This window comes from Anoplolepis gracilipes, chromosome 4 (genome assembly GCF_047496725.1).
Source record: "Anoplolepis gracilipes chromosome 4, ASM4749672v1, whole genome shotgun sequence".
Lineage (NCBI taxonomy): Eukaryota > Metazoa > Arthropoda > Insecta > Hymenoptera > Formicidae > Anoplolepis > Anoplolepis gracilipes.
In genome coordinates, this window is record NC_132973.1 from 11,955,806 (window position 1) to 13,109,238 (window position 1,153,433).

General features: G+C 35.4%; 19 protein-coding genes, 4 long non-coding RNA genes, 1 other non-coding gene and 2 pseudogenes across 65 annotated transcripts in view; 16 read left to right on the forward strand and 10 right to left on the reverse strand.

The window, feature by feature from the left end:
* Positions 1–2,108: 2,108 nt before the first annotated feature.
* Positions 2,109–12,272, reverse strand: Enoph (uncharacterized). The gene is made up of 6 exons (XM_072890150.1): positions 11,974–12,272; positions 11,215–11,316; positions 10,121–10,311; positions 9,356–9,488; positions 9,130–9,253; positions 2,109–8,997 (listed from the first exon to the last, which is right to left on the reverse strand). Exons 1-6 carry the CDS (start codon positions 12,067–12,069, stop codon positions 7,499–7,501), a joined length of 2,145 nt encoding a protein of 714 aa, XP_072746251.1. The 5' UTR covers positions 12,070–12,272; the 3' UTR covers positions 2,109–7,498.
* A 2,130-nt stretch (positions 12,273–14,402) lies between these two features.
* LOC140665040 (uncharacterized) lies at positions 14,403–17,938 on the reverse strand. Its single transcript, XM_072890720.1, has 3 exons — positions 17,751–17,938; positions 16,991–17,241; positions 14,403–16,898 (listed from the first exon to the last, which is right to left on the reverse strand). The coding sequence occupies exons 2-3, from the start codon at positions 17,111–17,113 to the stop codon at positions 14,466–14,468; spliced, it is 2,556 nt and encodes an 851-aa protein (XP_072746821.1). The 5' UTR covers positions 17,114–17,241; positions 17,751–17,938; the 3' UTR covers positions 14,403–14,465.
* Positions 17,939–19,366: 1,428 nt separating this feature from the next.
* On the forward strand, positions 19,367–20,254 carry LOC140664454 (ubiquinol-cytochrome c reductase complex assembly factor 2-like). The gene is made up of 2 exons (XM_072889576.1): positions 19,367–19,695; positions 19,960–20,254. The coding sequence occupies exons 1-2, from the start codon at positions 19,625–19,627 to the stop codon at positions 20,252–20,254; spliced, it is 366 nt and encodes a 121-aa protein (XP_072745677.1). The 5' UTR covers positions 19,367–19,624.
* LOC140664453 (probable methyltransferase-like protein 15 homolog) lies at positions 20,247–21,457 on the forward strand. Its single transcript, XM_072889575.1, has one exon. The coding sequence runs from the start codon at positions 20,247–20,249 to the stop codon at positions 21,375–21,377; it is 1,131 nt and encodes a 376-aa protein (XP_072745676.1). The 3' UTR covers positions 21,378–21,457.
* Positions 21,458–21,641: 184 nt separating this feature from the next.
* Pug (pug C-1-tetrahydrofolate synthase, cytoplasmic) lies at positions 21,642–29,448 on the reverse strand. Its single transcript, XM_072889574.1, has 12 exons — positions 29,193–29,448; positions 27,935–28,270; positions 27,172–27,264; positions 26,922–27,063; positions 26,733–26,844; positions 24,497–25,062; positions 23,965–24,268; positions 23,661–23,878; positions 22,912–23,375; positions 22,325–22,577; positions 21,953–22,138; positions 21,642–21,858 (listed from the first exon to the last, which is right to left on the reverse strand). The coding sequence occupies exons 1-12, from the start codon at positions 29,240–29,242 to the stop codon at positions 21,769–21,771; spliced, it is 2,814 nt and encodes a 937-aa protein (XP_072745675.1). The 5' UTR covers positions 29,243–29,448; the 3' UTR covers positions 21,642–21,768.
* Positions 29,449–46,315: 16,867 nt separating this feature from the next.
* On the reverse strand, positions 46,316–244,179 carry LOC140665400 (uncharacterized). 3 transcript variants are annotated; one of them, XR_012046601.1, is made up of 4 exons: positions 243,477–244,179; positions 241,387–241,429; positions 103,225–103,281; positions 46,316–49,276 (listed from the first exon to the last, which is right to left on the reverse strand). It is a non-coding gene; the product is annotated as an uncharacterized lncRNA (long non-coding RNA). The 3 variants fall into 3 exon arrangements; XR_012046600.1 differs by lacking the exon at positions 46,316–49,276 and adding an exon at positions 100,821–102,398; XR_012046599.1 differs by lacking the exon at positions 46,316–49,276 and having other exon boundaries at positions 100,821–103,281; positions 243,477–244,178.
* Positions 138,683–167,366, forward strand: LOC140664447 (uncharacterized; annotated as a pseudogene).
* Positions 211,006–214,272, forward strand: LOC140665169 (pancreatic triacylglycerol lipase-like). The gene is made up of 4 exons (XM_072890943.1): positions 211,006–211,115; positions 211,599–211,943; positions 212,084–212,326; positions 212,688–214,272. The coding sequence occupies exons 1-4, from the start codon at positions 211,067–211,069 to the stop codon at positions 213,101–213,103; spliced, it is 1,053 nt and encodes a 350-aa protein (XP_072747044.1). The 5' UTR covers positions 211,006–211,066; the 3' UTR covers positions 213,104–214,272.
* Positions 232,284–233,565, forward strand: LOC140665398 (uncharacterized). The gene is made up of 3 exons (XR_012046591.1): positions 232,284–232,418; positions 233,079–233,185; positions 233,444–233,565. It is a non-coding gene; the product is annotated as an uncharacterized lncRNA (long non-coding RNA).
* Positions 238,654–241,220, forward strand: LOC140665397 (omega-conotoxin-like protein 1). Its single transcript, XM_072891487.1, has 3 exons — positions 238,654–238,787; positions 240,198–240,316; positions 240,891–241,220. Exons 2-3 carry the CDS (start codon positions 240,221–240,223, stop codon positions 241,029–241,031), a joined length of 237 nt encoding a protein of 78 aa, XP_072747588.1. The 5' UTR covers positions 238,654–238,787; positions 240,198–240,220; the 3' UTR covers positions 241,032–241,220.
* Positions 244,180–266,647: 22,468 nt separating the features above from the next.
* On the forward strand, positions 266,648–344,071 carry LOC140665396 (uncharacterized; the record flags this gene model as incomplete). Its single annotated transcript, XM_072891486.1, has 4 exons — positions 266,648–266,760; positions 282,642–282,700; positions 300,684–300,721; positions 343,786–344,071. Coding segments are annotated over 4 exons (390 nt in total), but the record flags the coding sequence as incomplete, so codon positions are not given.
* Positions 344,072–344,191: 120 nt separating this feature from the next.
* On the forward strand, positions 344,192–397,473 carry LOC140665390 (homeobox protein prospero). 4 transcript variants are annotated; one of them, XM_072891474.1, is made up of 5 exons: positions 344,192–347,251; positions 347,727–348,209; positions 350,413–350,567; positions 371,063–371,222; positions 371,988–397,473. In XM_072891474.1, exons 1-5 carry the CDS (start codon positions 344,645–344,647, stop codon positions 372,165–372,167), a joined length of 3,585 nt encoding a protein of 1,194 aa, XP_072747575.1. In that variant the 5' UTR covers positions 344,192–344,644; the 3' UTR covers positions 372,168–397,473. The 4 variants fall into 4 exon arrangements, with proteins under 4 accessions (XP_072747575.1, XP_072747577.1, XP_072747576.1 ...); XM_072891476.1 differs by having other exon boundaries at positions 371,063–371,207; XM_072891475.1 differs by having other exon boundaries at positions 347,739–348,209.
* A 9,161-nt stretch (positions 397,474–406,634) lies between these two features.
* On the reverse strand, positions 406,635–505,349 carry LOC140665392 (uncharacterized). 4 transcript variants are annotated; one of them, XM_072891480.1, is made up of 7 exons: positions 505,110–505,349; positions 495,886–495,979; positions 459,436–459,928; positions 458,785–458,998; positions 441,053–441,343; positions 421,629–421,905; positions 406,635–411,291 (listed from the first exon to the last, which is right to left on the reverse strand). In XM_072891480.1, exons 3-7 carry the CDS (start codon positions 459,730–459,732, stop codon positions 411,270–411,272), a joined length of 1,101 nt encoding a protein of 366 aa, XP_072747581.1. In that variant the 5' UTR covers positions 459,733–459,928; positions 495,886–495,979; positions 505,110–505,349; the 3' UTR covers positions 406,635–411,269. The 4 variants fall into 4 exon arrangements, 3 of the variants coding, with proteins under 3 accessions (XP_072747581.1, XP_072747580.1, XP_072747582.1); XM_072891479.1 differs by lacking the exons at positions 495,886–495,979; positions 505,110–505,349 and adding an exon at positions 465,731–466,744; XR_012046590.1 differs by lacking the exons at positions 406,635–411,291; positions 495,886–495,979; positions 505,110–505,349 and adding exons at positions 438,914–440,656; positions 465,731–466,742 and having other exon boundaries at positions 421,768–421,905.
* On the forward strand, positions 494,023–497,890 carry LOC140665394 (very long chain fatty acid elongase 1). 3 transcript variants are annotated; one of them, XM_072891484.1, is made up of 7 exons: positions 494,023–494,307; positions 494,701–494,749; positions 495,524–495,714; positions 495,878–495,958; positions 496,238–496,400; positions 496,577–496,716; positions 497,701–497,890. In XM_072891484.1, the coding sequence occupies exons 1-7, from the start codon at positions 494,242–494,244 to the stop codon at positions 497,863–497,865; spliced, it is 855 nt and encodes a 284-aa protein (XP_072747585.1). In that variant the 5' UTR covers positions 494,023–494,241; the 3' UTR covers positions 497,866–497,890. The 3 variants fall into 3 exon arrangements, with proteins under 3 accessions (XP_072747585.1, XP_072747584.1, XP_072747583.1); XM_072891483.1 differs by lacking the exon at positions 495,878–495,958 and adding an exon at positions 496,842–496,969 and having other exon boundaries at positions 497,701–497,747; XM_072891482.1 differs by lacking the exon at positions 495,878–495,958.
* An 86-nt stretch (positions 505,350–505,435) lies between the features above and the next one.
* Positions 505,436–903,404, forward strand: LOC140665399 (uncharacterized). 7 transcript variants are annotated; one of them, XR_012046593.1, is made up of 8 exons: positions 505,436–505,608; positions 506,070–506,167; positions 506,490–506,921; positions 583,443–583,579; positions 584,089–584,513; positions 584,850–584,887; positions 764,950–765,078; positions 795,775–798,348. It is a non-coding gene; the product is annotated as an uncharacterized lncRNA (long non-coding RNA). The 7 variants fall into 7 exon arrangements; XR_012046595.1 differs by having other exon boundaries at positions 584,261–584,513; XR_012046597.1 differs by having other exon boundaries at positions 583,443–583,469.
* LOC140665395 (pancreatic lipase-related protein 2-like) lies at positions 547,749–549,169 on the reverse strand (annotated as a pseudogene).
* LOC140665391 (neural cell adhesion molecule 1) lies at positions 609,797–710,493 on the reverse strand. The gene is made up of 12 exons (XM_072891478.1): positions 708,248–710,493; positions 646,318–646,447; positions 642,317–642,528; positions 641,393–641,710; positions 634,449–634,603; positions 630,826–631,101; positions 630,373–630,532; positions 627,411–627,745; positions 625,428–625,794; positions 615,009–615,257; positions 613,115–613,389; positions 609,797–611,852 (listed from the first exon to the last, which is right to left on the reverse strand). The coding sequence occupies exons 1-12, from the start codon at positions 708,402–708,404 to the stop codon at positions 611,712–611,714; spliced, it is 2,775 nt and encodes a 924-aa protein (XP_072747579.1). The 5' UTR covers positions 708,405–710,493; the 3' UTR covers positions 609,797–611,711.
* A 6,888-nt stretch (positions 903,405–910,292) lies between the features above and the next one.
* Positions 910,293–940,049, reverse strand: LOC140664760 (neural cell adhesion molecule 1-B). Of its 2 annotated transcripts, none has more exons than XM_072890204.1 (9): positions 938,531–940,049; positions 919,799–920,143; positions 918,173–918,487; positions 917,692–917,843; positions 917,450–917,594; positions 916,936–917,229; positions 916,193–916,582; positions 914,914–915,231; positions 910,293–911,394 (listed from the first exon to the last, which is right to left on the reverse strand). In XM_072890204.1, the coding sequence occupies exons 1-9, from the start codon at positions 938,610–938,612 to the stop codon at positions 910,805–910,807; spliced, it is 2,631 nt and encodes an 876-aa protein (XP_072746305.1). In that variant the 5' UTR covers positions 938,613–940,049; the 3' UTR covers positions 910,293–910,804. The 2 variants fall into 2 exon arrangements, with proteins under 2 accessions (XP_072746305.1, XP_072746306.1); XM_072890205.1 differs by lacking the exon at positions 938,531–940,049 and adding an exon at positions 934,753–935,857.
* Positions 940,050–945,448: 5,399 nt separating this feature from the next.
* LOC140664526 (uncharacterized) lies at positions 945,449–953,224 on the reverse strand. The gene is made up of 11 exons (XM_072889698.1): positions 952,960–953,224; positions 952,350–952,572; positions 951,667–952,028; positions 951,537–951,565; positions 949,567–951,417; positions 949,398–949,494; positions 947,346–948,830; positions 947,004–947,090; positions 946,177–946,433; positions 945,979–946,062; positions 945,449–945,790 (listed from the first exon to the last, which is right to left on the reverse strand). Exons 1-11 carry the CDS (start codon positions 953,222–953,224, stop codon positions 945,449–945,451), a joined length of 5,082 nt encoding a protein of 1,693 aa, XP_072745799.1.
* A 1,603-nt stretch (positions 953,225–954,827) lies between these two features.
* LOC140664527 (uncharacterized) lies at positions 954,828–959,281 on the forward strand. The gene is given in 3 exon segments (XM_072889699.1): positions 954,828–958,635; positions 958,638–958,871; positions 959,193–959,281. Coding segments are annotated over 3 exon segments (4,131 nt in total).
* A 4,584-nt stretch (positions 959,282–963,865) lies between these two features.
* Karybeta3 (karyopherin beta 3) lies at positions 963,866–971,542 on the forward strand. The gene is made up of 14 exons (XM_072889684.1): positions 963,866–964,022; positions 965,289–965,438; positions 965,548–965,774; positions 965,862–965,958; positions 966,252–966,817; positions 967,228–967,336; positions 967,701–968,000; positions 968,103–968,285; positions 968,361–968,487; positions 968,651–969,016; positions 969,107–969,360; positions 969,438–969,958; positions 970,043–970,262; positions 970,334–971,542. Exons 1-14 carry the CDS (start codon positions 963,942–963,944, stop codon positions 970,421–970,423), a joined length of 3,291 nt encoding a protein of 1,096 aa, XP_072745785.1. The 5' UTR covers positions 963,866–963,941; the 3' UTR covers positions 970,424–971,542.
* Positions 965,993–966,127, forward strand: LOC140665503 (small Cajal body-specific RNA 8). The gene has a single exon (XR_012046618.1).
* Positions 971,543–973,514: 1,972 nt separating the features above from the next.
* Positions 973,515–980,593, forward strand: LOC140664522 (choline-phosphate cytidylyltransferase A). Of its 9 annotated transcripts, none has more exons than XM_072889686.1 (10): positions 973,515–973,850; positions 974,946–975,107; positions 976,014–976,168; positions 977,049–977,157; positions 977,248–977,364; positions 977,524–977,675; positions 977,790–978,011; positions 978,157–978,324; positions 978,480–978,601; positions 978,687–980,593. In XM_072889686.1, exons 2-10 carry the CDS (start codon positions 975,098–975,100, stop codon positions 978,790–978,792), a joined length of 1,161 nt encoding a protein of 386 aa, XP_072745787.1. In that variant the 5' UTR covers positions 973,515–973,850; positions 974,946–975,097; the 3' UTR covers positions 978,793–980,593. The 9 variants fall into 9 exon arrangements, with proteins under 9 accessions (XP_072745787.1, XP_072745790.1, XP_072745789.1 ...); XM_072889689.1 differs by having other exon boundaries at positions 973,516–973,850; positions 974,946–975,095; XM_072889688.1 differs by having other exon boundaries at positions 973,516–973,850; positions 974,946–975,074.
* Positions 980,594–981,304: 711 nt separating this feature from the next.
* Positions 981,305–997,401, forward strand: Pbl (epithelial cell transforming 2 pebble). Of its 6 annotated transcripts, XM_072889745.1 has the most exons (17): positions 981,305–981,578; positions 981,679–982,074; positions 983,951–984,161; positions 984,274–984,412; positions 984,501–984,710; positions 984,943–985,089; positions 985,198–986,409; positions 986,931–987,065; positions 987,140–987,344; positions 987,575–987,711; positions 987,805–988,204; positions 988,299–988,739; positions 988,856–989,010; positions 989,129–989,214; positions 990,811–990,903; positions 992,215–992,389; positions 993,390–997,401. In XM_072889745.1, exons 2-17 carry the CDS (start codon positions 982,014–982,016, stop codon positions 993,501–993,503), a joined length of 3,921 nt encoding a protein of 1,306 aa, XP_072745846.1. In that variant the 5' UTR covers positions 981,305–981,578; positions 981,679–982,013; the 3' UTR covers positions 993,504–997,401. The 6 variants fall into 6 exon arrangements, with proteins under 6 accessions (XP_072745846.1, XP_072745849.1, XP_072745845.1 ...); XM_072889748.1 differs by having other exon boundaries at positions 981,305–982,074; positions 992,215–992,408; XM_072889744.1 differs by having other exon boundaries at positions 981,305–982,074.
* Positions 986,841–1,060,313, reverse strand: LOC140664575 (uncharacterized). The gene is made up of 4 exons (XR_012046472.1): positions 1,059,886–1,060,313; positions 1,059,522–1,059,563; positions 987,166–987,352; positions 986,841–987,015 (listed from the first exon to the last, which is right to left on the reverse strand). It is a non-coding gene; the product is annotated as an uncharacterized lncRNA (long non-coding RNA).
* LOC140664565 (cyclic nucleotide-gated channel alpha-3) overlaps positions 1,018,703–1,153,433 on the forward strand; it is a 159,601-nt gene continuing 24,870 nt past the window's right edge. For 4 of the 12 annotated variants that reach the window (XM_072889753.1, XM_072889757.1, XM_072889756.1 and 1 more), the window contains exons 1-9: positions 1,018,703–1,021,348; positions 1,053,159–1,054,083; positions 1,055,309–1,055,727; positions 1,103,683–1,103,951; positions 1,105,298–1,105,536; positions 1,106,160–1,106,374; positions 1,107,255–1,107,510; positions 1,109,006–1,109,260; positions 1,112,151–1,112,281. In XM_072889753.1, the coding sequence (XP_072745854.1) occupies positions 1,055,394–1,055,727; positions 1,103,683–1,103,951; positions 1,105,298–1,105,536; positions 1,106,160–1,106,374; positions 1,107,255–1,107,510; positions 1,109,006–1,109,260; positions 1,112,151–1,112,281 (1,699 nt within the window). In that variant the 5' untranslated portion in view covers positions 1,018,703–1,021,348; positions 1,053,159–1,054,083; positions 1,055,309–1,055,393. Of the gene's footprint in view, positions 1,021,349–1,021,383; positions 1,021,598–1,053,158; positions 1,054,084–1,055,308; positions 1,055,728–1,093,139; positions 1,093,672–1,094,029; positions 1,094,253–1,094,332; positions 1,094,507–1,103,682; positions 1,103,952–1,105,297; positions 1,105,537–1,106,159; positions 1,106,375–1,107,254; positions 1,107,511–1,109,005; positions 1,109,261–1,112,150; positions 1,112,282–1,153,433 lie in introns of those variants that run through there. The other 8 variants (XM_072889755.1, XM_072889758.1, XM_072889754.1 and 5 more) reach the window with 8 other exon arrangements.

The following is a 1,153,433-nucleotide window of genomic DNA, read 5'->3' on the forward strand; positions in this document are numbered from 1 at the left end:
TCTTCACTCTCTCTTCCCCTTTTTCGCAATCACTTGATCAAACCATGTTCGACGAAATTGCAATTATATATATATATACATATTGCACTTTATTTAATAAAATAATTTTAATATTAAAATAATACTAAAACAACTATATGTATAGAAATAAATAAATAAATAAATATATATATATATATATAGACACACACACTTACATATATATATACTAAAAGAAAAGCGAGATTATTTCACATTTTACAATCATGTATTTTCAGTACCAAATATCCAATACATTTTGTTCTTACAGTGTGTTATATTGCGAAACTTAGATTAGCTTTAAAGTTGGCTTTTTCCGACAAAAAATAAAATGTGTTTCAAATCTGAAATATAGGTATTTTATCTAAATACGCGGCAAAGATTAAGCGGTATTATATATATATACACACAATGATTCAGAAAAGCAATTGTTACTCAAAAAGAAAATCATATCGATTAAAGGATATACATCGACAACATCGTACATGCAATAAATTAAACTACTGTTATTGCTTATTATTATATTATTATCAATTCAATGAAAGTTATCGAATTTTACATCAGAAATATCTTATACATGAGCTAATAGCTGTTAAAATCGGCGGATTAATCGGAGAATAATAAAAGTATTGATTAACATAATAGTTCATGTAAAGTATACTGCTATAACTATTATTATATCATATCGTGATAAGTTACATCTAATGAGTTAATCTAATATTACAAACTAACAGGAGACAATATAGTCGTACAGACGAATCAAAGAACCAAAACTATAATCAATGATTTAACGATATATAACTTATATTAAACTACTTGCGATATAGGTGTTGTTTCTCTAATATCTTATTTTTCTTCTCGAAACTATGTTCACATGAACGGTTTTTCCGGTTTCTGTATTTTTGCTTATTAAGATGACTCATCCTATCATTGTTTAATGTTAAATTTGTTTGTCATATTTGGAGTTAATTTTTTGTGTAAAAATATCAAGAAATTATAAAAATTTTCAAATTATATAAGCAATGAAAAAAATTTTACTTTTAGCGAATTAAGGTTTAGAGCTGAATTAAATCTAAAATTAAATCTTTTTCTTCTTCTTTCAATTTACTAATAAATTTGAAATTTGTAATTTCAATATTAACTATGCATATATGCTAATATGCGTATGCATATGCAATGTTGGAAATTAAAAATTTATAGCAAAGGTTATTCTTCATAAGAATTTTCGTTAAGTATGTATAAAATTACTGAGTTTTTTAAAGAATTGTAACTGAAGGGTAATATATTAATGATTCTGTACTTCATTAGCGATTGTAACACAAGTACGACATAGAAATATTATTTTGTGTAAAACCAGCTGACAATTTTAGTGATATTATTTTGAATGTGATAATTCATAGATTTTTGACATTTTATTCAAAGTGACGCTTTTCAACACGTTTGATTACGAACAATCCAATTTGAGTATAAAACAAGAACATAAATCACTATCTAAATATCTTAACATATTGATGCTTCAATACTGCTGTATTATATTACATATAATAATAATAATAATAATAAATTCATAATGTAAAATAATTATAAAACTTACAATTATGTAAAATCTTAATGAGTTTAATAAAAACAATACATAAATATTATCACGTAAATTTTTTAGATATATATATATATATATATATACACATACATATGTATATATATATATATATATATATATATATATATATATATTATGTATATATATGTATATGCAAATATAATATACATTATATATATATAAATTATATATATAATTAATACTATGTTTATAATTCCTTACGTTTGATATTTCACGAGACTGTTATAGGAAATTATATGAGTAATAGATAAATAATAGTCCCCTCGGTAAAAGTACTTCCAAAAGAAAAAATATTGTATTTTTTTATATATTGAATACGTGATTATTAATAATTAACTCTATAGTATGTATTCTATAATATGTATATTGTAGTTCGTATGTTCTTAAAATTATACACACATGATTCTTTAATTTCGAATTTATATATATACGTATACGTCACAGGAAATAGAAATAAAAACGAACGTCATAATTCTAGTTGCAAAATTTATTTATTTTGCTCTACGAATGCAGTCAAAGTTTGGGGAGAACAAAAATTTATTAAATTGATTTGTTCTGTACAGTGTGCATAATCTTTCGGAATTCGTATTATATCCAGTAAATATAAATAGGCAGAATGGGATCCATCGATCGCACGATCGATGTGCGTATTTAAGTCTCATAAAATATTTAAAAGATCCAATTAAATCAAGTTAAACTATTATATATATCGCTCGTGCTTTCATAATAACACATATAATACATTGATATCTGTGAGAACATCGAAAGATAATATGTATATTTAACTGATTTTTTTCTCGGATTAATGTATTTTTTTATATAAATATATTTATATAAATATATTAATAATAAATATATTTATCTTTTATATAAATATATTTATCTTTTATATAAATATATTTAAAATAAGAAAAAATCAAGGAAAATGCGATGGGTTTGTAGGAACAATTGAAGAGTGAAAATCAAATATCGATTGTGTTTCAAAGGGAATCAAATTCAAGAATGACATTCCGAATTGTACTTTAAAAAAGAAAAAAAAATACTTCAAATTTTATATTTTTTAAAATATGTAACCTTGACATTTAGAAGACACGATTTAGAAAAATAACGGTCAACATTTGCCGTTCACTATTCTTAACATATAATTCTCTAATGATATTTAATTTCTTCAGTAAAAATAAATTCATTTCTACTACAGATAAATACTTTCATAGTATCATCGGTAAATACACAAGTATAATGCTCAAATTTATTATTAATCCATCATTAGATTAAATCAGAAATCACAAAAAATTAAGTCTTCTTCAAATTAAATAGACTTTTATATATTTTTAAATGTTTATAAATTTAAAAATTTTTCAGCTTTTAATAATTTTAGAAATATTTAGACAATGTTATATATTGTTTAATATTGTAATGTTAGATATTTTGTCATCAAATGTCACTAAATATATTAATGCGATACCTACGAATCTAAATACTCGAGCTACGCCACCTTCACTCTAAATATATTAATGTTAAATGTATGATATTAACAGAATAATAATTTAAAACAGATTTAGGAATAAATTAATATAATACAAAAAATATTTGTGAGCTTTTTAAAAAATCTTTCATTTAATTTCAAACTTGTAATTTTAGTATTTGATTTCCACTCTTCCTGAGGACATTTATTCTTAAAAATTAAAAAGTATCAATAAAGTCCATATGTCTCTCCTACAATTATAATGATTAAAGATACAACCAATGAATTATAAACAGTAATATCGCTAATGAATATGAAGTTATTCTTGTTAATAGTCTATTGGATTTTGTTCGATCTTGCTCGTAATCTTAACGCTTTGAAAAGACATTCCTTTGAAAAGAGTCTCCTGTCGATTACGATTCTAAAAATACGATGTTATAGAATTATCCTCTCTATTTTTCACCAGAGTGGCAATCGATAAATCTATCAAAAAAAAATCGCAAAATCGAAAATCGTGGAATCAAGTTATATGTTTCGCCTTAAAACGAAACATAATTTAAATCTTAACGATAATATAAAGATTGATATGGATTTTAATCAGGCTATTTTTTATCATAGTATAATGAATAACGAAGCAATATATCATATTAGATTTTTATCGCCCATAGTCTTGTTAGAATCGAGTAGAATTGTATTCAATGAACTCGGATCTTTGTATTGCTTCAATCCATGTTAAGAAATTTAATAATAATATATTATTAAATAAAATTAAATAACGGTAATAGATTGATTTACACAATGAATAAAGTTTAGAAAACCTGTGGATGATACATCAGGCATTTTACTTATTTTTATCAAATTATAGCTTCTTTTTTCCAGAAACACAAAGTAAAATTAAAATATCATCAGCAATATTTAAAATTGAAAATTAAACGTATAATTATTATTTATAATTAAAATAAGATATTATCTATTATAATTCATAAGTATATTTTCAGAGAGTTCTATTTTAAAATTAAATTATTGAAATATTTGTGTTGCTAATGTTAAAAATGTGTATTGTCCAAGCTCTTGTCTTCTCTCTTTTATCGTTTATAAAACAGACGAGACTCGATCACGGTAGCATTGATTTTCGAGTTAATCTTTGAGCTAAAATAGTCAATCGGTCAATAAATTGAGCGTTCTTCATTCAGCGTTACTTGACATGAAAAAACTTGATAAATCAGTTCGACTGTTCATTAAAATTAACATTAACACATTCAATGCCGCATAAATTTTAATATTTTCTGGAAATTTAATTAGGAATTATATATCGTAAAACTGTAAATCAAATGTAAATGTAAATATCGTTCTTTTTTTCGTTTACATATAATTTTTTTAAATACAGTAATTTTTTATGTATATACTGGGACGTTGCTCTTCGACACAATTGCCGCAGCATTGAAAGTATTAAGAAATTACACGATGGACACATGTTTGTGATCGAGACACGAGTATGTTGACTCGCGCTCAAGCGTGTAATCAAGATGTGCGCTTCGACCTTCTCGACTATTGACGTAAAACAGTAGAATGAATGATATGGGGATGATGATTCAGGCGATGTCGTGAAAGTCAGCCGAAGAAAGTTTCGAGCACATCGTCATTTCACCCTCGAGTTTAACTTATGTCGTAAATAATGGCAGTTTATCAGTTTTCATAGTTTGCGGTAATATTAATGATCAGTCAATAGAGAAGGACTCTGTGTTTCTTCTCGTTGATTTCTCAGTCAATTTGCACGATTAAAGGTATAATCGTTCATTCTCGTCCCATCATAAATCAGACTTTAAAAATCGTTATTAAAACATGTACACGTTCTTTTGATAGAATAAGTGAGAGCGAGTCACTTTGATCATTTCGTGTGTAAAAATGATTCGACAGCTGATCTTAGACTATCGGTGAACTTGTCGCTGAGCGCGGTGACGAGGCGGAGAGCATGAGAGTTTGCTTTTATCTTGACTATTTCGAGATGAATAATATAATGGCGAGGATGATCATCACATCCAATACACATTCACATCTTTCTCCGAATAAACAACTTACAAATAAAATATGCGAGGTCTGTTAAGAGTATAATCGTAAAGTATCAAATCGTGGTTTGTTTGTATTGGTCTTCTATTTGTTTCTGTTATACATGCACTAGCATAGACGTACGAGACACGTATTGCGCGTTTCTTTCGTTTCATCGCGTCTCCCTAGCATAGTCGGCGAACATAATATAATAAGCGAAATCGCCTATCGATCTATAGAAGTCCCCTTAGTGACTTCGACTAGACGCGGGCATATTAATCCGAATAAAAATAATAATCGCAACGGAATATTAGTCGTTTTCGTATTCAAAAACGATCGCCTGCGCGTCCTCAATAACAACGAATCGTTTCGGGGAAAACCTATGTCTATTAATATATATTCTTAAATCACAGTCAATTTAACAGGAATGGGCATCTCATGAATAGTAGTTAAAAGTAATAATATGAACGAAAGCGTCACATGCAATTTTATTTTAATCGCTATTATTATTATTCTAGTATTTTGCGTATACTATAAGTCTGTTCTTTATAGTTGAACTGAGCTGGTTGTACTAGTTCAATATTTATGTTTCTCTTTTTAATGTGGAGAGAGAAAGATAAACTCTGAACTAGTGCGACCAGTTCAATTCAATTCAGTTGTAAAAAAACAGGCCTTATGCTGAGCGTCACAAAAGTGAGCAAATCCATGTGTACTGCATCTATATTATCATATACTACATGTAATCTAAGTAGTTAGTTTATATAAAACATTTACTTGCCAATTTTGACAAGTTTGTCTACTTAGATTATGTGCAAAGTGATAATGTAAATGCCATTACATACACACGGATTTTGTAACTCAATATTAGTTTACAGGAATGAACAGAATAAATCTACAAATCGATATGCTCTTCCGCGAGTATTCTTATTAAATCATGTGATTCAATCATAGAAGAGAAAATGGATCCATAATTAGTTACTTGTTGTTGTAAATTATTATCACTAGATCAGTTTATTCAAGCAATCATTTAAAGTCAATTCACCTCTAAGACTAAAAAGATTATAAAATCACAAAACGAAATCACAAAATTCATATAAGCTAAAAGAAGCTTTTAATATCTTTCACATATTTAGCGATTGAACTCAACGTCCCGTATTGTATTAATATTCGTTAAGAAGAAAATGCGAACCATGTTAGGCAGACAAAACGATGGTAGAAAGCGTATCGATGTAAGCTCTAATATTAACAAATTTCTAATTATATCTTATATAATGAAAACGCAATGAGCAAAACTAACGAGTGAAGTTTACTGTGTGTTGTGATGTATCTACAATTATTTAAACTCAAAATGTGCGTTATTTACTAATTCGCCAAAAGTTAAATATGCTGTGCGCAACGAAAATCCTATGATATAATCTAAAAAAAAAAAAAACCATCAATTACGTGTTTTGTTTTATTAATTCAGTCTTAAAATAATTCTTAATCAATTTCATTGTAATTGGTTGCAGCATTGATCAAACCTTTTCATATCGTACATCAAATTATCGAGGAAATGAAAACTGAAGAGGTAAAATAAAGGAAGCAAGAGTTCGAATTGTTAAATTCATTTGGCACAGATACAATCGATATTTTAACATACTGCAACTATATTGGAATTACCTATCCTATCAGTTTTTCACGTATATGATCTTGTTTTCTGTTTAGGCGATATAAAAAAGATAAGTCAATACACATGTCATGTAAATATTAGTAGTAGTATTGGGAGAAACCCTCAAAAAACACGTAGTGTTAGTAGTAATCGATTACAGTGGATGACACGTTCGATTACTTTTAGACCGATCACGCACGAAATTACAGCTAAGAAAGTTTTGCAAGTTTAATCGTAAAATGTCACGTCAAGCTTTCCCTCACACAAATTGTCACAATCGAAGATGGATCATTATTAGGGAAAGAAATATGAAAAAAACTAACGATAGAAGCCGATCTCCGCGATATAGGCATCAGTCAATGTATTGTATATACGAGTTAACATAAAACGTTAACGATGTAGATCATCATATAAATAGAAGTTGGCCATCATCACGGAAAGTAAAATATACAACTATCATAATGTTTAAAGAACAATCAAATCTTCCGTATCATACTCCGGTATTTTCTTTCTCTCGTTATAATCGCCGAAAGAAATGGTAATTTACGAACTGCATTTTAAAATAGCGCGTCACGTTTTTCACGCGTAGTACGATTTACGTAAAGTATATGGAATCAATTTATATCAATTTATACCTGTGAATAAGTACTTGTTGATTAGGTTATGCATGTAGGGCTCCTTAAACTGTATAAGAACAAAGTTAAGACGTCGCCGCTACAACTACAGGAGGAACAACGTCGGGTTCTCCGGTACCATCGACTACATTAGAATCGACGACCTTTTTAACTTTTATGGACTCCGCACTACTTTCCGACGAACTCTCAGGCTCACCGTTTTGCGCTGCCGCATCTTCGCTTGTCGTCTCCTTCGACGGTCCTTCGTTCAGTCCGTTACTGTGTAATTTGTCATCCAACACTGGCACATCCGTATTTCCGTTTTGCGCGGTTCCATTGAGTTTTTGCTTTTCTGAATCCACTATATTTTTGTCTTTCATATCCACCACATTCTCTTCTTTCACTGTCTCTTCATCTTTTGCTATTTCTTGTTTCGTGGTTTCATTCTCGCGTTTTTCAGTGTCAGCAACCACCGTTTCCTCCGTTTCTTGGGGTGTCTTTTCATCGATTTTTTCAGTTTTTGCGATTACTTCCAAACTTTTCTCTACAGTTGCCTCTTTTTCAATTGTTACTTCTTTCTTTACGTCTGTCGTACTAGTTGTTGCTTCCGTTTCTGTTACTTTTTCCATAGCTGCCTCTACAGTCTCTCCATTTTCTGTAAAATCTAGCACAGTCGACTCTAGATTTTTTATTTCTTCTTGTTCATTCTTTGCTAAAATATTTTCGCTTTCAGATGTGCCGGAAACAATCTTTGATTCTTTCTTTACTTCATCTTTTTCTGCTGTCAAGCATTCTTCAAGTTTATCCATTGTTGTTTTGTCACAATTTTGTGACTGTGTTTCAATATCATCTTTTTTGTCATTTTCAGCTGTTTGAATTTTGTCAACAAGTTCATCTTGTACATCTTTCACAATGTCTGTTGAATCTTTGATTTTTTTCTCGGAAGACATCGGAGCATTTTCAGATTTTGATATAGACTCTGACATGGATACATCTAAGGATTTATTGGCAGTGGGAATAATTTCAGTATCTGTATCCAATTTTTCTTCAGACTTTTCTGGTATTTGATCACTGTTTTTTGTGACAGTAGTATCATCTTTCATGGTTTCTTCTGCATTTCCAGGTGAGCTTGTATCTTTGTTCATGTCCTTAGATTTGATACCAGATTTTTCTGCTTCCGCAATTGGAGTCTCTTCTTCAGAATTTAAGGGATCTTTCTCAATCGTCATTGCTTCTTCCTGTTGTGACAGAGAAATTGAAGCATCTTGTGACGATTGACTCTTTAGACAATCTGTTTCTTCCAATTCAGTTACTTCTTTCGCATCTTCGTTTTTTTCGATTTTTTTATCATCGGGTATTTCTACATCTTCAGAAGTGTCCATTGGTTCACTGACGTCAGTCGTACCTTCGTCAACTTTTTCATTTGCTGTTTCTAATTTCTGTCGTTTTGTAGATGTTTGAAACGTTAAATCCAAGAAGGACTTGATAGTTGTATAAGTAACTTTTTCTTCATCATTGAGAGCTGCATTACCCTCACGTACTACGATAACTGTTGATAAACCTGCTTCCTTGGCAGCTGCGGCTTCTGTCGTTTAAGAGAAAAGAAATGAGCACAAACAGACATTGTCTAAAAATATGATGTAGTAAATCTATACAATATGATAAGAATTTCTCTATCTCTCTTCTCTATATTTAGAAAGAAGAGAAATATACAAACCTTTTACAACATCAGTGAGGAAAACAACATTGGATGGTTTGTCATCAATTTTACTCAATATATTTTTATAGCTATCACTTTCTTGTTTGGCACCTACTTCTGTATCAAAGAAACCACTGAAATACTAAAAAAAAAAGGATAATGTTTAAAATAATTTTTATACAAGTATTCAGATATCTCCAGTCGAATATCTTTAATTATAGTGCATTGTATTTTTATGCAATACCTTAAGCAAATCACCATGTACAGAATGCCCGAAAAGAAGTTTTTGCGCCTCAACACTACCACTTGAGTAGACATATATTTTTCTGCCATCATTTTTCCAAGATTCAAGCGCTTTAGGAACATCTTCATAAACACTAAACAAAATATACTCTTATAGTTCTTTAACATTGCAATATATAATTTTAAATTTCTTTTAATTTTCTAATTTTTACAACTTTAATTTTATTATTAAATTATAATAGTTTTCATAACTAATATCAATTTAAGAATGTTATTTCAAAAATCATAAAATTAAAGCTAGAAAAAATTATTTATAAAATAATGTCTCATATAACAGTTGCTTAAGAAAAAGTTTTTAATATAATCTAACAATAACAATGCACAAACAAATTTACAAATTAGAATAATCTAAACATAGAATTATAAAATACAAACATTACACAAAATCTATCTTATTTATGCATAATTTTAATATAACATAGATAAAGCTTTGTATAAAAAATAAATATAAATAACTGAAGTGAGCCCAAATATTATGTATATTCACCTCACACATGTTATTCTTCATTTTTGTATTTAAGTATATGATACCATGTATTAAGTATGCGATACCACCTGTCTAGACTATTAAATTCTAATAATTTATAAAAGATCTTTATGCACTACAAATTTTGTGTAAAAACATAATATGATAAAGAAATACTTTATAAAGAATTAACCTTATTTATTACAAGTGAAAACAAAGGAAGAATAAAATACAACTTACTGAGCTTTAACTGCGCCTGTTTTATATGCTTCACGCCACATATGTCCTTGCAATTGCTTTAATGCCCCTGTTTTACGATCATTATCCATTTGCCACAAAACATTTTTCAAAAGTGATTCTTTTTCTTCTTCAGGCTTATCACCAGTAATCGTTACAAAGCCATCTAATTGATCTTTCTCATCCTTTTTTGCCTAAAAAAGCACATTCATAAACTATTGATGATATCAATAAAAAATATATAAAATATAATAGAATACTATTCAAAGAAAAGAAATCATAAAACTTTAAAATTTATATTAGATCCAAATGTAAAATAAATTTAATTCTGTGCGTAATGTAATACATGTTATACAAAATATATATAAATACACATTATATGAAATATATATAAATTTAGATTTAAAACAAAGTATCAAGATACTAGATGCAAAGAAGTTTGTATAAGTTAAGAAAAAATCATTCCTGCACAAGAAAATAGTTTTTAATGTTGTTAGAAGAATGGAAAAGGATAGGGATTCTTTATGCTCATTTGTTATTAATATCAGAAATTCCATTAGTTATATATCATAAGAATAATAATATATAATTTCTCTCCTTTCTTTTTCATTCAATAATCTCTTTATTGTAACAGAAGAAGTCTTCTCTAAACATTCACTACTTTAGGATATTATTTTCTAACAATATTATCTTAAATAAGCATTTTAAAAATAAAAAAATGTTATCTTGAAGTTTGACAATCAGTCTAATTGATTTCTCTAATTAATTTTTTTTAACATAGATTTTTCTCTATCATGCCTTAAATCAAAATTGTTTTAACACATTAAATATTCAATTTTTTTATTGAAAATCTTAAATTTTATTTGAAAGAAAAGAACAAAAAAAAAAAGCAAATAAGAGAAAGAGTTTAATATAATGTAAATTAGATGACTTGTATTTTTCCCACAGCATCAAATTTTTAAAAAGACACAAAAATATTCTTCTGATTCTTTATCCTGTGAATCTAATTTAAGTCAAAATCTCATATTTATTTCTTTAATTCTCTAAAAATTTACATTTACCTGTCCCTTTAATTCTATTCAAAATCTGATAGTTACCTGTTCCTTTAATTTTTCATAATCTTGCTTGAACTCCTCATCCTCCCATTTTGACTCGATATAATTTTTCAAATTCTGGCGCACGTAGGGGAAAAGGGTCTCCTGAAAGGAAAACAAGCGCATAAACATCAATATCCGTCGTGGCTCGTGGCGGAAGAATCACGCTCGCAAGGAGAAATCTCGTTGTTCCCAGTAGCTTTCGGTGGCGTCTCGGCGCGCCGCGTCAATATACATTCGCGACTCACGACCGATATCTATCAAAAGATCGTAGTGTTTGTTTTCGAGCTCGATTTTCCAACCGGTCGCCGTTAGGATCCGGGAGGGGCGCGGATTCGCTTTTTGCGAAAAAAAAAATTTCAATTAAATTCTTTTTTTCCCCGAGTCCTCGTCCGATTCACAAACACGACGGCGACGGTGGCGGCGACTTGTCGAAAACTCGAGGCCGGCACACCGCCCAGACGCGAGGACAATAACCCGCCGTGGAATTCGATCATATATTATATACGCGCTTTTCCGCAGACACCCAAGCGAGCTGCCACCGCCATCGCCGTCGCCGTCGCCGTCGCTCGCGAATTATATCCATCCGCGAAAAATCCGCGAATTTGCTGGCCAAAGAATCGAGGCAGGAAGAAGCGATATGCGAGACGAGACGAGACGAAACGAGACGAGACGAGACGAGACGAGACGAGACGACTCGGCACGGCCGAGTTGCGAGATGCGCTCGCGTTGTTCATGTCTTATCGTCTTTTGTGCTTTTACCTTCACGAAGCTGATGCTCGTGGTAGTGCCTTCGATGTCGACGAGCACTATCCTTGCGGTTTCGTCCTGATCCTGGCTGCGCTTTTCCCCGGCCATTTTCGCAAACGACTCGCCCACGACGGTAGAATTAATAACGGTGTATCTATATATATGTATACCGTTCCCCCTCGGTTAGGTTGGCGCTCACGATGTGTATGTCGGCGACGACGCGTTCCTGTTGAGAGCCGGCGAACGAATTCGCTGTTGGCCGTAAACCAATGTGTGCTCGCCAGTCCTCGCCGGTGTATGCGTGCGAACTCTCGCGAACCCCCTCCGCTCGCGGCTCGCGCCCTGGTCTGGTGTACCCGGTAACCATATCCGTATTGATGAATCTCGGGTGCCCGGGTTTTTATTCAAATTTGTCGGTCTTATTGCTATATATCACAGAAAATAAAGCTCCAGAGATATTTCAAAGAATGCTAGAGAAATGATATTTCGTTAGAAATATTTCTGACTTTTATACGCTTACATTTTATTAATAATTAAACTATGATTCTCGATAAATATAAATGTACTGTTATAATTTATAACTTAATAATTTCAACTAAACGCCTTTAATTTTTACTTGTCACTTTCTATATTACCTTATATTAGTAGAATGTTTGTTGTCAGGAAAAGTTGATGCTGTAATTGACGCGAATGAAAAAAATCAAAGACACAATTTCAAGGGAAAACGCGGGGTTTCGCGGCGAATTGTCACGATCCTGCATTAAATACAAACCGCGGCCCGTATCGGCGCGTAGATATTCGCGATCGCGCGACAGTGTGAGTGCGTGCCGCGAATCGTGCTCGTTCCCCCTCGAGTTCGTCCAATCAGCGGTCTCGTCGTCGCGAATCGGTGAACGTCTCGTATGCCACCCTTCTAAAAAATTTCACGCTGGTGAATCTTACGAAAAATCGCTTGCTTTGACGAATTCCTATGACGGATCAGCATGAAAATTCGAAAAACTTCTCATCGCACCGATTTTATTCGTGACAGAAAAATGATCGCTTCGGTCGAAAAACCGAATATGTGGAATATTGACTCGATAACAAATCCCCCTCACTGATATTACTCCGCGGAAAAGTAGTTCCACGTCGCGCATTATTTTTTGCCCATTTTCGAAAAGTGGCGTGTGACCTTAAGACTCGATCGTTTTATTTCAAGTCAGTCTCACAATTATATCGTAAATTCAATCGTTTCTATGAATTTAAGACATTTTTTACTGTTTTAGCTGACGATTGAGAATTCTTTCTGTTGTTCATGGAAGAGTATAGGCAATCACCTGATTTTTGCGCCAACGCCACGTCCATTTAAATTTTTGCGTGACGCGCACATGGCAGTAGCTATTTAAATTTGAATGATGTCGACTATGCTGCTTTATCCTCTCGGCAATATGTTGTGATATTAATATATAAATACGTAAATATATGTATATGCACGATATATATATATATATATATATATATTGCAACAGCATACATGGGTGTTAATCATGTTAGAATATAACTATAGAATGAAAGATATTAGAAAATATAGTCATAAAAATTTTTCTTAGGAGATATTTCGGAAATAAAAATAACTGTAATCTGATTAGATATAGAATAAAAAATTAAATAAATAATAATAATACTATATATGTAATATTATTATGAATGAATAGTAATATCATAACAATCTTGTAATTACAAAAATGTACGAGATAACATGTTACAGTTAAATGAATAAATCAAAAAAACAAACAATGGATATTAATTTTATAATGTTACATATAATATTTTTTATGATATTATATTCATATAAACAGATATAAGAAAAACGGAATATACCTATTAAAATAACATAAAAAACAATTTTTTTTTCATACCATGAACATATCTTATATTTACATATGTAGGTAGCCATCACGTTGCATGATGTAGTATGTAGTACATGGACAAAGTTACATTATAATCAAAGCATATAATTTAATATAGAAATACAGCAAAAACTAACATAAAGATATCATGATTATCATTAAATGTATAAAAGTATTATCATGTTTGTGTTATATTAAAATCACGTAATCATGATGTAATATGAATATATATATGTACGTATATATAAAGTCATTTACTCAAGAAAATTTAATAAAAGGCTATATGTGTTACCTAATATGTATACATATGTATGTATACATATGTATGTAGTACTACTATAAATATGTATGATGGTATATAATTGTATCTTATCTAATTTTGCAATGATTTATAACTTTATTTAATTACATTACCTATATAATATATATATAATACAAGAATATTTCAATAGATAAAGTAACAAGACCTGTTGTGGGAATACATGTATTCATATATAATTATAACTACAACATGTAACATATAATTATACATATTCTCATAACAGAGCTGTCTTATTTATCAAAATGTCCTTGTATATAAAATTAATATTACCTGTATAATCATTATCTATAATGTTATACACGTTGTAATTTGTTCAATTTTTCACCAAGATGCTTATTCAGGTGAATTCTAATTTCCTGTTGACTGTTGCATTTTTCTCCACAGCCTGGACACTCGAGTTCACCTTCTCCGTGTTCCTTTTTGCGATGTTTTGAGCGATTGTTGTAGGTAGAAAACGATTGACCACAATCCGGACACTGGTAAGGCTGTTCGCCTGTATGTTTACGACGATGATGGTCCCTAGAATCTTTTCGCCTGAAGCTCATATGACAATATTCACAAGTGAATGGCTTCCTACCAGTGTGTAATAAAATGTGATTGTACAAGGATTTGGTATCATTAAATCCTTTGCCGCATTGCGCACATTTATATCGCTTCTCGCCACCGTGTTTGCTCTTGATGTGATTTATTAGCAGCTGCTTGATTCTATAGGTAGCATTGCATATATCGCATTGAAATATCGGATTGACCTTGCCCTCGTGTACTTTTTCTTTGTGCGCTTTGAGCGACATTTGATGTTTGAACTTTTCATGACATTCGTTGCATTCGTACCATGGTTTTTGTGTTGTTAGTAAAGGATCTTGACGGTCGATTTGATGAGTCTCCATCATGTGATACTTCAGCATACGATAAGTTGGTAGATCTTCGGTACATACCGGACATGTAAACAATTGTGGCAACGATACATTCTTATCATTTTTCCAGTGCTTTTCCAAATGTTCATTCATGTTCTGCTTTTTGCTAAAGGATTTGTCACATATATTGCAAACATAGCGATTGTGGGAAAAATGAGTTTTTCTGTGGAGTTTGAGTGCATTGGTAGTCATGCAACGCAGACCGCATACGTCGCATTGATAAGGTCTCTCGCCTGTATGTGTGCGATGATGTTCTTTTAACCGTGCCTTTAGCTGAAATGATTTGCCGCATTGTTCACAAATATGAGGCCTAGCCCCTTTATGTACAAAGAGATAATGCTCATATAAAGAGTTCTCTGCACTGAATTCCTTGCCACATGTGCTGCAGATAAATTCGTTCATATTTTCATTGTGTCTCATCTCATGGAACTCAAGTCTTTCTTTGCGTACAAAATGTTTAGGGCATATCGAGCAATGGTACTGTCGCGGTGAGATCACTTTCATTTCGTTTCCATCGACCATCAGCGATAAAGTAGAATCCTCGCAGGCCGCGCATGTCGCTAAATCATTGATAGCATCTGGATCTAAATCGGTTATTAATTTTCCACAGAGACTACAATTTACAGCAACTCGCGTTTGTATTTCAACTGCGATAGCTTTCTGTGCTTGATTGACGGTTGTTTCATCCGTGCCCATCTCAAAATGTATCTCTTTCATACCAAAATGTTTATGTCTCTTTTGATGGCCATTTAATCTCGGCTTCTTCGTGAACAACTTGCCACATTGTGTACAAGCATACCGTATCGAGCTTTTATGTGTGTGGAAATAGTGATCCCACAATAAGTTCTCGTTGCTAGCTTCTTTATCACATAATGTACAAACATATCTATCCATTTTGTCTAATTTGTGTCTCTCCATGTGAAACTCGTATTTTAACTGTGAAAGATAACGAGCTCCACATAAATCACATACAATTTTTGGACAGCTCTTATTATCGATTTCATCGTATTTGGTACCATTTTCATCAATGTGATCTCTTTCAGCTTCCGTTGTATACACTGTACTATGTTCTTCTTTGCAGTTTATTTCATCACTAAGCCAATCCACGCGTTCATCTATTCCATCGTTTAAAGTCTCATCTTTTATCAAGATATCTACACAACCATAATCATTATTCAATACATCAGTATCTGTTGCATCTAATTTCGTTTCTAATTTTTGTGTCTTATTAGGTGTTTTACAAGAAATATTTTCCTTAAGTTTCCTTTTTGTACCTCTGGTAAGTTGATGTGATACTTCATTCTTAATGAAAGTGTCAACATTATTTATGTCTTCTTGTAATATTGATAAGTCCTCATCTGTTTTATTGATATTTTGCTCTTTATCATTCAATGTATCACTTACAATATTATGATTCAATGATTCATGCAAATCATCTTCTATACTTGATGTTTTTATGCAAGTATTAACAAGTTCTATTGTATCTTCACAGGTTTGGATATTTTTTTCCATTTGATCTACTATGGCCAATGAAATTTGAAATGCATAATTACAATCATCAGGATTGCTTTTTATTAGGATCATTAAATCTATATTGCAATTTGGGCAAGTATATACCATGTCATTATATAGCTTGGAAATTGTTGCAATTTCCATTTTGTCACTTTTATTGAGCTCAAATAAAGAGTTGTTATTTGCCATATTAACATTTTCCTTTGAGTTTTCCAAGACATTTTGAATAAAATCATAATGAGTGGTAACTTTTTCATAACAATCCAAGCATATATATTTAAAATAATCATCCTGCGAAACCTATAAAAAGATAAAAGGATACTGATTGTTTACAACAATTTATTATTAATTATTTAAGTTTAATGAATCATACATACAAAGCATTAACTTACCTTGATTGGTAATGTGTCATTTATTTTCTGTGCTAAATTAGTTGCCTCGTCAAAAATATATTTTGAATTTGTGAATTCATGTTTAATACCACACAAACGACATATCAATGATTGATTTGACATTTCTATAAATTACATTGAAACTCTGTGTATTTCGAATAACTTTTTATTAGATTATTTATAAAAGATGTATAAGGCTCCCATATTTCTCTCAAATATTAACAATAGACTTTCTTTGAGGTTATGATTACCTAATAAGGAAAAAAATATTTGAAAATTAATAAATCTTATGTAAAATGCTATACGATTATATTCGTGCAAAATACATTTATCAATATTTATAATACATGTTAATTACAATTATTATAGAAATAATTATTTTTTATTGTCATTTGGTAAATTCTTTATAAAATATTCAATATTTAGCAAACTAAAGAAGAGAATTGAAGCAAATATCTAATAAATTCACATATTTAAAAAATATATATTCACTGAAATAAAAATTGCAGATTTGATCGCTAAATTTCAAGTTTTAAATTATTCCTTATATATATGTAACTATATAGAGGTTAGGTGCAAAGAGAAAAATATCTATATGTATATATACATTGAAGTACACAATTTTTTATCGAATTCTTCAGAGAGATAAAGATTACATCTTTAATTAATAGCAAGATATATAATATGAAAATTATAGTATGAATTAAAGTTAGCAATGTAATAGTACAGAAGTTGTTAATTCAATGAAATTTTAACTTACAATTTCCTATATACTTTACAATTCCCAATTATTTTTAATGTTGAAAGAGATTTTATATATTAGCCAATTTATTTTAGTAATTATAATTTACTACATTGGACACGATTATCTCTAATAGTCCTCCGAAATATAATTCGGCTTTTATTTCTATATAACTATGTATTCTACGATCAGCTACGATCTGTGATGTCGCCTATATTTTAGAGCGCGTTCGGAAATTCTACATGTAGGATAAAGTACCATTTAATTGACCAATCAGGATAAAGGATTTCTTTGTCCTGATTGGTCAACGCTACTCTACCTCATGGGTAGGATTTTTGAACGCTCTCTCACACGTCGACAATTTCGATATTTCGAGAATATCGAAGGTCGCAGTCAATCGGGAAAATACGCGACGAATTGTCAAGTCGTATATGTGCTACTCGTTAATATGTGTTTAAAAGTCAATTTTGTTCGCGAAAAATTGTCGGAAGTGTTTCGTAAAGTGTTCGTTGTGTAAATACAATGTGTAATTGTTATTATATATTGATATTATCGCCCTAATATCGTCAATCCGTTTTTGCATATATTCGGAATTGATCGAAATCGTATACTTCAAGCTGTCTTCCCCTCGAAGCAAAAATCGAGCATAAAATTATTACCAGGTATGTACATATATGTATCATTGTTCTGAATCAAATGCAAACAATTACATTTTTTTGTAATAATTTCTTTGTGTATGTATGTGCGTGTTCGATCGTTTTTACCAGAAATTTTTACCATTTATTAAAATATTTCAAATTTTCTTTCTACGATAATGTGATTGGTCCGTGGGTTTGTCAGTTTGATACATCGCAATCGCAATATGTCGTCTTTTGGCTTCTGCACACAAAACGCGACAAAGCGGCGACGCGCGACGCGATGACCAATCACAGTCTTGCTTTCTGATAGTACTAAATAGTTTTATCAGAAACGCAAGACGGTGATTGGCCATCGCTTCGCGCATCGCCGTTTTCCCGCGTTCTGTGTGCAGCAGCCATTTGGTTATATCTCAAAGTGCAGGTCACGTGATTACGTCGCAATGAACCGTATATTTGAATCGTCTTGTATATGTCGCGCGCGAATAATTATCGCGAATGTCTCGTAAAGTATCGGCCGTTTGTTGAAGTGTATTAATTAAATTTATAATTGCTCTATATCGTATGCCAAAACCGCGAATACGGAATCTGTGTGCGGAATCATAATCCATCTTTCTCTTCACATTAATCTGCTTAAGTAGGCTTCTCTCTGCTCAAGTTTAGCACAAAATTGCAGCGGATGCTGAATCACCATCGCCAAGTATGTACATGTCGCTAATATATAATTTTTAGCCTATACATTTTTATGATATATTTCATCTATTTATAATATTTTTACTAGAATTTCTTGAATTTGATTTCTAATAATTACAACGATTAATTCACCATTTTGCATAATACTTATTCATATATATATTGCCTTTTTTATACCTTTATTAAAAATATATAACATTATATTAATATTTTGATAAAACATTAATTGTATTTTGTCGCTTGTAATATTATCGATGGTCGGTTATAAAAAGGTTAGATTTCTCAATTATTTAGCTAGTCACGCGAATATATGTTGTGTTGTTTTACATCTGTAGAAATCTGGGAATCATCTAATCTAATAGATTGATAGAAAGACAGAGGAATTTAAAACCTATCTCAATAAAATAATGATATTATATAATAATTTCAAGTTTCTATAAATTTATCTACAATATGTCACGGTATTACATATTATACGATGCTTGATAAGGGAGCTTGCAGAAAATTTAATTATCAAATCATGATAATGTCTCTTTCATATTTTGAGAGTCTGTGAATACCATCATGGCTGGTAATTACAAAGCTTTTATGAAATTATTGGAATCATGGCCACTGGATAAATCCAAAGCGGGCAGGTAATTACAAAAGAACTATTGCAAAACATTGTGTACAAATATATATATAATTTTTTAAAATTTTGCAGTCGTTAGTTATTAGTAACATTAGTATTTTACTGAAAATAATTATTATCTAGGTTAGAATATTCTTTTGTATACATTGATATTTCTTATAATTATTGATAAACACAACCTATTGTTTATTACATGATTATTTTTTGTGTTATACTTAAATTCTCCCTTTTCTGTCTTTTTATTAATCTATGATTGGGTGGTTTTTAGTGATTTGGCACAACATATTCGTGACCAGTTAAAGATTGCCTTTGCAAAGGGTGATGCAACTAGTCAACCAAATCCAGATCAGTGTAATCGATATTATTCAAGTTTGAAAAGAATTTCATCAAATCATTATGGACAACTTTATAAACGCTCCTTATTAAGCACTGCAAGTGGACTAAACAGGGAGCAATGTAATTTGGCACTGACGCCAGAGATGTTAGATTATTTGAACGAAGAAGACAAGGGAATATTTCGTAGAGCTTATGGAAAGATCAGAAATATTATAAAATATGATTAGAATTAAGTTTAGATATTTTTTAGATAAGCTTAGTAAGAAAAGGTGTTTTATTAACAAAAAAAACTATCCATTTCTGGCAAACACAAATTTACTATGCTTAGTTAATGTGAGACAATATGGCAATGTCTGCTCTGACAAATATTTGCCTGTTATGGCACAGGAAGTCTTAACATATATGGATCTATCACCAGGCAGGACATATGTAGATATGACATTTGGTGCTGGTGGGCATACCACTAAATTTTTAGAACATTTACCTGATATAAAGATATTTGCATTAGACAGAGATCCTGTAGCATACAAATATGCGCAACAGTTATCGCAGAAATATCCAGGGAAAATAATCCCTTTATTAGGTAAATTCTCCGAATTACCACAGTTACTTAAACCATATAACATTGAAAAAAATAGCATAGATGGTTTTTTATTCGACTTTGGTTGTTCATCAATGCAAATAGAGGATGCAAATAGAGGTTTCTCTTTAATGAAAAATGGACCATTAGACATGAGAATGAACGAGTGTTTAAAGCAACCTACTGCGGCGGATGTGTTGGATAGAGCGACGGAGGAGGATTTGGTTCATATCATAAAAATTTATGGACAGGAAAAACGTGCTAAGAAAATTGCGCGTGCTATTATTGAGGCTAGATATATGTTTAGGAAATTAGAAACAACACAGGAACTGGTTCAGTTGATTCACTCTGTTCTAAATGATGAAATTAGAAAGGACAATCTTAGTAGATATCCACACAGTGCCATAAAAACATTTCAAGCGCTTAGAATTTTTGTTAATAATGAATTAAATGAAATCAATTATGGTATCCTTCTTGCTAATATATACTTGAAATTGTCCGGTCGTTTAATAACTATCTCTTTTAACTCGCTCGAAGATACTATAGTCAAAAGACATCTCTCTGGAAATATAACAGATAATGTTGCTAATAAAGTGGCATTAAAGTATGCGAATTATGGTAAAGTGTTTAACAGAAGTGAATTTGAAACATTGACAGAAATTCCATGGAAAATGTTGCATAAGAATGTTTTAACTGCTACAAAGGAGGAAATTGAAATAAATCCGCAATCACGATCAGCAAAATTACGTGCCATTATGAAAGTTAAATAAATCTGTTTTATGTATTAAAATTTGCATAATTCATCATTTCCTATTGTCGTACAAATATGTTGAGATTGTATTACTTATAATGTGTTTGTATGTGTATGTGTGCATACATATATGTATATATATATATATATATATATATATATATATATATATATATATATATATATATACATACATGATATATTTATTTTAATAGAAAAGAAAAAAAAATATATATATGTATATAATCATATTGTACACATATAAACAATAAAAAATAGCATCTTGAGTAAAAAAATTTATTGATAGTCATATATTGTGACGTATAAAAAAAAAGAAAACTGCCGAGAATTTGTTAATATACATCACGTATTGTGTGTGTAACTGTTTCTTCTACTGAAAAATAATTTCTTTAAAATAGGCCTTCTATTTCATCTGTTTCGCTATTCCAATCCATGTCGTAGATACTTGGTCTAGTTGAAAGTCCAGGCATCATCATAATCTAGAATTCATATTATTATAATATGAGATAACGTAAATATTACTTAATTGATAATTCTTTTTTAATTTAACAATTGAAAAAGAATTGTACTTACCTCACCCACCATAGGAACAACAAATCCGGCTCCAACTGAAACGAATATATTTGTAATATTGAGAGTAAAACCGGTTGGTGCGCCTTTGATAGATGGATCTCCAGTTACAGAATTCGCTGTTTTTGCCATGCATATTGGGAATTTGTTGTATCCTAACTTGTTATAATTTTCAATCTTTTTTTGCACCTATAATGGAAGGAACAAATAAAATTAATTTTCTTGTGTTGAATTGAGATACTGTATGTATGTGGGTTGCATGCGCTTGTGTACGTGCATGCGTGCGTACTTGTGTGTAGTTAAAAATATTTTTAAAATTGTGATTCATAATTCTATAGCGTATTTTATACATATGATGTAAGAATATTTGTTTACCGTTTCTGTAAAAACAACTTGGCCAGCGCCATACATTTCTTTAGCGATTTTATTAATTTTCTCTTCGATACTGTCCTCGAGATTGTACAACAGCTTGAAATTGCTAGGTTTTTTAGTAGCGGCTATCACTGCATCCGCAAGTGCTATGGCACCTGGCCCACCATCGGCCCAATGAGTGCATACTACTGCATCAGATGCACCGCTTTCTAATGCTGCTTGTTTAACAACTTCTAGCTCTCCTGGGGTATCAGTACTGAAAGATTAATATATTTATAATTTGCTCCATAATTTGTAGTTGTGATCATATATATTTAATCAAACGTTATAGTTTTTGTATCCGTATTTGTTTACAGAATTTATATGAATGTGACAATGCTAAATCATTAAAAAATACACGCAAAGTTTTAAGATTATAATTAATTAACAAGAATTTTCTATACGAAACACATATGTGTTTATTTCAAATTTAATTTAAAAAAATAAATTTAATTAAATTTAATTAGATAAAATACTCTTGTGTCTGTAGAATATTCAGCGCGCGCGTTCTTGTAATTAGATTTTTTTTAATTAGAGGAGAAAAAACTCACGTGTGAGAGTTGATGGCGACAACTACGGGCACGCCGTATTTCAAACCATTGCTAATATGTTTTTGTAAATTTGGTAAGCCTTTTCGAACAAGTTCGATATTCTCTTCGAGATACTCTTTCTTCAAAGGTGCTCCAGTTGTCACTGGCGGACCACCGCCGTGCATCTTCAATGCTCTGATAGTCGCTACGAGTACGACAGCATTCGGTACGTGTCCTGAGGCGCGACACTTGATGTTAAAGAACTTTTCTAGACCGATATCCGATCCGAATCCAGCTTCTGTTACTACAATGCCTTGTGGTCCGACCAATTTTAGGGCAATAGCATCCGCGATAATGGATGAACAACCGTGGGCTATGTTGGCGAATGGTCCAGCATGTACCATTACTGGTGTACCTTCCAATGATTGCATAAGTGTCGGTTCTATAGCATCTTTTAGCAGAATTGCCATTGCTCCTGTCATACCCTGAGGATTAACAGATATTTAGACAAGCGACAAATTATTTTTATCTCGCGAAATTATAAAGATATAAACATTGTTGTGTATGCTTATATTTGTGTTGAACTGTGTACTTATATATTCAACTATAATCGTACTCCACGTTTAAACGATCGAAATTGTCTATTTGCATATTGTTTAACGAAATATATAAAAAAATTATTTTTTTATTAATAATGAATAAAAAAATTATATAGCAAAATATATATATCTTCAAGATTTTTTGTAATAATTCTATAATTATATACTAACAAAATCGTCAGCAGTTAAGGGTTCGCCCTTTTTGTTAAATCCGACTACAATGTTACCAAGTCGTCTCTTCATGTCGTCAACACTAGTCGATAATGCTAGAATAGCCATTATTTCAGATCCGACGGAAATACAGAATGAAGTTTCTCGTGTCTTGCCTTTTTCGGTTGAACTTTGACCAATAGTGATTTTTCGCAAGAAACGATCGTTAATATCCACCGCTGTAGTAAAAAAAAGATGTTATTGCGAATAAAATTTTTTCCCGCGGATTATATTATCCTTCAATTATTATCTATATGTTTCGCACCTCGCGTCCATGTGATATTGGTCGGATCAATATCTAGTTTTGCAAATCGACTTTGCTCCTCTTCTGTTAATGTGTTTGGGTCGGTTTTCGTGATGCCGAGTTTTTGCAATCGTCTTAGCTGAATCTTCGAGAACTGTCTGACGCCTTTAATACTCGGTACTAGCCGATCATATAAAGCTTTATCACTCTGGGTTGACTCATGGAAATATCGCGCATCGATTTGCGCCGCAAGAAGATTATTTGCAGCGGTAACGGCATGAATATCTCCAGTCAAGTGTAGATTAAATTCCTCCATAGGAATTACCTATTAGAAAATCAATGTCGATATTAAATTAGTGACAAAAAATTAAGTAACGAAAAATAATGATCAAAAAATCATATAAAAGGTTCTGACATAAATAATTAATGTTAAGACGAGTTAATAAGAATCAACACACGGTAATTCAAGGTGTAAATATATATATCTTAATATTAAAAATAATTGCTTTTATAACTATTGATATTAAGGAAAGGAGAAATTCCTTTGTCGTACCTGTGAATATCCTCCTCCAGCAGCTCCGCCTTTAACACCAAATGTGGGTCCTTGACTAGGTTGTCTAAGAGTGACGAAAGAATTTGTGTCTCTATGCGCTGTTAGTGCCTGCACTAATCCAAGAGAAGTCGTACTTTTTCCTTCGCCAAACGGTGTCGGCGTGATGCCTGCAACGACGACGAATTTTCCATTTGGTTGATTCTTCAATCGTTGTAGTACGCTGAGACCGATTTTGCCCTTTTTGCTGCCATAAGGGCTTAACTCGTTCGACAATAGTCCAATTTCCTCGGCTAATATAGAGATCGGCTTTGGCTGTTGACTTCTAGAGATGTTAATGTCACTTGGTACAGGTCTCGCAGGATTCAGTTTAAGAATTCGTAGTTTCCATTGAACATTGAAGAGTTTTTGCGCCGCTCTCTGGGCAGATATCACGGTGTTCTTCATCAACATCGCTACTGTCATCGGCCCAACACCACCTGGTACTGGTGTGATGTAAGAAGCTACCTTGGCAGCTTCCTCGTATGCTACGTCGCCCACCAAACGTTGTCCGTTTTTCTTCGTAGGATCTAAAATGTTATCAATTCTTCTATTATTTTGAATGCTTTAATGTTTCTGCTATTGTATATATGCAGAAGATTATTAATATTATCCCTCAGATTTGTTTATTGTATTAAAATGTAAATATAAACATAATCACGGATCACGAAGGGTACATTTATGATATTTTAAAGAACAAGAATATTTTTATTCGTACACTCACAATTCTTTAGACTAACCGAGTGGAAAAATGTTCGGAAAAACTGATTACAAGTCAGAAATTGTTCAGTTTTTTTTATTTTATGATTTACTAGATAGTATCTGTTCAACGACTGGATAATAAAAAAATTCTATTTAGATAAAATTCATGTTTAGATGGCTGACTACTAATTAGGATAAATAATTTTATTTTTTAATAAATGTTAAAAGAGAGCATTTATTTTGTTGAAAAATAATATATGTTTGTCAAATATTATCTGTTTGTAACAATAAAAAAAATTATGAAAAAGAAATTAAATACAGACTAGATTAACATTATATGATTATTATTAAATAAAACAATAAAATTTTATTTTGAATGTTTTAATTATTATAGACAACAGAAAAATTATTTATAATTTTGATCAAAGGATAATAAATTATTAAAAATTATTTTCATATAACTTTGTTTTTCAATAAAATTTATAATTTATTGCTTATAAATTTGTAAATAGTGGTTATAAAAAAATTATATAAAAAATTATAATGTAATTACTTGGCGATAAGTTATTTTATATGTATTGTCTCACACATTTTAGTGATAAATATTTTACGTATTCTTGTTATCAGAAACTAACGCGTAATGACGCACGTATTCGTACATGACTGAAGTTGAACTAAAGAATTGAGAAGCTTGACTCATGTCACATTATACCCTTTTGTCGAATTCGAGATGTATGGATAGCAACAATCTTTTATGTCATGATAAGAGAAAATACCGGAGAGGGTAACAGAAAAGAAACTTAAAGAAAGAGAGATAATATATGATATACGCTATATTATGTGAATATTAACGCGTTCCATAACTCGTATCTGTAGCATGAATATTACTTGCTATTCAAAGAAGCAAATAATATATTTTTTCTGTGACTTATATATAATATAATTTTGCTTATATAATTATAAATAATTTTTCTGTTGTCTATAATAATTAAAATATTCAAATTATATATAAAAGAAATTATAAATTGTTATTTATATACATACATTTATATTATATGTACATGGTACTTATAGATTTACAAGGACTTTTTGTATGTGTATGTGCATGTATGTGTGTGTGCGTGTGCGTGTGTGTGTGAGAGAGAGAGAGAGAGAGAGAGAGAGAGAGAGAGAGAGAGAGAGAGAGAGAGAGAGAGAGAGAGAGAGAGCACGCGCAGCTTTGTAAATTATATTCTGTATTTTTTAAATTTTATTATCACTGCGATATATTTATATTTTCTTTTTTTTAAACTTTACTTTTAATTTTGCATCAAATTATCTTGATATAAGAACAGTAAACATTGAATGCAAGATTTTATAGAAACTAAATGTTCAAGAAATGATTTTATAAAGAATTTTTGAATTCTCCGAATTTAATTTTAATAATGCATTTTTTGATGATTTTGGATTCAATTAATTTATTTTTCAATATATCGCATTAAAGATGAGGCTTATGTACCTGATATGGGATTGATGCCACAATCGATAACAACGGCGCCTGGTTTAATCCAATTACCTTTAACTAATTGGGGCTGCCCTATACCTACCACTAAAATATCAGCTTGGCGTACCTAAAATAAAATTTTTCAAATTTTTGTCTTATTTTTCGTTTCACAAATGTAAGAAATTATTAAATTTGATTACTTACAACATCAGGAAGATTCTTTGTCTTCGAATGACAGACCGTTACAGTGGCATTATGCCATTTTAATAGTTCGGCAACGGGTGTGCCAACAATTTTGCTCCTTCCTAAAACAACGGCTTGAGTACCGGCAATAGGGACGCCGCTCCTAAAAATTATTTTCAAGATTTTTAATTGTATAATGTTGAAAACACACACACATACACATTATTTTTTATACTATATAATTTTAAAACAATTTATAGATAATACACACTTTTTAATTAATTCAATACATCCATTAGGGGTGCATGGCAAAAATCCGGATAGATCACCGATCGCAACTCGACCTTCATTAATAGTGTTTAATCTGCAATTAATAGATTATATCTCTTGTGGAGAGTTAAAAATTCATACATATATGCATTGTAGGGTTTTGTAATATATCATATTTTAAATGTTTTAAATTTATGTAGAAAAACATATTTGTTCAGATAAAGCGCCTATCTATTCGTATCAAATCTCAGAATGTCAAAGGGTATATTAATTCTGTCTTGCTTATCACTGTTCTTTGCGTCAAGAAACTTTTTCAGTATATTGTAATTTTGTAATTATGGATATATATATCCATATCACATATATTGTGTCAAGAATAATGATAAATTAGTAATTATTAAAAATTGAAATAATTATAAAATAAGTTTCTCAAATTATATTTAGATAGTTATATTTAGATTAATAATTTAAAAATTGAGATTATTGAGATATTACATTTAATATTATAATACTTGTAAAGTTTTTTATATTGTTTGATATAATATTATAAGGTATAGAGTATTTTTTATAAATAAGCATGCATTCGAGTAGGAATCTATATAATATTTATAAGATATATATATATATATATATATATATATATATATATATGATATTTATAATATTTATAAGATATAATTTTATTTTATCTTCAACGTTAGTAAAATATATTGTCAAATAGCAATTTCACAAATATCCCGTATATATTAGATGAACTTATTTACCCATCAACGTCTTTGGCCGGTGATACAAGGTCGGTGATCAAGTGAGAGTTGATTTTATTGACACTGTCGAGCGGCATTTGTACGATAATCCCATGAATATTTGGATCATCATTCAGCTTGTTAACTTTATTAATGAGTTCTATTTCTGTTGTGGTGTTAGGAAGTTGACAATGTTGAACATCGATTCCTATTTCACGAGCCGCGCTAGTTTTCATCTTTATGTAAACATTCGAATCTTCCCGTGCGCCTACCTGGATAATAGCCAGGCCGGGTACAAAATTATGCAGTTTTTCTTTTAAAGTATTTACATCTCTGATTAATCCTTCACGAATTTCTCTGTAAAATTTGTTAAACATGTGTTTATTAGATGCATCAAGATTAATTTATAGTAATTTTTTAAATAAAAAAATGAAACTTTTAATAAGAAATATTTTTGTAAAAAAAATTTCAATTTTTAAAAAATTTTGAAGAAATTTAGTATTATATTTTTTTCGATTTTTCTCTTATATGTGTACATTTCGCTGTTTATTATTTATTTTGTAAATTTATCTTAAATTGATTGTAATTTTTCAATATAACTTTGTAATTTTTTAATATAATTTTTCAATATATAAAATATATTTATGCGTAACTGAATCTTATAATTTTTCTAGACTAGATTTAAGTTTCGCGGGTATCTTGGATAATAATAGGTTTATTCGTTTCAGTTACAATCTCTAGAACTTTGAAGGACGAATATATATATTTGGACGTTGGAGAGAAAGAAAGCAAAGAATATGAGTGTAGAAAGTGCGTAGAAGCAAAAAGCGAGTAGATCTATTAACTACTTTTTAAATGTAAATAATAAATGATAAAATTGCCATTATATAAATTACGTTTTAATATACTTATTACTTTATAGTATTTTTTATCTTTTATTATAAAATAAAAGAATATTTTAGTATACTCTCTTTAAAATGCCATAACCTCATAAAGAGATAAAACACGCTACTATTATGTATATATATAATTTTTCAAACATTCTGTGTGCATATTCTTTAATTATTTATTATAATCCGCTTTTGACCAAGTTTATTACTATTCTTATTACTATTCTTTGTAAACAATATTTAATATTCTTTCAATATTTTGTTTTCTATATTTTCTTCTATGGCATATTTTTTCATGATTTCATTATTTCACGTTATTGATTAATCCTCTTTTTAAAATTATTGAATTCGACTTAACGAGTTACTCAAAATAAATGAATGGTACTTACTTTGCTAATTCATTTCCAGACAATACAACTCCTCTTACATCCGTGGACATGATTCTATTCAGAAATGTAGAAAAAACTTTCAATTTATATAATTTTAAAGGTGTTTTAATTGAGAAAGAAATTAGATTTGTCAAATTTAAAAAAATGTTTGGATTGGTTATATAGCACTAATTTCTCTATGCACTACTTTTATTGCACAAATTGATTTTCCCACGAATATAGGTCTACGTTTATTGAGTGACTGATGTTGATTGAATGACTGTCTTTAGTATTCCCGACCGGTTTACAAGTGATCCTCGGTATTATATAGGGTGTGACAAAAATATATATTATTTCACTATTAATACTTGAGTTTAATATTAAATCCTTGATAAAAAAAATAATTTTTGATCTGTAATCTAATGTATATGTAATTTTATTATTATAAAATATTCAATTACACTATTTAAAAAAAAAATTATATACATTAATAAAAGTATATAAGATTTTATTCGTTCATATTTTTCAAAATTAATTCAAAAAAAAATTATATACATTAATAAAAGTATATAAGATTTTATTCGTTCATATTTTTCAAAATTAATTCAAAGAAATATTTCATATTTTTATTTTATTTCATTACTTTAGTTTGTGTTCACTTTAAGTGAAATTTTTTTAGAAAGAGCTATTTATTTTGAAGTAGATAACATACCATTATATCTTTTCGAGGAACATCTTATGTATATAATGCACATGATAACATACATAGTTATGTATGTTATCATGTGCATATGTGAGACATATGATTTTTATATGTATCATGCACCTTACATAAAACGGTAAAATTATCATTATCAATATGAGACCAGAGTGTTCTCCATAATATTTCCCAGTTTTTATAATATTTTTTTATACTTGAGCTTTAAGTAATTTTTATCTTATTCGTGATATTGTTTTAAAATCACGATTGCTTTGTATGTTTCATAAAATTGTTTCTAAATATTTTATAAAATTTTTGTTATAATTTTTAAGTGTAAGACTTGTAAATTTAATTATGTTTTTTATTGTATTATTTAATATATTGGTGTTCTTTTTCCTCTACTTTTATAAAATATTTTAATGTATAATAACATTTTTAATGTGACTTTAATGCACTTTAAATTTTTGAGAGAAAAGTCTAATATAAAAATTATTATATTATTTATAGAATTATAATACTTATAATATATAATGTTAATAAAATTGATTTCTTAGTTAAGAACTCTCGATATTATAAAATAACTTGACCAAATGTGGTTCGATTTAATTATGTATTAATCTTGCCTAGTTTTCATCGTTAGATGCAACTTTGTATTAAAAAATGATATTGAGAAATAGTATTGAGAAATATGAAATGTGTTATGATATCCAGCTACGATATCCAGCGCGATAAACTCTGACTCGTCTTACAATCAATCTTACTAACTGTGTCTGTACAATTTTTACAAAGTTTTACATTTAATATATACCACATATATACGTACACAGATTTGTGCATATTGCACAAATTCGTGGTATTTTTTATATTATTTTTTATACATATATTATAATACTATAAGTAAATGGTACCATACTTGGAAATCTCAAAGGGAATTATCGAATAGAATACATAGAAATTATTTATTGGAGGTTAGATTAATATATATATTCTCAAAATATACGGTCGCTATAAACGAATTAAATAAATTAAGAATTGCATACACAGGAACATAAGTAAGAAATAAAAAAAAGAAAGATTTATCAATTATATAAATTAAATAAAAAATTAATATGGTTTTTCTTTAATGTTACATTATAATTTATTAATATTTACAATATGCTAGCATTTGATTAATACGTTTATGTCAACATATATTCCAAACGTATAAGATACATAGATTCCCCAATTTATGTCTCTTAAATTTGCTACAAATGATTTGTATATATATTAAAGATAATTTGTATAGATTTCTAAAGAGATAAAATAATAATTTATTAATATTTAATATCTAATAGATAGAATAATAATTTGTATAGATTTTCTTAGTATCTTTTTCAGATATTGTTAAATATATAATCACATTTAAACGTTAATTAATAAATTAGATAAAATATATTATTTATTATTACATAGGAGCAATTAAGCTGTCTGTATCAAGCGATAATCGTTTCATCAATTACTCATGTGAGATGTATATTTAAATGCAGCACTCGTTATCTCATACGTCATAGGCGATGCTGACTTATCATAATTAGAATCATATTTGTTACAAAACACGATATCATTCTTGATGCCTTTCCAAACGTATTTTTAACGATATTATTTAATTTTCTTTTAAATGAAAATATGTTTAGTAATCAAATAAAATAATAAATATGAATTATTTTGCAGCATTCATTGTATTAATAAAAAAATAAACACAAAGTATTGTATTTATTATAATAATTAAAGATAAAAAAATAAAAATAATTGTTTCTATTTTATGAATTAAATAAAACTGTATTTTGTGCAAAGAATTATATATATATTAATAATTATATATATATATATATATATATATATATATATATATATATATATCAGGACTTCTGTTTCTGTATGTTCTTGTATGCAATTCTTAACTTATTTAATTCGTCTATAGCAATCATATTTCAGATGGGATTTACTTTAATAAAATTTTAATTTAAAGCTTAGTTATAAAGATATATAATAAAAAATTAAAAGTTTTCATCTAAATCAATTATAGAGAATTTTCAACATGACGATCCCTTCCGACATTTTTGCTGACAAATTCGTCTCCAAATTAGTCAGAGAATCCGCCTAAATAAAGGATATCTGGTAACCATGCTACACCCTATATATATATATATATTACACACAACTTAGACACGATGCAAAACTTGTATGTAATCAGATGAATACTGATTCGATTCAACAGCTGTATAAAGAGAATTTATTCAGAATTTAGTCAGTTCGTACCAGCAGTTAGTTTGTTGGTCGAATATTATCATCTTCGTCTTTGCGGGCAGACGATTGGCGGATCTGTAATATCATTAGATTGCGGTTTCGACCGGCCACTGTGTAGTCTCGCCACTAGAGGTCAAAACAATGGCTGAAGATTAGTAAGATTAACCAAGATTTCCTTTTCTCTCTCTCGTCTGGATTGCCTCTTTGCTGAAAGACCATGAGTCTGAGAAAGATTTGTAATTTTGCATTTTGGATTGTTATGTGTTTGAAGACAAATTTCGATTTCGCAATATCTAATTTCTCTTCTCTAGTATATAAATTTAATCGCGCAATCAAAAAAATGATCTTGCAACTTCAACAAAAATTTTCTAAGTGTAAAAAATTAACTGCAACAGATAAATTATTAGCAAATATTGTGATACTGCATATATTTTGCACTTAATCAATTTAAATGACAGAGACAGAATTTATATCTGTACTATTAGTGTAATTTAGACAGAAAATTTGACTGTGATGCCTATCTTTAAGACCTATTATCAAGGACAATTATATTTATGATTAATATTTGGCAATGGGCTTTAAATTTTCTAGAGGTATTGGTAGAATATTGCTGCTAGAAATTCTATACGTGACAAACAATATTCTAACAGATACAAAAAGTAGCGATAAATTTTAATTGAGACATTTAGAAATCTATCTACATTAGCAAAATATTTTTTTAAGTGCGTCTTAATTCCATAATATTTACGCGATAATATTTTTTCATTTTAAATCGCAAATTTCTATATAAAAATTGGGTTCATTTTCATTATTTTCTTTAAAGAGTTGATCGATTGAAATAACGATAATAATTTGTACTTTATTGACAGATGTAAAGGTTGTTGAAATTGAATTTATAAGATACATTAGAAACTAGATAAAAAAAATCAATTTTCTATAATAGAAAATATAATATTTTTAATTTGTATGTCTCGAAATGTTATACCTACTTTTGATCTCAATGTTCAATCTATTTTAATATTTTAATTTATCTATTAGATCGCTTTATTTTGAAATTATATAATCTATAATTTTTTTCTTTCTTTAAACCTCTAAGTGAAAAACTGTTTATTACTTATTTGAGACGTAAAGAGCTTAATAATATATGAATGAAAACTTCCATATAAATGAAAGTTATTAAAATCCATTAGAATCCATAAATGTAAAAAGCTAGAGATTGAAAATAGTAATATAATTTCGATTTAGGCACTTCAGTTTTTTGTTATTCTATACGAACATGTGCTATAGCTATAGTATTCGCGCGGCCAATACTATAGTACCGGTAGGTAATGACATGATCCGCTCTGTATTTCGTTTTTTGAAATGTGAACATTCTGTACAAACAAAAATATCAGGTTATACAATTAATTAACTCCAAAATTTATGATAATATAATGTATTTTGTAATTTATCTTAATTAAGATAGTATTTTTTAAAGGCAAAACGTTTGACAATCAAAATTCGTTTTTTGAGAATATTTATATTCATTAAGATATACTTAAGCTATATTTTAAAAAAGATTTCTTTTTTAATTATTGTATAGTTATTTCATTAAATATCAGTTTATTATTAAATGAAATGAAAATTGTGTGTATAGGTGCGTACGATAAAATTTTAAAATATTATTTGTTTTATCTTACTATAATCTTATATGCTAAACTAATCTTATATACTATTTGTATGTTACAGATCAATTTAGACTATATGTAGTCAACTCCGCTGTTATACATGGATCAGTAAGTAATAATTTTTTACATTAAAAATTGCTAAATATATTATAAATTTTAAAATATAAAATATTTTAAAATAAAACAATTAAAATTTTGTTTTTTTTTTAATTTCTATTTATTGCATACAAGGATATTTTTTATGTATTTAGTATGTGCTTTTACTTTTTTTAGATAAATGTTTATAAACTGTGTCTTGTATATATTATTTGTTCTACTTTGTATACTATATATATTTTGAAAGTTTAACTCTCAATTTGTGTAATTTTAAATTCAATCAAATATAGTTTTGTTAAAACTTTTATTATACTATGACAATTGCAAATCTACTTAGTAATTAAAATTTTTACAGGTATATATCTCATATCAAATTCTGATGTCTCTTGATTTTATGTTATAGATGTTACATACATAATCAGACTTTCTAGTATTTTGTAATACTAATAGCTATAAATTATAGTTTTTTGTAAAAAACTTATATACAGTTTAATATAATTATAGTTTAATATATTACAGTTTTATATTTAGCTTTCTTCAAGTTATTCATAATTAATTGTATTAATGTAATTTAAAAAAAAGTAAAAGAATTCTCTGAATGCTGTTTATTCCAAATGATCGAAGTGTTCAATATTTTTGCTAGTTTTGGTATATCGTTATGATAGATTTTACTTAATATATATCAAGTTTGTGTCACGCGATGTGACCAGTGATTTGGCTAGTGCATCGATCTCGTACTCCCACGAATCGTTCCAAGTTCAGTCTTACGCCTTGCGGGCTTCCGTTCATAACTTAAGCTTAATTAAATCCAAGTCCGAGCTAGATCACGTAGAAATTGGTGGTCTATGTGAAATTATTGATACCGGTAATCGGCATCTAATATAATTGCCCGACGTCAGTTTTGCGTCGGACATAATTTAGCTGCTCCGCCTTCGAAGAAATCCCGCAGGTATTTATCGTCTTTGCTGGTTGGATGAAAGCTCTATCTCTCTCTATCTCTCTCTCTCTCTCTCTCTCTCTCTCTCTCTCTCTCTCTCTCTCTCTCTCTCTTCCCCTTCCCTTCATTTACTCGCCCGCACCCTTGTTCTTGCTCGCCCTTCTTGATGATTTGCCTACGGCGATCTTGCGCAAATTCAACATCTTGTACGCATTCAAATTTAGCTGTCCTCTTCTTAGGATACATATATACATATCTTTTAAATTATTTCACACACCGACTTAATGCGGTTTTTGACAATATCTTTTGATATCGATCGTTGCAAGTAGCCTTACCGGTTTGAAGAAAGAACCAGAATTAAAACCGGAATCACATAAGGTCTATATAACATTTATGATGAAACGACTTTTCTATACGTTTCCACGTTTTTTTGACTATTATAAAATCTTTGAATATTTTACAATAATCTTTATGGAATGTCTGATAATATGTGAACTAGAATATAAAGAAAATACTTTTTTGTTTGAAAAATATTCTATATAGTTTGAAAAGTATCCTAGGAAATAAAAAATTTACATGCTATTTATAATGAAATTATATATATTTTATAAGAATAATAAGTTTAACATTTTTGAAAATAGATAAAAAATTAGACAGAAGAAATTTAATCTGTGAAATGTTTTATAAAGTAATAAACTGTCATTTTTCCTATTTTATTGTAATACGGAAATGAATTATAAATCTACTTTTTCCAAATTTTATCGATTACGTTATTATAACGTATGCGCATAATATTAAAATGTTACATCAAAAATTTTTGTTATCAAGAAATTCTATTATATACGCTTTCTCTTATCACGATCTCTGTCGTGATGATTTGAACATCTTGATCATCGAAGTCAGCAGAACTACCTATGTTGCGAGATCTTCGATGCGGCTATATCGAGCGATGAAGCTTGGATACGAGAAGGAATGAGTTTGTAGCTTCGTCGCGGCGTAGGTACGTACAGATTCCAACTTCTGCGGATAGTTGGGCTTAAGGGTTCCAGGGAGAAACTAGCCTTGGGGTGACTGGCGGCTACGGATGATCGGGGCTGAAGTAAACCGTCGGGATGGGTGGCGGCGCGAGGACGAGAGGAACGGGCACGGGTCCAGGGTGGAAGGTCACTGCAGATCTCTCGGAGAGAGCGTAGCAACTCGGACCGCAAATTCCTTTACGGTGTTCAGCGTGCGGCGCATTCGCAGTTAGGAGCAAGGAACCGGCTCGTTTTCGCTAATAGGGCGCGTCCAACTTTGCGCGCCGGACACCCCGCGCCCCGCGCCCCGGTGATACTTCGAAGGGCGCATTGTCCCAATTCTCTGCTACGCTTTCGAGATTTCCGTTTCGGGATTTCTGCGTTTACCGCGCCGCCGGACACACAAAGCTCCATAGGGATCGCTTGCGGACACTGCATGCGAGCTGGTCCACCTCGATCGCGAGTTTCGTTCGCCAAGTGCGTTTATTCTGTCCGTTTATGTAGACATTTGCGCGTTTCCAACTTCGGATATTATGTTGGAGGTATTACAATAAAATGAGATATTTACCTCATCATATTTATTTATCGAGATGCGAGAGTAATGTATTTAAAATTATTTAATACTATAATTTTATGTAAATGCATTATAAAAGTTACAATAATTTTAATTATGACTTTTTTTAAAAATTCATATTAAGTTCTTATTAAGTTTAAAAAATATGAAGAAATATGTCTCTCATTATTAGTTGTTTGACAATAAAATATAAATCTAGAATATTATTAAGGTCAACAGTTTTATTAGTAATATTATTATTGCTTAATTTCTGGTAATAATACAATCATTTATTAATGCAATTATGTGACGTTAGATAAGCTGTAATTATATATTTTATTTTATATATTGAAAATATATAAAATAAAATAGTAGTGGCGAGAGTCTTATTCGATGTATTTATCAAATCTTAATACAGTCATATATTGTAATTTAGTCACTCTACAGGTGAAACTCGTAATGTGTTTTCCATCAGGGATCCTTAGCAGGGTGTTAGTGGAAATTAATGACCAGTCGTCACTCCCTCGTATCTAAGCGATATCTCGAGAAGAGAGAGAGAGAGATAGAGAGACGGAGTATTACCTGATTGGACGCGACCGGCAATAAATAGATGATTGAACGCAGTCCCGGCGTCAGACGGCGGAAGGGATATGAAATTAATACAAGTCCTGCAGGCCTACTCTGCAAGGCGTTTATACCTTCGCGGAGATATTTCTGGCATCCTTAGGCTTTTCGAGCGGAAGGACCCTTCGACGCGAATATCAAGGAAATTAGAGACGTTAGTAGGCAGGTCCGAATTATCGACGCTCCGTTGAACAGTCGTTCAGTATGGTCATTGGTATATCGCTATTCGTCCTGATGGCCGTTATATCTATTTGCGGCCTCTGTGCAATCTTACAGAGCGTAAAAACCGCATATATTGCATAGTATACGCAGTCTTTAAGCCTTACGAGATTATGCGTCAAACAAAGACAGTTTCGTACGATCTCGATATAATTTACTATGTTAACGATGAATTATTATTCGCGAAAATTACAGCAGTAATTTAATCGAAACGCAAATTGCAAAATACTGTGTAGGACGCTACGTAATCTAGTATTTTCTACTTTGTTTACATGGCTCGTGGCTATCCTTGTTTTTCTCGGTGTAGTAAAATCTATGGTAAAAGTTCGAAGGTTCAACGAGATTGTAGACGCATCGGGCATACGCAGTCTAAGCTGCCGAAAGTTTATATGGGATAACTTTGCGACAGGCTCGCGAAATGGGATTGACATTATCGCTGTGAGTTTGGCCACTCATGCTGATTGGATGCGGAAAATCGATAGCTATACGTAATAGGTTTGCTCCGAAATCGAAAGCGCTTTCACATATTACATGAATAAACAATCAGTATAAAATATTTTTATTTTGAAAAGTTCTGTATGTTAGCAAATATTACATTATATTAGTATATCGCAGAATATAAATATATCGATCTCAAATATATCGCTTTATATTATTAAATATTACTTAAATAAAAAAGAATACAATAGAAGCTGGATTTATTGATAATTTATCAATAACAATGCGATTAAGAATTATTTGCAACAACACATATACACACTTTTATATTATAAAAATTATAATTATTTTTATGTTATATAAGAAAATGACTTGCTCTATATTTTTTAATATAACTTTAGTTTCATTTTATTTTAAATAATGTTTTATTTTTGCGTATAGAGCAACGCATCAGGCCACAATAGAGTTACCGGGACATTAATAACATAGATAAATGAAATTAAAGAAACTTCCGTCTTCTATGGTAGTAATATGAGCACCGATTGATCGTTACGATGGTCGAGAGTGGTTCGGTCAATAGTTTGGAATTTCGAAAGGGTATCCTAACTGTGTTCTCAGAGCAGGGGCAAGAAAGATAACTTTGTAGAGAGAGGGTAAGACATGGCTTGCTGGGGGTTGATTGGACGACCCCTCACTACCCCTGGTGGCCCGACAACGTTACCCTCCATCTCGCTTTCTCTTCTCTATGATGAAAGCGATTTCACCCCTCCCGGCTTTCTAGAAAAATATGGCCGACCAAATACAATTTGAAGGGGTCCGAACGTTTCGATCTAACGGCTGAACGACAAAATAATATGGACCATCTTATAGACAATAATTTCTAAACGCTTCTTAGAAAATGTTTTCAATATAATATGATAGCTTCATAAATTCATTTATAATCTTATGATATTGGAAGAAAGATGTCAAAACATTATTTTAGGAAATTGCTCGATAATGCCTGATAATATTAATATTATTGTACTAAAACATTGTAATATTAATATGTATCAAGCTTACAAAACGAAAGAATTGAAATTTTGTTTTATATATGGAATAGAGATAAACTAATAATAATGGTAATTTTTTGTATGAGTCGATCAAATTATATAACATAGAAAAGCTTTTGTGGTAGCCTCTGATTTGAGCAATTTTCTTATTCAACGTACGTAATGAATAAAAATTGTAACATCGAATCAAACTAAATAATGATTGTGGTTTGAAAGAGGATAAGAAAGTTGGAAAGGGTAGTTGTGAGATGAAATATTGATTTTTTATTTGATAAAGTTCACGATGAATAATACATTTAGGAGAACTGCAAAAAATATTATTTATGAGAAGTAGATGTTTTATGCTATTTGAAAGTCGAGCGACAGTTGCTTAGAATTATTATATTTTAATTGCAGCTTATTTCTTCCCCCTTCTCTCTCTCTCTCTCTCTCTCTCTCTCTCTCTCTCTCTCTCTCTCTTTTTATTACTTGATTGTTCTTAGTTATAAAAAGAATTATTCTTGATATTCTGGATATATACAAGGTATGTAAGACTAAAGATATTGTTGCACTCGAAAATCAATCTCGATTAATCTCGATTTCTTTTTCACGTTAAAACTAACTTTCACGTACTCGCACCGGAATTAATAACTTCTGTGTTTTTAAAAGAACTTAGAACTTTAATTAGAACACAATAATAATTACAGAATACAATAACCACTTTTATACCGAGACGAAACGCAAAGGGTACAATAATATTGTATAAATAATATTGTAAAAAAATTAATATAAATATATTAATTATAATTAATTTTTTTACAATTATTTTCTTATGTTAAAATCATGTTTTTTTCTAATATATTTATAAAGAAAATCACTTTATCGACATTTTTAAAAATATTATGTTAGAATAGAATTGATCGCAACGATCTTAGATGTATTGAATTCTAAGGGATATAATACCAACCCGTATATACTTGTACCGAGAAGTTCACGTCAAGATAAAGTTTCTCCCGCAAACTTTAAGGGATAACGGGGTGCAGTCGTGCCGAAGCATCGAGATCTCTCGCAACAGAACAATAGTAGACGCCGGATTCCCTTCTTAGATAGCATCTATATCGTCGGGGGCGGTCAATGTAGGAAGGGTAACTACAGCCCATTTCTGACCTCTATGAAAGTCCGTGCCCGGATCGTCTCGGGATGCCTACCATCTTACTAGCCATATTGAATTATGGTTATTACGAGGTCTCGTCCTTATGATACTTCGTAGCCTTTGAAGTTACGGGAGTTTCAATTCCAGTAGGTCTAATCGCTTTTTTGCTTGTGGTTGAGAGAACCGTTTGATGAGCATTGAAAGAGAATTTGAATGTAGGTTCTTGTGCACGTTCTCAGATTTCGTAAGCTTGACAGATTTTGAGACTTTATGATTTAAATCTATTATTTCTTCAATGTTTATATTCTTAATAAGAAAAAAAGGAAATATAAAATCATTAAATATCGAATACAATGTTAATGTTTTTCTAAATTATAAGTATTGATATATGTATCTTATAAAAATATTGATTTAACTTTGATAAAAATTATTTAATTGATAAAACTGATTTAATTTGATAAAAACAAGGAATAAAATTAAAGTCATAATTAAAATCTGTTGAGTAATAATTTAAAAATTTAAAGCACGTATAAAATAATAATAAAGCATATATAAAATAAAATTAATATTAATATAATAGAGTTTTATGAATGTTTTCATAGTTATTGTTTACATGGTATAACAAATATTAAACACATAATTGACTAAGCAAATTGAAAATTAATTTAAATTATAAAAAGATGTCATTTCTCTCTTTCTCTTTTTGAAAACTTATCTTGTAGTGCTTACTTCAAAATTTATTGCAGTCGAGATAGGAACTTATTATATTGAATGTCTCTTATGTTAAACCCGGTTTATTTCGTATCGAAAGTTTTAATCTCCTTCGAGAAGCTACGAGCTTTCTAATCTAATCTAAACGCGAATACCCATGAGATTTGAAATAATCCGTACACGACATTACTCATCATCTTCGCGCTCGTTCAATGCGTGTTTATCAAAGTAAGAACTTACTGACTTGAGACGCGTGTCACATAGGAGATTCCGTTCAATCACGATCTTCCGGTATTCCCGGGAGTGCAATTACTTGACCAGGGGTACAACATCGATGCAGACGTATCGTGCGATGCATCCCTCCGGCCTCTTCCTCTCTCGCCTGATTCTGATATTCCGCGAGCTTCTTGCCACCCCCGTACCTCTCATGCACCGTCCACGCACTCCCGAATAACTTTAGTTACTTTGCTCGACTGTTAGGTACCCGAAGCCAGCGAAGTACGAAACTCCTAGCTCCTAGGAGAGTCCTAGGTAATCACCGAACTTCGCTGCTCCCTCGGGAACGGGCAGCGGGGTCCCATCCCACGACTCCGATCCCGGCACCAGGAGCCGATATAACTTTGTTCCTGGGGGTGCAGTACCGCTTCACGAGCCAAGGCGATCCCATAGCTATGGCATGATGTTCGCGATGGATTTCTATTACGAGACTCATATTATTGTTGCTATGCATATTTCGCATCTTGAAAAAATGTTTTACTTGACATTCTGTGATTGTGGAAGGATACTGGATTTTCTTTTTACATGAAATAAAAATCTGTTAGAAAATTTATCTATTTTCCTATAAGTTTTGCAGCAATCAGCATGCATCATAATGTAATTTTAATAAAAGTATCGTATTATGCATGGTTATTTATGATGGCATTATTGTTAGTCCGAAAACAAAAATTCAAAGAGGACTAAATAATTTTTCTTTTTTAATATTGCACAGAAAATTAGAAAATAAATTAGGAAATGCTGAAATATGAAAACAAATTTATTCAGTTTGTCATTTTATAAATTGTAGCTATATACCATTGAGAGTCTAAACATTATATTACAAATAATATATTAAACCACAAATTTTCGTATATAAATTGCTTACATTCAATTTTTATAAAGATATCCATTTTATATAAATATAGTTTTAAATTATAGAATTTATTTTTTTTAACTTTATCTATTATGTATATATCAGAAGTATATGTCTTTTCATTGAATAAATCTTTGAATGTACAGTTAATACTGAATTATGTGTAAATTTGGTTTATCTTAATAATCTAAACATAAATTAGAAATTCTCAATATACTATTCACACAATATAGATATTCAAAATTACCCGAAATAATTATGAGTGAATGAAGCAATTAATACTTAATGGACAATATATTATTGTGTGTGACTATATTTTTATTCAAACTTAAAAGTTTTAAAGTTTACAATGATCTTTTTACTAAAGTACACATATACAAGGATTAATAAGATGTTTGATTACGTTTTAATAATTAGATCATTTTTTAAATGGCACTAGAAAGTTTCAAATTGTTGAAAAATCACTGATAATCAGAGTCAATACATCAAGTATTTGAAATATCACTATATATGTATGCATGTAAAAATATTTTTAAAAGCTGCATCGATGTTTAATCGTTTAGATCGTTCAGATTTGAAGACAATTGATTGAAGCATCCTTGATAGAAAATGGTGTGGCTCACATTTATTACGCGACTGGTCTACGAATCTCGAGAATTTCATTCTTATCGCGGGTATTCTCGGCGAAATGGTCGATGAACAATAAGGTTGTAGGATGGATCTGCGTATCTCAACAATGGTGGCTTATTATCTCGAACAAAAGCAGAGTTATGCTTTCCCCTCGTCGGAGATGGGTGCTGGTCACCCCCGGGAAAGACGATGGTGACCGTAAGCCTACTAATGGATTCCTTCAGCGGCAGCTGTCGCCTTAAGATTGACCGACTTCAACTGAATTAATCTCGACGTCTGTGCCACACCGTTTTCAGTAAATTACGACCACCGGGAAAATACGTACCCCTTTTGTTGCATCCCTATAATAGAACTTACGTAAACTTGGCGAATAAAAGTGATGAAGGATATTTGTCCCATTTTAAAATGTCATACTTGTGTGCAATTATTTCATTAAGTACATATTTTTCACACATTTTAACGTTACATCTTTGACATTTTCGAAATATTTTTTACTTGGTACAACACTAAAACAACTCTGTTGATACTTTTACTACAGAAAATAACAATTTTATTTGAAACTTTAAGAAGAAAACGCATTTGTTGATTAAAGACAACTTATGCAGCTTGTCCAGCGATTTTCTCAGAGATGGCGTACGGAGCCATTTTGCGAACTGTTCAAATGCAGAGAGGAAGGGTTAATTATTGATCGTAGACGTCTGACGCTTTACTACAGCCACCTACGCGATTTAGGGGCAAGTTTCTGACTTCTGTTCTGTAAACTAGTCGAAAATCAGTCGGTAAATTACATATGTCTATTTATTAAGATTTAATGCAGTATTTTATTTATGTAATTTTCTTATGGAATTTACTTATGATTGCTCGTAAATATTTTTCTAAATAGTTTCTGCTCAGGACACGTGATAAATTCAAATATAATTTTCGAGATTAAAATAAAAATTATTATATATATATAAATTATTAAAATGAAATGCATTAGAAATTAAATAAGAAAATAATTAAGCAAAATGCGATTTTTTTTTAAATTTGCAAGAAACATTTATTAATTCATCAAAGAGTTTTCTAAAATTTTATTTGCGTTTTTATCGAACACTTTATATACCGTGCCACTTTAAGTTTTACATAATTATTAAAATTTTCACTCGTCACTGTGAATCGAATTCTGTCTTACTCGACGTCGCGGTAGCTACTGATTTCGTTACTATGGGTTGCTGTAAAAACCGATAAAGAATGTATCCCTCGCAAAGATGCGATTTTTCGAAACCAGTCCTTGCCCATTACCGGAATTAAAGGCTAGTCAAACGCGTTCAGTTCCGCAACCGACGAACTAGTCTGCGTACAGGATGCGTAAAGCATCTTGCTGGACCAGAGTAGTGACCGGTTCGCGTTGCGCGAGAAAAGAATATCGAGAATACATTTTCTGAGACCGGACATCGAGATGACCAACCGGTCCAGCAGATGTTATTCCAGCTGCTGGACCAGTTGCGATTATTAAACATAAACGAAATGAGATAGGAAGCAAAAGAATGGGATGCGGATTTTGTTTTGTAGGGTAAATTTTATTTATTCTCTCTCTTTCTGTGGCCTGTGTCAAAATTTGTTTATTTATCTATTCAAAAATATATCGATACATTTTTTGTTGCTCGTAGAATATGTAAGTTTTTTTTTCTGTGCATTTGTATAAAATTTATAATTTTTAATTTATATATCTTTTACATACACAGCCATCGTAAATGTGTTTTTTAATGTGATTATAAAATATAAAAAAATTTATTATGAAATATATAATGTTTAATTTTATAAACTTTCTCAGAATACATGGATGAAAGCTTAAAAAGCTATATGTATACGTATGGATACGTTATTTATTTTACAGACCATAAAGTTAAATACATATTCTACATTAAGTAAATAATAAATTTTGTATAATGTGCAATACAATAAAAATTCCAAACTTTTTTTTCGGACATACGATAGTTTCGCTTTGAAGTACAAATTAAGTTGTAAAAAGTGATATTTTTATCTGCTTTGACATAGTCTCAACAGTAACAATATGATATGAATATTGACTATTTTCACAAATATGAATATAATATAGAATGGATTTGATTTATATATATATGTATATATATATATAAATAAATATTTGTTATACATTAAAATCAGAAACGGTGTGTAATTTAAGTTATTAGAGATGACATATTATTATAAAGAGATATAATAACGTAATTAATCATAAATACTGCATATCCAATTAATGACAGATGGGTTATTTTAATTTATTAATGATGCAACTACTTATGCTATTTTTTACATAAGATATTTGAGCAAGCTGCATACATATTACTGTTTATCTAGATAATTGAAAATATAATGTAAAATGAAGTAAAAATATGGCTAAAATTACAATATGAATTTGTATTTTATTGAAATTTATAGGTTTCAAAAAACTTGACTTATACACATCAATCTCAAAATAATATACATGCATATATTATCTGTTGAGTTTGTAAGCAACTCTTATTTATTCATGCACGCTAAAATAAAATTCAAGCATTGTGTAAAATATCTTTCTATATTTTAAAGAATTGTAATTTTCATTAATTTTGTTTTTTTTATGAAAATTATATCTTGGTAAAATTTTATACATTAAAATTTTATATATTAAAAAATAGTTTGGATTTGTTTTACAAATATTATAATTTATTTGAATAATTTGTAATTATTCTCCAAAAATATTTTTCACGATATTAATTACAAATATATTATTTGTTACACAGTTGCAGATATCTTTTAAAATTTATAACATTTGTAATTAACAAAGGCAAGCTAGCAATGATCAAAAATTCTCAAAAGCAATAATTTCATCGCATAATGTAAACAGCGCAGTCCCCAAAGTCAAAAGAACGAAATTAAACTCGTTTAAAATGTGCACAGGCTGATTAGTACATAAACACCGAGTAGTAGAGAGCCGCTTTGTAAACAATTAGTCGTCTACAGGAGCCGCGAAGGTGGAGCATAGGTGGAGTGCGTGCTAATAGGCCGCGATGAAGAATGAAACTTGGCCGGCCGCGAGAATAATCCGGTGAAATGAAGCCGGTAAATAAATAATTAAATAATTAGCGGCGCGGCAACCGCGCCGCCGACTGTCGTGTATTTCTCAGTCGCACGCGTTTAACAGTCACCGGCGTGAAATAAAAAGTGAGAAAAAAGGAAGTGTAGAGTCTCTGGTAGAGTCTGATGGAAAGTATTTTGACCGTATTACGTTCGCGCGGTGCACTAAGACTGAGGACAATTCCTTCACGTTACCTCGGCGGCGTGAATTTCTCGTAAAGGCCTGAAAATAGCGAGCCACCCGCGTCCGGTGACTCTCAACCCTTCGTCTTCCCGAATTTTTGCCCTTTTGCGGAAATGCAAATTGCGCGTTTGCATAGTGTTGGCAAGATTTTTTATTGCCGAGTTAAGTGCGACATTTGGTGGTAAAATAAAAAGTACTTTAATGATTTAATTTTTGTTAGAGAAACATCTCGATTTAAAAATAATCTTATTAAAAGTGTGTTTTTTACTAAACTTTTCACAATTAATATAATAATGTCACGAGAGAGAGATTGTATTTTAAATTTCATAATATATAATATAGAAATTTGCTTTATTGTAACTAGACAGATTTATTTTAATGTAGATGGATAGATTTGAATTAAAGAATTTTTATATTCTTTTTTTTTGTTTTAATGTGGTTTTTCAAGGTTTTAATTAGATAGAGTTGTTAACATTAAATAGAATTTTTAACATTATATACATTTACATGAATATTCACATGTTATAAGCTTATAAGAATATAAAGTATTATATATTTTTAGATCTGTTTTGTGTAAAATATTCTTTAGATTTTTTCAATAGCTTACAATTAAATTATTGATACTTTAATGTTCTCAAAGAAGTTCAAAGAATAAACATTTAAACAATATAAGAAATTTGTAGACCGAAAAAGAAACCTGATATATTAAATATAAAAAATAATAACAAAACAAGTCGCTAAGAAATATCTATAAGTTACATGATTTTAAATTAAATTTCTTTTATGATAATCTTTCTACCACATTCTACGACATTTCTCTCTCACGTAGATTTATAAAATATTTAGAAACTTCTCGTGTGTATCTGCACCATATTATTTACACGTTAAATCTCTGAGAGTCACCTAAGTCAGCGGAATGCGACGCGGGATATGAACTTTTCTTGGCCGTATTTCAACACCGTTTCTACTTTACCGCCCTTCCGGTGGCGTTCGCGCGCGTGAAGCTAGAATGAGTAAAAAGGAAAAAAAAAAAGAAGATGCGGCCGAGGCGAGAGTATGGGTGATGCGAGAGCGTGTACCGTTTTATCGCGCGGTTTATCTCGCTCTCTTGCATCCCGACGCCGTTCTGAAGCCCAGCGTTGGCCGTCGAGACGCGGGCAGGGGTAAGAACGCTAATTGGGAAGCCTGGGGTCGTTTCTTCCACCCGTCTTGGAAAAAGCGCGCGACTACCCTCTGCCCTCTGCCTTCTGCCGTCTGCCGGTTTTTTACTGACGCCCCCGCTAAAACAGATTAAGGCTCCGAGTCCTTCGCGCGCTCACTTACGCGGCTCGCGTTAATTTGAATATATGCATGTTAATTCGAAGAGAATTTTGAGATACGCGATTAACACAGAGTCTAGCTTATATTTTGCTTAACGCGTTGCTCATGCTTCTCAAGTTATTTTTCAACTGTTCATTTTTGAAATATAGATAAATGGAGTCATATTTTTTCAGTTTTAAAGTACGTGTATCTCATATATGTTCTATTAGAATACACGCTTTGATATTAACGAATAAAAAATGAGTTGGTTAAGTATTAATATTTAATTAAATTCTTTAAGAAAATCGATTACAGATATTGTATAATTGTAAATTTATATACAATATATCAGATTCTTTGATAATTTCGTGGATATATGAATGATGCAAAATATCTCTTAGATTATTCTAAATTAAAAGAAACTAGCATATATAAACTATTAAATTGTTACATAGGGGGAGAAACTTCATTTTGTTTTAAAGTGAATAATTTGAGTTGTTACGTAAGCGATGATATTATAATAATTTATAATATGCATATTTTAAATCAGATTTACATACGTTTATCATATGATATTTCGTATATTAAATTTGATATATTATAAACTCGGTGAAATTATATAAAAGCTAATTTTCAAACTGCATATATTTTCAAAAACCTGCATGCAATAATCAAACGCATTAGTAAATTAAGAATTGAGTTTTTTCGTTAAACTAATTTGTAGAGATATGCTTGTTGTAGATATATATTTGTATTATAGATATATATTTCTTTTGACGACTGTACCTAGTCGAGATTTCGAAACAGGAAAAGTTCTGTCCATTAAAAGGGAACTTTCAGTCCTAGACACGAAGGGTTGGGAAAAAAAGGAGGATAGACTGCAACTAGGGGTTTAAAAAATTCATATAGGTAGTACCGGAAATTAAGATTGTTGCCTAGGGGCGTGGCATGGGCCTTAAGTTGCAGGCCCACAATTTGTTCAATGACATGATATACACACTTGGAAAATGGAGCATTTCTAACTTGCTTTTATCGCAACTATTTTATTTAATTTTTATTATCGCGAAGAGAATTAGAGACTTAGATTTAAATAATAACTATTTCGCTTATCATTAGTAATCACAATCTTCATAAATTTTGAACATTTTTGTCGAAGACAATATCGCAGTTTAGTTGCAGGGTGTTTTTATTAAATTTATAAGAAATTGTTCAATAAAAAACATGAAAAAATTTTCAAGAATTTTAAAATTTCTACGATTTAAAATGATGTTTATAAATAAGTGAATAATAAAAGCAATTGCTGATGAGAACAAAAATTGAGAACTATAAAATAAAAGGAAGCCATAAAGTCGTCTTTTTCTTTACTAGGTATGCATATGCGATTATTTTAAGATAATGAAAGTTTCTTTTAGTGCACATTCTCGTTGCGCTCATTAAAGTTTTCCACTGCAAGAGAAATAAAAGCTGGTAAGGAAATTAAGTTAAAAGTTTCTCCGCAGGTAAAAATTTTTCCTCTTGCATGACCATGTTCGAATAATATAGTTAAAGCACTAAAAGTATTTTTGTCGTATTACGTTGAAAAAGATGCCGTTGCTGGAAATTAAAACTTTTTCTTTCTTGATGAAATTCAGTAGTTTCTGTTGATAGATACTTCTTGCAAAGAGGATATTGTCCATTTATATATATTTATAATTTATATTTAAAACCCTCTTACGACTAATGATTTTGTTTTATAATGAATATTTGGAAATGATAAAATATATTCATATCGGTTTCTGAAATATTTCATATCTGCATTAATATCAATATCTTCATTTTTGCAGACAATTAATTTTCATTTATATATTTTCTGTAAAGCGTTTTGCTATTAAATATTCTTCAAAAAAGCAAAGTGAATTATACACTTTTGATTTTGATCTTATTCTTTTCGATGAAATTCTTGTTTTGATTCTTGAGTTATACTTTATGTATTGTGATGTATTATCTCACTATATTGATGAATGCTATTTAAAGGTATACGTTTATTCCGTTCTGTAGAGAGCTTATAGCAATTGAATCTTGTATATCCACTTTCCGCAATTTATTCGCGAAAGTATATTTTTGCGTCGCTCACATCTCATTGTCGCGAAAATATTTTCCCCTGAGTCATTTCTTCGGCGGTAAGGCCGCGGCGGTTGCGAGGTCGTTCTGGATAATTTTCGGGAGGGTCGCGACCGCCACAGAAAACACTTGAAGTGGCCTCCACTTTTGCGTAGGTTTATGCTTTCCGGTTCCTCCCGTCGCTATTATCCGGCCTCTTCTGTTCTCCAGTCGCGTTGTGCCTGAAACAATAAAACACATTCATGAATGAAACCCTTCCCTGGCCATCTCCGTACCCTTCTCCCGTCCTGTACAGCACGTCCCGACGCTAGACAACCCCTCCGCGCTCTCAGGAACGTGGACTACCACCCTCTTTTAACGCGCTTTATCATACTCCTTCCATTCATTCGCGGCTTCTAGTAATAAAGTCAAAGGTGGGACGCGGATGATGGAAGTCGGAGGTCGGGGTCGGAAGATCTTCCTACGTGACTTCACATATGCACGCACGCACGCATGCACGTACGCACGCAACGTGAAGAAAAGTTGCGTGATACCTTGTATTCATAAGGGGGTGAGCCCCCGATAAGTTATATTTAGAAAAGATACTCTTGAGCTTACAAATGACATGTCTACCCTCTTCATTATTTTCTCCGTAATTTTCTGTTTCATTCCATAGCTCCATTTTTCACTCTGATTATATTATTATTATGTTATATGTATGAGAACAGAATAATTTTAATAAAGAATTATTTTGTCCGGCAAAAAAGTTTAAAAATAAAAATTCAAATAGAGAAATTATATGAGATTTAATTGTTTAATTTTTTTAAAGAGTAGTAATAATAGTACATAATTATCTTCTTAATTACTTTCGTATATCTTTTTTTTAACATGCTTGATATTTTCAATTGCTTACCACGTCGCTTCTTTCAGAATTAGCTTAGTTTACTTGTAACTGTTTCTCTGAGAGCTAGCAATTGTTCGTGTTGCTTCAATGTGCATAAGATTCAAAATGTGTGCATCAAAGAAACAATGGTCGATTCGCTGGCAAGGAACGCGAGATATATGCGTTGGAAACGAGAAACGGAGCGCATCTTCATGCATTATAAATGATTCCTTCGTTTCTCATCGAAGAAACGAATAGATGCATTTAATCATTAAAGAGACGTTAAAGATGCAAAAAAAAAAAAGAGGAAGAGAAAGACAAAGATGAGAAACTCCGGAAGTCATGTAATATAGAGAGATATGTATATATATAGTATATATATATATATATATATATATATATATATATATATATATATATATATATATATATATATATATACATATATATATATGTATGTATGTATATATGTATATATATATGTATATATATATGTATGTATATATATATATATATATATATATATGTATATATGTATATAGTGAGAGATAGAAGGAATAGAGAGAGAAGACTTCTCTCATTCGTAGCACAAACCTAGAGATCGCAGTGGGCATCCATTGGCCAGAACTATGGGGTGGGTTGGCAGCGCTATGGGCTACTATCGGCTCCTTGGGGATGTTTCCACCCCTATTTCTACCAACTACCCCCTTACGGTATACACCGAATACACTGGTATAGTTATACAGACTCGTACGTGCCGAGCTGTTGGGTATTGATCGTCGTTGGCTCCAGAATACCACGTTCTACCTACTTCTCCTTCACCTGCAGTATCGCGTCCTTACACATCCTTACTCGTCCTTCCGCGGCTTGAGTCACATCCCGCACCGTCCCGTTCCACGAGTCGATTTTCTGTGCGGATGCCAATTGCCCGGAGCGAGGCCGGGTGGTACTCAATATCGATTAAACGCGTCGATTCGACGAGCAACTTGTTTCCGACTTCAAAGTGCCATGTCAATCGAAATAATACATTTTAAAAATGTAAAGAATTTTTTAAATTCTTCTATTTTTTAAAAATTATATTTATATATTTTATTCACAAGTTTAGAATCGATTTTTCTTTAGTGAATATTTGACTGAAAATTATTTTTAGAATAATAGTGCACAATTTTTAATACATACTTAATTAATATTTAATATTATATATTATATATATTATTTAATATTTTATAATAAATATTCTGAGTAATTAAATTCCAAATTACGATATTATCAATATGAAAAAAAGACATACGAAACGATGAAATAAATTATGTGCAAAGAATTTTAGTGTGATAATTGAGATTAACATGTTAGGAAAAAGACAGCAATAGTATAGATATGCGGCAGAGAGTGATTTCTGGAATTTCATAGTCATTTTGTGGTAGATATCTGTAAAGTCAATCGGAAACAGAAGTCGGGAGAAACGAGAGAGGAAGAGAGAAAGTGTGACGTAACAAAGAAAGGGCGCGAAAATTTGCCGTATAATCGAAGATTCTTATCTTTATTGGCGGAATTCCGCGTATCTTTGGGAGCGAAAGGGCCAATGGAAATGAGGACATTCCATTCTCTGACAGGATCGGGTTTCTCCGATTAAGGACCCGTCTAATCCTTCCAATCTGACTTCGTGTCCTGCAGCCACCACTATTTCTCTCCGTTTCTCTCTTCCCTTACATGCGTAAACGAGATGCTTACACTCACAAATAAATGCAAATATGTGCTTGACGTGGGTTAGCTGAGAAACTATTCGCAACGGTTCTTCGGTGTAAAACCAACCATTATCAAAGTTCCCATAATTAAATCAGACACTTAAAATGTAATCAATTTGAAAATTTTAAAATAGTGAGTCAATTTGAAAATTTTTGAATAAAATTTTTAGAAAATATAATAATTTACGATAGTAAATATGAAAATATATATAAAAAGCTTGAGAGACTTAATTTTATTACTACACTATAGTAGCACACATTAATTTTTATTAATTAATTGAGCAGAAATTTTTATATCTTCTTGTGCTGCATTACATTACATTACCAAGAAATAGAAAATATTAGTAATTATTATTTGTAATTATTACTTGAAAGATAGACTAGTAGTTTGGGTAATATGTGTTTACATGTATTAATATATTTTTATAAGAATGTAATACATGTGAGAAATCTGTGTTATTTCATATTCACGTGAATTAAGCATGTTTTTTTTTTTACATTCGTGGAAAACACCATGGCGCATTGTATTTAAGTGATCGATTATAAGAGATAATTTGTTTGATATTTTATTTCTATTAATTTTTTATTGTTTCTATTAATTTGAAATAATTTTTTACAATTTTATTGTCTCTATTAATTTGAAATAATTTTTTAAACTCAAGATTTAAATTGAATTTTTATAATATATGAATATTTAACAAGTCGTAGATTTGTAAATCATTTAACGAACAATTGATTTAAATCTGTCTGATATAAATTATATATAAAAATAATTTATATAATGTAAGAACTATATATGATGTCGCAAATACACATGTATACAATAGAAAACCTAATTAAGATATTTCTTCTGACTTGCGGTGATAAGAAATTTTGCGAGCTATCTTGGCGTCTTTCCTTCTGCTGGAAGGGGTAAGTCAGAATGGTGGATGAAGAGGGTGGGGCGAATGGTGTGGGGAGCCACATTTTCCAGAGAGGGTAAGACGAGGGTTACGTGGTGGTAGTGATGGTGGTGGTGGCAGTCTAACGTTTCCAGGGGGAATACGAGGGGGATTCGAAAGGAAAGGCGGGGTAACAAGATGGCCGCAGCTACTGACGAAGTAGGGGAAGTAAGACATTTATCCGTAAACAAGAGGCTGCTTCCCTATGCGGTATGTTCTCTGGTACCGAGAAAGTAACATTTGTAAGTTCCTTTAAATCAGTATTCTTCGCGTTTTATGACTATGATGGCGATATTTCAACACGGCAGCTTTAAGCAACTTCGTAGTAATAGGATTTTCTTCGAGGACGCGCATAATTAGTCGGATTGTAGGTCCTACTTAATATAATACATAGGAAATCGTGGTATAATTGTTTATAAGCTTCTATTTTGAAGCGTCCTGTAAGAGATACTGTCGGCGCATATCAGAGATGTGAGTAACCTTGTGGTTAGCTTCTACATACACGTGTGGACGAATTAACTCTCGGCTCTAATCTATTAATTAATCTTATTATATTAATATTTCTGTCGGTCCGAAATTCTCGTCTTCGCATCGTATAATTTGTTAACTCACGATATTACGCTACACGCGCATTTAAAAATTTACAAGATTTATTTAGAAATAATTTTCTTATCGAGTGATTGTGTCAGTAGTTCTTTGTGGAAAATAACAAATTTATAAAAAATATATAAAGTTTTTTTAAGTAAAATATATTGCATCTTCCAATAAATGCTTATTGCATTTTGTGTCAAAATTGTTAGGTGCCTTAGATTACCAATGATTTTGATGACGCATGTATTATGCTAGAATAGAAGCGTAAAGTATGAAAAAGAGAATCGATCATTGATTACTATCGTCACAAAACCTCGCGAGTCTCGAGGAACCAATGCGTACCCGTTACACCGATTATCGCCAGTACATTATCTACGTCAGCTTATACTAAATTTTGGTTAATAACTACCGGCACGGTAATCCTTTATTATGGAGCGGCAGAATCGCATTAGCATAAAAACGTAATTATACCGGCGCGTCAGAGCGCGCTATTCGTAATATTCCGTAATACGGCGGCGTAGCCGAACGCCTCTCGATAATTTCATCTCAGTCATGCGTGCAAAAGTTTCCATCAGTTCAGACATAGCTCTACGTTTAAATATTGTTGACAGAACAGGCACGGAGATAGATAATCTAGTCGATAGATAAATATATGTATTCTTTTCTGTCATAGTTTCTATCGCGTTATAAATGCGTGAAAAAAGCAAGTATTTTACAAGTCTAGTCTAATTGTGACTTTATTATATGTTTTTATGGTTGTTTTCTACATAGTTTTCTGTTATTTCTTATTATTTATATTCATATATATTGTCTTTAACATTCTTTACGATTTTAAGATGGAAGTAAGTCGGTTCCCTGTTTCTATACGCGAATGTACTTGTCTACGTGCTCTCGGACAAGCGTGACGCTGCGGTGAGAAAGCACGTGACCTTCTTTTTCTTGCCAGCCTGCGATCGCGAGGAGGCACGGAAAGCTAGCGGTATGATCGATCCACCGGTAAACGCGCCAGTCGGTACTCGGGTGGAAAATAGCGTTCGGTGGATGTTGACTACGTCGGCTCTACCCTTCGACAACTTGAACGAGAATGTGCCCGGTTGGATGTACATAGCTTTACAGGAAGTCACTCTGTACCTTCGTTGAATGACCAGTCACACACGTGGTCGCTGCGACGTGTCTGTGCGTGTGTGTGTGTGTCTGTTTTCTCCGTGTCCGCGATGTATGCGTGTAATGTTCCGCGTATTGGCGCAACGGAGCGCGCGTTTTTGTGTGCGTGCATGTACACGCGTGTTGGTGGACGGATACGTACGTAGTGGCGCGGGGTAGACGGGAAGGTGGTGGTAGCTGCCCGGACAGAGAAATGAGAATAGTGTCGGTCTACGAGCTGAGTGGAGTTGGTGAGCAAATTGCTCAAAGTAATTAATCGCTTTTGCCGGGTTGGCTTGCCACGCTGCCGGCTGAAGCTCATCCGAGGGGTGGCACCAGGTACCCCAGGAAAAGCTATCGAGGGACTCGCTTAAAATGGCCGACTTAGCGTCTAGCTTGGACGAAATGCCCGGGTGACAATAACTGAAGCCCGTGTGTGTACACATCGGGATCGGTCGGCTTTCAAAGCAAGGAGGAAGCCGCGTTTCATGGCAGCTTTAGTGCAGAAAGTAGAATGTGTCTTATAAAATAAAGTACTATACACAAGAAAAGTCTAACGATCTTTACGATCAACCAAGTTCACTTTATTTAATTCTTAAAACTATCAGGTTTTACTGCATATTTTACGACTATAAGAAATGAAGAATGTAATAATGATATCATTAATTTATTTTTTTTTTATTTATTTACAAACATCAATATGAGATCAATAGATATTTCTTTATGATATTACTTTTATAACTATTAAAACTTTTTATTATTGATACGCTTACATATTTATAATGTTGCATTTGCAATGTTAACTGGGTATTTTAATGTTTAGAAAGTATTATACATACGTGGTAAAGTATGGTAATATCACGAATGAGTGTGTGTTAGAAATTTTGTACATCGGTTTAGGATCGGACATGTAAAGTTTGAAGTACTCGTTATCCTCTTTCGTACGTTCGCCACAACTTTTCGAAACATCGTTGGTCGGTTTGAACCTACATATCATTTTATTCCATTCGTATAGTATAAACTCATTCTGAATAAGTTTTGTTATGTTGCATATATTACACTCGCTCTTGTATCTTTAAAATGTACGTATTTATCTCTAGAAAATATTACAATAAATTTTGATGATTTACATAAGAGTATTTACATTAAAGCAGAAAAAAATGATTTTGTAAATTATGAACGAATAAATAATTTACGGACTTATAGCAAACGTGCGATATATTCGATCAGAACAATCGTTATATTTGCTACATCTATTATATGTATATCTGAGAACTTATTTCTTGCATATAAATTCTAAAGCGTCATGTGAATAAAACTCATAATTTTTCGCGATAAATGTTACTTCTTACAATAACGTAACTAATTTCTTATTGACAATATTTCGCTTTTTCCATGCTTGTAAAATGGCAATTATAAAGTGCACAATTAAAAAAAAAAATAACGATGTATAAAAAGTAGAGATATAAAAATATATGTGAAGAGAATTAATTATCCCGGTTTAATTTAATAAATTTAATATTATTAGTATACCTCTCCCTCTCTCTCTCTCTCTCTCTCTCTCTCTCTGTCAGAGACATCTCTTATAATCCTAACATATAATCTTAATATTGAGCACTATCTGTTTAATTTCGTCTACTTTCAATCACGTTCAAAAGAATTGTTAGCTAGGGTGATACATATGTACAAGTATCATGATTAGAAGAGTAAAGACAGATAACAAAACTATTAAATAGCGCTAATAACAATAGTATAATAATAATAATGGAATACTAAAATAATGATAATAATAGACAAAGTCTTAAAAGTAGGTGAAACGTCATTCTGGTTGAATTTTGTAGAGGATGAGAAGGAAGCAATTTGTAAAATTAGTTTTCGTCCCTGGTGATGTTTGATAGGTCGTGGCGCATCTTCGTCTGGAGACGCCGCGTCTCGTGAGATGCTACCGCAGGCATCGTATGTATATCGCGGTGGTTTCGCGGAAGCTGCATCAGGATAGGCGCATGCGCGCTGATCGTTGTTCCCCCCCGGTCACCAGAGGGTGGCTAGACGAAAGGTATGAAAGAGCGAGGAGTGGAAATGCGGGAATGACTAAGATAGACTACGAGGAGAGCGCGAGTGGAGAACGAAGAGGTTGATCTCAACAGCGTGAAGTAGCATGGTGTGAGCGAGAACGTGGCGAGGACAATCGGACGAGATAGGGGTAGGGGAGGGTTGGGGGAAAGCGAAGGACGAAGACGAAGACTTGGCGTAATGAGAACCTAAAGTAAACGAAGCGACGCACACAAGGAATGTAATCGGGCAGGGGATAAATATCTTAGACAATATAAATTTAAAACTGTCTAAAATAGCAAAAACACAAAGAACTAAATAAATGATAGTATTATATAATAATAATAAAATTAGTAGAATATATAAAGAGAATACGTAACTAGAAATTGTATTAAAAAAAAAGACGATAATTTCGAGAAATGTAAAAATAAGAATAGTTTAATAATTAAAAATGAAAAGAGCTCTTTAAGATAATAAAAGATGTGTAAAAGAAAATGAATAATAGGATTGAAAGAATGTAAGTAGAGGATGATAAGATAGACGACATGTATGAGAAATGTGCAGATGAAAGGATTAAAGACATATCTCTCTGGCATAACGAAGTAAGAATGAGTTGGACGAGTTAGTCGTTTTCAGCGCGCTTGGGGTGAATTGAATAAGAAGAAGAGATAAAGAAGAGTATGAAGAATCGACGGACGACTTTCTACTTCGGGAAAGCAACTGGGGCTGACTACCACCATCTAGTAGTGCCTAGAAAAGGGGGTGGGTGCTTTCATCCGCGGAACTGGGCGCGACTAACCTCTATCGATCGTAAGAAGACTTCCACACCTACGGACCTCACACTTCCTCGCGCTGCGCGTCCTATACTGGGTGGATCGCGTATAAATAAATAAACCGGTCGAGGCACCTGAGCGGCTGCCCATCCACGTGATTGCACGCAGCGTTCCATTACTCATGCTACTTCATAGCTTCCCGGTTGATTTCGCACCTCGCAAGTTCTCGCCGTCTGATAGGTTACTCAACTTTCACGCTTATAATGAAAACTGAACGTATATTTAGATCAGTATTAACGCTAAGAATTAAATTACGCGATATTATAATTTATAAAGTATAATGAGCTATATAAAATGAAAGACACATGACTATAAAAAACTAATACCTATAAATTACCCACAAACCTTTAAATTAAAAGATTAAATTAAGGTAAAGTAGAAATGAAAAATAAACTTTGCACACGCTTTAGTTTGCATGATTTATGTCTAAATATTTCATAAATAATAATAATAATAATTTTATATACATAAATTTTCAAAATTATATATGTGCGTATATATGTATATATATGTATGTTTTTTTTAATAAACAAAATCTACATTTTCTAATTTAAAAATAATCATTGCCTTAACAATTTAGTACGACACATTACGGTATTTTTTCAGAATAGATATTCGAAATTAAATAAAAATATCGACAAAAGTGTGACATCAATCAAAGCATTTGTTCTTAAAAATATATTTTTTAAAGTAATGTCGCTAATTTTAGATAAAACATCAATAAGTAAAGTAATAGGAGAAGAAATAGATATAGGATATTTTTATATATAACATAACGACTAACTTGAGCTTTAAGTAGATATGGAACATACTTATACGTATGTAACGTAATGATTAACTAACTTGATAATATAAACGCGTTTATAAGTAATGTGACTAGTTTTAGATAAAACACTAAATAAAAAAATAGGAAAAACATTATTGCACGTATGAGAAAATATAACGACTATAATCACTTTTGCGTCGTCGAACGCATACAATAACATGATACATACCTACGTACAAATTTGTCCATATGAGTGTCGGAATTGTATAAATGTTTTGATCGTTAAATGAAAAAATTAATCGGGATCGAGCTCTTTAGACAGTCAAAGCTAATAATAAGAAAGAACGCGATTATTTATAATATATTTAAAAATAGTCAGAAAATCATTGACATTTATATTGTAAAACAATATGTAAAATTGCGTGAATAATAAGTATATTATATATTTACATTATTTATTGTACGGTTTGATACTTATAATTTATATAATTCTATAATATATTTTTTACAGTGTATTAGAGAATTAATTAAGTCAAACAATGAATTCTTTATGTAAATGATTTAACTGAAACTGAATTTATGTTTAAATACCTATATTATATCTAGCACAAAAATTGAGAAATGAAGCAATGATATACGTAAGAATAAAATAAATAATAAAATTCTAATACAATTAAAATTGTTGTTATCAAATTTTTATATGATATTTTATATTAATATATGTTATAATTATTTTATACTAATATTTTATTTTGATCTTTTAATTTATATAAAATTATTGCATTTGAAATACTCTTTATTATTTGCATTAATTCTAATCTGCTAAAGTTATTTAATTGCAAAATAAGACGTTACTGTGAAAAGATAGCAAAATTAATCTTATAAGTAACGTTGCTAGCTGCATCTCTTATCATGGCGCAACACACGAATTTTCCTCTCTAAGAGACTATATGACGTCAGTCATAGTATATATGTTTTTAATTTGATAATTTTGCTAATTTTGTAATATATATAAACTTGTAATAGAATTCTGAATAATTTAATATCAATATTTGCACGGCAGCTTACGTCAATATTATACAATAAATAAAAACATATGAATATGCAGTCTACATAGAAAAAATACAAGTGAAATTTCTCAACAGTAATGCCTTTAGGATAGAATCTATTCAGAATAAAATAAAATGTATATACATTTATTAAAAATTTAAAAAATATATATAAAATATATATATATATATATATATATATATATATATATATATATATATTTTGTTTTTTAATGATATATAAGCTTACATTTAATCTCGTGTGATCTTTTTACAGTTTAAAAAAGATACTGATTTGTATAGGAGCCATAATTGTATCAGAGAGTCGGTCGAATATGTAGAACCAAGAAAAATTTCTAGTAACCAAATAACAAAGAATAAACTTGATCTGGATTCCCGCAGACCTATGATTTCGGTTATTATAGTTTTATATACTATATATATATATATATATATATATATATATATAGTTTTGAAAATTTATATATATAAAATTGTTATTATTATTTGTGAAATACATACACACAAGTCATGATGAGTGATTCTATTATGATTATATTATTTAATTTATTTTGAAATCAAAAATTGTGTACAAATCTCATTTTTTATTTCTACTTATTTTTTAATTTAATCTTTTAACTAGATGATTATTTATTACGGTAACAAGTGGTCGATTATTCTTTTATAAGTGCAACGTATCTCGTTTTTGTAAAGTGGCCGGACTATTAATTACGATGCTGCATGTCTGCAGCGCGGTGCACGTAGGTGCATAAAACCGGCTGAAACGTTCTTAAATCACTTTGTGCGAGCACGTCGTGTCGCGGCGAGACGACTCGTGCTCTCCGTGCGCTTGCTGGCGTTTCCTGCCACATTTAAATCCCTTTATCTTGGACCACCCGTTGCATCCGCCAGATTCAAAGGTCGGTTTTGCAGGACCGCGGCTTCGTAAGAAGCGCAGCTTCGCCGACGTGCTGGTTCGCGACATAAGAACATCGCTGATGGTGGTGGTGGAGGCGGTGACGGCGGCGGCGATAGTGGCGCAAAGGGGTTACCAGAAGGGGGGGAGGGGTGAGAAGAGAGGCGGGAGGGGGTGACGGCGAGGGTTGAGACGGGAAACTAAGTTGTATTGATCCTAGGCTGCAGGGGTGGAAAACCAGGCAGGGTTAGTACGTGTTCTTAATCGCCAAGTGACCGCCCTCTCTCTCTTCCTCTCCTCCTCTTACTCCACCGCCTCCTTCGTCTCTTCCTGCTTCTCCACCTTCCACCCGCTCTTGCTTCCAACCATCCTCTCTCCCTTTACCCGTCGCCACATCCGACCGGTTAAAGGGGCCTCTCTTCTCGCTCTCGAGAATCGTGCATTCTCTTACCCTCTTTCCCCTCTGCAGAATCGCCGACGCCATTCGGCCAAGGGATTGTTCCAGGATTAGGTAAGGAATCGCGGTATTGTTCACCGTTCCATCGTATGAAGTTATTGCGCGGAACGAATCGCATCTTAAATTACTCGTAGATAGAGGATCGTTTATATTTGACGAACTGACGTTTAATCCCTTTTAATTGTTGTACCTTGGCCGATTCTAATACACTCTATATATTTGCTTCTGAATGAAAAAAAATATCGTTGAATGATATAGGTTTCATCATCGTGTCTGAAGAAACTTATATTCTATAATGATGAAAATTGAAAAAATGAAGTTCTAATTAATATAATATTTCTATTTCCGCGATGCTAATATTTTTATTCGTACCACGTATGTATTTTTATATGATATATAAGTTAATATTAGTTACTTTATTATTATCCCGCGTTCTATAATGGCACCATTGTTTTTTATATAATTTTTTATGCGCCTTTTTTTTCAACGCCTGTCTCCAGTCTTACCCTCGGCCACAGACAGTTTTTTTTAACACGTCCTACGCTTTCTTTTATAAGCGCGTCTAACGATAGACGCACGGCCTTGAAACGATTGCAGCTGCAACGGCGGCAGTCTCGAATTAATTAACAGTTGCCAAGTAAGTTTAATAGCGAGTTTAACCGAACTTTTAGACAATCGTTTTAGATTGGTCCGTTGTTTTCCGCGTTATTGCTGTGACATATACGAGGGTTTCGTACGAAGTTCGAATTAAACTATCGCGCGTTGTTCCTCGACGGAGCGCGGAACACTAAATACGAGCTTACATATGCAAGCCAGAAATTCCAGTTTATCTTCTGAATTCCTGACCGAACACTTTTCGTACAATATACTCCAAGCCTTCCGTTCTCACCGCACGTTTAACAACGTAAACATGACTATTTAATTCCTATCCTTTTATCTGTAAGCCTTCGCTTTACATCGAATATCTATTTTGTGTATCTATACATTAGCAAAATTTACACGCAGCCTCTTTAGCGGTAAATATATGATATTTTTTCAATAGCTAATTTTTGATATAATACATATTTTTATTCAAATATTACATGCATAAGGCGACTAATGACGCTAATATAAAAATTCATAGTTGCATCAGCTCTTTATTCGGTACGTTCAACATATTTCAAATAGAGTATCGCAAAACTTTTTATAAAATTAATTCCTTGTAACTTTATGAGGAGTAACATATTTTGCTATGTGATATGTATTTTTTGTACGATTTTATAAAAATTAAAAAAAAATTTTTACACTTATTCCGCTTCACGTTCTGAATTTGCGATTTTACTCGAAAAAAAAGGCGTAATAGGTGCTTCGAGAAAGGCTGACAAGTCGTGTCAGTTGGCGAATTATTTCGCTTAAAATTCAAAACGGTGAAAGACACGCGGAGAGATGTCGGCATTAATTGGATTCTACCGAAACTCGCGCGTTATCGTCGCGCTGACTGGATAGCAAGGATGATGTGAAGGGGTGAAAACACGATTAACGAGCACATTGTGCTACAATTTAGTGCGTTCTACCATCTTACGCAGCAAATAAATTTTATATTTGTGATGCGATAACAATTAATGATATTTTTTACAATGTGTATTTTCTTATCTGCTAAACTGGAAATATTTTATATTATAATCCATTTTTTTAAATTTATTTTCTTATCTGTCATTTAAATTTTGTATAGAAATTTTATTTATCTTATATTTAAATAAAAAATCAATAGTTTGCAGAAAATAGGGTCAATGATTGTGTGAAATGAAATTTTTTCGGATCCATTTTGAACCGGTTTCTGGAGAAAAATCTGTCCCACGACCTTTAACTCCTCTAAAATATATTCCCCTCTCGAAGAGAGAAGTTATTCTGCTTTGAAATCCGGATCTTGCGGTCCAGAGACTGTATTGAAGATACCCTGAGATACGTGGGATTTCTACATAAGAAAGTATCTTAGACACGTTATTTTAAACACACATTAAATTATCATTCTCTTTACATTATTTTAATTAAATATAAATATGAATAAATAATTAAAAGGAAAATAAATTAATAACAAAATATTTCTTTGTTTTATATAATGTTAAATTTATAAGTATTATAATTTAGTATATATAATTTAACATATATATTAAATAATATATAATAAGCAGTAACTTTTCCATTAATTGAATATTAAATTGATCTTGCTTTCTAGCAAAATAAATGTTTGTGAGAAAGCAGTATATTAATTTTTCGGATTTATCGGACGTAACATAGATTGTACATCATTAATTTAGCATCAATGCGCGATCGGACTTTCAACATTTTCACGACGCAAATTAAGTTAGTAATCGCGCGTAATGATCGCGGCCGCTACATTTGAAGTGATCGATATCAATCGCCAGCGAGTTATCGAGTAAAACTCGCTGCCATCCGAACTGAACTGTGCTCAACGCTGCGTTACAGCCACGTTGATCGCATAATTTCTCGCGGTGCAACGGTAATATTTCCGGCTTGTCTCATTGCGTGGCCGCGGCGTAGTTCGGCCGCAAACAAACCCCGAAACAACAATTGATTCCGGCGAACACGTCGCGTCGCACACCGTGTGCAAAACACCGAACAACGGGTTTTCTTGCTCGCCAATGGACAGGGGGGCAGTACCGCGCCAGCCCGGAAATTTACGGGATTGTATCCGCGAAAGTAGCTTTTTGCTCGGCAACGACACGACTTTGCTTCGCCGTTAATTACACACTGATAAGTTTCCTACGGTGGCCAAGAGGAAGAAAGAGAAAGAGAAAAAGAGAGAAGAGAGAGTACCAAAAGTTAAAGGATCTATAGACCAAACTTGTTGCCCGCGTTGCATTTTCGATACGTGAAAAATGTTTAGTCTCGCGAATCAAGAAGTAGTCTCGTCCATTTCGTTCAGATATATTGCTTTATTGTTAAAATTTATCCGTTGCATTTATGCAGAGTTTTGGGCACCCATGAAAATTTATCCTTTGAATTTGTGAAAATTATCTGTTGATATATACGTTTGTCTGAATTTCTGAAAACCTTAACATATTTATTGCTATTTCAGAAAAATTGTATTCTAATGACATAGTTAATAAATAATCATAGCAATATCTCTGTAAGAATTAGATTATTTGATTTGTAGATGATGATAATTTTTGTGGTTTTTATTTCGTCTCCCAAGACATTGATAGTAGATGATTTGCTTACATTCTTGAACTCTCAAGTTTAACAATTTTATTGTCTAGTCGCAATGCATTCGACGGATTCTCGAAAATCTCATTCTCTCACCGAATGTCGAGCGAATCTTAATCGGCCGCCGGAAATACGTTGCGAGATGTATAATACTCGGTAGGAAATGACGTCATCACTCAGTGTAACGTTAGAGAGGGAGAGAGAGAAGTGCATAGCGCGAGGATGAGACGATGATCGTGGAGCTGTACGAAATGGGAGAGAGTTAGATAGATAGAGAGAGAGAGAGACAGAGAGAGAGAAGAGCGAAGGGGGATTTTCGCGAAATCCTGGCAGGTAGCATCGGTTGAGTTATGCTCGTATTTCCCGTCAACACATCCGATGATGTCTACGGTAATGTAACCGAAATGTATGAACGTTTCATGCTGCTACATTTGCACGGGGAAACCTCCATCGTTGTGATCAATCGATGAGTATATGTGTGAAACCGAGCAAAAAGAGTGAAAAAACTAAAAGAATACGTTTTACCTAGATAGTTGCATATATAATATGTAAAATTAATGGAGTAATAAAAATGCAAAATAATGTAAGTTTCAAATAAATAGTTTTATAATTAAATAAATATTTAATGAATATATTATATATAGAAAATTTCTCAAAAATATAATAGAAGCTTAAAAATGTAGATTTTATAAATAGTAATTATTTAAGCATCAAAATGCACTATAAAGATATATTATTATAGTATTATTATATTATTCTTCTAAATTTTATCTATATAAAATAAAATTTGTACACATGAAATAATTAAATTCTTGTTGAATGTTTTGAAGAAAAAGTATGCTCTAATTGTGTCTTTTGCATTATCAATAAGTTGTCTAGCCTTCTTGCGAAAAATCGCACTTTAATATTCTTTTTTTTTTGGTGCGTCTAATAGTCGATGAATCGATAGTATCTCGTTCACTTTCTCCGGAAAATAAATGCCGAACGTACGGCGTGCACGAGAGGGTAGAAGGGTGAACCGAGTAGTGAGTTCGATTCTCTTTCAACCCCACCACCGACTTTCCCGCGGAACAGCCGCATGCGCCGTAAAAAAGCACGACCGCTACGAGTTTCGTTTCACTCTTCGGGGTTCGTCTACCCATTGCCCGATAAAAAAGCTCTGCTTGCGCGGCTCTCGTTCGTCACGGACATACTGTTCGTCCGCGGTTCGCGTCTTCATCATCATCGTTGTTGTTTTTGTCGTTGAAATATCATCGTCGTGATTATTATCGTCGCTGTCGTGTAAATACTTCGTCATTATCGATCTTTATTTTGGGAGAAGAAATGAGACGAATGACGAGATGGAGGAGGAAGAAGAATGCAGCTCGGTTCCGACGGACAAACGAATGTGAGGAAAGAAGTGCGTCCATATAGCAATGGACGGGCGCGAACGCGAGAATGGGACGAGAGGGTGGGGAGGGTGGTGAGAGAGTGTTAAGAAGATGAAAATCCGGCGGATGCCGGGAGGGCAAGCGGCATCTTTCCGCCCGCCACCTATGTATACGTGTGTTCCTCTGCGATCGTCGTGACCGACGTCCATGGTGGCCTCCACGTCGGCGATAAGGGTTGCTTCTCGGTGGAAAACCGTGGGGTGAGGACGACGTACAGACCACGCCTCTTGTCTAAGGTTACCCCCACCGATACGAATTCTCCCCGCACGGTCTCTCCTCGTACCGGGAACCTAAGATTTTTCCACTTCGTCTCCCCGCCGCCCCGCTTTTCCTCCCGTTTACCACCCTCGCCGTCGTTACCCTCTTCGCTTCTTCCCTCTCTCCCTCTCTTTCTGTGTAGCTCGACTACCCCGCCCGCTCCCTTCATGGTAGGAGCATACCGACCCCCCCTTCTTCTATTGATCCGGCACTAAGGTGGTTTCTTGCGCCCTCCCGGAGACCACTACACGGATCTCGCAATGCTGCCCGAAAGCTTCCTCGTATCTTTTTTTTTCTTCATCCCCTACTTTACGCCGCGTAACCTTGAATGTTCTCCGCTGACGCTTTTTTGCACGTGTCTCGTCTTTTAGCGAGCGCTTTGCATGCGTGATGCAGTACTCATATATAAATGTTCTTTTTAATGGAATAAATGTTTCTACGTACACAACTTGAAAAATTGGTTTTTAGATGAAAGCGATGATGTATTTTTCGATGCATTTCGTAATTAAATACTTTTTTTTTTTATAATTGACTCGTATTCTTTTAGATGATTTTTGACAACTTGATTTTAGTTTTGCGTTATTTTCAAAAATATACATGTATCAAAATTGTAAGATTTTTATATATTCTATTTTTAAAATAATAACTCACTCGAAAATTATCATTCAAAGAATTCGTATATGAAGCAAAGGTTATCAAAACTTTAAAAGTAAGTGATTAATCGTTTTCCTACGACATTATTTGCATACGATTTCATGATTTTCTCTTTAGCGAGCGCTTTCTCTTCGGACTGTCGACATTTCAGAATAGATCGCTATAAGATCGCAACGATTACGTAGGATGTTGCATGGTAGTTCCATAGCTACGCGTATATAATATAACACGGTCTATGTTCTATGGTGAATGAGCATGGGGTGTGGGTCGCGCGGCAGGAGGGAGAACGGAGGCAATGGGGGAGGTGGAGGGCGAGCTTGAGCGGTGCTTTAGCCGGGGGCTGTTAAACACGGCGGGTCTTATCGGTAAAACTGTTCTGTACAGGACTACCACGTTCAGCCATTGGCCGCGAGAGTATCTCTGGCCTTATACTCGTTGTCTGCTAGGTATGCATGCGAGGTACATTACGCGACGTTAATGCCCGCGCGCTAAAATCGTTCGCAGGAAGCAAAGACTCGCTGAAACCCTGTAAACCCTGTCGAGACGTTGCTTAAGCTGTCACGCTTGCTCGCATCGAGGTCAGACATTCTGGCCACGCTACTAGCATTGCGCAACAGAATATCTTTTCGCGTATGTGAAAACAAAAGTGACTTTTCACAGAATTGACAAATTTTTAATCGCGAATGTATTAATCGTATCAAAATATATTTCGTGATTTTCTTTATAAAGATGGTTATTCATTGTTACATTTTTTAATATAAAAAATGTCTCCCGAGAGAAAAATTATAAATATTACAATACTTTAAAATATAGAATTTATAGAATGATTAGGTTTTTTTCTAGTTATTAAATTATCATTAATTTAATGATAATTTACATAATAAAGAAAAGAATATATGAAATCTTAACTTAAATGAATTTGTCTTCTTGAATTACTTCGACTTTGTATTGTAGAAATTAGTTATCTGTTCGCACATTCGACTTTTCGAGCGTTTAAAGGAAGTGCTCGATTGTGGAGAACATTTGCGCGTTTCCAGTGAAGAAACTTCAACAAGTTTCCTAGGAATTGTTCCAGTTCACTCAATTGTCCATGGTGCACAATCAGCCATTCGACATTTTCCTTATCTGTGTTGATTGTGATTGAATTTTCTCACGCTTACTATAGTAATGTTCATTTAAAGTTCATAATCAATCGGATTAATTTATTTAATCAACATCTTTATTATTCTAATTGTTATACAATATCTTTTACTTTTGTTGCTTTATTTTTACGAAAATTTTAGTTCGAAACCATAATCATAAAAATAAACATTAAACATGAAAAATTAGAATTGATTCCAAAACAGTCAAAGAAATTTATGACAACTCTATGTGTTCTTATCTGTTTTATATGTTTTACGACACATAAAAAAAGATCTTTCACGCATTCACATTTTATATGCAAAACAATAATTTTGGATTTTCTAATGATTTTCGGGTTAAATTTTTATCACCTTGCTTATTGATGCGTATTGCTTCAAGTGTGGAAGTGATAGATAGACGAGGCGAATAATGCGAGTGCGAGTATATAGGCAGGATCACTTATAAGCCCGGGCTTGTACATATGTATTCCTGGGCAGCCTTTCTCGGCATTAGGTAGCCGGGCTAAGGCCTTAGAGGTCTCCTGGCAACCAAGCCTATCAAACTATCTTACGGTCTAACCCTTACCAGCCTCCCCTTTCCCAAAACCTTCCTCAAATTCCCCTTCCTCCGTCCCTCAAAATCTCACTTCGAACCCTTAACGACCGACCCCACGAGAGACACGGCGAAATTGAGAAAATTATCCTGCTCTACGTTATGCGGAGACGATGACCGCGCGGTTCCCGTCGTCCTCTCTCTATCCACCGACACAATCCGACACATAGACAGGAGCTTACGAGCAACGAGCAAGAAGTCCTGCGGGATCGCCGGGGAAACTAAATGGCCGGCGAGTCGGCTGCCATCTTAGTTGCGAATTAAGGAAAGGGTGGTTCGACCCTCGTAGATAGACGCACCCCTGAAATATACGAGAGGGAGAGCCGATATAATTTGCATCGAAGGGTATGACGTGGCGTCCATTTGTGTTCATGTATCAGTTTGTATTTAATATTAGAGAGAGAGAGAGAGAGAAATAAACAATATATGCTATAAAAAAATTACAATTTAATATATGAGGATGAATTATACGATATTGATCTCTTTTCTATCGAGATAAAAAATATTTTAATACATTCCGCAACTAATACATATGCCTTGTAGAGATTTATTAATTTTTGAATGATTATTTTGATCGATAACAAAATTTAAATTATATTTCAACCGATTGCCTATATTGCGATAAAATTGCTATAGGTACAATAATTGAAATTAAAATTGAGATAGACACTGAAACAAAACCGATAATTTTTTTAGCTAAAATTTAAAAAGTTAAGAATAATTTTAGAGATTAAGTTAAGAAATTTTTAAATTAAGAATACATTTCTTAAGTATAATGAAGAAACATATTCGATACTTAAAAAAAATATAAATTAATTTTTCTATATAACATGTAAGAAAAATGAAAAGAGTTTTATTAAATTTTTCTATAATCCGTGAATATTCACAGATTATACATTTATCTCGTAACGTAAAAATAATAGAACAAAAATATCTTGGGACGAGCTTTCAAAATGTCAAACTTACGGTGCATAGACGGAAGTTGCAGCGAGTTTTGAAATTATGGGCTGTTTATCCCCCAGGCTAAAGTTTCCCTCGTACTCAATGATCGTAGTGTTTTCGCGCGCACAATGAGAACGTTGTCGTTAACTCGGCCGGTGCACTCGTTTCGCGACGCCCGTGTGTGGGCGGACGAGTGTGGGCGCGAGTGCGAAGCTGATCGTGGAGGGACGCCGAGGACCAAAAGGGTCGGTCTGTCGTCATTCTAGTACGGTTACAGTGGGCGCAGAGCTTGACAGAAGTTGTAAACTTTATGGTAAACCGTGGCGGGGTGACGTCGGCCACGGCCAGTAAATGGGAAAGGTGCCGCGTCGTGCAGCACCGTGTGCTTAATCCAATCCGGAGTTTGTTCTTTCGACGATCGACGTAATCACCGGCCGCACGTAGTTTCCAACCTGGCCCGATCCCCCTTCCAACCCTTCCCTTCAACCGACCGACCGACCGACCGACCTAACACTTCGCTCTAACGTCTCACCTCCAGCGTATGTACCTCGTTTACGAGTGTTTGCCAATACTCTGGCTCTAGGATCATCGAGGTGGTAATGAACGTTTGCGTTTACCAGTTCTCGAGAAGTATCAATGATTCTAGAACTTCGTAGTAAAAAGACTATATATACATATATATCAGAATTTGAAGAAGATAAAGGGAAGATTCTGCGGGACGAAAACTGATAATTATATTTAATTCATAATATTCATAATTGAAAAGCTTACTTTTAAACTGTCTTAAATTTATATTGTTATAAAATGGAAATTATGTGAGATTTACAAAGATTCCTTCATAATTTTGTAATATATAATTTCCATTTTTTATGGATTTAAGATGATGTGACAATAAGCTTACCAAACAGCTTATCAAATCTAATCGTAATTTAATTAAAATCTGTTAGCTTTAATATTCGTTAAAACAAGCTTAATTACTAGGTAGGCGATTGGTAACCTTTAATATCTATGAAATTATTGGATATCAGATGACGGACGACACGCTGGGCAGCAATTAAACTTGAAGCGATCCGTGTCCTGAGACTATATCTGAGAATGATAATCCCTTTCTTGTTTATTACTTAATTACTTTAGTACCAAGTTTAGTACTTAATTATTTCTTCATTTTATTGACATATTAATTGACATTACTATATCAATCATATTTTAATGTTATCTATATTTTATTAATATTATTAGTTAATTTTAATATTGATTTCTTGTTGCTTCCTGGATTTAATCGTGCAGAAAAATATATAATAATTAAACTATACAGTTAATCAATTAATAGAATTGGTTATAATTCTTCTTAGTGACGAAGATTCGAGCTGGATCGCATATCCGGCGTTCCAGAGAGACTCCAGAGACTCTTCGCGAATCTCTACGGGGAATCCATTTAGGTACAGCGACAGGCTACCTCCGTTCGGGGTGTTTCGCCCGGGACGCGATTAATTATGAGGCTCCTTTTGGGGCTACGAACCTCGAGGCTTTGAGCTCAGTCGGGAGTGCGGCATGTGGGATGGGAAGTATAAGATACGTTCAGAACCGACGTAGACACCCGGCTTAGCTTCCTCGAGTATTAGATCAATAATTCTAGCCTCAAACTGGCTCGGTCACGGACGTCGAACGCTCGGATGTAACTCGATATTCCTTCGTCCTGAATATTACTTCATGCTCTCTCTCTAGAGACGATTTAATAATTCGCAGTAAAATCGGATATGTCGTTCGGTAACCGCTATACATGAATAATACAGTCGGATACCGAAAGAGAAATGGTCGAAATTCAAGAATAGAGGAGAGTTTCTTATGATACGTATGTATAAAATATAAAAATAAAATAAAATACAATATATAAATGTGATAAAAATAATTGGCTTACCGTGTTGGTAGAAGGGATGAGAAAATTAAATAATCTTCCATCGGTGATACTTTTGAATCAGCGTGCATGTTGTAGAATGATGAAAATTGGAGGAACCGTCAAATTATTAATGCCTCTCGAAAAAGTACATGATGATGAAGAACTCGATGAATTGCCTTGATGAGATGAGTATTCTTAAAACGTCAGAAAAATGTTTTACGACCCGAAGTGATGTAGCACGCGATGGTAATTTCGACGATCGTAAATTTTAAGAAGTCGTTCACCGGGAGAGAAAAATTTCTTTACGGGCACGAGGGATGCTGCGTGGACCGCAGCATCCCCAATACTGACCGACAGACCCAGATTTTCGTCTCTTGAAATACGCGGAACTAGCTCGCGAGTTACCGCACGTGTGCATTTGCGATGCAGAATTTCATCTTTAGATTTTGAGAACCTGTCATCCCTCTTTTCAGGATCTCGTTTCTTCTCCAGTGAGAGCACAGGAGATTACCATTGGTCCAGACTTAGCGTGAGAACGCGGAGCGTCAAGTAATGAGATGATGGGAAGATGCAATAAAACTGGTTTCAGTATTGCGGAAATATATGATTTATTCACCGGCATGACCTTGAAATAGCGTGTGATAAAATTTTTTTATATCAACTTCTTACAACGACACGTATATCTGACAAGTATTAAAAATTATTCATTATATTTGTAAAATAAAGTTTATCATAATAATAAATCTGTACACAAAATATTCAAACACACTTCTGTAAAAAGAAAATAAATTATGTAACAATTAAAATATAACAAATTTTTACTTGTACATAATAAGTTAGTTTAAAATATTACGTTGAGTTATAATGTCCATTAAACAGTCATGTAGGGTGTGTTACGTATTCATTATTTATAGTTATTTACTTATATATATAGTAGATAACACACGATTTTGTTTATTATTATTGCGCAATTTTTTCATGATAATTTGCTATTATTTGATCAGACTCGAATATGGTGAGGCGATTATATATTATCGCCCAAGTCACGTATCCGCATTATCGTTAACCTGGTCCGACCAGTTTCATCCCCTGGACCTAATAGGGGATACATTCTTTCCGCATGATATTCGTGCATCTCGTAAGATGACCGGTGGTCATCGGTATCGTGAGAAAACTCGGTACTCTTGAGAACAGTTCTCAGCAAAACAGGTTTTCAAAATTTTGGTCCAGTGTTGCGTTCTCTCTTCTATCTCATTCTACTTGCTAAACTCAATATATTCGAGTTGTCATATAATGTACGACAATTTTTTAATGTAACATTTAAAATTATATGCTTAATTAAGAAATTAAAATAATAATCATTTTGAATATTTTGTTTTTTTTTGTTTTTTTATTATTATCGCAACAATTGTGACGTTAAATATTTTGGCAAGATTGAGATACTATATGTTTTCTCTAAGTACTTAATTCCGTTGATTAAATTTCTAAAGCAATGAGGCGACCTGAAAGCGATTGTTAATGAAGATCGAAGGGTCACGCTGTCCCTTTCAAATTTTCACCCCGTTTCTTCTCTCTTCCGCGCGTTATGATCCCTGGAGGATTATATACGGATCTATCGTTTGCAAAATCGTGTTACTGCACGTCGGTGTTTAAGCATCTAAGGGCCCGAGCCGCTGCCGGCTTAGGGACGGTTACATGCCGTAATGTACGTATCATTAATCGAGCGTCAAATAACTCGACGAAATGGAGTTCATTCTCACTGGAATTTTCTGCAAAATGAAATCTCACGTCGTCCCGGGGGAGACAGCGGTTATTTCATACGCACGATTAAATCACGTGCCTACGTATCATTACGATGTAAATGTATACTTAGCATTTTGTAGCGATTTGATACGTTTTCTGTTTTTATTTATTCATAATATTTTTTCGTTTCTTAGTGATTATTCTAGTACATTTAATGCAAATGAGGTCGCATTCATGTCAACATTAATATCATATACACATATTTATCGTATTTGATAGACATTTATTCCATGGTTTACAGGGCTTCGGTAACTTCAATTACGATCGAGTATAAATTCTATTTCCAGTTAATGATAGTCACGAAACTCAAGCTATATTTGTGTGGTTTGGAACAGTGATTACAGAGACCGCTGATTTTCCGTGAATTTCGCGCCATGTGGAGGAAGCTCAAAGACATCTGAACTCCACATGCTGAAAGGTAGCATATTATTCAGATTAATATCAGCATGATTAATAACTTTGATTTTGAATATACAAATGTAAGCGCAGCATTTAAAAAACTAATATTTTTGATAAAATATTTATATTTATTAGTTTGTATAAAAAATATTTCAACTTGTTACGCGCATATGTTTGTGACTTTCATATAATTTTTTTTATTTTATACGAGAACAAAAATATTATTTTATTTTGCAGAACAATCATGAATGCGATTTAGAAAATATAGAATCTTGGTAAATTTAATAAAAAAATGACGTTTTGTAAAAAAACAATTAATGATTATATCGATACATTTTGTATCAATAAAAAACGTACGCGATGTATATTTTTTTATAATTATAAAGTGTTGTTAGATATTTGCTAATAAATCGCTCGGATTCTTCTTCACTTTCCAATATCGAACCAGTTTGAAACACTATGCGATCTTTCTAATCGGCGCGACCATGTGACTGCATCCCGCAGAGTCAATCGCCTTCCTCCCGTTCCCCCGTCCACCCCGAGAGAACCGCGTGGTGGATAGCGACGATTGCAAGTCGACAATTTAATACGAACGCGATAGTGTACGAAGGAGGAATGAAACTCCGAATGAGAGAGATGGGGGAAAGAGGAAAGGGAGGAGGGACTGACCGGTGGGAACGACTGAGAGGGAGGACCGGGATAGTAAGCGGGGGTGGTTGCCAGTAGTGGAGGCCGTGGTGTTTGGAGGTTAGACCGCAGTTACAATATCGCTTGATTAGAAATGTACATAGCGTATATGCGCGCGGGCCGCATATCCAGATGGTGGGTGGGCGGGTTGGGTCGGGTCGATGCCTGGGCAACTCCATAGTTTAATGCACGGACCGTGGAACTTGCAATAAGGAAGGGTGAACGGCGAGCGGGTGGTTGGTAGCCGCGGGGCTCTTGTGGAGGATAGAGGAAAGGGGAGGAGGAGGGTGGCTCGACGAGGCGAAGCGAACTTGGGGATGCTACGCGGGTTAAAGGGGGACCCAGTGTGGCACGGAGTCTCTCTCTTCGTGTGCATACTCGTCCGCACACACCTATGCAAACGATAGTTTCAGTCTGCGGCATAACGCGATCGCGCTACTTGCGGGGGTGGTGGCCATGGGGTCCTCCGGAGGCGAAATGCCCGCGCTGGTCTCGTATACCATCGCATACCTTCACATTTGAACTTACTCGCGACGCCAATCGGCTCGCAACGTTATCGCCGTCGCCGTCGTCGTCGTCGTCGATTTTCGACCACCAATGACTCGAGAGAGCTTTCGATGAAACATTGTTGATAACGACCTGCGTTATTTTCTTGTTTTATGTTGATTGTCACAGAAGCAGCTCAAGTACATGAATATTCAGCTTTTTCATAGTTTTACTTTTTTTTAAAAATTTGTGTGTATTATTAAATAAGAATTATCGCTAAGAAACATACATACAACGCATATACTTGAGTCTTGAGTTAAGATTATATATATTTTAGATTAAGATCACATTTATTTACGTATTAAAGATATTAAAATATTTTGACTTTGTTTGGTTAAAATTACATATTTTTTAAAAAAATATAAAGTTATTTTACAGACATTTATAAATTCTTATTTAATGACAAAATTAAAAAAAATGTACAATTAATTTTTACATATAATGTTGAGTAATATTATTATAAATATTATAATATTACTAAGATGTTATTTTTTCTTAGCGTTCTGTTTTTACACAATAATATACGATCAATAATACGATTAATGAAAAAAAGCATTTTTATATTTCAATTATAATATAATATAATATAATTTGCAATAAAAAAGACATTTTTATTCATACTTTTTTCATCTTAAGAAGAGTGAGAATCTGCGAGAAATCTGAGATATTTCTGTTACCTATCTCTATACAAGACAAGCATAATAAGCTTTTACGAAGGTCATGTTTAAAAAGAGAGATATGCGCAGCTTAAGCCATACTTCTACATTAATGACGAAGGTGACGATCCGTGTTCTCACGGTGCATTTAACGCTAAATGTAGCCGTATATAATTTTTATCTTACATGAACACTGAATGCGAATACTAAATAAATAAACTGAGAATTAAAGGATTACATTTAGTATTAAATGATGTAGAAACGTATATATGTACTTTCGCGCGAACAGAGGTTAAACGAACTGTGATTATCTCAAAAAAAAAAAAAAAAAAAAAAAAAGAAAAAAAAGAAAATATAGATTAACCGTGTCTTTAATGCTACATTGTTGAGTATTTTTAGATATCGTCGTCCTTTATTATAATTAGTGGTCATTTCGCGATTTGATTGGCAAGAGGAAATGAGATTGAGATAAATATAATTTCGCGAACTCAATGCGTAGCTCGGAAACGCGGCAAAGGCGCCTCACGTGTTCATCTGTGCGTTATCAAGATAGTTCTGTATTAAAGCTATACCTGGTTTCTAGTTTCTGGGACCGGCTACGCCTAGACTCGGCCGTTGACGCTACCAACGGAGTGCTCGTCCTCGAGGAATATTCAGCCATTCTCCCATTTCCAGCACCGCCTTTCTCGTTTCTCTGCGGCCGCACTCCCCTTACCGCTTCCCTCCTCTCTTATCCTCCTTTACCATCTCCTCGATTCGACCAAAGTTTAGAGAGCTCGCGCTTGAGAGGAACGCCGAACGTCACTGCAATATCGCGTAGTGTTCCCGAAGAAGATGGTTGCAACGTTGAACATGATTGCCAAACTCGGAATAGCTTGCTCGTGGTTCGCTGCTCTTCGAATCAATACGAAAAGCGTATGGCAGGTTGAATATAGGTTTCCATATTCTGATTTCAGTTAGTTTCTCGCATGTCTGTACATTTCTTTTAATTTCTGAATATTTCCTTTATAATATCGTCATATTGAAATTACTGAAAACTAATTAGTCACAATAATTATATGACAAATGATTGCGTCATTTGAGATTATTACTACACGTAAAGATATTATTTAGTCTAATATTCTTTTGTTACTTATATAATAATTAAAAACTAAAAATTATTCTCGCAATCTCAAATATATCTTAAAACCTTGAAACAAAAACCAGCAATATCATTCTCCGATTTGGAAGCGCATCACTTATTGTTAGTGTAACAAACAAATTTGAAATACCAATAATGCAAGAAGCTTATATCTGCGACGATGCCGAACGAGTATTTCTGAGAGGAGAGGTGCAAGACAAACGACGTTGTTTCCATGGGGGGATACCAAAAACAGCGGGCTGGGCCGGTTCCTAGTAGTTAATTAGCTAAATAATGCAGCGTTAATCTAGTCAAAATTGCATACATCTAGACCACGCGTGTAGTTTCGTTCTGGTAAACTCACGAGTGTGGTTGTTCGTGCGCACTCGCGCAATCCACGGGCGTGTGCAAAGTAGGATTCGCTTCGGTTGAACGCAAAGATCATCCCGTTACATATTTCAGGTGCACCATTTGCGCGGATAATTCTTTGTAGCCACGTGCCAATTGAATATTGATAGTCGTAATAGAACGATTAAATCTGTCTTGATCGCGAAATATGTCATAATTTAAATAATTAAATAAGATACCAAACGTAATTAGTCTGCGCTTTCGTCTCGTGTTAAGTAAGTCTGCGACAGAGATAAACTTAGCACGCATAAAGGGTAAACCTTAAGGCTTACCTTGAGTTATATATACATATATATATTCATATACGTAAAGAAATAACAAAGGTCGTACATATACAATAGAGATCTCGACTAAAGGTCAATATGTGTTTTATCGTAAAAGCAATCTTAGATAGAAAATAGCGTCGTAGCGTACATTATGCTAAAACTATCGAAGTTCGCAGTTAAGTATGTATTATAATCGACGAAAAAAAAAAAATAAATAAAAATATGATACTCTATATGAAGTTTCTAACTTCATCCAAGTAAAGAGATATATTAATATCTCATTTAATATATCGATGAAGTACTTAGCGAGAAAATATGTCTATTAAAAAATAAATCCCGATACAATATATTATTGCGACTAAGTAAACACACAAAGCATTTTTGAACTATTAACATATTTTCTTTAATAGATTATTCATCTTTCCGATAAGTTTTTTTATCGATAGCACTCTCTTTATTCACATTCAATTAAGTTGATTCGATAAAGCAGTCAGAAGATCGAACCGATGAAGCGAAGAGAGAATGTTTGAATGTGTATGAAAATGCATGTATCCTGTGTGCAAAGCGTACGCAATTTCCTTGTGACCCGAAACGGTAGCTTGTGGAAAAGGGAAGATAGAAAGACAGATCTTCTTTCCTTCTCTCGTCCTTATCCTACCCGTTTCGTGTAATCGAAAGTAATTATATTAATTGCAGCGCACATCCCCGGGACGAGAGGTATTGGCCCGTCGATTAGTTCCACGCAAGTACACGCGCGTGTAAAGCGCGTGGTACACGCAGTTCCGCGCGTAGGTACTGGATCGAGGGGTACTGGACGAGCCAAGTTGCGCAATTAAACGTTAACGAATTAACGTCTCTGCGAGAGACTCTACGGTGAGCGTCGAGTTGTTAAATAAATGTCCGCGGTTGGGCTTGTGTAATTAGAAAGTGCGATCAGCGCGGCGGAGCGTCGCCATTTCTGTCTAGACGAATTAATTGAGATTCGCGACTAATTTCCCGTAAACATGGCATACAAATTACGTATTTGTCGCTTCCATGTTTTGTTACGTTTATCTGTATTTCTTTTTTCTATATTATTACATCTTACCTTTTAGATTTTCAGATGAACGATGCGCGGTCATCTCGATGGTCGATTCGCGTGCATGGTACATATGTAAATAGAATTTATATTTACGGCGCTATAACCGGATGGAGGTAAACTACGGTAAGTATGCATCGCAGGATTAATAAATAACGATATGTTATGGTATGTCGATAACCTTGCACAGTATTGAAATTCTCATGTTCGAAAGCCGACCATCGAAGAGGAGGAAAATTCTCCCGAAGGTTTCAATGCCCACCACACAGACAACGCCCGTTATTTCCTTATAATTACTCCATTTCCTCTCGCGCGCGTACAGTCACGCCGAGGCCTGTAGGACTAAATGGGACTCGATGGGAGAAGACGCGGTATATATATATATATATATATATATATATATATATATATATTGGAACGCGATGTACGATCGGAACTAAACGATGGAGGGACAGCGAAATGCGGCGGCTCGTTCGAAGATATCGAGGAAATGAATGGGAATGGCCGCCGAGCAAAATTACACCGTGATAATTACCTATTAACTGCACTGTACCTGGCACTATTGCAGTAAAGAACCACATTCATCTTTGGTCACGTGGATAAATGCCAAAGTACTTCCTTCCTGTTTTTTCAGTCTGGTAAAAGTTGGAGAAATGATTTATTTGCTACAATTTATGTCATTTAGTAAATGTGCTATAAATTATTTGATTAATCGAACGGATTATTTAAATTATTATTCAGCAAAATTTCGAGGATTGAAATAGATTTTCATTTTTCTTCATCGTTATTCTCTATTTCTATTTCTAAATTCAATAAAATAGAAAACTATTTTCGTACCACGCAAAATTTAGTCTTTCCCCTTATATCTACTAACACTAATTAAAAGTTTATAAAAATAAATTAAAGCTGAGAGAGACAAGAATTTAGCAGCCAAATTGACCAATTTGGTCGTTGAAGTGTAAATAATTTATACCTTACTACGTATAGATTAAACATAGAAGCCTTTGAAAGTCTCGTACAGCAAGTTCGCATTAGTCAACGAACATTAATCAATAGACAAGACGGTAATCAGGAACGTCCGGCAAGTAGGTCGATCGGAGGTTCACCAGAAACCTTTCGATCTTCGTTCGCCACAGATGGAGATTCCTCGTTGCGCGATGAATGCACGCCTATGTATATATGTGTGCGCACTATCCGTTTGCAGCGGACTGTGTGCAGCAACAGGGTTACCCACGACTCTGGTCGACGCTTTCGTCTTTCGAGATAGAGAGACGTTTCTGTGAAGACTGGAAAGCCGCGATCCCCGGTGCAGACCGGCCGAGATGCCTGGGGGTTGATTGATTAGAGGGTACGGCGTAGGAGAGAAACCGGGAGAGTTCTGGGGCGCGGGTTAGTTCGGCAAGGGGCTCCTGGGTTATTTGGGGTCGAAGCGGGATAAGGGGGAAGGCAGGGGAAAGGTTGGCGCAGAACGACGGCGGCGGCGGCAGCGACGACGGCGGGTGAGTATGGGGAACGGTGTTGGATTCGAGGTAGAAGCAAGGTAAAGGGCGGTGGCGAGGGACGGTCGGGCGAAGAAGGGTGGCGGCCCGTCCGGTGTTAGAGAAGGAAGGCTGGAGGCGGTAGTTCGAGGTGCTACAGTTTATAATAGTTGCCGCCGCCCTCGGGCCAACCGACCCTGCCCGCAACTTCCACAGAGTTGCTTAAATCTAACCTGCTCTCACGGGTACGCGGGACGATCAAGTGTGGTCCGCGGCTTGGTCGAAAGAATATAGGTTACTCGGTCTCGGACAGTCGCCAGCGACGCGTCATTTTTGCCTCGTCGCAACTTTCGTTCGCTCTTGTCGCGATCGTGAGAAAGACAAGCCGGAAAGTAGCCTTGGTAGCAGAGAAAGAGCACGAACGGCAGTTTCGGGTCGCCAATAGTATATCCGCCGAGCGACAGCGCGCGTGTGCCGTAGATTAGTTTGTAGTTCGTCGTTAAAGAAAAAGCCGAGTTATTAGTTGTGGCTCAGAAGGGTCAGGCAGGAAGATGAGGAGGTCAGGCGGCCCGTGCTCGCGCGCGCAATTTAGCGAGCTTATCAGATTCGTCGTACTTTCTATGCAATTTATGCTACTTACTTAGGCGACGCGCGCGTATCTTCCTTTATATTTATAAGAACAATGATTAATGACTGATGTGTATAATTATTCTCTCTTTGCATTTTAAATACCAATTATATATTTTGAATCATATCCTATTTTAGATTAATTATATATTTTTGTGATATTTAAGTTTACATATTCAAAGGAATCGAATGAAAAAGAGGAGAACATATATATGCGTGTAAAAAGATATCTTAGATATCACGACTCTTTTCCTTCGATCTTTCAATCTAAATTTCAAGAAGATGGTCTGATCAATCTGCAATTTAACTTTCTCTTAATTGAAATAGAGATAGATAATGTAATGATTATAGAGTATAGAATATAGACTCTCTTCTTTCTAGCTTGAATTAACTTCGAAAGAAAGAAACTTCAATATACGTGTACACACATACCTATACAACACACGATTTCTCGGTCCCGTGACAGCGGCCTCCGTTATAATTCTCCGTTATCTATGGAAATTCTAAACCATACTAAACAACAATATATATCCCAAAACTATGTAATTCCTCGTGCTTGCGCGTACACGGTATGCAATATGCTGCAGCCAGGGCTGCAAACTGGTTGCGGCACTAATTTGTTTTGCGCTGCCTTTTTGATAATTTATGATGTTTCGAATAAAATTTACTCATTAATTTATTTTAGATTATATGTCAGATAATAACAATTAGATATTGAAATAATACTTGAAGATAAAGTATGTGAAAAAATAATGAAAGAAAAATCATTTTCTATGCAAATAATTGAATAGAAAGAGAGAGAAGGGAGGCACTAATTTTACAATTATACATTTTTTCGAAACTATTGTCTTTACTATAGAAAAATCATAGCATTTTAAATTTGCATTTTTTTTTTAATTTATTAAAAAGTACACAAAATTCTCTTTAAAATATAATTGTTTTAAAATTCTCTTTAAAATAGTTTTAAAAAATATTTATTTGGTCTTGCAAAACTACTCAATATTCGATATTCGATATTCGTTATTATTTACTTTGAATCTGTCGAATTTGAAACGAAAGTTTAATAGCATTTTCAATGCGAGGCTTGTTCCGAAGTGACGACCGACGATGGAGATGCAATATAAGTACGTCGCGACTCTCGGCTAAGAATTCGTGTCTTTCAGAGCTATCCATGCCTTAGGACAGCACATGCCAGTCTCCGCTATTACTTCCTATAATACTATCTACCAGGAAACGCCATTGCTCGCTCGTTTCTACGTGGTTCAGGGACGCCGAGGATGATGAGATCTGCAGGCTTGCATCCTGATGAGACTATTAGGATGGCTTGATAAGTCCATAATATTCTGGTCGATGCTGGCAACGCCGTCGACTCCACCCGGTGTCCTCGCCAAACCGCTACCTCCTCCTCCTCCCCCTCCTCCTCCTCCTTTTCCTCCTTCTCTTCCTCTTCCTCCTCTTCCAACCACCTCTCGCCCTGGCATCCAACTCCATCCCCTTTTGTCGTTGCCATCCCTTTTACATGCACGTACGATGCTCGGCTTCGGTCATAGTGACGATAGGATAGGTGACGCTTCCAATTTTCATCGACTTTGTTAACCTCGTACTGTGGTCATTTCTCAGCAGAAGATAACTTTGATCGAACAAAAAAAAGGACTTCCTGGAAAATCCGATGTTTGTTTATGTAGGCAGTGAATTATAGAAGTAATTTCAAGCAAGAATTTGTCTCGTCTAATGTTAATGATTTTTTCTTAATCACAACAATGTTATATTACATGATCGAGTTTTAATATGACTGTGTTAGAAATTTCCATACTGTCACATTTTTAATCATATTATTTTAAAGGAATATCTATTTTCTTTAGCTTTATCATGATTCTTTAATGATCCGAAATAATAAATAAGACGTTTATTTATTCTGACATTTGTTTCGGGACATTTTCGCATGATTTATGTGATGCATTTTTTCACTGTAGTTTTTTAATGAATGTTTCGTAATATCAAGGACGTTTTTGCAAAGTGCACTCCAGAAGCCAGTCTCAGACAGAGAACCTTGTCTCTTGCAGACAAACGGTCGATGTTGTGCCCTCGAAACGCCTGAAATTAACTTTGAGCATTACAGATGTCGAGGCGCGCCGCGGCGAGAAGCTAACACCTTGTTAGCCTGACAAATTCGGTCCATCTCTCCTTCCTATCGTCCCTCACAACACACTTTCCGTCTGCACCTATGCTTTCTATTCCCGCGACAATATCCCAGCGAGCTTTTACGAGAAATTGAGGAAACTCAGCTTTTAACCCTTTAAATGGATACGCAATTTGTAACTTGCTAAGAAGCATCATATTTTGTATTTGTAAAGTAAAAGGAAAAATGTTTTTTTTTTTTTTTTGCTTTTTGAATTGGTATTTGAAATATGTTACGTTTATCTATTTTGTTAAAATTTAAGTCATCTTTTGTAAAACTATTAATTCAATTTTGTGTGTGTTTTATGAGTTTCTTCTAAATATGGAACAAGAAAAGTGTTCAATATACATATTTCAGCTTTACGAAATTTATATAGTTCTCACAAGGCTTGATACATATGTTTTGCTCTTGTATTCGTGATGGCGTTGTTTCTCGCACGTATTTTGCGAGCCGGCTATAATCGACTTCTTACACCAAATGCCGGAGCTGCCCTTCGTCTTCATCGGTCTCTCGAAATTGGCGCGAATGGAATCCCGAGCAGCCGAGGGAGTCGTACATGTGGAGAGTGTCGAGCGTCGCAGGACGCGTCGTCGCTTAATCGGGTCGTACCCTCCGTACTTGCGATCCTGGACCTTTATCTCTGTTCAGCCCTTTCTGGACCTCCGTGTCGTCGCGCAATCCATGACGATTGGAAAGTGATATTGAGAATTTCGAGAACTTCACTCGATATTGGACGATTTGCAGGCACTTCCTTTGTGCTACAAAGTGGGGTGAGTGAAGCGAGAGGGTGGTATGGAGGAGGCAGATATCGTGGTGACGGCTACGATACGATGTAGTCAGTGGTCGCAAGGGATGGCGGGGACGCACCGATGGTTTGCGACGAGGCGGAAGGGTAATACCATTGCATGGCCGAGGAGTGCCAATATCCGGCGTGGGCTTGTCGGCAGCATTTAATTGCGTTAGTATTTCATCGCTAGAGTCCGCGCCGAGGAGACTTTTCAATTGGGGTCGCAGTCGGTGGAGCAGCCGGTGGAGAAAGCCTTTGGTAGAGTTAGACATATGCGCGACGATAAAGACAGAGACTGAAAGCTGGCCCTTATCGAACTCGGGCGAAATCGGAGAAAAGGTTTACCAATTCTCTCGCGTTATTGAATTTGAATATTTGCGATACTTGATATAAAAAGAGCTATTAAACTAAAATTTCCGCAATTTGAGATGAATTATAAAACAATGTGCAAAAGTACACTTAAAATATTGAATAAATTCATATTATAAAATGACAATATATAAAATAATTAAAAAAAAGAATGTGTTTATAAAATATTAATACTTGAAAAAATTGTTTAAGCTATTATATGCTTATTACTAATTAGCATTAATTATTTTGTTTCAGGTAATCCAGTGATTGTTAAACACTTGGTAAGCACTTTTAATAAGATTGATATTTTGAAGAAATAAATAATTTGTAAAAGTCGTAAAATATTTTGATATTAGTTAAATTTTTTGACTTGTTAATTATTTATTCAGTTCATAGAAATTGACATTGCACGAGCATATGCAGAAAAAGTTTAAGTATAAAATGAAGTAAAATATAATATATATATATTCTTTATTTAAATATGTTGTGAATTTCTGTAATTACATTTCTGCAGTTACATAAATTTTATTTTGCATCAACTTTATTAATGAAATAAGATATTGTAATGTCGATTTATATTAGTCGAATATGATTAAATATTTATTTGATTTCTGCATATAGCTTAAGATTTATAAAAACATTTCTAAATCAAGCTCTGTATAATTAGTATATAAAAATATTTAATATTTTAATTATACATTGTGAATTATTTACCTCGATACAAATATCGCAATTACATTAAAGAGACTTCCCGTTCCTTTAAAGTATTCCATTTCCTAAACCAAATGAAAAATAAAGGTACACATCCTGATTTTGACCGCGATCTACGTGTTCCGCTTGCATTTCCATCTGCCTGACCCGACACTTTGTGCCGCATCGGAAGAGATTCAAGGGTGAGTACGAAACATCAACCAACGGGGGTTAGTATCCGAGTAAAATGATGTGAAAGCTTATGAAATGGCGGTCTAGTCCAGCGAGATACCGGAGTATAGTGTGTTTCCACCTCGCACCCAGAGATAATACGGTGGGGTAGTAACAGCCAAAGGTTTATCTTTGTAGGACCATAAAACTAACCCGTTCTACGCGCTTGATGACGAGCGCTACTTAGATATCAGTCTACAGCTTGTTTCAAAACTCGTTTCAAATTTTAGTCGAGCAATTTGTGATCATTTTGAAATTTTACGAGTCAGTCAGATTTTCATAACGCATAATTTATTTTTAGAGAGAATTTTTAGCAAACCAGAATTTTTAAAGATAATTTTTAGCGAGCATAATCTAAATTTGACATAAATAATCACGACAATTGACAAATGCTCAATACTTTAATTTTCTTTAATAAGCATGAAAAGAAAGTAAAATATTTAATATATATTTATATTTATTATAATTAGTAGACTTTGCAGTTTACTTTTTAACAAATGTATGATATTTCGCAATAATGTAGTCCGGTTAAGCATTCGTGAATATGAATAAGGATAATCGCGGTAAAGTTACTATATCGGTCGTGTGGTCCAACAACGTCAAAGCATCGCATGTTCTAGCTTGACGATGAAAGGTATCGCCGAAAACGCAAAGTCGTCGGAGAAGTTCACGACAGGTTGATATTTCGGCGACGCGTGTACGCGGCGATCGTAAATTGTAAAATCTATCAAGACCAACGCGACCGACATAACTCAGGGGGGTTGCTATCCCAGTGGTATGAAGCATGGCGGCCAGACTCGGCATAAATACCCGGTTGCAGAACACTGCAGGAGCAGAGAGCAAGCCCAGACCCGTTGTGGCGTGGCAACATCATCTATCTCGAATAATTTATTATCGCGCGACTACCGCGTCCTCTCGAAACCTGGACAAGAACGCAACTATAGGAACTACAAACACCGGGAAACGAGTGCCGTGTATATGCGCCAACCCTCGAGCTTTCCATCAGCCGAGGAGTTTCGAGGTTGCGAATCTTTGTTGCGTTCGACGAGAGAGATACTTGTTTGTTCTTTATCAAGAACCGACTTAAAATTTTCAAATGAATCTTTCTATTCTGATTGTCGGAATGCAAAATATGTAATAATTTTAAAATAAAAAAGTAATAATTAATATTAAAAAATCTTACATTAGTAGCATTTAAATATGCAACGAACAGGCGCGATATACGCACAAAGTGTCTCTAAATTTAATATTGATAAAAATTGAACTTTAAAAATATAGCAATCAGTTTTTAATGACTTGAAAAAAAATATTATGATATTATACGTAATATTAATAGATTATTTAACAAGGAAATATCGCACTTGTTCTATAGAAGAAGAGCAATTGATCATTCACATTAACAAATGTATTAATGTCACATGTTTCAATCGTGACATCTAAACTTAGACTTAGATCTATCTAATGATGTCAAAGAGCACGAGTTCGCATGCAGTAAATACGTAGAATAAACAGACGTGCACATCAAATGGAAATTAATAGCAAACACCAATTCGATTGATGTGCAAGCATAAAGATCGATAATATTAGTGTGATATTTATTTATATGGTTTTACTCCTTTTCACAAAAGTAAAACGATCATAAAAGTTTTGCAAATAAAATTAAATGGCTTGGACAGCAGAAAATATAAAATATTAATGTGAAGGTAATAATCGTTTAGAACAAGCAGTCACATAAATTTTTAATTGTTATTCCGTCTGATCGATAATAGAATTTTACTACTAAACCTTATATTGTATACCATATATCAATGTTTAAATATTTAAATTGATTTCACTATAGTATTTCATTATAATATTTAGAAAATATATTTTAAATCTTTTAGAAATATGAGACTATAAAAATTATATATATAGATTTTTTGAACTTTTCTTCAAAATACATTTCGTTAATAAATAGTTTGGACAAGAAACTGCTCGAAAATATACTTAAAACGATATTGTAATATTGTATTAAATCACTGATTATGTTTTCTACACTGTTTATATATTCTACATTTATATTATTTTTGGAAAAATAATCTGTTGATTTGATTGATGAGAAAGAAATAGGGAAAATATAATTCGTTTTAAAAAAATTTTTTTTAAGTAGAATTTGCTTAGTGGCGCCATCTTAGAGGTGGTGCATGAACCCATACGCACCCTTTCTCGACGAATATACGCGAGGGTTGGAGGGTGAAGAATGATTTGTGCAAAAAATGCTGGCAGATGGCGCCAGGTTCTTTCATACGATGAAGAAAGGACCATTTTTTTATTTTTTTTATACCCTTCATGCGCAGATCACGCTTGGAAAAAAGAGGGCGTCACTGTGCAATTCTTTTTGCGCGCGAATGCATGCGATCGAGTCATTTTTAAAATAAAGGGATTTTTTCTGATGTTCATAGAATATTCGTCTAAAGAGAAAAAATCAATTATATATTGTTTTCAATTCTTCGATGTGTTGCTATCAACAATTTTCCTTTTTGAAAGTAATTTGCATAAAATGGCGATAGCTAGAATTGAACAAGTCAACAGCAAAATGGTGTATTCTCGGCATCGCAACGTTTCCCCATCTTGGTATGCGGTTCAGATGTAGACACTACGGAGGGGATAAACAAGGGGCAGTACCAGGTTGGCGGGCAGATTTTCAAAAAACCGGAGAGGCTGCGCGCGCTTCGCCTTCATTGATCGGAGGGCTGTGTCCGGCTACCACCCTCTCTGCTGCACCACGTATGCAAACTACCCTCTTCGTTGGCCGGGCAGCCGAAGAGGGACTCGTTCGCTCTCGACTTTCAGGGCGGAGCCCAGGAATCTCTCTGAGGGTTCCCAGCGCAACAAAAAAAATTGAAAAAAATTTTTAAATAAAAAAATGTAGAAAAGTGTAAAAAATTTTACTTATTATTTTTCGCTTTTTTTCATAAAAAAAATCAGAATTAGAGAAAAAGATTCATACAAAAAGATGAATATTTTTATTGCTATGAATCATTACATTTACAATAATTTTAATAATATATGTGCGAATCATTTATGTATCATTTAGAGACATATAGAGATGATGTAATATTCATCTTATTATCATAGAAAGCTTCGCAAGATGTAGAAACTTTTCTCAAACGTTTTTATATTGCGGCCGGCGAAGGAAAATGATTTGGGTGTCACAGCCGTCTAAATATCCGCCGGTTCCATCTAACTTATGAGAAAAAAGTGAGGAGCTTCCAAGTTAAGTACGGTACATAGCAAATGGAATTACGACCGGACCACCGTGGTCGTTTCGGCGATTCTCAGTGGACCGAGAGCTTGGTTGAAAATCGGCGGGCGAGTTTCTCATTACAGTTTCGGGAGGATTTCGAAAAGGACCCCCATGTCCGGCCGGTATACCACAGCATTTTTCAGTCTAGAGGACCAACCCCTACTAGCTTCTCTGGACTCACTCGAGGGAGAGTGACCGGCGAGAGATAGGTACGTACGGTAGAGAAGAAGAGAGGTGCAGAACGACTGAACGATGGAGAGTGAGTGAACGAAGAGAGAGAGAAAGAGCCAGAGAAGTAGAGACAGAGAGGAAAGGAAACGAGAGGGAGCGAGAGCGAGTTAACCTAACCTCAAAATTCCAGCATCAATTCTGGACCCCCTCTAGTGTCTCACCCACCCGGTGCAATTAGGAACTACCCCTTCTATCCTATTCTGGCTCTATCCTCACTTCCCTTCGACCTCCCACCCCTTGAGAGCGGCGGAACCACGTGATCCGGCAACTACACTCTTGTTTTTAGGGTGGAGGCTCGGATATCGGTGGTGGAGGGTAAGGGGCACAGGGTCGGGAAAGAGGGTGGAGGGTAGAAGGACGTAGGAAGAGAGGAGGTAGGACGGGGCGAGTTGCTGGGTAGGAACACCACGTCCGTGTTGCCATGGTTACCGTAGGGGGTGGTTTATACTTGAAGGGTTACCCCCGCGGTACAGTCTCCGCAAAATTGTGAAAACTGCCGGCGAAATGTGGCGTCGCTAAGCGGAAAAACTTCCGCTAACGGTCCCCATACTTTTGCCGAAGCTTTTACCCAGAGGCTTTCCCTTTCGCGACCTTCAGTGTTTACATCGCTTAAACGTCTAAGACAATTAATGACCGGGTTTTCGGGGTTTTCTGCCGTGATACTTAGCCGAGGCTCGCGTTTGTCCGGCTACGTTCGCATGCCTAATCATAGTTTTCCGTTTAAGCATATTGAAGCTAATGTAGTTTTTAATTAATTTAAGAAATTTATGCTTGATATAACTTTATTAACAAATAATTATAAATATAAATAAAAATATATTTTTTACTTTACACATTATATGTATGTATTATAAAATAAAACTAAAGCAGGGCGTATGTTTATTATTATTATTGATCTTATGCCAAGCTTTATCTTTCGTATTAGGGGAAGTCGTACTTATCAATCAATATTATTAAAATAAATTTTACAAAATTTGCGATTTTTTGCATCTTGAAATTTTATATAAGTAAATTACAATTGCAACGAAATGTATACATGTATGCGCGTGTATGTATACACAAAACACACATGTTCTAACTTTATATTTATTAACCAAAAAATTTCCATTACTGAATTTTTTCTACTTTTGCGGAAACTGTCAGATATATTTCTCGATTTGTGTTTTCGTTGAGACGACTATTCCGGGTGGGTACAGTTATGAAAACGATTATGTTTATTAGCGACAAAAGCAGTAAAAAATAACGACATTACCGCGGCTCGATGTTCCAGGACCATGTGAAGAATCCGGTTTGTATAATTTCGCTACTGTTGGCACAAAGTACAAATATTCATTCGCGAATAAAAAGAAGAGAAAAGAGGGCTACAAGGTAGCTACTATTGTAATATCTGCAGATGTTATGTTCACAAAGGAAATGACGGCATGTAGATAGTAACGAAGTAGATAAGAGACAGACAGACAACGTAGGCAGATAAAACTTTATGAATATACTAGTTGTCTCTTTTTCAACTTAAATATATTTAAAGATTTCTAATCTATTAGATTAATAGCGCCAAAAATATATTTCCAAAATCATTTGAATTGTGTAAAATAAATGTTATTATTTAAACGGGGATATATTTTTATAAAATCTTTCTTTTATTTTAATCGCTTTTAACTTGAGATTTTATTTATAATGTGTAAAGTAAAAAATATATAATATAGCGTGTTATACTTTATTTATTTATTTATTTAAACTGCTATGCTATTCAATCAGATTTTCAAATTTATATTAAATAATTCTTAAAACTGAATATTCTCTATTGTATATATATATATATATATATATATATATATATATATATATATATAATTCATTTATATATTTTAGTTATATTAAATAAATTATCTTTTAGATTTTTTTTTAAAATTAATTGTAGTTATTTAAACATGTTATTTATTATTTGTTATAATTATTTAAACATGTTATTTTCTACTTTAAATATATATGAAAGCTAATTGGTTTAATTACATAACATTATGCATACAGTAATTCCTAATGCACAAAATTACGCAAATTTTTGTTAGTTAATCAAATTCGTGGTAAACAGATTTCAAATACATCAACGCAATATAGAGAACCGAAAAACGTTTTCCATGAGAGACAAGGTGAAAAAGTGAATCTTTCGTAGAAAAATAAACTTTCGGCGGGATTTTCTCACGGATCGATCCGCTGTCAGGGCGATATCTGACTTGACCATTGACAATGTAACGGGTTCGCCATTCGTGCACGTCGTTGCACCGGAAACGCATCCACTCTCGCCAAGAACACCTCGCGGTTTCAGATAATGCACTCGAGCAGAGAGCTAGCGCGCCCTAAGCTCGTTAGAGTTACACGGCTGGCGCTAAAGGCACCGGGAGAGGAGGATGCGGACTTGTCAACACTCAACGGACCGAATTCGCTAACGTGCTGAACCTAGTCGGACGCCTGAAGCACAAGCCACAATCTAATCATGGCTCGCCGCATTCGCAAGCCCCTATTTTACAGTAGCTTGCAGGATATCGTGGGGTCTGTACCGGTTCTTCGTGCCGTTTTATTTTCGTTTCTTAGAAGCCGCAAAGTCCGTTAATCGGCCCTCCGATGATCGCCTCGCTACTTGGGTTTTAGATACAATCTTGTTCGTTAGATTACAATTAAAATCTTTTCGCAAGAATACATCTCACATCCCCATTCTTTTCTCACGGGAAAACGACTAGGAATCAAACTAATTTTTACTTTTTATTATATAATATAACGTTTATTATTTATTATAATATTATTAATTACATATCTTTTTTATATGATTCAAAATGATTTATTACAGTGTTCTTACAACTTTAAAATAAATTTTAATTTTTGTGAAAAACTGAGACGTCTTTCAAAGTTATTTAAGGTTGTTGTTGAAATTGATTATTTGCACTATCTGCCTGCAGCTGGTCAGCTATGTATATATTATCTTGCAGGATTTATATACCTTTTGTGCAAACTGCACTGTGCATGAAATACCTAGTTAATGTGCACATATGAGATTCCAATGTCCTAAGGGAATTATGATGATATCAAGATATATCATTTAATATCGGCGAATGTTAACCTCATCGTATTAACCATTAATCGTTAGGGCCTTGGATAATTCATGCAACATGACTCATATGTTAAAATATTAAACGTATTATTTAAAAGCCAGTGTCGAAAGTGTGTAAAATAAAAAAATATAGGAAGTGTAAAAAATATACGCTACTCCGAAATATATAATTTAATATGTTTTTAATATATTTTTAATATATTTTTTCAAACTATAATTATTTAGAAAAATTAGACTAATTAAAGTATTAGACTAAAGCAAGCGCAAGAATGTTCGTTAGGACATCCGGTTATCATAATAGCCGCAAGAAATGATTCTCTCTTTGTAACGCGAGATATTAAATAATCACCCCAAACACGCGGGACCTAACGCGCACGTGAAACGTTCCCACGTGACGCGATACACGCGGAAAACGGGGAAGGGAGGGAGAAACATTTTTTTCCTTGATCGGCGCGAAATGAACTTTGTCGCGCGTGTACCAGTTAAGTATGGAAATGATGCACCCTGGGTGCGCTCGCGCACGACGCTGTCGCGTTCATCTGTAGATGGTCATCTGGTCGGGTCGCGGTAGTATCTAGGCGGCGATCGGGCCCGTATCTATATAGCTACTAGATGAAGGCGGAGTCTATCCCCGTAGTAACATAGCATTAGGTAAGCTTTTCGTTTTATTGATTTTTCGAAAAAGCGCGTGCGCGCCCGGAGCTGCCCTCCGCACTATCGCCTACGAGCTGTACCGACGTCGTGAAAAGCACTCGTCCCCACCAATCTATCTCACCCTCTCTTTCCCTCTTTCTCCCCTACTCTTTCTCGCTCTCGTTCTCTTCTTCTCCTTCCCCCTCGTCCCATTGCCATCCGCTCCAACATCCTTGTCCCTCAGTCGTTTCTCTCCTTCGCTCTCGTTTCGCGAGCGTCCCTCTCGCGCTCTTAGAGTGCTATCGGGTTGCGCAATGTTTAACTTGCACCCTGCTGTACCATCCCCCTCCGTTTCTCCGTTACGTGTTTTGAAAATCGTCAGAAAGAAGTGGAGAAAGTCTCGCTAATTCCGCGCGCCTTTTTTCGCGCCCTCGAGAAAGTTGGAGTCGCTTTCCTTACGCGCGTGCGCTGTTTTCCGTCTCAGTGTTGACTTAATAATTTTAACTTTCTCCGAAAAAATGCATATATTCTTACAAGTATATATTCTCCATACTTTTCCCGCAGGTTTTTTCACATGATAAATGAAAGATCAACGATTCTTTGGAGGATTCTTTGAAGGATGACATGATTTTATATTTTTCGATGCGATAACTAGTTTGGAAAATATGATTTAATATTTAAATACTTTTTCTAAGTACTTTGTTTTCTCTTGCAATTTTTAAGTATTAAAAAGTTGAAAGTCTGACTGATCAATTTATTAATCGATATATTTCTTTTAGAAGGTATTTCGTTATATGATTTTCAAATGTACGTTAGAATCTAGCGGAAAATTTCAATAATATGCATTCGCTTATAAAAGGATATTATATATTTATCTTATTTGATGATTTCCTTATTCTTCTTTAGCTTTGCCAGCATTATACCTTTCTACTGACCCGTAAGTTTTGAGTATTTGAATATCCATAATGCTGTTTTTTACACGTTAATAAAAGATTAATCAAGGTTTTTAAATTAAAAAGTAAAATCCGCATGATCTCCCAATTTTGATGTCAGTAAAGCAAAAGAGATGTTAGAATTAAATAGGAATATAAATGCATATCTTAGACTTTACAATCGTATATTTTTGGCAAAAGCTCGAATAGACTCGAATTAAACCGGTTTTATTATATTGATTTAAATCCATCTTATTACGCTTTCTCGCGTTTCAGACGAGATAATCGAGCGAAATCGACGCGCAATCGAAAACGTAAGGGTAGATAGGTAGATAGGTAGGTAGAAAGGCGAGGCGAGGCGAGGCGAGGCGAAGCGTGGCGAGGCGAGGCGAGGCGAGGCTTGGCGAGGCGAGGCGAGGCGAGGCGAGGCGCGCGCGAGGAGAGATCTCCGCGGGTTGAAGCAGCGAAAATGAAGGCTTAGCCAGCGGCAACAAACATTCATTATTACTCGTCGCGAACCCCGTCCGTTCTCCTCCACTTCCGTCATCCCTCCCGATCATTTTCTCCCTTCTTCCCGTCTCGCTCCCTCTCTCTTCGTCATCGCGTATCGTCGTCGCCCGGCGAATGAACGCGCTGCCATTGGTCGATGCGGGCCGCCGTGTTTTCCGAAATCATCGTGCCCTCTCGCGCGCGCACTTACACATCTCTATGCGCGCACGAGAGCGCGCGTATATATGCAGGGTTACTCGCGCACGCACACACATACACACACGCACGCATTACGTACGTACTGCGCGCGACTGAGAAGTATGCACACTCGTTTGCGCACACGCATACACATACAACACACGCTCGTCCGTGTAGTCCTCGTAGTTCGCCGCCGTCGTCATCAATCATTGAATGCCACCGCCAGCGCCGATATTTTCCGCAGAAAGCACACGCACGTACGCAGCCACGCACGCACACCGTCCATTCGGTATCGAGCTACCCTGAAAAGGCCTCGGTGTGCTTTGTACCGCACCCTTCCCGCAGTCATTCGGCCCGACCCTTGAGGCTTGCTACTCCGAGGCGAGGGCTAAGTTCGAGACTTAGCACACACGCTGGCCGACCACGATTCGCGACACATTTTCGCGGATAACCGCGCGCGCGGACGAGTCCTGGTTACCGCGCCGCGTAAAAACGCGGAACTGAATCCGCGGACCAGCCACGGGCACAGAGGGGTACGCCGCGGCAACGTATGATTGGCAACAATCGGCACTCTGATCGAACGTTTGTTTCAGAACACATATGCGGCCGTCTCGCTCCCTCTGCCTAACACGCCGCCGCGCGCTTTCTTTCTCTCTCTCTTTCTCGTCCTCCCGCTTTCATCATCGTGCCTTCTCTCTCTTTCTCGCATTTCCACTCGATATTTCGTTCCGCCTCTCTTTCCCGTGTACCTTCTCTCTTTTTCACCCCTTCGTTCCTTCTCGCTTCCTCGTTTGCATTTGCTCCGTACTCTCTCTCTCTCTCTCTCTCTCTCTCAGCCTCCTCCCGCGCTCGTCGTTCTCATCTCTCCTCTCGCCTCTCCTCTCGTCCTCGTATTGGTGCGTCCTCCGCTCTCTTCTCGCGTCGCTGTTCCTCTTTCGAGGCTTCTCTTTCCGTCGCGATATATATCCAACCCCTCGCAGCTCGTTTGGTCCTCGTCGAATCGCCACCCGCTGGACTCCCGTGACGTACATCTTTGTATTCTTCTCGCTTTCGCTCTCGCTCTCGCTCTCGCACTCGCACTCCACCCCTTTCGATAATCCGTCTCTATCTCTATCCACTTCGGAATTGCTCTCTATTTTTCTCCCTTCTTCACATTCCATTTCGTTTCTCTTTCCTCTTGTCATCCTTTTCGCTCTCCGATGTTTTCCTTCTCCGACCAATGCTCTTTCGCTCGACGTTTATATATCGCCCGGTGTCTGGTATGTTGGACCATACATCATGCGAGCGCACGCGTGTATGCATGTAGATGATCCTTCTCGCGCTCACCCCCGCGAGGGTCGTCCTTCTCGCGCTCACCGACGTGTGTTTGCGTGTGTGTGTGTGTGTGTGTGTGTATGTATGTGCGTGCGAATCGCTTCGATATGCGATGCGCGAAAAAAAAAATGGGCGGATGTATCGTCGGTGCTTGTCACCACGGCGTGTAAATACGCGCACGCGCCAGGCGTGCACTGGGTCAGTGGAGGAACTTCTCCCGTTTCTTTCTGCTTTCTTTTTTGTATCGGTCCGGCTTTTCGAATATATTTGCGCGTTATCCGTTCCGCCGCGGGATATAATTCGCGCCCGACGTCGGATGGATGCGGTTCGTGAACGGTGGCGGGGCAACGAGATCGTGTTGCCATAAAGTTGCATTAGCGCGCTTTTGAGATTTCCCACACGCGCTAATTTAACCGATAACAAAAAAAATCTGTAAAGCGTTTTCGAGCTGCGATTCGCGGATCTCTCTATGACTTACATTTTCTGCTTTAGTTATCGAACAAAATTATGCCACGCGATATTTACTAATTGTAAGTTAATCTTAAAAGATCTTTGTCTCTATTACGATATTTGATATTTTATCATTTTTTTCATGGCATATAATATATAGAATTTAATATCTATTTTTTTTTAATTTGCTAAATAAAAAAATATCATCTTTGAGTTTTTTTTAATTACAATTCTAAATGATATAATTTCAATATAAATTTCATTTTATTATTTTATATGATTATTCTGATTTATCTCTATTACTTTCAGTTATTAATTCCATTTTTTTGTTATATAAAAAAATGAAACTTTACTGTAGTATAGAAGATGCTTCGTGTGAATGTAGTCCATTATTAGTCTATCCTCATTCTTCCAATGTATTTTAAATATAATAATATATAAATATTATCGTATACATAATAAAGTTAATGAAATTTTTTTGGACGTTCTTTCGCCGACAGTAGCGACCCTTTCGCGTCCACCCCGAATTCATTGCATCCCCTCATAAATGCCGGTAAGAGAACTTTCTGCCGTGCCATAACAAGTCGGTAAGGGATGAAATTCGGGGATTCATCGCGGTCACATCGGAAAACTTGATTTATCGCGAGCACCAATTTATCGGAATTTATACGTTCAATTGCCGTGACCTTCGCTGGTCGCTGTTAATTTCTCGCGCGGCTCCTGCAACGCCGCAAAAATATCGGGTGTCGAGAGAAACAAGAATGGTCAAAACATCGAATTCGCTTTCCTCTTTTTTCTCGCAACGACCAACCTGTTATCGTTCTCGTTTCGGCGCAAACCGCACGCCGATTAATCGCTCGAAAATCTTCGAGTGGACCGAATTCACGGCTGACGTGCGGTTTTTTTGCGGATTCGTCGAAAACCGCAAGGCCAGCCACAGCGTCGAATCGTCATCGTCGTGGAAATTCGTCCGGTTAGTGCCTCACGATTATGAGATCCGACCGCGATGACGATAATGTTACGAGCGATTGAAAGAGGGTAAAGAAGACGAAGGAGAGAAGGAATTTCGTGAGAAAATGTGAGAAAAATAAAATGAACAAAAGGAAGCGTATCGATAGGAGGAAATGGATGTGTTCGCTTCATTCGGCTATTATTCGCTCGTTGCTCAGGAAAATGTCGTTCGTTGGTTCGTTCTGTCTTGCGTTTCTCTATTCCACAAGCAATCACTTTTCTCTATCCACGAGAGTAAAGCTGGATGTATACAATATATGTACGTAACGTCACGTCAACATAATGTCATATATTCTTATATGAGTCTCAAATGAAGCAATACACACTCATCATATTCATCACAAAACCGGATATTTAAAACTCATGTAAGAATATTTGACGTTACATTCACGTTATGCATAATGTGCATTCAGCTTAAATCATATCGATTTACGGATGTCGTTCTTTCGCGGTCAATTCTTCTGAGCTCTTTGTGCTCTGAATGGCAACCAAATAAAATTAATTTAATTTGGAAACTTGTTGCAAAATTGATTATAAACTTTGTTATATTTTTATACGATATAAGCGACGAATCGATTTTTTACATACAAATTTTTCATATCATTTATAAAAATTATTAAAAAATAGAGCAAGTTTGTCTATATATATATATATATTAATAATTAATTTTATATATAAATTTTTACATACGCTTCATCAATACGGAATATAAAGCATTTGCCTTCTAGTGAGAACGAAATAGCCGAGATATATTTATAGAAATAAAATGTTTTCGTGATAAATATAACTTACACCATTGTTTTAATCGGTTCATTTATAAAGATCGTTTTACTTTCGCTTGTGTTCGGCTGTCCACGTTTGTCGCGAGCTCGAAAACTTTTTTTTTTCTAGTATTTCGAGCGCGCGGCTGCGTGTAGCAAACGCCGGTCAATTTCCTCGATGTTGGCGCGGCCGACACCGAACTGCACTTCCCAGATCGGTCATCGCACGAAGCGCCGCTATTTTTTGTATTTTTATTTAGCCTGAGGGCCATGTGCGAGGGGGACGAGGGGGAGGGAATCCAGACCCCGCCGGGAATCATCGAAAAATCACGCGTCTCGCGACGTGGATGTGGGAAGCCGGGCCGAGCGTCATTGGTTCCCAATATTTCCGCAGCGTTACGCGAGCATTGGAAGGACACAATCCTCGCGCCTGATTAAACAGCACGCTAATTCGGCAAACTCATACATCCTGAAGCGAGCGCGTCGGTAAACTGACGTCGTACAAACAGGACACCCGTTGAATCCTACGAAAATATTGATTGGCGGTGAAATTTCGCGGGATATACCTAGAACTCTTTTGTACCTATGATAAATATATGTGAATGCATCTATTTAAAGATTGTACTACTTAAAAATGTATACCGATACAAAAATATATGAGTCTTGCAAAAATGGAGAAAAGATAGTGACAATAGTTAAAAATTTGCATAATTACATGGTAAAGTCCGATACTGATATTCGCACCATGAATATTATGAAAATTGTTCAAATTAGAATCTTATATATAAAACATCACTGAATGTGATAGAGTATAGAGTATAGAGTAAAAATATATGAAACTACAATTTTAAAAATGCACAAAGTCAATTTTTTTTATATATTTGTCATAAGATTTTTCACGATTCAATAAATCTCGATTCTGAAGGTAAAATTAATTTTTATATTTTGATATACGTATGCACATACACATTGCGTTTATTCTCAACATAGAATTCGTTCTAACAATGTGAGAATTGTTCCAACATACATATCGTGCTCATGCGCCTATTGCCGTTTTTTCCTCACGTTTAGTTGCGTGCTTGCGCATTAATGTTTCCGACATGATAGCGATTTTGCTAGGCAAAAAAAATGTTTGACTAAGCAACGAATTTATTCCTGAATAGTATGGAGCTGCTGAAAAAATGATCTCGCTAGTTTTCAAGTAGACGAATTCAAGAGTTCTCTAAACAACAAGACGAGTATATCGTACAAACAATGAATATGGTTGAGATTTTTTTATTGACGTGGACATTAAATGCAGCATAAAATAAAAATAGAATATTTTTAATAAATTTTCTTCTTAACTTGCACAGTCTATTTCTTTAGATTTGTGACACCGAATCACACAAAAATAGGTTCTTATCAATAACATATACATCCGATATTCCAGTGTTCCAGGATAGTTTATTTTTAAATGAACAGAATTCTATATTATTAATTAAATATTTTTTTGCTGAATCTGTTTGTGAAATATTTAAATTTGTGAAATAGTTTATGTAATTTTTTATAAATAATTATCCCTGAAAGCAGTCTTTTTTGTGAAGTTGTCAATGGACAAAATCATTTCGTTAGTTAAATTCATTATTTGTACTAAAGCAACAAATGTCAATTTGTAGAATATCTCAAAGTAATGTTTATTAACATTAGGTATTTATAATAATTATGCAAAAAATAAAACATATTTGATCCTCCCTCTCTAGTTTTAGCTTATGAAATTTGCTATTGTATAAAATCAGTTTCGAATATATAGTATATGTTTCCAATAAACTATATATTTTATTAAATTTTATAGTGATTACTTATATAAGTGAATATAATCTCCAGTAAATTGATCAATATTGAACTTTTATTTTTTTTGCAAATGTTTATTTAATACCCATAATATACATACACATTTATTGTTACGATATTAAAAGTTATATTCATTCTTATAAATCTACATAAATCTAAATTTTATTTATTTTAATATATACCTCGATATGATAAATAACACAATAAATAGTCTTCTTATATAGGAAAAAAACTTACCGAGCACGGATAAAAGTAGAGATCAAACAGGAGTATATAATCGAATTTTCATCGATAGCATATCATTAAATTATCGTAATAAAAATATTACAGTGGCGGTAAGAGATCAATTTAATTTTCAATGACATCAGGACGATGGTCCCTGAGAATCGGCCCGCATGTTTCTGCGGCTTACGCGCTAGCCGAACTTTGATATTCCGACGTCCCATGGGGAAAGTAGAGAGTAGAGCCCGCTCGTTCTATCTTCAAAGTCCCCTCATACAAATCCCCCGTCCTCCGATCGTTTGTCTTTCTCCCTCCCACCTGCGTCATGCGCGCATTCGTGTCGAGTAAGCCGCTCGGTCATCCATCGGCACTTTCGTATGTGTTGGTACACATAGAAACGTGCGCTTTGCTCGCCACGTGTGTGCAATTTCCGCCTACGTACGTGAAAGAAGTATCTTGCGTTTGCTATCTGGCGAGATATCTCTTGTTGAGTATTTCTAACTACTAGACCTTTTAATTGATATGTTCTTAAGCACGGTTACTCCTCTATGAGAAAGGGGTAACATGTGATATTGATAAGAAAATAGATATATGTTGCCATCAAGATAAGAATTAATATCAAATATTTTGGAGATTAAATTAAGTTAGCTCATTATAGTTTATTATAATTACGTACCATCTATGTATGTTAATATACATAGATGTATATGAACAAGAATGAAGGTATGGAGAATTAAATCTAAGGAGACTAGATAAGATTGACGAGAGATAGAATTGACGAGGGCCCGTACGAGTTCATACGGTTTTCTAGGTTGGTATATCTTCGGGTACGTAACCCAGTATAATACCAACGAGTTGGGGGTGGCGGTGGCAGCGGCGACAGCGGTGGTAGCTGCGTCGTCGTCGTCGTCGACGGGTTTTGCCTGCCGCCACCGCCGCCGCCTCCGCCTCCGCCGCCGCCGACCGACGATGGTCCAGGCCTGCGTCTCTCATTGATTACGCGAGAAAGAGGGAAAATTCCGGTCGTGCGTGCCTGGAAAGGTGGCGTAGGCGTGGCAACGCGTCGGCGTCTCGGCGCCTTATTCGTTGAAAACTTTGCGCAAAAGCACCGCCCCGGCCGCGCGAGCGCCGGGGGTGTTCTCGGCACGTGTGCGTGAAGCACCCCAGCTGGGCTTTCCGAGAACCCGGCACACCAGTAATGTAACATTGCGAACCGAACGGCCCGTGTGCATGTGTGAGAGGAAAGAAGAACGGGGAGGATGCCAGGCGTCCCCGCCGCTGCAACCGCCGCCACCGCCACCGCCGCTAGCTTCCCTCGGACCTGCCGTTCCACTCGGGGTGGACGGCGACGGCGCCATCATTCCCCGCCAATTTTTTTCAAATGCTGGCTCCCTCTGCGTGGTCGACGCCGGAACTGTTGTCCTCTTTCTCTCTTCTACCTTCGTTTCCTCCTCTTTCCGACTTGCCTTCTCTCCTCTACCATTTTACTACCCTCTTTCCCCCCCCCCCCTACTGTCCCTCCTTCTCGCGCAACCTGTGCCCTTCCATCGTACTTGTTCGGCTTCGTTCGCGCTCGTCCCTTTTCCGTCCTCGTTCCGACTACCGCTCTCTCCGCTTCCTCCTGCTCTTCGTACTCGAAGAACGGTGTGGAAGGGCGCGCCGCGAAAAGGGACGGCAAGGACGAGAGCAATAAAGAGGGGGACATCCTCGAGCGCGCCGATAAGCGTCGAGGGGTCTCTCCGTCTCTCCGTTGCGGGACACGAGGGTCGATTTCCGGTGGTGGGAATTTTTCTCGACGCGGAGGCGACGAGCACCAGCGCCCCTCGTCTCCATCTTCTCGTTTGCTTTTCCTTTTGCAGCGCTGCAATCGACGACTCTATTACTTTCGCGAAAGGGAGAGAAAATGCAGCAAACGGAGAAAAGGGGCGAGAAGGGGGATGGAATGGCCGGGGGCTGTTTGACACACGGGGATGAGACGCGAGGTGATCGTGCAGCTGGTAACGCAGACAGACCCTTCGTCCTTTTCTTCGTTAAGGGTAACTTGTGTCTCGCGCGTACCTGTTTAGCAATTCTCGAAATGCGACCGACGCGATTTATACGAGACATTGCGCGTGTACAATAGTACATTTCGACTACACGCTGAAGAGCTACATTTAGATCACGTTACAAGCGCACCAGCTGTTACATGTTATTCTGATAGAATTTCAACTGGCAGCTATCTATTTTTTTTTTTTTTTTTTACATTTTCACTCGGAATAATTTGTTCTCTCTACATGTTATTATATATAATCTTTCTGCACATATCATCTTGTACGAGTATCAGTAACGATATGAAGAATTTAGTTTGAATTCTATTAACTTTTAATATTTCAATACTACTTTTGTACATATATTTTTATGATTAAGATAAATTTATTCATACAATTATATCTCTATATATTTTAAATATTATTTAATGATGTTAACTAAGTATAAAAAAAATACTTTATACAATTGTTTTTTTCTCCATCTAATCGCGCAAAGTCACGATCATCTTGTGCGAATAGACCGTTTGCGAACTATATCGATGCAGGCTAAGCAATTTTAAGATATCCGATGAAATACCGGAATGACGGTGGCATTCCTTGACTTGTAGTAGCAATTGGCGTCGCGCACGTGTCTCGGACCGCGGAGAACGCGTGCGCGTATTGACACGCGCTGATCGAACGCAGTGACGCGCGGGCCTCGTCACGAGGGCGAACCAATACGGCGTGATCCAGGCCGGTACACGACCACGTGCGCGCTCGAAGCTGGTATTCACGTACGAAGATGGGCCACATATATACCGGGGTTAATAAGTAGTTGCCGCTCCATCTCCGTCGTGAAGCATCACCCCGACCACCGCCACTACCACCCACTACCACCTCGTGTGTCAGCACGAGGGCGTTGAAAAATCAGTCTCCTTACAAAAAGGGCTCGTTGAAAGGGACCGCGTAAGGGTGGGATTCCGCGCGGGAGACCGGGATGGCCGGACGGAATGTCGGAAGAGAGAGCGAGAGACGGGGGGGAAGGGCAGGACGAGTGGTGAGTTTGAAGGGGGATGGAAAAGTAGTAACGGCGTGTGTGGAGGCTGGAGGGAAGGGAGTGGGAAGGCGGGAAATCGGGCAACGTAAATACGGAGCACGTTGCTATGCGCCGTAAGCGTCCGCCCAGCCACCCTTTTTACAAAGGGTGCCCTGAAAGTACGGTACGTGTTACCGTCGGGTAAAAAGGAACGAATGAATAAATTAGCCTCCACCCATGTGCGACGACGTAGAGGGAAGGGTCGGGCGTATCGCGCGGCACGCCATTTTGGAGAACGAAGGTCCCCCACGGGGAAAGGACACGGCGTACGAAGGATTCTTCTAGTCGCTCGATGCATTTTACATGGACCTTACAGCCTTTCGCTTTTTTTTTTGCCCCTCACCTGTTTACTCTTTCGAATTATCGCGTCGTTCTTCGATCAGCTCGTCCGCGATCATAAATAAAAAGAAAGTGATCGTGAAAAGAAAATAGATCGTTGTCTACTTACGATATGCGATAACGTCACGAACACTGATATATGTACATGGTATAGGATGTTAATTATAAATATTATATATTTTATTGGAATATTAAACATTCTAGGAATATATTAGAAATTTATTACACAATTATTTTTTTCTAGATAAAATGACTACACATATATGAGCTACATTATGCAATTATTTTTCATATATCTTAAAGTTATTAAGAATTAACAATTAATTTTATAATCACGTAATGAGATTTCTCTGTTGATGATTTTAAGATGACTGATTTGTATGTGTCATGTAATTTTATTGCAATCGTGTAAGCGTCGTGTTTGTAGCTGAGCGGTGGCGATTCGACTGGTAGTAACGTTCCATCATGAATTCGAAATGGTAAATAGCAATAATTAAATCGGAAGTCGAGCGAATTCCGCACGTTGCACCGATGAATTCGACATAATCGCCGACAGATTAACCAATAGCGTCGCTAATCACTACCGGACGCGACAAGCTCGCGTTAGTTGTGTTACTAGTAATAAATCGTGCGCCTCGTTTGACGGTCAAATCGAAACTCTGCAAAAGGAAAGATGGATTTACTCAGAAGAATCGTTGTTTTAACGATGTTTGAAAGAGACAGGAATTGCTTTAGTTTTTAGTCAGTTTTTATCAAGGCGCTTATCAAGGCACTTGTATAACTGTGTATGTGTATATGGGTATGTATCACATACATTTATTTATGCATTACACAGATTAAACGCTCATGTGCGCATTATCTCGGAACATTCCTTAAATACCGTACATCTAATTACAAATTTGAACTTTGCGGAATATTATTTAATAATTTGCACGCCGATTAAATTTCGTAAAAGGAAACAACGTGTACAAAAACCGATACTGTATAGATCAACATAAATATTATGGTATTTCGATGTTAGAAACATTCGATACATTTGGTATATAATAATAATTAATTCGCACAATAATTATGTTATATTATCAGGACTCTTTAAAATAAAAAATAGACCTGATCGATCGTAAAACGATACTAATCGCGTCGATATTCTTTTTTGAGTCAATAACTAATTAGAAACATAAAGTGAGGATCTTTCTACAGGACGACTGAAATAGAAGGAGGAAAAAATGATTGCGTAAGAGAAAAAAGAAAGAATTCGTTTAATATCCAATTTCCGAGACGTCAATCCTTTAACAAATTACTGGTCATCTCTACGGGAGGGTTACAAGCTCGAAGCACATCTCATTTCCTGTCTTTTTCATCTGTTCGCGAAAGAATGGACATGCATGCGTGTGTATGTGCGTGAATGCGTGCGTGCCAAGAGTTTTGTATAACCAAATCTAAATTTATAATATCTCTTCATCACGAAACGCTAGACACATTTACCGCTGTTCTAGTGGTTTTCTCGCTGTCTTTATCAAATGGTTAGGTTCCTTTTTGCATCTGTAAAAGAATAAGAAAAAAAACGTATCAATACAATGTCAATACAATAAAACAATATTTCTGTGACATATGCGCGATTCCATCGACCTCGACCGATCTCGTTTGATCGGAAGAACTCGAACAAACGGCGATGTACAATACATATATGTATAAACGTATACTCGCGCGATATCTCGAAATATTCGGTGATTCTTATCTCTTCGCGAAAGATAGCTCGGTTTCAACGGGTGTCCCCCTTTCGCTTTGCTTTCTCGCGGATGTCCGCGAACGACGCTTCGGCCGCACCCACCACCATAGATCGGTGGAAAAGGGTCGGCGCGGTCGTTCGCGGTGGGGGAGGAGTTGCTCGGAGATAGTAAGCTCATTTATACCTGGGACGTGCTTGCGAGGTAAAACTGCTGAAAAATGATATCCGAGACCGCGTCCGCGTCCCGCGGATTCCCGTCCGCCATGGCCATCGCCATGCGTTACCATCGCACATAGTCGGCACTGCCGCCGTTCCTCGTTCTCCCCCTCCACCGCCCTCGCCGCCCGCGGTCTCATATCGCAGATAGGAAATTCTATCCTTCCGTTTTCGTTGCGCGCACCCCCTTCGCTTCTCACCTCCTCGCCGCTCCCTCTCCCCCGGCTCTTCGCCATCGCTTCCACCTTTACCGTTCCCCCCCTCCCCTCCCGCCCCGCGACGGCAACTATTAAAATCTGGGATTCCATTTAACGGTTCATGGCAAAAGACTGAATATTTTTATGGATAATTCGCGCGATGAAATGTTACGGCGCTGTCGTTACATCCGCGAAATGTTTTAAAAGCGTTGGTATGCTCTATCCGCACGGCGCTCGAACTACTTTACAATTCCGGGAGAGATGTTACGATTCGACGTTATTTGCGATAGATTGGAACATTGTCAAAATATTTCCCTTCGTTTCGACGGCTGGATAATTACCTGCGGAAATTCGTTGCCTCTACAGATAGAAATACATACTTTCCCTTCTACACGAGCTGATCGAGCCATAATTACGCGACAGCGAGCGCAACGTTTATCTTTTATTACTGCGACGCACCGTGTATTTGTATCATATATTTAACGTCAATGTAAAACATTTATATATAGATTAGAATTTTAAAAATGTTTTTTAATCAAAAAACCTGTCGTAAGAAAACGATTAACGATGCACGTGAAAGATCGCATTTTTCTTTGACGTACATTGATAAGACGTTTATTCAATTTTTTCTGTACGCGTCGTGCGGATCTTAATCATCGAAGGCATTCTGTCGAGTTTACGGAATAAAAACGTGATAGCTAGAAAGTGACTCGCGATCGCGCGGGATCCCGAGAAGGAGGACGAGGAAGGTAGGACATGCGAGATGGAGGAGCAGTCGGTCTCCCGGCAAAAAGAGCTGGACGAAGGTTAGATTAATGGTTGAGAAATGCAAATTGTCCGGTAACCCCCGGAGGAAGGGGGCTGGTGGTGAGGGCAACGTTAGAGGGGTAGGGTGAGGAGAGGGAGGGAAGAGTACGTGCGGTGGTCTCTCCGGTGGGTGGATAACGGCGTCTCACCCGCTTACCAACCAGCAAAAACCCCTTAGAAATATATCGTAGGTCATTTCCCTTGCTAAACTCGAGGAGAAAAAATTGCCGGCGAACCCTGGAACCGACCGTGCCGCGCGTCCACGAACTCACCCTGCCGTTACCTGTCGTCCGCTAACCACCCGCCACCCGCCACCCGCCCTCCTTTCGCAGTCTCGTTCCATCTCGCCTCATCCCGTAACCAGCCTCGGTCCGACGTCCAGAAAGCGGACTGACCAACCGACTGCCGCCTCCCGGCGCCTTTTTCGCCGCGCGGAACACGCACTCTTCCACGGAAGGAGAAACGCCAGGATATATGCGGGGCACGGAACAGAAAAATGGCCGCGAATTTGTTTTGGGTAGACCAGCGCGACGGTGCGCGGCCAGGGAGGGAAATGAGAACGTGTGCGCGGAATTCTCTCTTTCTCCTATGCCGCGCGAAAAGGGTGGCGTTTACAAACGAGGTCGGATAATCGGCGATAGTTTATTTTTGCTAACGCTTCGCGCGCGCCTACGACCCCTGTCAATTCGCTCGACCGATTTACCGATTGTGTTCAATTGATTATATCCAAAGTTACATTCCTCCTTTGTTTGCCCTTCATCGGTCTTTTCATCAGCCACACGCTCTGTATACACTTGATAGGTCAGTATATCAAAGTAGAAATGGCTCAGGTTTCGAGGTTTTTCAATTCTGCTGATAACAAACCTCAATTCTCGTATTTTTTCGATGATACGCTGGATTTAACACTTTTTTTTTTTTTTTTTTTTTACTTATTTGCTAATTGATTGAACTGCCCTATTTTTGTTCACTTCGCAACAGCTTGCAATTTTCTTACAATTTCTACAGAAAAGATATTACTTACTTTTTATATTTAAATGATATCTATTTTTTAAAAGAAAATAATTTTTAATTGTTATTTATACTATTAATTATAAATTACATAATTTATGTTATTTTTAAATTTATTTGCGATTAAATCTTAGAACCGACTATGAACTCTCAAATACTCTTGAAAATAGAAAGAAAAATCAAACATTTTATAAAATATGAGAAATTTTAATAAAGCTATTAAAAGTTGGTATATCGTTCAAAAATTGTAAAAATTTTAAAAATTAAATTAATTTACTAAAAAATTATTATTATATAATCTCCGATATTTCTAAGTAGCAATATACGACTCTTTTTCTCTGTCGAAAGAAATTAATTATTATTATGATTAATTATTATTATACAGCTGTAATTAAAATATTATTTTAAAAACACTATTTTAAATAGTGATTCGTTCTATATATATATTTTGCGTTAAAATTATGCTGATAAAAAAAAAAAACAACACGAGACTCGAAGAACACGACCGTAGGCAGGGTAATAAAAAATCCTGTTACAGCGCATCACGTCGTGTCCGTTTCATCAAATCTTCCGACCGATAAAGAGCGATGCCTCGGTATCAACCTGTGGCGTCCTTCCACCAGAACGCCCGCGTATCAATATTGGCGCATCTCGGTCGTTCGGACGTAGTGTCAATCGCGTCACTTCATCCGTGCACATTGCGCGCGCGCATATATGTATATCTACCCATACACATATTCGACCCGATTCTTTTTGCCACGTGCATACTCGTATCCTCCATGTCGCCTTCGTTTTGTTCAGTTCATTCTCCTCGCATAAGAAAAAAGAAACAAAAAAACATATTTTTACATACACTGAAATAATAGATTAGCTCCTTTAAGAATCGTAGATGCTTTTTTTGGCATCTTAATTTACCTTTGCAAATGTCTATTAAAGACAGCCGCGCTTTTCTCATTTGCGAGGCGGCACATCAGTCTGTCGGCGGAAGCCGTTTGAAAAATAAATGAGAAGTTTTAATAAAGCGCGGTATGCTAAAAAAAAAGACAAAATGCGAAAAAATGTCAGCCAAGCGGCAGAAGTTGCGCAACATGTGAATATGCGAACCCGAGGAAGTTACATTTCCGTTTCGTACAACGAAGAGGCACAGCGGCGGCGGCCTCGACGGCAGCGGCCAGTATTTCGCAATTAACGCATTCCTTAATCCCCGGTAACTGCTGAATATTTCCGCATTTGCCTGTGGCACTGTATCCGCTGTAACGTTGTAGCGGCCGGTAACGGCTGGTACCAGCGATAATCGCGAGTCACCCCTCGCTTATGCCGCCAGTAACGGTCGCTAAAAGTTGCGCGGCAACGGTGAGGACGCGTCTGTACGCGCGCGTAAATCTCGGAAGGCGTTTTCCGGGTGAAGTTGCGGGGACGTCGTTTAAAATAGAAATCCCGGGGAACGACAGGAGAGGTCGGCGGGAAGGAGGAGGAATATCTGAAAGTCTAACGGAGGGCGTCGAGACCAAAGGAGGTGCGCGCACAGGGGGCGAGAGGAAATGATGAAAAAAGGCGCCTGTGGGCGAGAGAAGCGAGGGGTATACTTATTTTCATTCCCGCCACCTCAGCCGGAAGAGAGTCCTGCGGGAGGACCGCGCGCGGCCTCATTTGTTACCCTTAATGTCCTGCAGCCTCCTCGTCCTCCTGTCCCGCTGCCTCCGAGATCTTATGAGGGAGAGGGCGCCTGGGAGCTACTGTCACTGTGTGTGTCTGTACGTGCGATATAGCCTTGGCGCGCGGTAGCCATCTCTACAGGAATATATTTCAGAAATTATGGGAAATTCTATCGAGCAATGTACCGCGATGATTTATCGCGACCGGCATCCGCAAAAGTAATAATGGAGAACGTATCGCCCTATCCTTTGGCGAACGGCTTGGTGCGCTGTCTCTACCGCAGTCTCGTCCGCTCTCTGATTTCAAGCAGTTCAGCTTTTCAATTTTTTTTCACTATTTTTATGTGTCACTTTATTTTTACGCGATTGATCGTTGTCAATTTTGTCGCGACTATCGTCGAAAGAGGAACGAGAATGGATTAAAAATAGATTAAAGCATTATGTCACTCTTTTTTGATGCAATTTCTTGTACTTCGGATTTTCCGTTTATATTAAATACTTTATAATATTCATTTATAAGATCGTGTATGGATGTATATAAAAAATTTTATAATACGAAATAATACGATGTAAAAAAATAATGCAAGGCAGAAATTAATTATAATTTTATATTAGCTTTTCTTGGCATTTTCTTTGAATTTTTAAAAATTTTCTAGCAATTTAGATTTTTCATCTCTCCTTTTCATATCATTAGTAGAAAGTAATAAGATGAAAACGCGCAAGTGTGACACTTGAAAAAAAGAGAAACTTCAGATTCTGAAAATCGGCAATACGTTCATCGCGTGTGACTTCGTAAAAAAATTTTTTTGATCACATTTTCTATTGCGACCGATGACTTTTCATCTCTTAGAGAGTGCCTATATTTCAAAAATCGTCGGAACAGAAGCTCCTCGAGAGGAAGTTGCCTCGGAGTAATTAACGATTACCAATCAGCAGTTCCCACTTGGATTCTCTCGAGGATAGGAGTTAGGAGGGTCGAGGTACGATTTTCACAATGAGCGAGAGGAGAGACCGGAGGGAGGGAGGGAGGGAAGAGAGGAGACGCGGAGACGGAGAAAGAGAAAGAGTGGACGGCGTGTGGTCGTTTGCTAATATGAATGTCCTGTCAGTAGCAGCGGCTCCTTGCCAAGAACGTACCGCTTGCTAATATGCCCAGTTGAAGGGAATATTTACGAGGGTGAAAAAAATATCGCCACGATACCCCCGACCTCCTTCCTCCGTCATCTCCGGTTTGATGAGGGACTCCCCTGCTTACTCGGGTATGGAGGCGCGAATTGGATTTTCTGGGAATCAATTAGGATGCTCCTCTACGCGTGCTTATTCTTCTATACGATATATATGTGTCGGTGCGAAAGACTGGTGTAGACGCGGAGGAATTTTTCATCGCGGTGGTACAGCTGCCGTGTGGTTTTCGCACACACAACCGTATGTGTATCGGTAGAAATCAGTGATTCTCTCAGGGGATATATCGGAAAATTTTGTACGCTATGTTACTCTGCTAATGAAGGAAAATACATAAATAAAATTTGGTTTAATATACAAACTGTTTCAAAATTACTGGATATTCTTTTAATCGATTCTCTATCTAACTTGAAAATAATTTTTCCTTAACAAAAATTGTTGAGATATCAATAGTCTCCATATTGAAAGCGATTGAAAAAAAAAAGAGCTGTTCGCAAATCATTCCTTGTGAAATTAAAAGGTTAACAAAAATACACTTTTCAGTCGATTTTAGGTAGAGCTTACTTTGATAAAATTTTAATTTGAGGTTTAATTACAAAGATATATAAAAAAATAATTAAAAAATGGTAAAAAAACCGATGAAATTTTTGCTAAGAAAAAATCGATTCCAAATTGGTCAGATAATCTACTATTATAAAGAAAGAACATTCAATACTTTTTATACACCATATATAAATATTATGTATAATATGTATATATATATATATATATATATCTCAAACTACACTACATATCAAAAGGATCAATGGGCCGATAAGAAAGTTCTGAGAGCAGCCTATAAATAAATCGATCGATATGTTAGAGATTTATTTGTAGAAAACGCGAGAATATTACACTGCTGGTAAAATGTATCATGTTTGTCGATCTGTATGTACATTTCTAAAATTTCTATGTTATATTATGATTAAAATGATGCACACCATTATCGAGTTACATAAACGTGCATTGTTTGATATCCAAATACACGATTTCAGAACCCTTCTGGTATCATAATAATTTCGTAAAACAGTTAGACGCGTAATATATTTTCCAATAATTTGGGGATTTTATATCGGTTTCCAAAAACAATATTGATATTGAGACTACATCTAGAAATATAATATTGCGTTAATTCGATGCTTGCGTCAACAATCTCATCTAAATGTCCTTGGGCGAATCACAAGGGTAGATTTAATAACGGTGTTATAATGAATATACCCATGGTATTGATCGTACTTTGGTGTCGCCTTATTACACGCCGAGATATTTTTTATGACTCTTTCTGCATTTTCTCCAGTGACATAAATTACAGGCATTTCCTAGCCACGTATGCGGACCCCTTCGATTTATCCATAAAAATAGCCGCATTGTCGAAACTCCGTTTCCCGAATACCGGGTTGGGCGTTCCTTTTTTTTCATGTAAATTGTACTGCGCGGCGGAAGGAGGCCTAATTTTTTTCGCAAGGGCGGTTCCCGCCGCCATTTTGTGCGGCTGGAAGGGTCGCCAGGAGCCCCTGAATTTACTCTAATTACTTTCCCGGGATATTACGGCTCTGCAGAAATGTTATTGATAACAACTGCTTGTTGGCTCCACGTTGTATGAGTTTCTGCCGACTGTAAATTATTCTTAAAATCGGTGATTATTTATAATTTGCGACAAATATCGTCATTAAGTTCTATGACCTGTTATTAGTGATACTAACGTTATTATTCGGTACTCTTCTGTCCAGCATTAAGAGATATTTTTATTGTTGCAATTATAACGCTCGTTCAAAGAAATGAAAGTTTATTATTTTAGATCGAAGGTTGAGTTTTACAACAATAATTTAAAATTAATAGTTTTAAATTGTAAACTTTTGTTTAATCAGCTTATTTTATTGTCGTATTTTGTTTAGACTAATAATGATTTAATTGTAAATTTCAATATTATTATACATAATCGAGAAAAAATATGAGAAAAATTTGCTGGAGAAAATTGTCAGATAATAAAAATAATAATAATCTAATGCATCTAATGTTATTTGCAATTATTACGCGATTAAATGTGATGAACATTGTTGATTAACAATTTTTCAAGAAACTTTACATCTGTTTCCTGTACTACTACTGTTAAATGATACTCTATTTGCATTTAACGCTCTTAACAATAATTGCGACAGAATGTGTTCACTTTCTAATTCAAGCGCAGCGTGTACGCGAATTTTAAAGAGTTGTTTAAATGTAAATGAGGTGTAAAAGGACGTCCATTTTCCTTGTTCAGTGTTTGCCTGTTATTGCAAGTGCGACATTGATTAAAATCCTGACGTTGAAAATAAATTATTTGAACAATGGAAGAATAAGAGCGAATAAAGTTGCATATTTTTATTCGATTCATTATTAATTATGTTCGTCTGTGTTTCTTAATGAGCAATTGAAAGAAAATGTTTGGAAGAATTACATTTTTACAATTTCTTTGAGATTTGTTTGTCAAAAATATTCGTTTCCGATATGTGTCCTGTAAATGATTGATAGAATCGTGCTCTTGTTTGAGCGTCAAAGCAAAATATTGCACCTTTATATAACTTTGATTTTATGATGGTACCTATACATTTAACAACATTTTTGTGGATTTGATGTTCTGTTTTTGCCAGCAACAGTGACAAAAACAAAAATGGCGCGAACATCGGAAAATCACGCGCCGTCGGATAGGAATCGCGACGCGAGGACTTTTCTGTGAGAAAAATTTATCGGAATATTATCAAAATTTTGTCGAATTAAACAATTATTTGAAGATTGCGTTAAAATTAATACAACACCAATTTTAAAATCTTTCATTCGTGTGCAAACATTCTTGCATCTAATCGCATTAATTTATTATACAAAATTTTTTGTGTGTTGTATCTTATTGAAAATGATAATATAAAAAAAAAAAAAAGATATATTTTTTTACTTTACAAAAAATAAAGTTACGTTAACAATTTTTATAATTTATTATTATTATATATTTTTTCTACATATAAAAATATTTTTTTTCTATGTAATGGATAATAATTCATTCATTAATAATTCAATCAATTGATAACAATTATGTAATTTCGATATTTGGAACCGTGAAACAGGAGAGCTATGAGAGATCATGGAAGAGACCTTTGTCTTCATTAGGCTATCGATCGGCAAGTGCATTACTATCGGTGCATGAACTCTGAAATGAATGAAGTCAATCCCTCACACAAACACTGATACTGTTACCAGACAATATTGCTTGGTCGATGATATTGGAGTATCTCACCCTCACGTGTGTGTAGCTTAAATTATAAGACGCGACTTGCATTGCTGCGTATTTGACAATCTTGATTAAAATATAAAATTTTTTTCTTTGAGAAATCTTTGAGAGATGTGAGAAGTTTGCGTATATGGAATTATTATATGGAGACGCGTATTTTCTATTTTATTTATTGCTATACAAGCAAAATGAAAACTGTTTTGCGTCGGTGTGAATTTGCGTTAACCCCAAATCAATATTTGTAATGCGCATACTTCGATTGTATGCTTGAAACAATATCGGGAATAAATTTTCCGGTATTTCTATCCGCTTGCGGTTCATTGATAGACATATTAATGTGTACATGTGTAACGAAACAAATGAAATCGGCTTGTTACTTGTAGCTGCGATACTACGATTATACGTATCCAATAAACGCCGGAGGCTACTGGAAGCTCAAGCTAATTCGAAAACAGCAACTGTGTCGTAGATATTATTCATCGGATATATTTCCGCGATAGTATAAGTAGTGAGAAGAGATCTGGAGCGGTAGCACATCGCGATAACCGCATTAATTATGCAAACATTTTTCTGAATAGATGCAATATCCTTGCAGCGTAAATTGATTTACTTTATTTTTAAATTTTAGGATATTATAATGATAATTATCGTATCAACTCTTATATTTATACGGTGATTATTATGTATTAAAAAAACTTTATTATCGACATAAATATTGTGCGTTTCAATTAGCTCGAATTAAAAACAGATGAAATATCTCTTCCGGACTAAGTTTTAGTGATTTATTTTTTTTTGGCTTCTTGTTTATGTTTTATATATACGCGTGGGATACAATGTTTTGTAAATTTTGACGTCGGTATGCGCAACTAAGTTTTGAAAGTATCGTAAAATTTTAAACAGATCTGGTAAATCCTACCGCATTGCTAGTTAAATCTGGGAAAACGCGGGAGGACCTAATGCCAAACAATTTCAAAAAATTCCGGATCGATCTAACCCAGTAACGGGCGTCACACGTGTAACGGATTGAATTTAATCCCGGTCCATTGTTCGTAACCAGAATTCACCAATCATACGCGGGTCGATCCAAACCGAGGTATATATCGTAGGCGGATCGAAGAGTTCGACAGCAGGGATGCCTGGTTGCCTTCTCTAGGATTCGTTAGCAAAAGTTATTGTAAGAATCAGCTGTTACAGTGCTTGAAGACCGTGGGGTCTGAGGTATAGTCTATAATAAGTATTATATTTCGTGATTTGATTGGCCAATTATAAAGATCAGCTTTGTTTTCAGTAACAAGCTCACAAAGCTGTGGATCTGGTTTCGATGGGGAAACGAGAGAAGATGGAAGTTTAAATATGGCGTACATAAATGAAAAACCATTGTGGGAATTTCGAGTATGATTATTATCGGTTTTTTTCTAAAGAAAAATAAGTATTTTATTCGAAGAAATTAGTTTAAATATTTTGATAATTTTATTAATTTTTTTTAGTCGAAAGAAAAATATATGAAATTTGATTAGCTAACAACACATTATTGTAGAAATCTGATAAAATGTGGCTTATCTTCAGCTGACTCTCGATACAGAATCGATACAGAAATCATAAAAAAAAAAGATTATTCGTTAAATGTAAATATATTTACACGCTAGAGATATATTTCAAAATATTGATGTCGTAATTAGCAGTACTGATTTTTTTCACATAGAAATTAATTCGACAATTGTAATTTTGTAATGACTAGAAACCGGTGACCGCAATACTCTTCGGTAGCCTTTGTGTGCGATGGTCCCTCTTTGGTTTTCTCTGATGAGAGTGTGTTGAAAAATACCCGAGCACATATTAAAACCGCACGCGTAGGGGACCATGCGGATTTTCGATCTGTGCTGATCCTACCCGGCGTTTCTTTGCCGACTTCCAAACAGGCGGACTCCACGGCAACGAAAGCGACAACCGGACAAAGAGCGCGGTAGTCATGGCCTAATCCTTGAGGAGGCCGCTCGATATCGCCGCGCCGCACGATCCTCCGAGAGGATTCCACTCCCAGGAGGGCTGAAGCCGCGCGCGTGCGGTGGCGCATAATAAGCATTAGCTCTCCCGTTTATAATCGCGCGATCGGCCCGCTTATCCAGGCCAGGGCTGCCTGGACGCGCTGTGGCCCTTTGTTTGCGGAGACTTGCTTTTTCGAACGGCAATGGGGGCGTAGGGGGTGAACTGTGAACGAGAGAGAAAGAGAGAGGCAGAGCGACGCGATGTAGATAGAGCGGGTCGGAGATAGAGCCAGAGGAACGCACCCCTACAGAAACGAAAACGACGACGAATGCTAAACGATCCCTCAACCTCAGGCCAACCCTCGGCAACCCTCTTTTCCTCGTGTTTCTCCGCGTTGTACGGCCTCGCTGATAGGGTAGCCCGGTGCCCGTCGTTGATGCGAACCTCGCGAAAGATGGCTGCTCGCCATTGTCCCCGCCCGTTTTGGTTAGGCACTTTGAAATATTATGCCGACCGTATCGCCGGTGGTTACCTATCTACCTACGCGCCCGTTTTGCGTCTATTACATTATATACGTTAAGACCGTCGGCGATAAGCGACATCGCGTTCATGAGAATAGGTAGCCGGCGATACCGCTCGACTGCGGTTTTGTCTTTGAAAAATTTTCATTAGTCCAATAAACTGAAGGACGCCGCGTTTTCAGTTTTATAAGAATTTTTCAATGATATTCTACGATCTCTTCGAGTGTAAAAGGGTTAATGTCAAATTTATTATTATAATACTAATGCCTACTAGCGTATTTAGCTACGAAATAAACTTTTATCGCATCATATCGTACTTGGGCAAAAATCAGTATTATTCCATCGAAAGACCATCGTCCTTCATTCTGCACCAATCGGTATTTCATTAAACATCGGTGAGGGTAGATCGATTGGATGAAACGCAACGTCCGGGAAAAGTTTGCGAATCAGGTTTCCGAAATGCACACGTCAATAATTTGCATTCCAATATCGATGCTATCGCAACGCGGTATCAACTTTGATTATTATCCTTTTTCTCCATGTTTGTTTCTTTTCTGCGTTGTATACCCCGAGCGTTTTTCCCGTATCCTCTTTACATTGAGACATTAATTATATCTCCATGTCGATAAAAATGGCACTTTTTACGATTATATAAATATTCCAAAGTATTCCAATGTATCCAAGTATAGTGTAGTCACAAATTTTTAATTTATTTATAATTAGATTTTTCGTAAGTACATATATTAAATTTTTTAAATATCTATCAGAAATTAAAGTTTTTAAGTTTTCTTTAATTTATTGTTATTCATTGTTATTATCTTCTCATACGATTTTTATCATCTTTCATACATTATATATTATATATTCGTGTATTATTATAATATAAAATTTTAATTCGAGAAGGAAAGACAATATTTATAACATTCAATTTTATTAAAGGGGATCTGTAGCTTATAAAAGACCAAGTCTCAAATTGTTATAAATTGCTTTATAAATAAGCGAGGGAACCTAGCGTGATACACATTTTCATTTACCTGCATACACATTGTATAGAATCGTGAACGTATATCTCGCGACTAGTACGTCGGTCAGGTACAGTTTGCCGTGGCTATGCTCGTTCATTTGACGGAGAATCGGATTTCATTATACATAGCGCGGCTAGATTGAACGGATCAAACGAAATGCCGATAAAAAGTTTGCAAATAGGCTTTTTAGAAGGAGAGATCAACACGATTTCACGTTGGTTTACATAGAAACCGTCATATCGCGAGCCAATTCTGCGTTGTATGGAAAAGTAAAATTATCGAATTATTTTTAGTGGATCGCTTCACGGCACTTGACTGTTATTTTCTAAAAGTAAACTGTAACAAAAATTTATAAGTAAAACTGATTTTTGCCTCGAATATTATAACTTTGATATCGCAAGAAAAAGAAAGAGAAAGAGAGACGAGGAGGGAAGAAAAACAGAGAGAAATACATGTAGAGATTTAAATTATACAGCGCACCGGATATATTGAGAATGATAATTGATTATTCACAAGAAAGAAATATTAGCAACCGCATAGAACGATAATTCAACGCGGCTTAATGTAGTAGATACTTTATTGCTAATATGTTCATTATCTTTTGCGTCAAGGTCATAATTTGCATACACATACGTATCTTATCGCGGAAGGGATTTTTACTGCGATTTAACGAGTTCTGGAAGTTTGTGCCAAAAAATTAACCGATAAAATGGTCTTACTCATTTTTAATGATATTTATCACTTTGATCTTCTAATTGATACACACTGATTTACAAACCTGTCGGTTAATGAAAAATCAATATTTTTTTTGCGGCCGTCATTATAAAAGCAACACGTTAATGCGCATTTTATCGCGTTGTGTAGATTTTACAGAAACAATTTAACGAACATCGATTATATACCGATTAATAGCGAAGCAGCCGTATTTAAGTTGACCCTGTGTCACTCTCATCGATCTCTGCTATTTCCGGTTCCACTCTCGCTTCACATCAAATAGTCTACCCATGTGCGTTGCCGTTGTATAACACGAAATTTCCTCGATATCGGCGTTCTCCCCCTCTCCCTACTCCCGATGCAATCTTGGATTTATGTAAACATAAATTCTCCAAAAAACTCAATGAAAATATTTCCCATCATGTTTACTTGTTCGTATTGTTTTTCTGTGTGTTACCTTTGAAATGATTAGTCTCGTGGAACAAAGTTTCATCAATTATATACCAATATATATATATATATATATATATATATATATATATATGTATGTATATATATATTTTTTTCTTATTCAAAGAATTTAAATTTTGTGTATTTTTAATAACAAAAATTGTAATTGATGCGAATAATATAAACATGTAGCCCATAGTACTATATATATTTTCGAATGGATGTAAGCTATTTTTTTCGTTTGAAACATGAAAATGATATAAACAAGAGATAAATAGTTTTAATTCACAAATCTGGCAAATACATTCCGCTTCGAATTGGATGCATATCGACCTATATATTGTTGATCATTAGAAGTTGATTTACATATCCGATTCGAGTACTTCTGATCTAATGACAATTTATTTTTTTATCGAAACTGCAATTTTGCAAATATGCTCTTTTTCAAATTAATTGTTTTACAATGTAAAATACAATTTTTCGTAAACAGCCATCATATTGCTATATGCATATATATATATATATATATATATATATATATAAAACAATGAAACGGATCGTTATAGCATGCGCTGGTAAACAAACTGCTGGTGTGTCTACTTTGCATTACTTACGTAGCATTTCTGTCACATTGCATATGCATTCGCGAGAGTGACTAAACATTTTGAGGGTTAGCCGAGATAAATTTTCCCAAATTTCGTTTCGCGCGCGCGGAACCGGATGGACGGACGACGCTTGCGTGTGCAGCCAGGCAGATTAATCAAACGGTAGAAAAATTGGAAGAGGAAGCTATTGACAGCCGGCGCGGTATAAAAAATAAATGAAATTCAATACTCGCGCCTGCGATGGGCGGTTAATAAGCAAAAATCTGTCAACCAGCAGCAATGGCGCACTTAATTAACGTCGTATGCCTCATGGAAAACTTTCGAGGTACGCGTGATCAACAATTTATTATGTTCATCTGTCTCGATTTGATGACGTCTGCTTAAATAATTATTGATCTCGTCTCAAACCACGAGCGGTATATATGTCTCATATACATATAATAATAACATATACATTTAAGATAATATAAAATCTGTTAGGAATCTCGGATTAATATATACGTAATAACTTGTGATACTGTTACGCACATGTTCTCCATATTATATTTGGATTGTAAATACAATTGCATTTACTTAGCTTTGGTAGTTTATGAATAGTAAAAAAATATTTTATAATATACATTTTTTATTAACATTGAATTTATCCAAGATTATCTTTTGAGAGGATTCAATAGGAAATCATGTCGTAACTATACAAAAGAAATATTGTTTCTATTGGAGAACATTATAAAACTTTTAAAAGAGTACTGTTTCATGTTAAATTAAATATATTGTATGTTCTATTAGGAATTTGATAGTATACTTTTCCTTAAATTATATAGATGTGTGTGTGTGTGTGTGTGTGTGTGTGTGTGTGTGTGTGTGTGTTTGTTAAAAGATCAGTATTTCTTAATGAAACCATGGAACAAGGTTAGATCAGCGCTTACAATTAGTGTGAATATATCTAATTTATAGTGGACTTTCTAATAGAGAAGTAATTATTATTAAATTGTTAAATAAATGATTATTTTATCATTTCCGTTTTAAATAATGTAAAAACACAGACAGAAACGCAATCCGACGGGGAACCGCTGATTTCGCAAGATATCACGTAAAGAAAAAAAATTGTAGCATATAAAAATTATCAACAAAGTTTATTTTTATGATTTATATACGACTTGCACAAATACTACATAACACGCTTTTTAAAACGTACAGGAAAATTAGACTAGTTTTTCAAATTATGATATTGTTGTCCTACGAGAGTGTTACCGTCGGCAAAAGAATGTAGTAACTTCAAATGATTGCAGAATGCTATAGTTTTAAACATTGTAATTATTTTTTGTGTATCTTAAACTAACTATAATTCGACAACATATACAAGCATTCTCATATTATTTTTTGTATTATATACTTTGTCCAAAGATTGATAAAAAAGCAATTGATGTGCGTATATTCTTTTCAAATTGATAATGTGTACTTTTACTGATTATTTATTGAAGTACAATATATTGTTGTAATATAGATGTAATACAATTACTTTAATATATTAAAGTTTCTAATTTCTAAGTTTTTAATTTCTAAAGATCAAATAAAAAAGATTCTCACTAAATTTTGTATCAAGCGATTTTTTTGCGCAATATATGAGAAAACTTTATTTTTATTAAAATTTATTTGCATGATTTGATAAAAAGAAAAGTATAAAAAAAGTCAAGAATCCTCTTTATAAAAAAAAATCAACAATAAATCTCGAATAAGAAAGTCGTGCAATATATGTTGTATTTTTTATTTAAAAATATATTTTTTAGCAAACAATAAAGACATATTGTGTAAAATACAATCGGAATTTAAAAATTTCTTTACGCAAAATTATGATTCAAGCGATAGAATGTCCAAGATATTTAGAAGTGCGCCACCATTTTTACGTCGATAAAATGTCCGACGGAAAGCGAACGGCTCGTTGTGCGATGAAAATACATTTTATCTTTTTGTTTATAGATTAGTTAAGAAAAATAATTTTTTTTATAACTAATATTCCACATCATTGGATCATTTCACTTATTATTAATGCAGAAATGTATATAGAGCATTCCAAAATTATTGCAACAATTTTTTTCTTCGAAAATGTTTGTCGGATTTATTTTGACACATTTTTTGTAAGACTTTATAAAAATATTAATCAATTAATTGCTAATTTTTGTCTGAGATAATATCTTTGTAATACTTTGTTGAAACTTTGTGTCGTATTTTTACACGAAAATCATGCGTATGGAAGGCTTGCCTCGAGGATGAATTATCGATATTAAGATGTTTCTACGAGTTCTTTGTGAAATATCGTCAATAGATACAACGTCTGCGACGGCGCTGTGTGAGCTAAGGTCGCCATAAAAATTCGGTGATTTCAACCGACGGTGAAGGCAAGGTCTTCTTTCGTCTCGAGCATCGATTCATGCGCACTCGCACTTTCCTCCATTTTTATTCGCGGCATAACATGTCTCTCCCTTGGTCTTTTTAAGCCGGACGGTAAACTACGCGTTCCAAGAAAAATAATATCGCTAATATTATTTCTCATATGAAAATCAATTTAGAAAATAGTTGCAAAGAGGAAATCGCTTTTTTTTTGTTAAACAATTGGCACCTGTACCTGACTTTTACATAAAATCTTATTTATCGTTTCTCGCATCACTGACCATACATTTACAGTTGTATCGAGCGTACGCCATATCTGTCTAATGCATATTTATACATATATAAATATCTCCATTTTGTTGGGCAAACATACGTTTTTATAATATAAAGTCCTACATATCGGAATCTCGTTTGATTGTTGGGTTTTATGTGGATTTATACTATATCAATAACCGCAGCAATAAAATATAATCGTGGAACTGTGTCGTTATTAATTTTTCAATTCTCTCTTTTCATTTGCTTTCGTAAGTTCTACCGACAATGAAGCGCATCAACTTACATATATTGATTAACAAATATTCAACCACTATCAAATAACGATCGAATAATAATGTTTTCTTTTTTTTTTTTTTTTTTAGCTCGCGATAAACGAACGTACGTTATATAAACGCGTTGTGAAAAAAATGGTAATCGTGTCAAAATACGTGGTTCCGATGGCAAAGAAGTATAAACCGATCCTAAGTAATAATGAAGTAATAAAGGTTAAATTTCGAAGTTAATTACAAGCCGATGACGCGGAACGTAATTTTGTCTGATATTGGCCCATTTTCAGGTTATCGTAGCGAAAATTATATTTAACGTAATTATTTTGTTGGCAACTACGAACTTTAACCTCCCCATTCGCGTTATAATTCACGCACGGTTCATTGCTCCTTTACATTTTTTTTTTATCTCGGCCAGTTTAAATGTTTAAATAAATATCTGCCAATTTTACATACATTATTAGTTTCGTATTTGTTTCCGATCACTTTCCGTTTTCAGCGCGCTGCGCTGAATGCTTCACGTGCGATGGTATTGTTAATAATTACTGGAACATTTATATCTTTCGTTTGCAAAATTGGGCTTTCGATTTCTATTGCGCAAACAGGTTGACTGGGAAATACAACATTCCTCCGCGTGACATTCTTTTGCCAGTACCTCTTCATTTTGGTGTGTAATTCCCAGGCGTAGGGTATTATGTAATTCACTTTGTGCCCGACTTTGCGACTTGAGCTCTCTCCGCTGTAAAACTAACGTTTTAATCGCGTAAGAAGAGGATTTCCCGTTTTACTTACAGAAGAGAATAAAAAAGTAATCGAGACGGAAATCCTGCGGAAATCTAAAGTCCGAGAAAAGCGCGAATGACCTCCGGCGATTAGCGAGCGTTCCTTCGCTTTATCCGCGATCAGAAATGGAAAGTGGATCGCACTTTCGATTGCCGAGAAAAAAGAGAAAGACGGAGAAACGAAGAGAGGAAGAGAAAGGGAGAGAAAGAAAGAGAGAGAAGGGGGAATTGCAGAAAGACGAACTGCGCGTTTCACATTTTCATTACGTTTCTATTTCGATTGATTGCAATTAATTGAACTGTTTCTCTGCGCAATTTAAATTATTCACGATAAACGAGAAAAAACGAGTTCGCGACAATACCGTTGTGGTTTTTACGAAAGACGCGCTCGTTGTTTCAGATCGTGAATTTATTAACACATTTTACGGATGGAAAAAGATATCGAGCTCGGTAAAAGTTAGGTGATTCCGCGGATGTCCGACAATCTTGACAGAAAACCGATCGTACAAGCACTTTTGCGGACTCTGGAGCTAAACGCATGTAATTACATCGAATTCGCTTTCGAATAATGAGAATAAGAGAATGCAAAATTAACATGTTAAAACGACACATTTTATACGATAGAAACGGGCCGTTCAACTGTCATCGTAATAACTCGATCGATATATTTAATTAAATCACGTAATTTTTGCGAAAATATATATTCCATTCTCTTTTCCTCCACGAAAACAAAATACTTAATTATACATTACGTACATTAAGGTACCAATGTATAGAACAGCATTTTAATGCAAATCAAATTATTTCAAAGTTTAGTTTGCTCCGCACGCGTGAGTAGTATGAGTAGTATTACAAGTTAGGGAAATTCGGCGGAGTATTGCGAAAGAAGAGAGAGAAAGAGAGAGAGAGAGAGAGAAAGAGAGAAATAGAAAGCGAAAGAGTGGCGCGTCGATGGAAAGTCCGACGAAATTTTTCAACTACTGAAGCACCGAATCGCGAAGACCCGAAATAAAATTTGCTCTGCGTCGCCCTCGCGCCGGGCACCGCAAATACACCGAACATCGAAACGAACTTCATGACGATTTCATCGACCGATAACCGCGATTGGTTTGACGTTCAACCGCATACCTATGATTCGATAAGGTTCGAAACGACGGATAAAATATGAGATTTATTATAGAAACGAGCGAGCACCATCATCAATATTATCGCACTTTCGATTAACGAGAACGCGCTGTAAATTTCTTTTCCGATAAACAAGGATTGATTTTAGTCTTTTATCTGACACACTGTCTGAAGGTTGGTTTTCATCAACGTTTTATAAACTTTACCCGTAGTTTAATTAATTTTATTTTACCTCTTTCCAATAATTATATATTCAACAAAATACAGAGAAAGAAATAAATAGTTATATTAAAATTAAAATAAATTTTATTTCGAGTTAACATTCGTGGTAATGTGTAAAACATTCGTTTTCCTTAAAAAAGATACACAAGTAACATACTTGTCGAATATATATATATATATATATATATATATATATATATACATGTACATATATGTATATGTATCAATAAGATATTCTAAAATCAAAAGATGTCAAGTAGAGATGTAAAATTTTATATAGGATAACCGTTCAAAAAATTTTTTATATATTATTAAATTGCATTATACACACACACATACACACACACACACACACACACACACACACACACACACACATACGCACATATGTAACATATAACATAGGTTTAATAACGCGTCAATGTGAGAATTTTTTCTACATCTACGAAAAGAGCTGAATGCGATTTATTCAACATGCGAGTGAAAAAATAGACGCACACGCGATCAAGCTTGCATAAATCCTAATATTTTTTGTAAAATATTATTCCCGGCATCCTTACACGACCGTATGATAATTACGCTCTGTATAAAAAATGTGCGCCTCGTTCTCTGTCCAGAATCAGAAATTAGAATACCGAGCACGTGAAAAGCGACTCGTACCTCCATGGAAAATACTGGAATGTTGATTCAACGGTCGGAGAAAAAATATTTTTTCCCGTAGAACGCGATGCAGAGGACGTTTCAACGCTTGTACAGGCGTTATCAGTGCTTGACTGGTGAAGGTCGCGGATCAATTTCTTGAAATTTCAGTAAATCTACGGAGATGCGATATATCAATTGTACAAATAGTTGTAACAGCAATATATTTTATGGTCAATCGGCAATAATTTTAATGGCGAAGAACAAGAGAAAGATAAAGAAAGAAACGGAATATCTAGATTGCTTAAAATGTCATGTTTATCTTGTTATCTCCATCAATTCAATCGACTATGCATACATATTTTTTATTTTAATTTATTATTTATATTAAATTATTTCTTCTTTTTGATAATATTTATGTGTTAATTTTTTATTCAAAGATTTCTTGATTATTTTATTCATATTAGTTTGATAATATTATAATTTTATAAATACAGATTTTTTAAATTTTCTTTACACTCTAGATTTGCGATTGGAAACCTTAATCCGGCTTTGATGATAATATATCCATGAGAAATTACATAAACACAAATCACAAGGCATGTTGCACACTTTACAGTATCGATTGATTCGATTAAAAAATCACCCGCGCGCGCTTTTTATTTGGATTTTTCGACAAACTCGAGGAGGATCAAGGGGGCTTACTGTCAGGTTCCGTGAATCTTCTCGACTGTGAAGAATGCTGCCGGTCCCAACTTTCGTGGGACCCAGACACCGTTCTGGGAACAGCCAATGGGACACGAGTCGGAGGGAACGAGTTCGTCTCCGCTTCGTGGGGGGCTGAAAGCACACATACCACCTGTTTCTACACGCACATAATGCAAGATGTGCACACACACACACACACACACACACACACACACACACACGCGCGCGCGCGCGCGCGCGCACGCACAGACATTCTGCAAGAAATAAAAATTATTTCAGATCATGATTATATATTATTATATTTGCTAGGGAAATAAAAGACTAAGTTTGAAGAATCGTTATCATCATCACACATTTGACAGCAATATTTTTTATATATTTTAACTAGAGAAATGATACGAAAAAATATTATATCGCTATTTTTTTTCGTAAACCTCAGTACGGATGATGCGAATTATTTAACGGAAAGAAAGTTGCGTCTGCGAGATGTAATCGCGTAATCAAAGATACGTCTAAGGCTCTATTGGAGCACGCTGTAGCGTGTAGAGGGGAGAGGGGGCAAGTTCATTTGCGAGATATTACATTTTATTAATATTTGCTCGACGTGCGCGCGGCAAACATTCCAAATTCACGACGGTGCGCACGGTGCTTATAGAAGCGAGCGCCTCTCATAGAGGAGCACGTACACGCACGGGACACGGGCGATTCTTCTCTCTCTCCTCCGCCTTTTCCCCCTTTTCGCTCCTATGGCGTATGCACGAAAAAGAGGAAACTCTGGCGGACCTCGTTCGCGTTTGCCGAGCGTAATTTTTTTCCCGCTTCGCGTTTCGAAAAATAGCTCTCGGAGAACGGAACGGAGCACCGGCCGCCGCCGCCGCCGCCGCCATGCTGTACGAAGGGCTCTCGGCGAGCGCTAATACGCGCGTGTGATTATCCTTTTTCTCCGTGTCGGCGTTTTATGGAGGAGCGTACGTACGGAAATATTTAAGGTCTGCTTTCCGAGAGATGTATGGGGACGTTTTGTATAGAGGACTCGCGCACGAGCTAGGAAACAACGTGATTTGCGAGGAACGCTTTTCAGAGACCTCCTCCCCTTTCCGCGCCGCGCCGACCGGCGAAATCCGACAACGCGTCGTAGTGGTCGTTGTCCTTCGTGCATACGCATCGCCCTTTACTTTATTCTCGTGATGAGACAATTTTCGACACTAACTGAGTTTTCTTCAGCGCCTTCGCGAAGGGCACGTGAAATTGTGACGTCAAATCAACCGACGTGAGAGTAATGGCTCGGTTGAGAACTCTTGCATGTAAAAGAACTGATTAATTTATGTAAAAATGCAATGTTTCAGTATGATACTGTACTTATGTGTCAAATATGCCGTTTATACGAGACAAAAATAAAAAAATATATATATATATATATACATAGAATATATGTGAATCAATAATTATTTAAACGTAATTTGGCAATGTGAGAGATCTTTGAATATTTATAACGGTAATAATATGTAAATTTTGACATAATATACTGACAATGGATCACGCAAAAAGAAGAATCTATTTGATAATTTCTTTTTCTAACACAAACGATATGCGTTTTGACAAGTGCGTTATCTGATGGTCCCCGACGACCATTCAGCAAACTTTGGCGACAATGCGGAGTCGCACGGCTAATAATATCGCGTCGCTCGCAAACCGGGATTGCGTGCGGTGTGTCGCGAATCACGGCGACCAACTCTTGATACATACGTCATGCACCCATGCATACACACATGTATAAAGTAGGGAGACATAGTCAATCTCGAAACGATCTCTCCCGATAGCCGGCCGCTCGTTTCGCGACGAGTCGCGACGGCAATTAGATCGGCACGATGGACGCCTCTTTATTACCGTGCCTGTTTTGCGACGAGTCGAACAAGTTATTCAGCGCGTTCAGAGTATTCTAACTACCGGGCAACGTAGTTGAAAATAGTGGAAGCGTCGCGAATAACGACCGTATAAATTTCGCGGGACTGCCCCGATGCTCGTTCGTTATGTATGCCAGAGCGTGAGGAAGAGAGCGAGCGTGAAAAGAAAAAAGAGGCACCCGGTACGCTAGCTACGCGAGCGAGTGAGCGAGTGAGCGAGTGAGCGAAGCTAGCGGGCGAGGCGAGGCGGCGGGTGTTTGAAAAGTTGAAGAAAAACCGTGGCGGTGTTTACCGGAGCCGCGGGTGGAAAAACTTTTCAGACGGCGGCTTTTGAATGGTCGTCGATCGTTCGCCGAACACATTCCGCCGCGCTGCGCCGCACCGCGCTGCACCATTTCACGGTGCGCGAATTTACCGGGCGTATTTTTTCGCGCGGAAGGGAGAAAGAGATAGACGGAAAAAGAGTACCCGCGCGCGCAAGCTCTCTTCCTTTTTTTTCAGCGCTTTATTTTTATCAGTAAATTCGTCGTAAATTTATCGGCTACCATTTATTGCCGCGGCACGCGCACCGCGCAAACGAAAGTGACTTGGTAACGCTCCGATACGGTTTCGATATAGCTACTTTAAAAAAAAAAAAAAAAAAAAAACGTTGCGATAAATAACGCGTTAATTAAGATGGGAATTAATGGGCTCTACGATTGCGTATTAACGGATATTGGTCGTGATATTTTCCGTGAGATCATCTCTTGTTGTTTCGTGGACTTATAAATGATAACTTAAGCACAATCATCTCTCTTGCACACACACACACACACACACACACACACACATACACACAAATTAATAAAAACGTAATAAACTATGCTATTGTAATATTAAATAAAATCTATATTAACTTCTTAACCAGTATCATATATAACTGTTTTATCTTAGAGATTATACATCACGTAGGAAAAGAAAGAAAAAAAAAATACTATTGTGTTTCGAAAGTTATTCAAGCAACCTATGGGTTATATAATATTGAATTTTTTCTTTATATATATATCAATCGTTAATAAATATATAATCTCTTATATAATTTGTAATAAATAGATAACTAATGATTGCAAAACCATATAGACGCATGCACACCGATGCCTAATTATCACGTTTCCCAAATCAGAGCCCAAAGTACTAATTAGCAATTATCCATTCGATCTGTCATACTTCCTGACGTAGTTACGCGAGAAAAAGTTCATCGATCCAACGAGTTTGTCTCGTTAACCTGATTTAGGGAAATCATTCGTGTCGCGGATTGTGTCAATCTGATCTATCGCGGGAGCGCGAAACGTTTGGTCGTATAATGGACGAAAAAAATCTCATTCGGCGGTTAAGTCGATCGTGAAAAACACAGATGATCTTGTCCATTGGTTCTTTTCCGGCTTAAAAACGATTCTATATGCGTATGACCGACTTTATTTCGTTTATTCGCTTTTTTCAAGGCTGTGACAACGAAAACAACTAAAACAGTGATTTGTGAACTTGTTTTATAAAAATCTTTATTATATTTCAATGCAAATTTAAATATAACAAAGAATCATCTCTATTCTTTTATACCATACGGAAGACGCGAGAAAGTGGAATTGATAATAAATACTTACTTTACGACAAAGTAACAACTACGCAAGTGGCTCGCGCTCCGAAATTACAGCATAAACGATCGGTTATTTGATTCTGATTAATTTCCATTAACGTCCATCGGCATAATTTGATTTCTATTAGCCTCGACCGATCGGATAATGCCGCGGCTAATAAGAATGCCATTATCGACGCTTGCTGGAGAACGCTAGAGAGAACGTTGCACGATGCACGACACCTGGAGGAGCGTACATTAAGAGAAGTGTATCTCTCCTAATGAAGCGAAGCGGGGAGGGGAAAGGGGAAGAGGGATGGCGGGGGGCGGGGGGCGGGGGGGGAGGGGGTTCGACGACGAGGCGACGATGAGATAGCCCGGCCGTTTGAGTTTTCGATCGGGCGGGGCGAGATAATGCGATTAACGCCATGCAAAATTGGACCTCTTTGAGCAACGTGTCGTTCGGTCGACGATGCAACGCAGTTACCGCGGGAAAGGCCCGTATGCACGCAATAACGTCGCCCGGCGCGCTGCCGTGTACCTACATGTACCTTCCAGGCACCGGTCAAAGTGCGGCGATTTTTAGGGAAATTTGTAAACGAGAGAATTCACGCTTGAAATTTCAGCCGGCTAATCGGCGCGAAAAGAGAGATCGACTGACGAAGATATCCGGTTTACGATAATTGCCGCGTTGCGCTTTATATACTCGAGAAAGTTTTCCTTTTACGTTCGTTTGCCACTATCTCGTTCATTTATGGGTACCGGATGTCGTACCGGTTCCGGCTAGCAACCACGCGCGTCGTTGTTTTTCCATGAAAAACTTGTGATTCGATGCCACGATACAGCTTTGAATTATATACTTTAGTCCGCATGGTTATACTTAGAACACTCGTGGTTATATTAAAAAATATTAAAATATTAGATGCAATAAAAGATCACATTACTGAAAAATTTAATAACAATTCGTATAATATCCTCGTATCGAAAATGTCGTTGTAGCAAATCAGCATAGAGATGAATAGAAATAACGATTCATATTTCGTATAAAAGATAAAATATTAAAAATCGAAATAGCGGGCGCGCTCATCATTTACATCCATATGTGTGTTCGGCGTTCTCTATTCTATAAACTTGCACGCGATCAAACGACCGACGGACGGAGCGAAGTGAATCCACACGAATTCTACGAGCGACGGTGGAAAATGCAATCGCGCAAACGAATCCGTCCGTGTGCTAGCAACGATCGGTTGTATAACGCACGAGGGCCGTATACGCGCCTCGCGAAAGACATACGGCGGAAACGCGGCCGTAATTCCGCGATAGGACCGCGATTCGTCATCGCGGAGGGGGGCTCGCAAATGGAAGCCTTAATACGCGGGTATTGTAAGGTAGATTGGAATCGTCGAGCGGTGGCGATGCCGCGCGGTCATCGCAAGCCCGCGACGACCGACGACACAGATTGAAAGCATCCCGCGTCCGCGTCCGCGTCCGCGTCCGCGTTCGCGTCCGCGTCTCCCCCATCGTGTCGCTCGATCGAGACGATCGGGGTGACCCATTGGTGCGATTCACCCAGTACAGAAGCATGGGGTTAAATGCGGAAGAGAGGTATGGCCTACAAAAATACAGATTTCCAATAACCGATAGCGGTCCTCTCGCTCGCACCGCCGTTCTCCGACACCCTCCATCCGCCATCTCTCTCCCACTTGGACTGGATACAGAAACAATACAGCACGCGCGCGGCAGGAAGAGGGTGCCTTTCTCCCTCCCGGCCCGCCGGTCTGCTACTCGCCCTTGTCCTCCGTTCATCCTTCTTCGTCTCGATTCTTCGTCTCTCTCTCAGCGCGTCATTCTTTTCCCGCGAACCGGCGCACCATCCAACTCTTCCTCCGTTGTCTCCGTTCCTCCGATAGACGGTTTTTTTTATTTTTCCGAGCCTCGATCCCCATACGATCCGTGTGTACAACGGGACCACGTGTTTAAGGTCCTCTTTCCAAACAAACAGTGGACGCGCTCTTTTCGTCTCTCTCTTTCTCTCTTCCTCTTTTTCTCTCATCCCTTTTCCCTCGCACCATCGATTCCCACCGATTCTTCATGATATCATCCTCTCCCTCCCCTTCGCTCATGCATCTTTCTCCCTGTCCCTACCTCCGCCTGTCTCTTCCCACTCTCTTCTTCCTTTCTCTTTATTCTCTCTGTCTCTATAGTTCACACGATGGTTAATAAACCATTGATTGGATTGACACCGATATCGGGAGTGTTGTGAATGAGAGGTCGGCGGTTTCTCGAACACCCACATTCTTCAATGTTTCTTTCTTCTCTTTCGAATATCTCCATCGACTATTCGTTTTCTCTATTTGTCACTGTTTCATTGTAGTGTAATGACGATTTATTACCTTTGTGTTTTTAAAAGCTAGATGTTACAGATTCTATCTGTAGGTTGTTTTCTTTTGATACAGATATGATATTAAAAGAGATACATTTTAAAAATGACGCTTTCGGAGAGACTTGTAAAAAATATATTATTGATCAATTTTTAAATAATAAAATTTTTTTTAAATAAACTTTTAATAAAAAGAACATTCGTACTTTGTATGTACATAGAAGTTGTATACGTTTTAGAATATATAAGTGAAATATCCTAGTATCAAAAGTGATATAAATTACAATACGAGAACATGTAAAATTTCACGTTTATAGAAGTAGAATTTGTTAATTTAACACGTCAAGTTGTTTAAAACATACTGTGAAGGATTTTTCTTTTATATTAATGTATAAACAGAAATTATATACGCTTCGCGAGTTAAAGAGTTAACGTTCGTTTAAATTTAATTATCATACCTCAATCAGATGTTGAATAAATTTTCATCAATATAAGCGCATTTCCGTACTCCGCGGTGCGGATCTGAGACAATACGGCCCGCGATAGGAGAAGCAGTGAAGCATGACTGTTTAACATAGTGCCAATTTCACAGGTGCACGGGTCTCGAAATAGGCCGAGCCGCGTTACCATAGGGGATTCGCAGGAGCCAACGGGACGTACGGCTGTGCGTAATATCGGTCATTGACAGCGATAGTGTTTCGCAGCGTTCCGGAGAATGTGCGTTCACGGTCATACACGTACCGGGTGACGTTAATGCTGACCTACTAATGAAGACAGACCGCCGTCGACGTAATTCGAACGCATCGCCGTTCGATCGGTCGTCGCCGATCGAACCAACCACGAGACGGATAAGCTTTTTTCCAACGTGAGGGAATATCGTTCCTTTGTGAAACGCGAGGAGGACTCGATCTGAATTCTCTTCTTTCTCTCGAGCGTTGACATTCTCATCGACAGTATTTCAATGAATGTATTTTCCAAACGATAAATGCAACGGAAGCAATTAATTTCTCATATCGAAATCGATATCGATGCGCAGAATAAAAGTATCCGGAAGAAAATTTTATTTCTTGAGTTTTTATACTTTTACACTAAATGATATTCCGAAGAAATTTGTTTCTTACGAGTGTCGGATGATGATTCGTGGGTCATGGTGTCAGACGAAATTAGAGCATGTAGAATCCCGTGTCGAACGGTCGTGAAATTGCATACCTACCAATGCGATCCACCCAGTATGCATTTGTGTTGCACGTATGCGGCTGTTAACGTGGCACGCGTATGCACAGTAGCATTGGACCACGGGATTCGGGTGAGGGGGTGTTTGAGGGCGGGGTCCGAGCGAAGGGGGTCAATGCGCGTTAATTGATCCAGTGTCAAGGTCAAACCTCTCTCGCGCGTCATCGCATTATCATCGATTATTGGACGTATCCCCTGGTCAGTTCTCAGAGAGCCAGTCCGCCACGAAGTGTATTGAATCGATAGCGAATGGATCGATAAGATGACGATATTAATCCCGGCTTTAATAGCAAAATGATGATATGATTAGTTTCAAGCGAATGTGCCATCGAATGTAGTCGCTTCTCTCTGCATCAGAACTGATACGTTCGACATTTAACTGCATTTATGTTTAATCCATAATATGGATTTTAATGGATTTTACTAAAATGCAAATATCCATAATACTTGACGTTTTCGAATTAAAAGTACCTAGAAGCAACTCTTATATCTGATAATTATTTATGCACACACTGATACAGGTATAAATACGTTTTTCTTTTGCAAAAATACAATTAAATTTTTTTTTTTTCAGCCAGTTAATTTTTTCCATGTATTTTGTATCGCATAAAGATTGTTTGTTGTATCTCTCATTTTAAGAGCTATTAAAATTAAATATAAATTGTAATTATATTTTTAACCGCAAGCGTTCATTAAATAATCCTATAGGGTTTTAAGCAAAAGATTCAGTTCTCAGCTTTAATTCTCAGAGTTTCGATGCATCAAGGTAGTCTTTTGCCCGATTGAATCCACACGTCCGTCATGACGAAGGTCGCGGATTACGTTCAGAGAGAGTGTTCGGAAACGGACGAGTACTGGCAAAAAGCGAAGAAAAGGAACGCAACGTGCGAGGCGTCCGCGGTCGCTGCAATAAATCGGTCAGACCGTGCTGTCACTCGCCCCTGCGTGGACACAGTTTCCCGTCGTGCCGTCCGATTTTTTTTTTATTCCGGTGTCAGCTGCGGCATCGATCCCAAAACGAACGGCACGAGACGTCGCGTCGCGCGTGGCCGTGAAGAGAGCGGTGAAAAAAAAGAAATAAAGCGAAAAAGAGAAAAAGAGAAAAAGAGAAAAAGAGAGAAGGACACGTGTGTTTTATATTTTTATATATATATATATACATATATATATATATACATTGTATATAAATAAATAAATATATATTTATAAACATATATATATATATATATATATATATATATATATATATATATATATACACACACACACACACACACAAAATATATATGAGAATGTTGACTTGCGCAATGGCTATAGAATCGGTCGAAAACGAAAGTAGATGACGTGGCTGGACGTGGATGCCGGGGCCGGCAGACAGACAATAACCAATCATGTGCAATTAACCTGTGACACCATGACACCTAAATACTCCCGGACACCTATATAGCGGTTATGTTCCCATTATGTGGCCGTATCGACACGTGTTCCGTGCCGCATGCTCTACGCACAACGCAATGCCGGCACACGCCGCTCCGCACCGCACCGCTCCGCACCGCACCGCATCGCATCGCATCGCATCGCATCGCATCGCGCCGGCACACATTCGCGCGCATTGTGCGATACGTCGCGTCGCGTATAGACGGCCCCCGCGTATGTATGCTGGACATATTGATACACAGTTTGATACACGCCGATTACATAATAGGCCTATATCACGCGGATCGGACGCCGTGGCGATTTGCTCTCACGATCCGACTATGATCCAATCGCTTCACCATTATTACTCGATCGCTCGCCGTACCTTTCAGTCGTAGAATTCAGACTTTTGACGTACTGTGATTGGAAACTTAATCTTTGCTCTAATTATATCGCCTCGTTAAAAGATAGATAACGTTTCTTTATTACGATATCGGACAAGGTATAAATTGCGTGATGTTCGGAGAGCCTCCGTGCTCTTAACGATAAAATATAATTCCAAAAAGTTATAGTCTAATATAAGTGATTTAATTTAAATATATAAATAATAATGTAAATCTATAAATGTCACATCGGCCGTTCAATTTTTTTAGACGGCCTTAACAAAAAAAAATAGTATAAATCTTAAGATAAAAGTTTTAAATGATATTTCATTAGGACGTACGAGAGAGAATATTTTGTGTAAGTCTTTGAATAAATTTCCGTTTGCAATTCGCACCGAATATACCTGTATAGGATCAAAGGTGAGAACTTTAGGTCGGGACCTCGACTCGTGCTCTGAAGCAACCTGCTGGCCTCGCTAGTGTGACCCCTTGTCAAACAAGTCCTAGATCGATTTACCTAGTAGTTCCCGTTTCGTCATCCGACTGTCTGCTGCAACCGGTTCGTTGCTGGGGATCTTCGAGCAGCTCTCTAAGAAAAATTGATTTGCAGAGGTTTGCGTGTTCACGCGATCTATAATGCGTGCGCCGCTGAAAAATAAACTTAGCTTTATTCATTAGGAAGATATTCTCACGACAGAATGACGACGCGAACGATACGGTGCGTAAGCGTCGGGACTGGCATTATCGATTACAACCGTGGGATTTTATCGCGTTTGATAGCGGTTAAAGACGTCCGGACGTGCATCGCTCGCCACTGGAAGATTCATGATATAATGGTAGAAGGAGGCCGTGCGAGCACCTCCTGCATACGAAATCGTGGGATTTTCACCAATGAAACTCCTCCAACGATTTCTCTATAGAACTGCTGGCACAGCTGTCTGCGAGGATGAACAAAGCTTTGAAGCGAAGCTCTAAACTGATTGTTTGATCGTGGAACGTCGGGTTGAATACTATGCATTAATCAGGCAGCGGGTCTTGTCGGGGCGAGATTGTACGACTGAATTGCTTATCGTTTGGGTGGCTGACGTCCCGGAGATATTATTACGGAGAATGTAATTACGAATGATTATAAATTCAGTAAAATGAATTCTACTTGGCGCAACTTTCGGTAGGGGAAATACAGAGGAAGTTGTGTGTAAAACACGCTTGTATTTTAGCACGTCGACCTCAAAACGTTCGTCAACGCCGGGGCTACGATTTAACTTCTGAAAAGACTGACGTCAAACGAAACTTTCGGGCGGTTAGAGAGATGGGGAGATAGACTAGGAAATCGCCCGCGGAAAACTGTTACAGACATGTCGCGAGACGCTACTAAGCGGAACTTGATAACTGGGCGTATATACGTTCGAATGCGAAAACACATACATGACAGTCCGCGTTCTCGGAAACTTTCAGTTGGAAATTTACTTGGCAACAAGGTAAATAGCTTTTTGCTCGCGTAACAACTTAATAAATGTCACGCCGCTCGTCGGGACTCGCGCGCGCGGCTCTTTGCGAGCTACCGAGCACGAGGGAGAGGGAGCACGATTTTTGAATTCATTTGCAATGCTTAATATGAATTACAATCGCGGCTCCTTGCATAAGTATTTTTATCCCCGTTTCGTATGAGCGTTTTTGCTTCTGTCGTAAATATATATCATCTCGAGGGATATTTTTACATGTTCTAGCGCACTTCAGCTAGATCGCGTTTATCCGCCGCAAGACAGTTACACGCATAAAGTCGTTTTCTGTCATAACCATTCTTTTAGCACTCTCTTCAACGATATATTATAACGATTAGAGTTATTAATCCTAGAGATACCGAACTACTTTTGCTTGCATACGTTACCAAGAAGGCCATTTTTTATCTCCGAATGTTATAAAAGAGGAAAATTGTCCGCGTCACGTAATACCGTGTGGTTTATTGCTGTTATATTACATTCGCGAATATAGAGAACGATTATACGTATAAAGTAAGAGTCTACCAGTGTTGTGTGTATGTGTGTGATGAGAAGCTATCATGAAATGTGTGTTGCATAATTTGCAATCAAAAGCTGTTGGACATTTTTTTAGACTCATATTGCTAGGATTAATGATTAAAATTAAGTAGATAATAGCATATAGTGAGTGAATGTGAGATGTGCACATAAAACGTTTTATACATTAATCTTTCTGTAAAGTAAACTTTATATCGTTAAAAGTACACATTGTTGGACGCAATATTAAACACAACTACACGCCTGCTTTGATGTCTGGACTTCATAATTAGTCTCGCAATCAGCATTATTCATACTTCTTCCAAATTACAGTAGAAACGTTTCTAAAACAGACAATATCGTTTACAACTGCCAAGATGCAGCCAAGCTTCAATTATTCCGTAAACGAGTTTCCGCGAGCTTCGATCAGACGGAAGATCCGTAGGGTTCTGCAGGATCCTGCAGAACTTCTGCAGCCAAAGAGCTACAGCTTGTTGGGGTTATTTGGAGGGGGCCGAGCTGCAGCTCTGCTGGGGGTCTGACAATGGAGATTGCTCTCTACCATAAAAGGCGTTGTGCTCCATACATTTCTTTTCTCTCTCTCTCTCTCTCTCTCTCTCTCTCTCTCTCTCTCTCTCTCTTCGGCAGCGTTCCAATCCGGTCCTTCGGTAGCTCTATGCAAATCGATTCAAACGCAAACCGGGTGCGAGATCGTCGATGGAACGGAAGGCTGCAAAGACAAATCAGTTGGCGAACGGTAGCGACTTGAGCGAGTCGTCTAGCGCGAGTCGGCGACAATTCGGAAAGCGATTTCGATATTTCGCCGATCAAGAAGACGGAAAAGTCAGAGTCAGAGCGAATATGAGGCGCACGCCGACTCGTTGGGAGGGAGAAAAGTGGCGGGAAAAGCAGGGGAGTGCGTGGGCGCAGGATCGATGAAGGGCGCAAAATGGCGACGACGCGAAAGGATAGGACGAGAGGAGGAAGGAAGATGATCCTCTCTTTCTCTCTCTTTCTTTTGGTCGGCAGAAAGAGAGGGCGGCAGCTTACCGGGGTTGGGAGAAGGCGAAGGAGGAGGCGGCTATGAAGAAGCGGCATGGTGAAAGAGGAAGGTGAGGTATCGGATGAATAAAAAGAACCGCGCGAAAAAATTGAAGCTGACGTTGGAATCGAACGTGGTCTCTGGGTCAAGGATGCCGAGAGTGAAAATCAAAGAGTGCCAAGCGCGCGCGCGCGAGCTCGCAAGCGGCTTCGCGAGCTGATGTACGCGAGGGCGGATTGTTTTTATTTCCCTTTCGTTCAGCAAATGAAATTCCATTCTATAAACACAGGGTGTTTGTATCTGAGGATATTGTAACGCGCGAGCACGAAACTTATCGAATATCGAATATAACATTCTCTTTTTCGTCGCGATATGTTTCCTGCATTTGAAGCAGAGTTGTCTCTTTTCATTTCTTTATTTCATTTATTTCTTTTATCAGTTAAATGATATTCATGAATTGCATTAGATTGTGTTACAATTTGTTGATTGTTGTAATAAGATCGCGTCTTTTTCTATTTATTGCATTAAAGTATAATTTCAATTATTAAGTGGTAATCTATTTACACAATATTTTGTGTGTACATTTAAATTATGTCGAACAATATTAGTATCGTTATTTATTAAATAGATAAGATTAAAAATTATTCTTATATGATATATATGATAAAAAATAATAACGAAAAAAGTAAAATATTAGAATTAATTTCTTGTCACATCTTTTATCAATGTTCGCAGAATGATGTTTAATTTACATATATTTAATCATTATGCAAATTGTTATATTAATTGTTATTTAAATATATTTTTACTAGTTTTCCTTCTTTATGAGAGCATTCTCTTAATAAGAGACTTCCAATAGGAGACTTTGTGTCATATTTTGTTTCATATTTTTTATTATGTTAGTGCTTAAAGAAAAATTTGTTTTTATCCATTCTAGCTTTATTCTTATTATACAATAGTGTTTCGTAAGCAATAAATGTTCTAATTAATTAAAAGTGAATTTTAACAATTATTATCGGCGAATCGTTACCTTACGTAGGCAGATTTTGCTGGCGCGGACACTATCGGAGGGACGGCGGGGGAGAGGGGGGGGGAGGGGGGAGAGGAAGCCATTACTAGATTATTCCCCTCAAACACGAACCTTCGTCCTCTTTTCGTCCCTGCGTAATTCTGGACGCAAGTTTCCTCGGGTCAGCCGGATATCCCCGCACCTTGCGTCCCCGACGTGAGATTCATTAACTTACACGGGCGCGGCTGCCGCTCACGTCGGTCGGCCGCTCGACGGAAAAGTGTAATCGACAAAGTTTATCGAATGGAAGGGAGGGTACGCGCGAAGGGTCGAACCCGGAGGGAACGGCGACTCGAGCGATTTTCCCTCGTCGCTCCGTAGAATATGTACGATGTAAAGTAGTAATCCAGCTCGTAAAGTAGTTTTCTCGATCTGACGGAAAAAGAAAGAAAGAGAGAGACAGAAAGAGAGAGAGAGAGAGAGAGAGAGAGAGAGAGAGAGAGAGAGAGAGAGAGAGAGAGAGAGAGAGAGAGAGAGAGAGAGAGAGAGAGAGAGAGAAAGAGAGACCTTTTCCGTTCTTTTAAAAGTCGAACGGAAAGTATTTGTACATTACATATATATTGCGCGGTGCTTTTCTCTCCTGTGAATTTCTGTAATTTTTTTTATTTGTCGGCAATCATACAAGATGTCGGTCGGCTGATCCCGCGGGTCGAACTTAATGAAAGTTTCGCGCAATTTCGGTTGCGACTGGATATCACTCGACTCTGTGGATATCACTCAATTATTTATTTCGCGCAAACTTCCGTCGGTTATAGAGCTGAGTTTTTTTTCCTGAAATTATTCGACGATCCCCAAGCGAAGGCTATTTACGACCGTCGCCAGGCATCGCGGTGCGCACTGCCTTTCGCAACAGCTCGTAAAATTGAAGCAGCGCGCCCGCGAGAATAGGAGAGGTCTCGAGACTCCGAGGATCGAGAGAGAGTTAATTAGATATTGAATTAATGCTCCTAGGAGATGCGACGCGTCCGATGAAAAGAGCACCGCGCCTCAGTGGATTTCTGCGAATTTCCTGGATCCAGCGAAAATAGCCTTCCGACACACTCACAACTCTCCCGTCTCTCCCCTTTCTCCCTCGTTCGCGTCCTCTTTTCTGGACGCCTTTCACCTTCGAACTGAGCGTCCCTAGGCCCTCGTATACACCGGGAGTGGGTGCGATCGGCCTCTTCTTCGCGGGATTTTAATTACCGGCGTATCCTTACTCTTAATTAATTATCGCCTGTACCACCTCTAAATAATTTTAATTAAAATTGTCGAACGGTTCTCTCTCTTTCTCCCCTCTCTCCTATCTCTTAGATCAAGTCAACGATTACGAAATTTAATTACCCGCTACGTATATAGCAGTTTGATATTACGCTTTGAATCTGTCAAATATAAATATCTAACGTAAGAATAATTAATTTTTACCGGCATTCTTCTCTCTTCTCGTTGATTCTAATCCAATTTGCCTTATTGGCTTTTGTATATTCTATACGAAGTATTTTTTCTACCACAAGTGATAAATCCTGTTTAACGCATTTGAATATCCTTTTGTTAAGGTTGAGGAAGTTCTTGTTGAATAGAAAGCGATTCTAAACCGTCGAAAGGGCCAAGCTAAGGTTTTATCCTTTTATATCTGCCTTCGATCTTGAAGAGGATTATTCTTACATTATCATAAACGAGTATTCGCATATTTTGAGGAATGAAAAATGCGAGCTCTTACTATATAAACATAATTTTTCGCTCAAACTTTCATATATTTAATTAATCTAATGATCTAATTATCTAATTATCTAATTAATCTAATATTTATTAGTTTATATTGTATTATTTCTGCTTCGTATACATGTTATGTGTACGACGTGTACACGAGTAATCAATTTAGCAATTCGTTAAATTTTGTCTGATCATTTTTCAACATGGCTTTCGTGTATTTCCGCGTTACTTTCGCAAAAGTTAATAGCAAACGCGAGTTAGGTTGGTAGAATAAGTTCCCTTCCGGTGCCCTTTTGGGCCGGCTGTGCATTCGGGCACACGGAGTAGGGGTCCCTTTCTCTCCGTAAAAGTCCAAGGGGAGTTTCTCTCCCGTGGATGGTGGCGGCAGCGCCAAAATGGTGGGTGGCTTCATAGCGCGGAGTGACTTCCGCGCCAGGTACTTCGTAATGGCGAAGTTTACTTTGGCCATTTGTATCGGACGGACGTAGGTGAACACGGGGGACGAGACGGGAGAGCATCGGGGAAAGAAAACGGTACAGAGCAGACAGAGTGGAGCGAGGCGAGAAAGACGTATGGAACGAAGCGGAGAGAACCGAGAGCCGCGAGATGAAGCAGTGACGCGCAACTTTTGGCGCAAGTTGCGCGCTCTCCTTAATTTCCTTTGTCCTTTGTAATATAAAGGATCAGGTCATTGACAGGATCAAGATAGTAACGTTTGCGAGTACGTGATGCTGGTATCTCAGCCAGCTGAAAATACTGTGGGACGTACCAACGCTGTTTTATCAAATGTTTTTCTGTCATATCTCTCATAGAAGAAATCTCCCCCAAAACGATCGTTGAAAGTTGCGCGTCACTGCGCACCGAGGCAACGGCGAATCCTCGGGAAAGGGAGAAAAGGGTCGAACTCGGCGGCCATAATAATTCACGATATAAAGCTAAAGTACCGCGGAGGAAAGTTTCGCGGACTCCGCCGTGCCGTTCGCCCTTTCTACGCGCGCGACGTCGATAAATTAGCTTACACTTTTTACATAATGCGACGTGTCGTTCCCTTGATGTAGAAGGCGGCGAGATGACTCGGCCACCTCGCTTCCCCATTGCCCAAGCCACCGGACCGGGTTGCCGTACATCTCCGGGAAGGTGTGTACCTAACTACCTCAAATTCTCTCGCTCTCTCTCTCTCTCTCTCTCTCTCATGTCCGCCTCCTCGGGTCAAATTAATTCCGGTATTAAAATTTGGCTTGCAAATATTCCAGACCCGCGGCTATGCGTGTGCGGGCGCGCACGCCACGACGTCGACGTCGACCGACGACGACGACGAAGCCCGCGTGCATTCACCTACTCGTCGGTGCTCACCGCTTCGCGCCGTCACGCACACGCATCGCACACACAGTCATTTCCACTCCCCTCCCGCCGCCCCAGTGGTATACGTACCTGCCTGCTGCGCGCGTACGTGTACGCACGTAATTTACATCTGTTATTACGGGAGGAGGCCTCTGCCCGTTCCGCTCGCTTCCGCCACGTTCCGATGTTCCGACGTGCCGCCCTGCAGCGGAAGAATAAACGCGCCGATGCTCGCCCGCGAGCCGCGTATACATTCGTTCCTCTTTGTCTCTATCTCTCCTTCCCCCTCCCCTCTCTCTCTCTCTCTCTCTCTCTCTCTCTCTTCGTCTCTGTTTCTCTTTGCGCTGCAGTGCGCTGCGCTGCATTTTTTCCCTAGCGACGCAGTGCAGTCGTTGAAGATTTGTTTTCTATCAACATTAATGTCGATTCTTTTCGTACGCGGGCTAACCATGGGGTAGATTTGTTTTTTTTTCAGATATATGAATTTGTGCTTGCGACGAATAATATTTCTTTTCGTCGCATATTAATAAACGAAAATCTATTATTTTCTTTTAACTGTAAATATATTTGAGCGAAAAATTAAAAAATATGTTTTTCTAAGAAATTTTACTATAAATTAACTCTTGATTAGATTCATATATGAAAGTGTCGAGAATATCGGTAGCATACGGGTCTGATAGTATTAGTTTCCGGTAGAGATATTATGATGTATGTATTTATTATATATACAAACAATAATAATAATAATAATTTTTATTCGAAAATATGATTCTTCTGCAGAAGTAATTTTGTTTTTATGATTTATCAAGATTTCTATTTACGTAATTGTTTCAGATGAAAACCACAATTAAGTTCCATATTTCTTTTAGTTAACACGAAAATGTTAAAAAGAATTTTAAAAGTTTTTTTTTGTATCTTGCTACACATATATATATATATATATATATATATATATATATATATATATTATTATTATTATTATTATTATTATACTATTCTTTCTCACACGACAATAGTGCTATATACTACATGGATGTATTATGTCTATAGGAAAACCTGATTCAATATATAAATTTTTTAATCTTTATCTTTGACCTCGAGTCTCTTATCTCGATCTCAGGTTCAATCGCATTATCGTAGATTTACGCTTTCCGGTCCATCCAGAATTCACTCGTAGATTGATGCGATGCACGATGATGCAGCAGAGTGCAACACAGTCATGCCGCTGTGTTTGTTGGAGATCGAGCGCGGAGTCACGGGGTGTACATACGCGAGCAAATTCTCATGGAAATTTTCATATTCATGTATTCATTGTTTATTGGCGTGTGGTCGCGCGAGAGAGGTGGTCCACGGGAATAGAAAGCAGATAGAGATAGCGAAAGAAAGGAATAAAAAAGAGAGAGAAAGAGAGAGAGAGAGAGAGAGAGAGAGAAAGTTCGGGTGGACGCGATGAACGATGGAGTTGCATTATAGGGGGGGGGGAGAGGCGGGGGGAGGGGGGAGGAGAGAGAGTATGTAAGAACAACAAGGCTGGTAGACAAAGGTCGGCCGTGCAACAATGTTACGCCAGGCTCGTCGCGAACGTAACGACCTGCTCGGAAACTGCCGGCACGGTCGACCTGTAATTGCTCGATCGCTCGTAAAGACCGGAGCGTGCGATGCAGTTTACGATGCAGTTTACGCCGATGGGTCGCGTCGTTCGCGCCAGCCGTGTCGCCGCGCGCATTCCCACGCGTAAGCTGTAAAGTGCGAGCGAAAACGAGTTGTAGTAAGGAGCACGAATAAACCGGATGAATCTCGCATCAAAAGTGGTTTTAAAGATACGACATGAGATTTTCTCTCGCACTCTACTTTGCTCTTTTATATTTTATGTACTGAAAGCGAAAAGAGTATATATACATCTTTCCGGCAGACCAAAGTGTCTAAAAATTAAATAAATATAAAATTATTTTAACAAAGTCATCCCTCAGTTGCGATGTATCGCTACTTGAAAAACAGAAACGTAGATAAGAAATACTTTCACGCGACAATTTTCATGACAGCGTTCCTCAATTAATCTTATCTTACAAAGAGGAAGATCTCTTAGAAAGAAGTCACGTACGACAATCGCGATCGTTCGTATTTTATAATCACAGGTTGCCTGAATCTGCGATCTGCAATTGCTAACTCACCCTCGAGAACAGACGGTACATTTATTTTTCCACGGTAGTTGAGCTTTCACATCGTCTGCATCCCTACATGCCATCCCACCGGCTATCCCGCATAAGTAATCCTCCACCCCGCATAGGTAATTTTCGTGACGACCTCGTAGTCGCTGTCGCCGTCCACGTTTTAATGCCCCTCGACTGAATAAACGCCTATACGCCTCCATACATGACAAATGATGCGAAAATATCTTGCGTGTATATATTATATATATATATATGTATAACTTTGTACATCTTATATGTCCCATTTTAATAGCACAGAAATAATATTGTATATTGTAACGTGTAGAATAAGAGCTGCGCGCGAGAAGACCTGTTCATTCTAAATATTGGTTCGATCAATCGCGATCGATCAACCGATAATTTTCATCGCAACTGGGTAGCATTCTTTTAACTGGACGAATGTCGCACGCAATCAGTCAATTCCAAGCGGCAACCAAGCGAAGTTGAAGGAACGCCTTTACGGTCCGGTGAGTCTGATCAAAAGGATAAAGGAAGAAAGCGAAGTCGAGTGAATCTCACGCGAGCGGACGAATCGGGATGCGATCGTACCGCGAAAACGAATTTACGGAATACGGGCAGAGAAGGGGGACTTCATTCTAATTGAGCCAAGCCGCTCTTCTGGGTCGTGATCAAAACTCCGCCATCCCGAATTTGATCTGCTGAAAGCTTTTTGTAATTGGACGTAATGCCCTCGTTGCTTCGAGAATGCAGATGGAAGGGATAGAAGTGGCGAAGGAGGAACAAGAGTCGGTCGGGAGAAAATCGGCCCGATGAAGAGAAGGATGGAGCAAGTTAGGGGGACAAAGAGAGGAATGCGAAGCGACAGTAAGAGCGAAAGGGATGAATGATCGTCTAGAAGCGGAGACTGTGTTGCGAATTCGATTGTCCCACGGCATTTCCCTCTGCCACGTTTCCATCTTCCTCCCTCCATCATCCTTTCTCCCTAGATGTCTACGGTCTCTGTTTTTCACACATTACCCTCGCGGCGATTCGCGGTCTCAGGACGCCGGTTGCCCTTGCGAAGGGCGGCAAAACGTTGTACTAAACCTCACCAAATAGAGTCTCGTGCCTTCTCGTCGGCAAGGAAGAGAGAGGGGAGTCGGCTTCAATTTTTCGCTCGTTGCACCTGCGGCTTTCGGGGTAACCCTTTCCCGATCGAGGGAACCTGTTCGACAGCCGATCGGCCGTGGCGGTTTGGGGTGTTAAGGGTGACGTGCCCGTACGCACTCGGTACCGAAAAAAATTCACCCTCCGGCTGAGGGTCGACCGCCATCCGAACGAGCTTGGGTCGTACGTGTTGGCATACGAAAGTAGTTAATCGTCTCGTATTTCTACTGTGTACGCTTTTTTTCGATCTGGAGTTTTTATGTAGATTTATGAATTGAATATATTTATTTTGTTTTGTTAATTACTATAATTATATTATAAACAATTCTCTTATAAAATGATTTTATATTAATTTGAATTGAATCTTTCTATTACTCTGTAAATTTATCGTCATTTTTATTCGTTGTTCAATGTAAGATATGCTTTTCCAAATTCTTAATAATAAACTAAGATTTTGAACCCAGACAGTTTTTAATGAAAAAAGTCATACATTTTGATTGTACAAATATAATGATATAACTAAATAACTAAATAATGTATAATATTATGATATATTTCGATTTATTGGAAGATTACAAAAAGTTTTTACAAATTATATTATAATGTTATTTAAAAACAGTAAAGTATAATAATATAAAAATATGAGAAAAAAAACGAACAATTTATAACTTTTGATAGATTATACATGATAGATTATAATCTTAATCACGATACGCGCTGACCGTAGTACTTTTTGTAATCTGACCGCAAATAAATTCTGCACGATGTATCGAAAAATCGTCGCGTAGAAATATATCGCAGGTGGCCGTGTGATTTCTGCGGGACGTGAGATATTATTGGATTGGATATTGCCAACAGGTGATTCCGAAAATAACAATAATTTGATTTTCCGAAAATGTGGGTTATGAGGTCTTGCCGTGGCATTCGACAATGTGCTAATTAAGTATAATATATTTCAATCGTTTATTTCGCTCTAATGAATTCCGCGTTAAGTATTGTATTACATGTCGCGCTTGCGAGAACGTCGAGGTGTATATAATTGCGCAAACTCGACGAACTCGCCATTAATTAAAAATCAAATCATCGCTTACGCGCTCTTAAATTATTTTGCTGTCGCTATTTCAATAATGTGTGACCACTACAAACGTTGTCGGCTATTGAATTTCTAGACGTTTTTGAACATCGTTGATAATTGATTAATTTATAGATTTTTTTTTTTAAGAAAAATATTCACGTATCTAACAGATTCATATATAAAACATCGCAATATCGCGAGATAGTTATTTATAAAAAATGGTTCGAATATGTTTAAAATTGTACATATAATTCCATTTGTAAAATAAGACCTCAGTAAATACATTTTTATATGCTTGATTTATTTTCTCGATTAATTGAGTTAAGGAGAGGCGAGTAAAAGTTTCATTTCCGTCGAAAAAAATTTCGCGCTGGACCCGAGCGTTTCCGTGCGCTAGCAACGAAGCTCCTCGGTCTTCTTTATGCCGTACAACCGAGCCCGACTGCCAGAGAGTTCGCAAATACGAATGTATTTTTAAACGAGCGTTAGTGTCTAATGTTCGTCCACATTTTGCTCTTAATACAGGGTCGTAGGAAGTACCGTGCGAATAAGAGCGCCCGAGAGAAATACACGCGTGTACGTGTGCAAGGGCGCAAGGGGTTTGAGGGGAATGGCTCTTGGAGGGATGGTTGGAGAAGGAGGAGAGGGAAGAAAAGAGAGCAAAAGGAAGAAGAGAGAAGGGAGAAGAGGGAAGCAGTGGATGCTGGGTTTGGTGGCAGAAGCCCCCTTTGCGCTATCTCGGGTAGGGCTGTTTTTCGCGGCTCGCAAAATGGCCGCCGCCCCCACCAAGCTTCTCCACTTGGTTAGAGGGTGTAGAGGGCTCGAATTTTCTCCATCCTGCTCTCTTTATACCATGTTCGTTCGTTCGTTCGTTCGCTCGTTCGTTCGTTCGTTCGTTCGTTCGTTCGTTCGTTCGTTCGTTCGTTCGTTCGTTCGTTCGTTCGTACGTTCGTACGTTCGTACGTTCGTTCGTTCGTTCGTTCGTTCGCTCGTTCGTTCGTTCGTTCGTTCGTTCGTTCGTTCGTTCGTTCGTTCGTTCGTTCGTTCGTTCGTTCGTACGTTCGTACGTTCGTACGTTCGTTCGTTCGTTCGTTCGTACGTTCGTACGTTCGTACGTTCGTTCGTTCGTTCGTTCGTTCGTTCGTTCGTTCGTTCGTTCGTTCGTTAGCGCGCGCTGCTTCGCCATCCTCTTTCGTATCCTCCCGCCACCGCTGTTAGTCTACACCATCGTGTCTCTCTCTTTCTTTCTCTCTCTCTCTCTCTCTCTCTGATCGTCCGGGTTCCATCAAACCCCTCCAACCGCATCATCCATCCCTCCTCTTCGGCTGTTCACCCCTTCCTCCGTACTTCTGACAGGCACCACTGCTGGCGGGAAACGAAATTCAGCCTCTCCTTCTCTCTCATCTCCCTCGTCTTTCTTTCCCATTTTTTTTTCTCCCCTAAAGTTGTCCCTCTCGCGCGCTTACTCTCTTCTACCCCCTTTCTCTTTCTCCTACTCCCCAGACATTTCCTCCTGCGACCACCACTACACGGTGTTCCAGTGAGGTCGCGTAGGAATATTGTTACGTAGAACGGGAATGAAATTTATAACTAATTACGGGAAAAGTTTAGATGACCATCGGGCCGTTCGGTGGCCGGAAAAGGGGTGGCCGCCGTCGGGTGGAGAAGCTAGAGTAAAGGGGACGAGGGCGACACAGGGGGCGGGAGGACGCGCGAGAAATCAGTGGTGAGAGGAAGTTGCTCCCGGTATAGAAACCAAATTACATTAATTAGGGTATTAAGCTCTGGCGTTTTGCGAAAATAAAACACAGGGTAGCGCGGCTTAAGACGGGCGCCCGCGGTTTCGGATTTACATAAAATTCCGCCGCGCATGCACTGCTATTCGTAATTATTTTGCATACGGATAATGCTGTAACTACGTGCGCTCCACGCCGTTTGTTACCACATACAAGAAACGAATCGGGGGAGGATATGTCGGGAATATAAATGTAATAGAACTAATGTAATAGAACTACGCGCCTCGTACAATGCGGCATTATTGCTCTACATATAAGATATTATATATGAAAAAATAATCAATTCAAACTTAATTCACGAATAATAAATCTTAATTTCGAATATTAATTCGTCATTAGAGTATAACAGGACAGATAATTTGGTATATTTTAGATTCTTCAATCAACTCAAGTTGATTAAAGAACTTATTGTTAGCATTTAAATTAAGAACTCTGAGATTCTGGTATATCTGATACAGAATAAAATCGCGAATATAGCGAAAGCATGAAAAAGAAAATAATAAGCTATATTTTTATCTCTTTATGAGATTAATGAAATTATTTTTATAGTTATATATCCGAATATATACTGTCGTTACATTTGTCTTAATTTTTGTTGAAAAAACGATTAGTTGACTCTTTTTAATTTTCTTCATTACTGACGCAAATACGTTATATAACGAATGCAATATTGGTATTCCAATTTGCTATAGAGCTTTCTCATCGATCTTTCGCAGGATGGTTATCGTGGCACAATGAAACGTGCATTAAGTCTGACGTGCGAGTGTCTGCCGTTTGATGGGATTCTAGAGTATGTACTTTGTATTACTGTAAATGTCGCGAAATGTAATTGAAGAAAATCGCTGCTCTACGTGCTTCCATTGTTCTTTTGCAATCAATTTTTAGCGGCCGCTTCCACATTTATTATTATTTATTGTTTTGCTTTATAAATATAAATCCATAAATGTATACTTTTACTATATATGTATGGATTTTATATATCGCATCTTGTAAATATTGACAAAATATTTCTTTTTTAAACAATATTTTTAAAACAGTATTTTTAAAATTGTATTTTTCTGCAAGAGTTTTAAGAAAAATTAATTTTGTAGTACCTTTAATTTTCATTTAAAAAAAAATCTTAATTTTAGTTTTTCGACAATAGCGTATCATTGGCAACGATCTATCCGTTTCTGAGATAAAATATCCGATGACATAGTCAATGTTTTTAGTATCAAATTTTTCTTTTGAAGCTCCAATTACGCAGTGGATGAGCGTTAGCTCGTATTAAGACTGTCATACTGGAAAATTATTCAAGAACATTATGCTTCTCTGCGAAGCTGTTAATCGATTAGTAAATGCTGACGATGAAATTTGATCAGGCATTTTCGATATTGTTAATATTGTTTTCTGTCTGTCTATATGTCTCTCTCTCTCTCTCTCTCTCTTTCTTTCGCTACTTAATTAGTTATTAAAATAAATCCGATTTATAAATGTAAGTTGAGATTTAATGCAAATAAATACGTAGGTCAGTTATGATTTTCAGATTTTATAAACACCAATCATCGATATCATATTTAATTTTAAATGTCTATATCAGGTCTTTGATTATCTCTCATTTATGCTGCACATTTCATGTTAATTTCGTTGATATGATATTATTCTGAGATTGTTGATGGAAGGCTCATCGAGTTTCTCACGAATCCGCGGTATGATTTCGCCTTCGACGACTATGCACTGTGCGAAATTGCGGGAACAGCAGTCGCGCTCGACTAGAAACGCTGCCTAACGAGATTCACGAATGCAATTTAGTACGGCTAAGTGCGGCCTGCTACGAATTACGAATGTGCGCGGAACAGTTCTCGACATACGAACGATCGTTCGCGCGAGAATGGAAGGTAACTTAATCAAGAGTGAGCTGTGCAGCATTGGACTAGGATGATTCGCAATGGGAGAAGGCGGACGAATGTGCGTATAATACGGAAAATTATTTCAACCCGCGCATTTTAATTGTCGCAGATCGCGCGTTTTCGAGCTATATATACAACTTCTCCAAAAGAATCGATTGCAGTTTCTGAGAGAGAGTTTGTGAGATTTTTTTCGATATCGAAAAATCGAGTTGAGTCTCAGTTTCCGCGCAAAGTATTACGATTTTCGTTGTTGAAGCATTTCGCGAGAATTGCACTGGAGAATTTTAATTGGCAGCAATAACGCATTTCATACGAAAATATACGTAGTACGGCATTCTTTTCATTTACAACACACACACACACACACACACACACACACACACATATATGTATATACATATCTATAGTGACACCTGCCATGTAATATTTCTCGCAGATAAAGTGTATATTGACTTTTTGCTGAATAAATAAGGGAAATGTATCAAGATTCAATTTGTCATTTTCAAAATTGATATAGCTATTATATTATTTAACTAATTGTAATTTTTTAAAATTTTTTATTTATATTTTTATTTATATAAACTGTATTATAAAGAAACTGTAGTTCAATGTCAAGTTTGTATAAGTATTAAAAAAATGTTTGCTCGTTTTTTCAAATTTTTTCTTACTTTTTTATTTATTATTACTTTCATGTTATGTAACGTGTTACGTTATAGTAAATCTCTGTTATGCAAGCTAGTGAATTTGTATCACATAGCATAGCTGTTCGATGTGATCGAACTTGCGTTGTGGAAATTTTGGTAGATTTCCGTCAAACCGATCGTTCTCTCTTCTATAACGCGATTTCCCATGACGCATTGCATTGTGCCAATAAACATGTATAAACCGATACTTTCGGTGAAATCTCTATGATTTTTCCTCTAGGGACGATAACGATGCGGTTAGCTCAATCGAATGACGCTACCAATATAAACATTTAGCGCAGCGATTTAGCATCGGAAGAGATAGACGTAGCTGACATTAATCTGAGATGACATTAATGATATGCGCACCGTCATGACAGGTCGTTGAAACACATTTGCAACTGTTTAGTCAAAAATTACAAGAATTATATGTCATTTCAGAGCAAATCAAATTAAGCCAGGTATTTTTATCAATTTATCTTTTTCGATGCTTAATAGCAGACATGAGACAAGACTCTATGTGCTTTCTAAAGAGAATTAATCGATTTTTGTAGATCTCTCTTTGCTATATTGGACTTCTCCGCGAACACATCGCACGTGCCAATAAATCTGCGGAAAGCGATAGCTGCTGGAACAACCTATAAATTTCTCTGAATCCATCCGATGAGAGAAAACGAAACAAGCTGTCAGCTCTACGATACTTTTTTTTTTTTTAAAGTGATAATTACCAGTAGAACTATAATTAAAAAATATTTTTGTTTACACCAACAATCTTTTTTGGGATTCTTTAAAACGTTTTTTTTTTCACTTAATAAATTTTAAAATATGATGCTATTAGAACTTATAATTATTTAAATTGAAATAGAAAATAATAATTATAACAAATAAGTCAACGCAAAAAAAATGTTTTCAATTTTTTTTTACATTTTTGTATAAAATTCTTTGCGATTCACTTTCTTGACTTGGAAATGCCCGACGATTGATTTAGAAAGCAAGTTAAATATTATAATATTTCACTTAAATACCCGTCTCGGTATTTATTACATGCGAGTAGGTCAACGCTTGTGGTGGGCGCGACGGCCAATCTGTCAGACGTCAGTTGGCTTTTCAACCATGAAAGGTTCGATCGTTTCCCGCCAAATTGATCGGCCGGTATACTATAACGTGTTACCTCGTGACGCATCGCGTGCGCCAACAAATGCGGGCGGAACGATACCTTCTGGAACACCCTGTAAATTTCTCTGATCCAGCTGCGGGAGGAAGGGGGTACACGTTGGAGGGGTATCGCGCTCCCAATAGTATTTTTTTTTTACATTCCCCTCTCGCGCTGCTTTCCCCTCCATCGCGAGCAATTCGGGATCCTGACCTCCACCCTCCCAAATTTTTTTCTCCTTCTGAAAAATGAGCCTCCATCCCCGACTTTTTTCCATGTCCGTCTCTCCGCCCGCCTTTCTTCCCACTTCCACGTCGAATGTCAGCTCTCTCGCTCGTTGTGCCTCCGCCTTTCCCCTCGGGAGAAGACCGATGGTACCTCCCTCCCTCGGCTAATTTTTATTTTCCCGCAAGCGGCGTTTTAAAAATTACCCTTCGTCCGTGCCTGTGGCCCCCACATCCCTGACGGATCGCAGTGGTGGTGGGCTCTACTTGGTGGGGATACGTCGTTACGGGTGAAGGGTTGATTCCCCCTGCTGGGATGTACTCGTCTAAAAAAAGCGCAGAAGGGGAAAGAGTGTCGGTACAAGGGAGAAAAATGCGAACAACACATGAGCGAATGAGAGACGAAGATCGCGCGTGAACGTCCCGCAAGGACCCATGGGCCCTTCCGTTCTTTCTCCCTTTTCCTCCCCCATTACGTTTTTCCTTCCGTCGTAGTCTCTACTAGCGAAAGAACGTGATGTATTGCTCCTCTCGCTCATTCCCCGACGTCGTGTTTGGATTCGTTTTTCCCGCCAAATTCCCTGCCTACAAGCTGCTGCCACCTCTCTATGTTTAGTATCTCTTTCTCCCCTTTTTCATTTCACCCTCTTTCGAACATCGTGCAATCGCTTTCTCTCTTTCTCTCTCTCTCTCTCTCTTTCTCTCAATCTCTTTCTTTTCCTCTCTTGCTTGTTTCTCTCTCCATCAGCAAACGATTCACGGTCGTACGGTTTTCTTAGCTTGATTAATTATCGCGGGGGAATGTTGCGATCTGGAAGCAACATTTTTTTCTTCCATTTTATCCACGCGTTTCTCGCGTTTTAGCAACCGCCAGCATCGCGGCGTCGCGTCGCGATGACTAAAAACGACGTAGTTAATTGTAAAGAAGCGCTCGGCCGTGCGTTTCATGAATGAGACGGGCCGTCTTTGGTGGCGTGCGCGACGAATAAATTGAGCTTTTAATTACGCCGTAAGCTGTAAGCGTCCTACAGAAAGGCGGTGCGATGTGTACGCGCGTCTGTTCGCCCGCCCGGGCTCGCATTTCGGGTTCCTTTGACGATGAGGGCGACCGGTGACACTCCTCGGTGAAATTGCAAAAGCGGAAACGGCAGCGTCACGGACGTTTGCGTGATGCAAGAATTTTCATCACCAAAGTTCCTTTGCCTTTCAGAGCGTGCACTCTTTTATACTCGACATATGCACGCTCTGCGTAAACTGCTTTATGTTAAAATTTCCTTGGCGTCGGTAATTGGAATATCAGTCTGTATAAATAGTAACGGACGGCGAAAAAAAATAATGATATTTTACATTCTCAAAATAAGTTTGCTGGAAATATTTGTTGGAAATCCGAAAATCTATTAAAACGAGAGATACAAATGTACTAGTTACAGATAATGAATAAAGTTATTTCACGACACGTGTATATGTTCTACGCAAAATAACATTACTTGCGTCCCCTAAATAGCGCTTATTTTTACATATTTTTACATAAATATTTTGATTAATTCTTCAATTCTATGTACATTGAGCATATCGAATCATCGAGTCAATTTGCAAAGGTTAAATATTGATTATTTCCTAATTATTATTATCCTAATTTTATATTAGAATTTAATCATGCTAACCATGACATGATAATAATAATCGTACGTTTATCTCGCGCAGAAGTTGTTATATAGTTCTTCTTCAGCATCCAAAGCTCGGTTTACGAAATGGAAAAGAAGCACACGCGGTCTTTCACATCCTGGCGCGATTCGCCTTCGGATGTTCTCATCCGGAGACGAAACGGCGCAGACAGATTAATGGGAAAAAAGAGTTTTTCGGTTGTTTCCGAAGGCAGGTCGCGCGCTCTCCCGAGCGAATAATTCGGAGGATGAGATAATTAAAATGGGTCCGCGGAAAACCTGTCAGCCGTGGCGGACAGATAGGTCGCGAAAGCGTGCGCGCGCGCGTCCACTCGCGCTCGCGCGCTCACACGCCCGCATCTCTAGAACGAAATTATTCTATGAATGCTGATCGCCTCGCGTAACGCGCATTATGCAAAGCGCGCCGGCTGAAAGTGACAATTTTTACGTTTTCCGAGTGGCCCGCCGACTCGTCGGTCCGTCCGTTCGTTCGCGACAAAACGTGGAATTTCCATTAGGCGACAAGGAGCCTTTCGCAACCAGCGGCGTTTTTTTCCCTTCCCACGCCAAGCGCTGTCCTTTCGATCCATACCTTCAAAGATATCACCAGTCGCTATAGATCCAATAATCTATGGATATCACCCTTGAGAGTATGGAATTTTGCTCTCATGTCAGTCATTTTTTGCGCTCTCTCTCTCTCTCTCTCTCTCTCTCTCTCTCTCTCTCTCTCTCTCTCTCTCTCTATCTTTCTCTCTCTACGGTCTATAGTCTATATGAATACATAGGTTAGTGATAAATTAAAAGAAATTAGAGTATTTATTTTCGGTAGTCATTTTAATATAAATTGCTCGTAATAAATTTCAGTAGTAAAAAATAGGGAAAAATAAGTTTAATTTTTAGATAATAAAAATTTAATTTTTAGTTAAAGTGTATTTTCAATTAAATTATGGTACGAAGTTTAAATACTTAATATTGAAAATTTAAAGGTAATAAAACAGTGTTTAATCGTGTTTGTGCTAAAATAAATTTGAAATAAATGTCCATTAAATACGTGATAAAAACAATTGGTTAACTGACACACACAGACACACACGCACCATGTGTGGCTTTGTTTTTAATTACTCTTTTCCTAAAGATCATTAAGTTAATCGTGTAATTAATTATTTATCGACGTTTGTTAAAAGCGATAATAACGCGTTGCTAAGAAAGAAACGAACGGGGAGGAGGGAGACAGCGATTAACCGTTCTCTAAAATTTCAACTTCCACGTAAAGTCGCTCCGAAATTAACGACCCTTTGTCCTCTCGAAATTTCCCAAGGCTCGTTGTCTCAGCAAGATCAGAATTCCACGAGGGCTCAGGGATGCACGCAAGAGTGACGGTGCCCTCGCACTCCACTGGGAGAATATTTTCGGCGGAGAAGGCGAGGTCGGGAAAGGGGGACGCTTTTCCACGACGATAGAGGGTAGTTTAGTTTCCACGGCGGCGCGAGAGGTTCGCGGGACGCAAGGATAGCGGCGGGGATCCAGAAGGTGCCCCACTCCAGGATAACGGTCCAATCCGGACTCACCGCACTTTTTACCCACCTTTCCACCATCACCGTTGACGGCGCTACTGCGCCGCCACCCTCGCGACCAGCGCACTTCGACGTATGTATTTTTCCCCTCTGAGGTCGCACCAGAGTGGCTTTCCGCTACCGAACCCCCGTCCTCGTCATTCTCCCTCTTCCCCACCGCCCTGTTGTCCCCTCGCACGCCGGCTTGTCGTTTCGCCATCGTAGGGGTGGAAAAGGGGTTCGTAGAAGGGGTTCTCGGTGCAGGGGTGTGCGCAGTACGCAACTTTTACGCGGGCGATGGCGTCGTGTGCCGAGGATCAATTTCGGAACAACATCCCTTAGACTTTCAAGGCTTCTGAATCGATTCAAATTCTGCCTCGCGCCGCCACCCTCGTCGTAACTTTACCCCGTTTCTTGTCCGCGACGTCCTCGTTCCGGCCTGTCCCGCGCGAAATATTCGTCGGCCGTGCCGACGTTGCTTCTTTTTTTTTGTATTTCTTGCCCCGACATTGTCCCTCTATTGGGGTTAACCTCCGGTACGTCGACGGAAATCAATGATAGGTTCATACGGTCACGCGTATCATATACGCCACATACGCCGTTACTATCCAGTTTTTTTTTTTTTTTATTAAGATGCAAGATATGTTCCGATCTAGAGATAAGACTAGTTGAAAATTTCATTTTGCCATGTAACATTTTTGTGGCATTGTGATATTAGATAACTGATTTTTAATTTTTGACACGTCCAGTAAATAATAATCGCTTTTCATATATTTTTCTTTCATATATTTCTATAATTTAATTGTCTTGAAAATGGACCTTTGACAATACCAACGAAATACATACATAATAAAGTATAATAATACGATTGGAGAAAAAAAGTATCATATGTCTACAAAACTACGATCACACTCGGTATATTTAAATTATAACGAATACTAAAAACTTAAAGTTTTATTTAAAAAATTATTCTATTCATTCATATTAATATTCATTTTATTTAAAATATTGTTTAAAATATATTTTTCTCTATATATTTTTTACTGTTTTGTTTGCTTTTGTATTCCTGCGTTCTTTATTTGCTACATTTAGTGGAAATCTCTTTAAGCTTATCTCGTTATTTCTGATCCTTGTTAGTTGGAAAGCTTCACGTCTGGTCAGAAAGACATGGCTTTCAAGACTTTTTTTTTGGTGCTTGCGAAGAAACTTGCCACATTTTTCTTGTCGTCCTTGATCCTATAGTCCACCCTGTTCCCTATGCGCCTTCGCTAGGGGTAGCCTTTTCCACAAAAATCAATGATGGTGTCACGCGGTTAGGGTTATCACGCCCTTTTTTTTAACTGACAATCTCCTTACCAGGAATATCAACTCATCAAAAATATAGCAATTAACAGAAATTTAAATATAAAAATTAACGCAAGTTTTTATTGATATTTAGTTTGTTAATACTAATGTAAAAATAATTATCATTTTATTGATAATAATTCTAACTATTTCTATATATATCTCTACGTAAGTAGAGACTTACTTATTTATTTAAAATGTGATAGAGAAGATTATATTAGGAAATTTTGATATAAAGCATGTATCTTAGAATAGTAGTCATCAGGGTATTCGTGAATAAGAGAAATATCGAATAAATTAATTATTCCGATAGAATTTACGTGTAATCGATTTGTATATAGATGAAATTGAATTCTGGCGTTCGAGCTTAACTTTTATTAGCTTTTAAGAATAATACATTTTTCATCGATAATACGATGTTAATCAAGTGATCTTTTATTTTAAGGGTTTAATTACAAAAGTAGTTAATATTAATTAGCTCGTTTTACAACTGAGAAAAATATACACTTAAATAATTTATGTAATTAAATATTTCCAGGCTGATAGGAATGCGATAAAATACTCAACATATGAGAACTTATGCGATATAATAACGAGCATACATTTATATATTGTAATACGTTTCTATTAACGTCTTGGATATATATACATATGCGAGTATATTAACAATTTTAACTTGATGTAATTTTAAAATTATAAAATTATATGTAAAATGTTGGTTAATAACTAAATATTTTTGAATAGCATTAATATTCCTGCGGTAGCAATGCAATGGTAGTGCATATTTGAAATAATTGTAGTGTGCTCTCTTTCTCCCTCTCTCTCTCTCTCTTTCTCTCGTGAAATATACATATAAAAGAAGACAATCGTCTTTTTAATGAAAATTTCTATTTTATGATTTTATACAGTAGATTGTAATGCATGATTAGGTTTCCTCTGTTAATAACTCGCATCTTTTTTGTATTTTTTTTTTCCTCCAAAAACATTTTTTCGTCGATTCGATTTTAAACGCAAGGCGTAAGAACCAACACGCGTAGGATAAGTATTCGCCGTCTCCATTTACATCGGTTCCTTGATACCGCCAGCGGCTGGCATTAGCGGCAGCGACGGCAGCACCCTTTTTCCACCCTACCCTCGGTCCCCCCGCTACCCCCGTTGCCGACCCTCTTACGGTTTCTCTTCTCTCTACACACGCCTACCTGCCTCTTCCTCTATCGCGGCGCTCTCTGCGTGCTCTCGCGAAAATCCTCGCGATAAATTATGCCGCGCGGGAGGGAAATAAATGACCCACCCTCGCCGGCCCTTCTCTACCTCACCCCCGCCGTCCCCGGTCGGTCGTCCCGAACTTCAATCCCCAGCGTGCACGGAGAGCCGGGTCCCCGCCATCCTCCTCGGCCGTCCTGCCTCGGTCACCGTCACTGCCGCCGCCATCCTCTTCCACCTCCGCCTTCCTGTTCCTCTACCTATGTCCACCGCGTAACGCTCTCGCCGGCCTTCCCTCCCCCCGGTCGTTCCACCATCTCTCCGCCGCCTCCTGCCTCCTGGACCAACGACCAGGCGACGGTACTACGAGGAAAGCCGGCTTTAAAATTATAATGGCACGCGCAATTTTGATAACCGTCGCCCGAACCACTACCATCTCTGGCTGGCACTACTACTACCACTATGAGCGTCGTCCGCGCCACTGCAATGCCACCGACTACAAACGCTATACGCTTTTCCTCCCAGTCCGTTTGATATCTCACTGCACGTATCGCGAGGTCTTTGTACGGCTCTGCCATAGATGTAAGGAACGGATTATGTGAAGATATAGCCGTACTGAATAGCATTTAAGTTGACATTCGACTATGTATGTATACTTCTACTTTATATGATAGAAAAAAAAAACTTTTAAAAATGTCCTTTTATATTCTTACTTCTGCTACTGTTTTTTAATAATAAATTAATATTACTGTATATATATATATATATATATATATATATATATATATTGTATATAACTCTAGTATTTTTGAAAAGTTAATGTTTCGTTCTACTTACATTTTTAGAGACTGAGATCAAATAAAATACACAACTTGGTCAAATTAAAACGAATATCATTTTAATTATATAAATTTTTTTTCTTGGTAATTTTTTGTATATTAAGATGTACAAAAATTTAAGAAACACACGCAGCAGTACTAATAATTCCAATATTAGAAATCTTAATACAGTCTTAAAGTTTAATGGAATTGATAAATGTTTTAAAAATCATCTTCTTGTTTATATATTTAAAATGAAATGTATTGAAGCCAAGCGACTGTAAACGTTCAATTGGTCAAGTTAAAGTATGCTAACATTTTTTTGCAAGAAGTTGCTCGTTTCCTTCCAGGAATAACGTAGCCGTTAAAGCGATATTGCATTCGCGAGATATATTAACGTGGTGCACTATAAAGTTCTCTTACCCCGACTCCGTGACCCGCACCACCCTTCCTCTCTCCCGACCCATCGCGGTTCCGCAGCGCCTGCCGGTGACCAGCGGGGGCAAACAATGGCGCGACGTCGAGCACGAGAATGGCTCCGCTTTTGTAGCCGGAAATTGTTTAAGCTTTTGTTATTTTGCGGCTTCTAAATCTCAGACGTCAGCCGACATCCTCGGTCAGGCTATAACTTGCCGAGGCAACTCCTACGGGATGGCGATGATGTCTTCCTTTCTCTACTTTTGGGACTTACCGCACTTATCCCTTAACTCTCGGGGTACTAAGCTTCTTTTCAGTTATATTAGTAAGGGAAGTAGACATAAAAGAAGACATAAAGAAAATATAAAGAATATTTCGTATTACAATAAACTGAACGACTTATTGTCATTAACTTACAATTATATGTATGTATGCGCAAGATTACACGTGAAAATATAAAGTAATGATCAATAGAATAGAATGTCCATTAAAATAATGTTGCAAATACTTTACACTAATATTTATTGTATTTTTATAATATATGTAAATTATACAGTATATTTAATTGTGGATAAAAAAAATATAAATATCCACACACACACACACACACACACACAGATCTAGATGTTAGTATATGTATACTACAAAATTCAATGCAGAGTAAAACTATTTTGCACGAAATGATTTTAATTCAAGAGATGATTTTAATTTTAGTAGTGGTTTCATGTTTTAGAATTAATATTTAAAAATTTAATTGAAAACTAAAATTACCTTAATCGCGTTGCCTTTGCTTTGTTGTTGATTATGGAAACGGAAAATATAATCGACAGTGACGGATTTATGATACGCGGCGATTCTGTGCGCATTCGGTCCTGTTTCAAGAGCCCAATCATTTATCTAAATAAACTGTGAAAATCGGAATAGACGCAGGGAGAAATGCAAAAAAGATTGAATGTACGAATATAATTAATTAAGTAATAGCGAGCTTCCTCTCCTGCAACCAATTATTTTTTGTTTCTTGATTTCGCCAGTCGTCGCATCTCTTTTTATCGTGAACAATTCTCTACGTACTGCACGTAATTATACATTGCATGATAATAATTTTGTGGAAATGTATTCTCTCGTGCCTATTTTTGTTGAACGTCTACCGCCATTTTTGCCTTGTACATATATTCTCTTTATGTGCAACGTAAATGAATACCGTTTCGTGCTCGCACAGGCGCGCGCGAGAAATAATATTGTTTGACGCACCGCTCGCGCGGAAGAGGAGACGGACGTACGACTGCGTAATTACAATTTGCTAAAAATACATTCTTCGTGTCCAAAATCAAAGACGGCTCATTTAGTCGAACCGTGCGCGTCTCGACATTGTCGCAAAACACAGAGTCGGCGATTTTTTGGTCGTCATGACTCGTGCGCATCTCGTTAGTCGCGTTACATGGCCGCGAGTTGGTGCTAGCTAAAGCTAGAGCGAGCTAGAGTTATAACTGCTAAAACACAGGCGTTATGGAGCTTTTTAAGAAGAAATAATTAAACTCGGAGTACACATGCCCGTCAGAACATCATCAGATCGCACGGAGACGAACGCCAACTCCAGTCTCTATACCTATTTTCATTAGCGACGAGGGAACTGTTTAACGTTCTACGGTAGATATTTATAAAGCGAGCGTCGTCGCCTCTTCGTCGACCCTTCGTACCAGGCGGTAGTGCGCGGACTTTTGGGGTGGTCGGTGCCCACCTATCGACCCTCTCAGCTCTCCTGGTTTCCCTCTCGCTCTTTCGTCGGCGCTTCTCTCTTTCGGCCCTCGCCCCTCGCCTCTTTCCCCTCCTCGTGTGTTCCCCCCCGTGTTCTCCACTCTACCACCGCTTTTTCTCTCCCTCGACCCCTCTCATTTTCCACTCCTCGTCCTCTCTCTTCTCGTGGCAAGCGACCGATCTTCGTCCGCAGACACGAGAAAAAAGTGCGCGACCAGCGACGGAGCGAGAGGGCTAGAGAAAGGGGTGAAAGGGTGGCCGGAGAGAGCCGGTGAGATACACGCGGCGAAAAACGGAAGGAGAAAGAGATCCCTGCGCCCGCGTTCGCGCCCGCGCCCGCACCCGCGCCCGTGCCCGTGCCCCGTGCCCGTGCCCGTGCACACATACAACTGTGCGTGCACACACGCACACATCCTAATTTTAGCCGGCATTCGGCGCAGCTGTGGCACCCACATGTATCGTGCGGGCTCGAAACTCCGAAATTTCGTGCAAATAGCACGGGAAGGAAGCCGTCCCTGATTAAACCGGTTATTTCCTAGGGAAAAAAAAGGCGCGGGGAGGCCAGGCGAAATTTACAGGAAATCGGGTTATTAGTCACCGGTACGTTGGCGAAAGGAATCGCGCATGCGGAAGGGAGATAGAACGCACCGTGCGATTTTAATAAATTCGTTAATTAGGGGAATCGCGACCGATTCGGCTTTTGTCCTTATCTTCCCTTCCGATCGCGTGACCGTCGCGCGTTATCGAGTGCGACGTTGGAGAATAGTAGTTTTTTTTTTTTTTTTAATTAATTTGTGCGCATCACGTGCTGAGATTATTAATTGGCAGCGCGAGACAACCTAAGCTTGCCGTGTAACTTTCACGCGCGTTTAACGTACCGCCGAAGCAATTTTGGCCGGCGGTTTCTATTTGGACACTTTATGAGGCCAACACGCTTCACGTTGCAGTTTCATCATGTATCACGACGTTTATTGCGTGGAATTTCAAATTGGTATAAAATGCACGCGATATTACAGTAATATTGGCATTCTTGATGATGACGTAACAAAAGAATAGCTTTTCATTCGTCGCCACCGATGCTGGGAAATAAAATTAATTATTAATGTAGCAGGAAGAGTACAGTGATTTTTTTTTCATATTAATCGCTGCAATATATTGTTTATCGAGTAAAGTTTATTAAGAGTTTGTAAATGTGCAAATTATTTCGCTTCAATTAATTGGAAATATTTGATCTATATATTTGTAGTATTTTATTCTTTAAAACAACTTCGATAAGAGAGATATCTTTTAAAAAAAATTATATTATAGTTTATTGATTTGTAAGAAATTATGCAAATGTGAACTTCTTAATAACAGCTTAAGTGATCATGCATTATTTGCATCATGCATTATATTTGCCTGCTTCTTTATATTCTCGGCAAGTGGAGCCGTTCTATACGAGAAGCTATTGTTAAACATGAATCGACGAAAATGCGTAGTACATTTCTGTGAGTTAATTTTCCGTATACCGCCTGTATCCTGATGAATTTTCCAAAGAGATTCATAGCGAACTTCCGGGCACGATGCTATGCAAGTGCGTATTCATTACGCAAAAATTACAACGACGCCGTCGGGAATAACAGCTCTTTTTCCATGTACGCGAGTCTGCAAATACTAATTCATTACAAATGCTAACTAAAGATAGAAAATCGCATGGATATTGTATGACTGAGAACTCGATTTCCTAGCTATCATTAAGATTATTTCTGTGTCAAATCTATTTTTATTAATTTTATTAATATGTATGCTACAATCGCAATATATATACATATATATATATATATATATATATATAGAGCGTTCAAATAAATTATTTTTTACTTGGCGATAAATAGCGTTTTGATATCAATAGAAGTAACTTGTACTAACTATTTATACTGTATACATTTTTCGGGTTTATAACGTGGCTATGTTTTGCTATTCTTGTTTTGGATTACTTAGGATAAAAATAAATAAGTTCGAGCAAAAGTTCTGTAAAAAAGACAAAACTAGTCTCTCTAAACAAGCGAGAGTTGTTTATACAATCAGTTTTGTAAAAAAAAAAAATACAATAAATATTTTTTATAACTATTTAAAAAATTTTAGAATTTTGCGTTTTTTTGGATATTTGTGTGTAAATTTCAAAAGTACTGTATTTCGAGAGAAATACTGTCTATATTTAATGAGCAAAAAAAAAAGAGCAAGATCAATCATTATAAAGTGTATTTTGAACATTTATAATTTAAATTTTGACTTTCTTATTTTAACTTATGTTAAAAGATATATGAAAATTACCATAATGTGAATTCAAAGAGAGCTGCTCTGTTATAAAATTTTTTATTCACTTATTCGGAATCGCAACGTGGAAATACATGTAGTTGCATATTAATATATATTCTATTAAATAAGTATCTCTAATTGTGCCTCTAATATCGAGTCGAGAACGACATTAGTACGACACAAGATGTCATCCGTGTATAATTGCTAGTATTATGGCACGCACATATTTTGATCGTCGACGAGTGTTCTTTGTCACTCGAAAAGCAGTGGTCTAGGTGTTGTCTCTAGCGGAGCCTCGCAATTAGCCTCGCGATCGCCGGTCGTCACATGGAGGGATTCTCACGTGGCAGTCGGTCAGGGCCGTGGAGCACGCGTGGGCCGTCGACAAAAGGGGGATACCCCGATGGAAAACGAAAGAGCGATATCTGTCGGACGATCGGATGCCGGTGACGGGGTAGCGAGGAAAAGCGCGGACATCGATGGCGAGGGAGGGTCGGGTCGATGATACAGAGGGGTGAGAGTGCAGTTTACCTATAACCCATAAATCGACCCCACTTTTCTATTAAGAGACGCACGATTGACTTGCGTTGGTCGGCTTCCTTCTCCCCTCTCTGCCTACCGATATAGCCGATGCGCCTCTTCCAACTCTTCTTTTTACTCTTCCCACTTTTCGGTCCCCGCTCTACGACCGACACCCGACACCCTTCTCCCTTCCCCTAATCAACCTGCTTGACACTCCTCGCCCCCGCTGTCTCGTTCGTCCCATCCCCACCTGGCCGTTGCATCCTGCGCAAACCTCGTTCAATCCCCTACCAACCTGTTCGTCGTCGAGTTTTTATCCGTGCGCGAGGAGAAGCTCGGAAACATGACCAGCACCGTATCGACGAAGGGGAAAATCAAAGAATTGCGATTCTTCTTCTCTTCGTAGCGCCGCGACGAGCCGAGCCGAGCCGAGCCGAGCCGGCTGATTCCCGACGTTCACCGTCGATCGTACGTTTCTTCATTCGGCCGACCGCGATTACATCGGCAAAATAAATGGACCGGACAGAGAAGGGGTTAAGGCAGAGATTTACGTGTAATTTTGATGATGGCATTAAATTCTTTTAATCTCTCCAATTTACCTTTCACGCTGAAGTAATCAAAAAGTTTGAAGCAATAACAAGATAAACACTTACGGTGTTATATAAGAAGGGAGTCTTTCTCTCTCTCTTTTATAGCTGATATTTTTTGTAAGACTTATTTATATATAGTTACCTTCAAAGAGCAATATCATCATTTCTTTCAATTTTCACCATATTGCCTAAGATTAGACTAATTATATCATTTAATTATTTTAAAGAAATAAATTAGATTCTAAAATATGAATTCATAAATTTTGGATTTCAGATCGTAATCACTTCGTAAGACTAAATAACATTCCATTGTATTTTCCTTAAGTTTTGCATGATTTAGTCAGTTTTTCCTAAAATTCGCAAATTCAAGTTAGGTTTCTCTTTTTCAGCATGATTATAACTTCTTGACATTTAAATAATCTCGGGACGTTTTGATGAAAGCCAGTACAATAGATACACCGCGCATTGCTCGTTCGTGGATGGACAACGGGAATCGAAATGGAAATCCAGATGTAATTACCAATCCGCGATATAATCATCACGAAGCTTCACGTATTAGCCCTTTAAATTTCGTCAAATCGCACCGATGTGCGAGGGCGCAGCAGAGAGAAAGAGACAAACGATCGCTCATACGGTTCTATAATTCAGGGGGTTATGAGCATTTGTACAGAGCAACGCAAACCGGGCCGCTCTTGATAAATGTAGTTAGTTTCGCTCGTCGCTGATAAACATAATTAAAGTGTAATCTTCCCTAGCGTATACGCCAATGAACGGCTATCTTCTAATATCGATGTGTTTGATTATCCATCGCGATATTCCTGCAGATGTTTATCTTATCAATACATATCACGAGTGCGCGCGCGCGCGCGCGCGTGTGTGTGTGTGTGTGTGTGTGTGTGCTTAAAAATTCAATTCGTATATCTTCGTATGTTTAACAGTTCTCTCAAATCACCCTGATATCGTTCGCGTGATATTTTCAGAGATTTGCAAAAGAATCTTCGCACTCGCAGCTCAATCGTACTTCTTGACCGATAATTTATCGCAGTCATTCACACAAATATGCATAATGTAACCTACCATCGAATAATTAAGTGAAAATTAATAATGTATATTGCGCTCTATATGAATACGTAGTTATATCCCATATTATACCGTCTTTTATGCGCATTATATTATTATTTTACACGCTAGGTTGTATTCTGATTTACATTAAATACCGCGAGATGTTTCATGGCATGAGATAATGTGCGGAACGTAAAACTACGAGCTAGTTTCATTCGTAGTTTGTTGACATTTTCTGTTAATTTCAATTAATTATATCTGATAATTTAATAGCGTTTAATAAATATCTTAAAATTCCATAATTATTTGTAATATGAATGATGAAATTAATATAATAGTATATACGCGCGCGCGTATATATTCTTTGACATCTCTGATACTCTTCTTAACAGAATTTATACAATGATCATTGAAGTCGCTGAAAGTTCATTGGAAACTAAATAAATTAAAAATCAAATGCTCTCAGCACTAAATATTATTTCTTAACTAAATATTACGTACATTTGCGACTCAGACTATTTTGATTCAACAAAGAATTTTTATATGGACTGGATTTAAAGCGAAACGGATGTTACGTTTTACGGACACGATACGTGCTCTATCGAATGTACGTTACGTATACATGCATATTGATACATCGACTAAATACCTCTACCGATTATACTTGACTAATGCGTAACCTTGGTATACATCTATTAGTTACAGATGACCGCGCTAAAATACCGTAATCCATTTAAAGCGGTCAGTAGTAAGTTTGGCGTGTTTCATTGATCAGGCGTATCGAATCGTCATATGTTATTGATCAAATATTCACCGCTGACATTTGATCGTTGAGAAGGGTAGTTAGCTTGGCAACATTTCTCAAGCTTAATTGAAGGTGCAAACATATGTTCAGTCAGATACATAGCAATGTATAGGACGTTGTGCCGCGTCTAAACGGTGTAAGGCAGTAAACTGATCGGTAATAATTTCGACGCGTCTCATTAAGCATCAGGTATAATCGATCGTCAAACAGCGGCCGTGTAAACACCCGGCCGAAGACGGGCGCATACATTACGCGCCTCAAGTATCGCATATAGTACCGAACGTATCGCGTCGTAGCCGCGGGGATGGAAGTGAAGGGGAAGCTGGTCGGAGGAGGGGGATCTCTTAAAATACACCCCTGGGGCGAAGTCGAGGAGAGCGGCAAACGTGCGAGCGACGGAGACAACCGACGCCAGATCGACGTCGGCGGCAGAGTGGAGGCGGAGGGGCGGCCGGGACAAAAAAAAAAAAAGGGAGAGAAAAAAAGAACGGAGGAAAGAGGAAGGACGGAGGGGAAAAATGAGGGTGCGCGAGAAAGGGGGTTGAGGCGCGAGGGGAATTCTGGCGAAAAAGACGCGGGGGTCGCGGAAAAGGGTGCCGCCCCAGCGACGAATTTTCGGGTACGCGGCCATTGTGACGCGGGGGCGTGGCCGCGCAGACGCTCGAAAAGAAAAATCGACGCGGTCCGCGGGGATGAAAAGCAGCGCGCGCGCCCCGCGACGGCGGCCTAGCGCAAAAAAAAAAAAAAAAATAAAAAAAAAAAAAAAAAAAAAAAAGAGAGAAAAGAGGACGGTTAAGAGGGCCAGAAAGAGGGAGGAAAATGCGCACGGCCGAGATTCTGCGCCGCGGCGCGGCGGACCGCGCAAGCCTCTCTCGCGAAAATCACCCCCTCTCTTTCTTTCCCTCGTTCTCCTCGTTTTCCCGATCCCCCGACGCTACCGTTTTCTCCACCTATCTCTCTTCTACGCGCTCTTTCTCCGCTCGCGACTGACTTCGTTCTTTGTCCCGCTCTTGCTTTGGCACTTTTCGCGCTCCTCCGTTCCCCTTTCGTCACGGTAACCACCCCTTTGGTGCTTCTCACGAGTCCTCTCCTTCTCCGCGTTGCCGGCTAGAGTACCGGAACAGGAGCGTCGGCGCGAAGGGGTACGCGGAGGGAAAAGGGGATTAGCGAGGAACACAAGGAGGTAGAGAGGGACGCGCGGGGGAGAGGACGACGGTGGCGGGACTGGTTGTAGGAGTACGTAGAGCGGGCAGCATCAAAATTATTTTCCAGCGAGCACCACCGCCGGCGCGGTACCACCCCGAAATTTCAGCCCTTTAATTTCAGATGGTATGATAATTCGCGGCGATATTTCACACAAGTCTGGAACCTGGCTCAACGTGGATTTTATTGTGGCTGTAAGAGGGGGAGGAGGGAGGAGGCGGGAAGGACCGCGCACGGGACGCAAAATTTCTCGGAATTACCAAAAAGGCCCTACGAGAAGGGACGGTCGGTGAAGTTGTTAATTAATCTAGGCGTCTGGGCCGTGCTCGTGGTCGACCGATCTCGCCCTATGTCAAATTGAATACGCCTTTTCGGTGCGTCGTGAATGTCGGAGATAAACGAGCCGCATGAGAAAGTTCTTCTCTCTCTCTCTCTGTTACGATTCCTGATATAACATTTACAAACTTTGGTCCCGAAATTATTAATTTCGCTAATAAATTTTCTTTTAAAGAAAGCAAATTACTAAACTTAAACGATAGGATATTGTAATTAACGCAAAATGTTTTGTAAAGGCTTTTAGTGGTAAACAAATGAAAATTGCTGATTTTCCAAGAGACGTGCAACGTAAAAGCGGTAACCAAACAATATTGTAATGATTCATGCAGAATATTAGTGTATATATATATATATATATATATATATATATATATATATATATATATGTAACATGAGAGAGAGAGAGAGAGAGAGAGAGAATAATAATTTCACTCCCATACTGTGTTATAATTATTAGATCTTGCGGCGATTATTCATGATTTCATTTGAAATTTATCGTAATAGTAACAATAGTAAAATCTGCTAAAAGGCTTCCCAAAGAGAGAGAGAGAGAGAGAGAGGAAACGATATACACCATTATAACATAATTCACATACAATAATTAAAGTTGTAGTAAATGTGCTTATGGCTTTATCGAAATATGCGACAATTCGACCAATAAACACTGATTTATTAATATAAAATTTGCGAAAGAGCACGATATTCTCTCAAGATTGAATATTTTTACGCTAACAGAAGCATACAAGGGAAACAATGCGTAATTATATATTCAAATATATATTATTATATAACATTATATTTTAAAATTAATTAAAATAAAGAAGAAAGTAATTAACAACGATTGACTACGGAGACAGGATTGTAACTAAATGAAATATTTATCACACTTTAGGAAAATTGTCTTCACATATACATAAATAATACTTGTCAAAACTTTAATATGCTATTATATGTATAGAAGATTTTTTCGCGAGAAATAATCTCAAGATATAATATTTGCTATTATTTTTATTCGTGTTCTGCATTTTAATTATCTATACAAATATAAAATATATAATTATAGCAAAAGACAATTTACAATTTTGTCATTAATTTTTATCTATTTATAAGACTTCTGAGACCAAAATTTAAATAAAAATCGTCAGAATTGTAAGAATCTGTGTAGAACTCTGTAAAGAGTATAATAAAATTATATACATTTTGTTTTCTGCACATATTTAAAACGGTGTTGGTGTGATAATTCTTTTTTTAGTTGTGTTTTCTTACACTTTCTACAGTAAAGTTTAACAAGTGCGAGAAAGGGAACGAAGAGTGAGAAAAACAAATAATAAAAGACGGAGGAAAAAGAGTAGAAGTTCCAACTTAAAAAGAGTGAATTTACGTTTTAAAAAGCGTTTCTTCAGGATAATCTCGAAGTCAGCCGCGATACCTAACCTCAGACGAGCTATAGGCGACCGCGCAAATGAGCTAAATACCCTCGCGTGTTTCAGCATCCAAGGGGTGGGGGAGGCAAGGGGTGTCGTGGGTGCCGGTTGTCGGCAGGGCGAGGGGAGGGTCAGCGTGTCGAGAAGCACCCAGGACTTTATCCCCAACAGTGCAAAGCGGCGCAATTTTGTTTTCGGGGGAGGACGAAAGGTACGGCGAGAGGTCGGTCGAGGATGGGCGAAGAGTTGCGGTGTGGGAGGAAAAGCGGGGGGGAGAGGGAAGGGGTGGAAAAGGATCAGGAACCGCGGTCGGGCGGAAGAAACGAGCGAGAGAGGCGGCAATTTTTTAAAATTAAGGCTGTTAAACCTAATCTCCAGGTGTGCAGGCGCAAGCGCGTAGAAGTCGTAAAAATTCTCGTACGCCGTATCTGTGCCCACGGCCATCTCTCTTCGGCTCTTTTCTCCTCTCTTTTCTGCGCTCCTGCTTTTCCACGCACCCTTTCTGCCTGCGCCTTTCGAGCGATGTCGCTTGCGCCGCGCCCCCCCGCCCCCTCCCTCCCTCGATGTCCCTTGCCGGTGGTTAAATTGCCGCACGAAACGTTCTTAATGTCCAACCACCGGCGACCTCCGTCTTTCTCCCTCTCTCTTTCTCTCTCTCTCTCTCTCTCTCTCTCTCTCTCTCTCTCTCTCTCTCATTCTTTCTCTTTCTCTTGCTCTCTCTCTTTTTTCTCTATACCTTCTCTTCATTCCCTCCTTCTCTTCGTTCATACAACTATTTCTCTTTCTCGCAGTCTATCCGTCGGTCTTTCTCCTGTTTCGTACTTTTGCGGACCTTCTCCCGCTTTCCCCCCTCTGTCTCGCCTCGCGGTCTGTTTTCCGAGGGTCGCTTTTCCCTCTTTTGTTTTTCTGCGAAACTCCCACCGCCCAGCTCCGTCGTGGACGCGCGAACAACCACGATGGTCGCCGCGACGCTCGTCATCATGCACGAAAGAAGTGTCCAATGTCGGATTACGAGCATCGCGACGCGATAAAATGAACGAATTATGCTACAATATATATATCGCGTCGTTTATCAGGCATCAGATTTTTTAGTTGAAAACGCGTGTATAAAATGCAAGCTTTAAATTCTTCACGGTTATCAATTCAATTGATTAACTGTAGAGATGCGTCTGATCAATCATGGACTATTTCTACTGATCATAGAAAAATACAGAAAAACTATATATCACAGGTTAATACATTATACGGGTTATATTGATAATTTCTATCGTCTTCTATTTTACAAATAAGTTAATTTATGGATTTAAATAACAAAACTTACCACATAAATTTATATTTTAATTACATTCTGTATAATTATCTATATTAAGTGTATATATATATATATATATATGTATATAAAATTAGACTTTTTTATTGTATATATTATTTCAGTGATTATGTCTTCTGTAGGCAAACCAAGGCGTAACTAACAATAAGTCATCTCGTTTGCGTCAAAAAGAGAGAGAAAGAGAGAGAGAGAAAAAGGGCTGCACGGCATACGTGTTGCCAGATTAATCTGAAGTGCGCGCGAGCGAGGTATTTGACTCGGCAAACTCGATAAATTAGCGATATTACGATGCAGTATTGGAACGACCTTTTTGAAACAGCGCTGTCTGCAAATCGCGACGGCGTTTGCTTTCATCAAACGTCGCGGCAAGGCGTTATTGATTTTGAGCTGCGGCAATTATCGTTTCGATTGCGAGTATCGTGCGGATATCCGCGGACGCTCGCGGTTCCTCTCTTCCGAGAGTTCATCTCTCGCGCGCGATTATTTTTTTATTTTCAAGAGGAAACGCGACATGATCTCCTTATTTATACTCTCTTTGTATAGAAATCTGTATATAAACATCCCAAACCAACCTTTCTGTCGCAATTACTGGTCCATTATCAGAGACCGACAGGCGCCAGTTTCGGCGTCGAACTGCGTCTGTCCGCGAATATCCGAAAAGTTTCCGCTCCGTGTGTCAGGGTGATGCGGGTGGCGCATTTTTAAATCGGCAACCGTCCGAGAGAACTCGTGCGGGAATAAACATCGCGGAATCGACGGAAAGCGCACATCCGTTTGTTTACGCTTGCCGCGCGGAATTTCACTTTAGCGATTCCAGGTAACAGAATATATCGCCCATCTCGATACTTCTTAAGATTTAAAGAAAGACAGCTTGAGAATATCATTTACGATATCCGTTATCAATTTTGTAATCGGTGAGCGTTAAATATTTTATTATATTTTACAACCACGCACAGAGATTGCGTGTGTGTGTATATATGTATGTGTTTGTTCTCCGGTGTTTCTATCTCGGAATTCTTTTTCGATATATTGACAGAGAGAGAGAGTTACGGTACTACATTATTATTTTCTCATATACAAAATCTGTTCCAAAACTATCACACATTCAATTATGAATATTTTGACAAATTTGAATTCGATTTTTTTCTAAATAGTGATCTTATAGCATAATTATTATGCGGCATAATCATAATATACAATTCATTAATATTTAAATATTACAATCTAAATGTTATAAATTCATTATTCAGAAAATTTCGATTTAATCTGAGAGATAGCATGAAATCTATTTAAAATCAAATTAAAGAAAAAAATTGATCATCTATTTACATTCTTAAATCGTTAAAAGCGTAAAAACTTATAATTTCCAATATTATATGTCTTCGTCATTATTGATTTTTTACACTAAAGTAGCTCTACCGTTTCTTCTAATTTAAATATGAATTTTTGTAGTAAAAAGTAATTGCTCTTGTATGTATATATATATATATATATATGTATATATATAATAATAGTTTTTCAATATTCTATAAACGAGTTTTCTCGTGTATTGCGCGGCATATTTTGGTGCTGACGAGCGGCGGATTCACGCGTTTCTACGTTATCCATCATTATAGCGAGCTTAATGGCCCGCGATCGTTATTGCCGTAATTCGACGACTTTTGATCAATACTTCGCGTTACTGAAGTGATGATTTTTAAACTTCAATATGACCACCGTGCGCCAACAAAGTACTGCCGCGACTGTTTAACGTCGATCCGTCGGCGTTTCTCACCTTTTCTTTTTTGAATCGTTATTCGCCGCATTCTGCATCTACCTGTGAACATCAGTGGCTCTCAATCGCCGTAATAGAATCGATCAGAGAATTCGCTTTTAAGCCTCGAATTATTACGAACAAATTATCAGCGCGCGTAATTGTATAAGCATAATCCATACATTGTAAATCATAAAAATGCACATTCTCGAATAAAGGATAAAATTACGCGAAGCTTTAATCTAGATCGACAATTTATAATTTATGCATTCCCAAAAGTGCTTAATATCAATAAAAGCACTTTATTTATCATATTCTAATTATTTTACTTACATTTTCATCAATTTATTATCTGTATTATTTAGAAAATTGTGGCATTGTTTATAATAATTATGACGTTTATTTCTGGAATGTTAACACTGTAGCAAACATATACATTTGTTTATAATTAATGACGAAGTGTATCTCTCGTAAATTAATAAAAAATTATTTCAACGCATTACTTGTACGTGTGATTGTCACTGGCGCTGATATTTGCGATATTACTATTTACTGCCGCTCATCCTCTAGCTGCTTTGAATCCCGTCATAAATGCATTCTGCATTGGTCGCTCATTAAATTACGCATTTGCTTTTTCTACTCTTTCGACCGTGATTGTTCTCGAATTGCGTGCATTGACAAATTGCATCCTTGAGAACCTCTGATTGCGCGTGACTTAATGGGGGAGACTTTGCCAACATTTTATTGAGTTACTAAATTATAACGGAAGCGTTGCAATTCGAATCTATCCTCATCCGTTTTTAATGAGACGGCTTGATCATATTTTGTCGAGGAATCGAGATAAATATTCGTCAAGATTGTAACGGTGCGGCGTCCGTCGCGCTAAAAAAATAATAACATTTGCAGGATAAATAGAAGGAGGCGGATAATGAAGAAATAAATGAAACGTGACACTCGATCCAGCATCGTGAATTTTTCAAAACCGTTTAAAAGCATTTCGCTGCAAGTCGGAAGTAGCTGTGTGTGCACTTGCGCGTCGCGTCTTGATATTGGCAAAAATTGAATAATACAACGACCAGTATAACGGCTATTGCACAGAATTTCCATCAAGAAATTTTTTTTTGCTGGAATTAAAGAAATATAATATTCTCCGACTATTTTATGACTAAACTGTTGATCTTTTATTAACAATTTACTCTAAACTTTTCGAAATTAAAGTGGCCTTAATATTTGATATACAGAATTGTTGAACAAAAAAAAAATTCACTTTTGTTTTATAAAAAAAAAATAATAATGTAAGATATCATAAAATTTATGTAACTGATTAATTAAACCTAATTATATTTAATTATATTAATTAAAATATGATAAAATTTGTAAAGCTCTTTTCACAGCTTAAGGGCAAAGGATCTCGCTGATCTGGCATACCAGTATCGAAGTCTCCGAGCAACCCCTCGTAGAGGAGAACGACTAACGCGCCACGCAGCGGAGGGTATTCGTCGCGTTTCTTCCCCGATCGGCAAGGTAGGGTGTCGTTGCCAACCCTCTCGAGGGGCCCGGGGTTACCGACGTTATGCATCGGCGAACGCGGCGCGGCCATCTTGGAAAAACGAAAGCGGGCGACGCGGCGACGTACGAAAAACAAAATGAAAGCGCTTGCGCCGCCGCACCGGTATTGAGCGAGGCCCCCGGCGCCTTTTTGCATTTTCATCCCCTACCCCCTTTGCCCCGTTCTCCACCTCGCACCCTCTTTGCCCTTCGGGCCCTCGAATCGCTATTGCCCCTCGCTGCGCTCCCTCAGTTATATCCCTCCACACTCACCAGCCACGCTACTCCTTCTCACCCTCGTCAACCCTCTTCCTCCTTCTCGTCCTCCATCAAGCGCGAGACTCCGACGTTTCTGCCGCCTTCAACCCCTCTCGCTGGTCATCGCCATGGCCGTTTACTTTTTTTTGCGTTTTAACACGTTTTTAAACGAACGCAAAAATAAATATCTGCATCTTGATTGGATCAAGGTCTCGCCGTCGATCGGTTTCGTCGATTTTATCGGAGACGCCCGGCGACGTCGATTAAATTTCGCTTTTTCCGTTTCGCGTCTCTTTTCGTTCTAGTAACGCAACGGATTTCGACGATCGGGATCGAATACCGGTAAACGAGACAGCTGTTTCCTTAGAATCGATTGCTTCTGCGAAGAGAAAGACTATGCGGTTCCCGTCGCAACGAGAGGGGTGAGATGATGCGAATCGCCAACGGATAGTTGCGTGGCGCCCTCTTTTCCGAGGAACACGTCTAACGAGTGGAGCAAACCGGCGAAATTGTTGTATCGATTTAAAGGTACGACAAGCCTGTTGTACATTCTATTTACACTATTGACGAATTTATGCTGTAACTGAGTTATAACAATTATCTTCGGGTAATATTAGCATGATAGAAAACAGACAGGTTACACGAGCTACGCAAGAGTGCCTTTCGTATAGTAATCTCTGCATTAGAAGTACATGTTGTATGAAAGGATTACAATAGAAGGATTAAATCATTTATTAATATTCCTTAATTAACTATATTTACGCTAGATAATAGCGCATGTTTGATAATGGTTGAAACGAACAAATAATAGCGATGTCTGCAACCTCTGCTGTAATATTACATATATAGCGTACAGAGAGTTAGATTTATATTTTTATTTCAACAGTAGACTCTTAAAATTCATTTTCGCCGATCGGTTTCGTATTTGATATCGTGAAGCGGAAAATGTCCTTTGTGTGTGTGTGTGTGTGTGTGTGTGTGTGTGTGTGTGTGTGTGCGTGTGTGTGTATGTGTGTTTGTGTGTGCGTATACATATAAATGCTACAATTTTGACCGATATGATAAAAAAACACGCGATGATCAAATATCTCGTGATTTAGAAGTAGATAAAAAAATTAATTTCTTACATAATAATATGTTAATAATATGTTCAATTTGGAATACAATTAATATGCAGTGTGTATGTTTCCATGTGTGATTAGAATAATAAAAATATGTTTTTGCACGTACAAAGAAAATTGAATATTAAACAGAATAGATTAGAATTATAGTAGAGTTGACTTTCGAGAAAAGTTGAAGGAAAATTAGTAGCAACTCAATTCTCAGCTTTGATGTTTTTTTCCAAGAGCGAGCGCGTCCAAAGTCGTTTATTGCCAGCAGTCTCAAGTAGCTTGACGTTCTGTCGTCTCCCTCGAGGGGCAGACGAAAGAATATGACATGGGGACAAGCTGCGGGAGTAATATGTGTTTTATAATGCAAGGTACCGGGGGGATGGAGGAAAGAAAGAAGAAAAAGGATGAAGCGAGGAAATGTTTTCGCGACCTGTGGTACCCGCGGGGGTGGCAAAAGTCGGCGGTCTCCCTTAATAATCTCACATTCTTAAGCACGCCGACTTAATTTGCATTTTAACCGTGCGGCTGAAAAAAAAGAATTCCGCGTCGTTTTCAGAGATTACGACGACGACGACGACCGACGATGACGACGACCACGAGGACGACGACGACGTCGGTTTACCCTTCTGGATCGACGAACTTATCGCACGTCAGGAAGGCAATGAATTTTTATTTCTCGTGTCACCGGATAGCGCATTCTGTCTTTCTCTCGCGCTCTCTAAAGTAGGAATGCAGATCTCCGGTGATCTCGGGTTGACCGGTTCTCTCTCGATGTCAGGAGTAATAAAAGGATTACCCGTTCTCGGCACGCTGAGCAAATACGCTGGATTTCCGACTGAGAAAGTCGATTGCGAATTTTCGTCGTCTTTTTACATACAGATCCGGTATCTCACTGGAAGCGATAATTAATCTCATCTTATCTTATTGACGTATCAAATCGAAATTGATCAAATATCAAAATTTTGTTATCAATGTTTCGAATGTTAAAACAGTCGATATAGGTTCTTTTTCTTCTCGGACAAAAATTAGTGCATATTAAAACAAATTTTATTTTATTTTTACATTATGATGTAAAATTAAGAATATATCCCAATAAACTGCAATAGAAAAAGCGATATTGAGAATTATTAGAACATAATAATTTATAATCACATTATCAAGAACATTTATTAAAGTCTAGATGCCTTTACCACTCTCTTATGAATCATAAGAGAACATATTATAAAATAATCTTGCAAGACGTTTTCACGGCAATCTCCCTTAATACTCTTTTACGAGTTACTGCGTCCCCTTCGAGACCTACGTTTTATTAAGGGTCGTTACTCCCACTACGTCCGTGTACATACGCTTATCCGTTTGCAAATGCGTCAGTGTTGGATCCCCACCATACTTCGACGGAGCCCCACTCCTATTCCTTTCCTAGCCCTTTCGTAGAATATAGTGGTGGGGTGCGATTAGATGCATAGGGGAGGTTAGATGAAAATTTAGATGAAAGTTTAGATCACACAGTCGTGTCTGCAGGGTGCGTCAACTCAGCGACGAAGGAATTTGTACATATTTTGAGACTGTACTGTAGCTTAATGTAAAAGGAATAACCTTTTTTGCAATTGTAACATTTTAGCGCATTATATTTAATCAAGTTATATTTTTTAACGTTCTTGAACTTGTTCGAAGTATCACTTGTTTAAAATATTTTTATTTAATTTAATATATTTTTAATATATTTTTTTACAATGTTTAATATATTTTTGTACGAAGATTGTTACATAGTCATATTCACACAATATAATCATATACATATTTCACACATATATATAACACATTTAATATGAGCATATTGAATTATTTAGGAAGGTTTTAAGTATTCAAAATAAAAAAAAACACTATTTTAACGAAAATAAAAAAATTTATTACGTTGATGTTTGATCATGTATTTAGTGAAAAGAAATAAATAAGTAAAAATATATTGATATTTCAAATCTTTAAAAGCACGAATAAAAGGCGTAAATTGTTGTTTGCACGTAACAAAAAAGCTATTATCGTTACTTTAGGGCAATTACTAAATGCTGCGGTTTTCTACGCGCAGCGGCGCCATCAATTATCCTAATAACGCTATTTAATCACGAGCAATTACTTGGATATATGCATTTCGGCATACTGGCGAAGTACACTGCTCTGCGTGACGCGGCATTAGAAATCCTTAGAGCTTAAAAGGGCAACAATGCGGCGGAACATACAGAGCGACTGTTCCTCCGAGAAACCACTCAAAGGGTTTACAAAAGCATAACCAGCCAGTGTGAGCTGGCTGCAGAGAGAACGCGAATAAATGCATCGTAGTAATTATCAGGGAACGCGACAAGTGAGTAACAACGCTACGCGTAGTTCTAACAAACTTTCGCATTTAATTATATGCCCTGTCTCTTGCGATCGTGATTGCACTCCTTGCTGGGAATAAATGAGCCGCGATAGGGCATTAAAAATGCCGAAGATTAAAAGCGATATATTATTAAATGCGTGTGTGTCGTAAACCCGATCGCTGATTTCGCGACTTTCGTGTAAAGCATCGTATCGATTGTCAAGGAATTTTATCTTCAATCGATTATTTTGATATGGATGATTTCCGTGACGATGTCGCTTGGCGAGACAATGTCACCTTTCGGATTCGTTCGGCGAAAAAAACTTTTGCGAGTGCAAAGGAAAGGGACAGATGACAGGGACAAGCCGACCAAGGGAGGCCCGAGACACACGTAGTTCTCGAAATTTCGAAAAAAGCGTCTCCCTTTTCTCGTGCATCTCGCGCGTTTTGAGTCGCGTTTCGAGTCGCGTTTCGCGGCTGCGCCGACGTTGCATCGCGCATTATTTAATGGACGGTTTTTCGCTTTGTTCGGCCGACTCATTAACCGCGGGGCCTCCCGATTGTACTTTGCGCCCGTTCTCCGCTGCACCGGAGAACCGTAGCTCGTTGTTCCGGAGGGTGGGACGCAGCAGAGAGAAAGAGAGAAAGAGAGAGAGAGAGAGAGAGAGAGAGAGAGAGAGAGAGGGAGAAAGAGGACGGAGGGAGAGAGACGTCGCCGGGGGGATGAAGTGGAGTGGAAGAGAGTGGCGCGCGCGCGGGGGGACGTGCAGTCGCGTCGTTGCATAATGAACAGGACGCCGGCACCCCCAGGCCCCCGTTCTGCCTTCACCGAAACCCCCCTTGTCTCCCCGTAGGCGCCTCACTCGCGCGCCCTCATCCCCGTCCTTTCGTTTCTCTCCCGCGCGGCCAACCACCCCCTGCCTCCTCCCCCTCGACTCCACCCCTCATCAACCTATTATTTCTCCGTATTACGTTACGTCGCGTTACGTTACGTGCCGCGTCGCTGTTCGAGACTCGGTGGAACGGCAAAAATGATGATACCTTCTCCGAGAAACAGGAGCATGAGATCGCCGCAGGATGTTCTCGGCGCCCAGATGCCGTTCACGGGTTTCCTGTTTCCGATCGAATGATAGTACGGTTTGATGTACATACATCTCTTATAAATGTTCAAGAAACTAATATAATCATAATATTAATATATGTAGTTTAGATTGAGAAGATAATTTTGTGCGTAGAATAATAGAAAATTTAGAAAGATAATCAAAATAAGTGATTTTTTTTTTTAAATATCTTAAAATATTTTTTTTTCTTTAATTATTGATGATGTATTTTTTTATGGCACTACAGTGTAAAGTTATTGTTAATAGATTAATCGAAGCCGCGTCTTAACGTTACGTCTATGCATTCTTCCGAATTTATCTCTATTTTTATGTGTAACGCGCGCAGAACTAATTAACGGACGGCGTTGTATGCACTGGCAGGCAACGATAGAAAGTTACCTGGAAAACTCGCTAAAGCGAATCTAGACGGTCTTTTTATAGCGGCCCCTCTCGCTACCCTCCTATCCGCGCCGTGTATCCCAATTTAGCACTCCCTTTTCTTCGCTCTCATTGAAACGTTGGACAGACATCCGTGGATTAATGCAACGTTTCGTGACGTCGGCCAGCACATAGCGGGTAATACGATAGTGAAATTTTAATACCGTGGCGCATTTTTTCCCCGGCTACGAACCTTCCTGTGCCTTGGTGTAGGTATTATCCGCTTTTTCAAAAAATATTTTATGCGCGGCACGATTTCGCCGTAATGCAGACGCGTGTAAAACAATTACATCCAAGTTAAATAATCAAGGGATATCTTAAAAAGAAAGATTCTTTGGCATTAAAGTACCTCTGCCGACATAATACATAAATTTCAAATTTCGTCCTTCAGCTTCATGTCCTCATGTCCTCATGTCCTCATGTTATAAGAGAATGATATTTTTTTTTGTTTCAGACAAGACAAATTTTGTTTCACAGAGCGAATTTGATTTTCTTGGAAACTATCTCTCACAGTAGACGATCTCAACCGAAACGCGGTGGTGGTCGATTCGTCTGCGACCATGAAACGACGTTTCCGGTTTTCGGGCGTTGTTCCGGTTGAATTTGGAAAGAGGACTGTACGATGAGGATAGAACGCAACTTTACAACATGGACAGACACGTACAGGCATGACAGGGTGCTGCCCTCTGCGAGCTAAAATTAGAGGGTGCTGTCCGAAGTTCTCCGCTACACGTTTGCATTTCCTATGCACTATTTCCCACGTGTAGGTGCGTACAGTCTCGCGCGAAACCCATTCCGCTTGGCCGGTCGATGCGCGCGTACAGAATTTATCAGCTTATCGCCGATTGATTTATTGCGCGCAAGAAGAGCAAAAAATGCGTCGAACCCATGAATGAAACTGTTTTCGCTGGTTCCGCCACACACGTTCACGCGGGCGCACCAACGTATCGCCGTGACTTTTTATTCGACGATATTTTATGAAAGCGGTTTGTTAACGCGCGCAATACTCGGCAAGTATTTTTTCGGTGGTACTGCTGTGTGTGCGATATGCGTTTTGTTATTATTTCAACTTACATTACTGCTTTTATTATTTTTACTTACAATAGACTGATTGCCATTTGAAGATTTTAATACTAGACACCGTATATGCATCTATCAAATTTTAATTAATCAAATGGTTAATCTTGTATCTATTACGTTATTGCATAGCGTAGTAGTTGTACAAAGCAATCGAAGCGAGACAAATAGATAATTAAAAAAAAAAAACTCAATTTAGAAAGGTTGTCTGTTTTCCAAATTACACATATTATTTATGTTTATTGAAATATTATCTCATTAAATACCAAATATAATTTATCATATTGTTAGAATATCCAATAATCGAAAGAAAAGAAATAGTTACAGCTACTTTTAACTGTACAAGATACAAGACAATATACGTTGTTCCAGGATGACTTCATCTACAAAATTACTCTCGGAAATCACGTCTCGCGATCATGAACGATTTTCACGGAGGACTGTACGCACGTATCCTCTCCAGAGGCATTAGACGTAGTGTATCGGCGGCCGTACTCGTGCGCGAGTATTAGACACCATGCCCGCAGCTCATTTGCCAACTCCGGCAAATTTACCAAATTTAAATGCAAAATCGGCCGGTGCTCCACCGGTTCGATGGAGGCGTGAGCGAGACGGTGATGGTGCAGCGTGAGGGAGAAACAAAGAAGGAGAAAGGTGCACATAGAGGATATGAGAGACAGAAAGATAGATATAGGAACGAGAGGTGAATGTGCGAGCGAGAAAGGATGGTCGAGGGACGGCGAGGGGTGGCGGTGGCGGTATGAAGAGAGGACACGCGCGGAAGAAAGACGGAGAGAGAAACGAAAGAGGCACGAGCGAGAGCGGAATATAGATAGATAGAGGCACGATAGTGGATGGCGATGTGTGAGAGAGGGTGGATGCAAGAGAAATCGAGAGAGAGAGAGAGAGAGAAAGAGAGACACACAGAGACCGTGGTAGGAAACTCAAATGGTCGCAATGGTACGGTATAGTAGTCGCCTGGTTGTCAGGCGCGGCATGCGATTGGTTCGCCCCGACCGTGTGTGTCTACCTCTCTCTCCTCTTTACATGTCTATCCGCTATCGTCTGTCTTTCTTTCACAACGTCGTATTTACTACTTTCCGACTTTCTCGTTTCCACGCATCCTGTGCGTACCTGCGTCTCATTTCGTTGCCGTTGTGCAATGGGCAATACCCGCAATCCTCGAGACAGTCTGATGTCTTCGACAGTCGGGTGAAAAAAAAAAAAAAAAAAAAATGTTTTACGCCGGAAGTTCTCTCGCTGAGAACGCTGAGAAAATTTAGAGAAAGGAGAAGAGAGCGAAGTAATACACACATATATCTGCAAAACAGTCGCTTCTTATTCTCATACGGAAGCTTAAATTATTAAGCGCCATAGCTTTTTGTCACGTCGCAGCAATTTGCGTTGTGTACGCTGTTGCAGCGGCAATGAAGTGGCTATAGAGGTATATATTTATCGTGTATCCTCTTGATCGAGATATTAAATGAATGCGATAGATATTAATTCGATGACTGCAGAATCAATGAATACTTCTCGCCTTTTGAATCTTTCCACTCTAATAAATTATATATGATAAATTCGAGTTGTTTTGATATTGTAATAAACCATAATATTTTTATGACAACAAAATTAAAATAATTAAGGATAATTTTCTAATTATTAAAAAATGACTATTAAATACATTATACTATCTCTTTTTAATGCGTTTATTAACAAACATTAATTTTATTAATCATGAAAATTACATCGGTATCACATTTACGTTACTCTAACAGTTACCTATATGCCTGGATTTATCGTACACGTTTTAAACGTATCTCTTTTTAATCGTTGTCGAAACAAAAAAAATCTGCAAAAAAACTGTGCATGTGTGTACATATATTGTATATAGGTATGTGCATATATATATATATATATATATATATATGGAAACACGCGCGTGCAAGGTCGATGCTCAGCGTGTTCGATCGCAGATTGAGCGCGAGGCGGCATGCGGTGTTAATTCCGAAGGAGAAGAAGATACGTTTACGGACGCGTGTCCGATTTCGGGCGGATCTAAATCCTCGGCGGAGAAAACTGGCCCGCACACTAAAATCGTCAATCAATGTCTCTTGCCGCACCCCCGTCGCAACTCGTCGCAGCCACTATCCGGGCGCGCCTGCCACCCCTGCCACCCCAACCTCCCCCCTTACGGCGGTACCACCGTCGATCGTTCGTCGTCACGCGGGCACACACAGCCAAAGGGTTGCCAATTATTATTCGCGGTACACTTCGCACCGTTTTGTTGTTCATCGGCAGCGCCGTTTATTATTCATCGTTCATCATATTGCGGTGCCCGTTACAACGCGCAGTTACAACACGACGACGGGCAGAATACGCCGGGCCGCGTTGTTTCGCATAGCGTTACAGCGTTACGCCGACGTTACGAATGGCACAGAGGGCGAAAGCGCGCGTACTCGCTTATACTCTCATGCACTCGTACTTTCGTGCTCGCTCGCTCGTTCGTTCGTTGACGCTCTTGCGTGTACACGCGCGTGTGCGCGTGTCGGTACACCGCGTGTACGCTCGTCAAAATACAAAGTGAACACGAGTCCTACCATGGGGACGTTTATTGTGCACTCGTACGTTGTTTTATCGGCGTTACATTACGCGATAGTTTTCAGTATACTCTTCCCCCTCCTGCGCTTCTTTTAATAATGCGCATTACGATAATATCCCTTTGTGGCCGTGAGCTGCCGACGAGCGGGAGGGTGATCGGGTGGGGATGTGCGGTTTTGATATTTATACACGTTCGATGTCGGGCTCATGAGATGAGCCGGGTGTAAAATTCGCCGATTGCACGCCTCTTACTCGGCGATAATTATTTTGTAATTAAGCCCGAGCGCCGAGCTATTGGATGCTGGCTGATACAGAGCGCTGCTTATAATCCGGTACTCCTGAAGAAATTTCCGCGCGATATGCATTTATTATATTCCGATATTACGCGAGCGTGTGTCACTAAACAGAAAGATTAATTATACATCGGCAGGCTGCGAACATTTACGCGAGTGTGAATTTTAATTAAAACGAAGAAGCGCAAATATTTGCGGAATCTACTTTTTTTTTAAGGCACGAGACGTTCTCACGTGTACTAATTTTAACAAGATTCAGGATGTCGCGCAAACAAATGTCAATGTCCGCATTGTTTATTTTCAGTATATTTTTAATATGTTAATTCTTTCCGCTGCTAACAGGCAATATTGAAATATACATCGGTAGTATTCGTTGTGTTACATGTATAAAATTTATATGTAATGGATTCGAAGCTCGCTGATTTGCTCTTCGTCGTATAGAAAATTATTAAATCGCTGTTTATGACAGCGAATAAAAAGGTGCACAACGAAAAAATGCAACAAGTTTTTTAGAGAAGATATTTAATATGATATAGATATATAGATTATTAATTGTAATATTTTATTCGCTTGGAATGTAAAAGTCGCTTATCGTTTATATATATTTTTCTACAATTTTGACTATATTATTTACAATATTAACCACGTTTATAGCTTTAAAAGTTGCACCGATATGTTGTATTATAATTTCAAAGAATGAGTTGCACTTATAATGAATATCATTCACATATTCTATTTTATAATTATATGCGACCATAAATGCAAAGTGCGAATAATTATGTTATAAGGATTCGTAATTCAAGGAATGCATGTACTCAAATTTAAAGTCAGTCTCGCCCGGTAAATTCTGAGCATGTGGAATAATGAGGACGAATGTCGCTAGCATAACTGGAAAGAGAGAAAAATCTTGGACGACCAAACTTTCGTATTAATAGGGGAAATCCGGAATGTCTCCGACACTGAAAATAAATCTCTATGCCCCTCTCTTGCGCTCTTTCGTTCCAGTGGTATAATTTTAAATTGCCGCGAAATTTATGGAAACCGACTTTTCTACACACGTTCCTTTATTTTTCTTTTTCTCTCTTTCGTTATATGATCGTACATACTAAGTTCATAAAATAATAAGCAACCCAAAACTTTCGCTTTTCAGGATGCGGTTTGTAAAATGCAATGCATGAAAGTGCGTTTGAAAATTTCAGGTGTATAGAATACAACAGAATGACTTCTGCATCCGAAAACGCACAGAAAGGTTTTTACAATTTTGTGCATCAAATTTTCAAACATCGTTATTATATACCGCCATGTGATTTGGATTATATATATATATATATATATATATCTTTTTGTGGTTTCTTTTTCTCCCGATATTAATATTGTCATCAATAATAATAAATATTTGTTTATAAACCCTAAAGAGAAAATCGTCTTTTGTATAATTTAAATAAAATCTGTCTTTTTATTTTCGTGATTTTTCTACGTCAACACAGGCGACTTTTAAAAATGTCTCCGGACCCCATTTGCCGAACAAAGTAATTTAACACGAATTAACATAAATCACTCAAGTTTCGTTCGTGGTTATTCGCTCGCTCGCACGTTGGCTCGACAGTTTGCCATCCCTCAACCCCGACCGCCACCCATCAGTGTTACTCATCCTCATCCGATTCGAGCCAACGGCCGATTACAACGTCCCGGCAGAAATTTTCAATTTTCGAACTTTTCAGCCACGGGCTCTCGTACTTGTTCGAATAATTTCCAATCGACTGATTCCTTCCGCAATATCTTCGTCTTCCGTTTCATGTCCATATCGACGAGTTTACAATTTTCTATCGTCGAACTGCGACAGGTCGTAAATGCTCGATCTTATAATCGTCGAAGAGGATCAAATGTAATACATAATAACGGAGTCAAGCCATGCGGCAAAGGAATCTACGTTGGCATTTTTCGTATAGTATACAGAATGTGTTTTAATTAATGACAAAGTGGATTATTTCACAAAATAGGTGCTGGCTTTTATAATAAACTGTCAAGCATCACGATCTTGTGAAAGAGAAATTCATTTAGAAGAATTAAGAGAATAAGGGTCTATTCTTTTTAAAGAGCTTATTGTATATAAAAATTTAATAGTATAAAAAGATGTTTGTACATTGCTTTTAAAAAGAAGAATACTAAAGATTTAAGTTAGTTGATGAGAGTATATATATATATATATATATATATATATTTTTTTTTTTTTTCTACCCGCATCTCTAGGGAAGGTGCGAGCATGTTATTAACGCCAACCTTAACTGCTCTATGCATGCGTCTCACGGACAATCTTCGTTCTCTCTTCAAGCTTTATTAACCATTTGCGGCGAACTTGCCTCTCGTTATCCAATAACTGACGCGACTAGGCAGTCGTTTCTTTTTATTATACTGGATAAGACCAGGTATAGCACCTTCATTTGCAATGATGCGCACGTACGCCGATCAGCTTTATGACACCCAAGATGCACTTTGTTCGTGATCTCGATGCTATAACAAATGCCATATCATGATCGTTCAAAGACCTTTATCCGCAATTTTCGAAACGATATGGGAGTATAACATTATATAGCTTATCGAGGAAGGGACAAAAATAATGTTTATCGTTTATAAGCATTGTTTCACACGGTAAAATGCAAAAAAATTTAAGCGATTATTTCCGTTGAGTTCTATTTATCGATAACGGTTGAAGATGATGCTGTTCTCAAGACCGGTTAGAAAAAGAGTGGTTGCGTTTAACAAAACAAGTTTCTTTTCCTGTAGATCTCCATGTAAGATTCATACAAATTTCAGATGAATGTATTCTTTTATATGTAGATGACGCAGCATCATTTTTAATGATATAGAACTTGCGATTTTGCTAATATGTTTAAAGTAAAAATTAAATTCGATAAATCTTCATTATAATAAAAAAAGTGTCTTGGTTATAACTTACAATTTTTTTGACTTTTTTTTTGTTACGCAAATTATTGAATAAAAAATTGTATTTATTTTTTTTAACTTTTTATGTTTACATAAATATATTTACCACACACACACACACACACACACACACAAGTAGAGTAAAAAATTCAACGTAATTTAACGTAAATTTGTAAATTAATAAAATAATATTATAATCAGATCGATTCTTCTAAAAACGTTTCGGATTATTTCAAGAGGCAATCTTTAAAGAATCATCTGACTTAAAAACGAGCAACCGTTCATGGCGGAACTAGTTTTGAATCATGGACCACCGCGGACTCGTTTCACCACAAAGCGACGTAAGGGATGTCGTATCTCGTCTAGGGAGAGAACTCGTTTTCTCGCGAGAACGCGGTGCTGGACCGCGAGGGATGCCAACGTCTCGCGGGAATGCGTAACGGAAGCGGCAGCCCCCAATGGACGATGGGCGATCCAGTTTTTTGGAAGGAACCAGATGAACCGGTGCAGACCCCACCTGGACTAGCGGACCCCCAGCCGTTATTCAGGTTTTTCACGCTTGTCCACGAAGTGCCTTTGATATTCAAATTCGGCGGCGATTCACGCGATCGTAAGGATCGCGAATCACCTTTGGCGCTTTTGAGCCCTCAGTGTCGTCGCGGTCGCGTTGTCAAAGAGACGGAACACAGAGAGGTTTTTGAGTGAAAAAGAGTGTCGACACTATCTCTAGCTGACATTCGGTGAATAAAGAATTCTTCTGATTGCGCAAACTTTGATGTACAAGAGATAGGCATTTGTATTACACGCAATCTTGTGTGACAATCTTTCTCTCCGATTTATATTTTGCGAGGTGAGTACAAGAGATATCTATACGATGTCGTCAGCAGGCAATTTTACATTGGCGTAAAATTAGAGTTGTGATAGAATAGAAATTTATATATTTTAGAATTGTTAAAGTTTGTCTATCAATTATGTTATAAATGTATTTTCTATATCGAACTGTGTGATATATTAACATTAGGAAGTTTGATTTAAATAACAAAATTTCCTCACATAAATTATCGGTGGTTGGAATTTATTATATATAATTTTCGTATCTTTTTTAACTTTATAATCTGATAAATATTGCAAGTGTTTATTTACTCATTAAATATATACATTTATAACGAAACTATTAACTACAAAATAAATTATTAATCACAAATAAGCTATTAATAAAACTATTGATTTTACAAATTTTTATACTTTAGTTAGAGTTACATTAATTCTTTGTATTCTATGTCATAATTAGCGCATCCAATTATTTAGCTAATTAAATTACGCTAGAATTAATTTAACATATTACTTATTTATTACATGTACTATATATTAAAATTATATAATATTTTTTTCCTTTCGATTTTCTTGCTTTTTCTTAATTTGATATTTTTCGATTGACACATTCTTAAAGTAGAAAAAGTGAAAATAGCATACACGAATAAATCGCTCAAAAAGAAAGAAAGACCAGCGTGCTAATAAATCGGTAAATCGTGAGTTAATTCCGTTACGTCGAGGTGATTCTGAGCGATTCGTTCGAATAAAAAAGGAGAAGGCTCGCGCGCGCAGGCCAGATGCAGGAAAAAGGAAGAAAAGTGGACGCTGCCGGGACGTTGGCGAGAGCGGCTTTAAAGTGATCTCGACGAGTGAGAAAAAAGAACGCGTTGCGGGATGATGGAACGGTGAAATAAAAAAGAGAAAAGTTCGAAGAATTCGATAAACATCGAAGCAGCCTAAAGAGCTTAAATTCGGAACTGCATCGCGTACCGTATACTTTTTTTTTGCTGCTTACTATTACATGGTCCGGTAGAGAATTTCGTTGTTCTTATGGTTTTACAACGCGAAAATATATAATCTTAATAAATACAAATTAGATATATCATAGATGACAACATTCTTACAAAATCCAATTGCTTTTTCTGTAATGCAATTGTAAAGAGCTATATATTTTTTTTTTATTTATAATATAAATATAAATATATAATATAAATATATCAAATATATATATAAATAAATTTTTCCATCCTCATCCACTTTGCAAATTGTGATGAAACGATGTTTTCGAAAAAAAGCATTGCTAATCTCGAAATTGTTGATCTGGCGATCAAACAGTATCGGCTGTCGATGCTCGCACGGCGCATTTTGAAAATGTAAAAGCAAACTCAAAGCCAGTCGACGATATGGCGTGAATTGCAACTAAACTAAACCGCGTTTCGTTCAGTTTCCCTCGTCCCTACCGATTCTCTCTATCGAATCTGCTCTTTCTCTTTCTCTCCTATCTTTCTTTCTCGTGCCAGTAAACCTACGTATACCGTACTTTCTCCACCTCCGACTCTCCCGCGGGAGAGCGGTTAAAACAAATGAGCGGGCAGTGCCGGCCTTAAATTAGCGCCGGCAGGGGTGGTTTTCACTTCTACCCTTAAATTAGGACTAAGCCTCGTGCCTCCAAGTTTCACGGTTTTGATCGGATGAGTTACCGCCGTTGAAAGTTACAGCGACGGGGATTAACGTCCGCCTTGCTCGCGTTGAGGAATATCGCGCGCGAATGTTACGGCACGTTGGTGAACACTCGGAAAAAATGCGGATCTATTCTTGCGTGGTAAGTTAAGTGTCGTCGCGTGAACATATTATACAACAAAGTTTCACGTATGTAACGAAATATATATTCTTGGAAAAAATAGATCACGGCATGAATGACTCTGGCTATCGATTTTTTTTTATAAATATTTAGATGAAAAATTCTGAGTAATTTTGTTTCTTTCATGTATTTAAAAAGAATTTTTATATTTATTTTTAAGTATATACATATATATATATATATATATATTCATTACAATCGCATTTTTAATACATTAGGAATTAAAATAACGAATCGTTTAATATCAACAAGTATGCAAAAATGAAGCAAAGATACCAGAATGAAAAAGACTCGTTTGATGAACGTGCTGATATCTCGAGAAATTCTGTCGTGCTACAATTCACCGCTGTACGCCCGATTTCGCGTGGTCGCGGATCTAATTGACTAACCCTCTTCGCGTGCCCCGTCCCGCGTTGAAACCTGGCACGCCGCGCCGTATCCGTCGTATCCGTCGTATCCGTCGACGAAAGTTCATCCCTCTGACATCGAGACCAATCAACGGCGCGGTGAGCGGACGAACGGAGACAGGAAGTCGGAAAAAGAGCGGGAGAGAAAGTTAGACGAGGCAAGTGGGTGGTAGCGGGTGCTGAAAATCAGTCGTAAAACCGCGCGTGGAATGGAATCGCGTTTAATCCAATAGCGGTCCTTAATAATCGAATAAAGCTAGGTCCGAGAAATCGCGTCTAAGCAGACTCCGGGATGAAATACCCATCCTAACAGAGGGAGACGATGGGTGGCTGACGAAGGTGGGTAGTCGATGCGAGAGAAGGTGGCGGTGGCATAGGAAATTTAGCCACCTTCTCCCCCTTTTCCAGGAGGAGCTCCCTTGGTGTACGTCGCGCGGCTCGGTCGCGGCCATGTTGCCAGAATTGCCACCACCTACCCCCTTTCTCCCTCTTAATATCCCACCGCCTAGTCATCTAGTCCTGCCGGGTCCGCTATGTAAATGTGAACCAACCCGACCCTCCTTCCTCGACCCCCCATATACCTCGTCCCTCTTCTATCCCTTCGGCTCACCGGGCTCGCCGCCACCCCCCGCGAACTGCCTCCAACTAGCAGCCCCTAAATCTAAGTCCGCCGGAGCGGTACACTCTGAGTAGAAAACGCTAGTTTGTTGGTTCGTCTTCGAACCATAGATGCTTCTTGATGCTTACCTTTTTACGGAAAAGCTTCAAAAAAAGTGAAAGTTATTTTACCCGTATGACCCTTTATTACAAGAAATCGTAATTAACATAAAATTATTTAAAATGCGCTTTAAATTTTTGTAACATTTCTAAGAGGTGTTTGGAAAATTATTTCAACTTTTGTTTTATTTAATAAAAGCATGGAAGAGATGAGTAATGTAAAAATATCTTCAGCAAATACTTCTTGGAAGATTGAAGCGTTGTGACAAATGTTCGGTTGTTTTTATTCTCAGGAATTTTTTAAAAGACATAAAAATTCTCTCTCTGTGTCTGGCGTTTCTATAAATCGTGGATAATTAGTATTAAATCGAGGATTATTTAAGCAAGGGAGCCTCGTACAACGGAGTAATGAAAGCATTACGTAACTGCGGTTCCTCGTATTTGCCTTCAGGCGATATCCGTTGAAATTCATCGCGAGAAACGACCTCACGTGTTTCTCATGTGCCGGATAATAGAAGAACTTCTTCCGTCGCAGCCTTAATTAATTGTTTCAAAATTTGTCGTTTGACTTTTCCCAAGACTCTGCTGCATCCACGTAGGTACATATACAGTACATATACGGTACCATACGTATCTATCCTACTATGTATTGTCGCCGCGTGTAATCACCGTTCGCTTCTCATCCGGCGTTCTCTTGCTGTAATTTCGTCGGGATGGGTTGAGTCATTACGCCCAAAGAACTAACAGGAATTCCCAGATTGCTGCAATCCCTAACCCTACTTCTCTTCTTCCTCCTACCCTCTCTTTTCCCCCCCTTATCCTAGTAGTCCCGTTGGCTATCCTACCGGTATATACCACGGTATACGGTGCACGGAAGGGCGCCATTACCCCACGGGCAGCAAGTTCTAAGCGCGCTAAATAATGGCCGCTAGAAATTCAACGGGGGGTCGAAATGCCCGTATGCTGCTACGAGTATACTATCACAACTACCGCGGTCCGGACTTGCGCGTGTGTACGTGTGCTCGTTCTCCGTTGCTGGTGTCCACCCTCGACGTCTACGTGGGAGTGAGTATTAATTTAGGCACGTAGTCCTTTCCCCGGCGAGCTAAGAAAAATGCCTGTACGTTGGGGAGCTGGCCCGTTAGAATTTAATCTCACGTCATAGGAGGGCGGGGGAGGGGGAGGGGGGAGAGCGGCGTGCTCATCGACGCGTGCGTGTAGACGCAGGCGTGCGCATGTAGTGAGATATACATGAGGCGGCGATGGTCGACGAAGGTTGGAAAAGCCCGAGAACGCAACGGGAGGAAAGGGGGACGTAAGAAAAATGCGCGGGGGAGTAGGAAAGACCGAGGAGGTGGACGGACGCTCTCTGGGATAGGAAGGGTGAGAATGTGGTAGAGGCGGGAGAAACGTTTCGAAATCGCTTACATCCTGTGCACCGTAACTCTCGAATAAAAGCATATAGATATAAAACATATATATATATATATATGTATGTATCATGGGTGCAAAGTTGTAAAGTTAACGGTTGTCACGTACGCTCGATTCTCTTGCCGTATTATTTTTTTGGACGTTGCATCGTCAGGTGACTGTACCGCCCGATACGCGTGTGTCAGCGACATCAAAGCGGCGATATTGTCCGAACAGCTATACAAATATTGCTATTTTTTTTAATTATACGAAAAAGAAATAATATGCCGTTCTGTTCTCACATTGTGTGGACAGTTTGTTTTAAAATTTTATTACATTAACTTTTTTTGCACTGACTGCTATCAGTATAATCTCTGCAAGAGTTATAATCAATCACATATATATATATGTATTTTTGGCGATATTAAATAGCAACAGATGATTCGATAAACATATCGAGTGTTTAGCTAGATACATTTTTTTAATTAGATTTTTATAAGCTAATTAAAATGGTATTGAATGCGATGAAAATTAATCGTAGATCAATCATTCAATTTCTTATTCGATCGGCATTTAATAAATAAGAGAACAGCAATCAGATATAGCGTGCTCGAGTTTAAGCGCGGCGAAAAAAGTCGCTCAGAAGAAAGGTGGAAAAGAAAGTGCAAGGAGGAGAAATTCGTCGAGAAAGTTACGGCGAACGCGCATTGTCCGTGCGGTCTTCGGGCGTTACACAAACACAATGAGACTAGGTTGAGCGTGGATTTAAGCGACTTGCGTGTTGGTTAGCTGGTTGTGAATCCGGGAGGACTGTCGGTGAGGAGAGAAAAGGGGCAGGCGGCAGGTGGCGGAGATGGGTAGGATGGGCGGATGGTCGGGCGGAGGGTGGCGGCGGCGGTGGATGGCAGTGGCGATGGTCGGGGGTTGTCCCTTGCTAAGCCAGCGTTAAGGGTGGCTAGAGTAGGTACGTAGAGCTTACGGGACGTATCGCAGGGATGAGAGAACGCAGGCAAGTGAGACGGAAGGGAACAGTAGGAGCGAGAGAGTGACAATGTAGATTGGTGTGCGTGTTTGCAAGGGCCGAGAAACGCGCGTGAGGAAGGAAGAGAGATTGAGTCGAAATGAGAAGAGGGAGAGAAAGCAAGAAAGAGAGAGAGAGAGGAAGAGAGAAAGCAAGAGAGAGAGAGAGAGAGAGAAGGAAGGCGAGAAAGAGCGAGTAGACCCACCGTAGGAAGAGAAGGCGGTGGTAGAGAGAATGTGGAGAACGAAGAGGAGAGCGCGGGTAAGCACAGAGTCCGTAGGTTGGCAGTCTTACAGATCAATAAAGCTAACCACCCACCCCCACCCCCTTTCCGAGGCCCACCCCCCTTCAAACCACCCACCTGACCACCTTCCGCCATCTCCTCGTCCGCCACCTCCTCCTCCACCTCTTCCCTCGGGTTGCCTCAAGAACAAACCCCAATATGTCTGACAACAATGCCCACCCGATGGATTAGACGCTTCCGCCGGGCACATATAAACGCATGCACGCGTACATACACATAGCGGTATGCGTATATATACATATGTGTGTCGCGCTTATCTTCTCGTCGTGTCGTTTCATTGCGACATCAGAGTCACTTACGTGCGTACGGTATCGTGCTAGGATACATACGTATACACATACACATACATAGAGATGCGAACTCTTTCTTGCTGCGCAATTTTTTTCTCTCTCCATACTCTTTTCTTCGTAGTTCATCGAGAGTGTCCGTGATCTATTAAATTTACCGAACGGAATGAATATTCATACGCGATCTCCAGTAACGTGGCAAGCCTTTACTTTCATCATCGTTAATTGACACTGATTCCTTGACGTCCCTTATCGTGTACCACGCGCGCGATGCTCGCCGGAAATTAGATTTAAAACGATCTGACCGTAACGACGTTGCGGTAATTTTTTATCCGGATGATTGCCAGACGACACATCCTTATATGATTATTATGATTTCGATCGGCATATATTCGATTTCAGAAACAACCATAAAACGTTTATAAAAGCTTTTTTATTTTTTTGCAGTAGAAAAATATTAAATAATTGCTTTATTACCATGTTCTTGGAATAATATTTTGCCTCCGAAAAAAATTTTATTATAGGAGAATGCAGAAATAAAGATCGCAAATAAAGTAATTGTGGTGACAAAATACGGTTTCTTTTCTTTTGTATTTTTAAAAATTGTTTAAATTTATAAAGTAAGTCATATCGATTAATATGATTATTTTATTATTTGTTATAAATTATATAAAAAAATAGCATATAATACACATATATACATATAATAAAAATCTTTGTGTTGAGTACATCAACTGCATCTCTTTCAGTGGAAAAAGAATGCGCTACTTGTCTACTGGAAGGTACATTCAAACAGGTGTACGACGCTCGACTTCCGACAAAAAAGCTCCACGAGTTTCCTGAGAAAACAAGCGAGTCGCGCTTCTGCAATATGTAAAACGTATTTGCATTCATCTCACGACTCTTTATTCGACGACGCTTCTTACACCAAGACGAGACGTCGTACGAGTTTTTTTTTTCAGCCGAAGGAAAGAGATTAGTTCGTTCCACATAAAGAACTTACTACCGCGCGCCGAGGGAGAGAAAGGAAGTCTCTGGCTGGCCAAAGGAATCCCACTTTCCCGCGGTGTCGGTGGAATGGGTAATTGCACGTACAATTTTTTTTCCTCCGGTCTTCCTTCCTTCGGAATTTTTCTCGGTTTTCTCTCGACACGGTCCGCATCTCCCGCCACCGTTGTCTCCGGATACACGTGGAGACCGCCGCTTAGACCGCGCGTGTTCTGTGTATGTCGTGGGACAATGTATAGGTGTATAGGTGTATAGGTGTATATGTGTATATGTGTATATATGTATATGTATGGTTTGTGCGATGGTGGGAACCAAAGTTCACGGACTGAGAGATCACCAATGTGCACGCATACATGTGCGACGACGACCCCTTTCAGAATATTTTCTCGGTTCTTTCTTGCGGACCCTCACCCTAAGCAGGACAACGTAGGGGGTAGCTTGAGGTCCTGGTAAGACCCCCCACCAGCGATGCTCCTTATTGATCGTCCTCCGGCCCACCTCCCCAAGAGGGGCCGCACACCATGGTGTGTGCTTTCTCCTTCTCCTTTATCCTCGCTTAGGTCCACCCCCGCGGGCACCCTCCCGCCTTTGTAGAACCCACCTACCAAAAACCACCCTATCTCGCCGTCTCTCTTCTAACCTCGGCCGGCATCAGCCCGGTCCTTTCCCTCCTCCCTTACTCGATAGTAACCCCCGGAACACAAAGAGCTACCGTGATCCCCAGCGTCTGGGCACCACTATGGATAGTCCGGAAGCATAGTTGGACATCAGCTCCGACGACGCCAATTTACCGGCAATTTCGTTCCCGGGGAAAATTGATTGCGGTCTACAGAAATTCATAATTAGTTGGACGGGGGCTGTCTGACATTCAAACGCAGGAGCGTTCTCCAAACAGGAACTTAAGTATGATTAAACGTCGAGGTGGACGACATTTCTCCGCGTCGCGTAGAAGGGAACACAATTGCGGAAGGAACGTGACAAAACGCCGCTATGCAAAATCCTTCCTTTTATAAACACGCTTTTGTTAAATAAGAGTCACGACGAGATATAATCTTTATAAGACGCAATTAATGATCCGTTTGACGGTTTAAATAATGGCTCCTTTGTTTTATATAGTGAAAATACAAAAATGTAATCAAATTTATAATAAAAATATTAATCGTAAGAAATGTACATAAACGTTAATCAAATTATTTGTTTTCAAGTGAAACACATCGCGTAAAGTAAAGTAATAAGAAAGATGGTCTGTTTTTGTAACATTATCATGAATGATTCTTTATGTAGATTCATCTTATATTTTAGGAGTTTTACGGAGGAGAAAGGGATCTCAATGAAAGAGTAGAAGGTGCATCGGGCAAAGGCGGTAAAGTCGAACAGGTGCCGAGCACGTGGCCGATCGATGGCCAGGCAACGTGGTTTGCCTCCTTTTTTTCCAAGCGGGGCTTTTCCCGAAGAACCGCGCGCGGCGCCGTTTTTCATTCATATTTCCATGGTCGTGACCCGTTCATCGAAGGCTGCAACGCCGTGTTGCAGGAATCGATTTCGAATGGCGCATCACGCGCGCCCTTTCTCCGCCTCTTTTTCCCGCCACGGGTGTTCCCCTAGGTCGGGGTTACATTTATGTACTGTACCGCTTCGTATATTTATGTATGTGCCTTTTTTTCTCGCCGCCACGTTACATTTTATCAAAACGTTACGTGATCAAAGCGCAATCTGCACAAGAATATATTTTACAATTGACGTAGCAAGGCACAATGCCGCGCTGCATTATAATTAGTTGTTCGTAAAAAATTATTGATGATGCAAGTTACGTTGCTTATGAATGTCTCATACACTCGCTTAATTTTACGTGGAATATTATTATATATGATTTCTGCGTCTCTCTCTTTCTCTCTCTCTCTCTCTCTCTCTCTCTCTCTCTCTCTCTCTCTCTCTCTCTCTCTCTCTAATTTAAAATATATATCAAATGCATGAGTTTCTTTACCCACGAGAACTGGTTTGAAGTACAGATATTCAATAAAACAAGATGATTTGCGATATGAGCAGTAAACGAAACAGATAGTTCGAGTTTTTAATTGGATATATATTTTTATACCAGAATGAATTACTGGATAGATTATTCCCTAGGCTGGACCGGCTGTAGGTCGGCGTTGCATTTACGTCGCGTTGTTTTCCTTCTTTTCTTCCAACATTTTACAGTCCGTCCACTCGAGGGACAATAAAAATTGCACAACTCGACGATATCACTCTGCGTGATATAACGTAGGAATTTTGCCCAATGAAATTGTCTCGAAAGGGGCATTAAACAATATGTATAATGCAAATGTTTTAGGCAAACAGAGAAAGAGAGAGAGAGAGAGAGAGAGAGAGAGAGAGAGAGAGAGAGAGAGAGAGAGAAATGAGAGGGGGAAGAAGAGGGAGAACAACTACAATTGTTACGCGCTTGCTGTGTGTTAGTGCAACATTAACGAAAAGCAAATGTTAACGCTGTGTAATGTTTTTAAGCGAACCACCGGAATAAATTGTTACAATCGCGATAACGATATTGTCTATTATTTAAAAGCGCTCGATTTGTTATGGTACCGTGAACCGGATATGAGAACGAAATAATCTATGGACGACCACATGTTGCGCGCAGAGAATTTCTTTTCTTTGTAAACAATCCTTGCGATTCGATACTCCAAATAATAAAATAAAACATAAGAGCGTAACTAACAATGGATATTCGCAATATTTAAAATATTTCGAAAAGAAGTAACTGCGACTAATAGTGAATGTAAAAGCCGTCGAGTGAATATTCAAGCAATTTATCGGATATAATTTGACAAAAGCAATAATTTTTCAAGCAATGATAATAAAATAGAAAACGCGTAGAAAATGAATTTTCGAAAAACAAATTAGATATCTCGACAATACATTTACATCACATCGTTCTCGACTGCCAAGTTGGACCCAATGATCTACGAGGAGCAATTTGGGGATGACGGAGGCTGTGTAGCCGTGGCAGCTCCAGTCTATCGGAGATATCCGATCAGCGCAACAGCTGATGGCTCGCGTATCTATCGACCCATCGGTTGCCATCGATATTGTAATAGTTTGCTAATAGTCCGACGATTGTTCGACCATTGACGCGACCTGTAAGCGGACACTGAGCTCGTCTCCATCAGTGACGCGATGTGAGCAAGGAGGAGAGCGAAACGATGAGATAGAATGAGAAGTAGAGAGAGAGAGAGAAATAGAGGGACAGAGAAAGAAAGAGAGGTAAACAGAGAGAAGAAAGAGAGAGAGAGAGAGAGAGAGAGAGAGAGGACGAGTGGAAGAGCGATCGAATGCCCGCGGAAATTTTAACGCTCTATAACATGCGGTAAACTCGATTATCCGCGGCTACGAATTCCCACTTTTTGTTCTCCTTCCACGCCGGATACGTACGTTTTCCGTGTTGCACGCGCCCGTATATATGCGGCATAACGTGTGAACACAGTGAATAATGCCTCTATTTGTCGAGTTCGACTTTGCTGCCGCGGCGCCGGAAGTGTCGTCCAATTTTGTTGTCAAACCGATTCCCTTTGGTTGCCAGTTTTCGCGCTAATTGCTCCATTACCACCGGCAATTTCGGCCAATATTTTCTTGACGAGTTTGAATAAAATACTGTTACGATTAGTGAGAGAACGCCACTCTATCCACTCGTCATGCGAGCGACACCTTTTGTTATTCGCGTGTTCGATTTCATCTTCCGATACGGGACAGCGCATTAAAGTCGCATCATGCTCTAATGTAAATAAGATGTGTTTCGTAATGTTAATGCGCGGAAGGGGTACGGTGTAAGAAGCGCTAATTTCATACACGTTAAATATGCATACATTTAAATAATTTATAAGCGGTGCACTTAGTTTTTAATATAAAACGGTAGCTTTCTCCTAACAAATATTTTATTTTTCGTAGTTCCAAGCGTTTAACAGAGAAGGAGAAAGATATAATCTGCATTAATATGTAAAAAAAATTCACCAATTAATGTGTATATCGAGTATATTAAAAAAGTTTCAACTTGGGGTTTTATCTACAGAATTGTGCAGTAAATTCACCGAATAACGATATTTTTACGCGACAATTTATCAGTGAGATTTTCTTTCCTCTTCGTAAGGCTTCGTGTCTGGACTCCGATCTTGGGCGGGTCTCTGGTCTTTGTAAGCGCGTGCAAACATTTTTTACCGACGCCATTAACGATGACCACTCGGTCATCGTAGACTCCGGAGGAAGGCCGTGTGTCCTCAAACAGTTACCCTTTCTTCTTTATTTCCCCCCGATTGGCCCTAATTATGTTTGCGTTTCTGAGTACAGACTCACTTTTTTTTTCTTTTAATTAGTCACACGGTTAATCATCATCCAGCAGCATATGTCCCGTTTGGCCTTGTTTGTTAAGAAAAGCCATCTGTTTTAATTTGATCAGCGTATATAATTTATTCACGATATTACGTGCGCAATCATGTAATGTGTTCATTATCTATTCATATAATATAACATTTACTGTGAGAGATCAAAACAATAATTATTTTTGAAAGTAAATTCAGAAAATTCGAAAGCGTTTCTCATATTCGAAGTATAAACTTCATTGCAATAAAAAAGAATTTGGCGAAAAAATCATTCTTTATCACTTCGTTAATCTTGCATTTTTCGCGTAAAAACAAAAGCGGCGATTTCACTTTGTGCGGGATTCGTAGCGTATATTTCAATAATAAGAAATCTATGATGCGCCCCTGTTTTCTAACTCGTATACTCGTGAGTGAAATTTGTAACGCGCATTTCTAGACGCGTTTGCACGCGGTGTTATGGTTTTTCGAGAGGCGCGTTGATTTTCCGCACACGAAAAATACGATGCGCGCGGTCAGGGCCGTGCGAGGGAGGTGATGCAGGCGCGTAGGTGCAGTATATGGTCGATGCACCTACCATAGGGGGTCGAAGTACCGTCGCTCTGTATGCGTGTGGCACGCGCATTGAAAAAGAGCGAATTCGAATTCGCGTTTGCGCCGCCGCGCGACGACGCGCGGCGCGTCGCGTCGACCAGCGGTAAAGTAACAGCTGTTTTCGTGTGTCGCGACGCGACGCAGAGGAGCGAAAAAAAAGAGGGTGGAAAGAGGGAAAGGGAACAGGATGAGGAGAGAGAAAAGCAACAATCGAAACCGTGTCGGGCAACGGCCGTGGCCCGCGTAGCAGTCCACAATAAAAATCGACGTTGTTTCAATGTCACGAATATATATTTCCCGCAGTTCCTTTTTATTTTATTTTTGCCCGCGACATGTCTTATAATGGGCAGCGCGCGCGCGCGAGAGAGAGAGAGAGAGAGAGAGAGAGAGAGAGAGAGAGAGAGAGAGAGACGTGAAATAGAGGAGAGTGAAAACTTATTGTCTGACTAAAAGCACTAATTGGAGAAAATTATGACAATTAGAGTATCTCGCGAAGGTAGACGTGCGTGTCCTTTTAATGCGTAAAACGCTTAGTGTTTTTAGCGACTCTTGTTGAATTTTGAGATCTGCTTTGATCTTACTCTTTTCTTCACGTTGTATTATTAGGGAATAAACCTGCACGTTTATTTCGTAATTAAATTTAAAGATTTTTAATCAATGAGCCTAAACGCATTTTTTTGATACAATTTGCTACAAAATGAAATGTTACTAACTAAAATAAAGACCCTATCTAAAATATTAATCAAAGAGATGTATATCTACTAATTTAAATACGACGCGACAGTGGACTGTATTATATTTAATTAACTCATCGACTATTTTATAATTATTTACGATATGAAAATAATTTTGTATAAAAATAATAAGATAATATGACATAATATTACATAATATAACATAATATTTTTTATTAAGAAAAAATTCATTATTCGTTATTATTAATTATATATTATTTTTAAAATTAATTTGTTCCAAATACTTATTGTTAGTTATGTTATAACTCAGTTTTAATTACTGTGTATTATTATATTTATTATGTAACTATTTTTGTCATTATCTTTGATAAAAAAACATATATTTGTAAAATATTTTAGAAAAATCTTTTATGAGATAAATCTTTTATTTTTTTACATTATGTATAATTATGTGCAGTTTAAAATATTATAAATATTTTAATATTTAATATATAAATATTTAGAAAATCTTTATTTTTTTCTCCTTTTTTTTCTTTCTTTGGTTTTTCTATATTATTAATGTTAATTATGTATCCTGTACAAAAAATTTATACAATTGAAATGATATATATTGCATAATAGAAGAATGTTTAACAGAGACATCGAGCTACGATGTATGTTACTAGTATTAGATTTTAATACATAGTTAATTTATCACGTTATAATCAATGCGATAAATTTTACTTCTTTGACACAATCTGATCGTATCTGTCCAGTCATCAAACATTATTGATTCTATCAAATAGAATGAAATTTTCTGAAGTATGTACTTCATAAGTTGTCATATTAGGGGGAATCAGTTAAAATTGTTAAAGAATCTAAAACTAGACAATCAATTTAGTTTTACATCATATTCACTCTATTCACAGTTATGTAAGCGAAATTTATTAATTACAAATTTGATTAGTTATATATTTATATATTAATTATATATTTGTTAGTTATATATTTTTAAAGCCAAACATAATTTTTTATTACATGTATACATTTATTATTTATTTTGATCCTATTATAGATTTGTAGATAAAAATATAATAGTGTTTTAAAAGTATTAAAAATATAGGAAAGTTAAGAGTGGAATATTATTTACGATATTCAGGGAGGATTACAATTTCTTTCGTCATCAAACTGAGCATAAAGTTAATCTCGCGAATGCATATGCGAAACTCCAGTAATAGTCGGAATATAGCGCGCGCGCTATACATATATATAAATCGAGACTACATACAAACAACGCGAATTCATCGGCTGGTATAGTTGGACTGGTATGGCGGGCACGTAAAAGTCGCGGAAAGTCGTTCCCCATATTTCACGCGCATTTCCTGAAAAGTATACTTTACTGATCACGTAGACGCGATTGGGCAAACTCTAGTTTCGCGCTCATGGTCGCCCTCGGGGGTTAGAATCGGGCACTAGTCGGCGGAGGGGGGAGAGGGTGAGAATAGGTAAGGGGGAAGGAAGGCGAATACAAGGACTGCGGGCGAGCGACGAGGGGGTGAAGGGGGAGGGGGATGGTTAGGTAGTTGAGCGCGGTGAGAAGGGTTGGTAGTTCCTGGGGCAAGGAGGCGAGGGTCAGTGGGACGACAGGGGGTGCGTTAAGCCACACCCGCAAAAACAGCCCCCTGCAGCTCCGGCAGCGACCGAGCGCATCGACCGACCAGTTTCCCCACCATCAGCACCGCACACAACGCAAGCGACAAGTTCGACTCGGTTTGCAAAAGCTTCTCGAGGATAGCAGCTAGTTCACCGCGCGGCTACCCGTCGCTCGCTCTAGCTCACCGATCCTCTTTCACTACGTGTCCTGTACATAGATACTCCGTGATGCCACCATGCCTGTGTGTCCCTATCACCTACCACGGTTTACCAATAGAACCCCGTTTGCACCTGCAATGTGCCTTATGTAAACGCGCACACTTATCTAGAAGGTGCGATCTCATAGAGCTCGCTCTAGAATCCGGGAGCCGTTTGCTTCCAAATGAAGGTGCTTGCCTACGTTCAATACGTCTCCTGAAAGTATGACTCATCTTTCGCCTCGTTAAAAAATTTCCAGCTAAAAAAAACACATCTACTTTTATTTTAAATACGAATTTATAATTTTAAATATTATGCATACAGACATGCGTCTCTTTATGAAATGGAACTTTTTAATTTTCATTAATTTTTTTATTACAACAATACATAATTTATCGAAAATCAGAGAGCATATATATTTAATTTTATATAAACATTCTATAAAAAATAGAGAAAGAAAGAGAGAGCAAATATTTTTTATTTTGTTAACAAAGTATGTTACTTAAAGAAGTTCTTTGTAAATTTATATTATTATAAAAATCTTAACAATTACATATTAAATATCTACTCAAGCGGAACAAAGATCATTGAAAGAAATATATATATATATATATGTATAATATATATGTATATAGAAAAAATATAATATTTTAGATAATAATACGAAAATTTTATAAAATATTTTATTAGATTGACGCGTGTTTAAGAGAAGAATTTGAATAAAGATATAAAGCTTAAAATGAGATTTTGCAATGATTTGCATAACATTTGATAATTATACAAATGTATATTAAAATTTAATGTTTACATATATGTATAGTATACAATGGCTAACTATGAGATTCTCTCCAGTACTTATATTTTTATAAAAAGATTCGAGTGAGAACAATTGTTGTAGAAAATATAAAATTATAGATACAATTCGCACTGTCTCTTTACATACCAAGTCGAAACAAAAACTCCTATCTCCGTTAGAATACTAAAATTAATTGTTGAAGTATTCCACCGTTATTCGCCTAAGAATTCTAATATCCCGTTCTGCGAAGGGTCTAATATCCCCACTCTCTTCGCTATCTCGCTTCCTCATTCCCATTTTCTCTTATCTGTCGATCTCCCCACTCTCGAAGCTACTTCTTCGAACCCTCAGATGCCACCCCCAACATCACCGTCGCCACTAACATCGCACGGCCACCTCCACCTCAACCATCCCCTACGACTTCACCCTCCTTCGTACTACCGCGCGCATCCTTTCGCGCAGGCGACGAAGAAAAGTGCGAAAAGCTCGGCTTTTTGCGCGCGAAAACTTTTCGAACTACTTCACAACCACCCACGCCAACGCGCTCGCGTAGAAGGGATGAAAGTTTTTAAACCGGGGGATGGGGACACGTATGCTTTTAGCTTAAGGAATTCCTTACGCTCTCGACTCGCAAAACTTTCCCGGCTACGACGGAAAATGGCATTTTCGCTATGTGAGAGGACTTTTTGCAAATAAATAACGAAGCTACCGGATGTCTGCGAAATGGCCGTTCAAACTTATGTAAAGTTTTTTAGATGTTTAAGTAAATGCAAACGAAATAGTTTATTGTAACGACATACGCATTTCATATTTTGCAGATAATCAGTTAATAAAGACTTCGAATTATTAACAACATTTTAAAGATTTCGAGTTTTTAAATTTAATAATTAATGTGCAACTTTTCAAAAATACAAGCTTTCTTAGTCGTTTTTAAATTTAAAAATGTAATTAAATAAAATCTATATACACAGACACACACACATATAAATATGTGTTATATAAGATTTAATTAATTATTTCCTAGACGACCCATGTTTTATTTTACTATTTTGTGCACTTTGTTGCACAATTTAAATTTTGATAAAATTATACTTGTTGTCAACGACAAGATAAAATGCAACGCAAGTATATTTTCGTGTAATGGTAGATCGTTACGTAATTTTAAATGGCTCGACATCCTTCGTTCTGTCTGACATTTAGTCTGAGTCGTGTATCTGTCGGGAGTGGAAATGTCATAGCTGGAGTAAACGTGACGCGAAAGGGCAGGTCCATAGGCGTAGTCCTGCCGACTAGCAAGGGAGAGCTTTAATTAAGGCAAGTAGAGAAAAGAAAAATCCTGAGGGAATTTATAGAGGTCGGCAGCCGCGCCAGGCGTTAAGGGACCGAAGGGAATGGAGAACCCCGGTTGAGACGGGGTCGGTCCTAAACTCGAAGGACCGGCCCTTGGTAATTTAGACCTTCGAAACGACTCTGTGGCCCATAAAAGGCTAAATGCGAAGCAGACTTTACTGCGTTAATTTCTTTACACAATTAAAAGGATGGTCTACCATAGTTTTACTATTATTTTTCAGAAGACCTTTTTTTTATTTAAAATTTAAAAGCCGATATTGCTATAAAATTTCGTTTGAAATTTGGTTGCAATCTATTATAAATTACATAGTTGCTCATTTCAGACATTTATATTTCGAAATCGTGAATATCTTATGGGTTTCGATAATATTCTATGAAATTTACTAGCTGCAATTTGAAAGGAGCGTTTATATTTCAAAGTTTTCTTTTCTATTTGACAAATTACCACAAATAAAACTTTATAAAATATAACATTCTCCCTGATTCTGAGTGCGCCGAATGTAACCTTTTAGGCTTCGATCGCTATTCAGCGCGGCACGCTTACCTTTTTACACGAGTCAGAATCCCGAGAGAATTTTCCTCGGCGCGGCTCTATTAGTGCGCCGAATAATGATGAGTTTAAACATGGCGTCGTCGTGCTAGGGCATATATAAAGGCGGTTGCAACGGCAGGTAGCACGCTCGGATTAACTTGGCCCGTTGATGAGGTGATTAAACGTTGATTAAATACAGACTAAATTGCAGTCAAAAATATCGATCCGCTGCCTTGACTCGGGTTTCTATCTTCGCCGTATCCTATATACTTCGAGCGACTCGTCTCGCTCTTCATCCCTTGGTCACCTTTCAAACCCGCCGTAATCATGGTTATCTTACTCGGTCCTAATGGAATTAGAGCGCCGCTTTGATACAGTCGCGTCTGCCGGTGAATAATTACGAGATTGCCTAACAACCAACGGAAGGTCCTTCTCTCTCTGTACCTCCTCTCTCTCTTTCTCTCTGTATACGTAGAAAGAAGTAGAAACAATAAGATAAATTTAAGTTGACTCGGTAATTGATACCATTGTGTTGGATACCCATCAAATCTTTTTTTGGTTGTGCAAGCTGTTAAGTTTCGTAGTTGACAAGTCCATTGCTCGCATCAGAATATATTACATATTTCTTGACTCATGATCGAGACTAAGGATTTTTATATCGCATCATAAAGTACCATCTGGCCGCGTGCAATTATGTATGACTTTATCAACGGCAAATGCAATAATATGGTGCTTTTCATCGAACGGTTGCGATTTTACGTACGTGCGCATAGTGGCTACATAAATAACGCACACACGTATATAAAACGTGCCTATAAATCGCGCTTACGAATCCGCACAATCGAGGCCTGCACTTGCCTGCGATCCAGTACGTGGCAGTGGCGATGATAGTGGTGGACGACGGCGACTTTTAATCAATCCGATTATTGTCAGGAGGATTGGACCTGGCATCGTTCCTTCATTCGTTCTTGTGTAGGTGTATTAACGTTTGACCCCGGATATCTCTACATTGCATCCTCCTTCTCCGCGTCTTTCAGCCTCTTTTTCGCACTCGCTCGGTTTACACGCTTGGCGACTCCGCTCTCGTTCGTTGTTCAATAGATTCGTCGTATGTATATGTATATATGTGTGTGTGTGTGTATGTGTATATATATATATATATGTGTGTGTATGTGTGTATATGTGTGTGTTTACACGTTTATACACGTGTACGCGCGCAGGAGGCGGAGGACGATTTCTCGATCGACCTTAATTGACTCGTCGCACCAACTGCGTTTTCTTTTATTTTCGCCCTCTACACCGCGCGTTTCCCACCTTTCTTTTCAATATCACCGATGAAGCCGGAGTTCTACTTGCGCCGCTTAACGGGTAATCCCGTGGAAACACGCGACGGCGAGACCCGCAAGAGCTTCGAGTGAAAATAATCTCGATAAGGCAGAGACATTCGCCGAACGGATTAAGTTCCTGCTTGGAAACTGATCGGTCTTTGGACAATAATTAACAATTCGTAATTGATATGACATATGCTTGGATTTATAAAGATTGAAATATCAGAGAGTAAGCTCTATTAAATAAGACAGTTAATTCAATTCCATCGCGTGAGAGAGATCTCGAGAAAGAATAAAAAATTAATAAGACAATATTGGATAAACGTTCTTGCTGAGAAAAGATGACATTGATAAAAAAACTCATTAATTTTTAAAATTATCAACTAATTATCAATTCTTAATTATATAATATAATTATATATATTGATATGATGCATGCGTTCTGAGTGAGATGTATTTTGAAGAGCATATTTAATACGTCAAATAAATAATTTTTATCTTTTTCTAATGAGATTGCATTCTTGTTGTCAAAATGTTAAATACCGTTTTATCTATCACTATGGTATGGTATCGTACTCGAGATAAATACCAACTTATCTTAAGTACGATGCAATCTTATCAGAAAAGCTTTTCTTAATCAATCTAGAATATTTTATTATTCACGCAACATTTAATTACCTGCCTGAAATAAGTTATTTCCCGTTCTTGATATAAATTTAATTTATATCTTGCTGTATGAGTGTGTATATAAGATGTATGTAAGATGTACTTAATTATTTATACTTTTTTTAATGAATTTTTAGATTAAAATCAATTTAGATTAATATCAAACTTTGCGGAAATTTGTGTAAATATAAATTTCCTCTAGCTCTTAATTTTTTCATTTTGTAACGAAATATATTGTATATACTTTTGAATACTTTCTCATAATATAATCTCAAAATTCTGTTAAATTGAACAATTTAATTTATTATCTTTTTTTATTTTTAAAGCTTGGAACACAACCGTCTACAACTCAAGGATTTTAATATCTCAACGTGCTTGTTGCAAGAGAAATTTGCTCGAAATTGATTCAAGAGTACATACGTAAAAGAAAGCTGCAAAGAAGCTACGACACCCTGTATATAATTCGCATGCTAGCTGTACTTAGAAACCGGCCAACGTGCAAATCGCCTGGACGCGCGTACACGCACACACACACGTGCATGCAAAGAAGTGGACAGCCTGGCCCTGACACTCAGAAGCACCATCAGTTATATAGAGGCCGCCGACTGGACCGCCACCACTACCATCACAAATACCACCATCACGAAGAGCCGCCACCCCCGTAACACATGGCGACGGCTATATACGCGGAGAACGGGATGGTAGGGATGGCGAGAGGGAAGGGGGTGGCAAACGGGGACGGTTTTTTAAATCTAGCCATCAAGGATCCATCCTGGCCTGGCTGAATGCCCGCGCGCCACACATCGAAAGCGATCTAACGCGACCGCGCGTATTTGTCGGCCGCCCATTATCCTCCACGAAATTCAATTACCGGTACGAGCGCAAAATCTATTTTTGCACTAAGGTGCAACGAGCGTCACTTCTTGTGTCTTAGAACAGCCGTGCAATATGTTCTTTTTCCATTACATTGATCGAACAAGTAGATCTTACAAGTTCCTTTCTACAACATTTGTTATTTACACCTCTTTTTCATTGGCTCGTCAGCAGTAGAAAAAGAACGATAAAGATATGCGATCGGTTTCACTTGTGTCTCACCATTCTGTTCCGAATATTATTCTTTGTTAATCCCGAGTTTTTTCCTAGATAATTTTCCTAGAGAAGCTCTTTAATTTGTTGCATGCAAATATCGATCTCGATGTCGCCATCAATGAACTAAACGTAGGTGTGTTTCTTTTTACTTTGTAATATTTCTATATTGTAATTACATAATATTTCTCAGATATACAATTAAAACGTAATTATATCCTACTGTGTTCTTCTTCTCAATCAAGTTCAAAGTGTCGTGAGTACTTTTTCTTCCATTTTCGCTGTACGCCGTATGCGGGAAAAAGGCCACGCGTAGCTTGTTATCGTTGCACGTAGCCATTCATTAATTAAATGTAAAGCATATGTAAAACGCATGATATAAAAATATAATTGCGCAACGAGGACGATGTACTGCCACTCTGTAAATTTGTCGATCGCCCATTATTCTCGTCGAAATTCAATTGCGGACGCGCACGTGAAGCCTGTTTTTGTGATAACCTCTGCATGAATTGAGAGTTGTTTCCAGATGAAACTTATTTTATATTATTTATTTGCATCACTTCTTTCATCTCTTTTGCTCTTTATCACATCAATTGAATGCTTATCTTTTATCATTTATAAATTTCACTGAAACATTTTGTTCCTCTTTTTATTCTTATTTATTCTAAATATGTTCTTATCATTTTTATGTTATATTGTCATGATAAATTCAAAAAAGTATGTATTATGAATTTTATTTGACATACTTTCGTCGCAATGCAGATCGCATGCCACACGAGTGGAATATAAATAGAGCGTTATTTAAAAAAGTACGTCAACTTATATCATCGCTTTTATTGGATCGTTATTATAATAATAACGGTGCTGCAAATAAATATCATTTGACAAATTATTCCCTCGTATTGGAAAAGATTTATTTTTATTAGATTTTATATATTTTGTTTCTACACGTTGCATCTTTTTTTCTTTCTTTCTACACGAGACTTTAGAATCCATCGTTTCTACGTCATCGCCTCGAATAGAGATCCTTTTTTGCGAAAACAAGAATTTTTTTTTCTGATTAATCGAGAGCCGATCGACCGCACTGTGCATTCTCGAAAGCCCGTATTGTTTATTCCACGATTGGTAGACGCGATTGAAATCTTTCTCTCCTGTCGACCTTTGTCTTTCGCCTCTTTTGATTCAGAATGTCCAGCCACAGGCTGCAACCGTCCATTTAAAATATTACGTCTTTTCCGTAAATTGTTGAAATATTCTTAAGTGCTCTGTCCAATCTAATCGTTAAATTACTGGTAAGAAAAGTAATAAATGGTTATTCGAAAATCATTTTCTAAAAAGATTTAATTCGACATCAATCTTTATACGGATGATGCTTGCTAATGCCGTTTAGATAAGAATTTTGAATCATCCTGCATAATATCGAAGCTGCAATTACGGAAATTAAAGCTTCAGTGAAAATAAGTAATTCCAGAAAGAGTCAACTGTTTAATATTTAAACACAAATAGAACTACTCATGTGCATAATTGCAGATATCTCGACACAGCGCTATATAGCGGTAATCATAAATTCTCGACGCAACGACGATATCGTTGCAGATTAAAGTAGAACAAAATAACACGTTTCCCTTGATAGTTCGATATTTCAGAAAGAAATGGGCATATAATATACAATTATTTTACTTATTTTTATACATTATGGTTGTACCTTAAAATTATATACATTTTCGATGATTTTGCAATAAAATTAAAGATGTGTCGCGCTCTGTCGCGTAAATATACCTTTAATAATAATAATAATTTTAAATATAAACGCGGCGATGATTAATCCTGCTATTTGTGAGAAAACGACTCGATATGATAAAAACGTTGGGGCGTTTTGTTATGGCTAGCGCGCGTGTCGCGAAAATCTCATCACTTAAGGCTTAATAACCAGGACACGCAGATTCCAACGAGAACGCGCTCATTTATTTCCGCGTCTTTTGCCACGATAGTTTTCCCTCTTTTTGTCGCGCGTCCGCTTTTTCTTCCTTGCCCTTCGAGTGCGAAAGACCGAGCGCGAAAAAGAGAGAGAGCCGTCGGGCGGGCCGGGTCGAGCCCGCTAAAAAAACGCCAGTGCGAGCCACGATGACTTTCGGAATCATTTTTCAAAATGTCTGCCTCTGCCTCGAGGGGGGTGACCCCGACGGGCGTCGGCGGCGAGGGGGACAAGGGGGTGGCAGAGGGGTGGTCAACCCCCGTGGCGTAGGGTGGCAAGATGGCGTCGCACGGTAAATCGATGGAGGCTAGTCACTGCAGGCGCCCTCGCTTTCACAGCTCCGACCCCCCTTCCCCCTTTCTCCCCGTTCAACTCCCAGACCGCCACCCACTTTGCTTCCCCCCATTCTCCCCCTCATTTTCGAGCTTCACGCAAGCGCTCGTACCGTGAACGTCGAGTCTTCGGTCATCTAAGCATAATTTTGTACAGGTCCAGCATAGTAACCTGCGTTTTGTTGAAAAATATAAAAAGTATTTTTTTTCTTTTTTTTTTTTTTTCGTTTAGAGAAAAAAACCAATTTTCGAGAGGACTTAAAAAAAAAAAAAAAAAAAAAAGAAAGGAAATGAAAATCTGACCTATCAATATAGATTTTTCTTTTCTCTTTTCTTTTATTCTTGACAGAAATCTTTACGCGAGAAATGTATCAGAAATATAATATAACAATATTTACTAGTATGAACTTACTGATAATTATATTAGAGTACATCAATCTACAAATAACGCGATAGTCGAAACGAAAGTAAACGAAGAGTTTGCGGGAAAACGGTTGCAGGAAATATGCAACATCTGTAAACGCACCGGAACAAAGGCGATAGCCGCTACAGATCGGGTAGTATTTGTATCGGATGCATCCCGCGAAGCGCGCACTGTGTACAATAAAAATTTCAAGCGGATCGTTAAAACTGGTTTTTATCCCGCGCACGAACCTGTTTGATTCTCTGTCTGAGAAATGTAACCGCCGAGGGCGAGAGCCCGCCGCGGCTTTTAAAAAGAACACACGCCACAACAGGTTTCCGTCTCTTAATCCTCCTGCGCTCGTTTAACAGTCTCTCGCGTCAATGTGCAAATGAAAATTTTCATAGACACGTTAACGTCGCCTTCCTCGTACCGGCTAATGCTACGAAATTTTCATAAGTGCGCTAATTTCATTATACTAATTAGAATATTTTAAAATTTACGTAAACGCGCGACACGGGGGCCACGCCGTAGGACTCAATTACGAATAAAACCCGCGAGCACGAGCGAATTAAATGTCTCAGTGGGAAAACGTGTTTAGAAGGGCGCTTTCCTAGCCACTTAACACACATGTAAGTTGTTTCTCTCACATATCACTCTCCACTTTGCTAGTCGAAGACGTGTACAGAGCGAAATACCGATTGATCAATCAGATAGTCCGATATCGTCTATTATCGGAAATCCTTGTCAGATGTTTGACATTGATGCCCGTCTGAGATTTATGCACGTCGCAAAATGTGTTTTGATTATATCATAGGCATATAATATAGTCATACTATAAACTCCATGCAATTTTCCAATCTTCTGACATCTTAAATCAACATCAATGGAAAAGATTATTGCTGTAAATTGAACATACTTGACAAACTGATATCTTTTTAATTCATTGCCGTATTAAAATATAAAATATCTAAACAATATTTATTATTTTTTTAATATCAATTTTTATATATTATCTTTGTTATATATTTAATTATTATTTATATACTAGATTAGACTTAATATAAGAGCAGATATATTTGTTCTTGATTTGTTTAAATCTTATCTTTATTTTTCTTTATATCGTGAAAATGTAATGCATTCTTATCTTTTAAAAGCGAATGTATTTGTTTTTACATGTGTCATGTTATTGAATAAATATATGTTTAATGCAAATAGTATTTTAAAACGCGATCAAAAAGTCAATATATATATATTAATATATATGAATAATTAATGCTTATTGATGTTTTATAATATCGATGTTTTATAAGAATGATTAATAATGCGGATAACAAGATTGATATACAAATGATTGATTGTCCAAAATAAAGTTACAATCAAAGCGTGAATTGCGTAAAAACTCCATTTACTTGATAGCTTATTATATCATTACCCCGATATTAACTCGATAATTAATATAATAATATATAGAGAATAATAATTTACTTAAAATATTAAACTCTTTCAAGGGATATATTGAAGTTTGTAGAGAATATGTGTGAACTAACCGATCATATATTATATTTTAAATACATTTATTATTTAAATTTAAATGATTTATCGAATTGTTACGCTGTATTAATTTGCATTTTCGTATTTTTAGTGTTTTGCGTGCAATCTCTCTCTCTCTCTCTCTCTCTCTCTCTCTCTCTCTCTCTCTCTCCCCCTCTCTCTCTCTTTGTTTGATAAAATATCCATTAATATTTCTGCATTACTTTTGATTGATTCTTTTATTTCTTTTCTAACAGATCTTTGTCAAGTTAATAATTTGCTAATTAATTGCATTAAATAATCTACGAGGATTGAAACAAATTTATGGTGCAAAACAGATCCGCAAATGACAAATCTCAACATGATAATAGAATCAGATAGTGTCAGTCGGAATCGGGGATAATTGATATTAAAAAAATAAATGACATCTTATCAAGATTGGTATTATTAAGATAGATAACTTCTCTTTTAATTGATGTTTTTAACAATATGCTGGATTGCGCTTTCTTTAGAAATAAGTGCATGGTTTTTTTTTAGTACATGACATATTTATGCATGTACTTATTCATTTTGGCTATATGTACATTTTTATATTCATTAATGTAAAATTGGATGTGAATTACTTCAATGAGTGATACATGATTTTGGAGAAGATTCTTCATTAATAATAAATAAATTTTTAAAAATTTATATAAGTATCGCTCTATCTTATGTTAATAATTTCTATTCTTTTATATCTGCTCTAATTATATTTTCAAATTTTTTATATTTCTTTTTTTGAAACATTTTCACTTTTTCTTTAAAAAATTCAAAAATAAAAATTATTTGTTTTTCTAAGTACATTTACTTGTCCATTATTTATAAATTTCTGTCTTTTCTATAAGAATTTACCTTTTTTTTGTTAATATTTTTGAATGCAGGTAGTGCTTTAATTCTTTTATATCTTATTTTCTCTCGAAAACTCTCTAAATTTATAATTAATAGTAAGATGTTAATATATTATACTCTAGAATCAAGATTCATTAACGTGCATAAATTTTGATACTAGATTACAAGATATTAACATCTTATTATTAATCTTTTTCTCAACTAGGTATATTAAATTCAATTATTTTTTTATGTCAATAACTACTTTTCTCGTTAGTCTGTTAACAATTCTTAACAATTCCCATTAACAAAAAAAAGAAAAAACTATTCAAAAATGTATAAAATCGTTAAATTAAACCGTGTGTGTTGCTCGAAATTATAATTTAAACTTCCGATAGCAAGTCTCCGTAATTGCAATTGTTTCTGTTAGAATTACTGTAATTACTAGAATTACCGGTTTTTCACATAGTTTATTATATTTAATTGCACTATAGAACGCTTGCAATAATAAAAATAAGCATTGTCTTTCAGAGATTTTTTCCTCTCGCGAATTCAAAATCTTTTTTTTTATCAAAATCTTTTTCCTTTCTTTTTATTGTAAAAAACTCAGAATCATATACATTACAAATAATTTATTAAAAAGTTATAAGAAAATTTTAATTAAATAAAAAAATTGTTTTTATTATTAATATGGTACTGTGTGAGAGTAGGTAAACAACTTATTTACCAAATTTCTTTAGACAATTTGCATTTATTATTAATCATTTACTATTACTGTTTTATTTCAAAATGTCTGTTATTATTTTATTTCATTTTTGTTATAACTTATTAATAAAATATTTGTTTATATAATACTTTTTTCTTATTTCTACTTATAAAACATACTGGCACAGTTTGAGAGAAAAATCTGAAACACTCTGTATATTGTTTAATATACCTCAAAAAGCAGTTGACTTAACAAATTAAAAAAACACAAGACAAACAAAATTTTATAATTCAAGAATGTGCGAATAAATGTCAATGCGAATGTAATTGTGAACTGGACATTTCAAAGATTATCGAGCAATCGCATAATTGTGATACAGTTGCAAAAAGATGAGATAGATTATATATATTTATCTTATCATTAAAATTGTATGTTAAGATAGCTAAATATATGGTCCGTGTATTTATCGTTAAATATGACTCTAAATGTATTTTTATACATGTGTATGTATACATTTAAAGGCATATTTAACAATAAATGTGACCTCAGAATACGAGCTACTCGCTTTATAAGCGGCTGTACGAGCAATGTTATTAACAGAATAAAAACAAACATGGAGATACGTATTTTGATTGGTCTCTTGCTCATCTGTGTCGTGGCCGGTAAAAATATTTTATTATTTTTTCTAAGAAAAGGATAAATTCTAACGCTATTCTACATTTGTACATTAAATTTTTTATATATATATATATATATATATATATATATATATATATATTTATTTTATTTATATATATATATATATATATATATTTCTTTCTTATATTTTATTATTTCTTGGAAGCAAATAGGTTTTTTAAAGAAAACCGATAGCAAAATTTTATGTAATAAAATATATTTTAGAAACTTGATATTTTCAAAATGTAAATATCTCTAGCGTAATGACATGTAATGTTTATATTAAAAATATTTTATATTTTTTTCTTTTTCCGAAAAATAAGAGAAAAAAATTATTTTACTAAAAATCTATAAAATTCTATGACACTCAACAAGAAGTAGCCTTTTTCATTTTATATAATATCTTAAACATTATATGTGTATATATATATATATATATATAAGAATTTTATGTTCTGATTTTACAGGACTTCCAGTGGAAGAGAAATCTTATAATGATATCTTCACTCCAAACGATTACGCAATACTTAAAAACATGACAGCATACATGTACGATGATAATGAGAATTTGGTAAAATTAACATTGGATGATTATTACATGGAGAGTGTAAAAGAAACTCAGGAAGATATCGAAAATCGTGTCTTCTTCTCCTTATACACGAAAAAAAATCCTACAGTACCACAATCACTTTACGTCAATGATGAGTATGTTTTAAAGAATAGCAACTTCGATCCTACCAAACCAACGCGTTTTATAACTCACGGATGGATGAATTCCCGAAACAGTCCAGCATGTTATCTGAGTCGCGACGGTATGTAAGGATTATAACGAAAAATATCAAATGCGATTTCTTTATACAAATAAATATAAAAATCTAATTACGTTAGAAGATTTATATCAAAATTTTTTGTCTTAAATTGTGTAAAAGGTTTGTTGCTTTTTGTGCTGTAGCTTACGTGAAGAGCGAGGATTGTAATGTTATCGTCATTGACTGGAGCAAGATAAGCATTAGGCCTTATATTTGGGCTAGCCAACGTGTTGGCATAGTCGGTCAATTCGTCTCTACTATGATTGATTTCCTCGAGGAGCAAGGGATGGATTTGTCGAAAACCCTATTGGTCGGTCATTCTCTTGGTGCTCATATAGTTGGATTGGCTGCTCGCAATGCTCAGGGCAAAGTCAATTTTGTTGTGGGTAAGTTGTTAATGAATTACATAAATCTAAGGAGAGATATTCGACCAAAGATAAAATAAGTAATATATATAAATAAATTATACATGTAAGAATACAGGAAATCACTTGTCAAAGATCATTAAATTTCATAGGCTGTGAGCGACTATTTAAATACCAGAATTGTATTTTTCTTTCTTTTTCTTTCGTAGAAAAGTTTGATGTATATATATTTTCTGATATGTATTTTTTAATATTAATTTATATCATAACGCTCATGATATTTATATTCTTTTTTTTTCTTCAAGTAAAATTATATTAATTATATCGATAATCAATTAATTATAAATATTCATTGACATAACGCCAAACTATACCGTTCCAGGATTAGATCCAGCTTTTCCTGGCTTCAGCTTAGCGGGTCCAGGATCCAGAATATCATACGACGACGCGCAATATGTGGAAATTATTCATACGAATGGCGGTCTCCTTGGCTTTTTGACAGCAATCGGCGATTCCGATTTTTATCCTAACGGAGGGGAAAAGCAGCTCGGTTGTCTACTAGATTTCAGTGGTGCGTGCTCTCACGCTCGTTCGTTCAGATTCTTTGCCGAGTCTATCGATAGTCCACGGGGATTCCACGGAAGAAAATGCAATAGTTTCATTCGATTTAAAAAAGGCTTATGCGATGACCAGTCTACATCCCTCATGGGCCATAAGTCCGAATTGCATGCTTACGGTACATATTATCTAGTGACCAATTCAAAATCCCCGTACGCGAACGGTCCGATCTTAGTATAACAGTTCGTTGAGAAAGAGACAGACAGCAAAGATAGAGATAAACAGAGAGAAAGAGACGGATATGAGGTGTAAAACTCAGTTGGACTATGGCCGTCAGAATGAGAATTCTGGATTTGGAAATTCATTGCGGAACAGGAAGGAGATCCACGCTGAGCTAAACTCATTTCTCTCAGCAATCGATCGGATGCATTCACGGTGCGTAATTTCGTTTCCGCCCGCAGCGGCTGTTTCAAGCGCGACTATTGCAAGCTCTCGTATCTCGCACGCGCGCGCTATTCTTATAATCCCGTCTAAGCCGGGAAATCGATGGCTACTGAATCATCGGTATCATTTATTGAAAGAACAAAACAAAACATTAGCATGACGCTTTGCTTTACCATCGACCTAATTACCAGCGTAAGCGTAAGCAAGGGTGGAGACGTATTTTACGAAATACGTCTCATATGACGCAAAAACGCATCGTAACATTTTATTGAAAATGCAAAATACTCGGAGGAAGGATACTCGGTGTTCTAACTGCAAGCCAAGTCAGTGTTAAATATACATATCAATTTCTCTTCCGTTGTCCGTTTTCTCGCATACGACTCGAACGCTTCGGTGCGTACACGCGTGCAAACATCCACCGAGATACATGGTCTCTCGAAACGCGAATTACTCGGACCAGCTGCGGACTTAGTCGCGGTGCATTAAATTTTATCGTAATATATATCTCGTGTGTATCGTGTATAGCAACAAAGATAATAAGGCGATATGGAAAACAGTCGGATTAAACCGCGCGTTGAATTTTAGGCTCCGGGCTGTTTCAGATAAACAGACGCAGATATTTATCATTTTGATATAATGTACGAGATAAAGTTGAAAAAGAAAAATAAAAGTAACTTTGCAAAGTAAGAGAGACCGTCTCGTACGTAACGAGAGTCTTTTTCGTCAAATAATTTTAGCGTAGATGCAAACACAATGTTAACGCAACTGTGATAATTACGGTGATATCTAATCTATTAATTGTAATCGTTATTCTTTGAAAAATGCGTTCAATATTCCGCATTCCAAATCTATAATTCTTGATGGTCATAATTATTTGCGTGATATTCAATACAATGAAATTTGATAAGATTTATACAAAAGGGCACTAATGTACAAATATAAAATTATATTTTTATAAAATACCATGAATGTCTTCTTTATTAATATACCAAAGTCCATTTTAGATAATCCATAAATCGTGAAAAAATTTGGAAATTTTAAAACTTTAGAAGTTTAAAATTCTATGTATAATTTTATGTATCATGTAAAGTACAACATTACATGAAGAAGTAAAGTACAAAATACACATATCAAGACACATATATATATATATATATATATGTCCAAAAATGTACATAAAATTGTAAATTTTTATTTTAAAATGTTTTGTATTATTAAAATATAAATTATGGATCATTTAAAATAATTTAAAAATTAAAATTTATAATAATCGGTTGTTCTTAACCATAATGTAATAATCATAATACTTTAACAAAAAAAATCTTCTAATAAAATTATCTTTTATGAATCAGTATTAAACAGCATTTGAAGTAATTGAATTGTTTTGTAAAATTCAAATGAAAAGCAAAATGCTGAGTTGCAATTTACATTATATAAAGAATATTTACATTAAATATTAGTATTAAAATCATAAAAGATGCTTCATCAATAATGTCGAGTAATAATATATATATATATATGATTAAAAAACAGATGCATACACGCGGTCAAAATATATTAGTAACTTAAAACGTTTTTACAAATGATATAAAAATATTCAGTTTAAAACAATTGATTCTCATCGCTAAATTATGACGCGATATCTACAAGCGATAAGGCGCCGAATGTTTCCATTGTGGATGTATCTATAGGCTGTGTGTATCAATTGTTCACGCTCGCAATTGAAATATCTGCGATAAAAGTTGGCGTAGCCAGGCGAGTTTCATTAACTAGTGAACAATAGATTCGCCGGATGCAAGCCAGCCACCTGAGATGAATAAGGGTCCCGAGCTGGGATAGACAGACCGAAAAAATCCTGATGCAGGACGTCCCAGATAGGAATACATTTTCTTGATCAAAAACGCATTTCTTTGTATTAGCTATCAAGATAATCTTATTATATCAAACACATCAATTTTTATCCTTATCGCACGATGTAATACATCATTTTTTAATTCATACATGCAAATACGATCTTATCACATTATGAATATTATTATATTTCTGCTGGCTTAAGTCATGTGATGATTTTTATCCGATAAGATCGAATTATCGATCATTGTTGATAAGATATATAAACTTCAATTCGAAATCTACGAGAGTAGATTACGTAATCCACGCAATCATATTCACTTAATGTAGTTAAATAACTTTTTAAATATTATTTTATTTTACATTAAATTATTCCTTTTAGTTTTAGGCAGAATTTACACTATATATATATATTTGGCGTTTCTTTTATCCTTCGTAAGTTAAAGAAATTATATAACATTATCTATTCACTTCACGTTTTGTGCTTTAACATTCGAAAGTGCAAGCCTTTAAATGAGATTTACACAGGCCTAAAATTCAAATACAATTGGCACGTAGAGAAGCACGTTATTCAATTGTAGCGGTAATAATTCTTTTCTTGTCTGACACGCCCTGTCCGAGGTGTAGGTCAAGATTAAAACCCAAAATTGATGTCGAGGGAAAAATTAAAGTTGTAAAGTTTCTGGTATCTATCAACACGAGACGGGTCCATATATCAGCATACGTAGCGTTCGCTGGTTGTGTCTCACCCGTGGAAGTGTTGTCCTTCCTGTCGCGTTCAAGTTGCAAGCTTGTTGGGGACCATTTTTTTCCCGGTATGAAACAATCCCCTTGGCGTTCATTTTTTGAAAGTATCGACATCGAACGAAAATTTATTTGCTCCTTTTATAGTTGATGTGTCGTTCAAGAAAACCATCGTACGTATACACATTTACGCAATAAAACTGCAATACTTTGATAGAAATATTTAAAAACAAAGAATATATAATATACATATAATAATATTTATAATAAGAGAAATATTATTAATATTATAATATTTCTAATCTTTATTATATCAGTGAATTAAAAAAGGATATGTAACAAATAATTAAACTGCAGCAACCGTAGGAAAAAAAAATTAGCTTAAATATATATTTTGTTTACGAGTTAAAAAATTACACAGTGATATTTATTATTTGTAGTCAAATACCTCGAATGACATATTACAGAATGTCAAGAAGTTACATATTAAGTAAAAGAAAGATAACTATTATTGCACGAGTTTTATCGCAAAAGTCGATGATGATTATCATGGATAGTCTTATTACAGAATCTAAGAGCAATGCAAATCTAAGAGTACAGAGTGTACAATAATGTGATCATCGTCATAATATTATTCTATCTTTAGCCGGAAGCAATCTTCTTATATCGAAGCTTCCAATTAGGGAGGCGGAATAACACGGCGAGCGTATAACCATCAGCGGACCCGTTTCCGCTGGTCACCCTTCGAGGTAGGTAGGTATATTTAATAATCGTCGCACTTCACTTTTTGTGCCTTTGCGGCGACTCGTTTGGTAACCAGTTATGAATGTGAGAAACCGGGACGACAAAGGGTTTAAAAAAAAAGGGTCACTCTTTTCGAGAAACGCGCATATATATTCTACGTATGCGAGATATTTTTTAAGTATCCGTGTGATCTTAGAAAAAAAAATTACATATTCAGAATGTTCTTGATAGTGATTCATGCATTCAATCACGCATTGTCAGCTAATTCATCCGGAATCGTTACTGTCGCGGTGCATTTTGGAACATCCGTATTATCATATGCGCACGCATACAATAATCATCAGAGTGTGTATCGCGAGGTGCTCTTTAACGGCATATATGTGTACACAAACTACATAAAATAATTGCTAAATGAATCGCCCCGCTGTTTTTCCCGCCGTTTAAGCGAACTTATTAAGCGAATATTTTAATTAACACAGCGATTAATCACGTAGATCACACATCCAGTCGTCACGTTTACGCAAATATATTATTTACGCATTTCCAAAGAGTATCCATCGTATGCCGAGGAAATGAACTGATAATATTGCATTATACGCATAATTGCGCCAATTATGTGTGGGTGACTTTTGTTAACTAATTATACGAGGTTCTGGAAAATTCTGGAAATGTTTTTCCGATAAAGTGTCGAACACGTGGTATCGAATCAGATACGTAGGTGAAATTTCATAATCGCGAGAAGGGAGAAGGCACACGGGAAAGAAATCGTAGGGCAAGTAATGGGAGAGCGGGCGACGAAAACGCATAATTTTAGATCGTAAATACGTAACCCGAGCTAGGGTGGTCATGCACTTACGTTTAATTGGTTCTTATGACGGTCATCTTAATTGACCGAGCGACTATTATCGGATAGGATTACCGTGTATTTATACGGTACCTTATGGTCTTCGCCGTGTGACTCAACGTAGACCGATTGTAGAAAGGTCCTTTCGTTCTCAGAAGAACACCAGAATCTATTTAATTATTCGTAATAATATGTGTAATATAACGCGTGCATACACGTGCGATATAAACTAAATATTTGATAAAAATTAACGTTTCTTACGAGCAAGGGAAAGAGTTTTTAAATAATCAATTTCGTTCTTGAACATTCTTTGATGCTTATATAAAAGTAGACAATTCACGGTTATCTTGAGTTTATAAAAATCGTCGTAAGAACCCGTGAGATTTTTCTGGCATTTTCAGGAAGCGATGAATAAAATCATACGTGACGAACGCCTGAATCCGGCTACACGAGGTTTTCCAAAAGTGGTCAAGGTAGGGCTGGGTGGACAGGTCGTTAATAAAGCTTGAAGAAGGGCCATTAATCACAGGCTATCTCGGAGTCGAGCTCGCTCGTGTAAATACCCACGGAGATATTTACCCAAACGCGCGTAAGTTGTGCGTACGCGCATCGTCATCTCTCCCCTTTCAACCGTCTCGTACGTCATCACGCGTCTTCGACTACGGCGATCAATGTAAAGAACTCGGCGATAAAAAACGAAAAAGAGCTGGATAGCTGGGAGGAAGGACGGGACCAGGGAAGAAGAGGAGGGTACCTTTTAGTCCAAATATTGGCTGTCCATTTATCAAGCGCCGAAGGTTCGATCCGCGCTAATTAGCTTTCTTCCTGCGCCACGTCTCGAATTCCGCTCCTGCATCGCACGCGACGATTCGCGCATATAACGCTCCTTTATTTATTGCTCTTTTGATCTTGGATGCGTTGATAAACAACCGGTTTATATCACCGATACGATTCGTCGCCGACTACTAAATCACATATCGGCTGAGCATATTGACTCATTGATATTAATTTCATTGTAAGAGTTAGGAAGAATTAAGTTGCCTTAGGGGGAAAACCATGTTGCATCTTTCAATAAAATTTTCGATGCCCTTGACTGCACTGCTTTTTAGAGTCAATAATAATTCTGTATATTTCAAGCTATGAACAATTGTTAAAAAATATGTACTCGTATTGCAGCAAAGTATTATGTGATCGAAATAATATTGCGTATTAAGAATATCGAATGAATTTTCCACAGGTAATCTTTGATTTAATATGAATAAAAATAGATAAATGATATTGTATAGCTATAGTAAACACTTTACAATCGTGAAATTATTTCTATGAAATTATCTCTTATAAAGTTTATCAGTTCTCTACTTCAAAAATAAAGTTTATCAGTTTTCTACTTCAAAATTCTACATATAAGATAAGTAAAAATGTTTTTTAGTATTCCAATATTTCAAGACAAGATAAATGTTTTTTTTTCTAACAAATCGATGAAATTTGCCAACACCGGTCTTCTAATTATGATTTTGGATCATCGCGATACCTGATATAACGAGATTCATTGGAAATTCGTTGGAAGCTTCAAAAGCAAACATGTTTTTTTATCTATCATGTAATGACGCACGGTTAACAAAGATGGCTGACTACAAACGCGTAGCCCAGCTTTATGTCTGCGAGTGTATATTCACTTGCGCACGAGCACACCTATACATACACGTACATACGTGATACACGGAGACGCCATTGGGGAAGATAAAATCGCCCATCGCCCATCGCCCATCGCCCATCGCCCGTCGCGAAGAACCCAAGGATCGGAGCACGAGTGAAACGATCGCGAACGGATTGATGCACGTACGACTGGCTGGTGATGCAACATAAATTAAACTGCATAGGTCGCCTGCACACCCCAATCAGCCCGGTGTCCCATGGTCATCGTACAGCATTATCGGGCGCCCGTGTGCGTGCGTGTATGCGTGGGTGGGAAGCGCCGCGGCACGCTCTCTCCGCGCTTTTGTATGCGGCAAAAATTGGCATTGCGTGAGGGTTACCAGTTCGCAACTCGCATCGATGCCGATGGGGACGACCGCCAAAAATACCACCGCCTATCAGTCCCATCCCGCGATTACACATTCGCACTCGCTTTCTCTTTTCCATCCCCTCCTGCGACCGATACGCGGGATAAACGTAAAGAAATCTCATGCTTCTCCTATCGTACCGATCTATTTCGATTAAAAGCATGATGCGCAGCGTTTTATTGTATCTTGCCAAATCCATTAGGTTACAAGTATAGTTTCAGAATTAAAAACGCTGCTTTCCGGATTCTATTCAAGAATTTAGAAACAGCATGGAGTGGTTATTTGAATATTTCAATGCTCATGGGCAGAGAAGCCAATGGAAAATCCTCGAAGCACCGCTCCGCTGCTAGAATATTGCACGCGATCTCGAGCATCGAGGTAACGAGGCAACAAATATTTTTCGATATCGCCCGACAAAGAATCGGAAACGTTGTCGGAAACAAAAATGACACGACCGCGTGCACGCGTACTCCACAAAAGTGGCCAAAACGGAAAAAGTGGATCGGGAGACACCATCGGGATCCGAGTACCCTCGGAGGATGCGTTGCGCAAAATTGCATTTAATGTTGCCAGCGCATCAGGCGAGCGAGGCAAAAAGAACGCGTGGCAAAAGAGAACGAATATACAAGAGGGCGGGCGAGAAAGAGACGAAGATATGGAGTGAAAGAATGGGAGAGACAAAGACACGAGTTAACGAAAAGAGAGAGGGAGAGAGCGCAGCGATGAAAAGCAGGGACAACAAGAGAGGGAGCGTCGCTACCCTTTTAATTGAAAACTCGAGTGCCCTCGCGATCTTAATTAAGAGTTGAAAATCTTTAGCCCAATCGATTGGACAAACGGGGAAGGCCCGATCGGTCAGTTCGCGCTTTGGCAATGGTTATTCGCAATGTGCGCATTTTACACACAGCCATTTCCGCTTTTCGCTTTGTAACTCTCTTTCTGTTATTTTTGTATTTAAAATCGATCATTGCGGGAAAGATACAAATCAATCATGTTACGAATGAGTTAAAAAAATATTGTCTACTCTTATTCCTATTCTATCCAATTTAAAATTATGTAGTAGCTAAAGAAATATTCAAACTACACTTTATTTATAATAATCTTTGCAATAAACAGTTGCAGAAAAGCAGAAAATTTTCTTTGACTCCTTGAAAGATTTTTCAGAACATTTATGCGTCGTTTTTTCCTTTCTCCTTCTTTTGCCGTATCTTCTATTTCTATCGTTCGATCCGCAATTCGAGAAAACACGTGTCTTACGCGAACGCTGGATCAAAAATTCGAGCTTTATGAATTGACGATAGGAAAGCAGCCATTTCGCGAATATCTTGACGAAGATATTAAACGAGTCGCGTATCATTTCACGATGCTCGAGCTGCTCTCGTCAAACGGATGATCGATACTCGATGGTGCAAACGGCTTCGCCTCTCATTTGTATCGCGACAGCGTTATGCGGCAGCTTCCTCCGTTGGCTAATTTCAACGTAAAGCGAGACGGCCGCCGGGAATATCAATAACGTTCGCGGCAAAACCCCGCCGCGCCGCACAGCGATTCCGTTGCTGGGCTCCTCGTTGTTTAGATAATAGACTGCGCCATTATATCGTTTCGTAATGGATCTACGTACGTTTTCAAATGTAAGCGACTACTGCGGCGGCTTGCTCGTCGATACTTTTGCGGAAAACGATACATTATCCCGAAATTATTGCTCTTCCCGATTCAACCGCTATTCATTATTGTTTGAATTAAGATTGAAGATTTCGTGGCAATTTTGCTTCGTTAATGTAATATGATGAATGTTAACATTACCAAAACAGAAATCGTCTCTTCATGTAATATAAATATACAAAGTTTCATTAGCACGTTTGATAAAAAAATACGACTAAGATAATATAATTATATTTAATTCATAACAAACCCTTTCTGTTATTGTAACGTTTATAAAATTTATGTTTGCCTTCTGAATCTGAGATATCAAGAGATATTAAAAATGCGCCTGTAGAGTGCAACCTGCGGTACAAAGCAGCGTCAAGAAAGATCATTCTCTCTGGGCATCTATATTATACACATATTTTATATCTTCATTTCCGATGAGTTATGAATTCGCATTTTTTTCAATTTTTATGAAATTTTTTAAATATTTTTCTAAAATTTTTTTAAAAGAGTATTTTTATATATTTTTATCTTACACAAAATGAGTTTCGAGGCACACTCGCCGTTTCATCATACTATCGATCCGATTAGGAATCCTTATTGCCGACTTCTCCTACCAAAGACTACTTAGAAGTATAATGCACATGCGTGAATATTGATTAGTTGATGCATCTACTGATAGATGGCACCATCGACCTGCTTAAAAAGGGGTCAAAGTATTGTCTGCGAAATTGTGCGGGAGAGTAACGTTGCCGAAAATCTATTGACTGATCTCGATTTTCCGCGGAGTAGAATAAGATAATAAAATGTAAAACTTTTTTATGACATGATACTGCAACATTAAGATGCTTTTTTTTGATTCTTAATATTATGTAAATATTATGCTTTTTTAACAGAAATATTATTTAACATTTTTAAATATCGTAATAATTTAATTTGTATAATAAATGAAAAAAAATGCCTCTCCATATATTGATGAAATAAAGAGCAATAACGTCATAAAAATATTTTATCAAAAGACGCTGATAATGAATTCATAGAAAAGATAAGAATACCTATGGTATATACGTATAAAAATATGTAATATCTAGCTTATAAATATAAGCTCTTTAAAATGTAACAAAAGATGTCAATAATATCGCATATGAAAATGAACTACTCAATAGTTCATCCTTGAAATAAAATCGATCATTCAATCGAGTTCTTGAGAAGGTCGCAACGTTTTCCCTGACAATGCGGAATGGATACAGGGGATGCAAGTTTCGCAACCCTTCGACAAGGGTGCATTGATATGAATAGTCTACCCCTGTCCTTCTCGGGGGCCAATGAATCCCGCGTTCTGACAGTCACGCGTGTCCGTATACGTGAACCTATTGGTACGTACGTAGTGGCTAAGATTAGCTAGTCTCGTTTTATCGGAAATCTTTCTGAACCTTTTGACAACATCGTCATTCCTCTAGCGATCATTTCGATAAATTATTTCGAAACTTTCGGAGTGCGTATTTCTCTTCGAATACTGTAGATTATTCATGATCTCGCTCGTATTGAATAATATAGCATCCTAGTAGCTACCGTGTACCGAATCGTTTCTCAATTCTACCAAAATGGATATCCGGCTTCTAACGCTATCTCACTAACGCGACTTATATTAAAATGTGCAAAGTATTGATTCTTTTCATTTAGGTTCATTAAGAAAAAATTCGACAATGCTCGACGTTAAAATATAATGCGTTACGAGATTAAATTCTTAGAAATAAATCTATTTTACCTTTCTAATTTCAATTTGTCATTAAATGGTAATGGATAAAAAATTAATATTAAGTTTAAAATAAAAAAGTATTTTTGCTTACTTTTCACAGATATCTAAAAATATAATACTATTGTATCACATCCACGTGCCCACATAAAATTGTTTTTTTTTATACAATATATAATATCTTTTTTCTCTCTGTTTGTATGTTAATAACTTATTTTTGCTAATTATATTTGCAAATTATATTTGCATATATTATATATGAGACTACTTTTTTCGTACTTGTTATCGCTGTAAATTTTTATCGAGAAAAATCTATTTATAACGCGATATTTACGCTCAAAATGCAAAATTGCACAAGGGAGACTGAACCATCGTGTAAATGGTAGCATACAGAATCATGCGCACAGAGTTATATGTCTCTCTGCAGAGACGACAAATAATCATTATTTGCACGTCAACTGTATAACGCAAATTTATTGAAATTAAATTTAAATTATTTATTATTTATTTATCATCCGAGCCAGTTAAATTGTAATTATGTGGTAATTGAATCAATCAGTTACCATTAACTTCTATTTTATAATAAAATATGTTATTAACTAATAATTATTACCGCATCACAAATAAAGTATATAAATATATCTCTGAAGAGAATTTTTACTTGAAGAACTGCCGCGTTATATCGAAGTTAGTTAATATTGAAACGTAAATTACAAACTCAAAGTTTCAGAATTTATTACTTTCTTCTCAAATTGTACATTGTTTAAATATTATGTTTATTCATCAATGTATTATTGGATTTTATAAACTCTCGACTATATCCTGCTATTAACTATTCCGATGAAAATGAAAAATCCAACATATATATAACATCTAATAAAATAAAAATTATTTATAATAATAACTAAGCTTATTATTGTACAGTGGATTACACATATAAGCGTTGAATATTGTGCATTGATAAAAAAAGGGAAAAAAATTCACGCAGGTTTTTTTTTCGATCTTTCGTTTCGACATCACGACAGATCATTAATTCTGCAAAGGACATTTTCGTCGCAGTTATCGGCAATGACCGACGTCCACGGGGGCATTAAATATACCGGACGCATCTGGACACAAAACCCGCGGTATTTGCACGCGACCATTTATAACTGGCTAGTCCTGCCGTGGCTACTTAGCAGATATTTTACAGTGAAAAGGTACCCTGTGGTGAAACGAGTTCAAAAGTTCACGTGAAAAACAGCGTCAGGAAATTGCTAGGAAATGGCCGAGAGCGGATGGTCACCCTTTCGACGGGGTGGCTCTCGTCCCTGCCTTCGGTCCTTATAATAACCTAAACAGCTGGAAGAAAGGCCTTTAAAAGGCCAACACGCGTCAGACTTAAAAAACGGGCGATGGGTCTCTGTCAGTGAGCGGGGTAGCGTTGCAGAAAGGAAATTAAGACTTTTCTCCCGCACAAATATTCCACTCTCTCGAACGCTTCTGTTATCGCTTATTATTTGAATCTTTACGTCAGCGCAGCCTTGCGAATACGTGCGATTATTTGCACAGCTACAATTGAAGGAACAAATAAACGACGAAGGGTATCATATTTATAACATTTCAAGGTTTTTCGAACGGATTAATAGTTTATTTATTAATATACATATATTTTATAAGATCAACTCACTCGTTAAATATTGTATTAAATTAAATCCGATTGAGAATACTAATTCGCTTTTTCCTCCTTTCCCAGCGTCGATTATCATATGCATAAATTATTAAGAAACAGAGAAAAAGAAAGAAAGAAAGAAAGAAAGAGAATAAAATAAAATATGTAATTTGTTTTGATAATTAATAAAACTTTTAATTAAACTATTGCTGTTTTGATGTATGACATAACATTAAAACAAATTTTATATATATTATATATATCAAAAGAAACTCTGTTTCAATATAAAAACATCTAAAAATTTAATCTTATTAATTTTATTAAATTATTTAATTTTATCTAATTTTATTCATATCGAAAAAAAAGTTCAATTTAGAAATCAATCAATTTAAATCACCTATTTTCATTACTTAAATCTCAAAAAGCCGAAACCTCTATATAAATCTGTTATGTTATACAAAGAGAGAGAATCCAGCGAAACTATTTACTTAAGACAGTAAAGCTGAGATTACACAAGACGAGATATAACTCGCTAAGTTTACTTTGACCGTTTCATTGTAAGATCAATTTCTTTTATCGCAGATAAAGGTTATTACCTTTTCAGCATCGCACTCGAAGATCCGGCTTACGGCTCTACCTCTGACATTTGTTTTTCTTTATTTTTACGTTATTTCTACGACTTACGATATCAAAGTTGAATCATGTTCGCAATTCTGAGCTGCTTCGCAGTTTAGACGTCGCAAAGCTAAAGTATAAGAAATATTCTTCACATGAAGATAAAATTGTATCCCGCAAAGTTTCATAAAATAAATATTTATCTTAAAAGAAAAAAAAAGATGTGAATTCTTTTTCTCTCTTTTCTCCTTTATTTCATGAAAAATCAATAGGTATCAAAAGAGAAAAAAATAAAATAACGTCGAATTCTTTTTCTCATTCTTTCTCTCGTGCAATATTCTTGATTTATCCCACCTTATATTTCCCTGCGAGAAGGAGAAAGAGAAAAAAGAAGAGAGAGAAACGACGAGATATCAATTAACAGTAAAACGCGTATGTCATGAAACCACTACATCGTCGCCGCCTTCGGGACGACAGAGATGAGGTGGGAAAGCGAGGATAACGCGCGGAAACACGCGCCTGGTGGAAATAATGCGAGTGCCAGGAAAGACTTCCTCGGCTCTTTCCCACCCCTTTCGCAAACTTTCCGACGTTCTTTCTCTCGGTGCAGTGGCCAGTTCGAGCATACTTTCTCCACTTAAACTTTTCGCGCCGGCCGCGAGCGGCATCCCAGCACTTTTTTTCTCCCTTTCTTTCTTTTTCTCTCTTTTTCTCTCTTTCTCTCTTCTTGCTGCGAAAAGATTCAAATACATATACTGTGAACACACATCATCGTGTGAAGACTGCGAGAATAACACAACGTCGTGCCCTCGATTTCAGGTTTTACAGCCGAGAAATCTTGTTACACGAGAAATAAAGAGTCGCGTAAACTATAGGTGTTCTTTTACAGGGACTTGTTACGATCGCTTCGATAATGTCGCCTCGCGAATTTTCGGACAACTTTAAAAAGACCACTTTCGTCAACGCGAGTATATTCTAAGGATATAAAGAAAAGTTCACAGAATGTCTAACAGCAAGAAAAAAATTATCCACATTTGTAATGTTATATGGATAAAATTCATGAGATATATTTCGTGCTTCTTTTTTTTTTTATCTATATTGTCAAGTTTTTCAAAAAAAAAATGTGCACTAACTAAAAAATAACATATGTCAATTTACAATTTAAGTGCGATGTGCGAGCGCCACTGTTGTATTGTTTGTTCTGATACACACGCGACGATAAATAAATAGCGCAAGCGCGACAGTGGCAGCCGTCTTTATCAGAGACTCAAAAATCGATTAGACGAAATTTGATTAAACATTTGTTTTCTCTTGTTATAAATTTTGATCAATTAATTTTCATTTTTTGAAATATAATCTCTGAGTATATATGTGTACTTCGTAATATATAAGTTGTACATTTATACGACGAGATAGAGTGTTCAATAATATGTAAACCGGATCGTACTTACATTCTTATTTAATTTCTTGTTTATTAGAAAATTCATTTGATGGATACTTGAATTTTGCCAGTCTCATACAAAGGTTATATAATAAAATACCAAATGAGAAACATTTAATGCTTTTATATAAAGCAGTTGCTAGCAATTTCGCTCTTCCTAGAATGCTTCCTCATGGACGCGACAAAAAAATCTGCCACGCGTTTACGCGTTTTTTCGATATAAAGAAGCTACTGCCCAGAGTTTATTTCACGGCAATCTCTCGCCTTGGTATTTTATGGTTAACGCGTCGCGACGTGCATAGCGAAGCTGAAAAGCCAAGCCAAGGGCGGTGGAAAGCGGACGAAGAACAGGTCGACGCATCTCGCTAAGCGAAGGGAGACTTTACGATATTCTTTTCAACGCCTTCTCATCGTTTCGTTTTACGGATCATCATTTTCTTTCAGTGTCGTAGATTTTATTCAACTCCTAGAGGCCGTACAGGGTCACGTCGTTCGAATTGTAGGCAAATTTTCGCGATTCTTATCAAGACTTTTTTGTATTCACGTTGCTAGTAGAAATATAACTGGGATCACTTTGAACTCTCGAGATAATTATTGCTATCCTCAATTAGCATTTACTGGGAAAAAAATATGTATGCTCGTCTACATTCTGTCTAATTAAAAAAAAAAAAAAAAAAGAATGTGAGTTTTTTAGTTAATTTGCATGATACGTTAATTTTGCTTTAATTCTCGGTAGAATAATTGTTCAATCGGAAGTGCGATCTACGTTGTAAAAAAACTTGCTGCAGTCGTATAATTAGAAAACCGTTACGATCTGATAATAATCTGTCGCTTGAAAATAAACACTCACTTATCAATTAATGATTTTGTATCTCAATGTCTCGTGCATATGTCTAGCGAGCGATCTACGCGCAATCAATAGATCGCGCGATAGCAAGAGTATTGAGATAATACTCGCATCGTAACGAGAGAATTGGGGAAGGTATGTAAAACAGCGTCTAGCCGTAGTAGAGACATAGTTTTAGCTAATTCGCGAGAAGACACACTCTCTCTCTCTCTCTCTCTCTCTCTCTCTCACTCACTCTCTCTCTTTATCTGTCGAAATCGCCTCTACTTTACTTCCGGAGTGGTTCCGCGTATAGCGGTAACCTCCCGGACGGTCAACCGTGGACCCTCCTGCGCGTAAATCACAGCACTGCCGCAGATCCAATTATCAAATTGTCCGGCACTTCAGCCTAGAGAGACTCCCGCTCTCTCGTTTCGGTGGGGACGAGAGAGTGATACCGAGCAACGGGCGCGTTTACGCCGAAGAACGCAAGCGAGATGACGGGGCAACCGAGTCCGCTAACTAAGGGAGCGATAGATTCTACAGGACAAAACCGCGAAAGACGGGACGACGACATCGGCCAAGATTTATCGCTTAAGTAACTCTATCGAGGCGAAATCTAAGTGAACATCGGCCAAGTACGAGAAACAGGAAACAAGAAAGAGACTCTTTCTCTAGTGTATACATAGAGTATAGATCGTTGAGTTAGATAAATATAGAGATAATGTGAGATTTCCTACATGTGTGTTATCTGTATATTTTTATCTGCATATTAACGAATTAATCGTCCCCGATATAAAAGAATATTGATTTCCATCTCGTTATCATTCATCATTGGAAAATCTTGATAGTAAAATCTAAATAATTATTTTGATATCATACAAAATAAATGATAAAAATTGCTTATTAGGCATCTTTTCCTTTATTGAAACTGATTTTTCAATTAAAGATTCTAAATTGTACGCTGTCTAATTTTATCAACAATATTATTACATAGAAAGCTTGTACGAGATTTATACGAGATATGTATAATTGACTAATATCAAAAAATGATAAACTTATGTTTACAGATTTTGTCTTAATTTTAAAGTTCTAATTTGACAATTTTCTAGATAAAAATCTAATCTTGATTAAATTTGAATTGGTTTTATCATAATAATCATGTATATTCAATAAAATTTCTTATATTTTTGCAATATATATATATATTTTGTTAAATTATCAATTTAATATAAAATAATTAAAAAATAATCCATTTTTTTGCTGTATTTAAAATAACATATATAATTTCCATTTTTCACAAGTATCACTTTTTTATTAAAAATAAAGTTTACAATTAATATTTTCGGATACTAAATATGGTTGACAGCTGTTATTTTTATCTGGGACATTTATGGTAATTTCATAACGAGTTTAATGGTTTCTTAGGGGTTGAGCCGTCGCGTGTAACGGAAAGGAGTGGTTAGCTCGGAAATGTAAGTCGGAAGTGCGTGTAGATGTTGCACTGTGTTAAGGAAAGGGATACAAATGTACACACTCTCTGCACGCAAGTCTAATTCAAACGTCAGCCTGTGGAGGCAAAGGTAATTCATTTGCACGTTCAAAACACGACAATTCTATTATGATCGCTCTGCGAAATAAGACATCATCAAAAGAGATCATAACACAAATGTGCTAATTCATCGTGTGCGTTTCTTGATTTAAAATTAATATAGAAATTTATAATTAATAAAATTAGAAAGCAAAGAGCATTTAATGTGCATATACACATTAAAGAAAAGTTTGTTTTAGAATAATCACAACTTATAGGCGGCACAAATAATATATTTTATAAAGTAGAAACTCGTTGTAAAATACGAGGAAAAGATAACGCTGTGTTGTACAGCATTATCACTTCTTCGAAACAGCCTCTGATTCTTGAGTATGATTCACGTCAGTTTAATGATCGTGCGACACATGTTATTATATGTTACGACGTATATATACATATGTACATACGTCGATAATTTTAAATGCTTGAATCGCGTTGAAATAACCTCGCATTTCCAGTAATTTTATCATGAGACGTAGGATCCGCCGAAAGCATTCACGTGAAAAAATGCAATTTCTGCCATTTCGTACCAGGATTTTCCACCTTATCGAATTCCTCCATTTAATGTTTTGCCTTCGAGTCGGAGAATTTTTCTCCTAGTTTTTCGTCCAACTACATATCTACTAAAATTGCACAATTATCGTTATAATGAAATGATTCACTATACATCAGTTAGTCCAGAATCAAGACCGAATTTGATAAACGTTTTAATCGTTTACATTGCATTAAATTACAGATAATGGCGCACTCAATTAAGCGAACTTTACGTATAGAGAGAAAATATTATTTATATAGTAGCTACGGGGGGTTTGGTCAACGCGCGCAGATTGAGTGACAGTAGGAATTAGGCGTTTACATATTTTTGGCAGTATGCTGCATCAATGTTGTTTGTTATTAATGTATGTAATTAATACTATATGTACAAATTATACAAATTATATAATATCCATTATATAATATCCAATTCATTATAATATCCCTGTACTATTGATATCGTTAATTTAGCTATATGAAAATATCCGAAATTTATGGGGATTTAGAGAAAGTTAAAACTAAAATTTTGATTAAAGCGCTAAACGGCATAAAAATCGGTTAAGGTGTTATATCGTTTTAAACATTTTCACAATAGAACAATATATGTATAAAATAACAAACGATATGTATGGTAGTACTTATTCCATTTATTTTGCACATATTTTGTTTTGATATCTTATATATCTTGATATTTCTACATATTATAAATATTAGTAAGTTAATTTGGTTATTGGCTTTATAAAAAGTATTATATACTATCAGATCAAAAAAATTATAATGACAACACAAGTGTTTGTTAATTGTAATTACATACGATATATTTATAAAAATTGTCAGATTAAGATAATAAGATTTATAAAAAAAAAATTTCGATTATATATTTGATTCAAAAAACAGATTTTACACTTTAAGTTAATAAATAATAAATAATGCGTTTGAGAAAAAAGATATGATAACCATCATCAATTTTCAGAAAATATCCGAAAAGTTTTTTCTCATGGGCGGCGAGGGGAGGGGGAGAGAGGAACGACAATCAATTGAATCAATTTAGAGAGCGGTTTTGATAGGCCGAATGACACGTGAGCGTGTTACACGGCGCGTGTTCTGAAATATTACGCCGGTGGTGTCGCCAATTATCGCCGACAGCGCGCGAAAAACGTAATGGACGATTACAACTAACATCAAATCGTGACACTTTCGGACAATAAAAAGTTGGGAATGTGCAAACCGTGACGGTCGCGTACGATGGCACTGTTGACAAAACGTGATTATATTTTGCTACATCATTCGCGAAATCGCGGCAAAATGTCAAAATAATAACTTGGTGTAGATACATTATAGTGACGAAACGAAATAATGATTATCAAAGGTTGCAGACTATAGCTGCATTAATGGTAAATCAATTTTGAATTTTGCGGACACATCAAATAGTAATTCTAACTAACAGTATCTTAGAATAATTTTTTTTATTAGATTATATTATATGGTATTAGTATAATATTATTAGCAAATATTTATTATATATACAGGATGTCCCAGAGTACTTGTGCCAACGCCCGTGAGGTTAGCAGGTAGGGCACAGTAAACTGAGCAAAAAAGTCTTATACCATTTTGCGATTCTCGCAATAATTATTAAAATATTAATTGAAAACGCTTAACGAACAATATTATAAATATCTACAAGATGTCCGGTAATAATCGCCCCAACTCTCTAGGACAGATAGAGCAGGTCAAACTGAACATAAAAGTCCTGTATCATTTTGAGATTAGTGCAATAATTATTGAACTATGAATTAAAAACGTTCAGGGTATACTGAGCGCTATATGCGGCGCGCGCTTATACGCTGAGCGTTTTTAATTAATATTTTAATAATTATTGCGAAAATCGCAAAATGATACAGGACTTTTATGTTCAGTTTGACCTGCTCTATCTGCTCACGAACATTGACACATGTGCTCTGGGACACTCTGTGTATTACCGTAGACACATAATGTATTAATAATATTTAAACTTTTAATTTACATAAAAACTTAATTCGTTGTAGCATAATGTTACTGCGTTTTTATTTGTTTACGCTTGTTATCTTTACAATGGCGCATTAAATTTGGAATAATTTCTGGAATAATTTATGATCATCATTGTGTCTTCGTTGATTTGTTCATCTTATCATACTTTGAAAAGAAAACATGAGTTTTTGTCTTACTGACAAGATTAAATAACAGTTTTAAAAAAATCTTATATTTTAGAAAATGAACAGGAAAAATACCGAGAGATATTACATAATCTAATCATTATCAAGTTACAATTACTATTATTTTTGGTATTATCAGTGTTAAAAAATTATGATAAAAATTTATTTTTTTCTCCTTGCACGCACAAGTCTTAATATAAATAATGCAAATAATAAATTCTCTTAGTATAAATAATAAGTGTATATATTATTTAATAAAATCTCTTATATATGTCTTACAGAAATACAGAAATCCATTTTTTAAAATACCAGTTATTTTGATCGTAATTAATGTACTGGGTGGTTTAATGCAAAACAGAACAAGTAAACGAAATGACGCGATTACTATTTGAGTCTCATATTATTTACAACCGATAGAATTTAATAACAACGATAATATCAAGGAATTGCAAGCAATGTAAGATGTATTAAGGTCATTAAAGTGCACTCACACATATTTAAAAACATTATCAGTTTATAATTTTGTGTACACATCAGCCTGTATATAAGCTGAGAAATTTTCGGTGAAGTTCACAGAACGTTTTGAAGAGAGCAAACTGCAGGTGAGAATAGGTGAGCCTCCGCATAAATTATTTCTAATTTAAAAATATTTCTCTATCTTGAATGTTTCGATTTTTTATACGATACGAAGATAAGCTCTTAAATTAAAAGAATAAAAAATGGTCAATAATGATGGCTAGTAAGAGCAAATCGCTATTCTTGGAGCGCAAAAATTTATTTTGGTTATGAAAATACAAATTGAATGGAAGCGAACGTTTCGGTCTACTTTAAGACCTTCCTCAGCGTTAATTACATTGGTAAAAAACGGAAATTCTTTGTTTATAAAATTCTATGTTTTCATTAACATTACGTGTCTGATTCGAAATTCGCATAAACGTTGGTCAAACTATCGGTCAAAAAGTAAAGTAGACCCAAACGTTCGCTTCCATTCAATTTGTATTTTCATAACCAAAATAAATTTTTGCGCTCCAAGAACAGCGATTTGCTCTTTTAATTATATCACAATATCAAACAATTATCATCTTGTTATATAATAGTTTACGTTAACGAGATGTAAACTTATCTCTATTATATATGTTTACGCACGAATATTTGTTTATAATTATCTTCATAATCTTTACAATTATAAACGTTTGAGTTATTTTGATAATGAGAAAATGGATTCTTAGAAAAACTAGCCATCATTATTGATCATTTTTCAATTTTTTATAGAAAAGAAATCAGCAAAAACTATTAAGATGGGAAAACTCATTCTACTTCTTTGCTTTGCGCTTCTTGCAATGACTTTGACCATGGCTTGTGTTCAACTTAGTCTCCCAGTAAGTACCGTTACGTTATCATTCAAAATTGTAATATGTGTATAATGTGTATGTCTAAATCTTTTATTAGTATAACAAACGTACATTAATCATCAAAACCATTAATATTAATCATGTAATTTAATATTATATTCCGCTCCACAATAATTATTATATCAATTTATACGGCAAAATATATATAATGTCGTTAAGTTGAACGGTTTTCAAAAATGATATCATGTAAAATCGTACATATAATTTTGCGTCATCTTTTTACAGTGTCAGAATACAAAGGACTGTTGCCCCGGTTTAGTATGCGTCCCAAATGCAAACATATGCATTCCAAAATAAATCTTAGGTTCCGGCGGACTAAGAAGACCCTCAATAACTGAATAAAAAGACCGATTATATTCTATGCCTACGATTAATCTTTTTTAATTAGAGAAGAAATTTTGTATTAAATGGTGTTAATGTATTAAATGTATATTATACCACTATAATTAAAAATATACATATATAATAATATATATTTGTTTACTTATTGTATAAAAAAATTCCTTTCATATTTTTCTAAGAATCCATTTTCTCATTATCAAAATAACTCAAACGTTTATAATTGTAAAGATTATGAAGATAATTATAAACAAATATTCGTGCGTAAACATATATTCGTATAATAGAGATAAGTTTACATCTCGTTAACGTAAACTATTATATAACAAGATGATAATTGTTTGATATTGTGATATAATTAAAAATTGTATAAAATAATATTAACTTTTTATACAATTGTGGATTTTATACCTGGATTGAATCAGTTATTTAAATTTTATTGCGTAATATAGTCACTGTTTATTTGCTACAACCTTCTTTTTTATTTTTCCATGTTAAAAATGCGTTATTGCAACTGAATATACAAAGCATGTTTATTTAAAGCATTAAGTGAAATTATCTTTTTTTTTGAGTAATCGCTCTAAAAATAAAATTTCATTAAATATCAAGTTATAAGAAGTTGTATAAGAAAGTTATATAAGAAACATATTATTAAAAATTTATTATTAAAAATCGTACTTTTGAAATAGATGAGTTAATACATAATGTATCCTTTCAACAATATAAAAATACAATAGTTAACTTTTTATATTCCCACAATCCTATACTCTCATAAATAATTCATGAATAATATTATAGTTATTTCTACATAATTTATTACATGATGTAGAGTTATATAATTACTAAATAGGATTATAACAATGAAACAAAATTCATACAAAATTTTTTGTAAATTACAGCAAACTATATAATTTTTATATTTTATATAGTTATAACATAGTATTAATATAATCTGATTATTACATTATATAATTTAATTTGTAAAATGTATTGAATCCTTTAAAACATTTTAATGTCAATTAAAGAAAATGCTACACAAAAAGTAATTTAAAAAAGATAAAAGTATTAACTTTGCTGTGAAAGCGTAAAACTTACAGCATATGATATTCTTCTTTCTTATGCACATATTAAATAATATAAACAGTGTTTCAATATTTTTGATTTGCACAAGTGTGACACAAAAAGTATAAATGGCATCTGAAAGTCAAATATCGATCAATTGCGTTCTGCGCAACGGTTACTCCAGAAAAGTAATTTATTTATTTATTCACATTATTTTAAATTATAATAAATGTTTAAATCTTTAATATTATTAATAATATTATATTAATATTATTATTATTTAATATTATTAATTTAGTATTATGATTGTTTATCATTTAAATAATAAATTAATGTAAAGCTATTTTAACAAATTTTGAGAAAGTATTAAGTTATTTTATTTGGCATAATAATAGGTTATTTATATACAAATGTGATAATTATAGAAAAAACAAATATTGAAGATGAAGGGCGTTATTTTCACCGTTCTCATTATAATTGCTATGGCTTTCGCTGCTCCTCAAGGAGATACGTGCAGTCCTATGGGACAATCTGTAAGTATTTTGATTGAATTTATATTTTGTGAATATATTGTAAAAAAGAACTTATTTTGCACGTATTAGATTAAGAAAAAGAAAGAGAAGAAGAAAAAGGGGAAAAAGAAAAAAGATCTAAAATTAAAATTAAATTTATAATATATAAATTAAGATCAAATTGCGTTTTATATTTTACATAAAGTCAGTATTTGCAATAATATTGAATAATACTTTTTTTAAATAAAATATTTTAAATATTTTAGTGTCAACTATACTACGATTGCTGTCGTTATCTGGAATGTTTAACCTATGCTGCAAAGTGTGTAGCAAAATCAGGTCTGCTTGTGCCTGGAGAAGATAACAGACCTCTTGGTCCTGGACCATATCCACCAAATGCACCATTTTCTTGATTTTTTATTACTGACCACAATCTCGCTTTTTCTTTGAGAAACAGAATTTTTATATATTATATGTAAAATTTCTAATAATTCGACACGTTTAAAAAAACTGTATATCAATATTCCTTAAATAAATAAATAATTAATTGATAAATGTCACTGCGTAATCGCACTTTATATAATATTTAAAATAGATAGAAAGGGATAAAATGTTTGTAAAATATTACTATATGCGTATTGAAACTGTACTTACACAATCATTAATTCTTCGGTAATGATTAAAACGAATTAGACGACCGCGCCCATTATTATTTGGAGGGATTATCGTAAATACATCTGCGGGTATAATCGGATGTGCTTGAAATTTAATATCTATTATTACACGCTATAGCTCCTACCATGAACGCTATGTTTAGCTGTTAGATGCATAATTAAATATACATTAATTAACTAACGAGGTTGATGAGTGTGTAAAAAATCGGCGTGTGTTATTATTAACACTTTATAAATTTATAACTGAAATCGTATAAGAGTTGAACAGTAAATAAAATATCTATTTTTCATGGAATGTATCTACAAATGTACGTACATATTATCAAATGTATTTAGAATCGTATAAATAATTAAACAATTTTATTAATTGATTATAATTAAAAAAACTTAAATTGATTTTTATTTTTCTTTTACAATACAAATAGTAAATAATAAGTGTTCTATCAAGTGATTATGCGCAGTAAGTTTCATTAAGTACTTATTCTTTGACAGTAATCCTAATTTGCATATGTATAATTATCTAATTGGGCCTAAAGTAGAATCAAATAAACATTACTTGATTATGGAACAATTGCGCAACTATTGCATTTTATCGATAAAAGTAACACACGACCTTGTAAAACTCTATATAAATGTTGTGCAAAACATGTGTGTTCATGGACAATATAAATGCGATATAAATGAGCATGATATTTAATAATATTGAAATAATTGGTATTATGTTGCATTTTATTAAACTGGAGATCTGACATACGCACGCACTCTTTATACGTTTATATTTTCACCAATTAAATGTAAATTCTCGGGTATTTATATTGTTTCATATTAATTTTCAACAATATGTATACAGTCAAAATCGGTAATGCATTTTGTATTGGCAAAACAAGAGCTATTTAAATATACTAGTCACTACTTATTATTTTTCCTCTACTTAAAAATTGATTATATTTATTATCGATTATCAATACCGAAAGAAAGAAAGAGACAGAAAGAGAGAGAGAGAGAGAGAGAGAGAGAGAGAGAGAGAGAGAGAGAGAGAGAGAGAGAGAGAGAGAGAGAGAGAGAGAGAGAGAGAGAGAGAGAGAGCACTAAAAAAAAAGAGTATATTTTACGTTTAGATATGCAAATTTGATATGAGATTTAAAATTTAAAAAGAAAACGTATATAAATATTCGTTTTGTATATTTCTTGAACATCTCATATACGTCAATTAACACTGAAAAGTTCAAAACGGCGATAGCACTTGAGTCGAATAGACTGCGGTAAATCCGTGAAACGCGAATGTCGCTTAAAAGCGTCAAGCGTGTCTGCTACTGTTGCGGATATACTAAAAAGGTTAATTCGGCTCATGATGTGTCGAAGCTTCGCCGATGACAGGAAAAAAACCCCGACTATATTCCTATTCAGCCACTATGGGCAAACAAAAGGACAATGCTACCGGATGATTCAGTTTCCTTTCCTGTTGTTTCCTGTCAACCGAATTAAAGAACAAGAGCGCTTTGTCGGAGAATCAATGGAATGCACGAGGCGCGCAATATGCACTCGATAGAATGCCGGCGCAAAGGGCAAAAAGCACTTGTGCATTCGATACTGTTGAAATGGAAAGAGAATATCAGCGGAAGGCGCCTTTTTGTATTCTCATATTCTCGTTTTATGCGTATAAGATGAACTGTAATAACCAAAATCTGCAATAACCGCGAAACGATTTCTCTCGCAAACGTGAGTTTAAGATTGATGTAACGAATGATTCTATAGGATGATTCACTCTTCCGCAATACAGCGTTTATTATCTTTATTGGCATTTAAGTCGCGTCAGAGTTGCTTGTATGTTTGTATTAATTTTAGAATATAAATGACTATTTTTTTAAATTTAGAATGTTGAATATTTTAAGGCATACAATTAGCAAATTTTTACATATTTTAAATATAAGGAGAACATTATCTAAATCTGAAATTATTATATTGAAAAAAAGAACAAAAATAATAAGTAGTATATAAGAACGAACATGGAAAGATTGTTAACAAATAAAAATTTTTTAAAAAACGTAGATATCTAATTGTCAAAATATTTTTAGAATATATAAATAAGACATTTCACCAATATAAAAAATCTATTAAAGATATTGTGCCAAACATATGTATGCATATTGTATGCATATATCTACGTTCTTTAAAAAATTTTATTTTTTAACAACTTTTTTATATCAGTCCATTATTTTTGTATTTATTTTTAATATAATAAATTTTTCGGTCTGTTTTCAATAATTTTTTGTCTAAAATTATGATATTGTTTTATATGATGCATAATGCATATGTATGTACCTATACCATAATATGTCTCAAAAATCGATTATTTTGAAATAAGAAATCATCGCAATGAAAGTATCACAAAAACTCAAATATCATAAAAAAAAATTTTCAATTAATTTAATGTTGAACAATGATTAATTATATTAAGAATGTCATAAATTTTTAAAACTACAATTTATATGCTTATACATCATTTTTATATATGTATATATACAATTTTTATTAATTAAAATATAATTATTGCTTGGCTAAGATAATCTAATACGATATTAGAATAGATATTCGAAATTAAATAAAATATTTCTCCCTCCAAAAAAAAAGTATGACATCAATACTTTCGAAGAATTTGTTCTTAAAAATGTGTTTTTTAGTAGATATAAAATATTTTTTATGTATACCATAACGATTATTAATTGACTTGATAATGTAAATGCACAAGTATGTCACTGACTTTAGATAAAAGATCAGCAAACAAAGAAATAGCAAAAAAATATCCACGAAGAAAATGTAACGACTATAACCACTTCTGCGTCATCGAACACAACATGGTATGTACATATGTATCTGTGTTAGTAGTTGTATAAATGCTTTAACCGTTGTAAATGAAGAAATCAGTCGAGGTCGAGATTTCCAGACGGTCAGAGTCAAGACGAGCATTCGCTGAAATATCCCGTGAGTATTTACTAACACGAATTATTAATCGCATACATCTATTTGAAATTTGTTTACTCTATATATGCATTGGATATAAATGACTTGTCTCTATAATAAAGTTTTATTAATTATTATAAAATTATTTATTTAAAAAATGTTGATTATTTATATTAAAAAATAGTCTGAAAATTTGACATAACAATAAATTTTATTTATTAAACAGTTATTACTATATTCAATTTAGTCAACAACTTCTCAATTTTATTTTATTTTATTTTAATTAAATGCATTTTGTGAGAGAGATATTAGAATTTGTTTCTTTATTAACGGAAATTCGATATATTGAACTCTTATTATAATTTTTCAATTTTTTAATATTTATTATGTCATGATACGTGTGTCCGATGATGAATAGTTACAAAAAAATTACATTTTCTCATAGACATGACGATGACATGACATGAGGATATTGCCTACATTTGACGACATACATATTCATGTATATATTCATATCATTCATTTTATACATATACGTCTCACATATTACTTTTACAATTGTTGATGGGCGCGTTTATTATTATTATATTTTTATTAATAAAGAGAAAGTCAAGTTTTAAAGTCTTAAAAATATTTTAATGTTGCAGATTAATTCAAAAAATTTATGATTTAAAAGAAAGCTCTACATAGATTATATATATATATATATATATATATATATATATATATATAATATATACAATGTGAACGTCGCGCGTAGATATTAGATGTAAACTAAATTTGTGAAATTTGATCGTAATAAGCAATCGTTTATTCATATTTAGTCATTATGTTGTTATGTTATTAGAGAATATTGCAGAGTGCATTTAACCTGCACTATGTTTATTGTTCATGGTTAAAATAATTGTATACTTTGATAGCATATTAGACGTTTTCATAACCGAATAATATAAATTTATAAAATGTAATGCAGCAATTATTTTGTCTACATTGCAAAGTATGTAAAATTGCTTAAATAATAAGTGTAATGTTAAACAGTTTTATTATTTATTGTGTAGTTTTATAGTTTATACAATTCTTCATCTTTTTACAATGTATTGAAGACTAATTGAATCAGACATTTCGTCCTTGATGATTCATTCATGTATATATACCTATAACCGGTTACTAAGATAAAATTCATGGTCGACTTATCGCATTACGTAAGCTGAATTTAAATTTACACATCGGAATATGTCTCGCATGAATTAGGAATATGAGAATGAAAATAAAAAATAAAATTTTTTATTTTAATATAATTAAAATTGTATCAATTATACGTTATTTATAAATTTATGTATATAAGTTTTTTAATTTATATGAAATTATCACATTTAGAAATATTCTATATTTTTGACGTTAATATTAATTTATTAAAATTTTTGATTGCAGAGTAAGAAACGTTACTGTGAAGGATGGCGAAATTAATCTTATACGTTTTCATAGCGTTGCTAGCTGCGTCTCTTATCATGGCAGCCGATAAGCCGAACTGTGGTCGACATGGTGACCCTGTTAGTATATACATGTTTTTATTTATTTTGCTTTTCTGATAAAATCTATTTTTTTATTCTCATTTCTTAAAAGTATATAATATTGCTGTGATCAATAAGGAAAACGCAGAAAATACTCTTAGCTCGTGATTTGATAATTTTGCTAATTTTGCAATAAACTTGTAATGGAATTCTGAATAATTTAATATAAATATTTATGATAGCTTGCCTCAATATTGTACAGTAAGTGAAAGTGCAAGAATATTAATTGAAAAGAATAATAGTCTAATATAGAAAAAAATACAAGTGCGATTTCTCAATGGCAATACCGTGATGATTAATTCAGAATACAATAAAATGTATTGTACTCACTTGTTAAAATTAAAAAAAAATGTATTCTTATAGTTTCTTATATATGTATAATATATCAATTTATTAAGTTTTGATGAATAATTTTATTTTTATTTATTAATTATGTTTGTATTTGTTAAAATATTTTCTTTAAAAATGAGATTTACAATATATATCATCTTATTAATGTTCGTATTTATATAGAATTAAATTGTTAAATAACATTTTATTTATTAAATTTCAGTGCGTTTCTAGCTCAGACTGCTGTACCAATACCCCTATGAGATGTCACATATATGCAAATAGATGTCAAGTTATAATTACTGAAGCTGAAATAATGGCTGCACGTGAGAAAATCTTGAAGCGGAAAGGCAAAGATTATTAAAAGATGTATTAACAATCTTATTAGGTCTAATCTGAAGACTACATTTCAAGAAATTGGGCAGTGATATATAAGATTTATAATAATAATAATTAAAAAATTATTCTGTCACGTAAATATTCAGTAAAAATGTAAATAATACGATATTTTTTGACATGAAATGCAAATAAAAAGCAAATAAATGCAAATAAATTGGATGTCTTATTTATGAAGATTTTTTAAAATATATAAAAAGCATATCTTATACATTTATTTATTTTTTAAATTTTAATTTGGCATAAAGATATCTACCATCATACTATGTTAACATTTTTTAAATCTTAAAGTTACATAGAATAAAAAATACTTTATTACTCACCAGTTTTACGCGCAACAGCGGAGTTGTAGTACATAATTGTGATCTGTAAAATACAAATAAACTTAAATTAAAATAAGTAATATTTTAAATTCAATTATAAGCAATTTTTGGTTTAAGATCAGATATTTTTTGTTCTTAAATCAAAATATTGAATTTAAAAGATTATATAATCTTTAAAAAAAAATCTGTCTAAAATTGAAGTCTGTTATAAATAACAAATAATTATAAACGTAAAATCTTAAACATAAAATAAAAATATTTGATACGTATTTATATAATAATATGATAAATAATGTATTTATATAACAATATGATAATCGACAGCGTAGAAGTCACTTAACTAATTTTTTTGAAACTCATACTTTATATATTTTAAGACAAAAACTGAGTCTGCTCCAAAAAATATTCATTTTGTATGTAATTACGTTTGAATCGATTGCATATATATCATATACACAACATTGCTATAAATTTTAAAATAATATGTCTTTTATAAATAATAAACCAAACTTTATTCAAAAAATGATGCACAAATTATATATTACACATTCGTAATACCAACGCGATATATTGTACTATGTATATTATAGGTGCGCGCTTGATATTTTTTTTTAATATTATATAGGCTTCTTCTCGATATTATATAGGTTTACTTAACGATATTTTTATTTTTATAATTTATTAATATTTATTTTATTAATATATTCTGAGCTTGCTTTGTTTAGATTATCATTTATTTGCGCTAACGATGTGATGTATTACATCTAGGCATCCTACGACAATCGCCCGATATTATTTTCGGCACTTCCGGTATACTATACGATTACTTGTGGAGTGATTATATTTATTTTCTCTAATTGTACCTCTGATACGAATGATTGACAATGAGACCAATAATTCTTACGACTGTGACATTGTATCGTAATATAATTATACTCTGCGATCGTCGCATTAATTACTCTTCGACACGATTGCCTTTCTTCGACATTTACGATGCTCGATTGCAATGATATTTACACCACAAGCGTCCCGACGCTACAAATAAATGCATTCTAGACGAAACGTTCCGATTCCATGCAACTTCCGATTTTGTTAGAGATAACGTAATATTACAGTTGTCATACGACAAGCTTGTCGGACGCAGCAATTGGCTATTGAATAGAGAATTTCTATCAAGATTCTAAGAATTCTCTATCTGATAGTCAATCGATACGTTCAACAAACTTTTATCGTATAAATGTAATATGAGCCATACGCGTGTATCATCGTGACGGTCTTATGTATTTGATTCTCATCTCGGAACGTCGGTATCGGACTAATTGTAAAACTAACGGAATCGGAAATTGGAATATTTAATACTTTCTACTCTCGTTTATAATATATATTGCACGCGAGCATTTGTGATATAGATATAATCACGATCGAGAGTATCATAAGCATCGAAGAAATGCAATCGCGCCAAAGTACCATGATTAATGCTGCGATCGGTATGTAATCATAATTATATTATGATCCGATATTATATGTAATCATAAGAATCACTTGTCTCATCAAAGTGATTTCAAATTAAAGAGAATAAATATTATTTGGAAGTGCGTATTATCAAGAGTGCCGAGAAAAGTATCGGACGAGTGTCGTATTAGACGCATACAATATATCAATAATACAGAGAAACAAATAATTATTCAAATAAATCAACACGATTCAAAAGTTCTAAGCACTAAAGTTCATTAAAGTATTTTATTATAGTAAAGTTGTTTAATAAGTTAAATATTAATGAATTAATTAAGTATTAAAATAAAATTATCGAGAAATTAAGTCACTGAAAATAAATATCACCTGCAAATAAAATTTAATTATAAATTAATTATTATAAATATTTCATTATTATTTATTTGATATTATTGAATAAATATTTAAGTATATTGCTAAATAATCTCTATAGAATATTTTATATATATTATATTACATTGGACAATTAAATTATTATAAAAAATGAGTTGTTATCACTGAGATTTAAAATAAATTACTAAAATAAACGAGCAATCAACAATTTTTACAATATTCAATAAATTAAATATGATACTCACGGTTGCTCCACTGTTGCCTTCCCGAGCCTGCTCCTTCTCTTTGGTTCATTTCCTACTGTTTCTTCAAGGCACTTATTATTCACAAAATAAAATACGGTTTATTACTAATCAGTAAAATACGCCAATCGCGCGAGACTTGTACGACACTCCCGACGTTAATTGCAGGCATTTTATTATAATATTACGTTAAAATAATAAACTAAAAATTATGTTTATTATATGAACATTATTAAAGTTACAATTTGTTTCACGTCATTTGATGCAATGGATAATTGTGCGACACAATGTTAATCGGACACGATGCACATCTTATTACTAGGAGAAAACAAACGTGAAACCATATCAATATCATAAAGCTAAAATCTGCTCGTCAGTGGAAAATCGTACGATCTTTCTTTGTAATTTGCGGCGGTAATTCTTGCTAAAAAATAATATACGCTTTTGTTCACGATTATTATCTTGTATTATGTAATATAATTGTAAGCGAAACACTATGTAAGTTAAAATTAAAGATACATATCTGTTGAATGCCATATCAGGAAATTTGTATATCATATTATCAATTATTCGTTCGACAGATTTTGATTAAGTAAAAGAATATGCGTTTTAATAAATTGCGACGATAAATTACAAACAAGGAATTTTTCTCAATATGATACGTTGATAAATGTTAAAAAATAATAATACACGTTTAAAAATATATGATATATTTACTACCTATTATATAAATGCACGTTATAACTCGACTTAAAAGCTGCTTAGTAGTTACAATGTTTCTTTCAATGATCGTCAATTAATTTGAGAATTAATTAATCGCACAACTGATAATCTATAATCGTTCATAGAGAATGATCACGTTTGATCTCTCTTAGTACTTGTCACGGTCGTGTTTCGAACGATAATACAACGCAAGCGGTCGCCTTCCCGTTCGAGTCTCGACGCGTAAACAACAAAATATGCGTATAAAAACACGTATACTCTACGTCACATGATCCGACACTCGTCTCTTCACGACGTATTGTTACATGCGCAGCTCTTTTTGCCACACAATTGACTAGTCCGTGTATTTATCGGTATGGCGTGACATTCACGGAGAGATCCACTACTAGGAGAGATGTCAAACGTGATCATTCTCTACGAGATTATAGATTTTCAGTTCAACTCTCGTAATGGACGATTATTGAAATAAATGTAAGTATCGTATACGTGCATACAATGATAGATAAGGCTTGATGGGGAAGGAGGACCATCCGTACGCGACAGAGATCAGTGCTGGTCACTGCTTCATAGTAGCGTCAATGCCACGCCATACTGCTTATGTAGATAACGATAAATGAAAAAAAGAGTTTCGTACGTAACAATAATACGTCATAAAAAGACGAATTCTGGATCATACCAAATAGATTGATTCTAAATTGAGTGACGTTAATATTTATTAAACGTATATTTACATATACAAAAATTCATCGTTTATATATTGTTGTAAAAATAAAACGTGTATCTATTTTCTTTATTTGATCGAAATCTATTGGACGAATAATCAGTAATGTAATATACAAATTTTCTAATACGGCGTTCTGCATAAATACATGTATACATGTCTTTAATTTTAATTTACGTATAGTGTTGTGTGTTAAGAATTATATATAATATAAAATATAATATATAATATATAATAATTTTTTTATATTACATATAATATAAAATAATAATCGTTTTGAACGAGAACATATATTATTTTTTAGTAGAGTTTCCGCGACGAATTCCGAAGAAATTTAATTCCATGATTTTTGACTGACGAGATTTTATGATATTGATTACGTTTGTTCTTTCTTGGTAATAAGATTAGTGCCATGTACCATTATGTCGCGCAATTATCGTATTCTGTTAATTAGTATACGCGTGATTGTAAAACTGTGTTTTTGTGAGTGTTATGAAGAAGCAATAAAGAATAAACAGGAAAGATAAGATCCGGGGAGACGTCGGGCAAATATAATTAGATAGAGTCGTCGTATATATCGGGTCTAATATGTCTAAATTTATATTTAATTTTTTATATTTATGATGTTTATTGTAAAATTTTTTATTTATAAAATTAATTGCTCGTTTGTTTCGGCGATAACGATCTATTTCACATCATTGCACATGCAATATTTTAAATTTTATTTAGAAATATTAAAATATTTATTACAAAATATTAAAATATTTTGTAATAAAATATTTATAATATTTTTATATATAACTGCATATGGAATAATTTAATATCATAACAAAAATTTATAATTACTTAGATTATTTTTATAATAAAAGTAAATTATTATTTATTATTAAATATACACGCACATAATTTTTTGTGAGAATTATACAAGTTTTTTTAATTAAATATTTATATTTTAAAAGTAAAAAATTTAAATACGCTTAATAATTATCTTTTAAAAGTAGTAATTATTTGAGACATTATTTTATATATAAAATTTGAATATTCTTTTTCTGATCAACGTGCTGTCTATTATAAATCTGTCGTTGCACATCGTATTGGTGAGTTCTAAATTAAATTTTATTTTAATCTTAAGATAAAATAAATATACGTATATACTTATATAACAAATACTCTATACTTGAAAGGTATATAATCACAAATTTAATACGTAACAGAATTTACACAAATACAATTCTTATAACTATACCTACTTGTGAAATTGTAAAAATGCTAGATATTTTATCTTAAAGTAAAAATGACCTAAGTACATATTTTATAAACCAAGAGTTAAACGTAATTTTCAAAAAATTTAAAGAATAGTTAGATGTCAATATTTTTCGTAAAAAATATTTAATTTTTTGGAAAAAATAAAAAAAACACGTTAAATATTTGAAAATATACTCTCGCGTGCATATATTTACATGTATGCACTATCAAAAGTTCTTGAGTATATGGCGGTGATTTTAGCTCAAAAAACACAAAAATACTATGATAATTTTTAAGATTATTTACAATAAAAAAAAATAATTTGCCAAGAATCAAGGTTTAGAAAAACTCCCAATTCAACTCAAAATTTTCTCATTTATAGATGTGTATATGCGATTAAAAAATTCAAGTTTTAATTTAATTTCAAAGTATATAATATATATTATACATACATATATATATAAGCCTTATAATCTAATTATGTATGTCTATTTTTCTAGACCTGCTTAATATACATATATATATACCTACTTAGACAAACAAATTGTAATGTATATTCGAAAAAAATAAAACTTGTCGACGTAGGTTGATGAAAAAGGACATTTCGTGATTGCCGAGTGACGAAAATTTCGAACGGATAGATTCGTCGCGACGATCCGGCTTTGTCTACCTTGTGCGCCTCTCTACGTCCCGTCTGTTATATTCGAGGACATTTAAATTCACTATCTCCTATCTCGGTTTACCCTACACTCGTTAAAAGGCGAACCTTTGTTCGATAAAAAGACTCTGTCGGTATATCCGCAGAACGGAGTAAAAATCCCACCGAACTCGACATGTTACGTGGCGTGCGAAGGACAGGTGCGCGGGGGTCCGTTGGGGTGGTTTAATAGCATCGACTTATCTTTCGATAAGCCCGTACCAGAGACCCGCCATATGGCCGATTCGGAATCGCTCGTGAACGATTTCTTTCCACGTCTCCAGATTACGTCGGATAAGTTAATGACACATAAAAGTATTGTCATGGTTGCCATATCACGCTCCAAATCCGTACACACTCACTTCGATATCTTGCATACATCTTTGCCATTAGGCAAAATAATGCCTCTTACAAAATGGCGCCTCGGAAAATTGAATATTGTATGAGACAACTTGCCGCGAGTACTTATTGTTGGTCTGCTCTAATAAGAGGTCTCGCGAAATTTTTTGAGAAGTTTCTCTCTAATAATACTCTACCGTGAATTTATTTCATCGACGGTCCGAGGCCTTTGTAAATTTGAAAAGTAGGTAGACTTTGATTCAAAGACCAAAAGCTTCTTCGGTTCGTTATACAAAATTTCCGCCGTGTTCCAATCTCATTAGCGCCGGCTTAAAGTTAAGCGCCCCAACTCTTTTGCACCGGACCGCACGTACTCTTTGACCATCGCGGTGTGTTTCAACAGAAATCTAACCTTCTTGACAAATTAAAGACAGACGTACATATTTTTCAACAGAGAAGAGGCATATCAAATAATCATTCTGTAAAAAGAGCGTGCTCTACAGTTTGTTTCGACTGAAACGTGTCCGAATTTCTTTCTATACTGCTCGACTATTTGTTACTTCTGCTTTAAATTTATGCTCTGTAATTGTGTTTATCTGTAATTTTAAAGAATATGATTTATTAATTATTTTTTTTCTTTGATGATAATAATATGTTATATTACGATTTTACATTCGATTGATACACAATCAATAATTTAGATTCTATAAATTTATTGCAGCTTATGATAGGCAAATAATTCGTACTTCACAATTTAATTTTCATAAATCTGCGCCTGTTGAGATATCGATAAGAGCAAAAAAGATCTATACATGTAGAAGCGTTCACTAGTAAAGACATCATTCTGCAAATATTTGTTCGCTGTCTCTTATCGTACTCTAGCTTAATTACCATATGGCGCATAGTCATATTTCATGCGCAGTCATTTTTTGTCTTATATTCGTATAGTATATAAATGCATAATTTTGTAAATATTTTTTTCGCTTTCTATGATACAATTCACATTTTTATTAATCAAAGAAAGATTCCAGCATAATTTCGCAACAAATAATTGATCGAAAGCGCATTAAAATATTTTCGATATTCATTTATTTTCCGAGATTCAAACGAGTTGTAATTATATGGAATTTTTTTGCATACCGAATCCAGTTACGCGACATACTTGGCTCTCGAAAAGAGAAAGCGTACTGATGAGTATCGAAGTAGTGTCAAGGCCGTGCCGCAAGGACGGGCCAATAGAAGCCGCGGGAAATTCCAGCGTCGAAAGCCGTGGTACTCCAGAAAGTAAAAAAAAAAAAAAAAAAAAAAAAAAAAAGAGAGAGAGAAAAGAAAGAGCGAAGAAGGATATACGAAGAGAACACCGGAGGCAAACGGCGAGCCGAGGCGAAGTCCTTGACTCGACTCGAGTATCTCTTCGTGGTTCCTTTTAAGTTCTCATCCGCGAGGCATGTCGCGTGGGTTCTTCAACTCGCTTTTAAGCTCGTTTCCGCAGCGGATTGCGTCGGATGTTAAAAGATCACGACAAGCGGAATATAAAAGCGACGGACGAGAGGGCGTTGGTCGAAGATACAAGCGGTACAAGGAGAAAGAGAAAGAGAGAGGGAGAGAGAGATGGAGAATAGGTTCTCGGTCCTATTCTCGTGCAAGATCTACTCGCCAGTCACAAGGAGCGACGTAATGCCGGCAGCACGCCACAATATGAAAACATTATCGGCCTTAAGCCGGAAGGCACACAGCAATGTGCTGAGCTTAGCTACAGCCCCGGCACTTGCAACGCGATCTCTCGTTCCCGCGCGGTGCATTGCCACGTCAGGACGTCAGGATTTCAGGTGGGTACTTGTGTCCGCCGGATTCACATGGCCCAAAAGCGATCCCGGGCACGGAGAAAGGGACACGCCGGAGCCGATTTGCGAAAGGAACGAGGGTAGGAGATAGGCCGCAGGGTTTCCAGCTTGCACTCCGTTCCAAATCCATGACGGATTGACGTCGGGAAAAGAGCGTTAATGAAACTGTCGCCAGATTATTCTCCGATGAGGGGCCTCTCTGACGGTGCTTCGAGAACGAGATCGAGGACTCGTCTCGCCTTATTCGACGTTCGAGTACGCGCATACTTCCGGTCCGAAATGAATTTAATCGAAGGATAATCCCGCGGATTCGATAATGTCGAGCGAAGCGGCGACGTAATCGACAATTATCATTGATCTTGATATTTTCCAACCCGTAGATAAAAAGAGTATTTTTAAATGTACTCATTATCAATGACCGCGGGGAGGGGCGCGTGTGTAGTGATTTTCCGTTATCGGGCTGATCCAACCTAGTGGGAGTAAAGTGTGACGATGACGAGGACAGGCGGGCGTCGAAGAGAACGCGAGGCGTCGGTGCGACCTAACCGACGCGTACGACGATACAAATGCCAAGCTACTTAGAGATGAGGGAAATGGGACTAGCCATTTGGGGCAAACTACCCCTAGGTTGGCTCACGCGACCGATCTTATCGCCGGCTCAGCCTGGGTCTCGGCTCGGACGTACACGTACATGTGACAGGCCACCACATGCACGAGCTGGAGGCCACTCCGGTTATCTTGTCGCGGAATTGATTTCTTGCATTCGTTATTTCCTTGGAACTCGACCGGCTTGGTAATTTTTTTTTTTTTTTTTTTTGCTTTGCTGACGAATCGTGACGATTAAGCGCGCGTTGAAATATTCACGAAGATACTATCTGCAGGTACACGCGTTGAGAAAAATGTATTTGAAATCAAGACGACTGTTACCGCATGCGCATGAGATTCACCGAGTCGCGTTATCATTTTATAGTTAAATTTATTTCTTTAATCTTTAAATCAAATTTATTGCTAAATCAATAATAAGCATGACATTAAAGAAAGTAAATAAATAATGTATTTCACCTGCTCAACCCTGTCCTTTTTCCTCTTCTTGCAAAAAAAAAAATATTTTTTTATTTATCGTGATTACACTACAGAACCAATTTTTACGCGATAATAGCTGTGAAAAAAAATGAAAAAAATAAAATAACGATAAGTTGTGTGTAGTACAGTGTTACATTTTGAAATTTTATTGACCGAATACCAATGACACGAGAAATATATTGTATTGTGTTGACCTAGTTTATCGAGATATATATTGATACGTGCCTATCTGAATGTTAGCGTTTGGTGCTGAAATTGGTCTAGAATCACGATCGCCGTTTAACTTCCATCATTGCAGACTACGATACAACTTCTCAAACACTGCTTATTATTATATTATTTGCCGGTATCCATCCTGATCAAACGATACCGCCGGAAGGGTCGAGACTCCTTTGCAACTTGGACGTAACGCTTACACAATCATACCGAGGCATTTCGCTGAGATCCTTTGGATTATACGGGGTCGGTCTTGCGAGTAACTCAAGTCGAACTTAACAGTCGGTTAAGTCCGCGGATAGTTCAGACCGTTTGGCTAGTCCGGTTGGTACGAAGGGCATGAAGTCCAAACTGTAAGCCACTACGTAACCCCTGGCGACCATGGGGTTCGGCCGAGGTCATGGAGACGTGCCAGTCTTATCTCGATTTGCATAAATTCATAGCTTGCGGCTTAGGCCCTAGGAGCTAAGGACACCAGGCATACCTTATTCCGCGTAATCAAACTTTCCAGTTCCTTAATCGTCTTGTTCACAATCGGTGCGTGACCGTATTTCAAATTTTATTCGTTTAAAGTTATATTATTTATATCGAAATAAATTTATCCTTCATTCATATATAATAGAGTTTTTTCTAATTTCTTCGATATATGTATGTCGGTATAATTAATATTTCTCGTGCAGTTTTCCGGTTACAAGTATGCGAGAATATTGCTGGAAAAATATATTAAAATATCGCGATACATCTCCATACACTTGTTACGTACGATTGATTCACTGACGAGTGTTAGCTATCATCCGCTTTTAGTAACGCGAAAGCTTTGCTTTAGGGCAATTATAGCTCGCGGAGGCAGTTGGTTGCTTCGCGTAAAGGGCATTTGGCATTTTTGACGTGCGTTCGTCGGCGCGATGAAAACCTTCAGGGCGCGCGAGGCGGACGCTTTATGGAGTGAATAAAATATTCACTCGACAGACACAGACAGTAAAGTAAGGCATATAATAATTTTCTGACACGCCACCTTGTGTGTGCTGTCTCCGACGCACACACGACGGTCGTACGTGACCGCTATCGCCGAATCAGATCAGAAAATGGCACAAACTCCGATAAATAAGATAAATAATGTAATGCGCCTTTTCCGTACAACCCGGCGACCCCTTCCCACGAAAAACTTTGAAAGTCGCGTGCACGTCCATCAGCGGTGCGAGCTGTAATGTCGTGTTTAGCGCAGACTACGATTGGCCTCGTTCAAGGAGATTCGCCGGGAGTGACCATTACGCTGCTTGTGCTACGCGGAGTAAAAGTCGTTATTTGACTATCTCCGATCGCGTGCCTGTGCGCCAAGCGTTACTCTATCAATTTCTTTCGTGCCATTAACCCCATTGATGTGCATTTGCACTTTGATGCGCGTATATGTATATTTGCTTTACGAAGCCGATGGTTAATTTTCAATAGTAAATAGTAGAAAAACGATCCTTGCTAATTAATATGCGATAATAATTTTAATTATCAATAGTACACGTCTACGAACAATTTGCATCTTTTATTTGGGCCCCCTTTGCATAAGCCTCGCGAGGAATATTTCCGGATTTCACGAGGCTTTGATATTTTTAATGAACGCGCGAGACTAAATTCCATGGGGATCTCGACGAACCGAGGATACGCGATAATCATTAGACATAGATTCGCAGGGGTGACTGTCCGGTTCCCTCGTTTCAACCCCGTCTCCGTGCCTCCGCACTTATCCACCGAAATTCAGGGTGCTTCCATCCGTTCGCCCCTCCTGCCCATTCCGCCAGGATGCAGTTCCGTTCGCAAACTCGGACTGCAGCCATGGGGGATGCACGGGGTGGTGAAGCGGTGCAGTCGGTTGCCATGGCGACCTATCGTCACTGGACACCCTTCACCCCTCATTTCACCTACGTTCTATCCCCATGCACGGTGATCCGGCGGCCGGACAACATCGTCCCATACCAAGCCAAAAACACTGGTCTCTTATTACGCAGCTAAGCCCGCGAATTGTCTTCTCTGCGTCGAGTTTCAACCATCGATTCTCTCTCCCCGTCCGATCGTTCGTGTAACCTACGGATTCTTCTATCGTATGCCGCACGAACAAGATGTTACGCTTCGACAATACAATGGCGAATTACGCGCGTCTGAATTTTTGGCAAGTCCGTTGCCCGTTATTCTCATATCGTACCGATATGCCGCGGGATCATTAGCAGCCGTGTTCACCATTCAATTCAGGCTAGTTCACTGTAAAAATAATTACATTTGGTCGCTACGGGAAATGTAATACAATTGCCTCGCGCAAGGATACCGAAATGTACTCTAATTACACTGGGTGGTAATGAAAAATAGATATACAGTGCGCCGCGCGCGATGCACATGTCTCGCGTGCGTAGGAACCAAGGTTGTTTAATAATTAATAATCATAATATATATACATATATATATAATGAGACAGAGAAAATATATTCACTCCCTCTCTCTCTCTCTCTCTCTCTCTCTCTCTCTCTCTCTCTCTCTCTCTTTCTCTCTCTTTCTCTTTATAAATAAATAAATAAATAAATATATATACATATATATATATATATATATATATATATATATATATATATAAGTACGTATTTCCTTAATTCCTGAAACTAACATGACGGAGAATAAAATGAAAGTGGATCCATTTTTTTACTTGGCTCTCTCATAAGTAAATGTGTCTGACGTTACTTTTATAGCGTCACATGATGTCTTAATACATTCGGCGACTATTCAGATGACAGTCACACCCTCTCTTAGTCACGCGACAGACGACTTTGCGAGGGCGGGAATAATTAGCAGGATGGAAAGTTAATAATGCCAATGTTTTGACGGTCGAAATATGTAGAAAAATTTAAAAGTTCCCATTGGTTTTAACTCGGTAATCGACAATTGGCGGATACACTTCGAATTAATATATATAGATCAAAAGCGTATTCTGTTACGACAGATTATTTAATATAGCTGTTTTATCACAGTCTGTATTACTCGAAATCGATAATTATAAAATATGAAAAATGTACACGATGTGATCTTTTGAAAAAAAAAAAAAAAAAAATCGAGCGGTTTTGATTATCTCTAGACTTTTACATGCTACACACCGTCCACGCCGATTCAGCACTGGCAGCCGATGTTATCTGTCGTGATAATTAATAGCCGACGCATACATAAAGCGACAGTGAATCCGCACATAGTGTTTATAGATAGTAAAGCGACGCGGTATGAGCGAGTACGCAACGCGATCAATGGAACCGATCGATCGATCTACAATAAACGCTATACACACCGGTAGTGCTGATAGTCTGTTACGTATTCGGACAATCAGGGACAGGGGGGTGCACGACCCCTTCGTGTCCTGCTGGCACAGTGACCCTGTTAGCTATACGCTAGCCGGCACATTCTCGTACAAACACAAACCCACACGTACGCGGCCGCACGTTCGCGCGTGCCGGCTATGTACACCGATGCGCGCGTATTGGTCGCCATCGATACCGATCAAATACCGAAGATTCTGAGGCAGCCCGAACGCACGTGCCCCTCGCACCGAGACGCCTGTTGCACGTGATGTCGCCCTACGAAATATTCGCGGACTTTGCGCCTTCGACGCTCCGCGCGAGCGCCGGTCATCGACGGAATCCTGATATTGCGTTGACAGACGTGTTTCATACGATGCGATGCTAGTAATCTGATTAATCTAATATAAAGATCACAATGTATATTTTGAGATAGCACTTTGTACTTTTTTTTACTCACATCTTACTATACATCTTATTACATATTTTTTACTTATCGCACTTACATCTATTTACTTGCAAAGTTAAAGATTTTTATCGTACTTTATATCAAAATATATACATACATATATAACAATCTGTTTTTCTTAGGCTAGAAATAAAAATATTGTTAATTGTTACTATAAATAAAAATCACGTACTTTCTTCTAATTAAGGATTCCTAGAGGAAAGAAGAATCTTTCTTTAATGAATAATAATTGAATATGTCGAACATATTTGTTATAATTGATAAATTTTCTATTGATTTTTAAATATCAAATACACACATTAATAATTTACGCGCTTTAAATTCAGAAATAAATTGACAAGTTTAATAAATCATATCTGCGGAATTACAATCAAATTTTATAAAACATTGAAGATTTCAATTAAAGGCGCATAAATAAAGTCTTTCGGAGAGATGATAAATGTCTTCTGTCAGGGCAGCAATGTGATGCTCGATGAAACGCATACTACTCGAATAATCACCTGCGAATTATACTGCGGCATCGTTATCGCTCACAGACGAGATAATCGCACGATCGTAATTATCGACGATGCGATCGACCAGCCGATCGACGGAACTAAATTTATTGTCATATCGTATTTAACCGGCGGCGTGAACTGTCCGAGTCGTCGCGTATGTGCATGTGTGATGCCTGCATATGTGTATAAATGCATCTGTACATATATATATATATATATATATATATATATATATATATATATATATATGCATATATATATATATACATGTGTGTGTGTGCATGCGTGCGTATGCGTTGCACCCCGTACAGATCCCGTGTTTATTTCCACAATCAGGCGAATCATAATGCTATTATCAGAGGGTGCAACACGGGGGTGGACCATCGTGTCCCTGTACCATGGTAGCACGACCCACTGATACGGTGACCCTATTGAGTGTAAACGCAGTCGTGTGTAGGATGAGTCACGGTTAGGCTCCCAGTATATGATCATGTTTATCATGACAATTTGCGCGCCGCGAATTCGGCAAAGTGCTCTTTTGATTATCCGTAAACGCGAAGACGCGCCCGTTCTACAAGATAAGATGCACCTGCATATCTCAAAAAGTCACAAAATGCTCGAATGTGAAGTTAAAATTGCAGTTGAAGGGCGAGTAAAATATTCATCAAATTTTTATAATCCTCCTTTTTCCCCTTCCCTTATACGGCTGTATATTTAAAGAATTTCTTTTAATCGTGAAATATATCTCAAATTTTTATAAAGTTAATGCTTGGATATATTATTTTTTTTATTTGTAGAACTAATTTGGTTTAAAAATTGTTACGCCAATTAAATTCATTACTCAGAGAATAGCGTTTGAAATATGAAGAATCTGTTTAACAGTCCTGAGGGGATAAACACATGCGTTGATTATTAACGATGTAACGTTCAAAAATATGTCATGAGGTATTTTCATTCTAAATTTTATCATTAATGAAATCAAAGATAATGATCGATACGATCCTCATCGAGTCCGCATAATTGGCCGGATTTTATACAATGGAAATGACGGTGGATATGCGGTTGATTTATTGTGGCGCTGTACCGTTGTTGCCGGTAATTTTATCTCCATCAAACGTTTTTCCAGGAAATCGAAACCAAATGGGAGTATTAATATCTCATTGTACGTTCGCGTGTCGCCGACACTTTTCCCGCTCACGCTGGGCTTTTCCATCGATTTATATCCCCTCCCACCATTTTTCTCGCCGATTAAAGTGAGTACTCGCGAAACCGCGCGCATCGAATCACAGTGGCAACGTTTGAAATTGACAAAATGTTCATGATCACAAAAACAATTATACGCGGTTCGTGATTTTATTATTGACTCGCCACGGTGTCGATAATCAAACAAATACTTGTAATTAACAGCGAAAAATTAGCGTGAAGTGATCCACTGTGCCAACTCGACAGAGAGCAATTTACAAGACGGCTTAATTAAAAAGCACTCTATCAATGGCATTCGTTTGTATTTTTGATTTCCAAGTAATAAACGATATGCATTAGCGTAATCTAAATTAATCCTCCCGTGTTGTAATTATTTTCAATTCTGCATCAATTGATGAAGCATGATGCGATATAGTCTTTTAGTAATAATATATTTATAATTTTAATTCTATGCTATTTTATTACTATTATATTATATTATATAGGCATATTTTGAAGAGTTTAATATTTTAATAGCTTGGAATATTTACAAAAATTTAAAATTTATGACTTATATAGTCAAGGTAAAGTTTTAAAGATTAAAAGTTGTAATTAAAAGCTTTTAGAGATAATCATTACAAAATCTTAATCGCACATAGCGATAACTCTTGTCCGACCACTAGGCTTATTATTCCTCGAATGTTCCTTAGGCCATGAATACGACGAATCTCGAAGGTTATAGCGAATAAAGATAGTCCCTTGACGATAACGTTGTACTAAGATACTGTTGTTTCAAAGCAAGTAGCATATCTTGATTGGAATCTCTGTCCCTTACGGTTACCAAGTAGTAAGTAGCATACTAGATGTGGATTCGCATGTAAAATTCGATTACTTGCATCTAAAGCTAAAATTGGTATATACGATAAAACGTTTCAACATTAGTGCAAATATATATATGTTTGTATGTGTGTATGTATTATATAATTCTACGTCTATCTATCTGGTCGCGAATCGACAAGTCTATAAACCAGCCCTTTTTCCTTCATTGTAAAAACTACGCAATTGCGCAAAAGAGACTCGCTCGCCAAACGGTTATATCTGCTTTGTGCCATAAAGTCATTTATTTCGGCCGGTAATGAGAACATAAAAGACACCTGGAGAACATGTAACGCGTACACCGTTATTTCACATTTTTTACGAAGCGGATAGCCTTCGAAATGATGGGACTTTATGTCGAAAGGGTAAAGATCTCTGTGATGCGAATTAAAAAGACTTGCGCAAATTACGTGAAAATAGGAAATTTCGATGAAAAGCTAAACGAAAATGGAGCAAAAAATAATCATTTTTCCGGCTATATACATATGTATAAACAAAATTTAGTCTTACCCTTTGAAAATTTATTCGAGTACTAGAATAAGTATTTTTGATGATTTATTGAAACAGCAAATCGAGCTACTACTCTACTACGCAAGCCAAACTTAACGTTATACGAGTAATTAAACAGAATGTGCAACAGGCCGTGCGCGATTTATAATTTCCAATAAAAGCCTGATGCTTTAGTTAAATTTTCTGTGGCCGCTGATCTCGTTGTATAAAACAGAAAAACTAAATATCACTTTATGATATCGATTAAATTATAAATCCGCATAATCCCACATTACCGCACACCTCTAATTGCCATCAATAATTATCGCATACCTGTCAGTGCCCGGAAACGTTGTTAAAATAATGTTTAAACTGCACGCTTTAATTACGTTGCTACCTGTTGCTGCCTGATTGCAAAATAAATATTTATTTGTTTGAATATTAATCTGTTATCTGTGCATACGCTTGGGTATTATGAGGAAAAATATTCTTGGCTGTGCATCAAAAAGAGAATTCGATACTATCGGCCTCCCTTTAAACCACTTTAAACCAATCGCTATGCGGATATATCAGTTTGCCACAGTGTTTTTACCAGTGTTTATTGTATTTAAAATACGATGTAAATTTTATCTGCTCAATGAAGCGGACATAAACGCGCCTCGTTTCCTCATTCGGATACTTTTATAAAAATCTTACTTTATATCGACGTTTATAAGAGAGTATATTACGATCGCGACCGAAAATAAGTTGTGACCGTTTCTTATCAGTTTATCAATAATATCTCAATATTACCCGATATACCAGCTAAAAAAATGACCAGTAAAACCGTTACATGTAACGAAGAAACAGTTGGGTCACTTTAAGACAAGATAAGAAGTAACCGACTTGAGATCGTGCGTGCAAGATCGTCGGTTGAGAATCTATCATGCGTTAAAGGCGTGCCGCACGAGGGGGTAAGCACGATGCGTGTCCTATCTTAGCGTGGGGTGCACCTGTTGGGGGCCCCACGAGGAAGAGACCTCATTTGCGTGGGGTAGTCACTCACTGTAGCGAAGACGTTGGCGAGAGTTACGTGTCCTTTTAAAGAGCCGGATATCCTTTCGAGACACTTGTCCATTAGCAATTTCAACGGTTATTTTTACGCGGGATTATTACGTAACTATTCTACTGTATATATATATATATATATATATAAATGCCATGCTGAAATATTATATATATTTCACAACAAAACATAAATCGAATGTAGCATGATATATAAATGGACGATTAATTATAAATGACAATTATCTTTTTACTTATAACGTGTTATATAATTTCATTAGATTTCTTAAGATTTTGCAAAAGCTAAAAATTATTAAAATTTAACCGAGAAAAAAATGCGGAAAGGAATTTTCTTCGAATATTTTAGACAGGTTTGTGCCCATACGCCGCCCGATGATTCTCGTTAGGCTTTATTCAGAAATAAGACAGAAGCGGAGCCTAATGCTTCTGCGACGACCGAGACTAAACGCCTGGGCAGCTTGAAGCATTTCTGAACAAATGTAACGTGAGCAAGTATCCAGGGACGACAATCGGTTGTCATAGTTACCGGATTTGTCCGTTGTCCCCGCGCTCTGGAGAGCGTACCTTCAATCTGCATTGTTAAGATCGCGGACGCGCGAACGTCAATAAGTGCCGCCACTTACGGACGCATTTTGCGACGTTGAACGCGTGTATATATGCGTGCGTGCACGCGCAGGCGAGCGTGCGGAGGCGCGCGCGTGCCTGAGTGCGCGGAGGAACGTGTTGCGGGTTCACGCCGCGGAACCATTCGGAGAATGTGCTCGGGTAGAACGAGGCGAACAGGATTCGGACGCCATTACCGCGGACATTGTCCGGCGGAAATCATTAAACTAAAATCTAACTACGGGCTAATATAGCAAACCCGGGCCTATTCTGAAAGCTTTCATACCCGGCCGCAATTCGCTTCGGTTTAGGCCGCAAGTAGCGGGATGGGACAAAGCGTAACTCGTTGCCGAGATTCCCACGGATTCGCCAACGATGATGGAATCGGAATGAAGACGGTCAAGTTTCTATGTTAATCTATTCAACAGTTTCGAATAACATTTGTTTTTTATTTTTAATTGTACACATTTTGCACGTTACATAAATAGTATATGCATCTTTACATTTTAACGATTCTAAATTTTAGTTGTACATTCATATATAATTGAAAGTCATTGTAATCTAGACTAGTCAAAATACCATCAATACAATTACAAGCTTCTAACGGCGATACTTAATATTTAAAGACATTATCCAATCAATTAAATACTCAATGAAAATTCAAATTACTACATACTACTGTCAATAAATAAATGAGTAAATAATAAATTGCATAAATGTGTTTCACAGATTTTACTCTAACTAAACTATCGACGCTGAGTGTATTAGTTATACAGTTGCATTTGGCTTGAAATTTCATCAACAGTTTTATTCGGAAAATCTTAACGCTCTTGATACTATTTGATCCATGAATAATTGCTAAAACATAAAAAAGAAATTAGACGAAAAAGAGAAATTGTTAAAACGAGTAAAACGTTACATTCGAGTGAAAGTGATCGAGCAAGGCGAAACGAGCGGAAGTCGAGCTGGTCGCCCGACGTACGTACGTAATCCGAAATGAGTTTAAATAACAATTTCGCAGGAGAAAATGAGCCATCAAAAACAATGCGACAGTTAAAAGGTTTAATTCGAATGGTCAAAGGTGGAGAACTCTGTTTGACTGCAGTCCAGGCCGAGGGAAAGCGAGAAGCAGAAGCGGCGGGTAAGAGGAGGGAGGGGGACGATAGCGCGGGCAGGGTAAGAGAAAAAGAGGGTAGTGGTTGGAGCGAAGGGGAACGCCAAGTTGAACCGGTACCTTTCAGCCGACGTAGCTCGACCACCACCGTGCAAACGTTAGGTACGCGTGTACTTGTATGTGTCGGCGAATTATTATGGTGAAACGAGTACGAAAGCACCCCAATATCCTTCGTCGGCGACGCGGCTACGAATCCATCTCATATATATATGAACGCGTTTGTGTGTACAGGTGGAGATAAATATATGTATACACGGCGTATATCCGTGTTTCTCGTTGTGGCACATCATTGAGTATGAAGTTACTGGTCGGAGTAGGAATGCTAATACCGTGGCTGTCACCGCCAGCAACGGTTCACCAATCCGTCCGTCCGTCCGTCCGTTTGTCCGTTCCGCAATGGATTTAGACTTTTCCGCGCGATAGTTTAGGAGTGTCCCCGAAGGAGTAAGGAGTAAGAAGTTCATCAGCACGATGCAAATTGCAATTAGAAATCGTCCATTTAACGCGGACATTAGCTATTCAAAATACGAGACATTTTTCATTTCCCTGATGTTTTAATAGCAATTCAATGATGATGAAGTATTTTGAGTTTCATCGATCACGGATCTTTTTTAACGGCGCGTTCAATTTCTCGAGCGAGTGCGATGTATTTTCAGGCAGAAGTGTCTTCACCGCTGTGTTTGCGGTTTCCTTTGAAAATTTTGTATTAAAATGAGAATAGAGAAGCAAGCCTATGGAATAGTCGCTGCAATTATACACCATATATATCGCGCCACATTAATTTACAGAAAGATTCTGTGTGTTTGGTAGAGAGATAGATAGAATGGAGAGAGAAAGAGAGAGAGAGAGAGAGAGAGAGATAGCGATTCTGAGACTCAAAGATCATTTATCATTGAATCGACAGTGTGAATGACTGTTAAACCGTTAAGCCGTGTTTAAGGTTTGCACCTGTTTACGACAACACGCATTCGATAATCGGAATCGAATATGTCAGTCGCTCGGTTCTAGCGGATCACGCACATGTACATTACAACTTGATGGAGTAGGATGGGAGAAAAGACTGACTCTAGGGAGTCGATGCCATTGATCTGCTCGATCTATGGAAGCTGGACGCTCGCAAATCAACCACTACATTTATGTGGATGTATTCCGTTTAGCATACATGACTACACACGGCCACTTCTTGCCATTAAACTATTACTTCGATATAAATACGAATCGAGAGGTAAGTCAATGTTCATAAAATTAAATAAATTTTCTTTCAACATTTTAAGGTAGTAGTTTTTATATAAAATTTACAAATCTATATTTTTGTATGGAAAATTAAAATTTTACGCTCTTCTTAAACGTTGATAAAATTTGTCAATTGCATACGCGCCAACATTGACTGCTACTAATTTATTAGTTTAAAATAATTATGTGTTTCTCTCAAGGAACTGCGTTCTACGTCTTTAAGTTTTGTAGTAATAATTTTCATTGCTTTACAAGCGTAATTCCAATCGCACGCATTCAGACATCGAAGATCGATTTGGTGGCCGTGACATAACTCACTAAACAAAACGAACGCGCAACGCGGCAAACGGTGGTTGACAAAAAACAAAAGCAAAAGCCAGAAAAAATAGAGCGAGAGGGGAAGGGAATCGGGGTTGCAAAAGAGAGAAAACTAGTGTGAAAAGAAGCGGTAAGAGAGACAAGGACATTCCGATAGACGTAGCGAGCGGCAAAGGGAGAGAGAGAGAGAGAGAGAAAGATAGTTAGATAGATTGGATAGAGACGGACAACACGCGTAGCAAAGTGAGAGAGAGTACGAGGGTAGAAGCACCGCGCGCGAGTAGCGAAAGCTGCGCAAAAAAACCGCAACGCGAAATCCGGACGCTCCGGAAAAAAAGGGGCAAAAAGCCAGAAAAAAATAGTGGAACGCTCAACCCCGCCGGCGCGCTCCTCGCCTCCCAATGGTCCGATGGGGGGAAATGAAATCGACAGGGCGTCCACCTATCGGTCCGATGCCACGTACACAATCCAACGCGTGCATGTAGCATCCTCAACACATGTCAGCGGATTGCTTTGTCCACGTGCATTACGATACACGAGAGCGGACGTTCGGTGAGCATACATGCGCGCGCGCGCGCATACACACATGTACACACATTCGCGCAGCCGATCCATGTGCCCGTGTGTTGACGGCGCGTGTGTACGCCGACATAACTAAACAAGCAACAAGTGACCTTAAAATCTACGAATAAAAATACCGGCCACTGATCGGATATCGTGCGCAGCTGCAACGGAGAAGAGCGTAGGGGGTGAAACTAGGTGAAGGGGTGCGTTCTCACCGTCGCGTCAAGAAAGCTCCAGCAACCGGAGACGCAGGTCGGAATGCAAACATCATCGCGATCGTGTTTGAGAAAAATAAGCGGAGAAAGCCTAAGGCGGTAAGACGGGCAAGGCGAGTATCGCGCGCAAAAGGAAAGTTTCGTCGATTGAAAGTGCACACAGGGCTGATTGCGCCAGATTATAACCGGTTCGCGTGTACTGTTTCGTACTTGTGTTCTCTTCTTTTGCCAAATATGGACGCGATTATTAGAGCAGGTTAACGAGCGCGCGCTTCCCGGCTCGATTTCCTCGTTAATACACGCTAAATGCTACATGCGGGAAAGCCTCCTAACGCCCTTCGACTTTTCCTGATGAGAATTCGTTGTTATTCTAATTGATCCGCAAAGCGTATTGTAATACGATGAATAATTTTGCTGTATTAGAATTGTATGTAAATATATAAAATTGACGGAATAAAAGGAAGGATATTTGAATTTCAAATTAATGAAAGAACTTGTCAATGAATGTAGCTCGGAAATCGGAGTTTATAGAAAAATCTATATTAAATAATAAATCCTTTTTAATTACTATTGTTGTGATATCTTAAAACTTTATTTACTGGACGTATAATTTAATATTATCATTTGTTTTTCATTCGTGTAGCTGCAATTGTTAATAATAAAATAAATTACGCTGGAAGAAAATAATAGATCTAATCTTGGCGCGCAAAGACGGCGTGAGATTCCTTTCGCAGCACTAGCGCGCATAGTAAGAAGCAACAAGTGACCTTAAAAACTGCTGGGATAAAAATACTGGCGGTTGATCGAGAGTTTTGCACGCCGCCGCTGAGCCAGCGGTAGATTGGGGTATGATTGGGTAAGTGGGCTTTTCGGGGTTGGAGTTACACGGAGTGGGAGAGGGAGTGCAAAAAGTGGTATAACACTGAGACGCCGGTTTAAATCGAGTACATTGTTCCGTAGTTCTGCTCTTTTGTTCGCGTCACTTATTATAATGAAAACTCCTCTGTGCTGCTGAAAGACTACTTTCAAAGTATCGAATCATTCAGAAAAATTTTTCATTTGCAGTTAATAATTTTCGGAAACTTAATAAAACATAATTCTTTATAACATACAATAATAATGAAGTTGAATAAAACTGAAATGTTGTGTCAAGTCTATTAAATTTGCCGCATTTTTTCCAAGCTATTAATTTTTAACATTAATTTTGATATTTGATACGCATCATAACACACGCGATGAGAGATTTAAATTTACTTTATATGTTTATTATTTTCTATAATTCGAAGATACAAGAAAAAGCTTTCGGCTCTTAATTAGAAATATTATTCTACTTTTTTCATTATTTAAAATATTTTATATTAAACTAATTATGTGTTTTATAATAAATTATGCTTTTACATAACGTAGGATCTCGTTATGTCTACAATTACTATAATATCATAGTTGACCTTTTTCCACAATTTGTATCTTATATCAAAAGATATAATATAAAATTCTTGGAAAAAAGAATCTTGGAAGAAAGATATCAACACCTTCAATAGTGGTTTTGATATCGTATCGCGCTAATATATCTTAGACGTATAAAGGAGAAAAGCGAAATGTGATGCATTATTAGAGAGCAAAGGTGGTAGATTTCAACCCCTTTTCTCGCTAGTTCCGCCGACGGCCACCTAAGCAAGAGCTCGCCACTGTCCAGCAACCCTTTCACTACCACAGACCGTTCTCAACCCCTTAGCACGCACGTACAGTCTACAGACTCGCAGCGATTTTTCTTCGGGTTGCACCAACACAACCCGCCGGCGCTTCACCACTACAGATCCGGACACCCTGTCGCGCGCGCGGCGAGAGGTTGCGCGTGTCCTCGTTTCGCGTATCGAAAGGGTAGCGGAGCCTCTCTTTTGCCGGCGATCGCGCATGACCGAACACGCTCGCCGTCCTTCTCGCACCGCTTTCTCGCACCGTCCTGTACCGGCGAGTGACCGACTAAATTATAGGTCCGTTCGCTTGTTTATTCACGCTTAATTACGCGAAAACTTTGTAATGCTCCGGATGCGTGTTGTGACTGTAAAAAAAAAACGAAGGACTGGGATCGATGTGATACCGAGCGTTTCTCGCTAATAAAAGTTACGTTCTTTCGCGCGCTGAAAAACATTCAATCTCAATTTTTCGTTCGACTAAATAATATTGTAGAAGAGAAAGAGAAAGAGAGAGAAACTTTAAGATCGCGACGTTTTTTTCTCATGAATCTGCGGGATTTATCCGAATCTTCGAGACGAAAATGTGTGGTCAAGGTATCTGACTGATATATATCGAACGCACACTATTTCGCCTCGGAAATACCGATATTACACGTTGGAGTATCCGCATGACTCACACGTATATGGGAAGTATCGGTGTGATAAAATGTGGTCGCTCTCTCGCACCTGTTTCCATCGTGTCTGTCTCTCCTTCTTCATGTACACCTTCATAAAGGGTAAGAGCGCAATGGTCAGCCTGCAGCGGCAGCTCTTCTCTCTCCCTCCTTCTCTCTTGTCTAGCCCCTGCTGTCTCATCTGCTTCCGTCTGCGTCGTGCTATCCCTCCGGCGTGCAAGCTTTTCTCTCTTTCACCCTTACCGCGGCCTCCGCAAGCTCCGTCTTCCTCTCCTGATCGCTGTCCGGCGCTGTCTCGAATGAGTTCGGTGGCGCTCGTATCGTCCGTCGACGTGTCCTCGTCGCGCTCGGATCGGAAAAGCGGCGCGCCGTCTCTCTCTCCTACGAGTAGGACTCACCCCTTCCGACCCTTGTCCGCTCTATACATCCACCAGCGACGATTCCGTCGCGAGCTTACACGATCGGGATCTTCTTCGTCGCACCGCCGATTCGCCCGTTGCTATCGTCTTTCTCGGAGTGGACTCGTTCAGGAACGCTGGCGAGGTCATTGTCGCCCCGGGGGTAAGATGTTCTATTTCAATATTTTTTGATTGAAATTTCACTTTAGCTAGATTTTGTGTATTTTACTTTATTGTTTCGTACTTTTCTATAGCAGATAAATGCTGCATTTTTATCGCACTTTTAGCATGAAATATATAATGTCGCATTCTTAATTTAAATTTATATTGAAATAAATATTAAGTAAATCAAAAAATTGCAAAGCTATTGATGGGCGATAAATAAAAATGCGAAACACGCGTTAACATTTCTTATTTAATAACAAATAAATCTCATTAGCGAGTAGATCGATGACGAATCTTGCAAATATATGGAACGTCGGAATTGATGGTTCAGACTCTCCCTCGTGTCTCGAATATTCAGCAATCGTGTTTAATACGATCTGGGGGTCTCCGTGAAAAACGCGCGATCGCGATTCTTAAATAAGTTACAGGCGAGCAGTGGTGGAGCAGTATAGCGTAGCGTTAATCGACGTAAACGGCGTCTCGCATAAATCTTCAATTTTACCGCTCCGGGCAGTCGGGTTCCCGCGCCAGAGCCAGCGCCAAGGGGCGGTCCTGCTACCCCGTAGCACTTTTCTCTATCCCTCTCCCGGGTACGAGCGTCGTATCTCGCGCGCACCAATCCTTCCCCCTCCCCCTCCCCCCTGCCACCCCGTCAACTCCTTTCCGTCGGTCCACCGCCTCGCTCGCCCACTCGCCGGTCCTTCTCTCCGGCCGGCGCGGCGCGGCGCGGCGCGACGCGCGGATCTTCTTTCTCGTTCGTTTCCCACCGCCTCTACTCGATCTCCTGATCCGCCGTCCTCGTCGCTCGTGTAACGCGCCTAGGAGAAGCAACGGGCGAGCTTGCGATTGCGCGCGGCAGGGGCGCCACTGTACGGGGCGAGTGACCAAGAGGGGCCCCACCGGCTTGCTCCGCCGCTGGCCGGCGCGCGTAGTTCTCTCCCTTCGGCTTACAGCATCCGCCGGAGCTTCTCCTCTCTCCGCCTACGCTGGTGCGAGTGTGCCGTGTGCGCCAGTGCGCCCGCAAGCCCGAAAGTTCGCGCTCCGCCACGCAGCCCAAGCTCTCTCTACCCGCGCGCTGATCGGCCACGTTCGTCAGGCCGGGAGCCCCGAACGCAAAAAGAGGCACCGGGGCCGCGCGCGCGAGCCGAGAAAAAGGACGAGAGAAGGAACAATTTGTTTAAAGTATATTTAGAAAAAAAAAGAAGACAAAAGAAAGTTGTTTTTTTTTTTTCATAAAACGGAAAGAAATTTTCTCGCGACGGAAGGAAAGGTGCCGAGGGGGGAGGAGGACTTCTTAACGCGGCTCGCGACTCGATTGTAGATACTGTGATGTTAAAAGCTCGCGCGAGAGCTTGCAGTGAGAGAGAATCGAAGAGGATCGTCATCCGGCCGGCTTCGAGTGCGCCGATGTTGTGAACGTCTTCTTACCCGTCCTCGTCCTCCGAATTTGTCTCCTTGGGATCGGCGCGACAAACAGGTGAGTTTACAATCAACGAACAAAGGAAAGCATCGAAATCTTTGAATTTTTGGTTTTTTTTTCCTTTCCTTCTGCGTCTTGTTGCTAACTCGCGAGCATCGTTCGCGCGCAACGAACTCTTCTTCTCTTAATGACACATCGAAGCAATCTGTGATTGTGTGAACTATTTTTTTTAAAAAGACAATTCGTCAATCGAAAGGATAAACGTAAGAAATTTTTCTGTTTTATGATATTTTACGATATAAGTTACGGCATGAGATAAAAAATATACATACCTTAAGAGAAGAAGAGAGAAAAATAATTCTGCGAAGTCAAAGATTAACAAAAATTAATATATTAATATATTTAATTCTTACGTTAATTATTCACGCTTTAATTAAATAAAATTTAGCGAAAGTTTTTTTTTTCAAAATAACGGAAAATACATGCGAAAACTGTTTTTTACACAATTAAACAATTTTACAATAACACTTACTTTCTTTCAGTAGATAGGTACGTTGTGAGTTCGAAAAATGACTTTATATCTTTCGCTAGTGATCGAATTAGTTATCTCTCACATCTCACGATGTCCGTAATACACGGACTGTTTCCCCTTAGGTTAGTTGCGCTACGAGCGAAGGAAAAATTCTTGATCGTGTGGTGATGTCAACGGTGACAGGTGTAATGTGTTGATGCTAACAGTGCTCACGTCAAGAAATAATAATCAAATAAACTCGTAAAGGGAAAAATTTATAATATCAAAGTGATAATAAGATTGTGTAAGAAATTTAAATCTTACAACGTAAAATACGATGAGTGAATAGTGCACACATAACTATCTAATGAAATGAAGTGTAACGTTTACACGATTGGTACAAAATATACCGTGTAATTTTGCTATAAGTAATTGTGAAACGTTTTACTAAAATAGATATGTTAAAATATTTATCAAATATCTCAATCATATGTTTAATTCCATTTAAAACTTGGATTGCATTAAAAACCATTACGTATTAACGTTATTAAACAAGAGAGTTTGTGCTTTTGTATGATATTTTATTAAAAATGAAAATGATAATGTGACATATATTATGTCATATTATAACATTTATAAAAAATCCTCTAATATATTTAAAATAAATGGTAGAAATACATACCAATTGCAATATATGCAAATATAATTTTCTGCAAAAAAGTAGTGCCGCGTCAGATTTGCAAATAACTTAAAATTTTACATAAAAACCGTGTTATGTGATAAAAGTATAAACATGAGATGATTTAACTGTGAGAATAAAATTAGAATAATATGTAAATTGTGATAAAAAAAGTAATGATTGATCGATAATAATTCTCGTGGTTTTTTAACATATAACAACTTAAGTTGTATTTTTAAAATTGCGGTGCGATATATAGTATTGATAACTAGAAGAAAATTTTGAACGTGTGATAATCCGGCAAAACTTATCGAAAGCCTCTTCGTGACAGTAGGTACGGTTGGCTCCTGTCAGCCGGAAAAGCGGAGATGTCAAACATTGTTCCGACGGCAGCCGTTTAACCCGCGACAGGTTCGAGACAGACGCTACGCGGATACGTTTTTAAATCAATAACATAAACCTCACCGAAGCTTCTCTCAAATATAAATATAAAGTATAAAAAGATGTATAAACAAGCAAAATACATTTTGCAGGCTAAATTCAATTAATGATACATTTAAAAATTCGTATCGTTGCATTATATAATATATTTTTATGATAATTCGAAAAATACTATCACGTTTTAACGTATATCAAGTACAATAATCATATTATGTTTCTTGTTTTTTGCGATAAAAAAAAAACAAGACAATTAGAAATTGAAATAAAACTCAGAAAGATACGTAAGACGGCCAGTGAGAATTCGCGATCGGTGTTGTAGAATAACGCTTCATCATCCCCTATTTTTACTATTTTTAATTATCGCGCAACAGATTCGTACGTAAATATCTTTAAACATGTTTGAAGCAGAAAATCTTGGAAATATTATTTCTATCGTACACAAAATGGTTGCATCGATGAACGATGAGATAAGTATCCATGGAGCACTTTTGAGATGTCGTTCGAACAGTCGTCTGTACAGAACTAAGATCACGAAAAGGAATTACCGAGTCCAATGGAAAGTCCAGTAGAACCAGTTTCGCCGGTTTAGGTACACGCTCGGAAAAAAAACCCGGTTTTGGAGCGAAAGGGTTGCAGTAAAGCGCGCGGCGGAACTGTTTTGCTGTCGGAATGCCGCGTGCAGTTAGCGGTTCGATCGATGGTCGCGTATAAACAGCTAATAATCAAACGAATCGTGTCATAAACAATCCCCGCGGTGGGGGCGGTGGGGTGGTGGTAAAAGTATAAATGAGTGTCGATCGGTAGTGGGGTGTATAACCAGGGGTGGGGGTGGCGGCTTCGAAAAGCGCAGAAAAGCTTGACCTGCATAAAAATTTGTTTCGATACATCTGCCACCCTCGCGGCTCTTTTTACTGCGGAATGTTATAGATAGACGAGACGTCTTCTGCGTCGTAGGTTCTAGAACCTCTCTTATGATATTCATAATACTTATATATTTAGGCAGATTGTGTGGTTTAATATCGAACTTTTCGCAAAACTTGTTGTTATTTTCCGCTAAAATACTTTGATTTTTTAATCGTTTCGATTATGTATTGTGCTACGAGCGACATTTAAAAGTTATAGGCCAAGTTAAAATTGGTATTAGTTTTTTCAAACTTTGAGTAAATGTAGATGTAGACAATTACTCGTTTCGGCATTTAAATGGATACAATCTCGTGGTCAAAGGGTCAGGCGTGAAAGAACTTTTGTGATACTGCATCGTAAATCGAAGTTTGTTCTTGTATTTATTCAACTACATGCTCTTGATGTATCATTCCAGTTTTTAGATATTTTTGGAAGAGTTTTAGATATTTCTGGAGATATCTATGATCGTTCGTAGTCTTGTTTATAGCTACCAAAACAAATTAATCTTGTTACTGTTTCTTGAATTTTATCTATTTTACACAGTTTTGAATTACGTAATGGTTTTGCAATATGGTTTCGCTTATATTTCGAATATATCACATATGTTGAATATATGTTTTAAATAAATTGTTATCTGTCCAAATTATTGTTTTTTTGCACACATATACACAACTTAATTTTTCAACATATTAAACTCTTCTTATCAATAAAAATACAAATATATTATACATATATATTATATTATATTATGATGATGATAGTACAGATTGTAATTTCATATGCAACTTTTCATTAGAATTACATTTATTTTAAAATTTATTATATTTGTTTATATCATTTATTTGAATAAATTTATTTATTCTCAATCGAATTTAAAAAAGAATGTAATAATGTACGTAAGAATGTATTCGATGTAAGGATCATGTATTTATTGTCAGTGCAAGATCTCGTTCTCAAAGATATAAAACAATATGAATGTATTCAGTACGAATATTTTAAGAATCTACAGACAACTTTGCGAATGTATTTTTTAAAGAACATATCTTAGGTGTTATATACATGGTCTTAAATGACAATAAGGCCGTAAGACAATAAGATGTAGAAGTTGAAGAAAGGTAACCGTAGGAAATGAATATGAACCATTTCACCAACGGCCAGCTTATGTCAACATCTATATCTTACAGTTTTACATTCTTAGACTTCAGTTATGCTGGACATAACCGATAATTTATGCCGTAAGAAATTGACCAATCACAATTGAATGTGAGAAGAATAATCAAATATGATCGGTCAATTTCTCACGGTTTACAGCATAAGTTTACCGGTTAGAACCAACATAACTGAGGTTTTACTATTATTGTAGAGCACGCATTATATTTTATGATCCTTACGTTTACGAATATTATAATTATTATAGTTCACAAATGAAAGATTTGCAAAATACAATTAAATCTTTTTTCAAGAAATTGCAAGAAAAAGAAAATTGTTCAAATAATCACATAATCTTACAAAAATTGTTCACAAACTGATAGCGAGTGACGTTTCGTGTTTTTTTGTATAATTTTCATTTGATTTATTAATATATATATGTATATTAATATATTTGATTTTTATGTTGTACTACTTGTCACAGTGTCATATAATTTTTGGTGTATTTATTTCGACTGATGTATCTCGATTGCGTATCTATCTAATTTTTCGTGTTTACTGTTTTATATATATATAAAAATATAAAAAGATTTGCTTGCATTTTCTGAAAATGGAATCGTTTTAATAAAAAAAATCGTACGTGCACAAATATGACTTTATTGTTCGTTACGAAAAATAAAACAGAAAAGAACAAGAATATATGCTCGTATTTGCCCCGGAAGGCATAATGGACTTTTATTCTCGCAAGGAACACTGGCCGGTATAATCTCCCATCTCCCAGATGAGGATTCTCTTCGTTAACGGAAAGTATCGATGAAAGTAATACGCGAGGTCATAGAGTTCATCTCGAAAAGAAACGGCGGCGAAAGTGATCTTGTCGGCGCGTCACATCGGCGCGTGACCAGAACGGAACGTGTAGTCGTCGAAGATCGATGCGCCTGAAACCGTTCAAAAAAATGACAACAATATATACTGTCACCCTTTTCCCCCTCCGTTCTGTAAAAAACCACGAGGTCGGTCCCGTTGTTGTCTCTCGCAGTGGGAACGCCGGGCGAGGGGTGGGGAATATGTGTGCTCCGAGGGTGAACGGTATGATAACGTCGAACTGGTCGACACGCGATGTATCGGTTGGCGAAGAGAGGAAAAAATAGAGAAGAGGGAGGTGGGGGTTGTGAAGGTTGCCCCCGAAAGAATCGAAAGTTTCCGTCGAGTCGAGATCCGCGGAGAGCAGCGTGGCGAGGTGGACGGGGTGAAGGAGAAAGGGTTGGGGCGACTCGAGGCTGCTTGCTTGCTTGCAAGAGCTTGGGGTGGTACGGAGTAGGGGGATACATCGGGGGTAGATACAAGGGGACGGAAAGGACACGCGTGTAGAGGGGATACGAGTCGAGGGTGAGTGGGTTAACTGCAAAACCCGATCGTCCGTGTTTTTATCTTAAGACGACTCTCCTCCGTAGAAGCTGTAGGAGACGAGAAGAAGGGGTTTCTCGTCTCTGGAAGGGATTCTCCTCGGCGTCGAATCCGCCGTCGGAGGGGCAGATACGGCGGCGGCGGCGGCGGCGGCGGCGGCGGCGTCGGCGGCGGCAACGTCGGCGGCGGCGTCGGTAGCGTGCGTCGCGAGGGGGTGCAGGAGGGGGTGATAGTGGTAGGACTGGAATCGACTGGGAGGTGGGTGGGGGTGGTAGTCTCGCTCCTACGAAAGAGTCGGTGGGGATAAGACTACCCTCGGAGGCAGGAGTGCGTTTGCGCCGCCGCCGTGGAGGTGGCATCGGGTGCTAAGGGTTGCTTATTCGCCCTGGTCCCTGGCGGGGGAGGGTGGTCTCTCTCTCGTCCGCTCACGACGGGGGTGGGGAACCCCTCGTCCCCAACTGCAGGGTTAGGGTGGTCTTTAGGTCTGTCAGTAGCAAAGCGGCGGCCTCATCATACGGAGCTGCCGGGGCTGCCTGACCAGCGAGGCCGAAATCACTTAAGACGCGTACACCTTGTAATATACCCACCGGTACAGATACGCGCGCGCGCGCACCGTCAGCTCACCTACACATACACACATACACGTACACACGTACACGTACACCGCATACATCGACCAACACGTACACGCGCCAAACACGTATACACTCACACGAGACTCCTTGCGCGCGCGCACACGTAATACACGCGCGAGACACACGTACACCGGAGGAAACACTGATCCACGTACACGGCTACAGACATCCGGCTTACATGCACGTGCGTACACGTCCAAGGAACGCGCACACCCGCTCGCGGATATATACGTATGCTCTAAGGACACGAAGGACCAAACGCCGTGGAGCTGCGCGTCCGCGAACGTGGTGCACGACGCGGTGAACGGAAGATTGCGCGGAATCTTGAGTCGCTGCTGGTCGCTAGCAGCCTACAGACAGCCAACGAACAGACAGTGCTTACTGATATAGTGTTGATCGTGGGGTAGAGTCGACGTGATTTGCAATGACGACGAAGAAAACTTTCGCGGAAGACAATGTGATCCCGCACCGATTTTTCGCGATCTCGTCGAAAATGACTGGTCGACTGATTGTGAGTGAACTGTAGGTGGACTACAGTGGTCGTGATCGTGTCCGAGCGTCGGGTCCACGGCACTTGCATCTTCGAAAGAACATTTGTGTCTACGTAACGCGAATCTGCGTTTTCTTTATATCAGTCTGTGATCACCGTGTTACTCCTCCGCCGCGCCGTTCGTGACTCAGTGTGACACGTGTGTTTATCTCGGGGATAACGTGATCGCATCGTAGACAAGGTAAAGTTACGTGGCCGGTGCATCACTTATTGTCTTCGCATATCAAGTCATTTATACAGTATACAGTGTTTCGGTGCTCTTTCATATATCGAGTTTATTTTCGATTCGTGCCTCGGATATTTCCCAAGCAAAAGCATATTATATCAACGATACTTGGCAATACTGATTATACGTTGGCAGATGAACGTATAGAAAGCGACGCGAAGAAATATAAAAACTTACAGAGATAAAGGAAAAAGAATTGATTCAATTCTTAGAGATCGACTTTTTTTCGTGTACTTCTTCACCCTTCGTCCGAGTTCCTTCCGAAGAAGGTTGTCCGGCGTTGCGTGCTCTTGTGCAGTAAAACGCATTCGTAATGCGTTTTTCATTATACGCGAGCATACTTGGTACTGATTTAGTTTCGAGTCGCGAGGATCCGTGATTAATGATGGACACGGCTTTAAATTAGGACGACACAACGTGCCATTAAATTAGCGGATAATTTGATACAGAATATAATATGCGCGGTATCGGTATCGCCAAGTGTCGGGATAGAATTTGATTCGGTCGAATGGCGAGGTTATCGATGGGCGCAGAGTGGAAATCATATTTTCGAGGCCCATCAACGTAATTTTAATGCGCCATTCTTCACGAGGTGTATAAAATGATTGAGCTGTGTGTGTCCGCGGCGCTATAGATGACATGCTGATTTTCGAAGCGGGTGAACGCGCCGGTGATGTTTAAAAAAACCTAGCCCTCTGGTGAGGCAACACTGAAAAGAGCCGCGATTTGTATTATCCGGTGGTGTTTGAGATTTAATTGACCCCTCCATTATTTATCGCGATTGTCAATGCGTGGTTTATGCGGTGTGTGTTACCAATGTGTTTCGCTTTCGTTCGCTCATATCATTGTTACGAAATACAATTTATGCTTTTTGCTTTCTGTTGCATTTTATTTATATTTTTCCCATGTACTACATGTGTACCTGTATGCCTCGCCTAATCGACGCTGCAAGCTCTCGTCACAATGATGGTCCAATTAAATGTGCAATCGTGTATGCAAATTTACTAAGCTCCGAACGACGAAAGCTTGCGTGATCCTTTACATTCCTTCCAAATCCTTGTTCTAATTTATATTTTATTTTGATACAGTTTGCATCGTAAGGCGCACAGTATGGGAGCGACGGTGACACTTGGTTTGCGTAAGACGTTTCGTAATTACGTTTGAACGTCGTTGGAAATTGGCGATTGTGCGTAAATAATGTTTCACGTTTACGCATACGCAAGTCTTCTTAGTGATGACGTGATCTCTCGCGCGTCGTTTCCGTCGGAAATTCTTCGCGATCGCGATTCTCAACATCGCGTTTACATGCACTTTATTTTTTTCTCATCAAGAACATCTCGCTGTCCATCCAGTAATGCATCGGGGTTGTTCAACTAATAAAATCAATATTTTCCGACCTTTATTTTCAGCAATCTTAAACTGTTGGCTCGATATCTACCATTTACATCTGAATTTTTTAAAGAATCAATTTAAGGTTCATGCACCTCGGAATTCATAGTACAAATACGGCACGAGCCAACATGTAAAATTAAAGAACATAGCTCGCGGATGTGCTACTGATTGTGAAAGATATCCAATGTTTTAGTCAGTGCTCCTTGAATTTCGTTGATTGACCACAAATTATGTTGCATGTCATTTTCTCTTTGTTTTATACAATTAAAGTTAAATAAAAATTGTTTTTCACCATATCCGCAGAAATTTGGATTTAAAAATCCGAAAACGAATACGGATATCAAAATTGTGCCCGTTTCTTATCAAACACAGTATTACAAAATTTGTAATATTACAATTTCTAAAGGAAGACTAAATTGCGAATTAAAATTCGATGATTATTAGTATACTATAATTTAGACTGAATTATAATATATATTAATTATCTTTACAAACTTTCGGTTAAAGCTTGAAAATCACTGATATTTTCCTTTCGTGAAATACTTTTTACGTGTGATGACTTTTTGCAAGTTCTTTTATTTACAAATTCTACAATTTTTCCATAATATTACTATAATATTTTTTCTACAAAATAGCGTATTCCATTAATTAAATTTAATTATTTTTATATCGCACATCGTGCAGGCACTTCAAATTAGATTGATAATATTCTATTTTTTCACAAAAATGAAAATAACTTTGTCTCTCTATATCTCAAGCCTAATATATTGTTCACTTGTAAAAATATCGTGCTTGCGAGTGCATCATTATTACACAGTACATAATACATAGATTATTCAACAGAATAAGATCGGAATCGAGCACAATAAAGACGTTATTACAGCGTATTCCTAAAATAGCTATAACTACGAGTCTGTATCATTGATAAAGAGCATCTCAAAAAGAAGTTTGTTACTACTTTGTGTTTTCTCAGTTACCCTTCGTACATTTAACAAGATTGCATTTAGATTGAATAGAGTTTGCTATTGCCTCGGCGAAAAATAGAAATCTCTTACATATCTTTCAGTTAATATTGAAGAGAGAAAAGTTAAGCAAATGTATGTACATATGTCATTGTACATCTATATAAACAGATCAATACGATGGAGTAAAGTCGCTTTTTATATCGAGAGAAGAAACTACAATTATATATATATCTCAAAGAAAAGTGTCGACATTTCGTACAACGTAAGATCTGTGGAAAACTATAATTTCGTGTAAAATATTTCGATGGTACAATTTACTTTGATCCTTCGTAAGAGGCCTTTGACCTATAATCAACGAATGTGTCAAACAATACGGGGCAGCTGTCACTGTCCCTGTCTCTGTCGCTGTCGTTCGTTATCAACATCTGCCTCGCAGAGCAGCGCAGTAAGTGTAACGACACAATACGCATGCATACGCACACGCGCGTATAAACGCGTCCGTAATCTACAACAGCTTCGAATTCAGAGTTTCACGCTTATCGCGCGCGCGAGTCTCTCCTTCCAATATTTGTTCGCGGCGAAAGGGGGATCGAGTGACTTTTATCAAATGGCTGTATTGTCGTCGAAAGAATGGACGTCGCTTTCCCACACGATGCGCTCCTTAACGTCCTTCATGTTCGGATTCGTTAACGGCCGATAAAATATGCGCGCGCCGTTGACACTTTTGCACAACTCACGCGCGTCGACAATTTTGACAGCAGGCGCTACACATATGTATTTCGATACGTTACCGAAGCTGCTCGGGATAAGACACAATACGCGTTTTTTTTCCGCTAACATTTTTATAATCGCAATATGTGTATAATTATAACTACGATGTCTACAGTTGAAAGTAAAATCGTCTGTCGCGAGAAATGAACTTTACATACACGCGAAAGAAAGGATAGAGGCAACTTACTTGATTAGCTTACTTGCTTGACAGCGGATTGATCGAACGGGATTAAAGTTCGCGTCTCCATTACAAACGATCTTAGCGTTACTCAACCGCGACACTCCGGTTCTTAATTAATTTTGCTAAAGCTAATTTGCGGCAAGGATAAAAGCAGATTTCCGATGTACCGAATCGCGTAACTTTTTCCCGATTAGGGAGCGTACTTAAGCCCCGACGACAGAAAGCTCGGATATTTGGTTTAATGAAATCTCGGGATTATACGCGATTACGAATTCAGTGGGGCCTACCGGGTTTCAAAGTTTACATCCGTCCTTGCTCGCGAAACTTGCGGCACGTCTCGAGCTTTTCGGTGAGAGTTTCCACTTCGCCTTGAGATACATCTAGAACCGTCATGCGTCAAACAATCGCTGGCACTTTCGTATATCATTTATATAAGATTATACAGTATGGTCTAGGGAAATTATTCATTCCACGAATCTCGAATGCCGTTGAGATGCGTTTTGAAAAATGTTACGAGAATATAAAATATTTAATACTTGGACGCAATAAAAGAGTGTTTTATATAAGTTTATAATTATACTCGGTGTATACGATACAGAGATATCAGAACATACATATATAAATATGTAATCGATACGAAAAAATATCCGAGAGATCAAGAAAGATAATTTAACCGCTAATATAAGCATATAACGAATAAGCGTAATTACGGCTATTTGTCAGGCAGCAGCGCCTCGAACAGTTCAATTATCTCTTTGTGCAGAAATATTACTACAGAAATAATATTAATACAAAAAGAAAGTAACTAAGATCACCTCGAGCAATGAATTCCATTACGCACTTTGTCAGCGCATATTATATTTCACCCCCTTAAAAAAATACTTGCTTTTCGAGTTGGGAATGGATTGTCATTGCGCGAGAGCTTAATCGCTCTCATTAGTGAGCCTCGCATGTAGACGAAGAGCTCCGATTACATAGCGTTCCCCATACTGAAGCGCGATACTCGAGGATCAGTCGAGGATCGTTCGAGAATCGAGCTAGCTGCGTGCGAATCGAGCGATTGGGCCGGGCTCCAAACGAGTCGGCATACATCGGGCTTTAGGAGTTTCATGGCCATTATTATGGATCATGTCCCGGCAAGTGTTGGGAATAACGCGCTCCCAAACGGCCGTCGTTGTCAGAAATTCGCCAAGTTTCGGACTGCTGCTACGTTTTGATGCGTCTTAACGCCTCGTCGTCGTCGTCGTCGTCGTCGTCGTCGTCGTCGTCGTCGTCGTAGTCGTCGTCGTAGTCGTAGTCGTAGTCGTTAGCTTCATGCAACGCGAGACAAAACTTTTGTCAGATCTGTGAATTGTCGGGTGTCCTAATCTCTCAGGACACGCGCGGAGAAGTAACAAAGTAGGCTGCATGCGAATAAAGTTCAGAAAGTTTTAACTTTGCGGAGGAACCTTTCACACAAGCGTAGAAACTTGGAAGAAGAAACCTTGATCTAATCGGACTATGCCGTAGATTCGCGGAATGAAACATGAGGGAAACTTTCGCGATCGATATATTTGAGCAGAAAAGTAACGTCACTCGTCGTGAAAGGAAACGCGACGATGGAAACAATGTCGAATGAGCGATGCGGGCGAAGTAACGAGCAATAAAAACGTGCGGAAAGTAACTCCCTTTGCTTTGTAAAGATTTGGAAATACGGGACTTTTATGGCCTTTGCGTGAGGAACTGCTTCTTCGCGCGAGACGGTGTTCCTAAGCTCGTTGAAACAAATGTAGCCGAATACCGGCCTATTTGCATACTCATTGTGCTGTAAGTGCTTCACCCTAACGGCGGTGGTTGGTAGATCTCATAGCAAAACGGGATGGTGCGAGGTCTCGAAAGTACGATGAAAATTGTTAGCACCAGACAAGGAAGTGTCGCCTGAAAATAATACGTGAAATTAAAGTTGCATTATAAATTCTCCCTTCTTTCCTTTAAAATTATTTTTGATATTTCGAAAAATTTGTTTCGTTCTTTTATTGTTTTGCTACAAAAGTTTTTTTGTCATTTTTTTTTTTAGTTTAGATAGAGACTAATGTGATATAAAACAAAATATTTTATTTATAAAATAATAAAATTTACAGCTCGTCGATTTAAAATCAATATGAATACAGGCATGGCCAATGCGAACGAAAATGCCAATGTTTGTATATATGCGCGGACAATCCTTTTATTAAAACAATTAACTTTCCGGAACATTTTGACCATTGGTTGTAGTCATCTTTAGTACAGTGTTTCGTTTACATTAATAGAAGAAAATTTAAACGAGTACACAAATATAAATGACATCTCGAATTAAATGAATGAGACCAAATTATTAAATCGTATCTATTATTTGCTGATCGATAACGTTTCTAGCGTTTGGATTTCAAAAATATTCTTTTGGCGACAATTTTCGTTGCTTTTATTTATATTTTTTTTATGTTGCCGCGATCTTCCTGATTGTCCGATTTTGTCTTAATTATCAGCAAACGAGAATATATGTAGAACACAATATCTGCTTTTGATTTCGAAATTTGTCGATCATTACCGACAAGTTTCGAGAATATAAAAATTGTAACATATTATAAATTCTGATAACGACGATCTGAATGAATAGCTCTTGTTATATTTTTTATATATTTTTTTATATTTTATATGGTATATATATATATATATATATATATATATATATACACACAATATAATATATATATATATTAACATTGAATTTTTTCTTTTTGATCATATCATTTTTTTGTTGTATTTGCAAATTACGTTTATTGACTACACTTATCTGTATTCACATTGCTTTATTTATTGTATATATTGCAATGGAATGAGATGTTATATTGCAAAGAGCATGACAACAAAAATTCCGCATGTATGACAACACATTTCATGGTTGTTATCTCAACGTGTAAGTATATTCGCAATAATTTCCGTCATCTTGCGGCCGAAGCCCTTATCAAAAATACACCGAGGAATTCCCCGTTAAATCTCTCTAATTTCTTACAACATCAGCTTGAAATCTAACCGCAAAACCGCGAACAATTTTAAAAACGATACATGCCGCATTATCACAAACGTTTTGCAATCACTTGTGATGAGACGTACATCTAGTGTTATCGATACGATATATTAAATCACGATTAATGAATACTAACAAGATACAAAAAATACAACTATCATTATAGTATAAAGTATATACAATGTAATTTAAGTAATTACAAAATTGACGTTGATTTGCCGACATTGCTTGACGCAACGATTTTTCGTGCTTCAGAAGGAAAGACTTTCCCCAACTCGGGGCATAAGATCGCGGACATTTCGTCAGCCACGCAATGACTGCCGAAAACGGAGAGCACATTGCAATTAATAATATCGGTAATTGGTGTATGCGTACCGCGTGCCGCTGAACTTCAAAGGTCATCGCCTGGTAGCGGGAGTTTAATTAACGCAATCAAATGAAAATATTCATGTACGCGCCGACGATGCGATTGGTGTGCGTGGACGTGTCCGTGTGACGGCGTGAGCCGCCAGCTCATTATGCAAAAGTTCTGTGCGTTTCCCGCAATTTCAATATTCGTTCAATTCCCGAAAGGCTCGCAACTGTAAATCGTGGCATTGACACAGATCGCGCGCTTCGAAATCGAATATAACTCGACTTTTCGGTCGGACATTTTAAACCGCCGTTGAGATCGACGCGTATCGCGTGCTATCGTAATTAAAATAGTGTGTCGATAAAACATAATGAATGTAAAACGTTTCATATGCATATTTAATATACTCTTTATTTTCTCATATTAAAATAAATGGAATTATAACATGTTTATACATACCAATGAAGAGAATGATACATACAATTATAAATATTTATATCATAACGTTTTCATATTTAATAGAAGATGTATTGAACACATTGTAAATGTTATTAAAATGTTATTGCAACGTAATTTTGTGTTTGAAATCACAAAAGTTTCTTGCTCCACGTGCCGCGTGGATTTTAATATTTCCTTCGGTCATTACGTTACGATTTATTTACGAAGTCTAAAAATACTCAAATTATATTGTCCTTTACTTATAAAATAATTGTTACGTAAGAAAATAGTCATACATTAAATGACATATGTACATCGATTTGTCATAGATCATAATGCGTTTGTCTCCCTGACATGGAAAAGCTTCTAAACTCGTAAAACGTATATTCTTTACATTTATTTCTGGATAATCACGCGTAATCGCGCGCATTACTGTATGATACTCGATCTAATATCAGATATTAACACACATCCCGGAAATCGTGCAGCTTTCTGTCGCTAGCTCAGCAGCAATTGGTGTCCTTCGTCATCCCCCTACAATTGTCTCGAGGATGCGAGTGGAGGCTCGCACGGTAATTGCGAATCGACGTATCGCGTTAACGCGTCACGTTCTCCCGCGTTATATCTACGTGCTTGCGTTTGACGATAAAGCGCAGTCTTTAAGACGTGGGAACGTACGCATATGAGCACGTGACCTTTGTCAATATCAATATACGATGAAGCGTGCAGAAATTCGCGCACTTACAATATCGCTCTTGATTGAATAACGCACAGGAACGTTGTTGCACTATCATTACTTTCGCACGTCATCATCCGATTGCTAGTCGCAGAAAAAAAAAAAATGACATAATTTACTTTTACGTCTCATAGGGGAAGAAAAGGATTATTATTATTTCGTCGCCGTGTCCCTGAGTTATACATGTCATTGACAATTGCCACGATGGGCTATCGGTGACAGACGACAAAGTTTTTAAAGTCGACAATAGATAGAACCGTCTCTACCATCGAAATCAATGTACGCAGCATTGCTGGGGAAGTCTATAAGAAAATTATTAGCAAATTTAAACGTTCGATCTATTCTTCGGCAAACTCAATAGTTTATTGTTACATCTCAACGTTTATTTTGGTTAAGATATACGACACTTAAATTACGCTCGATAAATCTCGATGTACATATATATATACATATATCCCTCGTTCTCTCTGTATATTTGCATGTATGTGTGTATGTGTGTGTGTGTGTGTGTGTATATCGGATTTTTATTATAAAAGAAGTATAAAAGAAATTACTGGAAAAATCAAGCTTTATTATATCGACAATTATTCTCGCGCTTCTTCCAAGTTCAACTTACTGCCGATGGTGTTTTGCCAATGATTTCGAAATTGCGCGAGTATTCCGAGCGATTTACGAGCGGAAAACGAGCGCGACGCATCGAATTACATGTCGTTACGTCGACGCTCGTCGCGGCTCTTTATACCGCAGGAACGCCTTACGCGCTCGAGTATATCCGCCGTAATGCAAACCGGTATGCACGCGAGCTCGTTCGCCGCGCGCGTACACGCACCCACGTATTGACACTTCTGCGGTGCAGCAGCGTGTGATGCGCCGACATAAACGCGCACGGTTCGTTGCTGCGCCCTGATGTGTGCGTGTGTGTATACGTCATGCGTGCGTGTATATGTGAAATCGACCACGTGTGTTCGTTGTCGTCATCGTTTACGCGTACGAAAGGGCGGTAGCAGCGGGGTGATGGGGGAAAGGGGGCAGGGGGAGGGGAGGGAGAGGGAGAAGATACGGAGGCGCTGTAGCGGGAAGAATCAGTGGACGCATACTAATTAAAAGCCGCATTGTGACGCGTCGTCGCGAAAAGATGTGCTAATTACATCTCGAAGGAGAGTCTTTTACACCTCGCCCATCCCCCCCGCCCCTCCGTGGACTCGCGAGTGAATGAAGCGCGAATCTCGCGCCTGGCTTTCTTTCTTCCCGTTTGAAAGGACCACCCGACGTTCTCTCACGCGCGACGTTGTCTTGAATCGACACACTTGGAATACACCTTTGACCCTTCATGTTGTATTATACGTACTTGTCTATTAAAATTGCCAATTCGCCTTCGCCGCGGAAACTCTATACTTGATGAATGTGCGACGTTCTTACAAACATATTATTCGTGATATCGTACTCATGATGTAATTATTATTGTATCAGGGGAAAAAAAAGGAATCGGGTATACATCGTTCGTTAAAAGAGTCTGTATATTCGAATTTTTAAAATTATGTTTCTCCTCTGTTTAGATTGACGAATGACGCCGTAGCAGAGAGCTGGTTGGTGCGCGGATACCGGGACGCAAGAGGTAAGTTGAAATTAATCATTATTCTCAAATATTGTGCGATCGATCGATTGAAATTCTAAATCTTGTCGCGATCGTACCTACAATTTCGTAGAATATGTCATTAATCGAGTAATATACTGACTTAAATATTCATATAATGGTGCCGAATATAGAATGTTTAAACGCTGCCTATTATTTCGGCTACAATTTATTGACTGCCGTACAACTTGATATTAAATATAGGAATATTATATTTCAAATACCGCATATTGATTACAAACGTAACGTTTCGAATAGCATCTTAATAATTTTTGTAAAAGTTTTTGATATCAAATTGAAATATTAATAATTTATAACGTATTCAACATCATATATTTTTCATACGATTGTTTTTACATATGATTTTATTATCTCATCTCTCTATCGATTTTCGAAGCGCAATCTATATTTTAAGAAATAATTTTATAAATTTTCGATATATATATATATATATGTTCTATTATTCATTACCTTTCCGTATAACTGAATATAAAACCTTCATGTAACTGAAAATATTATGTAAAAATTTTTGGTTTTTCGGTGAATATATATAATGCATGAAAAAAATTATATAAATATATGTATAATATATTTAATATGTATGGTAATAGAGTAGAGAATATTAGCTAATGTCTATATTAAAACCGGATAGCGGACAGTAGTAGATAATCCGTGTCCATAGAAAAATCACGCGAGAGCCCATTGTTCTTGCCGCTTCCTCTTTCAACTTCCGTACGGTTCTCATCTTTCCACTCACGGGATCATGCGAACGAGGAGTCGAGATCTTCTCTCTCGTAATGCGGTCGATGCTTAGAATTTAAAATGCATTTCATCGTTACGGTACCGTATTCTCTTCCACTTCCTCTCGGTTCTCCTTTCGTCCGTTCTCTATCTCTCGCCGTTCTCTCTCATTGTCAGTTCCGCACGTGCGGTCCTATCTCGCTTTCCAAGACCTCGACTCTCGTGCCCACTCGTTCAACAGACGGCATATGTGTCTTTATGAACGGTATGTGGAGTAGAGACAAGTGCGTTTAAAACCTCGGGCGTTAGTTCAAGCTTCAAGGGAGAGGAGGACGACAGGGTAGCAGCATGGCGGGTGCGGTGAGCTTCAGAAGGATACACAAAAGAATGCAAAGTAAGAACCACGACCTCCACTAACCTCCTCCCCGACCAACCACTTCGTATTCTCTTCTAGCCGCACTCTCCTTTCCCATCCTCTTTTCTCTCTATCCTCCTTTCTCAACGCGTACCTGAACAACCCCACGTTTCATGCATTCCTCCTGCTCGCCTCCTCCCCCCCCCCCCCATCGCACCGTGTAATCCTCCTCTTCCTTTATCATATCGTTTCTCTTGTGCCGGAGGTTACAACGCATTATCATACAAGGCGACACAGCCTCGCCTTCCCTTAATTGTTCTCCCAGTCTCGCGAATGGGAGGATACAAGGGCGGCCACCCCTTGGCACGTTCTTGCCGACGATCGTCCGCTGAAGTGCGAGAACGACACCAGAGAGTGTTTCCTCTCTTTGCACGCGAGTTTCGAAAGCGCGAGAGGCAACCGGGGGTGACAAGAAAGAGCGACAATTTACGAGTGGTCACTGGGATGGTAGGGCGTCGAATTCCTCTCCGCTATCCGCGCAGGATCCTTCGTATTCCGTAATGTTTGACATCAAAGGCCTGAATGGCAGGGAGGACATTTCGCGCGCTGATGGCTGTGAGTACGAAACGAGGGAAGGGGATGCGCTCTCTCTTATTGGTGTCTATGAGCGGAAAATATCTTTTTTTTTTCCTGTGGTTCGGTAAATTCGAAGCCAGACATCACTAGCATCAGCGATAAGCGGTGCTTTTTGTTTTCGGACACGCTCGATTTCACGATGCCGTACGCACTTTTAACGAGGACGCCTCGTGTTTTGGAACCGATATTAAACCGATTGATCTTTTTTAATCGTCACTTTTATATATTATAAATTACGTGAGAAGATATTAATTAAATGCATAAATTTATGAAAATAATTAAATTCGATAATGACATTTGTGTCGTACATGAACATTTCGAAATTATTGTAGAGTGTGCGTTGTGGTCGTTGAACTTGGTCAAATAACGTTATAAAGCGACCACGTTCTACGTCGACTTAGAGAAATTTGAGCTTAGTCGCATAAAGTCGTAATAAAGGGATAACGGCCTTATGAACTTTATGGTCGGCTTTCGACATCTGTCTAAGATGAGCCAGTTCACCCTCAATTAACCCCCGATGAGCGAAACATTTCTCAAACTCTCGTTAAGGATCTGTTTGCTGGATACGCATGATTTATTAAGCAAAATTTAATTCAAATAATCACAATTAATTCTTGTTCAAATTACTATTATATTTTCGTGAAAATGACAAACTTGATGACTGCAACTTAGAGATTATCCAATATTTCGCTAAAAAGACACAAATATTATTTAATTGTCGAGTAAAGCATAGATTGCATAAAAATGTCAGCCAGAAAAATGTATATTAATCTATAAATGGATTTTAATCTATAAATCGATTCGGCGCGTCTAACGAGCATAATTAAATATAAATTTCTTAATTGAGAACGCCGGATCTAACGGCAAAAACTATTATCTGACTGCACGTCTATGCGTGTCGTGTGGAATGTAATACCGTATCGAGCGGCTGCAGCGCTAATTGTGTGCATTCCGACTAATCGCCCCTGATTTTACGCGTCGCCGGACATCGCAACCCCTCGTCAAAGAGACGCTGAATATACATCGGTATCGGGAATCAACGATAAACTTTATCGAGACTGAGATCACGAGTGAGATCATTCGAAGAAATTCATGTTTATTCTCACTTAATTCAAGTATACGTATCGTAAACGAAAGAGAAGAAGAGCAGTTTCTCCGCTGTTCTATGCGCGATGCGCAGAAATGTCGTCGAGAATGGATAGATGGGGCGTTTACGTCATATCCCACATAAGTGGACACATAAGTACACGTAAGTGTATACCAAGGCTTATCACTGTGATCGCTTCGTTGTCGAGAGGAGAGACGGGGATAGAGGCGTGCGTACATTAAAATAGCCGTCGAGTACGGAGAATGACAATGGTACATCGGCTCATTCTTCCGGAACGAACGCTTCCACATCGTTTTTGTACGACGTTTTGTCGCGACGAATGGGGCCGGATCTTCGGTGACTGGGTCCCCGTAACGCGATTGGACCCTGGTCGATTATCCACCTCGACCAATCACGGTGTAACGAAGGTATAAAGAACCGCGTAACAATTACCAGCAGCGGTCTCTGCACGCGATACGTCCGATAAATATAGCCACGCGAGTAAAGTATACTTCTTTCGCGAGAGACGAAGCGTATCTATCACTTACGCAAAAATTCCGCCATTGTGGACTTGATTAAATTGAGCTCTCGCATAATTATGATTAATGACAACTTGGAATGATAAAAAGATTCGCAATCTTGTGCGTGACGCAAAATGTCGGGCTTGTCTGTAATTCCGTCTCACGATTGTAGAATATGTGACACATATTCCATATAAAATAATTGTGACAAGAATAACGTCCTCGCATTTGTGTCGCAATATGCGAACAAGAGCGAAGGGTGGGGAAGCTCTTCGTAAGCGCTCTATCATTCTCGCTTATCGCGCTACTGCATTCTACCGATCGGTGCTCTCTGCCGATCAAGATTCAGGAAAAAAAAAATAAAGAATTATGTCGGAGAATCGTGTCACGGATCCGCACGCGATCAGAATGGCGGACGGCATTAAATAAAATACTTTTGATGAAGCTAATGGCAGCTCAAAGATTACGTTCACGGTCGGCATGCTTGTTTCGCGTAGATATTTGTGCGCGTGGTGAGCGGAAGGCGATGGTAAATTCTATGCGAAGGAGAACGTGCGAATGTGTTACGTTTATGTAGACACGTATAATCTCGCACGCGAATACAAGCATACGGGTAATTACGCAAATAGATGTGTGCATATGTCGTGCGGGCTTATGAGTCGTCACATGCGAGAATAACTCTGATCGGTCTTCGATTCGTGCTATCTTCCAATACCCTGTCGTTACGTTATCGTACATACCTGTAACACATGTGTAACAATTTTTACAAAAATTTCGCAAATTATATTTGAAAAAATTAAATTTATTAGATTCATAAAAGTACGGTTTTATAAATACCGTATATACATTAAAGATGAAAATTTTTTCTCTCCTTCGAAAATTGTATCATTTTTCAAAGATGGAAAATAATAAAATATATCTGCTCGCGCAAATGACGTAGGTGTATAAAAAAAATATAGCGGGAAAAACAAAACGCCGTAGAGTACGCGACGGTTCTTGCGAGATATCGCCATTATCGTCCAGCAATATTTCCGGTTCCTGCCCAAGAAGCGTGTTCTCGAAGATAATTCGTTATCGCGTCGCGCGCTGGACTTTCTGTCCTTCCCGCGAGCGGAAAGAGAGAAGACGATGACGACGGCGACATTTATTCTGGGGCGTCGCGGCGAAGGAGGACGGAGAGGAGGCAGAATAATTAAAGAGGGAGAATAATCCTGAATCAGCGTCATCGCGCAAAACGAAACATATCCTCGTCGAGCGAGCCAACCGGATGCACATTGTGCGTCGTTCTTTGCGCGGCCTTCTATTGTCGTGCAAGAAAACTCTCGTTCGTCTCGCACGTGACGCTTTAGCGGAGAAGAATCGGTCTAAATATCATCGCGTCTCGATCTTCCGGATGAAGCTGCTCGAATTATCGTTTTCCGATGAATCTCAGGTGCGCTGAAGAAGGGCAAATAACATGGTCAATAAAATATGTCTCTAATAGAGAATATCTATTAAGAAAAAAATTTGGGCAGTCTGATGATCGTTATTGATAGAATGATTATGATTAACAAACGTACTTAAAATACTTCCGATTATCGATTATCGCTTTACTTGTATGAATATACCTAATTAATTACCTAAATTTGATATCTTATGAGAAAATATGGACATTGTAATTATATATACTATAAAAAAATTTCTGACTTTTAGTCGTAAAATGTCGTAAAATGAAAGACTAAAGTTTTTAATCAAAATCAATTAGTTATTTAATCTCTATATTTCGAGTTTAATCTCTCCAAGTTTTTTTGATATCAGCGATAGGTGATTTTATGGAGTCGATAATAATATATGTATCAGCGTTCCGACACGCACTTCTTGAAATTCACAGTGTATAAATATATCGAATAATCAACCTCAAATTTTCCACCGTTACCGTTGTTGTTGAAATGGAGCATAAAGTATACGAGTAATTTCGACACATACGCAACAACTAATTAAGCGCGTACGCGTATCGACTCGAATCGGTCGAATTAAATGAATGAAAATCGCGTATAATGACAGTGTATCGCGCAATACCAAAAAATGAGGAATCACCGTTTTTCATACACTACACACGGAAGCCATTCATTAATTAATTATACGCGTATCGCTCTCATGTTTAATCAATGAACCTGCATTTATCGCGTGCACTGAATAAACGCGTGTGTTTTGTGCTCTTTGGATAAAGGGTATTAATCGTAACACGTGGAATTTTATATTTACTTTCGCGAACGGAGCTCATGTTTGCATTACACGTCTGAAATCCTACTCTTCATAAATACATTCACTTAGAATCACTATACGCATATATCACATTGCATAGCGCGTCCATTTTTTTCTCGAGAGAATTTTTTTAACGAGAGAACGTAACGAGCTAAGAATTTTTGAGATAACAAAGTTGAATAATTTAAAGAGGCTGCATTGTTTATGGAACATAAAGGATGAATGAGAATTAAGTCGCAAATACGGATCGCATTGTGAATCCTCAGAATCGCGAAGGGATTGGCCATCGGCCTTCTGGATGGATGCGAAAGAATTTCCGGAAGCCGGAGAACTCGACGGACTGCAGCTATGTACCATCGAAGAGAGCGTAGCGTCGAACCGAACGAAGCCGGTTCGTCTCACGATATAAAACAATATTGATTGGTCGTACAATGCGGGTGGATTATGGGGTGGGTCGCTCCCGGGGGTGGAGGGTGGACCACGATGCATTGTGCTCGCTGTGCGTCCGGTCAAACTTTTCATCGTCCCTCGCACCCTCTCTCGCGCGTTGGTTCGCGCGCGCGCGATCGCTCGCCCTTCTCTCCGTTCGCTCTCAGCCGTCCTCTCTGTCCCTTCGTCCTGTCCTCTCCTCGTCTATCCGTCCTCCCCCTCCCACGTCCGATAATTATTGCAGTCAGCCTCTCTCTCTTCCTTCGATTCCTCGGTTCTTTCCAATGGCCACGTCAAGCTTAAAAGCTGCGAGCTCTACGAGCCGTTCCGCGGGCATCCAGCCGTCGATGCGCGGCCGTGTAGTGCCTAGCTGTCGTCGACACGCGCTGCTATCCTCCTCGTGCAAGATGTGTGCGTGCGCTGCATTTATACCTTTATCCTTGATACGTCCCTCTCTGTCGTTCGCAGACTCCTGTTAATGGCCGAAGTGGCGGCGTCTTATTCACTCTACGCGCGGCTTTGATCGATGACATTTTTCTCTCTATCACCGTTTAGGATTAGATCAGCTTGAGATAATTAAAACGCTCGAAGAGAGTGAGGTACGGAATTTTCGAAATTTTATAACACATAGTAATTTAATAATTTCAATTTAAAAAAATTAGAGAGATAAAAAATTATAAAAATTAATTAAGAGAGAATTAATTATTAATACTTTTAAATAATTAAATATTAATATTATATCATGGAACAAGATAGCTCTTTGGCAAACTTACTGAAAACCTTTTCGGGGTGAAATATACTTTGAATTGTTCGCTTGGACCCGAGAAAGTGTTCAAGTATCGTATAGTTTAGAGTTAGACAATAACCGTGATACTTGTGGACTCGTGTACCGGCCGGATATCCTGAAAGTACACGAAATGAGGAAAATTTTCCGGTTCACGATTGTTTCGTGTTTCTCGAGAGAGACTTTGCAAATACATATATCAACAGAAGGCGAGAAAATGAAGGCGACGTACGGCAGGCTACTTATATGCACGTTGAAAGTTTGAGATTCCGAAACTACGAGAAAGATATGTATGTGAGGCACGCTTCTCCATTTTTCGCACTAACGTTTAATATCGTGGCAAAGATTGTATGACACGTTTTGTGGCACATGTCTCGAAATAATATTAAAGATAACATAATAACATAAAAAGAACAAGAAGTTTATTTGAATATTCTTGCCACGATATTGAACGTTAGTATTTCTTCATTTTTAAAAATTGAAGCAGATGCGTGTAAGTTTTTAAATCTAATTTATTGCAGTACACTTTGCTATCTTGCGATTTAATCGCGATTTTCAACTCGCTTTTTATCGGTAACATAAACTATTTCTTTTTGAACGAAAAGCAAAGTCCGTTACTTTTACCCTAGCTGAACGGAAATAAGGGAAACGAGAAGAGCGTTCGATTTGCTTCAGGATTGTTTTGCGAATTGTTTGACGGGGCTCAAGGCTGAGCATCGAGTAGGGAAGAAGGTGGAAGGGTGGACATTCTTGAGATCCATGTAGAGCGCGTTCGGTAATTTATTTCTTGCCGGATCTCCTGACCACAGGATGTCTGACAAGGGTAGTGCGGAGGTTCATTCCCGAACATCGCGACGGCTCTTCCGCGCGAGGCAACTATTTCCGAATCAATTAAACTATCGGAGCGACCGAGTGTGCAATTGAATCGTTAATTAGCAGCTGCCCCGCGCGTTCGCAAATCCTGCAAATTATTACACCCGGATAGACACACATTTACTCGGGCGTCAACTCAAAATGTCGAAATATTATATGCTATTACAAGAATTTTGCTGTTAAAAATTCGTGTACACGTTTTTTGAGTAAATTAACGTAGATTAATTCAACAGCGTAGGTTTGGAAACAACGGTATCCCCCTGAATACGTGATATATTATCGAAATCTATTATAGAATGAGGTTCGTCAAAGTGTTTTGTGAGGAAGGAACAGACTCCCGTCCAACGAAAAACAGGAAAGAGAAGTGCAAAAAAAAAAAAAAAAATCGTTGGGCTGTGTCGTGAGCTTTGGAGCTCCATCAAGCCCTTCGAAGAGTTATGAATAAGGGATGAGCTCGCGACTTGTGTGCGTGCCGTGCATCGACAGGACGGCCGCGCACTCACACGCGTCCACGCGAGTTTTAAGCTCGATTGTATGACGGTAAACGAATAAATGTGCAAATTTGACGAACCAGCCTGGCTCTCGCTATTCGAAAATACGTAACGCACACGCGTGCGCCGGTACACGCGGACGTATGCTGCGCACGAGTGACCAACACGTACGCGTCCGCGTTACACACATGCGCGCCGATCGTGACGGCACGTGCATGCACGCACATCTCGGTGCATCGAGCGTACTTAGGGCAACGTCTGGGTGTGTGCGAGCGTACGTGCCTCGCGTGCCAGCGTGTACGTTGCTGACGCGTCCGTGTATGAGCGCGTACGTGTGTGTAGGTGTGTGTGTAAATGGGAACGTGTGGTCGGGGTGGACTAGGAACTCGTGCGTATGCGTACAAAATACGAACTCCCAGGCCGGCGAACTGGGCGTTCCTATACGCTGGGCCGTGAATAAAAATAATTAACGGAGAATATATACGAATGTCGAAGCGCCGATTGATTTACGGGAGTGTGCGAAGGTTCGAGGCGGGACCCGTAATTTCGCAAAAACCGCGTATCTGCGGGCTCGGCCTCGATTTTTGTTTTTACCCCCAGACCAACCAGCGCGGCCGATCGACTACACGCGTGTACGTGCGTAGGTGGATTTTTTTTTTCACTACTCGTCGCTCTTCAAACTGGTCCGACCTGGCGGTCCATGATATTCCACGGATTGCCACGGATATTACGGATAATTAAGCAATGGATTTTTGCGTTTAATCGAGTGCATAAATCGAATGCACTCGCCGATACTATGAGATGCTTCAGTTCAAACAATCATTCGCTCATCGTTGAAAGGTTTTTATTGCGAATTCGTCGAGTTATGCGAACGGAACGGAAACGGAATTGGCTGTCTTTCTTTTATCTGGCATCTCGCGCGAACTCGACGCGGAATTTATCTAATCAATGAGATTTCGCGAGATACGATGCATTATATCAACCGCGTACAATTAAATGCTTAGCCTGTTTGAGATGACCTTAATTGAACGAATTATTTTTCGAGGATTAATTTAGCAAAAGTAAAACGGAACTTTCCTCTCCACTTTCTGCCGCGTGCGGAATTAATCGAGCACAATTTTTGACAAATCATTGTCGTAACCGCCAATTTCGTGCGAATCGATAAACGTACCTATAAACAACCGACCAATATGAGGATAGGTCGAGAATCGCGCGGTGTCGCGCCAATGCGTCCAGGTGCACAAATTTACAGGTAACGAAAGGCAGATGGTAACTACCCCACCGTAATAACGCGCGGTTTTACTTGTGGTGCCCACCCTTAAGAGGCGATGCGAGCCAGCCCATTGATAAATTCACAATATAAGTAATTGATCGTATAAAAATTATCACTTGGATAGAATAAATGTTATGAAAATAATTACATTATATTTAAAAATATTTTTCTACTCATTAAACAACTTTAATTATTGTATTTATTATTTATGTCCTACAAACTTAAAAATATTACGTGTGATCTTATATAAATAGAGAATATAAGTGTATATGGATGAAAAATTATTCATCGTTTAGCTAAATATATTTCTTATTGTTTATATCTATTTTAAAATATTTATATCTATTAAAAAATTACATTATTTCGTAAGCAATCTTTCTCATTTTAAACTAAAGCAAAATCTTACGTTTTGCTTTTTACTCCTAGTGAGTGCATTCGTAACGACTGTAAAAATATTAAATGGAATTCATAAAAATAATAATGACGATTTAACGTGGCAAGATAAATCCCGCAAACATAGAAAGTCCTGAAATAATACAGATTCGATTTATTCGACGTCGTCGGACTTTCGTGAGCACAAGAATACTCTCGAGTTGGCCGTTCTCTTCAGAAAAATATTCTAGCCGCAAGTAACTCAGTCACCAAACATTCGCCGAGACAAATAAATAGCAGTCTTGTCGTCTCTTTCAAGAATAATAAAAACTGTCTTTTAATTAAAGGAAATTCTCTCGAGAAATTTACTTCTCTGAAATTCTCTCGTAATATGGCAGATCTTTTGACGTAAAACCACGATGCTTCTTGCATTACCTTATCCCTGAAACGTCGTTTACAAAGGTGCGAGAAATATAAGCGACTTAACTTAATGCTTCATCAACTATAGATGAAAAGTGAATATAGAAATCTAGAGACTTAAGAACGATTAAATAAAAAGAGAAGATGAAAAAGTTGTTTATCGTACATCGATAAAACAAAATGGAACAGCATACTCCTGGGAAGTACGGTAAAAAGAAAGCGTGAGGGCTTTTCACCCCGCTTTCTCGTAAGTAAGTGGCCACGTACGTGTCCCGTGTAGGTAGGTAAGTAGGTAGGTCTACAGGTGTCTGCTGACAATGAGTCGCACGCACGTCTTCACGATGCAATATATTGTATAATACGTTCGTTGCTGATACAACGTTGAAAATGAAAAGATCTTTATAACATTGAGAAAATTATTAATTTCTATATTAGAAAATAGAAAAAAACGACGAAAATGATAGAGATTTTGTAATACATGGTATTAAATCTTTTTGTTTAATCGTCCCGATCACAAAAAGATTCGAATGCATCTAACAATAAGTCAACGTTTACAAGAGAATTATCTAATTCATTTGACTTTATTTTTTAAGCTTCTCTTTTAAAAAAGTTTTATAATATATATCGAGCATTAAAGGTATAACATTTCTGAAGTGATTCTTTTCTTTGCGACATTTTTTTTCTTTTTTTTTAAATAATATCTATAATATATTTTTTATTCATCTTTCATTTGAATTTTAATATATAAAAAGTATTACAATTATACGAACACTCTTTCAGAAGAACGAGACAAATGGACGTTTTAATATGAAAAATGCAGTCCATGGTAAAAATACGTTCATTCAAGTAGACGTTTTCGAATTAAGAAATCCATTATCCCCGTAGTATTGTCTCCATCGTACCAATTTCGGCATCTGCCCAATGGCAGCTGAAGAAGAAGAAGAGCATCTCAAATTACTCCCGCACGATTCTCATCATTTGGTTTCTCTGTTTCTCCCTCTCTTCCCTTTCTCCTTTAACATTTGGCTCGTGCGCACTACCCGTCTGTCGATAATCCCGAGGAATCCCAAAAAGGCTCATCATCATCTGCTTGTAGGTGGCTCACTGCTCTCTATTTACGACGGGCGTATAATGCCAAACCGCCTCTGTGTTCGCAGCGTTTTGTGGACAAACAAAATCGGCAATCTCCTTTTCATTTTGCTCATGGATAGGTTACGCATTTTCTCTCCAAACCACCCCCTCAATTCCTATGGCGGGTCTTTTGTCAATGTGCGCTCGAGCGTTGTAACCGCGTTCTGCATATTTTGAATCTATGTAAAATCGCTCGTTCCTTTCCGCCGCGATTGTTGCCGACAAGAAGTAAAGGAGGAAGATCGGATCGGATGATCGAGTGGCATGTGAGTTCCTGGTGGCCACCGGAAGAACGTCGATTTCCTCCGGGATGTTGACATAGCGGTGATGCTGTTAAATATTTATTTCGGCGGGGTGCATTGACACAATACTCTCTTCCGCCGTCTTATGAAGAGACCCGAGTCTACAAAAAGCGCGCACGCTATTAAAAAGTCAGACAAGGTTGATCATCTCTTAGGGACCAGTCGGTATTCGATTGAGCGATCTATTTTTCAGAGAATGCAAAACGCAACGATCGGTCCTTCCGGTTAAATTGAATAGTGCGCGAAGCCTGGCAAACAGCTTTCACAAAATAAATTTCGGAGTCTGACTTTTAAAAAACTGTAGGAATAAATACAAATATAATTGCACAATATGTGGTACTAGCTGAATTATCAAAGAAATGTAATTATATTTGTCTTTTGTTTTATGAATTAATAATGTTACGTATTGATTTGCAATTATTTAGCTAATTCTATATCAATTTCTATATCATTTGATGCGACATTTAAGTGAACTGGTGATTTCTAGATTTGTATATAGTATCATGTAAGTGCACATTGACAACGAGGAGGGTTTTGTCTTCACTTCCGAGTAATTTCCGCCTAACGTCAATTTTCCTGGAGATTGCTAACCCTTCATGGTACGTTCGAGCGCCCTCTGGGAAAACAAAGGTGTCACTTCTTCAAAGAGCTCTTGTTCTTCAGCTCTCCTTTTCTTTCTTTTCCTCTATCTCTTTCTTTCTCTCTTGACCATCTTGCCGTTTAGAGACCCTCCGGCATTCTCTCTAACTATTCATGCGTAAATTTTGTCCCGAGTATTTGAAAATTTTTAATTTTTTCTTAATCGTTTCTTTTCTCTTTTCATCGTTTTTTTCGATTCACTTTTCAAGAGAAGTCGACTTAGCATAATTAGCATCGTTAAATTATTATACACCAATTTGGTTAAGAATCCTAATATCTGTACTTGATAAATTTAATTACGAAATTGTGTTATCGGAGTGCGTTTATTTTATTTTTATTTTTAACATCTTTATTCATTCTTCCTTCTTTTCTTAAAGAGATTCTTTATCTCCCAAGGGATGACGTTTCAACAGGTTACAAGACGCCGCGATTCGAACGTCTTCGCTCCGTTTACCCTTAAGGAATGTCTCGTCCCTTTCCAGCTTTCTCAAACCCTAAGGAAGTTCCCATCCCACGCCATTCTTGAAGCGCAAGTTTTCTCGATCCCTACTCGCGGCAAAGAGATCCGTTCTTCAAAGATTTTCCGGGCCGTGGGCTACGAAGGAACCTGTTGATGTAAAGAAACGTCCCGCTGGCGAAACTCGGAAGAAAGGACAAACGTTTTCTTACGACGATGTCTCCTACCCCCGATCGAGCTTCCTTCTCCACCTCTACTATAATCGTCTAGGGAACAAGATATCAACTTGTTGCTGTCGGTATTGAGCGCGGGCCAAGGCTCTGTGGAGGATTGGTTTTATTTTATTATTTAGACACGGCACGCGAGACTAGGCTATCCTCTTTCTCTTTTGTGTTCTCCTTCGTCTCGGAATTAGCCGCGCTCTGGCTTAATATATTACGAACTACTACGCTTTACCTCGACGAGGTAACAAGAAATGCGATAAATCGAATCACGTTATAAGGAAAAATATATTTTCTCTCTCGCTTGAAAACACTCTCTTTATAAGCCGATTTATGCGACCCCACGTGTCACGCAATGTTTGAAAAAGTCGTTCTCTTTCAGTAATTTGATCAGTAAAATCTCAATCATATTGAATAACACAATATTTAATCAGTAAATATTTGATGCGGCTCATTATAATATGATTTAAATACGTGTATATATTTAATGTTACAATTTAAATTGTAACTATGTAAATTGATTATACATGTAATTGAGATACAAATCTAATATTGAGGCTGATAATTTTTTTTCGTAAGAAGTGCTATTTATCATAGAAATTAGTTTATAGTTTTTTTTTAACTCTCTTTGTATTTAAATTTGATCTCCATAAACCGAAGTGGTTATATAGTCTCTAAATCGTAAAATATGTACGAAATTTATGGCATTGGGTTATAGCACGGGACAATGACTGGTGATTAAGAGAGGATCGTTACGTGAGAATTTGTACCCAAGCTTTCTTACGGGACATTCTCGAGATGCATGTTTACTTGAGAACACTTGTTGAACACTGAGCTAAGATTGTCCGAGCTAAGAAGCCACTTGTTGCTTCGTCCTTTCTAGGAAGGAAATCTGGGTCCCGTAGCAGGATACTTAACACTGATAACTGCAGAAATCCTATAAAATTTCTATAAATCATTGCAATTTACCAGCAAAATATTCTTTATATCCTGCTTTACATCATTAAAATAAGCTGCAATTTTAAAAATTGTATTACAAACAACTAGTACTTTGATACATGATATATTAAAAAATTTTTTTCTTTGTGTGACTTTCAAAGAAAGTCTCTCTTATAATAAATTTATCTTTTCCCTTTCTGTCATGATCAAAATATTCTATGATTGCTTTGACGATTATACGAAGGGGGCGTCTCCTGAGGCAGGGGCCACATGTTTCTAGCTTGCTTTCAGATACAACAGAATCTCTCGTGCACAACAGAGGTTTTAATCAAATTTGAAGCTAGTTATCGAATACTTTAGATATGAAAATACGACTTTACTCTCAAGGGGCGACAATGCGCGATAAAGATACGTTTGACACATTCAGAACACATGTTTAATTGTAAGAGAATTACATTTTAGTACAAATTTTATAGAGATATTGATTTATTTCTATCAAGTCGTATATCTCAAATTTTCAGTCTGTACAAACATAATATTTTTTTATTTATCATAATAATTAGTATTTCACTTTGCGGTTTATCGATATCATTTTAATCGAAATTGTTTAAGGAAGAAAAAAATTAAAATGTAAAATTTTTATATTTTCTATTTTTTTCGGCGCGAAAAATATGTTTATTTATATATCGAGATTGCTATTTGTTTGCTTTTTATTGGACACATACGGGAGAGAGACAATTGCAATATAATCTGTATCGATTTGGTACTAACGCGAATTAATAAATTTCCAGAGAGTTAACACGTTGAATAGGAAACTTGAAAAAAAACATAGACTCGCCCTGAGTCTTTTGCGATGATTAGATTCTGCCACGTGTCTATTGTACTATCCATCAATGCGACGCCCCTTTTTTGGATGCACGCGCATGGCACGCATGTATACTCGCGCCTTAATCACGCATAGAACGTAAGACGAGAACCTAAAAATTAATCTCATCGAAGATACTTTGCTCGACTAAAATTAATTTTTATAAGCTTTTATTGCGGCGTAAAATCGATAAAAGAACTTAGTAGTTGCATTATCATTTCTAAAAAAGATAAAATATAATATTTATTGCAAAAAAGTATAACTTAGATTACGCTGCAAAATTATTTGCCCTCTTTAAACGCTATTTGAAAATTATTAAAATGATTAACATGTGTTTATATTAAACGATAAATATAATAATAAAAAACAAACTTTATAAATTGTTTTTAAATTAATAATTCAAAATATCAAATAACTAATAATCAATGACTATATTATTTTATATTTCACAACTGAATGTTTTTTAGATAAATTTTCGTACAACAAAAGCTAAACACAAATCATGTAATGTGCATGATGAATGACGCGTATAATATATAATCCATATCCAGAAATATCATGCCAATGCTCGAACAAGCGTATCGAGGCTAAATTGTCAAAGCTGGCTCTACCTAACGAGCGCGTACGCTTTACGCGATCGCAGCGCACGCGTAACAGGAAACTAATTATAAATCTGTTTCCAACAACGCGCGTCGTACGTTATAACTACGCGTAGCGCATGTATGATACATCGGCATGCGTACTCCTCTTGCATGCAATACATTAGAAACTATTTTTAAGTCTATAACGCACACAATACACACGACGTATATCTCGTAACGCGCAACGACGGAAAAGAGTTTAACGCGAGCACGCAAGAGCGTCGAGAACATTTGCGCACAATGGCCGCGGCTAATTCTACACTCAATGGCCGCGATCGTAACTCGCTTTCCAGTAAAGGACTCTCGTAATCGTCTAATCGCCGTAGAACGGTACCCAAGTGCGCTTCAATCGCGATCGCACACAACATGGTTTGCCACCCCGTCGCGAGGGGGAATATCTGATTGATGATTAAGGGGCGATGGACAGAACGAGCGCGGGAGTTAGGGAGCAATCTTGGCCGGACAAAGATTTTCATCGAGACATTCGGATTTGATTTTCAACCCCATCGTTTCGCCCCATCGCGTCGTGGATAGAGGAGTCGGGGGTGGAGCGCGACGACTCCGCCATGTCGTCAGAGAAACGATCGACTCTTGGGTTTGCTTTTATCGGGTTACGCAACGTCCACGAAAACCAGTCGGCTAAGTTCTTTGTCTACAAAGCCATCTGTCACCCCGAAGTGTTTGTGTGAGGGTGTGGGAACGATGTGTGGGCGGCGGCGCCCGATACGTGCGCTCGCCGTAGCACTGTTACGCGTATCTCCGTGTTCTCCGTGTGTCTCTGTATGAACGTACATACGTGTGGACGCTAGCCGTACGCCAATATGTGAGATACGATCGAGATAAAAGCGAGATAGCGCGACAAGTATAAGCGGACCTTTGGGACGTGTATTGAGTATTGATTTTCTCCGCGCGGAGTGGTTTACGCGCCACGGGTTAAGCCGAAACGCAACGAAGTTTATTAATCTCAGCGAACGCGTCTGCGTGTCACGGTAAGACGCACAAACATTTTCAATTATTTCTCAAAACGCGAATTATTATTGGGCGACAATTCGTGAAGACGAAATTATCGCGACCGTTCATTTTGTATGAAAACAATTGTGATACCGATAGTTTAGAAGGCTTTCTATAGATTCTTCATATAAAAGCAAAATTAATCAGTTATAATAAAAATTTACGATCTTTAAATTATATAAATTTTTTTCAATCCTATTATCTTTTGTAATGCTGTTGGTTAAATTCACTTTGCAACTTAAATCTCGGAGTTGCATAAATTGGTTAACTCTAGAGAGTAGTGACGGAGGAGGAAAGGAACGTTGGAAGATGGATAGGGAAAGAACGGGAAAGAGAGAGGATAGGGCAGGGAGAACAGCTAATACATCATAAACTTAGGAACAAAGAGAAGAGAGGATGTGTCGAGGCCGGGCCGGAGAATCCACAAACTCCGGCATCCTCGCGACGAAACTTTACCTATTTGTTAAGTCTTACCGGGCGAAACTGTCTCAGATACTGGCATCGAACAGTACCTCACACCTACGACCTCCTTGACTCTCGTTCTCCTCCTGACTTCTACTTCCTCGATCCTTCCCTGTGCATTCCACTCGAAACAATGCAGTGGGTGTGAAAGTACATCGTCATACCCAAAGCCTCAAATAATAAAGTCAAGTCATCGATGTTGAGATATCCGGGATTATGTTGATTAATTTTTTACCGCACAGATATATTATTTACGCGCACAGAAAGCTGTTATAAATATAAGTAAATACATACATTAAGAAATTATATTATGTAAAAGAAAATAATTTTAAAAAATTAAATTTATTATTAATGCAAATATATACGAGATACTTTTTCACACAATTCTCTATTTTATGTATATGTGTACATTTTCAATAAAATGACCCGTTGCAGGAAAATGCTTTTATTTTTAACTGTTAGAGTATATTGCGAGGAATCTCTCGGTAGAATACGGCGCTATATTTATATCGCCTCGATATTTATGCGCGATCGAAATTCGTGAACTTTGGCACGTGTGACGCGAAGCAAAAGCTCGTCGGCAACACGCGCGTGTTGCATCGTCCATGTGACTGTATTGGGGATAGTGGCGAGCTTTGGAGAGAGGGTTTCATTGTGACGACAATATCGCCTTGGGCGGCATTGACGACGTAGATATGCAAATTTCGAGGAGTACGGCTTAGCTCTCTGCAATTTCACTTTTATAGATTCGTTAATGTTTCATGATTTTTCAAAGTTTGTTATAATATATATAATAGTTTTTTTTTTATAAAATTGTTATAATTACAAAAAAATTGTTTAAATAACGGTAAAAAATCATTAAAATAAACAAACATTTGAAGACAAAGAAATATTTTTATTTTTTAATTTTATAAATTTTTACAAAGATAAAAAAATTTGAGACAGACGAATTAATCATTCGTTAAAGATATCACATGATAAAACAATAATGTAATTCAAAGTTGTAAATAATGAACATTTTAAATTTAATATTCAAAGATAATTAACAAAATTATTTTTTTTTTGTTTTAGGGGACGGCACCTTTCGCACCGCCACGGCAACGAACAACGTAAGTATACATTGTCAAATTGACATGCCAAAATTCCGGGGAGAGGTTCTTTCCTTAAAAAACTTACTTTTCGTTCGCGCGGCAAAACGAGACAGACGATTGACATGTCGTAATTGTAAACAAAATTTCTCGCCAAGTTCTACGCCAATGTACGCATATATGACTGTAGAGTTGAAAGTTGACAATATATCTCTGAGTTGTGGCCGCTTCGTCGTGCGACGTCAGTGATGACGCTGAGCGTCGAGTCGGTAAAAGAAGGATGTCATAGGGGGATAGAAAGGAAAGGGGGAAACTCGAAGGGGAACGGAGACGCTTTAAGGTACATAATCACGCTTGTTGACTCCTTTCCTAATAAAAGTCTCACTGTCAGTTTGTCCTCTGATCGACCCCGCGCGTTGTGCTCACACGACGATACACATACGCATTACATAGACAAAAATGCATGTGTAACTGACAGCGAAGTCTCAACGATACACTCTTCACTCGTATCTGCCTCCGTGGAGATCCGAGATAGATCGGAAAAGAGTCGTTGTGTATAAGAAAACAAAAGGGTGCGGGGGAGGGATAGAATAGGGTAGGTAGATGGAGCGCAACGAGAGTTACGGAACCGGATACGGGTTAGAAATGCTTGCCGAAGTAGCATCTGGAGCTGTAATTTTTTCTAATCTTCCAACGCGCAGTTGAAGACATAACGTGTTTCCGCGCTTTTCTTCTCGCACGCAACAACCCTCTTCTTCGTCTAATAACACAATAGCGCTTCTTCGCGATTGTATGTTGCGATAGCGAACATAACGTTCTCCGATTCTCGCTCGAACAGTGATTTGCAAATTAGTTTAGCTTTGTCGGTCGACTGTCAACAGTACGTTGATCTATGCAAATAGCACAGACACGACGCACGCATTTACGTAATATCGATATTTACTCGAAGGAATGTCTGACATTGTCTTGTTGCACGATTGCATTGAGTGATTTTGAGAATATATGCATATAAGTATACATGTCCAATCTCGCGTAAAATTTTCATTATACATATTTATATCGATTTTATATAATACACAAAAAATAATTCGAAATTATTATTCATTATATTCCTCGGTTCAGTGTTGAATAGCTTACTTGCATCTCACAGATGAGCAAGGCTTTGCCGATAAAGGAGCATTAAAGGCTATTAAGCACGATACAAATTAAAAACGCGATCGTCCAGTCTGAGCTTAATTGAGACCGACTGAATGAAAGAATATACGCGAGCGTAGTCGGGAGTGAAAAGAGTCGTACTATTCATTCGGCGGCGATTCGACCCTCGAGGTCGTCGACGGCAGGCACAAGGGAAAGACGTAAGGGCGCCTCGGTGTCTTCGCAGCAGTGTCGATGTTTAAAGGGCCAAAAAGCGGTCGAGGGTCCTTGGCCGGGACAGGTCTCAAGGTGCGTGTCTCTGGTGGATTTAAAATACCCTCACGACGGGGCATGCCTTCGAACGGTAGGACCTGGCCGCAACCTGGAACCAGATGGCTCATATCCCCCACTTAACCGCTCTTTCTTCCACCTACGTCTTATAAACCGACGTGGCCGTCTGAAACGTGAAAGTGGATTTTCTCACCCCTCCTTCCGCCGTTTTCCTTCGTTCTTCGAGCGCGGTCGTTCGACCGACAAAACTTTTTCGCTCCCGCCCCCTCACGCACGTTAATAACGCATCTCGATGCGGGCCAGCGTCGAGAGAGAGAGAGAGAGAGAGAGAGAGAGAGAGAGAGAGAGTCGAGCACGTCGTTCGACATATGTTTCGGAAGTCATTGTGCGTGATGCGGCGAAAGACGATGTGTAGCGGTAGTTTGCAGGCCCCGTGAACGGTTTCTCTCTTCGCGCTCTCTCGCCCGTTCGTTATTAGTACTTTTAATCTCCCGTTATAGACGAGAGCCTCGAAATTGGTGCCGGATACTCTTGAGAGGATCAACCAATCTGCTACGAACAGAATTCCGCACTTAACTACGGCCAGGGGAAGCACGCAGGCATCGACAACAGTTACGTGTTTTTTTCCCTCTGATCGCTCCCTAATACTTTATTCGTTCGTCTAGGTATCTTTTTTTTTCTCTCTCTTTTATCGTGCCTCGTGCCGAGACGCGACGGTTTAAATGCGCACGAGCGGTCACTCGAGTGGGTGGATAACGATACGTAAAGAAATAACGTATTTATTAGTATATTCCGAGAAGACATAAAAATGTTGCTTGCTTCAATTTTTCATATTTTTTATAGAATTCTAAAAGCAGAATTTTTTTTATCGCGTCGCGAATGCTGAAATGTTTACTGTTAAAATCGGTTATTTTGATCACCACAGTATTTTTGTGCCTTTACATTAAAAATTTCACCATTAAAATTTTACCAGATATATATTTTTAGTTAATATTAGTGATACTATTACAATTGCGTCAGAAAAAGAGAACAGCTTTTTTATTGTTAGTCCATTCCGAATCACATAATTAATTTTTCTTATGTATGAAAAAATAGAAAACTATTTTTTTTAAATATGTCAGTCAATCTAAAATCGTTTTAATGTTAAATTAACGTCAGAATTTTACACATAAAATTAAGATTTAACTGCACGTAAAAATTTGTTTTGATGACTCATGCAAAAAAAGTGACACAAAATACCGCGGAATACATAATGAAAATGAAACGTATAGGAGAAAGAAGTTATACATGGAGGAAAAGATATCTCCTCCAGGTGTCTTGTCGGCCGGAAAAGCTGTGATTCGCTGAGCCACGACTGGCACGCGCTCCGGAGAGACGAGAAGAAGGGATGCTGCGTGAAAAAGGGACAGGGCAGGTTTTACAGGCTTAACATTATGTTTACCACACGAAACGCCCCCGCAACGCCTCGCCGCAAAACCGGATGTCTCGTGCTGAGAATTAGCAAGATTTACGGGTAGCCGACAAATCGCCAGCGCTGCTTGCCTTCTCTTTTAAGTGAGGCGTGAAAAGGAAATCGGCCGATCGAGGCTCGTTATTGGCAACGTTTAGAAAGCGTTTAGAACGAGACCACTTTGCCGAGATACATACAGATATATATACCTATATACAATACAAGTAGCCGCGTTGTACACTTTGTAAATCTTTTGCTCACTGCAATTAGGCTACCGTTGGCCCTTCACAGTCCGTTGAGACGGTCAGTTGAAGGCATGGAAACAGAAAAATTTCTTTGGCTATTTCTATGGCCACTTTGTCACGTTAACAAGACAGCTTTAGGCAAAATCAGAGCATATAATAATGCCTGCCTACGATTGTTCGGGAATCTTTGTCGACATATTGACAATGCATTGATCTGTCTGTGCCAATTATTCGTATATCTCGATATTGTGTGCAAAGAAAAAAAATCAGTTATATAATATATATAAAAATTGAATTGCGAGAATAGAGAATGAATAGAGAGAGAGAGAGAGAGAGAGAGAGAGAGCTTACATGTATATAATATACAAAGCGTGTTAAAAATCATTATTTTTTGTGAAAAAGTTTTGAAATAAAATTTATGGATATAACATAATTTTGAGATTTGAAAAATTACAAAATTCAAATTGAAAAAAAATTAAAGTTTTATTTTTTGTTTGAAAAAATCTAGCTTATCGCAATAAAAAGTTAACGATATAAATTTCATTTTATTAATGAACATCTTTTTGAAACTTTTATTTAAACTAAGTCGAAAAATAATAAGATCACATAGTGCACATACACACAAAGTCTACAGATATTTATTAACATTTAACATATTTAGATGAATTTTCTTTTATTTTAACAGAAAGATACATCTTTCTTTTTCGTTTTAGATATACTTTTGCGCGTGTATGTTTCCCGATGCGTGACAAATGCGCGTACATAGTGGTATTCGGAAGTACGTTCCCTTCCGTGCGAGAATCGCATTCTCTGCGTATATTGCGGCTGCGTATGTGTGCGTATGTGTGTGCGCGAATCGTTTCCGTATACTAATACCCCTACAAATCGATCCGTAGCTCCGTCACCTTGATAACCTCTTTCTTTTTTCTTGCTCGCTCCCCCTCGATGGCGTACGCGCCGAGGGAGCTGACGGGCGTCTGTGGCCAGACGGAATTTCTATGGGGCACCGACGGGGTACCCCATAGCAGTTCCGTCCTCTAATGTGCAAGTAGCTCGTGCTACCTGAACAGCTGGGCATGTGTGCGCGAGGAGAAGGGAACTCCCTTCGCGGGAGTTTTATTTTATTTTGCCTTGCCTTATGGGCTATCAAAGAGAGCAAGAGAGAAAGAGACAAAGTAAGGGGAAGGTTTCATAGATAGACGACGCCAGGTACCCCGTGGGTCCAACGTCACGCTTGAGAGGGGGGCCATCTGCCCCCTAACGAGTGTGTGACGTCAGGTGTGACGACGTGTGCTAAGTTGAAAAAGAGCGTCCGTCTCTTATATGCATCGTGCTCTTTTTCTTTTTTCCCAATGCGCATTAAAATGTTTTAATTGCTATCAAAAATAGTCTATTATAATATGATTGTATAAAACTTGAATGAGATGTACAATATTGCCTTAAAAATACTATGTTGGAATTTTACATTTAAAGTACAGAAAAAATATTTAATTTTTCTCTAATAATGTAAAAGAGAATGTAATTTGTAATTTTTATAACTAGATTTGTAAACTTTTGATGCTGTATTTGCAGAAATTACTCTTTATTAGATTCTTGAAACATATATTAAAAGCATTAAAAATTATTTGTTCGGGTGCTAAAAGAGAAATATATTAATAGGCTATTTGATTGAGATATATTTTCGGATTCTCCAGTACTGTTCACTTTTATCATATTAAGTGTACGTGTATGTGTACGGTGCGACTCACTTTTATCGTAGTAGGCGTATTTCATATCTTTAACAAGACCGTTATATTGTTCTTTATCAAGAAACTCCGTTATCATGCGGGGCGGTATTATAAAGATATATACATGTTATGTTGTGTATATGTTTTTAGATACGCGGATGCTTTTTCTATTGCAAGAATATTAGATTTGAAGAAATAAAACGCAAATCGAAGAAGAAGAAGAAAGATTTTTGTGAAATTTATCATTTATTATTAGTGAACATTTCTATGTGTTTTCAAAATTTATCTCTTTCTTCAATAAATGATTCATATTCGATATTAAATAAAATTATTTAAATTCGGTTTAAATATTTATAACGAAATCATGAACGAATTCATATTAATGATAAAATATGATTAAATATTATTAATGTTATTAACGATTAAATGTTATTTCTTTTGAGAAAAATTAAAGTCTTTCTTTATAAATTTCTGCTTAAAATAGAATTCTTGAATTGTTTAAAGATTCTATGTCATTTCGTCCGTAAATTATAGCTTCAATTCACAAGTTGAAATATCGCGAAAGTTTTTGTTATGAAATTTAGATGCAACCCCTTTTTCATGCGTATTGTGCGTCGGTCATTTCATAGAACATGTTTGTCACCCCGCGCTTTCTTTCGATCCATCGTTGAGGATTACGCGCGTGCACATTGGGAATCGGTCGGTCGCGTGTTACGCGCCTTGTACGTGCGAATTCCAAGTATAAGTACGTAATATGCAGAAGCAAAGGGGCATGCGTCACGGAACATCTGCCACGGGCGCGTGGCCCTCGGTTTTCGTACCCCAAAGAGCACCGACTGAAGAGGAGGGTCCTTTGAGACAAAGAAAAAGTATGACGTACCGGCAGCTGCCGTGTACGGTGACGTAGGGCCTTCCTCGTCCCTCCCAATGTTTCTCGGGACTTATGATCACCCAAGGTGAGACCCCGCGTCGAAAATCGAAGATTTATCGCTCGTGATCGCGTGCGCGTCCGTCTATGTTGCCGCAACTGTGCGGTGCAAATTACAGGCTGTTTTTATATATCACTTATATATTTGAGTTTTCTTCTCTACAAACCGCGGAAAATTATTTCCCTCGAAAATGTTTCATTACCATTATTATTTTTTGAATATAGATTGGAATAAATAACGCGCGGAGAATTCTGTGTTTATATATTAATATAATTATTTGAAATATTAATTTTATGATCGAAATACGATATACATAAATGACATGTAGATACATGACTGTGATGACGCACGAAACGAGAGCACGAAACGAATGAAATTGATATAAAGTACGGAATATATTGCAATGTAAAGTGCGATGAAAATGCCATCTCGTCAGAAATCTCCGCTGCTGTTTCTTTCGCCAAGGCTCCCCATCTCCGACATGTTTCTCGTATCTTCGCTCTTTCGTTCAAGAGAGAAGAGATGTAAAATGCGGGTGTCCAGCCTCAAAGCAATCGGCCGGCCACCGCACGTTTTTCTTCTCAAGAGAAAAATGGAAGAGGAAAAGAGAAGAAAAAAGTAGCGCGCAGTAAAGCGCACTAATCTCCCAAGTACACGCTCCGTTGAAAGCCTGCCGGCCACTGTCTTTTCCCAGTTTTTTTTACATGCCCAATAGCGAACGTTTTTATTTGCTCTTTAATGAAACCGGATCTCTTTGTTTTATGCGTCAACGAGCGTGCACGTCTTCCTCAAGATTGCAAGATCTTTCGAGATCGGAAAAGTAATTAATGGAAACGCATAAAAACCACTTCTATGAAAAATGAACGTTTTCCTAACATGACGTTAATTTATACGTAACTTATATCGCGCGTGCGCGATGCAGTGATTACTTGATTTTATGATTTAAGAATAAAGGAAGGAAACTTAATTTAACTTATAACAAAGGCCTGCAAGAACTGATTTAAAAGCGTTATTCGCTTTTCGTTGCCGTTGCCGTTTATTTCGTCTTAATTTTCATTGCGAGGAGGATGAAGAACAAAAAAAAAGATACATACATCGCCAATGCATATAATTTATTGTTACGTCACACGATGAGCGTTATGTAGATATTTTGATTTTACGGTATGCAACGTTCTTTTTGTGAGCCTTGTAAATTTCTTTGCCCTCGATTCCACAAGCTGCGTTTTCGTCAAATGCAAAAGCACAATGACTGTATATCGAATTTACGGCTGAATATAGAAGCGAAATCGTAGGAAACATTGTGGGTGAGACAGATGCATCGTATATAGGAGAGCCGTAGAATGAAAGGAATTTAGGAAAGGGTACGGTGACGGAGTTACTCCTTAGATTCTCTCGCATCCAAGAGAAACCCTTTCGATTTGCATCTGTCTCCGAAATGCAAAAAGGGGTGTCCCGGAATACAGATGTTTCTGGAAAGCGTAAGAAAAACGGCTGTTCGAGTGGAAGAAAAATAGGATATATCGCGAGTTTTCAAGCCGTTTTCCAAGACATTATTTTCGATCCTAAAGGGATCCTTAAATTCCAAGTCTTGCCAGGTGCGACTCAAAATCATCTGCTTTCTTTTCGATTGAATTTTTTCGCCGAAAACAGGAATTATATATTGTGCGAGTTATTGAGAGAAATTACTCAATATCCGGTCTGTCAAAAGTTACATGGTTACCAAAATTCATTGTACTGAAATGATTATCGATGGGAGTAACTCGAATAGAAGCGCGTATATACATTAATGCGATAGCGCGAAGAATCGTCGTGCGAAAAGAATTTAAGCACGATAAAAACGTAATTTTTAACTGTCTGTTACTTCAACACGCGGATCTCACCGGGAACTCACTCAATCACGCGTAAGCTGTATTTATGTCTATTTGCACAATCCGTACGGGGGCATGCGACGTCGCGTAAAATATTGCCAATATCCTGAAAAATGTACGCGCAGTCTCTTCAACCCCGGAGGAGATCCGCTCGGAGGTACGCAAATTTGCTCGCTCCCGAACCCGCTCGTCGACGTCGCGTGAAATTCTTGCGTCGCTCGCTCTCCGCGTTGATATCGCGGAAGAAAAAAGAAATGATAGACACACCTACAGTCTGACGGTCTTAAAAAGAGAGAAAGAGAACCGGTTGGATCGTCTCCGGCGATTTTCCGTCGTTCGTAAATTCCTCGCCACCCCCGAACCCTCGCCCCGAACAGCCCCCCTCTCGCTGTTTCGCTTCATCTCGTGCGCACTTTTTGCGCGGAGATTTTTCGCAACGCCCCCTGCCCCCCCGTTCACCACCTCCGACGACCCGATGTCCGACCCTCCTTCCCCGTCTCTCGTATCCGGCGCTCTTTTTTTTTTTTTTTATTTTTTATTTTACCCCGCGCGTCGCCGCTCGGACCGCTGGGCGATCAATGAATTGAAGCGTCCGTCCTTTTTTTTTGGTCAGCCTCTGGCTCTCTTCGTTCGACGCACTGCCGCCTGCTTCGCCGTCACCTTTGCACCACCCCTCGTACCCCTCGCAATCCCCCACTCTACGGACGAGTATTCTCTCGCGTTCTCTCTTTCTCTCCCTCTAACTTTCTCTCGCTCCCTTTCTCCCTCTGCATACGTGCACTTTTTCTCCCTCTCCCCGTCTCGCCCGTTTTTCGCGTCCGTTCCACTCTTCCCGCCATTCTCCGCGCTCGGACCTCTCTATCAGCATATCTCATTCTCTCCCCTTTCCCTCCGCCTTCACCTCACCCGTTATCGTCCTCCTCCGCCTACCTCCTCCACCTCCTGCGACTCTCGTCCTTTTCGTTCCTCGTCCAACTCGCCATTCCACGGTCGAGAGAAACGGACTGCAAGTTGTCCTTCTCGCACACTTTTCCACCCTGCGTTCCTCCGTCTCCCTGCCTTCGGCCTATCTGACCCTGCTATTGCCCTCTCCTTCTCTCTCTCTCTTTTCAACACGGACTGGACATCCGAGTCTCTCCGATTTTCCGTCGGGTTCTCATACACGCACACGCGGCCGCGTATATGCATCTCGTATGCACCTGCACGCATGCAGATTCCGCGTTTCGCGTTCTCGCATCGGCAGATAAATCTCGCTGGCGCTTACGTGTGGTAGATAGATAGATAGAGAGAGAAAGAGAGAGAGAGCAGAGAGAGAGAGAGAGAGAGAGAGAGAGACGACGAAAGAGGAAAAAAGGGAAAGAGAGGGAAAGAGAGAAAGCGAGCACATGAGGGGGTGTGGAAGCAAGGGGTGGGATGGGTGCATAGTAGAAGCGCATGCGCTCGAGTTAGACGAGCACCTTTCGTTGCACATACGCGCGTTTTCTATCTTCTTTCCGCTCGCATCCGACACTATCGTTCCATTTCTCTCTCTCTCTCTCTCTCTCTCTTTCTCTCGCTTCCACTCCTCCCGCTGTTTCACCCTTTCCACATTTTTCGTTGGCCTTTTATTTCAAAAGGCCCTGGGCTAATGCAAATTTCCTCGTAAAGTGACGGCCGAGCCGCCGAATTACATCGCGAGGCGATGCATCGGCGTCGCTAGCTCGCAACGGCGGAGGACGTGCGATGACGGGGATGTACCACCCGGAAATGGACGCGGCTCGCCTGCCGGTTGCATTTTTAATACCGTTGTCTCATCGTGAAAATTTGTCGGAGATGGAGTCGGTCGCGCAAATCAATTCAATACTTTCATTACCATTTTGCATAATGTTGTTAATTTTTGAGAGCCTAAGTATTAAATTTTTTAGCGCAAAGTTAAAATCAATAAGATTGGAGATATTAGATATGGAGCAATGTCCATCTGAGATTATTCATACTCATAACACAATTTAATAATATCAAATTTTTCACAAAAATATTAAAATATAACTATTGTTATATAAATGATGCGGAAAATACTTAATTCTATCTCTAAATGAATTGAGAAATGTAAATTAAAGAAATATATATATTTTGTTATAAAATATATTTGATAAAACTAATTTGTTTGTACCTTCTCTCGAGATATCGTGCTGATTGACTGGAAGAGATGTACCGGGTCTATGTGCAGAAATAATTACAGACTTCTTTTAGAAAGTACACGGTCGATGTTTCTCTCTCTTGGCGGGAAGTCGCAAGTTTATTCATTATACCAGACCAGCAGTACCGGACAGTACCGGACTGGACAGTTGAACTGCCAACCCCATCGAGGATGGCTGCGCGCCCTAGCGGCAAATAAAATCGTATTTCATCCCTTTGCCGGCGAAAATTTTGTCCCTTCCTCTCTCGCACTCGTCCTCTTTCTCTCGCCCTCTTTTTCTCTTTCCGCGGCATAAGCTCGTACATCAAAGCTCGCCCGCGCCTATCTTCCTCCTCGAATACTGCTGCCGCTGCCCTTCCCTCTTCACCCTCTGTCTCACCCTCCTCAGAGTCCACCATTTCAATCCCCCACTGCTCACCGTGAACCACCACATTGCCCAACTACCCCCTTTTGCCACCCTTCCGACTGCCACCCACTCAACCCCATCCTGTATACAACTCATAAACTTTTGTACGGAGCTTTAGTAGCTGCAAGCTAACTTCCGGTCTCGCGACACGCGTTTGTTTCCGTATCGAGCACAATCGATATCGATCGAATAGTTCGGCGCGAATTCGTCAAACGAGAAGGCAACGTTGACTACGTAGCGTCATCGTAAATTCGTTTTTCTAATCAGTCACCATGTAGTTTTGTCAGTGAAAAAGTGTCCACCCGTTGTAATCGTTTGGAACGGAAGTTTGCTCGACACAGGATTGAGTATGATGATGAGAAAATGGAAATACATACAACAAAGGTATATATATATATATGTTGTAAGGAAGTTATTGCCAATAGTGAGAAAGAGTAAAGTTGTCTGATTGATTATATTTCGAGACATGGGACAATTTTGTACGACATATTTACTATGACGATAAAGTATCATTTTGCAAATGTTTTCCATTGATGCCAAAAAATACTTACGATAATTCAATTAATGCGCAACACGTTGTACCCACGGATCGAAGAGCAAAAACATATTGGTTTGAGTACGACTGTGTATTTTTATTTAGTCGAATTTTCAACAGCGCGTAACGCGAGGATATAAAATACGGAACGGCCGCGAGAAGTTAGCGCGAACATACCATCGCGATTTATTTCAACCCTTCCGCGGACTGCTCTGGCTTCGGGATGTAGAATGCAAACCCCGACGATAAGCTAGCTGACCGCCAGTGGTTTTCATCATATAACTCGATTAGCCCTGAATTCTCTCTCTTTTTCGATATAATTCAACGCGAATGCAATTTTCAGTAATTGCAGCGGTAGAAAGCAACAACCGAACGGAAGAGCGGACGGAAAATACGCGAAATCCTATTAAGCTGTCCGCTTACAAAATAATCTTTAAGAGCGTCCGGAATATACAGATTTATGAGAAAAGAAATCTCCTCTGACGTAACGTAATGTAACATTATTACGAAGAAGAGTACATAACTTGAATTAATAACTTTATTCAATTATTTTGATGAAACTCTCTCTCTCTCTCTCTCTTGCAGCACACGATTTTGTTATTAAGCGTGGCCAAATCGTTAGCAATTAACATTCGACTAGTGTGTGTTACTCGAAAAAATTAATCTATTTTCAGCTGACAGCTCCCGCTAAGAACGCTTGCCGCCTGTTGTGTATAAAAAGCGGATATTAGGGAAAAAAAATTTATTTCCCCCAAGATGAAAAACCGAATTTCTCGAGTGTCAAAATCAAAACGCGAGAATGTTGTACGAAAACTAATTCGCTTTTTCTAGTAGAACCAAAAACCACCGTTCTAATTGTATTGAGGAAAAGAAGAAACGAAAACAGTTAGCTTTTTAATTGGATAACATAATTGCTGCCCGGTAAATTGGACCATTCGACACGTGGCTGCCACGCGAGGCTTCCGTCAAACACCCCGGTACACCCTACAGAAAAGCAGGGTTTAGGGTCTAGCCACGCTTTCCTACTGGAATCATAATGACAGGTAGTGCGTAAAATAATTATAATATCCGTTTATGCATCTACGTGTGATCATCGTGAATTATCTATGAGTTAGTTATAGTTAAGTCATTTACGTGATTTTTATCTAAGCAACGCAATCTTTTTGCCATTAGTTGTTTAAACATGTATAAGAGAATAGTTAAACAAAACATGAATATTTCTACCATTTTCATATTAATAGCAAATATTTATAGCATGTCACTTCCTCTCTACTCATTCTTTTCCGTACATAATTATTTATATATAATTATTATTTAAATACAATTAACATGAGACTGATATTCCGTTTACAACTACATTGTTCTCGCAAAACAGTATGTTTTGCGACGATTTTACATTAAAATACACGTACAATTTCAGTTATTTAAAAATAATCTGAAACTGACTTCTACATATGTATATACCGAAGCGTTCACATGATATCTCTCACGGAAGCTTCGCGTTGCTTAATATGTTCGCATTCCTACATGAGCCCTATACGATCCTAAATGATTCAAAACGCTAGTAATGCATTCTCCCTCTCGTTACAGCCTAATTTTTACCGGATTCGTTCCAGCCGTTGCAGTTGCGCTGTAGACTAACCGGCCAGACTCTTTCCATTCGTTTCGATCGAACGTCGATTACTCACACTAGCCTGCGTTCTCGCAGACAAATCCGGAATTCCGTTGTGAATTTTACATGCCAAGGGATACCCGCGAGAAATTGGTCTCTTCACAATCGCGATGAGTTTTCGTCACGTCCGCAAATCCAATTTATTTCTACTGTTTCATTAATCTTTATCGCTTTGTATAATGATGGATATATTTTTGAGAAATAACACTATTAATAAGAAAACGTTAAAATTTACTTATTCTATAAATGAATTCTTTAATCATCGATTACATCGATTTGTGAACTTTTGAAAAACCCCACGCTCGAGGAAACACGCGTAGCAATTTATTCTCACGTAAGGCGTCACAAAGACGTTTACTATCGCGCAAAGATAATCATTAACGTTTATCATAACTTCCTATATAGACCCAGGTGAAAAACACACCTCTGAGAAGCTATAAGCTACTAAGGCCGATAACTATGCTACGTAGATACGTCATGCCGTACTTCTCGCGCACGAGAATACTCGGACGGTTCGACGCTCGAAGGCTCGAGACATTTTCCATGCGAGGCATTCCCGTGCCTCTCATCGTTTCGCATGCGACGATGCGTGTCCGGCAGTTTTGCGCGCGCGAATGGCGCGTGCACGCGCTAGACACGGAATTTCTCCTCGTCCTTTCTCTCCCTTCCACCCTCCTCTCTCTCTCTCTCTCTCTCTCTCTCTCTCTCTCTCGATGAATCTAAACGCGTCGCGTTTCGCATTTCTGCATAATGCACAATCCGTCTGGCTGACTGCATATAAAATAATCGCTTTTCGCGATCGCGATTCGCCGCGCCAGCCGAACGAGCGAAAGAACAGATGTCATGTTACCGCTTATTTTTTTTAGTTCCACTTCCTCGTCTACCATCCCCTGCTCTCGGCTTCTACCTGCCGTTTCTCTTTCCTCGTAGAAAAAGAGAAAAAGGGAAAGAGCACAGGGAAGATAGCAGATAGGGGTGGCGGAAAAAGAGCGCGCCGCTGTGGAACGGAGAGGAGAGCGGCGCGGCGGAGCCCGTCAGTAGACGTAGACGTGTGTGTGACGTATGCGAGACTCTCGGATTACGAGGGAATAAAGAGAGAATTCGAGAGTAGCGATGAAAAATCATTTCGCGCAGAGCGCAGAGAGCGGAACTCTGCCGGACGGCACTTATTATTATTATCCGGTAGAAGCAACTTCCCGCCGTAAGCCTCGTCAGCTCGTGTTTAACATCGGCGCAGGATAGCGATATTAACGGATTCAAGGAGGATTTAACGTACCACCCGCCGTCCTTTATAGCGGCCGACTAATGCGCGTAATTAGCCGAAATATGCGTGATGCTTGATATGTATGACGATTCGAAAAGAGATAATAGACTCTGATGTGTTTAATATCTGCTTCACCCTCCCAAAAGTTTCCGCGCAGTATTACTTTTTCACTCAAATTACAATAATATACAGCGTATGACTAAAATTATAATAGTATACAGCGTATACGCACGTATATAACAGTGTTTCTTAAGATATTTTATATTTTATGACGCGTTATATTATTGCAAACGTTATGCCCCAAATATAATATTTTTGACTAGTGTTTCACTCTTGCAAATTAAAAAAAATTCTATTATATATATAATCGATGACAAGAGATTAGTCTTTTGACAATTTAAAGTTATATATTCCAGATATAAGCGATACCATAGCGATTGATTTTCTCTCTTATGATCTAAAAATATGACGGGTCTTGCTTTGTCTAATTTATGGCAGTAAGCAACGCTCCAAAAATTCGAGGAAGACCTATGTGGAAGCTAGAAAAATTGAAAATGACGAGAAACATCGCGGCTCTGCGCCGAATCGTGCTCAGAGTTCCATAATTCGCCATGAATTATCCTCAGCAGACATCCTAACGAGAGTCGCAACGCATCCAACGAGTGGCGGACAAGCAACGCCACCGGTAGAATGGGTAGGAAGGGTAGGCTGTGCGCTGGTCGACGCCGGAGAACGAATTAGCCCTGTGGATTAGCGTCCGCATATTTTTGCAAAAACGAGATAATGCAAAAAAGCGCGCTGGCCGGTCCAGGCTCGTACGGATGTTGCGTGGCAGAAGGCGGGAGGTGAAAAAGGGGTGGATAGACGAGGATGGTTCGTGACGGACGAGGGCAGCAGGAGGAGGCTGGGGGCCGTCGAGGGTGGAGGGCGTGGCCAGGCGGCCTCTGGCAGGTTTCAAACGAGAAAGAGAAAGAGGAACCGTGTTACCGTGATACCAGAATCAGCGAGAGCGAGTAGGCGAGAGGAGAAAAAAAAAGAGAGGGAAGGAAAAAAGGCATAGAGAGAGAGAGAGAGAGAGAGAGAGAGAGAGAGAGAGAGAGAGAAAGAGAGAGAGGAAGAGGAAGAAAAAGAGAAAGAGAGAGAGAAAGAGAGACAGAATGACGACGAAAGAGAGAATGAGAGAGAACGCGAGGCGGGGGAGAAAGAGAAAAGAAAGAGAGGGATGACGAGAAAAAGTTATAGATGCACTGGTGCACATGTGTGTGTGTGTGTGTGTGTGTCGCTTAGGCGCTCGTGTGATCGTGCGTTGCATACGCGACGCGTATCTGCACCGCGTGTGTGCACGCAGACACGCCGGTTCTCCTCCTGTATGAGCTCAACTATAGTGAACATGGCCCGTGGGGCAACCAAGGGGAGGAGGAGGGAACGGTGGGACAAAGGGGTAAAAATCATTGCGCGGTCCAGCCTCGAGGCTGATCGATGGTTGCTGCACTCACCCCTACATCTACTGCTCTCGTCCCCTTGCCCGCGCGTCCGACAACTGCCCCCGCGCGCATTCACTGATCCCTGGGACTCACTGACTGGCCAGACAAAAAATGGCCGGTTCCAAGCCCATCCACCTCCGGCCAGGCTGACGTCGGGTGTTTGATGACCTCGGGGCAGCTAGAGAGGCCCGGGAGGTGAAGGGTGCAAAACTACGAGGCAGGGTGCGCCGAGGGACGGCCGGTGTACCGAGGGCCGACGGCCGGAAAACCAGCAGCCCACCCTCTCCTCCTCCGCCACCCCCTTTACGATCCCACACCACCCTCACGTACCACCCCGCCCGCTGCCCCTCGTGGTCCACCCGCAAAAGGGTGGACGACGGGAGGGAATCGATGACGGTGGATGATTTTACGTACACTCGCTCAACGGTCAGCTCTGCCCTCTTTTCGCGGATTCGGCAGCCTCGCGATTGGTAGACGCCGAACGTACGCGGCATTGCCGGCATTGTCGCGCAGTTTCCTTCTTTTCCTTCCTTTTCATTCTGGTTCTTTTCGATTTTCCGCCACGTGTCTTTCGAGAAGAGTCGTGCGATTTCCAAATCGACGTGGGAAACTCAGAGCCAATGTTGTATAGGTAAAAAATTTACTCTTTACTCTCTTCTCTATTTTTGCAACTTTTTTTCCTACCATCTATATTATATTCTTATATATTTTAAGGATGAAGCATTAATCGGTGTAAAATCTCTGACTTTTGGAACATCGTGATTCAGAGGCAATTAAAATAACGCGGCGATAACGTGTAAACATCGGGTAATGTGGTATCGTGTATAGACAAAACGTTTATAATGTCACGTGCGTTAAACCCGAAATAAATACAAATAATTGGTCAGTTTTAATACGCTACGAGAGAAGCGTGCGAAATAATTTTATTTAACAAAGCGCGTAATGTAGATTATGTAAATAATTTTGTTGACCAGTCATGTTTTGTTTCATTTCGTATAAAACGTGTGCATGTAAATTGTTTATCGCGCGGAAATTCCGCTTTTATCTGTAATAAAACGCAATATGCACCGATGATGCATTACCATTAAATCCGCGATAATATCGCAACTCTTTAACTCAACTTTCTCTCTCTCTCTCTCTCTCTCTCTCTCTCTCTCTCTCTCTCTCTCTCTCTCTCTCTCTCTCTCTCTCTCTCTCTCTCTCTCTCTCTCTCTCTCTCTCCCTCTCTCTCTCTCTTTCTTTCTATACTTTTATATATTATCTTTTACTTACTTAAACGAAACTATCTAGATTACTATACTAATACGTATGTGTTTCTCATATACAATTATAATATTTTTATAAAATTTGTATTTGTGTATATCGTCTTTAAAAATTATTCACCGAATGTTGATCCGTCGTTATTCAAAGTAAAAGTATATATAAATATTTAAATATTATATATATATATATATATATATATATATATTATTTAGCGTATTATATTGCCATAATATGATCCTTTTAATCTTTTTACGTGAGATTCAAATATGATAAACATTATTCTTCCATTATATTCAATTTTAAAGATTAAGAAACTTTTCTGTAAAAAATATACATTTGCTTTAAAAATATAAAAAGTATTGACTGATATACGCGAATTCTAAAGTCGATTCGAGCGTAGGCGGTCGTCCCATCGGAATATCCTTTTACGTATCTCTCTTGTCACTCGAAGCTTCCTCATGCAAACCGGAGGAGTTCAACGCCAATGACACATCGTCACGGTCGTTAATGATGCCCCCGTCCGGGTTTCCTCGTGCGATTCTTAGCTTGCACGTCCCGAGGGAGACAAAACGTCCTCTTTCCATCGAGACGTTCTAAACGGATGTGTGTATGATAGAATTTCTTCCGTCATTAAGAAAGCTTTACAATGTATACGGGTATCTAAGCGCGAGCGGACAAGTGTCGTCGGGATGATGACGTGGTCGACGTCGTCGTATCGCGACAAAACTTCCGCCAGGCGCGGCGGCATCTCTCGCGAAATTTCAGTCCCTAGATTCCCAGTCGAGCCAAACCTCCCTCAGCGGTGGTATATATACTCGTCATGTCTATTGAAGTAACGGAAAGCGTGCACGCGACTTGTGGAAACTCTTCGCACTTTACACTCCAGGTATCTCGGTTCCTTGTGTCGTCTCTCCGCTCGACTACTTACTTCTTCTTGCCTTTTGCTACTCCACTTCTTCTTCCGAACGAACATTTTCCACATACGCCTTTCTTTTTCACGTAATATGGTATTGCAAGCTTTATCGTCGAGAAAAGTGACAGATAAATTTTTTCTTTGTATTTTATACTTTCTCTTTTGTTCTAGTTAACAATAAGGTAAATTTCTATGTATTTACCAATCTATTCACCTTTAGTAACTTGTAATTAAATAATCACTTGAGATATCAAAATATTTAATTACACTTGTGATAGAATTTATTACACTAATTGATGAAACTTCGCGCAAATAAAAAGAGAAAAAGTGTCGGTCATAAGAACGGTTCGAGCGGAAGCCAAGAAGGAGGGCGAAATGGCAGGTGAAAGAAGAAGGTTGCAAACGAGTGAGTTTTAACCCGACCTAACCTACCCCAATCAAGGGCCTACGCCTGAAAGTTTGCACGGTAGCTGTGCACGTACTGGCAAGAGAATCATCGAAAAGCTTCAGCCCGTTATACCGGTTGGTGCACCGTGAACAAGCTACTGATGCGCGATCATTGAATGGACCGAAAAGGGAAGCGAAATCATTGTCAGCCGTGGCATGAACGTTGGCAGAGTGCATCATCGAATGACCAGAGTCACCCTTGGTTACTGTCGGTTGCCCTCGTGTAGGCCTCGCTTTCATGATTTCTACTGGAAATTAGCCAACTGGCTAACGACCAAATAGCAGCCTCTCTCTCTCTCTCTCTCTCTCTCTTCGTCTACGCAGCCAGTTCTTTCGTGTTTATCTTCCTCTCGTATCCATTCGCCTATATCCAAATGAAAATCCTTCTTGTCCTTTCTTATTCTCGAATTTCTCGTTTTATTCATCTTAAGTTAACGCATAATAACTGCGTTCATAATCTTTATAAACGTCTCTACTTTTTCAGAATTTTGATATACTTTAGAAAAATTCTGAATTATTAAAAAAAAATGCTAAGATAAAAGCAAAACGACTCACTTCTTTTTAAAATCTTATAATAAAGCGTCATGTTTTTTATATATTCGGACACGTACGATTGAATTATTTTCATCTTAAACATACAATTCGTAATTTATGAAAGAAATAAAAGAGACGACAAAATTCGCGCGGGTCAATCACAACGTAACGCGGCTTTAATTATAGCTCATGGTTTCTCGCACGGCAAGAATATATCTCGGTCGAAGGAAATATCGGATGATACGGGCCAATCCACGCAAGGTGGAAGGCGGAAGGTGGGACGAGACACGGGAACAAAAGTTTTGCGGTTCGTGATAGAATGATAGACGTTTGTTCGGGAAAGAAAAATGCAAGATTCGCTGCAGTCACGAAATGGCAAATTGGAGTTGAAACTTCCCTCGTACGGATTTGGGGTAGGTTGGGTTAAGGCGTGACGGCGGCGCAGGCAGAGGGGGACACGGTTCTCCCACGGAAAACACTACCCGAGGGCGAGAGAGTTCTCGTTAATCGGGTTTCGTCTCCGCGAGAATCCACATGTACGATATGTGAATTCATTTACAATCAGTTGCAAAGTATTGTTTAAAAATGGTAAAGAGAGAAAGAGAATTTTTTTATTAATCATAAAGCAGAAATATGAGTTATCTTAATAAACCATAAAAAAAATGAGTATTTTAATAAATTACAAGGCACGATCATGCAAATGCAAATTTCATTATCTCATTTTAATAAATAAGATAATAAAATTCTTATGATCATATTTTGTTACTTTATTTATTAAAATTCTTTTGTACAAGCATAAAAAGAAAGAAATTCTTAATAAAAATTAACATTTATTATCGTTAAAAATATATCACAAGTATAAAAAGATAATATATTCATCACAAAAAATAACGTTATTCTGGAAGTATGACGAATACGGTATAACGTGCACGAAACCTCTCGAGTAGATGTGCCAAATCACCGCGCGATATAGCTCCTCGTGTAACCTTAAAAAATCTTAATGCGGCTTTTGGCTTGGCAGGGGCAAAGTTTAAATTGAACCGAGGAGCAGGAGGGACATAGCGCGAGAACGGGAGGAGGGAAAGGAAGGGGGGAGAAGAGAGAAGGTGAGGGCTTTGGAAGATATACCAACCGACGGCTCACGTGGGTCGAAGGGGGTGAGTACCGTGCGTGCGAATCCCCGAATGGAACACATGCAAGCTTTGATAAGCTTTCGGAACACATGTACATGATGATGAGCCATTCGAACCTCGGGCTTCACGATTCGCACAATATTACGTAATGTGCCATTCACTGGTATATTTACAACCGTTCTTTACATTATATAGATTGTGAGAATTAATAATAATGGCAAAAAAATAACCTACTAAATGATAAGCAAAATATATGATGATTAATACGGTCAATAATTTTGATATGTCACATAGAGCGTTAAAACACTTACTTATTTAAAGCGAATCTACCTATATGTATACAGCAAAAGAGAAACTAACAGATGCTGGGAACGAAGCACGCGATCAGGCAAACATACGATGAGGGAATAGAAAAGTTGGTGAAGTAGGTCCTCCAAAGTACAAAAAAATAACAAAGTACTTAGAGCTAATATCACATAATTAATAGATGATATATAAATGATTATTCTATAATATTATTAAAATGATATTTTTACAATGCTTTACATTAAATACAAATAACTAATAAATATGGATATAATAATATTTGATAAGAAGGTGAAATTTGAAGCATTATAGTTATAGTTATATTAGTTTAGGTTTATATGTGTGCTAGTATATAATTTACTAGTAGTAATTATATTCTAATTTTAGAAAAGAAAACTTTAAATACGCAAATTTCCTTTTCTCCTTTTTTTCTGGTACACAAAATATCGCTTTGGTCGCGATTTAGCTTTCTAAGATGTAAGAGAAGAAAAATTGTTTTCGCTTTTTTATCTGTTTCCCTTTAAAATCTTGCTATCGCCGTGCTTTTCAGCGAAATATTATAGAGTTGGTTTCCGTCAAAACGCGAGGGTTGCATCGAGCACGTAAGAGGGCAGAAAACCACCCCAACCAAGTCTAATGCCTACGCCCTTCAGTGAGAGCTTGCTCCAAGGATTGTCCCTACTGCTTATTTATTTCTTCATTTGAATTTTATTATCTTGTTCCGTCGTTACGGAGCTTGGTCTGCTTCCTCGCGGCATTGCACGAAAATAAGAATTGCCTTTTACAGAATGAAGCCTTCTCGAAGACGAAAAGGCATGCATTAACGATCGAAAAAATAAATTGTTTAACGTGCTTATATTACGTTTTGTGGTTCTACCGAGAAACGTTGAGAAAAAAAGAACGATTTGCGGGTATAAATTACAAAGGTCCTCGAAATCGACATCGTTAGACGCTTAGCTTTTACTAAATCGTTGTGTAGGAAAAGTTCTGCTACACGAGTGGTTTTACTGATTTCCACTCACACAGAGAATAGTTAGCAGTAACCTGTGTTCCGAAATGTAGGAAACGTATGTGCTAACACAATGCCTACCGAATGTTAGCTTAAACAGGAGTGCACGTGCACAGCAGTTTTGTCGAACCCCCCCTGACCTTTCGCCGCACATGGAGTTAACTTTATCGATCGGTGATGCGGTTTCACTTACGGAAGTGTTTTCGTGTTTAACTCAAAAAGTATTTATCTCTCACAGAAAAATCGAAAGAAGTTGATTTCTCATGTTCGACTCCAGTTCAGCAAGGATATATACACGGTAAAAAACATTTTGTATTTTTGTTGAAATTTTCTCGCGTAGAAATTTTCGTGTTAAATTTTTAGCATACTCGTATTTTAATATAACATACTGTCGTTATGTTATTTTAACTTTTCTGCATTGAGTTAATATTCACCGTTTCTAAGAGTTAAAACAACACAATTAACAACTAAATCTTACACTAATTTTACACTCATTTTTGTGTTAATTTTTTACATATTATTTGTGTTATTTGTTTACATATTTGCCCTCTGTTAAATTAACATTAAAATTAGTGGATAAATTGGGACACGAAAAATGTGTTAACTTTAACACAAAATTTTTTATCGTGTAACACAATTTACAAAAGTCCAAATTAGATAATTAAAAACGTTACAGTATTAGAATTCGCGTCACTATAAAATAATTTTTAATCATTTTCACGGTGTACTTGTTCACGAATGGACGGAAACTTGATTGCTCTTCACAATCGTTATGATCGCGCCATTTATCTAAGGGAGTTCGTGACATTTACAGATAGCAGGTCAATGTCTTCTCGTTGGATTTCGCATCTCATTTATAAAGTTTGCCGAACGGCATTCTTAATTGTGATTTTTTGTTCTCCGTATACTTTGTTTTATTCTACCGCCATCGTTCATTTCACTCCGGTCAACGGGAATTAAAGGTTCTCGTCTCTTTTCTTCTCTTCCAACCGCATCCTTTCGATATCCTCTAGTACCCTTCTTGCGAACACAACTTAAAACTCGCCGTCCTTCAATCGAACGGGGTTTCGATGGGGGTGTATTCGATGAATCGTTCGTCGACAACTTGCGAGCCTCTAACTTCGTCTCGAGACTCTGCACGCTTGAGCTCGTTAAATTACCGGATTTATCGGGTCGCTTGAATATTTTAAAGTACCGCCGATCGGTATCATTTACCAAGGGCTTGCTAAAAGTTATTGTTATTTATTAATTTACGATTGCAGCACAACTTTTTTAATATAATTATGACGTGACATTGTAAATATAGAGATACGACAACATATAGATAAAATTGAAATGTCAAACAAAATTAAAAGTTGTTCATTGGCAATGTATTTTAAGTATTAAAATTTTGCAAGAAATCTTATCCCCAAGATCGAAAGAGAATTTTATTCGAAAACGTCACCTACACGTAATACTGCGAGCATTTCAGTACGATAATCTAGCAGAATATTAAACGGTTTCACGACGCGAAATCTTCTTAATAGCGAAAACGAGCTTTGATTTGCAGCAAGACGAGATGGGTAGAAGACTGGTGTAGAATAGAAAAAGAAAAAACCGACGAGAAAGTAAGAAGGGGAGACGGACCGAGTGGAGAAACGAATAAGATGAAAAGAGAGAGAAATGAGAGGGTCTGAGGAGTCGGCCACCGACTCGACGACCTCCACCCGCAATGAGAATTCACGTAAGGGGAAAGGAGAAGGAAAGAGTTAAGAGCCGGCTTGATGACGAGAGGCGTAGCGGAGGAGGTTGCGGGCGGCACGGGGGGTGTCGGGAGGTAGAGTAGACTGGATGGAGGAGCCCACGTTGCAATGATATCGATTCCAATGCTTCTTACTAGACGCGGTTGGTTAGGGTGGGCAACCCCTTACTTTTTATCCCTTTTCGTTCGCCTCGCTTCCCTGCATGCTCTCCGCACGACCACAATTCTCATCCTTCTTCTAGATCTACCAAACTCATCGTCGTTCTTCTCCTAATATTTTATTCAGTTATTTTTGCCAGTACTTCTTTCACCGCATCTTGCAATCTCGCTGTCGTTCCTTCCTATGCGAATTCCTTCAAATATCGGTATGCAAAATTCTTCTCACCAATCGTTCGATGGTGATCAATTTAGAATCTTTATTAACGTGTTTTTAACAAAGAACATTGTTCCGAAATTGAAATGTATATGAAAAAAAGCGTGCAAAGTGCATTTCCACATTACGTTTAACACAAAAATGCAACGCTATATATATATATATATTTTTTTTTTCATTATATATATGTATGTGTGTGTGTGTGTGTGTGTGTGTGTGTGTGTGTGTGTGTGTGTAATGAAAAAAACAAAATTAATTATAGTAACTAAATTATTATATTTATTATATTTATTTTTTATACTCTTCTCGTATTGCATTCTCATGTTATTTAAAGTTACATCTTTCGCGTATTAAATCTACGCTTAATGAATCCTTTATTAAAAAAGAAAAAAACAAGACAGTGATAACGGAGAAAGAAATAAGATCTCAGGCGACAAAATAGATGAGGAGAAAAGAAGGAATGAGTTGCAAGAAAAATATATATGTATATCTAGAGATCCCCTGATTACTGCAAGTTCCGTCTTTCGTCGTCTTTCACCGTCTATCTTTTCGTCTTCCCCGCTTCATCCACTTGACAGAGAGCAGCTCTCAGTATTCCCCCAATCCAGTATTCCTCAAACCCACCGTTCTCTTTCTCTCGTTCTTTAACCCTTTCCATCCTTCGACCCGCGCTATCCCCTTCCGCGAGCTTCTCTTCGTTTAATTGATTTCTTAAGGCCCGATGGCATTCGCAGATGTGATTCGAACGGATGCAGTTTTTCCCGCCTCCTACTCCTCGCTTCCCTTCGATCCCAGACTTTGCCGTGATCTCACTACCACCATCCCAACATCGTCGGGCAGTCATTTTGAATTTTCTTTTTTCTTCTTTCTTTTTTCGAGAATTGTGACGACGACGACGAGGACGAAGTGAAGGATCGCGATAGATGGACGGGCGACGGGGGTGGAAGGGGAACAGAAGTGGCGAGAAATAATGATGGTGCAGGGGTCTGGGAAGACAGAGGAGAGGCGGATGGACCCCGAGGGAAGGGAATGCAAGATATTGCAGCCCCGCGGGATACACGGGAACGTAATCTCCACGACGAAGCTGGAGACGTATTACAATCTCGCAGTCCTCCAACCACGAAGTCACTCGTGGCTCCCATGTATGAATGGCCCATTCTCCTTGGCTTGTCTCTAGGAAAATCTCTATCTATTCCGATTACCGCTCCTCCTCCTGTCCTTCCCTCGTCCTCTCGCTCCTCTCGCCTTCCCCGGCAAAATCGGGCCTGGCGTCAGCCTGAGTTTTATCTCCAATCTTTTTCACCTACCAACTTGCACACTTAGATCGGCGGAACAATGATTCCATTTTTAATTGGCACCAGAAATCAAGATGGTGCGAGCTCTGAAACTACGCGGCGGAGGAACACTTCTTGCATTGCAAATTTCTTTCATTACGACTCTTAATCACAATCCGCTACGCTGACTCCATCATTCCGACTCTAGCCTCTGATATATAGAGTGCAAAGTTGAAAAGCATTGAGAATACGAGTTGAAAAGCATTGTGAATACGAGTCCTACGTTCCAGGACTGCGGAAAAATTTAATAAAAAATTCTAATGTAATGGATGATTTCTGAATGCTTTTCACAATCAAAATAATGGACAAATAAACATATTAAAGAAATAAATAATAATAGAACTGAGAAAAATATTGGAGAAACACGACGATTTTAAACATATAATTACCAATTCAAGTTCAATATTAGCGCGAAGCAAATAATGATTCACTTCTTGAATCGATTTTCCTTAAAATATTCCCTAGTCTCTCCAAGTGCATACTGCAATGGCTCCCTTCGTCCTCGAGATGCTTTCCTTGTTTCCTTCCTTCTTTGCTCCTTTCCTCCGTGTTCTCTCCGCATCTCCATCTCCTTCTCTCCCTCCATCAACAGTCGATCCCTCTGATGCTACACCGATATACGAAGGGGTGCGAAGTCGTACGAGCGTATATATGTACGAAGCAGGAATTGAAGAAAGACGAGAGCCAGGACGAAAGGGTTCACGCAGAACAAAGAGTGCAAGTATAAGGTGGACGGGGAAGTTGATTCTGAGGAGGATGGCGATGGGTAGGTGATGCATATAAGATGGACGACGTACAATGCACGCACCCTCGGTGCACTCGAGGCTCCTCAAGCAATACCCGTGAAGGGATAAAGGGTACGAAGGGAAGATTCCGAAAATTCGACCGTGCGCTCAATACACGCATATTACGTCTTCTCACCCCATTTTTCCCTCCGCGCTGCTACACAGTTCACCCTCATATTTTCTTTCCTCCGTTGCCTTCGTTCGCTTTACGGTTTATCTTCCATGCCTTCCTTTCTACATTTTTCATTGCATTGCCTTTTTTGATCTCTCTTCCTCTTTCTCTCTATTTTCATTTTTTCTTCTTCAGTTTACCTTGCTCTGCACTAACGGTAGCTAGCCCGATCGAACATCGTTAGAGACGACACGTAATTGCGTTTAATGGGACTAGAAAGGAGCAGCGCTGCAGAGAGACGAAACTTGCTCGTGTACGTCGACGTTCCATTTTCCTTTGCCAGTGTAACTTACTAGCCATCGTGAAAAAATCCTGTAATTACGTCCACGTCGGGAGGTTGTGCTCCTTGTAAAATGGCATGCAAAACATCTTAACAGAACGATAATAACGTCGATATGAATAATTTCTCCTATTCAATCGTAATCGATATTATTATAATTCACATTCTCAATTTTCTCCGACCTTCCATCTCAAAGCGTATATCTCTACGAAGGAAACCTGAGCATTTTCTTTGCAAGAATATACCGCCAATATTCCAGCATTCCTTCCGCGTTTTTGTGCGCTGACGATTAAAATTCAAGTGGAGTCATCATTTGCGAGAGTGCTTAAGGGCTTAACGTCATCTTTGCGGTAGCTTTCTTTCTTCAACTTTGTTCTCGCATTCGAGAAAAAGAAGAAATCCTGGTGACGTCCACGATGAAAGCGATACAAGCTTTATTCTTATACTTTATCACAAGATGTTAGTCATGGAAAGACGTATTTTCCATGTCGTATGCAGGTCGAGATAAATCTCTTAACCGCTAACGTTAACGAGTTTTCGAGAACTTGATCTCGAGAACTTCTTCTGCCAGCATTTCCGTTGCTTTATGTTTCACATCTTATCTTTCTCGTCTTCTTCCTCTCGGATATACATCGGCTCTTCTGCGCGATGTATTCACTTTTTCTGGCGAGTAAATATATTACAACTTAACAGAAGTTTCTCTTTGACAGAAGCTTATCCTATGATAAAAGTTCAATGATTGCGTCAATCTAATCTATCACGGCTATTTCCGCCGAAGCGGAAATAGTTACTCGGTAAGAAATATTTTATAGATTGTACTAGATTATACGGTTTGAGTAGGTATTAACTTTGAAATGTAACTTATAATTGCTTGATGTATTAATCAAATAACTTGTGTAGCGAAGTGCCGATGTAAGACGTTTGAAGTACAAGATTTTTCGTAATTGGCGATAAATCGAGAACTTACGTGTTCCCTCTTTATCTTTAGCATAGCTTTATGCGTTTGTTGTATGTATCGATTAATTCATACATTTTTTTCCTTTGTTACCGCAACAAAAATTCTCGTTACTACTCTTGCCACGATCGTAATCACCACGAATCGCGACGGAAAGAATGCACACGCGCTTTCAACTAAGGAAGCTCCACGTCATGCAAAGCAACGAGATGTAAACGGAGATAAAAGCTGCAATTCGCGTATCAAACAATTTTCAACAACGATCCTCTCATCCTTCGCCTCTCGATAGAAAAGAAGACCCCGCTGAATGAGCGGTAGAAAAAGAAGTCAGTCCGTTCTCTCACGCTGTTCTCCATCGTAGACAGAGTGCTACTTAGAGAAATCACAGTGCAGCGTGCTACTTACGTCATAAATGGAGAGAATGACGATACAAGAAGCACACACACAGAAAGGTGGAAGGAGATACAGTGCCTTGTTGGAGGCAACTCCCGCGGTAATGCCGAGAGTATGCTTGCTTGTCATCGGAAGAGCTTTTCTTCTTCTTGATGCGCGTGTTGGACAATGGCGAGAAAATACTCTCGTACTAACCGTACCTACCCCCTTCGTACCCTTCCGCAACTTATATACACTGTCTCGCATTCTACATGCGCGCGAGTTGCTCTTCATGAGAAGCTGCGACAGGCAGCGACGAAAGCGAGGAGACCGGGTCTTCTCAATGTTTTCCCTTTGCTTTTCTTTCTGAATCACCTCGTTCTCGTTTTTCGTTACCTGGAAAAAAGGGGCAGGGAGAGGACGAAAAGCGCGAAGATGCGGACAAAAGTAGCCTCCACTGCAGTCGCGATGTACAAGTTCTCACCCCCGCTCGCGCGGGTGTTTGCCACGGATTGAAAGAGAAAACCGAGAGACACCTTCAGAGATCCAAGAAAGCGGACACCGCTGAATGCGTCGAGGAGGCATGCTTTTTAACATTCCTTTCTGATCCCGTCCTTTCTCGCGCTCGAGGACTCGGGCGACGAGACTTGCCGGTAAGACCAAGGAAAAGAAAACGGGTAAGGGAACACGAAGAAAAGCATAATGCGTTGGAGTAGCGCGAGAATTGTCTCTTTCGTGATGCCACGCTTCAGAGCTTTATTAGCTACCGCGTTTTCTCTTACTAACAATTTCTTACTATTCAAAACGCGAGACACACGCACGTCTTCTTTTAAAGCAATTGCGCCGGTATAACTTGTGTATCTTGTTAGAGTAACACAATTCTTGTTTAAATAAGGCAATTAGATATATTATGACGCAAAAATATATTTTTCAAATTTAACCACAATATCGTGAGGCGGATGATTAATGCGATACTTTACTTTATTAATCGCGAGAGGGCTAAAATTAATTACATTTGATAAAAGAAAAAGAAGTGATTAGGGTAATGCATTCTGGTTATTCATACTCGCGACATTTAATACTTATGTGTTTCTTAATACATCATGAAGGTGTGTCGCCGATACAATGCCTGTTATAAATGGTCGAACGACATTATAATTTTCTGCGGTGCGCAAAGTACTTGAAGCGCGACAAATAGTGACAGGAAGTGCGTGTCCACTGGACCAAGTATCCTTAGTGGAAGCTTCCACTTTCACGGAGGAAATGGGCTCTCGCTTCTTCCGTTTTCGAGAGGAAAGTACGGTGACCGATGGCCGACGATGATACACACCTAACGATCCGCGCAATAAAAACCACGTTTATTAACGTAATTTGACTTTTTTCATCATGCTTCATTATATCACATTTCTTTGTCGCACTGGATACAGCGATAGATGATCGACTTTAAAATAACACATATGCCTATCGTGTTTCAAAAGTATACATTCCGAGTATTCGACAGAAAAAAAAAAAAAACAATGTAATGTTTATACTGTCCTCTGTGCCGACATCGAAGCGACGAAAAATGATATTGAAAATCGAAGAGAACGCGGAGGAAAATGTGTGCACGTAAAAATGTTTCAATATGGCTCCGACGACCGTTCCGCAAAAGTACATGTGATATGAAGTACAGAGTATATTCGTACGAAAAATTACACATTATTTGTCGTATCGTTATTACTCTTTTACGATCGATTAACTCTAGAACGTTACCATGTCTCAAATTCATATATCTTTGTTTTTCAAATCGGATTAAAGTATTTTAATTAATAATATATATTTTAAAATTTCTAAAAATTCCAAAAAAATGACAATACGTATAATTTTTATGCACGAGTATTATGACAGAGAAATCAAGATTTTAGAATTAGTAGAGAAAAAAAATGTCAATTCATTACTCTTTGTTCTCCCATATTACATTGATAATGATATCAGAGAAATCGCACTATGAGAAGATTCCCGCATGACCGCGTGCGGAACGTAACCGGAAGCGCGTGTGTGCTGGACCAGCTAGTCTCGCCTGGAAGCTTCCAATTTTCCAGAGGAAGCGGGGGTCTCGTTCCGTTCTCTTGCCGAGATAGAAGGAGAAAGGGTCAAAGGGAGAAAGAGAGAAGCGAAGAGAGAGACCTGGCGATTGGTAAAAGGACTATGCAATATGGTGGGAGAAATGGACGAGAGAGAGAGAGAGAGCGAGGAAGAATGCGTAAGAGGAGTGCCGGTGCTAAGGGGAACGGTGGAGCGATACCTGTGCGACTGTCCGTCGTCCGGACGTCCGTTGTTTTGTTACAATCACGTATCTGTGCGTTTACGCGGGCGCATATATATCGGTACGTCGCCGCTTTACGGACCAACACCGTGAACCGATCCAGGATGTAAGCCTCGTAACCAGGGTTGGGCTCGAGTGGACGCAGAAACGCGGTGCCGAAAGGTGCGGACGCGTGTTCCGGCCTTGGCGGGCGTATCATTGTTACCCGCGACGGAAATGATGTCTTAATTGATCCGTCGCTCTTCTGTTAGCCTGGGAGACTGCTCGGTCGTGCGAGGTCTCGCGACGTCAACCATGTATCCAACTGTATACGATATTTCATGTTAAACGGAGCGAGGCAGACACGAGTTAAACAAATAATTAAGTAGTATTTGTTATAAGAGGAAAAAGGGAGCGACCTAAAAGCAGAAAATTCGTCCTCTTTAATTTTTCACGTAAACCTCTCACCTTCCTTTGCAAAGTATCCTTTTACAACCCCGAGAAGCGTTGCCGAATATTTTTACGAGTAAACGGAGGCGTGAGTGAGAGAGAAGAGTGTATATATCGACACCCGGTGCATTTCGTCGTTGCAGGCCGTAAACTAGCCAGAACGAATTTAAGGCAGTAAAGAAAAGTCGTAATACACGTGGTACGACTTAACGAGCTACTCGAGTACATAACAAAGTATTATAAAAGCATTTTATTGTCCGCGGTAGAATGCACCAAGGCATCGCGTTCGCGCGAATATTGTGCGTTTATGCGTTTCTTTCCAACGTGACAGCAGTGTTCCTCTCGAGAAGAAAGTATCTTGAACGCATCGTTGAAATTTCGCATCGTTGACATTTTAATATTTCTTTAATAAATAATAATTCTATACATTTCTTTAATAAATAAATAAATAATTTTTTGATAAAATTTATTAATACATATTGATAGAATAAAACATATATATTGATAGATAAATATTATAGATGGGACAATTTTATTCTTGAATCTTACTACACCGATTAAATTATTTTCAATTATTTGTCTTTTCTAAATATATATAGCTGTCGCGAAAATTTTATTTGCTGAAGAAAATATAAAGTAATTATTAATATATCAGAAATTATATTATTTGACTATAGTGATAATCATTATAAGGAGACAAATTTGGATAATTGGATGATGTCTCAATTTCTCGCACGATGAATCATTCCATATTACGCGCGTTGAAAGACAAAAAGCAAGTCTACAAGCAATTATAATCAATTACAACTGCACTATCATAACGTGAGGTTTTGATATGCAAAAGACTTAGTACTTAGAGCGTCATTCTCCGTGTACACACATAGATATTCCCTAAAGGGTAAAAGGAGTCGTATCCGCCACGGAAACGCACAATGGGGCCCATACACATGTACAATTGCCCTACCCGTGCTATTACGTCCCGTACACGGAGCTTCTGCATCGCACACGCGTGTGTGTTAGGCACTCGACGAAAGCGGCTCGTGCGTGCGCGTATACGTATCCGCGTGATCCACGCGCGTCATCATTCTCTCGTCGCAACAAGTCCGCGAACGACGATAATGACGTGTGCAACATCCTATTATGGGTGTACATACAAATAAAAAGCAATTATTTATTATAGCGGTGGGAGCATTTAAATCCACCTGCGTTTATCATAAATTAGTCGAAATCAATTTCCAGTTAAGATAATTATTTTAGAAAGCATATATATATATATATATATATACATGTATCTTTCTCTGTTTTTTATCATTAATCTTTTTATTATTTATTAATATTTGCAAATTTTATTATATATTATTTTATGACAATAGTAAAAAAAAGGAAAAGAGAACAGTATACTCATTATAATAGCATCTAATGTTTCAAGAAATATGCTAAGAAAAGCTTCGAGTTAATTGCAGAAAGAATCATTTACTCATAAGATTGATCCGTAAATAATACCACTGCCTCTCGTGCCTAAGGCAAGTGTTCCCGATGACGAGCGGAGAAAGAAAAGCCGAAGGAGAAAAGAATCCGACAAGTAGATTCTCCCCTTGGAGAGAAAAACGATAAGGAGAGGAGAGCGGGAGTTAGAACGAGAGAGCGAATCGAGGGAACGAAAAGGGAAGGAGGGATTATAGTCGTGAGTTTGTCGAGGAGCGTTGGCCAGGGACGAAGAGGGGTAACTCAAGACGGGTCTAAGTGAGTCTTCCGGCCGACAGGCAATGATAGCCCTGAGAACTGACCCGACCCCCGGATATGTGTTGCGCATATATGTGGGGACACAGACACGCGAGCGTGTCCGATGTGTCATAACATCTCTCTCGGCCGGTCGGGATCTATGATAATGGGTTATTTCATAAATCCGAGATCCGCGGCGGACTGACGCGTAGCGATCATGCGCTCGCTCGATCAGTTACACGTGACGATATCGACTCGCTCTGTACAAGCGTAATCATAGTTTTTGCTTCCTACCTTGATTTCTATTGGAATGTGGATAAGAATGTTTTCGCGTGGCAGACATCATCTACTCAATCATGTAATTATCTCATTGTGTGTGCCACGCATTGTCCCGAAACGAATTTGCCGAGGCAAATTGCTTGTTATTCATCGATTAATTCGAGTTTGTTACAAGATTCGAGGAAAACCGTCGGATGCACAATACACGTAACCTACGTAAGATCTGCGAAACTCCAAAAGGATGACATAATGCCAGCTACCTCTATTTCAATTCTTGTTTATGTCGGATAAATTGCTTTAGCATATAACAGAGTTATTCATGTAAGAAAATATACATATATACACAAATATAATTGTATAACGTCACAATAGACGTTATAGAATTCTATAAAATTCATAATTTATATGTGCAAATTTTATTTTATTTGAACTAAACTATAAAGTTAATAAAACAGCAAAAATATAGTTAAATATTATAATATTAATAATACTATAACAAAAATAATAATAACTATAATAATTAAATATAAAACAAACCTAAAACTTGACATTTATCTTAAGTTATGACATTTATCTTAAGTTAAAAATCAAAATCAATCTAAAAAGCAAAACTGTTGGAAATTTTCGATATTTAAAATGAAACGAAATATCACCTGTTTTCCTTTATTATACATATGCATTTTAATTTTAATAAATACAAGTAAAAAGAAGATATTAATTCAATTGAAGTTGATATTCTTGCGGATCTTAATTACTAAACTTCTTTTCATTTACGATGATAGCACATTATTAACATCTAACAATTATTAATTTATTATATCTTATTATATGTACGACTTAATAAATAGAAGTCTCTGCTCTTAATAATATCACAAAAAGGAAGTGAGAGAGAGAGAGAGAGAGAGAGAGAGAGAGAGAGAGAGAGAGAGAGAGAGAGAGAGGGAGGGAGAGAGAGAAGATGAAGAGATCTGGCTGAGCTCGTAGGACGATCGATGGTTTCGAGCGCGACTAAAGTACTCATTTGTCTTCGTAACCACTTTGCTTGTCAAATCAGCTGCCCTATTATCGCGCGGGTGTCATTAGACGCCTGAGATTTAAACGACCGTTTTGAGCCAATATCCTGACGACAACTTTCGAAAGATGGTTAAGTGCCTCGTGAATAATACTATCACAACGTCACTTCTTTGAAAGGACGGTAACAAACTTACATGCACGTTAATAACAAGATGCTATGTCTATCGCAATTATGCTAAACTGTTGTGTTATATTATTCTGCAGCTATAGACTTAAATGTAAAGATAATGCGAATATGTAGGTATATATATATATATATACATACGCAATAACGTATTTTGATTATAGTTACATTCGTATTAAAGATATAAAAAATAAATAAATATTGTTTGTGATTATGCATTTCTCTCTTGTGTTATAAAGATCGAAAAATGTATTCAGGAAAAAATAAATTAAGAATATATATTTTATTTTCAGGAACTTAAATAATATAGCTTATTAGTAATATTTATTATTTTAAACTCTGCTCTTTTCACATCACGATGAACTTTCGATGAGCGTTCACATATCACGCAAACTCCGGAAAAGGGATCTATGACGACGAACGGAGGGAATGCCTGCGCGCGGAAAGAGGCGGTTGCGACACGCTTCCGCGTTCAAACACACATCGCGTCTCTTATATTTACCAATTCGGAAGTAATGTAAATAATCGCGCCATCGCACGAACGCAATATCGCAACACGAATAGCACGCTGAGGGGCTGAGGGGACTCTCTTTTTAGGAGACGAGGTCCACTGACCACGTGAGACGCGCGAGAAAATTTAGTCGCGGTCGCCCACTGTCCGGCCGTAGCACGCGTCGGGTCAATACTTGCACGCTCTTCGCGGCCGTCCAGGTGTATCGCCTTCCGCAGCATTGTCAACAAGTTCCGGATCCTGAGATACCCGCCTATCTATCTCGGCATTTTTTATTTAGCCTCTCTCCGCTGACCGACAACAATCAATCCTTTCTTTTTTTTTGTTCATCAGGCGCTCACATATGTACATACATACGTACATATCGAATGACTCATTTCATTTCTTAATTGAAACCTACTTGTCTCTTTTTTTTCTTTTTCTCTGAGTTTCTCGATTCATTCTTTTCATCGCAATTGTTTTATTTTTTTGCGTATCTTTTTAGTTGTTTAATATTCTAATATAATTTGAATTTAATTATCCATAAATTATTTATTGAATAATAAAACTTTTCATTTTCCTCAAGTGTCTGAGTTCTTCAATTACATAATATCGATAAATTTTAAACGATATGCTTCCTTTCTATTTGTTGAATCGACTTCAGAATGTCGTACACGTTTCTTCGAGTCTCATTACGAAGCTTAGATGTAACCGTATAAATTTTATTTAATTAATGCGATTGAAAGAGGAGGAATTTCCAATGTATCTGACGCGTCACACAGGTGCATAGGACATCACAATGATAATCATACGATCGTGATAGAGGCGGTCGAGACGATGACGTACATAGAGGTCGATCTGTTAGGGGCTGCAGAGGCGAAACATTGGTAGTGATCGTGGCGGCGGCGATAGTGTGGTGGTGGATACTTGAGAGACCTCGCCGTTTCCCTTATTCCTTCAATCAACGTCAGCTGGGGAGGCGAGTCTAGTATGTACCCTGAGCAAATACTCGCATGTGCCCCGCCACACTAGAGCAGCATAGAGCTCGATGACTACATCATCGTTGAGATAGCGGTTAGGCTAGACTCGTCTTTACTCTCTCTCTCTCTCTCTCTCTCCCTCTCTCTCTCTCTCTCTCTCTTTCTCTCTGTCTCTCTCTTTCTCTGTCTCTTTATTGATGGATGATCTTATCGATATCGATTTTTTTTCGGTGATATAAGCGAAATAATACAGTCATGCAAAATCACATTTTCGACAATTTCAACTTTCGCTAATAATTTAATTTTAATTCAGCAACTAAAGATTTAAATATATTACTGCACTTTTTAATTATTAAAGATATTTTTAGAAGAAATTGTGATACAAAAGTATTGAAAAATTTCGTGAAAGAAAAATACGAGGATAAAAAGATTTCTAAATAAAATCGGGACATTTCAATCGATATTCCAATGATATCAAACTAGTAGAAATAACGCTTTCAAAATGGAGAGAAAATTTAGTTAAGGAATATCTAAAATGAACTAGCTTTGCTTGTTATCTCCGCTCTATTTCCGAGCTGGATCGAAATATATTACAATAAAGCATATTTTTTATTTAAAATAATAACATTATTTTTATAATAACGATACCGCTATAAATGACAAATTTTTAAATGTGACATTTAAGACGAAAGTAACGTCATCGTTAATCTATTTATCTTTCAATATATCGGAAAAAAAAATACACGTAGAAGAATCTTGTTGAAATAGAAAGAAAGAAGGCCGGATACGTATTTTTACCAACGCATCGCGGGACATCTAAACAAGCTGTTTAGACAACTTTAAGTTAACCTAAATTAACTCAATTGGATTAACCGAGCCATAGCTCACTCGACACTTGGGAACCGGCTCATCGTACCGGCGTCATCGTACACCGAGCGTATCCGCGAGCGAGCTAGTCTTCTGCTTCTCATGCAAATAACGCATCGCGCTATTTCCAGCACTTTAGTCCCGTCGTTTCGCTTCTCGCCGGAGCGAGCCCTTTTTCTCACACGCTTCGGCCCTCCCTCGTCTTCGCCTCGCGTTCGCGAATTTAGCTGGTTAGCTGAATTGACGGCGTTTGGGAAAATTGGCTCGTATCCTCATCGGGTCGCAGCAACGTCACCGGGTCGCTCGCTCTGTAGGAGGCCTGTTCTCCATCATCCTACTCGCTCTTTCTACAACGAGGAGACACGCGCACAATCAATCGTGCCAAGTGTCTTCCGAGCGGTGCACTGCGACCGCTACCTCCTCCTCCCTCACCAAGCCGTCGTGGATCACGAAGAGTCTTCCGCTCCTCGAGCCGGCCGTGTATACGCGCGACCCGCTGACGTACGTCGCCCCTCTCGTGACCTGTCTCTCATGTCAATTTACGGCAGGGGCCGCGGAAGGAAGAGACGAGAGATAGGAACAAGCGCGGAGAAGAGCTTACACGCGGGGCTTACATATGAATATAGAGAATCGGAAGGGATGTTGTGGATTGGAGTGTCCGCTTCTTGGCCGTCCCTCGACCCTGCGTAGAGTCGGGGTTCCTCCTCCTCCATCAGCGTCGATATACCTCTTTTTTTTCCCTTCCCTTCGTCTATCTCTCCCTCTTCCGTCTCTTCGATGAGGCTCTCCATCTTCGTCATCGGTGCATTTCAGAGCTTTTGCTCTATCTTCTTTCCTCTTGGCCGCTCTCCGCGATATATGGATCGTCGGAAGTCACCTTCCTCATTATCATACCAACAGGCCGCTCACTCACTCGGACACAGCCTTCATCCTGTGCCCTAGTCACTTACGGCTCGCGGGTGACCAACCCAAGAGCGGCCTGGTCCATGATCAGTCACTCGAAAGAGTCGATCGCGAATTGTACGAGCTGGCTCGAGAGCCACTGGCCTGGGGGACAAGACGCAAGTCCATTATACTCAATCACGGCATGATTGGCTCAAACGATCAGACCACCGCTCGCCGCATGTCGCTCCGCGGAGATTTGCGCGGACGTGCCACGTCGCATCTACGCAAGGATCCTGTTTTTTTCACCGATCTTTATAATCTTAAGATTTCTACTGACGGTATCGACTCATACATATATGTAGATTATTAATAATAAATTAGCATAAATAGCTCAAATGACAAATTTATTTTTTAAATAAGTCACATTTATTTTAAATGAAAAAAATATGGCATGATATTAAGACATATAAAAAAGACTTTGCATACGTCTTATTTAATTATCAAAATTATACAAGGAGAAAACAATCATATGAGAGATTCTTAATCGCATACGATCTCACCGAGATAGCCTTGTGATTGACTTCTTGATTACCAATAACCATGATCTGTCATTTACCAACGGTATCCAATCGATAGCTAATGGCAAGCAGGTGTTTCCAGTCTTAAGGGCGATCAAAGGTGTGTCGATTCTGTTTGCAGGCTCCTGAATGTAGATCAAGGTCCAGCTGCATCACAATGTCTCGTACGATGTAGACTGTGGATATATCTATTTATTCTCGGGTCTGTTCTCTTAGATCTAGAAAATGACTTTACATCTTTCGTTGAATTATACTCCGGATATGCTATTCTAATCTTTTATTATTTATTATTTAAAATCTGTATCTTAATCTTAATTGATCTGAGTCTATGTCTTAAAAAAAAAATATACAAGGAAACAGTTTATGGATTTTCTCCAACGATTATACGAACATACACTGTACTTTTGCGTCTTGTAAAATATACTCAATAATAGCCGAATTACAGACTTTTTCAATAGGATGACGTTCCTATTTATTCTAAAATGTTTTTAAAAATAATAACTCCCAGACTTTCGTGGAGACTCCGCGCCGTTATACGTCGCGCAAACATACAAAACTTTGGCAATTGAATATAATTAAGTAATTCTGGATAGCCGATAATGCCTGTGGTACGACTGCCATTCGTCGCAAAAACTGAGAAACATATTGGCTAACTGCCATAAGAAGACTGCGCCTCGAAATGGCGACGACAATAACGCTGGTAATCCTGGACGCTCTTGGTTGCCAATATGTCGCGAACGTATCTCCATAATTGCCTCGAGCCAAAAGTAGCCCGTAGCTAATAAAAGACGAAGAGAAAAGAGTGCAGAATCGTTAAATCTTCCGCTTCTTCTTGACAATTGGTTAATTCAAATGTGCTTTTATGCTATATTATATTTAACAAATATTTCGTACAACGAAATATTCTCATAAAAATTATATCGAGAAAAGGAAAAGAAGAAAATATTAATATGCAATTTTCAACACGGAAAATGTATTACTGTGCAAATATAGATTTTTTTATTGTTTATCATTTATTATTCTTTACATTTTATCGGAATAAAATGATAAAATCATACTTTAAAACAATATTTGCGTGAAATCATAAATAGAAATAACAATCTCGAAGCAAGAAAAACCGTTACACACTATTGTGCGACACGAAACGCCCTATATGTATTCGTGCGTTTCTTGAGACGTTAGAAAGGCAAAGTTCGTTTGACCCCAAGACGTTAGGGGGACCTTAGTGGGGTACAACAATGACAACAAGAAGCCGAAACGTCGGTTATGCCTCGAAACGGCAGCTGGCACGCGCTCTCTGTCGTAAGGAGGCATTTTACCTTCTTCGCCCTTCTCCTTCATCTTTCCTCGGTAGGGAGAGCTCCCAAGGGGGAACCGAGTCTCAAGAAGTTACCTCGATCGTGTATACAGTCAGGGGATACCTGGACATTTAAATCGGGGACGGCACCCGGCGAACCACCTGAATGCGATCGAGGGGGCCTCCTTGATCTTGCAGTGTCGTCGGTAACGAGGGAGCTTCTTGGTTTTGAATGTTTTATTTACATTTTGCTGAGATTTTCTTCCACAAAAGATATTTTATTTTTTTCACTAATTTTAGTGCATCCTTTCTCTATTATAATCTCTCCATAAAAAGAATAAACTATTATTTTAATACAGTTAAAATTAAATCATTTGTATAACAACGTTATTAGATAATTATTTTATTATTTATAAATGCTGTTAAATCAAGCATAAATGATGCATTTTTAACGATATCTAAATTAATAAAATTTAACTGATAAGCGGCTTTAACAAGCTTTATTGATTTTAGTTTTATACGGTACTCGTAGATAAATATAAATACAGAAGTGAAATTGGCCAGCGTAATTGATCCTGTAAACCGTTAAATTAATATGATAAATCATTAAACAAAAGTACGATTATTTTAAATTATATAAATTCAAAGTTTTCAATTTTGATGCCACAACTTATCGTCTACGCCATTGAGAGCAAGGACCGTTGTTCCTACTTCCTTTTCTAAGGGAGAACGAAGGGCGCCGCAAAAGTTTTTGTAGTCTTCAATATCAGACGTTAGGGTTTCCCACCGCGAGAAGTCATGGGAATATATTGAAACAAGATTGTGTCGACGTCTCGTGAAAAGTCTCAGAGATTTGCAATCGCATCTTGGAAAATTGTCCGATTCCATCTATTTCAATAGTACCATTGAATTATTTATATTTATTTAATTTCTCAAAATGTAAGTCCACACATTCATCTGGCTATTAATCAGAAAATTTCCAGAAACTTTATTATCTCTACTCTTTATTATCGAAACACGCTAATATCTTTTCATTATTTGTCAAACGATTAATTCAAATTTAGTGTTTGAACCTAGCTTACGTCATAATATAAAGAGCGAAATTTAATTTTGATATACATACATATATCTTAAATTGTATCTTTATAGAATTTCTTCCTCTCCTTCCTGTAACTCGATGACTGCAATGCGATAAAAAATGCAGGACGCCTAGAATGTCGCAATGGCAAATATTGAAAAAACATTGGCGCTCATTATCGCGTAGTATCTATAACAGCATGAATGGGAACCGAAATCGAAATGAAAACGGCGAGAAGGTCATGCTCACGTGTCAGGAATAACACAAGCGTGGCGTTGACCCACATTGTTTTTGAAACGCGATTAAACTCATTGAAAACGACCGAAGGTAGATTAATGGCGTCGGGGCGCGTAACCGCGAAAAGCGGGGCAAAAAGCGAAACAAATTTAACGAGCTGTGAATTATGAAAATCGGTGACAGGCCGCCGCTTTTAAATGCTCTCTCGCGCTCTTTCTGCCTCGCGACCTCCCAGGCTCGACTCTCGTTCTTTCTCTCTCGCTCGCTCGCTCTCTCTTTCTCACACCAGTTTGGTTTGGGCGCGTGCCAGTGTGTGTTGAATCGAAACGATTCGAATGCAAAATAATAATAAAACAGTGGGGCTCGTTGAAGGTGGGTGCGGTGGGCGTCGGGGGTGGGAGAGAGCGGGTAGACGACAGAGAGGCGGGGTCGGCAGCGCATTAACGCAATTAACCTCCAATTAATAACACATCAATTGACACCCGGTCAACTTGTTGCATCAGAGCAGGCCGATAATATGCTGAACGCGTGTGAATCGTGTGTGTACATACACAGTACGCTACAGTGTGCGTACCTCGACGACGCGTGTGAGTATCTCAGCCTCAGCGTACATTTCGCTTGCACATGTGCACGTGTACACGTTTGTGCTTAGCCAAGACTGCGTGCGCGTGAACGTGTTTGTGCGGTCGTGGGATACGTGTTACCAGCGAGGGTGGTATGCCTATCCGCCTATCGTCGTAGGCATAACGAATTGTTACAATAATTTTATATATCGGGAGGGTAAAATTGTGTATATGTACGCGTACACCTCGAGCGATGGTGCGTGTATATGCGATGGACATGGACTGATGACCACAATCGAGTTCCCATGCAGCAACCCCCTGCGAGCACTCTCACCACATGACACTTACAGGGGGCGGAATTCCGATGCACATGCCATTGCTATGTTACCTCTACGACGCCATGTGGGGTACGCACAACATGTGATGCTCACGCGACAACTATCTCCTTCCATTTCCTCAATGTTATTTCCTAAGGGGAGGAGGGGGACACTGAAAATTGCGCCGCGTATACGAATAGAGAATATCGTGAAATATTTTTTTCTCGCAAAACTTCTTGTAAAACTTGTATATTGTGAGTCGTAGCTTATATTGTGCGTCTCTGAATCGTTACTCAAATCACGATTCTTTATGTGTCGTCATCTACTTAGGAAAACGATTACTTGTAATATTGACTATCACCTTGAAGTTCTATCGAGGGCTCCCCATGCGTTAACTATCCTACGTATTACTTGCGGACCCTATCACTATGCACTATAATCACGCTTTGAAATCTACCCACCTGCTTAAATGATAAATATCGTATGACGCACAGGAAATGGTCATTGGTGACTTGTCGATGTCTATTTCTTGTGCTCTAATAGTCGCTAATTTTACGATATTGAAAGAAGATGACTCTTTATGCTTGTATATATACAATATATATAACTAATACCTACTTTCGTACATTTTCTTTTGTAATAAAGTATATCGATTATCTCACGCAATAATAATAGCATACAATATATTTTTTTCTTTAAGATTTTTACTTTAAGAAGTTTTAATACGTTTTAAGAATTTTTATACGATTATTTTACACGATAAAAAGATTTAAATTTAAAAATTCAAACAAAGAATACAAATATATATTTGAATTTGAGAGTAATTTTTGTCAAATATCAGCCGTCGAATAGTAGTAACAATAAGATGTTGTTCGTGCCCCCTGCGTACGCCTCCCTGAACATGTTGCTCGCGTGCAATTAGCTCGTCGTGTTTACTTCCGAATCGACGCAACAGTGGGAGAGTTCCTGAAGCCATTTCCGGCAGGGCACCGGCACCTTTTTGTTTTCCCCTTCTCATCCCACGCATGGCAGCACACGGGGAAGTACCGATCAAAAATGGGAAAGACAGAAGTTCGTCCGACCCCCCTCGAAGCGTCCCTTCTATCCAGGTATGATCGTCGTCCCGTAGACCTTATCGAGGTCGACACCATATGTCACTTTTGGAATAACGAGCCTCGCAGCAAACGCTGCGCCCCTCTAAAGTAATTGCCAACGGAACTGCCTAGTAATTTCTCGGAACGGATCGCTCCTCTTCGAGGAAGTGCTCGAAAACGCGTTAACTTGTCGTAATTGAACGTTTACGTAATAGTGATTCAAGTGCGCAATAAGAACGATGATACTTCACATACATGCGCGTATTTGCTCGCCTTGCAGTAATTTGCCTTTTTGTTAAGCAATTTGCAATTTTCCACCGATAAGAAAAAAGATCTCTCATATTCACAACAGTTGTCGTAACTTTATTTGACACACTTACTCTTTAATACGTTATACATCTTTACAGCAATATTTTTTTATCACAGCATTGATTTCAGCAGCGAAAAAAAAAACTTTGTGTGATATCTCAAGCATTGTTTACTGTAAATTCTTTGGATTTCTTGATACTGTATTGGAATGAATATCAAAGTATTCTCAAACATAGGGAGTTTATGCGTAGGCGAACTATGGAATATTGTCGGCTTATTGAGCGCAGGTGCTTTAAACTGCTCAGCTGTTGCTTCGAATCTCGCGTACGTGTGCACGAACACGTGCTCGAGTACTGTATTCAAGCTCTGTTTCGTAATGCATACGTGCAGATACACAACCGGCTCACTTACGCACTTATACGCAGCGAATCAATTGAACTGCATGACGATCGAAGCTTCTAACTGGCCGTATCATTGACGAAATAAAGAGCGATTACGAGCGTGTAAACTGCAACAGAATTTTACAATATTTCGTATAGAATAAATAATTTCAATGTTAATGGCAAAAAATGTTGCTGCTGTACAATTTTTCGATATAAATAAGAATAGCATTATATAGTAAGCGGAAAATTTAAAAACGAAATGAAAAAATAAAGATCAGTTGCACGAATAGAGAAACGCAGACTGTTCTTCTCATTCAAGCAAGCCAGATGGGCTTGGTCTATGATCGAAGCGCAATGAGCGGACTATCAATTACTTTTTATGCCCTTTTCTTTAGTCGAGTATCGACCGACGACGGTATGCATCCCTCGACGAAGAGACTACTCTAGGCGGAACTGCTTATGTATCGAATAAGATATTCAACGCAAGTAATTTTCTTATGGCCGCTTTTCAGGCGAACCACCCCCTTCTTCGCTAACCCCCTCGTAACTCACTATACTTTGAGTTTTCGCTTCTAGCAGCCGCAGAGTGTTCGGACGAGGGTGAAACACATTGCTTGCAACTGTCACTCGCGGTCTGTTCTCTTCTTCTTCGCCGTCGTCGCCGTGGTCGATCATTGTATTTTTAACCGATAGCACTTTATATATATGCATTCTCTTTCTTGCGTTCGTAACATGACGTCATCTCTCTCTTACAATGAACTCATATATTTTTTTCACCGAATATGCGTATTTGAGAAAGTAGGAAATATTTATTTTTTTTCACAATTTCTTTTTTTTTTTTAAACTGTAAGATATACATACCTACATGTGTAAAGTGGCACGATAGAATATTTTAAAAAAGTAAAATAAATATATTGTATCTTTTTCTAGAAAAAATACGTGAGAAATGAAATAATAAGTAGTATAAATCACAATTAGGAAAATTAATTATAAGAGTGCATCTATAGTAGCCTACTTTTTACATTCTTTCTGTATATTCGATTCGGTTAAAATAAGATAAACTCATAATAAGAAGGGAAATGACAAGTGTACACATTGTCGAGTATTTCCTATCTACGGAAGCGAGAGTCTATATACAGAGCTTAAAATAATCTACGGCATGCTATTACTGTTCTCGTGTGAATCGATTCTCTTATTATATATATAGAGACGAGCGACATTCGATTCGTTTAGTCTGTACAGATGGCTAAGATGGACCGTTGTCTTTTTATTACAGACGTATTGGAGAATTGCGGTCACGAAAATCGAGACGAGGGAGCGAGGGGCACTTAGCCCTTTGGCGAGCTCGAAGGATGCAGCTCCCAGGCGGGAGCACGAGAATTCCACCCGCGAGAGCACCGGCTTCCGTTCTGGATATCATCAACGGCAACAACATCGCAACGATCACCGGGCGTAAACGCATCGATAATAAGAGCAGGAGAAGCAGCGGCCCCGGTTACAACAATCACCGTAGTAAAAGTAGTAAGAAGCACGACAGCAGCGGATACAGATCTGATAACGAATCGACCCTTCCGAAAAAGACCCGCCATCCCGAGACGAGGGCGGACGGCCGACATCGAGTCACCGAGCAGCAGCTTCAGTCGTTGGCGTCAGCTCCACGGCGGAAGGTGCGGGGCGAGGAATAGTGAAAAGAAGGCACAGAAAAAGCGAAGAACGACGGAAGAAGAAGAAGAGGAGGCGCGAGAGAAGGAGAAGAAGGAGAAGAAGGAGAAGAGGAGGAAGCAGGAGTTCGTAGGAAAAGAGAAGGGTGCCGACGTCGTCGTCGTCGGCGGCGGCGGCGGCGGAGAAGGCGGAAAACGAAGAGAAGGAGGAGAAGAAGATCTAGAAGGAGACGGCGAAGCCAAAGGAAGTGGAGAGGGGTGGTCGGTGGCGAACAAAGTGGGGAGTATTAGCTAGAAGGAACGTAGAGAAAGAGGCAGCTGTAGTAGGGGAGCCGGAGAAACTACACAGTGCAGAAGGCGAAGCAGTGTGCTGAGCCACGAGGGGCTATTCGAGCGAGAAGGGGAGGGGTGGCAAGGAGCCCTGGCGGGGAGGGGACGCGGAGGCCTTTGGGGGGCCGACCAACCAGACGGCCGATGATGTCATCGGAGGAGGAGACCGAGTGTTTCGCCCTCTACGGAGCAACCACGGAAAGCAAGCAACAGCAACTTCTGAAGAAGCAGAAGCGCACCAGACAGCGCGTGGACGCCGGCGAGCCGCGCAACAGCTACTCGAGTATACCGAACTTTAGCTCCCGGCCATCCTTCCTTGGTGGTGGTCTATACGGCTCGATCTTTAGTGGTACCGGACCACCCCCGCATCAACAGCAACAGCAGCAACAACCGCAGCAACCGCATCATCAGTCGCAATCGCAACAACAACAACAACAACAACAACAACAGCTCCAGCAGCAGGCTGGAGCGACTGGCAGTCAAAGTCATTTAGGTACAGCTACGACGGGTCCTACAACCCAGCAGCATTCCGCCCACGCGGCTTTCGGCTTCTTCGGGGCTCCGGGCTTCGGCCCCGCCAAGATGCTGAACGAGTTATTAGGACGGCAGGTCAAACAGGCCAGTGACGCTGGCGGATCACCGCCAGAGGGCGGTCACGGGATGACCGGTGCCGGCATGGATCCCGCCTCGAATCTACAACCGGGCGCCGTGGTTAATTGCGACGATCCCGCCACGGCCGACCTCACGCAGCACATGCTCCGCGACATGCTACTGCAGGGCCGTAAGCTTTCCGCTCTCGGCGTGCAAGAGCAGCCAAACAATAATAACAGTATACACAATAACAACAATAATAATACTACCGCGGAATTACTTAAATCGCAGCATCAACAGAGTCCCCAGCAGCATCAACAACAAAATAGTGATAGTGCGCGCAGTGGAACAGTGCAGAGTGGCGGGGAAGAGAGTGGTGATGGCAATAACATAAATAGCGCGAATCACAGTGACCGTGATACCGTGATGCCGGGTGATGCTGAAGACAGCGCTGAAGATGCTGCCTCCGCGGCACGCGCGATGGAGGAGGCTTTTGCCGAGGCCGGTATGGAGCCAGGAGCGAACTTGGACGGATCAGATTGCGAGCAGAGCCTACCTCCTAGCCCATCGGCACCAAGGTCGGGCTCTGTCTCCGTCAAGGAAGAAATACAAGAGTCGCTAAATATCAAACGTAGCCCTAGTCATTCTCCTTGTCCGATCGTGCCAAAGACCGAGACAAATTCTCCGACAACGGAGATTAAACGCGCCCGCGTGGAAAACATCGTCAGCACGATGCGCAGTAGTCCGGCGCTTCAGCCGGCAACGGTAAATGGTTGTAAGAAGCGCAAGCTCTATCAACCTCAACAACAGACGGTGCATCATGTTCTCCAGCATAGTGTCAATGATACCATGATGGACGATGAAGACGAGAGCGAGGAGGAAGAAGACCCGACGACGATCAGACAGAAACGAGAGGAGAAAGATAATTTGAAAGTTCAGTTGAAAATGTTGCACGAGCAATTGGCAGAGATGCAACAAAAGTACATGGAGCTTTCGAGCAGAATGGAGCCAGATACAAGCGAGAGCGGCGGCGACGCACCACTCAGTCCTCAGCCTCAACTTCCACCGCAACCACCACCTAGACCGCCACGACCTCATCCACCGCCGTATAACGGTCTCCCAGCTCTTCCACCTGATCATCCCCACGCAGCAGCTGCCGCTATGTATCACATGGGGCATAAACTCTATTTCGAGCAACAGCACGCCGCTCTCGAGAGAATGAAACAACATCAAGAAGCGGCCGCGAGGCAACAGCAGCAGCAGCAACAACAACAGCAGCAGCAGCAGCAGCAGCAGCAGCAGCAGCAGCAGCAACATCAACGACAAAATTCGCCACCGCCACCGCCACCGAGCCAATCTCAACAACAAAGCCAGAACAACACTGGACCCCCGACGCCGCAGACGCCGCAGATGCAATCAGCTAACACGCCTATTCAACATAAAGACTTCCAGGAAAGGTTAAACGTCTTCAGGGGTGCCGCTGCGGCAGCCAGCTCGTCTGGACCTCATATCACCGGAGCCGCTTTAGAAGGCTTAGCGGATATCTTGAAGACGGAAATAACCTCTTCATTAACCAATTTGATTGACAGTATAGTCGCGAGGTTCGTGCAACAGAGAAGGTTTATCGGTAAGCAGACCGAGGCAGCACAGGCTGCCGCCGAGCAGCTGAACAAGGACCTTCTTATGGCGAGCCAAATGCTCGAGAGAAAATCACCCAGGACGAAAGTAGTTGACAGAGGAGCGCCGCAACCACCCGGTGGCCCAAACGGGCCACGGGGGCCCCTCAACGGTGGGCCCCCTCCTCCACAGTCCACGGGGTTCTCGCAAATCGGGTCCATAGGTGGTGTGCCCCATGGTCCTCATGCTGGCCCCACGGAAAACAATCTTAATCAGATGAATCAGCTGCCCTCGCATGCAAGGCCGAGCGTTGGAATGTTTCAGACGCCAAAACCGCCGACGATATACGCCATGGCCTCCATGCAGGCGCAGCAGCAACAACAACACCAACAGCAGCACCAACAGCAGCACGAACAGCAGCAAAGGGAGCAACAACAACGCGACCAATATTGCAATATGAGAAACGACGAGAGAGAAAACAGAGACTCGGAGCAAAACGAGGCCCTGTCACTTGTCATGACGCCGAAGAAAAAACGTCATAAGGTAAGCATATTATGTATAATATTTCAGAATTAATAATAAATTTATGTAAATTAAATATATTATCGCTCAGTTTTCTGATTTGCTTGTTAAATATATTAATTTAATATAATTATATATAAATTGATGTAAATATAAATTAATGTATAAATATATTTTAATATCTTAATATATATATATATATATATATATATATATATATATATATATATAGATAAAATGTACACTTTTTTAATGTACATATAAAGATATATTAAAGATATTAATTTCAAGTCATCTAAAATATTACTTTCGAGATAATACTATATAAATTATGCATATTATGTATATAAATTAAAATCTACAAAATTTTATAGCGAAAAAATTTAATTTGTCGACTTTAATTATTTTTATTATATATACATATTATATATACATATTTATTACATATATATACATGAAAACTTGATAAGTCTGCCTAAAAAGAAATACTAATTAGTACGCTTTACAGGTGACGGATACGAGAATTACTCCGAGGACGGTGTCCAGAATCCTAGCGCAAGAGGGAAACGGATCGCAAGGAGGTAGTGATAGTCCCCCGCCTCCTCCACCACCGAGACCTTATCATGCGCCACCACCGATGCTGCCGGTGTCCCTGCCAACCAGCGTAGCGATACCAAATCCAAGCCTCCACGAGAGTCAAGTGTTCTCGCCCTATTCGCCGTTTTTCAATCCTCACGCGAGTCATCCTGGTCAAGTACCACCTCCGGGGCCACATCATTTACCCGCGAGTCCTCCGGGTGGCGGTGTAGAACTCAGGGATTCTCCTCCACTGCCCCATCCGCCGGCTATGTTGCATCCAGCTCTACTGGCGGCAGCTCAGCACGGCAGTCCGGATTACGGACACCTCAGGATGGACAGCAACGACCGAGCTAGCGACTGCAACTCCGGTGACATCACCTACGATGGAATTCAGCCTACAATATCCTTTACTAATACTTATACGCTAAACAGCAAAATTGGTAATATTATTAAAATAATAATTAACATTCAAGGTAAAATAAATATTAATTTAGCTTTTATTATTACAAATAATTTATATAATTAAAATGAAAAGCTATACGTTATTTGAAGATTATTTTACAATTGAAAAGAATATATGCAGAATATATAGAAATAGCGAGGAAAACGAGCAAGATGTTAGGAGCATTTTTTTAAATTTTTTTTAGAAGAGAAGAGGAACTCGAAAAGTTTTAGATGTAGCAGTGAGTTTTTGAGAGAGAAAGAGATGAAAAAAGAGAGAGAGAGAAAAAGCTGAGCAGAATAGCTCATTCGTTCGCTAGAAGGCGGTTGGAGCGAGGAAGCTCGGACGAATGTTAGATTAGTTTGCTACGGAGTTAGGCTAATGTTGGCTGCACCTACGAGTAGAGTTTGTCCGGCAACAACGCATCGAGCCAAAAGTTCTTTGCCTACCCGGCCCACCCTCGGCCTGCAGTCTCCCTCAACTTCGCAAGCCAATAATCTGTCCCGCAATTTCGCAATTCAGCGTGAGCATTTCGCGAACTTCCCATCTCGAGCGTCTCCTCGACTTATCGTAGATAAGCTACTTTAGCTGGTTTTCGTGATACGAGCCTTCATAGTTAAATTCCTTTAGCATTATATTTTATTTACATGTACGCATCTGTGTTGCCTTTCAATTCACGTATAAAGAAAAAGATTGTTTGATTTACATTGATATATCAGTCATATTATGAGAATACAATTTATGTAGAAATATGATAGAATGAATTTATTTTTAGAAAGAAATTTTTAGTTGAGATTATATCAGAGAAACGAATTTATATTATTTAACAAATCATATTTTTTTCATATTTTTTTATATAATTCACATTAATTTCTAAATGTCTATAAATAATTATAAATAATTCTATACGGTATTTTACATGATAATGATTAATTAAAACCTTGTTGATTTGCAGATTACCGAGAAGTAGTAAATATTACTTTTATCGAACAATTTATATATTACACCTAAAATTTATAATAGTTTTCGGAATTAGATACAGATAAAAAAGTATTTTAAATTTACTTAAGGATTCACAAAAAATTCAATTAAATCGTTCGTGACTTTCAAAAATGATTAAAATAGTCGCATTTTTTGCATCTGGTTAATATAAACTCTTAGGTTCGTTAGAAAGAGCGCATGATTCACCAGTTCGATCTATCGCGTCGCGATTTGTTTCTGAGTTACCGAAAGAACGTGCAGAAATCCGATGGCTTGCGGAGTGGGAGCTCGCCTCGGTGCAGCGAGGAAAAAAAGGCGAGTGTCGCGCGGGGGCTTGTGTGAGCGGCGATCGTCCGATGCAATGTCGGAACTGCATCGGCATGTTGGACCGGGTCGCTCGATCGGGTAGCGTGTGCCGTTCTTTGCCGCCTTTTTAGTCGGCCTTTGATGTAAAATCAATGGCGCATTTTTTTTCACTCCCTCCTCTTCTCTCTCTCCTCTAGGGGTAGGTTAAGCGCGTCGTGCATCGCCGTGACACGATCTGCTGTTCCGCGCTTCTCTGGACGCATTCTAGTCTTGCGATTCGCCCTAGCATTTGACGCATCCGAATATATTTTGCCGATTATACACGCTTTTTTTTTCTTTCTCGAAAAAAATTCGTTTTAAAATTTAAGCTCGAGATTAACCGGTCGTGCGTAAAGCAATTGTTTGCGCCGGTGGTCAATATACGAATAAAATATACGTGTGTTATAAATAAATTAACTTGTCGCGAAAAATGTCGTAGTAGAGCGCGAATTAATTGAATAAGATTGCATTGAAACCACATGTAGAGATCCTATTACCAATAAGGAGTCGGTAAGGCTTCTGCTGAGGATACGGCCAATCGTAGATCAAAACTTCGCAAAAAGAACCCTTCTACCGCCTACCCTAGCGATAACCGCAATTTGTACGATTTCTAATCCGATTCGATACGAAAGAAAACACGATTATATTTGAGAGATTCAGATGCCCAAGAAGCAAACCAATAACTCTCTCTCTCTCTCTCTCTCTCTCTCTCTCTCTCTATCATATTTTTTTTTCTTTCAATTTAATCTCTTCTTTTGTAATCAAGAGATCCTCTATATATTATTTATAAACATGTGTACATTGCAACATGACTATTTCCTTAACCACGGTGAACTCGTCGACGCTGACGCCGATGCATCTGAGGAAGGCGAAGCTGATGTTCTTCTGGGTCAGGTACCCGTCCTCGGCCGTCCTTAAGATGTACTTCCCCGACATCAAATTCAATAAAAACAATACAGCGCAGCTGGTCAAGTGGTTCTCCAACTTCCGGTGAGTAATATACAATTCTGAATTTATGGCAGCAAATAATATTTTCAAATTCGATATTATGCTACGCGAGCGGCTTGTTTCTTGTATAATATTCCAAAAAGGGCAGATAAATAATATTTTGTCAAAATCGAAATATGCTCACGTATACGAGAGGAAGATGAATTCACACAGACATTTTAATATTTGAACAAACAAAAATATGAAAACGCTTTAATAGGGGAATTTTTTAAATTTAAATTTTCTCAGATCTAATTAATTCGTTTCAATTTTCGATCTAATTTAAATCAGAAATTAACGAGATTGAATTATTTTCGACTCGCGATCTCTATCTTGTACCAAATGGATAACTAAATCCATGAAAACGGAGCGGATAGTCGTGTAGAAAATCTCGAGAATTCGACGGACAATCCACTCGCCACTCCCCTACATAATCTCGGACATTTTCGATCTCATTCAGTATTCCCCCAAAAGAAATGGAATCGTGGAAGACGTTTCTGATAACAGAGGTGCGTTTCGTGTATGCAAACGAGAACGAGGTTTTCGAGGGATCGACCACTCCCTTTGCAGAAGCGGTCAGAGCCCAAGAGACGAGAGTCACGATGGGTGTGTCCGAATCTTAATTACCCTCTCTCGTAGCAGCTGGGGATAAGTAACGCTACCTACATAGCGGCAAGTATAGAAGCGCGTACAAGGCCGTAGGTACCGACACATACTGTCCGGCAGGCATTAGCCTGATTATAATTAGGCTGAGTACAGTACAGATCCAAGATACAAGGTGGTCGAAGGTAGATGGCACGTGGCCACGCCGTTACATTATTACCGCTTTCTTATCGCAAGATGTCCACTCTCATGAAAATCGTAAGTCTTCGCGCGCTTACCTTCGCATATGCCGGCATTTTTACCGTTCCCACAATTACGATATAAAGGAAACGCCACATGTGTCGCAGATATATATACCTTATATAAAAATTGTATGTGCGACGATAAATAAAATATAGATAATAGGATAATGGTCGAATTAATTACGATATTTAACGTTGCTTCTTATGCTACTATTGGACTTGTCAAGCTTTTTCGAGGATATCTTTTCATTGCACTGTAATGTCGAATTAATTTCTAATTAATACAGAGCACGAGTATCGCACATATCAAAATGAACGAGATGTTGTACACGTAGAATCGTGAAAACCAAAAAGTAAAAGGATTTGATCTATTGTATTTTAACAACAATGCGCAGTAATTATCAGTCTTCTGTGTAACATTATTCGTTGGGACTATTCAAAAGAGTGGAATCGAAGATAAAAGAGCAAGAGCGCGGTATGTTTGTGGAACTTTCAAACGTCCAGCGAAAATTGCACGCTCGTATTCGACGGTACGTACAAAGCTAATTACCGCTTCGGTATATTTCGGTACATTTGGCCCGAGGGTTCCTTCGCCTTTCTCGCCATTTTATTCCTGCCCTTCCGAAATTTTTCTTGATGAGATTCATTCTGAGTTGTGCCTTGCACTCTAAAATACTGCTTGTTGAGATTTTTTAAATAAACAAGATAGCCTCTTTCGTATAAATTTGGAAGCCAAATTTAAAATCTATAGGATCAAATATTTCATGTAATATTATGTTATATGTGATACGTTTTACTTGATATATTAATAACGGTGAATATTTTTTTCTAAATGTAAAACCTAATAGTCATGGTACACGTACCGTGATATAATCAGAAATTTCCATTTATTTTTCTTATGAAAGATAAATCTGTCTTTATGTATATATCAATAAGTGATATATAATATATGCGTACATCAGTCACATTTAAAGTAACATACTATTTATGAAATAAAATTTTAATTTATATCTTTTTTATAAGAATTCAATTTACATAAATTCATTATTAGATATACGCTTCCGATTAAGTTATGACGTGAAATTAATATTCTCATTTTCTGAAGAAAGAGAAAATTCGAAGATTTTACGTCACAAACCTCTACTTGGAATTTTTTTTCTTTCGCTAGTAATCACGTAAGGGGTTTGCCCGGACTTTTTCCTTCTTTTTCTCCACAAGCTATTGTCGCGCGTGCTCGATCTGATAGCCTAATGCACGGCTTCCTATGCGGAAATGCCTCGCTACATTATTCTACGCACTACTACGTGCACGGTCAACCCTCTATCCTTTTCCCACCCTAGATCATCGTTGTACTTTTGTCACGAGAATGGGCCGAGACCACCATCGCCGTCACCTGCTACGTCGATTATTATATCGTTGTCTCGTTCCCGATATAAAATATACAGACTGTTGATCAGAAACCTAAATATGTTCTTACTGATTGATCAATCTCCAACTATCAATTTAGATCAAAGAGATACGATATAGGAGAAAAGAGTAGGCAAAAGTTTTACTTTTTTTCTGATCAATAATAAACAAAAAATAAATCGTTTTTATAGTTGTAATATTTATGGATTTGTTTCTACGTACGATTGTTTGGCAAAGTTTCTGAAAAAAGAGATAACAAGATTAGAATTTTGTTTACTAATTTTGATATTGAATTAAAAATGCAAGAGACACATTGTAATACGTGTAAAACTCATCAGAAAATACTAAGAATATCTCAACATATAATAAACGTAATTTTTATTAAATATTACATATCATCTAACTATGATTTTCGTAATCGTAACATTTACCCGATGACGTTATTTATCAATGTACATCCCCTGGCACAGTAGATGCCGGAGAAAATCGGATTCAAGAACAGATATAAAGAAAGAAAAAGAGAAATAAAACGAGAAGCACAGAGTGATAGAAAAAGAGAGCGAGAGAGAGAGAGAGAGAGAGAGAGAGAGAGAGAGAGAGAGAGAGAGAGAGCAAGGCGGCCATGCACACAAAGCGATCGTTCGCACCCTATTTTCTCACGCTCACGCTCGCGTCGAATCGAAAGCACGTCCGATATCTTACGGAGACTCGTTGACGTCGCGCGTACATCATCGGACCTGCTTATACCGACGATATTGACAGCCTTCGTTCGATGAAGCACGCCGTGGGGGATGATTGGGGTCGTCTGCGATCCAGGGTACGACATGTGTGCGTGTTCATACCTGCGGTGTACGTGTGCATGTATGGGCGCGCGCGCGTACCCGTCTCTATCTCCGCGCATCTCACCCCGTCTGTCCGTCTGTCTGTCGGCCAGCCGATCGGTCGGTCGGTTCGCCCCCGCGTGAGCGCGAAAAAGAGAAAGAAGAACGCGAGAAAAAGAGATGCGCGGGCGGACTCGGGTTCGTTCATTATCAGATCCCACGGTAGGACACGCGACTGAGGTAGCGATAGATCCTATCTCTGCAGGATGGAAGAAATTTTATGTCGTATAATGGACAACGGATAGCGCATACACGACACGCTTCTATTCTAACCGGACGGTGAATTTATTTCGCACGAAAAACCTGAGTCGCCTTGGAATGAAAATCGAGCGATGATTTTTTTTTTCCGTTTTTAAATGCCACGTTGTTTCTTTTCGACACTTAATAGAATGAGGCGAAGAAGAAATTAGAAAGAGAAAACGGCGCCGGGGTCGTCCCTTTTGGGGGAGAATTATCGAATATTTCGCGGCGATAAGCAGCGATATATCAAATCAATTTTTTATATTTAGTTGGATATTTAATTTGATCTCTATAGTGTAAAAAAATCCTTTTCATGTGAGAGATTCGGATACTTATTTAAAGGGTAATTATTTTCCGTTATGAGATACGATTTGACAATGATCAACCTTTTATTTGCGTAATACTACTGATAGATAAATGCAAACACCTCACTGATCCGCTGAGTATTTCTCGATAAGTATATTGAGAATTGAGTAAAATATTTCTCTCGCATTATTTAATAATGAATCGAGAAGACGGATTTATAAACGTAGGATTTAATCCGGTTAAATATATAAAGAGCATCTCCGGAAACTGCAAAGTGGAGGACAGTAATATCTTTGATAAAGAGAGACCTCCAAGTGGCAGTTGACGAGAAAACGCGAGCTAATAGCTCGGCCACAAGCGGAATAATACATATAATGTTGCGGAAAGAGCGAAAAAAAAGAAGACAGTTGAGAGAGAGAAAGTATACGATAAATGAAGAAAGTATACGATAAATGAAGAATCGAAAGCTCTCTTGAGTAGTCGAATAATGAAGTCCACGATAAATTTATCCAGTCATGCTTTCAAGGGGCTGCTTATCGCCGCGAAATATTCGATAATTCTCCCCGAAAGGGGACGACCCCGGCGCCGTTTTCTCTTTCTAATTTCTTCTTCGCCTCATTCTTATCAACCGACGATCGTTTCGTAGGCGAACATTACCGTCCCGTTGCTCGTCCATACAGCGAGGAGTCGGGGTAATGACGCGGTAATTTTCTAAACACAAATTTCCTTTTTCAACCCTTATCTCGCTCCCGTCGGACACGTGACCGGTCGTTAGCGTTCTGCTCTCCTCCTTCGTGCGGTCTGTCCACGCGTTCTTAATAACTACTGACATTGGCACGACACGCACCTCTCCCACGCTTCCGAGTAAAGCGCACCTTGCTTGTATCGAACATGATCTTCTCACCTAGTGACATGCTATTATCGAGAAGCCGCCGCAGTGAGAATTTCTGGTACATACTTATGTACTGGCATTTACGATCCAAGTAGCGATTATAAGCGACAGAATAAAAATGATAAACTTCTAGTCAAGGATAAACGTATTTTATTTCACTACTATGTATATGGTCCACATTAATGGTAAAATCTATAAAATTGTTTTATTAACATTTATTTTTAATAGTACGATGGAAATACATGGAAAAGATTTAGATGCCCTAGATATTTGTGATTGTCTTTACTACCTTATACATATCTTATATAGACATTAAATTGAAAAAGCTTATTTTTAGAAAATAAAAGAACTGGGCAACTTTGGATAAAAAACTTCTTATATTCTCTATTTCTGACAGTGGTTTACGTTTTAACTTTACAAGATTACAACTGGGAGAGTGGTAGCTTATTCAAAAACTCACCCAGTTGCTTGACGGAGGATTGGCGTGTGCGTGGGTGGTTGGTTGGCGTGCCATTTAGCGAGAAAGCCTTAGACTTTATACGACACGCGTATATATAATACACATACAATAATGACGGCGAACGTTGGTTCTCTCTTAGCGCGAGAAATAAGCCGGTCGCGGTTACAAACCAAAGAAAAGAGCAGTAACGAGTGCGGTAAATCCGTGCCTTGAGATAGAGATGAAAGCATATGTGCTTTCCGAAGTACATATGTGCGTACGGAGGCAAGGGTGATTCTCAGCATCCTCGTGCAAGCCATTCACTGCAACTTAAATCCGTGAAAACGAGAGAACATTCATATCTTCCTCACAATTACCGTCATCACTTACGGTCAATTTTTCCTCATCTCTTTTATCAAATCTCTCGATATTAGATATTAATGTCTTCACCGTGACATTTTCTTCATATGAGATATCATATCACCTTCATCGATTAAAAGATGATCTTGTCAAAAAGCGCGATTCTTTTATGATAGCTGTACACGCAACTAAATATTTCTAGATATATGTGTATGTACATCTCGTTCTCAGAAAGAAAAGGAAAAAGCTAATCGCGCGAGAGCGATCCGCGAAAGAAACAAGAGATTCCGAGAAAAATGAGCAAGTAAAAATCCTTTGAGATAAAAGTTGCCGCGAGGTGGTAGGACCAGAAGAAACGCATAGAAATGAAGAAGTCGAGAAGGAAAACGTGGGGGGGGGGGAGGGGGAAGGATAGAGAAAAGGGGTAGACAGTGGGTTGTATCTTGACTGTTCCGTACACCGTTAATGAACAGAAGGAAACTTTTTAGTCTTTGACTGTCGGCCAGTAGTCTTGCTGAGAGCGTTGCAGTTGGACCTTTGCAGAAAGAAAACGCAAGAGAAAAGCTGCATCTCTCGGTATTTATAAAAGAATATATAATTATGCATAAGGGAATATATTAAAAATATATGTAGGTATGTTTGCCGGTTCAACTAGCATTTACATATATATAAATTCAAATACTAATATGTAATGCTTATACATTAATAAGGGATGTTTGGAAATTATCGGAAATTAGTAGCAGATTTTCGCTTTCTTTTATTATTTTGTAAAATGTCTCGTTTTCGTTTGTAAATTACAAACAACTTGTTATTATAATTTCTCGCTAAATTGGACTTTTGCATTTTTTTATCGAACATTTCTATTCAGTCTGTTCAGTCGTTGTGTCTCCAAATATTTTGGCCAATTACCATTATCGAATCATCATTTCTGTTTTTCTGGGCTTATTTGTAGATAGCTATCCAAGAATTTATTTCGATAAATCGAAAATATGTTTCTCTCTGATAGTCCATACACGTGACAATACGATATGTCAGCTTTCATCAGCGTATCAATAAATGTTGCACGCTGAAAATTATCTCTCGAAGAAATTATATATCATTAAATTATATGAAATCGCATACTATCGGTATAAGAAAAAATATTTATGCTCTACATTTTACTCTGATTCATTTATTAACACATAAGAACATATGAGGAATTATAAATATACGAGTATATATATTGAATTGTAGAAATATGTAAAAAAAAACATAGAAGACTTTTAAAGGCAATTTAAATATTACATTCATAGTTGCTTAAATATTTAAATATAATTTATAATGTTATTTAAATATTTATAAAACATTTAAATAAGTTTTATCTGTGTGTGAATATTTACCATCTTGTGTATAATTATTTTTGCAATTTTTATACTCCGCGCAATATTTTTTATCAATATCATCAATGAAGCTTCGTTAATCGAGGGAATCGTGATTTCGAGAAACCTCATGAGAGAGTTGATTTTCTGAAGAACAATAACCTGGTCCGTAACTGTAGATGTAATTGAAACGCCCTGCACCGAGCAAGCTACCACATACGTAGTGGTTGTGCGCGTAAACGACAGTCACTTAATTAAAAATTACTTAATTACGTTCTTGGCACTAATTAGGTACGCTTAGTTCTCTCTTAGCCGTGCGCCGCGACTACCTCGCCGCAGCTACCTCCTTTCTCACCCATCTCGCTCTTACTCTCTCACCCTTCCATCGCCATCGCCTTTTAACTACCTCCTCCACCATCTCTTATATACTCTCTTTTTCGTCTCTACTCCGTTCACATCTACTCGCCAACAAAATTTCTGTCTTGGTTGAAGTTCTTTAGTTGCTTTTTTCTTCTTGTTTTTTGCTCGCAGCGATTTCTCTTTCTCTCTGTCTCCTTTTTTAGACGGATATCGAATCACCGACGAGCTAATTTTCCAGCGACGCATATATACCGTGAAATTCTGAGTAACGTTGAACCACTTCTTGAACCACTGGTAGATTCATCGACGACTTTTCAAGCACCAACCGTGGCCAACCAACCCAATCTCCGTCGTTGACCATTCTCACGATTCAGCCCTACGGGAACCGTTTTACTCGCGGACGAATTGATAACGTTTCCGAATATTTAATTGAAACATGTGACTAATACATCGACGCTTATCGAAGATTATCAAATTAAACGTCATGATTATTGCTCTCTATTTTGATAGACGTAGATTAGTCGCAAGAATAATTGACAGAAATTTCTTATATCAAATGTTCACATGTGATTTAACATGCGAGCAAACAGGAAGAATAAAAGTTCGGATCAGCACGGATGAACGCGGAAGAACGGGCTTACGGGGCCACCCTCGTGAAACGTCAGTAACGTAACATAAGGGGTTCCTGCTGGCGTTGCAGCAGGCAGCCGATAGTAGCGTCGGTTCTTCTCGAATTTTTTGATAATGAACACAAGTACGAGAAACACGACGAAGTATTGGCTGAACGGCAGACAATGCTGTGGCCGCAGGGCTATCGCGGGAGGAACAACGAAGGAGACGGGGGTTGACTGCCGGGGGTTTCACAGAGGGGGCGGTAGAATGGTTGAGGTGACATGCGGGGAGGGAAAAAGGAGCAGGAGCAGCGAGTGGGCGAGGGGGAGGGTGATGGCAGCGGAGGCTTTATAGGGGATGTAAGCATCGCTACTGCAAGGCTAATCCGCCGCTATGAGCTGCTACTTGCAGCATAAGTACGGTACATTCCCCGCCAAAGATTTCGCCAAAGCGAATCTTTTTTCCCGTTGTTGTCGGACAATTAAAAGAGTTCATTGAACTCGCGTGCGAGTAAAAATATTCCCGAAATCGAGAATCAGAAAGCTTGCGTTTCTAAATTAATAGTAGTTTGTTCGTTTGACGAGATGTAGGAATCATTCTTACTAAAATTTTAGAGAGTAGGATAAAGTACTCTTGATAAAAAAATCATCTGGGAAATTATGTTAAAAATATTACTTTATGTTAAAAATATATTTATGTTAAAAATGTTAAAAATATTAGAAGGTAATTTTTATACTTTGATTACATACATTTTAAAATATCTGCATATACGATATTATAAATTTTTTGTGTATTATACATCTCTACACAAGAGAAGTAAAAAAGATAGAAGTTTTTGTTTTTTCCAAAACACAAATACCTTTGTACTAAATGGCATCGAAATTATCTTTCGAATAATGTATTAGCATGTCTAGAAATATTAAAACTATAATTTTCACTAATATATTAAAAATAACTCGACATGTTGATTGTTTCTTTTCTGACAATTTTTTCGACGTGCACTAATTAGAATATATTATTTAGATAAAAAAGATGGAAAAACATAAAAATTGAAGCAAAAGTACCGATCAATACTCATGTCACAATTTGATTAAATAAAACATCTTAATTGACACGCGATAAAAGATTTCGACGATGCTGAATGCAATACATAACGCGAAAGTAATTTCCAAATTTCATCGAGATTCGAGTTTCCTGCAATTTAAACAATCGCGATGGCCGACCGAAAAAATCATCGTAGGTAAAGATTAAAAAATGAGTTACCCGGGAAACTGCAACCGGTAATCCATTACGTTACGTCCATCGCGAATGCCACCCGTTTGCCCCTCCCGCTTGCCCCTCGGTAGTCAGCAACGACCCCATGCCAGTCATCCAGACGGCTGCCGCCGTTTTTCATCCCCGTGTTCGAAGGATCTCCGCGCGGACGTGTATGCACCCGCGTCCGCGTCCGCGCCCGCACCCGCGCCCGCGTGCGCGCGCTCACGCACACACCCGTAGCGTGAAATCCTAGACATACGACAGCGGCGAGCGCGCTCATCGGGCAAATCTTCGCGAAAAATGCGATATGATAATGTTCCCAGCATTTCGCTCTAATCGGCTTTGTATCCGCCTGTGACGGCTCATGGGCGAAGGGGTTGCGGCGTGATATCGGAAGTACTAAACGGGCGGCCGGAGCGACGGGACGGGGAGCGGAGGATACATGGTCGGGATCCTGGGGGGCAGTCAAGAGAGGCGAGTCTGTGCCAGCCTCCATGAAGGATTTAATTTACATCCACCGGCGAAAAACGCGGAAAACAGTTTATCAAAAAAGTTACCGCGCAGACTCGAGCCGTAGAACGAACGTGCGAGAGAGAAAAGGATAGAGAGAGAGAGAGAGAGAGAGAGAGAGAAAAAGAGAGAGAGAGGAGAGGGAAGGAGAGAGAAACGCAGGACGCGAGGGAACGGAAGAAAGAGGGTTACACCGACGGCAGAAATGAAATTGTCCGTGCATGGATTACCGTCGACTTCGTTATGCCCTCGCATTAGTGCGCTTCCCCTCCACCCCGCAATCCTCTTTTTCTCTCTCTTCCTTTTATCTCTCCCTCCCCTTTTGCTTCATCTCTATATGTCCATTCTTCTATATTTGAAGCCCGATGTAACGCTTATTCGATGTCTCCAAAAGGTGCTTAAAATGTAACCAGTTATGAAAGAAATTCTTAGACCGTTTTTTGTAATAAACGCGTATCTGCCAATTACATTCGACAACTGTAAAGCACGCGCTTCTGTTATAGTTAGTGCGCAAATAAAAGTCGAATTAATTACGTTCCTCGTTAAACGAATTCTTTCGATTCTCATTTCTATAGATGGGAACGGCAACGGATAATAATGCTAATGTGATTTAAACTGCAAAAAACGATGCATACAATTATCCGTTTAAATTGTTGCTATAGTCTAATTTCGGAGAAACATCCAGGGATAGAAATGTAAACCAATCTCTCTCTCTCTCTCTCTCTCTCTCTCTCTCTCTCTCTCTCTCTCTCTCTCTCTCTCTCTCTCTCTCTCTCTCTTTTGCGACGAAATTATCATCGGCTGATGAGAAGACGCCTTTATAAAATATCTAACTGAACGAGATACGCGAGACTCGGGCTCGTAACACGGTGGTTATGAAATACGCATGAATTTCATCGGGATGGTGGTCCGATATCCATCGTGACGTTTCGTAGCGCAGCGCGGCGGGTTTGCGATCACCGGGGACCGGGCGTAAAATTACTGTTTCGGCCAACATTTACCCCGGCAGCCGCGGGGGTAACGTTCGACTGGACAGCGACTCTGAATTGATTTCGTTTGAAACCCCTACCTCTCGCCGAAAGCCTCCCTCTTTCCCCGCTCGCCTCCTCCGCGAGTCTCGTTCCCTCCCATCGATGTTCGCCGTTCGCCACCCCCAGCTTTCTCCTCTTTCACGCGCTTTCGTCCTTCCTCTGCCTCCGACGCTTCGTCCTTCCATTTTCGGTCTTCGTTCCTTTTCCTCCTATACTCCTCTCCCTGTTCTCGCCATGGTTCGCCGTCTCCATCTTTTTTTTGAATCTCATCTGCTGCGCCTCGCTACAGACGCTGCGCCAAATGTATTTCCCCCCTTCGCTATTTTTTTTTATCGTTTGCCTGCGAACGTTCGAAAAATTAATTGCCAGCCGGTTCGATCGGAAATGCGCGAAAGGAGAGCGCGTCACGTGTGCGGACGAATGAAACGAAAGCTGGAAGGTGTCAATTTTATATAAAAAAGCGATTTACATGTTGAACGATATGTTGACGATAATTCTATAAAACGATTATGCCGTAAAAATTGGTATTTGTGTTTTTCTCTTTTTTTTTTAATGTAATCTTTATTCATTTACATAAATAAGCGAGCGAACGGTATAGTAAGTATATCTTATGATACAATCGAATATTCGATTTCGATGAATTATTTAACGCATAAAATAAAAATAAAATTGAATCTATGTAATGAAGTAATGTTTTTACATTTGAAAATAGATATTGGAGAGAGAGAGAGAGAGAGAGAGAGAGAGAGAGAGAGAGAAAAAGTTAAAAACCAATGACGTGGGGGGAATGACGGAGTGGATAAAGATCGTCGAATACGCATTAGAACCAATTCGCAAAAAGAGAATCGCGAGATTAATGGAAAAGTCTTGTACAAAAAAAAAAAAAAAAAAAAAGAATTTAAAAATTTCGTTAAATCGACCGATAATATCCGTCGTGATCTCGAAGACGGGAGAAAGGGTCGGTGTCACGGTTCCCGGCGCCACGTCATTCGATATTTTTGTCAGTAAAACGATATCAGGCAAATTGCATCTGTCCTTTACACCGTGGCGCCGAGCCAGATCAAACAGTATTCGGCCCTGGATATTACTCTTCCCTTGATATTGTCGGTTCCCGGCACCACTCTCTCGTTTCTATCTGGCAGTCGGCGACGATCGAGTACTTTCTAAATCGAGAGAGTACGCACGTGATAATATCGGATGCGCGCAAAAGAGAAAAAAGATCTGTCTTTCGCGCACGAACTATCTGCACAATTGTCATTCATTTAGTCTACATCTAAATTTAAAAATGTCTCGTCGACCGTTGTGTATATTTACACGAATCATAATTTTCCTTCTCTTACGGATGTCATATGGAACAGAGTAATGACGCGTCTTGAAATTGTAAACAATGTAAATTTGGAAGCGAGGTCGATACGGGTCAGACACGTATTTCCAAAGAATTCGTGCGAACGCTACGAGTCGCTCGACAAACGGTACTCTTATTGGCATGGTATGCAAATCGCCCATATACCAAGTCACCTTCTGAGTGCATCATAAGCATGCGGGCGAGCGAAGTAAGCAAGCACGACTATCTTACGACACGACATACGGGCGGCAAATATACAGCGTCGCTAAAGAAAGAGCGACCTCGATTGAAATAAACCGTGAGGAAAAAAAAAACGCAAGCCATACTTTCGATTATCGATCTGTGGTGCATGCATGGTGTACGTGCCGTGTTTTACTGGAATCTTGCCGAGCACAGCCGAACGAATGAAAGTACGTGTGAGACTCACGCGTGCGAGGCACGGGATAATTAAAAGACGCGGAGAGATGATTTATCGATAAATATTTACGGCGATATCGATAACACGTGTAATATCGATAACGCGATTTCACGCACGCTTTCTTGAAATCGGCACACGCTCTTTTTATAGGACGTCCACAGGGATTTCGCTTACATTTACCTGGACTTGACAGACCGGGATCGTTTAAGAGCCATAAACGTAATCCTACGGAATATTTACAGTAGCCTCTCTACCCCAATGTGGCGGTCGACAGTTGTCTAACAAATCCTATTTACTGTTACCCAACGAACTATACGTACTAGAGATGCTGGGAGGGTGCCTATCGCCCCTAACTAACCTACTGCCCTACTGCCATGAGTCTCACCCCTAAAAGTACCGCAGTCTCTCTCTCTCTCTCTCTCTCTCTCTCTCTCTCTCTCTCTCTTTCTCTCCCTTGTTGTCTCGATTTCTTCATCACACTTCGATTCTTATCCTCTTGCCTTACCTCACATCCCTTTCCCCTGTATTGCCACGCCATCTTTCATAGCACTCGTAACGGTTCTTTGGGGTTGAAATCACGCGATGATCTCACGATATTCCTTGTCTTTCGCCGCGAACATTTTACGGGATTTTCAGAGTGAATACTGAAATATCGGCCTCATTTTACGCGGTGAAAATGTGCAACCTCCTTGTCTACTCTTCGCTCTCTTTCGCTCCCATTCTCTCTCTCTCTCTCTCTCTCTCTCTCTCTCTCTCTCTCTCTCTAACTGTTTCCAATACGCCGGTAACAAATAAGAACTATCGATCCCTTTCCCTGTAGGTGATATGCAAGCACCAGGCTAATTTGTTTCACCGCATCGCCGACGTTCTTTTTTTCCCTTTGTTCTCCCTGAGTTCATAAAGTCCACGCATGCTGGTATAAATAGCTGGTATAAGTACGATCGGACTCGTGATTTTCTGAAAAAAGGATGAACGATTTCGCAACATCATGTCACTCTAATTAATATAAGATGCGATCAGTCGTCAATATTTAATAGTGATATCATATCAATGAATATTATCAGAAAATCCACGTGTTAGATTTTGTCGGATTTATAAAGCGTATAGAAATAGATACATCGTGAAACGTTATAATAAATAGTAGCCTCTTTTGGCGTATATGTTATAGATTTTTCGTCTGTCTCATCAAAGTAAAGAATAAAGCATCGCGAGATCGAGACGATTTTATTTCTTCGAATCGCCTTCCCTCCGTCTTCTCGTATGCGCTCTTATCGGTGTGACGCGCTGCACCCGTAATGTAGTTTAGCGTGGTATGACAGGAGGTAAACTTGGCAACAAAGAATTATTGATTTTTTCTCAGCGGGTTGAACGAGTTGCTGGGCGGTTGAGCGGTCCCGGTAGGGTATTCGACAAAGGATGTTTTCCGAGTCCCTAACCTAGGCAACCCTTCTCCTACGCTCGACGTCCCGTATGTGTCTGCCGTGTGTTGCCTCAGTTCCGTGGGTGTACTCGTCTCTGTATACGATGGGGCTACCCCGCTCTGTCTCCCTTTTTCTCGCGATCCTTCCTTGTCCCCCTTCTCTCGCGTCTCGCTGTCCGTGTGTACTCAGCCGATGCGGTGAGGACTTAACTGCCTCATTGTCATCCCAGTAGGAATCGGAGCTTCGAAACAGATGTGCAAAATTTAAAGCTAGAACTGGAGAAGTTAACGCGTTGACTCATAATCTTCAACTTATACGCGCTTCTTGTACACACGCCGAGCTCATTTCTCAGAATATAATCACGATATCGTGCACTGAGTATAAAAAAAATTTTGTACAATAATTTGTATAAAATTCTATATAATTGATAACGTATAATAAATAGCAAAAAAAAAACAAATAAAAAAGATACATATTAAATTGGATAACGATTAACTTTTTATATATCATTTTTCTCTCAAGTCACTTTATATTTATCGGATTTAACGGAATTATACGAGAATTGAGAATCTCTCCGGGGCGTTTGAGCGAGCAATCGAGATGAAATTTAACACACGAGATTGGTCACGAAGTATCCAACGCCGCTTCCCATTACATTGGAACACGTTAGACCACGGCACGTTAGAGCTCGATCTCTTTGGGCTGTCGTGTACCCAAATAGTTCGGTCCAGTCCAGTCCAGCCTTCGCACCTTATGCACGCGAGGATGCACATGCATAGTGCAGCAAATGGGTGGTGCAACACCGGCACGGGGCCGGCAGGGAGAATCGATCGAATAAAAAAATGCTTGGCCGATGCCGAAGCGCGACGAGGACGCGAATCGCGGGCGATGAACGGACGAGGCGAAGAAGGGGACAGGGGTGTACGGCACGGTGGCAGAAGGAGGGATAGTCCGGGACCATTGAAGAGTGAAACCGCTCAAAGCAGCTGCCCCCTCTTGCCCTTCGCGTCCAAGCTTCCACCCCCCTTCCCCCTTCCTCGTCCGCTTCGGCCTGTACGCCGACCCTAGGAGCTTGCCTCTCTCTTACTCCTCGTATAGCTTTGAAAAACCATCCCTACCTCAGCCTCGGTCGGACGGTACACCCCTGCAAAGCCCCGTAGCTCCTACTCTTTCTCTTCTTCTTTGTTTCTCTTCCACTTCGAAGGGGGTGGTCGGTCTACTAAACTTTGCGTCAAGGGGTTCGCTCGTTGCCATAAGTGCAAGAAATGTAGTTACGTTCCCCTCATTTTTCCGTGCCGTGCGTATCTTCTTCGTTAAGAGAAGCTTAACGGTAACTTTTATACCGGTTGAATGCACGATGTGAGATTGTCGACAATTGTTTTAAACTTTGCAATTTTTTGATTAAAATCGATTTAAAGTTGTCGTCGCGAATTTTTTTTATCGATTCGCGATTCTTCATTATTCTGTTATTATTCCTCTTCGTGCGATATAGTTTATCTGCCTGAAACTACACCCTACGGCGAGCCGTGATCCTTATTATTATTCGGCCGGTCTTTGCATAATAAATTTAGTCCCATACGCGACGCGGATTTACGTCGAGAAGTGCCTGCGTGGCTGACAAAATTATCCGTCTATCTGTCTGCCGATGCTTTGCATTCTTCCCGGGGGTGAGGGGAAAGAATGCGAACGAACCAGCTGGGAAGAAAAAAGACAGAAGTTGCCGAGGGATGAAAGAGGGAACGAGTCTAAGGCAAGCCAGATGCAAGGGGAGAAGAAACGAGAAGGGGAAGTCGAAAAGCAAGGGGCACACGAGAAGTGTGCATTGTAAGATCGGCGCGTGCGGCACGCGGAACCTTCGATACCGTCGTGCTATGCAATCGTGCCTAGAACCCCCGTGCTCGTTCCCGCCTGTCCCCCTCTGTCTCTGCCCCCCTGCCCTTCTCTCCTTTCCGTCCCTTTTCCGTGCCATCGTTCTTCGGGTTCCCTCTTTTATGAAGGGCGAGGGCCCAGAAGCTCATTGTCGGGGGCACATCTGCCGTGCGATCGCCGGCCGATTGTCTCGCAGGCTTAGGAAACTTGCTCGTGAAAAAAAGGCGGCTTAGCTGACGGGGCGACGTCGCACGTGGTGCGGGACGTGGACGCGCGTGTCCACCGAAGAGAGAATGGGGAAGATCTTGCCAAAGTAGTGGCGCCACTTTTGTCGCACGCAATTGCGAAACGTTGAAATTTCACGGAAGCCGATATATTCTGAAAATACAAAATATAATACTGTAATAAATAATTTTTGAAAATAACGTTGAATTGAAATTTTATAAATTCAACAATCTTTAAACTGTATCGAATATTATTGAGGAACATTTGATTGTTTCTGTTAACTTATATCTTATTTATATACATATATATATATATATATATCATTTTCCACGACATTCCCTGTCCAACAAGAGGGTTTAAAATCGAGGTTTCCACGAGCGTAAGTCTGAGTGCAGACAGCATTAAGTGTTAATTACCAATTAAGAAGGGTGCATGCGCGCGCGCACGCGACGCAACATCAAGAAACCCTGCGCGACACCTTTTTGAACGCGCCCTCTGAATAGACGCTTACACCCCAGCGAGCAAACGCGCGTAGTCGCTCATCCATCCGCGTCGCGCTCATCGACGCACGACGTGCGAGAAGACGCGACACGCACATCTACCACGCGCGGCCACCCGCGCACGGACGCGCTCGCGCGCGAATTCTAACGCGCGGACGCTTAATGTTCTCTCGTTACACGCACTTTCACGCCTCGTGACCTCCCGTCTCGCGTCACGGCGTAAAATAGAGCGTGACGACGGTAGACGACGGCGTTCCTTTCGAATTCTTTAACTGACAAGTCTGCGGTTGCGACTGACGACACTCTGTCAGTTCTCCGAGTCTCTGTCGACAATATTAATTATACAAAAAGTATAGTCATATGAATGCAGTATTTTTATTAGTTTTATAAATGTAATATATTTATTAGTCATTTTTAATATAACTTTAAACAAGAAAATATTTACGAAGATTATATAATGTTAATATTATTGTCAAATTGATTGTCAGATTGATAAGCTGAGAAAATTCAAGGTAAACATTCACAAACTAAAAATACCAAAACTGGTATTTTTACTTATTTTTTGCGAAAGGCAGATGATCTCACAAATTTCTTACAACCTTTACGAGAGGGATGCCGTGGGAAAGTTTCGCCAAAGGAAAGCGCGATGGTTAGGGATTGAAACGTTCAGGGTCAAGTCGCGTCTTCGAAGGCTGCGGTGTTAGCTATTGTCGGAGGTCGACCGACTTGGCATAACCGTTAAAGGGGACTTGGCTGGCTGGTTCGGTGGCTTAAGAAGTACGTTTCTTGAATAGAGATCGGAAAGGGGGATATCGTAAGGCGAGAAGACGCGCGTTGCGATTTGTATTGCAAACTTATGGAAGGTATATGACTTCTCGCCATGTCTACATATTTTACCCGCCCAGTTTCTTAAAGTCATAATGCAAATTTTTTTTCCTCTTTGTAGTAAAAAAAATACATCCATTGTGTTTTCACACTTTTTGTCTTTTTATTGATTAGTTTAAATAATATATTTAATGTGATAATAGCAAAATTTGATCTTAGTTTTAACGATGCTTTACAATTTAATTCTAAACAATTCTTGAAGCAAAAGGAAAAAACAAATCTTCCATCTCATCTATTTTATAATAACATGAGAATTATGTCAATCATTTCCAATTCAATTTCTTTCATCAATATGTCGACACATACGCACTATTTATCGCGAATGGACCGAATAACTACAGAGTGACGGATATAAAAAAAAACTTTTGAGTGGCCGGGAATTCCCCTTTTAATTGGTGCTCTCGCATATACGGCACACATCACAAAAGCGACGCGTTGAAAAAGCGACAACGATGAAGATCGCAGTTGAAGGAGGCATCGCGTCGTCAAACACGCTTACCATTAACTGCTTCAATATGCAACACTTCTAATCTGTTTTGTGTCTATCTCTTTTTTTTCTATCTCACGCATAGCATTACACATGCTATAAGATAAAGTATATTTATTATAAAACATAAGAGTGAGATCTGTCGCATCCAATGAAATATATATTTAAAAAATATCTTAGGGAACAAAGTAACTTAAATCTAACATACAAATATTTATAACAGAAATAAAGTATTGTGACTACACTTTGTGTTTTATAAATTGATCGATGAATGAAACGAGAAAGTGAGATAACAGACGAAACAAGAGGCAAAAGAGTCCGCTTCGAAAAATCTGTAACGTCGCAATCTCTACATGTGCCTCATTCTTTTTCGTCGACGAAGTGTGTCGTAATTAGATACTAATAATTAGTACTTTTACGTGGAGAGTTATATCGTCTTCCTCTCTTTTTTATTAAGCTTTTCTTCTTTTCTTCTGTCACTTTTTCTCCCGATATCTCGATATCCCGCTGCAACGGAGCGCAAGAAAATCTGAGAAGCCCTGAAGAGCTTATTATTATCCTACTTATACAATACTATAATGAATGATGCCGCGACCCTCTAGCATTCGCATTCGCTTACTCACTTGCTTGTCCGCTCGTCTTTCACTCCTCGCATCATCTACGCTTCTTTCCTTCTCTTTTTCCTTCTCTCGCTCATCGTTGCTCTTATCCTCTGCACTTGGTGGTCGAAGAGTGGCAATTCTAGCACTCGGGCTTTTTGTCAAACAGACTACGGAACTAACGGCATCTCCCTCGCGTCCTCGCGTCCTCGCGTCCTCGCGCCCCATTATACGGCCAGTCTCGTCTCTCGTCTCTCGTCTCTCGTCTCTCGTCTCTCGTACCGCTTTCTCTCTGTCTCCGGGTGTCTGTTTTAATTAGGCACTTCGTAGATACGCGCATATACGTGTGCATAGGCATACATATGTGTACGCGCTTAGTGTGCGCCAGGACATACGAGATGCATTAATATAGGTACGTAAGCGCGACGTACACACAGTACCTCTACCACTACCTAGACAATATACCGTCTATACTCGGCGATCCGACGAGCTTGAATGCGGTCGATGGATGGTTGAGTAAGGATTATAGGCACAGGTAACACATGCATGGGGCAAAGTCGGGGCTGTCGGGGACGACTCGCCGATAGATGGTGATGTTTCGAGGAGATGAAGAGGGACGGTATTCGAAGGGATGATGGAGGAACTCCTCTTTCGATTCTTCCCGCGTGCGTAACTTTCTCCGACTGACTGCTGATAAGAGCACGCGAAATTATCTTAATTGGCAGTAAAGCCAATTCGAAATGATCGAACGAGAAGAATCTACCGTCCCCGCTTCTGTCTGCTTCCGTCATCCTTTCTTTCAGCGGTTTTGAATAGGGTGAACGTTGCGGAAGATTGCGTTGTTTTCTTCGACGAGAAAAACAAGTGAAATTTCTCCGACCTTTCCCAATCTACAAGCATAATATATTGTAGATGAAATAATGCTCGTCTTGATGCCAAATTGTAAAAATATATCAGCGAGGATTTTACGGTCGTAAATATAGAAATTTATTGAATAGTTTGAGACGGTTGAAAAATGTCCTACTAATTTAGGTCGCTAAACATTCCATTGTCCATTTGCCGTTTTCTCTCGCAAATAAAGTTCCGATTCGCTAAGCGGAAGCAATCTTAAAAATTGCTCTCAACGATACTAAGCCAGACTCGTAAGCAGTTGCTTTATATTGTCGAGTATTCAGCGATGATGAGTCTCACTGTGCTCTTGTTGGAATCGTACCTCTTTACATCCCCGAGGAATTCAAAATGCAAGATCAATCACTGTGTGTTATACTGTTTCTACCAAGATACTCGACTGATACTAATACACACTTAAAGATGGGCTTTAATGAGCTAGAATAGAAGGTCGATAAAAGAATAAAAAATGTTGACGTAGGTATAGGTGCATCTTGTGTAGACTTTATCCATTTCTTTGGTCTCATTTGTAATAAGATTTACTTAAGGAAAATATATGTAGAAATAATTCAAAAAAAATAAATCTTCAGAATTAAACAAAACGCTTGACGAAAACCGTAAACGAAAATATGATAAAAGATAAATATAAAAATGTGTAAACTTTCTATTAATAATATTCTTCTACACAGAATATGTTCATATTCTTCATATTTTTCTTTTCTTTCCACATGGGTCATTTGCAAAAGAAAACTGCCCTTCGCATCTGTTCTCTCGTTCGAAGGCTCTGATCATTATTCTTATATCAGTTATCCGCCAATTAACGAGTCGTGTTTATTTTTCCGCATTAATTAACGAGCTTAAAAGTAACGACCGATTTTGCTAGTCGTTTTACAAATAGGAATGCGTAATTTTGCGTCGAGTGCGTTACCAAGAGCATCGAGTCTTTCGACACGATAGCTTCTTCATCGTCTCTTTGCGTCTGTTCGCTTAACGTCGAAGACGCACGCTCGCATAGAGCTCTTCACGTGCGTCCCCTTCCTTCTTTTTTCATCTCCTTCCGCTTACGTCAGACTACTGTTAGCATCGATCTTTAATTAATTATCGATGACGCATTAGTGTTGTCGCTGTCTGTCGCGGGAAAACCAGGCGAGACAAGAATCAGCCGCGATGACGTAGAAAGATTTATTATTAATTGACATCTCGATATACTTTTCAAGTCGTCAAATTTATATGTACGAAGGTTCATATTAACTATTTTTAATTTGAATTAAAATTGTTAAACATACCTTGTACTTCCATGAATTTTCACTTTGTCAACATTATCGTATTGTCTAATCGGTATGTCATTTTTCTATCATTTTAGGGAGTTCTACTACATCCAAATGGAGAAATACGCGAGACAAGCGGTTTCGGAAGGCGTGAAGAACGTCGAGGATCTACGAGTCGGTGGCGACTCCGAAATCTACCGGGTTCTTAACCTTCACTACAACCGTAATAACCACATTGAGGTATGGGGTCCCCAGGTGCGCAACACGAACACGCACACGCTGCATTTTATTTTATTTTCCTTTCAATATTATTTCGCGATTCGAGAAAAGAAAATAAGCATGTATTTCTTCGCTACAGATTTCGCATTCGATATAAATTGCCAATTGATTAATTCTACAAAATTAAGCTTTCTGTGTTAGTACTATATTTATCGTACATTTTATAAAATATTTCACGTGCGTCTTTGTGGTTCACTTATGATTGTCATTGTGTTTGCACGTTTTGTATGATAAAAGAAAAGTCTGCGTAAGACATTTATTGCCTGTATTACAGTTAAAAGATTTTATTTACGACGTCATTGAAGGGTTCACTGCACATATAAATACTAGATATTTATAAATCATCTTTTTGATGAAAAAAAGAAATTAATCTTAAAGAGTGTGTTGGAAGAAAGATAAATTTATAATTTATATATTGAATTCTTCGAGTACTTAAAATAAGTTGTACATACCAAACTTTTGCATTGAATCCCTCAATTAATAATTAATATAATAAAAATTGACAATTTAATATTACCTTTGTACTATTTATACAATATAAAGATGAATAATTAATGGAATTAAACATATAAGTAGTAGCTCTAGAAAACTTTCAAAAATTATGTTTTTTATAACATTTTTTTATCATTCGAAAATATCGCATGTTGCGGCATTTCTTATCGCAAAAAACGTTGAAAGCCGATATCCGTGATTTTATCATCGCGCAATCTGCAATTGCTAACAGTAATGCGAAACTTTCAGGTACCCAGCAACTTTAGGTACGTTGTGGAACAAACGCTGAAAGAGTTCTTCAAAGCGATTCAGGGCGGCAAGGACTCCGAGCAAAGCTGGAAGAAGTCCATCTATAAAGTGATCTCGAGGTTGGACGATCCGGTGCCGGAGTACTTCAAGAGTCCGAACTTCCTGGAGCAACTCGAATGAATCAGGAGGTCGCGTGGCTCTTGCTCTTCGTGGTGCGCGGGCTCGCCTGCGCTCGTCGGCTCCCGATAATCAGGAACGACCAACGAGGAAGTATCGCATCCGCCAGGAGGTACATGTCCTTCGCGTAGTGCGTGTTCAGGTATCCTTAAATAACATATCGCAGAAACGAACGTGAGAGAGAACAAAGGCTAGGAAGGGAAAAAGAAGATACGGACAAAGCCAAGAAACGGAGGCACCGTCGACGTCCACGGGTGACGTCAAGATGCCAACGAAGGATCAGGCTGTGACTGAATCAAACGGGAGAAATGGAAGAGACACACACATATACACACATACATACACAGAAAACCTATACCTATGACGAATCTACGGCCGACGAAATTCGAAAGCCGTAAAAATGTCGAACGCTCATCGACGTTCCTCTTGTTTCAACCGAACGAGCATAAGAAGGTGATCCTGGGACGAGACGAAGAAACATCGACGAATGCGTGGTCAACGAACGGCGAGGATAGATAGCTTTTAGCGTCGATTTTGTCCGTTGATCTGTTTGTAACGTATATAGAGTAATTGTTTTGTTACCGCCTAATAATTTACATCACACGATAAGGATAGGGACTTAAGGACAATTGACACTGCTGGGGTTGCACTTACAGAGAAAGAGAGAGAGAGAAAAAGAGAGAGAGAGAGAGAGAGACAAAGACGTTTGGAACGTTTGCGAGCATATCCAAAAATTAACTAAGTCAAATTGAGAATCGCACGGCGGTTCTTCTTCTGATTCAAACGAGAACCGGAAGCGGAACCTTCGTCGATAAAGAACGATGCAGGACCGGCAGCAGTGCTTCTCGTCCTGTACCGTTCTATAAAAAACGTTTAGAAATGAACAGAAAACTTTGCACTAAAACTATTCCGGATAATTCTACCTTGAGCTCTGCAAGTGGCTTCGGTTTTGCAAAGATCGATGCTCTCTGATAAAACTCTGGAAAAAAACTTCCTATCGATGAATGAATAAATAATAGCAGTTCATACTTCGATAAGAAGACACTTTTACTGCAATCTGTGTAGCATGCTTCTTTTTTTTCAAAAGAAGTTTAGTCCTCGTTATAAATACGTTAGTTAAAAATATGAGGTTCGCCTCGATGCTTTTTAACTTGAAAGAAATCAATCAATTTTTATTATATGTACATTGTACGTAATTTTATTTTATCGCGTATAATCGATCGACAAGATTCGAAATCGACGTGAAAATGCTTGGCTATTAAATTACAATGCGTGTAATTTGAATCGGATAAAAAAAACGGCGCGAAGAAACAATCGTACGTGCTTATATCGATACCAAAGAAAATTATCGACTATCATGAGAACCAAATGCGAAACATCGATCGCATAAATGATCAAAGCGATCCGTTTATGGCAATTTCCGCACGAAGAACCTGTTCCTATCTGCCGAGGAAAAGATTCCTCCGTCCTTTTCGTTCCCAAGTATTTTTATTTTTTCGCTCGCTGAGTACTACCATTTATCGGGCCGAATACGGAAAGAATCGTAGAGAATACACGTTGCATTGAGAGAAACAGTGCACGGATCAATAATTACATAGCTGTTTTTATTAATGGTTGATTGTATAAACGAGAGATTAGGCTTAATCGCAGTGAGACGAGAGTAGGAGTAATACGGGCGACAAAGATGCATAGACCGGATGTAGTAGACTCTTTGCTACACGAGGATTGTGCGCCGGCAGTATTCCAACTGTGACGAATAGAAAGAGATTAAAACGCTATATAACCGCGCGTGCCGCAGTGTGTAATTATAAATAAATATTAGACTTTTAAAGCGAAAAAAAAAAATAAATAAGAGACGGGATGTCTTGGCGTGTGATTAAAGTAGCGTAAAGAGGACGCGTGTCATAGAGTTGCAACAACAGCTCAACAGTGTCCTCTTCCTTTCCTCTTTTCTCCGCTATATTATTACCCCGACTCACCCACGTACAGACTTACGAACACGGATACGCAACGCGCATGTAGCGGCCACTTACATATTATATACATGAATTTGCACCACGCGTACGCACGCGCGCGAACGTGCGAGAAATCAGAGAGACGGCGCCTTTATACTCTTACTGTGACTCTTTCTCGCTAAAAATTTCTGTAGATATATATTACGAAACGGTATAAATATTAGAAAATAATTTGAGTGGTAGCGCAAAAGTGCACATATTTTAATTTTTATTTTTTTCACTATCATTCTCGCTACTACGTGCACTATCATTATTATTATTATTACTATTATTATTATATTGCTATTATTATTATATTATTATTATTATATTATTATTAATATATTATTACATTATTATTAGACTCACTATTACCTCTCAATATGACAATTTTAGTATGAAATGATTATAATTATTAATATTATTATTGTCATCGTTGGAATTGTCATTTGCGGAGAATTTAGTTAATTTAAAATTAACCTTATATTTTTCTCCTTATGTAATTTCCACGATGCTCTATCAATTTTCATCCTTACCTTTTTCACAAGGTCAACTCTTTCAGCTCTTTCTTTGCCATTTCCAACTTTATCAAACTTACCCTATCCCAAGCCTGGAATTATGCGCTCTATCTTTAGTTATTATGTATATTTAGTTATTATAATAATAATTACTAAAATTATATCAGTAGTTTATACCAGGCCGTACACACTACCACACGGAAATCTTTTTGCAAGCGGTGAGTCTTAACCTAGTCACGAGTCACTATTTTTTAATTGAGTAATGGTCGATTTATTGATTATTATTTTATTTATTAATTACGACAATAAAATGAGAAAATGGATTTTTATTTGCGTTTAATTTGCGTGAACGTCGTTTCACTTTTATTTTTATTTGACTGATCTACGCCACCCTTCCCTAAAGAAAATTTGAAAATCGTCACATCCGCTTATTGAAAAAAGAAGAAAAAATAATTTGAATTTGACATTATATTTAGAATATTTTTGACATTCTACCAGGTCTATAATTTTTTATGTAAAAAGCTGTAATGCATCATTCTTAAAATCGCAATCAGTTTTCGAATTTAATGAGAATAGAAGCGAGTAGCTTTTTTTCATTCGAGCTAGAACGTGCGTTGTTAAATTGAGGAAGTTAGAACGAAATTTTGAAATTTTCAATTTTTATTATAATATAATATATATTAAACTTTGGCCTAAAACTAGAAGAAACTCCCTCGGCGCTGGCCTAAGATTTTGGTCTAAACATATATAGCGAGACAAGAAGAGAAGAAGCAATGTAGAAAATCTAAATATTTTAAAATAAAAGAATAAGAGAATTATACGCGATAAAAGATACGCGTTATCTAAATTTGTTTTCTTTTTTTTTTTTGTCTTTGGATGGCTTGAGGGCATTCGCGTCAAGGAAGTAGGCACTGGTAGAAAAATAGTTTTCGGACATTTACATTATCGTTTGTTTTAAATTTCTATGTATTCATTTGTATTTTTAAACTCTTGCTTTTTTTCCGAAAGATTAAACCTATAATTTATCGAGAAATTATTGATAAATCTTTTCTTTACGTTCTTTACTCATTATTCTAATAATTTTAATTCCATTATTTTAATAAATTACGTCCTATCCTGTTTGAATATATCCTGTACATAATTATAATGTATTATTTAAGAAAGCATTAAGAAGTTTTGATAATACGCAAAAAAACTAAAAAAAAAATAATTTTTTAAATTTAATTATGTTAACACTTTATGAAATATATCATTGATTATTTATTTTTCATCAATTTGCAAAAGAAAATATAAAACAAAGATATAATAGTCTACTACATATTAATCAGGTATTAATCGAAGACAATACTTAAAATATAAATGTGACTTAATAGAGTCTGTATTTAACAAATTTTTAATGTACCCCTCGCATTATTATTTACTACGATTCTAAAAGCTTTGCGCTTTCACGTCGATACGCGTCAATATCTCAGTTACCATCATTTATAGGGATACAGGATACCATATAACTTTTCAAATCTCAACATGAAATATAATGTCTCTATATAGGATATATATAATTCGCTGCTTTAATATTACGTCATCGATATATAAAATTTAATTTAATATATATTAATAATTATTTCCTATATTTTTTTTTCTTTTATATATTAGAGTTATGGCAAACAAAATAATTTCAGCAGTAATGACATTCATCTAAAAAAAAAAAAAAAACAAGTCTAAAATTATTCTGCCATATAAAAAATAATCAATCCGCTCTTTTAAACATAATCTAATTTAACATTCGACGGAAAAAGGAACCATTAGATACGCTATAATATTAAATTAATATTCTAAATATCGCAAAATTAATGCCACAAAATTTAATTTTTGCTTTCGACAATTATTATCAAGAAATCATAACATAAATCACACAACTAAAATTACATATTACACCGATTAAGCCAATTATCTGACTCGCTTCCACGTTTTTCGGAATATGATCACAAACTTTGAAAAATGATAAACGGAAAATTGAACAAAGGCTTCAAGATCAAGCCGATTTTAAATCCCCAGTCGCCTTTAATAGCGGATAAGCTGAAATATCAGAGGAATCTCGTATGTTGTTATGCTTATTCGTAAAGATCTGAGAATGAGAAACCGTTACGACACATAAATAATTCTCGCGTGATCCTTCGAGGCCATCTAATCTAAAAAAAAATGTAAAAAAAAATGGAAGAGTAAGTACAAGTCCGTTTTTATATTTCTCCGTCGACCGAGAATCGAAGCTCCTAGCACGAAGGACAGACCGTAATATAAATCTTATACGGCAGACGCGTTACTCGAGCCGTAAAGAGGCTCAGGAGGAAAGTGTCTGAGCAAGGCTAACAATTAGCGATCGGTGGTTCTCATCGGGAGATTCTCTCCTCGATGGGAGAACCAGCCGCGGCTCTTTTACCTCCCGATCGATGCTACCGATCCCGATCTATCACGTCCGACGTGACGTGGATCGTAGAACAAAAACTGGCGATGAACAGCACGAGCGTAGAAAAAGGGGCGAATTCTCAACGATTTTACGGATGCGCGTACAATGAGAATGAAACGAACGTAAGAAAGGCAGACGGCGAGATCGACGAGATGTATGCGAAGGATGTAGCGGCGAAGTGACACACGCATATTCTCTCCCGAGGGATGATAACGAAAAATTAGAGTCGTCGACCGCGTTCACCTACTAAATGAAGTTACATAAAAATATAGGAAGTCGATCGAGACTCGCCGTTCATTACGTTTATGCAGCGGGGCCGACCCACGGAGAAATGAGTACACGGGACGGAACGAAATTAAACGAGAACGAATACGAGAGAGAATGGAAGAAATAATAAGCATACGTACATACCTAAACGCGTAAATTTTAAGGACACGTAAGCAGAAGTAAGTAATAGTATTTAACGTTAACACTTGCAAGCTATTAATTATTATATAAACGATTAACTAAAGATAAAAACGAGCGGAAAAGGTCGTATCACGCTGCAGCGGAAGAGGATACCTACTTTAAAAAAAAAACACACACTAATAAACTAATTATTATTATATGATTATATTATTATTATTACGATCATTACTATCGAGTTTGAGATTAAGCCGTGATAACAAGAGAAATCAGTGAGAATGGGAGAGAGTGAAAGAGATACCGGAGAGAAAGCGAAGGAGGCAAAGTGGGAATTCAAAGTGAACTCATTGAGAATAATAATTCCTCAAACTATTAGAAGCATAATTAGGGTATATTTATTATGGCGAATGCGCGATTACGATAGCGGCGCGGTAGTATACAAAAGGGGGAAGATAAATAGGGGGGACAGGAAATACGTTATCTCCCCCGTGACGTTTCAGCGAGGCGGAAATCGCGTCTTTCGAATTTTCGCGCGCGCGATAGGAACGAAGTGGAGGAGCGAACCCGGGAGAACGACCGAATGTGCGAATGACAGAGAGAAAGAGAGAGAGAGAATGAAATATGTACACGATGGGAGAAAGAAGGAGAGCGTGAAATAGAGCGTAAACTATGTTTCTATGTGAGATCGCGTGCGTAAGCCAAAAGAAGAGGAAAAAAAAAAAAGAAACTGATTGTTGACACCGAGTGAGCAAACTTTGTGTGATAATCTCGTAGTACACGTAGCATGTTAAGTCTACAATACGTTTGGTAGGGGATTAAGGTGAGAGCGACTTTCGAAAAGTCGGGCAGGAGAACGGGGGAGTAAATCCGACCGAGGAATCCGAGAGGTCTTCCGAGTCTACCTCCCAATAATGTTTATAAACAAACAAAAAAAAAAATCGATCGGGCGTTGCCAGCCCTCGGCTATCGACATATCACCGCGTATATATGGGATAGTTAATTCGTAATTCTAAGTTACAGGGTGCTCGAGTCACGCCGTCGACTACTCCGGCGTCTCGATTTAACGTAGATTATAACATTAAGTTCCCTCGACAAGCTGTGAAAACTTTACGTTGACTTTACATAATCGATAATTTCGTGCCCTCGACTTTACGATTCAGAACGAGAAATCGTGAAAAACCACCATATTTTATTTACAGAACAAATAGCGAAGACAGTCGATTACTCCTGTCTCGCAAATGTCTTTAACTTTTAACAGTCTATACGAGATGACATTATTTTGAAAAGGTCAATAAAATCCTTGTGTTATAAATCAGATTTGTTAAATAAATTGTTAAAATTAACAATGATCATTACTTTATCGAGAATTCGTTATGTGAAATATTTTAAATAATTAATACTAATTTTAAATATAGTTATTACATAATGTAAATTTTTACATTGTTAATAAAATTTTTGTTCAATCTTTCTATAACCTAAATATTAGGCTTAAACATCACACGTGTTAATTTTATCGATTAATAAATTCATAGACTGTGAAAAGTGAACACTTTAATAACATTCAAACGAGTTTTAATTTATAAAGCAGACGTCGGGAGGCTGTGCATACTCCAGCTCCTGACTTGGCAATATTTTATGCAACGCAACAAACATACACGTTTCTCGTCTTGAATCGTGAGCGTCGATCGTCGAAAATTTAAGTCGCATAATCTCGCTCAAGATTCAAGAGCGTTAAAGAGAGCACCTCTCGGAAAATCCGTAGCAGTCGGACGTATGGGGGTGGGTGGGCGACGAGGGATGGAAGGGATGGCGGTTCATGGGAGAAAGAGGGATGGAAACCGACGAAATTGTGAATGGTGTAGAAGCGTGTAGGGAGCCAAGTGTCCTTGATGCGACCGTCGTTGAAGCCACGAAATCTCGCGATCTCAACAGGTGATCTTTTTTGTTCGGACGAGTTGAACCATGCAGGGGGATAAAAGCGGATCGAAGATAATGAGAGACGCAAACGAATAACATGCACGAGGAAAAAAAGTCACGACTGAGAAGAAATCTATGCGAATTGCGATTTCGGACTGAGTTCGGAGCCACGGGCAAAAGACGTTCGGCGCAAACCGATCCTAGCTGAGAGAAAGAGATGACGAGCGAAAGGGTATGCGAGAGTGAGTGAATGCGAGACGGAGCGATAGACGACAACGAGCGAAAGGGACGGAATGAAACGAGTCGAGAGAGGAGGAGTGAATGTGTAAAAAAAATTGCTAAAAAAAGGTGAAGAAATTATACAGAGAGAGCCGACCTCCTTGCCTACCGGGAGGTCCGCATATATGTATTGTAAAGTCAAGACTAGTAAATGATAAAATTAGGAAAAAGCGAAGTTTTAAGAGGAGAAATTATTAGGCCAGTTTGTAAATGTAAGTTATTACGGAATTTTCTCCCCTCCCCACCCTTTCGTGCACGATACTTTTGGCAAATCTTTCGCGAGTGTGAATGCGGAGAGGTAAGCGCGAATGTGAGAGAAGACGGGAAATAGAAAAATATTTATACATGAGCGTGAGAATATCTGAAATTCTGTATGATTCGTATGAAGAGAGGACAGAGAGAGAGAGAGAGAGAGAGAGAGAGAAAGAGAGAGAGAGAGAAAGAAAGAGAAAAAAAAAGAGCAATCGGACACGCAATGGTCCAGCACGGTCCGACGTTTGACTCAATAGAAAAGATATAAGAGAAAGAAAGAGAGAGAAAGAAAGAGAGAAAGAGAGAGAGAAAAAGAATCGAGAGGCAGGCAACGCGCACAACCATCGAGAATGGCAGATATCACAAATGTCATTATCCATCCAACCCTTCAGCCACCGAGAGTATGAGAAACAATGAGTGTAGAACAGTGAATCTTGGCCAATCCTGCTTGACAGAAAATTGGATTATTTTGATCTTGCCCTCGCTTCCACGCTATATGTGTTTAATTTCATACACAGATAAAGCTCCGTATATTGATATATTATCCAAACGCTCGTAACACATGCTCGCAGTTATCCCCGCGCTCAATTCGTATCTATCATCTAACGGGTTTTCCGCTAAACTAATATGTTAAACTCTCTTGAATAATGGACATCAATGTTTCGCATTTAACGAAAATATTTATTCTTACCGTCTGCAATTCTTATTGCGACCCTGCGTCGCGCGTGAATCAAGAGAATGAGAGACAGTGAGAGAGTGGCAAACAGAAAGAAAGTGTGAATTGTATGCACGCGTGTACCAGAGAGAAGCACACACGAAATAAGAATGAGAACATGTAATGCCTGTATTCCTGGAATATATTACTTGCGCATACGTCTCAACCAACAGTCGTGTTAGATTATACGTATTATCGTGTAGGAAATCTCGTAGGTGTATTAAGACAAAAAAAAAAAAAAGAATATCTTATTTAGTAACGAAGAAGAGCAAAGACGAGGACTAGCAGCAAGCAACAAACAACAGTAAACCTACGTTGATGTGTGAGGATGTGAGCTAGATCGCCGCGTTGAGTCTAATGAACTCCTCGGAGATGTAAAACGCAGACTCTCCAGAATGAGGTGAAAAGGCGCACGACTGTCAGCCTTGTCGGCCATCTTCGTCACTTCGTCTAAATCGAGACGATCAAACGTCGAACGTTCGCGTCAATTAATTCTGTAGATAGCAGCAACGAAAAAAAAAAAAAAAAAAACTCTTCCTCTACATTAAAGTAGCACGGGCGAAAAGAGGTTCGAAGGACGATAATTAATGTCTCCTACGAGCGACTTAGCCGACGTAACGGGGCACAAAGCGGAATGAATGACGAAGTTGGCGACTTGCTCGGTCGGCCGGAACGTCTTGTAAGATATTGTGGGAATTGTTTTTCTGCGCCCCGCGAGAGTCCGTTTTCGGTCCAAGACGGGGCACCATTCACACAAGCCAGTACATTTTAGGCCGGAAGTTCTGTCTTTACCCGTTGACGTTCTCGCACCGAGAGAGTGCATGTTCCGAATGCACTATATATATTGTAATTTTGAATCTTCATTTCACACACAGTCCATACAGGAAGGCTCATCAGCCGATATCTATCGACAATTTTTTTGAACACCGTTTGTTTATGCAAAAGTCACGTGATAGAAGAGGCTTACGTTGCTGCTTATTGTTAGTACTGTCTAGATAATAAAATTTCTCTTGGGAAATTATGAATATACCAAGATATATTAAACAAGTATTGAAAAAAAAGGCATTTTTGAAAGAAAAGAAAAGTATTGTACGAGCAGACTGTTGAACGCACAAATTATTGCAGAGGGCAATCATATTTTTGTCTCGACAAATTTTGCACCGACTACACTTCCTTCACGTGACTCTTAAAACCGGGTTTAGTTGCAATAGCCATACACAGCTGTATTGCGATCGCTAGGTTTTCACTGGCGATACAATTGCGCATCATTGTACCTGGATTAACTCAGGAGAGACAGAGCTTCGGGCGAAGAGAAACCTGACTACTTTCATACATGCATTACGATGTTTGATGACTATACCACTTTCGACGCGAGAATTCCTTTCGTACCTTTTACCGGCGTTTTTCTGGGTTCATTTTTGGCACGAGGAACAATTTTGTTGGTTGATTGCTAAACTTTGGTTGCGCACAAGACGACACACAGAGAGTAGAGCAAGAAGGGCGTATATGCGCGCGCGCGGATATCTATCGTTGCGATATATATATATATATATATATATATATATATATATATATATATATATATATATCGCCTGTTTCGAATGCCAAGTTTTCGAAAGCCAGGGGTATACGCACGACGTGCATCTGCGCCTGCATTGCGGCGAAGAGTGAAAAAATTCCGTTTTTTGGCAGACACCAAAAAAGCAGCTCCTAAAATGCGAGCGGCGCGCGAGAAGACGCGTGGCAAGTTACGCGCGTCTTCTCCCGCGTGCTCGAACTCACACAACAGATAGTGCTCAGCGAGGCGATGAACATCGATCGCGATGCAGCACACCCACACACACGCGTACATTTACACACACACGCACACGCACACACACACACACACACACGCATATGCACAAGTACACCTACACACGCGATACACAAGGGACACACGAAACATGCACACAAATACATGCAGTTTCGGCCAGAATCTAAAAGACACATCAAGGAAAAAAGTACAAGTTTATCACGTTGCGCCTTAACGTTAAAATTAAAAGTTGATCAAAAGAGATGAAAAAAGTGAAGCGTATTCTTAACCAAAATCGGCCTTAGTATATACTTTTCCAGGGTACGTGGAAAGCACAGGACGGGCGACTTTCCCCTTACGACCTACTTCCACACAATCCTCACTCTTTAGATTATATAAAAAAAAAATGATATAAATATTATATAATATATATAATATATATATACAATATATTATATTCCGCCGGCGGTGGGAAGTTTCGAAACCTCGCAGCTAACTCAGCAAACCACCGAACCATCGAAAAAAAAAAAAATTTAATAGATCTCTCTGTTCCCGCCGCGTCAGGTCGGACTCGAAATTTTCGCGGTTCGTGTCCACGATCGTCGAACGAAGAAGAGCGCGCGTCGTGGACGCGCAACCCGTCCTTCAAGCCCCTACCTCCCAAGCCCGGAGAGTCGCTCGTTCTCATTTGCACGTCCCGATGTACCCCACGCTCCCCGCAAGGTGTTCCCCTCCAAAAAAAAAAAAAAAAAAAAAGAGAGAAAAGTAAAAGCTAAAACGAAGCAAAAAGACACACCTATCCGGCGAGAAGGCGAGCCTTTCTCGCGCATAGAAGAAAAACACTTCCTGCATGTAACAAAAGCGACGACGCGAGTGGACGGGTCACCCGGGATTAGTGTAAGGACGCTCGTTGCTATAAAGTAAAGCAAAGACGATGACGTGGAATGGAAGAGAGGAAGAAGCGGAGAGACAACTTTTTGATGCGGAAGATGGACGATTGTGTCGACTCGCCGTTCCCCGCGACCGGGGCCGATGGCAGAAAATTCGCTGAAAATCCGAGAGACTCGAAGAGCGATGCACGAAAGATGCAACGCATACGCGCTGAGGAGGAAGATCGGTCGCGTATCATTATCTCGTCGCGTAGATCCGCGGTATTCCTTGCCATCCATATCTCTTTTCACGAGCGTATCTTCGTGAGACTCGACTGTGACGATTGAGGGACAGAGCTAAGAAGAAACGGAATCATAATATAATTGATCATATTACATTGTACGCTGTACCAGAAAAGGTCTAGCGCAACGACGCATTCGACGAGGCTATGCACATATAAAGCACCCAAATAAATAGTATTACAATGTTATGCATAATATTTCACACGAGAGAAACATCACTGCTTTAAAATATTCTGCGTGAACAGATGGAAACTGTATTAAAAAAAATATATATATAAATAAAAGCGATATTTATATATCGCGTAACAAATGAATAAAGAAAGTGAGGCGCAATATTTCAAATTGATAATCATTTTTAACGTTTTCACGAAAACGACAGTCGCGTTATTCGTGTTTGTATTTTACTCTCCACGCGATCACTTTGATTATCCAGCCAAAGCCACCGCGTATTGCTATTAGAGTTCAACAAACTAAACGATGACGTTAATAATATGACTAATGTTGTGAGATTCATGGCAGTCGCACCGTTTGTAGATGACTGTTTTTACCAAGAATTATCTAATTCCAATCGCGATATAAACAAGACGACGCAATATAAATACCGATTTTTTCCAGCACTGAGAAACGCAAGACGATCCGAGTAAACACAGCACTGAATCACAGAAATTCGAAATATTATCGAGTAATCGACAAATCAAAGCATTGGGCACGCGAGATAATAGTGAATCCCAATTAGAACACGCATACAGCATCGCAACGAATACGTCGGAAGGCGCTCTCGGAAAATATGATGTGCCTCGATCCACCCGTAATGCCTCGCAAATATATTTACAGTTTTGTAATTACGGGATAATTACGGGAATCATTAACCGCTCATTCGGCCAATCGTAGATATATCATCAACATTAATATTATTCTAAAGAGTGCAATAATAATGGCGTTTCGTTAATGACGACATCGGATGCAAGTGCTGCGCATCACTTGATCAATGGACATGATTTATTACATTATCGATACCTCAGCAATCAGAGATTCTACTTTTATGCCCTAATTTCAGATTTCACCACAATACTCCACAAGATAGATCGACAAGTCGAACCGATCGACACCGGTTTTCTGTTATCCATGTATCGATTTCTTCGTTAAATCATTCGGTTTTTGCCCTAACAAGAAGTTACAGACGATATAATACAGAATTAACGCAGCAATTACGTGATGCGTCGACGAAGGAGAAAAGCTGCTCTTTTTTGCGGTGTGCGCACACACCTTCTTTCAACGATACAGCGAATCGATTTCTCGTTGCAATGTGCCATATAGTATGTCGATTGCAAAATAGCAACAGATAATGATACCATAGTAACGACTTAAGTTTCCACGTCAAATACACGCTGTACACGCAGTACATATCCTACCGATGGACGGTGATTTAATAGTGGCGGCATTACGATTCGAAGTGACGCGCATCGTACTTCCGAGGATAGATACTGGGAAGAGAAAGAGCAGACGGGACGAGATCGCACACAAGCCACGAAGAACGAGATAAAGTGCCACGCGCCGGGACGAGAAAAAATGGTCGCTGGTCCCGTCAGATGAGCAGAGCGTACACGACTAAACGCGACTAAACGCGTAGGAAGAAAAGGAAAAGAAAGAGAGAGAGAGAGAGAGAGAGAGAGAGAGAGAGAGAGAGAAAGGTAAAAAGTAAAAAAAAAAAAATAATAATAATACGAAATAGAGAGTATAAAAAAATTCCACACGGACCACAACGTGTGAACCGACGCAGGCAAAGTAAAACGCCCAAGACATTGACTTGCGAAACGAATCAGACCTTGCCACTTGCCAATTCGTTAAAGACGTGACGCGTTTCTAAGCAATTCGCATAACGTAAAGAAAGTGAAAAAGAGAGCGGATACGTAAGAGAAGGAGAGAAAGGACGGGAGCGAAAGAGGAGTGTAAAAGGGAAAGAGAGAGTATGAGTGACACACAATAAAAAAGGAAAAGGAATCACTGGAGATCCGCTATTCGACTTTCTGATTTTTCGCAGATTTTCGCGCGGGACAACAGGTGCGTCCCTTCCGAGACATCAACCTGCCCCCCGTGACAACCCGCAGGAGCCAGCTCATCCTCCCAACGCCCCTCCCGTGATCCTTCCCCACGTGAACAAGGTTTGCTTCCAATCCGTACGCGTTATCGAAAAAAAAAAACCTAATAAACTATAAACTACCTAACAATAATAATTAAACGATAAAGGGGTTAAGAGTATCGATTAATTGAATTATACCTAACGATTAATTAAATAATTAATGAGTAATGATACATAACGATAATACGATTAATGATATATAGTATAAACGGTACGAGAGGCAACCCGGTACACATGGTGGCTAAAAAACCATCCACCGAGACGGGACGATTCTGCCTCATCGAGCGTAAGGGGTGTATCGACCGTGCGTAGGACGCTTTTACGGCGGCTGTTATCCAATGCTATACCTTGGCTCTTGTCCGAACGTGCGGATTCGCAGCAGGAGCCGATCGGCACACTTCGTCAAGTCGGACTGGCAAAATCCACCCACTCGTCTCGCGTGGTCGTTTCTTACCCATCATTTATACGCGCTAGCTTGTAACTTGAGACTTAAGTATAATGAGACACACACGAGGAAGAAAGACACACACATACACACAGCATTAATGATACCTAATGATATGATTATATTATTGATATAACTTACGATTATGAAGTATCCTAGTGGTATTATACGACGACATAGTTGATTGATCTGTTTAATATTGAATGTCTGTAGATCACGGAGCGTTTGGAACTCTATGCTATCCATCGAGAGTCCTATACAAGTCCACCATGTTCCTTCATAAACTCCCTTTCTCCTCACTCCCTTTCCCTTCTCTTACTAATCTCTAACTCACAATCCACCCCCTCTTCCCCCCCCCCCAAGACATCACGAAACTCTTAACATAAGTGGACCGAAAATATTACTCCGTTTAGAGTCAACATAAGATTAAATGCTAAACAAAAAATCATATTGAACCGTTAAATTCGATAAAGTTAAATATTGATCAAAAATGTAAAAGAAAAAAATGTTTAGAGTGGCTAATAACCCTCCCGTTTAAAACGAGAGAACTGGATTTCGCGCGGAGGTGCATTTAGATTTGATCCTCGCAAATGAAAGAAAACAATTAAACTACTGCAAGATATACGTATTGTATAATCCGCATTTTTATAAATCACGAAGCGTCATTTTTCTATGGAGGATGTAAGAGACATGATATCGTTAAAACAAGTTTTCAGTTTTACCATGTTCTCCGAGCCAGCAACACATACCGCAATAGACAGAGTATTGCCAAGTTCTATACTGGTTTTATGTTCCAAATTCAATAAATCCACGCAAAAGCAATACGACAGTGAGAAGGAAGACTACTCACAGCTTCTTTCCTCCGTCTCTTGCTGAGATCGCAAAGGAAATAACGCTTCGACATAAAAGAGAAAGATAATTCGAAATTTACACGTGATGTACATATGCTGACTGACAACGAAAAATTTTCAGTAACACGATAAAAAATACTGCGACTAATTTACCGAATTAATATACTACATATCTACGACATAATCACAATGAGAAATATTCTTCGCATCTATCGCAATAGCATATGATAATCACGTAAATATAAAGCGGAAAAAATATGAGAAAATCTTTGTAATGAATCTTCTCAATAGAATACCAAAGACGAAAGCCCTCCGCGCGCAAAGTATCGTTTGGAAGAAAGCGAAGGCCCGAGATGCAGAAGAAAGCAAAGGCTTAAAAGAGAGAGAGAAACAATTTTATGAGAAACACTACCGAGCCCTCTGCCTCTGTTTTTAAGCACGCGTACCCATGTGACGTCCATCGACGAGAACCACGCGTTAGCACACGCGCATCAGAATATTACGTAAAGGAATAGAATTACTGTTGTTGCAATAAAGGAGGAAGCCAAAAGAAAAAAAAAAAGGGGGAAAAAAATAAGCGCGTCCACTCGAGACAGACGCGAAAAATCATTCTTCTCGATCGACGTCTCCAATCATAGGTTCGCCTGATTGTTGAGTTTAAGTTTTATAGTGAGTATGAGAGATAGACGCAGGGCGATTGGGAGTTTGGTTCGCGTGGAGCCGGCAAACGATTTGTTTCCCTTAAATCGTTGCCTCGAAAAATCCACAAAGCCGCTCTCTCGCCGATCTCTCCAGTCGCCGAGATTTTTTGTACATTCCGCCAGTAGCTTAAGTGCCGCTTCGATTTTATCGATCTAGAATGTGTTTTTTCGTATTAACGATGTTTTATTGCTAAGTCTTTTTGAACACGTTGAGTGCTAGGCGACGCGCGTTTCCTCCGAACAAAAAGATTTCAGATCTCTTCGTCTCTGACGCCTCCGTTGTACAAACAATAAGGTAGTTAAATGCGTTCTGTTGTTTCTCTCGCTCGGGGTTAAGTTGTTGACATTACGTTGAACACCGCGAGGCCAAACTACCGTGACGGAGAAATTAATCGATAGTCCGTTCTGTTTCTTAAAACTATAGTATAGCTCGCGTTCGGGAGGAATCGCGCTTGTACGGCACTCATCACTGTTTGGAGAAATCCACCCAACTGTTGTGTAGATTACGCCGTTATCAGAGGGTGTCACGGACAAGTAGGGGAAAAGCAGTATTATCAATTTAGAAACGATCTCCAGGAGCCACGCATAAATCGCGGAACTGTAACACGAACGCATCGATCGACCGAGAATGATCGACGTTTCTTTCGACGAAAATCTTAGTGTCATTTCTATCGGCGCTACGTCTCGTCGAGGGATATAAATCCAATATTTGAATTATATACCTTAGGTATATTATTTAAATGAGAGATGCTTTCAATCTTAGTCATTCGAGATCGATCGAAGCGACGACTTCCGGTTCTACGCTCTTCCACGCCAGTGAGCAATGTTTCCCTCTCCGACAAAATTCTTAAAAGTGCAGAGAATAAAAGAGTGATACATTTTTACGTGTACACACATACACGTACACACACACACACACACACACATACACACACACACATATACGCATCACAATACACGCAGGCTCTTCACGTTTATAATCCCAGTGCTCGAAGTTTACGCGTGGCCGGCACGATTTTAAATATCTGTCAAAGATCACATTGGAATACGATAATTAAAGCTGTCAAGTTGACAGCACGTGACAGACCACGCGATCGAGACCAATCCACTCTCAGGATTACGCGATCGTTTAACCTGTTTTAAGTTTATCTCCTTTCTCGCAAGGATACAGCAAAAATATGTATATACCGATGCAATCGTCGTTGATACTCCGATGATTGCAAAAAGACTACAGATCGAAAGGATTTCGCAAGTATATATTCTACACATATACTCAGGGAAATATTTTCAACCTTCTTCACTAGACGAAATGCCTTAGTTACAGATACCATAAGCGCACATATGCATTTCTTAATTATTTCCACGCTGATCCTTGCGAGCAACAGATGAATGCCACTACGCTTTGTTTTTTGACCTTTTCGGCAAAACTACCGGTTTTGATTTTCGAAATTTCAGCCAAAGTGATCTTTGGCGGAATTGCGAGTCGCTGCGAGAATGCGCGTAACTTCGGGCACAAAATACCCCGAAGACAATTGTGTTTGGCCTGGGCAAAGTCAGGCGAGCGTCGGGCCGGCTCTCAATTTTGAAATAGCCATTTCGACTTAAGCGAAAAAAATGAACAGACCCCCAAAACCCGACGCAATAGACGAAGGCAACCGGATCAAAATAACTGTCACATGAAACAACAGTTTCTCGCGCGGGGCCCGGCCGCGGCCGCCACCAAGATATCTCCCGCTTAAGATTATCCCGTTCTCTCCTAGCCTGTCCCCCTCCCGCCCTATCCGTAAATTGCCCCGTGCTAGCACCGGGGGTGCATAAGGCCCCCGTGAGCCCGCAGCAAAAGTACGCCAGGCATGCCGCGGCCACGTGAATGACGTGGATTCGGGTCCCGCGCCCACTCTCACTCACAGCACACACTGGGCCGACTCGTCCGATAGAATGTGCCTTCAGTGTTGATTTTATACGAAAAAAATACTAAAATTATACAAAGGGGCCCGACATAGACCGAACGCCCACCCAAAGCCTGACTGGTGCTCGCCCGCTGCCCGTTAATTTTAATCCTTAAGCCGGTTATACATACATCAAGTACAGGACAGAAACAGATTCGCGTGCACACGATCGTCGTCGAGAGGATCTGTCACTGTCACAATCAGCGCCTAAAAAGAAAGAAAAAAAAAAGGAAAGGTGAGGAGGGGGCGCTCTCCTAATATTCTATCATCGGTACACCGACGCGCGAACGGCAAGTGTTCGCCGATTACCGTAAACTCGTATCGGGACCATGCGTAATAAAATATATCGAATCGTAGTGTGACGTATTCTGTCTTTAATCTGACTGCACAAACATACCCGGAGTAGTCAACGTCGCGCGTTTCCGGATGAATCCGGGCACGATATCACGACGCCTCCTCGATCTCGCCTTGGTACGCGTTTGGGCGCGCGCTGAACGCGAGGCCAACGGCTATCCCATGGGCATTATCGTCCTCGCGTGACACGCGTACGTTTAATAAGAAGATACCTCCGAGATCATAGGGGCACGAATTCTGCCGCAGATTGTAGTAACGCAATGTATAGTTCGCCCGGAAACGCGCTCTCGAAACGCATCCTCGAAAGTGTCCGATCCTCTCGATAGAATCGTTCGTTCGAAATCTTATTCTGCGAGAAAAAAGAAGAGCACTCGCGCGTCCACATGACGAAACTGTTCGTAAACAGCACATACACACAAACACACACACACACACACACGCACACGCGCACACATATATATATATATATATATATATATATATATATATATATATATACACACACACACACACGCATGCACACACCATCTATCCACGCCCTACCAAAAAATGTTTTTGGTTCGTGCAAGGAGTTCGGAACGCTGCTATGCACCGATAATACACACGTATATTGATTAAATGCAATTACTATGCGATAAGTATAATTACATAATATATATGTGTACTATGGTCTCTCCCACTCCCCATCAAACTAATCCGTGAGTCGGGCATCGATTTTGCGACGATCGGCGATCGCCGAGAGCGCGCGCTGCGACGCTTCCGATCCGAAACCGGATGCGAGTCGCATCGCTCGGGATCGAGCGACGCGTTGCGTCATAACCTCGCGAACGTCCGTATCGTCAGGATCGACACTCGACGCTGCCCACACTCACCGATCCCCAAAAAGATCCCCTTAAGATTTCCCAAATACAAGCGTAGAATTTAACCGCATTAACTATGAATGACGAAAGCTACGTAAGAGCTAACTAACTAACTACAATTAAACTTACTTAATTATTAACAATTAAACAAACAGTAAAGCAGTATAAACAGTAAACGCCCAGTAATCATTGAATTGTGTGTCGACAACTACATAACTAACTACCTACCGTATATCGAAGTAATAGCCGTATGTAAAAGGAAAGAAAAAAACTTGTATTCTACCAGTTGTATCAGCCAGTCCAGTTCTAATAAGCAAGCGATTAAAAGTATCCCGATATCCGGTTTTAAGTCCCGCTCATCGCCCTCTCTCCCCCCCGTTCCCTCCCCCTCTTCCTCCCCCTCCCCCTCTCCCTCCCCCTCTCCCTCTATCCCGTCTTCTCCTTGACTCCTCTTCAGTGGATCATTCGATTACCCACGTTTATCCGCCGATAATTGTCCAAGCTCGATTACCGATTATCCCAATAATATCCTTCCTGCCTCCCCTCGACCCGAATCTAATAACTAATCCATGAATCTAATCGCGAACCGTTACCGCCATTTTCCACCCCCGCCTGCCGTATTCCCGTTCAATTAATCCACCGGAATATAATCCAATCAGTATAAAGAACCCGCGCCGGATAACGTATTTATCATTAGTGTTTTTAGTAGACAGACTTATAATGAAAAAGACTTCGTTTACGATTGTACGCACACGTGTGGGGAGACCATGTAACTTTAGCTCCGCCGCTCATTAATGCCGTCCGAGCGCTCGCGATCGGCGAGTCGCGCCGGACGAGTTTAGCTCGACCTCCGCACGACGATCGGCAACGGGGGGAGGATATCGCATCGTCGGAAACGATGAGAATCCTCCGCCTCCCGTCCTGTTCACCGCGACCGGGACCGTGACCGTCGAGCGTCGATCGGCGCGTCTCCCGCGACACGACCACGTTCTCGAGCACCGATCGCGAGCGCGGATGCGCCAACGCCCCGAAATAACAACCACCAGCTGGTGTTAGCAGCTAGCGCCCCTTTCAATTCCCCTCTTTCCCCCTGTCAACCCCGAATAACCGATGTCCCTCGAAGTCCTCTCCACCTTACCGGAAACACCAACTATCCCGCTGACTTTCCCTTTCCGCCCCCGCCCCCCGCCCCCACCCCCGCCCCCGCGCCCCTATCCGTTATCCAATCGCAACCCCTCGATTCCCTACGTGTTGTATTATCCGTTATTTTCGATATAATATTATATATAGTATACTAATGATATTTAATGATAATACGACGATGATAAGGTATGGGAGACGTTTGGTCACACACTAATAGGACACCACACGGATTACTACGCCATCCTCACACGACCATTCGATCGACACGGGACAGAGACATTTCACACGGGGACACGTATTATACACCGGCACACGCATACGTATACACAGTACAGGTACCAGCAGTAATAGAACAGACGTAACAGCAGAAATAAAAATTGATAAACAGAACACTAGTTGCCGTGCAGTTTGTCAACAAAAAAAAAAAATAATAATAATAATGGTAACCACCGACCTACCCGCGGGTCCGCTTCGTTCTTGCCCCGTGAGACTGGGTCGCGCGTTCTCCGCGCGAAGTGAAAGGACAGGATCGCGCTCTCCCAGAAGAGACGCGATCCGCGTATAACTCGTATAATCGTCTCGCCCCCCGAGAACAAATCGGAGAATCAACGACGACCGTTACGGGGAGACGCGCGCGGCTCGGGCTTGCCGACCGGGGCTGAATCTGCCTCAAAGCGTAGCTGAACATTTTTGTACAGGATTTAAACGAGATGCAATTAACTGGATGTAAAATCTTGAGTTACAGAGCAGCACTATACATACCACACAGATGATGTATATATTTTTACGTTACAGAATATGCCTGAGCTCTTAACAGACAGGCGCCATAAGACTGGTTCTCATTTCCCATAACAATGCGTATATACATGCCACATAAACTTAACAAGAAAAAAAAGACCCTATATTGTAATGATAAAACTTAATGATATTTGTATACAGTATACCGCCTGGTGCCGCCGCGACACACACGGCGACCAGTTTAACACACACGCCATGGTCAACGAGACTGGGGCCCGCCCGCTCGCAACACAGTGAAAATCGGATGAGACTACGGATTCGAGAGATCGACCCGCGGAACGGGATCGGAGAGTCGGACGGGATATTCCTTTCCGTCCTGTGGAAAATCAAAACGATCGTACGATCGATGCGTGTCCTCCCGATGCGCGGGTCGAGCAACCTCTCGAATCGACACGGCGTGATGATTACAAGATCGTAAAGCCGTGCGTAAATACAAGGGCGAAAGTGGAGAGAACAAAAAATGGGAGAGACACAGAATTAGGCCCACGAATTCGCGATAACCCGTGCATTTTACACACCGTGTAAATTAACATCCTGATTTTCTCATTAGGCCGTTATGCCCATCGAGCTGTATTAACTCGTATCGAAAAATCGAAAAAAAAGAAAATGAGCAAGCGGTAGCGTAAACCGTGTCGTCGGCTATCTTGCCAGGACGGTTGCGAAGGGATGTAAGACGATCACACAGCCCGGGAAGTGTTGCTTGCGGGTACCCCGACAGAAGCATAACGCGGGTAGGAGTTTCTAAACAAAAATTCTCAGCGTGTCCGAGTTGCCCTGCGACTCGGCTCGCGGGAAGGTCCTAATTTTCCAAAAACAAAAAAAAAACAAATTTAAGAATAACGAACACTAAATCCATACTCCTGAGGCTCGTCGGTCAATCTGCGCGATCGATCGATCGATCGAGTCGACGAGACCGGCTTCGACACACGACTACGACGACGACGACGCGATCGATGCCTCTCCATCGACGAGATAAATAAAAAAAGAGCAAAAGTACGGGCCTAAACGACGAGAGTGTACGGTACTCCCGCGATTCAGCGCGCAATCGATCCACTTCAAGAACGCTCTCGTCGCCGATCGGCCGATTCTCGCGTCGATGACCGATGGGCTGGGAGATATTCACGACACACGTTTGAGTTGCAGTGCAAGCGAACATCTGTAGAGCCATATACGTATAGTATGTTGTTGTATCTTAAATGATGAAAATGATGACAATTAAACGTAGTAAGTGTACATTTTTATAAAGGTCGCGGTTGCATTTCGAAAGATAAAAAAAAAAAAAAAAGAAATACGTTAGATGCGGCAGACAAAAATAAAGGGGCGACATATTCGTAGCAAGGAATCATGATAATAATATTAATTTGAAAAAAAAAAAAGAAAACGCGAGAGAAAGGGAAAGAAACGAGCGAAAGATAATACATGACCGTGAGAACGTGACAGCGAGAATGCGAGAGAGAAAGCGATGTCGAGAGTGAGAGAATATGAAAACGCGTGACAGCGAGAATGCGATAGTGTGAGCGCGATAGCACATATGAGCGAAGTGAGATGAAGGGAGGAAATGACGAAATGTCAACAGAGGTTGAATCCTACTATCGCGATTGACGGTTCGGTCACCGGCGGTCCCGTCCGTAATGGATGCAAGTAACGTTTAGGTGTATAAAAAAAAGAATTAAAAGATATCGAGACTTTATCTATCCTCTCGTGGTTTTTAGGATGTTCTAAAAAAAGTTATTGTAAAAAAAAAAAAGAGAGAAGACGAATGATCTATTATAGAGGGAAGGGGTAGAGAGACTAAACGAGAGTGCGCATTAAGAATACGAGTGTTTCTTGCGGAAGTGTGTACCTTGGAGGAACGAGTAGACTGTGTGCGAGAGAAGTGACGTAACTGAGAGAAATTTTATTGTACATTTTCGGGAATGTTTCGGTCGTCCGGTGACCGTGCCTCGATCTCGATGCGGGCTCGAAATTTCGGGAGCGACGAAGAATGACACGCGAGGGGAAACATTGATGATCGAATATGAGAATTTTTACTCGATTATCAGCCAAGAGGCCACGATTGTAAATGTCTCTCCTCGCGATGGCATTCGGAAAGACAGATCTAAATTTCCTCATCGCGGTCCACAAATCGCGTGTGACGTTTACGAGATTTCTCAGGAAAGAGGAGAATTAAAGGGACAAACTCGTGAACGTTAAATACGTGTAGAAAAACGAAAGACGTACGGTCCCTCTGTCTGCAGTGCTCTCGTTCATTCGAGCCGCAATACGCTTGTTTCGATTTCGATAAAAAAAAAAAAAAAAAAAAAAACGGCGATTATGTCTCTTTTATATATTTTTGGCAAAGATACGTCGATAACATTTAAGCGTCATGAAAAAAAGAGATAATGAATGACGTAAACGAAACTGATAAGAGATCGATAGGCTCGAAAGCGTATCACTTCCGTAATTTGTAAAAATTTCGTCAGATCGGAAGTTTACGGTGGCGAAAGATAGGGTGGTAGGAAAAGAGCGAAAGAGAAAGAGAGAACGAAGTAGAGAAAGAGCGTATGTGTGAGAAAGAACATGAGAGTGCGAAAGAAAGAGGGGGAGAGAACGGGACAGGAAAACGGTGGTATAAAAATAATATTTAAATATTCGTATCAAAAGAAAAAAATGTGTAGGGCCTCGAACTACTGGCGACCGTACGGAACAAGAAAGATACGAAAAGATGCTAAACGATAGCGAAGGAGAGAAAGAGAGAGGCCGAACTACTAAAAATATTTATAATATATGGCTACAAGTACAAATTACTTCGACTACTGAGCGTAGGTGTATTGATGTGTGAACAAAATTTGGTTGGCCGATGACCGTTTTTGAAACCATCATACTGCGTATCAAAGTATGTAAAATTTATTGAATAAACGCTAGCGTATTATGATATAATGTAATCTAATAATGTAATATTGTAATGACGAGTCTAAATGATGATGTTACCTTGAAGTTTAGGAGAGCGCGTGAGAGTGCACGTGAATGAAAAAAAGAGAGGACAAAAGAGGTTATTGTGCATACGAAAACAAAAAAAAGACAAATTACACCTTTATAACAATTATCAGTATCATTAATATTATTATTGCGATTAACTATTGTCAGTCACCTGCCACCTACTATTTATTACTGATATTGTTCGTTAACGGTTTAATCCATTCCCCTCTCCCATATTCTGTATACATTATGTTATATTACTACCCTATCACGATTATAATTGTCACCGTTATCATTATTACGACGTTTTATTGTATTATTGTATGTACATGATGCGTGACAGCGAAATGATATATAAGTTGTTCACAATTTCGAGACACATATACGTTCTTGGCAAACTATACAAAAAAACGAAGAGATCGACTCGAGCGCATAAAGTGAAAAGATATTAAGACCGACTGATGTAAGAGAGTGAGATTGCGCACGTAAGCGAGAGAATGAGAGTTGTCGCAAGAAAGTGATGCAAAGAAAGAGAGAGAAAGAGAGAGAGAGAATGAGGTGCGAAAGGAAAGAAAATGTTACGATGTGAAAAGAGAAAAGTGGCGATGTGTGATTGCGTGTAAGATTATAGTGAGAGAATGAGAGAGAGAGAGAGAGAAAGAGAGAGAAAAAGAGAGAGAGAGGGAGAGAGAGACGGAGAGAGAGAGAGAGAGAGAGAGAGAGAGGGGGGCAGAAAAGTGAGCGATCGAAGAGAATGCGAGCGTGAGCGACGAAAATTAGCGAGGGAGAAAATTCACACGCTAAAATTATTCACGTGGGGCTAAACGTCCGATGGTCTGCGTGGCGTGCGGGAGAGACACATACCGAAGCGTGCACAAAAGGGAAAATCACACACTCGCGGTATTTCGGTCGCCGATAAAGATGAAAGTTAGGGCTAAAGGAAAGATAGCACGAGGCTGTCTTCCGTATCAAAGTAAAGATGAAGAAAAATTCCTATAAACTCGCCCGCATCCGGCAGCGACGCGCTTCCCGCGCCTCACGAAATTCTATTTTTGTAAGCATATTTCTATAAAGGTATACTAACGATACGGCACAAAATTTATTATTCCTAGTGTGGTGAAAATGAAAATTGAACGTTTAGATTTCGTTAGTATAGTGTAAAGATGAAAAAATTAACGATGTCTAGGTCCTATTCGTGTACTTAAAGGTGAACTATAAGGAGAATAAAATTATATCGTCGGCGGCGTCGTAGGTTGTAAAATTGTACATAAATTATTGCAAGAGGAGGCGCGGTGGGTTGCATCGCTGGCTCGCGCTGCGCGGCTAGTTTTTCTTATATATCTTTGGCTAAATAAAGGGGGAAATACGTAAAAGACACCTCTTTCGGCACGGGAGTCAAAATTTATATCTCGTCGCTGCGAAAGGCCATCGGTCGAACCCCGGACGTTCCTAGATATATATCTCGCGGCCATAAGATGAAGAGTGGTTCAAGACTATTTCGTTGCGAATCGAACCTAGAAGAATATTAAATAGAGAAAAAGAGTGATAGAGAGAAAGAGAGAAAGAAGGAGTGCAAGAAAGAGAGAGAGAGAAAGACAGAGAGAGAGAGAGAGAGAGAGAGAGAGAGAGAGAGAGAGAGAGAATATGAGAAAGAAAGAGAGAGAAAGAGAGAGAAAGAGAAAGAGAGAGAGAGAAAGAACGATCGCCCTCCCTTCTCAAAGCCCGAGAGTGAATTCGACGACGATGCACTGCCGCTTTTTGAAGCAAAAAAATGAAACAAAATAATATATATAAATATAAATATATTATATTATATATAGATAGATAGATAGATAGAGGCACCAAAAATGGCAGAACGGAAATCGTGCGAAATTCCGCGCGCGGCTGGATGAAACGCGGAGGGCGCCTCGTGCGAATTTCTTTCGTTTGGAATCTCGATTTAAGTTTGCACCCCTCGCGACCGATACGAAAACGTCTTGTTTTTATTCATTTCTCAACGAGAGCAATATTTCTTCTCTGGCCTGTTATATAACGTTATAATTTTTTATTTCTCATCACGACACTATAAAGTAATTTCGGAGACGATTCATCACAAATAAAAACAGAGAGAGAGAGAGAGAGAGAGAGAGAGAGAGAGAGACAGACAAAAAGAGAGAATGCATATCGATGAGAGAATGAGAGGGAAAGATAGATTGAAAGAAAAGAATCAGTAAAAGAGACAAGAGAATAGAACGGCAATAGACACGCGCGCGAGGGGACGCAAAGGGAGGGTGGAAGTTATCGACTGTCAACTCAAGACGCGAGATCGAACGAGAAATTGATTACGTGTCCCATTCGATTTCGCGCAATTTCCCTCCTCGAAGTCAAGTTCAATCCCGCAGAAATACGCGAATCGAGAATATCGAAGAGAGGAGAGCGCACGCGGAATGTTAGAAAATAAGACAGGGAAGAAGAGAACGGCGGGCGGAAAGAACGTGTGCGCGGGTATATATGTGACAGGGCGCGAAAGGAACGCAAAAGGGCGGGAGTGATAGGGTGCGAGAAAGGAATGAGCGAAAGAATGCGAGTGAGAGAACGAGAGTGAGAAAACAAGAGAGAAGACACAAGAGTATCGTAGTACACGGAGACACACACATGTACACAGCGCAAACACACGGAAATACATACAGATACATACACGCGACATATATGAGACACAAAGACACGCAATATTATATATATACGACTCCATAGATGATGGCGCGGCACACTCACATAGTGTCTCTCGGATTGTTCCACAAAACTTTTCATTCGAGTTTGCTTCAAGAAACCTTCTGTTTTCTAATGTATGACGTGTTGTTGTCGATATATAAAATAAACTTAATAAAAAAAAAATAAATCATGCGGTATATGTCTGGCAACCTTTATTCACCTTCGGCCCTTTTCCCTTTGAAAAATTCATGATACCGATATGCGATCGCGTAAGAGCGTAAGAGCGTAAGAGCGCAGAGTGTAATATCAAAATTTCGAATAAACCTTCTCAGAGAATTTCTGCATTTCGCATTCCTAACAGATCACCTGTATCTGTGTCATGATAAAAACGTATTTATATACTCCAAGGGCGATACGATCCATCGATAAAAGACAAGAGAGTAACAAAGTTCTTCTTTGATCCATTTGGTCGACCCGAAGACGCGAGTACCTGCAGAGGCAGCCTCCTCGACTTAGCACCCTTCGAGGCAATCTCGCGTACAATTCCTCATAATTACGCCAACAGCTTTGGATAGTTACACGTGTGTGAAATTTTAATGCAAAAACTTTCGAAAGGGCAATTAGAACGGAAGCCGACCCACATATTCCGGTCATTCAAGTTGCATCCACCTAAATATCTCGCGAACGCTTTATAAATATTTTTTTATATTTATAGTCTTTATTTGTTTGAATTTTAAATTTCAAATAGAAAAACATCAAAATTAAAAAATTGCATTATCGAAAAATAGACAAGATATTAAATAAAAGATTGTTAAAATTAAAATTCCAAGAATCACGATTCGAATAGATTTGAAAAACGATTCAAAGAAAAGCTTTTTATAATTTTATTTTAAGTTTGACAATTCAAAAGTAGAAAATTAAAAAATATGAGGAAACAGTCTTGAGATGACACGAATTAAAATTCCAAAAATCGCGATTTCGAGAAATCCTGAAACCTTGTTTTTTAAGCTCGAAAATCCGCGTGCCGCGCATGCGAAAGATAAAAGGTTCAAAAACTATTAATATTTACATTAGACGGATAATTTAATTACTCGGAGAAAATGCTAATGACAAAAAGCTAATGAAACGCATACAAGAAGGGGGTCCCTCTTAAACTCGAGCGGACATTCTGGCTGAAAAGCTCGAGCCATTGCTCCGGTTTTCCGAGAGACGGAGTAACTATGAGAACCATCCTGAAGCATGTAAATTCGCTTACGCATCTCCAAGGGCCATCCACCCTACGGGCAAACAGCCCGCGCGAGAAAGAGAGACCTTATCCGGCGCGCTTCATTAAACCCTCAATGAAATTTCAACACTTTAACGCCCCGACGAACCGAGAAATATATAACCAGTGAACTCGTTTTCACGCTCGACTACCACGTATCTTCGTCGTAGGCTCCTATCGGGTCCTTCGAGTTTTCTCTACCTCTCACAAAGTCTCGTCTCGGAAGGAAAACAAGGGTAGAAACAACCCTCCGAAGGATGATCGAGTATCCAAGACGAGCATGGATGAGTGGTTGTGCTGGTTTAAATATACGCACCGATCCTGGAGCACAGTGACCAAAACCATTCGCGCTTTGTCCAATGGTGTCGATAAACGGAAATGTCCACTAACCGGCGGAAACTGTTGCATAAAATGCAGATATTGTACTCCTTTGTTCATGTGCCGACCGCGTTTTGTGAATGATAAATATTTTTCCTGACTGGACTTTCAAAACTTTTTCGGAACTTGAAAGAGACTAGACTCTGACTACCGATATTTGATATATTTTCTCATTGCATATATTGATACAATATTATTATTTCTTATTTAATTATCTTATATATTACTATATATAAACTATATAAATTAATAAAATAACAATTATACCGTGTTGTTTATATTCTTTTAAAAGTACATAGATTTATATATAATTATATTAAAAAGCCTGCTACTGTCAGAAGTTTTTAATAAACATAACGCTTGCCAATTAGTCTCGGTCTCACTTAATAAATAAAATATTTATTCAATAAAAGCTACAGCAAATACATTTTCTGCAATAAATTATTTATAAAACTGTATTATCGACATTATTACTGTTGCATCTTCTGGACATACGTATATCGACTGCTTAAAGAGCACCTACTCATGTTGAGCGAGAAGTTTAAACACCGACGAGATACACCTTGTCGGTGCTTAAAATAACACAGAGAGTGCGCTCTGATGTAATTTCTTTGTAATAACATTTGATAAACCGATTATAATTTTGTCGATTTGAATATTAACAACGATAAATTTAGAAAGTGTGAGCGTATGATGACAAGATTAATTTGTTTTACTTTATTTCTTCTTGTTAATTTTCTTTGACTTAATCGATGAAGATAACACGATATGTTGCGTATAATAAAATATAAATATGAATCAAATATGAGAAAAATTAACAATTCGGAATTTCTATTAGACGTATAATCAAGAGTTTCCATTAAAAAATATGTATGAATAACAGATTTGTACAAATAGAATAAAATAATGCAGCGTAACGACAGAATGATAAACTATATGTTATGAAAAAAATCGCTTACATGTGTTGATAATTCATGTTTTATTTTTTGTTATTTTATGTTATTTTTGCCGTTGATAATCTACGATAATTTTTGTATTCACGAAGAAACAGAAACAAACATTTTTATTTTAATTATACTTTCTTTAGAATTACGCAATAACAGTTAAAATAAGATAAAATTTAAAAAATTATTTTTTTTACAAAAGAATTATTTATTCAAGCATTTTATAAATATACATTTTTATAAAAATGTATTTCGGACTTTAATTAATTAGCAGTGTTATATGGATGGCTGTGCTATAGACTAAGAAATAAATAAACACATTTTAACATTAATCGTTTACTCATAAATTTTAAATGCGTATTTTTATGAGAACATATATTTATTTTAATTAACTAGCATTCTCGTGGACTGTTTTGTTATAGCTAAGACTTTAAATGTACGCAATTTAATTGATTCATGTGTAACAAGACTAGTGGTAAAGTGGTTAAATCGTTTATTGCGAGAATAAATCACAAAATTCTGTTATAGCGTCATTGTTGAAACAGAAAAGTCATGTTAAAATCTTTTGAGTTTGGCTGCAAAGTAGGTAGCCTGTTATTAGGTAAAACCGGTTTTTTCAGCCCACCCTGCAGGCGTACGAACTGCTACTCATTACGTATCTACCATTCGAGATTTATGATCTTCGACTGATCTCCACCGGCACCTATAAACACTGTACCTCCTTTCTGACATCGACTCTGAGGAAAATGAATTTGGATTCATCGATCTTTTCGATATAATTTTTTATTTCTTTTCAATGTGTACACATTCCAAATAAATTGATTGATTATATTTATATTTAAAGAATAAACAAACTTTTTAACAAATCGTTCATCATGCTTGCATCTTCTACCCCCCTTCCCCCCTGCCCCCCCCCCCCCGGGCTCAGAAACAGTAAATTAGAAACGAAACATGGACGTTTTGCATCTATATACAAGATAACAAATGGAAGGAATGGAAAGAACCATTCTTCAATTCGAAAAATAACATGATCTCAGTTGGAGGATAAATGATAATATTCCAGCTTGAATCAAATATTGCAAAAAAAGCTTTCAGACAAAATTATATAAAAAATGTATTAAAGAAATATATAAACAAATTGTGTATATATATTTCGTCACCAAAGAGCATTCTATAACGTTCTACTTCGAAAAGATCAGGATGCAAATATCCGCACTTTAAAGCAAACAAGACATAATGAAATAAATAATGAACAGGGAGTAAGCGTTCCTTGTTGTAAATAATCTTTTAATAATTTAATTATAACTATTATTATTTTTATTTCAGTCAGTACTTTAAATACTAACAGCAATTTTGTGTAATGTAGCATGTATTACATATCCGCACACAAATTCAATTTATTATAACTGGGTTTAATTAAAACTCATCACGCAAATGTCATTTTGTACAGTTTAATTTAAACAAGCCTGTGAATAATTAATCACCCGAATAACTAAATCTCATAGTACAATTTTAAAATAATTATCAATCTTTCGGTTATTGTTGATGGTAAGAAAGTAACAATAGTATTATTGTACATTCATAAATCAAACGTATACGTCAAAGGGTATTCCATCCTTTGCATTAGCATAATATCTTTTTTCTAATAATAGAAATTATATTAGATAGACAATCTAAAAATATTGTATCAAGACTACTGAGAGCGATTCATGTAAAATGATATTTTATATGTATTATATATTACAATTATATTATATATTATATATTATTATATATTATATTTTTTATATTTATATGTATTATTTTATATAGTGTAAATAATGTAATGTGTTGTGCAGATCATATTTTCTGAGCTTACATACAAAACAAGAAAAAAAGCGTATTTAGTTATTAACATAAGGTGTTAATAAAAAAGTGATTTGTACTGTACGCAACGTGGAAGCTAGAGACAGATCTCAAAACTAATGTAATTAATTCCTTTGTCCACATATTATACGTGATATGATATATGTACATGCGTAGTAATTGTAGAGATAATTAGAAAGTACGTGCGCTATTTAGAAAATTTCGCGAAAATGAGAAACGCATGATGTAAGTTATATTATCTTTGTCCTTCGCTATTTTGATTGTTAATATAAATCTGACTATGTGTAAGATAGCCTTTTAAAAGGTAAGGTGTATCGAATTCTTTCAACTAAATTTTTCGAGGTTCACATAATAATAAAAGTTATACTGAAATGTAATTAGTCGTTTTGAAAAATTGCCAGATTGTGCTGTAACGAAAATCAAACGATGAAACTATAAATAAGATGGAAATTTTATTTTATATTTATACATGGAAATACATAGTACACGATCGATGCGGCGGCAAAAATCGCGAGATAATATACGTACCTTTTCTGTGTACGTGCGTATTTTGCTCTCCAATCTTCTGCGTCTCTCTCGCGAAAGGTGCGAGAAGAGAATGAAGAGAGTGCGGATGAAGAGAGAAAGGAACTCGAATGTCAGGAAGGACAGCGAGACGTTAGGTACGATGCACGTCGTCCATCCGAGACCGCTCTACGCATAGTAATCGGACAAATTGTAATTACAATGTGTTGCCCAAACGCGTACAGTCTATGACAAGAGACGTGTCTGTCGGTGATATTGCATTACTTTGCCGTGCACAGCGTTCGAGAACGGGATTGTCTCGCAGCGGAGAATCCAGTTTCTCAGTCGACGAATGTTCGCACGGACGATGTCCGACAAGTTTCCTTTTCTCTCGTTTCTTTTTCTTTCCTGCCGTCACATCACGAACCGCCGCCGGTTGTTGCGCCCGGTTTGCGTACGATCCCAACACGCCGTGACGCGATCGGACACAGGTCTTACCAAGACGACCATCGATGAACAAGATTTCATTTTATCCCGCATTCCGGTTGTCTCCGATTGACTAAATTCATCGCAAAAATAATAAAGTTGCATTTTTTAAATACACATATTTAGTACTTGACGCATTGACATACAAGATAATGATGCAATATAAAAGTTTTATCATGAATTTTTTTGAAATTTGTATTTTAGAAATTAAATGTCAAAAACAAAATAATTATTCTTTGAGTTTATTTTTTTTATAATTATTTGGTTTTTATACTTAAAAAAATATTATATAAGTAAATTTTACGATATTTCTATATTAAATATTTCTATTGATATTTACCAAACTATGTTGGTAAAAATATATCCGACAGACGAGAGATAGATCTTGGAAGACTGTACGTAGAGACGGAGATAAGTTGGTGACCTTGGTGAAGAAAATGAATATACAGGTAGTAATTTTAAAATGAGCAAAAACTGTCAAATATTACAATGAGTAACATTCAGCTGATTTATCTCAGTTATATTATGATAAATCTCTATAATAATGAGAATAATGTAAACATGTGTTAGTAATAAAAGGTTACACTCTCTATACGCGAACATTATATATAATGTGTAAGTTAAACGGGACATTATCTTCGAAACTAATTTTGAAATAAACGCAGCTAATGCTTATTTTACACGCAAATTAACTTGATAATGATATATGCAAAGTGTAAATAAATTTTATTGATTATACGGATAATTTAACACATTATTGATATCTTGTAAATTTGCAGTACGGATTCTATATAAATGATATAATGTATTCGTAGATTCAACATTAAAATATTCATGTGAAAGTGATATTTTATGTAGATTTTATATATAGAAGCCTTCAATATTATAATTGTCTATTGTGTTTTTCTAAAAGAGAAGCTATAAAAATGTGTTATGGATTAGTAAGCATGTTTTCCTTTCGAAATCACTACATATTACTTTGGCACCTTTCATCAATGATGGCAGATTACGGTCAAATTTTTAACACAGTAAATAATGTGTTATTTCTTCTTTATTTTTACTTCAACTTTTATGTCCGAGCAATTTCTAGCACGCACGATATGCGTATTTATTAAAAACTTTTTTTCATACTCAAGATGAACACGAAAATTGTTGTGAGAAATACTCCGCTATTTCGTGAGTAGCGATTGAAAAGATTGCTCGCGTGCATCGGGTATTCTATTATACTTGGCCAAAATGCGCCATAATAGCGAGTGTGATCTTACAGAAACGAAGAAAAAAGGTTGAAATGGTTATGTGAACACAGTTCTCAAATTTGTGACTTTTGCTTGCCTCCCAGCCAAAAATAAATTGTGGCATAAAAACTGGTGCTGCAGACTGCGTTTACATACAATTATATGTTTATATAATTGTTCACATTCACACACGTGGTCCTATAAGATTACGTTTTATTCTGACACTTCTGCTATATGACATTATTACTGTAAATTATATAATTCAGTTAATAAAAAATGATAAATCAATTTTACGACATTGCGATCACGCATTTTTTACTTAAATACGTTCGGCGCGAACCAAGATATGCGTTTATAAATATCATTTATGTCCATAAAAAAGTATTATCTGGGAAAAAAATAACGTTTATTTGTTTTCTATTAACGTTAATATCCAAGTCACCAGACAAGTTAGCCTTGTTTTTCCCGTTACAGAGTACTTAAAGATACTCTTCTCGTTCTGTCTTGTTTTCACACGTACATTGGCTTAGGACGTCTTAATACACAGACTTTTTAGGAAAAAATTATGAACGCTGAAGATGGTAACGGCATCGGAGTAAAACATACGATTGAGCTGTCAGTATAATCACGTTCGTACGATGTGGATTGGAAAGTGATACGTAATACATAATATCATGGGGACGATCTCAATACAGACATACCATATAAGCAATAGTCTGCAGGAGTCTTAAGCCGGAAACCATCGCGACGTTGACCGACAAAGAAGTGAAAACCATGGCAGCATCGAAGTAATTTATAAAAAAAAAAAGAGAAAAAAGAAAGCGTCGCGCAATAAGACAGTCCAAGACGTTAATAAAGCAATAAAACAATTACGTGTATAAATTACTACAATTATTTAAAGTGTACAATCAGTAAGAGCGTTCAGCATTTTATAGAAAACTTGCATACGAGTTTTTTATTCCTGGAAAACGGTAAAACGATTTCGCTCGAAACTGAAAGCTGTGCCATTATTTTCTCGAACGGTAGAAATCGTCGTCGTACGGCTAAAGTTATTACGGTGTTCGCATGAAATAGATTCTGACATTTGCGATTTAATTATTCTTGATTGAGTTTCTGATAGTCTCAATTGGACAATCTACTTTTTCTTTGGAGAAATGATACACGAAAAAATCAAACTTACAAAATAATATGCCACACTTACCTCAATTCGCCGAGATGTGCTTATCAATGATTTAACATTTTTCTGCTGATCTGACGAATATGAATATTCAAATAAAAGCTGAAAATATATAGAATATTTAATATTTTTTAGTAAAACATGGGACGATGTTTATAAATTCCGATATTAATGAAAATGTAAGCGTTCTAGAAAAGGAATTTGGTTTCAGGCGTCACTGTTTAGCAATATTATTTTATTTATATATGCATAGCGTAACACACTTAAAAATATGTCAAATACACCGAATTTATAAACAATAATATGCGCATACTCCATTCTTCACCTTCTTACTTTAGCAAAGCTGATTCTTTTGCTTACATGATCATAATCATCTTTCTTTCTCATCTTACAATCATTACACTACTGCATTTACTCCTGACACGCAATGTTTTTCTCCACAAATTATTGAATAAATAATTAACAACCAAATTTATTAAAACGAATAGAGGTTGCATTAAGTGCATTAGGATCTCTCTCCTTCTCCTATCTGATTACATTAAACAAGATAAACACACAATATTATCATTAAAATTTCCTGTTTTTTCATATCTCAATGTTTGATATTCATTATTTGATATAAACTACAAAAATAAAAAATCGATTGCAATTTTGCGATTTTATACGCAAATCAATGCTTTATACTAAGATATTATTGTACTTTGCTTACCTTTGTTTTTAAATAAGCCAACGCAAGTCGCATGACATATGTTCAATTATCATTAGATCCTGAATACATTAAATAAACATTATTCGTGCGAGAATAATTTTGCAGTCACACATACACGCAATCGGCGAATAGACAAATTACTTTTAGATAAATTATTCGATAAAATATTTCAACACATATATATGATATTTACGGTTACTAAAGAAAGATGTCCGTCACAATGTGTTTTCCAAAGAAACTCACGAAAACTTATCAAGTATAAACTAATATTAAAAAAAAAAATCTTTTCTCGATCAATTAACAAATAGTTTCATATATTTCACTATTATGTGATTTTTTCTTCCTTTTGCAAAAAAGGCACATTATAACGAGATAAAGAAGAACGATTCTCCTTATACAATAGATATCTCTATTAGCTATTATATACGTCAAATATTAAATATTATTTTCCATCGATTCTTCTATCGATAGTTTCAGCTGCGCGAAATAAATGATTTTTAAAAGAAAAAAAAAAAGAAAAAAATCATAATCAACAATTATTTTTTTTTTTTTTAGAGAGCTGGCTTCACAGAAAATTAATCGCGAATTATCTCTCAAGTATACTTATGTAAAAGATAGATATCACGAATAAATGTGTATGAGTGTATATGCACACGCGCGCAGGCGTGTATGTGTACATATATAAAGACTGAATTAATCGCTATCGCTGACACCAATAATCTAATATTATACTTTATTATTCGCTTAAATGCGCGCATTTAGACACACATGACGCAAATATATTCTTAGCTACACAGAAGAGATGCATATGTCTAAAAAATACATCTATAGGATATTGATTATATTATAATTAAGAGTTGTTTTCTTTAAAAAAATATGGCGGCAATACGTAAAATTTGCAAGATTACGAGCAAACTTGCTCTGAGCAATTCGCGTAGCACCTAATATTTCTGAAATTATTGAATCTCTAAAATCGTGTACCTTATTAAAAGTATATTAAACAACCGATAAATATAAGAATTCCCCCAGCAAAACGTGCATTAATATCCAAAATACAAGACACGTGATACATCACGATAAAGTACATTTTATTAGATAAAGTTTTGATTAATTAATTATTGATTAAATATTTTAAAAAATCTTTCTTTTAATAGAATTCAAATGCTTCACAAACGGAAAAAAATCGCCGAGTTTTAAAATAAAAACTATATCATTAACAAGATGATTTTAATTCGCAGTTCAACGACCTAATTGTAATTATTTAGGACTCTCTGTAAAAATAATACTAACAAAATCAAACCAAAATCTATTTTTTTTAGTTTCTCTCTCTCTCTCTCTCTCTCTCTCTCTCTCTCTCTCTCTCTCTCTCTCCTCCCTCTCTCTCTCTCTCTCTCTATTTCTTTATAATAATTAAGACTATCGAAAAAGTATATATAGATAGTTATCTGATTTCAAGATTTCTCAAGATCTCTGCAATGTTCTTGTTTGGCAGAAGATGAATGTTACATGTCTTGGGCCAGATAATTTCACGGATGACGTGCATGACGTTTTGTAAAACGCGTACAGACATCTATTCGGACATACTTAGCAGAGACGAGCGTATGTATGCATACAAATGCATGTGCCAATGTGACAAACATATTGCACACGCATGCTGCATATACGAACGTAACGCACGCGACTTGTACAACATATTTCGTTTACGGCGACTACTGTTGGTGTTTCACAATTTCAAAGTATACTATGACGAATATCGAATATAATAAATCCAGACTGAACGAATATGAACAATTACAAATGAATATCTGAGCATAAAAAAATATTAACACAAAAAAAACGAGTAAAAACAAAAAAGTAATTACAGTTTGTTTGTGATAATTCTTCTCACGTATGCTCATGGTTCATCGAATAAAAAACAGATCCTATCTAATTCGAGTCTCTTGCGATTCGTTTTAAAATAATCAAAATGTTGCATTACAATCACGTTTCCGTATATGTAATTCGCGTCAAAATAAATCGCTTTGAAATTGAGAATATATAATTTTCTGTAATAAACACACCAAGAAAATTATAGGATATCGGCTTGTCGCTCGATAATAAGTCGTGCTGTATTTTATCTTTGTATGAACATCTGACGTGACTGGTGTCTCACACTTAACAAAAGACTCGAAGCGACATATGTATTTCGCGTAATGTTTTGCGATGGCCAATTAAAAATCAATAGTTAGACTGCCATTATACTATTCATGAAAAAAATTTCTTTTTTTTGCGATTTGCAAAATGGAAACAGAATAATGTTTTTATGCTCGAATGACGGCGCTAAAAATGATATATCTTCCTTCCAGTATGATAAAGATGCGAAAATAAAATAAAAAATGTTACCGACTATATTGGAATTTTGATTCTAATAAAAAAATTCTAATCTTAAACAAGATGTATATAATTCGACCAAGAGAAATAGCATTTTAAATCATATATATCCGAATCGCGAAGAAAGATTAATCATATAACATAAATTTTCGAATAAAACATTGTGTCTACAAAAACGCGATTCAAATATAAATTAATTTCTCTTAAAAATTAAGCAAGGCGATAAATTCGATGTAGTGCGGCACGTATAAAACGTAAATTCATTTACTGAAACAAGTCATTAAGATGATACGAAGTCATTAAGATCTACGGTAATATCCAATCAAACTATACATCATATTGTTATTCGAAACGCAAAAAAAAAAAAAAAAGAAGTAGAGAGATAGAGAGAAATACAGAATAACATTGAGAAAAAAACAAGCAGAAAAGAGAACCTGCATGTCGAAGAGAATTTTCCGATGCTCTTATTTGAATATTAATTTGCTGCAAGCTGGAATGACCAGTTTTTGAGCGGCTATCTTATTGCATTTCATCGCACGACTGACATACGCCGATTTCGTGATTATGCAGATGCACTTGCATATATACAGCAAGTTTTAATTATTGAAGGAACATAAATGGCCAATAAATTACTGAATATGGTGCGAAAAGAATTTTAATATGCATAATGCGCGACGTCCTATGGTTAACACTTGTCGCATAATTGCTTCGTTTTGCGATACTACAAAATTTAAAAAATTCTTGAACATGAAACAAGAAACATATTTTAAAGAAATACTCCGTTGAAGAGATTTTACATAAAAATCCATCATCTCGACGGAGTCTTAAACTTTACATTATTAACCAAATTGCAAATACCTTACCGTCATTTACGTACATAACTATACGTTTCATCTATCATTTAGTAACATTTAACAACACACGAAAACAATATTTGTGATAGTCAATATATATGTGATATATTAATAAAGTAAAAAGCGTCAAAATCACCACAATTCGTTGATTAATTCGACCAGTGCCGTCGTCGTCGTCATGTTGATGTCCGGTTTTCCATATGCAATTGCATTGCATTGACAAGAGTCTGTGAATAAAACTGTTACTCGAAATCAGATAAATTTTTTAGAGCGATTTGCTTTGACATAATCGCTCTAAAAAATTTTATAATCGCTCAAATGGAACGGTAGTTCGCTATCTTATTTCCTTATTACTTGCGCAGTATATTCTTGTTGAATTTAATATAAGTAAACACGCGAAAAAAACGCGAGAAACGAATTCATTAAACAAGAATTAGTAATAAAAAAAAATGTCACAAGCACGACAGCGACATAACGCGATATTCTCGTTCTTTAGGATATTGCTTGATCGAACTTATACTCATGCGTAGAGAGATAACAAGAAATTTTTCAGCCATTAGAGATTCCTATTAAAGAATCGCGACTACAACACCAATAATCGATCGACGATCAAAACAAATAAAGGACGGAAAACGTGTCTGAGTACGTTCATGAACTTAAATTATATATTATACGTTCATGGAGTACATCCCTCGAAACCAATCGGCTTTCTCAATGACAAAAAAACAATGCTCAAGCTTGGCTATAATTTGCTCGATTCATCAAATATACATGGCGACATTGATGCCTCGAGATGTCTGAAATAACCTAACAATGATTAAATTTGTGAAGTCCACCGCTTGTCTCGATAGTCATCTTATCATTTCGGAGGCGACGCGATTTTCTTTGGATTTGACATGTTTTTCTCCTCGATTTACACTTCATTGACCATCAGTAATTGATCTAAAAACAAAAATGAAAACATTCGATAGTAATACATAAAACCTGCATTAGAAAATCTATTAGTATATATGAAAGTTTCATATTTCACTTGCTGTAATATCTATATATTTATATAATAATAATAATTATAACAATAATAATCGCTTTATATACTATGTATCATTCTGCGATGTATAGTTTCTGAAATTCAGAAAACGTATAGTAATTCGTATAATTTCGTGTTCATATTCTATTAAAAATATGACGAGATGTGATATGTAATTTCTATGTATTTCTTTCTGTCAAAAATTTCATTACTTTAAATAAGTAATAATTTTAGTTTAACTATAATCTATTTATATATATTTTTTAATTATCGGTTATTTTACATTTACTTATTTGGTACAAACAATTTTTTCTTACAGTTTCCTGATACTTAAAGAGAAAAAAGAGATTGTCCGTTTCTCTTTGAAATATATAATATAGAAATAATCATTGTGTCGCATTTAATGTGCGGTTGGTATCAAAACGATCTTAAAGAAACTTGAACCAGTTGTTCGATGTAAATGATGGAAGCACACTGATGTGAAAGAAATACCGAATTATCAAATACCGAACATTGCTGACTGAGAAACGAAGCTGAAAAGAAGTTAACGATCGCTATTTTGACTTATCCGGCGGATATTAAATAGCAACATTTCTAATTTGAAAAGTTTTCTCAGAGATACGACGTAAGGAAACTTACCGTGATGCTCTAAATCAAATCACGAATGCGAGAGGAGAGATGGACAAACGGTACACGTCCTTTGTCATAAACGAAATCCACTACGAAATGACGGAAAGAAAAGAACGGATAAGGAAAATAGAGGAGGAGGAAGAGACAAGATCAGGACGTGCGAAAAGAGGAGAATATATTATGCTCGCTAAAGCAATGTTATACCAACTCGAGAACTGGCGAACTAGCCGACAATAAAATCCATTTTATGTCTCCCTCGTAAAGTCAGTCAAATGAAACCCGGACTTAGTTTTCTTAGTTTCATACGTGCATCCACCACAGCAGACCCGGCGAACCCGGTTTTCTCCCCATCGCGCGGGAGAATCGTGACAGACTTTTTCAAAAGTCTAGACACATTGGTGCCTTGATCGGATATCTCTGTCAGACCAATTTTACTTGCTGAAAGTTGCTCGATCGCGGCTTTCTGAACGATAAGTTATCCGAGGTAATTAATTTTCTTTTTTTTTTATATATATTAGAATCTTCAATATCGTTGCACAGAAAATACGCAGAAAAATATTATCTGAAAAAATCTCGAAAGTCGCAAAAGTCTGAATCAATTGTAGAAATAAAATATTCATGAACAAGCAAACTGTAAATATTAATTAATTAAAAAATATTGTTAATGTGTATAAAAAATACATTTTAAAATAATGAAGTAATAATAAAACAAAGGATTGTATATTACAATAAAAAATACTTTCTTTAAATTTTTTCTAATTTAAATAATAAATTAAAAATAAATAATTGAGATAAACAAAATATTGCAGATAAAAAGGAATCGGCAGTATCAGCGATGTACAACATTGATAATAAAATTAAAAATCTAACACGTTATATATTTCGAGTGAGACTTTTATCTTATCTGAGAGATACACGAGGCCGTGTAACTTGTAAACAAAAAATAGTGTAAGATAGATACTAAAAAGCTTGACTAAGCAAAACATCGTCCGGTACTAAAAGCTGGTTGTATCGTAAAACACGTTCCGTAGACATAATGTCTCGAAAGCATAGTAGTGATAAAAGCCTAATCGTATGTCAAAGAATCGACTTTGAAAGGATCTTTCTTAGAGTGGAAATAATAAATAAATTTGAACATTGTCAGCTGGTTAAGTCCGTGTAAACGTTGATGGGTGACTAATGTCAGATGATTGCGCAACAAATAATTCAGTCAGTCTTTCTCATGATATTTTTTTCTCCATCGATTATATGTTGTCTTTAAAGTAATTTCTAATCATCACACCACTTGTCCTCGGGAAGAGATAGCATTTTAATCGGCTCTTTTGTTCGTCGACATCACAATCGTATCTAAAGAGCCGTCAATAAAACTTGTTAGTCATGAATCAAAAAGAATACTTGAGAGACAGATGCGTATAAAGTAGGGTTAAAAGCGACTGCAAACACACATATAACTTCAAAAAAATCTTAAATCAGGTAACAGAGAGTAATAATAGTAATGTAGAGAAATTTCTTCAAAGACAAAATATACTCGAGGAAGAAAAAATGTCATGAGAAAGACTGACTGAATTATTTGTTGCACGCGCAATGGTCTGACTTGCAATTAATCATCCATTAATGTTTACATAAACTTAATCAGCTGACGATCGCTCGCAATATTATTTCTACTCGTAAAGCGATCCCTCTCTAACGATCGACAGTTACTCTACTCTCATACTCATCTCAGGAACGAGACGAGGTGTGCGTTACGTGCTCGTTCCCGGTCGTTTCGCAATACGCAGATTTCTTCTCACTTTGGTTCATGAATCTGTGCTAGTATACGATTCGTTTTCATGGGGCTTTAACCGTCTGTACCGGAGTCCTTTTTTACGAGGTTCGTCCGAGTACCAGCCACTTTGTTAAGTACATGTATCTTTAATGACATGACGAGTGTAAGATCTACTTGCGTTAAGTGGATGCGTGCCTTTAAGAGCAAGTGTTCGGCTGATTGCGAATGCAAGAGAGCTAGTATAGTGTCGTTGCATTTTTGTTTACACAAGTTTCTGAAGCACAATGACCAATCGAAATGCAGCTGACCGTCTCGTCATTGTAAATATATATGCCAATATATTATGCAACTCGTTATATATTCTCGCAAAAACTGTAATATATGTAACTATATTCGTCTATTTCTCTTGTCTATTTCCAATGACAGAAATATTAATATACGATTATCTTGCGCGACTCGCACGTATACTATTATGTAATGCACTATATAAATTTACATAATAAAAGTCTATTAGATGTAGAATTAAAATCTATATTTAAACATAACGACTTTCGATACTGATAATAATAGCGAATAATAAATATAATGATGTAGTAATAACCTAAAAAGAAAGTTTCGATGAGTCATTAGTACAGTTCACGTTTTCGTTATTTTCAAAAGACTCCTTCGGAATTGAGGTGTCTCGTAAAATTATGATGTACAGCTATTCCACCTCGCACAATCTTCTTACATGATGATTCACGTTTCGTCTCCACGCAACTTTCATTAATAATCAATTCGGTGGGTCACATTAAAGATTAATAAACGAGAATTAGCGAGCGGTTGTATATATTTCTCTCAAGTGATATATGAAGGAAATCTTCTGACAGACTTTTGATTTGACATAGAACAATGAGAAAATTTGAGACACTTTGTAAAGTTAGGTTGACACTTTAAGTTCTTTGTTGTATTGTCAATGATTATATAAGGCAGTTAATGCGGGGATGATATAAAAATCTCAAATCATTGATGAAATGTTTAATTAAAAATATTTTTCTACTATCACTAAGTTTGTGTCTTTTATAGAAATGAACTGGTTATTAAAAGAGTGTTAAAAGGATTTTTCTCAGATTTCTTAATGAAAAGATTTACATGCGGTTCACATATTCGAGGAGAAAAACTTTCATTAATAAAGAGTCTTTATTCCGGGTGATCTAGGCAGATTCCAAGACAAACAGTGACTGCTCGAAAAGTCGTAAACAAAAGGTCTGAGAAAGGGATTTCCAGGCACGTAGCTAAAGTGGAAACATTCGCGACGGTTGCGGGGACGAGAGAGATGAAAGTTTATCGTCTGCCAGTAAGTGCTTCGCGGATTCTCACACCTTTTCCCGTGCGTTACTACCCTTGACGAGGATGTAGGTGAGCAGGAGGGAGAAACCGTAAAATCACTGTGGATACTTGAAATAATATACCTATCTACTCTACTTCCAACGTTAACTCCAGTTCATTCCAATGAAATATTGGCGAATAAATGCTCGTCTTTTCACACTTACGCATTCTTTTTTATTAGAATTTTTTGTATTGTTATTAATTTTATATTAAAGTTGCAGTTTTACAATTTAATTACATTTATTTCATTTTTTATGTAAATTTTCCGAATAAAATATTTAAAAATTCTCTCTCTGTCAAGTTTATATATGAGATATTTAACTGTAATTAATTTGACATCTAATTCACATATTAACATATTTACAATAAAGAGAGAAAAAGTTTAAAAAAAATTGTTTAGATGTATGTGTGATACAAATGTTGATATCGCAGTTACATCGCATATTAATAAAGTTCAGATTGTAAGAATTTATAACTGCAATAATGACAAAGTTGTAGAAACGTACTAATTTATTAATTGTGTATATGTTATCAAGCAATACGATGTATATGATAAAGAATGTAAAAAGTTCAAATTTCGAATTAAATTACATTTCTGTATTCACTAAAATAATCTGAGAACTTCGCTAAGATTAGAATAACGAAATGCCTCTTTTGTTCACAAATATGAGACTATCATGTCAATTGCGCAAATAATTAGTTTATCGATGGCAAGCGCAGTCTTCACCTTCGTTAAGAAGAGACGAAATATCCTGAGTGTCTCCGCTCGCGATAGGTAGATACATCGTATTTTATAGAAGCTTAGTTGTATATTCGCGCGTATGACTTTAACTGTTGATGCCGACTTTGTCTGTATTTCTTTTCAAGTTTTACTGGCGCTAGGTCCACCGCTCCGAGCCGTAAACGTCAGTCTTCGCTAAAACTCCGTATGCCGGGTTGCCAAGTTCCTTCCTCAGCCTTCTCTCTTAGCTGCCTTCTCCTTCATTTCCTTTTCTTCGGCTCTTTTCGCCTTTCTCTTACCTTCGAGCAGTCAACGTCTTCGGCGAACATCATGTAAACTTATCCGAAGGTTCTCTAGCCGCTGGCGTGGATGCTGAAGGGCGTCATTCTTGTCAAGTATACCAATGAGTTAGGCCTACAAGAGGAGTCTGCAAAGGCAACCACGCTCTCTTTGCATATTTTAACCTTCTTGCATTTCTTGGATTACATGATGCGAACTGTGTATCTCGATCGACGTTTCACCGTGTGCCTTTTTATTGCGTTACATTCGGAATATCGATTTTATCTCGGCATACTGTGAATCATTGATTCGTGAATAACAATAGCATATCAGAGCATTTTTATTTGGTAAAGAGAAATGTTCCGCGATAAAAGAGCGTAACCGGTCATTAATCACAATCAATGAAAATGCGCGAAAGACATTGTAAAGTTCAAGGGCACAACTTATATGCGTGCGTTCAGCGACTACTGCAATTCTAGGAATAGGTGAAAACTCCCCCTTTTCGAGAAGTCTCTAGCGGGAACGTATTAGAGTCGACCGGAAGACTACGGTACCCATCGTGTCGGGGCTTCATTAAGAATGCAATATGGCGGGTTTTTTTTGCAGAGCAAGGGCGCGAACCCGTGGTCGGTCGCTTTTAAAAAAATTACGACGAGGTTTATGAGGGTTTAATTGTAGCCCGCGACTGTGGTTAGAAAGTAGTAAAACTCCTTTTGCCAGCAAAATCGTAGCCTGTTCACTGCTTAACGCTCTCCAATTCCTGGTTACATATGAACGACGTGTGTATGTGTGTGTGAGATGAGGAAGAAAAAGAAGAAGAAACGGAGGAGTATATTCGTAGCGGCTCCACGCACTTTGACGCTGCTAATTATTGCTTTGTCCCGAATGACTTGCGCCTTCAGTTTCGAAGAATACCGACAGTCGTTATCAAGGTCAATGATATCTTCTCGAGGCAATTTCGCCGATTCAATCATTCATTAGCCGATCGTTATCAGTGTTTTCGACGATGTCGTAATACGCCGATATAAACGAGATAATATAGTACATAATTAAAGTATAATACAAACTACGTAATGACTGGCACTGCAATAAATAATAATGCATAAGAATATATCAAATAACAAAAATATTCACCGTAAAAATTATTTCCGTGGAAAAAAAAAACAGTATTATTTCAAAATAATTAAATATACATACAAAACTTGAGAATAAAAAAAATGCACAGAAACCTTACCCTTAGTAAGCTTAACCATAGAAAATATCACTCATATAACGCATTTGTGCACTTTTACTATTTGTTTTTATTTTTTTTACATTATATTTATAGTATAATGTTGATACTCTCGAAACTGTCATATCTACAAACGAAAATTATTACTGAAACAGTTTATTAAAACATACGTGCTCACAAATATCGGAATCAAATTGCACAATATGCGTTCCAAAATTATAGCTCGCAGCGGATACTTATATCCGTGGCAACGGGCTTTACAGACCATGACACATCGTCGTTTGCTCTTGATACATTTCCAGCAGATTTTCTGTATTTACAGCTATAAATTTTGCTCACGGATTTAAATAGTACTAATTAATTTATGTTTTTTGTTTTACATTTTACAATTAATAACTGTATATCAGATAAAATCGTAAGTTTTCTCGAAATTTCTGCCAAATTCAACCAAATTATTTATTCAAAGAGAATGAGAAAAAACTATAAATTTAATATGATTTTATCCTCATAAATTTTGTTATTTTATTATATCTAAAATATGCGAAAAAACAAAATTATAAATATTTGAAAACATTGTTGGCTTAACAAGAATAACTATAATTCATATATATTATATAAATAGAAAAAATATATGACATAAGAATCCAAAAAACTAACAAGAGTACACAATTATGAAAGAATTATCAATAATATAATATGATTACATAAAGTGAAAAAATCTTAAATGTCGACCTGACTGGCAAAGGATATTTAAGGTCGACATTTAAGATTTTTTCACTTTGTTTTTAAAAAACTACTGGCAACTATTAATATTTCTACTTTTGTATGATTACATAAGTTTAGCTAGCGTTTCAGTGCCGATAAAAAGTAATTCTACGATTTCCTACATTTTACGCTTTAAGAACTTATCAAAGATAGGCGAGTTCTAGGGAAATCATCAGCATTTTGTCGAGGCATGTGACTCGACTTAGTGCTTGTCACAAACTCTGATAGTTTACAGCGCATGGAGCAAAATAAGCGGGTGACTATGGTGCTCGCCAAACTTACGACTTTGCGACGATGGAGAACCGCAAAAGGGGTGGTAAGAAAAACAAGAAAACAGTGACGATGATGACGAGGTAGGTAAAGGCAGTGTAGAAAAAGAAAAAAGCGAGCTGTAAAGCGAACCGCGTTTACGACTGTCGTTATATTCGCTCTGACCGACTTGTCTGATTACATTGATGCTGCTTACTGTAAAAGTAGTATAATCCTTTCGCCGAATGTTCGCTCGCAATATTACAGGGCGATTACGAATCCTCGTTCTTTTTGCTCACGCGACATTAAATTGACGAGGATCGATTTTTTTGAGTCGAGTAAGAATATTATGCATTCTTTTAAAGCGTTGTAATTTTAACGAGTGTATCGCATCGATTACCGAGAATATTTTTCCAAATTAATTTATGCGATATAGACAAAAATATAAGAAATTGTGTATCATATTTTATACGTAAATGCATTTTGCAGATACAAAAAATATGAGACGAGCGATACTGAGTGATGCAGCATCCTATATTGGTGCAGCGCAAAATGACGCAGGCCTTGCAATTCACGTCGCACAACATTCCAGCATCAACATATAACAGCCGACAGAAACGTTATTCGTGAAATGTAAACGATGTTCACAACGACGTGGCCTCTCGCCAGAAACAGTTATCGTTTACATTGGAAAGAAAAAGAAAAAAGATGCGTATCAAGTACGTATCAACGAATTCCATCGTTCGGTCTCCACGGTCCGACAAGGAGATCAACTTACTGTCAACAACCCTAATCACGAGCTGGAAGCAATCAGTATGCCGAGATAGCCGACAAACCTCGCCGACGTTTTAATTACCGCTTCAATTTTCATATCTTGAGTATCGCCGCGCGCCGTTTAGCGCCGTTAACCATACATGTTCAGACGATCGTTTTTCAACCGACTATTGCTTTGTGATGTTGATGCCTTCTCGGTTCTAACGATGGAATGCATACATCCAACAAATCTAGATTTTTCTAATATCTCGAGAATCGACGTCCTCGTTTCAAATATCAATAATTTATACGATAATAGCAACCGGTTTATTTCGCAGCGCAAATTTTTTTCGGATTTTAAGTATTTTCGTGCATTTGTATGTGATGCAATATTTACCAATAATACGGTTTAAGTTTGAAATATCAGCCGTTATAAGATTGAGACATTCACGTAAAATATACGATGAATTACATTTTAATAAAAAGAAAAACGTTGCGGTTTGCGAAAACACGCTAAAAATATGATCATATTATAAAAAAAAGTTTTATTTTTATTTTTTTTTAATTTATGTATATGTGAATTTCAATAAAAAATCACAAGAAAGTTATCAATATTATTTTATATATAATAATAAATAAGTAGAAGCTATTCAAATACAAAATATTAAGAATATTATCAATCAAATTATAAGAAAGAAAAAAAGAAGGGAGAAAAGGAAAGAGAAAAAAAATGACAGAGATAATATTAGTAACAATATTATTAACATTATCTTCACCATATAATTTTCTATATTGATCGCTCTGTTTCATGTTAGAGTATTTAACTTTTTACGTTTACATTTCAGTTGACCTGTCAATCTTTTGTAAGAGAAGAAAAAAAACCTTAATTCTGTTTATGAAAGTTTCCTTTCTTTTTTTAATTGTTCTGTTTACCTTTTAAATTTTATAATTAAAAATTTCGTTTCGTGCATAAAATATAAACGTGCTTGCATTTGGAACTTATCTCAATATGCAAACGATGAGATACGAGAAATCCTTGAAACATCGGTAATTAATCGAGATTTGTTGTAATCTCTTTGGGATGCCAGTGAACGTATGAGGCCGAATTAAATGTAAATACCGTAGGCAGCTTATCTTTAAGACAGCGCATGTATATAATCCCTGATAGCCGATTGACGTTGAGTTTTGAATCTTACTTTTTCACGAACAGCAAAATTGTTCTTCTAAATCGTCCAAAAAAACGACTATATGGTGAACAAAAATGAAATGAAATTGACCAGCATTCATAAATTCGATTTTTTATAGTGTTGTCATCGTTAAAACTGTTGGGATAGCGGAAAGGGGCTGTCGCATCCTCAAGTTCTGTACGTCTTATATATGCGTCTTGAACGGCCACTTGAATAAAATTAGTCGCAAACTTGATGAAAAATCTTTTAAAAAACGCAATATAATAATCCTTTTCTCCTTTCTTTATATTGTTTGCTCAAGATGTCTATTCAAATATAAAAAAAATCCCTGAACATTTTTGAATTTTCCAGGTATTTTTTTAAAATCCTAAATAAAAAAATATTTTAAAGATTTTTTAACTTTCTCTAAAATATTTTTTTTTAATATACACGTTTTCTAATTTAGTTTCCACGAAGTAAGACGTTAGTTTCACGCATACAACTAACAATATGAGAACAAAATTATTAAAAAAAGAATTTTCGAAAAAGATTTCTTGAATTCCAATAAAATTTTATGAGATTTTCTTGATTTTTCCAAATACAAAAGAAATCCCTGAGAATTTCAGGTTTTCGATGTTTTCTCAGAGAGACACCTTGTTGCCACATCATTTAATTTTGATCTTTTATTTTATTCCGTCTTGTACGCTTTTTTTTATATATGTTATTGACATTAAAAAAATATGTTTTGTGGAAAATACGAGACATATCATTAGATGTTTAATAACTATAATAATATTTTCAGACAACGATTATACTAACGCTGTAAATAAAAAATGTCTTTATAATTACGGATGTTAAAAATTGAGAAGTTAATGGGAGAGAAAAAGGGTGATAAAGAGAACGAAAATGGAAGAGCAAACGGGAATCGGAAGCGAGAAATCAAGAGACATGAACAGCTTGCTGATCTAAACACTGTGGTTTACTGGGCTCTCAAAAGGAAGGGCATTTTATAGCTCAGAATCTTATTTATGTGTGCTTACGACTCGACTTTCAATGATCCAAACAATGGAAGAGCAAACCGGGAATAACTACGATTTATGTTCTGAAAGTTAATTCTTTTTTCCCTAACGTATCGAATTCAACTACATCAGTCAGGCTTTGAACGTCACGATAAATAATATCGCGAAATACATTAGTTCCGACACATTCGTGCGTAGATACGTAATATAACGACATAAATCATATTTATGTGCCTCAAAAATCGAAAAAATTTTTATACAAGTTCCAAGAAAATATAAGCAAATAATGAATTACATAATACTTACCGGTAATATGTAGAAGGCTCGGTAGAAGGTTTAGGTGAGATATCAGTGTACGGAGGCATATTTGCGGAGCCTGTTACATGTTTAAAGGCCAAGAGATATGGACTCTGTAGCTCTATTCCGTTAACGTTCCGGTATGACATGTATGTCGAAGATTCAATGTTCGATGGCGAAAAATGATAGTACAATGGAAACCTTCGGATGTCGTGGCTCATCATCTCTTGGATTACAGTCAACTTTTGAATTTCGTCGGACTTCAACCTATGAATTTCCCAAATGCCTGAAAAGTAAAACAAAATAATTGCATCCATTGTCGCATATGATAATAAAGTTGAAAATTTATTTAAAGTTAATACAAACCAAGTGTTATCATAAATGATTGCTGCTTTGCAACACACATTGTTTAGAATTAATTTATGCATATAAGTGTAAGAGTCAATGTCAAGAATTGTAAGATAATTTATAAATATCTTTTTTGTTTAATTTTTTTTAAATAATCACAAATAAACTGATTATAAGCTGATAAATATATAGAAGTATGTATAATACGTATAAAAATTCTTAATACAATTTTTATCCATTAAACGTACACTCGATAAAAATTCACTTGATCCAAAATAGATCAGTATGGACATGTATCGAGATCTGTTTCTCATAAACATGTATAAGCCTCTCTGTGGCGCAAAATAATCTATCGAATGAATGCAACTTTGATAGCTATCGCTTTTGTGCTTTCATTACTTAATTAATGGTATTTAATTTTAATTGTTATCGCTCCCAAGGAATAATGAATACTGTTCGTTGTTGGAAGAGTTCTCTCCCATCTTTCTCAAATTTTCTTCGCAGTATAAACTGACCAGTTAAAAGCCATCACAAACGATTTAAATTAATTATTGTTATGCTATTACACACCTCTAGCATCTATTAAAATGGATCAATGCATGGTGTCATCGAATGAGTTTCGTATATAATTTGTGACGCTTCAGGTTAGGTCGAAAGATTCTCGTTTTGCAAATTTTTTATGCAAAATAAATTAGCGGGAATATATGGATAATAAGAATAATATTGATTCATTTAAATATAGAAGGCCAACTTAACATTTAATATTCAACATTTTAAAATCGCTTTAGAACAAGACGAGTCCGAAAATAATAAAGATTTACATTTTGCCGCACGAAAAGAAAAATATCGCCAATTTAAAGAATAGCTTTATCTTTTAATTTCAGAGATAAACCTTGTATAATCTTGACATAAATTACAAGTTGAATTACTTAATCGTAACAGTCTCTTGTGAAATATGCACTGTAATTACGAAAGTATTTAAAAATTATGATAAATTATACACAAGATTGCAAAATTTACACGCTAAAATTTATGCGACAGTTACAATCCGTGCCAAGCGCACAGGGTTCTCACTTAGAATCAATAATTGTCGGTTTACATGTTGCAAACGACGTTGCTTGATTGCGGGGATGTACCACCTTCGCCGATATTTGACGATAAGACCGATTTATAACGCATTAATCACACGTCATAACGTGTAAGTTCGCATCTGCATGCTTATTTACAACTTACGTTCAGTTGCTTTCCAAGAAAGGTCTGATGTTTTTGATACATGAAAGCGCAGAAATTTATGACACGTTAATAATTCCGTCGATTATTGCACCCATCGCAGCGCGAATAGTTAAAGTTTTGCACCATCGTAATGAATCACTTCTAAGGGAGAAAAAGAATCACTTTACAAAATTTCTATCGCATTACTCGTTTGTTTATGTGACTGATATACGTGTAAAGGCGACATGTGCGCACAATTAAAATTTTCAATCGTTATTCTTGTATGAATTATGTGTATTGTATTTTGTATTATAAGAAAATATGACAACAGATGTAACAGAGTAATATTTAATATTAAATTTCATCTGAAACTGAATAAAACAAATAACGAAAAATAAAATCTCAAGGATCTTTATATTATATTCTTTTCTTTCGTTTTTGACACAAGAGAAAAATAATTTGCGTAAATACTATTAGTACATATATTATTATATATATAAATATTACATAAATCTTTCTGCACATATATAAAAATATATGTAATATAAAATACATTTATATCTTATTCTTGATCTATTTAAATCTAAATGTTTACACAGCAGTCATGGTCGAAGTAACAATATTCTTAGAGGTAACATCTTAGTGTTTTGCATCGACTGCACGTTCGAAACATTATCGGGTACTCGAGTATTTATGCTGTGCACCTCGAGCAACCAGTGTGGTTATCAATAAACTGCGACTCAGTCGTGGAGAGCGAATTCTCGAGATTTATTACGAGTTTCAGTTTTCTACATATGTTCAATGAGAGGCACACGTCGGACGTAAGTGAGAAACTTTTCGAGATATGTCCGCCCAGATACGTGCAATTATCTATCATCTGTGCAAAAATGATAACCTGATATCGCACGATATGCATTACGTAAAAGGCGCATTACGGTAATATAAGAAATAAAAGATACGCTATATACGCGGCTAAATCCAACCAACATAGAAAGTACTCGTAAGCCAACACAAAAATATAACTTGCCTCATAAATTAATTTCAACGACGTAGTCTTACGTATATACATGCTCGTTTTGTCCGATCCTTTTCTTTGCGAGAGTTGTCCGCAATCACGCGACTTTTTAATGCCACACCGTTGCATGTAAACACCGATACATGAAACAGGAATTTCTTATCTACTTAAACCTCGAGACATGAAAAACATTTACGATTGGAATAAGAAAATTGCGCTCGTGAAAAATAAGAGGCTCCGATTTATGGCACTATATATTCTCAGAAAAAAAAATAAAATGCGTCAGGTTAGAAAGCTTTATAAATTTCATAAATCTCTTAATTTTTTTGTCTTAAAATATGATAAATTCGAGTCTATTGTGTAATAAAGAAAGTCAGCGGGTATCATACGCGTCTATAAGCGAGGCTATATCAGCAGGGGAAGAATGGAGATCCAAAGTTAAACACAATGTATAAAGGGTAGCTTCAACATCGCGATGGATATTACGAGTAACAGAGTATTATCGGATCAAACGTGCTCAGAAATAGGATTCGCAGCTGCGTGTTCGCTGGCGTCCAGCTTACTTAATCGCCATAACTTCCGGTTACTTTAGAATTACATGACACCATCCCCCCATTCACTGCAAGACGAAATAACGCCGAATATAAAGCGCAAAGGACTTTTTTTAAATCACAGTATGTATATTTCATCTTTTATTATTTATCAATCTTTTTGTTCCTTCAAATCATCTCAATTAACCATTTCAAAATTAAAGTACATTAAGAACAAACAAGGCACGGTTATATTACTTTAATTAAATTATTATATTTCGCCAACGTTGCTTTTATAAATGTCATCAATATGTGTATGTATATATATGTGTGTGTATAATTTCAAAATTCCTCTTTCTTCAATCTTTAATCATTCATTCTTTTAATCATGATCTCTGCAAATTGAACCGTGCAATTTAACCGTGATAAATTATACGTATGTTAATTATATGTATGTACATTCGCAAAAATTTCGTGGAACACATGCATTCTTCCTGCATTGAAATTACCGGTTTTTCGCAACAGCGATATAATTACGCAAACACGGAACCATCTGCTGCATAAAAGCGACGCACAGCGAACATCGAGGGCAAAAAGTTCTACATATAATTTATTAAAATGCTATCGATTGTGAAGAGTACATCGTCTATTAATTCAGTAAGAATCTACACAACAGAACAGATCAATAACAGATAGACTTTTTTGAGAAATTATGAATATGGAAATATGTGTAGGAGAAAAAATTGTTTTCATATTAATTGTTCATATTATTCCATAGTAATAAACTGCTTTAATATGAGATGCTTCTCGTTATTATTTAAAAAGAATGAAATATTCAAACATTTTTTTCGCTAATATTGAAATATTGGTTATGTTTATAAATTAAAAGACAAAATACACACCACATATACATATTTACACTTTTGTTAGGTTTTTGATATAAATATTAATAGAAATTATAATAATTTTTAATATTACATTTCTAATATAATAGATTTTAAGACTGGTATAATATAGCTTTATTTAATGTTATATAAATTAAAATAATTCCTGCTGTAAAATAAGGAGCACATAAAAAGATATCAGTGCGGCAAAATGAATAAAGTAACAGGTAAGAATAACGAGGAAGAGTCGATACTCTGAACGACACACGCACAACCCCCTTATATTCGTTAAAAATAAACGGGTATACGTGATACAAAACTTGTAATATTATTCGAAAATCTTTCAAAGTTGAAGCCGTTCGAAGCTGGTCGGTTTTACAACGAAGCACCGACATCGCACAATACCAGTCTTGGTGGTTTTACATATCATAAAGTGCGTGCACGCGCGAGCTAAGGAGCGCATATAAATCGGCTTGCCTGCTGTTATGTCTCCCGCGTGCAAAGGACCGTTTACTATTTTATGTTCTCGAGACCTTTAAAGTTCTCTGGTTCCTTTATCCTTTTCTCGCTTGGCGCAAAGTTGACCTCCAATAATTTGATTAAATTGAAATGCCGCAGAATAAAAATTGCTGAATCAAATATTAAATGACGCTCTTGAAGAATTGATGAAAAAAATGTGAGAAAAATGTATTTTTGCACAATTCTTTAAAAATTAATTAAAATATTAATTTCTACTAGAGTAAATTATAAATTTGAAGTTAAATAATAATTGCACTTTTTATAGTAAAAATTGATTTTCATTAAAAAAAATTAATTCCAAATTAATCTATAACCATACTACAATAATCAATAAACACCATTAACTATATTTATATAAGACTAATAATTTTTTCAAAAAAAAAAAAAAAAAAAAAAAAAAAATGATAAAAGGTAGAAAAATCACATTATATATTAGTATACAACAAAAGTAAATAAACATTATTTTAAAAATATTAATGTAATATATTAAAAATTACCCAATGTTTTATTTCTTGAATTTTAATATATATATATATATCAAATTTTTCTTGACGTAAAGAATATATTTCCAAGTGGAATTAATTCCGCTCTAAAGTATGTTTTTATTAAATGCATTAATTCCACTTGGAAATATATTCTTTACGTCAAGAAAAATTTGATTGCATTAGTTAATTATTAGTATGAGTATACAAGTTCGTTTGGTATCATATAAATTATTTATCGCGATGAGCATGATAGAGCATATACAACGCATAAAAATTATAGATATTAGATATCTTGCTGTAAAGTATGCGTTATCTATCTTCGCAGAAACATGATACTGGTACAATGCATTAAAGCTTGGCTCTGAGATTGTGAATATTATTTCGAAAAGTATGAGATCATTAGTTAATTTGTGTTACTCAACGAACCGTGAGATTCATATTGCATGCACGTGCTTGTTGTGCATAACATAATACATTCATGTCTTATTACAATATCGTACATTTATAATTGACATATGTATAAATGTTTGTATGAAAAATCGAATTGGAAAAAAAATTATAAATAAGTAAAGCATTATAAAAAGAGCACAGTGTCATGGATCAAAATAGTTATACGAGTATAATAATCGCAAAATATTATATATATTTAATTATTTTCAAATTATAAAAAATATTACTTTATTAATAACATTATTATAAATGTTATATAATACCGCGATACAAATATAAAATTATTATACACGCTAAAAAGTAAAAAAATTTAATTAATAAATTTTATTAAGCTAAGTTTATATATATATATATATATATTTGCAAATTTTGTATTAAAAGACAAAAGTTTTAACATAACTCGCATGTTTTAATAATAACATTTTAATCAAACTTTTGAGAAGAAAAAAATAAATTTTAAATTCATAAAAAGAGAAAGAGAGAGATACATAATGAAAGAAAACGCAATGATTTGGAGGCCTTGCATATATAAATACATTGCAGCTTCAAGAGTCTAAAAAAAGCTTTACGTGTCGCACACATAGTACCGTCCTTGCACTTCGTATACGCAATCGTTCTCGTCGATCTGCATTTGAGATCGTAATAATAAAATTCACGCAAATGATATATGTTGAACGATATTTTATACTTTAAGTGAATGTAAAATTAAATAAAAATTCCTGCTCTAATACGTGCAATATATATGCTATGCATGTTGCAAAAGTGCATTTTAATCAAATATTCTGCTGATCAAATAATTTCATGTAATTCACACGTATGCGTACCAACGTATGCACGCGTATCAATATGATCCACGTTTATGCACAGTATGCATATCCCACTCGACCATTACGTACATTGTCGCTAATGTCAAGGAGAATCGAGTCACGCTTCGCGCTCGTTGCTTCCTCGTGTGTTAGATATGCGTCGGGACGCTGATGTGTGTGTATGTGTGTGTGCGTGTGTATGTGTCTGAGCGCGCGCGTGTGAGTGCACGTGTCATCCTGCCTCCTCTTTCGTCGCGTCGCGAACGGTGCCTCTCGTTCGTTCTTCACGCGCCTTCCTCGCTCTCATTCTTTCTGTCTCTTTCTCTCTCGCTCTCTCTCTCTCTCTCTCTCTTTCGTTCTCTAGCTTGCTGCGTCTAACTTGCGGTTATGTAAGCTTAAGCACGCATTGCCAATTTTCTCGACCGGATTGCCAGCAATCGCGGCTGCTCGGCTTCATCCTTCTGCTCCTTCATCTCGCATAGCACTGTATTCTGCGCCGTCGTTCTTTAATAAAAAAAATAAATGCTTCTTCCTTGCGCTCACACCCCACCGTGTATAAATTGTACATATTAAGCTATCCGTGCAGATTGCAACCGCGAGTTTCTTCCTTTTGCTTCCGTCCGACCTTTCGCACGTTTGCTTTGTCTCACACGAATCTTTGTCTTTTTCTTCGCTCCTGCTGGCCTCTACCAATCTCTCTTTTTCTTTTTACCATCATTCTTCCATCTCCTCTTTCTTCTCCTCCCCCCCCCCCTCTGCAAAATTCACTGACCGATTCAGTCGGCTTCTCTCTTGCTTGTATATACGTCTCGCCATATTTACTCATTGCATGCAATTCAGGGCCGTATAAATCTGTATTCTCCATTTCTCGCGTTGCATTCCATATTGACATAAGAAATCGACCAATTCCTTTTGTCATGCGTTTATCGCGTGCTTATTTCATTGTGCAAAGCTTTTGCAAGCGCGTATACAGTTGCCACGCAATTTGCATTCGTAATCATGCACGGTTGCAAACTCATTGTTAGTACTAATCGGCAATGATCGACACCAGCATATCAATGCACGAGATCATTATCAAGATGACAATAAACAACGCGAAAATGACGGATACGTTATATGTCTAGGCAATAAAATTAAGGATGCAGTAAAAGTTTTATATCAGGAGACTTTAATATATAGTCATAATAAAATGTTTATTAGTTAATTGTTAGGTACTTTTGCTTATTAAGATCTATCTGGGCATCAACTCGCTCAATCGCGAGATATGCAGATAATAACGTCTAAATACTTTTAGATAATAATGTTGCAACAAGAAACGAAAATATTTTTGTTAAAAGAAACTGTCTGCCTAAACTTTAAAATAAACTTTTTGAATGCAGATGAAGATGTGTCATAAAATGTTAATATTTTATTTATTCAATTTACAACGTTTAGAAATAATTCCTAGAAGATAAAATTTCTATTGAAAATATATGTCTCCGCATTCTGACATGCATAAATGCAAACTGCCTTCCTTATTACGGTGTATCAGAGGAAATATTCATCCAGGAATTGAAAATTTTATAGTCTAAACACATTACATACCACTATACAGCGTAACCAATAAAAACGTGAAATTAATAGCTAATTTTAAATTCCATAGAATTAGAATCGCTTCTTACGTATACTGGAATAGCCATTTCTGATTAGAAGAAAAAGACAATTAATCGCATTATACATAATTTAAAGATAAATTTAAAAAATGTTACAGTTTAAATTAAAATACTTCTGATAAATTCTAGAATCTCTCTGATTATTTTTCTCAGTTTTCCCTTCTTTTTTTTTATGAAACTGAACAAGTATCCGTCGCGTTTATATGAATTTTTCTTTGAACCTGATAGCCTTTTTTTCTCAGACATGTGATAATCGCGTTATCATGCTATTGAGATATTGGAAAAAGTATCTATTAAGTGGCAGTGTCGCATTTTTTTATGCACTTCAAAATAAAATGGAAAAATTGCCCTGCGTCTAATGCAATTCATGATATATAAATGTCATGTTTCGTGTCTCTTTGCAATTTCAAGGATTCCGAGATCGCCACTGCATTTAAAATGCAATATGTTTATAGTACGGTTAATTCCAAATAGAAATACGTATCCTAATAAAAACACATGCAGTTATCGCGCGAAATCGTTGCAAGCAACATAAATTTTTGTTCGTATTGTGTTTTCTAATTGGATCAAAGTCGACACGGTCGTTTTCGAGTACTGGTATTTTTTATTTCATTTTAAAGTATACAAAAAATCAAATTCACATCTTACTTAACGATTTATCTGTTTATTTCTATTTAATTATCGTTATATCTGTACCTTATAGCTAAGTATTGAACTATCAAGCTAACAGATTCATTTCCTGCAATATAATAGATATAATATTATATATGTTCTCTCATTCACTTGTGTTAGCAAGTTGCATAATTTTTTTTTTCTTTTGCTTATACATATTTCTTCTCTTTTTCTTTTCTCTACCTTTTGAAATCTCTTACTCTAGTTCACGGAAGTAACAATTATAAGTTTATTTATCTTGATGCAAAATTAAGATATATAAGTGAATTGAGAACGGATGCAAGCAAGCTGATATCGCGATATTTGTCTTCGATAAGGAAGATAATTCTTTCTCTGATAATGAACATCGAGATAAATTAGATGCATCGCAATTATATTTTATGATTCTGCTTCTTTTAAATATAGCTTATATGTATCTATTAAAGAGATTATAAAACATGTAACTATAAAATATTTCTATTATTATTTTAAATATGATCTTTTTTTCTTTTTCTTTTTATATATTTCTTCTCTTTTCAAAGATTAAGTTTATATTCATGTATTGCAATAATATTAAAGAAAAAGAAATTAATATATATGAGTATAAACGAAACTTATTTTCTAAAAGACTCCACGCAAAATTAGCAAAACTATCCAATATTTGGTCCAGCTTATTTATCTCAATTAATTCCGAATAGAGATTCTAAACACGAAAAGACTCGACAATTGTCGTCGGGCGTTCCGCGGCATGCAATTTTCATAGTCGTTAACTATCTACCTCTGCCTTCTCACACGCTACGTTGCGTCAGATAAACACGCAACCGTTTATAACAGTGTGCAAAAACTGCAGATATTGCTCGCGTCAGCAAATCACTATAAGTGATACCAAAGAAGATGCGGATACGAGAATACAATCTCGGCTGTGAGTAAGTCATTCGTCGTCCGTCTAATTCCGTCTGTGACCGCGTCCGCGTTTGTTGCCAAACAGATTAAGACATGTCGCGTATAACGAATCGTAAATGAGAATCTAGGAAAACCGCGGAATGCCCAGCCATCCGGAAGAAATTAGGGATGTCCATTCAAAATGTCGACGTTAATTCCCTGGCGACCTGCTTTACTAAGCATTCGTCTCAAAGTTGTTTTTACACCCGTCAAACTAAATTTCTTTGAATTCTGAAACATTTTCGTGATCATATATCCTGCGTGATACATATCAACTGAGAATTCTTTAATTTATTTATTAGGTTATTTATTTATTCTTATTCATTTTCCTAATAATAAGAATTTTATTTTCATGAAATATTAATCTCGTCAAGTTAAATAAAGATTAGTAGATTAATAAATTTATTAGATTAAGAGATAAATTGAGAAAGTTTATTTATGTAAATTAATGATGTAAATATTTTAGCAACTACTTAATTCAATAACATAATCAATAAAATTGATGGCCTTGCTAGCATCTTTTTGATAGCTGAATAATTACTTATATCATAATAATCGCTCTAATTAATAGCGACATAAGTGTATCGCGAGAGATTTATTGTTACGGATAAGACTAAAATTGAATATATAAACTCCAAACATTTCAATGTCAATAAATACGTAATTACATTTGCATAACTGTCTAAAAAAAGTTATGTTCTGACATTTTATCATAAAGCAAAAAAGAGATTGTATTTATCTTCCATATATTTTGTTTAATGAGAAACATCGCGAAAATTGATAAAGAAAAAAATGTTACTTTCGAATTATAAATAACTCTTTTGCTAAAATTGTTTTTAAAAGTCAAGATACCGGTCAAAGTTCACGATAGATATGCTGCGAGCTGTAATGTCGTATCACATTAAAATGATAACGTTAAAAAATTAATGAAAAGTTTTATCGCGTATATAATGCGCAAAAAATACGCAAATTGCTCATTATATGTCGAAATATTCAACTGTTGTTCCATACTGTACAACTTATTAACTCGGCTACAGTTAATTAAAAAACTACGGATAATCGAATAAGTATTAGCTATCAGGGCTTTCATCGTCACAATCGTTGTTCTGTCTCAATATTACAATACCGGAAATAATGGCACTTTTCGTGCGTTGACGACGTTATGCGAACGATCTTATCGCTCGCGAAAGACGGGAATGTCATCAATTCGCTCTTAGCGATAATTCTACGCGAGCGGTTAAAAGCAATCTTGATGGTCATTTTACATAAATTACTTTTAAATGGCATATATATGCATACGTAACTTCTTGGCATATTGCATCATTGATTTATGACAATTATCTGTGAAAAAATCACAAGTATGACTAGCTTATAAATCTACATAGCTACGACATCAAAACTCAAAAAGAATAATTTAATTAGAATAATTGATTTAATAGCGTAGTATATAATTAACAATTCGCATTTTAACATTAGAATTCTAATTATTTCGAATAGGCTTGATATTAAAATCACTCAAAAAAATATTTTATTAATATATATTTCTAGATGTCTCAATTAAAATTTATTGTTACTTTTTGTATCTGTTAAAATATTGTTTGTCACGTATAGAATTTATAGCAGCAATATTCTAGCAATACCTCTAGAAAATTTAAATCCCATTGTCAAATATTAATCACAAATATAATTGTCCTTGACAATAGGCCTTAAAGATAGGCATCACAGAAAAATTTTCTGTCTCTGTCATTTAAACTAATTAAGTGCAAAATTTATGCAGTATCATAATATTTGCTAATAATTTACCTGTTTTAGTTAATTTTTTACACCTACAAAATTTTTGTTAAAGTTACAAGATCATTTTTTTTAAATGATTCTTTTCCGATTTCCGTAAATTTTCCGATTACGTAAAATTTATATTTACTATCCAATGATATAGTTCTATCTCTCATTTTTAATTTTATTTGCCATACTATCAATTAATGTTATTTAACATTTTATTGAATTAAGTATTCATAGAATTATAGATTCTTAAGATTGATTCTTGGAATTAAAAAATGTAGATAATATAGCGATATTCCTTGTATATATGTACAAAATATTTCTGTGCAACATAAGAAATAATTTCTGTTTAGCACGTGTATTGTTTCATCGTCCAACAGCTGTCAAGGTTTTCGTCGGCGAATATATTCATATACGGCGATCTTGCACTTTCGAACTATATTAAAAAAACGTTCAATATATGTCATGAATATGTCATCTATGTAACTTGAAGATATTGCATAAGTACAAAACAACTGCGCTTCTTATATATTGGTTCGTATACACGTCCATGCAAAATGAACAATATGTTTATTGCAAAAATTCATTAGTGCAAGCTACTGATTATTCAAACTGATTGTTCGAACTCGGTAGGACAATATTTCACTGACATAACTGTTCCAAAGTATGTGTGTGTGTATTAATAGTATATATTAATTGTATATATATTTTATTAATTGTATATATATTAATAAAAATGTTGCGTAAAGTCTGTTCGTCAAAAATTTATAGAATTAAGTATTTAATTTTTACGAGACAAAAAGGAAATTAAGTTTTTCTATATTTACTACATATAATATACAGTAATCAGTCAAAGTTAAATGTAACAAGTAGTCTTTCGTGAATATATACAATTAAATAAAATTTTTTTTTGTCTCATTATATTCTACTTGTTACTTATAGTACAATTAGTATATAATATCAGTGAATCTTTCAATTTGACAATTTCATGGTAATTAGATTCGTTTAATCATACGAGAATCAGTCGCGCAAAAACATATGATGATAAATCGTGAGAGTTTAATTATTTTCAAGTTTTAATAGACCTGCATTGTTCAGCAAGTGTATTATTCCGAGTGGCACTTTTGCTGATGCATGCTTTTTCTCGTATATATAAAGAAATATACAACGACTCGGTAACAAAACTTATATATCGACTCTTAAACAATCGCATCAATGTAAGAGTGATTTTAAGATATGGAATATTATCGTCAATTCGTCAATACGTGCAAATCAACAATCATCTAATACTTTTCTAAAAATAACTGTTTTATTATTGTTTCGTAAGAGAAAGTGCATGTATCGCATTATCTCGGCATAGTACGGTTAGTGCAACCGCATGTATATGTCAGAGGTATGAGAACAGTTGTACTTGCAGAAAGGTCGAGTATTTCTCGCATGCTACATAATTGCTATGCACACAGGCCAATAAAAACCAGGCTACAACTCTGTTTTTTTCTCTTTGCTAAATATCAATTAGATAAACAACTCAAGTTGGTATTGATTCATGTTTTCAACACGAATTTAATCTCCTCATAAATTATAATACTAAAATATAAGTAAAAAATATAAAATAAAACTAATAATTTTTATTATAAAAATTGTTTGACTTTTATCAATGTAGCTCTTCAATAATATTCTTTAGTTTCTTCATATTTCATTTTATATAATTAATATAAAAAATCAAATTACATACAATCCAAATTCGATATTAAAATGCAGAATACGTTTTGTAATTTATTTTTTGTCATTTTCTTGTATTTTCATATCTTTTAATTTTAATAATTATTTTTTTAATACTTTCGTGCTTTCTTAAAGGCTGATATGTGTATGTGAATTTCTTATTCAAAAGTTATCCGTTCTATGTTCCAAACCGTAAAGCGGTTAATAACTGGTAGTGTCAGGCTTAAATGCATCGGTGTACGCATGTTTTTCAGATAAATACTGGATCGAACGGGGTCGCGCCAGATTATCGTTCGAATCTCTCACCTGCTTGCTGTTTACGAAGAAGTGCCTTTTTATAACTTTTTATCAAACAGCTGATGAAAAGTGCACCGGCTCCAAGATAATGTAGCACAAATTTGTCACGGTTCTTGCGCGTCTAATTGGTTATCGTTTTTAAATAGGATCCTTACATTAATCTAATAATTAATAGATTAAATTTTATATCTTATTTTATGAATTTGGGAGTTTTTGTTATTTTCGTATCTTAATAGGTGAATATCCATAGTCTTAATTTGCTTGCTCGACTAGATAGTATCTAATTATAATTTCTTATCTACTGAAGCAACCTTTGTAACATGAGTGTTATGCATTAAAATTATCTAATTAGCGTTCATTATGCGTTAAACAATATGTTACATCGTAAAATCATGATTATATACAACCAAAATATCAATTCAGAGAAAAAAAACTTGACAAAAATAGTTAATTTTTAGATATATAAATTTAATATTAATTAATTAGAGATTTATAAAAATTTTCGTCCACTTAATTTCTCATAATTACATTTATATACGTACATACATATGATACATACATGTATGTTTAGTGATGTACATGAACAATATTCAATACATAATCATTAATGCACTTGTACAAGGTTAATTGTCTTTGAATTTTTATTAATCCCCTTGAGCTATGACAAAATTTTGTAAGCTGAGTTGAAATAAAAAATCAAAACCCCTGATGCACGAATATTGATATCATAAACAAGAGTTTATAACATTTATTTACATTAGTTATTAAATAATTAAAGAATATTAAAGAACTCTTTAAAAGATTATCACTTCTACTTATTATAGTTTTAGCAAAATATTCTTCCTCATATAAGCTTATTATATATAATTTTACCTAATTATTATCGCAACTATTGTATTTTCTAACTCTTATCTCGTTTTATAAAATTTTTAACCCTTATTCCGTACTGATGGATCATTTTTGTCTGTGATTTTTCTAATAACGTCAATTTCTCGAAAACAAATAATCATAAAATAATATATTTAAGTAAATTATTTTTCAAATTTATTATTTTAGTCTTTATTTAGAATGTTCAAAGAAGGTATATATATTTAAAAAAATTTTTTAAAACACTTTTATATATTAATAAACTTATCGAAAATACTCTGACCCACCTGTACAGTTAGAAGATGCCAAAAATAACAATAGGGAGTAAGGGTTAATCTTGATTTTTTCGTGCTAAACTCTATTTTGTCATAAAAGTATATGAATCTTGTTGTAAAATTGTTACACAATATTTTAGAAAATACTATAGATGAAATATTGAGGGAAGAAGGAAAACGAAAGAGAAAGTAGCAGTAGACACGGTGGACAGCAACGTGAAGTATTTTTGTCTCATGCTAGTGTGCGTTTTGCATCTCTCGGTTATATCATGTCAAGTTAAACCTTCGTGAATTTTCGTGCTAAGTATTCGCTTACTGAATGCCAAAAGTATCCGCCTAGAAATGGCTGAAAATGTGCTTTTGCGACGTAATACAAAAACTCTTATTCGCTTGTATGCACGAACATGCGTGTAATAAGCAAGTACACACACATATTCATATCATATATGAACATATCACGACTACACTATTATTTCTTTCATGCAGTGTACAATCACAGTAACAAATCGATAACTATCTTGCAGGATAAACTAATTATTTATATAATTAAGTATACAATTGTATTGCGTCGCAATACAAGACAAATATTACGCGTGTCAAAAAAGAAATTTTGAATTGTTTTCATAAAAACAAATAGAGCTTCAATTAGTTCCTAGCAAAATTTTGAAAATCATCTTAAGATAATATTGGGAAGCTTTCTTATCTCTTCCTAAAGAGTGTTATTAATCTTCGACACGCAGAGGTGTGGACATTTGCTAGTTAGTTAATAACGAGTGCCTTTTTTCCAGGCCTGTCAAAATGTTTATTAAACATAAACAATCAATATACATATGGTATCGATGTTCAGAGCTAATAATATAATCAGAGAATAAATATCCTCATTTGTCGAACGTATACTCGTAAAGTTCAGAAATAAACAAATCGTAAATATAAATCATTATTATTAAAAAATATTCTGAAATTAATTAAAAAAAATATTCTGAAATTACATTGAGAGTTACAGTTAAATTATATACAGTTAAATCCTGAATAATAATGATAATATCAAAAATTTGTAAAAGTTTTTTGCTCTTTAATAAAACCGATTCAAATATTACATACGTTAATGTATGTTGATGTGTTTTTTTTTTCCATATTAGTTTCATGTTTGATAGTGTCGCGCTGTAAATTTATGCGTCTTATATGCCGTGATATGTAACGTTAGTAACGGTGTAACTATGTACTCCGTGCGATGTGGAGCCGTTAATCGTCCACTTGCTCATAAGAGTCATTGGAATGTCGCTTTCTGCCTTGGTTTAAATTTAAATTTATCCGACTGGACAAACAAGATTGCATCAATTTTTTTAAGATTCAATTTATTTCGATAACGACAGCAAATATTTGTATTATATGGAAGCTAATTAAATTATCTGTTTAAAAACGATAACAAATTTAATAATTTAATTTAAAAATTCGTTAAATTATAACTGCAGTAATATAACAATCTGTAATAAAGTACAAATATAATTGTGGTATGTAGTAATATTAGTATATAACAAGAAAAATAATAAAGATATTTGAATAAAAAAAATCATGGAATTTTTATTTGTAACATCAATAAAATAAAGTCAAACTTGTATTAATAAATAACATAATGGCGCTCGTATTGACAATTTTCTGCACATTTGCAATGAAATTACAATTAATTTGTATGACACTAATTCTTTCAACGAATAATATTAAGCGATTTATAATAGTCAGTCAGATTAAGCGAATCACATAGGTAGGCTGAATACTAACAGATTATCTTTTTTTTTTCTTTTTTCCCTGCTTAATTGTCTTTTCACTGTGAACTCAGTTTTAAGAAATACACGCATTTCTCTCCGTTGTTATATCATATAAAACACAATCGCAATTTTATCGAACAGTCTATCAAAAATAATTATTAATAATATAGAAAAGAGCCGTTCGTTCATAGTCTAAAATCTAAAATATTTGTAGACACGTACATATTGTTAAAAACAATATTTAATGTGTAGTTGTTTCTGCTTTTTGTACTAGAAAGTTGAAGTATTATTGCATCTTACAATAAAAAAAATAGTTTCAAAAAGTTTGGAAGAAGTCTCAATTCAAAATAGCAGCGCGCGCAAAAAAAAAATTTTGAATTAATTAAATTTCAAGAACGCATTAATATACACACATAAATAACATAAGGCTATCCTATTTTAAATAAATTCTTTGTAGAAGATTTTCAATTTAAGACTTTTAACACTTTTACTAGTATCAAAGTATTTACATAATTCATGATTATCTATAATATACTGATGATGAAAGTTTCAATCCAAGATATGCAATGTTAAAATTTACAGAACGTATAAACAATCATTTTTCTTGTGAAAAAGATAAACTAATAAAATAAGACTGATTTTTTGAAAAATAATGTAGTTTTTTAAAGTATCTCGTGTAATAGAAAATATATTATAAAGTTTAATTTTTAAGATTCTATTTCCAATTAAAAGTAAATTTAAATTATCTAAAAGATATTATTTTATTGGTAAGATTAAAAACTAGCATCTTTTGCTTCACGAAACATGTACCAAATGACATTTATACGAGGCTGCGTCATGAGGTTCATTAGATATACATATCACTTGCTTGATTATGTTGATTCTAATTGTCAACTTCGTTACCGAGTATACAGAACATAATAGTGATATAAATTTAGTACCGCCGCGAACCATCGATGATAAAATAAAATATGTCGCAACGGTTCTGGGCGAATAATTTGTGATCCGGAACCGAAGCGATTTACACTGAAGGAAGAAATAGTTTTGTCCGAGTGTCGATTATTTACGGTTATGGCTAGCAAAAAACATCATACCTTTCTTCGATACCTTGGACCACTTCTTGTTCACAGAAGAGAGATGAAACAACCGGATCTACAGCGCGTCATTTATCGATTAATTTCAGTGTTTTTTTTCTCGCAAGCTTGATTTCAAAAGTCGCAAAAATTCATAATATGGTAAAGAAAATTAATAAATATCAAGATTAATCTCTTTTTCTGTTCACAAAATATTTTTTAGATGTATATATTCATCAAATCCTTTTAGAACATGTAAATTAGCTTGAATGTTGATGTTGTGTAAATTAAATAAAATTCTTTGACCTAAATATTTTTACTTCGAAATGATTTTTTAAAATAAATTATTTTATCATCAAAGTAATAGAGGAAAGAAGGATAAATAAAATAAGTTGGTTTTAATCATTATTCATGTGTATAAAGTCTTCGCCTTATGTAAGCACATTATTGTTATTTCTACTTTGAATCATACAAAATTATTGTTTTGCAAGCAACGTTATTATTTCAATTTCACGATTCCAGACGAAAGGCGATCTTCAGGCGTAGATAATTTTCAGTCACGTATTATCATTGTATTACGCTTCGCGCACATATACATACATACATATATATATATATATATATATATATATATATATATATATATATATACACAATCCTGTATGTAACAGCGAACAAGAGAAATTTTCTGTAAGGCATATCACTCCAATAGAACGCAGCGGAATTATAAATGTCGGGCGTACACATAAGATTTGCAAGCTGTACGAAGCATATTTTAAATGCACCGCCGCAACCAAACAGGTTTTCAGGTGATCTTCAAGATATACGGACAAGTTAACATCTTCCAAAGATGAAATCGGAAATTTTTCTTCTGTGACGAGAAAACCACGATCTTTTTCGTCGACTTTTCGTATTAATATCTTTTCCAAGATTATCTTCATGTGTTACGACAAAGATATTCATCATGTAACGTTTATCGAGATTCTCTGTTTGTGCCAGAACACGATTGCAGATAATTCTCAAGAATATATTATTCTGAGGAGCATATTCTCTCACACGAAAACACAACTTTAATCATATTGGCACGACTTTTTAAACAAAGAAATAAATATGCATGATTTATAATCAAAGTGGTGGTCACAAGCAGCGTTTTAGAAATATCAAATAGATTAAATTTATCACATATAATATTCCTTCTGCAAAATTTGCTTTGGATTCAATGTACTGACGTAAAACAAAATATTTTTTTTTTTAAATTGGTCCAATATGAAATCTTCAATCCATGATATAAAATCTTCAATTAATGATGTGATATATATACAAAACTTCTATATAATTTATCACTAATATCCATAAATATATTCCAGATCTTCGCATTGTTGACGAGCTTGTTCCCTTTAAGTTCGTATCAATTTTTGAATGCATAAATTTGCATTATAGAATGCATAACTGATACTTGTACTTGAAAGAAATCCCAAGTATTTTATTGTCACTTGATCAAAATCAAAATAAAAAATGTCATAATTTCATTACTGTAATAGCAGTGCTATCAAAAAGTAATATAAAGGCCAATCAAGAACTTGAAAATGAGTAGAAAACCACAATGCTAAATTTGAAAAATTTAGCGGTTATATATAATTCAAGGTGGAAATAGATAATATATAAATGGAAATTGATAATATGTTAAATGTACGATTACGAATGACGAAATTACATTCAGCGTAATAGTTTGCCAAATAATTTTCAGATGACGAATTATTGAAGCTATGAAGAAAAAAAAAGATTTGAATTACTATCATATATTTACTATATAAATGCCTATATAGTAATGTATCGTGTTCTTTATTCAAATTTTAATATTTTTTTTTATTAAAAATTTTCTGCTTTAATATTTTTCATCTAATGTAAAGCATTCTTTAAAAAATGTTTAAATTATGTATATTTTATGTTTTTAAAATCTATATTTATTCAAAAATTAAGATCAAAAGTTTAAAAATTGATTATTTTATAACAATATGTATATATTAAAGTATATATTAAAATATTTCTACGTAATAGTTTTTTTTTTTTCAAAAGATGAACACTTCTAAGATACTCTTCCTTTTTGTCTATGAATAGATTTCTCGATAGAAATGTATTAAAAATTTAAAACATACTTACGTGAAAATATGCGCTTTTTAGCACCTTCTAATAGGTACAAGTTACTTTCTGTGTTTTCGTTTGAATTTGAACTATGATATACATATTCGTAGATGCTGGCAACGATTTCATCCACTAAGGCCGATATGTTGTTCGTGTGGCATACATCGTATACATTGCATACTAGGCAATGGTACAGCGTGTAGTGCAGCAAATCCTTGAGGTTGTATAGTGCATCAAATCCTTGAGATTGAGATTGAAATTGAGGGTTTTCTGAATGGTTGGTTGAGGTTGTTTGAGAATCTGGTGTATCTGAAATTTGTTGATTAAAAATTATTATTTAAATTGAACAAAAACTCTATGAGATATGAATATTGTAATCAACATGTGTTAAATATGTCTAAAATAAATAAGAAGAGTACATACAAACAGATATTTAAAGGTATTTAGAAATTGTTAATCTAAAGTCAAAGATAGTTTGAAGTGAAGTATGTTAAAAATCCTCATATACATTTGTTTAAGTTTTTATCATGTTAAATATTTCATCGCAAGCAATCAGTAATCTCATTAAAAAAATAGATCTGCAATATACTAACTCTTTAAACTTAACAACACCGTCTGCTTTCGCTTTTTAGCAAAAATCAATCTGTGCTTTTTACTTGTATTATGAGAACTACAGCATCTTCTCTTCTATACAATAAGTTTGCTGATTCTCAACTAGAAAAAAATCTTTCTGAGAAGCCATTTCTTTTCATTGAAAACTTTGCAGACACTTTAACAGGCTTTTAATGAATATCAAACTTCTATCCTTTTCCTTGTAGCTTTCAATTGAGGGTGAATCATCCTCGAATTCGTTTAATAAAATATTTGTGAGTAATCTCATTTATAGTTAATTGCGATATTCATAATAGCATAATATCATGTGGCTTTAAGAAGTCTAATTATAAGAATAATATACGTTTCTTGCGAAAAATATTCTGGGTTTCAATTTTTGAACATGTATAAACAATTTTCGTATACGAAAACAATATACATTCGGATAAAATAAATTACATACAAAAGTTGTATATGTTAAAAAATTGAGACTCTGTTATGCTTAAAAGGCTGCTAAAATATTAACCAAATTAGTCAAAAAACTTGGTCTAATTTAACTAGAAAATATTGTATATTATGTAGTTTCTCAATATTCAATTGTTTAATTATATCAAAATAAACACATGTCCATGTATAATATTCGGACAATATTTGAAATAATCAAGCACACGGATAATACGCAAAGTATTCAAATATTGATACTATCAGAAAAGAGAATGATAAAAACCGCAGAACTTTTATTCGACTGCAGAATCATGGACATAAGTTTTTCGATTGTTATGTTACATTATATTATGGTATATTAGACATTACGCCAACTAATGGCGATGTATCTAGTCGCCATAGCTCCGCCTCTACCAGAGACTTCTCTGGATCGTTTTTAAAATAAGGAAACGTACCCCCTCCCTCTTACCTCCCTTGCTTTCACCCTTCCTCTTCCACGCTTGCACACCATCTCTACCCCACTCCGATAGCTCCCTTCCTTTCTTTCTCTCTCCTGTTTACCGAATCCGACTTGCGCGACGACCCAACAGAATAGACAACAGCATGATGCAGGTGCCGCGCCGTCAGAAGGCTTGGTGTTGGTTCCCTCCTTTTACGCACGCAGGTGAACCCGGCCAACCACGTGCTGTTGTGCGCGCGTGTGCGCGGCAACACGTGTTCGCGGCGAGAGTGAGAGAGAAAGAATAGAGAGCGATGGGAGGAGTCGGGATGAGCAAGGGTTTCGGAGAGGAAGAAGAAGAGAAGGAGATGAGTTTGGAATCCCTATCGATATGAAGAGGGGAAAAGATTAAGGTCTAGGTATGTATTTCTTGACTTTTTTTGTTCCAATTTGCCGACATATTCCATTAACGATATAACATATCGCATTAATCATGGATTTGGCGCGCTGATATTCTAAGACCTTTCTCATTCTCATTTTTCCTAGCATCTATTGTCTAATACTAATGTTATCCAACGATGTCATTTTACACGGAACAAATTATGATGTGCGAAAGAGAGAACATCACAACATGATTCACAAATATAACAGTTTGATTCGTTAATTAACTCTTGACTCTTGAAGCGGATGTGTGAGTGATATATATGATCATCCAGTCTTTTTATTTAATATTTCATTATAACGATTAAATCTGTATCCTAATTAAGTATAGTATTTAAGGAATTAACGGAATTTTATGCTTGATGAATAGACAAAAAAAATGTAAATACTTCACATAGTTTTTATATATCAATCTCTTCATTCCAAAAATAAACAAAAGATGAACGTATGGCGCTCTTATATTGCATAATCATATAATTAAACAACTCGTACATGTCTTTTATATTTTGTATTACACAAACATAATTCTTATATATCAACCTCATATCACTCATATGTCGAAAGAAAAATACTGAGCGCATTATCACAGATCTAAATCCGCCTTTGTTGCTATGCGATTCTCAATCGACATGACTGAGCTCGTATTATCCCAACGGGATCGATTACGTAATATGAAAGAGAATATACAAACGATATCATTTCGGTTCCGTGAACGGCGCGATACGAATGCGAAAGAATGAATGACTGTAAGCATATCCTGTCACAATGTTTATATTCATTTTTTATCCGAACGATTAAACGAATTTTTTCAAGGAAGAGAAACGAAAGAGCAGAACATTGAGTCGATGAAATCAGTCTGATAATATTTGGACGTGTCTCTAACGTTCGCAACGCGAGAGGATAAAATGATTACGTAGCGCGATGATGACGATTATTATGAATGGTTGCACGTACTCTCTGGTTGACCCCTTTCATTCGAATAAACACGATCTGGGCATGAAACGTTAGTGATCATAGATAACTTTATATTGCAATCAGTATCTCAAGACACATACACACACACACACACATAGAGCCGTTAATTCTATCATACTACTTTATTTCTTTTTAATATATTTTCGTAACTCTTATTATTTAATTATAGAGTTATTTTAATTATAGAGTTACATAATATGTCTGTGTTAATTTACTTGTTCCGAAAATAAATAAAATAATTATAAATAAAAGATATTTGTCATTTCTTTTTAATTTAGTTGCGTATATAATTTCACAATAAAATTCCATATTTTTTGAAAAACCACACCATAACTTTATTATACCTATATGTATAACTTCTACTATATTAAAGTATATATAATACAACATCATAAATAGCGTACATAACGAATATGCAATATTATTTATTAAAATTTCTCAAAATATAAATAATAATAATTAATAAATATTTTTCACTTTAGCATGGAAATATAAATGGAGAAATCTACAAGAGATATTCAAAAGACATCGCAAGATATCTGCGGTTCTTAAAGCAAACATGTTGACATCTAAAAATAAAACGGTGTAATATATTAATATTTAAATTAAATACAGCTGTTATCATGTAAAACTAATTTCCATCAGCACTAATTTCCATAAATAATTGTTAATTACCAAAAAAAGATAAATACTCTACATCAAAACCGGTCTAAGTATAGTTATTTGCTAAGAGATCCTTGGAAAATCAATAAAATGACTAAGAACCTTATTCGAAACTGGGTCCGTGCTTCTATCATAAGAAAAATGCCTTGAACCGTCCAGTAAAAGTGCAATAAAAGTAGCAAACTAGAAAAAGAACTAAACATATAGCCTTATTAGAACCCTTATCAGCGCTATAATTGAATAGTATCCGTGTTATTTAATATCTATTATTTGTTATCATAAGAAAATATTGCATTTTTGCAATATTTCGCAAAATTTAATTACAAAAAAGCGTAATTAAATTTAAGTAATATTAAATTCAAATAATATTAAATTTATTAATTAAACTCGAGTAATATTAACTGTGCACAAACTAGAATCTGTTATTTTGTATATAATCTCTCAACTTTGTCCAAAATTTTGTTTCTTATATAGATAAATGTATATAACAATAGAAATTAAAGAATATAAATATAAATGTTTCACAAAATATATATAATAAATATGTAAATATATAAATATATAAAAATGTAAATATATAAATCTATAAATATGTAAATATAAAAATATGTAGATACATATTTATTTAACATGTAACAAGTATGTAATGTCAGAAATAGCATTGCAGATTTTTCTTAAATAATTCATATCAATTCTTATACTTACATCGATTAACCATTAAATGTGTACACACACGTGTGAAATCGTAGAAGGTAGGAAATATGATCAGCAGTGTCTGATAACAAACTTGCGATAAGATACGAGACAGCAATTGCATTTGCACAAAGTGCATAAGTGAGATCAATGAAAATTTTTGCAGTTCATCATCTTTATTATGTTAAAATATATAACGGATAAATTAAACATTAATAATAAATGTTTATTATACATGTTAATAAGAAAAGGTATCAAAGTATTAATTGTTTTGAATTATAACAAAATAAAAATATTTTACAATAAAACTATAATAAATACACTTAAAACATTTACCTAACATACATATCGTTATTTTAAGTAGCAAAAATTATTCTTATAATTTTGTGTTAAACACACACAGTTATATATTATATATAACAAAATGGACAGTATATACTTTTACTAGGGCTCGCTATTATACGTTTAGACAGAACATGCTTACACGTGTAATAATTAGCATATTCGTTTATTAGAAACGTTTTTCCGAATACATTTGATTTAAGTTTCAAGCCTGATACATTTTAACATATTTATATTTAAGCATGTTCGTTTATTAGAAACGTCTTTAAACATATATTAAATGTATATTTAACATATAATATAGCCTTACGTGTACGATTTCTTACAAGTAAACATTTTTTTGGAATTTAAACGAATAAATTTAACGTTTATACATATATTAAAAAAAAAAAAAAAAAAAAACAGGAAAATCAGAACTCTACTTTTAACTGAATATTTTCAAAGTAGTGTGTGTATATATTTTTCAAACCTGCGCTATTATTTAACGTAATATTGAAATAAGTTTTATTAAATTGAATTTTAATTCTAGTAAAAAAAACATTATATAAATATTTTCATTATTCTAGCAACACATTTCAGTCTATTTGGATTATAAAGTCGAAAAGATGCTACAGATAATGCGTATTAAATAAATCCAAAAATATATATGCAATATAAATATATATACATTTGTTCTGTAGATTCTTTTATAAACACACAAATATTTAATAAGAGTCTACAATATTTAATGACAGGTTTAATGTATATGTATATACATGTATATTATCAATACTCATTGTTATATGCTATTTATAAAAACAAAGCATTTTATGTTGTACATTAAGCTTTGTGTTTGCGTCAATCCTTATATTCTCTTTTTATTCTTTGATATCACCCGTTGTATTTGATTTTTGTCTACCGTTAAATTATAAAAAAATAATAATTAGTAAGCATCGATCTGTTCGGCCAACAAAAATTATACGAGTTTTATGATGCTAAGTTCTTTGATCGTACGAAAATGCTCGTTAAGTTTTGGTGCCGCATCAGTTTCGACTCTAACGAAGGCAGACCGCGGCCGACTTTGTTAGATCCTCGTAAAACGTGTTCCTTAACCCGTACCACGAAAAATTTCTCGGGGTCGAAGTGCACATCGTAAAAAACTAACTATAAGAAATGCGCCGCTCGTAAACCATTTCCGAGACCGCAGGATCAGCATGAACGTTAACTTGAGAAATCTGAAAGGTGGTGAATCGACCAGCAAACTTTAATTTCCAAAGTCATTACTTCTTGTTGCTATCAAATGTAAATCGTGCGTCCAAGTCATATAAAAGGATTGTAAGCTATTTGAAATATCATAAATCTCTTGTTATCCTCACATTCTTAAACAATTTCACTATAAATTCTATCACCGAATTGCATGACTCAACGGAAGAAAGAATATGCATACAAAGTTAGATGAAAACTTTAAAAAGAAAGAAAAAGATAGCTATTTTTTAATTTATTTTTTCATCAAAAACATTGTCAAAATATTACGTTTATTGTGTTTTAGCTATCCTAACATATTTTAATAACAAATCCGTTGCATACATGTTAAAGGCCTCTCCAAGTAGCAGGTAGTATTCTACCTATTGTAGCAACGTGTTTTTAACACATCGATACGTCAACTGAGAGGATTCGTGTATTTCAAGCTTGTCATGATCGAGGGAGCTCATATTGCACAGTCAAACGTACCTCCCTCGCTTGCGGACGACGGTTCAGCATCATGTTGGACACGACATTGCACCACACGTGGCACACTGGGGTTGTGGGTACGGAGATGAGCTTTGTAGCAATGATACCGTTGTGACACTGCGCGTAATCGAAACCAAGCGTTGCCGTCGTGATATGACTGAGGGACTCGTTTGGTCGACGAGAAACGCGCGAGATACGTCAACGTAACCAAAAGCATTTTTTATAATATATATGATTGTAAAAAGTCTATTTTTGTTGCTATAAAAGCTCATTAATAATACAAATATCAAAGATATTATCTCTATATTTTTCATACAATTTTGACTAAATTTTGAAATATAAAAATGAGACTCTGAAGAGTAAAATATATAAATTATGATATTTATATATTATATTTTAAAAAGTGGTGATATTTATATGTTATATTTTAAAACTCATCATATTAATACTTCGCCATTTATTGGCAAGATATAATAATGCAAAAAATATATTAATGCACGAGAATTATAATAGAAATCATTTAGCAAAATAAAAATATGCAATACATAATTAAAAATTGAAATCTGCTAACATAAATCAAAAGTTGAATGGTATTACGCTTTTATGTCACGTAATACAATTTCGACAATGAACGTGACATCGATTGTAACAATATGCCACGGCACTCGTTAAGTGCTATCAAATTTTATCCAAAGTGTCAATACCGCACGGTATTAAAAATCAATGATAAATGCAGGAGGAGGTAGATCGATTATTTGACGATCGATTTTTTCTCCTGGTCTATACGTACACACCTAACGTAACCACATACATATACCTCAACTATTTCAATAAAAATACTATAACCTTAGTCATTCTCTCTTTCTCTCTGCAACACATACATAATTTCTCCGTCGCCTATAAAAATAGTCAACGCGGAATCACAATAAGTTTCAGCGGAAAGAGTCGAATGAAAGAACGGTCGTGAACGCGGCGGCTTTTATGAGATACGACATTTCGGAAGCAGTAAAATTCTATCCTGTCAAGCGTTCGCATAAAATCCTTGCTCGTCAGCGACTGTGGCAAACACGGAGAACGTAAGCAGCGCGCGCTTACTCTCGATTCATGAAAAAAGGAACAAACTAATAAAAAAAAAAAAAAATTAATAATTCTAATATATTGTCGAGCGTGTAGCAATGTGGGTGGTCGATGGCATAATGTCATTTTTTTCATTGATGTTACCCATATGCTCGTGATTTGTGACGTCATACCACTCGCGATTATAAAAATAGCTCTTATTGTAATAAACGTTCAAATTAAACAAATTTAACGTAGCTAATATGCTTATAGTTTTAATTTAATGTTGATATTAAATTTGTCTAAAATACGAGAGTTTTATAAATGCAATAAGTTAATCACAATACAAAATATTAAATTAGATAAAGTTTTCATATGCATGCGATCATTTAAAAATAAGAGGAAAATCCTATCTTTCTCAATACGTTCTTTAAAAAAAAAATAAAACTTATCAGCGTATCATGTTGATATCTCGTGCAGAAATACAACAAATTGAATCGCGTATAGCCATGAGTTTATAAAAAAAAAAGCTACAATTGACCCTTATTGCATGTTACAGAATCTTCAATAACAAAAGTCAAAACATATTTTGCGAATCGAAGTTTTACCCCTGCTAGTACTATAGAGGTATTATTGCCGATGTATAATGCAGAATGAGACGTAAGAGAAAAGGATGCAAGAGCGAAGTGGTGGGGCTAGAGAGACGAAGCAACCATAAACACAACTGGAGACTGTTCGAGATGCCGTGAAGATCGTTGCCCTCTCGGAAGAGTAGCAGAGTAGAAGCGGCCATAAAGATTTTAGAACTCTTCGGACACGAAGTTGGCTCGCGCGGCGCTTCGCGAGAATGAAAATGAAGCGTTCTCCGCTGGTTTCCACCGTAAATTCCTCCGTTCTTCTTGAACGTTCTTCACGATTCGCCCGAGTGAGCATCGACCGAGAAGAACGACACGAAAGAGAAGAGGGGAGCGCTTGCGTATTTTTATGTCGCGTATATTTGTGTGCTCGAGTAGAATGCACGAGTATGTGCACTGTCGTCAACCATTGGGCATCATAATATTTTACGACATTTTTGTAAATCGTAGACTATCCTGAATCCTGAATAAAAAAAGAGATAGAAAGAGAAGAAAGTGACAGATCATTTAACCCTGTGTCTCGTAAAATAAAACCTGCTCGACTCGCTAGACTGTGAACTTTATTATCCACTCTTTCTTTCGAAGTGTCCTAGTAGGTGATCAAATCTATCCTGTGATCAGTAGGTAAACCACCCTTGAAATCGCTTCGATTTACATATAAAGCCAGCTTGAGTGTTCGGCATTTTTAAGTGATTAAAAATCGTACATTAGATTCTTTTCGTGGATTTCAAATAACAATCTAATTTTAACATACAATTATAATTGCTAATGATAAAATAATTAAATCAGAGTACTTATGTTCAAAGAGAAAATAAAAATAGAAAAAGAACAAAAATTCAAGACAAGAGACTATTATTCTGATAATATACTTAGGTTTTCAATATTACTTTGTGTAATATTACAGATCGTTCAAATTACTGACTCGAGAACTTAAATTGTTATTTATGTAAAATGAAAAGATAAAACATGACACGAATATATTGCCACATTACGTGACAAAATAATCTCTCTCTAATTCTTCTTGAATAAATTATAAAGCGCTGATATTCTACTGATTAAATAACTGATTAAATAATAATATCATGTATTTTTTAAGTAAAAAATAAAAAATTTGTTAACAACGTAATATATCTGATAAAATTGATCAAATATTCCTAAATGTTCGATGCGAGACTCGACTATAAAATTATTCGATATTTCTACATCTATTTCAGAGAAAATGACAGTCCATATGAGAAACAATGTTCCGCGATTATCTTATAAAAATTGCAGGCAAGATCAATATGTCCGCGATATTGTCTTCGGGTAATGACTAGTATTATTCTATACATTATGGTTCATTTAAAGCGATCAAAAAATTTATGATTAAAACTTATTTTGATCGTACTCTATATATTTTGTATTAATTTGATGAATTCAGTGTGATAAGTTGCGCTTTAATTATGAGAACCGAGAACAATAATCAATGAAAAGTGAATTATTATATTTTACAAATTAAATCTTATTTACAATTAGTTAATAACGTTAAAAACTATTCCTTTAAGCATACATTCCTCGGTGCGTTTCATGTGAGAAATCACGAGTGTGATCGATTAATATGTATTTACATAAATATGTTTTAAGTTTAAACAGAGTCTACAATACATATGGAGCTGTCACATAAGTGTTATTTTTGATTAAAAAAAACAAAACCAAATAAAAGGTTAACTCTCTCTCTCTCTCTCTCTTTCTCTCTACAATTAATATAATATATGTTCTATCATACATATTATATTATGCTGTTATAATCAGCGTTTATAACTATAATAATTTTATCCAAGAATATTTAAGCATTAATGTTTTCCAAGTATATCCGGTAAAACCGATCGATTCTGTGAACTGACATGCAATGCTGTGAAAACGCCGAGCTACAACAGGAAACATGCTTTTATAGCTCCCTACTCCGTTACATTTGATTTTCTGCCAAGTATCACGTGCGACAAATTGTGAAAAATTAAAAGTGATAGTTAGGCGAGATAAATTGATCTATTTCATAAAAAAAAAATATAATCGAGCCTACTTTGTAAAGAGATCATCACCGTAAAACATGTATGTAGAAGATATCCGAAATATCCGTTTAGAATATTTTCTTCGATTGTATAAGTATATCTCGGATGATAGATCAAAGTAGAATCGTGAAAAATAGAAAAGCCTCGATCGGCGCTATGACATATCAAGTGAAGGCAAAGAATCGTATTTTACCAGCGAGTGTTGTACGTATCGTCGGTGACAAGTCGTAACTTTCGCGTCAGTGACATGACGCGGCAATAACTAAAATCGAAATAAAGGGTGGTTTCATCATAAGAACGAGAGATGAGTCAAACGGACAACGGTTTCGCTTGAGTCACTAACACTAAAGATTCGTAGAACAGGCTTTCAACATTCATGTCGTAAAATCAACAAAAGAAAAAAGACTTCAATTATAATCCATGAGATCGATTTGTCAAATTGTCAAAGCTTTATTGTAAAAAAATAAAATTAATATAAGAATACATATTGTATCGATTTTAAATGATTAAAATAATCATTTTTTTAAAATAGTAATTGAAGAACGCAAAATAAAAATTTTTCTAGAACTGCAATTAAAATAAATTATATCGGGTTTTTTCTATCCTTAATCTTTAGTTTATAAATAATAACATTTTACAAAAAAATAAAATTCTCTATATTTAATATTTTATATTTTTTACACACAAGGGAAATTGTTTATTAGATTCCAACCATAGTATATTAATAAAACCCGACTATTCTTTTTTCAAGCGTTTTGAGATAATGTGTGTAAAAGAAAAATAAGAAAAAAGTAAGTATATCTTTCACGCAATGCTATCGCTTTTACGCATTATCGATATATTCATGGTAAATATATAATTACATTGAAACTGAGAAATGTTGTGTGAAAACTGATATGCCGTAACACAACCCTTCACATCGCACTGGTGTTTTAATCATGAAAAAAAAAAAATATTTCTTTTACCCTCTCCAGCAGTGTCGAGACATTCACTGTTGCGTAGGGGCAGCTATTATCCACCTTGAACTAATCACAAACTTATTGCCTATTAATAGTGTTTACACGATAAAGCTATAAAAAAGCAGACACCTCTAGCGTAGGAATAACTACGAATATCATGATCAATTTGATAAAGTATCACGACGGTAAAATATCAAAACCGATTAATTTAAATGTAAAAAATTACAAGAAGCTATGTATGTATAAAAATTAAATATTTTAAGTAACAAAAGAAATACTTATAAAACGGGCATATGTATCATGTTAGTAGAAAATGTAAATATATAGAGAATATATGCTCAGATGTAAAAAGATAAGTTTGATAAAATAATGAAAGATTCTTTAAGATTTTTTGATATAAAATTGATAAAGAAAAAATTAATCGCATTTTATATATAATGTAGTTTTACTTGTATTTTGAATAACTCTTGTTTGTATTTGCGAAAATGTCAAAGCTATCGCTATCTAACATACGGATAGGAGGCAACTTGTTACGTTCCATGACCGATAAATTGAACCCGATAAAGTTCGTCGTCGATACAAGACTCGCGACACAACTGCAACACAACGTTGTTTGTACGCTCGCTATGTACATATGTAGTACGTTATAATTCATTTCATTATGATGTTTTAAACTTAACGTAACGATTTATATTTAACGTCATTACAATGTGCGCCGACAATGAAAATTTCTGGATAATAAAGACTGAAAAATCGAGAGGTGTTGAGAATTTTAAATTCAACCTGGAGCAATTTATTTTTTCAACAAAACAAGAGTATGCTTTGCGCCAGTGTTCTATAGACATGTTTGATTAACTGTATTCAATTCCAGAAAATATATTTCTAAAAACATACTTTTTCAACATACAATGCTCCGTTTAAAATACATAGATATATAAAAAATAATATAACATATTTTATATATACTATAATATCAAAATTATAATCTCAAAGAATGTCATAAATGTCACGTCATGGTAGCACGTGTACTCTTTTTAGAAACGATAGCACTATTTCAAAAGCATTTTATGTGTAATGAATCATTTCTTCCGATTCAATGAATTCAAGAAAGAATCTACCGAAGTGACCACCGAATTTGTAAATCGTTAATCCGAATAAAATGTCATCGCGCGCCGATCAAAGAAAGAAAACCGACACCAAATCTTCACAAGATTTACGAGAAGAATTTTCGGTAGGGTCGACACCGAAAGAGAACTACACGGTCGTAAAAACTTCAAGATGATCGGTATGAAAATACGGGAGAGCTCTTGCCATCTCAGTCTATATAACCACAAATCGTTTTCTTCCTATTAACTTTCTGAAAATGATGATCCATTCATATATACATAGAAGACGTAATTAAAGCTTGATATTTAAATTTCTCTTTTTTTAGAGTATCTTCTAAAAATTTCAATTTAATTTCCAGAAGCGAAAATAACGTAAAAAAACATAAATTTAAAATTTATTGTGTGCTTCATTATATATGTGATATCAAAATTCATTTAATAGCAAAACCTTCGTAATCAGTCAATTATAAATCCATTCAACTATCGAGACAAAGAAAGTGATGAAAAAGCAATCAATTCGGTCAGTTTATCACAATTCCTATTTTCGTGCGTGCTATCTGGTAAATGAATATTTTTTTGGTTAGTCTACCACAAAATCGTGCGCAAGAGAAATTAATCTTTACAACTTTACAAATTGATCTTACAACTTCATTACAGTTAAACACTATGACAAAGCTTATCTTATTTTATTGAAGGAGTAAAATAAATATAAAATAAGTTGAAATAATTTTAAATTCTCATTTATCAACCGGTTCTTGCATACACGTTAGTATCGCAAAAAAGTATTGTAAAAAAAGTATTTCAAGGTATTTTTTTACAATTTCTCATTGAATATAAATTTAAACAATATGTTAATTTTTACGTTTCAATGCAAATAGAAATTATATCGCATAGTAAACCTTTAACGTGCTAGTGTATGCATCTTTTCGAAAATATTAAAAATTGCACTTGTATGCACAAAATTGTAAGTAGTTAAAAAAATCACCGATTGCATCTCATTATTATCTTATGCTTAATTTTTAGATGTCAATATTCATTTCTATGTGTATGAACGTTTGTTTGTTGTGAAGCAACAATCACACATTACGATTTTGCGGATCATGTCCGCGTAAAAATAATGACGAGCGAGGCGTTATTAAAAGTTCGTACTCAATGCTTCAAAATGCAAGCTCGTAAAGTCAAATTTTACAACCTCATATATTCGCTGTAATGACCCCTAAAGTTGAAGCATAACCCCTCCATGACGTCATGGCGGGTACTGACTTTCCGTATTATCGAATGCTACGCCACTTTTCTATTATCGATTGGATATAAGGAGACGTGCTTTGATAAGTAACCCGATGGTTAAGCCGCGCACGTGCACACATACGCTATAAATCAATTAGCGTGTTTATCGTTAAACTCGGTGCTTAATTTCGGAACTTTCACAGGAATAAATGGGATAGACAAACAACGTTCTAGATCTCTTCAATAAATTTGTATCCTTGTGTTTAATAGTCATTTTTAAAACGCGAAATAATATACCGCGTATTCACAATACTCCCGTTAGAAAAAATATGATCAAAAACATCACAATGACGGAAAAAGGTCGATTATAAACATATTGTGTTATAAATATGCCCTTCTTTTCTTACTGCATTTCCTCATAAAGTTCTCATAAAAAAAACTTTATCATCTCCTGTTTTAGTATTATATCTAGAGAAAGAAAAATTGTTAGACGTACAGAGATGTGTGTTCTCTGCAGGAAAGAAGGATAGGTCCACGCTACTGTCAATTTAAGTTTAGTGGTTAGCCCCGCACGCAGACTTTCGCTTCCTTCAACCCATTTACGGGAACAAACTATTTCATCCGTAAACGAGCAAAATAACGATAACTTCTAAAAAGGAGCAGGATCGTAAAAGCAAGAGCGAGCTCCTAGGTTTCGGCTTTGGTTATAAGTTCGTATTATATTAGCCGGGTTCGCATTGCCTGTCGGCCAATGGGGACGCTCGTAAAACCAGGGTTAACATTCGGTCGGGTTGTCAAGTGAAAGAGTGGCTTGAATTTCGTTGGGATCACTGTGAACGACGTTATAAGTACGCTTCTCGTTTATGCACCATGTCTCGAGGCTTGCGACTAACAATAAGTTTTAGCGGTGATGACAAACGTGACGTGATTCTTTGTGGATTCTTCAGCTATATTATTATTGAAACGCGAGACAAAACTTCATGATTGCTTTCTAAAGCATTTTCTCCCACGAGTTTTATAAGTCAATTTTTTAAAAATACATACGCCATTTTATTAATTTAGAATAATTAATACTGTAAAAAGAAGAGGCAATAATTATTTTTATGTCTCTAAAAAAGAAAATTGAGAGTATCGAAACATTAACATTCATCAATTTAACTCGAGAACAGTCCGAGAATTGTTTTTCTACGAAGGATAATCTCTCTTTCTTCAAATGACATTCTGTACAATGATCGTATAATGATATAGAGATTAAAATATAGGCATAAGGATAAACTTACTTTACTTAAGTGTACTAAATGCCAGTCTTTGTTCCCCTAAACTCCCCACAACGGAGGAGGTCTCACTATCTGACCGTTATATTTTATTCTATAATTACTTTTATTGCAATCTAAAACGGTATCATAGTGATGTAAATGATCATTAGAGTTCGTTAACTTCGGCGTTTCAGCGGAATTTTTGCGGAGATCGCTTGTAAGAAAGATTATCAGCAGAGTCATCCGTTTACGTTTTTAGTTGCATTCTGTGCAAAGTCGTGGATAAGAAAATTAATTCAAATTTTTTTCAATTTTAATTTTTGTTGAAAGTAAGTTAGTTTGGATTTATATTTCATAATCGGCAATGCAGCAACAAATGATAAATATTTCTATCATGTACTAGAATATAACAAATTATTGCGACGTGAAAATTTTGTTTTTGCCATATACATGATGTCTCATCAAAAGTGGCTACTCCTTTTTATTTTTTAAATTAAAAAAAAAGATAGACCCTAAGACATCAACATATGTACATTAAATTAACCACTTTTAGTGGGATATCCTGTATATTTAATATCTCAAAACTATAATAAGGATTAAATACCAATTTGGGTGGTGTATGAAATTAAATTATTTATTGACAAAATAAAAAAATTTGCTGCCGATATCTTTATACGTTTAAATAAAAGTTGTATTAATGACAGAAATAATGTATTAATAATTCTTTTTTTTTCATTAATAACCATTAAATTCTAGTCCGATTTCCACTGGAGAATTGCAATGACTACCAGTATTACGTTGTGATACTGTTAGCTATTGGGGCTATCATACCGTTACAAAATATCCGAGCAACTGGAATGCACGAAGACTGGCCGACAACCCATCACTAGATAACAAATCTCAATTCACCCGCAACATTAAGAATCTTTTTTTTCTTTCAACTATATTAAATTAAAGTGAATCAAAATACCTACGCAGTCATAATTTGTACTTTCGTAGGCAATTAATTGTCTTCCTCTTTCTTGGTTAATTTTTCTCTTATTATATTTTTAGATTATTATCTTTATATTTTTTAGATAAATAATTTCTTAATAAAAAGAGTGCTGTAATCGAATAACAAATATTTTTCAAACGCGTTAAAAAATCTAGTATAAAAATTTATGATAATTTAAAGAAATTTTAAAACAAACAATATGTTGAGATTATATTGTTATAAAGATGAATTTTGTAAACGCGCGAAAGACGGAAGAAACCAGAGGAGGATGGAAGCTAAGAGAATGTGCAACAGGTTGGCAATCTCAGTTTTCATCGCGCATATATGTACATATATATATGTATTAACAAGCAGATACATACTAAATAGGTCATCAGTACGTACATATTAAATAGGTATTTCCGCGCTATATAGACTTAATAAAAGCATTTTTTTAACCTAATAAAAAAATTAAGTTTTGAATAAAAAAAAAATACGTGCAATATATAACACACTAAACTCAATTAAACTAAACTAAAAAGAAATCGAAGCTTATAATAAATTAATAGATTACAAGCAATTAAGAATTTTGTGATATCATCCGTTTTATAACGGATTTCAACATTTTATATTTCTTTACAAGTACATATATGCTGGATAAGAGTTTATAATGAAAAATAATAAAGATATAATTATAATAAAGGAATAAAAATTATACATAAAATCGCATATGTATGAGAAAAAAAAGATTTCATTTTTAAGAAAAATTTAAAATATAATTAAAATAAAGAAAAATAAAGATTTCTTAAAAAATATATAACAGAGTTTATTTCTTTTGTAATGTAGAGTTTATCTCTCATAAAAAATTGATTCACTAAATATGATTGATTTACAAAGACTATAGTCATACAATTACGTAGCAGTCAGATTGAAATAAAATTTCTCAATTAGATCAATGAACAGAACACGATACGAAAGCAGGCAGTGTCGTCTGCAAAACATTGTATCGATCTAACAAAATAATCTGAGAAACTTCGTCAAGAGACACGGTTAGCATATCACCGATCTGTACGTGAAAAATACATGTCAATGTTCATTTTTCATCCGATACGATTGTAAACATTATATGTGTGTGAATATATGTATTTCATGCATTAAAAAATATGATACGAAAAAATATAGTTTTATATTTTTTCCGAGATTAGACTGTATTATCCAAACTATTTAAAATCATAAACATTTATAACACAACAGAAAAAAGCATTGTTTCTATTTACATTTCTAATAAAAGATTCAAGCAACTGTGTGTATGTGTGTGTTTTCAAATATATGAAATATATTCATTTAGTTTTACATGCGGAATATACAGTCACACATGTAAGCTGCACAATTTACAATCAATATATTACATATGTAAAAACATTTGATTGCAGCTTTTATTTTCCGTTCGTGTAATCATGCTATAAATATTACTCGTTACATCGAGACGCAAAGGTCGCTAAATTAGTCGGTATTATAGATATTATTCTATAGTTTACATATATGTATATATAAGAGAGAGAAATATTCAAATATCAAACAAATGACATCTTGCACGTCAGCATGTGTGGGTTGAATAACATTCATAAAGAAATCATAAATCCGTAACGATACAACGCAATCATGATTATAGGAAAATGTTATCATTGTGACTAACAAGCTGAATCGATATAAACATAGAATATATATCATGCATTTCGATTTAGTCTGTTAGAAGAGTTGGGCAGATACGAAGTATTTTCTTATTTACCCCTTTACTTTATTTAGTATTCGTCCTCGTGTTACACAGTTTCGATCGTATAGTTTTTTAGTAATTCATGTTATTTATTATGCAATACCTCTCTATTTGGGCAATATATTTTAAAAAACTATATAAAAAATATATAAATATACATGCTGCAATTAAAACCGAAAATAAAGTGACTTTTTTACTGCGATTGATTACTCACATTATACAAAATTAAAAAGTATATCTGGATTTAGTGTACTAACTGTATATTAAAACTTGTGATGAAAGCGGTTACATCATTATCTGTATCTTTACAAATCTTTTATATTTCTTTGAAATATAAAGAGTAACATAGTTGTTAGTTACATCTCGTAATATGTTTGTCTCATTTAAAAAATGTTGAAAGTATAAATGTCAATCTTACCTTTTAGCTCGATTATTTCCTCCCCGTTTGCTTTTCGCTTCTTTCCCTTTCGTTTCTTACATTCTTGTCTCTTTGCTTCAATTATTACTTCGTCCTTAATAATTACATGTCTCTTAAAGTGAATTAGTTCTTCATTAGTTTGACATATATCCAGGTATTTTTTTTCTTCAGATATAATAAAATGCTTTATCGGTTTTGCAGGATCTACTAGACTCTATAAAAAATAAAAAAATCAATTATAATGACATAGATATTGAAAAATGTCAAAGTTACATATGTTGACATATTAATTATAATCGACACGATAATAAATATTTTAAACATTAAAAATCGTGTATGTGCACAAACGTGAATGAATATAAATCCGATAATGTTAAATTTATATTCGCGCATTCATTTCATTTTATTAAATATAATGCTTTAAAAAATTTTTTTTAAATCAATAAAAATATAAAAATAAAGTTTTAAGTCTATAGCTAATTGTCTAAAAATATCTACAATATAAGTTTATAATAAATTTAAATTATCGATAAAAAATGCAAAAAATGTATCCCTCTTAAAACTTCGAGCACCTTCATATAAGTACTGATCAATATTTTGCAACAATTATACAAGATTTTCATAATCGATTGAAAGATAAAAAAAACTAACCGGTCTAGGTAAATCACCAGTTTGCAACAATATTTTCCTCTTTGTATCTTGCTGCTTATTTCTGGTCCTTTTTGTTTCAACTGCCGAGGAGCTTTGCTCTTTTCGTACTTCGTCGCAATCTTTACACATACAAAGCTGACCTAGGCAGTACCTCTTATGATCTTGAGACAGTATCTTCAGATTATGTTTTGCGCACAATCTGCAAGTTGGTCGATTCCGATCTTTCTTACTTAAAGATTTATGCGAGCTTATTGATTGCTCAGATCCACTCGTATCTTCAATATTCATGGCGCTCATAAAATTTTACTATTAATAAGTGAAAAGCGCTAATCTGTTTCTTTATCAAGACAGAAGGAAATCAGATCTCTTGTCAAATCAGGTATAACTGTCTAGATGAGATAACGGCGATTGTTGTCCGTTACTCTATGCGTAAAATTGTAGTTCATAAGACGCATTTTTCATACTGCTATCCCAATATCTTTATATTTGTTTTCTGAAACATGCAATAGAATTTTGATCATTTTAATGATAAAAAAGAAAATTAGTGTTAAAGAATTATATATATTAGAGAAAAGAATTGAACTTATGATAATACAATAAGATGTCCTAAGGCAAAACACGAAAACAAAAAAAAGCTTATCAATAATGTTTCCACTAGTTGAAGCAGCTATTTATGATCCTCAGTTATTTCAATAAATGAAAGTTATCTAACTTTTTATTATTTGACATTTTAGTATTTTACATTAAAGAATAAATTCATAATTTATTATAAAACGTGATGCTAAATTCACAAGAATCAAGATCATTCTTATATAATAATACTGGTTGTACTCGAATCGAGTATAGCTAGCATTTGTCCTGTTGCTCCGATAATCAAATAATCAATACTCAATATATCATCAAACTGTATTTCGCCTATGTAGATTATTCATAATGGATCAATACAATGTAATTTTTACAACCTTCTTTTCACAATAATTCACTTAAGAATCGTGAAATAAATTGATTCATTCGCGATCGGTCTATAAATCTATATCATCGCAAAAACTCGAAGAATAAAAAAACTTTCTATCCTCGATTATAGTAACATGACGATTTTTTTCCTTTGAGAAGTACATGATAAAAAAGAAAAATTTCAATCGATTAAATAATCAATAGCGTGACAGCTTGTTTGAATCTATTTTTACACTGGTATGATACAAGATAAATTGCACATGTAAATTAACAACATTCGCTATTTGTTAATATTAGATTGCTAAATGTATCCGTATCATACTTTTAACATTCATCAAAAATACATTAAAAACCAATTTTGTTGAATAAATATTGCTATTGTAAATATTAAAATAATGAATTTTACAAATAATGTTTAAGTTATCAAGTAAAATAATATTTTTCTAAAACAATATTCTGTTTTCTTTGTAGAATTAACATAAATAAAGAAACTTAAAAATGACTTTTTAAGTCAAACATAACTTTTCCTTATAATTATTATGTTTGCATAGATGCAAGTAGACTATAGTTCCCAGGTAGGTCCTATAGGTCCAAGAGTAAATAGTTAATGGGAGTGATTATAGTCTTACTAAATATTGCTTGTTCAACGTACGCTCCTATTATAATAAAATACAAATAATCAACTATAAAATAATGTATAAAATAATCAAAATGTTTCGAAAATAATTATGTAAATCTAATAAAATAATCATTTCTGACTAATAATATTGTTACTATCAAATACTACAATGTTACTATGAAAACATTAACTAAAATTACTAAAAGAATGCGATTTAATAATACAGTGCATTTGTTATAAAACAAATGCAATAATAAAATTTTGTAAAATCTTTTAGTTATTTTTCTATTATTCATACATCTACGTCCAGATAAAGGATACCCAAGTCCGAAACAGATAATAGATAAATGACATTTACAAAAATTATAATAAATTCTGACACGGCTCAAGCCGCTGTGAAGGACACGGGAGTCACGATCTTGGTAAGGTAAAGATAAATTTCTACTGACGCCATCGCAGACGGTCATGGCAGGTCAAAGATATGGCATACAAAAGAAACAACGCATCAAAACCCTTCTCATTAAACACTCATGACTCAGCTAAGAATGAACGATTACAAATTATACATAATGAGAACAAGAGACACTGTAAACAAATGTTATTAAATCTCATTATTTTTATATATATATTATTTTACATAATTTCTTTATATCCTCTTTTTTTTAAGATATCATTTAGAAAAAGTAGAATTTGAAAACAGATGTATATATGTATATATTTTAGTATCAATAAATAATGATATATAGTAAAATGAAAATTAATCGCCATTAATTAAATCGAAAACTGAATAATTTAAATTTATGTGTGTTGTGCATCTCGATACTTATTTCTAAAAATTACTAATGGAATATTGATAAACTAAAGTAACTAAATGAAAAACAGTTATATATTCGCTCTTACAATTATTCGGAAAATATTTTTAAATTATTCCATACATTCTCTCTCACTGGTGTATTTAAAACAAAGTAAAACAATTCAAGAGCATGCACAGAATAAATACTTTCAGAAGCTGCGTATTGTGTAAACAATATATATGTAATTCCGCAAAGTTTTATACAGCAAGTTTGCACGAAAAATATATCATGTGTAAATATCGATTAAAATACGTTTTGCACAAATTCTAATTATGCAATACAATATTTTTTAATAGATCTAATAATAAAAAATAAAATTCGAATTATAAGCAAAACTTGATAATGTACATAGAAAGAAGCTTTGATTGCAAAAAAATTCGTACAAAAAATTAAACATTCATCAAGAAAATGATAAAAATAGAAATAAAAATAATTTGATAAGATAATTAAATTAAATTTGATCTATTTTTAATTAATATATAATAGGAAGAAATAATCTACTATTTGAAATTGCATATTAATGCGTTTATTCCGCGAGCATGAATGCTGCAAAATGTTTTAAGTAAAATCATAACGTATAGCCAATTATTGAAATCTTTCTGCAAGGAGGGATCTGAGAAGTACTTAACGTATTACAATTCTTAGAACCAAAGGAAAATGTGAGTTGCAAAGCATAACGCCGTAATTATTCAGAAAAAAAACTACGATCAAATTCAAGCAAGTAGAAACAATTGTGCAAAAATTTACTATCTATGCTACAATATAGTGTATGTAATTGCTATATTAAAATTTTAAATGTAGATAAAGACTTAGCGAATGTTACTTTCCAATCCGTATCCTGTTTGAGGAACAACTTACATGCAATTCCTTAATACATGGAATGTTTAATAACATTATTACAATAAATTTTTAATAATGATGTTACATTAAAAATTAAATTAGTAAACACATTAGAATATATTGTAATAATTTCCTATACACTTTTTAATAATTTTTACTTAAGTAAATAATAACTTAATAAATTATATAATAATTTAATAAATAATAACATAAATAAAAAGTGATTCGTATTCAAGCATAGAAACATTTAAAAAATTGTTATGAATTTTAATATTAGAAAAGTTTTCAAAATCTCAGTAATATTTTATAATATATAAATAATATTAGCAGTGATCGCTGCTTTTCTTCACGATCATAATGTCGAAAATTTAAATTCGCATGCGATACGAATATCACTTGCAGAGTCACGTAATCCACAATATCTTCCGCGATGATTTGATCAGCCGATTATTCATAGATCAACTTTGATCTATTGTAACTAAAGAAAACTATTATCTATCAGGAAATCGTGTAATATAAATTGAAAATATCAAACAACTTATTAAATCAAATTTAATATTATCTCATTTCTTCAAATGAATACACAATGAATAGCATTAAATTATACATTCTCGCAATCGATTATGTAATTATTTAATTTTATTTATGATTTTTAAAAAATCAACTTTGTAAAAATATTTCTATAATTTCTATTTAATATTTCTATAACTTCTATTTAATATTTCTATAATTTCTATTTAATATTTTTCTCTATTAATTTTTTTGTTTTATTGCTAAGATCAATAAACTAATCGATCACTCTAATTCTGCACATATCGCAAAGAATTTTATTAACTCTTTATTTAAAGACGCATCATTTTGAGATAATATCTATAAATAATATTATAATAATAGAGACATGAAAACTCTAAAACCAAAGATAGAAATCTCAATGTATTTACGAAGGAGGATCCGACTAAGCCAATTACGCATAGTAAATTCGTGCTATGCACGCGAAGAAACTCAGAATAAATCGCATATACATATATGTATGTATGTCGCTGTGTTTCGATGTATCGTGTTGAAAGCCGCTAACGCGATTCTTATGAATAGGTCTTGGTAGCGCGGAACGCGAACCGCAAACGCAATAAAAGAAGCGAATACATCTTTGCTTCGTTACATTGTATCTCGTTCACGCGACTTTTTAACCGACGGCGACTTCCTGGCACGTCTTGGACAGATGCCATCAGTTGCGACGTACAGTCGCTCATAAAAGTGTTTGGTCATTCACGAAAAAACAAAAATGCATATATTTTTGTTATAGTACAGTTTTAACAAATTTATACATATATATGCATCATTTTTGTTCGGATTATTATTATTTTCATTTTTCGTAATGATTACATATACATTGTTATTAAATATATAAACTATAAACTCGTATTTTAACGCAAGAAACAATAAATTAATAATAATACATTTTAATGTATTATTATTGTATTGTATAACATTGTAATCATGAAAATTATTATTAAAAGTACATTCTCATGCTTGTCCAAATACTTTCATGAATGACTGTATCAGAACGAACGACTTCGTATAATCAGACTTCTTGGATTTCTTTTGACTTTCTCTAGTTACTTGTAACACTTCGTTTTTTTTTTTTTTTTTTTTTTTTTTGGTATATTTCGATCTATGACAATTCTGTTTTATGTATGTTGTTAATGTTAACCTTTCTGAGAATCTTTTATTTTTCCACAATCAATAAAATTATTATTATTATATTATTATTATTATTATCTACAAACAAATTTTGATTGTCTAGTTTTTTCATAAAAATTGCTAAACAAACTAATTTTATATTCTTTTTATTTCTGCTAATACAATATATTGAGAAACATAGGAGATTATAAAAACATAAAATATATATATTATTTTATATAAAAATATCTCTGTTGTGTGAAATAAAAATATATATTGACAGACAAGATAATCATATTTACGTAAAATGTTGCAGATAAAATGACAAAATAGCCATAGCTATTAAAAAATAGTATAAATTTTAAAAAATAATTTTCCTATTACGTTCAATATAAAGTGACTGATCTAACCTTAGATTGCACTTTCCTTATGTCGATGAGCAGATCGGTAGGTGACTGAATAAAAGATTGCGTAGAATCGATTAAACGCGACTTGTACAATTGCAGGAAGTTTTCACGGAATAAAAGCATGGGAAAAACGTAAAACAGATTCGTGTGAACACTCTAATAAGAATTTTGCTCTTGTTGGAAATGGATCATCAAAAATTCAACATGAAATTGACATCGTTGCGCGAAGCAGCTAAAATTTGCCTAAAATTTGCGCGCGAATTTCTCTAGATCGGAAGTTGGTTTAAACTGTTGTAAATGTTTCAGAATGCATGTTTTATATTGGTTTGTGCGAACGTGTGCTATACATGTTTTCTATTAAATATCTAATTCTTACACAGATAATTTAGAATAACAGATAAATGCAAGAATTACATTAGAGTATTCCCTTGTTCTCTTTTCTTTGTTATATGTGATATTATAAAGCATCATATACAGAGAAAAACATCTGAAAGATATAACTTGGAATTTTTTGAAATATAATGTATTCCACCAATAATTATCATTCTATGCAATTGTTTAAATACCTCTCAGGCTTGGGCATCATGTTACCTCGATAAAAAAAAAAAAAAAAAAAAAAAAAAATAAGATACATTAGTACTATCTCTGTAAATTCTTACCTATAAATTATTCCATGGAAGGGAGAGTAGTTTAAAGTTCTATTACGATTAATAATATATATTTTAATCGAAATTTAAAAATAGATCAACTATCATTTCAATATCATACAATTTTGTCAATAATATTCAAAGTATGTTTTTATGTCACTAATGTGCTTTGTTTATTATTCGTTTCTATAGCGACACATGCTATTTGTGTAGTTTTATCGAAAAGAAAACGCGCGCAGCATCTGCTAGATAAAACCAAACAGACAATAATAATCTTTGAGAAGATAGAATTACCTTGTATTTTATCTTTCCCTTTTCTCTCTCTCTTTCTCTGTCTCTCCTTTCCTTCCGTGTAATGAACGCTCCGTGGATAAATTGGCGGCGGTCGTGCGAGGGTCCACTGGTTCTTGACACACGCAAACACTGTATCTGACGATCACGCGAGGATCCCGTCGGCACGGTTCTCTCACGATACACACTAGGAGATTGAGGATTCCGTACGTGTTCCGCGTATATACGCGAAACGTTAGTGCGATTCGCCGATTTCCGCGATCCCGAACGTAACTGCAGATCCGGCGCACGTGCGCGCGAGAACGCGGTTGCAATTATTGCGACACTCCTCAACAATTACGTATCTCGCGTGCGTAAATGATGCACGCGCGTTGCGCATGGCACTGGACAATAATATACTTGCACGTACACGCAGGTGATAGGAGGATAAACAGGAAGTCCCCGCCTCCGGAAATGCACGATTCTCCCCTCTTTACCACTTTTCTCGCCTGTTTCCTCGTCACTTCCTTTCTTCTTCCACGCCTCTCTGGCTTTTATATCCGCTTACGTATGGATATACTTTCACAGTCTTATTACTCTGTCTACCCGATAATAGTCTTGCGAACGTACGACGATGAATACGTGTCTCGAAAGAAGATAGCGCAAAAACAGGCGATAAAAAAGCCGCAAAACACTTCTTCGCATACGCGCACTTCATTCAAGTTTCCTCTCGTATCTCTCTCTTCCGCGACGTTGCGTGTCACACACACTGTACTCTTGCCGTTCCTCGAATATTCATTTTTCTATCTCTTTTGTCAATTGATTATCGAACACGATAGTTTTGATATTCCGCTTAAAATCCGTCGGTCACCGCTGACAAAATCACCGACGGCCATTGGTCGCTCGCGCGAATCGAAATGAATATCCGATCAGTGCCTGAAGGCAAAGAAATGACGAGACGAACCACCAAGACACATTGTATCAGAAGCCGCTCGATCCACGCCTGTAGTCCGTAACTCACTAAGGACACGACGACGGCACGTCGCGAAATACACGCCGCGAACGGCGCGTGGTGGGGGGAGCGCGTCGTGGCGGGAGATACGGCGATTATTCTCGGAGGAGCGCGCGGGAGGGGAGGGGGCAGGGAGGGGAGCAGGGGAAACATTCTCGCACGGCGATGTAGGACTGTAGGATATATCGTATATAGCCGGTTGGTACAGTGGAGGTGGTACGTGCGATTCTAGACGGAATGTCGAGATTTTACGATTGAATCCATCTACCCAACGGAGACGATAGGACCGACGACGGACTGTCGAGTAGATTATACGTATTATCTCTATGCGCTGCACGATGTACTGTCGAACAAATTGACATTCCTTTGCTGCTATCAAAAATACATAAAGGAAAAGATAGTTTAATATCTCAAATAAAAGTATTAAAAAAAAAAAATTCCAAGATATAGAATTTCTATGATACTTACTTGCGATGTGTAGAAAGCAATTAAAAGAATATCCTATAATTATCCTGTATTAGTAATAGCATAATAACACGAAGTATATAGGTGTATGTGTATGGATAAAAGCGGTAGTCTTTTTACTCTTGAATATTTAAAAAAGACATTTGTCTTTCTTCAATAAAGAAGAAAATTAAGAAAACAAAACTTTTCATTTCCTGCTCAATAATATTGGAAACGCAACAAAAATGCAGTTAGCCTTTTTCTTATTCTTCCTTTATACAATTGCATGTATGTATACAGATTTCGTCTTTGAAAATATCGATTGATACTGTAATGACACGCCATCACTAACGGGAAAGATGCACCGTTACAATACAAAAAAATATTAAATTTCTTTTTGTTAAAATTTTTACGTGAAAACAACGAAAAATATGACAATGTTAAAATATGCTTATAAGAACCATATAAAAATATCTCAATATTGTAATTTCACATAACAATATTTATATATAATTATATATAAAATATATCTAAAATATTTATATACATTTTATATTATATTATATATATATATATATATATATATATATATATATAGATTTTATTTTATTATATATTTAGATTATATATAAATTATATATAAAACGATATTTATATATTTATATACAACACACATTACTATATTATTTTATTATTGAAAGAGAAAATATCCATGTTCTTTTGAAATGTAAGATTCGAAAATTAGTGTCAATTATTTTTCTTCGCATTTACGAATGCATGTGTAACATTGCAACCTAATCGATATAACAGTGATTGATTGGCATCACTACTTTGCGACTATTTCTAACAATAAGATCAATGTCTTATCAATTAAATAAATACGAAAATATATTAAAAATTATATTTAAATGTTAAAATATATTTAATTATTTTTAAATGTTTTGATTATCGAGTCTATTATGTCTATCAGCTTGTGAATAATTAACTTTTTGTAAGAGTCAATTTATTACTACATTATACACCCCGGACAGAATTCAGTATAGTAGACATGTTGATAATCGATTTATCGTTTTAAATGTTATGTCGTGTGTTACAATGATGCCGGCATGTGTATTATATATACAGTCGATTACGCACTTTTTATAAAATCAACTCTAATATTTTTTTATTATTCCTAATGTTTCCTGATTTTGATTTTCGGCAAGCTCGTAATAGTCACGGCATATTCCGAAAGTCGTCGTATAATGTTAATAATGCAAATCTAAATCGAAGATGTGGGGAGTATCATACCGAAATAGGTGGGGAATAAATTCAAATGAAGAAAGTGTATGTGTGTGTGGCATTCGCATAGAAACAACTTACAATCGTAACACGAAACTAGTCGTGGAGAAAGATTCAATGTATACTCGTTTTTATATGTTAATATTCTTCATGCACGCATGTGCGTATATTGTCACACATACACACACACACTCTATATATTCAATAGAATTCTTTTTTACTCATGTAACCAAAGAGACCAATATTATCGTAATACATAGTTTAATAGCAGATGAAACATGTTCCAGATCCATGAGATACGTGCTCACTATGTTGAATTTATGGTGCGCTATTGATTTTCTTAGATTTTCTCCGTTATCCCTAGCGAAAATTTTTATCGTAAGATAATTGTGTTTATATCTATTTATGAAAAGTTTTATTGATGGTTACATTGTTTATGAAGAGTTTTGTTAATATTTACTGTTGGGAAAACTGTTTGGTAGCATGTTGCAAACAGCTAATTAATCTTTTGCCAACAATAACATTTTACAAACATTTTAGAAAAGTGTAATAGAAATGTTGAAGACTATGTCATTAAACGATACTGAAACATTTTATTAAAAACGCCTCGAAAACAGTTATGTAACATCGATTTCAGCATGCATCAAAACAATCTTACAACATCTTCCAAACATTCTGTTCACAAGAAATTATTAAACATCTGTACAACATAAAGATATAATCTTTTAAATACAAATCAAACGTAAGTAAAACATTTCTCAAATAGTAGTTTGGCAAAACATTAATTACAGTTTTTTCAAAGAGTTTGGAAATGGTTTGCAGTGTTTCGTGAATGATTTAGAAGTATTTCTGTAGTACTAATATTTGAGAAGTGTTTAACTTTTACGTTTGATTTGTATTTAAAAGATTATATCTTGTTAATGTTGTAAAAATGTCTATTAACTTCTTATGAACAGAATGTTTGGAAGATGTTGTGAGATTGTTTTGATGGATGCTGAAATCGATGTGTTTTCATAATGTTACAAATGTTTAAGAGATGTTTAAGCACAGTACCGTAAAAACATCTTCCAAACATTTGTAACATTACGAAAACACCACATAATACTTCCCGAACATCTATCAAACATAATTGTGAATATCTCATGAACAATTCTATGTTTAAATTTCCACTTCACAAACAGATTAATAATTGTTTTAAAGCTCAGTTGAAACATCTACTCAACATCTAAGCAAACATCGTATAAACTTTTAATAAACACACTATTTTCGCCAGGGATAACAATTATGTAATTATTCATTGAAAGTTTTATTTCGCGTGTCTTATATGTATACGATTGCTGCTATTAATTACTATTAAATAATTTCAAGAATCGCGCTATACAGTCGATGTCAGGTAAAATGATAGATAATATTAAACGTTTAAAAGAACGTTATTAAAATTCTAATTCTAAATTCTTATATCGGGAGCAATAATCTATATATTAATAAAATCAAGATTTTTTTATCTTATCACAGTTTTTTTATACCCGCTTCGCGTAAGAATTTATGCACTCTTTTATTTGTCAATTTTCTAATTTCCTCCAACTTCATTATAATAATTATTTTGTTATTGCGCCATTCGATTAGTAATTGAAAGAAAATCAAAAAAATCTGTACCTTGATCATTAGAAGAAAAACGTCTAGAGATAATATCACATTCGGCAAATGTAAGATGTGAGAAAAGACATAGCACGAAGAAAAGCTAAGCGTAAAATATCAAGAGAGTGAATCCATAATGTGATAGTCAGCGTTTAGACATATACCTACATATTTGCGATATTTAATACTCCACTTGTTTACTAAATTATTGAGTGAAGCTTAGCGACAGCCGTCGTTTGAGGTCGGACTTTATGTGTTCCGGAAATGCCGGCGCAGTATGAAAGTCTTCGAACGAAGCGATTTTCGGATATCGAATTGTTTCGGGGAAAAATTGTAAATTAACTCAAAATCTTAGAATAGTTTGTTATGAAACAGTTTAAAGTCGGAACTCTAATTTGATTTTAAACTCTGACATGTGACAGGAAAAAAATAATGTACATGTCTTTATAAAGATGTTTATTTTTTTCCTTTTTATAAACAAAAATTTATATTACTGAGTTTTTACATCTCAAATAATTAAGATGGTGACGAAATTATTGTGGTTTATATATTTCGTATCTCTTATAACATTTATACACGAGCACAATTATTAAATGTTTTATGACATACATATATTAAAAGGACATTGAAATCAAGTCATGTTCCTGATAATGACCAGTTGTCTCTTAGCATATACAAGTGTAATAAATAATCTTTCGAGCGTAAAACTTAAATAACACTTGAATCAAGAGTTACCTGTTTTGCAATATAACAACTGATCCGTGTAAAATATATATATGCTATTAATTGATTAATGCAGTCTCTTAAATTATTTTTAACATAACCATTTAACTAATTTATATTCTAATACATGCAAATGTACTATGTTCTCTTTAGTACGACAGGAAAAAAATTATGTATATGTCTTTATGAAGGTGTTTTTTTCTCCTTTTTATAAACAAAAATATATATTACTGAATTTTTACATCTCAAGATGATGACGAAATTATTGTGGTTTATATATTTCGTATCTTTTATAACATTTATACACGCGTTCAATTATTAAATGTTTTATGACATATATTAACAGGACATTGAACGGCTTATTTTACTGATTAATACTTTTACTGTAGTATGATCTTTTTCACTTATCCGGATTGCATATCATTCGCGAACTTTAGTAATAAGAAATTTTATGAAATCTCAATCTTATCACAAGAGGCTTGGAACGTTCGACGACGACGATTTTGTCACGAAAGGTATGCAGTGTAATTTTTAATAATAGGGATACAGCACGACAGCATATATTGCGTGACGGACGAAATATTAGGTTCGTAATAAGTTTCGAACCACAAGGAACAGGCAACAAGAGCAAATCGTGATAAAAGATATCAAACCGTACACACACTACTCGAGTATCAAGTACGAAGGTGGAATTTGCGATACGGCTGTCGCAAATATTCTGGCCTATAATACTTATGGCAGCGCATTCTACGTGGTAACAGCAACAGGATGGGCAGCCGAAAAGGAGAACGTCATATCACGAGCCGAAGATCGCTTCGATAAGAAATCGTACGGATGCGGTATATCACGAGATACACCCGTGCCAAATTTAATTTAAGATGCATAGCAAGATCCACGCTGCGAAAACGATGATGCAACGAAATATGTTCAATTGTCACGAATGACTGAACTTCATCGTAAATTACACGTATAGGAATCGGCGAAAATTCGTAATTGTGTCGATCAAAATATATTTGTACATATCTGCCTTCGAATTGAGTATCAGCAAACATAGTTGATTGAACATGGTTTTTTTAAAATTTTTATTTACTTGTGATACTCGATTTTCTCTCTCAATTCTCGATTCATAAAATAAAATGAAACTGTTAAAGAACAATTTTTGCCTCTCCTAAAAATCACTCATTGTCATCAATTTATATTCTAGCGTATATATTTTATATGCCATATGCATAAATTTACATCAAATGAGAAGCATTTACAATCTCTGTGTATTACAAATCATGAATAAATTGTTTTATCATTTTTTATCAAATAAAAATCGAATATACATACTTACATATTTGAATATACTTTTATTTAATACTTTTGCAAATTATTGTCATTTAGAAAATGTTTTACATATTTTCAAGATTGATATGTGTAACAATTTGTCACTAATATTAAAAATTATATATTGTAAAGTAATTAGATGAAAGAAATATATAAATTTTGTTTGTGATTCGTGTAAGAGATATAAAAATTACAGAAAAGAGTTATGAATATTATTGATAGTTAATGGTAATATTGACATAAAATATATATTACAATATGTTATAATATACATTTTTTCATCTATCCTTTACAAAATCTTCAAAGAATGAGCGCAATCATATTACATTTAAAAACTAAAATAAAAAATATCTTTTTGCAGAAGAAAAAATAAAAAAAAGAATTATGTATTGCATTTGCAAAAATAAAATATAAACGGGATAAATAAATATATCATAAAAGAAGGCTATGGAAATAAGCTTAAGAATTTTTTTGGATATAAATAAAAAAACCAGGCAAATTTATTTCTTATATAAAATGAGAGGAACTTTCACTTCCTCATACCACCAACATACATTTGTATTGAAGGAAAAAAATCATATGGCCAAAATATTAATGAGTCGATATTAATCCCGTCAGATCGATCAATAAACGTGCAAATTTTCTGCTATTATTTTGCAATTGTACAGACATTTATATCTTGCAAAAAAATCGTTTTAAAAGTACTCCTGCATTTTACATAAACTCAAAAGTTCAACAAATTTTTGATAATTTTTTGCTTATCTGCTAGAAAACATTTACTAACACTTTTCGATAAATTATTTGTTATTTCTTAATGTGTGATGAATCTAAACTCAAAAAGCTTATGAATACAGTGCGAGAAAATATTTATAACACGCTGTTTTATGACACAGCAGAAAAATTGCATTAAATACTGATGATAATAAACAAACCGCAAATATCCTCTTCGCAATCATAAATATATTTGAAAAGAAGACTCAATTATTTCTTACATTAAATTCTATACGTAAATAAGAGTTTCTCAGTGCACCTGCACTGGTTTTTTTTTTTTTTTTTTTTTTTTTTTTTTTTTGTAAACCTTCGACAATCATTTTTTGATTGGCGTTTAATTAAAAGCAGGATCCCTTTTATGTGTGACTAATTGACAAGATCAAAGAATGTATATCGATAATTCTGTCTTGAAAAGCAATCTTTGGTAAAATTAATGTGAAGAACGCGGACATGCTTATCAGCACTCGAGATTCGGAATCGTCGTTAGCCTCCGCGAAATGGAGACTTGCGAGTAATTAGATTCTCTCGAAAGATTACGGCACGGTAGCGAATGAAAATGATCAGCCTTTTCGCAAATTGCATCGACATTAATAACACAGATCCCATTAATGTTAATATTATCTGGATCGTTTTAAACAGGTTTGGCACATTACAAATACTTGAGCTTTAATTGTACATGTGCAAGGCTGTTTATCTCCATATACAACCGAGTATTTTATGCTGCGGTAATAAGGATTATTTTTGAAATGCGGTCTGTTTCCATAGTCCGAGAGTGCATCCTGATATCATTTAATCGATGGAAACTCAAAATGCGCATTACACTGACCGTATGTAATTACTAGAATTGTTGTCGTGTTCAAAACTAGGTTCTTCGTGTGAAGGATACTTAACTTCGTGCATGGTAACCGAAATCACCGATGGGCGCCAGTGGTTTAATTCGCCGCCTTGGGCAATCGACTGTGCTACCCGGTCGGTTAAACATGCCATTATTTTTGTGAAATTCACGAGAAGCTTGAACATGTCATGTACGAGCATAAAGGATGATCGAGAATACTAGAAATATTTCGTTGTCTAAACCAAAAGTCAATATTGCACTGCAAGTTGATACAAATGACTGCATTTATATATTCAATCTTATAAATGCTTTATATTCTTTCAGTCAGTAACCTTGATTGAACATTATCTGCTTTATAATATAGCATTCGAAAGAAAATAGTCGAATTGCAGCTACTTCTCATTCCTGCTGGATGATCAAAGTTTGGTCGATTCAGTATGATAATTAATTGCTAACTTTTGACTCTTGTAACTTAAGACACAATTAAATGATTAAACCAATTTATATATAAAACTGGAATACGAATAAATGTCACAGATAAAATTGATTGATTTTGACGACTACATTATGCAAACTTTATACAATAATTATAAATGACAGCGATGCTTTGAGAAATGGAGAGAAAATTTAAATTTCATAAATTATTTTTACCTTGCATTCTTTTTTGCTTATCTTCCTGTTTGGAAACTATATATTGCGAAATTTATTATTTTTTTTTCTTCTAGTACAAGTGTGTATACCACGATGAAAAATTGTATCATCTTTTTAAATCTCAAATCATAAATCTTTCAATTTGATGCTTTAGAATAAAAGTAACAAATAATCAAAAAGAAGAATGACGCAAACTAGTGGATTATAAATTTTCTTACTATTTGCTTCTGAGTTATACGATAATATGATAGTTAAAAACTATTGCATTTATAACGCGTTGCCTTGAAGGGAAAATTATATAAATATATGCAATAAATACACACGCACAATGCGCCAAAATTATTCTTGGTCTGCTACTAATTTTCTGAATTGTAATACAACAGCTGTTTGTCCATGATAGAATTATTACACGCTTTGCTGCATTAAAGTAAGTGAATGCCATGTGATCAGTCTACTATGCAAATGTACGCTAGCCAACGGCTACGACACAACGTAAATCATGAAGCTATCGTAATTCAATTAACATAATGCTATTTTTATTTTAGAAACTGTACAAAGTGATTGATAAAGGATATGTTAGTCTTTTACATTGTATTAAAAGATTTTGATCAGATTCGGAATGCGAAAGATTTGACATACTTTTTGAATAATCATAATTATAATCATTTATGATTAACGATTTTAAAATAGTCACAATGTTTTATCCATTTTCTTCTGACAATGAGATAAAAACTTCACGCAATTACTGTTCGTGTGTGTTACGAATATTTCTTCTCAAGTAGGCCTCTTTCCCGATAGAAACGTTCGAAATGGATTTTTAATCGCATTTAGGCGCGCCGCGACACGCAATGTTGAGAAAAATGAAGCACCTGTATCCTCTAGCGGTGAACCTGCTCTCCCTGAGAATTCTTTCATGCATTGATACTCTTTGATTTATTACGTTGTTTGCGTGCATCCGAGCATTACTTGGTATTTTGCTGCTTATGAACTTCTGCCGATAATATGAAAAAAATACAACATTGTACCTTTCTCTTCGATATCTCTTTCTCATTTCCGTCACGTCATCTTTTTCATTTTTGTTTCTTCTTATTCTTGATATCTTGTTTTTCTGTACCTGTCTCCCTTTCACTCGAGCTTACTCTCTCATTTCTTATTTTTTCAGTCTTTATCTGTCTCTCTGTGTTTGCCTCATTCTCTCACTTTGAATTTCAGGGAGTCGTTGTCCTTCTTACTTCCGTTCCCTCGTTCCCCCGTCCATATTTAGTTACCCATAAACGACCGGCATGCAACTCTTCGGGTATATACATATCGCAGCGAACCGCATATTTCTGCGACGTTCGTGTTACCTCGGGCTCATGAAAACATACGTGTAGTAGAGTGCTGGTTCACGTACGCACACAAGTTTGTTCTGCGTGTGTGCACATTGCCCAGGAACGAGTTTCGGCTGAGAACACGTCGCACATCCTTTCGTCTTTCCGCTCACCTTAGCATATGTATGATAGACATTTTGGCACATTGTAGACGACTTATACATCGGGGGAACCGTTTCTTATAAAAAAATATGAAAATATTTATCAGATATCGAATGTACCTACGTGACGCTGTCCAAAATCCAGCAAAATACAAAATCATTTTTGTCGACTAGTCAAATGTGATTAAAGTAAAATTTTATTAACATATACGTATATGCAACGTTATTACTTTGAATAGAATTTCTATTTTTCTCACTTTTGATAGATCTCGTTTGAATATGTGTATTTAAAATAATTTTCTAAAATTTCATATTTATTCTTTTTTTTTTTTATGTACGTACTTTGTATGTGAGACATGCATCGAAATATTAAAAATCGTCTTTTTAGAAATCGTATTTTGAAAAATGTCTTTTTCAAAGATAATTATTACAAATTGAAATTTGCAGTGCCATGTGTAATCTTCGAATATTTATCGTGTAAACATTTTTCAAATTGTTAAGAATGTAAAAAGATGTTTTAATTTAAATTAGATTTGGCGCGAGCAAAGATAAAAAAGAAGACTCTGATTAAATATTGATTTTTAAAATCTTTTCCGTTTTTTTTATCTATTTATTCTCTTTTTCTATATTTTGAAATAACCTAAATTTGTAATACTAATTTTTGAGAATTGAAGTATATAAATAACTGCATATAAATAAAAGATGTTACTTGTTTATCATGCATACGAAATATTCAGATACAATTCAGTTATTTATTAATAAATAACTCAAAATAAAAATTGTGCTCTTAAATGTTAGTATATGACTAACAATAAGATAATATTTTTTAATTTCAATCATATTTATAATAGAATAAGATCGATTGTATATTAATTGATATTCCAATTTTATAAAATAATTGATGTTTGCGCGCGTGTGTGTGTGTGTGTGTTTTTAAAAAAATATTACTATTTGCAAAAAATGTAATCAATTTATTTTATATATTATTATGTTTTTCTCAAGAAAAAATCCGACCGACTATAAAACATATTTCTTTAAATCACACGTTTTGTCATTATTAGTTGTAAATTCTGACAAGTTTTTGACATTCTTAGTTTTATTTTATACGGCATAATGCTATATATAAGTAAGAACTGAAATACATGCTATGTACAAACGATAGAAATTTATCATTTGTACATAGCAATTTCCAAGATATTGTCGCGAAATTTGCATTTCTTTATTCGTCTGCACAATATATAATATTGTATGCGGTCACTTAATCACATTTGCTAAGGTTATTTCTCTCCAATATCTGTTACATAAATCATTGGAATATTCTTGGAGTATATAATTTAAGATGTAAGACACTTAAAATGCAAATGGACTACACACGTATACACACTTATGTACGCACATGGTTGGTAGAAATCTTATATGATGATGAATAGCTATAAAAAATTACATTTATATTCTGTATAAAAGAGCAATGATTTAAAAATATGTACATATCTTGAAAAATAACAAGAATATAAAACAACAAACAGTGATCTATCTTTCTTTTCTGATAATTGTTATCGCGTTCATTAAATTTTATATATACACAAGATATATATTTCTATATCTATACTTAATCACTAGCAGTGAGAATGTCAACGTCAGATTCAAGCAATATCTAAAATTGATTCTAACATCTGTTGGCTGGCATGCAGCCCTTTAGCAAAGCATCGTCACGCTTTTATATTTAATTGCAGCAATTATATCATCTTTGTATTATTTTTGGCAATGATCTTGGCTATTGATTACAAAGAATACTCGTAACTTGGCAACACATTATTGTTAGACCAATTGGATCATTCTCAATTATCAACACGTTTCTGATGGAAACGCAAAATGCGTAGTAGACACTTTCTTGTATGTGAATACGTACTGAGTATTTTTTACCTAACTTATATTTTATATTTTGTTTTATATATGCAGGTATAGTGTGTTTCAAAAATAGGTAATCAAACTTTAAAAGCATATTCTACTCACCGTAAGAATGGAAAAAAGTCACATAAATGAGAAGAGTTTGGAGAAACGCTTTCTTTTTAAATTATAAATATTTTTTACTTACAACAGGCTAACATACTTTAGATTTATATCTTATATACATTACCTTTCTCTCTATTTATTTTATTAGAAATATACAGTAATAGTATCTGTTATCGAATGGATCTGCTTAATTTGAATCAATGTACATTGTAGTAAATTCATATTCATTACAATGAAAATTATCAATTTTGATTTAAACATTTGAGAATTAAGATAATGTTTATCAACTTATCAAAATATCAACTTATTCTAACATGCAATGGGCTGATATGGAAACATCTTAAGACTCTTATATCTTTGTATTATTTTTGACAATAATCTTGGCTATATAATTGTTTATAATATTTTTATTGCTACTATGAAAATACTATAAATAATTTCGTGTGATAAAATACGAAATACTCCGAGAATTATAGGACATGCCATGATGTCGAAGCGAGGCATGCATTGATGCAAAAAAAATCATTTCTAAAAATCATTTCTTAATAAAGTGTTTTTATCAAAATGTGTTATAAATAAAAAAATTAGAAAGGAAGTGAATCCACATTTATATCATTATTTCATCCTTAGTGCTGAGTAAAATATGTATCTAAAGTTTGTCCGTTTATTTCTAAAACACTTTGTATATACTATATATATATATATATATATATATATATATATATATATATATATAATTTATAATAATTAATAATAAAAAATATATAAATATATTTAAAAAATAAATTATATATTAATATAGATTAAGTTTTTAATATATTGGCACAAAGTAATCGATTTACAGTTTTCTTAGTAATAAAAATTAAAGTTTATATTTATTATAGTTATTGCAAAAATGTTAAGATTATATTAATATAAAATGAATATATTAATTTTCTTTTTATTATCTACTAATTTTTATGGGAAAAAATAGCATTACTAAAGATAATGTACAAGGCATAATTTTATTTCTTTATTTATATTTGTATCCTATATATAGTAAATTGCTTCGGAAGTAAACTAATAAAATTAGCTTTCTAAATAGTAAAAATTGTTAATGTTTTGCGATTTTAAATCTCATCGGAAATAAAGTTTTCTTTAAGTGTTATTAAAGAAGATAATTGATTCAACATTCTAGGCATCAACTACAGGATAGTGATAAAATGTTATTTTATGATTATAGTCGAAGGACATATTGGCGAATCTGCCAGTCATGGTCCGAATTCAGTTTTTACTAATATTTTGCTAAAGGACTGTATCGATAAAAATAGCAGGCCGTTGATCGAATCGTATCTGATCTAGTCGCATCATGATTTATACATACATGTATAAAATGCCACGTGTGCGTGCATGCAACAAAAGGTAACAGAAAAGCTCATGATCTCAAACTATTTTGGAACCTGTAGAAATATATTTCGATCACATCTCGCGCGCGGCCATTGCACAGCTGCGTCACATAATAAAGCTACTAATTATTAAGATGCAGTTAAAAAGAGACAAGGGCATTTTGAGCTTAATCGGATTGGAATAACATTATTTTTTTTAAATGAAAGTCATATGACACAGTGTGAACAAAGGTCACATAACTTATTGTGATGTAAACAACGATCATTCGAAAACAAAGGCAAGAGAGGGAATTAAAAATTAAAACTAAAATTTATTAACAAAATTTTTTAACTTTTTAATCAAATCTCATGTTGTAATGCATATGTCTCTGTACAGGACGTTATTATGTTTTTTTTCTGAGGTCTGATTATCAGTCAGTGATCAAGAGACGAAGAGAGAAGTAGAATTCTACACTTATATCAAGACACAATATTTTCATTAACAATAAAATAATATATATTTTTAAATTACGTTAAAAATGTTTCTTAATTTTTTCATTGAAAAATTATTTTATATGTACATTCCGAGATATAAAATTCTATATCTATATTGTGGTGAAATCAGTACCATGGCCACCTATAATCGTAATGACGCTCCTGTCTCTATATATAGTATATTTATATTTTGATCTTTCCATGACCCTGGTAAATATCGCTATCTGTCACTAACTCTCATAGTCAAGACGGCTTATCACTGGTTTTACTGTACCAGTTACGATAATATAATCCATGTAATTCATGACCGAGCAATGACTACATGCGTGATACATTCGATTTAACATTATTTGTGTAATTCATTTCTAATTATTGTGCCAAATGGGCTATTGCTGTGTCGTAGTTGATAAATAAGAATTCATAATAGTTCATGAATAAGAACATTTTTAGAATTATATAAACAAGAATAACATAATTGCTATGTGTGATTGTAAGTACCGATTTTAATTCTTATTAATATAAAACAAGAATAACATAATTGCTATGTGTGATTGTAAGTACCGATTTTAATTCTTATTAATATAACACATTTTGTATGATATAGCATTCTGAATAATGTAGTATCTTTATCCATCTGTAACGGAAGAGATCTTTATAGTTTATTTTATAAAATGTACTACATAGATTACGAGATAAAATTAGAAAGCATGTTTTTCATATACATATATAATTCATATTGCATAATATATAAGGTTCTGAGTAGACGGGCGACTTACAATTAGTCGCGCCACTTAATCGCGTGATTGAGCAACATACTTCGATTTTTCATGTATTACAATATTTCATTATTATTATATTATATTTTCTATTAATTTTATATATATATATATATATATATATATATATATGTATGTATGTATGTATGTAATTGCAGATTATTAAGCATGTAAAAAGTTTAATAATTTTAGTATTAAATATGCAAAAATGGATAAAATTTTTTTATTTTATTTGTCAAAAAATGATAAAGAGAAGACTCATTTGCAATCTTTTATATTGTCTTAAATTACAAATTTTAACTTTCGTCTTTCTTGTCTTTTATTTTTTTCCATCTCCGATCGGTGACAGCATTTATTTATTTAACTGCTCCATCAAGCATCGCGTCACATTCTCTCGGTCGCTTTTGTATGTGCGTGCATTATATAATATAAACTTACAAAGTTCTCTTAAAAAATGCACACATACGCAGCAAATGGAGCGAGGCATTGCATTTATACATAGCGTTAAATTCTTGCACACATTTGTCAGATCAATGTAATTTTGAAAATTACTGTTTGCTACTGTATTATATTAATAGTAATCTGTTCTCAAGGCAAAAGGGATGATACAAATATTTGTATTAACATTAGAATTAGATCATTATGCAGCCTGAATAGATTACAAGCATTACAATAACAGACGGTATTCTTTTCGCTCTCACAATCTTTTCATGCGATATATACGAAAAGAACTTTAGAAAAAGAAATTTACAACGTGTTATAACACGTTGGATAGAAATGACACGATTAATAATTGACAACATTAAAGTAAACATATGTATAATATGTACATATTAAGTATTTTCGAGATATTTTCGATTTTTTCTTTCCAATGAAATACTGTCGAAGATTTATCATCATTTTTATATTTACGAATACATTTTCTAAACGACGTTTTTCCCTGTAAAAATAACTTTGAGATTACTAATATACTAATAATAAAGCAATGACGAATTAGCAACGGAATAAGCGAAACAAGAGTTTGATTCTCTCGTTAGGCGATAAATAGATATGTTAAAGAATATAATTAAGATTTCCAGAGAGTGTTGTAATATAATATATAATTATAATAAATAAATTAATAAGACATGGACATGGATTGCCCAGTGTTAAAGACTCACCATAAAACTCAGCGATACATGCTAAATTCCAGTGACTTTTTAATTCTCATCAAAAGTTTAAAAAGAAGATTCTTATCTGATTTACTTGGAGGCATTTTATGCAAGTTGCCTGTACTCTGTCGAGTGAATAACCAGTGACATTGCAGTAAAACAACTTGTCAAACGCGGCGTAAGGATTTTAAAAAGGCGAATACAGAGGGAGAGCGTTGGTCAGACATAGATACGTGTTCGTCCTGGACAGCACAAAAGATACAAAACGGGTGATATAATGAAGAAGAAAAAAGTAAAAAGACTGCAATGCACAAAAAGCTATATATAAGACTAATTATTGCCTCGCAATAAAATCAAGTTAATCTATCTATAAAAATAATCATTTTGATGCCTCAATCATGTTTAATCATTATAACTGTATTATAGTTGAGAATTTAAGAGACAAATAATGTGTAAAATTGTGAAATTTACTTCTTATGCAAATACGTTATGTTACCAAGATATATCAAAAATATAAAATATAATATATGCGTCTTTTAATGAATTGACTTTTAAGAAAATATATGATAGTTAGATAATGTTATAATCGCGAGATTGAGTGAATAACTAATTATATAAAATATATTTGTATAAATAATTAAATTGAGACATAACATACGTGTACGAAAAATTTGATATTACATTTGAATATATGAATAAACGATATCTTGTGTTTTAATTGATTGTGCGATACTTTAAATTACCACTGAAAATTGTATAAAAGTATATCGGTATATTTTGATTTAATTTTTATCCGTATACTCTTAACGAAAGTCGAGCAGTGTTCAGTTAAACATGTTTTTCCAGACATTAGAGACTGCGTGAAAAAGATTAATTCTTAGAAAATCAACACGAGATGCTACCATTAACAATAAGACGCGAGATGTGTCCACGAATCTTGCAGCAACATTTTTCTATTGGATCGTGAAAATTAAGCAACTATGATTATATATTGGCAATCAATCGGAGACTCCGAATTATTTGGGTCAGGAAATTCGAGACGCCAGAGAAATATGAGATGCGTTTTCGGAATATAATAAATTTTGTAAACGACGATTTTTTTTATTGGACTATGAGAAAAGGATAATTACTGCGTTTATAATTACTGCTTATCGATCAATTATTCCGTGTGGATTAATTAATAATTAATACATATAAAAAATAAATGTATAACGCGCGCTTTGTTATATTCTAATAGAATTATAGATTTTCGTCTTGAATTCTGCCGCGAATTATAGTCTCTTATTTATTACTAGATAATATTTAATCATATTTATTAAATTTTTATCAAAATGGGAAGGAAGAGACGATTTTCTAAAGCAATCGCAGTCTCCATTGTATCGCTAAAGAAGAACTTCTCTAATTTCAATACATAAATCGAGACTAAAGATAGACTTTGTTGATCAAGAAATCTGATATTTTATGCGGTAGAACATGGTGGGCTCGTATTAGTCCTTTTTCATCTCGATCGAGACGCGGAGACTAGTTGCTTTCCATTTAATAAGACATGCAGATTTTGTAAGAGAACTTGTACCTGATGAAAATCTTAATATAACTTGATCGATAACTCAATTAATCCTTTAATTCGTACGTTGTATATGATGCGAATTACTAAGAGAATGAAACATAATTTAACATTAATATTAATATTGATGTATAATTTAATATTAATTAATAATATCATAGTGTAGATTTAATACATTATGCATTTTATTTTGCCCGCTTTTTATTCTTAAAATAATATGAAAAAATGTTTTTTTTTTCAGAGGTCATTCTATATTTATATATACCGATTTACCTTTTGTAATTATACTTTTGTACACTTATAACATTTCTATTTTCAATTTTTTAGGATTTTTAAATAATATATGAAATAAAGAAAAAAATGATGCACGTTTTTTGTAATATTCTAGTAAAATTAATTGGAAATCAATTTTGTTAGTATATATTTTAAATGTTATAAATTACAATAATTAATACTTTATTGTTTTCTCTATATATATATATATATATATATATATATAATATTTATAAAAAGTTAATATATATAGAGATGAATGAATAACAATATACAGTCGGACCTCTTACCCTACGACATTTTCGGTCCAGAATCTTCCCCTTAAACCTCTGATTCTACGACAAAAATTTGAGAGTGGGGGTATAATTCCCCTTTCACAGTCGTAGCATGAGAGGATTTTTTGTCGTAGGATAAGAGGTCCGACTGTATAAATAACTTATCGATTTAAATTTTATTAGTAATAGAGAAGATAAACTTATCCAACTTTTGAGATTTAATATTCCAGTGATTACACTTAATATGTGACATTTTTATATTAAAATGTGTTTATATATCAGAAGATATGTGTGTGTTTCACACAGTTAAATATATGCTCTTTGACACTGTGGCGATTCAAATAATGAGTTTATATATTTGTGCTTACATCATTTTTAATTTGATTAGTTAAGATTTATGTAGATTATTAGAAAATTAAATTGTTGATTAAATGGAAAAAAACATGCGAAAAAATTGACTGGAGCAATATACAATTAATGCAATTATAAACATTATTTTAAATTATTGACTGTATAATATTTAACATATTCCATATAGAGCGACTAAATTCATGGTATCCCTAGACATCCGTAATTAACTATCCTAATTAATTGCAATCTAATTGCCGTGGTAATTAAAACTGTCTAAGTTTTAACTGACACAAACTTCGTTAATAAATTTGCTTGCGCATTCTTTATTTGTACGATATTAAACTGTATTTATATACATATTTGTATTTAAAATTTTGAGGAATTAAATTAAAAACCTGTTTATACTCAGAAAATAAAAAAAAAAAACATAAAACAGTTTTTTAAGATTATATTATTATATACAATTTCTATAAAGAGTTATTTAATATTCATTTTCTCAAATCGATTCTATCTAAATGTTGTTTTTGAATTTTTTTCATAAACACCGATATTTTTTCGAAATCATTAGATTTATGCTGAGTTGCGGCCTAAGCACAAATCTCCTATTATAAACAGAGATTATATTTGAATTGACCGTGACACAAAATGTCACGATAAAAATATATAGCGGGGATTAAGAACGTAGTGGTGAAATTTCGCTTTACCGTTATAACAATGATTGAATGTGATACAAACCATCATGGCATTTATTATGATGTTTGTGCCTAATGAAATAAGATTATATATTAGAGAAATATTCTCAATCGGTACAAGAGTAGGTAATTCATCGATTATTTATTATCTGATTATTACAAATCGATAATGTCTATTATGCCATTAGGTTATTTAGTCTTCTATAAAAAAGAGCAATTTACGACAATTGTGACAAGTAATTCGTATATTCATGTTTCCGACATAACGTATGTATGTGCAAATAGAGAATTTTTCGTTTTTTATTTATAAATATTTAGAGGTATTATTTTTTTATAGATTTTTATAGATTGCTTATAGATTTTAATATTATTTCTTATATATATAATATAATACATCCTATGAATCTCTAGTTTTTGTTATTTTATTGTTTATTACATTAATTATATTGAAATATGTATATACATAAGCCGTTTCTCGATTGGAAGGATAGCCTACACGAGATTGTGTAAACATTGCATTGATTTCTGCTGTTTTTTATCAGATTCTTTTTATGCAGGATTATCTTCTTTGTGATTGTACAGTCATGTGCTTGTCGATATATCGCGATACATAACAAAGCAATTTCAAATAATGTTATTCGACAACGTTTGAGAGTCGATGCAAGAGAATGTGTATTGTGATGTTTCTTTCATAAATATTTTAAATTCTTAAACTAGGTACAAAAATATAATTTTTCTTTCAATTCTATTGTTCAAAAAAATTATAAGTACGTATAAAAAATGTATATTTATATAAATCATATTATATAATGTCAAAATAAATACACGTCAAAGAAAAAATTTCTTTAATGCTAATAAATGAAACTACTCGTATTTAAATCATTTGCATATAGACGTACAAGTATAATTTTTTTGAAACTCATTATGTATATACATGCATACATGTTTGTATGTTATAATCGAAGCTTCGAAAATTAAATCCTAAAAATGATCAAAAACGAGACATCGATCAAAAAATTCGATTATATGGTGGATCACTATTAATGTTAATATTTTGTTTTATCACGATCGTCATCTGAGGCTTATTCTCGATTATGTTTCAAATCGGATCGTCTAGACTTTAAGCGTAGCCAGTACGGTCAGAACGACGCGATCCTCATCTTTGACGAAGGACAGTGCGATCGACACAACGAGACAATATGATAACCAGCTCTCTCGCCACGAGAAATCGGTGCGAGTGAGCCTGTTCTCTTTTCTTTCGTAGACGCATAAAAGACGATACAACTTCTCCGGCCGTGGAGTATTTCTACAGAGTATAAGTCTCTAGTTTATGCTTGAGACCGCAGTTAAACATTGCGATGACTTTTATAGGCCTGTATGCGAATCCCACACACTCACGCTTGATTATACGATGTTACCTGCTGCGCCGCACGTTTTCACTTAAATGCACACGAACTTAACGCATACACGTTGCGTATTCGCACGCATCTGCCAGTCACGCACACCGTTACGGCTGGGATGTTACTCTCGCTTAGGGCAGGGTCGCCGGTTTTGAGTGCAAAAAAAAAAAGAATTTATCTGCTGTCCGAGTTGCTAATACTGATTGCCATAGGACAGATGCATTAAATATGATTAAATAATATTGTGAATAATAAATAAATAATAATAATAAAGTATAAATAGTAATAATAAATGATAAAAAATAAAATGAGAGTTCTATATTTTATGAAAAAAATATGTTAATATATAAATAAAAGTAAAAACGAGTGAGTAAGATAAATAATAATAATAAAGTATAAATAGTAATGATAAATGATAATAAATAAAATAAAAGTTCTATATTTTATGGAAAAAATATGTTAATATATATAATAAATATATATATATATATAATATATATATATATATATATATATATATATATATATATAATAAAAATACAAATGAGTGAGTAAGAGCCACGCACAACGATGATTGATGCAAATAAATTATCATTTAATTAACTCAAATATTTAATATCATTGACGTTAGACTTTATACTATTTAACTTGAAATTTATAGTTAAAATTTTAAGAGAAAAAATGGATATTATCTTAATTTTATTTTTAAGTCTATTCATAAAATAAATAAAACCATTAATAACAAGATCTGAGGAAAGGCCAAATTTCGAGTATCAATCCATGCGACATAATAATCGAAAGTGGCGAAATCTTATATTTCAATGTATAAATTTCAATGTTGTTAAAAATATGTCAAACAGATTTAACAATATGATTAAAAACACAGATTTAAAAATTTCCTATACGGATTTAAATAAATTAAAGCGGTTTATTCAAGAAAGTATACAAAAATGCTCTTCTGAAAGAGTTACACACAAATAACGTAGTGTACTAAATCTCATGTATGGATTATGGTCCTATTATCGAATAATTTTACTATTTTATTAGAGATACAAAGTTATTTTCTTTTTTCGCGCAGAGGAGAGATGTATGGTCCTCGACAATTGACTGTTGTCGGATGGTGACCAATATTGGTGACGATACATCTCAGATTTAAATCCCGAGTTATTACAATCTCGTGGATATATAATAGACATTATAATTTTATTATTAAATGTAAGTACATATTTTGTAAGTTTCTCAGAGAAGATGGAATAATATTCATATTCTCCTCGTTTAATTGGTTCATAAGCTCAAGGACATCGGTAATTTATAAAATCACTGAAGAATACAACGCAGAAAATTATTTATCTGCGATATAAATTACAGTTTATACCGCGGATGCTGTCAGATAACTGTGACAAACAACCTCGGCGATAGAGCTCGTAAAAGAGCATGATACACCTACGATACATGTGCACAAATTTGTGCATTAAAGGCAAGAAATTAAACGGAATTCTTACAAGCAATAGACAATAAACGGCCGTGTGTTCTTAGTGTCGCAGTTGATGCTGAAAAAAAAAATATTCCTATCTTCTTCGATACCGGTTGCCAGGACGGCCATTTCACGCACCTCTGAATGCGACCGTGAGAGAAAGCGTGCAACATGCAACGCACTTTTTCCGACATCGTTTCAGTGTCTTCTCGGGAGAAGTTAATCGGTCTAATTAATTAATCATAGAATCCGTCGCGACAACGAATTTTTATACTCGTGCATTCTCTGTTAATGCAAATTTATAAACTCTGTAATTTATAAACGCGGTTGATAATGGAGTTTGGACTTTCATTTTAGCGCAATTATTTCGCGTCTCAAGATTCTGCAATTAGTAATAACATCTCGCGAGATACGTTAGTCTGTGGACAGGAGTGTATAAATATATTATCATTAATGCTGATGCAAAATTATACAGTCGTATTACGCAATAGATATCTAGAAAATCAGTACGTTAAAAGTTTCGATAACCAATCTATTAAATTAACTATATTGTGTATTTTAGAAAACTAGTACTTGTGTCTTTATATTAGAGAGAAGAATATAAATATAGATATTGCTATATATAATATATATAAATATATTTATGTATGTATATATATTAATAATACATAAATAAATACGCATTCAATTTTTTGCATAGTTTACATTAAATAGAATTATATGGAAAATTAATAATTTAATTAATTGTTAAAAAATTATATTAAATGTGCCATACTATTTTTTAGTAAAAATTTTTTAGTTAAAAATTAATAGCCATACATTGGTATTACTATCTCGTGATCGTTGAAAAAATCTTATTGTTTGTTGCAAGAGTTCCGAATGATAGTCATCGATGATGTTCACTTTACGGATTGGAAGCATTCAATGAATAACGAGATAAGATTTTTTGCAACTATTTAATCTGTTGCGCTTATAAAAGCAAATCAAAAGTTCTTTTTTTTTTGCCCAATTTTTTATTTGAAAACGACGAAGGCTTTGTGTCCCAAAACGAATATTCGAAAAACTTTGCTAAGTCATGGCTAATGCACAAAAGCGTGAGCAGGATGCATCATGAGAATGACCGTTTTTTTGCGTATCATTGTTGAAAAAAAGATAAGTAAATGAACGGACATATTAACGAAAAAAAACCAGAAAAAAGTTCATTAATAGATCGCATCAATAAAGCAAAACGCGGGTGTGATCGCATTTTCTATGGTCGTATTTCACAGACGCAAGTAACAAAATCTTCGCCTCTGGAAAGGAACATTCTTATGTCGCTTGTATATTGACCTTTTGAAACCGGCTTTATTTATCTTGATTCTGTTATAATCGCCGTATCAAATTAGTATAATATTGCGAGAAATTTCACGATATTATTGCATTGAAGTACCTGACACAATTTTTACAGATACATCGTACTTGTTCTCAACCCAATTACGCATTCATTTTTCTTTGCTCATTCCACAAATCTGTCATCACTTGTCTTTATATCGTGTGTTTACGCGTTCATATAGCCCTCATATATCAAGCTGTCAGTTGTTCTGAAATCCCGTTATACTATGCGGCGTTTAATTTTGCATAATAAACAGAGTATGCCGTTATAATACAGCGGTTAGGTTACGCGGAAGGTAAAATTTGATATACTTGTTGATTGAAAGTGCGCGTTTGTTTCATAGTTATTTCATAATGATATTGTGCGTGCAGTTAAGTTCTTCAGTTCGTTGTTATCGCAAACGAGGCGTAAGCGGGAGAAGGAAAGATAAAAAAAGCAATGTGCACATATAACGCAGTGTATGATTACCTACATGCTTATCCTTTTTACCGTAGACGTCATAAACAACATGTATATATAATTATTGTAAAGTGTCTCGTATCACTACCAGCGTAACTCAAGAGCAATTTACATTATATATTCAGTAACATGTTTTTTTTAATACATGCATCGAGCAGAGTACACATTTTCTTTACATTGTGATTGTGTTGTGTGAGATGTGAGAGAGATGCTGTATACTGTATAATGCACCAGCAGCCTATAAAATTATACAAAAGACTACCGTACGATATATTATTATATATATATTATAGACATAATATTATATATTATGTATAGATATATCAAAATTATTGGAAAAAGAAGAGTAAAATATATGACGACGTAGATTTTAAATAACCCTGTTATTCTGCAACTCGTTTTATATAAGAGATTCAGATTTGTTGCAGATTATTAATGATGACTTTTTTATCAGATAGTTAACAAGAATATATATGTTTGTCAAAGAATAGTAACATATTCAAATAAAATATTGAGTTATATAAGATGTATGTATATTTACATAAACACGTATCTCCAAGTATCTGTAATTAATTTTTTGGTCATTTTACAATCTGTTATAACGTTTATTACGTTAATTATGTAAAAAAAAAAAACTTATGTACATTTTAATAGATACGATGGTAATTAAGTTATTTTAAGTTTTCACACGAACAGATTTTGCTGCGTTAAAAAAATTCGTTTATGTCATTAATTCAAATATGTGTGTGTTTTTGTATTCAACCACATGAATATAAAAAAATAATTATTTTTGTACTAGTAAAGTTGATACGTATTTATAAATTAAATTTTTATTATATTACATTATTATACTATATTATTTTATTATATTATATTTTATATTATTATATTATTATATTAATTTTAAAAACTGTATGATTTGTTGTAAATGTTATGCTATATAATGCAATAAAGAGACTAAACTGGTACACGTTATTAAAGAGTCCTTTCTTAACAGCTGTTGCTCTTTAATATGCTTAGTGCTAGTTCAGGCTCAGGCCAAGATGTCGCACAATGTTACACACGATCAAGAAGATTTTATAATATGATTTCTTTGACATTGACACACTTTATCCTAAGTCTGACAATGTGAGTGACACTATCGCTATTATATAAGACAAAGTGCAAATATTTATATGTATATATATATATATATATATATATATATATATAAATATATGTGTGTGTGATACTGTAATGTGTGACATAACCTGAAAATCAGGATATTTTTCTTTTTGACGAGATATATATTCGTCCTCTAATTATTATTTTATACAATAATATACATTGAATAATATTACTCGTTTGATATCTCATTTTTCTTATTTTGTAGAGCGAAAGTCTAATGGATCTACAAACTCAACAGAAGATTTTACAATTTGAGACGTTTGTAAACGATGTATTAAAAGCTGATCTTGCAAAATTGGCTGAAAAACTCGATGCTAAGAATGCTGACGTTACTGAATTTCTACAACTGAAATCGGTGATAACTACGTTTCAAAATACAAATGTCGAAAAAACAGGTTTCAAGACCAAAGTCGATATAGGACATAACTTTTTTATTCAAGCACACATTCCAGATGCTTCAAAAATTTTACTAGACGTTGGTTTAGGACATTATGTAGAATTTGATTTGAATGAAGCTTTAATTGTTATAAATATACGCATCAAATTGCTAGAGGGACAGATTGCTCATTTGCGGAAAATGATTGCAAGAATCAATGCTCATATTAAATTAACTCTTTTGGTCATTAGAGATTTACAAGGAATTGAAGAAAATAATCAATAAAACATTGTAATGAACAAAAGATAATTTAATAAAAGATTCAAAAATTATCCAATGCTCTTTTTTGTTCATAAATAGATAAAAAAATAGTATATATGTTAAAACTTGTTACAATGACAGCACATATAAATTTTGTAAATTTATTAACAAGATTGCATTTCAATATATATTTTAATTTTAATTTTAAAAATTTATAAAGATCTAGTGCTATATATTAAATATTAAAGTATTGAATATGGCAAGAATTGTTCTTAAATGTATCAAGAGCCTAACTATAATAGCATTTCTTGATAACATTATTATTACTTAAATCTGAATATAATTATCTTTAGCATAATAAAAAGAATAAATTGTATTATTTAATTTTCTGTATTAGCAAAACATATCAGGCAAAGAAACAAAAAGGAAAAATAATTTTTATTTGTACAATATACGCTAATGCAAAAATAATGTAATACACCATATGTACAGTAATAAAACATTTGATACATTTTATGAAGCATTAGTGTTGTAGCTTCATGTCTTTAGCCAAAATAAGATGGCATGTTTAAAAAGTGCTTCTTCCATTTCCTTTATCAAATTTCAGATGCAGCCACTTATGCAAATATGTGCAAAAGTAGCCTTCCTAGCATTTTTTCCCTATTCTCCCTCATGTGTACATCTTGCACTTTGTGACTTAAGCTGATGCTCTCCTATAAGAGTTTGAAGCTTGCATGATATGTTTCAAGTGTTTACCAGTGCATTTATGCATATATTAAGTATAAGGCTCTCCTATTAGGTATACAGAATATTCATTCACACAATCTATTCATTTACTAACTCTTTAAGATTTTGCAAAATGATGCAGTTTTTCAAAAATTCTGTCCTATTCTAATTTCATTTCACAAACTATTTAAAAAATTTTTAATTACTGTGACATCTATACTTAGATCATAAGTCTAAAAGTTCGTTTCTTGTTTTTATTTATTGCTTGATTGTGTTTGATATGATTGTTAAATTTTGTAAAGATAAGTATGACCCAGTGTACATGTAATAACATTTATAGTGTAGTTGAATTATTGTCGAATTATATCAAATATATATGAATTTCATTAATACTATTTATATATAATACCTTATAATAAAATATTTATTAATTTATATTTATGGTAATTGACGAGTAAATTTATATAATAATTGTCGAAACATTTTCTATAGTACAAACTCTATATGAGCTTATGCTCATAAGAGAGTCGGTGACAAACTCGATACTCGTATGATAGTAGTATCATCGGATGGTAATATATCATTCCTTCATTGACATAGTATGATGATTAATTTGAATCTTTTAAAGAAAGAGATTGTACATTTATGTACTGTTAGTAAATTCTAACTATTTTTACATATTATTGGTTGACAGTAAATATTCGGTATACATAGGAATTTCTTCAATGATATTACTTTTGAAATATCTAGATGGCATCGAAAAAATTCATCGATATTTCTTATATATTTCTTTATATGTATATATATATAAAATATATTGTTCGATAGTAAGAGAGAGAGAGAGAGAGAAAGAGAGAGAAAGTAAGAATTGGTAAATTAAAGAAAACAAAATATTTATTATCTATTTTAAAAATTAAGGAAAATGTTAATATTTCGATAAACCTTTTTAGTTTTTCTTTTATAGACATTTTAAAATTATAATATCTTGAAATTCTCTAATTCTCTTTTATAGCATATCTTAATTTGTGCTACATATTATAACATTTTCTACAATTATTTGATAATTAGCGTTATATGTTTTTTAACACTATAAATTAATATATTTTGTACGAATGTACGTTTTATATTCAGTTATTACATTCTATGAATTTAAAGAAAAATACACCATCTATTTATAGCTCCGCTTTTCAATAAAAACAAATTTTTTGCGACCAGTTCCTATTTGCATTTTGATTCTGCAAGAGAAAAAGAAGAGAAAAAGAAATAAAGATTCCGGATACGGAAATCAATTCGTCCGGTTCAATTATGCGAAACGTAGTAACTAAATCTGATTAGAAGGGAGAGATTGGACAGTAAATCTCTAATATTAAGATAAAAAAATCAATTCGTGATTCGGCTCGTGGTCTTAAGACATAGGTACGAAGTTGAGCAATCCACATTTAAATAACTACGAAGAAGCCATACATCTATACGTCTGGAATATAATTATTTACCATGGCTGTACACACGATTGATATTTTCTAAAAATGATTTTAGAAATATTTTTCGGTACTATTATTAATATATCTTATATATCTTATAATTGTCTAAATTTATGATAACGTATTATTTCATAAATATAATATACGACAGATATATAGTTAAAATTTAATTTACTTTTTTTGGTATAATAGAATAATAGATGCTTATTAAAATTAAAAGATTTTTTTCGATTTGCATAGCATGTATTCTTTTATATGATTTTAATGATAATATCATCTATCTAAAATTAAAATATCAAAAGTTACTTATAATATTGATATAATTTGAAATAAATTCTAAAGTGACATGTATTCTCTCTCTCTCTCTCTCTCTCTCTATATATATATATATATATATATATATATATATATATATATATACATATATATATATATGTATATATATGTGTGTGTGTGTGTGTGTGTACATTAATGCGAGAAAAAGACAAAAATATTTTTATTGAATGATTTTTATTATATTTCTTACTTTATAATATTTGTATTGGCGATAGATTCTTTACAGGGCGCTTTGCACGTCCATTACAACCCTGCATTCTAACTCGAATGAACCCTATTAGGGGTTCTTGGCCTACAGATGAGTGTAAAGCACAATAGATTACTGACGCGGAGAGTTGTTACACGAATATTGGTTATACAAGTGTCTTTTTCAAATGTCGACAGATATTTTTAAATTGGAATCACAATGTGAGAAAAATTTTGCAAATCTTTCTTCGAAGGTATGTATCCTAATTTATTTGATTTTTAATATATTTATCTTGGTTCATTGTTTTACATTGTTCGTAAAATATCTCTCTGTTTGAAATATGCTTCATTTAATTCATATTGTAAACATTTCGGTAGAAATTGCTGATTTTGACAGATGATCCATAATTGCGTCGATTATAACAGCTGACTGTTATTAAATTCAACAATTTAAAAAAATTTACTTATAATTATAATTATTTTTTTTTGTAGTATGAATTTTTATATCTAATATAATATATCTTTTGTTTACTACTCAATTATATGTTTGCATCTAGATGTTAACCGAGTCTTGCATTGTTGATTATTCCGCTAATTATAAATAACAATTGATTTATGTCTTGATCTATGTGTGTTGTTTATTCTAGAATATGGAAATTATGAACATTTATCACTATCTCATCGAAGAAATTTCGGGTAAGTTAGATGAATGAGTAAGTAACTGAATAAAAATATTATATTCATGGAAAATAATATATGTATAATGGATAAAAATAAATAAACATATTTGTCAGGATATAATAATATCACGTGGAAAATACATTTCTTAAAGTTATTTCTTTGAGTGTATGAGAGGCTCTCTTTATTATTAAATGTATAGATATCCAGACATGTATAGATAGCATACATATATCCAAAAGATATTCAGAACAGAGGTCATAACGACCTTAGTAGCCATGATACTGACCGGCTTCATTGCAATATAGGTATGCAATTTCATACTTCAAAATCTACATAGAAATTAACTTTTTCAATAAAAAACTTTTAAAAATATATAACTAATAATAAAACTATTTAAAAAAATGTTTAAAGTGATTAAAGCTTTTTATATGTTTTATTGCTAATGAAAATATTGTACATTGTACATTGACAAATGTAGAATTCTATTCCCCTCCCCGTCTCTCCCACGGTCATTGACTAAATGACTAGCGAAAAAACATAACATCCCTGATACAGAAGACATCTCGAAAATGTCTTTAGGGGATGTCTTCGGAATGTCTTTTGAATGTGCATGTCTGGGAAATATTTTAAAAATTTCTTGTTTCTATAACTACAAAATTTTTGAAATTTTTCTATGCATTATTTCGCGATGTTCTTACAATCATTTTCATGAATTTAAATACGTTATTGTACGTGTATATATTATAATATATATTTTGAAACTCTTGAATTTTCTTTTTCGTTTTGCAGATCCTAGAGTTTCTGATTGGCTGTTTATGTCAAATCCGCTTAGTATAGCACTAATTTCACTCGCTTATTTATCTTTTGTACTTTATTTTGGACCACGTTACATGAAGAACAGAAAACCTTACGCGCTTAAAAAGACTATGATTTGTTACAATATTTCTGTCGCAATTGCAAATCTTGTTATATTTTATGGTGTAAGTATACTCAATAAATTTTATATATATATGTGTATATATATATATATAGGTGCATGTATATTATTATGTGATAAATATTTTTGATTGTAAATGTTTCATTTTACTTTCTATTTATAATTTTAGGTTTAAAATTGTGTTTTTAATATATTTTCTGTCTTAGATACTTACCTCGGGTTATACGACGCATCTTTCCATGGGATGTGAGCCTTTTGTAATTTCAAATGATCCTATGTCGCTTAGCGTAAGTAACTCCATTTAAAGTCTATAATAAAATTAAATATTATAAATTAATTTTTGAAGCTTAAAATATTTGAAATAAAATTATTTAATATTAAAACATTTTTACAAAAACTTCAAGAATTTTTAACATAAATAAACTGAAAATTTTATCAATATAAAAGCATTTAATATAGAAAGTTTCTTAATAAAAATTGTGTGCATGTATATATATATACACACATATACATGTATTTACGTGTGTGTCTACGTTCGCGTGTATATGAATTTTTATTATTTATAGATGGCTCGATGGGTATGGTGGATTTTAATTCTAAAAATCACCGAGCTTGCAGATACCGTAATTTTTATCCTTAGAAAAAAATATAATCAAACGTCATTTCTTCACATATATCATCATACAATTACTCTTTTTTTGGCGTGGATCTCTTGTAAATATGCACCTGGTAAGTATTAGATGAATAATTTAAATAATTTTGGAAGAAACTTGAGTCAATGATTTATTCGTCTTGTTGTCTGTCGAAAAAGATTTAAAATAAATTATATGCTATAATTATATTGGCTTAATATTTTAAAAAGATCTATTTTCTTATATTTATAATCAGATAAATAATATCCACAGGTGGCATGTGGACCTTTATAATGTTACCTAATTGCGCCGTGCACGTAATCATGTACATGTATTATTTCTGTGCTTGTTTGGGGCCCGAAATGCAAAATATAGTCACTCCTTGGAAGAAATATATGACACGTTTGCAACTGGTATGTAGCAATTAACGTCAATTTATATTTGTTATATTGCGGTGTTCCGAACCAAAGTTTTTAGTCATCGATTGTTAAAAATATTAATTAGATTTTTACGTTCGCTTTTTAATAGTTTTACAAAGTATTCCAGATTCATGCGAGCATACGAGAAAGCGTTTTGCGTGATATGTTCATACATGCGAACTTCATTGTGGTTACAGCGCTTCCCATAACTTGATAACTGGCTTTTCACGAGGGATTGAAAAGCTCCGTAAGCGCTGCTTGCAGAATCACACGTGTTCTCGTCGAATCCCAATTCGGTTTGCATTTGAGCGTAACAGCGAGTAGCGGGGTAAAATGGGTGGACGAAGGCTCGTGGTACCGTTTTTAATTAAATAATCCGTTACCAGAGAATTTTTATTTCCAGCGATATCGACGGAACGATTTATCGGGTTACGTAGTTGTTTAATTTCGCGCGGAGCTTTTGCTCTAGAATTCCTGTCAGAGGTTGGACGAGGGCAAAATGCTTTTCTGCATTATAAATATATATATATATATATATATATATATATATATATATACATATGCCTGTATGTATATACATATATGTACATGCACACTATATATATAAAATTGGTCATAAACATGCACTAAATAAATATTAAAAATACTATATTCATACTATTTTTATGTGATTCGTAGCAAATATTTACATTATTTTACTTCTACACTTTTTAGATGGATTTTATTAATGTATTTTGGTTTTACCAATTTGAATATTTTATTAATATACTTTAGTTTGCTTATAAATATAAAATAGTTTGCGAATAAAAATTATGTTATATTAAAAACTCATATTAAAATTAATAGATAATATTAATAGACGTTTGATTATATAATATTTAAATATTTTAAAAATATAAATATAAAATTTTAAAAATTACAAGCACATGTCTCTTCGTATGTTTATCATAGTGAAAATCGACATATTTCTTATTTTAGATCCAATTTGCTATCATGGTGGCCCATACGTTCCAAGCACTTCTACCATCCTGCGAGCCAGCGCGGAAACCATTAGCATACATTTACATGTCTCAAATTGCCATTATGTTCTATATGTTCTTAGACTATTATAGGAAGTCGTACTTGAGAAAAAAAATTGAGTAAACGAGTAATATCTTATGACATTCTAGTTAGCCAAAAAGTATGAACATCAATTTGATGTATTTGCATGGAATTTATATGAACATTAATGCGTTTGTGTAAATGAATAAAGCTACTCTCTTAAATACTCTTTTAATTTACAGTTAGTTTAACAAAGAGAAACAACAAATTTGATTATTTATAATAATCACAAATACAAATTAGATAAGAATTTGCAAAATTTAAAGAGTTAAATTGTTATTATCAAAGATACAAAGCTTTTTTCATAATTACATATTTGTATATTTGTTTATTATATTTATCAACATATTATTTATATTTTTTTGTTATGCTATACGCATGCCTGATTTAATCAGCATAATATTATTTTATAGTAAAAAAATACCGTTGAAAATTTTTTTAATTTATGCATATTAATTTCATTTGCGTATATTTGCGAATATACTTTGAAATTCTACGAAATATACTTTTATCTCATTACTTTAATCTCACAGACCGTGAGATTTTTATGCAATAAATAAAATATAGTTTATCATTCTCTCATAAAAAGAATTTATACCATTCTTATTCCTTATTAATTATACGTTGATATAATTATCGTAAAAATAAACAAAGCAGGAAAATAGAATCAAATATAATTTATCTGATATCTCAAAAGAGAAGGATTTAAGAAAGACATACATAAAGAACACACATAAGTCATACTATAAGATGAGATATGTTACGTTGCTTGTAATGCTCTTGTGTTACGTCAGCTCGGATTTTATTCACAAGACTGTTTTACCGTCGAATCCTTTTCTTCTTTCTGATTTACTTTGTATTATACAATGTTCCAGATTTCATTCTGTCAGTGTCGTAAATATAATATATCGAACACGTATCGTGAAATTTGTTTTTTTCTGTTTTCGTTCTTTCTTACATCAGAAGAGAGAGTCTTTATCATTGAAAATAAAGAATATTTTGGAAAGCTATCGAAGTATTAAAAAAATGATATTTGGGAAAACTTCAATTTCTGTTACTATTTGTGAGAACAGTTGCTTAAACTTTCTTAACTTTCTTTACATGATTATTTTCCCTAAGTTGTGTAAGAACTCCAATATTTGAACGCGCATAGCTTTTTCCGTGGTCGAAAGTATCCCGTGCAATCCCGTGCTATTCCCATACGTAGTTGAATATATAGATACATATATGTTGTGTTTCATGTAGATACGCGTGTGTCCGGGAAAATTGCATTACCTACCTTACTCGACTGTTTTCCCGGCCGACTGACATTAGCATAGCGGATTAGTGCGTCCATGGCTTTAAGTCGACACGCATGGCCTCACGCCGATAAGACTTTATTAACGTCTCCTGTATTTATCCCATGCTTCAAGCGACCCCTTTCTGCATAGAACGTCCTTCCCTTTAAGCTCTCACCGTATACGCGATAGGCTAATCCTTTCCATGTATGTATAGTTTCATGTATCCTTAATATATATATATATATATATATATATATTTTTTTTTACCACACATTTTGTTCTGTCTCTTTTTATTTGATATAACTTTCATATTTGATACTGTATATTTTATAAATTATATTTCTTCTAAACAACTCTCTTACGGGAGATGCTTATTCGTGACTATGATAAATTATAGATTATTATTACACCCCTAACAGTTAAGAGTAATTATCATTTTCTACTACTTAACGAGCAATTATGAATTGCTCTTCAACGTAATAATCACTGTGCTTATCTTTTATTTATTTAGCGTGAGTAATGATTGCTTGGTGCTGAACATATTGAGGCGGCACGGTGATTTATTTACTACGGGTAGTCAAGATATAAGGAACCGAGGGCTGCGTAAAGATGTATTATATTTAGTTTACAAAAGAAAGGGAGAGACTGGCGCCAAAAATACAAGAAGGGTGGATTATTGAAGTTAAAATTTCATCAATAATTTTATCATTATTTGGCGCAATTTTGTTGAACAACTTATTTAGTCGAAACAACTTAATTTCGGCATTATAATGATATCACCTTATCTATATTTAATACGTTATTCTAATTGACGTAATAAAGTAAGAGATAAAGGCTTTAAAGAGATCATCTATACAATTAATCGGATTTACAATAAAGTTAGTGTTTGATTTTAGAATATTATGTAATTTTTAACATATATAGTCACGTTATATTCGGCTCAATAATTAATTAATAACTTTGCAGGATTTGCATTGACGTTTACTTGTAAATCATCGTCGTGAAATATGGAGCGGCAGTTCTACGTGTCGGCGTGCAATAGTTGACATGCAATAGTTGACATGCAATACCACCAAAAAAAGTCAAACTGAGGAAGAGTCTCTCGTACGAAATGTATGACCGTCACGGCACCTATCTCGCTTTACTATGGAGAAGATTCATTTTTCATCCAGTCTCTAGCTAGAAACGTGATCTCGAAACAGTGCACAGCCAGAACTTTTAGAGAATATTTTGCAAGTTTCAAGCTGTGCGACGTAGGTAGGTAGATGGTTCTATTAGAGCGAGAGAAGAATATCGTTTGCGACTATTTCGAGAAAGGAAATTCCGAAGGTACAATTGCGTTTATTTTAAAATAAAAGAAAACTTTCGAGCACATTAGAACGTGCTTGAAAACAAAGAGCTAGATTTTTTGCAAATAGAAAGAATTGCGTATAAATATAATTTTGTTGCATTATAAAAATTTATAATTGATGTTATGATATACATTTTTATGCATATTATAAATGTTGAAATATACATATATGTACAGTATATTTGAATAAAACTAAAATTATGAACTTTAAAATACCAGGGAAAATATTTTTATATACAAGACACTTTTACGGCTAAAAAGTTTTTTACATTGTTGAGAGATATGTAATAATCGCAATAATAGATTAATACAATGCTATAATTATTTTCATATAATTTTATCTATATTCTCTATTTTTTAAAAATTGTTTGACTCAGAAACGTAGATATTACAATATCGATCGCGCAATTTCGCCATAGTTAGCGTGCGTATGGCAAAACGCATATGGTAATATCGCGACGTATAATATATGGTAGGAGCGGCACTTATTTTCGGAAAATTTTAATACTGCACCCGGTGTCATTATTACCAGCTATGCCTCTTGACGACGGTGCAGCCAATTCTGTGAAATTTATAATAGCACCGCCAGCATATAGTCGCCGCTCCCATATTACGATTTTCCGTTACGATCGCCGTGTTACGACGTAATTGGTTGCTTAAATACCAAAGTACATATGTACATAATTGTGTAGTATCTATTCGAAATGGCATTCTGCAGATTAGGCGATATAGTTTCGGCTCTTTCGGCATAGCACTGACAATGGATCGAAAGCTCGCTCGAATTACCTGTCTTTAACATATATATCTTTTGGTGCCAGTAATTTACAGCATCGATTTGACGTATGCAATTCTAAATCAAGTTGTTTCGAAGCGTAAGTTTAGGAAAATAGTCCAAAAACCGTATCGATCTTATCTTTAATTCATCGAACAAGCTTGCAAAAGAAAGTAATTAATTTTTACTTAATCCAATTTGCTTCTATTTATTGCAGCTAATATAATGCTTATTTAAAATGTCATAAATAAGTAATAATTTTTTTCATTAATTATTTATTTTTACACTTTTTACGTTTCGGAAATATTAGTCGGGTCTAAATAAATGCGACATTATTAATCGCATATCATTAAAAATCCACAGATGTTTCGAAGCGGTCTTTAAATCTTATCGAGACAATTTCGTAGATGAAAGATTATACCATATATTGCGGAAATCGTAACGCTGCCGGAACGTAATAGAGGAGTCCACCGTATTTATGATCGGTGTAAAACATCGGGCCCATGCCGACTCGCTTGCAGCGAGAAAATTTCACGGCAACACGTGGCACCACAGCGGAATTTAATAACATCGCGTACGGACTCGGGACACCGTTTAGAATTTAATACTAATTTAAAAGAGATTAGTTCCGTATCCGGCGCCAGACAAGGATCACTACCCTCTCAGACAGCCCTTTCGCAGGAGAATTTCAGGGACAACGAGCGAGCGCAGAAGCACAGTTCCCACGGGGGAAGCGGCTTAATTAATTGAACTTAATTTAAATTTAATTTAATTTCCTCTATCTCTTTGCACGTCGTCGGAAGCACACGCGTCCGCTGCGTGTCTTATGCGTGGCGCGTACGATAGCACAATGAAAATAGACGGTATTTATGAACGGCATAAAGGCATAAACAATACCTTTGCAATATAATACTTTTTATAAACTGTGCTACGAAGCTACTACCATGAAATTATTCTGCTCAAGAAACGTATTATTTTCTCAGAAAATTAATTAACTATTTCAGTGAGCTAATTGATTTCCTTTGCCTAAAAATCTTTACGCAGTTGTAACGAGTTGCTATTAATTGCTGTTATTTGTTGAGAGATTTTCTTTTTATGCGCGAAAAAAAAAGAACTTTTAGAAAGCATTTCTTACTTATTTATCTTAAGTTATGATTATTGTCAATTATCGAAAAACTATAAAAATCTTTTCACTGCAGCCCGCTGCAGTCATAATTTCTTAACTAAAACGTCAGACATACCAAAAGCTGGCGAAGATTAATGAACGTGAAGCGAGGAAGACATTACGCGAGCTGAGAATGGGAAAGAAATGCTAAAGAAATCGGGCTCGTAGGCAACGCGTCGGCTTATTTCTTTCCGTTGCGATTTTACATCTTAAGTGGCGAAGAGCTTGTTGTAGTTTGAAAGGCACGCATAACGCAAGATGATTTACTCCGGCTGTAAATCATAGGCTGCTTGTGAGAGGTACCGCCAAATTTACCACAACGGCCCATCGAGAATTTCGATTTCAGGCCGCGCACGCGAGCCTTTTCGCGAATATTGAGGAAGTTTCTTTTTCCGTCCGGAAATCCATCCCGAGTAAAACTTGGATTGTTCCTTCTTCTCGCGATGCGACCGTGTTAGAATGAAACTGAGGGTTAAAAGTAGGGATTCTAAGGGGTGAGCGAGGAGAGGGGAGAGAAAAACTGATTGGAATAAAAACTTTGAATATTTACAACTAGAATTGGGGATTTCGAGCAGCCCATTCGAATTTATTAGAGAATATCGATGAAATTCTGTGTCGCGCAGGATTTAAGACTTTCAGTTGAAAGAACGAGAGTAGCTGCATGTGGCTAGAAAAATTCCAGGAAAGCAAGGTAAACGAAAAAGTTTATGAGTCGTAAGATTCGTGCAATGTACATAAACAACATAAGGAATATATAAATATCTATGTAATTAGTGAAAGAGTAACATCATTTTTAAAAAAGCTGTTAATTTATCCTTGGATGAGATTAAATGCCGATATAATATAACATTCAAAAAGAAAGAACGCTTGCAAAACTTTCTCTTCACACAGATAAAACTTATATTATATATTGATTCGTGAATATGCATCGGCAAAGTACGGTGAATTAGCCTGATCCGCAAGAAATGTTCGATCACTTTGTCAGAGGCTCCTCCCTTTCGATTCAAAGTTTTTATCTTAACTAGAGCCGTAGTTAAACTTCGCTGGAGCAATTTACCGACTTGTATAAAAAATGGATACTAACTTTTTGTTTAGTGCCTTGCTGCCTCTTGACTAAAGGAACTAGATTTAGTAGCTTTCCGTAATTTTATAAAACCTGAAGAAGAGTTTTAGAAAAGCGTAATCTTTTTTTTGCGCATAAACTTTCTTGCAGTTGAATGGCAATAAATAATAAATTTATCGTTTGCTATGTACATATCGTGAATAATGTGTTTTATTATTGTATACTTGTTATGTCACAGATTAGAAATGAAAATTTCAAATAAACATTGCGTCAAATGCACTAGCCAACATTGATTTTAGTTAATGTACAGAATTGTATTATGTGTTTAGAGATATCGGTAATTTTAACAGATCAAATAAAAAAATAAACTCACAAACATATTGAATTAATTGCCATGATGTATATTGATACATGTTGTAGATTATATAGAATGAATAAACACAAAAATTTATTTAGGCTGGTTGAAGTATCGATTAATTGAAACGATCTATTTGTAATAATTTGATTAATTATATAATAATCACATAAATTTAGTTACTTTTATTTGATCGCATAATAATTAATTTATATACATATATATATATTTTAATAATATATATTTATATATTATTATAATTATATATATACACACATATATATATATATATATATAATTATATTTTCCCAACATCTCTCTCTCTCTCTCTCTTTCCTTCTATATATAATGCATTTACATATTTACATTATTATTATATAATTATAGTATTTTATAATATTTATTATATATTAATATAATATTCGTTCCTATAATCATAAGCTTTATATTGAAAGACACATTTTTTATTTTATTTTATTAAAGAATAATAATCCATCATAATCCATTTAATATGTAAAAAAATAAAAATATTATATAAAATTATATTTATTCTTTTATACAAAATTTATTTGACTTTTTCTTATAAAGAAAAGAGATCAGACATTCACACACACATCGTTTCTTAGATACATAAATAGATTCTTTATGCGATGAGCGCGGATAATCTGATCCGTTTAATCGTATGCTCGATATCGCTACTACCTCTCACGTGCTTTATGCAAAGACAGGGATCTGATATCCGCGCAAATGATAATGCCCTGTATCCTGTTATCGCTAGGGGCAAGGAGCTACGGCGTAACAACTCGTCCTTGAGATAAATGGATTACGACCTACTACGCGTATCGAACCGAAATTAATTCAGTCACGATCGTCGCAGCACGTCGAGAAGAGGAATGTGAAAGAAGGAAGATGGACGGAAGAAAGGTAGAAAAAAGATACATCTTCTACTTATCTCGACGGCATCGTTGACTGTGAAAACACGGGGAAGGATAATAGAAAGTGTCGTTGATGGTACAGCTAATGACGGAGAACGAGAATAATGTTATAATAAGTGTAGCGACGAAGTAGTATTTTATAACACGAATAGTTCGCGCTTCTAAAGATTTTAAATGTTTTCGAGAACGTTAAGTGACTCGGAGTGGAAGCCAGATAGCATTTTATTGTCATCACAAAATACCGCCGTCTAGTCGTTCTAGGAGATCGGTTTAGTACTTTAATGGTGTTATATGCATACATGGTAGTTTTTCAGATCGAGTTTAGTGTAGTAAATCGCATTGAATAGCGTAAATAAATTGCTTACCTTCATTTTAGCATTCAATGATTTCCGGTTATCTTCGGCGTAATAAGTTGAACACAGAGAACGAAATATATACGTAAAATGTACGGCAACAGTTCATTTATCACAATTAATGTCGCATACGAGGAGATTATAACGTCTTTCTTTTTTGTATTGCGTTAAATATTTCGTGACCGCGACGAGTCGAAAACATACGACGTGTATCCTTGCTCCTGCGACGACGTGTGTATGTACAGACAGCGCGCTGTCAAGGTCAGTGTGTATGTACGTTGAGAGATCATGTTACAATCGACGGCGCCACAGTCACAGGTCGCGTAGTAGCGATGATTGCCGTGCCTCGTACCGCGTATTACTGCGCGCTCGCGCTACACAGTCTGTTTCTTATCTGCGATGTCATTGCGCGAACTTGAGTTAACAAATTGCGTTGTGCGCGATTGCCGTTCTATGTATATCGTTTCGTGTTATCCTTCTGTCTATTCATTCTGTGTGTATCCTTCGAAAAGTGAGTATCTCGTACGATCATTTCTTGCTAATCGCACAATATTATCTCTCGCGAATAATAGTATTTATATCGAACAACGGACTCTGCATAAAAACAGATATTCGGTTTAACGAAGCAATAAATATATGAAAATTATTGTTTTATGTATCGCGATATTTATAATCATTATATTTCTTTAATAATGAGTATAGATAAGATTTGAATATATCTTGTAACGGTAATATCTTGCATATCTTGAAACAAAAAGAGAAAGAGAAAGTGAGAGGAAAGAGAGAGAGAGAAAGCGCGCGCAAAGTAGTACGTTGTGAGTCAGATTAATTATTTCAATGAAAAATAGTGATATATATTGATAATTTAATAATTTTTCGCGAAATTTATGCATCCGAATTATATTACGCGTTCATTATTGAATATATTCGATTGTATATCTGCGCCTTAATTTGACTCGCGTATTACCACAGGTGAGAAGTTGCCGCTTCTGAATTTTTTAATCATTAACGGAATGTCGCGGACACGGAACGGATCGACTTGGAAAACGGCGGAGCGAGATGTATAATTAGTAAGTATATAATTAATCCAGCTAACTCAATATTTGTCAACTATACAATATATCTAGCGTTTGTATCGATGAGTTTGTTGAAACTCATATTTCGCGAGATTTATTCGACAGGAATTGTATTTTTGAATATTTTATTACAGATATTTATCTATCTATATATATATATATATATATATATATATATATATATATATATATGTGTGTGTGTGTGTGTGAAATATGATTTACTGATCTTTTTAGCACATAGATTCATATATTTAATTTCACACATGTTATAATACAAGATAGAGAAATTGCCCTAAAATGGTATTACGTGTTACAGGAGGAGAGGAGTGTGCATAAAAGTAGAGGAAGAGGAGCAACAGGTATAGCAGCGTCATGGCGAGCAGCGTGCGAAGTTAGACGCGACTCTCGAATTTCCTTCGTTCGTGATTTCCATTCCCGCGTTATTTGCGAGACGTCACGAGTGCCGAGCAGATCGTAGATTCGTTATTCTCGCATTATTTCTCCGTTGCGATGTAAAAAGTATGCATGCGAGTAATGTCGGGAGTGCCGTGTAAAGTATCGCGCGCTCGAAATTAATCGAATATTTACGATTAATATCAGGAATGTCGTGTAGGGTATCGCGCGTCATATTGTAATATGTAATAAAATCATTTTGTGCGGATATGTGTTACGTGAGTGCCACGAAGGAGCAACAATAACGAAAGAAGAGATAAGAGGCAGACCAGAAGGCGAGCAACGGCAGTCTTGAGTAAATAATTTAAAACTTATTTAATTTATTGGCAGCGCATTTTCTTTGCATCAACAATATTTCATTTAACTTACACTCTGGAAACGTATTCGAGAAATTAATCTATTCTTTCTTATTGTTAGATATGTAAAAGGTTTAGAAAGCAATTTATGAAAGATAAAGATATAATATTTTTATGATATATCAAATATTAAATATGAATAAATTATATTTATTAAGTTTAGAAAGAAAGAGAGAGAATAAATATTATTTAGCTAAAAATTAAAGAAAAATTTAAATAATAATATGATTGCAAAAATTATTATAATTAAATAATATAAAATTTTATGTAAGTTGTTTATAAAATATATTTTCAAAGAAAATTATAAATAATATAGATTTTGTTGATTAATTGAAAAATAAGTTAATAATATTTTAAAATTTAATAAATTAATTATTTGAAAAAAGGATTAAATGAGAAAGAGATCAAATTAAAATATAAAATCATTGAATTAGTATTTATATTTGTAAAAATATAGGAGGTATTTTTTTAATATAATTAAAAAAATATATATGTCAAGGTAAAAAAATTGTTATTAAAAATATTCAAGAATGAAAAGAAAGAATTTTTACTTTTAATATTAAATAAATATAACAATTTAAGAGAACAAAATTTTTAATAGTAATTACTAATTACGACCTCTATGTATAAAATTGCATTTAGATAATACATTATGATTATCTGTATGATCTGTTGATCGGTGACGTTGCGGAAAAATGTTTTCATATCTTGAGGAATGTATTGGTAAATGTATTGCAGTTTTCGATAATGATGAGCTCACATATGTCATATTGCATTACATCACTAGCGTGCGAATCTAACTCTTGCAGAGATTCCTGTCGAAAGGAGTTCTCCTTATGTGATGCTTGAATTACATATATATTATAATTTTTTTTATCTATTTTTCTTATCTATTATATATAATATACATGAAATCAAATATTATAAACAGTAGTATGGATTTTCGAAAAATAAATTTATTCAATAAAAAGATTCGAATAAAAAAATCATCACATATCGCAACGTATTTCAAATTATCAGAAAGACTATCACTTATAAGAATAATCATATTGTAATTTGCATATTGCTTGAAGAAATATTATAAATGTATTAAAAATTAAATATATATTAAATATAATTAGTAAAGTGTTGAAAATGAGGTATTAAAATAACTATATCCAATTTCATGTGTATATAAAACGTTTTATGTGAATTTAATACATATATTATATATATTATATATATTACGTACTTTATACAAGTATATATATTTTACATACGGAATATTGAGTGTTTAATTCAACATTAATTTATTGTTGGAGCGTTGGTTTTTTCGAGCTTGAATTATTTTTGCAAGTATCTCGCACTTTAACGCAGGTGTCGGCGTCGGGCGGATACCTGTTTATAAACAGGCGCGGAAAGCTTGATAACACGCGAGTGAGAAATTGGGAAGATATATATCCGCGAGGTTGATAAGTCGGATCGCACACACAGACAGGCATGCATCGTTTACGAGCGCCTAGAACAAATATATATAGCAACAGGCCTTTCTCGGATAATTCAGTATACCGCGCGTAAGTAATATAATAGAGAACGGAAGGATAAGGTACGGCAACTGTGGTCCCAGAGTGTAACAGCGGGCCCATCAACCTTCCTTTCCTCTCCGGCCGATTTCCCTTCTATTTGTCACTATGCGGGTTGGCGAAGACAGCCGTAGAAACTTGAGGATTTATAGCCTTTGCGGCCTGCGGATTTTCGTTTTCTGCCGAATGACACGTCGGCGTCGCGTCGCGTCGCGTCGCGTCGTACCATTTGAAATCTCCGTGCTCTCGCACGACGATATCCCTCCTTCTCCCGATGAAGACTCAATTAATATTTATGGGGATGGCTCCAGCTAGTTTCGTTTTCCGTACTCTCTCCCTCTTGTTTCTCTGCCGCGTCTTTCCTTCCAAGTCCTATTTCCAGCTATTTCCTGGGATGGAAGTTGCAGCATTGGTTAAACTCTATGCGGTAAAAAGGAATAGCCGTTCGCGTTCGTTCCGACGTTCGCTATCAGTTTTATTCGCGTACTGGGATTCTTCCGAAGTATCGTAACGATACCCACCCATTTTCGAGCGAGTTTCTCGAGTACGGTTTTAGTTTAGCGTATCTCGTCCCGGCTTATCCGCGAGTAACACGGCGCTGTGTAACACGGATGGTAAGTTAGTCGGAGCTACATAAATAGCGGCTTATCGCGTTCGGCCGGATATTTTTCGACGTACTTGAAAAAAGAGCGACCGACTATTCGCACACACGTCGCTTTTTCTCACTGTTCTTTGCATTCAAATTTTTTATTGCTGCCTTAGTTTTCTTTCCGCTGCACAGGCAGCAAAATTGTATTCCAATGTTTGTATTATTACGATTTGACAGGCTTTCTCTGATATTGCATTTTGCGTACTATATGGTACATAGTCACGACAATGAAAGTTATTTTCGGAAGAAAATACTTTTCGTTTTACATTGTTTTATATTTTTGAGATTCTTATATTTTCTTGTTATTTTTCTTCAAAAATATAGTCTAATTTTTTTATTATCGTTTATTAATAATTGTAACTTAAATAGTTTTGCAAAAGATATAATGTTATGTTTTAATTTTTAATAGTTTTAATAAAATCTGATTTTATATATATATATATATATATATATATATATTATGATACTTAGAGGTAGAATATCGTGCAATATGAAAAAATGTAAAAGCGTGTATTGCACTTTTAAATTCAGAAAATATAATTCAGCGTTATAAAGGCAGATGTTTCGCACGCTTCGTTGTACTACTTAAAATTCCCTAAGCAGCTGTGGGAGCTTCACGAGATCGAGAGTAAAAGAACGACGGATGGAAGCAGTACACTAAAAAGTCTTTTTTTTCACACGATGCAGCCAATGTCGGGCCAAGGTAGGGTCTAGTTATAAACCTCCGTGAAAGCGGGAACGAAAATTCCCTGGGCGGAAATAAAAGTAAATTAAAGCGCACGCGGTCGGTTGTTTAAAATGTAACAGCCAATTACTGACCTTTCGGTAGTACGAGGTCGTCGGTCGCACGAACAAGCAAAGCTTTTTGCTATTTTCCTGGTGATTTTCTTCGAGAAGAACTCTCTTCGGTTTCTTTTTTCTTTTAATACAATTGCTCATCCATTTTTATAGGCTTTATATATCGCATTTTTTCAATATAAGATAGTATTTATATTCGTCAATTTATTTCTGAATTTAAGAGAAAACATGTATCATCGTGTATTTTTAGAACAATGTACGCGGGTTTAGTATATTGTATATTGTAATATAATATTCATAAAAAGAAAATAAAATGATTCAATTGCATTTAATATTTATAATTATTATGCTGAAATAAATTGGTAAAATACATTTATAATTATTGTGCCATGCATTGTATGCGCGCTTTAATTAAAATTTTCACATATATTTACATGGTTTACGTATATTTACATATTTTCTATTTATTCTATTTTTGTAATTGCATGCTTTTATATTTGCCATTATAAAATCGGTCATGATTTAATCTCTGATGTCTATGACACGTAAAGAGAAAGCATTCTTACGAAATTATCACCGGCTTAAAATTTTCCTAATTTCGTAGCGTTTCCTTTGTGAGAATCATACTTGAACAGGACGTTTTCCGCGTGCTTCTTATCTGCAATTTCGTTCCATTTCCTTAGGTGCGCTTTTAAACTATCCAATTCGCTTCTCAAACGAAAAAGTCACCAAATGGAATGCGAAAAGGCGTTTCAAATTATTCGCTTTCTAAAGGATACGTTATCCAGGACACTATTAAGCTCGAGCTATGTGCGCATGTTCAATCATTGTTTATGCGTTCATATCGCTTTATCGAAATGCGTGAGAAAATTGTTTTACTTACAATTAATTTACATATAGGATATTGAGAGAGAGAGAGAGAGAGAGAGAGAGAGAGAGAGAGAGAGTCAAAATGTATAGTAAATTAAAATTTTCAAATATATATGCATTCTTGTATAAATTTGGAGTTGATTTTACATTTTATTTTTTTTATCATTGATTTACATTGAAAACAAACAATAGAAATTGTTCTGCATTTTGTTTTAAACGTCAATTATACATATAAATAGTAAATTTTCATTTCTCATGGATATTTTCAAAAACGAAATTTTAATACATTTTTAAAATTGAAGTTTAATGTATAAACATAGTGAATTCATATTTATATTTGCGTTCTTACTTACATACAGTTCGTAAAAAAATACTGTAGTTAAAAATCTACTTTTCTTTTTATACAACGCGTTACTCTTACTATTAATTACAATTTATATAAACTTCAAGATCTCCTTATAAATTATTATGCACGCTAACTTGGATGCATCGAGCTTATCAAACCGTTGCGGTATATCGATCCCGTAATTAAGCGATTCCAGATGTAGCACCCGTGGGAATAAATCCATTAGAAGGGGGAATTCTCTTTGTAGAAGACCTGTCGATTACATCACTCCAGTCAATTTAATAATTTATGGCCGCATAAGAGCCTTGACGCATTGATACTCGGATTTATGGATCATCAATATTTTAGTTGTATTTTCCAGTTCCGCTTTCTCGTAGCTTAATCTCGTTTTCGTTTCGCGCCGCTAAGGAAGCTCGGGTGAAGCGCGTTTATTTCGAACACGTTGCAGACGACCGCCGTCGACATCGTTATCGGTCTACTCCTATCTCCTTTTAACTTATAGCCTCCCGCCGACGCGCATTAGGAAGATACTGGAGTGGATGAATGTTGGAGCGAATGGCACTCGATGCTGAAGTGGATGGAGGCCTGTGGTATATAAGTCTGCTCCATTAATCAGCCGGCAAACGGTATTTCGCAAGCTCGCCGTTCACTCGCGCGACTCGATTCTCGGGATATTGGCCACTATACTGCGTGACCTTTCGAAAATTTATGTCGGTCTAAAGCTTCGATGGAGCTTGATCTTCTTGCGATAATAGATCGTATGTGAAAGGCACAGCCATTTCTTTCGCGACTTCCGATAATTGATGTCCCAGAAAAAATACTTGGCAATAATAATCGCAAATAATTTGTGTACTCTAGTAATGATTTTGATCTATAGATGAAAGTGGTACAGTTATGACATATGAAATTATTTCATGTTGTTGCTTTTTTAACAAAGATTTCGCAAAAGACAGGTAGATTTACCTTACACATACATACTCGATATAATATATATATATATATATATTTTATATTATTAAGAATTTCAATTTAAATTTATCGAACGATAAACCATATGGCGCGCAATTTATATTAAGCTTAGCGAGGGAAAAGTGCGTCGCAGCCGCAATAAATTTAAATTTTACCACTATGCAAGTCAAGAGGAATCGCCTTAATTCCCTCCACCGTATGCATTAAACCGTATTGCATTACGACGGTAAGAAACACCAGCGCGCCATTTCCGTCGGTAAGCCTCTTTCAGCCGCATTCGTTTCGCAACGCAGTAAAACCGCAATTTATTAGTCGTCGTGCAATTCCGTCGTTTCGCGAGCTTGCGGCTCGCTCGAGTGGCGGGTGCACTTTTTCAAGCCGCTCTACGTGCGAGTCACGTGGAATGATTGCGAGCGAGCCACGTGTTTTCTTCGATGACAGAGAGAGGTGTCGCGCGGGGGTTGTTGACGTCCATGGAATTAGGTAAAGGAGGGACTATTTATCAGGTGTGTGTATACCAGAGCAGGCATTTTCTATGTAATCTGCGGGAGTAACGTAGGAGGTAGAACGGGAAACGCGGACAACTCCGCTATTGTTCTGAAAGCCTCGATCCACGGAATTCGGTCTCTCCGTCAGCTCCGAGCGAGCCGAGCGAGCTGCCTTCGCAACGGCAGTTTCACCGGTTCCATTGTATCGTTTGTTTTTGCAAGGGGAAAGCCCGATATACTCAGTAGCGCAGAGCGCGGTGCGGCGGAGGATACTCGACTCGGTGGTCTTGGTTCCTGAAATCTGAAGACTTTGCTGACGGCTGGCTTCGCATCGGCACTCCATTGGTTGAATGCCACCGCCGCTATCCTCCGCCTAATGACAACCCTGATCTTTGCATTGTCTTGCCGGAAACGTTACGCGGCGAATAGCAAGATCCTTCGATCGAGCATCCAACCGGATGCGACTTCCAACAATCATTCAACCGAATCACTCGCGAGTACCGGCGCGCGCCAGTAGATCCACCAAAATCCTTTCTCTCGACGAAACAGTTTACGTTAGGGATTCGGTCGAGCAGGAAGGCACGTGAGCGTGCATTGTGCACTCTGAACGGTATACCAAACTAACTTGCACCGAATGGTCGCGTATTGACTTCAAAATGACGATGTTAATCTCGTCTCAGGTCTCGTCTAAGCACATTGCAAACTGTTTCGAGTTGTACCATATGTCCAAGAAGATGCGGTAATTTGAAACTATCGGTATGTCATTTAAGGTTTAATGGATGTATCTGACTGATAATTATGTTATATATTTTTTTGTGCACGTCATAAAATATTCAAATTTAAAGTTTAGAAAACCTATATGTACTTTAGTAGTTTGAAAAATTAAAAGTTGAAATGCTGCTTCATTTTTCTTTATCATTATATGAAACATTCTAAGAAAAAAGATTATTATAAAAATTAATTAATTAATGTAACGCAGATTGAAATTTGGTTATTATTTAAATTAAAATTACAATTGATTTATATAATTAGAAATTATCAGCAGCAACAAGAACAAAGAGCTTATATTTTTTAAAAGATAGAAAAGAATTTTTTATGAATACTCTCGCTATTTTTAATGCTAACGTGAAATAATAATGTACGAATCACATTGAATGGGAATAATGCGCAAAGTTTTACGTACAATAATAAAATCTATTAGGAATATCTAATGGGTATAAGCGTATGGGGGAGAAGAAAACAATTTCAAAACAATTCCATTTTATCAAACTCGAATTAATTACGCGCTAAACAAAAGTTCACCATGCCATCTCTCCGTACAAACTTGTGATAAATATGCGATATGTTACCAGGGTAATGATAAATCGCCAACGTTTTTTGGATCTATGTGAACGTTCCTCGCGGAAAACTATGAATTAGCGATAAGCTGTAGGTCGGATAGACTATACGGAAAAATAACCAGAAATAAAACAAGAGAAATATCTCGCGAGTATAATCGATCTTACTCGGTGATCGGGGATCGGGGATTGTATTCGGGGAGAAAGATGGAGGATCGGTTACGAGATCGTCAATGTTACGAAATTGAGACTTTGGGGAATGATTTCGCTAAGTATTCGATAAGAGGAAAGCATTTCCCACGGCATGCGTTAAAGTGGCAAGTTTCCCCATTATGTAACACGCTTGGGTATTACGTACGAAGCGCGTAATTGGACAAATGCCGAAGAATGGTGTATCCGTCTAGATGGGATGATCAATGGCCTCTGGGCAGCGGTGTGTGCACTCGTGGACTTCAATTACATCTTTATCGGTCGGTACCATACCCGCGTGATACATCATCCGTGGCGCCTTATATCTTGTTGAAACTTTCGAGGTCAGGTAAAGATTTAGGTTCGGCCGACTGACGGATAATCCAAATTGGCATTCGATGGATGAGCATTGACCCTTGAATTGGGAAAAGAATATTCGTGCATGCGACAGCTTAAATCACATCCCGAGTATTTGATTTAGATAATTGAATAATACGCTCACATTTTTTTTTTACATTGCAATATCATATTTTTCTGATTTAATAAAAGAAATTAATGGTATTATTATGATTTGCGTATAATTTTTAATAATTCTTGATTGATATTTCCGGGTATTTTATCGTATTGAATTTAATTTTGATATAAATTCAATATTAACATAAAATCATATGAATCCGCATATGATACATACTGAGCTTTATTTGTTCTGAAGAGAAAGAGAGAGAGAGAGAGAGAGAGAGAGAGAGAGAGAGAGAGAGAGAGAGAGAGAGAGAGAGAGAGAAATCCGTAAGTAATAGATTAATTAGCTACATTCTCAATTCGTTTAAATTAAAAATTATATGGCTCACTTCAGCTACAGTATCGATTGATTGAATGTTGATTAGAAATGAAGATGACTTTATGTTGCATATCTCAAGACTTCTTTTCCGCGGAATTGATATTCTTCATAAACACGAATAAATGTGAGCACATCTTTAGACTCTATTGTCGTTATTAGAAACGACAATCAGAGTCGCTTGTTTCTTTTTTAACCAACCGACACTGCAGTGTCAACATGCCGGAAGTCCTCTTATAACGAATCCCTTCATAAGCTTGGAGCACCTTTTCTTCATTCCACTTTTATATTCGGTTTTTTGTAAGTTCTCCCTCTGTCGACTACTCGGACTGGGCAATGGTTATTCGCGATAACGGAACCAACAGACCACACATTATATGCGAATCTCTTTGGCTGTTTCTTTAGAAAAATACACATTTTGATATTACTATAAATATCATTCTAAAACAGTCTTTCCTTTTTGTTCTGTATTTGGCAGAATTGCTGCTTATTCTCAGACTGGTCTAAAGTATAATATGAAAAATATTCCAATTATTAAAAATGAAAGAATATTCATCTCTTGATTATTATACTTTTTTTAATTTTGATCTTTACTTTATATAAAAAAAATACTTTTATTCGAGTATCTTTCCTCTTTTCTTACACTAATTTCTAGGTAAATCGATCGAGTGTAAAATATTAAGTATAATTATTTTTTAAAGAGAAAGAAAAATTTCATAAAATCATGCTAATATTATAATAATAAATTAACATAAGTACATAGTATATGCTTTTTTATATACATATTTGTTTTATGTATTATTCGTTTTACCCCATGACAAAACCATCATTCATCGTTCATCTATATATATTTCTCTTTTTTTTTTTTTTTTTTTATATAACGGTATACCTTCCTCGAATTTTTCACATTCACTAGAATCTGTTTGGACGAGTGGCTTATTCTTTCACAGAATTTCGTCGTCTTGCCTGCTTATTCATAGAATGGCTAATCCCAGTTGACTCTAGGACGATTCAACGTTTATCTGTCATTTGGTTTGCTGGAACGGAGTTCTGCTCATCTGGCTAGTGGGAGGCTTGTCGTATTTGCCATCTCTCTTTGCGCTCTACTTCATTTTCCGTTTCTGTTGAACGATAGCAGGAATCTCGTTGAACATGGAGTACCGGACGGTGATGTGCAGAAGACGACATGGATGAGAGCGCGAAAGCAATGGTAGCATGAACACGGAGTCATTTGAAAGAAAATGAAGGTTCGCATTTTAATAACGTACTTTCAACCACGCCAAATAGATTCGCTGATATTCTTTTCGGAAGTCGTCCTATCTAACAAAGTGCTCCGTTTTTATCTGTGGTAAAGAATCTCTCGGCAATCTTGGCGCATGTAATATTACCCTTTACTTTCGGTCTTTTTCGTTGGTTATATTATCTGCGACGTATGGTATATGCATCAACATGCATGCTCTGTTCGAATTCTCTTTTCCTACACATAGTCACGATTAATGGAGTTTTTTCACGAGGGTGCATAACTTTGCGGAGCTACTACACGAAAATTCGTTTGACCTGAAAACTTCGGCCAAGATTTTCGTGTTTACTTGGCCGCATCAGAGAGATGGTGCGATAGCTTCCAACTCATACGACTTGGTCCTATAGCTCCATTCACTATCCTAGACGCTACGGTTAAGATCGGTTATATGCTTTCGAATACTGTGCTATATATATCTTGCCGCAATCTCGAAGCGCGAAGATTTTAGGCAAAGATTTTGCGAATGAAAGGACCCGTGGGATTAAACGGACCTTTTTGAAAAGTATGTCGCAAAGATACATTGTCTTTCATACTTGCTATTTAATCAGTGTGATAGAGTTACAAAAAATGGTTTTCTTTAAAAAGAATATTTTGCTGCACATAATATATATACATATCTTTTTGTATTATTATTAATAAGAAATATCAAAGTAATATAATTTGATAGAGAGAACTGATTGAATATGATTTGTCAAAAATATAATACACATACATAAATATCTTATATCAATGTATCGAAAATTTATTTGATTTTTATATACACTTTTTTATTCTTTCGGGATGATAAATTAATTCATTGTGGAAAGTTTGGATTATTAACGAGATTTAAATCACTTTTGCGATTGAGAAAGAAAGGTTCGTGTTGCAACCTCGATAACGGATCGATGCGACGATTTATTTGATAAGTCAATGGAACGAATCCTAAATTGTTCGTTCGGCTCAATGTAGGTACCCACAAAGCAATTAAGAACCATGATTAACGGCCGTCTGTGCAACTCCCGGTAAAGTTTGGTCCGGTTAGCCTTTCAACCGACATCCAGTATGTTGCAAATCGCTCTGACTATACGCCTTACAAGCAAATATTGGATTCTCTCACAAACATATATATATATATATATATATTATATAAAATTACACACGCACATACGTACACACATATAATTTTAGTATGCTAAACTCGCTATTGTAGAATATTATACATAATAATAATTATATATTTTGTTAAAATATTAAAAGATCTCATCTATGCGAAATTATCATTAACAATATCATTAATAATAATAAAGTGATTTTAGTACCTTGCACTCTAAACGAAAATGTGACTTAAATTATATATAATTGTTAGTATATTACGATTTGAATTGTTTATGGAATGTGGATGCAAAACCATAGAGGTCGTGGATATATCGCGCAAACTTTGAGTGCGAGAAAACTGTTGATAACGTTGCATTCGTCTAAAATTATTTTGGAGGCAATTAACTCGGTTGAAGTGTTAAGCGATTGTTTTAATGGGCTCTAATTATTTGGGGATGTTGTTATGAAGTTGGTAACCGTCCGGGAACGTCCGAGTGCCGACGACGGGAAAGAGCATCGTGCAAACTGGAAATGGATTTAGTTTGGAATTTCGTGGTCTGGAAAGTACCCATCTGACCAACTTAACCGCGATATTTCCCGTAAAACAAGGCAAGATTCATTGCCGTTTGCTGACCTAATAAAATACCGCGGAGAATTGTATCTTCTTTTCAGTCGATTGCGAAGTCAAATCTAAATCTATGCTCGACAATACACGATATATTATATTTAAATTGCGATATGATTTATCAAATATTATTTCATTTAGCATTGTTTTCATTTAGAACGTCTTATGCTAAAGAAAGTTTAAGAGAAGAAGGTTATTTAACTAGAAAAAAAAGTTATTTAACTGATGCTTTTATTATATACTTACGTAAAGAACTTATTGTTATATTCCAAGTAAAGTGTCCTCGAAAATACAAAATGTTCTCGGTTAAAATTTCATTTCTTATCGTATTCTCCGGTCTCTTTCCAAGGAGGCTCGAGTCTCCTATCTTAGATCATAATTCGTGGACTCGGGTTAGAGTTGCAGAGATTTCCCTTTACAGATGGAATAAAGATGGGAAGTTCGGCAAACACCTACTCTGGCGAATTTCTGTGACTTCTCTTTCGAGCCAGTTTCCGGCAAGTCTGATATTGCGTGTTCTGTTAACTAACTATTAAACTTGTACCACGGTTTGCTCATTCTCATTTGAGCGAGCTCCTTTTATTCTTTCCTAATCTTTTATCTCGTTTCTCGAAAGTACTTTGAGCTTGTCACTTATTATTGACCAAGTGAGAACTGTATAAAACATGATTATTACATAAGATTAATATATAAGAGACTTTTTTTAAAACATCAAAAATTCTAAAAATTGATTATGACTAAAATTAATTTATGTGTATATATTTTATTTTTATTTACACATATATATATATATATATATATATATATAATCAAAATAACAATTTTTAAAGTATAAAATGATATGATTTTATTACGTAATGATTATTGTAACTTGCATATCATAATAATACATTGTCCGAAAGGATACATCTATATAATAATATATCATGGCGAGTAGAGACCATTATTTTCTTGAAAAATAGCTGACATTAATGATTACATGAAATCTTTGTCGAAGCCGATATATGTTAAGATTGATGATAGCGTTGACGTGTGTAGAAAGTAGAGTAAAGTGGAGAGAGCGTGCAATCGGTACAACAAATGACACAAAGTTTGTAGTGCGATGGGTAACGGTAGAGCTTTTGGTTGAGCGCTCCGGAATTCAATAAGCCGCTTATTCTAGCACGTAATGCGGTAAGCCGCGCAGAAAAGTTTACAGCGCTTGTTAGTTTCGGTACAGTAGTGTCTTAAAAGTGAGGTAGGATATGGAGCGGCTCTCCGGTAACCAGCGCCACCCCTTTACGGTACGTTCTGTAGCAGTTGATAATATCTGGTAAGCCATTACTTCCGTTTCCCGGACGGACCCCGTAGCTTATCTTATACCGGGAGGGCGGACGAGGAACCATCCGGGAGATTTAAAGTAAACTGCAGCTGAGTATGAGGCGCCTATATCCTCTTCTTCCCTTTCTTCTCTACTCTCTCTTTCCATCTGCTTGAAACTACCCCGTTTGCACATTCAGCCGGTGGATGCGCGTGTATGTGAGGTTGTGAGGATGTGTGCGCTCGCGCGAATGCACACCTATGCACATTGTCTATAACGCGAGACGATCATTCCAAACCTCATCTTTCCTATCTCGTCGTTCCTTTACCACTCTTCCTTCCTTATTTTCCACTTTGGCGAAATCGCGTTCAATTCCAATCTTGTTCGCTTTTTATCGTAGTTTTGTCGCAACAAAACGTTTAGATTAATTCTTCCGCTTTAGATTTTATAAACTATATTGATGGATCAATTGTAATAAAATTTTGATTAAGTACATGATTATATATATTTAAGGGGCAACAATTGCAAACATTTTAAGTCCAGAGTTTACTTATTAAATAATTTGGAATAATTTAAATATTGCAAATTCTTATAGGTTTTATTTTTATTTTTTATTTATTTTATTTGATTAATTATTTTATTACATTCGTTATTTTCATGTTAGACTTTGATTTATGTTTATCTATCTTTACTTTTCTGATATTATTACATGATATAGGGCTTAAACCATCAAATCTTCAAGTGTCAATTACCGATATTAATAATTATTTTGAGTGCATTCTGGATTTTGGTCAGTTAAAAGCACTTTGGGCAGTTGGAGGAGAGGATTGTCCTTAATATATATGTATGGAAATAGCCATCTCTTCTTGCTCTGTTAGAAGCTTACTATTTGCATATCCAAACTATACGCTACAAACAGTGATTGCTATTGGCACTTTCTCGGTTGGATACAAAATCTATATGCGCGAGGGATATGTAAAGAAACAAGCACTTTACGTTTTAGTCGTTTCATTTATGATACTCGTTTTTTTCAATACATAAATTGCACACATACACATGAACTATTTACTTGGATATTGCGCTGTATCATCGAAAGATGATGATGAATAAATTTTCGATAAATAAATTTTTATTCCGATGCGGAAGCTATATTCGCTGATCGAAACGCGCTGTCTTTCTTTTTAAAGAAGTCGATAGCAAGTGGAATTTTATGCTATAAATTATGTTGCTCGTTGTAAATTGTACGGCATGTGATATATTGAAAAATGCAAAACTTGTTATCCCATCTTCCGCTCTCGTTTGTTAGAAGAATTCGCCTGGTCTTTCCGGCGAACGAAAACTGATGAAAAGGAGGATTACTAATATACGATGGGTCTCTTCTTACGCGAGCAGGCAGGGTGGAGGGAAGAGAAGTGGAGGTACGCGTTTAATTAATTACGAGCGTCTCAGAGTTTGCGGAGACTTTTCCTGAGTCTTACGATCTCTGATCCTCTCCAAGTTCTCCAAAGTAACTTACGCTGAATCGGTTTTATCGTCGCGAGAAGACGCGTCCGTTCGCCTAGCGCGTCGTCGAAGCCAAAATTGATAATCTTTTGCAAAACTATTGCTAGCCGGTAGAAGCATTATTCATGCACCGCGCCTTCATGATGCGACGAAGAGAGCCGAAGAGAGTCGCTGCGATTTACGCCTGCGCGAATAAAACAAGAGTTTTACACAGACACTTTCTAAGCTGAATTATTTAGCGAATTTTTCATCGGCCGAAGTAACGAACGCGAACTCGAGCCACCTATAACAAGCTTTTTTTTATGCTAGTCAAAATCACGTTTTCCTTTCGAGTTGCTGCCACTTCAGTTCCCAGCACTTTTAAATCTGTCCACGAACTTCACTTTCTGTAGTAGCACTTGATAAACATTTCATTGTTCGTTACTGCGCTTTATCGTGCACGCTGTATCGAACATACGCTCGACAAACCTCGAAAAAAAAAACAATAAAGTAGGAATTCAACGAAGGTGCGACAATAGTTTTACATACGCGACACGAGCAGTAAATGCGAATGCGTTTAAGAATTAAATCGAGATTTAGGTCATGTGATGTCTCTCATAATACTTTCTCAAACAAAGATCGGATAAAAGACTCAGTAGGTGAATGCTGACGGTAATTTCTACGCTTTAAAACTCATCAGCATCGTTCTTGTGCTCCAACCACTTCTGTTTTACGCTCGGGCTTGCCTGTTTCTCGCCAAGTATTCATGCTACTGAATAACTCGGTTCTCAGGTAAATTCGTTTTAAATACCTGATAAATGTAACATTTTCCTGCCACGTACTTGGAACATGAGGTATTAATGCACGCTTTAGTCTTTTGATAAAAGAATCAAGTAAGTAATGAACACTACCGAGATTTTTGATAGAAAACGCCGCGCCGTTTTAATGATGTAATGAGAGAGATAAATTAATAATTTTAAAATTTTTACATCTTTTATATAATTAATATTTCAATTAAGTATGTAAAAATATTTGAAATCAGAGGTGTGTAATCACAAAATTATAGTTTTTACTAAAATAATTATATATATATATATATATATATATATATATACATATCCTTATATTTCCTTTAAATATTGTACCTCATTATTATATTTTGTACAAATATATAAGCATATATTTGCATTCTTTATTTTTTAATCTCAGTGATTTTGTATCAGAATAATATATAACATTATATATTAGGTTTATTCAAGAACACGAATAGTATTCTACAATGTATCAGATTTTACGCATAGCTTTTGAAATAACCACAAAATACACTATTTTATTTCCACACATTTTATTATCTACATAATTATCTTCTCTCTGGACTTAAACGCTCACACTCTCTTTCTATGTACAAGAGTACTGATGTTCCGTCACGAAATGTTTGAATGCAACATGGCGTGCCATTATCCTCTTTATAAGCAGGGATGTATTTTCTGGTCGAACAGGGCTTCGCGGTCGCTGTACCCGGTCAATGTTCATTGTATCGGTCCTTTCATGTCCTACAGGCTCGCTGCCTACCATCGTTTACAATTTACATCCTCGATAAACAGCTGACGATGTAACGGCGATAAGATACGACATCACTGCCGATTTTAATTCAAATTTTGAGCATAAATCTGCCGAAACGTTTACAGGCGCGAAATCATAAAACTCCGTGGGACGTGCGACGTCGTAAATTTAATATGAAACTTCCATAAAGCATAAACATAAACTGGCTACGCGACGAGGAGTAGGAAGGAGCGGTGGTAGCACGGGCGACAAGTGACAACAGCAGGCTATGAAGGCCGTCACGGGGGTGTGTTTGGCGGTGTTGAAAAGTTGCTCTCAAAATTCGAGCACAACCGTATTTATTTAATAACGCGTCGTTCGCGACGTCTCGAAACAATTGTCTCAAACGTCCGCGGCTACTGACGATTTTATGTGTTAAAGAGAAATGTTGAACTGATGGATGACTTAACTGAAAGGAAACTTGTGACATATATAGCTGTAACTTTAGTAAAAAGAGTATTTTGCGATTTTAGAAATACTTAAAAGTATTGCATTGACTTTTATAAGATTAAAACAATTTATTTTAATGACAGCTAAAACGATATTGTTATTGAATTATTCTGTATATATTTAATTTTCTTCACACGATTTTATATCATATTATGCATTATTTTTTTTTATTTATTACGATTTGTTACTTCTTACAATGCACTTGAAATCATATGCATATATAATATGTGAGTTTTTTTTATATAATATATTACAAGAAGGGGATGAAATTACTACATACATTTTACGAGTACTCTAGAAAGAAAAGAAAAGAGTTTCTTTTGTAAAACTGTGATTTTCTCCTTTTTCAACGTAATTACTTTGTGAATGTCTCAGCTCTTATCTCGCTTGCTTTTCGAAGTGAAGGAAATTTCGTCTTTACTATAGCTTCTAGTCCGTCAAAATCGTGTTTGCGCTTGAACGCGACGCGCATTTTCAGCTCGGAAATTTGTACTTGAACGTGATAGAAAAAGACGCGGACTGCAACAAGAAAAAGAGACGCGACAACACGTGAAAGTCGGTAAAGAGACTGTGAAGAGAGGCTGTTTTCTGTACGTTTTAAAACGTCGGTGTGTTTAATGCGACGCAAAACCGAATAGAAAGCAGCATTGGGAGTTAATTCTGTTACGTTTCGTTTTCTATTTTTTTTTCTTTTTTATAATTCTGTTCTATTTTTTTTTTCGTTTACACATACGTTTGCTTCATAATTCTTTTTGTTATTCATACAATTTGCCACGAAAATTATTATAAGGCATACAAGCGTAAAATAATTTAAATTTACTAAATGTATCACTTACGATTATAATTAGGGAATATCCTTTTTTCACTTAATAACAAATTTGTTTATTTTTATATTGTATTTAATACATTCTTTTCTTTTCCCTTTTCTCTCTTTTCTTTCCTGTATATTTTTTTAAGGAAATAAATACCGTACCGAATTTTATTTCCTTTTACGCGCGAGAAATTAGCATAAAAATTAGTTTCTATTGAAAGCACTCAATATATATATATATATATATATATATATATATATATATATATATATATATATAGTGCTTTAAATATATTATTTCCGATATATAATACTTTTGATACGCATACATACAAGAATAAAAAAATAATAAAAATATTTTTTTAAACCTTCTACTTATTTGATATAAGAATATAAATATTAACGAAGGTAGGACAAATTTGATACGTTTATGATTTTCTGTGTGAAAAAGCTATGAATTTATTATGTTATTCTTATATATATATACGTATATATAATTACTTGTTATATATCAATATTAATATATATATATTAATATTGATGATAAGTCTTTGACATACTCAAAACAGTCAGCGTTCGTTTACGCGCATTATCCGTAATTTCTTGATTTCTTAATGAAGCGCATTAATGATTCTCAATGCGCAGCTTTATTTCTTCATATCTATTTAATGAAGCTTTACATGTAGCACATTAAATAGATATTAGGCGCGCATAATTAGTCAAATTCGTGCGTACGCTTCTAACTAACGATGGTATGTGCATCAAGAATTCCGTTTTCTGGTTGTCTTCGCCATTTCTTTTTATGAATAAATATTAACGTTCAAGATATTCTACGAGTTTCGTTAGAGAAATAACTGTCATTTGACTGCTGACTCATCCGATCACGAAAAATTGGCAACATCTTGCGACGTCGTATTTCCTAACCGCCGCTGCGAGGGTCAAAATTGAGAAAAAGTCTCTAAGATGGCTCTATAACTTTGATGTAGCATTCGTCCCAACTTGCCTTTTTCCTCTCCCACTCCTCTCATCTCCCTCGATCGTCATCTTCGCCGACGTCGGTAAGAATGATATTAAAGATACAGATTTTTTTTCGAGATGCACAGACCAACTCAGCAGATGACTATTAATTGTGAGTATTAAGTCTCTTACTGTATATGTAATAAAAAAAGATACTTGCGATTAATTTTATCTATTAAAACCACATTTTTGCCATAAAAATAAATTATATATTATAAAAATAAAAAATATATTATTAATCATCGAACACGCTACTGTTTTACGAATTATATTCTTACTAAAAAACGACTAGTTTTTTGTAACGAAAAATATTAACTACAAGCTACATGATATGTTTATCTTTCGCAAAACTTTTTGAATATTTGGATAAAGTGCTCGGAGCTATATTTGCAGAAGAGTTTTATCAAATCCTTTGGGGAAATAATTATCGTTTTTCAATGTGTATCTTCAATACAATTTACAATTCCATAAGTAATTTATTAATGAAGCGTAAAATTTACTTATAAATTTAAAATATGCAATTTTTCGAATTTTGTTCAATTAATTAGATAAAGAAAGAAGATATTTTTTGCCTATAAGAATTAACATACATATGATATGAAGTATAAGTCTAGTATCTTATGAAAATATTATACAGGCGTGGCAGAAATTGCAAGTTCTCTATTAAATAAAGCAAGTGTCAGATTCTTTTCTTAATAAGTTACAGTAGTTTTAATGCATGCTTGGAAATTATTGATACGATATTATTAAGGATGAGCTATGCGAGTGAGCTTCTAACAATACTTGAGTTATAATTGATGCTCAGTTTTATTTAATGAATCTATTTACATAAGCAATAAAGCTACATCATCTATAGTGATTTTAAAGAAAATTATTCCCCCGCAGATAAGATGATTCGAGAAAATACAAACACACGTTATGTTATAAAAAAATTGACGTACTTTTTTTTATCTGATTTTAATAATAATGAAATTACTTGTTAATTTTTAATTATACTCTTGTGTGTTAAAAAGAATATTTATAATATAAATTTTTAAATATATTTTGATATCTTTTTTAAATTTTAAATTAATGTAAATTACTTAATTTTTATCTATCTATATATTACGTAACTTACGTAATTTTTACCTATCTATTATTTATAACTTAATATATATATATATAGGTATATATACACATACACGTAATCAAGCTGTAACTAAAAATTCATTTCAATATATAAAATGTTTAAACTAAATCATACAATTAATATATTGCGCATTTTGCAAGTGTATTATATAGTTTATTGTTTTATCATTTTCATCTTATATACATATAAATGATATAAATCAGAAATAAATGCGCTTACAGATATCTATATTTAAAATTGCGTCTGTGGTGCATTTGAATGAAATCACAAACCATCAGCGACTGGTATACATTAATACACAAATATTAATCGTTGCGTTTCCGCGATACGGAAAGATCTCGATTGTCCATTCGAATTTGCAATCGTTATGTAGAAATTGAGATAACGTACATATGCAAATATCAACGGATATGGTGTACTTATTCGAATAAACTGCTTTGCGTCCTAGATAATTTGTCATTGCGAAATCCGCGGGGATTATTTGTCGAGCTAATAATGCGGGTCCACTGTACCTATCTGCTGTGTAAATGATAAAATCTGCGAAAACACGCGCGCACACGCACTATGAGTAATTGCGTACATGCAAGTATCGATGATCGTGTCTTTTCGTATATTATCGGTATCTTTGTTCAGATTATCAATTAAAATCATAGAGATTACACAATCAAATCGTTTAGTTTTAAATATATTTTTAAAATATTTCGTATTTTCTTTTTATTGCAAATGATGAATGTAAGATGTTTAAAATATACAATGGATTTCGATATCTAATGAATTACCAGCATTTTTGCGAAAAAGACATTAATTTAGATATTACGGATAATCGGGAGATAATTAAATAATGTTCATCATATCAATCTTCTATTTAAAAAAATTGATACTTGTATACATCGGATAACTTTTTTTTAATTTGAATTATTTATCAAGTTTAGAAATTAAAACTCTTAACGTTTTATTTTATCGAATATAAAGAGTTTTCTGTTATTTTCAGAAAAAGTTTCTATGTTTAAAGTAAAAAAACTTATTTATTCTATGTTTTTTAGCTTTCTATTTTAGTCAAATTACTTACATAATTCATTATATCAATGAGAAAGCGATTATTAACGGCCTATTTCTCTCTTATTCGACATGTGACACTAATTTATATTATAATGATGTTATCTATGCGCTTGTATGCACACAACTATCGTAGGAGATTGCAAAGTTTACAATAGTTACATACAATATTATCGCGTAATTCATGCAAATTATACTATTACATATATATAGTTATTGCACCCTAGATATTCCTAGATACATATGTATATATGAACTTTGATATCAAATAGTTTAATTAACCAAAGTAAAATACCATACATTTATGTGATCAAAGAAGAGAAAACATTTTTGATAAAAATATTTTCTCGTCAAGATAAAGTCAAACGTATATTTATAAAAATATTTGTATACATCTCTCGTATGAATTTTAGAAATATCCATCGAAACACAAATTCTTGTATTCACAATTTATTGTGTTAGGTAGTCATGTTTTTTAGCTCCAAAGAAATATTGATATTATTGATAGTTTATTGTTAGCTCCATAATTAGTGACCATACTATTTTTAATAACCTCATATTTTCATAATAATTGGTAAAGAATAAATTTATTTTAAATTAAGGTTTGTTTAAACAAGGTAATGTACTAATAATATATACATATATTTACAAATAACGAGCAATATTATAAATAGTTTTAAAAAATTAAATTTTTTTGAGAGAATAAAATAAACTGATATTTATTTTAAATTGAAAATTTATTTATTTAGTACGACGCAGCGATAAATTTAGCGGTAAATCTAAAGTTTAAGTAAATAAAGTATATTATTATTGATTTTGTTGTAATAACGAAAGAAATCGATAAGCGCAAATAATTTAACATGCAACAAAAATACCACGGATTAACAGGAATCACGTCGAGAACTGCAAAAAGCCATGATGCTTGACTACATAATCGTACTTGCCTCGTTTGTAACGGACCGACAATAAAAACCGCGTGATACATGTATAGAGAAAAAAAGTGAGTGAGAGAAAGAGAGAAAGAGAGAGAGAGAGACAGACAGAGAGAGAGAATAACTTCCAATTTTGGCATTGAAAAATCGGTACCAAAATTTAGGAACGTTCCGAATTTCACCATGATTACCCAACAGCATTCGCGGTAAAACGCGCGCAGAAGCGTGACCGAAATTGGCGCCGCGTCGAGCTCGACGAGCCGAGAAACTATTTTCATCATTACGGACCGCACATTTTTTTTTTTTTTTTTATTTTTTGTCCGCGAGCGTTAATCCTCGGCGGCGGTCACTCGCGAGATGATATACAGCGATGGAGCAGTGGAAAAAGTTATCGGCGCGTACGGTGATGCGACCGTTGGTCGATATCGGAGGTCAGGTGAGTGCTCGTCGTGCATGCATTTGTGTGTGTGTGTGTGTGTGTGTGTGTGTCCGCGCGACGTTGGTTTGCGGCCGGGTTCGATGGTGACGATACAGGGAGAGAGAGAGGGTTTACAAGCACTCAGTCACGGGCCGCCGAGAGTGTAGCGATTGCCTCGAGTGGTGTTTTCTGTCTCGCATTTACTCGGTCTTGTCTCCCCCTCTAGTCTTTGTACTCTGATCTTACCGTACCAAACTCGATCCATACCCCTTCATCATAGAAGGAAGCTTTCTTTTCTCCGTCGATTAAGATTACTCACGTAAACATACTTGAAACGTCGATCGTACATATGCCACCAGCACATATTCACTTGACCTTTTCTCGAGTGCCAATCACTGTACTTGAATGTGGATGCGTCCACGAATACACATCAAGTATCTTATACAAGTGCGATGTCTCGATGAGAGAAATAGTAGAGAATCGATGGCAATAGACGCGACCCGATTTCTCGCGAGAGAGAGAACCTTCTTTATTGTGGTCGTTTCAAGAAATAGCGTTATAGACTTTCTTCGGATTTGCGGCGTCACGCGAATGGCAATCGCAAATGACTGCGATAATGATTTATCGATTTCGTGGTAGCGTCGTTCTGCTTCGATAAGAGATTCTTGGACGTTGGAAATCTAATTTTAGATTTAAAAGGAAATTATAATTTATAAAATATAAAATGAAAAACACAGAGAAAGAGAGAATTGAATCTTTGAAGTTTTCCCTCGTGACGCATTCTATTTAAAAGTGTTGGTCATTATCAGTTATGTTATCTCTGAGATATACACACTGTTAAGAATGAATGATTTATTAAAATTGCTTCTGATATTTCGCGGTGTCACGTATAGTTCTCTATAGCGATTTAATTACAAGAAGGCGCGCGTAAATTTTCTCAAATAAGCGCTCGCGCCATCGTGCAAATTTCGAGCGATGCAGGAACGAAGACGAGAAAATAATAGACCATGACGCATCCATGGGATAGCGTAGTAGGTATTATTAAGCATTTTACATAATCGCCCTTAATATCATCAAGGATGACTATGGACTTTCCTTTGTTATCTGCGGCAACGTCGTCGACGTCGTCGTCGTCCTTGTCGTTCTAAGTGCTGCGGACACCCACAGTTTGTCGGGCCACATTCAGCGCGTCCTTCTCATTAATTACGAGCCCGCGTACCTACGAAATAAACGCATTCCTCCCATTAATTCCGTCCGCGGTGATTAATCTCGCGCGACAATTAAATTGTTTACGGGAAGGAGACCGTTTCTTACCGGCTAGGAAATAAATGGACATTTCGTTTCGCCGCTCATGGATTCAGTTTCGTCGCTATTTCTTTCCGCGAAATTACATGCGGTCATTCCGACAGCGATGACTTTATACCTCGAACCAGATCTTCTAGTTTCCTGCGGAATATACGATATATCGTGCGATCTACGGATCGTTGCGTCAAAAATTTATCAGTACGACAAAACACGGGCGTGCGATATGTACACATATGCCTTCGTCGTTTTCCATTCTCGGCGCAGATTTCTCCGTTGTAAATTTATTCAGTTTCAAAGTCACGAATATTTGCATCTGAGTCTGACAACTCTCGGTATACATCTCGCGGGAAAAATTGGCAAAATAAATAACAACGATGACGCATGGCGTGGAGCCCTTCTGAGCATTTTCCGAAAAAGACGGGCGGTAGGTTGAAGTTGAACAAGTTTTCTATGGCTGGAGAAATTGTCCGCAATTTTTGTACGCGGCGCGCCACCCTTCTCAGTGAGACGCAAATGTCGGGAGAGAAAATGTGGGGTAAGGGAGAAAAAAATATTCGCGTATCGGCGCGTATGGGCGACGAAAGGGTCTGTCAGTTGCAGCTATAATCTGATGACTGAGTGACTTCTCGGCGAGGCCTGGCAAGGCATGGAACGGTACCTCTTTCTTCTTCTCGCCGCGACTAACCGAGTGTAGTCTCACGGCGGAAAAGGTACGGCGCACCTCGTATTTGTCACCGGGTGCTAAGGGGTTGTCGGCTTGTCGCCACATAACTCTCCGGGCGCGTCGCCCCCCTCCCTCACGCCGCGTCCGTCGTGCCTTAACATCACCCTCTAACTCAGCCTCTTATGCTTTTCCGTCTCACCGAGCGACTACGTTCGTCCTCCCTTTCGTCCCGTTCCGTGTGGCGAATTCTCACCGCACGTTTCCAGAACACAGGCGAAATTTACATTCGACCTGGAATATTTCGCGGCACCGGCTGAAATGCAATTTGTTTCGTTCTGTCTGCGTATATACGGGCTCCTTTTAACCTGTCTAAGGCCTCAGTGATCCACGTTACGGGAAATTTATGTCGCCGTTAGTTCTGACTTCACCACGGCGTCGAATTGGCCTCGGTTTATGGTGAAACTCAGCCGCAAGCTACGTAATAAACCATCGTTATTATTTTGTATTTCGACCACCCATGCTCGTCGCGTCTTCTTAATTGCATGATTATGTCAATATGATAAGTAATATAATAATATAGTAATTATTGAAGAGCCTTTTCTTTTTCTAATTTAAATTTTATTCAACGCAGATTGAAATAGCCGAATGGCTTTCAAACGTTCGTTTTTGACCCAAGATTATTTGATTTTAATTACGTCGTGATCCGTCAAGCGAGTCGTTAACAGATTTGCGAATAGTCACGTGGTTAGATTAAATCAGATTGTGCGAATGACAAGGTGATTTCCCACCGACCTTCTTTGACAGATTGCATAGCGGCGTTTTCGAAGATCAGATTGAGACCACATCTTTCAGTAGGTTGAACCTTTGACGTCCGTGATCAATCTTGCATGAAGACGATTTCCCAACAGATTCGAGACCGCGAGAATCTGCGGACATCAGCCTGCGGGGGTTATGACGCATATATCAGATTCAAAGGCAGAAAATCTCGCGTGAAAGGGTTTAGAGGAATCGAAAACGACGAATTCGATATCGATGCCATTTCGCATTTGCATTTTGGGAAACCGAACGAATTTATATTCGATGCCGTCATACGATTCGATGTTTACTTTTCCATATTCAAGTATGCTGATATCGTTTATGAAATTGTTTAAAAATTGCCCATAATTTTAAAAGATGGGATAAAAATCATTTGTAACGTGAACAAAATAGATTTTATTCCGCGCAGGAATTCTGACAATTTATTCTGAAAATATTGTATCTGACTAGTAATACATTCATCACGTATGCGTCTTTCGAGACGATAATTAAATCTGATGCTTTCGTGGAACTCTTTTTCTAATTAGCGTTGCGAGATATGAAATTAAGGATTTCGAAAGACGAAATACTGCAAAAGAATAAATTCGCAAGAGCGTCGGCGTCATGAAGAAACGAATGCGACTCGGTGCGAAGCATCTTACAGATGCAGTAGGAGGAGAAAGAGGCATTGGGAGAAGAAAGAGAGACGGCAAGGACGAAGGACTCGAGTGGCAAGATACCCCGAGATTACGAGAGATGAAACTTTCATAAAACATACTGCTCACGACTCGTTCGTCGACTTTCAGCAGTCCGCGCCGGGCTCAGGGAGAATTTAAAAGCAGAGCGGGCGCGCGGATAGGTGGGTAGGTAAGTACGTGGATATTAAAGGAGTTTAGGGGACACTCTCGCGTCTCTCTGGAGTCGTGCATTACGTTCCGACTACTGAACTCTTAGCACTCGGTCGGTCCAAGTCAACTTGTCGGGCAAAGTGGCCGAGTGTGGAGTATCGGGAAGTAGTAAGTCGATTTTCTAGTATATCGCGCAGTTCCCGATGGCTTCGACTCGCTATAGCTAGGTGACGGAAATCATTAACCGAATGTATATTTTATCGGAATATTTTTCATCTCGGAGGGATTGAAAAATGTTTTTCTAGCAATTGGTAATCACTAACTTCTGTCCCGAAAGCTTTTATCTCGCAAAATTGCCTGAACATCACATGATCATACCAAGTTCGAGTATATATACAATCACGACTTATTCTCTATGGAGTTTTTAAAGCACGATAATGGCAAAATATTTCATAATATATAATAAATACGATCGTTAATATAAATGTGCACAATTAATATATGTAGCATAATACGAAATAATTAAAAATTATATATTTTAAAAACGAAAGATAAATATATCAAAAAGCTGAATTTACGAATAATGTTTTGAGTTAAAACAAAGAAACATTTACAGATTTATGGTAGTATTAAGTAATAATTAATTTTAAAAAATTGTAAATTTTAAGTTTTATTTAATAATAATAATAATTTTGCTAATGTATCTTAATGTGCTTTTATGCAAATATTTAGTATTAATTAAACTGAATTTCAAAAATGTGCGAGAATTATAATATTTTATTATTTTATTTTTATATGTGTTTTATATATTATATATAGACCGTGGCTGTAAATGTATATAACATTATGTATACATTCGTTTATTTGTATAACAAAGTAATTATACAGAAACATACGTGACTGTCGTTGCAAATATAGCTTAGTACTTGATGTTCTAACTGACGCTCTCACAATACAAATTGGTTAACTGAATACTGGAAGACGTTGTTTGAGCATGAATTGTCTCCTTTGAGTTGCAGTTAATGAAAGCCCTTTGTAGTTAGAGTATCGTGGCATTTCAGCATTTTTACTAAAGACATTTATATATAATATTAGACCCAATATACACAAAATTAGCTTCTTGAGAACATAATTAACCTAATTAATTAAATAACTTAATTTAAATGAGTAAAAATACAATTACATTTAATTTATATTAGATTAGTTATTAAATTCATATTTATGAAGCAATTAAACATCACAACAAATAACTTTGATATGTAAAGACAAACTTATAAATATTTAAACAGGGGATCTACTCCATGGAAAAACATGGAAAACCAGGAATTTTCGGGAATTTCTTGTTTATAACTTTTTCATTTTTTTGTATCTGGAAAAATCAGAAAAGTCTCCTAGAATTTTATTGGGATTCAGGGTATTTTTTCGATAATTTTGCTCACATATTGTAGACAATGAGTCGTATGAAACTGACATCTCACTTTGTGATAATTCATTAACTATTGAATAGTCTGATTGTATTTTAGTTATTCTAGAGTTTTTGATAGAGTAAATAAATAATTCTGGCTGTTAAAAAAAAATAACTTGGAACAAACTGAGACATCGTCGTTGCGTTTCAACAGCTATTTGATTGACCGACGAACATTGCGAGTTTTGTAACATTTCGAGGAATACCCGAGCGTCGATGGATACCCGCGAGTATCAAGGGACGTGTCTAGCAATCGCGAATTCATCGGAAACGGTGGTTCGGATTGTGGGAGCAGGAAAAAGTGAGAGAACATCATGCGCGACGAGTGTCAAAAGTGTCGAATTATAAAAGTTCGTTTTATTATATATATCTATTAATCCGTGAAAAAGTACACATTTCGAATTTTTTGTATGTATATAACACGCTATATGCGATGATTTTGTTATTATTCGTGATTCGGCGACACATAGGTAAGCGAGAAGGTATACCGGTCCGACATAAATTTCAGTGTATCAGTAAATGTAATATGCATTGAAATCGGGAGTGTCATGCAAAATGTTGCATGAGTATTTTGTGAGTGCTTTTGAAGATGCATCAAGTATTAGGAAAAGATGAGCAGATCTGGGATAGCATCGGTCTTTGTAGGCGCAATCAGATAATTTATTACGTATAAGGTAATTTATTATTCTTCACGAAATTTATTTATTTTTGTCGCAATAGCGATTATCGCATAGCAATTCCACTTGGGTGTGTGTAAAGCTGGCATCTTACTTTATGAATTCTACAAAAAGTTCTATAGATAAAAATTATTTGAATATTAATTATACTAATTAGATCGCCCGAGACGCTGGGTGTAAATAAAATTTCGTGTTATACCGACGTCTCGATCTAATTTGTTTAATAAATATTCTAATAATTTTTACGCGTACTTAGAACTTTGTTCAGAAAGTATAAGTGATTGTAGAACGGCACAAAAAAATTACACAATATCTCATTTAAAGTTGATACAACAATTGAAATATAGCCTGCGTCTCATAACCAGTATTTGTACGTTTAGCATCTCGGCTAAAATCTAATCTGTTTAACAAATATTCAAATAATTTTGACGTATGGTACATTCTCTGTAAATTAAAGATGATTGCAGAATAACACGAAATCTCATTAATCGATAAAAATATCGAATTATGACTAGCATTTAATTTGACAATTTAATTTGTTTAATTAATATTTTAATTTTTACGCATAGAACTTTTTATAACTATTGTGAAACTCTTAAACGCTTAAAATCTAACAAGAAATACTTCAAAAATTATCAGCAAATAAAGTGAGACGTGAACTTGACGTCTTAATTTGTCCTAAGCATTTTTTTTATTTAATAACCAAAATTATTTGTTTAATTTATGATGAATTCTAGAACTATTAAAAATAAAGCCGAAACTTTCAACAATTAGTGAGTTTCCACGAAGTGAGACGCCAGTTTCACACACAGCCAGCCAAACAAATTATATATTATACGTTTAAAATATATTATAAATGTATATATAAATATTTTTTTTTGTTTATATATTTCATGTTTTAACATAATATTGAATATATAAAGTACATAATTTTTGTAATTTTTAATGATAGAGAAATGAAAATTTTATACAAGTAAAAAGTTACCTTATGAAAGTTATTCAGGTTTTTTTAATACATTTACAAATCTAGCACTTGAAACTTGAGAGATTCTATGTGTGCTTTGTATGAATAAAAAAAACATTACAAAACGCTTGTAATAAAAAAATTATTTTAGAGAAAGTATTAAAAAATGTCTTGAAATTATTTTTTTTACTTGAAATTTTGAATAAAAATACATGAAAAATCAGGAAATTTTCAGGGAATTTTCAGTGAATTTTTAGGGAGTTTTTTTTTTTATAAGATTTGAATAAACATTCTGTCAAATACAGTACAATGTTTTTGGAAACGCAATTTTATAAGAACATAGATTTTAATTTAGATATAATGTAGGATTAATTCCAAGATCTTATATCGTGAAGTTGAAAAATTGTGATTTTCTTAAGCAGTCTTTGTCTAATATTTAGAACTTGTATGGCGACAGCAAAATTCATTAAAGACGAGCACGTAGCGTTGTCAAATTATTTTCATTTTTACGGGATTCTCTTGTGATTAATGATTTGGGAATTATGCGCAGCTTTTTATGACATAGTCAATATGAATGATAAATTTATGATAATATATTACAAATTGGTTTCTCTCTTTCGCTTTCTCTCTCTCTCTCTTTCTCTCTCTCTCTCGTTAAGGGTTTGGAAGCGAAAGCACTTTTGACGTCATAAACATGTCAAATACTACGCGTCGAATACTATTATTCAGGGATGCCCATCAAGTTTGCAAACGAAATCATATATACGGTCAGTGCACAAATTACGAATCAGACAGTGCGCATAATGGAAATATGACCATTAACATGGTTGAACTAATATAATAGAACTATTATAATAGACAAATATATAGTCAAATGTAAACTGATAGAGATGCAAATCAGAGTATAATATCAAATGATAATGAGTGTAAACAATTATACACTGAAAATGATAAATTATATGATTTCATGCTATCATGTATTATAATTGTTTTATATATATATATATAACGTGCGCGCGCGCGCGCGTGCGTGTGTGTGTGTGTGTGTGTGTGTGTGTGTTAGTGTGTGTGTGTATGTGTATGTGTATATGTATGGATTCTTATATATATATATATATATATATATATATATATATATATACATACATATATATATATATACATACATATATATATATATATATACATACATATATATATATATATGTATATATATGCAGAATATAATGGTTAGAGTGCTCGAAAATAGCAATTTTAATCGACAATAACACTCTCACTAATTTGGTGATGGAAAGGAGTGATATGTGCGCAAATTACATTACACTTGATACATATAATAATATTTTTAAAATACAGATATAAGTAAATTATTTTTTAGGTATATTTTATTTTAATTATTTTAATTATCTATCGATACATCGATATAACGATATAGACATACAAAAAAGATATTATTTATAGCAATATGTTTAAGGCTAGTAGAGAAGGTTTGAGTAATATAATTAGGAAATTTCAAAATAGTTGCATACCTTCTACAATGATAAAAATTGAAGAATTGTAACAGTTTTATTCATTAACATCAAAATTTCATTTATTAACGAAGCAGACCAACTGCGAACGCATGTCACTGCTCGTATATATTAAAAGCCGAAATGTTTAAGATGATGTCGAGTGAAATGGGGAACAATTTTGCTCAAAGGCTGCTGGGTTCTTGCAAATGACAGAGCGTAAAGTGGCCGTGTGAATTTTAGTTTCGTTAGTCGCACCAGAGAATTTCGCGACGTAACATCGCAAACTTAAGTTTACGAAATTTCCTGCTGTGAAATTACGGTGTACGTGCATGCGCATCATCATATCACTGGTGCATTCGTGGCAGAAACTAGCTGGAGAATTAATGCGAGCACGACGATATAGCTATTCGTAATTGAAGAACTGCCTTATCAGAACTACAGTAAGAAAACGTTCATTAATTTTGCGCGTCTTAAAAAAATTATTTTGATACTTGATATGTCTGTATAAATTATGTACATCCATATTTATCTACAAAAAGTTATACAAATTTATTTAAAATATGATAAAAATTTAAGTTTCTTTTAAATATAATATATTATTATGTATTAAGAATAAAATAATAAAATTAAAACAGAATTTTTTTTACTTTTTTTTACTCAGAAGTATAGATATGTAAAAAATCATTTTCTTACATTTAAAAGTATTTTTATTTTACTGTGATTAAATGTGTAATTTTAATCATGTGTGTAAACCAAATCAAATCAATAAGCCACATCAAGATACAAATCAGTGAATCAGCTATATAAATCAACTGCGGTTTAATCAATAGCATGTTTGGTCGAAATACATGTTTGGTTTATTGGATATTGCGCTCTTATCGTGTAATAATATCGTATATATAAACCTTAGTCTACTTTTTTTACAAGTATTACAAACCTCATATCAATTTGAATGTCATAAATTTCGGTCACGAAATTACGATATATTTTGGCGGCAAATTCATACAAATTTTCAGATTAATTAATGCAATCGCAACAGGGATTTTCAATACAATCCGATAATCTTTCGGACGATCAAATCGAGTATAACGTGTCATTGTTAACCCGTTTTCGCTAAGTCTATTTACAACGTATTTAGTACGTGAGAAATTGTATTGCATTACCACCTGCAAAGCTGTAACGCTATATGTAACAGAATATAGTAATGCTGTATCTCGTTTCGTAAGCCTGTCAGGATTGTGCTGAATGTGCGAAAAGTATGAGATAACTGACGTATGCATATTGATGTAGACCAGATTAATGATATTATATTCTATTTACAATCTACTTTTCCTACATATATTAATTCCTACGCATATATGATATGAATATACGTGCCATCTCTTTTTCGTGGACTTCTTTCTCCCTTACTATTTTACAGAGAAGAATTCATGAATATATACAATAATTTTCCAGGACGTTAATAAGCGGCTTTGCCTCAGTACATTGTGTAATTAATTATCTTTCGAGAGCATTTCCTCGCGTGACCGAATATATAGTTATATTCGCTTTGTATTTAAGTCTCTTGTCTATAGCAACTATATTTCCAGCATTAGTTTGTTACGGTTTGTTACTTCGACCTTTGCTTAGCCCGAGGGCGCAGTTAGTACGCACCGTTCAACTGTATTGTTTTAACGTTACGGATTTGCGTTTGTGTAATACCGGCATCCTTTCAGTATCGCACAATGCAGTCTAGTTGTAAATAATATAAACATACGTTGTAGAGAGAGCATTATAACAAAGAATCGATCGTATTGTATTCGCCAGTATCGATCGATTGAGCATATTGGGTTTGTATATTATAATTTTTCATGAGTGTGATCAATATGATCATGTCATCATTTCTTTGAATTTCTCGTTATTTATGTGATAGGTTTCGTCGGTGAGTGCTTTTATTTATTCGTCGTGTTAGTGAGAGAAGATTGCCTTATATTTATCTGCAATCTCCAAGAAAATCGAAAGACGTTCCTTTTGATTATGTGTTTGTCGTAACGTTGACGTGATGTACGGCGCGCTGGGGTCTGTTTTTTCGCGTTCAGAAAAAGAGCTGTATCGACGTCAAAAGAATTCATCCAGGCGTGAATCTCTTCAGAAGCCAGACGTCCCCTTTGAGTTTTTGTCCTGCGCCACCATCGCCGTTTTATCTCTATGGTTAGTAAGGTAAGCATGACGCATATGTGTTATGCTGGTATGCGTAGAGTAAAACAATTTTTCGTACTCCGTCGCTTCTCGTCCCCTAGACTTCTGATGTGCTTTTTCACGCGACACACTATACATCACTTTTGCCACTGTTTCCCTCAAATAATAAATGATCTAATCGAAAGTATTGTGGAGGGATGTGTGTGGTCGGGGCTCTGGGCAAAGGAGGGCATTCTTGCGGGCGTTTAAAAAACACGACATGAGATGTTAACACAGCCATTTATCTATATATATATATATATATATATGTATTCTTTCTGTTGTGTATAAATATAGGTAACGCGGAATAAATTCAGACGCAATGTCGCTCGTGGAGATGCAATAATAAGATTTTTAATAATTTTTATTTTATTTGTATGACGCGACGATCTCGTTGAATATTCTGGCAAGGAATATATGTGTTTTGTAACTTTTATATATGAAAACTTCGCATATATATATCTCATTGTCTTATCTGTACTAACAATAAGTATTATTTTTATTTTAACAACTATCGGCGCGGAAAATAGTCCGGATTATGTTTTCAATACATTTTTGTTCTTCATACAGATAATATATAATAGATAATAATTGTCCAACTGCATAGACAATAGCTTATGCAGTTAATTAACGGTGTCTCGCGGTAATTTATCGTGCGTTTAACCATAAATCTCTCGTTACGACGGCCTTACGAGGAAATCGTTGTACTATTCACGCTTGACTACCAATTTTCACGGATGTTTATGGCTTTCGAATTGCGTAAGATGTGCGACAGCGATCACTCGTGTATGACATGTAGTGTACATGTAGATGGGTACGTATACGTGTATATGTAGACGAACAAACATGACATGATATGCATTTAATATAAACTATATGCATGCAAGCGATTACATGACTTTCTACGACTTTCTACGATTAATAGCAAAACGTATATGAAAAAATGTTTTTAATTTGCAATTCTGGATTCATAATTAAATATGAGAAGCAGAAAAAATAGACACATTCACTTTTCAATCGTATCGTTGTGTAAAATGTTTCAACATCATTAAATATTTTTAGATATTTTTAAAATTGCATTAAATAATAGAAAAAAATTCTAATAATAATCTACTTTTTTGCAGCTAAAGATATTATCGTACATTATGCATTACACACAAACTCTGAAATTCGCAATAACGGATTCTGTTTGACAAATAAGATGTAGTATTCGCAACGAATTTTAAATCGACTATTGGCTAAATTATTGATTTATCGATAGTTATATTTATATTCACAATAAAACTTATATTACATTTAGCATTTCGGTAATCTCGTATAACTTGTGGATAAAGGAAATTTCAATTAGCGTAAAAATTTCTTATAATCGTTTTCATAATTTATTATTTTTAATTAAAAAACCCTCTACTTGAAGAGATAAGAGTGTCCTGGTTTTAAAAAAATCTTTTAACAGTTTTCAATTTACCTCATTTTTCGAAAGATTTAAAAGTTTCACGAGAAGCGAGAATAATTTGGAAAGGATTAAACCAAGTGATAAATAATTGCTCACCGTAATTCCTGTGATTTGAGATGCCAGATGCTGGCGTTTCGTAAAATGCTTGTAAAGTATCGCAATGCGACGGCAACTAAGTGTATATTTCAGTCGCTTAAATCGAGCGACACCATTCGCCCGTACCGACGGCGGACGGTATCTGACCGAAACGGAAGAAACATCGAGCACAACGAGCTGCGAACAGCTCGCTAATTTTCTCCGCGAAAGGATTACATCCTCGTCGAGAGAAGCAAAATGTAGGCCAGCGTGACTGGCGAACCAGCAACGGGAAGAGATCTCAAGGAGAAGCGGCTCTTATACTAACGATAAGTGCACGTAAGAAGAGCTTGCGGTCTCAAAAGCTGACGAAGGAGCCGAGAAATAGCGTGGGCGCGCGCGCGCTTGCATAGCTTTAACGGGTGCTATCAGCTACTTTGCATTTCGTTGTTATTCAGAAATAGTCGCAAACCGCCCCGCCTGAAACCGGTGGCCCGTCCGTTGCTTTCTACCGCTTCTGTCTCGTTTCTTCTCGATCCCCATCCCTTTGTCTCCCTTCGCCAACCTGCCAACCGCTGTGCTCTCTCGGTTCTCGGCGTCCTCGGTGCTTTTTACCCGACGAGATGTTTTATTAATGAAAATGAAGGGGCTTCTTATATTTTCCTTACTCGTGGAGAGTCGGTTCGGCTCTTGTTCTCCATCTTTCTTTCTATCCACCGTGGATCTCTTGCTTCCGACACTACTGTTTCCATTTTCCCGCCGTTCTCATCGCTGAAGCGAAGGCACCGCCGTGGCTCTCCTTCTTTCTCTTTTCCTCTCTATTCTCCGTCACTTGCACTATCGCCCGCGGTGGTAATATTACTTTTCGTGTATAGCGAACCGGCCTCTCCGGGGAATGCGACAACGAGCTCTGCGCGCGAAATTAATTCAGACTGCTATCATGCATGCTTCGGTAAGCCGAGTCAGAATTTACGAAAAAAATGTGCGTCGACATTCTGATACCAAAAACGGATGTAATAATCGCAAAAGTAGACTTTGATGTTGGATTAATCTCTCGTAGGGAAAATTGTTTAGAAAAGGTGCATCGCAGCGGTATAATTAAGGCGCGAATTGAAGGATTACGGCAACTTTTATTAGTCGCGCTTGTCATAAAAGTCCGTCCGAAGAAAGCGCATTTATTAAAGTAATAATTGCTACTGTGAGATACGTTCTCAAATATATTTGAGCAATCTTTTACACAGTAAATATAAAAAAATAATTATCTGTTTTATCTAACGTATATAGAATTTTATCTAATGTATATAGAAATAAAATAAGAAACATTAAATTACATTTAAAATAAAATTCAAATTTTAAGACATATTTAAATGCGTATGTATATAAAAAAAAAAAATTATTAATCTTTCATATAAATATATGTGTTCAAAAATATTAGCGATAGCATTTCAGTATACGTACATTATGTATATACACAAAGTTAACAGTAACACATATATTCGAGTTGTCGAAGCGAAGTAGTTATATGCTGCGGCAGGCATTTATGGCGCGGAAGCGAAGGAGAGCGCGGAATGTGGACACAGCGGTCGACAAAACTCAGAAACGGTAGTAGTGGTGGCGGGTTAAAGGGTGGAGTGTATTCGTTGCTGTGTGCATAAATGCACAGTCGGACGAACAAACCGTCAGACTGGCTGAAACGCAGTTTGCAGGAAAATCAAGCAAAAGCAGGAGGCTGGTTGCACGTACGGAAATGGAGTGTCATTCTGTTTCGCTCTTCGTTGTCCACCTCGTTGTTCCTAGTCCCTCTTTCTCGTTTTTGCGCTAGCATATATATTTGTGTGTGTGTGTGTGTGTGTGTGTGTGTGTGCATACACCCTATCAATACAATTCAAGATTTACCAAAATCCGCAAACTACAGGAACCGTCAATTGCCTCTGTGCCTTCGTTTTTATTTTATCGATCGCGAATCTCTCTTCAAGAAGAGTTTTGTTCTCTGGATAAAGATTTAGTAGATCGATATCTTTGATATCGTCAGTCTTCTAAATGCGTTTCTCTTTCCATGACTTTTATTGCTTTCAGCGATGTGCACTCGAGCGCCATGGCGTCGCGTATATTTCATTCTATTCTTGTAGCGCGCGAAATTGCGAACGTCATCTGATTGAAATTCAATACTTCATAGATCAGAATTATAAAATAATGTTAATCATGTTACAGTATAAGAATTATTAAATAATTTTTATGTAGCAAAATGTGTAACAGATTTGAAGAGAAGAAAGTTTTAGGAAGAATGTTACAGTATACAGGATATATCTTATATCATTTTGATTTGAAATGATAACAAAATTATTAGTTTAATTACGATTTACAATGAAAGTAGAAAAATGAGATATAAAGGTAGATTATAAACTAAATTATAATTAATTATTTAGGAAGATTACCAGGATTAATATATTGTATAATTTAAATCGGAGAATTTGATCAGTAATTAATTCAACAGGATAATTTATCTGTTAATGGCGGAAGCAATCAATCGGTTTGTCGACTAAAGCTCAATCACACGCTGTAATCGGAACGCAATAAATACTATTTACACTCGCTGTTTTTCGAAAATGGAAAGGTTCTCTTGCCCAAACTAACAGGCGTCTGTTAATTATAATTGCTATGGTCAAAGAGCAAACGTGCAAACCGCGTTTGTCGGTCGTGTTTTGCAACGAGTTAATTACGGGAACAGAGTCTATTATCCTGGCACAATGTCAACTCATAACGGCGCAGTTGGATGCACAGTTAATACCCGAATTTAATTTCCTCTGCAGCCGCTCGAACTCTCATCCGCCGCAGCAGCTGTAATTTCATTGCCAATAAACATTAATTGTCTTAAATGTTATTTGCAAATTCAGACTAAGGTTGACCTAAACGTCGCGCAAGAAGTTGCTAGATTCGTAATTAATTATATTGTAACATTTTTGAATCGGTTTATTGTAACGTATACATCACTCGATTAAATACGTGAGTACAATAATTCAAGAAAATGTGTTCAGTTCTAATGTTTAATTATCGCTTGCGCGAGAAACGCTGTAAATTAATTTTAATTTTTATGTCAAAATCGCATGGCTTTGTGTCTTCTCGTACGGAAATCTGTGTATTACATCAGCATTGTGACCTGAAGGTGACTGCCATATCCAGTTTTGAAGTGAGACGACAAAGTTCCTGTAGCACTTTGTTCTTAAGTTTAAGTTTGCACGTACTTATTGCTCTCGCTCTCGTCGCCATCGACGCACATAAGAACCTCGCGCATCCGGAATAATTTTCACGCTATATTATCACGTAGTTGCAAATAGATAGTAACTTTAATCCAGATTTGTTGCCTTATTTTATATTTCAACGCTTTATTTATGTCTTATTAAAGAAGGATGCATAATAGATAACAGATAGACAAAGAAAGATGTAAAGATAGTTATCTAAAAAATTAAGAATATTTACAAATTTCATTTGTTTATTATCTAATATAATACTTATATTTCTATTGTTAGATTTCTATCCTTAAATAGATTTAAGATTTAAAATTATTTTTGATGATATTAAAAAGAAGGTAGGAAAAGTCAAAAATTAAATTTCATGCATGAAATTTATGCGCAGATTAGTTCCGCTATTGTGTACCATTCAGAGCGCTTATTCGAGCGTAAAAAAAGTCGTAAATGCACGTAGTAAGCAGGCGGAATAGGCACAACTGAAAGAGATAGAATGCAACTGTGGGATATAAGCAAATGTACGAGGAATTAGTGCACACATACACACACATACATGTGAGATTTTGTCCTAAAGATTAAGTTTAGTGTCAAGCCGAAGAGATGTCTACTTGCTTGGTTGCACTCTAAACGCAAGTCCTCGCGAATTGCACGCGGCGTCTTCACGAAACGTCCAACAAAGATAGTTTCTCTTGTCAGGTAAACCGGGGTAGTCGCGAAACGGTGGATGGCGATTTGCAAAGTCATCGCAGTCTCATCGCTAGGCAGCGCGCAACCAACAGCGCGAAAATTCGCTCGAGCATGCTGCCGCGGATGAGAACGCTCAGCGTCGACGCTTTCCGCAAATTTCCTTCCTCACTCGTGCGTTTCAACCGTGTATCTCTCCTAGCGGGCATGCGACTGTGCGGATTGAAAACTGTCTAGCGCGAAACTTCGATCGCGTGATTTTAAGGTAGATTTCATGCGGTAAACATAACTGTCAAAAAATACTCGGCTAGAGAGCTTGTCAACTCGAGTGTACATTCGGTGTGTGAAGTTTTCTTTATCGAGTTGCTGAAAAACAATATGGTACATTTTGCGAATAATACGTTATCTGGATTCAAATAATGTGTTTTAGCCATATTTTTATATAGAAATTTTAGAATATAAATTATTATTAGAGCGTGAGATATGTTGAAAATATTTATTTTATTTCGATAAGGTTATGACTGGACATTTATTAAGAATAACGCGCTTTTCTTTTAAAGTGATGTTAGAGAAACAACATTTTTTCATGCTAAAATCTTATTGAGATAATATATATTCTGCCACCAAAAGAGAGAGAAGAGAGACAGAGAGAAATTTTTCTGTATATACATCTGCATCTTTCCTGTATATATCTAAAAGATCCTCTATATCGCGAGTAGGATTATATCATTTTGGAATATGGAACTCAAGGCAACTTCTGCATAAGATATGAGAAGCATTTTTATGTATACAACATAGTATAAAAGTTTCCCAATGCGGTATTCAGAACGTTTCTCTGGCGTTCAAAACCTACACCCTCTTCTTTGCTACGGTTTAATATGGCTGTATTCTTTTTGCGATAACATATAACGCTCACATAAAATGATATAGCATACTGTGAAAGTTATTATAATCCAAACACACTCTTTTATGCATAAACCTACATATGGCTAATAAACTATGTTTAAACATTCGCGAAATGAGGTTTTTGATTAAAGAAATAAAAATGTGAACGTATGCAAGATTTATTAAATTTACTGCAAAGTAAGTTACATTTTAATAAATGAATTATTAATATCGTGAACTAATATCGTTTGTTAGATTGCCGAGATATTAATATCATCAAGATCTAAAAATACAGCGAATTGTACAGCATTAATATGGGATAGGGAAGATTATCATAGCGCTCAATTTACAAGTATTATAACACGTTCTCGTATTTGCGATGTTATATTGGAGAGTCTATTGAAGTTGATTGGAGATATTGACTTTCTGTATTAATCAATGCTTATGTAACTCTATCGTTCGATGGTTTGATCGACATATGTAGTGACGTATTATTTTTTTTATTTATCGCACATCGTACAGGATTGGGATACAATTCGTAGTTTAATGCACGCGGGAGCACTTTCGCTTAATATCTCAGTAACATGATATATTTCAATTATATTCCTCCCCGAGCTACTATGCTATTCTCTCTTCGCAATTAATTACCAAGTATTGGATTTTCTCATTGAGCGAAGTGCCGTACCCAAGTTCCGAGAATTTACACATGGAAACGGGAAAGACGTTTGTATGTGAGAATATGTCCGCGTTATAGATAAAGAGCTGTACAATCAATCGCAAAATTATTATATATCTTCAAGCAAATCTCATACAGGACCTCCCGAAATTACACATCACAATCACATAAAATGTCTACAAATACAAAGGCAAATCATCATCAGTGGTCATATAAATCATGCATTTATATTTCTTTATATGGAGACATTTAAGAGCCGGTTGCAATTTTATTTAACTGTGAATAAAAATTTTTTTTTTTTAATACACTTTTATGTAATTATAATTTAGAAATAGACTGTGAATGGATTAATTTATAGATTTCATAGAAATGGATTGATTTATATATTTAATTCATTAAAAGAGAATGTAAGATTAAATCTAAAACTTTAACATTATTTCTCCTGAATATGACTGTACAATAAAGCTCTCTGTGTAGCGTAAGCTCGGCTTTGCTTCGGACTGGGACACATGCATGCCTGCAAGCACCACATTTTCTAGATGTTACAAATTGAAAGATGCAAAATTCTCTTTGCCGAGTAATGCCGAAGAATGCAAAATTATGTTAAACGTCGGGAAAGATATAATTATGGATTTGTAGTGCGATACTTTTTTTATCGTTTGCACAAATCTTAAAAGCCTAATGCAAAGCTAGCTCAGAACTCGGTACATAAATTAAAGAAAGCATTCTCCAGTTGAATAGATGTGACAAAATTATACTGTTTCGTTTGTATCCGTGAGGTAAGCGTTGAACAAGAGCTTCGCGAGAGTTTCTCGTGGAATTTTTCATCTATATTGACCAGAGGGTATTATCCATTTGCTTGTATCTACCCTTCGACTACGCTTCGAACACACCATTGACGCGTAATTGGATAGCGCGCTGATTCTTTAGCTTCTCGCGATCGATCGGCAGCGAGATTAAAACTTGTAATTAATTAAAAGAAAAATTTGTTTTCGCGCGCAAAAACAAATACGATAAACGGCGAAGCCGCGGTCGACGAGGAAATAACAGAGAGTTTCGGGTCGAAACGTCGAGGTTTAAATTAACGAGTGTAACTTTGCACGAATGTAATTTTATTGAAAATCTTCGCAAGTTATAACGCATCCCAGCACAGAAGAGAACCGACGTGTCAATAAGATTTGCGGATGAGGAAATGCGGAAACAAAAGGATAACATCTAGTTGTCTTACAACTACAGCACAAACGCGTAGAGAATCGTGAATCGATAGAGGCGAAATTGCGTCGGCAGGGGTGCAATGCGGCAATCGTTCGCCCCTCCGTTTCTCTTCCGCTCTCTGTCTGACCCGACATCTCCCTCTATCCCTTTCTCTCTGCCGTCCCTTCTTCCTTCTAACTCTCTCGTACTTTTTCTTTGCATTCAGCACATTGTACAAATCTTACCGTGTCTCTGTTCCTCGATCTGCTCGTGTTTCTGTCTATTTTGTCTCCTTTCTTCGCCAAATTTAACCTCCAATTTTCACTCCACGAATTACTTTCCTTTCGGGAAATCCATGAAATCCTTTGTCTTGCTTTTACTTGACAGTCAGATCCTTCTCTGAATAAAGTTTCTTCTTTTCTTTCCAAAATTTTGATGCTAATTTAAAATAAAACTAGCTGAGAATTACGATGAAATCTTGGTTGCAAAGGAAATAGTTTCTATATCAATCGTCCAATCGAATATGGGCACACTATTTTCAAATGAGAATATTTTGTACAATTTTAATTATATTTATTATTGCTTTATATTTTATTATTTTTTGTAAAATTACAATTTTATTTACATTATACATTAGTGCTCTGTTGTATAAATCTTATCAAATTTTATTGTATTGAATATCACGCAAATAATTATGACCGTCATGCACTATAGGTTTGGATGCGGATTAGATTTGAAATGTGGAATATTTAACGCATTTTTCAAATAATAACAATTACAATTAATGCATTAGATATCACCGCTCATATCCGTCTCTTTCTCCCTGTTTGTCTCTATTTTTGTTTCTTTGTTTTTTTCTCAACGAATAGTTATATCAAGAGCGGACTCTTCGCGTACGGGGGTCTTGAATTGGTCATCAAATAATATTTACCGCGCGCATATAATTCGGACTTATGGCCCATGAGGGCTATAGGATTGTCATCGCATAAACCAATTTTAAATTTAGTAAAACTATTGCAACTTCTTCCATAGAATCCCTGTGGACTGTCGATAGACTCAGCAAAGAATCTGAACGAACGACCATGAGAGCACGCACCGCTGAAATCTTCTATACAACCGACCTGATGTTCCCCTCCATTAGGATAAAAATCAGAATCGCCAATCGCACTCATAAAGCCGAGAAGACCGCCATTCGTATGAATGATCTCCACATACCGCGCGTCGTCGTTCGATATTCTGGACCCGCTGAGGTAAAGCCAGGAAAAGCTGGATCTAATCCTGGAACAGTATAGGTTCGCGTTATGTCAATGAATATTTATAATCAATTGACTATCGATATTATTAATATATAGTAATTTTACTTAAGAAAAAAATATAAATATTATGAGCGTTATGATATAAATTAATATTGAAAAATATATATCATGAAATATATATATCAAATTTCTCTATGAAAAAAAAAAGAAAAATACAAATCTGATATTTAAATAGTCTCTCAAAATCTATGAAATTTAATGGTACTCGACAAGAAAGTGATTTTTTGTGTGCTTACATGTATGGTTTAGGGCATAAGAAGTATATATATTACTTATTTTGTCTTTGGTCAAATATCTCTCATTAGATTTATGTAATTCATTAACAACTTACCCACAACAAAATTGACTTCGCCCTGAGCATTGCGAGCAGCCAATCCAACTACATGAGCACCAAGAGAATGACCGACCAATAGAGTTTTCGACAAATCTATCCCTTGCTTCTCGAGGAAATCAATCATAGTAGAGACGAATTGACCGACTATGCCAACACGTTGGCTAGCCCAAATATAAGGCCTAATGCTTATCTTGCTCCAGTCAATGACGATAACATTACAATCCTTGCTCTTCACGTAAGCTACAGCACAAAAAGCAACAAACGTTTTACACAATTTAAGACAAAAAATTTTGATATAAATCTTCTAACGTAATTAGATTTTTATATTTATTTGTATAAAGAAATCGCATTTTTTGTTATAATCCTTACGTACCGTCGCGAATCAGAAAACATGCTGGACTGTTTCGAGAATTCATCCATCCGTGAGTTATAAAACGCGTTGGTTTGGTAGGATCGAAATTGCTATTCTTTAAAACATCCTCATCATTGAAGTAAAGTGATTGTGGTACGGTAGGATTTTTTTTCGTATATAAGGAGAAGAAGACACGATTTTCGATATCTTCTTGAGTTTCTTCTACACTCTCCATGTAATATAATCATCCAATGTTAATTGTACCAAATCCTCATCATCGTCGTACATATAGGTACGTCGTTTCGTTAATTATTGCATAATCGTTTAGAATGAAGATATTATAAGATTTCTCTTCTACTGAAAGCCCTGTACAATCAAAATATAAAATTCTTTTATATATATATATATATATATATATATATCTGTAAAATTCTATGACACTCATACACATTTCACATTTACACATTTCCGTTATATAACAGTCGACTTATTTCCATCATCATAAACTTGGTTCATCGTTAAACATCTTAACATTTAAAAAATATCATTAGTAAAACATTTTTGGGCCAGTATGTGAGTTACACCATAGCACAGTGCTTTTTTAAAAATTGTTTAATAATTAGTGAAATTTTAAGTTGATTTTTACTTATTCCAATATAGGTTTCCAACTTTTTATTTTTTATTTGATAAATCAACTTTATTGTCATTTCTTGGCCTATCAACCAAGAAGGAACACATTAACTTATCAATTTCGTCTAATCTAATGGTTATTTTTAACCTAACGACTACATAATGATTTTTGACATTTTTCAAAATACTTATGCGACTCTTTGCGTCTTCACACGTTAACATGTTAATGTATAATTGTATTGTTTTGATGTCTTGTATGTTTTCATTGGATTTGTACTTTTGGCGCTGAAGAAGGTCATAAATCAAAGATCAAGACTGACACGTTCATGTTATTTTAATAGATAAATTTGAAACATAAAATAAATACTTGCGCACTAATTACAGCGTTTTGCTCTTAATCGCCATTTTTTAAATTAATGTTTTAAATCTTTTAAGAGCTTATATTAAATTCAACAATTTTTAAAAATTTAATAAGTAAATATTGTATGTTAGAAAAAATTTTAACGCTAAATATACAAATTGCTTTGAAATATATTCTGCTTCTACATATATATCCATCAAAGTTTCAAGTTTGCGTTATATTAATGCAGACTTGCAATGGAAAGGAATTACTCTTGCTTAACTGCGTTTCGCTATAGCGACGTCTACATTCACTTACTATTAATGTTCACATAGCAAGTTTCTCATAAATTTCGACAGTATCATAAAGCAACGTCATGATGTACTTGTCAGATATTTCGTAAATGGCTATATGCACCTTTCAATATATATCGCATTCTAATGATCGCGAAGTGATGTCAAATTGTTGACAGATAGTTTGCAAACGTAGCTTAGCTGATTAGAATGTCAACGGCATGACGATTACTATGGGAGTGACACATCGCAGTCATTATCCATTTCATGTAATTATTATGGTATCTCTCTCTTATCGACGAGTAATATAATTCAAAATATTTGTTGCTTACTAATACATAAGCTGGATCAATGAGTATTAAAGACTATTATTATTGTGAGGACAGATTTGTAATATACAGTATAGGATTATTTTATTCAAAACTTGAACGCACAAAGATGTATAGTAAATTAACTTATTATTAAAATATATATTAGTCTTTTATTATAATTTTTTCAATATTTTTTGATGATTAGTTTAGAAAATATTTTGATAGATTATATTTTATGTAAAAAAATTATAAAAGATGACGTTAGATTACAATTTATTCATATATCATCGTATTTTCACTCGTGTGCATTAATATTAATAAAAATAGAAGTATAAAAGACAATGATGATATTGATAACAACAGAAAGAAAGAGAATTAGAAATTTTGAGATATAAATTGAGAAGAGCTCTTATAAAAGAAAACCGCGCCAATTATTTTTCAGAGAGGAAATAAACGAAATTCTCTTCATGGTCATGGAGTGGAAAGTTGCGAATTGGACGGAAAAGTAGACAATGGGATTTTAAAGTCTCTTTGTATGCACGAAGTGCACTGCGATAAACGGAAATGAGCAAAACACTTAGAAATTATCAGATATTCAACTAGTATTAAAAGAACGCTGAAGCCTTCTTATATCTTATATCTTCTTTACAGTGACTGTAATGTAAAACCATGAGTTTTGTGATTTTTATTCTCTAATTACTATTATTCATAATTATTATCTTTACAGTCTCTACACATAAAGTATTTTTTTTAATGACTAAGCGATGCATTTAATATTTTGCGAGATAAACTATTGTAAATGCGCAGAATTAAATTTAATCAAAATTTACAATATTACATACTTAATTGTTTTTATTTTTGTATAACATATTTACATGTAATGGTTTAATTGTTTATACGCCACTGAGAGAGGAAATTCCTGTGAAGTAAGGCATCGAAACGTTTAGCAATATGTTTTTTGAATTTGGATATTGAATATAAACTCACTCGCTCGTTATCGGTTGTTTGATTCTGTTTTTGGCTTTTATTATGTTTGTTTTTAGCTTGTTATAAGTCTATATAAATTTGGATGTTATTTTTAATTGTTTTTAATATAAAACACAAGTCGCGTTTTTCTTGATTGTAACTAAAATTATTGTTTATCAGATGAAAAATGATTATAGTGCGTATATACAAAATATTATTTTATAGAATGTATAAAAATATACATTTGAATACTCTTTAATTTTAATAACGGGAGAGATTTTTAATAAAGAGAGAGGAAATTGCAATAGAATATTTTATATTATTAAAAATTATTAAGATTTTTTTCACGTCATCTTCCAAATTATATTACATTTTTTTATTAAATTATAAGATATATATATATATATATATATGTCTCTGTCTAAATTAACAATTTTTCTTGTTATTATTATAATTATTTCTATCAAACTCGTAAAAATTATACACGTATAAACAGGTCTGTACGTATAAGATTATAAATGTCCTTTTTGACATTTCTCTATTTACATTAGTAATTAGAAAAGATAATTATTCATAACCTTTGGTATATCGATTGTCATTGTTTTAAATACATGAATATTTAGTAGAAGGTATTTTTGATACACAGTGTGTCGACAAATGTCTCGCGCGAAAAGGACCTTAATATCGTGTTTTCTTGTTACAACGTGCGCTTATGACGTCATGTCGTTCGGTACGGTTCTTCGTCGCAGGTCCGTCATTTGTGTTTGCTCGTTGAAACTTTACGTCGTAAAATCGAGCGGTCGAACTCAAACGCGCCAACCCCGCAACGCGATCGCGGTGTTGTTGTCGTATAAAATACCATAATGCTCCGGGCACGTCGATCGGAATCAGGTGCAACCAATTTGGCAAGGCTCCAAAAGCTGTGGCATGTAAATCCAGTTTGCAAGGCATCGGCGTTGGCAACACCAATGGAAATCAAACGCCGTTGCGTGGTCAATGGTCAGATTCGTATACAAGCATTCCATACGAGCTTGATTTTCTACGGACATACTGCAGGTGGAAACTCGAGAAACTTTTTCGGAAAGCCGCAGTTACTGCAAGTGATATAATTATGGAAGTTTTTTCAGTGGCGTAAGAATATATATATTTTTTATATATTTTAATCTTTGTTTAAATATAATGAAAATACATATTTAAAAATTGAAAGATAGCTTCACAACAAGTTATTTTACAATTTATAAAACTATTGAATACTATTAAGAGATTATGTAAAATATTTGAATATATATAATATAATATATTTTTATGTTTGTAAAACTTTTTTTTTTCTACGTAATACGATGTCTGATCTCTTTTATTGAGCACAATTTTATTTCGATTTGTCAAATTGTTTCGGATTTATTAGTTTGGTACATTATACTGTATAATATACTCGTATAATGGTAACCATACAGATACAAGACACGCATAAGTTGGCCATTTTCTTTCTAAAATAATTTCTAAAATGTTGCCACAAAACTCAGAAACGGAAGAGGTATATCAGTATCTCCATTTTCCACCGCGCATTCGTCTCGGATTTCCATATCGGAGCATTAACAGCGGAAGTGCAAGCTGCTCGGTGGTGATAAAGGTAAAAGTACCGTGGGATCTTATAGACGAATAGCACGCGATCTCTTTCGCATGACCACGTGTGTTCGCACTGTGTAAGTACACAGGCGTAGCACATCTAAAGGGACGCAGAGACGCGAATGTACGCGCGCGTAGAAAACATACTTACCTGTCGAGGATTCATACGAGTTCAGGATTCCTCGGCAAAGGGCTGTATCTGATGCAGAGATGTTGCTCACGTTTCTACGACGTTGATGCATGCGAAAAATGTTTCGAAAGATGACACAGCGGCTCGGAGCGACTGGGCAAATCTCTGGAGCGGGTGAATTTTCGTCGGTCCTCAGCAATTCGCATTGCGACGCGAATGCGCCCATGTTATACTTGTGAAAACGTGATTTCGTTACGTGAAATTTCACGTGCTGAAGGAAATACGTGTATAGAAAATGGACGGATACGAACCGCGAAGAACAGTTCAAGCCGAAGGTGAAACGCGCTTCCCATCAATCGACGAAAAAAAGGGATATTTTAAAATCTTCATTCCGCGTCGCGTCTTATCATTATTAAACAATCAACTTAAGACTCTTATATTTTTCTGAAACGACTTTAAATAAGAGTTTACCATTATTTAGATGACAGAAAAGTCTTTTTTTTTCTTGTTGGGCTCTGAAGAAAGGAGCAATCTTCAACAGTCAGAACATTCATTAAACATAATGCAATATATTTGCCGTATATATACTATATCATAAAAAGTATTATAAAAAGTAATATTTGAAGTAAAATATTGACGCACATATGATATATTCTTCCTGTAAATTAACTTTATGCTAAGATTAGATTATAAAATGTTGCAAAATATATTAAAAATAAGAAGAAATAGTTAATATACATACTGCTACGCAATTGGAACGGGTTCTTGTACTTATTTTGTTGAAGAAAGAAAATGATACAGACAAAAGTTGAATAACTTATCTATTTTTCTAAGAATAATATACCTATTTTTCTATCTTATTTTTTTTGTAAATACAACAACGATATTGTTGCATAGAAAAGTGCAGTTGCACTTTTTTTTAATAAAATTATATATTTTCTTTTGCATAAGATTCTTTTAAACATTTTCTGCATAAAAGTATTAGTGCTCGAGAAAGAAATATTTCATGAGATATTTGAAATTTCTGAATAAAAAATATATACTTTATTTAAGGAGATATTTTCCATCAAAAATTTCATCATTACATAATAAACATTTTTTTACTTATTTTTCATGTTATTTATTATATTATAATAATCACACTGTTTATGTTTAAATAATTAATTTTAATTTATTTTAAGTTTTCAACGGAAACAAATGGACGCGAATACATTTTATCTATGAGATAATCTTATAAGAAAAAGTTTAGTAACATAAATAGTGATCTTGTTGCAGTAATAAAGAACATAAAAAAATGAATTACAAAATGTTTGTTATGAAACGTTGAATATCTTTTTGAATAAAGCATGTTTTATTTAAAAATTTCAAAATATCTAGGAAAATATTTCTTTTTCGAATATTTTCTCCTAATACTTTCATACATAAAATGTTCAGAAAAATCTATTTATGCAATAATTCTATTAAAGAAAAAGTGCACTTTTCCGATGCATCGTTGCACTTACGAAAAATGAATCTAAAGAAAAATAGACATTGTTATACAACTTGACATTTAACTTTTACCTTGACCATTTCTTTCTATCTTCAATAGAACAGGTGTTATATCTCAATTGCATGTATATCTCACTTTGTATATAAAATGGATGCTAGCTAGGTTCATTGATATATCAAAGAGACATATTGGATATATCTGAAAACATATTTTCAGCTATATTACGATGGTCTGAAATTTTATTTTGATAGAATTGTTTCCGACGTTCACGTTACAAGAGCTCGTATTGTCTTTTTAACTCTGACGTCTATTCAGTCAAAATGTGAGCGTCGTGTTGACGTTGAAAAAATGTCCACTGAATGTTTACATGCAATTGGTAATTGTGCGATTCATTTCCAAGTATAGTGATATATATATATATATATATCTGCAAGAGCACGTTTTTAGTTTAACATATCGATTGCGAGGTACAATGCAACAAAAACACATATATGAAAACATAAAAAAACTCACTATTTTAATTATAGTGATTGTGAAATAACAAAGAGATATTATATAGATCTGTTTTATTGCAATTGGTGGTTTACACAGCGTATCAAATACGGTCATATGTTCAATTTCGATGCTAAAATTACGCAGGATAATAAATTCAGTGCTTTTGACGAGCGCTTTTGCGGTGCACGTGAATAATGAATATTACTTTCAAATATTTTATGATTTCGAAATTACATTGCGAGCCTTTCAAATCATATACAAAAGAGATTGGATTGCAATATATCGTTGCGTAGCAGCTTATTATATAACACGTTAATTTGTTGTTACCAAACTCTACACTCTGTACACTCTATACTCTATACTCTATACACTTTAATTTATCATTTGCATCAAACATGAGTATATAAATCAAACATTTCTCTCGAGTAAAGATTTCATTTTTTTTTAAATTAATGAAATTTTGATTTTTGTGATTTTTTACTTATTTTTATTATTAAATTATTATACCATTTTTTATTAGAGTATTACTATTTAGTTCCTAGAAAAATCATTGAAATCGATTATGTAACAATACATATTTACAAGTTAAATGCACATATGGTACAAAATATCTTGAGGCACAATGAATGTGGTATTAAGCCAAAGTGTCGGTTAATATACCGAAAATAGCTACGCATGCAGAGAGAGAGAGAGAGAGAGAGAGAGAGAGAGAGAGAGAGAGAGAGAGAGAGAGAATGCACACGATAATACAGAGGCGAGCAACCAAAATTGCTGGTGTCTAGCCGACGTGTCTCGAAAATTGCATCGGTGCAAGATTATGATGGGTTTCGAGAGGCTAATAACAATAACAAGTTCGCTGATGCTTCCGGGCTATGAGAAGCATAGTTTGGCTCGTTGTAAAGCTATGAGATAAGCTAGATTTATGCTGTAAATAGAGAACTTCTTCGTTAGATTACATTCAGCTTTATCTATAATGCAATTGTCCCGATCTATAAGACGATGCTTTTAAATTAGTTTTTTTCACTATGAATAAATTAATCCTATTATAACAAAAAAATTTCTTCCTTGTCATAAAAATTTCAAACGTAATTATATGATAATTAATATAAAAAACATGGTAGGTAATAATTTATTTCCATCAACGGTTTTAATTTAATGCTTATGAAATAATATATTAAATTATTATTATGAGACAAATATATAGAAAGTGTTTTATAATAATAATTATTATAGAATATATTGCATATTTTTAAATATTTTTATAGCTCTCTACTAATGTTCAATTATTTATTTATTTTAAATTGTTATAATTGTTATGGTCTTGACAAAATGATATTGTAATAAAATAAATATATTATATGGATATTTGATTATTGAACATGCATTTTAGAAGTTGTTGATTTTAGCCAATAAAACAGTATAGTATAGTGTTGTTCAATTTGCGTCAGGGTTTAATCCGAGGATTTCGTGAAATATTTCAGTCATTATTTTAGAAAGCAAAACGTAGATTGCGCTTCGTTAGTACGTTGCATTAACGCGTACGATTATCGTAAATTTTTAATGCAGCGTTATCATGCGACGTACAGACTCATTCGTTAGCTCATGCTGATCCTGTCACGTGGTAGGAATGACATTCGTATAAGTCACTTATATGAAATGAGTTCATTAGATAAGTAGGCTTACGCTTGTGTGGGAAATGTCGTAATACAATGAATTTATAATGGCGTCATTATAAGATATTCCGATGGGCTGTAGAACGCAGATTATGAATAATATAACAAATAAAAGATGCTTTATAATAATTTTTTTTTACAATACTTTATGATGTAGAGATTATTTAAACCGTCGAAACTGCAATTTTGTTGGATTGCTAATTTTAATTGCATATGTTGTTTAAAATTACTTTTCTTTACAGAAATTTGTCACATAGAGAAATTAATATTACAGCTCTGATATATAATTTATCAACTATAATCAGACGTATCACATAGAAATTACAATGACAAGAATAAAAATGTTTCAAAACAGAAGATACAGAGTTCAAAGAGATAGAAGTAGGTAGATAGTGTTAGAAGTCGAGTAACAAAAATTGTTTAAAGGAAGACCCTTCGTCAATTTTTCATCCGCATGAAGAGAATCAACGATAGCGGCGGGAGTGCGTTGACGTGATGCAGGGCAAAGTGCAACGGAGTATTTCATATGGGAAATCATGTTGCGATACCTTCCAATCAGATAGGCAATCGATGCGAGGATGGCGCGGTGATTGAAGTGCAGCAGCGCGGAGGGTGATTGCCGATGTCAAAGGAAACCAGGCAGCAGGGCTACAGCAGGGATACAGCAGCGTCGCTAGAGAGACACTCTACGATCTCACATTCTATTTATGTCGCGTCGTGCTTACAGAATACCCCGCGAACGACAGTTCTCGATGATGGTTCCTCTGCGACGTTGCACTGATCGCGTCATCGAGAACGATCTTTCTTTTTACACGAGGTAAAATATACGTTAAGTATATAAAATACTGTTGCTTACGGACCTTTCGTGACTTTTCTCGCGACCTGAAAACATTTTCCGTCGACGACACTCTTTGTATGACGATTCATACTTACCGCGACAGTCACGAAAATACGAGCGTTAAAGAGAATGGATATTTTATTTAAAATTTATTGCACGGCTTCTCCGCGATAGAAATTAGCTGTCGGCTCGCGGCAGATAAGAAGGATTGTAACTGGGAAATTGTAAGATATATATAGGATCTAATCACACCCGTAAGACGCAAAGTAATGAAACCTACGAGATATAGCGCAACGGCAAGATCTCCGGTTGCCGAGAAATTGCTCTCGGATCTGAGCGGATTCTAGGAGACATTGCCGACGGTTCTTCGCGGATTTGTTCAGGATAAGAAGCTTTCAACGTTGTCTATATGAAATTCTTTCTAACTCTGGAACATCGCTAATCGTCTTGGAAGACCCGTTAATATGAGAAGTCTTGAAGGACGAAAGGACGATCTATCGAGAAAAAGAACACATTTTCTCTATTCAATTTTTCTATATGTCGAACTCTTAAGCAGCGATATTATTGTGCGAGTTGAGTTTGAAAACAGAACATACAATAATGTTTAAATATTACCTTTTATGAACGTATTACATGATACATGCATAAAATTAATATTTTAACAATCCCGATTATTCTTAGAGTCTGAATTTTTTTGACTCTTTATTTACAATAATAATCTTTATATTTATAAATTCTATTTATTTGTCAAATATATTTAGAGCGACAGAAAATTATTATTTAAAAGATTATTGCGCGTTTCATAATTTTTGCTTTAGCGCCGAAATGACGGACGGCAGAAAATAGTTGACGAAATAACAATTTAGCGTTCGTCTCGATCGTCAAGCCAGTTTCACGGGATTACGAGCTTCGTTCATCTGTGTCCTTACAGGATAGCCGGTGTATGTTATCGCGTTGCAATACCGATCTCCGAGATCTCTTCCTTCAAGTCTCTTCCTGTCGGCCAAACGTGGCCATCTCGTGCACGTCCAGCATTCCAAGCTCGTCTCATTTACGATCGAGTTACAGGCTCGTTTCACGTACGAGCGGCACGTAATTCCACTCTACTAGTCCGACATGACGTCCTGGCTTTTTTCGAGAGTTGCCGCGTCGAACACTATGTAATCTCTTTTTCGCGTAGAATTCGAGACGGCGCCGTGTTTCCAGTGCTCTCTGAATGAGTTTGCCTTTAACGTTTGAGAATATTTGATTATTATACTAATATACCATGATTATAAATTATGTACGTATATTTTTTATTTGAAATTATTTATATACATATATGTATATATTTATTGAATAATTAAAGCCAAGAGATTAATATTTTATAAAAACATTTATTTAAAAATTTCTTACAATCTATCTGCATGCAATTGCCGTATTTTATCATTTCCGTTAAATGTCTGTCGATAATGGTGTGTTATTAGGATCGTCCAACGTGCACTGATAGAAGATAAGCGGCTTAAGTCGTATATACTCGAGCCTTGCTGTGCGATACATAAATACATTCGCTGAATTAATCCCTCTTGTCGCATAATAGCAGATAAGTCTCTCTCTAAAATTTCTTCAATGCATTCTCCATAGGTTGAATGTTCGTTTTTTTACAGACTAATCTCACGGAAGATTATCAGCAGATAAATGATGAAATTTTTATCGGTCTATTCTCTGTGCTTTTTTACAGGTATTATTTTCTGTAAGCGATATCGCAAACTTAAAAATCGTTTAATAAAGATCGAGTGACATTATCGAGATTGCAAGTTGGCTGACGCGTAAGTGAATTGAGATATGCAACTCGTACTCAAATGAAAAGATACTAACGCTCATACGTTCTCTCTCGGTCGGTTTTAGTCGATTTAGTTGAAAATCTGTATGAGCGCTTACACGAGCGGGTATGTTACATCATTGACATCCGCCTAGTTTATTAACATCCACTCTGTAGTCTTCTCCGTTCGTGAGTATATTAAACTAGTGAGTCCGCACGAGGTTTACCATCCTCTCTCATGCGGTACGCGTAAGTATGCGTACGCGTGTCTGTCACGTGTGTGGCACACATGTACCGAAGATCCCGCACATTCCAGCGCGCGCACAACCTGGATTGTGGGTAGCACGCCTGGATGGTCCAATGAACCCCAATAACTCAATCCAACCTCGAGTTAACGAGTTTTCCGTGCAGCGACCCTAACATGCCTATGTTTTAAGCGATATCTACGTGTTACGTTTCGATATTAAATGTTTCCGGCTGTCCTGGCAGCTAATGCCAATTATTAATTAATTAAAGTTCGAAAACTTAATTTTCTATGACGTAATTTCATCCGCATCTGGCTCTTAATAGCTCGCGAAATTTTGAATTTGTGTTTTCGTATTCACAGTCTTATTAATCTCTTAATTTATTAATTAATCCTATTTACTATAATCGTAAAAGAGAGGAGAGTTTTTTTTTTTAATAGATTGGTATACTTGAGAACTTGGATTAGTTGCAATTAAGAAATTTACATTTAACAAATTTTAACGACGCTACCGATAAACGTTTACATGCATCGCGATTGGTTTTATGATTTTTTTAGATTCAGAATTGTTTTTGCAATTCAATTTGTACGGAAGCAGAAATAATATTAGCGTCCGTTTTTCTGTAATTTCAATACCGCGCGCGCTTCGATGCGGAAGATACAACATATTAAATTATGCCTCGGGGAGGTCGTGATATTTTTGTCTATTCGTGTGTATTCCCCATCGAACGATGTCATACCAGTTATTGGTTGAAGACGAATTTCCGTGGGCAGTTTGTAGAAAAAAGTAACGCAAGTCCATAACCAAATCGATAAATCGATCTCGCGCAGCGTTCGTTTCCTGCTTATCGGTTTTTCGTGCGGGATGCAGGATGCACGAACGATGCATCGGACGGGGGTTTTCATCAAGAGATAGTCGGACGGTCCGTAAGCGTGTCAAAATCAACGGTCCGAGGGCAAGAGGCGAAATGAGTTTCCGCCGAGGAGCGAAAAACGGCTAATGACGTGAGGCAGTCCGGCGGAACGACGTTAGTGGACCGCCGAAAAACTCCATCGCCCGAACCTTCCGTATTTAATAATGGTGTACATCATCCTCCTGGTTTAGAGGTGATGAATGTTTCCCAGCGCACGGCGTACAGTTGCGCGAGATTAAGTGCCGACGTCGTTAAAATTTTCTATTAAAATCTCGCTCGTAAAAACCGTAATTGAGGTGTCACGATAAGGGAAGCAATTGCGCAGATTCGTGTCAGGACGTGACGTTGGCGACGAGCAAGACGTTACAGAGATTGCTCAGTTTTAGTATGATGAACCGATGTTTAAAATCATAATTTTTGTGCGAATCTTGTGGTTGGAATAATAGTACTCTCTTGACATAAAATAAAGATTTCTCTCTCTCTCTTTTTTGTGTGAATTTTAAGAACAATTTGAATATTTATTATGTACTTTGCGTAAACAATTGTTTTACGTTGTCGTTATTGTTGGCATATTATTCAGATCTCTGACAGGAAACTATATGCTGTTATATACATTCGCATTATTCCAAACTGGGATGGTCAAATTGCCACATTGACTAAGGGCGCCGCGATTACATATAATTACGAGAAACTTTCAACAAACGTCCGAGTCCAACAGTCGATGCGTCGGTGTAGGTATAGGGATTGATTCGCTGTGATTTCATCGAAGCACGTTTCCACGGAATGATGGAATTCTGTTCCTTCCTCAGAACTTCGTGGCGGTAACTACAGGCGCGTGATATACTGTTTGTGAGAACTTTATACAGCAGTTAGCCGATGGCTATGCAGCTGTGCTTCCCGTCGTATAGTGCGCGGCCCTTGTGGTAATTCTCAGTCTTTGCGCTTATGTAATCAACGGAAATTCATTATAATTTTCCACGTCCCCACGATGAGGATGGTAATCACTTTATACATGAAATCGATATTGTTAGTATTTTCTTAATCATCATAAAACACATTTATATTAATATTGTATTTTGTTATAAGGTATAGTTTGAAATATAAATATAAAAAATTACTAAAAATGGATTATTAAAAGTTCTAAAGATAAAATTCTTTATTTATCAAAGAAAATTAAAATAAAAAATCCATTAGTTTGTCTATTGCAATTTGAAATATGTAGTATTGTAAGCGTTGCATTTATGCATAATTATAAGTTCGCGAATTTATGACTCAACGTTCTCGCGGATACATTCGTCCACCAACGCTGCTCGCGCCGTAGAAAATTTATCGTAATTTGTCTGCCGGGCATCGGGTATTCCGCTAAAATTCTGGAACTTCAAACGGGCTCCCGGGTATTCGAATGTAGAAGTTAGAATCCGCGAAACATCCCCTCGGTTTAACTGGGGAGTCGAAGTTCCGCCGCGGCTGCGAACAGGGATATTGTTAGAACTTTCTTGCAAGGTATGCCACAACGAGAGAGCATGTACGATACATTTGTACTTATATATCGGGACTTGGCGGCGCCTCCTTAATTGGACGCAGGCCATCGTAATATAAGAAGGAGGTAAAGAAGAAAAAAAGAAGAAGGATGGCCTGCCAGTGTGTCTCGCGTGCTGCGTCTTGACGAGGAGAGGGTAGTTATCGCAGCGAGAAGGCGGATCACGCGCTGAAATATGAAATTACAGCGAACCTGATGAGTATTTCTGCCTGCCCTCTTCAATGCTGAATTACAGCCTCTTATTTAGACGGAATTTTTTCGGAGATGTTCGATGCGCTTTGCGATTTACATTTCACATCACGATATGCAAGGTTTATAAACGGCCGGGAATATTACTCTTTATATTCTCAGCGTGACTGACGTAGCGAAGCTTGTAAATAGATTCCCATGTAAAAGTGACAGTCATTAGTTTCTTAATCAGATAGCGGAAAAGTTGAATCGAATTTTGAAAATTTTTCTAGGAAACATTCTATCAAAGAAAATCTTTAACATTTTATCGAGCTTCAAACGAGTTTCGACGTCTCGATTAAGGTCAACGTTGTTCGTAGAATGATGAAATCGTTTCTGAGGAAAATTATAGTGGGAAAGAAGCCGCGCCTTGGAATCTCTAGTTAATACTTGATCGTAGCCGGACGCAAATTGGGCTCCAGTTGTAGGGTATATGCCATTTATATCCGACAATTTATTACAAATGATTTATAATCCAATCGTAGGCAACAGTTTTTTACTCGATAGAATAAATCATAATCGCATTTTCTTTTGTGAAAAAATTATATTTTACAGTGTAACAAAAAAGCATTTTAAAATTAAAAATTATTTTAATAAAAAAGAGAGAACATAATGAATTACAATATTTAAAATATTAACACTTAAATCAATTTAATAATAGCAATACAGAAATTATAATTAAATTAAAAATATCGTGCTTACAAGAGCTATAAGAATAAAATAAAAGGATTAACTTTTAAACCATTAGAAAAATTAACAAAGTAGAATTAACCGTCATGAATAGAAATCTAACAATGAGTTTTTTATTAAAAACTGTTATGTTCAAATTTTCTTTATTATGTCATTATCTCATAAAATTATATCAAACTATAAAATTTTTTTAACAAATATTCTCCGGTCGATATAGCCGCTTGAGAGGTCGACAACGCACGACTAGAGAGTTTACTGCATGTTTAGGTCTAATCAGGATGGATATGGCGAGGTGATAATGAGGGGGTCGCCACCCCTCATGCCACGTGGGACCGAATGAAGACAAATAGCTGACCTCCACATTTGCAACTCCATGCAGCACGCTCGTCAGTGCTGATGGCCGTTGTTATATTCGATGTCAAACGTTATACCAAGCCTTCTCGTAAATATACATACATAATCCATAGGTATGAAATTAAGATCCAAATTAATAGAAAGCAGATAGCGAAGATTATATATGTACTATCCATGAGTTTCAAAATTTGGATTTTATTTAATAGAAAATAGATTTTGTATATTTTTCGTGAACTTAACAATAATAATGTTTCTTCGTCAGTGAAATAATAATAAAGATATAAAAAAAGAAAATTACCATTTTTTTTTTATTCTAATCAATTTTTCTCACAAATTTTTTATTCATTAATTTACTTATGTATAAGTAAATAAATTATTTTATAATTTATATAGGATTTCATTAATACATTCTTTATTTGAACTTATATCTATGTCCCGAAATGGAGCAAGTAACAAATGAATGAATGACCAAGCCCGTGTGTAAAAAGTTTAATAAAACCAGATCTTACAGGCTGTGAAGTTTATCTTCGCCAGAGTTAATCGCATTCGCGTAGCTTACTGGAAAGCAAAGGAGGGGAATGGAAAACGGGACGATAAATTTCCCTTAAAGTAAGGCCGCGCTGTCGGCGGGACCGAAAATTAAAACTCTTCCAAATCCTCTTCAACACTTCCGTTCGTTTTAAATCCACAGGTCGTTGTGTCCACGAAATGCAAGATGGAAAAAAATTTCGAAAATTAAGATTTCGCGGCGCGTTTTACCAACTTTGATGATGAGCCTGACAGGGACGTGAAACAGAAAAGAGGATTTGAGAGTAAGGGCGTGCCACAGCTTTTCTTCGTACAACCACGAGGTGGAACCCGAAGGGTTGGACGAACATGAAAGAGGGACGGAATATGCGGGGATTAGTTGGATAAGCTTCATAAAGCACCTCTGTTCTCGCTCTTTCTTCTCCGTTTCACAATAATCATAATAACTATTATCCATATTTTATTATTAAGTATCTTCGTATATTTATGTATCTTTGAATAATTACGTATCATGATTTGGGACAAAGCATTAATTAAAGAAAATTAGACACCACTGCATTGTATAATTAGGTAATGACAAGCGATGCAGCATATTTAATTGTTAATTTAAACGATAATTTTAATATTACGCACAGCTGAATATACTTTTAGAGTCTCAAAATTCAATTCAAAAACTTCTGCGTGCAAGTAATAAAATTTATACTTATATATATATATATATATATAAGAGAGAATGTATTAGAAAGAATCACATTCTCACGTTCGTGAATCAGATAACTGAACGGAGCATCACTATCCGTCTTTTCTCTCTCCTCTCTATCCATCGCAATTTTTCTGTCCCCTTTATTTTCATTTCACTCACTTCCCTCAAAAATGGATAAACGCCAGGAAGAATGCCTCGACACCCCGCACCGGAGGCTCTTTATTTTCCGGCATTGTTGAATTTTGCGCTCTAAACCTAGGGAGACCGCGCGCGTACTGCGATTTATCATTCTGTTTTTCGATGCGCTCTCTCTCTCTCTCTCTCTCTCTCTCTCTCTCTCTCTCTCTCTCTCTCCCCTCTCTCTCTCTCTCTCCTCTCTCTCTCTCTCTCTCTCTCTCTGTCTATCTGTCTGTCTGTCTGTCTGTCTCTCTTTCTCTCGTCCCTCATGTCCCTCTGTCGTCCTTGTCACACCTGCCAGTACCGGCCGTTACCCATCCCTCGTTGCACTGTAAAACCGCTCTTTTTTTGCTTTGCATGGTTTTTACGGAGGACTTGGGCAATTGTTCGCTTGCAGTGAGAACAACAACCGCGTCAAATGCCGGGCCGGCCGACGGATTCGTTAAGCGAGCATTTAACGAAACCCCCGGCATTGGGACTCCCGTAGCACCCTGTTTCTGCCGACTATTTTCCCCTCTTTTTTCCCCCCTTTTGTCGTCCGTTTCTGGCCACCGCAGCACATACGATCCATGCTCTTATGCTAGCTCGCTCTATGCATACAAACGTGTGAAAGTCTGCCAATGATCACGTGCGCTATCGTACACGAGATATACGCGTGATTTTGCAAAGCGCGTTTTGTTTCCTGTCCTTCTCTAAGCATTGGCGTTTTCCGACCGACCGTAGCTTTTTTTTCTTCTCGCGCCATTTTTCCTGTCTATTTTTCGATATAGGTACCATGCGATGCTTTTGATAATGGTCATACAGTTATCGCGGCAAGAGTGAAGCGACGCGGAATTCGACCGATTTGGCCGATCAACGTGGGAATCGCTAGGTTTTCCCTTTATTCGTTATGTAGGGAAAGTCGCGTTGGCAAAATTATTGATGAATTAAAGAGTGTCGAACTGAAATAAATTCGAGAGTAAAAGTACGTAAAATAGATGCCACATTATTTCATTGTTTTTTTCTTATCAATGGAAATTAAATTGATAAACAGAATGATCCAACCTTTAATACATTTTTCAATAAGTGATATTCAAATACACAATACGATATTTAAAGTGGATATTATACGATATTTAAAGATAAATAGATCTTTTTATTATTTAATAAAATTTTTCATTGTTTTTAAAAGGAGATTATCGGGCAAATTGCGTAAAGAAATAATCTTAATAATAAGTAATATAGATAGAGGTCTTCCTGTGCTACTAGCTTTCTAATTCAATTATATATTAATGAAAATAATAAAGTGTTGCATGCAAGCGCATTTGCGCACGATATGTATAAAAATTCTTGGTATAACTTGCTTTAATCAACTTGACGGAACATGCAATATGTAATTTAAAAGTCCATCATATATAGCATGCAATTCTCAAACTATGTTTTACAGGACCCTAGGACTTCGCGATTTTCTTCCAAACATGTGATGAAAAAAATATCGTACTAGGTATATTGTTAGTATATAGAAAAAAAACGAGTAAATTATATATAATAATTAGAAAGTGATAATATATACTGAGATTTAGCGAAGCAGCTTGTTCGTGAACATTATGCCAAAAAATAATTCTTCACAAAATAAACGTTCGTGTTTGTGTTTCATATTGTAAATTCGCAGTATAAGGGAAACGTCGTCACGCGGATCGTTTTGTGACACGCTTACGTCTTACTCGAGAAGCTTCGATTACCCGATAAAAAAAGACAGCCTCCTTTGCTGTATAACGTCAAAGGAGTTGGAAGGAACCGCAGAAACCGGCAGGAAGAAGCGGTAACCAAGGTGGAAGTCAGAAGATGTTCGGTAAATACGTAATACACGAGGGAACTGGTTTGGTTTCCCGCCGCTGACGTCACGCAGCATGTTACGCCCGAAGAAATAGTTTTACAGGTGGTTTTCTATCTTGTGGTTGTAACCACGACATTCTTGTTGCATAACTAGAACGAATATGGCGAAAACTGTCATCACCTTTTGTCTAAGAAAGCTTCTATAAGAGCTGCTACTGTAAAGTATATTCCTACCGAAATTAGTTTATCGCTCACGTTCAAAGTTTCTTTTCTGTGTTCAAAATTTCTTATCTGGTTTTATTGCCACAAACTATTTTGTGCATTTTAAGTCTTTTGTTTCTATTTAGCGTTGTGCAAAATTAAAAACATTTTAAAATAAAAAAATATATTTATGAAATATGTTTTAAATTATTAAACAATAAAATAATTATAATTATAATTAGATAATTAAATATGTTTATAAAAGTAATAAATAATACACAATAAATAATAATAAATGATTATAATCAAATAATAAATAATTATAATTAAATATTTTAAATAATTAAATAAAATACGTTTATAAAATATGTTTTGAATAAATTAATTTGTTTTAAATAAATAAATAAATTGTTTTCACAATAATTAGCAAAATTTAAAAATGACTCTTGTTTATACACATGATTTTAGAATTATGTCAGGAATTAAGATAAAAATTTTATTTATTTATAATTAATTATCATTATCTTTATATTTATATAATTATTATTATATTTATAGAATGAAATCCTACAGAAGATATTGAATCGAATGTTAAAAAAAAATTATCAAATACCGTAAAGCAAAAGTTGGGAAATATGTAAAAATATGCGTGGAAATCATCTACTTTTCCGGCAATTTGACGTCAAGCGATAGGTTACATTTCGAATAAATACGTGATTTTACAGATGGTTACGCATTATGATGCTTCCATATTATATTGAAGAGAAATATGGATACATAATCGATACCTCACAGAGAATGCGTAAGTATACTGAGTTTAAAGCCGAGATGGCTTATACCGGAAATCGAGCTTCTTCCTTAATTACACTTTATTATAATAGCAATATTGCCCGTAATTAGATACTTCTCAAGACGATTAATTATGCCACGGTTTATTAGCATCCTTAAATGTCATATATGTAATATTATATATAGTAATGTATATATTGATTAATATTGATAATATAAATATATTTCGTGAAAATTATTATTGGATCTAAACAAGATTAAAGCTTGTTATAAAAGTATAAAAATATGTAGAAAAGAAAACATTTTCATTAGAAGCAATTTTTTTAACACGACATCATAAGAAATTTTTTTTTATCAATCATTAATAGTTAACGTTGCACTTTTCATTGATGATGTTTTTCATTATTGAATATATATTTGTCGGAACTCTTGTGAGAATTTCAAACATATTTCGTAAAGTTACGTGCGGCTGTAGGCGCATCGAATTTTTCTTCTGGTCCCGTCAAAGTGTTTCACGGTAACGACACAAAAAGATGACTATAACTCTAAGTTTCTTCCCCAGCCAAAGAACTCCCTTCCGCCGTAAACTTTTCGAAACATGCAGCCATACGAAGTTTCAGTTGCTCTACATTTGCCCTTGCATAGGTTTTATTTGAATATTATAGTCACGAGCAATATGGTACTGCTTCAGGTGATTCTATTCTATAGGCAGATTCTTTTTACTTTACAAAATCTTTTTACTATTTTATCTATTGTGCGGAATTTCTTCAGATATTCAATATAAAAGTGCATTTTCGTTAAAAAGAATAAAATGAAATAGATATTACAATGGAGAAATATATATTTAATATCTATTGTTATCGCTTGGATTAGAGTTTATATAAATATACAATATTTATTCATAAATTGAAATTGCATGCTTCAATTTTGCAGGGAATAGTTCACGGTATCGTTTTATGAGTAAGGAAGGTAATTTTAGTTTGAAATAACAAAGCAGTGTCGCAACGAATAACAATCTAATGGAAAAGAAATGCAGCAGAAAATACATTATTGGTTTGATCTGTCATTTTATTTATTGAACATTATGTGTTATAGCACGATACTTTACACATTTACGCTATATTTTATTATTTTGTTTTTAAAGATTTTATAAACCGCTAATTAAACAAGAAAGTTTATAAAATTGATTTAATGACGAACATTTTTTTTACAATACAATTATTATTAACAATTACAAAATTTATCTAAATTTTTGCCAAAATACAAATTTGTAGAATGTGATCGATAAAATGTATATGTAATATTAAATAGATATGAAATATTTTGATACGAAAAGAAACTACGAGTGCTTGGTTAAACTTTAATGTTTATTTGTCCATGGCGCTATTAACTTCTTACGTGTAGTTAATTAATCCATCGGGAGAGATGCGAAAGAGGGTTTGCGACAAATTGATTCTCGACGGTCTTTAAATTGTTGCCTTTTTAATTTTCGATTATTGCGTTGCACAACTAATGGCACGCCCGCGAGCTCTTAGAAGTCGCGTATCAGCCTCCGCGAGGGAATATAAAAGTGCTTGGATGCGGTCGGCTTAACGAGCAACAGCGTCCACCGACTGTCTCTCCCCTTGGTAGTCTCGGCGACAACACTGTGGCAAATTAAATTAAATCCGCCTACAGGGCACAGCGATCGATAGATTTTCATTTGGCGTGCAGCGAGTTCCGATTAGGACGAAGAAGAGCGCGAATGCAGGATGGAGAGAGAGAGGAGATACGTGGACGGAAAGGGGAGGAGGGAAAAAGAGCAGGGAAGAAAGAGAGGCGGAAGAAAAAGAGAAGAGAATGATGAGGGCAAAGTGAAAATATTGCCTCGTGGCCCGCAGGCTGAGCTTTCCACCCTCTCGCCATCTGACCCTCCCTCCGACAATCCTCCCACCATCGGCACTCACCCTGCCGTTTCTCTTTCGTCCTGTCGCCGCTGGGAGAATTTCCTCGCTTAATCTGCCGATTTATTCGCCAATCACGCAGTTCGTCCTGAATTCTTTTGCTGCGTCACTTTGCCGTCCTCGTCGTAGGCACGGATTCCTGTAATTAATAAACGACATTGCGCGCGACGATTCAAAACTCTCGGGATTTTTTTCTCTCACAAATATTTGAATTAAGATTTCAGTGATATACACCTGTCCGTAATTATCAGCGATAAATCTTACTGCTTGGCAGGCTACCTATTTTTCATAAATCTGGATCACGTTTTTGCATTAGCAGACTGTTGGATCAAAAAATATAAGGATTTCTTTTTTAATTCAAATATTCTTTGAATATTCTCTTCTCGTAATTTGCATATATGTATATTTTTTATACAATATCTATATTGAAACTTTGTCAGATGTTACTAATTGCATCTCAATACACGAGAGAACATAAAGTAAATGCTAAAAATTACATATGTGAAAATTTTATCATATAAAATATAAAACTGTTTTTTAGATGAATATTCTTATTTTTTAAGAAAAATAAAAAGATCAAGTTATATCAATTGAAAAATCAATAATTATATTGTTACTACATCGATGCAAGAAAAATTAAACTACTTGAAGAAAATCGCTACGTAACGAAACTTCTTGGCATTTGACGGAAATATGTTTATTTGAAGTGTGAAATTGGGAACACAAACTACAAACTTCGAATTTCGAGAACTGTTAGAGAACTCTTGCTCAAGTTATAATTTAATAAATATTTGGATTATGTAAAGTATAACTTGTATAAACTGTAAACGCGATGAATTTAAATAAAGAAGCACAAACATTGACCTGTTTATCTTCTATGTTTTATTTTAATTAATTACTGATAAGGAAATATCAAAAGTTCAGATAATATTCAGGGAGTTGGAAAGAAGAATACTCTTTGAAAGAAAATAGAAACGTAAAAACATTTAATTAGATTAACTTTTGAGGAGATACATCACATTTAAATAAAAAAAAGTTGTAATAATTCTATCTTAAAAAAACTTATTTATATATGTAATTTTTTATTGTTAATTTCAAAATGCAATATTGCATTTTACATCTAAATATGTACATGTACTTAGAAATAGAGGTACAGAATCTCTACTTTGTGTGAAAGAATATAGCGCGTAAGTCGTATCCGGTGCGTAAGTTAACGCTGAGCAACATGGGTTGGACGTGTTAATACTTGGCTTAAGTGTATTTGACGTTGTGAAACTGAGGAGGCAGAAGCTTCGAAGTTCAAAAAGTGCTCGAGGACCTGTTCGAGCTAAAGACTAATAAAGACGGTAACATCGTAGGGTAAGAAGGTAAACGCAGTGAAGGCAAGGAGGAGCAAAGAAGGCGCATCCGCGCGCGTCTCGGCAGGTCGGCTCGAGATATTCAAACAAATGAGAAGAGAGGTTAAAGTCCTCAGAGCGAGAAAGTAATTAAGTTGGCGCGCGGAAGCCCAGGGGGCTGAGGAGTAGTGCTCCGGAGTAGTAAAATTCGTTATTACCGAGCTTAATGGCGCGACTCAAAAATGTTTAATCTACCTTCATCCGCGTCTGTGGTCCTTCCGCCTTTTGACTTCGGCCATAGAATTTCGCGGAAACGCGCAGTTTTTAAGGGAGTCGTGTCTTTTTACCACGTGACATTTCCGGAAGACTTTTGTAATCGTTTAATTGTCTTGCTTTTACACGGTCTTGCTTTTACATCTATTGAAAACCGTGTAAAAAACAGCGTCGCGGGATAATCCGTAAAAACAAATTTTTAGTTAACATTTTCTCCTACGTCACTTTGAAATTTATTTTTAACTGAGGAAAAATATATCGGAATTGTTGGCGAATTAAAGCAAATCGTATGAAAAAATTATAATATTGAACAAGTTTATACTTAGTATTGATTCAGTTATAAGAAATTTCGAAATTCGTTGCTAAAGGTTATAAATAATGAAAAATTACTGTCATTTACATTTTGAAAATAAATGTGGAAACATTTTAGATTTATATTCGCTGTTTAAAAAAACTTTTTTAAATTGGAACAATTATGTGTAATACATACGATGAGAGCAATCCATTTACATCCAAAATAAGAACACGAAACGTTGTTCGTCACATACTGATATTAAAAGAATTTAACAAGATATGGTAAAAGATTGAGAATACTTTTAGACGAAATTTAGGATAATTTTATTTGCTGATATATATATATATATATATATGACGTAAGGGTAGATATAGATAAGAGATAATTAAATTGTGTTTTAATTTTTCTTTTAGAGATTGCTTGCAGAACAGAAAGATATAAGAGGATTACTAAACCAAAGAAGAACAGCCTATTTATATCACCGACATTTGATAGTGAAAAGTTGAAATTCACAGAACAATTTCTTCCTAAATGTGAATACATAATGCTATCTTTATTGTTTTATTTCTAATTCAAACTGTTTTTTTTTTTACATTAAATGCTTTTTTATATTAAAACATACAGAACGTAATCCTTTATAGATTGCGTCTTTAACAATATAAATTTCTCTTTGCATATGTATCTAAATTTAGTCTGATTATTATCATTATATACGTTTTATTTTGTACATTTACTCTCTGTGGAATATTGTAAGCGCGACTCTGCTTCGTTCGTGGTAAAGTTCGTAAATGTCTCGTAATTTTTTCGTCACAAAAGCTACGACAAAATTACAGCTGACGTTTTCGCATTTTCATCTATCATATGCATTTCACCGAGGAGATTGCGCGAATCACAGCACGAGACGCATTTTGTTCGACAAAACCTGGTTCTCCGCGGTATCGCGCGATATTAGGGAAGACGTCTTTCGTAGTTAGTCTACGGCCGATAATATTTCAGAGCGATCCGAGATGGAACCTCATTTTGTGGTACAGTTACAGCATGTAGAGGCATTCGTGAATACGGTAGAAACGCCCATGGGAGCCCATTCGCGTTCTCGCGAAACTCTCTAACCACCGATGCAATCTCGTATCTCGTTGCGTCTCGTTTGCTCTTATATCGTTCGTACTTTAAATTCAAAGGGCATAGTTTCGCACGTTACATATCGCTGTGCGTTATATCATAATGCGCGGAGATAGCCCGGCAGATTTTTCACTGAAGAACGACGATAGTAACGCGCGTATAAACACCATACTGAAAGGATATGTTAATTGTCTATTGTCCGTCTTCATACTCTATTGTATTATCTCTATATTCTAGATGAATATACACGGTCAAAATTTGCCTTTCTCGCTCATTTAGTAAAATACGAGATTATTTGACGGTTTATGTAAATCGAGGCAGCATGAAATTGACTTTGACATTACAATTATTATTAGCATTTGATCAAAACGTATCTTATATAATACTTAATAGATAAATTGAGATATAATTCTGAATTCATTTATTAAAAAAAAAGTTCTTATAATTACAAGTTTAATATTAAAATATATCTAATATCTATATAAAACTGATTGCAATAATCTCTATTTTTTTACGAGAATATTTTTTCATTAAATAAAAATTTAAATGATAAAATTTCTATTATATATAATGTTGGAAAAGAAAATAACAAGATTAAGACAACTTTCGAGAGAAGAATCAAGTGGTAAAAATAGAATTAGTTTCTTTATTAAGAATTCGCATTCTCTCACAGCTTTCGTTGCACGAAATCGTAGAAAACCTTTCTCTCTGGAGACTTAATTAAAGGGATGATCCTCCCAAAATGTCGTCGAGACTAAAGTAAAAAGCAGTGTAGTTAGCTAAATCTAGAATCTAGAATGTTATCTTTAGAAGCCATCGTTACATTGCTGTGAGTTTAGTCGCGCGTTGGTCTATCGAATGTTCAACTTCAATTACTGATAAATCTAAAGGAATTCACGCATTCCATGCAAATAGAAATAATCATGTTTTGGATTTTGTTAAATAAGAAAATATTACAGTAAAAGATTTTAGTTAGCCGATTCTCACAATCTTCAATAAAAGAAATTTTTTTTGTAATTCTAAAAGAATGTGATAATTTCGATTGTCTATTTTTCTAATTTTGCAGTTTTATAACAAATCGTGAATCGGTGACAGCTTGGCTGTTCGCGGCTTTCTTCAGATTTCTAGTATATTTCATGAATACACCAGTCTGGCATCTCAATAACCAAGTCGCAACCAGTTTAGGACGCGGTGGCGGCGGTTCCTCATGTAACTGTCGCAAACCGTTGCCAACCGGTCGCGACAAGCTGCTGCATTTTGTAGGTCAGTACCAGGTTCGCCGTGAGGATAGTTGACAGTTTCAGGGGAACGTGAGAGGGGCCTAGTGGGAAGTAGTCGAGAGGCAACGCGGGTTGTACGTGTCGCGAACAATGGCCTCGAGGGTACACGGCAACCTGATGTCACTTCCTACGTCGGTGAAACCGCCCTAATTGTCCCCAACCGTACTCACCGACCATCTACCATCTCTCCGACAGCGTTCGCATTGCGAAACTTCGTAGTCTCTTTAGTTATCTGTTTACTTACTTAGTTTGTTCGGAGAGGAAAAAGTCTTACAATGGACGAGACATTTGTTGCAAATCCGGATTGCGTTAGAATAATTATTTCAAAAATAGAAATTTTTTTAATTTATCAAATATTGTTATGAATAAGTAAAGTGTTTTAAAGTAAAATCCAAAAAGTATTTCGCGGTTAATACAACAGTTATTTTGAGTCTCTCATATGATATGTGATTTTATGGTTATAAAATCAACATTAGATTCAAATTATTATAAATATTATATTAATGATAGATACAAAAAGTAACACGACGATACTAAAATAACTAAACTACTGAAATTTAATTTTATGTGATAATGAACTTCGATGTCACATCAAGCTTAATAAGGGGATATTCATCAGCTGTGATTATGATAGCGGGCAAGCGTATAATTAGAAGGACATGACATGTTAATTACCTTCATAATCTATGAGATAATTTCTGTTGAAAATATAATTATCTATTGAAAACATTTTTTTACAACTTATCGTGCAGAAATAGAGCGAGAAAAACGCATAAAATCGTATTTAATCACTTTATATCTATAATCGAGCAAATAAAACATATATAAAAGCTTAGTCTTGTATTATAGTAAAATGGTGAAATTACTTTAACATATCCTTATTTTCAATCTCTTTCGCTGAGCTGGATGCAACCGCTCTCGACCACGTACGTCGCATTGGTACTTTTTTCTAGAATGTCTCATCCGTAATTCTATGTCAACGTTGGTCATATCGTTAAAGTTAAAACTCTTATTACATTCTTTTTAAAGTGGCTTAATATAAGAAAGTAACTTTTTACACATAATCCACGTTTATATTGATAAAAAATGGATACTTAGTACAAGTTCAGATGAGTGAAAAATGCAAACGATATAAAACATTGTTTATGTGGCACCGTAGTTTTTTAGGGAATGATATAGCTCGATTAAACAAATTCAGGTTTAAAATCCCGTACGTACAGGAAACGTTACAGTGCTTAACCAGCTCGTTAAAATGGAAGATTAAATGTTAAATAGCATTTATTGCAGTTACGTTCGCGTACAGCGACGCTATCCTATTCATAAGCCGACCGTTTATTCCAGTGGCTTTCCTCGTTGTACCTATTCATTTATGTTATTTCCACTAAGTTCACGTTAGCTTTATTTAAATTTCAAGCATTTTGATTATAATTTATAATAAAAAAGATTATGTGAAAAAGACTAGTGGGTCAGGAAAATCTTATCAAACGTCGTTAGGCGGAAAACATTATTTCTTAAATTTAAAATTAATATCTATATATCTATATATTTTTAATATAAATTTTTTATAATACATTTTTAATATTTTTAATATAAATATTCTTATTATATTGCATTACGTTAAACAATAACACATTTTGCCTTTTAATAAAAGAGATTTATTGTGTTATTTAACTAATTGCTATTATTGAGTAAGTATCACGTTATTTGATTAGCTGATTTTAATCGTATCAACGAACCCATGAGCTTTCGATAGTTTGCTCGTTGATCCATTTAACAGCTTCGTTTTCCAACATCCTGAGAAGCAGCTAGATGAGGGCGGTTAGAACCTCGATCAGAACCTCGAACAGAGATGCGATTTACATCACATCCCTTCCTTTTCTACCCATTTTCTCTCAATCAGGATCACCCACCTTTCTTCTTTGAGGCTTATTTGATCAGTCTCGACGAGACATTTCGTGTTTTTTATCGATAGGGGCTTCTAAAGCTTCTTTTTCAAATTTAAATAAGGCTGACGTGTCGCAAGTTTCTGAAGCGTAAAATAAAGTTGATAAAAAATATTCAAAGAGATGTGTATTCGAACGACACAGTATATATTTCTTCGTTCAATAAGCAAGAACAAAATTTGCAGTAATTATTTTATAAAATATTTACTTTATTGCAAATATTTATATTTTTTGTCGTAAATATATTTGTTAGAGAAAGAAATTATAGACACAAAACTGTTATTTGTTATTATTGGTATTACCTTATTTAATATAAATAAACATCCTGTATCATATATTTTCTCATAGATTTTGATCGCATATGTATTTCCGTTTAACAAATCAGTGTGCACGTTTACATAGGTATGCGGTAAACATACACGCTGCCGTAACGAAGATTATCCGAATTGAATTTGTACGATTCGCGTACTGTATTTCATGGCGTTAGAAAGGTTTTGACTACATGTCCATTTCATTGCATCACCCTGGAGCACTGATGCAGCGGTCTCGGATGTGAATGTTGTGGATGACACTAATACCAAGTAATACTCTTACGGCTTTTAACGTATTAAAACTTTTATTTACGTCCAATACCATTTACAGTATGTATGTTTTCTTCTAAAATTTTTTTTATTTTAATTTGTTCAAGCAGATACAAACTTTGCTTTATTTGTCAGAAATTTATGATTGAACATTATCTTTGATAAATGACGATTAATACATTTTCAGCAACAAATTTTTCCTTAATCTGTCTGTTATATACATATATATATATTTATTTATTCCTCAAAAATGAAGATATGTGAATAAATGGTTGTAATAAATTAATTAATTTAACAGACATTCTGTGTACAATTCGAATTCATCGCAGCAATAATAAAATAGAATAATTTGTACTGATCTATATGCGAGATCGATTGTTTTATGAAACAGTGGACTTGTAACTAGAATATATTATTTTACAATACAAATGTAAATTTTGCTTTATAAGTACTATTGCTATTTTAATTGATCGTTCTGATATAATCACTATTGAAACAAACGGAATGTGCATCATTCGTGCGCAAGTATAAATCGATTTTATGGTGGCTTCACTCTAACACATCTATGTTCTTCTTGTTTATGTTGTGACATTTGATCACGTGGTGCCGAAAAATATTCGCGTGGTTCGCGAGATTGTGCGCTCTCATATACATTAGAGGCGGTAACAATTTTGCGTTTGTAAGCGCCGTTAATATCGTCCGCAATCTTGTGGAAGTCGGGACAACACAGTACGCGAACTTTCCGTAACAATTAACAAACTACGTCGCGCTCGGTGCTTTCTCCATTCCGTCGAGTACTTATTGCACGGCTCTAAAGCTCCTTGCGCACATTCGTGAGTTGTGACACTTAAATACGTGTCACCACCCCCAGCGTCGACCAGTCGGAGGTAACTTGATGTAAACTATTTCGCGGCGACTGAATAGCTTGGGCTAACGATGCTTTAGCTGCTTCCTTTCTCACCTTGCCACTGTTCACGTTCACCAATCCCTCGGTGACTTACGTGTTTATTAACCCCGGCTCGAACCGTTCCCGCGCGACGTGGTCTCTAGACGGGGTCCATTGCGGGTTGTGCCAGATTTTACCTCATTGTCAGTAATTTCTGCTTTCAATTATTCTGTTACGTGTATATTCATATATGAGATATTTTGAAGGCCTATCTAAACCCGATTTGATTAGTATATTTTAAAGGGACGAAACAATAAATTTATATATATAAAATATTGACAATTGAAATTGCATCTTACATAATCGAATAAAAGTATGTAATATTATAAAATTATAAATATTACTAAAAGTATAAAAACGTTATATTGGATTGAAGAGAATTTTCTAATTATATGTACGTATATACGTGGAATGAAATTTTCGTTTAATTTCACCTGCTTCTTTTAGATATAAAAGCTAACATCACAAATTGTATATGTATATACCCTTAGCTGCATAGTGTTTACGTATTAGCGCGGCATGAGTACGTTCCCTCTGAAGTTCAAACGTTTAATACTCATATGTAGATCAAATTGATCGAGATTAGAAGCGGCTCGTTATTGCAAATTACAGCGTACTTGAAATTGTATATAGCACAGCAATTGAGGTGCAATCGAATAACCGTACGCATGCACCATTAATCTAACCGTATGCAATTCAAACCGTCGATAAATTAATTGCAACAATTAATAGGGAATTGACATAAAATATATGCGACGTTATACATTTTTAATATACCCCATGTTTGTGTTCTGATGTCGAAAAATTGACAATTTGCAATAAGATATAGCAATACCATATTAGAATGCGTATTTCATATCTATAGTTTGTATGGATCTTCGTAAAAAAAGCAATATTCGCTAGTGCTGCACAATCTGTGGTGCGACAAAATTTGCGCGAAAAGTCATCTTTTATCGTCAAAACTGTCGGACCAATAAGTTATTTATCAACAATACCGGCGAGAGTTCTGATCCGACAATTTTTGATCCTACTATATCGTTTACGATATATATATATATATATATATATATATACACGATCAATGAACAAGAATTGTTCCGCAAATCTCTGTAACGTGCAGCAGTTATAGATGAGATTCTTCATTACTTGCGGATTCTCCCCCTTTCCTCCCCGCGCGAGGCACTTCCTTGACAACGCGTACAAAGTCATTTTTCTCTGTCATCTTGAAGAAACGGAACCTGATGTAAGTGCGCGAATGTAAATTCCGCATGCATGAAAAGAATAATTACATTTAGCACCGCCACTGACCCGATTGTATTCACAGCCGTTGGCTGCACGTTAAATGCATTGAACTTAATGCACCAGCTCTTTTCACATTGCGCACTTTCTGAGCCCGAGCCCAACATTTCTATTTGTGTCAAGCTTCTTTCATAGTGCTCATCAAAAGAAATAAATTTAGATTTTTCAATGGAGGTTTATTTTGATCATTGAATTTCATGTTCCGTTTATTTTATTTGATCGTAATATTATTTGATGATATTCTTTGATTAAACTGCACCGAACATTTACAGCGTACTATTATAAGAATGCTATTGTATAATAAAAAATATAATTGTTGGAAAAAATGGAAAATATTGCAGTAAAAAAAATAATTGCTCTTTTGCTCATATATTTTTATGTTATGGTTATAATACTAATTATTTTGAGAATAATCAAGTTCTGAAATTTTTTATCGCTGATGTTGGTTGATCGAAAAAGATATTTGCTACAACAAAGCTATTTTATTAAAAATCTTTCGATGTGTTTTTTTCTCATTAACTATTTTTATATTTATTTATGAAAAATATTTTTTTATTTAATTTCTATTTACAAAAAGTATATAAATTATATATATATATATATATAATTATGTATATATAAATTTATAAAAAGTGTATGTACATAAATTACATATTGATTAAAAAAAATAAGTTTATAATATTATTAAATAGATACATTTATGTACAAAAAGGAAGAAGAAAAAGTATGAGGAGAGGAATAAATAAATTTATTAGTAATAAATATATTTGTATTATAAATAAACTTATTAATAATAAATTTACTAATAATAAATATATTTATATATATGCATATGTATATTTTGAATGTTCCAAATGGCTTCTCTGTTATGCAGAATATTCGCGATGGCGAAAGGAATTCTTAAAGATAAGAATACAATAGTCCCTGAAAGAACATAAAATATATCTGTGACACTTGCAGACGCTTCGATATCTTTCCCATGTTAATTTTATTCTTACGAGAAGTATTCGTCCGGCGCGCGATGGTTGGCCGTAAGACTATTAATAAAAATTTCCCGAGTTTTATTCTCTCTTGCCCAACCGCACCCCGTAAACCGGGGGAGGCTCACGGCAGGCTGACTCTACCGTTCCTTATTTCTTTTAGCTTCTCTTTATGACTACCAACCTCTTCTTCCTCGTGCCATCCTTCTCCTAACCTTCTCGTCGCTTTTCCTCCCTCGACCTTGCTCGGACGTTCGCGAATGTAAGTGCAGCAAAAATTCTTCTCGCGAGTATCGCAAAACCCGCGCCATTAATTTTAAATCCAAGTAAGTCACCTCTGCCGGGGACAGTGACTAATGACTCATATAACCGGTGCGCGCGCGGTACAGCCAGACGGTCCAGCCGTCTCTTTAGCCACGAAGAAGCGCCGAGGGGACCGATCTTCGCTGAGAGGCGTCGAGGGTGTGCTTCGTGATTCATAGAGTCTAACTTTTCTCGCCCTCTCGAGGTTTGAAGAGTTCGTGTGGTACCTAGGATGACTGATTATTATCTCGTCACTTGTCTCACAGGCACAATGCTTAGCGCGTGCTGTACGGCAGGCTGATTTGTCGCGACGCTAATTACAAAATCCTGTCAGAGGATTTTAATTGTTTTCTTTTTAAAGTGACATAAAAGAGGATTAACTGCAATCGAAACGATATTTTCGATTATCTCGCTTTCGTAAACTCTGTAATTTTGTTGAAAAATTCAATAAAAATGGTAAAATAGACTAAAAGTTTGACTATTACAATACTCTTAAACACGACTTACTTAAGAATTAGACTGCTAAAGTAAACCGCGTTTACACTTAGAATACTTCAAGTTACTAACGTTTATTGCGTTTTTATTAGCATTACAGCGCGGTTAAGAACTGCATAATTAACGCCGCACAAATTAACATTATGTATAAACTAAGCTCTTATCTACATAACGGAAATAGTCGCAGATAACGGCTTAGTTTACGCATAAAGTTGCGTGTTGTCGTATCTCGACTCGGAAAATCTCGCAGAAAATCCGCGCCAGTCATAAATATACCGAGATGAACGATTCGTTGTGCAACTTTGTATTTAATCGTCCGTCCGGCCGCTCTCCCGTCCCACGTCCCACCAACCCGATCCTTCATAACCCACGGAGTACTAACTAGAATTACGGAACAACGGAGGAAACTCCGATAAGTCGTACGAACTACGTAATCCGCACTCGAGTTTCCTGAAGTCTCCGGCAACGTCCTGGACTCTCAGTCGCTTTGCGAACTTATCCATCGAACGATTTGTCGGTATTATCGAATTTGCATGAATCCATCGGTACTCGAAGACTTTCACATTCGAATCCGAGGAAAAGCTTATACGGCGCCGATGCGTAATGCCCTCGACGTCAAGAACACGGCGGGCGAATTCGTAAGCCAAAAGCAACATAAGGACACCGTTTGCATAGAAAATGTTGCATAAGTAGAGACGGCGGTTTTATCGTTTCTGAAATACCGTTCCGATTTTCGGGTTGTGCCTGAGTCGTATGTCCGTATTCTCGCTGACACTTTATATCCCTTATAAATAATCCCCTCGTTGTTTTTCTTGCCATTTCTTTTTTTCAAGAATGTCTTTTACGTTTAAGTTTTTCAAGATGGAATAAATGCCAGTGGAATTAAATGTGAAGAGCAGATTAAATAATCGAAAGATATGGTAGAAAACTGTGCTCATCACGTATTTGAAAGCGTATTTGAGCGAGATTACGTTGACGTGTATAAAAGAAATCGAAAAAGTCCCTCGTGAAGGATTTTGTCATCATTTGCTTTACATTCGCCAGTCATGCTTGCGTATTTACGAGAAAACTTACGCGAGGTGTATTTTTCTCTACAAAAGCCGAATAAGCAGTTCCGTTAGAGCTTTCTCACAGCGGTCTCACCTTTGCACTCTGTCATTCTATTCACAATTATGTACAGAATTTTGTTACACTCTTGTGATGAAAATGCAAAAATTATATGGTCATAAGCCATAAACAAAGAACTTGCACGTATGTTACTGCTTGTGTACTTATTATATTGCATGTCGTTATAGTCTAGTGTCACCTTAAAAAATTTATTTTTTTTATGTACATTCTCCGGGCACATCTTACGTGCAATGTACCAGTAATTCAATAATGTGCAGAGAAAGAGGCAGATATTGTAAAATTTTTTAATTCATATTCATACATTCACAAGATATTACTATAGAAATATATAATGTAACAATCTCTCTCTTTCTCTTTTTCTCTCGTAGAGCGAATGTATGTTATAATAATAACAGTTGGCGAAAGGCACGCAATCTTTTGAACATGAAACGATAAGATCTTATCGAATAGGAATGAAAAGGCAATGAATTGTTGAACATTCGTACACTTATATATATATATATATATATATATATATATATATATATTCGCAGCCGAATATTACGAAGCAAAAATAGAGGGGCATGCGATCGAAAGACACACATCGGCGAAAGGACCGTTTCGTTATTGCTTGTCCGCGGCGCGATGGAACAATTATGAAGTGATATGTATGGGGAGGGTCTGAATATTCAACGCGAAACATGCTATTAGCTTCCTCTCATGGTGAGGCTTGACGTAGCGAGTTAGGTCGCCGACGAGTCACTTCACGCACACAAGCTATTCATCATAGCTAGTGTAATGAAAGCTAATTTATTGTTGGCACTTTCAAGAGTCTTGAGAGAAGCGATATATATATACATTCGACTAGTTAATCGGTGCGGTTATTGCCGAAGGTGTTACATGTATAGTAATACCTTGAAGCAGCAAATTATTCTACTATATTTTATTGGAATATTTGTTGAAACAATGGTTTTACAATGGCTTTTAAAAGTAGTTTAATGTTTAAAGAAGTACAGAGTTCCTTAATCATACTCATCATTTTAAATATAATATAAATGTAATAAATATAAATCGTCCTATATTAAATTTCTTTATTACAATTTTATACACATTTAATTAATATAGAAAGTTTACACAATATGGATAATTGATAAGAAATGTACATCGTAATATATACAGTATTTAGTTTAAATATATCACTCATAGTCAGTTATTTTGTTAGAGTTATAAAAAATATTTTAAATAAAAATAAATGAATAAAATACCTGAAAAATCAGGGAATTTTCAAGGAATTTTTTTACAAGATTTGAGTAGACACTCTGAATATGCAATAAAATGAGATTTTCAGCAGTTATAAGGTATTGTCACTTGTGTTGCTTTTAGGTATATGAGTGGGGAAAAAACAAAGTATCTTTAATAAAATTTTTCTTAAAATGTTGTAGATAACATTTTTAAAAAATTTTAATTTTTGTTTAAATTATTATATATAGATAAGTCATTATATAAATCTTTTTAAATTTCTTAAAATATAATTTTTATTCGCGAAACATTTTATAATTCATAATTTATAATTTTATAATTTATACATTCAAACATTTTATAATTTATTATTTTAAAAAATAACTGAGTGTGTATATTTAAATTAAACACACTGTATAATTAGAATACAATTTTTTCCAGTGTGTAATTTGTTATTAATTCCGGATTAAGGAAGTCAAGTATGTAACGCTTGAATCATCGGATCGAATGATTAAAGTGAGAAGCTATAATGTACGATTCACATAGTAATAATCGATTAAAAAATTGAGGAACGGAATATTTGGCATAAAGTTATATAAAGCATTAAATATCTGAATGTAATGGTATGTGTTTATTTTTATTTCAGAGCGCGAGGCACGTAACACATCGGCTGGTATGTGGCCTTGAAGTTGTTTACGCATATACGTACGTGTACTACGTGAGCTGTGTCATTCGCGCGACGACACTCGAGTCGGCAGGTAGTGATCCAGTATACCACGGATGGTATGTCTCGTCTTCGCATATTTCTTTGTCATCGAGGACCGTACTTCTGATGCCGACAAAATGAGATTTCATTGAGAATGCTAGACAATGTTTTCACGTCAGGTTGCACGTCGTCGTAGCACGAGATGACACGGTCACGTAAATGTCACGTACACATATGTTTACGCGGTTTTAAATTTAGGTTCAAGATTCGACTGATTGAGAGTATGCTTTCCTTCGACAATTGGCTTGGCTCGAACTGATTAGAATTCGGTCGACATTTGAATCGTCATTAATAGGCCTTCTTGTTCTATCTGTCATATATATCGCGTTGATATGTTGACTGAATTGTTTAGGCTGATTTTTTTTAGCTCGCTTTGAGAAAGTGAGTTTCCATTTCTTAAATTGTTTAGATGGTTAGCATTAAAAATGGATATCTTTTTTTGTCTATCTTATGATATCGCCTGATTAAATTCATTGGTGTTTCATTCACATGAAATCATGTTTTAATGAATTCGATTCACTTTCAGATGCGTATATGCGTAGTCTAGCGAATCTGATCCTATCAATTAAATCTGTCTGCTTTTGCTTCGAGCTTAATCTTTGCTCAAAGTATCGTTGATATCTTGATTTGTTGGAGAGCTTAGAAGTACGGTGTGATTCTTGAAATAATAATGCGAAATGGGATATTTTCAATCGTAGATTCAAAAATGTCCATTAATTTTTACCGTGAATTTTGGAATATCAAGAAAAATATCACACGTCTTTTTTTATCGTATATCTTGTAATAAACTGTAATAATGAAAGAAATTTTTCATGAGTGAACTACATAAATTGTATAAACTTCTCGCGAGTGAATGTGTAACGTATGATCCTGACGTACTCTCGACGGAGACCTGAGAGGAGGAAAAGGAGGCCTAGGAGAGGCATCGGGCGTCGGTAGAGTTACTTTAAGGTAAATAATTTATTATTTGCATATTAGTTATTAGTCACGGATGTGTATTAATTTGATTAGTTTATTTGTTTGATTTAAATGAGAAAGATTTAGAGAGGAAATAATGATATTAATATATAAATATATGTTATATAAAATAATAATAATAATAATAACAATTATTTATAAATACTTGTACTTATAAATATGTATAAAGAATAATTTTCTGAAAATTATTATATATTTATTTTATGAAATATTTGTTTATATAGAATTGTATGCATCAAATATTTGGCGCATACAATATTTTTTAAAAATAATTAATTTGGTCGCTATAATTTGGATTTTGTATTACAGATCAACGTGCCGTCAACTCTGCTGCTGCACATCGATCGGTGAGTAATAAACTTTTATTTTATCACAAAAAGGCTAAGTATATAAATAGTATGTCTTAATTTTTCTTTATTGCATATTTTTTATATACTTGGTCTATTTTTATCTTTTTTCATTTTATAATTATAATATTCGTATGACTTTAAATCTTTCGAAAACAAATAAAACCCATTCAAAGTCCATTCAAAGAATTTATTCGAAACGAAAAGATATGTCGTGAGTCTCAACCAGCTCGAGTATTACTAACAGCAGCATACAACCGGATACGATCAATATGCATATTATGAACTCGCAGCACATCTGAGCGGTGCGTAAACAAACAGGGTAGGTTACAGCCGGTGCGTTACGTGTCGATAAACTGAAGATTAACTCACCGAGAAATTGAACGGCACTAAAGGGCGTACGCGAGCCGTTAATAAAAGCGAGTTATGAGCTGAATTCCGCGCTGCCGCGTGTCTCTCGTTTCCGCGAAACGATAAACGAGAGTCGACGTTCTCCCCCGCGCGAATTGTACAAGGGACGTCGTTGTGTTACGCGCGCGCGCGCGCGCGTGTCAGTACGATAATGTCGGAATAAAAGTTCGCGGAGAGAGAGCATCTGGATCATGTGGCTGGTTATAGCTGACAGTGGGCGAAGATAGCTCCATGAGTAGACGAGCAACCGCGACGGGGATGCGACGCGACGCGGGCCGCTCCCTCGATTCTCGTTTCACCAGCATCCCGTGAACCGCAGTTAAAAGCACGAGCTATAAATCAGAGTGGCGAAGGAGACGAGGACGGAGAAACAGATGTAGACCGCAAATGGCTGGACGTATAGTCGCGTATATAAGGGTGAGCGAACGACGTGGGAGTAACGCGACAGTAGGAGGAACGGGGTTTGGGGATGCAAGGAAAATACGTCAAAAGGATGATGCCATAAAACTGGGCCGGGCGACGATGTCGTTTCGCATTTTAGTGCGTGGAATTAATTAAAATGCATATTAAACGAGCCGAGACACGGTGACCCTCGCTCTTGGCGTTTGCTCCTCTGCCAAATTGAAGCAAACTTATTTTTCCCCTTCATCCGCGTTCATCTTCGTCATCTCTTTTAATAACCGACCAACCGTGTCCACGCCGTTCTTTTTTATCGTCTACTTTCGCGGTCTGTGGTTTTCTTGTTTACTTTCGGATCCTAACTTGAATCATAATCCTTGTCCCTTGATATTACCTTGATATTTCTTTAAACCGATTTTTCCTCGATATCCGCAATAATGCGTCACTTACACTTGCGCGTTATAAGTAGATATTCACGTTGTAACGGACATTCATAATATCGTCCATTACATTAGGATCGCTTTAAATAGAAGCGTATTTTGCTGTTTTAATCGAGACTGTGAGACTATTTGAATTTATCATGCCTCGCAATAGACGTCGCGAAAACAAATATTTAAGTCACTAGAAGCTTCGTAAATTTACATTTTATAAAACGATTCTGATGTAAATATTCGCAGCGATAGAAACTCTCATTTAATTAATGTGCGACGACAAAAATTCAATCGGATAAAATAACGGACAAAATATGATGAGTTTATAATTTGAGTTTTTAAGAAAAATATAATCAAATCGAAATTCTCACGCCAAGCACAATATTTTGTAGCGTAATTGCGCGTTTGAAAATTATTCGCAATATGCAATAAGTGCAAAATTGTGTTTTTCCTTCCACATGTCAAAAATTCAAAGAATTCGAATTTTTTTTAAATTTTATTCGAGATTATGAAATCGTTGTTTTTGGCAGTCGCTCCGAGCAATTTCTCGTTGCAAATAGTATTGACAATCTATGCCAAAACTGGGAATTTTCGTTTAACTGTTCTCGTGCGAACAGCTCGTCGAAAGACGATCGCAAACTTCAAAGGTACTCGCGGCAGCAGTCGATTGCATACCTCGAGAAATTCCAGGAGTTCCGCGAAATCTCTCGCCCGTTTGCCTTAATATCAATGAAATTGAATGTCCTTTTGAGATGCGTCCTCAGCTGACAGTAATAAAAGGTAATAAATTGATGAAGGGTCTGGCAATTGGGTACGCTTTAGTGTGCATCGCCACTCGCGCGTTATTTATTGAACAGCACATAATGAAATTGACTTGATTTATTTAGAAAGAAGAAAAAAGAGAGAGAAAGTTTTGTTAAAAAATTAATAAAAAATTTATGCAAAATTTATTTATTAAATATTTAATAAATAAATTTTTTATCACATATTTATTAAAAGAATTTATTTGTGAAAAATAATATTCTGGAAAATGTATTCTTTATATTTAATTTATCTTTAGATAACTCTGTACCGTATAACTTTGAATATATTAACTAAATTCTTAAAAAAATTTAAACGCAGCGTCGCGTCGTCGTGGTGAATACTCTCGCAAACACTCTCTCGTTTAAACTCGTCATATTCCGATTGCTCGATAGTGGACAGAATCTTTCAGTGGATGTCTCGTTTTAGAGATGAGTTGTTCTTTGTTTCGATAAAACGTTATAATTCATCGTTTGTTCTCGTAGCGCGCATGCAGCTAACACGTTCCCATATGGCGGTCGTGAAAGTGCACTCAGCACCACCGATCCTCATGCATAATCATATATTTACAGTGCGGGGATAACCTCCACCTCGTCGTTTCCGCGATTTCGTACCCCTTTTCATTCCTCCCGCATGCCCACCCTCGTTATCCAACCCTCCGCGCTCGCGGACATACCGGCGACGGGCGCATATGCCGCTCTGTCGCTGCTTTAATTAAATATTTGCATATACAGGCGCACATGTACACAAACGCACACAGTCGCGCGCGAAGACGTACAATAACATTATATATACGGGCATATATATATATCTAAGGTCGCGGCTTTCATCGTGCTCGCCCAGATGCAAAAGGGCCTTGAGAGATTAACCGCAAAGTCGCGCATTTCTGCAATGCTCGCGTTCGTGCGCACGTGTATTGCAATTTTGACGAGAGATTCGACGTGTGTATATCTCTGTGTTTATATGTGTATGTGTATGTATATATGTACGCCAGCTTTCAACGCGTGTAATCTTACGTAACAGACATAGAGCATTCTGGAAAAGAAGCAATTGCTGCAATGAAATTAATACCCATATCTCTCACGTTTTACAATGATTTTATACTTCGATATAATCGAATAACTTCTCACTACTCAATATACAATATATTGTATTATACATTTATATACTGACCATTTGTTTATTTCATTGCACGGTAATTATTCCGTTTTATTCCGTTCGTTCAACGGTTTTAATTATTTTATTCAACTTTACTAACTCGACTTGGGCTACAATCTTTATTCATTGTAGCGCAAGATTTATTCCACCGTCGTAATGCAACCTGATGTTACACACACAGCAGGCTGTATCTTTTTATATTGCAAAAAAAAAGCGCATATACATCTCGCACTCGTACGTTATTACTCGCGTGCGTTGGCTGAATTACCGGCGGCTATTATACTTCATCATTCTCGTCCCGTTCTACCGACGATCAGACTCATCGGAAGTCATGGAGGTTTATCCGCTTCCCTTTTTTTCTTTCCTCTCCCGCGTTCTCGTGTACAACAGCAGTATCAATAGCGTGGAAAGCTATCAGCGCGTTATTACTATCGAACATAATCCCTTGGAAATTTACATGAGTATCCAATTTTCGTACATCAGGCTCTTCCTGGTTTATTAGCGGCTTCCGGTGATGTTGTGTGCCCATAATAATCAATGATTCATCGATGCATAGAAAGCTTAAAATTCCTATTTTTAATAATTCTTCGGTTTTTCCGCATCTTTGCAATTGTCTTCCCGCAGGACTTCGCACGTGATTGTCATTTTACAGTTATTTTTACTTGTATTATTTAAGTATCTTATTTTATTTTATACTCTAGTGTTGTAAATTTGTCATGTTTTATCTTTTATCTATGTACAATATAATAAGAGACAGGATTAAAAAGTAAATACTATGGTGACGTGATAAAATACAATTGAGAGTAATGTCTCTTTGAATGAGATTTTTTTCTAAATTGCATACCAATTTTCGGCATACATATGTTTATTCAGAAGTCGCGGAACTTTCATGATAGAGTCATTTCTATTCACTAATACACGGACGTTGAATAAATGGATCGCCACTATGTGGGGCTTACTATCGAATGCGCTCGTAGATGCACATTTATTTGCATTGTCCCCTGTTTCCAGTACTGAAGCATCACAGACGTATTTCACGAGAATCGCATGCACAGCTCATTCACACCGGGTTATCGCCGGCTGCAATTTAATTGAAGCAGTTAGAACGCCTCTCTTCGTTTAAATAATTCGTATATATTTATCACCGATTAAGCCATCGAGATGTTCCGCGTTAGTCCGCGGAGTGACTTACTTTTCAGAATGTAATGTTCAGATCGTACCGTAAATCCTTTAAAATACAAAGACCATTAAATTGCAGCATCGCTCATATTTATGTACATAGTTTATTTATATATATGTATATATAGTTTTTCCAAAGATAAATTTACAACACAGAAATTCATTTCTTTTTACTGATTCTCCTATATATTCTTTTTTACAACAAACTATTATTTTTTCTTAAATAAAATGACTCTTAAAGATTATTTATTTGTAAATCAATAATGAAATGTTTTTAACTCAATCTTGTTTTAGCAATACGTGCACAGTATTCGTTTGCTAGGGATGATTCATTAAAATTTGACATATAATACCTAGCAGTAGCAACATTTCTATCAGTCGCAATTATTACGTGATTTAGTATTTTTGTGTTATCGAGAGACATCAGGAAACATCTGTCCGGCGTAGTTATGTAGACGCGTGCGGGGAAAGCGGTACCAACGCTTTTCATTGAGGCACATTAAACTTCTTGATCGTAATCTTGGGTCGTTGCGCGAAGAGTGACATGCACGCCTTGCGTTTAATTCATGAGAGGCGCGGGATCAAGATCAATCCTACGGCCGGAGATATGTCGCGGTTATATTTTAGCATGCACACGCGTGACAAACTTTTAACGACGTCCAGATTCCTGTATATGCTAATGCGCGGGCAAACGCTCCGGCAAACGTTCAGTATCTCGGTAATTAAAGTACAGAAATTTTTATGTAATTTATGAAATTTACACCTAGATTGCAAACAATTAAAAAGAGATATGTATGCTATGATAAATTTAAAATAGTTTTAAACGAATAAAAGAATTTATATTTATAACATCTTCCGATATTTTTCTGTATGTAAATTTTGAAAGTTGATAAAGTAAAGTATTCTATTAATTTACAAATATAATATAATATACATATAATAAGTTTTTATTGATTGATTTAATTAATCATTTAAGTGATGCAAGATAATATTGACGTGTGTGTGCATTTGTGCATACATGTGTATAGGTGTAAAGCTGATATAATTTAGAATATTAATATTTAATTGGCTTGAGTTTTCATAAAGCATTCATTTGTTTCTCTTTTTTGATAACTATGTAATGTAAAAATAATATTTCGATTGTTAAATATATTTCGTCATTTTATTAAAATTATCTAAATTATATAAAAATAACTTTACAATTGCTATTGAAGTATAAATTCAAAGTTAATACTTGATGGTATAAATGTAAGCACTGAAACTATGACGTTCGAATCTTTATCTACCAAATATGTAAACTGATGAATACGAAACTAAGGTTAAAGAGAACCATGTCAAAACATTTATTTATTGTTTAAAAATAGTTGTTTGACTATATAAGTGAACAAAGTATTTTCAAACATTATTGATTGCGCAATCTCATTAGAGATATTTCATTGGTATTTTCATTGGTGCGTTAAATTTGGAGAATTATTTTTAACACCATATGCGATTTTATGAAGCAATTTGGTACATCATGTAGAATTTTAATTTGATAAAGATTTTAGCCTAAAAATAATAATTTAAAAAACAAAGTTTTACATACTTCTAAATTGCATGAAGATTGCAAATCAATATATTTATAAAATATTTCACGATATTTCTTTTGTTAAAAAAAATATATTCATCTGCAACGTGACCGCAATTCTAGAATATTGTGGAAATACTTGCATGCCAGTAATTCTCTCTCACCTACTATTGCCTACGACCGCGTGCGTCATTATACTAGTCATCATTCATACGCGAGAAAATAAAGATACATCGATGCTATTAGCCTGGCATGTATAAATTGTGTAGTATTATTTTAGTAGCATTCGCAGTTTTATTCGTTATATTTATGTTAAAAACAAGCTGCAAATGTACAGAGAATTATTGTACAGCGTAACTATTTGTCTCTTGTTGTACTGGATAATTACTTTATCATTTATGAATTTGCGCCGGCTAGACAATAAATACCGGTACAATGCATATCATTACGTCGCAAGTGGCGAAAGTTAAAATAAAAAGAGGCATTCACTCTATTTATGGGTCTAATTTCGTGATCGTCACCGCGTAATCGCGATTATCCGAATATTTTTCATTCACTCCGTAAACCGCGAGAATATAATGTATTTGAAATTTATGATATAATAAATCGTAGGGCGAATTCGAGGTTTTCCGTGGACGGGCGCGGTCCGTGAATTATCGACTTTCCGGCTTGACGAAAATTCTAAGAGAATTCGCCTACGTCGTCGCACGGAAAGAGGAAAAGAAGCAAAGAGAGAGGGAGGGAGAAATAGGTGATTCGGGGAGAGATCTCTTTAATCCCGTCGAGAGCGGTGTAAAAAGGGACGAGCGGGAGAGAGGAACTAGGCCGAGATCCACGGGATTCCTCCGGGAACAAGAATCGCTACGGACGTTGCACTTCTGATGCGAAACGCCGCTTATGCATGCGGCATAAACTAAAAGTACGGGTGTCACCGGTGATATACCGTCGGTAGACGGTGGACGAAAGGGCGGTTTATTGTCCATTTGCATTCCATGTACTCGTACCATCTCTCTCGAATTTCAACCCGCTTTTCCGCCATCGCTTTCTATCCCGCTATCGTTCTACCTTTTTCTTTATCTTTCTAACCCGCTATCCAAGCCAACCTTCCTTTTTGACTTTCTCGCATACGCTTGTCCTTTATTTAGCCCGTTCTACGTTGTGTATATATATTTGTTCATCAAGGGAAACATTACACAATTACTTCTTTTTGGGTGGCAAATTTTTCTGTTTCATATATGAACAAATGAAAGAAACATAATGAGGGATGAGACTTTAAAAGCATTTGTCCAAAAAAGCATGAAACTTGATAATTGAACGGAAAAATTTTACAAAATTAAAGATAGAAAACGCACACAAAACTGTCACCATTTAACTCGATAAGTGTTTGCGTGTTTTTATTTTATTTTTCTTTATATCCGTCCATAGCAGTCTATTTATCTGCAGATGATATGTTGTATTATAAATGTATATTGAAGGAGCTAATAAAAATATTTCTAGTTAAAATTTATTCTTTATGAATGAATCGTATAAGATCGCAAAATAAGTAATTATTTTGCGCAGCAAATTGCACATACGAAAATATAGTTTATATGTCTATGAATATACATATATCACCTAACACTCTATGATTAAATCGCACTAATTTGCACTTTTAACAGGCAATTTTAAAATAGGCACTACTGTAATAATGATAATTAACGTTAGGTGCCGATGACGGCGAGTTAATCGTTCGTATATTGCGATTTTATCTCAATTTTATGACCCCAATGGTTAGCTGGAACGCGCCTTCGTGTTTTTCGCGCAGCGGATAAATTTTTATCGTTGCATGCTGACCGTCACTGTTAATTCATGTCCAGCAAGCTTGGTTGAGTTTGAAAATAGAATTCACAGAATTATTCTGTCATGATGAATTACGAGGATGACCGCTTCATAGATAATGATGATCACGCTGGTCGTTGACAGTTGACATTACTGACTTTATCAAGCGCAAGAAAATTGAATTAAATATTTTAGATAGAGTGTCAATTACAAATGTGCAGTTACGAAAGAAATACGAAAGAAATAAAAAAGTAGTTATCGAATATCGGTAGTTAATTTTGTTTAAAAGTTTACAAAATCTTTGGTATATTTTTGGAAAGATAAATAACTTTATATAATTAAATTTATAGCAGAAAGAAATTGTATTGACTTATAATATGGAAATATCTTTTTCACACACACTTACATTTGTTTGTATGAGAATTTCTCTAAATGCAAAATAAAGACGACTCGTCGTGACATTAAAAAACGTTCTATAAGCGATATTCATATAAACGAGGTAGATAAAAGATTAGCGAACGACATTCGCGATGTAGACAAGCTTGTTTCAAATAGTTAGAGGCACTCATAGAGATGAAATCCTAACTAATTATAATTAAGATTGATGCGATTCAAACGCTAAGAGGTCAATTATATAGACGAGAAGCAGTGGAGGAATAATAAATTGATTCTTTTTGGAAATGCGACGTTTGCTATCGTAAACAACAATCACCGGTTTTGTTTCTATTATATGTATTTCAACTCCTATAGTACAACGGCTATTATAATATAATTTTGTCTGAGAAGAAAAATATACTACGTCTGTTTATTTTTCTATCAAAGAGAAAGAAAAGAAAGAGGGTTCAATGATTCAGTTTTATAACTAGAAAACATCTTAATGTGTTATTTGAATTTATATCGATAACAAAGACGTATGGAAAATAGCGAACATTTTACTTCGATTTATGTCACACGCAGATGCAGAGTAAAATATATAAAGTTTAGCATCGTTTTACATTTTTGTCTTTCTGTTAGCATTGATAGCATTGAAAGCGGTTCACGTAGAGAGAAAGCATTTTCTTATTGTTAAACAAATTTATCGTTAAATTGCATTGAAAAATATCAGACAAAGATATCTTTCAGAAAATCTCTTTTAAGCACGCATGTGTTGAGGTTGCATTTATTTCGCCGATACGTGATAGCTCTACGCATTGTTTCTATAGTTCCATCGCCTGTTTGCCAATCATACTCGACGACAAAGACAGGTGTATTATGCCAGAATGGCTTTCATTTTGGAGGTGTTCTCTTCGCGTGAGCCACGACTGTTCTCCCTTTTAAATAAAACATTTCGAGATAGGTCTCTCGTGTCTCTGTCACCCTTATCTACTTGCTATTTTCACTGGAGTACCTCTATTGCGTGTACGAGATGTGGAGTGTTTATTCCCTGCCTTCTTTCTTAAATAAAATATTCGTGATACATTTGAGATTATAAGAATCAAACGATAGCCATTCAGATCGACCCCACGAAACGTTTCTTCAAGCGGAAGCATCTTTTGACATACACGAAGAGGGAGAGATCGTAGATGGCTGTCAATCTTACAAAAAAAGTAACACAAATTCTTTTTTTTTTTCCATCAATCGGGCGAAGGACCAACAAAAGTAACGGAAAAAGCGGGGTCCAGAGGATAGGGCTATTTGGGATAGGACAGTAGGCGGAATAAAGACACGAAAGGTCGAGAAAGAGAGGAAAGGAGAAAGGGGAGGACGGTCGAAACGGCCTCTTGACCCCTTTTGCGAGGGTGGTCGAGTGGAAGTGGGGTCGATAAATCTCGGTAGCGGGGGTAATCCTCGACGAAGGTTCGTCGGCTTGATAATCGCGGATGTTGCTCCTGACGATAAGGGAGGTTCTCGCGTGCGTTCCAAGGTTTAGTGTCGGCGTAATTCAGGATGAGAGCGTGCTGCGTGTCGACGAGGATCGTCGTGGATGTGTTCTGGAAAAATGGGCTTCCATATCCCGGCGTGTCTATGCCAGGTCATAATAGTTGCTGGAAGCTTCGAGTTGAAGTCGTTGGAACCGAGCTTTTTTGCCACTCGTTTCCCGGATGATACTACACGGAGAAAAAAATTTTCTGCTGCAATGGGTTGCATATTATGCTGCCAAATATTCAAAATTTAACGTGTCAATTCTTGTGAGAAAAATTATGAATTGTATCACTGCGGTAAATCATATACTGAATCTTTAATTTTGTCGCAAGCAGAGACTGTGAGCTCAATTAGACATTTAATATTAGTTTATACAAAATGATAGAAAGTGAAATAAATATAATTAAATACAATATAATGTAAATTATTATATTTATGTATTATTATATTGTTGAAAGTATTTATATCATTTTTATATCAGATCTAATATCCCTTAGGCAACCTACAATTGAGATTAAATTCAAAAGATCTTTGATAACTCATAGTAGTTAAACATATCAAACGTTTGAAATCTACAACCTTTGATATTTGTTAAAGCTTTATTCAGTTCACGATAGTGTTACAAACTTTATCTACAAAAGCTGGGCAAACGTAGAAGTAATATACAGGACGCAATTGAGAAACGATTCTCCATGTAGTTTACGACAGGTCTTAATGCACAGTAACATGGTTCCACGAAGATGGCTTCTTAGCTGCATTGTATTGCCCTGGGGAAACTTGACTTAAGGATATGCTTTGTGTTCAGACAGCACGAAACATGAAATCTGTCATATATAGTTTCGAACGACAGAAAACGATGAAGGGAAATCGTAAAGGATTTCTCTAAATGGAATCTTATATCTCTTTGAAAATGATGTATTCTTAAATAGCATTTTTTGGTTACAAGATTAAATCCAATCTCGCACTTAAAATGAATAAATTTTTAAATAATACAAAAAATTTATTACACATATTGGAAATAAAGAAATTGTTCACAAAATTACAACTGAATCTGAAAATACCTAAAATGTCAATATTTCGATGCGAATATATATATATATATTTAAAATCGTTAAAGACCTTTAATTATTTATACAATCAATTATTTAGAAAGCGTGGTGTCTCATCAGTCATAAAGTGCATTTCTTTTCTAATTATGCGAAACATGCGAATAAAGAATCACAAAGACAAACTTGAGGGTCTCTCGTAATGAAGAACTTGGCAGTAAATCTCATTTTTTCTTAATAAGGTAACAAACATCAAAACAAATGGACAAATCGCATATGGCTTTCTGCGCAGAAAGATGTAAATACTATCGTCGAAAGGTTGAGAAATTGATGAAAAGACGGATTTTGCAAAAGCACTTGCCGCTAAGCGGATAGCCCGCTTGTTTCTCTTCTGGCCACCTTGCCATTTTCGTATTTGCCCCGCGAACTGCGGATTAAATTATTACGTATACCGGGCTTTACTGAGAGACATACATTGCAGCCGCTAAGCATCCAATTACAGCGTTGAATGCTACGTGTTATATGCGCGCGCGCGTATGTGTGTATGTGTATTTCTCTGTGTGATCGCATTCGACCACACCTATGTTTGTGAGTACGTATAGTGGCCGTGGACGCTCGCGGATATAGAACGCGGATAGAGTAAATTGGAGGATGGTAATCGGACTCCCGCAGTTTTCCCTAATTCGGAGACTCTCTTTCGTACTATAGTTTTTCCGTCTCTCTCATCCCACCGACCATCCCATCTCGCGTGTAACAGCAAGAAATGCAGAGATTTATAGGCAAATCTGTTATTTTATGGTAAAAGTGATATTTATTGCGTGTACATGTGCGTTACGCGCGTGTTGCAGGAAATAAAAAATTTCACCGAAACTTTTATCCTGAGCGCGTTGAGTTTTAGAGGAAAGAATATATCGGTGTTTTTTTTACATTATCGTATTCCGTTGGTGCGTCATTATACGCTTAAAACATAATAGTTCCGACTTGTGTGTACGCGACTTTTGTTTGGAATATTTAGTTTCGATGTGATATACGGTTTCCCGGAAAAATTATTCATACAATATCGGATTTACGTGTGATCCGATTTATATGTTGTATAAAAGCTTAATTATTAACATTTACAGATATCTGAAATACTAAATTTCTCTCGCTCCACATTGAAGGGAAATATGCTTTACATGTGTTATTACGATTACATCCTATTTAATGCATGAGCGCGATATTACCGGAAAAAGGACGCGGAAATATGCAATTCCTGGTCGACCAAATAAATAGAAAGGCAATATTGTAACTTCTACGAACGCGCGGTGGAGTATACGCGTGTCACTGTATCGCCATTAATTCCGCTCTTTTGTCTGCGAACGATCAGAGAGCGCGGAAAATCCTGCGTAAATCTTCACGGGTGAGACTCGAACGTGATAATTCTTGATAACATCGCCTTCCTACATCGCTCGATACGTGTAACAGGATTTCGATTCAGCGTCACGAGTATTCAGAAAGCCCTATAACGGCTCATAGGTAACTATAACTTAGCTTAAGGTTAATCGGCGTAATATTCAGATTCAATATCTCTGACCGAGATGGTTCAATCTCTGTAATTAATTGCGAAATGTACTTTACAGTTACAAAACGAGCTCTTCGAGATATTATTCACATATTAGTAGTATTTAAAAATATAATTATATATATATATATAAAACATACATATTTAATATATTAAAAATATCCATTATTTCCTATTATTCTATGTATTTTGATTAATAAATGCATATAAAAAAATATACACATATGAACGTATCAAGTTTTTGTAAGATAGACTTAATAGAGTATTACGTATTTATATGTATGTATCACATTTCCATTAGAGAATTAAAAAACGTTACTTTTTATTACGAGTTTGGAATGCGTATTTTGTGTCACATGGGAATTTATTCGTTTTCGAGAGATTATATCTTTGTTAAGAGAAAATAAACAATACACATTTTTCAATTTTTATATATGTACAATATATTAATCTGACCATTATGTGAATAACATACTGAATGTAGATATCTAACTACATGTGAAGATTCCCTTTGGATCAACTTTCTCTGTTACAATGAATATTACTACTTTTATAGTTGAAAATCTTTACTTTATTGCGATTTACGTTTTGTATAAATGCAATGCGATATGCAATTCACATGCAATCGTAATATGGAGATGATTTAAAGTATTCACAGAAATATTTCGCCGTGCTTGTTTAGAAATTGCGCTTTCTAGCGTGAAAGAAGTTTACATACAGTCAGTGCTCGCGTAAAAGTAAAACATGAATACGATAATTTTTGGAAAACGCAAGAAGATAAGCGGTTGTGTTCCGCGCAAAACTGTATCGAGGAAAATTCTCGGAAAATGTTTTGCGAGCGGGTTCTCTTCGTTATCCATATTTCATATGCATTCCTGGCTTATAGAAGTAAAAACAGCACACTTTTTAAAAATATGTTTCCCGCGATTTAAAGTCAGATCACTACACGGGGAAGGTCGGATGTGAACATCCATTTGTGTTTACTTCGAACCGTAAAATTTTTTTCACAACATTCATACACAAAAATATATCGTTTCGCGCAATTTTTAAGGATTCATCTCTGATGAAAAATATCATCTGTTGCGTTAACCTACAATATATCTGTTGAAAAAAGATTCGTTCAAATTTTATGCTTCACAATATCTTGTAAAAATGTTTGGTCGCGTGTTTAAAACGCTTAAAATATTTCTAAAAATAATACGTATATATATATATATATATATATATATATATATATATATATACGTAATATTTTTCTCACCTTTACTTTCTTGTCCTAGACAAGTAATCACAAAGATGATATTTCTTTAATTGAATGCACACGCGCATATGTACACCTACACACACACATACACACACACAAAATGCGGGAAACGAATTGGAACTTTAAACAAACTCGCGGAAGGAATAAAACTCAGCGACTACTCCTCGCGAGCTGACTTCAGAGCTTGCATAATGAATTTCGGAAAAGGAATTCCCTATCGTATTCTTGTTCATTGTTCTACGCTTCTCACGCTCTTTGATTCTGAACAAGGTAGTAGAAGATCGATACCGAATAGTTACATGTATTTTGCCAGCAATCATTCTTTCTGTTGTTACTTTGGCGGAGGATTGCATTCTCTTCTTTAAAAATATACACTCCAAAAAAAGCATCCAGTTTATATATTGTTTTAAAATTCTCATCGTTATATTGTTTTTTTTTAATTTCGCTATTTTTACTTATTACTAGAACGGCGAATAATTTGCGACGCTGACGGTATGACATCGTGCCGTGAATAAGAAATTAATGTTCTTTTTCTGTCGGCACATCGCCTTTCGCGAATTAATCCGATTGTTAATAAATGAGCGAGCCATCCAACTTTACAGTTACAAGCGTAAACTTCATCAGGAGATTCCGATTACTCCTCGTGGTAATTGCTGCCTGACACTTCTTTACTTCATTTCCCTTCTCCACTCAACTTCCGTGGTGTTACTCTCTTCTTTTTTCCGGTTTTCCGTTTTAATTCCCGTTCCTTCTTCTCACGTTCGTCCTACTACTTTCTTCAGTTGCTCTTTCACTCGCTCTTTTTGCATTCGTGTTATCTCACTCGGAAAATAGAAGTCGCTTTTATTATGACATAAAAATAGTATGGGCAAGAGCAGCCCGAAACTTAGTGAGTCAAATTATGTACAGAGAGTTTATTAATTAATTTAAATAATCTTGAAATTATTGTTGAAGTAGAGAAAGAAAGAAAAAGAGATGCATTATTTTATAATATTTAATCAAAGCACACTTTTATCTCGATACATTACGCTAATTTAATAAATTATGCATGCAGCTTTTCAATCCTTTATTTATAGTCGTTGGAAACTGTCAAAAGCGTTACGCTGGAGGCGATCGAGATAATTAAATCGTAATATGCCATGTTGCTATGCATAATATAATGAATTTGCTGATTGAGTATCAAATATGTAAACTAATAATAATACGTATTGGTATAGATATTGTTGGTTACGCAACTTTTTGTTTGCTATAATAAATTTTTCGATTAGTTTAATTTTGTATTAATTTGTATTTTTCGATTAATTTAATTGTGCATGCTGTTTGCTTTTTGCTGCTGTATTTATTACGTATCTGTTATGGCTGTTTTTATACTGTATATGATCTCATATATTTACATATGTTTGTGAATATCTCATTAAGAAATTATCATCTTTTTATACTGTATGTGATATCATATATTTACATTATTGTGAATATTTCATTAAGAGATTATCAACTCCAAATTTGAGCGACAAAATCTTCCATCTGATAGCGTTACACTTTCATGAAGGGTTAGTCATAAGGATTGACCGCCGACCGCTTTTTTTATTCCTCTACATATTACATGTATAATACATTTCGTGACAAAATACATATACAGGGTAACTTTCATCTTTGTCAGTTTTACGAATAAATCATAGGTTTATCTGATAAAAGCTCACGATTATGTCTAACTGGCGTTGATTACGTTTTCAATTTTTTAAAATTTTATATAAAATTTTATAATCAATTCTATATGATATTTAAAGGTTACGTGTATATAACGCAATTATATTTTCGGATAGTTACTTTGACCAGGCTTATATACATATTTGTATGAAACATTAAATCGGAATAAAAGCATTTAGAGAACGATAATGATACAATAGATAGATATGGATTATATTTGAAAGAATAATTGTTTTATTATGGTTTAATTGTTAATTATAGCTGCAAGTTGATTGCAATTTTGCGAAAAATATTCTTATCTACTACGGCTAGAGATTCATGTTATCTGTATACTTTTGATTCTTATTTTTTTGCAGTATAACAATTGCGATCGCGTGCGATGCAGTGCGTGGGTATTAAATTATTTTTAAAATCTCGACGGCAATCTCAGGTTGCGAGAAATATTCTAATGTTCTCAAGTAGTAGCATTCCGTTGTTGGAAGATACGAGAGAAGGTGCATGAGGGAAATACGATAGAGTATTGTACGGTACGAAATAAGGGACATTTAACGAACGATAAACACACTTTGTATCACGCGCCGTGATTTACTGGTTAGATAAAAACTGTGACAACATTAAAAAAACTGACGTAGTTAAAATGTCAGTTTTACTTTGATATGATCTATTATATTTATAAAACAGTGAAACCCCCAAGACATATTTACTTACGTTCTGACGACAATGTTATTCATTGATTAATAATGTCATTATCAGAGCTTTCAACGAAATTGATAGATAGATCAAAATTTATGTGACTATTGAGTTTTCCGCGCTATTTCGTAGAAATAACCTTTGTCCGATAATAATGGACACCCCCTTGTCGTTCATAGGGTTTTGATTGCACCCTAAATTCAGAGTTGGCTTTTTCCTCGCTAGTGACAGATAAACGTGTTAGGACATCTCGATAACTGCGATGTCCGAATCCTCCACGTCGGGCGAGACTGGGTTTCACTTTTTTTTCCTATTGCGACAATTTGATTGAAACGCTGACGCGATGTTTACGACGCCGTGTGATATGTTGGGGGCATTTTGATCCTATCGGGGATTTGAAAAATGAAATAAAACCCTTCTCTCTCTCTCTTTCTTTCTCTCTCGCTCTCTCTCTCTCTCTCTCTCTCTCTCTCTCTCTCTCTCTCTCTTTTTCTCTTTCTCTCTCTTTCTGGATGTATCACCATATCGGACAGTTTCCACTAACCGATTTAGATATTACTTTTGTCCAAAATTTATGTGCTTTATACGTATATATTTGCCACTACGATATATCGCGTATCTCGTCATCGTACGAGTGGTCAAACTAAAGTCACAACAGTTCTCTGAAAACGCGTGATTTATCGATACGTCATTGCAATAGTTCTTAATTTAACGTTTCTCCTTTTAAACTTTGAAAATTTTTATTAGAAAATAAAAGGAAAGATTACATTATAAAATAAAATAATATTTTTAAATTATTTATATACATTGCGATTTATCACATTACAGGATTAATCGTTTTAGATGACTGCTCGTTTGATGACTGACGATACATCTTCTTGTTTGACGCTTCGTGTCTCTGGTGTAGCTTTATTTCTCTTACCTTTATTTCGTCACCTCTTTCTTCTTAAGACGACAGTTGGACTGAAACTAAAACTAACTGTAACCTCCGTAATTGCGTAACTGCATTGCAGCGTGCCACTTGTATAAATTAACTCGAATCTCAAGAAGTAAGTGCTTGGGGAGAGCAAAGCGCTAGTTGACTTGCTAATGCTATTTACTACCCCGTGCACAGTGACGTAACAACATTGTGTTCCTGAAAACTGTTCTTCTAAAAGTGAGATGCGAGCGATTTCTAACTTTGATATTCGTCACATTGCCGTCGCATTATCCGCGATTTTTTTTCATTTACACCTGTCAATGCGACATGACAAGCTTATCTATTTTGGGAAGAATTAATGCGTCGTTAGTTTATTCTGAGAGAGGAGACCTCTTTCTAATGAGTTTGCAGAAATAAGCACGCCGCGTGTTGCTACAAATTCATAGATAACATCTCCTGCCTCTTTACCTTCCTGCCCTTTGTACCTTAGCTTTTATCCGCGGCTGAATCTCTCGACGTGAGGCACGTGCGTGATAATCGTCATTATTTGTCACGATTCGATTTTATTGCAATGCAGAGAACCGTTATTAAAATTTATACCAGCGGCAGTTGCGTCCTCGTGGCAATAATGTTGGAGCGATAAAATTTTTCCGAACGCATTTTTGGCAAAGTACACTTCCGTACTTTGTCTCGACACTTGGCCTTTACAGAGGATCCAACTCCAACATTGCTCGCTCAACGAACTCGAAAGTTCGTATCGCTTTCTAGTCTCTCTTTATGCCTCGTCACGCGAAAGTTTGTTGCATTTTCGCGGGACTTTTTCACTTCTTCGTCTCATTCTTTCTCTCGAGAGCTTCTTTCCTTTTCCTTTTTTTTTTTTTACGCGGATTTCCGTCTCTACGCGAAGGAGGCGGAACGCACCCTGGTTGCTCGCCCACCCTGGAGTTACCATTCGACGGGAAAGGTCGACACTCGTCGCGCATTTCCTCGCATTTAAATGAGCCGGGATATAAATATGCAACGACGCCGCTCGAAGATTTTATGTGGATTGCACCGACGTCACGGCTCTTTTCGACCCAATTTTCAAGATTGATTCGAAATAAGACACCTAACAGGATAGTGCGTTATTTGATTATTTACCAACTGATTATGCATTTTATGAAGCATAATATAATGAGTGAAAAAAATTATAGTTAATAATAAATTGAATATTATATTATGTTTCTTGTAGTTATCAATGGAAACTATAAAACATACAATAAAATAGGCGACGGTGAATGTTCGGTAACAATTCAGTAACTTTAGAAACGTAGTTTAAAAGTAATAAATAACTAATAAGCGTTATACTTTGTGCAATCTACAATCACGTTTCTTTCTCTTTATAATATTTGTTTACATAACCGCTGCAATAGAAATTTTATTTGACTTGGTATTGTAACGTAAGAAACTTAATTTCACAATATTAGAAATAAACATTTTATTTTCCCGCAAATAATGTAGTTATTCAAATATATCAACTGTTTTATAAAATTTTTTTCAATATTACAAAATTAGGTGATAGGATAATTCAATTGTCTCAATAAAAGATGATTTTATAAAATTTCAGATTACATAATAGATAAATACTTTTATTCTGCTTTAAATTAATTTATAGCTACTCTAACATATTTGATCTTATGCTTCGACTGCATTATAATCAAGCGATATTATAAATTATTTAATTCAATGAATACAAATTAGTTTAATGTAGCTTCTTCAATAGCTTATGGTTTATTGAAGCGAATATATGTATTAGACTTTCCACGCTAATTAAATTTGTAATTAAATGTATAATTTATACATTTATCGAATACAACGTATGATTCATAGTAACAGTTGAACAAATGATGCAAATAATGTAAATCAAGAATCCTTATATTGTAATTTCAAGATACTCATTTAAACAGTATTTAAATAGTATTTAAACAGTACTCCATTAGTAATACGCTTTCTCGAATCAGGCATACATTCAAAGTAACCGCAACGTCGATCTGCAATTGCAACGTGATGTAAATCAATTCGAATAAAATCAGTGCGCGTTAAACGCGGCCAGCTATACCACGTGCTTTGATCTTTTAGTGGAAATAGAAGATATAGAATAATAGTCGGTACTGGTGCGAACGCCTTTACGGTGAAACAATTACGTAGGACTGCGTATACCACAGTCAGCTGTTTATTACCACCCCTTATATGTGTCGTACAAAGATCTGCGATCGATTTCAATTTCAAGGATGATCACCAGTCCGGTCACGTAATTTGCCAAAAAGTAGGACAGAAACCCTAATCCGCTTCTGTTCTCATCGGTAAGAAAATATATCGATCGATGAACCGATTAACGGAATTGTAAGTTACGTGACTCGTTTACTCGAACCGTATCCCGTCAAAAGTTGTATGCAGGACACGTAATGTTAAAGATGAATCGACGTCGAGTCCATGTTAATAAATCTATGTTAATAAAAAAAACTAATTTAATTATTTAATCAAAAAATTAAGAAAGAGGCATCGTCAAATAATTGTGTATCATGTATGCTCTAGGGATCTGTCAATTATTTAAAATTCAAATTCTTTTCAACAGCTACATATTTGCTTGAAGAATTTTGTACAATTTTGTTAGCTCTATTGCAAATTGTTAAATACCGAGAGATCATCATTCGCGCTCGAAGAGGACGAAAAGGGAAGGGGAGGATATGAAGTATTTGGAATTTGGTCAAAACTTTGTGCACTTGGACGTTACCGGCAAAATTCATCCCCGCCTCATTTACTACCTCGTCACGGGCGCGACGTAGCACTTGACAAAATGTAAATCCGAGCAGGCGGCGACGCGACGGCTTGCTTAAATGTATACAGGAACTCCGCATATACATGCTCTACATATACATGGCGGATTACGGCCACGAAACGACGTTTGCCTCGTCCGTCCGTTGTTACCACAGATTGCTACGATGCGAATGACAGTGCTTAACTTTTCGTTCGCGCGGAAACTTCAATCTAAACTTTCCTTAACAACGTCGTACCGGCGCGGCGACGGGCGACGGTCTTTGGTCTCTCTGGGTTCTTTTGCCCCTAAATCCCACAATACAGACTCTCTTCTCTCACCCGTATCCCTCGGCTCGTATGACATTTTTGTCGCTTGGGATTCTCCGGCGTTAGTCTTCCCGCGACGATTCATCCCGCGTTACCGGGTAGTTTACCGCCACTTCCGGAGACGCACGCAAGTGGCGGGAGAAAAAGGGATCGTAGACCGCTCGAGTGCCGGTATTACATTCAGGATGAGTTCTGGACAACGACAGCGTCAAGATGGATCGTAAAAAATGATCGCCCGCGCTCGTAAAAGCGGAATCTCGTGCTCCGAGGAAAAGCTCCGTTCAAATCGAGACTCGTGCTGTGAATTCTATCTTTAAATGATATTTTGAATTTGTTAAACTAACTGTACAAGGTTGTTTATCGAGAAGAAATGTATGTACCATATTTAGATAAATGAACGCAATCATATTTCTCAATGCAAGCTAAATGCAAGCTATTGCGACAATGCGGAAAAAACACACTGTTATATTAAAATTTATTATGTACATTTTTACGAAAGCATAGATGTGTATAGTTATATATGTTTAAATTTTAAAATAGCATATTTTTTTAAAATAATAACAATTTATATTATTGTCGAAAAAAGAGAGGTTCCGATAACTCAAAAATCGTAAATTCTGAGAATACGATTAGAATCTTAAATTAATTTTCGTAAATGAACGGATGTTTAAAATATTTTTAAATACAAAAAGAAAGTTTAAATCGAGTTTTTTTGATTTTTTAAATTTCCTAACAACTAATATAATAAAGTATTAAATTAAATTCATCTTAAACGCGTCAATCAAATCACGTCTGAATATTTAAATAAATAATATTTGATTATACGTATGAGATACATAATTTATAGTATTACCCGAGTTGCGCTTGAGATGCAAATTGATGGGTATTGATACGCTTAAGTGTTTAATGTGCAATAAGAAGCGATTCTTTCCTCGAGAAAGGAATTGTTGACAGCGCAATAACTTGTGATCGATATGATCGTGCGACAAGGTTGCATTTCGCCGATTGACCGTCATCGTGTTGGTTGTGAAGGCGGATATCACGGCTCTAAATCCAGGCCGCGGGGTTATGCCCCTTAAATCCGAGTCAGGCCGACTGCCAAGAATACTTCGAGAAATTTACTGCTCCAAGTAGCAAGGGAGCAATAACGTTCTATAGGATCGGAGTTACGTTTCTCGATATTTCTTTACACTGAAATCTGTTTGTGCTTGAAATACTTGGATAACGCAGATTTAATGTTATTGATAAGATCCAGTGGGATTTAATGAACTAACTGCGTTATCAGTATCTATTATTAAATGTATATATTTAATGTCCCTGTAGATGGAATCTATATACATATACATATGTGTATTGATATAAATAAAAGCTCTTATTCAACTTTGTTGTTGCTTATCCGTAAGTCAAGTTTCTTTTAGAAAAAATAATGTAGTCACTTACTGTAAAATTCAAGAAAGAAAGGTATAGGATTAAGAGATTATAAATTGTGAATATATTAATGTGAAATATGATAATGATAGTAACTAGAAAATTTTCTGTAATGGATTTGCTTAATTCGAAGAACATTCAAACATTTATAGTAGTACATTTAGCAATTACATCCACATGTCATTTTGCTGTGCGATTAATGCATAATTATTTATGTCGCAACTCGAAATCTGATGATTAGGTTCGTGAATGATTGCGATATACCAAGATAAGACAGGCAATAAATAAACTACGCGGTTTCAAATTATTGCACTTAGGTCACAATTCAATTAGCGCATTGTAACATATCGTCACACGATTGAAATATTCGATTACTTGAATATTAATCTTGATAATATGAGGCGAGACTGAACTAAGACTAATAATAATGTGCGAAATGTTCTTAATAAATAACTTTCTTTTATTCTTTTATTTGCACATTCTTTAACTAATATTTAGATTTCTATTATTTTATAATCAATGAAACTTCTGAGACCTTAATATTCTTTGAACAATAAATAAATAAAATTTAAAAATTTTCATCAATTAATTATAAAGAATGCAAATCGATATTAAAATTTTATTTTACGAGAATTTAGTTTTTTTTTAAATTTAAGAATTAATTATATAAAAATTATCAAAATTTTGTAAACGTTAAAAAATTATGAGAAAATGTGTTGTCTATTTAAATTTTTGTATGAAGCTAATTTTTATTAAATCTAATTTTTTATAATTCATTTAAATTAAGAAAAAAATCGTAATAAAGAAATGTAGATTTTAAATTGGACAAAACATTTGTATATGAAAAAGTAAAAAATATCTAAAATAATCTATAATTTACAATGTTACTCTCACGTAAATTTGCTAATATTCTTTCTATGTCTCTCACCTCGTTTGTCGGTGTAAGAGATTAAATCTTGCATCTTAGCTTAGTGCAAAGCTGACACAGAATTGCGCTCGTGCTCGTTAGTGTACCTTAATACAAAGCCAATGTTTCGCTACGTTAGATTTCAAATGTAATTTTGTCGCATTCGTCGAGTGTATGTCATTAGCTTGAGGAATAGTGTCAGCGGTGACAAAGCTAAGTATGCGACGACAGAAAATTACCGTGTTTTCAAAGCAATCCCGTCGCGTGATGATGCTTGTTCCATTTTCGAAAATTAGTTGATAGCAATTATATATTTAATATTCTCATCTTTTTACGCACTGCTGTTTCGCGTTATACATATTAAACATGTATAAAAATATATATTTTTAAAATATTGTATAATCTGATTTTGATGCATAATGTAAGAATGTTTAACTGGCATTAACAATAAAATTGAAACACAAGTATCGCCGACAAAAGAGCTATCGAGAATTCATATTTATAACCGTTTTCTCTGGATCGATGAAAGTGCGAGGCCTAAAATAATGTCATGCACCATGTGGATATAATGGGCGGTTGATACCGTAAGTGCAGTTCTTGTTTAGCGATGTCACGGCCATAGCAGAAACTCGTCTATTATTATATAAATATACTATGACACAAATATAGCATGCAAATTGTATATTAATTACATTATAAAATAAATATTCAAAATTATTTTATTATTTATACTTTTTTCTAAAACATAAGTTTTCTTAAAACTTTATAATCTATATATATATAATTATAACTATATATATATAATATAAATAAAAATATATTATAATCTATATATTTTCTATATAAATCTATAACTTTTTTTATTTAATATATAAATGTGTTAAGTTAAATTCAACTTGAAACAAAACTCAAGTTCCTCAAAGTTACATTTTTACTAATTGCGTATTACTTACTTTTAGCTGTCAGATCAGTGTTTTACAATATCGCCATTTTTTCTACAATCATCAATGTTCAAAATTAATATAAATTCGAGGAGTATATGAGCTCTTCGATATATTTAGCATTTTATTTTAATTTTAGTTATTTTATTTTCACATTGGAAATTTCTTACACGCACATCTGAAATGTCTCTGAAAGAACTTGTCGCATTTCGATACTACTAAAAGAAACAATATTTATTCTTATGCGATGAGAAATCTTTATTTTTGGCGCAAAAATGCAGAATCGAATATTAGAGTCATCGATCCATAGTCCATTTTCCGAGATCGGTTAAATTTAATTTTTCTTAAGCAATCAGCGCGGCATCTTTTTAATATGCTCCTTTAAAAGTATATCAGAAGATGTTCTTTTAGTGAAACAATTTTTCCCAATTTCGATACAATGCATCAAATTTTTAAGCTTTTGTGTAAAGATTTTTTATTCTACTTTTGATCTCTCTTTTCCTTTTATTTTTATTAACAGTCAATCTAATAAATTAATATTTTGAAATATATGATAGACAAAGAGGCAAGAAAGAGAAGACATTCAATATTAAAAAATTATAATTTCTTAAACATACGAAATATACATATTTATTAATGTTTCAAAGCGAAATATATTTCTGGAATTCTTTCTAGACTGAAGAAAGCCAATAGTGCACTTAATGTAATTCTCTAGTAAACTCCTAGGATTTGCATATTTTTGCTGTACGTAGTTAGATTTCTACTTTAAACTTATTGTTAGTCGATGAAATCTTTGGCAGGAAAATGAAGTCGACTGGATAGTCGTGGAATCGTTTCGCCGGATTATCGTGCCGGACTTACTGCCGGAAATGATTTCCACGGCTAATTGAGCGTGCTCGATTGCCTGGCGACTCGATTACTTTTCAAACTTGTCGCGGCGCGACACGTTTTTCTCTCGCGAGAATGGTAGACAATTTACCGCCGACGTTTTCTATATTGAACATTTTCGCAAATCTCGGCATTCTCTCTTTACGATATCAAATAGACACAATGGACACTTTGCAGACATCAAACCCAAAGGCATTGGATTATAAAAATGAGTCCAATTATATTTTCTGTCTGTGAAATAAACGACACGATCTTTGGCGAATAAAATTTAATTGTTCGGAGAAAATTGACGTTTTGCAAAAGAGAATGTATTTCCTAAAAAATAAGAAAAACACATGAAACTGATATTTTCCCAGCGACATACTTCTTCGCACATGTCGATATTGTGATTCAATCAAAGCATTAGTCGACTGAATATCACGAGATACGATCATTGACCGTTCCATCTGCATGTATTGCGATATCATTCGATTATGATGCTTGGTTGAATCGTAATTATGTCTATGCAATTCGCAGTTGAAATGGGTGACAGTCTGACTGGTAGATAGCTACGACAGCGTTAGGAACGGAGTATGTCGTCTTAACAGCCCTGGAGACACGGATGGCACATAGAATAATAGGTTACTCCTGGCAACCTGGGTTAGTCTCTGTTAGCAAGACCGAGAATGCACAATGTATGCAAACACTGTAGTTCGCGTCCCCGTATTCTCTCTCTTCCTCTCCCTCCTCCTCTCCCCCCCCCCCCCCGAAATACTCGAATTACTGTTCTTCGTCCAATAGGATGCTCGCCCGGCTGTCAGGATGCTTTTGCAGCTCTCTTCGAAGCTAATGGAGAGGCGCGACGATCTGTTTTCCTTAAAGCACTTCAACCATCTCGCACCGCGTTTATCTCGAGGAAATGGTGCGATATGTCTCGCTCGCGTAGCAATTTTCTTTTTGTGAAATATATCGCTATTCCCCTCTAGATTCCACGATGTCGACGCATCTGGGCATACCCTGAGTGACTGACATTAAACGCTTGCATTTTTTTCCGTTATTAAGTGCATCCATTTTCTATAATTATTTGCGTCTACTGGTACATTAAAAAAGTGTGTCTACTTACCTGAGAAATAAAAATGTAAATAAATAGTATCTCACACGATTTTTACGATCATATACTTTCAGCAAGTAATATCAAGTAGATGAGATAAATATTTGTTGATAAAAAAAGCCCAACTTTTTGATAACACGACAAAATTGATTGAAGCACTTTTGATTGAAACATAAATCGAGGTATGCATCGGGCAATATAATTTCGCATTAGATATATATATATATTGCGTATTCTCGCACTATGTACGTTGAATATAAATAAATTTCTTTAACGTTTGAAATGAATAATATGAGAGGCATATCATGAAAGTGTAATAAAAATACACATATTGCGTGAATAAATTCGTCTGACGTATCGTATACGAATTTTGCCTCTTCTTTTTTGCTGTATATTCTTATGGAAAAGAATAATGAAAGGTCAAATAAAAAGACAAATGAGAGAGCTCATTTGTGTAAAACAGATGAAACGTTCTCTTTATTCGTATTCGTATGCCATCGAGTATTTATCTTACGCGATCGGACATTTCTCAGCTTAACGTGTAACAGATTGAAATTCGGACATTAGTGACTATAACTCTAGGGCCAGGCTCGTGTCTATTTACAATAGATCTTTGTACAAAAACTAATTTCATATAAACAGTAAAATCCACGTCCGTGTACCGCGTCAGTGATCGGGAACGAAGACGTCGCTCCTTAAGAGAGGATTTTCTCGAGTTTCGGCGAAGTCTTTCGAACAAATATGTATTTCTTTGGGTCGTTATAAAAATTTTGCGTAAGAAAACATGAGCATTGATGAGCTTCGAATACGATCACATTAATATTGTTAGTATTTTGAGAGTAAGGCTGGAGAGAATAAGCTTTTGATCGTGGATGATATTCTTCTTATAACCGTATTATCTTATAAAACTGTCAGAGTAACCTGAAAGCAGCTTATAGATTGTAAAAGTTCCAAAAGAATTAGTACGTGAAGTACATATAAAAAGATAATGTTTTGTGCGCGACTTGGAAACCGGAAGTATGAATAAAATATAAAGCGCCGTTGAAATTTTCTCTCAGCTCACTTTGACCCAGCCTCATCTCTGGCTTCCTTCTTGTTATTGACGTTAACTACTTAGGGGTTAGACTCTTTGTACGTTATGATATACCGTTTATATCTCTCAGTATATGGCTCAGTAAAGAAATAATTCTGGACATGTATGGTTACTCCCTCTATCTCGCTAATGTCATTTATCTCGTTTTTCCAGTAAAATTATGAAAACGTAGATATGTCGTTTGCGAGACGGCATCGATGTAACGTAATCTCGAGAGGAGATCGCGTACCCGGTCAATACGATCCAGAACGACTGCCCGTCAGCTTCTCTCTACTGTTTTGTTTGGTAAACGTTAAGTGTATTTCGCAGAGTAGTTTGTAACTCGCGTACCAACTACGGAAAGATAGACTTCGCGTCTCGTGAATCCACATAAGTGGATCTCTATAATGCTGCTCTCTCCGCCCGTATTCGTTACGTTTACATTTACGCGTGTAAATATAATCGTCGGCGGCGTATTAGAAGCTCACGAGGTCGATCCCGTAAAGGGAAATTCCTCCGAACTTATATACAGCTTTCTTGTATTCGATTCGAGCGTGTCACCACTTCCGGTTGATGGAATTTGCCTTGCGCGGAAACCGACGATGAAACGGGCCTCTGCGGCATCGAAAGCCCTTTGCTCGTCCTCTGAAGGCTATAATATACCTGAAAGCAAGAATCACGTCCGATATTTATCAGACTATTGTATTGATTAACGATATAACATGTGCACAATACGCAATTTTTATTTGAACGTATAAAAATTATGCAATATTGATGCAGATATTAATATATATTTATGAATACATTTTCAAGTTTTGAACTAAGTTTACATATGTCATATAAGAGGAAAAAAAAACTTCAAATAATTCAGTGAATTCGCGCGACAGGAAATAATAGGGTATCTACTTTTTCTCATTTTATGCGCATATACTTATTTATGCGCAATGGAGGAAACAACATATGTCACATATGTTGGCAATTTCCTGAATGAAGAAAGCAGCTTAAGAGCCAAATACTAAGCATTTTTGTGATATATTATATGTATACACTTCCTGTTTTGTCATTTCAGTTATATATTTTTACATGTGTATTTTACATTTATAAATTTATAATTATCTGATAAGAATTTTAAGAAAAATATTAATTAGCAATATTGTGTGATTTTTTAATTTAATTTTGATGTAATTTAATGCTTCAATGAGAAAGTTGTCGATTAATTTTCCTTTCTCGTATTTGTCTAACACGTTGTAATTATTCAGTCACCTAAATAGAAAGCGATCGCTTACGAAGAAGAGCGGAAGTCGAATGCAAGATGAGTTACGTACATCAGGGCTGGCCTCGTCGAATTATCGAGAAAACTTCGACGTAATTAAACTTACGAAAGCGCAGATAACTCAAGGCTCTGCTAAACCGGAAAAGTTAAAGTGGGAGACTGCTGCATATTGAAGCAACCGATTCCTTCTCGCGACTAACTTCCCATCACTCCGCTTCAAGCTTCTAATATTTAAAACGATCTCTCTAATTTAGCTTTGCGAAAATACCATGCAGACGAGGAAATATTTCGATGGGAAGATTAGGTCGAATCAAGCATTACAAAATCGTAGCGTTTATTCGATATGTTTGAGCACGAAGGCCACCTATTTTTAACTTCTTATTTTTAATTTCGCTTAAAATCGCTTGCTTATTTTCCGAACAAGAACGAGAATTAACTTAATTTATAACTTTATAGAAATATTAAATAATAAATGCTATTATATGCAAAGTTTTCATCACAAATAATGATTGTACAGTTACTTTTGTAAACTCAACACATAGTTGCATTTTACTTAGAAAAATCACAGCTTACTAATTTCTTCTTTGACAAAGAAATCAATTTTCATACGAGGAATCAGTAACAGACTGCAATATCAAACATAGTCACTTACGTTGTTACGCTGATTGTAGGCGTCCATGGCCATCTGTTTGAAATCAGCCATCGTGGGCGGATGATTATAAGTGCTTTGCTGAGGCACATGATTTTGCGGATAATTTAGGGTGGGCGTTGGCAGACAGTCAGTCAATATCGGATCCGGAGGCAGATCCAGACCGTGCTGAACGATCGGCCTTTTCTCCGGTGAGGCGTTCTCATCGGTGGCGCGATCTTTCTTTCTTCGTTGTGGTGGTGTCTTGTAGACGGGGGTGTACGTTAAGGGTCTTCTTTCTGGGGACAGATTTACAGAAGCCATGCAGAAACGAGCGACTAAGCTGCTTAGTCGATTAAATCAAGAAGGGGGCGGTTTTTTCTATAAATACTACCTCTTGTAAATACAACCTTGATTCGTGTCATATATTTTTTATCCCACCGAGAAAGCCGAGGATTTGCACTACTCTATCGATGAAATTTTCATTACGAAACGCGAATTCTACGAGAAATATCTCGATTTTTAAGCATCTCAATCCAACCTCGTTTTCTCGACATTATCATTATTCGCAAAGCTCGCCCGCCGACGCAGTTCGCGTATTAATATTGCAAATGGAAATGTATTTTCATGGAAAAAGTAACATCGCGCTGAAATGAATTTAAATGAGAAGTTTGTTTCACAGACTTGCTTGCTATATAAGTACAAAAACTAACATTACGTGCTTGTTATCGTACTCTTGGAAAATGATGTCAGAGTTTTATTATGTTCACACGGATTTAAAATATGTACTTATGTATAATGTATTTTTTCAATCGTACACACTTTTCCCTATCTCGTTTGAAAATATCTTGCACAGAACTTAATTTGTAGTTACCGCAATTTTAATTATAGAAAAAGCCCCATTGGATTATTATTATTCGCTGTTACAATTTTATATATGCACTCTAAAACGAAGTAGTAATTTATTAAAAATATTAAATATTGATATCATATTTTTATTATTATTAGAAATCCTGTCAATAATTTAATCATATTATATTTATAAATATATGAGAATTCAAAGAACATGTAATTCTAGATGTAAAGATATTAATGTTGTAATATGAACGTATTGAAAATCGGCAAAGTTTAAACGTATATATACATTTTCAAACTTCAAGGTAACAATAGACTTAAGCTTAATTTAATATTACACACACTTTCGTTATCGCTCAATTTCCTGTATCATTCATCAGTCTTTACCGAAGTCTACACGAAAGTCGTCAATATTTTATGATGTAACTTGTTATGTAACGGCTTTGCGGTTCTCTTGAAAGGAATATGATTAAGAAATTTGTTATATATCTGTAAGTAAACTAATAGAAGATATACTTTTGAGTCCGATAATAATTTCCGTAGTATAATTGAACCATTACGTATGCATTATTTTTATAAACCATAAATTTTGTAAAAAAGATTGAAAAGTGAGATAAGAGAGAAAGAACATTATATAGAAATAACTTTAATTTTGGAAAAACGAATTGGTCGAATACATATAAATGTCTGATTGAATTATTTCACAAGTATATATTTTGTAACGTATTATTGTATATTTTTTATTTAAAATTTATTTTCCATGTATCATATAAATTTTGAATAAAAGATAATACAATAATATTTCATAATAAACGTTTGTAAAATAATTTCATGATATTTTTTTTATGTATTCAACCATTTCGTATTTCTCAAAAATTAAAATTATTTTTATAGTGTACTTTCTCTCTTTCTCTTTTATCTCGTAGCTTTTCAATCTTTTTTTATAGAATTCAAGGTTTATATTAAATAATGCGACGACCTAATTAATTGTTGACATAAAAAAGGAATAATCAATACACACAAGCAAATTCTTTTCTAACGATTGGCTTATCGGTGGACTCACCATACTCGTTCGGTATGATGTCCGGATCGATGTCATCGACCGCCTGCTTGGTCTGAGGGTGCACTGGGGTGGTTGCACCTGCATTAGGCGGCTCGCATACGATGGGAGCGTGCTTTGGACTTCCGGGTCGGCCGGTGGAGTGTTTCCGGTAGAGCGCCGCCAGGATTCCAGCAACGGCCAGGGCCAAAAGGGTCGCCATGGCTGCCAAGCCCAGCAACAACGGATTCAGCATCGATGCGTCGGTGTTACCTGCCGCGGCAGTCGATGCAAAATGCTCGATCAACTGGAACTTCTATCGATCTTCCTTTCTCCCTTTCACTCCCTTCGCTCCTCGCGATATAACAACTCGAGACTCCCCCCTTTCCCTCTTTTTTTTTCGCGAATCCTACATTCTGTCCAACATGGAATAGAACTTGGCAACTCGTAAAGTAGGAAGCGTTATAAGTAACTTTTCTTTCATCACTCGTTTTCTCGCGTATTGAATGAGGGGGAAGGAAGAGGAACGACGGTTCGAATTAAGGGTTGGTTTTCCGTACTTTCCAATTACTTCCGGATTGTGTTGCGCTGCTCGTTAGGTTGCTGCAAATTTGTGAATAGAAAAAACCGAGGATTGTAATAATTAATGTTTTGTTACGTTCCGGCATATTCGGAAATGATTTTTCCAGGCATACTACTGTGGCCTTTCTCTTTGTCTCGATAAACGAAGGTACGAGAAAGGAAGCGATTCAATATTTCCCTATTATCGACGCGTGACAACGCCGTGCACAAAGAGTACGTACAGCTGTAGATCGAAAAGAGATCGCGTTGAACGGGTAGACTGCCTTGATATATATATATATATATATATCGTAAAGCGCTGTTCTAAAAGTGGCCTGATTGCAAGAGCCCCCTCCCTCCCTCTCTTTGTGATAATGCCGCTCACAGGCTGGGTGCAATTGTTAGAGCTTGAGCCGCGCTGGAAAAAAATTGTAACTGCCATTCGACGCGATAGTTTGTTATGCCAACAAACTCAATTTCGCATTTGTTTATTGTATAAGACAAACTCGATTAAAATTATATTTCCAATCTTTTTTTTCTCTCCCGCTACAGTTTCATTGGATTATATCTCCGCAGAATATTACACAATGTCACAATATCATAATACTATGCACTTTGATCGTATAAGAGTCCAGTTTATGCTCTACAGCTGTGATTGCATGCACTTTTTCATCTTTTATCAATGTTCTGGACAATATTTCCTCAATTTATTCGCAATTACATTTATTCTACGTTGATTTTCTTTATTGAAGCTAATTTTTAACAATAATAAAACATATGTATTATTTTGTTTTCAAATGAACAGATATATATGTAGATATTGTAGAATCATCCATATATATTCATGATTCTTACGTTCAGAAGAACATTTATGACAATAACATAAATAACATAGATAGCATTCCTTTGTACATTTCTAAATTCTTTTTATTACAATAATCTCTTCGACTGTCAAAGAGACAAACATCATCAATATTAGGCATCCTTTAATAAACGTGACAATAATAATTAATGTAGATATGTTTATCATTATCACTCCTGCATATAAATATGCATTCCTGTGTTATATTCGCAATTGTATATGAAAACGCCCTGCTGATCTGTATTTTCTGTGTGTGCAAGTCTTTACTTATATGCATATGAGTTTCCAGCAAGTTTCACAAGAACAATATAATTACATCAATTAATGCACACCTACAAAGATACTTAATATTCGCTTGTAAGGAATATCCGCGCAAAAGTCCATTTTTTATCTAGGTTACTGTTACGAATCGGCTCGTGAACATCACATGTAAATATAAACTGGCTCGTATATGTGAGACACTATGGACGTTAGAGACCATGTCCTCTTGACTTTCCTCGTATTCCCTCACGTGCATTTATCTCCAACCATTTCATTCGAGTTTCCTTCAGTCGAAACCGTGCATTCTATACAAGTTATCATTTCAAATATAAGCCTTTAGAGTATAATATAGTTTATCTGCTAAAATGCACAATACCGCGAGAAATTATAATTAATGCAATAGTTCGCATTCGTGCATTATCAAAATACGTTATTGTCGTTTTATCTTGGTGCAATAGCTATATTAATAATGGCGAATATTATGAATACAAGTTACCCACACTTTCTGTTATTACATTACATGCGATAACTAAAGCTTAAACGAGCGGTAATTTCTGAAGCGACGAGCTCGCAGCTTAGTTAAAAACACGAAAAGATGGCAGCGATGCGCCTTTTAAAGCTCGTTTAGCGCTTTAAAACCGACCGCGGCCCATTCAGAATCTCAAAGAAATGAAATGGTGTAAACGAGATCGCTCCTAGACTGCAAGTACAGGCTATAACTTTGATGTTTCCGATTTGTTGTTTGCAGTTGCAGTTAGCACGAGGCGGCAATAAATACATTTTTTCAACATAATTACCTTAATATCGTGAATAAATTGCACGTCTATTAATCATGGATTATTGAAAGTTTTAGATGTGGACATAAATACTACTAATAATATATTTTTGTACTTTAATAATAATATATTTGAACAAAGAATAATCTATAGATGCTAAAGACAAAGTCTTGACAGATTGGAAATATATAATAATTTAATCATATAACAAATGCATTTCTGTTATAATTTATAAATTTCTAATGTATATATTATTAGATAAAACGCACGTGGTATGTAATTACAATATTACAAAACCAAAATTTTTATTCTTGAAAGTAATCTCATAATATAGTAACAAAATTATATATAAAAAGAAACTGGTTTGTATTATACGCATCCGCTTATTAAATTAATGCTTTCTTTCGAGCAAATTATATTTTATGTATTTTGGGCTCGGTTAATGGTTGTTTCTCGTGAATATTGCGTATTACTACGAAGCGACGAAAAAATGTATCATTAACAAGAATTTTAAGACATTTGATTTCCACGAATTACAAAACTGCATTAAAATAATTAAAATAACGGAAAAAATACAAGAACAAAAACAACCTTTTTCGCATCGTTTTTAGCATTTTAAATTTTTGGTATAATTGTACACACGATGGTGTATTCACGCTCGGTTTATTTTGCATTCAACATCGTACTACTATTCAGTTAAATTGAAACAGATAGTATACATTACACGTAATATTAGTGTATTCTGAATTCGAATTCCAATTGTTTGTCGGAATAAATTGGTATTTGGAATTAACAATTCCAACGATATATTCGTCAAAAGCGTTGTGTGCTTGCGTAAATTGCGAGCGAATAAATTCTCGGCAAAAGTCCATTATGCAAATGTTAGTGAGCGAAAGGATGTATTCAAGAGAGGCGCTTCTTAAGAGCTCGCTAGAAAAAGACGTTTAAGACGCATGGCATTAATATATAAAATTTCATCCCGAAAACATAACGACCGAAGTTTGTTAATAAGAAATAAAAGATTGTACGGTGCTATAAGAAAATGTCCATAATAAAATCTGAGAAGTGGAACGTTTGAATGACTCGATTAATATACGATAACAATAGTTTGGAGCTAATTAAATAATCCAATCCATTAAAGACTGAAAAAAGAAGATCATCGAATCGTTGATCGAGATAAGCTAATAAAATTCGTGCAAACCGGTCGCACACGCAAGAAAGACCGAAAAGAAGCGGCTGATGTAATCTCGATGTATCGCCTCTTAGTTCGGCCACCGTCGGCGTCGTTGAAATTTTTAAAAGAATCGTAAATCTGTTGTTATCCGCAGTCCTGCAGAAGACAAAAGGTAGCTGGAATTCTCGGTTTGACGGGTATCCAGGGAGCATTCGTGATACTCGTTAAAGTTTGATTAGACTTTGATTGCCGGCGGAAAGCGGACCAATTTAAACTCCGTCTCGCGGACTGCAAAAGTAAAGAAAAAAAAAAAAAAAAAAAAAACGAAAGAAGAGAGAAAGAGAAAGAGGAAAAGAGAGAGAGAAAGTAAGCGGAATGACATCCGGCGAGCAAGTGAATGCGGACATTACGTCTCGGCTTTGCTGCGTTCCCTTCATGAAAGAATTTAGTCGAGAGCAGAGCTGCCTGTCTCCTGCTTGTACAACCGACGCGCGGACAGTATGTTTACACCAGGATATGTCCCCGGCACCGGGAGTAATTAAACTTTTTCCAGTGTGAAATTGCAGGGCCGCGCCGATGCATTTACAGGGAAGAGTTGCCCGATCGCGACGAAAAATGGTAAAAGTAGATATAATATTACAAGGACGAAGAAAAACGGCGACGCCGAGTTGCATTTTCTATTTTTATGCAAGTTACGACAGATAACAGCTTTCTTGCGTTTGAATAAAAAAAAGATTCCAACGTAATTAGTGATGTTGGATCGGACGTTTATTCGGATAAAATATAAATTACTGACGAGAGAGAAGAATAAGATAATGAAAACATAAGATGAAGAAAAGAATACACTGAAGCTTTATGAAAAATATTCGTCTGCTTCCTCATAGAACTTGGCGTAATTATTATAATAACTCGTGTCACACGGTTGAAGGATTAAAGAGAGAAGGAGTAGGTATCCGCGCGCGCAATTGTTTGCCTTAAACAGGATTTTAATGCACTCAAGCTGCTCTTTTGCCGCGCGTCGTGTTGACTATGCACTTTGTCTTACCTGCGTAAATAAGGCAGGAGCGAACTCGACGACGCCAGAGAACAGCGTCAGGAGGAATTCTTTGAGCCACTTGACGTTGTTGTGTATGCTCGTGTTAAGGAACAGTGTGCTACCGGTCATTCAAAAAATCTGTCAGCAGACTGCCAGAGAAAGCAAACTCTCGCAGCGCGTTGAATTCAGGTATTATTAGTTGACATCTGACGCTGCAAAGAACTGTCCTCTCTCTTGTTAATAAAAAGGAACGGCTCCACTTAAAATTCTTGCGCGAGTATGACATCAGTTTGAAATAAAATCTTCAATATAACGTCAAGATATATATATATATATATATATATATATATATATATATATATTTATTTATTTATTTTATATTTATATTTATATATCTATTTCAATTCAACTGTATAGTAGTACGGTGTTGAATGCAAAATAAACCGCGCCTGAATGCACCATCGTGTATACAATTATACCGAAAATTTAAAATGCTAAAAACGATGCGAAAAAGGTTGTTTTTGTTTTATATTTTGTTCATTATTTTAATGCAATTTTGTAATTTGCCTGGAAATCAAATGTCTTAAAATTCTCGTTAATGATTAGAAATTTTTTTCCTCGCTTCGTAGTAATACGCAATATATATAATATATATAAAACGTATAATATAAAGAAAAAATATATAAAATATAAAATATATGTATATATAAGATATAAATATTTTATAAATTTGTAGCTGTATTTGTGTTTCTGTCAATTTGTTATTTCTTTTCTTTCATTTCATTATTTAGCGAAATCACATCGAAATAGTTTAATCATCATATATGTAAACGCGCAGTTTTATCGAAAATTATCTTGGCTTTTATCTGACAATAATTAATGAAATTATCTTTTTTGTAGCTGAGAAAAAGAGATATTACTTTTGCGAAAGATTTAAGCAAAAGTATATAGGTACAGATGCATTGTAAAATATATTACGCGCGCTATCAAATTTTTCGAACACGCTCGCGGAAACAACTTTCTCGTAACGTTTTGAAATATCGCCCGTCAGCAATCCGCTGTATAAGCATCGACGTATCTCAGGCCACTGCAGCGAGAGGGAAAAAGAGTTAATATTGACGTTTCCGTTTATCTTGTCGTTGGATCGTGTCGTGTCCTCCGCGAAGATGTACGGCCTGTTGCACGTATGAAAACAATGTCAATCGTAGCGCGATAAATCGAACCACTTGGTACCTCTTTTTGTAACGACTAGTTTCTCGTTTTCTCTTCATCATTCACGTATTCGACAATAAAACTGCGGTAACGGAGCGAGACAAGCGAGAAAATCAGAGACTGCCTCTGCGTGAACGGAGTTCGGAAGCAGGATTTCGCGGAGCAAGTTCTTCGCGAGCTGAAAAAGAGAAGGCGAGTGAGCCGCTTTTCGAGAACGGGTGAAGTAATTCGTTCCAAATCGAAGCAATCCCATGAAAGCCCGAAAGCAATTTCGAAAGAATTGCATTCTGAGACCGTCCACGTGGTAGCCCCGGGGCCAAACAACCGACTGTACCGCGAGCGAAAACGCCGAAGGAACTTTTACAAGACCTTGAGGGCCTTGAGAACCTTGAGCTAGAATTCCCGATCGATTTGCGAAAAGAATCTGGTTTCTAAGGTACGCTCATTTCTTTTCCTTCAGTTCAACGGGAGCCAAGCGTGTTGCAAGTATTATCCCTTCTTTCCGGATAATTACGTTCCACTTTCCTCTAAGACGGTGTCTATATTTAAAGCTCTTGGTGTCGAATATAAACGAGAGCGAACTCGCAACTTGTAATATATCTAATACCTTGCATAACTCTTATCGCATTATTTCTCGCACCCCCTCGTTCGATGCGAAACTTTTAGGATTAATTCTGGTAATCCTTTTTAGATAGTTACGCGCGACTTATATATGCGAATGGAGTTTCCAACAAGAACATTTGCGTATCGCCCCTAGCAACCAAGAATCCTCTCTTCCATTATGTTCTCTTTTCATTCTCCATATCTCGTTTCTGTCTCTTGTTTCTTATCCGCCTTTTCATCCGTCGGGGTCTCTTCTTCCGTAGGACATTAGCGTTCGAGAAAGATAGCGGTAAAAGAAAGAGGTCTTTCGCATTTTTTTTATTTCACGCCGCAGGTCGTGTTTAAGTCGAGGACACGTTCTCGCGTGGGCGAGCAAGAATATTCGCCATCCGTTTAATTTTCCTAATGGATCAGCCGGTTCACGTTCAATGAAAGATTACGAAATAGAGGATGCGCAAAAGAGTCTGCTACAATTTTCTTCCTACTTGTCTTAGCCACGCCGGCTTGCCTTACCGCTTTTACCCCTCGTGTTCGTTTTCTTGCGCCACCGTGGCGTGCCGTGTCGAGTTACCGTTTTTCTCACTCCCGTGCAGTGGCGAGAGAAACTTCTCGACTTGAATCATATCTTCTTCTTGGTGTGTCGGTATCGTTACCGACTAGCGTTTCGTTCGCTCGTAGCCAGTTTTTGTTTTCCTTACAAGAGATACCGGTAAGGTACGCAAAAACATTTCATGGAAAATCTCTCCCCGCAAACCGTAACGATTTGTTGGAGTGAAGGAAAAGGGAAGCATTTGTTCCGGAATGTTATAAGTAAGAAGAGTGTAAAGTGGAGATTCACCTCGATTCTCTATAAAATAGAAATGATATAATTTCATTTGTTTTCATATCAAACTTTTGTGTGATTCAATACCTATAACGTTAATAAAATCATTCTCTCCCAATGTTGTATTCTTAATGTTGTTAAAAAATTTCAACAGAGTAGTGTTTATTGAAAATATATTAATATTAAAATTTAACATAACACACAATTAATATTATAATTTAATGATAAATCCATAGAAATAAGTAATGTTATATATTTCTTTTGTGCGAGAGATCGAAATAATAAAGCAGAATATTAGTCTAGGGAGGATCAGAATAAGCAAACGCGGACGTGAAAAAACGCAGCACAAAGACTGACAGTGCCTTCTGTCGCTAACGGACCCCTGCGGCGCTTTATAGGACAATACTAGACGGGAACAATACAAAGAGAGCCCGCAAATTGGCTTCGATGGTTTGTAGACGGGGTCGCCATTCGGGCAAATCAGCGCCGCGCGGTTACGGTCGTCAAATCAATATTTGCACCTCGCCACCCTCGCACACAGAGAGGCAGTGTGCAAAGTCAGGCGTGTCGGAATTAGCGAAGAAGGAAGGAAGGAAGGAAGGAGGCCGAGAATAAGGAGGGTCGCACCCGATGGTGAATGGTGAAGGATGACGACGACGACGACGATGATGAGGGGATGGTGCGGAGAGAGATGTGAGGGTGGTGGGACTATGTGGTCGGCGGTGTTGGAAATCGGTGGTAAACTGAATTAACCTCGTGTTGACCCGCGATCGTATGTTACCAATGACTTTCTATTACGTTGTCGGAAAGCTGGATAAAGTCCATTATAATCAAACATTCGCCGTGAATGGAAAAGGAATGATCAAAGTATCGTCAATCGGGATAACTGCGCAAACGTTACACTCCCCGATCGTTTGACATGCACTAATTTTTTTCACGCTAATGCAGGATTTACCGTAAGTATTCGTTCTCAGATCAGGATATTCGCTGAAACATGCGCGCGCGAAACAACCTTTTGCTTTCGCGTATTATAAAGGAACGGAAGTTAGTTTCCGATCGTTGCAGCTAAATTCGAACACGCCAACCTTCTAGCAATTTTTGGTATGTAATGCAGTCTGTAGCACATCGATCAAGACGGCGATTACGTTCTTGCGTTTTGGCTTTTTCGTGTCGACAAGCGACAGCACGAACAAGCGCTCAGACGATGAATTCTTTGAGTTGATGCCTTTCAAGTTTGCAACGTGGTTTAACGCTACCAATATTATAGGAAAATATACCGAAGCGTCAAGGAACGTTTCCCCTTTACAGCTACGTGAAAGTAAAAAGACTTTCTTGACAACGAATAGCTATTTCCTCTAATAAATATATTTATCAGCTCTTGAATATATATTTTCAAACTTAATTTAATTTCAATTAATCGTAAGATAAAGTCGATTCAAATTCAATCCACCGTAAAAGATTACATAGAGAATAATATTATAATATTCCATGATTATGTTTATTACGTAATTGAAAAAAGTTCGTACTCTCAATGAAACAAGCAACATTAATTTTTTCTTATAACGTGCTGAGATCTCCTTACATGCGAGTCGTTTAAATAATTTTTGTTATTTTATAAAAATAAATATTTTACAAGTTTATCTCTCTTTCGTTAAACAAACTTGCTTTCTTCGTTTTATTATTTTCGAGTTTCTTTGATTCATATACACACATACACACAGCTCAAAGTAAGAAGTCTGACTGGTAACTCAACTCGACGTATATCAATGCAGGACGCACTCTGCTTGCTATTTCCCCATGGAATCGCATGGAGAGTTGCAGAAAGCCAGTGAAACTGTCACGTCGCATTCACCGAAGCAGGGTATAGGTGTTCGTTGATTGAGAGTAATCTGTTTTGTTAATTGCAAGGTCCGCAGAGTCCGATACCTGCGGTTGCGTTGTGCTGCGTTCAGCATTACAAGCTCTAGCTACTGGCAGTAGTCGCTTCCACCTCCACTCGTCGATAGAACTCACCCTCTCCGCGTTCACCTATCCCGATACCGGCTCACAACATCGCCGACCACAGTGTGAGCCTGTCGTGGAGACTACGGCGAGGAGACTACGGGGGCGGTTAACCGACTAATTGCAATACTGGCGCGTCCGCTCGCAGTATTTGTGAAATTACGATCATATCCGCCGTCCTTGCGACGTCTATCAAGAGTATAATAGGCACTATACGCGCCCTGCGTCCGTACACGCGCGCTAATGGACCGTCAAAAGCGAAATTCAGCGTTTTTTCCCGACCGGTCCGCGTCATTTTTCAGAGAGCACGTCCGTTCGGTTTTTCAGCGGTACCCGACAAAAAAAAAACTGTAGCGTGACTGTTATTGTTGCAGCAACGAACGAGATCGACGCGTAAATGTAGGAAGTTGAGAAAGGAAACTGGTTCGGCTGACAAATACAACTCTTTCATTTCCCGCTATTAACAAGAGATCTATTTATGTAAAAAATTTGTAAACTCGCATTTTGCGCCATGTGCATGAGGCAATTAACGAGCCGTAAGTTTTTTCTACAACAAAGGATAGTGCGCGCGAACATATTTTTAATATAAAAAACTTGAATATAATGAAGAGCATATATAATAATAAAAAAACGTATGTAACGAATACTGCAACGCAAATTTATATTTCTATTTGATTTTTTCATCCAGTAACTTTATATTTATTTGTGCAATTTTGTTCGAATCATTTTTACCTTAAGATCGCGTTCTTTTTTCTACTTATATGTAATAATTATTGCTAACGAAAATAACGAGAATAATTACTGCTAAATTATGTGAAAAAACGTTTTATAATTTTTCTCAAACTTAGAACATGTTTCATATATAACATAACATATTTTTGCAATAGTTACGTAAAATTATCAAAATTCATAGAATTATTTTATGATTTGGAAGTTTAAAATATTTTCTTGCAATCAATAATTATTTAAATAAAATAAAATTTTTTTATCGGTAATATATAATGTGATATTCCGAGTTTTTCATCACAATACATATCGCAACAACAAAAAAAAAACAATAAAGTTCTTAAAATTCGTAAAAATTTTCAAGTCTCATTAATAGAAAAATGTCTTTGGGAAATTAAATGTACTCACCAGTCGTGTACATAGCAACACCCTTCAAGGTTACCGGCTCGAGAATGGCGGGCTCGCTTCTTCCTTTCGCATTAATTGCATAGAGAAAAAGTCGATAGCTTTTTCCTGTGGTTAGTCCCGCGACTTCGAAAGTCGGCCCGTTGGGATTTGCCGGTACGGTTTTATTTAGTAGAATCGGGCTTTCGTCCTCGTCAGCCACGACCTCGAGCTGATAACTGTATATCGGAAGACCGCCGTCGTAGCCTTCCAGACATCGGACCATCAGTCCTGTTCCCGATTTCGTACCGAGTTCTTCCATATCCAGGGGCGCCGACATCTCCGTGGCGCTACAATTGTGAAGAGCATACGGACGACCTGCGGCTATAACCTGAAACAAGCACACGTTAAATATATTTATGTGAGATAAAATATATTTGCGTTAGTAAAATATATTTGCTATTTATCCGAATAGGAACTTTTTAGTTTAGTTGTTAAATGTTACATTTTTATATTATCGCTGCATACATAATTTAACAAAGTGTTTAAAGTTTAAACATTTATACATTGCACATTCTTTTATCATAGTCTTATAAAAACCGATCGATCTATCTTACAGTGGCAGTAAACGACTTTACACACGTTGGAAGATTCTCATATGCATGTCAAATACGAACACAGTTTGTACCATCAAAGAAGGCAGCTCCTGCATTCTTTGTAGATACTCGAGATCGATCGATCAAAATGAAAATGTATGGAGCATAGTAATGCCAGGGTATACAATGTGTAAAATTTATGAAGGAAATAACTGGCAACATGACGTACGTCATGTAAATACCGGAATATTTGAAGAGTGCAGCATGAGGATGGTTAACTATCAGATCGGCACGGGGCTAAGAATCGTTACCGCGCTGATCGAGACCTCCGTGTTTCAGTCCTATCAATCAAGGACTTCTTGATATCAGATTGAAATAAATTTCGATATTACGACGAATGGATAAAATCACTTCTCGCGATCACGAATAGAATTTTTCTTTTACGACATGCTAAGCAATCTGTCAAGAAGATTATACAGTTCTCTCTTTCTCTCTCTCTCTCTCTCTCTCTGTCTCTCTTTCGCATAAAGAATACTACCCAAAGATAAAAAAATCTTCATACAAAATATTTTTATAGAACGCTCTAAAATATATTTGATGAAAAATGAAACATTACTTATTCATAAGAGAGAGAGAGATGTTATTTTATAATAAAGAAATAAATTACTTTGTCGCGTAAAAAAATGTTACAGTTTTATAAATGAAATTCGTGCAAAATGTTAGTGAAATCTATGTATGTACAATTGAAAAATTCTCTTTAGCATGGGTATAAATAGACTAATGTAATCTCTTTACTGTAATAAATTTCGAAATTTGTTCTACGCAACAATATGATGTATTCTGTCTCCGATTAGTTGTAACGTGTTCCATAAATTTCATGAAAATAAAATAAACATAAGATTTTTTTTCCGAATTTTAATAACTTGCCAAAATGTGATAATGATTTCACTGATAAATTGATAATGATTTTTTAATATAATGAATTATATATTTCTCTCTCCTTGCAATTGAGTCTCATAAATTTTAAACGTCTGTTGAAATTTATTTTAAATTAATTTAAAAATATGACTCAAATTTGAATTTAATTCAAGAATATAACTTGATTCTATATTTACCTCGTGAAATATATTTTGCAAAAAAATCTTTCATTTTTAACGTTAATTACGTAAAAATTATTAATGCATTGAAAGTTTCATTGGATCAATTTGAAATTGGTGACAAAAAATATACATAATATAGTGATGTAGAAAAATTTATCTCGTATATTTCAATAAAGGCATCTATCACGTCGCATGAATTCGGCATTCGGTAACACGTGCGCGTTAAAAAGCTGAGAGTACAAAATTCTGAATGACACGTCGGAAATGGCGTACGTAAAGAAGCGAAAAGGCACAGGTGGAAAAGTACTTGCCTGAAAGAGGCAGGGTGTTCGTTGCTTGCCAACCTGATTGCTCGCCCAGCATGCCACCGTACCGTAATCCATTTCCGTGGCTGGTGTGTAGTTGAGTCTGGACCCGTGAAACTGTTGGTACTCTTTCAGGTTGTCCGCGACGGATGGTGTGCCGGGCGCCGATACATGAGAATAACGCGAGTGCGGTACCTCGACAAGTTCGCCGGAATTATTGAATGTCCAATGGAAAGTCACCGGCGCCGGATGGCTCTCTACGGAGCAGACTAACGACACGGTTTCCTGTTTTAAAGCGCCTACTACCACCTCGCTCTTGCCCTCCTTGCACACCGGCGCATCTGCAAACAAAGTCGTACTTTGCCAATAGTGGCCTCTCTACGATAGAGTAGCGCAAAGTTTGAAGTATATAGGAATGATTTATGGCCCGCTTGTCAAGATTAATGTATAACAAAGTATATGCAGTCGCTACGTTCTTCTGCCCCGAGAAATTTCATTGTCCGATGATAAGCATAAAAAGCGATTCTGATTAATTTATGTTTCCCCAGCGTTGCACACAACCATACGTACAACCGTAAATCAATCAACATTCTGTTCTTGTCGTGAAATAATACTAGCGGCGATTTAAATGGATATTCGACGTTCCGGTATACATTGTACCGGTATTTGATGCTCGCGCGCGCCGTCGATATCCCAGCGAGATCCGCGGGTGTCAAACGGAAGAAGAAGCAGCTCGGCAACGTTCAGCTCGCTGCAACGGTCGATCGATAGTCTAATAGGAAATTCCCTTGACATCGGTATTTGCGATAGGCTATGACATGCGGAAGTCCCACACGGCTGGAGTGATGATTTACGACCGAAGGCTGGGAATCACGGATAGAGAGACTGTCTGGTTGCAATTTGATACAGTCTACGCGGTACTAAATTAATTGCGAAGATGAGAAGTTGGGGAGATGCTGTAGCAGAGTTACGCTATATCACTCGGATGGGTACGTCTGTTTACTCTGAAGGAAGATATCTTATATATACACTTTGGAATAACGATCGGTTTCTGTAAAGTTCATTGTTTCTATGAGAAATCAGGTTGATCTCTTCTACTTGTGTTTATTGCGACATATTCTAAAGCAAAAATAGTTTCGCGAAATGTCACAACATGTTTTCTTAAACCTTTTCTCTCTCGGTATATTTTGTGATTCTTTTATAAATCATTTGAAATATGGTCGGGTCGTTTATTTTCTTTAAACATCCTCTTTTTTACACCCATCCTGTTTCATTTACCCTTTATTCGTAAAATAAAATTTGTATGAAAATTCGCTATTTCATTAACCTGAATGATTTAGGAAAATGTGACGAGGAATAATATTGTATTTTTACGCTGGTATATGTTTCCAAGAAAAGTACAACTTGAATAATTTCGCAATTTCTCCAGGATAAGCAGACAAATTTGTCGAGTCACACAAAGTCTGTCTTGCCCGTAAAACATTCAACGACTACCCTTTCTTCTTTTCTCCATTCTAACAAAAACAAATTAGATGTTTCATAATAAATGTTCGAAACCCTAGAAAGTCGAATCGCGTGTATTCGTTAACTATTCAGTAAGCAACAATCAATGTTCCGTTCTCTGTTCTATTTATCAATTCTACCAATTGAAGTACTTTAAAAATAAACTAAAAAAAATACATCAATACATATAAAACTGATAAAGAAATTACTTTTTATAATAATAGAATTTTATATGTGCGATATAATTGTCTATTGTAAAGTAGAGTGTGTGTAAATTTAAATTTACTTGATTCATTAGAGATTTAGAATAATTAAGATTTAAATATACTCTAACTCTAACCCGTACGTATAACAATAGATATTAGCAAACTTCTAAATTTGTAAATCAAATGTGTGTTGACCAAAAAGCTTCCCGTACTTACACGATTTGCATTGCAAACAGTTTGTTGTTTAGAACGGAATCCACAGATCTTACTATCTTATACAAAATAAGCTCTTATATAAAATAAAAGTTGCAGAAAATTTATCTTTCTTAAATTTTGTCTTTTTTAAATTATATTAAATTATGCGTTTTAAAATTTACCAAAATTATTAGATATAATAATTTTTCTCAAGATGTGTCTATATATTAAAATATTATTGACAAAAGTATTTTATTACATCTTACAATCAAGTCATAAATTTATCGCGCAATCGACATGCGATGCAGATCAAATTAAACGAAAATGATATAAAAATATCTGGAATAAGTGAGGGAGACTCTTTCGCATCTCATGACACGACTTGGCAATTTTATAATACTATACTCTACGTGACGTACATATATTTGTTTAAAGTCCCGCACGGATATGAGATCGACGTCATCGGCTCAGAACGTGACTGATTTAAAATATCGAAACGGATTTCGCGCAGTCTCTTTGAGTTACGTACGCCCTGCCGTACGTCTACTCCGGCCTAGCTTAGCACATTGCCAGTCTGCGTTCACCCACACATGAATATTCAGCTACGCTTTACATACACTGAATATGCATCGCAGTCCTTCCTTCCCTCTTAGGTCATTTACAAGATGCAGATACGCCATGGCACCAGGGGCACCGACCATTCTAATAGAATAACCCGCGTTCCGTGTTTCACAGAAAACTATACACCCTATCTCCCGTGCTTGCCCCTTTATCCTTCGTCGTTTTCCCGTCCCATCCCCCGGCTTAATCGTCGAGTTCGTTTCTCGTGCGTTCGACAAACGCCTCGCTGTGCTTGCCTCTGTTCACATTGCGGAGTTGCTTACCATCGATTAAGTAATTATCGAGGGATCGTAGCTGTGAGAGGGAAATTGGGGAATCGATGCCCCCGTTATGAGAGACATACGCTCTAATGCTATTAGAGGGATATTGTTTACCTGGGTCAATTTTCGAGCGTGATAATTCGTCTATTAATTATACAAGTATTACAACTGCTTGCGACTTACACATTATCTGAAGAGATACTGGATTACTGGCGGTCTTTCCTTCGCTGTTCGCCGCAAGACAGGTGTAATCGCCGGCGGAGTAACGTGTCAATCCTTGGAGGACCAAAGAGTGATCGCTGAGGACTACACCCGCCGTTGAATTATTCTTTAATTCTTTACCCTGTAAACATGTACAATTTTGTGATAGAGTATAATATGGTAGGTACGAGTGTAATAATAGTACCTTAATTGCAATTATAATGTAATTTCAAAAAATGCTCGCGCATTAATGGAAACTGTGCAGTGAAAAACTACGCGAAATAATATATGCGCGAATTATTTAATGGAGAAGTAATTAAATTTGCATAAACCGACAGAAGAGCAGAACGGTACGGGTGTACAATAAAACGGCAAATATACCATGAAAATGTTTCTTTGGGTGTCATGATAGACACGCGAGAGTGTGTTACTTACGTCCTTGAACCAGGCAAGCTTGTACACCTTTGGATTCGCCCGTACTATACACTCAAAGTACACGTCGTCTCCTTCTTTGATGTCATCTGGATTTAACGTTTCGCCCATCCTTAGGTTGACCACAGGCTGGTATTGTACGTCGAGTCGCCATTTATCCTCCAGAGCGCTGTCAGGTATAGCAGGATTTTCCGCGCGGCAAGTCAAGTATTTACCATCGTCCTCTATAGTTGGCACGAAGCTGAGGATACTCAAACTTTGATTGTTCTCGAGCGAATACTGTAATTAAATAAAAATGCATATATTTATATGATTTTGGAATCGATTATTTTGATTTAATACAAAATCGAATATATTGACTTATTAATTTATCCGAATAAATCGAATTTAAATTTACCGATTTAAGAATCAACTTCTTTCTGTACGTAATGATTTTTGATAACGCATATATTTTATATACCGATTAAAAATCTAAAGTTTGTGCGCAATCAACGTAATCGCACGCGACCTGTTAAATCGCGTAAACTAATTAGCACATTAACATACTCTGCCATCTTTGCACGATTTGTAAATAACATACGTAATTTGAATATTTCTCATTTCCGGTGTTAAAAGTGCCGTTTCATTTTTCACCGGGCGTCACGCGCGTTTGCTGCTAATATTAATTTAACATCGTTGAAAGCTGTTAGACCGAAGTGATGCCGAAATAAAAGAGCGCCGGGATTAACGGTTTTTCAAGATTTATGATGCTTAGAGCAACGACGGGAAATGGAGGATGAAGGGACCAGGACACGCGGGTCACATCGTTGACGCTTTCCTCTCTCCATCACGGCCTGTGTCCCTCCCGCTTTCACGATGTCATTTTAATGATAGCACCACCGGGCATATATATCGGAAAAGCCACGTATCCGCATCAGTATCGCGAATACGATGAATGGAAGTAATGGTTCGTCAGGATGAATGTGGCTTTTGCTGCCTCTCTCTCTCTCTCTCTCTCTCTCTCTCTCTCTCTCTCTCTCTCTCTCTCTCTCTCTCTCTCTTTCTCTTACTCGCTCTTTTTCTCTTTTTCTTTTTCGCTTTTTCTTTTTCGCTTTTTCTGTCTCTCTTGCATTTTTTTTTGTAAGCTTCGCTGCGTTGCACTTTCAGTGCACCTCGGTGTGCTACGCGATCGAATTTCCTGATAAAACCCTCTGGACAGTCCAACACACGGGCATCGATATATGGTGCAGAGGTAGATCGTACGTAGAGTGACGTTACGGTCACACTGTTCGCATACGTCGGTCGAATATTACTAGCACGGTATATATTTTAGTTCTACTTTCTAAGAAAATTCTCGCATACGTGACGAAATAAGATTTACTTAATCGATTTTGCGCGAATAAAATCTCCCTATGTACGAATGATATAATATCTTGATTATTTTTCGACGCTTCTGCAAAAAAATTGCGATTCTGAAGTATAAACATATACAGCGAAAAACAAAAAAATCTGCAAAAAACGGATGCAAATATTGATCTCTCAGTATCACAACTTATTCATAAAATCGAAAGGTAAAAAATGAATTTTTCTATTAACATCCACGCGTCGTTCATTTTTCAGAATTTATTTAGGATTTTCAATTGGGAATGTATTGAAAAAAAATTTCTCGTTAAACAAATGTATTTATCCATGTAACAGCAGGCAAAAATTCATAATACAACTTTTTATGAAATATTTCGATGTCATCATGTATACGGTAATGGCTGTCATAAGTACTTCAAACATTTTTGCCTGCGGATAAAATAATGGCATAGTAAAAATATGTGGAATAAGCATAAAACGGTAATGTCGCTCTGTCATCGTAAAATCCTGATATGCGAAAATGTTGAACACTTTCATCAGCGAAGCTTATTTAATGTGTTTTTACATACAGTGAAATTAACGTTTTATACTGCGTGTGTGTAATATGTATGTACAATGACAATGGTTAAAATTTTAAACTATTTTAATAGATGTATTCTGAACTCTTCTGCTTTACATAAAATAAAACGCGACATTATATATATATATATATGAATAATTTAGATTATTATATTATTAACAATCCCGTGCGTACAACATAAAATCATATTTTCTTCGGAATATATCTTATATTACGCTACACAGTTAAATAATAACAGTATAAATGGCTAAATTATCAACTATCTTTTCATTATTGAGAATCAATCGCAACTCTAATATCGATCTACATGTTGTTCTAATATTTATACATAATTATTAAACACCGTAACATCATGAAAACGTGGAATGCATTACAAATATTGTATCATTCAATGATACCAATGAGTGTTTTATTTAACATTTAAATTGTTAACTCTGATAACTGACTCGCGATATGTTATATATTAATTGAAAAGGGATAACAAGAACCATGTATTTCAATGAATTTACGATTGATACAATACGATTGAAGCATAATTTATTGAAATGTCACAATACAATCGATATATGATAAATTTTTATGTGAAAAAACAAAACTCGTGGAATATTTATATAGAACACACCAAGTAATTAACGACTAAGTTGCCTCTTGAAGTAAGATGGAGACAGTTATACCTGGTGAGACATTTTAAAAATTTAACGTTCCCAAGCATTACTGAAACATTTCGTGGTACAAGCGATGGACGGACTTTTACGTGCCGCGTGTATCAAAAATGGGAAAAGAAAGTTAAACCTTGAAAAAGTTTATCAAGTAAAGATCCACTGGATCGCGAACTTTCATACTCTTTCTCTGTCGTTGCGAAAGAAGGTGTCGGGGATTGAGGATGAAGCAACGTACGAAGGGAAAAGGAAAACGTACGAAAAGTCGTCCGCAAGAAAAACGAAATAACTGCATCGTCCTAACTTCCGCACGAATCGTCGTAAACTGCGGCAAGTTGCGGGACGTCGATTTTAAGAATTTTCCTTCAAATTGTGTAGCGCATTTCAGCGACGCTAACCGTTTTCAGGTTTCCTTCCATACGATACGAGAATACTCACATCCGACCGACGCGACGTCTCGATAAAAACACTCGGCGTCATTTTTTCAAACTTGAATACTCAACGAGTCGTGCGTCAACCTATATTCTTTTGCATACAGTATTTTTATCGTTTTTCCAGTCAAAGATAACATTCTTCATTCGTTCATAAAATATATACGTATTTTAATTTTCAGCATAACATCAGTCTATTTTACATATTATTACAATGTTGATTCGATTAAATATATAGTTTGCGGCAGAAATTAATACATTGAAAAAAATAATTTTGTAATACAGTAAGAGAGAGAAAAAGAGAGTGTTATAAATAAAGTGTTATAGAATAAGGAGAAAAAAAATTATATCGAAAAATATCAAATTCACTCATCTTGATTTTAGTTGCATGATTTTATAACAGTATTATAAATTTACTTTGCTCGCCAAAAAATTACAAACCAAGTGCTGACATTTGACATTTTCAAACTGAATTTGAACTTTTAAAAAACTTTTTTTTCCTTTTGCATTTAAGAAGTGTAGCGCGCGTTTTTTTTTAAGTGATGACCTATATTTTAGTTTTTCATAGCAATTTTATCACATACGAGAGATATATGCAATATATATTAGACTTACGGATTGAGCCATCTTCCTGTTGATAGACCTGTTTGCTTTCCACCATGTGATTACTGCTTCTGGCCGTGAACCGCTCGTACGACACTCCACATCATAATTTTTGTCGGCTGAAACTCGCGTTTCCTTCGTCAAGATTTGAACTACCAACGGTTTTACTGTAACAGTAAAATGTAATAATTTTCACATATAGAATATATACAATTTTTTTAGTCTCTTTTTAAATTTAAGAAAAACGAGATTTTACAATATTGAACATGCAGAAAAGTCTGTCTTGACGAAAGAATAATTTACATTTATTGTCTATAGTGATGCGTTTTGCTTTTATGAAAAGAAAAAAATAAATATAAATATTCTTATATTGTTTATTTATATATAATATGAGAGATATATTTTTTATAATCTCCATGTTTTTCCTTTCTCTATTGTGTTATTCAAAAAGATGCCCACTGCAAACATAAATAAAGTTATATCGCTCAGCACAGTGTATATAGCCAAGTTTCCGCGATGCCGGACATTAATTTAATCAACTTTATGCGCGAATCGCTACTACTTCAAAGTTCCCTAGCGAATGAAATCGTGAAACAGCTTTCTATTACTACAAAAGCATTCGTGCTCAGTTTTGTGCCGGGAAAAATCCAGGAATGAGATTAAACGGTCGGAATAACGGCGATATCGGAGTGTTAATTCTATAGGAAGCTACGGAGAAACGTATTCGTATAAAATCATTCCGAAATTTCGTTACCCGGTAAACTGAATGAACGACTACATTCGCTTCGCGAACTACAAAAGGAATTAAAGAGGATCGTCGTGGAGTTGCTCATTCGTCAGTCGCGATTAAAATCCTGTTCTTCGCGCGATACAATGATAAATTTTAATTGTTTAATTCTCAAAGCCGTAAGAGAGAGAGAGAGAATCGTATCTTGTGTCGTTTACATTCGTTGTACGAGATTCTCGAAAAGACGAACGTACTGTTTGAAATAGCACAAGTTGCTCTTATCGTTCATCCTCCATCCTTTACGCTACTGACATATTGTACGTTTATAAAATACTCTGTTCTTGTTACATAAAATTCGATCATATAACTCGTCCACAGTTATTTTTTCGTAATTAATACCTCAATCACTAACTCTTTTTGTACTTCCTAGTTGTTATTTTAATATCCGTTTTCGCTGGAACATCTACGATCTGTTGTATTCGAAATAGTTTCAACGATCTTGATACTAAAACGATATGAAATAATACGTTTTCTGATAGAATTAAAGTCTCAATACTAAAATGCAATTGTATTTTCTCTTTCTCTCTCTCCCTAGATGACCAATATCTGTTTCCGATATCAATTTTATTCTCTTTCCAACCTATATTTCATGCAACGGTGATTTAGAAATTTCATTCAATGTTTTTACATTTAAATGCTACGACTGTATTGATCTAAGAAACACGCGAGTTTGAATAAAAAAAATAATACATTATGTTGGAAATGAATATATTTCAAGTAATGTCTCGACCATTGCTGAAATGATAATTATCATCGAGTCTTAAATGTCATTACTTTTCGTGTAGATTCACCCCTGACCCTAATGTCCAATGATAACGAATAATATATAAATATATTATGTCTGACATATTAATATGAAAAACCTACTTCATGTAAGTTTACAGAAATGATAATGTATTTTGGCCACACGTGATTATTTGATACGTATTATTTGATATCCGTATTGATCGCAAATGATAAAGCTATCTGTAATATTACGTTGGTGCCGCGCGGTCGTTCTCGTAAATTCCAACGCACGCTTATGCGCCGCCACGGCCAGCCACTCATACAACCCCTAATTGCCATTAGTTGGTAGCCACTTCTCTGAAATTGGTTCCTCCGTTTCGCCCTGTGCCCTCTTCCTGACATTCGCACTCGCTCACATACACATATTACATGCACATACGTAATATCTACGAAACGGATTCGATGGTCCTTGCGTTGCTCTGACCATATATTTGCACTTGTAGGAAGAAGTTTCATTCATTCGAATAATTAACTTTCGCATTTACTAATCCGATGGTCAAGGATTTATATTTGAATTCGGTTTAATAGCGCAAACCAGAACGCCTTGAAAATTATTTTGCTGTGCAGACGCAATGAAGAATTAGTATTATCCGTTTTAAAGGTATACGTTTCTCGTATATTGGCGACACTTTGTTCAAAAATTAGCATTTAATTAAAGCATATCGATAACGCGATCACATTCGAAGATAGTTTAGTTTCGCTCAAGGGATCGGTTTGACATACATATGAATATCCGATAGTGCTTGTTATATCGATGGACGCATCACATCCTACGTTTTTCGATAAATGAGCCGAAAAGATTATATATATATATATATATATATATATATATATATATATATATATATATATTTAATAAGAGAGCAAGATCATAAAATTCCGATATATTATTGGCTTGAAGGAATCAGAAATCATTGATTCTCACAATCAGTAGGATATTAGTAGAATCAAATCTTAGACACTGCGGTTCTATCGTGATTTGTAATTCAGCAATTGTCGACAGCTTTGATAAATTGCACTCTAATTTAACAGTGTTAGATGTCATGTTCACACGCTTGCTTCCAGTGTTTTCATGAGATAGCTTGTTAGCTTAATTCTCGATTATCTACGTTTGAAATGAGATAAATACGATAATAAGAAAAGAGAAAAAAATATATTGAATTATACATTCGACGTACTCTCATTTTTTAAAATCCCGATAAAAATACAGCACTGACAATAAGTTTGAAATTCAGCAGTTCGATCGACCTCATATATCGTCAATATAATGGAGAATGCGAAGAAAGTTGTCCCTTTTTCATATTTCTATATACGTAGAATCCAACTCTCGTTTTATCATCAACCGTAATGCGTATCCATCAAGCTTTACTCGTGTATTATCGACGCGCTGCTGCGTACAACCATCGGCGAACAACCATCTCGTGAATTAACGTTCGCTCGCAGGTCGAGCCTTAATGGTTTCACGCGTGTTTACCGTAGCGTTATCGCTTGTTCGAATAATTCCCTGGTTGAACGAGTCGACGCCCCCCGGCTCAGCCGGTGCACTTATCAAACCCGGCGCTCTTCGCACCTTCCCATTTATTTCCAGGCGGCCACCCGAACGGGAGCTACCTGCTCCAAAAAGCGCGCCGCGACTCTCGACCGAAATCAATGCCTCGTAGAAGCCGTCGACGAAAAGCACATGGCTCTCAGCGAAGAGAAATTTCTCGATCTTATCGAGGAAACCGAGTCGAGATAAAGACCCTCCTCTTCCCTCCCTTCCCCGATGAATGACGATGATGTTCAGCGCGCCATAGGAACACCGTACGGAGAAGGGGAAGAGGGGAGAGGGGGAAGGAAAAGGGAGGAAGAGTGAGACACGAGATTATTAATTATTATCCAGTGAACGGTCCCGGCGCGCATGACCGGGTACGAATGAACGTCGCGCGTGAAGATGCGTGCTTGATGTGCGTGGATGCATGCGTGCCGGTATGTGCGCACGACCGGATGCAAATTAGCGCAATTGACAAGTCTAGCGAGCCGTTGGTTACAAACATTGATGTCGACTTTAATTCTCGGGTGTCATAAATCTGGGCACCACGCGAATACGCTTCGCCATTTATGTGTTTCGCTCTTGCAAAAAATTTATGAACAAAGCGCACAATTTGCATGCTACGATGCAGACATAGCAGGTCACTCGAAAAGCTCCCCGTCACGCATTTCGTGCTCGCTTACGTTAATATTTTTCACATTCTTACCGATCAAGTGTTGCTATAGCGCGATATTGTAAAATGTCAAGAAATTACAATTACTTATTGTTAGTCTTTAATTGACTTTATATTATTATACACGTTTTCTCTCGTTCTCTTTATCTAAAAAATTATTTCTTTTTAATTTTAAAAGATTATTGTAAATTTTTACAAAACGCATTTGTTTCTAATCTTTAGAATTAGACGGAATTGCCCAATTGATATAGAGACGCGAAGAGTTAAATCATGGTGAATGATATAATTCATTGTTCAAAGCTATTTAATTTTCCACTAAAATTTCAACGTGATTTATGCGGTAGCAATTAAGAATGAATTGATACGCATTCGAGCACGCGGGAACGTGGGCATGCATGCTTATTATTATTTGGTCTATCGAACGAATTCGACGCGCATCGCAATGTATGAATTAATAGGCATCACCCGCGGGAACGGGTGTACGAAATTATTCGCATACGAGAGTATGCTCGTGCTACTCTACTGTACTATCCAGTTATATATTGCTGGTATAGGATCACATAGTTGTTTGCAAACTATCATCTCGCATAGTTATGACAGGCTTTAATATATTCAATTCCTTTGAATAGAAGCAATCAAAGTCATTTTATAAAAGTCATTTATGTAAAAGTAGAAGGAACAACAATTTATATACATCGTATACGATTGATTTTTTATGTGTCAGTTGGTAAAATTCACACAAGAATAGGCAAAAACTTTTAACTATTGCAGTTTTGATAGCACAATATTACGTTTAGATAAACAAAGACTTGTAATCTTTAATGCAACGCAAAAAAAGGCAGTATAGATTAAAGATGAATTTCTAATAAAATTAACATGTGCGATCAATGTTTCTATTTGATATCATTTTTAATATCACTATTAAAACTACGCCATTAAACAGAGCTGACGTGCATCGTAACATTTATATCGCCGCGGATCGCGACGCGTCTCCCTCAACGGTGGTTCTGTGCATGCACGCACGTCTGTAACGTGCGATCGGCGAGATCAATCGGCCACGAATTAACGCCTCTTGCAGCTACGTCAAGTACTAATGCTTTCACGCGTGTTTACATTAACGTTATCGCCTCCCGCAGGTTCGAACATTTTCTTCCCACCCTTCCCGTTTCCCGCCATCTGAAACGACGTTAGTGGGTCGTTACAAGTCGAACCCCCTCACCAGTCGCCACTTATGCGATATCTTGGCGCGTCGAGTACCTTCTTACCCTCCCTCCGCGTGTGGGGGCGATTAACGCGCCCGCAGACGCGCGCACGCACGCACACGCGTGCACAGAGAGCCGCGGACGTTCTCGTCACATCTATCGACCCCGGTTCCCGGCAACAACACAACACTCGACATGGACGCGCTGTCGCACGCCAAGTACTGACGAGGAAACACGAAATCGAAGCTGCGCGGGCCGAAAGAGGCACGCGATTCACTGATCCGTCTTACGAGAGGCGTTACCGTTATCTCTATCGGTTAATCTCGGCCGGACGACTAATAGGTTCAGCACGTGAATACTTTGGCCCACGTGACTAGGACCCACGTGAAAAGGCCTTCGGTGCATATCGTCTTGTGACCGTTGAAGCGATTTCCTTGATGGGCAGGTATAGGTAGCTGTAAGAACTGTCTAAAACATTGATCGCGGAGCAAATAGTACACATCGAATTTTCCTGTTAACGACGTCAGATTCTGTCGACAGATACGTTACTTGAATATTCTTGAAGGTGATAAGTCAACGGGCGAGAGATTTTTAACGTGATAAACGAAATTTTTCTGTTGTCTCGAAAACTGAATTATAATCTGCATGCTTTCACTTGTGACGTACATTGTACTAAGGATCAACGACATTATTATGAAAGTTATTGTGATATTTGTGCCGTTTTCATGAAATGAAAATAAACATTCATTCAGAGAGATAGCATCCTTAGAAAAATACGCGGAAGTACGTGGGTTAAATGTTTTTCTTTCGCAAAACGCATCAACTTGTCGGTATAGTTTCACGTTTACCACAACGCGCAAATGGAGAACTCTCGTACCTCGTTATGCACGCGATAATTGCGTACTTACATTAATGGTTACATGGAACTACGTATATCCAGCACTTTACGTCCACCGGGCACGTTTACGTTTAACGACTGTGCTGTATATAGCAAAATATGAGGAAAGGTAAACAATAATTTGCCATACTTGCCGCGAGATAACTATCGAAAGCAAAAACATTATATAAAAATAACGATAATTACAATGATTTACGTATAATGTAAACTATATTTTCGTACTTCGCAGTGTTATCTCATTTCGGAATATCACTGTATTAATTATATATAGTGCTTGAGGGAATAATGCTAACAAATTTCACATTCATGGTTTTTTCGATTTTGAAATATCTTGTTTTTTGTTTTTATTTTTAACGAATTGAACTAGATACGCCATCTGTTTGATAAATGGCTATACCCATGAAAAAAAAACAAGCTAAAAAACTGCATTGCACAAGCATGCAACATTACAGAGATTGACAAAGTGAGTCGCATAAGTAGAGCATTTTTTGATCGTCATTCACTATGGATGTACATTAAGGTAATCGGTAGTTCATTTTAACTGTCACCAAAAGGTGCCTTTTTGCGCGAACAAAGTGATCGACATGCTGACTCAGCGCCAAAGTCCTCGCTTATTACACAGTTGAAACCTACCTCTCTTTATTCACTCTCTCTCTCTCTCTCTCTCTTGGTTATGTAAAAATACTATTTCGGACATACAGTATTTATGTAAACGCAATTATTACCGACCTCGCGTGATGCTGAGCGAAAATATTACATGCACCGGACGAAGTCCGTGGAGACCCATTTTTACACGACGCACTGAATCATTTGGTTAATACATGCCACTATGAAAAGCAAATGTCGCATTGTCATAACATTGTAAATTAGAATTACGTTGTTGTGACGACATGCGTAAACGCGATATTTAATACCGCGCGAAATTGGGTCGTGTACAAACCTCAAAAGAGACGAAAGATGAAAACTAAAAATTAACAATTACCTTCATTAAAACCCATTTTCACCGCGGATAAATACTTATTATGAAAAAAAAAAAAATGGCTAAAAGATAAAATACACAGGATTGTTAATTGACTTACGATTCACGTTGAGGACGAGCAGCTTGGTTTGCGGTGGTACCAAGTTTGTGTTGCTGGCTTGACAGATCAGCCTCGCCTTGAGATGCTGTCGCCCAATTTTCGGATACGCCAAGTGGTTAACCGTTATCCCGGTCTCCGTGTTGTACTGATAGGACTCGTCTATCACGGTGTTGTCGAGATACCACGTCAGCTTCGGCGGTGGTTTGCCGCCACGAACCTCGCAAATCAGGTTCACGTCGCTTCCCTCGTTGTACGCGTCCTCAAAGGTCCGGACGTTCTTCATCGCCTCGTCCAATATCATCAGCTTCGACGGAGGCACTGTGCGAACAGCATGCGTCGTTAGAATCCAACGCGGATGTTAATCGATCGTTTGTCAAGCGAAGCGAAGCGACAGTCAACGCGGAGAGATGCGTATGCGGTCGATGCGGTGGAATCCGGGAGAGAACTTTGGCTCGGTTGTAGCAGAATTAACTGTTATAATGGGCCCCAAAACAGGTCATAGTATGGAAGTATAGTATATTACCGCGGTGGAGCTCTCAGTTTGCGGAGCAAACCGCGCGGCTTACGCCGGGATTAATTTATGCGCCGGAAAGCACTGAGTTCATAAGTCAACGCCCACGAAATGTATCGAGAGCAAATGTATATACAGACCACAAACGCGCCAACTTTACGCATCGTCTGACGAATTGTACGTCTATATATATATATATATATTTAATGTCGTTTAATTACGTGTTGTGTATACACGTTAATAGACATGTATGTATGTGTATGTGTGTGTGAAAAGCGCTCGCTCTCGGGGGTGCTTCTTGCTCCGATACTTTGACGCGACCTCTATTAAACCGCCCCTGATCAAAAGGACCGACTTTAATTGTTGCGTGATCGCCGGGTTGATTGAGTTTCACCACGATACAATGCGCTCACCTATAACGGTTAAGTTCATCTTTTGTTTCCGCGTCGGCGAGTTTCTGAAGTCCACCCGGCACCGATAGATCCCTTCGTCCGTGCTCTGCAGCCGGTCGATACTGAGATGAGCTGGATTCGTCGCCGTGATAAAAAAAGCTCTTGGTCCCAATGCCGAGGGCGACGACCAAAGGCGGGCGTCGCTGAATTGCCGGCGACCGCGTACGTCAAAGCTGCAACAAATCGATTAGCTTTCCTGTACTCGACCTGTAACGATTGCACATTTGCTCTGCGAATTATTATAATGTATGAATATTATGTGAGTGTATTATTAATATATATGCTGCATTATTAATTATACGGTTCTATATTATATAATATGAAATTTCAGTGTTTTTCGCTAATATAAAATACTAGAATGTTTCGGTAGAATATTCGTAATAAGAGTCAATTTATCGTAGGTAATTACCGCTTTGCTCGTTATTCGTATCAAAAACTGTGCCAGTTTAATTACGTAATTTGCGATGTAATTGCAGTCAATTGAAACGGCTATACTGACGTTATTATTGAAAGCTTGTCATGATTAAATTAATTATAGTTACCATAAATGATGAACATATTCCCTAAATAGTAAATGATTACATATATAACAAGATTTCTTATTGTTTCAAGATATCTTGGTCGGTTACAAAATTAAATATCATGATACTAAAATTATAATTATGATAAAATTATAATTAATATAATTTGCACAATTGTAATTAATTTGAGTGTAATTCATTACAATGATATATGAAATTTAATGAGATTTCTAGATTCAACTTTTTTTTTTATTTAATTACATGCACAAGGCTTTTGCAAACGTACATGAATTTAATATTATAAATTCAAATGGTAGTCTGAAAGATTAAATTTGGAATCTGTATTGTTTTTCATTCGCGGGATTCAAACACATGTGTTCTTATCACAATCGGCTTTGCTAGAAAACCATTCGCGAAACTACAATTGGAGACTAGTAGTCGGATGGGCCACGTCTATATACATGGGGATCACATGGGAGCCGTTTTCGGTGCGTGATTGCATATTAAGCATCCACGGATGAGAGCAAGGACGGGAACAAAAGCAGACGGATTAGAGGGACGGTCGGAGGATATATAAGAGGGTTCGCGCGCGTGGGACGGAAAGAAGAGAGGTAACTCGAGACAAAGGAGAAAGATAGAGAAAGAGAGAGAGAGAGAGAGAGAGAGAGAGAGAGAATGAGAATGAGAATGAACAGAGGGAACAGAGAACATGACTGAGCTTTCTAACGGCTCCCCGCGAGCGACTAAAAGTTAAATTGCGTTCCGCGACTGCACGAGAGTTCGGATTTTCGCTCGTGACTGAGTATTCCCAAAGCTATCCCACCCTCGCGCTTGCTTCCGCGGCATTGACGTTGAAATACGATTTAATTCTTCCACTTCACACTTTCAACAGACGAGACCGGACGCTTCCGTAACGCGCCACCGACGTTGCACGTCCGTCCGTCTCGTTTATCGTAGATAGAGCATGCAAGTCCTTCGAAGCGGTCGAGTACAACTGTAGCGGGCTTTGCTCGGCGCAAGAACGACCCGCGGATATAACACGTTTGACCGACTTTTCTCGCGAGCGATAATCCTGAAAAGCGATTTTCCCATATCGGTCTTCCGACTTCAGCTCCTTACTTCAGTTCGTCGACGGTGGAGCGACTCTCAAGATCGATCGGTCGCCTGCCTACTCACCCGACTCGTCGATCACGACTTGAGAGGCTGATTCGTCGAGACTCTCCGGAAAGGCATCGCCTACAGGCGTTTCTTCGTTATCTTGGAAGATTGCAGTGTAGATTAAACTCTGTGTTGCTCTTTACAATTCGCGAAAACGATTTGCGGATAAAGTGGCACCCAGTATTTTCAAAAGCTGAGTGTAATGGACGAGAGAGTGTCGTCTCAATCAAAAATTCGATAAAACGTACAGAGAATCAATTTCGTATCTTCAATTGTATTGTAAATTAGTTTTGTTAAGATAAAGGTAATATAAATTTTCAGCCAGACTTATTGCGCGAGATAATTTGAAACAACACTTTAGATCTCTGTGAGTAAGCGTGTCTTTTATTTAGCTATTATTTTCTACTATGTCGGACACTCGCTAAAAAACCGATCACTTTATAAAGTCTCACGCGAGGAAAAGAATTTACCAGGTCGCTTCGGTGGGTCTAAATGTCTTGAAACTTTTCTGAAAGAGAGAGAGAACGTAGAATGGGAATTGAGTGGATTCGATTTTGCGAAGTGTTATCTATTATAGGTAAAATGCGAAGACCGCCCGAGAGATTGTAAATATTACCGAGCGTTTTGTTCGATCGAGACGCTGAGTGCTCAATATTATAGAGTAATATTGAAACTCAAAGATCTCTCTAATGCGATCGCGATCAAATATTATGAAGAACGTAATCGAGTGTTTGACTCTTCTTATCCCTCTCGCCTCAACTAATGAAAAATTAAACGAGCTCCGATATGGATTCAGTTATCTTTAAGGATTGTGAAAATTTTATTAAATCGATAAGATTATTATGGTTAAATAAAACTGTTTATTCTTTATTTAAATAATTAACAGCTCGCGGAAATCTCGAGGAGAGATTTTAACGAGTCATACGAGTTATCTATACCACAAGCGAGATGTTAAATACATTCGTAAGAAAGGGTTATCGTATATCCACGTAGTTTCTCCGAGTTTCCTTTTCTTAACAATCTAACGTACGATAAACGGGCACGATGTCACGCAATAAATATTTTACTCCGAAAGGTCCCGCGAAGGGATGAGTCGACGCCAAAAGGGGTAGGAGGAGACCGAGAGGACAAGAGAAAGAGAGAGATGCTTTAGTACGACGGGCGCCTTTAAATTTAAAGTTCCTCGTCGCGGCGAGGATTAAACTGACTTTACAACAAGCGGGACGAAGGCGTTCCTCGAACCGAGTGCCAGCTCGGCACCCCCTCCCCCCTTCGCGTACCCTTTACTGGGACGATGCATCGCCATCCCCCCGTACATATCTTACACCTTATTACATTTCTTAAATATGACCCGTCGGATGTTAAAGTCCCCCTACTCTCTTGGAGAGGAGAGGGACTCTCTCTCTCTCTCTCTCTCTCTCCTTGTTCCGCTTTCCCCTAGATGGCGGCCATTCTATATGCAAAATTTCACAGGCCGCGGAAGCGAAACGACGACCCGAGTAGAGCGAATGAACTTCATCGTGGAAAATAACGCGAGGAATTTTCTATGGATCTGAGTCATCATGCTCATTCCTTTTTGATTTCTTCCGAGAAAGTGAACTTTATAGATGATATGAATGATTTTTGCATTCGAAAAGAAGTCTTTACTACGCTTTTTGCATTCGAAAAGAAACTTTTTTTCAACGCGTGTCCGTCCGGCATGTTGTGCAACTAGAATAGATAGAAAGTATCTAAAAGTATGTGAAAAATATGTATGCATACTCAAAAAAATATTTTGCTAATGTAGATAGATTTCTAGATGTCTCAATTAAAAATTATTGCTACTTTTTTGTATCTGTTAGACTATTGTTTGTCACGTATAGAATTTATAGCAATATTCTAACAATACCTCTAGAAAATTTAGATCCCATTGCCAAGTATTAATCACAAATATAATTGTCCTTGACAATAGGCCTTAAAGATAGGCATCTCAAAAAAATGTTCTATCTAAATTACACTAATAGTACAAATATAAATTCTGTCTCTGTTATTTAAATTGATTAAGAGTAAAATATATGCAGTATCACAGTATTTACTAATAATTTATCTATTTCAGTTAATTTTTTACACCTAAAAAATTTTTGTTCAAGTTGTAAGATCATTTTTTTAAGTATATATATATATATATATACGTAAATTTGTGTGACACAAGAGGAAATATAAAGATTCAAAGATTTCGAAATTTTAATACTTATTTTTAGAAGAAAGTAATTAGATTTAGCTTTAGATTATTCGAAATCTCACCTGTAAATCGGTTCCTGTGACCCTTCCTTGTACCAAAGCACCATGTTGACTTCGTCGTTATCAGCGGAACTAACGTCGCAAGGGAGTTGCACCTTGTTTCCGACTACACCATCAATGGCAATAATCGGTGCTGCAACAAAGGGAGAAATAGATATATAAATAAAAACAAAATTTTCTTTTTTGTAAAATATTTCAGACACGTACAAAATTCTAAATTGATTGATCTTAATTCCGAATCATCGAAAATTAGAAATATTAAATCCCATCATCAATCCATGAACAATTCATTAAAAATTTTAATATATCGACAAAAATATAAATAAATTCCACATTTTTTTACTTCCGAGAGAAACTAGCTTAACTCGCAAGAACGATCTATGGATGTTATAATCAATCACTTCGTGCTTTTAAGATACCTATGACACGATATATCACTACGGCAGGTAAGACGCTAATATAATATGGTTTTCATCGACAAGAAAACACCGGGATTAGGTCTCATTAGATGAGAATTTGCAGTGATGTACAAGCTGATGATTAAAGGCGAACTTCGATCTGAGTTTAAGATCCTTTCCCGTGATGAGGTAGACGATGGTGGTTTGATGTCGTTGCGGTTTTATCCGCCCGATTAGATTCACATGTAGATGGAGTTATCGCGTTTTAATGAGCTGTCTCCTCCTCTCTCTCTCTCTCTCTCTCTCTCTCTCTCTCTCTCTCTCTCTCTCTCTCTCTCTCTCTCTCTCTCTCTCTCTCTGACACATTATCTTTCCACGACGACGCGTTTCTCGACGTCTCATCTGACATGTCTCGATCGGGAACTTCGAGTAGGAACGTCGTACCTCAGGAGCGATCGCTTCTAGGGATCTCATCGATCACCACGTTAGAGTTTCGTCGCTCGACGTCTGATCGCAACATGCCCGACCAATCTCGAAAGTCCACGGACTTTCGTGATCGCGCTATAAAGCGGCCGTACTACTTTCCACGAAAAGAGTGGAAGAAAATGAGACGAAAATAGCTGGGAAAACGGATCCGCCACGTGTTAAAAGGCGTGCACAGTCAGTGTCTTCGTGTCGAGATCCGCAAAGATATTGCGAGAACGTGCAAAGAGTGTTTGTTGAAGGGTTCGTAGCGGTCGCAGAGCTCTCGACGCTCTGAATCTGAAATTAGAATACCAGCTGGAACTTCCGATAGAGGACGATGGGTCGCTCGATATGAGAAAAGCAAACGTATGCTTAGTCGATCTTTTGCTTTGCGCTTTCGGCTATATTGATATTTTTGGCAGTATCAAACTATTTTTTATTCTACTATATTATCAATTAGCAATAAAGTTTCAAGGCTCTTTTCATAATTTTTTATTAATTTTATCTTTCACTCAAAAAAATATTTTGCTAATGTAGATAGATTTCTAAATGTTCTAATTAAAATTTATCGCTATTTTTTGTATCTGTTAGAATATTGTTTGTCACGTATAGAATTTATAGCAGCAATATTCTAGCAATATCTTTAGAAAATTTAGATTCCCAAAATATTAATTACAAATATAATTGTCTTTAACAATAGACTTTAAAGATAGACACCACAGAAAAATTTTCTGTCTAAATTACACTAATAATACAGATATAAATTCTGCCTCTGTCATTTAAATTGATTAAGTGCAAAATATATGCGGTATCAAAATATAGGCAATATTTTACAGTATTTGGCAATAATTTATCTGTTTTAGTTAATTTTTTACACTTAGAAAATTTTTGTTAAAGTTGCAAGATCATTTTTTTGAGGGTTCTGAGTTACTGCATCTTCTAATTTTTCTAAAATATTTTTTCTATTTTTTATATTCTAGTATTATGAGTTAACATCATGAGATTTACTAACGCATAATGCAATAGTTATAAATCATACGAGATTATTTTTCATCCGATCAAGATGTTGGTATGGAATACGATCCTATTACTAAGCGGGCACATTCTTCCGATCTCATCTAATCCCGAGAGAGAAGTTTCGAAGCGGTTCAGAAGGAAACTCGAGGAAGCTCTCCGCACAAACTCGCGAAACGTTCGCGAGCGTGACAAGCGCCGCGCGCAAAACAATTTCATTTATCACAAGAAAAATAGCAGTTTAACTCCGCGAGTGGGCGTATCATACATTTTCCACGAGTTCAAGGGGGATGAGAGACACTGTGGAAAATGGAAGACACCCGAGGTCGGGTCGTTCCTTCTTTGTCGTCATAGCCAACGACGGCGAACACGAACACGAGTGTATTAGCGTGGATGATATCCCCGACGTTCTAAGCCGTCACAACCCTAGTTGTACAGTTTATTACGCTCTCGTGCTTTCTCTCTCTCTCTCTCTCTCTCTCTCTCTCTCTCTCTCTCTCTCTCTCTTTCTTTTTCTTTCTATCCCTCTCTGCTAGCACTTAGAAAATACAGTCGTGCCGGCGACGATATTATCAGTATGTCACAGCACTTTTCGCTCTCGAAAGAGTGACACATTTGCGGTTCCGAATAATTCGCATACATATTTGCTGTTGACACGAAAAATTTGCATCACGGATGAGGCCACCGATGCACGTCACAGGCAGGAGAATTATTAACGATTAATTGATAAACCGAGCGGAAGCTACCTGTAGCGTGAATAACTGCAGCGCTGTCGCGTTAAAGTTCGCAATATATCGTTACTCGCTGGAAAACACGTGATTGCCTCGCAAAAATAATTTTGAATGTTTTTCTGATATCAATTGATAAACCTAACCCCACGCGCTTATTAAATCTACATTACGTATCTTCCTATTGCCTAAATCAATCAATGTACAATCCGTCCCTTATTTTATGATCATTATTATGTGTGTAATATATTTCTTATATTTCGACATATAACGACCGTCATCATCATGTATGTCGCTGGTGTTTCTCATTCCGTTGCTTAACGAACAGATACTCGAGTCATGACGCGTATCTGTGCTCGTGATGAATCCCAAACGCCCACAAACGTTGTTCCCGGTACAGATCGCTGTAGGGAGAATCGTAGGGTTCATAAATAACCTTTCTACGTAGAAAACGAATCCATCAACGATCACTCTCTTTAACTTAGGACGATTGGAGGCCACATCAAACGTGCGCGAGCACGCACCGGTACAATCCTTCTCCCTCCTTTACTCGGGGAAACCATAAATAAGTAATCTTTTCCGGTTTTCACGAAATGTGCAGGAGGGTCTTGAATCTCGAAGATGATTGCTTCGGGTAAACGCGCGCGGGATACCACGTTTATTTTCTTTTTTATTGGTAACGTAAATTTAACGGATTTTATTTTTTTCTTCTGCTCTCTTTCTCTCATCTTTTTTTCTTCATGGCTTCGCTCTCACCATCGGGAAATGAAATACAGCGTTATTTCAACAGCAAAGCGTACGCAGCTATTTTTTCTCAACTGATAGCCGCCAATATGTTACCCAACGATGAGAGATTCGGAGAAGCTATATATTCTGCACCAAACGCGAAAAATAAAAATGAGTATAAAAAGAGATCGCGCAGTTAATATAATATAATATATAATATAGTAAATAAATTTTGCAATAAAAATTGCTCAATAATGTAAATACTTTGGTATGAGAATTTGATGGTAATGATAAATTCCAAGAAAGATCTAATAGTAATCGACGTGAATAATAAAATTATTTAATAGAAAAAAGATCAATGCCAGATTCTCAATATATTTAGAAATAAAAATTTTGTTGGTAAAGTTTAGAAACATTCTTTATATTCAAACGAATAGACTTGTAACAACGAATCCATTCGGGATTTAAAACGTAATCTACTAAATTGGTTTGCTATTCGAATGCGAATTGTGTGTGTGTGTGTGTGTTTTTCTTTTTGTACTATTAATCAAACGATAAAACAAATATTAGTGTAACCGTACATTTCTTTAAACTAACTATAAAAAAATATTGGCAGAAATAAAAGCGACGCTGGAGGCAACTTTGTCGAATGAAACAAGGTAATCTTTCAAAAGAATAACATTAATCTCGTATTATGTGGATGCTGTTCATTGGAATAATGGATGATCCGTCTGATACAGTAACTTCATACGGACATGACGTCCGACGGAAATAATGTGTACGATGCGTCAAAGCGAAAACGTTAATGAAATGATTGTATAGTTTTTTCGTCTCTATCTTCGAACGTATGCCTATAATTTACATAAGCATGGCCGATCTTAATGAAAGTGCATGCGAGTTTGATTGTACATTAAACATGTCTGTTATTAACAATAATAGGCCTTAAACACGGAAAGGTACTCAAATAGATGATGTCGAAAGAGATTTTCGATCTGTGCATATGGGCTGTATGACAAGGGTAAAAAATACATTTCGGGCATTCGACGAAGCCGCAGACTTTGTCAGAGTCATTTGTCATATTCTTAACTAGCATGTAGATGTTTCCAATTTACGTCATGTGATCATTTATATGACATATCTACAGTGACAGTATAGATACTTTGATAGCTCTTAATTATTTTCTTAATAACAGAATTACGGATGACACATAGAAAATATGAACATTTTTTAATATTTTTATTTTCAATAAATTCTTCATCGAAAGAAAAGTAAATATAACGAAACTAGTTGTTAAAATAATAAAGAATTATCTAATCAACAGTTTGCATAAAGTTTGGAAATAAGAACAGTTATTGTAATTCCGGTTAGACGACAAAGTATTCGACGAGGAAAAATAATTCATAATTTTATATAGCCCCGTGCACTGCAGATAGATTATAGAAGCTTCGATTTTTAAAGTAGACCGTCTATTCCGTTTGAAGTACGTGCGGCGGTTACATACCGTTACGGATAGAAAACGTTATTCAAGTTGACAGTGCGACGAAGTAAGAATCGATAGAGTCAGTCGCTTGCTTAACAGACTTAGTGATAAATCATCATGTCCCCGAAACACACAATTACCAGCAAAATAAACAGATTGAGGTTTGATCGAGGTTATTTATTAATTGTAACTTTGTTGCGTGCTTAATTTCCATTAATTATTAATATTTTGTCGCAATTTTTATTAATTATAACTTTCGTCATCTGATTATCATATTTCTGCAAAATTATTTCACATCAATTTATTTCACCTGTTTTTAGCAGCTTATTTAAATTTGTCGAAATTATTATTTCCTAACTAATAACTAATGCTTATAATGCTTTCGATTTTAACGTAAAAGGGGAGAATTAGCTTATCGAAATTCAAACAATCAAAATTTATAAGCATTTAGCTCTTATTTTTCTTAATCACAATTTTGCTATTCTGCTAATTATTAATTCGCAATATAATTTTAAATGGTTATTTTTAATTAATAAAAAATATTTTAAACTTCAATGTTAAATCTACTTTTAATATATAAAGATTATTGCTATGCAATCGATTATCATAATTTTTATAGATTGATTTATGTCTCAGAAGGAGATTATGTATATTAGGAATTTATCTCGAGTGCAATAAGTAAAGCGGATTTACAAAGAAAGTGATAGCAAATTATTTATTAGCAACCGACTATAATCCGATGATAATCTACTTATATATTTCGCTGGAAAAATAAATTTAGCTCAGCCTTTTAGTAATCGCGTGAATTGTCACGATATTATTATTTATAGAGGCTTTGGCAGCGCAACACGTAATATAATGTAACATGCGATAAAATTACATTTTTCAGTAAAAAGGAAAACGGTACAACTGACTGTACGCGAACTGAACTATGCAGTATATCAGTATTTACGATTGTAGAAATTTTATAGTATGAAATTTAAGAACTTAATTGAATAGATTCAGTTGTTTATATGCTAATATTTCTTACGTTTATCACTATCATTCGAACAACAGGCTGAATTATTAAATCGTATAAATGTCTTATTGTTAGCGTTGTAAAGAAAAGTACATTGCGTATGATATTAAAGTCCCCGTTTTATGGAATAATATAATTATGCAATATAAAAAAACGTGTATAAGCTGTTTGCAGCGCAGACGTTACGACTCGATGGTCGAAATGGATGAGCAAACAAAGAAGTTCCATTTTGCCGTTCGCGCACGACCGCGGATATATGTAGATCATCGTAAAAATTCACAGCACTAAAGTGCGCGTATTTCGTCCGGCGTATTTACGTAGAACGTATTTTAAAAATCATTGTAACCGGAACCTCCTCGACGACGCATTCGGTCGCAATAAGAAATCTTGAGTTTTCCTCGCCGAGCATCATGCTTTAAACTCCTCTTTATGACGCTCTATAGTCACATCACGATTCTTGCGTCTGTTTCCTTCGCGAGTAACAGCTTTCGCATAGAACAGAATAGTTCTGTAGCGGAGCTTTACAGTTCTCGAGTTCCGCCGGAGACATTAATCTCTCTTATAAATTATAGCGTATATGTGTACATACATATATTATATATACCTATATTACGCACAAGAGATACACGAGCTTCATACGAACGGTATATCACGATCGTATCTCAAAAATCCTACGTATTAGCCGAATCATAAAATAAAAAGAGCGATAAAAATCGTCATGTAAAAAAAGTGCCGTAATTAAAGGTTGACACGTTTTTATTGTTCGCGTTTTGTACAGCTATGTTTCACACTGCTGTCCTGTTATCGCGATATTAGGATGAAAAAAATGGCGAATATGTGTCATTTTGAATTATTTTACTTGAATTAGAACCTCTTTTTTCTCATTAAACTCTGTATTTTATAATAAGCTAATTAGAATGTATTTGTTTCGTAATTTACCAATTTAATAGACGTCCGTTGACGTTTTATTTCGAATAATATCCTTTTGCGCAAAAAATTACATAGCATATTCTTAAAATATAAATTTTTTTTCTTATAAAATACATGTGAAACTATAAAGTTTGATGATGAAACACATGTGAAACGATGTCTTTATTTTTTTCTCTTCCAATTTTTCGTGCTGTACTTTGTTTTTTACGAGTGACGGCTTATATACGACACAGGAACGCGATATGATTTTATGGTCCTCTAGTGGCACTAAGTGGCGAAAAAAAGAAATCTTGATCGTATGGGAGTAATGACTTGCATGTCGGTCAACCTGTTTCTGCCTTAGCTCGACGATTACGAACGTCGTACATTAAAGTCGAGTACTGGCATACCATATCGCACCCAGGCACACTCTTTAAGAAATATCGGATATCGGTACCGAAATATTTCCCGTGAAAGCGTGACTCTGCGGAACCTGTAATCTCAGGGTCTCTCGCAATGTGCAGTGTATGAATTATGTTGCTTCTATTGCGCGCACAAAAGCTGTAACGCTTCGGTCCGATTCACGCGCTATGAGCTTTTTCATGGTACACCTGCATCGAAGAATATATACACGAGTAAAGAAAAAAAAAATGCGACTGCGTGCGACGATAAGTAATAAAAAAAAAGGAGATCCTAAAATAAATAGCAGGTCTCTCGGTATGCTTATCCCACGGTATTCTTAGTGTACCTTTAACAAACACGCGGGATTGTAATTTACAGTCGCGATACCGCCAACGAGCGGCCAGCTGTTCCGCCGATCAAGAAGCGAGAGGAAAATAAACAGCCGCGCTCCGCGCTATCTCAATTATTGCACGGCGCTAAACCGCTGTCGGACGGTAAATAATTTGCTGGCGCCTAATATCGGGTCTTGTGGTTTTCCACCTTGATTTATAGCTTACTAAATAATAATCGTCATCTCACACACGTCTGTCCGGTGAACCGTCGATCGAACGCGGGGAGAAATAAATACAAATAACGGCGGGCGCAATTACCGCAGCCGCATCGAGCATCCCGCAATTATCGGGAGTCTCGATACTCGTTATAAGCGAAACGGGAGAAGGTGAAATCACTTTGTTGGCTGCGGCGACGGAGAAGTTGTAGGTAATAATTAGCGATCGCGCGGCGAAAAAAAAAAGTACCAAGAAATAGGCGAAAAAATGACCGGATTCGCGAGAAATGCAGTCTGCGATTTTGCGGCTTCTTTGAACGAGAAATTTCGTTCGGCGAATTCTTGCAGCAATTTTATAATATATATAACGCAGCTACCTTATATATTTACTTATTATATAAATTCTTTATTTAATCAAATACTTATTTAAACTACTCGATGGCAAATGTCAATAATTATACAAGTATTATGCGATGCAGTATCTCAATGTAAATTTATAAAATAATTGATTATGGATACAGAACAAAACGAGAGAGAATATCTATCCCAAGTAAAAATTACTATAGGGAAATGAAGCTACGCGGAAAGATTGATATCGCGATATAAATTATAGCGTTCTGTCTGGGTGCGGATAAAATGAATATCAGTTCGCTGGAGAAATTATCGCGACTCGCGATGTATTATGCAGCAACGATGGAGTTTCAAATTGGTTACCCGGCGAAATGAAATCGACTGCAAATAAAATCCCATGAGGCGAATTCGTATATAGCCCGTGCGTTTGCGCGGGCGCATGCTGCTCGATACGATATACGCTGCACTGTAAGTCGAAAAACTACGGAGCGCGCTCGTTTGGTCGAAGAAAATGAAAAGACGGGATACAAGCGATACGTCGAGGGTGCACGCCGGTGCTAGGTGCCCATTTAAAATTACGACGAAAGCTCGCACATCCGCCGAGCCCGATGCTTTCCAATTTTCGCGCGAAGCTCAAAAACGTGCTAAACGACCATGGTAGTGGAGTTCCATCAGCAAGCGCAGTAGCCCATCCCGTTCTCGCTTTCTCCTACCCCCGTATAATCTCTTTCTCTTGTTTCTATTTTTCCCAGACACAGAGTATGTGCCGCGGAGCGTGAAAGCCGTGTGCGGAATAGCATTTGGTGTCTACCCTCGCAGGTTTTAACGGGCAGTCCCGTATGCCAGACGCGTGCCAAGTTTTCCCCACTTGCCTCCTATCGCCCACGTTGTGTGTCTATGTGTGTATGTGTGTGTGTGTGTGTGTGTGCGTGCGTGCGTGTGTGTGTGTGTGTGTGTGTGTGTGTGTGTGTGTGTGTATATGTTTGCGTGCGTGTTTCTCTGGACCGTCGAGAAAGGAAGAAGCCGCGGAAACAGGCGGCTCCTATTTTCACCCTGCATTCCATCCCTGTGCATTCCCCCCTTCTCATGGTGGATATCTTGCCCGGATATCCAGCAGCATCCGCGGCCACTTTCGAACTCGGTACCATGTGCGTCCATCTGCCTTCTTTCCCTTATTTCCTTCGCCTGCCCAACGTCTATCTTACCTTCCGATACATCCGCCGCATTCCTCCCGGTTTCTTCTGTCTTTTATTGGCGAGTCTGACAATATTCTTAACACAGGACATTGCCAAAATTTTTCTTGTTGCAGCTAAAACTTTTCAAATTTTCCAGAAAGATTTTCGAATACTTCCCTCACTGACTATAACATTTATTTATCTAATCAAAGAATGAAGAAATTTCACATATTGAAAAACGCATGTTAAATAATATAGTAACTATAATATAATAAAAAATGTAATAAGATATATTCCTATACTGTTATAGAGCGTCAAAATATTTAATACTAAATATTATATACGAGTTATTTTTTTCATAAAATAAAAGCATACGTTTGTTGTGAAAAGTGAAAGTATATTGATTAATCGGTATTTTTTATGAATTAGAAATCTTTAGACTCTTTCTATCGATACTCTTTAATTCCTGCTAATTTTTTGTACCTCTTTTAACTCATAAAAATTACAGAAATAATCTTTATGATAACATTTGTTTGTCGTTGCATTACATTTTTTTGACGAGACACTGTGCGCTTCGCTTTGGTCATTTATTTTTATTGTTAATAATATGACGAAAAAAAGCGGAATTTGACATGAAACGCAACAACTTCTGGAGTCGGCAAACTCGAGATAAAAACGAGTGCCACGAGCATTATAAGAAAGCACAGGGACATAGCTGTCAGATTTTTTTGTGTAGTCAAACCCTCCAGTTCAAGCTGAGCTCAAAGCTGCTGCTTTCCCGTGGACATTGTTCTACAGAAACCCGATTTTCAGGGAGAAGACAGATTTGAGTGCTCCTTCGATAAAGTTTCCAACCGTTCTTTGTATCCTGTTACTTATTTACTCCCGTTAAAAGAACGTCCTGACTGAGAGAAAAAGACTGGACAGAGGAAAGAAGGTTTCTCGTGGTATCGTGCATGAGCAAGCTTTAAAGGTCCTTTTACAAGCAGAGATCGTCCTAAATGCATAGCACGGACTTGGATGTTACGTTATCTCGTATTCGGCAATATACTGGTATTTATCCGTCTGAAAGAACTGAATTTTCCAATACAGTAGCACAGGTACTGATGAGTTATTGTGTTCAGCGGCGAGTATCGCGATGCATGTCGTGAATATTTATTCTCGCGCAAACTTTCGATGCAATTCAGGTATCCGGCGATTCCTCAATAGTCGTGCTGCGTGTCGTTAATTAAAATATTCCGAAATATTTTGACTCACACTTGTATTTCATTTTTCGATAAGCTAAGTGGACTATAAATGATTCGCTTTGATAAATATTGCAATTAGAGTAAGTAAATAAGAGAAACCTGTGTTAATAGATAAAAATTTAATAGATAAAGGATAATTAATATTTTTGAAGAATAAATATAGTTTTACTAGTTTTATCATCATTGGATTATTGACTTTACTAATTAATGCGCTATAATAAAATCGCTTCGATTACACATTGCTCGTGTACATTTCAGTACTTTTTTCTCGGTTAAATTTGCAATGAAAAAAAGAGAAGAGTCGAAAAAGTAAGGCTAATGAGGATAGAGAGAATCTAAAGAAACGAGGACGTGATATACCATAGCGAACATGAACGGGTAGGAAAGTCTGAAATCACGTGGCAGTAAACTAGCGGAGCTTTCGGTATATAGGGTACCCTTCCGCGTATCCCGAAAGAGGGCTTTCCGGCGTACGAACGGGTACGACGTGTTATCCGGCTTGAGATTACTTCTTGGAGCGGAAATAGGGCGTCGGCTAAGACGCCGTTTCAAAATTACCGTATAATTCCGCACTAACTGTAGTCTCGCCGCCGACGAAAATAATGGCGAAGACTAAAATGTGCGAGAGTCAGAGATCGACTTCAATTTTCTTACAAGTTATTGCGCACAGATTGAAAGGTTCGTACATGCAAGTAACATAAACGTTATGGCTTTACGAAGGAAGGGGAAAGCAGTTTCGTTAATTGACTTGCATTGCAAAACGCAATTTAAACATACTTTGATACTCGAATACGCTTTAGCTAAGGAAAAATCAGAAATATTTCAATAAAAAAATATATTTTTAAAATGCAATTTTCTTTATATCTTGTATATAACACATATATTAACATTGCTTATATATAATATTATTACAAGAAAAAGAAATTTTTTCATTATAAAATTAATTGTGATGCAGTATTTACGTATACATATATACTGTTATAAATTTTCTAACAGCAAGTATTTTCTAGAATGAGTTTGAGGTAGAAAATCGTACAGCTATTCCATTATAAATTGTACAACGTATAAAAAAAAAAAAAAAAAAAAAAGAAATATATCGTAAAAATCATATGGAATGTTCACAAAAATTACGTTTTAATTAAGAACAACTCAGTGTAGGTATTCTGCGATTTGGTAGTTGAACCTCGAGCGCGGTACCCAGTATCGATTCGGCCCGGAGTCTCGAATTACCTAATTAACAGATCCTTCTATCTACCTCGGGATCTGTTCAGGCACTGCCTCTGTGTGACGCTCATTACTCTTTGATCGAACGGCTGAAGCGAGTATAATTCTCAAAGGAAAATTTTAAGCGGTCGAGCGCTTGGATGAGACGAAAAAGATGGCGATACATACTATTCTCGCAATTGGTTTTAGTCGCTTGAAGAATAAGAGAATAACACAAGAATTGATAAAGAAAGAGAGGGAAACAGAGTGATAGCGACAGGTTAAAAAAAAAAAAAAGAAAAAAAGAAGATAGGAATGCACAGGAGGATGAAATAGCCCCGTTACTATCGATCGTGCGTAACTTGAGAGATTCCGACTGACTTTTCCGTTATCCTCCCGTGCGATTCTTCCACTGAAAGTTCCTTTTAATGCGCTCTCACATCGAAGTAGATGCCGAAATCTAGTAAGCCCTCTCGGGCGTCGCCTAGTTCCGCGACTTCGTCTTGAAAACTTTCGGCATGTTTCCCGTTCGAGACGTATTCAAAACAAAGCCGAGCGCGCATCCTGCTTTAACACCGCTCGATACTATATATATTTGATACGAGTAATCCGAGACGACAACACGGTAGCTCGTGCCGAGTAATTGTAATTGCGCGGCGTCGGAGTTTCTAGAACAATGCGGTTTTAGACGCGAATATCGAAATTAGATATTGCGATGAACCCGGAGTATGTATTCGCGTTGCCGACAAGTCTGTCCAAGTTTCTAGCGTGCATTACCGTGGAATGGAACGTGATCGGAGCAGGTAACTATACGATACGATTTGTTGTGATCTAAATCAGGGAATGTCGGAGAAATCCAGGAATCGGATTGTCGCCCTGATTGCTTCCGAGATTGATAAATAGACATGTCAAATTCTCGCAACCATATTTAAAATTTCGAAATTATATCGGCTTTGTGTTAAGACGATATCGATTCGGCGATAATATCGTCTGACATATCGTAACATGCCGTTTATAATCTTTATACTAAAGTTGTTACTGTAAAATGATTGACGTTTGGACAAATATTGAATTTCGCTTGGTGTGATGAGCCGGTGTCGATACCATTAAATGATTCAATCAAATGTCGAAAAATATGATCTATTTGCTAAATTTCGTTTACTTCGTTTGTCATTTCTGACATCAGATTGAATAAAATATATTTGTTGACAACTCGGCGCTTTGCAGGAACGAGCTTAAATTTTTATCAATGTCGTTGATACGGAACGTGTCACGGCAGGAAACGGATATTATTCAATCTGAAAATAAAATTGTAATACGATTATACACTTTGTCTTAATCGTCTTTGCGAGTATCTAAATAGAGGACACGTGTTTACAGAATTTTGTTAACAAAGTATTATAGATTAAACGGAAATACAAATGCTATTAAACAATATCACTGAACAGTAAGAAGCTTCGACTTTGTTGGCGCACAGTGAAATAATTAATTGCATAAGGCGGAACATTTTGCATCTCCAAAATACCGTTCGTCGGAACATCGCTTCTGTTATCTTATTATTAGTCTTATGGCAGATAATACGATATGTGACCAATTCGGTTCAATGAACCTTTGAGAGCTTGATGGATACTAAGCGCGTCCTGATTTGGCTGACCAATCTCATTACAGCGAACACAACGACGTGGATGGAAATTCGTCCTTAAGCCGTATTATTTCAAGAAACTAGATAGAGTACGAATTGGATAAAGTTAATCGAAAATTGTAATTGCCTCTATAAATGCAAGGGAACGAAACTTTTGCAGATATTACTTTTTTCGAATGTAATAAAAAAATGATAATTTTATGCAAAAGTTTATTTTTATACTTTAGCTCTAAATTTCTCTTTTGTGAATCTTTTTCTTTCTTGAGTTTTTTTGTAAATATATACAATAATTTTGTGCGCATACACAATTACACATGTCTTAACGCATTTAATTACCAATTACGGGATTACTGTAGAAATATGCTATGTTCAAAAATGTGATGCGATCGCAGATTATCTCAATTATTTATTTGTAAATCAGGGAAAATGAAAAACAAGAAACTTCTTTGCACGAAATTACCGTAATTTTATGGATTCTGGAAGCTATGTGACGCTTTCTGTAACTACCTAAAGTAAATAAAGTCGGGAGCAATGTGTATCCAGTCTTCTCTAGAAACGTTATCCTAAACATAATAATGGAGAATTATTAAAGAATGAATTTATAGACGCCGTAATTGTTCTCGCAATTGGTCAGCGCAAATGTCGTTATTTATTGATTGAACAAGAATCATTTTACGATAATAAACGTGTTTCGCACGAGAGAATAGCAGTTTGTTTATAATTATTAGAGCCCGTTTTTCTCCAAAATGTCGATTAACTCTTCGTCTGTTTCAGAGAAGTTGAAGAAAAAGAAACAAAGATATAATTTAAACCGCGATTATAAAGTTAAATACATTAGTAAGTTAGTATTGGAAAAAAACACTTAATAAGCTTATGCTAAATAAATTGCATTCGTCGAATATCTCTGCTGTAAGAACACTAAGATTAAATATAATATTTGATATGTTTTTTTATTAATTCCAAATAAAATCAACTCTCTTGAATCATTTTTCATATGTCTTTGTTGATATTAACGTAATACCATTGAAAAGTTATGGACTAATTCTGCATTTAAGCAGACGAGACATTGTTGCATTGAAAATTTTGTTCCATCTCACCAGTTTGCTGAACTAATACATTTCGTAATATTTGTTTTGTGCGCTTCCGTTTCTTGCACTACGCCTCCTCTTCCGTTGTACTACGGCAATTCTGGTTTCCAACAGCACTTTCAGTTTCGCGGAATCTTTCCATATTTCATCTTTTCATATGTCATCTTTTCATATTTTCCTACGAATATTCCTGGAAAGTTTCGCTCTTTACATTCGCATTATTTCTGTAATAAATTTCTGCGAAGAATACGACTGAGAATATTATCGCACCGATCATTTATCTCTTTAACTTGCTTTAAAAATTTGCTTTTTCACTTATATATTTCTTGTTATATTCTTTACCAACGTTTTCATGACTTTATATAACGTAGACATAATTTTTTATATGGAAAAACTATCTGGATTTAATGGAATCTTTGAAATTGTCTTTCTCATAAAGTAAAGATAAATTCAGTACGGTGTTTCCAATCAGTTGGAATCTAAAACTCACGTGGCCAATGGTATAGTGCACGTGGTAGCGAAATTGTACGACCAATGAAATATCTGCTGTCGTCCGGCATCGTCTGAAGATTTGTCAAACGGGAATTGATTTAGGTCCGGGGTTTAACCCCTGAGGGAGCCCGCAGCACACCAGTTGGTTTCCCTTAGAATTCGTCCGATCGAAGATTCGCGTACGACTTGCACGCAAATAAATTGAGGACCCTTATATTGGTCAAGAGGCCGAAAATCATATTTGTATTTCACGCCCCATGTCGAATCGTGTGACAAATTGTTACAGCGACGATGGGCTATGATATCTCTAAACTACAATCATATAATTTTTTTTCGCATATTTGATTGATCTACTGCCGATCGTATAATATAAAACCGTATAAAATATAATAAAATGCGGCTCACAGAGTTTTGTTTTGTCGAGGGGGAGAAGAGATGGGTTTGATGGGAAGGATTTGCGTATTAAACTTAATTTCGCACGTAAGGCAAAGCGCGGCATGCTCATTTAATCAGGAAGCGCTAATTGTTATTATTATGAATGCTCGTCTACAAAGATATGATGCACTTTTTTCACGAGCCGGTATTATGAACGTTGTTATAATAGCGTAACGAGGAACCACAATTACGGTGCAGAAACGCGTGGGTGTGTTTAATGCCGTAAATGATGTTAAAATATTGTGGTCTGCCATATATGCAGAAATATTGCAAATGTTGCATCGCAAAATTCAGAAGCTATGCGCTTAACGAAAGTCCTCTTCAAGTAACAGCGTGTAATTCTATCATAGAGATAGAATTGTGACAAAGAAGCTATCGCGAGGGCAAGGATCTACGAAATGGTCCATGAGCCCTTTACTCGCGGTTTTACTTTATTTTCGCCCTTTACTCTCGTCATAAAAGTGAAGCGACCCTTTTCTTTGACCAAAAAAGAAAAGAAACGAATCATGAAAAGAAAGAATGTGTGTCCTTCACCGTGTGTTTTACACCGTAAATAAGAAGAGACACGTTCTCAGAGTTAACGCGGTTGCCATTAGATTCATCCTCGGATCCATTAACTCTTGCGTACGTGATGGGGAGTACGATCTTCGAAAGTGCAAGTAAATACCGTTGGCTAAATGATAAATCGAACAAAGGATCAGTAAAACACGAAGAAGAAATGGTCAATTACTTCAAGATAAATCGTAAAATATATGTATATATATATATATATATATATATGTGTACGCTACAAATCGCAAAAGATTTTCTACTATTTTATATACAATAATACATTGTATAAAATAGTGAATATTATCATTTTAACTTGTAAAAATATATCTATAAATAACATCAGCATTGTGTGGCAAAATAGATATAGAAAAGCGTATAACTGTACGTAAAACTAAATTTTTTTCTAATTTTTATAGCTTTTTTTGCCTTTTTCTAGCTTACATCAAATTGAACACATAAAAGTAAATAGAAAAGTTAATTTTTAAAATAAATATGGCCAAGTGATCTGATTAATACGAAAAGTTGAATAGTTAGAAGAACAATGTTAAAATAATAGTATTATTCACATTAATTATTTGTTTTATACTACATTTTAACAACATTCACGATTTCTATTATAATATCTATGCATGTCTACGTTATCTTATAATTCCTAGAAATAATGTATAAGCTTTCTAAAAGCTTTCTGAAAGCTTGCATATTATTTCTGGGCATTATAAAAGATACATAAATTGATTTATAATAAAGCTTTATAATTGGATTTTTTCTAAAGAAGAGCTTTTTTATTTCTCCGAATAAAATAGCTAATTAGCAATAATATAACACAATAAAGTTTCGTATATATTTGATTCGATTATCCTGAAGTGGCTGTATCAGTTCGATAAACGTGAAGCAAATGTGTCGCCTATTTTCGGAAATCAAGTTAACTCATCGAATACGGCCAATCTTCGCTCGAGATGTCCGGAAATCGGGCATTAATCCAACTGTCCTCTCTCCTCAACTACCGCTATAAATTACAAGCTTCCAATTTCCAGAAGTCGAACTGTTGTGCCCACTATGGCAGGGTGGACGTGGTTAAGGAAGCGGAAGCGATGGATGAGCAAGAGAGGAGGACACACGTCGGTCATACCGGTTGCGTTTAATTATCCACGGAACCTAGCTAGCCCTCGAAAGGACACGGCGTTGAATTTCCTGTAGGTAGACGTCTGAAAATCTTGTTACAGTTTAATTGTTAATTTACCACCTCAGCTACCAGGAGCCGTTTCACCTCCTGGAAGAGAACTCGACGCATCAGGGACAAAATGGGATTCGTCGAGCGCTTTCAAGAGAAGAGGGTGTACCAAAGGGACACAAAATCGCTGAAGCAAGAGACGAATATCCCTTAAAAGCAAGTTCGATCCTCGTTGAAGAAACAAGGATACGAAAATGTGTCGCGAGTGTCCGAACATCCAGATTATTGTCGTTCTATATTCCTGACCAAAGGGAGCGTCTCCATGCTTCTAAACACGCGTAAAGGACTAAGGGCGAATCAATATCTTATAAATCGGGCCATTAAGTCGCGTTTAAAGAGCGATAGGTTTTTCCTCTTGGCTGAACTGTCCATTGGTGGCCAAACATTCGGGCACAAAACCAGGTTGGGCGTTTCTGCTGTTATCAAAGTTTGCTTAAATTGAAATTCTTTTGCATAAAGAACTTCCCAGTATCTCGACATGGTTTGCATTCTACGCGCAACACTTGCTCTCTGCTTTCCTCATCTCTCAATCGTGACTTACTGAGCGCGGGTATATGCGCACGTACACTTGTGGCTATTTAATTATAATTTTCAATACAATTCGCATGCAGGCTGTCTCGCTTTACATACCGCGTTACATATTATCACGTAACATATCAAGACATATATACAACAGCTTCTGTCAAAAGTAAGTTTAACAGTCTAATCAAATTGGATGAACGAACATCCTGAGTTTCCTAAACTCCAAAGACGTGTATAAACTTATCCGCGGCTTCTTCCCTCTCCCCTTCTCTCATCCTTTTGGAATCCTGCGGGCGACATCACGCGAAATGCCGACAAGATATTTTAAGCCAGCACGTTTCACAAATTTGGTAATTTTGGCGGAAATTCTGGCTCCAAAACTTCGACGAGGAAATACTGTATAGTGTTCCATTTAGTTCCGCTACTAGATTGCACACCTAATTATAATGTACGTACTTTGGCGCAACATCTGTTACTATTACTGTCACGCAACTTCGATCCTTTGCGCCTAATGCTGCGGGAATGATTTATTTTACTGAATTTTGTAGTGTAATTTTTGATAAAAGTACACGCAATGCTATGTAAATGTATTGCGAATCAAATTGTCATTTACAGAGAAAATTCGATTGTTTTAAAATGACACAGAATTTTTCATTAACTTTTAAGTATAGCAAAATATAAGAAAAAATTCTTTTTTAATTTTATGATTAATGGATACTTAAAGTTGCATGATTTTTTTCACTAGACAAATGGAAATGCAACATGCAAATTCATGTATGAGTCAATAACCAACGCGGTAAATTATTCTCTTCATTTAATTTATGCTGTCCTATTCTTTTGACAATAAATCGAAAGATATTAACACACAAAAGAATGTCGATAAATAAAAGAAAAAGAAAATATAACACTCTTTATTCTTTCTCCGTGTATCCATATTTATTGCGCATTAATAAATGAATACATCCGTGGCAAATGTAATGCAATATAATCCAATTATACGTTATATTAGAGTTGACTACAAATAATCGCCAATTTATTTATGCGAAATTAAATTAACAGGATTAATATATACAGAATTGTCGGAAATAGTTTAATACCGGTTATTTATCGAGGGAGCATTAACTTCAAATTTATTTAACCAATATCACACATGATATTTGAATATGAGGTTTTTTTTAGAAAATATTCGATGTTTTAACCTCGTGGGATATCGCATACATAAATATGTAATGAACAGCCAGACGGAAGTTCGTTAAATCCCGCGTGTCTTTCGGTATGTTTTCCCCATATATGTATATCTATCATTTTAGGATCACGAAACCTTATTCAAAAGTAATTGGCACATAACTCTAAAACATTAACGAAATCCGATTTTAATATTGATTTTATTAAATCTGATTTTTCGCTTTTTAGCTATCGATTCACATAGTTTCATTCAACGCAGTCGTTGGAGGATCAAAATGTATATATATACAAACTATGTAAATTTCACTTTTAAAGTGAGATGACGGGAAGAAATTAACATAATGCTTAATGTATTACAATGCAAGAAATAATAACGCGCGACATACACAGTGTGAGATTCTGTTAAAAACGCAACCTATTCCTCGTTAATTTTTTACCTCACGCTCATTTTCAGTAATTATGTATACTTACGGATAAAAGTAATAACCAAAGTAAATTACCGTTGATTTGTGAGCAAGCGAGGTAATTTCCCGCACGACAAAAATAATTTTAATTTTTTGGTATAAAACGACGCAATCGACCGACTACTCATGTTCGAAACAGAATTTGATCACATTTTTCATAGAAACATGCCGTTTTTATGCATCCTTCTCTCCATCGGCTATTATTCTTTCTTTCATTTGATATTTTTTGTAACATTATCGTTCGATATATTTGAACCGCTTCAATGTTGTTTAATTTTTTTTCTTTCCTCGCGATCGACTAAAATTTCGACATTTAACATATGTATGAATTATAAATGGAGCAAAATTCACGAATTTTTAATTATACGTATGTTTTTTAATTGCATCAAAAACAAGACAGAATGAATATTTTGTGCTTAATATATTTTTGTATTTTTTTCGCAAAAAGAGAACCAGTTATGATTGCTATAATATAAACAAAAAAAAAATAATAAATTTTTCGAAAATATTTTACCGTTAACATTCGTAACTCGCTGTAGCGTTAATTGGTTATTGATACTACCGACAATTGCGTCGATATTGTATTCAATAGATAATGATGTACGCTTTCATGAAATGAGACCACGCGGAAACAAATGGAGTTTGCTCTTTTGATTAATAACATGATTCATGCGTTCATGAAATGAACGCTTAAACGCTTTTGTGATATCGCTATGTTTAATATAGCGCAAGCCGCGATAGTGAGCACCTACGGTTCCCGAAAAGTTATAGAACGAAGTCTTTTCTGCCTTCGACCTTACGGGATGCTAGCGCGAGTTAGTGAACCGTTGCGCCGAAATTAATAGATCTCCGGTCCCTTACTTCCGGAAGGTGAAAGAGCTTTGATAAACAGCGCCGACCCTGTATCGGGCTGCTTTAAAATTTATGTTTCGCCGCGGGCTTCAGGTCCGCGCAGTGATTTTTCATTGAACCCTTTGCCCGGCGAAAGAAAAAGCGATATACAGTTGAAGTGTCTATGGTATACTGGAAATACGATCGATCTTTTTTTCGTCCTTATACGTTCCACTCTGAACGTTTTTCTATTGCACATATAGTATCTATCTCAAATTATATATGGCAATTATATATTGTGAAGATATATATTTATATTATAATATACAATTAAAATTGATTTTATAAACAATGCGTCAATTTTTTAAGTAATTTGAATAACTAATATGAATTATAATTATTCTAATAATGATTTTTCTTGTAGAATTTTATTTATTTTTATTTAATTATTTTCATTATTAATATATGTCATTCTTATTTTATGTCAGAAAAGATATTTTATCGTCGAAAATATCTAAAATTACTTATATGATAATTTTAATTACGTAAAAGTAATTAAAGTTCTGAAATAGGCCAAATTTAGTTTTGGACGCAGTCACTATTAACCTATATCATACATTTATTTTATATATACATATATAATATTATATTCTGAAAATAATTTTAGTGTAATATAAAATTAAATGTCTAATTTTTAAGGGGATACTCTAAATGTGACTTGCGACATTTAAAAAATTTATTTACATTCGTATGCTTTTCGATATAACTCGTAGAATACGTTATTTAAGTTTTCACGTATATAAAACTTACATAATTAAAAACACGGGATTATCCAAGAAAAATAGACTATTGATCTTAAAAGAAATGATATTACTGTGCGCTATAAATATCTTTGGCCGCGTAGAGTTACGAAAGAACCGAAAAATTGGTCTTATCGAAGCGGAGAATTTTTAATCTTCGGTCTTTCATAGCGTTCCGTCTCCTCTTTTTGCCTACCGGCAAAATGTCGGACCGCGGTAGGCAAAGTGTCTGATCATACTAGAAGAGCCCGAGATAACTGTGCAATGGGGTAGTTTTCGTTGGGGTTGGAGAAGCCAAGGGATTTTCGCGGAGATCCACGAGAGTTATCAGAGATGACGAAGCGCTCCCAGGATGGTCCTTACCGTTTTCCGTCGACCCCCTCGGTGCTGACGCGTTTTACAGGCCCGTTCATAACGAAGCCAACATTAGCCAACGTCACCCTTTCTCTATTTCAAGTGACTTTATTGCCGTTTAATTAACGGCACAAAAAGCACGTAATACATATAAATAGTTTTAGAAAAATGCAACAAATATATAATACGTACATATATTATTAAGAATAGAGGAACTTAGTAGAACTGTATAAATGGATTAAAACGAAAAATATTTTTAAAATTTATTATTCGTGTTATATATAGATTGGTGAACTTTTGTGATCAACGCTTTAATCATCAATGTTATCTGATATTAGCTACCTATATAATGGGATATCGAAGCGTCAGTCGCTAATAAACAACTTCCCTGGCACGTCGTTATCGTAAAGCTTGAAGGGAAGCTGCGGAATTTTCACAAGGATGGCAAGGGTTGATGCAACCTGAATTATCCTCCTGTAGGTTTTCGGTGATTCATCATTCTCGAAGACAGTCGCTTCCTTCCGGTGTCGGATACGCGATGCTTCATAAACTTCTTTGATACGAGATAGGAATAAAAGATGACCCCACTGAGAAACGATGTTAGAAAATGTTTGCGTCTGAACACAGTTATACCAAATAATAAATCTATGAGTATAATAAATAATAATAAATGTTTATGATGATAATGCCGCGATTTAAAAATCTCATTGTTTAATTCACTATTATTTACCTTTATTATTTAATTCAAGTTCATTATTTACTTATACTGGTTTCGACATAGGAGTCCAATGAGTTAGCACTCGTAATAAAATCAATTTCTGTTTTTTATACGCTACAATAAAAGCTAAGAAAATTAACAGTAACGCATATATAATGTCAAAATGAGGGATATATAGTTGCTAATATAATGTCAATTTTGTATATTATATATATATAAATATATTGTATTTTCCAAAATAAGTAACAAATATAATTGAGAGTAAGATTAAATTTCTTTTAAAATATTAATTGTTTCTGTAATGTGTATGTGTACATCTGTGTGATATATACGTAATATAAAAATGGCATTAAAATCCGATTAAATCGTCGAAAGGGAGATCTTGTATGGTAATAAGTTAGCATAATATGCTGTATTACGATGGCGTGTAAATGCGGTATCGGTGGCCCTTACGAATCCACATTGTAAAGCATAATCAATCTCCGTAATGCCGACCTGTAATGAACGGCCAGGAACTCATTATTCTTCGCTTTACCGCACAAAGCAATATTTAAACGCGCGGTTCTCCCTCTCTCTCTCTCTCTCTCTCTCTTTCTCTTTCTCTTTCTCTCCCAGCTCGCGGCATCCTCGTAGTATGTTAATCAACTTGTATGAATCGTCGCATATTTCACGCGGAAAACGGAAAATGAAAATACTACTGATTCGACCGGTATCATCCGCGGAGTTGACGTTGAATTAATTGCGGCGCGCAAACTGCATGCGCCTTGAATTATTGCGCCCGATTTTTTTCGCTCGCGCGCGTTCATGCCTCGCGCATTCTAAAACCGGATTCACCTTCTATCGCATGCTAACGGCGAACACGAGAAATTGTGCGTGACAAATAAACTCATAGGTTATATTTTTTATACATACGTGAGTTAAATTTGAAGCACACGCGTGCTATGCAATGGTGCGCATACAAAAAGGCCATAACGATGGACCCAAATTTACATTTTTGTAATTATTGTAATTTTCTTGTTTTTTTATTTAAATAAGATCTTCTCTTCTTGATGCAGTTATGCGGAAAGACACCAAATAAGCAGACTCTCGTGCGTTATCGTAAATAATCATCAGCCAGGCGGGGTGAATAATGGTCCGTCAAGTTCCCCAACTTTTTTTAAACGTCGGCGAGAGATTAATGCATGTGTCGGTGGTCGGTGGTTCATATAAGCATGTACACCTGGCATATATGCTTTTATCCATCAATTATTGCTGCTAGTGCACTGTCCGTCGATGTAAATTATAGGCAAAGGCCATAGTAAAACAACGTGCACGGCTAAGAAAGGGCAAGAGCAAGACAATGAAGAACAAGATTAATTGAGAACAAATTGCTTTTACTTTTCTCTGTCTATCAATAATCACTAGTTTATTTTAATAATTAATATTAATAGTCAATATTGTAATTTTTATTGATAAGCATAATTTGAATTTCAGTTAATTGACTAACGGTATACGTAAAATTTGAAACTTTAATATCAGATTTATTTATTGTTTTACTAGAAAAATTAATTTGTTTTGTATCAGTTTCAAAGCTTTTTATTCATCAAATGACATATATATAATAAATGAAAACAATTCGGGCAAAATAAAATATAAAGATAAATATAAAATATAAAATATAAAATATAAAGATTAATTGAATTTTATACGTACATGTACTGCGTTTGAAATTGTATTTTTGAAAACATAATTGCGCGAGTATGCTAAGAGTGCAGGCACCAGCAGAAACAATGTTGTCTCTCTCTCTCTCTCTCTCTCTCTCTCTCTCTCTCTCTCTGTAACAACTTTTTCCGATGCTACGCTCCGGTAGCGCGGCCACCATGGCTGCAACCTCTTTCCGCCGTGTCCCGTGCGGTTATCGTCGACTATGGCGTAAAATTTATGGGAATCTCCATTCGGCGGCAGCCAGCCAGCAAGCCGTCGCCTTATGGCGCGCGCGTTTCGGAAAACGAAGAAATCGGCACGTGCGGCAATCTTTATCCGATCTTTCACCGCTGAACGAGGAGCCGCCCCTCGACGTCGTCGACCGACCCACGTTCGTAGTTTCAACCCTTATCCTCGTTCTCGGGTCCCTCCCATCCCCGTCTTTGCTCCTACTCTCGTTTTTGAGCGACTTAACCGAACCGTCTGAGCCAAAAGTAATAATGCAATATCAGGACGACTTCGTAGGGAGCTTTCGAGGCTATTTTTCGCGCTTCTGCCGCCGATGACTGCTCGCGCGCCAGCAGTCACCATTATTTATGAGGCCCGCGTGCCCGGCATATGCCCGGCGTGCCGCCTCACGTGCGATGTGAGGTCACATACGTCGAGGTCACATGACCAGTTAGACGGCTAGAGGTAGGCGAGAGTAGACGATGCAAAGGAGTCACGACTCTGCGGTTGACACGCGATCGTCCTACGACGTCGTAGGTGATCATGCCGTTCGCTCTCTCTCTTTCTCTCTCTCTCTCTCTCTCTCTCTCCCCCCCCCCCCCATAACTAAGCTACCGTCACTAAGAGATGATGGGCCACGTGCCGCGCGTTCTCCGTCGTGCATACAAGGCATACTGCCGACGGAAGGAAAGACCGATTTAGAATCTTCTCTTTACCTAGGAATCACGCGGCCGATTTTATCGTGTCGGACGGGAGCCGACTCTCCTGCCTATAATTTCGGATAATACGCGGATACGATCCTCCCGCCGCGCCACCACGTCCACGCTCCCGTTACTGACTCTTCCTGTATGCAAATCGTATCTTTGTGCATGACGCGCACGGGACGAGTCCTTTTTACATACTGAAAAACGATAATAGCAGCGTGAAGTAAAGTCTTAAATATTTCATTATGTACCTCGTATATACTACAAACTGAATGTGATTATAGCTTGTACGAAGTGTTCTGTACCTTCACTTATCTAATGGGATTGACAGTCTTAAAGAATCGCTTAATAGATTAAGAGAAGAATGAGATTGGAGGGACTTGTGAAAATATATATCTATTTTTAAATAGAATATTATATAAATTTTTTTTTAAACAAAATATATAGAAGATAGAAGATAGTTGTTCTTAAATTATTATATTTGAGCATTAGTTTAATTACAAAGCTAGTTAATAATAAAATATGTAAAGTACTTTAATAAATTAAACTCTCAAAGTATAAATAAGTCGTCGAACTTTACATTCTAATTAAACTAAAGAAAATTTTACTTTAATAGAATTTGAAACTTAATTATCAAGTAATAACTTGGTTAGATATTAACGTTTAGAAAATGGTATTTTTTGTAAGAGGAACCTGATTTAAATTTTCCTCAAGCTAAAATTGTCAGCTATATGAAAGACTAAACTGAAAGGTATCATATTCAATATTCCTATTGATTTTTTTATTCTCTACCTTGTATGTAATTCATAAAACCTGTTAGATTATCAAGCTACCGATATTAAATTTTCTTGGTACATTTTTGTCAATTTCAAAATTCAGCTGCAAATTAATCGAAAAGATCGTAAATAAGGGAAGATATGTATGATATTATCTCTCTCTCTCTCTCTCTCTCTCTCTCTCTCTCTCTCTCTCTCTCTTTCTCTGTATTAATTGTGTGTTGTTGGAACATTGATACTGCGAGAGGCTGGAAGTAATACAGCTAAGCCGTTAGATCCGTCGACGAGCGTGCTTTAATGCTGAAATGGAAACGTGCTAAACAAACGATCCAAGGCGCGACAACTTGTGGTGATCGCTATAACCTCGAAATCCCTTGGGTGCAGCTGTTACGAGGGTGACGGCAGGTGGATGGGCCCCATCCCCAGAGGTATTTCGCTGCACGTTCTGACCGTGCATCATTCTCTGAACCGGTAACCACCAGTCACTACCCCTTCACGACTGCTATACATCGCCTGTATCCAACGACTCAATGCACGAGCAGCCACGTACGTTGTATTACGTGACGAATGCCATTGGCATTGGAGGAAGCTTTACTCTCGGAAGACAAGATTACCAGCTAAAATCCTCTTTTCTGTATATGTGTATGATGATATCTTTTCGCCTTATTTTTCGAATAGTGCAAAGTCAAAACCTTTCGCGCGATTGAAAAAATATAACATGACTAAAGGATACAAAAAAGTGCATATTTCCTTATAAATATAATAACATAACGCCCAAAGATTATGCTAATCGTAAATACGCAGAATTTGTGTCAAAATTTATGCAATTTTCCGCAATATAATTTACAAAAATTTGTGGCTAATTCACACAGTGGATATTGTTCGGATTAATTCTGAAATTACATAATAATGAATAATATAATGTAAGTTTATATACTGGTGCATTTTTTAATCATTTAAGTTAATATTCACAAACTGCTATTCCACTCATAAAGATTTGAATATTGCATTTGGCACACATAAAATATGTTTAATATATTTATTACATTTATCTCTCTACCAGAATTTTTGAGCAAGGTTTCATACTCACTATAACGAATATATCACATTTACATATATTAAGAATTTTATATGCGCATTTGATACGAATCTCAATATATTACAAAAAATATATTACAAAAAAATGCATTTTAAAATTAAAAAAAATAAAAAAAAAATTACAATTTTCCCTCTGGACTGTGAATATAAATTAACTGTCCGATTTATATTTTGTATCCAATTTTAGCAAGGGACGACACAGAAATTTAATGACAGTGAAGTAGGTTGGACAAGCGACCTATTTCTTTATGTAAACGATAGGCACTAGAGAGAAGGACGAGTGCTTTAGTCCCATAACAAAAATTGCCACTTTCAAGTGATTCCAAAAAAATGTCGATGGAAAGTAGAGTGCTAGAAAGTGAAACCAGAGTTTACAAAAGATCATGATTATCCTATCGCGTTACATCGAGAAGGCTGACTCTTTTTCACGGATATTCAAGTACAAGGACAGCCTAAGCCAAGTCGTTTTATTCCGCATTTTTTTCTTTCACATTACTTTTTCTTGCCCTTTTCAGGCAGTATCATCTACCACGAGAAAATGTCTTACCCTCGCTTTTACTGACTTGATGCCTTAATATTATTAGAGTCTGCGATAATATCCACGGTCGTGTTGGCATACAGATGCTCAAAATTCAACGATGCCACGACTTCTTCCAGTATGGAAAGAAAACTTTCACAAAAGATCTCGCGCGACTAAGTCTTGTTTACGTCAGACCGATAAAATGCTTCTTGATGGCAATACAGGGACCCTTCCAGGATATCCGTCTTACAATCATACGTGAAATTTCATGCGCGTGTATACATGTGTGTGTATAAATGTGAAGTTTTATTCTCCACTTTTAAAGCCGCATCTCTAAAACCTGGACTCGTGTGGAAAAAGCAATCGTAAAAGCGAGCTCAACGCGTCGGCTCGGACAGCTTTTTGCCGAAAACCATTCGCAAAGCTCTGTCCACGATCTCAGCAAAGAGCTTAAGCATGCACACCCGAGCACAATACCTTCCAGGGATATTCGCACACGGATAATCCTCGGGAGCGGGGAATATCATAAAAGATTTTTGGAAAGGTAGACGTCTTTAATGTTGTAAGATACGCTAAACGATCGTCTTCAAAATTTTCATAGAAAATTTGTGCGATCTTACAATATTTTTAATGCTTCTTTTAATTATCTAAAACTTTATCAAGTATGAGAATGACATGGATCACATTTTCTGAAGAAAGATTATAAACAGATTTTTATTGTAGCATCTTTTTGTGTCGTAAGAAAAATCTGGCAATGAGATTCTATTTCATGTCGCATAATTATACGTAGAAATTATTCTTAACGTATACAACTATTCATTCATCGTACATCAGCTATTCGCAAATCGCTGTTATACCAGACGGTGGTGAACCTGCGGTGTTAAACGAGCAAACAACCATTTAACGCTGTGTAGACGCGATAGTGCAATATCGAATAACATTTTAGCCACGTACGCGATATTGTTTCGACCGCTGCTTAACGTGTTTAGATTTATTCGGAGAATATTCAGCGCTATCAATGTGCCAGGATTAATCAGATGGAACAGATACAGTAATTCTTCAGGATACATAGTGTCGAGCGTTATGCGATCGTGTAACTGCACTGCTGTACGTTTGATAAATCGTTCGGCAAACATAGTGAATTGGAAAGATACATTAGCAAGACAAATGGCAAAATTAAAAAAAAAAAAAAAAAGAGGAGGGCGTCAAGCGCTGATGGTGCTGGCGAGGATAAATGGAAATCGCCGGAAAATCATGCCGGCGCGCCTGTCACGCGCCGCACCAGATGCGATTATATTTCGATAGTTCACACATTTATTCTTATAATACATGGTGACGTGCGTCAAACATGATGTCACATAAACTATTTCCATTGATTTATTAATATTTAACAAAAGCAATATTCCTAAAATTCTAAATGTACCGTTTTATGTTGTTATTTATCTATATGATTTTTTTTACAGTTTTATTGTAGTATTTTATTCATTCAGATTACACAACTATTCCATATTAAAGACTGCTACATGAAGTTCCTCAAATAAAAAAGAATAATATAAATATTTTAAGTAATTAAAATCTAATCATGATACCTATATTTTTATTTTTTTTTAGCATAATATTTTTTTAGCATATATATTATTATTCCATATCAAAGTATTTATATATCGTGAATCTCAAAATGTAATTACCTTTACATCAAAGTATTTATATATATTATGTCATTGCATGAAGTATTTAAGAAGAATCTATATAAATCAGCTACGTTAAAAACTAATACATTTCGAGAATTATGAATTTGACTTTTAAATGAAGTACTTTTAAAATATAAAATTAATAATTAATTCGTGAGTTGAAGTAAAGATTTGCCCTGTAGAATTAAAATTTTTATTTTCATAAATTTATATACAGTTAGTATAAAATTTTGTGGTACAATCACTATAAAAGAATTAGTTTGATATAATATTTACGATTTTGAGATTAACTTATATCCCACAGGAAAAAATCTTTAACTTACAAATAAATTATTAATTTTATATTTTAAAAGTATAACTTCACTCAAAGTTAAATTCGTAATTCTCGAAATGTATTAACTTTTAAAGGAGGTGATTTATATAGATTCTCCTTAAATATTTCATGCAATGACACAATATATAAAATACTTTAATAATGAAATAATAATGTATATGTTGTACTAAAAAAATAAAAATATATCATGATTAAATTTTAATTACTTAAAACATTTATATTATTCTTTTTTAAAGTGCTCCTTGTGCAATTATCAAGTTCGTGAATCTCAAAATGTAATTAACTTTTAACGTAGCTAATTTGTATAGTTCTTCCTTAAATATTTCATATATAGTGGTCTTTAATACGTACTAGTGCAGTATAGTGTGAACGGTCGAATTCGCTAATAAATACTTATTGCCATACTCAGAGAAAGAGAGAGAGAGAGAGAGAGAGAGAGAGAGAGAGAGAGAGAGAGAGAGAGAGACCGCGAATAACGATATAAAACTAGAAGAAGCATTTCCTCGCGCAGTACCTACTCTTAGCTTTTATAGCGGTTTCGTCGAGTGTAGCTTTGCACCGTTGCCGTTCCCGGTTGCAGCAGATAATGGTATGAGAAGCTAGTCTGGAACCCAATGCACGCGGATGCAGGTAATTTCGTTTTTCGTGCCATTTACTCGTGGTGTCCATGTCGTCTTTAAAACGCTTCTATATTGGTATATCCATTTCGCAAATGCGACACTGTTCGCGCATTTAATCATGCGTGTTAAATAAATCTTTGTTCGATTTTCTGTACTAATATAAATTCATTTGCATATTCCTATTTGCGTCTACTTGGAATAATTTTCATTTCATTACGTACCATCACTCGGATTAAAATCCTATTTGTCAAAATATGCTAATGGTGGATATAATTAAAAAAGGAGAAATCTATCTTTGTAAAAAAATGCATATATAAGTACAACAAAGTTAAAATATAATAAATAATATAATAAATAAATAATATTACATACAATTTATACTATTTTTTACTTTTTCACTTTGGAGTTTTATTTTTCAGAGAAATATATTATAAAGTACGTCTCTCTGAATAATATATGTAAAAAAATATAGTGTGTGTAAAAGTGGCATCTCATTTCTTGGAAACTCATTAATTATTGAAAGTTCTAGCTTTATTTTTAATAATTTTATAGAGTTCTTAATAAATTAATTAAACAGTTTTAGCTACTAAACCAAAATATAGCTTGGAAACTGAGATCAAGCTGCGTCTCACTTTGCTTACTGACAATATTTTTAGCATTTTTTATCAGATCTTAAGTTTGAGAGTTCTATAATAGTTCTAGATAAAAGTTCTATGCGTAAAAATGATTAGAATATTAATTAAATAAATTAGATTGCTGAAATTTCGGATGTATAAGTACTAAGACGCTTATATCTTTGCTCATCTATAATAAATTAATTGTGCATACTATAAAGATGATAAATTGCGTATTTGTACTATTGTTTATTAACGATTGTATTTATTTGTATATCAAAATATTTGAATATAATTGCAATATTCCGTAAAACACAACACTTGTATATAATATTCATATATACATCGTTTATTGAATAAAAGTATCGCGGGTGATTTCTTATATATATATATATATATATATATATATATATATATTAATATTATATATTGTACGTGATACCACATTGGAAGGAACCGAGGACCGAGCTCTTGTGCTACGCAGCCACAGCCCACAGCGCTACAGAGGACAGTTTCTGGAAAGTTGCTGTGGTGAATATGTCGATCCTCTGTTTCTCCCCTTTTATCGGTCGAAAGTGGAAATCGTGGGCGAACAAGTATTGCGAGTGCCAAATAACGGGTGATTATCTTAGTGTTAGTACGTCTATTAGTCTGCGCGATCGCAATTTATATCTTTCGATATTGAGATATTTTACCGCGTTATTGCAAAAGGTTTTGAACGAGTATCGAGAGTGCCGAATTGAAAGATCGGACGATCGTTTCAGTGTACTAACTATTAATTAAAAATAAATATTAATCTACGCGAAAAAGTACACACCGATTTTCTGCATGTATATATAGTACACAACTCGAGTCGTTATGTGAATTTTTTGCGTACTTTTTCACATGTTTAATCGCATATTATTTATTTTATTTGATATTAACTGCCGTGCACATGTACGAGAGACGGGAATAAAATTTTATTTACTAAAATAGAAATCGGATTTTAGATCGAGTGATTATATTGAGATTAAACTTCGCGAATAATAGTGATAGATATTTGCTCGGTATATAAATCGCAACAGACATTTTATTAAATTTTCTGCTTCGACAAACGCCTCGACGACTAGCGTGTGAACTCCGTTATAGTATAATCACGTTTTTGCTAGTCAACCGAATGGCTGCCATTACGCGTAGATGGATTTCGAGAGTACCGGGCGAGAAAAATATCGGGCGTTGTAATATATCACATCGAGAGATAAGTATACCAGGATTGAGATTCAATCGCTGCGCGAGACGCGACGATTTTATTCCTGGAATTGTCGCGAGGATATATACAACATAAACGTGCTTCAAAAGATACGCATATCGCGAAGCGTTCTGTCAGATAAGAACACGGAGCCTCAGACGATTCTCGAAATTGAGGCAAGGGGGGGAGTTTGTATTATATACAAAAACAAATTGTGTCTACCGTGCTAGACAAGTACGCGTGTTTCAAAATATTCCATCTAAGCTTCGTCGAGTGTTGTCTCTATCTCTTAGTCATTCGTATAAATCTCTTGCACACTGCGTCTCTGCTGGATATAAAAATGTAATTGTTGACCGATCACGACAGTGTCACGAATATGAACACGTATTTTTACGTTCGAATGCATACGAATTACGAGAATGCCGAGAATAAATATTGGACAAAAGTGATACATTGTAATATGTGTGTTTTAATGTCGCGAGTGATAATGAACAATATAATAAATATCTCGAGTAGATCAGCGCGCATAAATATCGTCAGGAGTGTCGAATAAAAGTGTCGGGCGATTATTATAATTATACGAGTGCCGTGAATATATATCGGTAATCGATATTCGATTAAAAGTATAATATATGTACAATCATCACGCGTAAAGTGAATGTCGGTACAAGTATCGCAAGTTTTGATTTTCTATATTTTTATAATGATATCTGAATAAATAAGTGCATCGGTAGGGTCGAAAAAAGTACCGTGCGATTGTTCGAATTTTAAATATTACGATTTTCGTGAATGATTGATTACCACCAATTGATTGATTCAGTTGTATATGCGATGGATCATCGATTATCGATAATCAAAAGGACTTTAAAATAGAAAGATAAATGAACTAAAGACGAGAAAAAACAGTGGGACTAGGTGAGTCTATAATTTTAGATATATTATATTTAATTTTTATGTAACGAATTAAGTTAGATTAAATTAAGAAGTATCAATCAGACGTTACGATCGAATAATAATAAATATCATTATTTTATAAATACCTGATCAATATATTTATAAATATAAAAAATATTTATTAATAATATAATAAAAATTATTTAAAAAATATACAAAAAAATTTAATATACTTTTACACATATTTTTCTACAGTTTTTATACATGATGTTATTTACATAATAAGCATAAATAATAGATATGTATAAATTAAATGTTACATAAAAAATAGAATTTAATATACAGAATTTATTTTTGTTTTATAAAATATAGATTATAAAAAATTTTTATTACTACATATCAAATACTAGTGTAAATGTATGTACAAAGCTGGTGTCTCACTTAATAAAAATTTATTAATTGTTGAGAGTTCTAGTTTTATTTTTAATTCTGGTGGAATTGATAGATTAAATAAATAGTTTTGGAGGCTTTGATAAATTAAATAAATAGTTTTGGCCATCAAATAAAAAAAAGGTTTAGGACAAACTGGGACGTCAAGTTCACGTTGCGTCTCACTTTGTCCTGCGGTAATATTTCTTGCCACATTTTAAACACTTAAGAATTTTTACAATAGTTCTAAAAAAATTCTATGCATAAAAATTATTAAAATATTAATTAAACAAATTAGAGGCGCCAGACGTATAAGTACCGCGATGAGAGGGGCTGGTCATATTTCGATAGTATACTATCGACTTTAAATGAAATTTCGTGTTATTAAGTGAGACTTTGTGTTATACATTTGAGGCAAATTAATTTGTTTAATAAATATTCTAATAATTGATACGCATAGAATTTTGCTACAATTAATTAAAACTGATTGGAGAATAACACGAAATCTCATTTAAAGTCGATAGAACTATCGAAATACGACTGGCCTTTCACGCCAGTACTTATACATTTGGCGTTTCGAGCAATCTAATTTGTTTAATAAATAGTCTAACAATTTTTACGCGTAGAATTCTGTTCAGAAAATATTAGTGATTGCAGAATAACAACAAAATATTATATAAAATCGATAGAACTATCAAAATACGAGTAACGTTTCGTCTCGGTACTTATACGTTTGGAGTCTCGGGCGATCTCATGTGTTAAATATTCTAATAATTTTTATTTATAAAACTCTCTGGAAATTAAAAGTGATTGCAGAATAACACGAAATCTTATTTAAAGTCGATAAAACCATTGAAATATGAGTAATATTTAATTCAGCAATTTAGTTTGTAATTAATATCTAATAATATTGATATGTAATTAATATTCTAATAATTTGTAATTAATATTCTAATAATATTGTTGTGTAATTAATATTCTAATAATTTTAATGCATATTACTTTTTGTAGAACTATTGCGAAACTCTTAAACGCCTAAAATCTGACAAGAAATGCTAAAAAAATCCTCGACGGACAAAGTGAGACGCAGCGTATCAGTTTGTCCAAAGTTTTTTTTTTTTATTTTAATGGCCAGACCTATTTGTTTAATCTATCAAGAATTTTAAAATTATTAAAAATATAGATAAAACTCTCAACAATTAATGAGTTTCGATGAAGTGAGACGTCTTTATGGAAACAGCTTTATACAAACACAAAAATATATGCTGTTATATATGTGCTTCGTGTAAAGTTTTTTTTTCTTTTTTTTTAATAAATTGCAAAATTCGAAAGATGAGCATTCGTGCAATTGCACGTAATGAATGATGAATAATCGCCGAACGTATGTGTTTATTAGGAGAAATGCACGCGAGTACATGCGAGGACAATATTGTTTGTAATCGAACCGGCAAATCAACCAGAATCGCACGATCAAATCTAGTCGGAATTTCAGTGAAATTCGGCTCTGAGGTTCGCAACGCGCGTGCCTCCTCGGGGTCACTCCACGAGCTATTTCTCTCCGAAGCGATTCAGGGATAGCGTGCCTGAAACACGAGTCCGATATTATCGCTCGGCGTGCAATTTTGCCCCGTAGTTACGGCACGGTACGAAAAGGGACTCCGCGATCGATGGCCGCGAGACGGACGAGGTGAACACTCATGATCGCACCGGCATGTTAATTGGCTGACACTAAATAATGCCTTCACCTGATACCGGGCGTTAGTCGCGGGGCAAGGACAGCTCGCAGCTGCGAGAATTAATTTCTAGTCGCGCGGTTAAGCCCGAGACTATATTCCTCCCCCGTTCCATCGTGTTCTGCAATTTCGTTCGCGTAACAGATGTGAGGTATCGTATTCGCGATATGTCGCCGTTACCCAGACAACATCTCGCATCCTATCCGGTATTATCAGATTAGATTCCCGTATTGTATGTCGATCACAAGTGGAGAGAACGAGGCTTAACAATACGAGACGCGATGAATTATCATCGAAATCACGTGCGTATACCGATTTGTCGATTTCTACTAATTGCAATAATTGTTACTTTTATCACTTTAATAATCATATTATCTGCCTCGTAATCGGGAAAAAAAAATTTTCCGAGCATAGTAGGTCAAATAGAAAATTCAGTCCATTACGTGGCAAAGTTTTCTTCACAGTTGATTCGTCCACGTTCGCTTTGCACGCAAATGTATGTAGATCGAAACATCGCACACACGCTGATTTCTTAACCCCGCAATTCAGTTCAATCGATGATGTCAAAAGAAAAACTTCGCTGATGTTGAAAAACATTGATGTAACAAATACTGTATCAAAGTAACTATTGGTAAAAATTAAAGATATTTAAAAAAAAATTATAATACTAGTTGTAAGAGAATCATATGTCTATACAAATTTATATTTATACAAGTTCAATTTTATGTCAGATCTCACTCAAGTTTTGTTTGATTTAATATCATTAGATTTTTCCCGTGGAGTTTTATTAAGTATAAAAAAAAGATACCATAGAAAAATTAAAAATGTAGCTGATCTTCGAAATTGTTTTACTCAAACGATTTGAAAGGTAACATCTGCAATGCTTTAATATGTTCCGCGAAAACAGTTAATCGCTTTAAGATCTTGTAGACATTAACGTAGAAACTTGTATAAGTAAGCTCATTAGATATTATATTCATAATTAGATTCATAAAGTATGTACTTTATTTAAATATATATATATATATATATTTTTTTTTTTTTTTTTGTGTCTTAAAAATGTTTTTCATAATTCCTATTATTTCGCAAAATAGATAGTCACTTTAGAAACATCCTGTATTTATATACATGAGATAATCATTTCTATTTATCCACCGTAATAAACATGGACGAAAATTAAATTATATTGGAACACATCAATTTCTTAGCAGAGATTTAATTTCTATACATACATAATTTCACATATACATACTGCATCTATTTCGAAACAGCCTATTTTAAAAAAAGAGGAAAATGGCGAGAATCATTTTCCTGTGCGATTATCTGCATCATCGATAGAAACTCCATTGCTCGTCGCGGTGTTATCGCACGATAGCCTACGCAAACCGATTAATCAGGTTTTGCAAAATACCCGAAACTGGCGTCAGGCGAACGAACCGATGGTCCGAGCCATTACCGAATCAGAATTGTTTCCGAAATTCCGTGTAATCTGATAGAAACGCGATCCGGTGGTCTCTCTCTCCCTCCTCCCTCTCTCTCTCCCTCTCTCTTGCTCATATGATGTACGCAAATAATTCTGAAAAACGGGGTGACATTTTTTTATCGCGTAAGCATGTATGCCTTGCTGCAGGCGAAATTATGATCTGTTACAGATAATAACTTTCATGGCGAACATAAATTCGTGTTGCCAGTTTTCGATCCCGTTTTATCCGATATGAATACCTGTCCCATCGATTTTGTCGTAACATATGGGTAAATAATATTGGCGCCTCGCGGTTTGACGCCATGTGCCCATATAATTTATCGTTGCGTTATTCCATCGTGTAATTTCTATGTTGACTAACGCCGAGTAAATACAATTATTTTGCGATGCAAAATTGGTAAATTCTTTTAAAGAAACGTTTCGTTGACCAAACGATAGATATTCCATGTTGAAAGGAAAATTATATTAATCCTACATGGATCATATAATTTAAAACTATTATACACTATTTTTAAAACAAACAACTGGTGTTTAAAAGGCATATATATAAGCCAAAATATACTATACTTTTAATTTATTATTAGAAGAAAATGACGAATATACAGGGTGTCCGGTAATTTGTAAAAAATCTCTCGTGTACAGGTAAACCGGATCAAACTGAGCAAAAAAGTTCTATATAATTTTGCGATTTTCGCAATAATTATTGAGAAATTAATTAAAAAATATCGGCAAATTCGTGTGAGTATTAGCACGTGGCGAGAAAAGCCAGCCCGCTGTCACGCGATTGCTAGTTGCACACATAGTAACTGTGTAACAGTGGGCTGTCTCTTTTCGCTGTGCTCCTAGCGACCGCGTGACAGCGGGCTGTCTTTTCGCAGAGCGCTAATATATTGGCGCAAATTGGTCGATATTTTTTAATTAATTTCTCAATATTTATTCTGAAAGTCGCAAAAGATACTTTAGAACTTTATTGCTCAGTTTGATCCGCTCTATCTGTACACGAGAGATTTTTTACGAATTACCGGATACCCTGTATATTGTTATTATTAAATATTAAAAATAAATAATAGAGAAAAATAGTTGATTTGTCATTCTTATAAAATAAATATTATTTTACGGACTATTTAATACACTTTTTAATGTTTCAAGTAAGATAAAAAAAAAAATAGGAAAAATTAAACTCTTATTTTAACTTCTTCCACAAAATCTTGAAATTATACGTATTAAATTACACGTGTAGTATAACCTAACCTGCCCCTGATATCAGCTATAGATTTTCATAATTTGTATAAATATCACATATTGTTAAGAAAAAGCTAGGTAACTTTAAAGACCACACTCTGTCAATACATGAATTAATTAATAACTTCTGATGTTTTAATTAACTAATACATAGAGCACATGTATATTGTATGACTTTCTGTCCCTATTACATTTGTTGCCTGAAGGAACAAGAGTACCGATAGGATTGCAAATATGAGAGTTTCCCATTATGTATATCATCGTGCCTGCAAAATTGCAGATTAGACATCTGTCATAATGAATATTCCCACAAATAACTCAATATTAAGGAGCCTGGCAATATTACTACCGTGGAATTCGCGGTCGGCGTTAAGTAAAAATGTTCGATATTAAATAAAAATAATATTATGACTAGAATAATTTTTTAAATGAAAAACTTTGCGAATGCGTAAAACGTTTTATTCTTACAATATTTAATGTCGTAACGAATATTTCTGCAAATGTTTTGTAATAATGTATCAAATGAAAAATCAAAGTTATGTATTTTCTCTACGTTTTACTGTAGATCGATCATGTGTTATAAATTTGAATAAAAACAATCCCGTACTGCTTTCAATTTAGGACATCGTCGCGCGGTAATCCTGTAGCGGTGCTACCGATACACACGATTTGTAATCAGATTGTGAAAAATTCTCGAAATCACGCACGCGTACATACGGCTAATGGTGCCATACGTTAAATCATGTCCGAAATTGCGTGTAATCTGATAAAAACGATGCTTAATCATATTCTAACATTAAATACCTATAGATTATTACTCTATAGATTACACCTCTGTATTTTCGTTCATATATCTCTCGTGAAAGGAGATTGTTATTATACAACAAATAAGGAATAATAAAAAATAGAAAGAGTTAATAATTGAACAAATATAAGAATAATTTACATGCTAATCGTGTGAAATATATATATTTTTGGATGTCATTACTGCAGAGTTACGATACGAATAATGACTTGGAAGTGGCCGGGATATCTATTAGATAATACCACCAGGAATGCCAGAAACGTAAATGCTACTATAGTCGACTATCAGATTTGCGATATTGCGCACCGAAATCGCAGAAGATCAGCAATCCGGTCCGGAATAGTTCGGCGAACGGTGAATTCAACGTCGCCGTGCACAGCTCCGTAATAACGTAACAACTTCGAGTAAACGTACACGGAAACGATACGCGTTCCAGCAATGGTCGCCGGTTAACATGATACTGGAGAGAAGACCGGTGGTCGACTCCCTGTCGTGACTACGAAGCGAGAGAGTGTTCTGTTCAGCAGAGTTTCCGTTTATCCGTGAACACCTATATAAACCATATATATATATATATATTTCTCTCTCTTTCTCTTGCCAGTCCTACATATAATGAATAACTTAAAGCCCAAGATATAATCCTATTTTCCTCTCTGCGTATCACGGGATAGTCTCATATCTTCAAAGCTGTCCGGCTTTAGAATTCTCCCTAGTCGTGTAATAACTTTGACACGTAACGTTTATGATAACCAAATTCTTGCAAAATAAACCTAGCTTATATGTTGCGAATTCTAACGCGAATCAGTATTTCGGTCCTTGAAATCGATCGAAATCTGAAAATGATGATTTAATCACTAGGATTATAGCCAAACTGTAATTGGCAAAAAATGAAGAGTCATTTATGTTTTTGTTTTATATCGGCAGCAGCATCGTTTACAACGACAGACAAAGCATTAATATTGATAAAACTGTTTTGCTGCGCTGAAACGGCGACGCTTAATTTCCACCCTAGCACGTGTGGGGTGCGACCCTTTTTCCTACGCACCCTCGCGAATTGTCACTTGACTTAGCTCTTTGACAGTCGTCATTCTACTCATGCACTCTTCTATTCAATCATCCTTCTCTCTCTCTCTCTTTCTCTCTATAACCACTTTTTTCTCTTTCTACTTTTTTTTCTTTCTTTCTCTATCTTGCTATTCCCACATCCTTTTACGAAGTTCATGGCAGTCGCCCTTCTGCAAATAAACAGCAAAAGTACTGGCCCAATAATAGCAACCAACGGCAGTGATTGATACCCGACTGGCAATAATACCGGGTGGTCGAATAAAAAGCTCCCGATGGACGGCCGATGGACGGCCGCGGGACGCGCTAGAGAACCCCAGAGCACTAATGATCGATACATCAATCAGCCGGAATTGCTCCGCGTGATTTTCGTTTCATTAAATATCTACAAAATGTGCGGTGCACCCGTCGACCGTTTTATTTCTCGTTTCCTGTGACGCGCAGCCAAGGGATCATTATTTTCTTTCGCTTTTACTCTTTCACCATTACGTAAGCTCGTTCCCCGCGCCTTCCATCATGTATGTGGCTTTCGACAGTTTTAGCTGAACAATATGCGGTTGACGTCGATCTGCATTCGAATCAGTGCATTAGCGACGAAATAATTTGAGATAATAAAAGTAATAAAAATTTTGTTTTTTTTTTTCTAGATGTTGATAATTGATTTTTCTCTTACTATTTGCAATGTATATATTTTTCTATTTAAATTATTTGAAATATTGCATACAAGATACAAGTAAATGAGGATAATCTTTTATATATAATTTTATCAAATATTTTAAATTAATTTTATACGTGTTGAACATATTGAAATTAACAAATTGACGCATGCCATAGTTTCCGAGCCTTAAATTGATTATCCATCAGTTTTATTCCCTCTTCTTTTATTCGTGTTATACTGCATTTTACAATTGCAAACACGATGAACTAGATAAGCCTTATGGAGTGCGAAGGCCCAACATCGTTCAGAGCAATAAAGCTTGTCAGCGACAAACCAAAAAGGCTAGCTCGCCATGCGTTTTCCTGGCGCGTCATAAATTTCCTTCCTCTACATCTAGCAACAATTCATCGTCATTTTCGGAGTCTTTCTCGCACCGTAAGGCCTCAAGAATGTAGGAAAGATGAGGAATGGTATCCGCCAGTCACGATTTAATGTTCCCGCTCTCGGACGTGAAAACGTTGATCGATCGCCGAACGTGCCGGAGAAGGGCAGCCAGGTAGGACGACAAGTAGGAGATATCTCCTTACGTGAGAGACTACTTCACTGAGGAAATCTATTTCATTTTATTCCTATTCTCGAATTTTGCGCATAGAACGAATAACCGCGATACGTTTTATGAGAAATCGATGTTTTATGATAAAGTATCTCTTCCAAGCCGTAGAAGCTTCTATTCATGTATTTTGCATAAAATATATTTAATTTAAAATCTTAAAAAAAAAGAAATAAAATTCACTTTATATTTTTAAAATAGAATTCAAAAATATTTAAGTATACCATTTGCGATCTTTAATTTATCTTCTTTTTCATGAATTATAAAGGTAAATTAAATATATAGAACAAATATAGAAAAAACTAATTTCTGACAAATTTCTATCTGAGATTTCTCAAAATTTGTCTATTTCACTCCATGTATAGAATCTAAATTTGCCAGAATGATGCTGCATATGAATCGATAGGCAAATGAATTTTTTAAGTTAAAATATATTTGGAGAATAGATTCTTTTCATATATCGAGGGTGAATAAACCGTTAATTGTCTGCACTTTCGCGTAAAGAAAGCTTATATGCGACACATCGAGCACCCGCTTATAACCGTACCTATATCTACACGCTCGCGATACATTCACGCCACGTTGTAATTACCTATTAGGCTGGCGCAATGCACTTTATAACCGGCATGCACCCTTTTAACGCCCCATCGTCGTACGGTGATCGGGCGAGGGTATCCGCGAGCAAAATTACTATCGAGCATCACGGTGGCTACGTGTCCGTATTATATCGCCGCCACGAACGCCGCGCGTAACGCAATTATTTATTAACTTCCGTGCGAGGGAACGTAGACATGTAAATGTAGCCTGTAACGTAGATACTTTACCGCACTACCATCGACGAATATTTATTGAAAACTTTAGATAGCTCAAGTTCGACTCGGCGCTGTTTCAAACAAGAATTTCAATGCACGACTATTTTAAGTTTCTGCAGTTTCTCAATACAATGAAATTCTTAATAAAGTCCAATAAAACTATATAAATGCAATAAGAAATTTGTAATTTAAAAAAGAAATAAAGTAAATGAAATAGTCAATTAAAAAGCTATATAATATTTGTAGAACAAAAAAACCGTACAGTTTTAAATAATTTATTTTGCTTTGAATTAGAGTAATATCTTATTGTTAGTGTATATTGCATATATGCAATTGCATTTCTACATTTTAGTGAGTTCGATAACATGCAACGTATAAGTATGCTCGATGTAATTTAAGATTCATTATTCTGGGGATTCTCTTCGCGAGAGTTTTATTATCGTATAAATTTTTGAACGTCCCGTTGGTCGTTGAAGATAAAATACGATTATCCGCATTGCGAGGGATAAGTGCCTGACTTATATTCAGTTCGTGTTAAATAATCCAATTATTTATAAACTTCCTATGAAGATATTGCTACAAGTTTACGCGAACTACGTGTATGCGGTGTTTTAAGATTTCTAGCTGGTTGAAATTCGATCTTCACAAGATTTGAAAATTCTCAGGATATAAAAATTTGCGTATCATGATGCAAGAGACATAAGATTTGAAATGAGAATAATCATATTACACATATAACACACATATACACATATACATATTTACATATTTCCATGATATACAAGGCAGCATATAAAAAACTCACATACCGATCAATAATAAGTAAATTAAAAATAATAAGTAAATCTCAATCACGTTTGTTAAGTTAATATTGTCACTTTTACATAATTAAGTAAATTTTTTTTTATTACTACAATTTATTCTTAAATTTGTTTAAGTTTAAAACAATCAGATAATTGGTTTACTTAAAAGAAAATTATTGATTTGATGCCATTGGATACATTTTACTCGACATCACATACATATATTATAGATAAAAGTTATATATAGATTAGAACAACATAGAGATATATGACGTAACAAAATCAGGAATATATAATATCGATATATTTGTTGTAATTTTAAGTTTTAATTATAAATGTTCTATATTCGACAATTTAGATTTCTTTTTAAATTGTAATATTTCTCATTATCTTAAAACTCAATACACGTACGCGCATAAAGCGAGAAAAGAGTACATAAAATGGAAGTATGAAGTTATGAAGTATTACTGCAAGCATTATATTAAGTCTTCCTTTACTGAAGTAATCTGATTATTTATTACCTGCTCGGGAAGAGTTAAGGCAAGTTCGTGCAAAATGTATGCACACTTCGATTGAAAGTGACGTCCATGTTAAGTTTCGATCTCGCAAAGTTCAGTTAAGTGATGCGTCACGCTTTAGTACTTTGCAAATTTAATCTGGCGGTAAATAATCAAACTTATCTACAAAAGATTAAAGTAAAAGACTACAGTAATTATAGTATAAATTACATTACACATATTATTGTAAAATATAAAACATACACATTCCTTATTCCAGCATTTATAATATATGTATATTTAGAATATACATATATTTATAACGTATACTTAAGACATACATCTAAGATATATAATGAGATTGAATTTTTTCTCAATAAATATTTTTATAATTTATTTCGATAAGTATTTTCATAAATGTTATTCTTGATACATTAAATTTTATAAAAAGAGTATAATTTTCCGAGTATGAAAGATACGACTTGTGATTAGGATGTTTTATGTTTTTCCATACTGACATGTGCGTAATATTTATAGAAATATTTAATACTGCATTTAAAATATTTTAAAATGTGAAATAATTTGGTGCCGAGATTAAAGAATTTATCGCAATTTATTATCAACACAGTTTGTATATATAGTAACATTGTGATATATATACATATTTCAGTATATTTTAAGGCAAAATTAATTAATTTTATTTCATCATTATGACAAACTCGACACGGCAGTCCTCATATGAAAATATGCGCTTTCACTCGTCTATTTTGTTGCATATTTCGTATCACGGACCATCTCGTCGTGCAGTTCGCTGTTTGTTGCAAAGTACAAACAGCGCGAAAACTGACTGCTACAATTCTGTTTAGGTGGCTGGTTCACCAGCGGTATATAGGAGCATCAGCTGTGAAAACTTTCAGGACCTGAAAATGCCAAAGCTCAAGCTGTGTGAACTTTCGACCTAGCCTTTCGCCACTCTGCCTTAGTCCGTTTCGTAGTCAAACGCATGTACAAGTTGTTCTCTGGAAAGTTTCTACTTTCAACTTAATATGCAGGTTTCGCTCGCTTATAACCCGAGAAAAGCTCGTACGCACAATGTACGAGCTTTTACGTGTCGCGGTTACCGCAATTCGAGACGTACGCGTTAGTGTACGTATGTATTATGCAGTATAATAAATTTATTATGCTTCAGAGAAAAAAAAAAGAAGAAAAAGAACGATTTGACATATGCAACACTAAATTATGTTATATATTTGAATTAAATAATAAAAGACTAGCAAAATAGGAAACAAGATCAAATTCTCTTCAGACATTGTCGTTATACATGACTTAACATTTGACATTGAAAATTTGTGAGACTCGATGGCATCCGATTTACATGATCACCCACCATCGTCGCGTTTAGTTAAAAGAAAAGAGACGAAATCGGGAATCGTGCCAAAAACTGATGGCGAAAATTGCCGGCAATATTTTCCCTCGAATCGCGATAGATGAGGCCTTAATTAGGTAGAAGCACGACAGTTACGAGGTTCGCGAGAACAACTATTCCTCTCCGTATTCATCATCGAAATCATTATTAATTAGCGTCTAATATCGTGCTTCGTTAATACCTGTGAACTCTTGACGTTCTCTCGCGGATGAAAGCTAATGTCGGGCACAACGCCAACTTGCTAGACTCGTTTGAAAGATATGTCTCGGCCCGATAACAATTCCATCTTTTTTTCTATGTCTTTTCCATCTTTTTTTCGATTCGCTTCAAGCTTGTCCGTTCGCGTACGCTGGTCCGTTGTTACAGGTGAGACAATGCAAAAGAATGAACAGCTAGACGCGCGAGAATGCGACGTCGACGCAATGGCAGAGCTTAAAACGCTGTGACTTAATGACAAGAGGATGAAAGTGACATAATTGAAAGCGGTACATTTTCTTGATGAAGACAAGTTTTCTTTTTCGTATTATCGTTGCTCATTCTAGTTCACGTTACTCGTGACTCTTAAGAACGGCGAAACATTAAAACTTTCCTACGCGATAATATCATCAAATTATAATTGCAGTATTCTACTTTATGTGATTAAATCTAATATCTATTTTTTAAATTCATCTGCATTACAATTATTATTACAATTCACATTATGCATGTATTAACAGACATATAAATTTTGCGATAATTTTATTTATTTACGATTAGATAAAAAGTTTTGACGTCAAAGTAATAAAATTAATCGATCACAAGATTACATCGCAAATAGGTATACGAAATAAATATATGAAGATTCAGTGCAGAAGTTTGCGCATAAACATCATAGAACTATATTTCACTACATTTCTGCGTGGAAAGTAAAAATCAGCAAGTCACGGAGTGAAACTCTCGAGTTGATTCTTATTCTTTTTTCATTCGCAATCGCGCAAACTCATTGATTGTGCGCAACTCAACAAAAGACTTTAGGTATATATGTATGTAGTCGATCGAAATTTCCTCTACTTCTCGTGATCAACAATTACTAGCAAAGCGATTTAATTAATTGGCCTGTTTCGAAAGCGAATATTAATCGTTCGTACACGAGGCACTCGATTGCAATCTCTGCTCCAAGTGTTCCGCAAGAGGATTCTCGGTCAGCGTGTACGAAATGCCTGCGGGAAAATCGTTCACAGCAAAGTCCGCGATGAAGACTTTATATCGAAGCAATTCACGGAGGCAACCTGTCTCATTCTCATTTCGGTTCCTGACGAAGCAGCCAGGCAATCGCGAAATGCTATCGAAATTGGCATCTTTCTTTCTCTTTTTTTGTCTTTTTTTTTTTTTACGAGTTGCCTCGATGCGAAAGTTAAAAGTAAACCACCCCAGTGATGGGGCAGAAGATGTATCGCTCCCTTGTGAATAATGAGTTCTCTAACTCTGGATTACGTGGTGGGAAGAATCGTACGAGGCTTCCATAGATGAAATTTTGATAATAATAGTTACCAACATACATATATATCAAGTAATTTGTAGAGAAAACTAAATTAAAAAAGATTTGAACGGATTAGAAATATCAAAAGTTAATAAATCTAATAGTTAAAAAATAAATACATTTTCAGATTCATGAATTTGACATTGCCAAAGCACACTTTTAGTCTTTTAAAATATAAAATTAATAATTAATTTCTAAATTAAAGATTTGCTCTGTAGAATATAATTTAGTCTTAAAATCTCAAATATAATATTAATCTTAATTATTTATTAAATTAATTTTAAATATTATCGTAGATATTAATTACATCGACAAAATTCGTGAAAATACAAATTTTAATTCTTCAAAACAAATATTTATTTTAATAAATTAATTATTAAGTATTGTATTATATTTGAAAATGATGAAAATGCTTTGCACAATGTCAAATTCATGAGTCTTGAACTATATTAAATTTATTAACATTTGATGTAGCTAATCAAGTTTGTCTGTCAATACATGAATATTTTGAAACATGTTTTCTCATATATGTCAAATTTATGTCATGAATTTTATATATTAACCACGTTATTTATTTCGGTCGTATTATCTATTCCTAATATAACAGGTGTCTACAATAAACAGTATTTTCGTATAACGTACGAGATAAAATTATTAATGACATATTTCTGCTAACAAAATTGTAAATGATAATAAAATATATGGGCACATTTAATTTATCGTTAATGATTATTTGTTAATGGTTATTTGTTTGTGTATCAACATATTTGAATAATTAGAGTACTTTCTATTATCTTTCTGTATATTAAATATGTATCATTAAACATGTTATATATGTTTTATTTATTACTTGTTTACATATAGTTTTTATTATGTAAAGATATCTTATATTAATCGAGAATACCATATATTATTGAATATTATAGTTACAAAGGTAACCCTTTAGATCGTTTGATTTTTTGAACGTGATACATATAAAGAACTAGAGTCCTGCTCGCGTGCTTAGTGTTTATTAACTCAGTCCGGGAATCGTACCTAATGTACCTAATTAGGCGAATTTTTCAACTGGTTTATTTTTCTTTTTAATTCGACGCAGGGAGACGGAGAGTTTATCGCGCTTTTAATCCGGAGTGACAAAGAGAATGCTAACGATGGAAGACGATAACGCAAATTTTTCTCACGGGCGTCATTTATCATAGAGCTTCGTAACTATCTCACAGCCGGAATGATACTTGCATATTTAAGACGACTAAGATTAATTACGGATTTAAGAAAAAATTATCATCAAAGAGAAATATTCAAGCGCGCGCTTGTGCAAAACGTATGTATGTATATAGACTCCCCTACGTGCATTTATATCTCGTGAATAAGCAAATATTTTAATGACGAGCAGTATGAATTATTGCGCAACGTTGTCATAAAAAAATCTCTTTCAATCTTCCCGACACCATCGCCCAAATCGTGTCCTTCAGTGCAATAACACGCGCGCAAGGTAGAAAAAATGTCATTTTATGAGGAGATAAATGTTATATCTTCAGGAATATCAAATTATTCGTGATTGTATCAAGCAGTCTATGCATAACATTATACATAAATTTCTATGTTAAACATCTTTTTTTGACAAAATACTTCTATATAAATCATATAATTAGCTAAATTAAATATTTCTTCGAAGAAACTATACAAGTATATACATCACATCGTGAATATATTAAGCGAGCAGCAAATAAATTTTGAACAAATATTTCTATAACTTAAAAACTTGAAATATGTAGGTAAGTAGAGAAAAAGATTTAAAAAATTGTTCTACATATCTGTTGTATGTTATATGTATATTGTGATACGTTATCAGTTTTTTTGAAATCATGTTTTTAGGTAATTTATAAACTTATAAATAATTTAAGAACTTGTAGCCAGCGGCAGCCTTTTCTCGCGGCGTGAAAGAAATCAACATTACGAAAAGTAAGAAGTCGTTTAAAAATCTCAAAGTTTCTTAAGGGTTCCTAAGTATAACGAACACCTTCCACCCAAGATTAATATACTACTAGGTTTAAAGTAAATAACTTTTTTGCCGAATATACACATAGTATTATATAACAGATTTTTAAAGTTATAGAAATGTTTGTTCAAAAACTGCAGAAATGTAGTGTCCAGATAATTGGTTCGAGTGCCATATCGTCGACTGTGCAGTTTACTATATAAACATAGTGCATATATGTATATAAAGTATTATTGCGAGTGAAAAATACACGAGCGTGTGTGAGCGTTCATGTATATATATATATATATACCCATCATCAAATGTTTGTTCGACCAGAAACGATCGATCGATCGACTCGCGAGCGGTCCTCAAATAAAACATTCTTTTCTCCACGCAATGTTTGCATCACAAACTATTTGGCGTCCACCATATTCCTTTTATTGTTATTCTTATCCCGTACACTTTCCGTCAACGGATCGTGCGAGCCGCATTCATCGACGAACCGCGAGAAGCGAATTATTTTTGCCATCAACTTATTTCTCCAAACATGACCTCTCGATGCAACGAGAGAGGCATTTACGTCTGAATGCGAACACACGGTTTATCGTATCTCCGCTCGAAATATAATAATACTCGAGTACGTCGCGTCGAGAAAAAAATCTTTTTATCGTACGTTTATTCTATAATACTCATTGAAATTTGTGTCCCGTCATAATCGATGCTATGACACGTCATCGTTATTATCGACTGTCGTACGGCTATCGACCATTTTTCATTATTCCGAAAATTCTCTTATGTTTAGCAATCGTTTCATATTGGGCAGTATTTATGTGAGAATTGTCCACAAATGATTACGGTCTGTTATGCGTCCCGATGTTTATTACCGTCGTGAATTAGAGGAACGCGCCATGAAAATAGTGACTCGCCGTTTCTAGCCTCTCGTTTAGACGACATGAATGACATATCGATTGCTTAATAAAAGATTATGAGTGATATATTTTCACTTGTTTACCCAGCGCGGCGCTTTATCCGATGATTAATAAAATGTCATACGTCAGGATTACGAATGATACACGCAAACAACCGTACGTTTCCTAATAATGTACAAATGCAGTTGTGTATAATTAAACGCGGCATATTATTGGAAATGACGTCGAATGGAAAATGATACTGTTGCACACAAACATATGACATATATATATATATATATATATATATGCGATATATACGTATATGTAGCTTCATTAAATGAAGGGTGGGGATTATATAATAACGACGAAACGATCACTGATGGAGCGGATCACTGCCGAATGATTAAAGCTTTTGTGAGAGATGTACATTATGCTTATATTTATGTCACGAAATGCATGTTTAAGCGATCGACGCAGTGATAACGAACGGAACGTTTCCGGGCGATATTTATATCGGTAGAAACCTACTGAATGTTTTTATTAATACTTTCATTGATGTACGCGTATTCTCGGGCATTCGATAAAATATTTCTCCACCGAGTTGCGCTGAATAAACGGCCCGGGTCTGATCGGAATTTTCCTGAATCCATGTTATTAGCATTACGTGCACGTGCGAAAATTTTGTGCGTGGTTTCTGTATAGTCACACATATTAAAAAATATCACGTTTACCATTTATTCAATTGATATCGGCGTCACAAAAATGATTCGAAAAAAATTGTTGAAACGAAAAGAAAAAAATCTAATCAGAATCAACGTCATCGAAAACGTCGTTTTTCAACAATGATATCGCAAAATATAATAACATTACAAAACTCGATTGTATTATAATTGCAAAGAGCTCGTTAATGGGTATTAGGATTGTAATATATGCGGATAACGTAATAAGCTTATTTCAAAAGGATTTGAGTCAACTTTTTTCTCTCTATATTGCATCTAGTAAAAAAAAAAAAAAAAAAAACTATAAGAAAAAAAGAAAACAATTTTGTGACGTAAAAACCGAACTTCAATTCTCTTGAAAATAAGTCTCTGTTTATTTGAAAATATCTCTCTCTTTATTTGTCGAAGCATTCTTTCTTTTGTGCAATCCTTATTAGTTTCAAGCCAGTGCATCGTTCTAAACCGCACATAATCCAAAACACAAGTCTCTTGCGATTTCAATCGATTACTAAAATTCATTATATATTTATAAATATAATAATCTGCTGTAGAGGTGTTTTTGTAAAGGTTTTCTCTCTCTTACTCTTTTTACGACTGTCTAACCTGAGATTTCTCATTATTACAATTATTGCTGTTTCATCAAAGAGTGACAACTTGACACGATTCACAGATCAAAGATTTAATACGCAGAGAATGTAGATACTTCTCCGTCGCGTATTATTCAAAGGGAGAGAAATGTCAATTACAAGCAGCTGCTTATATAAGCCGACACATGGATCGGTGTGTCACAGGTGTGATGTGTAGCTGAGATATCGAATTATGACATTGGAAAATTAGGTCGAGTTACCCTTACGCGTGAAGTAGCGATTCGTCACGGTAGTCACGGTCTAACGTATCGTCCCACGAGTCTCGTGTAAGATCGGATAGCGGATATTCAACGAGACGTTCCGCCATTAACTACCGTGACCGTCACGTTCCTACGGGAGTACACGTCGGGATTATCGTAATATCACGCGACCCTCGCGCAAAGGGAACGGATTGTGTGTCACGAACGGAATCTTAAAACGGACTGTCAAAACATCTCGGCTCAACACCCGCCGCATCCCCGCGGCATTTTCCGAACATCTCTTTACCTTGGAGGGAATTCGCACGGCTTTTATGCGCGCTCGATGCTCGAACCAAGAATAGAATCTTCAAACTTCGTGCTTCGAATTTATCGGAAATCCCGAAGACGCTTGATACAAATTGGTAAGAGAGTACTGCATATTCTTCTTTTCCTTTCTTCTCCGACACAGACATCAAGTTTCTATTGATTCTGGTATAACTGTACTAAATTCGCTTCGCCGAGACTTGTACCTTGTATTGAATAAATTGTGTTGAAAAGTGATTTTGTCTACTTTCGCATTTGCTAACGAGAAGTAGACCCATCAACACGTGAAGGGAAACGAACGACGCGTTTGTCTCGAGTCTCGTATAACGAGAGAAATACATGTCACGCGCTCGCAAGGCAGAGAGACACGGGTCACTAGTAGTGAGACTATAATGGTCAAGGGGTCAAGTCATATTTGATTAAGTAGACAATGCTCAACGGTAGGGTGTTTGAAACCCTGTATACTTCATACATACATGCATGAATATGTACGAGAGAAACGATTCCGTTCGAAATTCTGGAAATCTTTCACAGCTGTCGGCACAGAACGATGCAAGAATTAATCGTAGCGCGAGCTAATAATCGATTCATGTTCCATAGAATGTCCGGATTGTCTTTGTCACAAAATCATGCGAATACTCGTTAAAAACACCGAGTACATTTTTGCAGTCGCACGTCAAGAAGCGGAGAATTTTATGCTGACTCGCACGGCAATTTTCGACGTCTGATCCCGAAAATCGTAATCCAATTTAAAGAAGGGTTATCCGGTGTTTATCAGTTTTATACGTGCATTCGTCAGCGAAAGAGGATTTCGACGATAACGAGAAGTTATCCCCGCTAAGTCTCTATAAAAATCTAAACACGCGCGCGACGCACAATGGCTCCTTAAAAGCGATCCCATCGCGATTTTACGTCTTCTCATCTTCCACAAAGGATATCGCAGCCTCCCTGAATGTATCGAGCTAAGAGGAGCCGACGTTTTATTGGCATTGCCGCAGATTGGACCTACGACAGGTATACAGAAATCCTTTTGTGTCGGAGATATACTACCTACGGTCTCTTGTTTGGGATTTATATTTTCCGTCTACCGGCGTGCTTCCGCGTTGGCACGTATGTGCCACTCTCTTCACTTCTCCGCTATGTAGTATTGCATTAACTTGGACGAATGTCATGTCTTGCGTATGTGTCCGTACATATATGTGTATAACATCGTATGTAAAACTTATGTACTACACGCGACGCAGTCATGTCGCACAAAGCAAGAGCTATTCCACTAACGACGATGAAGTAGTATCGCGTATGATTAAGTCGCGCAAAAATAGAATTTCTTGTTTATGCAACTTCTGCACACGCGAAAGAAAGAATGCTGATGACGAGTATGCTCATTTCTTGCAAGTCACACAACATTCACAAAACATCCTACAAAACTAGACTATTGCGATAAAAATATAAGAAGGTAATTACTTTTAGAGTTTAAAAGAAGAAAGCGATGACTGATGTGACAATAAAATATAAAATTGTACAATACATACATATATGTAGGCACGTATGTAACAATAAATTTACCAACACAATGGACCGCTTTTAAATGGAGTTAATCCTCACTTACTTCTGGAAACACGCTCGAATAATCATAAGATTATCGGATGTAATTGGAATCTTCTATAGCCTTCGCTGTGGAATTATCAAAGTTCTTCTTATAATTAAAAGATTTATTTATTAGAACAACGTTAATATCACTGACCGAGACGCTATAGTTTCTTGCCTCGCTCAAGCATTGATATAACGTAGATGGGCTCAAATTGTCGCGAAACCGTGCTTGATTTGTCTTAACGGATTAATTTTAATAAATGTGCTTCGCGACTGTATAATGGCGATAAGCAAAGTATTATGTCTTATATTTATTTGAAACGCTGAAATCCTTCTGCAACGGAAGACTATATCCTTTTTCATAATATGACATATTTATACTTGCGTCTTTTATATTTCTGTTGCTACAAATAGTTTTCTATTGTCTGAACGCAACTACAATTTCCTGACGGCAATTTCGAACGCACGTTGCGAAGTGTTTGAGACGCTAAGAAACAAGGAATTGTTTATCGTAAACAATCGAATCAGTTACAAGTTTACGGAAACCCGTGGAAAGCCCGGAAACGATTGAGAGCGTAGATAGCGCTGAGGGCGGTTGAGTGGTAGAAATAGCTAACCGTCAGTTAGATAATTAACGCACTCGGCGGCACTTCCAATTAGCACGTATAGGCAATTAGCATATAAGCGAGGATCGATGGCAGTTTGTACACACAGTGGACGGTAGGTGAGCGAGGAAGCGGGAAATCACGATGTGCAATATGCAAAAACGAAGGACGGGAAGATCTATACCCATTAATAATCATTTAGCGGATCCGAGCTCGCGGATAATATATTAAAACCATTTTGTTGGGTTATTTATGGATCGCGAGCATCGAACGCCTTTAATTTATCTCTTATACCGCTGAAATAGCAGGATTTCGCAATATTTTTATCTCTCTCGCAGCGTTTGCCGAAAATTAAATTTTTTTAAATTTACGTCACTCACACGCTATTCGATACGTTGAACTCGTGAATTTATACATCGTATCAGATTCGCGCGTGGGTATAGTTATTTATCGTATTCTCTAGCGCGCAATAATTAACGATTTTACAGTAATTGGAAAAGAGAATTGTTTGTGCTGTTTGCGAGTTAAATGAATACGAGTATTAACTTCCGCGCTGCTATGAAGTGAACCGATTCAATTTTCGAAGAGTACTGGAGGTGCTCTTCGAACTCGGACAACTTGCTTTTCACCGGAGAAAACAGAACAGATACAACGGAGGATGATCCTACTCAAATGTAAAAGTTTATCGCAAACTAGAAATCCCAAAGAGACATTTGATACACTACATGCTACATGGTGGCAAGTTCGTTCACTTTAGCTGGAAAATATAAACGATACGCGGCTACATCTTCTTCTCTTTAGATACATATGTAGCAGATATTTCACGCATATGACATTTGTTTTCTGAAAAAGTCGTGGAAAAATAACCGAGATCAACCAAGCTCACGAGAACTATATACGTCATAAAATTCGTAGAAACAAATGTTATATCAGACGAAATTTTTATAGAACAAAATTACAAATTGTAATATTTAAAAAGAAAGAAAGAACTTTGAGAGAATACGCGAAGTAATATTTCGAATTTTGACAAATATATAAATACATTTTTTATGATAATCGTAAAATTTCATTAAACCAAATTATTAAAATAAACAAAGACGTTGACGCGAGATAAAAGAAAAAGATGAAACGAAAGGAAGGAAAAAGAATATGGCAAGAAAAACTAGCAGCGTCGAGAAAAAAAACCCGACAACTAGCGCCATTCTATCCTCGACGATATTCCCTTGTTGTGCATTTTTCTCGCTTCTCTCTCGTTCCTCTCGTTCCTTTTTCATCTCATGATATCTAACGCGTTTCATCCTTCTGACGCAGATTAACGAGGATTCTTGACCGTCAAGCATCGAATGCCACTGTGTCGTGCAGCGAACTAATCGTTGTCTCGCGTTAAATTACCTTAATCGATCAAGCAACAAATTCCGTATGTTTTACATGTACAATGTAAATAATCATGAATCAAATAAATCAATCACTCTTACTCACAGGCTTACATATGTCGAATTTAAAAGAAACATTTCAAGCAATTATTTGTCGATTACCAAAACGAATCTAGTCGCTTAATTTCTGCTGACAACGGAAACATGTAGATACGATAAAGATATTGTATAGTAAAACGTGTTATTAAATATGCAAAGCAGTTTCGAAACCAAACTGGCTATTACGTCGGCGGAAAGTAATCATTACGCATACTTAGACTTCGACTTTAGTGCTATACACAAGTGTATAATAATAAAAAGATTATCAGGAAAAAAATAGATGAGTAGATAAATTACACATTTAAAAGTAGATAAACGTAGCTCGAGAAAATATAAACGATGTTACATTTATAAACGATAATTCATTTTAAATTCAAGAAAAAATCCGGAAATACTAGAAAATATCAAGCCAATTATACAAACGTTGTTGATTTATGCAAAGTGATTTGCATTTACATATTTCTTCACATAGATAATAAATAGGCGGAGAATTTAATAATTAAATTAAAGAATTTTTTAAAGTACAATATATTCAATCGTAGACGTTCTAAGATAATCCGAAATAATTCGAGGATTCTCTAATGACATGTATTGGAATATCGATCGATGAATGGATATAACGGATCTCATTTATTTCCTAGATATCCGATAACCACGATGACACACGTGCATGTGAAATGTCGAGTAAGATCTGGATTCGTCATTAAATCATCATCACGATGCTAACCAAATTCGATTTATGCGGTATCAGTGGTATTGGTATGATTGCTATTTCCATCACACATATACATACATACATTGTAATTTTTTACGAATATAAAAAAAAATTCCTGTTGATCATTCGCGAATAGCTTTTCTCTGAAAAATTGATTTCTAAAATACTGAGACACTTCATCTAGCGCGTTGTAAAATGGATACAAGTGATGCGAATATCCAAAAAACGGGCACGTCGTGTAAAACGTCGTGGGGGAATTTAATTTTACGTATCGCGCCAATGTCGATACGATATATTATCGAGGGACTTCGGTTTTATACGGCGCTGGACGTGGCGAGAAGGCAGTTTTCGGTTGTGCTGCCAGGCCGTCGAAGTTCCGTGTCTCGTTGAAAGCATGTAACTGTTACCCAAGCCCAAGGGATTACCGGTAATCTGCGGTAAGCTAAGGTATATACGTGTATAGCGCGAATACCGGTAGCAACCTGTTTCGGATATTGTTACGACGAGTAGCCGGCAGCCGTTTCGTCGAGTCGTTCGAATTCTCGACTCTCGTTGGAGATCTCCTTCGCCTTCCCTATTCCTCACGCGCCCCTACAGCTCGTTTGTGGACTCGTTAGCGCCAAGCGTACCGGCACGAGGGGTAGTCGGGAGGGGTGCGAATTAACCAGTTAGAAAGTTAGGAATCAGTGCCGCGGAAAGATAGAAACCGACGAGTTCATCGAGCACGGAGAATCGACAAGACGAGATTTTTAGATGGCCATTTCTCGATGAACCATAGAAATCTACGCTTTTGGCTGATAATGCCTGCAATATCGCGGCGGGTCATGTCATGCGGTGACCGCAAAATCAACGTTCGACGGGAAAAATTTATTCGCCCAATCTACATAATCGCAGAATTAGAAATTAAGATCTAATTGAAATAGTTTGCGTCAAAACGTCAAACGCCATTCGGTCATCCTCTGTGATTTTATACAAATTTGATCTCGACCAATTTTAAGTTTCTCATATGAAAGATAGTGCACATCACACGCGGTAACTGCCAACAAAAGTGAAATAATCGTTAATATGTATATCGAAAAAGAACTGACATTTAAATTTGCTAAACCCGGACTTGACTCAACTAAAAGTATCACGTCACGGGCTGCATTCTACTACTTTTTTTTTGTCAAAGAATTTGAAAAACATTTTTAAAAATATTTTATATTTAAATGCTTGCGTATTAAAAATATTCCGCTGCTCGCAATTAAGGTATCTCTTATTCGTATAAATGAAAGAAAACGGCGTCGCAATCTAGTTTTTGTAATAAGTTTAAATCAGTTCGCACATTAGTGGCCAAGTTAATGACGCTGCGTTACTATTCGCCATAAAGGTTCCTTTTCCCTCCGCATCGCCATAAAACTTGGCCGCGATAATTACTGACTTTACTAGAACCTCGATAGTATCGTGCCAGGGTTACGATTGATCAAAGTTTAACGAAATCTCGGCACGCGTTTTACGCACTCGCGTACGGCAAGCGCGATTTCCGCGTTTTCTTCTTGACGAAGAAATGCGGATAAAAATTCCTATACGAGTTTCTCGTAATATACGAGACGGATAAAAGAAAAGCATCGTAAAAGGAATAAAGTGCGCGCGATACATACGTGCAAGTCATATTTACGAGAGATAGACCGTAACGTTGGAAAGCTATGAATTGCAGATAAATGAAAAAAAGATGAAACGTAAGAGAGCTGCGACGTTTTACGATGGCGATAATTTTTATTCTTTTACCGAGTATAAGACTATGTAATCAAGGCAGGATTATATTGCACATCGCACAAATTCCGTTCACGCGTGCACTAATTGATTGGACGGTATATCGATAACGGCAACGTCGGGCAAAATAAAGTTAGTTTTTAAAAAATGCACCGAAAATACGTTTCTTATGTAGTTAAAGCACTGGAGACGTAATAAATTTCACGCGATGTTTATGCGATGCGTGAAAAATTTGTCACAGCGTGCGCCGCACTTTTTTAAGTTTTATCGCGGCGACGGTGGAAATGTATCGAAATTCCACATCACCAGTCACGAGTTAAGCTTATAGTATTGACACATTGAAGTGGATCCACTCGTTACCTGTGCTGCAGTTTTGCACGAACGAGACCCGCGGGAGCGATATCCTGAATTTTCGCCGTCATATATGAAAGGCCCGTGAGAAATACATAGTTCGGAATGCGCGTACGTAAACCATTGTTGCCAGGCTTGCTGCGGATTACAGTAATATGAAATATGTCGTTTCTTGACAGAATTGCGCGAATTACGACGTATGAAACACTCGCGACATTACGTCTGGATTTATTCTCGTTGAGCCGCGTCAAATAAATTTTATATCACACGCCGTATCTTGATCGCGAAGCGTTTTTGACATGCAATATGCAATTATCATGGAACGTAACCAGCTGATGTTATTTTTTTCATAAAAATATTCTCTGACGGTATAACGTAGTGAATTCGTGTAAACAGATTTATATATCGTGCAGTGAAACGAGACTCTTAAAAAAAGATTCTATTTTCCTTGTCAGTAATACTGTTATCACTCACAAAATTAAACAAAAGATAAAAGATATCTTAATGACAAATAAAATCTACTTAGAATATAAGTGCATTTTAAATAAGAGAGCCTCAACGATGAAATATGCCATGCTAACCCTAGTCACGACTGCATCGAACGAATGCAGACCAAGATTGCGTGCAAATAATCATTCGGTATTTCTGTTGGTAAAGAGAGATGATACAGCAATAATTTCTCGCATTTATCCACATTCTTCATATAATCATGATTCTCTTCAAAGTTATAATAAACGCTTAATATTTTTTTATCACACGAACACGTAAAAACATTCGAACCACAGTCTCGCGAAAAAAAAAACGTTCGACAGGCAAAACATACATCTCGTTATCTTTCTTCGCTGCATTCGTTAATCATCCTTTCACAAATTTTCCACTGACGGAACGAGGTTATCCAACGAAATCGCATAATAATGATCATTTTGGTCCTTTCGGGTTTCAGCGCGCACGTAATGTTATTTTTGCATACGGTGGGTCATCTAAGAATAACAAGTGCACTGCCAATTCCAATTAATCTTCCTAGGATTAAACTCGAGATAATATTCGCGTGTCGGGTATGAAACATACATGTTACGTCGCTTGATCGTCTCCGCCTTGCTTTAGATGCGCGATAATGCTGCTTTTACCTTACCTTGGTCATTATTTCGATAAGGTTGTTACGCAAGGATATACGACGAAGGGACGTGGGGCGAGGGAAAGAGAGACCTTACGATTTTTTAACGACAGCTCAAAAGTAATATTGCATGTGTCGTTATGTTAATAATAATCATCGTTTCTACGATTCCCATAATTACACCGTAATCGCTACGTAAAATGCTTTTTGCTCGAACGCTTGTCGTGTTCGCTTTACGAGGTTCTGTTATTTTTGAATTTTGAAGCGAGCCGAGCCGAGCCGAGCCGAGGCGTGTTTCCATTAAGTTATACACCGACGCGGAAGGTGTATACCTTAACGGATGAAATCGCGTGCAAATTATCGTCTTGGTCGACGGCGTGCACATAAGGGGTCCTTTTTACCCTTTTCGCAATGCCACCTTGGGTGGAAGATGACAAATGGCCGCCTATTAGACTGATTTCGTCGTCATTTCGTCGTTGCCCTCGCTTTTCGGCTTTACCGGCAAAAAAATTCATTACCGATGCCCCATTAGCTGTGATTTCGCAAGCTGTCATTAAAAAGCGTTCTGTCAAAGATGATGATGATTCAGATATAAGATTCATAGAGAGAGACTTCTCAATATATTATACATATATAGAATTTTGAAGTAATCGAATAAATAATCTGTGACGTAGATATTACACTAAACTTATAATTAAGAATTCTCTGTCTCTAAAATAAAAATAAGCAGTAGCATTTTATTATATTTCTGAAAATTTTTGAAAAATCAAGAATAATATAAAATTCAACATTGCGTATTTTGAAAAAAACTAAAAATTATTGAGAAAAATAACTTCATATTACACTTTATGCTGTAAATTGTTTCTATTAATATTTAGAATTTTTTAAAACTTTGTTTATGTGAAAAGAGTAGATGTTTTATTTTTTAGCGCGGATATGTTTTGTAACACATTTTCCATATATTGTGGCCCAGTGAAAGCATTCCCGGTTATGCAATCTCTATTAAAATGTTAGCCGGCGCGCGCGTTATGGTAAGCGCTCTAGTTTACATTTTCCGGTGCAGTCTGTTTATAAAAACATGACGTGTAAAAAGATCCCCTTTATAGTACAAAGTACATTTTTCGATGATACGCGCACATTAAAGTTGTTTTTTCCAGTTGTTGCGGCATTGTTTCTAATTATTTACTGGAAGTGTATACTAGAATCTCAAGCATCGCTATACATATTAAAAAACAAAATATAAAAATAAACACATCTCTCATCACTGACATTTACTGACCGCTTTCCTAGCGCGTTGGATTATAACATTACCTTCATTAGGGAGAAACCGAATGCTATTATTTCACGATATCAAAACGCAACAAAGTAAATGCGTCTAACTTTATGCTACGCGAATAAATGTGAAAGCATCGTTAATTAACGCGACACGTTAGTTATATATATACTGTGTGTATACACACGTCGGTTGTCTTTCGCCGCCAGCAACACCTGTTGAAAAATAGAAGTCAGACAAACCTTATGAAAACGCGCGCAGCCTGACGTTTCGCCACGCTGTAAAGTAATTATTTAACGAAGTCGAGCAATTCCGATCGTAATTAACTGCCTTTGAATGAACCGGGGCTTGCGTTAATTTGCGTTCGCCAATATCTCACGCGCGGAAATTTGCGTCGAAAAAGATATGTATGTGTAGTCAGTTTTGTTCGAGCCAAGATGCATTTTAAGATTTCTCTTTCAAAAGAACAAGATATAATTAACGGTTGAGAATTTTGATGTTTTAACTTCACGCGATCGCAATTTTGTTAATGTTTTTCTCATTATGCGTGCGTAATTGCAGTTCTCAATAAAATAATAAGATTTCGCGATGTTTTCTTGTTACCTTCGCAAAACCTAAAGGCGAGTTATTTGCTCATTCTCTCTATCTGCTAAATATAATTTAATGTCGATATTTATCCAATAATTATTTTTCTTGCAATAATATTTTTATTTCCCTGGTTGAAATAATCCCTGGTCGAGAATGTCATTTTAGCTAGTTTAATTTTTCAAACATCAACATACATTGTCTTCTACAGATGTCTGTCAATTATCGTTATATAATAATTTCTATAATTATTGAGGACCCGGTGATTGTCGATTGCGGACAACATTAATCCCTCTGGTCATCCAATGTCATCAGTGAGATGATATGGATATTCCCAGATATTCCCATAATGAACTGTTACGTTATTCTCGGTAAGCATGAGGGCAATCAGAGTTGAAATTTGCGAAAATGTCAAAAGGGATTTGTTGTGAATTGAAAGTGTTGCTGGTATTTAAAAAGATGAATTACACGAACTCAACACTATATCACGGAATTAAATACGCATGGGAAAATGTTCGTTTATATTTAAACGGCAGAAACAGCGACGAACAAATGCTGCAATAGATCGGAAATTTTATCAAAAGAATTTTGCAAAAGTTCGAAACCAGCATCACATTATTTTTGTTCTCGTGGTCGTGCGAACGGGACCGAACTTTTGCTATTGAAACTCCAATTTTTTCTCTTCGCATCCCTGCTGTGGAACATGCTTTTTTATTGCACGGCGATAAATTTAAAAGGGACTTAGCGCCGTGGTTTAATTAAACTATTTTAGCCGTCATTCCCTCCCCTAAGTCTTCTACTGTGCTTGAATCGATCGGATATGTTGGTCCTACGGTTTTTTTATTATTTATCTAGCTTACATAATGTTAAATTAAATTTTGGAGCGCGTATTATCTACAACGCGTCACATAATATAATATAATTATAGCACACAAAACAAGTTTAAAGATAGTAATAAAACTTTTTCATAATTAATCGACGAGACTTCCTATTCTAAACGTACTAAGTAATCGATAAGGTAGGAAAATATATACTTATATTTTCAGTTTTATTATGTCATACATTGTATTATTATCACATCGCTTATTGCCCGCAGACAGCTAAATAATGACTAGGTTAATATTAGCTTCTTTTCTTTTTATAAGAATCTGTTTGACATTTACGGCATTATTTATATGCTTGAATAATTTGTGAAAATTTCCTATTAATGATACTAACATAACTGATGTATTTTTAGAAAACGTTTTTTTTTTCTTAGAAAATGAAAGAGCTTATTAAAATCGAAAATAGGTTCCCACAAATAAATATTTAAATAATGTCAAAAATTCGTAGAAATTGTAGTAATTGTTTAAAAAATTGTGCCTTTTTTCAAGCTTTTCTCCTTTATTCTACCCTATCTTTAATGTCGAGTATATGTGTCGTCCGATGAATACAATTACGACCACGTACGTAATAGCGCGAGATTTTAATCACAGAAAGAGAGAGAGAGAGAAAGCGGTGTTTCTATCGCTAATGATATGCATCGATCTCGTGTGGTCGGATTAAAATTCCTACAATTATGATTTACATTGTAGATCCGCCTGCCGAGATAAAGTAACACGGCCGTACGTTATTTTAATTTTTAAATACAGCTGTTACGGCATCGAGACATGATGCACACAGTGATCGTGACGTCTCAAGGCCAGTTCGGTAGGTGCGAAGTGCCCGATTAATTATGGGACATTGGAGAACGTTGCTAATGATATTCAGAAGCACCTTTCCATTTATATCCTACTCATCGACTAACGTTGTACTCGAGTTTCGACGAGGGGAAGAGAGAAACTGAACGCGGTCGAGCGAAACTTTCTCGGATGAGGTCGACGGTCATAATCCGCTGTTTAAAGTTCCCAACAGCCTCGTGACGAGGAACCGTGAAGATTTGATTTAATTCGTCGCGTCACGACCTTCGACCCGCGAGCTACGCGAAGCCGCCAAGGAACTTGAAACACTTTAATCCTTTCGATATAGATAAATTTATTTCGGCGCCTTTCGAAAAAATTCCAAGTAATAATACTAACATTTCGAAAAATAAGATTTTATATTATATTTTTATAAATATTAACTTTTGCATGATTTACAGCGAATAATATACATTCTTTTATCAAATTCTATCGGTTATTATTGACGTAGGAAACGGTATATCTCGCGTTTCGGCTCCGTCGAACCGAAAGGATTAAATGCCCGCTCTAAATCAGACATAACTCGTGACATAAAGAAGCACATTACTCACTTGGCTTATCCAGATCGGATAGTTGCACCGATGGCGAGTACGCTATAGCGGCTCCCAACACCAGCATCACCACCGTCGTCGTCGTCGTTGTCGTCGTCGTCGTCGTCGTCGTCGTCGTCGTCGTCACGGCACTCCACCACCGCCACCTCCACCGCATTTTGTCTCCCTTTCACGCGCACTACACACACCCTCGATCCCCTAGAGGTCGACGTAGCACCCTGCTCTCCCCCTCCCTCCTTTAGTCGTTACGTAGTCTCGCGGCCGTAGCGAGCCGGCACTAATTGCAACCCCCGACGCTGCTGCCGCTCTCGTTGCTGTTGTCGTTGCTGTTGCTTCTGCTGCTGCTGTCGTCGTCGCCGCGACTGCTGCTGCTGCTGCATTGCGTCGCCGTCCACATCGTCCGCCGTTCTTCGTCGTCGTTGCTGCTGCTACTGCCGTCGACGTGAACCGATACGAGCCGTCCCCTATCTGTCTTGTCGTTCACGTATGTACCTGTCGTCATTTAATGAGACGACGACTATTTGTCTTTTGTGTCTCCCAAGACACGAGACCTCTAACGACGTATGTTATGACCATCCGATATTTCTCATCTTACGATACAATCTCCGTCTTCCTTATCGCATGAGATTCTTTCTGGTTAAAGACGACTCAGGCGCATCCAATTGATTGCGATTCTTAAAATGGAAGATGCGAATTGAAATTTTATTCGCTTTTTTTTTGTTGTCGTTCTGCTGTGTTCCTTAAACTTCAAACGATGCGTTTCTCTGTTAGGTAAATTTGTCGCAGCCGTAGAATTTTACAGAATTTTTGCGTATCGAACGAGTGGATGATTGTTAGATTGTTAGACCGGATAAACGAATACGTAACGGAGCAAGGCTTCTTCTGACAGCTTCTTTGAGAGTGGCGATTATAGTTTTATTGTCCGTAGCAGGGCGTATTGCAATTCTACTTGAAGGTCGGAGTTTTTCTTCGGATTCCGAGCGTTTTTTATCTCGACACCCTGTCGCGATTTCCACTAATGCGTTCGATCGCGCGGTAAACCTCCGCGGAATGGAATAAAATATCCGCCGAGTCGCGACTAAACTTGCAAAGTGGATTCGACTTGTCTCGAAATTCCGCCTGTCGAAACTTCGGTACGAGATATACGTCTAAGCGCAACTAGGTTGCGAACCTGATAAATTTTCGAAACACTTGGAGGATTTACGCTGCGCTGGTTTTTCCAACGTGACCGTATTTTCTCTTCTGCAACATCCAATCAAGCATACATGCAATATTGCTTAAAAATAAAAGGATTCAATTCGAGAACACACAACTTGGGGAAAAAAAATTATTTCAATTATTTTAATTTCTCTTAAACTGAACGCGAGTGTGATAAAATGATCGTGTGTAATAAAATTGTTTATTCGAGACCTTTTTCCGGTAAATTACAAAGCGCTTTGTCTTGCTGGTTATTGAGGCGAATGCCGAAAATTTCGAAATGCTTATCGATCGCAGAACAAATCGTCGCCACTACTGATTGTACTTTCTACCGCTATATTTCACCTTCACGTTCTGATACGTTGACCTCATCAAGTAGCAGCGAAATATCGAACAATCGTCCACATACGAAATTGCGGACGAAGTTAATCACGATATATCGATATCGACGTATTAATTCAAGTGCGACGAATAGTTTCAACTGTAATGGAACGCCGGTTAACACCGGACACAATGCTACACACAGCCACTAGATCTCTGGTATTTATTCGAAGCACATCGTGCGGTCAATCGAGGACTTCGATTTTTCGCACTTTTATACTCTTCCCTCCTCCAGCCTTGCGGCAACGCATCAAAACACGTGCGTTAGGGACGCACTCGCGAGACGATCTTATGTACGCGCGAAATTCGGGAATCTCAAAAGTAAAAGAAAAAAAAACCGACAACTTAACGTCAGCAAAAAAGAACCGTCAACCAAGTGTGCGAAATTCACTCGCGTCCAACTAATTTTTCGCGATCGCATTTAAAGATCGGCGAAAAGCGTTCCTATCGCCACATTTTTCGCGTAACTTTCAGGTCATCGATCGGCACTTGTGAAACACGTCGATCACATGCGCAATTGATTAATCGGACGATGACACCGTGCTCTCTCGCTCTGATTTTGATTCATGAATCACTCACGTCGCGTATCGATGTGAAACGCACCGGGCAACGAATCTCCCCCGCGACGAAGCCACATCGAGCCCTGACCCGCGGCGGCTCGGTACTGAAGCCATTGAATATCGTGAGGAACCCTCGCGAGTCGTTTCGGCTCCCTCCGTTCGTACTCGGTCTTCTTCGGGCACGCTCGCGCCGTACGTTCCATTCTGGACCCCGGTTCTGCTATCCTCCTCCCGTTCACTATCTCACGCATTTCGCTCCGAAACTCCCACGTTCGTTCCTACCATCTCTCTCTATATCGCAGAGAACGCTATGATTTACCGGCACGGCTAATGAGTCGCCGTAATCGCTGCGCGGTCCAGGAGCGGATGTGCGTTGAACGTAAGATTTTGGACAGAACGAGAGAACGAAAGTTGGTAGTGGGACGGAATGCCAGGGTCATTACACTCTTACGATTCTAATAAGGCTTCACGATGGGAGAACAAATTTTTGTCGAAGAATCGTACTGCTTTCGGAGAATAAATTTAATTTCAAAAAACAGAGACGAATAGCTTCTAATTAAACGTGTTGGAAATTAACTTGTTAAAAAGTTGATTACTTTTGCTATAGTTATGAATTATTATGAAATTTCACACACTTTTTCCGCTGAATCTATAGATTTTCAAAAACTCGTGCGTACTTGTTGAAAGAGGATACTCTGTGCACATAACGATAAATATGTCCTCGTAAAATAAGAGCACACGTACTTACGTCACGCGGAGTGTGTTCATGAAAACTGATAGTTCGTGTGTACCTAGTGCATGCACGAGATAACCGCCCTCGAAGCTTCATGACTCTCTCTACGAGAACTCGCTCCAATCACGATAAATTCCGGCTTTCGTGTTTCCATCGCTATCGGCAATCGCCTGCAAATCACTTCCTAATCCTCGAGTAGGTATCTACGAAGAGGTACCTTTCCTAAATCCGCTTTGAATATCTAAGCATGTCTCTGTATAAGCAGTATCTTGTATATCATTATTTTCTTGTTTTATTACCTTATTTTTTTATTTAATATCTTAACAATTAAGTTTTTAACATCAGCTTTTTATTAATATTGAATGTTAACTTTATGTAATATTAGACAAAATAATTATATAATTTCTTTAATGAATCATATTGCGGTAGTCAACAAAACTATCATCGTGTTCAAATATTCTATCACTTGCACGCGTTGCAAGATGTAATTATATAAAAACCATTGATATGATAGTTGACATGATTGATTGATAAGGAACGTTGCACTAATCCTTTGCAATTTGTTACTATAATATTAATTGACAAATCAAAATGTGATCAATGATTATATCGAATATTTTATTACATGCAAGGATACAGTGAATTTATACACAATGATAAATATTTAATAACATTTATACATTTTAATTAGACTGATATTCGAAGTCAATCACAATTGACGGACATCACTATTTGTCCAAAATATTTCGCATTCTAGATAAAATTATATACTTTATTTGATGCAATATTTATCTAACATGTGAGTAATAAATATTATATAAACCGGTAATGTAAACTAGCATTATGCGTTTCCACAGTATACTTAAACAATCACAAAAGCGGAAACATTATTTGGACAACATTTGACTGGTCTCGGATCAATATCATAAAGTGAAATGGAATTGAAATTCTCGGGTCAGTGATCGAAGACGCCCCGGCAAAGCTAAAAATATTTTGAGAGAATATTATAGAATATCTAAATAGAGCAAAAATAAGTACTTAAGCCATTTTTGGCATATCGCGTTATACAAAATACATTTGCTTTTTATTTTCAAAGTGAATATTTATAGTTATGTCTAATATATTTCGTTTACCTTCTTCATTTCGCATCGCGCAATCATCGTTAATTTACAAGGTAATATTTTTCGTATTAACACAATGCGTGCACGTGTTAGCTGGCAAAGCCGTTCATTTACGTATCAGGTTAAAGGTAATCCTTCAAAGAGGCGTAATCGACGGTCCTCATCTACTATATGCACACACGAAGGCACGATGCGCGCGCTTCGTTTCATCCCGAATCGCCGATATTTTACATTGAGCACAGAGCCTGCTTTCATGGATGCCTGGCGAATTGGAACTTGACACCGCGTCATGCATCGTGGTACATCGTCGGACACCCAGGCTGTTAACCCAAAGCGTAAGCTGGATACGATGTTATAGGCTTCCCTATGTACTCTTCGACTTGTCGAATAAACCATAAAGCCTGTCAGTCACACCGTCCTCCAACTCGTCTTCCCGACCACCAACGCTCTCGCATCTCTCAATAGGATCGCGTAATCCGAAAATCGGATTTTACCGTCGTTTGACAGGTGCTACAAAGGCAATCGATTATACCGCGGAATTTGAGAGAGCGGCGAACTCCAATTTGGAATATCTTAATTGCGCGCCCTACTAGTGCTTTGATAACTGGTTTAATTCCCGCTTTAATGACGACAGCGAAAGCAATCGATAAACAACCGAGAAAAGTGTACCCTTCTTGTTAACATGTCTTTTTTTCATTTAACAATATGTTTACCAGTTGCTGCCTCGTCCTCGTTTCGCAATTCGTTATGCAATCTTATTTCTATTATATAATTATTCTTAATTTCATGTATATATTCTGTTGCATCTATTAATATTTTATAATTATTGACGCGTTAAAAAGATATTATATATTATCGTATGAAGAATATGTATGTCAACAAAATTTAGCTTTTTCTTTGCTTTTCACGATTATTGAGATTTTTTTAAATGATTTCCTTGAGAATATACGACGAAATATTCATTCAAGCTACATACATTTCGGTAGAAGCGCCGCCGCGCAATTTAACCATGTGTTCTTATCGTACCATTTAACAAATAATCTCAACATTCGCTCGACATTGCACCTCCCACCGCCTATTGTGCTCGCAAATCACTCGCCCACTAAGACAGCGTGAATAATGGTCCTATGTCTCTTATTACTGCGATTTTCGCAGAGTCACAATAATATCGCCCTTTCCAACCATGGAAGCTGTGAAAGAACCCAGATTCCTAAAATCTTCCCCGTAGCAAGCTGAAGAGGCGAGCTCCTGTTCGATCATAAGCGCATCATTAATCACCGGACTAATGGCTCTCGCTATTTCCACTATTGTCGCCATTATCGGCAAAATCGATCGAGGAAATGGAAAATCGCCCCGTTAGTTTGTTTCGCCCGAAAGAAACGAGCGGGATGGCTAAGTAGAGGGTGAGAAACACCTCGATGGTCCCGTAACGGTTAACGGTGGTGCGCGAGACGGTCGGAATGTAACGCGGCAGACGAACGGGGAAGAAACGGGCTTTGAAATTTATGCTGGTGTTTACGCGAAGTGGATGGCGTTCTACAGTGGGTAGAGAATAGTTATTACGATCGCCGGAGAGGAAAATTCTCTGCCTCCTATCCGTGTCCGTTCGTCGGACACATCGTCCGTTTGTATCTTACGGCGCTATGCGATTTCTCTCTTACCTTCATTCCGGAACAACCAATGGGGAAAAGAACTAGATGAGAGAAACGGCGAATCGACGCGGATTTTCAGAATTATGGGCAGACAAAGTTTTTCTTAACTTCCAGGGGACCAGGTATGTCGAGGTATAAGCGAGCGTTCTTGAATATCCATTACTCCGTGTAATTTCTAGAACCCCCTCAGCCGCAATCAGAGGAGGAAAATGACTACCCTAATGCAATTTTACGAGATTCCCGCCTTTTGCGTTCGGAAGTTTTCTGATTTAGCGCTGAATGTTCTCGGACGCTGTATTCCTTTGGCTTTTAGTTATGAGCTGTTTTAAAATGAATTATCAGTATGAACCGCTAGCAGAACGGACGTTATTGAACTGGGCCGTGGTAAAAGTTATGAATTACTCCTAGAGAAGTAGCGAACTCTCGGGCGAACTTTCGCGAAGCCGAAATCAAGTTTAACATCAACCTTTACGCCACGTTTCCCTGGGATATCACTTCCGACACTAGCTGCCATATGCTAGTGTGAGTTTTCGTTTTCACTGAAAAACCTCATACATCAAAATTTATTACTGCTTTATGACTTATATTTGGCCGTAAATTTCAGAAACTACTAGCCGCAACTTTGGACTTGCAAACAAAAATTATATAATTATTTATAATCTAATATTAAAACAAAAAAAACTCTTAGTCTGTCACACAATATAATTTACATTACAATATCAAGATAAAAAAAATTCAACGAGCGTCATCTTTTTACCGGTTCTTGCATGTCGAGATTATTATCACGCGATTGACCTGAAATACTTAAGCGTCCACTCTTTTGTTTGAATAACCTACGGCGAAAGGGGCCCTGCCAAAAAGGTGCGAAAGGCAGGAGATGCCGCAATCGTTTCATAAAAAAAAACCGCTGTCCGGGCAGCGATAATGGACGACAAGGCGTGCTACGAATATCACGTCTTTCACATGAAGCAAAACCTGCATCTTCGTTACACCTGTGTCGCTATACATGGGAACCTCATGGACAAACTACGCATTATGCAGATGACGCGTTGTTCGATGAACGAAAATCACGCAGTCTTCACACCTTTGTCCCGCCTCCGCCACGGCCCTCGCATTTTTACGAAGAAAAGGCAGAACTGCCAAGCACATGTACTTCATATGCGCCGCGCATCCTATCTGACTGGTTTACCAGTAATTTTTTTTTTTCTTCGAAAATATAAATTTGCAAAAGCCATTGTTAATATTGTAAATATCGGTGGACAATATTGTTACATTGCATGTCCGTATGAAATGGTTTAATTCCCCGAGGGATTTTATTTTAAACAAATTTATTTTCATGTTTGACTATATCCGACTTGCACCGATATTATTTTTACCAACAAGCTTTCGAAATATGTTTGCTACTACATGTTGCAAAACAAAGAAATCAACATATATTTACATTGGAAAAAAACGTTGACGGATTAATATAATAGAGACCGAAAGAGAAGCGGAAAAAGACAAGACTCGAAAACAATATACGAAAAAGATAAAATAAAGACGATTTTTCGCCGAGGATTTCATGAATACCGGCTTCATTGGTCGCTTCAAGACCCCTCCACTTTTAGGGCTTTCCCCTTAACGAGGAACGACTTGTCCTCGTTATCACGCTCAGGAAAACAGGGATCAAGAGAAACGTAAGCGGGAAAGATGTTTCTTTCTGAACCGAAGGATTTGCAGAAACTGTGGAAGAGTCAGTTTTATGTGGAGTGGTCTTTCGTAAAGGCAAAGCCAATACCGTTGACGACACATGTACGACATATGTATGTATGTAAAGTTTTTTTACCTATGCAGAATTGAAAAACCGTGAATAAGGGAAATAATAAAAAATTATTCGAAAGAAAATATTTTTTTCTTGTAAAAACGAAAATTAGATAAATCTAAAAGAGAGAGGAAGAATTTTTTTTTATATACTCTCTTAACTTATAAAATAAGTAATTAAGATAAATAATATTGCACTTTCTATGTATATTAAAAAGAATAAGAAATGAACTCATACACAGATAAGAAATAGAAAAATAAAAAAATATTTTAGATTGTGTAGTTATTCAGCCAGTGGTGAGCAGCAGTTATTGGTTCTTCGAGGTATAGCGAGAGCGATCAATACTCATGCAGTTATTTCTTGCGGGACCAGTAGTATTACGCCACAATGATAAAACGGTAGCGTGAAAATTAAGGAGCATTGTCAGACGTTTCTACTGAAACATTGATCTTGAGCAACGATCTTACTTATGTCGCAATAAATATAAAGCAGTTTTATTTATATCATTAATGCATTCATATTGAATATATTCAAAATAAGTATCGGGAAAAGATTGGATGGTTAAATCAAAATAACTCAAAATATAACAAATATATTTTTACACATAACTATTTTGCAGATACATATTTTAAAGTTCAAATATTTTTATTTTATTTAATCATAAACTTGTATTTAATTGTAAAACAGTATATTTGGCAAAGTATATTTCTGTTATACTATTTTGTTATTATTGTTAAAAATAATATCCGAGAGTGATAAATAAAATATTTTGAAACGTAAAAATCAAATTTTTTTTATAAGAAAGACAGAAAGCATGAGAATGACAAAGTTAAATTCACTCTAGAAAAGATAGTTGCGCTCTCAACAACTTTTTTAGCTTCATCATATTGCGGCACATGAGTTACATCTGTTACGGAGCTTAACACAAAGATACAAGAAATAAGATAAGAAAAAAAAATAACGAAGGAAAACAACTTGAAGCAAGAAAAACGCGACGGTTTTATTGGAGAAGATTATATTTTGTACTCTAATTTTTTTATTAAACAATGCAAAATTCTTGATATAAAATCATTTTTGTAAATTGTAATTCACGTGAAATGATGTTAATTTAATATACATACATATAACTAGTTATTATTGAAATAACTACGATGCTGCATATTATTAATAATACTAAATAATATCAGATGTCGATCATTCCTAGTCTAGACATTAATTTATTAATTTTTTACTAATTGTTAGGATTATTATTATCTAAAATTAAAAAGAATAAATAGTACAGTATAAAACTGAATGCATACAATACGTGACGTGTCACTATAACGTTAAATTTTTTAATGATTTAACACACACACATATACACAGAACTAGACCGTTGATATTTAAAAACTAAATATATAAAAATAAAACTGATGTAATATGATAACGTACATATAGTATGCATCCAGTTTTAAACTAATTGATACAATGATATTTGTTATTACATAAAAAAAAAGGTTGTCAAGCTTTTTTAAAGAGATATCACATTTTCTAAAATTGTTTTTTAGCCATTAAAAATTTTCACAACTATCCACTAATGTAGATTCTTGCATTCATAATCAACATTAACCGTATAAATATTGTGAGTAGACACAGATACAATTTCTCGGATCAATTTTCTCAGCCTTTGAGCGAACGATAAAATGCTCGTAAACAACGCGTTTCATGTATATACAAGCCAAAACAGGAATATTTCTGTCAATCAGATACTGTATTCTAACGTAATGTAATCTTTCTTTGCTCAGCCGATGGACATATAATGGATTTCCGAGTTAATTCTAGGCTCGAGGTCCTGAAAATGTTCGTATCGCCATTAAGCCAAAGTATACACGTCTGATTATACGTGCGATAAAAGGGTTTGTTTCGTCGCCGCTGCTTCTGAATCTCGCGAGCCCTTAATTTCGACACGTCTCTTCTCGCTCATTTCATCAACCTGAGGCTCGCGTTACACGCGCGCCCTCGTGTCATATACGATTATTCTCGCGCGCGATCAAGCATCGCATCGGCCGCGTTACATCGCGATTCCGCGCCACTTGCAACATCATTACGCCATGCATCAGATAAAAGCGTAATTAAAGGGTTTGCGCTTATACGCGAGAGTCATGTTTTGCCGGCGGGCATTGGAGGTTGGAGCGGAGAAAGAGAGATGGAGAAAATTAAAGAGAAGGAGACAAAGAAGACCGGTAAATTGTAAAACGTGACGCAGATTACACGCAATAGCAGTGCCGCTCGTAATAATAAATTGTCATCGACGAGCCAATGTCATAAACACCGTGCATGATCATAGCTCATGGTTTAGGCTGGATATTTCATTGGTTAAACGAGAAGCAGGATCGCGTAAAAAAAATTTGCGAATACGTACGATAGGCACTGGTACTAAAGCACTATATATTCGTTAATAAACGTATGAATAGTTCTTTGTAACGTTATTTTATATTATTTTGTGCATCAACGATTTTATTATATTTTAATTAATTAAAACAAGCAGAGTAACTCGGAAACATAAAAGGCATAACTCGGAAAAACATAAAAAGAGAAGAGAGAAAGATAGGTAATAAAAATTTCTTTTATTCTGATCTTTCATTATGACTGAATATTAGATTTCAAGCATGTAATATTTTGTCCTTAATTACTAAAAGGTAATTTCAGAAAATTTTTATCTGAACCAATTTAGTCAAATTTTATTTAATTGACGTTTTATTCTTTTAATTATTAATTATTTATATAATGTACTTATTGTTATTATTTTTGATCTTTCATCTTTTCAGTCTTTTGATCGGAAAAGTACAATCGATTATTTTCTTTATGCTTAACATAAAGCGATCGTTATTTAACAATGAACATCATTTAAGACTTTGCATTAGCTCAGATGATATATTAAGCAGTATAGAAGATGTAGAGAAAGTGATTAATCTTAGGGAAGTAATTTAATTAAGGCGAGGATGACACGCGGTTAATTTTACCCTTTGTGTGTAATTGCTTAAGTTGGCAAGATTATCCTGCAAGCACGAAAATTGCTTGCATCTCATAACATGCGATTAATACAACAATAATCCTACGAGTATTATACCACGATAATATACAACCTAGAGAAATCTATAAGAATACAGCCTTTTTAAAATTGTGTAACGAGCAACAAAAAAATTTTCCTAATTTATGACTTCTAATAAATTATGTAGAAAACGAAAGAACTTTTCTCTCGTTCCTGTTTAAAAACATTCCAACATAATTATCGAAGAATGTAAAAAACTTACTTTTAAAACAAAGCTAATAAAAATATTCAATAGAAATTCAACGGAAGGAGCGTAGCTTTTCACAGCACATTAAAAAAAAGTTTGAAGAAGGTATATATAAAAGCTCGTAAAATATTATAAACAAAAGATATACCAAAAACCAATCGACACCAATAATTGATATTTTATCTCTTTCTCTCTCTCATGGCCATTTATCTACAATCAATCTCTTTTTATTTTTCCCAATTAGTAGACGTGCGTCCCTCTGTTCCCTTCTCTCGTCAGAGAGACACTCACGATAAAAATCGTCAATATTTTCCATGAAGGCCAACCACCGCAATGTAATGGATACGACATCGAATGTCCACGTAGTCGAAAAGCGTATGTATATTCGTACACGCATCCAAACGCGTGCAAACAACCAATGCGGTACACGATACGTCAGAGCGCTCAGCGGGCGAGTTATAAATTCGAATTGTGCCACACGACAAAACGAGCCCCGGCTCTATTTGCAGATTGAATTGCCGATATTAACGAAAAATTCATTAAACACATGCGATTTATAGATTATGTACGTACGCGTATTAATAGCGCGGGGGCAGCGCGCGCCACGCAATTTGGCTTTCGAAATTTTGGATGAGAGATAAAGGCTTCCTCGGCCCATTCCGATTGTTTAATCTTTATTGCTGCGCGGTACGTTTGATCGTAAATATTGTTATTTAATGCGAGACCGATGGCGTCGTATTGATCAATATAAAGGATTTATCGACCGCTATAAAATAGATCTTATACGCTATCGTTATTCGCTAAAATGAATATTGATGCGGCCGAAATTTATAATTGCCATAATATCTCCGGCTTTAATCGTGTCTCTGTTTTAATGCTGCGTTGCATCGAATTGTTCTTGCATTGTTAAACAATAAACACTCGCACAAGCGTTTAAAAATCGAAAGGTAAAATATATATTCCGATCTCTTCGTTATAAACCGGCAATCATTTCGAAATCTTTCTTCGGTACGTATATTTATAAATTATCACTGTACCACAAAAAGCGTTGTTACCAGGAGCTGGAAAATTGCTGTTGTACACTTTAATGACTTTATTAGCGAGCATAAAATTTTAAAAGAAGAGCAATCAAAATATCGAAGAATAGGTTTCAGCGTCTAGATCCTAAATTCCTCTCGAATTGTTCCTGGACCGAAGCTGTCCGTAATGGATGAGAGCCTAGGACTCAACCGAGCATAATGGGATTAAGATAGCCGACGGATAAGATGTTTCTCCTCGCCATACATACATATGTCTAACGTGTCCTCCAGGAGATTCTAAGCACTGAGTCACGTTCCTTAATTGTTTTAGCGCAATTAGTTAGTTCGTCGGCTGGTAATTACACAAGGTTCTCCCGTACAGGGACATCCGGAGCTGTCGTAAAACCCTTGTTTAGACTCTATTTTTTTTTTTACCGAAAAAGTAGTTTTTGCACAATTTCTCGAGAAGCGAGGATGACCATCATTTCCGACAACCCGGGACGCATTACAACGGTGGACATGGTCACGTGACAGGTAAACATCCATCACTTCGATGAGACGAAGCTCCTCGGTTCCGGCCAAGGCCTCCGACGATTTGGCTATTTCCAAAGGAGACGTAAATCGATTGTGACCTTCGACCTCTCGCAGGGCAAGGAAAAAGGTCGCTGCCCTATGACTGGTCGTTTCTTCGATGGATATCTGGCAGAGATATTACGATCTTTCTCGATTGCATTCGATCGTCTATTTCATGAGCCTCTTCTCCGAGCTGGATTAGGAGGGAGAGGGATGATTTAAGGTTAATTTCAAACGGATTATCCTTCTTTCGTTTCTTAAAACCCGCGATTCGTCGTCGTCTTATTTGGTGCAGTGAGAGGTGCGGCGCGAGTTAATTCATCATGAAATGAAAGAAAATGGCACGCATCTCAATTGGCAATTAATCAAAAAAGTGAATAAAAAAATTCTAAAAAGAATAATGATCTATTTCCATTAATAAGATACGTAATATTAAACATGCTTTTATTTTTTTATTTCATTTTACATATTTATACACAGCTTTTCATATTCTTAGAAAATTGAATTATAGTATAATATGTAATAATAATATATAATAATATATAATATATAATATAGTATAATATATAATATATAATAAGTTTTTTGTGTGATTTATATTTCTTATTAATTCTATGTGAATAGATTTCTACAGAACTTGCAGATAAAATACCTGTATTTAAACTTACTGCCTATATTGATCCGTTTAATCTCAAAATCAATAAGATATTATAAATGTTGCATATCGCTATTATCGTTAACTTGTCTCTTCAATTGAGAGACTGTTTGATCACTACCGGCTGCGGAAACACGTAAATCCGCAAGCGCGTGATTGTACAGAATCTGTTATTACACACTCGGGAAATTTCATTTAGCGTGACGTTTGTCACGTGATTATGTTCGTAATTAGCGAAATAACACCTGGACATTTAATAACTCATCAGCTTTACTAAAACGAATGGCGTGACGTTTTCACAATGGGCGCTCTATATCGGCGTTGAAAATGTAACGATTTTCGACTATACAATTGCGAACAACACAGTTCGCATTCGTTTACACGGAATATCGGTTACCGCACGTAACACAAGCAGAGAATAACTAAACTACATTGGCTACGAATTAACGTTTCGCGAAAAGTCGTTGACTCGTCCATCACGATCGATATCGACATTGGTATGTTACCGCTTTACCGCAATTTTATTAATTAATTCATTAAGCATTTATCTTTCTTTCTCTCTCTCTCTCTCTCTCTCTTTTTCTCATGTTACCTCTATTAAAATCTGCTGAAAATGGAAAAAAGCTGATAATATAAAATAGATACAAATACTTGTATGTATTGACAAAAGATTAAATTATTTTTATTACATTTTGTCATATTTTTAACGAACAATTAAAAAGTTGATGTATTAAAGTGTTATTTTAGAGACAAGTATTACTCTACTAATATTTTTCAAGATTTTTACGATAAATACTTTAAGATTTTTCCTCATACATACTTTTCAATAGCGTTACATTATTAATTCTTAAATGTATCTTATATGACAGGCTAAGGTTTCAATACGTAGTTAAAATTGTTTAAAATGTTTACGTTCAATGAAATTAATAATTAACTTTTTCATTAATTATGATAATCACACTGTCAATATATATATCGTTTTCTTAATTCTCTCTCTCTGTCTCTCTCTCTCTCTCTCTCTCTCTCTCTCTCTCTCTTTCTTTCTCTTTTATGGTATAATCGGGTGCGTTGATATCACCAAAGACTAAACGGAGAACTACCGCGTTCAAAATTAGCAGCGGAAGCGTATACCTCGATCCCGAGACCAACTTTATATCGGATAACTCGGTCGAAAGTTAAACCGTGCCCAGGTATCGCTTTGGCGAAGCGTAACGCGCCGTGCTGTGCAGACTCAGACGTCATTTAATCGGACATTCCTCTCAAGGTCTCAGGGTCTCGCCGTCTCGTCCTGTATCTCTTCCGCTTCGAGGCATCGCGTCACGATAACCCAACGGTGCCAAGGCAACTGCGGCAAGTTTCATTCCGGGATTACGAACCGGGGTCCCCAGGTCCTAGACGAGGTCACCTACCTACCTACCTAACGGTCGCTCGATTCGCAGTCGGGAGACCTCGTATTACAAGACGAGACGAGCATCATAATGAGGGATGCGAATTACAGGAGACGGAAACTGCTCTGGCGCCGGGATTCTACCACGAGTTATGTAGTTTGACGTGACTGAAAAAGGAACGAACTGTTAAAATAGCGACAGAATCGAAGGTGTGGCCGGGACTTTTTTCTGCCTTTTAGATTGCTCGTTTGAAGTTTATTAAACAGTCACGGCTTGTAATTTACATCGGTGGGAAAATTCTGTACGACTTTTTCTTGTAATTACTGCGCCGATTTAAATATATGTATATATATTTGTATGCATAGGATTGATGTAAGTGTACGTCAAGAAGAGAACTCTGTGTAGTTTCTCTCGTGGACTACATGTAAGTGTAACATTTCTCAGTTATCTTTTATCTTTTACATATAAGCCGCCACATTCACTTGCATAGATATGAATTCGTAGAAGCGTAAGTAACATTTTATGTCAACGTGTGATTATACATCATATGTTTATATCATATATATACATATGTACTTGATTGTACGCATTTGTGTGGGAAGAGTATCATAGATCAAGAGAACGTAGTTCAAGAAGCAAAGAAAAAGTTGCCGTCAATTATAATGAAATGCCTTTTTTCACAGTATATTCATCATTGTATTTGAACGTGCTATAGCACATAGATATTGATTTCGTATTTTCTTTTAGGCTTTATTTCCAGACATGTGTGCTCTATTCAGAAATATCTATAATACAACAGTCCGAGAAAACCAATCACTGGAGGCAAGGCTTCTATTAATTCTAGAAACAGGCGTGAAATATATAGCTTGAAATATTATCAAGATAGACAGTGTATGAGTTCTCTTCTATCATATAAAGTAGAAAGCGATTAGTGTTCCTATTTTAATCTCAAGTAAATATTATTTTCGTGTTTAAGTTTTTGTGTTAACGTTTCAAGAATAATAAAAATTATTTATTATTTGTAAAATTAAAATACGCAATCTAAAATGATATTATCATTCTTTTCGATAGGAAAATTAATAATCTCGTGTGAATAAACATGGCGATTTAATGATCGATTTGATCTTTATCGATTAAATTTTTTAATATGTAAAAGAGATAATCATGTTTCTAAAGAGGAGTATCGATCATTATTACGTTTCTGGATAAATCCAAACCATTAAGTCCATTTATTCGTTGCACCATCAATGTTGCGAATTCGCCTCAGGTCCTGTAGTCAATTGGCAAAAGGTTGAAATCAACTTGCCAGTCGATAACCTATAATTGAATACGTAGGCGTCGCAAAAAGTGTAATCAAAGCTCGATGGTGCCGCGGCACTCTTGCGAGGCGAAACAGGTTTCTGCGAACGCTGCTAAGAAAAGTGACGAAGCAGGTGAGATCGTTACGATGGTCCACATTCTTCTTTCGATCGTTCTCATTAAACTGATATCATTGATGTACAGATATTTATTTTAGATATCTTATAAAAAAATCATTTTCCGTACACCTTTTAAAGTAATAAAGCGTGTCAGGAACGAAATATTTTTATCGAATCTTTACGTTGAATTAATTATATTAATTACAATTAAAATTAATTGAAATATAATTGTTTCATATTCAAGCAATTTTCAGACAAGTTGCACATTTTATCTCTTCATTTATTAAAATTCGACTTTGCAAATTTTAAATAATAATTCAAATAATAAGAGAGATTCGTTGTATATGCAAAATTGTTTACTTCCACGATTAAAATAAACCGCAAGAAATAAAGAAATTCTGCACTCCGACAGAATTGTGACAAGACCGAATTGTTATTTTCTCACTACATTTTAATAACTCATGAATCGATCATTATATTGCCAGTATCTCTATTAATATAGTTTTATGATTTTTTAAAAATAGATTATTCCAACGGATCGAGTAATAAAAGAATAAAATATCTAGCAAGATAATTAATTGGAATCGATTAAGTATGCATTTTTTTAAATATTTGATATCAAATATATCAATCAATTTGTTTCTTTTTTATTTTGTGCATTATGCAAATGATCTAGCGAAATAGCTATTAATCGAACTTTGATACAAATAAAGTGACAGTCTCTATATATTACAGCAAGATATACATATTTGTATATTATATTTTATAAATTTCCTACTATACCTAAGAAGTTGCATCAAGTTTATAATAAATTAATGTATTTGTGCGCAGTCGAATAAAGCCTCGATGAATTAATAAATAATTTCTCGAAAATAGAGCATTTTTCAGAAAATGTAAGCGAATGACCTAGTCATCTGTCATCGGTAGTTTTTGTTGTTATTACAAATGCAATAAACTTTGATGAGATGCCACTTTGTGGAAAGTTCATTTGTATTTTCCATAGAAGAGTCGAAATTAACAAATTCCGAGAATAACTGACGCGTGGCAACACAATGGGCGCATAATACGAAGCGTATAATGTAACACGCGATGCACTTTGCAAACGTATTTAGAATTTCTCCGAAGCTCCGACGAAGCCAGAATAATGCATCTTTCACGTGAAAGTCGACGCGTGATTTATTCGGCCGTTCCATAGCTCCGATTTCATCGTGCGGTACTCTTTCTATCGTATACATCGAAGATATCTGTCTGCGTGTGTATGTGTATATTTGTGTGTGTGCGTGCGTGTGTGTGCGCGCGCGTACCACTTTTTTGTGACGCCAAATAATGTATTACATGTACTACATATCTATATCTATAGATATACTATAGATAAATTCTATCGAAAATTTTTTTTATTTTTAACAAATTTAATGCATTCGTCACTTGATATATAAGTTTTAATCATGCACATGTTATATGCGATAAATAGATATCACACGAAAATAGTGAAATATATGGATATAATAAATAAGTTATTCTAAATTTTCAAATTTTTAATGTCAAAGAAATCGATTGTGAAATTCAGCGGAAATTATTTGTTATGGATGAATATTTTCTACCGATAGATATAATTTACATACATTTCACTATTCATGGCTGCCATATCTGCTAATAAATATTATACATATAATATATATTATATACATATAATACATAATAGTATGCATATTCCTGTAATCTGTCTGTAATTTTATAAAGAATCATATGCATGTATAAGCTCTAAATGTTTATATGATTCGATATACATACATGTATATATTATTAAAATATAAACTGATCGATATATTGCTTTACATTTTACATGGAGATTGAAGACTATTTTATAAACGTATTAATTAAATAACAAAATAGTTTTTGTTCCAAAAAAATCGAGTAAAGATTTTAACATCTATCTACTCTACTTTTATCAAAAGAAAATGGGACAAACGTAGACGCTTATATCAAACTGGACTTTAGTCAATTTTGTTGCATTCTCCTTCCAATCAGCTTATATATTCCTGCTTGATATAATGGAATAAAATACTTCAATATTGCATTCTGAAAAATGCTACTCACGTAGAGTTCTATATGTACAATGTGAATGCAATGGAATTTTGAGGATTGATCTCAAAATGGATGTAGTTTGAAGCGCATACATAAAACTCTTTATATCGTGATTTAAACATGATTTTAACATTTTGTATAGCAAATATACAAAGAGCGCTCTGATAAAATACGATGTATGAAACGCGACGCATGTTATATCCAATTTTATAATCATAAAAAAATCATATAATCCCATATATATAATATGATGATTAAACAATATTATTTAATTGTTTGAAAAAACGAGCGCAAATGCTACGCGCTTAAAATTTGTAATAGTTCTTGAATAATAAAAAAATTTTGTTTTATTACGATAAAATTATATTATTAAACTTAAATTAAAAATATATTTATATTTGAATCATTAATAGCTAAAAAAGTGCCTCAAAAAATCAAACTTTGTGTAGTACATACTTTAAATTCTTTTAATTTATTATAATCGTAATTCAATCCTCGTTTTTTTCAAATATGTTTATCGTATTCGATTACGTTTTATAGTATTCTCATCGTGTACGAACGTTTATAATTTAAAAGAACCCTTTTAAATCCGCCTAACAGTGGAGGAGGAAAGGATTATCAAGATCGAAGACTATCGTTATAATTCATGACAACAAGAAACATCATGGTATCTATATTTAAATTTAAATGCACTTTACCTATTTTCTGAATGCACACGGCACAAGCCGAACATTTAAGAATTAATCGAGACAAATTTTACGTTGTCGTCTTGTCTTACCCTTCAATTTTCATTAACAGTCACAACAATACTGTTATTTGAGATTCGAACGTAAGAGCGGCGAAAGATCGGTTAGATAAAACTCCTCGAGGCTATTTCGATACGAAGGCGTTTATAGACGACGATCGATAAAGACTCGTTTACAGGAGATTCGTGCCAGGGATCTAATAAAATTCGTGTTTAAAAATTTGTCTTTCATAAATCTGTTCAGACAAAAATAGCGTGAATAAATATTTTCGAATGAATATTTTAGACTTCCCTAAAATATTAGACTTTTTTGGTTGCGCATTTGTCAATGTTAGTCGACATTTTTAACATTTTTTAATCGATTTCTCTCTCTCTCTCTCTCTCTCTCTCTCTCTCTCTAATTAAATTTTTCTAGATTCCGTGTGCAATGATAAATTGAAGAACAATGTAACTGACAGAATTCTTTTATGAAACATTCAGTGTTTACAAAACATGCCATAAGTGTTGAACTTTTTATTGTAAAAACTGAAAAATATACGATATAATAAATATTGTAAAAAATTTATCAAAAATTGAATATATATTTTTTTATGTATTTATGAAGTTTATTTATATATATATACATATAATTGTAAAGACCTGTATATTGCTACTTTCTATTCCTTTTTATTCTAAAGATAAAATGGCAGAATAGCACACCATACACATGTGTTCGTTAGAAATATTAATGAACTCCTAGTCTCTTCTTTTTTACTATTTTATACAGTCTTTGAAAATATAATTGTGCTGTCGCGGTGACGTGATCATTATTTTTAATAACTCGAGCATGATCTCTCTCTCTCTCTCTCTCTCTCCCTCTCTCTTTCTCTCTCTCTCTCTCTCTTAGTCTTTCAACTACAATATGGAAAAAATCATTATTACGGATTGCAAATATGACATTAGTTGCTCTACATACAAGCAAGAACAGCTTCTTGGTGGTGATAGTTTCCTTTTTTCGTCTCAAGTGACAGTTCTTCAAAAAGAAATTTTCCAACATAAGTTTCATTTACAAACATTTCCATCGAAATATGCTTGCGAGAAAACTGTCATATCGTTACTTTTATCCTGATTTAATTTCCATCGAGATAACGTTATGCATTTGAAATCAAAACTAGTTTACAATAATAATTGTTTTTTTATTTTCACAAAGATATTTTATCAGATAGATTCAAAGCACGTACGACATTTCTGCTGTAAAAACTCTTGTGATAATTACAACGTAAAAAGGCAGTAGAATTTTTTTTATTAACAATAAGATCATATTATTTTTTTGAAGAACCAGAAAAAGTATCCCATGAAAAAAGTTGTGCTCCATAATTTTTATTTTCATTAGTTTCCCTTAAGAGTATATTAAGAATTTATACTAATATTGATTGTAGTCTCTTCTCTAATTTAAAAAGAACATATATGAAATGTCAACATTTGTACTAAAAAGTTTAATTCCTGAAAGCTTTCCAGAGTATTATAAAATGGCTGATGTATTATTTTTTGTATATTACTTGTTTCTACTTTCTTAATTAACGTCTTAAACTAGAACGTGATGAGGAAATATCGCGTCTGGCATCTTTTCCTAACGATCAAAGAGCGCGCACCATTTTTACAACTCGCGCACGATTATATAAAAACTCATGGAAGATAAGATTATGAAAAAAAAAAAAAAGGATGAAACGTTAACTCGAAAGGGCGTGCTAACGCGACAGATTTGTCTTATCAAGCGAAATAACTCCCACTCGATTTATCACTCCGCTCATTTATTTAGGTTTTGCGTGAAGTGCGGGCGCTAGCGTTTCGCCAAAGTAAATTCACCATAGGGAAGGCATTTGCCATGGCGAGGGACAATGTACCGGAAGAACCGGAAGAAGTACGTGCTCGAAACGAAAATTCTCAGAGAACGGAGGCTGTTCGTTCCGCATGGTGCCTCTTCTTATTTTGTCTTTTAACTTATTCCGCGCTTACTCCCGATATCCTGCCTACCTTATTTTTCCTAATGTCCTGTTTAAAATTCCGTTGAACCTCTTTCTCGCGTTCTACGTTCAAGCTGCACGGATATTCACGTTTACCCTTTTAAATAAGTCCTCGGTCTTTCCAGTCGAACGTTTCTATCTGGCGAATGTTTATAAAACCGCCTTTATATGCGAGTGACTGATTTTATAAAGCGTCACGATGAAATAGAGTGTTCTGTCATAGTAACATCTCAATATTATTCTCACAATTGCTGTAATTGTGTGGAAATGTGTAGGTATTTCGAGTTAGTACGTTGACTATATATAGAGACGTACAGCAGTATGTAACTATGGTTCGCCGCATTTGAGACAAACAGAAATTCAAGCGGACGTTTAATTCCAGCGAGCAAAAAGACGATGAATAGAGACGGTAGAGGAGAGTATAGGAAGAAATGTGTGCATGAATGTGTGAGTGTGTGTGCTATTTGTATGTATACGCGTGTAGAAACCTGCAACGCGTTTTTCACTGTACATGGCATTTTGCGGAATCTCGAAAATACCGAACAATTATCTTTGAAAATATCGCTATTTATTTGTCGATTTCTCGAAAATTTATCACATAGATAAATTATTCTCTTTTTCAATGAAACCATGCACGAGCAATCGACATTAATAGCACAATGATACGCATTTAAATTTATTTGTTGAAAACTATGAAAATGCAATCTCTTAACAAGCAATGGTAAATTAATTATGACATATTATAATGCAGGAAAGCTACAAATTGCAAATAAATTATATATATATATATATATATATATATATATATATACAATATATATATATATATTGTATATTTATATACAAATATATAATTATCTTTCCACATGTACAGCATACATATTATGATACACGTTGTGTATTATACACATTAGAAAGGAAGCTCTTCTGGTCGTAATAATTTAACGTTAGATGATATGTTAATTTCAAGAGATGAGTTTACATGCATTCACGCATCGATTAGAATCGTCGACGTCGATTGTGACCGATAAATCTTGCGGCGATGGACCGATCGAATCCTACGCTATATAAAGGATCCTAAATAAATATTCCGTGAGTTATACCTATGGTCTAATACCTCGTCCCTTCTTATCTACCTGGACTACGAGGGATAGCCATATAGAATGTAATTAACATAGTTTTGATGGAAGATAAACATGGCCGAGAGCAACTGGCAGGTCTGAGAAGAAAACGAGAAGACGAAACTATGTCTGAATACCAATTGTTTCAATAGAAATGAACAAATCTGAATCGAGTGTCATAAAACATAAAAAAATATTTTTGTTCAGCAAAAGACATTTATGTAATTTGAGATTAATATTCTTAACTTTATCGAGTAAGAAAAGAGAGAGGAGTGTATATATTTTTAATCGAAAAAATAAAACGATAACAATTTTTTTAAATGTTACATTTTTTTATTATATATTAAAATAAAGAATTTAATCAAAAACATATTATATATTTTATGTCATTATTTATTTCAACTTTATTTATGACTAACTGAAATTTAATACACGTGTGTCTTTAAATAGTTCGATATTTTACTATTAATTAAAATGTAATGTATATATTATCCATAACTGTACCAACTATATAAAATATGTATATACACTGTGTATATACATTTTATATATATATATATCTGTAACATTAGCATCTAGACTTTGCATATATATTCGTCACATAACTGTAATTACGAAAACAATCATATATAACATCGGATGCAACTTAATCACCTAAATTAAGTTTATAGTTCACGCTGCCGCATCGTGTATCTGTAGGTTAGATACTAATTTAGTATTGCTTTTGCGTATCCAGAACGCGCTAATAAACCCAATGCCACAGAATACAGTTGGGCTTCAGTGCTACGAAGCTACATTTCCTCGTTAACTTTACGGTGAGATATTTGTCGACCATAGTGCGTGTATGTAAATGCACGTAGAGTTATGAACTTTAAGGATACACATGTTTAAAATTCTGCATTATAAAATATTATGAAAAAAAGAGAAAGGAAGAGCAGAATAGCCTGCCTATAATAAGCCTTTAAAACTTTTTGAATAATCATCAACGTTAAAAATAACCGCATTTTTTATTGGAAATTAATAGACAATATTAAAAATACTCAAATAAAAATTATAATATCGCAGTAATTATTGTTGTCATAATTATTTTTCGCGTTTATGATGCATTTACTCCACGTATAGTACATATTAATTTTTATTGCACATATATATATATATATATTTTTTTAATACTTTTTTATATATGTTTTTACTTATTTTAGGAAAGATTCGCGTGACTCGAGCAATCGCGCGCGCCTTCGTTCACGTGACTGAGCGAATCAGCTGTGCGTACACGTTAATAGCCGCGATCTATCCCATTCGCCTAACTCGCGCGAGCGCGTGATTACTCATTTGTAAATCGTATGTGGCGTGATTTCACGGGTAACTATTTTATTAAATATTTTAATATCTGTGACAAGTAATGACCATGTTTCTTGCCATATTATTTTATAAGTTAACTTTTATAAATTAGAATTCTAACGCAGCTGTTATACGCATCACGCAGCAGATATACCATATCTTTCGTGTCGCTGTTCACTATACACACATCTAACAAGGCTTGTATGATATGTATGTATTACATACAATCAGTAAATGCTCCTTGGAAAACAAAATCGCTTTGCATATGTGTGTACATACATGACGCGTGCAGATCTGAAATTGAAAATAAAATTTAAAACAAAAATTGTGAAAAATTTTTATGGGTTAAATTAAGCTTATTGAGATTATATATTATCAGAAAAATATTGTTAGAAATATCTTATTACCAGTTGTAGAAATATTTTGATTAAAAACACTGGATACTTGGTATTAGCGCCTCGACGATATGCCATAAATATAATTGTATGACTAGTTGGTTTTTGTATTTGGTGTTGCAAGCTTGATACTACTCTACAGTGAAATAAAATAATTGTTACGAGATACAAATACGAACGATGAAAACGTCGAGGCTGCTGTTATGTATCCGTTGTTGTTGTGTTGTTGTTGTTGTTTCTACTGCGTTCTCCAATAGAAAATCCAAGCATGCAACTTTGCTACGCTAACGGATCGTAATAGTACACATCGTTCAATTTAATGCGTCGATAGACAATCATTATCGCTGCTGATTATGCATGATAGAAACTGCTGCGCGCATGTATGATACCTCTCGAATAGACATTGAATGGCGCAAACGAGACCAGCGTGTTAATAGTAGCCGCTACCCAATTTTAATTAGTGCAATGCGGGTGAGCGATCATCGATTTATATTGATTAAATTGACAGCGAAAATGTCAATTGCCGATGACACATCCATAAACCACCATGCTTCAATCACACAGAAAAATCACTAGCGTCCATTGTCTTTTTTTTTACACAATCCATAATAATTAATAGATTATTGTTATTATTTCATAATTTCCTATCGCCTTTTAATTAAACTCTCCTTTAAATTGATTTGACAAAATTTACAGCATCGCGCATGCGTCGTCATGAAGCTTTTCAACGATACTTATCCGTCTATTTCATTTGTTTAATTCACAAATTCGTTTTCATAATGTAATGTGTTAATTTCGAAGTAAATTTGATGAAACAATAGATTTATTGGAATGCGAATGATCGTAATTGATGTTTTTTCTCACCCTGCAATCTTGACTCGTGTTCGAAAAATATCACGTGCCGTGTTTTGTAACGTGTACGTAATGCCAGGCCACTTTTAGGACAAATTTATTTAGAGTGCCTTAATTATTCGGATGGATTTTTAATTTAATTGTTTTAATTAGCGCGTCTTCTCCCGCGTGATCCGACACGGCGCTTGTTATTCGTGTCTTCGCTCACTGCCAGCAACTTTTTTGCGCTATCGCGAAAAGTGCACGAGATCGCTTTCTTCATCTTCTTGTGAAGCTTCTTGCACTCTACAAATTTCTACACTCTCAGCCGTCGCGCAGAAACTTTTCTTTGTAGTACTTTTTAATCGCGCAACCGAGAATATTGCGAGCGGAGAATGTCGCCTGCGCTTTTAACATGCTATTCTTGGTAGATTCCCAAGTTTTTTCTTCCACATGATACAAAAATATAAACTTTATTAACACTCAACACGTCGAGTATTAATATCTTGAAATCAGACTGTTTTTTTGCGAGTGATTTGAAATAATCACGTAATTCAAGAATCGAGAAAAAAGCGCAAATTGACACATAAATGACACGTATCATTTTACCTTTTAATAAAACCCATTTTGAAATAAAAGAAAGTTTCGTATTAGAGGTGTAATTAATTCAATGCCCACAGAATAGCATTCGATTTAACGAAAACAATTCTCGAGTTCACATCCATTCGAATGCCGACCCTTCCGCGCATAATTAAGCCTTTAGAATTCCTCGGCTCCCCTCTGTCCTTTCTATACAGGAATGCTGTTTCGTTTCTGCATTTGTAATGCGTGTCAAGAACAACGTATTCATATACACATTTGTTGCATAATCCTTTTTTCTTACAGTAAAAATGAAATAATGAGTTTTTTTAACCAGTTATAAGTAAAGTTTTTATTTTTTTTTACACTTGGCGCTATGATTTCTTTTTTTGCGCAAACTGTAGTAGGGAGAATGGTGAACAAACGAGTACGATTTACTCTATTAATGTCCGAAAGGACAAGATAAAAACATATAAAAATAATCCGTGAAATTTTATTCGACTCTAATTAAGATCGCAAGGTTTAATGAACATTTAATTGATAACGTGTATCTTTTTTTGTAAAACAAATACACGAACTATTGAATTTTATGCGATTCGTATTCGCTTATCTCAGCAAGGAAATCTAATGAAGTCATCTCAATATCTATTTCGGGGTCTCGCATTATCAGTTGCAGACTTGTTTAAATGAACATGTTTCCAAACAAATAGATATATATCTCGTTGCCGGCGCAGCAATCAAGGAGCGCCGGCGCGTTTCTGCATCTCTAATCTTCTTCAATTTCCATCATGCAATTATCGTAACGTCGACGAATACGAGCCGTTTGCCTCTTGTAATCTACGCGTGTGTTTTAGATGGCGCCGACTTCCCGGAGACTGCGTAAACACGAGAGTTTCGAAATGCAGGCAACAAAGGACTCGAAACCGCCGTCCTTCATCTCTCGGCTCCGTAAGATTAAACTTGGGGTTTATGCGTACATACAATAAATAAACTTCACAGCCGAAACCGGAGTAAATATCTTTCGTTTCGTAGAAGCTTTACTTCTTTGTCGGCGATCACTTTTCTACTTATATATTTCCGTTGATCACCAAACTCGAAGATAATATCTCGAATAAGATATACCTACGAAAGAATAATATATAATACGCTACGATAAGTGCTATCAGCGATAATATTTAATTTATCAATAGAAAGTTGGCGCTCAATCTCTAAAGTACCACATGTGAGCGTTAATAATAACGAATGATAAAACTACCACACACAATCATTTTCGATATTGTTAAGAAATTTGAATGTAAGAAGAGATATGTATGGAAGAACTGGATCAGTTACGTTAATAAATCAAATGTTAAAAAATCTAATACATTTAGAGATTCATGAATTTGATATTATTACGCAGAGCAGTTTTAATCCTTTAAAATATAAAATTAATAATTAATTTGTGAGTTAAAGTAAAGATTTGTCTCTGTAGAATATAATTTAATCTCAAAATCATAAATATTATATTGAACTAACTTTGTTATAGTGATTGTACGCAAAAGTGATTAGACCAAAAATTCATAAAAATAAAAATTTCAATTCTACAGTGCAAATCTTTATTTTAATTTACAAATTAATTAATTTTATATTTTAAGGCTAAAAGTGCTTTACGCAATGTCAAATTCATGATTCTTGAAATGCATTAAATTTAATAATTTTAATGTTTGATCCGTCCAATTCTTTCTTATATGTATATGTATTAAAGCATTTCTAGTAACTAATTCAAAAGCTATGACTGATAAAATATTTTGTACTTTTCTTTTAATTATTTAATTAAATCACAAGAATGAGAGAAAGATTATGCTCTTTGTACTTTTATATAAGTGATAGTCGAGGTGCATTCTGATACGTAAATATTCAAAACGTAAAGTGTCCCATGTGCATGTTGTCAAAAAAAAAAAAAAAAAAAAAAAAAAAAAAAAAAAAATGCATGGATATTATTACGTTGATTATCTGTATGAAGGATGTAAATAGTGAAATAAACATGTGTGCAAATTTTCCTTTCCTTCATACGAGGACTTCTATTCGGCTCTTTAATCTCAATATCGATTCTCTTTTGCCCTGTGAATAATCGGTAATCGAGTTCGAGTTTAATCCTGTCATTTATTTCAGGATACTTTAGAGAAAATCGCAGCTACCGTGAAAATATTCGTGGGTGCAGAGATATCGATGACAAAGGATATCAATCACAAGTAATAGCGAGGGAGGGGAATTTCAAGCGTGTTTCGACATCGCTGGCAATCCACATCGAGGCGACGGTTGTAACGAGACGACACGATCAATGCTATCGATTACAATCGGCGTAGCGTCCGTATCGCCAGCGTAATTCACACCCCGTTGCAATAACCGGCCTCGCATATGATATCTTGGCGAATGCGAAAAAGAGATGAAGAGAATGGGCCGGCCGATGAATATTCTCATCGCTATATCGGAACATGAACGAAAAAGGAAAAAAGCAAATTGCCGACCACGGAGAGTGATCGCCGCAGGAGTGCGCGGTTGCGATAACGAGACAGCGAACAGAAATTTGATATCGGCCGGCTATCGAAAGAGAAAGAGAGAGAAAGAACCACGAAAATAAATAGAAGAAAAATATGCCTGACTGTCGTACTACGCGTATTTGGGTCAAGCTGGTTGAAGATCCGGCAGCACATTGCCCTCGCCGACCGTGGCCGCGCACCTCTCTCTCTCTCTCTCTCTCTCTCTCTCTCTCTCTATCTCTCTATCTCTTTCTCTCTCTTTCCCTCGGCTCCGCGTCCATCACTTCGTTTCGTACGCGTATGCGTATTGGATTTTTCGCTGGAAAGCTTCGCGTGCCGAAATTCCCGATGAAACGTTTGCATTCTCGTTGCGACTGGATAAATAGTATTTTTTTCGGGGCTCTTCATTAAACATTGCGGAAGTAACCTATCCGCGAGTGAGTTGCGTTGATTGTTTGTGATTCCCGATTGCGGAGACTATAAATAAATCGGTTAAACTTAACCGAAATTTAACAGATTGATCTATCTCTTGTTAAAACCTACAAGTATCTAAATAAAGAAGTACAAAATTAATTAAATTCTCTTGATTATTAAATAATATTTACGGAAACTAAAAAAAAAAAAAAAAAAAAAAAAAAAAAGAGAAATACAAGAAAGATGTCTGTTCACATGATATTTGCAGTTGCCAAAGCTTGTTGAATATTTACAGGATTATAAAAACTCTGCATTTAACCTCGAGGTGTATTCGCGTATTTCTCTTCTCTCAGAACGCGACGTAATCATAGTGTCATAAATAGAAAAAAAAGGCCTCTCAAGTGTTGGGTGGTGCGAATTGCGCGGAAATGTCGTCATTTAATACTGTCATCATCATCAATTGTACCCTTCTCGCCACTTTACCATGACATACGTTGAGGAACAACGCGTTTACAGCAAGGTTACTGATTATTGGCATTTACTAATAATATACGCTCGTAGAGAAACTTGTATTGGCGGAGGTTTAATTCTAAGAATAACGGCGCGATAGGTAATTTAACGTAATCACTGTATTACGTCCCGCGGCTATTGCAATCGGTTATGAACGGTTACTTATGAACGTTTTGCAAGATGGAAAACTTTATACAACTTGCGATGTGGAGAATTCCGATGATTCCACGCTAACGAGAAATCCTGATTTAAACTGGTTTCAGAGGCTAAATAATTACTATGTTACATTAGCAAAAGAATCTTTCGATATAATTAAAACAGAAATCTCACCAAACGCGATATTTTTACGCATGAAATTGATAATTAATTCTTCACATTAAATTCCCGGCAACGTTAAATTAATTCTCTCTTCGATGCTTGCCGAAGTTTAACGTCGCGCGGAACGTTTGACTGGTTTGCACACCAGTTCCTAATTAAAAGAACCGCCTCTTTTTTATTCCCCATTCCTCTCCGATGTCTAATCATCAGGCATTCCGGCTGCCCTAATTCCACGAAGATCAACCGGCAGATTCGAAAGTCCCGAACACATAATGAGAATAACAATAAAAACAAGTCTTGGACGACTGATTGAGTGGTCTTGTCTGCTCAATCTGTCACCATGACGATTATCACCTGCGCTTTTTCGTCTCTGTTTTGTTGACAGGGGGGAATATTTTTTGATATGCAATAGACGATTTGATAATCGATTTTTACAGAGATTTTTGATTAAATCGTAACTTTATTAAAGAATTTTATATTTGATTTTTATAATTACATAATACAAATTATACTTTTTCCTACCATAATATGTGAATTATCTAGACACACATAAATTGAAAAACAGTAATATATACCTATCTTATATCTCATTTGCACAAAATCTCTCAAAGAAAAAGATGAGAGATATAAATGAGATAAATATTAAATGATTTAGAGAACATGAATATAATAACAATATAAATTAAAAGAGAGACTAATATCCAGATGATCGATACAGATAACTATGCTATTGCGTTCGTAATTACGAGAGGTAAGCATAATATATCATATTTTTGACAATCCATTAAGAATTATGCAAGTCATTGATTTATATCGATATCTGTTGAGATATAAATGTCGGCAGAATATATACATCGAATGATTATCGAGAATATATTCAAGTATTAGCAAGCCATTGCGTATTAAGCGAACATCTACGCCTCTGATGATTATAGATTGATCATCATCCCTTTGTTCCTTTGCTGCAGCCAATGCATCGAACTTTACAAAGAGAGTTTGTTTCTGAACTAAAATTCAATAGTATTGTCCGACGTTATTATTGCTACGGAATGATGGATACATACATCAACCGTTTCTTTATACAACTATGGATACATGCATCAGTTATTCTTTTATATTGTTGCGATATACGACGGGAATTGTCACAAAGTGTCTAAAATTATTCACGGTTATTACTCGCATTTTTTTTTCTCGCATAATCGTACTGTTCTTTTTTTTCCATATAGTTATTTAAAAAAAAAATTTCGCACAAGCATATCGTTATTGCATCTCCTGCATCGTCTACACACATTACTTATTTGTAACATTATCGATGATTTACCTCACGCGTGTCGCTGGAGGGCTTACGACCATATCAAAATTGTATGATGATTATCGGAGCCTCCGTTGCTAATAGCGCCTATTCAGCATGCGGACGGAAATTAGGATGCTGCGCGCGCGAGAAAATTAATCTACCGACAGAGGCTCAATACGTCTTGCGTGCGTACGCGCACATTTGTTCGCACACTTAGGCCCGACTGCTGTGAAATTAATCAGTTAGTTCGCAGTGCATTAATGGAATATTCATCAGTTGACGGAGTAGTCGCATTGTTTACAGTCGTGCCGTACGGCATCACAATTAAATCTAATGGTCTGTAACCATGTATCCGTTGCCACAGGCGAATCGCCTTCCTACGACCGATCGGACAAGTTACAACACTTACGATGCTTTTAGCGCGGCTAACATGTATCTATTACATATGAGATACGATAGATTTTTAATATTTTATTATTACAGTTTTCGTATAGTTTTGATCATATTCTTTTCTTTCTTCAATTTTCTCAGCATTTTTTTTCATTTAAAGAATTTTCATTATTAACGGCTTTCAATAATTTATTTCATCCGAGAAAAATACCATCACGTATATAGATACTCATATAGATGAGATGCTGATCAATTTTTGAAAATTTATTTTAAAAAAATTTTCGTTTATATAATTCCGAGCATATTTCTTTTCTAGAATTTTAATCATTGATAGTATTAAATAATATATAATGATTAATTTAAGTTGAGAATAGCATATTGGCATCTAAATATGTGAAAATCGATCAACGTTTTAAACTCGCGATATAGAACAGTTGAAATATTTTTTGATCTTTTAATATTTATTTATTGGGAAAAAAGAAACTTATTATACTATTTGTGTCTAGATGTTCGTAAATATATTTCAAGAGAATCGTACTTAATCTTAAATTATTAACTTTGAACAAATATTGCTGAATGGTTCCGAAATTTCGTGTGCAAGTATTTTATAAGGAAAAGGATATGTTTATTAATGATTGAGAGCACGTCGAGAGCGCGAATGCAACAAGCATGCCGAATGATTTTGGTTCGCGTGGTCATTAATTATAGACTATGCATATGCACATAATCCACGGTGTCGAGTTGGTATTACTTAACCATATTGCATTTGCATAAACGCGTACATGATGCTCATTTAACGGCGACAATCCGCAGTCGTCACACGAATGGTGTGAAACGGTATGCTTCTCTGAATACGTTGCATTTTGTATCTAAATATATATTTAGTCCTTGTACATACATACATGCATTGAATATTAAGTTCAATAATATCGCTCATGATCTTCTGTCTTTTGTGTAATTAAAAATATAATTTAATTATATACTTGCATACCTATGTAATTCACAGATATTTTTTTTTCTTCTACATTGTAATATTTTGAATTAAAAATTTTCATATAGACAAAGAAGATATGTACACTTATTAATATTTTATATATTTAAATACATAAAAAAATTTACTTAATTTATATTAATTATATAGATAGTGTAATTTAATTACTTTGGTACACACATCTCTTCACAGTGCTGACGATACGTAAATGGAACTTTCTCGTTTTGTATAAAGAGAACGCTTTGTGTAGTCGCTAAAAATCACGAGAACACCACAAGCTGTATCGATCGTCTGAATCTCGGGGAAGGATTAAGATGATATCTCGGCGTTACTTTTCCATTTGGCGTGCCCGGTACACTGCCGTGCAGTCTCTTTGCCGCATAACAGCGGAATATTCTCGGACGGTTGGCAAAACGAAAGGGCCAACGCCGGTGTAAGTGAGTTTCGGCTTTCGTTGCCGCCGCAAGGCGTACGGTAATCCGATTCTCTTGCCAAATGGGAATGTCGCTGGGAGGCTTAATGTACGGTGCCCCCGGAAGCAGAAGCTCTGTTTGCACCCCACGTCCGTTGTCTGCGGCTAAGATCTCTAGATTATTCTAATAGAAAGTCACTTTCGTTCGGCTCGTTAATGGTAATACACCGGAGAGAAACACCGGAAATATGAGAACGTTCAGGTACCCGACCGTGACCCTAAAGTCACGAATACCTAATAGAATAGATATCTTCGATAATTAACACGCTATATTCTTGATCGCTGCTCCGAAATGCACTTAAATTTCTTGGAAAAAATTTGCATATTTACAGTATTTTTGTAACAAACCAAAAATATAGTTTATATTTGTTATTTCTTCTTATTTGACGCAATAATTTACAACGTTAATACATGAGAAAACATATTTGCTGAATTGTTTATGAAAAATAAATTTTTCCTAGCGTCATGATATTCCACTTTTTATTTTCTATTTTTCATAATATTCCATTTTGCACTTATTAAGAAACTTATAAAAAGAATTATTAATGACTAGGTCTTGTAAAAAAAGAATTATTAATGACTATATTTCATCAACAAATGCTTTTTAGCTTAACTTTTCAAATTTTTTTATAATCCTTAATAGCCTTGTATAAAATGGACAAAGAAAGCAATTTTAATTATCCTATAAAAGATTATTGTTCATAATAAATGAAAAATATATTTTATATTTATTACTCTTTCTTATTTGACGCAATAATCTACAATGTTAATACATATGAGAAAGTATTTGTTAAAATCATTTGTGAAAAATAAAATATTTTTTAACGTTTAATATATTCCATTTTTCACGTATTTATTACAACATTTATAAAAAGAATTATTAATAACTATATCTCATCAAAAAATGTGCTTTTTAGTATAACTAAACTTTTAAAATTTTTAAATTTTTTTTTATAATTCTTAATCCTTACTCCGTACTGATGGATCATTTTTGTCTGTGATTTTTTTAACAACATCAATTTCTCGAAAACAAATAATCATAAAATAATATATTTAAATAAATTATTTTTCAAATTTATTATTTTAGTCTTTATTTAGAATGTTCAAAGAAGATATAGACATTTTTTCAGATTTTTTAAAACACTTTTACATATTAATAAACTTATCGAAAATACGCTGACCCACCTGTACAGTTAGAAGGTGCCAAAAATAATAATACGGAGTAAGGGTTAAAAAGTACATTTAACGGACAAAGAAAACGGTTCTAATTATCCTAATAAAAGATTATTGTGATTATATGTATCCAAATATTGTATTACAATGGTTTTACAAAACATCCTGTCTCGTGGCGTCTGTCGTAGCACCTTCTAGTTGCATTTCACACCTCGCCGCACCTTAGAACAGCTCAATGCTTATTTGTACTCTCTCTCTTTAGAGTCAAGCTATTCGCACTTTGGACAGACCGGTCGGCACCATGAAGCGTGAGAGACTCATAAGGCGCATTTAAGCCTGCTTCCTTCTTTTTCTTTTTGTTTTTATAAACACCGCGTCTTATGGACCAGCTTTCGTGCTTCCAAAGCCTTCTTTATTGTACGGCCCTCTCGCCGCGATGAATAATGACGGATTCGACCGTGAGAAGAACTCTCGCAACGGCTCGGATGGAGAAATATACGGTCGTTCTGGTTTGATTTGGCGACTGCGATTTCAGGATATTGTTTCTGAGGAACAGGTGCACACGGCAGGATGCAAAATGTGAAAATGTAAGTAACAGTTGGAACAGTCGACGCAGAATTTAGTTATTTTTGATTCTGAAAAAATAATTAATTTACCTTTATTTATTTAGAAATAAATGCATGTTAAGAAATGTATCTCTTTTTCGAATTAATTGTAAAAATAATTTGGTGTCAGTGATTTAAAGAGAGAAATTCTTACCGAAATTAACAGGTTTCGATATAACGTACATAAATAATAAGATATTGACGTAACATGAGCGATGAAACAACGATCTATTTTCAGATGTGTGAAAGAGATGTTTTCTAATTTAATATTATTTCATAATTTTTCTGTCTGCAATCTCTATTATTCAAATATGTGTCGTCAAGCATTATTGTATTTTAATTGTCTCTCTTTGAAAAAAATCTTTTCATGTCGATATACTGTTTCGATAACACTGCGAGAAATAATTTCGCGGCTCTCGAGCCACGTAACGTTGCGCTTTACAACTCGTATGTCATCGATTCAATGGCATTAATTACTACAGCTTTTTCTATCTACGAACGCTCCATCACACGACGCGACGCGACGCGACGCAACGCGACTCGTGAAAATAATTTTCCTCCCTTCGCATCATCGTTCGCTCGCGCGCACTGGCGGTTTAATTGCAGCACAGTCCGGGATTCCCGGCCACGGAATCTGCTTCCTCGTTTCCCGGTGGACCCGGAAGATCCTCCCATTATACCCTAATGGCATAATAATCTGTATATTCCGCGATATGGTTTCCAATTTCAAGCACTGATGCAGTCGGGCTGTCCTGTACTAGGAGGCATGCACCGGCTGCCTTCGTGGTTTTGTGAGTTATGACTGCCGCCAAGCAATGGCCAAGTAGGTGGGCGGGTGTGGGCCCTTTCAAACTAAATTCCTATACACTTATGACCGTTTCTCAATCCGCTTGGGCAGGGTCTAATTCCGCATATTTTTTTTTTTTTTTTTTAGCTGAATTTTGTAAGCAGGCCGCCCTCCCACAAAATCCAAGAGCTCTTCGTAATTGTGGTCCAAACTTAATGCGCTGAACACCTCCACAGATGCAATTACACGAATTTGAATAATTCGATCCGAGGTAACGTAAAGGACGGAGTGCGTAAAGTCCTTAGTTTAAATCGATTTTGCATTTTATCCTATTCACGGCGGAGATGATCTCGAGGGTAGATTACTCGAAAGCGCGTAACTGTATTAATACTGTTTGACTTTAACAGGGTTTCCCCTTTCAAAGAAGAACGGTCAGTTGGCGAAGACGTAATTCTCTTTACGCTATTTGCAATTTACGGAGCGCGGAATATTCATTAATTAACGCGATGGAATATTAATTTTCGGAAACTTTTGCCCTATTATACGGACAACTAAAAGCGAGTTTATATACAAGTCTCTTCTCCATTTATAATAAAATTCTCTATTTACAATCATTGATCTTTATTACAGCTGTCACAGCTGGATGTAAATATCTCGCATGATCATGTGCATACTCTCGTTACACGGAAAAATTTTTACTAATGACATATTCAAATGAGAACCAATCTAACGGCTGATTGTGACTTCGGGAGTCGTAAATGTTTTTACGTGTCGGTAACATCGTCAGAGCGGACCGAGCGGATCGTCGACCGCGAACAGTGCCGATATATTCGTGTACTTTATAACCACTCATTTTCGTCAATGATGCACATGATTCGTGGAAATGTAAAACGATACAGCACGTGGTCGACCCTATTTAATTCTTTAACACGAGCAAGACGATATTTTCGTTTTTATTTCGTTTTACTGCCCCGGTGGAGCCACTTTTATGATCAAGACTCCCTCGCGACATGGGATTACGAATCGCAGAAACTTGGAGCACGCGATATTTTCCCGAGTTATATTCAAAACCTTTTATCTGCGAAACGGCTTTACATTAGAATCAAAACCGTTTGCAATGACGTTACTATAGTCTCCAGTATATAATAGCCATAATATATTTGTATCGGACACATTTTATATATGTAAAACTATTAAAGTGTCTTTTGTTTTATTCGAACATTTCTTCGTTTAAAATTGGCAAAGTATTTTTATTTGACGTTTATGACAATCGGTACTTAAGATAGCATTCGTTTTCCTTTTTTTAACCCTACATTTCTTTTTCTTCTAGTTATGCTTTTTTATTTTTTTTTCTCTACTTTTATAGAATAATCAATATATTCGTTTTAGTTTAAAAACCGAAATAAGAACTAAAAACATACGTTACTCGTCATAGAAAAAGTTATGCGTCAAAACATTCTAAATCAAAACGACCGTCTGAAGAGACTTGAAGCGATGGTGTCACGCCATCGACTTTTAACCGCGCGACTCACCTCGGTGGTAATGGCCACCATTATTATAGTTCGAGGTGTTGCACAAGTATAAAACTTGACGCTAAATTGCGGCGAAAGGCCTTTACTCGGCATGCTACTTGGCTAAACGAATCTCGTATCGGCTTTGTTCGTGCGATGAAATCGCGATAAAATCGCATAGTGCCTTAACCTTAGCAGCAATCTACGAGCTTCTATGATCGTTGATGCCATTTTTTTAATAACAGTTTCGCTAAGCCTTAAAGTTCATCGGTATTTCTCGCGAAAGCAACAAATTGACAACGAATTTTACTTATATAAATTAATATAAGTAATGTTGTTTAAATTTATTATAACGAATTTAATCACTTGAACTTTTGTTTTATTAAAATTAAATTTATTATTATAAATTCAAGTTTCGATAGCAATGAAATTATAAAAAATATAACGTTCTAATTTTTCTTTCCCTCGTACATGTCGAAATCATTTGTGAAAGTCAAAAGACAATCCCGTGTTTTTGTACATGACATGCATCCTGTCGGATGTAATTTGTCTGAATGAATCATCATCACACTTGTTAAACCAATAATGATAATTATCTAGCAGCTCTATTCTAGTCAAATGAAAAAGAAAAGCAATCAACGCGCATCCGGGTTGTTCATTTATTTCTCATTGTGCAAATCTCGTGTGCTCGTTTCCACCAGCCTACGCCTGTTGTTAATCGGCTCGTTTGTTAATGAATTATTATTTCGCGTTGTTGGAAAATGTGCGCACGACAGTCAGTCAGTCGGAGTTGGCAACAGCGACGTTGACGAAGAGCGAGTAGCTAAAAAGGACGACGTAGAAATTTTTATATCGTCCACTACGCCCGACACAAACTTCTCACTTCTCGTCGCCAGATTCGTATCGATTTAAATGCTCGCCCGCACGCAGCCGGACCGTGGAAACACATGTATTCGCGGTTAGTCCAACGATTTGGGGAGGCTAAGTTGCCTGTTACAAGGCCCTAAGCCCTAGCGACGATGGTATTACGCGATAGAATCTCTAGAGACTTTTCACATATAATACGTAAATGGTTTGCTTGCAAACTTTGACCTTTTAGATGGCGATTTGTCATTTGAGCAAATTTACTCATTGTCTGTTCAATGATTGATTATGAGCAAACTAATGAACTTTATTAATAGTTATCTTTTCGCATTTGGTAAGCAATATTCGGAAAATTTTATAGCGTAAAATGTGATAAAGAAAAAAATAAAATAACATATATTTCTTCTTATTTTTTATATGAATTTGACTTCTTTAATAAAACTTATCTCCTTTAGAATTTTAACGATGATATACGTGCTCATTAATTATAATTAACATGACGTAAAATCGTAATTTCTCATCTCGTTAGAATAATGCAACTTCTGTAATAATGTCGGTTTGTTGAAAACAATGTGTAGGCGATGACGGGAAAACAAGAGGTGAAGCGCAGCTATTTGTATAAACGCGAGGATCCCGAGGGTATCATGGATGTTTAAAAGACGTGCGCGCAATGTAATGTGTATTTGAAAGCGTGAAACCATTTTATACGTCTCGTTGAAATGCGCGCAAAATTTCATCCGAACGCGTTTAGTGCGCTACACGCTTTGAATATATCCATTTTGCGATGCTGATGGTAGACAACCGTGTGCGAGACACGAACGATGACGACAATGAAAGGCGACACAACGCGGGTGAGAATATTCTGTAAAATCTACTCTTGTCCGTCCCTCCATCACTGCCTGCACTCTAAACTTGGATGCGATTTTCACTTACTGGTACGTGATGAGAGATCGTAATAAGATCGCAGCTACAAGTTCTCCGAGTAAGCCCAAGTGAGATGATGTCCTTTAAATCTGTGTTATTACACGTGCTCGTATAACGCCTACGTGACATTTCTCTCTGGTCTGCTTCTTTCCTCGACCGATATCTCGCTCGCGTTAGTTATATCATATGCATGTATACGCGCGACAGATCATTAATTTAAGAATTGTAGAATCGATACAATTTCAGATTACATGTGCTAAAATTGTGACATATTTTTACGTTGTGATTCGTTAATTGTCATTCATGGATGGTCAATATAACGTGATTTGTGTAACGATTTGCTGAATTTATAAAAAATGTAAGACGAATGAGAGAACGGGAGGCAATATTTGTATCTGATTTATCATAAACATATTTAGGTTTTAATTTCATCTGTTAAAAGTTCTTAACAAGGTGAGGAATTGATATTTTATAACAACGATAAATAATAAATCGTTAAATTCGGACAAACATATACATATTATATATATCACACATATATCAGTATTTTTAATATAACGCAAATCGTAAGGCTTCAATCCAGCTTGTAATGTCAATGAATCGGTATAAGTTAATAGCTCTAATTAATAATTTTAGCAGTTATCCCAAATGTGAATGCGCGAACGTTGTAAAACGTTATAATTTTAATAAATGATGTATATTTGTTGACTATATTTGTTGCATATAAAATTTATACTTATCGCGTGGATTTAATATATTTATTATAATTATATATATTTATTAATATAATTTTTTTCATATATATATTTTAGCGCTAATGATGCGTTGATACTAAATAATTTGTAAGTATTAAATGTTAATTGATAGTATTATGAAATTATGTTTTTAAAAATAAACACTGAGAATAAAATAGAATAGAATAGACATTTTGAATATAATTTTTTAAGTATAAAACATAAAAGAATATTTTTGTATCGTATAAAAAGTCATAAGTATATTCGATGATAAAAAATTGAATTCGTAAAATGTAATCTCGCGAGAGAAAATCTTATAGCATATTGTAATGGTAAAAATGTTCTCTCTGAATGTAATAATTCCTATCAGCAGGTACGAGATAAGTCACTAGAAAGGTACAGTATTAATACACTTTAGATTTTTTTTTAATTAGTATTTTATATATATATATATATAAAACTCACAACTCTCTTGAAATAAAACTGTCACATATATAGAAATTCCGGTATTAGTTGAGACTCGCTCGTGTTCTCAATAAAACGTCGAGGGTTTGAGATATAAACAAATATCGTCGTTTTTCCGAAACTTTAATTTACAGACGACTGTGGAATACTCTCCTCTCTCTTTTTTTTCTCTCTCTCTCTCTCTCTTTCTCTCCTTTCCCCTCCTTCTTTCTCCCTCTGCACCGCACTTCGTATATAAAGTCTCTTCTGAGGACAGTAATTTCTGCATAGCGGTTGGATAAGTCATCTTAAGCGCATGAAATGCAAGTTTGTTTCGGTTGCATTCCCGCGTACCTCTGATGCTCGCTTTTGATGCGATCTTGTATTAAAACTGCTGTTTGCATTACAACTGCGTTTGCGCCCTGTTTAGTAAACCTGAATTATTTGAATGACCTAACTATGTAGCGAACTATGTTGAAAAGTTTTAAAACTGAACTATAGTTATAAATCTGTGGATGCAAAAAGATTTGCGTAAAATATAAAAACTCCCGAGTACTTAAAAAAAAAAAAAAAAAAAAAAAAGATATATTTCTTGAGTTTCTTATTTCTCTCCAGAGCGATATTCGCTTTGAGTCTAGTTCCGTTTATTTACGTCGGGAACATTTTATCTAGCTGGAAATGCAACTCGCGTAATGAAACTTGCGGAAGTATCGAAGTGTGTTAACTTCGTGCAAATGGATATAAATTTTGTGCGATAAGTAGATAAGTATTAAAGCGTTTGCTTAGACAAAATATAAAAAAGAAATGTAATAATCATCCTAACGAGTTTCTGCTTTAATTATATGCAAGCAAAAGATGTACAATCTAATTTTTGCTAATTTATCATAAGTAAACATTACTATCTCGAAAGTGAATTAATCTTTTCAACACTCTACAGTTCAATTTAATTATATTCACATATGAATGTTATTATGATACTAGATGTTTTAAAAAAATTTAATTTAAACGCGTAAAATAGTGATAAAAAAATCCTCTCGCGCAAGACTCTTCCGTGCTTGGTCTTTGCCTTTCTGCCAAATATAGTACTAATAATTTAATAGCATTAAATTAACTGCAGTCAAATATTCCTCGTACATCTGTGTATCGCCACGAGATCATTTGCCGCCGCTTGTTATATTGTATATACAATATTGTATATACAATACACGCACATGTATCTGTTCGTCGACGATAGTCGAGGAAGAAAAGGATGTCGGCTGTCTTGCTTCTACCGGCAAGAGTGTAGGGCTGCGAGCGCGGAAGGGCTGCGGCTCAACTAAGTTGCATACGTGAAGAAGAAGAGGGGTGGGGGGGGGGAAAGAGGGAGAACACGAGGCCAAACCCTCTAACCACCCATCCTAACCATCTAGCGCCCCGGCTTAGTTCCAAAGTGGCGGTTTCATACGCGCTATATCCTCGATATGAGCAGTTTCCGAGTGCCTGCTGGCTTGCTCGAGCCCGGAGGTGTCGGATAAAGGGAGATAGACGGAAGAAGCTAAGACGACGCGCGCACTGTGTTCGAACGTAGGTAGATAGGTAGGTAGGTAGGTAGGTAGATAGGTTCGCCGCATCGCAGATCGGAGGCCGGGAGCCGAGGAGCGAGAAAGACAAAGGGTACGATGTGGAAGAGAGATAGGCGGCTCTCGGGTCGAAGGAAGGAAGGAAGGGAGGACAGGTCTAATGTCTTACGGTTGGGTCTCATTGAAATGCGAGCCTGCTTCGCCAGGGAGGAATGTGCGAGTATCTACCTACTTGGATTAGAATACATATCCTATCTCCCGTGTCATCCACGTCGCGCGCGGCTTCTCCGTCGTAGCCGACGAAGCTATGCCTTTTCTTGGGGGAGGGGGGGGGGAGGGTAGGCTAATTAATTAGCCTATCGCACCGTGCACGCGAACCACCCCCTGGTGCGCCGTGAAAGGACAAAGGAACAAAGGGGACTCCGGGGACGCCTTTGATTTTGCGATCTGTCGCGATTATCGCGTAATCGTATATTTGAAAGTTTTTGCGAACGCAATGGCGATCGATGCAACAGTATACGGTATACGGTAAAGCCAACGATGAACAATTCACTGATAACGCGGGAAATATGTACCTAGAGGAAAAAGCAGATAGGGAATGAACGTAATGTTACGCTTTTTGTAACGTGATTCTATTGTAGAAATTTTTGAATTTTGAACATACGCGTCAGGTTGAGCCTCAATTTTGTACAACTGAAACAACAATTTTATAGATATTTTAATGAAGATCTCGTTTTGTGATCGCATTGTTTACAACAATGCAAATATTATGAAATTCATGTATACATACATATACATTTTAAATTGTATTTTGATTAATTCCAATACAGATTTTTTTATATTTGTTAGTCTCGTTTTGAAAGAACAATGAAACAACACGCAATGTAATTTGTTGTAAAAATCTGTAATAACATACAGCTGAATATGATATAACAATGCAACGAGAATATAAAGTGTGAGAAATAAAAAAATACATTTGTATCATTTTTGCCACAATGTACATCATAACTGTTTTATTTGTGATATATGTATAAAAACTGACAGCACAATATTGCATTTGGCTTTGCGATATATCAAATAATAGAATATAATTTAATGGTATGAACAGAGTATCAATATTGTTGTAATATACATTGTGATGCATTTTTGTATACAATCATATTATTTTATATTCATTTCAATTTACATGTTATACATAATACTATATACATGCTCATCGTTATATCATCGTATAATTCGATAGTCTATCTCGTGATATATGTAATGTTCAATATGAGATTAATTCTCTTTTAGCGCATCTCATCTTGTAGCTATAATATTATTAATGTACGAATGAAACTCAGAGTGAGATATATTTAGTACAAAATGTATGATGAAAATATGGACTAGCGTTGTCATCATTTAATAATTGCAAGGATTTAATTTTGTTTAAATTATTATATATTTAATTTCAATTAAATCATTATGAGATATTCGTCTGCAAATCATATTAACTTAATGGCGTTGTCAAAGATAGACATCACATTGTGTCAGCGGTGATAATTGTTAGCTCGACGTTTATAGAACTAATCATCTTTATAGTCATAAACATTACGACATCATCAAAATAATCACATAGCGATTGAAACAGATCAATTGCACATTAAAATTTGAGAAATGATAATTTTAAATCATAAATTCTGTCTTACATGTCTAATATCGAGCTATCGTGTTTTAAACTGCCTGTCTCTGAAATAATATCACCATTGATTATAGAACGTAATGGGGTAGGTCAGACCGATTCACGATAAGTGGAATCGATCCAATGGTTAAAAGGGTCGAAGAAGGTAATTCTGTTCGATCGCGGAGCAAGAGTATAAAGTTTCGTAATTGTTCAGGTATTTAAATCACCTGTCGTGTCCGAGATATCACTACAAGCACGTTTTGTTGTTAAAATTGCCATTTTCTAGCTACGAGCGCCAAACTACGTCATTATGCCACCCTTAATAAATGTAACATACTCATTAGTCTCGCGGTGAATAATATGTTTAAAACAAAAATGTATGTACGCACGGACAGAGATTATGCAAATTAGACGCTCTAGGCTTTCCGGCTGGAAAATCTCTATGAAGATGTTTTATGCGCGCCACGCGTATAAATGTGTATACCGTATAAAAATTCGGTATGCCAAATCGCATCAGAACATGTGTAAATTTACAAATTACTTGATTATTTTCTAACATAGTTTGTGAGTGTTATAATTTTAAAAATATTTTTATATATTATTATATATATATATATATATATATATATATATATATATATATATATATATATTATTTTCAGTAACACATAGAAAATCTTGTAAAATGTGTAAGTGAGTTTTTTATTTATTCACACTGCAATTTTGAGCAAGTAAAAAGCTGAACATCTTACTTGACATTTATATTTTATGTCTAAAATCTCTTCAAATATGTAGAAATAAATTGTCTTTTTTTATTATTTAGTTGATGCAAATAATTCACACATTATAATATACATTTTTTCGCGACAATTTAGTCTTAATTATACAATTTTATTAACAAGTGCTAGAATTAATTATGTAAACCATATTTTTATATATCATTTATTATAAAAGATAATAAAACAAAATACATATGTATACAATGTGAAATTAAATTGCAACAAAAATAATAACTCAATCTCATTGTTTTGGTTCGCGTATAACGCATTCTTGAGAAATTAATAAAATAGCGTATTAACTGTAAAGTCGATAGAACAGTGCTGCTTGTTCAAGTTTCCTTGTTAAGAAGACTTGTGAATCTGATGTCGAGGTGAAGGTATTGTCGAGGATTCAATGTCGTGCATTCGAGTATCCATCGATAGACCGAAACTTTACAAGGATCTCGATAGGTTGGAAGCGACTAACAGATAGTACGGGTTGACGTCTCGACTTGCTTTAGTCGATCGAAGAGAGTGACCCCTCTGACTTCCGGTAGAACAGACCTACTCCAGCGCACGGACACAATTTACCTTGTGCTTGAACGGCTGAAGCAGATAATGGCTTTGTTGCACTACGGATCGATCGGCCGAACCTATCTTTAGGCTTTGCATGGTCCTTTCATCTTCTCTTCGGTGCTCGTAATTCCTTTTAATAAGGATAGTGTTTCATTTGAAATATCAAAACGTTTTGATACATTCCGATTTAAAAGCTTTTTTACACTTTAATATTAGTGAATAAAATGCACGGTCGCTAACAAAATAATTGTTTCTTGGAAAAGTAATCCGGCGTTATGCCTTACAAAAATTGAAATCGATCTTTCCTAAAATTTTATATATGACTCAAAAAAAGTAATAAAAAGTTTCGTGACATATTTTTAAATTTCGATCTCAGATAAAAGTAATGCCAATAAATATGTTTATGAGAAATATGGTTATGAGAAAAGAACTGATTGAGAATTTAATGCGGACGAGACGTACAAGATTAATTCAAAAGAAAAACTTATATACATGCACATAATTTTATATTTCATACTTTTGGTAAATTTATAAAATGTTAATAAATTTTTAAAATAGATAGAGAGAGAGAGATGATTCGCATTTATATATATATTCGCGTTTTCTACAACCGAGTTATTTGATTATATATGGATTATGATTAATGAAAAGCATAAAACTAATAATATGTTTCGCTAACTAAAAAATGTTTGAAAAATTATTTGTATATTTCTAAGAAATTTTCTCGTTTTTATTCCTTGTTAATCACAACCTAGCGTCAATTTATGTTTGAAGCGAAGCCGTATCTTCTCATTCGTTCGCGTATTTTTTCGCGTCGAGACACGTATTGATGTGACAGTGTTACAACCAATCAGCTGATTCTAAACGACTTAGCTCATCCAGCAATAATATTTGATCATTTTTGAAAAGTCGCACGTAAAATTTCAAGATGTATACTTAGCGGACACTCTCCATTAAGACTCAAAATAAAACTTTAATCCTTGTAAATCGAGCATAAACATTTTCCGGTCTCCATTCTTGGATTCTTGAAACAAAACACAAGAAAACACTTTATCATGCTGATACGCTACTCGATTCGTTCAACAGCGATAGATTAACAATGGTAGATTGTTTTCGAGAGAGACTTGAATTAAATATTTAGATTAAAGTGGATTCTCCAGCTGGAAACGGCAGCTCTCCTTTTAAATTCAGCCTCTTCTAGTGAATACGTAAGTTTACGTCATGTGGTGAACCGACATCACGGTCGGGCTGAGAAAAGGATCGCGATGATTATTTGTACAAGACGATTCCGGCAGCTCGCGTTGCATCTGGCACAAGAAATCATGCATTGCCCTTTCTGTGCGAGAATATGCATCGCGTGTCGCGGTAAATTTCAAGCATGCATGTTCACACAATCACATTATTTATTTACAGATCATTAATTAAATGATATGCGTCCCAATGATTTATTTTGATAGTTAGTAACGACTGAGGACACGCGCAATTATATTATGTAATTATACGTAAATATATTTGTTTATTATGTTCAATTGTGTGCGTTTCGTAAAATGTTATGTTCTTTATTATAATGATGATTTCCACAATGTTCGTGCATTTTCCACGACTTTTTTCTTTGCGACTAGACATTTTTTTTACGCGAAAGCTTACGACGTTTGTATCATGTATAAGAAGATTACGATGTGACGAAGTCTCATAAAATTTTTTACGTATCATACTGCTTGCACATAAATCCGATCTTCGACGTACACATAACATAGATATAAGAATATGTATGTATATATCCTAACTTTTATAGTTCATTCATTTATGATAGCAAGGTATATTTTTTGGAAACATTAGTTTTTGAAAGGAGCATAAAATTAGATGTATGTATTGTACAAATAACTATTGTTTTCCACGAATATAAATCGAGTAAACAATTAAAAAGGACGGTTTTACTATGGAAAATTATAGACGCGTGCATCTGGGGAGATTGCGTATGCGCAGCCGATACGGCCGTTTCGGTAATTATGCATTACGAAAGTACATTAATTATCCAGTGATTGAAATCTAATGTAAATATATTGCATTTCAAAAACGCCGATGATTGGCGTTTTCAAGCATTCAAACGCTCGTATACGGCGTGACAAATGAGAATATGGTTACACAGTAAATACCACACGATTTATGAATGCATATATTTGACGCTCGACATTTTCTGCGCTTTTACGCGGACGTATAATCAATATTTTATGAAGATACGGATTGATATAGTTTTTTTATAATATTGCAAACGCGGTGTGGATCACATCGAGAGATAGCGTAGTATATGATAAAAAAATTCCCTTAAATCAATATATCTCATTTGTGTGAAATACTATGATTACGCGCATTTGCTTTTATTAATATCCAAAAAGTTATCTAGTTTACCTATATATATATATATATATATATATATATATATATATATATATATATATACATTTTTAGTCGTTGAGAAAAAAAGCTTTCTAAAATACTATATTTATACATATACAAAATAACAACTAATTAAGAAGACATATATAATTTCTTTTCTAAATGAAGACACTAATTTAATGATACGATTATTGTTGTTTATTATTACATATTTATATGTAAAAGTGTAACGTGTATAAATATGCATTTTCATAGATTTTCATTATTTGGGTGAATTGTTGAAAATTAATTTCCAATAAATTGTTCTGTCATAACAGGTTTTAATACAATGTTATCTTGATAACGTGATCATTGAAAATTTAATCAAGTAATGCACGTCTAATTTCAAGAATAATTAACGTTATGGAAGATTCAATTTTATCTCGGTCCGATATAAAACAGAGATAAATTAAGTATAATGCATTTACATTGCATTTTATAGACCCTTAATTTTTAATTTTCATTATCGTGTCACGTATTAATTTCTATGCGCTTGTTCAAAACTTATTTGCTTGCTTGACACATCTTTCTAAACACAATACTCATTGCCAAAGGTACAATTTTATACGCTGCGATCGTATTATTACAACAGTATCATTCAATATAGTTACGACATTAAACACGCAATACTCGCATTAGGGCAAATGATTAATGATATGTTAACAAAAGAAAAAGCACACAATCTCTTCTTGCTAACTATATGAAAGCATCGTGTAGAACGCTTTAATTTTGGATAGTTCTGAAGCAAAATGAAAGAAAACTGTGTTATAGTCATCTTCAACTCAAGTAAAACTGATGTAATATTTTAACATTTTTAAATGACCAGAGAGATTAAAACTTAATGTAACGAGTATATGCGTATATGTGTGTATGTGTGCGTGTATATGTATATAGATATACATATATACATGTATAAATTTGACGTAGCGATTACAAGAATGTTTTTAAAAATTTAATTAATTTCTTTTTTTATTTTCTCTCAAAAGTCGAGTTAACAGATTAAAATAAATATTTTAAAAATTCCGTTTGATTGGAAGTGTGCAAAATTGCGTTTAATCGTTGTGAGCAAAACGCATACCAAATGGTGCATTTTTTATTTAGCTGGTCTATGCACATTACTTGACTATGCGATATTGCAGATCACATGTGCGATCGTGAGCTATGTCTGCTTTTTGCCAGCTCGTCCGGTTTGAACGATTAGTTCGAGAGGGTAAGAGCATTTGTGTGATCCGTTCACTTAATTAGGTCTTGATTATGCAGGTCTGGTAGAGAATGCCATAGAAAGAGAGAGACCAAGGGAAATAGAGAGAGAGAGAGAGAGAGAGAAATTCATCTTGATTTTCAATAAAGCTGATTAATGCGGAATATTAATGTAGAATATTATGTGAATATCAAGTATATTTAATATTCTTAGAAATATATACTAAACGTTGATGTACACTTCATTTTACATATATATAATATATATTATTTTTATAATGTTTACTATAGAAAATGTTGTCCGACAAAATATTCAAATCGTTAAAATTCAAGAGAATATATGCTGAGCGTACATCTCTCTTTTTCCTTTTATTTTTGCATAAATTCAGAAGACTATTGTAATCTCTTTCTTGTGAATCTAAACCAACCATTAATAATATTCTGCTTGAATTTTTTTACATAAAACAATATTTTTTTATTTTCAAATTCTGACGAGGGAAAACTCGCATATCTTTTTGCTTTGTTGTCGAAGATTAGGCTATATAAAACTAGGAACGTACTCACCACGGTCAGAAGCAATATGGTAGACCCGCTGTTCATTATCCTCTAACAAAAACGCTCAAATGTTCATTTACATTCTATCGCGAGAACGACAAAACGGAGTGGGCGAATAATTAAGCAGCGAAATTGTCTGGTATGAACTATCTACTGAATAGTCTACCAGTAGGGACCACGTCGGCGAATATTTCAGAGTCCTCATCGTGTAATTCCTCGCGTCGAATCCACCAGCGGACGATTCCGGCATTTCTCGTTCGGTATGATCCAGCTCGATTCTGCTCGAGACCTAATCGTGTGAGCGCATTTTTGAATCCGGAATCGACGAAACCGCCTCCGCCGCGAATGCCACGGAAGTGGCTACGACAACGGATTGTCGAAAGCGCATCTAGCACCATCGACCGGCGTTCCGAGCGCACTATCGCGCGATGAATAATGCATCCGCGCGCATCTCGTTGCATTCTCGCGCGCGCCAGCGGAGAAAAACCTTTCCTTCGCTGCGTGCGCGTCGCGTGTGGTCCGTAAAAACGCGGGAAAGTAGACAAGTCGCGATATAGCGGCGAACAATTTTTACGGACCCTCGCTTCTCGTATAGCAGGTATTTTTCCTCGCGTTCGGTTTTCGTCGAAACAAGCGGCGCCCTACGATTTATTATTCTGCCCTCGCGCCGGGCTCTTTGTGCTCCTTCACCGTAAATAACGTTCCCCGTCCGACGAAATGATTCGCCTCGGATAATCCTCGCGCAATTGAACATTCACGTTTTTCCCCGCAGCGAGGAGCGACATACATTTATCTATTAATTAAACCGATGAAATCAATCAAAGGTGATTGTGAATAAAATTCTCTTTTATCAACGAACTCCGTTGATATTAAATTTTGCATCGGCTATCGAGTATGTGTATACGTACAGTCTATTTTGGATATTTAATTTGTAACGGACGATTAAATATGCAAATTACAAGAATGAGCGCTATCATATAATATATATATATATATATATATATATATATATATATATATATATATATATACAAAGGAAAGTTTCATATATTACGGAATAAAAAAAATAAAAATTCAATAATTAAAGCTGACATGTTATTATTAAAGCTTTAATCGCAAGTTTGCACGATGTACCAAACTGATATCGAATTTAACGACATAAGTACTAACTAAATACATATCTCTTTTCCTCTTTTTCTCTTTGTCGCTTTCTCTCTCTCTCTCTCTTTCCTTCTTTTTGAATTAACATCGATTCGTTTAAAATAATATTATTGGCCAGAAAATAGGCCAATCATGTTGATTGAGTGCCGAGTTGTATAACAAGCTATATTTAATATAATATCGATATATATTCAATATATATATATATATATATATATATATACTTTAGCATTAAATAACTTTATAATATTAAGAATAATGTAAATAATATTGAGGATATATACATACATCGAGAGAGAGAGAGAGAGAGAGAGTTTGCGTCATATGAAAATACACAATTATACTTTACTTATAATAAATTACGGACTCTTATTCAGCTACGGTACGCTGTTTGCATTAGAAACGTGCATTTGTTTGTTCATTACTGTCGTTACTCATGTCATGTCGGTTCTGTTCCCTGCCCTCTTCTCGTCGTTTGTTGCAACGAAAACCAACGCCATACCAAACCATCACAGGTCTTTATTATAAAATTTGCAATGATATTGCAAATTGAACTTGAATAAACATGTTTTCTTTTATCGCATGTTAACAAGACGCATGTCAATAATTAAAAGCATAATAATAATGATTCGGTAAACAATCAGAATGAAAATTTAGAACAGCCTTTTATTACGATAAACTTGTCACAATAATATACTTGTGATATTTTGATATTATAATACGCGCATTATCTCACATGTCGCACATCGTTCAAAATATCATCGTGTCGATAATCGTAACGCATTCGGATGTGTGATAAAAAAGAGCCGCCCTACCATCGAAAACGTCACGTGCATTCGATCGCTGAAAACTCGTCTTTGCTATCTTCGCGGCGTGATTTATAGGTAAACTAAAATATCGCGCGCGTGCCGGCGCGCGCGCGATAAAAATAATCCAGCCACGCGGAAATGTGGAAAACGTGTGAGGGTGTACATACACACGCGCGCGCGCACACACGCAAATACACATATATAAAAATTGACACTAGGATACGCGCCACGGCAAATTTCATTTTCTCGAATCGAGATTTACGCTTGCCACAAGCGAACGCGCGCCAACCCCCTTCAGTCCGCCCCCCCGAGATGCACTGCAACGGAGGATTACTTTTTTCCTCGCGAGAGTATTTTTCCCGCTCCCTCGCCGCGCGTCCCCCTTCACCCTCAAGAAAACTCTTCTGTCGCATCCCGGCTCCGTTCTGATATTTCGAGCGTCGGAAGCGTAAGAAGCGATATCTTTACGAGAGAGTGTTTTTTTGCGACGACTCTTTCCTCCTCGCCTCGTCGAAACTTACCTCCCGCGTGTTTTTCTTCCGGCCCGTCTGGCATCGTGGTGGCTGTCCACCCCGTTCGTCGAGGGTTCGAAACGAGGGTAGAAAGTGACTCACTTTCGGGACATTCCCAGCAGACAACGCACTTGCATCTCACACATATACATGCACCCGCAACATACATATAACAAGCAACCGTTGGCTCCGCTCCAATCCCCACGAACTTTTGACGAATCTCGAATACCAATGTCTCTCGACTTTGCCAACCAACGATGAAAATCCTGATAAAGTACTCGTATTGTGTTCGTTCCAGTGTATTAAACGACACGATTGTTTGTACTATCGTCTTGCTATCGTTGTTTATCGTTCGATTTTACGTAACTGTAAGACCGAAAACAATTGTTTCTGACTGATCAGAACGAACGGACAAAAGAAGGTTTTTATAAGCAGCTGGTAATAGCTTGTATCTAGGTTCATCTTTCTTTTAGTTCTCTAAAACTAATATTGTCTTTTTTTCTTTTTTTAAATACTGTATTATATTATACAAGTGTATATGTATCGCGCAAACGGTAACGAGAGTATTTTTTTGTTCCGTTAAATCAAATTTTTATTCTTTATAAAATGTGCATGTGCAGCACGCAATCGCTTTTTCGTGGATTTAAACATAACCGGTTACATCCATGCATTCACGACCAATTACATTTTTTTCTTCCGTCCGCGATTTTTATAATATTTCGCGGGTGATGTTAACGCAAATATCCGTGCGTTTGCAAAAATTTGCGAGCACCATAAAGCTCACTTTTAGGCGGCATATTCAATGAATATTCAAGTTTCTCTCTTGATGCGACGCGCGCTCGATCATTTGTTTGGTGAAATTAAATCACCGCTACCGTAAAATTGTTTTATTACGCAAATACGCGCGTACGCGAGAGCATTCTTTCCACGAGCGAAATTCACGCGTTCGCATTTCGCCTTATGGCGAGAATTGTCGACGACGATTTCGTGTGGCATCTTTTATGGGGATTTGTTCCCACATTTATATTCCTCTGGTAAAAGGGGAAGACTGGTATTGTACACGTCGGGTAGACCAAAGTAAATGCACCGACGGAAGAAACGCACGCGGTGGCAAGAGCAATATTATCGTTGAGAGGGAATGATAACACCCCGCCGCATATGTTACTGTACCAAGATACAAGTGTCTCTCTTCTTCCTGGAATACCGGCACGACTGCCGAAGAGTACTTGGACCAACAAAGGGAACCTCGCACATCTGGATATTCTAAAAGCGGAACAAGTTACGAGCGTCGAGATATTTATCCTGTCGATAATTACTTCTGCGATTAGCGTGGCTTGCATGCACCTTTCTTTGTGTTTTATTTTCAGCTTACTAATTTAATGCTAATGTTTCCCTGGTTTTTTTAGATACTCACAATTTTTATCTATTTAAATCGTGCTCGGACAATCATTTTTCGATAAGATTGATTGCAAGCGCGCCAGCGAATAATATAAATTAAAATAAAAAAGAAATCAATAAAGTATTACAAATAAATTAATTTAAAAAAACAGGCTAATAAAACCCGAACGCAAGATCATAAAGATAAAAATTAAGATTGAAGAATTAGTTGGTAAATTTAACTTACTTTAAATTTAAATTTAGGAGAGATTTTTTAAAAAAACTAGGACAATATTTAAAAAAAGAAAGAAGAAGAATATCTTATGAAATTAGGACATTTGATCAGGTTATATCCTATATCGCACCTATCTATAGATCGACGCAGGATACTTCGGCGCAGTTGTTCGCCGCAGAGCTGCTCTTAAGCTAAACATTCCGACGGATTTTCGCCAGGCGTGCTCACGATCGTTGAATAGCAATGAGATCCCTTCCCGGTGGAACCTCCTTGAGACGCGGCGCGTTGCGTTGCGTTGCGTTGCGTTGCGTCGCGTCGCGTCGTGGCACCAGAGGCGACAACAGAGACGCCGAATTTTCGGCACATTGCGGGAAAAAGCTGGGCGTTCTCCGCCTTGCCGCCGCGAAAAAATGGCGCGAAACAAAAACTTAACAAGGGCACTTTAAAGTTGCCCGCGGCCTCGCCTCGCCTCGCTCGCAGCAAGTCGTCGGAGAGGATACGTAAAAGCCAAGTATGTATATATACATATATATGTATAAAGAGAGAGAGAGAGAGGGTCGTTAGAACTCCATTTTACTTTATCGTAATTCCATTTTTCCCGTCTGTAAATAAACGCTTTGGTGCCCACGTCTATCGCGTTACCCGCGGTGCGACGGCAAGTTTCGATTCAATGAGAGTTAAATAGCACTTACCCCGTTGTACTACTCTTGCGTTTCTCCTCCAAAAACACCATTTTTTCCTCGCGTCTTTTTCGCACCTTTGCACCGCTCTCATAACGCATCTCGCGTCTCCCTCATTCTTCATAACTCTCCTTCCTTTTCCTTTTTTGTACTTTTGTACTTTTCTTCCTTCTCTCTCTCTCTCTTTCTCTCTCTTTCTCTCTCTCTCTCTCAGCTGTAACGCGCCACTGCTTATTCGATCCCTTCGTTCCAGAAGCTACATCTCGCTCAAGGCTAATAATATCATATAGTTATCGTAGCGCGCGAAGCGAGATCGCACTTCGATACTTGGACTGCTTTTCCATTCCCGATAGATGCTCGGCTAAACTTACTTCCTCATCGCCAACTTACTTACATCACCATTCCATCCATTTTCCATTCCCTTGACGCAGATAAAAAACATGAGATTCTTGCTAGTCGTCATGTAATTCGGGAATGTACACATTCTTGGCGTTCACCGCGACAAAATTGTCTAACGTCATTATCGCGGGATCCGGAGTCTTTGAAATTTTTATTATCCTAATATTAATGGAATTTTTTTCTTTTGGTGTTGCAACGCGACGAAAATAAAACGAATGTATTTATCGATTCTATCGGAAACGCTCAGAGTAGAGACTTGACAATTCATTCTCTCTCTTTCTCTCTCTCTCTCTCTCTCTCTCTTTCTCTCTCTCTCTCTCTCTCTCTCTCTTTTCATCGGAAAAGATTAAATTAGTATTTAAAACTACGAATCATATGGAAAGAAATCAAAAAGTTTAATTCTGTTGTACAAGCATGAACTGCAGTTTCTGAAAAGTTAAATAATAGCATCACTTATTCATGTGAATGGCTACAATAACTATTCTATTAACCAGAACGGAAATTTAATTTCTTTTTAATTAAATTATTACATAGTTCTATTACGGAGGAATTACACGAATCAATTTAAAAGTTAATTAATTTAAGACATTTTGAGATTCATAAATTTGATATTTTTAATATTTTTGATATTTGAACACACTATAATACAAAAAGCACTTGTTTTAGCCTTTTAAAATAAAAAATTAAAATTAATTTAAATTAAAGTAACGATTTGTTCTGTAGAATATAATTTAATCCCAAAATTGTAAATATTATATCGAGTTAACTTTTTTATAGTGTCTGTATATAAAAATTGTATAGTGACTGTATAGTACACAAAAATTTATAAAAATAAAAATTTTAATTTTACACAGCAAATTTTTATTTTAACCGATCTGTGTAGTTTCTCTTTAAATTAATATCGACAAGGATATATTGATAAAAATAAAATATATAATGAAATTCCTGCAACAATTTGTGAATTTAAAGAAAAACTACTTTTCTAAGAATAAAAGCGGAGAATGTCAAGCTATATACAGGTTATAGCTCGTAAAACAGGCAAAATGAATTTAAAGTTGCGATGAAAAGTCTTCCTTTCCTCCCGGAACTGGATATCCACTTCTGTTTTCATCAACGAGTGGGTGGTGCGCGAATATAAGTCACCTTTAATCAATATCTATTGAAACTTATATTTATGTACGACTTCAAGAAGATACGAAGCAACAGCAAAGCAACTTGCAATTATTTTTATTGAAATACACGACATTCATAAAACTATCACAATTGTGTTCACTCTAGGTATATAAAAAATATCCGTAGTGGAGAACAAATCAAATATCGAGATACAACTGTTGAAGTGGATCTATTACAATGATATTTGATCATGTTTGCAAATTTAATATAACCGTTTCAACGGTTGTCGGCTAAAACAATGGCATTTGCGCCATTCCTTCATATATGCATACCCTTTCGTTTTGTGCGCGTTAATTGTTGTTTTTTTTTTTTCAATACACTCGATCGAATCTTTATAATGAAATTGAGCGTCAGAAACAAATTGGGAAATATTTTCTCATATCTACGAACAAATATGAGAGAGAGAAAGTAAATTATTATTAAGCGAGCCAAATTGGGAAATATTTTCTCATATCTACGAACAGATATAGGGGAAGAGGAAGTAAATTATTATTAATCGAGTTATCTTGCCCATGCTAATCGCAAAAAAAAAAGAAAAAAAAACGATAATCACACGTAGCGGATACAGTAGAAAATTACGGATAAGATAAGCGATCCCGTTTGAAATAATCCCTCGGAAAATCGAGAGCAGTCCATGGGAAGACCTGTATCGAATTCTACGACAAATATTTACAAAATCTCGTGATGAAAGAGGATGGTTATGGAAGGATCGTTCATCCATGTGTCCGTAGCCGAGTTTCTTGTATCCACTGTGTTTTCTTAAGATACGTTAAGAGAAGTGTCATCCCTCTTCGACGTCTCATTCGCTCCCGCCGAGAATAGTTTGAGGGCACACGTGTGCGCATTCTCTGACATCACGTTGGATTTATCATAATATAAACGTTTACGTTTTCCCTTATTATACGGTGAGCTAACGAATAAAAAGCACTGATTCGTATAACTCCGAGTACTCCATTATACATTCTTGCTCAGCTCCGCATTTTATATAACTCTCAGAATATTATTGTATCCTCGTTATTTGTAGTATTATTCGCATGCGACCTACATTATTGTTGCATTTTATATGGTTGTTATTGATTATGTACATGTAATGTGTAATAGTATGGAAAATGAACTGTTAAAATTTTTATTTTTTAAGAAGGTGAATTGTTAAAGGCATGACATATATATAATTTTTACATTTTTAATATTTTTAATATATGTACATCTATCACCACTGGAATTATGAAAAATAGAATAAAATCAATATGATGTGAATTCAATAAGAGAGAGAAAGAAAGAGAGAGAGAGAGAGAGGTAACCTTTGTGCGAGATATTGAGATTCAGGGATTTGACTGGCACAAAGGATCAACAATAAGTCAAACTCGACGGCTTGACAGTTCTATCGTATAAGATAATGAACTGATAAAGAAAAACGAAAGCCGATCTTTCGCTACTGTTATAGTTTTATCGTTGGACAACTCCAATCATTAAAGTATTAATATTTTCTGTTCTTCCTCTTCATTGATATTTCATTTTAAACGCATTGTCGATGACAAATTATTTTTTTTCTTCGTGATTTAACAACAACAGCGACTTGCGAAAAAGAATAATTTATTTTTTAGAACTATTTCTTTTATTAATGCGAAAAAATTTTATTAAATATGTAATATTGTAGAGACGAGAGTCATCCTATCGATCGCTACAAAAAATACCATATTAATATTTAAAGAGATGATACTCGAGCTTGGTACTGAAAAATATTAAATCAGTATTAAATCAGTTTTCCCGAACGAAACACGCATTTTCGATATTCACGATGGAATGCAATCTGTTTACGCGTATCATCATCAAGCTGTTCTATTAATTGCATTAAAATTGCCGCGCAACATTTTATTCGAATACGATTTTACATGAAAGCATTATGATGCCATTGAAATGTTTACTAGCATTAAGCGAAGAATAATTGATATATGTCCGAATTAAATATTTTCGATGATCGTATTTTATTTCAAATCGCTTCTTGTGTAACACACACACACATATATGTATTTATCATAAACAAATTATATTTTATTAAAATGAGAAGAAATAAAAAAACGATATTTCTCTTATTTTAATCACAATTAAAGATAAGAAAAGAACATGAAACTTTAATTCACTCTTTAATATTATTATATTTGATTGATATTATAATTGAAGAAATAAATAACCTACGTTGATATATATATATATTAAAGTACTTATATTTCAGAAAAATAAGACCCATTAAAAAGATGTCTGCAAATGGCTATCCACGGTTCATTATTGACTGCCAGCTGCTTAACGAGATAGAATTCTTTCACCGCTGTCGATTCGCGCCGAAGAAAAGAATAGAGGTGCTGTATCAACGAAATTGCGTGATTCAATCGATGCACACAGATTGCACCAGATCGTCTGGCTTCGGAGTATCTTCGTGTCGCGGCACGCGATTCTGTTTCTCACACGCTCTCTCTCTCTCTCTCTCTCTCTCTCTCTCTCTCTCTCTCTCTCTCTCTCTCTCTCTCTCTCTCTCTCTCTCTCTCTCTCTCTCTTTAACAAGCTTTAACGAGTTATTGTGTACACGGCAGACGGGCGTTATTTATGCGCCGCGTGGCGCATTTGTAATAAAAGCCGACTCGCCTCCGCTTCGCCTGCATCTACCTCACTGGTGAGTAGGTGTGGAGAGATCGGGGGAAACCAAATGAGTTGTGAACCGCGGCTCGTAAAAAAAAATTTCTGTCAAGTCGTTTTTTTACGATTTAGTTATCCTTTTAAATTTTCAGAACCAACCAGGGCCTTGGGACCAGAGCGCGGCTCTCTGAAGAGGGTGCGATAATAGGAGAAAGGAGGAGGGGCATTGCAGTCGTCGGAATGCAAAGAAAGAGGACTCCGCAGAACCGACACAGGCACAGGTATGATTAGAAAGAGGCGTGAATTCTCTCGCACGGCTTCTGAGAACTCGTTTAATTTCGTTCAGATGTAATTGCGACAGCGATTTAACACAAGGCGCGGCGCGCGTTTTCGTTTTCATGACTCTATAAACCCGGTCTTCATCGAATATCTCTTGGACGATTTTTATGTTTCGCCAAAGGCAGGGAAAAATAAACAACGACAAGCTCTCGCATCTCGTTGCGATTGACGGAGAGTTACACGCGCTACGCGACTTTGTTGAGTCGGTGGATAAAATACGTATGACATGCTTAAGAGGAAAAAGAGTTTAAATCAATTTTGTAAAAGAAAATCTAATATTAAAATATCTTATTTTTTATTTTTTGTGAAAAAGTAATCTTATTAATTTTATGTCGTTTTCTTGCATCGTCGTGTTTTTTTTATTACACATACGTAAGAGGCAGTTTTGTTATTTTTCTATGTTATTTACATATTGCGAAAATGTGCATATAACTTTTAATAATACTTTTACTTATTTATCTTCCATACGCGAGTTTAACATTTGTACAGAAATACGCAAAAATGAAAATTTAAGAAAGGAATTTACATTTTACTTTTCAAAATATGTATGAGAAAAATAAAAATGAAAAAACACATTCTCTCCCTCTTTCTAATATTCTGTCAAGCTATTTTACTTCTCGCTACTGTTATAACTTTATGCCACGCATGTACCACTGTTTTTATAATCGTCTAATTTATATTCTTACTCTATTGCTGCAAATTATAGAATGAAAAGTACGGCATATCATTACGTAATGATATCATGAAGTAATTACCGGGCATTTAGCCACTTCATCAGATAATCTGGTATAGTTTGTCGGGCGGCGTGCGAAAGGGTGCCGCGGAAATCGATATACTGCGGACACATTAACAAGAACGAGCCGTTTCGTGTTGAGGTTTAACGGAAACCGCAATGTTGCGTTGAAAAGTGCGCATACATTACGGAAGCTAATTACGGACCCTCGCGTGACGCATTCCTTCCGAAAAAAAAAAAAAGAGTACTCTTCGCGAAAAGAGTGGACGCCTCGTTGATATAATGCTCGATCGAGGGTACCACGATCGAAGGGCCACGTAATCGCGCCAAGTGCAACCGAGCCGAGCCGCGCGACCCTATTTTCATGGCGGAATTACCTCTCTCTTCCGATATTCAAGATCTTCCGTCGTTTTGACGGAAGAATCGACGATCGAGAGTGAAGACAAGAGAGGTGGACTTTTTGCTCTCATTGAATTATTATGCAAAGTAGCAATTAACTTTTCCATTCGGTAATGGCGCGCCCGAGACTTTCATATAAGAGATCGCCGATGAATATTTAAATATAATGCGCGGATCCAGGCGGGTATCCGATTGGAAAGGCTCTTCCTTGGCTTCGGAAATGAAATAGATTCTAGATGAAACGTGGATTAAAGCCCTATTTACATTGACGTGCGATAGTACGTGAGGCGCGTTGTATGTGCGCGGGAATTTTTAGTGGATTTTAATAAAAGAGCGCGATATGAATATCGTATAATCTCCCATCCGCGCTTTAATTAAATTTGTTGAGATTCAATTTTATGCGACTAAAATGCGACTTTATTAAAACAAAAATCGAATTCTATCGTTTAAATACTTATTCATTTTCGGTAAGATTAGATTTACTCACGATCGAAGAACTCTGTTATTCGGATATAGCGCTATATCTCTACTTTATTTTCTTAATTATAATTACGTTATTGTTTTTTTAACTGCATGTACATACATACATATACTTTGTTTATTATTTCATTATGCAAGATATGTAAATTTACTCCTTCGGGTTTAATCTAAAGTTCTTAAATTTGTGGGAGAAACGCGTAAATCCATAATAAAGTTGCCGGAAAGACGAGCGAGATGAACGCCCACGTGAATGCATTTAACGCTGTGATTTCCCCGCCGAGCGTCGAATAAATTTTACCGGAAGCACGTTACAAGGCCACGCTCACGTTGTTTAACATCGAGCGAACGTAAGTACCTGATGTAGGTGCCGCGAAACATAACTACAATTAGCCTACGTGGCGCGACATTGCTAATGAGAACGAACGCCCTGACCGTGAGTGCTCGGTAGATTCGGTTGGAATTCAGGGATGGTCATCGTAGCTATACCCTTCTTCCTTTCGCATCTGTCCCTCGTTAGGAACCAAGGCTCGACGCATGGAGAGGGGTCGACGATTGCCGAGTCGCAATGCAGTTGCATATTATATCGCGTGTATAATGACGGGCGCGCATGAATGCACGGTGCACTTTCGGCGCGTTCACGCCGGTTTGAGTGTCGACAAAGGCTGAAAATTGCGCTGATATTGTGCTATATTTTCGTGCAACGGCCTGGCTTGCCAATTTTCGAACCTTCGATTCGTACTGCAATTGGTATTTCGCGTGTATTTTATGCATATATAGATATATATATATTTTTTTTTGTCGTTTTTCTCTATAAAACTGTGTACTGTAGATTGTGTATAGTTAACCGTATCGCCAAGTTTTGCGTTCGTAACAGCGATTAATTCAATTACATTACGTCGATGTAAAAACAACACGAGAAAGGCATTTTGTTCCGCGACCACGCTACGGACAAGTGTATTTCGTGATAAGATACAATTATCATGTGGTGGAGTAGGTAATTTTTCGAGTAAGAATCGCTCTTATAGTCGTAAGAACTGTAAAACTGTGCCAGCGGAGCGAGCTAATGTGTGACGCCGGAAAGTTTTAATTCCTCTGAGCGCCATAGATTGCCGGATCTTGCGAAAATAACGTAAATCGTCACGTTATAACTTTAGCTTCTGGAAGACGTTTAGGTTCTGGAGGTCGTTTTAATGCTCGGCTAGAGATTGCAACATCGCGATCTAAAGAGTTCAAGTTGCTAAGGTTTTTCATAATGCTGTACATCATTTCCATATCTCATACTTAAGGTGGAATTACGCTAATTTGTAGGGCGTGTTTAATACGTGACATATTTACCGTAGAAGAACTTTAACAGCCGTGATCAAACTTCTCTGCTATTCTTTAAGAAGTTTACGTTTCAGATTATCTAAAATACAGGCTTACTCCGCAATCGATATAACACTGTACCGACATTGGATCGATTACTGAAGGCTCTTATATCGTGAATGGCTTGCTTATATAATAAACTGTTATTTTTTATCTCTTTTTTTTGTCCGCAATATTTTCTTCTCTATTCAACGCAAGCTCTAAATGATATATAGCTTTCTTTATAATTGCTCGTTTCATTTTCTTTGTACAATTATTCGTTACACTATTGAAACTTGACATATATATCCTTGACATATTCTCAGCCTCCTCGTTTCGCACAAAGTGACATAAAATTAGGTCATATTAGCGATTTTCTTTATAGCCAGTGGCGATAAGAAATGACGAGGCGGCATGGAACACCATTAGAGACTAATTATCTCGTGGCTAATTAGCTGGGCGTAGGCTCATCGACTACCGAAGGGCGAAAGCAAAGGTGAAGAGGGCACGGCCGCTAACTGGAGAATGTAATCGATTCTATTGATTCTGCTATCTGCAATCTTCTCTTGCGCGGCACATTTTTGCTCGTAATAGCTAATGCATATTTATTATCGCTTTAAGCATCTCCACTGCATTAGCATGCGCGCAATATGTGTGTGTGTGAATTATATAACATCTTTTATAGATTTTACATTTCATTTAACGCTACTATAAAAAAAGTCTTTATTAATACACATATCGTTACACAGTACATATATTTAATTTGACAAATTTATTTAATTGAATATAGATAAAAAGGAGATTATTATTATTATTATTATTTTTTTTTTTTATTTAAAGGAGAATATTATTTTTTTTAATTAAAATTTATAATTTAATTACTTTAAAGGAAATAATAAATATAATTATGTAATATGTGTAACAAATATAAATAATGATGAAATACTATTGTTTTGCATAAGAAGTAAAAATTAAATTATTAAAACATCAAATTGATCGGCGCGTATTTCGCGAGTCATCAAAAATTTCCATCAACCTGATCGTTGTCAACGTCAGCGAAAAGCTGAGGATGTCGCGTCGACGTTTCATCTTGACGCGTCTTATCGCATTAATAAGCTCGACTTATTCGTGCCGCGGATTAATACGCTTATCCAACTGCCGAATGCGCACAATCGCCGTAGCTGGTTTAAGCTCTGTAATCCAATTAACGCAATGAAAGACGAGATTGACAGTGAGACGACGAATTCCGAAGGACGTGCATTCAATCCAAATCCGTTCATACCAAATCGATCGTCGAAATGCAAGCTGTCAAACCGTCCCCCGCGAGACCGAGGTTGCATTACGAACGACGTATCAGTCGCGATTGTACACGCGCGATTAGCGTACAACTGCAGCCGGGTTGGCTCGATCGTAGATAAGTCGCGTTTGCATCTCATGATCATGCTATCAAGAGGTTCCGGCCGTGTGTATAGCATTATACAATGTTCGCCATTTTAGAATATATCATGTTATCTCTACTTTTGAGCCCTGTTGAGCATAATAAAGCAAGCAAGCGGATGATTTTTGACGTAATAAAACAATTCTGGTTTTTTTTTTTATTTTATTGAAATTTTGTATAACTTAATTAATACAAATCTTATTTTAATTTTGTAGTATTATCGGCGAATAATTTCGAGAAAAATGGGTTTTTTTTACTAAGCGCAAAAAAAATTTCTTTGGCTCGAAAAAACATGTTGCAACTAAAAATAGCTAATAGAAACTCGAATCGATAAGAAAAATAATATATACATGATTTTAAAATACGTAGAAGTTTGTTACGGCGTTGAGCTCATTTGATACGATCTCTGCCGTAAACTTGATTCAACTGGATAAGATTTTCGTAGCGTATTATGATTATCTCTAATTGTAGTCAATTTGTCAAATGTCAACAAATTCATTATAATTTAATCTCTCTAGTAATTTGCATAACTTTCGAACTCACTGATTTGGGTCAAGATAAACGTCTTAATAAGATGTGTAAATTGATGATTCATCAATCAAGAAAAGAGAATATTTTCTTTCTCGCTAACTTAATAAGTTATTTCGTGGCCTTTAAGTAGAGATTATGCGATTGATTATTTATGGCTTTTTATTATTTATCAATTCATTGGAAATCATGTATTATGTTATGATAATGATTAATCAATATACATGATAATATATACGTTTACATTCTGTTTTATATTTATGCAAAGGTAATAATTGCATAAGATCTGTTTTATTTAATAACTATGAAGTCATTAAATATTTATTTAATGCCGTAATCAAAGAATACTTACTATTTCGCGTCTCTAGAAATGTGTGACGGAAAATAACTTAAACTCGTTACTCAATCGAAGCCATGAGCAAATTTCACAGTTCATAAGCGACAAATACGACAAAATTCGACGTTAAACGAATAGTTTGTCGAGAGTTCGAGATCGGTTTAGCTTTTGCGAAATATGCAGAAAGAGAAAGAGATAAGTCCAGAGAGAGAGCGAGGAAAGAATTGGGAAAGGAAGAAAACGGGAAATCACCGTTGCGCTGAGACACGGGACATAAAATATTTCACATTTTTCTGTGAATATACATTCGCGCAATAAAGTAGATATCGAGATCTGGGCCACTGATGGAGGCTCTCAAGCATCTAACCTCTCTCTCTCTCTCTCTCTCTCTCTCTCTCTCTCTCTCTCTCTCTCTCTCTCTCTCTCTCTCTCTCTCTCCTCTCCTCTTCCACTGCCACCGACACAACAACCGATGCATCCTGCAGCAGCAGTCGGTATGCGCGATCACCGATATCAACTCGAGTTCACACCCAAGCTGGTATCCATACCACACGCATTTACGGTTACACGGATATGTAGACGTATCGATGTATCTTCCTATAACTGATTGCAGCAGTATGGTAGAGAAGGTGGCAGAAAAGCTTTTCATTCGGTCGCCTTTCTCTCCTTCCTATCACCCTTCTTCCTGTATGTACTCCTCCTTTGCAAGCTGCAACACTGATCCCCATTCTTCTTTCCTGCACTCATCGTTTTCACTCCCTCCCGACCCCAACCTCCTGCCCCTTTTTCGTCTTTCTCTGCCAATCCGACCGTTTGCCGCCGTCGTTTTTCTCTATCTCTCGCTCGCTAGTACTTGGACCAAAAAGGAAGTCTATAAATTCGCCCGGAGAAATTGTCACGAGAAATATGGAATATTGAGTGCGAGCAAAGCTACCCTCGTCGCCGCCTGGGAGACGCCGCGCCGAGAATGGGGAACAAGGTGCCTCTCCGGGTGGCAGCAATACCGTCGTTCCATACGAGACCTCGGCGAGGTCGAACGGGGGATACGGGACTGGTTGTCGGGAGGGTCGAGGGTTCTAAGTAATGCTGCCTCCCTTCCCTACCGTCTGGTTGCCTTCGCTGCCGCCGCCTCGTCCTTCTTCTCCTTCTCCTCATTGTAGTCTTGGTTCACGGCGAATCGTGCAGCGTAGACAGAGGACGTCCGTCTGAATTCAGGAATTTGTTGTCATGACAACAACCTGTCTGTATACCTGCATGAATACGCATTCCCCGTTTGTCTGGCCAGTGACGGAGGAGACGATAGGGACATCGGTGACGCGATTCACCGCATCAATTTTCCGCCCGTTATCGCCGTTCTTCCGTCATCCCTTTTTGCTCAAGGGAACGTCACTTCCTGCACAGCAGCGCCGAGAGACACGCCTGTTTTTTTTTAAATTTTCTGCCAGAATTGCACAGATTGGTTGTAGGAAGAACGAAGACACCGTGAGATTTATACTCGGAGTTGTTATGCTTCTAATTATGCACGTGGAATCTGTTCTTCTCGCAATAAAGATGTTATTTCACGATGTAAGCGGTATATAATTGAAATATTATGAAAAGCTACAAAAGAAGAAAGAAAGAATAACGTACAATATTATAAAAATAACAAAATAAAAATCAATGTAAAATATAAACAAAAATATTTTCGATAAGTTTTTAAAAATTTGTACACAAGAAAAATAAAGTCTTTTTTTCGAGTTAATGGCTGGATTTTACAGAGAAAAAATTGCTAAATGTAAAGATTTTGCCATTCATTTTTAAATATACATAGTTTTTGTCATCTTTTTTATAGCATTAAACATTGGAAAATTTATTCTGCGCTAGACGATATTTGTGCGCGATTGTTGTTACGTTGCAGGTTTTTTTTTTATCTCGAGCCATAGTGTGGATTAAAATGGCGTGGATCGAATTTAAAGCGACCAAGAAACACGACATAGTTGTTAAAAACATATTTATAAGTAAGTCAAGTGGCATTCGCGTAACTGTAAGAAATCATTTTGCATCAGGAAGTCACAAGACACGCGAGCGATGAAAAGAACGTCAGTCGCACCTTTTACTGCTCTGACGAGACAATCATTTCAAATCCGTGGCATGACACCCACCTGATACGGAATGACAGACGGCCCAAACGTCGGGTAAGCCATCGTATGACAAGGCAGAAAGAACGTCAGTTACATCAACTCTCTGTCGAGTAAAAACAAATTCGCAAACGCGTTCTACAGTCTGTGTAAGCGACACTTTTTCCACCATGCGGGCGGAATGATAACTTGTCGTGCGATTTCTCGTCATTGAAAAAAAAAAGGAAAAATATTGATGTATCGAACTTCTTCGATTTGTACGTAAAAACTATTGGAAACGTATTACGTGAAGATTGTTTTCGAATCGATTGATGGATTAAAATAATAATTATTATATTAGTATTTATAAGTATAAATATACTTAAAATATGTGAAAAATACAATTTAACGATTCGATAATTGACATTATAAATCGACAGAGTTGAGCGAATCGATTCGATATTGATTCACTCGACTTACAGTTTGACAAAGAGAATTGAAAAATTGAAATTATTTTATTTTTAATAATTTTCTTGAATTGTCAGAAGTTTTAATTGGGAATAAACTATGTCAGTTTGCACCAAATTTACAGCCCCTTTACGACGTCTATCTTCGGTAACTCACACGGATGCGCGTTTGTAGTGTGTATGTCACGTGCACAACCACAATCGCTCGCGGAGGCGTTAGTTTGTTATTACGGATAGGTAACCCCGCAAAACGTGAGCGGGCGCTAACGTCTGCGTATAAATTATTAGTCGATATTTCAAGCGTGACGTCACTTCCGGCAATGTGCCGGCTGGTTTCCGCGGTATGATGGATGGTACCACCTGCACCCCCTATATCCCTCCTGTCCAGCCGTCCTAGTCGTCAAGCTCTTCCTCAAATCGTTGCGCGCAAACATACACAAACGCAAACCACCGCACTCATATATATATATATATATATATATATATACGTATATACATGTGTTATGTGTATATAAGTATCTATATACATGGCGGTTTATGAGAGAAGGCGAATAATCAAACGAGATTCTATATAAGCATAGCGGTACAGCCTCGCGTCCCTTTTCTTTCGATATTTTTTTTTACGACAAATATGATTTTCTTGAGAGACATTTAACGACACGCTCCAACGAATCTTTTCTTCTATGAAAGAAAGAAAGTCACCCTTGAATATCAGCTTGCTTCGTAATTAATAACGAGAGATCGAATGATACTACTTTCTGTCGATTGCTTTTCTTTCGTGTTGTTTCAATGTCAGATAAGGGACGACGATGGAAGAGAATAAAACAGAACGACGAAGGAAAGAGAAATGGAAAGGAAAATAATGTACACAGTCTGTTTGTTGTAGAAGATTTTAATATACGACGGAAACGAAAATAGAATTTATTCTTTACTCTGTTAAAAAAACCAAGATCGATTCGCGTGATAATTGCAATGGATTCGTCATCAGAAGTGTGCAATTTCTTAAATATGATAAAATACGATATCGTCGAAGATGCAGAATATTGACAATGTAAACTGTAATAGTTCTCGCGCCGATTTCTTTCATCGTACAAAGAAGCCTCGGGATAGTTAAACCCGGAGGAGCTTACGGGATAGTTCTTGCCATCAGGGTCGGAATTTCAGTTGGTCGATAAATAAGACGCCGGGGGTTATTAGATATCACGGGTACGGATCAAATTCCAATTTCAGCGGCAGGGGTCAAGGGATACTCTCCCAGGTTAGAGATGAAAGGCAGACAGTCCCTATCGGTTCGCCTGCCTCATGAGAACCTGAGCAAGGGATGAGGCATACTAAACCGTTTCATAAGATGTCATTTCTAATCTCTATTCGCAAAGTTTTCGCAATTTATACTGCGTGAATATTAATTGTAAAAGTATGTTTTCCACTTAGAATGCATTGACTTATCTTCACGAAAGATGATCACGAAATACACGCGACTTGTTGTAAAAATATCTCTCACTAGTAGCTATCTTTATTAGAATGTGTTTCGCTGGAATATTTTTATTTGATAATAAATACACTAATGTTTCTCATGCAAACAGTTGTCTGTTTATGAAAGCACGTACATTTATATGTTTTGACCGTACAAAAGACGGACCATGAACTGTACTATAAATTGTCAGACAAATAATGTTGCATTTTTACGGTCGTCTATACTCTTCGTGTGCACTCGTTTAACTCGTAAAATTCGCACGCTAGGTACTTTACATGCATAAAAAGAGTAATATACGACGAATAAAGATTCTCCTCTCATATTCTCGTGCGAGAAAAATGGTAGTTTCGATAAAAGCTTATTTGATGTGTTGTATAGCAGATTAAAAATCTGGATATTGTTTCACCAGAAGTACAAATATTATTACAACGGATTTGTATATCTTAATTAAAATTGAGTATATTTTCGAGAAATATTACATACTGCATAAATGTATGAGATAATATTAAAATAACAAAATATATTTCAGTTATATCGTAACAGCTATATATAATATATATAATTATATATATTATATGTATATAATTTTAAATTTAAAGTAATTTCTCATCTTTTTTTCTCGATTAATCTATATTTAGATATGCTTGTTAAAATTACAGCCGGTTATTAAAATCGTGGCTATACATGAGTGATTTCAAGGATGTTGCATAATTCTCGCAATATTCAAATTGTGATGCGCATGCATCATGCCGAAAGCGCTCTCTTTCCAGGAGAGATTCGCCTTCGAAGTGCAAGTTGTTAATTTAAACTTCTCACGTTGGAAGCGCAATATTCCGTTACAGACTAGTTACAGTCAGCCTAGCGTGCGTGACTAGTAGCCGCGCTCAATTATGTTGCTATAGGATCGTATTGTGTATAATACATTTTAGACATACAACCTATAAAAATTATTTGACTAATTATGTTATAATTAAAATTATATTTATGCAAAAGAGTTTTATGCCGCTAAATTTAATTCAAAAAATGTCTCTTTAAAAAATTGAAAGCAACTAACAAGTCGTACTGTATACATATAAGTAAAAATTTATTGTAACAACACTTTGGAAAGAGAATGAAAGTAACGTCAAAATTTGCGATATAAAAATATAAAAGAATGGAAGCACGAAACAGATATTTATACTTATACTTCGAGCGAGAAAGAATGGGTCAATAATTTCTCACGATACACGATTCTCTCGCTACAAATAACGGCGGGATGGTTTTTAGAATTTCTTGACGTTATCGAGGATCGAAACGATCGATCGTAATCCCGTAAAGGACGGCGCAGGAATCAGAGAGGGGATTCACCAAAGCTCGGTGCTTCGTTTACCGCGGGCGCTTCGTTACCTGCGCGTTTGCCTTTCTCGCGTCGAGCTCGAAAACCACCGTCAACTACCGGGTTTTCTCCTCCTCGCTGCCTCCACATCCCCGGGTCTAGCATCGCGTTCCAGTTTCAATGGCAGATAAAATAGCGCAATGTCCAGCCTCCGCCAACACCACCGTCACCGCTCGCGACCGGTCAATAGCTGGCGAATGTGAACACCACTAAAGTGCCGCTGGCTCTTTTAACGGTTTCACCCGGCCTCTTTCTTGCTCTAACGCATTTAATTCGCTCTTTTTTCCCTTCGCACCTCCAACGTTATCCTACTGTATTCTCCAGTCTATCGCGGACTTCACCCGTCATTCTTCCTTCCTACTTCCTATATCTAATAACGCTTTCCTCTTTTTTCATCATTCATCATTCTACGTCGCGTCTACCGATCTTTCGTTCTCACTTTCTCTCCGTTATCTCTCTTTTGATTTTATCAGTATTCTTCCATCTCGTTTTCCGTTCCGATTCTTCCGAACGAACCGCTCCATGATCATTCATACGTTTTGCGTGCACTCACGTCATCAGGCAGGAGAAAAAGATAACCGAGCATAGAGATATGCAGGACGCGTCGACTATTTTTCGGCCACGCAAATGTTGGAAGGGTTGAGGAGGGAGTGAGGGTGGAGGGACGATCGGACTGAATGCGGCATGAAAAAAAATCATCCGCGAAAAATCGGAATGTAGTTACCAATCTGCAATGCAAACTCGCGGTTTCGCAGTTATGCTCTAGTTGAGAATGAGAGGGAGAGAAAAGAGAAACAGAAAAGGAAGATATCAAACGGAGACGCAAATGTATATACAGAGCCGCCGGTTAGAACACACGAAGGGATGGATTTCGTTCAATTCTCTGATAATTCATATCGTTTAATATCAAGGGTCAAGCGTAGTCTCCTTTTCTCGTTCGTTGCACCATGATGGCAGCGCGCCGAAAAATAATTCGTGCCGTTCCCCTTCGTGTTCGTATGCGATAACCTAACGCAAACTCGTACGAATTTCCCGGCTATCGAGATATTTTGCATCGCTGACGGATATTTTGCCATGCACGTTTCAGGAAACGAGCTCTCAAGGTTAACTTAAATACAGCGCAGAAAATACATACCCGAGATTTGCAATTTTTAGAAATAATTGTATACGCGTAAGCGAATATCTGTTATCGAATTAAATTGTGCTTCGGCAGTCGATTTTACCTTCCACGGATTTCATTCGAGCATTCGTTGGGTTGAACATGAATTATGTAAACGTAACGATTTTAATTAGACCTCCGAGCGTGCATTGTATTTTTTCCCGTTATATAATTTTCTCATGTAACAAAAAACTCTGCCGATTGTCTAGGAATTATTCATCGCGTAGCCGTACCTACCTATATCGACATCGCACAGATGTCAGTTTTGCTTCGCGTTTTTTCTTCATCCGAAATGGCAAGAGAAAATAATTTGGCGATGAGAGATAATTCGGTTTTCCAAATTTACACATTAATAGATATTAATCTGAACGCTGTGAAACTAATTACACGATAAAAACGGGAGGAATTTTAATGTTACACACCGGTATGTAAGAGAACGGGAAGTATGTTGACGCAGAAACGAATCTAGCGATTGAATTTTTTTCCAACTAATATGATACTGCCGAGCACGATTGGAATTCTATTCGCATGAGCACGCACTTGCATTCCGAGTGTACAGAAACGTGCGCACGCGAAATCGTCCCGTGGCGATGCCGCCGCGTAAATCTGCGATTATTATGTGCGAACGCACATAAATTTGTAGACGGCATTGCATAATGAAATATTTAAACGCGTCCGTCGAAAAACGAAAATTAAAAGCGAGTTATCGGCATCCCTGTGCATCCATTCGACTGCCATTCAGCAAGATTCATTCGGTGTTGATTTACCACTATTACTTGCGGTCGACAGAATGGTACATAAATTCATGTAATAAATGCGTATATATAAATACAACCGCGACTCGGGAATCCGTCCCGCATTCGACAATTATGTCGAGCGACTAATCGTCTCAATCACTGCAATCGTTAGGTAGGGTCGTTAAATGCACGGACAAAAGAACGATTGAAATAAAAATATGATTAATATTTTTTTTTTTATAATAAACCGAATAATTGTGGTATAAAATTATTAAATGTTAAAATGATTCGTTTAATTGATATCATGAAATCTTTATAAAATGCTAAAGATATCAATAATCATAAAAAAATAATCATGATGCAATTATTTTAATTCGACATATTAATTCTTACTCAGAATGTCATTCATTATAAGGCAATAAATTTCAGAAAGTCATGATTTATACTCGCGGTGCAAAATGAAGCAATTACGAGCGCGTTGATATTCCCGGCCAAATGTTCGCCTCACTCTCGAATTTTGCGAATCAACGGTTTTAAACGGGTCCGCGTCCACAATGGCTTTCGGGCACGCCAAGATTTCGTCGATCATCCACCATCGCGTACGAGAGCAGGCCCGGTATAGTTTTCGAGCGCGACCCCTAAACCGGGATTCCCAGAGTGACGTGACGCGCGGCAGTTACATGGGGCTAATTTTCTCATGCAATTCGCCGGATTCGTCGCCGGCCACCGCGATCCGATCGCCCACTCTCGTGCTCCGAGTGCGTATATATGTGTATAATACACGTGGGGAGTGTATTACATGCCATATGAACCACCGTGCCAGAACCAGTCACGTAAAGCCACGAGCATCGACTTATATTCGGGCCGTGCGTGTACATAATCCACGGGCCAAATCGCTGGTTAGAGAGCCAACATTCTCCGGCACTCTTACGATATCATTTACGCCATTCCGTTCGGCGTCGAGGTAACAGCATAATATAATACCGATATATGCGCGCAGTTTGCGCATGACTGTGGATGCTCGATATTTCCCGCTCCTCCCCAAAACATATTCTGCCGCAAGAATTTTAGAAACTATTCGTATAAATTATTTTAAAAATACATTTTCCACAATATCCTGATCAATGATATTGTAAATCGTAATTTAGCTAGAAACTGTAACTAATTGTAAGTACGTGATCAACTTTTAAATGCGATAAATGCGATAATATCACGATAGATTTTCTTCAAAAGAAAATAACTTTCAAATTATTAAATAATTTAATTTATGAATATATATATATATATATATATATATATACTGGTATTCAGTTTATGCAATAATCACAATTGAAAAGTTAATCTTATTAGCTTTCAATATTGTCATATTTCAATATAAATAAATCAAGATAAAATTCTAATTTTATTTTATATATCGGTATATAAATGTAAATATTTATAAAAATAATAAACATTTTATATTGATGGTCTACATTTAGAAATATTTATATTTTTATTGTAATATTATTTATTTGGATTGTAAAAGAAAGAATATTTTCCAATCTATATATATATATATAAGTAAAATTTCATTTAAGTGGTAATCATAACATGCAAATATTATAACGTTCATCATAATTTGTAAATAAATCTTCTACATTTTATTTGAAAAATATTTAGTTTTTATCAAGCGACATAAAATTATCTTCTCAAAAATACAAGAGAAACCAATCATTAGTCAAGTTAACTATAGTGTCTTTAACACTTTTGCTTTAAAAGTGTGTCGATTGTGTCGTTATGAAAATTTTGATTGATGATTTCAGGATGTATTCGAAATCGATCAGAAATTTAAAAAGTCGCGTCTTAAGATTTACATATTTATGATTTTGTAATGATTGTTATCACACTCGATAAATATCTCTGTGATAAATATTGCGCTCTCGTTTCGCGTTGTACTTTAAAAATTCTATATAGTCCTTTATATATTAATCCGCGCAATTAAATTTTGTTTAAATTATCATAAATTCAATGCATATTTTTGTAAGATTTAGCATAACTGTCCTATATTTTTGATTAAAAGCTTACATTTTTCCGTGCTTCTTCATCTTCATATTCTTCGTACAAAGTGCTCGTGGACCCTTGTATCATTACGCGCCGTGATATCATCATGTGTTACACCACATTTGGTTATTATACGCACACATGTATGACATGTCTGTGGGAAAACGAGTTTGGGGAGAGAATTAAGCTGTTCTGTACTTGCAAACTTATCGTTAAGATACGCATGCCTCATTAGTGCAACAAGATAGAATGCGTTGGAAACTGAAATTGCACGATCGATACGAGATAAATCTTTCCATCCGTTATAGTTGATATGTTTCAACGTCGCAAAACTGGTAAAACTGTTAAATGACTAAGTATGAATAACGAGATTAGAATATATCAAGTCCTCTCAGGAAGGTTTTCTCGAGTAGATAAAGAGTTACTTTTTAATTTCAAGCGCTGATTAAGATTCTTTCGAACTATTCCATTTTTTCTTGATATTTAAGTAATATTCTTCTGTTACTCATCAAATTCTAATTTAATTATTTCTCATTTTGTTGCAATGATTTTTTATATAATCGTCATGAAACATACACGTACACGAAGTACATATGTCAAATCCGTTTATTAATCTTTCTAATTGAAGTCTTCCATTTTGTATAAGCATTCAATCGAATTTGCACAAGGTTCAATTAATGTTAAATGTCATTTTGAATTATAGTGAGAATTATGCTGTCGCATTTAGTGGCGTGATTAAATGGACTGAACTATATAATGTACACTAAGCGTACGGGTACGCTTAGCGATATTTACATACATGTAGTGAGTTTCACTTATCCTTTCCCCGCCGCCGGTATTCAGCGAATAAATTCAAAACGCTGATGCGGCGAGGTTTAAGGGAAAATGGTAGAGCCGACGGATATCACACGAAAACAGAACGGAAAGAGGAAGGTAACGAGGAAAAGAGAGAACGCGCCACGTACGTGAGGATAGGAAGAGACCGTGCGATTTAAAATGCCGCTCACGACAGATCATACGCCATTGTCTCGGTGTTTGCGACGAATTTGCCTACGTGCCCCAATGCGCTTGCAATTTTCGCTTCGTCTCTCCCTGCTGGTGCCGCGTGTGTCGTTGCTTATATACACCTCAAGAAATAAAACGTGTCTTATATATATATATATATATATATATATATATATGTACGTCATCAGTGTCGTCGCGGTAGTCTGTCACCTCCATTTTTATTTGCCATCGACCACTTGACTCGATTTTGATTATATTTGTGATTATAATTTTAACCCTTATTCTGTGCTGATGAATCATTTTTGTCTGCGATTTTTCTAACAATGCCAATTTCTCGAAAACAAATAATCATAAAATAATATATTTAAGTAAATTATTTTAGTCTTTATTTAGAATGTTCAAAGAAGGTATATACATTTTTTTCAGATTTTTTAAAACACTTTTATATATTAATAAACTCATCGAAAATACCCTGACCCACCTGTACAGTTATAGAATGTGCCAAAAATAACAATACGGAGTAAGAGTTAATAACGTAGAAAAACTCTAAGAAAAATAGTTTTATTGTAAATTGTATGTTCTTTTGGCTATAAAGACACACGAATCAATGGAAAATTTATCTTCTCGAAAAATTTAATTGTTTTATTTTCTTTGTTCTTAATTTTTTTTTATTAATATTGAAATGAAGTTCGGTGAGTTTATTATAAAAAGTGCAGTTATCGCCGTGTCCGAACGACAAAGATATCATCGACCGAGGCGCGATTCTGTGGTCAGCATAGGAAACGATGATCGATCGTCCTATCCGCCCACGCCATTCAGGTTCAACAGTTTAACTTTGAAATATTGCACGCTTTCTTTCTGTTCGGCACGTATATCTACGGTGCACTCGCGTAAGCATCAAGTTAGGTCCGCCGCAGACCCGCGGTTCTCGCTGGCGGGATGTCACGTCATGATTTACGAGAGGACAGTGTGAATCCCGGTGCGGCGCATACGACAAGAGTAACGGGGTGTCGGAGGACGATTGCGGGGAGGGGAGGGACGTCCGACCGGGGGGGGATTAAATAATTATTCGCAATCACATACAGCTGGTGCATTACGTATAGATGGCCGTCAGCGACGCTTAGAGGTTTGTTCACACGATGGCGTATCACGCGAGTGCTAGTTTTCGTCCCCGTTCGTGAAACGTTACACGATATACAATATATATATATATATATATATAATAAATAAATATTATAAAAAAAACGCGATGTAAATAACGGGGCATGTAATAAAACAATGTCGTTCGCGTACGCGTTTGCTATTAACGAGGCACCATCGCATACTTGTGTTCTCTTCCGGTTAATATTCGAATGAGACCAAACAAGAATGAATTTTTTCATCGCTTATTGATCGTGGGTGTGTTGTGTGATGTAAACGGGCGAGTAAAACAGGAAAATTGCAGCTAAAATAGACGATTCGTTTAAACGTATGAATGAATATAATGTACGTACAAATTGTAAATAAGTTGATTGATAAAAGACATTTCGCACTTAAACGAAGAAAATGGAATAACAAATTGATGAAAAAATAAAAGAGGGAACAAAGAGAAAGGCGGTTATAATTTCCTGCTACGATTTCATTTAGATCGTTGATCGTTCGAATCTACGATTTTCTGCTCGTTAAGTAAACGGGAGAATTCGAATAGCCGTTCGGATCTGCTATTATCTCTGAGAAATGCTCAGATTGCATGAAAACACGCATCGAGGTGAATACACATCGCGGTAACAAAGGAACCGCGTGTCTACTAATTATGTATTTGACCAATTAATATGGTTTACTGCGCGCTGTTATAGTAAGTGCAATATCTAGAATTTGTGTATTTAAATCTGTTTGAATGTGTGCCGAAAGAAATCATGTAAGATTAAGAATATAAATTTAGATTGAAAATAAAAAATTTTTTTTATGACTAATATACTTTAACCTACCATTCTAAACAATATTTAAACGTTACTTGATTATCTTAAATATTTTGTACGTTTCTGTATATATAACAAAGCTAATGTAAATTTTTTTTATTTTATTATATATATATATATATATATATAGAATTTTATATTCATATTAAATTTACGTCACTAATGTTTAAAGTAAAATGTTTAAAGAAAAATAAATTAATTGCTTAAAAAACTAATAGCAAAATCTTTTTACCTGACAAGTCATTGCTTTGTAAATATATGACGTACTTATCATACAGATATTTTTATTTTTTCTTGTAAAGTGTGCGTATACAATTACCTTACACAAGAGAAATATATATTTTTTTATTTTTTATTTCCGCTCATAAAAAAAATTGTTAGCAAAGTATTTTTTAGTACATTAAACAAAAGAAATTGCCGCGTACGTGTTCGAGACGAAAGCCTTTTTTTTACACGGCTTTAAAACTCTCGCAAAATTCCTGGTGAGTTGAAACAATTATACGAATTCCACAGAAGATTGATACCCATTTCGATGAGCATACCCGTGTTTCGACTAACATATGTGCGCACGTATATATTGGACAGGAGTGCTTCGAGCGGTTGCCACGAAATACTCGTCTACGGACCGTAAACCGTAAACCTCGTTTAGGGCTGCATCAGCCTAGACAACGAATTAATTCTGCAATTAACGACATAATAAGCATAATGACGTAGTTGTCAATATACAATATAGGTATATTTATGTCTACGCACATCATTAATACGCACAAATGTTTAGTGCATTTCTTCTATGCACTAAACTTCTACAATATTTAAATTTGAATATAGGGTAATGGAAGAAATATATTGAATAAAAAACTCAAGTTTCTTTAATTAAATATTCTTTTAACTCTCTAAGAAATTAAAGTATCTTGACATTTTTTAAACTTTTCTTTCGTCTACTATTTTATTAAGAATTTTTATTTTTTTTAAACTTTAAATTTCGAAAAAAAACAATGTACAATTTATCTGAATTAGTTTTTAGAAACAAAACAATGTTATCTTGCTTGGTAATTTGAATATTAAGAGCAAATACTGATGTTACTACGTGAATCGAACTACTGGTCAGCTGAACCAACCGTTTTAGACGTCAGCAGGTATTCGTTCTTTCGATCGTTCATTCCCTTTGCAATTACCACGTCCACTCTGCGCTCGTTAATTATATCGCGGGGGAGTTCTAATAGAAGACTGGGATCGTTAGAGTGGACCAGATGCCATGTTCCAAGCGTTAAGCGCGCTCACCATCACGTACGTGCCGTTCTTGCGGGCTTAGGGCGTGCTCGGGTCTTAGAGGTAAAGTGAATTGCCTTTGTGTCTTGTCTTGCATGCATTTAGCGTTAATGGCGATAACTCAGCGCTATGATCGATGGTGCTATTACTACCGGTGCCACCGACATCAATCGCCGTCATACCTGCTTTCGCAAGCTCTAACGTAGTTATAAAGAAATATAATTGCTAATTAGATATTGTAATTTCATATAAAGTTTTAACTGCAAAAAGGGGATGATGATTTTGTCTGTGATATTCTTAAAATAAAATTCTAAATACACAATACATCATTTGATACAAAACAAATACAATACTCATAGTTTGAAATTTAATCTCTTGAATTTTTACGTAGTTTTTTAACTAATATAGAAGTAGCTTTTTAAATTAAATTATTATAATAATACAATATAATTTAAATTATTATTGCAATAATTATTTAAATAAGATATTAATTAATTTGTATTTCAATTTTTTGAAAGCTTTTACTTTTTAAAGCTTTTCCTATAATATTAGTACAATTAATAGCTAATTCCATAAGTCTTATAAAGAGATGATTCTTATTAATTATATAAATATTGTGTATTAAAATATATAACATTCAATTTTTAAGAGTAATGTTTTCATATTGTTCTTATTCAATGTCAGTACGTTGTAAGATAGGTTGTACACGGTGTGTTGTTCACATTCGCAAACTTTGTAAAACATTTTTCTCTGTGTAGCATCATGGCCTTTAACGTTGTTATCCACGGTGCCGTTACACTTAGCCACCTTTAGCAAGTTAGCAGAGTATAATGTCGTACGCCGCTGTACGCCCGGCAAACGCCAAAACACTAGTTGAGTTCGTAGGTGGACTTTCGTCGTGCCGCTCTGCGTCGGACAGTCGCAAATTACTAGACTGCCACGATGACGGTAACTATTACGAAAATGAGAAAGGTCCTTCACCGACGCGTTTTCGAAACTCTGTAGGTCGCACCAAAATTATAAACCGTGCGAGCAAAAGTTCATAAACTAGGTACTATCTGAATTCTCTTTTCCTCAAAATTGGTGCAATTAAAGTTTTCTACAGTTTTATCGTCATGTGACACAAACATTATTTATTTCGTTGCTAATATCTCGACTTGTTGTTGTTGTTGCTACAACTGACGCAAAAACAATAAAATCTGAATAAAATTTGTACTTGATTTATCATCATTTACTAATAAAATGCTATAAAAATTATAAAATATAATATTATATAACTTATTGTTAATGATTTCCGAAAAATATTATTTGGCGATTAAATATATTTTTGATGTAATTTTTACTTCTTAAAATTTTATTTCCTTCATTTATGTGTTTTGAATTTACAAAATTTCTTAATTTAATTAGTAATATACATATTAATTACATAAAAAATATCGTCAAAACATATTAATATGTTTAATGCGTTAGAGAAAAGTTAGAAAAAAATGCTTATATTTTTTTTTATTTACAAATTGTTCTGTATAAATACATGGCATATGGAGGTTAAGAGTCATTCTATTGGTCTAGAAAATCTGACTGACAATAAGGAGCCTTGACAATGCGAATAGATGTATGTGTTATTCACGAGAATAAGGTTTCTCGAAGAAGTGATCGAGACGATTTGTATTCTCAGGATAAACTCGGTACTCTAAACTTTGCTATGAAAAGTCCGGAGGGCTTTTATCAAATCTAAAATTCTCTATTTTTCGAAATCCTCACACAACCAGATATACGATTTATTTAAATTTAGAATTTCTTACTCCGTAACGTTCGCCATTCGTACGAATACGAGATACGTGCATGTTAGACAATGCAGTCGCATCTGGATGCAAACGTATGTAACGTCGAGAGAAAAAGGGCAATCTGAAGACTTCGAAAAGCTTCGACCTAGCAGCGAGCAAAGATGGCTTCATGAATACGTGAAGTTTGCAAGAATGTAGCGTAAAATACGACGACACACCGCGAATGATATGATTTGGAATCATGTTATTCGTCTTATCTTTGTTTAAGCTACAGCTATAGTATGTATATTTTTAAATGCAAATCATACGTGTATGTATCTTTCTCTAGAATATAATACGCAAATTTTCGTCTTGGATTTCATCCAGATTTAATATCACGCCAAAAGCATATAGACTGAACGTGACAAAGTATTGATCGTTGGAAATAAGAGAGAAAGCGATGAGAAATTGATACATAAGCTAGGACAAATGTGACGCAAGACATGGCGACAGCACGTGGATACCGATTGTGACGAAAGAGTCGTGGCGACGGGATGGGATGACAAACGGGACAAAGTAACGCGGGAAAAAAGGGACGAAGGATTGATACGCAGATGCACACAAGTACCAGCGCATGCTGGCGCAAACGGACGAAAATCGACAGCGGCAGCGAAAATCAGGCACATATCCGGAGAAAGGCGCTCCGAAAAGGAAGACCGAAAGAAAGGGAAGATTGGGAGGGAGAACGAATGGGCGGTGGGGGGGGGGGGAAGACGAGGAAGCTCGACGGGAGAGAGCGCGCGTGGTGAAAGGGACGCGAACAAACAGGCATCGATTTCAATGGGGAAAAATCGGTGAAACCACCCTATGCTGCAAGTGGGGATAAGAGCGGAACTTAAGGCAGGAAAAACGAGGAGCGGATGCATTACTGCATGCAAGTGCGGCGATAGAGGGTCGCTGCGATCAGAGGCGGGCGCGCACGTCGATCGCAATAAGAAAATCGGAAATACGTTCGCAGAATATCAAGCGAGAGTATCAAGAGAGCAAGAGAGCAAGGGAAAGGGGACGGAAGGAAGACGGGAAGGGGACAACTGTGGCAGGAGCGAGGAAGACAGCGGGAAGGAAATGGCAACTTTTTCGGCACAAGGCGCATGTCTCCTTCACCCGCAATAACCGGGGGTGCACGTATCCACAGTGGGACGCCGAAGCGGCGGTAACGGCAGGAAGGGTAGGAAGGGTAGGAGAGGACACCGATCGCGAGGGGCCGACGGGGGTAGGAAGCACGGACCGCTCGACTTCATGCGCGACAGTATATAACGCGGGTAATACAATTTGTCGGAATTTATTGCCCCTCGATACCCGGCCGTGCCCCTCCGATGGAATCGGCTTTCTCGATCGCATTTGCAGTTCGCTCTCTCCCGAGCTTTCGACAAATGCGTAAAACTACCCCGTGTACCCCTGGCGCGAACAGTCCATTCGTGTTTATGCAATTCGCCGGTATATTTGCATACATCCGACTGAAGCTTTTCTTCTTCAGGTGAAATATATCATCAGTGAATTAAACAGGAGAGAATATCTATCGTACCCTGTAAAATTTTTTATTTGTAATGTCATATCTCTCTCTGCTTACGATAAAAAAAATTCTCTAAGAATATTAATTTTCGCGATACTTAATTTATAATACTATGTTATTTTTACTATGTTATTATGCTATGGCGAAATCTCACATTGATTAGATTTTGATAACCGCTGTTGATATACGAATAAATTGATATGTCGGTCACTCCTCAATCACTTAGTTTTTCAACTGAAAGAATGAAAAATTTCTGTTGAAAGAATTAAATATGTACCCTCACGCACCACACCGGTCTCGTTCGTATATAACGCGAGCATTCGTGTGGTTCGGGCTCTCGTTATTCTACGTGTGTCATGCTTGTCCAAGGTAGAATTCACGTTTTACTGTCGCTTGGTGGAAAACGTTTCATTAATTCGTCCGTCCGCTCACGGTAGGTAAAAAGAGATTCTTTTGTTTGTCCTATTTAATCTGCCAGATTCCGATATCAAGGGTCCGCTCATAGTAGACTCGAAAGAGGTCACGACGGACTCTGTAATTGGGGTCGGTAGATTCAAAGAAATTCAATAGCGAGAACCACGTCGGACTAACGATCACGATCGAACGCAGATATTATCTATTGACCAGTCGATCGGAGTCGCAATGTATAAATCACATCCGCGCAATCCTAACAGTAACTGACAGGAATAATTAGCAAAGTCTCTCGAATCTCTCGGAATGCTCCAGTTTATACTTTCGATTTGCGATCGATTTTCCTCGTTCTCTCACACTTCCTTTCTTCCTGTCTTCTTCTCGTAATAGTCAGGCGAATGTAGGTAAGAAGGTGTAGGATCAGGGAGGAGGGAAAAGAGGGTAACTCCCTCGAGTATTGCCGAGCTTCTGCAGCAGTGCAAAACGCAGCGCTTTTGCGAATTGATCGCCGTTGTGCAAGAAGCACATGTGTGTGTGTGTGTGTGTATATATATATATATATATATATATATATATATATAGAGAGAGAGAGAGAGAGAGGGGATGTATGTATATACGCGTTTCTTTAGAATGGTTAACAGTCACCAATAAGGTAACATTGTTGGTTTGGCGAAGCGCTGGGAAAAAGTAAAATAGAAAAGCAATATGGTATATCGACCATTGGAAGCCCCGGAGGAAGGAATCGGCAAAAATAATCGCCGCTATTGTCGATTAAACTTTGAAGCAATTAATATTGCGATGTCTTTGTGTGACCGCATTCAGGCAGCACAAATGGTTACCGTAATTGAATTACGTTCATTGTGACTCTGTAAACAATATCGCGGCACAGAATTATTTCTGAAAAGTTTAATTTTTCTCTAAAATAATCTTTGAATCGATCGATCAATTTGTTATTTAGTACTGACTAAATTTGCTCAAGCTTTCTCTATTGTTAAAAAAAAAATTACATAGGTTATACAACACAAACCGAAGACTCGACTTTTATTCTAAAATAATCTTCGAATTACTTGATCAATTTGTTATTTTAATATTAACTAAATTTGCTAAAGCCTTCTCTATTCAAAATATCAAACCTTTGAATTATATATTTTTTTTTTGTCGACAAATTTCACAATAAATTTTCGATACGTGCGTGCGCGTATAAATTCCTTTATGTATAGCACGAGCGTGCCTAAGTACGCAGGTTGCAACACAAGCCGCACATAAACCGTAGGCTCTACTCGACTGACGTTGTTGCCGAAGGAAGGAAACTACCCCTTGGCACGCGAGAATGGCGAACCGACCATTACGTTCACCCAGACTATCTCGCATTCCCTCCTACCGCGACCTCATCAGCTTCGTTCTCTTCCTCTCTCTCTCTCTCTCTCTCTCTCTCTCTCTCTCTCTCTCTCTCTCTCTTTCTCCTGATCAAGGCCTGCAATACAAACGTGTTGCACGTTCACGTACTTGCGCGCACTGCACGTGCGGCAGGGACCAGTCACGTAGCCAAGGGAGAGGCAAAGAATAGTTAATTGTTTGTAATTAATATATTACATGCCGAGTGGTAAGTCCCGAGTGCTGGTACATTATCCGATAGCCATCGCTTATTTACGGCACCACACAACAGCCTGCGTGGCCTACTGAGCGTGTCTGTACGTAGATGTGCTCGGTACACGTGTGTCGGTACAATGATACGTACTACGATGGAGGCGATGGGAGGAAAGTCGTCGACCGTGGCTGTACGAAGGGTATAGCGGAGGGGGATGTTGGATGGGCAGCAAAGGCACCCGGTGAATTCCTTGTGGTTTACTACAACCGCATCCCTCTTCCCCATTTCCACCGTTGCACGTCGGTATGCACTTAAGTGCGATTCTACTCGGCCGAAGAATATATGTCGCGTCCAAGTAAGCGTTGTAAAATCACCTTGCTCTCTCGCGAACAGAACGATTCTTCGTTTGGATTCTCATTTAATCTTTTTTCACGATGCGCTATCTTTTAATAGAAAAATACAAACACCTCCTTTAACATGAATCACCGACAGTTTTATAATTTCATCGATTTAGAGTTTAATTGAAGAGAGAGAGAGAGAGAGAGAGAGAGAGAGAGAGAGAGAGAGAGAGAGAGAGACACACATGTTTCATCCATTTAAAATTACTTGAATCAGTTAGGAATATATATAATATATATATTTCAATATCGCGCCATCAGTCTAACAAGAAGTGACTTTTACGAGACGTTTATTCTCCTGCTTGTGTTTAGAATCTTGAACATATGTCAGATATCAAGATTCGAGAACCACTTTACGTATCGAGGAGCGTGCCTTGAATTTCTTCCTACGCGCAGCTCGTTTCTTCGCTATGCGTTTCTTCGTCGCGGTATGCGGGTGTCTCGCACGACTTATTATCCTCTCTAGGAAGGCTCGACGTCACGAGGATATTCATTGCTACGGATTCGATATTTTCCCCCGAGTGACGTTGGCCCCAAGAGTAATTTCACGAAACCTTCCGCGCCGACTCCACTTCGGCGTGCCCTCCCCTTTCCCTGACCTCTCGATCTTCCTATCCCATCTTCCTGCCCTCGTTGCTGCCTCGTTCCAACCTCCATCCTTACGTTCCGACCCACCAGATCGCACGAATTTCCATGAAATTACGTGATACCAAGCGACGCGAGCGGGAACGAGCGGAACCGACTGATAATTACTTTCGATCGTAACTATGGTAATGAGACGGCTAATTATAAAAAGAGATTACAAGCTGCACCAGACGAAGGTGGAGGAGACTTTCTTACGACACGATGGGAGCTTAGACACGACGATGAGGGGAGACAACGACTATGCCCAACGCTTGAGTTACGACTTTCGCGACGACTAACTACTTTTAATGAACAGTCGCGAGCGTAATGAATAGAAAGCGTGCCCGCCAGCTCGACAAGCCGGCTCGACATCTCAGCCTGACGAGCTTTATTTTCTTCACGGTGGTATCTCGAAAGACATCCTGCGGCATACTCGTGTTATTCATGTATCATTTCATTAGGTCTCACGAGAGAAGTGTGAAAATCCTTCCGCAAAAAGATTTCTCTATTCTACGTATCAGATATGTCAGAATTAAGACGATGATTATAAACTACTGTTGATTATGAGCTCGAAATATTAATTTTTACTTTTTTTTATCATGTTTATCGAACATGATAAAAAAGTAAAAATGACATGATAAAAACATCCATTTTTTTTTCTGAAATATTATTTATCGCGGCAAAGAACGATATTTCAGCTTTTTCGGTCTTACTACTCACGTTCTGCTTCACCATTCGAGGCAGGATCAAGTGGATCGGATTGAAGCTCTGGAAGCATGGCGTATCGATAAACAACGACAGCAGAATACCAAGAGTGTTTTCGATTTTGTTCCAAGATTGTACAGAAAATGCGGATGGAATTTGTGCTCAAATAGTAAGAGTTCTTTTTATATTTCATTCGAGAATTAAAGCAACGAATTTATAATTCTCATTCTTCTTTGCTCCTTTCTTTTGCTTCAATAAATATACCTCGTGAGACTGTAACTCCTCATTTTACTGTATGAATATTTTTTCAATCGTGTATTCGACAATGCTACTTCTATCGATATATTTCTGCTCTATATGTATTTTAATTCCGCTTAACACTTGTTATAGTTTATTCGTAAGATTTAGAACTTATTTTGCTTCTTTTCCTTTGCTCTAGAAACATACTGCATACGATTGTAGCTCTACTTTACTGCACAAAATTATACAAATATTTTTCACTCGTATACATCGTTTGATAAATAATCATACTTTCATTCATATATTTTCAACGTATATTTCAAGTCTGATTATAACGCTTCTTATAGTTCATTCGTAAGATTATGTGATCTTAAATTATATATATCTGTACGTGGAGTGAAACTATATTCATCTTGTCTTTTTAAAAGACAAAGCTTACTGTTTACGGGAACCCAACAGTAGGAAAATTAGTTTTCGCATGTACTAGTTACCAAGCCGCAAAATACGTTGGAAAATCCAGTAGCAGCGGTTTAAAGGAGGTAATAATTCCTCGGCAAGGACCAGATAGTAGCGGTTGCAGTAAAATTTTTCCCGGCGCATGATTTGTTAGTAATGTACTTCAGAGACTTCTCTGATGAAAATGGGAAATAAATTTTCCGAACGTATAATGCGTTTTTGCGCGGCGCAATTTTGCGCGATCTCGTATCTATCTAATCAGTAAACTACGTTTATCTTTCTTTGCCAAGTTTTTGTCATCAGCAAAGCGAAGCAGAAAAACATTCTATACGAGAACAGAAGCTTAAAATTATTGTATATTTCTTCAACACAATTTAATTCGCCGAATACATACGATTCTATGCTGTCGTTCTGTTATTTTCGTCACGTCAGCTTTAAAATTATTTCTCATGTTTCTCGTATACCTAAAGTGCTTTAACGCCGTCTTTTTAAGTTTTGCGAGAAAGTTAGATGCGCACTTAAAATCAATTACTCAAAATTTAATTTGAATATGCGTAACAAAACTACATCGCGTTTCAGCATGTTTCAAGTACGTGATAAATTCTATATCAAAGTTTAGTCAATCTGTTATAATAAATGCACGCAGTGCAGCAACGTGATTATAATAATTATGCAGTTATTCATAAAGTAACGAGGGCGCCGCTGATACCTTATTCGTACAATCAATTATTTTAAAGCGGCATTACATCTATAAAATTTTAAGAAGAAATCGAGCAACTGCGCATTGTAGAGTTAAAGAGTTGATTAACCGACTGACTGATCGTCCGTACAATATAACCGTGCGCTCTGAGCGGAATTTAAACCAAGATGCTGTTTAAAAAAGGAAAAAAAGAAGAAGAAGAAAGAGAGAAGAGAACAAGAAAGATGTAGGATAAGCACATAAAAAAAAGTGACATAAGCACGCGTGAACCGAAATGTCGACGGTCAAGTCTTCGTTCGAGCAAGTATATGCCGTGACTTATCGTGATAGCATTATACCTGCATGACCAGCGTAACTGCACCACGTCGACCCATGTTGTAATTGCAAATGCTCCGAAAGGTTGGAACCCGTTGACCGACGAGGTCACAGTCCATGTCCTATCGTTGATGAAGAAATGCCTTTTCGCATGAACGTTCGTCACGACGCGTCGCGACGCGTATCTGATGGAAGAAAACGTGAGAACGTTTTATATCTATAAAATGGATTTAAGGATTCAATTTTTTTGTGTGTTTTTACGACATGTCGATATTACGTCATGGATAGAGCTTAACCTTAATTAAAGAATGGATTAAATATCAGTTAAGTGTCGCGAATAATATTTTGAATTACAATGAAAAATATTTCAAGTCTCCGTTTTTTGCAGAAGCATTATTATTTGATTTAATATTTTACGCTGTTCAAAATGTTAAATTGTAAGCTGTTGAAAGGTTGAAGCATCTTGTAAAAAACATTACATCTTTTAAAAAAGAAGCGTGTTAAACGTTTTACTTTTTTTTATAAAATACGTTAATATATTTTCAAATAATGTAAAAATTAAAAAAACAGAACACATATAAAAGATAATAAAAATTAGAAAAAATTTCGACAATGTTTCATTTCTTAGACAAGGAAAAGCTGCTAGATCTTCTATACTTGCACAGTGGTATTTCAAGCACGCAGGTGGCCACCATAAATTTAAAGAAGACGTCTGAGAAACAAGGGAAAAATTAAAAAAAAGATCAATTATCAAAGCATGCATATAATGTGTATATTGGATTTTTATTTGTTTCAGTAACAATTTTGCGTAAGTCTATAGTTGTATCACTTATTGTTAGTAGCGTGTCTCAGCAAACTTTTATTTACATTAACCGTTAAAAACTTAAAAATTTTTTATTGTAATAAAAACATATTCTATTACTTATTCGCTTTTTAATGTGTTTGATTAGTTTTGATACTTATTAATGTGAATTTATCACAATTTGTGTCAAAACGTCTCTATATCAAACGTGTATGCATTAATACTCATGACTTAACTAATCCGTCAAACAATTTCTCAATTTGCAAATCAGTTAGTCACTTTAACATTCACTATCTTATGCTTTATACTTGCGCAAACAACTATCTTATCTTGATACATTCTAGAATGAATTTCATCTTAATAATTACTTGCGATGTTAGTTGATCAACCGTAAAAGTTAACAAGCCTGCGATGATTAGCATAATAGTAAGAGAGAATTATTGAATAGGGAATATGCATATACAACCAAATTGCATTGGATATATGGAGAGGAAAGCGTAGGAATTTTATTTAATTACCACCGCATTGTGAAAATTCCTCATCTTGACATCAAAGATTGTCGTGCTAAATTATCACCTCATTATGGAATATATGTAATAAATCGATATATATAATGAAACAAACATCCAAAACGCGTCAAGATAATTGGACTGATAAGATTTTCTATTGGCAAAAGATTACCAAACAATTTTATCTACCCCGCGCATCTTCATATCTTTAGTCACGAATGTATTAAACTGTTGGAATCTTCCGTATTGTTATATATTTTAAGTAAAAATAATATATTGTAGAAAATATATAGTATTAAAAAAATTATAACAAAAAACTTTTCCTCTTTTCGAATAAATTTATAAATAAATATGATATTATATGCTTTACGCGCTATAAATTTTTTTTAACTTACCAGGGAACATTGATGAAAATAATAGCCATCTTACAAGTTATCCACAGTTTACTAAGCTTCACTCCGTTGCTTCCCCAAGAATGACAAGGGTTGTGCGTGCTGAAAAAAAAATATGCGTAACTGAGGAAACCTAGTGGAAGAATCGCCGGTGTGATGACATGCGATGCATTTACGGTGATTAGCCGCTGGAAGTGTAAACTGGGAGAGACGTTGATACACGAGAAAAATACACTATGGTGAGCAGGAGAATGATGCGCCAAAAGGGTTGAATGGAGTGAAGCATAGTACGGTAGAGGAATTCAAGGATAACGACGCTAAGGTCGCCAGCATATTAGATTACATTTTAATCAGTTTTTCTCCAGCCCGAGGCTCATTCCTCACAACTGGAGCGTGTCACGCGCAATTCACCACTCTAAAGCCCCCTGCACTCCGCGGTAATGCTTTTATGGTCTTAATTTCTTAGTTCCTCGACTCTCGGACGAGTATAGCGGTCAAATTACCACGTTATCAAGGTAATCCCGTTACAACGTCTGGTAACCGGCAAGGTCCACGGAGTCTTTCTCGGCGTTACTTCCGTATAACCCTCTCTTTCCTTTCATCAAGATAATTAACCCAGACGGCAGCTTTTTCCTCTCCGTAAGAAGGGCCTTAAACAATGTAAAAACAGAGCCTGATACGAGTTCGCGAGTCGTTACAGCGACAAAAAAAAATTTCTAATGATACGATTCTTTCCGTTACGCAGTCGTGATAATCTTCAAGGAAGAATTCACGAATGACGTTCCGTCGTTCATCACAAAGTCGCTTTAATCTGCGTTAATCGAATAATATCGAAAAGTAAGTCGAGCAGCAACGGTGAGCGTTTTCAAAGGGCTGATCCGCATCTTTTGTAATTTATGTAAACAACGTAGTCTGATCCTTTTTCTTTTTTTTTCTTTTGTTTTTAATATAAAAATGCCGAGAAAATTCAACCTCTAGATACCTATGTAGAACAATTTTTTTTAGTTTACTATAATTTATTAGTTACAATACTTATATTTCTCTAAATATTTTTTTCACACATCATCAAAAACAAAATCTAATGAAATTTGTTAAATTTGTTAATACACAAAATTTTTAATATATATATATATATATATATATATATATATATATATATATTTAACAAATTTCTTAATATACATTATAAACAATAGTTTATATAAAATGTATTTATTATTTTAAACGAAATTAGAATAATATTTCTTTATAAATAATATCTTGTGTAAAATTTCGAGTTCTCTATATTTGCATGATATATTGAATTTAATATTTTGTTAACAGTGTTGGACAAGGAATACTACGTCACGGAAGATACCTTTGAAGATGCAAATACACGGGTTGTTAGCAAACGGCTATTATATTCCGAACACGTTGGTTCCCTTATTAGCTTTGCTTGTACCTACCGATCCTGCATTGTGCACATGCTGCTGAAATCACATTTTCATCCCTTATTCCAAAGAGATTCGATTATTGTAACGAGAGAAAGTTCATGTACTGTTGGCACATAAAGCTTTAACGAGATCTCGTTGAAGGACGGATAAATTTATTAGAAATCACACCTACACCTTTGTTCTTGTCTGAGCGATAATTTGTTCTCACAAATGCAGGATTATACGGAAGAGTTTTATAGAAAATGTATAAAACATTAATATTAAAATACATAATTCGTATTCTTTTTGTTACATATATCGTACAAGCAAATGTAAATTAATTCTAAAAAGATTGCTATGATGGACAAGTAAATAGAAAGATATAATTGACATAGTGATTATATTATCAATATCATTCTTATTCAACGAGACGGAAAACGCTTCGATTTCCACAAAATCGATCTGCAAATTAATTATTACGATCTCTATCATATCCGTTATAAATGGACACGGACGTAAATTTCAAGAGCCAATTAATACCGAGCGATTATATGCGGAAGAACACATCGCGTCTGGCGCGGAGGGTATTCGTCGCGCCGCGTCTCCCACGGGGTCTTCCGGGCGGTCTTCGACGATTTGCATTTAATCGCAATCCTCGTGCGGCGAACACGCCGGGGTGTGTACCGCGCAGATACGAATTCATAGTTTACACCGAACGGCCCTCCAGTTCATATACGCAAACTAATTGTACCGACGGTAAATTACAGCGCTTGTACAGCAGCAACGGCAGCTGCATCGCCGCATGTGCGCCATTGCAATACAAGGCCCGTTCCATAGTGCACGCGTATACGTACGTAAACGTTTGTGAAAAAGGGGGTGAATGCGACCGAAAGGATGAGACCGACTTTTAAACCTGCGAGAAAAAGCGAGGAAAAAGAGAGAACGGAAAAAGAGTGCGTCGAGCGATTACCTCCGCCCGTGCTCGATTAATACTCATTTGCATTTTGATCGCGGTAGCGGTAAATTGGCGGTTACTGGTTTCGCGTAAGCCCGGCAATCTGCGGGGGAAAAAGGAGTCGTTCGAATGTCTCGGGACGAACTTTTTGCGCATTTCAACAACCAGACTCGTTTCTCCACAGCGGTTTTCGCGCCGCATGTGGCGATGAGGGTTGCCGGGCGACGATGTTTCGAATCGACGCACGAAAGGGCAAACAGAAAAGGGTCGCTTCCCGATCCCGAACACGGTTTTATGAGGTCAAAGAGAGTTCACCGAGTAGGACAGCCATTAAACTCCATAATTAGCGGCGGTGATCAATTACGGGTCAGGTCACCGAGCGGCAATAGATTCCGAGATTGAACACGCAGTTTGGTGATGTTCCCCCCAACATGTTATTTGTGTTATTAATTATCGTGTGCAAAAGGGCATTTCCTAAAAAGACATTTTAAGCATCAAAAAACTTTACAGTTTTCACTATATAAATTATAAAAAATTTTATGAAAAAGACACGATGAGATAAATCTGTCTGCAAAATATGAACAAATCTTTTTTAATAAAATAAAAATTGTCATCTGTTTTAAAATATTAATTAATGTTAATTATATGTATATCGCTGGTTGTCAGAATGGTATTTTCTCATCAAAGTATCATCTCTAATAAATTTGGCGCTCGCCAAATATGGCCCGGAGCGTATCCTCGTATAAAATACATTTAAGCGAATAGCCGAGGTATCATCCCGGCGAAAGGATCAACATATTTTTGCAGATAGAGTCGATCCCAGTGGCACAGATGTCAATTTTCTACCCCAGGGCACTCGTAATTATGAGATGAAGATTTAAATCCAGGCAGTTTCCGATTGGCGACAAGTTCAAAGGGTTCTTTCATCGATGTTTATAACACTCTAGGGAGGATAAGATAGAAAGATTTCAAGGGGATTTTCGTTTTTTTCCAGCTAATGCTAGCGTTTGTACGCGCGTAGCTGACTTTGCCTCCTTTTGCGTGATTTTCCGCAATGTTCGAAGCGTAAAATTGGTAGAATCGCATTAAAGCTAAGGTCTATCTATCACTTGGGACCATTCGACAAATTTAGAGAAAGGCAAGAATCTTTACAAATTTCTCGTACAATAGTACATATATTTGCAATTTGTCATTGCGAGGTTATCACAAAAAACTTGTGAAGACAATTAGTTTTTTTGAAAAGAAAAAACCTGCATTGACTAATTGTATAAATGTCACGCTTGTTGTGAAAATAATTACCCGACATATTCAATCGGAATATCGTTCAATTAAAATCAATTCTCCGCTTGGTTGCATTAAACGTCGTTCGAGATATAACCGCAATGAAATAATAATAACGAATAACATTAACTATAATCGGATGTATGCACAAACACACATTGCGTGAAACGTTATTAATATAGATAATAAATTACCTATCTCGAAATTATTTATGCGCATGATTAATTATTTTCTAAATGTATATAGAATGTTGGGTCACAATTATAGATAAAAATATTATAAAATTATAGGATTTAGAAAAACAAAAAAAAATTTAAACTAAATAGTCGGAAGAAAATATTTTAAATTTCCTCTATTCAAAATAATAATAAAATATTTTAAATTTCTTATTCAAAATAATAATAAAATCGTTAAATATTTAAGAACATTTTGAAATGAAATTGTAGCTTTTTCCTCTTTGTTTTCTCATTACATGAATATATTATACATATTATGCGTGACATATTTAAAACATATTCAGCGGCAGTCATTATATGTGTACGATGTTATTTATTAATTTGTAATTACATTTACATACGTATTATATAAGTATTACAAATTAACATCATACATGAATGTACAGATGCATTAAATTATTGTTATGTTTGTAAAAACAAATAAATAAAAGTGAAATCTATATCATATACTTAAATTTTGCTAATTTTTTAACAAATTCTTATATCCCGCTAGATGCAACACGTCGAAATAATTATTTTATAACAAATTGTCTTTCTAACACATTTATCTAATATAAAACCAATTTACTTATTTTCTTTAGACATAACGCTAAACATTGAACGTTAAACGTCTTACATAAAAAAAAATGAAGTGAATTATAGCAAATATTATCAGTCTAGCTATGATCCTTCTTCTTCCTTGTATATATCTGCTATTCGTTCCAGCAGATGTACTATTCGGATATTTTATAGGACTATAAAAGACGAACACACAGAAAATAGGAAATAAGTGTTGCGAGTGCCTTCTTGGAGATGGATCTCTTTGAAAGACGCGATCGCGGAAGCGAGAAGAAGAAAGAGAGAAAGAAGTAAGAAGCGGAAAGGCAAAAGTAGACGGGTGTGGCTCTTTCGGCCTCTCGATATCAGACAGAGGGCGGACATATGAAGTTAGCAAACGTGCCAACTTGCCCATTTCCTACTTATCGAGTTTTCTCGGCAGCAGAGTGGAAAGTGAGAAAAGGAGCGCGGAGGGGCTCAAGGCGATGGGAGACAAGGAGAAAATTCGAAACGTGGAAGGCAAAAGTAGGCGGGGAATCGCACGAGGGTGACGGCAACGCTCGCCGAGGTTTTCCTCTAATTTCCCGAACTTGATTAAAACTTGTCCGCCATAAAAATCAAGTTTCGTCCTTGCCAGCTATCCGTTACCGTTTCAGATCGTTCCTCTCTCTTTCTCCTTCTCTTTTCTGCATCTCGGACGCGAGCTAGAACTGTATCCACGGATCGGAATCGGCCGGCGTGAATTTCAGCGAGATTGCTGCTGGTGAATTTAAATCAGGTACCAATTTGACGAGAGTGGTTTTGTGTCTCGATATTAAGAGACAGAAGACTCCGATGGTATGAAAATTTTATAACAAGTTGTATTTATTGCACACCCAGTTCGTAATCATATCCTTCAGAAATAAGTACGCATTGTATAATTAATTTATAGCTGAATTTTTTAATATAATTCTAGATTAAAAGCTTTCGTTTAGGAATATATTGGGAATATTTAATTCGACAACTGTAAAATATTCGTGATAAAATTTTCCTTTAATTAATACATACAGTAGATAGTACATATAAATATAAATAAAAAAAATATATATATGTGTGTGTGTGTGTGTATTTATTTATTTATTTATTGTATATACATATGTATGTGCATGTATGTATGTACAATGAATCAAGAACGAACTGATTCTAATATAATTAATAGGATTTGTACTTCCATATATGATTCTAATATTATTCCATATGCATATATGTATGTATACTACTAGGAGGACCATGATTTCAGTCCAGCGAAAAAATTCTCTTACGAATGCGTAGCCGCAATTTGATGGCGGAAACCACTCTCAAAACCCAGGATTTTGCAAAGAGAACGTTATTTTTTTTCTTTTTTTTTTTTTTTTTTACGAGTGTGCCGGTGGTAACCAACGGTCTCCATGATGGATGCTTTTTACGACCATATAAAACCAAGTCCTGTACATTTCAGGCCACCTTTGTAATTCCCTCTTCTTCCGCGACTGTTCTAACTTGAACGAGCTTCTGTATTAAATTTCCACTATGAATTTTAATGATTCTTTCTAGTATAATAGCATGAGAGAACGCATCAATCTTCAATTACAAATCACAATCGTTCGCGGCTTTCCTTTTAAAAAAGAAGAAACCGTGAAAATGATGCATTTACTAGATACAATTAACAGAACGTCAAGATAATATCTTTAATTTTGATTATATATTTAAATAAATTTGTAGCGAAATTTTTTTACGCTTTGCGAGGCGTGTTAATAGAACAAAATAAAATTACGACAATATTGCGCTTAGCTTGAAATATTGTAATTGTTCCATTATCTTATAAAGATATTGAATATTACAGACTACGGCTTAAATTTTTAAAAATCAATTTTGATTGATCTTTCCATAGACATATATATAATAAACTCAGCATTGGCTATATATTTATCTTCAGAAGGTTGCCTCTCAATTTTCTTTCCTTGTCTACGCGAATCAGATGTGTACATACATATATATATATAATATATAATTTATTAATAATTATATTTCTTTATTGATGAAATGTTGTCAAGACAATATTAATAAAGGATAGAAAAATGTCCCTCAATCTTGCCACTCTTTCACGTGAAGTTGATCAGCATATACTGTAAAAAATGCTGGGTCTATTATACATGTCTATGGATCGTCCTTCATTTTGAGATGATTACTACTTAATAACCATGATATTTCAAATACCTATTGATATTTTATCTTCATTATCTATCTTTTGCTCTATATATTTTCACTTATAATTTAATAATCTCTGTAGCGAAGAACTCGGTAAACTCCAAGTAAATTCGTCAAGAAACCCGTCATTAAAATAAAAATCGTAAATTATACGGACACCCTGTATATACTCTTTAAATTACATCTCCGTGGTGAGTTTAATAGAGTCTCGTTAATTTCTTCAACCTAGATTCGGCCCGCTCGTAAATTACGAAGACGCGATAACACGTACACTTTAATTAATTCTCGTTTAATCATCGCGTTATTACACAGCGTCCGTGGTGCGCCCGTACCTAATCGCATTTTATCGAATTAATAAAGCGTGCGCGTTCGCTGTTCCGACATTCTGCTCGACGAGTCGCACGTGAGTAACGCAGCGTTTTCAACGGCATCACGACTGACATAATTGACCGCGGCCGATGCTCACGGCCATTAACGCTACTGTGAGGGGTCGGATGTATATGAGATATAATATAATTAAACGGCAAACTGTATGAAATCAACTTCAACGGGGCGTACATCGAGTGGACGGCCGATTGAACTCGCTGTGCGTTTCGTTTTACTACCATTTAGATTTTATTAAACGTTTTACGAGTCGCCGAGTACGTTTCGGCTTTCAAGCTGACGCACGGAATGAGCCATGTCACGAGTCTCCTCGCAGAGGTTTACTATTAACAGGACGATCGGTGAACACACACACACACACACACACACACACACACACACACACACACACACACACACACACACGATGCGTTTGTTTTTTTTTTTTTTTTTCATAATTGCAATAAAGAGATATCGATGATATAATATGTGTATGTGTAAGTTAAACGTACGACGGCGACGTACGTTATAAAAAGTAAAGTTAAAATCAGCGTCACGTACGTTACGTTATGAAAAACTCGTTAAGTGCAATAATGCACGTTGTCGGCTATTAAAGTGCTTTTTGTTATATTGGATTTTATGGACTTTCGTTCGTTATCGATGGAACTGAGAACCGCTTGGCGGTGATTTAATCTCGCTGAAGCAGCCGAGAATAAAAGACGCGACTGTAAAACTAAAGAATACACCCTTTCCCTTCTTCCCTGCACTTGTAGCAATCAATATCCGATACAACAATATTAAAACAAGAATAGCGGGGATCCTTACTATAGGATTAACAAGTTATTTTCTTCGGCTTTGTGTGTGTTCTCGAAATTTTTATTCTCATCTCATATTATCTTTATATATTTCTTTATAAATATTTCAAAAGGTCAAGAGACAAAATCCAACTACGTATAATTGTCGAATATTTTCAAAATGCACAAATAAATTCTCATTTTTTTCCGAGAATTCCTTCGAACACTTACACTCACCAGAATCCTTTGTACATTAATGTACATACAGAAACGTAATCGCCAAAAAGCTCTTTGGGTCGACGCTAATTGCAACGACGTTGCACGCGGCACAGATGGTGCTTTTCTATATAACTATATAGTAGCCAGCGAGGCGGATGCCTAATTTTATCCGAAGCTTCGGCAACGAGAACGGAACACGAAACCGTGGCTTAAGTAGGGTGAATGCGGCACGTATTCCAATCGACCTGATACACCCCGGCGCGTTATGATGGCCAGCGAGCACAAACTGCACTTAGTTTAACTTCGTGTGCGCCGAGGCCACGACGTGGAATACGAAATTCTCGTAGCGCCGAGAATTCGGGGATGCAGCCCGGCAACCGGGACCATCATCATCGACGTCTCTCGGGAGGGAGACCGCTCGCAAGTACCATCCGCGATCGTATCGGTTCGTCCGGCGTATCTACCGCTCTAGGCACAAATTTCACTCCAACTGTAGCTTTGTGAAATTTCGCGCCTTACCATTAACTGCTGAACTGGAAGGGAGATAAGCTCTACCGCGGTCTCTCGCGTACGTTAAGTTACGAAAATGGTAGTATCGCGATGCAGCAGAAACTCTTTCGACACTATTCGCGTAATAATAATGGTAGTAAGATAGTGCTACTAGCGAAACTGTATTAGCTATTTATTGATATGAGTAAGTATATCGTGTCAAAAATTTTCTAAAAGTAAATCTATTTTCTAGAATGATTTTTATATTTTTCTATTTCCATTATAGCGCGTGAAAAAGAAAAGATAAAAATATTTGTATTAAAGCTTTTCTGCTATGTGAATTTCTCATTATTCAGATTATTTTCTTGATTTTATTAACTATCTTTTGAAAATTTGTGTGAAAATTTGCACTACTCAACTACAATATATATATAATAAACAATATAGCTTATACTTTTTACGACCCGATTAAGGCAAAACAGAAATTTTGATATTTTTATTATAATTTGAAGAAAAGATTTACATTTTATTTATATAAATACAGACAAACAATTGTTACATATACTAGGATTAAATTTGTTCTTGAAACGAATAAAAAGAAACTAAAAACTAGTTAATATTGGACATTGAATAATTGAAAGTTGTGTAGTATCCATTCCCGATACCCCAGGATCGATTTTTCGTTTCGTTTGAGATGTTCGAACAAATATGATATGTTGCAGTCGGAGAACGTAAATTTTCTCTACTCCATTTGTGTTAATAGTTTACATATACTGTAAAACAAAATATGTATATATGGAAGAACGCAATTGCGATTCTTTATTTCATACATTTACGTCCTGTATGCATGGAGATATGCAGTTAATTAAAAAATATATGTGTACCTGTATAATAATCTGTATTACACTACTATACCATCGTTAATCTTAAATCTTCAATTAATGAAATTTAAGGATTTTATTAAAACTGACAATCCTTAGAATTGTATTAATTATTATTAATACATCTTGCATCCTTACTCCGTACTGTTATTTTTGGCACCTTAACCATACAAGTGGGTTATTTTCGATAATTTGATTAATATGTAAAAGTGTTTTCAAAAAAATCTGAAAAAATTTAGATATCTTCTTTAATCCTTCTAAGTCTAAGTAAAAACTAGAATAACAAATTTGCTTAAATATATATAGTTTAACGATTATCAGTACGGAATAAGAGTTCATAATCTCGCTTATCTCTATCGTGAAAATTAACTGTTACATGTGTGTATTATGCGTCCTAACATTGCGTCAACAATTCTGTCTGTTCAAAGAAAGACAGAAACATTTAAACGTGAAACCACATGCTACTACAATGTTGCTGCAATGTTCTGTACTGTTTGCAGGGTACCGTCTTCGGTATTCCGCCTCGACGATGGTAATCCAAACGGCGACGGTCCCGACGCGCAGAGAGTCTGGATATAATTGCGCCGAACGAAAATCTCGCTAATGCACAGAGACTGAAGCTCTTCCGACGCATCGCATGTCGGGGCTGAATATTCAATTCGTGCACTTTGTCGGCATGCCGAATCTTCTTGCACTACGTCTGTGCGACACGCTCAGCGAAAATGTAGACGAACGAAACTCCCAGTTTCTTGTCAACAGAGAGGGAAAGAGAAAGAGGAGGAGAGAAAGAGAACTTCTCCTTTCGCCTATACACGCCTCCCAGTTTATCCTATCTTAGCTCAGGTTGTGGAGTCCTGATTTTCAATTCGTGCCCCGAGGGCACTTACTCCTTGCAAAGTGTTTGGCCTTCGCCAGCTCTACCACCCGTCTATACGCTTGGCTGCTTGAGCACTATCTACATGTAAATCTAATATACGCTCCTGCATTCTATAAGCATCGCATCGAAGAACGACACCGTCCCGCCGACGAGAACGACATTTGGGACACCTCGTGTTAGCACAAAGTGATGTGGCTGATGGAATCTGTGGAATATTCGAACGCTAGTCCCGACGCTAGTCCCCGCGAGTGAGCGTTTCTCATATACGCTAAGCTCAGCGTTTTCCGACTGTGTAAACCTTAAAAATTACACGCATGCCCTCTCTCATCTAATATCTGTTCATCTTTTTTATTCTAATATCCATCTCTTTATTTAACATACCGAAGCAAATTCTTTATCACAGAATGCTTGTTAAAAAAGCACTTCAAATTAAATACTGCATATCAAAAATGTATCTTTTCTTTTACTTAATATTTTTTATTTCTGAGCTTATAATATTAGTTTAATTGTAAATTTTTCTATTTCAGAACAAGAACAGTGTAATAGTATTATATAAAATAAAAATAAGTCTTGTTTTACGTTAAAATTGTAGTATTTGCACAATTATTGTTATTACTTCTTCCAAAGTATTGATTTATCGATACTGTTAATATCTGTTTATCGTAAAATTGACCAACAAAACAAATATAGGTTTTGATAAAAATAGAAAATTTATATCTGCCTTATATCTTCATAAGGCTAAAATTTATGTTGAAATAACATTTTTCACTGAAAAAAAAAAAAATAGCTTTGGAACCCACCAGCAAGGTATTTTTATTTCCCGTATACGTCCTAAATCCTGAACTCAACTTCCGATATTTGTTCGCCCGATGTCGAGAGCTGCCCGCTAAAAACTACGAGCCAGGACCGCCTGTGTGAGCTGGCGCACGTGGATCAGTTAATTAAAACAAATCTCGGCAGCTGCTCTTTTTTCACGTCATTACGCTCAATGGACGGCAACGGTATGTGAAAAGTGGCTATAACAAGCATGGTATATAGTCACGATAACGTCGTTGTGAATGGATTTGCAAATCTTGATATCTGCCGCACAACGCGAAATAACGCGAAAAGATGGCGAACGTCGATTAACGGATACGAAAGAAACGACGAATTCGCGAAAGCGATTAAACGTGTGAGAAGCTTTTTTTTTAATTTTTTACGTCGCGTATTAATTCTCGTAGGATTCTCATTTTATTCCGTTTTTCGTATATACACGTGTAAAAGTTGAACATTTATCCGTTTAAATTTATTTTTAGAAAAAAACATTTATTTGTAAGAAAACGTTTACACGTTTAAGCTCGTTATTATACATAAAAAACGTGGTTTAATAATTATTTAATTAACGTGAAAATATCCAGAAGAACTTTTTAAAAACTGATGCACTAAATATATATGTAAACGTAATTTCGTTTAACTGTGTAATATTTAAAACACGTGTATTCGAAAAAATGTTTCTAATAAACGGTTGTGCTAATTATAGTTTTTATTTAAATATAAATAGCAAGGCCTAGTATTATATATATATTATCGAAGATCGAGTGATTTTCGTTCTACGTTTTAAGGTCCCTGACGTTTGGATCCATATTCGCTAGAAATCGAAGACTCGTCAGAGCGTTCGCTTAATTATACGCAGTCGGCGCGAATCTCGATATTAATTTAGTATAAATATGCGGTCTGTCGATAACAATGGAGTAGATGGTATTTTTTGTCTCTTTTGTGTCGGTGCTAGGCGCGAGTACGATCAAAAAGCTGTGGGGATGCTTCCTAGCACGCGAAAAATATCTCGAATGCTATCGAGCTCGTATATTACTTTAATTATGCGAATCCTCTTTTTCTTATCCCGAAATCGTTATATTTTTCTTCGTCAGTCTTGAAATATCTTACTCATTGCAAACTCGATTGCATCGAGTTTATTGGATACAGTAAATCTGGCGAATTTGTCAATAAATTCAATTATGGTTGCACATAATTCGATCATTATTCTTTTTTAAGCAGATCGTAATTTTATTTCTTATTCTATACTAATGGGTTATTTTTTTCCGTGATTTTTTTAACAATGTCAATTTCTCGATAACGAATAATCATGAAATAATATATTTAAGCAAATTATTTTTCAAATTTATTTTTGTTTAGTCTTTATTTAGAAGAATCAAAGAAGGTATATTTTTTCAGATTTTTTAAAACATTTTTACATATTAATAAACTTAACGAAAATAAATTGACTTGTATGATTAGAGGACAAAAATATAAAATAAGGGTTACGTTTATAATTATCATTATTATAAATTTAATATTATAATATTGAACTTAATTTTAACTCAACTATACAATTATTATACAATATTATACAATTCAATACTGAAATTCGGGCGCGACTATCACATGAATTGAAAAAGAATACTATTATAAAATATTTTGTTGTAAATTTTAAGAAAATATATTGCCTGCTGTAATACAGCAGTTATTTATTTTCATTATAATGAGCTTCTGTCTTTTAAACCTAAAAAAATGCGGTAGTAGATCATGTCTGTCTTTCACAATCAATCATGAAAGTAAATCACACTTTACAATTAAAAAAAATTGGGCAGGCTTGGGATACAGGATATTTTATCTCAAATTACAAAATTCTCATATATGTTGAAACTATTTATTAAAAACAGAAGGAACGGACGTATTTATTATATATTATATTTCCATGGCTACACATAGTTAAATTAAGTTTTGTATCATATTTGTCTTTGTATTTTCCGTGAAAGCTTTTGTAGATATAATATATGAGTTGAATTTTTAAGCTAATATGCGCCATTATCGTATCGGCGAATCTTCATCGGCATCTACTCTCACAATACTTTTTTCCTTTTTTTATCTGTTTTTATCTCACGATTGATAAACCTACGCATACGAAACATATACATGCATATACATATGTTTTAGCTGTTTACACTAGTCGAACAAACGATATTTCATTCGCGGCGACATCGATCCACCGCGTATTTACACGGATACGTATCAACTCCCGCTGGGCAACAGGAGATTAGCAAAGCAAGCAAACGAACGGTACGTCCCTGGAAGGCAATCGATAGCAAGGATAGGATTTATTTGGCGGTCGGTGGTTTCTTTGAAATCGCGTTGTTACCGGTCTGAAACGTGACAGGTAACACATAGCCCGCAGTAGGCCTGCATAAGAAAAATAAAATGTAGTCAGATTTGTATCGAATCTTGTTGACCAGTGGCTATTCTCTTCTCGGTATATATGTATATATATGTATGCCAAAATATACGCCCAACGAGATTAGCTCTTTTTGTCTGAAAAAATTTCACACAGCCCAGGAAGAGAGATATTTATGATAATTTCTTCTTTTCATCGTAAAAATAAATAGCTCGTAAAAGTCGTAAAGGATGGCGACTTGTAATTTCAAGGCAATCATAACAATCTGGATGTGTCATTTAATAATTCTTGAGGGCGGAATATTTTCTGACCACGAACGCGATATTTTGCACGCAAAGCTCCGAAACGAACATTGACATTGGTATACGAGCCGAAACTAGTATCGATTCGGGAGAGAGTGCACGTGGGTACATCTTTTTCAAATTAAACTCCGCCCGTCAACCGGTCAGTAGACCCGAAGCAACGAGTTTCAAGGTTTTGTGACCGTTCGCGAAATTTCGTTCCGATAGCGTAGCTTAGATCTCTAGAACAGGGTGAAATGTATTGTCGTACGCGCGAGCAGCGTCTGGTTCGCCGGCCACGCCAGATGACGGACAAAAATTCTTCGACTCGCAATCATCCGGGATTTAATGCGTAGATCGCGGATAGTAGCCGGCGGATAGGTGCTGTTTCGCCTTTTCGCCGAGAACGAGAAATTAGTGCCGCGACATCTGCCGTTAATCCAAACTCCTGCTGTTGCGTAATACGCTTTGAGAGCACAGTCGGCCGGCTACCAGCGTCGCTCCTTCATGTAGCGTGACATTATGCTAATTTCACGGTTATTATCAGTGCCGCACCGGTCATTAAACGGTTTCACTCGGCATGGACCAAACGTAGATGAAATTACACGGGCGATCGTGGATGATCTTTGCGCGCTTGAACGTCATAACGCTGGCAGCCGCCCGATCGGGAATTGAGAAGTTTCCAAATGGGAATTGTTATCTCTCTTTATACCCAAACGATATCTGTGTAATATACAATATCCATAGCTTTGTGCACAATATTTATATTTATTTTCTACAGAAAAGTTAAATATCATGTATAAGTAATTTTGATATTAAGAAGAAATGGTCTGCGCGATTAAATTTATATCTAATTTTTTATACATTTGTTAAATCGTAGGCCAGATTTTTCATAATGAAATAGATTCTATGAGCGTACAGATATTTCAAGTTGTGCAACACAACCGAATTTTTTAACGCACGTGAGAATGGGCGATATAAAAGTTTACTCTCTCAAGAGTTGACATTAGTATAGTACTTTTACCTGTCGTTTATCCAACGAACAAACATTCCGGCGATGCTCTCAGAAACATAATGTACAAGCAGTTTCAACTTCTGCGTGGCCAATAAATTGGACATAAAATCCTGGGTTATATCCGTACCATTGAACGTACTTCACGCATCATAAAAAAAACCGCGTTTAATCGTTTCGTATAAGAGACGTTAAAACAGTTTACGAGGCATATAAAAACTGCGTGTGAAAAGTACGTATGAATTCATTAGTCGTAATGTAGTTTGCGGATAAATGTAAGAAACTCATAAATACATGATAGAATTGTTCTTTAACAATGAAGTCTGAATTTCATATATTTAATAAAAATACATCCGCGATGCAATAATCTTTGGAAAATTAATGTTTTCTGATATCAAAACGCTCTCTTTGGTACTCTCTGATCCAATTATTTAAAAAAAAACAATTTATTTTTTAATTAATTTTTGAAAATATAAACAATATACATTATGTACGAAAATTGTGGCTTTTTCGCGATAATTGAAACGCAATTAATTGCATTGCTGTTTGATTTATGCAATGGAATGCGGTAAATCAATGTCCTGCAATCTGCTTGGGATTAAACGTTGACATTTAATATAACTTATCACCGCTGATTGATTCGGGTTTTAGAAATGAAACGCGCAAATGACGGACAGAGAACCGGTCATCATCCAAAGTCGTCCGTCTTCTTCCGCGGCGAAATGTGTGCGGTAGGTACACTTATCTCCCTTATCAATGGGAGCAGCCGGAAGAGCAGGTAGACCAATGCCAAACGATACGATAAATGCGGATCGGATGATGGATGCGCGGCAAACGCTTCGCATTTCTGCTTTCCCACGCCACTTAAACTCGCGCGCTTGTCCCTTCGCTTGGCCCCAGCTGCGCCCCATCTCGCTCCGTCCTCCCCATGTCATCCTACGACATCTCTACTCAGTGATTGATAAAACTACTGAATTTATAACCGCGCCTGGATAATAGTATTCCGTGTGATTCAAACTTTTCCGTGCATCAATAATCGCTTGTCGATTTTCTTAAATCGCACGAAATCTGTCTTTTATTAAAATCACCTCACTATAGCGGTAATGTAATAAGATGCAATAACTAGATCTACGCACACACACACACACACACACACACACACACACACACACACACACACGTATACATTAGAAGAAACTTGAACAAATGCTTTAGGAAAGGTTTCTATATTTGATAAACCGCCAGGAGCTCGATCTGTAGAATAGTGATCTTCTGTTTGCGCATGGATGCTCCTGCTGCGAATACCTTTGAGAATCCAAAGGTTCTCTTGCGAAGCCTAGACTTAATTACGAAATACCTTCCGTGATTTGTCCGACAGTTCTAAATTATCCTAGATCTCCTGGCTAAAGCGAATTGCCGTATAACACTCACATATTCCGTTTATGAACGATTAGACGTAGATTTAATCGCTTAATAAAGTCATTTGCCGTGGATGTCGCTATGTGGAACGAATCGTCGGATCGATAAAACGTCGCAGATATTTACAAGGTACGTATTAAATAAATCGAGCAGCCGTGAACCGCAAAATCGGACTAACATGATAACGAGTATCGACAGTGGAAGAGACTCTGCTCGAATACTATTACTCGAGCACTACTTCTCTGCAGCATACGAGCGCCACAGGCGCAACGCCCGCCCGAAGATATCATCGTAATTTATACGGTCGTCGTTTGTATCGGCTTCGTCGTTTTGCGATCGAAACGTACAAGTGCTCTTTGATTATGTTCCGCATCTCATGTGCTCTGCATTTTCTCCGACAGTCACTCGCGCGCGAACTGAACAGTAACTCTTATCCTTCGTATATTTCCGAACATCGCAGATACATTCGAGACACGCTCGAGCGGACTGATGTCAGATTTATGCAATAAAATTTTGTAAAAATATGAAAACCAAGCTTCCCTTTGGCTCCTTCTCGTTTCTGGATCTAACGATCTCTCGATGCTTTCAAATGCTAAACTACTTTTTGCTGTCTTTATTCATCCGATCCAAACTTTTTTTATTAACCGCCAACTAATAAATGCAGATAGATTGTATATATATATATATATATATATATATATATATATATAGCGTCACATAAATTGCTCGTTGTTCATTTTTATTAAATCACTGATATCAAAAAGAAACCATCAAAGAAATGATAATTATTTCAAAGAAAGCATCACTCCTGATGAATCTCGTACATATAAATTGTGCATATAAATAACGTATAAATAAGGAGAGATATTTCGTAATGCACTGATTACTGTCATAATGGAAGAATAAATCTAATTTCTGCTTGTGGCTGTGTTTCGCGAGGCTATGTCATCGCTCGATACCAAGTGGTCCTTGAACCATAAAACGTACGCTGGTAGTAATAGCTCCTCAAGCTTGAGATCTCTCTCACGGAGGATTGGAAACGTCTGTAATGCTAAGGGATGTCAAGATACCATCGTAATTTATGCGACAGTCATTTGTTTCAGTCCTCCTGGCATTCTCCATGCGATATCGCAAATTGAGAATAAGCAAAGCTGTTATTTCCGGTTATTATCTTCAAGAATCAAGGTATCTATTCTGCCGAATATTGTTCTGCTTCACCTTCCAACATCTCACTGTTTAAACCGTACAAGATATAAGATAAACTTTTAGTTAAAATTTTTATGTTATTATTTTATATAGTCTAAATTTCACTTGTTATTGTCATAGTTAAGTATAATAAAGTTAGGTATATTAAATAAATAATAAGACGTAAGAACATGTGTAATTAATAAAGTTACTAATCTCAAATAAAATGTGCAAGATATATATATATATATATATATCTTATCAAACGATTGAAATCTTTTCGACTAAGGTTTAGTGACAAAGTGATATCCTCATAAAATATACGTGCGTTCGAAAGAAGTGAATGTGTTTCTCTTCCTTGATATCTGATCGTATCCGAGGACATATTGCAATAGTTTCCGTCGCGGAAGCAGTCAATATTTTCAAGAGAATTTTCTCCTGGTCTTCAAAAGGGATATCACGCATCGAGATCAAATCGCGAGCCAAGAAATGACGATCGGGCATCAATTGGTTTGGCACACCCGTGAAATCGTCTGATGACAAAGTTAAGAACCGGTTGACGATGGGGGTTGGCGCCTGCGATCAAGGGTGACGACTAAAAAATGATCTCATAAAAATCGACAGAGTGCGAAGGATGCTAGCGCGACGGATTAACCCGCATAGCAACCGATCTATAGCAGGGAAAGAAAGAAAGAGAGAGAGAGAGAGAGAGAGAGAGAGAGAAAGAGAGAGAGAGAGAGAGAGATTCTTCACGCCTTAGAAACCGATTTCTCATGGGTTTTCACCCTAACAGCCTAGAAGGTCGTGATGATGTTAGAGAGATACTTACCGAGCTACTCAAAGACTTAACAATCTCGCACCCTTCTTACGCGAAGAGGCGTCAGGAAGATTAAGTGAGACTTCATCATCCGATGTGCCTATATTTTCACGCGATAATATTTGCACGCCCGAATAATTTTAGATATAAAAAACAAATATATTATGTATATATAAATATGTCATTTATTTTTATATTTTATGAAATAGCGGATTTATCTTGAAAGATAATCTTTTTAGCCTAATATATGTATATGTACATTAATAGGCGTGTAAAAAAAGCTCGCAAAACTCAAGAAAGAATAAAAGTCAAATCGGTTATAATATAATATATAATACTAATAATGCGAGTAAAAAATAGCCATTAATTGCGATGAATTAAAGGCCTAAAACTAGAAAAGAGATTGGCTCGAACAAAGATAAAAAAAAGGAGATACGACCTCGTTCATCTCTCTTGTATAGAGGGTTACGGAAAAATGTGCTTTCGAACTGAGCGAATCACCCATCCGTACGAGAGCCGTCCTATCATGTAGCCTAAGGGTGAAGCTGATTCCCAAAGGTAAGAATGAGACTCGCTCTTTCCTTTCAGACCGCAGGATTTCGAGATATACGTTAGCGCCCTCAAAACGTATTCTCAGCGAAGCGAGCAAATCGAAAGACGCTGCAATTTATATTATTTTCTCTTTCTAAGAGTATGACAAAGACGAGCGCAAGGAAAATTACTTTGATAACAACATTTTATCGTTGTTACGCTTAATATGTAACGTTGTAAAACGTCATCGTTCGTAATCACTGTTCGTAAACTCAAGCATAAATGGAATCAATCGGAAATGATGATTATTATGAGGAAAAAATTATGTGCATTATTTGTCTTTCTCGTACAATTTAGATAAATAGAGATAATAATAGAGAGCGCGCGAAAAAAAGCGTAACACAGTGTTGCGAGACTCGGAGGTCATTTTTACGCCGATCAACTATATCCGCGAACATGCGAACCTCTGTGCTGTATTTTATGATTTGCGATACCGCTGCGACGTGTTTACACATAAATCCCATCGGATGGCGATCGAGTTAAGTCAATCGGCGCGAAGCGATTCGCACGATCCATCGAGCGATGGATATTCGAAAGAGCGCTTCGCGCGCGCGTTTGTTTGTGCACTAGGGCGCATATGCACGCGCACATATACATACATATATATCTATGAAGGTACGAAAAAAATATTTGTTCGCCATCGGCGGAAAAACAGGCGACTCTTCGATGGGGTTACGGCAATTGCTATTGGGACCATCGACGGCGGTCGATGACGTATAAAACGGCGCCGGTATAATTAGTACACGAAGTTGGTAACTCGATAAGCCGATAATGGGAAAGCCGCCATCCTTTCGTGCTGATCTCAAGCTGCAACAACTGACCTTGTTATTTCGGCAAACACGTCCAGGTTTCTGGCTGGCCGCCATGCGCGACCGCATTGAAAAAGAGAGTCCTCCTTTCTCTCGCGCGTTTCAGGATCAAGCTCCTCCACAAAGAGGGGGCATTCTCGTTTTGCACGACGGTGATGCGCGACAAAAGGGAAGGTCGATAGAAATAACAAGCGTTCTATCGCGAGCAAGTGTCCCTTTGCGAGACTTCAAAGCGAGCATATATTAACGACGAGATTAAAATGTGACATTATGATCTGATGTGGTACGTCATATAATGTTGGCTCTCGTGTCACGATGTCTTTTATCCATAGATTCCTTTTTGACCCTTCGGTTAGAACAGACGTTCCCCGACCATGATCGCATTAACTTACTCGAATTTATAACACCGTTCGCGCTGTGTCCAATTAACCTGATTAACCCAATTAACCATAGCCTCACTAGGTTTGTGCTCCGGCTACTCGGATTTCGCTGTCGGTGGCTCCGCTAATCTGTCCACGGAGTTGGGTGCGGTTTTGTCGTTATATTATGTGCAAACTTGGCAATCCATCGATAACGTCCAGTCGTTATATTGGGTGAACGTGAATTACGCTGATAGCATCTCCAATTACGTTCGCTTGATGTATTTTACGATTATCGATTTATCCGTATTATCTCTCTCTTTCTCTCTCTGTATACGAGGACAAGTAACGGAATGCGAAAGGAAATACTGGAAAAGGATAATCAGCCAGCGATAAAATTGTATGGTACTTATCCGTTTAGTAGTTTGCTAGCAAATGAGCTCTTCTAATGAGATTAGTCTACTTCCGGCCGTCCGGTAGAGAGGATAAATGAGCGTGGCAGCGAAAATAAATCGGGCGCAAAATCTGCGAGATTCTCTCCGCACCCCGTCTAAACACCTCTCGCCTTTCCATAGTTCTTTCTCTTCTTCTCTCGGTTGCACGCGAGCTTGTAGCTTTTTACGATATAGCGGCGGATAAGTTTCTCGCATACTTCGGGGATCGAGATTCCTGGGGCTTCGAAACCGAGCTCTAACCGCGACCCGCCACCGTCTTCTCCACCAATCGCAATATCTCGCCTACGCTTTGGCGAGTGTTGCTCGTTGGGTTGGTATGCACGCCTGCGGTGCACTTTGGAATCTAATATGGTGCGCTGACGAGGACGTCCTGTCCAATAAAATGTCGCTGGTGCATAAACAGTGGTACGATTATTGCCGTGAGTACGATCATTGGCGTCTCATCCAAACTCAGTACGCAGACTCCACAGGCGGAAATTCAGCTCTTACTTAATCAGCTTTCGGTAATAACAATTCCATGTAATTGTGTTGGTTCCGCATAACGTGTTAATAGAAGGTAAAGACAAGCCGGAGATGCCAAAATTTTATAACGAACATTAGAATTTATAACGGGTTACGAGTAGATATTAATTGATTCGTCTATCGCATAATTCGTGCAGTACGATGAAATTAAAAAAAAAAAAAAAAAAGAAAACAAGATTAAACAAAAAAATGAGATTAAAAAAAGATTAAAAGAATCAAGAATGAAAGAAACAATAACTTTTGGTTTTCACAGACGCGTACCTATATATTACAAATTCATTTATCATGTTATCTATCGTAATGCAGATTAACGACAATAACCGAAAATCCCAGCAGGATATAATGCTGGTAGGACGCGTATCACATTTTATGTACAGCTACTGCATTATAGCGTATTATATCATGCTAGAGAGATCCGGATTATACTCTTATCCATTGATTTAAAGCATTTACGCCGGGCTCGTAGTCTCTATGAGAAACTGCATATAGGAAAGATTTTGCGCTTAATCGCGCCTTCTCTCGTGAATAGCGCGTAGGAAAAGTTATACGAGACTCTGCAACTGCTGAGAATATTACAAGATTTAATGCACAGTGCGTTAAAATAAAAATTTAGAAACGTGCGATTTTATATTTGCACTTGTATTGTACTTTGTACATACCTATATGTCAATTAGGTATACAAGTCGCAAACAAAACTTTAATATCTTCTCTTTCATAAATACAAACATACGACAGTCACGTTTCCGAAACTAAAGTTTAACGACAACTTTTATTTCATTTCGAATTTCATAGTTCAATTTCACAGTGTGTGTGTGTGTATATGTGCGTGTGTTGAAACGATTTATCTTTCTACAGATGGTAGAGATTTTAGTAATGTCACATATAAAGAAAACCGATAACCGGAAGCAAAAACAGATAACCAATAAAAGATTTAACGTACTTTCTAATCGATTCGTCTTGCAGTATGTCAGTAATTGTTTTATCGTTCTGGATGGAAATCGTCAATAATTGTACGTCATATCAACCTTTTTCTACGCTTGACTAATGACATTCATTTCACGATACTTAAAGCGAACTGAGCTTTAATACTTTATATTAATTTAAATTTAAAACGTGAAAGAGATCTCTTATTATTATAAAATTATTATTTTATATGAAATATATTATTATTATTGTTATAAAATTATAAATTACTTCTCAAAATGATATATTTAATGAAAATACAACGCATGCCAATTTTGTTCATCTTTCTTATGTTTATATGCATATAAATAAGCTTGAATTTTTATCAAAAGTAAAATATGAAGAAAAAAAGGAAAATAAAGTGCATTTTTTAAATATTATATTTCTAGATAATATTGCAAAAAGTTTTCAGACTATTTTCGCTTTTCCTAAAAACAATTTCACTATCATTCTCTTAAATAATATTCGTAATCAGACGAAGCGATGTGTTTTTCCAGTCGTCTGCCTCGCAGAGGGCGAAAAGAACAAAGCTAGGGGTGGCAAGAGCTTTTCTGCTCAAAGCTCGAAGAAAACGTTATCTCTTCTCGCGTGCAACATTGTTATAATTATAAAGCTGCCACATTAAAACGCATATTCATATTCCAAGACGCTGCTTCTGCATGTTCTTCACAAACTGTTTGCGCATTTGTACAAGCTCGAAAGAACATACTCACTTAAAAAAAAAAGAAGAGAGCTATACGAAAGTATAGAAGATATAAATCAGTTGAGTGCAAATTTTTTTATGTCTATGAAAATAAGATAAATATTCATTTTATTAGCATTTCAAGACTTCTTTTTTTTCTTTTTGTGACTTTTTTCTTTAAAAATAGTAATTTAAATATATAAAATAATTTGAAATAAATAATTTTAATTCTTGCACATTCGAACGCAACAAGAGTTAACATTATCGGATGAATAAATAAAATATCACTGCAGTTTAAAATAAAAGTTCATATCACTATATTTTGACGTAAAAGTATGTAATTAGTATGTTAAGGTTTTTATTATGCAACTGAATCTATAATATCTCATTGAGAAGATAAAAATATTTAAAACATTTACAAGTATATATATATATATATAAATATTTCTTCTTCTTTTTGATATGTCTGGTATTAAAATATCTAGTAATCTCAATTAACTGCAGTTTATAAATACAATTAACTTTCCCTAAAAAAGGCAATTTTCTTCAGGATACAGTACAGTATATACTATGTAAATTTAAATATTTGATAAATGAAAAGCAATTTTACATGAGAGTAAGAAAAGAACATTTTATAAATATAGATTAATGAATTAATTTAACAGTAAATATAAAAAAGTGCCCTCACTAGAAATATCAAAGTCAAAAAAATAAACGGTAAAAAGAAGCGTACATGGCTCACACATACGCACATATATACAAATATTAATAATAAATTAAAAAATTAAAAAAAGATTTACTCGTTCATGGCAAAACTTTTATACACGATGTGTATTTCGTTACATGTTACGCTAAAATATTTAGCAAAATTGCTCTTTTCTTTTTATTTCTTTTATCCTAATTTATTTTTATTATTGTTTATTTTTTCCAGTCTAATATTTGTCGCAAATAATAGCTGATATCTTAATTTGGTAATTATCCGTAATTTGATGTAAAGCTACGTTTGATAAAGTACATAGTACGCAGTTGTACATTGCATTATTCACAGATAAGCCAGCTTGTGTTACGGCACACATGTAGGTTTATGTAAGCACAAATGTGATCTAATTACATTAATCAACTGTCACCACATTGTAATCGATCGGCCTTCGCGCATATACCATGTAATTGTCCATTACCAGATAACGAAGGTGTCTTACGTTGCCATATAATGATCTTCACGTGACCAGTAACGATCTCTATAGTGACCATTTTTTTTTTTAAGATTAATTGTCTACTTACATAGTACAAAATAATTAACATTCCTGATTTCCATCAACAAAACAAATAACACGTTAATCAACGCACGTGCACAATACTAATAGAGTATAGAGTATGATGAATAGAGTAGGAGATGTATATAGTATGTAGTTAATTGAAAAAAATATTATATATATCTATGTCAATATTACTTTATTAATATCAGATTTTTACAAAATTTATTCTTCTTGATGTTTTATTTGACAATATTATGATACGATACGAAATGGAACGACTTGATAAAATATGCTATAGTAAAAACGAGATAATTATAATTTTCGATTAATTTGACGATTATCTTTCTTTCCGTGAATGTACCGGATACTCATCAGCGCGAAGTGAAGCGAACAAAATCGTAATAGAACGTACCAACTCGCTCATTGGATTTGACGGGAGAGACCGCGGTAGACCGCCGTCTCTCCTTCTGTCGTCTGACCATAAAAAGGCCTCATCACTGGGTGATCGAATCCGCGGCTGGTCGAAGCGACTAAATTTCCGAATTACGAGCGCCAACGTATCCCCTTGGGTCGTTCCATCTTCCGTGAACGCGCCAAGTTAGCTAGAAGTTCAATTGGAGCTAAACCGTTTTCGAAGTTGCAACCATTGAAAACCGTTCGCCAACTATTATTGGTCCAGGTCGCATAGTATAATTACTGTTCACCGTCTACGGCATTCCTTGCCGTCTCCCTTCTTCCGTTTCTATCAACAAACCCCGTTATCGTCCGGCACAGTGTGACTCGATCGAGCACGTGGAGCCGTCAAACCCAAATCTATCGATCAGCGGGCCATTAACTTCGGCCGACTTGCGGAAGAAAATGGAAAGACGACGGAGACCGTGAACCGACCCGGATAACTTTCGCGGAAACTTTCGCGGAATATGTGAGGTGGAATCGCGTGAAAAATCTTGCGGGCCATTTTCAGAGGCGAACAAAAGGAGGAGAGCCTGCCGAACTTCGTTCGTATGTGCCCGTTAAATATATACCAATATTCCGTGGGCGAAACTTGTACCTTGATATTGGCAGCCGATGATTTAGTCGATTTTCCCGCTGGTATTATTAATTCTGAATCGGTTGCACAGGCGAGTTTGAGCGTTCTATCGGTGTTTATGTACGATGAATTTAAAAGGTATTTAACGCCATAATCTTTCAATTTTATCGTAGCTTTTAATTTTGCTCGAGACAAAAGAATTAACAGAAAAGAGAAAAAAAATATATTTGATATATTTTTTGATGAACCTAACCAATATATTTAAACAATTAAATAATTATAGTAAAATGTAACTTTCTAGAATATGATAGAACTTGGAAAGTAATGTCATCTTTATACACGAATAATTGCAAAGTTCGGGAAAAAGATGTTATCAAAGTTTTGCATACCTTTACTTTTGCGAAATACATACATCATGATCATTTAGCAAACTTTGTACGAACATTTATTCAAGAAAAGGGAAAAAGGATTTCTTTTTCAAAGTTGTGATATTATCTGATAAATTAGACAGAAAAACTATAGCATGCATATAAATAATAATGAATAATAATAAAAAATTTCTGTCAGAGGCATATCGTGTAAAAAGTACAATTGATATGTTTATTATATCAAATTTATTATACTAAAATGCACAGCTACTCAATTAACAAGTAAAAATTGATGTATAAAATAAAAAAAGACTGATACCTTTAAAAAATTAAATGTTTTCAAGAAATAGATGTACTCGTAAGAAACGTATATGTTTTTAAAAATATCATATTCTTAGAATATAACAGAAAAAGAATATAAAATGTTTTCAACATGTTCCTTTCTTATCATAAAAGGTTCTTGAACGGATATTACTAGAAAAAACGATTTCTAGCATAATGTATTCAATTTCACGAAAGTATATGAGCGTTCTTGTTCTCTACAAAGGCTCGTCATAAAAATGCATGGCACTCACAATTTAAGTAATAGGTCACTTGACGCGAGGTGATTAATCTTTGAAATCTACAATACAATAAAATTGTAAAATAATGCGGAGATAATTTTTATTTACGGTTTGCATAACGTTTATTTTTTACACACGTGTTATCAATTTTTTATTATCTTTTATGAGTAAAAATAATTTTTTTGGAAAGATACAATGAAAATTTTCTGTTTGTTGGTTCAACATTTGATTTTAAACATAAAGAGCAAATTGCACAAAGATTTTGTAGCTTTCAAACGTAACGCAAATCCATTAAATTTATCATAATCCTTTCTACATACAACGAGCCTTCTAGCATTCGCTACTAATCGACAAAGGTACGCATTATAGCCGTACTTTCATCATTTGTATGCAAACGCAAAGCTACTAATACTTCAGCACGCAGCGTGAATTCGCACGAATAGGCCACATTGGACAAAGGAGTGCACTTTCTGAGATCGTTCCAAAATCCTCGAAGCGGACTCGCGATTCCCGACGGTTGGTGGAATTCTGTAGACAAAAGGTAATTTATCGCAAAGCTCCCTCGTGAACGGAGTTATTGCCTTTTCAGCTCGACCAGGCAGCCACCGAGTCCGCTTATCCTCTTACTTACATCTAGCTCACTTATTAGTTTACAGGAGGTTCGATGAATGGCAAAATTTCTCGTTCATATTAAATGAATTGCCAAGATAAGAATCATTGATTTGGAAAATTGGTATCTCAACGCTGTGATATTAGCAGAAAAAATTGGCCAAGGTTCAAGTAGATTACTAGTCTTTCATTACGAATTTAATTATTCGTAAAATCGGGTATTACATTAAGGAGGGACTATACGGATCAGCTATGTCAAAAGTTACATCTAATGCATTTCGTGATTTATGAATTTAACAAAGCACTTTTAGCTTTTTAAAATACATATAACGTTAAATAATTAATTTGTGAGTTAAAGTAAAGCTTTGTCTTGTAGAATTAAAATTTTTATTTTCATAAATTCTTATGTACATATAGTCACCATAAAATTTTCATAGTACAGTAACTATGAAAAAGTTAGTTCGATATAAGTTAATATTTATAATTTTGAGATTAAATTATATTATACAGGGCAAATCACAAATTAATTGTCAATTTTGTATTTTAAAAGAGTAAAAGAGTGCTTTGTGCAAATATTAAATTCATGAATCTTGAAATATTTTAGATTTATTAATTATTGACATAGCTGATTTGACACTTCCTTCTTAAATAGCTTTTTATTACAACACATATTATAGCCAATGTATCTACTTATATATAAATATCCCAACCATTAATTGATTAAATATATCAACTTGTAAATGCTTAAAAGAATAAGTAATTAATGACAATTGGCATTTCTTTATTAATTGACTGTTGCAAAAGGTATGTGAAAATTATAACACTTTTTTTTGTATGAACAATTTCCAAGGAACGCGGGATTTCTGACCGGTAGTTTTCAGCTCGAAAACTTTTAAATAAAAGCTATAACTCTTGTTTACTCGCAACCGAGGAATCCGAGATATATTGTTGGCGCTGCTGAATTTATTAGCAACACTTTGCGTTCTTTCTCCCATGTTTCATCGATGAATATTACAGATTCCAACCGCTGTAGTGGGTATTTCGCAAAATTCGGTTTCTGCACGCATACCAGAAAAAAATGAGACTTTGCAATTGAAGGCGAAAAAATACAAATACGCTACGGGCGATATAACGTCATTATTGTTCGCTTTACCGCGTGCAAGAGTAATAGGATTTCGGCAACGGACATCTTGCGGCAAATGCATTTCGGCTATGCCAATTCGTGTGTTACGAGCTATGCGCGTGTTCATACAAATAGCTATGGGCGGAGAGGTCTCGCGCATTGATTAGGGGTCGATAATTACTCCAGATGTGAAAATTATTACGGATGGTATCAGCTAGCAATGTACGAAAAGTCTTTCCTCTTCTTCTCTTCCCCCTCCCCCTCTCTCACTTTTGTATCTTTTGTATAAAATAATCGTATTACTCTTTTTTAAGTTATTTGCATATGTATAGGATTTCTTCTTATGAATCTATCTATTTTAAATATCTTTCAAACTTTCTTGGTTTTTTATTTTTATTTTCTTATTAAATTTTTGAGAAATTACGTTAATTTTTATTTAAGAGAAATTAATAAAAGTTAATAGAAATAAAATATTTTGAGAAAAAAAAAGATCTTGTAAGAAATTTTCTTACGACTAACATAAGCGATTGCACGAACTCGGCGCGTTTCACGCGTGAAAGAAAAATCAGCTCGTTTCAGCACCCGGGCAGCCGAGAATAGAGTCTCGTTGAGATAAGTCAGATACGATCTCCGACTACAGTGCTGGTTAATGACCTGCTGTTTATGCAGGAAAAATGTGACGGAGGGGTGAATGTAGCGGTTGCGCATTGCGCGGAAGCGGAAATGAAGAGACGCATCGGGAGGGGGGAAAAAAGGGGGAGTCGTCGAAACGCAAAGCAAGGGTCGGTGAGAGAGTGTAAGGGAAAAGGATCGTTGTATCCCTGCCTTTCCGCAAACCACTCTAAAAAAGTGTATATATGTAGAATTGTAGAAGATGGTGGACCCTTAAAAATGTCAGCGCAGTCTCTCTATTTACTGCTCCGTAAAATCTTGAAAATCCACCATAAAGATTCTCGAATCAGAACGTCGAATATATCGTCACCCGGTATCAAGTCAGCATTGGCATATGTTTGCAGACGTAGCAACTCACTATAGCGTCGCATAATTACCGATAACTTTTTAAACTCTCTTCGCAACTTTATGCCATCTCGGAGAATTACTACCCTCGGTATGCTTGTCGACGAGGTAAATTATGCGTGACGGCACTTACACAGACGTAGCACAAACGAACTAGATGGAATATACGAACGCGTTTGAGGTAGTACTCGTTTAATTCTTCAGTAGTAAAAAAAGAAAATGATGTCTGCTATGTGGGATGTAACTTTCATATTCTCGTGAGATTTGCAACGACGAACTCGCGCGACATTTAATAACGCGCAAAAGAATTTAAGATGCATAAATGAATCTAGAAAATAAGATGATGTATGTATGTATGATGTATGACTTTTAAAAAGTTGCTTAAGAATTCGTAAAGAGTTCGCTTGCGTGACACGACCTAATTCGGCTGCAAATAAACGATAAATTTGTCATCGATCAAAGAAACGAGTTGGCGAAGTAAACAATTTTCTTTTTTACTCAAAGGTATATTTATATATGCAACGTCGTTAAATTCGTCAAACGCTCGTACTACATCGGAATCAATTCATTAACGTGATTACCGGCAGACGGAAAGACAAGATTGTCTATATGCGCGACGTTTCTTCTCGTCCGTCGAACTTATCGCGCTTCGATGGCTCGCAGTTCCCGTTTTCTCGGCGAGAATTCAGCGGCAACAAAAAGAGACGGAAGAAAGCGTACCGCCGGTTGCCGGTGCGGGCGGGATGCGGAAGGAAGGAGCAAACCGCATCGTGATAAAGCGCGGCGGTCGGGGCGGCGCTTCCTGCTGGAGTGTGCGGGATAACGGGCGACTTACCGAATATGATTTATGCCCCAATATAACTGGGCAGCGATAAAATAAGGAGCCATCTTTACGTCCGCCGTTTCCTCTCACTTCTCACCGCGCCCTTTCTCCCAGCGCCTTACCGTCGCGTCGTCCCGGTTTCCACTCCCCCGAGTCGCTCCAATTGCGAGCCCTTCCGGCAAACGTGCGACGCGAACCATGCGAGGTATGAAAATTAATATCTCGGAAGATGATGGACGAATCGGGCGCGCCGACAATCCGTAGACCCGCAACCCGCAATCGTAGTCGCGAGATGAAGACCAACTAAGAGCTCGCTCTTTGTTCTCCAAGAGAATATAGTTACGACTTTGCGTCCTTTTGCGGCATCGGTTCCGTCACTTCTTTCGGTGTCTGCTTTCCTTTTTATGTCTCTTTCTTTATCTTCTCCTCTATCTTAAGCGCTTAGATAAGTTTTGCGGTGGCTTTTTGCGTTTCCACTCCGGCCTAATCGACCGAATGATTTTTAAAGACGATTGTTCTGAAAACTTCCGTCGATTCTCTTGACACGGGAAAGCTCCGGAAAGATCTCGGAGCTCCATGGTAAGCGGGATGGAGTCGCGAAGAGGCTCCTAAGAGGAAGGAATAAGACGGAGGACTTCATCGTCGCGACTGATTGGTCGATTTGTCAGCTGCGTCTCTCGCATTCCTCCTGCTTCTTCTCCTGCTTCTCTTCCAACTCGTCTGGTCCTCATGAATCAGAGTTCTCGGACTCTCCCTGATGGTTAATTGAACCAGTCGAGCTGCTGATCTGACGGCCTTCTCATTTCATCTCTCTTTCTCCATCTCCCCTTTCTAGCCTCTCTCGCGATTGATCTCAGGCTGGCCGATCAACCAACTCTGGCGCAAGAACGAGATAAGATCGATCGAGCGACTTTTTTTTTCGTCGCGACACTTCCGGCATTCTCTTTCGTGTTTTGTGCGAGGAAAGAAATATCGTTGCCGGCAGATAAAAGCCAGGGCTACTTTATCATACAGGACGAGACTCTGTCATCCGCGATAATAGAGATTGATTTCATAAAACTATCTACTTGCTCCTTTGAACACTCATAGATAATGCGAGCGATAGTAATTGACTTATAGAGATAATCTACATCGTTTTATCGTCTCCTTCGATGCATAAAATTTTTATGTACATCAAGTGCATACTTTTTCACAAATTCTTTTGTTTCTTAAAAACATGAAAGAGATATTATTACTTCTACCATTCTTTCTTCCGCCAACGCCGCAATTAATCCCAAGCTTTCTACGTTGTTGTCTGACTTGAAAGAAATGCTTGAACGTAGCAAAACACGGAAGAAAAGACGCTTCGCATTCGGACTAGCGCCGGCGCGGCGATGCGCGCAATAAAAAGCAGTTAATGCGAATAAACGTATTCTCGGCACTTATTAATGGAATAAGCGGCGGAGCTGGGTTTGCGCCTTCATTGTTCGAGATGATCGGCGAGAGCACTCGAGACTTGCGACGGCGTGAAATATCACGCGCAATAACGAATAAGCAGAAACGCGTCACAACCATGGCCGGCGCATTAACTTTTTAAACTGCTTAATGATTCCTCTGTGTTTGCCGAGTATCTCCCCCTCATATCGGAATAAATTACGAAAAAAGAGCTTATCCGTATACGCGCGGCGCGGTGCGGCGCGACGCGACTGGGGTGGGGGAGGGGAGGCGGGTGTGCTCCCGGTACGAATTTAATAAAGTACGACCGCGTGATAAATCCGTGCTCACTTAGTAATGCGGCGGCTCGCGGAAGGCGAAAAACAAAACTTAAGGAAGACACATCGCTGGAAAAATCCTAATGAATAGTAATGGTCCAGGGAAGGGGGTGGAGGAAGGAGAGAAAGAGAGAGAGGGGTAGGCGAGCGACTACGCCCGCAGGGTCGTATCGCTCGGTGGGCTCTTTACGACTTTAGCTGCGAATAATGAGAGGAAAAACCGGCCGGACCGGTCGCCGGTCGCGACGCGTTATACCCTTCTCCAAAGGAAGCGTAAATTGGCGTCAAGGAAGGGGGCGGCCACCCCTCGTTCGCGACGACATCGTTCGAGTTCGCGGAATTATCGGAGAATTTACTTCGGACGCCTTTAATTACCACCTTACGATGTAGTTAAATGCGCAGTATCTCTTATCGGTTGAAATTATGGGACGTCTGGAGCGAGATCGTGGAATGCGATAAAGACTGTTATCGCAAGGAGGAGAAATGGAATTCAACAATGGCCCAAACATCGTTCGGATTACAGTTCCCTTTCATTCGCCGGGGAAAGGGGAAGGAAAGGGGTAAGGCGACGTGTACGGCGTGCAGAAATTTTTGGCGATGTGCTTTCTCGACCGAGAACGAGAGAGGGCGAATAAATGAAGGGATGGAAGAAGGATTAAGGGATTATCGTCGCGAGCAATCTGAGAAAAAATACGCGCCCACCTATTCTTTATTAGGGAGGTACACACATTACACACTTGGCGGATAAAGGATGGTGTCCGCTTTGTATATGTTTTTTTCTGATTCATTAACGTACGCTACATTTTATGTCCGCTCTCGTTCCCATTTGTTATATAATATCTCGTTTGGGACGGAACATATGCGAGATATGCACAGTATGTAATCTATTTTCGAAATTTTCGGTTATTCATAAACGGCATATAATATGTGAGCAATCCATCTATTGTATAATTAAAAAATCATACGATTGAAATGTTAGTCGGATTACATAATCGTGTTATCGCGAATAATTTATTTGATACATGTGAAGAGAAAAACTATTATCAAAATTTCTCACAATATTTTATAAGAAACGAATGTTTTATATTTTTATATGCAGACGCAGATCTCATGTATATTTCAAGAAAGCTTGAAACTTCTTTAATAAACTGTCAAAACTGACAAAGATAATTATAGAGAGCTGCTAAATTTAAATATTAAATGTAATCTCTCTCTCTCTCTCTCTCTCTCTCTCTCTTTCTTTTTTTCTTTTTCTCTGAGATAATAAGAGTTTATCATTTTATATAAAATATATCTCAAGCGATTGCCCTGTGGTAACCATATACAACACACAGGTACACATACACAAGTCGGATCACAACTACGCGAACTTGCAGCTAGACGCGACGCCGAATTTCCATTAAACAAGTTAACGTGGCAGGCAACGAAAGTGTCACGCGAACGTGCGTAAACACGACGTTAATATCTCAGTTTAGAGCGTAATACTGCGACTCTCTATTACGGTGCGAATAGGTGAGTGCGACCGCGCGTTTGTAATACCTGTGTAAACTGGTAGGCACGTAATTCATATCGGACGTATATCGCGCGGTGGCCGACCATAAAGGGAACTGATCCAAGTTTTACAGCATCAGCTTTTTAATAAGAGATGAACTCGTTCAAGTATTTGGCACGATATTACCGGAATAGAAATTGGACCAAATACATGCGCTATTCTGAAAAAGTGCAGCGCTAAATGTATAAATTGAAAGATATATTGTGAAATTTTTGGATTCTTGATTTTTTATTTCTGTATATTTTATCTGTAAATTTAAACTTAAGCGATGTTCTTCTTTATGTTATATCTTTGACATCTTTATTAATTCAATATTGATTCGTGGTATAAAAAATAATTCTATAACAAAATTGGACAAAAATGTTTTTAATTAGTATATTAAATCTCAAATCTGTGTGTAAAACGAGCTTTTTTCTTTCTAGTAATAATAACTTTATAATTTTTTTTTTATAAAAAATGTATTATATAATTATTAAGATTAAATATTATTTTAAAATATATGTAACAACTATTTCAATTGAATTTACTTGTGTAAGAATTTTTCAGATAAAGATGGCTATGTTGTAATGCTCTAACTCCAGCCAAACAAGAAGTAAGATTAATAATATTGAAAGCTAAAAGGACAACACTATTTGTTTTCTAAAAGTTGCAAATACAAAGTTGTAGCAAATGAACCCTTATGGCCTTTGTTCTCGGCATTCTATTTCACGTTTGCAAGTATAAAAATGCAGTAAGATATACTTCACAATTAATATTCAACGCTGTAAAAGAAGAATCTTTCAAGTAACAGGGGGCGCACGACAAAAATGGAAAAGTCTAAAGTTTAACAAAGTAAAACGAAGACGTAATGGAAAGTCCAATAAAAAGTTTATAGTGAGAACGCGCTTTCTTCGACGCTCCTTAGTCAAGGCATAAATTTAGGTTAATGAAGTACAACGATTATAAGTTAGCTGTAGACACTCTCTCTGCAGTTTCATCAAAAACTGAGGTAACAAAGTTGGCATTTCAATTAAGTACTTAACAGATACAGACAAGCATCGATGCGATATTATTATTCTCACGATCTCATGATATCGTCGCTTACATAATATCTTCCAAATTCATTTTGCATATATATAACTTGTTATAAATTTAAGTAACTAACTAAGAAATTTAAAAGCATTATTCTTATCTACCTTATTATCGTTAATTAAAAAAAAAAAAAAAGTAAAAGAAATTCAAAGTCGCTGCCCGGAAGACTTTCTACTCCGAAAATGATACAATTATAAATTTATAAAAAATAAATTAATTGCAAATGCGAAGACATACACAAATGCTCGCGCCAACATCCTCTACAGAGCTTTTGGCGCGGATGTAGTTAACAGAGCGCAACGTAATAAAGAGCACAAGCTGGTACATGGAACGTGTATCCTTGCAGGATTTAACATGCCACTAACACTTACCGTGATAGTCACGCGGGGCACGAGCGGCCCTAAATCGATCGATCGATCGATCGTACCGAAAACGAGCAAGTACGACACGTCGTACACGCCGTATCTATCGGCCGCGTGTAAACGCGTCGGTGTAAACGCGTCGATAAACACGTAAGTCCACATCGTTACGCGCGACCACGGCCTTCGACAAGCTATGTCCCTCACGTCTGGCAAACTCTCTGTCCCCGATTTTACGAAGACCTATGTTACGTCATGCATCGAATGCGCGGATTAGCATAGTCATGCGCGTACGGCAAGCATATGCTGATTCGCATACTCCATCGATTTCAGTCGATCCGCATTGGACTGATTTATGATCGAAAAACCCTCGTGTGACGTATGCCAGTATTATGTATTTGTGCCGAGATTCATGTCTGCGCATATCACGCGCAGCGCAATAATGCACCATCATTAATTGGCACGTACTAATATGATCGAATTTATATATTTCGATAAAAGAGAATGTGTAGTTGTGTTACATGTTACGATATACGTATTTCAGACTGATACACCGGCCCGCGCTCTTTTATACCTCTGACGTTTATATTACTTATCTCCGGTCATTACGCGAGTTCTGACTGTGATAAGGCTACAATATAATTATGCGATATATAGGTGTAGTGATAAAAGTTTATTAGGAATTATCGCGCGGAATGATGTAGTGTTAGATTTACGAGCCCATTCATAACCATGGCCATATAACGCAATTTCAACAGCTGTTGCGATAAATGTTATAGCATAGGAAGCTAATTGCGATACAAAGTCGTAAAATTAATCATGCCGTGTTAATTTACCCTCTTGATATATTTATTTTTATCGATATATTTATATTTATATTTTTATCTTACTTTTTTGTATTTGTTTCACGAGGCCTGCAGTGATTTGTACATACATGAAGAAACCATCTTGAATCGAATGATGGAGAGAATTGCGTTTCGTCGAGCTGAGATACTCGTATGCTCGAGATGGCTCATTTCGCGCTCGTATGCGGCGCGATTTTTTTCAAAGCGCTATCACTTCGTAGTTATAAACGTGCGCCGAGCAGTTGCTTCTTTCCACTTTTACCCTTGATTAACCCTTCCTTGCACGCCGTGTAGCGTTCAATAAAAAAATGTTTAAAAACGGAATATAGGTAGGTGTGTGTCGATGAAGCGCGCGCGAGAGGAAATCTAAAGTCTAATTGACTGTTTACCGTGGACGTGAAGAAATCCCGACCGTCCCGCTGCAAATCGACCGAAAGTAATGAGAGGATAAGCGGCTATCACGCGTATCAGACCGCCGGTATCTCGGTCACGTACCGGTGGATTTCGAGGCCACACGTACCGGCGAAACGAGCTGCAAAGCCGAGGTCGAACGCGGGGTCCAAGTGTCCGGAATTTCCCGGCGGAATGAACAACATCGTCCCGGCATCGTCCAGTTCCGACCGAGCACTCCAACCTTCGACAGCACGGATATACAACACACGTACCTGCGAATCGCCTTGCTCGGCTTTCCTGTGCTTCAGCATCAACTCGACAACTTGCACCGAGCTCTGGTATTTCGACACCCAAGTGGCTGGCACTTAAGGTCGTAGTTCCGAGTATGCAGGTCGATCTGTTACGACCGTTTTATCCGCGCGCGCGAGCTTCTCTGCATGACGCGCACGTTCGATCTTACCGTTTCATTTTGTTTTTTTTTTCTTTTTTTTACTCGCCGTCGAATATATTCAAATCGAGATTTTGCAAATGTTTTAAACGTTCGTTCAAGTTTTTCAATTAAATTAATTATGTTAATTACATGGAATAATATTGATTAATAATCAATGGTCCTATATCTTGCTCGACGTAGCATGAATTGCATAATTGTGGCTCTGGTAATTGATGGGCGTGTATTGTAAACACAGATTTCAGATGCCGTGCTCGCACTTGCAAAACTAAACATGTGTATAGATCGGAATTACCCCGGTGGTTTCTTCGTGTTCGACGTCGATACATTCGCGGGCTTGTCTGCGAAATCGATGAATCGGCACTCACTGAATTGCCACTTAGAAAGAGAAGGGGGTAGAGGGGGGGAGGGCGGTGTTCGTTTAGAAAACAACGCCGTGCCCTAATTTCATTATACTAATTCGCTCAAGAGCGGTGTACTCCGCTGCTTGTAAGAACGCCAAACGCTTTTCTCACGAATGCGGTAAACACGAAGGAACGCTTAATTCGCTCACCGAGTCGTATCGAAAACAAAGGGTCAGATACGTGTGCCTGTATTTCGTCTGCGATTTTGGACCTCGTTCGGTCGAGTCCCAATTTCTGAACGCACTAATGCGCAAATCGCTTCCCTTTGCGAATTTTCTCGCCCCTACTGCAAAACACGCTTCGATCCTAGGACGATGAGTCAGCGTCACAGAAAATCTGCCGCTCCCTTCTCATTTCGGAAAACAAGTCGAGAGCTTAATTATATTATCCCTGTGTAATAGACGGGCTGCTTTGTTTCGCTAAAAATAGCAAGCTCAGAAAATTCTGAACATCACGACCTTTTCCGTTTCCGGGAAGCAGGGTTTGCTGGTTTAAAACGGCTGCGTGGATAATGAAACGTTAGAGTATAACCGGATTACTCCTTTATTAGACAGTTTATTAGCCTCGTAAATGTCGTTTATTACGTACTAAGGATTTATTTTGCCAATCAAACTGGAACATAAAACTAGGGCGGAAATACTATCTGACCTGGTGTATAAAATAAAAAGGCAGGACAGGAAAGAATGTTTTTTTGTACCGATATGAAATCCTTCGCGAGATTTTCGAGTTATTACTTTTTCAGTACTTATCGTGTACAATTAAAAAATGTACCGAGAGAAAAATGTAATTATCTTTTTAGTTAACGAAAATAAAAACTGACATTTAGTGCTTTTATTTTTAATGTATTTTCATGTATTTTTGTCAATTAACAGCGTGTTGAAGATATAGTTCGAAAATGGATTATTTATTTTCTTCACATATTCGGATTGCAAAATATAGTTATTTGATAACCGACACATTATGTATAGAATTATAATGGTTGCATGTACACCGTAAAAAATTTTGTGTTAAATTTAACACATTTCTCGTGTCCCAATTTATCCACTCTAATTTTAATGTTAATTTAACAGAAGGCAAATATGTAAACAAATAACACAAATAATATGTAAAAAATTAACACAAAAATATGAATTAGTGATTAAGATTTATTTGTTAATTGTGTTGTTTTAACCCTTAGAAACGGTGAATATTAACTCAATGCAGAAAAGTTAAAATAAAATAACAACAGTATGTTATATTAACATAAGAGTATGTTAAAAATTTAACACAAAAATTTCTACGCAAAGAAAATTTCAACAAAAATACAAAATGTTTCTTACCGTGTAAGATATACTGACATAAATATTAATGTGACATAAATATTACTGCGACATAAATGTTACTGTGACATAATATTGTGACATAAGAAAATATTACTTTAATACAATTGTCCCAGTTTCAAGTATTTTTTTTAGACATTGTTTTTAAGCTGATTTTAAAAGTCCATATGTATACTTGTTAAGGGATTATATAATCAATAATAAAAGCACAAAATTAATATTGTTTATAAAGAAATGATTGCCGAGTTGTTGGCAATACAATTTTGACATTCCTAGTTTTTTTTACACCTCTAATTATGTAACACTTATAATTTACGTCGCAGTGTTGCGGCGTACAAACACGAAATTATAATCCAAAAGCATCCAGATGAGTCACTCTCGCGAATGATCAGACTTCCACGTTCGTTCGCGCAATAATCGCCATTCTCGGAATAAAAAAAGGTTATACTCAAGCGCCGTTCTATTTGAGCAGGAAAATCGTCCATTTCCTCGTACACTTTCATCCCGGAGCGATAGTGTTATATATAAAAGGAAGGGGATGGTCGGTGGAGCAATAGAAGATGGACGCGAAAGTGAGAAAAAGGGGGATGCTATAAGCAATGAATTTCTGAAAAAAACAAATTGTTCGTCGTTTGTGGCATTCATCTACACGCTATATACATATGTTTAATAAGCTATACCGAGGCGAGTTGCCGGCAATACTATTTTGACATTTCGATGCTCGGTTACTGCAATGTTAGTTAATATCGACTGCTTCGAAAATAATGGCTTCGAAATGAACGACATAAAAAGTTAGTTCACAGATATGGTTGCAGTATTGTTGAAAAATACAATTTGTTCAGCGAAATGAATGTAGCATGAAGAGATATTAAACAGAGGCTCAATATTACATATTTCACACTACCGTGTGTAAGTTTGTAATTAAGATAATTGTTTTATTTACATTGTTTTTTGATAACCGCATATCTCTCTCTTCCTCCTCTTCTCCACAATGCATTTTCAAAAGTGATATAATTATATATTTTCGTTCACATTTTAATGAAAGATCTAAAGCTCAAACAAATTGTTAATCTCTCTGTTACAGTTTTCGCATGTCATTTTATGATGACTCAACGATTAAGGAAAATTGCATTCCAAAAAAATTTTGGCACATTTTTGGAATTATTTTGAAATACTTAAACATTGTTTTACCACAAAATGCGAATACTCCGTTTAAATAAACAATAAAGTGTGTATAATTTATAGTCCTAAAACACGAATACGCTCAAAGCTTATGTAATCATGTCGAAAGCCACATAGTTACCGGAGATATTGAGTAGTTGTTGATCTATCTCTCATGTACGTTATGTTTGTCGTTTCTAGCTAAAGGCTGCCGCAGGCGAAATACATGCTGTAATATCACGCGGAAAGGATGATGGCAACGATATCGATTCTTTGCGCCAAACGCGCGTTCTGCAAAAATTCAGGATTTCAGGACAAATTCTGCACGCGCCATGCGTGATCGCGCGATAAATTGCGAGCTCGGTTCTCTCGACTGAATATTCACTTGCTTCGTTGCTCTAACGTTACAATATATACAATCGAAAACTTATTTTACTAAAATGCAGAAGAATAAAGAAAACATGAATATAAAATATGAACAGGATTCAATAAGCAATAACAATCTATATATATATATATATATATATATATATATATATATATATATATATATAAAACAGTCTCTCTTTCTCTCTCTCTCTCTCTCTCTTTCCCTTTTATATATATAATGTGATCAATATTAGACATAAATATTTTCCTGGTAATAACAAATTTTTTTGTTTCTATAAAATCCGCTTTTAGATTGGTTTTCTTTTACATTCACCTTTTTTATGCTATTGGAACAATTTTATTCTTTATTGAAAGCTCGTCTTGCTCTTTATTTTTTATTATCTCTCTCTTAGCTTTTATTAATGAAGTATTCTCTTTGAAGTATCAAATTTTTTACGCAGATATTTACTTTCTTTTTTATTTCGGTACTTTAATATAGCGAAGTTTTTCATTTTCAATATTTTCAAGGAAGCAGATATTATGTGAAATTTTGTCGCACGTTCGATACATCATAAAAGACAAATAGAAGTGTACGCGTCAAATGTTACGCTCAAAAATACATTTGCGCTATGTATGTATGTACACAGCAAAATGATACATAACAAAGTAAAATAGTCGTGTCAACTGACGGATGTTCTTAGCTCTTCCTATGGTTCCCGTCGACCCTGCTGTTGCTCAAATGAAATTATCTTTCTTTGCCTCCAGAAAACTCTTGGACTCGCCCAGTTTGGCGAAACCAAAGGGAGAGCCAAGAGAGCGCGACAACAAAAAAAGAAAGAGATCCAAAGAAAAATATTCTGCAAGTACAAATGAGGTTTTTCTTTCTAGAAATGCACTTGCATTTCTCATCGTTTTACATATTTTTTTTTTCATTCCTTCTCTTTTTTTTCTTTCTCAGTCACCGCATATTGACGTCACTACGTTGAGAAATAATAAGACGATGTAACGATACGTTTGAATCAAATGGTTAGCTTTTTATCTTGTATAGAAGACATCTCATTATTCTTTCTCTTTCTTTCGTATTTTTTATCTTTAAGTCTATTTAAGAATAAAGGGTCATAATAAGCAACTAACTTCGTTTCTAGACATATTTTCCGTTTTATTCTTGTACGCACGACAATCCCATACGGCTATTAGCTCTCTCGAAATTCATTAATATCCAAGATTCCATTATGCAACTTAATTATTTATTTATTATTTGAAACATATGCTGAAATATGCGTATTTTTTCTGCAGTTTCTCCGGTGTACAAGGACTCTTTTTCTGTCATGCGTATTTCGCTTTCCCTTTGAGTTTCTTAACAAAACTTTGTGACCGAGGCAAAGCGCGTAATTTTTGCATTTGTCGCAAAATTCCCCTTTTAACATCGTAATTTATCTCCCTCGAGTGCAAAAAGACCGTCTTTATGCGTGACGGCTGCGATGCTGAGCCGGCTGTATTATTTTGTCACAGAGAACAGCATGTCGACGCGGGAAGATAAATCACATCTTCAAGAAAAGTTTATAATCTGAAAATTATACTATCCGGACATATACATTCAAAACATTTTATCGTGCAATTAAAAAAACTAGCTCTTATATTTGTGGAAAAAAAAAAAAAAAAATTTAACGAAAATAAATTTAAGTCAGAAGCAACGAGAAATGATTTTTATATTTAACTTCAAGCCAATACGCACAATAAATCGTATCAATAGTTTTGATTAATGTAACATATAAAAATTACTTTCATTTACGCAAATACTTGTAATTCTTGAGGATTATTATGGACACAGCTACATATATCCTTCATAACTTTCAACGAGTATTGGTAACTACCGCAGGATATTGGATTATGAGATTCAGTTTAGCTTCTACTTCAGGTCAAAGTTGATATAAGTGTAGTCGTGAGTCGCGAACCGCGTATACACGAGCTCCCAATTATCGCTTAAACCTACCATGCTAAGTGTACGCGCGCGCCAGTCCTTTAGTAGATTAACTAGCAAATTTGTTCAATGAGTTTATTAATGGCTAGTCTCTCGTTAATGAAAAATAACTTTACGCGCCTTATACTTCAGAAGATTGGGGTGATCCTGTAATGTGTATGCCGATGACCTTAGATAAGAGACGGTGCCATTTATTATTGTTCCGAAATCGAGTTTATCCTTTTAATCGAAAATTCGGATGATTTTCGTTGTTAATGAGTATCCCGATTGGAAGCGGCGATATGAAGCAGTTACATAATCGGTATATCGAATTGATTACATCGGGTAAGCCAATTAAATAGCTCTTGATTAATTTGATTTCTGACTATTTCATTTATATTTCTAGTAACTGACTCTCAAAATAAACTGACATGGATGTATATTTCTGTTTGCTCCGCAAGAATCATTTCGACGCGATTGAACGATAAAACAGGCGTATTTAAACTTATCTGTGAACGATTTCACATTACGAGGTTCAAGATATACCATACGAATGCTCGATTACGGTCGTTGCTCGATATAACGGAATAGTCAAAGAATCGCGTAATCAAGAGGCAAAGAAGAGTTAACGACTACAGCCATTACTGCTACACCAATAATTACGCTAATAATTCAAACTTAATCGTATTAACCAGTAATTGCTTCCCCGAAGGCGTCCGTGTAACACCCGAGGCAAATAATACATTGCTCGACGCCTGTTTTCGAAAAGTGGAAACTAATTAATATGAATATAGAGATATATTACACGTTCGTGTTCTGTGCGCGCGGAAAACATTTATTCAGCTGCGAATTTAACCGGAACAAGTTAAGGGCTTCAATGTTTACTCTCATCGCCCGGAGTCTGAGGTGAGATCGGAGTCAGTCCGGTAAACACTTTCGTCGTCGTCTCGTGTTGTGTCATATTCGAGAGAAGGATATGCATCATTATTTAACCGCAACATAATCCGGGTATCAACCCCCATGAGCGCGCGCGCGCGCGAAGGTAACTGAAAGAGGGCGAGAGATACCCTCGAGCTGTATACAGGGGGTATCATGTTATTAATCCGGCTCCTTTCGCAGATAACGAGACAACCCCTTTAATTCGCGCGACCAGTGGGTTTTTCCCCTCTTCTGTCCCTGAATCCTAATCCCATCCCAACAAAAATACCGGCGGCCGGTCGTGAGCCAGACAACACACGGGTTCATTCGTGCGCTCTTTAGCTCTCTCTGGCTGCAAGCGGAGCCGCTTAATCGCGTTAAAAGGTTATGAATGGTCGTGGAAAATGTATGTCCCCCGTGCACACGTAGACACCGCCAATTAGCGCATTTAGCGTTTTTCGAGGGGAAACTACCCTCTATTCGTCCACACGTTCCTCCGCGCTCGTCTGTTTATCCGCAGCTTCGTGCTTTCCCTCTCGTTTGCCCGCTTCTGATAGCATTGAGAATTGTGCGTATTGCGGTTGTACGTTACACATTACATTGTTATATTTGCGTCGCATTCTATCTGCTTTTAGAAATGAATAGTATAAACAAGACAGAGAAGAAAAACGACTGGCGGTATTTATTCTGCGTTATGTTACAAGATATATTGTCGTCGTGTAATTTGTAAAATATGCATGATACTCTACTTTAGTTATAACTTGTAAGTTAAGTACACAAGACGCGAACGATATAACGCATTACATGGGCGAATAGATGTAAAAATAAATTTGTTAAATTTTCCTTTGTTTTTTCTAGTTTGCAAAAACATCTTGACTACTTTATTATATCGCCGTGAGTATATCTTCATGGTAACGATTTGGTTGTTTTATCTCGTCAATTAGCGAAGCGCTATGTGTTCGCTCACTGAAGCACCATTGAAGTGTTTGGTTTAATGAGCAGCCAACCGTGGTAGAAGCGTCCGGAGGTAAAAGCATCGATACCAAGAACAAAGATCAAAAATCTCTTTTTACGAAAGATATTGCGATCGTGTTCGCTTATAAACTTTGCTCGATTATAGGTCGCTAGATTGTAAAGGAACAAATGTTATGATTTTTATTCTTTTATTACGAATACTTTACTTCAATGTGTGACATAATAGAATCTTTGTAACGTGTCATCGTTTAAGAAAAGATACTATTCGCTGTGCTATATTTATAACGCGTGTATATAACACTATCTCCTTCACGATATGCTTTACAGCACGTCAATAGCGATTGCTTGAGTCTATAAGTATAGCGATCAACTTAATCCTAACACCTTACCACACGTGTGTTATCACGAGCATTAGCTTGTAATGAAACAACGTAGCTCACGCTAATATAAATATAAAAAAGGCAAGCATGTGTGAAAAAAAGAGAGAATATTACAAAGCGATCGAACATAACAAAGGGGTGAAAGAAAAGTAAGAAACCGGTCATCAACTAACAAATTGGCACAAAACCATGAAATATTCCTAACGCGTCAACACGTTGCGTTTACCTGGCCGTACCTGAGAGGACGAAATTAACGGCACGATACCGACGCTAACATCAACTTCTCCACCCTTCTTCCCGGCGACCCGACGGGTCTCGGGGAAACGTTTGTTTTACGACACTAACGAGAATATACCATCTCGACCCGTCAAACCCGCGGTTGACGTAACAACGCCGAGGTTACATCCGGGGTCGGAAGAGCGAGTGCGACAATCGATACTCCCATATATACTAGGCAAACCAGAACGCCGAGCCTCTGACACCTGGGATACATTGTTTGAGATGCTGTTAGGCTCGTTCCGATCCAGTCAGCAAAGAATCGGGGACGCGGCGCCGAGTAGATCGATATTTAACCCTTCTGCGAAGAAATACACAACGTGCGCGGAGGAGGGAAAGATAATCAACAGAGCGAGAGAGTAGCAATGTGAGACGGCAGGCGCGCCTATAAGCGATGGATTTTTTTACAGTGGAGGAAGATCGTACGAGCGAGCCGATAACCGCAATTCCACGTACACCGGAAAACGTTGAAACGGATATTAATCTCATCGAATCTGAGAATTTCATCAACCTCGTTAAGAACAATTACAGCAAAAAGTGTTTGTTTCTGTCCTGCGAAATATAAAACGTTTTGATAAATTTAGACGCAAAGTGTATAATATTAAAAAATAATTACTAACAAAACTATTTTTATATGTAAGATTTTCGCAAGATTTCGAACTGATAGATTCTTTTCATTTACGTGTAATGAAAATTGTTTTCGCGATGCGACACTTGTGAAAAACTGCTATTGTATATAAAGTAACTATATTATTGATTATACAATATCATTAAATGAAATCTGCAGCAGAGTGAGATTGAAAATATAACAAAAGATAATATACGTATGTACATATAAATGTAATATAAATACGTAATATAAATATGTAATATAAATATAAATCTAAAATTGAAATATAAAGAAATAAAAAATATATATCAATCATTCACGCTATTTTCAATAAAACTTTTAAGTTCAAATTTTTCGATTACTCTGAATGAAGTTATTAATAATTATTCAGTCAAGACAAAAGTATGTCAAAAATATCATAACAAAAATAAAATAATAAGATATCAAAATAAGCTTTTATAATAAAAATTAAAAATTATCAATTTTAATGGCTAGTAAAAGCAAATCGCTGTTCTTGGAGCGCAAGAATTTATTTAGGATATAAAATACAAATTACATAAGTGCGAACGTTTCGGTCTACTTTAAGACCTTCCTCAACGCTAATTACATTGGTAAAAAAAACAAATTGTTTACTTAAATCTATGTTTTTCATTAATAGTACGTATCGGATTCGGAAGTCGCATAAACATAAGTCAAATATAATTTGTCATTACGGTACCGCCGTGAAAACATCACTTTCAAAAAAACATGATTTAATCAATGTCAGCTTTAATTAAATCATGTTTTTTTGAATGCTACTTTCATCGCGGTACCGTAATGACAAATTATATTTGACTTAGAATTTTTACTTATTTTTATGCGACTTCCGAATCCAATACGTACTATTAATGAAAAACATAGATTTAAGTAAACAAATTGTTTCTGTTTTTTTTACCAATGTAATTAGCGTTGAGGAAGGTCTTAAAGTAGACCGAAACGTTCGCACTTATGTAATTTGTATTTTATATCCTAAATAAATTCTTGCGCTCCAAGAACAGCGATTTGCTCTTATTAGCCATTAAAAAAATAAAATAATTCCAAAGTTAAATATAAAAATTATAAATAACAAATAAGAATTAATCATTGTTTAAAAAGTTATCAATGTAAAATTTTTATTCATTTAAAATAATCTTAAATGAAAATTTTTTATAAATATCAACTATCATTTAATAAAGTATTTATATATAAATCTACCATTAAAACTAAGACATTAATAATATTGAAGATTATTTATTGTAATTGTATATTTAAAAATTATATGTAATTAGAATATTTATAACTTAAATTTTTTTAAAGACGATACAGAGACAAAATAGGCGATTAATAGCCTATGACCAACATGGCAAATAACATTTTAATTTTGTGATCCTCAACGGTTGGAACCGATGGGAGACTTAAATACCTTCGCATCTCATTCTGGGAGTTTTACATGTCTGTTTCTCATACTAGATCTTTTTTTCTTTTCTCTACTGAAGAAGATCCCAAGGAAGGATCGAAACGATTGAATAAATTTTTGTGCGTTAAATGTATTAATTTATTTATGTATTTTTATTTTCACGCGCTCTGATATCTGCGTTACGGCTCTTAATCGCCTATTTTGTCGTGTAATTTATTGTATTGGAGCCTATTGTTTTAATTTTAATTTTTTTGTTTAAGATACAGAGAGTTTTATTTACACAAAAATTCCCTAGTAGAAAAAGCTAATTAAAAGAATTGTAAACATTGTAAAGTTTCATTAGATTAGTATTCTTGCAATTTTTAAGATAAACTGCAATATAAGGTTCTCAATCGGCCCCTATTATTTTTGTATTGCATTTCTACTACAATTTTATATATGCTGTATCTTATCTAGTTATACACTACATGTATAAAAATCTTTGTGGTATGCGAATGCGCTCTATGAAAAAGTTTTTACCGAAAAAATATGATTTTTCAGCATTCATTCGTAATTTTTTTCATAGTGCGTATTCGTATACCACAAAGATTTTTACACATGTAAGACACAACATACGTAAAATTTAATAATAGTACTGCAATACAACTGAAGCCCATTAAGGCCCTTGTCGCTATATATATATAGCCATCCATGCTTGCTCTTAATTTATATTTAATACACAATGATAATAAAAATGACAGATTATTATTAAAATGGTAATTAATATTTTGCCTTTGTATATTTAATTTCGATATAAAATATGTAATATTTGATGTTATATACATATATGTTTTAACTTTTTATTTATTATTTTTGTTTAATTTTGTGAAAATTCGAGATCTATATTTCAAACTGCTTTTTTTTTTTACCAATTAATGGCTTTTGATGTAACATAAAAATACTAATTTAATCATTTTTTATTTATATCTCATGAAAAACCGATTATATCGCTTTGCAAATACGCTTCAAAATATTCAATCTGTTTATCCGTATACGTTTTTTCTTTTCCCTCTTTTATAATTAAGCTTACGTTTCGAAATTTAACCTGTTTTCAAATTGTAACGAAAAATCTGGTAGAAAAGATTTTTAATTCAATTTTGCGATCATGGAATCAAAATTATCTTTGAATTTATCTAAGAGATAATTATATTAATTGTGTCATTATTAAACTGCGGTTCTAAATAATTAAGAAACATACAAATACATGAAAATTTCTCACTGTTTCTTTCTTGGTTGTATTAAATATTTTACAGTGATTAAAAATTCAAGTTTTTAATTAAAAATTACATATACAGGGAGTGAAACGTTATATAATCAAATAAATCACTGACACGAAAGTTTGGCTATGGCTGTAGATGTTGCACCTGGTGCTGTTAGATACTGGGTCTTTGAAACACACATTTATCTTGATAATAATTATTCTCTTGTTTTATTAATTTTTGATTAATATATTCTGAATAGATATGTTTAAATACAGCTTACATATATTTGTATGTTGAGTCTCGTAATTCGTTCCTCTCTCCTTATCATCTCTTATCGTAAAGTAACATTCAAGATCCCTTTTCACACATGGTTAAGTTGCATCGTTTGTGGTAACCCAAGATCTCTCTTCTATGCCAAATATTCAGCTTAGCCTCTAAAGGCTCTGACCATGAGTGAAAATATACCCAAGAGAGTTTTATTTCATTGTGTGGGACAACCTGACGTCTGGTAATGCTGTTCCCTCTGGTCTACAGAAGCTATAACCTGACCGCAAAACAGTCGGTATACTCTCATGTTTCCCTACATGCGCAGCTAAACAAAATTGTGTACAGAATCTTATGAACCACTGAACAAACAATAGATCATTGCCAATAAATTTTAAGAGCTGTAATATTTACTACATGTATGTATGATGTCTCATAAACATTTTCCATAAAGTAGATATTTTTACGAAACATATTTGTTTTTCCGTAGCTGCGTTCATAAAGGAAACATATAAAAATCCAATATTCCGACGGCTTATCACGAAGAATGCGAAAGGTGCATCAATGTTCCAACGTGTACAAGCTGCATATAGCTTCAATATCAAGACGCGATAGTAATTGAAGATTCTTACCAGTATCTTCTATACAGTTAACAGACACACCCATACGCGTGCGTAACCAGATACGAAAGTCATACCGATTTTGTTTGGTCAGTTTTCATATGGCATCGGAAGTCGTCACGCTCGACTGCACCATCGTTTCGAGCTGGTTAAGCGCACTTCGCCATAGGTAACTCTCCCAGGAAGTAAGATAAGGAAGGAACTCTCCGGGGCGGAGCCCGGGATTCTCTGCGACAACGTGGCTGCGGAGAAATGTCGCAGCTGGTTGTGGACGCTGAGGTGTGTTAGGAGGGTATATAACTCATTGTCAAAACTAAGGAGGGTGCGATGGATTTTAGAAATTTAACACTAATAATCTTTTATGATTCTTGATAAAAATATGACTGAGCAAGCAGACAACTTAATTTAACAACCTACTTCTTTTAGAAAAGAAACACGCGTTGTATTTTACGCAACAGTTTTTTAAAAATTGATAAATAAAATTGATACTAACTTTTAAACAAAGTATATTCTATGGAAACTTCTTGACAATAAAAAATTTATGGAACACTTTTACGAAACAAAGTATATTCCATGAATGCTTCTTGACAGTTATGGGTCTGACATTTAAGTTTTACTAGTTTCCATATAAAGCCATTCCTAGCAAGAAACAGCGATAGGTTTGCTATAGAGAATTCAAGCGCATTCCTACGAGGTGTGTTTCTCTATCCCGTTTGGCAACAATAATTCGATATGGCGAACAACCGCGCTTCGAACAACTTAGCTCGCCACCGAGTAGTTTATGCTCGGTAGCGTGTAGAGTCCTGTTACAGTCTGTTAAATTGGGCCACAGCTGGTAGAGAGCTGGTACGAGCTATGAGGCGAGCTACGAGAGACGAGACAGCTACCACAGATTTTTGGCGAAATTTCTGAATAAAGGAAGCGCATGTCCCAAAACACACTTACGTCACGTTCTGCTCGAAAGCTTCATGAATGATAAAACTCTTTCTGTGCGCGGTAGAATAGCACTGATTGTATATCTCTATAAAAATTTAAACAATTTAATAAAATTTTGCATAAGTAATATAAAATTTTCGACATACTTTAAAGTTTGATGAATTTTATGCAGTGCAACGTGATTTGCATTATTTGTCAGAAATGAAAAGGGGAAAATTATTTAATAAATATTAAACACAGACGCGCGTGAATTTGCATAAAATTAATCAGAAGAAGAACAGAGAAAAACTTATTTTGTCGTCTAATAAAATTTTTTAAAAATATTCTCAATTTTTATTTCAGACTTAATCTAGGTCGCTTTGTTTTAATTGAGATCTAAATATACCAATGTTCTACCGATGATCTCCCGATCTACGCGATACAAAGTGATTAAATTCACGTTAAGACGAATAAAATTAACGAATTACTGTTATCGTAATACATGTATGCTTTCGCGCAGCACAATTTCAAATGAAAGTTTCCGTTATTTAGGAGGTAATCGATGTCGTGTCATGTTACACATTGACAGTTTAAACAATTACACGCAAAACGTTTAGCTGTACGCATTAAATCGTACAATCCGCCAGTTCTTTGTACGCATTCATACAAAAGCTCCCGTGCGATAATAATTTGCCGTTTAAATAATAGATATCAGTATTTCACGATGACAGTAGGGTACGCTTGGCCAAGTTCCACGTGTATTTCTATATCACAGCGAAGGTTCACAGCTGAATCAGCGAATTTTATGCGCGATCGCATCCGCAAAAGAAGGGAAAATTACGTCCAAAGCGCAAGATATTGAACGATTACGAGACACGCGTCTCGCAATTTGTTATAAGAAATTTCGGGTATCAAACGCGATACTCGGACAGAGAAGATAGTAATTAATATATTCCCTGGATACACGAGACGATGCAAAAGTTCATCACAGCTAGATGCGATAGTTGGCGAGAGGCACCGATTAGAATAACTAGCTTCGGAACTTCTATCCATAATTAGACCGTCCATAATTTTGCATTTATTTAACTTTATGGTAAACAGATTGGTCGAGCTTTACTCACAAACGTGTATAATATAATATTGTGCGTACAATGGAATTTCACGAGAAAATAAAATATCTTTAATTAATATGAAACAACAAATGTAAAACTTTTATTCACACAGTATCACGTCACATAATGAAAAATAATATTCATAATATTTGATAAAATCATGATAAAGTATACATAATTCATATATATTTTAATCAATTTCAGGTATTACAATTAATTTTCACACTTCTCGTGTAATTCCTTTCATCTAGAAAATCTATCCAATAATTAAATAATGATAATAAATTCAAAGAGAACTGGTACTTCTTCCGAAAAGCATCTAGACACAATAACTATGTCTTATTATGTTCTACAGCAAAAAAATTAAAAACCGAACTAATTTATGACGCGAGAATAGTCACGATATACACGATAAAGGAATATTTTTATTCAAACTGATTTATTGCGGCGTTGTATTACAGTTTGATTATCTCCGGGTGTACGATAATTGCAACGATACCCATGCGCTCTTATTGCCATGCTAACGCAATCGCATAAATCACGATACGGCGCTAATTATTCTCTTCGGCCGAAATTCATCTCCTTGTGAATTATACATATAAAGCGATTTCCCGTGTGTGTCATAAATTATTTCGCGGATGACATTTCCTGCTTGCGTCTTCCTATTCCGATGATTCTTCCAGAATCAAATTTCCATCGAGAAAACATTAGAAAAGTTGGTTAAACGAATGTTTCTCTAATATTTATAATTCAAATTAATGTTGAATAAAAGACTGCTTTATTCAATAATAATCCGAATTAACCGAGAATCAAATAAAGAAATCACTGATTACCGTCACAAAAAACTGAGAGATTGAGAGAATGGAGAAACTTTCGTTTCCCGCGAATACAATTACATTTCCGATCAGGCGCAAAATATGTAATGAAAAATTGCCAAACGTTAAACTGCAATAATCCGGATGCGATATCGCAAACAACCGGCCAAGCGACGCGACGTAAACCGCAAATTATTTTTTGCGGCGGAAACATTTTCCGATCGGTTGGCATATTGTATCGGCGAACACGCGAACAAGGATCGTCGTCGAATAGGCCGTCGACAAAAATCGAACGATTTTTGCCGCGCATTTCCTATATACGTATTCCGCGGTCCGAATTACGCCGCGGTCATTATGGTAATAACCGTTCGCGTATCTCACCGGCTATTAATTCCGGTCGCGGGTATAAACCCCGTATTTATGACCGTGAACGTTGCCAGTGTGGGCGCTGCTCGCTCGTCCGTTGTACCGTTGCTGTTGCTGTTGCTGCTGCTGCTGCATCGCGGTGCAACGCTTCGAGGACGGTCGCGCGAGAGTCGTATTAAAAGCCGGAAAATTGAAAACGAAACAGTGTCGTGCCGAGTTACTGTTCGATTGCACACGGGGGTGGCTAACGTTCAAACGAGGGCGATCGGGGAAGAAGGGGGAGCGTCGCACGATGAAACGAGGGACATGCGTGGGCGCGGATTTTCCGCGTCCCTATCTCGTAAAGTCTCATCAGGCTTGTGCTCTTTTTTCTTGTTTTTTTTTTTTCTTTTTTTTTTTTTTTTGCGCATTTTCCGCCGTTAACGCAACGGAAAACCGGGATGTACGGTCGATTCGCTACGGTCGATGATTGGTCCAGCAGTGACGGCTTTCATCGACGACTTATCACGCGAGGCTATCATTAAAGATTGTTGTAAATGTTAACAGCGAAAGCACTGTTGTTACTGACACATATTCTTCTGGAAACGCCATGAAACAACCAAAAGTACCAAGTATCGAACCGTGGTTTAATATTACACGTATCATCCACGTACTCTCGAGGGAGATTGAACTATAGATAATCCAAGGAACACAGAAAATTAATGTACCATACGGATCTTTTGTGATACGTACTGTTAAAGCCGCGTAAAAAGAAAACGATTTTCTCCATTGACGCAACAGGATTGTAATTTCGGTGCATCGATAAGAGTCGAACAAAACGCGAGTGTGGTAGGAAAAAGCGTTTTCAGTAGCGATATCAAGGTAAGAACGATTTGAGAATGCGGACGTTGAACTCGCCATACATAGAGGATCCTGCGCAGGAAATTTCCGAGATCGGATCCTGCCCTCTATACGAAAGCAGAACACACACGTTCGATCGCGATGGAAAAACCTGTTCGGGAGCAATGGCGCAGCTGGGAACGTTTGAGGGAATAACGAGGGAAAAAGGGCGTCCCGTCTCTTTTCCTCTCTCGCATGCGTTGCAGGTTGCAGCACTCTTTTCCTGCTTCCGTCTCCTTCTTCCATCGCGTATCACTGCTTTACGGTAGGATGGCTACCGAAAATACGAGACGAAGGGGGCAGCGAGCATAGACAGAGAGAATATCCCTGTTGGTTCTCAATCGGCAGAATTTTTCGTTCCTCTCGTCGCGAGCTAGTTGCTTTGCTTTGCTTTGCGATAAAATCGATCGGCTATAAAAACTCGCACAATATGCGGATACTGAGATACGTACCATTACTGTTTGAATAGTTTTCTTCGATAACCCTCAATATGCATTCGAGTTTCTCTATGTATGTATGCATCTCTTATATAATTGTAGGATTAAGAGAGAACAAAACGTATCTTTAAATCCAAGTAACAATCATGTATAAAAGAGATTAGTAATTATTGGAAAAATAATAGAAGAATATTTGACGCAGATTTATCTCGTCTAATAAAAATCATATGTATTTTATTATCAAATTTTGCTTTAATTTCATTAAAATTGTGTTTCTGTGTCAATTCTTTTTCGATTGAATTATTTATTAATTAGCTTTGATGTTTATTCTTGTTTAATCTGTAGTAAAAAGTTTTATCCCGTTTTAAATATATATAAATAAATAAATAGATTAAATATTGTATTTAATTAAAACTGCAAATTGACATAAACTTGCGACTGGCTAATTTGTGTAAAACTTAAAAATAAGTCAACTTTTTAATGTTACATATCATATGTCATTTAAACTTTGCAATTAAAATTGATAATACACATTCGCACAACCGAATATATACTTCGTTTCAAACATATATTATCAGCCATATTGAAAGCTTGTATCATTGAAATGCTTCAAGGATCAAAGTAATTATGTGATAGCAGGATGACGAATCGACGACGAGTTTCGATTCACGGTAGCAAACTAAATATTAAAATCTCTCGCTTATTTACGTCCCGAGCTATTCATTGCCGTGAAACTCGCGCAAAGTGGCGAATACTGAACTAGATAGGTTTATACACCGAGGACGGAGCGCGTGCACGCGCTGCGCGGATGCGTGCATCCGAAAGGGTCTCTCTCGCGCGGTCCCTTTTCTCAAGAAAACCCGCGCGGCAGGGTTGCACGTGCCGCATAAAGAGAAGCGTCTTCATTCGACGAAAGCTTTCGCGAGGATGCGGCAGGTTTCCCTACGAGAAAAGAGCAGAGGGGAAAGAAGGTGAGAGAAAAAGAGGCGTGAAAAAGGAGAGCGGATTTTACCGCAAAGACGCGGTAAAGTCCCTCTCTCGCCCATCTCTCCACATCCTTCACAGCGGCTCTTTCCTCTACTCTCCTCTACGTGTCTGGTTCGGTTCTTCCCTCGCATTTACGTGAGGACTTTGCGCAACGCTGGCGACTTTCCTTCCGCGTAATTTCGAGTAATATTCTTCCTTTGCATTTAAAACATTAGCATCTTGTCCCAAGATTTTAACGGTGAAGATTTCGAATATGTCGGTTTATTGTACCAACAGTTTTCCCTTAAGTTTAGAAACGGGAGTAAAACGCAAGAGATAACAAATAAGCTCGAACTTTTACGTCGATAATGTAACTTTTTTTTTCTTTATCTCCCGCGCGCGTTCAGTTGGACGACTGTACTGCCTTGGGTCGCCTCGTTAATTTCTCGCTCGCTTAACAATCGTGCTCGAAGTCGCATAAACTTCTTTACCTCATTCTACTATATCTCTTTTCTCTCCTACGTTATTCCGCCCCGGTCCTTCTTCCCTTCCGGCCCGTCCCCTTCTCGTTCTGCGAGGCCACATTTCAAGCCTCGCGCGCCCGCTTAATGATCATTATCCTCGTTACACAAATTAAAATTACACGGCAATTGGAAAGACTTGTTACACAATTAAAATGTGCTCAACAACCGTCGTACTTTGTCCCGTTGCGCGATCATTGTTTCTGCTACTTACGACGTAATCGTTAAAGCCACATTGATGGTGATGAATGACATATCTCGAACGTAATTGTTATTTAGACAAAAGTGAATTGAAACAAGAGGGATAGACTACTAAATGAAAAGACACCGGTGCATTATAATGTGCATATAAATACAATATATTATATAGTGTAGGGTAAACTCGGATAAGATGGTCATATATATATATATATATATATATATATATATATATATATAGTTTTTTAAAATGCAAAAAACATACTTTTATTTTTGTTATTTTTTAATAATGTTTGGTATATTATCTTCGCTGAAGCTTAAATTACGTAATATTATCGAAATTAAAAGGAAAATATTTAATAGAAATTTTATATTATTAAAATAGTACAACATAAGCATTGGCCATCTTACCCAACTTTTAAAGAAAAGATGACCGTAATATTTATAAAAAAAAAATAGTGAAAACGAAAATAAAAATTATAGGTCATATAATAATTTACATATCTTTATAATATGTCTAACGTCGATTATGATAGCTTAACTGTAATTTATTCGACGTTATAACAGTTTTTAGTGGACACATGAAAAACTTTGTAGGCAGTTAAAAGTAAAAATATGATATAAGGTTCACAATATCGTTATTTCAAATAATGTATGCACATAAACTACTGTAAATAGCAATTATCTTTGATAATGACTAAAAAAGCGCATTATGTAGCGATTATTGAAAAAATTACCGCCTATGGCCATCTTTTCCATATGGCCATCATACCCTAGTTTACCCTACATAAATTTCAAATACAGTAAAAGTATAACGATAGATGTTAACATTACACTGCAAATTTGTAATGGATTACAATCTACCTTTTAAATAATACGCTAAATGAATTACTTATTTTCGCATGACTATATGTAACATAAATCGAATTTAATCGCATGTATTATTAATGTATCAAGTTTTGCATTATGACATTAAAGTAGAGATATTTTTATGTATGATTTATTATATCTTGAGCTCTGGATTATATATATATACATAATCTAGAGCTCAAGATATGTATTATATATAAGTAAGATTTAAAAAGCTTTTTTGTAAAATTAAATTTTGTAAAATTTAGTTGCTTATATCGATATATCGTTTTATATCAATTACATATGTCATAATAAAAAATATATTAATTTATTTATTTATATTTAATAAAGCTAGCTTTTTTATAAAATGTTATTCTGTCATTTCTATTTATTGTTTTAAAATGTTTTTCTTTTTATTTTTGATAAAGTAGGTCAATATATATTATATCTATATATATCTATATATATATAAATATAATAAAAATTTAATTTTGTTTTGTAATATTTCGCTTTTTTGTTCAAAAAAATATATATATATATATATATACCGAAAATATACAGTTTTGAACAAAAAAGCGAAATATTACAAAACAAAATTAAATTTTTATTCAATTAATTAAGGATTATTTGATTATGAAGAATTCTCTGTTTCTCGTAATATACAGGGTATTCTATAATTGGTAAAAAACCTGTTAATGACAGATTCTCTTTAGATCATTTAAAGTCGATTTTCCCTCAGCGAAAATATCGAGAGACGTCATCATTTTTTGCAAGTTTCTAATTTTTATCATTATATATTTTTGTAATTAAGCCTCAAATTAAAATTCTATTAAAATATCTGAAATTAACTAAAGAATGTAGTTTTATAGTAATTTTTTAACTTAAAAAAGTTTAGTTTGCGAAAAGTGCCTTTTTTTCAATCACTCATAACTCGGAAATTATTGATGCCTTGACATTTTTGCTTGAGGAAAAATTGTCTCCAAATGATCTCAAGAATCTCCCATTAGCAGGTTTTTCATCAACTAGCGGACACCCTGTATATTGCAGTTATTTTAGCTATATCTTTATCTATAAAATCTTTATCTTTAATATGTAACAGATTATATCATATTTTCAACTCCACTATATGTACATTACATTGAATAATTGCAAGCTATTTTCGCGAAGAATGCTTTATAAAATTCTTTCATGATTATAGAGATTCGTTTTATTAGAAACATTAATCGTTTCGGCAAAATAACGTCGATAAAACTATTGCTGAATTGGAGAAGGGAGATCAAAGATTTTATCGTAATAGAAAACAGGAAAAAAGCTGCTATATATATATTTATATGTATACATATATATATGTATATATATATATATATTTTGTGTGTGTGTGTGTGTGTGTATATATGTATATATAATGTCCTGGACATAGTTGACGCCCATAAGAGTAGCCCCAACAACTTTTCTCATTACAGCGATCGATGTCGACCCAATTAAAGCTAACTTTGCAGCGTAATAAAAACCTGACAAAAGATCAGAGCACGAGAGAGAAACAGTGTAATAGATCGAAAGTTTGATTTTGACGAGGATGCAAAGACGAAAGAACACAGAGAGAGAATTTGAAAAAGAGTAAAGAAGATGCGCGACGACCTCGATCGATCTATCGCAAGTCAAATATCACGTCGGAATACATTTTCGGATAAGTTTACGTATGACATTTATTTCACGCTATTTATGTCAGATAGAAGAAATCCAATATCCCGGAAATACCAGCACGAATAGTGTGGAAATGTTCTCAGCATCAGCTATCTGATATTTCTTCCGACATTCGCGTATCAGTCGAATAATCCGTCTCATTACTTTTAAACACTTGCAAACTTGTCAGTTAGGATAATTTTATGCAAATATCAAAAAATTAACCTGCTGATTGATTCTAAATCATCAATTCTTACGCAAGCATTTCGCTCTGGCTTATCAATTTGACTGAAATAAGTACTGTTTGATACATAAATTTAGTTTAAATTTAATTTAATTTTTTAATAATTATATGTAATAAAAATGAAACATACACACACACACACACATAAAAATATGTAATGATAAATGATGTTGATCATATATTTTTTAACTAAAATAATTGTAAAATATCACACACGCATACATAATTTGAATATTATAAAATTATATTTATCAGAGAGGAAGAAATTTTTTTATGTCCATGATAGATGCTGGGGCAAATTTTACACGGTTGCACACGTATACATAATCTTCTTCCGCATATACTGGATATCGCAAAAAATCGTAGTGTTTTCTTGTATGATCGTTGCGGAATAATAGGAGAGAGAAGCCAAAGATAGTTCTTGCCTAGCTCCTGGAGTCCCAAGGGTAGTCCACCACGCCTCTCTCATATCTTCTTCCTTTCTAACAAACCTAACAAGAAGATAGTAGAATGCTTCGACCGAAACCATCTCCGTTATCCCAAAATCTTTCGCCCTTTATTGCGGTTTCAGGCACACTTCCTACTCGTTAAGTCTTCAGCATTTTCGCGTTATAACAGTAAACGAGACACATAATCCTTGCGATATAAACGTTCTCCGAAATATTCTAACCATGATAAAGAGACAGAGACAAATTTCTGTTTTAAATATTAAAAATCTCTTTTACGTTTTTTGTTTTGTCAAAAAAAATCCGTAAATATTGTAGTTATTATGAACATCAGTTCGAGAAATCCAATCGTTTTTGTCTTTTTATATAATAATTTTTTATAATAATCTTTTGCATTTTGGCCGTGATTTTTCGCGAAATCTTTTCTTTTTACGAACGTACTAAAACGACGGATCGATAACATTTGCCATTGCCGTTACTGCAGAGCGAAGCCGGGCCTCGTTTATTCTCCTATATACGAGATACGCGTGTGCCATTAGCCGCACAAGTATCGTCGCGACCGCGCCGCTACTTTATTTTCATCAGTTAATGCAAACAACGTGTAAGGCGCCAGGGTGTGTCGGCGCACAAATCGCCGGATTTCACGCCGCCGCAACATCAAATATTTGCCGACGCAATCGGCGCGACGAATCTTATTCGGTGCGAAAACGCGTGTCACGGGCGCCGTATATGCGTGTAGAATTTTCAACGCGCACGTATATAATTATCATATAATGAAATTAAACGTAAAAAGCAGAAGCGTAGAAATGCATGAATATTCAGAGAAGCTGAAAATTTCTTTCGTTAATTATTTCGATTAAGGAAGCCAACTTTAATAATCTTAAGCTTGAAATATATTATTAAAATCATCGCTCGTTGCTTATATTTATTAATTAAATATTTATTTTTTAATTTTTATAAAATTAAACTCAAAGATCCATCAGTAAAAAACATAAAGACCGAGGCAGTCTATAGTTACGTACTGCATGCTGTGATCTGTCACTTTATTTCACAATTTCAACGTGCGACACATGCTGTATAATACGAATGCGGACGTTTTTGTATAAAAGCGGCTCTGTTTCTCGCGCGACACTATGCACACGTATGATGCACAAACAGCGATGTGTTAACATTCATTGTACTGAAATTATGATGTAATGGCGCGGGTTATTGTCACACTAGGTACCGCGACAAGGGTCCATTGTGCGGCGGCAAGGTGTACATGATTGATTAAGTCTATAATACGCGGCTGTCCGTATTCACGGCTGTCATATTAATAACAGATTGCTCGTTAATTAATTGTCAACGGCTACCGCGCGTGAAGCTATTACGATTTGTTCAACCTCTCGCGCGTTTTCACGGCTGTGCGCTTTTGTATCTCTATTTCTTTCATTTTTTTCTCACATTTACGTATCTTCGAATACGTGAGAGATCACAAAGATAAATTGCCTGTGTTCCTGACATTGTGAGATATATCAAACATTTCATTTAAATTTTACTTAAATTCGACTGCATTCCTAACTATAATATAGACAATGTATCCACCATCCAAGATGTGCATTTCAGCAGAAATATTTTTACTTTACAATAAAAAAGGAATAATTGCATTGTCATTTACGTATGTCTCATTTGATGCATTCTATGATATCTTAAGATGAAAGCGATAGCCTCCTCCTCCGTCTCTCGCGCGATATTCATAGCCGAGATTACATATCATGCATCGATGTAACCGAGCATCCGATGCTAACGCGGCTACGCGTATTTGAAGCTAATTGAAAGCCCCGGATTCGAGACGGTGGGTAAACAATCTTACGGATCAGATTAGGGCATTAGTAAGTGCCATCCATCAATCTTATCTGTTCGCCCTCCTAGAACCGGTGCCTATTATGTCGCGAGAAACGCCGTTAATGCGCCTGTTCGAGTTCAAGCTAATTTTAGATGCGAAAGTAAACCCTCGCGTGGCCATTAGATCCAAATGAGCTCTGCCCAGATCCATCCACAGCGAGGACGAGTGTCGGCGCCGATTGCCGACCTCGCCGTCGACAGCGAGGTGCGGGAAGATCGGTTTTCCCTCTAATTAGATCGAGATTGAATTCAGACTGCTCGATTCGGAAAGGTAAATTAATTGACGACGAAGAAAAAAACGCGCAATTTTTTTCTTTTTTTTATTATCGTAACGTCACCGTAAAAGTAATGCGCTCGCTTTTCAGAGATCGTACCTTATATTTAGATAAACTTAGCACGCAGCCAGAAATCGTAATTTTGAAATAATTTAATTATAAAAATAATTTAATTAATAAACAAATAATTTAAATAAATTGCAAAAAATAATTAAGTTAAATTATAAATAAGTTAGCTAAAAATAAGAGATGTGTGAGTGTGCACGAACAGAATATAATATATTAATATCGTCAACAATCAATTAATTTTCTCTTTATTTTAATTTTATATTATAACAGTAGATAGTGTAGTTTTTATTAAAATAAAAATAAACATAAAAACACGGAAATTATTTTTCGCGAAAATCCATGGCGCGTATACGCGGCGAATATCACGACCTAATAATTTGCGCAGAATATTTCGATACAATGCCTACACAATTAGTCTGGGATTTGCGGGGCTGTTTAATCGTTCGATTAAACACCTGTCTTTAAGCGGTTTCGACTTTAAATCGACGCGCTATTGCGTGGTCGACAGCGTGCACAGGCAATTATTGGACACATTTGTATCGTAATTAATACCAGAAATATTGGGTGTTCTCTCTCCGGAAACAGCTGAATAAATTTAACATACGTCGAGAATCAAAAGTGAAGCAAAATAAAAACATATTGATTGGGTTTCATAAACATAATTTATCAAATTTAACTTTATATTTTTAGTAACTATTAATTTTTAGTAAATAATAACTTTTTATTTTTAATTATTATTGAGTTAATCATTAAACCGGAAAAGAAATTATCGAGAAAATTGAAAAAAAAAAACGAGAACAAAAAATGACATCTGATATTGGAGAAAAGGATTGGATTCTCGATAATATGTTCCATTAACATTGTTTTAATTATTATTACATATGAAATTATCAAGTTATGTATAATATATAATAATAAATATGATAAATTTTATATATGTATACAGGATGTCTGGTCGCGACCGCTCCATAGCAGCTCAAGGGCAGATAGAGCAGGTCAAACTGAACATAAAAGTCCTCTACCATTTTGCGATTTTCGCAATAATTATTAAACTATTAATTAAAAACGCTCAGCGAACGATATTACATATATATACAAAGTGTCCGGTAATAATCGCTCCACCTCTCTAGGGCTGATAGAGCAAGTCAAACTGAATATAAAAGTCCTCTACCATTTTGCGATTTTCGCAATAATTATTAAAATATTAATTAAAAACGCTCAGCATATGCTGAGTGCTATATACAGCGCGCGCTCACACGCTGAATATTTTTAATTAATATTTTAATAATTGTTGCGCAAATCGCAAAATGGTAGAAGACTTTTATGTTCAGTTTGACTTGTTCTATCAGCCCTAGAGAGGTGGAGCGATTATTACCGAACACTTTGTATTTATATATATAATATCGTTCGCTGAGCGTTTTTAATTAATAGTTTAATAATTATTGCGCAAATCGCAAAATGGTAGAGGACTTTTATATTCAGTTTGACCTGCTCTATCTGCCCTTGAGCTATGGGGTGGTCGCGACCGGACACTCTGTATATGCTTGTAGGAATAAGTCTTTAATGTGTAAATATTGAAGTCTTATGATTTGTATATAATTAGATAAAGAATATATATTATAATACAAATTACTTCAATTACTAGGCAGTATATAGAGGATTAATAAATCTGTTACATTTCTATCGCGACGTTAATACGCAAAGTGATTTTTCGACGATACCTTCAATCAATCATACAAAGTGCGAATCGATAAGAGGAAAAGAGACGAGAAGGGTGAAGGAGGAGCAGCACAACAAATCAAGCGAGCTAAATCTATGGAGCAAGAAAATCGGAAACAAAGAATGCGTTTAGGTTGCGGCGCACGGCTTTAGGAGTCACGGCCAGTTACAAGGCAATAAAAGCAGATTAAAAAACTCCATTCTCCGAACGCCGACAGAGTAAAATAGCGATGGGGAACCGCATCGGCATTTACCCCCGGGAGAACGAAGCGGGCAACGAAGCGGGACGAAAAAAGAGCTTACACAACTATGTCTCACTTTCTTCTTGATAAGTACTGCAATTTTAAGCGTCTATCGCAAGGGACCCAATGGTCGATTCAAAAACCGACTACAGTAAATTGCACGCGTTTTTCTAAATCATTTTTTTAATACAACAATATAAGTGAAATATAAAAATAAATTGCGTGGGGGTAAAACTAAATTGACCTCAACTTGTACGTACAAATTCAACGAATTGATACAAGCGTAAGAGAATTATTTTCGGTAAGCACTCATCATTTTTCGGTAAAACTAGAAGTGCATACAGAAGAGCACTTTAATACGTCAAATAACATAAGTACGTCATATAAAGGGAGGCTGTCGAGGGCCTTTATCGCGCCATGGGCGATCGATTCAGACCGTTAGGATCAGTAATTAATCGCGCGGGCTTTTGAGTTTGCCTGATGCATTTCTGGCAAAGCTCGTGTGAGCATAAAATGTCAATGTAGAGGCAGCAAGTTATTTTGAGTTTTAAAAGTTCCAAGGGCGAATATAGATTGTTCTATATAAAAATTTAAACTTTTAACCTCCATAGGTAACTCGATTAAAAAGCAAAATAGTAGAAGAGAAAAAACGAGTAGCTTTTAAAAAATAATGCATTTATGTTTACATTGTAACTGTACGACTGTGCCTTCATTAATTATATCTTGAAAATATTTGTCGATTAATAGTTTGCGAATTAACAGTCTTTCCTATTAATTTCAAATAATATAACTTTTTATGTAAATCATTACTGGAGAATTTTAACGCTTAATTAATATTGTACTTAATAAAAAAGCGTAAGGAAAACAAGAGAGAGAAGAGAATTTAATGTGTGATTGAAAAGTTTATTTATGAAAAACGTTCATTTTTTTTCATAGTTTCTTAATCACTTATTGACTGGTTAAACTGATTAATATTGACATCGATTGATTTAACAAATAAAATTTAATCTTTTCACTTTCTTTTTCATACATTTTTCTGATATTACTTTCGATTAAACTATAGAAGTTTGAACAATTTGATATTAATATTAGCACGAAATCTTCTCCATTTGAGATTTCTGCGTACTAAATTTGATTATTCTTAACGAATTTAGTTATAAAATATCCGTATTTAAAATGAACATAATTTAATTAATTTAGGTATCTTTTCGACTTAAAATGATTCATGTTTATTTTGCTTTAAATGAAAGATAAAATTATAATAAAGAAAAGGATGACAAGAGAGAGTACTTTTACATGTTTTATTAACTCGAAGATAAATATGTGCATGGAAAGGATGTCTCCTATCAAATTTATATATAACTGGGATAAATGTATTTGTATGTATTTTATGATACCGATTAAAAATTTGAAAGACAAATTGGGACAAAAGTGATTACTATTTCGATTAAAATATTATCAACTTATATTTTAATAAAAGTATACCATTTACCGTAATATTTTTATAATATTATATCATATCACATTTTTTTTTGATGAAGTTTTTTTGATGACGTAATTAAAAATATGATCTTTAATACACAATTTTCGAGATTATTTTAATTCAATAATTTATTAAGATTATATTAAAACGTGAATTTTTTTTTCATATAATGTTATGAAAACTTAGAAAACACATAAGATTCAAGTTCAATACTAGTATGAATAATTTTTGTTCTTAGTTAGAAAATAATTAACGTGCATATGAAAGTATCGAAAGTAAGACTTGAATCGATAACATGTCTCCTCGTCTGCTTATTGAAAAATTAACTGTAACAAAATTCACAAATAAATTTATTATCATAGATATTTTTAACTAAAATAAAGACTGCTGAGCCGGAAATATTTGTTACGATTACGCGTGCTTTTTGATTATCGTATTGTTTGGCGAATAGTTGTGCTCGACGAAACTGTAAGAAACATTGAAGCGCGAGAGTTACGAGAAAACGCCGAGCATATGACAATGTCTTTAACGACGACGGGGTTCTGTTATTCCACGGTCTTAGTATAAATTCGTTAGTCGTGCCCCAAATCCTCGAGAATTAATTCCATTGTAGCACAAACGCCAGAGCTATGTTAATTCTAACGTTTTAACGCCAACGTCGTGTACGCGTTTCTCTACACGACAGGGCGGACGGATTCCTGCGTACTTGCGTGCATGCGTGCGTGCGTACGTACGTCTGTACGTATGTACGTGCTCGTGACATCAACGTATTTCGTATGCCCCGTTAATTCGGGACTTAAGGACTTAATTCAGTTTTGCATTGGTGCGCAAGAAACGCGACTTTAATGCCTACGCGACGGACGCGAAAAGCTGATTATAAATCGCACCTTGGCGTCATCCTCGTAACGCATCGCCAAGGATTAATTGTCACGTCTCGGGATGTGAAAAATTACGCCCCCGACCCACGATGCGATTCCTTTCGCGGACGGCACGTAAAAACAACGATGAGTAATGCATCGCGTTCTTTCGCCGCGTGCATTCCGCGACATCATCTCGTTCGCTTAACACACAGCCGAGCGATCCGTTATACTTATTGTTGTACAGCAGATACACTTCTTCCTTTCGTAATTAAACATTACGTCGCGCCACTTTACTTCGATTATCGCGATAAAATCGCTCACATTTCAGTATGTTCGTTAAATATCTAATATTCTAAATGATAAATTATTTCAACACTTGTCGCTCATATATTCAGCTTTTAATTGAAAATGTTAAATAATTCACATATGGGTTAGAAGATATGTTTAGTATGATTTCTCATTGGATTAATTTTGTCACGTTTCTTTAATTTGTCACGGTATACATTGCTAGTTCGTGACCGGAAATATTCATCGCATAAAATCGTGTTCAAGTTTCTTTTTTAATTTTTTGTTTAATATCAACACGTTTTTTCGTGATCATTGTACTTTTTTCGTTCCCTCAATCTGTCACGATAATTGTCGCTCGTTCTACAATATACATTTTTATTCTCGCTCTCGAGACTAGATATATGGAAAAATGTGACACAATTCCGATGATGCTTCGCGTTTTTGAATTTGTATTAAATACGGTTTTTATTGTAACAATAAAATACCTTTAGTGCATTCACATTTTTAATGATTGAACACATTTATTAGATATTGTAATCTATTGAATAAAGGACTCAATCATTAACTGTATTAATAAAGTAGAAGACTGTTAATAAAATTACTTGAATATTATTACTATGTATTTGATATAATTGGAATAATTAAATTAGATTTTATTTTTCTATACACTTATTACTAAATCACACGTTTTCTTCAATTATTTAACTGATTAAACTGATATAATATTTATTATTATATATATATCTAATAATCCTTTTAAATAACGATTATTTCATATGAATGATTCTTGAAAAATGTAAGAACTGTGGATCATCATTTCATTATATTAACATTTTGTTAAAACGGCACAAGCGACAAAACATTATGTGATGCAATATAAAAAAGTAATTTTGCAAGTGTGTATATCTATCCGTGCAAAGTAGTGGCGCTTCAAAGATGGCGACATGAGTGAATACGGCCGGAAGGGCTAAGGGAAGCCATCCATCATTTAGGTGTGTATAATTTGGGAGTGTTAGAACTAGTCGTAAAAGGGCAATGCTGTTACTCGGGGCTGCAAGCGCGAGGATTTTATCAGCGTAACATCCATTACTTAGTCGCGAGAGATTACCGCAAGGAGAACGCTCTTCAAGAATGTGTTATCATAGACACTGGCTTGCTGCTTTATCGGGAATTTGTGACATCCCCTTTTTTTATCGCTCTTACCAAAACTGGTCTCGAGTCGAGCATGTTCCCGTTAAAATGGATCTATCTAAAAGGGGTGCATTTATTTCGTAGCTATTCTAATTCAATTTCATTTTCACATGCCAATAATTTTATATTTTGTATTAAATTTGTAATTATTTTTAGATTGGTTTAAATATTTTTTAAAGTAAGTAAAAATAAGTGCATTATGCGAAACTTAATGTATATCAGAGATTTCTAATAAATTTAAGTATTTTATATTATTCATTTTTTAGTATTTTTATAAATTCGTGATGGAGATAAATTTTTAAATCGCGTCAAGTAAGAAGACAAGTTCTTCAAGTTCTTTTTATATATATATATATATTGTTGCATGTTAGAATCGTTATAATTTTTTAATGTTTAACTTGAAAATATTTGTTTTTCTATTATAAAATAAGAGGGTAAAAAAATTAAATAATTCTCGTATTATTAAAATTTTCAAGAAATCGCATGGCGATCAAGCTAGCTACGATGAGAAAACTAACGTTTAGTAACGTACCTTCTATAATTTAAGAGCAGTCGCGTTTTATGCTTTATGAAAGTCATCCGAACAGATTTCGAGTTAAGTAACGATCGGCAATAAATCCTCCTTACTCACTGCGGAAGAATTCAAATTTAACACTCCCGAGCAATATTGCGGTTGCACGTTATAATGCCTTTACGTTGCATTTCGAGTATGATTGACGCGGCCGAGACAAATGCAAATCGATGTTTTATAATTAATCCACCTTTATGAAGGCAATCCATCATTCGACGTCGCTATTATGACGATGAATGGTCAAACGGATAAGTTTTCATTTGCGAATAATGCGTGCGCGTGCCCGGTGATTAATAATTCGATGGAAGAAAAGTATCAACAATGCAGTTTGATGTATCTGCAATTACAATGGGCATTAATTTGATATTACGGCAACAGCTGTAACGCTAATACTTCAACACACGCTATACGCGATAAGCGGATTTTGATCGAATTTTTCTTAAGCATAAAGTGCAACATAACATTAAAGCTAATATTAATATTTACATAACGACATGTCGATCGTGTAATAACTATATATACATACAGAAACGCGATCAAGGTAAGCGCATAGATATCGGTTCAAGTGTGTGTGTATATATATATATATATATATATATATATATATATATATATATATATATATATATACATATATACGGGATTGTATGCTGTAATATCGAATCTACTGCAGTGATAGAGACAATTTAGTTCCACTGATATTAAACCTCGTCGCGCGATTACGACAGCGAGAGATTATTGTCATTGTACTCATATCTAAGCTGCGCGCAATACATCGCGCTTTGTCAAAGTAATCCGTACCTCATCGTTTCCCGAATCCCGATCGAACGGCAACAAATACGTATCTGACCGAAATTCAAATGGAAACCGTTTCCACGCCGATTTAGTCTACATCGGATCCATTCATCAATCTATACTCAAAGATTTCTGTTAATGAATTCGTTAATGAATGGATTTTTCTGTTGATGAATGAATATTGTTCGGACATGTTCATAACAACAAACTATTTTGTAACGAATAATAAAACAACGCATAATTGTGATAAATGTGATAAATGTGAGGTGAAAAATTCATCTTGAGAATCTAATATTCGAATGAAACGTACATAATTTCTTTCGATCTCGTCGCAGAAAAATAAACAGCGAAATTTCACTAGCCATTTGTTGTCATTGAGTCACAAATCGCGTCAGACAATCTATAAGCAGGTTACTGATCAGAATGCAGTCTGTCTTTAACACTTGCGACTAGATTTGAATTTTCTGTCACGGAATTTGTATCGATAGTTGACGAACTACATGCACACATCCCGGCGGTTTGCCCATACGCGATATAAGTATCGTGGCTAGAAAAGTTTCCAACCAGGATAAACCGGGGTTTCGCGATGGCGAGAAAGGAAGAGAGAAAGAGAGAGAGAGAGAGAGAGAAGTGTTAAAGACATATGTCGCGACGTCATTGTCACGACTCTCCAAATCGTAAAAAGTTCCAGTGAACGGAGCGAAGTGTCGACTCTCGACGGGAACATCTTTCAGAGAACCACACACGACATCGGTAAGCGATACAATATTTATGCTAGAGACGCAAACTCGCGTCATGTTAACTCTAGAAAACTTCAATTTTCATCCAACATATACATATATACATTTTTTTCAAGACAACCGTTTATCTTTGCCCCCCTCCCTCTCTCTCTTTCTCTCTGACAGGAACTTTTGTAATTGTTCCTTGGATTCCTCCCTCCAATCAATCATTCTTGATCGTTTCTCAAACCATCCCTTCCATGAAGAACCCTTTACCAGCTCCGTCGTATTCAACCACGACGACAGGTAGGTCAAACCGCAATCGCAACGAGAGCGCGTGCTTGCGAAACGCGATTCGCTCATTCGTGCACATCGAGCCGCACGCCAAAGGAGGGGTAAATCAGCGAGGGGCGGAAGGGAGAGACGAGTGAGATGAAACGCTGCGGTACGAATGCGAGTGAAGGTATTAACTCCGAAATTGAGTGCCCCTGCAGGCTTTTGTACACGCGAAAGTATATTATCCGTCCGTCTTCGTTGATCTACCCGCGCGCGATCTCATCGGTAATAGCCTTATTCGATCGGGTGTAAGCATCGAGTCCGATTGTATCGGTTCTTTTTCAAGGAGCGCAAATTTTTGCGAGCTTGGCCACTTGCGAGTGGAATCTATCGATCGGTCTATTGCAGGAGAGCGAGTATTAAGCAAAATCTGCGCGCTTGGAATATGTGCTCCAATTCTGACAGATTGGTCCGTTGCAATATAGGATTCGCGTGCATCCTTTCGTCATTAAAAGGAATTTTCAGAGATCGATTAATATGATGCCTCATCGCATTCATGTCAGCTAATCGGTTTAGCGATAAATACGCGACGGTTCTTTATCCGATATCGTATAAAACGACATGTCTCATATTATCATTTAATGGAATTCTGTCAAACAGATACAGTAAAAGTAATTGTAAAAAAATTTATTTTTGCGAATTAAGATTAAGATGTTAATTTACGCAAACTATGTAAGATACGCTCGTATATAATTAGTAGTCAAAATAAATAAAACGAAAAGTATAATTTTTAAATATACGTATATAGCAGTATTTTATATTGCTTATATTAATTTTTTCAAATATTATATATATTTGGTGGACTATTTATGTATATTATAAAACGCAGATTTGATTACAACATATGTAAATAATAATATCTTTTGAGCACATTCTGGAAAATAATTTTATAATTTAGGTTGACATGCCGTTACATATACGACCATCGCCCAACATTGCGATATCAATCGATCGTAAGATTTAAGTTTGCTCTAAAAAGCATTCCCGTTCGTACCGAAGAACATCGCAATACGTCAAAGTCCGGAGTTCGAGACTGGCTCATTGCTTTCCAAAAGTTCGACATGCCGTAGGTGCATCACGGCGATAACGTTGCACACTTTCGCGTTGCTTCAAGTTCAGTTTTATGACCAGACGCCATATTTCGTTTTGGTAAATTTATATGAAAGTCTCCGCCGGTTATCGTGAAGTAACCTTTTATAAACATCGCAAAAGTTGGCATTAATAAAATCAACGAAATTAAATTGGGTTTGGAGGGTTCAATTTTATAGGATTTTTACTTACATATTTTAATACTATTTCGTCACACATGTGCGACAAATATTATAGACACTAATGTAGAGGAATATATATTTAAAAAAATACAAAATGTCAGAAAAAATTGTTACTTAAACAAGATAAATTATTTGGTGTTTAATGTATAAAAATGTATGAAAGCTAAATATTCATATCGAATTGATATGACATTTACACAATATTCATTTCCTATTTTTAAAACTTTCCAGTTTTTTTTTTTAATCGGCACACATCGGTGATTAATATGTTACACTATCACGTTGACACTTTTCGAAACCCCGAAGCAACCAGAAGAAAGATATTATGCATGGCAGCGAGAAATTGTGCATGAGATCATAACTGTGTCAACTTGTCGTTCGACCGGTTATATTGTAAAATCGAACTAATTTGTTATCATAGCAGTTTGTAAGTCAATTCCTAGGTATGTGTTTCTGTGCGTTTTTCAAACGAATAATCGTGCAACTCTATGTTTTTCCATCGAGAGAATTGACGTGATTTGTCGATATCGAATCAATTTTCCTCCTATAAACGGTGCACGAATCTTTAAATTGATGTTTCAAAACCATCCTTTCAACTATGTATTCTTTGATCTCATTCCGAATTGATTTTTCCTTAATAAAAAAGAAAGATATATGCATAGAAAATAACAGCCTTTCTTTTCTTGTGTATTCAAAGTGTAAAAATTTCCTGATTTTTTAATACAACTTTCTCTACAATAAATTTTTTTAATTACATACGTTTTCTAACATTTTTCATTCATACAAAGGAAAAACACAGAGCCTCTAAAGTTTCAAGTGCTAGAGTTGTAAATGTACTAAAAAAAATTTAATAACTTTCATAAGATAAATATTTTTGATTTGCATAAAATTTTAATTGTTTTACCATAAAAATTATAAATATGTACTTTATATTTAATATTGTGTTAAGATACTGAATATACATAAAAAATATATATATTTATTTATTTATTTATAATATTATACTATATTTTAAACACATAATTTGTTTGGCTGATTGACTGGTGTGTGAAGTTGGTGTCTTACTTTGTGGAAACTGATTAATTGTTGAACGTTATGGATATGTTTTTAATAATTGTAGACATTTTTAAATAATTCTTCACAAATTAATAATTTTAGAATAATTTAATAGCTCTTCATAAAAAATGTTGATAAATAAAACAAATAGTTCTGGTCATTAAATAAAAAAAAATTGCTCTGGACAAACTGAGAGGCCAAGTTCACGTTACGTCTCATTTTGTCTATCGACGATTTTTTAAATATTTTTTACCAAATTTTAAACAATTAAAATTTTCACACTAATTCTACAAGCGCTTAAAACTTTCACAATAGTTCTACAAAAAGTTTTATGCGTGAAAATTATTAGAATATTATTTAAACAAATTAAATTGCTAAATTAAACGTTGGTCATATTTCGAATAGTTCTATTCATTAATAAAATTTCGTGTTATTCTGTAATTACTTTAATTTTCAAAGAGAGAATTCTATGTATAAAAATTATGAAAATATTAAACAAATTATATCACCCGAAACGCCAAACGTATAAATGTCGAAATGAGATACTGATCATATTTCGATAGTTCTATTGATTTTAATTAAGATTTCATGTAAGTCTATAATCATCTTTTAATTTCTATAACAATCGTTTAATTTTCAGAGAGGATTCTATGCAAAAAAATTATAGGATATTTATTAAACAAATTAGATTGGCCAAGACGCTAAACATACATATACCGTACAAATAGCGAAATGAAACTGATCATATTTTGATTGTTCTATCAACTTTAAATGAGATTTCGTGTTATTTTTGTAGTATCTTTCTGCAATCACTTATACTTTCTCAACAAAGTTCTAGATATGAATAAAAATTATTAGAATACTTATTAAACAATTAGATCGAGACGCCAGTATAACATGAACTCTCATTAACGTCCAGCACCTCAGGCGATCTAATTTGTATAATTAATATTCTAATAATTTTTACGCATAGATTTTTTATAGAACTATAACACTTTCACGTGTTTAAAATTTTACAAAAATGCTAAAAAATCATTGAAGGACAAAGTGAGACGCAGCATAAACCTAGGGTCTCAATTTATTCCGATTTTTTCCCAGATCATTCTTTTAATGATTGACACTATTTGTTTAATCTATAAAGAATTATAAAACTGTTTAAAATAAAGCAAAAATTCTGAACAATAAATTTCCACGAAGTGAGACTCTAGCTTCACACACACTCAAATGGAATTGCACGAAATATACTATGCAATAATCGCGACAAAAATAAATTAATTTCGCGAATAATATGTAATGAATTACCTTATACGTAATAAATTATCTGATTGAGCCTAGACAAAGCCCGATGCTATCTCAGGTCTGCTCATTCTCTTTTAATTCTTTGTTGATGCATCTTCAAAAGCACAACAAATACTCACAAAATACTCGGGCGACATTTTGCATGACACTTGCGATTTCGATGCATATTACATTTACTGATACACGAAATTTATGTTGGACCGATATACTTCCCGCTTACGTGTCGCCAAATCAGGAATGATAACAAAATCATCGCGCACGGCGCGTTATATATATATATACAAAAAATTCGATGTGTACTTTTTCGCGGATTAAAAAAAAGATACAAATAAAACGAACGTCCATCTTTCAATTCGACACTCCAACACTCGTTCGCGCGCGATTGTACTTCCCTTTTCCTCTCCCGCAATCCGAATCATCGTTTCCGATAAATTCGCGATTGTTAGACACATCCCTTGATATTCGCGAATATCCATCGATACTCGGGTACTCCTCGAAATGTTACAAAACTCACGATGTTCGTCGGTCAATCAAATAGCCGTTGAAACGCAACAAATACGCACAAAAACAACGGCGTATAAAAAACATGGCGAAACGAACACATTTGCAGGATTGAACGATCTCGGAGATCGTAAAACGGTTGCTAAATGCGTGCGGAACAAATTTGTCTCGAGACTATGGCCTGTTTCTAAACCTCGATCGTGATATATTTGCACGAAAACATTAACGAAAACGAGCGCCAAGCACTCACGACTCTACTCGACTCGGCTCATTGTCAGCTAGCTTGGCTCCGTGGATACTGTGCGACTATCGCGCAAAAGCGGACCTTAGTAGCATTGGTCATGCAGAGGATGCCTCTCGTGCTTGGTGTCACCGTGTGAAAGTTTTACGTGTAGTGTTCGTCGACCAATTTTAGGAAATTGTCCGCGATGTTTTACCCTCTCAATACGCGCGCGCGCGCGCGCGATCGCTTCACGCTGCACGTGTTGGTTTTTTGTATTCTTTGTTCGTGACGAAATAATATAACTAATTTTTTCTACACGGAGAAAATATAATAATAAAAATTATAAGACTATACATAATATTTGTAATCGAATATATTAACATATATGTACAAGAAATCACGCGCGATATTTTTATTCAATAATATTATATACAAATATTGTAATTATTTTATGCAAATATTTTAATGCACAAGCAAATAATTAACACACAATAGAACAAATATATATTATTAGCTTTAGAATATGTACGTTCATATACAATTAATTTATAGATGAGCGGAAATACGTTTCACCTCGATACTTATATGTCGGGCATCTCGAACGATTTAATTTGTTTAATTAATATTCCAATAATTATTACGAGTAGAATTTCTTGTAAAATTATTTTGTAGAATTTTCAAGCACTTAAAATCTAGTACAAAATGCTAAAAAATTGTTAGCATTCGACAAAGTAAGCAGCGTGAATTTAACGTCTCAGTTTGTTCCATTCTTTTTTTTTAATAGCCAGAATTTATTTAATCTATCAAGAATTTTAGAATTATTAATAATAAACCGAGAACTCTCAACAATTAATGAGTTTCCATAAAATGAGACGCCCGTTTCATACACACACGCTCATTGTTTGTAATATGAGAGCAAAATTATCAGAAAGAGAATGTTCGACAAAATTCCTTGAGATTTTTCTGATTTTTCCAGATACAAAAGAAATCCCTAAGAATAAGTTTTCCATGTTTTTCCAGGGAATAGACCCTGATATTATATAGAAATCTGTGGAACGGCTGAGATGATAAAAGTTTCGTTGACATTTTTATTAGAGTACCACAACGCAAAGTCGTTACACTTTTGGCAATCTCGGAATATTCCCGCTATACCTCTTATGCGCCAAGCGGTATGATTAAATAACTTGTGTAACTATTTTTCGGAGCGAACGAATAGAATGGAAATCCATGGGAAGTAGCGTACAAACGATGAATACCAAACTTTCCAAAGCACCGAAAACACGAGGTAATTGCATTCTTACATGAGATATCAAATACACAATAATAAAGCGACGTGAGAGGTAGGACGATATGAGAGTGATGACAACGTGCCACCCAAAATAATACTAGTTTGTTACTGCATTTTATAATAATAAAAGTTTAATTTACTGAAATACGATAGAATATCGGAGGTGAAGATACGATTATCGAGGAACGCGTATAAATTTAAAGACAATATGGTAATGAAATTCGATCTTTCGGGTTAAACGGTCGCATTTGGAAGAGATCGAATATCGCGGTGAGAAGTTCAATTCCGTTGGATTTTTCTGATATTAAAGTGCAACGTCCAATGTGATTGCGAATGTACATATAGACGGTCGGAAAATCACGTCGCAGTAGGATCGATCGGAACACGCGACCCGACGCGAATCGATGGCTAAGCTCCCTTTACTCTCACCGTGTGGCTGAATTATTCGTTCATGAAAAACGGCGACGTTACGACGCTCTATCCACTTCGTTCTTTCACTTTCTTCACTCGTCGAGGGTTCTTTCTACTGCGGGGACTATTTATCTGATTGCGATATCGAAAGAGAAGCGCAATCTTTCGCCGCATAAAGGGTGATGGTAAATTGCGTATATCTACAATGCCAGCTCTTAATCTATGAACATTTGTAGAAGATTGATGAGATATTTTACGGAAAAATACCTTCGAAAACATTTGTAAAATATTTACGGTACAACGATATTTTTTATTCACTGGATGAAAATTATACATTTTTTTCAATATGAGAACAATTATTTAACATATAAAGTTTGAATTTACATACCTTCTTTTTCGCTGCAAATTTAATTGTTTGCATACATTCGCAAATTAATGATTGGTATTGTACTGTAATACGTAAAATAAAATATCAGAGGACGAAATATAAACAATACAAATTCGCGCACAATATAAATCTTGTTTTTAATTTTGAAATAAACGTACGTTTTTATATATATGCATATAATAATTTGTATGAAAAACCATTATGCTCGAATGCATCCGCCTTCAAACTTTGAAGTACCTATCGCGAGTATTCTACATCCTCGCAATCGTTCCCTAGAATTTTAATAATTCCTTTTTACAAAGAGAAAAAGAAAGGGAGATCACGTTATTCTTTCACACGAGGTTGCTTGCGAATATAAGAACGTGGTATGAATGCTGAAAAAATAAAGTTTTGAGATGCAAGAATTTCGCTGATTGTTTAACCGACACGAATGGTATTTTAGACGCGTCTCAAATGTAACTTTCTTCATCGCCTTCCTTAGCGAGTATTAATTCAATTTGCCTCTTTTCCCAAGACAATTTCCGGCCGATGTTATTATCTTGCCTCGTATTTGACAGACAACCATCGTTTATTCCATCGACAGTCTAAATCCAGACTCTTCTGATTTACCCTCCTTTCGAAACGCGGACCCTCCGTCATTTTATTTTATTATTGAATTACGTTGGGCTGCAAGTATTAACATTTTTTCGTGATTATTCAAATTTAAGACAATCGTAGCCGTGACTGCAGCTCGGGATTTAATACCGACTGTGATGTCGGAGAGGAAGCGAGAGAGAAACTGTGCAGGAGAAACTGAAGAACACCAGCCGTTTTTCGTTTCCTTTTTCTTTCTTTCTTCGTCGTTTCTTTCGAGTTCTTTTTTTTGGACCATTCGAAAAATAATGCCCACCACGGTTCTTCTTCTGTAACCCCCGGCTCGTCTCCGATGACAAAGCGTCTCCAACGCAAGCTCATACTTATCGTACGAATTGCCATACTTTCTCCTTTTCCCTCGGGCTGGGGTCGTTCGCACGGAAAAATTCCAGGCGTAAACGTATATATCGCGTACACATGACAGTTTATATGAAAATATCGAGCCAATGCATTTGGCAGATAAGATTATATAGCGAATAAGTGAATAGAGCCTTTTTAATGTATTTCGCTAATGAATATTACATATGCAATATTATTACAACAACTTTGTTATAACGACGGTAAAAATACGATACCTGCTGTGAAAAAAAAAAGAAAAGATCCCCTAAGCAGATGAACAGATACATCTAAACAGACACGCGAGCAGCAAAGAGCTTGTCATCACGTTAACAGCTCTTTATTCTCATGTCTTCGGGCTCAACGCTAATGTTATGAGTCGGATATTAAATTCGATACTCGCCCGTTGTGTTTACAAAAGCAAGATAATTAGTTATTATTCTCGCCGCAAAGCCGACGGTCCTTCCCCTTCTCCTCCCTCTCTCCCTCTCTCTCTCTCTCTCTCTCTCTCTCTCTCTCTCTCTCTCCCTCTCAACTTTCCTTGCCTGACGTGTATTTTCATACATTTTCATACGCGCTACAGAGAGAACTATGTACATTTTCTTTTCCGACAATGCGGTAATTAGGAGCCCCGGCTATACTTCCGTGTGTATACGGACGCAAAACAACAGCAAAACAGTAAACGTTAACGCGGATGATGCTGACGGTGGTGAAATGAGAATGAGCGATGCGGAAGCGTGAAGGAGGGGTGGAGGGGAAAGAGGGGTGGAGGGGTGCGTTGCAAGTGAAAACTATGCTCGTATATCATCGTAGTCGAGTTCATGGGTCAACAGTGACTTAATAGCTATCCGCCTGGTGAAACAACACTACCAGGAGGTTTGCAATAATGCTTAAGACTTCTGATCTAAGCCACTCCTTTACATCTTCGTTTCGCAATTTTCCCATATTCCTCCAAGTGGAAGCCTTACAAGTCACGCCGAAGTTTAGAAAACGGTTAGGTTATTGGTTTCGAAAAAATGGATACTCGTGCACGCGCGATTGCCGTTAGATAATAATAAATTAATTTCATCGTATTTCACACGAAAAAAAATTCATTTCCTTTCAGTTTACTTTTTTTTAAACACGACAAATCGTTTCTCCTAATTTTTCCCTACTCACGCAAGCGCAAATTAACAGGCGCAAGCATATCTATTCTACTTCTAAGTATGTATCAAACAACTTGTAATAATTAAGTTAATCCAGATGTTATATGTGAAATTTATTTATTTATAAGTACTAGTTTGTACTTGCGTCCTGTCTGTGTTTTACATACAACGACAATGTATACGAATAAATCGGGCTTTTATACGAAGCTTTAACGGCAAATACCTACGCCAAATTAACCCTATAATTGCTGTGCGACTATTATGCAAACGATGCGAACGTTCAGTATTTTCATCGTGTTTATTCGTTACGCGGTACATTATATATAGAACTGCATAATTAAGAGCATAATTATTATGTGTTCACATCGAGCATCGACATTGGACCCATAGATATGTTTGTAATTGGTTAATATAATTTGTAGCGAATACACGCAATGTCCAACAATTGAGAGAAATACATACATTTTCTATTTCGATGTTTCTCCCTCCCCCTTTCAAAATATTAATATAAGTAAGTATTGGTTAAAATCATTATTTACATGTATATTATGCTATAATTCTATAATAGGTTAAGATTATGTTCTAGAACACGTGTACATATTTGCGTTATTATCATTGATTAATTATTATTCCTTTTATACACTTATTGTTAGTATTCAATTACAAATCAATTAAATATGTTACGCTTTTTGAAAAACCTGGAAAATGATTTTTTGTATTTTCAATTTACAAACGCAAAAGATTTAACAGATTAATTGGAATACTTTTTTTCCAAGTGTGATGTAAAACTGGCGTTTCACGAAAACTCTTAATTGTTAAGAGTTCTGGTTTCATTTTTAATAATTCTAGAAATTTTGACAGATTAAACAAATAATTCTGGCCATTAAATAAAAAGAAAATTGCTCGGAATAAACTGACACCAAGTTTCTTCTGCGTCTCACTTTATGTACTGATAATTTTTTTTATTTCTTGCTAGATTTTAAGCGGTCAAGAGTCTTATCATATTTCATAAAAAGTTTTATACGTAAAAATTATTAAAATATTAATTAAACAAATTAAATTGCCAAATTAAACGCGAGTTATATGTCAATAGTTTTATCGATTAATGAGACTTTGTGTTATTTTTCAAACACTTTTAATTTCCAAAAAGAGAGTTTTATACATCAAAATTATTAGAATATTTATTAAACAAATTAGATTGCCAGAATGTAAGTACCGAGGTAAAACGTTGGTCGTATTTATATTAACTTTAAATCAGATTTTGTATTGTTCTGCAATCATTAGTACTTTCTGAATAGAGTTGTACGTATAAAAGTTATAATTATTATAATATATTCAAATATTTATTAGACAAATCAGATCGTCCGAGACGCTGAACATATAATACGAAATCATTTAAAGTCGATGGAACTATCGAAATGTGACTAGCGTCTCATCTCGGTACTTATACTCGGTAATTATTTTGGACGATTTAATTTGTTTTAATATAAAATAAATATTCTAATAATTTTTACACACAGGACTGTTTGTAGAACTTTAAACCTAAAATCTGGTACGACATGTTAAAAAATTGTTGGTAAAAAATAATTTTCATGAAATAAAACGTCAGTTTCACACACACACATATACTTTTTTAAATATAATCGTTCTGTCTACTTCTGATAGTTCCTCTGACATTCACAAATGTAGTTGAGATTTACGTTTGTAATTAATTACAACATTTCTCGTGAGCCGAGGAGTGTATGAACGTGGAAAATTATATACCAATTTATAAACTGGCGCTAAAAAAATCTAGCTATGGATATAAGATTTGTATTTATGCATCCGTATAATGCATTAGCAATGTATTGTATTTGTAATTATTGTAATTATTGTGCATGAACAATTATGCACAATAATACTGGCTAATGCATATTATGTGCTAATGAAACAATTATTTTGGAATGCATAACATAATAGATCATAATTAAAAATAAATACATACATAATGTACTATTCTTACATTTCGTATTTCTTTTTATCTTATTATTATATTAATATTTTGTCTCTTTATTTTAATAGATATACATCAGAATTAAGTGCAATGAAAAACAAACCAGTTATAATTTTAAAAACGATAAAAAAACAAACCAAGTGTAAAAAATATTCAAAACTCTTGTATGATAAAAATTTTAAAAAAAAATAAAAAATTGACATGTTAACGCCTATGCTTAGCATTTTTTACCATAAAATAAAAATTTGTCACTCACCAATCGATGCGCAGCAGCGGAGTTGATGATTCTACGTTGATCTGTAACATACAAATATAAGATCCAAATTATAGCATTGTCCAAATTAATTAATATTTTAAAAAATTATTGTGTGCATCAGATTGTATTTGATGTGTATAATTATAAGCAGATATTTAATGAAATAATTATGTAATAATTTTCGAAAAACTCTCTTTCTATTCTGCTTAAGTACAAGTTATTAAAATATTATATAAGAATTTGTTTTTCTTTAATTCTTTTTTAAGTCATCTTAAAAGTAAATCGAAGTAAAAAAGCAAATCAAAGAAATAGAACATGAAGAACATCAAATAAAAAAATGACGCGATAATCAAATAACGGAATAGATGTGCGTGCACAAATAATAATGAAGAATAATAAATAATAGTAAATTACTTACCCCAGGGTTGCTCCGCTGTTGCCCGATGCCTTTCCTAGACATCCACTTGCTCTCAAGTTATCAGGGTCGTTAGGAAAGAGATCACTCGACACTTTGAACCTCATTCCTGCACTTACATGTTCGATACTTTGAATAGCATTCCCGCACTTAAACGCATGACACTTTGCACGGCACTCCCGAATTCCGCGAAACAATATGCCGTGCGAGGATCGCACTTCGAAATCGACGAGGTAATTTCCAGCAAGAGCTAAGATTTGTATTTGATAGTGTATGAGACAAGGGATGACGATTCCATCTGGTCTTATCGAGTAATCGATCGAATCCTAGTGTAGTAACCGATTCGGGCCAGCCCGCTTGTCGGGGTAAAACGTGCTTTCATTAAGCATTGTTGAATAAGATTCAATTCTATTCCGTCGGTATCGGAAATGAATATACGTATTAAGGAAATAATTATAGCTCCTAAATTTGTCGTGACAAAACGGTAATTTATACTTCTCATGTTCTATCGCGTCTCTACTTTTAATGGATCAATTGCGCAAAATACTTGTTTCAATAAATAATTATTATCTTGATGTGTTTACGATTCTTTAATCATAATTAATTAATTAATCATATGGCTTGAAAGTCGCTAATTGATCGTAGAGAATAATGGCGTTTTGAAGAATGATATAGGGATCGTATGTATATGCTTGCTCGAGTGTCGCCGTATGAATGACACAGGAGACATACGCGTAGTAAACAAATTGGAAGGTCGCGTGCCAGCCGATGTATTGTCGTTCTGAAATATTATATCGAATATTTAACTTTATAATTTCATGCCGAATATTTTATTTCTCGAATTTTTAAGTAATTATTAATATATGGATCGGTACATTACAGCTTTCTATCATCTGAATTATTTGATATGGTTTATATTACTTTATTTCTTCAATCTGGAAATAAATAATAATAATTAATTATACAACGATGAAAATGTATTACTTATATTGTATCTTTTTGAAAAAGTAACAGAATAAAAATATTCGATAAACAAGCATCAAATGCTAACTAATTAGCTTCTATATAAATGCTCTATTTTTCTTTCCCTCCCTTTTAATTATAAAATAAATTATAAGAACATAATACATATATTATATTGTGTAAAATTATACAATATATAAATGACAAATGTTTTATTTCTGTCAAAAATTTATTTCAATCGTTCGATCGATTGTCAAAATTGTAATGTGAGATATATTCGAATATAAGAAATATATATATATATATATGTACGTTCCGTTAGAGAAATAATTATAGCTTGTAAATTTGTCGTGACAAAATGGTAATTTACAATTGTCATGCTTTTTCTCTAATACTTTTAATGAATACATTGCGTGAAATAATTATTTCAATAAATAATCATCATCTTAATACTTCCACGATTCTTTAATCATAATTAATTAATTAATCGTACGGCTTGATAGTCGCTAATTGATCGTAGAGAATGATGGCATTTCGAAGAACGACAGACGAAGTTAATATCGTACCTGTTTGCTCGAGTGTCGCCGCGCAAATGACACAGGAGACGTACGTGGTAACGCGTACGCGTATGCGTTGTTATTAAACTTCAAGGTCGCGTGCCAGCCGATGTATTGTCGTTCTGAAATATTATTGAATATTTAACTTTACAATATCGAATATTTAACTTTACAATTTTATGCCAAATATTTTATTTCTCGAATTTTTAAGTGATTACTAATATATGGATCGGTACATTACAGTTTTCCATCGTCTGAATTATTTGATATGGTTTGTGTGTTACTTCATTTTTTCAATTTGAAAAATGAATAATAATAATTAATTATATAACGGTGAAAATTTGAAAGTACATATATTATATATCTTTTTGTTGCAAAAAGAACACATTAAAAATATTTGTTTCGAAAAACAAGCATCAAACGCTAACTAATTAGCTTCTATAAATACTCTCTTGTTCTTTCCCCCTTATTTGAATTCAAAAATAAATTGTAAGAACAAAATACATATATTATATTGTGTAAAATTATATAATATATAAATAATTAATGTTTTATTTGTGTCAAAAATTTATTTCAACCGTTCGATCGATTGTTAAAATTGTAATGTGAGATATATTCGAATATAAGAAATATATACCTATATGTACGTTCCATTAGAGAAATAATTACAGCTTGTAAATTTGTCACGTGTGACAAAACGGTAATTTACAATTCTCATGCTTTATCGCTTCTCTAATACTCTTAATGAATAAATTGCGCGAAATAATTATTTTAATAAATAATCATCTTGATACGGTTAGTTACGATTCTTTAATCATAATTAATTAGTTAATCGTATGGCTTAATAATCGCTAATTGATGGTAGAGAATGATGGCGTTTTGAAGAATAATACACGGATCGAACTTGCTTGTTCGAGTGTCGCCGCGCAAATGACATAGGAGATATACGTACGTAGTACGCGTAGTAAACAAATTGGAAGGTCGCGTGCCAGCCGATGTATTGTCGTTCTGAAATATTATATCGAATATTTAACTTTATAATTTCACGCCGAATATTTTATTTCTCGAATTTTTAAATGATTATTAATATATGGATAGGTACATTACAGCTTTCCATCATCTAAATTATTTGATATGGTTTATGTGTTATTTTATTTTCTCAATCTGAAATGAATAATAATAATTAATTATATAACGGCGAAAACTTGTATTACATATATTATAGCTCTTTGTTGAAAAAGGAACACAATAAAAATATGTGTTTCAAGAAACAAGCATCAAATGCTAACTAATTGGCTTTTATAAATACTCTCTTTTTCTTTCCCTCTCTTTTAATTATAAAATAAATTATAAGAATATAATATATATTACATTGTGTAAAATTATATCTAAATTATATATAAATGACAAATGTTTTATTTGTGTCAAAAATTTATTTTAACCGTTTGATCGATTATTAAAATTGTAATATGAAGTATATTCGAAAAAAGAAAATATATATATATACGTTTTGTTACAGAAATAATTATAGCTTATAAATTTGTCGCGACAAAAAAGATAATTTATAATTCTCATTTCCTGTTGGTTTAAATAAATTGACTGAAATATTTGTTTCAATAAATAACTGTTGCTTTAACATCTACCAACTTTTAATGGAATTTATTCATTGTAATGATCAGTAATCACTAATTATTCGTCAAAAATAATCGTGTTTCAAGAAATGATACACCGAGCTGATCATATCACCTGCCAATTCGAGTATCACCATAAGACTAATACAGATTAGGTATACGTACATACATAGTACGCATATCTTACGCGTTGTAAACAAATTTCAAGATCATGTGATAGTCAATGTATTTTATTGCCCTGAAATATTATATCGAATATTTAACTTTATAATTTCATACTGAATATTTTGTTTCTCGCATTTTTAAATAATTATATAGATCGGTGCGCATTACAGATTTACATTATTTAAAATATTTGATCCGGCGATTTATGTTTTACTCTCTCTATCTGATAATAATAATGATAATAAATTACATATCAATGAAAAATTTAAAGCGTGATATATTCAAGTGTCAAGAAGTATTATTAAAAATATAATTGTTGTCTGTAAATACCACACAATAAATTAAAATTTCTACTTTTCTGCTGTTTTGAATTCTGTTTCAAATAAATTGCGCGATATACTTACATATTTGTTTGGATAAATAACAATCAATTTGATACGCTTATGAATTGTTAATAACAAAAGCTAAATAATTTCATGGACTGTTAATAACAAAATTGTTTGTATGAAATATTGTCTAACATTAAAACAAGTATGGGAAAGTACTTTTAAAAAGTAACTAGTTATCGTTATTGTTACTTAAAATGTAACTATTCGTCACTTTTTTCGTTACTTTTTTAATGTTAAAACAAGATCAAAAATTAAATGAAAAATATACTTTTGTAATATATATTTTATTTAAAAAATTAATAATTATTAATAAAATATCAATAGATTTTTAAAAATTTTTTATTTTAAATTTGTAAAACCATAAATAATAAGGAAAAAATTTTAAAACATTCAAAGTATAAATAAAAAAATTTTGGTTTGCATTAAATTTATAATTATATAGTCAAATACACGATATATATTTTGTACTCTTATAATTATGGTTCGTATTCAGAACGCGCTTACAAAGATGTTAGCGTGTTCTAAATACAGACCTATATGTATATCTCTTGATAATTGAAGATTGAATATACGAAAATAGAAAATATAATATGTCATAAATGGGTTCCATATATAAAAAGTAACGATAAAAGTAACTGTTAAATTCGTTACCGTTACTAAAAAAATGTAATTACGTTACCTCTACAGTTGCAGAAAAAGAATAGTAACGCCGTTATCACTTCGTTACTAAAAAAAAGTAACTGTAACGGTAACGGCGTTACAAGTAACGCGTTACTTCCCAACCCTGCATTAAAAATAAGTTATAGCCATATATCATATGTTCCTTATAAATATACGTGGAGCTATGTATTTGAATTTCATCGATACAATCGTAACTTTATTCGCTTAATTGTGCTATTTACTATAAGATTAATTAGCTTCACGATAATTATCATTTCTGCGAGTCATGTTCGAGCGCAATAAGATTAAATGTACCCGTTCGAGCGAAGTCGAGATGTCCAGATAGCGTCGCGCATGGCGTGATGTTAAGTGAATTAAATAAATTTCATAACTTTGTCCGCGTCTACCTACCTACCTATCTACCTGCACCTTATTTGTCACAGCGTATGCTTCTATTTACCATGCGTTTACACTACGATGCCCTGTATTTGCAGGAAACGCAAGCTACTGCTCCTAAAAGCGTACAGCTGTATGTCTACTGACGAATTAATGTACGTGCAATATGTACGTGGAGTATAGTGTAGAGTTACCAAAGTTGTTATTGGCGATACAAAGCACATTCACCATGGAGTGAGCTGTAGCTTAATGAGGAAATATTGGAACTGCATCGTAATAGCGTTAACGCATATCGTTACAAAAAAATATAACAAAGTATGCAATATGTGAAAATTTAATATTTTTTTTTCTTAATTAATATAAACTATATTTTTCACAAATGTAAAAATAATAATTTTAATAGCGTATTATAAGTAACACGTTCTCTTTCTCTCTCTTTTCCTTCATATATATATATATATATGTGTGTTTTTTATAAAATTTATATTTGATAAAAATTTGATCATAAGTATAACGTAACAAAAGAAAGTGTACCTACGTGACTTTCAGGCTATATCCCTATTTAAAACAATCATTTGGAAATAAATCGCGCAACCGACTCGCATTTAAATCACTTGGCACGTTCGAAAAGTATTAAAAGATTCCCGTCGTGTTAACCGGGCGGAAGCTTTCGTTTCCGAGGAACGGGATTCGTGGAATGTCACGTTTTCCCAATCTCGATGTATGCAGTTAATGACTACGAATAACCCGCATCTTTACTAATTCAAGACACGCCGCCGTATATATACTTCTCTCTTTGTTCCTGATAGAAAAATAATCAAACCATCGTCGTTGCTTACGCGAAGCTCCCGTCCAAGTGACATTAACGAACTCCGGACATCTTCAAGCGACCGCACTTGACGATGAAGGAAAACGGCCGAGGCTGTATATAAAGGAAAAGCAAGCAGCAACGCTCACGTTTCAGCTCGTCCTGCCTGGAGGTTTTTGCGGCCTTTTTGTACCGCCAAACTATTTTAATCCCGCTTGTGGTACCAGCTGGTGCCACGAGCTACCGAACCGTCAACAGCTTCGTTGAACGTTACGAGACACGATCCAGATTTCGTCAAATGCAATTAAGTGAAGATTCACGGAACAGTTACGGATCAGATTGATTCCGCCAATTATTTCGAATACCGTATATGAATATACCGCACAAACACAACCACACGAAAGCCTGTAAAGTTCTTGCTATCTACGCAAATATATTTTCTGACAATTTTTGTTATGGAATTAAAATTAAAAAATTGATATTTATAATAAATAACCAAAATGATTTTTATATTTTCAATGATTATTGTTATCGATTAAAACCCGTTTTTACCATATTTATTATTTTATAAAAAACTGTAGACAAAAGGTTTCATATTGATTATTAGAATTTACAAACATATCTTTCACATGTATGAATTTCAGTTATTATATTTGAGAAATTAACTCCAAGAATTAACTCCAGTTGAATTAGCTGTCCAGTGCACTTTGCAAGCTTTTTTGCAAGATATAACGAGCCGATGAAACGTGGAATTAATTAGCGATTGAACGAAGCCGATTTGGTGGATCTGCACGATCCATGTCGCCGTATCGGGCCGTATCGAGCACCGATGTCGATTGTACAGGCGTTATTAACGGCCGTGTGTTCTCCTACTTGATTGGTCCTCGTGAATCAGGGCTACGTCCGACACGTCGTTTCGCCGGTATCCGGCTTTAGTCCCGTTTGTCTCGTTCACGCGCATCTGTCAAAGCGAATCACGAAGTCAACGTAGAAGCGCATGAGATCCGAAACGAGAGATGAGCCCGCGTAATGGATGTTGTATTCCTGAAAGATTAAAGCACGGAATATGTCTTTATGAGATTAATGATGCCGCCAAATACGCGCTATATTTTTTCCCCATAGAATTTGTCATTTCATCCCTTTGAGGCTTAACGGAGAATATTTTTTACTCGTGGTATAAAAAGGGAGCGTTTTTTTTGGTCTCTTACCTTTTCTCTCATCCTTTTTTTCTTTTTTGCTGTGATAGATATGAAACCGATGACCGTAAATATTCCCATGAAACTGAACGATTTTCTTAAACCGACGAGAAGTTTATTTTTAAACAACGGTCTCGCTCGTTTAGTTTGTGTATTGCTTTTAATTTTTGTAAATTGAAAATTCAAATTTGTAATTTTCTGTAAATATTCAAGAGAGAATAATGTGTTAGTTCGATAGTCGTTGAACGTTGCTGCGTTTAATTGATTAATAATATTAAATTTTCTCTGGCCATGCGCAGTTACGAACTGAATTTCAATTAGAAGTTTCTCAGCTCCTGCTAACATCCGGACAGTAATTAGAAATACGTTCAATAAATCGCTCGGTACAGGCGTCGTCGCTTTAATTACCCCTCTCAAAGTTCGACCTCAAAGCGCGCTAGAAGTACAAACATCGCAAATTACATAAGTACCTTTATCGCCATCGCTTTGCTGGAATGGAGGGCGCAATCACACCGACGAGGAAAGCAACGGTCGTGCGAGAATATGATATCGATTAAACTTGCTACTTTCTACTCGTTTGCAGCATCATCTTGCTAGATTAAACAAGTAAACTTCAAGATTCAACCGTTTGCGAAGACGAGTTTGTACAATATATTATACAATATATCGTAATAATATACAATTCTACGATCAATTCATATTTCAACATTTTTCAAATCGTACATATATATATATATATATATATCTAGCGATATTTATTAATTTTACTCATCTCATTTTCTAAATTGTTTTAAGTGACCGTTAGTAATATTTTTCTACGATACACGTTACAGTTTTTAATGCCTGCTAAAGATTCCTTTCATGTTGTATAACGGTGCTTTCGCTGCGACACGCAATTATAAAACCAGTGAAAATCTACGAGTTGCGAAAAGCGAGTTAAAGGCAAAGTGTGGAGCGTTGACGAACGGTCGGTCCCGGCGCATTACGGAAACAAATTGATTTTGGGGCGGTACCATTGTGCAGAAGTTGCGTTTGGCAGATGACGAAGTACAGAACCGCAGAGCGGCCGACCCTTCACCTGCCTTTCAATCATGTCGCGTCACGACCGAAGGAACCGAGAGAGCCCGTCCATTCTCTCTGGGTTTCGCGTCCGCTCGTTTTGCCGGGCCAAAATTACCGCGGCATTAGTCCTGCGACCATGTTAAGCGGTAGAATGTGAAGACGAAGTCGGGCAACGCAACGCCTATAATAGAGGCCTCGATGTTTCCAGCTGCAACTTTTATCTTACAATTATAGTACAGTGCAGAAAAAAAAAATTAATTTAATGCATTTGTGCAATTTACATGCGCCATTTTTTACTCGTGATATAATTGGAAAAAAAAAATATTTACTTTTATCGAAAAATTCTTTATAACGCTAGAAATTAGACCAACGCGTGTGCTTTCTTTCGTCATGGCGTCTCTCGAAGGTGGAAAAGGAGTCTTTGTAAGAGGTATATATAGAAGGTTGAGTGAAATAGAGAGGGAGACAGTCAAGTGTAGGAGGGGTTTCCAAGCCTGAATATTATGGCAAGACGAATGCGCGCAATAAAGTAAACTACACAATAGCAACGCGCGGCGGTGACGGGTGGAACGGAACGGAACAGAACGGAACGGTTGAGTTGGTGGGTGGGCACCAAGAGAGCAGCGCGTGGAGCGTAAGAAACGTAATGGGCGCGATCTGAAAGAATCTTGATATCTAAGAGATCTTTTCGCAAGCGGGTGTCGAAAAGAGTATGATATTTCCCGCCTCAGGGAGAAAAACGCCTGAAATGGGTACTTTATTGGTGCCGTAATCGTTACTTATGGGATCTTAACGTTTTTACCTCAACACCCCCGAGATATAATATCTACGGATAAAGAACGGAGGAGAGAAGAAAACTAATCGCGCGTAACAACAACGATTTTATCGAAAAGTAATTAACAGTTGGTAAAAAGTTTGTTTTTTTATTTACCCGTGTGACTTTAATTTGACTTAATTCCTAACATTTTAGTTGCAATTTAGCGAGCAAGATTTACGTCTTCCTTTTACGAATGAAAAGATTAACCAGAAAGCTCAGGGCGATTCCAGCGAAATTTAAGGGACGATCGGCAATAGAAAGGATGTCGTTGCTCATGGACATTTATAGTCCATCGATTGGTAAAAGCGTGGTCGTCTCCTTTTTATTTTCGAGAAAGCTCTCCTTTCTCCCCTTCTCAACCGTCCGTTTCTATCGATGCGATAGAAAGCTTCGCGCAGGACCCTTATTGCACTTTGGAGCCGCTCTACCGAAACGATACCTTCTCTCGAAACGTAGTAACGATATCTGCGATCTAGCGTTGCGAGCCAATGTAATGTACGTGTTATTTCCTCACGCGATTATATTTCAAAATGTTATTCGCGTTATATTTTTATGATCCCCGCTATTTCGTCAATGAGATATATATAACAAAACCGAATTATAGTTGACAGCAAATCAAAAAAGTTTATAATAATATTGCACAAAATTTTTTAATCACGCAACACGCTTTTTATAAATTGTCAGAGAAAGTTTTTTGTTATTTATAAATCACTAGGTACTGTTTAATAAAAAAATATCAGATTTAATAAAAAAACATTTTCAAATAATTTTAAAAATTTGTTCTCTCGTTCTCGATATTACTATATTAAATATTGTATTATATTTTCGCGTTCCAATGTATAAGAGTCATCTCGTTGATTAAATAAACTTTAATCGCTAAAAGTAATCGACCTTTTTTCGTGTACTCAATCGCCATCACATACATTTAATATCCACGAAATCGTCGGAAAAGTCTGAGTTTTCCTTGAATGTAATGATCGAGAGAGAAAATGATCCCGCACATATTGTACAAAGTGCATTGTGGATCTTGCCACAATATTTTTCTTCGACATTTTCCTTGACGATTTATATCGACTGTCTGTCCCTGTGTGTGCACGTCGCACGCGTGACTCTCCTGTGATTGCACTCGAATGTCAAAGTGGATAGGCGCAAAGTTTTGTGCAGCTCCTCGCTCTCTTGCCGGGTACAACCCATTCATTATAGCACAGTTGTCAGGCGATTGCATGCTTCTCCGCTATATCGAAGACGGAGTTATCGGGCTCATCCCCCGTCGTTTTCCTCGTACTATCCGTTAAAGCCGCTGGCTTTTATTGACTGAAGCGCTAAAACCTTACTTACTCTCTATTACACTCGTTACAAGAATTTCTGGAAAAACTTGTTCGTAAATTTACACGATTGTACGAGAAATAATTTATCCTCGGTTAAAAAACACGATGAATTGCGAATATAACGGTAAATACATATTTAGATTTTTATTAAAAGCTGCTATAATATTTATATGTAATCTACTTATCTGTGATTTTCAATGATACGAACGCATATGCGCGTATTATTCTGATGTGTGACACAATTAATTATATGTATATGATATAATGTTAGGTTTCGTATTAAAATAACAATGACATATCAAATTTTTTAATTTAAAAAACATATACGACGCATTTAATCACAAAATTATAAAACATTATCCGCTTTTCTCACTGCAATTTAGCAAGTCACGACTTTAACAAGTCGTTTGTTTTACACGCTATCTACGTGTACATGTTTATTCTATCAAGGAGTAATGTGTAACAGAAAATATCCAAGAGCTATCTCGTTAATCTTTGTCGTTCGTCAAATGATTTATACAAATCATGCAATACGCAATGATTATACGTAAACGAAGACGCGAAAAAAAATCCACTTAAAATCGTCACGTCACTCTAATGAAAATGAGATCATTTGATGTAACGGCAACCGTTTTTCGAAAAAACATCGAATCATTATTTCCTCCACAGAGAAGGCAATGCGTTTAAATAGATATCAGTGGAAGAGGAGATCGGAACACGATCGTCAGAGCTGATTCCTTCGCAAAAGGGTGATTTCCATGCACACGCGCGTGTGTGTGTATATGTGTGAATGTGTATACGTGTGCACGCGTATTCGTGTATACTCGTCTTGTTCCGCACGAACGCCAGTAAACAGAAACGAATAGGTCAGGGTGAAACGGTGGAGCAGCGCGATGGGAAAGGAAAAAGGGTGATCGAGGGATATCCGCGAATGCGGGAGCGAACAACGGGATGAAAGGACGACTGGGACGGGGAAACGACGGTTCGCAGAAAGTACACCTAATTAGTGCTATTACGAACCTACTGTTTTGCCAAATCGACGCCGACTTAATATTGTCCTCGACGAGCGACGGCGCGCCTGCGTTTCCACCGGACGACAGTTTCACCGGTAATTGGCGCATGGTACGTAACGGGGGACTGCATTCAATTAGTTTCGCAAAAAAGCGCGGCAGCCACTCGCGGTAACGTTGGAAAATGAATGGAGACTCCAGCAAGCGCTGATTCCCTCGCTTTCTCTGTCTCTTTCTCTCCGCAGGTTTACTGGTTTACGGCAGGCCTTCTTCAACCAAGGCGCCCACCACCTTCCACGCTCGTCGACGCGCACCCATACATCGCCCACGTCAATCCCCACGATCGTTCCATTCTCATTCTATCCGGAACGAAGCACGACGACGTTGAAACGACCGTCTATGACCACCTTTTGCTCTTGTCACCCAATAAGGCGACTTGCCTTGATGGAAAATTATTTTTCCCGGTAGACGAATTACTAAAACTACTTCTTCAGTATTAAATTATGTATAAAGTTATTTATAATTAAATATTAAATATCTTATATTATATATAGAACCGAATTTTATAAATTCGTTGATATTTATTTAATTTCTAGCAGCTGAAAATTAATTATCTTAAATGTTATTTTCGACTCGTAATCTCTGTTGAAAGTTCTTCAACAAATAAGTTTAGATATTTATCTCTTCTATCTCTCAGATATAAATACAATTTCATTTGGTTAGCATCCGCGCATCGCGGGCGCGATATGTTGAAATCGTTTCACGATATTTCAGGGTCTCGAAAACCCAAAATTGTGATCGCGCCTGTGATCGTACGTCTAGAATCGCGTATCGCGTATAGTTACGCGCGAGATTTACGCTGACAATATATTTTCGGATGGCGTCTCTAACTCGGTATTTACAAATTCCGTGCGCGTACGCATGCACGCATGTATACGCACGCATACGCCCGCAATGTTTACTCGCACGAAATACCAAAGCGCACAGATGCTGTGCTTTTTACGTCAGGCAAAAAGCTATCGAAACTGATCGAAGAGTTGTAAACGCGGCCAGAAATGTTGAGTTACTGCGTGTCCGACAACGCACTTTTTGTTTCAGAGAAAAAAACTTACGCGGGTTTAGGTGTGTAATAGCGAATGAGAGACTCAGTGCTAGAGAAATAAATCGAGGATAAAGTTTTAGTGCGTTGAAAAGAAGCATTAAATCTAGGTTCTTGTTACGCTCCAACAGACGTAAATTAATCTAAATACAATACTAAAGTTTCTTAAAAGCTTTGTCTTTAAAGTTAAATAATTGGCAACACATTCTACGATAATTAAAAAGCATCCCTGGCGTTTAATATATCTCTTTCATTAGTTCCTTTGCGCTTGATATTAAAAAATAAATTTAAAAATTATATTTATTATCTCTCTCTTTTTTTTTTCTCTGTTATAATTATTTTAAATTATTATTAATAATAATACATCTGTTTATTAATATAATTAATGTCTAATAATAATTTAATAAAATTTTAAAATATTAGAAACTAAAATAGTGGTTTCCTTTTTAGTTTTATAAGACGAATCGAACATTTTCTAGACCGCATGTAGTCTGTTTATTCGGAACCGCTTATAGTACGCTGACGCAAAATCCTGGCTTTTCTAACTGAGCGTTTGTGGATACGGAGGAGCGATTTCCGCTTGGAAGACGCTGAATGCACCGCGGACTATTATGATCGTGATACACGTTGCTGCACATATGACACAAGAAGAGTCCTCTTGTATTCGCGCGGGCGAGCTTGATATTGGCTAGGGTATTTTTCTTTTCAAACCATATCTCCAACATCGCTAATGTCACCACGCAATAATGCGATAACCGTGGAACTTAATTCTCTGTAAGCATTATCGAGTTCACATCTGTGCGTGTTACAATACGAAGAGTTTCGAATCTCTGTAAATAATGACTTTCACGCCAACAACACATTTATATTTTTATCACCTTACTCACCTATTACCTACGCATTTTTCTTTTTTTTCAAAGCCGATTGACGGCACGCTTCCTCTCGAAGCGTTCTAGGACACACACGTGGATGCGTGTTAAACACGACCTTGACCTCTCTTTGGGCGTAGCTAATTACTAGGAAACCCTTACTCCTACGTAGACTTCCTACGAGTTTCGACCCTTCCGAGAGAACGTGCCGATCGTTGAAGGCAAACTTTAATTTTAGCCCATAGGGATACCTGTCGATTCCACGGCGATATCCGTTTCTCGGTATCGAAAACGGGCTCGACCGCCTACAGGTAGGTCCTCGTTATTTCGGCTGGACGCGCGAGAGGATCGTCCTGATCTTTTCCCTTCGCTGGCGCACCGCGTCACGCTTCTCTCGTAGATACCGTTTCATTACACCATTGGTTTTCTCTCTGGAGCCGATCCTTTCACAAAAGACCTCGATACCACCCGTTCCCGGAGGGGCGTGGATTTAATAAAATAACTTATACCAAACTCTCTCCGGGCGTTTTGAAGTTACTGAAGAGAGAAAAGGAGAGAAAGAGAGAGAAACGAAAGAGGAGAGCCGCGGGTTAGCTGAAGCTGGGTTGAAAGAGATCAGTAACTGTGCGAGGAAGGAACCGGGACGAGAACGGAGAAGCGAGGAAGAGATAGAGAAACGGAGCGCGCGAGATGAAAAAGGCAACAACGTATCTTACTTTCCGCGTGGCGACTGATATCAGGAGGAACTTTTAGTTCCGTGCTTACGACGGTTCAACTCGGAAGAACTATGGTCTTATCTAGGTCCGCGCGAGAGAAGTCCGTGTCTACCATCCTCCATCCACGCGAGAGCTTCTTATGGTTTCGCTTCCTTGTGCTCTCTTCCGGAGAGCGTCTACTTCCACTCGCGCGGAAGTAGATGCCACATCGACTTTATTGCGACAACATCGCAAGCGCTTTTTTTACTGTAATTAAAGTCTCTTGATCCTTTGACAGTTACGGCGTTGTGTATATAATGCGAGCGAATTAAATACACTCACGGCGACAAACTTTTTATTATTGATCGTCTGCAAAGAAAAGCTCGCGAGTGAAAGTTTTCTGCTGTACGCAATAAAAAGCGACGGTTCTGCTACAAACTGAGTCGTTTATCGTGGGTTATGTATTGTGCATTATATATATATATATATATATATATATATATATATATATTTATCAAATTTAATTTTATTTGCATTAATTATTGATGCAAATATTTGTGCGAGCAGGTTAACATTTTTATTCCAAATAATTGTTTGCTTCTTTACCCTTCGCGTAATTTTATCGATTAATTAGATGGTAAGCACCGAGGAACGAAGCGGAAGAAAAAAAGAGATAATAATTACTTACAGGCTACATCAGCATTGTATACAACGGTAAAATGTTATATAAAACAAGCGATTCATATAAAAAGATTGTTACTTGTAATTTTAAATGAAAACAGAGTTTTAAATTTGCATAATCGAATCTAACAATAATTAAATAATTATGCAGTATAAATTATAATCAATACATACATTTAGTTATTCTTACAAAACATTGAAATATATATTACATACAAGAAAATTGATTGATAATTTTGTTTTACTTTTAATTTTACTCTATTACATAAAATGTTTAAAATCGTCTTTCTCTAAAAAAAGTGCCGCATAGCGTCATTAAACGCCACTTTTACGAAACGTCACGCACCGCCCTATTGTTTTTTTTACTAAAACGTCAAAACATACTGCCGGAAACGTCACCAATTCTTGCCAGAGGGTGTCGTCGCGGCGATTCTTCAAGCGGATATATGTCTGCGCCGTGCTTTCGACAGCGGTTCCATACGCAGACGAGCGGCGACACCTGTGCGACACATTTTTTTCGGTGGGTCGTCATATTGCAACGGGATAACGGTTTAAAATAATTTAGAAGCGGTGGATGAAAGAGATGAAGGGAAGGAGGGAATTGTGTACGGGATAGAGCCGACGGTTTTCGTCATCGTCCTCGTCGTCGTAGTCGTTGTCATCGTCGTCGCTTGTGCGTCGACGAGAAAATAATGAATGCATGAGAGGGACCAGGGGTGAAAAAGAGAAGAGGAGTGATACCACGCGAGGCAACGTGTCGCGCACACGTGTTCGCTCGCCACCTTTCCACCTGCATCTGTATCACTACCAACCCTCCGGTCCCTCATCTCTCTGGGGCGGTCTCCGTCACCCTTCGTGAATTTTTTTTTCTTTTTCTATCTTTCTCTCTTCCCTTCCCTCACCTTTGAGAAAAAGCATTCTAAATATTTACGCGACGGCTCACGCTCTACGTATGCTTTATTTTAGCAGCCATTCGGTATAACCGCGTCCTTTCCCGCGAGAGATCGCGGTTAAGTTACGAGGTTTGCGTCAGAGAGACAGGGATGTAGTTATTACATAGCGGCATAAACAAAGAGAACCATCAGCGAATTGCTTCTTCCATCCTTTTCGCGGTGCGGGGAAAAAGTAAAAAATATATAAAATTCGCATGCGATAGAACAGTATATAATATAAAATATGTCGAGTCAAATCTATATAATTTTGACATTAACTTAATTATTAATTCAGATTATAATCATTCGAAAGATTTAGTTTAAAGTTTCCTCGCCTAATAGTAATACGTGTTTACAGATGTTACATTCTTTACGTACCAATATGAATATCAAGTTAATATAAATACGTGAATAAAAGTAAATGTGTCTTAGAAATTACGATTGCACGGGGAAAAATTACAAATGGAATTCATTATAATAAGCCTTTTGTGTATACAAGAATATAAAAATTCTAATTACGACACTGAAAAAAACAGAGAGTAGCAATTTATGCATCGAGCGGCTGTGTTCGCGAGAGGACACGCAATGTTGCGATTTACGATGTAAGAAAGAACGACACCGTTATTTACTCGTGCTGATTCATTAATAACAATCGCCGATGCTTATTGCTGACACCTAATCACTTGTCACTTAAATAAAATATCGTCTTATAGCTTACAATTAGTGTATATATATGTAATTAAATAATAACGCATTATGTAATTTTTGCGCTTTGTGAGCAGTTAAAATCAACTCATTAATATCTTATTGTGTTAAATTGGATACCATTCATGAAATTTTAATGTATTGTCTAAAATGTAGGTCAAAAGTTCAATCCAACCTTCTTCAATATAATTTCGCTTATTTCTTGGCATCCATATATTACTGTTAATTTTTCCCGTCATGAATTATGAATAATCTTCAATTAAGGATTAAATTTATTCCATTCAAATTTAACGGATAGCGAATTTTATAATATATGAATGTCAAAAAACTGAATGTCACATGAATGGATTTTCTATATCATGTAACATGATATCAAATAATATTGCGCGAGAACTGGCAAATGAAAATAAAATATTTTCGCGTTTTATAAAATATTCCGGATTAGACGAGTAAGGATATCGCGAAAAACGCGATATCAAACGATACGCGTCGGCAAAGTTGAAAGGATTAATAAACGTGAACCTTTAACCGTCACCCCATTCTACACCATTTATCCCGGGACTTCGAGACTTCATAGGTATCACATAATTAGCCCGGTGGCGTGAAAAGGCGAGAGGATTTTTGTGCGCGAGAGAAAGGATCGGGTCGACGGCGCTCACGCTCCCGCGTCGGCCTTTTTCGAATGCCGAAGAATGAGTCCGTTGGACCGTGGAGAAACGTGACTGCATAAAAGTAGGATTCACTTTAAAGGTCTTTGATCCTACCCGTGTCTCTGTCTCTTCTAGAAATATATGCGCGCACACAGTTCACGGGCCATACAAAGTGGAATATAGGACGGGGAATGGTCGTTCACGGAGCAAAGAAGGGGGTAATATGGAGTTCGCCAGGGCAGGGAAAGGTAAGAGGGGGGGGGGCGGAGAGGGAGGGGGAGAAGACCAGACGGGAAGCTTTCCGCTTCCCTCCCTCGTTTCCTGCGCCTCGCTCGCACATGAATATTATTTACGTATTTATCGAAACGGCACGATATCCATTCCTGGGGGGCGATAATACTGGCGAGACTGGTCTTGCCAGCCATGTATCGGGGTTGCAGCAACGCGATCCTTATATCTCTCGCGCGGTAGGTATAACGTACATTCTCGCGTTAACATTGTAGCCGCAATGGCCCGCTTCGCGGCGCCCGCAAAGAATACTAAATGCAAAACGTGTTCCGCAATTTGTCTACCTTTATATGTGGCGAGCGAAGATACAAATTTCGGCAAGCATAAAGCTCGCGCGATATATTAAACGGTAAGGTACGTGTTGCATAAATATTACTCGTTCTTAACTCTCTTTCGTGACATTTCAATATTTTTAACATTAATTTTTTTTGCCAATAAATATTTCAACGTAATCCTTATATAAGATAAAGCTTCAATTACAAAAATGGATTGAATAATTTTTTACTCTTTATAACTCTTAAAATAATAACCATGCGTAATATATGATTCTAAAAGTCCGAATATCGGAAATGTTCCGAAATAATTTTATTATAATAAAATTATAAGACTGTAAAACCGATATCAAAATTTTGTTAGCAGAATAGTTGTATTTAATATTGAGTAGAAGAATTTAAAAATGTGTCAGGATGTATAAGTATAATATGTAAAAATGAACATACTTTTTGCACAATTTTAAAATAATCCCATCTTTATTTTTCCATATTTTGATTTCATTAAAATGCATGCATGATTGCCTTCACCGCAAGATATCCTTTGCGGTGACATCGATTCACTAATTTCACGACGCGGCGAATGCACGTGCGGCCAATTGCACACCTCGCACCAATGCTGTTTTAAAGTCAGCCGGTTAATATTTTATTATATATATATATATAGATATATATATATATAGATATATATATATATAGATATATATATATATATATATATATATATATATATATTTGCGCGAGGGTCAGCCATTCTATTTTTGGCAGCGTGCCGGGCGACATTAATCCTCGGAGACCGCGGACATAAAGGTAGGTAGAGGTAGGTTGGCGGGTGAACGAGAAGAGAAAAGTCCGCTTCTCTCCATTTGGATTCGTCGCCGGGACGAAAATACCCCTTTTGTTTCTTCTAATGCCCGCCCTTTCTCTCCTCCTCGCATTCTTCCATCTCTCTCCCGCTGCTTTTGCTTCACTCTCCTGCTTCTCCTTTTTTCCTCTGTCGTACCCCCTCCCCTCCCCTCCCTTAGCCACGTTTCAAAGAGTCGTTCATGCCGCATTCCCTGTTCCTTCTTTCCTTCCTGCTTCAAGCCCCTCTTGTATCCGCGCATCCCCTCATCGCGACAGGGCGCGCGACCAGAATCTGCACCCCTGTCCTTGTGTTCCTGGGATAATGAAAGGACTGCCGAAACGAAGTCCATTGACGACGCAGTTGACCCGCCTCGTTTAATCCTGCTGGAGTACACCGGAATCCGCTCGTATATCACGCGGAAATAAAGAGTTTACCGTCGTTAAAAGCATCACCGCTCGTGATGCACATCCGGGAAATCCCCGGGATCCGTTTCCGCGGTTGTGCGGAACGCACGTCTCGTAATTATGCATTACATTTTCCGGCTACGCTGCTGCCTGTTAAGCGCTCTCTACATGTTGCCTTTTTTCGTTCTTCCTTGTGTATGCAGTTTCCATTCTTTTTTTTTTTTTTTTTATCGAAGAAACCAAAAATTCTCCGGATTATAGCGCCGAAAATAATTGCATTAAAATATAGAGATAATGCGCGCGCGCTATATCGACTAGTCGTACACTTTAATTCCAAATTTGTTTGGAATGAGAAAATCTCAGAACTTGCCGAGCAGGAAGGAGAGCAAGGGGATGTCGGAATTCCCCGTCGGCTGATATCGCTAAGAATTACTACGCTCTTTGAGAGGACTTCTCTCAGTGCGACGAAATAATTCCAAGGATTCGACCGTCGCGGCAAACTTCCTCAGTTACAAGAACGACATACATTCTCGTTTTATTAGTGTTATTAGGTAAACGATCTCCCTTTCGAGAGGGAAGCGCGACACGCCGCCGTGAATCGCGTACCGATCGAATCAAGAGATACCCGGGGAATATGCGACTGGACGGCTACATTCACCACGGGGAATGTCGGAAGGCCGTCGCTTTCAACGGCCGTTGGGCTATCCGAACTCAGGATGCCACGGTGATCGCGTGGAAACTGTAAGTCGCGGACGTGAGCCATCGACGATACGTGATCCTGCCAAGTGAACCATCCCTAGCACGTTCGACTATTGCAAGTAAAGCTGGTTTACCCATCCTACCCCTACTCGCGAAGCACTCTTTAAGCCACTATCCACGATACACGGCTATTGATCGACCGTTCATTTGAAAACATTGGACATTGACGAAGTTGAAAGTCACAAAAATAAAATTTTTTTACTGTAATCGTAATAATGTACTCTCTCTTTCTCTCTCTCTCTCTTTCTAAGCGATAATATAAATGATATCGATAACGATATATGTATAATTATGTTACTAACAAACAAGTAAATGTAGTTTAAAACTAGACGATTCAGCAAATTATCCATTTTAAGTTGCTATGCTTTTTTTTACAAAACAATAATATTTCTGGTAATAAAACTTTAATAATTCAAGAGAAGAAATTATGTAACAGAAAGATCTTATAATACAAGGGATGTATACATGTCGCGTTTAAGCCCGTTTCCATTGTCGACTTAATTTCATCCATGGCTTCCTCCGTCTAAAGTTCCTCCACAAGTTTGAATATGATAACGCAGAGAGCGCCACGATTATCTCCGGGGGAATTTATTTGAATATTCTTTATTTAAAACGCAACTTCAATACTTTGATGCTGTTGGAACTCGCAAATTCTGTAACGTGTTCTGTGTGCGCTGAATAATCCAACACGTTCTGAGCAGTATACTGACGAGAGGACGATGCTACAAAAATGGGAATTTAAGAGCACTTCATCACACACGATGTGCTCATGGGAGATATGAGCACTTCTGGAAAATATTAAATTTCAAGTTATTTATTCATTTATTTACTCTCACATATTTCATCGTAAAAGATCTTAATTCAAGAACTTCCACACAAATTATACGTGTACGTCAACTTTTACAGCGATCTGGGGATGTATATTTATGATTCCAATTAATTTGCAAGGGTAAATTGCGGGAATAGCTCTCTTATTCCCGCAGGTCTACGGCAACGCATGAGTGAAGGCTTTAATTCTTCGGAAGAGAATTCCAGATACACAATGCCGAGTGACATTCGCTACACTTTGATTCGCGTTCATTCGGGCATCTAAAGGCTCCATTGCTTCATAGAAAATGTCTATGGGAAAAGCGTCACACATCGTGTGGAAAAAGAGTGATTTAAGGAAGTTTGCCGACATACGGCGACGCGACAGCTGTACGCGATAGCGTGCTTACGTTTCCACTCTCGTTTTAATTTCATCCACGGCATGTCGCCCGACGGGGAAAATTTTGACCGCGAATGCCGGGCGTGGCACTTGAGCGCTTTCGCACGAGCATTTTTGCGCGGTACCGTTGCATTATGCACGCGACACCAGGACGATATTACTCGGGCGCATCCATCTCGGCAGATCCGAAATGCCGCTACAAGCGAATTATCAAACTAAATTCTGTCCCCGCGACTTTCGCGGGGATTATTTCCATCGTATAGTCGCTTCCTTTTATCACGTTTTATCTGCTCCACTTCCTCGCCGTCCCCCTTTATAGCTCGCTCCCTCTGCCCTCCCTCTTTCGCCGCCAACAGTCCTCGGTCCACCGAACCTCGTAGCTCGGAATTGTCGAAGAAGAAGCCCTCTCTCTACCGGGGAGAAGTTTTTAGAATCCCGTCGGGAAATTAAAAGTCCGACGGCGACGCGAGTCGATGACAGCGCTTCGTTAATGCGAGAGTAAACTATGGGAATATCCTGCTTGTAAAAAGAAGACTCTCACCGTGAAATCAGGTTAGAGAATTCAATGGAATTCTGATGCTCGACCGGGAATGCGTTATTCTCCGAACGGGAATGCTTGAACGCTTGACGAAGGCAGATCTGCAAGATGCGCAAGATTGCGAATCGACCAACCGAATAGGGACTACCACTAATTTATTGAACTGTTGCGGAAACGCAGTGTCGAATTCAATCTACATCATTATCTTACATCCAAACGAGACGACTTGTACAAATTCAGGAAAAAATAATTATTCGTTTTAATTCTAATCTTATTGCTATTGATTTATCGAAGCATACGACGTTTAATTTTGACATTTATAAGCACCGACTTCCTCTCTGCGTATGCATTGCTTATGAGAAATTGAATTTTCATCGATATTAAATTAAAAACCAACATTGCTTTTCCTTCCTGAGAATTACATTAGACTTTTCTATATCGAAGCCTCTGTCAAATTCTAAACCGAAATAGAAATGGTGTATAACTGGACATCACGAAATTGTATTAGAATCTAAAATACCGTTGTAAATTAATAATAATTTTATATTCAATTACAGAAAGTAAACTTTCCTCGCATCTTTCTTAAATTTATAGAAATCATAGAAATTTATATTTTTTTAAATATTTGAAAAAAATCTTTGTGAAAAATACGAATTTATGAGAGCTTACAATTAGAATAGATTTTAAATGGAATTCATTGTATCCATTCTTATCACTTTAAATCAATCGAATAAACTGGCATAAAATACTTTACTGTCAAAATTGTGACAACAATACGATAAAGCGACTATCGAAATTGTGACATAAAAAAATATACATATTTTCATTCTTATTTATGATTTTTACAAATTTACGAAGAAACGACTCTTTTACATTATATTAATTTCACTAACTTTAGCAGAATATCTGCATATCGATCATATCATTGAGAGCGATTCACACAGCGACAACTTCTTAACTCAAGCTATCTCATTACGAGAGACTTAGATCGAAATTTGCGTAAAGCATGACGTCAAACGTTTCCTCGCATCACTTGCTTACCCACACGCTACGATGATACTGATTTAATAATGCGAATAAACACTGGAAAACGCGACGATAGAAGCCGAAGACCCCACGGGCATTATTTTTTCACCAGCATTTTCTTTTCCCTTTTCTTCGCTTATTTAATAACTATCTCTTTAAAGAAACAAAAACTAGGTCAACAAAAAACGTTTCATCTTTTTTGATGAATCAACTGATTCTTAAATAATTAACGATTTAATCGCGTCGCGGCAATATCTTTGGAATAATTTTTTTCCGCGAAATCCAGTAACCTCAAGGCGCTTATGACGCTCCGCACACCTCCGAAAAGGGTAAGAAAAAAAAAAAAAAAAAAAAAAAGAAAAAGGACATACCGTTTCGACGGCGCATCGCGTCAGAACAAAAAGAAATGATGTACGCGGCGACGAAGCGGTGGGTGTGCGCGAAACGAGTGAGATGGCGGATTCTGCGGAGGTACGAAAGAAAGAAGAGCAAAGAGGACGAGGATGTAGAAGGAGACGAGAAACGAACGACGGTAGTCCGTGGTTACCACGAACTACACAATAGTTGGCCGTCTCACAATAGAGCAGCCCAGGGCTGCGAGCGAGCAGACGGAATGAGTTTTTCCTTCGTTTCGAGTCGCGAGGACTATTTTAGTTTCCATTCTTTCCTCTCCCTTCGTCACCCTCTTTGCCTCTCTCTCTCCCTCTCTCTCTCTCTCTCTCTCTCTCTCTCTCTTTCTCTCTTTGCCTCTCTTTTCATCCCCATATTTTATCTCCCTCTGTGTTGCTTGTTTCTTTCTCACCATACCCTTCTTACTCGTCGCATGGTTCTTTCTTTCGTTCACGTTGCCCAGTTTCGTTTCATTGGAGCCTCTCGTACACAACAGGCATCATAAAGTTATTATTTTACGGATCCGCGCGAGACGAGCACAAAGAACGACAAACAGAGGGAGATGTCCGTTTTAGTCAACATGGCGAAAAGGAACCGATTCCCGGTGGAATGAGACCGCGCGAACTGGAATTAATTTGTTCTCGGTTAATTCCGGTCACGGACCACCTTGGTGTCTTCGCGAGACATGACAAACTCAGTTTTAAATGGATAAGCGTTGACGAATCGAAACTCAAGTCGACAAGAATAGAATAATAAATAATTTTTTTAATCCTAAAAAAATGTTCAACCTCTCTTTTAGGAGAATTTAAAATATTTTGATATATGTATAAATATTCTACTTTTTAAGTAATTTTTTTTTATCCATGTCTTATTTTCCTTTATCGAGTTTCAAAATATAAATTGAAAGAATGAAGGAATTGACAAGTGCTGATGTAAGCAGATTTTTTTCAACAAAAAAAGCTGTGTCAAATTTTTATTTAAAATTTAATTTATACTTTGTTTTAATTTTCCATATACGTCAAGTTTTTCATCCATGTTCCCTTTCTCTCTTTCTTGATAAACGCGCGGACGGAGAATTATTTAATTAAGGTTTAATTAGGATTAAATCAAAACTGAATAGCTATTATTATGACAGACTGCCTCGTAGGGGCGGATCGCACATGACATGAAGGGCTTTCCGACGAAAGGCGCGCAAGGCCGAAATTAATTTGTTTTCTCGTAATTTGGAGTTCGGTCGGACCACCTGCACGATACATAAGTTTTTTGTCCGTTGAATATTCCTCGTGTGAAACGTTTTCTTATATCCTAGGATCAATAATTGAAATACTGACTTAAATTTTTTCACGAAGCACTAAACACGTTTTTAACATAAAAAAGGATATACAAATGAATATTCAACACTTTTATGTTCTCCATAAAAAATCCAGTTATTAAATACCTCTTCAACCTGCGCCTTTTTACCGCGTGGAAAATTACTTTCCATCGACGAATGTTTCGCGTCTTATTTTTTCATAAAATAATTTCTCTCGGAGAAAAACAAAATTTTTTTATCATCTAAACAAAAAGTAATCGTTGAATAATTTATGGAATCTTAATTAAAATTACTAGGAGAAGGAAATAAATTTAACAATCTTTACTTTTCTCAAGAAATGGTACAAACATAAAATTGTTAAAGCTATAATTTTAGCACTAGAGATGAATAGAGTTGCTCTCCATTTACATACTTTTATATCAAAATGTTTTATCATTAAGGAGAAATTGCATATATCAGACTGCGTTAAAAATGAATAAATATAATATATTTTGGAATTTATGAATTTAACATTGCATAAAGCACTGTTAGCCTTTTAAAATATAAAATTATTAATTTGTTAATTAAAATGAAAATTTATCTAGTAAAATTGAAATTTTTTCTCGAATTTTTACCTAATTACGTTTATAGTTTACTATAAAATTTTCGTGGTAGTCACTGTAAAAAAGTTAGCTCGATATAAGGTAATATTGACTCTTTTATGAAATTAAATTATATTTAACAAGGCAAATCTTTACTTTAACAAATTCATGAATCTTAAAATATATTAGATTTATTAACTTTTGACGTAGTTGATGTGCAGATTCGTCCTTTCTTAAATATTGATCGCTAATTACCATATCATGGTAGAGCCAACGTTTAGACGTTAAAGTGAAATTAAATAAAAACTTTTACACAAGTTGTATGCTTCGACACACGCATGTAATGTATCCCAGATTCCCGTATATCAAAAGTCGTGAATATTCGTTTTGGCAGGTGGACGTATCTGCTTAATCGCTAGGTTTAAAGATTTATGATTCGACGGCCGGTCCGTTACGCCATTCGAAATCATTTTTCGATTGATTATCACCGGTCGCTCGCTTTCTCTTTCTTTTTCTCTTTTTGTCTCTTTCTCTCTTTTTTTTTTTTTTTTTTTTTTTTTTTTGCCACTCCCGTGAAACTGTCACGGAAAAAATATTTTCCGGCCGAAACGCGCTCCAGATACGTACATACGTACGTACGTACGTATCTGCGAATCTCGTTTTATGAAACAGCAAATTTTCGAGTTATAAATAAAATCGGCGCGGCACAGTAACGAATATCGCGCGCCATTTCACGTATCTATTAACTTTTCGATCGCGACGCGTCGAAAAATGAAAAAAAAAAATAAAATAAAACGATAGCGGGAGAGGAAACAAAAAGAAGAGAAACGGACCAAAAAAAAAAAAAAAAAAAAAAAAAGAAGGAAGGACGGGCCGCACTATTGTTAACGCGTTCCAATTATTTCCCGTGATATCCGCCCGTAAATATTGAACCCAGGCGCATCTCTCGAGTAGAGATATTCTCTCACTCTTTGCGATATGTCGAAAGGGACGTGGAACGCCGACGCCGCCGAAGCAACGCGAACAAAACGCTTCTGAGGTTGAATCCAGCCGAAAGAAAACTTCAATCTAAGAATACCGTCGTCAGAAGAGAGGCCGTGCGCAACGTCATTAGTGAGATATAATTTCAAAGAATCTCGACGCGCGCACAGGGAACGCTTTTCAAATGACTTCTATTTGATGTCAGGTTGCACGGAAAACTTTGATGATATGCCAGTCGGGTTTGAACCGTCTCTCTCTCTCTCTCTCTCTCTCTCTCTCTCTCTCTCTCTCTCTCTCTCTCTCTCTCTCTCTCTCTCTCTCTCTCTCTCTCTCTCTCTCTTTCTGCCTGCTTTGGTCTACGCTGTAATAATACATATCTATGTTATACGCTCGACAACAAATCAGCAGACTGACTTTTATATCGTTGATCTGTATAATGAGGAGAATACTCGGAGCTTGTGCAATGATACATCGATGAAAATACAACCATCGTTCGGATGAAATGCACAATATATCACAAATCGTTGTTGATACTGCATATGCAATAGCCTCTATAAAAAAAACATTAAATTTAATATTTGTTCTGTAAACCAAACTTCGTAAATTGTTACGTAATAAATAAATACTGCATACGCGTAAATGCGAGATTTTAAAGCACACATGTTTTTCATGAAATTTCATACGCAAGGTAGTGTGTTAATATAATATGAATATTATGAATATCATATAATATAACATCATTATTTTCCTTTGTTTTCAGACTTGTGCGGCGCTCACTTACATACAATGTAGCTGATTTTAATCTTAAAAAATGAGAATATATTCTGTTATATCGCGTGCGCGCGAGAGCAAACGAGAATTTTTCGTTGTCGACAGGACAACCGCACAAGATCGGTGAGAACATGAGAAACACATGTGTTTGCGTGAAAAAAAAAATGTATCCCGTTTCATTAACGCTCGACATTGCTGGATGAAATTATTTTTGGTTTATCGCGACGCTTAATGAATTTTCCAGTCACGCGAGAAGCCGCTTTGTCGCACGAATTCCCAACAAACTCATAACTACTTGGCTGTTCTCACGATGACTGCTCTTCAGTTTGATGAACATGAAACATATCGCTTTCGTAACACGATTCATGTATGAAATGAGAGGAATTTCAATCAGAATCAAAGGCGGGACAAATAATTATTATTGATGAGTACACGGTTGTTACGAATAATATATACGATACGTGTTACAAGAGGCATTTCTCTTTTTTCTCTCTCATCCTTTCGCGCTTAATAATTTTTTTTATTGCCCGTATATACGTGTATAAAATTTATATAGGTTCAAAATATACATATATGTAGTTTCAAATTATCAAAGTTACAAAAGGAAAATACATATACATTGTACATACATCAGAAATGTTAACACTTTTTGTCTTATGTCATATAATTTTGTAATGAAATTTTTTTGTATCTTTTAATTATAAAATAAATTTCAAGTTTTTAAGTTGTCGTCCGAGACACCGCGTTTTCGTTCTTATTCTTTTCATTTAATTGGATGTGCAACACGTTTTATCCTATTATACTCTTTATACATAGATGCGTCCCTCGTAATTTCAGATATACATTTTCGTAGTTTTCTCGAGTCTAGAAAGTCGCGATATGAATAAATGTCATGAATATTACGAACGAGTAACAATAAGTAAGAGACACTGTTCGCGAATAATCTGCACTTTCGTACAACTTGTACATTTATTAGCAATAGAGACGATAGCAAGGAGAACTCTCTCTCGACGTTTGAATTGGTTGGCGTCGTGAAGATATCTTCTCGAGAAGATTTCGCCAAACTCTCGGTTCAAGCGTCTTCGTGCTGCGTGTTAACTTTCTGTTTGCCTGGCGTGCTCGGCTATGCGTTTAAACGTAGGCAGAGTTTCCTTAATGCCTTTTCCATTTCTTCAGAGGTGACGCAGCTTTTACCAGCCGCTGTAGCAGAGTTCTTGGCGTCTTGCAAACACTCCTCCAATATGTTTTCTACGACATCCGCGAGAACGTCCTGTGCTCGACCGGATATGATATATGTTTGATCTGCCGTTCAAAATTAAAACAACTGATATAAACAATTCCATTATAAAACGCGATTAATATCTAATCGGAAAGAAATGCAAGAACAGAATTTTATTCCGTATTATTATCTGCCTCGAATTGCAATTTATCGGAAATGATATTTTTTGTAATCAAGATAAAATCGAAGTAATGTAATTATTACACTTTACACGAATATTCTCACTCATTGAAAAATCACGTCATTGAAAAATTAATACATTCTATAATTTTATCGATATGAAATATGAGATATATTTAGTTCAATTTTAGTGCATGTAGAGTGACATGACTCTTGAATGAAAATCGATCAAAATTCGGTGAAAAAATACTTCGACGATACAAATATAATTTATAATGTAGTACGCGAGCAAACGCAAATACTGCTTTTTTAAAAAACAACTCGCATTTCTAATTCGTCGACAAAGATAAATTTTGATGAAATAAATCCGCGCCACTGAGTTTTCCGCGATTGCAGGAAGGGCATCGCGGACGATTGATCGACGACGGTTTCGCACATTGGTATACATTTTTTATTTTTACATGGATTTTTATTCTACCACCGATCTCCCTGGCGTGGCGGATTCAACGCCGGAAAATCGCGAGACGGGGAAAAAGGGCGGAATTCGGTCGCACACGGAGGGTGCGAGCTCGCGGGAGGAAAAAGGGCGGTGCAGAGGGAGCGGGCAAGCGAGCGACCCCGCGGGAAAATGGTCCTTTCCGCACGCGATGAAATATGGATCGTTTGTTACAACTTGCGTGTAACGTACGCCGCGCGTTTCTGGGAGGCGTCTGCGCGAACACGAGAGGTCTTTCAGGTGTGGAGAGATACGATCGTGGTTTAATCGTCGACGGATAAATCGATATCAAAGACACGCGCTGGTTCTACATTTACCGCCTCTGATCGATCGACGATTTTATGCGAAATTAAAAAAAAAAAAATAAATTCGCGAATTATTCGGAAATCTGTAACGTTACTCCGAAAAAAATAAAAAGAATAAACGATAAGAAGGATTGATAAAAAATTTAGTAAAAGGAGAAAATAAGTGCAACATGCATTCCTTATATGCATTCTTTAGTCGGATTAAAGGAAAAATACAGTTTTCTATATTTTTGGTATCGATTTTCGTAATATATGATTAGAATCTTAATTATAATCTAAAAAAGATGACAAGATAAAATCAATACTGTGAACGATTGTTTTCATACTTTCATGATTTTGCTCTTGATACATTTTCTTCTTAAACATAAGTACTTGCGAAAAGAAAATATATCTTTAAACAAATATATCAGAGTATACAGACAATTCCTTTCTTAACAAAGGAAGATAAAGAGTTTCCAGGCGCTTATAAATTCTACCTATATAGACTGCAAACTCTTGAACGATAAAACGATCCTGCGATTACCACGTGTTTCAAGTCGATGACAGACTACATCTCTCTCGAGGCAAATGCACGGGAGGCGATTAAACGCAATACCTCGCGCGTCGGCGGATTTTTACTTTCGGTCCACCGTCAATTTGCGGGCGTTGGGCGCTCTGTTCTTAATTCCGCTATATATCCGTAGCGTATTACATATAGGTGTGGTCGCGTTTTATCAACGTGGGTGTATCTCATTTCGTAAAGTGCGCGACCACTCTGCTTTCTCTCTCTCTCTCTCTCCCTCCCTCACTCGCTCGCCCCGTTCGTTGTTCATACATCCCCTTCGAGTTTCTTCCACCGTGATTTCCGCCTGTCTCGCCTCCCTCTTCCTCCTCCATCTGTCGATCTCATCCCTGCTCTGCCCTGCCCTACTCTCCCCGAAATAATCTGTCGCGCATTTCTACCGATTGTTCCGCGTACTCGATGACGGAACAGCATACCGGAAACGACGCGGACTCGATGAAGTGTGTCAGCGCGCGCTCATCTTCCGCAATTTTCAGAACGACCAAACACTCGGTCGAACCGCGGTTTCGAGATAGCATTCTTGTGTGCACTGAGATTATATTGTGCACTCACTTCGCGAAGGTATATAAGAGGGAACGAAGAGAGAGGAAGAGAAAGAGAGAGAGAAAGAGAGAGAGAGAGAGAAGCTAACGGGATGAGGGTGCGCGTTCTTTGAAGCTGGAACGCCCCGTATATTGTACGATACGAGACGCGGGCGAGAAAGATTGTAATGGATTTTCGTAGCTCGCGGAAAGTGAATTGCGAGATGGAATAAACGCCGACAGCAAACTCTCCGCGCAACGCGTTTAATAACGCGCGTTAAATTATCTTCTGTCAACGAATAATTATCGCGTGGACGCGACGACTGAAAGTTGAAGTAAAATAAATTTTCCCGCATAGAAATTTTACACTGCTTGAAATTAATAATAATAGTAACAATTAATATATTTAGGTTAATCTTATTGCAAATATTACGTACTTTGACCTTCCTCAATATTGAAATACAGCTTTCTAATCCGACGCCATTTGCCAGGTTGATTTTTGCGACGCATACTGTGACATCTGACACCGTTTTTTAATTAATTTTAAAGAAAAGTATATTCGATAAAAAATAATTTAGATAATTTGGATCTTTTAATTGAAATGTCAGATCAATGTTACGTGTAAAAATAAAACAAATGTTGGACGTTGCTGTGGTTATTCAATTGTGATTAGTTAAAGCAATTTTTCTATTGTAATATTTAATAATTTCTTATAAAAAATTTCCATATTGTAATATTTTTATTAAACTTTCTTTTTTCAAACTTGCAGGTACATAAAAATTCCTGTTTGATGACGTGCCATGGCATCCTGGTCGAGGCTAAGACCGTACAATATTTTTCCGGATATTTCTACGCAAGAAGAATAAAACTGTTAAACCTTAGAAATTGTAACTGAGCAAATAAATTGTTTAACCCGAAAAAGGCTAAAATGCCGATTACAATATCGATACTTATATCGTTTTAATTCTACTTTAATTTTTCCCTTTTAATAAAAAATTATTAAATAACAGAAAGGATGCATTTAATTAGAGACTCTAATTACATTCCTTGAATAAAGAAATCAATTCAAGTTATTTTAATAAAAAAATATAAAATATTTTTACTAGACAATGTTATAATAGAAACTAATCGATAAAAGATTGTAAAAGATATATGTAGTAATAAAACGACGAACCTAAATCTAATATCGCAACAATTTGTTCGATCGTGATCGGTGGTTATACGGAAAATCCTTATACCACGAGGTGCAAGGTGGAACGCGCGGCTGGCGTATTTACACCCCTTATACGAGTTATGCGGAGGGAACATCTGCGAGACGAGGCGCACGCTGGCATTACGAAGGATTGCGGTTGCATGCGATATAGACAGGAGAGGCTGGGTTGCTCGCGTACCAATCTGTCGCGCCCTAGTTTAACCGCTAATTATTATGCATGGCTATGCAAATAGATGACATTTAATCGACATCCGACACGAGATACGACACAACACACGTCTTGCGCGCGAAAGTTTCTCAGTTTGGCCATTGAAAAATAAAAAGGAAAAAAAAACAAAAAACGAATAAGACATAGCCAGCGTTGATGACATCGTCGACAAAGAAAACTCCATTTTAATCGTATCATTGGCAAAAAAGTCGGCAAGAAGTAGGGTATGAAAAACAGAAAATTAAAAGAATATTAGAAAATGGGTTATGAGAAAACAGACTTTTCCTTCACTCTCTCTCTCTCTCTCTCTCTCTCTCTCTCTGTCTGTCTTCCTTTTCCGTCCTGCTGATATTTTTTTTTTCTCTTCTTCTCGTAAATCTTTTTCATCGCGAAATTCGACGGCGCGCGAGATGGAATTTATGAACTCGAATGCCGTCAGGACTTTCTTTTTCCTTGTAAAAAGAAGACGGCAGATCTGCGATATACTTAACTCGGGTTCGTAACGTTAGTAGAGAGTCCACGGGGAGAGGAGCCAATTACTTCATCCGTAAGTGAAGCGAAAAAGTAAACGGAAAGTTCGGCAATGCTATGGGCAAGGCCAATTCTCTACGTTCATGTATCACGGCATCGAGTTTCGAAATGAAATATATCCAGTTTCCGTACATTCGATCTTTCGATCGAATATATATTTCAACTTTGTCTGTGTTAACGACTGTATTATCAAGTCAACGCTCTTCTTCGTCCCATATCCCTTACGTAAAGAGAATGTGGGGTTAGTGAAATATTGAACCCTTCAACATCACGTCGATTGCTATTTATACTATTATTGTTGAACCGAACGGAAACTATCGAAACTTTAATATATAATGTAGAATAGAAAATATCATGTTTCCTTCAATAGTTAACTATGCTATTATTAGCAAAATAGAGAAATCGAATCTATCATGATTGTTACAAATTTTTAGCTCCTCACGTATCAAAATCCTGCTTATATTTATTTTAGGATTCGGGGAAGGGAAGAAGAATATTCATTTTGCGTATCCATTCTGCTATCAATTAATTCACATTAAATCTATCAATGTTCTCTTACCTGTTTTTCTCTCTCTCTCTTTTCTGTTTAAAATTCACTTGCCAAATTACATGCCACGTTACAGCCCTTTTACGATAAACGTGATTATACTTTACAGTAGATCGCAACATCTATATTCCATACACGGTCTTTAAACTTACGTTATTTTCTCCGTGAAAATGGACAAGAAACGATTATCATAAACGGCCATCGCGAAAAAATTTCCTTTTTCACGTCCGTATAATTTTGACAACACTATATACAGTTTAGGCTACGACAAACAACTGACGTTTAACTTTTGTGTAGCAATTCGCAGATTAATGTGAGAACAACGAATCCGTTTTCCGTATCACGCATTCCGCAATGCGACAAAAAAAAGGGCCGATTCGACGCACGTAATTAGTCGCTTCCGACGTCATTCGACACGGAACTGACGACGCGTCGAAAATCTTTCCGAGAAGATTACTGAGATCGACGGTTACTCCCACGGCGGATACGACGCCGTAAAATTTCACGATACCGTACTGCGAACGATATCCGGATATTTCCGTTTTCGAAGCCACATCGCGGAATACGATGCCCTGAGGGGCCTTCGTCATGGTTACTTTTGTTCTAGATACGACTATAGTATACGGTATTGGGTGTAGTATACGGTGTACGTAGGCAAATTTTCCGCCGCTCTCGTTGTGCCTGTTTGTGTTTTCCGATAGTCGAAACGTCAACGCGCATACATGTAATGCATACGATGCGCGCACAGTAGGTATATACGCGCATAACATGTAACGCGACGCGAACGATGCAATTAATATATAACGAAGCAAACGTACGGGGAAAATAGACGTGTAAATTATGCGCATCCGAAAATTATATTCACCAGTCCCGTTAATATGAGAGGAAGCAATAATTACTCATATATGAGAATAATGTATAATATATCAGATGTATTAATACTAAATATAGTAACAATTTTTCCTTCCCTAAGTCGTGTTTTTTTTCTAGAAAACTTTCTAAATCAAAGATAGAAAAAATATTTAATGAATATAATAGAGAGAAAAAATGTAAAAATTGCGATTTGAAAAAATAATTGAAATGCCATTTTAAATATCAGTTTTTTTAGAAAATGTTAAAAATCAATATCATTATTACAACGGAAATGTTAAAAATAAATGTAGAATTTTGTAATATTATATCGAACGATATTTTTAACATATATATTCTCTGCTTCCGTAAAATCGCTAGTGCGATAACGTAGAAGCGATCGTTACTGTTATTCTCAACCTACTGCCATTTGAGTTTTTACTACCATAAGTAAAACATGTCTTTTTAAGAGAACTTTCGAGCATTTATATTTTTAAAGTACAGTGTTACATTTTCTTAAATAGATTGAATTTTTTAAAATTTTATTATTAAAATACAATAAATTTTTACTGTATTTCGAATTTATTATTGAAAAATAATAAATTTTTATTCCAACAAAATTTTAGTTATAAAAATAGCACATAAATAAAATTGTAAATAAATATGTAATCTCAGTGAAAAAATCATAACCAATGACGACTGTTTCAGTCATTAATATTTTAAACTATTTTACATATAGGTTGTTAATAAATAAGATTAGAACCAAATTTATACAATGTTAATGAAATTAACTAGATAGTGATAGAAAAAAGTTTATTAAAAAGTTATAAGGATTCGAAGAATCGAGCAAAATTTTTCTTACATCTTGAATGAATACGAATTTTGTTAGCTGTTGCAATATTTACAACGAATGTTTAAAATTCTTCTTTCTGCAAGAATGTAGGCTTCCACAATACAAGACGCACATCGGATAATTCAGAAAACATGTAGTTGTTCATTGTAATCGCAAAAATAAAATTGCTACACGACACAAGCATCAGTACATTGAACAAGATGTGTAAACAATAATTGAGATTATCTTTTTCGAGCCAGCAATCTGTCTAATAAATTATAAGAACAATTTTGTTTGCAAATCTTTGAACGCTTATAATTTTTTAATAAGAAATATAATATAAAAATAATTAAACAAATAATAAGCAAATGAAAGCCAAAGATGCGGATTCTCTTATTTTTAATGAAGTATTTTCTTGGACAGAGGTTTATATGAATTTTTTTACTTACTCGACTTCATTAACACATTATATAAATTTGCTCCTAATCTTTACAAAAAACGTCCTGCATATAATATGTATGAGATAAATATATAGTATAATAACCAGATTTCTTTATTATGTAATTTTATAGCAATATATTTTGTTAAAAAAATATCTGAGTTTAACTAAGAATCTCTTGTGTATTTTTCATGGATTTATCACATCTTAAAAATAAAAAAATGAATAAAAAATATTGAAAATTAAACATGTATATAATTCTTTATTTGAATATTAATTATGTGTTTCACTTCCAAATATGTACACGTATGGGCTCGCTGAAAAAACTAGCAACAAAAAAAAAATAGAAAAAGTTTTAAAATTACATCTTTCAAATATGTATGATTATTACTGATTTTATAATATGGCAATCTTACTGCCATCAATAGAACATAAAATGAAGAAAAAAAATGTGAATTTTTCACACATTTGTGAACCACTTACTGATCTTCGGTAAAATTTTATGTCACTGTTTTAATCAGTCATTTCATCAGAAATTTTCACTAATTTAATTTAAGAGAACAGTAACATGAGAAATAGTAACGAAATTATTACGTTTTCCTGTTTATTGTTTGTTTTTTATGCGAGTTTATTTTATACAAATGTTTCACTTTTATATAATATATATGTTTCTAACGTGAATCGCGTTTGAGCGACTAAACAATTATGATATCGATACGCGTTATGAGATTTTCAATAAATAACAGTAGCAAGATAATCGTGAGTAAAGACACCGTGTTGTCACAAGTTACCGGAATAAACATTCAAATTGTTGACAACAGACACTAATACTTCTGATAGTACCATCTAACATGTTAATTTGTCGAACAGTCGCGCGAAACAAACGGAGTAATTTATCAAATAGCCCGAGTGCAAATTAACGACGCCATTCAGCGTCTTATTCAGAAATAAGATTAACGAAATATTTAATGCAATCGTGCTCAATCTTCATTTAGTCGCGCACTGACAAAAACAAAATTAAGTCTTATGCAAGAATCACGTCTATTAATGTCAGAAGGAGTAATTAATTTCCTCTTGACGCTTTGACGCTTGAAATCACCGTTGTTCTCCAGATAACAAGGAAATCTCAACGGTGGAATTTCGCGAATCTGTGTCTAAATAGAATTTTCCTCTTTCTCTCATCCGTTTATATATCTTTAAACATTCCAACTTGAAATTGGATAACCTCGAATATTTTGTCTCCTGTATATTTAATGTCACTCGATTAGTTGTCTACAAAACATTAATGCTTAATTATCTTTTCAAAACTTAGCCAAAAATAAAGACAAAAGAAAAGTAATTCAATATTCGTTAATTCATAAATCAATATTTATTAATTCATAATTCATAATTTATTCGCATTTCTAATGTTATCCAGTAAAAACAAAACCAATATTCATCAGAAATATTATCAAATATTAAAGTAAAAGTATGTTAAGACATTAACATTGATATGAAAAATCTGTACAAGTTTAAAAGGTTTATTTTATTCAGTCTATAATATTTTTTGTTTAATCTAAAGTTAATTATATCTTGTTTTTTTATTTTATTTAAAAATAATTTATTTAATCTAAAGTTTTATTTTGTATTTAATTTAAAAACTAAAAGTCTTTTTTATGTAAAGTCAATTAATTTAATTATATCTTTTAAATTTAATAATCACACACATGCACTTTAAAAATAGCACTCGGAGATCGTTCATTGGTGCTGTAAATTTTTTGCAGTCAACATTTCGATGTCATAACATTATAAGAATTACTCTCGAAAGGCTGACGTGTACTACGTGTATAAGAGTCGTCAAATTATTCTCGACGGGCTTGTCAACGATGCCGCATCCACTTGACGACGACATATCTCTCTTTAGGATCATGGTTTGTTTATCCAAAACTACCGTCCCAAACCGTGTTGCCAGGGGATCTGTCTCTGTCACTTCGTGTACAAAGGACTTGGGGAAGAAAACGGTTGGCTGGATGACGATGACGGAATAAGAAAATTCGAGGACGAAAGAGTGTCGTATACGACAGCTTATTTCGCAAGACGTATCTCATAGGACGATGATCAGGATGACCGGTTAGATCGATAAAGAGGCAATCAAACTTCCTAGTTTATCGAACGTTCGACTACCCCAAACGTGGACCTGCTTCCGTGAATCCCGGATATCTGGCAGTTTATTTCCGCCCGACATGGAACGAGGACCGATGTGGGCTCGAGGGGTTGTCCTAACGATTTGATTTATCGTTGCCTATGAGCTTGACAAGGCCATCGTCATCGTCGGTACACAGACAGCAGGACGTCTACGTCGATTTCTAGCTTATCGCGGCGGCAACCGGCAGCGATAAGCGGCTTACTGGAAGTCTGTCAGAGAGCAAACCCGTCGTGTCGACGGGCGTTGCTGAAATAGCGTAAACAACGAAAGTCGCGCGCGGCTTAAGGATAGCTTGTAGCGGTTGCAGCGTCACTCAACGCGATCAGACACGTCATCTATATGTATAGAGTATAGAGATTCTGGATCGGATATTCGATCTCTCGGAATCCTTACTTTATCCTTTTCATAATGTGGGTCACGAATTTCAGAAATTGCCCCGGTATATCTTTTAACGATGCGACGCAATATTATTTAGCGATATATTTTTAACCCCGTCCACGAACACACACACGTACGCTGGACAAATTTATTTATAATTGGGTTAAGTTTGATTCTCTTTAATCGAGACGACTTGGCCATTTATATCGCGTGCGAATATTGCGATCATATGACGTTGTTAGCAAGTGCCAATTTAACCATCGTCCGACGAACCAATTCACCAATCTGTCAAACTGTCAGCGTGGCAAGCACGCGAGCAACGCAAAAATGTCCGACAAGTGTCATACGGCTCAACGTCGGGCAATAATGAACTATTTTTAGCCACGTCGAGGAAACATTAAACTGAAATAATAAGTTCAAGATAAATGCGAAATAAAATGCCAAACTCATTTGAAAGAATAAATTGATCCTTTTTAAAACTCACCTTAACTTTGGCTATGCAGAAGTTGATTCGTCGTCGATCTAATCGTTGAACGATGCGGCCAGAGTCTCACGTTGATTGTGCGTCGCGTTAATAAATGACGACGGCGGCGATATACATATTAAACAACAAGATTTATTATCCGTATATACAAACGTTTACATATACATATCCATTTGACCATTTAATTAACGAAGCACGACAAAACATCCGTAGACAAAACCATGTACGCTCTTCCAGACATTCGCGCGGATAGTTTCTTTTTTTTTTCTTCGTCTTTTACTTTTTTTTTTTTTATGAGAAAGGCTCCCGACAAGAGACAAGGATGTGACAAGGAAATTTTTAACGGCGGAAATTATTGTCTCTGTACACGTGATCGATGACGTTCGATCAACGACGTTCTAAGTATGTATCACGTTTTTCTTAGAACGAAACTAACGGCTATATATCTTATCCTTAGGTGAAAAACAAGAATAGGAATGTCGATGAGGGTGGAAGAGGAAGGTCCTTAACGATATTTATTGTCTATTTACAAGCGTCGTTAATCGCATTTACGACGATTTGGCGAGCATCGAAGGACCCGGACCAATGCGGGCGAAGGATAGAACGACGCCTTCCTCTCCGTTCTTATATACAACTTTCCTGTACACGCAAACTCCTCGTGTAGATGTCATGGGCGCGATGCACCGGCAACGTGCTCGGTCGTATCGGACTCAGACCGCTCTCGTTCCTCTCCGTATAACCGTTCGGATAGATCCACGAGTCTTTGGCGTGCAGCACCGATGCGGGCGACGGATAATCGAGATCCTCGAGACACCTGAAGGCATCCTTCGCTCGCTCGGGCTTCAGCCCGGGTTTACCGGACGTGTAGCCCGGCTCGAAGATGTCTGGCCGTCTCTCGACGGCCTTGCTCGGTATCACGTCCGGATCGTCGTCCGGTAAGGATTCCCCCGTGTTTATTCGTTCCTTCAGCTCGTCCCGGTGAGTCTCGTTCGTCGCCGGCGGCACCGTCGGCCGGTTCTCCTTACCTTCGTATTGTGCCCCCTCCGCTGTTGCCGCCGCCGTCACCGTCTGAGTCTTCGTCGTCGAAGACGGATGGTTGCGACGATACAAAGTCAACGTTATCCCGACGATCAGAATGCAAATGGCGGTTATACCGCCGGCAAAGCACGCCACCAGGAGGCTGTAATCGGTCGTCTCGTCCGAGATTCCGCGACCTGGGAACAATAAGCGTGAAACGTGATTCGCGTGGGAACGTCTCCAGCTGTATTTCCCAAAACGGAACGTTTCGATTTTCGAACATTAGTGGATGTATTTAGTGGTGCTACTTCTAAGATGATAATAGAATAGGTAGATTTACGAAGGTAGATTTCACGTATTTCAATGTGAGAAAGAATTGGCGTAATCCGTGAAGGACTACTACTATATTTCTTCCTTTTGATAATGCTCGACGTTCGCAGAGAGAGAAAGAATTTTGTTGACGTAGCGAAATCGTTTATTGCATATTCGATGTGAAAGTGATCAATATAGTTAACCAATTATTCAACATTACGATCAAATTGGCTTCGTTGATAAAAACTAGAAAAATGTTACTAAACAAATTTGTTCATGGAAATAAATTTGCTGCCCAGGTAAATTTAATTTGCTGCTAAACCAAAATGGTTTATTCCTACTGAGTGCATTTTGCTGATTCAGCCAAAATAAGAATCAATTTATAATTGTAATGAAATTATAGATTCAATAAATAAAATTAATATTAATATCTGATAATTTAGTATTATATTTTACACGGCCTTCATAATTGTTGATAAACGTGAATATTAATGCAAAAAAGCACTCTATCGATTCTATTACTGTTTAATGTACCTATTAGAGTCCGCGCAACTTTGTTAGTCTATCCGATAACGATACTTGCGAGATGAACACGGAGCGAATATTATTGATCGTGCGAATGTCAAGTTAGTTTTGGACCATCGACAGTGTGCGCACGTCACAATTCGATAATTAAGCGGCAATCAGCCACATCGAATTAGTGCGTAACGATGGGAACGCACTCCCGGTTTCTTTTTGTATTCCGCCGAATCGATTTCCATTAAACGGCAAATTTCCTACCGGCAATTTGTGTCGCAAAAGACGCTTTTTACCTTCGCGTTCGTGCATTACGCTGTTCTTTAACATTACATGCAGCGAAAATCCATACGATGCAAAGACGTGCACAATGCAAGAGACGAAATCGATATAATATTGATAAGCTCAATTTTTAAAGTTTCAGAAAAATGGCAAAGTAAATTGAGAAACTTGTGAAATTGGAAAAATGTACTTTGCACAGATTTTCTGATTTTGCTGTTAATATTTGTAACATGTTGAATTTCAAACTTGTTAAAATTATTCATTGATTACGATACTTCTGTTTTAAAAAGATTTTTTAAACAAAAATATCGCTAAAAAAGTAAAATCTAATTTTCCACTGATTGTACATAGTATATTCGTCGTAGGATTAATAGTTGACCGTTGCACGCAGAACGTGTGATTTCCTAGGGTGTATTCGTGTATTCTTGGCCAGCAAAGAACATTCGTCCTCATCAGGATGGACATTCGAACTGATGACGACATCAACGGTAGCGTCCGGTGGCGGTATTCGTCCCGACGTGTCTAGTAAACGAGATTCGCTTTTTCCGTGTACTTATTGGATCACGGAGGAAACGCAGGCAGCTTCCGGAAGCAAAGATTAAGAGGCTAGCAGAGGATCGGGTTCGCGGACGGAGATGGCCAGGCTCTTTGGAATTCAGAAAACGCCTCGGTTCGTTAGCCAACGAAAGGTCTCTCACGATCGTGTGCATGTCTCTCTGTGTGTGTGTGTGTGTGTGTGTCTATGTGTGTGTGTGTGTGTGTACGTGTGTGCTTATGTGTACATCGTATATGTACATGTGTGCATATGTACATCGTGAGACACATACACGAATGTGTACAGTCAAGAATGAGGACGCGAATGCAGTTGTCCATCATCCCAGGATGCTGGAAAACTCCTTTTCCTTCCCTACGCGAGCGTTTCACCATCACCGTTAAGAAAGGATGTTTGCCACCCCTGTGGGAACAGCCGCTCGGAAGGGATTGGCGCCGAGGGTTTCGGGAGCGTTTGACGGGCTTCGAACGATTCCCGATACGCGACGGTGGTAGTGACGTATACACAGTCAGGATTCAGGATAAGCTTTCGCCACGATCAGGACAGCATCCGTGTACGCGTGCGTGCACGCGTGCGTGAGTATATGTACACAGCGATATACACACACGTTTCCACACAGCGGAGCACAGCGTGCACGAGTCGGCATGAATAAACCATGAGGATGGAAATTAAAGACGATAAATGCAGCTGAAATGAGGCAGTGTCGAGGAAAGGGACTTAGACTTTATGGGATTTTAATTCAAGGTCCGCAGATAGAAACGAGATACATGAAGAGAAGGAAGAGGAGTGAAAGGGAATGTTACAGCTCTCTCTCTCTCTCTCTCTCTCTCTCTCTCTCTCTCTCTCTCTCTCTCTCTCTCTCTCTCTCTATTTCTCTCACGGTCGCGATGGCCACGTTTTCTCGAAAGCGGCGACGGATTCGTGTAATTGCGTCGAGAACCTTCGACGGAAGTTGTTGATTAGTGACGTCAATGCGCAACTCGGCATTCGCGCTCCGATCGTTACAGATTAATATTTAATCGAGAATTGCTGTATCACACGTGTTCTTGACGACAGAAATATCGCAGGAAACCTCGATTCCGAACCCGAAATAGACTTGTTCGGCAAAATCTATCATTAAAATCGAAAATAACCGAAGTAGCGGAACGTGCTTATCAAATATTTTAGCGCTGTTTTAATCGTAAAAGTGAAATACATTATTATTATTATTATATCAATAATATATGACATATTATGAAAACGATGATAAATGTATAATAAAATACGAATTATAAAGCTAATTAAATTTATAAAGCTGTAATGAAACAGTCAATAAATTTTTATATGCCGTTCTCACGCAACAATTTTTTAAAAATAAAAATAAAAAAAATAAGCAGCGAACAAAACGTTTAAAATAAAACAGCAAGAATTTAAAGTAAAGCCTTCGTGAATAAGAAATATAAGGAAGGCACATTAAAGTAAGAAGCAAACATTTTGAAACTAATTCAAATATGCGTACGATTGCGACAATAAACAAAAGTGTTTACGACGTGCATAATTAACTCCATCGTGCTATTCGGTTCAATTAAGGACTTGAACGTTTTGAAATTCTTCCAACGATATATAGTCGTTAACGCTCATTAACCTACCTCATTATTATTTCGCCTCTGATGTTAAGATTACATAATGAAGGTACGCAGGTTAATCACGATGGGCAAACACTCTGTATCGACGTAATACAATCTACATACATTAAGGCCAATAATAATAACTCGAAATTATTCGGTAGAAAGATAGCTCAGAAGATATTCCCAGAATAAACTCAAGAGACATTTCATAATCTCTAGAGACTTTATTCAGAGAGTAAAATTTGTCGATAAAAGTTTACTCGTTCGCATCCCGCGAGCGGCGAACGAACATTCACTTAATCGACTCAACCGTTTTAAGTAATTGGCAAAGATACACGTAACATTTTAAGTTACCGTTATCCGAGATGTCGATGTCGAATTACACTCTGGTCTATAATTATATTATTAGAATATCAAGCGGGACTTTAAAAGGCAGTAAAACTCACCAGTGGTATACATCGCTACTCCTTTGAGCGTAACCGGTTCCAAGACGACGGGATCACTCCGACCCTTGGCATTGACGGCATAAAGATGAAGTCTGTAATTCCGTCCTGGTTCTAAGCCAGAAACTTCGAAAACTGGACCGGATGAGCCAGATCTGTCGGTGTGATTCAGGTAGATGGTATTGGCATGATAAACGTTCTCCTCGCTGTAGACCTCCAGCTCGTAATTAGTCAAGGGCAAACCACCGTCGAATCCCTCGGAGCACCTGACGATCAACCAGTCTGCGTCCCTCGAGTCGGTGGCTTTAAAGTCTTCGTGACCTGTTTCACATGGACGCACACATTTCGAGATTAAGCTTCCCGTAGGAAGAAAAACACACAGAATCACTAGACCTAATTACTTGCCGACGTGAGCATTGTCGTACTCAATGGCGTCGATTAAAGACGGTCAGCTCGAATTAATTAGGTAATAATCTCAGACTTACGTCAAACCAAATATTATCGTCCTTATGCCGCTAAATACCACGAATGTGCAAACATTTTTCGATTTTTCTAATATCATTTTGTTAAATTTTGGGCAAAAATTCTACGCCAGAGACGCGAATGCGATAGTAATAGTAGATCACGTCAAACTTGAGATATCAATTCAAAATAATAAATATTTTTATATAGTAACCTGAGCGAATTAAATTGCAATAAGTAATCAGAATTATAAAATTGCACATTTGTGATTTTGACATAAAAATGACGATGTATAATGCATATCGAGAAACCGTAATTAACAATCAAGAGAATTGCATTTCTAAACTAGCTATAAATCTTTAGTTCGCTAATGCGATCGTAAATCTGAACGAATCTCAGAGGCGACTTTTCAAATGAGTTTTACTCGAGTCGCGCGCGTTCGTTTGTTGAAAATCAAATTATTCAAACTCGAGAAACAAAATAAATTAGTTTTTACTAATTTAAAGAAAAAAATATCGTTTTTAAAAATTCTAGTTTTCTTAACAATCATAATTTCTTTCTAAAATATTGTGTCTATTATTCAATCGAAATAATTTCAAAACAAAGATCTTGTGTTTGTATAAGTACCGATAATCGACACCGAGAGACTAATTTCACGAACGTTTTCACGGTGATTGCGTCTTTCGAGGGGGAGACAAGGAAACGTGCTGTTGAGCGCAACAAGGGTATAAGGCGTCATCGACGATGATGGCCGGACGTAATGGCGCAGTTAGCAGGTCGTTGTGAGGGTTCCAGGACCCTCCTGGCTCGGCTCACTTACCCATTCGATGCGCGTAGGGTCCGGTTGACTGTAGGGCCGTGCAGTTTTGTAAGGGGTAAGGCTTCCCGGCGACGATGATCTGAAAGAGACAGGGCGTCCTCTGCTCCCCTATTCGATTTTTCGCCCAGCAGGCGACCGTGCCGTAGTCCATGTCATTCTGCGGTGTGTAATTCAGTCTGGAGCCGTGCCAGTTGCTCGTGATGAGACTGAGCGGTTTGACCTGGGCGAATCTGGTGGCCGGTACGCTCATCAGCTCCCCGGAGTTGTTGAACGTCCAGTGGAAGGTCGTAGGCGGCGGTTTCGACTGTACGCCGCAGACCAACGAAATCGTTTCGTGCTTCAGGGCGCCGACCACTTGGGTGGAAGAACCGTCCTTGCAGATCGGCGCGTCTGAAAATACGAAGGCGCCAGCTGGTAGATTCAATTTACCGTAGGGCACGCGGGCGCTTCGGTGAGAAAAATAAGGGCGGTCGTGAGGTTCACGCCAGCGATTTTCATTCCTTACGCAGCAAGTGCCGATTATTATTGACGCGCTTCTAAAGTAAAAACGACATTTATCAGCTCTATCGAATATCGACAATGTCGCGCGATATGAAAGTGAATGTAGTAATAAAATTAGAATAATGATTTACCAGGAGGATTCGAATAATGAATTAAAAATGTACTTTTACGAAGCTTATCAAACTTACTTCCAAGCCACACAGATCGCAATATCGAATTGAATGTAAACAGAATATACTCACACATCACCTCAAGAGTCACCGATCTGCTGGTAGATTTCCCTTCGACGTTGACTGCCATGCAAGAATATTCCCCGGCGGAGGCTTTCGTCACGCTCTGTAGTACCAGCGACTGTCCACCGGGAACAATAATCCCAGCGGTGGCGTTCTGATGCAACTCCTTGTTATCTTTGAACCAAAGTAACTTGTAAGTCTTCGGATTGGCTCGTACGTCGCACTCAAAGTAGACATCGTCACCTTCGTTTATGTCGTTCGCCTTCAAACTGGAACCTAACTTAATACTCACCACCGGCACGTCTGAAAGCATCGAAAGTACACAATTATTAATTCAAATAAATAACGAAATTAAGTAAATTAAAATAAAATTATTGAACATTTTGATTAATAACAAAAGATAAAAAATAATAAAATTGAAACTATTAATTAAGTCAAGTTTTCTATTTCACTTTAAAACTCTCTAATAAAAAGTCTCTCAAATTATAATATTACGATAAACATTCGAAAGATTATTACTTACAATATACCATCAGAAGCCATTTGTCTTCCAAGGCACTATTAGGTACCACGGGATTTTCTGCCCTACACGTCAGAAACTTTCCATCATCCTCGATGGTCGGCACGTAGCTCAGCACACTTCTCGTGACGTTCGGATTATCTGCAAACTACGAAGAACTCAGAATCCACGTCGTCGCGACACAAATGTCATTGCTTCCCGTACGTCAAACACGATAGTTGTCCGTTTGCGAAAGATATACTCACATTTCTAGCCATGTGTTTGACTTGATGAGCTCCTTTCCACCAGGTGATCACCGCCTCCGGTCTAGAACCCCAACTGATACATTCGATCTCGTAGGTCCTTAACGCCGACAAATGCGATCGCTTATTCGTAATGTTGACTATCAGTGGTTTCACTGTAAAAAATAATCATTTTACAGTATACAATTTAATATAAAATATTCATCGTGATAATATTCTATTTTCTTCCATCCAGTTAGTCAAGCATACATATTAAATCATTAATTTTAATAATAAATGTTAAAATTAATTAATTTTAATCAGAATAATAACAATTGATTATAGTTATTCTAATGTTTTTTCTCCAACAGGATTAATGTAATACAGTGTAAAAAGGAAATATATATTATGTATAGCGAAAAGTCAAATAAAAAAACTGTTATAAAATTATTTCATTATTCGTAATTGTTTGAGATAATTTTGTTTAATTAATATAATTACTCACGGTTCACGTCTAAGATGATTTCAGAAGTCACAGGCGATATAAGTTGAGTATTGCTCGCTTTGCAAATTAGTTTCGCCCTCAGGAAATCCCTGGTGACCTTTCGTATATCCAATCTATTTATCGTTATGTCTTCATGTTCTTGCGTGTAAGAGTCGTCTAAAATTTTGCCTTCAAAATGCCACGTGACCTTTGGCGGAGGCGACCCTCCGATTACCTCGCACAATAAGGACATCTCGCTTCCTTCGTTAAACGGTTGCGGTATTTTAGCTAGACTCCTGCTGGCGCCGGTATATATCATCGGCTTTTTCGGCGGCACTGCGTCAGCAAATTGAATTTCATAGTATTTCATTTCTGTGATATCGATGTGGCCTTATCATATTGTATGCGTGATCTCCTTGTCACTTTATCCCGAGATCGATTACATTCATTATAAATCTATACTTTGGTAAAATAATACAATAATTATACACACACGTATGTATCATTATTCAAACTGATTTAAAATTATATCTGAATCTCTATGTATCCGAGCAATGTTATTGAAGCTTTAGTATCGCGAAATCGTTACGGTGGATAGCGATTCTCAATAAAATGGGAATTAATACGTAATGGCCGATTCTTTGATTTCCTTTTTTCCACCAGCACATCAGTAGATGAGATTAACACCTGTTGAATCAGTACTATGACATTCAATTAATTGATTCGAAATCGTATTAGATATCGGCTTATAGAAGTTACATCGTTCTTATGACTAAATGTACAATGCTGTTTGTTCGTACAGTTCGTTGGAACCGATCCAACCGCATCTTTCGACTTCGTAACTTTGTTTCGTTTCATAGCTTTATTTCCACGTGACTTTCTCGTACCCGCTACACAGAAGCTTGTGAGGTTGACAAATCAAATTATTTCCCCGATTTACTACCGTAACCACGATTATGCACTCGAGCGCGCGTATACATATATATAAGGAAATAAATAATACAAAAAATATAATGCCAAGTAAATAAATCACGAATAAATGGAAAAGTAGACGTCTATATGCACCGCTCAATTAAAATCTCATAAAGCAATCTGTCCACCAACGTCGCTCGATAAGCCACAATTACGCATCGTAAAATGCGACATTTTGTCACAATAACAGATAATTAGAAAAGTAATGAATAATTAATCTCATGAGAGCTGTTGAGATCTCGATCCATTACGTGCACTTCTAGATTTGTGCTTATATAACGTATTTTGCTATTTTAATTATTAATTATCTTGTTGGCAAAAATTAAAGAAACGGATGATAAATATTATATTGCAATTAATGTTTCGAAATTAATTATAATTAATAAAAATGATAATTATCATAATTAATTTTTACATTTCTTTATTCATCAAATTTTAATAAATTATTATTATAAAAATATTTTTGCTTATGACAACTTATTGCAAACAAAAAAATTAAAACAGTTTCTTTACAAACATTATTATCTTTTTATATTATACACATGAATTTAATTTAGGCCTACATACTTAATATATATATTTATTGAAGAAATCAAATAATTAAAAATCAGCGTAAATTTTTCTAGGATTAACAAGCGCAATAAAAATAGATTCTCAATTTTCACAAAAACTCACCTATGACTGTAAGATTAATCTTTTGATTCTTCGTCGGACTATTCTTGAAATCCACTCTACATCTATACACACCACCGTCCGTGGACTCCAATGGATCTATCTGCAGCTCGGCAGGCTTTACGTCTGTCTTCATAACCGCTCTTTCACCGAGCACGTACGGATCCGACCAAAGCTTCGGTTGAGCTATCTGTTTCCCTCGAGCATCCAGCCTGTATATCGGCCCGCCGTCCCTTTCATCTTTGTACCAAAATACCATGATGACCGTCTCGTCTTTAATCGGCGGGTCGATGTCGCAGGGTATCTGAACCTCATAACCAGCCACTGCGACAACATCTAATATTGGCACTGAAAAATACGAAAAAGCGACAAAATTATCTTTATGAAAGGATATCATTTTTTCTTTGTGAATGTTATCTTGAGATTCGGTTTGCTCTATACTTTGCCGATAAATTCTCTACAGATTTTTCGTATTATACATAATAATATAATTAATCGATATTCTAATTTGGATAAAAAAAAACTTGTCTTCTATTACGTTACTCAACAAATTATTATTATTGAGAAAACTGTACAATAATGTTGTACAATAAATTCCCAGTCAGTTAACCAATCGCAACAGATTACAGACAGCGTACATGCAACACGACAATTCTCCAACAGAATGCACGTATTTTTAAGCAAGGACCCGCATTGTCCCGTCACGTCTCTGTGGCTACGGTAACTGGACCCCTGTCTGATAACAACACGACCGTACGTTTTCTCAACGAGACCGCAAATTTGGAGTTTTAGTAGTCACCGTTGGCGCCGATCGAGTTACTGCAAATTGGTCGAATATCCGGGCTGACCGAACCCGGGACAGGGGATACACACGCACATGCGCGTGCTTATACGAACGCAAGGTCGAGTGTATAGAGACAAAAGTTGTTGTGCGGTACGCACGACGGGTCACACACAACCGAGTGAACCCAATTAATCGGTCTACTTGTCGATTTATACCGGTGATCTATGTGGTTGACGCCGTCAATCGTCGGGCGCGATTTTATTGACTTTCATAGTCGCCTCATCAATCCTGCTGGCGCCTAACATTCGCCTGGCCGACCGCGGCGATCTCGTTATCCTTCCCCTTTTTGACCTTAGATGTAACGAGTGACAGGAGAATTACCTTCGAAACGAGCATCGTCGTCCGCCGCGCCGGCGGAGATTAATTGAGCGCGAGCGCGAGCGCGGCCGACATGTATCGGCTTTTTCCACTGCGAGAGTCAACGCCGGGCGCGACGAGCGAGGAAAAACGTGGCTTGGCTTACCCGCTGCATAATTTGAAGTTTATCGAGAGAATTAAATCTGGTCCGACGATCGCATATAAAACAGCTTTATAAAAGTATTTTATTATGCAAATATTTTAATTAATCATTAATCAATACGATAATTGTGATTTAAGTATCAATAGCAACTTGAGCGATTATTATTTCTCGATATGCAATAATATGTCAAATATCATATATCTTCTGCGAAACTATTCTTACTACTACTCCGAATAGAATCGAATTTTTTGATATTTATAGAACGCGATCGATTGTTCTCTCGCGTAATGACGACCCAAATTCCGAGCACATCCAAATCCAGATGTGCTAGATGGCACAAGCTCTGAGATTCATCACGGACGATAGCAGTGTTAATGATACGATGTAATTAATGCCAGGTGATGAATGGCCGTACGCATGGAACAACTCGTTAACAACGGCAACGAGCACGTGGCTCCGCTTTCACACCTTTGCCCTCCTCTAATACGTGACTCTGAATATTCACATGACTGGCGAGCGCATATCATGTGCACCGCTAAAGTTATACAACGGTTGCAAAGTGTGCGAAACAATTATTGCGTTATCATGAGTAAAGAAAAATATGTTACGTAAACATTTGTGCCAAAAATAAACTACGATAAGTTTTACGGCACAACTCGGTATTACGACGCGTGGTATCATAATTTTCCAGGGTGGACCAAGCGGACGAGGGCGGTTTTGCAAAAATTATTACGTCACTAAAGTGGCACGTTCAATATTTAGAAACCGTATTTCGCGCGGCGTTAATGACCGCATGCACATAATCAGTCGCGAACGTGCCAATTAAGTTATAAAAAAAGAAGACTGTATTAATATCGCAATTAAAACGTTGATCGCACCAGCGAGTCCTATTACCTCGTTAAATCCTCTCATGAACCCCGCAAATTGATGACTTAGACAATGAGCCATCGATAGACTCGACGTATATATATAATATATATATATATATAGTATATATATATATAGTATATATATATATAGTATATATATATATATATATATATATATATATATATATATATATATATAGTATACATGCGGACGACGTTTATGTATTTCGTATGCATACCGACATATACGTACGTCATGCGGTGTGGTCGTACTCTCGCACGCGCGTATCACGTTTACTCGAGAGAACGTGGCAAATATCCGTTTCTCGAGTAACGCGAAACACATACGTATCCGCGGATCCCAGAGTAATTATTCAAAGCAAACACGAGCATCGTCGTAGATCGGTAATACATCGCATTACTCACGCCGTGTACACATATACATCGAGATCGGTGCATGCGGATTTAAACATACTGCGAGGAGCGGATGCGAAGTAGCGGATACGGGGATTGGCAGATGGATCAACATTGTTGACGTCGTTTCCCGATAACGGCAATTTAATAATCAGTAATTTACACGATCGTTGAAATTGTGATCGTTGATATTATGTTCTTGTGCTCGTCATTGTTTTTGGCGCCCAATTGTTCCAGTAAAAAAAAAAAAAATTGAATAAAAAATAGCAATCTAGCATTTTTCACCAAATATCAAACTATTTCGATTTTTTTATAACTCGAACATGTTATGATGAAACAATATAATATTGTGTTTTTTGCCAACTATTTTCTAACACGCAAACTCAATTTGCACCGTGATCATTCGCCAATTTGATAGTTTGAGTTTTGTAATTTAATCAAAGCTTCGCCTGTAAACATTGAGGGTACTCAAATGTAAAAGCGACTTCTTCCCTGTAGATTCAGGCGTCGCTGACAAACTGACGACTTCGCAAACATACAGAAGATAGAATCCAGCACACATCGGGAAACGACAACAAGAAAGTAGGTGGATAGCGATTCAAGGATGTACTGACACAAGCCCCGGAAATTGTATTTCGCATATTTTCATACATTCGCGCTGAATATAGAAGAACGATGCAACCGAATAGAATAAAATTTTCCATGTGCAATATGTAAAATTTCGAGCGATATTTTCGGCGCTGATAAAAATAGAAAGACGAACATGTTGCATTCGATAAGATTCAAGGCTCGCCAAAAGGCTAAGACTATTAATCTTTGACTAACAATCGTGTATCCTTGTGTATTCTATGCGAATCCATAAAGAACAGATGATTGGTACTTTTGCGCACGAATACCGCCGTCCTGCAAACACAAAGTGCGACTTTTCTGCCAGGATAAATAATGCACTGGGAAAACTTTGACAAAATGCTCTTTACGTACTTTCTCAACCGCCACAAGAAGAAGAGAAAAGATCGAAAACAGGACATTGAACGAATATTCCATTTCTCGATAGCTAGTCCGTTACCACCTTCCTTTTTCTTCAGTGTGCCATCAACTTGACCTAGTTTCCGTAGTATAAACAGTGTGTGAGTACGATATGCAAACTTTAATACAAAGAAAAGGATGTGTGAAGATGTTTACGAACGACAGAATACGAATCCTTATTATTATATAAAACTAATCAAACGAGTCAAGCCGTCAATGTGACATTTATCTTGCTCGCAATTAAATCGATTTTTTTAAAGGAACAAATTACCAAACTTTTAGAGTTTGGGCTCCTATAAATTGTAGACTTCCCAAACAATGATTTCATTTGTCGTAGCAATTAAACTGTCCCCCGAGGATACAAATAATTTCATGTATATTTCTCCATTCGCAACTTTGTCAGAAGGATGAATTCATCGTCGATGTTGGCATTCTTAATAAACGATGATTGATTCCATTAAGAAGAATATAAGTTTTGCTTATTCATAGCAATTATTATCCCCGCCAGCCTGTTTAACTTCGTAACGTCAGTAACTCGTCCGTAGCTGCGCGTGTAAACACCGGCGATGTGCAAACGTGGTACCGGCTCCTTTACCGCCGCATCCGGGAAAACGACGTCACGCCGCCCCCGAAACCACCGACTGAACAAACATGCGTCAGTACGACGAAGAAGGCAAACCGAAGAGCGAATGTGAGAGAGAGAGAGAGAGAGAGAGAGAGAGGGGGTGGGGGACGGATGTACATACAGGGAAAACAGAGTAGGTAAACCAAAATTAGACCTCGGGAGAAAATTAGACGGAAGTAGATGAAGCAATAAAAAGATAGAGACATGTGGAAATAGGACATATAGACATATAAAGCGTATCAGTTGTTCCGACAGAACCAATTCCGTGGTAAATTATTTAACAAGTCCGGCATGTGCGGATATGGTGAACGCGGAAACCAATGGCGGTTTGTGTACCTTTAACCATTAGCCTCGATGTTTATCATATGCTTGTTACAATAATGATGATGGTAACGGGAAAAGGCAACAAACATGCGATAAGGTGTGAATATGCGAGCGACAGAATTTGCTGTATAATTGACACGTTGTCGGATATATGTATGAAAATGACGAAGAAAGTGACTCTAGAGAGTTTGGTGAGACCGCATGTTAGAATCGGTCGGATTTAATCCGCGGGAGGGAGAAGAGAAATTCATTTCATTCGATATACTGCATTTCGATAGCTCGATCGTGTTTGGAAGGGCAAGAAATTCTTGGAACTGGGGCACACGTTGCGTAATTTGCCCCTATCAGAATTCCCAGCATTTTGCGACACTTTTCATGCAACACTTCAATAAAGTACCGCCACAAGGCCACGTTTGTCGGCTAATAAAATCAAATTGCATCCGACGAAAGCAAAATCCGAACGCAAGGTATCTCGGAATACCTTGATTGTGCTACCGTTTTGTAAGTTTCCAAGAATACGATCTGAAATTGAAAAGGAAATGAAAATTTACATCTTGCATATTTTCTTTTATTGAATCAAACCGGCTTCTTCTTTAATTCAAACGTATGGAAAAAAATTAATTCACGTTTGTAAAAATATAACGAGATGATATAATGCATTCAATTATTCTCATCCGCTTCGACCTCGATGTTTAATGTTTCGCACGTCGTTTGTGCTCAAAGTTGCCTCGTTATGACACAATATTGAATTTTACGGTGAATCAAGTGCGCAACTTTTTTTCCCTCGCCTCACCAAGCTATATAACGTGTACTGCAACGGTGCGCATCATGTTTCCAACTTTAGTCCAAAAGACATATATGTCTCTTTATACTTTAATATACGGCTAGTAATGTTTCGTATTGTGAGCACCGCAATTCTGTCGCCGAAGTAAGAAAAAACATCGCATTATAGAGATTCATGCTACTTGCTGAAAAGCGTAAGACGCACACTTTATTATCCTCTAAAGAATAACATTTTTCTAGGCAAAAGGAAAAGTTTGTAACCTCATCGTAATTTTTCATATTAAAGTTACTCTTCCTTTACGCTCACTTGATCAAAGCACGCCACATCGTTTCGCTCGTTGAATCGACTAAAATAATTGAATCGACTATAATTAATTAAATATTAAATAACTCTGTATGGTATCGAAATTCTTATATTATATTATTAAATTTAAATGAATCTTTACGACACACATAAATATATTTCGTAGAATCCGTATCGTGATTCTAAATAATTAATTAATAATTTCAAAGTCTAAAACACCGATATCTTCGTCTACATTCTTGAGCAATAGTACTAAAAAGAAAGTGTTGCAAGAACGCAAGCATGTCAATCTAATACGACAGCTGAATGATATGTCCTAGATATCCAGGACTTCTTTCATGAACCAATATCCAAATATTATGTTCTCTACATTTACGATCAAGTATAGATATGCTCGAGACGTTGCATTTTCCCTTATGTAATAGCATAACGAAAGAGAGACATCAAAAAGTAGATATAAAAATGGTAAGAGATGATTGATACGAGGCAGTTACCGCATATCGATGTACAGTATCTAAACAGAGCGAAACGTACCAACGACGATCATCAAATCAAGTAAAGTGGATCGTCGAGTAATTACGATAAATTATTGTGCGTGATGAACGTGCGAAATTACGCGCGCGCTTGTTGCGAGACAAGACGCGATACATTTTGACGTTTTTACAAATCAAATTATAGTGCAGCAACTAACACACTTCACTGCACGTGCACGTGCATCGTTAACGTGATGCTTCCACCACGGAGGCAATTACGTTTTGCTCGCTTCCGAAAATTTGGTGCGCCGATGTAATCCCTGAAATTACATGCCACGAAACGGTAGCGACGTTGTCTTCGTTAGAAATAATCCATCGTGTTGCACATTGGGACGATGTACTGGACTCGAATTGTCAATTCCAGTCATACGCGTTGCCTTTACATTCGACATTATACACAGCTGTTGCATACACTGAAGCTATGTTTGTTCAATGTGATAGCCACAGAACCGTTGGAACAAAGCATATATGTTTTATACACACTTGGATACGTATCACCTTTTTATTTATCTTGATGAAAAAAATTGCAATTTATTTAAGAAACGGAAACTCGTATAACAAATACAAAATTTTTAATTTTTAATAAAAAAATTTGACCTGTGTACTGCATGTATGTATAAATTCGAATATAAACATTGACCATTCTTTATAAAATATTGAAACTATATTTGCATATACATATATAATAATTGTATCGACTCTTCTTTATAGCGATAGTTGCAATAAAAAAAAAACCGATGTTTGTCCACGCATACGTTTGCATTTTAACGTAACGTTTTATCATGCGTGATACACCAGCAGAAGAAATGGGAACAAGAATAAATTGGAAGGACAGAATATTGCGAGGGGTCCAAGTGCAAATATGCAAGGTGCAAGGCTGAGAAAGCGACACGAGAGAAAAGCATTGAAAGGTGAGGAGAGAGAGGATTATTATGCGGGACAGCGTATGCATGAGAAGCGGAAGAAAGGGGGGAAGAAATAAGTCCTTGGAGCAGGTGCGACAAAACCGGTCGCATCTTCGCGCGTTGCGCTGTATTTACCCGCTTTCAGATAGGCAGTAACCTAACTGTTCCGTTTACCAGAGAGGTATTCGAGTTTCATCGAGCATATAGGTATCTCTTTACGGAAACAAGACGACAAAAAAGAAATCCCTCCTGAGCATCGAGCGTATCGTTGGAAATAAACTGGAAAGAAATTGTTGTTTGTTGCTAACTGTAGCGAAAACTCGCACAATTATCGTGTAAAGGAAAAATGAATATCTCGTTTACACAAACATACATTGTATATTGAACTTTCAAACTAACTAATCACCACTTTCAGCGACGTTAATGTTAATCGTAGTTTAACCGCTGTCCGTATAATTAAATTAAAATTAAAGTTAACTGATGAAGGCAACCATAAGCGACGTATAAAATAGTATCTTGCGTGAAATAGTTCTACTTATATAATTTTGAAATTAAACTATTTTGTCGAAGATTCTGTACGGAATAATATAAGTTGCATTTGTCATCGAGGTCAAAGAACGAGGCAAAGAGAACCTAGCAAAACCTAGACGCCACTTGGTTGCATAATGGGAAGAGAATCAGATAGAAGCGAGCTCCTCCTTCCTCTCACGAACAAAGGAGCCTATTGCGAAGAAATGTAGCGGGTGTACAATTGTTTCGAGACTACGCCTCGAGAATCTTAGCGATTCGGGCCGGCTGGAAAGGAGTCGTGCTACTTTCGTAGGATCGATGCCGGCGACGCAGTGTTCTTTCCATCCGAAAGACTGTGTTGGTGGCCAAGAAGCGTATAAAGATCCGAGCATTAGAGGGCGACCCGATGGTTGGCTGGCCGTTCGTCCGAATGAATCCAGATCCGCGGGATAAAATGGAAGAAAGCAAGGAGATTTCTGCGTCTCGCTTCCGCTGGTCCCTTGCCATCTCTCGCGGTCACGCGTTCGCGAAATCGCGCCGTCACTTTCCTTTACCATTTTCCTCTATCTATCTATCTATCTATCTCTTTCTCTGTTTTCTTCTTTTGCTCTCTGTTTGCGCTCTGTCCGCTTATATTCTTCTTCTTCTTCTTCTTCTTCCTTTTATTTTCTTTTTCCTTCGAGACTTCAACGTTACTCTAGCTGGATTCCTTTTCTAGACGACGTTTTCAAGACAATCGGCGGACCACGGACAATCGCGCGAGCCAATCAGTCCCGCATTGAGTTCTGGGACTTTCTCCTTCTCGTTGGTCGCGCCCTCGGATATGTGAAAAGAAGGCGAGATAGACGAAGAACAAAATAAAGAAATCCCGACGAGATCCTTTCGGGACGAATCGGAAAGCGGCTTTTCTTTTTCCGAGTCATGCTTGGTGTTTTGCGGACTGGAACGGATAATGAAGGAATGATAGAAGGGTCATGAGATATAAGAATTATTAAGAAGACAACCGAGATCGCGGAGACTCACACGTAAGTAACGACATACGGAGGACACACGATCGTTGCTGACAAGTTTTTCCACTACAATTTCGCGTGACGATGATCGCATTAGTCCGACAAAGAATTATCGAGGCCGGCAGCACGAGAGTCTTAACGTTCCTTTATGGAATATTTTTTATTACAATCATTTGCGATTGTATTTACGTACGATCTACGGCGATATTCCGCTCGTGAGAAACCCATTAGTCCGCGTCGCGACATTTGCCACGGACGAGAAAACGTGGGGAACACGATCTGTAATCTATGGATTATACGCGATTCAAATGAAATTGCTCTATATCTCTGCGATGAAACGGATCGCCAGCAATGGAAATGGTATCTTCTCTCGTACAGCACACTGATTGCCTATTAACCTTCGCCAACGATTTTATTCAAACACCTGTTCGCCGATCTAGACGACGGTGTAATTAGATGAATGTGCGTTCGTGGTGATCAACGATTATTTGCCATGTCGCGACGACGAGCACGAGCGGAGGAAAAAACACCGATTTGCGGTCATTAGTTCAGGAAGATCAAGCAGGTTGCGATCTTCTGCAAGCTTCTTTCTCGACGATCCACAGAGATAATCAGTCCAAGTCCGCGCTCTTAGATGCGGATCTATCCACGTTTCCCTTCCTCCCACCCTATCGCTTTTATCCGGAAAGAGAGACAGAAAAAAAGATTTCTTCTCGACTAGAGCGACTTTATCGCTCGAGCGGCCGCGCGTTGGAATTCAAGAGCTCCCAAATAACTCGGGGCGAGATTATGATCAAAGAGGTTCTCCCCTTACGCGAGAGCGTTTAAAGAACTTTCAGGCTCGGCGGGAGAGGAGTTTTACGGGAATTACGACTTAGCGCGCTTTGTAAGTAAGTAACGGCTCTTCGAGGTCGGGGCGTGGGGCGGGAAATCGCGGAAATGTAATTTGCCGCCAACATTCGCGTAAGGGTTTAAAGTTTCGCAGCTGCTCCCGACGAATTCGCGCGTACGATATCGCCTTCGCTTACGAGGCGAACCGTAGGACCTTCCGCCGATAAATGCAAAGCAATAATGACGTCACGTGCACGAGGTGGGTTCATAAGGTCGGGAGCGCTTCTTACTTCCCCTATCTTTCGCCGCTATTGCTTCGCTTTTTGTCGGAAGCAACGTCGGAATATATGCCACGCCCGCGTATCACATGTGTTCCTCCATTACGTCTCTCTGTCTCCTTCACGAATCTCGGTGCGGTATTTTTTTTTTTTTTTTTTTTTTTTTTTTTTGTTAGAGACTTTTTTTAAATTATTCTCCTGCTTATATTATACACCGGCACGAAAAAGAAATTGTATTTGTACGCAGTGTACGATTTAACTTTTAATTAGTTGAGCAGAGTAAGCGTAGGTACTTTATCCGATGTACTTGCGAATTTTATTTATTAAATCCGTACCGTATTCTATCGTTAAGCTAAACTGAAATTATGATTACGGTGTTCAGGAAAGAGTTGCAAGTTTCATAGCGCAACGGTAAAAGCTATAATACAAGCTAGACATTTACAAGGATCGATTCATTTAATCAAAAAGGCTGCTATTTGGCGTACGGCCAAATAGAAAAGGCATGAAATGCCCCGACGCGACGTAACCCTCGACTATACTTCTCCCAGAACGGGGGAAAAGAGAAGGGGCGAGACTTTAATAATTCATCAAGAGTCCTATGTAAAATTAGCGCTGTTAGTATTGAATAAATTTTACCGAGTGCGCTGCGGCATTGTAACGTCGCCATCGTTTTCTGCATTATTCTAATTAGCTATAGAATGTATACTCGGTACGTGCATAACGTAGCGTAAATAATTGAAAACGAGGAAAGAGCGAAGCGTTTTATGCAGATACGGCGGGACGCGCTTGCACGAGCGGCCGATTATTTTCGACGATTAACGCAGTCGACAAATACGTCGCATGTAACATTTAATATCAATAATGTCGAAATCGTCGCTCGCGTCCACAGCCCGAAGAAGATAAACTCTCCCATATATCGAGAGAGAGAGAGAGAAAGAGAGAGACAGCACGTAAATAAATGAAGCGATTATTATTCATCGCTCCCTCTTTGAGATCTACGAGCTCTCTCGCGTTCGTTATTATTACCGGAGAAATCCCGCTTAAAACAATGAGGGTTGCGCGCGACAAATCGCTTGTTGTGCATGCAAATCTCCATGTTCTTCCGTTCATCGTTGAGCGATATTATAGACGGGCAAATAAATCCAGCGTATGATACATCGGATAATCAATAGTCGAAGCGGAAATGTCACGCGATGGGAAAGTCACTCGAGCCACAGTTATATTGCACCGTTTCCGTGTGTCTCGTGTTTCACGTTACGCAACGAAATATCGGCTTGCGCAACGAATTCTCATCGGAGGAATAGGTAATCAACACATCGGGAAAAACCTCGGGAGGTCGCATCCGTAACAATGTCAGGGCATCGTGTTTGCATCGAATGTTTGCCGTTTGATTTATTATTGAAATCAAGCCGATGAGTAACAAACATCGATGCGCTATGTATGTGTAATGAAAAGCAATATTGCTATGTATCTAAATGCAAATTTGTTTGCCTAGCTTAATTACTAATCGTAAGATACTGCTCTTAGATAGACACGTTAATGCGCTTATATATGATTTCGTTCTTCGATGAATATCTGTAGGTAAATATTGACTTGACATCAAATCTTATTTTCATGTAAAAATCGATAATATTAACGTAATTTAATAATAATTAAATTACAAAAAAAAAGTTGACTATTTTCTGGATTGGAAAAAGCAGAAGCAAGTAGAAAGCAAGTATATCTCTATAAATTAAATTCCTTGCATTTTTTTTCTCCAACGAATAGCCCTATCACCAGGAAAGAGTCGCGGCAAAGTAGCACATTAGTCACTGCTCGTTGAAGCTCGCGAAAAATTTTCGTCGGCAGGTTTCCCGCCGCTAACAGGAAGTTTGACCGATCAGCCAGCTAGCTAACCAACCAACCAACCAGCTACGGTCGTTCGTTAGCTCGCCAGGACTTTGAAATACCGCGGTTTCCTGTTTTTCTCGCGCTACACATATCGCCTAACCGTGCCGACTTATTTCGCGTATACCGACCGAACATTGTACACTGCACCATTGTGGAAATAGTTTCCGCGGTGTTTCTCCTCTCGTTCCTCGTTTTTATTCTTTTTTTTTTTTTTTTTTTTTATTCCTTTTTTTTATTCACTTTTTTTATTCACTTTTTCCTCCCAGCGCAACATCCCTCCCCTTTCACGCGGCTTTCGCCTCTCGCTTTTCAAGGCCGGATATCCTTCTCTTACGACCGAGTCATCCAGCAGTCTCGAGTTCGTTCTCTCTTTCTCGTTTTTCCATCGCCGCTGGCTTTTCCTTTCTTTTCCGGCGCTACCGACCGAAGCCGCTGCGGAGCCGCCATTTACGCGAACATCCTCGATAATAAATCCCGTCGAGTGATTTACGAAGTATTTCCCTCATCTCTCTCCCGCGAGTACCCGCGAACCGCCTTCGGGACGCGTAGCCCCGGTACAGTTTGAAAATTAATAACGCTGACAACGAGATAGGCGCTTTAACAAGGCTTTTATGATCCCACGATTGCAAAATTAAATGTCACGATTTCGACGATATATAATTAACAGCTCATAGATTATTTTAACGTATCTATCTACGCCATTCTCGCTCGTTTTTTAATTCCTTCTAAATTTTTAAAACACATATATTTATACATGTTAGGTTATTGACAACAACTGGCATAACGTGGTATCTCTATATTTTTGAAAATATATTACCGCTACGAAACTTAATTTTAATAATTCATCACACTTTATATAATAATATATCAATATTCTAAAAAAAAAAAGAAATTGTAAAAGAATATTAGAATTCAAAGAACGAAAAGACTTTGTGACAGAAAATTACTTATCAAGTGCGAAATATGAGTTGATGCTATTGACATATTTGGATCACATCATAGAAGAAAAGAGAAGCAACGGAAGGGATTAATATCATGCATGTGCTTTTTGTTAAATGTCGTTACAAAATGCAAGAAGTAATATGCGAGGCGGAAAATGACGTCGTCTGGCTTTTACGAGCCGGATGCGAGAAAATCGTGATATCAAGGAAGATGACATGATCCTGCATTACAAATAGAAGCCGTTCCGACATTGGTGCGCAAGAGACATAAGCGCAATGGCACGGAAACGAGAAGCTGCAACACACGCGACGCGTGGTGCTTCGATGCGGCAAAACTCGTTGAACGATAGAACTTCCGATAACCGAAAACTTTTATTAAAAATTGTCACCACACATTTTGTAATGTCTCTACATAATATCGATATCGAAATAATCTTTCATAAGCCTTGTAATTTTACAAGCTCAAATTATTGGATTCTTTTCAACAAGCTATGTGACCGCTGTGCTTTTCTTTCTCCAGCTATAGTAAAAATTATTGCAGTAAAAATAACGTCACATATATATTGCATTATAATTCTACACTGAAAGAGATTAATATAAAAGTTAATTTAAAATTCAAATTTTAAGACGCTTAGTACTGTAAACTTTAAGCTTGAAGCAATCAATTTTTTCTAATCTTTATTTTCTCAATAATATTTTATTTATTTAAAGAGCTTATAATTTATTATGATTTCTCGATTCTTTAATATTCAAGTAATTCAAATGTAGAATAAACCTTGCGAGATAAAATTTTTCTTCGCAAGATAAAGCTCACTTTTATACATATAAAATCACTTTTAATTCAAAAACTATACTTTCTCTCAGAAAAAATTGACGCTAAATTGTACAAAAAATTTGCAATTAAATTTTGTCGGATACCTCGCGGAGCAACTTTGTATATAAGCATGACAAATGAATGTCGGTGACGCTTTAAATAACTCCCTGACATCCTTCCTTGTGTATCAATATACTCGAGATAAAGCATGCAATTTTTGTGTAACGCCATATATATTTTACCCGGGGCGGTACAATTCGCACAGTAAAATCACAGGCAGTAAAATCGCGCTTCAAACAAAAAGTGAAAAAACAGTGAAGGGAGGGGAGAACAATACGGCATAGCAAAAATACGCCTCTCTCTCGACCGGCGTCACGTTCTAACTGCAATCGCGTCGCGGCTTCCCCGAATAGGGTGAACGTGTGCGCCGCCGGGTATACATACAAACCCGGGCAAGGCGCTGTCGTTGCGCCCGGATGCACTACCCATGCGAAGCTTCCGGTTATCTGGAGGCACCGATCGTTACCATGCATTTCGCAGCGGACGTTGAGGTCCATTTTTTCGTCTTTTCTCTCTCTCTCTCTCTTTCTCTCTCTTTGTATCTCTTCCTATCTCTCTTCCGTAACCCGCGGCGACATGAACGTGACATCCCGACGGAGAGACGACCGACTGCGCTTTCTCGATTCCCATGGCACTCTCGTTCTCTTTACGCAGCCGCTGCTGGCAGTAATTGCAGTTTCCTTTTATTTCGAGCCCCGCGCGCAACATCCGCGGAATACTGCCGTTTTTTATCGTGCTTTATAAACTTCCCTCCCCGCATCTTCTTATAACCCAATATGAAGCTCGAGCCGGTGGTTGGCTGCGGCGCGAACCCCGGCGAAAGAATTTTAAGTTTCCATCCATCCAAGTTGCACTTTCGCGGAATTTCAATATCTTCGCCCGTAATGGACCGTTACTACACGCACATTACGCTCCATTACGAGCACGTGGTTTACCACGAGAAGATCAGTAGCCGCGTTCGACGCGACGAATGGTAACTGCAGATATCGATGGCTCTTAAGAGCCAATCTTGCTGCAATTTCCAAACATATCGAATATTTTTGTTTCAAATCATTATCTCGAAAACGTTTCTACATAAGCGTTTCTCGATAACATAAAAAATCAATTTTGTGAATTTATTAAGAAAACGTATCTATGTCAAAGTAAATAAAAAGAGGAGAATCGAAATGAAAATCGTTTGGATGCAATATTTTTTTTAAATATCGCATGCGATCGAAATTTATATTATTTTTTACGCCGGTTAAGTTATTGCCCAACCATCTGTAATTCACGAAAAAAACTTCTCATAAAAGAGATCTTGCGGAAGATTTGTTTCGCTTCGTTTGATGTGCACATGCATGATAGCAAATATATTTGCGTGTTGACGTGATACGTGATATAATTTTTACATCTCTACGAATACGATATTGATTCGCGTTTATAACCGTAAGATATGAAATAAGAAAAAAATTAATAACTTTATTAGTAATGACATCGAATTTTTACAATATGAGCCTTTAGATACAGACAGAGGTCCGTGTTATATAAAGTACTTACAGTACACTTTTTGTAATTGTTACTCTCCTTGGTAGATTGTTCTTCATGGTAATACCAGAATTCTGATTTATCTTATTCAATCAAAGGTTGACAGTTGACTGACAATGAATCAAGCATCGGACTTTCTCACGCAATACGAAATAACCCCCACTACAACGACCTTCCACTATTGAGACGTTGTAAACAGATAAAGTTTATATTCAAGTTCGTCAACGTAAGTATGTATAAGGTCACGCTTTCTTCAAGAATATTATTTAGCGAGCTTTTAAATAATATAGGAAGATATATACACATTTAATTATGAAGAGCAACATAAGTTTTATTACTACACGATATGTATTTTAAGTATTTTATAGCACGAATATTTGTGTTTAACGATTTATTGACATTTTTTTTATGCATATTTTTCTAACGAATAAGATAACAAGTTTATCTCTTATATTTTAATAGTTTTATTTTAAATTTTTATTTAAATATTAAAATATTTTGTCTAAGAACGATAAAAATTATCAAAGATAATCGCGTCGACAGCATTTTTCTGAAAATTTTCAGATACCTTCAGTGATCGAGAAGATCGTTTTAAATATTTCTGTTGTAATATTTTCACACATTGAGAAATTTCAACTAGGTATTAATCCCAACTTTTGCCACTTTGCAATGCAATACGTACATGTATATACCTGGAGTTATACGTGCAATTCAGAGTTCACGTACTTTCATAATTTGTTTTACTGTCAGCTATACAAGGTGTAAAGTCACCTGCTATGATACGGTAAATGATTGTATGCTATACGTGGCATGTATTTGATGCCGATCGTAATCCATCTCGTTTAACGATCGAATAAAAGTTTAATACTTTACATACTATGACAAATGTAAGTATATAACGTAACATTACTTTGCGAATGTTCTACAGCACCTCTATTAATTTTACAATCGTCCTACTTATGATTATAAACGACGTTCAAACCATGACAAGGACTCTATATATGCGATTGCATTAAAATCGAACGAAGAAAGCGAACTTATCATTAAGATCTCTTTGATTGTATCAAATTTTATTTTTCCGATAAATAATTTGAAAAAAAATGACCAAATTATAAATAAAACTGAAAGATGTAAACAACATTTCTGAAGATGTACGATAATAAAATGTTATCTTACTGTATAACAGAAAAAAGAATTTAAAAAATTTGAAAAGTAAACGCAAAAGCTGACGCAGTAGAGTAGAAATAAATTGACGAGAGACTCGATACACAGAATTGTATAAAACAATCGAAGTCGTGAATTCCACAACTCTGCACGAGGTAGGTACTAGGTACGCGTTTCAATGTTGTATGAGTTGAAGGTACTTTTTTATTTCTGAGTTTTTTGTTTCATTTGTCGACGCGCGCGCTTTCACGCAAATTCTTCAGCGAGTGAAGTTATAATATATAAAATAATTTTTATTCTCGTTATATATGTTTTCCTACGAGTCACATTGTCTGCCTTCCTCTCCCCTTTGCATTCAATTCCGGTCGGAACAACAAATTTCCGAACAGAGCGCCGAAATTTTCAACATACACGGTATTACACATTTGTGTGTGCGCGCGTTACATGTGAAAAGGGAAGGGAGGAAATGTCCATCGCGCTGGTTCCTGATATACATGGGAATTCGTGTGCAGTGACAGAGATGAGGTGGGGAAGGTGGAAGAGGGGCGATAGGGAAGGGTGCATACAGCGGCTTTGATTTTCAGCCCACGATACGCTACTGCCAATTATTCGGCGGTACACGTTGGCCCATTGTGAATCTGTCGAGAGACGGCGGTCGATTACTGCATCCGAAGTGGAGCCGTTATGTCAATTTGCATAATGCATCGATTAAATAAACGGGTTGCGCGGTCCTGTCCGATGTCGTAGAGCACGAGTGGTGTGGCGGAGGGTCGCGTCCGCGTCGCCGTCCGCAAAACAACTATTGACAGGTCGGTGAATTCTCGACGCCGTTCACGTTCCGTGCGTACGTCAAAATTAATGTACGCCCTCCCCTTCCCTCGCTTCTCGCTCGCTCTCTCGGCCTTTTTTTTTCCAACCGCGCTTCTCCGTACGACACACGACACGCACCGTAACGATTATGAGGTTGTCGCCGATGTGATTACGATAGTGTGACGGTCTCCGCGTCAACTCTTGTCCTTCGCAATTAATTAGGAGCGTAATCGTGTAACACTTAAAATTTCGTTGTATCCTTTTATGCTGGCGCTATAAATCAGAATCGCGTAATTTGTCGACCGTTTCGCGCATCGGCCCGTATAACACACGGCCGAAATACACACGGATTACAGCGAATAAATTCTCGTCTTGCTCGATTTAGTTTCGCGTTTAATGCGCTATTTGCCCAAGCCGCTGTTGCATGTTGATTATAATTGCGGCACAATGTTCCGCCGATGCAATAATTCCAGACGACATTGACAAACCGTCGCAAATCGTACAATTATTGTTCGCCCGTTTTATTGGCATGTGCGGTAAATACGTATAGTCTGTATATGTTCCGAGGAGTTTATAATAATAATAAAGCGATATTTTTTCCGCCTCCAATATACATGAACATTATTTTTTTAGCGAATAATTTAAAATTTATATTGCAGAAATACTGTATTCAAAAGTAAATAAAATTGGAATAGTAATTTATATTTATTTTTCATCTTTAGTTGAAAATCTATTAAGTGACTGCTATTTCTTGCCTATTTTTTATTTAATATGCAAAATATCATCGCAATCCTCTTTTAGAGACGTAGTCACGAAACAATCGCTGTAACTAACTTTGTTAATTAATTTAATTATTGCCGTTTGTTCAAACGCTAATAGTACTTGTCGATGTTCTGTGTACTCAACTACTATATAGTTGACAGTGATGAAGAGAAAGTGTTTTATCTGTCATACAATTATGTGCGTACTATAACAGCATTTATTTCAATATTTTCGTGCTATCTAGCATGAAACATTTAATCAAACAATAACTAAAGTGTATATACATATGTATATATGTATGTATATATAAATATATATATATATTTTTTTTTAATACTTATAATACTAAAATCTTAAAAAAAAGAGAGTTTAATTAATTATCAAATAATCTTATCGACAACCGTCTTTTTAAATAATAATTAATAAATAAAATTTATTTTTTGTCATTAAATAATTTGAAAATGAAAAATATACTCTAATTAGAGAGAAACTCAACTCTACATCTTATCTAAAATTGAATTTGAAATTGTTTTTACAAATAAAAGCCAACATTATCATTCGTTGGAAGAGATTAATCGTTTATCATTCATGGAACTACACCATTATATCATCTGGCATATCTACCGGTTCATTACTTTACGTTGCGATATAAAAATCGATACGAGCATTGATATAAATGATCCTAATGCAAGCGCATAAATATTTTCACTATGTTGAAAGCATGGAAATATAGCAAGCATAAACATTTTCTCTCCGTTGCCTGCGAAGAGCAACGTAGATACTTAGCCTTAAACGTGCCGGCGTATATAACCGATAGCGGAACTTTGAAGAAACATAAACTGAAAGAAGAAACCTCGTAACAAGAATAAAAGTATCTTTCCCGATCCGAACCAATTATTTGTTTCCCCATTAGTGGACGCAAACGAACGGGCGAAGTAAACTTCTTCACCCTCTGTCTCTCTCCCCCCCCCCCTCCCTTTTCTCTCCTTTTGCAATTACATATTATTCTTTATTCCTTTCTGTAAAGAAACTTTCAAGTTTTTCATTCACTTACGTGGCTCGTCGCCGTCGCTGAGCAGAACTTCCGCTACGACGAACCGGGCTAGCAAGCTCATCAGCAAAAGCATCCTCTTCATTGTAAGCGAAATGAATCCCTGCTCTTCCAGCCCCTCGTGCAGATATCGTCCTTCTTGAATCTCGTGTTTAAGTGGGTGCCTCGACGTGGCTTGATAAGTTTCAATAAGACGAATTCTCGAAGAGATTCGTCAGGTCGCGCGAAATATCGATTTTAACAGACGTATCTCATCGCGAGACGTGGAAGACGTGGATCCGTCATTATCGATCTGATCCGGTGGTTCAGTTCTCCGGCCAATTTTCACGAAACGACTTTCCGATAAAACGTTCGATATACACTTTTAATGATAACTAGCAATGAAGATGAAAGTATGACCTGACTGCGTTTTGAGAGAAGGCTTAAGTGCAGTTCACAGAGCACGCAAAGTATCTATCTACCTACCTACCTATCTACCTACCTACCTACCTACCTATCGAGGTAGACTGGTAGACTCTCTACGTAAAACTGAGGATTATAAGTAAGTCGCGTAACTCCTTAAGGGCTTCGCGCGATTACGCGCGTTATTTATGTACGCAGACTTCAACGTTGTCTCTAATGGGGTTACTCGATCGAGTAATTGTACATAGGTACTCCTCACATACACAGTCTATTGGCATTCACTTCATACATCACTAAGCCTCACACGCGCGAACGACCCATTCTACTCCTCCGTCATCGTCCGATAATAATGACGTAATGATGTTTTCGAGAAACGTGGACGGAAAAATCGATAAGTGTTAGATGGACTTCGTTTGCTGCGTATTGTGCGATAATATTGAGTGTTAAAAGGTGCCGTTAGGAGTTATCGCTGTCATACTTTATGCACGGAAACATTTTTACTTCACTTGCACTTTGATATATCGGAATTAACGCTTACTCTTCCTGTTATACATTTTTCATCCTCCGCAAAAGGATTTCCACCGTTTTTATTAACGATTATAATAGTGCACGAGAGTATATATTCTAATAATAAAAGGATTTTGATAGAAAACACCGAAGCGTTCGCATCTCCAATTACTCGACTCGATTGGGCAGATTAATTAATTCGACGAGATTTCAGGTACTGATGAAGATTATCGATTGCCAGAGACGAATCATTTATCGCTGCTTACAACATTTATTCATTCACAAAAATACTTGTTATTTCTTTGGAAAAGTGCTTCTTGGTCGCGTGTGATTCCGTTGCTAGATCACGCTTGGGTCAGTAACCGACGGTGCCAAACTCGTGCCAAATTTCTTCCAGAATGCGGGGGTGGTATGTGTTTCCCCGCTCTCGAGAGAATCACTCACACGAATACACTTGTCACTGCAGATCGCGATGTGGTCAATCACCCGCGCGCGTTAGGGGATCAACGATCGGATCGGATTGAAGTCATGGCCGTCGATATGGGACGTCCAACCGATCTTTCGAGATACGCGAACCCCTACCGAAGGTGGAAGGCGCGCTCACTGCTGCGTTGCGGCAGGCCTACTGACGGAGCCGATGGAGCTTTCGGCTTGCCTCGGCGCGACTCGTGCGAGTCCGTCACCCTCCGGCGCGGCGGCCGCTTAAAGCGCCCGCCGATCACTTTTCGCCCCCCGTCATTCCCGCGCCAGGCCACGTCCTACTCTACACTACTATATCGCGCGTATCCCCGTATACGCTCCGCGGAATCCGGTGAACGTTAGAAAACGACCGTTCTGTCGCTGAAAACGCTGAGACCGCGAACAATACAGAACAAAGAGACGCGAGGCGTTTTAGCTTGCGTAGCTAGAGATGTGAGAAAAAAAAAAAGATTATTTTAAAGGTGTAGCTCTCGTCTGCTAGCGCGATCAGCGCGAATGAAGAAAATGATTATGTGACTAAAACTATAATATAAATTTTTTTATATATAATTTAAAGGTGTTTCTTGGTTCTTCTTTTATCAATATTTAGAGTTGTGAATCAATGTTATCTCTACAATTAATACAAGTCCTCTGAACTCAAAGACACTATATGAGCAACTTTTTTTTTTACTTATTAATGTCAAAGGAAGAGTTATTGTGAGATACATGTAGATGTGGATAAAATATAATCCATGAAATAGAATATATAGAAGGCACTTTAAAAACATTTCTTAAAGTTTCTTGTGTTTCGCATAAAGTGACAATTGTTAGTACCATCAAAATGACGCAATTTTCCAGCGTCTGATCAATCATATCCATAACCACTTTATCGTCTCTATTTCCCTTTTTCTTTTTATCTCCTTTTCCTTCTTTCTCCCTCTTTCTTTTTCTTTCTCAATCAACTAATACAGTATTACACAAATTTCAGAAATAAATTTTTTTTAAATATTTAAAAAATGCGTTTATTCGAATACTTGTAAATAGATTAATAGTAGCGAATCGATAAAACATGTATGTGTCTTACAAAACAAAATTAAAAAAACAGGGTCTGATTTTTTAATTAACTGCTACAAAATTTGAAAAACAAAAATTTGTAAATATGTATATATAGTATATTTATACTTATATATATATATATATATATATATACATATATATACATATATATATATGTGTATATATATGTATATATATGAATATATATATTCATAGATTCTTGTTTTTCAATTTTCCTGGCAATTAATCCTTCATATCCACGCATCCCAACATACCGCGTGCAGCTCTTTACATGCGCTTTGTGTTGTAACGAAATACAACAATTCAAGAAAAATGACAACTGCCAATGCATAAAAGCGCGAGTATTAAAAGCTAAAAATTGAATTACAGAACAAGCCGGATTTAATTCGTGCACCCCGCGGGCAGTGAAAGTGATTTACGTGTACGTTGGCTAACCAAAAAAATCACACATGTGTACACGCCGGAAACGCATTGCATCGGCATGGACATTTCAAATTCGAGAATATAACTGGAAAAATATAAAATGTTAACTCCTCGTCAGCTGCCGCTCTTTCAACTTTATTTAAAAATTACAACAAAATATGTATCACTGAAAACATTCTACGCACTAAAAACAATTCTAAAACAACAATTCTAGAAACATTTGTGAAATGCTTTGCGCGTGTCAAAATGAGATTTCTTAAAATGTATCTTTTCTGATAATGATTCTGTAATTTTGTAACTCAACACATAATTATCTTATTACAATCTTACTTATACAAAACACATATCGAGTAAACGTGTTAGCAACGCGTTTATTACAATTATGATGTATTTACTAAAAGCGCAGGTGCACAATAAGGTATTCTAGACGAAAGTTTATTGCTTCCGCAACAAGTTTCTAGAGGATCACATTGTAGAAGGATGATGTTCGAGATATTACTTGAGAAATGCCTGAATGCCATCTTAATATTATAATGAAACATCGTCATTTATCTCATATATGTATAAAATTCTCAATAAAACGTATATGTAATTAAAAGCATTTTCAAATTACTTCACTGTATAAAACAATGTTGTAAAAAAATGGAAAAAAATATATGAACGCTACACTACATATAATATATATATAACGAGACACAAACAGAGAAAAGGAGAGAGAAAGAAAGAAACATATTATATTAGTATTATATTAATATTATAATGAAACATTGTCATTTATCTCATATATGCATAGGTGTATAATTTTCAATAAAACGTGTATGATTAAAAGCATTTTGAAATTATTTCACTGAATAAAACAATATCGTAAAAAAATAAAAGAAAAAAAATATATAAACTACACTATATTCAATACACACACACACATACACACACACGCACGCACGCACGCACGCACGCACGCATATATATATATATATATATATATATATATATATATATATAAATTATATATTTTTTTCTTGACTGATTTTTGTATGTCAATTCCAGATACGTGCTATTATAGAATGGGAGATAATCAATAATGAGCTGAATAGCGTGTTTATAATCAATTTTCTTGTACATGTCTATTTTGTAATTTTTCTATATTTCCACGATGTCAATCTTAGCCTTGCATGTTTTAAAACGAATATTTAAAACTATTTCGTCCTTTGAGTACTGAACGTTATAACAGCGCTGCTGTTTAAACTTTATGATACTTATTTGCATAATATTCATATATTCATCCTCTCTTTCAGTACACTTGCGATATTGACAAATATTAAATTACTCAAAAGTCTCAAAAGAGGATTCTCTAACTTATATATGTATATGAAATAATTGATAATTGTATCGAACGAGAAATATCTTGAGAAATATCTGAGAAACAGAATTTTGTAATGTATTTACTGATGCAATTTCTGGAGCCATCTCCAAATAATAGATAGGTTCATTAACTCAATACCGTACTTTCTAAAAGAGTTAAGATGAACTAGGTCGATATTCATATCTGCTATTCCTTCGAAATGTATACTTTTGTTTTCTCTCTCATTTTGCGTAAACAATTGCATTAAAATAAAAAGTAAATAATTTATATAGTTAATAATCACGCATATGATTGTACATAAATTTTGTGTATATTTCTGTAAAGATAATATTCTCCTAGTGTTAATGCTCAGCTTCTCGAGATAAGATCTATACTTATTGTACTATCTATATCTATATGTACTTACAGATTTATATAGATCTAATTGTAAGTATTAAATAAAATTGTGTCATTATTTTCTGTATTCTATGGAATTTTGTCTAATTTTAAATAATGTCTTTTTATGAACTTGATCGCATCAAGCTCGTTTATCAAATATCCGAAATTGAAGAACCGTGGTATCTTTCTGACTATGTTTCTAATGATTTTCAAATCAGGAAAACTTACGACTTAATTTGAAAACTTGATTGTTCTCCTCTTTCAAGACATTTATCTCCGTACCAGAAACTCACAATTCGATTACGTCGATGGTGATTTTAGACGTCAGATCTCAGCACTCGACGATCCTGTCTTTGGGCTCTATCTCGTTCAGATACCTCTCGAAGTGCTCGGAACAGTTCAGCAACAAGTGAAACATGTCCTTCAACTTTCGGGACGTGAAGATTGGGTGAGAATCGCGTTCTTAATGGTCGCCATCTAACAGAGTCGATCTTGAAGAAGTGCAACGGACAGAGGTTCGGCCTATAAATTATGCATCAGTGTATCAGAAAACGGGAATTAGAAAGTTTCTTCTCAAAGTTTCCATGTGATCAACGCCTACTCAGAAACTTATACACCAATCCAACTTCCTGTTAGAGAGATAAAAAGAAGAAGCAGTATATATATATATGTATATATATATATATATATATATATATATATATAGAGAGAGAGAGAGAGAGAGAGAGAGACATTCTTTCTTTTTAATTTTTTAAAATATAATTATTGTGTATTTATGTAAATACAATTAATATGTACGTTCAAGTAAAAAGTAAATTAAAAATAAGTATTTTTAATAGTTATAACTTATATATTTTTATTGAATTTTATTATATTTTACTCTATTTTATTTTATTATGCTTAATGCTTTTGCATTAAATAATTTAAATGCAATAAATAAAACTTATTTTGAAACAAATGTAACGTGGATATACATTTTGACACAGTGTTTTGTGAGAAAAACAATATTTTTTGAATTGTAATCAATTAAATATTATTTGCCTATTTTAATTATAAGATTCTACTATTTCAGAATAAAAGCTATCTTTTTATAATTTTTCCACTGTCGCTCATCTTTACGCACGTGTCAGAGATTGAAATAAAAATATCATATGACGTGAAAAGATTATGCAGCATCCTGTCGTGATCGATCAATTCTGCGACTGTATATTTAAAACAACACAGTATTGTAAAATGCAAAACTTTGAAATAACGGGACGTTTAATAATAATTCATAAATCGGATGTGCAAAATTTGTTTATCCATTTAAAAGAAAAGAAAAGAAAGAAAAAGCTACCGATCTTTTATAAGATCGTCGATGTGTTTATATTGCGTTAATAAAATGTGCCCGGTTGTTTTCTCTCCCTTTCTTCCTCTCTCGCGACGAAGGTCTCTCTCGGTATTTTACGAGTTTATTTCAATTCTGTGCGGTAGATACACATATTAAATGGATTTCGAAAATTCATTTACCGTTTGATCTAGCCGCGCATTTCAATTATATGTTTACTCTTTGTCGACAGCATTCACCTTCCTATTGAACCCCGCGCGTGCATTCGACGAAATGGTAAAGTCGTGGGAACGGATGCGGTACGCGGTACAATTGAATTAATCTCGATCGAACAACGCGACCTCCGAAATGAAACAGGAAATCATGTTAGCGCACATGGCGGCGTGCACAAGCATGTGCCACGAAACAAGCGGCTCTCATTAGTAGTTATTGTTCGATCGTGATTAGCAACAAAACCGTTGTTGCTGAATATGGGGCGTTATCGCAATTATATTGCCTACAAAATCATCGTAATCATTGGGATCGTACAAGAGGAGAGTACGGGAACAAATGGGGTCTGTTGAAAGCATTATTTTATTGGACCCCTCTTCATTCCCTGGCACGCGTTGTTTTAATTACGAAATTACAACGTGTCAAAAAGATCGAATACTTCCAAATTTACGAAATTATTTGCAATCACGTATAGCTCTTTGAATATTTTTAAAATCGAATTCTTGTATTCATTTTGTTTCTCAGCACGCGTTGCTTTAATTACGAAACTACGTGTCAAAAAGATCAAATATTTTCAATAATTACTAAATTATTTTGAATCACGTATAGTTCTTTGAATATTTTGAATCAAATTCTTGTATTGCCTTTTATTTCGTACACTGGAATCGATGTGGCAAAAATGAATATGATATATGTGTATATATTTCGCTTCGTTGCTGCATACAACTTGTTCAAAATAACAGAGAAATTGTGTATAATCGTGCAAAAAAAAGTTTCATGCCGAATTATCCATGGTAAGATGAAGAGCTAAATTGCGTCTTCTTTCGAGGTTCATCCGATCGCAGATTTGAATCAGGTTAGCCTGCTCGAGACGGAGAGCCTGTCTTAATTCCTGCAGCTTCCACCCCGCTTCAATCTGCTTCTCGGCTATTTGCTTCTGCAAGGCGGCGATCCTCCGGTTTAAAGCGTCGTAATCCGCTTGCAGTGGATCGTCACCATAGTCCCAATTAATCGCCGATCGATCGTAGGCTGCAGGACCGCTGTCTTGTTGCACCATGTTTGAAGTCAATAGACAAATCTTGTCGTGCAATTCGGCCAATTGCGTCAGTGTCAAAGACTGAAGGATGCGAAACGAATCGTTTTAGAAAATTATACTCTAAAAATATTCTCGTTACATCTGTTACGATGTTGTGTATACGGAGTTGTACACACAGAGAAAAGAATCGTCGTGAAATTTAATAGATATAAAGAAGAGAACGCGACGAGATTACAGCAAAATGAACTCTTATCACTATACGCACGTACCTTCAGCCAAGACTCAGGGTCAAAAGCTGCAAGCTCATCGCCATTATCCACACCTGCAACCTTGGTAACTTCTACACCAAGCTCCTAGAAACGATTCATTTCCCGCGTTAATATGGGCAAGTCAGAAATTTCGAATTATCCTCTTGATAAATCATCAAATAGAGCTGCGTATTAAACTAATGCTTTTATTATTCTCACCGATAATTGTTTTATATAATTCTTATTGTCTCTCTTGCATTGCTCAAGCAGTTCCAATAATTTATCAATGTTTTGCACTTCGATTTCCGCCAGATAAATATTCTCGGACAGTTTCTGAGATTCTTTTAACAACTCTACGATGGATGGTACCGTCCAGAGCGTGATCTCCAAGTCATCGTCTAGTTTTGTTGCCATTGTGGGTTTCGAAGGAATTTTACCGTCTATATAGTGTATGTAATCACGCAGACGTTGTACGGCTATTATCGCGAAAAGAAATACGAATCATTTTGTAGAGATTATATAATAAGATTTTGTCCTTTCACACTTTCCATCTCAAGCAAAATTTATTTTAATGTGATTGGATTATACGATTGAAGCGTTTCTTAAAACAACCATTGTGAAAAATTTGAAAAATCTCTCCCTTGTCAATTAAACCTTTTTTTTTATTACAAAATCGAAAATGATTAAAAATTTCATGTTAAAACACCAATAGTATTTTTTATTTTTTTATATCATTTATTTTGATAAACATGATATATGTCATAAATGAATTTTTTTCACATTTGTAAAATTTAAAATTTTGACAAGGGCTATTTTTGTAATGAACGCTTGAATTTTTATCAATGTCATGTAATTAATATAATGTCTAATTAATTAATTTAATGTTGCAAAATGTTGTTTTCAATTATTACAAGTCTATGGAAATGTTTAGTTTATTAAGATATTAGTCCAACTCTCTAATTAAGAGCTATGAATAAGTAAATACGCAATGCGATAAAAACTGTCGAGGTGGCAAAACAGTTGGAAAGTTTTTATGCAAGTTTTACCGTCATATTGCTTTTCAATCTGCTTCTTTAGTAATTCATTCGCCTTAACGAAGTCGCCGCATTCATCTGGTTTAATCACGCCAGCCTCTGGAATTATAAAGATGTCTTCTTTTTAAATGCGAACGTGGCCAACGAATTCAATGGCAAGAAAAAGGCTCGTCGAAAACCGCGAATGAATAAAACGCATTACGTGACTAAATTATGCCTATTGATTGAAATAGTTGCGTGATAAAAATGACAAATATTTAATTATCTGCAAGCGTTACCGTATATACATATAATATTTTATGTTAATATGTATATATGTATAATATTCTAAAAAAAAAATTCACACACACAAACCTTCAACAGGAGAAAAAGATTTTAGTAATCTATTTTCATTCTGCAATTTGGAAAGCTGTTCGTTCAAACGCTTATTCTCTGCTTGACAACGATCCAATTCGAATTCCAAGTTTGCATTTTCGGTTTTCAATATATCATTTTCTGCGAATAGTTTTCGGATTTCATCCATCGATCCATCGAACTCCTTATCTAGTTGTTCAGGATAAATCTTGTCTCGAATTTTTAGCCGATTTAGTTCTAATTGAAGGTCATTATTAACAATTTTTAATTTATCATTCTCTTCTTTCGTATATATCAAATCTTTCTTCATCTTTTCCATTTCAGTTGTCAATTTCTCTAATGCATCTCTTAGCCTATCGACGTCATCCATATCTTTTGGAAAATCGCCTCTTGGTTCCTCGATATCTTCTTTTAACTTATCGACATCGTTTTGCGCTTTTTTCATATCATCTTGCAATTCCACTTTTTCTATCGTTAACTTTTTTAAATCTTGCTGCTCTTTATCATATTCTATCAATGATCTCGCCAAGTCATCTTTCACTTTATCCAACTCGATCCGAGCGTTATTCAACTTGGCATTCGTGTCCCTATTTTCGTCCTGTAATCTGCTACATTCTTTCATCAATTTGTCGTTTTCAATCTCGGATTTTGTCAAATCCGTCCGTAACACCAACACTTGATCTTCCAAGGCAGCCGACTCGATCGTTAGCCGTTCGTTGTCCGCTCGGCATCTATTTAAATCATCCCGCAAATGAGCCAAAGCGTCCTTTAAGGCATCCAATTCCTTCAAAGCGGCGCTCCTGCCTGTTTTTTCTGCATTCAAGTCCTTAACCAAGTCATTGATTTGCGCTTGTGCGTCATCAGCATGAGCCTTTGAAATTGCAGCCTGAACTTTCGCCTCCTCTTCGAGCCTCTCTTTCTCTCTCTCTTTTTCATTCGATAAGTCAACAAGCTGTCTTTCCAGAAATTTAATCTTCGTTTCGGCATCGCCGAGTATTTTCTTCAACTCATCGATCTCTTCCTTTAACTTGCCGTTCTGCTTTTCGGACTTATCGAGATCGTTCTTCGCTATTGTTAAATCAAACTTGGAGGAATCGAGTTCTGTAGCTATTTTAGTATTTTCAGTTTTCAGAACGACACTTTCGTCCTCCAATCCACCATATCGTTTATTCACATCATTCAACTCTTTCTTTAAGCTCCCGTTTTCCGCGCGCGTTTTATCCAATTCTACTTTCAGCGCTGATAATTCGCCATCTAGAACGATCATCTCCTTCTCAGTAGCTTCCTTAGTACTTTTATCCGATACAACTTCTTTACTTAATCTAGCCACTTCTATTCGTAAACCATCCAACTCCCTCAGAAGCGCTTCTTTCTCTTCTAGTAATGCAGCCACGTGATACTTGTTTATTTTGTCTTGCGCATCGATCGATGCTTCCTTTAAATTTTTTACTTCATCATTCAGCTTGTCATACGATAGTTTAAATGCATCCAAATTTTGCTGCAGCTTTTCTAAATCCGTTTTCAATTTATTATTTTCTGATTTGCTAATAGATAAATCTGACTTAATTTGTTTCGTTAATACTTGCTCGGCTATAAGATTTGATGTTAAATTTTTAATTTCAGCTTTCTGTTTATCATCCTCGTCCTTTTGTTTCTTATACTCTTCCTCAAGTTTCTGACGTTCTTTCGTTAAATTCATATTTTTTAATTTCATATCATCAACTTCGGATATTAGTTTCGTCGATTCATTTTTCAATTCGCTGTTCTCAACTATTAATGTATTTGTTTTCGATTTTAATGAGTCATTATCAGTTCTTAAAGCTAATATCTCATTTTTCGCATTTTCAAGTTCTATTTTTAACGTTGATACTTGACGCGACAGATTATCTTCTTTGCCTCTCATCTTATCATTTTCCGCCCTTAATTTAGTCAATTCAGCTTTCAATGCTTCAAGTTCTTCTCTCAGTGCAATAACCTCGTCGTTGACTTTTGTCAATTCTCCCACAGCTTTTTCTTTAGCAGATTTTTCGGCAAATGAAGTCAAGTTTAGTCTTTCCAGTTGATATTTAAGCTCTGTAATTTCTCCTTCGAGCTTAATCTTTTCATTCCTAAGACTAGATTTATCCTTCTCTAATGACTGTTGCTCAACCTATAAATTTCAAGATGATTATTATAAAAAACAAAAAGTTAAATGCGAGGAATACAAATTAATTATCTCTACCTTACAAGTGTTTAAAGCCTCTCTTGTCTTTTCATTCTTAATAGACAATTTATCTAAATCTATTTTCAGCTTGCAATTCTCCATTTTCCAATATTCTATATCTTCTTCCGATTTAGATATTTGCGACTGTAGATTAGATATGGCCGGTCTTAAATTATTAATTTCACTCGTCATCTCGGCATTCGTAATTCTTAGATTCGACAATTCCTCTCTTACACTCAACAATTCCTTCTTGAGACTATTTCTCTCTTCTTCTAGAGCATGATTTTGCACTTTCAACTCATCAATCTTTGAGATCAAATTTTTCATTTCATTCTTCAATGCTGTTAACTCTTCCTGAATGTCTCGTTTAGCAGCAGTTTCTGCACTAAGATCTAGTTTTAGTTTGCTGATCTCATTTTGCAAAGCGTTGATCTCGTTTTGTACCTCGTTCTTATCAGTCTGTAAACTAGCGATCTGAAGCTCGAGCAACTTAACCCGATTCTCGGCGTCCTCAAGTTGTTTTCTTAATTTATTTACTTCATCCGTCGATAAGTTTACTTGTTCCTTCATTTCGCTTACCTTTGTCTTTAGCTTATCATTTTCATCTTTGTAGTTATCCGCTTCCGCTTTAATAGCTTTGTTGTCTCCTGCAATTCGGTGAACGTCTGTCCTTAGTTGTTCATTTATAACTTTCGTCTCCTTCAGTTCATTATTCAACCCAGCCGTTTCCTTCCGCAAATCTACAACTTCGTTATTTACTCTTATTAATTCGTTACCTGAATCATCTATCTCCTTCTTCAGATTTTCTATTTCGGATAATAATTTTGTTAGTTCTTCCTTCCCATCATCCACTTCTTGTAACAATTTCCTGTTCTCTAACTTTAACTTTGCCATTTCGCTTTGCAGAGCATTGAAATCTGAGAATAACTTATTATTATTTACATTAGCCTTCTCCAATTCTTCCGTAAGAACTTTATTCTTGATTTTAAACTCGTCCAATTGTTTCTCTGCATCATCTAACTCTGAATCTATCTTAGACAAATTGTCTTTAAGAAGAATATTGTCAGATTTTAAGTTGTCTCTTTCGACTGTCAAATGATCCCTTTCGGTTTTAACAACAACATTTTCATCTTTTAGTTTATCATTATCAATCTTCAGTCTATCCATTTCTTTCAGTAATCTATCGAGACCCTCCTTTAATGCAGCTTTTTCGAATTTTAACTGATCCGTCTCCGCTACTCGTTTCTCTAACTCAGATAATAATTGATCAACCTCCGCTTTAATATTATTATTTTCGTCTTTCGCAGATTCCAATTCCTTAATCATATTATCAAGATTGTTTTTCAAGGCAACATTCTCTTCTTTAAGTTCATTAGTCTCCAATTGAGCATTTTCCAATGTCTTCTTCAAGAATTCATTTTCAGTCCCGAGACTATGCAAATTGTCTCTCGCACCCCCCACCTCCTTTTGCGCCACTTGAAATTTTTCTTCCTGGAGATGCAGGTTAACATTCAACTTATCAATCTCGTTTCTCAACTCGTTATTTTCATCTTTCATTCTCTCCAGTTCCTCTTGTATTTCTCGTACTTCTTTATCTAATAACGCATTCTTAGCACTTAATTCATCGCACTCGGATTTCATTGTTTCAATATGCTTCCTCAGGGATTCACTTTCGTTATTTAGTTTATTTATCTGATCATTCCTCTCCGACACAATGTCCTGTATCTTCCCTAATTCATCGAGAAGTTCCTTTTTCTCTGTCTCGAGATTGTACAGTTGAAACCTCATATCTTCGATCTCGCTCTGCAACTTGCTCACGCCCAGCATAGCTAGTTCAGATTGCTGCAGGCTGCCAAGAAGCTCCGTAATCTACAAACAAACGTCCAATTGTCATGAATACTGTTCCGAGTTATAAACATCTTCCGATATTTGTCTCATCTCGACAAAACAAAAGTGTCTATGCACTGAACATTTGCAAATTTTAATACAGCGTACACGCGATTGATCGTAAATATCTCTGCAGGCATAAATACCTTATCGTCAGGTTCCTCTTTTTTTATCTCAACCTTCTCCTCCTCTCTTTCTTTACGACGGACGGTCACCTGATCCATATCTAACGGCAATGCGGCGGAAGCTTTCTGCTCTTCAAGTTCTCCGACGTATCTATCTCTTCCTCATCTATAAGCGGAGGCGCGACAGTGTCTTTTAAGATCGGTACAGCAACCTCCTTGATCGAACGACGAATTTGCATTAACTCGGCTTGCAAACGCTCCTTTTCTATTCGTAGATTTTCGTAGCTCTCTGAGAGCTCCACCGTCTGCATTGATCTCTCGACAACCACGGACACCTGTTGATCGGCTTTCTGACCATCTTTCATTAACTCGCGAAGCTTTGCCCTCAAACGGTTTAATGCCGCGCAGGAAGTATCTTTCTCGGCTTCCACCAGTTTCAGCTTAAAATGTGATATTGTATCTCGCATTCTGTCGAAATATTAACAATTTATACGTTTAAAGTAATTATATTAATGTCCTGCATTTAATGAAGATTGATAGTTTTCAAGGAAATATAAAGTGAGCAAATAAACAGTGATTAATTTTCTTTCAACTATATAACTTTTATAAAGTCTAAAACAAAGAGAACTTTCAACCATTAATTTCTTAACTATTAAGTTGATAATAAATTTATAGAGTGCGGCGTTTTTTTTTAATTATTGTGTAAGTACTCTTTTGTCTATTAAAACGATACATAAGAAAAATGCATTGTTATCTTGACGAAATCTCATATTCAATTAGCAGTAGTACTGTTTCTTTTCAGCAGTGAAACGATCTCTCAGCGCTGCTATTTTCTCCCTCATGTATTTAACTTTCTCGCAGGGATCGTCGCAGCAATCTCGTTCGGCAAGGCTCTCCTCGAGATTGCAAACTTTTTCTGTCAGTTCCTCATTTGCATTCTGCAGCCTTTCGTTTTCCTCGCGATAATGCACGAGCAAGGGATCAGGACCAAGTATTTCGTCGGGCTTCGCATCTACATGAAAATTATTTGACCGCTCGAAATATATTCGTAATCCTCTTTTATGCGGCTAAAAAGAACAGGGTCTCTCTTGCAGTTCTTTATGCATACCGATTCCGCAGAATTAAAAAGAAGAGCAAGAATGGAATATATAATATGTAATCATCCGCATCTTAATTAAATTGAACAATTATTTTATCTCGATGAAAGTATGCAAAGCTGATATACACCGAATCTTTTATTATAAAAGCTGCTATATTAGAATTATTTCATTAAGTGGAATATGATCGATTTATTATTCTTGGCATGATTCAAACGATATATTTAAAAGAAATGTAATAATAAACATATAAGAAGCAAACAAAGAGATAAAAATTCGACTATGGAGTGGAACATCGGTACCCAATGATTGTAGGGCTTGTTTCAGAGACCTATTTTCGCTCTCGAGTTGCAGCCGTTCCATGCGCCACTTCTTCATCTGGCACTTCATTACCGTCAGCTTTCGCAAGGCAAATGACAGATCGTAAATCTCGGATTCTTTCGAATTGTCGCTGAAAGGATTGTAATCGCAGCAACAGCATGGCTCGTGCGGCGGTTCGATCGATTTTATTGGCCGCGGTGCGTGGCATCCACATGAACAAAACGATGGTACGTATCGATCCTCCATGACCTCTGTTATAATTTTGAAGACCAGGTCACATTTAATTTTTCAGTATGTAATATGACGATATGGATTCATTTCTAAAATATCTGAGTTTCTGCTATATCCTTATGGTGTTTGTAAAAGCGTATGGTATAAAAAATGTAAAGGTTACTTAGCATCGAATACCAAAATTATACTTCTTCCAACATTGTCGGGAAACAAATAATGGATAATCCGCGATTATCAAAATGGTCTAACATTGTTTGCAAATAAGTTTCGCTGATTCTATTACGCATAAAAATAGCGCGAGAAAATTTGTGAGAAAATTTGTGAAATCAGTCATTTTTTGGAATAGGTCGAAATTATTCTTGGCGAGTTCAATACTGACGAGATCGATATAACTCGACTTATTAATACCGTGTGAATTAAACTTCGAACGATTTAATCTCGAAATTAAGACAAAATATTTAACTAAATTAGTAATCAGGTAAACTCATTAATTCCTTCTACAATCCATATCGCGATATTTAAGAGTACACCAAGAATTTGAGCTCACATGTCGAGAATCCCACGTGAGGTCTCATCAGTGTGACTTATGGCAGCTTTGGATGGAGACATTAGGACACGCGCATTATTCACCAAGTTCCTTCTCGCAAAGTTCGTGCACCAGGAAACCGGAAGTACCGGTTATGTACGACCCACATAATTAAGCGGTCGCTATAATTGAATTGCGCGCACAGTATGCCCGGCGAGTCCTCGTTAGAACAGTCTTATTAGGTGTTCCGATATTGAGGGGCCGGCGCAGCGATACTGAACGCTTCTTAAGTTTCGAGAGTTTCGAGAGCACTTGAACCACGGTTCGGTTCTGTTCAAGAACTTATCGAGAGATCCCGTCATCAATTAAATCTGCGCGGTAATTGCAAAGGAAAGGGGAAAACACGACGGTCCTGAACGAGGTTCTGAACTTCGCGAAACTTTGCGTCCGTTTTTGCTCACCGTTTGCCGCCGTTGCTCGTGCAAAATCATTATTTCATTAATCGAATCGGTATAACGAAACAACGGACCAGCTTTTACATGATGTATTATAAAATAAATATGTCGTCCAAATAACATGCTGTCACATGATATGCTGTCACATTTCACGTTAACAAATTTCAAAACAGATTGAAGGTATCTATATTTGTAATTTTCTGTCATGTAAAAATCGATTTTTTACCTTCGGATGTATTCGCTCCTTCACTCACGACGTTTCAAGATATCTACCTACAAAAATTTTCAAGTATTAGTACGTCAAATATTGACAAAACGTTTGTAGAAGATTTCAAAGTTCCTGTAATAAAATTTGCATACACGTTATAATGAAAAATATTTATCGATTTATTAAAAAACGCCAAACAATGCTTATATTAAATTTATAAACAACACCAACAATGTTAACCACGACAAAAATAATTAATATTATTGCAATAAAAATTAATATAAAGGTAATTGCTAAATTTACTAAACATGTCTATATTTAAAAAATATTAAGTTTTAAAAACTTTTTCATCTGGCATTAATGTTCAGTAAAATTATCACGTTAAATATGTTATTGTTACATAACTCCGGGAAAATTTAAGAAGCCACAATGAGTGGATATCTCGACGCTTACTTGCCAGTGATCGCAATTGACGTGGCCATCGAAGAGAAGACAAGAATCGCCAATATGGCGGTTGCAACTTTGCATAAGCTCCATGGCATGATGCGGCAGATGAAGGATTGGCGAGACGATAGCGCAAAACTGAAGAGCAATATCTGGCGAATGAAAATGGCTTTGCGCGCGGATGACAAGAATGAGAACGATAACCAGCAAATCGACCCTTTGATCGTATATCAGAAGGCAGAGATTATTCGGTTAGAGCAGGCGAACGACACTTTGGAGAACGAGGTGACGAGTCTGAAAGACGCCCTGACAAAAGCCGAAGAAGATATCGCGCGTGTCGCCGTCTGCGAGATAAGCAATAAGATCGCCAGGATCGAAGACGAATTTTCGAACGAGAAAGAACGTCTGAACGACGAAATCCTGCGTCTGAGGAAGCAACTGAAGGAAACCGAGGAGGGCGAGACGAGCGTGCTTAAGCAACTCAGGGAGAAGCTGAACGAGTTTGAGAGAGGCGATCGAACGATTGAAGCCGTGTTCGCCAACACGATTGGCAAGATCGTCGAGACGGTCGTTGGGCTTTCGGAGGAACTTGTAAACGTTAGCGAGAATCTGTATCGGTTTAAGACAAAAAATAAAAACTTACATCTCAAGGTGGACAAATTGAGGGCGATGTTAAGGTTGAGGTACGGTAGCAACGCGGAATATTGTAAGAGGATCGGCGAATTGAACAATCTTGCGGAACAATTGATGAGAGAAATGGGCCGGTTGAAAGTTATTCGCGAGAACGCGAACTGTGGTGAAAGTTCAAGAGCTACGGATATTCCAGGCGTTGTTAGACACGTGGAACGCTTGATGAACAACTTGAGGAACAATCTGAGGAGCGATCGCGAGGCGATCATCGCCGCTGGCGACCCAGATTGTTTAAAATACATGAAGAAAGTGGTTAATCTAAAAGTAAACTTGAAAGTGTTGTCTGTAGAACTTAGACGATCGAACGTGCCGATACATAAGCAATCATGCGAGAATATTCAACACGATAAATATTTAGAAACAGCTTCATCATTAAATAATTTTTTAAAAGAAATCGACCTTGAAATTGGGAAATTGAAAATAAACCCGATGGACAAACATTGCAGAATCGGTGGCATCAGCGGCTCGCAATATATGACAAAAATAATTGAACTTGAAACTATAATTAGAAAATCGATCGCGGTAACCAGGATTGTAAAACAGAGTCCCTTAGAAATTATAAACACTAATGGAAAAATAATGGAGGAACTACAACATTTGATCGATCGATTGTGCTGCAAAATAAAAGACCTTGAAATTTTCGACGATCGCGCGAATTTATGCGAAAGAATCGTACACCTTGAAACTTTGGTTGTGGATCTGAAATTAGAGCTGATGGAGAAAAACGAGCGTATAAGTGCGCTGAACGATGAATATGCAAGCGTTAAATTATCATTAGAAAGAGATTGTAAGAAATACGAGAGGACTATCGATAACGTACGCAATGAAAACGAAAGTCTTCGAGAAGATGTAAAGAGAAGGAAACAAGAAATATTAGAGCTGTCGCGTGAATGCGAACACTCCGAGCAACGCGTCGCGGAAATGCAGCTGATGAAGGTTGAAATTGACGCGGTAGGAAAAAAATTGCAGGATCTTCGCGATGACAAAGAGGCGTTATTAGGAGAAACAGAAGAGATGCGTAATATTCTCCAAGAGAGAGACAAGAAAATTAAGGATATTATTATTCAACGGAATGCGCTGAAAGAGGTCCTCGGGGCCGAGGTAAAGGACCTGAAGATGAAACTTGGGATCGCTTCCGACGAAAATGTAAAATTGAGAAGTATAATTGAGGGACTTGGGAAACAGCAGGAAAGCGAGCGACTGGACAAATTGAAAAGTTCCGTAGAAAAAAGCGACGGCGAGAACCGAGACAATGGCGAATATTCGCAAGAGCGTGCGCGAAACCTCAGAGATGAATTAGAGCGTTTGAAAGCCGAGTCAAATGAGTCTGAAATAAGCCTGAACGAGGCGAACGAGCGAATCGGCCATCTGAAATGCGCTCTGGTTAAAGCAGTCGACGACGGAACGAAACTGGAGGATGAAATTTTTGATTTAAAGTCTAATGAGCAATCGTTGACGTATCGATTGAACGTTCAGACAAGCGCCGACAAGGAAACATCGAGAGAATTCGATAAAAGGATGGCGGAGAACAAAGCGTTAAGGAGTAAAGTCAAACAGCTTCAGAACGAGAAAGAACAACTTGAGACGGAGTTGTCGAAGTTGAGATCCGAAAAAGGATTACTGGATAGGTTGATGGCCGATGCCAATAACAAGTGCACCGCGTTGAACGATCAAGTTAACAAATTTAAGTCCGAGAGTAACGGCCTGCGGGAGAAGATAAGCGAACACGAAACTGCCGTGGAGAATTTAAAGTTCGAGTTGAAGAAGGCACGAGAGGATCTCGAAGACGCGGTTGCTAAAACGGTGAGACTGCAATCGGAAAACACGAAGGTCGTCGGAGATTTGGATGCGCTGTCTGTCCAAACTACCGAGGCCAAGGACCGCGTACGAGTGTTGTTGACAGAAAAGAACGAGCTGGCGACGCGTATTAACGAGCTCGATGATGAGAATGTCGTCCTGCGAGAGCGCTTGAATAAGGCGAAAGCGGAGAATGAATATTTTTCCGTGGAATTGAATAAATCAAAAGTCGAAAATGACAAAGTGAAGACAAGGAATGCTCTCCTGCAGGTTACTTGTAACAAGAGGGAGAAGGATAACACTGAGCTGACGAGAGAAAGAGATGACGCGAGGGAGAGACTTAATGAAATTGATAATGAGCACAAAATACTCAATAATCAATTGAGAATCCAGCGAACAAAGTATGAGGCATTACGGTTTACCGCAGCTACGTTACATCGTGAAAATAACGATCGCAAGGATCACTTAAACAAGATCGATAAACTGCATCCATTTGCAATCGATTACGAGGGAGGATTCGCGAACGCTCATAACAAGATTAAACACAGGCAGGATTACTCGGATGCCACGCGTACAAGCATAAAGGTCGAAATTGGCGAACGGAAGCACGGCGAAACAGAACTCAAAGTAAAATCTGATACATACACGGACCATGATGACAAAGTAAAGATCAAAGACAAGCCCAATGGTGAACTAAAGAGGCTGAGAACCGAGAATAAGGCTTTGAAATTGGAACAGGCAAATTTGAGATTCGAAAACTCTGAGATTACGATGGAATTGGCTCGAACAAAAGACGAATTCGAGAGTCCGCTAGCGTGGACGGAAGGATTTAACGACGAAGAAATTATCGGTTCTATCTTAAGGAAATTTGACAACATAAATATCTGGTATAGGAAAGAGATGAGTAATTATTTCAAAGATAAAGAGAGGTCTACGGTCGCTATCTATCAGCTCGAAGTCGAGAATAGAGCGTTGAAGATGAAAGTAGATATTTTGCGTGATAGTCTCAACTGCAGCCTGATGAACGGTGAGAAAACGAAGACCGACTTTGATAGAGCAACAGAGGAGATTCAAGCTTTGAAACTGGAGCTGATGAATCTAAGGGATGAGAAAACGGCGTTGAGGTCACGGCTCGAGATGTTTAAGAAAGAATTAAACACATTAAAATCCGAGAAGATGGCTTTAAAGGATGAGCTTGCTGCTTCGAGAAAGTCCAACTTTGATCTTAGACTCAAAGTGAACGGCTTACTAAGTGTTAACGAAAAGTTAAAGGAGACAAATATGGAATTAGAGGGTCGTCTACGGGACAAGAGAGAAATGAATGTACACACCGCAGTATTGGTAGGTACACATCGGAGAAAAGCTCAAGAAATAATTTCGAAAGCACATTAAATGATGATAAATCTAAAAAAAATATAACTTTCCAAAAACAAATTTACCTACAATCAATCGATTCGACTGTGTACTTTTTCCAAGAATCCTGAATCACACAATCTGTCAAAGAAAATCTGCAATATATTGAAAAACAAAAATTCATAAATTAAATCTTGAAATTGATATATACATAATATACATAATATACCCAGTGAATTTTGCTCACGTCATAATTTGTTGAATTTTGTCCGCATTATCTATTATCTAATTTACATCATAAAATTATGATAATTAATCCTAATTAAGAAAGCAAATTTAATTGCGAAATAATTTGTCTTTCAGACTAAAAATATATAACTTGTAACATGTTATATAGATTAAAGGATGTGTGCAAGTACAATTTTATTACGCTCTGATAACTTGTCATGCTTTGAATACCTTTGTATACTTTATTCACCTCCTTTACTTGATAAAGGTTTTACGTAACCGGTAGTTCTTCTAAAATTCATAAAGATAACTCGTGTTCTCTTAGCAAGCACCAAAGAATCATTTTAAGAGCGACTGACAAAACCTCCTGAAAGCGCACAGCTACTTAATCTTCAGCGCTTTTAGGACGACGAGTAGTTAAAGCCAAACAGGACAATGACAACAACGGCGTGACGACGATAAGGACGAAGTGCGGTGTCGGTGGAGCGCGTAATAATGCATTTTAATCGCGTGCGCATGTCGAGCCATTATCGCATACTCTGCGGCCACGGCATCACGTTGAAAATTCTCATCTGAGATTATTTCAGCAAAAAGCCGACGCTCGCTCTGCGGCATAGTTGCTCTGCTCATCTATCATTCTCCTAGACTGCCAGAGTGCAATCTGGCACGTTGCAAATAAGTGCGGATAGTTCTCGAGAATTCCTGCAACCGTATCTATTCTTTTTATATCTCTTGCTCTTTAACTGTCAATTTTCATCTCTATAAAGTGCTCTATAATTAGATTACTACAATTAGAATTTGCGAAGAAAAATAACGTTTTTCTTTTGTTACTTTTTACGAGTTCTCGAAAAGTATGGACTTTAAGCGCCAGAAATAAATAATAATTAACGTATAGTTATCAATTTTTAAAATATTACCACAAAAATTAATAGATCGCTACTTTAATGATACTTATTTTTATCACGATATTTAACTTATTTCGTAATAATTACATATTTGTTCATATCCTCTTTTAAGTTTGTAAACACCGCTATATTTATTGCACAAACTGTATGCGTACGATTTTTATTCAAACTCAAATAATGAAATTTTATCGCAAGATTTAAATATTCTATGTCTCTTTCCTTTGAAGCTGTCATACTGTGGTTACTCAAAAGTGATATCTTCTTCGTAAAATATCATATCTTTCGTTAAATTCTTCCTTTCCAATAAAAATTTTACGTAGCATATTCGCTTAAACGATACAAAAAATAAAATAATAAATTTCAATATACTACGGTTATATGTATATTCATCGTTAAATTTTTTTATCAAATTATGTTAATCCAATAGATTGAATTTTATTTATACATGCAATAGCCTTATTTGTATTTCGTTATTTATTTTTTATCATTCTCTGCTTTTATTAATTCTCTCTCTTCCTTTGTCTAATAATCATTTTATTCTGTCACCAATACACTTATCCATGTAAAGAAGCAAATGGTCAATTAATTAGCAAAAGTTGAGACGATTCATATTTCATAAGAGATGGGAGTTTAAATAACTTGTCAGATATGCAATGCCAAGCAATTGAACTTTTTACTTTAAAATAATTCTTATTTTTATTTGTCTTTTTATTTTGACATTACATTTCAATTAAGAATCATAAAAATTAGATATTGAGTATTATCATTCTGCATTAAAATAATCAAAATTTACTATTTATAATTTTTTTTTAGTAATTTATATATGTGTTTTGTATAGTTAAAATATAACAATATTATCTGCATTTTTAATTGTGCTTATTTTGCCTACGTTTTTACTCTTTACTACAATCTAGAATTAGCGTGACACAATTATTGATTATAATATTATGCAATTTTTCATTAAAATTAATAATTTATAGTTACATTTGTGATATTTATATACAGAATAATTATAATTGACAGCAGAATAAAATTGAATATTATCTAGTTTAAATAGATCAATACGTTCAAAATTGTTACATAAAAAATATATAATAATCGTGTATGTGTAATCGTGATAGTTTTACGCTTCCTACGTATTATTTTTTATTTTTTTCCAATACGCACGAGATAAAAGCGCACTCGTACTCGATATGGAAACATGTTCGGAAGTATATTTTGTAATATCTTTCGTGATAAATCAACTGATCGCGTGTAACAGTGGATGTCACACGCATAAAACCATTGAATTGTCGTAACAACAGATGTTACAACGGGTACTTCTTTGTTTTGTGACTCCGCACGCGAGATATACATCGATACGAATTTTTATGTTCGCGACTCCACCTTATCGCAGATGTAGAAAGTATATGTATACAATTATACATTATATAAATTATAAATGATCTCAAATGAAAAGATATTTTTCCCTTTGTTAACGTGAAATTAATCCAACCAATTGCCAAATATATATACAAGAAGTCAATAATTTGAATTAAAGATTCAAATGTCTTTTATATGTATAAATTTTATTCTGCATGTTCATTATTATTAGCACATCGATATAACTTTAAAATTGAAAAAAATCATTTCTTCATATAAATAATACAATGATAAATTACTTAATGTCTACTGTATCATACTGTAACTTGCAAATTTCAGTTCTATACCGAAGATATTACGAAACACATAAATAGAAAATAAACTCGCTCTCGTTATTTTCGTTAGATTGAAATGTAACAATGTACATTTCCAATTTTTAATTACAACAATATTCATGTTCAAATAGAAGCGTCATTTTATCCAATGAGACACATTTAATATTTTTGAACAATTATTCTGTAATCTAAATATCAAAATATTCTTAAACTTCGTCATTATGAAGATATATATTTCACATGGAATCAAATAGTTATCTAATAGGATAAATATATGTATATAGCAATATAATAAATTATTATTTTACCAATTCACAATATGAAAAAATATTTTTAATCAAAACTTTATTCTTTTCAATTATCTATATTAAAATGAGAATTGGATAATTCAATGCAAAGGAAGATAAAGAAAATAATACTCTGTTACTAACGTATGAATTTATATTTTATTATATTATATATCTACTTAGTCTTAACGTATTTATAAAGTAGCTCTTGAATTCAACTACCTAATAAAAAATAAGAACTAGAAAAATAATTATTGTTTTTCAATAATAAATAAAAAAATAACATTTTATTCTCTGTCACATGGTGCACAATTTTCTGTGGTATAAAAGTATTTTATAAAATTGACACTTAACATTTCTAATTTAATTTTGAAAGAAAAAAAAATGACATGACTATAGGTAATTCATTCAAATCTTAATGTAAAGTAGGTTTATTCAGAATTTATCATAATTTTCGGAGAATGTAAGTTTCATTCTTCTATGCTCTTCAATTATGTTTCTGACAAATTATTTTCATTATATATAATATGCTTCGTAATACAAAGGTACACAATGACTATAAGTCATTGCAAATAAAGCGCAATGCGTCGAGTTGCACAGTCAGATTGCGTTTCGCAAACGCGGTCCAGACTTTAATTGTGGAAAATCACTGTAATCACGAAATGCGCTGGCGTAAGCTCGTTTCTTTTCTACCCTGCATCATCCCCGATGTCAACGGGCAACTAGTAAATTAAGGTTAAAAAAAAGTAATTTTCTTCCAAAAAATATAATTTTGTATCAATTTTAAAAGATAATAAAAAGATTATAGAATATATATATATATATATATATATATATATATATATATATGTATATATATATAAGTGTTGAAATAATCAATTCTTAAATTAGACACGTAATAATTTACATCAAATACATTTTGATTGGAATTTATGAACAAAGGTAAATTTATACGATAATATAATATATACAAATGTTGAATTATTTTTATCAGATCGTGCGAAAACATAAAATAGTTATTTGTTACAGTTGTAATAAATTGAATTTTATAATTATAAAAATATATGTTACATCTTTCTTATATCAAACTAAATAAAAATAACAGAAATTTAAAAATATTTTTAGTAATAAAAATACATAAGACAAAAATATACTTTATATTAAATAAATAAAAGAACATTATCATATAAAACATGTGAAATTATGGAAATATATAAAATACAATAAATACATAAATATATAAAAGAAATAAGAAAAAAATCATCTTTTTAAATTTTAAATTATTTAAAAGGAAAAAAAGAGAAATGCATATTCTATTTAGAATTCATATTCTATTTAAAAACTATTAGAATTTATATTCTATTTATGTAAAAACGGAGGAAAAAAAATTATTTATATACACGAACACAAAAATGTAAAAAATAAATAAAAAAAGATTATATATTAGTATATCATATATATTTAGTTAAACTTTCATTTAATATTAATTTAATTAAATTCATGACTTATTCTTTGACAGTGATTTTCTCGATACAAAATTTGATATATCACGTAGAATTTGAAGAAAATATGTTTTTATTAATAATATATGTACCTAACTAAACCTATAAATTTTATTACCTGATTTACACATAATTTCATTCTATAAAATTAAATATATATAAATTTAAAAAACATTTATATAACTACATCATCATCTAAACTTATAAATATTTAAATTAGAAATAAAGTTTATATCAAATCAATAAAAATTAGAATTACCTGAAAGTTAATTGAAGCCTGAAACTTTATATCAATTTCGAAATGTATTCAATAGAATTTTTATGTATTCTACGCATGCACACTACTGAAGAGAAATCTGACAATGCGAGAACAACAATCCTAACGTTAAAAGAAGAAAAAAAATGTCTTTATCCTGATTGGTCAATCAAACGCTACTCTGCTCTACTAGTAAATTGGCGAATGCGATCTTGACACTGCAAATCTAGTGAACTTTTCATTTTGTCCAATTTCCAAACGACAATCAGCAATATTGGCAACATTGCGATCAATAGAGATGTTTTCGTACTTCGCATTGGCAACACTAAATGACGATCTCAACTCGGACAAGTGTGCGCGCTTGACTTCATTCGTTCGGCGACAATGGCGGCAGATCTCGATCAGTTCCAACAGCTTTTAAATACACTCCTCAGCACAGATAACGATGCCCGGACGCAGGCGGAGGTATGTAAAACACTGGCGTGTTTCGTGGCCGTGGACGACGGATGTCGATGGCGTCGCCGGGAAGGCGAATACGCTGGCTGCGTGCGCTGCGGCACGTTCGGTAGCGAGCACGTTGCCGACGTGTTGTCAGAGCTCGCATGTGGGTGTTGTAACGCACGGCTTCCGCGATACCCGGCCCTTCGATTCGTCGGCCAACGGCGACGCATCGATCCGAGGAAGGTTCATCGCGTAGCAATTTGAAGGATTTCAACGCGCTGACAAGTATATCCGCGCGCGATCGCCCGACAAATCCAAAATGGTGTCTTGCATGCGAGTAGCGCGGGCGCGTGTGCTATCCGTCATCGGTCCCGCGTGTTCCGGCAGGCGTGCTCGTCGACGACGGATATCGCGAAACCCGGTCAACTACAACGAGTTCGATTACGCCAAGCGTTCTTGTGACAATTCGCGACAATGCGCGTTAAAAATATCGCGTTACATGTGCGTGTATCCCGCGTGATTTACCAGCAAGTTGCACGCGATTGTTCCGCGTGTTTCGTCTCGCTTTCCCGCCTACGCAGGATTCCCGCAATTTCCGGCAAACGTTTCCGTGAAGCGAATCCGCGTGTTCTATCATTGTTCGTTGCGATCCATCCGACACGGATGGTCGATGGTCGAGGAGTCGCAATTTTAGAGTTCGCTTGTTCGCATTTTATTGGTACTCGCGAGATATCTTCTATATACATACACGTTTTACCTTGACTCACGGCCCGATCACGTGTCAAGCATTCACCGAATATTCATATATGCGCGCTGATATAGTATGCACTTGGCGTGAAATGAGTCAGATTCAGCTCGGTAAATTTAATTTTGGAGTGAGCTTTGATTTTTAACACCTATAGTATTCACACATACACATACATTACATTCTTTGTTTTTATATGTACATGTAACGTATATTATATATGTAAAATATAAAAGAACAGACCAAAGACATGTGTTTTTGATATAACATTTTTATATATTTATTATTTTTAATATGTTGTTATAATAATATGATACTATTTTAAATTTCTTATATACTTCTGTAAAATTTGATTCGTAAAATGTATAAAAATTTTGTTATATTTTAAATTCGTCAAAAAATAAATGCTATGTTTTTCAAAACAGTTATGTATATTTAAAAGAAAGAGATATTGATTAAAAAGCTATTTATTACTACTATATTCTTATCCTTCATTGACAAAAAAGTTTTGATAAATTAATATTTTTAAATGAAAAATTATTTAGGAAGCGTACGGTAATCTTCCAGTGGAAAGCAAGGTGACGTTTCTTTTAACTACTGTTTGCAATGGCACACTTGCTGAGGAAATGCGATCCATGGCTGCAGTACTGTTACGTCGATTATTTGCGTCAGAATTCATGGACTTTTATCCTAAGGTAGATATTATTTTAATTTTTTTATTTTTAATGTTTACTTATTAAAATATTCTTTCATTGAAATACACTTTTTAATCTTGCATTACTAATGAATATGTAATTATTTTAGATTCCACCAGAAGCACAAGTTCAATTAAAGGAACAAATTTTAGTGTCAGTTCAAAATGAACAAACAGATACTATACGACGTAAAGTCTGTGAAGTTGCGGCCGAAATTGCCAGGAGTTTAATAGATGAAGATGGCAATAATCAATGGCCAGAATTTCTTCAGTTCCTATTTCAGTGTGCAAACAGTCCATTACCAGCGTTAAAGGAAAGTGCACTCCGAATGTTTACGTAAGTTTCTTTTAAACTCAATTTACAAAATAAATTACATATTACAATATTAAGAAAGTAAAAATAAAAAATATACTTTGTATACAGATCCGTCCCAGGTGTATTTGGAAACCAACAGGCAAATTATCTGGATCTTATAAAACAAATGTTACAACAGTCTGTTCTAGATGTGGCAAATTATGAGGTAACATGCAATTTACATGTTTTATTTATTTTAACGGGAGATAGATACACGAGTTTTATAAGATAAGATTACTCGTTACTTAATCCTTCCAAAAGAAATGTTAAAAGTGCCTTCTGATGACTGTAATTTGTGAAGTATTAATTTGCAGACAGATACGGGGCATACATTTTATATTAAACAGAGTTTTTATATTAATAATATAAAAAATAAATAAAAATCTTAAATTATCCGAAAATTTTTTATCATAGAAAAGAAAAGTAATTATAACAGTGGCAATTATTTTTATCACACAGGTTAGATTTCAAGCAGTAAGAGCAATTGGAGCTTTTATAACATTACATGACAAAGAAGAAAATATACACAAGCATTTCTCAGAACTAGTTCCAGCACTAGTACAAGTAACTGCTCAATCTATAGAAAAGCAAGATGATGATGCTCTTTTAAAAGTGTTGATAGATCTTGCTGAAACCACGCCAAAATTCCTCAGGGGACAATTGGATAATATTATGCAAATGTGCATGAATGTATTCTCCAATGAAGAGATGCCTGATAATTGGAGGCAATTAGCATTAGAAGTCTTGGTAACTTTGGCAGAAACTGCACCAGCTATGGTACGGAAAGTTGGTGGAAAATATATTGCATCTCTAGTACCATTGGTACTGGAGATGATGACTGATTTAGAAGAAGATGAAAAGTGGAGTTTCTCAGATGAAATCATTGAAGAAGATAACGATAGTAATAATGTAGTTGCTGAAAGTGCACTAGATAGATTGGCATGTGGTTTGGGAGGGAAAACTATGCTACCACAAATTGTGCAAAACATCCCTACCATGTTAAATAATAGTGATTGGAAGTACAGGTGAATATTACATAAAATCTATTATTTCTTTGAGTTTAGTTGAGATAAGTTACTATAACTATATTGATATTTAATGCTATGTATTGGATATATATAATAGTATATATAATGTATAACATGTCACAGAAAAGTCAGCAATTGCATATATTTATATAAGTAATTGCGTTACATCTGTGATAGAATAACTAACGAGATAACTCTCTTTTCTAGCTGCCGTTTTGGCAGTTTGTATTTGAGATTCACGTAGATGTTCAAAGAAAGAATTGGCAGTCATATGTGTACATCTATGATTGCTACAGTTTTGAAACATACAATTCTTTCAATATTTTTTAAGTTAAATTTTATGAAATTTCTTTATTTTTTTAGTTCTGTATATATAAATCATATAAAATTTTGTATTTTTTATTTAGACATGCAGCACTTATGGCCATTTCAGCTATTGGAGAAGGATGTCATAAGCAAATGGAATGTCTTTTACCACAAATAATGGAAGGTGTTATACAATATCTGCAAGATCCAGTAAGTATAAGAAACATATTTAACACATTGTACCTGATAATATCATTCACAAACTATAAATTTGAAATTATCTGTTTCTGCATCCATTTATTAATTTATTAGTCACAAATCGAGTCAGCAGTCATATTCATTGTTTGAGTATGATAGCGTTACATTTGTGGCAAATTAAACAAAGGAGACAAATTCTTGCTGTATTACCGTTTTGGTAATGTAGATTCCAAGATGTATCCTTTGTAGTTCCTGAGAGTTGATTGTTTACAATTAAACAGTCATAGTTTTGGAACATACACAAATTTCTCTATTAAAATTTTTTTATATAAATGCAAAAATCTTTGGAATACCAAACAACATTATTACTTTTTAGCATCCTCGTGTAAGATACGCTGCCTGCAATGCAGTAGGACAAATGTCAACAGATTTTTCACCTATATTTGAAAAGAAATTTCACGATAAAGTTATCCCTGGATTATTGATGGTATTGGACGATAATGCAAATCCTAGAGTTCAAGCTCATGCTGGTGCCGCTTTAGTAAACTTCAGTGAAGATTGTCCGAAAAATATTTTAACACCCTATTTGGATGCCATAATGGCTAAACTTGAATCAATATTGACTGCTAAGTTTCATGAACTAGTTGAAAAAGGAACTAAACTCGTGCTTGAACAAGTAAGTTGGATGAACCATAAAATATAGATAGTATTTATAATAATTTTATAAAAAAATAAAATTTTTTGCAAATCTAAATATTTTGCCTTTTTTTCTGTATAGGTTGTCACAACAATTGCTTCTGTTGCTGATACTTGCGAAGAACAGTTTGTAACGTATTATGATAGACTAATGCCTTGTTTGAAATATATTATTCAAAATGCAAATCAACAAGAACATAAAATGTTACGGGGCAAGACCATTGAATGTGTTAGTCTTATAGGTCTAGCTGTTGGTCCAGAAAAGGTAATTAAATACTTTCATTTCTTGTTTATATAAACAAAAACTCATTGTAATTATATTGTATTTTAATCTTAACAGTTTATTGCGGACGCTAGTGAAGTTATGGATATGTTATTAAAAACACATTCAGAAGGTGATCTTCCAGACGATGATCCGCAAACCAGTTATCTTATATCTGCTTGGGCTAGAATTTGTAAAATTCTTGGTAAGATATATATAAATTAATATTGTAAATGTAACAAATTCTGCTTATATACCACAAAAATTTTTAGTAACTGATTTATACACAACTACTAATTACAATATACTTACAATTATTTTATATTATTGCATAATACAATTTCTTAAAATTGCTTGTATTTTCTTAGGAAAACAATTCGAACAGTACCTACCATTGGTAATGGGACCCGTGTTACGAACAGCTGCTATGAAACCTGAGGTTGCATTGTTGGATAATGAAGACATGGAAGGAATTGAAAGCGATCTTGATTGGCAATTTGTTCAATTAGGGGAGCAACAGAATTTTGGAATTAAAACAGCTGGTTTAGAAGATAAGGCCTCTGCATGTGAAATGTTGGTTTGTTATGCACGAGAATTGAAAGAAGGTTTTGCGGATTACGCTGAGGAAGTAGTACGATTAATGGTGCCGATGTTGAAGTTTTATTTCCATGACGGTGTCAGAACTGCAGCTGCTGCAAGTTTGCCATATCTCCTTGATTGTGCTAAAATAAAAGGTTAGATAAATCATATTTATATTAAAGAAATTATGTATATTAATTATATATACATATAAAATAACAATATATGTTAATATTTTTCCATAGGTCCACAATATTTAGAAGGCATGTGGGCGTATATCTGTCCAGATTTGTTGAAATCTATCGATACAGAACCGGAATCTGAAGTATTGTTGGAACTATTGTCCTCTTTAGCAAAATGTATTGAAACACTGGGCGCAGGTTGCTTAAGCGGACAGCATATGACTGAACTTTTACGGCTTATAGATAAATTACTTAATGAACACTTTGAAAGAGCAGTTGCTAGATTAGAAAAACGAAAAGACGAAGATTATGACGAGGTATTAACAAAACTTAATTATATAAAACTTTTTAGAAATCTTTCTTTACATATTAATAATATTCGATTTATATTTAGGTCGTTGAAGAACAACTTGCTGATGAAGACAATGAGGACATATATATCCTCAGCAAAGTCGCTGATATTTTACATGCCTTATTTACAACTTATAAGTCTTCATTTTTCCCATACTTTGATCAAATATGTGGACATTTTGTAAAATTACTGAGCCCCGAAAGATCATGGTCAGATCATCAATGGGCTTTATGTGTCTTCGATGATGTAATAGAATTCGGAGGACCCGAGTGTGCAAAATATCAAGATATTTTCTTGCGACCTATGATTCAATACGTTTCTGACAAATCTGCTGAAGTTAGGCAAGCGGCAGCTTACGGTTGTGGAGTTTTAGGCCAATTTGGTGGAGAAGGTTTTGCACAAGCATGTGCGGAAGCTTTACCAAAACTAATGGAAGTTATCAGCAATCCTGAATCTAGGTCGCCGGAGAATGTAAACCCTACTGAAAATGCTATTTCGGCAGTAACTAAAATTCTTAAATATAATAATAAAGCAATCAACGTCGATGAAATTCTTCCACACTGGTGAGCTTTTATTTTATTTCAAGTATAACTCGTTATGTTCAATAAATACGAGTAAATTTTTCTAAATGTTTCTTTCTATGGTAGGTTAACTTGGCTGCCAGTTGTTGAAGATGAAGATGAAGCACCTCATGTTTATGGATACTTGTGTGATTTGATTGAAGCAAATCATACAGTAGTTTTAGGAACAAATAATGCGCATTTGCCTCGACTTATAAGTTTCTTTGCTGAAGCCTTGTTCAGAGAAGCTGTGCCTACCGACCATCCTGTTATGTCAAGAATTCTTAGTATTGTTAGAGAAATACAGGTAGGGAATACACATGAAATGTTTATATTTATTGTTACAATCTTCAAAAATAATTTTTTATTTCCTTCCAGAACAACGAGACAATGTTCCAGGCAACTATAATGCAACTAACAACAGATCAGCAACAAGCGCTTCATGGGGCACTTAGCACATTAAGTTGAATTTTTAACACCATAACAAAGTAAAAAAAAAATAATATTAAATGCCCGCGTTAATTAATCTCCCAGGGGAAAAATCAGAGATTTTAGGTAACTAGATTATACCTATAAACCGTTCGCTCTCCAGCCTAGCTATACATACATGCAAATATATTTAAGTGTTTCATATATTATTATCCATGTAACTTGTTGAGCATATAATTCTGAATTATTATCAGATTCGATATTATCAGTTTTCTATTGTCAAGGATTGTTGCAAAACATTTGAAGTGAAATTTGTGTTCAATATTATTTCATTTATAGTGCTGTTATAAGTGAAAATAAGTCAAAAAAAATTTTATTAACTCTGAATGAACTCACATTGATAGAATTTGGAGAAATGTAGTTTATATATTCCTAAAAGGTTTTAAACTTAATATTTGTTTACGTTATGTATATACATTTATTTTTTTTGCATTGTATTGATTAACATTATTGAAAAATTTATGAATAATGACATCGACTTAAGCCGAATTTTCAAGCGATAATGTTCTCCGCCATTGAGAGCCGAATGATGCTAAATTAAAAAAACGGAAAAAATGGCTTTGTAAAAATTGCATAGTGCAGCGTACACATCATAGCTTTGTTATGTGAACATAACATTAAGAAATTATAATTTTGTCACTGTGATCTTTTAAATTGTGTCTATTTTCTCAATTTATCCTTTGTTTCGGCAAAATGACGAAGCTATAAAATAGACTGGAATCTTCATTGTCTCAGCCTTGAAGTAAACGAGTGACATTGTGATTTAGGTATTTTTATTATTAAATTTAGATGCAGTAAATGTTATTTATAATAATATCGATAATATTGCAATGTTGAGATCTGTACATGAATGCCTTTTGAATGAAACGTAATGAAACATTTTAGAACTTTTAGATTCACAGTCATAAATTTGCAATATAATGAATATATCTTTTTTACATAGGGTCATATACAAGATGCATATTTAAACATTGTATATTATAATTTTTCTTGTAATTTTATAGCTAATTTTTATTGAGTTATACTTAGCTGTAATTTTACAATATGTTTGTCATATATCTATGTTATCTGAGAATAAAAAATAATGAAACATTCAAAGTTGATCCAATTCATATAAAATTAACCGACTCTATGCATTACGTTTCCTTCAATTGATACAATGAGAAATGAGAATCAAGAATATTAATGTTGAAAAGAACCGAGTGAAATCATTTGTTTAAATTTGTAATAACCTGTTGTTACTATTTATTTATGTGTACTCTGATACACTTGCAATTATATTAAAATTTACTGGTGGAAAATTTAATTATAGTGAAGCTCTTTATGGCTACTTTCAACATAAAAGCTCCAAGTAGACTTTTTTTTACTATAGTGTCTAGAGAAGTAAAAATAAAGAATAAACATTTATTTGTACATATAACATCAAAGTATATAAATATCAAACAAGTATAAAGAACTACTCACTTGTAAGTATCCTTGATATATGGCAGACACTGCCTCGACAATTGTTTTATGAAAAAATTAACACCACAATCTTGTAAGATGCACCCATACATATTATATTGCGTATAATAACAAATATAAAAATCAATGTTGGACTATTTACGATTTACGCGATACGTATCTGTGAGAGAAGAGAAGTTAAAATCAATACAAAAGAAAAAATTATAATTCTTACAATTATATAGAAATTATTTTAAAGTTATTAATTAAAATAAATCTCAGCTTTGTAATTAATTGTTTTGCTCTTCACACCTTCATACATATTAATATAATTTTACTAAATTATATATAATCCCTTCAATATATATTATAATGCTCACATTAAAAAAAAAAAATATTTCAAATTTTTGTAAAAGCTTTATTTTACGCAGCAACCATCTAAAATTTAATACAATGCTAGACGATTATTCTATAAATAGCTTTAACTTATAAAAATCGATGTGTGATAAATCAGAAAGAAATATATATTATTATTCGAGACGTATTTAAGTGTGTAACTAAAGTTGAAATTAAATAGTTAATAATATTGCATACTTGCACTGGTTTACTATTTTATCAGTGTCAAAAAATAATTATATACGGTTGCAAAGCGTTATATTATCGATATATATTTTAAATGTGATTATTTATGGTAATATTTTATTTTGCTGCTTCATTTATATAGCTAATTCATGTTCCAATATATTGCATCAAAGGTGACAGGTCAATGTTGAAAGAGTACGAAAATATTGACCATTCAGTCATACCTGATAGCATTTTATATTGACATATAATATTGATTAATTATATCTGTATATTTATAATTAAGTAATCAGACAACAGTTCTGAAATAATTATCAGCATTCAGCAATTTTATTTAAATGTGTTAAAAATAAAGGTCAACACTCAATATATATATATATATATATTATATATATATAAACACCTATATGTTCAATAGCAACCTGTTGTAAAATGAAAACATATGTTGCAGAATAACGGAGGAAACCTGATTTGAGAGCGTCATTTGAGCAACGGTACCGCATCTGTAGTATGCATTTTGCATATATAAAGCGAAATACATATACTATATCTTTAAGTATTGTTTACGCAGTTATATACAGGCACATTGTATTGTATAATCGTTTATACCTTTCGCTATATCTTTATAAATTTTTAATTTAGTTATAGGATGCAGTTCAAATTTAAAAAAAAAGTAGATTATTATATTAGTAGCTATCACACAAATAGCGATCTTTAACATTTCAATATAAAAAGTCATATCTGCAAATGTTGACACATATGTGCGATTGTAGAAAATTATCGTATCTGTATATTTTATCACGTATGCGAAATTATCAGATAGTGCTAGGTCAATCTTGAAAATTCTGCCAAGTTGCAAGGAAAATCATCTCGAGTGTGAAATATAATGGAAAGAAAATTCAAAAGAATACATTATATTTTATATGCTTATTATCTTTTTTTTTTTCAAGCTATTCTCTACATACACGCCCCTATGTATATGTACATACGCACCGGTATGCGGAACGTAGCCGGTATACATATGACGCCGGCGATCATCCGATATTGCGTCATCGCATTACCCTCTCGCCTGCCACGATGGATGAGCGCTCGCGACACACGAAACACGACCGCGCGTTAACATGCGTATATAATACATAGTGTCGCGTGGACGCGAACGTCAAATCGTAGTAAATGGTGTATCGAAAAATCGTACGTTCGATCTACATTGGGATTTTATTGATCCCACGCGAGTGATAAGTCGAGAATCTTCGCGTTATACCCGATCTTTTGTGACCTTAAAATTATAATCGACACACCCCGCGTTCTCTAGAACACGTTGCGGCACCCGGCAAATTATAAAGAGTGCTTTGTGTATGCACACGTGACTGTTTTACACACGGTAAGAATTTACGATTACGTTACTTAAAAGTCTGTTTGGCAGTGTGTCCCAAAGTGTCGAATATATTAGAGAATATATCAGAGAATGGTGAAGAGAATTTGTGAATTTTGACAGCTCTTTATAAGATATATCGTTCTCGTATATATCACATATTTGAAAGTTATACCTACACATGAAATAATTATTACATATATATACATGAAGATCGATGTGAAAAATTATTTTACAGTGATATATATATTTATATATTATCATTTGTCGGCAATATTTTAACACATTTTAAAATATTTGTGGAACACGCATTATTGCATTTTGAAATTCGCCGAAATTAACTTTTTGTTCGGGAAATAATATCAATGATGACTCATCTGTATGTTAATTAGAGCGGAACATTCGAATTGTTAGTAGCGATTGAATCTTATTGTCAGTATATATATATATATATATTTGTAACGGTAAATGTATTGTAAATGAGAAAACAGTAAGAACGTCGATACGTTGATTACGGTCAAGTGATCGTAAATCGTGCATTGTAAATGCAACGCATAAAATCATATATTAACACGTTGCATTTTTTCGGAGAAACTTTACATATGGGATAATATTCTTAGAAATCCGTTTGGAAATTCCGTTTCTAGCAGGCAGAATAATCTCGTTGTATAAATGTAAAAGATAAATTTTATCTTTTATTTTTCAAAAAAGAATTTCTCTTCAATTATTAAAATGTCGACAACTTGACCTGAACGAAAAATGCTTTCTCATGACACAATTGACCCAACCTCTTTTACAACAGAGAGATTCTTCTCTTGCCTTTTGTGTTTTTCTTTCACTCTTGCCAAGATAGATATACGTATAATGTTTAGCCTAGATATACACGTGTAACATTTCAAATTTAGACAAAGCGAACTCGACCAATCACGCATTTAATATACAAATTGCAACAATCTGATGTTTCTCGTGATTGGACAGTTTGTCGTTATTTACATAATGCAAACCCGCCTAAACAGTCTTAACATTCGAACAGATTTTATTTAACATAAATATAATAAACAAGGTTTCCTATTTTGCGCACTAAAAGAATTACACTCTTTGCAGCACCCAAGTTGAAACAGAGACATACAATTAAACGTTCGAGAAAGGAGGATAGATGAATGCAGTACGGAAAGTGCAACTAACAAAGAATTGACCTATCGCAGCGGGTGTCGAACGTCGGGCGTCTGCTAGGTCAGCTATTTGTATAGTGTGGTATGCAATCTGGTATGGGTATTAACATTAATTAAAACGCCGTCGAAGTTAAAACGCACGTTTCATCACTTTGCAGTCTCCGCCCAATTTTTCTGAAGCCACGTTGTACATTTTCATTACGATTTCGATTTTTCAACTTTGGACTTCACGAGACGAGCGCACGCTATATTAGTCCGAGGGGAGAAAAAAAAAAAAAAAAAAAAAAAAAAAAAAAAATTCAACGCTACTGAGAATCGTAGTTCGTTTTCGTCCAGCTGTTTTTCTCATTGCTTTTCTCACACGAGGAACGTCGCGAATCGCGACCAAACGGAGGAACGGATTCGATCGCCGTGGCTGCAAGTATTAATATTAACGCATACCGCATACCAACACCGATTCTCATATTGCATCGATGAGCGACGAATCTCGTTTGTTACACTCACATGACTTTTGTGGCGTGAATGTCTATCTCGGAACTCGAAACGTACGGGCAATACGGTGATAGGGTATCCGGTCGCCGGACGTGCGTGGCACGCGGCTCGCAGGCGCGGCGTCGTGTATGGTGTGTCGTGTGACGTCGACCGGTAAATCATAAATTTCGATCTTTAAAGCTTATCTACCAACGCAAAAAGATTATGTCGTCGTGGACTACACGGTTCCCATCTGTTCGTGATAACGTAATTACGGTTATAATTCGTTTTCTCGCACACATACACACACACAAAATATATGGATGTTAATATATATTTATCAGTATAATTTTGTTTCTATAAACGCAAATATGTGACACCATTAGCAATATCATTTAATTATAATATGCTTATTTTTTTGCATTTTTGCATTTAATGTATTAATAATTAGAAATATTGTGATATAAATGTCTTTTTTTATCTGAGAATTATACTGCATTATTTGATGGTTACATCCGTACATTTACAGTTAAACGAAAGCTGTATGGCAACAGCATTGCAAAAGTAAAAAAAATGTCTAGGAAGCGTCCCAGAGAAGAAACTATGCTGGCTACTGTATCTCATCAAAACAGCGTCAATGGAGAAAGCGCATCTTGTTCGAGGGAAGATTCTCCAGTTCATGCTGTAAGTATTAATATATGTTGTTAAGCATAAGCAAATAAACAATAGAGTCACAGTATCATTAAATATGATCTAAAAATATCCCATTGTGAAATTACGAAATAAATTATATGTATATATCTTTATCAACTCTTCATATATATATAGAATTTATTGATATCATTAATACTATTTGTAAAAGATACAATCACTTAAAATTGTCTACTGTAAAGATAATACTTATTGGTCTTTAGTTGATAATAATCTGGCGTGATGCCAGATTGGCCTATCTAATATGATAAAAAGCTTGGAAATATTTTAACATTTTAGAGTCTTGTTCAGTTTTTAAAAGTGAAGTCACACTGACATATGGAATACAATTTTTAAAAATTTACGTTCTATAATTTTATCTAAATAGCTAAATGCAATTGTATAACTACCATTTTTTATTAAACATTAAATGTTTTATGTGTTTTTAAGAGTTAATTTAAATATATTTAATCTACAATTATAGTATATAAGTTTTCTCTTCTTATAAATCAATTAATTAATCAGTTAGTCAAATTGTATTAAGAGCAATGACTTGGAGTTCTAAACAGAATTGTACTGAAAATAACAGTGTAAATTTGTCACTTTTAAAAAATTACAGTAATCAAGTTCCTTTTATCATGAAAAATTCAGTAGTAAGTTTTACTTATTTTACTCCTTATTTATATAATATATTAAACTAAGAATATAACATTATACAATTTAATAAATTGAAATGATAACATTAATAGACAAATAGTTACAATACATAATAGACAATCTCGAATTAAATACACAAATTCAAGAGAGAATTTTTTTCATTTAACTTTATATTTGTGTATAAAATATTAACAGTCTAAGTTCTCATTTATTCTAGTCTATTTGTAAAGAAGCACCTTTCAGCGATGATTCAGAGGCTATTATAGAGAAAAATGCGTGTGATTATAATATAAGGATTACCTTAAAACAAGCGAAGAGTGGTAAAGGTATAGTTCAAAAAGTCCTTGTTAATAATACTAAATATCATAGATTATTTTTTTAATTTCTATGTATGTATTGTTTAAATTCTTTTTCAGCTCCTAGGAAAATTAGAGTTTATGCCGATGGTATTTATGATCTTTTTCATCAAGGACATGCACGGCAACTTTTACAAGCAAAGAATATTTTTGCAAATGTTTATCTCATTGTTGGAGGTAACTATATTAAATTTTATAATTTTGATTTTTTCACTATTCGTGTTATAAATCTTATTGTAATTTTATAATATATTTACTAGTTTACTTTATATTTCTAAATTATGATAATTCTATAAATATTTATAGCATATCGATCATATTTTTTTTATTTTACAGTGTGTAATGATGAATTGACACATAGTAAAAAAGGAAGAACTGTAATGACAGATTTAGAAAGATATGATGCTGTTAGGCATTGTAGATATGTAGATGAAGTTGTTCGAGATGCACCCTGGGAACTCGATGATGAGTTTATTAGAAAACACAAGGTACAATCATGAAAACATGATTCATATTATGTTATAAAATATATTTAATAAAATGCTATAATTTTACAATTATTTTATAAAAGAATTAAATGTTGAATGAATACTATGTTACAGATTGATTTTGTTGCACATGATGATATACCATACATGACAGATGATACATCAGATGTTTATGCTAAATTAAAAGCTAAGGGCATGTTTGTAGCTACACAGAGAACGGAAGGCGTTTCCACTTCGGATATAGTTGCAAGAATAGTCAAAGATTATGACATATATGTTAGAAGAAATCTTGCACGAGGTTATAGTGCAAAGGAACTTAATGTTTCTTTTCTCAATGTAAGTTCCTGTTAATTATTGCATTAATGATATCTACAAATATATCACATTCAAATTGTCAGATATAAAAGATATCACAATCATAATATAGTCACAAATAAAGAGTAATTGTAACAAATGAAATATTACAAAAGAAATTTTATAGGAGAAAAAGTTTCGCCTACAAAACAAATTTGATGACCTGAAAGATAAGGGAAAAAGAGTAATGGAAAATATCGGTGAGAAACGAATGGACATGATAAGTAAATGGGAAGAGAAATCTCGGGACTTCATCGATGCCTTTCTTTTGCTATTTGGAAGAGAAGGCACATTGGTATGCATACGTGGCAAAATACGTGGCAAATTCATATGTATACATATACATATGTGTATGCTAATACACACATATATATATATATATATATATATATATTTTTTTTTTTTTTTTTTTTTATAGTATATAAATATATCAAAAATTGTAATTTGTAGTCAACAATTTGGAACGAAGGCAAAGGCCGTTTGATGCAAGCATTATCTCCACCAGCAAGCCCAAGAAGGGATGGCAGTCCAGATAGCAGTAATAGCAGTAACAATGATGAAGATCAGACAAGGTACATTTTAAAATATATTAGAATATTTGTATATATTTAAGATACTCTATGATAGATATTAAACTATTTTGTACATCTTATATAGTCCACCACCAAACAAGACAGGACGCTATGAGTTTTCACATCAAAACAATCATTATTTAAGTGATGATTATAGTGATGATGAAGAGGAAAATTTACACTCCAACTGATAGTTGATTTCATTAAAGAGGCATATATATATATATATTCTTTTTGACCAAACTATCGTGCAATTTTTATTTATTACCTTGAAAATTTAGATGTATTTTCATACAACTGCATGAATTGCTGATACAGAGTGTAATGCTATGCTTGATGAATTTTGTATGATATGAGCTGATACTCTACATATTAAACATATTGCCTATTGTGATGTGAAAGTTTAATGTGATCTTGCAAATTTTATTTACATCATAATATATACATAGCTTAGATGATACACATAGACTTTAATTATATTAATTAATAATTTTAAAATAATGTAATATTCAATATTTTTTTATTATTATTTCGGAGACATTGTTGCACTTAGTTCCTATATTCTTTAATGCAATAGTTATTTATACCTTCAATTTTGTACTTTATTATAAACTTGATTATAAACCTTAATGTATTGACATACAATGACTTCTAGTTATAAGCATGATTTTTTATCTGATTATAAGCACACAAGTCAGTCTCTAATCATCGAGTAAATTAATATAAAATTTTCCTTGATATCTAAAGTTAAATATTTAAGAATATTTAAGTTTTGTTTTCAATTTTCGAAAAAATTTAAATTTGCATTTATATGGCAGTTTGTTGAATAAATAAGACAAATCTATGCTCCAAGATATAATCTCGTGGTTATAATGTGCTTATTATCAGGAATCACTGTATATCCATATTTTTCAAGAGTAAGAATTTAAATATTTATAATTGTATTACATTGTAAAATATGGATTATTGATTAAGGTGCTATAGATTATTTCAGAAATAAATTTTTGTGTTCAGAAATTTTTATAAAATAGTCTTAATTGCATAAATAATCTCTTCATTTTTATTCACGTAAATCTAATTTCAATTTTATTTAAAGAAAATAATCTTAATTTTAAGTAGCACAATTTGACATATAATATTATTTATGAGTAATAAAATATGTACAAGAAACACGAATACTTTTAAGCTTATAGAATACGAAATTGTGTTGCATTGTGAATATAAGAAATAAACATAAACATCAGATACTTATTATAAAAAGAGAGAGAATTTGTTTTTAACATATTAGACATTTAATAAAAATTTACAGAATAAATTATTTCTGTAATTATTTTGTTTTTTTATATGATAATTGAAATAAAAAAAAATTTAATTATAAATATAACTAATCAAAGAATATTTCTTGATCAAAAGTCAAGCAAATTATAAAATTTAAATGATTTCTCTCTCTCTCTCTCACACACACACACACATTACATAAAATATATTTTCCTTTTAGAGGAAGTACAGTTTTAATGTTAACATGTATAAGTAAAATAAGATCAACAAGTTAAAATAAATGATGCAACACTTATATATGAAACAGATGTATGCCTACAATAATTTTTCGTGATATACGAATGCTGCCGCAATTTGATATGTATATATTGCATATAGCTTGCATTTAATATTTGTTTAATTTGTTGTTGTGTGATCTCAATTCTCTCTATAATCTCTAAAATATTTTATGAATAAAATAAATACTTCTTCCTCTCTTATTTAGAAAAAAACTATGGTATATAATATTTTATAATCATGTATATATTCTTATACTTTTTAGATATATAAATTTTAAAATTGCAGATAGTTTATGCATAAAATAGTTTTGAACATATATTTGATAGTATGTTTTGTGTGTATATTAAGTCACACATATAGTGTCTTATTCATATAATGTTTAGCTGAAACAAAATATATATAATAAATAAAGTTGGAGTTTTTGAAATTATAATATATGTTTGCAATTCTTATTTATATCTTTTCTGTGGGTTATACTTTTTCAACATTTTTCCAATTTTAAATTTAAAAACACTTTAGTATATATACTTATTATTCATACAAGTTATGTACTTTCTTTAGATATTTTTATTAAGATTTTTAGGTATTAATACTTTGCTCTTTCATCTTGATACATACATTATAACATCTTTATAAATTTTTCTTCTCAATATGACTTACTATTATACTATTATATTGTAATATTTATATTCCGTTTTTATTTATATATGTCAATTAGTATTAATATAATAAAATTTATTAAAGACTATCAACCATGATAACAATTATGTAATAGTTTAGATACCAGATTTGCTAAGTATGTACTCACCTTTGTAAATGTCATTTTTATAACAAATATAAAATTGTAAAATATTTTCATATTTTAAAATAAAAAATAGATAATAATAACATAAATAGAAGAAAATAATTTTGAATTTTCTCAATCAATGGTTATACGCATTAAAAATATGGTTGTCAGGTGTGCAGGCATGCACACGTGAAATTTCAAACTCTCTAGAATCTCCCTATACTCCAGAAATTCTCTATCTGGTAGCCAATCAGTATACGTGACAAATATTAACCATATGAACATAATTTAAGTCTAATGAACCGTCTTTCGGCGTTAGTATCCATTGTCACGAATGTCGCGTGCTTGTCAGTGTTTCTTGTGCGAAAGAGAGAATGAAACAATCCGATTAACGAAAACTGATATATGGTAGTGAGGCAAGGAATTGAATTGATGAGGCTAAATCGTGTTAGTGCAGTTCTGTTCGCCGTTGACATTGATGTTAATCACAATTATTAAATACGAGTGACTGTACGAATTCGGTGACGTTTACATGTTGAATTTGAAATTCTGGAAAGAGAAAAGTTGAGAACCGGCTGTCGCCTCCGCCATAATATATACACGACAGTGCAACTCCCTGTCGGCGTCTTTGACGTTAGTATCGCTAAAACGTACATAGTACTCATGCGAAATAAACAAGTAATGTCATCCGAACTTTTCTCTCATTTCTCTCTCATTCTTCGTTCTCTTTCAGCACAATTTATACGCAAAGGCCGACGTGCAATTGCCGCCAATTTCTGCCGCCAAATATAGATAGCCATTTAAACGATAGAGAACGAGAAAAGAGAGAGCAAGTGAGAGGAAAGTCAGATGGCGTTAGCGAGCGACTCGCTTATTTTGCGCACGCGCTCTCCATTTTGCCAAACATAAAATCAAAAGAGTCGCGCTACTTGTATATACTGTGCCTCCGCGACGACGGTAGACGGGACAGACGAGAGCGTCGTTACGCGTCGAAGACGGAACACGCTCGGAAAGAGAGTAGAAAGGGGCGAAAGGGGGACGGACCAATGTTGTAACGTACGTGCCAAAATGGAAGAGCCAAGCATTCACGGCAGTATCGGCGATATAAATAGTGCGGAGACGACCAAAAGTAAGTACCAAACTGTCAACGTTAAATTATTCTCGATATCATCCTTCGGACGGAGAATGACGTCGCTACGCGATCTCGTACGGTCGCTACGCGACGACGAGACCTGCCTGCGCTTTGCCCTTACATTGTTTTGAATTTATACTAAAGACCGTTGCAAATTTACGAGATGAGAGAGGAGAGAGTACTCTTGTAGGGGCAACATATTCGCCGAGGCATTAATATCCATGACAATTCCTTTTCCATTTAATTCTTTTCTATACGAAAGATCATATCTTATTTTTCAAGGTCCAAGGTTTCTCTCGATTTTCGCGATCTTTCCGAAACTCCACTCGTTACACTACCTATTCAACATGACGACATCCTTCGATCTATTTTTTTTTTCGTTTTTTTTTTTGGGATCACGCTTCCGAAATGATCAGCCAAAAGAAGAAAAAAAAAAAAAAGAAAAATATCTTTTTCGGTTCTTCTCGTAAACTCGGCCTTGATTTCTTCAAAAACGGCGTTAAAAACAAACCGTTTCTTTGCGGCAAATACTCATGGAAAACGAAAATGACAATATTTTCGCAGTAATTCATTCGTAATCGCTTGCAATGTTCGTTTATGACTGTCCGCTTTCCTTTTCTCTTTCTATGTCTTTCTCTTTCTCTCTTGTGCTTTTCGCAAGTTAATTATCTTACGCCGAGCACGTGAATCGCGTGTACCAGATGTGTACATACACATATACATATACACGCGACTTCCCGTTGTCTATGATAGAGTCGATGAGAGATAGAGCCTACTTTGTGTACCAACGTTTAAATTTTATATAGCAACGTTGAAATGATTAAAAATAGCGCATACTACTGACAAATCGTTCTATTAGAAAGAGAAAATTTATTTTCTTTATCTGATAATTGCCATTGTACACGTCATTATTAGTAGTATATATATAATATAGTATATATCAATAACATATACTATAAAATATATATAAATACATTAATATATAATGGAATTATATATATATATATATATAATTTAGATATATTTTAATATGACATGTAATATTAATTTTTATAATTTAATTATATGTATGTGTTAAGTAGTCAGTGCTTTTTATTAGGAAATGTATTATGTTCTATCTTTTATAATATGTATTATTTCATTCTCCTTTATTTTCTTGAAATAATAATGTAGTTATATATATATATATATATATATATATATATATATATACATATGTATACATATATATATATGTCACATAAATATGTTTGTAATTATCTACAATTTCAAATACATATTTTTTTTTTATTTATTTATGTGGCAAGTTATTTTCGAGATTTGTCTCAATCCTAATTGTCAGTATTATTACTTTATCAGACATCTTAAAGATTATAAATATTTAATAAAGTACATTTATTACAAGAAATAAATTTAAATGGAATTGCTCTTTATAATCAATATTTTAAAAATCTTTACAATATTTATACATATATTTTTACATATATATAAATTTATTTCATTTTAAAATAAAAATTGAATTAATAAGATGGAAGATGAAATGAAGAAAATAAAGATTTCTTTTTTGATAAATTATTTAAAGTAGTTTATCTTGTAATAAAATAAAAGATTTTAAACCTAAATGTAAATCTATGAATTTTATGATAAAATCTATTAAAGATTCTCTCTGATTTACTTCTTGAAAATTTGTTATCATTGTTTGCAAGTTTTGTTTACATAATAAGTAAACTACTTCTATGACCTTCTAAATTACTTTTATGACGTTTTCATGAAAAGTACTCTATAATTTTATTAAATATTGGTGCTATAATTGTATGAATTATCATAATGCAGTGATAAAAAAGAGATTAATAAAGAAATTTTTGTTCACTAGACTATATAATACCACGTAAGAAGAGAATATGTTTAGTTGGTGCAGCTTGTAATGATCCTGCACTTAATGTTGCTGCTCAGCAGTTTAAAGTCTCCGTACTTAAGTCTGAAACTGGCACAGAATATGTGGAAGACACTACCTACTATACTTACTTTGTACTCAAACAATTTGATGGATCTGAATATTATACTTTATGTAAAACTCCTCATAGGTTAGTAAATATAATAATATATTCTTATGTGATAACATGTATCATACTTCTAATTTTAATATAGAAAGAAAAATTTGAGATTATTTATTTTGACTTTTATTTTATTTTTTAGGATACTGGGATCTACAGCTTTGTTGCAGCTGGCAGAGAAAAAAGAATCTCTGCCTAGTATTAAAAGACCAATGTTCACACAAGCTATGATAGGTACAGTAGTGGTATTTAGCGGTTTTCGAGCCAGAGAAGATGAACTGGTCAGTACAATATTTATATTTATAATTTTCATACTATTAATCTTGACTGATGTATTTCATATTCTTATGATTTAATATTTTTTAACAGCGCAAGTTAGCTAATATGGTTCTTACTATGGGAGGTAGCATTCGAAAAGAAATGGGTATTAAAGTGACGCATCTTATTGCAAACCATTGCAGTGGAGAGAAGTATAGATATGCTGATACATTTGGATTGCCTATTATGTCAGTAGAATGGGTAGTAGCATTATGGAATGCCAAAGATGATGTCTCCAGTTATGCGGATAATGAACAATTAGTAAGTGTGTATTTTTCTAAATGTTGAAAAATAATTTCAAAATATGACTATATATTCAATACTGCATAAAAAAATCATTGCATTAAAAGATAAAAAATCTAACATTTTTTATAATATTAATTTACAATAATATTTATAATTATTATTTCATGCTTAAAATAGAGTCTATTGTAATAATGTATGATATAAGATCTATTTTTTATTAAAACCACATTTGATATTTTAAATTCAGATTGCAACTTATAAACTGAAGCCATTTTATGGGGCAAAAGTATGTTTTTCTGGTTTTCCTGAAGAAGAGAAAAAACATATGTGTGAAGTTCTGGAGCAGCAAGGTGGTGAATCTACTGAGATTAATGATCCGAGTTGTACTCATGTCGTGAGTTGATAATTTTAATATTATTTTAAATTCTTTTATATATAAATATGTAATTGCTTGACTACATTAATTAATATTTATTTACTATGCAAATGACACATACTCTAGGTGGTAGATATACCTGGCTCTTTCTACAAGAAATCTAACAATGCAAATTTAAATTCATTCAATCATAATCCACTTTCCTTAATGTATTTCAAATCAATTTCCTCTTCTCTTTATAATCCTAATTTAAACGCAGTTTGTAAAACATTAAAAACTAGTCATTGTGATTACAGTAATATATCAAGCAACATTGACAATGCAAATTCTGTAAAAACTCAGGATAATTATTCTTCATCAAATAATATTTCGTCTGTTGTGCATACAAATGATGTAGAACATAATATATGGAACGATTTTATTTCTAGTAATGTCAGTCAAGATTCTGCTATTAGTATGGGTGATCATTGTTCTGATCTACAAAACTCAAATATTAAATCTGGCAATATATTTCATCCCTTTGAATTAAATGATTCTGGTGTAGACATAACTAAATCATCTAATTTATCTGCTACATTTTCTCTATCGAATAAATATTCTATTCCAGCAACATCAACAATGATGAGCAATAAAAACGTTAAATTCAATATTTCTAAAGATTCTTTACTTACTGACGAACATTCTCTATGTGAAAACATGTCAAATCTTCCAGAAAAACCAAATGATTTAAAATTGTCTACATCTTATGAAAAGAATAATGAACACATAGTTTGTACATCACCAATAAATAATAATGCACTATCTTTGAAATATAATAAAAATATTCATTATATACGGAATAATACTACAAGAGCTAAAATAACTCCCAAAAGATATATAAAATGGAGAAAAACTAATTCTTGTACATCTGTTCATAAAACGACGCCGCATGAAAAATATAAATTTATGAAAACACACTCATATCCAAACATATTGAAATATGATCAAGAAAAATATAGCGATACGTTTTTATATAATACATTAGGTGAAAGAAATAAGCATTTGTCTAAATCACATACATCAATTTTTTCAAAAATTAGTAATTTCTATTTCTGTCCAACATTTTTTGATAATGAGCAAGACAACTCATATTATCCTCCTCCTGAAAAGAACCTCTTTAAAAAAAAATATACGTCCTTATCCAAATCTTTTCCAATACCTACAAAGATTTCAAACATTAAACACAACTCAAGAAACGCTTTTAACTTTAATGGAAAAAGTTGCGGTATACAGTTTGCATCACATGACATAAAAACCAAGTGCACAGATTTGAAGACTCAGAAGGATAAAGCATTCGTGGTATTTTGAATAAAAAATTTTTTTTTTGTGTCTTGTGTGTAGTATTTTTTATTTTATTTAAGTAAAATGTAACAATATATAACACTATGGTTAGGTATATTATATAGAATGTTTAGAAAAAATTTTAACACTTAACATATAGTATTCATTAATTTGGGTAAAAAATATTTAACATAAGTCAAAATGTTGAAATTAGATAAAATTTTCAATTTTTTACTTCAATTACTAATATATCTAAATGAATCTTGTTTTTGTTTCATGACTTGTAAAATATTCTGATTTATTACATAGAAGTTACTTGTCTAGATGAGATATTAATATCAATTTGCAAATACATCAAAGTATTATGTACTTGTAAGATAATATGTGATTCAGTCTCTCTTGAAAATTTACTATTGTATATTATCATAAATTAAGTCAATGTTATGTGATTAACTCTGTTTATTGTCTATTTCTATAATGAAGATTGTAATAATATAAGTGATATATAAAAAATAATAAGTTGTTTTTTTTTATTATAGGTCGTAGATGAGTCCAATGTAAACGTACTACCAAATCTGGTCTCAGTCTCAGCTTTCATTGTCAAAACTGGATGGTTTTGGACATCTGTACAGAATGAGGCAGCAGCAGATGAGAAAGAATATTTATTTGAACATGTAAGAGTTTGATAATAATAATAAATATTAATATAATAATAAATTTTTATTCTAATAATCTTATTATTGTTTAGTATCTAGAAAAAGTTTTGTCCCCTACCACATCTAGTAGACGAAACAGCCAACAGATCGTGGCATCAAATGTAACATTACCGAAGCATCCTTATTGGTTGGGTGGTCCATTATCTAATATATTACAAAATGGAGCGGATTCACCAGCCAGTGTCAGTGGAAGTTTTCTTGACTGTACAGCAAGTCCAGATAAACAGTTGTTGGATGGTATGTACCTGGACAATGATAATACTTTTAATAGTTTAATATATATCATTTTTTCTTGATTAAATATTTTTCAATATAACAATCCAAAAATTTCAGATGATTATGAAAATTCATTGTTACTTAATATTAGCATAAAATATACTTGATACAATCATTAAATTCATAAAGCAAATATATTAAAGAGAGAATTATTAACTATTATTCATTATTATTATTATTAATTATTATAGGTATTCCCGACGTAGAAACTGTGGATACAGAAAATTTACCAAAAGTTAGAGAAAATTTATCAAAACGCCATCAAGTATTTCTTGAGTTAGTAGAGACTGAAGCCAATTATGTTGGTATTCTAAATACAATTATGACGGTAAATATTTGTTATGCATCAAATCATAGAAAAATAAATTAAATCACATACTTTAATTATTTTTAATAATTTTTGTATTTATGTATTTTACAGCTGTTCAAATTGCCATTGGAAAATCTTGTTGGGAAAAGTGGAAAAGAATTGTTAAATAGCACAGAAGTAAAAATTATATTTGGTAATTTTCCACCCATCTACGACGTTCATAAGCAATTATTGGAAGCACTACGTTGCAGTGCTGCTAATTGGACAGAAGACATTAGTATTGGCAAAATATTTCTGAAATATGAACCAGATTTAGTTAAAGCATATCCTCCATACGTTAATTTCTTCGAAAATACGAAACAAATGTTGGAAGAATGTGATCAAAACAAACCACGATTTCACGCCTTTTTAAAAAATTGTCAGACAATACCAGAATGTGGTAGACAAAGCTTAAAAGAACTGTTAATTAAACCAATACAAAGATTACCCAGTATTAATTTATTATTAAGCGGTAATTATTATTGTCTAAATAATATTGATTTTTTACTTTTCTTAATTTAATTAAAATTCGTCAAATGTCATCAAAATGTTATTATTGTTTACAGATATTCTTAAACGTACAGACAAAAGCAATCCGGACTATAGTGCTTTGGAAGCTTCTATTAGCTGTATTAAGAAAGTTATGACATACATAAATGAAGATAAAAGGAAAACAGAACGTCAGTTAGCAATGTTTGATATATTCAATGAAATTGATAATTGCCCACCGTATTTAGTTTCTTCGCATAGATCATTTATCAGTAAATGTGATGTAATGGAAGTTACAGAAGGTCTTAGTGGACGGGGTGATCATTTAGTATTGTTTCTATTTACTGATACTCTTGAAATATGTAAGAAAAGATCAAAAGCTTTTAACTCATTAAAGAGTCCTAATACTATAAATGGTTTGCAATCAAACAAATTAAATCAAGGAAAGCCGTATAAGCATATCAAAATGTTATCACTCAGTGCTATACGGAAAGTTGTGGATATAAGAGAAACTGAAGGTAAATAAATATATATATATATATATATATATATATATATATATATATATATATACATATATATACATTAAAGATAAAACTATTATGAAAATTACAACTATTTATGATTTTTCTAGGATATCACAAACTATTTGCACTGGTAGTACGTGGTACTCAAGAACTAAAAGAAAAGTTCTTTTCGTTTATAATTACTGACGAAGAAATAAATAAAACAAATTATTTACAAACTTTATGTAGACAAATGGCTCTTGCCGTCCGTGTAGCTGATGCTGTACGTATGTTAAATTTATGCCATACTTAATATAAGAGATTTAAGTCTGCGAAAATATTATATAATATATAATCTTTATTTATTTATTGTTTTACTTAAGGGATTTTTTATTTTTCAGGATACGTTACTTATTAGATATGATTCGCATCAACTTGAAGTCGGTACTGGTGATGTAGCATCAGGAACATTAAAAAAAACAATTAAGTGAGTATTTTAATACTGTATCTGTATAATATTATTTACAAGTAATATTTCTTACATCTAATACACACAAGTGATTTTATAGTGCGCGGTTATTTTGTTATGGCATAAATGAATTAATGGAGCATATTGATTCATATGAAAACTTAAATAGAAACGTTTATTTTATCACGTTAAAAAAAAAAGTTCTCGATGGCACAATAACCGCGCAAGCATATCAAGCATACGTAGTTGTATGTGTAGCGCACACAAGCAATGAACCGTTTTGGAACTTAGAAAAATTGTACTACTCAAAATTGATTAGAGTGTGATCAAATGTATATATAAACATATAAAAAAATAATACAAAAATAACATTTAAAATTAAAATATTACTTAAAGAATTAATTATTTTTGGTTTAAGAGTGAATTAATTTTGCATTATTTTTATATAATATGAAAAATGATTAATATGAATGATGATTATGAAAAGAATATAAGTGAAATATAATAGTACATATTTTTATGATTTACTTACATTTTTTTAAATTAATTATTTAAATATTTTTTAATTCTGCTAAGAATATATTTTAAATATAATAATATTTAATTTTAAAATTTTAAATAAATAATAAAACAAATATGTTAAGTATATGTAATATATAATATATTATTCTTTCACATTATATTAATAAATTAGAACAAAATTATATTTTATATATATATATATATATATATATATATATATATATATATTTAGTTCGAAAAAGCCAGAAATTACTCATACAAGTGTTGTTAGAAAGATATTTATTTAAAACGTGGAATAAAAGAAAGTATTTAAATAAGGAAAATATAAAATCAAAATGTTAAAATAATTGTGTGGGAAAAGAACTCGCTTGTGTGTATTAAAATCTCCATCTGTAAATATAGAAATTAGCAAACTTTTTCTGCATTACATAGAATTTTTTCTTATAAAAAATGTTAAATGTCATAAAAGGTGTGAGGACTGATATCTCTCTTTTTCTCATCCACAATTTGTAATTAGATGATTTGTTAGACTACACAGATAGAGAAGAGTTAGTGTCTATAGATATCTATAATATATTAATTCGTTCAAACATAAACTTTTAAATCTTTCAAGAAATACTTTGGATGAAAAGATAATTACAAGATTATTGCATTTATTTTTACTTAATGTAGTGGCAAATCAAAATTCTAAATAGTAATTAAGATCAGTAATAAATTTAAATAAGCCACAAATAGCATAGTAGATTAAATTAGCAAATTTTTTCGTCCTTGCTGAGTTAATACACTTTATAATAGCATCAAAGTGTTTATTCAATGAAAATTACAGTTCTTTTGATTGAAATAGATTTAACCGATAACTGTTTGCCGGTTAAAACAGGAAATTTTTACTACAATTAAGAAATTTAAGCTAATATTGCAGTCACAATTGTTGAACGGGAAATATAATGTCGTTTATATTTGAACGACTTTAATATCTATATAAATACTTATATATATATTTCTATCAAGCCACTATCGAAAGATTCACTACTGTACATATTCTATTATATTGCATGATATAAAAAAATAATGGGACAACCCGTTTGGTTGCAGGAGCCTATTTCATAATTTTTACGTGGAATATATGGACCCGTATGTGTTCCTACTCAATAGCATGTGTGAAACCACGTTACATGTCCCACTACCGTCAGTTTTCGCACCAGGCTGATTATATTTTTTTACTTGTTTTTTGTCCCTTTACCTTGTTATTCAGTGGCGTAATTATTAAGGGCGAACAAACGATATTTGAGATTTCTGGCCCCTTGCAGCTATCATATGTGACATCAGAAAATCTACATTAATTTATATTATCGAACGCGAGTAATAAAAACAAAATTAATTTATTTCAATACATAATGTAAGAAAAAATTCAGAAAATTGCTTTTGATGTCATAATTCAATACAGCTGCAATGAGGGACTAAGTGCTTTTAAGAGCCCGCAATATTAAAAAATTTAAAGACAATTTAGAAAGTAAAGTTTAAAAAAGTTAAAAAATTAAATACACATTCTTATTTTTGATTTTATAAAAAAGACTGACTTTTCTATCATTTTGTATAAAGATTTCTTAATTTATTACGCCCTTGAAAACCTTTGCTTTTAAAATTATGTTTTGTGCTGTGAATAGATGTAATTAATTAATAATTCCAGCTAGAGGTTCAGTTCAAACATAATATAATATTGTAAGCTTTATTTATTTAAAATATTCTCTATTATATCTTTTTATTTAGTAACTAAAACGATAACTAAATTGGAAAAAATATGTATAATAATATTCATATTATGTACATACATACATAATTTGTTAAGTATTATACATATGCAATACCTTGACTCATTATTCTAATTTCTCATAATTGGCATAAATAAATATTATTCATTATGCATTATGACTTAAATTATACATATTGATTGATTGATTGATTTTATTTTCTGCTAACAATCTAGCACAAAAATATTTCACTACATAAAAGAAAGGAAAGAAATAATAGAGATTTTTCTTATATATATTTAATTTTCTTTTTTACTAAATATAATATTTTTTTAATGTGCAGCCATGGTGCAGTTTTCGTTATCTCTAATTAATAATTATGCATGATTACATGTGTTTTATTATATTATAAAATTTTGCATGTTTATTTCATATTCTCTATCTCTATACCACAGTAGGTGATATTCTAAATACTCGAGCTGGTTTTTATGAATCTTATAACAGTTTTGTGAATTTGCACAGAATTTGCTTAGGTTTCTTTCTGTTTATTTATAAAATTTTTTTTCCTCCTAGTAAAATAATTCTAATTACATATATTATTGTGTAATTAAAAGGTGCAATTTTATGTACATACATACACAAAGTTTTACAAAAAGTTACTAATTTAAAAGGGGGAAAGAAAATTGTTTAATATTGCATTTAGATATATAGACACATTAAAAAATTTTCAAGGCATATTTCCCTTCAGGTTTGCATCTCGTACAAGAGCGCGAGTTGGTCGAGCGTTTAGTTTTAATAAAACGCCAAGCAAATTAAATAGAGCGATGTCTACAATTATGTCACCATTTGGATCAACACAGAGTCTTCCTCCAACAAACCAACAAATAGCTCAGATGCGGCTAGGTAGCTGCAACAATATCAGCGTTAGTTGATAATTTTTTGGCATGTATTTTTTTCTCACGCTTATGTCTTTTTCTTTTTTTTGCTTGCTCTTCTACTTTCGTTTTATGACAGAAAGTTGTTATTTTTTTCTATTAGTTTTTTTTTTTTTTTTTTTATTTAACATATTTTATTAAGCAGGCTGTGAAAAAAAAGTTAAATTTAGTTTATATATGTAATCTAGTCTACAAGATCTTTCCTTCTATACTCGTTTTCTACTATTAACTTCTTTGTTTAAGATATATTTGAAAAGATTAATCTTTATAAAATTATGTTTACATTAAAAAGATACTTCAACATTTTATGCCACTTGCATAATATTTCTATAGCGATATGCGAATATTATATATTGACACAATGTTCTCTACATATTAATTTATTTTTCATTTCTTTTTTTCTATCAAGGCGATATTTTATATATCATTTATAAGCTGTATTGAAATTTTATATTATTCTGTATCTTATACTGCTACTTTTATTTATAATCTTTATATGCAATATATTTATTTTTATTACTGCATTATTTTCATGGAAAAGAAAAAATATACATTAATAATTATAATAAATTTTCATGCTCTCTAACTCTCAAAATCAATGGATAAACTATAATAGGAATCATGTAAGTACATGGTATGAATATATTGGGAAAGAAAAGGAAAGCAGTTTTATATATTTATTTCTTAATTAAAAATTATTTTGTTTGCTTTTTTTTATCTAGAATTAAAACGTTATTCTTATCAAACTAAAAATACTTTATCTGGCGAAATGATAAGACTTGGAGGGAGAAACTCATAAATAAAAAAAATATTTTTATCAAAAAATAAAACTAATAACATATGTAATTAATAAATATATTGCAGTTTACATTCTTTTATGGGGCCGATTTTTTCTTTCTTTTTATCTAGAACAATTCTATTTCAGTTTAAAGAAAATGGAAAACTGAATGAATGAAGAAATTAAATTTGAAGTTTTATGTATTTTCAGGAGTTGGATAATGGTGGTTCAAGCTCTCCAAATAAAGATGATGTTCTAGTAGCACCAATGTCGGATCAACCGACTCGAAAAGCTCTCAGTATGGCTTCGCTGCGAAGGTTGTAATTAGTATGCACAAGAAGTCGTACTTTCTTTTGCTACAATACATTTTTAGTATTCTAAACAAAGAGACGTGCATTTTTAACAAACCATTGTGGTATGTTAAACTAATATAGATCGTCTGTATTGATATTAAGACATTACTTATAGCTAACAAAGTCCGAAAACATACCGTAATATTTATTCTAAACAATATTCCGTTTACAAAGTAATTACAATTATTTCGTTTCTACAGCAAAGTTTAGTACGATTTCCTGAATAATGCTTTACCCCCGAATACATCATTAATATAAAAATGATATTACTGTTATTAGTGCCAATAATGCCTAGTTATTATTGTTATATTACTATAATTAATATCTTTATTTATTTTATGTATTATTTTGTAATTATTGTATATGCCTCTTTTCTTCCGCACTTACTTGCCGATAACATAACGGACTATCACCTTTTATCTAAGTGGTTCGCTTTTCGCTGAGTCAGTTTAATTATTCTAAGAGATACATCAAATTACACTGATTCGGGGATATTTGTTTACGAATTATTCTAATGAAAAACAGAGCCAAACTTATTAACAGACTGCAAACATGTGCAACAATTTCGTATAAAAATATCAATAATTCATAAAAAATGGTATTATATATAATTGTTTCGTTAATATATTCCGTTGTATTTGCGCAGTTTTGATGCAAAAAATTTTAAACTATTTGTTCGTTTAATAATGAATTAGACAAATTTGCTAATGTCTAATCACAACATGAAATAAGATATATTTTCACATTTAACAAAAACAAATAGATTTTACTTCTCTTTTATGTATTTCGGGTATCAAAAAATCTTGTGCAATTTCAATATTTCACTCATTTTTTTTTCCATCTATTAAAATTTGTTCAGTGGAAGTTAGACAGAGTTATACAGAGGAGATTCGAGCATTAGAACTATAAAAACTTAATACGTGGGCTTCGTTTTACATCAATTGTTTATAAACGCGAATACTCCGATAATGTAGATTTTTTTTATGAAACTTCTAAATCTTATTTAGATTTTTCAAACAAAATTAAATTTAAAGCAAGTTTGGTATAGATAAAATATTCAAAAGTTTGAATATTTGAAAATGAAAACCATTACTCTTAATATAGTCCAATATCCTTCATTATGTGCCAATATAGTCATGTATACCTAATGATAAAAATATATATTGCCAACTGTTATGAATTTAATAGGCTTGCTCAGGTAATATTATATTCAGTGTGATTTAAATTTTTGGAATTTATAAAAAAAATTATGTAAAATCTCAAAAAAACAGCAAAATTCGATAATTTGATAACATATGAGAACAGAAAACTCGTGAAATTCATATTATTTTTTAAATATTTGTATAGTTTTATATCTTTATATGATTCTATACGATTCACGTTTTATAATAAGAAAATAAACAATTGCCAATTTAAAAATATTGAAATTAAAGATTTAAAACAAGAAACAAATATTTTTTTTCGAATAGTTAGTTACATAACAATGTGATAAAAACAACACGATACGAAAAAAATAACAAATTAATTACACAACTAATAATATTTCAACCATTACGCAAACTATATATATGTGCTTTAGTTCGCACTGTACTTTAAATAATCATTTACTTTCATTATAATCCAGCCATTCGGATAAAAACTTTGCACTTCTATTCATCTAATTCTGTTCATAAAATTTTTCATAAACCCTTAATTTATACACATGTAAGATTGACATTGCGCTACCGATTACGTGCTTTACAGCTTTAATTTCATTTTTGCTCTGCTTGTGAGATTTATCTAATTGCACATGCCAATTTTAAAAATGTTATTGATTCACAGCTAATTAACTCACAGCTAATCAAGCAATTAAGAAACATATCGCGAATAAAATTATTACTCAAATGCGAAGAATTCTTACGAGATGCAATAGATATATCATAGCTAAAATTATCACAATTAATAAGTTCCTTTTTAATATAAATTCAATATATGATAAATATTAATTCAACGATTACATTACAGATATACATTACTGCAATCTTTAAACCTTTAACAGCACTGTAAACAAATATTTCACTTCTGAATTGTTACTTTCGTGTCGTTTCGTTAGAAATCGATTTTGTGCAACATTAATTATTACCATCATAAAACTTGCGTTGTCTATTACTGCAACCTTTTGCATATAACTTTGTTCGTAATACAATGTAAGCATAAAATCGATTGTTTTATGAATTCATGTGCACATATTCACTATCGTGCTGTAATATGGAATATTCTTAAGTGCCTTTATTTTGCCTTGGTTATATATTCTTATGTTCCTTGTATACTTTATACATTAGCATTTTCTTGATAGTCCGTTATTCGAAGACCAACTAAAGTTTATTTTTGAGCTGTTAGCACAAAGTTGAAGAAATACATAAATATTTAGTTTAGCTGTAGAAAAACTGGACTATTATAAGTGCACTTATTGTTAGCGGAAAAATCTTATAGGCATAAAATAATTTCTATTTTTCTGCAGTCCTCATTTTTACTCAATCAATATATTCCGTTCTTATTTACTCCTCTAAAATAATGACAGCTTTTTTAAATTAATAAATCGCTGAGGGAATGTAATATTTTATAGCTTTATACGAGTAATGGTAAATTTTTTATGAATTTTATCATAAGTATGATAAAAAAAAATCGTACAATATAATATCTATATAATATCTTAATACGTTTTTGAACCATTGTATGTATTGATTGATTAAAAAAAAAGTGTAAATGATTGCAGAGAAAATGTGAAAGGATTTCGGTGATACTGCTCTTGTAAGAGTTTATAATATAACAAACATCAATACAACTTTCTACAACCAATATGTTCTCCTGTCATGATAAATATGATTAGTGCCTTCAGTATGAAGTACGAATAAAATTTGTAATGTGTACATGATAAAATGTACTTTGCATACATATGCATGATTTAAAAATGAATTAATCACATAGTTTTCTCTTGATTTATTGAGGTCTCTGATGATACTTTATAATGCTTCTTAATATACTTATGTTAAATATTATTATTAAGATTCGACTGCTACATTTTATTTCAAACCAGTGACATGGTACTTTACAATCTATTGTATCCTAAACAACAAAAAGTGCTTTTGCAGATGCTATTCATGTTGCATATTATTCGAAATTGTCTATTTATAATATTAATATTATTATTATAAGCTATTATATATAAAAAAACGGAATAGAGTAATATGAATCCTACAAAATAATAGAATATTTACATACATTTATGTGTAATAATTAACTTGGTATAAAATTTTGCGTTACGTGTTTACACACTTGCTATAATTTTTTTAAATGAAAATATGATTTATATTACTACTCCGTCAATTGACTCGAATTATTTTATAAAAATTCGAATGTTAATCTTGAGTCAATTTTGTGACTCATAAAATTTCAGTGGTATTTAGACACCTGTTTCTTGTGCGTAAATTTCAATATCATTTTTTATTTAGAAAAAATACCAATTGGCAGGCCAATCGCATTAAAACATATCGAACATCGCGCTTAATGATTAATTAGTTCTCTAAAATATATAAAATATATAAAAAATTCATTTTTTTTATTTTGACGAAGAGGTATAAAGTATGAGAGAGAAAAAGAGAGAGAGAGAAAGAATGAGTTGTGTAGTAATAAATGAAACAAGTGTCCTTGAATTAATTGCACTGTAAATAGTATGATTAAGTACCTCAAAAATTAATGTATTGTAATGTAGAAAGCACATTTTTTACTATACTATATGTAAGATTATCGTATAATTTTCGCGCAATTATTTATATATGGTACTATAATTCAATGTAAAAATTTACCCTTTATTATGCAAACCTATAAAATATGTTGTTTATTCATAGAGAACCCTTGTTCCCTTATTTATCTAGTTTAATTTTCCAAATTTTTTTAGATATATGGCAGTGATTAGTATTTGATTCTAATTGATATCAAAAATTTAATCTAAAAAAAACATAGTAGCTTTACTATGAAAATATATTTCTATTTCATGCGACACAATTTTTCATACACAGTATCGATAAAACATTGTCGCATTTATGATGCAATAAACTGAAAAAGTTAATTATAATGTATAGACATAAAACAATTTTATTAAACAGCTAATGTCACCTACAAAAATGTCATTTTAATACCATTTAAAAGATATAAGATTGAAAAAGATACAATTTACCTGTTTTACAATAAATCGTATATGAATATTTAAAATATACTAATTTGCAATCTATGATAAACGTGTCTTCACGACATAAGAAAATAAAAGTTTCTTGTTTATAGCTTTCTCTTGGTTATAGCCTTTCTTGCGTCTTCAAGCGTGAACGTTTGCCAGAAACATAGTGATTTACATACCGAAAATAAACGCCGAATAGACTTTGCTTCTATGCCAAGAAAGACAAGTATTCCACTTTTGAAAATTGCAAACAAAGCGCGCAACAAAATCACTGGAAAAACAATTTTTTATTATAATATTGTAGAAATTATCTTTAAAAAAAAACTAAAAATACCGAGCGGTTTTTTTGACCGGTTCTATTTTTTAGATTAGTAACTTATTTTTTGTGTAAAAAATAGGATCCTGAAATTTTATAACCTTTCATTAATCATTTAATAAAGGAAATAATTAAAGTTATAAAATTTCAGAATTTTATATCTTGTAAACAAGAAATAGGATATTAATCTAAAAAATAGAAACGGCCAAAATAAATGACCGCTCGATACTTCTAGTGTTAATAAATTTTCTTCTCTGTATCCTATAGCAAAATATTCAGAGTTGATTGTGTTGCATAAATATTAGCGTGCAATTGCAATATTATCGCACTGCATAATAGTTATTTATTAGAATTGCATTGCCAGTAAAATATGTTTCTATTATTCTTTATTATTACTAACATTAATAATAATTAATCTCTGTTATAATTTAATGTAAATTTTATTTTATCAAAAATTAATTTTTTATTAATTAATTAATTCTGTACTAACAATGATCTACATCTTAAATAATTAAATTTATAGCTGAAGCAATATATAAAGCCGGTCTTTGTAGCTCTACGTGTTCGAATAACCGTAGAAACAAGTTTAATTACTATCAACAATCGAAGTTGAGTTCGAATATTTGACTCGACAAAGGCGATCAAAATCATTAGCGCGATATATTTCTTGCAGAAGTAAACTAGGAAACAGCAAACTCTGTAAACAGTGATGCACACACGCTTCTATTTTTCGATACAAATTACAACTCGACAATCGTAAAATCGATATAATCCTTTCGTTCTTCGCAAAATGTCCGGATTCTGTTTCTCTGATAATCTTAACTTTTATGTTTCATACATCATACTAAAAAAAGTATAATCACAATAAAAGAAAAAGATTCTATACTTTTATTGGTATATTCAGAATTTTTAAGAAAATATCAGATTTAAAAAAAAAAATTGTAAGGGAGAAAAAAATTACATACTTATATAAATATTTGGGAATTTCTCTTATGTATACATATTATATATATATGTGCACTCTTCTTATAGTTCTTTAAATAAATCCAAAAACTTCTATCTTGTAATTTCTAAACTGCGCTACGAAAATTACCGTATGCTTGTCGAAAGAAACTTAATAGATTTCTAAAATATGAAGTTTTAAATTAAGTTTTTTTCACGGAGTTTACACGATCTCGCTAAATATTATTAAATGATAAACTCTCCTAACTCCGTAGAGAAACTTCGTTTAGAACTTTGCATTACAAGAATCTATAAAACTACTTCCGCAAAGTATGCAGTTGTTTCTTTATCAATTTATTTCATTTATGTATTCAACGACATGAAAAATGCAATTCTTTGTCAACAGCATATATACTGTATATTAAATCTAGGTAAGAAATCGCACATCTACGTCGGCTTTCAGACAGCTTGCTCTTGCTAAACAGCGGTATACATATATTGTCGCTAATTTTCCTGGAGTTATTTTTAGCCGGCGCATACCTACCAACATTTCTCATGGTTCACGACCTCTTAATTAAACGTCTCCGTGATATAAGGTAAATTTGCGAAATTCTCAGGAATAACAGAGCGCCTGATTAAAAATATCTCGCCCACGGATGCAAACACAATGATCATCACGTCATCTCATTTTTCCTCCTCTCCTTTTGACAAGAACAAAAACGTTTGCGAACGCGCAAATGTATGACTTATTGTTAACATTTCTTTTTTCAGCATTCTGGAAAGGCAGATGCATTTTATTACGAACTGCCGTTTGCGTATGGATAGACAAATATGCAACGATGCGAATTTACAAGTGTAAACAGCTCTCCCCGTGCTTATCATACGCTGATCGTGCATCCTGCGACTGCGTCAACTTGTCGGAATATATCAGTGCGTTTTTTTTTTTTTCCAACAGCGTTTACCCGCCTACAAAACCCGGCTATTTCGTTATATTGGTATTATGACAAAGTTATGTGGTGCATAATATTCAGATATATATTTGACGTGATCTTGGATGCTTCATACGAGGAAGAGACAGGAAAGAGGAACAATGTACATCAGCATTTTATTGCGCGTAACGCATTATGTAAGAGAAAATTATGTTAATATAATTTTTGTGTGAGTTTTAGATTAAAAAAATTATTGCTAATTAAAAAAGAGTTGAAAAAGAGATTTTTCAAATTATAGTTTTGTGCATGAGATTGCTTAATATAATTTTTGCGAGTTTTAGATTAAAAAAATTATTGCTAATTAAAAAAGAGTTGAAAAAAAGATTTTTCAAATTATAATTTTGTGCAAGAGATTGCTTAATAATTATAATTATGATGAAGCAAATTTACATCGGATGGTCAGAAATGCTAAGCTTTTATTCGGTGCCACAGGGAAATGCGCAAATTAACAAACATCTAACGCGTATATCGTTAAAATGATAATTCCGTATAAATAATATTTAAATTGGTAGTCAGATTTATGGATTTGAATATTTTTAATAATCTCGAGACGCGCGCGTGTGAATCTGTCGATTTATAGCACGTTGTCATAATTAACTAATTGCTAGCAAAGATACATTATGCTGGTAGTGGAAGCCGGCAATAATTAACTACATTCAATCCATCAATTATGTGATCGTATTAGGGAAATACGACGGATCGCAATTACATCTATACATAGGCTGCAAAGTGCAGTAATTGTGCATAATCGTCAGCTGGATAATGAACATACGATTCGACCAATTTGCATTGTTACTCTTACTAACGGAATTATTGTACACACATTTTGCGAAATGTGAACATTTTTAAGCGAATTGTATTCTTATTTAGAGAGATACTCTCTGGCATCTTAATCTTGATGTTATATAATATATAATTACGTTATATTTACGTGTAAAGTATATTCTGAACTGTCGCAATGTCGACATAATATATGTTTGTACCAGTACTTTAAGTACTAATTAACAATATATTTGCATCAGTTTAAAACGCGCAGAAAGCTAGTCTACTCGGGATTTCGCGAGATATCATCTTTTAAACATTTGTGTTGTCTAAGACAACTATATATAATATATAATAAGACAAAAAAGTGAACATAAGAGTAAATTTGTTAAACAGTATGATTCATATAAATTTATTAAATTGAAAAAAAATAGATATTGAAATATATTATTGATACGTTATTTCTTATCTGGGCTGTAATTTATCTTTAAAATCTTTCGAGGAAAGATACGGAATTCCTAGAAAATACTATCTGCAAGAATTATCGTATTAATCTTGTTTTATTATTGTTGTGACTTAAATGTGTTTTATATTATTTTTTTTCTATTAATAGATTAATTTTTATTAATTTTTTTTAGGTATACACATCGATAAATACTTGATGAGCATTTTGATCCCGTATCGATATCTTATCAGAACCTGAACGAACCTATCTTGCGCGCATTATTTACAGCGTTCGGAGATCTTCAGAAATGTTTGATTTTTCCTTCATTACACAGGACCGCGGCCGTTCGGTGGAACTTTGCGATCGCGTAAAGAGACACATGTATTTTTAGATCGAGGGGGTGGGACGGGAGGGTAAAGAAGAGTTTTACGTTATCAGAACGGTTAGTAGCGAGACCACAGCAGCTCACATTGATTTTCACAGGGGTTGGGGTTCTTGAAGGCCACAGCTGGAATGGAAGCTGCGGCCTTCAATTCTCACTCATTCACTCGATCCGATCCTTTCCGTTCGTACTTCATGCCGCTTCGACTTATTTTCTGTCTTTCTCCACCCGCTGGGATTTCGCATCTTCTTCTTTCCTTTCCATTCGCCTTTTTTATCCGCTTTTTCTTTCTTCCGTATCACGTCAACTTAAAATCTCATTCATTCGTGTCGTCGGGGGGTTTTTTTTTTTTTTTTTTTTTTTTTTTTTATACATAATCACATTATTTTACAATTTCTTTGAATAAACTGCAAGTAATGATATCAAGTTTTTCTCTTTAAAATCTTTTATAAAAACTTTAATGATACATTTTTTGTTGGTTCCATATGGATTGGGTTTTTCCCGATTCGTTGCTTTGCTCAATTATGTGCTCTTATTTACATACGAGTACGTTTATAAATTGACATTTTAATTAATATACACGATACGCTTTGAGAGTGGTCGCGTCAGCGTGGTTTGATTTATTGAATTCATACGCAATAACATAGCAATTGTCACAAAATGTTATACCGCAGACTGTATATTGTGTTATGCCGCAATTCTATATATTTCATATATATTAACTAAATGTGCATCGATTTCCAATTATTTGAAACTGTTTGTTTTCACAAAGTGAAATATTTGTCATTACTCTTTAATGAATTAGATATTTACAAAAAAATATCATGTATATATATACTATGCTATGAAAAAAAGAAATGTGTTTGTTTTGTAAATTACATATGTAATCTTTAGTGCTTTAGAATTTTTTACAATGAATAACAAAATTTGACTTCTCCGTTGTTCTCACTTGAATTCTCACTTATTTTAACGTGATTCTTAATTTGGCTTAACTATTTAATATTTAAAATTTAAAAGTAACGTCAAATTTTTATTCAAGAGAAAATTCTAAAGAATTTCAATGAAAAAGAGCGACAATAATTACGAAATATTATATTCTGTACATAGTACATTAATATTTTAATTACGGCGATCTCAATTCATCTTTTCTTTTTTTTCCTTATTTCGACGTAAGATAAATCTTATCAAAGATGAATATATTAAATAGAAGTAAAATGCTGGCGCGTGCAAAACTGCGAAACTGCCGTCTTATCGATTTTTCCACGGTCAGACGTTAATTAAAGTTCGCTTATGTTTTCCACCAAACCAATTTCACGTAACGTACAGCTCCTAATTAGCGGCTAATGACGTCGCGAACAATGTCGGCGAAACCGTGAAAGAACGGATTAAAAAAAAGAAGAAAGTCAAGAACTGCAGCGAAATAATGGCAGCAGTGAAATTTGATGATATTAGAAATGTCCTTTATTTTCTCTGATTAACGTTCAGCAAGAAATAATAATGTTCTCCTCCAGCGGAACGGACCGTGGCCGAGGTACAAAGACGGTGACCTGGCTTTAATAAAATTTGCGGCATTTATCGACACGGAATTGCTGATTGAAACCGAATCGCACACTTCTATCTGGTCCGCTTCTGTTTAAGCGTCGATAAGAATCGGTGGTGTGTCGTTAATTCCAGATGCCTGCATCGGATTGCGCGTCTCGGTTATGAACAAAACCTATCAGCTTCCACTTGCCCGCTATTTTTTTCAAGATTAAATTTTCCAATACCGCCGATGATTTTCGGTAGTAATTTTTTCTCGATATAATATGTGTAGCTGTCTATGCGTATAATTATTTAATAATATTTGTAAAATATAATTATTCTTTAATGAATTTTTTATGTTCTTAATTTTTTTCATTAAATAACGTTACATAATATCCTAAATTGTAAAATGTACACATAGCACCGATATTACACATGGACGACGAGTGACGTTAATAGCGGGGCTTTAATTAAGGCTTTAATTTATTTTTAATTCTCTCGCAGAAAATCGGTACACCGGTGTTAATTCGAGAGGCATCTGCATAAAATGCTTTCTAGGTATTTATTTACGGCGCTTCCTCTGAGTACGTCAATATGATGTTGAGCGTGACTGCAAAATACTTGGCACTTTTCACCGTCCACTTTTACACTCGTCCGCGTGCTAATTTATTTTTTGTTGGAGTAAAAAAAATGATGATGTTTAAGAATTGCATTTTGAAATAGTAGTGATAAAGTAGATTAAATAAATTCAAATCATGATAAAGTACATTTCGCAGTTTATAACTTTTTCTGTTTCGATATAAACAATATATTGGGTGTGTATGTATGTGTAGTTTTATATTTAATACCATGATAATATTTTTCTCTCCTGCATATTATTTATTTGCCTATATTATTTGCTATATTTATATTCCTAACACAGACACCATAAAACCTGCAAATTAATAAATTCAATTAAAAACATCATACATTTTACATTTTATGATTTTACTCAATATAATAAATTGCAATCTCCGATTCAAAAGTAAATTGAGAAAATATTTGTAACGATATTTCGTGCAAAATTTTTACATAAATATGTATTTCTGTTAGATACTTTTGTCAGAAAAACGTATCGATGCTTTCTTCCATAGCGATTGACTAAAAAAAATGCACATAAATGAAATGTACATAAAAGTATTTAAATGGTCCACGAGAAAGTCAATGCGGTGAAAGTGCAGTGGAAGAAACGCATTGATGGTCGGCCGAGTAGAACAAGTCAGACTGCGTTAGTCGTACCTACACTTGTTAGTAGAAAAGTCGTTCACGTCAGACAATATCTAAGCGAATAGTAGTCTCTCTTAACCACGGTCAACTGGCGGTAACAGTTGTTCGTTCCACCACATGTGATACATATTGCACTTTCTTCCTGTCTTACGGCCAACCGTGTCACAAAGTCACGTCACAATGCGCCAAATGTCGAACTGCAGTCGTGTAGCTTAAACCGGTAATAACTTCCGTTTCATTCGGATAAATCTTATGTCTTAGACAATCTCCTCCGCACATGGGATTAATTCCTCCAAATATTCTTGATTGATAAAAATATGAAATCTTACTTCTTAAAAGAGAATAAATTATATTGGGTAATAGTCGCTGTAAAAAAAGAAAAAAAAGTATAGAATGTATAAGATTTAAAGAAAGAAATTGAAATGTGTATGAATTGAATGATTTATCGACGGATCGAACATCGCGACAACTTTGTTCTGAATATCTTTTAGCGTGCCGCCTAAGAGATTGATGTCTCGCTGTTTAGAAAAGATTTTCCTACCTAGCTTATGTCGCAAGTCACATAAAAATTACAGCGCATTACGTTTTAATGTCACAGTGCCCTCGTTTCCATTCGCATCTCGTCTCTCAACCTTCTTACGCCGCACTCTCAACGACGATGACGACGACGATGCTTGCTTATATTCGTTGAATATTTCCTAGACTTCGGCAGAGAACGACGTCGCGCGCATATTGCGCCGTTCTGAGTGATGAGGGAGGGAAAATATAAAACTTGCGACGTAGTGCGGGATAAGCGAGATGGAAGACTGGGAATTCGAATTAAAAAGAACTCGGTTAAATTCTTATCGTGGGGATGAATACGATGCATTATAAGCTCACGTCATGTTTCGTGGTGTATTTTAATCACTGCAAATATCTACTTTAAAACTATTATAAGACGCGTTATATAAGCTGAATATACTCGTATATAATATGTACATACGTATTTTAGATTTATGGAAGAGCGAGTAGTTAAAATACAAAGCACATTTTTTCGGGCGTTCTTTTTATTTTATGTTTCAGCGGAAATATGACAATTATTCGAAGCATCTGGATTGATTGTTGATATATATGATTAATCGAAAACGTGGAATAGAATTTTGATAGCAATCCAAGCGCAACTAATTGTAAGTTTACGTGTTTACGTGTTATATTGTATGTACATACAAGGTCTATTTATAAACCAGCAAATGAGTTTGCAGAGAACAATCCAGTATAACGACGGTGCGTTCTCAAACTTTCAAATTAATCGGGCTTTCGGCCGAATAACATTTATTCCATTATCGTCGACGTATTTGTAATTCAAATTTGGCCCCCACCCGAGAAATGCGAGGGTGATCCCATCAGCGCCGCATCGCAGTGGAAAATCAATCGTTCTCACGAGAGAGACGCAAGAACACTTTCTGTTGATAAGATCGCGAACATACGTTACACATTAATTATAGTTAAGACATAAATTCAATTAAAATAAATTCGAAAATGAACGAAATTTAATTTATTATTACAACCTTTACAATTATATATGTATATGTGTTGTAATATGTCCAAAAATTAGATTTATTTCCTATGTATATAGACAGAGAGAGAGAGAAAAAGAGAGAGTGGAGATTTGTGCGAGATATTAAGAAAACATTTTTGCAGAAAGATTTTCAAAATCAGAGAAAAAGTATTTTACGTCTCATCCAAGATAATAATCCAATTAATAAATTACAGCTCAAAGTTTGCGGATTAAAGAGCGAATGAGCCGTACATTAAATATATACAAAATTCATAGAAGAACATCATCCGTGTTACAAATTCTTCAACCTTTAATTCATTAATCAGTAAAAAAAAACGTTTCAAAGAAACCGACTCTATGGAGAGCACTATTCTCTGTGACGTCTAACCTTCGATTGGATTAAACGAAACTTTTACTTATCCCTGCAAGCCGCAAAGCGGGAGTTTTTGTTCTATTGGGAATAAAAGCTTTATCTCGCGATTCTCTCAGTAGCGTGAACTGACGCAAAATTTTTCTCGAAAACGGGATGGAAAAAGTTCCGACAACCCAGGGGACGATAATTAAAGCATATAAATGCATATTTAGTACAAGGATCCCTATTTATTTCTATCCCGCAGTTGGCCTCGATAAATACGAGACTGTTGATTCCGCCAAAAAGAGAATGGATAGGTACGAACGAAATCGCAAGATTTCCACACAGCTTTATCCGAGCTTTCCCGAGAATCGGATTGTCGAACAGAACAGCGCGAACAGAGAAACGCTTATCTGATTACTATTCCGACCGTTTATCTTCACGAAATTGCCCGTTCCGTTCTTCTCATAGGGGGGAAAAAAAATAGATGCGCGCGGGGGATGCATCCGTCTTCGCACGCTGTTTTCGGCCTAATAAAACTTTACTTATTCAACGTTCCAGTCCATCAGTACGAAATACGGATCGCGCGATTCGACTATCAAATGTGGGATTGCAATTAATCATGTCTCAAGACGCGACAGCCAGAAATGAATTAATCATACATTTTGCCTCGGGCCATTTATGACCACTCTACTGCAGCGGTATTGCGGGAAGCAACCTGTTTGGATTACTTGCGTGTTGCCATTTGAGGTAAACTGGCTGCAGCTATCGTCCGCTTAAGAGATTTGCTTTGATTAAAGAGGGACGAGATGTGCTACGCTACTCACGACAAAATTCAGCATAAACGTAGAAACGACCGAATTAGAAGTCCATAAACTCGAACGACCGATAAAGATATGGTCCAGCAGCAGAGTTCACTTCTACTTGTGAAACTGATAGCCATATATAATTTGTGAGTATGAATTTCACAATCTCTCTTTTTTACATTTATTCCTTTCCCGTAAAAATCTCTATGAGAAGTCCAGCTAATTTTTCTTGTCACTCTCTTTCCTACGAGCTTCGCTATTCGAAGAGGGGATTTCATTATATCGTACGAGAATGTAAGCTGATGGAATTCTTGCTTTCTGCTGGCACGATTGCGTTTCCGTTTTCTTCCAACGTAATTGGATAGTCGGCAAGCTGTCGGAAAAGTGTCGATCTCGTCGCAACCTTTAGAACTTTTATTTAAGAAATCCGTTACCGTCTTTTCTTCGAGCTTAAAAGCGCTAAAATATTGAAATATCCTGCGAAATGTAAATTGAGATTTAACATATCACGAATCGCCTAATATTTCAGTCAAAAAATAATGTTTGACTGAATGATGTTAGATATAATAATAAAAAAAATATGTAATAAGATAAAAATATAGAATATCTTATTAAATGTAAACTGTCAAATAATTTATATATTTATATGTATGTATATATAATTTCTTTCAATATTTCTTTTTTACTGTTTTAAATTCGATACACCAATAGTGACTGTGCGTTTGAATGTTTTACACTTCGATTGGGGGGAATATTTTTCGATATCGAATTAAGACGTGTAAAAAACACTGTATTTCGCAAATATGATCAAATCAAATCTTTAGGAGATACAATCGCATTATCGTTTTTTCTGCATACAATTCAGTTTCGCATTATCGTAAAATTTTCAATTGAGGGGATTCGCGCGATAACGTTGAATTTGTTACGTCACATATCTCTATCCGACCATTCAGGGCTTATCCTAGGCGCGAACAGACGTGACAACCCACTTATCAAATCGTTAGTCATTTCCCTTTAAAATTTTCAGTCGTTATTTAGTACAAAATAGACAAAACGATTATTTCTACCGATGAAAATTTTAAGATGATCCCTAGACGCATGACGTAAAGTCTCCGAAGGGGACTACAATCTTTATTGTTATGTGCGGGTCTTGAAAAAAGGCGAGGGTGAGTAACAGTAGCACAATCAGAAGCAAGATGAAAAATTAATAATAAATAAGACAACAGAATGAATGTGTTTTTTTTTCAAGTTTCTCGAGAATTCAACGCAAATTCGTCAAAAAGTAATAACGATATATCGAAAACTTGTTTCGAGTTTCGACAATGCTTCACTGAATCAAGCGATTATCAATCAACGAGATGTCCAGAATAGTTAAGCTAAACTATTGACATTTGTTGTAAGAGAGAATAATAACGAATTACAGAAATAATATCGACGATAAAATAAATTCATGGTCAGACTTATTGTTAGTACGTGCACTATCGTGTTCAACATGGGATTAGCAGCGTAAAGTTCAAGCCACGAAATTGGCAGAGGAATGAGGCCTGAGAAATTCCGTTCCTCCTGTTTTAGGATGAAATTCCTTCTCTATAGGTTGATCAAATGTTCAAGAATATCGCTTAGCCCGTAGTTTCCCGAGAGCAGACAGCTTACGATATTTCTGGGATATATTGGATCAATATTTTCTCTTCACTTCAGCGTTTTAATCATGAGAGATAGGTAAACCACGAGAATTTAGATTTTAATGATATCTCATACACATACACACATACACACACACACACACACATATATATATATATATAATCGTTTAAATTTACAATTACATATTCAGATATATATGAAATTAACATTTATATTAATTTATATTAATATAAATGTTAATTATCTTTAATAAATAAATTTCTTTACTCTTCCAATAATAATATAAAGTTGATTTAATCTACTTTCTTTTAATGAAAGTTGAGAATATTCCCATGTTACGATAATAACATTCTCTACTGGTGAAATTGGAATAGTATACTTATGGGAACAATCCTCTTGACTTTTATGAAAGAAGAAAAGCTATCTTAATCTTTTTCTCTTGCTCTTTAAAAATTCTTTGTTCTTTATCTATAATATATAAAATATAGATTTATATGGACTATTTTTAATTGCAATAAGCATTTATGTGAGATGACTAAAGTGGAAAATATAAACTTGAGAAACCCACATTCTATACAATTTAAAATATTAATTATGACGAATCAGTAACAGTATTAGATGACAGTCCTCTTCTCTAGTCTTCTGCTTCTTTAACATATTTTGTTACCAAAAACTAATTAGCATGCAATACTTATTTCGCGGTCGGATCGTTTCAAAACTAGCTAATTTTCAAAGCGTACTGCTCCTCGATGTATATGTCAAGGTTCATTCCAGTACTAGTTTTTGATATTATCAGCAGAGCATGAAATTAGAGAGTGTCTCCTTTTCGTTCTATCACGTTGCACTCACGATTAAAAATTTTCGAAATATCGCAAGTGACACACGATGATAGGAGAACGTACGTGTTTAAGCAGCTCTCGTGTCAAACGATCCGATCACTTCATCGCGTTGAATTTCGTTAATACCTATCTTTGAAATAGATTGATGGAATTCTTGCAAAACAGTTTAATTAACATGCTAACGGAAGATTACAATTTACCATTCTGTCAATCATTCAAGGTTCCGTCACATAAACATGTTTAAATGACGCCGACTTCACTGCCGCTTCCATTCTTTTATCGCTGCATCTATTCTCTTACATTTTCTATTCCTCGGCATTTTTTTTTTTTTTTTTTCGCCTTAGTTTATTTTCATTCTTTTTTTTCCGTCGTAACTTCTGATTCGGCTGTCTCTCTATTTCTCACTTGGTTCAAACCCACTGTGTAGCTTTCTGCAGCCGCGTATTCACCATTATTTCTTCTAAAGATGATACGATTCAGCGAGAGGAAAAGATCAACGAGAGACGTTTCATTCCGTGTCGTAATTAAAAATCTCTTCCTTGCATATTAGAAAGCTATATATGAGAGATTGCATAATACTTAAATATATTTATTAAATATAGTTATTTTTAATAACAGTTTCCTTACATATACCTTTTAATTATAACAAACTATAACAAATTTTTCTGGATAATGATAATATAAATTTTTTATGAAAATGTATGCTGACTTTGCGGAAAAGAGGATTGTATGTAATCACAATATATATTAATATGTTAATTTTTATAAAAATAAATTTTCATAAAAAATGCAGGTATAATAAAATAAATTTTCATCAAAAGTACAGGTATTTGCAAGTTAACACTGTTAATATGTGCTACTTTTAAGCGTGATAAAATATATAGGAATTTTAAAACTATTTTCTCTTGAATATATAATTCTTTGTCTTAAAACTTTGTGGCGCGATCAGTTCAATTGAAGAAAGAATATCATTGTCTCGAGATCATTATTCTTTTTCTTTACAAGCATTGCCAGAAAGATTGTACTGTCTCTCTTGTTCGCACTTTATTCTGACTTCACAATTGCCAACGACGATATTTTTCATCCACGCTTCTTTTTCGCAAATTTCACAAAGTAACGAAGTCTCAATAGCGAATAATTGTCCGTGCGAATGCACTCAAGGAAATTCTTCTCTGAATCAACATAGACATCGTCGAAGTTTAAAGAGGCACTCGAGCTTTGCGGTCTACGTTAATCCACTCTTCTTTGCGTTTCATGTCTGTCGCTTTTTCTTGCCACCGCAAGGGCCGTGGACCAACTCTTTTTGTCTGTTCAGAACGAGATTCAGTTGGGAATTGCGTCATCCGTCCTTAGAAAATCCTCCCGGATCAGTCCGTCTGTCAAAGGAAGATTTTCTGCAAAGTTCCAATTATGGTGAACAACGGTATGGGAATTATGATAGGCTCATGCTTCGGGCAACAAAACTCGAGTAAATTGTAAGTTATTAGCGGTTATACAGAAATTGAGCATAACTTTTGAAACATTAACTTTTATTAATGAATATTCATTTATCCGAGGAAAAATATAATACATCTTTATAAATTTCTTATAATTAAAAATTTCTAAATAAAAATTTTGTATTTTTATCTTATAATTATTCTCTTATTTGAAATCCACTGCTTCGGAAAACTGATATAATTTTCTAAGTATTTTTCTCTGCTATATACACATTCAAAAATTAATATATCATATTTTTATAAAAAATAATTAAATAATGTAAAATACTGGAAAATAATATACTGAAAGATATAATATAGTCTCTTTCTCTCTCTTTTTTTTAACTGTTAGCTCTTTTTTAATTGATTTTGTTTATAATCGAGAATACCGAGAAATTTGATACGTTACGTTAATAAAAACAAATCTATTAGTTGCTAATTATTTACGAGAGAAAAAAATAGATTTTTCAAGAAATAATTAAATGTTGAATGGTCGAGAATGCGAATTTCGCCGAATACAGAGATATAGATTCTTGTTGACTTGTTTTTCATGGAAAAGTACCTGGTCGATTTGCTTGTACTATCGACTTGACTAATGCTACATATCCCAGGAGAGTTTTGCGTAATGGAAAACGAGAAAACATCGTTTATCGAATATAAGAGAGAAAATATTATTAAATATCTATTTTTAAGTGAACTCTGGTCTTTAACAAATAATAAAAAAAATAATACATAATAATAAAATATATAAACAAAATACTTTAGGAGAAAAATTATCAATATTATCTCTATGTCGGATAAAAAAATAATTCTTGCTTGAACAATTTCTTATAGATTTTTTATTTAATTTAAAATAATCTTAATTGTTCTTTTGGAATATTCATAAAAAATCTTTTATACTTTTCATATCTCTTTAATATATATTATACAATTATGTATATATATATAAATTAAAAATAATCTAGAGTTTTTAAAATAACCAAAATAAATTTAGTGTTTTTAGTATTTTATCATAATACCTGAATATTTTATTGAGTACTGATTATATTGATTACATTGATTATATACGGTAATTTTCTCTCCTTATTTTAAAAGATTGAAGGTAAATTTTATGTAAATCTATCTTTATAGATTTATATAAATTTTTTTAGTTACCATTAATCACTCTACGTTTGATAGGAATAAGTTAGGCAGTTAATTATCGCGAGCGTATTAATCGGCTCGCTAACTAATCGATGCGCGCACGAACGTTCTCTCTCGGGTAACAGGCGAGAGGGAAAGCACCGAGGTATGTAGCAAGCCTTGAGCTGCTATCATCTACCGTTTCTATATTAGTCTCTCATCACCGTCCGAGCGAGAGTTGAATGCCTTATTCATAAATATCGATTTCATATGCGAGCGTATTATATCCATCGCTAGAGCGCACAGGATAAATACTCGTTTCACAAGGAGCGGTCTGCAAATGGAGAAGAACTGAAAGGGAAGAGAACAAACATTGCATGCAGTAAAAAAAAATAAAGAGAGAAAGAGAGAGAAACGGGGGTGATATTATTAGATATTAAAAATTGAACGATATACGCTGATAATATATGAAGAAACAATATATATTATTATTTTTATAAAAAATATATTACTATCTATAATTACTCTATATATTTTTATCTATATATTATTATTGTATATATACATATATATATATATATATATATATATATATATATGTATGTGTATATACTCTTTTTAAAATATTAACACAGCGATTCAGGTGCTATATGTATTTTTTTAATAACGTGATTTTATATGAGTAGGAAAATGTCTTTATATGTTACGGAATATGCGCGCACTTTAAACAGAAAAAAATACACGGATCCTTCCAGCTCTCCGCTGACTAAAACTTTTTTGATGAATATATATATAATTTGATTAGAAATTTTCGAAATAAAATGTTTAAATTTAATTTAGGTAAAAAGAGAAAAAGAGAAAATATGAAAATGTTCAGAGCTTTTGTATTAAATTTAAGCATAATTCGCAACATAAATTGCATATAATTTGAAAATGTATGTGCAAGTCGGGATTTAGAACATTTCAAAGTTTAAAGAGAGCTGGATATAAATTCACGCTAAGCCAGATCCTCAAAGCTGTGTTATCCTGACAATGTAATAAATTGATTCTACATAGTTGAATCGTAGAGAAAATTTACGGCAAGCGTAAGTAACACGGATAAAATGTGCCTTTTTACATGTTTTGCAGAAATCGAACTTGGCGAATTCAGTGAAGTGGTTTCTTAGCCAGACGACGACAAATTTACTTGGACAACATAAAGTTTTTTTATGTAACTCCCCGCGAGTCACCTTTATCGCCCATTACTCATGAAGGAGCTGATCGAGCCACGATGAATCAAATGAATCGGCGGCGCCGAGACGTTACGCTACGTTGATTTCCATTTATGTGTGCGAACACCTCGACAAATTTCTACAAGATTTCGAGTATGTGGGAAAAACCGCGAAATAATCATCAATCTTCGCGATCTAAGAATATCATTGAATTTGATATACTAATCAATTTTTATGATTTTTAAAAATTTGTTATTTCTTGAACCTAATAGTTATTGTCGAATTTAAAGGCCCGCGGTTAAACAATTTATATAGATTTATTTTTTAATGTATTATATATAAAAATTTCAAACATTCTAAAGTTATAAAGCTGATTTTAAATTCTAAAGACTCGTAAAAGTTTTAACGTAATTTATGTTGAGAATGTATAAGGATACAAAAATAATGATTGAAAATAAAAGAGAAGAAAAATGTTTTTAAAAAGACATAAAAGAAGAAGCTTTTGTTTTAAAGGAGCACAGGAACAAAAAACAAGTAACTTTTTACAAAATTATTTAAGTCGTTTCAACTGCACGGTACATTTTACGATCCTATTTTTGGGCGCTGCTCTCGATCACTCTTAAGACCGATACCGTGCGAGAGCAGCCTCATCGATATCTTCGATATTTCTGGGATAGACGAGACGTAGCTGTTTGTTAAGGTACTGTTTACAATGCCGATGAAGAAAAACAAGAGAGAGGGATGGTTTTAATCAAGAGCACACTTCTCTTTAGAAAGGGGTAGTGGGGTATTCTTAGAACACCGAGAGGTAGTTGTCTCTCGGTAGTTGAGTCTTTGCCGGGAATTATTGATGCAGCGGTTACAATAGGAACTGCCTCTAACTACCTGTAACTCCACATAATGGATAGCCTCCGGGAAAGAAGCTTTTCCACGAAGCTTTGCTTCTAAACAGCAGAACGAAACGTTCAATGCAGCCGGAGAACGGATATTTCCGTCGTATCGCGGATAAATCAAAAGATGGTTAAATGATTAACGCGAATAAACGAATTGTTCGGAGAGGAATCGCCAATACTGGCTTATTATGGAACATGTAAAATGCATCTCTGTTAATTTTCGCCAAGAAATTCAAAATTTTATTCGGAAATCCAATTCCTCGATAATGGATAATAGTAATATATATATATATATATATATATATATATATATATATTAACATCTCCTATCAGTATTATTAATTTATAATAATATAATAGTAATGAATCTTTATTAAATACGCGTAATTTTATGTGTAACTTTAATTGTGTTTATAGTACTTTTAATGTATTTCATTGTGATATATAGATTGTATTTTTATAGCATTGTTATTTTAATAAAAAAAAATTATTCCTAAATACATAAAAGTTTTTAGTACAGCTAAAAGCTTTCTATACGCTGGCTATGTGTTACCAAAATTTATAGAAACATATATAGAGTAGTATATGCTTTAGAGCACTTATTTAAAGTAAACAGTAATCATGTGCTTTATAAATCCTTAAAAATATAATTATCTTAAAAATTATCTTAATATTGCGTTTACATATTTTAAACGAGATTATACTTCTCTGCAGCACCGGAGGGCGCTTCGATAAAACGCATCTCAGTCTCAATTCACGTTCTAAAAAAGGAGCAACGCGAAAATCAAACGTTAGAAATGATCGTACGTGCGCATAAAGCCAAGTATCCGTGAGCTCTTCCGGTGTACCCTTTCCCTCCCACATCATCAGTCGTCTCTATGTACTTTGCGAGTGGTCCTTAATTGCGAGTGCGATGCTCGACGAAGAGCGATCGATAGATCCGACCCGGCTCCTACTCTGAGCTTCGCTGAAAAATGAATCCACCCTAGACGATATCTCGCGCGTAGCACGAGAGTATAATTGGAATGGTGTATGATTAATCGATCGGCAGGTTAGAGTCGTCGACGAATCGGAAACAAGCTCACTGCTAGCTCGTTAATTACCATAGGGGCTTGATGGATCACTCGCGCCAAGATAGGGCGCAGTTGAGCGTCCTTCATGTAAAGATCGGAAATGTTGCAGAATTCTTAGCTCGCTAAAATGTCAGGTTGTTCGCAAACGCGCGCGTAGATCGTGATAGTTTGCGATATAATTATGGTTATATCGCATCTGTATTGTATTGCAGCTGTGTGTAAGCAATGCATTTCAATAAAATGCAATTACATTACAATTCGATCGCGCAACGTACATACATACATACATACATACATACATACATACACATGTCGGTGCAACGACACTTTAGGCGAACGATACTTTAGAATACATGAGGTAAGCACCTCGCTTGAATCTACGATTGTTTTTCACGCCGTTGCATCGCGTTTGCGTTTGCATTTGTGTTTGCAATCGATGTATCTCTTCGAGTATCGGTGCATACGCGAACGCGAGTTTTTCGTTTCGCAAACTCGCGAGGGTGTTGGGAAATAATTGCTTTTACCGTCACTCGGTGCTAACAATAATATTGTCTTCTCGAGAGTTGCGTTTCACGCGAAAAGATAGAAAGAGAAGAAAACGCTCACACACACTTTATTTATCTCGTATTTCGAAATAAACTTACAAGTGCAGCTACACAAATGCAGCTGTGTTTATTTCACTTTAATTTCACTCTATTTCGTTTCGCACTTTGTTATTAAACAAGCATCGCACAAGGAATTATATTGCAATCCGTTATTAATAATTGCAGTTTGTTGTTTAGATTTCTCTGTTTATACATTTTTTAATTTTATATTTTGAAAGTATCAATTTATCCTTTTATTACATGAAAAAGAGAGAAGGTTTATACAATTATGAAATATAAATATTTTAACAATTAAAACTTTCTACTTCGATTAATACTTTAATAACTAAATTTTCTAGCAAAACAAAATTTAAATTAATTTTGTTACATTTACATTATGTGCCACTCTAAAGCATAATCCTGAAAAATCTTTTAAACTCTTTAAATCCTTAAAATCTTTAAAATCTAAATTTTGTTTTAACCCTTCGTAATTTCGAAAGTAATGGATATTCTTATTAAATAATTGAGATTTTTGTAAGAAATGAAAAGAAAAAATATTAATATATGTGTATTTAAATATAAATATTCACATGATATATCAATCTTAAAGTCGCATAAAAATTTTACGTTGATAAGGCATCAGAGCGGAAGAGAGAAGAAAAAAAAAAAAACGAAATGTAAAGGAAAAAAGAGATAGGCGTTTCTAACGACACTTTCATACTCGAGTCAGCTTCTCTCTCGCGCGATTCCACCGATAAAACTTTCTTCATGAATATTTTGTAAGCCGATCCGAGTGATACAACCCTCGACCAACGATGCATCATTGCCAACGCTTTTCCACGGATACTCTTGATCGAGAACGGCTCGATCCCCTTCCTATTCTTGATCCTCTCGGCACGAGTTCACGGCAGGATGGTGCTATCCTTACATACGAGCTTAGATATACACACATATACGACCTCTCACGTATTCGGTCTTATGCGTATATTAAGGTATATAGATTAGAGTATACACTATTAAGGGCACTTAAACCCGATTATAAATGTATATTTAAGTGGTATACGATATAAGCGGTCACGAGAAAAAGAGAGAGAGAGAGAGAGAGAGAGAGAGAGAGAGAGAGAGAGAGAGAGAGAGAGAGAGAGAGAGAGAAGTGCAACTGGATAACAGCTGTGATATTGCTCATTTCTTCTTCAGGATAAGAAGGTTTCTGGTGATAAACGATCATACATATTTTATACTTTTAACCCACCATTTGCTCCGAATCTATCACAGAGAGTTAAGTCTGTTTTTAAGAATACATTTATATAATCAATTCAAAGGGTCTTCTCTTTCATCATAATATCTTATATAGATTTACATACAAACACATTTATAATATATATTTGTAACATATCTGTGATATATAAAATACATCATGTAAAGATAAGAGCCCATTTTTTTTATTTAATTGTATAAAAAAAAGAGGAAAAAATAAAATTATAAATAAATATAAAATCAGATAATAATAATAATAATCTAAGAAAAAAATATATAGAAATATAATCTTTCTTTGATATAATTTCTTCTCTCTGAATCTATTTGAAAAAGATGTATTCATATATTTTTACCGATTGATAACCATATCGCGCGCAGAGGACGCATCAATAATGCAAAACATTCTCCGTTTTTTTTTTTTTTTTTTTTTTCATCAAATTTTCAACGGCGCCTGATACGAATGTGTGTCATAATACATCAACTCTTTTAGTTTCCATCTAATCGCATTCCTTTTACAACGGCTGTATAGCTGTCAAGCTTTTTCACGGCATCGTACAACTTCTTTCCCGTCGAGTACCGACTTGGACTTCATCGTTCCGTTCGCTCATCCCTTTACCCATCTCACGTGTTTGAATATTTGTTTTATATTTCGCATCGAATCTCTAAAGCTTCGTGACATGTGGAGTCTGTTTGATACACGAGTCGTTGTTTTATATTTAGAGATCCGACGCGATATACATTCTTGTCTTTATCTCTAGGCCAATTATTCCCCATCCGCGTGCCATCCGAATTTTTGCGACAAACTATATTTTCTAGGAAGCTATACTCTTTCTTCCACTGTTTCGATCCGTGCTTTCGTGCCGTCGACTTTCTTCGCGCTCGTCTCTGTTTGATCGACGCATTTTTCCGACGACCCGTCTTCCGCCGTTGTACACTTTATTTTTTCCATCACGCTCTGTCTTGTGCGCTACGCTTTACATCTTGTCTCGGTTTCTCCACAAGATTTTTCAAATCATTCCCTCTCGCTTCAATCGATGTTTGCTTTTGTCGTCTCTTTTTATCAACTGTCTCCGTCGTTGTTGTTGTCTTTATCTCATCAGCACTCTTGTTCCGTCTTTATCCTACCTTTGCACGCACTTTTTCACCTTCCCTCTTGCCAGTTCATCCCCGATCTCATATCGCCTCGCTTCAAACATCGTGCATCCGTCTCTGTTTCTCTAACCCTCTCTGTTATTATCCTTTTTCTTCTCGTCTCAACCGCCGCAAGCGTCTCTCTTCAACATCATTCTTCGCGCCGTGTCCTCTTCCTTCAACCCCCGTTTCTCTCTCTTCATCTATCATTCTCCCCAAGCTCTGCCCCTCTTTTACTCTCTCTATAGCTATCTCCCACCAACTCACCCTCTACCGTCGTCAAGCGCCGGTTCCGTGCGGATTGGTCCTGCGCGCTAGGGGATGCTGTGAGATAATCGCGTCCTCTCGCCCCTCGCCTAACCAACCCCCGCAAGTCACCCCGCGTCGAGGGAAGCAGCAGTGAGAGCCAGGCCGCCGCCATAGCCGCTCCCCGGGCAACGAAGGAGGAGAAACCGGCGAATCATTCTCTCTCTTCCTCTCTCCCCCCACTGTTTCTCTCCGTTTCTCGCTCTCTCCGTCTCTGTCCGACGCTCCCGGGTGTCCGCGTTGCGGTGGCGACGTTTTAACCTATATATTCCGGGCTGGAATTTTACCAGCGTGACTCGTCGTCTCGCACGCGTGCGAACCGGGCGAGCCACCCGGCGGTTCTGAGTGTGACGTGTGGACCTAGACACACGAACCTTCCACGAGCGGCGTGTGCATCCACGTTCCGTGAGAGACAGTGCTGGTGACGAGATCATCGTCGGCGAGGGCGACAACGACGACGATGGGCACGGAGAGAGAGAGCGCATGGACGAGCGTGTGAGAACAACGTGGTGAACGTGGCATGTTCGAGTTTTCGTCGATAACGATAATAACGGTGAGGACACTTTGACGATGACGACGACGACGGTAGAGGATTCGTACGCGACGTGTCGTCGACGTGGATAATTGACGTTCATGTCGTCGAATTGTCGTCTATTAAAGGCGCGAGAGTAAACGATCAAGAGTGGATTACGGTGGTGCCGGACCTGTCATAGAGGAGTTGTCGAAGAATTTCCAACGATCAGCGGACGACGACAACGCGGCTGGTACGACTGAAATATGCGGTACTTTCTAGAAATTTGCGTATACAATGCAATGATCGCCAGTGTGCGTAACTAATATCGTGTGTGATGTCACGATACTCGATCGGAGTAGAATATAGTGAGGTCGATGGTGATAATTTGACGGAATAGAATAAAAATCGCGAGCGTAGTGAGATTATTCGCGTTAGGTAAAAATCTCTAGTGATATAACAATAGCGGCGAGCCGTGAACTTGAGGGATGTTATAAATGTTGTGCGCCATATCAGTGAGAGTATGCGCTGCGGGTCGCGAATGTCATTGCATAAATGCAGTTCATGTATGATTCGTATTTACATCAACGAAAGTGTTAGTCAAGCGATTATAGCTAAAATCACCAAGGGTGGTTAAAATCTATTATCTGCCGTGCGATTCGTTGTAATGTAACAATCAATTTTATGTACGTCGGTACGACATGCAACTACTGAATCTCGACACGATGATGACGTAAATGCAGATACCAGAATGATGAATTTCGCCGAAAACATGACTTTTTAAACGAAACACTATGCGGTCAAATGTCACCATTAAACGCACATCAATCTTATGTTTACTCGAGGTTGGTTCTTAAAGCACTATCACTTTTGCGTTGACGTAAATATGCAAAAATTCGAGAAGTAAGAAAAACTACGTAATCAAAGTCATTTCAGATAAATCTTGTGATTGAATCGTGAGAGAATTAGTGTGAAATTCCTAAGAAAATGTCCATCGCGAATCGTGCGATAATAATTGTGCGATTGTCGGGTCGCGATACGTCGCACAATAAAACTATGCATTTGAGGCATCTTATAGAAAGTGGGCTTTGGTCGGAAGGAGAGTCCGTAGTCAATAACGTACAGCCGAGTGTCCACAGACGAAGTACGCACGATATTTGCCGGAGAATTTAATTAAGCGAGCCAAACACCCGGAATACCTACGAGCCGACCGCAAAAATTCTCGTCAGTGGCGAAGTCGATTGCATGTTCGGACGTCATCGCGCCAACGTCACGAGTGAGATCGCATAACTTTCAAGTTGAAAAAGCGAGGATAAAAAAAAGCGTGAATATTTATATATTAAATTTTGCGAAACATTTCATTTCCGAACGAAAAATTTGCAACGCGATTTTTCTCTTTTCCGTCACGTTTTTCGGTGCGGCACTACCAATGTGCAACACTAATCGCTGCGTCAGATGCAGTGAAATCGAGGAAAATCAGGGGACCGATCGCGAAGCGACATTTGACAGCAGTCAACCGATTGCGGCAGCATTCTGCTGGCACGTGCATGGCATTAAGCGAACCGCCGCAAACAATTGATCGCGATAATTTGATTGCCTCGGTGCATCTGACGCCTCAAGTTCCGGTTCTCGCCTGTCCGATATTGTATATACAGGACGTGCATAATCGCGGCTCATTAAGCGTTACGAGCTTCAACAGTGCCGACCATTTGATCGCGGCCCGCTTTGTAGTACGCCGATGATGTACCTCGTCGCGAGTCACGTGGCCTTGACAATTCCGTACGACGAGCGAGCCGATTCGCCGTAGAATTAAAAACGTGTGCCGAAGATTCAAGCCGGGCGGATCGCGATCCGATTTCTCGCGCCGATTCCATAGCGTTTAATTTGGCTCTCGTTTGTGGACCGATCGTAAAGCAATCGAAACGCCACATTTTCGACTTGACTTGGCTCGACTTGCGAGATACAAGTTCGTGAATAAGACGAATCTTCCGTTCTCGTGAATCAAACACGTAACGGAATTTTACTACGAGTGTGCCCATTTGTCATTCCGTATTTCGTATTACACGTGTAATCGACGTGATAGTGTGCCGTACTGTGACGAAATCGTAGTGCCGTTCGTCGATCCTTGGCCGATTCGAAACACGTCGAATTCTCGACAAACTCGATCCAGTCCAATCTCGCGATGCTGTGACGTCTCAACAATGTGATGGAAACACACGATGTGCGGAAACAAGAATAGGTATGTGTTGAGCACGTGTATACATAGTTCATAGTTATACATTAAGTTACTCTCTCTCTCTCTCTCTCTCTCTCTCTCTCTCTCTCTCTCTCTCTTCTTCTTCTTCTTCTCTTACAATTAGACTCAAAGTGATGGGAGGGAAGGTGGATACAGAATGAGAAGCGGTCATTTTGAGGTCAAGAGGATGCTGCCTTTTCGAGGGTGGCATGATACGGGGATAGCGCTTTATCATTGTTGTCGAATTAAGCGGTGTGTACGAAGAGAGCTATGCCCTTTAACACGCGGAAAGATCGATCTCGCGCACTCGAAACATCCGACTCTCGCAATTCGTTTAATCGAAGCCGAAGGGGATGGAATTAACCCTCGTTTCATGCCCGGCGCACCTGCCTCACGCCTTCTTTCGATGTTTGCTTTTGCAAAACGAAAATGATCTAATGCAATTAACTCTCTTTTTTTTCTCTTTCTCAGCCGGGCATTTAAGCGTGCGCGCAGTCTTTCACTTAGATTGCAAAAATGTTCTTTTATCAAAGAATGTATTTTATCAAAGAATTAATAAAAAAAAAAAATCTTGAATTTTTTTATATAATTATTATAAGCGTTCGTTTACAAAAATTTAGAAAATTAATTTCGTCTTACACAATAACTCTATGTATGTAGCAATTATTTTTTTGTAAATATAAATTTACATCTTCTTTATTTCCGCGAACATATAAATTGTAAATAAATATATCAATATTCTAAATTTTAGTTAAACATTCTGCAAATTAAACAAAGTGCATGTGTGTATTGTTAATTTGGGATATATTTATTATTTGTAACAAACTGTTTGTTTGATATGGTCGTGGCTTAAAGTCATGACGGTATATACTGATATAACTCTCAAAGTTATTCTAACAGAATCATAAATACGCTGTTAACGGAAAATTGTTAAAAATTAGTTTCCTTGATTTACAAGTCCCCTGTGATGTTTATTTTAGCGATCTTTTGTAATTTAATCCACAACGGAAAAGTATTATTCTCCCATAGAGACTGTAAATGTATTACAGTTCAAAACTCAAATTGTTTCTCACAGCACGGTCTACAAAGTATCGGAAGAAATTTTCTCGCATAAATTGCGTGTAAATGGCGGCGATAATCTAATTTCGCCCGATATTGGCGTACTGCTTTCTTAAATGTAATGGTTCAGATTGACAAAACGAAATCGAAATACTGCTTATTAACTTTGCGTTCAAAGAAGCAGAAGTAGCGCCGGATGCAAATCGACGATTCAGATGGAACGAAACTCGATTGAAAGTAACTCGCGAAAGCAACCATGGACCGTCGTTTCATCATCAGACGCCCTTTATTGACAAAAGATCTTCTCATACTACTTTTCGCAAACATTTGCGCTTTCTATTTTTCGCTATATCAGACTTTTTTATCCCAATCTCAATCTTATTATTATACTTCGACGCGATAAAATCTTTAAATGCATATCGTTTTCTATGGTTATAATCAGTCGCATTATTGTAATGCCGTGTTAATGCTATATTTATCAATGATACTTGATGTCAAAGCTAAATATATTTTTACAGCTCCATATGTAAATCAGTCTTAATTGATGTATATAATTATTCTCTAAAATGCTCTGGGTTTATCATGATGATAAAATAGTGGAAAATGCAATAATCGATCCCATGAATAATAAACAAATAAATAATCGAAATTGTGTATCATATCGTGCATAAATTCTATAATAATAGCTGTGAAATGTGATTAGAATGTTGCACAAACAATAAATATTAGATATAGGCTGTAATAATTTTTTTCTCTATATTCCTACACATTTTTCTTTCTTTAATGATTTATTTTAATCACTTGGTTTTGTTAGAAAAGTAGACAAGTTGTGTACAGAAAATTTTCAAAACAAAACATAACGATTGGATAGACTAATCGTTACCGATCAGAAGAAAAGTCAAATACCTTTATGATGTTGCGACATTCTCGAAGGCATTAAGTGTCACTTAATGGCCGATAGCCGATACTTCGACATTTGCCCTCCTCTCATGCTTGCGATGTACGTGCTTGTAGATCGAAATGGATTGGCGTTAACACTTCCGACAATTAGAAGCAATGCTCTCTCCAAAGATTAAGCGCGGGCAATCGTTCAATTGCAAAAACATTTTATTGATAGCTGGAGATAAATTAATTAGAGTAAAATTAATAGAATAAAATTAACTAGAATATAAAGTCGCAATAAGTAGATATTAATTAAATGGGGTACGTAATGAATATACTGATGCCATTCAAATAATGTTATCAGTCTCCTCAGCTACAATTTATACATTGAATTTTTTTTATTGCTTATTATAAAATGACGTTATTTGCGTATAAAATTATTATGTATTTTAGTATTACATTAGTAATTTAATACATATAATGCATTGTTTTACACATATTATTCTTTAATATCGGGCATCAAAAATAATGTACAAACAAATTTTTATTTGATAGTTGTTCCGCAATCTACGATTACCTCCCAAAAAACATCGCGGATAATCAAGTTTATTTATGTTACATTATAATACTTATAAATTTATTTTCCACATGTGAGTCATCACTGTATTATTCTAGTATTACCTGATTATCCAAGTAAATTAATTTTCCGTTCGCTCATTGCAATTGAAATTGTATTTCAGGCCGAGCGCTCTAAAAGATGACGAGGATTGACGGTAATTTGTTGTATGCGTGTATACGAACGCACGTATAATATCACGTCACATGTTTTCCGTAGAGCGTGAACGCCAAACACCAGATAGCAAAATAATTACGCAACAGTTTTAATCAACGCGTCATCGATGCAACGCACTGGGAGAATGTACGAGTATGTGTGCGCAAAGTTATTAAACAAATCAATATCACCGCTCTTCACGAATTAACATTTCGTCAAAGTCGAACGTGATAATTTCACATAAAATGCATTTATCTGAATTGACAGATGTCGAGATATCAATAATTCACGAGCGGAATAAATAAATGTCTATATATAAAAAATATATTTATGTCACACAATACGTTATATGCACATTTCAAATAGATTTGACAGCAATTTAATGATATTTTGAACTCATCTTCCTCTTTTTAAATGTTATAATATATACGACGGACCTTTATATTTATATATAACATTAAACGAGCCAAATTGAATAGATAGACTGACCAATTATTTTTGAAATATGTACATCTCACTTTGCCGGATGAGCGAAACCACATGTACCTACCACCCGTGATCAGAATTGCCGCTTGTAAAGCTCATGAGAAGATGAATAGCTCGGAATATTCTCTAACGCAGATATTCAAATATGACAAGTCAAACAGCAAAAGAAAGTGGGAGGAAAGTATTTGGTGGCATTGAGTGAAATTTATGCAGCAGTTATATATATAGTGTCTAACTTTATCTACAAACTATCTCGTCTGTATCGATGAGCGATTCTTTTTTTGCCGATGATATTTTTTTTTCCGCATACGCAATTACCATCCATTCCTTTGCGCGTGTTCCGTTTTTTTAGATCCGGCGAATCATCCCGTTCAGTGAGTTTCGCCAATAAATATCGCCGTGACATCATCCTTATTGATCTCTGATATCCAGATATCTGCGCTTTTTTCCATTCGAGGGGAAACAATTTTTACAGTGTAACGCTGAATCAGAGCATGGCTCGAAATTTACAACCGCACATACATCTCTCTCAAAGATTTAAGGCAACACGAATGCAAGCGCATTATTTTTACAGCCATGCGCGAACTTCGATGCACTTTGCGAAACGAGATTACTCTAATTAAATTAGGCGGTCGTGATGCACGTTGTGTTGCGCTCAAGTCTAGACGCCAAGGGTTCTTTCACGAATGGATTTGAGAAATTCAAGAGTGCAACAAAGTACTGTTTTCCATAGAATTATAACGGTTTCTATGATTGAACCGACACGCGCACTGCAACTTTCCGGTCGATGCTTCATATTGAGAGCATTATTTCGTTTTATTCAGAACGCCGCTGCCCGTTCGTATTCTCGCTGCCGGTATCGTTTATCGGCTGGCTTTATGACGTCATAGCGCGCACAACTAGGTTATCATGGAGAATACCTGTATAAAATAACGATACGATATAATGCTCGACGTAGAAGAGGCAGATTAGATGACGCGGATAAATGAAAAGTGATTCGTTCGAATTTTAAACAAAAACAATTGTAAAAGTTACAAATCGAAAGCATTCTGGCTAGATTTTTACCCTGTTTATTATAAACAAAGGATTCTGTTTGGTGCCAATAAATGTCACACTGTACATTAAAAAATTATTATTAATATTTATTAGAAATATCATTATTTCAATCGAACACATAAATTTTACAAAGATGTTACGATATGTGATAAATAATTTTATAGGTACGTGCAAAATAATTTAAGTGACTTTCTGGCGACGATTATACGCCGGCAAACAGAGCCCACATTATCGCGAGATAAATTCTCGCGTTCGTAATTCCGGACAGCGATTGTTTTATTAATTTCGCAGCACTTCTACGTGCTTACAACGGCTATTAAACGAGCATACGCGATTACGAACGCGTGTTTTTCGCTTTTACGGCGATTCTTAAAACTTAATTATCTCCGGACATGTCGCATTATCTGAATTTTCCCATTAGCGCGGAGAGAGAAGAAAGTAAGGAGTAATGAAACCAGCCCATAATGGCGCAAAATTTTCCTCTTAGAGAGCGCCGTACTTTTTTCGACGCCTACGATAAGAGGCGTTCCAGCATCCAAAAATTAAAATGGTAATTAAAGGAGCGGATCGTAAGGGAAAATTACCGGTTTTGTACAAACACTTGGACCTCGTTTCAATCTTACAACGTGCCATTCTAACGTATTCCATCATTTTCATTACGCGATATTCTACCATTTTTCCTCAAGACACGAGTAATTGTAAGAAAATGCTATTTTTGTCAAAATTGAAGAAATTCGATTCTTAACGAGTTAGCAAGAATGAAAACTAGGGTGTGTAAAGAACCAATAATTACAAATAAAAGTTTCAATAGTAATATGTGATTACTTTTCTAGAAAAGCGTACTGCTGTTACATTTTTACATCCCAACTTTTTCCCATTTTGCTAGAATTTATGAGAAAAAGTTCCGAGCATTTTCTTCCGCGTAACACCTTTTTTTAATGTTTTCCTATTACCTATTCTAGTACTTCTAAAACATTTGTAAATTGTGCATGGAATGGACGTTGACCTTTTCTGTAATAAAATTTAACATCAAGCTGCTTCATAATAAACCAGCCGTTTAATAATAATAAAATATTTATCATTCCCATCTTAAATTATTTGTACATATTTCAATATCTTTCTTTCACGGTTCATTTGACGGAGCAACATAAACTTATTGTTTTGCTTGGCTGACTATAATATTTTACATTTACTGCATATTATAATCGAACAATATAGTATTAGAGGTGACTGATTCAGAACAGCTATAATGCATTTACTACCTTGATTGAGGAGACTAATGCAATCGTAACTACGTGTTCATTAGTGACAATGAATGCGCAGTCGGGTGCACAGATGTAAAACGTAATAATAAAAAATTGACGGGAGATTGCATTTTGTTTAATCTTTCCAAATATTAATAATGATTCTTATAACATGCGCAATTGGAAAATGCCTCTTCGATATTTAATTATAAACCCATTTGAAAGAATAAAAATTTAAAAATTATTAAAATTAAAAATATTATACTTTCCAATAAAAAAAAAAGAATCTTTCGTAAAATTAAAAAAAAATGTATATCTAAACCTACATATATTGTAACTGAAAGTTATGTCCATATCCATATTCATCATTTGGAAACACTCTGCATAAAAGTTAGACAGTTGATTGAATAAAACTCGGTACATCATATATACTGCGTGTGTGACAGTTCTTGCACTTAATGTTCGGAACTGTCGTACCTGAATATTCGCGCGCTCTTGAATGTAGGATGATGGTAAATTTGAGGTCGCCCAACTATAAAGCATAAACTCAGGCGTAACTTGCTTGTCAGACTTGCTCATATGTACGAGAGACCAATGCGAAAAGTTCAATCGCAGCGTATAAGGTCCTTTATCATTTTTATTCGTATCAGAAATAAAAGCACCTTTTCATTTCTTCTTTTTATTTCCTTATCAACTGTTTCCGTCGACAGATAATCAATTCCCTTTCCGCCCTTATCTCTTTATCTGGTCCTTTTTTCATCGCATCCGGAGTAATTATCGGTTGTGGAAAGACCACTTAGATAATTAATGAGAAATCAAACAGTCTCTTGATCTGCGTCCTCAGTACAAAATTCGAGCGAATAGTTACATTAAATCCGCTTATGGCTATATAAGATACCAGTAAAGTACGCGGTGAATGCTTTTGAGGTTAATTAAGTACAACACTAATGAAGACGTGAAGCAGGATTTAAGCAGCATTATATTTGTGCGATTTATATGAACCTAAGGACATTTGCTGTATCCGCCCGACCACGGTTTTCTGAATAATTAATGGCTGGAAATTAGTCGAAACTTGGAATTTATTTGTCGTTACGCTTGTACGTAGTCTTGAATTATTTAAAATGTTAATTAATAATTCTGAGATACTTTTTCTAATAAAATATACCTAACATTTAGATGTCCTATTATTACAGAAAAAATTTATACACACATAATATTATAGTGTAGTACCGCTACATATACATATGTGTGTGTGTGTGTGTGTGTGTATGTCTGTATACGCTATAAAAATAAAATAAATAGTTATTGCGCGAGAAATAGTGTCACAGACAGTAAATTTGTAATCTTACTTCTTTCCTTCTCTTTTTCTTGTTTCTTTTTACATTTCACGAGTTTTATTATAAACCACGAGATCTGCAGTACCGCTACTTGTATTCTTTTGATAACTAGTTACGATATATTTAATACTCCCCTGGTTTAGGACGCGGTATCCCGGCCTTTACCTGTCTTTTCTTTATTTCACTGGCCAGGTAAAGACAATTAACGTAAAACGGTCAAGTGGAAATGAAGCGGTAAAATATCGTGGCTTGTCACGCTAGAGGAGCGCGTTCCCGCTTTAGCGGGTTTGTCGGCTATAGACGGCAGCTAGGTGAAAACGTACCTAATGGCGCGTTTAATTAATCCGACCTTGGTTATTTTAATTATCTGCAGGCACTCCTTACGCGCGGCGACTTCATCCACCGCTCCGCTCCGACCGACACGATGAGAGGCGAAACTTGAACGTTAACGATCCCGGCCGATGAAGACAGCCCTGTGATCGGCTTATAAACTTATCTAACCACTGTATTATCTTCTACTGCTAGGTGCTGATCCCCATCCCCTCATCATGAATGCATCTAGCGTGCATCTTTGCCGCATACTTGAGCTCGAACAATACCGTCGACCGCGAGATAAAAATGATCAAAGCTATTTTCGTGACATTTCCTTCGATCTTTTTTCCAGCATCATTAATGAACAAATAAAATGCGTTGTAAATAATTCTCGGTTATGTTTCGAGAAATTTGGGAATATTTCTAGTCGTATTTTAATATAAAAATCAAAAAATATGCGAGATTAATTTGATTATATAACTGTTAAATATTTTATGCGTGCCTCTCTTTCGCTTAAACAATGATTTATGCAATTATATTTGAGGAATATATAGAATAACGACGAATAAATTTAAGCTGCTTCGATTAATTGATGGAATATGATATTCATTGATAGAATTTATTTGAAGCGAATCTTGATATTAATATTGAAAAGGCAAAGTTACTTTCAATTAAATATTTTACAGCTCCCAAAGCACACACAAACACAACATATCAAAGTTTTAGTCGTTCTCCGTAAAAGCAAATAAAGTTCATATCACAGCGTAAACTATTGCAAGTTCTAGATATAAAACCGCTCGACACGTTCCAAGCGACAAATAATTTTCTTTTTGCAGTTCTGTTTGGGAGTGCTAGAGGGATAAAATAACTTTGCTAGTCGACTTATTGCAGAGTTCTAACGATTTGTAGAAAAAACGATATTTAATTAAAAACAGCGCACAACTTTCTTCTGTATTTCTACTTCGATATTTTCTACCGATATCGAGAAACGACAGATATTGGATATCATCAAGAATGATATTTTTTCTTTATAAAGAATAAAAAGGATTATCAGAATATAAATTTTTTCGCAAAAGTCAAAGCAAAAAACTTAAGTATAGAAGATTATAAAATTGTATTGCTTAAAGAAATATATTTTAATATTTTTTTATCTTCAGATAAAATATTAAATTAAATATAAAAGCTGTGGAAATATAACAATTAAAATTAAAATATATATCATTTAACTAAAGAAATTGTATAGGAGCATAGAAATCTTTAAAAGCAAAAATGTAAAAGCAATGTAAGAGAAAACAATTGCTCGGAAAAGATAATTCTTCCAACGATTAAAGATAAAATATTTCTTCAAGTTCTTATTATGGGAGTGTTCTACCCATCAGATTTCATGCAGCAGCAATTGCTTTTTAGACGATTTAATTTCATTGGTACAGTAATTTAAATGTCCTGTCAAACTTAACAGGCGAGTTAATTTGAACGGCCATCTCTCCGCGGTATTATAACTTATCGAGTCGTCTGCTGGAACTCTTTTCCATCGACGCTAATTTCAGTCGGAGAAATTATTTCGCTCGCCGGACCAAACTTTTCTCCTCTCTCGCCCGAGAAAGTTTTCATCCACCATCCACGCTGGTCAATGATGAACCCTGGAAAACGGTATCCGACGTGCCGAGCACATGAAACCTTTGCTATTACCTACTATACGGTTATTTACGAAAAGGAAAAATTTCGTATGCCTCGTATCGATGATGTTCGTTGAATATTTTTACATTATGTTTAATTCATATTCCGAATAATTTTATTTAAAAAATTATTTTAAAAAATTGCTAACACTTTATTCGCGTTTATACAATCGTGCGCGATTATATATCAAATTCTCCAATATAAAAAAAGAGAGTTCAATTCAAATTATTACTTGATATATTAATCTAGAAATATCCATAAAAATAGCTTTTATGGATAAAAGGTAACAGGTGCCATTATTTTGAAAAGTATCTTATAGTTTTCTAGTAAGAAAAAATACGGCATGAGAGGACCTTGAACTGAAAATCGAAAACGCCGCTTTCATCGATCAGTTTTTATTGACGCTCCAAGTGTGTCTTGTGTCACGCTGTAGCACCGCCAAGTTTTTATCTTTCACTGCGCACTTCAACGGAAAAAGTTCATGTCAAAGGATATAGTATCGCAGAAAATTACGCTGTTGTTCAATATTGATGTTTTACCGATTTATGAGCCGGCACTTACATTGAATACTCCGTATCGAGTTAATATTAGTACAGGGTGAACCTACTAAATCATGTGTCAGGAACAAACAGACTTTAGCGGAGTTGCATACCCTATATGTATACATGGGCGCGCGATATACCACTTGATAAACTGAGTGATTATCATGATAAGGACGAATTCTAATACGCGTCGAAATTTTGTCAAAAAAAAAAAAAACCAAAAAAAAAGTAAAAATGTTACATTGCAAGAATTTTTAATTATTTGTATAACATCAAATTGTAATTCGTTTGTGATGACTCTTGTCACTAAATAAGATTTTGTTATCTAACAGTTATCGTTAATAAATATTTTAATCTCTAGAGAAAGATCCTGGCGGACAAGTTAGTTCATTTTTTCCATTAATTTCTATATTACAAAAAGATCAAAGCAATGTTGCGGATATCAAAAGAATGTGTATTGCTTAATCAGTAATATGTAAATCAATAATGCAAATGTAGCAAACATAATTATTTAACGAGGTTAATAAAAAAACGCGAATCTCTCAAGTGAAAGGTACGCAAACGACAGAGTGTTTTATCCTTCCTCATTATCTAAGGGAAGCAGGATAAGCCGCTGCTCTGTTTTGCGGATAATACCGTTGTTTATTACAAGCTGGGTAAAAAGTAACGAAGCGAGCCCTATCTACGTTTTGCACGTGGCAGCGGGGAAGCAATAAACGATGCTGTAAATTATAAATCCGTCAAATAGTAGTAATAGAAGCAAGTGTTTGTCTTGCTTGACGTAGCGAAATATTCCCAGTATATTTATAAGGGATCTAAAATGTACTTATGTTAATATAGTAGGACACGTACGATAGATAAAATGACTCAAAATATTATTGCATCTGTCAACATTTAGGATATATACACATATATAGCTGTATATACTGTGACTGTCTACAGACATTATATGTGTATGTGTATATATATATATATATATATATATATATATATATACACATACACATATAATGTCTGTAGACAGTCACAGTTTTCAAATATTAAAAACTCATTTCGCGTCCATTGACATTATTCGATTCCCTGTTTGCGTACGAAGAGAAAACATATAATTTTATTAATTTATTGCGCTTTGTATAAGAGAGCAATCTATATTTTATTTGTTTAAATATTATTAACGAAACGCAGGATTTCGTATAAAATGGTCCATTTACCTAAACTTATTAAACGAGTCTGAACAAAAATATTAATTATAAATATAACATTTTTACTAAGCTTTAGAATGCAATTATTATAGTAATTTTTAGTTTCTACTATTATGTAGCACCAACCTTGAGATAAAAATTTGTTTCAAAAATATTGGACATGTTTTAATTTATATGGTTTATTTTAATCAATCCGTTATTCTATTCATTATAAATTAACTAGAAGTTATCTCTTCTGTCGAGTACTTGTGAATCAAACAATATGTCAGTATAAATAATATATTAATTTTATATGACATCATTATTGTATCAATATTGATGTAAATAAATGTACAATTATGGAAAATTGATCACGACAAAACAGAATAAATATTCTATAAATAATTAATAAAAGCAAAATATAAAATATATAAAAAATGCAACACACATTTATTTCTCTTCACTTGTAGCTAAAAGTATATGAACGAGATTGACTCCGCTCAATTTCTGATTACAATTTCTCATGTTTGTTCAATTATCTGTTTTGATAATATATAATGTATTCTCTTTTTCTCTACCACTAAACTTCTTTTATATTCCTACTAATTTTAGTAATCGTCAGTGAAAACTTTTTGCACGGATATCCAATTAAAAACTATACAGACAAATTAAAATATAGTTTTGTTATGAACGTAATTTCCGCTATGCAAAATGATTTTGAAAAACGATAACGATAAAACGTTGTTAGAATAATGTTTAAAAGCGCAAACGCGGAAGTGTTGTAATTTAAACGAATACTTTGCGAGTTCTTATAAAACCAATATTCGGTTTTGTCTTATCGATTTTTCTTTCCTGTACTTTTTCATTAAACTTCATTATTTTTTTTTACGCAAATAAAACCAAAACAAAAGATTCAAATCGCAGTCATTCTTTTCCAAGGCTGTTAAAAAGTATTCAGCATTAGATAATAAAGTGCTTGAAGAAATAAATTACATCTTCTTATTCCTCTTTCTTATTTCCTTTATCTTTAATTAAATGCTATTATTTAAATTTTAACATCAAATGTGATGTTATATGTCAAATGTAATATTCAATATAATATTATATAAAAAAAATAAGATACATACAAGTATAATATTTAAAACACCAATTTTTTTTCCGATTCTTTTCTTTCAGTTTTATTTTTTTCTGAAAAAAGTCTTAAAGAAAACAATCTTGCATAATCAGCTTACTTGTTAGATAAGACAATGAAAAATTTATAATCCAATTTCGTTTACGACAAAGTATTAAAAAGCTTTCATGTTAATTATATTTTTAAGATAAAACACAATCATGTGAATATATCGACATTTTGATTGAAATATTTTAATATCTTTTTTATTATCTCTTTGTGACGTATTTTTATTATTAAAATAAATTAACCATTAAATGCCCTATTGCAAAACAAATATGTTATTACAATTTAATAAAACTTGGTAGATGTGCTGTTTTTGTACTAAAAACTGCTTTCACACGAATAGCCTTTAAAAATGTTCAAGAATATATTATATATAAATCGAGATAATTATTTACAAATTATAATATACGAGGATATAAAATCCATTTTAATTTAACGCATATGTGAAATGCGTGAATATGAATTACAGCTGAATTAGATCAAAGAAATCATACAAAGCACACTAATGCGCTCATTGAAAATGCACATCACAAAGATAACGCAAAAAGATAGATCTTTGAGAAATATTAAAGTTTCTAATAATTTAATATTTCATGAATTTCTATGATAAATTTGTTTTCGAGTTAACTGTGCTTTAATAGTTCCACAGTCGTGAATTTCCAAAGTGTTCTCTGAGAAAAGTATATGTTATTATAATTTATATGTGCTAATTAATTTAAAAAATAACTTTATTGTTAAAATATAGCACGGATTTGATTAAAATATAACGTATGCATACATTATCAAATAATTATAATTAATTTGCGATATATTAGTATATATAACTTACATCTTTAATTGTTTGCTCGTTTTACACACGATAGTGTGAAAAATTAATTTTTACATTAATCATACTTCACATTTCTCGAATCTTTGCTACATAAATTTTTAGATTGTCGAGAACCAGTTTATCTTGATTGGCTGGAATTTTAAGAACCGGTTATCGATGGCAAACTCGCACAGTTTAACCTTTCATGCACGACCTATGAAAAATCTGATATCTACCCACATGATGGAATTTAAATAGCTATCCTTTTAATAATTCCGCTTGTTGATTAATTGATGAAGAGAGATATGCTGTATCACATGTATGTGTGTGTGTGTGTGTGTGTGTGTACTTTTGTTAATATACAATGTACGAATGTTAATCTGAATGTTGCATAAGTTTGCTTGTACCAGATATCAAGTTTCTCAAGACAATTTGTGAGCGACAGCTATAAACAAACGCTACTTTTGCCGACAGAAAAGTATTCTTTTATACTCTGAAAGAAGTATAAATCAACCTTATATCCTGAATAATGCGAATACTATCACATATACGATAAATACGTGAACGAAATTTCTACAGCTCATGTTAAGCATCAATGACTCAAGTAACAACGATCAACGTTTCAAGTACATAAAAGTTCGTCGGAACTGGCCGAAGAAGCAGCTCTGTGAACTGTCGTTTCCCTTTCCGCTATCGATCGTACTAAATGTCTTTGCTATTTGAGTGCGGAGAGACACTTGCAAAGTGCAATCGCGATTGACGAGCACGCGAGAGATCGACTCGAGTTCACTCACCCCCGGAAGAACCACTTTAACCGCGTGTCTAGAATCCTGCTGTTATGCAAATTCCACGATAATTCCGGGCATTTTTCATTCCCTCGTCGCACTATGCGCCACTCTTCTCCCTGCCCTTCGCCAGGATTTAGCTTATCCTCTTCATCGCGTGATTATATAAAACGCTTGGCGCAACAATGATCCTACACTCCATGAATGCTTGTTTTGAGAAAAGCAAAGTCGAGGTTTTTTCGTATAACTTTCAAAGATTTTCTCCAGTAATTTAATATATTTAATTAATATATTTATTAAATTATATTAATGAAATTCTAGATATTTCACAGCGCAGCTTGGTGTAAGCTTTATAAAATTTCTGTATTTTTTAGAAAATATTTCTAATTAAAATTCTAATTCTAAGTATTAAAATATCATCGTTTCTGCAATCCAAAGCATCGTTGATAATTTTAACACAAATGCAAAATTATATTTATTGTTTGTTGAGAAAAATAAAACTTTGTAAAAACTTTGCTGTGGATTAGTTTAATCTAAGTTATGTGTTGAGACTATATGTTACAGCAAACATTTCATATGTGTAAGAGACGCAACGTTAGACTGCGTCGACATAGAAGGAGTAAAAGTAAGAAAAATAGAAACACATTATTATCACGTTGCGCGAACTTTAATCTATAATATAATATAATATAATAACATTAGTAAAAAACTATCTTATTAATATATTTTTAAATCTTATGTTTATAAATCTTTAATTCTTGTTTTCTATTTTGTTATTAATATTATTATTAATTAACGAGATTTATTGATCTCTTTCTCTTTTTTCAAAAATTTTATATAAACTCTATTTTTATCATCTATCTATCCAGTAATATAATCCGAGACTTTCAAATTTTTTTCGATATGTATATGTACAAGATACCAGAAAAAATAAAAATTGTAATATTATATATATCGTATATAATAATTAATATCACATTTTTTAATAAAAAATATGCGTCTAGAAATTTAAATCACCGATATAAATTTTATATGCTCGCGTTTAATTTTTCTTTTTTTTTATACTGAATAAATTCAACTTCACCGTCATTATTAATATCAATTTTATGCGTGTTCATAATGTAACATAATATGACAAAATGTAAATTCAACATGATAATAATACGTAAGCGTGTGTGTCGCTAGAATGTACATCGAAATAAGAGTTTAAACGAAAATGGCGAGAAACCGGTAGCATGGTGAATGGTTATAGCTAGGAAGAAAGCAAAAAGGATGCTCTGCAAGACTCGCGCTTCAAGAGTTTCTCGAAATACATGAATATTTACCGGGACGAGAGAAAAATTCACCTCCTGCCGTCTGCAGCGTCTGTCCATCGAACTTGGAGAATATCGAAGTCTGTGGATGTCCACTTATTCGACGAAGGACGAGATGACGCGAGTAAATCGTGCGTAACGACAGTTTCATGTGAATGAAAGTTTATCCGTTCGCCTCCTCTTCGATTAAAGCTACTTTGCATTACGATGCTTTTAAGACGAAGTCATACGAGTTTCGCATTTTTGTGAGATTCGTCAACTATTATTGTAGCGAGAGAGAATTATGCGATTAATTATTATTTATGAATAAAATTTGAATACTTGAAATTGTATTTTGATGTATTTATTAAATGTTACTTCGCACGATGACGTAGAGACAGAATTTCGACCACGCAGCTACTGTACGTATATTAAAGCGAAGTTAGGCTGAATGCTCGAACGAGGATGGGAATAACGAGAACTTGTAATATACACGTTAGAGTTTCTCACGAGAGCTGCCGCTAACTTTAATTGGTTTTCTGAGAAACGAGATCCTATTGCAACGTCCACTTACAAGTAAGAAACGTCCCAGTAACGTTTTATCGGCCTCGTCGCAACGGAAAGACGGCGTGATTCTTCTTACGTACGTTCTTCTTTCGTCCATGTTTTACTGCATCACTGCAAGACCGATGATATCTCATAGATTCGATAAATCGACATTTTTGCTGACTTTAGGCATTAGACATTTATTCTTAGATTTCCATTGTTGATTCGACGTCGCATGTGTATGACGCATGACATCGCGTGGGATGTGCTTAGGCACAATAGCGAGAGTATTTCTCGTCAGTCTCCACAAATAATACACTTCGATCGACATGATGGATTGTCTTTCGATTAGATACGGACACGTAGGAGATCCTTGCAAGACGAAGCGCCCGCTCGAGCATATTCGACGCATACATGAATACGAATCAATTCTCGTGAGAGACAACTTTCAGGCTGGAAAGAAACGTTATTTTTCTCACAGAAATGAAGAATAATAAATACATCGCGACGTCGTGCTTTTTTAGCATCCCTTATGTATACGCAAATATTAAAAGAATTTCACATTTATTTTATTAAATGTAATCACGAGATATTATATTATAGCTATATTTTTTTACTTCACTACGTGACGCGCGTATATATTTTACTCCCTAAATAAAAATTGTTGATAATATATATTTTCATTTTTTCTTGAATTACATATTTTTCTGGAAGATGTACTCGCGCAAGGTACTCTGTATGTAAATTTTAAAGTGATTTGTGCAACCGTTACAATGCACACACCGAAAAAAAGTGCTTCAGCGAAAATTAATGTAAACGCGTGCACCCATAGAGTCAGCCGTTTTAACATTGGTTTGTGAGACGTGGCTTGGCGTCGTGGTGGTCTCTATATATAATTCCACGATTTTTTTTCCGCACATACTGCAACATTTATTTCAAAGACATGTACGTATATCTAAAAAATCATATAAAATATTGCATCAATATTTATCACAGTCGTAACTCTTTAAAAGCCAGGCTTTACGCGTAAGGGATTTATGCGCGTTCCCGCGCGATCTTACATCATAGCGTGATTGTAAAATATGATGGATATCGATATTAGATTTGTCGCACGGAGGTCCATATTTGTGATATCCCGACAAAATCAAAACTACGTGCGTCGGGATACACACGATTCCCTGGAAAATAACGAATGCAACTCGCGACTACATCGCCGGGCCAGGTTGTGGAAATCGCAAATCAGCGTCATAGAGTTTGTGTCGCAATGCATTGCGACATCCTCCTCGCTTCCATATATCGCGGATACTATATTCCACTCTCGCGATCATCGATGTCTCACGACGATCGAGATCGCGATATTACGCGCCTCGTATTTTTGATTCAGCGACTTATCGGATGCTGCGCTCGCGATCCGATCAAGAATATCCGACGACGAGCGGAATTATGTCGAACATGTCGTAACTGGGACAGTCACTAGACTGATATCGCATTTCGGATTTCATATAAATAATTCGTTTTTGATCCCGTTCGTGATATTCCCTCTCTACTCAAGCGAGATGCGAAAAGACGAGTAAGGTACAATATACTTTGAAAATCGTTAACGATAAAAGCGGATTGTAAAACTAACGGGCTGCGACAGTGTTATAAACGGCCGATCGATTTTCTGCTAAAATGGATCTAGGATTGAGAAGAGATATTTCGATGGAAGATAAGCGATTTCGCGCCGCTTTAATACTGATAACGATTTAAAATCACGTTGACCTTATAAAGTTTGAATAGAGAATGCAGAGTTATTTTTTTTTTCTTTTTGGATCTATATTACTTTCTGTAAAATTGAAAAGAAGAGTTACGAAATTTTAAAGCTTACCGTGTCATGTATCAAAAATTTCTTTTAAGTTATAATTTTAAGACTAAACTTTATAGAAATTAACAAGTATAAAAACATCAAAGGCATTAAAAGTTTAATTAAACGAAGAAAGTTTTCTTGTTATCTCAAAATATAACGAAATTTTAAAAACTTAAAACTAGAATTCGGAGAAAAATTATTATATTTAAAATATTCGCAAACATCATTTAATAATATCCTAATAATGTCCGCTGATTCTTATTAAATTTCTCGATCAAAACTATCGATATTATTCAATATTTTAGTTTTAAATCTTATAAGTTTGTTATACGTGATATATCATTCGAGTTCCGTTTCCACTTAATTCAATGACAGGAAACAAATGGCATAACGTTATAAGCCAGCTTGGAACCGAAGAATGTCGAACACATTGGTTCTATCATCTCAAGGGACACGTCACGCACTGGTACAGGAAAGATGAGACTTCAGTGTCAAGCTTTCTGTTAGACATGGTTACATTTACAGGAATACTCGTCGGTGTCATATTAGACCTGGAAATATCTTCAGGTTCGTTTATCCCAGCACAGTGACCACAGTAATGACATCCATGAGAATTCTAGATATGGCGAAAGAAGATCAATACTCGTTTCCGCGCGAATAGTAACAAGTTAGCCATTCTACGTTTCCAATAACTTTTTTATTATTGTGAGAAAGTATTGGTATTTTATAACATTCGGCTAGCTTCGAAAAACTGTATTTTGTGATTAAAAACTCTATATCGAAAAGATCAACTTCTAACATATTTTATTGTTCGATTATTATTTTTCCAAATATATCATCTCTTATAGAAAATATTCAAAAGATAGTTTTAAAATTATTATTAACGTTTGGTTTAATTTCTTGCGTAACGAACAAACTAATTTTGAATATCATATAATTTATATTCTTATGTAAATAGAAATAATTATTTACATTATAACTGAAGATTAAATTTTATCTACTAAAATTTTTCTCTTTATTAAATATTTTTTCTTTAAATACACGGTAAAAAATTTTGTGTTAAATTTAACATATTTCTCGTGTTCCAATTTATCCACTCTAATTTTAATGTTAATTTAACAGAAGGCAAATATGTAAACAAATAACACAAATAATATGTAAAAAATTTACACAAAAATGTGAATTAGTGTAAGATTTACTTGTTATTGTGTTATTTTAACTTTTAGAAACGGTGAATATTAATTCAATGGAGAAAAGTTAAAATAACACAACGACAGTATTTTATATTAACATAAGAGTATGTTAAAAATTTAACACAAAAATTTCTACGCAAGAAAATTTCAACAAAAATACAAAATGTTTTTTTACCGTGTACTCATTCATAGACTAGCGAATTCTTTCATATTCTCTCAATGAATCATTCTGCAGATATAAGATTACATTCGTACAACAATGGTATGATATTCCATAACATCGGTCATTTGTCTAACGATTAGGAACATATTTTTATACATTTTGAAGGCGTATGAATACATCCATCTGTACATACTATAATATATAACGGCGTCAATGGAACGGCCCACGTTGCGGTTCACTAGAAATGAATTCTCGTATCGATAGTGACGAAGAAAGCGCATTCATCGTGGTATATTTTGGCCAATAATGATCGGTTCTCGATGGTTTAATTCGTAGGCGATCTCTCCATCATTTCTCTCGAACGTTTAATTCATGGCGTACGCAGTGTATGCGTTTTCATTCATTTATGCGCTCATTGCAAAATGAATTTTCGATTTACACATCATACTGGTTTCCGCAAGTAACCTCTAGTAGGTTTTATTTATTGATGTAAAGGTATCGCACACACACATATCGCGATACGTGTATCCACTTTATCAAAGACCGATTATTGTCTAATAAAAATAAAGAAAGAAAAGAAACACAATGCTGAAAGTTAGTATATTTTAACGATTTATTTCATTAGAATGGATACAAAATGTGTTGATGTTTTTGTTGCAAAAAAAGATTAACTCTACATTGATTAAAAATTATGTAGCAAAAAAATTTAATATAAAAGAATATAATGCTAGTATATACTAGTATCTACTATATATTCTGTCTTTGGAATATTGAGTCCTTACGATAGATATGAAGATTTGCAAAGGACAAACACCAATTATTGTTAGGAAGTTATGCAAGTTACAATATAACTTCAGTTGAAGCTATTGTTAGATTCGGTTATATTTGATTGGATTGTTAACTCTTGTTACGTTGTCAAAATTATTAAGCTAATAATGTTCAAAATTTGCTGAGACTTCGCGAAAAACATTCAAAAACATCGCAAAAATTTATTGATCTTTAAAAAAATAAGCAAAATAAGTGAATAAAAAATTATAGAAATAAATTAAGTCATTGAATTTCTAATATTTATTATTTATAAAATTGAAAAATTGAAACAAAAGAGAAAACTACAATAACAATAAATAAAATATTGATTATATATAAAAAATTGATTTTAGTTTTATATTTTTAACAAAGAGAATTACAAAAATACATAAAAATTGGTCGTCATAAATTATTTTAGCTGGAAAAAAATTGCTAGCTTGCAATTTATGAATTGATTCACGAAAAATCTTTTATTTTCTCGTCGATAAAAACATCGCAGATGTGTGATACATCCAAAATGGTATATTACTCATCGTACATTCGGCTATTGAAAATATATAAAAGAAAATTCAGCGCACACACAACAAAACAAAGGCTAATATTTATAAAAACATCAAAACAGAAATTAATTCATTTTCATCTAGATTTGCAATCACGGCCGTAGTGCTTTTGGCGAAGACTTCAATCATAAAACATTAAAAGCACGTTAAAAGCATGATTACGCTTGCATTTTAATTCGCGAAATTTTGTGCGTCAGGAAATTTTCATGCTAATCGATCGTGTTTCATGCGCTCACATAATGCGTAGTATGATCAGCGAGATTTCGTCGCGGCTCCTCACTCTGATTAAATTTCGTGATTTATCGTCCGCACGACAGTATTTCACAAGAAAGTGTTTGCATTTGCATAACACTGCGTTGCGCCGGTCGATACAGAGATACTGTCTTCAATCTGGCCCCGCTTTCGGAGTAGAACATCGAACGCAAATGAGACGCCAACGAGAAATAATTTATCACTGTGCGATGATATCGCATACAACGCGGCATCAAACTTGAAAAATAATTTCTAGTAGACATGGAAATGTTTTATTCAACCTATCCTCGACAAATAGCTATTAATTTTAGAATACTTTTTAATTTTTACACTGCACAATTGTTATTTTAACTCTTGGTTTTTTCGTAAAACAAAGGAATAATACTTAAAAAAATATTATAAAAGTAAAAAAAATTTACAACCACGTTTGTTTTAAACAAATAAAAAAATATATAAAGAGTCTGCGAAAAAATAAAATTCACGATAAATTTATTAATACAATTGCATATCAGTGCAAAGAGCAATACGATTCAAATTTTAATCGATATATAATAATATAATATATATATATAATGATAATCGATATATGCGCAATAGAAGATTATTAAATTGAAAAATATATTTTATTTATAAAAATATTGAATAAATCATGTTAGAGAAATGAATTCTGCCAAGTGTTTCTAACAAATGTAGATAAATGACGGTTTACGTAAGTAACACGATGCACATTTTAAAATATGTTGCTTACAGTCTCAGCAATTTCACATATTTGGTGCAAACAAGGCTATTGCTTCTTTTGGAAAGGCGATATTTCACTGGAGCAAAATTTTTCTTTCTGTTAGAAAAAATGATTGTCACTATTATAATTAAGTATGTATTAATGCATTAAAAGGAATAATATTAGATAGAGCAGGATGGATTTCGTGTGAAGTTACTTTTAATCTTTAAATTTAAATTATAAAACTTAAATTATTAAACTGAACTTAAATTAAAGTAAAACTTTGATTATTAAACAAGGTTAAAAATGCACAAGATTCACATTTATTATTTAAATTAAATGTATTAAAATGTAAAAAGAAATAATGCGAGACTGATTTGCATTGTATCTCTTTACACTACAACATAAAATGTGAAACTTTTGATTGCGAGTCAAAAATTTCAGACAAAATTCTTTATTTTTCACATGATTGTTTTTGTTTATTTCTCGCACGCATATTCGCTTCTCTTGGAAAACTTGTCTCGTAACCTACTTCGAAATTCAATTTTCTCCAGATCTATACATACTTACTATATATTTGCTTGTTTTCGTACGATAACGGATCATGATATTTTGTCAATTTTGTTTTATAACATCTGCTTTGTAACATTAGAATGATTTATCAATAGAAAAAAAGAAAAAAACAAAACAAAATTGTTTTCTCGCTTTAGCAGTTAAGTATATACTTTGAGCTTAATTTACTTTATCACCTATTAACAGTCTTTAACGAAAGTATTAAAACAATTTATTTTTCGCGCGATCATGTGTTTTTTTTATCTCCCTTAATACCGCTTGCACTTTTAAGATATACGTTGATTTTCATAAACAGAGAAAAATTTATTAGAAGGCAGAAAAATATCTCGAATATATTTTTCCATTTTTATTAATAATAATTTTTCTTATCCGCGTGTTAATATTAAATTATGGAATTTGCGATATTTCCTAATTTTCGTTCATGTCGTTTCAGTTTCGTAAAGGCTCGGCCGAACAATCCGGCCAATATTGTCTGGAATTTCAGCAACAATCGTTACTCTCGTGACGTCTCTTGTCACCATAGTAACTCCTGATTGCGAATCGAGCTCTGCAGAGGTTCACAGGACCATGGAAACGGATCTCCCTCGCTACTAAATATCCTGAGCAACGAGATCATTTTCTCGGTTCATACGCTGAGCGAATGCACCAGAGAGAGGAACAAGAATACCGGGGATGCCATTTCAATTTCAATCTCGACGCGAAGGAACAAATTTAAACTAGCGAAATGTAATTTTATTCGCGGTTGCCCACGCGATTCTCTACCCAACTTCAGGCATTCCCTCATAAGCATAATCGAAAAGTGAGATAATTTTGATAATCAATATAATCCATGTTCGTATATTTGTTCACTTACTTGTGAAAGTCAAGTAATAATCTGCGCGCGAGTTTATCGTCTCCGTACTTATTAAAATTCACACTGGTAATGTATGTGTACTTAAATCTTTTTTAGAAAAGATTACAATCACTAAGCTATTTAATATCGAGAATCAGCTGCTACTGTTACAGTTGTTAATTTTCTAAACTTTATATAGATAGTAGAGAATAATGGAATTAACGGAACTTCATTCGCAGAACACAGTTTCAGCGAGTTGCGAAGCATCTCTCGAACAATCCCGAGGGATTGCTAAATACCTGAAACTCACTTACTACTATGTATATACATATCTATAGCGTCTTGCTATTTCTGGACATTTCTAGAAATTGCGTTAAATTTATCTAAAACACGTGTGTAAGGTTAATAGATATGTTCAATCATATCGTTATTTCTTGACAGTACACCGAAATGAATTTCGTTATTACTGTTTATTAATACAGTAATTCTCTCTTTATTTATTTATAATATTATTTTTGTTTTATTATTTACTGTGATTAAAATTAATTACGGCAGTACCACACATACACATATTTTCAAGAAATGAATTATGATCATTTCACTTCAACGATACTTTCTCAGAAACATCTCTTCTAATATTTCTCCTGTCAGTCCTTTTTAGCATAAAGGGCTGATTTAAATGCACAAAGTTACGTGAAACAGATATCCATAACTCATCTACTAACGTAGTTACAGTGTCGTCGACTTAGCACGCTAAATAGGCAATATAACTTGAATATGACTATACATATGCCATCTTACGTTTGCGCAATCTCTGTTAATTCGAGATATAGTTCGTAATTAAATTTATATTTGATCGCGGTATAATTAATAGCGTATGTATATCGGAGATACTACATATTATATCTTTATATGAAATAGTCAAAAGTTTAATTACACGAGAATGTTATTATAAAGATATTTCGAGATGCTTCAAAATTTTAAAATAATAAAAAAGCTATAATTTGAATAAACAAGAAAACTTCTCTCTACTAAACTTTTTTATCTTTCTAATAAACAACTTGATTGAAATAACATTTTGACAATATCGAAAAAATTAAAAATAAATTTAAGTATTAAAGAAAAATTGTTTATCTAAAAATTTCTCAAAAATATGCCATTTTGAAAGTTTTTTAAGTAAATATATTCGTAGAGAAAATGTGAAATCAATATAATATGTGCATTAATAAAAAAATAATATGTACATTAATAACAATTTGTATCATGCATATGCTATTGAGAAATATTATTAATACGTAAAGTTTGTGTTTTAATTAAACTCAGTGTTGCAACTCTCAAACAAACATAAAACGTAATAGTTTAACTCATCCATATGATTGCTAACTTTGTTCTTCCTTATTCATCAAGCCAAAGTGAAAAAATATGTAATTATACGTTACATGGTTTGTAATTAAATGTACTACATAAGTCCTATGTGGCTTTCGTGCGTCGAAGAGCATTTTTCGAAATGCAAAAGCACGAGAAAACAAAAGAGCATGGTTTCGCATTACCATATTTCACTTACCGCGATGTGAATTTACTCGCGGACAAAAGTGCGCGAAATCTAGTGGTAGCCTATACCGGTGATTATCGGGTCGCCTAGATCGGGTGGCGAGAGCTGTAAACTACCTCGACGTGAGCGGCCACCCCGTTGGCGCGCACTTTCCAGTGCGGTTTCTCCTTGGCACCGGCAAGTACTTTATTTTCTCGTTCAGCGACCAAAAGTGCACGTCGTGAAATTAACCACTGATGCTCGGCACGACAATTTAAAGCTCGCACTAACCGAAAATATAGGACGCGACTGGGGCAATCCTATTTTCGGACTGGCCAGCAGTTTTGTCGCTTAAGCCCGCCGCCGCAGTGTGTTTTGTTTCCCGCTTACTTATCTTTGTAAGTTGCAGTACGTGGGATTATTTCGCGTGATATGAAACAGGACCGCTACCAGCATGATGAATTTAATTGTATAAACGTGCTTGTGTGGCGTGTTGAACAGATTCCAACTTTTTTGAAATAAAATGTCATACACATACAGTATAAAATATCATGCACTCTCTATCTCCCTCTTTTTCTGTAAGAGAATTTTCTGCGAGATCTTCTTTCAATAGAAATACTCCATTTTTTTGTTACAAAAGATTTGCAACAAAAGTGTGTTTCCAATATTTTTTTCGATGAAATAAAGATTTATGATATCGAACGAGCATGACTGTCGCAAAATAAATTGTTATTAATATATTGTTATTAGTATGTAATTAATATGCGTGACTATTGTTTACAAATTGTTTAAATTTAACAGAGTGACAGTATCGTGGGCGGAGCTACATTGCTAATGCGTCTTTAAATGTCATATAATTTCAGCTTCATTTCAACCGCGTAAACTACGTGCTTCCAAAGCTTTACAGGTTAATCTGTTAAGCTGGCCAATGACTACTTAGAACGCGATTCACATGACCAGTAATCTGCTCGGAAAGCCTTCACGCAAATTTGTGTACGGATATAAGACCTTATATATATGCGTACAATATGCATGTATAAAATGGTATTCTATTGTGTTTGTATTATCATTATGTTTTTATTGTCTCCGATCTAATCGTATTACTTCAATTTTTTTTCTTGATTTTCATTTTTAAAATTGTCAAGTTTATTTTACAAATTAATTACAATTGTCATTAATAACATTAATTACATTAATAACCCGATTCATTATAATCTAATTTTCGAGAAAAAATTAGTTTTATTAACATCTTAAATTTGTCATATTGTCTTCATTTTATTATCTTAAAAACAGTCAAATAATTTTAAATAAGAGAAAAGTTAGAAGATAAAAACTAAGTACTGAAGAAAAATAGAAAATACACAAAAACAGAAAATAAAGTTAAAAATTTAGAATACTACATTTCATTTTATTTATTATCTTAACTTCAGGTCTTGTATCTCTCTTCTAGGGATCGTTACGATTTACTTTCAAAAATATAAAAGAAAAGAACAAAGTAGAAACACTAATTATCCTTTATAAAGAAAGCAATTTTTTCTCCGAAGAAAACCAACTTTGTCCATGCAAAGTTGCAAGCGTGTTCGATGTGCGATGAGGGAAAACTCGAGAGGCAATAATAAATTATAGAGAAACATACTTAGCATTCTGCAGCGCGAAACGTACTATTAATAATTACATCTCTTCGCTGAAAACGAATTGTGCGAGCTACGAAACACGCCTCGAGAAAGCGGAGAAAGTTTACCAATAATTCGGTAAATCTCTTCTTCTGCTTCTATAAAGTCGTAATATCGGATGATAAGGTTTCGGTTCTTCGGTTTGAGTCGGATGGTTGATCCCGTATGGCACATAAGCAACGATAATCTCTTTAAAACGCGTAAAGCCTCATGTACTTGAACGATTTATTGGACTTAGTAAATCTTCTAAATAATGCAAGGTAAGTTTAACACGCGTCTGTAGTCCTGTAAGCATCCGCCTGAATCCCGCCTCAAGTCTTCGCGCAATAAATTATCAATTTTCGATTACTTAGCGTGATTAAAAAGATTTATCACTCCACTTCGTACCTATGTATTTTTGCGGAGAACGACTAATCAATTTGAATTTCATGTGACATCTCAATGACAAGAGTAATTATACTTTGGTCGGATGTTCCGAAAACCTCGATTAGGATACTTCTTGTTTCGAAGGTTTGACATGTAAATCGCACGTTGAACTTTCGGCAGGTCATAAATCTTGCATATCGTTGAGGTTGACTTGTATTTTGTCTACTTCATGGCATAAAAGGCCTTTTGAAATTTTCAACCTATCGATCGAATGAAACATTAAGAACAGCTTATAGAAAATTTGATAAACGATGTACATAATATTTTGCGTAAAATTTATAATAAATAAAATAGACTTTTTTCTTGTCATTTAATGTCATAATAATATAATGCAATAATATATAAATTTCTTCTGCATTCCTTCCGCATTCTTCTATAATGTTTTTATTTATTTATTTTTGCCAAACTTGCGCGTAAAGTTGATGATTTTGCTGCATTTTTTCGTTTTTACAATATCACAGAAAAAGTTAGTGCGTTATTTCAAAGCCATTCAGAATATACAAAAAGCTTTTTACCAAGGTTGCCCTTTTATACGCAAGAGCAATATAACCGACCAAGAATTTCGCATCACAATAAATATCAACAACGCTATCTCAAATTGAGTTTTATAAATATGATCTTATTAAGAGAAAGAGAAAAAATAGCTGAAATAATTGTAGAGAAACTTTAACTCTTTAATCACTGCACATTATATTGCTTTCTTAAATTTATACATATATAAGATAGAAATCTAGTATAACACATTCCATAAATTTGTAGTTAGCATAAAATCAATATCAGTATAAAAAACATCATTAATAATAAAAAGTTTTAATTTTTTTATTATACAAAATTGCATTAAATAAGTGAGATAAATTTAATAAAGTATGGTACGAACTCGTTAAAGATTAAATTTAATCTAATGTTTAAAAAATACAATAATTTATTATTAATTTTTCAAAACTATTTTTTTTTCGACAACAGAGCTTCGTATATAAAAAAATTTCTTATATATTTGTAATTGTATATTTATAACTTGTTTTTACAGTCTGCTTCTTGATTATAATTTTTTCATTTACGCATCATATTTTAAAATTGTATCTTTTATTACTAGGATATTTTCGAGTCCAGCGTAAAGTATACATGGCATATATTTGTACAAATAACCACTAGCATTCAGTCGAGACTGCATTGGATACATCACGTCAGAATAGCCGACACTCTTTTCACTTAGTCTATTGGGGGTTTCCACTCGATTTTCGCAGAATTCCATTCACGCAGTTCCTATTTCACCTCCTCTCTTTCTCTTTCTCTCTTTCCGTCAGACTTTTTTTTTCTTTTCGGTTGTTTTGCAATTCACACTATGCGACTTTTAATACGTGAGCTACAGTTGAGTCCGATGCGTAAAAATGGACCTATGAGAAGCTTCGACACTGTATACCGAGTTTAATTTAACAAACTGGATCAATTCAACAAACGAAGTGAGCACGCAGAATGTGTCGTTAACGTTTGTAACCCATATACATGTTTCTGCATTTATTTTTCTTTTTTCCCTTTTTTCCCTTTTTTCCACTATTTTTTGTTTTAGAAAACCATCGGGCGACTCATCGAATTGTAAAACATTCATGCCCATCATCATTTGTTTCGAATTGTCTAAAAGTTTTTTGCAGTTATAAAGTGTATAATTTTCAAAATAATTCGTTCTGAAAATATAATATTAGTATACGACTTTGTGAGTGGATATTCTCGACGCTCGGTAAATAAACAGGACAGTTTTTTTTACGTGAGTTGGAATATTTTTAACACAATTTTCATCTCATTTTTATTTGCGCCTTTTAAAATACAATAATTTGCAAATTCTACGTTTTCCCCTATCTGAACTCTAATTTATTCTGTACACGCTCTTTTTTCAATCGCAAAAACTGTGTTCATCTATACGATATAAATTCTGTTGCGCGACAAATTTCGAGATCAATTCACAAATTATTTCCGTTGCGATCATACGTTACTAAATTTGAATGACCGAATGAATCGTATCAATGATCCGCAAGTGATTCACTATAATTGATACTTTCGAAGCAAAATATCGCTTACACGATCGTACGGGTCGAATAGCATTCTTTCGTATTAACAAATGCGAAAATTTAAAACTTCTATTAACAGTGAAATTGATAAATCGTAAAAAATGTATTACACGTTTACACGTGCGCGGGCAAATTCTCACCGTTTACGATTCCGCCTTCCTTGCCCTTATCCACCGGAGATTTCCGTTTCAATTCATCGATCTCTCCCCAGATCACTAGGTTTAGCCGAACCGAGTCATTCGTTTTCCGTTGCAACGCTGCATTTCGTTGCAATCGACTGACGCTGTGGCACGGACCTAAACTTGCTAACATAGACGCATCGACCGTAAAGTGAAAGACTGTAGTATCTGCATTTATTGTCGATAGGCGACGATAGGACTCGACTATTTACAGCCACAGAGCGTATACGCGTCATGGTGATATTGTAGAGCGCAACCCCTTCGCTTCGGTCGATGTACCTTCGAGATGCGTGTTAAAACTTCTCCTATAAATCGTGATAATACCATGCATCCATGCAGCAAAACTACAAAATTCATAGGATGATATTTTAAAACTTAAATTCTTCTAGAAAATAGTAAAATGTACGCTTCTGTAAAATTTATTATTTATTTAAAAATAAAAAAAGTTTCCCTTTACTTTTTACTAATAATTTTAATGTGATATAAAAAATTCCCCCCCCCCCCCTCGCCCAAAAAAATAGATCAAATGCGTATATATGTGCATGGAACTTTCAAAAATTCGTCATTACATTAATTTTTGTGCTTTTATCGAACGCTATGATGTAGAAAATCTCGCTGAACCGAATCTTGTTCCGATATCGATCAACCACTGTGTTTCCGATAGCACGATTGACAAAAAATATCAGGGAAATAGAGTCTCCCTCAGTTTATGACGGTTGTTGCAAACGAATATTCCGTTTTCATTGTGGAATATTTTCAACGGAAATATGGAGCGTGCACGAGTTATTTTCTGCGAATTTCAACAAAAAATTTAAACAGATTTTGACTGAAAATTGCTGTATTATATCGACTACATATGTACCTGCTAATAAACATAAGATAATAGAGTATCATTGAATTAATAATTTAAAATTTGCATGATTTTTTGTTATAGATATTTATAAACATCAATTATAAATACGTAAACACTAATAGAGATTAAATAGAGAGAAAGAGAGAGAGAGGTATATGTAGTATTTTATTCCAAGCATTAATTAATAATTTAATTATTTTAATTAATTATTTTAATTAATTTATTTTATTTTAATTTTTATTAAAGATATGTAAATATATATATATATATACATACTGAAAAAAAATAATGTTGAATCAACAACATCATTATAGTTGTTTATTTTATTAATTCAACAACATTATTAATCAAATCAATATATGGCATATTAATTTGATTAATAATACTGTTGAATTAATAAAATAAGTTTCAACTATAATGATGTTGTTGATTCAACATTATTTTTTTTCAGTATGTATATATATATTTACATATCTTTAATAAAAAGTAAAATAAAATAAATTAATTAAAATAATTATTAATTACAATGATGTTATTGATTCAATATTTTTTTTTTCAGTGCACAATTTAATAAAGGTTCCTGAATTTTTTACATTTCCTTTGGAATTTCCTAAAATTTATTTTCATGAATGGTGTAAATTGTGCATTGTTGAATTGCATAACAGATGAATCTCACAAGCGTCGTTATGAAACTATGAACACGAAAGCATTTCGGGGCGATATGCAGATATAGCATTTTAGTTAAGCACACAGCTATGCATTAACTGAGACATTCAAGTAGTTTAAGATTAAATATTAATGAGATTGTTCCGATGAGTATCACTGATTGTGAGCACATTTAATTGTTTATTCCAAATCAACGATACGACGTGAAATATTAATTTATACTTAATTCATTAGTCTATGTATGTATATTTTGCGTGTATCTGTTGCATAGATATAATTTCCATTTGAAATTCTATTTACTTTGACAGGCGGAAACATCTGTTTCGATTCCAATTTCATGATTAAACTTGCATTCGTCCGATGAAACTAAGCAATAAACTAAGCAACCAAAATATATTGGCTTTCATATAATATTTAGTACAATCCGCTCAGATTATTTACTTGCGATTTTTATCTTAATCTTTAAGAAATGAATTTTTTAAGGTACGAAAGATTTATATCAAAGCGTGCCCGTACATCGTGGCCTAGTAAATTTTTAAGCTTTCTCTACTTCCTTGGGATAAATACACTTCGAATCTCTATACCAGAATTTTTATAAACTAAAACAAACGTACTTCCTAGTAACATAGACCACCAATGGATATTTTTTTTCATATTATACTTTCAAGTTACAATTTCCATATGAGAGAGCCCGTAAAGTTTACGCCCAGATTGCAGCGGCACGACGACCTCGCCGGCAATAAAACGAGACTCTCGTTGCCTACATAATTTATCTGATGCTGTGCAAGAGTTCCTAATATTCATCCCGTATGCGACAGCCATTGTTCTTCGTTATGCGAAATCAATTTAATGCGCTGCTCGAAGATCGAGCATCGCGACGCTGCCGCTGGCTAATTATTTATCGATCGGTCTACAAGAATGCAAAATAGTACAATGGATAATTCGGATTCGTTGTTCATTGAGATATTTCAATAAATGGAATGGCTGAATACATATATGATACCTGTCTTTTGTAATTTATAATAATTAAAGAGTACGAGAATATTATAACAATTCACGTTATGATTATCCTAACAATTATTCCGTATAATTTTACAGTTTTCATGTATCTTCTCCTTCATTGTGTTAATTCTCCAGAAAATAAAAGAATAAAATATATATTATCCCAACAAAATCTATGTGACACGCGATGAAAAAGTATGATGTAAAAATCTTTTCCGCGAAAGAAATCATCTTCCCTTTTCCCCGTTGTTAATATGTATGAAATATCGCGCGCGCGTGGAGACATTTTTTCGCATCGCGATGTCAAACGATCGAGCACACTGTGTCAAAGTGTCCTTTTTGTGTGCAGGCCGAGAATAAAAGGGTAAAATAATACGTCAGGTCGACTACACACGACAGCTCAATGTCCCTGCATTCTGGTTGGTCCATTCTCTCATTCACAATCCTCTTTTCTCTTTCACCAACCATGCCTTGCTCATATATATATATATATATATATATATATATATATATATATATATATACATATATTTCCCACGTACTGCCGTGCATGGTTATATGTATAATACGTACGTATGACTAATGCTATACGCATTCATCATCTTGCTACGTGACAGCGTATATACATGTATCGACGAGTTAGTTAAAAAATAATTTAAAAATTCTAGCTTTGCATCTGTTAGACTGAATACCATATGAAAAAATTTCATAATTATAAAATATAAATTTAATATATACATCTTGTTTATGAGACTATTTTAGATATTCTTAAATTTTTTCTCAAAGTTCACAAAGTGACTGATTAATTATGATATTTCGATTGTACTTTTGAGATCTCCTTCTTCTGCTGTCATAATCAACAGTATTATTTTAATTATTAACGTAAGTTTTATATATATATATATATATATATTACTTTAATTATATTATTTAAACAATTTAAATGTCCGTTTGAGATATGTCCAGTTATTACAGTCGATTTGCCATTCTAATTCCCTTAAGATTAATCCGAACTTATGAAGTCTGCCCCCGCACATTTGAGGTTTGACATAATCGATATTAACAATTTCAGCATACCGCATCCTAATCTCCTGCTCATTACTTCTCCATCAACGTTAAGTGTTTAACCCTTAAAGAGGCCTTTCACAAAGGATGCGTTGAAATCCCATGTAAGCTTCCTCCAGGGATATAATTTCACACGCGCTCGCAAAACGTAACGATATATCCGTTTAAACGTTAATATATTTCCCGACACATTTTTCAACCAGCAATCATTGTTGCGAAACACTGAATAACCGACATTTTTTGTGTTTTTTCCAGATACCATCGCGCTGTATATCGTGCTTCGAGGGCGAATCTGTCGACGTATCGAACGAAGAGTATCGCGTGCATCGGCGAGAGTGGTTGAATACGAAGTAAAGGCGAAAGCGAGGCGCAGCAGCGGCACATGAGACGGATGTCATCGCTCGAGACACTTGTTGCACGTCGGCACGTCCCTTAAAGAGGGTTTGTCGGCATCAATATCGGGCCACCGGGCGTTCTTCGGCCGCGAGAAAAGGAGTGCGCGAAGAAGAACGAGCCCTCCCTCACCCCCCCCCCCGCCCCTCTCTTCCCGTTCGTCATCGGTGTCGCGTCGCGGAAGGTGCAAGAGTGCGAGGGCCGCGTAAAATCGAGTGATCGTCGTGAAATCGCATGATCGACGTCATCGGGGGTCCGGCGTAATCGCTACCCGAGCATGTCGTTCGACGACGAGAGGACGGTCGCGGACAATCGCGTGAAGAGCGACGTCTCGCGGTGCTTCGTACGCCTGTCGATCACCGTTCGCAAAAAGTGCGTTGCCCGGATCGCCACCCTCGGTGATCGTTAGCGCGATCGTGCGTGCGCGATCGACCGGCGTCGGACTCGGCGACGTGCTCGACGAACCTTACGTGGCATGCCGCCGATCGTCGCGCGACCTCCGCCCACGGTGATCTGTCGACGGGGTCGTCGGTGCGTGCGAACGTTCAAGCGGCTCGATTGACAATCGCGAGGGTAACGCGGAACGCCGGTAGCGGGGTACCGGAAGCGGAGCATCATTGGCGTGTGAATCGCGCGCCGTATTGTACCGGGGATCAAGAGAGAGCGATCATGTGCTACGCTCGGTGACACCGGTCGCGGTTGTGCGCGGCGTTACCGTTAGCGGTAAACGTAGCCAGCAAAGAAAGAGAGAGCAGAGCTATCACTGCGCGGCGGCTATCACCACGTGGTAAGTGCGATCCGTCGCGTATTTGTCAAACGCCGATTTGTCTCCCCTTTCATATTCCAGCCACTCGGCTTATCGGTTCTTGTCGTGTAGAAATGGGTTAGAGGGTCGCAAACTCTTAACGTTTGAACTTTAACTCCTAACCCTCGTAATCCTCCCTTAACTTTAACAGCATCGTACTTTACTCCCGTACGTATACCGTGTACTTGGCATAAAATCAATGATCTGTTAATGTGTTAAAATATTGTATTTCGCCGTATCTTATCATTTTTTGTCTGTCTCTCTCTCTCTTTCATATCATTTATATCTATTCATTTTTAAGATGTAATAATATTAAAACTGTTTTTCAATATACGCGTGAAATATTAAAAATTTTTTTTTTACCAAAATATAAGCCCAAAAAACAGAGGAAAATCAATCCATCACTATTATCAAAAGTTATCGTCGTTCTAAGCATCACATTTTACTTTTTCATAGTTTCAAGAGCGATAAAGTGGAAAGGCAGAGACTAAAGGAGATATGTGTCAGGTTCTGTCTGACCATTTATCATAAATGTCTGTCGAAATTGAAAACCGCCAAACTCTTATCTCATACGAACCAAATTGTTATATAGCTTCAGGCAAACCGGTATATTTCAATTTTATGAGTGATTTGTCAAAAGGGTCATTTATTCTATATAATATATCGCATATCTTCAGTTTGATAAGTAGATATTTTTTTATATACAGAGTGTTTCCTAAGTTAGGAAACATTATATATAGTCAGCCAAAACCAGTAATCGGAATTAATTACGTTTAGATCGCTTATCGACAGTTTCCGGATTAGTACAAAGATTAAGAAGCAGTAAATTCATGTTATACATATTAAACTGTTGCGTAAGTTTTGTCCATCATATTCAGAAAAAAATAGTGTAAAAGATAAGCATTTAAAGTTGCCAATAAAATAGTCTGTTTTATGAATTTCTATTTGACTATAATATACGATAACAACATAAATATGTGTAATTATTACTGATACATTATAAAATTTCATACTTGAAATGAAGCTTGCATAGAAAAAAATTCAGAAAAAAGCATAAAAAGCTATATATCAATAACGCTGACAATATTCAATCTTGTGAATGTAAATCATTATTAGAAATTGCATTGTCTTTCAACAAACGGAACTTGTGCAACGATCTATAATACTATTATATCGGCGATTAAAAATAAACACGTGTGATGTTCAGGTGGATATCCCCGGGCGTGTATTCGGGCGGTTTTGGCTGAAGACAAGAGGAAACCAAGACCGGAAGGCTGGATCACCTCCGTGGAATGTCTTCGGGCGCCAAGCGACTGGTGCAGTCGCTTAGGGGCCGGAGTGGGGGAGGCAGGGGCACCGGTGGCGGTCGAGCCGACGGCGGTGCTGGGGATGACAGCGGCGTCGGCGTCGGCGGGGCCAGCACGAGCGCGACGAGGTTATGGCACTACGACAGCGGTCACGAGCTCGACGAGATCTCAGTGATCGGGACCGTCAGGGGTAACGAGGGGCTGACGACGCCCACCACGCCGTGTCACTGCAGAAGCATCAAGTACGGTAGTGGGCAGACGCTTTGTAGCATCGGATTGCCACCCGCCCCCGCTTTACCCGCGCACAGAGCACAGTCCGGTGAGTACGACATAACGCTATCTCTTTAATCTTTGCACGATATCTCCGTTTCTATTAAAGCAGTCGATGTATTCACGCATACGTATTTACTACATGAGTATACTTGTCGTTATTTCGTTTCTGACATAAATTGCCCGATAAAAAATGAATAGAATATGGTCAGATATAAATATAATAATTAGAGATCTGAAAAGATTTGAGAACATATGTAATTTTATGTGATTATATATAAAATCCGAAGTTTATTACGTATACTTTATTATAAAGGACTATATGTGTTATATAACATACTAGCTTTTTATTTTTAATTAGCAATTTAACCAATTGATAATATTAATCAAGTTATAAATATTATAAAAATTAAATAAATATGATAAAGATAAATTCTTGTAGTATTATAAAAAATTATACTTTACATATTACATATTTTATCATTTTGTTTTATTAAGTTGAGTTAAATTTTTTTAGAGATTATTATTATATTAGATATTTTACAAATTAGAATGCAGGATGTCCTATATACGTATGTGTACACACAACATATATATATATATATATATATATATATATATACGTATATATCAATTTTTTAATAAAATGATATAATTTTTGATTGACCCTACACCTCAGAAAAACCCATATATCATACATTTTTTATCTTTTTAAAAATAAGAGATGTCTATATATTCTCTAATCTAAAAAAACGTCTGTAACATATTAATAATTTCTAAAAAAACATAGCTCTTAAATAAAAAAGATAATAAAAATATATAACATATAGAATATAAATTACTTTATAATATTACAAGAATTTCTTTTCATCATAATTCATAATTCCCTTAATATTTACAATTTGATCAAATTTATCAATTGATTAAATTAAACTTGAAATTAATTAATTGAAAAAAATAAAAGTTGTTATATAACACATTACTTTATAATAAACTATATATTCAATAAAAAAAATTACATTTATGTTACAAAAGAAAATTTTGAAATATATGGTGATATATATTTTAATAACACTGAAAATAATAATTATTTTAAATTTATTATTAATCTATTTTTTAATCTTATTTATTTCTCTAAAAAAATGATCTTATTTACCTAAACAAATGACATGAAACTATTATATGAATTCGAAACATTGAAGCTTCTTTTCCGCAATTCTAATTAGATATCTCGCTTGTGTTCTGCGATTTGCTTTATTCGTGATATTTGCGGCTGTCAAATCATCCTAATTTGTTTTTTCTTCTACTCTTCCGCCATCATCCCTCTTTCCCCTTTCCCTTCTCACCTCCTCTCCTTGCGTGATAATTTGATAGCCGCAGACACAAATGAAGCATGTCACAATGCATGAACTTGACAAAACAATCAATATCGCGGAAATCGATGTCAATAACAGCTTTTTTTCGAGAGGAATAATATCCGAAATTTAGCATAAAATGATATTATATAATCATGATTATGTAATTAGCTTTTATGATTATATTTTATGATGACAGTAATTGTAATTATATAATTATATCTTTATATAATTATATAATCATAATATTAACTAACTCTGATTATATATATATAATTAATTAATAATTTAAAATAATTAGCCGAATATGATTATACAATATAAAGCTTATAGATGTATCATCATAATATCACGCCAAATTTCAGCTATTATTATATAGGATGTCTCAAATCTACTGTACCACATGCTAATGGTAGATTCTTGAGATTATATGAAAACGTTTTTTCTTTAACGAAAATCTCGAGAAACAGGCTACAACATTCTACAAGTTTCCAACTTTTTTCTATTATATATCTTTGTAACTAATCCTTAAATTAAAATTCTATAAAATTCTATTGAAATAAACTCTACTAAACTCTAAATCTATTAAAATAAACACTTGAAATTAACTGAAAAATGTAGATTTGGTAATTTTTTAACTCTTTATAAAGTTCTTTTTGCAAAAATATGAAATATTATATCCATCCATCGAGAAATTATTAATGCCTCGACATTTTTGCTGAAGAAAAATCGTTCCCAAATGATCTCAAGAATCTATTATTATCAGGTAGTGCAATAGATTTAGGACTCCCTACATATATATTCAATAAAATCAGATCATATCGCATTAAATTTCGAATTTAATTATATATACATCATTTTATATATGGCCAGATTGCGCAAAATTTCAGTATTTAATTATATCATTATATATAATCATATATAATTACATACATCCATTTTTTTTGAAGAATGAAAAGAATTATCTCGTCGTAAAAAATATATATATTTATATCATCGATTAAAAAATTGTATTGTATTTCTTTAATTTTTAATTTTGTTTCAAAATTTCTGGAAAATACACGTAAATCGGCTTCGTATATATTTCGCATTTTCGGATTTTATTTTTGAAATCATATTTCTCTACTCGGTACTTGGATAGCTTTTTGTTGCAAAAGAGCAAGTATAGTCGTCGGCTGCAGTAATGCAGCAAGACGGAATTATGTAACGATGCGCGCAGAATGAATGCAAATGGCAAAAAAATGTAGATAAACTGACCAGAAGAGTGCATTAATTTTTATTACTACGTGTGCTCTCTCGCTCTTTCGGGCAATCGCGCTGTTGATTCGCGCAGCACGTAGCCTGTAGTCCTGGACAACTGCAATATAATCCGCATAGTTGCAACGAACTATTTATTGATATGACGCGAAACGCATCTACATACGATGTTTCATTAACGCGTACCGTAAACTAGGCTGGACATTTCCATAAAGTGCAACGCACCCTTCCTCTCCCCTAGTTTGTACTTTTCAATCTTCGCGCGTAACTTATTACGCTCCATAAACCCCATAAATTCTTGTTCGCGTCTCTAAGAAGCGAGGTTTCCACTTAGAAAACGTACGCCTCTGCTTTATACTTATTCTCGCTTTGCAGTTTCTTAATTTTCACGCTTTTACGAGAAGCAGCACACCGGTTGGGCTTTTCTCTAAGCTTTTTTCCGTTTCTTCTTCTCGGTGACCTTTATCGCGACCTTACGTTTATAATCCCAACTTGTAGAGAATATCGTGCTAAGATTCTCGCACAGACGCGTTACTACGATTACGAAAATATTCTTTATTCCGTGATATTCATAGGAAAGAAGTGCCGCTCGCCGATCTATCTAACAATAAGAAAACTGCGTCTCTTGATCAGTCGAGACATACTAAGGTACTAAAGTATTAAATGATAAATGTATTTTCTGTTCTATCGCTGATATATATAATACTTTACTCAAAGCGAATGAAACATGTATGTATTAAAGTGTTATGTATAGAGACATGATATATAAGATATAAGAGATATATTTCAATAATTCAATTATATTTTATACTTGTGTTTTTAGTCTTATATTTAAAAAATATCATTTCTAATCATGTTAATAATTGTCAATATATAACTACTGAGCAATCAAGCGTTAAAAACATATTAGGATAAAATAAAATAAAATAAATTATATTATATAAAAATGTTTCTAAAAGTAGATAAAAAACATATGCCAAGTATATAAAGTTGTGCAACAAGTAAAAAGTTTGAGAAAAATAATTAAGATATATTACTTATTATTATTACTTAAGTTATAGTACTTATTATAAATTATTAAATAAAAAATTAAAATATATGTACTTATTTATTATAAATTATTAATTATATATATATATATATATATATATATATATATATATATATAATTATGTATATACTTATTTAATACTTGGCATTTTTATGATGAAATAAAAGTTTTTCGACTTACCGATCGATGTGCAACAGCGGAGTTGAAAATCTACGTTGATATCTGTAACATACAAATATAAAACTAAATTATAACAGCGTTCTCAAAATAATTAATATTTCAAGACATTATTATTGCACATTGGATATAAAATTCAATGTACGATAATATACAAAGAGAGAAATATTTAATATAATAATTATATGTAATTTCTATTAAAAACAATTTTTTTTCTCAGACAACAATTTTTACAAAATGCTAAAATTTATTAAAAAAATTTTTAATTCATGTTTAAGTCATCTAAATAAGCGAATTAAATAAACAAAAATAAATGCGCGGGATTAATAAAAAATAATATATTAATAAAAAATAATAATTTACTCACCTCAAGGTTGTTCTGCCGAAGCCTGATGCATCCTGTGCCAGCTTCTCCTCTCAGATTGTTAGAATATCATTGCCTTTTTTCTTTTTAATTTTGTTACACTCGCGCACTCGTGAAAATATAATTAATGATGATTACGCGCGATATTTCGCACAGCACTCCCGAACTCGAACGCGTGAAACTTTTATACGGCACTCTCGAACTCGAACGCGCGAAACTTTTACACGATACTCCCAAATTAATTAAAACGTGACAAAATATCCGCAGTACAATAAAAACGAACGCGCGACACTTTGCACGGCACTCCTGAATTCCGCAATCTCGAATTGCAATCCAATATTTCATTTCGCGCGAGGATCGCATTTTGAATAAACGGATCGAGATTTTTAAAATTACCGAAGCAATTTTTGAAATGCGATTGTTAACGACAATTATGAATACGCAGAAATATTGCATATTTGTAATTGTCGTTAACAATCGCATTATTTTTTATACGTAGAAATATCTAAAGCGAACGAATGTAAAAAAACATTAACCGCGCGTTTGGGTACTTGGTTTCCCCTTCAGGATAAACCCTCCAGGTACTCGGCTCTCCCACCACGTCAAGGTGTACCCATTAGGAGAGTTTTATTAGCAGAAAAAAATACTTCAAGAAACGAGCATCAAGCGCCAATCCGCCTTGTTTTTATATAAAATACTTTCTTAATTCTTTCTAAATACCTTCTAAGTACTAAGTGGTAATGATAATACTGTAGAGATATAAAAAATGGAGCATGATGGAAATAAAAAAAAAAAAATAATAAGTTTGTATCACATAAAAAAATTTTTAGAAATAAAAATACTCAAGGTGTACCCATTTTCGCAAAACACGACATCTAAAGTAACAAACCCTATTAAAACATTATTAATGAAGAAATTAAAAAAGAAAACAATATATGTGTATAATTGTATGTATATAACACTGCACATACATATAATAGTGTATATAATTATTTATTCTGCCTGTCGGCATAAAGAGAAGAAAGTTTTTTGTTAGAGCCTTAAAGCTTTGTAATAAGGTCTCAGAGCTTAATGGAGCAGAAAATCAAGCAGTTTCAAGACTTCAATCTTACGACATAGCCAGAAGGGTTTCGATCAACTTTGACGCCATTAATGAGAATAACTACTAGTATCTTTCGAGGGTTTAACATGTACTTTGACCTTATTATCTTCAAAAGTACTCTTTAGAAGCTACAATTTGAAATTCGTTATCCGACATTTCAACTATAACATTAAGATTTAAATTTGATCAAAGATAGTTAAAAATATTAACGGTGATCATCTGAGAATCATAGTATCGTGAAAGGCGATTACTCTCGTATTTTTGCAGGATATTGTAGACGGAATCGACATAAAATTAAGATCGTCGTTAAACGATCACGACGATACGTAACTGTTGATGACGCGATCTGAGCGAACTTCGGCACAATATCTTCGATCGTAAACACAAGAACCTTTACTTTCTCTTGAATCCCGTTACGCCAATGATAGTACGACGAAGGAAGATAATACTAATCCGCTAATCGACAATCGGTCCTGGCATCAGCAGCATTGCTGCTGATGATATCTACTAGAAATTTACGAGCAACGGATTTTGATAATGGCCGATCCGATTCGTAGACATCTCCATTCTCTTGACCTAATTACGGACACGTACACGTGAGAAATCGATAGTCTTGTCAAAAGAATCTTTGTCGAGAAAAAATACTTTTCCGATCGTTCTTTTTGTAAAGCATCGTGAGCAGATAATGAGAGCTTAAAGCGCAAAAAATTGAAACATGGCTCGAGTGCTGACACCGATGGACAGGTACGCTTTAAATTATTATCGTGAAGAACATTCAAATTAAAATGCGCCCCCATCGAAGAGCTTAAATATGTCGATATCGTAATATTTTAATTTATGAGAATAGAATTATATAAAAGAGAATACCAGATTCAATAGCCTTCACTTTATGAGACGTCTCTACCATACTTGCTTAGAAAATTATTTTGTTTGAAGATTTTTATATTAACTGATTTTTCAAACGATACTTTTAATAACTTTAACATTTTTAAAATGTTGTATAATAATTTTAAATTCGACTTTATTAATTTAGAAAGGAATTGAAGATTCTAATAAAATAATAAAATGTGTGTACATTATTCTATAGAAAAATATATCAGAAGAAAACCAACTATCTTTCTCGCGTCTAATCCTAAATATATATCAAAATTGAAAAAATAACATATTTCAATATAAATCTATTTTTTTCCTCCCCATAGATAAGATAGATAGGAAGTTGTTAACGCAAGTTTCATTAACCCAAAAGTTACCGACAACTCACAACGGAGTATATCCTTTACAGCTTTTTCTGTCGACTAACTTTTCCCGCTTTGTTAAAATGTCGTTCAAATCGCGCGTACTGTAGCTCGTATCCGAAAATCTCGCCGCTTGCAAGAAACGGAGTAACTCCGTCACGATCGCGGAAGTTCGCTTGGACGGATGTTACTATCGTGGGTAAGCGAGTGTATGAAAAGACGCTCTTTCCGTCAGTGCTCAAACGAGAAACTCGAATACATCTGTACACGACTGTCACACGCACATATACGCGCGGTAACAATTCTCCGACGGAGAGAACGGAGTTATGTGTTTGCGACGTGTGTCTACCGGTAACAAATAGAAGCGGACAAATTTCAGGCTCGTTCAGACGTAGTTCGCGAGAGTGGAAACACATGCGATATTGCATCAGCGACGTTAAGCTGGCCCACCTACCGAATTTACTTCGCGATTTGGTTGCTTCGCCGCCGGAACGGCTGTCGATATACTCCGAGGAGAACGGAACGCGATCGAATAATTTTAGGCAATGGAATTTGCAATTTTGGGGAAGTAGAAGACCTAGAGATTCGGAATAGTTTCTACGAGAATCCAGATTTAATTATGGCAATCTCAATTCCAATTGCTATCACAAAATTCTACCTGTATTTGCAATATTTGCATTATATTAAAGAATATTTTTATCTTGTACTATTACTATATACTTAAGTTAATTAAGTTGTTTGATTGTACAACAAACAAAACAATTAAAAGGTTGAAGTTATTATAGTAATTGGATTAAAATTGCATTTTCTTACGATTGATTCCACCTTCTTTCGCGATGCAGAAAATTATACAATTTCCGTTGCACATGTATTTGCAAGACCTGATAAAACTTGCGCGTAGCGTAAGAATATGCTGTCGCATTATGATACTTTTATTACGTGCGGCAGAGAGAGTATGTGGCATTTTGTTAAAGTGGCGAGTTTAAGCTGGCCCTCTACGAACGCGCTATCGGAAAAAAAAAAAAAAGTATAGTTTACGGATGCACGGTCTGAATGTACGTATGCATAATATAATGTGCCTCGCGAGACTCACCGTAACAATCCCGATAAGGGATAGAAGCACTTTTCTCTGCAATTTACTTCTAAATGCCAACCGCTGTTTACTTCACTATACGTTGCTACGAGAATTGTATACCCCTCTCTCCATGTAACACTTTATTAATATCTTCTTATCAGTAATAGAGTTATATATTTAGTCTATCGTCGTTTCTATTTTCAATATATTATTTATCTTAATATTACATACAAAAGATATGTGCAACAAATATATATGAATGTCTTCCTACATTTTAAATATATTTCATTATGCTAGATTGTTCTACTTTTCTCTAAACTTAGATTTATATCTTAAAAGAAAATAGTATATAAAATGTATAAATAAATAAATATATATATATATATATATATATATATATCTTTATTTTCTTTATCGTCATTTTGATAATACGCAATTGTTAAATTCGTCAAATATTATTAAAAAAATTAATAATTTGAAATAATTGATAAATATACACAAGTTTAAAATACGCAATATACAAATTGCCGATAACACCGTCAGATAATTGTAAGTGTATAGTGGCATTATCACCACATAACAGGAGATTGTAGAGAAGCCAGTGTAAATTGGTGGATTAAGGCGCGTACGCGCAACGCGGATAAAAGTGTCGAAGAAAGTTGCGATAACTTTCGATGCTTCCGGCGCTACACAATGCAGTCAACATCGCTGTTTTTATTTGGCGGTGAAAAGTTCGGTGAAATGTTCGTGTGGCCAAGATGAAAGTTGCTCGAGGGAGAAAGAAACAGAGACCGAGAGAAGCGCGAAAGAGTCGCTACCTTCTTTGGTATGAGAGTAAAATCGGAACGAGTACCTATACCCTATACCTATACGATAGAAAACGTCCGACTTAGCACTGAATGGAAAATCCCGAGAGATACAACCCGAGATACAACCGTCAGGAAAAAGTTCCGTTCACTACAATCTTGTCCCGTTTGCACAAGCAATATATCTACGTCTTTTCATTATAGAGATTAATTTCCGTCGCTGCTGGCGCTTCCGGTGACAGTTACAAAGAGAGTCGCTTTAAAAAAACGCCCAGGGCTTCGTTACTTCTGGATTTGATCACTATCGAAGCTATACCACATAACTTTTGCGATATTATATAGAAAGTCATTTCATCAGAAATTGAATTGAAAAAATAGAGAAAAATACTTTCTAATAAAAACAGAACGTTTTCCTGTTTTCTATTCTTTATATTCTTAATCAATATTATTTTTTCGAGTGTATAATTTCTTTAAGAATTGTCAACATTCGAGATATTTATTAAAATGCAATTACTATTGATTAAAATCATAGAGAAATTCGAGCGATTCAAAGTTACTAAGCGCACATTGTCCTCGAATATTCTTTTTTATCTTGGGTACAAAATATCTTTTTTCTCGAATCTTCCTAATGTTTTAGAAATGATTTAATGTCAGTAATCCTCCTGATTGAAGGTCGCACTTAAACTTTGAGTCGCAAACTACTAAACAAGTATAATGACCGGAAAACTTTTGGAACGATTAAACGTGTCCAAAAACTAAAGCGATTAACTTACGACGATATTGTAGATTTAATCCATGATGCTGAACGGCGCTTTTAGTGATGGAGAACTTGATCTTTTAACTTTACGACTTTACGCCTTAGTGGTCTGTGATGCGTTAGAGATGAGAAATAATGTATCTAGGAAACGCGAAGAGCGCGAAAGAAACCTTCAAACATAAAAAAAAAAGAAAAAACATATATATTTTATGAAAATAATAATAATGCAAGAGACATCTCTTCTTGATGCACATACATGTGATTTCAACTTTTCTCGACGTAAATAAGTCTCGATTGTCTGTCTTTATCTTTTGCGATACTCTCTCTCTCTCTCTCTCTCTCTCTCTCTCTCTCTCTCTCTCTCTCTCTCTCTCTCTCTCTCTCTCTCTTTCTTTCTTTCTTTCTCGTATGCACTCCTTCACTCCAAAATAGCTTTCTCGCTAGGTGCTATTGATATCGCGTCAGCGTTATACAGATGGAGAAGGATCAATACTTTGGTACTGCCAATACCTCGGGAGACTGAATGCAACCGTGAAGATTCCTTTGTAATAATCGCGTGGAATCTTTGACGAAGAGAGGTTCTCTGTTATCATCAAGCTTTACTTTCTTCGTTTTCACTGCCGGGAGCGGATTGATTTCCTGTGGCGCGCGACAGTGTCTGCGATTTAGGTAATTACAGTAACGGGATGTTCTAAGTGAACTCGGACTTACAACTTTCAAAACTCGGCCATCGCCTTTAAAGCCTCGTTATTGGTTTGTTCGTTAGACGGAATCCCGCCGGATTTCCTCCATGTTGCGTTGGTATAATAGAATCGGATGTTAATATTTAACAGTGGAACTTTTTCATCAACGTTCACGTATCCTAGTTTAAAAAATGTCTACAAGTATATATAATGTATATATACACAACTTTTTTTTATCCTAGTTTCAACGTAACTTTTAAGAAAAATGTCGGAGCAATATTTAGTATAATATTAAGTTTCTCAATTATAAAACTTGTTTCAACTTCATGTTGTAAATGCCGTTAAAAATTTTAAATTAAGAAAAATGTTGAAGAGTGTTAAATGTATTACATTTAATCTCATAAAAGAGTCCAACAATTTTCATTAATTTGTGCCTGATTAAATCTTCTTTTCGAGCCTGAAATGTAAAGTCTTGAATATATGTATGAAAATTCTACATATTTCTAATTGCGTTTGTGTTCCCGTCGCCGCTGATGACATCAACAATGCTCGACTGCGTGTCAACAGAAGCGACGTACAACAAATTGACGTTAATTAGATGGAGACATATATCGGGTTCAGAAACAAGATAACGAGTACACGTGTATGTCACGAATTCTAGGTTTATGTTGGTTCAGAATGATGCGACATTTGATAACGCAAACAGACACAATACGAGGTTTCGACTGACCCTAGGCCAAAACTCCTCTGCGGTTCATGCATATTAGAGGCTTTAAGCTTTGTGCGCACGACGCAGTGTTCCTGAATCGTTACCATGTTAAGGTTCGTTGTTAAGTTGACACTACCCAAAGGTTGTCGGTGTCGACACGAGCGAGTAAACTCATTTCCAATAACGCGAACAGTCCTTACGAGATTAAATGCAACAACAATTAATGTTCTTCGATTTTTTATATAGAATTTTTAATAAAATTGAAAACAGAGAGAGGAGTCACAAAGTCAATTTGCGTTATGGGACTTTAAACTAAAAATATCTTATATACGTTATAACGGTCGGCATTCGACATATTATTTTTTTCTTTCTTTTCTTCCTTTATGATTATACAGTAAAATGTGAAATATTGCGAAGTTTATGTTTAGTCTAGTTTAGCACTCATGTTAAAACATATATATTTAAAATTTTTTTATAAATTATATATAATTCCGATATACATATATATTAGATATATTATATATTAAATATTACATATTTCTATATTGGATATTATATACATATATAATATTCAATATGTAATATATAAATATATATATATATATATAATTATACATAATTTACAGAAGATTCTTAAATATATATGTTCTAACATGAATGTCGACTGAACATAAACTTCGCAATATTTCACATTACTGTATAATTTCAGGAAGGAAGGAAAAGTAGAAAAAATGATACGTTTATATTAGATATATATATATATATATATATATATATATATATATATATATATATATTAGCGTATTTTATTCATCCCGTGCTACATCCAGTTTAAGAAGCAGGAGTAAAATAAAATATTTCGTCTCATGCTCACGTGCAACTTTTTTTTCACAAGTGTCAAATTTTATAACGTAAAGTTACGGATGTCGCGTTACGACAGATGTACACGGATCGTTTCGACGCATTTCGCGTCTGTGCGAAGGTAATCTCGCGAAATAACACGCGCAACTGCATAGAATTCAGTCATACGTATCAATCTTTTAATAAATTTTGGAATTTTTCACGAAAATATTACAAAAATTTGTTATTGTTTCAGTGTGAATCCACGACTAATTTTGTATAGAGTTACAACTATCGTCTATTGTATGAATGACAATGTAAAATCCCGAATATTCATCGCAGTCCTATATCTCGCTTGCAGGACAAAAGACTAAACAAAAAAATAGCACGTTATTTTATGAGCTTTCGCTAAAGCCGGTATCAACGATCAGCATTCAGGAATCAAAAGTAATGACTTTATTCCAAGAGCGCTTTTATATAGAGCTTTTTGTGCGTTTTTGATAATAAATGTTTTGATGTCAAATTTCGATTGTCTGCAAAAAAGCGCATTGCGTCAGTCCAGGCCGGATCGATGTGATCAACTAAGTGTACACTGGATATTCCATCGCATTGAAATTTTCATCAACCCTGCTCATACCTTCGAGAGGTAAAACGTTGCTCGCGGCAATAAAATCGGAGGGAAGAGGGAGCGAACAATAACATAACTGCTGGCAACTTTGAGGTTGCTCTTCATATAATCCCGCGGCGGTCCCGTGACTTTTGTTGCGAAGTTATCGGCGAGGTGCACGTTGGTTTTCCCAACTTCAACGCCGCTCATACTACCTTCTCACTTTTCGATACCACCGTGTTTCTACAATTTTGCATATCTTTCGATATGACTTACAATTTAGATGGAAATGACTTTGCGCAAACTTCGACGTTTATCTTATAAAATTAAAATCAATATTCAACCACGTTAATTGTACTGTAGCATTAACGAGATTAAATAACTATCACATTCTGGTATTAGAATAGCAATATTATTTTCTGCAGCTCAATGTTTTCATTTTTTACTTGTGCGAGCTATAAAATAATACTAGTTATTTTAGAGTATCAAAGATAGATATATATAGTATAGATAGATATCTGTCGATAATCTTAAGCTTTTATGCTTAATTTGATATTCACTCCCTTGTACTTAGTATTTGATTTAAACAGTTTAAAAATATCACACTTTTATAAAAGAACTACGCCGCGATAATTAAATATTAAATATAGGGGGTAAGTTATAACAAGAGCAAACACGTAAACACGATATATTAAGTAGGGTGGTACCCTTCGTGTTCTATATCCTTTGAAGTTTGTTCCCGCGTTATAAGCAGCTATATCGTTAGCATGGCACGAGTGGTTGGAAAGATTTGCATAGAAAAGAGCCAAAATACCGTAATTGTTATTAGGGAGAAAGGGAGAGCGAGGGTGGCTCGAATAGTTTGAATATGTGCATAATTTCCAAGTTTTTCTTTATCCTGGAAATTAAAATTTGATGTAACATCGACGTGTGCACTCGCCTTTTTGGACGAGAAAATTTTGCCATTTGCTCATAAGATATACAACTTATCGTTCATGACATTGCTAGAAATTCACCGCGCAAAACTCTCGCACAATTTCATTTTTCAGAAACTAGATTATCATAGATTTAATTCCCTCGCAATTTTACGATCTCGCCTGAAAATGATTAAAACGCGCGCTAGTCATTCTGGCGATTAGATGTTCTTAATACACGCGGATAATAATTTTCGCGTGTATGATGAAAAACTGCCGTGGTAGAATCCCCCAACGCCGATTTTGTGCGGATTATAAAATGGCCAACGAACTCGCGGCTTGTGAATATAAATAAAATATCCCCCCTAAGCCATACTGCATATGGTGCTTACGTAATGGCGAAGAGCATAAGAATAAAGAGGAATACGAATGTCGGACAACCCTGTGATGAGATAGCCTCCGGTCGTTCTCCGGTCTGACTGAAATCTTCAAGAAAACGCGCGTGCAGAGATGAAGACGAAGTATGTACGTAAGTTACGACGATGGAGTGGCATTTTAGGTCAGCAAACGACCTTTGCGTTATGACGTCTCGTATTTTCTCCGACAAGAAAATCCGCGCGATCGAGATCCCTTCACTCAGATAAGTCTTCTACACTAAAGTAATTAACTTTTAATTTTTTCAAACGAGAGAAAAGGGCAATGGTTTATCTTAAACTATGCTGCAAATATTTATATTCTATTATATAAATATAAGTGAAATAATAATTAATTTTAAAATAACATTTATAATAATCATATTTAAATAACACAGCATGAATTGTCGCATATATACTTTTAAATTTGATATGCTTGAGGGTTATGCGAATCGAATACCGCATCAATTTTACTTATCGTTCATATTACATGTTTTATTAATTTGACATGCGTTCAATTGAGCGCTCAAGATGAAAACATCATTTTATCCATATTTTATATATACGTCGATTTATTCATATTTATGATACGTCATATTTAGTTAATATAAAGAAAGCATATTGCATGATGTTTCATGACTCAAGTAATTCCAATTAATTTGATAGTGACTGCGATGGTGACCGGGATGATATTACTCAAGTTGTATTTATCGAGGTATAAATCGCACATCTCTAATGGAATTATTCTATCGCGTCATAGTGTACCAGTTTCAGCTAAACGTCAGCTCTGCACATCTTTTGCACTTCAAGTATCGCTTTACTGGTCAAACCATCGCTGTAACACGAATCCGTGGCCAATATCCTGCGATTGTTTTTCGAACCAGGAAGTCGAGTGTCGCGTTCCATCGCGTTTACCCTTCCTGTATTACGCTCGATATGGCGGCAGCCGGTTGTTGTTTATCGGCAATATTTTCGAGTAATGCGCGGGATGGATGACTAGGCTGTCTATACGAGAAGATCGATGTTACTTCTCAAGCGGAGGATTTCACTTGTATAGTATACATCCGCATACGCGGAGAATACATATTGTCAATCATGATTGAAAGCACATTCACTCGCGAGTGATTTTATTCATTTATAAAATAATATACTTTATTCATTTATAAAATAATACATATACTTTCCATCTTTGAAATAATCATTTTAAATAAATACATAGTTGATCTGTTGTATTTTTTAAACTTGCAATATTTTTCTTGGTGCTTACAATTCAATCAACTGTCGACTATACAAAAAATACATTTTTGAACGTAGTTAAATTTACAATATTTATATTGCGTATCTACGAAAAATAAATGTACTCTCAGAAATTAATTCTTGCAATCTTTCAATTCTTTTATCGTATTTTATTTACACAGCTTGTTGAAATTTTCAGCGGTTCTGAAAAACAGAACGATATTTATCAACCCGTATGTGCGCGTTCTGACTCGCAATTCCGATCGAAAGTGACACTCTGTGAAATGATGCTTTTCGAATGTGCGTCCATATCCAGCTGGTCCATCATCGATCGATTCCCTGGCGTATTTTATATCCGAATGATTTGACGCTCGTGTTCACGCTTCGGCAGTGCAAGACGGAGTTCGTTCCGCGAACAACACTAATGTACCACGTTCACAGCACCACTTCATTAGCATCAAATCCAATTGACACGTAGCAGGTGTCTACTTGACAAAGCTTCTAGCAATTTCCCTGACTTCTCTAAATAGAGCCTACAAAGTGCTCTATTTCAATACATACAAGTTGTCTAAAGTCTCGTAAATTTACGCTGTGTTTCTCAAGACATGCAGGCAGTCTATAAAGTGTGCATTCCTTTATTACTTTTGATATTATGACGAAGATTTATATCCAGACAAACTTAATATTTGTATAAAATATATCTCATTTCGATAAAATTAAAAATAAAATATTTAAACTAATTTAAAAATAAATGTTATAATTATTAAATTTAAGATAGTTATTTTCTGAATTTTTTCACCTTTTTTTAAAAAAGTATTACCATTTTCAATATGCGATAAAACGTGCAACTAGTATATAAGTATATAGAAAGCACATTTAGCATTCAGAATTTCAACGCCAATCGAGAAATTCTAGTTATATCGAAAGCTTAAACGAGACGAAGCGATCGAGTCAGCAGAACGAAGTGAAGTGCTTATATGCTGTGTAAGTAGCTTCGCGATAGACGTAGCTTCGGAGATTGACTCACAAAAGCCGAAGAAAATTGGGTGTCAATCATCACAGTCTACAAAAGAGGCATTTTGTCAAGCGTCAATCGTCCAAAGACGTCTATTTATGCAATGGAAAAAAATTATGTCAATCGAACGCCCTTCTCACATATAGTTTATTTTCAAGTATGTATTTTATATATCTTATTCCTTAAACTACTTTCATAAAGATTGCTTTTTACATATTAATTCAGATTTTTATAAATAGATATCTTCAGAAATGTATGCATGTTTTAATTAAAAAATTTAAAATAAAAAGATTTAATTATAATGGGAGAATTAAAACGTTGTCAGACACATTTTAAGAATAAAATTTGTATTTCTTATAATTTTAAAGTATTTATAATAGTTTAGTGAATTAATAATTTAGTGATTATAATAGTTACTTTAGTAATATATATTCTATAAATATAAATGTATGTAAACACACACACATACAGCCATGTCCAAAAGTATTAAATATCCTTAATTTTTTCTTATTTTTTAGTATGTAAATACTGAAAAATGCTGAAAAAAATAAAATAAATTTTAAAAACTATCGATAGCATATTAAAGCTGAAACTTCAAGCTTCAAAATGCTTTTTTTTAAACTTTTCTACTATGATTTTCCGTCGAATATCGAAAACAGTTCTAAAAAATACAAGTTTAGCTTCAATTATGTAATTCAGCCAAAAAAAATCGTAGGAAAGTTTTAAAAAAAGGATTTTGTAGATAGAATATTATAGTTTATGAAACTTGACTTAAATTTTTCGAAAGAAATTTTTTATTGAGCTACAGAATGTTAAAAATACAAAAATTATTAGGCACCCCATATTAACATATGTCTAAGAAATAATAAATTAGTTTTTTATTTCATTGATTTCTAAATTAATTTATTAATAAAGTTTTTAACAGATTTTATTGTATTTATTTTTACCTATATATTAAAAATTTTTTTAAATATAAGAATGCCTAATAATTTTTATACTTTGGCACTTTGCAGCTTGATAAAAAATTTCTCTCAAAAAATTTAAATCAAGTTCCATAAACTATAATATTTTACCTACAAAATGCTTTTTTTTTAAACTTTTCTACGATTTTTTTGACCGAACTAAATATATGCTAATAAAAGCATATTTTTCAGAAAAGTTGTCGATACTCGCGAAAAATCATCGTAGGAAAGTTTAAAAAAAACATTTTAAAGTTTAAAGTTTCAGCTTTAATGTGCTATTGAAAGTTTTTAAAAATTGTTTTATTTTTTTCAATATTTTAGTATTTACATACTAAGAAATAAGAAAAAATTAAAGATGTCTAATATTTTTGGACATGGCTGTATATTTTACAAGTAAAATAAAATAAAAAATATTAGGCACCTACATATACTTTAGTAATATTATTTTATTTTTCCATCAGCCACTAGAGTCTATTAATGTCTAATTTAAAATAAATTAGCAAGATACATATATCTTACGTTGATATTAAAAATTTTAAACAGTTGTAACAAATAGATTTTTATTTAAATTTTAACGAAAAGTTGCAAAAGTCGAAATACTCATTATATTCTGTGAAATTTTTTATATGCAAAGGTATATACTGATAATATGACAGTTTTACCATCGTTAAAATACACGACGCGTATTTTCTTTCGCTTGAATTCTCAGAGAGATATTCAATTTCTGATTGAAATTTATGAAGGATGTTTATATTGCGAACAGTGATACAAATTGCAATGTTCGCCTGGCCACGTCGCTAAAGTGCTAGTTATCACAAGCCCGTTGGATCAAATAGATCTCAAGCCTGGGTCGACTTTCCTCCAAGATATCGCACGAGATACAGCCGGATTATACAAGTTTTCAACTCCACTTCTACGTTTTCTTTACGAGCGAGTACTCCAAGGAGCAGCATACTTCTTTCCTACTATATGTATACTAAGGATGGGTAGCTCTCGGTTTTAGAGCTTCCTTATCCGCGATCACTACATTTCATGTACAATCGAGTGAGATAAAACTGCAAGTGTATCTATTTTACATGATTATTTTTTTTTACAACACGTACAAGAAAAGAACAACACTATTATTGGCCAAAGTACATGAGGATATTATACTTTCTCCGAAAGTAATGTAATGTTTGCAAGACTAAATTCTCGATGACGATTTAACGCGCGTTCAGTGATAAATGAATGCGATTGAACTCTTGCGTGCACCAATATTATTTCTCTAGAAGCTCGTCTATTCGTTCGCTCTCAAAGATGCGTGGATAGCGAATGAGCCGTAGCTTTGTACTGAAAACAAATCGAGGCTTCTCTTACAGATAGGTTATCTGTAAAAAAGAGTTCACGTACCGTTAACCACCGCCTGTTAAGTGCCGGACGACTACGACCGGTATCGCGTTTTGTATTCTGTATGATTAACGTGCAAGTATGCGGGTGCTTCGCTTATCCTGGGCTAACAAATGCCCATATATTTTCCGCAACGTCACCGCTCTTTGTGATTAATGCGGGCTATTAATTGCAGCCGCGCCTTGAAAATCGGACGGATTTATATTTCGCAAGGTATGCTCCTACCTCTTCCCGTACATGAGGTACAAAACGTATAAGTCTTGAGTTTACGTATGCGATCGCATAGATAACCGGACTAATGCTTCATTAGAGACTAATAAATTAATATCATAAACTATTGTTCGCGTAAATCAGTATAAAGTTTCTAAATAAATAATAAAATTAAAATCAATTTAATTATTATAATGTCATATATATTCGACGATTTGTTTCTTGCGAGAAATAGTGAAAATATATAAATATTATTTCGATAAACTTTAACCCAAAATATAACGTATTGTGTGTGTAAAACCGATAATTCGTTATCATTATTTATAATTTGAAAATACATATACATATGTATAAAAATTAATTTATATAAATATATTAAAAATATATTATATATCTTATATATAAATTATATTTATGTAGATATTATATCCACATTATTAAATATATCAATTTAAAACAATATAATAAAATTGAATCTCTCTAATTGTTGCGATGCAAAATTTGTTCAATATAAGATTCATATAAAATTTTATTTGAACGAAAGTTTTTCCGTGAATCAGCAATCAGTGCACAATGACAATTGTATTGAGTATCAACATATAAATTATTCTCGCGTACTTTCGTATGATATTAGATTTTTATTCGTAAAAAGTTACAATGAAATTGTATGAACATGTCGGAAACTGGCCATGTAAATGTAGAAGAAGTTTTACGCAGTAACTTTCCAAAAAATCTCATTTGATCAAAGTTTCGCACTTGAAACTTTCCTACATATAATACAATGAAAAATTTTGCGTCGACGAATATTGACGGACAAGCGATGTCATTAAAATGTTTATTAATCTAACAATTTGTGTGAAAGGGCAAATATGTATTTGCCTCTTATTTAAATAAAAATTTTGTTCACTCAAAACTAAGTTCAAGATATCTCAAACCAATTAATGAAATGAGTGTGGATCGTAATTTGATCATTTCTAAATGAGATAACGTGATTTTAATTAATCCAATATTTATATTTAAAAAATAAATTTGCAATTAATATTATTAGTGATTATTACAAGCAACTAATACAGTGTCATGATCTCAAATAAATATGACGTACATACATGTCTGTTAAGAACTATAATGGTAATTTGCATATTTCATTAATAAAAATAAAATATGCACTATATCAAGTAACACTACAGCTATTGTTTTGACAGTATTCAATCGAAAATTAGGGACAAACGATAAATCCATTTATTTATATGAATATGTATGTTTTAGACGCGAGAAATAGTATATATCCACTATTATATATTATATATTTATCCATCGAGTTACAATAGCAAAGCCTGTTAACGTACTTTGTGCATCGCACGTCAAACGTGACGAATTGACAATTGCCAGGCCATTTAGAGATAGTCGAAAACAGAGATGAGAACTAAGAGGGATTGAGACCGCGATAGTGACAGAGGGTAGATTGCGGCGTGCGGCACAAACAGGAATTAACCTCAACAATTATGCGGCCCTTTGCGGCCGGCAAGGTCAATATCACTCCCTTACTCCCTCGTCTCCGCTCATCCATAAGCTGGCATTATCGTTTGGTTGATCCACCAAAGTACATGGACTGCTAGGTGTGTTAAGATGATCGATCTCGCATATTCTAGGAGTAACGTAATCCCGTTTGCTCGCATATATTAGCACATTTCCAGAGACTGCAGTCGATTTCGATTCATCTCGTTTAACAAAGAAAATATACGATGATTTATGTGAACTGATTATAACGCATTGAATAGAGCATCGCTATTTATCATCAACTATAATTAAATATAAGTAACAAGCAACTCACACAGTTATTTTAATCTTAATAAAAGTGATAATAATTCTCAATAATAGAGCAGTTGAAACTCAAGATCAATTCTATTTTCATTACCTTACTTTGTGTTAAATTAAATTATTAAAAAATTGCGTATTTTTTTTTTAAATATTTTGTAAAATATATTTATAAGAAGCGCAGCATGTTTGGCATACTGTTGGTAATTTAGAATATCCCGCGATTGATGTTTTTATAGTACTATTTATCAGCAAATATATAAATTAGATAGAAATTTATATAATAAAATATCTAAAAATCCCGAGAGTCGAGAGTTATTTTATTATGGTTGAAAGTTTATAAAAGTTTGAAAAAATCAAAACTTTTTTGCTAACAAAAGTATTAAATCTCTTATTATTGTTTTAATATTAAGTAGTTTTATAATTTTTATAATTAATAATTACATATGATTTAGAATACAGTATTCCAAAATATAATGATTCTTTTGTCTATCAAAACATCTGTTTTGAATTTCATTCAGAGAACACAAATTTGATTCCAGGATTATAAAATAAAACTAGTATTTTAACTCCAAATATACTGTACTTCCTATACACTATGTACATTATGTACAAGCCTAACCTGTATGTGTATATGTATAATTTCCTCCGGAAACCGAATATACGTTATTATAATACTCAATTAACAACCAAACTGCTGCAAATCCATGTTAATTTTACTACGTTTACTGACGTAACATGCAAAGTACCATTATATGCGAGTCGACTTACTCAACTGATGCATTTGTATATGCGAACCAACGCGGAAACTTGACGCAACGGTGCGTCAAGACATTCTGCTTATTGTGCCGTATATATTTCTTCCCGACCCTCGGGTACCACAAATGTTTGTCTCCATCAGGCAAGCCAGGGATCGTTTATACAGCTGGGTACATGGTATGTTAGATAACGTCGCTGAAATAAATGTCACTAGTGAATCTGTTGTGGTGTGAACATTTCAGGCTATACTCACAACGGTGTTTGTCGCGTCTATGTGCTTATTCATCTTTTATTTCACAGCATTAAATATAAACTCTCGGAGAATTACACATATGCATAATCTCCTAGATTTCGCGGTTTATTCTTTAATTTTTATTTAGAGTTAGTTTTTATTTTAATTTGAGTCACCTCTATGTATTTTTCTTCTTCAAATCCTTTTAATGTTTGATAAAATAATAAATACTACAAGCGAAATTTAATTTAGATTTATTAAAAAATATAAAAATTAATTATGATTGGTTTGCGATGTCTCTTATTAGGATTTTATGAGTAATCGTACGAGGCGTTTCCATAAATCTATCACAATATTATCCATACTATATAAATTTATAGTTATATCCATTTAATCTCTTTAATCTATTAACTTTCCTTTCATATATGGATATTGTTTATAATGAATATTACTCGCTTCATAACAAATATTCCGCATTCACCAATTTATATTCGCAACAGCCGTTACCCACAGCTTAAATAAGAGATCGACCGTCAGTCTGACGGCTACGGCGGTTAGTGGCTAACAACTTGATTGTTAAACGGTTCACGTTGCACAAGATTAATTGCTGCAATCCGACAGCGACGATTAATCGTCACAATTTGCCTGAAATTTTCGAGAGCGCAATACGGAGGCGATTTGTACGTGAACAGCAACTCAGAATATTGAATATTGAATTGCTATCATCGTAATTTATCTGTGTAATTCTTCTGTGCCTTTTTCTCCCATTTGATGATATATGCCATGATAAGCTAACTGTTTGCTCACATGTTGTTGAATAAAATTAGCGTAAACCTAAATTTACACGAATTATTCATACTTTTATTTTAATATAAAAGATTTAAGTTGATTTTTGTCAAAAATTTATTTCATGTTTTTCTTTCCAAGCTTTAATTGAATCATATCGATTAATTCGACACATAAAAAAATTTAATTCAACTTATTATATATCTTTCAAATCTTTTTTATATTTTTCTTTTTTTTACTAGTTATATCTAATGATATATACATATAACGAGTTATACATTAATAACGATCCACAATTTTCAATCGTGAAATGCTTTGAGCTCTAATGATATTATCTTCAACGAGATACATTGAAGGGTTAATTATTTCTATCCGAAAGCTTGATGTTTCCGTTTGATGAAAATAAAATAATTAAATTTGAGCAGTATTATTGATTGTAAAATTCGTATATTAATGTGCAATAATTAAGCATTTCATTATAAATTATACATATTTGATAAATATAAATTGCATAAAAGGTTATACTTTATCGATTTTATTGCTAGTTAGGTATATGTTGTAGGAGAAGTTGTTCTGAGTAATTCCCCGCAAAAAATTAAGTGAGGAACGGCATTGGTTTAGGGGATGTAATAAATACCGTCCTTCACTTGATTTTTACGGGAAATTACTCGGAACAACCTTTCCTACAACATATTTAAGTGGCGATAAAATCGCTGAGGTGTAATCTTTTATGCATATTTATCTTATATTTAATGTGAGAAAGTTTCTGTATATATTGAATGCACAGGCGTGCTTCATTTTGCAGTGTACGTAGGATGTTCTTTAATAAACGTATTTGTATATTTAATCTAGGGATATTCCGAGCTCTAAACTGGAATAACATTATGAATTGACCATGATATTTTCTTATCCTAAATATTATACAGCACTAATGTTTGTTTGTGTTACATTTCTCTCGGCAAACATAATGAGTGCTAATTATTATCTTTCTTGTTTGCTTACCACAATACTCTCCAATAAAATAAACTCTATTTACATCTTTCTAACATCTAATTGCTAAAGTTGTGTAAATTAGATGCTTGGGATTATTTCAAAGTTATTTTTATTATAGCCCGTACAAATTAATTATGCAAATGTAATATAAAAATCTACTTCTATAAAAAAATATTAAAAATAAAATTTTATAGTAAAAAGTTTTGCAACTGAAAGGAAAAGTTTCTTACAATACGTATTAAAAAAAGAAAGTACAATATTATAATTAATAATTATTATTAATTTTATTATTATAATATTATATCGTACAATATATATACATATATATATATATATATATATATATATATATATATTTTACGTAATAATAAAATTACATAATAAAAAAATTAATATTTTACAAATTAATTAAAATTTAATATTTTGAATATAAGGCTCTTAATATTTACAAATTTGATAGTTGTTTGTTTTTAATTAAAATTACCATCAAAAACATTAATATCACATCAATATCATGATTCATGATATTATATTTTATATATATTAATATTTAATATTTTTCTTAAAACAAGTTTATGTACTTTAATATTTTAAAGTCACTCACTATCGTTTTATAATTTGGTAATAGAAGAATGAAAATATCAAACGTTTTAAGATACATAAGATTTTCTCTATCTTGTTTAAAATCACAGAAATATCGACTATTGTTATTCTAAGATATCGATAAAATTTTCTCAATAAAGTACATATGTACGTGCGCAAGATGTCTCGTGGTTGAACTATAACAAGAGTTAAAAAATGACTAAATTATCAAGAATTGACGCTTGACAAAAACAAGCTATGATGGATAAGACACAATGTCCTAGTATTTTAATATTCTTTCATATTCTGATTCTGTGACGGATGCATATTTCACCTCAGGCCGGCATGAATCACGTATCGCTTTTCAACGTTGAGCATATCCATCTTACGATAACATATTCCGGCGATATGGAGATTTTTCATGCAAAACATCCCCTCGAATGTTCGTTATACGTTTCCACGCAACCGTCTTCGGGATCATGATACCGGAGGAATACACATCCAAATAAAGATTGGGATGCAAATGAACTATTGCAGGATGTAATGCTATTAATAATATGTGCGTTTTGAAAGACATATTTGTCCACCGCTCTCGCGTTCACTCGCAGCGTAAGAAATATAATCAATTTATCATCCCTCTTAGAAAGTTGATATATTAGACTAGATTACCAAAATATTTTTAAATAAAATTCAAAATAATGACAAGAGAAAATATGTTATTATTATGTAAATATAATATATTGAATCATATTGAATCACAATCGAAAACATATCGAAAACACAATAACATTATGTGGTTTTAAATTAAAATGTTTTGAGAGAGAAAGAGAGAGAGAGAGAGAGAGAGAGAGAGAGAGAGAGAGAGAGAGAGACATAAGAGAATGTAGTGTTTGGAAATTGTAATGTTTCTACAATTATGATATATATATATATTATTGATTATTATAATTCAGATATACCGTTCTGGTATGTAATATACATGATAATTATCTAATAAGTAATTATTTATGTAGCGAATATATTAGATATACATATTTATTTATTATTTAAAATGTCAAATTAATATCGATATTGCAATATTAAACAGTTATATTGTATTTCTCTCTCTCTCTCTCTTTCTCTCTCTCCTCCCCCCTTTTCTCTCTCTCACTCACGCACTCACTCACTCACTCACTCCCTCACACATACATAAAGACACACACTTTAATTACATTACTTAATAACTTAATATTCTATAAAATAATTGTGTGTTAATTTTTATATTTAGATCTTTTATTTTTATTTAATTTTTTTAATTTATATATTTTTTATATTTATGTAGTTATGTAGTTATGTAGTATATTTATAGTTTATATTTTATGTATTTTTTATATTTATATATTTTAATAATTTTAATAATAATTGTTAGTTATGTTAAATATAACAAATTAATAACAAATTAAATATTCATGTATTAGGTAGGCTAAATATTTTTTTTTCAAAAAAATAACAAAATCAGTAATCTTAAAGATATCTTTTCTTCAATCAAAAAGCGGAATCGCCTATTCAAACCTTTTCGTTAGATTTTTCAAGTGAAACTTTATAACGCGTTCGAATCTTAAATATCTCGTCTCGCATGTGTTACATTCGTAATGTTACATATCCAAATTGTTGGTCAAAGTGCAAGTCAGTAGTGAAAGCATTTGATATTGCCGACATATATTGCAATAACTGCGAGCGATGATATAGTTATATCTCTTACACAAAAGAGAGACATCCTAGGTTTATTATACTTTCCATTATCCATGAAAATAGTTTTTGAGTTATAAAATGAAAAACATTAGCTTTTGGGAGCGTAAAATATATTGTATAACAAAAGTTCGTGTTTGCTAGAATTCATTTCAAGTAAAATTTATATGTGCGGAAAATACTGCGTTAGAAACTACGACGTTATAGTAAGATATGGCGTTTAATTAATTTTTCACTACATACACGAACATATCGATTTCGAATTATCTAACATTGCCGTAAATGAAAGTTAACAACATTATTTAAAGAAAAAGCTCATTTTCCAGAATGGAAAACTTGATCTTCTGCTTAATCTGGTTATATACGCTGGAGGAATAAAGCAGCGGATAAAACGAGAGATATTGAACATCGTTGTTTTTCGCGCGAGCAAAAATCATAAAATGCATTTATTAATAGGAGCCGGTTTCACGGGTTGAGCGAGTCGCGCGGCTTTGCGTTGTTACATAGCTGGGATATGATGCGCGGGGTGGCAAGGGTTGAATGCAGCGGGATGGTGTAGTTTACTGCATGGGCGGAGGAATTCGAAACTACGTCATTGTTCGCAAGGGTTCTCAACTTGGTTGCGTTACATGTAGTTGCTTACAGCGGCGGTGCAGGATTCTGTGTTTTGTATCATAACTGTGTCATGATGTACCACGTGCATAAAACGCATAAGTCAGTTTTTGTCAAATTGTATTAAATCAAATTTTATTACTGCGCCAACAGAAATACATCGCACAAACAAGTTCTTCATTTTACTATGTTAATTGTATTTAAAATATTTAATAATTCAAAATTTACTATAAAACCAATTAATTTATATTATATTTATGTAAAATTTATATATTATTTTATTAAATTTTATTTAAAAAAGCCGATGAATTTTCTTCATTAAAAAAAAAGACCAATGATTGCAAATGCTTGATTGTTCTGAAATTGAGTTTATCATAATCAAATTATCGATAAAGTGTAATATTTTATTTTAAATGGCATGTGGAATTTATTCTTTACATTTTAAATGTCTGGGACTGTTTATATAAGATTTATTGTAAAATATTCATCGAAGAAATATTAATAATATTGAATAATTTTGCGCGCGGTATGTTTACTTGTGGTATGATATATCAAGTTATATTTATTTTTTAGTGCATAACTTTTTATGTAATCGGAAAAAAATTTACATTATTCATATTGACCTTTTTTATGATAGAAAAACAGGCTAAATAAATAAATAAATGTATATAACTTTTAGAGAGAGACGCAGAGTATTTTAGTTTATACTATCATTATAAGTTGAAGAAAATAAGTATTGTTATATGGTGTATTATGTACATTTATACTATTTTTCCATTTAATTTTTTAGATTGACTAATTGATTGCTTTATCACCAATCAAAAAGATTGATACAACATATATTAGCAGCAAAAGATTAATTTACAAAAAAAATTATTTTTAGCGACATTGACGTGCAACACTATGACAATTAATAAGATTACGTGATCTCGAGGGATTGTGATTTTTTTGCAAAATGACATAGAGGAGAATTTTTCATCTCTCCAATCTCAAATTATTTTGTGATCTCTTGTAATTCCATTGTGCTTAATTAATGTTTCATTAATAATTTTTTTGTGCAATGTGTACGCCTGCCTTTGTCTCTATCAAATCTCTCCCAACCTAATTCTGCTTTAACACTTTGAAACTGCGCCATTGTCCTCAGTGATTCTCAGCTCACACTTTTAGTTTGTTATTATTCAATATATCAGTTATTATCATTTTGCCTCGGTATTTTATTTTTATTTGATTTGTATTTTTATTTTCGTACACATATATTACGATTAGACCATTGTTTGACGCGAGCATATTTATAAATTTATGTGTTTTGTTTATATGTCATACATATATCATTTATTTATCATAGCAAGAATTTAAAAAAAGTTAATACTCAAATTATTCAACAAAAAATATTTAATTAAATTTGGCATCGAGATTTGATGATGATTATTTATTATAAATGATAAGTAGATTTATTCACTTTTTCGGAGAGCACTCATACATAAAGTTATAAACACGTGAACGCGCACACGTGTGTAAATAGCGACCTGCGTAGGACATCTTGCCCAGAAATGGTCAGGCACAGCTTAAAGCCATTATCGCGGTATACCTCGTCGTTCGCTCACGGTGACCATAACCGTCAACGGCAAACTCGGCGTATAACGGATGCGTGTCTGACGAGTGTGCATATATCTGCACATATTTGCAACTATCTGGAGCGATGTTACGCGAATTTCATTACGCGAACGCACGAATTACTCAGGTAGGCAGGTGTCAGATTGAAATGCACTGGTTGACCGAGTCGACCGACGAGCGAATCGCGACGATGATTGCTCTAGTTGATTATGGCCCTGTTATCATCTGAGATAAATTTCATAGATAAATGCGAACGATTCTATAAAGTTAGTATTTCATTTTCAGAACTCCGGTATTATTGATAGAATTCTGATTCTTCCTCAACAAGTTGTAGAATTCCCGATATGTTTTAAGGAGAAATCTACCGATGACATTGTATCCAAATTTCAGAAAATGTCAGATTGATAAACAAGCTTTTTAATTCGGGAAACATTGATATCCAAGAACTGAAAAATTGCTAAATCTCTAGAAGAAAATTTTTATCAATTTTATATTAATATTTGTCACATCTATGATAAGATATCTGTATACCTGACTTTTCAATTATTCCGGTGTTAATTAGATAAGCTCAGATAAAATACGACATACAATAGACATCAAATTAATTAATTAACGGCATAACTTCTAATCTTTATGAAATTCGCGTCTCAGAAAATCGCGAGAATTTCGTCCACGTGATGTTAGAACATCACGTGGCCGAAAACATAGATGTTCTCTAATTTATTTGTTTCGATAGAAGATGTATTATTCCAGCGAATCCTCACAGAACTTTGAATTCCTGAATCTTCAGAAGGCAGACAATAGAATCTCACGAATTTGCTTAAGAGAATGCAGCCGAAAAACGTCCGGCACCATTATGAGCGTATGCACGCAAACTTCGTGCATTTTTCTACTACCTATCCCGTTTTTGTTCTTTTCATCGACGATGTGAAGACATTACTATACGAATCTCCAAAAGAACAAAATACCGCAGCTTGAATATACAGATATACAAATAAAATAGAAAATCACATTTCCTTGAAAATCTGTTATCAGAGGTTTGTGAAAAATGCTATCTTGTATTAATCCCGAAACATTTTGAAAAATAATTTGTGATATATCTTAAATGTTTTTAAACATTTATAAACTCTTGATCTTTTGAACAAAATGATTATAAAGAAAATCAAGGATATCTGAATTTTATATGAAATCTTCGATTATAATTAGATCATGCTAAAAGCAACACTCACGATAATTGCAATCCAATAATATTTTATTTCTTTTCAGAAAAATAGTGTTGTTAATAGAAATAATTACAATATAATTAAATAAATCAGTTACATTCATAATGTAAAAGAAAAGGATTGTGAGAGTAAACTTTACTAACACTGAGTTTTTGCTCCTATTAAAGTTTTTGCACCCATTGTAAATAATTAGCTTTAAACTTGCAAAACTATCCATTCCTAGATATTAGTAGAAAAAGTGAGTTCGGTAAGACCGAAAAACGACGCAATAAGAAGAAATCTCGTAATGAAACAACTCATTTCGTTTGTATTTTATAAAAGTAAGCGCGAATTCGGATATATCGCGGTAGCTCCTACATAATTTACGCATTGGCTTTGTCCCAAGAAGCGGATTTTTAAGTCTTGAAAGTTAACCATAGTAATAAAGAAAAGAGTACGAGTGTTAAAATGCTAAGTAGAATAAAAAAATCCATCATTTAAGTTTGAGTTTCAAAAGAATCTTTATGAAAGGTTAAATTTACTAAATCTTTAGGCGATTTTATTACGTTGTAAAATTTATAAACATTATACAGTTAGTATTAGCTTTCGTACTATTATTGTAAATGAAATAATAAAATTAATACAGCTTTAATTATAAGTGAACAATTCGCTATTATTCATAGGAGAAACTTCTTCTATCTATCAAAATTAATATAATAAATTCATATCTATTCGTATATTTATATGTCAAATATGTGAAAGTAATATATGAAGAGATAGTTATATATACTAATATTGTATATATGTATGTATATACACATACAAAATATATATATATATATATATATATATATATATATATATATATACACACATAATATCTTATTAATCCTCTTTTCTCTAAGTAGGATAATAGAATTACCAGGTACGCCTACTATATACATATAGTGAGAGAGAGAGAGAGAATATATATATTCTTAGATTTTCTCAAAGATTAAATTAACTATTCAAGAAAAATGTTACGAAATAATATCCTATTAATCCTCTTTTTTCCAAATAAGATAAAAAAATTATCATAGAGTAGTCTTTGCACACTCTCTTCCTAATTATATATATATATATATAGAAAAAGAGGATTAATAGGATATTATTTCGTAACATTTTTCTTGAATAGTTAATTTAATCTTTGAGAAAATTTAAGAGTTAAAGTTAAAAATAAGAATTTGTCTTCTCAACTTTCCATCAGACATTCAACGAGTTATTGATATGATTTTATGAGCAATAAAGATCATGAGAGTAAAAAGGAAGATTTATTCTTTTTAATTTTCTACGCAATATTTCGCATGTACCGGTAATAAAACAGCGTATTCAAGACAGTGATGTTAAACTATTCAAATTCACATAATTCATAATTTTTAGAAGAATACTGCTGCTATTATAATCTATCTTGAATTAACTAGATGAAAATTAAGTAATCTGCTTACGAAACTGTGGATCTCTTTTAAAATTTCATTTGCAGAAGCTTTATTATTCCTTTGTATATCTAAATACCTTTGCTATTATCCCTCGGTAATTTAATATTCTTATCTCGGTTATTTTCTATTTAAAATTACATCATTTAACTAATCACTTCAATATCAGCTTAATTATTGTATTTTCTATTTTGTGACTTCGGTTATTGTTGAACTTCTTCAATCGATTCTCCGAGACTGAAGATAAAAAATTCAATCAAAATCTAATCTAGGTAGCTTGCAGCGCGCTATATTGATAGGCTAATGCACTTGCTAATTTGATAAAAGCTGTGACAATCAACAAGGGACTGTGGCAGGTGGAAATCAAGTCTACACTGTGGCAATCTATCTAACCGGTCATCGTTGCTATGATATCGATCATGCTGATGGATAATGTTGTTGATGTGCAATAGCTCAAACCTCAAGCGGGTTGATACGTTTGACGAAAAGACTATAACTGTTATTCGAGAAAAAAATAGATTTTCTTTGTGTATAAAGCTCAAAAAGTTTTCATATATTGCTTTATAAACTAATATTTAAGTGATAAGTTAGATGGTAATTTTTAATAGAAAACAAATGTGATAAAAATATTAAATTGCCAAGAAATAATAACAAACGTATATTTAAATATACAAAGAAATAATAAAGTTTCTTTAAATGAAACTTCAAAAATAAATAAAATTCATAAATTAAATCTCTTTATGATAAGCTGACTATTTCATCGACTATTATCGCTGGCAAATATGTATTCTGCCCATCAAAATTATTTTTATTTATATTGAACATTACAAAAACTGCAATCGCATCATGAAGTTTCTCTTTAAGAAACTTGAGAAAATTACGATATAATTCAAAAAAGAAAAACGAGTCTGTACACGAGGAGAGGGGGGAGGAATAAACTTTTACCTATTTTCAAACTTTTATATAATGGATAACTTTTACTCAAAACTTTTTCTGAAAACGCATGGTTTAAAGCTTATAGCACCTCGGCAAATACTTGAAAAAGTTTTAGGGAAAGCGAAGTTCATGAAAAGATATCAATGTCATCTGATATTTTGCCACTCTTTGCACATAATTTTCTTTCATCTTGAAATATATGTATATAGAAGATAAGTTAGAAAGTAGAAAAGTTAAAGAAAATTTTATTGTTTCAAGAGTTTCCGTAATTTTTTTTCTATACTATTTGCAAATGCTTTCTTTCTAAAGATGAAGTTTTTCGTAAAGAGAATAAATAATATTTAAACACCAGTGCCATGTACTAAATGCACAAGTGGAATTATCGTTACTCACGAAAGTGTAAATTGCAAAATTGATATTTGAACGATTAACTGCGAATGTAATACCGCGGATCAAAAGGCTTGTATGTTATGGAGATTTCTATAGAGCATCTCTGAACAGAGATTGCCGCAATACGAGGTGAGCAAATATTTGTTTGCACTCGCGGCTGCTGCGGAGCTGGAATTTTCAGGACGCGAGTACATTTGCGGGGGCAACTTGGTTACGTACTATCGGTCACGCGTGCGCGTGTTTGTGCCATGTACGTGTCAGTAGCTTACAGACTTTCAACGTGCCCTGTTGACAGGATCAACCGGCAGTGAAACCGGTACATTCGTTCTGTACAACCATTTTCAACCAGCAAAAAATATTTTTTATTCGCCGAATTCGATCAGTTTTCTCGTGAATTGGTGTATGCGCGAATTAATGTATGTAACGTTTGAGTAATACAACATTGTAAATAGTTGTCGAATAAATCTCATGCAAATGATTTGTTTCAATATGAAGAAAAAAAGAATATTTTACTTTGTATCAAATATCATTAATAATCTCATTAAAATATGAATTTTTACATATCTCTTTCATATCTTATAAATGTAATTTTAAAAAAACTGACTACGTAAAAATCTGAAATGTGATATTTTATTTTGATATAATTGCATCATCTCTTTTAATCATGAATATTTATAAGAGTAGACCATTATTTGAATAACAGAAAATAAACAAGTTTTAAAAGATAAAAAGGAATTATTGACTTCATACTATTCATATACATTTATAAGAATTAATGAATAATTAATTGAACCGTATATCAAATTCAAATTGATTAAAAGCAAAATTTTCACGTTAATACAAATTAATTTTACATTATGCAGAAGCTATTTATAGACTCGAAGTAATCGGGTATATATGCAAAATCATCAATTCATATTATTATTACGATTAAATTGATTGTTTATTAAATGAGCTGTTAAATTAATCATGGATAATAAAGCATTTCAATATTTCTAAATTCATCAATTTTTAGAAAATCTATCTGTTTTCAATTTAATAATATTTTACTGGTACGATGGTAAATACATATATTATGGTATATATATTTAATGACATTACATTGCACATTTTAATATAGAAGTGTGAAAATTGAGTGGAAAATACATTTTAGAGACGAAAATTTTGTTTATTATCATTGACCGACGCAGGTGCGTTTATAAAGAAGTAATGTACTTTCTAGGGCAATGAAGAGAAATAAAGTTTTGTAAAGTTTTAGCAGTCTCAAAAGTGCGATGCCCCAATATATAACATAGCTAGAAGTTTCTTCAGAAATTTGGCGGAAGCTTCCATCGCAAAATGTCTTGCATTCGCTGTCAAGAATTTAAAAGTACGAACATATCAATTTAGAAGTGATTTTTAGTAAACATTTTCTTCCAAACGTTTATATTTTATAAAAGTTTTATTAAACAAAATTTAATTAAAAATATAAACATTAAAAATATAATAACGAATTATTTTTTGTATATATATATATATATATATTTAAGTACACAATCTTGTAAAAAAACTATCAGATTATTACTATATAATAAAAAAATTTATTAAAATTTTAAAATTAAAAAAAAATTTTCTACCTGGCATTTATTTAATTTAAAAAAATACAGTATAATTTGATTTTAGTTCATAAATTTCTAAAAAAGCGGTAAGGATAAATATCTTCGATATTGAAGATACAGAATAATTAAACATTTAAAAATATGTCATAAACTTAAAATTGCACAATGCCAATCCGTCCAATGATCGACAAACGAGTTACTAAAACGTTATTTTCTTTTTATTGTTATGTAAATTTAAATGTTGTAATTATTATGGCAACGCGAACAATAAACGCGGAAACTTGTCTTTCAAATAAATCAAACTGAAAATATTTTCACATTACTTATGCAAGCAGTTTTTTTATAATTGCGGGTATTTTTAAGAAATTCAGGGAGAGAATAATATGTATATAAATTCTAAAGCTTATCCAATACGGTAACATTTATCGATTATTTTGTCCTTCCGTTTGTATGCATGGGACACCTTTGCTTTACAAGACGATCGCGTTAAATGCTGAAAAGATTCGCAAAGGCAGGTACTTCCAACATTCGCCACTTGCATAGCAAAATTACATTCAACTCTTTCGTGAAGAATTCTTTTACAATTCTTTGAAAAGGATATTTTCGAGAGAATACAATTATTTTTTTAAATCACATTTACGTGTTTTCGAAATAAATTCATAATCATGAATAATAATCTATATTTCTCATTGTTTACTAATTTATTTACATATTTAAATTTTCTAAATACATGTATGTATTGTTGATTGTGGTGGTGTGTTTGAGTTTCATTGATTATTATTGATAGAAAGCCAACCTTTTTTTATCGCAAAATTCTGATGTTCGAGTGTTGTTCGCGCGCTTATCAAATGCCAATGATGCCAATCGAAATACATTTACGAGAGGAGAACCGCAGAATTTCGAGTAAATCGTTCCCAAAAATATAATTGAGCGAGTTATCGGAAAGCACGCGAATAACTGATGCCCAATATATCATTGTTAAGTGTTGAGGTATTCAAATTAATAGTTTATAAGTGCGAACGCGCATAATGCGAAAATCAGTGCCAAACAATACAATTCTATTGTAATCTCGCGTCTCGTATGCCATGCCATATTATAAAAGGTTTTCGTACAAATATAGAAAATACATCGTTGGAGTTTTTATTTTTCATAGCGTAAAAACCTCCAGCTCTTCTATCGTTAGAGAATTTTTTCAATTAATAATGACTTCGTGTTTCTATTTTATGCAGTTTTTCTGGTACAATAATATCATCGTTAGAACAATCGAGAGACTTTTCGTACCTTTTCTCTAGATACTGTATATAAACAAACTTTTACTATCCTAAAACACATGAATTTAACAATGTTTTATACATAAGTATAACTTTATATCTTCTCTTAAATTCAGTCAGGAGTCCAAAAATTTGAACTGTGTAACACATTTATATGGAAGTCTAAAGTTTGTTTCACTTTTGAATTCGGTACGCGTAATGTATCGTTTTGCTTATTCGAAACTGGCGCACGTGTCTCAAGGATCGATTCCAACTTCCGTTTACGAAGGATTGTCGTAGCTGTTATGTTTCATTAAGGAAGTATAAACCTAGTATTAACCCGGTAATGGCATAATTAGTTCCGAGTAGTCCACATCAATTACCGATAATAGTGTCATCATTCAATATAATGGTATGCACTTGTTATATATTTTCTTTTAAATTTTTTCTTTCCTTTTTAAAAATATTTAAAAAAAGATAAAAATTTATATACAACTTTATTTATAAAACATTGTTAAATTCATCAGTTTGCAGGAATATCAAAGTTTATTCGTATTATATCTATAGAATATATGATCCAAAAAGAAATATAAATTCTTTTCATAGAAAAAGTTAAAATTTCAATGTATGATTAAAAATAAAAAATTTCTTTTTTACTTTCTAGAAACCTACATTTGCATTAAAACTATTTTCAGTAAACACATGAATAATTTAGATTTTTATTGTCAAAACTGAATTTTTTTATGCGATAAAATAATATTTTCTCTAATAATTTTCTGACAAAATACGAAATATTTAAATTAAAAATATTTGCAAAAGGTATCATTTATTTACATACATTCACATTCATGTGAATTTCAATGGATCAATCAATAAGAAAAAAATATTACATAAAATAAGAGCTTTTTTAGATATTTTACTGAACTTTTTTGTTATATGAATTTAAAATTCTTGAAAAAATTCTGCATTTAAGTATTAAAAAAAATAATTGCTCTTTCTCCCGAGTTGAAAGCAGAATCGTATAACTTCTTTCTACAAGTTCATCGAATACAATCAAGATAAAAAGAATGAAACTTCACAAAAACGCGCTTGATTTTACTATTCTGTCGATGTCGTTAAAACCAATGGCATCCTTTTGTTTTGTAAAGTACTTGCAAGTACATGTCTTGAAAAATCATAACAAAAATACAAAAAATAAATAAAAATCTAGCTTCGCCTCACGCATCAATACGAATTCAAAATAAGAAACGCGATCGATGTTATGGTCTATCGTGACTGCATAAATATTCTGAGAACCATGCAAGAATCGACTTTAAAATTTTTCTTGTCAGATTCATTCGAATGCACCGTAAAATGCATCGGGCGACCGATCAAATATGCATTTCGCGATCATTGTAGTAGTGCGCAATTCTCAATTCGCAACCCGCAAATGCGACAATAAAATATTCAGAATGACGTATCCGCAAATGTGTCTTTGTTAGTAAAATATTAAAACAAAATATATATATTTATAGAAGATAATATATTTTTCTAAAATAAGATATAAAATAAAATAGAAAACAAAATAAAAAATTTTGTATTAGTATTTTTTTATATCAATTACTTTTTCAATTTTTTATATTTTACATTAATTTTACATTTAAGTGTATAATAAAATACAATTTTATAAGGCATTTTCTGAAAATTATATATATATATATATATATAAAATAATCACACATGCAAGCATTTATACATATAATAACATTACTCACCGATCGATGTGTTACGTCGTTTTCCTCTCGTGTTTTTTATAATTTTATATTGTTTTTATTGTAATTTCGTAATTTTTCTTAATTAAAATATAATACTGATTACTAATATTTAAAACATTTAAAAAAGAAATATTTAAAGCATTTAAAAAAGAAAACTTTATGAAAAATAAATTTTAAAATTTTCCATAAAAAAAAGAAATAAAATAAAAAATATGTTACAGAAAATAATGCTAATTTTAAGGAAGATTTTTAATTTAATCAAAAACTCTCTTTCAATAATATATGAAAGATATGCGTAAATTTATGATTACCCTATATATATATACATATGTGAAAATCGAAGCAAAAATTCTCGAGCAAAAATTCCGGAGCATGCATTCGAGTCCAAGTTGAGAAGTCGCTCGAAAGCACGAAACATATTTCGCGACTGCGAATATTGAACCAGAGTCAGATCTATCTTCAGAGATGCATGCGAGCGAGATACACTTGGCGCCTTCATTCGTCTTCAATAATGACAACGACGACGGAATACTAGGCGCATGTCACAGCAGGCTCGCAACAATAACACCGAGTTGTCACGAACGAAATAAGCGCACGATTACACTTGCGACAATTTATACACGTACATATGTAATAAATAACATTACTCACCGATCGATGCGTCGCATCGTTGTCCTCTCGTTCGCTCCGGACGCAGCGTGCTTTTGGTCGTTCACGTGCATGCGGGTCCATCGAAGACACAAAGAGCAGATCTCGCGGATTAATAACGTAAGGCGATATCGCCCACGTCACTTATTACGGCACTACCGACACTTGTGACGACACTCGTCGTGATTAAATAACGCGAAACGCGACAACCACCTGTTCGTTGCTTTACACAGCCTCCGCCATTTGCCTTAGAGTCAAGTGATACGATGCCCGACACTGCAAATTTGAATACGTCGTTTCAACTTCACGCCACTCGCGAAGATGTGACGTAGTGTAATGACGTGGCAGTGACGCCACGAATGCGAGAACGTCCTGCGAAGGGACAGGCAACCTATTATGAGATATGTATCTAAATCGATTCGAAAGTTTATATCCGATACTCAATCAATTCATTAGAATCGCTTACTCAATAAATCTCTCGAGTCGAGAGGATTTCTCTCGTGTGTGCGATTTATTCTTGATGTGACGGAGAAGACGCGAGAGATACGTCTGTCGCGCTCGACATTCCGAAGAGTAATGCGAGACTGCTGACTGCTGTGTCGCGTGTCGCACAAGGTCACCGCGCGAGTCAAAACAGAGTTAGTACTCATCGCGAACTACGCTGTTTACAATATATGTCATCTTTGTTCACATATTGAAATATAATATTTTAGTGAAAACGAAATGTCTATAATGTTGCGTATTATCTTAAACAGTAATTTATATCTCTGAATATTGTGATAACCCTATAAGCGCATAATATTGTATAATATTTAAGGTATATTCTTAGAATATTATATCTTCTCAAAATATACCTTTAATATATCTTAAATATTATATAATATTATGCGCTTATAGGGAAAATACTCGGACAAAGACACACTCTTAACTTACTACATCGTTTTATTACGTAAAAGACATTTATATTTCGATAATATTTCGAGCACGAGAATGATGTATAATATATATGCATATACAATATTTGCGTATCTTTTGTCACATCGAGAACGCTGCGATTATATATATATTGTAAAAGCATAGCGGTGCGTACTTGCTCCGTTTTGACTCGCGCGCTGACCTTGCGTGACACAGTAGTCTCGCATTACTCTTCGGAATGTCGAGCGCGACGGACGTATCTCTCGCGTCTTCTCCGTCACGTCAAGAATAAATCGCACGAGAGAAATGTTCTCGAATCGAGAGATTTATTGAATGAGCGATTCGAATGACTTGTTTGAGTATCAGAAATGAATTTTCGAATCGGTTTGGATACACCTCTGATAATAGATTATCTGTTCCTTCGCAGTGCGTTGTCGCGTTATCAGGTCAGTGCGTTTGGCATCACTATCTTGTAGTAGCGTGAACGCCACCGATGGATGCAGACGAAAGGATCACGGGAGAGAAAGAGCTGCACACGTCGTCATATTAAACGGTATTTATATCTCTGAATATCGTGATGAAATACTCGGACAAAGAGAGAAAACTAAACATTATAAACGTGTTATAATAAATCTTTCGAATAATAATCTATAATATATCTATTCGAATAATATAATAAATTTTTTTCCAATATACGTATAGCTTCATTTAACGTTGCAAATGCTTTGAAATTTGCTGATCGATGAAAACGGGACAGAGATTTCTCTATTCTGATTGGTCAATCAAATATTTCGGAGCATTTGTAGCGAAATGTGCCATTTCACGTCGATACGCGGACACGAGCAGTCACGAATTCGAAATCGCGAAGGATCACTAGGTATAATTACTATCGGATATTTTATTTCGTTCAGGCGCGGCGTTCTCGATGTGACAAAAGACACAAATATTGTAATAATTACTCTCGTGCTCGACATTGCGCAGAACCGCGAGTATAAAAAAGATGGTACGTAGCCGTACAGCAAGGTCAGTGTCTAGCGTCACTCGCAGTAGCATAAATGTCACTGATGGATACGGACGAAGGAATTGCGCGGGAAAAAGAGCTGCACACATGTCATGATACATATTCGCGTGTGTGTATGTATTGGTATTAAAATTTCCATACATATCGAAATTCAATATCCTACTATAGACGAAATATCTATATAATGTTACAGATCTTTTAGCGGTAGTTTAAATATCTGAATAAATTGATGAAATTGTTCGCGGGGAGACGAAGCAATCAACTTGATGTATTATGTATCGTATCTTATTACGACTACGCATTACGTTTCGATAATTGAAATACGAGTACGACGGAATAACGACGTTGAGAATCTACATATATATCGGTGAGTAATCAGATTTGTGTACATTAAATTACATTTATTTTTAAAATACCTTGTTTCTATATCTCTTAAATTCAGACGTACAACTTATGTAATAGATTTGATTTATACCTATCACGTTTATTCGATTATTCATTAATATACTCAATATTATATATATATATATATATATATATTGAAAAATGTATTTATTTATATTGTAAATTTTCTATCTTTTACCGAATATTGTGATTCAATGCAGTTTGAGTTTCATGTCGTCTATATCGCGCCTAAAATCCAACTTAAACTAACTTAACCCTACTCTGACCGGAATTTAATTTCGTAAAAGGGAGTTCGCGGGAAATGGAGTGACGTGAGACGAGCTATAAAATCTGCGAGATACGACATTGATTATTTCTGTGCGAGTCGAACGTCCCGTCGAAAGCATCGCCGTTATCAGTCATATTCAATCCGTCGTCGTTTGTGACGCGTATTTAATTAGCAAATTTTAATAGGCAAAGTCATTTCGAAAAGAAGAAAAACGCCGCAACGTGCCATCTGTCATCGCGTAGATTATATCGATCGCGTTTTAATTTTCGCGAATAACAGGGGCGAGAAGGATGACGTGTTTGACGAAAGTAACGAATCTCTAGGGAAATGTTTTCCACTCGCGAAAGAAAAGATGTTTGTTTGAAGAGACTTTACTGTTCGGAGTTAATTTACATTAGCTTATCCAAGTTTCAATTCGTGACTAAAACGCGCTCTCCTCTCCATCGTTTCACTGACAAGCGACAGATGAAGAACAAACAAAGAGGAACAGAATGGAACTGAGGTCCTGTAAGGTTCCGTAGAGTACACCTAGAACACCTAGGTCTTTTGTAATTTAACTTTAAGCTACGATCAGTTAACTGTTATCATTAAGAGCAGTACACGACGTTAACAGTTACGAATGAAGGTAAGGAGTATTGTCGCTCGGTAAATTCAGACAAATTTGCATTATCTAATCAAAATTATCAGTTTAAAAATTGTAAACGTGTTTTATTTCGACAAGCAGCTCTGACGGTATTTGTCGTGAATGAAATTTATTTCGTGGGATTAATTTAATTGCATCGGAAGCAGTAAATTCCATAACGAAAATATTCCGCTAGTTAGAGTAAATAACGAACGTGGGAGAGCAGATTGCAAGTTAACAAATATATAACAAAATATAATATCGTATTATACTGCATTATATTTATATATTATATCGAGATCAAATATGCTTGTTTACAAATAATATCATTAATATCGATTTAATGGCCATTAATAGATATCATTAAAGATTGCAAATTTTATTTAACAATACTTTTGTTGAATATCATTAAATCGATATTAATGTTTCATTCAATTAACAAGCCGTCTTCGATTATTATTTGACCAAGTTCTGCATTTAGATAAAATCTTTAAAAAACAGAAATAACATTTAATAATAATCTTGTATATTTTGATTTTTTATTAGTGACATTTCCACTGTGTTAATCGTGATAAAAATGGAAATTTTATAGGACAATAAAAACTAAATTATAGAGCAAAATTATACAAGTTGCAAACTTGGATATGTCAATTTTGCGAGAGAAAATTTAAAAATTTTAAATATATACACGTCCATTGCAAAAATAAATGTGTCAGGTATTATTTAAATATACCAAACACAAACTACCGATAATCGCAATCGTATTTTAGTCATTTGCTGATACATCACGTGTACTAATATCGGTATTGCAATTCTGCACAAGGTGCAAATAGCTGCTTTCTCACATATTATATGTACATATTGATTCGTGGATACATATATAATTCCAAAAGAGGATAAGGTGTGTAAATAAGAATATAAAAAGAGATTTATTGCCGAATAAAAAACAGTTTCGGAAATCTTTATCACAATTGTGCAGGGAAAAATAATTGCATTAAAAGCAATGCGACGCGCTGTGACCATTCTATCTAAATGCTAAAAAAGTCATTACAATGACCGCGTCCGTTGCAATTCAATTGTGAACAATTATGATGAAATAGCATTTAGTAATTTCATACAATATGGGATTAACTTGTTTTTGATTGACTTGAGTGCAGTTTAAGTTACGAATATATAATGTACGTAGCGTTTCTATTTGAATTTTTAAAGTAAGGTACACTTTAACATCTTAAAAATTTATTTGATCACTGATGTTAGCATCTAATTATTTATAAATTTTCATGTTTGCATTTTAAACTAATTAAAGAACATAAGTGAAATCTTGTGTAACACGAGTCTCTTATTGTCAAAACTTGCGTAAAAAAGTTCCATAACGCTGATAATAAGAAAAATCACGAGATATTGTATTGTTATTGTATTGTTTAAGTTAAAAGATAGTTATTATGAAAGAAATTTTAAATTATATTTGTAAATAGATAAGATATGAAAAATTTTCTTAAATTTTACGTTTATATATCTTTTAAATTCCATAAACATTATAATTATGATTCCATAAATATTATAAATTCCATTATATATAATTATGACGTAATTACTGAAAAAATTAAAACTAAAAAGTGCCAAAATATTATTTCTTTCATAAAAAAACACCACGAAAGATGTTTTAATTAATTGTTTACAAAAAAATCTCATTGCATCTTGTCAAATCAATTTTCCAATTTTCAATGATAAGTGCTTTTATTTTATTTTATGATCTTTGTTAAAGATATGAAATTTTGTTGAGTAAAATGATTTTTTTAAGGAAAAATTGTGATACGGTATTAAGTACTAATTGTACTCACAATTCGTCTTTTTATTAGATATTGATTCTGACTTTTTTTATGATATTTCCATATTGTTTCTCGGCGTTCAACACTGCTTTTAAAATATGCTATAAAAATATTTTTATCTTTAATTACATGGCATTACATTATTTGTTTTTGAAATAAAAGATATGGTTCAGCTTCATATTCTTAAATTTCAAAATTCAATGTTTATTGCAATATAAATTAATAGTAAAAAATGTGAAAAAAATTGTTTTATATTTAGAAATTTTTTTTACGCATTGCTTTTAGTTTAATTACTTTTTCGTAATTTTTTTGTAAGATTTTCATATATGTATATTACACTGCATACATTTATATCACTGATTCTTCTATATCTACGTAGTATTTATCATTTGCTATACTACTTAATTGTCTGATTTTGCGTTGGTATCTACTACTATTTCAGTGTACGAACTTTATTATAAGCAATTAGCAGAAAAACTCTTCTTCGAATTCAAAGTACGAAAGAAGAGGATCAGTAAATTTTAATCAACCAAGTTCAATATTTTTTCTAAATATTCAGGCAATAATTTGATTAAATGCTTCATAATAATGCTATTTTAATCAATTTTATAATATTAAGTAATATACGTACAATGTACGTAAAAGATATTAGTATATTACAATTTACTTTTAATCAATCAAATTTTAATAGACAGAACTATATAAAATTCGTAATAAGAATACAAATAAACATTACATGTACAGTTTCTCTTTTTTTGACGAAAAGAAAAAAAGGATTTTAATGTTTTTACATCCTGATTGCGTTGCACGTTGCGACTTTATTTAGCAGATGAAAAGTATTCACTCGGAAATGATTCGCTATTCTGTCCATTTTTTTCGCGTGCGCGTCCATTCACCTCGCGTTTGCACGCTCGATAACGCGTAAAACTGATGCGCCCGGCACTCTTGCCGTTAAAGTGTACGCGATCCGACGGATATATACTCTATATATACTACTAACGGTAGGTAGGTACTCTAAATAGAAACGATGCAAACGTGCAGCTCTCTTTCCACTTGACTCGTTGCATACGAATTCATCTTGGCATATCCATGTATTGAGTATCGAAGTTCTACGCGCAGTCTCGGCATTTCTTTCCTTCCGAATATTTTCGCACGCTGAAACGTACGAGTAGTCGATTTTTTTTTCAAAGAGAGCCATTCTAGAAGCTTAACCAATTTTCCCTATCGACAATCTGAACGCAATACCTGCGATATTGTTGTTGTTCCACCTGCTGCCTTCCTTTTTTCGAGTTCCATTTGTACTTGTCACACAATGTCAAAAACACGCAGGGATGAAATTTCTGCCACGTTCTTCGTCCATCGAGAACGGACATCCGTTTTAATTTCATCTAGAGCCTTTGGTTTTCTCTTCTTTTTTTATTTATTTTCTCAATTTCTATTGTTCTCTCTGGAAACTAAAACAGAGGTGCAAAAGTTGTTTGCTAGGTTTAACGTTGACGTGATTTTTAGAAAAAAACGACAAATAATGCAAGAATTGGAGAGTATTTTTCGAAATTATTTTTTATTCAGAACAATGGTTTTCTTCGAACATCGTCATAGTTTTCATCGATAGTAAACGATAAAATTATCGATGATTGTCTGACGAAAATGATTTACTATTGGTCGTTATAAGCGCATTCGGAAGTGAATACGTATCGTCTTTGGATTTGCAACACATTTGTATCTTTCATGTCGCGATACATAATTTCGTGACAATTTCTCGTTTTCCTCTAGAATGAGCATCATGATCGATACAGTCTCTATGATGATACGCCTCAGTGATCGTGCTGTATTCGAAATTGTCTCAACCACAACGTACACTATTAGGCCTTATCCGCTTCACGGGTTTACATTTCCAGGTCACCGATTCGATCAGTATTTAGTGATAATATTTTTGAAGAGACATTTTCGAGAAATCCATCACATCGTGCAAATCTCTTTATAATTAAACATGAATATAATTGAACATAAACTATAAATGACAAAATAATCAAACATATAGATAACAGGAACTATTTATTTATCTCTTTTTGAATATTTCATAATCAAATATATATCATTATGCATATATAATTATATCTAAAATGAAATATTTTTATTTTTATTTTTTTTTGATAAAAATAAAATATTTTTATAAAAATGGAAGAATATTTATCGTGATTTTATATATGATATTTTTGTATGACTTACGCTTATATCAGAGTTTCATTTCGTTTAAATCATTGCTATTCTTGCCAGATAATTACAACAAAAGGCGTTAATTTTGTTATCTCATTCTTTGTCGACTCTGCGTTCTCTCAATTTTCTCATCTCGAGGATTTCCGTTTACTAGTTTAGTGGCGTCACCATTAAACTTACTTTTCTTCTGCGAGCGGCAGAATGGCACAGCCGACGAAGAGTTGCCGGCAGAAGACGGATATTGAAATCGCCATATTTTCGTTCGAAAAAGTTTGAATGCGAATATATATCTTTCGCGCAGAGAAAAGTCATTCGTTCGTGAGACAGGGAGTTCCGGAAATTATACGGCGCGACATAAAAATTTCGAATTTTCGGGGAAATCGCTGTCAGTAATATCCTGTGAAAGTCTTCATGCATATTAAGATACATTCGTATCTGTATGTATCGTACGTGTATGTATATTCATATAATATAGCATTGTAGTATGACGACGGGGATTTTATATGCGCCAGAACGTGTTTTCCTTTTCCTTTTACACGAGGGACGTCAATAACGCACGCAGGCCATAAAACATTTTTACTGCGCCAATGAAATCCGTACTCAAAGTAAAAATTTTCGCTTTGTTTTGTATCGCGCAATTTCGATCGCGCAATAAATCACGATTAAACATAACATTCTTCGGTATGAGATTCCTTCCGTTTTCTGGAATTCCAAACGACACAGCCGCGAAATCGCCGGGAGAGATTCATAAAAGATTTCTCTTGCTTCGAAAGTCGGAAAAAAGAGCTGAAAGAGCTTGCGCACATAACGGTCATAAATTACGCTTTATGAGTTACATTTCAGCGTTTCCCTTCTGTTTTTGATTAACGTTTTAAAATGCGCAACGCGCACATCGCTGCGCAAATTGCCGTCAGAAAGGATCAACCGAGAAGTACGCCAAACAGGCCAAGTCGATAAAATTGGACATAAAGAACGTGCTCAGCGCGAAGAATGTAAATTCGATTTGGAGAGTCGTACTCTCTCTCTCTCTCTCTCTCCCATTGTGTCGACATGGCCGCATTGCACTGCCGTGTATTCCATGTAGTATGTTTACCCGAATACAATATTTACGTGTCGCTGGTCTTTGAGAGAACAGTACAATGGTCCAAAGGATTGACCGCACGACGTGTCCGCAACTCGAATAAACCCTGTCGCGCCTCCAACCAGAATTAATTTATCCTTTGCTATAATGTTCGCTAGACGTGCCGCGCATAATTCATCAGAATCTTTTGACTCAGTTGATCTAAAATTATTTCAGTCACTTGTTTTGTGTATACTAATGAAGTATATACATATATATAATATTCCATATATTTCATTCGAAATAAGTGGCTAAAGTGATTTTAGATCAATTAATTTAAGCTGCATAAAGTCCGCGATGATTTACATATATGTATGATCTATTTTTTGGAAAAATTGGAACTTTCAATATGACTCTTGTATATATTAAATTACAATTTGATAACAGACTTTTTTTAAGAGATTATATTACCATTAAAAACTTGATCAATAATTTAAATTTGACACATTTCTTAATAAAGTTGAAGTCGGCTTTTCTTTCGTAACTAGGTCGAAGATGATCAATATTTAGCAGAACTTTCCAATGTTTTATGCTACACGTCTTTATACTAACAATAAGTACTTAGAAACTTATCTTTACTTCTCTTTTACTTCAAAACTTATTCTCTTAATTCTCTTGGGCGTTAGAAAGCAATTACTTTTATGCCTACTGTATTTTCTCTGAGACGGGAGATCTTAACGAGACATTTTTAACTTTAATTGGAATCGTCTGTTACATATTTATCTCTCTATCACACACACAAATGCACACACATGCATGTATATATATATATATATATATGTATATTGCTAGAAAAATATTGTTTCGATAAATAATAATATTATTAAAAAAAAAACAGCGTCAAAAATATACCTTATGTCATTTGTGATGTTTGATGATGCGTCTTGAATTCGGCTGGCCAAATAAAATTGGCTATAATTAGCTACAATTTACTATAACAATATTTAATTAACATAAACAGTAATAATTACATCTTAATTAGAGTTGAGCAAACGAACTTTTCCTGAGTACTTAAAAAGTGTTATTGAATGTAAATTCGTGAATTTGACGTCGGCGCGTTTGACGAAATCTCTCGCTGTTTGTTTTACACAGTGTCATTTTACATCGCATTAATGAGAAAATAACAGAAGGGAGTAATGAAGAGAAAGCTGGCGCAGATTTTCTTGCGATCGTTTTTCTTCGCCGCATCTTAATGGACGCGCGCACAAGATTATTTGCAAAACAAGCTCGAAAAGCAGGAATCTCATTATGGTGTTTCTAGAGTAACACTTTGTTACTTTTGTACAAAGGGTTATGTATTTTTATTCATCTTTATTTTTCTTTAATTATTTATTTAATTATTCTTATTTTTCTTTTCATCTTTTCCCCCCTCCTGAGACGGAGCTTCTTTGTGATTACCTGTTTATAAATCTTCATTGTGCTAATCTTTATAATTATAATGCCATTATTTAAAACTATAACCATAAAAACGGAGACTTTTATATCTCGTGTTGATTGACGAAATTAATTTTTTTGTAATCACACAGCGCATAGATATCGTTAATGGCGTTTGAGCAGCCTTAACATTCTTCATGTGTGTAGATATATAATCATGCGAACACACGAGTGAAAATTGAACGAAGAAATCGTGTTGGCTAAAAAACAAATCGCAGTTTAAATTTTATGTAGAAAGAAAATTGTCTGTGGATTTGCGATAACTTTTCTCGCCAGGATTTATTCCCGTTAAACAGATTCGCAAGATGACAGGAGTGAAACGCGAGCTTACTCTGCTCGGATTTTGCGCCCCTTATCATGTCACGCTTCGTTACTATCTAGCAAAAGTGGATGAGTCGTAATCTCGCGCTGCAAGAAAGCAAGACTCGTCCTATTATAGTCCCTTTGACATTGCAGGTGTTATAGCGCGCGAAGATGATGCCCAGGGTGTCTTATCTCCTCGCGAAACTTTCTTATTTCTTCTCGTATTTTTTGATAACATTCGCAATATTAAGCTTGAATTTATACATCGAATCGACGTTATTCTTTACATAATATGTTTATACATTACGCATTTGATAGAGAATAATATGAAGACGATAAAGGAAAGGATCGCATTATGAGACTTAAGAACAGGGGTTTTTTTTTTTAATAAAAACTAGAATCTCTCCATGGAATTCTATTATATTTTTTACTAACATTGAATCTAAAGAAAAGGAGCTTTTGAAAAGAAGCTTTTTATTCTTATATTTTGCACGCACACATCTCTATTTGCCTCTCATGAATATCGTACGTTATCTGCACCTCATTAGACAGAAAATTCTACTCGACCACGGCGAAATCTTTCTCGCACTGTAAACGTCATCATCCACAGGTGGTACCGACGCATGAATGTTTATTACTATTTTTTTCGAGCAGAAATATCACTTTACTGTAAATATTTATGACATTATTGCAAATATATAAGAGTATTATATATCTAGTATATGTCTATATATCTCTATAATTATGTATAGAGTAATTATACAGTATCATTATTAAAGTAAGATAATCGTAATAATAAGTAATAGTATATCTTTACATTATAAATTTTTAAGTTGCTGAAAAATTACTACAAAGAAATTAATCTCATCAATTAACGCGAATCATTTAATTTTACTCTATACTGTTATTTTTGGTACCGTTTAATCGTATAGGTAGGTCAGCGTATTTTTGACGCGTTTATTAATATGTAAAAGTTTTTAAAAAGATCTGAAAAAAATTTATCTACCTTTTTTGATCCTTCTAAATAAAGATTAAAACAATAAATTTAAAAAAAATTGCTTAAACATATTCTTTTACGACCATTAGTTTTCGAGAGTTTAATTATTAGAACAATCACAGATAAAAATGATTCAGTACGCAGTAAGAATTGAAAATATTTGTTTTCATGAATTTGATTATAAACCTAAAGCAAATGAATAGATGCAAATGTCAAGTATTGCATGAAATCGTAAAGTGGCATATTAAAAAAAAGAATAAAAAGTGTTAGACTGACAAATCTTCTCTCATAGATTGAGTTGAAAAAGAATTGTACATTTATACATAATTTCTTCCGTTGATGTTGCAGGCGTTATCAGTGGCGGTGTGAGACATCGTCTGAGCGTCGGCTCCGTGTCCGCCTTGAGCTGCGGGGGCGAAAAGTACGTTAAGGGCGGAAGGACCGGCGACGGCCGAGCCGGAGGTGGAGGCAGAGAGAAGGAGGATGACACCAAGAGCACGGAGAACATGTCCAGGGGAGTTTTACCCTCGAGGCAGAGCCTCTTGGACCTCGTCAGCGGTAAATTCATGGGCCGACACACACCCACCCACCACTACTACCACCAGCAGCAGCAGCAGGTTGGTTAGCGCCCGCGATCTCACGTGCATGAAATATTCCTTTTGCTGCCACATTCGCCGAGAGAAAATATCTTGGTGAGGACGCTTTGTGCGCGCGCATTGAACGCTCGATATTGGTCTAGGAATATCTTTTTCTGCAAATCTAATTTTTAAAGAAATAATTTTGCAACTTTATTTACGTTGAGAGAATTGAAGGATTTGGCTGAAAAAGATCTTGCAAAAAAAAAAAAAAAAAAATATTTCTTCCACTATGCCTTACCCTTCTCGCTTGTTATATTTCAACTTTTTCCGTTAAAAAAGAATACAGAGTTTAAACTTTTTAACATGTTTTTAAATAGTTATTATACTTTTTTTTCTTGAGTAAATTTATTAATTATACAATTTTAAGAAAGTATTAAAATATTGTTCAAAATTTAGTTTTAGAATCTAATGAATGTTTTATATTATATACATATACATATATAGATATACTAAAAATCACATTTTTTAAAAAGAATTTCTGGAAGACCACGAACAAATTTACGTTGTTATATTCAACGCTACAAAAAACGAGATACATGAAACGAGAAAGAATAGAGGACAGTGGAAGAATGAGAAAATAGAGGAAAATTTTTTCTCACTTAGGCTTTATCAGTTTAATATTTTAGTCGAGATTATAATAGAAATAACTGTATTGTATCTATTTTTGCGAAAAGAGTTATACATGTATCCGGGTTTCCCGCGACAGACACGCTTAATTCGACGAACTATTCGACGTAAAAAAAAATTTGCGAGAACAATCTCGCGAGCGGATAACAACGTTCGCAGTATTCGCTCCGTCCAGTATGCGTGACAACCGCATGGCAGTCATATCTCGATGGCTCGGATGTTGCATGAATAAACCGGTGTGGAAAATATGTGCTACGAGAATTTCTGCGAAATATGAAAAACAACCAAAACGATTACACACACACACACACACACACACACCCATATGCTCGTATGTGTGTTCAAAGGTTAAATAAAATAATGCAATGGATATATGTGTTAATCAACCGGTATTGTTGAGCATTTTCGGTCACGCGAAAACCAATGAAAAATATTTTTCAATGAAAATAATTATGAAAAGATAAATATACTTATGGTTATGATCTTTGTCAAAATTATAAAGAGATATATTTTTTTACATTTCTATTCTACAATATATTTATGCTGTATATTTACACAGTGTATTTATATTGTATATTTGCGTACATATAAAAGACGGAAAGAAAAATCTACGTAGATCGCATGCAGCATTTTTATGCGGGAACCATCTGTATCCATGAGATAACGTCGTGATGCTTCGTGCATCCTAATTGGTGCAGGTATATTCTGTGTCGCAGCGATACTTCAGTTCGTCACGTGACTCGCTTCAAGGAGGATACGTGAACCGGGGTGCAAGCGAGCTCGATTTGAGCCGCAAACCGAGAAGAAGGGACCACCTGAGGGGCAGATTCAAGCTGCCGTATACAGTTGCGCTCACGCCTTCGCGTGACCAATCGCACCTGCACACACCGGCGTCGGTCAATCATCTCAGCAACACCAGCTGTAACGGCACCGAAACGTAAGTACTTGATTGGCAAGCAATCACAAACGATCGATAGAGAATATTTCAATTATCGTTGAATATCAATTTTCGTTATATATCCTCAATTATTTTCCGTATCTTGATATCAAAGAAAATGGATATTTGTGGAAAAATTCAATTTGATGCTAATTTCCCTCTTTATGGGAAGCCATTTCCACAATGAAAATTCAAGAAAATGAATATAACGAAGAAATCTGCGTAGAGAGTAAAAGATCATAAATATTCAAACGACTTCTTGGAGTTGATACCATTGGATGGCGTTTTCTGCGTTTTGTTAAAGAGTGCTTAATTGTAGCTCTAGGAGCTTCTTTAATTAGAAATGAAGTATAGAAATTATCGAGAGCAATGCAAAATTGCGAGAAAATCTTTCTGTAAATAATGGAAACTGTTTTTTTAATTTAGCGAAATCAAAATCCCGATATATACGAAATTGTACGGGCTTTTTCCGGCTGCCGCGAGCATTCGATATCGTAATTATTCACATTGATACGCGAATTTTTGCGTACATTGCGAGTAAAAACGAAAAAATGAACAGCCACGTTTAAAGACAAAAGCGATTAACCAGTGCACGATCAGTTACTGAATCAATGTTGTTTCAGAAGGTACACGGCGCAGCAACAGCAACAACAACGTGGTAGTAGAGGCTTTCCCGGGCCGTCTGGATCGAGGGGTTTTCGCACGGGGGCGCCGAATTGGTCCTTCATCTTCGATCCTGCGGGACGTCTCTGTTACTATTGGTCAATGGTGGTTTCCCTTGCCTTTCTTTACAACTTCTGGGTGATCATCTATAGATTTGCCTTCCAGGAGATCAATGGTTAGTCCATGCACTCATACTTTATTCAATGTCCACGCTCTTGAGAGCATTTTATATATTTTATCAGGGCACGTTTTGTAAGATCCACAGAAATTGAGGAAAATTTCAAAATTTTAAAAGGCAGACATTAGTATATTTTTTTGCAAAATTGATTGAATACGTAAAAACGAAACGTACTTTAGAGATTTAATTTTTATATTGATTATTACATTCTATTCTTTCTGTGAATTTCAATGTATTTTAATAAAGAATAAAAAAATGAAACATTATAAGTACGAAATTATTGAATTATATTGTAATATTCGTGCTTTGATTTATTCATATAAAGCACTTTTAAGTGAATAGCTTTTAATAATATTCGAGAGTTTTCAGGCATTTTAGCAAATGAATTAGATTTTTGTTAAAACGTTCACAATTTTAATGTTTTCTTTAATTGAATGTCAAAATAAGCGCTACAGTTAAAATTTATAAAACAATGCATAAAATGCGCAAATTAAACGGAAAATAAAGGCAGCGTTAAAATATTTTGCAAATACAGAATATTACAGAAGGCGCCTTTTTCCAATCACAAATATGAAAAGCAAGAGAAAAATAACGGCAATCAATAGATAATAATAATATAGCTCTCGACAGATAATTAATTATAAGCGATTGAAAATAAAAAATTTTGTTTCAAAAATATATGCACTTTTTACAACAGAGAAAAAACATGAATATTATTTTTATTAGGTATTTTAAAAATAGGCATTTTTAATAAAAAAGAAATAGATATTTTTAGTTAAAAAGAAAAAATCAATCTATTTCTAATTAAATATTAATACATACACGTTGTTTATTTTATATTAAAATGGTCATTCTTTTCTTTTGCTTACGAATGTAGGAGAGACTCGTTGGGTGTGGTTCTGCCTGGACTACTTCTCGGATTTTTTATACGTGCTCGACATAATATTTCACATTCGAACGGGATACTTGGAAGACGGTGTGCTGCAAACCGACGCCACGAAATTGAGAAACCATTACACGAACAGCACCACGTTTTACATAGACATCCTGTGCCTGCTGCCCCTCGACTTTTTATACTTATCTATAGGATTTAACAGTATGCTGCGAAGTTTTAGACTCGTAAAAATTTACCGGTAATTATCACTCTTTCTCTATCTTTTTTTTACGATTAGCTTGTTAAATAAAACGATAAATTTAATTAGCAAGTTTATTATACTTTGCAAAATACTTTATTTGTATTTATTAAGTATTGTATTTATAGAATATTATATTCTTTTATATAACATAAGAAGTATAAATCGCATGACATTTGAAAGAGAAATTGATTTGAGGTGTGAAATTAAATGGAGTGCAACGAATTTAGAACATTTTTAAAAAACTATTTATCACGAGAAATTCTCGCGCGAAAAATTTACTTTCAATGATTAAGACATATCGATTGAGTAAAGTCATTATTGCGATTTTCTTGCTTCCTCGACCACTGTAATTGGTTTCGGTCTTATAAGTAAAGTTTAGATTTCTGCTCAAGAAATACCAAGACTTGTTTAAACTAATTGTAAGCCGAGATTGAAAGGGATTGCAAAAGTTCGTGCGTAAGGTTACAATAACGCGGTACTAATCTTTCTCACCGTGAATGTTTACATTCCGATAGAAACATCGACGATTCAGAAATATCGTAAAAATGGACGATAAATAAATGTTGTGTCTCAATGCTATCGCTTCTCGATAGCAATACAATGTGCGAGAGAGTAACAGCACGACTTTTCCCGTATTTCTGACGCGAGAATTACGTATTGATGACTTATCAACAAACTTCGTCAAATCTGATTTCGTCGAAAACAATGACTCATCAGTCGCAACGTCCGTGTTCTCATTTATTTCTAAATGTGCCTGTCTCATTCTCATCTAACGTCGACATTGGACGCGATATGTGTGTTAAGCAAACGGAACTCGGAATCAGATGACCGTATTTAGTGATAAATGATGGCAGTGAGAACATGGACCGTGTAGTATGGACGTATTTACTGAAGAGTAATGATACAAGAATCGGAAGAAAGTAAGAGAGAAAACAACGACAAATAACATTGAAGATTTAGTAACTTAATTCTTTCTTTAATAACACAATTCTCCTTTCAATAATTTCGCAAAACTCAATTTTTACCTCATATCGGAAGAATACAATTGATAGATTAAGAGTCGTCAAGCGTTCGGATGAAATTAAAAATACAATAGTAAAACTAGCGCACTTTTTGCTTCAGTCTTTTTTTCTCTCTCTCTTCCAGTGTTATTCCATAGTTTATACCATAAATCATTGATCGCAATCGTTTCAATCGCTGCACCGCGCCATGCCATAAATCGTGAAATTGCGCGGGTCGCGCGTCAATACGACGGAAACTCCGCACTCGAAAATAATAAATAAAAAAAGAGACAGAGGTACATATTTTAACCTGTTGATGACTGGATTCTTTGTCATGTGCGCGAAGATTAAAAATGAATGCGAACATTCATTGCGCTCCACGAGATTTTCACCCTGGGAAACGTTTTAAAAGGAATTCCCCAATTTATGGCACACCGACCGCCGGAATTTCCACTAATTTTCTCGACCCGCTTTCTCTCTCTCTGACGCAGGTTCTGGGCGTTCATGGACAGGACCGAACGACACACAAACTACCCGAATTTGTTTCGCTCCACCTCCTTGATACATTATTTACTGGTGATCTTTCACTGGAACGGGTGCCTCTATCACATTATTTATAAGAACAACGGTTTCGGCAGTAAGAACTGGGTGTTCAGCGACTCCGAAACAGCAGACGTTGTCAAGCAATATCTGCAGAGTTACTACTGGTGTACTCTTGCCCTAACAACCATCGGTGATCTGCCCAGGTATTTACTTATTTATTTACACACTCATGTTATATACATACACTAGATATACAAGCTTAAGCGAGAATTTATTATACACTATTGATACAATCGGATCAATCTTTCTCATTTGCATAAAGAACCTCATGAAAATTCGTATATGCAAACTTTTATTTGTTTAAGTAAATTTATTTTATTTATACTGTTCTACTTTTATATGCGATAAAATTTATTTCTACTGCGTATAAAATAAATATATAACATGGTATGTTAAATTGTTTTGTGCGGACCTAAAAACAAAGAAAATTTGGTTACGTTAACCATCGCAAAATATATTGTACATCAATTTGGCATGATAATCCCTCATCGGCTTTTATATAAATCCCAGGATACCTTTTTTTGCAAAAAACATTGCTGAAATCCATGGGGAGTAACTTTTACGCTATTATGATATGCATTATTCTCAAATCGATATGCATATGGATCGCATTAAAATTGTATAAAGCACAGCCATGAGACTGTTAAAGTAACAATTTTTTTCGTACTTTTTTACACACTCTCTTAGTGTGATGTTCCTACGAGGGTCTGGGATCATTAACTCAATATGACGTATTTTTCGCGTATTCTTGCATTCACGTAATGATGTTCCGAGCATAGTTTTTAATAAAAAAATGATAAATTTTATGATGTTCTGTTTTAACGTTGCAATATCTGCACCTTGTAAAGCGTGTTGCTTTTACCAAAATTGACGACAATGTCCGAAGTAAATTATTAAAAATAAAAAAAAATACCTATCCAGATCAATTCGTTAGAGAAGCAAACGAATAAATGATAATTAAATTGATGAATTTTTGGCAGTATTTAAATTGTACGATATAACATCGAAAATATATCACATTTACATACTATCACAGTTCTCTTTAATAACATTTATTTTAATTTGGTGTATATACATTTCTGAATTTGTCGTACTTTATATTTGGAATCCGTAGATATTTCAATTAAGTCAATATTTATTGGTGTATTATAAAAACTCAAAATCATTATAGTTGAACGGAATCAAACAAGAATCGCATAAACAGAAAGCATCGACAGACGCGAGTAAATAAATCGATATTTTTGTTAGCGCACTTAAAATAGAGGAATTTATATAAAAGAGAAAAAAAAATATTGCAGTGCAACATTTCAGTGTATTTACTGGACAAAAAAATTTCCATTTGTAAGCATTTTCATTCCTTACTTGGTTCGAAACGAACAATGCCTACAATGAAAAAATATAATTTAGAAAGATATCAGGATGTCTATTCCCTGGAAAAACGGGAATATTCAGGAATTTCTGTGTATCTGGAAAAATCAGAGAAGTCTTATGAAATTTTACAGGGAATTTTTTTGAAAATCTTTTTTTGATAATTTTGCTTTTCATCTTGTAAACAGTCAGCCGTGTATGTGAAACTAGCGTCTTGTTTTGTAGAAACTCATTAATTGAGTTTTGCTTTTATTTTTGATAGAGTTCTTGATCCTAGAATTTTTGATAAGATTAAATATAAATAATTCTGACTATTAAACAAAAAAATAACTCGAGACAAACTGATTGTAAGATGTCAGGTTTGCATCTTGCTTTGTTCGTTGACGACTTTTTTAGCATTTTTAATCAGATTTTAAGCGCTTGAAAATATTATGATAGTTTTACAAAAAGTTCTATGCGTAAAAATTATTAGAATATTAATTAAACAATTAAATTGTTCGAGATACCGGACATATAAGTATTGAGACGCTTTGTTTTTGTAAAAACTATAAAAACTATAAAAATGATAAATTATATATTTATTCTATTGTTTGTTAACAATTATTTGTTTATATCAAAATATTTGAATAATAGTACTATTCCTTTGTAAAACAATACTTGTATATAATATTTGTTTATATATTATTAAATAAAAATATAAATCACGCGTGATTTTTTGTATATATGTTAATATATTTCACGATTATAAATATAATTATTATATATAATATAATAATATTATAATATATGCATATATAATATAACAATAGTATAAATATAACACGAAATCTCATTAATCATTCATCAAGAATTATCGAAATATGACTAGCGTTTAATTTGACAATTTAATTTGTTTAATTAATTGTTAAATTCTAATAATTTTTACGCATATATTTAGAACTTTTTGTATAATTATTATGAAACTCTTAAGCGCTTAAAGTCTGACAAGAAATGCTTAAAAAATCGACAGATAAAGTGAGACAACGTGAACTTGGCATCTCAGTTTGTTCCGTATAAATAGATAAATAAATAAATGTATATATATATATATACATTTTTTTGTTTATATACTTAATGTCTTAACATAATATTGACTACGAAGTACATACTCTTTGTAATTTCTAAAGATCAAGAAATAAAAATTTTATATAAATAAAAAATTATCTCATGAAAGTTATTCAGTTTTTTTTTAGTACATTTATAAATCTAACATTGAAATTTAAAAGACTCCGTGTTTTTCTTTCGTATGAATGAAAAACATTAGAAAATACATGTAATAAAAAAATTTATTTTAGAGAAAGTTGTATTAAAAAGTTTTAAAAATATTCTTTTTACTTAGAATTTTGAACAAAAATACCTGGAATGGAAAATCAAGGAATTTTCAGGGAATTTTTTACAAGATTTAAGTAGACACCCTAGGTATAAAAAGTGTCATTTTATTGCATTGTTAAAAGAACATAATTTTATTTTACTTTATTCTCAGTTCATTGTCAGTATATATTTAAAAATATTTGCGCATAAAATGGTCATTTTAGCTAAAAGTGGTTTGTGTGAAAATTGTGGAAATAGAAAACGTACACATTAGTCAAAAACGTTAATAAATATTTCTTTCATTTTCCTTTTCAGACCGAGGAGTAAAGGCGAATATCTCTTTGTGATTGGTCAGCTGTTCTTCGGTCTGCTGTTATTCGCAACAGTACTGGGTCACGTCGCAAACATCGTCACTTCCGTCAGCGCGGCGCGGAAGGAGTTTCAAGGTAAGTCAGGTTCAAATTCCTCGCATGCCTCTTCTTTTACATTAGCTTACTAGCCGTACTTTAACCTTCCGAGCCAAATATATTCGACGAAAGCAAAATAAGATCGGCCATCGGTTCTTTTTTTATGTCACAAGCAGCTGATTTTTATTACGACGCGATTCGAATCCTGATCGTATTTTATGAAATTTTATTCCGTTTCTGTTCACCTCGAATAAGAAGCAAAAAGAAAACTCACGAAGATATTTATCTCCTGGCTCGTGACTGTAAATAATTCGGCACACGTGATACGCTTTATAGCGCGCGAAACGAGATTTATGATTTTCATTCGACACGTAAAACAAGTCACACAACAGTTCGCTAAGTTCATATGCTACGTTTGCGCGACAGTAGCAATTATTCATCCAAAGTGCTCGAATAAGGTGAATCAGGGCGCAAAGTGTGACTAGCATTAGGGCGTGTGTTAATCTAGTTTCTATTTCCAAAGTTTACGACCTAACTTGGCACAACAGATACGGCTAGAAGGAATTGCATGAATGTGATAATATAACAATACTTATATCATTATGTTAAATATAAAAATGCAATGAAGAGATAAGTCTAAAATTTAAATATGGAAATAGTTTTCTCTTAATATAATAATACTTTTAATATGCAACATTTGTAGAAAAAATTAATTTGTGCCGCTTTTTGGCACAAATGTGAAACAATAACATAAATAACTTAAGTCTTTGTACAACTGAATCAGATTTTACAATACATCTTTTTGTGTCTCTCAAAAAATATACAGTAAAATATGATTTTATCCCACACGTTCCAAGTCATTCGAATTATTTTAACTTGGCCAACTGCCATCGAAGGATCTTTCGGCTCTCCCGTGCCGTTCCATCGCGCGAAGAGCCATGATAAATAACTGCATTTTCAATTAACGCCGAGCAGGAAATGGACACTTCGTTCCGCGTCCGAGACCCGTTTTAATTGCGCCGCATCGCAGTTTCGCCGCGTTCGCATTTCCGCTCTTACACCTTCGTTATTTCACGACTCACCGAGCTGCTCTCTGCGCGTTGCTTTCCACAAAATGCGCGATTCGGTGGTGCATTTTTGGCACAAAAGCGAATACGCGCTTGGAGGAATGTCGAACCGAGAGGTACATTCTCGCGTTTTTCATTTGTATTTTTTAATCTGTGTTGACTTTTTTTTTCGCTCCTCTTCCTTTGTATATATTTTTCTTATGATTCTTTCTTAAATTAGTATAGATTAGTAGAGCGCATAAACGCGCCTATTTCTGTTTAGACATCTTCATGATTATAATAATTAATTTGTGAACGTACAAAATAATTATTGCAACAGAACTGTGAACATCTGAAAAAAAACGGATATAGCATAATATCTCACCATATATAATTGTATTTGAAATTTGATGCAATTGTATACAAAAATAATTACATATAGCTAGATATAATCTTATATAACTCTATTTTTTCTCGGTAGTACTGTTTTCTCATATGTTATTACATGTATTAGATTAAATATTAATTTTATTGCAATAATTATTTTATTACACAAATTAACATGTAAAAATAAGTACATTTATATATCGTCTCGATTGATTTACAAATAAATTAATCAGAAACATATTTGCAAAATAATAATGGAAAACTTGGATCGATTATTTATTGAGAATTATTATCAAACTTTACGATCTTAGTTGATAATGTATGCGGATAGCGTATAAATGGGTTCGCAAGGTTAACGTTAATCGAATTTAAGCGAGTACTCTCGGATTAACATGACTTTCGTTCCGCTAAGCGCATCCTGCAACAACAATAACCGTCGACGCTTGTAACTTTCCTTGGCTTTGTATCGTATGCCAGAACTGTGTAAGATATAACCGAGAGATTCTTTCATTGTGTAGGTAAGCTTCTTATATGGCGTTGTTCGATTACCGTAAAGTATAGGATATTATATTTTGCAATATTATTTTATGACTTTATATCTTTCATCTGATCGTGAGAAAATAAGCATTTATCTGGATTTTTCCTCCTCAAAGTAAGATATTTAATAAAATTGAATTTCACACGTTAGAAATATTTATTTTATTTGTTATAAACTACTAAAACGTACTGATACACTTTGTATTAATTTTTTTTCTAATTGATTTGGCATAAAAAATGTTTTATTTTTTTAGAATAGATATCGCTTCTTTTACGCAGACTTTTTAAAAACATCTATCTTATTATTTTTCTTAAATGTATAAAAATATTATGTGTCCCGATAGTGAAAGATAATAAAAATCGTGAAAGCATTTGTCGCAATTACGACTTCTATCTCATCGATTAAGATCCTTTTTAAAGAGCTTGTAAATCCCTTGACCCTCGTAGAGCAAGGAAAACTGACAGGATCGTTAAGTGTCAGGATGTTTAATAACCGTCTTCAGGAGTTTAAGCGCGCGTTATCTCGCTCTCTCTCTCTCTCTCTCTCTCTCTCTCTCTCTCTCTCTCCATATTTGTGAAAAACTTGACATAATGATGTCAGATTTTAGTAAAAATTTACAATTGAAAAAAGCACTCACATTAATTTTAGCTCTTTAATACTTATTTTTTTTTAATACAGAAATAATAATGTTAACAATAATCGAAAAACAAAAAGTTTTACTGTTACAAAGTGGAAGTACATATAAAATTTCAATGCATCGTATATATGTATGTCGCAATTCCTTATCTGTTAACATTATAAAATTAAATAGAAATGTCAATCGTCGTCCTATAAAGAAAAATTTAATTTTTCTATACGAGAGAAAAACTACATTGCATTTTCATTGCACTTTGAATTCTTATGGTAACAAAGCGGATAAAATGCCACGAAATAATAACAATTTGCAAAGAAATTGTATATTTGATAATTACCTGTTTATCGATAAATATTATTATTTATTGCAATGCTGTTTATTATTGTAACATCAATAACACATAATTGCATTACAAACAAATAAAAGCAAGCAAACAGGAAACATAATTTTCTGTAATCACTATTGCTAAATACATTAAAAACGTCTTTTATTATTAATTAAAAGTATTTAATGAAAATTGTGACAATCATAGACATAGACATCTGATATTTTTAAAAAGTTATTCCTCAACGATACAAATTTAATTTAAATTGTTGCAGTATTAGATTTGCATGTATAACTTGACCTATTTACTTTGCCGATAAGGTATTAATATTGATTCCATACGATTCCGATACATTAATTTAATAATTTTACGAGAGATCCATACGTGATGTGCGTTTATTTTCCACATGTCATGTATGTTGATTTTCGGCACTGACAAGTAATTATCTTACTTTTCTAATTTTTGTATACTCGTATTGATTTATATAAAATTTTTAATATTTCTATCAAATTAATAATTTTTCAGTTGTACGCTTAGATCATTTTATTTGCTTTAACATTATCTCATACAAAAATAAACCATTGAATTCAGAAACAAAAAGTGTGTGTACAAAAAGGATGTTAAAAAGTTTAAGAAAAATGAAAAATATACATAAATTTAATATTTAGGACTTTATGCCAAGTGTCAAATCAGCATAATTGACAGTGGCATATTGAACTAAAATATAAATATGATATATTAATAATTTTTCTCCATATACACATTCATCAAAAGAAAATTACTGATATCTGGAGGAAAGAAAATTTTCTGGTACATCAGAAACAGCATTATACAGAAATAATAAAATAATGGAAATTACGATAAAAGTTTTAAAAAACCACTTTTATGATTTCGCGATCGGTGCGCATTAAAATGTAAAGAAGGAAATTGCAATCAAATTTCAAAAGCGGAGGATTTGGCATAAATTTTACTGACTAGTTATGATAATAAAAGCAAATAAAACGAGATTATCATTATGAAATTCTTCTTACATATATCCTCCCTACATATTCATGTAAATTAGTTTAGGCTCACTTTAGAGGGGATTTTTATTTACGATGTAAAACGAAATTGCAAAATGAAAATTAATGTTATAAATTACATTTATAGTATATTCCCCACAGGATTCGTAGAAATATAAAATACAGTACGATGGGATGGTAATGACCCCCGGCGCTCTTTACTTTTACAATTTTCCCCGCGGAATTAAACTGCTTCCGGCGGGAACGTCGGTGATTAAATATGAAACGCAATAGAATTTCTTCTAATTTCGCACTCGCGTTCGCCTTCAGCTACCCGATATCTCATTACACGCAGAACGAAATCGTTATTACCCTGGCGTACTTACTGCACAACAATCGTAGATTTATCAGATTGCTTATAAAATTGAAATAAAAAAAATATCTCATCCGTAAAAATAAAAAAATAAAAAAACACATGAGTGACGATAAATAAAAAATAAAAAGACACATGAGTGACGGAAAATAAAAGGGCACATGAGTGACGTGAAAATAAAAATATAATACATTTACGAAATATTTCATCAAAACGGTCTGCTAATAAATAAATCTGTTTAAAATTAAACCAATCTTTGTTATATACGGCATATACAGATGTGCAATATTCTTGACGAAGAATAACTAATGTTCTTCATGAATGAAAAGCTTGCGAAAATAATTCGTCAAGCTCTATTTACAGCGCCGGTGTAAATGCGCTGTCAACAATTTATCTCTGAAAGCAGCTACGGTTATTCGAAAAGTTTTCTAATTTGCCAGAACTACGACAGAATGTGTTCACCAAGCTTTTCCTTACAATTGACCATCATTAAGCGGTTATAGGTACGTCAGTGAGTTCGTAGGAGTTTATACGTCGGATACTAGCGACGATTTAGATACTGCCCACACGAATATTGTCCATCCCTGTGGACTATCGGTACAAAACTCTCGTGATTTCAGCCGACTATGTAGTGATGTCCGCGGAGTTCACTTTTAATTGCCCGTCGTTAAATAGTTCATTAGCATGTTACGCGCAGAGAGTTAATTGAAAATAACGATGCATGATGTGTTTAAAACTTGTGAAACGCGTTTATCGATTCTCTTCTTGCAACTTCCCCGTTGCGAAATATTTATGTAAGGACATAAAGAGAAGAAGATAAAATCTTCACAAGAAAAAGACAATAAAAACTATTACAAATTTACTAACGACTGTACGAGTAAAGTTATCGTTAACAGTGATATCAAGATGTAAACAATAAAATTCTCTAAGTGGATTAAAGTCTATACATTAAACACAACATTTTTTTCGATTTTTAATGCATGATTACATTATTGGAGCTATTATAAGATACATATAACATTAATAGCAAAAATTTAACTTGAACTCTTGTTTCTAATAAATTTATATTTTTTCAAAAAAATGACTCTCTCTTAAAAGTACCATTTTCAATATTATGCATGTCTACTTACATATGCTGTTACATTTGCGACGTATTACCAGAGAGAAATCGCGACTATCTACAGAGCATACATTACATCAGCACATACATGTACTTAATTCTCTGTGTAGATGTTCATCATTGAATAGTCGCTTTGTTCCCTTTCGCACTGAGAGCTGTACATATACATATATTACAATTCTCATTACGAGCAGCAACAGTCTGTTACACGAAATTGAAACTTGTTCTATTATAAAATATAAAATATTTTATATAGAAAATATAAAATATATATTATGTTTTTTGTAAAATATTAACACAATATAATTTTAGATAATTTTATTGAATTTTTTACAAAGTTAGTTAATTGGAACTTTTATTGAAAGTATTGATAAAACTTTATCGTGAACATGTATCCGTATATGTTTGTGATCCGTAAAAATGATTACAAATGAGTGCAAAAATTAAATTATATCAAACATATACAATATTTTTCATATTACATAAAAATCAATCTATAAATTCATGCATATTTATATACGCGAATGAAATAAAAAATTATGAATAACAGGGCAATAATAAAAAACAAATTGTTAATAATAAAAATAATATATGTATATATAAAATAATAAGCGTTTTATTTATTTTGTTTTTAAATTCCTCAAAAAATACATTTATGAATTTACCTATAGATTGATTATAGCAACCTTGGTTTAAAAATACACATCATCTATTTTAAATTCTTTTACAATACACCCGCAAAATTTATTTTGATAAAAAAGAAAGAGAGAGGGAGGAAGATACGGTTACGAGCGTTTCCTCGTTAATGTAAAAGAGAATTTAACATAAATCATCGCATGCATATCGTACGCAGTGGGAGCAAAAAGTATCTCTGTAAATTACTTAGCTGTTACCGGCCTCTCCCCGAGATTAGTTAAGATAATTGGATGGCAGTCCGGCAGCCCTGAAGTAAAACGCAGAACCACGCGGAAAACGAGGGGCAGGCTTACGTTAATTTTATGAAATTAGCCGGACAGAATAAATCTACTTAACGCGAACTTTGACGGTACGTTGACCCAGAGCGTACAATTATTTGGCCGTGGTGAAATCACTATTAATTTTGCTCTGATTATACCATTCTGTTACAATAGTAAATACCGATGTATATCAAGGAACAACCGTCTTTTCCGCCAGACTACATACCTTATGCTTTAATTAATTGAAACGCGATTGTTAAAACGCTGTTAAATATGCAATTGGCTTGGCGAGGAGTAATTTCTTTTATACGACGTGAGATGGGAATACGAAGCTAAGAAACTTTCTTCGTATATTAGGCGATTATCAAAGCTGTTCGAAACTTAAAGTTCATCCGGCATACGCGGCGTCATAATTTAGCCGATGTATTTTGCGAGCTTCCAAAGGCGGAGCAACATCAATTTCCTTAATTACGTCAGTCGTGTTCTGATACATTAGGCCAATAATTTTGACGTTGTAATTTCAGCCGTTACTCATTGCCTAAAGACGGGTGCGCAGCATTAGATCAAAGTATAAGCTTTGAAACTAAATTTCATGTACTTTCGAGCAGAAGGCTCGCGTATACTCACGCGCTTCTAAATCAAAAGAAAGTTTTCTGCTTAAACGATACTTGGAATACTTGCCGCAAGTTTGATATCGTAATTTGATTTTCTCCATTATAGAAGACTTAACATCAATATAACAAATGTGTGTTTCTACCCTTTACTTTTTACCTTACAATTGAATGCTTCAAGTTATTTATTATTATTTAAAAATAGAGCCTAATAATGATTTGCTATATAATTATTTATTGTATTTTACCCTTTAATATTATTTAGGTTATAACAATAATTTTTTATTTTAAAATAATTTAAGATAAAAAATTTTATGTAAAAGATATATTCACAATATATACGAAGTTTTTATTTCGATAAAAGATACGAGCTGTAGAAAAACTAAACAGTTTTGCAAATATGCTTATACAGTTCTGTTGACATATTTTTAAAACTGTTTTGTGAAACATATACGCGCATCAAAAAGCTTTTTTATTAAAATAAACCATTCATAATCATGTATATATATAGTAATATTAGGATTCGAAACGGCTATGGTATATATATACAACCATAACCGTTTCGTGAAACGGATCCTAATATTACTGTATATATATATATATATATATATATATATACATGGTTATGAATGGTTTATTTGAATAAAAAAGCTTTTTGATGCGCGTATATGTTTCACAATTATATATATATGTATATATATAAACAGGCATGATATACATATACATATACATATATATATTATAAACGATGCGATTATCTACATTTTTACTAGATATATTCGCTATTGTAAGTTTAGAAGTCAAAGAATTTTCTGATTGTAAGAGAAAAGTTACAGCGCACTTGTAGAATCATGCAAAAATCTTACAGAAGATTTTGTAAAGTTTTCAAAGAAAAATACATCAAACATTTGAAAACATATTTTTAATACGCAAAAAGGCAAGAAAGAAAGCTTTTCTTCCTTTGTCAACGACTCGATCTCGCGTCGCAAATGGTAGCGTTGTGGACGACGACTCGTAACAAATGTGACACGATCGATTTATGCGAATTATGTGGAATAAGCGTTGCGAGTTGGAAATATGATGGTTACAGGCACCCTAACAAGGACGAGCGCCAAACGCGAGCCGCACAATTATGGTTGCGGTTATTCGATAGGTTGGCATATAGTACTTCCCCGGCATGAATACAGCTTTAGTTTAAACTATAAGCTTTGAAACGTTACACGGAATATGTATGCGCGACGTTTGAGGCAAACCGCGAAAGAAAATTCTGCGAGGAATATTCTGAATTTGATTTCAAAGCTTTTAAAGTGTCATATAATTGCCACAATTCGCGAAATTACCTCGCATTTGTCGATTCTAAACAATTTGCGTTTCTGTGTTTCAACGTTGCATAACACAATTTACACGTATTATATATTTTCGAATTCATAAACAATAGAATCACATAAGCGAAACTGGTGTTAGATAAAGATTGTATTACTAAAAACAAACGCAAGCTAATTAATTACATTGCGTTGTGAAATATGAAATGATAGTCTTTGACGTTAATCGATTTTACTTTACGCTACACTTTTATTTTATTTTCCTGTGTGTAAAAAACTTCCCTCTCGGCTCGGTAATGATGAAGCAAGACGACAGATACGGCACATGATACTACATACATGGTAAAATTATAGCATGAATCGCGCGGTCAAACGTCACCGAGACGTGAAGAGATGTAATTAACTTTGTCATTAAATACGCGTAAAGGGAGTAATTAATGATGCTATAGATTTAACCCTTTTAGGCCGGAGTAAAGCTGCAGAAGCTCGGTAATTGTATCGTCCGTTCATCCTGTTGTGAGTAATTAAAATATATTGAACGAAGGCTCGAGATCATCGTTTATTACCCTTGAGAGCCCACGTAAAAGTCCAAGCTACAACGCAAAAGCATAAAGTTTTTGTGTGAAGTGCAAAAGCCTCGAAAGCTGTCATTTATAAGGGGGAGATACTTGAACGACACGAATAGTGGGAAAGAGATTGAAGTGAAGATTAAATCGGTTCTCGTGAAGGGAGGATAAGAAAAATTTTTTCCCTGATATTTTATTTCGCTCGAGAAGTAATTCCGATATTTTATTTCATCCAATGAATGTTTTGCATAATCTGACGAAAAATCTTTCTTTTAAATCCGGAGAAATAATTTATAAATGAATTATTCAAAGTTTATGGAATTAGTTTTTTTTTTTTTTTTTTTTTTTTTTTTTTTTTGCAAACAATGAAATACGCTTTTATAATCGCATTTCGCAATGGTACACGTGAACTTAACGTTTCCGGCTTGCTAAAGTGAATGAGTGACGTGTGCAAAGTGAATGTTTCAAATTACATTGTGCCCGTTAACCGGCTGACTCTATTTGGTCAGTTCGCAGTCTTTTTTGGAAAAAGCGGAAACGGTTTTCAAAAGATATTACGCTTTCGATAAAAAGTTTCCTCCCAAATTACATTTTCATCTTTTGCTGATAACTCGATTTCCGCCGGTTTTCCTCGGTTAAAAGAAACGAGTTGTGTAAGAAAAAAATCAATTACTACGGTAGAAAGACTGATGAAGAAAATAACTTCGTTCGATCAACCTCTCTTTCCTTTCCCCTCTTCTGCGTGGCTGGATCGCGATTTGCGACACTCTAGATCAAAATGACATATGTTACAAAAGTTCGAGAATTACATGACGAGGATGGGGGATGAAGGAAATATCTTTGCCTATATTTTACTAAGAATAAATTACATCGCTGTCTACGGCTAAAAGTCAAAGGGGGTGATCCGAATCGTGAACTCTGACACGTCGGATCGTGAAAAAAGTTGAAACGACCTGACGGAGGAGATGGTTTTACGAGAGCGTAATGATGGTGCTACATGGCGCGCGAACTAATCCATGCGTCTGAATAATATATGGCGACCACAGAGGGCACGCTCCCTTCACGCCACTACCTGCTGCGACAACCCTCCGCAATGTCGCAGTGTCATTACACCGGCTTAAGAGCACGTAGCCGATACTTCGTAATCGTTAAGCCACCAACTGTCTACCCACAGTAGCGCGGCTTTATTGGATTCGCGCTGGCAAAGCTGTTGCACGAAGTTGCAATTGCTAAGCACGTAGCGTTTGTAAAGTATTTAGCTAACATTCTGGCTGCGCGATGGAGATATCTCTTCTATGAAGAAATATAATTGTAAGGATTGTAAAAGGGAAATTTAATTATGGGAAAAAATTATGTTTAAAGGGAAATTATATAATTTATCGTTGAAAAATTAACGTCGTCTAATGTGAAATAATCGAAATCTTTAATTATAGTCTCGCGAACTTTTACTGAAATTTACCATTTTTTCTTCTGTTTTCGAAAGAAAGTAATCTAATCAATGAATATTCCATTTAGCCTCACGTTTTCCAGAGGATATTATTAAGAATCTAGAAAAAAAAAATCAATATTAAGAATATAAAAAATCGTTTGAATTCTCATTAGCTAATTACGATCAATTTACCAATGAAAGCAATTTACATTGATAGGGCGTGGGACGGGGATAACATTTCTAAAATGTGGAACGATCGCCCATCGCGATATTATCGATAAACTCGAACATTTTCGACATCTCTCATTGCGAAACAACTGGACACTGGACGCAAACGATGCGTGCACATTGCCTCGAGCGATTTCACATTCGTTGCCATGGGGGTAGTCAAGGGGAGTAATAGAACAGAGAATATTATCCCGGTGTTACTCGCTATACATTTAATAGGGCCTGAGATGTGCGACAGAGCGCGGAATATCGCATTGCGAACAATATCTCTGCATTTACAGCACGTCCCAAACCAAATGCTGTCGCATTTGCGACCCGAGAGGTTACCGGCATCGTGTCGCCTGATAATTCAACATTTATTGCTCGACCGTGATACAACGTCCTGCTTATGAATATTCCTTTGTGTGCGACCCTGCGACTCTTCATTCTCTCATTAACTCCTTCGATATGTAAATTCGCGTATATACATATATAATCAACGTTGATGGGCTGAGCGTTTCTGTTCATTGAATACGTTCATCGTATACATTCTTCCTATACAACGATATAAACGCCGTCAAGATTAAAATTAGTTTGAAAAAAAAATAAAAAAATGTCCAAACTATCGGTAAACGAATATACTCTTACACGGACATTTAAAATATTAGAAATATGATACATTATTTGCAAAGTATCATTTATCGAAAGTCTCTCAGTGATATCGCGCGAAGAAAACAGCTTTAAAACAAATACTCTGCATTCAAGTATTGTCGTTCAAGTACGGGAAAGAAAGAGGTATCTCTCTTATGTAAAAGCACCGAGTTACAGACACTCGAAATACGAATGGCAAGTACCGCTTAATTGAAGAGCAGCTCATCGCGCAATCTGAATAAAGCGGCGTGGCGCGCGTTAATTTCGTAAAATCGTCGTCGTCGCTCTGCGTCGAGGGTTACAAGTGTGTACTTAAGGAATAATGCATTGCTCCCTAAATTGCGTGGTACGTTAATCGCGTGGCTGTGTCGACGTGGCTGGCCGGCCGGCCGGCCGGAAAACGACGTTAAAACTCATCGCGCGCGTTAATTGTATCGGATTTTAGCACGCTCGCATCGGCGCGTTCCGTTTCACGGCGACTGCACTTCGCACGAATTATAAACACGACGACGTTTCTCGTCAGTTACCGAAAGCGCTGCCTGTTAACGGCGAAATGTCGATCGACGCGACCGATATTGTTCTCGTTCAACACGGACGCGCGTATGGAAATGGACATGTGCAAAGTTGTATTAGCGTGGAAGTTGACAGACGCCTGTTTGCGTACATATGTATATGTATATATTTATGTATTTTTTTTTATTTAATATATACATTTAGAGAGGTCTAGCTGATCACATTTATTTAAATTGTAATAATATGCATTGGATTAACAGTGGTCCTAAAATAATTGCTATTGTATTATTTTTTTTTTTTTTTTTTTTTTCATAATACTAACGAGTAGAGTTAACGAGGCGACGCAGTATCGGCATTCACAAAGCTTCCAACTAAATGAATGGACATGTCAGTCTTTTCTTTGATATAAAAAACTCTAGATTTTACTTTTCTTTGATATAAAACTCTAGATTCTACCAACAGCAAATGAAAGAATAGTACGTTTTATAAAGCAGAACCGGAACATTTTCATTGTGAAATTTTCATGAAATATATTTATAAATGAGATAGGACACTAATTATTCTACCTGATTAAAATAAAAGCAGGATATTGTACAGTATGCAATTTCATCAACGGCAACGCGAATATTCTACGTGATCTCTTCTTGCAAGGATGATTATGAGAACTGCTATTATTATCTCTGAAACAAGATATATATATATATATATATATATATATATAATTTCTCTCCGTGTACAATTTACTAATAGTAATGAACCAATATAGTAATAATTAATAATTTATTAAATGCATAAAATTGGTGCATATTCTGCAGGCAAATAATCTATGACTGTCTTTAAACGTAAATTCGAATTTTGATAATAAATATTATCATGATATTGCATGTGTTAGTATGATATGGAAGTAATATTTTCATACTTGTTCTATCTCATTTCTTCACGTAATAAATTGATCTTGTTCTTGATCATTGTTAAAGATACTTGTTAATTAACAAAATTAATCATATAATAAAAATATTCTTCTGAGCGAATCAATGTATTATATATTCACTCGCTTCGAGTGACATGTTAAATTTAGTTAACATTTGCGACGTCCAATCGAATCGTTACAAGCGCAAAGCCATGACGATTATCTCACGCATTATTCCGCCCGAGTGGTCAAAATGGTAATAGTTAATTAATTAACGATTAATCGGTTGCGGTCGCACAACGGTGCACACGTGTTTTACATCGGTCTACGATAATTTTGATCATTCGATCATTGAAGTATTTCAACGTGTCTCGATTCATTACACCCTGTTACATACACAAATCTGCGACTCGTTAACTTTGAACATTCGCAAACGCAAGTCAAATTGCATTAATTAATAAAACAAGATTACTTCGAGCAACTCTACTTCCATTATATATGATAGAAAGTAATTCGTAACTCGTTTATTATACTAATTGCAGCAATGTTATACTTCCGATGGAATCTCCACACAGAATAATGTATGAGTTGTCCACACAATTAATACTAAATGTCATAGTCTTAATTTCTATCTCATGTTTAAACCGAATGTGATATTTATATTAAATTAATAAATCACGAAATTGAAGAATTTTAGTCGGTATAAAAAGTGAGAGAAAAAGAGGAGAAAGTTACCAAATATAAAATTACCAAATAAAATGACTGAAATTGGGCATAATTTAAATGAAAACAAAAATTATCGATCAAAAGAAAAGCGTCCGGATCATGTCTTTACAATTCATTGACATTTCGTTTCGGCCTCAAAATTTTTATTGAATTTTTTTGGTATATACATTCAAATTATTGACGTTGAAAAGTATGTTATTTATTGAATAATAACATTACGTAAAATATTTATTGAATAGAATTTGCAATCATTTACACATATTTATTAAGTAAGTATAATTTTCTTACATTGGTAAAAATCTAAGAGAAAATACCGCATCACACAATTGTCCTTAAAATTATATTAATATATTTCATAAATTAATAAATAATTAATATTATGTAATGTACACGTTTCGCGAAGCTTATTCCCGAAATATTTTTTCCAAACGCATTTTGAATATGAATAAAACGTGAAATGCGCGCAGTCCACTTGAAAATTTTCGATTTTCCCGCAAAAGAGGTTGCCGGGATCGGGCTTGAAGGGACGGGATCGCTTTCTTAGGATAAAAATTGCGCGTTTGAAATGACAGAACCGAAAGAGGCGATCCGTGAAACGACCAGAGGATCTTCACCTGAACCGGAAATCGTTTCGTCCAAAGTACACGTTAAGGGCGTACTCGAGAATTTTGCTTGCCATCCCGACTGCCGCAATTCCGACTTGATTGAAGACCGGACATTAATCGTGCGTAATGACTAAAATCTCTCGCCCGTGATGTTCCTCTTGTACTCGGACGCGAGAAAAACGCGCGACTGATTTTGCTCGCGTTTGACCAGAGTCTTTTGCGACTTTTTAAGCTCTAGGTCAATAGTAGCAGTCTTTAATTTCGTATCCGGCTAAAAACGGTCACGCGTTTTTAAAATCCTGAATTTCTTCTTAATTTCAATTTGTAGCTATTTCGTAATTTATTCAATTCTTACACTTTGTTTAAAAAATCTATCAATACTAAAAATTTAAAATATTACATATATGTTTTTGCGATATATACTAATAAACATCAGTATATAAATAAAAACTTTCATTAAGCATAGTTATATGTATAATATTATTTAATTCTAAAAGTTAAATTGAAATAGAATATATAATTGCAATTTTGACAAATCAACTTTATTATTAGTACAGATTAAAGTTCTGTTATTTCTTGTTTTCGTAAACACAGTTAAATTTTACGCCACAGCTTAACTTGAATATATTTACATCAAAAGAATATATAATACATAATAGATAATTCATTGTATTTATTTTTATTCATATCAAGACTACCGAAAAGCTTCCGAAAGGTTGTGATCACCGCAAGAATTGTAAAAACATTGAAGAAACAATTTCAAAAAAAAACACCAAAGATAAATATTACAAAAGCAAACAGGTTTTAGTAATTAACATTTTATTAATCATAATAGCGATAAACAAAAAGATTTAACCGACATAAAATTTTTCTAGGAAGAAACTTCAAAACAATAAATAGCTGTCATTTTATTTTTTCACCGTGTAAGTTTATGAGACGTACAATTTTTTTATATTTCTGTGAAAAAATTACGTATTAACAAAACGTACTAACAAAATTTTATAATAGAACAACATTAGCATTTATAAAATAATAGTCTTGGATATTTCTCTACATTTTCTTATTATTACATAGCTATCTTATTCCTTTAGAAGTACATCTCTAGAAATAATCGAATAAACGATGCCTATTATTGGATGCACCAAAGAGGACAATTGCAAAAGAGATGCCTTTCTGAAAGCGCGGCAGCTTGAAGCCGAACTCGCTAGAGGTTTGCTTTATTTTGATTTAGTTTCGCGACATCTCCAGGTTAAACAGTATTTGTCGATGCGAAAATGTTATTTTATGCAATCTCAGGAGGAATCAAAATCCCTGACTATTATTTTATCACGGAACTAGGGAATCCACATAAACAAGGGGAGAGTACCAATTCGAAAAAGATTGGAGAAACAGCGGTTTTATCAAGCATTGACGTGACCCAGGATTTACCCGGAAATCCCGATAACGTAACGCATCACGCGTCCGGAAATAAACATTTAGACGAGCGAACGGCAGCCGCCACCGTTCCCAAGGAACCGATCTCAGCTGCACAGGAGAATCGCATTGAAATCTCGCAAGCGGCGAAGACAGTTCCCGAGACACTTGTCCAGACTCAACAAGCTGATGTTCCAGAATTGTCGGTTGACGGTCAGGAAACGAAAGCCGAGAATCAACGCGCGCCTCGGGAAATCCCAGATACGGAATTTCGCGATAGCTAAGACGAAGTTTAAAGTTCCCAGACAAAAAGCCGAAGCGAAAATCAACGCTAATTTAGTCGAACTGCATTCAATTTGATCGCCTGAGGCAGCCAAGTAAAGCTCTTTGACGTAACAAATGATAAAAGCTTTTCTAATCTTGCAATTTTATTTAATTATATAATTTATTTAATCTCTTTAACGATTTAATTTCATTTCTTCGGTTGTTATCACGACATATTTTCTTGTTTTTGAAAAAAATATGAAATCTCACGAAACATTTCTTAATAAATATACAAATGATTTTAATTTATACAATTTTTAAAAATATATTTTCAAATAAATATTGCATTATTATAGTCATTTGAAATAGAAATAGAATACTTAAATATTTTTTGTGTAGATTTGGAAAAAGCAAAAGAAGATATGTAAAACAAATGATTTCGAAATATAAACTTAATAAATTTAATTTCTTGTTTGCTTTTAAAACTATTTCTTCTTATCTTAAATTTATTATAATCCATTTTTTAATAAAATTATTCTTGCATATAGCAACTGATGTTGAAATAAATTTAAATATATATTATTATATTGAAATAAATTTAACTATACATTATATTATCATGAAATATACTCTTAAATTTAGAATTAAATAAGTTTTCAAAATGTAAAGTTATTTTATCTAATTTATATGAGATATTTATAAAGAGAAGTACAGAGATATTTAAATTATAATATATATATATATTGTTTTATATCTGTATAAGTTCCGTCAAAAGAAATATTAAAGTATTCTGTTCTTATTTGAGTAACACTGTATATAATAAATAAAAAAATAATGAAAGTCTTCATAGTCTTGTATATAATTAAAATATTTGTTTATTTTTCTCACAGCTTGCCCTTTCTTCATTTCACATCAATCCTCTTGATACTTCTCAGATCCAATATCGTTTTACTTCTTCCATGGCCCTAATTACATTCTCGTCCGAACCTGATTCGATGTACGAGAAGCCGATTGCAGACGGTTCTTGCAAAAACAAGTAGATACGAAAGAAATACCTTTTCAAGTTAACGATGGATTAAAGGGGAGAACGGTGAGTCGCAAGGGTAAATTTGCCAACTAGTCGTGTAATTAAGGGCGTCCCAATTGGGGATTCTGGGTCGCTCCCAAAGAGTTAAGAGGAAGAAGAAAGAACGAAGAAGAAAGAGAGGAACGTATGAACTCATCAAAGCCATCCTGAACAAACTTCGCAGTTTTCCACGCCATTATATTGCGATGAAAAGATCAAGTTAAGTTGGCAATACGATCGACACAATTACGAAAAAAACTCGCATAGATCATCCTGATTATCCTACTCTAATCATTAACATGACGGTCCACAAAGGTAAATCCGAAGGAGGAATTACAAAACCGAAATTTATGCGGGTCAATCACTATAACGACTTTGAACGCTGGACGTTCGTGTAATCGACCATTATTTCGAGGAAACAGTTGAGAAGTAAGGTTGGGCAAAGCTTTGGGATATTTATTAGTTGGTTGGTATAGGTTTCCTTGATTTAGATGTGGTATATCTTTGATTAATTAACAGATATTTTAATGATAATTGCATCTTAAAAATTATATGCATACTATTATAATAATGATTGTATATTTACATCAAGAAAAAATTAATTGCAAGTAAAAATCTCATTATATGCAATGTTGACATCTCATTATATGAACTTTACGACATTGGATATTTCGACAGGAATCTATTAGCAATCAATAGATCAATTTTGATTACGGCCAATAAATTTACGCTGACATAAAAATTGGAAAAATATCAAAGAAACGACTCGCTTGAAATGTCTCATATGTTTCTACAAGATCGATCAAATATCAAAACGTCATTTTAAAATGATAAAATCAGAAATGTCAGATAGCGTGGAAAACGCCTCGTTACAAATTGCAACGGCTGAAGAAATGCAAGAAGAGAGTAGTTCAGCCATCGAGGAAGGATCCGAGTTTGACGAGGAGAAAAACGAAAGTAAAGATCAATTTTTTTGGAATGTTTTATCATAATCAAACATATTTTTCGCAATCAAGCGACATTATTCCAAACATGGACTTGAAGGAAAGAGCATTAAGGTATATCACTCATAATTAAACACGGTGGGTAAAGCACTGATGCGAGGGGCTTTTGACTTCCAAAAAGAACCTTCATATTTATATATAGAGGTCAACGATATTCTGCAGTCTCATTTATTTCTGTGTATGTCTCATATCTAAGTAACGTATTTATTTATTTTTCTATTTATCTTTATTTTTATTTATTTTTTATTTATTTTTTTATTTATTTTTTTCTGGCCACATTCAATATTACTTAATCTGTTTAAATGACAGCACAGTTAATTATGTTTATTAGTTAAATACTAACACATTGCAGCACTATAATAGCCCATATATATATATATATATGACTAACGTGCTTCATCATTGCTTTTTGAAATAACGTCTTTTAAGACTGTGATTCCAAACCATATTATTTGTCAGAGAAAACATGTGAACAAAATTTATGAGGTAACACTTTTTATATGAGGAACTGATATTAATGAATGTTTCTCTTTTTTTTGTATTACACACAGTGTTTATCGCAAAGGATTAATGTAAATTGTTTCGTATCTATTGGTAGAAGATACATATTGAATTTGATGCATACTTTCTTGTAATTATATTGATTTGCTGAATACGAAAATCGTGTGATACAAAATTCCCTTTACCGAAGTATTTTCTCTTCATTCACAGGATATCAAACAGCCGTATTTACATTGGTTACGTTTGCGGCAGTTTTCGTACTCTACGTTTACGTGGTATACAGCTTGAGTAGTCCACCCTCTCTATCTCAATGCTAACAGCCGTTTAATTAACTAATTTGAAGATGATATTAATATTATATATCTTATAAGAGTTATCGAATTAACGAGAAATTATTTAAACATTATGAATCTCAGAATCAAACACTAAATAAACTTTTGAATGGACGCATATTAATAATTCATTTTTTCGTTCTTTCAATATTAGTATCCACCAATTGAATATTATTAATCAATAATTATAATTAAACCGCTGAAAATATTATAATCATATTTCTCAAATTATTACATTTATTACAAACTATACTAGAAATTTTAAACGTAATATATTAATGGGTACCAATATATCAGTCGATTTCTTGACATTTCTCTCTGAATTTTCGAGATAAAAATGATTTATTTGAATTGTTGAATGACGTGGTCTACTTTTCAAGAAGTAATTAAATTTCTGGGGTCCTTTGACAGTGAGCAACGGTCCCTTAGCTTAACGTGACATAACGCGTATGGTCTTATCTCCTTTCTTCTCTCTTTTTTTCTTTTTTCTCGGAGGCATAGAAAGATATTGTGTCACATAAATCTTACTCTTACACAATTTCTGAATTCAGAATTATATTCGAAAATATGTTTCGATCCTCTGCAACGGGCTTAATGATCGCAGTTACCAGGGCGTTGTCACATTTCTCGCCATAAAAGTTTAAAGAGACGCTATTGTGACGAGATATTAGCATAATATTTGAATATATAGCTCGCAAGTATCGCGCGATATGAATGATATTTAGCTTAATGACTTCTTATTTCACGACAAGTATTAAAACTACTTTACAACCCCTCGTGAAAAGCATCACCGTAAATCTCGTACAGAAATATTAAAGAGAGAAAGAAATCAACTTTTGAAGCATACTGTCCTTTCGTGAATAAAGAATTACTTTACTCGTGTGATATAGGCTGAAACATGATGCGGAGTCGTCGGTAACTTTTTGATTAAAAAGAACATTAGTCTTGTGATGTTTCCCATTCGCGTCTCCATTTCATAAAACTGCAAGGCAAATACGGAGGAAGTAACATTTGCCTCATTCTGATGTATAGCACTGTTTTTTTTTATTATGCATATAATATTATGACAGTAATATTGCAAGTATATATAATATAACTACTAGTATTTAGGAATCGTTTAAACCCAATCTAATTTTTTTTTTAATTAACAAAAATATAAAAGAATAATTAAATTGAGTATTAAAGTTTTTGGTTGGCAGGAAAACCTGTCGTTTTCAATCAACGAGACGCCGGAAATTGAAAAACTAGCATACATTCTACTTCGGCCTCGTGGCGCACTTACGACAGGCGAAATAGACGGCATATTTGGATTTGAAATTACCACTTAGATTGTCGTGGATTGGGTTAAATTGCAATTTCTGCCGTGACTACCGTCCTGAACTATTAGATTATAGCGTCTGCGACAACACTTTCGTACAAATGCACGTTCGCCGATTCCTCAATTTCTGATCGAGTTTGTCAACGCGTGAAATATGATGTACTTATTTTTAGTCTGTCTTTTCTCTGGTATATTGATAAGGTAGTACATTATTGGCGAAGCAATTAAAAAGATAATAATATTTTATTACAAAAAAACCAAGAATATATATCACAAATTATTACTTATTAAATATTCAAAAATTTTACATTATTCTAATCCTAATCAATATGTTATTATTGTATTATATCACATATTTTTGAAAAATTTATTTCTCTGAATTTTTCTTCTTATTAAAGCAAATTTTTCATATATTAGAAAATTCACATTATATGAGAGAAAAACATTTTTTACTAAAATGTTTGAATATTTCTTAATCATAATTTATCTCTGTCTTTCCCTCTCTCTTTAAATTGTGTAAGGTTATATGGTCATTGCAAATAAAATGCTTATTAACTTGCGGAATATATTAAATATTTGCATTTTTGCAACGATATGCACGTCGAACTGGAAATTACAGATAAAATTCGAGCAGGAGAATTTTTTATGAGTAGATAAATGTTTTACGTCCTACTATAAGCAGAATTCATTGCAAAATGTGCACGTCGAGCTCGTTGGCATTTTATTACGCTGTGTCGATCATTCGCAGTCTTGATAGTTCCATTTTACACATCATGCCAGTTGTTTCAAATAAAATTGAGGTTCTAAAGATATCTCTTACTATCATCATCAAGCGCTTTTTGCATATGGCTTATGGCCAACGTATGGAGCAGTCAACTGACACAATTACGAGAATAAAGTTCAGAGTTGTATGTTATATGAAACATGGAAGGAAATCTTTATTTTTTTATTACATCCGATTTGAAAATTATTAACTTCTTTATTTGAAAATTATTAACTTCTCTACTTTAGTTGAAAATTTTCGAGTTTCCAAAGAATCTATCATGTATTAATATTAAGATCAAAGTATATTATGTGAAAATTATCTTTTATTCTTCTATCTTATCTTTTTCTTGCGAAAGGAAATTATATAATTTGCATGTTAATGATCATTATTCAAGCTCTATCATAGCATATTCATGCTCAAGTTACTTTGATATTCGAGACATAACCGAATGGTAATGCAATAATATGTGCATAATACTACTTTATTCGAACGTTTGAGCGCTACAACAGCGGAAAGTAAATGCATACGGAAACTTACAAAACATATGGAGAATTGTGTTATATAAGCGTTTTGCATTAAAATACCATTAGATTTAATTCCATAAATAAGGTAAGTTGCACGCCGATTTCAAATAAACTGCGACAGGTACGTAAAATACCCATGAACGCTTCCAAAGAATTATGGCGATAAAGTGGTCACAGCTGAAACAACTGTCCTCTGTCCGTGTATATTTTTATACGTGCGTGCGTCATTGCTGTTTGAATGATAAATCAACGAAATGGCAGTCTCGACAATAGAGATTTAGTGGTGGACTCAAACCGATTGTTTCTGCTGCAAAAAGTAGTGATTCCCGTGCACTGATCAGACATCAGTATGCATCGGCAGTAGTAACAGTCAGAGTATTTGCTTTCAAGACTGCGTCGTAACTCCTGAATTTAGTTTGCTATCGACGCACACGCAGCTCTTTAAATGACCTGTTCAAGTCAAACGACTTCGTGCATCAATGAATTTTTTAGCGAACAACCCACGATACTCTTTAAAATTCTACGATCTATTCCGAGAAAAAAGAAATATTTATAAATATGCTGGCTGAAATGAAAACATCAATATAATAAAATGATGCATCGATCAAGGCAAGAAACCGAGTTATTGCGAATTTATCTCGACATATTTGTTACGGAAATGCAATTTATTCTCGAAAGCTCTGTGCGCACGTGATTGTAAAGAATGAAATTATTTGCCTTGAGAAAGAAATTTTACAAGAATGAATAAATATATGTTGTTTTTGCATAGATAACTGTGGCAAGCTCCGTAATATCATTTTTCCGTGATAGCTTTTACTCAAAAATTTCTATCGAAACGATTGAAACGTGTTGTTTCATTTGAGAGACGCATTTAAAAATGAACACAACTGATGCTGCACGTAAATATAAAATTCGCAACACGGCAATTTCTTCGTTCTGAATGCAATATCGTCAGCAGATTTTTCGAATAAATACGATACGTATAATAAAAATATATTTTTCCGCGCAATTCAATTTAGTCAGTTTAGTTTCTCTAAATATTTAAAAAGAAGACTACGGCACACAATTATTTTGATATTTTTTTGTTTATATACTTATTGTTTATATTACTTATTATTTATTATTTATATAAAATATGAATTTTTTAAACTATTTTTATATTAAAAATATATACAAAACTTTAAAAATATTCTTTTAATTTATTAAATATATATGAGAAAAAATTTTGAAATAAAATATTAGTAATGTTAAATATTTATATTGCAGCTTATACTGCAGATATTTATAAAATATATTTATCTTAATATATCTTCTTGAATATTTCTTCTATATTTAATACATTTAATAATTACAAAATTTATACAATAAGCACATTTAGCTCTTATGAATAAGTAAATTAAATATTTTTAGTTATTAATCAAAATTTATAAGAAAATCTTTTTATTTTGTCAAATTACAGATACTGTTATATTATTACTGAATTACAGATAATTAACTTCATAATATTATTGTTATTTGTATATGAGATTGAATTAATTCATTATTAAAAAAAGAATGTAAACAATTTTTTCTATTAAAAGCTATTTGACTTAGTATTTGACAATAATAAGATGCGACTACAGTGTCGGTTCACTTTGTATTGTAGTATAATTACTTTATTAATTCTTATTCATGAATTAACAAGTTTTTTCATATGCGTACATACATTTATTTTTGATGTCACATATAAAAAAATTATAGTTATGCTAAATGAACAAATTTCTATTGAAAAAATAACGTCGATGGAATGTAGATTCCACCAGGCTCAATCGATGAGCGAATATTTTGAAATATATCTCTCCCCAGGGATCAGAAATCAACTACGATAATATCATGGCACGGGTTGCCTTGTCGGGATTTCCGGCAAACTCTGCCTGTCATATCCTTTCGTTTTCTATCACTCCTAAACCGATGCGTTTGGATCACGTATATTATATCTGATATATATATATATATAACAAAGATTGGGAGATTTTTTTTTGAAACGTCCAATTTATATATATGATATATATATATATATACGTTAATAAATACATAATTTCACAGAATGTATTATTACAGTTAAAAACATGCCATCAGAATGTTTATGTAAATGAAAATATAAAACAGAATTTCTGATTAAATCAACTGTAAATTGTCGCAATCGCGTCATACGGTTGTAGCACCATTATAATTATTTGCAATATTGCAGCAACCGATGACATATGTTGTTTTTATTGCCGCAGTAATGAGTGCGATTACGGGTAATCCATGATTTTTATCCATGAGATATGAATATTAACAAATACTCTCGGATTATAATTATTCTGCGCTTGCATATTACAGAGATTCGTAAAACAGCGGTTCCCAAATTGTGTACTTTTCGTAATAACGGAACAACCATAAATCTGCAAAAAAAGTAGATTAAATACATTTTTTTTGGAATTTATATGAATTTATTTTACAAAGAATTTACATTACATCTCTTTTTTTTAACAAAAATGTTTTGAGAGTAAAAAATGATATTGAAATATATGAAAAGATTATGATAAATTTTTTTATAATCTAAAAAACAAATATGCTTTAAAATTAAAATTTGAATATCCTTAGATTTATGGGAATACCGAGCTTGACGTTCGTCACGACAGTGACGTAGGAATGTTTTATTTCTTTATCCCATTGCACCAGCAGCCATGCGTATTTGTACTCGTCGCAATACATATAGTGTGTCAAAAAAGTTTTATAAATGACAGAATTGCACTAAAACAGTCACGAATACATAAAAGTTCGCGAAAAAGCTTTAAAATATTATAAATCTTTTGCATAAGAGAAAAAATATTGAGACTTTGCACGACATATAACCTTATTATTATTATTGTATGATATATATATATATATTAGCATATTAAAAAATTAACTTATTATAATATAAAGTAATGGAGTAAGGTAATTGAGTAATATAAAGTAATTGAGTAAGGTACAAAACTCTCAAATATATAAATTTTTAAGACATTAACTTTAAACGATTTAAGCATCTTTAGGCAATAACATAATGATAATATTATCACTATTATTTCGTTATATATATGTATGTGTGTGTGTAGATATATTATATTGCATATATAACAGTTTATAAAAAAAAATAAAATATTTTTATGTACCTAAATCAAATATCTTTTGTTTTGTATAAATTTAAAAATCTTATATAAAGACAACTCTATAATAATTTTATATAAAGATTTTATATAAAGATCTGTCATAGAATTATACAAATATATAAAAAAAAGAGAAAGAGAAACGGACAGAAAGAAAGAGAGAGAAAATGCAAATTGGATGTATCTTCAGAATTGTCATGAAATGTTCTGCAATGGTTATGAAAAAATTTTTATTTATGAATGGAGAATGTTCATTTAGGAAGAAAAGAAGATGATATTTTGTGTCCTGACCTGTTGAGACATTTTAGAAAGAACGCTCAGCATCCGGCGCTCAAAAATCTTTGTTCACAACACAACGTCGCGTCTTGCCGTCGCGAAAAATCGTGACCGGGTTTTAACTTTTGAATCTCCGTCGAGATTCTGGAAATCTCTGATGGCGAGCAGGTTAAGATATATCTCCCGGTGGACCAGCCGTGAACTCTCGTCGATGTAGCCATCAGCGGGTGGATCTACGCGGAGAATCCGCGGACTGCGCATTTCCTTTTTCTTCGCGTTCCCCTGGAAAGACTTATGAAAGTAGGATTATTCTCCTATTTTCTTCTCTTAAACGCATTTATCTCTTGCACATTTAGCCTCATATTATATCATTTTATAGTATCTTGTATCCTGCTTTTAAGCGCCATTTCACTTATGCTTTATTATCTTGTTATATGTTGAAATACTCAAATAAGTCGTCAATTTTATTTAAAGTTTTTTTTTGTTTTTACACAAATACATGTATTTAAAATTAGTATCAGTATAATTGATTAGTATATCTGAATTATGAGAGTCAAAACGCGAACAAAAAATATATTTCTTATGTAAATTATAAATGTAATAACGTATTATCAAAAACAAGATTGAGAAAATTTATAATTCGAATATGATAGGCTTTCAATTTTTAACGTATTTAAGTCTATGATATAACGAAACGTAATACTAGTAGGCTACGATTTGATTTTCGATTTTCAGACGAAGGCGTTAGAATAGGGTACTACTCGATCAGGCTCCTTTTCGCGATATTTCCTTTCAAAGAAATTGCTTTTGCATTATCCCCTCTTCGTGATCATATGGAAAAGTTGCAATATGGCTATTTCGGTAGCCAATCGCGACAAAGGACGGTGAGATCCTTTCCGATTTCACTCGACCGCATTTATTTTTTTTCTTTTTCTTTTGCTTTCGCATCCCATATTTTCGCGCGTAAAAGCGACAAGAAAAATCCGTAAATTTGGTTTAGCGATCGACTCGCGCCCATCTCGAGCCTTGAATTTTCACCTTGCCGTCACGATATTGCATTTCCAATCGACTGTGTGGGAAATTCAATGTGATCCTGTGGGGATTGAACGCTTAAATGTGTCTGCATAGGTAACACAGGAACAGGAATCGCGCGCCGTTTAACCATTTTCGTCTTTCTCTCTCTCTCTCTCTCTCTCTCTCTCTCTCTCTCTGCCTTTCTCTCTCCTATTCCCTTTTGATGCTCGATTAAGATGTCTGTACCCCTGCGAATAATGAGCAGGAAATTGTCGATAGTGATGTTCCCCGTTTGTGTCAAAGTCGCGGTTAGTAGACACTGCCGGAAAAAGACCGAGAACTCGGTTCTATTAACGATTAAATTTGCAATTATATCGATTCTCGATTTTTCTCTTTGTTTTCCTTATTTATACTTACAAGCCACAAAAGTATTTTTGTTAAAACAGAAAGACAAAAAAAAAAGAAAAATTAAAAATGTTAGAAATTATATAATTTCTAACATTTTTAATCTTTCTTTTTTCTAAATCTATATATATATGATTTATATAATTAGTCTGCGGAAAAAATAGTCCCCATATCACTCAACAAATATCTTTGTGATCAATTTTTTTTATTAATGATAATTTATTTTTATTGTGATAATTTATCATAAATATTGAAATGTTTCACCTAATATATCGCTAAAATAAAAACTAACAGTAAGAAGAATATTAATGCGAATAAATAAAGTATTCCACGAGTTGAGATATTTGCGGAAAACTCATGTTATACTGCATAATGCGGCTTTCATTACGGCCGCGTTGCATTACGCACTATCGTAACAGTGTCGGGTTAATATCCACCCGCTGTGGCAAACTGATGGACCGATCCCCTCCAAACATCCCTATCGCTTCATTGCGACGCGCAGTGCGGCGTTGCAGCCGCATGCACTATCGGGTGCAATGTCCTTACCGATGGAAATTGTTCCACTTTACGGTCGCGCCGTCGAAGGACTCGCCGCCGCCGGGATGGATCGTTGAGGGATGATGCACTCTCTTTCTCTCTTTCTCTCTCATCTTTTTCATTGAATACTTCGTTCTTCATTTCCCGCGAACCACGAATACCGATGCGCTGTACGATCGATGCTCGCGTGCTGTCATAGCGGTTGTCTGCATCCGTGCTTCTTTTATTACTGCACGGATGCGAGATACGGATGACTGATTTATCGAGAAGCATCGTGCGAGAAGAATGACTATAGTTTCCCCCCAGTCATATTTCGGAAGCCTTTGAAGAGTTCGAAGGGTTTAATAACCCTTCGGAAACCCTTTGATAAAAAAAAATATCTCTCACAAAAAGATCAATATTATATATATGTGTATATAAATATGAAAGCAGATTTTCGTGAATTCGTGCCTTTAGAGAAAAACGATATTCTGTACCTTGTAACATTAAGCAGTCGTCGACGTGATGGTAAATTTTATTCGAGATTACAATCATACCCGGTAATTGAGCAACGCAGCAATTTCGATGAAAATTTATCATCCCGGGATTGAATTCGCTAGCCCCGTTTCTACTATATTTCTCGACATTGCTCCTTTAAAAGAGAGAGAGAGAGAGAGAGAGAGAGAGCGTCATTTCCTGTTTTCTAAATTATTGCTCGCAATCTCTCCGCTGCCTTCATGAATGCGTGCCGGTTCTCCTTCCCTTCCCTTCTTCTCTTCCCACTGTATTGAATCGCAAACAATGATTTTCCTCACGTAGCTGCATCTCCGGGCATACAATGCGAGGAATTGCAGTGATTGCCAGCTTTGTACTTTGAACGCTTTTCCGCCCGCCTAACGAGAAGACCACTGAGAAGAAGAGAGATTTCCGCGGACACACGCGACGCGTTCGCATTAAAGTGTCAGTACGCGACCGGAAAGAAGTATTCGATCTATCTTTAAGGAACATTCGCCATTTTATTCGATGGAGCACGTAGCTCATGATTTAAATGACCATACATATTGATTTAATCCATATAGAACTTTATGTGCCTTTAGAAACATGTAATAAACATATCTTAGGCAACAATGTTTTCTATAACAAACATAGTAAAAAATATTATATATTTATATTCTACGTTTACATATATATATATATGTGTGTGTGTGTGTGTGTGTGTGTGTGTGTGTGTGTGTAAATATTTAAATCAAATTAAGTATAAATATAATAAATGTAAATTATAAATCTAATATTTCTGTTATATTATAAATATTTAAAAATTTGCCATAAATATCTAATATTTCTGTTAAATATATATTCAATATCCATTAATGTATACACAATCATATTAATGGAAATATAATCTCTTTTTTCCATTAAAAACATACATACGCTGGAAATCAGTTTGCCCTACACAATATATACTTATTATATAAAAATAATATCGACGCTTCAACATTTGTTCATTTTGGAGAAATTGACAATCTACACATATGAATCGCTAATCCATTTTTTTCAATAAATGCATTATTTACCATTTAGTGTTCAGTGAACAGTAGTTTATCGATTGATGCAAAAATCTGATAACAAACCTGATACAATGAAAATAAAACTAAATTTATCGGTATCAATTTTAACCGCAATCAACAATGAAATTGAAAGGAGAATACGCTTAAAATCTATAACTATAACAAAAAAACATTGCGAGTATAGTGACAACAAATAGTATCTTTGATTCAAAACACAAAACAATTTATTTAAATTTTATTTTTAAAAGGCTTCTTGTCAGAGCTATAATTAACAATTGACAGGCATCTTTTTATTTTTTATATTTACATCTATAATTAAAGAAAGAATAGTTCCATTAACTATCTGTTAAAAGTCCCTCTGTACAAGTCAAATGTAAATAAACGAGTCTAGATAAAGAAGCAATTGCCTTTTATTTACAATTTCAATTGTTTTTAATAATTAATTAATTTGTCAAAGTACCGCGTAGCAAACCGATCATCGATTTATGATATTTCTATATCAGAAAGAGATGCACACTAAGAGATGTGACAAAAATTTATCACGTTTGAGCACTTTCGAGGAAGATCAAAATCATCATTTATGGGATGATCGAAAGATAAGAGATAGGGTTCGGGGTTGTGACACCGTCACGCCTTACTCAAGTCCTTTTCCGAATTACGCAGTTGGTTCACGAGTGTCTGTCATCAGTGAAGGACACATATACACACATACACACAATCTGTACGTCTATCAACCAGAAGCGGTTGACCGCCTAAAGCAAACCATTTCGGACTCGGCAGGCGATTTCAACTCCGGGAGATCCGCGGTGTGACACGGGTTTCGATCGGCCGTCAACATCGTTCGATTTTCCGTAATAGGTCCTGGCGTCAAACGCTCCCACGCAAGCCCCTGCTGCAGTTGCCCGATTACGAACCGCCCCGGAACTACCCTACGATTTTACCTCCCTCTCTCCCCTTTCTCCTCTTCCTGCGTCTCTGACGCTATTCGATGACCAGCAATTTTGTTCCTTTCGTTTGCAACCGGTGTGGTTGTTATCTAATTGAGCATCGGTACGATCGATCGCATTTAAGCGTGCGAAAGTTCAACATAATTAACCCTCCGACCTGTAATACGATATTTTTCATCGATGTGAGGTAACATCGATCTACTGAGTCGACTTTTTTTTTTCAATTATCTCTGGTAGAGAAAAACGGTGTAAAATATGAATTTTATTTCTAAATTCTTATAAAGCACATTTAAGTGAAAATAAAATAATAATTAAGACGAAAGATATTTTTCAAAACAAGAGAAAGAATTCTTTAATAAAGCATTCTGCAAAATCTCGAGTTTTACCTATATATTCAAATAGCACATTTCAAATTAATCAATGCAAGATATGTAATTAGAGACAGAAATGTGATAGCTAAAAAAGGAATCATATTCTTTAAAGACAAAAGTTTGATATAAGCATCTGTTTTTTCTTATACTTCATTTTGATGGAAATCTTTTTGCGCACAATTTTTAATATCTTTTCATTTTCTTTGGAATAGTCTATTAATTAATATATTCATATCGAGTAATAAAAAGCTTCATTATTCCAGTTTCAGTTCAATGTTTAATAACGGCGTTTTTCGTCCATATCTTAAATTACCTGTCTCCTTAACGCGTAACGAACGACTGCGATTAAAGCGCGGAATGCGATTATGTGGTAGCTACCTTTGTAGACATGGATTGTAAGAACGGCTATCGCGTTTCCTTCATATAAGTTCGTCTGGACAAATGACGATATTCTTCTCCTTCGCGGTTTTGTCTGCAAGTGTATACATTGCTGTAAAACCCTTTTATTACAGCAAAAACCAGAGCCCGGTTTTTAGCCATGGTGCACATTGTCCCGCATACTTCTTACTTCTCCGAAATGTCATTAATTTAGCCCATGCATTTTTCTTTCGCGTACATTATTATAATTATAAAGAATATCACACGTGCAGATTAGACAAGTTACACTCATCACCACTCTGTTTCAATGACAGTTTGAATATTATTATTAAAGAATCATAAACTTTAATTTGTGTATGTTGATACTTTATCATACGTACAAAATTTATCTGGAATGAATAGAATTATCATCCAAAAGTCGTGTTTAACAATATATGTAATTTTCATTCCACATCGCGAAAGCAAGCACTGGAAATTGTATATGGAATCATGCGGTCCATCACCCGGTACGATTCCCATAAAGCAATCCGCGTTATCTTCCTCACGGTCAGGAATGCGGGATAGACGAGCCATTTCTGCGTCTACTGAAACGTACCAGAACAAACAGCATAGAACTTCCCTCGATTATCGCGGAATTTCAATAGCCAGTTTCCGTTGTCGGCGACCGACACCTATTCCAACATCGGAGACGGTTCCTAATGCATTTGATCGGCGAACAATCCCGGCGGAACACGGCGTCCCTTCACGGCGCGATTTATAGGATTGAGAATCACCGGCGATGTCGTTCGCACGCGTTTCGATACGTCAAACTTCTCCCTCGCGATTTCTTCTCTCGCGTATTTTTCAAGAGAGAGAGAGAGAGAGAGAGAGAGAGAGAGGAGCGCGCGAAAGTGTCGCTCGTATATCCATTTCTACTGTGCCGTCGTTGAAGATGACGAATGTGTCAGTTGTGCGTCATCAGCATCGATCATGAAATTTATCTTGTGATTTCCCGCGGGACACTTTGGGAAATTATCGGAAATTTTGTCCCCTCGCCGTCTAAAGTTTTCGAAAATAATTCGTCGAACCGAAACGGTCGCGAACGATCGACCGAGGACTCGTTTCTGCTTGGCGGTTTGACAATCTCCCAACGGATCCGTAGAAATTCGCTTTGTTTATCGTGCAAACGGATACGAGTTTGCCAGTCGCTACTCTGATTTTCATCGACGATCTCTCATCTTGGTGCAATTGGCACATAGAGCCTGGATGTGTCAACGTCGACATTTCATATGTTAGTCGAACAAATTAATCTTTTTTTCCCTATATTTATCGAAGAAGATGCTTCAAATCTCGCAGAAATAAAACTTTATTTGACACAAAACGAGCACATTTATTTTTAGTTAACAGTAGACAATTCTTCTATATAGAGAATTTCATAAAATCTGATCAGCTACTGTTGTTGTTATAAACTGAGAAGCATAAAATAACAAATGATAAAAAGCCGATAAAGTGCAAAGCATTGTCGAACGAGATTAGCATCAAAATAATCACCGTGATCCTTCGAGCATTAACTTATAGTTTAAATGAAAAATAAAATATTAAAGTACTGAAATTACAAAATACATCGCAACATTGAGAAAGTCTCTAATACAACAACGGCCTCCACATCATTATTTAAAAATGAAAAAAATAATTGTTTATCATTCTAGTGTTTTTTAGATTAAAAAAATTTTTGAAACATTGCGTTTTCTTTGGGCTATATACAGATTTATGTACTTAGCCGTGACTATTTTTCGTCGCGTCTAATTTTATACATACATTCTATCTACGTCCATATATTATACCACCATATTCAATATACATATACCATTCTATTCATGTTTCATTACTCATTTTATGTATAATTTCGCCAGTCAATGACCCAAACCGCAATACAGTATCAATACCAATATCAATAACTCCTACCAGCGCGTCGCTAATCGCGGACGGTCTATTTATAGCTATTCACCCTCCCGATAAATCGATCGACCTGCGAGTAACCACACACCTGCACACTACTGTTACCTTTCCCTCCTCTCTCTCTCTCTCTCTCTCTTTCTCTCTCTCTCTCTCACACACTACCTCTCTCTCTCTTCCTTAACATTTGTGCGTTCGCTCTGCTTCGCTTCGAGAAACCGAATTTCTCTGAATCTAATGGTTCATCGAGCTTAAGTGCCGACCAAGTCCACGCAAGCGTTTCCTACTGTCGCTTCAACCTTCCCCCTTCTATTCTCCTATTTCCACAAGCACCCTCTCCATTCTTTGGGTCAGCAGGATGAATGAGCCGAGCAAAGTGCACGCCGGGAATGTCACCAGCTTTCTACCCCTCCACCGCTTCTCTACCACCCCGTTGCAGCCCCGCGGCGCAGACTACTCGCGTCGCCCCTCCCACGGCCAAAAATAGCCAGATCCGCTGACGTCATTGATCTGTCGTCCTCGTCGCCGAGGACGAAACTATCCCCGGAACCGGCCGGGGTCGATGAGCGACCGGCGGTATCGTCGACCGGGCAAGTATTGACGGCCACCGCGAGAATGTTACCGTTACATTTAATATCGTAACACGTGGTACGCAATTTCCACGATTGCTCTCGATTTTAACGCATCGCGTTGAAATAGATGAAAATCGCGATTGCAAGCGTCGCAAAATTTCAGGCTCAATATTCTCAGAATACTAAAATGTCTTCGTCGTAACTTTAACTGAACTCTATCAAAAATTTTGCCCGAGTACGAGAATCGAGGAACGAATCTGAAATTTATTTAGGGGTTGACCGCGCGTCTTTCTGATGAAAGCCATTCTTTACAACTAACGTCGACCTCAACGGCGACGTCGTCCGGGTCGGCGTTTCCGGCGTCGTCGCACGTCCCGCGGAAAAGCGAGATTGCGCCCCTTTGTTTTATGAATGGCGATTCATCGCGCCGATGCCAGTTGTCGGGTTATTCCGAGTTCCTTCTGCACGGTCTTTCGCTTCCGTCACGAAGGCCTTCAACCATATATACCTCTCTCCTCCCTTTTTCCTCCCTTGCGCGCATGATTAAGTTGCTCGTTTATATTTCTCTATGTAAAGCGAGACAAAATCTGTTACCATCAACGACTCGATCTGTCACCCGCATACTCCGCGATCTCTTTGGCGATCCAAATTTCTCTTGCTATTTTATCTCCCCGGCTTCTCATTCTTGCTACCTCTCGCCTTTGTTATATTGACTAAGCTAATTATTACACGCTTCTACATCAGAAGATGTTGTTACAGACCTATTACGTGCTTAATTTCTAACAACTTACTGCTAGTAAATTGAAATTAAAATCTGCTTTTATAATTAGCTATACGATTTGTCTAAATGAAATCGAAAAAAAATTTTGCATAAATTGTACGTTTAATAATTCTAAACAATTATTACGTTTGACAATTCCCAAAAGTTTTTGATTTTATTAGAATATATGTATATATAGAATCTTGATAACACACAGTGAATATATAGGTACGTTGTTTTGAGAACTATTGCCAAACTCTGCCGCCTAATTTTTTTTCTCACACGCGCCAGCGAAACGTGTTGTACGGATGCGGGCTCCATTGACCGCGAAACTTGCCGGCTGCGGGATGCTGGTGTCGGTGCAGAAGTTGGTAAAATGGAAACTCGGTGACCGAAGTTCCGGCGCGATTAAAGGCTGCCGTAAACGTACCCGTCTGCGTCCACTGCGGTCTGTGGATTGTACGGTTTGTTGAACGCGGGCACGTACGGCCGTATATTCGCGGATATATCGCCAACAGCAGATGGATATCTGGCGTCTGGCAATTTTGTCTTTGTCAGATCGAACGATCCAGAGAGATTAAACTGAACGCGACAGTTCTATAGGCTTAATAATTCCGAGGTTGTTGCCTATATATGTATACATACCTCGAAACGTTACGTGTATATTCGCTGGCAACGCGCGCCTCACGATCCTATTAGCGTTCGAGATTCGGCGCAAACATTGCGTATAGTTAATTTTGAGACTTGCCTATATACATCTGCAATATACACATTATTCAAGAGATAGAGAGAGAAACAGGCAGATAGACAGACGGATAGAAAGACAAACATTACGAGAAAAAAAAACATGTGAGAAAACCAGTTCTTTAAATGCATATACAATTGAATAGCTGTTTTGAATATCAGAGTTTTTCTCTTGTGTTCTATATAAATATTTATAAAATCGTATAAATAAGCAATTCAACTAAAACAGATTTTACGAAGAAACTTTTTGTTTTCGTATTTTTATAAAAAAAATGTTACGCAGGCAAAATCTAATACACAAATAATCATATAAAACGCAACATTTGTTTATCATAAAGACAAATGTGTAAGATTCTTCTTATTCTTGTTCTTGTTACGTATATAAAACGTAATGGTGCAATGGAACGAGAAAGATAAAATAAAAACTAGTGGGAATCGCATTAAATTACAACGGATTTGTTGTATAATGAAATTGTGTAAGCTTCGTTGAAGTGGTGGGAAACACGAAGCTTCATGCGTTTGAACGAATTTCGCACGTTATTCCCTCTCGCAAAAGTCAGACCAACTTTGAGAATTCACAGTTAATTTGTAACAGGAGGAATCTGTTCGGAAGTTCTACTTCTCAACCTATGTTCTCATCACGCCATTTAACGTCAACATTTCGCTTTACGTAAGTACGTTTATGTCGTTCTATCATCAATCAGAAGTGTACCGTTAAATTGTTCATATTGCGTCTCTTTGTTACATTGATCATCGCGAATGACATATGATGCTGACAGATAACGATATTTTCTTATATAGAGATATAAAAATGTTGTGAGGAAAATTGAGATTACGACTTTAGCATCGCTGATATTAAATTAAGGAAGATATTAAATTTTATTTAAAGAAAATTAAAATTTATTTTATATCTTATTTATATTTATTTTATATATCTTGTTTACAGTATCAGTACATATTTGCCAAGATATTTACTTATTTCTAAAGAAGTAATTTATTACAGTTTGTTTACTTGATAAAAAAAAGCAAAATTTTTTAATTTTTTATTATTTATTATTAAGTTTGAAATATCGTAACCAGTTTTTGTAAGCGCTTAAGAAAAAAATGTACTGCGTAAATTATTTTAAAAAATTCGAAAACAGAGAAAAAAAGTCGCGAAAGATGTGAATAAAAATTTAAAAAGCGTCCACGCGCAGGAAACACTTGTGTGTCTCGAAACACATCGAAAGTTCTAATGACTACTCGGTTCACAGCCAAACGGATTTTTCTGCTCGCTATTAAATAAACTCTAATATCTCGAGCCGACGTTCACGGCACGTCAGCGTGCGGGGTACATGTTTTGGTCCCCTTTTCTTGCCCGATAATCAAAGACCTTCCGCAGTTCGGTGGACAAAGCAAGCACGTACTTTACAGGGGTGCAATGGGCATCCCTGAGCTCCTTTTATAGTTCTTTCACGGTAGGAAGAGAAGAGTTAGCTTTAAAAGAGAAGAGAAAAAGTGCGCAGATTGAGAAAAGTCCCAAACAAATTATCGGCTGACTCAGTATAAGCAAGTATTCAAAGTACAAAGTAATAACGAAGTATAAAGATCTAATTAATACTTGATATTTACTTGGGAAATATAATGTGTGTTGTTAAATTATTCGATTGTGTGTTGAATATGATTGCGCGAAATATTGCCTTACACAAACGCGATTCGAGATTAGAGGGCACAAATTTTCAAACGCGTGTGAAAAAGTTGAAAAGGAGGATACGGTTTTGGAAGGAAGAAAACGCTGATAAAATTCATTCTATGCAGCTCTGGATAAGATTGAATTGAAAATTCAGATCCATTCCAGTCACGGTGGAAGAAACGGATTAAGGTACAACGCGACTCGATCGTACGTACGACTGGTAGATTATTTCATGGAAGCACGTAACTCTCTATCTTTCTCCCTTTCTCTACCGGAAAAGCATCTAGCGCGTGAATTCTTGTTCGTCCTGTGAGAAATTCTCGCGAAAAGGGATTTATACGGCACTTCCGATAACGCGCCAGGCACGATAGTTAGCGCGAACTCGCGAAATGTCTATTAAGGTTATAGGATTCAACGAATAGGATCGAGATGCAATAGCGCGCGATACAACGATTTACAAGGTAAATTGCGCGCGAGGTATCATTTTTCATCCTTTCAACGTCTGCAATTCGTGGAATTACCGGAAGAAATATTCTTGACATTTTGCAATATAGAGAAACATTTCAGAAACTGATCAAATTTGTTTTTATACTCAAACAGGGTTTTTTTTTGCCTTTAGGCAGATTAATTTCGATAAATCTAAAATTTAAATATAAAATCTATCACATAATTAATAAATCAATAAATGAAATCTATTTAAATATCATCGCAAATAAAATTATCGGAATAAATTAAATAAACCTCTCTCTCTTTCCGATTAGCGACTAAAATGAATATATAGTTGACGGAACATTAGCATGTTATGCCGGGATGGTGGCGTAAAGGAATAGTAATTATGGGTTTTTGGAGCAATCATACCTAGTCTGGCAATCGCTATCGGCAATTGCCAGGGGAAGTAAAGAGCCTAATTCTCTCTAATCCCAATGCAGCTTGGTATACCTTGATGCCGATTACCTTAATGCTCTAATTACATATGCGTACACCATTGGCGCGTTCTCGGTCCAGCAGGATTAGATTTTCGTTTAGGCAAATCGCCCTATTTGACTCCAATTTCTACTGGCGTTAATCTTCTAAATTATACGTTACAGCCGTTATTCGTGTACTCACATCCAATCGATAATGTCAAAAATTTACTGCAATTTATTACGGATTATTCCGCAAGACCGCTACTCTAACGCTGCTCCTGCGTCTGACTATACGCAGTCTTAACTACTGAGACGAAGTATTCGTGTAATATTCAATCGATGCGGGATGACGATCAAAGCAAATAAATAAATGCTGATTTCTATAGAAGGGAAATATTTTCTCAACTTTAAAATATTCAGCTTATCATAACTGTATAATAGAATTTTAAATTAAACCTTGAGTAAAAGACGGCTTTGTAAAACAACGGTATTTTATTTTTATTTGGTATGTACGCACGGAACCTCCGAAATGTTTAATCCATTTGATACACTTGAATGAAAACAAAACTGGAACAGTGTTTTTGTTATTCTCGCAACGCGTGGCATCTGGCATCCCGCGTTGAGGAAGGGGAAGCAATAACATACATATGATATAAACACGTATTATACGAATATAAAATCAGTCGCTAAGCGAGTGCCGAAACAACATCACGGCAGTGATACGTGAGTATAACTTACACATTGGGGAAAGCGTCGAGAATGAAACCCATAGCGTACAAAAAAAACGTAAGAAGTAAGGATACACTTTTTAATTTTTACTGCTTCTTTTACAAATTTATTCATGTGTATTTTACAATTTATTCAATATTTAATATGAATTGTAATTGATTGATTTGCTTTTTGCTTTCGTCTTTTTGTATTATTTACGTTTTTTGTATCCCATGGAGATAATAAATGTAAAAGTGTAATTGCGATATCATGATATTCTTCTTATATTATAATCTTGAAATTAAATAGGAATAGTCATAAAATGCCATAAAAGTTTGAATACTTCTATTATTGAATTAATTTATATTATTCTATTCTTGTGTATTATTATTAAAAATTCTTGGAATTTTTTTAGTAACTTAGGAATATTAAAATTATTAATTTTCTGATGTATCGTAAATGAAAAATTAATTTTAAATCGATTAAGAGAAATTTACAAATTCAGAGCAGACTCTTTTCTGTTGATGAAAAGTCTGCAAGAACTCTGAGGAAATTGATATTTGTTTCGTTAGACATGATATAACAGAGTTGAAAATAATCTGATATTACATGATATAGTTGCGAGGCAAACGAATTACATGATTGATTTGTTGTTGGCTTGGTCGATTAATTCATAGTTGCATATATTATTATTTAGATAATCGAATAATTAAATAACAATTGTATTGATTATTTGCATTTACTTATCAAAATTTTTCTATTATTTCTATTATATAAACCTTCACACAATGAACAAAGAGAGAGAAAATTTAAAAGAAAGATAAACAAAAGAAAAAAATATTTAAAAAATCGTTATTAATTTTATACACATTAATTTTCTGGAATCAAGTTTGAACTTTTAGATTAATATTCTAACAGGCAGACTAAACACACACAATTATGCCACTGATATTTTTCTTTAAAATATACATTACGGTTAAGAATAAAATTTCTCGGATTTTTACGATAATCGGACTCGCACATCATGAAAAAATTTGAAGCAAAAATTTAAAGTTGCCTCTCACGTAACCAATATGGAGGAGCTTTTCGCGCACGTGTACGTACGGGAGGGAACAGGTGATAGTAAACGACACTCGTGGTTCGGTGTAGTAGATATGCATACCAAATCTCACCGATGCAATTTCGAGTAGGGATTTCGAGACCTCCCTCGCTGTCTGTGTTCTTTTTACTCTCATTTCCGTCCATGTTTACCTTGACTCGTGGCTTTGAACGTTACATTTCCCCGATGTAAGAACTGCAAAGACCGAGAAACCGCGGCAAGTGAGTAGAGTACGTCTGGATTCAATATCTTCCTTTTATCTTCCCTTCTCGTTTTCTTTCGATGTTTCCTCTGCGCGCACCGTTTTCGCGCACAGTAAAATGTCGCTGTTGCAGAATGTCGAGAACGCGTGCAGATAAAGCGATCCGGCGCGAGTCGAGCGTTTCGCGCGGCGTTAAATCACCCCGCGTCAACCCCCCAATTCGTCCGCATTCATAAATAAAGCCGCCGCGTATCACGCTATTCGTTGGATATATCCGACTGCGGTGAGGAAGGGAGGGAGGGAGGGAATGGAATCAAAAGCCGTTTCCAGGCGAAATGTCGGAGTTACGACATTGGGGCGGCTGTATCAATTCCATTTGCGACACGGAAACGCAGAGAGATTCGGTTCCCATCCAATCCGTCGCGTTAAAATTCACTTTCGGCTGGCTGCGAGAGGATGAGCTTTGTTACGATTTGGCCTGACACATCCGTGTGACAAAACAAATTATTAGTAAACTTAGCGTGGCGTTAGGTTTAGATATTTACAAGGATTTTCTACGCAAATGGATAAAAGCACGAGTCGGAAAACTAACAAAGCTTACGCTAGAGATACCATGGATATCTCTACAGAATCACATGCAACGATGCGAATCTATCTCGCTGGATTGTTCAACAACACTGTTACGCGATGAACGCGTATGTCGCCGCCTTCTTGACACGAATAATCGCGATGCAAATGAGAAGGGTAATGTTCTCACGACAAAAGGGGGCGAAAGGAGCGCGACGTTCTAACGCAGCAGAGTAATTTAAATACTAATTTCCATGATAGAACACACGTTTCAATGTTACTGGATTAATAAAGGAGGTTCTACCCCTCACTGCTCGAATTACTGAAAGTTCCGACGAAACTTGAAATTGCGCAACCCGGGAGATCCGAATAAATAGAAGTTGCCGGTTTGGATTAAGCGTCGTATAATACAGCGATGCCGGGAACGACGTCGGGAGTATTACCTGCGTATGCATACATGACCAGGCAGGAAAGGAAAGGAATTAAGTTTGCACAAAGGAGTAAAATCCTCTTAATCCCGCTCAATGGATCCGAGAGATTATCCAGGTAACGAAGACCAGCCGTGCATTCCTTCCGCCGCGGAAAAATGTATGCACTTTCCGCGCTTTCCCTTCGACAAAAATCATTCGCAAGTCAGAGACTCGTAAAATGTGTCTCTTTTATTTTAAAAATACTACGCGCGTTACTTTTCCGAAAGAATCCGTGACGATTGTTTCGAAACTGAACGTGTTGTGTGAGGAAAAGGTATAATATTATACTTGCGCGCGGGTGGTTTGTATAATAATTGCGAAAAAAGCACGGAAATTCGAGCCGTGAAAGAATTGCCTGAAGCACATCGATGTAAATCTATCAAGCTACAGAATATCGCATTTCTTGCGCTAACAATGAGGAGAGAAAGTCTAGCTAATAGGGTAACTCGCGTTTGCATGACGCGCGCTCGTTCAGAATTCGGGATAATTAACGAGGCGGTGTTTCGCCATTAATTGGGCCGGGAGACTTTCACGAAAATTAATCCGCTCCAGGGCGCAATACACCCGTCGGCATGCGGCGGAAAGCAAAAGCAAAAGCGATTCGCAAAGGCTTGCAGCAAACTCCCTTCACCAGCCAATATAATTGCTCTCGTTTAATATTTGGCGAGTGCACACCTTATTAAGCTGCGAGAACGTGCAATCTGTCGGATATATATTTTTTTTTATTTTTATTTTTATTTGATTGAACAAGCTTCGGCGAAACTCATATAACGATCATATTTTTTGGACAAGCAGGGATCAGCGCGATGTTCGACGGTGACACGGCAATCAGAAACGAAGCGAGGGACTCATAAATGATATTGTGACAAAAGACTCAGGCTTAATGGAATTTATGTTGACTACAGGAGCAACTAAATTAATTCTATAGAAATAGCAATAACCGTAGTTATATTTCTTCATCGTTTGTGATGATTTATGGGAATAACACGAACAGTCTGCGCGGTGTCTTTCTTTTATTACGTGCAAACCATTTACAGATGCCGTTCATTAGAGGGAGTGCCTTGATCGAGTGGACTGAAAGGAAAGTAATGACGTTCCGGTAGAAGCTATCGGTAACATGGAACAAGGTCGTTAAGACCGCGTCTCGAGGATCCATCGATCTTCCGGAACCTCGTCTCCAACTGTCAGTTTCAGGTTGCGCGTTTGGACAGACAACGTCGGCACGTCGTTTAGGGATCAGAGTCAGAACTGACAAGAGGAAAAGAACAAAAAAAAAATGTAGTAATTTTTCAAGGAAAATTTGCGAATTTCTCGGAAAAAGAGGGAGAATTACTCGCGAATCATGCGCATGCAATTGATAATTACATTCTTTTCATATATATCTTTTCTTACAAGATTTTTCACACGCGCGTAGACGCTTTTTCTACTTATTGTTAATATTTTTCCTAGCATCTTCATTTCTTGACAAATTGATATCTGATTTTTCTATAAAGTTTGATTATTTGATTGCGACATGATGGAACGTTATGCAAAACTTTTGTAATATTTTAGAGATAATAGAAATTAGTTAAATTTCTTTTGAAAGATATGATTATTTTCAGGGTACAATAGCTATTTATCGTGTCGGTAGAAACTCTCTTTGGCGCGAAATAAGCGTGACTTCTCTGTTCTCTTAACAGAGCTGGAAACGAGCCAGAAATTATCACAATGCTTTGATCTCGTACCGACGCGCGAATCTCTCTTCATTACCCTTTAAGACTTTAAGACATTTGAAAGTTCCATCATTAAGTATGCAGCGAAA

What these genes read in the sequence shown, in the direction of transcription:
- Enoph (XM_072890150.1), bottom strand. Translation starts at nt 12,069, where the DNA reads ATGGCCGGGGAAAAGCGCAGCCAGGATCAGGACGAAACCGCAAGGATA. An exon ending in ACAGGCGCAGTTAAAGCTCA is followed by an intron (nt 9,489 to 10,120) that starts GTAAGTTGTATT and finishes TATTTTGTTTAG; the next exon opens with TGTTTATGAAGATGTTCCTA. An exon ending in TACATGGTGATTTGCTTAAG is followed by an intron (nt 9,254 to 9,355) that starts GTATTGCATAAA and finishes TTTTTTTTTTAG; the next exon opens with TATTTCAGTGGTTTCTTTGA.
- LOC140665040 (XM_072890720.1), bottom strand. Translation starts at nt 17,113, where the DNA reads ATGTCAAATCAATCATTGATATGTCGTTTGTGTGGTATTAAACATGAA. An exon ending in ATGACACATTACCAATCAAG is followed by an intron (nt 16,899 to 16,990) that starts GTAAGTTAATGC and finishes ATCTTTTTATAG; the next exon opens with GTTTCGCAGGATGATTATTT.
- LOC140664454 (XM_072889576.1), top strand. Translation starts at nt 19,625, where the DNA reads ATGGCTGGTAATTACAAAGCTTTTATGAAATTATTGGAATCATGGCCA. An exon ending in GATAAATCCAAAGCGGGCAG is followed by an intron (nt 19,696 to 19,959) that starts GTAATTACAAAA and finishes GGTGGTTTTTAG; the next exon opens with TGATTTGGCACAACATATTC.
- LOC140664453 (XM_072889575.1), top strand. Translation starts at nt 20,247, where the DNA reads ATGATTAGAATTAAGTTTAGATATTTTTTAGATAAGCTTAGTAAGAAA.
- Pug (XM_072889574.1), bottom strand. Translation starts at nt 29,242, where the DNA reads ATGTCCACGGATGTAAGAGGAGTTGTATTGTCTGGAAATGAATTAGCA. An exon ending in TGGCATCAATCCCATATCAG is followed by an intron (nt 25,063 to 26,732) that starts GTACATAAGCCT and finishes ATAACATTTTAG; the next exon opens with ATCCTACGAAGAAAAACGGA. An exon ending in GTCGCCATCAACTCTCACAC is followed by an intron (nt 22,578 to 22,911) that starts GTGAGTTTTTTC and finishes TTAATCTTTCAG; the next exon opens with TACTGATACCCCAGGAGAGC.
- LOC140665169 (XM_072890943.1), top strand. Translation starts at nt 211,067, where the DNA reads ATGGAGATACGTATTTTGATTGGTCTCTTGCTCATCTGTGTCGTGGCC. An exon ending in GCTCATCTGTGTCGTGGCCG is followed by an intron (nt 211,116 to 211,598) that starts GTAAAAATATTT and finishes CTGATTTTACAG; the next exon opens with GACTTCCAGTGGAAGAGAAA. An exon ending in CAAAGTCAATTTTGTTGTGG is followed by an intron (nt 212,327 to 212,687) that starts GTAAGTTGTTAA and finishes ATACCGTTCCAG; the next exon opens with GATTAGATCCAGCTTTTCCT.
- LOC140665397 (XM_072891487.1), top strand. Translation starts at nt 240,221, where the DNA reads ATGGCGAAATTAATCTTATACGTTTTCATAGCGTTGCTAGCTGCGTCT. An exon ending in GTGGTCGACATGGTGACCCT is followed by an intron (nt 240,317 to 240,890) that starts GTTAGTATATAC and finishes ATTAAATTTCAG; the next exon opens with TGCGTTTCTAGCTCAGACTG.
- LOC140665390 (XM_072891474.1), top strand. Translation starts at nt 344,645, where the DNA reads ATGATGTCATCGGAGGAGGAGACCGAGTGTTTCGCCCTCTACGGAGCA. An exon ending in CGAAGAAAAAACGTCATAAG is followed by an intron (nt 347,252 to 347,726) that starts GTAAGCATATTA and finishes AATACTAATTAG; the next exon opens with TACGCTTTACAGGTGACGGA. An exon ending in AAGTGGTTCTCCAACTTCCG is followed by an intron (nt 350,568 to 371,062) that starts GTGAGTAATATA and finishes CTATCATTTTAG; the next exon opens with GGAGTTCTACTACATCCAAA.
- LOC140665392 (XM_072891480.1), bottom strand. Translation starts at nt 459,732, where the DNA reads ATGAGCGCCATGAATATTGAAGATACGAGTGGATCTGAGCAATCAATA. An exon ending in GGAAATAATCGAGCTAAAAG is followed by an intron (nt 441,344 to 458,784) that starts GTAAGATTGACA and finishes AACAAATTTCAG; the next exon opens with ATACACCAGATTCTCAAACA. An exon ending in TAAAAAGCGCATATTTTCAC is followed by an intron (nt 421,906 to 441,052) that starts GTAAGTATGTTT and finishes TTTACTTTTCAG; the next exon opens with GCATTTGGGAAATTCATAGG.
- LOC140665394 (XM_072891484.1), top strand. Translation starts at nt 494,242, where the DNA reads ATGTCGACAGATATTTTTAAATTGGAATCACAATGTGAGAAAAATTTT. An exon ending in TTGCAAATCTTTCTTCGAAG is followed by an intron (nt 494,308 to 494,700) that starts GTATGTATCCTA and finishes TGTTTATTCTAG; the next exon opens with AATATGGAAATTATGAACAT. An exon ending in TCTCATCGAAGAAATTTCGG is followed by an intron (nt 494,750 to 495,523) that starts GTAAGTTAGATG and finishes TTCGTTTTGCAG; the next exon opens with ATCCTAGAGTTTCTGATTGG.
- LOC140665391 (XM_072891478.1), bottom strand. Translation starts at nt 708,404, where the DNA reads ATGCGGTGGAGGTGGCGGTGGTGGAGTGCCGTGACGACGACGACGACG. An exon ending in GCTCGTCCTCAACGTGAATC is followed by an intron (nt 634,604 to 641,392) that starts GTAAGTCAATTA and finishes TTACTGTTACAG; the next exon opens with TAAAACCGTTGGTAGTTCAA. An exon ending in ACAGGAAGATGGCTCAATCC is followed by an intron (nt 631,102 to 634,448) that starts GTAAGTCTAATA and finishes ATTTAATTACAG; the next exon opens with TATTCGCTCGAGAACAATCA.
- LOC140664760 (XM_072890204.1), bottom strand. Translation starts at nt 938,612, where the DNA reads ATGAAGAGGATGCTTTTGCTGATGAGCTTGCTAGCCCGGTTCGTCGTA. An exon ending in CAGCGACGGCGACGAGCCAC is followed by an intron (nt 920,144 to 938,530) that starts GTAAGTGAATGA and finishes CGTATTTTTCAG; the next exon opens with TGCCAATATTAGATGTTGTC. An exon ending in AGTAGCGATGTATACCACTG is followed by an intron (nt 911,395 to 914,913) that starts GTGAGTTTTACT and finishes TATTGTTCCCAG; the next exon opens with GTCGCGGAATCTCGGACGAG.
- LOC140664526 (XM_072889698.1), bottom strand. Translation starts at nt 953,224, where the DNA reads ATGGAGGATCGATACGTACCATCGTTTTGTTCATGTGGATGCCACGCA. An exon ending in GCTTAAATATCAACTGGAAA is followed by an intron (nt 948,831 to 949,397) that starts GACTAAACTTGA and finishes AAAATTTGGATG; the next exon opens with CATTTAAACTATCGTATGAC. An exon ending in ATTATATAAAACAATTATCG is followed by an intron (nt 946,063 to 946,176) that starts GTGAGAATAATA and finishes AATCGTTTCTAG; the next exon opens with GAGCTTGGTGTAGAAGTTAC.
- Karybeta3 (XM_072889684.1), top strand. Translation starts at nt 963,942, where the DNA reads ATGGCGGCAGATCTCGATCAGTTCCAACAGCTTTTAAATACACTCCTC. An exon ending in AGTGCACTCCGAATGTTTAC is followed by an intron (nt 965,775 to 965,861) that starts GTAAGTTTCTTT and finishes CTTTGTATACAG; the next exon opens with ATCCGTCCCAGGTGTATTTG. An exon ending in TAGCTGTTGGTCCAGAAAAG is followed by an intron (nt 968,286 to 968,360) that starts GTAATTAAATAC and finishes TAATCTTAACAG; the next exon opens with TTTATTGCGGACGCTAGTGA.
- LOC140664522 (XM_072889685.1), top strand. Translation starts at nt 975,634, where the DNA reads ATGGTGTGTCGTGTGACGTCGACCG. An exon ending in AAGATTCTCCAGTTCATGCT is followed by an intron (nt 976,169 to 977,048) that starts GTAAGTATTAAT and finishes CATTTATTCTAG; the next exon opens with TCTATTTGTAAAGAAGCACC. An exon ending in AGTTTATTAGAAAACACAAG is followed by an intron (nt 977,676 to 977,789) that starts GTACAATCATGA and finishes ACTATGTTACAG; the next exon opens with ATTGATTTTGTTGCACATGA.
- Pbl (XM_072889744.1), top strand. Translation starts at nt 982,014, where the DNA reads ATGGAAGAGCCAAGCATTCACGGCAGTATCGGCGATATAAATAGTGCG. An exon ending in GAGCCAGAGAAGATGAACTG is followed by an intron (nt 984,413 to 984,500) that starts GTCAGTACAATA and finishes ATTTTTTAACAG; the next exon opens with CGCAAGTTAGCTAATATGGT. An exon ending in CCGTCCGTGTAGCTGATGCT is followed by an intron (nt 989,011 to 989,128) that starts GTACGTATGTTA and finishes TTTATTTTTCAG; the next exon opens with GATACGTTACTTATTAGATA.